The sequence below is a fragment of the Suncus etruscus genome, chromosome 3, assembly GCF_024139225.1.
Source record: "Suncus etruscus isolate mSunEtr1 chromosome 3, mSunEtr1.pri.cur, whole genome shotgun sequence".
NCBI lineage: Eukaryota > Metazoa > Chordata > Mammalia > Eulipotyphla > Soricidae > Suncus > Suncus etruscus.
This window is the reverse complement of record NC_064850.1, coordinates 42,481,164-43,498,451: the sequence shown is the minus strand read 5'-3', so window position 1 is coordinate 43,498,451 and position 1,017,288 is coordinate 42,481,164. Positions and strand designations below refer to the sequence as shown.

Here is a 1,017,288-nt window from a genome sequence, read left to right as displayed (position 1 = left end):
CCTGGGACAATTGTCTCAATAGCCTGCCCTGGGACATGAATTTCCTGAGCAGCTCTGGGGTTTACAAGGCTCCCCCTCGCCTTTCATCCTGGGTCTCATTTTCACCCAGTCATACCCACAGACAGACTGTTCCTTCCCCTGCACCCTGTTTCTCCCTCAGCACTGTGACACCCCATCTCTCCCGCTGTTGCTGTCTCTCCTGTCCTATTTCCACCATTCCACCAGCTGCATTTCTCTCTCTCTCTCTCTCTCTCTCTGTCTCTCTCTCTCTCTCTCTCTCTCTCTCTCTCTCTCTCTCTCTCTCTCTCTCTCTGTGTTGTGTGTGTGTGTCCCCCCCTAATTGCCGGCTTTGGGTAATTTGATTTTGTGGTTCTTTTGGTCTGGTTTTTCCTCCTTTTTTCTGCTTTCTTGTGTGTTGGGTTTCAACATGTTAAGAAACATTTCAGCTACTGTTTCTTCCAACATTTCTTTGACCCCCCGTTTCTTTGAGGAGGGGGGCTAGTTTTCTAAGAGGACAGAAGCAGCTGTCACTTACCCCTCACTCACCAAGACTTTGAATTTCCTGTCTTCACACTCAACTGATTTCTGTGTTGCAGCTTCTTGTACTTAAGCTTCACGGTCCTCCATCTCCTATTCTGCCATGTTTCATTTTTCAATCATCTTACCCAGGATCTCTTATCTCTCAATTTGGTTTATTTTTTTAATCATAGGACTCCATTTATTTAAAATACATAAATATATTTATGCATGCCATGGGATGCATACATTTGAATATAGGCTCTCTACATAATTTAAATACAAGGTGGAGAAGTAAAGAATAGTTGTTTCAGGGCTTTCTCTGCTAATTCCTCCACCTGCCTGGGCAGTGTGTACTGACGCCTTCATTAGCGGACCCTCTTTGCTCTTCTCTCTCTGAATCCCTGGCGCTGGCATTTAGGGCAGACATGATGCTCATCCCGGAGAAAAGCATCTTGTCTGTGGCACAGAGCCTGGTGCGCCTGTAAACGCGCCGACGTTTGTCCAGGGACTCAGGCGGGTTACCTGGGAGCAGTTGAACGAGCCCTTTGGGATCTGGTGGGGTAATTTGCTGGGGGGTTAGAAAGCAGTGTTTTGTGCCAGGGGCTAATTATGTTTCTGTCTCCGCAGCCACCGAAGCAACCTTGTCATGAATTTTCCCCACTGCCTGGCAAGGGAAGGGTCCAGTCTGGCTGGTGCAAGGGGATAAGGGCCGGGCACGAAGGGAACACTAAGCTCTGAGTCCTGGAACCCCCCAGCCCACCACAATCCCACCTGTGGCTTGTGCTAGAATGTGCTTAAATGAGCACAAGGGCAGGATGGCTGAAGGGGGCATTTTCATTCTGCATTTGAACACGGTTTCTCAACTCTCTAGTCAGCTCTGGAGAATGTCCCCATTTTCAGGGCTCCTTGGCCCTGAGTTTTAACTACTTTGCCTGCCCCATATTCTCAGCTTCACTGGGGACCCTCTAGTCCTGAGTTACTTTCTGTATTCCCCAATGCTCCCTCCTTTCCCAAGAGCCCCACAACTTCTGGTGAGCAGCTGGGGGAGGGTGACAAATAGACAGAAACTCGGGGTTTCTGGCTGAAAACCCAGACTGGCAGCTGCCCTCCTGCTCTGCTTTCCTGAGGAGGGAACGTAACTCTGGGATTTCTGAGGAAACTTCTAGAAAGATGGATTTGCAGAGCTGTCCCAGCCACTGGTAATTCTTTGGTGTCCCAGTGAACTCTGGACACTCTGTGTTCTGCTTTGAAAGCTTTGTTGGATCCGAGCACTGTGGCAGGAGCCTGCCCTCACTGTGACCCAAACCCCTGCAGAGTTTGTATGGAACCTGAAGATCTGTCTCCATTGTGGTCTGAATGTGTGTGTGTGCGTAGGTATATGTGTGTGTGTCTAAAAATAAGTGTGTCCTTAAAAGGCATGAATGTAGCTTGAAGTCCTTGATGCTCCATTCAGTACAGGTCAGAAAGTTGCTGTCCTTTTTATTGCTTTTATTTAGGGACACTAGCTCTACACTAAGAAATTACTCCTTACAAGCTCAGGGGACCCTATGAGATGCCAGGGATTGAACCCAGGTCCACTGCATGCAAAGCAAATGCCAGCCCCACTGTTTTATGGCTCTAGCTCCCTGTACCTAGTTTTGCCTGATCAAGCTCAGAAAGGCACCAAGAGTCCATTTCTTCTAACATGGGGTCTCAGAGCTAATGTGGGTATTGAGGTGAAAAGTCATGACTTGTGTTTTGTTTTTTTTTTTCTGAGAAAAGGAAGGTTTGGGTTAACACAATGAGCTAAAGATGGGTGGGCTACCCCACAAACTTATGGTCTCTTTGGGGCCATATCTTGGGGTTCCTCTGGCTGAAGGACTCTGTAGGCACCCTAGATTCCAATCCCCAACCCACTGCACCAATAGTTGCACCTTCCCCATCATGGCACAGAGAGAGAGAGAGAGAGAGAGAGAGAGAGAGAGAGAGAGAGAGAGAGAGAGAGAGAGAGAGAGAGAGAGCAGCACTTCTGAAACTGTCAGTCTCAACCCTGGAGGCCATGGCTGGGGGGCCCCAGCATACACTGCAGACCTTGAAAAGCTGGAAAAGAGGTCAGAATCAGGGAGACATGATAACCACTTCTGTGAGGCTGCTTGGCCCCACAAAGGAGATTTCCTGTGACCAGTCCGCAAGGTCATGGGCGGGTGTGAGGCAGTAAAGTGACGCCCATCCACTGTTTGTCCCTTTGACCTGGAAGGGACAAGGGGAATCAGTTTCCAAAGGTCTGTGTGGCCTTTGGGGGCTAGAGGGAGGCCTGGGGTCCTGCCATGCTCCCCAAGAGAGCTGGCCAGGCCTGAAGGGCAGGCGCTAGGCAGAGCAGACAGGGTGGATGGGCCTCTTTGGCTGGGAGCCATCTCCCCGACGCCTGCTCAGCTGGGGACCCTGCCAGGAGATCAGCTAATCCCCTCAAGAGGCCGCTCAGGGTGGGTTCTTAGAACTTACAGAGCCAGAGTCCCCAAGTTACCCTGATGACTGCCTGAGAGGGGACGTTCAACCCCCACTTCCCTGAGGTCTGCCCTTGAGGGCACAGAAACTGTTTGCCTGGCTCCAGGGGCCCCTCAGACTCCTCACCCTCAGGCCCCAACTTCCCACCCACTGTGGCGTGCCTGACTCCTTGAGGACCCCTGTACCCCCCAGATCCCACATGACTGTTCAAGGCCTGCAAGTGCTTGAGGCTGCCCAAATTAGGGCCGAGCCGAGGACGTGCAGATCTAAAGTTGGCAGGAAGGCGGGGCGCTCTGGCATGAAGTACCCACTTCACCCAGGAGGCTCCAACAGGTGGTCCTGGCCCCCCACCCCTGGCCTAGATTCCGTGTGCTCAGCAGCAACACCAAAATAGCCGACACTGGACACCACATGTGCTGGCCTTGCAAGGGGCCTCAGTGACCCGGCTCTGTGGAGGCAAAACTGGGTCCCCCAAGACTGTGGCGGATGGAGTCATTCTGGACTGGGCCCTCTGGATTCATAGCTCATCACATTTTCCCAGTCACTTCTTTTCTCGCTTCACCCTGTCTTTGCGGCTAGTTTTTCCCACCAGACACGGAAACTTCCTGGTCCCCTAATCCCCCATTTGTCCCCCAGTTTTCCAGAATTTAACCGCAGACAAATGCTACATTTACATGCACCCAGAGTTGCCTTCTGGCCTGGTGTTTTCTGAGCCTCTGAGGGTGTGCCTAGCTTACCCCTGGCCCCTAAAACTCTCTGGCTGTCACCTGAGATTTTGGGGGTTCACTCTAAGAAGCAGGTGGCATTTTGGCCTTTCTCCACAGCCCCTGACAAAGCATAATTTAGACCTGGTTTTTACAAGAACTGTACGAGAGTGCACATAGGCCTTGGGGAAACTGAGGCACGGGCTCAAAAAGACTCTCAGGTTCTCACGACCATTTATGGTCAGCCCCAGCCCAGACTTTCACCCGGCCCAGACACCAGGCTGCCCTCTGGGCCAGGAAAGCAGCTAATAATGACTCCTTGTTCTCAGGCTCAGGCCACCAGCTGCCTGGTGATGGACTAGGACGGCTGGCGCCGTGTCCCTGGTCCCATGTCTCGTGTCCCAGCTATTTTAGGTGTCAGGAATGTGTGCCGATGAGCATGTGGCCTGCACTTTCCAGACCCCCCCCCCCCAACACTCACCCCAAGACCCTCTTCCATGCCCTGAGGGGCACCCATAGGAGTGTCTTGCTTGGTTTCCAAGGAGTTGGATGGCTGAGTCTGGGATCTGAGTTTAGAAGCTCAGAGGCAGTTCCTCTCTCTAAGATGTGGGGTTCTTACTCTAATTTCACTTGGGGTTTCCTTTACTGGCTCCTATCTTGTACCTCATGAGCCCCTAAAGTTTGCCAAGCACTGAGGATATCAGCTCTGGCCATGCACTGTCTGAAACCAGACCTGCCTGTCTAAAGCCTAAAGGCTCAGAAAGATTCATTTTCCTGGAATGTTAGGTTATATTTTATTTTATCCAAATCAAAGATCATCCCTGGTTTCTTTGTATCTGTTTACAATTTGGTTTCATCCAAAACAAAGAATGTTTTATATGTAAACATATAAGAATGTTTTATAGGGGGCCGGAGAGATAGCATGGAGGTGAGGCGTTTGTCTTTCATGCAGGAGGTCATCGGTTTGAATCCCGGCGCCCCATATGGTCCCCCGTGTCTGCCAGGAACAATTTCTGAGCCTGGAGCCAGGAATAACCCCTGAGCACTGCCGGGTGTGACCCAAAAACCACAAAAAAAAAAAAATGTTTTATATGTCCCCCTGGGCGGGACAGCTCAGGATAGCCTAAACTATCTGTACTTACTCTGCCCTTACACCCCTACCTGGGGTGGTCTCTGTACTCAATAAAAAAGACCTGTCTGGCAGACAACTGGCTCTTCATACTAGGTAGAAGATGGCCAGACTACATGGGTTTCACCCTCAGCATGGTTTGGTTTATTTCATGTGCGACTCTGATTCAGACTGGTTCACCCAGGGTTGGAACAACAGCATGTGGGAAGATTTTACACTGGGGTCCCCCCAAGTACCTCCGAGGGTCAGGCCAGTACTGACATGCGGTACAATGTTCCCAGTTATTTCAGGCCCTGACTGGCATTTCCACCAGGTGGCAAGACCCCCACTCTGGTGCTGGGTCCAATTGCACCTCTGCCTCCTGCCTGCTCCCATGTTAGCACTGTATGACTACTCGGCCTCCCAAAGTATGCTTCTGGGGCCCTATTTTCCCAATTCTCACCACAAATGTGGTTGGGAAGTGAAGTCGTAGGGAGTGTAGGTGGGAGCTCCCACTACCCAAGGGAACCTTGCTAGGAAGGAGAGTCAGGGCTAGTCCAGGGGATTAGTAACTAGCAACTCTCCAAAGGCAGATTCTAAGTTTGTACTCAGAGGTGGAAGCAGGAGGGCGGGAAGGGAGAGACCCTGATGTGCCCCCATTCCCAGTGGGGTCCCCCCTGGGGTTTAGAGGAAGGTGCCCTAACCCATAGGGACAAAACTGTACCCCAGGAGAGCCTCTCTGATGCCCTCATGCCCACCACACAAGGGGGACTGCAGGCTGCCAGACAGGCCAGTTTATTCGAGGCAGAAAGAAAATCTTGATTTATAGTCCAGGGCAAAGAGCTTGGCGAAGAGCTGGAGCGTCCAAGGGGCCCTCAGAGCTCCCAAGGACAGCAGGATGTGGGGGGTGCTGGGACAATGACCCCTGGGTTAGCCAGGGGCCTTCAGGCCATGCGGAGACCCCCTCACCCTAAGAAGGGCCGGCTGGGCTTTCCAGCACAAGGCCCGTATTCACCAGGCCCGGCGCCCTGTGACGAGGCAGGCGAGTTCAGCAGATGCACAGGAAACCCAGTCCCTGGGACCCTGCTGAGTGGCTGGAGTGGGGAGGTTCCCTCCTGGGTCAGGCAGCCCTTGGAGGCCCCTTCCAGAGGTTTCATACCCTGGTGGACCCGGTTGAATGGAGCCATAGGGACCCACACAGACTACTTTTCCAACCTTCTGAAACCCCTGCTGTCCCCAAATATTGGCCACTGCTGCCCCCAATACTGGCCCCTGCTGCCACCCATACTGGCCACTACTGTATCCACACAAGTCTTGGTGGATGCATCTCCTCACACTCCAACCAAGGGCAAGGGAGCAGCAAGATAAGGGGGTGCCTCAGCAAGGTAAGTAGGGGTGCACAAGGACACTCGCAATCTGTCTGCTCAAGTCCCAGAGATGAGGGCATGGAGAAGGGGCCAGGGAGAGGGACTGACTCAGCTCTGAATTCTAGGTGGGGAGGAAACTGAAGCAGGAAATGTGCCTCCCTGAGCAGGGCATGGAAGGGTTTGGATGTCCATCAGCTTCAGGGGGAGTTGGGAAGGGCCCCTCTGTTCCCTACCATGGAAGAACAACATTGACTCAATGGGCAATAATGGCAGCTAACTCTGCTAGCCAGTGATCCCACATCAGACCACCATATGTGGGGGAAGTCAAGCCTCTTCCAAGCTGAGGCTCACTTATTCTCTTTGGAGGGCTCAACTTGCACCAGAGGAGGAATATTAGAAGGATTTGCTTCCACATCTGCCTCTGGACATGAATAGGGTGTGGGGGCCCTAGAGAGGAAAGTTCTAGTGTTTCTTCCTAGGTAGGCAGTCTGCCACTTGACACTGTTCCCCAAAATTCAGGCATGTCGCCTCCCTTCAAAGGGAGGTCTTGAGGTTGGGAATTTGTCTTGCACTCAGTTGACCAGGTTAGAACCCTTAGTTAGTATAATGGGCCCGGAGAGATAGCACAGCGGTGTTTGCCTTGCAAGCAGCCGATCCAGGACCAAAGGTGGTTGGTTGGAATCCCGGTGTCCCATATGGTCCCCCGTGCCTGCCAGGAGCTATTTCTGAGCAGACAGCCAGGAGTGACCCCTGAGCACTGCCGGGTGTGGCCCAAAAACCAAAAAAAAAAAAAAAAAAAAAAAAAAAGAACCCTTAGCATTGCCAGAAATGAACCCTGAGCATAAAGCCAGGAGTAACTCCTAAGACCTTCTGTTGTGGCAAAAAAAAAAAAAAAATTAAAATAAAAGGTGGGATCTTGAAGAAACATAACACAAAAGCCTGCCCCCCATTTCCACCCCACCCTAGGCTTGCCAGTGCTCTAGACAGTACATGAAACCTATTCAGCATAGAGAGGGGAGTCACAGCCCCCAAATCAGGACTGCAGTGTGCAGGGCCTGGCCCTCAGATAAGGTCCCAGGGCAAAGAAAAAAGCAGGAGTCGAACTCTTCCCTGGAGTCTCTCACAAAAGACCACGCCCGCCCGAGTTCCCCTCAGAAGTCCAGCCATATATGTGCAGTCGGCTCCCTGCCTGGTGGTATTTTATTTTATTATTATTATCGTTACCTTTTTTTTTTTTCTTTTTAACTATACCCAGCAGCACTCAGAGACAGGCTCTAGAGACTGTAGGAAATGGGAGTAGGTATTGAACCCAGGTTGGTCACGTGCAAGGGAAATGCTCTCCCCACTTGTTATGGCCATGGCCCTATTCCTGGTGGATATTTTTGAGCCTCACAGGCTGAGTGAGTATGGGAGGTGGCCATAACCTTTCCAAGGTTGCATTTTAAATGCCCTTTGGCTGGGATCTACTGGAAAGCGGGGACTCTGGGGGCCTCCTACCCCCACCCTCAGCCCCCACAACACTATTTGTAATTATGAAAAATTGCAGAGATTTCTTTGTTTATCAGGAGAACCATAGTGGGTCAACGCTGGGACATACATTCAGGGACTGTTTGCTCCCCTGCTCTGGGCAAACCCAAGGCCCGGAGGGAACAGGACAGACAGCGGAAGGCCCCTCGGCTCCAGCAATCTGGGGAGAGCAAAAGGGCTGCAGAGGGGCTGGGTTCTGCTAGAAGTATGCAGAGGGAAAAATTCTCACATGCTCTGTGCCTAAGAATGTGACGCAGCCCAGCTGGTTTGAACCCTAAAGACGGAGGGGTGTCTGTGTTCTTTCATATTTGAGTCTGTCACTAAGGCACAGTCAAACAAAGATTAAGAAGGAATCACTCAGATCCTGGGAAATGCCCTTTTGGTCCTCAAACCTCTCCACCCTAGTCCGAGGGTGCAGGCTGATAAGGAGGCCCCCCCCCCACCAACGTCTTAGAAAGTTCACATTCACTATGGGGAACACAGACCCACCCAGGGGGCCAAGGGGCTCCCAGCTAGTCAGGAGGGAAAGGGATGGGTTGTCATTCATTGACCAGTGAATCCTTAGTGCCCATTAGCTGCATGCAACCTTCGCTCCAGTCGTGGGTGGGCATCAGGTTGATGTCTTGGAGCCCCCCAAGAACAAAAGAGAACCCCATTATCTGAGGATACTGCTCTGCCCCAGAGATACTTGCTCAATCACCATCAGAGGGATTTCCCCCCCCCTCCCCATCAGGAAACAGATCACAGCTACAGAGGCCTCCTTTTGGCTCACAGCCTTTTCTTGCATGAGAAAATTTACATATATGGCTTTTCTAATACCTCCCGTCTATAAGGCCGGTGTACCATGTGTTATACTGTGAAAACTTGCTTTTCAGATTTTATTTCAATGTGTTATTATTTTTTTTTTGACTCTTTCTCTTCCAGTTCAGTGAAGGTTCTGGTGCTAAAGTACCAAGTTCCTGAGCCCAAGACCCTCTCCTGGTTCTGTGTGCCCTCCATACCATCATCCTATGCTCTTGACCCAACATTTGGTGATTGACAGTGGTGGTGGCACGGATGCAGTTCTCCTCCTCAGCACTGCCAATGCCAATGTGCTCGGGACTCTTCTGGGGTCCCTTCTGGGGTTACTTCTCCTAGTGGTTCTCTGCCCTCTTTCAAGGGAAAAAAAAAAAGTCTCCCGGAAATGTTATGCCTGAAACAGACGTGAAATTGACAAGCATTTCCTCTGCCCTGGGTCATGTGCCCTGGGAACCTTTCACCACTCCTAAGGATCCGGATGAGAAAAATAAGAAACTGGGGACTCAGCAGGGAGGCGGGGGCTTCCTGGTGGACAGGGTGGTGCCCCCAACAGCTCACAGCATCCCAATATAACTTACACAATCTGCTCAAGTGCGTTGTGCGTCACTGCCACAGCAGTACGTGCCACTCGGGATGATCCCAATGTGAAGCCAGGATTGAGAGCCTGAGCGCTTCCCACCCCACCCCCACATTTAGGTGTCTCCAGGGACCCTGGGGCACACTGGGACCTCTTGGTCCTCAAAGATGAGAGAGAGAAACTCCCTGTGGAACTGATGCGCTCCCTGGCGGTGGCCGATCCTGCCCAGATCATGCCACACACACAGCACAGAGTGGCCCCAGATCTATAGAGGAGAAGCCTAAGATGGAACATTCGCCCCTGGGGCAGGCAGGCGGTGTGCCCACGTGCAGGGATGAACGTGGAGGAGGCTAGAAGCCTGGAAAATGCAGGCCTGGGATCACCAGCAAGAATAGAGAAATCAAGTCCATCTTCTTAATTACGGGGCACACAGGGCCAGGGGGCCCTGTAGAGGCTGCACCACCTGCCCGCAGCCCTCATTGTATGCAGCTAATCCGGCCCAGGTTTTTACCGCGGGGCCCCGATCAATTAGTCAGTGAGCTTGAAGCTGAGTGTAATTAATTATTCAATTTTGTGCAGTTGCAGCTTAATACGTCTAAAATGACATCATGCGGCCTGGGCGTTCTGTGGGCGAGGGGACAAAAGGCAGGCAGGTCTGCACAAAGGGCCCCACCCCACCCAGCTCCTGACCCCTATGTCATTGGCCCTTCCTGTCTGCGGCTGCTCTGGAGAGCACGCACACACTCCGGCAGGTGCTGATCAGTGCTCAGGCCACTCGACGTACCCCCTCCCCAGGGTCTGGCTCTGCTGACGCCACCACAGTTGCCTACAGGCCCTGCTAACTCTGGACAGCTTTGCAGGCACACGAGAGTGGAGGCTGGGAGATATGTCTGCAAGTGCGGCTGTGAGGTGTCTATGCGGTGCTCATTCCAGGGAGAAAGTGTCAGGGGTGGCCCAGTCTGAAGGGGCCACCCAGAAGGGAACCCAGAAACCTTGCAGGGTGCTCTCCAGCTACATTCCCATCCTCACCTCCACTGTCTTCTGTTCAGGCCTGGCTCACCACCCCTTCAACTCTCTCCCCTCCCCAGCTGGGGGCATCACAGCTGAAAGGCTCTGGATCTGACAGTCACTGGTCAGTGATGGCCCCGTTGTCAAACAGGATTCACTGTGGCTTCCCTTCCTTTTCCTTTCTCTCTTCACCACACACACACACACACACACACACACACACACACACACACGGCCACATAAGACGTGTGGGTCTGGAGAGATAGCATACCAGAGAGGGTGTTTGTTTGCCTTGAACGTGACTAACCTAGATTCCATCCCAGGCATCCTATATGGTACCCCCAGACTCCCAGGAGTGATTTCTGAGCACAAAGCCAGGAGTAACCCCTGAGAACCACCGTGTGTGACCCAGAAACCAAACCAAACATATCCACACATACAAGCATATATGCACACACACCCCTGTATGTTCATGCACACATGAACCACACTTAAGCACTGACACACATGTACATTCAAGAGCATATGGGTATACAAACTCGCACAGTAGTTAGTGGACACATGTGTGTGCCCACAGGCTCACCCACACATCATCCACCCCACCTGTGGTCATGGGCTCCAGGATGGTCTAGTGATCTCCGCCTGACCACAAGTCCCTGGCCCTTCTAGGTCTACCCCCCCCCCCAAGGAGCTGAAGCATTGTTTCCTCGGGAGCTCCTGTCCCCCTAGACTGCATCTGTGAGCCCCAACACAACGCTTCACACACAAAGGAGCCTCCAGAAATGTTTGTTGAATTCGTGAAGGAAGAAATGATTAAATGGACCAAATTGAGCTGGTTATCTGCCCCCCCTCCCCTTCTTCCCTGCGCGCTGGAGAGGCCTTTGCGCCCTGCTCTGGGATAATAGTGTCATTATCTGTCGCTCAGCCGCCCGCCTCAGTGCCAGCCGCGTCCCTGTCTGCACGACTCCCAGCCCACGACTGGGGCGCTCTCCTGGGGGGGGGGCTGCCAGCCTGGTTCAGACGGTCCACCCCTCCTGGATGGTCTGTCCTTCTCCCTCTGACTCTTAGGCCCCCAAGTCAACAGTGGCCTGCAGAGAAGGAGTAAGCAGGGATCTCAGCTCCACTTTGTGGGTCCTGTTTCTTGCTCTAACAGCCACAGTTGGGGAGGTGATGTGGGGCTTCCCATCTTACACGTGTACTAGATCTGTGGGCTTCAGCCTTTTGGGCAGATGGAATTGCACCTTTGTGCAGAATTGGGGGGCCAGGCTCTACACTCAGGAATCACTACTAGCATTGTTCAGGGGACCATATGGGATGCCAGAGATCGAACCCCGGTCAATATTTGCAAGGCAAGTGCCCTCCCCACTGTGCTATTACTCTGGCCCCCAAAACATGTATTTTGTGAGACAAAGATAAAAATAAAGCTAAGCAAGTAATGAAATGAGCATCTTATAAAAAGCAGCGTTTCATCCCAGCTTCTGTGTTCTAGAATTTCAGTAGCAGCTCAAGCTGAGTGAGGAGGCTTCTCAGCTAACTTGGTTTCTCTGCTTTGGCGGGTGACAGTGTGGAAAAGTCACTATCTATATCATCTGCCACTGGCCTCCTTGACCTCTTCCCCAGAAGGCCCATATCTATTGGCTGCTTTTCTTCTGACTTCATGGCCCACGTCCCACTTCTCCCACTCCTTTCCTCACTTTTGTGATTGCTTCAGAAAACAGCTCTGACATTATTGTTGTTGTTGTTGTTGTTGTTGTTGTTGTTAATTATTAATTATTAGCTTGGGGAACGGCTCCTGGCTCTGCTCATGGATCACTCCTGGCAGGACTCAGGGGAACCATATGTTGTGTCAGAGATCGAACCTGGGTCAGCCACAAACCAGCAACCACCTCCTCCTCCTTTCCTATCTTTCTCTGGCGCCTGTCTTTTAGTGTTTGCTTGTGTTTTGCTGCCCTGGAAACTTTCCAAGTTTGAATGTTGTGTTTTTCACCCTTCCTCTTCTCTTGGTAGTAACAGGAATCCCTGGTGAATGTGAGGGGAAGACAGGAGTAAGGCACTTGGATTGTTGAAATGTTCTAGAACCAGACCGGAGGTCACTTCCTGGACAAACTCAGCTAATGAGTCTATAAACGTGCCTTTCCCTGCTGGGCTTCCATGGAAACAAGGGAGAAGGGTGAGTGAGGCCCTGGGGGAGTAGAGCCCACCTCTCGGTAAAGTTCTAGAAGGAGCTTGGTGACTTTTACAATAGAGCACTCTAGAAGGAAGCAAGACAGAGTGAGGGTCACAAATTCACGGGCAGGCAGGTTCTCTGGCCTCTAAGGGAAGCTGGGAAGAAACTTCTGGGGACTGTGGCCTCAGGGCTGGACACAGGCCACTCACTGCATGTCCAGATACCAGCCTGCTGCTTAGGCTGAGCCGGTTTGAGCCCGCCTGCACCGGTTTGAGCTGCCCAGGCCTAAGTCAGGAGGGTAACAACCGGCCAGGGAACCCTGCCTCACACCCCTCACATGGTCTCCAAGCCCTGAACCCCATTCCCTCCCTGGAGGGGCTCAGCAGGAAGGGGCTCCACTTCAACTGCCCACCCACTGCCCACCCACGGCTCTTGCTGTGGAAGCCCTGTACATGCCGCACTGGTGGAAATGCTGGTGGCCTGGAGCTGGCTAGGGGAGGCCGGGGTGGCACTGGGCCGGCTCGGCTTCCCAGGCCGTCATGTCTAATTGCCTGCTGCGGCCTAGCTGATTAACACAGTGGCCACCAGCCCCGGGCTGAGGCGGATACCCATGTGCCAACAATTAAGCCGAGACTTTTCACGTTCCTGCCTTGCTTGCCTGAGAGTCCCACGGAGCCTGGTGGGCAGAGTCAGGCCTGATCCAGGCTTGGCTCCATCAGCATCTGCAAGACAGGGTGCCCTCCTCAAACCTTAAGGGTGGGGGACATCCCCTGCTGGGGACCCCGAAATCCCGCCCCAGCTTCCCCCCCTAGAAGGAGAAACCCCCAGGACTGCGCCTCCCCCCGGACGCCCAGTATGTGGCTTTCGAAGAAAATGGCCTGGCCAGCGGCGGAGGCGGCAGCGTGACCACACGGCTTGGCGGCGGCCGTGGCTGCCTCTGTGGGCGCCTCCAGGAACGAGTATGGGGTGTCGGAGGATGTGGTCGGGCACTGGGGCACAGGGAGGCCAGCCCGTGTTCCCCGAAGCCCAGGGAACTGGGGCAGGGCAGGGCTGCAGCCAGCTGGACCTCCGGCAGGCATTCTGAAAACTTCACAATGGGGGGGAAAAGTTGGGGGGCCCAGAGGCAAAGGGGCTTCTGGAACCGTCCCTGGGCACCCACAACCTCACTCACCCCGTCCTCATGCTGACATGCAGCCCCTCTGCCTTCGCCCCTTGCAAGCAACCTCACAGAGGCTCCCCTAGGTCGTGCCCTGGGGGCAGCCTCAGTTCCAAGGGGACCCCCCTGCTTCACCCCACTCTGAGAAGTCCCTGTGTGCCTTGTGATGTCCCTCAGCAGGTGGGTGTCATGGTCTCAGCCCTACCCGGCCACGTGAGGGAGAGATCGAGCTCTCAGCTCCCAAATAGGCTTCAAAGCAAAGGCGCACTGAGCCCCCGCCCGGACCCTGGGGTGATCGGCTTTCCAGGCCCTTTGCGCAGCCTTGGAATCAGTGCCCAGGAGTCTTCTCACCCCGTAATTTTAGCCCGGGGCAGCTGGAAGCCACAGGCACCTCTCCCCGCCTTGGCGCCTGAGTCCTACATGCCCGGAGCGCCCAGCTAATCCCCGAGGGCCATTTTGGAGCAGCTCTGTCCCCGTGCCCCCGGGCCCTGCTGGCAGCTGCCTTACAAGGCCATGGGGCCAGCGGGAGATGCTACTTTTGGAGAGGGAAGAGGACGGAGAATGTCAGGCCCCTGCACTGTGTTGAGCCCACAGCATCGGCTCCATTCCTGGGGCAGGAGGTGGAAAAAGTCAGCCGGGGCCTCCTTGGCTGAGTCTGTTGGAGCAAATTAGAACGTGGAATAATTTTCCCTTCCAAGTGCTGCTGCGACTCAAGCCTACTGCCTGTCAACCCACCCTGGAAGCTGGAAATCCAGGGTCTGGAGCGTGGGGGGACAAAACTAGTTTCCCCAATAATGCTGGAACCAGCCCTCTCATTCCCAAGCCCCTGCCCACACCAAGGTGGGAGTTCCCTAAAGTGAGAAACTGTTGAGGTGACCATAAATCTGGATTTAAGCCAAAAAGTTGGAGGGGCCATGTGGGCCCATGCAATAGGCTGGGTGTTGGGGTACCCACTGCTTCTAGAAGAAGGCTGTCTGAGGAGGATTAGAGGGTTCACTGGGCACTTTGGCACCCCCAATATGGGAAGGAGGCTCTCAACTCCCCACTGCTAGCTGGGACTCCACCCAGACAACCCATTGCTTTAACACACAACACCCCATGTCAGGATTAGGTTAGATTTCAATGAACCCAAAAATCAGCTGCCTGAGGGAAGCCAGTTTCAGGCCAGCCAAGGTTCTGGGGTGCATTGCATTCATCTGGCTAGGACCCCCAGAAGGAATGACAAGGCCCCCCACTATGAAAACTTTCTCTTAGCATCCTTGTGGGGTAACATTCAATTGCTCTTTTGAGACTGAGTCTCCCTTGGATGCCTGAAGGAGAGACCTGCACCCCCTCTTCTACCCAGTGACCCCCAAGTCTCAGCTCTCAGGTTAACTGGGTGCTTCCTGCAGGCTTGGGGGACATATGCTCAGAGCCAGCACATATTTGCTCACAAGAGCTGGGAATGCCTGTGACCACCTGTCCCTCACTGCCTGATGACCCAGGTGCAACCAGGACACAGAAGAGGGACCGGCGCCCCCTGGCATGTGGGCACAGTTGGGGAGGGTGAGGGTGGCATCTGCTGACCAAACACATGCCCGTAACCAGATCGGCTGAGCCCCCTGCCCTCCGCCTGCCTGGCCCCAGGAGGCCCGAAAATAGCCCTCATGAGAGCATGGCACCCCTTAGCCGCTGGCACCCGAACCCGGGCAGGTGCTGCTGAGAGGCTCATTCCTGAGGGGGGCTGCAGGGCAGCCTTTAAGGGGCTGAGGTCAGTGCCCAGGAGTGCCCAGACTGACATGTGCACTTAGGCAGCAGGCCCTGGGGCCTCACCCCTGCCACCTCCTTTTCTTTTTGTCTTTCTAATTTTTATAGAGAGCATTGTGTTTGACCGAATTGTTCACAATAGGATGTGCCTCCCTACACCCCCAATCCCCACCACGGAGTGACCTTCCTATCACCAGTGTCCCCAATCTCCCACCCCCACCCCAGCCTGTCCCCTTGCAGGCATAAACAAATGGACTTCCTATTGTTTGTTCCAACACAAAGGCAAATGGAATTATCACAATTTAGATCAACTAGGGTTCATTTGAATTCGTCATTCTCTCTTTCCTGGTGTTACTAAGGTCAGTGTCTGAGGGTTTATTGGGTTGTGTTTGGTGCTAGCTGAGCTTCTGTCTTCCTGTTCAAGTTCCTTGAAGTGGATCATTTCTTGGAACTTTCCCATCAGATTTCCTGGAGTCCTACTGGACTGAGATTACTAGAAGATATTGAGGTGTCTTGTGGCTGTGTGGTCCAGGATCTGTAGATCTGAAACAAATTTGGTAGCTTGGCAGTTTGATAAGGTGAAGATCTGGAGCTGGACTCTTTCTGGGAGAGGGTGTAGGGAGGGACATTGAATTGCTGTAGTCCATGCAGAAAGGAGGAAATCTGCCCTCTTTCCCCCTCATTTTGAGAAGGCCACAGGATTAGCACAAACCCAACTGCTGAGGAGTATGAGCAGCCGCTATTTTCTTTCTGAGTTTAGTGGAGGAGTTGGGGGCTGTTTTTTTTTTTTCTCTGCCACCTCCTTTTCCACAGAGGAAAATTGAGTCAATGAGCCAGCAAAGGCCACACGGGGCAGTCTCCACCCAGTGAACCCTACTTTCTACTCAGCAGCTCAGTGGTCCCTGATGGGGGAGTTTGGGTGCTCAGGGGACAGGCTTTTGGTTCTTGAGAAGAACAGTAATGGGATCTGGTCCAAGGGGTTCTCCCGAGAGCCTGGGGACACCCGAAGACCCATGCCCCACTCTCTGAATCTGGGTAACGGGTCTCCATGTGGGGCCTAGTCGGCCACATACAAGGCAAACGCTCTATTGTGTTAACATTTTAATGTGTTAACATTCAGGCCCATGTAAACTTTTATTTTTTGAGGGGATGGATTTGGGTCACCTAGCTCAAGGCTTACTCCTGCCTCTGTGCTCAGGGAGTGATATGCAGTGCCAGAATTGAACCTAGAATTGGCCCCAGGCAGTATAAGTACCTTATCCCCTGTACTATCTTCTGTTGAGCCCTCCAACTATTTTTAAGAAAGCAAAAACCATAAAATTTTTTTAAAAGGGATGGAGAAATAGTCCAGCAGGTAAGGCACTTGGCTTGCATGGAACAGACCTGGGTTTGCTTTTTCCACCACCCCATATGGTCCTTGGAATGAGTCCTGAGCATAGACCCAGGAATCAGGCTCGAGCACCTCGGAGTGTGGCCAAAAAGATTAAAGAAAGAAAAAAAAAAAAAAAAGGAGGGAAAGGAGAAATAAAAGAAAAATGAACAGACTATTACAAAGAAAAGAATCTCAATAAAGAAAATTCAGATTAGGGGTCAGAACAACAACACAGCAGGAAGGGCATTTGCCTTGTACACAGCTGACTTGGGTTTGATCCCCAGCATCCCATAGGATCCCTGAGTCTTCAAGGAATAATACTTGAGTGCAGAGCCAGGAGTAATGCCTAAGCACTTCTGGATGTGGACACAAAACAAAAAAAGAAAAAAATTATACTTAGGACTGAGATCCTGAGACACAACTGTCCTTTCCTAGAGGTGGATGGGGGTGCCTGGTGCCCCCAAAATCTGCAGTCCCCCTGGACTCTCAGCACCTGCAGGTTTGGAGTCCAGCCTTTTTTGAGTCTTTTCACAGCCCTCTCTGCTTCCTGAAGTTTCCATATTTCCTCCTGGGGGTCCTGTTTCCCCACTCTCAGTGGGTCCCCAGGTTTTTTTGTTTTGTTTTTTTTTTTAATTTTTGAGGCCATACCAGCAATGCCCAAGGCTTACTTCTGTCTGTGCTCAGGAATCGCTCCTGGTAGTACTCAGGGAATCCTATGGGATGCCGAGGATCAAACCTGGGTCAGCCGCATGCAAGGCAAACTCCTTTCCTGCTATGTTATCACTTCGGCCCCCTCAGTATACCCCTCTGAGCGGGTGGGTTCTAAGGGTCCTCGGGCCAGAGGCAGGCATGGAAGAGAAATATCAGGCCATTCTGGGGCTGGGAGGAGCTGGACAGTGGGGAAGACCCTGCGGAGCTTTCAGGGCTCCCCTAGCACCCTTAAAGCCCTACTTCCCTTGCACACCTTCAGGAGGCGCCCTTCTATAGATGGGTGGACAGTGCAGGGATGGGATGCGCTAGACTGGGCCGCCTCAGCAGCTGCCTAAGTTCCAGCCCCCCCACGAGGACTTGGCAGGAGCGGGGAGCGGGGCCAGGTCTAGGAGGTGCTGGGATGTCCGTGCGGGCCTGCTGCCCCCGTGTGGTGCCCAGACGCACGGCCCCTCGCGGGCATTCCAGTAGGCACCCAGAGGGCACCCCTGCCCCACTGGCACCTTGTGTTCTGGACATGGACCTCAGCAGACGTACTTGGCAGAAGGGCTGGCCAGGCTGGAGGACCCCCAACTGGGTCAGGATGGTGGGGTAGAGTGGGTGGTTCCAACCTGGGGAGGTTTGCAAGAAAATCAGCAGGGGCCGGAGAGATAGCATGGAGGTAGGGCATTTGCCTTGCATGCCAAAGGACAATGGTTCGAATCCCGGCACCCCATATGGTCCCCCGGAGCCTGCCAGGAGCGATTTCTGAGCATAGAGCTAGGAGTAACCCCTGAGAGCTGCCGGGTGTGACCCAAAAACCAAAAAACCAAAACAAAAAAAAAATCAACAGTAGGAAAAGCACTGCGAGGGGCATGAAGGCACCCACATTTCCCGAGGTCCACGGCTCACCCTGCCACACCCCTCACTGAAACACTCCACAAAGGAGTGGGTCTGTGGAACCAAGGAGAGGCCCCCCCACAGCCCAGTTTGTCTGCACAGGTTTCTGCCCGACATAAGGGGACAGCGCCGCCCCCCCCCCCCAGGCCTAGGCCCATCAGTCTCCACACTCCTGGGTGCCTGCAGTGCCAGAGCTAACCAGTGAGGCCCTCGGGGCTAGACTTCTGCACCCCCAGACTCATGGGACAAGACCCCTGGACTATGGGAAGCGGCAGGGGAACCCCATGCTGGGAGAAGGGTCCCCTAAATCAGCACCTCAGCAAAGGAGGAGGGGGAGTTTGGGAAGCAGGGTGGGTACCAGTGTGTGACTCAAGGGGTTCCTTTGCAACGGCAGTTGTGACATTTGTCCCCACAGACCTGCCCAGGCAGCAAGTAGTCAGGCCTTCAGCCAAGGAGAGGGAGGCCCAAAGTGGAGTGGCCTATGGCCTGGGGACCACTGTGGGGGGGCGGGAAGAGCCACATCCCCTCCTTTGGGTCCAGCAAGAAAGTTTCTTAGCTCTCCAGCATCTGTGTGTGTGTGTCTGTATGTATGCGTGTGTGCGTGCGTGTGTCTCTGTCTCTGTGTCCGTGCCTGTTTGCTCGTTTCTGTATACCTCTGTCTTGTCTCTGTGTGTCTCTCTATGTGTTCATTTCTGTGTGTGCCCATGTGTCTCTATGTGTGTGTTTCTGTGTCTCTGACTGTCTCTTTGTGTCTGTCTCTGTGTGTTCATATTTGTATTTGTGTCTCTGTGTCTGTCTCTGTTTATATCTGTGTGTGCTTGTGTGTCTGTGTGTCTCTAAGTGTGTCTCTGAGTCTGTTGTGTCTGTGTCTATTTCTATGTGTTTATATCTGTGTGTCTGTGTGTTTGTGTGTCTTTGCCCATGTCTCTGTGTGTGCCTGCATACATGTATCTGTGTGTATATGTGTGCATGTTTATGTCTGTGTGAATCTCTATATGTGCATGCATGTGTCTATGTGTCCCTTTGTGGGTGTGTGTTTGTGTGAGTCCATGCACACACCGATGCACAGATGAGAGTGTGGCAACTTCTGGTCTCAATGGCTCTTCATTCGCCTGTGCCCAATTCTGGTTCTCTTTCATCAGGATTCAAGACACCCCAAACACACAAACACACACATTCACATACACTCACACATTCACACAATACACACAAACACATCACACCCATCTCCCCATCTAGACGTGGTTTCAGGCCCTGGCCCCTGCTTCCTGGCATCCATCAGGCACATAACTCCATTGCTGCAGGCTCCACCCTGCTCCCACGCACCCTCACACTCAGCAATGACCCCCCATAAGGATCCCAGAGAGCAACCATCCCCTCCAGGTTCCATGTCACCTGCTCCTAACTCCTGCCACCTCCTCCAACTGTGCCACCCCCAGTCACTCTCAGAGTCTCTCAGGCTTTGCTTTGGCAGCTTCTAGAATGTTCTTCCCTCTTTCTACTCTCTTCAGATGCTGGGGAGCAAAAACATGGTCTGGGGTGGGGGGCGGCGGAGAGAAGTTGCATATCTCAAGGAGAGTCCTAGACCCCAACCCTAAAACCTCCCAGGTCCAAATGCAGGGAGGGCAATGGAAATTTCCAGGCCAGAGGAGGGAGGGGACTTGGGCGCAGGTTCTGGTGAGTTAGATCTTGAGTGGCTGATTGAGAATTCCGGGAAATGCCTGCAATTTCTCCTGCCAAGACTGGCCGGGGGTGATTAGCATGAACAGAGCTAACACACACACCAGACGCCTTCGCACCCGTATTCTTACAGGGACACTCAAGGAAATTAAGGGGTGAAGTGATCTTTTCTTTTCATTTTTTTCCCCAGCAAGAAAGATTGAGCCACTTAATTAAGAGTTATTCTTAATCTTGGACAAACCAGGTCTAATTCTGTCAATCAGTCTCCAGCTCACTGATTTGTTTCATTTCCTGGGGTGTCTGAGCAGGGACCCCCTCCCCAGCTCCTTGCAGCCTAGTCGCCAAGGAGGCTGTTTCCTAAGTGTGAACCCCACATCTCAACATTGGGTGTCTCTCCCTGCATCGGGTGGGGAGCCTGCTTAGGCTCACCTGCAAGTCATACCTCCTCCTCACTCACCAGCAATGTCTCTAGAAATCTTACGTGAACCCCCTTTTTCCTCGTATGTAAAACTAGACAATTGGGTCCCCAGGAAAGTTCAAATGTTAATGGTTTAGGAAATCGCCATGTTGGTCCCATAAAGGCTGAGCCAGAGAACATTCCCTCCAACAGAAAATGGGGTTGAGGGGTCCTCTCTCCCTGTTTCCCCAACATAGTGACTGTAACTCTTTAGATATGAACATTCTCACTGGTTGGAACCACTACCTCATTCTCCTGTGCATTTAATCAGTATCGAGGACCACTTTCCACCCTTTTCTTGACCACCTCAGGGAAATGTCGGTTCCTTCGGTTTCCTTCTTTTTTTTTTTTTTCAAGACTCTCTTTGCTTTCCTGTTGTGGAGCCTGAGAGACACCTTTTCATTACAGTGACAGTTTCTTTCACGATATAGAAACTTTTGAGTTTGACATAATCCCACTTTTTTCTCCCAAGTCTTTGCTTTGTTTTTCTTTACCAGCGGAGTCCAATTACCCAGACATCACTGCAGCTGGTCCATGAACCTGCTTCGCCTGTTTTCTTCCATCTATTTTGCAAGTTGGGGTCTAACATCTCTGTCCTTTGATCTGTTTCTAGTTGAAATTTGTGCCTGGCATGATTCAATTTGATTCTTTTGTGTGTGGCTATTCAGGTTTTTTTTTTCCCCCAACATCACTTGTTGAAGACACTTTTCTTTGTGCATTTTATGCACTTGGCTCTTGCGTTCTAAACCAACCGTCTATAGATCCAGGGTCTTATTTCTGGGCTCTCAGCTCTGTTCCATTGATTTAAGTGTCTCTTGGAATTCCAGTACCACACTGTTTGGATTTCTATAGATTTCAGTGTAATTTGAAGTCTGGGTACATGCTGTCTTTCTGCTTCTTCTTTCTTTCTTAGTTTTGCTTTGGCTATTAGGAAACTTTTGTAGTTCCCTACAAATTTCCATCATGTTTGCTCGATTTCCTTGAAGGAAACCATAGGAATGTTGATTGGGATTGCCTCCAATCTGCAATGTCTAGACGAACAATGTCAATGCTTTGGATCCACGAACAGGAAATATTTTCCCATTTCCTTGCATCTTTGCATTCTTAGAACAACTAACATATGTGCATGTGTGTATGTGTGTATACCAGAGCCAGGGAGAGGGGTGTGTGTGTGTGTGTGTGTGTGTGTGTGTGTGTGTGTGTGTGTGATTGCAACAACAATGGCAAAGTGACAGCATAGACGAGATTAAAAACATAAACAGGGCCCGGAGAGATAGCACAGCGGTGTTTGCCTTGCAAGCAGCCGATCCAGGACCTAAGGTGGTTGGTTCAAATCCCAGTGTCCCATATGGTCCCCCGTGCCTGCCAGGAGCTATTTCTGAGCAGATAGCCAGGAGTAACCCCTGAGCACTGCTGGGTGTGACCCAAAAACCAAAAATAAAAAAAAACCATAAACAAATAAACATAAATAAAAACATCAAATCACAGCTTTTGATGTGCAAGACTTTGACATCTTGTGTTAAGTTGATCCCTGAGTATTTGGTTTCTTTAAGAAAAAAATTGATATTGTTGGGTCGAGAGCAACAGCACAGCAGGTAGGACATTTGCCTTGCACACAACTGGCTAGTGTTTGATCCCGGCATCCCATATGGTTCCCTCAAGTCTGCCAAGAGTAATTTCTGAGCATAGAGCCAGGAGTAATCCCTGATTGCCACCAGGTGTGACCCTCCCAAAAAAATTAAGATCGAATGTGCATTGGTGAAGGGTGTTGTGCATTGCATGAGTGAAAGTCAATCATGAATAACTTAATGTAAAAAAAAAGACCAAAACTGTATGATGAACAACCTTGTAACCACTGTATTTATTTATTTATTTATTTATTTATTTATTTATTTATTTATTTATTTTTGGTTTTTGGGCCACACCCAGTGGTGCTCAGGGGTTACTCCTGGCTGTCTGCTCATAAATAGCTCCTGACAGGCACGGGGGACCATATGGGACACCAGGATTCCAACCAACCACCTTTGGTCCTGGATCGGCTGCTTGCAAGGCAAACGCCACTATGCTATCTCTCCGGGCTCATAACCACGGTATTTAAATAAAAGTAATGAATTTTAAAAGGTGAATTAATTAAAAAAGAACTTTGACAAATAAAGCTTTTCCTTTTGTCAAAAAAAATTGAGATTTTTTTTTTTGGTTTTGGGGTCACACCTGGCAGCGCTCAGGGGTTACTCCTGGCTCTACACTCAGAAATCGCTCCTGGCAGGCTCGGGGGACCATATGGGATGCCGGGATTCAACCCACTGTCCTTCTGCATGTAAGGCAAATGCCCTACCTCCATGCTATCTCTCCGGCCCCTGAGATTGTTTTCTTAATTTCTTTCTTCAAGTTCGCTCTTAGTATGGAAAAAGGAGACAGATTGGAGTGTCTTGATTTGTAACCCAGCCCTGGATTTAGTAGCCCATTATCTGGAATCATTCCTCTCTTCCCTTCTCTTTAAGGTCACTGTGACACTTAGAAGTACCCACAAGAGCAAGGATATTCCTGTCCTTAGCTGTGACCTTGCCCTGGAGGACTGTGGCCATGGATCCCCATCAGCAGGGATCCAAGTCAAGATGTTACTGTTCTTGGACCCCCAAGTCACATCTTGGTGCTCTCAGGAATTTTGTTGGAAGTGCTCAGGGTTTTTATGTTCCGCAAATAGTGAGGGTTGAAGAACCTCTTTTCCCATTGCAACTTGTTTCTTTGTCCTGACAGCCATGGTGCAGATTCCACCACTGTTTTAAGTAACAGTGATGCCATGGAATATTCTTTCACCCAGGGCCTGAGCTGAGAACAACAACTTCCTTTCTCGGCCTCTGAGCATCATGCCTTCCACTTTTGTAGCTTTGGCGAGATTGATGCACTGTCCGTCCCTTCTAGTCCTGTGTTGTTGCCGTTTAGGTTTCTCTGTTTCCTTTATGTTGTGTTTTTTTAGGGGAGCACCCTAAGTTCAGGACTTCGCTCCTGGCTCTGTGACAGAGATTAGTCCTGGCAGGGCTCCAAGTCTGGAGTGACCGGGATGCGCCGCAGGTGGGCTATGTGCCAGGCATGCCCCTGACTCTCTTGTATCTCACATTTGGGGGGTAGGAGTTAGAATATTTGTTGCTGAGGGGCTATTCCTGGCTCTGTACTCAGGAGTAACCCTTGCAGGTCTCAGACAATCATATGTGGTGATGGGATCAAATCAGTGTTGACAACATTGCAAGGCAAGCGCTTTAACCCTTGTACTATTTCTCCCATCTCTAGTGAAAATAATTTGTTTTTGTTTTTGGGCCAGCCACACCCGGTGGCACTCAGGAGTTACTCCTGGCTCTGTGCTCAGAAACTACAGCTGGAAAACTCTGGGGGACCCTATGGGATAATGGGGGTTGAATCCGGGTCAGCCACATGCAAAGCCCTCCCCAACTGTGCTATCTTGCTAAAGACTGTGGCCTCTCTACCCATCCAAGGACATTCATTCATCTGTAGTTTTCTTTCTCTGTGAGGTTCCTGTGGGTTTTTCTGGAGCAGAGGAACTGGAAAAATTTCTGTTTCTTCCCTTTGGGGCTGGGCTTGAGCAGGGATAGGCAATAGGTCCTCTCTGAAGACCTGGAGGGACTTGCTAGTAAGAGCATCTGGGACTGGCCTGTGGTTGCTGATCCCACTTCTTAGCTTAGACTTGCTTCGCTGTGGTTAAGTTTGCTCCTGACTCCCATCTAGGGAGCTGGCAGGAGGCTGAACACTTGCCTATTTCTTTCATGTTCTCACTGTTCTCTAAGCTTTTGGAACTTGGTTCTTTGAAACACTGTTCTCTGAGCTTTTGCAATGTCTGTGGGGACTGTTTTTTTTGTTTTGTTTTGTTTTTTGCCTGTCTTTTTGTTTTTGTTTTGGCCACACTGCTAAGGCATTACTCCTGGCTCTGTACTCAGGAATGACTCCTGGCAGTGCTCATAGGCCCATATGGGATGTCGGGGATCGAACCCAGCATGGCTTGGCTGAGTGCAAGGCCAATGCCCTCCCTGCTGTGCTATTGCTCTGGCTTCTATATTCTAACTTTCCCTCTTTATTTGTGATCCTGCTTATTAGGGTTCTCTCTGTGTCTCTCTCTGTGTCTCACTGTCTCTCATAGTTGAGATATAAAGAAATGAAACAGGGGCCAGAGCAATAGTACAGTGGGGAAGGCTTTTCCCTTGAATACAGCCAACTCTTGGTTCCATCCCATAGGGTCCCCTGAGTCTATAATTTCTGAACACATGAACACAGAGCCAGGAGTGACACCTGAACATTGCAGGATGCCCCCCACAAAGAAACAAAAAGAAGGAACAGATCAGACGTCTAGTAAATTTTTTTTTACATTTTAGCTGCTGAGTGTAGAACTGAGGTTATCAAGAAAGGGGCCCAGGAGACTACGAGGGTCGGGATACTGGGACTTCATGGGGGTGTTTTTAGGTTGGTTTTTGGACCACACATGGCAGTGCACAGGTGAAGCAAAAATTCATGCCCAATTCTGAGTGACTGGGGAACATGGGTCTAGAAGCAAACACCAACACAGAAAATAATCCACACAGATTGAAAAGAATAAACAGGTTAAGGAAACTTCCACCACTTTTCCCTCCCTTGCAAAGTGATACCAGCAGGCAGATAGACTATTTGTGGAAATCGAAACCGAAAACAAACTTCTCCCTGAGTCCTAGGTTTTTATTGGGAAGAGAAAGACCAGAATACTTGAGTGGAGAACAGGTAAGGTAAGGGACCAATCCAGAGGTACTTGTCCGTGAGGGACAAGCACCTGCAAAGAATTATCCTGAATAGAGTGAAAATCAGTTACTCCAATACTCAGGGATCATTCCTGGTGGAATCTGGGAACCCTATGGGTTGCCAGGATTGAATCTGGATTGGCAGCATGCAAGGCAAAGGCCTTCTCAGTTGTGCTCTGGCTCTGGCCCCAGATACTGGTATTTGGAAGTGGGCTTGGTGTGATAACACGTATACCTGAAATATAATCATTTAGACTTTTGATTTTGGGTCTTTGGGAGCCAAGCCTGGCTGTGCTTGGGGCTTACTTCTAGCTCTGTTCTCAGGGATCAGTCCTGGCAGGGCTCAGAGACTATATGTGATGCCAGGATGGATCTTGGGTCATGTACAAGGCAGCACCCAATCCACCATCATTCTTTGGCCTTAAATGATCTGCAGTTAGAACCAACTGCAGGCTGAGGAGCTGACATACATGTTCTTGTGGACATGTGACACAGGGAAGGGTTGTCCTGCAGCTCAGCCCTGTCCCAATCAGTGGACAGGAGACACTGAGTCCTGGGACCCCCAGCCCAAGGAGAGAGGAGGAGCCCCCAGACATGCAAGGCAGCCACAAGACTATGCCTAACCCTCTGTCCAGCAGGTGCCATGCACATAGGGCAGGGTGCCAACTCTGCAGCTCCGTGGACACACAAGAGTCTCCTCCTTCATCCCTTTCAGATGCCACCAGCTCTGCCCCTCTCAGAACAAAAAAAATTTTTTTGTGGTTTTTGGGTCACACCCGGCAGTGCTCAGGGGTTATTCCTGGCTCCAGGCTCAGAAATTGCTCCTGGCAGGCACGGGGGACCATATGGGACGCCGGGATTTGAACCGATGACCTACTGCATGAAAGGCAAACGCCTTACCTCCATGCTATCTCTCCAGCCCCATCAGAACAAAATTTGAACAATGGAGCCTACTTCTTACTGAGATAAAGCTGCTCCTCCTCCTTTTTTTTCTCTTCCTCCTCTTCTCCTTCCTCTACTTCCTCCTCCTCTCCTTCCTCTTTCTCCTCCCATTTTCCTCTTCCTCTTCCTCTTCTTCTTCTCCCTCCTCCTCCTCCTCTTCTTCTTCTTCTTCCTCCTCCTCCTCATTTCTCTCCTCCTTTCTCTCTCCCTCTTCCGCATCCTCCTCTCTTTCTTTTCCTCTTTGCTGCTTCCAGGTCATTTTATTTTATTTATTATTTATTTTGGTTTGGGGACCATATTCTGTGGTGCTCAGAGGTTACTCCTGGCTCGCACTCAGGAATCACTCCTGGCAGTGCTCAGGGGACAGATGGGTTGCTGTGGATCGAACCTGGGTCAGCCTTGTGCAATGCAAACATCCTCCCTGCTGTGCTCTCTCTCTCTCTCTCTCTCTCTCTCTCTCTCTCTCTCTCTCTCTCTCTCTCTCTCTGTCTCTCTCTGTCTCTCTCTGTCTCTCTCTCTCTCTGTCTCTCTCTCTCTCTCTCCAGCCCATATTTGATCTTATTTTGATCTGCTTCTCCCCATCCATTTCTTCTGTGGCCACCCTCACAGAGATGGATTCTCACCTTAGTGGAGGCCACACTGGGGGAAGCAACAGAAATCCCAAAGGGCAGGGCCCATACTCAGAAGGGGAGGTGCTGGGGTCAAACTCAGGCTCTCTCTGCTTCTAAGGCGGTTGCTCTGACACTGAGCAACCTGCAGGTGCCTGGTCCTGGGGGTCTAAAAAGAACCATTTTGTGGGCCCAGCACCAAGGGTGACCTGATAAAAGGAAGCCCTGTCCTAGCCCCCCCCCCCAGCTGGCATGTGAGGCTAAGCATCCATTCAGAGACCCTTCGGAGAGGCCACCTCCCTCAGAGCAATAGATCCCAGTTCACCACCAAACTTGAAGGTGTTCAGGCTTGAACAGAGGTGGGCAGAGAATGGAGAAAGAGAGAGAGGTAATTTCTCAAAGCAATCGAGCCCCCAGCCCCTTCAACATCATAGAGGGAACACCTCCTCCATTAGACACAGCCCTGCAGGAAGGGCAAGATCTAGGTCAAGGGCAGAGGAAACCTGAGGGCCCCTTTCCCTTCCCACTCCCCCCTCCCCATGGGAAAGCTTTGGCCATAAACCGTTCTCTGCCAGTCAGCCTGCCTGGATGCACACACTGGTGAGAAGTGCCCTGAAAGTAGGGTACCCCAAGGGGTTCTCTGAGCAGTGTAATGGGGCTTCCTGCTGGACCAGAAGTGGGGTTCTTTAAACTCTTGAAAAGCCCAAAGGTTTCAGACTCCTGGGGGAAGGAGGTTGGGGCCCCCAAATCAATTGTATCAGAAACAAAGGCCCCAGAAAGCACCTTCAGAGTGTCCAGGGGCTGGGCAGAGCCCCAAGAACCATACCCAAGGAGCTGGGCTCCCAGGACCCAGGATTCATCCTGCAGGAAAGTTTGGGGACTGCAGTGTCCAGCCCTGTGGACAGCAACTGCTTGAGTGTCTCAATGGGGGACCTTGGGTTCCTGTCCTGGGAGCAAAAAGAATGCAGAGAACCAGACTCCCAGGTAGACCCTGAATTTCGGAGATGAAGTAAATACCCTGACTGTGCAGGACAGAAAGGGGAGGGGACACTGTAGACCTGCCCCACGTGGTGCCTAGATATGGGGCCCCCACGCCCACCCTTGGAGGTGCTCCCTGGCGATCCTCCAAGAGAAACAAGGGCCCAGCAGTGTTGTTCATCTGCAAGGTGGCCAGCTCTGTGGTTACACGCTGCTCTCGAAGCAGTGCTAGGTTCCCACTATGCCACACTGATCCTGGCTCCCTCAGCCACTATTTGCTTGTGTGTAGAGACTGCCTGCTGCGGGCACAGAGTCTGCTGGAATCATCCAGAAAATACCCTGGGCTGAACGCCAAGACCAAGTTTATGAATCATATGTTCCCCTGCTGCTCCTTCCTTCTCTCTCATTTCCCTCCTACCCCTCTCACCTCATCCTCCTACTTACTCAGAACCCTAGTCAAACTCCCCTGGGTCATCTGGGCAACTCTGGGGGACTGTTTGTTCCTTGGGGTCATAAAACAACCCAAAGGAAAGGGCTAAAAGAGGCCCAGTTTATATGGAAACTACCATGGATGAATGGGGGAGGGGATGCTCAGGGCTCACTCTTGGCTCTGCGCTTAGAAGTCACCATGGCAGTCTTAGGGATCAAAACCTGGTTGGCTGAATACAAGGTAAATGCCCTACTTGTTGTGCTATCTCTTGGTCCCATGATTTACTTCCCTGCCAAAAAAAACGGTTTGGCTGGGTGTTGGAAAGAGAGTAAAGTGGGTAGAGCACTTGCCTGCATACAGTTGACCTGGGTTCAATCCTTGGCGTCCCACAGTATTCCCTGAACCCCACCAAGAATTGTTCCTGAGACAGGAGTAACCCCTGAGTATTGCCAGGTGTGGCTAAAAATAATAAAAAAGTAGGAGAAGGAGGAGGAGAAGGAGGAGGAAGAGGAAGAGGAGGAAAAGAAGAAAAAGAAGAAGGAGGAGGAGGAGGAAGAGGTCTGAGTCCCCACTGAGATCCAAGAGGTCAGCAGATGTGGTACGTGGGCAAGCACTGACCAGCATGTGGGCACATGGTCCACAACTGTCCCAACACACACCTGGGCAGATGTGCCAGAGCCAGATGGCCACACCATTGGGCATGTCAGAGTTGCCATGAGCTCTGTCCACCTCCTGGCATAAATCAGGTATACCCTCCCAGCCCCACAGACCAGCCCTGAGCACCCATCAAGTACCTGCTCTCAGGACACCCACTTAGTGGGACCAGGAAAAGTCAGAAACTCATCTGGCCTGGGTGGGCCCAGCTGGCAATGAAGATTTGGGGTTTTGGAAGAATGGCTGGTGGTTATGAGGAGATGAAAGTTGGCCAGACCAGCTCCCCCATGCAGGATCCAAGGAGAAGTGGGGTACTCTTTCTCGCTGCTCCCATGAAGCTGATCAAGAGTAGTGTTCTGGTGAGCAGAAAGTGACAAGTCTGGGGCCAGAATCTGGACCCGGCCCTGACCCTGATGCCCTGTTTGGAGGTTTGTCCATAATTCTGAACTGGTTCTTCAGAGTTCTCTGAGGTTCTGCTGGGGAAGCAATTCTGAACTTGACTTAACTTTTATCCCAGTTTCTTCCTCCTGGCTGAGGTCTCTACTAGAGCAGTGCTTGCTCTAGATGAGTGAGGGTCAGTTATTTCCTCCCTCCACCCTTTACCTTTTCTGGATACTCAAGTCAAAGGAAAGTACAGAACCCACATTCTCTTTGCCAGACCATTTTCATAACATTGAGATATCGGAAGCCGGAGGAATAGCACAGTGGGGAGGGCATTTACCTTGCATGAGGAATAGCACAGTGGGGATGGCATTTGCCTTGCATGAGGACCACCAAGGTTAAATCCCTGCATTCCATCCATATGGGATAGGATGGGATGAGCATTGCCAGGACCAATCCTTTGAGTACAGAGCCAGGAGGAACCCCTGAGAGCCATTGAGTGTAGCCCCAAACAAACAAACAAAAAATGATATTTTCTCATTTAACTAAAATATAAAAAACACTACTTAGGGCCTGGGATATGGTTCAGTGATAGAACATTTGCCTCATGAGAATGAGGTCCTGAGTTTGATTCCTGGCACCATGTGGTCACCTGAACACTACCGAGATTGACCCTGAGCACAGAGCCAAGAGTAACTCCTAAATGACTGGAGCAATAGTTCAGCAGGTAGGTAATTTGCTTGCTTGGCTGATTTGGGTTCAATCCTCAACACTCCGTATAGTTTCCCCACTAGGAGTGATCCTTGAGTGCAGTGAACCCTGAGCATTGCTGAGTATGGCCTCAAACCCAGAAAAAATTAATAGAGGAATTCCTGAACACCACCAGATGTGGCCCCCAAACCAAAAATACTACTTAGAATGTTTCTGAGGTTCAGTCACACTGTGGCACGTAATAAAAATTCACTCCTTATTGACTAATATTCTGAAGCAGAAGCCGGATGCCCAATCCCAAGGGATTGGTGAGCATGGGCCTGGAGGCAAACCCCGACACAGAAAATAATCCACACAGATTGAAAGGAATAAAACAGGTTCAGGAAACTTCCACCACAAGCTTTCTAGCAAAATGATACCAGCATTGGGGCCGGGCGGTGGCGCTAAAGGTAAGGTGCCTGCCTTGCCTGCGCTAGCCTTGGACGGACCGCGGTTCGATCCCCCGGTGTCCCATATGGTCCCCCAAGCCAGGAGCAACTTCTGAGCACATAGCCAGGAGTAGCCCCTGAGCGTTACCGGGTGTGGCCCAAAAAACCAAAAAAAAAAAAAAATGATACCAGCAGGCAGATAGACTAATGAGGAAAGCAAGCAGCTTCTCCTTGTGACTCGTGGTCTTTATTGGGAAGAGAAAGACCAGCTCCTTGGACAGAAAACAGGTAGGGCTAAGGGACCAATGCAGAGGTACTTCCAGTTCATGAGGGACAACGACCAGCAACGAAGAATTATCTTGAATTCAGAATGAAAACCGGTTACTCCAACAATATTGAGTGAGTACTAATCAGCTATAATAATCCAATCAAGAATACTATTATGTTTACTCCAAAAACTTTGAGCTGTCTCCACTTTTTTGTTTTGTTTTGTTTTAGGGCCATACCCAGCTGCGTTCAGTTGTTGCTCCTGGCTCTGCGCTCAGAAATCACTGCTAGAGATGCTCAGGGAACCATATGGTATGCAGGGGATCGAACCCAGGTCAGCCGTATGCAAAGTGAATGCTCTTCCTGCTGTATTACGCTCTTTTTTTTTTTTTTTTAAGCACTCCACTTTTGTTTTTAGCCAGGAAAACTTAAAGCGCTAGCAACACATATGTTTGGGTTGCATTTGCTTTTATTTCTCCTGGAGAATTAGTTACCGAAAAGCAAAAATGCTAAACCCACGGATGTTTCACTTTTTTTCAAAAATGACACCAACCCATTCTCCAAAGTTAACTGTGTTATTTTTGTATTTCTCTCAGCCATGGTTGAGGGACCCTATTTCTCCACCCCCTCACTCATGTTGGTTATTTTTGATCTTTTTAATTAGAGCAATTTTTGTCCGTGTGTGTGTGTGTGTGTGTGTGTGTGTGTGTGCCAAGTGGCATCTCATTGTAGATTTAATTTGCATTTCCCTAATGACTCATAATGTTGAACATCTTTTTTCAAGTGCATATTAGCCATTAGTTTATCTTCCTGGCGAAACGTCTATTCCAATCTTTCGCCCTGTTTTTAATGGGCTGTGTGTCTTGTTTGTCGAATTCTCTGTTTATTCCGGGTATAAGTCATTTATCAAGCCACACACTTTGCAAGCATTTTCTTTCGTGTTCCGGCTTTGCCATTTTCCTAATGATACCTTTGGAAGTGCCAAAGTTTCTCATGTTGATGAAATCCAATTTGTCCATTTCCCTTTCACAGATCAGGCCTTCTGTCGTCGCAGAAGAAACCTTTGTCTGACCTTATGCTAAGAAGATTTTCCACTAAGTACCTCTTTCCAAGTTTGATAGCTGAGGTCCGGGATTATAAAATGCAAGTTGTGCATGCCTGAAACCTCAGTTTGATAGTCAGCTCAGGGAAAAAAAAAAAAAAAAAACATAAAAAAGATAAAAGGGGGGGAAAAAGCTTAAGTATTTTCCATGAAGGACCCCTATCATTTGGGGTTCATTCTGTTAGTGCTGTGAAGAAATAACCTCACCTTTTCTGCATGTCAAGACTCGCTTGTTAGAGACCCATTTGCTCAAAAGCTGGTCTTTTTTTTTTCTTTTTGCCAATGAATGGACTGGTCACCTTTATTAAAAATCAATTGACCATAAAAAGGACTGACCAGCATGGTCTTCTATTCTGTTAGTTCACAGGTCCGCCTGCTTACAAAGTCTCAATTCCCGAGGCTTTGTTGTTTAGAAATTGGGATGTGGAATAACCTCCCACTTGGTTCTTTTTCCAAATTGTTTTTGCTCCTCTATATGTCTTTTCATTTCCATCTAAATTTTCAGATCAGCTTGTCGATTTCTGTGCAGAAACCTGCTGGGATTTTGACTGATTGTCTCGATCCATTTGGGGAGACTTTGCCTCCGTCACAATATTGATTCTTCTAATCCTTGAACATGAAATGTCTCCATTTATTTAGATATTCTTTCATTTCCCTCAGCAATATTTCAGCGCTTCTGTGTACAAATTGTTGCCTGTCTTTGATTAAATTTATTGGTCTGCAGTTGCTTCTTTTTAATGCGACGGAACAGAATTGTTTTCTTCTTTTCCCTTTGCAGAGCATTTTGGCGTTGATCTAGACAGATTCTGAGGGAGTGAAAAAAAAAAATCTCAGTCATGACCGTTGAGGTCATGTGGTTACCGGAGTGTTAATGTTCGTGGTTTGGAGTGACGGTCACTTTACTGTTTTACCACCAAAGCGCCCATCCACCTCTCCAGTGCCCCCACTTAATTTGAGTCTTAAATTTGTAATCCAGAGCCAAGGGGGTTTGTTTCCATATTTCATTTTTGGTTTAAGGCCACATCCTGCAGTGCTTAGGGCTTACTCCTGGCTCTGTGCTCAGGGATCACTTGTGGCTCGTGTTTACTCTTGGCTCTGTGCTCTGGGATCACTCCTGGTGGTGCCCAGAGCATACTACTGACTCTATGCTCAGAGCTTACTCCTGGCTCAGTGCTCTGGGATCACTCCTGGCTGTGCTGTTAGGATAGAACCAGTATACAAGTCAAGTATGTCTCGCCCTGTTCTCTCTCTCCAGCATTCAGTCCACTCTATTGCAATGGAACTTTGTTGTTGCTGTAACTGTTGGGCCAGCAATGGAGTCCCGTTGAGAATAGGATTCCAAGTCTCCTGTGCATAAGGGAGGCATCTACCACTGAGCCAGGGCTTGGGTAGATCCTTGGGTGAATCCATACAGGGAAAAGCATGTTCCCAAGGATAAAAGGGTGCTGCTAGAAAACTAAGGATCATTTTCCATCTGGGAGCCTGGTATTTATTCTGGTTAGTTTGATTGTTGGGTCATTCCCAGCAATGCCCAGGGCTTAGTCTTTACTCTGCCCTCAGGAATCACCCTGGTGGTGCTCAAAGGACTAAATGGGATGCCAGGGATCAAACCAGGGTTGGCTTTGTGCAAGGCAAGTGCTCTGCTCACTGTACCATCTTTCCAGCTTCCAGCACTCATTCTTTTCTGATGTCCTGCTGAATGTGGTAAGAATGGAAGTGGCAAGAATGAGAAATGTTTTCTTGTTCCTGATCTTTAGGAAACGTTTTTAGTTCTTTTATCTTTGGTGTGTGTGTGTGTGTGTGTGTGTGTGTGTGTGTGTGTGTGCGTGCGCGTGCGTGTGTGTGTGTGTGTGTGTGTGTGTGTGTGTGTGTGTGTATTACCACACCCAGCAATGTCAGAGAGTGTTCCTGGCTCTGTGCTCAGAAGTGCCCCTGGCAGTTCTCAGGGGACAATATTCAGTGCTGGGAATTCAGATGGGGTCAGTGGGATACAAGGCAAGTGCCTTAACCCTTATGCTATCTGGTCCTGTGAAGAATTTTTGTTTTTTGGGTCACAACTGGCAGCACTCAGGGATTACTCCTGGCTCTGTGCTCAGAATTATTCTTGGCAAGCTCAGGGGACCATATGGGATGCTGGAAATCAAGCCCAGGTCAGAGCCAGATGTGAGGTAAATGCCCTCCCTGTTGTGCTATTGCTCCTGCCCCTGTGGAGATATTTTTAATCATTATTTGCTTTGATTTTTGCTTCCAATTTTTCCCTGTATCAGTATATAGTGTCACATGGGTTTTATTCTAGAGTCTATTAATCTGGCACATTCCATTAATTGATTTTGGGGTGTTCCACTCTTGCATTTTTAAGGATAAATCTCACTTGGATGCAATGCACAATTCACTTTAAATGTGGCTAAATTCACTTTGCTATTATTTTATTAACTTTTTTTTTGCATCAGTCTTCAATAGGACTATAGTCCTGTCATTAAGTTTCTTATGATATCTCTGAGAACCAAGATCTACTGGCATTAAATTGTGTCAAGATATAGAAGTGTCCCTTTCTTTTCTGTCCACTTTCAAATTTTATTCCATTTTATTCTTTCCTTTGATTTGAGGTCCACACCAGGCTAAGTAAAACCAGCTTTATTTCTGCCTCTGTGCTCAGGGATTCCTCCTGGTGGGGATTGGGGGTGAGGAAACTGTGTGATGTCAGGGAAGGAACCCAGGTCACTTATGAGTAAGGCAATGACTTTCATCCTGCCCTATCTCTGTGACCCTGAATTTTTTTTAACTATACAAATATAATTAACATTTATATTATGAATCACATTTATGATTGTGAGCCAGAGGTGCTGTGAAAATGATGTAGGTGCGATGTAGTTAAATGTGAATTTGGTATTGAAACCTAATTGTCAGCTGGTTTCAACCTGGCATCAATCTCTTTGGCATCAACAGCACAACATAAGCTTCTTCCCCCTTGCCTTATCAAGACTGTGTGTGTGTGTGTGTGTGTGTGTGTGTGTGTTTTCCATCTTTATCTGATTAATTCATGTGCCCAGAACCAGGCCCTGAAAAAGGCTTTTTACTTTTACTTCTAGTATAGATGTTTCTTTTTTCTTTTTGACTCTCTTCTTTTTTGGGGGGGTGCACACTCGGTGGCGCTCAGGGCTTACTCCTGGCTCTGCACTCAGAAATCACTCCTGGCAGGTTCAGAGGACCATATGGGATACCGGGAATCAAACCTGGGTCTGTCCCAGTCAGCTTCATTCAAGGCAAATGCCCTACTGCTGTGCTATCACTCTGGCCCTTGACTCTCTTCTTTATTTTTCCTTTGTTTGGGGACCACACCCAGCAGTTAGTCCTGGCTCCATGCTCAGACACTGCTCCTGGCCAGCTCAGGGGACCCTATAAGCTGCAAAGGTCAGCCATGTGCAAGGCGTATGATGCCCTCCCCACTGTGCTATCAATCCAGCCCCTCTCTTCCTTTTTTGTGGTTTTGGAAGGAGGTGGTTTGTTTTGGGGGCCACATCTGGTGCTGATCAGGGTCACTCCTGACATGGCTCAGAGCACTATATATGGTGTCAGGGATTGAATCCAGGTTGGAAAACAGTAAATACAAGATAAATATCTTCTCTAGTCCTACCTCTCTGTTCTGGAATGTTCCTTTTGGGTTGGGGGTGTCACACCTGGCAGTGCTCAGGAGTTACTCCTGGTTCTACACTCAGAAATCGCTTCTGGCAGGCTCAGGGGACCTTATTGGATGCCGGGATTCAAACCACCATCCTTCTGCATACAAGGCAAATAACTTACCTCCATGTTATCTCTCCAGTCCCCAGAATTTTCCTTTTCTTTCCTCCCTCTTCCCCTTCCCTTTGCTGTTGACATTGGGAAGTGATGAGAGTCCCTCATGTGCATGGGCATGGGGTTCCCCTTTAGCTATGGTACTTGGTCACAAGAAATCCCTGCATCAGACCACTGAAGCTGTACACCAGCTGCAGGTGAACCCAGGAGATTTCCATTCCTCGTTCTGTGATGCAGGTTCTAATGGCCACTGGGTACCAAGCTCTTCATGGCACAAGCTCTGGATGAAGTCGGGTATGGGGTCACTGCAGTACTCATCCCCCAGTGGACCAGAACTCAGACTTTCTGGCTAGTTTCCCTTTTAGTTTCAGAATTTAAGGGACGAGTGTTTTACCCCCTTTTGGTAGTTCTTACACTAAAAAAGCAGTGTGCTCCCCTCAAAGAGCCAAAGCAATGCTCAGGGAAAGATCAAAGTAGCGGGCCCGGAGAGATAGCACAGAGGCGTTTGCCTTGCAAGCAGCCGATCCAGGACCAAAGGTGGTTGGTTCGAATCCCGGTGTCCCATATGGTCCCCCGTGCACCCAAAAACCAAAAAAAAAAAAAAAAAAGATCAAAGTAGCATTTTCCCCAATTTCAAACTGTACTACACAGTGGTAATAATTTTTAAAAAATGGGGGGAAAATTGGGGAAGACAGAGCAATAGCACAGCAGGGAGAGTGTGGATCTTGTACATGGTCAACCCAGGTTCATTCCCTGGCATCATATAGAATTCCCCAAGCCTTTCAGGACTGATTCCTGAGCATAAGGCCAGGAGTAACCCCTGAGCACTGTGTGTAGCCAAAAATAAACAACAACAAAAGAAACCCAGCATGGTACTATGATAAAGAGAGATCTTCAGATCTATGGAATAGAATGGAAACCCTAAAGAAAGATCTTTGGGTATCTGCTATGTTAGTTATTGATAAAAGAGCCAAAAATATGAAGTGGGGCAAGGAAAGACTGGTCAACAAATGGTGCTGGAAAAACTGATTAGTCATATGCAAAAATTTAAAAAAATGAAACCAGGCATATTTCTAATACCACACACCAAAGTCAGGTCAAAATGGATTAAAGACCTAGATATCAGACCTGAATTCATAAGGTACAGGAAAATCCATAGAGAAAAACATAGATAGCTGTTTCCATGAGATTGAAGCTAGAGGCTTCTTTAAAGATGAAACCACTGACCAAGCAAGTTAAATTAAGAAGCTTCAGCACCTCCAAGGAAATGAGAACAAGAATACAAAGACAGCCCATAGACTGGGAAAATTCTTTTTCCGCCAATTATTCGATAAAAGGTTAATAATATCCAAGGTATGTAAGGCACTGGTAGAACTTTACAAGAAAAAGATACCTACACCAATGAAAAAATGGGAAGAAGTGATGAAGAGAAACTCTCTCAAAGAAGAAATACAAATGGCCAAAATGCGTATTAAAAAGTAGTCAATGTCACTAATCATCAGAGATGCATTATAACAATGAGATCCCACCTCACACCACAGAGACTGGCACTAAGCAAAATGGAACAAGCAGTGCTGGCACGAATGTGGGGAAAAAGGGACTCTCACAGATGGGAGAAAATCAACTGGTTTGGCCTTTTTGGGAAAACAATATGGATATTCATCAAAACACTAAGAGCTGAACTTGCTTATGACCCAGAAATTTTCCTCTTTCTAATATACTCTAAGTGCCTAAAAGCATAATGCAGAAAATCCTTCTGCACTCCTATGGTCATGGCAGTGCTATTCACAATAGCCAGAATCTGGAAAACCCCCAAGTTCCCTAGAATAGATGAGTGGGTAAAGAAACTGTGGGGTCAGAGAGATAGCACAGCAGTAAGGCATTTGCCTTGCATGCAGAAGGACGGTGGTTCGAGCTTGGGGGTGATTTCTGAGTGTAGAGCCAAAAGTAACCCCTGAGCGCTACCAGGTGTGACCCACAAACCAAAAAAAGAAAAGAAAGACTGTGGTACATCTACACAATGGAATACTACACAGCTGTTAGAAAAATAAAGTCATGAAAGTTGCTTATACATGGATAAATAGGGATGGACAGGGAGAGTATCATGCTGAGTGAAAATGAGTCAGAGGAAGAGGGACAGACACAAAATGATCTAACTCCTATGTGGGGTATAAAGAAGCACAGTAGGAAAATAACTAAAATCTAAAGGCAATAGAAACAACGTCCTTGGGAGGGAGTTTAATGCTGGGGCAGTGGGTGACAGAGAAGGGAAGGGACCCCTGTGACCATGACAGAGAGAAGTGATCACTCTGGACCAGAACTAGATGCTGAAAGGAGGGAAAGCAACATGCATGTTACTAACAGTATTGCAAACCACAGTGCCTAAAAGTGGGAGAGGGGGGAAAAAATACCACTGCAAGTATGGAAACTGAGGACATTGATACAAGGAAGCAAACACTGGTGAAGGGGTGGGTGTGAAACATTGCATGTTGAGACTCAATCATGAACGATCTTACCGCTTTATAATTTACAGTGATTAAATAGTAGTAATTTTATAAAAATAGCATGGCTGGAAGTCATTTGCACCCCCAAGGATTACATATAGCAGAACTGCCAAATTCAAAAGCCAGAACCCTCAGGACCTCTCTAAATGAATGTAGGATACTAGGGACTTGAATTCACAACCTTGTTCTTGCAGGAGAGACATTCTTTTTTTTTTTTTTTTTTTTTTTTTGTTTTTGGGTCACACCCAGCAGCGCTCAGGGGTAGCCTTACCTCCATGCTATCTCTCCGGCCCCAGGAGAGACATTCTTAGCCCTTGCACTAACCCTACATGCCCTGCATTGTTTCCTTTCCCTCGGGGCCTTCCTGAGATTGAAAACCCAGTGATGTTCCAGGCAATGCTAGCCTGGAGGTACCACCTGCTGAATTTGAGCAACTCTGCTCATATTGGTAGCACTGGGTTTTTTTCCCAGGGCTATACCACCACTTTCAGTATGAGGGTCCCTGGATGAAACTCTGACTCTCTCCCAGGCAAGCCCCCCAACTCCAGTCCTGTGAGGTGCAGCCTTTAGACTTTGCAGGGTGAGGAGTGTGTAGTTCCCATTGAATAGCTTTTTTTTTTTTTGGGGGGGGGGTCTCTATGTGGTTTTGTTCCACTCCCTGGCCAAGTTAAACTCAGTTCATCCACATCGCTAATCTCTTCAAAGAACTGGTTTCATTCTTAGTGATTTTTTCTGCAACCTTGACTGCTCATCTAATCTTCAGTTCTTTCCTCTGCTTGCTTTGCTCTTGACTTAGTACTTTTGTACTTCTTTACTTTAAAAAATAAATTCTTTAATGGGATCACCAAGAGATTCAAAGTTGTTCTTGATTGAGTTTCAGACTTACAGAGTCCAACATCCTTCACCAGGGCACATTTCCATCCACCAATGGGCCCAGTTTCTCTCCCACCCTCCCTCCTGCCTGCCTCTGGAGCAGACATCTCTTTCTCTCTCTTTCTCTCTGTCTCTCTCTCGGTCTCTCTCTCTGTTCCTATCTCTCTCTGTCCCTGTCTCTCTCCACCCCCACACTTTTTTTCTTTTTAGACACTGTGATTTGCAATATTGTTACTGAAAGGGTATTATGTGCTTCACTTTCCCTTCTTTCAGCACCAGAGTGATGTCCAGAGTGATCAGTGATCATTCCCAATTCTCTCTCTCTCTCTCTCTCTCTCTCTCTCTCTCTCTCTCTCTCTCTCTCTCTCTCTCTCTCTCTCTCTCTCTCTCTGTTTTTGTTTTTGGGCCACACCCAGTGGTGCTCAGGGGTTACTCCTGGCTGTCTGCTCAGAAATAGCTCCTGGCAGGCACGGGGGACCATATGGGACACCAGGATTCGAACCAACCACCTTTGGTCCTGGATCTGCTGCTTGCAAGGCAAACATCGCTGTGCTATCTCTCTAGGCCCCCAATTCTCATTCTTAAGCTGAACAGCACAGGGGACTGGCCAGGACCTGTCTGTGTCCTGACCTGGGAGCTTTGGCTCTTGCTGGTTTGGCACTCGGGAATTCAGCCCCACGTTGTGTATTGGGGGGGTACCCTCATTTTCTTGCTGTTCTATTTAATTGTGCTGTGATTATAGAACATACTTAGCATAATTTTCATTTTTAACTCCTTTTCTAAGACAGGCTTCTGGTTTAGGAGATGGTCCTACCATCTCCTAAAGGGTGCTTGTTGGGCTGGAGAGATAGCATAGCTGCAGACTGGCCTTTGTTTTGCCCAAGGCCAAAAGAGATGGCCCCGGGTTCGATTCCTGGCATCCCATATGGTTCCCTGAGCCTGCCAGGAGTGATTTCTGAGCACAGAGCCAGGAGTAACTCCTGAGAGTGGCTGTGCTTGGCCCCAAAACAAATACACACACATACAAAAGGGTGTTTGTCTGCAGCAAATAGGGTGTTTCTGAATTTCTGTAACCACATGCTTAAAGAAACTATCATAAGAATATTTTTTAAAGCATTCCTGAAAATTCTATGTGCTTTTCTCTTGTAAAGGCCAAGAGAAATCATTTGATTGTATAGATCAAGATTCTCTGTTTGCTTGTGCAGTGATCTTAAAAAGGGGGTAAAGGGGACACAGGTCCAGAGAGATGGCATAGTAGTAAGGCACTTGCTTTGCATGTAACCAACTACAGTTTGATCGTAGGGCATCACACAGGGTTCCCTGAGCCCCTCCAGAAGTGATCCCTGGGTTAGAACCTAGGGTAAAGCCTCAGCACCAACTGGATATTGCCCCAAAAAACACTTTGGTGGCAGTGATATGTAGTAACTTTGAACATTGGTACTAGACATTTGAACACTATTCTAGTCATATTAAATAAATAATCATTTTTTTCCTCTAGAATTGTTTTGGGACTTTTATCATTCCATGAGAGTTTTAGTGTTTAGTCTATGCCCTGGAAGAACGCCATGAGAATTTTGAAGGAAATGTTTACATCTAAAAATTACTTTGAGTAAGATGGTCACTTGAGAAATGTTAAATATGTTCAATTCAAGAACAAAAGTGTATGCTTTTGTTTTCTGTATTTTGTTTTTTTCCCTTTTGATTCAGATTCATAATTTGCCTTAAGTAGAAGTGGCTGTTTCCTGGAGCCTTGAAGTTTTAACACAGTCACAAAGGTGATTGTATCTTTAAAATGTCTTTCTCACCTAGGTCATTGTTTACATATATGAATTCATCGACTTTCTGTGTATTGATTTTTTAGCCTGTTTTCCTGTATAGATTTACTGTTTCTCAGATTTCATTTATTTACTTATTTATTTTGTTTTTTTGAGCCACACCAGAAGCGATCAGAGCACTCTAGAATTGCTCGTGGCAGTGTTCAGGGAACTATAATGGTACTTGAGATCAAACCTGGGTCAGATGTGTGCAAGGCAAGTGCCCTACCCACTGTCTTATCACTCTGGCTTTGTTTCAGGGAGTTAAAAACTCTTTACAATAGAGAAGCAAATAAAACCATGGGAGGGAGGAAGAAAATAACAAAAAAAAAATAAAGGGAAAAACAAGAACCGAGGAGGACCAAGGGAAGGAGGAAGAAAATAACAAAAAAATTAAAGGGAAAAAACAAGAGAAGCAAACAAACAAACAAAAAAAATCAATGCTTAGAGGTGTTTATGTATAGTATCATGCCATTGGTAAATAGTGATTGTTTGATTCTTCTTCGCAAACTCCAATACCTTTAATTTAAATTTCTATTCTAGCTCTTTCTATCCTCTCTTGAGCTGGAGGCTAGCTCTAGCTGCCATGGGGTTTGGGGAGACCCCATGTGAAAGGCCTTCTCCCTAACTTGGGTGTGTTGGGAGCTTTGATAGGCCCCCAGCCTTCCCCTCTTCTGCCCCCAGCCTCCAGGCCTTCTGGGGTGGCAGCCCAGGCGGCCAGAAATGGTTGGTCCTAACTTGGGGTGTGCTGAGATTTGTCACTGGCAATTTCTGACCACTCTGCATACGGAAAACCCACGCGCACTGCATGTATTAAGAGTATTCCTTATCTTTATGTTATGTTTTGCGTATCCAGAATGTCCATTTTGTATTCTGCCCTTTTCCACACCCCTACAAAGCTCATTTTTACTCCTTAACTCTCTCACCCCCCCCAAACATCACTAACCCACATTACTCTTTTTAACTTCAGTACTGCACAATCCTAATCACAGACCAAAGCCGTGCATTGTGTGTAACAACCCCAAACTGTTTCAAAAGACATAAAAAGGACACGTATTTCTTTAGAATATTTTGTGTTTTTTCTCTGACAGCTAAAAGTCTTACTAAATATTCTCTTATACAGTGACGATTCTAACCACTCTTTATCTTCTCTTTATGAGCTGTTCAACAAGGAATTTTGGTGAAAGAGTCCCCCAGGTTAATGCTTATGATTGAAACATGTCATGGGGATTGTTGGACTTGCTCTTACGGCCCCCATATGTGCCAATAACGCCACGTGGCATTGCTCCTTTTTTGCATAGGCACATTAAAATAGAAAAATACTATACATACAAATAAGATCCTATCTAATAGAGATTGGAACACACAAATCTTGTAGTGCAAAGGGACCTTACACCCTGAACATTGACATAACAACCTGGCACATACCTCAGAAGAAAGGGCATTTTACATTCACCCCTGAGCCAGGGAAGCCATCCACGAAACATCCAGGTTTGTCTATAACATCACCTGGAAGCAATCCTCTACCACGGAAGACCCTACCACTACTCAGACATCGACCTGTTCAAAAGAGACTTCCCTTAACACTGAGAAGACTTAACAACAACAACGACCTGCATACAGGACAGGGCTCCCTGCATTGCCCTTTAATGTTGAGGTGAAACGAGAGAACGCTCCACATCCTGACTTCAATGTAGGATATGCAGATTCCAGGACCTTTAATACAGAAACATGATACTAACAACAGAAACTGTGAAAAAAGTGTGTTGGCACTACAGACAATGTCTTGGATTGGACGATCTAGCTTGCCTGGAGCCTAGAGTTGGGCTTATGCCAGGAAACTTCAGGGGTAAGGTCTCTTTGTATTTAGGCCAAGGTTATTCCTTTCCATGCCCCTCATATTTTGGTGGGCCTATGCAAACAACAATTGCCACTCTAACACCGTTTTTACTATTCTCCTTTGACTCTAATCCTTAAAAAAAAACCCACTTAAAATTTGAGGTTAACTTAAGCTAATATGCATGTACATGGAAATGTAAAAAATACTATGCCTCTAATGTTTAAGGAGTTACGGAAATTTTATGGCTTTAGATTGCCTGTGTGCTGTTAAGAAATATTATAATGTGTTACAATCTGGGGACTTGAGGGACAAAGTAACTGTACATGGATTCTGTTTTATTTATCTTAATGTTCTTTGGCTGAAAGTTCAAAGTTAAGATATCAGCAAAGGAACTTCTTCTGAGAATTATGTTATGGGTGATTGTCCTTCCACTGTAACTTTACCTTGTCCTCTTTCTTTTTTTTTTTTTTTTGGTTTTTGGGCCACACCCGGCAGTGCTCAGGGGTTACTCCTGGCTGTCTGCTCAGAAATAGCTCCTGGCAGGCACGGGGGACCATATGGGACACCGGGATTTGAACCAACCACCTTTGGTCCTGGATCGGCTGTTTGCAAGGCAAATGCCGCTGTGCTATCTCTCCGGGCCCACCTTGTCCTCTTTCTTTGCATCTTTGTTCTCATAATTAAAAAAAATTTTTTAAAAAAGAATATCTAATAGAACCTACAAAAAAATAAATTTCTATTCTAGTGGACGTGTCATGGCTTTTCTAAATTATGTTGAATAATAAATAGTAAGACCAGACCAAAAAAAAAGAGCTTTCAGTTTTTCCCTAAAAATATGGAGTTCGTAATAGATTTGTTGTAAATGGCCATGAAGAGATAAGTTCCTTCAATTCTCATTTTGTGGTGGATTTCATCCCAATTGGGTGTTGAAGCTGGTCAAAGCATTTCTCTGAATTTTTAGGGCTCCTCATGCAGCATTTGTCCTTCTATGTCACATTCATCTATCAGCATGTTATTGAACTATCCCTCCATTCCTGGAATAACTTGATAATGGCTAATGATTTGTTTCATGTCTAAGATTTGGTTTTCTTGAGTTTTATGCTTCTCAGCAACTGTGCTCATCAGGGAGATAGGCCTATCCTTATCTTTCTGAGTAATCTTGGTACCAAGGTAATGCTGGTCTCATAGAAAGTGTTCAGGACGGTTGGTTCCTCTTCTTCCACTATGTGGTAGAACTTTTGTTTGTTTTTGTTTTTGGATCATACTTAGTGGCACGCAGGGGTTATTCCTGACTCTGCACTCAGAAATTGCTCCTGGCAGGCTCGGGGGACCATATGGGATGCCGAGAATTGAACCAGAGTCTGTCTGGGGTTGGTCTCGTGCTGGTCTTGTGCAAGGCAAAAGCCCTACTACTTCTGGTAGAGCTTTTGAAGCTGGATACTTGGCTCTCTTTGAAGGTTTGAAAGTACCTTCTTGTGAACTCAATTGGCCTTTGAAAGAAGAATATTATTATTATTATTACTCTTTCCTTCCTTAGTAATATTTATTTAGATTATCTGCTTTCTCCTGACTTGGTCTTGGTGTGTTGTAGGATTCTAGAAAATTACCGTATTTTCCGGCGTATAAGACGACTTCTGAAACAAAAAAAAAAAGTCAACCGAAAATCAGGGGTCGTCTTATACGCCGAGTATATCCCGAAAAATGTTTCAATATGCCGCTAAACGAAAATTTTCTGAATATTGCCACAAAACGAATTTTCCAACTCGATCCTGCACCAATCACTGCCAGGCTGCTCGGACCACTTCTCTAACTCAGCCAACCCAAGCAGGCTTTTCATGCATGCAAATTAGACAATTTTCTGGACCCGAATCTACACTGTAAAAAGCCTGCTCAGATTGGCCAGAGTCAGAGAGGAAGTCTATTACAGTATAACCTTTGAGCCTTTGCTTGTTGTGATTGGCTCACTGTGGTACATGAGCACAGGAACACATGCAGCACATGAAGCACAGGAACATTCTGTCTGATACAGCGAATATAGGCCTAAACCTATGTTTTAACTGCAAAATTAGGGGGTCGTCTTATACGCCCGGTCGTCTTATATGCAGGAAAATATGGTATGTTTTTCTCTAGTTCTGCAACTTAGGGGCAGAGGGCTGGAAAGAGAGGAGTAAAGGCCTTGCATGTGGTTGACCTGGTTTGACCCCTGGCAACACATCTGATCCCCTTGGTTCTTCCAAATATCATAAGATGTGAGCCAAGCATTCCTACCATAAGGTCCCCACAAATGAAACCAATTTTGTGGATGCCAGAGAGATAGTAGAGCAGGTAAGGAGCTTACCATTCATGTGGCCAATCCAGGTTTGATTCCCAGCATCCCATATGTCCCCCAATGCTGCCCACAGTGATTGTTAAGTGCAAATCCAGGAGTAATCCCTGAGCACAGAGAGGTATGCACTCCCCAAAATTTAATTTTGTGACATGTTATTCACACAAATTTCAGATGATCTTTATATTTCCAAGGTCTCTGTTGTAACTTTTCCTTTATGGTCTCTGATCTGACTTAGAGTTTTCTCTTCATTTTCCTTTGAGTCTAATTAAGGCTTTTCAATCTTTTTTTTTTTTTTTTTTTTTTTTGTGGTTTTTGGGTCACACCCGGCAGTGCTTAGGGGTTATTCCTGGCTCCAGGCTCAGAAATTGCTCCTGGCAGGCACAGGGGATTATATGGGGCGCTGGGATTCGAACCGATGACCTCCTGCATGAAAGGCAAGCGCCTTACCTCCATGCTATCTCTCCGGCCCCTCAATTTTCTTAATTCTTTTCAAAAATCAGCTATTAGACACACTGATCTTTTAAATTGCTTTTTTGAATATCACATATTTCTGTGCAGATTCTGTCATGTTTGATACCAGTAAGCTTCTTCGACTGCTGTCAGTGATTTTTTTTTTTCTGTTGCTCCTTTATATTTGAGTGATTGCCTGGCAGGAGAAAGTATTTTTCTCCTGGATGTCAGTTTTGTTCCATGTGTTGGCCACGTCATCCCTCTTCTTTCTAGCCTGGAGTGTGTTCCTCAAAGGAGCTGTTGGGAGTCTTAGCCGTGTTCTCATGTGGGTAATTTCAGGCTCTGATCCTGCTGGTCTGAGGATTATCACTGGCTCTTACCATTTGAGTAATGATGTGTCTCAGTGTTTTCCTGTTTGCCCTTTTGATTTTTTTCCACCCAGTGGCACTCAGGAGTTACTCCTGGCTCTGTGCTCAGAAATTACTCCTGGCAGGCTTGGGGGACCTTTTGAGATGCCTGGGATTGAACTCAGGTTAGCTGCATAAAGCCCTCCCGGCTGTGCTATCGTTCTTCAAGGCAAATGCTCTAACCACTGTGCTATCACAGTGGTTATGTGGCCCCATTTCCTGTTTGCTTTAATTCTGTCTGAAACTCTTCAGCTTTCTAAATCTGGGTATTATGTCAATTCTCAAATAGGCAGATTTTGCCTATAGTTCCTCCCACCACATCTTCCCCCCCATTTTTTTTTATTTAACCAACTTTATTACATACATGATTGTATTTGGGTTTCAGTCATGTAAAGAACACCACCCATTACCAGTGCAACATTCCCATCACCAATGTCCCAAATCTCCCTCCTCCCCACCCAACCCCCACCTGTACTCTAGACAGGCTTTCTATTTCCCTCGTACATTCTCATTATTAGGATAGAAAACGTAGTTATTTCTCTAACTAAACTCATCCCTGTTTGTGGTGAGCTTCATGAGGTGAGCTGTAACTTCCAGCTTTTTTCTCTTTTGTGCCTGAAAATTATTATTGCAAAAATGTCTTTCATTCCCCCTCCATTTTCTTTTTTCTTATCTTCTTGGATCCCTATAATTCTATATTGCTCTTTTTTACTATATGCTTTTATTATTTTAATTTTTTGGTTTTCGGACCACATCCAGCAGCGCTCATGGGTTGCTCCTGGCTCTGCACTCAGAAATTACTCCTGGCAGGCTTGGGGGACCATATTGGATGCTGAGGATTGAGCTCAGGTTAGCTGCATAAAGCCCTTCCCACTGTGCTATTGCTCTGCCCCCCTCCCCATACTTTCTTATCCTTTTGTTCTTCTTCAATGGACCATATACCTGGTCTTGGAGCACACTGTCTCACTCCTATACCTGGTATTTCTGCTACTCAACTCCTCCACTGTGCCCTGAAGTTCTGTGAGTTCTGACTGAGGTTTTCTGATGTTTTTTTCTTTCTCTGTGGGAGCTTCCTTCTTGTTCTTCTCAGTGCAGTGAATCACCTAGCCATGGTCCCTTTCTGTCCCTCATCAGGGAGATTGGAGCAATCCTGCATGTTGGGGTGGTTCCAAGACTTTCATCAATACCCATTAGTGCCAGTAATTTTTTTTTATTATGTTCGGTGCTATGTGGACAGTAGTGGTGGGGGTCTCATTTCTTGCCAGGCTGCCTGGTGGCGAATGACTCCCTTTTGCTGCTGTTAAGTTTGCTCTCCCAAGCTTAGTGCATCAGCAGGATTCTGTCAAGGAAAAAAAAATCATCTCTTTACTACCTCCCCGTGTTCATTTCTGCCAGTACTTAATCTCAGTGTGGTCACACCAGTTGGGGTTCACTGGACTCCCAGCACACTCCCAGCACTCCCAACACACATAGTGTTCCCTGATACACTATATTCCCAAACAACCCCAGCATTCAGCCTGTGTCTGTGTCTGCCCAAGGCTTACTGCCAAGTAGTTACTCTCACTAGCCACCCTGGGAGATACCCACATATCCCTCAAGTCTAAGTCTAGTTCTTCCCTAATTGGTCCATCGCTCCCCTAGTTGTCTGATCATGGGCATTTGGGTTATTTCCAGATTCTGGCTACTATGAACAGAGGGGTGCAAGTGTCTTTTATGAATTGTGTTTTGGGGCCCCTAGGGTATATCAAAAGAAGAAGAAAAGAGGAAAAAAGAGGAAAAGAGACAGGTGAAAGCTCTGTTTCTAGTTTTTTGAGGAATGTCCATATTGTTTTTCCAAAAACATTGAACCAGTCCACATTTCCACCAGCATTTAATGAAGGTCCCCTTTCTCCTGCATCTATGCCAACATTGTTCTTGCTCTTTTGGGTGGGTACACCATCAGTTACTAATCAGGGGTTACTCCTGGCTTTACTCTCAGGGTAGTGTTCAGGGGGACTATATGGGATGCCAGAGATCGAACCCAGGTCAGCCATGTTCAAGGCAAATGCTCTACTAGCTATGCAATCGCTCCAGCCACTGTTCTTGTTATTTGTGCTATATGCCAGTCTCTATTGTATGGAATGATATCTCAGTGTTGTTTTGATTTGCATCTCTCTGATGATTAATGATGCAGAGTGGGCCAGAGTGGTGGCGCAAGTGGTAAGGCATCTGCCTTGCCCATGCTAGCCTAGGATGGACCTTAGTTTGATCCCCCCAGCTTTCCATATGGTCCCCCAAGCCAGGAGCAATTTCTGAGCACAGAGCCAGGAGTAACCCCTAAGCGTCACCAGGTGTGCCTTCCCCCAAAAAAGATGCAGATGGGCTTTTGTTTTTGGTCACACCCAGAGGTGCTCAGAGGTTACTCCTGGCTCTGTGCTCAAAAATCGCTCCTGGAAACTCAGGGGACCATATGGAATGCTGGGAATCGAATCTGGGTCTGTCCCAGGTCAGCTTCATGCAAGGCAAATGCCCTACCACTGTGCTATCACTCCAGCTCTGCAGAGTGTTTCTTTATACACCATTTGACTATTTGTAGTTCTTCTTTAAGAAGGCTACTGTTCATCTCTTATTCCTATTTTGGATAGGTTTGTATGTTGTTGTCATTTTTCCATTTTGATACATATTACTGAAATAATTTTAGTATCTTGCTAACAATAGCTGTGTGTAAGGAGTTTGATTAACACTAAAACTTCTAGACTTATGTCAAACATTCCTTTGTTGTATCAAGATTATGATCATGCTCGTGAACTCACAAGTATCGTGTGTTTAATAATTATATGCTTCATTATTGGAACATATTTTCATTAATTCATATACTTATAACCTTGACATAAAAAGTAAATTAATTCTATATATTTATACATCTATATTTTGCATTTGTAAACATTTAGGGACAAATATTCTGTAAATATATTTGCATGTCCTGGTACAAGTCACATGTAATTAGTAAGGTAGTCATTTAAGGTACATTCATTAGAGTAAAGTTTTATTGTTGTAAGTTATAGCATGTTAACTTCATCAATATGGTTTCACAAGCTGACCAAGCAGCCAGTATTATGTATGAAGTCTTGTCACTTGTATGTAATTTTTCTTGTAAAATTCTACCTGTGCTTTATATATCTTGGCTATTAACCCTTTAGCAGACAAGGATTGGAAAAATATTTTCTCCTAGTCTGTAGGGACCACTTGAGGACAAATCAAACAAGAGTAGCAATGGTGGTCATAAAAGAGCTTTATGGGAAGCACTCTGGCAGGTTGGAAGACAACCAACTTTAGGACCAGAGGGAAAGTCCAGGGTGGGGCACTTGTCCCATTCCAGTTGGATTTCCAGCACCACATGTGGTACCCTAGCACTGCTAGGCGTCATCCTTGAGCACAGAGTTGGGAATCAGCCCTGATCACTGCCAAGTATGGCCCCAAACCCTCTTAAACAAACAAACAACCTCTTTAGCTCTGGCACCACATAAAGACCTTAGAGAGAAACCAGGGAAGCACATTTTTTAGGAAGTGTGGGTCACAGGCTGTGGGAGCTGAGAAATGGTGGGGGCTTCAATCCATACATTCAAGAGCTGATCCCCTGATCCCCTCAGACTGTAAACAGAGATCCTGGATTAGCTTCTCAAAAGATAAGAGGAACATTCTTGACATTCTCAGCCATTTCTCACCACACGGTCTTCTGGTTTCTAATTTTGAAATCAACTTCATTTCCTGGACTGACTGTCTTCCGGGCCTCAGTTCGTGGCACCTCTTAGGCCTACACATACCAACTCGGCTTTTCTGCTTTCTTTTTCCTCTCTAGAATGTTCACATCATCCTTGGGCTAAGCAGGTACCCCTAGTGTTGCATTTCTGATATTGATGCTCAGAATAAGTGGACCCCATTGCCCTCACAGCCCCCACTGCCCTGGACCTCTACCCCATCTCTATTCATCCTCCTCCCGACCCCCCTCCCCAACACTTGTGGCTTTGGTGTAAACTGTTCCCTCTCTCTGCCACTACTCATGTGCTCCAGACTTTCCACCCAGATTACTTCCCACATTACTTCATTTCTCCTACTTCTTCCACACCCCCAACCTGGAGTTCTCAGGTGTGTACCCTAGCACCCAAAGTTTATAATTAGTTGATATTGTCCACAGCCTTGATTTGTTTCTTTATTCATTACAGAGGAGTGAGATCAGCCAGGATTTGTCCTTATTTGGATTTATTTTTGCTCAGGAATTGTTGATGTATAGCTGTTGGACTTGAACATGCCCCTTGGATACCCCCACTGTAATGACAGTTGAACCTGGACATGTCCCTTTGTCATGACGGTTATAAAAGGAAAAACTTAGACTTTGCGGAGGCAGGATAGTGATCAGAGCAGCACGTGCCGGTCTGTGGTAGGGGACAGAGATAAAGCATCAGAGAGATGCTGCCTGCTTTGTATTTATTTCTTTCTCTTTCTTTTCTGAACCCTGGCCTGTCCTCTCCACCCCACCCCATGCCACCTCTGGCTGGTGAATTTCCATCTATCTCTCCCTCTCTCTTAGGAAACTGCCAGACAGTGGTCTCTGTCTGTCTGTCTGTCTGTCTCTCGGGTGGTTGATCACTACATGTTGGTAACTACATAGCAGTTGGGCCCCATGAACCTCTACAACTTTTGCAGCACTGGGCCCCTGGAAGCCTTGGGCTTCTGCAGCATGCAGCCCTGCAGTCCTGGCAGCCTTGGGCCTCTGCAGCCTTGCAGTAGCTGAGCAGCAGGCAGACTTGCAGGTTACTGTAGTAACCAGATGGATAATGGTGGATTTCTACAAGGATCACCATAGTGCTGTCCAGGTTACCCCCAACTTCCAGATTTTATTTCTTAGATCACATATCTCCCTATAAGCCTGCAGGATGCTGACAAGTGTAGGCCCATCTTTGTTTTTCCTTCCCACCAGGGCTACCTGCCAGCCACTTTGGCCTGAAAGGCTGACAAGAATTTATTCTACCCTGGTTAGCTTTTTGTTGTTGTTGTTGTTGTTTTGTTTTGTTTTGGCTTTAGTTTTTGGGTCACACCCAACAGTGCTCAGGAGTTACTCCTGGCTCTATGATCAGAAATCGCTCCTGGCAGGCTCGGGGGACCATATGGGATGCCGGGATTTGAACCACCATCCTTCTGCATGCAAGGCAAATGGCACTATCCATTCTATCTCTCCAGCCCCCCCCCCCCCCGGTTAGCTTTTTTGTTTTGTTTTTTTGGGCCATACCTGACTATGCTCAGGGCTGACTGAGCTCAGGGATTATTCTTGGTTGGGCTCAAGGGAGCATTTGGGATGTCGGGGAAAGAACTTGGATCTGCCACAGCAAGGCAAGCACCCTCCTCTCTGCTGTGCTATCAGTCCACCCCAAAATGAGTTAGCACTTGTTTGTAATCTCTTGTGTACAGGTGCTCAGGAGCAGTATTACAGAATCCTTTAGACTTTCTGTTCTGACACTTTAAAGTGTCCATTCTCCACAATTTTCATTCCCTACTAGAGAGCCTGAGCTGGTTTTTCCCTGCAGACACACTAGCACTTACTATCAAAAACTGTCTGGCAGTGGCAGTGCTCCTGGTGTGGGTGGACAGATCCTTGAGGTCTAGATTTGATTATTATCTCTAATAATAAGAGATATAGAAAAAATAAGAGATATAGAACATTGTTCAAGTATCTGTGGCTCTGTGTATTTTCTTTAGAAAAGTTTCTAGTTCATATCTTTTCTATTGGGTTTTTTATTGTTTGGTTTTGTTTTTTGTTTTTGTTTTGGAGCCACTCATAGCTTACTCCTGGCTCTGTACTCAGGGATCGCTCCTAGCAGTGTCCAGTGGTCCATAAGGGATGCCTAGGGTAGAACCCATGTAGGCAAGTTCCCTCCCCACTATACTATCTCACTGGCACCAAATTGTTTTCAATTGAGTTGTTTGTTTGTTTTTTTGTTTGTTTTTATGGTGAGTTCGTAGCTTCCTTCTGTCTTTGGATGTCATCTTCTTGTCTGATGGATATTAGGTAAATATCTTCTCCCAATTCCTAGTGTCCTTTTCAAGATAGTTGATTCTGTTGTGTCAAGGCCTGTTAATTTGGGGAGATTTATTTAGCTTTGATGGGCCATACCAGCAGTGCTCAGTACTCACTACTGGCTCTTAACTCAGGGATTATTCCTGGTGGTGCTTAGGGGATCTTATTGGATGCCAGGGACCAAACCTGAGTCAGCTGTGTGCAAGGCAAACTGTGTTCTCTATTCTTCACTGTGCTCTCTCTCTTTCTCTCTCTCTCTCCTATTAGCCTTTAAGTTTTTTGAGTTTTGCTATTTCTTCCTTGATAATGGAGTTGAAACTCCAGATATGTCTCTGATGTTGAATGTCTTATCTTTGATGTCTTCTACATATTTTATGTTGCAGTCCCACTATCTAATGCAGCTAATGCATTTTGAATTTATATCTGTGCGTGGTATAATGTGGTTCTGTGGGTTGTTTTCTTGGGGCTACCCAGTGTACATAATGCCCTTTGTTACTATGTCTATTCTCTCCTTTTCCTTTCAGACTTATCTCCTCTGTCAGAAGTTACATACTCACACGTGTGTGGGCTTATTTCTGGGTTCTCTATAATATTCTATTGGTTCATGCACCATTTTCTCTTCCAAAGCCATATGGTTTGAATGACTTGTGCTTTGCAGTATAGTTATTTTGAAGTCAGAACACATGATGCCTTCTTGTTTCTGCCCATCTCTCTGCATTGTCTTCCATGCTCCCACACATATTTTTGGATCATTGGTTCTGTTTCTTTGGGGAAAAAAACACTGGTGTTTGGGCAAGTTCTGAACAACCCTTCTTTTGATGATTTTTTTGACTATCACATCTCCATGAAAAAGCATCTGAAAACTCAGTCCAAAAATCATCATCATCAATGCTGGAAAAGCACTGGGCAGACAGGAATCCTGGCTTGTGAAGAAGCTGCCACCACTCTCCACACTTCACCCATAACAGTCTCAGACCAGGAAAGGAGGTGAAGGAGCAGTACAGTCTTATCTCCCTGTACCCCTCTGGAACTTGATGGTGGCCCAAACCTGGGCCGCTCCTCCAGAAAAATATCTTGGAAGTCAGGTGGGCTGTGTGTAGTGAGCACAGCAATGGGCATTTCTGTTCCTTCCATGGCATGGCTTTTCATGCCATCAGTTCCCTGGGACTCAAAGATGGGAAAAATCAGTCAGGGGTGACTCTGCCAGTTGCTGGTGTGTCTGTGCCAATGAGATGCTCCCAGCTGGTAGGTAACCTCAGGACTCGATTGTAAGGTTCCTTAGGATAGAGACTTAGATAAAAATTCCTTAGATTTTTATACTCCCAATGGCCTGTGCTCTTCCTCATCCTCATCTTTATTGTCTCTAGATATTACTACCATACAATCTTTTTTTATATATCCACAGATAAGTGCAGTCATTTTATATCTATTCCTCTCCCTCTGACTCATTTTACTCTCCTGATCATCCATGTATAAAAAAATTCCATGATTTTATTCTCCTAACAGCTATGTAGTGTTTTTTTGTTTGTTTGTTTGCTTTGGGGGAGTCACACCCGGCAGCACTCAGGGGTTACTCCTGGCTCTACACTCAGAAATCGCTCCTGGCAGGCTCAGGGGACCATATGGGATGCCGGGATTCGAACCACTGACCTTCTGCATGCAAGGCAAATTTCTTACCTCCATGCTATCTCTCCAGCCCCCGTAGTATTCTATTGTGTAGATTTACCACAGTTTCTTTATCCACTCATCTGTTCTCGGAACACTTGGGTTGTTTTCAGGTTCTCTCTTGTGAATAGTGGGTGCTGTGATGAATAGAAGCATGCACCCACTTTTCTGAAGTTCTTAGTAGGAAGTTTGACACAAAGAGCAGGGAAGAGAAGGGAGCACTAGGACAATGGGAGTTGGGAATGATCACTCTGGAGCAGAATTGGGTGCTGAAAGGAGGAAAAGGGATAGACATGATACCCCTTCAGTAACTGTATTGCAAACCACAGTGTGTGTGTGTGTGTGTGTGTGTGTGTGTGTGTGTGTGAGAGAGAGAGAGAGAGAGAGAGAGAGAGAGAGAGAGAGAGAGAGAGAGAGAAGAAAAATGTCTGCTCCAGATGCAGGCAGGGAGGAGGGTGGGAGGGAAACTGGGCACACAGGTGGTGGGAAATGTGCCTCAATGAAGGGTGTTGGACACTACATGGCTGAAACTCAATCATGAACAACTTTGTCTCTGTGGTTTAAAGGCCTCTCCAGCAGTGGACCACACTGAGGCTTTAGAAACCACGACTGTGATTTCAAAACCAGGCCAGTCTGTGACTCAGTTACCACTCATATCCAATGTGTGAGGTCCTGAGTTTAATCCCCAGCAACCACAAAATAAGCAGGTGGGTAAAACCAACAGAATAAGTGCCCAGTAATGACTGGAGGTTTGGTAGGATCAAAATAAGACTTTGGACTCAAGACCTTTCTTTGCCTTGCATGTAGCTTACCTCAATTTGATCCCTGGCATCCTGTATGGTCTCCTAAGCACTGCCAAGAGTGCATCCTGAACACAGAGCTATGATTAAATTTTGAGGACTGCTTTGTGTGCCCAAACCAAATAATAATAATAATAATAATAATAATAATAATAATAATAATATCAGTACTTTTAGTGCATTTCCTGTTAATAAAAATTGTAAGACAGAGGCTGGAGCAATAGCACAGCAGGGAAGGCATGTCCCTTGCATGTGGTCACCCAGATTCAACCCCAGGATCCTGTATGTTCCCTCAAGCCTGTCAGGAATGATTCCTGAGTGAAGAGCCAGAAGTAACACCTGACCACTGCAGGGTGTGTCCCCCCAAAAAATTGTAGGGCCAAGGGATTATACAGGGTAAAAGAGGGTTTAGGGGTTACAAGGGTAGGCTGCTTGCCTTGCATATGGCCAGTCCAGGATCAATTCCCCACATCACAGATGGACCCACAAGCACTAATAGAGATTCAGTCCTGTGTCAGGAATTGCTCCTGACTACCTCCTAGTGGGATCCAACAGCTCCCCACCAAATAATAACAATAAAAGAAAAGAGTGGTCTCAGGTACATTATTGGTAGTAAAGAAGGACAAAACTAGATATCTAAGCCAAAGTCAACAACAATAGAATCAAGAAACTTAAACTATTATTATAGTTTTAGGTTATTTATTTAGTTTATTACCTAAATTTAAAATGGGCCTGTTACACTGGCAGGCCAGGGAACAAAGGGTAGTGGCATAGAATGTACACTGGAAACATGGGAGGAGGGAAGTTGACACTGGTGGTGGGAATGCCCTGATTCACTGTCACTGTATGTGTCTGAGATCCAACCATGAAGGACTTTGTAAATTATAATGGTTTCAATAAAATAATAGCAACAACAACAATAATAATAATAGGGGCTGGAGTATAGCACAAAGGTAGGGCATTTGCTTTGCATCCTGTTGATCCAAGATGGACCCGAATTCAATCCCCAGCATTCCATATAGTCCCCCAAGCCTGCCAGGAGCGATTTCTGAGTGCAGAGCCAGGAGTAACCCTGAGTGCTACCAGGTGTGGCCCAAAAACAAAGAAACAAAAATAACAACAATAATAATAATAATTGCAGTAGATAGTCTAGATCTTATTCTACCTGCAGCTTAACAGAGATTGAAACTGTAGAAAATAAGGTTTGGGGGCCCGGAGAGATAGCACAGCGGCGTTTGCCTTGCAAGCAGTCGATCCAGGACCAAAGGTGGTTGGTTCGAATCCCGGTGTCCCATATGGTCCCCCGTGCCTGCCAGGAGCTATTTCTGAGCAGACAGCCAGGAGTAACCCCTGAGCAATGCTGGGTGTGGCCCCAAAACCAAAAACCAAAAACCAAAAAAAAAAAAAAAAAAAAAAGAAAATAAGGTTTGGAGCCCCCAAGGGACTATATATGTCCATAAGGGTGGGAAGATGGAACAGGAGATGAACAGAGAAGCCAAACTGGGGGGGACAATGAACAGCACTCCAGTCAGTGACCCATCTCCCAAAAAACTCCCAGTAAAGCACACTTGATAATACAGAGGAAGCTGAGGCTGAATGAGATTTAGAATCAGGAGGCAGGAACAGGTTGTGAATAGAAAATTCTCCTGAATGTTTGGGGACCCAGAGGCCAGACTGAACTCAGACTCTTTATGATCAGATAACACTGAAGTGTGCTTCTACTTCTCTGAGCTCCAATGTCATCACCTGGGTCCCTGAAAGACATGTGATCTCTCTTGTAGTCATCGAATGGAGGCCCAAGATGATGGGTTTAAAGTGCTAAGTGCTACCCTCAGAAAAACCAGAACAAGAAGATGGAGAGAGCACAGTAGGGAGGGCACTTGCTTTGCACGTGGTCAACCTGGGTTTGATCCCTAGTACCCCATCTGGTCCCATGAATCCCATCAGGACTAATTCCTGAGCACAGAGCTAAGAGTAAAAGCTAAGAGCACTGTTAGGTTTATCCTCCCCCAAAAAGATCAGATAGACATAACAAATGCCAATCTGACTTGGGGATAAGGGAAAGAAAGGTGCCTCGGTGCAAGATATCTTCGCCGTTATCTTGGCTGGGTATTTGTGAATCCAAGAACAGTCCCCAGAATGAGAAATTACTTCCCATCCCCTTGTCCCCTTTCGGGGGAAGACCTTGGTAATATTTATCCGCAGCAAGTAATAATCCACACAGACAAGAACGATAGGGTTTAAAAGATCGGGCAAGGAGAGCCAGAGAATCCTCCTGCAGCCAGCAGCTTTTCACAGAAGGCCCCTCACTCCTGTCCCTCAAGCTATTTATTGCCAACTCCACAGCGCCCCACCTGGAAGGGTTAGGTGGGGCAAAAGTCACAGAACAATCCTAAGGAAACACTTTTATATACAATTCCAAGAATCATCTTATGGAAACTTTTTCATATGCTACACCTCGGGAGCTGGTTGTGGGATAAGAATCAGCTCAGCATGGCGTGCTTCCTCCAGAAACGAACAAGAAAGCTACCTTGTTTGTTGGATTTGGTTTGGGGGCCACTCATGGTGGTGCTCGGGGTTTATTCCTGGAGGGCTCAGGGAACCATATAGGATGCCAGGGATCAAACTGAAGTTGGCCACGTGCAAGGCACATGTCCTTCCTGCTGTGCTATTGCTCCCGCCCCTTTCCCCCCATTTTTAGATGTTTTTAGGTTTTTAGGATATTTTGTTGCTGAGCTTTGTGAATTCTTTTTACACTTTCTGTTTTTTTGTTTGGGGGCCACTTCTGACAGTGCTCAGGTTTTACTCCTGACTCTGCACTGAGGAATCACTCCTGGTGGTGATTAGGGGACCACCACATGGGATTGCCTGGGATCTAACCTGGGTCAGCTGCATGCAAGGCAAGCCCCTCTACTCACTGTACTATTTTTCTGGCCCCAAGTTGTTTTAGACTTTTAGAAAATATTAACCCAGGCCCGGAGAGATAGCACAGCGGCGTTTGCCTTGCAAGCAGCCGATCCAGGACCAAAGGTGGTTGGTTTGAATCCCGGTGTCCCATGTGGTCCCCCGTGCCTGCCAGGAGCTATTTCTGAAAGGACAGCCAGGAGTAACCCCTGAGCACCGCTGGGTGTGGCCCAAAACAAACAAAAGAAATATTAACCCTTTATCTGACACATGTTATGTGAAGTTTTTCTCCCACTTGTTGGGAAATCTCATGTCTTATAAGAACACTTTTTAATTTGATGTTCTTTCTACTTAACTTTTTGGTTATATATTTTTTTTTCTTTTGGGGCATGCAATGTTCAGGGCCTATTTGTAACTCTGTGTTCAGGAGTGATCTCTGGCAGAGCTGAGGGGCTGTATGTGGCATGGTGGCAGAAAGGGGGGACCATCTGTGGTGCTGGGGTTAGGAGGGGCTGGCTGATTGCATTTTTTTTCCTATTTAATTCCAACCTTATTTTCTATATAACTCCAATCTGGATTTTATTGTCTTTGCCAATAGAACCAACTCAATGAAGACCCTCAGAGACATTCTTTTTTTTTTTATTTTAGGGTCACACTTAGCAATCATTAGGGGTTACTCCTGGCTCTGCAGTCAGAAATCACTTCTGGGGGCCGGGCGGTGGCGCTAGAGGTAAGGTGCCTGCCTTGCCAGCGCTAGCCTTGGACGGACCGCGGTTCGATCCCCCGGTGTCCCATATGGTCCCCCAAGCCAGGAGCGACTTCTGAGCGCATAGCCAGGAGTAACCCCTGAGCATCACTGGGTGTGGCCCAAAAACCAAAAAAAAAACCAAAAAAAAAAAAAAAAAAAAGAAATCACTTCTGGTGGTGCTTGGGAGACCCTATAAGATGCTGGGGATTGAACCTAGGTTGGCCACTTGTGAGGGAAACACCCTCCCTATTTTTGCTCCAGCCCCTTGCTTGGGCCCAAACCATCCAGAATGGTACTCTCAGGATCCAAGGCTAAACCCTCAGTGCTGGACATGTGTCCATAATCACACCTGGATTTAAAAATACTGAAGACAATATTTTGACCATCTTATGTCTTAATATCTGAAGCCTCATCTCCCCCCCCCCCATTCTTCCTAGGTAACTTGACCTTACCTGCAAGACCCCGCCCATTTCCTGGGAGGGGTCTTGGAAAAGGTAGATAAGGCTTTAACCAGAGGGGATTAGGGCACTTTTTGGTCTTTTGCCAGCATGGAGGTCAAAGGGAAGATGGCTGAAAGGAGTTAAGATGCAGGGCTAGCTAAGAATGGCTGAATGCTTAAAAGGTTATGATATAGGCCACACATGTAGTGGATAGGGCATGAATAAAGTTGATGCTTCCTGATGCCTGTCTCTGGATGAGTCTGATTCCACCGTTCACCTAAACCTGGGACCCGCCAGCTGAATGGGGGTTGTGGAGCCAAGTGGCCTGGGATGGCAGAGAAAAATCCCTCCATCCATCCACCTCAATACAGCACCTTCGTTAATTATTTAATTCTACAAATATCTTCTTTTGCAAGCTGAATCTTTAAGAGTCTTTTGTTTTGTTTCATTTTGTTTTTAGGTCACTTCCAGCTGTGCTTAGGGCTGACTCCTATCTCTATGTTCAGGAATCACTACTGGCAGGGTTTAGAGGACCAGACGCAGTGGTAGGAATTGAACATGGTTCAATTCAATTCAACCTTCACTAATCTTTTCTGGATTATTCTTACCACTTAAATTTTATTCAGATCAGGTTGGAATCACATTGCCTGGTGCTCTGGTACCATAAACAACAACATTCTAATTAGGCAGTAATTGTGGGCTCAGAAACACCCCAGTATCATTGGGCCTCAACCACTCAGATCCTTATATTTCTGACAGGTTCCTACTGGTTGGTGAGTGATTTTGTTTGTTTTTGGTTTTGATGTATACATGGATTTCTTTTGTGGGGGAGAAAGGGTTGGACCACACTTAGCTGTGCTCAGTGCTGACTCCTGGCTCTGTGCTCAGAGATCCCTCTGGACAGTGCCTGGAAAACTATAGGATACCAGGGAACTAAACTGGAATTGAATTCCTACTAGGTGAGTGCCTTCCCTGCTGTGCTGTCTCCAGCCACTGTGAGGTAGGCTTTGTACAAGTCAAGTATTAGGGGTTGTTCCCAGCTCTGACTCAGGATTGATTCCTGGCAGGCTCAGGGGACCATATGGGATGCCGAGGATCAAACCTAGGTTGGCTGTATACAAGGCAAATGACCTCCCCACTGCACTATCACCATGAGCTTTTTCTTATCTTATTGCATTGGCTAGTTTTAATGCCACAATGGTCATTGCTCTTCTTACCTTCTGGCCCAGGATTGAATTGTTCCCCTTCCAAAGAGCCCACTTGTTAAAAAAGCCCAAGCCTATCCTTACCCCCTGCAGTGGAGAGTTGGCAATGGCAGTGGGAGCTAGGTTGGGGTGGATGTGAGTTGGAACTGGACTCAGCTTAGGTCATCTCCCTTGCTTGCTCCCATCATGAGAAACTAGCCAGAAAGTGCCAGCCTGAAGGCCAGGAGGAGAACTGTGCACCTAGGCACCACCCCTGCTCTACCTGATCTCAGCCTGGGAGAAACACTCCAGGTGTCAAGTCTGCACTTGATGGTGTTTGTTCTGATGGCTTGAGTGAATGGACTCATTTGCAACAGGTGTGAGGACAGCGGGAGGCCCGCATCCCAAACAACCCAGCATCACCCCCACTCTGCACCACTCTGGGGGGCTCACTTTGGGTTTTATTGATCAGGGAGCTGGCACACGTCTCATGAACTGGCAGTACTCTGGGATACTGAGAGCCATGCTTTGCCTGTGCTTTGTTGCCTGGATGTTCTGATTCAATCAGGAATGTGTGTTATTGATCTCTCTCTGGCACCCCTTAAACAGGGATCAGCCCTGCTTTTTTGGCCTATTGTGGGTGTGGTGAGACTCTGCCCCCTTTTAGTCTGGGGTCTGCGCCAGATCTGGGTGTGGAGAAGCTGGGCCCAGGCTTCTCTGCAGGGTGGGGCTTCCCTCTGTACTCTTCACCATGCCACACAACCGGGAGGAGTTTGTAGGGTACATGTAGGTGGTGAGGGTTTTCTTCTTCCATGGTAGGAACACCCAGAGAAGGCAGCCCTCCCAGATTACAGAGGCCTTAGGGCAGTAGTTGGTTTGGCTTGAGGGGACCTACCCCCAAAAGATCCTTCCTCCTTTTTTCTTTTGGTGTTTGGGCCACACCCCTCAGTGCTCAGGGATTACTTCTGGCTTTGTGCACAGGATCACTCCTGCCCGTGATCAGGGGGACATTATGGGATGCCGAGGATTGAACCTAGGTGCCATGTACAAGGCCAATGCCCTCCTCACTGTGCTATGCCCCTGGTCCCCAACATCTTTTCTCTGATTCCATATCTGACTATCTCATCCCCATCCACCTCATGCTCTTTTCTAGAACTTTCTGTCCATCCTCTCTGAATTTCTACTTCCTTGTCTGCTCTCAACTTGAGTTCTCAAGGTGCTATGTTTAGGCACCAGACAAAGATACCTTGTGGGCCCCCTTCCTCCCCATGTGTGCCCCAACCTCTTCCTACCCACCCCTTTCTCTAGGCCTCTCCCGTGGATGTTCATACTTAGGTCCACCAAGAGCCCCCACGTGGTTCCCAGGTTCAGAACCTTGCCTGCTTCCCTAGGCCTGGCAGGGATGGATGATATTCACATTTCTGACCCAGCAGGATCACAGGGTCACTGCCAGGAACCCCCCTAACTGTGGACTTCCACTTGGGGCACCTGTTTCTGACCATGAGATTATAGAGCTTCCCCAAAGTGCTGTTTGCCTGAGATTTTCTAAAAAATTTGATTTTTTTTTTTTTTCTTTATTTTGAGGGGCCATACCCTACCATGTTCATCCTGGTTAATCCTGGCTCTACACACAGGAATCACTCCAGGCGGTGCTTACAGGACCCTATGGGATGCCTGGGATTGAAGCCAAGTCAGCTGCATGCCAGGCAAACACCCTCCCCGCTGTGCTATTTTCCAGCCCCATATTGGGGCATTTAGAACATGCCTGTGTGCTGGGGGTCAGAGCAGAAATGGGGGTATGGGTGGGGGGGAATAAATCCTGTCAACTAGAACCAAGTGTAGAGGCATCTTGGGGAGGCTGGGTGTTGGCTGGGTGGCCTGGTGGACAGTGACAGTGGGTGAGCCAGAGACCCAGGAGAGACAGAGCTGTCTCTAGGAAGAAGTAAAGAAGGGGAGACCCCGGCCCAAAATGGCCACTTCTGGAGTCAGGAGGGCTGAGGGCTGTGGAAATAAATCTGCAAGCACTTCAAATCTCCTCAACAGCAAGATCTGTCCCTCTTCACTCCCTGCTCCAGGCAATGGCAAGGTCACCCTCAGGCTCAGTCATTGAACCCTGAAATCTGCTGCCACGGACTCCCCTTCCTCTACCATAGGACCCTGATCCCCTTCTATCTCCCTGAATTCTGCTCTATCCATGCCACCCCAAATAGTTTCCAGGAAGAGCAGGCATAGGGCAGGAATGGGAGCTTCTCAGTAAGGGAGATTTTGGGGTGCACACCCAGCAATGGGGGAGGGCAAGGTTGGGGGAGTAAAGGGGTGGCCCACCCAACCTGGGGAAAGGGACACAGTAGCCGGCACACAGAAACCAACACAAGATGCAACATCAAGCCCTTGGTTTGTTTATTTTTCAATAAACAAATTTTTTGCTTGCCTGGGAGGAATAGGGACAGAGAAGCGGCCTCACGCGCCCCAAAATGTATCGCTTCCCGCTCTTAGGGACGCGCCTGTTCTACCCTCATGCTTCTCCAGGGGGTCGGGACCACATTCTGGTCCATGCACACCAAGGTGTGCCTGGCCATCAGGAACCTCACAGTCTCTCAGCAGAATCGGGGCCCCTCAGTGGACCCCTCATCTCTGCCTGCATGACACCGTGACAGAGCCGCTGACCTGCTCTGATCTGGGGCACAAGTAGGGGTGCCCATTACATGATGAGATTCAAGGGGGCACATGGGTGCCTGTAAGGGTCATGGGGAAAGTGAGGTGTGGGGTCCAAAAAGATAAACTACTTGGGACCTCTGTACCCCCCACAGCACTCAGCCTGTACCATGCTGGGATTTGGGGGAACATCTAGTGTCCTCGCCAGTCCCCAGCCCCCTCCTGCATGGGGGTTTGCGAATACGCAGCTAAAGGGATACAGAGAAGTATGAGGGTTTTGGGGTATGGGTGGGGCATGGGAAAGATGGAGGCAAGAATTTGTTTTGTTTTGTTTTGTCCAATCTCTATTTGGGGAAACTGAAGATCAGAGCTGTCCCTGGGCTCAGCTGAGGTTTCATGCGGAGAGGCTGGGCAGGGTGCCAGTCACCCGTCCAGATGCCAACAGGTACTATTTTTTTGTATATTATTTTGGAACATGAATTTTAAATGAGATGGAATGAGGATGTAAATGGCCTGGGTTGGGGGATTGAGGGACTGGAGTGGGCAAAATCATTATAGAAAATGGGGCTAAGGGCACGAGGGGTCACCAGAAAACTTGGGAAGGGATTTGGGGGAGAGAGATCTTGGGAGATAGTGACAAAGGGGCTCAGGACTGACAGGAAAGGGAGAAGAGGATGTTATGGGGCTTAGGGGGTCGAGGTGGGGACTCCACCTATGGTGGGGGACAGAGGCAGGTCTGGGTAGGGTCACGGGACCTCCCGGAAAGGATAATCATGCTTTGAACTGGGATAGGAAGAACCACAGGAGATGATGCGTGTGGCGTGTGACGGTGACAGTTGTGGTGGAGATGACAGGGAGGCAGGTAAATTCAGCAGGCAGCATGCAGTCAAGCTAAAAGAATAGAGTCCTATCAAATTCTTACAAAGCAAAATATTCTGAAAGGGCACGGGGTAGGGGGGCTACATAGTTGCCACCCCTAGGGCCCAGCAGCCAATACTTTGCTCCGGCCTGAGTCCTTCCTATTTTTCCTTTTTTGCAAAAAAAAAAAAAAAAAAGATAGATGCTCTTTGTAAAAAAAAAAAAAAAAAGTTACATTTATAATTCAGAAACTGGCAAGGTGTTTTCTGGATCTAAGGGTTACTCAGCAACAAAAAAGGCGCCCACAGGGGTGCGTAGGCCACGAGCCACGGATGGCAAATTCTTCCCCCACCCATGCCACCCGTGCCTGGCTGTGTTGCTACCCAGATCCCTGCCAGGGGCACTTGTGGCTTGAGGTGCAATTTAGGGGAGACATTTCTAATCTAGAGGGTAGAGTTTTGGGGTGAGAGTGTGCAGCTGAAGTGAACCTCCGGACTGCACATTGGGACTCAGTTTCCAAACAGAAAAAGAGAGCCGGGAGACCCCCACTCTCCACCCTACATACACACACACTTGGAAAAAGGCAGCTCAAATGATGTCCGTCAGTCCGGCTGTCTCCAGGACAGGCTAAGCCCTTTGGGTCCCAGGAAGAGCCTTGGTTACCAGCAGATCCTAAGTTTTAGACTTGGTTGGATTGGTTTTTTGTTTTGTTTAGTTTAATTTGCGAATCGAATTCAGAGTCTGAAAAGCAAGAGAGGGACCATGCTGGTGTCTGGGTCCAAGTCCCTCCCTTGAAAGAGAGGAACAGGGAGCCAAAACCAGGGTGGAAGAGGAGGGGGAAGGGAACTGGCCAAGGGTCTCTCATACACAGCCAGTTTTGGTGATGGGGCCAGGATGAGATCCTATAACCCCAACAACCAGCCCAGGGTCCCCTCTGCCTACCACACTACAGTTTAGCCAAAGCTCAAATCAATGGGAAAACTCAAAGCAGTGATGTCATGTCCAACTGGAGATGAGTGTGAGTCCAGCATGGTGAGTGAGGATGGATGGACGGACGGACAGGCATGGGTTGTAGTCACAGTGATCGGTCAAGCAATACACGTATGGTTTTCAGGGACCCTGAAGCCGAGGCCCGTCAGGGAGAGACGGCGTCGACCTGGGACCCGGTTCCGTTGCCATGTTTTTTTTTTGTCTTTTTTGGGGGAAGTTTTATTTGGGGGTAAAGTTGGGGCTTCACTAAATTATGGGGATAAGAATCACATACTTCTACCTTGGGCTAGGAGAGGATAAAATTTCTTATTATTCTCTTATCTCATGCAGGAGGTGGGCATCTGGGCCCAGGGGGGCTGGAGAGAGGGAGTTTGGGGCTGGGCAGGAATCAAGGGGTATTGGTGTTGGTGCTCTGGGGTTGTAGGGGTGCAGGGTCTGCTCACACAGCAGTACAGAGATAACATAGGGAAGCATAGCGTTCACCAGAGTTGACACAAAACACCACAAACTCGGCCAGCAGGAGAAGAACCGAGCGCCAGCAGCGGGCACCGCGCACCGGCCCTAGGAGCGAGGGGCCCGAGGGGACGCGCTTCACATCTCCTCCTCCTCGACGGCTGGGACTAGGGCGATGTTGGTGGCAGCAGCCGCGGCCCCATCGGTCGTCTTGTCGGGGAAGATGATGTTGACAGCCAGGTCGTCGTCGCCGCTGCTGTAATGAAGCAGCGGGTTCTGCTTCTTGGCCAGCAGCAGGCGGCGGCGGCGGCGCATACGTGCCACCCAGGGCTGGCACTTGTGGAAGAAGACGACGCTCATGGTGCCCAGCAGCAGCAGGCCGGCCAGCACGCCCAGGACGGTGAAGCAGATGGCCTGGCCCTCGGAGAGGAGGGGAGGACGCTGGTTGAGCTCCTTCACGGACACCTTGAGGATGCGGTGCTCGGGGGGTGGCACCGGCAGCTCGTGCACACCCGGGGTCAGGCGGTAGGTGAGGCCCCCGCTGGGCAGCGGCCCCGGGCTCTGCTGGCGGCCGCACAGGGGCCCCGTGAAGCCGGGGGCGCACACGCACTCGTACCTCACCTGGCTATGTTGCAGGCAGGTGCCTCCATTCTGGCAGGGCCCAGCGGCGCACGGCCCCACGGGGCGGCTGCATGTCTTATCCATGAAGCCGGCCGGGCAGCGGCAACGGAAGTCGCCGCCGATGTCGGTGCAGATGCCCTTGTTCTCGCACGGGTTCGGGGTGCAGCTGTCAGCCACCGCCACCACCAGCTCGCAGAAATTGCCTGCGAAGCCGGGAAGACACAGGCAGGAGACATGCGAGGCCCGGCCGTCCTGGTCCACGCAGGTGCCTCCGTGCTGGCATGAAGAGCTGAAATATAAAGAAGGAGGAAGGGCCAGAATGAGAGGGTGTAGGGGGTGCGTGAGGCAGGAAAGGTGTGAGGTGAATGAGTGAGTCAGTGAGTGGAGAAGGCGGGCCCCACCCAAGCATGAAGAAAGAAAGAAGCTTCCAGAAGGGGCAGACCCAAGATGTGCCTGACCTCCGAGTGAGTGAGTGGAGAAGGTGGTACCCCCCCACCCCAAACATGGGGAAAGAAGCTTCTAGAAGGGGCAGACCCAGGATGTGCCTGACCTCTGAGAAAGTGAGTGAATGAGTGAATGAGCAAGTAAGTGAATTATTGAATGAGTGGGGAAGATGATACCCCACAAAGATGGGGAAAGAGGCTTCCAGTAGGGACAGATTCAGGATGTACCTGATCTTTGAGTGAGTGAACGAGTGAGTGAATTACTGAGTGAGTGGGGAAGGTAGAACCCCACAAACATGGGGAAAGAGGCTTCCAGTAGGGACAGATTCAGGATGTACCTGACCTTTGAGTGAGTGAATGAGTGAGTGAGTGAATTACTGAGTGAGTGGGGGAGGGTGGAACCCTACAAACATGGGAAAAGAGGCTTCCAGAAGGGGCAGACCCAAGATGTGCCTGACCTCTGAGTGAATGAATGAGTGAATGAATGAGTGAGTGAATTACTGAGTGAGTGGGGAAGGTGGTAGCCCCCCAAACATGGGTAAAGAAGCTTCCAGAAGGGACAGACCTAAGATGTATCTAACCTCTGAGTGAATGAATGAATGAATTACTGAATGAGTGAATAAATTACTGAGTGAGTGGAGAAGGTGGTGCCTCACAAATATAGAAAGAGAAGCTTCCAGAAGGGGCAGATCTAGGATGTGCCTGACTTCTAAGTGAGTGAATGAGTGAGTGAGTGGTATCCCCCCAAACATGGGGAAAGAAGCTTCCAGAAGGGGCAGACCCAGGATGTGCCTGACTTCTAAGTGAGTGAATGAGTGAGTGAGTGAGTGAGTGAATGAGTGAGTGAGTGAATTACTGAGTGAGTGGGGAAGGTGGTGCCTCCCAAATATAGGGAAAGAAGCTTCCAGAAGGGGCAGACCCAGGACATGCCTGACCTCCCAGGGGTGCCCGTGTCTCCCCACCCCCATAAAAAATATCTCTGGCCAGACCACTGAGGGTTAATTGCTGCTCCAGCAGGGAAACTGAGGCTTCACAGAGGCCAAGCTCTTCTCTGAAGCCCCCACTCCCATTCTCTTCCTCTGTGTCATTCTTTTTCTTTTCACCAGCTATTGTGCGGGATGGGGGGGTCCTTGGGGGGTCCCCATGCTCAAGGTGGCGGTGGGGGATGTCTGGGCTGGCTCAGTAAGGTCCTGCTGTTTGTTGGTTGCTGTGCCTGTCTGGGTCTGGCAGGCAGCTGTCTGCTCGGAGAACAGCACTGGAGCCTTTCAAGGGATCCCGTTCTTTGTGGTGTGATAAAGGCCAAAACTCCAGGGGATAAAAAGGGTTTGCAGCCCCTGAGCTCTGGCCTGCCTCTGAGGAGTGGGCTCTGGAGGAATTTCAAGACACTTGGTGGGCTCTGTTTTGATAGGCTGAGCTCAGTGTACACACAGAGAAGCAAAATAGTGCAGACTCCGAATATATAATAGCTTTGAATGTTGCCCCTCAAACCAGTACGCAGTTTGGGGCTGGACCACCCTGCCCCCCAAAGCAGGTGCCCCTGGAGCCTCCCTTTAGGGCACAAAAGAGTAGTTGAAGTTGAGGCAGGGGTCCCTGAGCACCTTGCAGGGGGGACCCCAGCACGATAAGCTGCTTTTTCATTTTTTTACTTCTTTTTTTTTTTTTTTTTTTGGTTTTTGGGCCACACCCGACTGTGCTCAGGGGTTACTCCTGGCTGTCTGCTCAGAAATAGCTCCTGGCAGGCACGGGGGACCATATGGGACACCGGGATTCGAACCAACCACCTTTGGTCCTGGATCGGCTGCTTGCAAGGCAAATGCCGCTGTGCTATCTCTCCGGGCCCTACTTCTCTTTTCTCTGAAGAAAAGGCTAACTCGAACCCTGGGCACCAACTGGCACCTATTTCCATGCACTTCCCCTGCACTTGGGGGGTGTCTCCTGGACCCATCTGAGCCCCATCTGAGCCAAGCTGAGAGGGAACCTCAGGACCTGGAGCAGCCACTGAGAGCCCAGGGTCAGCCAGAGCCCTGCCATCTCCCTCCAAAGGATGGCAGAGCTGCCAGGTGCCCTAAACAGCCCTAAAATATATGAAGTGAATGAGTGAGGAGGTGGGTAAGTGAATAAGTGAGTAAATGAATGAGTGAGTGAATGAAATGGTGAGCCAGTGAGTGATTGAGTAAATTAATAAATGAATGAGAGGTGAGTGAGTAAACTAGTGAATAGTGTGTTAGTGAGTGAATGAATGATAGATTAAATGAATGAAGAAGTGAATAAATAGTGAATAAATGAATGAGTGATAAGTGTGTAAATGAGTGAATGAATAAGTGACTGTGACTGACTAAAAGAATCAAGTGACTGAATAAATGAATGAGTGAGTGAGTGAGTGAAAGTGAACAAGTGAGAGGGAGAGTGAGGAGCCCAGGTAGCCCTAGGTCCTCAGCGCCTTGAGCACAGCTGAGCTGAACAAATTGCTGAGTCTCCAATCGCTGTTACACACCCAGGGAGGCCCCTCCATTCCCCTCTAGGATTCTTCTAGAAGGAGAGAAATGAGACCCCCACCTGGGAACCCATAAAACAGCATTCAGGGCCTGGGGTCCACAAGGTGAGAAGCAGACACTCACCCGTTGACGACGCAGGGCCCGTCCCGGCTGGTGCAGTGTCTGCCAGAGAACCCGGGGGCGCAGGAGCATTGGTAGCTCCCCTTCTCCATGTTCACGCAGGTCCCATTGTTGGCGCAGGGAGCTGAGCTGCAGGCCCGGATGTCTGGGGGGGGGGCAGGGCAGGCAAGCGCAGGCCCAGTCACTCCTCCCGAGAACCGCTGAGGGCCCCCCCAGACCTGCTGATGCGCTGGCCCGCCCACGAGCAGCAGGAGGCTGCAGCGACCCCCACAAATTCCTGCTGGGGAGACCAGGGCAGATACAGCCCTTCCCCCATCTCTGCAGACCCCTGCCCTGAGCCCTGCAGCATCCCACACATTTTCACACCATCCTCATGTTTGGGGGGGCCTTCATGGTCGGGACTGCAGCCCCCCTGGTGTCCTTTTCCTCTTCAGACAAGAGTCTGGGGGACCTTCATGGCCTTCAGGTGGTCCCAGCCAGACATTCTGGGCTGGCTGAAGGGTAAGGAGGGGAGGGGGGACAGGCAGCCCCAGCTCTTAAAGGCACAAACCCACTGGGACCACCCCAGGTACCCCAAAAGGCTTCTATTTCCTGGGTCTCCCCACACCTCCCATCACAGAGTTTATTTCAGGGGCTCATGAGCTGTGGACAAGTTCATTCTTCGGGTCTTGAGCATTGAAGACCCCAAGCTTGGGGATGCTGGGAAGGAGAAGGCTCTGCCTGGCAACAACCCCCCCCCCCTCCAGCCCTCCTATGATTAGAAGGGGCTCTGCAACCTCTGTGGGGGGTCTGGGATGGACCTGAGGTTCGCTGGCCACAGGAAAACCCAGAAAAAACAGAGCCCCAAGTCAGCACCCAGGGGTGGGGTGGCGGGCACATTGGGGTCTCTGGGAAAGAGCTTCAGTCCTGGCCAGGAGCCGGGAAATCCATCACCAGGAAGCGGCGGCCAGACTCAGGACCATAAAGAGGATTTATCATGGTGAGTTTCAGGGGACGCTGGGCCAGGGCTCCACAATCTCCCCCAGCCCTGCCAGACCCCACAGTCCCTCTGGAAGAGGAGGGAAGATGTGCCGAGGAGGGGGCTTCTGCTCCCAACAGGGCTCATTCCACTGGACACCTTTTTCCACCCAGTGGGGATCTTTTGTCTAGAAAATTCCACGGTGCAGAAGGTGTGGGGGTATGTTGTGTGATCATTTCTTGAGACACCAAAGGTGTTTTCTGAAAATTCTGGTTCCTCTAATAATTGAGATTATTTGGGGGGTGCTCTGGACATGGTGTTGCTGGGATCAGTGTTAAGTCAGCACTGGTGACTTTGGGAACCCCCAAATGATGAGGCAGTTTTGAGGAAATCTGCTTTTGAAAGCCCACCACTCTGGGCTGCTACTTCCAGCTTCTGAGAATCTTCCAGAAGGATTTCCAAACAGCAGGAAGCCCCTGGTGTCTCTGAGCCTCAGTTTCCCTCTCTCATCCCTGCTAAACCTGTTGCTAAACCTGCTTGCGCTGTCAGGCACTTAGGGTTACACTTTGCTAGACCCCCAGCTTCAGGGCAGATTGGTTGAAAAAGAAATGCCCCCCTCTGTCCCCACAATTCCCTCCTGGTTTGGAAATGCAACTGGCTAGAGAGCCTAAAAGGGTGTGTGTGCATAAATTATAAATTAACATCATCAACAGCTAACATTAATCTGGGTCTTATCCATTTCTGGGGCTCCTTGATCCCCAACCTCCCCCACAGCCTCTGCCCCCCAAACCCCACTCCTCTGAGGGGCCCTATCTCAGCCCCCTTCCCACTGCCCACCCGATCCCTCCTCCTTCTCCGCTGGCCACCTCTTCAGTCACTCCTGAGAAATCCTGAGAGCTGCTCACCCCCCCCCTTAGCTATTCTGTCCCAAATTTACAGGGGTCTGCAAGTTCCCCCCTCTGAGGGGGCCCCAGACTGATCATTCTCAGTCTGTATTCCATGCAGTTCTTGATCCCCAGCTCTCCAACCCTCTGCAACTGAGGGGTGGGGGCGCCTACCTGTATCACAGAGGTCTCCTTCCCAACCTTCCTCACAGACACACTCCCAGGGGTCCACGCAGAGCCCATGAGCACAACCGGGAAACGTCATGCACTGGTCACACAGGGGTCCCTGCCAGCCTGGCTGGCATCTGTGGGCGAGGCAGAGATGAGGTGATGATGAGGGGATTAGGGAGTTGAGGTGGTCTTAGACCCCACTTTCATGGCAGCTCAGGGCTCTGGCGTGGGCGAAGAGGGCTTTGCGCAGAGCAAGGCCGGCCGATGGTTCTGGAAAGATCTAAAAACACCTGCGTAGAAAAGCTGAAACAGAGACGGGGAGGGCCCCACCCCAAGCCCTGTGGGGCCTCCTCTGACTACCCGCATCCCCTTCCAAGGCAGCCCCTCACCCCCCTCTTCTCCCTCTACTCCCCCGTGAGTCTGGGGGTGGATGAGGAAGCTGTTTCTTGCAGCTCTTTTCGGGGGAGGGGGCAAGAGCCCAAAATCTTGCCCACCCAAGCTGGGCTGGGGTATCCCTCTGTTACCTGCAAACGTTGTCATCTCCGCAGAATCCGTTCTGGGGGTGGCAGGCCGGAAAGCATTCAGCTCCTGTGGCGAAAGAGGTTACATCACTCACTCGTGAGGTCCCCTGGATCTGACAACCCCCCACAAACACCCCCAACTAGCCCTCTGCCCCTCGGGGCTGCCTGGTACCCCAGAAACGCTTCCCTCGGATTTGCTCAGAAAAAAGCCCCTCCAGCCTCTGCCATCGGAGGGAGTCTGAGGTCTGCCACCTCCCCATACCCACTAAAAACAAGCGACATCCTCCATTCTAACCTCCCCCCCTCTTGGACTTAGGGGTGGGGGTGAATTTAAGCAAACCCTGCCCCGGGCAGGGCAGATTTGGGGAAAATGGGAGATTTGGGGTTTCGGACAGCCCTGTCGGGGCACCTGGGGACCGGCAGTTAAGGAGTCTGGGGGCTCCAGCTAGGCTTGCACCCTTTATTTCCGACCCCCAACTCTTCCTACAAAACTGACGCAGTTTTTTCCGCGAGCGGGGTCTTCGGTCCCGCGGCTTTCCAAAAGGTGCCTACCTTGCGAATTTTCCTCCCACCCTGTCGCCGGCACTCCGGAGGGTCCCCGCCACCCACCCAGAGACCCCCGGTGCCCAGGGGCCGCGGCGGACCCCTGCAGGAGGGGACCCCGGGCCGGGGCTGGCGGAGATAGATGGCCGCGGCAGCAGACGTGTCGCAGCCCCCCTTACCTAGAGAAACGCTGCGCACGAGGAATCCGGAGGAAACGGGGGGCTCCCGCGGCCACACCGGAGCCCCCCAGCCCCGGTCCCCTCGCCCAGACCCAAACTTGTGCCCCCAGACCCCTGCCTGCCGCGGACCCTCGCATCCCCCTCACGTCTCCTACCTCCGAGCGCCGCGCCGGCACCGGTCTCCGAGCGCCACTTGTGCCGGGCGGCAAGCGGCGAGGACGAGGGTCTCCCGCCTGGCCCGCCCCAGCCCCCCGGGACCCCCCAGTCCTCTCTCAGAGGCCCCAGGGGCTGGGGGGCTCGGCGGGAGACCCCCTTTGCGCGGCGCTTTAGGGTTAGGCGGGACGCGCGGCAGCCGCCGGTGCGCACGGGATGGATGGAGAAGCGCGCGCGACTGGCTGAGCGCAGGCGGGCTGAGCGCAGGCGGGCAGAGCGGCGGGCGACGTCGCGCCTCTCCGCAGGCGGGGGAGCGAGCGGGGGGCGCTCACCCTGGGCAGTGGGCCCGGAGGCCAGCAGGAGCAAGAGGCCGGGCAGGAGGGCTGCGGTCGCGGTCATCGCGGGGCGGCTGAGGTCCCGGTCCCGGGAGCGACGCTGGCGCAGATCCTGCTCCGAGCGCCTCGCTGAGCTTCTGGTTGCGCACGCGGAAGGGAGCGCGGGTGGTGCACGACGAGGGGACAGCCAGGGCTGCGCCGGGGGTCGTGTAGCGCCCTCCACTGATGCCACCGAGCCTCCGCCTCCTCCACGCGCACCGCCCTGTTCGGACCTCCCGCCCCCCTGGACCCCCGTCCCCCGCCCCCGTCTACGTGCCCAGAAACCCGGGGCCGACCAGTCCCGCGGACCCCCGCTCCTTAGGGGGCCTCCCCACGCCACCGGGCCGTTTCCGAAGACCTGCCTTGCCCCTGGGGTGCCCCTGGCTAGACGGGACACGCAGATACCCCGAGGGCGCTTGGCGCACGTGCCCCCACCAGGTCGCGGCCCTGGAGCGCTTCCCCGGGCGCGCCTTGCACTGGGAGCGGGGCCCGAGCCCTGACCGGGCCCGAGCCCTCGAGAAAGTCGATGGGCCACGCTCTGGACACACAAGCGTGACAGCAGGAGCAGGGCGGTGATCGCCAGTGTCCCCAACATCGAGGCCATGAGTTCTACACCTGGAAAAAAACACAAACGCGCGCTCGTAGGGCGCAGCTGGGCTCCCGGCTTCCCGCATCCCTGTAAACGCTTGCGAACAAGCCTGTGAGACACGCGGAGGAAGGAGACGCGTGTCCCTGTGAGCAGCGCTCACGGAGACCCAAGCAGGGAGCGCCGAAGCTCGGGAGCGCCGAGTACCTGGCAGGCTCCGCTTTGCGGGCCAGGTCGGGGCACAACTCAGAATCTGCCCTCTCCCAGGCGTCCGCAGACCTGGGCTGGGCCGGGCTCCCACGCGCGCGCCTGCACCCCTGTGCCTGCGGGCACCTCCAGCACAGCGCGCGCGTTCAGGCTGCACTCCTGGCCAGGGCCTCCTAGTCTCCCAGCCTGGCGCTCAAGCAAGCACCGGCGCCGCCCTCTGAAGCCCTCTGAACCAGACCTGCCCCTCAACTCGCCCATCTCTGGCTCTGGGGTCACACGGAGCCAAACCCAGATGCAATGACCGAGTGCATGCAGGGAGAATCATATACAAATACACACACACCGAGTGCATGCAGGGAGAATCATATACAGATACACACACACACACACACACACACACACACGCACACACGCACACACACAGAGAGAGAAGCATGTATTTACACAGACACATACAGAGATACAGACACACATACGGAGATACACATATACAGAGACACTCAGACACATACACACATATACAGAGACACAGACATACACAGACACCACAGAAACAGACATACATGTAGACACAGACAACAGACACACATACATATAGACACAAACAGGCAGACAGAGACAGACACACAAACACAGATACACATAGAGACACGCACAAAGAAACACAGATCCAGACAAGGACACACACTAATGGACCTAGAGGCATGTAAAGTCTGAGAACCCCCAGAAAGATAGACACAGAGATACACAGATACACACAGAAATGCTGGGACACATTTGAACACACAGACATACAGAGAGACTCAGACACACACAGATACACAGAGACACAGAGACTCACAAAGACATAGCAACATGCAAAGTCAGAGAACCCCCAGATAGCTAGACACAGAGATACACACAGAATCTCTGGAACACACAGAGACACACAGAGACACAGACACAGAGACTCACAGACACAGAGACTCACAGACATCAGAGACACAGAGACAGAGATTCACAGAGACATAGCGACATGCAAAGTCAGAGAACCCCCAGAGAAATAGACACAGATACACAGACACACACAGAAATACTGGGACACACAGAGACACTTGGACACACACAGAGACACAGAGATACAGAGATACACAGAGACATAGTGGCATGTAAAGTCAGAGAACCCCCAGAGAGATAGACACAGAGATACACAGATACACAAAGAATCTCTGGAACACACAGAGACACACAGAGACACAGACACAGAGACTCACAGACACAGAGACTCACAGACATCAGAGACACAGAGACACAGAGATTCACAGAGACATAGCGACATGCAAAGTCAGAGAACCCCCAGAGAAATAGACACAGATACACAGACACACACAGAAACACTGGGACACACAGAGACACTTGGACACACACAGAGACACAGAGATACAGAGATACACAGAGACATAGTGGCATGTAAAGTCAGAGAACCCCCAGAGAGATAGACACAGAGATACACAGATACACAAAGAATCTCTGGAACACACAGAGACACACAGAGACACAGGCACAGAGACTCACAGACACAGAGATTCACAGACATGAGAGACACAGAGACACAAAGATTCACAGAGACATAGCGACATGCAAAGTCAGAGAACCCCCAGAGAAATAGACACAGATACACAGACATACACAGAAATACTAGGGGCCGGAGAGATAGCATGGAGGTAAGGTGTTTGCCTTTCATGCAGGAGGTCATTGGTTCGAATCCCGGCGTCCCACATGGTCCCCCGTGCCTGCCAGGAGCAATTTCTGAGCCTGGAGCCAGGAATAACCCCTGAGCACTGCCGGGTGTGACCCAAAAACCACAAAAAAAAAAAAAAAAAAAAAGAAATACTGGGACACACAGAGACACATGGACACATACAGAGACACAGGGAGATACAGAGACATAGTGAAGTAAAGTCAGAGAACCCCCAGAGAGATAGACACAGAGATACACAGATACACACAGAAACACTGGGACACACAGACACACAGAGATGCTTGGACACACACAGAGACTCACAGATATGCAGAGAGACACAGAGACACAGAGAAATACAGAGACACACAGAGACACAGAGAAATACAGAGACACACAGAGACACAGAGAGACATAGAGACACACAGAGACACAGAGACTCATAGAGGCGCACAGAGACACACAGAAACACTCGGACACAGTCATACACACCCAGAGCCAGGGTCCTGCAGTTCCACACCTACCAGCTGTGCCCTGACACACACCATCCCCCCACAGGATGAGGTGCTCTGCTCAAGGCCCCCAAAGACAGCTCTTCCTGGAACACTTGATCATGCCCAACAGAGGGTCCACACCCACAGCCCCTCTGCATCTGCGGCTGCAAGTTCAGCTGAACAGGAAGAGTGGTGTCCTACTAGTGGACACGGGGAGCAGGCTATGGAGATACCCCTTCCCCTCAACCCCCCATGCTAGAACCAGGTGGCTGCCCCAACCAGGCTGTGGCAGGGGATGGGGGACTGGGATATCAGGCCCTGCTGCCAGGCAAATGCCCTCCCCTGCTGTGCTCTGAGTTTAGAAGTCAGTAGGGACCCCACGGGGCATCTGTCATTTACTCAGTCACTCAGTTCCAGCGGCGGTGGTGGCAGCTCGGCCCAGGGCACCCGTGCAGCCAGCAGGGCTGGCAGGCAGGCTCAGACACCCCTCAGCCTGGCCACTCCTCCTGCCCCTTCCTCTCCTCCCCTGCACCCTGACCTCAGCCTCCAAAATTATCCTGCAAAAGGCACGTCGGGAAGGGCTCATCATTCCTGGCTGAGCACTAAGGAGGGCGGGGTGGCAGGGCCCAGTAGGGCACCCCCAGACTCAGCTGCCAGGCATGTTAGAGACTGCAGTGCCCAAGCTGTGCCTCCCATCCCCCTTAAGACCTTAACACCCTTAGCACCACTCTCTACCACCACCTTTCCTACAACTCTGCCCTCTTTGACCCTGGTCTCTGGAGCCATGAATATCTGTGTGTGTCCAAAGTTTCGAGGGATCTGAGTGAAAGGGGAGCCCTGGGCCATTCCTGCCCTCTATGCCGGGGACACCAGTGTCCTTGTCTAGAGGGAGGACTGCCACACCTGTCTCAGTGGGAACTTGGGGTTTGGGGAAGCAGATGATAGGTCAGGCCTGGTCCCTTCCTGCCTCCCCCAACAGCTGCCACCAGCCTGTATTCTTGAGGTGGGGCCAGAGGAGGGCTCCAGCCTGGGCCAGACTCCCCCCACACCCCCAGAATCCCCACTCCTCGTGGATGGGGGATGTCTTCCTGCAGGACCCCGAAGCCAGCAAGCTTGCCCTGGCTTTCCTCCGGTTGCATTTGTGCATTCGTGGGGAACTTGGACTGGTTCTCAGCACAGCATAGAGGGCCGGAGCTACTCAGAAACAGGAAAATGCCAGTTGGTCCCTGGGGGCATGTGGGCTGCGGCTGCCCTTGGCAAGCAGAATCATGGGCTGGCGGCTCTGTTCTCTCATGCCTCGCACCCCTGCCTGCTGGCCCAGAGCTAGCATAATGTAGGAGTTGGGGGGGGGCAGCCTGCACAGGGGTCGGGTATTATAAACCCCATTTTTATTATATTGTTTTGGGGCTATACCACGCAGTGCTCAAGGCTGACTCCTGGCTCTGTGCTGCTCAGGAATCATTCCTGGCAGAGTTTGGGGGAATCTTATGGAATGTTAGGGATCAAACCTGGGTTGGCCTTGTGCAAGGCAAATGCCTCCACTGCAGTGCTACTGCTCTGGCCCCTGTACCCCACTTTTTTTAGGATCTCAGGTTCCCCAAGTGCAGGAGCAAAGTGGAGCCAGTCCTGGTTTCCTCCAACAGAGGCTTCAAGGGGAAAGTTGGTGTAGAGAGACTTTTGTTTGTTTGTTTGTTTGTTTGTTTTTGAGCCACACCTGGCAGTGCTCGGGGGTTACTCCTGGTTATCTGCTCAGAAATAGCCACTGGCAAGCACGGGGGACCATATGGAACACCAGGATTTGAACCAACCACCTTAGGTCCTGGGTAGGCTGCTTGCAAGGCAAACGTCGCTGCGCTATCTCTCCGGCCCCAGAGAGACACTTTAATTATCTTGGGGCCTTCTGGTCCCTCCAGATCTTCCACTTTCACACCTCTCCTTGACCTCTGTAGACCCTCCTGAGTCAAGACAGAACAAGAGCCACTCAGAGAGACCTGTGGGGTCTGTCGGTCCTGGCAGGGAGACCAGGCAGGGGAAATGCTTTGGGGTCACATTGGCCCTTTTTGAGAATCTCTAAGCCTGAAACTTAGTTTCAGCCCAGAAGATCCCAAGGATGCTTTGAGGAAATCTGTTTCTCCCCTGATCTGGTGCTGCTGAGACATGGCCCAGATAGGGAAACAGGCCAAGAAACTCATAGACAGTTTTGTTTGTTTTGGTTTAGTTTTTGGGCCACATTATGGATAGTTGGGGTTACTCCTGACTCTGCGGTCAGGGATCACTCCTGGTTAGGCTCGGGGAACCCTGTGGGATGCCAGAGATTGAACCAACCTGGGTCGGCATGTACAAGGCAAATGCCCTCCCTGCTGTGTTTGTGCTCTGGCCCAGTTCACAAGACTCCCTCAGGCTTCTTCTTGTCACCTCACCAGGAGGCCAGAGATCCTCACATAGGTCCTCTGGCATGGGAACATCTCTCCCTGACATTTTATGTGATTTACTTGATTTTTTTTTTCAGTACCACTTCAATAGTTCTAGGGATCACTCCTGACACTGTGCTCAGAGGAGGAACCACTCCTGATGGTGCCTGCAGGACCCTTGGCAGTGCTGAGGCTCAACCCTGGGTCCCCTGCGGTCAGATGTGGCCTCCCAGTCTTCTCATTCTGTGGAATTTAGAGTCAGCTTAGTGGTCTGGACTAGTATGTTTCTTTTTTCTTTTTTAATTTGAAACTTACATATCTTAGTCCTTTATTCTTTATTTTTAATTTTATAACATAATCTTACTTTTTTGTTTGTTTGTTTTATTTGGCCACACCCGGTAATGCTCAGGGATTACTTCTGGCTATATGCTCAGAACTTGCCCCTAGCTTGGGGGACCATATGGGATCACTGGGGGATCGAACTGCGGTCCATCCTAGGCTAGCACACGCAAAGCAGACACCTTACGCCCCGTGCCACAGCTCCGGCCCAACATAATCTTATTTTAAAAATAAATTATTTAATGAATCGCTGTAAGATGCAGTAACGAAGTTGTTCCTGATTGAGTTTCAGTCACACAATGTTCAATACCCTTCACCAGGGCACTTTTCCCACTACCAATGTCCCCAGTTTCCCTCCCATCTTCCCCCTGCCTGCCTCTGGGACTGACAGTTTTCTTCTCTCTTTTTCTGTCTCCCTATCTCTGTCTCTCCTTTCTGTTTTTCTGTCTCTGTCTCTTTCTGTCTCTCTGTCTCTATCTCTTTTGGTCTCTCTTTTTCTTTCTGTCTCTGTCTCTCTGCCTCTTTTTGTCTTTCTCTCTCTTTGTCTGTCTGTCTCTATATCTCTTTCTGTCTCTGTCTCTCTCTTTTGTCTCTGTCTCTCTTTCTGTCTCTCTGTCTCTGTCTCTTTTGGTCTCTCTGTCTCTGTCTCTTTTGGTCTCTCTGTCTCTGTCTCTTTTGGTCTCTCTGTCTCTGTCTCTTTTGGTCTCTCTGTCTCTGTCTCTTTCTGTCTCTGTCTCTCTGTCTCTTTCTGTCTCTGTCTCTCTGTCTCTTTCTGTCTCTGTCTCTCTGTCTCTACCTCTTTCTGTCTCTCTGTCTCTTTTTGACTCTGTCTCTCTATCTCTGTCTCCATCTTTCTATCTCTTTCTGTCTCTGTCTCTTTCTGTCTCTGTCTCTCTGTCTCTCTCTTTCTGTCTCTATCTCTCTGTCTCTCTGTCTCTTTCTGTCTGTGTCTCTCTGTCTTTGTCTCTATGTCTCTGTCTCTTTCTGTCTCTGTCTCTTTCTGTCTGTGTCTCTCTGTCTTTGTCTCTCTGTCTCTCTGTCTCTTTCTGTCTCTGTCTCTCTGTCTCTGTCTCTCTGTCTCTGTCTCTTTCTGTCTCTGTCTCTTTCTCTCTCTGTCTCTGTCTATTTCTGTCTCTGCCTCTTTCTGTCTCTGTCTCTCTGACTGTCTTTCTGCCTTTCTCTGTCTATCTCTCTGTCTCTCTGTCTCTGTCTCTTTTTTTCATTATTTATTTATTTTTATTAATAATTTTTATTTTGACCAAAGTGGATTACAAATCATTCACAGTAGTATTTTAGGTACATAGTGATATTGAATCAGAGGCATTCTCACCATCAATGTTGTCCTCTCTCCATCCCTGTTCCAAGCATGTATTCCATATCACCTCTCCTTTGCCCCCCGGGCTGCTAGTATAAGTGGTCCCTTCTGTGTCTAGCTTGTTGTAGATTATGTATCAATTCTGTTGTAGTTGGCTTAGGATTTGGTGTTTAAGTCTGATCAATTTTTATTTCTACTTGATGTCCATATGACTGTTTGGGTCTTGGTGTCCTCCATTATTTCCCCCTCAATTTGTGATGCAGAACAAGATGGTTCACGTTATGTGGTTCTATTTGAAAGTAAGAAAAAAAAAGAAAGAAAAAAGGGGGGGCAAAAATTCAAACTAGCAAAAACGGGAGGAGTCCTTCTAGAGACTATAAAAATCAGTTTAAGGAAAGAAAGGGAAAAAGGAAGGAAAACATTAAAATAATACAAAAAAAACAAAATAAACAAAAACAAACAAACAAAAAACCTGAAGAGCACCACAGCAATAGAGACAACAACCAAACACTAACCACGGTCCCGAAATAAAGATGAATCAAAGCACAGAAATTTTAAAAAAAGGGCAAAGGAAAAAAAAAAAAAAGAAACAACAATTACAAAAAAAAAATTTAATTTGTACTATTTTTTTTTTTTGCATAGGCACAGTAAAAATTGGGGAGATTAGAAAGAAATTACCCTGGCCTAAGAGATACAGGGTTTCTCTGCCCTTGAAGTATACTGTCATGGATATAATGTCAGACTCCGTACATGCTCTTTTACTCTCCCCTAGGTCCTTTTGTGATGTCTGGAAGTTTTCTGCTCTGTCATGGATGATAAAATCAGTCCTCTGTAGCTAGTGATCTTAGTATTTGCACATGTCATAAGATGGAGCCTAGGATGGAGTCTTTCTTTACTGTTCCAGAAGTTCTATCCCATCACTGTTGTTTTAATCAGTCTTCTGTAGTTGGTGGTCTTGGTTTTTGCATCAATCCTAGGATGAAGCCTAGGATAGAGTCTTTATGTTTCCAAAAGTTCTGCTCAGTTGCAGTTGTCTCAGTCAGACCTCTGGAATTAAAGATCTTGGTTGTTGTACAGATCATAAACCAAACCTTAGACTAGGGTCTTTTTTATTGGTCCCAGGATACGTTCTGCCCAGTTATGATGGTCACAGTCAGTCTTCTATAGTTAACAATTTTGGCTTTTGCACAGATCAAAGGATGATGTGTCTTTTGATTTTATCTTATCATTAAGTGTTGAGAATAAGACAACCTGTTTTTAGACCAGTGCTTCTCAATTATTTTCTGTCACGCCCTCCCTAAGAAGAAGAAAACATTTTTTGGGCCCCCCCACGCAACTATAAATAGTGTCTTTACTAAAAAAAACTTTAACCTGCAAAACAAAAATATATAAAATAATTTGAATTGATTTTTCAATCAGAGGTGATGTCTGGATTAATGGCTACAATGAGCACATTTTGTAATGCATAGCTTTTTGAAGCGGGGTTTGAAGCAGGGCACAGCAGCTCTCAGCTCCAGAGACATACAGAGACATAAACACGGGGCTTAGCTTGTTATGACAGTTTGCTGAGGTCAAACGCCCCCCTTTACAGAGCCTCACGCCCCCACAGGGGCACACCTCACAATTTGAGATGCACTGTCTTAGACCAAGCTGTTGCCATTTCCTCGTTGTGAGGATGTCATACCAAAACTGACGCATATTGGTGTCAGAGCAGTATTAAGAATGTCCCAGAGGGAGTTTGGTTCCTGGAGCAGTTGCGGAGAACTGTATCGGTTCTATATCTAAGATCTAGGGTTCAGGGTTGGACAGTCACTGTCTAATCGCATGGAGTCTAAATTGAGCCCACATGACATATGTTCAAGGTAGGAGATGCCCCTGTATTGTAAAATGTGTGAGTTCTTATCCCTAGTAGACTTCTATGTTTCTATATGTAAAATTTCCCCTTTTTAGTATGCCTCTGCAAAAAGAAATGGTGCTATCTTATATTGCTGGTACATTTGGGAGTGAGAGTGTCAGGCTCCATCATCTCTGTGCCCAGGTTTTGACCTAAACTTTAATCCCAGGCAAGACTTTTTCTTGTAGGGTTTTGTATCCAGCAGAACCAAAACATCAAAACAAGTGAAGTTAAGGAAGAAAAGAAAACAAAAACAGGACCAAATATATATGTATAAATATTCACTCATGTATATATAAAGGAAAAAATAAATAAAATTGAGTTTAAAAAAGTAATTAAGGGAACCAAGTGTTGCAGGAGACTACCTTGCATTTGGAGATAATGGTAGTATTATAAAGAGGAAGTATTATAAAGGTCTTAAACTTATAAAGGAAATATAGGCTTCCCCATTATCTTTTGGGATATTCTTGTGTGTGTGTGGGGGGGGGGTGGAATCCAGGGCAGATTTTCATCACACACCCTGTCTTGTTGAGTTTGGGAAGTGATTTGCTGCAGAAAGGGCTCGGGTAGAGTTCTTGCACTGGAGGTCCTTCTGGAGCTGGTTCCTGTATCAAGCAACAGTCCACATTTGGAAGGGGTGAGAGAGAGGGCCACAGAGTTGTCTTTTTCTCTTTCTGTCTCTGTCTGTCTCTCTCTCTCTCTCTGTCTGTCTCTATCTCTCTGTTCTGTCTCTGTCTCTCTGTCTCTGTCTGGCTCTATCTCTGTGTCTGTCTCTCTGTCTATCTCTCTGTCTCTATCTGTCTCTCTGTCTCTGTCTCTCTGTGTCTGTATCTGTCTCTCTGTGCCTCTGTCTCTGTGCCTCTGTCTCTGTGTCTCTGTGTCTTTTCTCTGTCTTTTCTGTGTCTCTGTGTCTTTTCTCTGTCTGTCTCTCTGTCTCTGTGTATCTCTCTCTCCCTCTCTTGTTCTCTTTTAGACACTGTGCTCTGCCTATCATTTTCCCTCCTTTCGGAATCCAGTTCCAGTCCAGAGCAACTGTTCCCAAATCTGGTCACAGTGCTTCCATCCCTGTGAATGAGCCCATTTCTGAGTTGGGAACGTTGTAACATTAGCTCAGCATGAGCCTCTCTCCTAGCAGGACAGCAGAGGCCCTAGTGGAATCAGCACCCACCACCCTCAAGGTCTTGGCAGCCCCCTCGGCAGGCGAGTGGGGACAGGGAGATTTCCGACCAGCACCCAACACTTGCCCAGGGCTCCCCCAGGGAAAATCCTTTAAAAGCTGACGTTTATCTCTATAGAGAAAAATTCGCTCCTGCAGGCGGTGGGTGGTGGGGCCAAGGGGAGAGTCACCCACAAAGGCTCCCAGCAGTGCCGGAGAAAAGGTGGGCTTGGTTGTAATCAGAGCAGCCTCTTCAGTCTGAAGTGTTGTGCTCTGAGGGGGGCTCGGCTGGCTGGGCCTGTCTGAGGGGCAGTGGGGGAGGAGCATGATGGGGGAGGGGTGAGGACCCCCCCCAGCAGGCTGGCATGTGACACACAGGGACAAAGACAGACGCTCTGTTCTGCGGGGCGCAGTCCCAAGCTCCCTGGGAGGATCTGTGGGCCCAGGCAGTGAGGCCCAGGCTTGGGGGTCCACTGCAGCATCACGAACCACCACTGCTCCCATACCACCCCACCCCAACACCCCATTTCTCATCGCCATCCAGGGCCAGAGTCAAAAATAGATTTTTCTCGCTCCCTCCCGCACTGTTATGCACCGTGTGGACTCCGAGTCCGGCTAGGCCACGTCATCAATCCAATAATCCGCCTTCGGGCCAGTGCTGAGTCATGGGAGGGTCTGTGGAGTTGATCGGATCTGCCTGCTGTACCCCCCCAACATGTGGGGGTTCACCCCAGCAGCAGGAAGGAAGGGCAAGACCAGATGGGGGCCCCTGGCCCTGCAGACTTGGTTGGACCCCGAGCCTGGGATTCATGCGTCTCTGAGAAATTCCCAGAAGTTAATTTGCCGTAAATGTCGCCTTTTCTTGCAGCCTTTAGGCCCAGCTTGAGGCTCAGACCTGGTGGTTCCAAGGCAGTGGGTTGAGGGGCACACAGGCAGGTGAGAGGGATCTTGGACTGAGTTGCAGGATGCTTGGCACATGGGGTTCCTGGGCGCTGTTGTGGGCCTAGACAGGCATGACAGAGCTGATTTCACTGAAGGTTGGCCCTATAATGGGCAGAGCCAGGACCCCATCCTGGCCCAGTGGAAGCAACAAGGGGACCTTCTAGTCTCTGTGTGCTCCTCCCAGGGGTCTGGGTTTGAGACGGCAAGGTGCATCCCACCCCACAACACCTGTTTCTCTCTCTCTCTCTCTCTCTCTCTCTCTCTCTCTCTCTCTCTCTCTCTCTCTCTCTCTCTCTCTCCCTCCCGCTCCCTCTCTCTCTTTCTATCTCTCTCTCTCTGTCTCTGTCTCTATCTCTTTCTGTCTCTCTGTCTCTCTGTCCCTTCTGTCTCTGTCTCTGTCTCTATCTTTTTTTGTCTCTGTCTCTGTCTCTATCTCTTTCTGTCTCTCTGTCTCTCTCTAGGAATTTAAGATGTGCTAGTACTATATTTATTCCCTTATTTGCGTGAACGCATTAGCATTTTCTTTTTTTTTTTTTTTTTGGGCCACACCCGACCGATGCTCAGGAGTTAATCCTGGCTGTCTGCTCAGAAATAGCTCCAGGCAGGCACAGGGGGCCATATGGGACACCAGGATTCGAACCAACCACCTTTGGTCCTGGATCGGCTGCTTGCAAGGCAAACGCCGCTGTGCTATCTCTCTGGGCCCGCATTAGCATTTTCATTCAGTTATGCCCAAGGGCAGTTGTCAGCCCGCAGCATGATCAGAACTGAGCCTTAGTGGTGGTGGTGGGGGGGGGGGAGATGGTGCAAAACTGGAGCCAGTGGCAGAGGTCGGGTCACCCCCCCTAGGGCTGATCCTCATCCCCTACCCAGACCTTTGCCACACAGGTGCCCCCAGTACCTACACACTAGCCCCTTCCTCCTGCTGTCTGCCACCTCAGCTCAGTCCACAGCCCCCACCCTTTGGCCCTAGAAGCCAGCAAGCTGGAGTGACCCCCACCCCGAAACCCGGAGTGCCCCCTGGTGGACACAGACCCACAGACCGGCCTCTGCAACTCAGGGCGGGCCACAGCCCTGCGCCCCCCCCCCCAAGGCCCCACACCCCAAGGCCTCTCTCTTCCCAAGGGCATCTGTGGATTAAGTGAATTGATGAATAAATGCAGGGGACACAGTGTGTTCTCTGAGGGTGACCGCGGGCCCCTCGGAACGAGCCTGTGTCCTAGCAACTGGCAGCCTCTGAGGTCAGCATTTCAGGGGTGCTGAGCCCCTCACCCCCATCTCCAAGAGGTTTCACCCCAAGGAAGGGTCCTGAGTGCCCTGGATCCTCGGGGCCCCCCAGAAGGTGGAATGTGGGCGCCTCTGAGTGGAGGCCACTCACTGCAGCCCCCCACCCAGGCCCTCCCCACCTCCCCACCTCGCCCCCCGCCCCGCCCGCCTCGCCCCTGCCCACCTCCCCCCAGCGCCCGCGCGCAGCACAGAGCCGGTTCCTATGGAGACGCTGCGCACCGCGGGAGGCCCCTTGGCTGTCTGCAGCCTGGTCCAGAGAGAGAGGGATGGGGGGCGCTGGCCCTAGCTGACCCCCCCCTCCCTGGCGCGCGCACACACACATACACACACACACACACACACACACACACACACACACACACACACACACACACACACACACACGCGCGGCTGCTCGAACCCTCTCGCTCCCCAGAAAGGGGCGCTCTCTGAGCTAGCTGCTGGGGTACAGAGAGGTTTGGTGATTGGGCTGAGGACACACAGCAGGGCCGGACTGGCACACTGGGGTGTGTGTGTGTCTGTATATGAAGGGGTCCCAGGCAAGCAGCTTTCACACGCTGTCCAGAAAGGCCTCAGAGGGACCCCTTGCAGCCGGGAGTCCTGGAGACTCCTCTAAGGTTTGGTGTTGGGGAGGGGAAAGGCTTAAAAGAGGGGAAAATTTTTTTTTCTCCTAGGAGCAAGGTTCAGGGCTCTCAGCGCCCGCCGAGGTCATCCCATCTCCACACTGAGCCCCCCGAATGGCCCCTGAGCACAGACAGGGCCAGGAGTGACTTCAGGACAAGGCTGGGTGTGGCTTAAAATGCAGAAAGAAAATGAAAAGCTTGAATGGGGGGCCAGGGGTCTCTGGGGCCTGGTTCCCACACTGGCCACTGCACCCCTGCTCTGCCCTCTGGCCCACAGGACCCCTCCTTCTGCTTTGCCTGTGATTCTGCAAAGAGGGTGCAGAGAGTGCTCAGGTAATCTGAGGTTTCTAGAGCTTCCCAAGCCCTTGGCCACCCTGTGGTCAGGCAGAAAGAGGCCGAAACGTGCCCCTTCTTGGCTTATCCCCTTGGGAGGCACAAACCCCCTAGTCCCTCTTGGCGCCCCTATTCTCCCTCTGATGCCCTGGTTTGGGGGCCCCAAACCTGTCCAAGCCACCAGCCTGTCCTAGCAAAGACTCTGTAGATGTATAATGGCCCTTTAGTAACAATATTGCAAAGCATAATGTCTACAAGGAAAAAGGGGAAGAGATAGAGACAGAGAGAGGAGGAGGAGTATGAAGGAGGAGGAGGAAGAGGAGAATGAGGAGAAGAGGAGGAAGAGGAAAAAGAAAATGAGGAGGAACAAGAGAAAGAAGAGGGGAGGAGGAAGAAGATGAGGAGGAAGAAGAGGAAGAGGAAGAAGAGGAGGAAGCAGGGGAGAGGGCAGGAGGGCAACTGGGGACGGTGGTAGTGGAAAACATAGGCTCCTGGAGGCTGTTGGCCACGGTTTTTACTGAAACTCCATCATGACCAACTTTGTTGCTGTGGATCTCAAGGGGATTCAATCAAAAACGTATTAAAACTGTTTTTTCAAGCAAAGATTGCAATTTCTAATGGTCCAGCTAGGGCACCCCAGAGCTGTGGAGAAGCAACTCAAGACTTCCCTGGAGGGGGCAGAGGACAGAAGGAAGTGAGGAGGGGGTGGGGGGTGGAAAGAGGAGGCAGAATGGCCTTGACCAGCCCCATCTCTGTCCGGTCCCTCCAGCATGCAGTAGGATCTCAATAAATAATCCTGAGTGAGGTTGGACCTCACGTCTTGCTGTGGCATCATCGAGAGAGCAGGCGCAGTGGAGATGGTACCATAGTAGGCACAGCCCTCCCCAGGTTGCACGATCCCTCCTGGTCTGGCCCATCCCCTGGGCCCCAACTCCCAGCACCTTCCTCAGCACTGGCTTCCTTGGTCCAGCCAGGTAGCGAATGCCCAGAATCCAGTGCTTCCTTTTGAAGACAAAGAGCCATGGGGAGACCCTGGACCACCCACTCACATACAAACACCCTCAGGGGCTCCTGCTGAAGGGAGAAGGGCTTCCTCGAACCTGCAGGGGACTCGGCCCCCCGCCACAGCTTGTGTCTCTGATCCATAGCAAACCCTGGGTCACCGCTATGTGACAAGAGTGTGTGCAAAAGCGAGCACGCACATGTCTCGTTCACATGTGCATGGAGGTTTGGCATGTGTACATGTGTTCATGTGTGCACCATATGGTCACATGTGCATCGTGTATTTGAACAGGGAGGTCCACGTGTTCACTGTGTTTGCATGCATCCCATGTGCTCACATGTGAACTGCATGTTCAGATGGGGCACAGAGTATTATGTGCGCTGTGTTCACAGGTGTGCCATGTGGTAGACATGTTTGTTCACTGTGCTCATTTATGTGTCTTCCTTCCAGCCAGGAGGCCGGTGGCCAATTGGCGCTCAGAGGCCGAGATCTTGTCTGCAGACCCCGAGCAAGGTGGCGTCTCCTGCTCTCTGAGCCCAAACCTCCCCTCAGCCCACGGGGCCAGATGCCTCCGGGCCGGCTGGGCACCAACTGAACCCCTTCCCTGCCCAGCTGTCACAGGGGCAGAGAAGCAGCAGTGCCCGGGCCTCGGGAACACGCACGCGCGCTGCTCCTTACAGGCAGTGGCGCATGTTAATTGTGCTTTTAACTTTCAAAGTGGTTTCCCATTGATTTCATTTACTTCTCAGAACCCCAGCATTTATCATAGTCGCTTTGGGTGCCAGTGGAAGGGGGGGCATGGCAGCCCAGCAAATGCCTGGTTCCCCCCCCAAATCTCCATCAACTGATCATGGCTCAGTAGCATTTATTGAGCGAATAGAGGATGGATGGTGGGTGGGTGGCAGAGAGGTAGAGGGAGGGGTGGATAGATGGACAAACGAGTGAATGAATGGATGGTGTTAGGCGGGTAGATGGACGAATGGATAGATGGACAGATGAATGGGCAGATGATAGGCGACTGGATGATGGATAAATGGATAGATGGGGCTTGGATACAGCAAGGGGGTGATGTAAGTGAGGGTGTGAGGTGGGTGAGATGGGGATTAGGTGAGGGGGTTGAGGTTAAATAGTGAAGTGAAGGTTTGAGGTGAGGTGCTGAAATAAGTGAGGTGAATGCAGGTCTGAGGTGAGTGGGGTGAAAAGCTGAGGTGAGGGGTTGAGGCAAGCAATTTGTTGTAAAGTGGGGTCTTTGGTTAAGTAGGGGTAGTCACTCCTCCCTCTCATCCTGCACCAAGGGCTCTGCTGGATACAGGCTCTGGGGGACACTGGTTCCCTCAGCAGGGTGCCAGGCACCTTCAGGCAGAGTGTCTGCACATTAGACTCCTGTCTCCAGGTCTCCTCGCCCCTTCAACCCTCACCCCTCACCCTGGGCCAATTTCCCGAAATCATCGCGTGTGGGAGCAGGAAAGTGACTTGCAAACCAGATTAACGAAAAGTGGGGCTGCTGAGAAAAGCCTCTGATGATGTCACCTCAGCAGGGCCTGGCCTCTCTTGGGCCTGCAAACTGCAACAGTGCTCGTCTGAAACCCGGGCCAGGGGGCAGTGACCCCAGTCTGAAGGAAGCAAGGCACTCTCCTTTCCCCATCATACAGACATGCACACAGATGAATCACACATGAATACATATACATGCACCCCTCTTGCCCCATATCTTGGGACAATCTCAGATGCTGTCACCTCCTCCAAGCAGTCCTCCCGCCTTGCTTCCTAGGTGAAGTGCTCAGTGGGAAGGAGAGGTTGAGAGACATCTGCTACGTGTACATGCACACGCACACAGACACATACACACACTTACACTCCTGGAGATGGAGCAGGAAACAAAGCCTTGGCTGCCTTCCCAGCACTTACAGCTGCTTCCCGCCACACATGGCCAGACCAGAGGCGCCAGTGAGGGTTTGTGAACAGTGAGGGAGGGGCAGGCTTGGGTCTGTGAAAATACCTCGTGTCCTTGGGGGGGGGGCTCCTGGGAGCTTTGTGGGGAAAGGTGAGGAAGGCCCACTGTCACCCAGGATGGGGGAGGTCACAGACTGATCAGCAACAGGGCTGGAGACAGCACAGCAGAGAGAGTGCTTGTCTTGCAAGCAGCCGATCTGGATTCGATTCTCAGCATCCCATAGGGTCCCCCAAGCCTGACAGGAATAATCTTGAATGCAGAGTCAGGGGTAACTCTCCCCCTGTTCCTCTTCTTCCTCTTCTTTACCCTCTTCCTCCTCTTTATCTTCTTTCTCCTCTTCACCCTCCTCTTCTCCTCTTCCTTTTCCTCCTTTTCCTTCTCTCCTCCTCCCCTCCTTCTTCCTCTTTTGGGGGTGGAAGGGTTGGGACCACCCACAGCTATTTTCGGGGCTTACTCTTGACTTTGTGCTCCCTCTAAGTCACTTCCAGCAATTCTCAGAGGACCATATGTGGTTCTGGGGATGAAACCTGGGTTGGCTCCTTACAGAGAAAGCACCTTATCCCCTAAACTTTGTCTCTCAGACCCTGAAACCCCATTTTTGAAGCTACAGGAATGTGGAAACCCTGACCATTCTCTCTCTGGCTCCTGAATGCCCCCCCGACCAAAAATGAACTCAAAACCGGCCACTTGTCAGGAGTCTGAGGGGTGTCTGCCTGTGGGTGCCCCGGCTTTGTTCCTGCACTTATGTGGTGAAGGTTTGGGTAGCTGCATCAGAGGTAGGCGTAGGACAGACAGATGGGGGCCAGCACCAGCCCAGACACCTCCCAGCGCTGTGGGTGGGAGCTCGGCTGAAAGCGACCTTTAGGGGCCTGTAGCTGATGCTCCAAGTCACAGCTCACATGGTATGTCTGGGCCACCATGTCCGTGAGAGCTGGACGCTACAGACCCCAGGAGTGGGGGTGCTCTCACAGATGAACCCCAGAGCCCAGCAGGGCCCTCTCCAGACTATCCTCTGCCAGAAAGTGGGAGAGGCCTAGCCAGAGTCTTGAAAGCTCCGAGAGTCTCAGAAGGCTTCCTTGAAGAGGTGACCTTGGAGATGGGCCTTGGAAGGGAAGACAGAGAGAGCTAGAGGCAGGCTAGGGGTGGCCAGAGTGCCTGTGCTGGGTTATTTTGGGAGACATGAGGGCAGCAGCTGTCTCGGAGACTGGGACTATCTGGCCAGACTGCTCGGAGTCCCATGTGCCAGGCCATTCAGGTGGGTGGGCAAGACAGTTGAGGGAGCAGGTCAGGGCTGGGCAAAGCTCCCGAGGACACCCCAGGGTAGAGAAGGGACAGTGTGATGGGATCTAAGGAGCAGGCAGCCAGGGCTGCTGCTCGCCCACATCCAAATGCTCGTCTACCACCCAGTCTTGGGTGGAAACCCTCGGGAGAAGGGTGTCCTAAATGTGTCTGAATATTCTACCTCATCCTTGATGGGGCCCCATGGGACACAGTCCCCCAGTTCCACCTAGTGTGAGTCCATAGGGTGCCCCTGCCTATAACTAACCCTGCCTGCATGCCTGGAATGACCCCAGAAACCAAAGACTAGCCCAGGGCGGAAGAAGAAGCCAAAAAGGATGGTTCTGGGGGTGGCAGACGCATGTTCACTATCATCCCAGCCACAGGAAGCCACAGGTGGGATCTCCTGAGTGATCGAGTGATCCCACCACCAGCAAGTGGAGTCAGGTTGGAACTTACATCCAACCCCTACCTACTGCTTCCTGACCCATCCTGGTCCCATACCTGCCTGTAGATCAAGCAAACTGCATCCAAAGACACAGTTTCAAGACTTATTACAAACAAACATGAAGGGAAAAAGACCCCCAGGGGGCCAGGCCCCTTTTCCTCATGGATGCACCCCGAGTTTTCAGGGGTCTCTTGGCAGTCGAGGAGGGTTGCAGAGATACCAGAGGTCTCTGTCATGCCCATCATAAGGTCAAATGATTCTGGTGTCCTTGGGGCCCTGGACACTGTCCTCCACCCTTGCAGGGCCCCATCTGGCCATGCTTTTCTGTGCTCCAAACTTGGGTCTCTTTTTTTTTTTTTTTTTTTTTTGGTTTTTGGGCCACACCCGGCGGTGCTCAGGGGTTACTCCTGGCTCTCTGCTCAGAAATAGCTCCTGGCAGGCACGAGGGACCATATGGGACACCGGGATTCGAACCAACCACCTTAGGTCCTGGATCGGCTGCTTGCAAGGCAAATGCCGCTGTGCTAACTCTCCAGGCCCTCAAACTTGGGTCTCTTAACTCCACTCTGCATTCACCTTGGACAGTCCTGAAGGCTGGGCTGGGAGTGGGAGGAAGTGAGTGCCATGCCCAGGGTGACTCAGAAGACCCCAGGCATGAGGGGGAATGAAAGGGGCTACCCCATGAAAGTTGGGTTGCAGCTCAGGGAGGGAGGAGAGGACTGGGAAGGAACCTCCAACCCCACTAGTTTGGGACCCACCTGGCTCCCAAATTCTAGGTGACAGGTGTGTAGATGTGAGCTTGTTTCAGGTACCAACATTCCAGATTTGGGGGTGCATGAGGAGCACCCATGTCCCCCAGAATGTCCTGGAGGCAGATGAGGAACGTGGGGAGACACATAGGCGTGAGCAGGGCAGGGTGCCTGGCACAGCTCACGGTAGGTGGAGCCACCCAGAGGCAGTGGCCAGTACTGCCACAAACCCCTCGAGGGGCAGTTGTGAATGGGTGACCTGGTGCCTCTGGGATGTTCATGGTCCCTGGAAGCCCTGATCTAGGACCCCGAGGTAGAGAAGCAAAGACTGACCCTTCCTGTCCACTTGACTGTACCTGCTCCCTGTCATGGCGGCGACTGTGGGGGTACCCCAGGACTCCCCTGAGAAACCATCTGAACGCTGGGGTTTGGGGGAACAGAAACTCGTTTTCTCTCTCTGGAACTCATCCTTGCTTCTTCAAAACAGAGTTTGGAAAATGGAAAAGCAAGCAGAAAACGATCCCACATCCCCTGAAACCCCTCACGGGCCAGGCAGATACCTTGCTTTCTCCTTCCTGGCTTTCATTCATTTATTTTTGCTCTTTTCCTCTCATCTGGGTGTTGCCAGCCAGAGTTCTAGGATTCTTGCCAGGGTTCATGTCATGCAGAAACATTCTTTTCTGTGTATAAAATTCGGAGGACTCAAAGCGATCACGGCAGCGTGGCCAGAGGGCTCCCCGGTTGGCCGGAGGGGGTGCTCAGGAGTCAAAATTTCACTGTTAATTCACAACATGCTGTCTACACTCGCATTTGTGATAAGTCCTGCCTGTCCATTGAGGGGAAGGGTCTCTAAGCACATCCCAGGAGCCCATAGAACCAGGAGGGGAAGTAACTGGGTTTATTTTGGGGAATTGAGAAACAGTAAAGATAAATCCAACGGCTCGGGGCCGGAGAGATAGCACAGTGGCGTTTGCCTTGCAAGCAGCTGACCCAGGACCTAAGGTGGTTGGTTCAAATCCCGGCATCCCATATGGTCCTCCATAGCTGCCAGGAGCCATTTTTGAGCAGATAGCCAGGAGGAACCCCTGAGCACTGCCAGGTGTGGCCCAAAAACCAAAAACCAAAATAAAAAGAATTTCAAAGACTCCGATAAGGTGAGTATGATTGTATGAACCAGAGATTGGTCGGAAGAGCTGGTGTGTGTGTGTGTGTGTGTGTGTGTGTGTGTATCGAGGGTCTGTAGGTGTTTGTCATGTGTGCAAATGTAAATGTGCAAGTCTGCGATTGTGCACACATGTGTGTGCTCATGAGTGTGGTTATGAGCGCACATGTGCCTCAGGATAAACATACAAAGGTGTCATGCATGTCTGAATATCTGAGTGTCTGTGTGGGAGCATTTGTGTGTGTGGCACATGTTTCCACACAGGCATGAGTATGTGAGGTTGGGGAAGGGTGTGTGTCTGTGAGCTGCTGGGGAGTCTTGGCTGGAAGAGCATGTGAGGGTGTGTCACATATGTGTGTCTTTATGAGTATGTGTGTATTGTGCATATGTGTGCCAGGCTGAGTGTATCGATGCGTGTGTGTTTGTAGGACTGTGTGTCAATGCACGTATGTTAGTGTGAGTTTTTGCAAGTGTGTGTCAATGAATTGTGAGTGTATGAATTGTGAGTTGTGAATGTGTGTACATAAGTGTGTGTGCATGAGAGTTGGAATGCCTGAGTGTGTGTAGATGTGTGTGCTCAATTGTATGTGGATCTAAGAGTGTGTGCCCACATGAACAGCTCAGAGAGGTCAGTGTGTTGTCCCAGGACACACAGCATCATAGCCAGCACACCCATTGTGGCTCCCTGACCTCTGTCCAGTAACCACCCTGAAAAGAATCACACAGAACTAGTTCAGCAGAGTAGGGCATAAGGATCTCACTGCTGTGACTCAGTTTCCCCTGCTAGCTGGCCACTTGTTGCCTTGTTCATGAGGGTCCTGGGAAGGCTGCCAGGTGAGAGCCTGGCCCGGAGTCAGCTTGATTCTTTGCTGCAGGGAGCTGAGACCCTCGGAGCTGAGACACCCCCCCTTCGTGGGCCTCAACACACAGATGTGGCTCCTCTCAGATGCCCCAGCACAGCCCTGGCCCAGCATAGCCACCACCTCGACGGGGCCTCAGGGAATGTTGGTCTTGGAGGTCTCTGGGCCTCAGCGGTTTCCTGGAAGTTCTTTGAGTGGCTGTGGGGCGGGAGCAGCCTTGTCCATCCTGCACGTATTTCCCTCTGCAGATGGGGGGTTGGGGAGGGCATGTTCAGCGGCCAGAGGGGCCCAGAGCCGCAGTGGGGTCAGCTTGTGGGCTGCGGAGAACGGGAGCAATTTCCTGCCAATCCTCGGATCCCTTCTCCAACCAGGGCCCTTCCTGGAGCAGGGCCTGCTGGGCTGCAGAGCTCACACCAACAGCAGCTTTGGGAGAGAGAAAGGAGAGAGGGAGAGAGAGACAGAAAGAGAGAAAGAGAGAGAGAGAGACAGAAACAGAGAGACACAGAAAGAGACAGAGAGACAGAAAGGGAGAGGACAGAGACAGAGACAGAGAGACTGTGTTTCTGTGTCTGGTCAGTGAATGACCCTCCATGCCCATGCTCTGTTCACTGTTCTCCCCATCCCCAACAACCCTGGGCATGGAGCCCACAAAAGCATCTGTTAAATTTCCCAAGTCAGGAATGAACTTCTAAGTGTGACTCTTCCTGTTCAAGTACAAACAAAATTGCCAAGGTGGTGGGGGGAAGAGAACAGGGGAAGGAGAGAGGAAGAGAGGAAAAAGAGGGAAAGAGGAGGGAGGAGAGAAGAGAAAAGAGGGAGGGAGGGAAGAGGAGGAAGGAGCAAGGGAGGAGGGAAGAGGGCCCAGGATTTGCAGGAGTGAAGCCCCGATGCAAGCTAGAGCTGACTTCGGAGTGTTTCCTCAGCTGGGAGTTGGGACTCCCGGAAGAGAATGATGCTAAACCATAGGGCTGTACCCCAAGGGCCCGGAGATGCACCTCATGTATGTGACCTACAGCACAGAGGAAGGTCAGGGGCTGGGCTGAACATGGATGCGAGCAGCAGCTCAGAAAGGTGAGTGCGAGGAGCCAAAGTGGTAGCACAGCGGAAAGAGCATTTGCCTTGCATGCGGTCAATACCGGTTCCATCCCCGGCATCCCAGAGGATCTCCAGAGCCTGCCAGAAATGATTCCTTAGCACAGAAATAGGAGTAACTCCTGAAGGACTGCTGGTGTGGCCCATAAAACAAAACAAAGGAAAAAAAGAATAGAGTTTCAGGTGCCCAATGGGGCAAGAGCTCACTGGGAACCAAATTCACAGCATTACCACAGATCTGCAAGTGCTCAAATGAGCTTCATTTTGTGTCTCATTTCCATGGAAAAGAAATAGGGGTCAGAGCAATAGTACAGCAAGGAAGATGCTGCCTTGGTCCTGGTTCACCTGGGTTTAGTCCTTGGCATCCCAAAAAGTCCCCTAAGCACCGCCAGGCCAGGAGTGATCCCTGAATGCAGAGCCAGGAGTAATCCCTGAGCAGCTCCAGGTATGGCCCCCAAACCAACACCGTGGCTTGTCCCAGACCTTGTAGGACTTCAGTATCATCACCTGAAAAGTGGGCTGGTTGGCGATGCTGTGCACAGCTGCCCAGGGCACACACACCTGCAAGGCAAATACCCTACCCACTGTGCCTTGGCTCCAGGACCAGAAAAGATGCTTTTTTTTATTGTTGTTGATTTTGTTTTGGGGCCACACCCAGAGATACTCAGGGCTTATTCCTGCCTCTGCACTCAAGGACCAATTGTGATGGTGCTCAGGGGACCCTATGGGATGCTGAGGATTGAACCCTGGTTGAGCACATGCAAGGCAATGCCCTCTCTACCATACTATCGCTCTGGCCCCTCAAAAAAGCCTTTTGAGTTTCTCTGTTCATTCCCACAGGTTGGTTCACAATAGCCCGACTCTGTGAATAGCCCCAGGGTCCAAGCACAGACAACAGAGGAAAGAAACTGGAAATACTCAAGGGAATCCTGCTTGACTGTGGGAAAAGATTAAATCATGACGTCATGCAATTTGTCGCGACCGTGGGTGGAGCAGGAGAGGTTTGTGCTGAAGTTAGTCAGGAGGAGAGGGATGTCATGGAGTGATTGCTCATGTGCAGGACATAACAAAACAGCAGTGACAATAATAATGGGAAATGGACACTCCAGGCAAAAACTGGAGCTGACAGGAGGGAAAGGGATAGGCATGAGACCCCTTCAGGAATGAGAGAAAGAGAAGAAAACTGCTCCAGAGGAGGGCGGGAAGGCAACTGGGCATGTTGGTGGTGGGAAATGTACCCTGGTGAAGGGGGTTGGACAAGGTATGACTGAAACTCCATCATGAACAACTTTTGGAACTGTGGACCTCATGGTAATTCAATTAAAAAAATTATTTATTTTATCTATTTAGTTAGGTTTTGGGGGTCACACCCAGCAGTGCTCAGGGTTTACTTCCAGCTCTGCACTCAGAAGTTGTTCCTGGCAGCCTCGGGGGACCATATGGGATTCGAACCAGGATCTGTCCTGTGTTGGCCGCATGCAAGGCAAATGCCTTACCATTGTGCTGTCGCTCTGGCCCCGTATTTATTTATTTTAAATTAAAGATGACTAGAACCCTCTTCATAAAAAGCACCAGTAAAGAATAAAGGTGAAAGAAAAGAAAGAAAGGAAGGAAGGAAGGAAGGAAGGAAGGAAGGAAGGAAGGAAGGAAGGAAGAAAGAAAGAAAGAAAGAAAGAAAGAAAGAAAGAAAGAAAGAAAGAAAGAAAGAAAGAAAGAAAGAAAGAAAGAAAGAAAGAAAGAAAGAAAGAAAGAAAGAAAGAAAGAAAGAAAGAAAGAAAGAAAGAGAAAGAGAAGAAGGAGGAGGAAGGAAGGAAGGAAGCAAGGAAGAAAGAAAGAAAGAAAGAAAGAAAGAAAGAAAGAAAGAAAGAAAGAAAGAAAGAAAGAAAGAAAGAAAGAAAGAAAGAAAGAAAGAAAGAAAGAAAGAAAGAAAGAAAGAAAGAAAGAAAGAAAGAAAGAGAGAGAGAGAGAAAGAGAGAAAGAGAGAAAGAGAGAAAGAGAGAGAAAGAGAGAGAGAAGGAGGAAGGAAGGAAGGAAGGAAGGAAGGAAGCAAGGAAGGAAGGAAGGAAGGAAGGAAGGAAGGAAGGAAGGAAGGAAAGAAGGAAGGAAGGAAGAAGGATGGAGGGAGGGAGGGAAGGAAGGATGAGAGGGAGAGAGGGAGGGATAGAGTGGAGAATCACACTGCAGAGATGAAGCATGTCTACAGAGCCCTCTCTCTCCCCAACAGTCTCTGCAGCTCCCAGCTCTGACCCCAGAAGCTCCAGATGCAGGCCATGCACCCACATTTGTGAGAAACAACACTCCAGGTTTCCATAGGTCTGGGACAGCAGAGCTCCAGGCCACCACGTGCTCAGGCCATGTGGGGGAGCAGCACCTTTACAGCATAGAGCTAGGGCGAGCAGGAACTGATGCACTGCACCAGGAATATGTCAATAAGGGGTGTAAGAGGCCCCACTTCTCCCACTCTGACCTCCCAGCTCTGAGACCTCCCAAGTGACATGGAGGCTGCTAATCTGGTCCGTTCCATGAGGCCCTTTCCAGGCCCTTGCAAAGGGGAACAAAGAGGGAAGGATTTTTAGCCACGTTGAAAGTGGGGTCTTGGCCATCATCTCAGCAGCTGCTTCCCTCTGTCCATCCTCTGTCAGAACAGAGACCAACACATTCCATACATCTGTAAATGTTTGGTTAGAGGTTGATGGATGGGTGGATGGAGGGAGGAATGGAGGGCCGAATGCATGAATGGAGGGAGGGTGGTGTGGATGAAGGGAGGGTTGGATAAAGGGAGAAATGGAAGGAGAAATGGAGAGGGGTGGGTGGATGGATGGACTGATGAAAGGATGGGTGGGTGGATGGTGGGTGGATGAATGGATGAATTTATGAATGGATGGGTGGGTGAATGGATAGATTATGGATGTATGGGTGGATGGATGGATGGGTGAATGGATGTATGTATGGATGGATGTAAGGATGGATGGATGAATGGGTAGGTGCGTGGATGCATGCATAAATGTATACATGCACTGATAGGAGGATGGCTGAATAGATGGATAGATGAGTAAATAAATGATGAGCAAGTGAGTGAATAAGGGCTGAATGAATTAATTCAGGGTGTTCCCACCCTGGCATGTTATAGGGACTGCCCAGGGTCAGACCATCACCCCCCAGCATCAGCACCACATCATGGCAGAAATCCTGCTCTTCTCTGAAGGACCCTCATGGACAGAAAGTGAGGTGTGAGGGACTGGGAATTGGGTGCCTCTGGGCCCTGACACAGGCAGGAGCTCAGACATGCCTGAGGGTGGTGGACAGTCCTTCACACACACACACACACACACACACACACACACACACACACACACACACACACACCCCTAAAGTGGAGATATGAGTAGGTGTTTGGAGAGTGGCCGGGATGGGTCGTGATCCTCCTGCAGTGTGAACTCCGTGCTTGGCATTTAATGTGTCAAGTTACTCACTTGATCCCAGACCCAGCTCCTGGCTCGGTCCAGCCTGCCCTGCTCAGCCCAGCTCCTGCCTGCAGACCCTCCCTGGGATGCTCCAGCACGCGCTGAGCAGACAGACCCTCCCCGCCTGGCTGGGGGTGATTAATGACACTCAGAGACACTCCGACACAGGGTCTAAGCTGCCCTTTGCACAAAGTCCAAGCTAGACTCCCTGTCTCAGTCCCTCCGCGTCCCTCCCACCCTTGTCCCCTCAGACCCAGCCATCGACAAGGAGGAAGACAAGTGTGAGAAGCTTTTGATTATGGGCTCAGGGGAATTGATCGCTCCTTCCGCCGGAGTTGTCTCTGCTAATGAATTTTAGGCAGGTTTATTTTTGAAAGGCTGCATTTGACTCCATCCCTATGGTGACCATATTTCCTGGACCCGAGGCCCGAGCACCCACCAACCCCCTCCTCTGTCTGACACTAGGGCTGATGGATGTCCAAGAGAAGGGGCCACTGTAGCTGGGGCTGGCCCGCCTGGACGCCTCATTTATTCTGTCCACACGCTGGGCAGGATATTAAGAAGTTCCAGCTTGTGCTTATCACCAAAGCTTGTCAGCACCTTTAATGGGTGGACTTCAGGAAATCTATTTGGGAGGATGTTATCGCTTGGCAGCGGGGTCTAGGGACTCAAGGGAAAGAAATGCACCCGCTGGACAAAAGTTGTTGCTTATTATTATTTTTTTTTTTCATTTTCTGCCCTTCACTCCAGCGCAGAGAGCTTCCAGGTGGAGGAGGTAGGCATAGGATGGGGGGGACAAGGGTTTCATCTTTGGGGTTTTCTGTTTGTTTGTTTTTTGTTTCGGGGCCACACCCAGCAGCGCTAAGGGGTTACTCCTGGCTCTGCACTCAGGAATCACTTCTAGCAGGCTTGGAGGACCTTATGGGATGCCAGGAATCAAACCATGGTCAGCAGCGTACAAGTAAAATGCCCTCTCTGATGTGCTATCGCTTCAGTCCTGCTTCATCTTTGAAGAGGGCCTCATTATATCTTCAAAATGCCCATATGAATGAAGTCAGCCAACCCCTTTAAGGCCCCCCAAATCCTTGGGATCCAACAACACAGCATAGTTATAGCCCAGGGACTGGGAAGAGCCCTGTGGTTAGGGTGCTTGTTACCATCTATCCTGGCACTATGTGTTCCCAGGTATCCCTGTCCCTGCACCCCACATGGCCTGAGCAGCACCACATCCCCGGACCCATCAATGAACCAGAGCTAGATTGGCCAACTTGGGCCCCAGCCCACCCTTGGGCGGCCAAATCAGCAACATTGAGTCAGTTCAGAGAGGTCAAGACACTTTCCTGGTGACACAAGGTGAGTGATATCAGAAGTCAGGGACTCGGGGTGGAAGCTCGGTGGCAGAACACCTGCCTAGGAGCAGTCGAGCATGGATTTATCCTGGCAAAGAGAGAAAGTAGAAGAAGAAAAAAGAAGAGCGAGAGAGGAAACTGGGGGACAAAGATGCAGCTTCACCCACATTGGGACCCAGTTCTTTTTCTTCCAGGAGTGGCTCTGATGGTCCCCAGCATTCAGCATCCCATCCTTGGACCTGGCACTGGACACTGGCCTGTTTGGAAGTGACTCCAGGTCCTGTGAAAAGAATAAGGCAAAGAGGTATCACAGACACATTTCTTCTGTACCTACCTCCTGCCAGTACCTCCAAATGTGCCATACTCACATCCTCCTAGGAAGCGGGGGTTCCTGGGGACAGGCCTCTGTGCAGCCCCACTCAGCCATCTTGGCAAGCCTCCCACCACACTCAGGCAGCCAATGAAATTGAGACCTGAACTTGGAGCAGGCTTCCCAAAGTCCAATAGTGCCACCTGGAACCTTCCAGGCCTTGTGGGATGGAATACTGCCAAGGAGGCCTGAGGGGGCACTGCAGCAACTGTCCCAGGAGGCTCAGTACAGCCAGATAGTACACCAGGATCAAGTGTATCTAAAGAGGGGGTCAGGTTGGAGACTGTCCCTCCTACTAGGTCTCCTCCGCTGCCCAGCACTGGGTTCCCTCATAACCCACCAGTGTGGCACCCAGATGAGTGCCTCATCACCTACTCTACATCAGGCTGGTGATCTAGATCAGGCATGGTGCGATATGAAATTTGTTTTATTAAAAAACAATTAAAGATGAACCCTCCCCCAAAAGAAGCATCAATATTTAGAGAATAGAAAGTATGGAGAGAAAGAAAAAAGAAGAAAGAAAGAAAGAAGAAAGAGGGGCCGGGTAGGTGGCGCTGGAGGTAAGGTGTCTGCCTTGCAAGTGCTAGCCAAGGAAGGACCGCGGTTCCATCCCCTGGCATCCCATATGGACCCCCCAAGCCAGGGGCGATATCTGAGCACATAGCCAGGAGTAACCCCTGAGCGTCAAACGGGTGTGGCCCAAAAACCAAAAAAAAAAAAAAGAAAGAAAGAAGAAAGAAAGAAAGAAAGAAAAGAAAGAAGAAAGAAAGAAAGAAAGAAAGAAAGAATAGAAAGTATGGAGAGAAAGAAAAAAGAAGAAAGAAAGAAAGAAAGAAAGAAAGAAAGAAAGAAAGAAAGAAAGAAAGAAAAGAAAGAAAAGAGAGAAAGAGAGGAGGGAGGAAGGGAGAGAAAGAGAGAAAGAGAGGAGGGAGGGAGGGAGAGAAGGAGGAAGGAAGGAAGGAAGGAAGGAAAGAAGGAAGGAAGGAAGGAAGGAAGGAAGGGAGAGGAGAGGGAAGAAAGGAAGGATGAAATGGAGGGAGGAATGGAGAAAAGAAGGATGAAAGGGAGGGAGGGAGGAAGGAAGGAAAGAAAGAAAGAAAGAGAAAGAAAGAAAGAAAGAAAGAAAGAAAGAAAGAAAGAAAGAAAGAAAGAAAGAAAGAAAGAAAGAAAGAAAGAAAGAAAGAAAGAAAGAAAGAAAGAAAGAAAGAAAGAAAGAAAGAAAGAAAGAAAGAAAGAAAGAAAGAAAGAGAAAAGAGAGAAAGAGGAGGGAGGAAGGGAGAGAAGGAGAGAAAGAGAGAGGAGGGAGGGAGAGAAGGAGGAAGGAAGGAAGGAAGGAAGGAAGGAAGGAAGGAAGGAAGGAAGGAAGGAAGGAAGGAAGGAAGGAAGGAAGGAAGGAAGGAAGAAAGGAAGGAAGGAAGGAAGGAAAGAAGGAAGGAAGGGAGAGGAGAGGAGAGGGAGGAAAGGAAGGATGAAATGGAGGGAGGAATGGAGAAAAGAAGGATGAAAGGGAGGGAGGAAGGAAGGAAGGAGGAAGGAAGGAAGGAAGGAAGGAAGGAAGAAGGAAGGAAGGAAGGAAGGAGGAAGGAAGGAAGGAAGGAAGGAAGGAAGGAAGGAAGGAAGGAAGGAAGGAAGGAAGGAAGGAAGGAAGGAAGGGCTTTAGTTGGGTTCCTATTCTTTCTGCACTGAGGGGCTGTGTGACTTGAGACAAATTAATTTATCTTGCTGTGCCTCTTGGCTTTGCCCCTATCTAAGGGGGAGAGTGAAGCCCTGGTAATGTAATGAGCCCCAAGAGGACACACACCCCTTTTATCTTACCCCCAGGAGAAGTGGTGACATGGGGTTGGGGCAGGGGGCTGGTTCTTCATATTCAGTCTGGGACTTAGCACTGTGTCACCACCACCAGTGTATTCTATGGCTAGGGGTACTTAGAACAGAGACCCTGAATCCCCATTTCAAGGGGAGCAGTTAGACCTTAGACCTGGTTATTATGGTCCATTGAGGCTACAGAAGAGCAGAAGGAAAGTTCTAGAACTGAGACTGCAATCTCCAGGGCTGGGTTGTTAAGATTCACCAAACCTTCCTCCCTCACTGCAGCAGACGCTGCTCAGACTGCTCAGCCCGTATGAGTCATGCCTGGCCTAGGGCTGCGTGGAGAATGCTAATGTGGAGGTCCCTCCCCCAGGCCCGCAGCAGGCGCAGTGGGAAGGGGATGGGGGGGGGGCTACGGTGACTAGCCCCCATCCTCCCTGCTGCCCACACAGCCCAGCCTCAACTTCTTCCAGCAACAGGGAAATGGTTCCTTAGGCCAGGGTCTCTGTCCCCACAGTCAGATGTGTGCTGGCCGGCAACCTGGAGATGGGAAAGGGAGATTCCAAGGGTCTGTTGGACCCGAGCACCTGAGAATGAATCAACTGGAGCCAGTAAGGGGCAGGGGGAAGGGCACCAGAGCTCGGGGCCACACTCTTTCCTGTCCTGAACCCTGAAGGGGCACCCTCAAACCTGCAGATCCCCAGATCCTCCCACTCATCTGCTTACAGCCCCCATCCCCGTATTATTATTATTATTATTAATTATTATATTACTATTATTGTAATGGCTGATTCTTAGACTTGAAGAAGCAAGGAGGCACAGAGGGCTTTCTGGAGGCGAGGCATGGGAGCTGCAGCTTTGAGGGTGCCTAGGGGCTGGAGGTAGAAAGTCGGAGTATTGGTATGGTTGGAGGTGCTGGCATGGGGGGCTGTGGGAGCTCAGGTGCAGAGCATAACACTCTACCCTGAACCTCAGCTCCCAGCCACGGACATCAAGCAGGCTTGTTAGAAGACTGGGGGCAGACTTCTTAGTTTCGCACCCACAGTTCCTAGGGCAATGCTCACCCCATCCCCCAGTCCGCCCCAACCCCCAGGCCCTGGGAATACATTGTACTCTGCCCCTATGGTTCAAGAAGGTCGTGATTGCACTATGTCTTGTTTGCTTCAAGCAGCACCTCTTATCTGGGTTCTGGGTGCAAGCTCACTGGACCAGGCCTGGGAGCACAGCACTAGTCTCAGGGCACTGGGGTCCCAAGCCTGGTTCTCTCCTCTCTCTGGCACCACTTGGGCCTGCAGTTGTCTCTCCGCTGCCCCTCTGGTTCTGGACCCACTAAGTTTTGCAGAAGGTGTGGGAGAAAACTCACCACCTTTGCGTACCTTCTGGGGCCGATGTTTGCAGGTCCAGTGGAATCTAAAATGAGGCTCTTGCCTCCCCTCCCCGCAGCAAAAAGAAGTAAGACTTGGCACTCCAGTTTGGGGATTCTGTGGTCCTGTTTGCCCACTGGCACCAGGACACACAGAGGTGTGCTGGTTGACCCACCAAGGCTCAGGGAAATTAAGTAGTGGCTCCCCAGAATGACCCCAGGACCCAGGCCAGGAATCTTGAGGAACTCTCAGAAACCCGCCACTTTAGGAAATAAATTTTCCAACCTGTGTGTAAGTAACTTTTGGGGGTGATGGCCACAGGCCAAACCCAGATCTTGAGGGGCCAATGTAGGCCGCCATCCTGGAGATGCTTGACCCCAGGCTGCCAGCAGATGGACTGTGTCACAGAGACCCTGGCCCACAAAAAGTCATTCCTGGGAAAGCCTGAATGGCTTTCTTCTACCACTTTATTTCCTCTGGACACTGGGAAAGGAGTGGGCCCTGGACTGGTGGTGTTTTGGGGAGAACAGGTGTAGGGTTAGAGATTTAAGTAGCTAAAGTAACTTCAGAGCCATGTGCAGTCTCTGCAAGGCTCATCAGGCATTTCTGGACTCACTGAAGGAAAATTTTTAATTTTTTTCTTGGTGTTTGGGCCACAACAACAGTGGTCAGGGGTTATTCCTGGTTCTGTGCTCAGGAGACCCTATGGGATGCCGAGGATTGAACCTGGGTGGACTATGTGCAGAAAAAATGCCCTACCCAATGTGCTATGTACCTACTATAAAATTCCACCTGGATATTTGTGGGAGGTTGAGTTGGAGCATACCCAGTGATGCTCAGGGGTTACTCATGACTGTGATAAGGGAGCAATCTCTGGTGGTCCCGGAGGGACGAGGGTGCCAGGGTTCGAAAGGACACCCAGATGCAGGCCTGGCTTTCCTTTATCCCTGTTACTATCTCTCTGCATCCTGATCATTTTTAAAATAGATTCTTTAATTGAATCCCTGTGAGATACATAGTTATAACATTGTTCACTATTGAATTTCAGTTACACACACCCTTCACCAGGGCACATTTCCCTCCATCAATGTCCCCAATTTTCCTCCTGCCCTCCTCACTACCTGCCTGACTCTGGGGCAGGTATTTTCTTCTCTTTCTTTTATTTTTCTTTTCTTTCTTTCTTTCTTTCTTTCTTCCTTTCTTTCTTTCTTTCTTTCTTTCTTTCTTTTCTTTTTCTTTCTTTCTTTCTTTCTTTCTTTCTTTCTTTCTTTCTTTCTTTCTTTCCTTTCTTTCTTTCTTTCTTTCTTTCTTTCTTTCTTTCGTTCTTTCTTTCTTTCTTTCTTTCTTTCTTTCTTTCTTTCTTTCTTTCTTTCTCTCTCTTTCTCTCTCTCTCTCTTTCTTTCTTTTCTTTTTCTTTTTTCTTTCTTTCTTCCTTTCTTCTTTTTCTTTCTTCTTTCTTTCTTTCTCTTTCTTTTTTTCTTTCTTTCTCTCTCAAACATTGTGGTTTGCAATACTGTTACTGAAAGAGTATCTATCATGCCTTACATGTTTCCTCCTTTCAGCATCCAGTATTTGTTTAGAAGGATCATTTCCATTCTTATTTTGGGAGGCCACACCAGTGATACTCAGAGCTTACTCCTGATTCTGCACTCAGAATTAACTCCTGGTGATCTCGGGGGACCTTATAGGATGCCAGGAACTGATTCCTGTCTGCCCATGCACCTGACACCTGTTCTTTCACTATGATTCTCTTTTTCTTTTTAGGGGGGCCACACCCATTTGATGCTCAGGGGTTACTCCTGGCTATGTGTTCAGAAATCGCTCCTGGCTTGGGGGGATCATATGGGACACTGGGGGATCAAACAGCCGTCCGTCCTACGATAGCGCTTGCAAGGCCGACACCTTACCTCTAGCACCACCTCTCCGGCCCCCACTATGACTCTCTTTTCTTTTCCCAAATAGGCCAGCTGGCAGTGTCACGAAGCCAAGGACAGACCCCCAAGAACAGGCAGCAGTGGTAACAGGCAGCAGTGGTACCAGGGTCCGACCTGGGCTGGCCTCAGCATCCTGCCTTCCCCAAGGCTGTGGCTGAGATGGGGTTTTGGGGAACCAGTAGCTGATGGTATTCCAGGCCCCAAGCCAGGGCTCTCCAGTCACTGCAGCAGCCCGCAGCCTTGCCAGCAGCAGGGCTGGGAATGGGGGTCCTAGGGTCAAAGTGAACACCTCTGCTCCCCCACTTCAAGGGTATTGCCCAGTGGGACAGGCCCCAACCCCAAGCCCGGAACCACTGAGAAGCCTCCTAGGGGTCAGTGAGAAAAAAAAAGCAAAAAAAATAAAAAATTTAAAAAAAATTAAGAGAGAGAGAGAGAGAGAGAGAGAGAGAGAGAGAGAGAGAGAGAGAGAGAGAGAGAGAGAGAGAGAGAGAGAGAGAGAGGGCTGGAGCTCCCCCATCCCCAGGTTCTGAGTGACTGTTTGCATCCTGGTTGGCCACAGTGAGCATAGAACCCTGAGCTGGGCTCATGGCTCCTTACCTCCCCAAGACCAAGACATGGGAGCCCCTGTGCTTGAGAGAGGAGCCCCCGCCCACCCCATTTCCTGGCTCTTCCAGGACCCCCCCTCCACTCCCCGCCTTCTCTCAGCTCCCAGGAATGTGAGGCCCCAGCAATCTCAGGGAACACCCAGCACTGCAGGGCCGGACGAGGTCAGCTGTGCGGGGCTCAGCCCCCCCACCCCCAGGACTGTTTGCAGCCAGTTCCTTGGACCCACTAACCGGACACGGGAGGCCGTGTCCACCCCTCCCTGCACACCCCCACCCCAGTGTCACTCAGGTCCAGCTGAGCTGTGGGAAGAAGTTTTTCCTGCACTTCACCTTCTGGGCTTAGCCAGGGGGTCGGGTCGTGAGGAGCCCCTTTGCCTCAAGGTAGCCTGATTCTTGTCCTTGTGCTGATCTTGAGGTTTTGTGTTACTTTTGACCAGGGATTTTTCCTTCTGGGCCTCAGTTTCCCCTCAAGCTGGATGCATTGTATTCCTGCTCTATCCCCACCAGAATGACCAACAGTGCAGCAGGAATGAATCCAAACACACACACACACACACACACACACACACACACACACACACACACACACACACACACACCATGGCCTAGGGTTCAATCAATAGGAGCATAGCATTCACAGCAAGGGAAGTAAGAGTTTATAGCACTCCAGAGCTACCAGAAATAGTGGCTGGAACACTACGTTGCATCCACAGACCAAACTCTGGTCAGGGGAATGTGACCAGGACTCCAGGTTGCCACCATCGGCCATACTGGACTCCCAAACTTTTCTGAAAAACTCTTCGGAAGCAAGTTCCTTCCTCCTCAGAGGCAGCATTTCCTAGAAAGGTAGTGAGCTCCCCTGCCCTGGAGGCAAGCAAGTGTTCGTGCGGATTGTAGATTCAGTCCGGGGCCCCAGAAGCCTGAGCTGACCCCTTGCCTCTGGGCTTTACTCACTTTGTCCCTTTCGCTCTTGGAAAAGGTCTCCAGATGCTCTGGAGTAGAGGGCCAGATTCAGAGAGGACATTAGGGCCAGGAGGGGTGAGGAGAGGCTCTCTCCAATGCCTCGTCCTTCCTGTTCCTTCGCAGCTGTGACCCCTAGGGACCCCCAAACCATTTCTCCATCAGCTCCCAAACCCCTCACCAGCTCCAGCCCTTCCCAGCACTGCTAGCAGAAATTGGTCCCCAGTCCAGATTCTTTTCTCAGAATTGAGGCCTGGTGGGTAACTCTGGACTTTTCCACACAGATGGGGTGCCTGAGCCCCTCAGGCTACACCCATTGGGTGACGAGTCAGACTGAGGCTCCATTGGCTCATTCCTCCTCTGCCCTTCTTCTTCCCTACTTCCAGGGTTCAATCTCAGTGTTGGGAAGCATTGGTGAAGGCAGCTGGGGTGTTGGGGGGCCAGGCCTGTGCCCCAATACCCAGGGCTATGAATGCTGCAGACAGAGCTGGGATGAACCAAGCATCTTCACTCCCAATTCTCTGTGGCTTCTGGGAGCTGGGCTGGGGGCCAGAACAGCTGCAGGCTGGGGGAGCCAGGGGTGGAGGCCAGGAAGGGGGCTGGGGCCCCTCAACCTCCAAATCCTCTATCCCAGGCTCAGCAGTAGGGCGGGGACTGCGGGGGGGCTGCCAGAGCTGCAGAGGAGGCCCCAGCTCTAAGGGGGCCCTCGTTCTTCAGGCAAGCACTCCAGGGCTCTGCAAGAAAAGGGGTGAGGGGTGTGGTGGGAGGTCCCAGGACTCCAAACTGTGCCCCCATACTGATGATAGATTATTGAGAGGAGAGAGGAGGGTTTCTAGTGTCACCACATGGTCACACTCTAGACTAGGGCACTTCTCCATGGCCTCTGTGTGGGCATCAGATTGGGGGATGGTGCTGGTCTCCCCATGTGCCATACATGGAAGGGGCAGGGCGCTCAGACCTGCAGAACCCCAGACCCAGATTCAGGGAGAGGGTTGATGGCTTTGTCCCACACAGACTGTCCCAGTCACACAGTCACAGCCACACAGTTTCACTCACACACAATCACACTCATGCACACTCAAACAGTCACAGTCACACAGTCACCTTCCCCTATACTCACACACAACCCACACCCACCTACACTCCTGCACAATCAATCACTCATGCATACTCACAATCACAATACTCACAATCACAGTCTTGCACAATCACATTTGCACACAATCAACTCTCACACAACCACACTCTCCTATACTCACACACAATCACATGCACGCTCATACACACACATGAACTCACATATGTGCTTATACTCACAATCATACTCACCACACACAGAATCACATTCATGCACAATTAACACACAACTACTGTCATCGACACTCGCACACTCAATCCCACATCATACCCACACACAACTCACACTCGCACTCACATGCATTCACGCAAACTCACACACCTACGCAGACAGGCTCACACAATCACACTTGCACATACATGCATGGACTCGCACAGACTAACATAGAAACACACCATCACACAGATTAACACACAACCACACTTATTCATCAACTTAAACACATTTCCCCCCAACACATACACCCACTCACGCCTCCTCCCAACACAGAAGGGTCACAAGAAAGAGAGGAAAGAAACCAACAACCAAAGTTGCTAGAGTCTTCTCTCTATGCCAAGTGCCTGGGGGACTAAGTACTGCACTGTAGTAGATTTAGGGAAGGGGTGGCTCCCACTCTTTGCTTATAAATAACTTCATGAACTCAAGCCTTGAGTCCCAGGCTTCATCCCAGAGTCATAGAAGAAACAGTTTGGGATGAGAAATCAGGAAAACCCCAAAATCACTGACCTGCAACCTCAGTGGAGGAAAGAAAGAGCTGCAGGCCTGGGCTCAGGGGTGGGTCTGTTATGATGCTAATGTAGGAAATATTCTCTCTTGCCTTGGAAAGTGGATTTACTGGTCAAATGGATAAAATGTGCCTTATGCATTCTGCCTTGCAACTGGGACTAGTTGCTTACTTAGAAATACAGAGAATCTGCTAATATTAAAAACACACACGTGCACATATATGCACACACAAACGCATGGACACAGCTTTACATCTGCACACACATCTCAAGCCAAAGCAATTGGCCTTGCTTGAATTTAACACTAATCCTAAACCTAATCCCTAACCATAGCCTTCAACTAATCCTAGTCCTAACCCTAACCTCTATGCCTAACCCTAACCTTTAAACCTAAACAGTAACCCCTAACCCCAAACCTAACACTAGTCCTTAACCTACCCCTAGCCTCTAACCTTAACCCTAATGCTCACCCTAGCCCTAAACCCTAACCCCAAAACCTAAACCCTAAACCCTAACACAATCTTAACCCAAACCCTAACCCGGAATCATAACCTTAAACTAATCCTAACCCTAACATCTAACTGTAACTGCAACCTACCTTTAACCCTAACCCCTAACTATAACCCTAAACTCTAAACCATAACTCATAATCCTAAACCCTAACTAAACCCCTAAAACCTAAACCCTAACCTTAACTCCTAACTCTAACCCCTAAACCTAATCAATAACCCCTATACCATTTCTAACTCCTAACCCTAACCCTAATCTCCAATTGTAACCGAAACTCTTAACTCCTTAACCCCAAGCCCTAACCCCTAAACCTAACTCCTAGCCATAATCCTAATCTTTTTGTTTTGTTTTTTTTGTTTGTTTGTTTGTTTGTTTTTGGGTGTTTGGGTCACACCCCTCAGTGCTCAGGTGTTACTCCTGGCTTTACACTCAGAAATCGCTCCTGTCAGGCTCTGGGGACCATATAGGATGCCGGGATTCCGACCACCATCCTCTGCATGCAAAGCAAACACCCTGCCTCCATGCTATCTTTCCGGACCCACATAATCCTAATCTTAACCTTAATCCTAACCCTAAAAATAACCTTAACCCTAATCCTAACCTTAACCCCTAACCCTAAATCAAACCCTAACCCCTAACCCTAATTCTAATCCTTAACCCTAACCCCTAACCCTAACTCCCAATAATAATCCCTAATCCCTAATTTTAACCTGGCAGCCAGGGGCAGGGACACTTAGGAATTTTGATTTTCCTCTTTAGACTCATAGTCCTCCATGAATGAGTCCTTGAGGATCAGAAAAGTACAGCTCCCTTTGAATGACAGGCAAACAGCCCCGCTTCTGATGGCAGTTTGGGCTTTTAGAATAAACGGCTCCCCGCTTTTATCCCCGGCACCCTCCAGATGCAGCAGACACTGCCACTCATAGCTGTGAGCCAAGCACTGAGCATTAATGATGAGCATCTTCCCACCAAGACATCAGAATGTCAGAGATGCAAATGACAGGTGCGTCCCCATGGGGCCCTGTTCGTGCTGGAAACTATGGTGTAGGGGTGTGGGGGGCTTGGAGTACAGAGGCAGTTCTTAGGGTACAGCAGAAAGGCTTGGCAACCTGTGTCTGGTCTGGGAAACAACTTAACCTAGTGCCCAAGGTCTTCCCCCCACCCTGGAGCCCACAAACCCAGGGGGTAGGTCTCAGAAGATAGACAAGGGGACCCCACACCAGAGACCCTGAGATAATGCTCCCAGGCCCCCTTTTTCTCCCTGTGTTTCATGGTTCTCTTGGTCTAGTTTAATTTTCTCTCTCGAGCTGGGTCCCCTCTCTGTCCTCTCCAGAATCTGGGGTACCCTCACTGTACCCCAAGTGTCAGCATCCTGTAGACACCACTTTTTTTTTTTGTTTTTTGGGTCACACCCGGCAGCACTCAGGGGTTACTCCTGGCTCTATGCTCAGAAATCTCCCCTGGCAGGCTCAGAGAACCATATAGAATGCTGGGATTTGAACCACCAACCTTCTACATGCAAGGCATGCTATCTCTCTGGCCCCTAGACACCACTTTTTATTTTCCTTTTATGTATGTATGTATGTATGTATGTATGTATGTATGTATGTATGTATGTATGTAGAAATGAATTCTTTCATGGAATCACTGAGATACACAGTGACAAAGTTGTTCATGTTTGAGCTTCAATCCTAAAATGTCCAACTCCATTCACCAGGGCACATTTCCCAACATCAATGCCCCCAGTTTCCTTCCTGCCTTCCCTCCATGCCTACCTCTGGAGTAGATATTTTTCTTCTCTCTCCCTCTCCCTCTCTCTCTCTCTCTTTCTCCCTCTCCCCTTTTAGACACTGTGGTTTGCAATGTTGTTACTGGAAGGGTACCATGCCTGTCCCATTTCCTTCTTTCAGCACCCAGTTCTCTAGAGTGATCCCTTCCAACTATTATTGCAACAGTGGTCCCTTCTCTGCCCTAACTGTATTCTCTTTGTAGCAAGATTCCTACCATGAACTGGTCCTCCTGGCTCTCATTTCTATTGCCACTATTTATTATTATCATACTATATATATTACCATACTATATAGATAGATATAATTCCACAAAAATGTGTGATCATTCTATGTCTATCTCTCTCTGACTCATTTCACTCAGCATAATATTCTCCACATCCATCCATGTAAAAGCAAATTTCATGACTTAATTTTTTCCTAACAGCTGTGTAGTATTCCATTGTGTAGATGTACCACAGTTTCTATAGCCACTCATCTGTTTTCAGGTTTCCAGATTCTGGCTCTTGTGAAAAGTGCTGCCATGAATTTAGGAATGCAAAGGACTTTTCTGTGTTGCTTCTGGTGAGAACCCACTCTTGAAGAGATCTGTCTCCCACCAAGAGTGGAGCCTCAAATCTTCTGCCTTCCTCTAGGGGGTCTTGAACCCCTGCAATTAGTGTCAGGCCCCTCCTACCCCATCATATCACAGCTCCCAGCAGGACTATTTCCCCCAAGCCCGTCCCCCCAGAGTCTTAAGCTCAGAGAAGATGATGACAGAGGAAGGCAGGGGTAGAGAGATCCAGAGAAGGATCAGGAGGTAGAGGAATCGAGGGAGACCAGAGGAGGGAGAGAGAAGAGGAGGTGAGAGGTGAGAGGACTGTGCTGTGTGCAGAGGCCCAGAACCAGCCTTTACTCAGTGGTTGCCTTAGATAGCAGTGGATGAGTTCACCAGAGGCAGAGGTGAGTGCTGCAAAAGGCTGGCTCCTGTGTGGGTGACCAGCCCTGTTCCCCACTGCAACCCTCCATGGCTGTGCTCATGAGGGTACAAGCTGGGCCTAACCCTGGCGTAAGTCTCACCCTGGGGTATAATGGGGGCTCAGTGGACTAAGGGGACCCAGAGAACTTTTAATACTAGACTCTGGGAGCCCCTGAAACTTGGGGCATATCAATGCCTCTATAAACCAAAATGGAGAGGCCTGGAGGGGGTACCCCAAGCCAGCTCACCTACTTCCAAAACATGGGCCTTCTGCAGCAGCAGGAGGCTGGGAGCTCCTCCCCACCAACTTGCCATTTTTTTTTCACAGGGACTGTGAGGCCCTGAGACCCCAGCACAGCTGCAGGGTGGAGGCCTCCTCTGCAGCCCCTAACTGGGGGCCAGGGGAGTGGTCTGGCTTCGGGAGCTCCTGGGGGAGATAGAGAGTTTGCTCATACCCCACCGGCCAGCCCAGGCTCTGCAGAGCTGCCAGGAAGGACATATGGGACCCTTCATTTCCGCCAAGGATCCCTCCTCCTCCTCTCCCCCCCTTCCACTTCTCCCTCATCTTCTCCCTCCTCTTCCTATCCCTCCTTTATCTCCCTCCTCCTTCTCCTACCTCTTCCTCCTGTTCCTCCTCCTCTAGCTACTCTAGAGCTGGTACCTGTTGGAGCCTCAAGAGCAGCTTTAACCTTCTCAGTTCTTCTGCTCTGGAGGGGTACAGAGATGCAAAGTCAGTGATGGGCCAGGCCTGCCCCTCTGACACTAGCAATGTGGCCTCTGGAATGTTCTGGTCTTCTGCCCCAGGGTGCAGGCTTGGGGTGGTATCAGATGGATCATCCAGGTGGGTTTTCGAGGCACATAGCAGGGTGAGCTGAGGAGGGTGACCGCAGGGAGCTGTTCGTGAGCAGTGGGGAGGGCGAGGCGTGTCCAGTTTTGGGGCTCCCTGGGGGGATGCATCTCAGATGCCACCTACTGGGAGTCAGTACAAGGTAGGGTCCCAGGTGTGAGGACAGAAAGTTGCTATCTCCTCTGTTCACTGTGACCTGGAGGATAGGAAGTCGCTGTTCCTTGTGTCAATTGTGACGGGGAGAACAGGAACTCGCTGGCTGCTGAATCGACTGTGACCTGAGAGAATAGGAAGTCACTGTTCCCTCAGTTCAATATGACCTGGGAGGACAGGAAGTCAATGTCCCCTCTGTCAACTGTGACCTGAGAGATCAGAAAATCACTGTCCCCTCTGCCTACTATGACCTGGAAGAGAGGAAGTCACTGTCCCCACTGTCTACTGTAACCTAAGAGATAAGGAAGTCATTGTCCCCTTTGTCCACTGTGACCTCAAGACAGGAAGTATCTTTCCCCTCTGTCCACTGTGACCTCAAGACAGGAAGTAGCTTTCCCCTCTGTCCACTTTGAACTGAAGACAGGAAATCACTGTCCCCTCTGTCCATGACCTGGGAGGTCAGGAAGTCACTATCCCCTCTGTCAACTGTGATTTGAGAGGACAGGAAGTTGCTGTTCCTTCTGTCAACTGGGAACTGTAGGGCAGGAAGTTGCTGTCTCCTGTGTTCACTGTGACCTGGAGGACAGGAAGTTGCTGTACCCTCTTTTCACTGTGATCTGGAAGGACAGGAAGTTGCTGTTCCTTCTGTCCACTGTGACCTTGAGGACAGGAAGTCACTGTTGCCTCTGTCCACTGGGACCTGAAAACAGGAAGTAGCTTTTCCCTCTGTCCACTGTAAACTGGAGAAAGAAAATCGCTGTTCCCTCTGTCCGCTGTGACCTGGGAGATCAGGAAGTCACTGTCCCCTCTGTCAACTATGACCTGGGAAGAAAGGAAGTCACAGTGCTCTCTGTTCACTATAACCTTGAGGACAAGAAATTTCTTTCCCCTCTGTCCACTCTGACCTGGGAGGTCAGGAAATCACTGTCCCCTCTGTCCACTGTGACCTGGGAGAACAGGAAGTTTTTATAACCTCTTTCCACTGTGACCTGGGAGGACAGGAAGTCACTGTCCTCTCAATTCACGATGACCTGGGAAAACAGGAAGTCATTGTCCTCTCTGTCCATTGTGATCTTAAGGACAGGAAATCACTATCCCTTCTTTCCACTGTGACCTAAAGACAGGAAACCACTGTCCACTGTGACCTGGAGGACAGAAAATCACTGTCTCCTCTTTCCACTATGACCTTGGAGGACAGGAAAACGTGCCCTCTCTGTTCACTGTGACCTGGAAGAATAGGAAATCACTGTCCTTCTGTAGACTGTGACCTGGGAGAACAGGAGGAAGTCATTGTCCCCTCTGTCCACTATGACCTGGGGTGAGAGGAAGTCGCCGTTCCTGTCTACCACAGCCTGGTTGCTTCTTATCTCTCTCCTCTTTTCTCTTCCTGGTCTGGGGTGTGGGACAGTATCTTGCCCAAGGGGACCCTGACCTGCTACTTTAGCTCTCTGGGGGACCACACAGAAAGGGGTGCTGAGGAGTGAAACAAACTCTGCCCCCTTGCTCATTCACCCTGAAGACACTTCACGTGGAGTTCCCAATCTGAAAATCCTACAGATGGAGGTCTGCTCCCCATCAGCTCTGTCCCCAACCCCCACTCTCTCCTAGAACCTTCTGCCTGTTGCTAATCTCCTCTGCAGAAGGTTCTAGAACACTTGCTCTGAGAACAAAAAGTTGGGCCTGAGTCTGTGCCGGGTGCCCAGAAGGACCCCCCCCCCCATCACCACCACCCCAGGAATGAGTTGGCCAGAAGTGCTGTTTGTGTGGGGCCTGGCTCAGCGTCTGGTGCTCATAGTTGGTCACAGGAAAGGTCTTTTGTGCACCTCTATCCAGCCTGTTTTCTGGGACAGGGACAGCCATGGACAGACAAGACAGACACGTCTTGGACCCAAGGATCAGGCCACCTCCTCATCTGTGTACACCCCGATTCTTCTCTCTATCTGAGGAATTAATCCCACTGCCATGCATCTGTCTCCCAAGTCCCATCTGGGATCTGAGGTGGCCCTAGCTGGTTTCTGAAGCCAGTTCCTGGTGGAATAAAGCAGCCCAGAGCCCCTTGTCATGTGCCAGATGCAGTAAAAATGGGATGAGCCACTGAGGCCGCAAGCATTCCCCATGCTCAGAAACTGGAGTCTCCGCAGCCTCCCCTCACCCCACCCCACCGTGGAATATTCAGTCATCTTATTTATGGCTTTCTTGCAGGGCACGGGGCCCTCAGCGAGGCGGGGATAATAAGGAAAAAGCTTCTCACACAAAGTCAGGCTAGAAAAACATTATTAATGCAAATGAGCCCACACTTGGGCTGCCTGGGAAGTGGGGTCCATGCACAGCCCCCCACCAGCCTTCTGCAGGCAGCAGCAGTTGGTTTGCCGGGGGCACAAGGTGGTGTCTGGCCCTCCCCTGCCAGCCACCACCCACTGGTGCCAGGGCACCCCCAACCTCCACTCCAGGCAGGTGGAGGAGGGGCTGGATAAGAATGCAAGATAAGAGTAACCATCATGGGGCCGAGGCTGTGGCGCAGCCATAAGGTGTCTGCCTTGTGCTTGCTAACCTAGAACAGACCTTGATTTAATCCCCCGGTGTCCTATATGGTCCCCCAAGCCAGGAGCAATTTCTGATGGCATAGCCAGGAGTAACCCCTGAGTGTCACCGGGTGTGGCCCAAAAACCAAACCAAAACAAAAAAAGAATGGGCATCACTGGGGACAGGGCTCTGGGGACCCTATGAGATGTTGGGGATCAAACCCAGGTGCTATTGCTCCAGCCCCACAGAACAGGATCTTAAATCTGCACCACGCTTTGAGGCACAGCATGGTGCCAAGTCATGCCCACGGGGCCCAGAGGGGTCGTGAGATACAGGCTACAGGAAAGGCAGAGGGGCTATCCAGTGGGCAAGAAGAATGTCTGACCAAGGCACCATATTTCCCACAATCTGGAACCTTCTCCCAAGGCCTCAGGCTAACTCTGGATACAGGCTTTGACACAGAAACTGGGGAATCCCCACATACCCACAAAGCCTCCTGTTTCTTGGTTTCTTTGCTGGGTTTCTGCAGGGCCCTGAGAGGGGTTCACATCCAGCAGATCTCACTTAACAGAAGCATTGAGGCCGCCTGAGATAGCAAGTGGGGAGGGCGTTTGCCTTACACACGGCCCACCCGAGTTCTATCCCCGGCATCCCATAGGGTCCTCAGAGTTGACCAGGAGTGATTCCCAAGCACAGAGCCAAGAATAAGTCCTGAGCATCACAGGGTGAATAAAGGCCAAAACCACCACCACCACCACCACCACCACCACCACCAACAACAACAACAACAAAATAACAGACTATCGAAGAGAGAGAGACAGAGACAGAGAGAGACAGAGAGGTGACAGAGCCATAGCACAGCATGGAAGGCAAACCCAGGTTCAATCCATGGTCCCCCAAGCCCCACCAGAAATGATCCCACAGCTGGGTGCAACCTCAAAGTAAAAATACAGAGTGGAAGTGATTCTCCCATGGAGCAGCCCACTAAAACAAGTAGTTACAGGGGACATATCCCTATCAGCCCCCATCACTGCAGGGCCAGGAGTACCAGGAGTTTATCACCCCTACAAATCTGGTGTAGGTGCCCCCCACCGAGAGCCCATGGGCTGTGGTACTACTGGGTGGCCCCTGCTGTGGTAGGTACAGGATGCCAGATCCATGGCTGGACTGGGGCGATTCTGCTCTTCTGCTGATGTTAGCAGCTCCCTGAGACTCCCAGCCCAACAGGACACCCCTAGGATCCCAGTGTCAGGTCATGTGCCCACTATCTCCACCTGGGTCTCTGCCCTGGCCCTGTCTGGCTGTGTGGAGAATGGGAGTGGCAGGGAGTGGCAGAAAGCATCCTTTTCTGGGGTCCCTGAAAGGGCAGGTAATAATGTGAGGCTGTTTTCTTTCCAGCCTACTTCTAGAATTTTCCTTCATGCCCACCCATCATCTGGAATCCTGCTCTGTCTCAGGGCCTCCTTCCTCAGACTAGACTCCTCAGTGCTCAGAAGTCACCATATGGATGAATTAGGGATCATTTCTTGTCACTCCAACCTGATCAACAGCTCACTGCACACCTTTGGCTGTCTCTTAACCCAGGCCCAGAGCAGACTCACCTGTTGGGAAATCAGGTCAAACCAGGAAGGCCTTCTGAAGGGTTCTAGGAGCACCTGACCACATTCTTGAAAGAGGAGATTAGACCAAGCTCGGGGTTCAGGAGCCGAGAACTCACTACTCTGTGTATCCACACAGCTGGCACGAGGACTGCTGAGGGCAGAAGGGAACACTTCCTGTCCAGGTTCCCTACCTGACCACAGCACCCACCGTGGCTGATGGGTGATACAGACGAGAATCAGCTTTCAGGCTGTGGTGCCAGGGGGCCAGTGAGGGTGATAGGGACACTGTATCCTCCTTCACACTTGCCCCCCCTGATCTGGGCAGGACCAACACCCACTCCAACCTGATGCGTTCCAACACACATCACACAGGGCACAAATAGTAGGGCTGGATGGTCCAGTAAGCAGAGCTGGGGTTGGTTGGGTCTGGTTCTCTCAGACTATCATGGATAATCAATTTCCGGTCTGAGAAACAGGAAGGGGAGCCTTTATCCCCCAGCCCTCACTCAGACCCCCAGTGGCATCTACCTCGGCCTTCCCTTCCAGTCCCCCTCTGTAAGGGGCAGAGCCCCTTAAACTTATCTTTGGGTACTCTCATCCTTTTATTGCACCCTTGAGGGCAACCCTGCACACAGTCCAGCTCATGACCCCAAATTCTTTTGGGGGGTTTGTTTTTGGGCCACACCCAACAGTGCTTAGGGGCTACTTCTGACTCTGCACTCAAAAATCACTTCTGGCAGTGTTCAGGGACTACATGGGATGTCAGGGATTGAATTTGGGTTGGCTGTGGGCAAGGCAAATGCCCTCTCCTCCCAGCTCAGTCCTGCCAAACCTGGGAGCCCCTGTAGGGGCTGAAGGGGTGGGTGGTGTCTCAGTCCCAGGCAGAGGGAGAGGAAGTTCTGGAAGGGTACAGAAGCAGGGACCCTCACCTGGTTTACTGGGGTCTCTCCACCCCTGTTGACACATCCTGACCTAATGGAGCAGATTGGTCTCGAAAATGTCCATTTTTGTTGGTCATTTTACAAACCACCTTATCCCAATTGGACTCCTTGACCCCCCCCCCCCTACAGAAGTCGCATTTCCAGGCCTGGGGTGCTGGGCCCTCACTCATTGCCCCTCCCTAATGTGATGCCTCGAGTCCCTTCAACAGAAACCGGGTTCTGGGCCCAGCACTTCATCCTCAGCCCTATGTCAGGGGCTCTGAGGAGACTTTGGGGGCACAGCCTGTGTGGACTTGGCCCCATCCCTAGCTTCAGTCTTGGTCCCCACAAGGTCATCACATTTCAGCTGTCCCCACATCACTGGCATTGAACTCACAACCCTCACAACCCTGCCAGGTAAACTGAGGCTCAGAGTCTTTAAACTGACGGGAGCAGGTGGACACCACAAGGCTCAGGGAGGCCCAAGGCCTGGCCCAGCCTTCCCCACTTCCTCCCACTAACAGTTGTTCAGGACTCCGGGTGCCAGGCCAGGGGTACAGACAGCTGAGCCAGCAAGATGTGCCCCAGACGTGCATGTCCAGGGAGATCCACAGCAGCTGACTTGCAGCCAGAGTGAACCCCGCTCCCTGTCCATGTGGCCTCGGGCAGACAGGGCCCTGCTGGCATGACATGGTGGAGGCAGGAGAGAAGCTCGGCCACAGCCACACACACACCCTGTCCAGCTCAGGCCCCCCCAGCCTTTAAAGGCAGACGCCAGCTCAGAGCAACTCAGGTGCCTGGTGCTGGAAGCCTCCTTTGCACCTCGCACCCCCAGCATCTGTTCCTGTGCTCACTGGAATCTGCCCTGACAGTCTATTTGTTTAATTTCCAGCAAGAGGGGGAGGATCTGCTGGGTCACGGACACATCTTGCATAAAACATTTGGATTCAACTCCGTGGCCAGAGGCTCGTTTCCCCAGCACTGGGAGATAGTCGTGGCTCCTAATTGGAACCGCTGCCCGCCAGGCGCCCCCCCCCCCATTTACCTCCGCTCCTGCCAGATGCTGCAGGATGCCAATCCCACCCCACCAAGGGAAGGAAGTGGAAATCCGGGGGCAGAAGGGGAGTCCCTGGGCTCGGCTGGAAGACACCTGGGTCTTGGAGAAGGAAGGAAGGAAGGAAGGAAGGAAGGAAGGAAGGAAGGAAGGAAGGAAGGAAGGAAGGAAGGAAGGAAGGAAGGAAGGAAGGAAGGAAGGAAGGAAGGAAGGAAGGAAGGAAGGAAGGAAGGAAGGAAGGAAGGGAGGAAGGGAGGGAGGAAGGGAGGGAGGGAGGGAGGGAGGGAGGGAGAGGGAAGATGGAAGAAAGGAAGGGAGAGAGGGAGAACGGAGGGAGGGAAGGAGGGAGGAAGGAAGGAAGAAAGGAAGGAAGGAAGGAAGGAAGGAAGGAAGGAAGGAAGGAAGGAAGGAAGGAAGGAAGGGAGGGAGGGAGGGAGGGAGGGAGGGAGGGAGGGAGGGAGGGAGGAAGGAAGGAAGGAAGGAAGGGAGGGAGGGAGGGAGGGAAGGAAGAGAGGGAAGGAAGGAAGAGAGGGAAGGAAGAGAGGGAAGGAGGGAGGGAGGAAGAGAGGAAGGGAGGGAGGAAGGGAGGAAGGAGGGAGGGAAGGATGGAGGGAGGGAGGGAGGAGAGAAGGAAAGAGGGAAGGAAGGATGGAGGGAGGGAAGGAAGGAGGGAGGGAAGGAAGGAGGGAGGGAAGAAGGGAGGGAAGGAAGGAGGGAAGAAGGGAGGGAAGGAGGAAAGGAGGGAAGGAGGGAAGGAAGGAGAGGGAGGGAAGGAAGGAGGGAGGGAGGGAAGGAGGGAGGGAGGGAAGGAGGGAAGGAGGGAAGGAGGAAGAAAGGAAGGAAAGGAAAAAAAAGAAGGAAGGAGAGGAAGTATGGAGGGAGAGAGGGAGAAAAATGTGTCTAGCCTTCAGAAGCTGGAGATCCTAGCAGGGTGGGTGTGGGGCCCACCCCTTGGTCAGAAATTTGGGGCCTTGGGGCTGCAGAGGAGAGCACCTTTGTTGGGAGGACTAGGCCTGGTCCCTCTCACCCATTCCTCTTAGCCCCTCAGCTGTCCAGCTGAGTCCTGAGGCCATGAGGAGGGGGTTCTGGTCCAGTGTTCAGCAGGAGCCGACCCACTGAGCTCTGCCTGGACACCGAGGAGGGAGTGGACAGAGGGTCGGTGGTCTAGGGGGTCCCCTGAGCCCTGACCACAGCCCGAGTAGACTCGTGGCCTGGGGTCCCCACAGTCCAGCCTCCACCGAGAGAGGACAGAAAAGACCAACATCGAGCCAGGCAGGATGTGATTTCGGAGCGGCCCCTACTTGTGCTCCCGGATCACGGGGCTCCCACTCAGGCCACCCCACCACGCACCCAGACACCGCCCGCAGGAGCGCACCAGCCGGCTGCTGGCCAAGAGCACCCCTGGTGGCTGCAGAGAGAAATTCAGCCCAGGAGGGAAGGGGAGGCCTCTGCGTGGGGAGGAAAGAAAAGTAGGCCCGAGATGGGGGGGGGGGGGGGTGGGGGATACAGCTTCATTTCCTAGGGCGGTGCGGAAACCAGTGGGCTCTGGGAGCGACCCCAGATTTATCCCTTCTCTCCCCCCAGCTCTGCCCTGTCCCTATCACCCCTGCAGCTTCGCCCCCTGAGAATCTTGAACCCTGAGTTCTGGTCTCTGGCAGCTCCAAGATTCCCCTTTTTCTGGGGTGCCAAGGGGTCTGGGTTGTAGCCTGGAACTGGCCTCAAGAACAGACAGACAGACAGACAGACAGACAGACAGATAGACAGACAGACAGACACACACACACACACACACACACACACATGCCTCCAGTTCTGTCATTTCCCTGCTCCACTCAGTTCCTTGAGCACTGTGCTAAGAGTAGTGCCTAAACATTGCTGGGTGTGGCCCTGAATCAATGCAAACCAAAATCAACCATACAGATGAAGACCATTTAAGTTGCATTGTTTTATTGACCCCCCCAAAGTATCTCCAGCCCCAGATTGTCACCCCAACATAGCAGGAAATATTCTAGCATCTTGCTGAGCAATTGCTTGTCTCAAGGACTCTAGGTGTTGGTGAGAGGGCTATTGTCACTGTTGTCTTGGGCAGCGTATCTCTGGGGTGCTTGGAAAAGTCTGTGGGGTGCCCTGTGTGTGGCCTTGGTGGCTGTGCTCCCCTGAGCACTGCCAAGAACTGCTACCAAGTGGTGGGCAGAGAGTAGCACCAGAGCACTCCTGGGTGGGGTGTCTGAGATGACCCCAAAAGTGTCATCTGCTGAGTTGGAAGCGTCCTGAGAGAACCCCAGTCCTCTGCGTTTGGGGAGGCCCCTGCAGAAACACTTCCTGAGGCTGAGGTATGTTCAGGACTTGCCATGACCATCTGGGTCCCCGAGAGAGACCATTGGATGGAAGGCAGGGAGGCCTGGGGAGAGGGGAGAAAGGGAGGGGAGCGGGGGAGTGGGCCCCCCTTCTCGGCTCTGGCTCTCAATTCTCTCCCTCAATGAGCCCAGGAAAATAGCAGTGTGGTGAGGTCGACCAGGGTCAGTGAGGGTGTGAGTCAGAGGGACCCCACACCCTGCACCCAGGCCCAAAGGAGGCCCCGGTCCGCTCCTGACTCTGCCGTTAACCCCTTTCACAACTGGGGTGCTGAGGAGGGACATGGTAGCCCCACGCCCTGCCCTCCAGGCCCCCCAAAACAGTGGAGCATCCAAATCTGGGAGTGGGTGTTCCTGAAATGGGGTCACTGGTGCCTTCTAGGTAGGAAAGAGCAAGGTCCTGCATGGGAAGAGATGGGGAGACCCAGCACCCCACCCCACCCCAGCTGAGGCTCGACTCTGAGATTAGCCCAGGTGCCAAGCCCCAAGCCTGGCTTCCTGAGTTCCAGGGGTTGAGGAACCCCCAAGAATCTGCCCCCTGACCCCACTGGCCATCTGTGTCCCAAGTTTCTCTGACTGGCCTCTGCACCCCCCAGGTCTCCTATTTTCCCCACCCCTAGGTCCCCTGTCTCCTTCCAACCTTAGGTTTCCCTCCCTCCCTCCCCTGCATCCCCATATCTCCCTGCATTCCTCCCCTAAACCCACAATTCTCCTATCTCCCCCCATCCCCAGGTCTGTCTCCCCGACCCCAGGATTCCAAACTCTTCATTTGACTTCTGCAGGAACGTGGAACTGGGCCCTGGCTCCCCACATGGAAAATCCACGCTGCTTTTGGCCGGCTGACCAGCAGTCAACCCAGTGGGGAGCTCGGCCAGTGACCCCCTTCCCAGGGCCTTAAGGTGGAGGACACCCCCACTCCAGCTCCAACCCCTGGTTGGACCATGGGGGTGGCAGAGACCCCACGACCCTCAACACTGGGGACCCAGAAGAGCTGAGCTGTTAATGCCCCAAGTCCACAGCCCAGAGTCACCCCCTGCCCTCGAAGGCGCCTCTGGCTGGGCTGCCCCCCCTCCCCGGAGTGGGCCTGGCTGCTGCTCAACAGCCCCCCTTTCCCGCCTCAGGAAGGAGCCAGCACAGCCTGGGGGCCCCTCGGCCCCATCAGCCAGGTTTTCTGAGGGCTCTTGGCACCTTCAGAATAGCTCCCTGAAGTGGGAGGGTCAGTGAGGGTGACCTGACAGTGGGTGCAGGTCCTAGTGGGGACCCCCATAAAAACAGGTGACCCCTAGTTGCTTCCTGTAGGCCCAGCCACATGAGGAGACCCTCTCATCCCCATCCTCTGCCTTCTGGCCACCTTGGGGAGTAGATTTGGCCCGCACACAGGGAGTCTGGATTGGTGGGGGAGCAGATGGGCCTGGAAAATCATCTGGGTGGGGGAGACACTGAGGCACATGTGAACCCCTGCTTCCAGAAAGAATTCCACAGGTGGGAGGGGAGAGAGAGAAAAAGAGTGTGTGTGTGTGTGTGTGTGTGTGAGAGAGAGAGAGAGAGAGAGAGAGAGAGAGAGAGAGAGAGAGAGAGAGAGAGAGAGAGAGAGAGAGAGAGAGGAATGGAAGGGAAGAAGGGGGAGTGGGGTGGGGAAGGGAGAGGAGAAGAGAGGGGAGCAGGGAGATTGAGAGGGAAGAGGGAGAAGAGAAGGGAGAGAAGGAAGAGGAGGGAGAAGAGGGAAAGGAGGGACAGGAGGGAGAAAAGAGGGTGAGGCGGAGGGAGAGGAGAGCAAAGAGGAATGTGGCCCCAACCAAGCCCCAGGGCCCCTGTCTGAATGTAAACCTCCAGAGGTGGCCACAACTCACCAAGACTCTCCTTCTATTCCGACCCCTCCTGCTTTGGGTCTCCTAGACCCCACCAAAGAACCCACTTCCCCGCTGAAAACATGGGCACAGAGGGGCACAATGTTTAACCACACACACAGCATTAACCCAGCCTGCCTTACCCCTCCCAGCCCAACTATTTCTCACTGCCCTGCATGGGGTGGGGTGGGGGGAGTAGGAGGGCTCCATGCTGTTCCCGGACAGGCAGAACCCCAATCTGAACACCCACCTGCACCATCCATGGAGGGAACATGTGGGGTGCTTCTGATTTTTGTCCCCCAATTCCTGGTACCAGAAGGAATATCAAGCTCACCTTGTGCCCAGTCTCCCTAAGCAAGCCATGGTGCAATCCAAGGCTTCCTGGTAGAGGGGATCGAGTGATAAAAAGATAAAACTGGAGATGCCCCATGAGACTCCATGAGACACCACCCCTGGGTGCACTGAGAGCCTCTGACACTCCTCCACTGTCCTGCACCCCACCAGACAGGCCTCCTGCTTGGATGGACACAACTTGCAGAGCCTCTGCCTGAGCCTCAGTTTCACCATCTGTAATGGAGGTCCAGATGTATCTCCCTGGGCTGGACCTGGGGACTCCAGGCCAGGGGAATTCGCATCCCTAGGTGCCCCCAGACCCTCTCAGTGGGTTCAGGGCCTCCTGCCCTCAGCCTGGCACAAACCTGGGTGCCCTGGGCAGGCAGCCCCCTTGGCCGGCCGCTAGGGGGCAGGGGCGCCCAGTGTGCCCTGGGGAGCCCGGGGCACCTCTCCAGATGTTCCCCGGGTCCTCCCCCAAGCCCCATCTCTCCCTGCCCGACCAAACGTCGCAGGCCGAGGCTTTCAAGGGCGCCCACGCGAATCCCCCTCCTTAGCGGGGGAAACTGAGGCCCCCGGGAGGCCCGGCCCGCGCTCGAGCTGGCTCGGTGCAGAAATTTTTACTCAGAAATTACAGACCCGTGTTTCTATGGAAACACTTTCTCCTTTATGCAAATACAGCCGAGCAGCGGCGGCAAACGCGGCAGATTCTCTTGGGCACCCCCTTTCCTCGGGGAACCCTGAAAAGCAGCCGCTGAAAGTCGCTGCGAGGCTGCTCTCACTCCGCCTTGCCAGCTTGGGGTGGGGTGGGGGGCTGTGCGCCCCTGAGTGGATCCCCTCCCTCTTGCCCGCAGGCCTTGAGAGGTCACCAGGCAGCGGTGGGTAGCAAAAGTCGCCCCCCAGAGGGTCCCCCAGGCTCTGTGAAGTGTCCCCTGCTTTCTGCCCAGATCCCACATGACCCCCTGCACCCTTTCTGTTTTTTCCCTTCACAAGCACCCATCCAAACTGGCCAAGAATTTGGATGGCATGCCACTAGGTCTGGAGGAGGACACGGATTGGGGTATCAGGCAAGGAGTGGAATCAGCCCTGCAGCTTTGGTGTGTCCCTTTGCATCTCTGCATTCTGCACACTCCACTTAGAGACAAGACCCCCACCCCCCCACAGCCCTTACAGGGTGTGTTGAGAATGAGGCCAGTAACTTGTAAGAACCCCAGGTTGCTCCTTGGAAGAAAGGGACAGACTGATTCATGCCTGTCCCCCTCCCACGGGAGCTGAGACCCGCCCTTCTGCCCCCACAAAAAGCCCCCTGGTGGTTGTACCCGAGGCAGCCACCGGAGGGCAGTGTCTCCCAGAGCACGGGCACTGTATTTGGAGCCTGGAGGTCTGGGTTCGAGTACTACATCCAGAGGCCTTGATGGTGGGATCCGAAGAACAGTTCCTTTCCCAGCCTCAGTTTCCCCACATATCAGTAGCCCTTTCGTTTGCCTGCCTGTTCCCTGGGACTGTGTGGGGATTTACTGACCCCAGTGAGGCTGGGCAGGGGTGAACTCTGGAAGAGCCATACCTAACCTTCCAGCTGTTCTAACCTCTGGTTAGAACAGGGGTACAGGCCAGCCCCAGAACGCTCAGGGGGACATGGCTGATACCCCCAGATTCACCCAGTATAGATCAGACTGTCTCGACATGGCCACGATTAAGGGTCAGTCCTGCCTCTGGATGAGATCAACACTGCAGCTGGGAGCTGAGAACTCACTGATTCCTTCCTCCCTCCCTCCCTCCCTCCATCCCTCCCTCCTTCCTTCCTTCCTTCCTTCCTTCCTTCCTTCCTTCCTTCCTTCCTTCCTTCCTCCCTCTCTTTCACTCCTTACTTCCTTTCTCCTTTTCCCTTTCTCCTTCCTCCCTCTTCTTTACTTTCTTCCTCCTCCTCCTTTCCTTCCATCCTCCTTTTCTCCTTTCCTTTGTCCTTCCTCCTTTCTTCACTCTACCCTCCTTCTTTTCTTCTTTTTACCCCTCCTTTCCTCCTCCCTTTCTTCCTTGCTCCCTTCTTCCTCCCCTCCTTCCTTCCTTTTTCTTCCCTCCCTCCCTCCCTCCCTCCCTCCCTCCCTCCCTCCCTCCCTCCCTCCCTTCCTTCCTTCCTCTCTCCCTCCCTCCCTCTCTCCCTCCCTCCCTCTCTTTTCTTTTCGGTCCACGTCTGGGTGTACTCAGAACTGACTCTTTAAAGGCTTCGGGGACTGTTGTGTATGTAAATATTTTAGGGGATTATTATGTTACTGACCCTACCCTGATCGGTGATTGTGCCCTACCCTAGGATGTGACCTGGCATTCTGCCCCCACCCTAGAGTAGTACCTGATTCTGCTTCCACCATTGGGTGGTATCTGATCCCACCATTGGGTGGTACCTGATTCTGGGGGTTAAAAACAAGGGTCTGTGGAAGGCGAGAGGCTTTTGGCAGGAACTGATACTGAGGCTTTGGACTTCAGTCTTGTCCACCGAATAAAGCTAATATTTCCACAAGCCTGACTGTCTGCGAGCTGTTTACCCACCGATTCACCTCAGAACCGTCGACTAGACAGGGTGGCAGACGCGTGCTTCGAGCTGAAGGGGAAAGACCTCATCCTCCATCCCTCCATCAGTCAACCTCTTCAGGGGCTGACTTGCAACAGGGGACCACACGTGATGCCAAGGATTGAACCGGTTTTGCTGTGTGCAAGGCAAGCACTCTCCCTGTCACCTATCACTCCAGCCTTACTCCCCACTTTCTAAAATCTCTGGAAACACCCTAGGCCATTGCATGAGAGGTTAGAGCTGCTCCCAAGAGCTGCCTGTGCCCCTCCAAGCCCCCCAGGTACCCTGGAAGGCCCAAGGCTGAGCACAGCAGTGGAAGTAGAGAAAGAGGAGGAGCAAAGGCTCAATGACAGGCACAGGGAAGCGCCTAGGTGTAAAGGACTGGGTCAGACCCCTTTTATGCTGCCTGCACCCTCCTTTCATCACCGGCTCTAGAGAAGGTTCTGGAGCACTAGCATTCCTCTGCAGACCAGGGGAAATAGTGTGGGGAATAATGTATACATGTTAAAGGGACAGTGGGGGTGGTAGCCCCCACACTGACCCATGTCACACAAGCACAGTGTCTTCTGAGCAATGAGGACCTGGGTCACTTTTTTTCTTTTTAATTAAATTTATTTTAAAACCATGTATGACATAGTTGATCATAATACATTTCTAGATAAGTGACAGCACAATTATTTTAAAAGAAAAGGGAAGAGAAAATAAAAGAATACGTACAGCAACAAACAGATTTGTGAAAATTACTGTGTTTCCACTGAGGTCAATAAGTCATTGTCAGAAAGTTTAGTTGTTAGCAGACCATTCTTTTACTTTATTTGCTTCTGAACATTAAGTGACCTCAGCTACACATTGGCATCTCAATTGGTGTGTTCCTATGGGGCTGACAGTATTAAACAAAAATGAAATTGTTGTGCAGTCAAAGAATTTCATACATGGTTGTTGATACTGTGGTTTTTGTGAGTCATGTTCGGCTGCCAGGTCTTCCAGAGGTATTCTGGAAGGCAGGGGGAGAAGAAGGATGCCCATACACTTCAATAAATCCCTGGTAATGTCAGCCCAAATATTGGCATACCTAGAGTTTGGTCAGATTGGTATCTCTGCAGAGAGCCATGGAGGAATGGTGAGATAGGGCCATTGGCTAAGTGGTGATTGTGGGTGGTGTTGCAACTGATGTGGCTTCAGCAGGGTGGGGATTTGGCCCACACTTGCCTCCTAAAATTGCCAGCTTTCACCTTCATGGCTGGTGTACCCATGATTTTCCACAGCTTGGTTTACCTCTCTACCGAGAGAACAGTGAGTCTATGAAGCTGGCCAGATACAAACATGGCGTCTGTTTGTGGGTGTGATTTCAACAGCCAAGTGTTTCCCTACACAGATGACTTCTAAGCAGGCACCTCGAAGGATTTCTTTCTCCCGCATCCCCAAGGGCAGATTTCTGTGCCACAAAGATAGAGAGCCAGGAATTTCCTGGACCACAGACCCAATATGCCCAGAACTTCCTATACCACAGAGACGGGAACCTAGAACTTCCTGGGCCACAGAGACAGTGAGCTCGGAACTTCCTGGGCCACAGTTCCGGTGAGCCCAAAGTTCTTGTAGTGTTCTGGAATTTGTAGTGCTGTTGCGATCAGTGTGCTGAGCTCCCTGTACCTTCATGACCATCCTAGGGGAATGGCAGAGGTGGGCAACACGGGCAGAGGTCTGAGTGCCCCAAGTCATGTCACCTGCAGGCTCTGTGTAGGGTTAAGCTTCCTCCATGGGGCAGGAACATGAAGCTGGGAGCTCTGGGGTGGTGGATGTTCCCTCATGTTGGTGGCAGGACTAGTCACAAAGATGTTGGCTCAACCCTGTAAGCCCACAATATTTAAACCACATGACCTGAGACTTTCCAGTGACTTATTGATATCAGTTACTAATTCATTCCAATTCACAGACATGCCACAATTCCCATTTTAAATGTCACCAAATATCCTGAAACCATGTGTTGCTTCTAGCTATGGCCCCTTCCTTCACTGCCCATGCAGACAGGCCTGTCCCTGGGACCTAGCCAGGAACCACCTGAATAGCCCCTTCCACCAGGTCTCCCCTGATTGGCCCCTCAGCACATGCTTAGAATACTGATGCTGCCATTTTCTAGCCTCCGTGGATAGGAGACCCTCTACAAAAACTTCTGGGTCCTCTGAGAAGTTTCTGGACCTGAATATCTCAGAATCTCTCTGCAAATAGGACCCAGCACCGGGCCAGACCTGTTCTCACTCTTGGGCACAGAAAATGTGGGGTGCAGGGAATCCCCCTCACTCCCATCGCTGTCTCTGCTCTGGCTTCAGGCTGCAGAGTTTTGTTATTATCATCGCCCTGGAGTCACTATTGTTACTGTGTGCAGGTGTTATTGTCTGGTCTGATGCCCAGAGCTGATCACTCTTAGTATCTGCTCGGAGACCACCCCCACCATAGGGGACCCCTATCAGCCCTCTGAGCTTCCTTGGGATGAAAAAGGGAACCTCAGTAGCAAACCTTGCAAAACACACCTCTAACCCTACGGGGCAGGATGATATAGGCCCAGAGAGATACAGGGATGTATTGGGTTAGCAGCAAGGGGCTCAATGCCTTCATGGCATCCAATCTGGTGAACTGGGTAGTGAGGGTTAAGGGGCAGGCATATAGGTCTCCCAGCACATGTGGCTGGTAAACCAAATCTGGCGACCCAGGGACCACATGAACGGTGTGTGTGAGCCTTGGGGGCTCTGGCTGGGTGGCAGGCCAGATCCGGCTCTGGTGCATGGGTAGACAAGAGTTCGCTCCTCGAAGGGTGATGAATTATTCACAGTAAACTGTAATTCAACAGCATCAAATATTGATTTGGGACATGGGGGACCCTTACACAAGCTGACCCCAGGGTCTCAATGACACCAGCAGAGAAGGGGAACCACAGCAGGGGCAGAGAGTCTGCTCAAAGGATGCCAAGGGCCATCATGCAGCAGGCCCCATCAGGCACCCCAATGTCCCATCAAAGTGCCATTCATAGTCCCATCCTGAACCTTCAGGCTGACTTTCTGGCGTGATCTGGGGTTGAGGGCACAGAGAGATGAGGAAAGATCTGGTGGAGTCTGTGTTGGCATTGAGGGAGCTGCCACAACTGCCCACAAAGTGGGGGTTCCCTGTGTTGATGTTGTGCTATTTGGTTTGGGTTGTGGTGCCAGGGCCAACCCTGAGTCTCACACATGGACCCAAGCCTCCTGCCCAGCCCTCACATGAGTTGGGTTCCCTGTGACATCATCTGGGGGTGCCGAAGGCACAAGCGAACAGGGTCATAGCCTCTCCAACGGTTCCAGAAAGTACTAGAAAGTTGTGGAAAATTCTAGAGTAACACTTTCAAGATGGAGCTGGCTGGCTTGGTCTCTGCCGCTCCCTTCCACAGACCTTCCTGAACCAACTCTGCTGCCTGCTGGGAGTCTCAGTGGGACCCTAGCCTAGGGGATTGAGGATCCTGCACCCCAGCATGGCCTCATGGTACTACAAGAACAGAATGTTCTTTAGGCCCACACTGTTTTGATCAGGGCTATGGAAGAACTGAGGTTCCCAGCTCTCCTACTCCCCAGAATAGGTAGTGGGGGGCCCTCGGAGCAGCCCGTCCCCACCTTGAGAGAATGGGCAATGCATCCAGAAAGCATGGCAGGCCCTATGCCCACTTTCCTGAAGGTCCTGCTGAAAGAGCCCTGGGGTCCAGCCAAGGGTGTCCAGAGGGTGCCCCAGGGCAGAACCAGATCCACTTTCACTTCTCAGCTCTACTCCCTGTGATCGGGCCCAGCACAGTTCATGGGTCTCTGAGACAGACTTGAAGGGGGGAGCATAGACACAAGTACCTCAGCCCAGGAGGGTGCCGGCACCTGCCTCCCAGCAGGGTGGAAGGTGACTCCATGGAGAAGGCTGGGAGCACCTAGGGGACCTCAGAGGGCAGAAGCAGTGACAACAGCAGGGAGATGCCCCTTCCTCTCCCCAGCTCCAGCCTCAGCAGCACCCTGAGCTTCCAGTTGGGCACTTTGTTCTTATTCAGCAAGAGCTGAGGAGGACAGCCCTGTGCCCCCTTTGCCAACTCTGCCAGCTCTGTTATGTGGGTATGTGTGTTATATGGGTGTATGTTTGTGGGTGTGTAAAGATGTTGTAAGTGGGGTGTTGTATGGTTTGTTGTGCGAGTGTGAATGTTGTATGAGTGTTGCATGTGTATATGTGTGTTGTATGTATTATATTGTTCTGTGGGCATGTATGTATGCTGTGGGTATGTATATGTGTTGTGTGGGTATATATGAGTGTTGTGTGTTGTAGGTATGTATATGTGTTATGTATGTTGTGTGGGCATGTGTGTGTGTCATGTGGGTATGTGTGTTGTGTGGGTGTTTATTGTATAATGTGAGTGTGATGTTGTATGGATGTGAAGAGAGGGGTTTGTGTGCTAGGCTCATCCCCAGGCCTTGCAGCAGGAGACACAAAATCTCCTTGCCCCCCATCACTCTCTTCCCAGCTTCCACAGGGGTGTCTCGGTGACATGGGATGCAGCACTGAGCCGGGCCTTGCTGGGGACAGTCTGCTTAGAACCCCCTCTCTGAGGAAGTGGAAGTGGAGCAGGAGGAGGCAGTCATGGGGATGGGGTGCCTGGGGGTCCCAGGGCTGCAGAAGAGTTTGAAGCCACTCAGGGGTCCCCCAAAGGAGGAGTAAATGCATCAGATGACTCAGTCACAGTCCTGCCTCAATTCCCGCCTCTGCCCTCCACCACCCGGAGCCAGATTACCTTATGAGAACTGAGTTCTGACCCCAGGGCCAGCATGTGAGAAGTGTGGAAATCACGGGTCAGTGGGCACCAGAATTAAACACAGCTCTGGGCTTTTTCCAAATCAAAGTCAATAAAAATTCAAAGTGAAGGGGGTTGAATGACAGGACAGCAAGGAGGGCGCTTATCTGGTCTGTGACTAACCCAGATTTAATCCCCAGCACCCCAGAGGGTCTTCTAAGCATGCTGGAAGTGGCAATTCCTTAGCACAGAGCCAGGAGTAACCCCTGAGCACTGCTGGATGCGAGCTTCTCCCCTCCCAAAGTTTTTTTTTTTTTCCAATTAAATAAAAAATAAGATGACAGGGCAGAGAGATCCCAGGGCAAACTTGCAAACTTTTGCCCCCCGAGATTATAAACCATAGTGCCTAAAGAAAACAATGGGAATAGGAGGTGTTTGTGTTTGTTTCTGTTTGTTTTTTTGGGGGGCAACACCCATTGGTGCTCCCATCTCTGTGCTCAGAAGCCCCCCCCCCCCCGTTACTGGTGAAACCCAGGGTCATAAGTGCTAGCCCCAAATTTAAAATCTGCAGGGGAAAAAAATACTGAATGAGAAATGAAGGCTTTTTCAGACATAAAAACAGAGGAATTTTTCTGCCTGTAGGCCTCGCCTTATGAAAACAGATTAAGATTCATTCTTAGAGAAAAGAAAAGAACAGTTAGATATTCAGGTCTATACCAACTTGAAAAAGAATCCAAGAAGAAATAGTACAGATTTTTTTTTTAAATCACCTATTCTCATTACTAATTAATCAAAGATATAAGGACTTCCACATTAGCAGCACTGTGATTCAATGTGGTCATACATGCATGTCCTGTGAGTGTTGGTGTGTGACATACAAACATGCTTATGGATACTTTTAAGGAGAGAAATGAAAACCATGACTCATAGAACGGGGTGGGGGGAGGTGTTGGAATTATTCTGCTATTAGAAACTAACTACTCGCACCCCCTCTGAAATGGAAAGATGTTATTTGAAATTGAACTTGGGTTCATTGTCAAAGTCTATTACCAAATCCAGGAGAACCACTCAAAATGGTAAAGAAATAGAGCTGATATTTTGAAAAAGAGAGAAAGTAGACTTATAAAAAACACTCCATTGCAGTGAGAACATGCATGAACCTTGGGGGCATTATACAAAGAAATGAATCATACTCAGGGACAAATACTATATTATCTCAGATGGAGACTCTGAAAAATCAAACTCATAAAAAAATATAAGTATAAAACGGTAGTTACCAGGGGCCAGACTGTCGAGAAAATGAGATGTTGATCCAAGGAAACCGGCCTTCAGTTACAAGATAAATGAACTCTGGGGTCTTGGAAGAAAGCTCAAGGGAATAGAGTTTGTGCTTTGCATATGAGACACCCAGGTTGGATCTTTGACAACCCTGGGAGCAACTCTCAAGCACAGTCCCCAAACATGGTGCCCCCCCCCTCAAAAAAAAAGTCACAGAGCAAATGGAAACAAAACCCAAAACCCTGGGACTGGGTCGAGGGTATGACTTAGTAATAGTGTTCACCTTGTGTGTGTGATTGAGTTTCTGGGTTCGATCCCAGCCATGGCAAAACTAAAACCTCAAGTAAAACAATGCAGAGACTGTGAAGAAAAACAGGATTCCACTGTGCTCTGTGTTCAAGAAATCGCTTTAAATATAAAATTCCAGATAGGTGAATATGAGATGGAAAAATAAAAATGTATCAGGGAGCTAGAGGGGAGGACATTTGCCTTGCACACAACCGACCCAGGTTCCACCCCTAGCATCCCATAGGTTCACTGAGCAGCACCACTTATGACCCCTGAGGGCAGAGCTAGGAGTAACCCCTAAGCTGGATGTGGCCCAAAAGCCAAAGAAAATGAAAAATGTACAAAGACATAGGAACAGGGATGTAGGTCTCCAATTGGATCCCTGATTCCCAGGTTCCTCCATATTTTCATGAATGTAAAGAGTGAGGAATAAATATGCTCAGACTCAAAGTGAGAAGGTAGAAAGTCTACTGAGAAGCAGAAAAGAAAAGCACTTCCTATGTGGAGAGGAACATAGCATAGAACTATGTCATATGACTCATTTTTGTGGGGTGTTTTATAGGAAACTGAGCCTTAGTGCAGACCTTAAAAGGCTCTTTGCATGCCTTATCAGTAGATAAAAATGTTACAAAGAATGCAGGGGTCGGAGAGGTCAGGCTGCTCTGAGTCCTTTAGGTTTGGCCATTGGTCCTAGACTTTGCTTATTATTTTAGTCTCCCTGTAAGCCTAAGCTCTTGAGGCTGAAAGCTATAGTTCTGGGGGAATTACAGGAACATTTAAAATTGTAGCATGGCATGGAAGTACTCAAAAAGGGATTGCTCACAGCAGCAAGCAAGGGGAAACTGAGGCTTCCTCCTCCAATAGCACAAAAAGAAGGGCACTTGCCTTGCATGTGGTCATCTCAGGTTTGATCCCTGGCATTCCATAGGGTCCTCCCAGAGTACCACCAGAAGTGATTCCTGAGTGCAGAGCCAGGAGTAACACCTGAGCACTGTTGGGTATGGTCCAAACACTACTATCCACTGCACCCTATGTCTGTACCCAGCCAGCTCCATAAATTTACTCTGTTCTCAAAAGAGATATAAACTAAGCTATAAAAATCATGGTACACTGACCATGCAGCTGAAAACTTGCTGAAATAGAGGGTGGGCCATGACCCGCCCTACTGAAGCCAAACCTGGTGCCACCATGACCTACATTTTCCGATTTTTCAATGAGCCTACTTCACCACTCCTCCACAGCTCTCTGCAGAGACACCAATCTGGCCAAAATTACATGTATACGGGTATCTGGGATTACTTCACCAAGACTCCCCCCTCCAAGCCCCTACCTTCGTGTACTTCGAAGGCCTAGCAGCCAAAAACACACCCCACAGAAGCTGCAGCATCAGCAATAGTGCTTGGAATTCCTGGACCGCACAGCAACTTCATTTTTGTTTAATACTGTCAGCCCCATAGGAACACACCAATGTGTGCCAATGTGTAGCTGAGGTCACTTAATGTTCAGAAACAAATGAAATAACAGAATGGAGAGCTAGCAACAAGAGCTTACTAAACCTCCTCACAATGACTTTATGACCTCATTGGAGACACAATAATTTTCACAGATTTGCTTGTACTTCTTTATTCTTTCTTCTCTTCTCTTCCTTCTTTTCTTCCCCTTTTATTCTTCTTAAAATACTTTTGCTCTAATTATATGGAAACAAATAAATTATGATTGACTATGCTAACTATGTGATATATTCTCTTTAAATAAAATTTTGAAAATCTGGAGAGAGAAAGACGCAGAATAGTCTCACTCATCTATGGGTTTTAAGAAAAATAAAAGTCATTTTTGCAACAATCCTCAGAGACAATGAGAGGAGAGCTGGAACTTCCAGCTCACTTCATGAAGCTCACTACAAAGAGTGGTGAGTGCAGTTATAGAAATAACTACACTGAGAACCACCATAATCATGTGAATGAATGACAGATTTGGAAAGTCTGTCTAGAGTACAGGTGGGGATGGGGTGGGATGGAGGGAGATTTGGGACATTGGTGGTGGGAATGTTGCACTGGTGAAGGGGGTGTTCTTTACATGATTGAACCCTAATCACAATCATATATGTAATCAAGATGTTTAAATAAAGAAAAAAGTTTCAAAAAAAAGATGATTATAACTCATGATTATTTGGAAAAAATATCTGGAGCCACTGAATTCAAAGTGAAGAAAGTTATGATGGGGAGGGGGCTTCAGTGGGTAGGAGAGCTCTGTTAACTACTGGGACAAGCTAGGGACCACCATGGTTAGTTCATAATTAAATTTGACCTCTACCCCACACATATAAAAACTTACTCACTTGCAGGCCTGTGTAACCACTGCAGGGCAGTTTGGGTCCCATCAAGTTTTAGCACTCAGGGCCACCCCAGGTTCTGAACCTTCAACTGCTTTTCTCTGCAAAGTCACAATCCCTTGAACTTGACCCTACACTCTACTGACAAAACCCTAAAGATGTGAGAAAGACAAATATAAAAGGATGGGGGGCAGTGGCCAAGGGGTCTCAGGTGCCTTGGTGGTGTTAAGAAAAGACAGAACTAGGGGCTGGAGAGATAGCATGGAGGTAGGGCATTTGCCTTGCATGCAGAAGGACGGTGGTTCAAATCCTGACATCCCATATGGTCCTCCTGAGCCTGCCAGGAGTAATTTATGAGCATAGAGCCAGGAGTAAACCCCTGAGCACTGCCGGGTGTGACCCAAAAACCAAAAAAAAAAAAAGAAAAGAAAAGAAAAGACAGAACTAAATACCCAAGCTAGAGTCAACAACAAGGAATCATAGGACTCAAACTTTAACAACCAAAACTAAAATGGACTTGTGATGCTGGGCAGGTCTAGGGAAGCGGGTGGAGGCATGGCATGGACTCTGGGAACATTAGTAGAGAGAGGGTGACACTAGTGGTGAAACTGGTGCTGAAACATTGTATATCTAAAACCCAACTATGAAGAACTTTGCAAACCACAATGACTTAAATAAAAATTTAAAAAAAAATAACACTCTCCAAACAAGTGGAAGCAGAGGTAAGCAGATGGGACTATATATATATTTTTTTTTAGATGGGACTATATTAAGCTGAAAAGCTTCTGTGTTTCAAAGGAAATAATGCCTAAGATACAAAAACCACCCACAGAATGGGAGAAACTATTCACCCAATACCCATAATACAAGAGACTAGTATCAAAAATATACAAGGTGCTGATAGAACTTAATAAGAAAAAAACATATAACCCCATCAAAAAATGGGGAGAAGAAATGAACAGACATTTTCTCAAAGAAGAAATACAAATGGCCAAAAGACACATGAAAAAATGCTCCACATCACTAATCATCAGGGAGATGCAAATCAAAACAATTATGAGGTACCATCTCACGCCACAGAGATTGGCGCACATCACAAAGAATGAGAACCAGCAGTGCTGGTGGGGATGTGGAGAGAAAGAAACTCTTATTCACTGCTGGTGGGAATGCTATCTAGTCCAGCCTTTATGGAAAACAATATGGAGATTCCTCAAAAAAACTGGAAATTGAACTCCCATATAATCCAGCTATTCCTCTCCTAGGGATATACCCTAGGAACATAAAATTACAATACAAAAATCCCTTCCTCACACCTATATTCATTGCAGCACTATTTACAATAGCCAAGATGCCCTTCACCAGATGAATGGCTAAAGAAACTGTGGTACATATATACAATGGAATATTATGCAGCTTTCAGGAGAGATGAAGTCATGAAATTTTCCTATACATGGATGTACATGGAATCTATCATGCTCAGTGAAATAATTCAGAGGGAGAGAGATAGACACAGAATAGTCTCACTCATCTATGGGTTTTTAAAAAAATTAAAGACATTACTGTAATAAGGCCCAGAGACAATAGAGTTAGGGCTGGAAGGGCCAGAGGACTGGCTCACAATTTGAAGCTCACCACAAAGAATGGTGAACCTGTTAGGGAAATAACTACAGACAGTAACAGCTAGCATGACAATGTTAAAGAATGAGAGAAGTAGAATGCCTGTCGCGAATATAGGTAGGAGCGGAGAATGGGGGGCATTGGAGAGGGGAATGTTGCACTGGTGAAGGAGGGGTATTCTGTTTATGACTGAAACCCAACTACAAACATGCTTGTAATCATGGAACTTAAATAAAGATTTATATATTAAAAATTTTTTTAAATATATTAACCTAAAAAGAAAAGAAAATGCAAATACCCCAGTGGTCCACAGGGCTTCTCGGTGCAACCTTTGTTCTTCATTGCTCAGGACTCCAACTCCTCAATAGTACCATATCCACAGTCAGGCCCCCCCACAACTCTGAGTTCCTCTGACCGCCCACATCTGCTAGACATTAGCACTATAGCTAAAGTTGAAGCTCCGAGAAAGAGAGTTCCCACCAGCTGATCTCAGAGTCAAGGTCTCGGTCTAAAAATCAGTGAAATGCGGTTGAGAGCCAGTGTGGGTCAAGGCACGGGCCATGCAAGAATCTGAGGCTGGTCTGACTTCCTCCACATACATGTCACATGGTCCCCTGAGCATCACCAGGTGTGACCAGGAACATCACATCTTTGCATTGAGCCTCCAGTCAGGTTGCCAGAGATTGGTTGCCAAAAAGGCCCCTAGTCTCTTGGATACTGCTTTGGAGACTCCCCCAAATATAACAAAATAAAATACCAGTGAATGTGAATACCAAATTATTGTATGGCCTCATCAGACTCAGGTTCTTTCCCCTCATGCAACTTCAGGCCTAGAGCAGAAATGGAAAAATCAGCTGCACTGATAGAGTAAAGGAGGCAAGATAGAAGAAGCAGCGGAGAGACAGATTTGACCAACGGGGGTCTTTCTTGGGTGGGGGTTGCTCCCAAGAGAGGTCTGACAGTTCAGCAGAGGTTGTCAGAGTCATACCCACCATAACCTGTAGTAGAATGATGTAGCTTATATCTGAAGTAAAAGATTATAAGGCTGGAAAAGGTATATGCTGACATGCCCTTAGTTATGTTAAGGTTTTTCCATCAACCCTGCACTCAAGTCGGGTGGGGTCTGTCCATGGTCTGTCCATGTGACTTATGGTCTGGACCAACATCCTGCTGTTCCCCTGCAGTCAGTTCTCATGACTCATGGTCTGGGCAAACGTCCTGTTTTTCTTTCTCAGCTCCAACCCTTATCTGGCGTCTTCATGACAGCCCTTCTCCTGGTGGAGGTGGGGGACTGCCTAGTGTTTAACCCCAGCAAGCCTTTCAGAGAGCCTGGGGAACCATCAAGCACATCAATACTTTCACAGCACCCCAAGTTGTCAAAGCAACAAGTGGGGTTCAGGGAGAGAGAGAATGCAGCTTGCCTAAGTGCTTGTCTTGCACACAGCTGACCAGGGTCTAATCCCTGGCACCTCCTATAGATGCCTAAACTTGCTCAGCAGTGTGAACAACAACAACAACAAAACAACAACCATGAAGCCACCTACTGAAATGAGGAAATCAATGACAGAGAATTTCAACAAGAATAGAGAAGGTGGGGGAACAGTGCTAGCTCAAACCGTTGAGCTCCAGAATACAATAGCTGAACAGTCATGGGAATAAAAAGAGTCAAGAACAGAATGTCAGAGGCCAAGATTGAATCAGAGGTGGAAAGTAAGGAAGAGGGAAGACTTAGAAGAACAGAGTAAGTATGGTTACAGGAATTTAAGAAAACATGGGGGGGGGAATCTATTTATGGGGCAGCATCAAGAGTAATCAAGTCACCTCACAGGGTATTCAGATAAAGAAGAGGAAAGAGAGAAGGGAAGAGTCATGGTTAAAGAATTAATTGCCAAGAAATTCTCCAATTGGAGGAGGGAGGCAGATATCCAGATTTCGGTGAGTTTTAAACAGAGTAAACGGAACCAGATGTACATGGAGACATATTGAAATGGCAGGAGCCCAGGGTAGAGATAAATACTGAAATCAGCAAGAGAAAAGCAATGTCATAGATAAGGGAACACCCATAAGATTTATCGCATATCCACCATCTGAAACTCTACAGGGAAAAGGAGAATCATGAGATAGAGTCGATGTGCTGAAAGAAAAAAGACTTCAGCCAATAATACTCGAGCCAACTAGGTTACCACTGAAATGAGAAAGATAATATAAGGCCTCTTAGATAAACAATAGTGAAGAAGGTCATAACTATTGCATCCCCCCATCCCCACGTTGCTGTTTCTGAGCTGCCTGGCAGATGGAACCCGTAGATCAAATGTTCCCGGGGACCCTGTAGAGAAATTGCTCTGGGGATTCGGCTTGAGGTGAAAGTTTATGAGACACTGACCCAGGGAAAGGACAGCACAAAGAGAGGCGCCCTCTCCCTATGATTAGTGGTAATTCTCAGGCTTGACTCCAAGCTGTCCCTCCTCCCTCAGAGAGCTCTGGTTTAGGGAGATGACCTATCAGCCTTACAGGCCACTTTTATTGACCACTGTGTTGCTCCCAAAACATTCCTCAGCCACAATGCCTATATTTATCTCATCCCTGACACCTCACTTCCCCCTGACTATCCTTCTGCTATTTCTCTGGCCCTGCCATCCTGCACATATATCTCAGTTCCTCTTGCCCTATAGAAGCATTGTTGGAATGGAATAAAGTATCTCTGGACATCAGCCTGGGACCTTTTTTTCCCAGTCATCAACTTGGGGTGGGGAGATGTCCTCAGTCCTGGGGGAATGGAAGTTGACCATCGTTGACCAGTTGGGTCAACACACATAACCTCAACCTCTTTGCCAGAAACACCAAATGGTCTTGAATAAAAGGCAAAGAAACTCAAACTGGAACTAAGATTTTTTAAAATGTGGTTAAGAAGGAAAGTAGCCGGGGCCGGGCGGTGGCGCTAAAGGTAAGGTGCCTGCCTTGCCTGCGCTAGCCTTGGACGGACCGAGGTTCGATCCCCCGGTGTCCCATATGGTCCCCCAAGCCAGGAGCAACTTCTGAGCACATAGCCAGGAGTAACCCCTGAGCGTTACCGGGTGTGGCCCAAAAACCAAAAAAAAAAAAAAAAAAAAAAAAAAAGAAGGAAAGTAGCCATGGGGGTCTTTTAAAATAAACTTGGCTATTTTCCTTAAGCTCAGTGGGGAGTACAAGTTTAGAACTCTAAATGTTAACTTCATGGTGATTGCAATTCAAAAAACACTTAGAAGAAACAAAACAGAAGAGACAAATGGAAGTTGATTACTAGACAAAAGGCAGATATAAAAACAAGAGGAGGAAATAAGAGAGTTTTTTAAAAATATAAGGAAAGACAAACTTCACATATGCATAGAATTTGTGTAGTCATCCAGAGAAAAAAGGGCAATGCAGTCTATTATTCCAACAATCTCATAAACATAAAATAAACATAAAAAAAAAAAAAACTCATGAGGGGCCGGAGAGATAGCATGGAGGTAAGGCGTTTGCCTTTCATGCAGAAGGTCATCGGTTCGAATCCCGGCGTCCCATATGGTCCCCCGTGCCTGCCAGGAGCAATTTCTGAGCATGGAGCCAGGAATAACCCCTGAGCACTGCCGGGTGTGACCCAAAAACCACAAAAAAAAAAAAAAAAACAAAACTCATGAATGGGGCCGGAGAGATAGCACAGCAGTGCTTGCCTTGCAAGCAGCCGATTCAGGACCTAAGGTGGTTGGTTTGAATCCCGGCATCCCATATGGCCCCCCTTGCCTGCCAGGAGCTATTTCTGAGCAGATAGCCAGGAGTAACTCCTGAGCACCACCGAGTGTGGCCCAAAAACCAAAAACAAACAAACAAACAAAAATCCCTCATGAACATAAATGACCAACCAAAAGACCAACCAAAAAGAGTTTTGTCTTTTAGATGGATCAAGAAGTAATGTTCTTGGAATGTTCCTGGAAAAACTCAGGTGCAAAGCTAAAGACTGTAGAAAAAAATAAAATATTCAGGTAAAGGAGCCTAATGAGACAAAATAGTGTTCTTTCTATGCAACAAAGAAATGATTTCAAACAAAAAACAGTAAAAGGGATAGGAAGTATCCCCTGATGAAAGTACATTAAGTGAACTAAATACTTATTAATATGTTAATATTAACAGAAAATAAGGGCAAGAAGTGAGATATATAAAGCAACTAGTAATAGTTCAAAGAGAGACATTGGCAGCAACACAATACTGGTGGAAAACTTAAACATCCATTTATACCATTGAATGGATCAACTAGACAAAAAAAATCAATAAGGAACTGCTAATAGACCCGAGGAGATATATTGACAGGCACACAATAGTGGTGGGAGACTTTAATACCCTATTCTTGTCACAGGAAAGATCAACTAGACAGAAAATCGATAAGAAAACAAGAGCCATAAATGAGGAATAAGAAGAATAGGGATTAATAGACATGTTCTGGGCCCTCTGTCCCCAAAATCCAAATACACAACCTTCTCCCATGCACATGGGACATTCTTCACAATAGATCTCATGCTGGGACACAAGTCAGGTGCTCATAAAATCACGAAATTGCCTAAGACTCAATTATTAACAACTTTGTAGATAGATAAAAAGTCATTTTTATCATGAAATTAGAAATAATACATCTTTCAGATCAGAATGTCATGAAGGTGTATTCATCATAAAAAGAAAGTTGAGGAAACATTTGGAAGCTGAACAACATACTGTTAAAAGTAAACAAATAAAAGGATTCTTGGTTGTGAATGAGTTTGAAGACACAGGTTATCAGAACCTATAGGACACAGAAGAAGCAGTAATATGAAAAAAAAAGTCTATTATAATATAGCTGACATAAGGAAATAATAAGTCTCAAATAAATAACCTAAACTTACAGATTAAAAAAGTAGAAAAAGAATAAACTGCAAAGTATGTTTAGGGAAAGAAATCATTAAAAAGAAATCAGAGATCAATGTTATAGAAATCAAGAAAACAAACAAATGAGGAATCAAGAAAACAATACAAAGGAGGAAAATAAATCCAAAAGTTTGTTTGTTTTTAAGGAAGAGTAATAGTGACACAAACCCTTGGTAAATTCATTAGGGATAAAAGAGAGGAAACATTAGTAAACAGATGGAAGGAAGGAAGGAAGGAAGGAAGGAAGGAAGGAAGGAAGGAAGGAAGGAAGGAAGGAAGGAAGGAAGGAAGGAAGGAAGGAAGGAAGGAAGGAAGGGAGGGAGGGAGGGAGGGAGGGAGGAAGGAAGGGAGGGAGGGAGGGAGGGAAGGAGGAAGGGAGGGAGGGAGGAAGGAAGGGAGGGAGGGAGGAAGGAAGGGAGGGAGGAAGGGAGGGAGGGAAAGAGGGAGGAAGGGAGGGAGGGAGGGAGGGAGAAAGGGAGGAGGGAGGGAGGGAGAAAGGGAGGAAGGAGGGAAGGAAGGAAGGAAGGAGGGAAGGAAGGAAGGAAAGAAGGAAGGAAGGAAGGGAGGAGGGAAGGAAGGAAGGAAGGGAAGGAAGGAGGGAAGGAAGGAAGGAGGGAAGGAGGAAAGGAAGGAAGGAGGGAAGGAGGGAAGAAAGGAAGGAGGGAAGGAGGGAAGGAAGGAAGGAAGGAAGGAAGGAGGGAAGGAAGGAAGGAAGGAGGGAAGGAGGGAAGGAAGGAAGGGAGGGAGGGAAGGAGGGAAGGAAGGAAGGGAGGGAGGGAAAGAAGGAGGAAAGGAGGGAAGGAAGGAAGGAGGGAGGGAGGGAGGAAGGAGGGAAGGAGCGAAGGAAGGAAGGGAGGGAGGGAAGGAAGGAAGGAGGGAAGGAAGGAAGGAAGGAAGGAAGGGTGGAAGGAAGAAAGGAAGGGAGGGAGGGAGGGAGGAAGGGAGGAAGGGAGGGAAGGAAGGAAGGGAGGGAGGGAGGGAGGGGAAGAGAAAAGGAGGGAGGGAGAGAGGGAGGAGGAGGAGTTGCACTTCAGTGTTTCAGCATTCTTCATAGTATGGAATATGCCACTTGGTGGCCCTGAAGAGCCTCATGACAAGCGAAATGCATCAAGGGGAGGACAAATGCCAGATGACTCCTCACATATGGAGGAGAGCACGGAATTATGAACTAAATAATGTCCAGCCAGATCAGACCCAGAGTCAGCCTGTAGCACTGAGTTTGTCAAGCAGAAAGACAGGGGTGTGAAGAGACCTGAAAACCACTAGGGGGTTGGCTCTTGGTAAGGGGAAGATTATGCTCCTGGAACATAACTCTAAACAATATTGTTCATCTCTGTGTTAAATTAAAACGAAAAAATATGAAAAGGTGACCTCATCCATCCCACTCAAAGTCCTTGAGAAAATTGAAAAAAAAAAACAAAAACAGGAATTCTCCCAAATAGTTTCTCTGAAGTCAACATTATCCTAATACCCTAAACTGATGAAAATTCCTATTCTTTTAAAAGAGGAGAAAAATTATAGGCCACTCTCCCTACAGAATATAAAGGCAAAAATTCCCCAACAAAATAATAGCAAACCATATCCCACAAAACCCTAAAAAGATTATCATGACAAAGTGACATTTATGCAAGGAAAGGAAAGATGGCTCTCCATATGCAAATCCAGTTATCTAAGACACCACATCAACAGAAGCAAAGATAAAAAAAAAAAAAAGCCTCCATGATCGTTTCAAGAGATGCAATGAAAGCTTTTGACAAGATTCAATATCTGCTTATAATAAGATTCTCAACTACTCAGGGATCAGAGCAGCATAAGACAGCCAATGTCGCATGCAAAAAGCCATGACTGACATCATCATCCTCAGTCCTGCAAAGCTGCAAGCCTTAACCTCTTAAATTAGGCTCCAGGGGAGGACAAACACTTTGCATTGCTGCTACTCAACAGAGTTTTGAAATGAGTGAAGAAAAAAAAAAATAAGGGGCCAGAGAGAGCACTTTGGTTGGGGCACATGCCTCCTAGGATCAGGTGATTCCCTGTACCACATAGTGCTCTGAGCACCCCCAGATGCATCCCTGGAGGCCCTGGCTCCTCAGTGCTAGATCGTACTTCTGGCTCTTGAATTAAACCACTGGCTCAGTTGGGCTGAGAATTGCAAACGGGGTCCCCAGATCTTCCAAGCTTCACTTGGAGAGTTATCAAAAACCATCCTTCTCCCCAAAAAAGACCTGTGCTATCTCTATCCCTTTCCATTTGTTTAGTATTGTTTTGCCATGTTCAGAGATTATTCCTGACTCAATGATCAGGGGCCACTCCTGGAGATGTTCAGACAAACTTGGGATCAAACCTGGGCTCCCTGAATGAAAAGCTCTCCATCCCATTGAACTGTCTCCCCAGCATCCTATATGTTCTCCCCAAATCCCACTAGGAGTAATTCCTGAGCACAGAACCAGGAGAAATCCCTGAGCACAGTCAGGTGTGTATGTATATATATGTGTATGTATATATGTACACACACACACACACACACACACACACACACACACACACACACACACACTGGCCGGAGCAATGGCACTCAGTTAGGGTGTTTGTTATGCATGCAGCAGAACCAGTTTCAATCCCTGGCAGCCCATATGGCCCTCAGAGTTTGCAGGAGTGATTCCTGAGTGCAGAGTGTGGCCCAAACACCAAACACACACACACACACAAAACTAAAGAAACACATACACAACCAAAGAAACACACACACAAAACCAAAGAAACTAAATTGAATAAAAATTAAAATTTTCTACACTGCTAGAGAAACTATCACTGAAATAAAAACAAATTCTACTAAAAGGGAGAAAATATTCACACACTTTCCTTATGACAAAAGCTAAAATCACAAGATACATAAAGCATTCACAAGATTCAAGAACAAGGGGCCGAAGAGATAGTACAGTGGGTAGGGCACTTGCCTTGCAGGCAGCTGACCAAGGTTTGATCCCCAGCATTCCAAATTCCATAAGCACTGCCAGGAGTAACTCCTGAGCACCACTGGGTGTGACTACCATCCCCCCCCAAATATGTTAACAACAAAAAACAAACAACCCCATAAAAATGGGAGAAGAGTTGGACAGAGACGTCTCCAAAGAAGTCATCCAGATGAGTAACAGGCATGTGATAAAGTGTTCATCGTTACTGATTATCAGGGAAATACAGAACAAAGTTACAAGAATCGGGGCCGGAGAGATAGCATGGAGGTAAGGCGTTTGCCTTTCATGCAGGAGGTCATCGGTTCGAATCCCGGCGTCCCATATGGTCCCCCGTGCCTGCCAGGAACAATTTCTGAGCCTGGAGCCAGGAATAATCTCTGAGCACTGCCGGGTGTGACCCAAAAACCACAAAAAAAAAAAAAAAAAAAGAATCATCCTATACCAAGTAGAAAACTCAATATCAAAAAACAAAACAAAACAAAACAAAACAAAAACAGGGCCCGGAGAGATAGCAAGCAGCCGACCCAGGACCTAAGGTGGTTGGTTCAAATCCCGGTGTCCCATATGGTCCCCCGCGCCTGCCAGGAGCTATTTCTGAGCAGACAGCCAGGAGTAATCCCTGAGCACCGCCGGGTGTGCCCCCCCCCCAAAAAAAACAATAAAACCCCACCAAAATGGAAATAACAAAACTTGGAAGAATATGAAGTAAAAACACCCTCTTTCACTTTTGGTGGGAAAGAATTTTTTTTTTTTTTGGTTTTTCAGGCCACACCCATTTGATGTTCAGGGGTTACTCCTGGCTAAGTGCTCAGAAATTGCCCCTGGCTTGAGGGGACCATATGGGACGCAGGGGGATCGAACCGCGGTCCTTCCTTGGCTAGAGCTTGCAAGGCAGACACCTTACCTCTAGCGCCACCTCACAGGCCCCGGGAAAGAATTTTTAATGAATGTTGATGGTCTTAAAAAGCAGGGGCTGGGGCTGGGTAGGTGGCGCTGGAGGTAAGGTGTCTGCCTTGCAAGCGCTAGCCAAGGAAGGACCACGGTTCGATCTCCCCGCGTCCCATATGGTCCCCCCAAGCCAGGGGCAATTTCTGAGCGCTTAGCCAGGAGTAACCCCTGAGCGTCAAACGGGTGTGGCCCAAAAACCAAAAAAAAAAAAAAAAAAAAAGTAGGGGCTGGAGAGATAGCATGGAGGTAGGGAGTTTGCCTTGCATGCAGAAGGACAGTGGTTTGAATCCTGGCATCCCATATGGTTCCCTGAGCCTGCCAGGAGCAATTTCTGAGTGTAGAGCCAGGAGTAACCCCTGAGTACTGTCGGGTGTGACCCAGAAACAAACAAAAAAAAGTTTACCCTTTCATTTAATAGTTGAGTGAAAATCTAGCTATGAGCAAATTTTAATTTGGAGGAAACCTCTGGTTTGTCATGCTACTCCTGTCAAGCCCGTTTCTGTGGAGAAATGTGCTGTGGTCTGATGGGGGAATTCCTTTTATTTGACTCTTAGATTTTGTCTTACTGCTTTTAGAAATCTCTATCTTTGGTTTTTAGGAGAGTTTGTTTGGGGGCCATTTCAGCTATAATGCCTTGGTGTATCTCAGTTTTTTGTTTTTTGTTTTTGGAACTTCTTAAATCTATTGAATCTGGGTGTTGAACTTCTTTCTCAGTCTAGGGAAGTTGTCAGTTATTATTTAAGTTAAATTTCTGCTCCCAGAAATGCTCGGGAGTTACTCCTCACTTTGCACTCAGGAATCACTCCTGGCAGTGACCAGGTGACCATATGGGATTCCAGGAATCGATTCCAGGTCAGCCATGTGCAAGGCCAGAACCTTACCCACTGTGCTATTGCTCCAATCCCTAACACTTTTTTTTTCTTTTTCTGGAATTCCTACGATGTCAATGTTCATTCTGATGCTGTCCCAGATAGCTCTTATGTCATCTTCACTAGTTTTAATTCTTTCTGCTAGGCTTTTGGATGTTCCACTACTTTATTTTCAAGCTCATTGTTTCCATTTTAGACTTCTTTCTCTTTGACGAAGTTCCTCTAGTTTGTGGTTCAGTCCGGCTATCACATTCTTAAGTTCTGTCATTTTCGTTTGGACTTGCTCAGACATTTTCTGTCTTTGTTGAAGTTCACTTCATTTGATTGCGAACCCAGGGAGCATCATTAGGACTGTTGTTTCAAATCTTTTCTGTAGCCTGCAATCATTCCTTGCATTAGGAGATCTTTACAGGTTTTTCTCTTGATCACATCAGTGAAATTGAGTTCCTCGCTCTCCCAGGAAGTCTTACTCTTTCTGGGATCCTGCTGGGGCGGGGGTGGGGGGGACTTGCCATCACAGTATTTGGTCCCTGCTGTAGCACTGAGTTCAAGCCTGCTGGGCTGTGGACAGGGGATTGAGACCAGCACCTCTGTGCATCTGGGTGCCTTGCTTGGGTAAACTTTTAGGTGTTTTCTGTTGCTTTGATCTGCTTTTGGAGCACCTATACCAGGGTGTTGAAGAAGAAACGGGGGTCTCCATTGCAGCTGTGACAGAGACACACTCCAGAATATCAGGATGCTTTGTCAGCCTAGTTCAGTGGGTGCCACAGGCAGTGGGAGCCCCAGAGTATCTCAGGGACCTTGCTAGATGGAAGGGATCCGCTTGTTTGCTGGCAGATATGTGGACTCTGGTAGCAGCTGGGTCTGTTTGCCTAGTAGGGGTGAGTGCTCTGGACAATTCTCTCTCAACCCCCAGCTAACTCAACTATTTGCCCAGAGTGGCTGGAACTCAAGGCATATTCCCTCAGCATCTGTTGTAACAGAGACTGAGTGAAATCCAATATGGCACCCAACAGTAAGATGTCGAAGAGATTAGTCCAATGTACCATGACAGGTGAGCAAATAATGAAGTTGTGGTATATCTACGCAAGAGAATATTGCTCGATTCCAAGGAAGATGATGTCTAACCTTTTGTCTAACACGGATTAAACTGGAGGGGGTCATGTTCAGCAAAATAACTCAGGAAGAGAGAGACAAATATCAGATGATCTCATTCATAAGAGTCTATAAAAAAGCAAGAGAACAGACAATGTGCAGTTAAATCAAGTCCTTAGATTCTGACAATAAAACTGAGGTTACCTAAGGGTGGAGTGGAAGGGAAGGGGACCCATGGATTGTGAGGGTGGGATATTTATGCTTTGTGAGCCTTCTGTGATAACACTGTACCCCTTAAGTCTATAAACAGTTACTCTCTCATAAACTAACAGTGCCTCAAAAAGTAGTATATCTATATGCATCATCTAATGATTAATGATCAATTACCAAGGCCACATAAATAGCCTTGACATGTGTGTTACTAAAATTTGAACATCAAAATAAATAAGGCTGAGAATTGTAAAGAGAAATAGATGAATGTGCAAATGCAATTAGATATGTCAACACCCCTCTATAAAAATGACCCTTTCTAATAAATAAGGAACCAATGAGGACATAATTGCACTCAGCTACACCATCAATCTGCTGGATATAATTGACATCAGAAACCTCTTCATTCTCTAACCGCAGAAGACACAGCCTTCCTGACCTCACGTGGACCATTCACCAGAAGAGACCACATTCTGGCTATAAAATGCCTCTAAAATAATTTTTAAGACTAGCGATTACTGTATCTGTTCTGAGATCACAAAGGAATTAAGCTAAAAATAATTCAAAAAATACATAATTGGAACATCCCAAAATACTTGGAGATTAAACAACTCTCTAATTATAAATAACACTTGGCTCAGATGAGAAATCCCAAGAGCAACTTTCAAAAATATTTTGATTCAAAAATGAAAACACAACTTAAACTTCTTCAGTCCAGTGGAAGCAGTGCTGCGAGGAAAATTTAGAGCATTCCATGCAGATATTAAGAACCAGAGAGATGGCTGAATAAGCTCATCTGATAAGCTTGTGTTCATCTCCTCTCATGATCAGACAAAATTTGGAGTTGCACACACACGCGCGCGCGCGCGCGCGCGCGCACACACACACACACACACACACACACACACACACACATGACCGGCATGCCAACAAAATTCCTATAGGCAAGAGCCAAATACAAGTTCTCTCCACACAGATGGAAGATGGAGCAGAACCCTTGTCAAGAGGGAAACCCCTAGTGAAAACAGACATAAACAAATGGTGTGTTGGACAGGAAGACACCCAAGAATTGAATAAGTTTAGCTAGATAGCTAGATAGTACAAGGAGAGGGGAGGGAAAAAGTAATCTAAGGGCTCTTATTTTCTAAATTACCTAATCACAGGTACCCTCTGGGAATGCCCTAATGGTGTGGGTGGGGGCTGCATTCACTCTTTGTCCTATCACCTCTCCCAGAGGAAGACAATCCACAAACACTCTGTATTAGCTTCCATAAACACCTCTTTTTGAGATATAAAGTCCCTCTTAGGCTTGACTAGCATTAATAGCTATTTGCCTGTTAACATCTTCTCTTTTTTCCATGTTGATTGGCCCTGAACAATGAATATTATATATAGAGGACAGTCAGGATCTCAGTCCATGAGGCTGGGAGCCCCCTGACTCCATGTTTTTTTCTTTTATACCTATCTTGTTTTTTGTTTTTTTGTTTTTTGTTTTTGTTGTTGTTGTTTTGTTTTTTGGGTTACACCCGGAGCTGCTCAGGGGTTACTTCTGGCTCTATGCTCAGAAATCACTCCTGGCAGGCTCTGGGGACCATATGGGATGCCGGGATTTGAACCACTGTCTTTCTACATGCAAGGCTAATGCCTTGCCTCTGTGCTGTCTCTCCAACCCTCTATTTTGTTTTCTTAATCCTCACAGTGCTCCCTGCTTCAGATCTGTTTACCCAGGGCTGGTCCCTGGAAAATGGGACAAGATAAAATTAAGAGGTTTCTGTATTTCATAGGAAATGAAGACCAAAATATAAAGCCCACAGCCTGGGAGATAGTATTCACCCACCGCTCATCTGATAAAGGGTTACCTTCTAAGACATCTAAAGCCTTAGTAGAACTTTACAGGAAAAAATATCTAACCTTATTAAAAAATGGGAAGAAGAAATGAACAGAAACTTCCTCAAAGAATAAATCCAAATGGTCAGGAAGCATATGAAAACAATGCTTAGGGGCCAGAGCCATGGCACACCAGCCTAGGATGAACCACAGTTTGATCCCCCAGCGTCCTAATGGTCCCCCAAGCCAGAAGTGATTTCTGAGCTCGTAGCCAGGAGTAACCCCTGAGCATCAGCAAGTGTGGCCCAAAAACAAACAAACAAAAAAATAGACATGTGGAGGCTAAATAACATGCTTCTAAATAATCCTTGAGACAATGAAGTAATCAGAAAAAAATTACTAGGAGAACAATGATAACAAAAAAAATTTTTTTGTTTTGGTTTTGGAGCCATACCTGAAAGTGCTTATGGATTACTCCTGGCTCTGTACTCAGAAATCACTCCTGCCAGGCTCAGGGGACCATATGGGATGCTGGGAATTGAACCCAGATGGTCATGTGCAAGGCAAATGCCCTATCCACTGTTGTGTATGTAAACATTTCCATGAGATTACTATGTTACTGATCCTACCCTGATCAGTGATTGTGCCCTACCTTAGGGTGTGATCTGACATTCTGCTCCCACCCTTGGGTGGTACCTGATTCTGATGTATAAAAGCAAGGGTCTGTGGAAGGCAAGGACTTTTTTCGAAGGCTGATTCTGGGGCTTTTGACTTCAGCCATGTCCACAGAATAAAGCTGATATCTTCTGAAGCCTGACTGCCTGTTAGCTTTATACTCACCGCATTCACCTCAGAACCGCTGGCTGAATGGGGTGACAGACTCGTGCTCCAAGCTGGAGGAGAAAGACCTCATCCTCCATCCCTCCATCAGTTAATGCCATCAAGGGCTGATTTGCAACACCCACTGTGCTCTCACTCTGGCCCCTATTCAATGCTCATAAATTTAGAAAAGTAGTGTTAAGAGGCACATTTATAGCTATATAAGTCCACATCAACAATTAAGAAAAGTCTCAAATCATCAAACCTTGTGCCTAAAGAAAATAAAAAAGGAGAAAGAAATGGAACAAAAGACAGCAAAAGAAAGAAAATAAGATGGAGGAAAATAAAATTGGCATAAAATGGACAACACTAAAATAATCAATAAAATTAGGAGTTGCTTTTTGTAGGGATCAATAAAATTGATGAATATCTTTCTAGGATCAAAGAGAAAACCCTGAGGAAAGAAATTTATAAACCAAGTTTTATGTATAACAGAAAAATAGGTTCATAAGAGACTACTGTGAACACCTATGCTGGTGACCTGTATCCGATTTTAGAATCTGGAATCTCCCATGAGAGACCAGGAAAAACATATTTTTTAAAAGAAAGCTGAAACTGGCCATTTACAAAGACATAAACAGTAGCCAAAAGTCTCCCTAAGAACAAGAGTCCAGGAAAAATATATTTTCACAAATGAATGAATGACTTCACCAAAACTTTTAAATCATATATGCTCATTCTTCTCAAATTATTTCCAAAATATCAAGGAGGGAACATAATTTCTTACACATTCTAGGAGGCCAATATCACTTTAATCTCCAAGCCAAGAAGGAGTAACAGAAAGAAAATTGTAGTCTGATACTTCTTATGCATATAGACACAAAAGTACTCAACAAAAAGGAAAGGTACCTCCTAATCAATGGTCAGGAGACCTGCAAGATTGTCATGAGGATTCTCAGCCACTGTGTTAGGGATTCAGCGCAGGAGTTAGTCATGCCCTGTGGTGCTCAGGGGTTTCCAGGGCTGATTCTTGACTTGCTCAGGGAACCATGGTACTGGGAATTTAATCAGTATCACAGGTTTATGCACATATCTTGCATGTTCTCTCTTTCATGTGCCCTTGGTCTTGGCTCTTCCACAATATCTGTATCGTTCCAAACCAATAACATTTTGTTTAGTTTTGGGGCTACACCTGGCAGTACTCAGAGATTACTCCTGGCTCTACTATCAGAAATCACTCCTGTCAGGGCCAGGGCCAGAGAGATAGCACAGCGGTAGGGCATTTGCCTTGCACATGACCGAGTCAGGATGGACTTGGGTTTGATTCCAGGAATCCCATAAGGTCCCCTGAGCTTGCCATAAGCGATTTCTGAGCGCAGAGCCAGGAGTAACCCCTGAGCACCACCGGGTGTGGCCCAAAAAGAAAAAGAAGAAAAAAAGAAATCACTTCTGTCAGGCTTAGGGGACCCTTTGGGATGTCAAGGATTGAGCCCAGGCCTGCTATGTGCAAAGCAAAAGCCTTCTCTGCTGTTCTATCACTCTGTCCCCTAAATCCAATAACATTTAAAAGAATCACTCATCATGGGCCCAAGACATAGTGAAAAGGTTAAGGCACTTGGTTTGCACACAGTTGAGCCACAGTTTAATCTTTGACACTGCCACTTCATGTGGTCCCCAGAGCGCCACCCAAAGTGCTCCTTAAGCATAGAAGCAGAAGTAAGCCCTGAACCCACTTGGGTGCACCTACCAAGCAAATATTCATTGTGACTTTGTGGGTTCATAAAATACACAAATAAATCAGTGTGCTACACCACCTCAGCAGAAAGACAAAAATCTCAAGATGGCATGAAAAGATGCTTGAAACAGCCTTGGACAAAACCCAACCTTCATTTATAATAAAACCGCTCGGTGTGGGGGGGGGGATGTCAAGAAGACATAATAGGGACAACCCTGTGTGTGAGCCTCCCCTGGGCACTGCAGAGCTACACTAATACTCAGATAATCACAGAACAGCCATGAAAAACTCTACAGGGACACAGAAAGGGCCCCAGACACTGGGGTGCCCCCACCTGATTTAGAGCACCAGAATGCAATGGGGAGGTTTGCAGGAATCACTGAGTCCAGTCTACAGTGTTACAGCTCCTGGTGCGGGGTCTCGTTCACACAGTGAGTTCAACAGAAAAGTGAACAGAGTAAGAAACCCTGATAACAGAGGGCATAGGAGAGAGTAAAAAGGCCTAATAGAGGGAAGAGGAGAGCTCTCAAGTATGCCAAGGAAAAGCCATCTTTACCAATAAAGAAAACACAGTGATGCAGACACAGGGGACCCCTGGCAGAGCAGGAACTAGGCAGCCCCTTTCCCTGAACCCTTGTACTGAATCATCTGCCTTGGGTGGCTGAAAATCCCAGGGAGGAGGCCAGGGACCTAAACATCACTTGGAAAGTCCTGTTCTCTCTCTCTGTCTCTCTCTGTCTCTCTCTTTCTTTCTCTCTCTCTCTCTCTGTCTCTCTCTGTCTCTCTCTCTCTCTCTCTCTCTCTCTCTCTCTCTCTCTCTCTCTCTCTCTCTCCCCACACACACAGAATGAGAGAATCTAATTTTTAAATGCAGCAGAGATTTTCAAGTGCAGAATGACAGAAACTAAAGATTAAATTCTTGAGCTCAAGGTAAGAGAATAAATCATCCCAAAGAGCATATGAAAGCAAAAGAAGTTTTTACAATGAAGCTGATTGGAAAAATGAAGACGGAGAAGATTTATGGACTGGCGTCCTGAAGAGCAATGTTCACACATCATAGGAGTCTCAAAAAAGGAAAAGAATGGGAGTCCATGGCAGGATTCATATTTGGAGAAATGATAAGCAGGAATGTCCTCAAACTGAGACAGAGACAAGTACCCCAGATGCAGTGGCCACAGAGTTTCAGGCAAAATAATCCCAAACAAATGCACATTGAGACTCTCTGTAGTTAGACTGACAAAAGTCAGAGATAAAATGAGAATAATGAAAGGGGTAAGAAAGAAGTAAATTGACTTCAAGGGATCCCTGTTTGACTTGTAAAGATAGATCAATTGATCTATCCATTGAGACTCCACAGGACAGAAGGGAATGGTATGAAGTGCCCAATGCACTGGCTGAAATAGATCTCCAGCTAAGAATATTGGTGATTGGGTCACACCTGGCTGTGCTCAGGACTTAACTCATGACTCTGCACTCAAGAACCACTCCTGGTGGTGCTCAGGGGGGCATAAGGGGTGTTGGGGATCAAACCTAGTTGGCCATGTGCAAAGTCAACTGTACTACAGTTGTACTATTTTTCTGGCCCCACCAAGGTATTCTACCCAGCTAAGTTTTACTTAGATGCCAAGGTTTTCAGATAAATGGCAGTTAAAGGATTCATCATTACTATACTAGCTATTTGGTAGATACTAAAGGGTCTTGTATAAAAGCTAAAGAGATCTACTTTAAGTTATGAGACATTAAAAGCATAAAAAGTGGAAAGGGGAAATAAGAATGGGGTCTCCTAGAATGAACTGAAGTCATACTTGTTTAAAATGTAAAATGTAGAGTTTTAGATACAAAGTTGATGATCTCCTGAAGAGAAAAGTACTTAGTGGAAACCAATTTTTAAAAAAATAGTGGAAACTGGCTCCTCAAAACTCAGATATCAGGATACTGGTGGAGGAAAAAAACATGAAGAAGAAACCAGAACAAACTCCCAGAATTCGTATGGAAGAATCACAATTTGTGCCTAGAGAGCAATGATTTCTCTGAGCATTAATGAATCAATGGGACCAATCAGAAGACAGTGGGCAGGGTGGTCAGGTAACCAATTCTAAATTCTGATGTTTCTGGCAGATGGAATGAATTTTTATTTTTTATTTTTTATTTTTTTTTGGTTTTTGGGTCACACCCAGCAGTGCTCAGAGGTTACTCCTGGCTCTACACTCAGAAATTGCCCCCAGTAGGCTCAGAAGACAATATGGGATGCCGGAATTCGAACCACAGACCTTCTGCATGAAAGGTAAGCACCTTACCTCCATGCTATCTCTCTGGCCCCGAGATGGACATGAATTCTAATCGCAAACACAGAATCAAAGTGCAAAAAAGTTGCCTGGAAGAGGCTGGGACAGTCAAACTTGCACAGATAGAACAGAATTGAAACTAATAAGTGTAAAGAGACAGGGGTGTACATTATTTTTAAGGGATCAGTACATCAAGAGGATGAATTGCTTATAGGCACACAATTAAGGGACATCAAAGTTTATCAAGTAATTATGAGCAAGATACTAACCAAGTAGAAGATTGAGTTGTCCTTCTTACACTTCTAGACAAATCAACCAGCCAGAAAATTTTCAAGAAAGTCCTAATAAATGAGGGTTGGATTACCTGGGCTTAATAAATACTCACAGGGCTCTCCCATTCAGAAATGGACAAACACTTTCTCCAGGAAATCCGGAATGTAAGGTATCCCTTCCCTCAAGACCCTTGCCTAAACTTCCTTTTGGGATGTTAATCCCACTTGGATGATCAGACCCGTCCACACCTGGAATAGGTGGGTGATTTTAATAAAGAGTAAGAAAGACTGCCTGGGGGGAAGACAGGGGATAGCAGCAAAAAGAAAGCAGCAAGAAAGAATAAAGAGAAGCAGCAAGGGAGCATCTGAGAGCAGAAAGCAAGAGGGAGCAGAAAGCTTAACAAAAATCCATGTGAGGAAAAGCATATGGCAGAGAGGGTCTTGGAATAAAAGCAAGCTGACTCTGATGAAACTTTAACTGACGACTTGTGAATTATTTCTCCACTCTCCTGCATCTTCAGACCGGCCGGCAGAAGGGGCTAGAGGCACCATGCTGAGAGAGACCTCACCCAACAAGTAGACTCTATATTTTATATTTTATTTTAATCTACAATAGAACACTGAAGAAAAAGACCACATATCAAGACACAACACTATAATTAAGAAAATTATAAAGACAGATCATTTCAAGTATCTTTTCAGTTAAAATGAAATAAAACTAGACATCAACCATAAAAGCAAACTGGAAAGAATTTTAAAATTGGATGCGTTGAAAATGAGAAAATAAAAAAGGGTTTTTTTTTTTTTTTAAGTTCTAGGTAACAAGCAACAATAAAGATATGAGCTATCAGAACATATGGGACAAGCAAAAGCAACACAGGATTATATAAAGAAAGACTCCAATAAATAATTTTGGGGTTTTTTTTTGGGGGGGGCCACACCCGGCGGTGCTCAGGGGTTACTCCTGGCTGTCTGCTTAGAAGTAGCTCCTGGCAGGCACGGGGGACCATATGGGACACCGGGATTCGAACCAACCACCTTTGGTCCTGGATCGGCTGCTTGCAAGGCAAACGCCGCTGTGCTATCTCTCCGGGCCCTCCAATAAATAATTTAACTAATGATATGAAGGAATCAGAACAAGAAAAACATTAAAACCTCAAATCCAAAGACAAAAGGAAATAACATTTTAAATAGAGCAGTATAGACAACACAGAAAGTTAAGACATCAGGATTGAATAATGAAACCAAGAAGGGGTTCATTTAAATAATTAAAAATGGGGACTGGTTGGGGAGCCAAAGTGAAAGCACAGTAGTATAGAGGGTAGGATGTTTGCCTTGCATGTGCCTAATCCAGGTTTGATCCTCAGCATCCCATATGGTCTCCAGAGTCTGCCAGGAGTGATTCTTGAGTGCAGAACCAGGAGTAACGCCTGGTAACACATGTGGCTGAAAAAAACAAAAAAGGAAAAGAGTGGACTAGGGGATAGCACAGTGGGTAGGGCTCTTGCCTTGAATGCAACCAACCTGGTTGTGATCCTTGGTACCCCATATGGTCTCTGAAGCCCCACCAGACATGATCGCTGAGCAGGAAAAAGACCTGAGTTCCATCAAGTGTGATAACTTCCATTCCCCAAAATGAACCAAAAATCATAATAAACAGAATTAGAAGTGAAAGTTGAAAGTTGCAACACATAACATAGTAATGCCCAAAACATATGAGATTAATATAAACAACTTTAAATTACTAAATTGAGAACTTAGAAAAAAAATGATACATTTTTGTTTTTGGATCACACCCTGCATCGCTCAGGGTTTACTTTTGACTCTGCACTCAGAAATTGCTCCTGGCAGGCTCAGGGGACCATATAGAATGCTAGGATTTGAACCACCGTCCGTCCTGGGTCAGCTACATGCAAGGCAAATGCCCTACCGCTGTGCTATCTCTCCAGCTTCAAAAATTGATACATTTTTAAGAACCCCCCAACCTTCAAAGACTGAGTCAAGAGGAAATAGAAGACTTGGGGCCAGAAATATAGCACACGGGAGCTCAAACCATTGCATGACACACAGCTGACTCTTGTCCTTTTCAGTCCTCAGCACTACATGGTCTCCTGAACATCATTAAGAGCAACTTCCAAGCACCGAGCAAGGAGTGGCCCCAAGCACTGCTACTTGTGGTTCAAAGTTCCTCCTCCCAAAATAAATAGAAATACTGAACAGAACAATTACTAGGAGGAAGATTCATCAATAATCCCGGACACACACAGGCTTACTAGTCAGTTCTCACAAAATTTTAGAGATAGTCTTTAACCTACCTTTTTCAAGCTCCATGAAAAAATTAGAGAAAAAGAAATGGTTTCGATTTTTTTCTATGAGATAAACATTTGCCTAGTACCAAAATTTGACAGTTCCTATTAAAAAAAAAAAAGAAAAAGAAAAAAAAGAAAATTATAGACCTCTAGCTCTAAAGAGTATAGGTGCAAAAATTCTCAACAAAATGAAAGGAAGCCTAATTCAGCAGTACATTAAAAGGATTATATGTCATGACCGTGTGGCATTTTATTCCAGGGCTGCTTGGATTGTTCTATATATGCCAGGCAATTTATGTAATACACCACACATCAACAAAAGCAAAGGTTAAAAACTCTATTATATCAGTAGATGCAGTGAAAGCTTTTGCAAAGTTTCAATATCTGTTTATGGATTGAAAAAGAGATACTCAACAATTTGGGAACAGAGGAGGATAACATTAGTAAATGCCACATACAGCAAAGACACAGATAACATCATACTCATCTCTATAAACCTGAAGCCACCTTATATATGCTTGACCTGAGTTTGATTCTCAGCATCTCATATGGTCCCCAGAGCACCACCAGGAGTGATTCTTGATTACAAAGTCAGTAGTAACCCTTGAGCACCAGAAACAAAACAAAACAAAACAAAGCAAAAAGCTGAAAGCTTTTCCTCTAAGATTAGGCACAAGACAAGGATGAACATGCTCACTGCTATTATTCAATATAGTACCGGAAGTCTTAGCAGCAGCAATTAGGTGAGAAAAAGAAACGAAAGGTATCCAAATTGGAAAAGAAGTTAAATCATCACTATTTGCAAATGATACAATAACATATATTCAAAACTCTGAAGATTCCACTGAAAGGACTATTGGAAACAAGAGATCAATACAGTAAAGTGGCAGACTACATAATCAATATACAAAATCTCTTGTATTTTGAGGTATAAAAATATGTTCTAAAATAAAAATCTAGGGGCCAGAGAGGTGGCGCAAGCGGTAAGGCATCTGCCTTGTACTTGCTAGTCTAGGATGGACCTCGGTTCAATCCCCCAGCAACCCATATGGTCCCTCAAGCCAGGAGCAATTTCTGAGTGCACAGACAGGAGTAACCCCTGAGCATCACTGGGTGTGGCCCAAAAAATATAAAACAAAACCTAAAAAAATGATCTAAATTAACAAAGAAATAAAAACACTAACATTTAAAACAGCACCCTCCAAATTTAAGTGCCTAGGAATTAACTTAGATGGAAGTGAAGGCTTATATAGAGAAAGCCATAAATCACTAGGTAAAGAAATAAAAGGAAATGAAAAAGTAATTTATAATCAAAGATGAGAAGAATTAACACTGTCAAAATGGCCATCTTCTGCAAAGTATTAAATAGATTAAATAAAATACTTATCAAAATTGCAGTTGTGTTTCTTAAGCTAGAGCAGGGGTCCTCAAACTTTTTAAACAGAAGGCCAGTTCACTGTCCCTCAGACCATTGGAGGGTCTGACTATAGTAAAAACAAAACTTATGAACGAATTCTTATGCACACTGCATATATCTTATTTTGCAATGAAGAAATAAAACAGATACAAATACAATATGTGGCCCGTAGGCCATAGTTTGAGGACCACTGATATAGGTAAGACAGAATAGGCAAGATAGAATAAATATTACTTAAATTTCTTTGGAATGCTAAATACTGACAAAGTAGTCACAGCAATCTTGAGGGAAAAAAAAGAAAATGGGGGAATTGTTCTCTAGACTTCAAAGCATACAATAAACTTATATTAATCAAAACAGTATGGTGTTGAGCTAAAAGCAGACACTTAGGCCAATGGAACAGAAATAGGGCTCCAGATATAAATCACAAATAATGTGTGACCAAGGAGTCAAAAGCATAAAGTGGAAAATGAAAGTCTCTTCAACAGATGCCATGAACACTAAATAGCACATGTATAATAATGATTTTGGACTAATTTACACCATGCACAAAAGACAACTCAGATGAAAAATACCTTGATGTTAGGCCTGAATCTACAAGATGTATACAGGAAAATAGGAAAATATTCTGAGACAATGAGTTCATCTCTGTCTTCAAGGCTTCAACTCCAATACCAAGAGAAACAAAAGCAAAAATAACTATGATTGTATCAAACTACCAATCTTCTACACTGTGAAAGAAATTCTCATTAAATCAAATATACATACACACACACACACTATTCATCTAGCCAGATTAAGAGGGCTAATTTTAAAAATAAGTAAAGTGCTAAAATAATCCAGCAACATCAGAAAATAATCTGTATTAAAAATAAGGAGGGGCCTGAGTGGTGGCACAAGCGGTAGGGCAGTTGCCTTGCATGCACTAACCTAGGACAGACCACTGTTCGATCCCCCAGTGTCCCATATGGTCCCCCAAGCCAAGAGCAATTTCTGAGCACATAGCCAGGAGTAATCCCTGAACATCACCGGGTGTGACCCAAAAGACAAAAATAAATAAATAAGTAAATAACTAAAATAAGGAGAGGGTACAGAGCAATAGTAGAGTGCGTAGGAAGTCTGCCTTGCATGTGGCCAACATCAGTCATCCCTGGAACCCCATATGGTCCCCCAAGCCCTGCCAGAAGTGATCTCCCAGTGCAGAAATAGAAATAACCCCTGAGTCCACTGAGTGTGCCCCCCACCAAAAAATTCTTAAAGCAGTAAGAGAGAAGCAAGAATTCACAGACAATGAAAAAAAATAGGGTTAATCACATGTCTGTCATATAAAAATCTATGAGAAAGAAGAGAATAGACTGGTATAAAGTACTAAAAGAAAAGACCCTTCAAGTAAGAGCCCTCCACCCTGCAAGGTCATTTCTCAAATATAAAGGAATGATACAACAAAAAGACATTTTTTTGCCCTCTAAACCAGCTTCAATGAGGATATAGAAAGGCTGCAAATTAAAAATATCAGTGGTCAAATGTTAAAAAGAACAAAAATGCTCATAGATAAAGGAAAACAAATTCCTTGCTATCAATCATTTCTCTAAATATCAATGGATAGTCCCATATGAAGTCACAAACTGACTGGAGGAAACAGAATCTGTCTGCTGTTTACAAGAGACACACTAAAACTCTTGTGATAAACACCAGAGGTAAAGGTTGAAAAACAGTCCCATGGGCTAATAGTAGACAGAGACAGACATGACATACTGTCTGAGGTATCAACAGACTAAGAAGATATAAATGCACCAAAGTTTACCAAGCAACTGCTAATAAGAGACTTACAGATACACATTAAGAAAGAAAGAAAGAAAGATGGGGCCGGGCGGTGGCGCTCGAGGTAAGGTGCCTGCCTTACCTGCGCTAGCCTAGGAGACGGACCGCGGTTCGATCCCCCGGCGTCCCATATGGTCCCCCAAGCCAGGAGCGACTTCTGAGCGCATAGCCAGGAGTAACCCCTGAGCATCACCGGGTGTGGCCCAAAAAAAAAAAAAGAAAGAAAGAAAGAGAGAGAGAGAGAGAAAGAAAGAAAGAAAGAAAGAAAGAAAGAAAGAAAGAAAGAAAGAAAGAAAGAAAGAAAGAAAGAAAGAAAGAAAGAAAGAAAGAAAGAAAGAAAGAAAGAAAGAAAGAAAGAAAGAAAGAAAGAAGAAAGAAAGAAAGAAAGAAAGAAAGAAAGAAAGAAAGAAAGAAAGAAAGAAAGAAAGAAAGAAAGAAAGAAAGAAAGAAAGAAAGAAAGAAAGAAAGAAAGAAAGAAAGAAAAGAAATCTAGAACTATAACATCTAAAAATGAACTACTTTAGGGCCCGGAGATATAGCACAGCGGTGTTTGCCTTGCAAGTAGCCGATCCAGGACCAAAGGTGGTTGGTTCGAATCCCGGTGTCCCATATGGTCCCCCGTGCCTGCCAGGAGCTATTTCTGAGCAGACAGCCAGAAGTAACCCCTGAGCACTGCCGGGTGTGGCCCAAAAACCAAAAAAAAAAAAAAAATGAACTACTTTAGAACATTGATGTTTAGAAATTGAACATTAGATCAAAGAAGATGTCAACGAAAAAAATCAAAAGATTCCTAGAGATGAATAAGAATGAAGACACAGACTATCAGAACCTATAGGGTACAGCAAAAACAGTACTAAGAAGAAAATTTATAGAATACAAGCTTTCATTCAAAAATAAGAGAAAATTCAAATAAATTACCTGACTTTACAGCTTGAGAAACTAGGAAAAAGAAGGCTAACGAATCCCAAATTAAGTATAAGAAAGGAACTCATTAAAATGAAAACAGAAATTAATAAAATGGTAAAGGAGTTAACTTTCAAAAGAATAAACAAGACTTCTGGGCTGACAACTTAGTCCAGGAGACTGAGATCCCCCCCATGTCAGACTGGCCTTCAGGGCCAGGTCTGGCAACTGGGCTCTGGGAGGAGGGGGGAAGGAAGGAATCTCCTCTATGCATTTTCAAACTGGAGAGGGAGGCTGCAGCTAGACCCAGAAGATCCCACAGGCCAGGATTTCTGCTCCTCTTCTACTGGCATGGCTAGGAATCTGGGCAGACAGCTGGCCAAAGGCCTCCTGGACTGACCACTTTGTCCAGGAGACTGCGATCCCCCCATGTCAGACTGGCCTTCAGGGCCAGGTCTGGCAACGGGGTTCTAGGAGGGAAATTCCTCCCCTGTGCATACTGGACCCCCTGCAGCGGTGTCTTTTCTTACTAATATTCATTTTCAAAATCATGTGGGTGCATTTGTGCCCGCACGACAAATATACTTTTAAAGCATTATCTAAAAATATTCTTTACCATATTTTCCGGCATATAAGACAACTTTTGGAAAAAAAAAGTTAACCGAAAATCAGGGGTCATTTTATATGCCTAGAAAAATGTTTCAATATGCCGCTAAACAAAAATTGGCTGAATATTGCCACAAAACAAATTTTCCAACTCAATCCTGCACCAATCACTGCAAGGCTGCTCGGACTGCCTCTCTAACTCAACCAATCCAAGCAGGCTTTTTATGCGTGCAAATTATACAGTGTTCTGTACCCAAATCTACACTGTAAACAGTCTGCTCAGATTGTCCAGGGTCAGAGAGGAAGTCTATCACAGTATAACCTTTGAACCTTTGCTTGTTGTGATTGGCCCACTGTGGTACATGAGCACAGGAACACATGCAGCACAGGAACATTCTGTCTGATACAGCGAATATAAGCCTAAACCTAAGTTTTAACTGCAAAATTAGGGGGTCGTCTTATACACCCGGTTGTCTTATATGCCAGTAAATATGGTATTCTAGACGGTTCCTAGGAAAGGAAATGGAATTCCAAAGATTTGGATGATAATACTCAAATAGATCTTTAAAATCAGTCTTTATGTGGACGTGGCTTTCCGTCCTGACTCCAAGCCGAAACCATAAACAATTCATATATATATATATATATATATATATATATATATATTGTATATAGCCCCTATCATGTATTGCCTCTCCCCTACCCCTGTGTCTCTTCTACCCCTTCATCTCCTAATCCTGACCCATTATCTTCCCCTAATTTAACCCTTAGTTCCTAACTCGGTAGGCACCAAGACCGACCTCCTTCCCCAACAGACCACCTTCCAGCTCCTCAGTGAAAGACACCCTCTGGGTCCCCGTTCTCATTCCTCTGCAAAGAACTACAACCAGCATGCCTGCTGACTCATGCTTGATGGCCCCTATCACCCCCACCAAATCGTGGACTGTTGCATGATACAGGAATCAGCTTCAGCAAAACCCCCAGCTCAAGGACACTATAGGGTTCTGAATGCTGCAAAGCATGTCTCAAACTCAATTCCAAGGCCTGTGATAAGAAAAGTACCTTGGCTTTTACTCCCCACAAAAATATATCAAAAGATCTAATTGGGAGTCTTATATTGACTATGGAAGCTCAATACCTGTATATAATACATCTTAAGATGTGTATTCCTAAATATACAGGTAGCCTCCTCCACCACTTGTTTTATTTGAATACCTTTTCTTTTTAACTTAGTTTTCTTTATTTGTTCTATTTTAATATATACATTTTTTCTCTATCCTTACCATTATTGGTGCTGCTTGGTACACTCAGATCAAAACCAGACCACAGAGACTATGTGTGCAGCCTGTCATCCTTACCCAGAATAGCACCAGCAACACAGTATGACACCATATGTTTTTGTATGCCACAGTAAAAAAGGGGGAAACCATAGACACAGAAACAAGATCTTATCTTCTAGGGATAAGAACTCACACTTTTTATAGCAGAAGGGTGCCTCCCATCCTGAACATGTGTCATGTGAATACAACGCAGTCTCCAGTAGATGGGACAGTGTTAGTCCAATCCCAAACCCCAGATACCAGACGTAGAACTGATACAGCTCCAGGCAACACCACCAGAAACTAAGCTCCATTGGGAGATTTATAACACTGCTCTGGCACCAACTTGTGCCAGTTTTGATATGACAACGAGGAAAGGACAACTTGACCTAACACCAGGTTTTCCTATCACATCACCTAACACTGGAAATCAGAAGAGGTATCATCCTTTGAACTGTGAAAAATAAGAGCACCAACAACAGAAAACTGACTCTGACAACCGTGACTAAACAAAACCTCCTTGGGACCAATAAAAAAAACCCTACCCTAGGCTGTAGCCCAGGACTCCAACAACAACAACAACAACAACAACAACAACAACAACAACAACAGCAGCAGCAGCAGCAATATGTCTTATTTGCAGAGGCCCAACTTGGACAACAGAGACTGAGCAGAACCTTTGGACCCATAATATCCTAGGCTTCGGCATAGGGCCTGAACAAAAACAGGGAGCAAGTGTTACAGAAGACTGAACACAACAACAATGATGGATAGGAACCTCTAGAACCGTAAAGACTCTATCCTAGACCCTGACCTATAACCTGCGCAAATACCAAGATCACTAGCTACAGTGGCTTGATTTTTCTCACACACAACGGAGAGGAAAGTTTCCTGGCACCACAAAAAAGCCTTTGGGATGGGGTAATGAGTATATATGGAGCCAGGGGTTGATCCCATGATGGTATGCTTCAAGGATGGAGAAACCCTGAATCTCTTAGGCCACGGGAATTCCCTTTCTTCCCCAAATCCTGCCACTCCAGCACCCCTACTTTTTCTTGTTTTGTTTTAATTTGTTAGTTTTTTTGCTTTATTTTCCTTCTCTTTTTTTCTTCCGCTTTTCTCTTTCTTTTTCACTCTTGTGGTTACTATTTGGTGATTCATTTTTATTTTTATTTTTATTTGCCGGGTACATTTTTTTCTTTTTTCTTCCATTTTTCTTTCTTTTTTCCTTTTTTTTCTCTTTCTTTTTTTGGTAGTTGTTACCAAAATTTTTTCTCCCTTTTTTCTTATCTGTTTTATCTCCAATGACGGTAGAATGGATGCTCAATCTACAACAAGCTATAAAGTGGAGACCAGTTGCACTAGCATTCTGGGGGGGGGTAACAGAGGGAGATATGGAATACAAGCTGGGAACAGGGGTGGAGGGAGGACAGTACTGGTGGTGGGAATGCCCCTCATTCATTGTCACTATGTACCATAAATGATGCAGTGAAAGATTGTAATGCACTTTAGTCATAATAAAAATTTTAAAAAATCAATAAAAAGAATAAACAAGATAAAGTCCTGAGCAAGAGGCAAGAAGGAACAACAGTGAAAAATCCAAATTGATGTGTTCAGTGAGTGATAAAAGGAGATAAATGGCAATAGATATATCAGAAATACAAAAGATCCTGAGAATACTGTTAACAACTTCATCACTAAGCTGCAGAACCTAGAAGAAATGGAAAAAATTTTGAATCATGGGGCCAGCGAGGTGGTGCTAGAGGTAAGGTGTCTGCCTTGCAAGCACTAGTCAAAGAAAGACCACGGTTCGATCTCCTGGCATCCCATATGGTCCCCCCAAGCCAGGGGCAATTTCTGAGGGCTTAGCCAGGAGTAACCTCTGAGCATCAAACGGGTGTGGCCCGAAAAAAAAAAAACAAAAAATAATTTTTTTGAATCATACAACCAAAATGAATAAATTTCTGAATCCTACAATCACCCAAGACTGAATCAGGAGGAAGTCAAACACCTGAACAGACCAATAACAAGTCAGGAAACTGAAATGGTAATTGAAGATGACTGGATAAAGAAAGTGTGGTGCATACAAACAGTGGACTACTAGTTGGCTTTTAAAAATAGGTGAAATCATACATTTTGCTGCTATTTAGATGGATCTGGAGAGTATCACATTAAATTAAATTAGGAAAGAGACAGGAACAGAATGATTTAGTAAAGAAGCGTAGTAGGTTGGGTCTGGAGTCATAGCATAGCAGACAAAGTACTTACCTTAGATGTGTCTGACCAGAGTTCAACTTCCAGCAACCCATATGGTCCCCTGAGCACTACCATCAGTGATTCCTGAGTGCAGAGCCAGGAGGCATTACCTGGTGTGGCCCCCTCAAATGAAAAAAAGAAACATAACAGAAGAATAGCAAATGCCCAAAGGGAATAGAGGGGGGCGAATAAAAGGATAAGGCGAGGAAAATGGACTCTAAGAGTTGTAGTGCTGGAATGTTTGATGTGTGAAATCTTCCCATTTACAGCCTTATAAACCACAGTGCCTACAATACATCTTTTTGTTGATTTGGGCCATACCCAGCAGCACTCTGATGTTACTCCTGGCTCTGCACTCAGAAATCACTCCTGGCAGGCCCAGGTGGATCATGTGGGATGCAGTTTTGAACCTGGGTTCGTCCCAGGTCTGAAGCATGCAAAGAAAATGCCCTACTGCTGTGCTACCACTCTGGCCCTACAATACATTTTTTTTTTTTTTGATTTTGGTTTCTGGGTCAATACAACTTTTTGTTGCTTTGGGTCACACCTGGCAGCACTCAGGGGTTACTCCTGGCTCTGTGCTCAGAAATCACTCCTGGCAGGCTCGGGGGACCATATAGGAGCCTGGGATTCAAACCACTGTTTGTCCTGGATCAGGTGTATGCAAAGCAAATGCCCTATTGCTGTGCTATCTCTCCAGCCCCCTACAATACAACTTTTTTTGTTTTTGTTTTTTTGTTTTTGGGTCACACCTGGCTGCGCTCAGGGGTTACTCCTGGCTCTGCACTCAGAAATTGCTCTTGGCTGGCTCGGGGGACCATATGGGATGCCAGGATTCAAACCACCATCTGTCCTGGGTCAGCTGCATGCAAGGTAAACACCCTACCACTGTGCTATCTCTCTGGCCCCTACAATACAATTAAAAAAAAAATTCTGGGCCCGGAGAGATAGCACAGCGGCGTTTGCCTTGCAAGCAGCCGATCCAGGACCAAAGGTGGTTGGTTTGAATCCCGGTGTCCCATATGGTCCCCCGTGCCTGCCAGGAGCTATTTCTGAGCAGACAGCCAGGAGTAACCCCTGAGCACTGCCGGGTGTGGACGCCCCCCCCCCCCAAAAAAAAAAAAAGAAAAAAAAATTCTTCCCAAGAGAACAAGCATGTAGGTCTAGATGGGTTCACTCCTGAGTTCTATCAAACCTTCAAAGACTCATTACCTGTATTCCTCAAGTACTTCCAAATCTTTTAAGAAATGGGAACTCTTGGGGCCAGAGCAGAGGCACTAGAGGTAAGGCCTCTGCCTTGCAAGCACTAGCCTAGGATGGACTGCGGTTTAATCCCCTGGTGTCCCATATGGTCCCCTCAAGCCAGGGGTGATTTCTGAACATATAGCCAGGAATAACCCCAGAGTGTCAATGGATATGGCCCAAAAACAAACGAAAGAAAGAAAGAAAGAAAGAAAGAAAGAAAGAAAGAAAGAAAGAAAGAAAGAAAGAAAGAAAGAAAGAAAGAAAGAAAGAAAGAAAGAGAGAGAGAGAGAGAGAGAGAGAGAAAGAAAGAAAGAAAGAAAGAAAGAAAGAAAGAAAGAAAGAAAGAAAGAAAGAAAGAAAGAAAGAAAGAAAGAAAGAAAGAAAGAAAGAAAGAAAGAGGAAAGAAAGAAAGAAAGAAAGAAAGAAAGAAAGAAAGAAAGAAAGAAAGAAAGAAAGAAAGAGAGAAAGAGAGAGAGAAAGAGAGAAAGAGAGAGAGAAAGAGAGAGAGAAAGAGAGAGAGAAAGAGAGAAAGAAAGAGAGAAAGAAAGAAAGAAAGAAAGAAAGAAAGAAAGAGAAAGAAAGAAAGAAAGAAAGAAAGAAAGAAAGAAAGAAAGAAAGAAAGAAAGAAAGAAAGAAAGAAAGAAAGAAAGAAAGAAAGAAAGAAAGAAAGAAAGAAAGAAAGAAAGGAACTCTTCCAAACTACTTCTATGAAACCAATATTCACCTAACAGCAAAGGCAGATAGAGATTTACAAAAACAAAACAAAACAAATAAAAAATACAGGAAGAAGAAGAAAAAAAGAAAATTTTAGGCTAGGATCACTGAGGAACATTAATGAAAAGATCCTCAACAAAATCTCAGTGAGCTAAATTCCAATAATATATATTGTTTTTGTTTTTGTTTTTGGGCCACACCCATTTGATGCTCTGGGGTTACTCCTGGCTAAGCGTTCAGAAATTGCCCCTGGCTTGGTGGACCATATGGGACGCCGGGGGATGGAACCGCGGTCCTTCCTTGGCTAGCGCTTGCAAGGCAGACAACTTACCTCTAGCACCACCTCGCCGGCCCCTGAATTCCAATAGTGTTTCAAAAGAATCAAATTATGATCAAATACCTTCAGAAATGTAGAACAGAGTCTTAGTATAAACAAATCAATTATGCAATACACCATATCAACAAAAGGAAAGATAAAATCTTATGATCATATCAATTAAAATAGTTTTTTACAAGATCCAACAGCCACTCAGGTTATCTTTTTAAAATCAACGAAATAGGGATAGAAAGAACATAGGTCAAGATAGGACAAACTCCCAGCCACACTTAAGGGTGAAACAACAAAATCCTTCCCTGTCATATCAAGCACAAGGCAAGGGGTCAACTTTCTCACTGTTAATTATCATAGCATTGGAAGTTGTCACCATAGCAATAGAGCAAGAAAATAAAATCAAAGGCATCCAAACTGAAAAGAAAAGTGTTCTTCGCTCCTTCCAGGCTGTCTTTCCAACCCACTGGTCTGTGTTCTCGACATCATCACAATATGTTTTGCAAATTCCAGGCTTCATTACAGCCTAAGATGAAGAACCACGATTGCTTTAGCTCACTCCAGTCAAGATGGAGACTTGAAACTCCCTTGGTGTGCATGAGGTAGAAAAAGAACAATAAAAAGCAAGTGAACATATTGATGACAATCAAATGGAAATAGACCAACCTGATGAACAAGCCAGTAGGAGAATTTGAAAGTAGAACAGATGTTTAGCAAACTCTGTCAATCTTTTATGTTTTTAATAGAAGAGGTTGTAATTTAGCATCCAAATCCCAAATTTGGAGGTAAGGACATTTGTCAACCAGCCATAAGAGTCTATATTACGTGCTCGCTTCGGCAGCACATATACTAAAATTGGAACAATACAGAGAAGATTAGCATGGCCTCTGTGCAAGGATGACACACAAATTCATGAAGCATTCCATATTTAAAAAAAAAAGAGTCTAGGGGCCGGCGAGGTGGCGCTAGAGGTAAGGTGTCTGCCTTGCAAGCGCTAGCCAAGGAAAGGACCACGGTTCGATCCCGGCGTCCCATATGGTCCCCCCAAGCCAGGGGCAATTTCTGAGCGTGTAGCCAGGAGTAACCCCTGAGCATCTAACGGGTGTGGCCTGAAAAACCAAAAAAAAAAAAAAAAAGAGTCTATATTACTTGGGAGGGGGGGCAAAATAAAGAAGCTCCCTGTGTAATTTGGCTAGAGTTGAAGTGACAGAATTTGAAGATATTAAGTCAGGTTACAGAAAGGGTTTTTATTATGATGGAAACACCTTCTTGGAAAATCAAATTCCCACCAAAGAATTTCATCTGAATGAGAGTGATGATTCATCTTCAGAGTCCACTGGAATCAAATGGAATTCTGAAAATTTTTGATGAGATGTGAAAGTGAAATGCATGGCAACACCAGCAGGAAGAGGCAGCATGATGGACCAGAGAGCTTCTCCACTTGGCTCACTGACCATTCTGATGTAGGTACAGATGATCTGGGAGAGGTCATGAAAGATGATGGTCGGCCAAATCCATTCCAGTTCTACTTGGGTTTTTATAGATGAAGAGGATGAAAGAGAAAAAGATGATGATGATGATGATGTTGATGACAAAAATATTGGAAGATCTTGATAAAAATTGGAAGATCTTGATAAAAATTGGAAGATATTGATAAATATTGGAAGATATTGATAAAGGAGATAAAGATGAAGACGAAGAAGATGAAAATAATAAAGGGGGAGTAAATGACAAATAGAACACTAGTGGACCGCAATATTTTTAATGTTCTTAGTCCCTGGAACAAGTTACAATTGTTTTTCTTCCTTCCTTATTCTCAGAAGACCTGCTTCAAGGCCTCTTTTCTCTCGTTGACATCATGGTTCTTAACTTAATTGGTGGGGTGCATTCTTTGTGCAGAATTCCTGGGGAAAGAATTTCTTCCCCTTTGTCTCCCAAATTCACTTTCCCCCTTCCCATCTCAATGAAAATTGTATGGAATCAATACCAATACCATGCTCTGAGGGAACAAAAGAAATACTTTTTTCTTGGCTCTGCTGAAATCTTCATGCGTGTTCATAATTATTATAGTTCTAGAATCTTCCCTCCTTTCTCTGTGTACAGATTTCAGAGATTATCTTTGCATCACTGAATATGGACAATTAGCAAATATCAGCATGTATGGTATAGTTTCTCTGTTTAAAAACATGAGATTATAACACCCACTGTTGGTAGAAATGTCATCTTGTACAGCCTCAATAAAACCAATATAGAGATAGTTCAAAGAATATGAAAAGGAGGCCTGAGCCATAGCATAGTGGGGAGGGCTTTTACCTTGCATATGGCCAGCTCAAGGGTTTTTTGGTTGGGGGGTTGAGAGGTTTTTTGTTTGTTTCTTTGTTTGTTTGTTTTTGGGTCACACCGGCAGTGCTCAGGAATTACTTATGGTTCTGCACTCAGAAATCGCTCCTGGCAGGCACGGGGGACCATATGGAATGCCAGGATTCAAACCACCATCCATCCTTGATCAGCTGCTTGCAAGGTAAACACCCTATCTCTATGCTATCTCTCTGCCCCCCAAGCCCATATTTGATCCCCAGATCCCTTGAACCTGCCGCTGTAATCTGAGCACAGAGCCAGGAGTGACCCCTCAGTGCTGTCAAGTGTGGCTCCCCAAGAATACAAAGAGAACACCCATATAACCAGGAATTCCACTACTTAGTCTCTATCCCCAACACACACAAAACATCAACTCAAGGGGTCTGAGCAGTGGTGCAGTGGCAGGGTGTTTGTCTTGCACACAGCTGACCTAGGACGGACTACAGTTCGATCCCCCATGTCCCATATGGTCCCCCAAGCCAGGAGCGATTTCTGAGAGCATAGCCAGGAATAAGCCCTGAATATCACTTCGTGTGGCCTAAAACCAAACACCAAAAAAAAAAAAAAATCAACTCGAAAGGATCTATGCACACCTATGTTCAAATCTACACTTACTACAATAGCCACGATATGGAAACAACCCACATGCCCCACTATTGATGAATAAATCAAAAAGTTGTTAGACACAGACACAATGAAATATTATGCAGCTCTAAGAAAGAGCAAAAGCAGGCACATTGCAGCCATGTGGATGGAACTAGATTATGTCAGGCTGAGTGAAGTCAGTCAAAAGGAAAGGGATAAAGAATGATTTGTCCTATAAGATACACTAAAGATCTCAGAGAGATGCCAAAAGCTGCTTTATTCCTCCACTGAGCCCTGTTCTCTGGAGCCTTCTCAGGATGGAGGCAGATCAAGTCCTCAACCTGACAAAGCCCCAGAACTCCACCCACTCATATCTAACTCCCACCACAGCTGTGGAAATGGCCAAGTTTCATGACTGATCTTGGAAGGACACCTGCAGTTGATGGTCTCAGTCTAAACCTCCATATACGCAGGCACACAACACCTCCAAACTTCACATACCTGATAGCCCAATAGAAACACAGAAAATTAGATGGAAACATCATGTAAAGACCACTAAACTCAGTGAGTGAAATTAATGACACAATAAGTTTAACTAGAACCTCAGCTCAGTAAATCCTCAGATAACAACTTTGTATCTTATAACACCATTTTTACCTGTTAGGAGATACCATTTCTATGTCTCACCAAATCAGACCATGGGTTTGTATCTCATAACACCATTAGGAGATATATGCTGTATCAAGCATTATAAAGTAAATCAGTTTATGTTAAGGAAACAGGCTTGGGGGCAGGGAATTAGGGACACTGATGGAGGGAAGACATTGATACCGGTGTTAGGACATTCATTACCTGAAACAATGGCATTATGAACAGCTTTGTGAATCACTGTGTTTAAATAAATTTTTATACAAAAAGCTTTCATACAAAAGCTAAAAAAAAAAAAAGATACACAGCAAAGTAGCAACAAAGGGCCAAAGTCAACACAATAGGAGAATTGATCCACACAACTGAGTTTGTGGAGAGAGGAGTTAGAATGGAGAGATGTTGAGGTCCTTGAGGGATGGAGGTGAGTACACTAGTGAGAGGCGGGATGTTGGGATTATGTATAAGAGATAACATTATTAATAACATGTAAACCACAGAACCTCAGTCAATAAAAGAAGTTTATAAAATATGATTACTGAAAGTCAGCAAAGAGTGGTTTGAGATTTCTGGTGGATTAAGTGGCCATTGAGAAATCATGGTGTCACTCAGGTGCCCAACAACAGATGAGTGGCTAAAGAAACTGTGGATACGAGCTGGAGAGATAGCATAGAGGTAAGGCATTTGCCTTGCATAAAGAAGGACAGTGGTTCAAATCCCGGCAAACCATATGGTCCCCGAGCCTGCCAGGAGCGATTTCTGAGCGTAGAGCCAGAGGAACCCCTGAGCACTGCCGGGTGTGACCCAAAAACCAAAAAATAACATAAAATAAAATAAAATAAACTGTGGTATATCTACACAATGGAATACTTTTAGGAAAAAATTAAGTCATGAAATTTGCCTACTCATTGATGAACATGGAGACTATTATGCTGAGTGAAATAAGTCAGAGCAAGAGATACAGACACAGAATAATCTCACTCATCTGTGGGATTTAAGAAAAATAAAATATGGGTCAGAGAGATTGCATAACAGTAGAGTATTTTCCTTGCACACGGCCAACCCAAGACGAACCTGGTTTGATTCCCCACATTCCATATGGTCCCCTGAGCCTGCCAGGGGCAATTTCTGAGCGCAAAGTCAGGAGTAACCCCTGAGTGCCGCTGGGTGTGACCCAAAATAAAAAAAAAATAAGAAAAGAAAAGACAGTATGGTACTAATACCCAAAGACAATAAAAATGAGGGCCAGAAGGACCAGCTCGCGATATGAAGCTTACTACAAAGAGTGGTGATTGCAGTTAGAGAAATAACTACACTAACAACTACCATGACAATGATAATGAGAGAGAGAAATAGAATGCCTGTCTTTGGGATGAGAGGTGAGAGAGGAGAGAAATGGGGGACACTTAAGGTGGGAAGGTTACATTGGTGAAGGGGATGTATATTTTATAACTGAAACCCAACTACAAATATGTTTGTAACCATTGTGCTTAAAGAAATTTTGAGAGAGAGAAAGAGATAAAAGAAAGAGAAAGATAGAAAGAAAGAAAGAAAGAAAGAAAGAAAGAAAGAAAGAAAGAAAGAGAAAGAAAGAAAGAAAGAAAGTAAAAGAAAGAAAGAAGAAAGAAAAAGAAAGAGAAAGAGAAAGAAAAAGAAAGATAAGGAAAAGAAAGAAAGAAAAAGGAAGAAGAAAGACAGAAGAAAAAGAAGAAAGAAAGAAAGAAAGAGAGAGAGAGAGAGAAAGAAAGAAAGAAAGAAAGAAAGAAAGAAAGAAAGAAAGAAAGAAAGAAAGAAAGAGAGAGAGAGAGAGAGAAAGAAGAAAGAAAGAAAGAAAGAAAGAAAGAAAGAAAGAAAGAAAGAAAGAAAGAAAGAAAGAAAGAAAGAAAGAAAGAAAGAAAGAAAGAAAGAAAGAAAGAAAGAAAGAAAGAAAGAAAGAAAGAAGAAAGAAGAAAGAAAGAAGAAAGAAAGAAAGAAAGAAAGAAAGAAAGAAAGAAAGAAAGAAAGAAAGAAAGAAAGAAAGAAAGAAAGAAAGAAAGAAAGAAAGAAAGAAAGAAAGAAAGAAAGAAAGAAAGAAAGAAAGAAAGAAAGAAAGAAAGAAAGAAGAAGAAAGGAAGAAAGCATGGCTTATCCTTTGGCATGCTAATCATAATGCAGAACAGGCCTCTTTGCAGTTTAATCCGGCACTCATAAAATCAAAGTTTCTCCTAATGAAGTCTTGAGCCCTGCCTCTTAATATTTGGAGAGTCAGAGGATCTTGTCTGGAATTATATTTTTGCTCCTGCTTATTTTAAAGTTTTTTGGCTTCACCAGAAAGGAAATAAGCTCAGTTTTTAATGTTAGAAGTTTAAAAGTTGCTTTGTTTAAAAAAAACTAAATGCATATAACCAAAAAATTGGATAAAAGTGAAGCTATCACTATTTGTAGATGATATGATAATATAGGCAATAGACCATAAACTCTGCACTAAAAAAATCTTTAAAAAAAAAATAAAACAATACAGTAAAGTAGCAGGCTACAAAATCAACATGCAAAAATCTGCTGCATTCCTATATGCAAACGATGAACTAGAAGAGGAAAAAACACAACTTTATTTAAAATAGTATCTATGGTGTTAGGGTGCTGTAAGCAGGAATCTCTGCACTAACTGTATTGTACATCACAGTGCCTTAATAAAATTTAGGGAAGAAATAGTGTTCTAAAAGAATCAAGTACCTAGGAGTCAACTTAACAAAAACATGAAAAACATGTACATTGAGAACTATAAAAGCACTATTGAAAGAAATAGAAGAGTACACCAGGAAATAAAAATAATAAATTCCATGTTCATGGATTGAAGAAAAATAGCATTATTAAAATAACCATCCTACCCAAACCATTATACAGATTCGACTCTTTTCCCATAAAATACCAACCGTATTTTTCAAAGACTTAGAACAAATGTTACTAAAGTTTGTACAAAATTATAAAAAAAATAGTCTGCATAAGCAAAGTAATTATTATGTACTAAAATGAAGAGAGACTCAGATCAATAGAAAAGAATTGAAACCCCAGAGATACACCCTCAGATGTATGGAAAGTTAGTCTGTGACAAAGAAGTGGAGTGAACACAGCAGAGCAAGGAAAGCAGTGGGAGGAAGGAAGAGGAGGGGAAGCAACATAAGGACAGTGGTGGAGGGTGTGGGGCACTTTGGTGGTGGTAAAAATACAGCAACTGTTATATCCAAACCATAAATGTTAACAGCATATAACCATGTTACCTAAACTACAATTTTTAAGAGTTTAAGTGTAACCAAGGCCAGAGCAATAATACAGAGAGTAGCAATAAGACTTTGCTTTGCATGTGACAGATCTGGGGTCTATCCCCAGCACCCCATAAGATCCCCTGAGCACAGAGCCAAGAGTAAAACACTGCTACACATCTTTGAGCACAGCCAGATCCAGAACAGACACCATCAAATGCTGGGCAGGTAGTGAAGGAACAAAACGCTTTCTTCACAGCCCAAGGACAGTGGTTGGGTGCTGTGGCTTTAGGAAAGCTTGGTGGTTTCTTACAAAACTAAAAGTGTGACTGTCATTCAGTCCAGAGACTGGTTGTCCTTTTTTTTTTTTTTTTTTTTTTTACTCAAGGGAGCTGAGAACAAAATGTGGAGGCCACCCGAGGAAGTCAGAAAAATCATTGATGCATGGTGCCAGATAGACAAAGACTGGAGGATTCCAGCTCTGGTAACATTCTGGGAAAGGTAGAACATGACAGCCTAGAATAACACAAATGGATACAGAGAAAGTGCAGGGAGAACCAACACCCTGTGGTACAGAATGATGGTTGAGTGTCCAAGCCCATGAAGCATGCATCTCCCAGAGTGATGCCAATAAAGTTTCTAGGGACAGTCATGGAAGCAATGGAACATTTTCTGTGGTAGCCTAACTGGACAAGAGGAAGGTGATGGCTGAGGAAACATTGGTTTCAGGAGCATTTACAAAGAGCACCAGGGAAGAATCATGTTTAAATAGGCAGATGAATAAAGACTACACCAGTGGCGATTAGGGTTACTCCTGGCTCTGCACTCAGAAATGGCTCCTGGCAGGCTGGAGAAATCATCAGAGATGGTCGGCAGTGTGCAAGGCAAATGTTCCACCCACTGTGCTGTCCTTCCAGCCCCAGAAGATAATTGTTTGAACTGCCATATGACCCAGCAATCCCTCTCTTGGGTATCTATCCCCAGAACAGAAAAACACTCATACAAAAGGATGTCTGCACACCACTATTCATTCCAGCACTCAATACCATAGCTAAGCATTGGCATCAACCTAGATGTTCAACAACAGATGAGTGGATCATGAGATGTGGTACATATATACAATGGAATACTAACATGGCTGTAAGGAATGATGCAATCATGCAATTTGCTGCAACATAGATGGAACTGGAAGAAATTATGTTAAATGAAGTAAGCCAGAACAAGATAAAGACAGGATGATATCACTTCTATGTGGCATTTATAATAACTGCATGGAGAAATACATGGTTTGAAAAGGGTTTGTCTAGAACACTATGCCTCAGAGTATAGTGAGGTGAAGAAAAGAAATTAAGTGGAGGAGGAGAAGCACAAATATGAAAGGATGAGGGACAGGAGCCAAGGGGTCGCAAGTGCATTGGTGGTAAATATCCAAGCCAGAGTCAACAAGGAAATCATGAGACCCAAACATTAACAACCAAAATTTTAAAAAGTGCCTGTAATGTTGGCAGGCTGGGGTTGGGGGTAATGGCATAGGATGGACTCTGCTAACATTAGTGAAAAGAGGTTGACACTGGTGGTGAGATTGATAATGAAACATTGTATGTCTAAAACCCAACTATAAAGAACTTTACAAATCACAGTGATTTAAATAAAAGATTAAAAAGAAAAAAGAGGATAATAGTCCCAATGCAGTCTCTATTTGGTTTGGGTGCAGAGGAGAGTCTGGGTGAATGGGGAGTCTTGGAGGGGTGTCTGGGTGCAGGGCTGGGCACAGACTGGGTGGGAGCAGTGATGATGAGCCAAGCCTTGCTCCCCACTGGGCTGCATCGACTGAGTCATCAGCACCTCAGAAGTTAAAAGGTCAATTGTGGCCTTTCAGAACCATGATCTATAAAGTAGAGCCTCTGCCAGTCAGGGGCCTGGGAGAAAGGGCATAAAGGGCTCCCCTACCCCTGCTTTCCCCACAAGTAACCTGCGTGTGTGCCCAGACCACAGGCTAAAGGTCGTGGGGAGGGGACTTCCAAGGCCACACACACCTCTGAGCCAGTCCAGTGGTTCCAGCGGGAGTCCCACATTCTGCCATCTCAGAACCCCCATCTGCAAAGGGAAGCTTCTAGGGGGAAGGGTCCACACTTGGCTGTGCCCTCAGTTTCTCCTGCAGCCTCCTCCAAAGGGCACCCCAGCAGATCTTCCCTGCACACACACACACACACACACACACACACACACACACACACACACACACACACACACACACCATCTTGTCTGAAAGCAGCAAGATGGTCTGTGGCCAGGTTTAAATTCAAACCCAGGGTTGGGTTGATGGGGCCCAGAGTGATAACACTCAGGGAGGGTGTTTGCCTTGCACGTGAATGACCAGGGTTTGATCCCCGGTATCTCATAGAGCCCCCTGGGTACAGAGCCAGGAGTAATCCCTGACTGCTGGGTGTGAGTCCACAAAACAAAAGCAAACAAGCAAGCCAAACCAGTATGAGTTGGCCAATTTTGGAACTTACCCAGGGACATGAAGGTCAATGCTAGCCGCTGTCAATGCTCAGATCACAAAGCCCATGCAGGCAATGCTGAGATGCCCGGCCCACACCCCCTACTTACAGAGGGCCTGCAAGGGGCACTGCCTGCATTTTCTAATTGGGTCCACGTGGGTGGTGGGCAGGTAACATAGGCCCAAACTTCATCCCGATGACCCTCAACCACCTTGCTCCCCAGAGGACACCCTGGCCTGGGCAGCCAGAATCAGACAGGTGGGGGGTGGGGAGATGGAGCGCCCAGCTGGAATCTGAAGACCTCAGGTGGAGTGTCAGAATGGGTCTGGGTGAGAGGGACCTACTTAGCAAGCAGGGTATCAGACACGGCCACCAACACTAGGGCAGACCTGAAATCTCATGACACCTTGTGGAAGAGCAGAGGACATAGGAGTTCTGGGGGACAGAGACAGGGACATGGGAGACAGAAATGAGGACACTGGGGGAATGACATGGGACACTGAGAGACAGACACGGGGACACTGGGACAGACATGGGAACACTGGGGATGGGCATGGGGACAATGGAGACACTGGGGGACAGACACAGGGACACTAATGGACAGCAGTGCAGATGGAAACAGGGTGCCATCCTCAGACAAGCAGCTTCACAGGCCAAGAGTCAGACCCACCATTTGTCAACAGGCAGACACAGGGTGAGCAGCCGGCTCACTCGGGCACCCTACTGCTCTCTCTCCTCTTTTCAGCCCACTTACCCCACCCACAGCCCAATTCTAGAGACCCCCCCTGAACAGATTACATGTGCACAAACCCTCCCCACGGTCCCCATCATGAAAGCCCAGACTAAAACATGAGTCAGATGTCACCTCCAGACAGACACACCCCCAAAGGGCCTTCAGCATCTGAGTTATAGCAAATTACAAGGTTTCAGCTTTGCTTGCAACTGCTTCGAACTGCATTGTGTGTCTATGCCATCGTGTTGTTATCGATTCCAACTCCTCGGCATCGTAGTGCCGAGTGCAGCAGAGAACATAGGTGCCATCCAGCCAGCTTTCTGAATTAATTAATGTCTTTGTGTTCTTGGGATAACTGCCAAGAACTGGAATTGCTGGGTCTTCTGGAAGTTCTATCTTCATTTTTGTTGTTTGTTTGTTTGTTTGTTTGGTTTAGGGGCCAGACCCAGTAGTGCTCCTGGCTCTGCACTCAGGGCTCATCCTTGGTGGTGCTCAGAGGACCATATGGGATGCTGGGGATGGAATCATGGTAAGCCGCATGCAAGTCAAACGACCTACTAGCTGTGTTATCGCTCCAGTCACTCAAGTCTTCTTTTTTTTTTTTTTTGTTTTTGTTTTTGTTTTTGGGTCACACCCAGCAGCGCTCAGGGGTTCTTCCTCACTCTTTGCTCAAAAATCTCTCCTGGCAGGCTCAGGGGACTATATGGAAAGCTGGGCGGATTCAAACCACCGTCCTTCTGCATGCAAGGCAAACACCCTGCCTCCATGCTATCTCTCCAACCCCTCAAGTCTTCATTTTTAAGTTTTTCTACATCATACTATTTCTTACAAAGGTTGAGCCAGACAAAATTCCCATCGGCATCTCAGCACATCCCTGCCAGCACTGGCTGTTTCCCAGTTTGGAGAGAAGCCAATCTCATTTGTGTGAGATGCTACATCATTGTGTTGGTTATTTTTAATTTGCATTTTCTGATAAATTAGAAGCTTATTTTATAAGAGGACACTGACCCAGTGTCCTCTTCAGAAAAATATCTGTTCATCTCCTTTCCCCATATTTTGATGAGGTTAATGGTTTGTTGGTGAGATTTGTGAGGGCTTTAGATGGCTTGAATATATATATAGATATATATATAATTGTATATATACATATATATCTGATGTGTAAATATTTCTCCCATTAAGTAGGTTGTCTTTTATTTCAGCCTGAATTTCTTTTATTGTGTAAAACTTTTCAGTTTGATCTAGTCCAAGTTGTTTTTTTTTTTTTTTTTTTTTTTGCTTTTCTGCACCAAAGTTTATTTGAGTGGGGTTTTCTTTTCTTTATATATGACTGTATTGCTTGGAACCTCCTTTCTAGTACTGCTTTTGCTGTGTTCCATAAATTTTGATAGGTCGTGTCTTTATTCTTATTTGAAAAATATTTTTGTTTCTTCTTCTTTCATTTTCCCTTTGGCTAATTGGTGTTTTAAAGTACATACATCGTTTTCAGTTGTTAGAGCTTTCCTGGACTTTATTTTCATAGTTAATGTCAGCATTCATGGCATTGTAGCCTGAAAAAAATGCCTGCTCTGATTTCTATTTTGTGGCCTTACAGACCCTAGAGTTGTGTCAAGCATGTAGTTTCTCCTGAGGAATGGTCCATGAACTCTGGAGAATGTATATTAGGAAATGTGAATGTTCCTGATATGTCCATTAATCTCAGTTCTTGACTTCATTGAAGCCTAGTTTCCTTATTGATATTTTGTCTGATCTGTTCAATGATGACAGTAGGGTGTCACACTACTGCCATCCATATATCTCTTCAATTCTCCAAACTATTGCTTTATAAACTTTGCTACTCCTCTGGTGCATATGTATTGATAAGAATTAAGTCCTTTTGAATGATTGATTCTTTATCTAATGTCATGTCTGTGCCTACCTTTCTTGGGGGATTGTAGGTTTAAGGATACACCTAGCAGTTCTCAAGGCTTACTCCTGGCAGCCTAAGGGACCAGATAGGTGCTAGAGATCAAACTCAGGTTGGCCACCTACTAAGTAAGCACTCTATCCACTGTACTATTGTCCTGGCCCAAGTCTCTTACTACTTTTTGACCTCTTATTACTTTTTTTTTTTTTGGTTTTGGTTTTGGTTTTTTTGGGCCACATCCGTTTGATGCTTAGGGGTTACTCCTGGCTATGCACTCAGAAATCGCCCCTGGCTTGGGGGGACCATATGGGACGCCGGGGGATCGAACCGCGGTCCGTCCTACGCTAGTGCTTGCAAGGCAGACACCTTACCTCTAGTGCCACCTTCCTGGCCCCCTCTTACTACTTTCTTAAGCTTAAATGCTATTATGTCTGATAGAAATATGGCCATCTCTGCTTTTTTTCAGTATGTCATGAGTCTCTTGATTGTGTCTACCCATTCACTCTGAGCCTGTTTAATATGAGATTTCAATTCTCTTATAAGCAACAGAAAGTTTCATATTGTTCCCTGATCCATCCAGACACTCAGTGCTTTTTCAATAGGAGAGCTCATTCCATTGACAGTTAAAAAATTACTGACGGGCCCGGAGAGATAGCACAACGCCATTTGCCTTGCAAGCAGCTGATCCAAGACCAAAGGTGATTGGTTCGAATCCCGGTGTCCCATATGGTCCCCCATGCCTGCCAGGAGCTATTTCTGAGCAGACAGCCAGGAGTAACCCCTGAGCACTGCCGGGTGTGGCCCAAAAACCAAAAAAAAAAAAAAATTACTGACATGTTGGCACTTATCTCTGAGAATTTTGGTTGCCTCTGACATTTGACCCAGGCCATTCTATATTCCTAGTAGAGCTGTTTGATGTGACAAACTAAACTGATTTAAATGTGAGGACTCAGCTTTTGACTGAGAATGCTTTTATTTTTTTCTTCAAATCTGAATAAGGGCAAGAGAGACAGTACAGACTTTAAGGTTGTATGAAACGGGCCCTGCTGTGAACTCCTGTATCACCTAAGGTCTCTTAAGCAGGTCACTAGGAGTGACCACTAAGCACATTCAGGAGTGATCACTGTGCACCCCTAGTTATGGTCCAAAAATAAGACAACAAATCTGAGTGATAACCTTGCAAGATAGAGGATTCTTGGTGAAAGTTGTTTTTCATATATTCAGTACTTTGAATAAATCATTCTAATCCAATGAATATATCACTCTTTTTATATCTCTTCTTTCTTGTAGAGGTTCATTTGACAAAACCAATATAAATCTTAGCTTTTCTCTTGCTGGCTTAAAGAATCTTTTATTCTGGCAATTTTGATTACAATATGTCTTGGGACTGCTCTCTCTTTAGATTTACTTTCCTTTGGTACTTTGGGACTCAGAGATCAATGCTCTAATCTCCCTCTTCAGATTAGGAAGTACTTAGCTACTATCTCTTCCACAAGCCTTTTCTCCTCTTTCCTTCCTTCCTTTTCTTCTGGAATTCACATGATTCTAAGGTTGTTTCTCCTGGTATTTTCTCTCAACAATATCTCTTACACGTTCTTTATATTTCCTTGATCTCTATTCTAATACCTCTTCTTTACTGACAGACTTGTTTACCTTGTCTTCTAGGTCATGAATTCAATTTTCAGTTTCATCCATTCTGCCTCTTAGACCTACTACTGCTTTCTTTAGCTCTTCATTTTTACTTGAATGAGTTTGTTATTTTTTTTATTAGACTCCAAGCTTTTTTATTCTCTTGTCGATATTTTTTCTTCAGATTATTAGATGCTGAGAGAGAATTGTTGTTGCAAAGTCTTCTTCAGATAATTTATATATAGATTCAATGTAGATGAAGACCTTCCTGGAATTTGGTCACCATGAATGAAGCCTTCTTTTTTCTTTCTTTTTTCCCTTTTTCTAGAGTTGCGTTAAATGTGGATGAGATTAAGCCATCCACAGATCATGAATCTCTCTGGCCAGTGGAGTTCAGCTCCCTTCCTGGGCCAGGGCCAGGATGGAGTCAAAGTGGACACCCCTTGTGATCTACCTGCCCATGTGCATGGTGGGACTCTGGCCAAAGCACATCTTTCCTTATAACCCCACATGACTCCAGCCAGCACACACATGAATGAGGAACCTGGGCAATGCTTCTTGGCCAAGACATCTCAAGGGCCTCCTCTTCTAGAGCAGGATGATGGGCAGAACAGAGGTGGACTGTGGCCAATACTCCTTAATGGTGTGTGGCTACCATGGGACTTCAGGGTTTTCTGTGGTGTTGATTAGTTGAATTTTTAATCTCACTCCACACAGGGACACAGAGTCAACTGGACACCTAACCAAGCAGAAGACAGTCTTCCTGGGCCCCTCATGGAGAAGATACAGCGTCACTTCTGCTCCCACCTTATTGGTTCTGCTTACCTGCTCAAGCCCTGTCCCACGACATTGATTGGCTCCCTCCAGATTGTCTGGCATGAACCAATGAGTGATGCCCTTAGTGGTGCTTGCCTAAGGAGTTGGGGGAGTGGTCTCATATTGGAGTTCAGGCCTAGCCTCATGCAGTAGGTGCTCCTGCAGCTCTGGACATAGCTGAGGGCCCAGGCTATGCCACCAGGATGCTTGGCCTTGGACAAGTTACCGTGCTATTCCTGTGCATCCATTTTCTTCTCTGTAGAATGTGGTCACAGTGGTGGTCTCTATCTCATCAAGTTGAAATACAGGGGGCTGGAGTGATAGCATAGCAGGAAGGGCACTTACCTTAAAAGTGGCCGACCCTGGTTTGATTCCCGGCATCCCATATGGTGCGCCTAGCCCCCCAGGAGTTATTTCTGAGCCCAGGAGTAATTTTTTTTTTTTTTTTTTTTTTTTTTAGTTTTTGGGTCACACCCGACAGCGCTCAGGGGTTACTCCTGGCTCTCTGCTCAGAAATCGCTCCTGGCAGGCACAGGGGACCATATGGGATGCCAGGATTCGAACCACCATCCTTCAGCATGCAAGGCAAACACCTTACTTCCATGCTATCTCTCTGGCCCCCCAGGAGTTATTTCTGTGCACAGAGCCAGGAGTAATTTCTGAGCACTGCAGGGTGTGTCCCCAAACCAAACCAAACAAATAAATAAACAAAGGTGAAATGCAAATTTAAGGAAGCAATTCAGAGATTTGTGCTTGGCATGGCCAGGATTTAGAAACTGAAAGCCGTTTGTCATCATCACATCCTCTTCATTATTTCGGGGAACACGAGTCCTGCATCTGGCCTCAACTTCAGTATCTCTCCCTTGCACATCTCCTCCCACCCCCCACCCCCCATCTAGTCCTAGCCCTGAGCTGTTCCACAGTCTCCTGGACTCTGCAGAATAAAGGGGGTGGGGTAGATACTGAAAAGCTGTAATTATCGCTGGCTCACAGGCTCAGCAGAAGAGAAAGGAGCCGCCCAGCCCACCTAGCAATTAATTTCCGTGGAGGAGGAGGCCGGCAGCTGAGCCAGATGCACCGTGGGGCAGCGCTGGGTGGAGATTCCAGCTCCCTTGGGTGCTAGAGGAAGGGTCCTACTGGGGAATGCCTGACCTGCATCTCCTTGCCTGAACCCTCCAGAATCCCAGGGGCTTGAGAGCAAAAACCAAACACCCAAGAAACCCTGCCCAGCCCCTCTGGTCTCCTCTGGCCCCCTTCTATTCCCACCAAGCTCTTTCTGCTATTCCCACCAAGCTCTTCCTGCTCAGGGTGTCTTCAAAGACTGTCTGCCTGCCCTAAATGCTGTTTCCTCAGTCCCTCATCCGGTTCCATTCCAAGGAGGAACCTCCTGTCCACCACAAAACCTGCTGTCTGATCCCCACATCTCCATGAGGTCCACACTTGGGGGATGTCCCAGGTGGTGACAAAAGCTCTGGAAAAAAAATGCCTTTCCCCAAGGATGAGGGTGAAAACGGCTGGTGCTGCCCATCCAGGCCTGTGTGCGCCTCTGACTCAGCAGTCAGCCTCCCCACCTCCCCACCCTGTCCCCCACAGCCTGCAGGGCCCCGTCCTGCTAACGAGATTCCTCTCTGCAGTGCTTGGGCTGCCAAGCGCCTGCCGCCTGTCGGCGCTAATTAATTCCAGGTTCCACATGAACGGGAGAACTGGAAATGAGCACTTTGAGGGAGTCAGGCTCTGCCAGCCCCCAGATTACAGGGAGCCGGAAGCCTAGAGGCATGGATGGCTCCTGGCACAGGAACAGAATCAAGAGCTGTTTCCTGGCACCCCACTTCTCCCCCCCCCCCATTCTTTGGGGCTGGGCAGATGAGGATGTAGCGGGAAACCACAGGCCCCAGGCTAATGGGCTCATACATGGATGCCAATTACCCTTAGTATAGACTGAGCCCCCCCCCCTCTATCTATGTCAGTCCCTCTTACTTAATAATCTCTCCTGATCACCCCATTCCCCCAATCTCCACTGAAGTCACTATTGGTACAACTCAGCCACCTGTGAGTCCTGGACTCCCTCTGCAATGCTCTCTGCCTGGCTGTGAGGCTCAGAAACCCTCATTCCTGTGCCACAGCCACAGGCTGCATTTTGGGGTGCTAGGTAAAGAAGCTCAGCCCTGGGGCATTCCAGAGCCTCGAGCACTGTTTGTTCAAATTAAAGTGAGCACAGGCTTGGGAGCAGGACCAGAACTGAGAGTCCAGGAGGTCAGTTGAGGGCAGGGCATGAATGATACAACCTTCTTCTCATGCCAGCACCCCTAATGCTCCCTCTAAGAAACCGAGGGAGCCTCTGGCTCCAGATACCTTTTCCAAACCCTACAGCCAGGACTCTTGGGGAATTTCCAAATATTTTCTGAAGGAAGGTCATGGGGTACACATGTCCACTACCGCATAACACCCCAATGGGGCCTGAAGTACACCCCATAACCAAAGGGTACCTTTAAACAGCACATGTCAAAGCCATCCGGGCCTGTGCTGGCAAATTGGGGTGGGGGTAGCTGAGCTCTGGTTTGGGGCTTGTGGGCCTAGAAGTTTGGGGGCTGGAGAGGCTCATAGTAGAGTGTGGCAGCTTCAAGAGACCCTGGAACCCCAGTCCTCTGGGCCTGATGACAAGCACAGTGACATTTAGAAGAGCCATTTTGCTCATCCATCCCCCTCAGGGGAGCTTACAGGGATGGGGGGGTGCAGACACAGTATGAGAGTTCGCCCCAGATTTCACCCACTCCTGCTCACTAAGAAGAGCCAGACAAGACATACAGTCTCAGTCCAGAATGATTGAATCCCCCAAACCTAATGCTCCAACCCTCAGTCTGTTACCCTGATTCCTGCTCCCCGCCAGGCCTGTCCCTTCTGCCCATAGACCCAAATTTCAACTGAAAATCTTCCCCAGCCCAGCACTGAGCAGGTAGGTGGGTATAAGATCCACTTGTGGCCTTGGGAAAGGGGAGCCAAGTCCCTCTTACATTTGAATAAAGGCCTTGTTCATTCCAGCCTCAAAGCAGGATAAGGCTAGGCTGTCATGAGTGGGCACCACATATTGTTGGCACATTGTTGGCACCACACAGGCCCTGGGCTGCCTTGAATAGGCCTGAATAAGGCCAGAGTCCAGACAAACAGGGCTTTGAGGCACACCCTCTGCTCAGGGCCTTGGTTCTAGGCCCCGTGATGCCCCCCCTAGGCTCTATCTGCCCTGCTGGGGTATCATTTCACTGAAGGGGAGCACTCAAACCATTTTCTGGTCCGAAACAGCCTCATCCCAGGTCCCACACTCCTCCAGGACACTCCTTTTTGTGGATCTCAGAAATGAGGGACCATGAGACCCAGATAAAGCCTCAGCCCTGCCTGTGCCCTGGAGCTAGTAGAACCTGCTTTAGCTCAGTTGCACCCCCAAATACACCTCCTGAGATGCCCCTCCTCAAGGCTGATAGCCACTGAACAATACTCAGACTCAGGTTTCTGGGGGTATCATTAAGAATAGGAAGTGTTCCCCCTTCTTCTTAAAGGTCTATCCCCAGGATAACTGCTATAACAGGGAACTGTCACACCCCTTCTGCTCACCAGGCCTCTCCCCTCAGAGCCACTGTCAGCAGAGTAACAATGTTTTCTTTGGGCATCCCAGAAAGATGTGGCTGTGAGACGAAGCCCACCTTATGTTTGCGGGGTTTCCCACATCATCCTGGTTCTGCAAGGACTTTGGGGAACTCATTGAAAGCCGCCATGCTCAACTGTAGTTGAGCTCAATTGCAGAGAGACCCACTTAAAATTCAGGGGGCTTGAGGCTGGAGGAATAGCATAGCAAAGAGGGCATCTGCCTTGCACACAGCCAACCCAAGTTCAATACCTGACATCCCATATGGTACCCCAAGCCTGCCAGGAGTAATTTCTGAACACAGAGCCAAGAGTAAGCCCTGGGTGCCCAAAACTAAAAAACTAAAAAATAAAACTGCAGGGCTCTCAGTCTCAGGAGAGCCCCAAACCCAACACCGCCTGTGTCTCCATGGGTTCCTGGTCATACTTCTCTCTAAGTATGAACATGTGACAAGACATCTGACCCATCCCAGAGCATTTTCTGCTCTGAGTGCTCTGGGTGATCCCTGCTTCAGTTGGGAGATCCCCAGTTCTGCAGGGTGATAGTTTCAGCCCTAGGCACAAGCCACTCCACAGCAAAGCCCATCAATCTGGGATCCATCAGGGCAGCCTGGTCCCCCAGCTCCCCCAGACTATGAGTGTGGGCAGGACCCATGTCAACAATGGACAATCAGAGGCAATCGGGCCACGGTGAGAAAAGTTGATATTCCCTTGTGCTCCCAGGTCCCCTCGACAGAGCAGCAGAAGCAGAAGCTTCTTCCTCTGTATGTGGCCAACACAGGTTCCAGCCCTGGCCCTGCTGAGGGTCACCCGGTGGTAAGCCCTGAGCACCTCCATGCAACAACAAAGCAGCAGAAAATAAACAGAATGAAGCCAAGATCTTGCATGGGTTGGCTGAGAAGGTGTGGCAAGAAGGCCCATCAGTACATCTGCAGAAAACTCAGGGTACAGAGTTAAAGCTGCAGATGTTGAACAAGTTAAATTGTGACCAAGAAAAGACAGCTACATTGTGTGGAGACAGGAAAGCCTCTTCAGCAAATAGTTTTGAAAAACAATTTTACACACACACACACACACACACACACACACATTGTACTAGATAGTTCCCCCTGAGATCGACCTCAGAGGTCAATATTACAATGATTTGACTCTGTTGGCAAAGAAAGCAAAGCACAGATAAATAGGACACAAGAAACAAACAATTTTTTTTTTACTTATGAAAGGAGTCACTGTTAAAAATGAAAATAATGGGGAGGGCCACCTTACATACAGCTGGCCTGGGTTTAATCCCTGACATTCCATATTGTCCCCCAAGTTCACCAGAAGTGATTCCTGAGCACAGAGCTAGGAGTAACCCCTAAACATTTGTGTGGCCTACAAAAAAAACTCCCCCCAATAAAAGGAAAAAGAAAGAAAGAAGAGAAAAGATATGCTACTGTGCCATGTTACCTGATGGGACCAGCTACTCATATTTATCTTGATTTTAACCTTTGGCCCCTGCATACTGAATAGTTTAGTGAATTTTGTTAAAGATAGAATCAACACAATCCAACTGCTGGTCTTAAGGCAGCAATGCAAGTCTCTGAGTGAAATAATCCTATAAGGTCAAGATTGACCCATATGCACAAGAAGAGGGGGGAATATTAGAACCTAGCTTTACTTAACATAAGTGTGGCCATATTACAAGCCCAGCTCAGTGTGTGAACTGGAACAAGGCCTAAAATAACAAACTCCAGTCTCTGGAACCTGACCTTGCGAGCACATACCAGGTCCAGATGGCCAGTCACAAAGTGAGGAATGGTCTCAGATAGCAAAAGAATGTACAAACGGAAATCTGTGCCTTGGGTCTGTAAAGATAAGCTTTTCTTTTTACTAATACGGCTTAACTTACACATTTGTCTGTTACGGTATGAGAACCAATAGTTTTAAAGGTCAATTATGACTTTATGTGAAATCTCCTAGACACCCTTTAAAAATGCCTTGCAAGCTATAGTCGGGGTCATTGCCTAACAAGGGGTGACCCCAGCATGCTGGTAATAATAAAATTTCCTTGCCTATTGCAGTGCTGTTCCTCTGCTCTGTTCTTTGTGAGATGGATTTCAGATCCAGATCTTACAGACCAGCTCTGAGTAAACAGGTCTGAAGCAGAGTCTCCATGAGGATTAAGAAAACAAGACAGATACTAACTAGAGAGAAAGCATGGGGGTCAGGGGGCTGACTGCCTCGTGGACAGAGAGCCCCAACTGTCCTCTCCATTGAATATTTATTATTCAGTAATAATCAGTCATAGGAAGAAGGGTAGATAACAAACAGCTTCTCAATCAGTACTAACTAAACCTAAGGGGGTTACAATCTCATATGGTAATATGAGGAATGAGGAGGTTTTGGTATAATCTTTGCAGGTTTTCTTCCTTCAAGGAAGGGTGACAGATAGGGGACTGTATACAGGGCTCCCAACCCCCAGGGAGTAACCTGAGTGGTGTGGGCTTTCAGATAACTTGTGTTAAGAGCCCTTTAATTTTTATCTATACCTTTTCTCCCATTCCTTGACCTCTAACGTTTTGGGGTTTTTTTTTCTACTGTGTAATTTCCTACTACACTATCGATTGAAGTGGGGGAAGACATTTCTACACCAAACTTCAAACCAAGAGTTAATATTCAAGACATAAAAACTCACAAGCTCAACAACTAAAACACCAACAACCACATCTAAAATGGAACAAGGGAACCAGGGCAATAGCATAGCAAGAAGATTGTTTGCCTTGCATGTGCTAATCCAGGTTCAATCCCTGGCATCCATAAGGTCCCCCAAGTCTGCCAGGAGTGATCCCTGAGAGCAGAACCAGGAGTAATTCCTGGTCCACCAAACATGTGGTCCAAAACCAAACAAACAAAAAATAGACTAGGATTATAGTCAACCATGGGATAGTGACATATTTTTAAAAAGGATTCACAAGACAAAGGCTAAATAAATACATTTCAATATTTACTTTGGTAAAGTTTATATATATAGTTTGGTCTCTCAAACTATCTTTTGCAGAGATCTTGGTCTTTTTAAACTATTCTTAACAGATTTTACTTTTTTTAGTCACTACTGGAGTGACTATAAAAAGGAACTTTTTTTTTTAACTCAGTGAAACAGTTTTCATCTTATTTGAAGACCCACTGGTTCTAGGTCTCCAGGTCTTTGTCAAGTCTAAATTCTAACTTAGACTCCGGGTCATAATAATAAATGAGTTCAGACAATATAAAAATATCCCTTTCAAAAGTGGGGAGTGGGGGAGCTAGAGAGATAGCACAGTGGAGAGGACATTTGCCTTGTACATGGCTGGCCGACCAGGGTTAGATTTCCAGCATCCCATGTGGTCCCCCAGACCCTGTCAGGAGTGATTCATGTGGTCCCCTAGATCCTGTCAGGAGTGATTCCTGAGTGCAGAGCCAGGAGTAACCCCTGAGTAACCTCTGCTAGGTATGGCCTATCTCCCAAAAATCAGGCATCAAAAAAACTAGTACAATAGGCAGGACACTTGCCTTGTCCATAATTGACCCAGATTTGGTGCACAGCACCACATATGGTCCCCTTAGTAGGGGTGACCCCTGAGGAAGAAGTAAGCCCTGAGCATTGTCAGATGTGGTCCCTCTCCAAAAGAGTGGGGGAAATTCTCACTATTATTGTTTGCTTTTGGGTCACACCTAGGGATGCTCAGAGCTGACTCCTGGCTCTGCATTCAGAAATCACTCTTTACGGGGGACCCAATAGAATGCCAGAGATCAAATCCAGGTCTGCAAGGCAAATACCCTCCCTGTGATGCTATCTCTCTGGCCCTTCTCAATGTTATGTTATCCAAATGACGTTGGGCATTTCCCCCCTACAATGTAGATGAAACAGGAGGGAGTTATGCTAAGCAAAATAAGTCAGAAGAAGAAAAACAAATACCAGATAATTTTTCTACTTGGGACAGAAAGAAACAGTGCAAGGGCACAGGCAAGGTCCAGAGAGAATGAGCCCAGACCCAGCCAGAGCAGGGGAGATCTGAGGCTGGGGCAGGGGTGATAGAAAGGTCTCTAGGCCCTATGGCAGGGGTGACCTTTGACATATAAGCACTCACCCTCTTGGGGAAAAGCAAATAAAGGAGTGAGTTAGCCAATAAAGAAGGTCTTCACTCTTGGAGTTCTGCCTTGAGGGGCAAGAATGTTCTAGAACAGTCACAGATGGTTGATGTACATACAGGTCTAAGTCCTGATAGGTGAATGCAGGACCCTCATTCCCCAGGAGTTCACCACGTGCATGAGAGACCCTGGCCTGCCTGAGACATACCCCCCATTCTCAGCACAAGCCCTGGGGTACAGGGGTGTTAGATCTTTCCAGACTGCCTACTGCAGGGCTCTGGGGGGCAGAGGGGGCCTCTCCCCACTATGGGCCAGTGTTTAGGAAGAGTGGTGAGTGGCCAGAAAGAGCCCCCCAACAAAGTACCAGTAACTCCCAAATACACAGGAGTAGGTGGGGCTGGGTGGTGCTCTCTTCCTGGGCAGGGCAGCATTGGGGGTGGTATCACATGGGTCTCTTTCCCACCTCCCTGGTACTCTGAGTCACAGGGTCTGGGCCTTATATCAGGGTGACCCATTAGTGACTTGAATGTCAGGGCTATTTCTAAACTTCCCCCATTTCACAGCTTCTAAGACAACTACAGGCCACAACTGAAGGAAACTAAGGTAAGGGCATCTCTGCAGAGACCCAAGTCTATCAGGAATCAAGTGATACATGGGGTTCCCACCCCACCCCCAGGGTTGGGAACGGAGAGGTGCACAAAAAAAGGTGCACAAGCTGGGGATTTGGAGGTATCAGGGAAGAGATTTGTGGGGCAGAGGACATTGTCTGAGGTGGACAGGGCTAGGCAGCAGTGCCTAGACTTAGAAGGGGGAGGGCACCCCAGGGACCCACCAGGAAAGAGCCCCGAGTGTGCCCTGCCCCATCTGACTCAGTCTCCCCACATCCCTCACCCCTGCTGTCCCAGTGGTTTCTGCCCACCTAGACCTCCTGAGCCCTGATTTTTGGGATCCTGCCGTGTGTCACTCTGACCCTCTTTCCCCATCCCCACAGCAGAGCCCCCTCTGGCTAGGGTGCCCCTGGCCCACTTTGACTGCACTTGCACCCCGAGAACTCTGTCCATGCTGGCCAGCAAGGCTCTGCTCTGACCCTGCTAGGGGGCTGCCTCACCCCCATACCCCTTCCTCCAGGTTATCTGACCCCACACACATACACGCACTTCGCACTCAGGGGCCCCCTACAGTGCTGCTCTGAGAGCTTCACCAGAGACATGAAGGGACCCTGATGAAAAGCTAAAAACGGACCATCCCTCCCGGCCTGACCCACTTTCCTGCCGGCAGCTGCTCCTGGGCCCAACCCTCATGTCCTGATTGCTGGGGGTGGGGGTCATTTGCTGAGCAGGACTGGGGTAGTGGCTGGCCAGCCTGCAGCAGAGACCGGCTGTCAGGTCAGCCTGCTCATCTGGGAGCCCTGTCCACTCATGTCCTGATCTCTGGCAGGCCCTCTTGGAGTTGGAGCCCTGTGTCTGGGAGTGGGGGCTTAGCTGGAGGGGCAGAAGCCACTCTGACCTCAAACTCTGTCGAATGAAGAGTCTATTTAGGGGCACATGGTGTCTGTCGGTGTTGTGACAGCTGCCTATAGGGTATCTGAGGCAGCGTGTGACAGATGTGGGGGTGAGGTTCCCATTTCACACTCTCTTAAGTCCTCCAAACAGTTGTCTATGTGTCATTTATTTCCCCCTAAATGTGTAAAATTACGCCCCAACCATTCTGCCAACTTGGGATATTCTATTCATTTTGTTTTGTTTTTGTTATCTTTTGCGAAGGCTACCCCATCTAGATGCCACAAGCGTGAAGCCATGTGTGCTAACCATTTAAGCCTAGGAAAGGGAGCTAGGTCCTCAGCAGGGCCCCCAGCTGACTTCTAGGTGTACCTCTTTTGTCTCACATTCTGTGGGTTTCTTTTCTTTATCTTCTTTCCTTCCATCTTTCTTTCTTCCTTCCTTCCATCTTTCTTCCTTCCTTCCTTCCATCTTTTCTTTCTTTTTCTTCCTGCCATCTTTCCTTTCTTTCTTCCCTTCTTCCTTCCTTCCTTCCTTCCTTCCTTCCTTTCTTTCTCTCTCTCTCTTTCTCTCTCTCTCTTTCTTTCTTTCTTTCTTTCTTTTTTTCTCTCTTTCTTTCTCTTTCTCTTTCTTTCTTTCTTTCTTTCTCTCTTTCTTTCTCTCTTTCTTTCTTTTCTTTCTACTTTCCTTCCTTTTCCCTGTTTGGGAACCATACCTAATTGTGTTCAGTACTTATTCCTGGCTCTTCCTGTACTGTACTATGATTCTGGCCAGTAGTCGGGTATTAATGAGTCACCCTGAGTTCACTCAGTAAGGACCCCTGGTGATGCTCAGGGCATTCTCTGGGATGCTTGAGATCAAACCCAGGTTGGCTGCATACAAGGTGAGTGCTCTGCCCACTGTACTATAGTTCTCTGACACCTCTTGTATATTTCTATCAATTCTGCACATGGAGACTTAAAGTCACTGTGATCTCTCTCTCTCTCTCTCTCTCTCTCTCTCTCTCTCTCTCTCTCTCTCTCTCTCTCTCTCTCTCTCTCTCTCTCTCTGAAGCCATGTTTGCCTCACACAGTGCCTGCTCATGAGTGAAGGAGTAGTCAGTGGGTTTTTAGTGAGCTGGGCTGGGCTGGGCTGATGTGAGCTCACAACAACCTGGGACATACAAGCTCAGGAGAATGCTAAGGGCAAGGAAGCAATTTTCAGAGAATCCAGGCCCTAGGGACCAGGTGACAAGGAAGTGTCCTGTGAGCCCGATGGCTTCAGCTGGACTTGAGGGAAGGCAGAGCTCATCTTCTCTCTCACAGCACCCAAGCCTAGCACAAGAGATACCAGTGCCATGCTGGGACTGAGCACTAGGTGGGCACAGACTGGGAGAGGCTCAGCCAGAATTGTGCCTATCCCTTGTTTGAGGCACCGGAATCAGCCCTCCAGGCACCAATGTGGTTAGGGAAGTAGAAATGTGGGGTGCTTCATTCTGTGGATTTGGTTTGGTTTGGTTTGGGGGCCACACAGGCGGTACTTAGGGCTTACTACTGGCTCTGTGCTCAGCCACCAATCCTGGCGGTGCTCAGGGAACTATGAGGTGCCAGGCATTGATCATATGGGCTCCCTGCATGCAAGACACACAGCCTCCCGCTGTACTATGGCTCTGGCCAGTAGTGGGCTATTAATGAGTCACTCTGAGTTCACCCAGGATCAGTGACAAGAAGCCCTTCAAGATGGTGGGGAAGAGACAGGCAAGGAAAGTGGGGCCGCCCCTCCAGTGCCACATTGGTTGAGGGTCTGCTGGGGGCTGACTCTCCCTTCCCTGTGTCCCTAGGACAAAGAAACCTTAAGTCTGTGGGCCTGTCTTGTCTCTGGCTTTGTCTCAGGCCAGCAGAGCACTGACTACCCATAAGGACCCTGCACCCCTTAAGACAATCACCACTGGGCTGGAGCCATAGCATAGTGGGGCAAGCACTTGCTTTACATGTAGCCAGCCCAGATTTGAGCCACAGCCCCCCATATAGTCCCCCGAGCCCACCTGGTGTGATCCTTGAACTCAGAGCCAGGAGTAAGCCCTGAACACCACCTGGTGTGACCCAAAACAAACCAAACAAAAAGATAATAATCAACACGTTCCTCCCCCTAACAACAGTGATTGGCCAGTAAAGGGGTGTGACCTTATTCTAGCCTATAGGAGAGGAAAGTTTAGAAAGTGCTTCCTGCTTCCTCTGTCCCAGGAGGAAGTGGCTTGTTGACTTCTAGGTGTGCATTTACAGCAGGGTCTGACATTTCAGTCCCAAGAGCAAGAGGCTGGAACTTTGGGGCTGGAAGCACAGGGTGTGGGGACACCATTTGGAGGTCAGGGATGGACTGGAGTTAAGACAGTGCACAGTTTGTTCAGGGTCAGTTGGGAAAGGACAGATATCAGCTTTTGAGCTGCCTGATCTATTCTTACCTGAGGCTTCCCCCACTTTTCAGTAATACTAGCCCCTCTATTTTAAACTCCCTTTCTGTTGCAGCCCTCAGGTGAGGGTTTTCTCTTCTCAGAGGTCAGAAACAGGGGCATGTGTGTGTATGTGTGTGAATGTGAGTGAGTGAGTGAGAGAGAGAGAGAAAGAGAGAGAGAGAGAGAGAGAGAGAGAGAGAGAGAGAGAGAGAGAGAGAGAGAGAGAGAGAGAGAGAGAGAGAGAATCCTAGAACAAATGGCATCTCTACAAATTGCTTCAGGGCCAAAGCAGGACCATAAAATGGGAGATTCATCAAGCAACTTAAAGTTCAAGGTCTCCCATGCAGCAGTGGCAGCAATAAGGGGGAGCAGGGAGGAGAAAGGGGCACCCACAGCACCCACATGGGACTTCCCCAGCTAGACATCCCAAAAGGAGCAAGCCTGTGGCATCACAGCCCACGTTGAAGAACAAAGAATGAGTACTTGTAAAAGCTTGGGAAATGGCACAGGTACAAAAGGGCAGGGGGTAGGGGGAGAGGCTGGAAAAGAGAATAGGCCGGATAGTCCCAGAGTACAGTGACCCCCGGTTTGTGCATTAAGAAATCTCTGGCGGGGCTGGAGAGATAGCATGGAGGTAAGGCGTTTGCCTTTCATGCAGGAGGTCATCGGTTTGAATCCTGGCGTCCCATATGGTCCCCCGTGCCTGCCAGGAGCAATTTCTGAGCCTGGAGCCAGGAATAACCCCTGAGCACTGCCGGGTGTGACCCAAAAACCACACACACACACACACACACAAAAGAAATCTCTGGCTTTGGGGCCCAAGCTATAGCACAGTGGTAAGGCATTTGCCTTGCATGTGGCCAACACAGGACAGACCCTGGTTCGAATTCCAGCATCCCATATGGTCCCCCGAGCCTGCCAGGAGCGATTCTGAGTGTAGAGCCAGAAGTAACTCCTGGGCACTGCTGGATGTGATCAAACAAACAAACAAACAAACAAAAAAGAAATCTCTGGCATTGGGGGATATTTTTTGGCCACACCTGATTGTGTTTTGGGATTACTCCAGGCTCTATGCTCAGAAATCATTCCTTGCGGTGCTCAGGGGACCATATGTGGGATGCTAGGGATTGAGCCCGGGTTAGCCACATGCAAGGAAAACTCCCTTCTTGCTGTGCTATCACTCCGTCCCTCAGTTAACAAGTCCCTGTCTCCAGAGATCTTGACTAGTTTTGTGCCCTGCAGTGCCAGCTGACCCATGTGGATGGTAGAGGGGTCCTGGACCAGGTCAGGAGGACCAGTGGAGTCCATAAGCATTGATCAGGGCCCTGGAATTTGGGTTCCCCCTACAGACCCCAGGGAGGACCTTTATGCTCCACTGATTCCAGAGTTGTCACCATTAGAACATGAACAAAGGGGGAAACCAAGAATGAGGGGCAGAGAGACTTCCTATAAGCAGAAGGGGGCTTGAACCCAAATGGAAACTCCCAACTCCTCTTTCCTCCCTTAAACTTATTCCCTCATGGGGCTGAAGCAATAGCACAGCGGGGAAGGCATTTTCCTTGAACATGGCCAACTCAGATTCAATCCCCAGCATTTCATAGGGTCCTCTGAGCCTGTTGGGAGTGATTTCTGAGCACTGAGCCCAGGAGTAACCCCTGAGAGCTGCTGGATGTGGGCCCAAAACAAAAGAAAACAAAACAAAAACCCTGTTCCTTTCCAGGTTATGATCTCCCCAGCATTCAGCACCCCACAAAGCTGCCCTGAATGTCCTCATGGGCTTGGTGTCTGTGGAGGGGCTTGGGGGGAGCAAGAGATATTGCAGAGAGGCTGGACCAAGGACCTGGTTGTCACCCTGGCGGGCAGATGCTCCCTGACTTTCCTAATTTTGAGACCGAGAATCCTTTCAGGGGTCTTTCCCCCCTTACATACATTCATCTGGGGTCCGTGAGAGGCTCGGGGGACATCAGCACCTCTGAGGATCTCTTCATCACAGTTCAGGTCCTGGCGCCCCCAAAGTCCCCTTGCGATGGGGCTTGGGAGGAGGAGCTACACGGAGCTTTGAGTGTCCAGAAAGCTGCCATCTGTTCAGGCTGGCAGTGAGGAGCTGGGACTGGGCCGCACCCGCCAGAGTTCTGCCCTCAGTGTGGCGGGTGCTCATCACGGCCTTTATCCTCCTTCCGGCTCCCCAAGTCCTGGAACAAAGCACACAGCTGCGCCCAGGCACACAGTGGCAGTCGCTGGCATTTCCGCCCATTGTTTGCCTTCGTCTCCTTTCCATGCCAGCTCCAGCCTTGATACCAGGAACATCGGCGGCCTTTCGTGAATGCATCAGGATTCTGTTTCTTGCCATGGACCCGGGAACAGGGCACACAGTGCCCAAAGCTGTCCCCAGGGACACTAACTTTTCACAATGCTGCCTGTGATGGGCCCCACCACCGCAGGGAGGTTGGGCCAGAGGGACAGTAGATGACAGTTTCCACAACACAGCACTGAGGGCTCCAGGATGTGGAGCTCCAAGAAGGTCCCAGGTCCAGCCAAAAAGGGTGTCACCCAATGAGAGTTGAGAATGATCACTCTGGACAAGAACTGGGTGCTGAAAGGAGGGGAAGTGACAGCCATAGTACCCCTTTAGTAACAATAGAGCAGACTATTGTGTCTAAAGGGGAGAGAAGAAAAGAAGGGAGCAGGGTCTGCCTGTAGACAGGCGATGTCTGTAGGCAGTGGGGAAGGCAGGAGGGAAACTAGCACATTGGTGGCAGAAAATGTGCACTGGTGAAGGGCGTTGAACATTGTAAGACTGAAACTCAATCAAGAACAACTTTGTATCTGTGGGGGAAAAAAACTGAATTATCACTATAAACTGTATTCACAGTGATTAAAATAATTAATAAAAATAAGTACCACAGGGGCTGGAGAGATAGCACAGCGGTGTTTGCCTTGCAAGCAGCTGATCCAGGACCTAAGGTGGTTGGTTGGAATTCCGGTGTCCCATATGGTCCCCCGTGCCTGCCAGGAGCCATTTCTGAGCAGACAGCCAGGAGTAACCCCTGAGCACCACCGGGTGTGGCCCAAAAACCAAAAATAAATAAATAAATAAAAAGGTATCACTAAGGTCAAACTAGCTTGCTAGTTTCTCTCTTCACACACACACACACACACTTAAATACACACACAGAGACACATGTACACATATATTTACATGTGTGTATACACAAACATATCGCCACATACTTACACAGGTAAGTACAAGCTCACATGTACATTCACAGATGCACACAGACTTGTACTCGCATACTTACACTGACACATCATGAGACATGCACACAGAGACACACAGTGAGTCATGGACACACAGACAGTGAGACAGGCACACATGCATATCGTGTGGGCTCATGTACAGTGAGATACAACAGGCATTCATTCACACACAGGGGCACACATGCTCACATACACACAAAATACGTACATTAAAGAGAATGACGCTCTTTTTTCTTTATTGAGACTGAGGTTACAATCCCTTCCCTGCATCACACCAAAGCAGCCACTTTCCCTCACCAAATGCCCCTCCTTCCCTTCGGCCTCCCACAATTCTCCAGTGGCCCCACGGGAGGGGAGGCTGGGGTTGGGGAGAGGGAGGAAATGGTGGGTCCTTAAACAATTTGCAAAAACAAATGGAAGTAAAATAAGGACTTGCAGACTGTGGGACTCAGAGGAGGGTTCTCCTCAGCGACTTGAACTCCCAGATTCCTTCCAGTGTCAAAACAATGTTAACAGAACAATCTGGTGGACAGGGTTAGGTAAGGAGCCAGAAACAGCTGTTATGTGACAGGCAGGGCAGGGTTCATTCTATTTTTTTTTAAATCTCTTTATAGAATATTTAAATGTTTAAAAATTATAATAAACATGTTTAATGACATTTATAAGATGCATAGAAGTAAAATATATAGCAAATATCAAATAAGGTATATTTGTCTCCTATTACTTATGAAATAATGTAATATTATTTGAATGTAAGTTTAGGACTGTATACTATGGGGCCAGAAAGATAATATAGTGGAAAGAGCTTCCCTTGTACACAGCTAACTTGGGTTCAATCCCTAGCATCCCATATGGTCCCTTGAGCCCACCAGGAGTGAATCCTGAGCATTGCTGGGTATGGTCCAAAACTCAAAAACAATAAATATAAACTGAAAACTCTGAGCTACTATCTACAATATATACACATACAACCAACGACATTGAAGTGATAAGCCAACATAAAGTAAAATAAATAATAAATCATACTTGACTGATCCAGAAAAAAAAAAACTGCAGGAAAAAAATGGGGAGATAAAGCAGATAGGCCAATGCTTTGAAACTTAGCATTAAGATAATAGATTTAAGCCCAACCCTAGCATTAATCCTACTAACTGTACCTTACATGTACATCTAAAACCACCAATTAAAAAGATACAAGACCTTAAAAAAACAACCCCAATAATTCAGGATCTACAAGAAAACCAATTTGGTCTGAGAGCAGTCAGACTCCCAGTAAAAACCTAAATAAAGATGCTCTATTTTCCTTCAAGTTGAGAAACCCAGAATCACTATACTAATATCCCACAAAGTCAAATCAAAGAAAAATCATATTGCCAGGCACCAAGAGGATCGTTTTGTAATTTTAAAAAAAGTTTATTTCCTCCAGAACTAGTTCTTAACAATCTTGAATGTTGGCTTACTGAACAACATAACTCCAAGAACACAATACCAAAAAATATCCCTAAGTTGTATTGCAAAGAAAAATGAACACACTCACCATTAGAATCAGCTATTCCTGCCCTATCTCCCCCTGCAAGGGATAAACACTACCAGAACATTATAAGGACATAGAAGATTGAACAGAACTTCATCTAGCTGGGCCTGTGCCAATATTCCACCCACAATGGGTGAATCCACACTCTTCATTAGAACACAAAATATTTGCTGAGATCAAAAGGGTTTAGGGGAAATCAACAGATGTCCCTGAAGATTTGGGGGGACAAGCCCAGTGCTACTAGGTCCCCTCATTCTGGCAGTGGTTGGGACAGCCTGTGATGCCAGGGCTCAGACCCAGGACTCCATTCCTTTGTACTATCTCCCCATCCTCCTCTCCCTTACATCTAAGGGGTTGGCATCCTGCTAATTCTTATCCTCTTCTCACCATGGAATTCAGTTAGGAACCAGCAGCAACAGAGATCCCCGAAAATGCACCAAGCATTTGGACACGCAGCTCTGGACTCCAAAATCAACCACGCATCCCAGAAGGAATCACAGAGGGAAAGAGGAAATATTTTAAGCAGAATAAAGGGAAAACACATTGTCAAAAGAGCTGTGGTGGGGAGGCAAGTTATAGCACAAAATGCTTATACAAGAAGGCTCTGAAATTAGCCTCGAGGAACCAGGTTGGAAGTTGGCAGTGGTACCGACCTGGTGTGTACAAGGCCCCAAGTTCAAGATCCCACATCACACACACACACACACACACACACACACACACACACACACACACACACACACACACCAGAGCCAAGAAAGCCCAAAGTACAAAGAAAAAACGAAGCAGTAAAGAGCAGAAATCAAAGAGAAAACATTCAAAATCTGAGGGGGGTGATCAATAAAACGAAAGGCTGCTTCTCCAAGAAGAAAATCAGTAAATGTCTCAATGTCTCAGTGTTGGATCTTCTCTGTGACACTGTCCCTGAGCCACTTGACAAGATGGAACCCCATAGAACTACTATTCTGGGGAATCCCATAAAGCAACTGGGGCTTCTCCTTAAGGTGAAAGCTTCGAAGACACTGCTCCAGATGGGGAAGGACCGCACAAAGAGGGGCGCCATTTTCCCATGATCAGTGGTCACTAATTAGGCTTGACTCCAGGATATCCCTCCTTTCTCACAGAGCTCTCTGGTTAAAGAAGAGATTACCTATCAACACAGTGTTGCTCCTGAGACAGTTTTAAGTCCCTTTGTTAAAGCTTATCTTCTCCCTGAAGCCTCACTCCTCCCTGACTATCCTTCTGCTATGTCCTGTCACTCTGCAGGTCTCCCAATTCCTCTTGTTCTAAAAAAAAAGCATTGTTGAAGGAATTAAGGGTCTCTGATTATGAGCCTGGAAACTGTTCTTTTGCAGTCATCAGTTGGGGGCACATACATCCTCAGTCCCCAAATGCACTGGGAGGATAGAAGTTGGCCTTTTATATATAGTATGTATTATATATTATGAATATACACCTATATATTTATAAAATATATATATAAATAATATTACACATCACATAAATATAAAAAATGCATATGTAAATATTATAGGTATGTTTTATATATCTTATATTTTTAATAATTTATATATATAAAACCAATATCTGGCTAAGAGAAGTTATTATTGCTCTGGAGCCTTTATATGCAAAAGAAACCAAGGCAATATTAGCAACCAGCTACAGGGACAAATTCCATGAACTAGCCTGGCCTCTGATTCAGACTCCCGGGGCTCTTTTCTGATCTAATGAGTGTGGGAATGAAAGACACTCGTGGAAAAATTCAGGTCCAGATGCTCTCCCTTGATCACCCATGTCTCTTGCTCATCTCTGTTTCTTTGCTCTGGAGAAGGCTGAGTTCTCTCCTGAGCATGTATCTTTCCCCTCACATGTTTCTTAAGTCAGTCTCCATGAAAGCTATCTTCCACCAACCACCCCCAAAATTAAAATAAACACATAGGTATCTGCATGGTATATGAACAACTTGGGTTTTATGGGGGCATGTTAGGGCCTTGCTAATGACAGTTCACACTCTGTGCTCCACTGTCATTCCTAACAATGCTAAAATGGCTACACCTGGCTCACCTGTACTTAGAGATTACTCTTGGCTCATTGCTCAGAAATCACTCCTGGCAAGCTTGAGGATCATATGGGATGCTGAGAATTGAACCCAAGTTAGGTGAGTGCAAAGCAAATGCCCTTCTCATTATGCTATTGCTCTGGCCCCAGGACCCAAGTGTTCTTTTTGTTGTTGTTATTCCTTTGTCTCTGTTTTATTGGGGAATCTAGGAGATGGGTCCAGCAGTGCTCAAGGGTTACCATTGGCTCTGAGCTCAGAGCCCCGCTAGTGGAACTTGGAGACCACATGGGATATTAGGATAAAATCTGGGTCAGCCCGTGCAAAGCAACTGCCCTACACACTAAACTATCTTTTGAGGCCCAAGATTAATTATTTTTCTGGTGAATTCCACTAAAGTAATATCCATGCTAAAGCAATGTCACACATCTTTTGGGTCAGTGTTCCTCAAAAATCAAAACTAGGAATACTAGTTCCCCAGAGGAAAGTTCTCCTATGCAAAATCTATGCAGAATGTTCTATGCTGAGTCTATCAGAATGTTCTATGCAGAATCTGTATGGAATATTCTACTATGAGGAACCGCTGTGGAATGTTTTATGCAGAATTAATGCAGAGTGTTCTATGTGGAATCTTATGGAATATTCTTCTGTGCAGAACCCATGCAGACAGTTCTCCAAGAATAAATATGGTTCTCTAATGAGAACAGGAATTACTCCTGGCTCTGTGCTTAGGAATCACTCCTGATAGGCTTTGGGGACCATATGGAATGCTGGAGATTGAACCAGGGTCCTTCATGGGTCTGCCACTTGCAAATGCCCTACAGCTGAGCTATCTTCCAGCCCGTGTTGGCATTTTTTGTACTGCTGCCAAATGTCTGGAGTCTATAGGTGGTTCTACCCAGGGTCATTTGTCCCTTCTTTGCAGGTACTGTGCATTTTCGGGAGACCACAGACTCAGGAACTAAAGTCCCCTCTCGGGGACCTTCACAGTGCAGAACATCTTCAGCAAATATTTATGGATGGAATCAAAAAGTATCATCTTGTGAAAATGGGTTTTAAGCCCTCAGTACCATGGGTTGACATTTGAAAACCAACCCCTGTAATTCAGTATCTCACAAACTAGACTTACATTTCTAGGATCTTTTGCACAGATGCAAAAATCAAATTTCTAGCCCCAGGCAAGATCCTAAGGAAAGTTGCACCAGAAAGGAACAGTCACAGACTGATAACAGTCATCTGGACAAAATAATCAGTGGACAGTGAGTTACACTCCATGATGACAGTGCTGGAGAGTGGAGCAGGGAGGATGACCCCCTTATTAAGAGGTGTTTGAGACAGAGGTGAAGCAAAAGTACAGAATCAGCACTGAGGGAGACTGTTGATGGTCGGTTTTGTGTTCCACAATCCCCAGAGAGGGAGAGGGATTCCCATGCCCCCTGTCCAGAAAGGACAAGAGACACAGGTCCAGCAGCAATTCTAACTCAGGAAATAATCCACACACAGTTGGGAAGGTATAGCAGGCCAGAATACTAACTGCAAGCTGTTCACCCACAAACCAGTCGCTGCACCACATTGAACCATGAGCCAAGATGTCAGCCGCCCCTCCAGTCCACCTTAGTAGCCTTTATTGGGAAAAACTAAGCCCACCCCCGAGGGTGGGGGGGAAAGGCCAGAGAGGAGGCAATAGGGAAACATCTTTTTAATGGGGAAACATCTTTTTAACAGGAAAACCAAAGGAACCAATTAAGAGACATCTAATTAGAAGGCAATATGAGGACCAATCCAAAGGCCTCTACCAACAGAAGGATAAAGCCATAAGCAAAGTTCCTGACACACAGGTCAAATGTGAGTAAAGCTAAGGGAAACCCAGGCAGCCTGGTTATGCTGACAAAATGACCCAAAGAATTTTTCCAAGGCTATTCACACTAGTGCATGAAATAAGCAAAATTGTACAATATAAGGGCAATTGTATTTTCATATGTTAGTAACAAACAGTGGATTAGGGAAAGTTCTCTCTTAACACAATGAGAAAATAAAGTCAAATGACAAGAAAAGAAAATGGATAAATCGGGCTTTATTCAATTTTACATCTCCCGGATAGATGCATTTAAGCAACTTAAAAGGCAAGCAAGAGGCTTGAGAAGAAAATTTGTAATGCAGTATCTGAGAAAAATTCTTCATGCCCAGAATATATAGAGAACAGTTACAGTAAAATAAGACACACACACACACACACACACACACACACACACACACACTAAGAAATAAGAACTTTTTTTTGGTGGAGGAAGCCATACTCGGTGATGGTCAAATATTACTCCTGGCAGTTTTCAAGGGACCATATGGGATGCGGGGGATCTAAGTCAATTGGCTGTGTGCAAAGCAAGTAAGTGCCCTCCCTCTGTGCTATCACTTAGAACCCTAAGAAAGATTTTTTTTTTGGTTTTTGGGCCACACCCGGTGACGCTCAGGGGTTACTCCTGGCTATGCACTCAGAAATTGCTCCTGGCTTGGGGAACCATATGGAATGCTGGGGGATCAAACTGTGGTTCATCCTAGATCAGCCATGTGCAAAGCAAACGCCTTACCACTGTGCTACCACTCTGGCACCCTAAGAAAAATTCTTAATATTCCCGATGCCCTTGGTCATTACATTGGTAGGTCACCAAATTATTCTAAATGGCTGAAATTCAAGACTAACAATGTCCACCCACGTTTGTCAAACTCACAGAGCATTTGGGTAACCCCAACTTTACTGATGTGAGTGTCAAAGGTGGGGATGGTCATTTTGAGACAGTATGACAGTTCTTAACAGGTAAGAGTTGTGAGGCTGGGGGGCCGGAGAGAAAGCACAGCGATAAGGCATTTGTCTTAGACGCAGAAGGACGGTGGTTCGAATCTCGGCATCCCATATGGTCTCCCGAGCCTGCCAGGAGCAATTTCTGAGCGTAGAGCCATGAGTAACCTCTGAGGGCTGCCAGGTGTAACCGAAAAACCATAAAAAAAAAAAAAGAGTTGTGAGGCCAGAACAACAGCAGGTAAGATATTTGCCTTGCATGTAGCCCACCTAGGTTTGATCCCCAGCATCCCATATGGTCCCCTGAGCCCTCCAGGAGTGATTTCTGAGCACAGAGCCAGGAATAGCCCTTGAGTGCAGCAAAATAAAACAAAGTTCTCCCAGGAGGAACAGGCCAGGGGCCAGCTGGATAACAGGACAGTATGGGGTGGCTGTGAGGAGTCGGAGTAGAGGTAAGGGTGAGTCAAAGCATCTGGGCAAGGGAGAACCAACACCGGGAGCCCAAGCACCAAGCTCACAGTGCAGTCCTAGCCTGGGAGGGAAGGAGAGTTGGAGGCCCTGAACCATCATACCCCTACCTGTGCATCCTCCTCCAGGTAGCCACCAAGACCATGAGGCAGAGCACTCATTCTTTTATTTGTTCACTCATTTGTTCAGTCACTCATTCATTGTTTATTTTCTCATTCATTCACTCATTCATTCATTCATTTTTTTCATTTATTCGCTCACTTATTTGTTCCTTCCTTCTCCCCATGCAGTGCGCCCCCATCTTGGACCCAGTACTCACATAAGCCAGAGTTGATCAGTGAGTGGAGGAGGGTGGGTCTGACAGAGCACCAGGAGGTGGGAACTGTGGCCAGACTGGTCACTCATCGGAGGCTGCCTAAGGATAATGGCCCTAGAGACAAGGTAATCCACATAGCCCCAGAGATGTCCTTCCACCTACTCAACTCCCACTTCCTCCAGGAAGTCTGTCTGGAATTGTGGCTTAGAATCTGGCCTCATTTGTTTACAGAGACTCTTCTGAAGAGTCTGTCCTATAAGTGTCCCCAAGGTACCTGTCCTGGTCCCCCTCAGAGACCTGTTTCCCCCCCCCCTTAAAGGCCTGCCCCCCAGATGGACCCTTTGGAAGAACAGGTGTGAATTTCTGGGCCTGACCAGAAATATTCGTGGGATATTTGCTCAGTGGCCTAAGGGCCTCCTACATCTCAGTTCCCTTATCTGATGAAGGGGCTGACTGCCACCTCCTCCCCAAGGCAAATGGGGTGGGGTGATCAATGCCAGCTCCCCATTTCCCCCATACTTCCCTGTACCGCTGAGATGGGACAGAGCATGAAGAGCTGAGGCCCAGTAGATGGGGCCCAGGAGGCGGGAGGCTGCAGCCATGCAGGTGGGCTGAGCCCCCCACTCCCTGGGGGCCTTCCTGCAATCCAGGCTCCATCCAGCCTTCAAGTTTCCGAGTTTCCAGCTCTGCTTGTGCCCCCCCCACCTCCGCCGCCCCCTCCTCCCCACCATCTGTGGCGCTGGCAGCTGCGAGCTGGGGTGGGTGGGGAACATTCTGGCAGCTTCTGAGGGGGCCAGTGTCTTGGGAGGGGCTATGGGCAGAGCCCTGCATACACCCTGTTGGTGATACACCCTGCATCCCTTGCCCCTTCCCTTCATCTTTGTGAGACCCATGTGATGCAGGTCAGCATCCTGCTCCTAATTTCCTCCTACCCAGGCCAGGCACCAGCGGGGTGAGGGATACGACTGAGGCCTCCACACCTGCAATGCCCAGGTAAAAGGGCTCCAGTTCCTCAGGCTCTGGCTTTCTTTTTCTTTCCCTCAAGCTCCTCCTCTTTTATTTATTGTAAATTGTTTTCTTCTCTCCTCTCCCCCTTCTCAGCACTGCCCACACCTACACCGACCAGCCAACTTGTAGGGGTTACTCCTGGCTCTGCACATAGTAATCACTCCTGACGGTGCTCAGGGATCCCTATAGGATGCTGGGGATCAAACTCAGGTTGGCCGCGTGCAAGGCATGCTGTTCCACTATTTGGACCCTTTTATTCTCACCATAGAAGCAAAGGAGAGACCCGGTTTTCCAGCTTTGTTTCACCTGCAGGTCAGATGAGGACCAGGAAGAGCATCCTGGTGGAGAGGGAACCAGCAAATTAACCGATCATCCTCCACAAGAACCTTCTTTGCCACTTACTTACCCTGGCCCTGCTGCCCGGGTTCAGAGTGCTGATGCCTATCCTGGTGCCCAAAGTGGGGCCAGTGGGTGCCTCCCACATGCCAGGGCTAGGCCCACCTGGGGCGGTATAATTGGGGGTGGGAGAAAGCTCCAACCTCTGATCCCAGGAGCGGTCTCACATCTGAGAAGTCCCCTGGAGACGAGGGCCCTCCCAACTGGCTAAGGGGTGCAAGTAATGGGCCAGGCCCCTCCTGTGCCAGCAGAGGGAGGTTTTCCCCCCACCCAGCAATAACTACAGGGCTGAAAGTTCTGAATCAGCCCCTGGTCTCAGAGCAGAACTGGTATATTCAGCAGGAGGCCCATACAGGCTGAAAGAAGGAAGAAAGCTGGTATACAGCAGGTGCCCCATGAATGTTGAAGGAATCAATGAATGAATGAATGAGGTCGCGAGGCCAGCAGCCTCATTCATTTGTTCCTCGGCCGCCCCCATCCCTTGCCAGCCTTCATTCATGGACACGGCCATTCACGCGCGCGCGCGCGCGCCTCATTCATTCCCACGCCCGCTCCGGGCGCGCGGGGGGCTCCCGGGCCGCACGCGGGTCCTGCCGCGCGCGCCCCCCGAGTGTGCGCCCCGCTTGGGGCGCTGCGGGGGGAGCCGCCGCCGAAAGCAGCCGCGGCTGCGCGGGGCCGGGGCTGGCGGGGAGCCGGGCTGGGGGCGGGGGGCGGGCGCTCCCTGCGGGAAGCCGGGCGCGGTTGGGGGAGCCCCGGCCGCGCCAGCCCAGCTCTCGGGGCGCGCTCGGTGGCTCCGGAGTCTGGAGGGCCCGGGGCGGCGGCGGCGGCGGGAAGCGGGGCCCGGGGAGCGGCGCGGTGCCCACCCGCGGCCATGTGGACCGGAGGCCGGAGGCCGGGCCGGCTGCGCCGGGCGGTGAGTACCTGCGAGCCCGGGCCGCGCGCGGAGGCGGGGCCGGCCCAGTCCCCGCGCCCCGCGGCGCCCCTCCGCCCCGCACGCCGGGGAGGAGCCGGCCGGGCACTGGGGATCGAGCCGGGCACCGGGGCGGGGCTGGACGGGGCCTCCGCGCGCCACCGGGTCGGGTCCCCCCATCGCGTCCCCGCGCCGCGCGCCCAGCCCCGACCTGGGCACCTCGGGCCTCGAGCGCGCGCGTCCCTGCGGCGAGAGGGCCAGGGAGGGGACACGGGGTCCCAGCGAGGCCTGGGCACCGGGCCGGGGATCCTGCGGCCCTGCATTGCGATCTCGGGCTAGGCGAGCTCGGGAGAGCCAGGAAAGGCCGGGGGGGGGGCGGGGGCGCACAGCAGCTCCTGGACCCCCCAGGACCCCCGTCTTCCCAGCAGGCCTTGTCCTAATCTGGTTAGCAGGAGGAAACTGAGGCTCTGTAGGCCCCCCCCCATCCTTGGGGGCAGCCCAGAGGGTGCTCGCGTGCTCCTGAGCCCCAGTGCACTGCGTGGGAATTTCTTCCGAGCGTTTCCGTTTCCTGCGGGGTTCAGGGGCGGCTCATCTATGCCCCACCCGGTGCCGGGGTTCCTTGGGGGCAAGAACAGCAGCGTGGGCAACCCAGCCTGCAGCCGGGTGCATCAGAGGCACCCAGGAGTGGGTGGGGGTAACTAAAGGAGAAGCCCCCAAAAGTGGAGCCTGGGAGGCCTGTGCCAGCTCCAGACAGGGTGCCCCGCCAGCTCACTCTGTCCCAGGCTCTGCTCGGAATTGTCCCTAAGGCCCAATGGACAAGACCTTTTCCTTCTATAGGCTCTTCTCTTTGTCCCACTCTGTACATCCTGCTCCCTCCAAAGACCCGAGAGAGAAACTCCTGTGTCCAGCTGTGTCCTCCTGTGTCCCCCGCACGCAGTCAGGCCGGGTGTGGCACTGCTTTGGGGACAAGTGGTCGCTGGAGGTGGATCCGCCTGGCATCTGTGACGCGCGGGGCGGGTGCCCGCAACCAGCTAGAGCCCTGGCAGAGTCTTGAAACCCTTCATTTCCCGACGCTTACTATAATCAGGGCGGGCACTGAGGTCTGTGCAGATGCGGCTCTAGGCAGGCAGGGGACCGTGAAGGACCCTGTGGGCGACAACCCCGGGTGCCTCCAGATTCCCACATGCCACTTCCTGCTGCCCCATATCCAGGAGCTCTGGGCACCCGGGCGGCACAGTGAGGATGTCATGGGGACACATGCCGGGAGGACTCCTGCCCTCAGAGTCTCACGGGGCCCAAGTTCGCAAGGGACTATTTCTGTGTGTATAGGGGACACTCACTCAGACCTTCCTTGGCAGCTCTGAAGGAGATCCCTACTCCAACAGACAAAATGGGGTGCCCCGCGTTGGGACATTGTGGAAAGATCAAGCAAGGAATGAAGAACATGGCAGAGGGATACCATAGCAGGGAGGGCACTGGCCTTGCACCTAGCTACCTCCTGCAGCCCATAAGGTCCCCCAAGCATGGCCAGGAGTGATTCCTGAGCACTGGCGGGTGAGACCCAGGGTGTGAACAGCCCAGAGGGTCAATCGGGGCAGCACGTGGCTCTACTGGAGTGTTGGGGTGATGGCACTACGAGGTGGGCTCTCCCCTCTGTGGGGACCAGATTTGGGCTGACCCAAGCTTTGCTGCTCTGACCTCCAATGGCAACTTGGTTTCCCTCCCGGGATACTGTCTAGCCCCAGGGCTGGGGGAAGGGGGCGCACCAGAACAGAGGTTCTGAATCAGGTTACCTTTACTCTTTTGCACCTGCCGAGGGTCATCCCAGGCCAGGCGCCTCTGGGGTTCAGTGTCCAGTTTACTTCTCTGTCCAGTGGCTCCTAAAGATTCCCCATTGTGGGAGCCACATTTGCCCAGCAGTGAGGAGGACAGACTCACTGTGTGTGTGTGGGGAGAGGGAGGGGGGTTCCCAGCGATAGCACAGCAGGGAGACATGGCCAACTGAGTTTGATCCCCAGCATCCCATAAGATCCCCTGAGCCTGCCAGGAGCTTAGAGCCAGGCATAACACCCTTCCTTGAGTGCAGCGAAGTGTGACCCCAAACAAAAAGAAAACAAAAAAAAATGTCCCTGTGGTTGCAGAATGAGTGTCTATAGGGTACCCCATTCTGGGAGCTCGGTCCCTGCACTGCGTCCAAAGCCAAAAGGCTGGCCCTATAGACCCTGGGAGCTCTTGGGCTCCAGTTCCAGGCCTGATGGGAACTGCCCTGGCTTGTTCCAGAGCCACCTGGTGAGGGAGATAGCCAGGCCTGGGTCCTGCCTGGGAAGCAGAGCACCCCACTTTGTGGACCATGGTGGAGAGGAGAGATGGGGATCCATGTGGCCGGACAGGCATGAATGGACAGTCGATGGGCAGAAGGAGTAGGGGTCAGGGCTGGGAGGTGTCAGCAGGTGGGAGACAAGTTGGGGGGAACTCAGCAGAGCCTGAAAAATGGGCCTCAAAGGGGCTGCAGCAGGCTGGGGTCATGACCATGAGATGGGGGTACAGGACAGAGGGGAGCTGTGGAAGAGAGGAACATGGGGTTTGGGAAGGGTCCGAGACAGTGAGTGAGCCGATGGACAGTGGAGTGCAGAAGTGGACTATGCCACAGAGGCTGGGTGTGCAAAACGGGGTGCAGGCAGTTTTTATAGCAGGGGTCTCAAACTCGGGGCCCATGGGCCATTTGCAGCTCTCCGTAAAACATTTTGTGGCCTTGCCCTAGAGGAATCTTTTTTTGATTTGTTTTGTTTTGTTTTAGTTGTTTGGGTCATACCCCCCAATGTTCAAGGCTTACTACTGACATTGCATTCAAGGATCACCCCGACTTTGCCTCTTGCAGCCCCCAGGTAAATTGAGTTTGAGACCCCTGGTTTATAGGGTTGTAGAAGTAGCCCAGGTGCGCCATGATGCCCCACCAGCTCTGGACAGTTGAGGCGAGACCAGCTGGGCACTTTGGAGTCTGGGGACTGGGGTGGGTCTAGACGCTGGAGCAGTGTGGGAATCTTCAAGATCAGGGGCCTGGGGACCCTCATCCCCTCCCCACCCCTGTGTGAAGGAGTTTGGGGACTGTGGAGGGGTTGGCCCTGGGCCTGGATCTGGTGAAGGTGCCACGATTACCCTGGTTTGGGTTCTGAACCTGCCTGTCCCTGGATCCCACCCAGGGCAAGGGGAGAGACCCAGGTGAGGACCCGGGAGAGTGATTTATGTGTGATTTGGGGATGTGGGGCTTGTGAGCCCTGAGATGTGGGGCTCAGGGGCTCAGGCACCCCTGAGCGGTGCCTGCAGAGCAAAAAGCCATGTCCACTATCCTCCGATGGTGCTGTTTGGGGCTGGGATGGAGGCACTGCCAAAGGAGGTTGAAGAATGAGTGTCTTCAGGGTACCCCACTCTGGGCCAGCCTCAGAGCAGAAGGTTGTTATGACAACAGGGAGGTTGTGACAACTCTGTCTTTGTTTTTTAGTCTTGGAACCACACCCAGTGGTGCTCAGGGGTTACTCCTGGCTCTACATTCAGAAATTGCTCCTGGGGAGCAGAGTGGTAGCACTAGATATAAGGCATCTGCCTTGCAAGCACTAGCTTAGGACGGACCTAGGTTCAATCCCCAGCGTCCCATATGGTCCTCCAAGCGAGGAGCAATTTCTGAGAGCATAGCCAGAAGTAACCCCTGAGCGTCAATAGGTGTGGCCCATAAACATAAACAAAAACAAACAAAAAAAGAAATAGCTTCTGGAAGTCTTGGGGGACCCTATGGGATGCCAGGAGTTGAACGTGGGTCAGCCACATGCAAGGCAAACGTCCTCCCCATTGCGCTCTCATCCCGGCCATGTAGCAGTGACGCTGAACTCAGAGATTGGCCAGCCAGGCCAGACCCTGAGGATGGACCCGAACCCAGGAGTTCCAAGGCCCTGCCTGGCGCTTGGCTAGGACCTGAGACTCCCAGCATTGACCCCCGGAATCACGCACCACCTGACCCTGGGCGGGAGTAAGGTGGGTCCAGGAATTGGCCCTTGGCCCTGCAGTGGCTGAGGCATGGGTGACTGACAAGGCTGACCCCATATGCTCAGCACAGTTTAACCTGAGAGGTGGCCTCCTTACTCACTCACTCACTCATTCACTCATTCATTCATTCATTCATTCCCTCCTCTCTGCACTCCAACATACCTAGGGCCGGTGACCAGCATGGGGGTGGAGGGCAGGGCAAGGCAAGGCCACAGGGACCCTCGAAAGAGCCTATCCTTGAGGTGGGGGGTAATGAGGCATTGCAGGGAAGCCCAGAGTGACCTGGGGACCTCAGAAATTGGGGGATTCGAGAGCCTCTGTGTCCCCATGTGGGAGGCCACGTGAGCACTGGGACAGCAGAGCATGTGCAGGGCCTGACCCAGACCCCATGTTCCCTAGCTCTGATGGCCCTGAGCTCTGTGGCTACTGTTTTGGTTGTGGTGCAGGGGCTGAGTCCAGGTCTCAAGACTACATAGCTCACACCTCACTCCAGGACTCATGCTTACAGTGCTTACATGTCACCCCAGGACTCGTGCCTATAGTGCTCACACCTCTCTTAGGACCCATGCCTAAATTGGTCAGAGCTCGGGCCTGGAGAGATAGCACAGCGGTGTTTGCCTTGCAAGCAGCCGATTCAGGACCCAAGGAGGTTGGTTCGAATCCCGGTGTCCCATATGGTCCCCCGTGCCTCCCAGGAACTATTTCTGAGCAGACAGCCAGGAGTGACCCCTGAGCACCGCAGGGTGTGGCCCAAAAACCAAAAAAAAAAAAAAAAAAGTGGTCAGACCTCAACCAGGGCTCATGCCCACTGTGCTCAGACCTCACCCAAGATTCATGCTTATAGTGCTCAGACCTCACACCAGGACACATTCCTATAATGCTCAGACCTCACACCAGGACACATGCTCTGACAATGCTTCCCTGCTAGTGGTGTGTCGCTCACATTCTTTCCTCCTTTTTCCGAGTCTAACCTCCGAGGCTATGGGCTGGAAGAGACCCTTACCCACCCTTGCATTGGTCTCGTCGGGTGGCCAACCTCCAGAGCCTACCCATGCCTACAGTGCTCAGGTCTCACCTCAGAACTCATGTCTATAGTGCTCAGACCTCACTTAGGACTCATGCCTACAGTGCTCAGACCTCACCCAGGACTCATGCTTGCAGTGCTTAGGTCTCACCCTAGGACTTATTCAATGATCAGACCTCACCCAGAATACATGCCTACAGTGCTCAGACCTCATTTAGGACTCATACCTACAGTGCTCAGACCTCATCCAGGACTCATGCCTGCAATGCTCAGACCTTACCCAAGACTCATGCTTCCAGTGCTCAAACCTCACTCAAGACTCAAAGTTAGTGCTCAGAACACTGCATGCCAGGACTCATGTCTGAAGTGCTCACACCTTACCCCAGGACTCATTCCTACAGTACTCACACCTCACCCCAGGATGCATGCCTACCATGCTTACATGTCACTCCAGGATTCTTGCCTACAGTGCTCACACCTCTCACCCCAGGGCTCATATTTACAGTGCTCACATCTCCCAAGTTTCAAGTTGTTTGTTTTTGTTTGTTTTGTTTTTGGTGTTTCGGCCACACCCAGTGAAGCTCAGGGGTTACTCCTGGTTATGTGCTCAGAAATTGCTCCTGGCTTCGGGGACCATATGGGATGCCGGGGGATCGAACCGCGGTCCATCCTAGGCTAACGTGGTCAAGGCAGACGCTTCACTGCTAGCACCACCGCTCTGGCCCAAGTTTCAGTTGTATTCTTGGGGAAAGCCTCCCAGTGTGAATGCAGACCAGTCTGTCTGGGCAGCTTCTTGGATCCAGGTGTGATCTGGAAGTTGATCCCAAGAAATTGGGTTCTAGGTCTTGGACACTCTGTGGGGGACAGCCGGGATTTGCCAGCTATACAGACATGGCAGGCAGGACTCAGGGCCCCTTCGGCATGTCCTGGCCACTGAGAGGCCAGAACAGGGGTCATGGTCACCCCTGTGGGCCAGACATGGACCTAGGTCAGGGCCTGTGTTCAACTGTCCTTGGATCCTGCAGCTGCACCCAGGAAGGGGCTCTCAGTCCTGGATTTTTGAGGTGCCAGGAGCATCTCCCAAAGCAGCAAGTATTTATATCTAACTCTGGGCCTGCCTTTCTAGGGTCTGTGCCCCACTCCCCACCTCTCTGCTGCCAGTCCCAGGGGCTAAAAAGAAACATGGGTCTCTCCCAATGTGACGGAGGCAGGTGCATGGGACCTGGTGCATTTGTCTTGTTTGGTACAGCACCAAAGGCAGGTGGCTCCAGGCTGGTGTAAGGAGGACACAGGTCCCTCTCCTCTTTTTACTCCTTCATCCTTCAGACAGAGCTTTCTGCCACAAGTTTTACCTCCTGGTACAAAAGTAGCTGTAACAGTTCACCAACGCTTCTGTGTTTCAGAATAAGACTCAGAAAGATGAGGAGTAAGTAGGAGCCAAAGACCATGGCTGGGACAAGCTGTCCAAGCTCTTAACCTACCAGTCACACACCAACAGCTTATTAGCTGTCTCTGACTGCAAATGAGCCTGGGAAATGTGGTTTTTTTTTTTGTTTGTTTGTTTGTTTGTTTTTTGGCCACACCTGGCGTTGCTCAGGGGTTACTCCTGTCTGTCTGCTCAGAAATAGCTCCTGGCAGGCACAGGGGACCATATGGGACACCGGGATTTGAACCAACCACCTTTGGTCTGGATCGGCTGCTTGCAAGGCAAAACGCAGCTGTGCTATCTCTCTGGGCCCCCAGAATGTGGTCTTTTCCCTGCATCCCTTGCCTTCCAAAACCAAAGGAGGGACAAGGACTGGTGGGAAAACAGCAGGTACACCATGACAGCTCCCATGTGGGCAAGCAGAAGGTCCCCCTCGTGGTCCCAGGGCCTAGGATGACCACTGGGCTCTGCCTCTGCCCCTCCCTTCACTCCTGCTTTCCATCCAGTGCCCCCAGCTCAACCTTTGCCTGAAAAGCACTTTCTAAGCCCGAAGCCAAACTCCATTGAGTGGGAATCAATTTTAGGGGCAGGAGGCCCCCCACCTCATCCTGTCTGGATCGATAGGGTAGGCGGGAGTGGAGACAGGCATCCCTCAGCTGCAGGAGGGCTCAGTGCTAGTGCTTTAGGACCCACTAAACAGGATGCTCTCTGGGGCGGCTTCCTGGCCCTGCTCCCCGCTGGGGCCCAGAGCCCCAGGCTTTGGGGAGGCCACACTAGGGCAACCAGGCCATGGGCAGGAGGCCAGGTCACCCTTCTCCAGGTTCCTGGATGAGGTCACAGCACAGGTGTTGGACCCCCGCACACTGGAAGCTTTTAGGGGGCCTTGTGACCGCAGCCCCGAGGCTGCCTTTAAGAAGCACTTCAGGGGAGCCACTGAAGCAGGGAAGACCCTCCACATCCAGTCCCCAGCTGCCCCACCAGGCCACAAGCAGAGGGGCAGGTGGGGCTGAGGAAGTCAGTGCGGTCTCCGTCTAGCCCAGCTGCCTCCTCCTGGGAGCCTACCCGCCTGGGTGAGTCACTGCCCCAATCTGTGCCCCACTGGTAATGGTCAGTATTTTGGGGTTCTGTTTCCCTGCCCACTCCATCCAACCTGCCAGGTCTCCTCCCTCCTCACAGTCCTTTCCCTCTCTGTGGCTTGGGCTTTGAGGCCATACCTGTCTGTTGTTCAGGGCTTACTCCTGCTCTGTTGCTCTGGTATCACCTCTGTCGGTGCTCGGAATCATTTGAGATTCTGGAATGAAACCCGGTTCGGCTGTGTGCAGGCCAAACGCCCTCCTTGGTTTTTTTGTTTGTTTGTTCTGTTTTGTTTGTGTGTTTATTTTTATTTTATTTTATTTTGGCTTTTGGCTTTTTGGGTCACACCCGGCAGTGCTCAGGAGTTACTTCTGGCTCTACAGCTCAGAAATCGCCCCCTGGCAGGCACAGGGGGACTATATGGGCACGCTGGATTCAAACCATGGTCCTTCTGCATTGTGCTGTGGCTCTGGTCTTTCCTAGAATCCTTGCCCCCCCCCCCTAACAAGAAAGGCCCCCTGAGGGTGACTAAGCCTGGGGTCTGGGAGTGACCGTCACAAACTTCCCCACTTGCTCACTCCCTTTAAATGTGGGGTGCTGAGATACTTTCACCCAAACCTGGGAAGTGAGCTTGGGGTGGTTCAGTGCCAGATACTTGGGTGCTAAGTCTATGGTTCCATCTACCCCAGGGAGAAAGACAGACAAGTGGACAAACAAATGGGTGGACAGCCCTGATGAATGGACATATAGACAGGCAGACAGATGGGTGGACAGACAGGTGGGTGGACAGACAGATGGTCAGATGAATGGGCCGATGGATGAAGAGAGGCCAACGGACAGATAAATGGGTGGACAGCTTAGATGGATAGACAGATAGACGGGTGGAGAGACAGACAGGTGAGCAGACAGGTAGATGAACAGACAGATGGACAAATGAATGTACTGATGAAGAGAGACAGGCGGACAGACAAATGGGTGGACAGCTCAGATGGATGGACAGACAGGTGGACAGATGGTAGATGGACAGACAGATAGACAGATGAATAGACTGATAGATGGAGAGGCAACGGGCAGACAGGCAGACACACAGGTTCATCTGTGGGGCTTGTGTAGTGGGTTGGCTGACCTTGCTCTGACTGTCTGAAGCATCCCCCTGAGGGCAGCTCAGGGGAAAATTTGGGTGCTTGCCATGTATTCTGGGTGTGTGAGCATAACCCCAGTGTGTCTCCTGAGCCAGCCTGTCACCAGTCTCCAGATGGCAGAGGGAATACTGGGGGCTCTGGGAGCAAATGGGATCAGTGGGAGTCCCCAGCCTGCCCAGCCCCTGTGAGTCTCCCTGGGAATTCTGGGAATTCTGAGCCCCAATGACCCCCCAACTTTGCTGTGACCCCAGGTGGACCCCAACTCTAGGCTTTGGCTCAGGGAATTGGTGAGCTTGGACCCCAGTTATTTGTCCCGTGGGTCTCTGCAGGCCTTTCCCAGGGTGCCCTGAAATTAAGTTCAGGGGGATCCAGTCTCAGATCCATCCACCTCCTGAAGCTCTTTGGGGCTCAGCTGCCAGGGTCAGTCATGGGGGCACAAAGTCCTCCAGCAGAGGAGGAGCTGCTAGCTTATAGGAGAGGGGTAGCTGAGGTGAAATGGTACCTGTGGGGTGACTCAGCTCCTGGGGCAGAGCCCAAATGGGAGTGAGGATGGCGCTGCCCCTTGTATGATGGGTGGGCCTATGCCCATGAGGGGTTATAGGACAGATTAGTCCTGTGGGGTCTGAGGAGACAGATCCGCATCTGTGGGTCTGGGGGCCACCCAGGGGATGCTGATATGTGGGTGACCTGTTCTCTATCCTTGGCCCAGGTACCTGGGGTCTCATGTACCCAATGGGGTTCAGGTTTCTAGGGGATATTTAGGTGCCCCTGGGCACTTAGATACCAGGTACCCAAGGGGACCCATTACTGTAGGTGCTCAGTACCCATAAGCAGTGAGTGTATGAAGAAGCTCTGGACCATGAGGCAAGGTAGGGGGTCCAGACCAGGCGGTAGAGAACAGGGTTCTGGGGCTAAAACTACAACCCATCTTTTGGTGGCATAGTACAGGGGCACTTGCTTCCTGCACCCCTATAGTCCCCAGAGAGTCTCACCAGGAATGTGACCTCTGAACACCACTAGGTGTGGCCCCCAAACCAGCTGCCAGGATGACCCCACTGTGCCAGCAATGGCCAAAGAGAACGAATGCCCAGCATGGGGGCCCCCCGGAGGAGGGGACATTTCCAACAGGAGTCAGAAAAGGGAGGCACCAGCACCTAGCCAAAGCCTTCCTGGCAGAGGGAGGGGGCAGCAAAGGCCCTGGGACAGTAGCAAGAGCCCAATCGTCCGTGGGGACTCAGTCTATTCGGGGGACAGTCAATATCCACATCCCTTCCTGGGCCTCTTGAGAAGCTACCACCACTCATCCTCATGGGTTCCTGTCATACTGGGGTCTCAACCCCCAGTTCAGTCTGTGGGGTCATGTCTGCACCTCTGTTTGTCTAACTGGCTCTGAAAAGAGGAAGCAGGAAGCATGGCAAGGGAGCCCCTGAGAGCTGCAGCTGAAGTCCCCCCAAGAATGAGCAGAAGGCCACATGTGCCCTGGAACCCCAGCTGGGAGTGGGATGGGCCAGATCTGGGCCAGCAGGAAGCCTAGGTCATCTTGGGGCAGCTACGAGGTGAGCTGGAGTGTATGAGAGGGGCTTGGCTGAGGGGCAGTACCTGAAGGGTCCCAGGGGATGGCCAGACTGCCATCCCCCCTGCACCAGGATAGTTGGGGCTTTTTCTTCTGCATGCAGGAACCTGAACCTCTAAGATCTCGTTCTTGGGCCCTCTCTGGCTCCTGCTTGATGGAGACCCTGGTATGGTGCCCCCCAGAATCCCCCAATTTCTCGCTTTATGCTGCACAGACCAGTCTTGACTTCATAGATGGTGCTCCCAAGGTGCCCCAAGAGTCAGCATTGGGAAGTGAAGCTCTGCCCACTTGGAATATGAAGGTCTCCCCCAGAGGGTCCTCATCCCTGAATCCACACCTGCCTCCCCACTATGCCTTGTGTGAGCTAACTGCAGGACAACAGGCACCCCCTCACTGTCCCAGGTACACAACTGATGTGAAGGCTGGGTCTCCAAGAAGGACTGCCCTGGAGGAGGTGACTGCACTCCTGCTGCACAGAGGTTACCCACAAGGGTCCTGGGTCCTGAGAGAAATGGAAATGGAGATGGGGGAGACCTGGGAGTTAAAGGGAGGAGCCACTGAGATGCTAAGGGGGGATGCATGGGGGGGGGAGGAGCTGAGTCCCTCCCAATCCCCTGTCCAGCCTTTCCCCAGACCCTGCGACTAGGCAGGTCAAGAGTTTGTTTCCCAGGCCTGAAAGAGATTTCACTGCCGGCGTTTGCCTTGGCAAGCAGCCGATCCAGGAACCAAAGGTGGTTGGTTCTGAATCCCGGTGTCCCCATATGGTCCCCCGTGCCTGCCAGGAGCATATTTCTGAGCAGACAGGCCAGGAGTAACCCCTGAGCACCACCGGGTGTGACCCAAAACAAAAAACAAAAAAACAAACAAAACAAAAAAAGAGTTGTTTCCGGGGGTGATATCCCCAGCTAGATCTCTCAGAAGAGTAGAGATAGTCACCATCACATAATTAACGCTTGGGTTTTTTTTTTTCAATTAAAGTTTAATACGTTCGTATTAATTTTAGACAAAATGCCTGTGAGTGACAGTGTCGGAGGCGCCAGGCGGTGCAGGGGGGTGTGGCCCCGCCTTTGGGTGGCAAAGGCCTCTGAGAGAGGCGGTGAGGGCCAGCGGGGCTTTGCGACAGGGCGGGGGTGCCCATTTTCTGCAGGGAAGGATGCGGGGCCAGCTCGGGACCTTCCAGATCTCCTGGGGGCTCCTCTTCACTTGCGCTCCCGGGACCCCTGGGGGATGCTCCTTAGCTGGGTTGCAGGGTCGGGAACCTGCCTGGCTGGGGCTCACCCAGGCGGTCGGCCTTCACCCCGATGTGCTGGGGAGGCCCGTGGGGTGCTGGGGGGGCGCCCAGAGAAGGACCGGACTCCCGTGCCAGCAGCTCCGGCCTCGGCGCACACCGGGCCAGGAAGTCCCTGCGTTTATTAAGCGCCTGCTGTTATGCTGAGATCGAGCGCCGCCCAACCTGGGCCATGGGGGCGCAGGCTAGGTGGGCCGGGGGTTCCGGGGTCGGGGTGCAGCGCCTCATGTCGGGGTGAAAGGGGTTCAGGCGAGGGGACAAGCCTGTGGTCGCCGCTGCCAACTTGAGAGTGTTGGGGACCGCGCGCGACGCACAAGCCGACTCCTGGGGGGACCTTAATTTCTTGTTGGTTCCTCTCCCCAAAACCGGCCCGTTCGCGGCCCCTGGAGCCGGCGCCCTCGGGGGGGCCCCAGCCTAGTTTGCAGGTGAGGAAACTGAGGCCGGGCGAGTGGGTCTCGCTTCGGGCCACCCCGGCAGACCTCCGGGCCTGCCAGCCTGAGAGCTCAGTTCGCTCAAGGCCCGCGAGGTTCCCTCCGGCTGCGCCCTGGGCCGGCGGGGCGGTGCGGGCGGCGGCGTGGGGCCCGGCCCGGAGCGGGGCGCGCTCCCGGCGGACGCGGCGGCGGCGCCGCCGGCCCCGGGATGGGCAGTCACCAGTCTTCGCAGGTGTGTGGCACGGTGCGGTGCCCTTTGGGGTTCGGGCACGGGAGGAGCGCGGGGCGGGCGCGCAAGCCCCCGGGAGGGGAGCGGCGGCTAGGGCGCACGGGGAGCCCGGCCCGCGCGCCCCCAGCGCGGCGCAGGAAGAGTGTGGGTCCGGGCGAGGGTCTGGCTGGGGGGCGGGGGAAGGGGGGCTGCGGGGCCGCGCGGGGAGGGTCCCCCCCGGCCGCGCGCAGGCGGCTCTGCGCAAGCCCGGGAGGGAGAGCCCCGCGGGCGCGTCGGGCGCGTAGGGGTTAATCCCGCGGGCCCGGGAGGGGAGCAGCAGGCCCCGAGCCCCGGTGGCGGGGTCCGCAGGCGGGCCGGGGTTGGGGGACGAGGTCCCCGAGGGTCTCCTCGCCTGGGAAGGCCGCCGGGATTCCCCCCACCCATCCCCCAGCAGGGCGAACCTTCTGGGCTCGCAGGTTCGGCGGTTCCAGGCGCCACTTGCAGCGCGGGGCTGCAAGTGTTAAGGCGCGGGGCGGGCGGGGCAGAGTGGGGGGCAGGCGCGGGGGGGGCCCCGGCCCCCGGGGAGGAATGTGGGGGACCGGTGGGGTCCCCCTCCAGCTCCGCGCCCCGGCCCGGCCCCGCCTGGCCCGGGCCCCGGGAGGGGCGTAAACTCGGCCGGCGGCCGGCCCGGCTTCACCTGTTACTCGGGGATCGCGGGGCTCCCCCCCGGCCCGGCTCTGCCAGGCCCGGCCCGGCCCCGTGGGGGTTGCGCCCCGCCACTGACCCCCTTTCGTTTGCTCCCTCGCAGGCCTCAGCCGCGGACATGGAGAAACTCAGGTGAGTGCAGCGCGCTCCCGCCGCGCCGTGCGCGGGGTCCCCCAGGGTCGGGGTGCCGGGCGCGTGGGGTTCCCGGGTGCTGTGCGTTGAGTGCGCGCAGTCACATCGCGGGGAAACGGGGTGTCCGCCCGTGCCTCGCGTTCCCCCAACTCCGGGCGCTCTCCACGGACGGTCCCCCGGGACCCACCCGCGGTATCCGCTCCACGCGTTACGCATGGGGGACCCCACCCCAAGTCCCCAGCCTGCCAGTCCCGGGGTTCGCAGCTTTCAAGTTTTCGCCTCGCCCTCGTGGGGGCAGGGAAGGGGAATGGAGTTCCGCGCCTGCTGCCGCGTCTTGGAGCCCATTTTGGGGATCCCCGGACGCCTTCTGGGGCGCGTGCCCATCCCTCCCGCGCTGGTCCTGCCCTGCGGGGCGCAACTTGGAGTACTGGGGCACCCCTCGCGGCTCCCTTTAGGGCTGCAGATTCGCGCTGGGCTGGTTGGCACCCAGTCTCCCCTGGACCCTCCTTCATCCCTGGGAACCCCCTCGAAGTGTTTTCCTTCCTGGAGTGACTGAGGCCCAGAGAGGCAGGCCCGGCCCGGAGTGTCTCCTGCTGCCCCGCATGTGTCTAAACCCACCGAAGGCCTCAGTGCAGGTGCGCCCCTCCTTCCAGGGAGAGGGACCCCAGTTCCTCACCACCACCCCCCCCCCCACCGGACAGGTCCCAGAGCCAGAGCTGGGTCTGTGCCTGGGAAGCACCTGCCTGAGTTCCCCAAGGTCCCTGTTGGGGAGACCTCCAAACTCAGGGGTCAGCTGGATTCCCCCCAAGTTTTTCCAGGGACTGGGAGGAGGCACAGAGATGCCAGGTCCGAGCTCTGACCTCTGACCACACCCCTCCCACACCAGAGAAACTTCAGGGAGGCTCAGCTGGGACTAGAGGAAAATGGAGTTACGGGAGGTGCTCCTGTGGAGCTCCTCTTTCTCTTTTCCTCCCCGACACTCCATCACAACACTTCAAGTTTGGGGGGTTCAGCTGGGATGTCCCTGTCTGATCTGCTCTTTTGAGAGGCTTTAACATTGGGTGCAGTGGCACCAGAGCAACTGAGTCACTCAGCCAGAGCAACAGTTCTGAACCAGGGAGGAAAGTGGATTTGGGTGGGCTTGAGAAGGACCCAAAAATAGCACATATCAGCACCCAGTATTGGGGTCCTCTTACTCACCCTGGTTCCCTTCCCCAGGTGTCCATGTAACCATATACCCAGCCTACTTGGGATTTGTCCCTGCATCTCTCGAGAGGGTAGGGTGGGGGCCCCCCATACCCGCTCTGTGCCTCAGTTTCCTTCCCCTGCAGGGTGTTTCAAACCCCTGCCTCACAGGGTGGATCAGGAGATGTAGAGGTGCCCTAGGGAGTCGACAGCCTTACCTGAGAACTGGACTCCCAAGAAGCAGGACAGCCCACCACAATGGGTCCTGCCTGGGGCATCCAGAGGGGTGGCCCCTTGCTCCTATCAGGTGCAGTTTCTGCCCATGACCCCCCATGATGGGGTCTAGCTCTCTTGCTCATCCTGCTGCAACCCCCCTCCCCACAGGCCACACCGCGCGCGTGGGCACACAACACACACACACCACACACACACACATTGCCTGTCTCCTCCTGCAAGAATGCCCCATTGCCTATTAACTTTGCTTCATGACTCTCATGCTCCTCACCACGCCCCCTCACACAGACACACACACACTGATAGTTTCTTCCCAACTGGACCTCTAGAGCCAGCTCATAGGTCTATCAGGGAAGACTTTCTGCAGGAAGGGACCCTGAAGCCAAAGCTTGAAGGATAAAATATTCTAGGAGGATCAAGAGAGCAGGGAGAGGGATGAAGAACCGGGCCCTGAGGAAGCAGAATGTTCAGATAGTCTGGGGTGATGGGAAGCTGGGATGTCCTTCTTTTGGTTTTGAGGCCTCCCCCGGCGGTGCTTAGGGGTTCCTCCTGGCTCTGCACTGTGGAATCACTCCTGACAGGCTCCAGGGACTCTATGGGATGCTGGGGATCAAACCCAGATCAGCACCTGCAAGGCAAACACCACACCCCATGGCCCCTAGAAGCAGCCCCCTGGGTCTTCTGTCTCATGCTGTTCCTCAGCCAGCAACCACTGAGCTCTCCAGCCTCCAACTGTTTGGGAAACTTCCTGGGGTGTGCAGGTGTTTGTAACTATTTGCACCCCCAGGTGGTGCTGATGCCCCCCCTCCCACCTCCACTGGCCCCCTACTGCCTTGAGCCTGGACCCAGAAGGTCCCAGGACACTCAGGTCCAGTCAGTCCTTCACACCAGACACAGGGTATACAGAGCCAAACAGGGAGAGATGAGGGGGGCTGCTGCCTCAGACACAGGTACCCTGGAGAGTCCCCTGAGCTCCATCAGGAGGGAGCCCTGAGCACAGTCGGGTGAGGCCCCCAAACAAACAAGGTCTGAATGGTGTCAGTGCCACTCTCACCCCACCCCTGCCAATCATCCCCTCCCCTCACTCCCCATCCCTCAATCCTCTCTGCCCTGCCCCTTGGCTCCTGACCCCTGACCTTTGTGATGAACTGCGAGCTGCAAATCTGAGCCCAGCCTGGGCTTTAGGGACCTCAGAGACAATGTTGGGGGGTGAGGATGGGGGCAACATTTGCAGAAGGATTGGTCAGAGCCTGTGGGCTTGGGGGCCTCTTGTGTGGGGACTGAGGACCAGTTGTTTCGCTGGGCGGGGTGCATCCCTGCCAGACCTGTCCACTCTCCCTAGGACCTTCGCCCGCCATGTTGTGTCCTGGGAGTCCCTAGGCACCTCAGCTCTGTGGCTCAGGATGCTGTTTCTGGTGCTGCCCACCACACCCCAGGTGATTGGCCCAGGGGCCCCCATGTGGTGACTATGTTGGTTTGGTGCCGCTGTCTTCCAGGCCTGGCCCTCTCCTGATTCCAGGGTGTCAGAGGTCCCGGGGTCTCTCCCCAGCCAGCAGATTCTGGGGCCTGCGGATGCATGAGGGGGCTGTGGGTCCCCAGGGCCCTGCCTTCTAGTGCTCAAGGCTCCTGGGCTGAGTGGCTGGAAACATGCACTGTCTGTCCCCCTGACCCCCACATTGCTGTTTCTTAGAGCCAGGTAGGACAGCAGGGAGGGGGTCGGCACAATCACTGTCCACAAGGGTCTAGAGGGTCGTGGACTCATGAACGTGCCTGGCTCAAGCCCACTTGGGAGCGGGATGGGGGGGCCTCTAGTATCCCCCTTCCCTGTGCCCTCATCCCAGCAGGAGAGAGGACCCTGGGCTATTTCTCCTCTGATTGGCCTGCCTCCTCCCTCTGATTCTCCTGAGTGTGATCTTGCCTCCTCCCTCTGATTTCTCCTGTGAACGGCTTGTTCTCCCTCTGATTTTTCCTGTGTACATCCTGCCCTTCTCTTTCCTGTGATCCTGCTCCTGACATCCTGCCTCCTTGTGATTCCTGTGAATGGCCTGCTTCTCCCTCTGGTTTCTCCCCCTGAGACTCTCTAGAGTAGACCCATAAGGACCCCCCAGGCATGCTGTCCTCTTCTCCTGCCCTGATTCATCTCTCTGTCCAGTCTCCTCCTTCAGCTCAGACTTAAGCATAACTCTAGCTCTGAGTGTCCCTGGACCAGGCCTACCCTCTCGGACCCTCAGTCACTGCCTCTGCTTGGGCTTGGCCGGAGCACCACACAGTGCTCAGAGGTCCTTCGTTCATTGGCCCTGGTTGTACCTCACTCATTGTCAGCACCTCAGTTGTGGTCAGTACCTCAGTTGTAGTCAATATTTCAGCTGTGGTCAATACTTCAGCTATGATCAGTACCTCAGGTCATTGTCAGTACCTCAATCATGGTTAGTACCTCAGCCATGGTTAGTACTTCAGCTGTGATCAGTACCTCAACCGTGGTTAGTACTTCAGCTGTGGTCAGTACCTCAGTCATGGTCAGTACCTCAGATGTGATCAGTACCTCAGTTTTAGTCAGTACCTCAGTCGTGGTCAGTGCCTCAGTTGTGATCAGTACCTCAGCCCTGGTTAGTACTTCAGCTGTGGTCAGTACCTTAGTTGTGATCAGTAACTCAGTCATGGTTAGTACCTCAGTTGTAGCAGTATCTCAGTCGTAGCCAGTACCTCAGTTGTAATCAGCCATGGTTAGTACTTCAGCTGTGGTCAGTACCTCAATCATGGTGAGTACCTCAGCCATGGTCAGTATTCAGCCCTGATCAGCACTTGAGTTGTGATCAGTACCTCAATCATGGTCAGTACGTCAGTTGTGATCAGTACCTCAGTCATGGTCAGTACGTCAGTTGTGATCAGTACCTCAGTCATGGTCAGTACCTCAGCTTTGATCAATACTTCAGCTATGGTCATTACTTCAGTTGTAATTAGTAACTCAGCCATGGTCTATACCTCGGTCCTGGTCAGTACTTCAGCTGTGGTCAGTACCTCAGTCATGGTCAGTACCTTTTTTTTCCTGTGGATGCAAGGCTGCACAGGCAGGGCTTACAATACCTGGGGATTGGTCCCACTCAGGGAAATATGAGCGAGCTCCTTTCCTTTTGTGTTCTTTCCTTGGTCCTAGTCTGTGATTTTCAATTGATATATTTTTAAAATTCATATTTAAAGTGATTGTTAATATTTAGATTAATGACTACTCAGTACCTTAGTTGTGATCAGTACCTCAGTCATGGTCAGTATCTCGGCCCTGGTCAGTACCTCAGCTGTGATCAGTACCTCAGTTGTGACCAGTACCTCAGCTGTGGTCAGTACCTCAGCCCTGGTCAGTACCTCATCTGTGGTCAGTACCTCGGCCCTGGTCAGTACCTTAGTTGTGATTGTACTCCAGCTACGGTCAGTACCTCAGTTGTGATTAATACCTTGGTTGTTGTCAGTACCTCAGTTATGGTCAGTACCTCAGTTTTGGTCAGTTCCTCAGCATGGTAGGTACCTTGGCCCTGGTCAGTACCTTAGTTGTGATCTGTACCTCAGTCATGGTCAGTACCTTAATTGTGATTGTACTCCAGCCATGTCAGTAACTCAGCCATGGTCAGTACTTCAGCTGTGATCAGTACCTCAGTTATGTCAATACCTCAGTTTTGATCAGTACTTCAATCTTGGTCAGTACCTCAGTTGTGATCAGTACCTGAGCCATGGTCAGTACTTCAGCCTGGTCAGTACTTCAGCTGTAGTCACTACTTCAGTCATTGTCAGTACCTTAGCTGTGATTGTACCTCAACCATGGTCAGTACCTCAGTTGTGATCAATACCTTGGTCGTTGTCAGTATCTCAGTCATGGTCAGTACTTCAGTTTTAATCAGTACTTCAGTTGTGTGCAGTACCTCAGATGTGATCAGTACCTAAGCCATAGTCAGTAGTACCTTAGTCATGATCAGTACCTCAGTTGTGATTAGTACCTCAGCCATGGTCTCTACATAAGTTGTGATCAGTACCTCAGTTGTAGTCAGTACGTCAGTCATGGTCAGTATCTCAGTGGTGATCAGTGTCTCTATCCTGGTCAGTGCCTTAGTCATGATCAGTACCTCAACCATGGTCAGTACCTCAGCTATCAGTACTTTAGCTATGGTCAGTATCTCAGTCATGGTCAGTACCTCAGTTGTGATCAGTGCCTCTACATGGTCAGTACCTCAATCATGCTCAGTACCTCAGTCATGCTCAGTAAGTCTCAGCCATGGTCACTCTGTCAGTTGTGCTTAGTACCTCAGCCATGGTCAGTTCCTCAGTCATGGTCAGTACCTCATTTGTGGTCTGTAAAATAAAAATAATAAATATAATATCCACGAGTTGGGTGAGATGGTCCCAGGCACCATGTTTCTAGCCCCTCAAGCCAACGCATCTGATGAAGCAAGGTAGCAGCAGAGAAATAATACACCAAGTCAATGAGTTAGTTTCATTGGAGTTAGTCTGCTTTTTGCCTCATGGCCTTTCGCTGCCATGTGCAACCTGTGCATTGTGCTGCCTATCTGCCATGTGCTCTTTCTCCCTTTCCCAAAGTCAGACTCTGCTCTATTATCCAGAGCCCCACCCAACAGGTTGGGGGAGGTCCTATAATCAAGGTGGGCTCTTACATACCAAAAGAAGAGGTTAGGGTAAAGGGAAGTTGGGGGAAGGGTTACAGTGGTCAGTACCTCAGCCATGCTCAGTACCTCCAGTATGGTCATCACCTCAGTTGTGGTCAGTACCTGTCATTGGCAATACCTCACATGCTCAGAACCTTAGCTGTGGTCAGTATCTCAGCCATGGTCAGTACCTCAGCCATGGCTGGATGTCACCTCCCAGGCCCTTTCCCAGTCATTGGCAGGAAAGGAGGACTCAGGGACCATGGTTGGCATCCCTGGTTAGGGTTAGAGTTGAGAGAAATTGAGTGGAAGGGGGCTGGGCCCTGCTGACCCTTGACTGCCCACTTCTAAGGTGCTGGTGCCCATTGTGCCAGGTCATAGAGGAAGTGTCAGTGTCATCCCTCCCTGTGCCCCATTTACTCACTGACCATGGGGACCCATGTTGGAGCAAAATTAAAGTTCTTTTAGTGGCAAGGGGATATTTCTATGGCTGACTTGGGAGAGATGGAGATGGGGGTTTAGGGTCATGCCTGCCCCTGTTGGGCCTCTGATGGCTGGCTCAGGAAGCAGCACCCCAGAGTCCTGGCAGAACAGTGAGGCCCAGGACTGGGCACCAGCAGGAAGTTTTGGGGTCCTGGGGAGCCCCATGTCCTCTGTCTCTCACCCCCATGTGTTCCCTGAGCTTTTTGGTGTCACTGAGGAAACCCCAGGGACAAGCCAGTCAAGCCCGTGATGCTTATGGGGCTCCGAGAGCTCTTATGATGGGGAAATCTGAGGCCTGAGGAACTGTCTCCTGGACTAGGGTTGAGCTCAGCCCCACACACAGTCCTGGGGAGTGCAGGGTGCTCCAAGAGGAGGAGCAGGCAAGCAGGACCACACCTGATAAGGGGTTAAGAGAGCAGAGATGGGATGGGGCCCAGCCCTCCACAGCCTGGGGACCTCGTTGGGCTGCAGGCAGCCTTTGAAAATGAACTGAGCTGGAGCAATAGCACAGTGAAGAGGTGTTTACCTGGCCAACCCAGGTTCGATTCCTGGCATCCTAGAGGGCCCCCCCATCCCCCCAAGCCAGGAGCGACTTCTGAGCGCATAGCCAGGAGTAACACCTGAGCACCAAACAGGTGTGGCCCAAAAACCAAAAAAATAAAATAAAATAAAATAAAATAGATGGAGGCCCCCCCCCCCGAGCACCACCTCCTGAGAAAAGAGCCAGGAGTACTCCCTGAGCACCACCAGGTGTGGTCCCTAAGCAAAAAAAAAAAAAAAAAAAGATTGTGAGCTCAGAATTTCAGGAATTCAGATTCCCCTGTGCTCAAAAGGGGGTGAGACTGGGGTAGTGGGGACTTGGCGGATGAGGCCATAGAAAGGCTCATCCCTATTCTGGGGTCCCAGAGCTGACCGGGGGTGCTCCTTACAGAATGAGGCCAGTGGCCATCACCCACACTCTGGAGTGCACTCTGCCTGTGGCCCCAGGCTCCAGAATAAACCCCAGTCCACATGCTCACCCACAGTCCAGCCATGTTCCCCTCCCCATAGGCACCCCATGACCCAGATGCTGGCACCTCCTCCAGGGAATCCCCTTCTTCCCCACCTCCCTGAGAAGCAGTGCTGAACTTGGAAACGAAAAGCAGGTCTGCAGTGATTCCAAGCACACGGCACTGGGCCTCTCACTGGTCCAAAGTTTCCAGCTGCCCCCATCACATCCTTTGGGTGTGAAGGTTTGGCCCTTGTCATCTATGTCCTTGTATCCCACCCATGAATCCGAGGCAGGGCAGGAGGTGCCTTGCTGGGCTCTTCTGAGACTCATGTATGAGTCCACTTATGGGGTTCCCAACACCCCTTCCCCTATCAGTCTTCAACACCAGATCCGGCAGCAGAGGCTAGAACTCAACGGGACCGGTGGACACAGGCCCTGTCTTGGGGTGAGGTCCAGGCCCCTCAGACACAAGGGGGTGTTGAGGGAGGAGCCTCTGAGAAGCTTCAATCCCAGCAGCTGAGGGCCCTGCAAAGAACCTGGGGCAGGAACCCCTGAGGAAGCCCTTCCTCTACTGCAGTGCTTCTCAGTTATTTTGTCATACCCCCCCAGGAAGAAGAAAACATTTTTCGCGTCTCCCGAGTGACTGTAAATAGTATCTTTATTAAAAAAAAAAAAACTTTAACCTATAAAACAAAAATATATAAGAATAATTTGGTCTGGATTAATGGCTACAATGAGCACATTTTGCAATGCATAGCTTTTCGAAGTGGAGTGTGAAGCAGGACACAGCAACTCTCAGCTCCAGAGACATACAGAGACATAAACACGGGGCTTAGCTTGTTATGACAGTGTTTGCCCCCCTTAACGGAGCCTCGTGCCCCCCACTGGGGGGCGCGCTCCACTATTTGAGGAGCACTGCTCTACTGGGTGTTGGAGACAGCTGTGTTTTGGGAGCTGGAGGCAGAGGGGTGACATGACACACTTCCCAAGAACCCCTCTGGCTGGGGCTGAGAAGTTCCAGTCTGTGCAGCACCTGGGAGAGATTTCAAGGCCTTAGGGAGCCCCTAGAGGCAGTATGAGGGGTGTGGAGCTGACCTGGGGGGGGGGCAGAAGACATTGAGGGGTCTCTGCAGAGTCCCCAACTTGGGGGCTGATCAGCATAGGGTGGGCACACCAGTACAGGGATGAGGTTCTTATAGAGTGACAGTCTCTGTGGGGTGAGTGAGCTCAGAGGACAGAGCTGGGAGGCCAAGCCCCAGTAATGTGGCATTAGGGGCTGGGCCCCTTTCTGGAAAGGAGGCTCAAGTCTTCCCCAGGCTAGAGATACCATCATGTCACCATGTACTCAGTCTCGGACCAGGATGAGAATAAGGTGCAACCTCTGAACCCAAAGGTGCCCCTCTGTATCATGGGCTGCGACAGGAGTAGTCAAGGGGTTCTTGCCCAAGAGGAGGACAGGGAGGGCTTCCTAGAGGAGATGGTGTTCCTAATGGGGGGGGGGGGGGGTAGGGGGGGCGGATGTGCAGAGACCCAAGCACAGTTGACTGTCTCTATGCTCCAGATCTGCTATGCCCCTGCCATGGGGGGCTGCTGCCCACTCCCTGAAATAGGTGCCACCTTGGATAGGGTCTGCAGGAACTTGGCTGTAGTGGTACTACCAAGGATGAGTTCAGGATGCTAAGCTGCAGTGGTGTCACCAAGGATGGGGCCAGGTGTGCCAGGCTGCAGACCCTGAGATGGGACAAGGAAAGGCCCACACTGGGCTCGAAGCTCTGTCTGGACTGTGCAGGAGGCACACTGGCAGGAGGTGGGCTAGTCATGCATGAGGTGGGCATGACCTACCAGGCTGTGGGTGGGGTCAGCCAAGGGCAGGAGGGTCAGGCAGGAGGTGGGTGGGTCCTACCAGGATGTGGGTGGAGTCATGTAGGCAGTGGATGGAGTCAGGTGGGTGGGCAGAGGCAGGCAGGGTTGAGTGGAGTTCAGGTAAGGAATATGAGAAATAGGGCAGAGAGTGGGTGAAGTCTGGCAGGGTGGTCAGAGCCAGCCTTGCTGCCTGGTTCCCTGGCCTGGGAAGCACCGAGGGAGTCCCCTGTTGGCTTAGGCAGGTGAGCCTGCATGGTTGGGGCCTTAGGCCAGCACTCACTGTCCCTCCCCAGCTTACACTTATGTTCACACAAGCATATGCATGCACAAATGCTTGCTGCACACACAGGCGTGTCCACACCTACACACACCCACGCAGGACCCGCCTGGTGGGTGGCTCCAGTTCTCAGGATCCAGCCCTGGGCCCACACTGGCTGAGGTCCTGGGAGCCACTGGAGCCTCCATGGGACAAGGACCAGGGAATGATCTCCAGGCAGGAGCATTTGTCCAGTGTATGCCGCCGCCCCTCCCCTCCCCCACAGCACTGCCCTGGTTTTCCTGCCTGGGAGAAATGCCCTGGTTGGGAAAGTTGGGGCACAGTCATGCCCCTCACTGGCCTGGCAGGAAAGAGGGAAGTCTGGGAAGACTTTGGCAGCACCCACTGCACCCATAAGAGGATGTAACAACCTGATGCACAGGCCAGAGCACAAAACGCCCCTTTCTGAGCCCTGCATCCCTCTGGTTGGGGGCAAAGGACTAGGCTGGTATGGCAGATGAGATAGTGGAGTGCCAGCTGGTCTAGGATGGGGGGCTGAAGGACAGGCAAAGTGGTAGAGCAGATGTGGTTTGAGCTGGGTGGGGTAAGGGGCTGGGGGAGGCACCCTGCTGGAGGGATCAGCGGTCACTCAGCCTTGATCCCACGGGCCAGCCAGGGCTGAGAATGGGGGCAGAGATGGGCAGAGATTGGGTTCCCCTTGTGCCCTCCTGGTCAAGGAGTGCGGGGACAGTGTCACTAGGGCCAGGGCCACATACAGAGCACGATCAGCGCCTGGTGTTTGATGTGGGGGCAAAGCATGGACCCGCAACAGATTGGAGGCCAGGCACACCCCAGGAGCCAGAAGCAGTGACCCCAATCTCAGACCCTTCTGCCTCCATCACCCTGCTTAACCCCCAGATCCTAGGTCCCAGAGCTGTGCCTTCATTGCCTGGCTCCCTCAGCACCGACAGCCCAGGTCACAGGCCAAGGGGCAGCAGCTGGGGGCTGCTGGCTGGGCAGAGGAAGAAGGAACAGGAACCCAGAAAGGCTCCCTGGAGGAGGTTGCATTTGCACTGAGATCACAAGAAAGGAGCAGATGTAGGGAAGGGAAGTGAGGGGTCAGCATGGAGGCCTAGAGGACAGTGTGGTCATCAGGACAAAGACAGGCTGGCTGTGGAGGGTCTCTACAGTCCACTCCCACTGCAGTCCCATATACCTCACTCAGAGAACTGTGAAACTGGGTAAACACCCTGTGGGGGGTTGCAGGGTGGCCCAGGCCCCTGACTCAGGCCCCTGACTCAGACTTCGCCCACCCTCCTGCAGCCAGCTGTGAGACCCCATCATGCTTGCCCCAGTCCAGAGTTCTACTGGGGGACGGGGGGGGGGGCTTTCTGGGGTCATGCTAGGATCCAGGACAACGAAGAGGAGGACCCCACTTCTCCGGACTTCCAGCTGCTCCCATCTCTCCTGCTACTTTCTTTTTGGGGGGGTCACACCAAGCAGCGTTCAGGGGTTACTCCTGGCTCTATGCTCAGAAATCGCTCCTGGCAGGCTCAGGGGACCATATGGGATGCTGGGATTTGAACCACTGTCCTTCTGCATGCAAGGCAAATGCCTTACCTCCATGCTATCTCTCCGGCCCCTCTTGCTACTCTTCGGGGGGGGGGGCAGCATATATGCTCCATTTTCCCTTGGCTGCCCAGCCAGCCTTTCTCCAAGTCTCAGTTTCCCTCAGGGGGCCACCTACAAGTCCCTCACCTGGAAGAGGAGCTGCAAGGAGTTCCTGTGGGAATCACTAGCTCAGGGGACCCCCCCAGGCATTCCTGTCCCCAAAACCTTATCCAGCCAGTCCTAGAAGCTCAGACGGGCCCCCTCTTAGAGAAGTGAGTCACACACACCCCACCATTAAATGGGCACTTTTCATCTGGGCGGCCCAAGGTTTTATTCTTCGCAAGTTCCTTTTCCTGGTCTTTCATCCTGCCTGGAAGAATGTGCTGCCACCCTGAGTACAAACACGCCAGCCCTCACCTCTCTCTCCACTTCCCTCTGGCCCTAGAGACTGGGGTGTGGGGCGAGTGCCCAGACTATGTCCTGCTGCACTTCCATCACCTGCCAGCAGGGCAGCGCCATGAAATCCGCACCTCCATCCTCTGTCTATCCCAGGAGGGCCAAGGGCAGGGCTGGCAATGCCAGCTGCTGGGCCACCTCCCCAAGCTCTGCATCACAGCATAGGCAGGGCAGGGTGGAGGCAACCTGTTCGGGTGGGGCACGGTGCCATGCAGGGGTGCAGGCCTTCGAGGGAGCGGTGAGGTCAGTGGGTAGATGGGGCCCTGACTCCCACTCCATCCTACCCAGGCCCCCCCGCCCCGTGCCCCTGCTGAGCCTCAGCAGCTCTGTCCTCTCTGCCCACAGGCTGCGCGGCCCCTGGGGGTCATGCCTCGGGCAGCCCCGAGTCCTGCAGGGCCCACTGGCCCGTTCCACGCCCTCGCTCTGGGACAGGTAACCCTGCTGTGTCTCCCGTCTGTCCCAGGCGTCCGTCCTGTGTCTGTACTGTAGCGTCTGGAGGATGGGGGTCCCCATGTCCCCCCACCACACACGCTCACCCCTCAGCCTGGGCACAGGCGAGAGACAGGAGGGGCCCCCACTGGATGTCGTGGAGCTGCAGCTCCCCAGTGAGGCCTGAGCAGGTCAGCCTCAGGCTTCTGCAGTAAGTGGGGAAACGCAGCAGGCTAGACTGCCCTGTCTGGGGAAGAGGTTGGCCTAGATCTGGGGGTGCCCTCCCAGCATCCGTGTTACTGGGAGTCCCCGCCCCCAGATTCTAACAACCTAGTCCATGTCTCGGACATGTCTGATGATTCTTGGCTTGGGGACTTTTGGGGTGCTGTGGATGTGATTGCACTTCCTCCTCCAGAATCGGGGAGAAGGGAACTGGAGGGATAGCGTAGTGGGGAGGGCATTTGCCTTGCATGTGGCCAATCAAGCTTCCATCCCCAGCATCCCAATGGTTCCCCTGAGCACTGCCAGGGATGATTCCTAAGTGCAGAGCCAGGATTAACCTCTAAGTGCCGAAAGCTGTGGCCCAAAAACCAAAAAGAAAGAAAGAAACAGGGAGACGGGCTAAGGCCAAGCAGGGCTCAGGTCAGTGTTTGGGACCATGAGACCCCAGTGGGCACAGACCCAGGTTGGTCCAGGGATGGGTTGTGGCGGGGACACATGTTTTTGAGGGGCTGCCCTCGAAGTCATGACGGTATGGATGCCAGTGTTTCGGGGGCTGCAGCCCCCTAAATTGTGGGTGCCCAAATTCAGGGTTGGGGATAGAATCAGAGAGATGGAGGTTCTGCCTATGCTGTGGGGGTGCCTGGTTGTGGTCAGAGGTCAGCAAAGAGAAAGTGGGGGGCCAAGGTGATAGGCAGGTCCACAGGAAAAGGGGACAATAGGGTACTGTTAGCTCACTCAGAACATTAGGAGAGAGGCTAGGGGGCAGAATCTGAAGGGAGAAAGCCCCCCTGAAGTATCTAGAAGGTAAACTGAGTGTGTGGCTGGTGGGTTCCCTCACCCTGCCACTCTCCCTCCTGCATTCTTATGATGGCGTTTGGGCCGTGTCTGTTCGTTGTCAGTTCATGCGCAAGGAAGGTGCATTGGATCACAGGGCCAACGGGAACAAGCAGAGTTGGGAACAAGACTCCAACAGTCTTTGGCCTCTAGGATGGGCAGTGAGCAGGGGCCTTGGCAAGACAGTGCCAATGGGGGAACAGGCATATCTCTGTTCATCTGCCACTGAGGAAATGGCTTCCCTCACCCACTACAGGGATCAAGGCACATTTGGGGCAGAGTAATCAGGCAGGCTTACTGAAGGTGGTGGTGACTGCAGATCCTGCCCCAGGCCTCTTCCCCTCTCCCCCATGGACTCTGCATCCTCCTCAGGGGCCTGGATGGCTCTCAGAACATCTGCCTAGTCTTCCGCCAAGACTCCAAAAACAGAAAACGCGTTTTCTTTCACTAACCAGCAGCACAGCCCAAGATTGTTGACCCTCTCACTGGGACTGAAGGGGGAGGGAGGAAACGCAGCAAGGAGGGGTCCCCGGATCTCTCATGACCTGGAGCAGGCCCTGTTCCCCTCCCCTCAGATTCCATAGCAAAGCCCAGAGGTGCTGCCCACCAGACCCAGGGCATGTGTCCCCAGGGCAGATGGGCCATCCCTCTGCCTGTGTCTCACCGTGTCTGTTTCCTACGTGTTCAAGGCTCTAGCGAGCCTGCCAGTCTGTGGGGAGTCTCAGAAATGGGCCAGGGGCTCTGGAAGGACTCCTGGAGAAAGGGGCAATGCTGTGCGCCGCTGGCTGGTACCCTGATGTTCCACAGCCAGCGGGGACCACCTGCCCCGGGTCTGTGCGCGCTGGAGCCTAAGGGACCGGCCGGGCCTTGCACCTGCGGGGCCCCCACCCCGCTGGCCCTCGGGCCTCAGTTTCCCCGCGCTCAGCGCCACGGCCCCGCCCGCCGCCGCGTGTCGTTGCAGCGCGCTGCAGGAGCAGAAGGGCGAGCTGCGCAAGCGGCTGTCCTACACCACGCACAAGCTGGAGAAGCTGGAGACCGAGTTCGACTCCACGCGCCACTACCTGGAGATCGAACTGCGGCGGGCGCAGGAGGAGCTGGAGAAGGTGACGGAGAAACTGCGCAGGTGAGGGCGCGGGGCGGGGCCTTGCAGGGATGGCGCGGGGTGGGTGGGCTCTTCCTATGTGGGCGGGGCCAGTGGTGGGCGGGGCATTGCTTGTGGGTGGAGTCCGGTGGTGGGGCCTTCTGGGGTGGTCGGACCTGGGTGGGCGGGGCATTTTTTAATAATTATCTTTATTTAAACACCATGATTACAAATATAATTATAGTTGTATGATTACAGTCATGTAAAGAACACCCCCCTTCACCAGTGCAACGTTCCCACCACCAATTTCCCAGATCTCCCTCCTCCCCACCCCCCACACCTGTACTCGAGACAGGCTTTCTACTTCCCTCATTCATTCACATTGTTATGATAGTTTTCAGTGTCGTCATCTCTCCAACTGCACTCATCACTCTCTGTGATGAGCTTCATGTCATGAGCTACACCTACCAGCCCTCATCTCTCTTGTCTCTGAGATACTGTAAATGTCTTTCATTTTTCTTTAAAACCCATAGATGAGTGAAACCATTCTGCGTCTTTCTCTCTCCCTCTTACTTCACTCAGCATAATAGATTCCATGTACATCCATGTATAGGAAAATTTCATGACTTCATCTCTCCTGAGAGCTGCATAATATTCCATTGTGTATATGTACCACAGTTTCTTTAGCCATTCGTCTGTTGAAGGGCATCTTGGTTGTTTCCAGAGTCTGGCTATTGTAAATAGTGCTGCAATGAATATAGTTGTAAGGAAGGGATTTTTGTATTGTATTTTTGTGTTCCTCGGGTATATTTCTAGGAGTGGTATAGCTGGATCGTATGGAAGCTCAATTTCCAATTTGTGAAGGAATCTCCATATCGCTTTCCATAAAGGTTGTACTAGACGACATTCCCACCAGCAGTGAAAAAGAGTTCCTTTCTCTCCACATCCCTGCCAGCACTGCTTGTTTTTCTTTTTTGTGATGTGTGCCAATCTCAGTGGCGTGAGGTGGTACCTCATAGTAGTTTTGTTGCATCTCCCTGACGATTAGTGATGTTGAGCATCTTTTCATGTGCCTTTTGGCCATTTGCCTCTCTTCTTTTTCAAAGTGTCATTTCTTCTCCCCATTTTTTTTGATGGGGTTAGTTGTTTTTTTCTTGTATAGTTCTGTCAGTACCTTGTAAATTTTGGATATTAGTCCTTTATCTGATGAGTATTGGGTGAATAATTTCTCCCACTCAGTGGATGGCTTTTGTATTCTGGGCACTATTTCCTTTGAGATGCAGAAGCTTCTCAGCTTAATATAGTCCCATCTGTTTATCTCCACTTCCACTTGTTTGGAAAGTGCTGTCTCCTCCTTAAAGATGCCTTTAGTCTCAATGTCCTGGAGTGATTTACCTATATAGAACAACATGTAGGTAAAACACTCCAGGACATTGAGACTAAGGGCGAGGCATTATTTTATGGCTGGAATCTGGGTGGGGTCTTCCGGCATGGGTGGAGCCTGGTGTGGGCAGGGTCTTCATGTGTGGGCGGGGCCTGAGAGGTGGGGCTTTCCTTATAGGTGGGCTTGGCAGTAAGGGGCGGGGCCTGTGTGTATGGGCTGGGCCTTCCGTAGGTGGTTCCCTACCCCTGAACCATCAGTGGTTCTGCATGGGTGGAGCCTGGGCAAGGAGGCAGGACTGGTGGTGTGATGGATCCTACCTGGACCAGGCCGGGGTCCTCTCTCTGCCAGGCTATGCTTCCCTATCTGGACCCCTTCACAATGGGAGGTGAAGCTCCTTTTCCAGAGCAGCACCTGGTGCCAGGGTTCACTCTTCCCAGACTCTTCCTTCTTTGTGCAATTAATTGGGGCAACAGCAGATGTGGAAGCGGCCCCTTGTCCAGCGACACTCACTGCCTCTCCTCTGACCCAGCCCCCCAACCATGGGACTGGCATGCTCAATCCCGAGAAGAGCCCAAGTTTGGGGTCTGTGCTCTGCAAAGTGAGGTAGCAATGAAGTGTCTGAGAGCCCTTAGAAACCCCACCTCTTGCTGGAGGAACCATTCCCACCTCCTGCCTTCCTGGAGGAGGGATGCCCTGATTCACTCCTGGCCCTATCCTGCCCATTGCCCCTCCAACCCCTGCCCAGGTGGCGCAGAAATTCATGGCTCTGTGGCTTGGGAACAGTCAACCTTGCCTTTCTTCCAGGGTCCCCAACCTGCCCCTCTAAAGGGATCTGGGACCCATTTTCTAGACACAACAGGGAGGTAGCCCAAGCTCCACTAACCACCTCCCTCTCTTGCGCCCCCCCCCTCCCGCACTCGGCTGCTCAGGATCCAGAGCAACTACACAGCCCTGCAGAGGATCAACCAAGAGTTGGAGGATAAACTGTACCGCATGGTGAGGCTCGCAGGAGGCGGCAGTGGGAGGAGCCAGCCTCCTGTCTTCCATGTCTCAGGCCTCCACTCTGACCCCTGACCCCTGGCCTAGTGTGGGAATAGCTTCATAGGCAGAAGGACTCCTGGGGTAGTTGGAAGGGCAGAATTGTTGCTCCAGCTGGGAGGGACTCTCAGTGAATCAAGGAGGCCTGCCTGTCCCTAAAGGCATGGGAACATCTTTCTTCCAGTTTGACATCCAACATGTTTTTGAAAAACCAGGAAAAGGTGTCAGTTACTGCCAGTGCTGTTGGTGGTTCTGTTCAGGAGCTAGGGGTGGGCCTATATGAGGGGCCTAGGACAAGGCCTTTTCCCTTCTAGGCCATTGGAATGGACCAGCCTTACTGGCTGCTGCCCTAGTGCCTGGCAGAACACATGTGGCTGGATGTCCCCGGAGGCACAGATGAAGGGCCAGGCCTGGGACACCACATGCCAAGCATGTGGTGGTGACGCCATGTCCTCTCACATCTTGCTCAGGGCCAGCACTATGAAGAGGAAAAGCGCGCTCTGAGCCACGAGATTGTGGCCCTTAACAGTCACTTGCTGGAGGCCAAGGTGACCATCGACAAGCTCTCAGAGGACAATGTGAGTGTCAGGGCAGCAGCAGGTGGCCAACCTAGGGGACAAGGTGGGCCTTCTGGGACTAGATGGGGGTTTCTGGGAACAGAGCTGGGCTTCCGGGACAAGGTGGGGTTTGCAATTCTAGGAGGAGCCTTCCTGGAATAAGGCGGGGCTTCCAGGACTGGGCGGGGTTTTATTAAGACAGGCGGAGCTTCTGAAACAGGGGGAGCTTCTGAGAACGGGAGGGGCTTCAGAGATAAAGCCGGGTTCCGGGACAGGGCGGGGCTTCCAGGACAAGGCAGGATTTCGAGCAGGGCTTCCCAGACACTGGTCAGCAGGCTTGGGTCCTGCCACCTGGGGATATTCAAGCCAGGCCCCACGTGGAGCCTTGCACATGGAGCAGTTCATGGTCCTCTGACCACTGCAGGGTATTTGCTCCCCTGGCCCTTATGGGTCCTTCTCAGGGTCTCAGACCCACCATATACCCCAGGACACTGTTAGAGGTCCAGCATGCGGGCGGGTGGGGGTGGAGGAACAGACAGCGAGGCCACAGGCACATGCAACAGAGATTTTCTGCACACGAGTCAAGGCGCCTCCATCCCTACTGTTTGCATCTGTTTCCCTCTGCTCCCTGTCCTGCCATCATCCAGCCCCGATGCAGACGGGGTGGCCGGGCTATTTGTCCCTTCTTGCCAGCCCTCAGCACAGACATCACGAGAGGGGAGGACACGGGGTTTAAGAACCCCACACACAGCTGCCGGGCCCAGAGCCTTCTCTTGTCTTGCAGGAGCTCTATAGGAAGGACTGTAACCTGGCCGCCCAGCTGCTGCGCTGCAGCCAGAACTACAGCCCGGCCCATAAGGTGTCCGAGGTAACATGCGTCGCCCTGCCCACCTGTCCGCTGCCTGCGGGCTCCGGCTTTTCTGGGAGCTGGCACTGGGTGCTGGGCCACCCGCATACATACACACCCTTCCTTAGATCCCTGAGAGGTCAGTGACCTGGAGTGGACCTCGGGGAGGTCTCTGGTTTGGACCAAGGCTGACATGCCATCTTAGGAGACCAGGAGATTGGCCTCAGATGAGGCACATGGCCACCACGTTCCCCCCACCTCCCAGACTCAAGCCTCCCTTTCCCACCCCTGCACCCACTTCTGCCTACCCCTTAGCCTCAATTCCTGGCCCCAGGCTACACCTGAACCACTCAATAAATGGATCAAACAGTAGCGGCACATCCCCTGTGAGGCTGTGGCCCTGGCCTCAATCTTTGTTGCATTGTTTCAGTGTCTGTCTTGTTGGGGAGCCCTAGGGACCCCACCATAGATTTGGGGCTGGGACAATTGACTCCCCCTTGGCGGGCCTGGGAATGAGGGGCTTGGCTGGACTCTGCTTCTAGCCTGGAGGTTCTATGGGGATCGTCAGAACAGGGGTGGGGAGATGCATTCTTGGGGCCTGCGGCTGCCTTAGAGCCGGAACACCACAGCACTGACCACTGAGATACCCCCTTCCCCACCAGCTGCCCTCGGACTTCCGGGAGCGTGTGAGCCTACACCTGGCCTCGCAAGGCCGCAGCCTGAGCTCGCCACTGTGTCCCCCCGCCTATGGCGACAGTGTGCCCACCTGTGTCATCGCCAAGGTGCTGGAGAAGCCTGACCCGGCCAGCCTGTCCTCCCGCCTGTCAGATGCCTCAGCCCGCGACCTGGCCTTCCGCGACGGGCTGGAGAAGCCGGGCCGGCGACCACCCTACAAGGGGGATGTGTACTGCAGCGACACGGCCCTCTACTGCCCCGATGAGCACAGCCACCAGCGGCGGCCCAGCATGGACCCGCCTGTCACCGACGTGGGCTTCCTGCGCGCCCAGAACTCCACCGACAGTGGGGCCGAGGACGAGGAGGAGGAGGCTGAGGTGGCAGCGGCTGCCGCTGCCTTCCCTGCCGGCTTCCCGGCCCTACGCGCCTCGTTGCCCCACATCCAGTTCCTACTCAAGCTTCAGTGCCACGTCAGAGGAGGAAGGAGCACCCCCCAAGCGCTAAGCCAGCACACTCACAGGCCTCACAGCGCGCCATCTACCCCTGGGCGGCCGCGACCAGCTCTTCGAGCACAAGCTGTCCCCCGCTGGCCCGCCACCCTCCAGGCTGGCCCGCGTTTCGCCAAGGCTGCGTCCACCGGGACAGGCCCGCTGGAGGCCGAAGTGGCACCGGGGTTCGCGCGGACCGCGTCCCCATACCCGGCCGAGGCCTTCCGCTTCCCAGCCTCTCCGGGCCCCCGGCAGGCCTTGATGCCCCCCAACCTTTGGAGCTTGCGGGCCAAGCCCGGGAGTGCCCGCCTGCCCAGTGAGGGGCTGCGGGGTCAGTGGCGGCCCCTGAGCGTGGAGGATGTGGGGGCCTACTCGTACCCCACCACGCCAGCTGGCCGAGCCTCCCCCTGCAGCTTCTCTGAACGTTACTACAGTGGTGGCGGTGGGGGCAGCCTCGGTGAGAAGGTCGAGGGCCGGGCCAGCCCGCTGTATGCCAGCTACAAGGCCGACAGCTTCTCCGAGACCGACGACCTGGCCCAGAGTCACCTGGCCGAGCCCTGCTTCCTGCGGGCGGCCACTGAGCGCAGCCTGAGTCCAGGCCGTGAGCCCCTGCCAGGCTATGCAGCCAGCGAAGGGGAGGCTGAGCGGCTAGGGGTACAGCTGTGTGGCCCAGGGGGCAGCCCTGAGCGGAACCCCAGCCTGCACAGCTCCCGGGACTCCCTGGAGCCCTGCTCCATGGAGGCCTCCCCCGAGATGCGCCCCGTGGCGCACCTCAGCCCCCCACTGGCCTTCCCGCGGACTGGTGGCTCCGGACTCAGCCGCAAGGACAGTCTCACCAAGGCCCAGCTCTATGGGACTTTGCTCAACTGAGCGGCCCCCACAAATCCTCTCTCCAGCCATCAATACTGTCCCCAGCCCCACCCACGGGACTCCTCTGCCACCGAACGAAGGCAGCAGGACCGGAGAGAGCTCCATACCCCGTGGGTCCCCCCCATCTTCACCTGTCTTCCCACCCACATTCAGCACCGTCCCATCCACCTTTTATAAAGTGAAACTATTTTTCTAGTGCAAAAGGGTCTTTCTCAAGGCACCAGGCCACGGGCCGCTCCCGGCCAGCCTCGGCGTTTTCCACACGAAGCTCCTTTATTTTCTCGCCCCCGTGAGGCAAGCACGGCAGGGCGGGAGGCGGGGGGTCTTGTGCCCAGAGTGGGGGGACAGCCCGGGCTGAGGCCTGTGGCTGGATGTAACACGTGTGTGCCCCCCCACCCCAGCTCTCCCCATGGTCCAAAGTGGGGCCGGTGCTCGAACCCTAGAGTCCTGCTCCCGGCACCACCTGGCGCTACCTCAGCCCAGTGAGGCCCAACTCCACCCGCAGCTTGTACCGCCCCCCCCCCCCCGCATGCCCCGTCTCGGTGGTCTCGGTGGTACTGTATTTTGCACTCAGTAATAAAAGATCTGTGGAAGGTACCTGCGTGGGGTTGTCTCTTCTCCCTGCAGAGACAGGTCTAAGCTGCTGTCCGGGTGTGGGGAACATTGGGAACTGTGCTTCCCTCTCCCCATGTCTGGCCGAATCTCACTTGCAGTTGCCTTGGTATCTACTGGGGATGATGGGGGCTCCCATTGTATGGCAGCACCCCCACTCACTGCTGGTCCGTTGGTTTTATCACTGCCATGGAGTGTCGCAAAGCCATAGAGCCCGGGTATGCAGCTTCGTCTCTGGGGGTAAAGGGCTGGTCACTCCAGTATTGCAGTGCCCTCCACTCACTAACACCCTATTCTCAGCCCTCCTACTCACCCCGTTATTGCCCGGTAACACTGAGGTTTGCAGGATTCCACTACGTTGGAGGCTTTATTATGTTTCACAAGTGCATATATGGGGTCAGAACAATAGCATAGCTGTAGGGCATTAGCCTTGCATGCTGCTGACTCGGTATGAATCCGGGTTCAATCCCCGGCATCCCATATGATCTCCTGAGCATGCCAGGAGTGATTCTGAGCACAGAGCCAGGAGTAACCTCTGAGCACCACTGGGTGTGACTCAAAAACCAAACAAATAAAAGTGCGCGCACACACACACACACACACACACACACACACACACACACACACACATATATATTTTGTTAGCACCTAATGGTGCTCAGGGGTTACTCTGTACTCAGAAATCACTCCTGGCAGGCTCAGGGGACCATATGGGATGCTGGGGGTCGAATAAGGCCAATGCCTACTGCTGTGTGATCACTCCGGCCCTATATATATATATATTTTTTTTTTTTTTTTTTTTGAGGGATGGGGATCAAAGCCGGTGATGCTCAGGGCTTACCCCTGGCTCTGTGCTCAGAAATCACTCCTGGTGGGGCTCAGGGGATTCTATGAGATGTTGGGGATCAAACTTGGGTTGGCCTCATTGCCAAGGCAAATGTCGTCCCCACAGTGCTATATTTGAAAGCACTGCTGTCCCCTCTTCCCTCCAGGGACTCACACACAGGGCTAGAGCCAGCACAGTTCCCACCATACAAACCATCCTTTTTGGGGTTCACTCCTCCATGCCCAGCCCACAGAGTGCAGGGGCTGCTCCCCCTTATGTTGGCTGCTACATGTTGACCTTTCTTTCTGACTTGGGCTTTGGATAACGTTGAGGATGAGGGGGGTGGTCCTGAGCCCCGTGTGGAGGCCTCTCCTAGGAGCTTCTTGTCTGGGGTCTGTACTAGACTGGGCCTGGCCCTATAGAACTGGAAAGGGCGAGGCTTCTGCCTCCCTGGCAGCCCAGGCCACCCACCAGCCACCCAAGGCAGGAGCAGGTACCCAGGAAGCAGGTGTGGAGATTGCATGAAGCAGCCCCCCCCTTCTAGGACCCCTCTCAAGGTCACATGGGAGAGTAAGACCAAGGCTGATAGGGAGAAACTGCCCTGGCACCTATCTGGTGCTCAGATGCCCCCAGAAATGACCTGGACATGGGGAGGGGGTTGTCCCTTGTGGGGGGTCACAAGAGGTAGAGAATCCTGCCTAGCACTGACCTGTCCCTGGGAACAATGGGGAAATTGAGGTTCTCTAAGGAGAGCAAGTGGCCTAAGGCTTCAGTGCCAGCAGAGCAGAGAGGGCAGAAAAGGGCTGTGAAGGGGCCACGAAGGAAGCCCCCTACTCCTTGGGCTCTTTCAGATAGTGACCCTCCATGCCCCCTCTCTGGTTGGCTTCCTTCAGAAAGCCTTCCCGGAGTGCAGGGATGCCCACCCTCACCTAGGTGCTGGATCTCAGGTGACCCATCAATTGTGACTCGAGTGAGGTGAGTGCCCCGTTGGCTGCCCCATCTCTGGAGTCTTCACAGGCATGGGTCGCTGCCACTGCCTCATGTAAACTGAATGACCAGCGGGTGATGGGGTGGGGTGGGGGGTGTCTCAGGCCCTGCAGACTGCACCCCTTGAGAGCAGAGTTCCTGCTGCAAACTCCCCAGAGGCCACCTCCACTCTTGGGTGCCCCTGATGGGGGCCAGGCACCAATGACCAAAGATACTGCAACACCATTGGGCATGTAAAGACTTTATTGGGCCCCACCCCTGCTGCAAGCCTAGCCTTTCAGCCCAGTTTGACAGATGAGGAAACCAAGGCTCAAGGCAGCAGGAGGAGGCCAGCCCATATCCTGAGGCTCCCACCCCTGAAGGCCATTCATCAGTGCCAGATCTTCACCTCACCCTCCCAGGAGCTGGTGGCAAAGACAGAGGGCAGCACAGGGTGGAAGGTGGCACCCAGGCAGGCCTGCGTATGCGCATGCAGTATGCGTGCCTGGCTGGCCGTGCGGAACGTGTAGAGTAGGACACGGCCATCAGCGCTGCCCGTTGCCAGCAGCTCACCATCCGGAGAGCACTCGCAGCCCACGGCATAGCCTTCCACCTGTAGAGAGTGCCATGAGTACCCGCTGATAAACCGGGCCCACCCCAACACTGACGCTCTAAGACCCAGAGTTCAGAGTTCAAGCTGGGACTCAGGGGGGGCATGTACCTTGTGTCCCTCATAGCGCCGCCGCCGGCTCATCCTGTAGGGCCACACAGCCGAGAAGAGGGCCAGGTAGTTGCCGTTGGTCTGCGCCAGGAACACAGGCTCTCGAGGATGCAACGCAAGGCTAGGGCAAGTGTATCTCTCCTAAAAGGGCAGGGCACAAGTGAAGGTGCTTTCCAGGGCCCCGCAAGGTCTGTGAGGGGCTCGGAGCACTGTATAGAGCCACCAGAGCTGATATGTGTCCAAATTAGACTCCGCTCTGAAGAATATCAAGTGTTGAGCGCATCTTACTCCTTGGGGATTACTGCCCTAAAATGATTCCTGGCCCTTTCCAGCTTCTAGAAGCTTCCACAAGGTCCATCCACAATCTAATCACTGAGGCCCTCAGTCAGCTACTAGAGAAAAGTAGGGAAGGGGGGTCCCTACTGCAGATGCAAGTGATTTAGGGATCTGGAGAAGGTGGTGGTCCTGCATTATGGCTTTACCAGGCAACCACGTGTCATCTCAGAGAATAACCCAAAGTTTGATGATACACCACTCATGGGAAAGCAGTTAGGAAAAGGGTTCTTTTTTTTTGGGGGGGGGGTTGGGTCACACCCGGCAGCTCTCAGGGGTTACTCCTGGCTCTACGCTCAGAAATCACTCCTGGCAGGCTCGGGGGACCATATGGAATGCCGGGATTCGAACCACCAACCTTCTACGGTCTGTCCTAGGCTAGCGTGGGCAAGGCAGACAGATGCCTTACCGCTTGCACCACCACTCCAAACCCCACCTTTTTTTTTTTAATAACCATAAAATATTTACTTAAAAATGGTTGAAGCAGAGGCTGGAGTGATGGCGCAAGCAGTAAGGCGTCTGCCCGCGCTAGCCTGTTAGCCTAGGACAGACCGCAGTTCGATTCGATTCCCCAGTGTCCCATATGGTCCCCCAAGCCAGGAGAGATTTCTGAGCTTATAGCCAGGAGCAACCCCTGAGCATCACCGGGTGTGGCCAAAAAACCAAAAAAAAAAAGAAGAAGATGGGCTCAGGCACGGATGGGGCGGAGCTCAAATGCAGGAGGGGTGTGGTCAGATGGGGGTGTCAATACAAGCGGGAAGTGTCAGACATAGGAAGGATGGGGCTCAGACAGAGGAGAGGCGGGACCAGACAAGGGAGAGGCAGGGCTCAGAAGGGAGAGGTGGGTCAGACAAGGAGGGTGGGGTGAGACATATAGTAGAGGTGGGGTCAGACAGGAGGTGGTGAGATCAGACACATGAAGGAGCTCACATGGGGAAGAGGCAAGGTCAGGCAGGCGGTGGCGACACACACACACAGTTGGCCAGGAGGCCACAACATGGGTGGGCAGCAGCCACCAGAGCCACCAGAGCTTAGGAAGCACAAGCAAAAGGCTCTCCATAAGAGCCTCTGGAGAAAGCTCACAAATAGGGGTCAGCGCCCTAAACTTGCAGACATCTGGTGCAAAAATCAAGAGGGTATAAACTTCTGCATGAAGCCACCAAGTGGCCCGAAGAGATAGCACAGCGGCGTTTGCCTTGCAAGCAGCCGATCCAGGACCAAAGATGGTTGGTTTGAATCCCGGTGTCCCATATGGTCCCCCGTGCCTGCCAGGAGCTATTTCTGAGCAGACAGCCAGGAGTAACCCCTGAGCACCGCCGGGTGTGGCCCAAAAACAAAAACAAACAAACAAAAAAAGACAATGAAGCCACCAAGTATGCGGTGATTCCCATCCCACCCCGGTGAGGCTCCTGAGGCATGGCTGGTGTGCTATGAGCACTGGGAGAGGTTGACTACCTACAGGGGCACCATGAACAAAGCACCACAGTCAGGACAGATTGACAGCAGACTCACTTAAGGGCCAGGAGCTTATCTGAAATCTGCAAAGATGACAAAGGATCTGATGGTGGTGAAGATGACAAAGGATCTGATGGTGGTGAAGATGACAAAGGATCTGATGGTGGTGGTGATGGGGTCAGCGGTGGCAGGGGCTTCATTTATGGGGTAAAGGCAAAGGCCCGCACCGTGCCAGGATGCAGATAATACTGTCATCTTTGGACACAGGTCCAATACCAGGTAGAAGGTGAGGCATTTGTCCCGACTGTGGGTCCCTGATGAAAACTCCCAGACACAGGGTCCCTTTGTACCAGGGCCACAGGGCAAGGCCAGGAAGAGCCATGGGCTGGTTGGGGCAGTGCCTGAGACAGGGCTATCTTGGGCTATGGAGTCACCTTCCACTCTGACCCTACAACCAAGCTCTGCCCTCCCACCCCAAGACCTCCTGCAGGTTGAGGGTCTCTCCCCAACTCACTACAGCTGGATGGGAAGGCCACAGCCAGCGGAGGGTTGGGGGTGGGGTGTGGGATCCTCACATGGAAGATCTGGTTGGAGATCTTGGCAGAGCTGCGAAAGTCCCAGGCAATGATGGTGCGGTCAGCCGAATCCCGGCTCGAGGCATCCGTGCTGCTCAGAAACTCAGAACCTTCCTGCAGGAATAGGATGTCCAGGGTCTGCTGCACAGTCGCCTTGTAGCCTCGCACCACCTGTAAGAGCGAGCACTGTCATGCTCCAGGCACCTCCTGGAGGAAGTTCCAGGGCCAGGGTAGGTGGAGAGCAGAGGATACTGGGGTCCTCCAAGTTCTCATGCCTGCACCCGAAACCGCCCACTGCTTCCCTGAACTCAGCCCCATTCACAGGACCTGGGAAGGCTGGGGGCCAGGCTTCATGTCCCTGGTACCCAGGTGAGCATCATCTTAGGGCAGGACTGAGGTCCACCTGGACCCTCTAACTAGACCTCAGGGCCTGATTTTGTTTTGCTTCTGAGCTTCCACACAGCTCACCAGGTGCCCAAGCCCCGAATGGGCCCTTAGGTGGCAGAGAGTAGCCTTGCCTGGACACACCAGCCACCCTCGGGCAACCTTGTTCCACTCACAGGACAACATGGGAGACAAAGGCACCCCCCAACATTCTCCTGGTTCAATCCTCACCCCACAGTCAGCTCTCATTGTGACACTGGGCTTTTATCAAGGTTTCAGCACGGTATTGGGGTTTTATTGTGATATTAAGGTTTGACCATATTATTGGGTTTTATTGAAATATCAGGGTTTCATCACAGTATCAGGCTTTTATTATTACATCAGAGTTGTATCAGTTTCAGGTTTTATTGCAGCATTGAGGTTTGGTCACAGTATCAGGCTTTTATTGTGTTATTGGGGTTTCATCAAAGTGTTGAGTTTTATTGCAGTACAGGGGTTTTATCGTGGTATGGGGTTTTATCATGGTATTGGGGTTTCCTCATGTACTGGGGTTTTATCACAATATTGGGTTTTATCACAGTATTGAGATTTCAAGACAGTAGGACTTATATTGTGTTACTGGGGTTTGATCACAATGTAGAGTATTATTATGGTGTCAGGGTTTTATTGTGGAATCAGGGTTTTATTGGAGTTCCATTGTGGTATTGGGGTGTTATCTCAGTATCAATACCACTGAAGTGCCAGTGCCCCTCTACCCCCCCTCCCCCGTCCCTGCACACCACATTGTGTTCACTGGGGATCTAATCTCTTGTCTTGCTCCCAGACACTTATGGGGTTTTCAGCCTCACATATTGAACAATTTTATCTCCCTCCTGCTGTCATTCCCAGCAGTACCTCCGCTTCAGGACAGTAGAGGATGGGCAATCCCATCCAGGACCAGGCAATGCTCAGTACCAGGACAGTACCCCCTAAACACTCATGGGCAACAGACTTTCCTGCCTCCATGCTGGCAGATGGGAGCAGGGACAATGTGACTGGGTGGCTATGATGTGTGTGTATGGGCAGGGATGGGTGGTCTCACTGAACCTAAGCTTGCATCAGTAGGTTAGGGACACGGGAGCTCTTGGGGGGCTGTTTGGTATTGGGGGGAGTTGGCACCCGTCGGTCCCTCTTAGCATTGTCCCTCAGGGGCTGTGTCTGTCCCCTGAAGAGCACTAAGAGTCCATCAGGGGAACTCATAGGAAAAAGAGCCCATATTTGATCCCTGGCACTACAAAGATATTTTTAAAACCACATGAAAGGGTTTTCACAAGAAAACCCTTGTGGGACTGGAGCAGTGGTGCAAGTGGTAGGGCAAAAAAAAAAAAAAAAAAAAAAAAGACTTTTGAGCATGGTTGTGTGTGGTGCAAAAACAGCAACAAATAAAACAAAAATTCCTAAGCAGGGGCCAAAGTGGTGGCTCAAACGGTAGGACGTTTGCCTTGCACACGTTGACGTAAGACAGACTGCGGTTCAATCCCCAGGCATCCCAGATGGTCCCCCAAGCCAGGAGCAATTTCTGAGCACATATGGCCAGGAGTAAACCCAAGCATCACTAGGAGTGGCCCAAAAAACAAACAAACAAAAAAAAAAATTCCTAAGCAATCTATGAAAAAGTTACTAGAAAAAGTTGGTAAAGAATTGGATGCAAGATTAATTTAAGAGTCCATAGTATATAGATTAGCAATAAATAATTGAAAATGGACTAAAAGCAAAATAATACAAACAATAATATAAAAAATCATAAAGCATTAACAAATTTAATATAATCTATACTGCATCAGAATAGTGGAAAATACAAGACTACCCAGAAAAACAGAAGTCTAAATAATCCATACTATGTTCAAATTATTATTATACAAAAATTAAACTGTACATTTGAATATAATCCTAATAAAATAAGGATGTGTTTGGTATAAACTAACATGACGATTGTAAAATTGAAATATAAGGGGTGGGGATGTGAGGCACTTGCCTTGCATGCTGCTGACTTAAGTTCAATCCCCAGCATCCAATATGGTCCCCTGAGCCCCAGCAGGAGTGATGCTTGAGTGAAAAGCAATGAGTAAGCCCTGGGTACAACTGGGTGTGAAGAGAGAAAAAGAGGGAGAGAAGAGAGGAAGGGAAACTACCACAATTATGAAAAATAAGTTGGAAAGTTCCCACACTGCAACTTCAAGAATCACTACAGAGAAGGTAAAGCTAACAGTGAGACCTGGTTCCCTTCCTGCTGCTGCTTCAAAGATTTTGGTTTTGGTTTATGATTTTTATTTTTAGGTCCTATTTACTCATGGCTAAGCTCTTCAGGGATTGATCCCTCCTGGCAGGGCTCAGGGGACAAGCTGGAGTGCCAAGGATTGAACCTGGGTAGGTGACAGGCTAGGGATGCCCCTTCCCTACCGTATCATCTCTCCAGCCCCATGATCTAAGAGTTTGTATCTAGGGCCCCAGAATTTGTTACCCAAGATGAGGAATGCTGACAGGTAAGCAGACGAGGCTGAAAATCAGGTAGCACCAGACAGAAACACAGAACCTGAATCCCCAAATACTCACATGACTAGCTCTGCAAGAGAGAGGAAAATCTGAAGGTAAAAGGAGAACACTGGGTTTTGGGACAATATGTTTACATGTACATTTCTAGTGTTTTCAAACATCTGACACAAAGAGCAATAGAAAACAAGGCTCCTGGGTTTTGTGGAACTGCTGCTAATCTTTTCTTCTAAACTTGGATCCATTCCTATGGTTATAGTACTTTTGTTTGTGACTCCCTTGCATATTTATAAAGGAAATGTCAGGGTTCGGCAAAATAAAGAGCATAACTGAATAGTGTGTACATTATATTAGTCTGTGAAAACATGCAAACGCAGCACACAGGCTTCGGAGTGAGAAATGTACATATTTATGAAGTTTGCACCTGTTTTATTAAATCTGCTTTGATTTATGAGTTTAGGACTACCTGGTACTAGAGACAGAGAAAGTATAGGTGAGAGGTACAATCAGAGATATAAGAAAACCACCACCTGTTGGAGAAATGAGAGGATCCTGCATTGAATTACATACAGAAGTCGAAGCATGTCTGCCTTCTACATCTGTGTCTCTCCTCTCCTTTGCATAACTTGACTTCACCTTTGTAAACGTGATTTCAGTACTATTCCAACTGTTTTGATTTAGCCAAAATAGGAGCTGGAGAGATAAATAGTACAGTGGGTAAGGCACTTGTCTTGCAGTGGCCAGCTTGGGTTTAATCCCTGGCATCGCATATGGTTCCCAGAGCATCACCAGGAGTAATTCCTGAGCACTACCAGGTGTAACAACAACAAAAAAAAAAGTTGGGGATGGAGCAATAGTATTATAGATAGAGAACTTGCTTTGCAAGCAACCAACCAGGGCTCAATCCCCAACATCCCATATGGTCCTCAAAGCACTGGTAGGAAAAATTCCTGAGTGCAACAGCCAAGAGGAACCCATAAGTATCAATGGGTATGGGGGAAAAAAGCCAAAATATAATTTTGTCTGTGGAAGTGAGGACAAATCCTCACGTCCCAATCCCGAGGGAATAGGGAAAGAGGGTCTGGATCAGGGTCACCACAGGAAATAATCCAAATCAGGCTGGAGAGAGATGAAACACGGGTCCAAGACCTTTCCACCACAGAGAGAGAGAGAGAGAGAGAGAGAGAGAAAGACAGAGACAGAGAGAGAGAGAGAGAGACAGAGACAGAGAGGAGAGAGAGAGAGAAGAGAGACAGAGACAGAGAGAGGAGAGAGAGACAGAGAGCAGAGAGAGAGAAGAGAGAGAGAGAGAGACCCAGCAGGATCTCAGATTGGGGAAAAGAGCTAATCTAAAGGTTCTTCCCACCCAGGTAGGTTTTTGATATGTAAAAGGAAAGCCATAGTCATTAAGGGTCTGATACACCATAATAATTTAGGGTAAAGACTGACTACTCCAACATTTGTCTATTACAAGTTTGTTATGTTATATTTAGTTATAATATAATTTATATTACAAGTTATAATATACGCTATAATATAAATTATATATTAATCATATAACTAATAGTTATAGACTATTACAAAGAGTACTGTTGGTTTCTATTAAGTCAAATAAAAATGAAGACTACATAAATGAAGCACTTTTCTTTGAGTAGCCAAATTGGGAGGTTTGTTATAACTTTCTTTAGCGCAAAATAACCTCAAAATAACCTATGAGTGTCTAAAAAAGATGGGATCTGGTTATATATGTGCTCAAAATAGAAAATTGTAAGGTAAAATAGAAATAGAGGCAATTACAAATGATTTGACTTCAGATTTTGTTATCTCTGATTAGATCTTTGGGGAATATATATATAGTCACACTAACCTTTCATCAACCCCAAGTGAAGAAAACAGTTATGAAGTTTGATGTTAAGCTTTATTTGTAGTATCCAAAAGATCAACTTTACAAAAATCCTTAAGAAATTTAGTAGCGGGGCCGGGAAGGTGGCGCTAGAGATAAGGTGTCTGCCTTGTAAGCGCTAGCCAAGGAACGGACCGCGGTTCGATCCCCCGGCGTCCCATATGGTCCCCCAAGCCAGGGGCAATTTCTGAGCACTTAGCCAGGAGTAACCCCTGAGCGTCAAACAGGTGTGGCCCAAAAACCAAAAAAAAAAAAAAAAAAAAAGAAATTTAGTAGCACAATCAAATAAAATGGGAATTTTTTATGCATATTAATTTATACTTTCAGTATTTTTACCTTACTATATCTATAATTTTCTATAAGATCAGCCATTTGAATTATAGTTGTATCCAACTTTTTTTAAAACTTAATAGATTTGACAGTATGAAAAGGAATGTTAATCTAAGGTGCCTTCAGGAGGGGTCAGATCAAGTCATGGACCTGCCTAAATCCCAGAAGCCACTCACCCATACTTCAGCCATGTAAACAGACCAGCTTTATGACTCATCTCAGATGAGACACCAAGCTGATGAAACTTCAAGTTCACAGGGCTAAAAGCTTTGGGGCCTTCTCAGGAGTGGAGTGGGCTGAGAATAGTCCCAGTTCTACCCAATTATTACCACCACCCTTTATTCAGCAAAAGAGGGTCTGGAGAGATAGTACAACTGATTACAGCACTTGCCTTGCACAACAGCCAACCTGAGTTTGATCCCCAGCACCCCATAAGGTCCCCCAAGCACCACCAGGAATGATTCCTGATTGAAGAGCCAGGAGTAACCCTGAGGACTGCAAGAGTGGCCCCAATCCATATATATGTGTGTGTGTGTGTGTGTGTGTGTGTGTGTGTGTGTGTGTGTGTGTGTGTGTGTGTGTGTGTGTGTGTGTGTGTATACATATATATATGTGTAAATATATATATACATATATATTAAAAAGATCTGAACAGGGGTCAGCATGATAGAACAGTGGGTAAGTCAGCATGCAGCTGACCCAGGTTCAATCCCCAGCATCCCATAGTGCCAGAAGTAACCTCTAAGCATTGCCAGATGTGGTCCAAAAACAAATAAACAAAAGATTTTAAGAGACCCTCAACCAAATAAGTCAGTCAAAAGTTTGCCAAACCTGGGCCTGGAGAGATAGCACAGCGGCGTTTGCCTTGCAAGCAGCCGATCCTGGACCTAAGGTGGTTGGTTCGAATCCTGGTGTCCCATATGGTCCCCCGTGCCTGCCAGGAGCTATTTCTGAGCAGACAGCCAGGAGTAACCCCTGAGCAATGCCGGGTGTAGCCCAAAAACAAAAACAAACAAAAAAGTTTGTCAAACCAATCTTTTGCCATCAGAGAAATAAAATGAAAAGCACAACCAGATGCCACTGCATATCTTGTGAGAAGACTACAAGGGAAGAGATGAGCTGTACAAACAAACAGTGCTGAGACCGATGGACTGATTTTGATTTGCCAAACACACATCAAAGTGCTCAGGGCTTTCTCCTGGCTTTGTGCTCACAGATGACTCTTGGTGCTGTTTGAGGAGCCACATGTGGTGCTGGGGACAGACCCAGAGCCAGGCTGAGTGTCAGGCATGCACGTCCCTTGCCTGTGTGACCCATTCAGCCCTGGGCACTGGTCAGGATGTGGAGAGGTGAGTCTCTTGTCCACATAGGAAGGCAAACCCCACAAATGCTGGGAAACAGCTTAGCAATCAATTAGTAGTTTCCTCTTGTCCTACAGGTCATTGAACAATTGTGCTCTCCCAGGAAGTCAGCCGATAAAATAGAAAATACACATCCAGACAAAGACATGTGAATATTCATAGCATCTTTGTTTAAAATAACCCCAAACTTGGGGCTGGAGAGATAATAAAGTGGGTAGGGCGCTTGCCTTGCATGTGACTTACCCAGGTTTTATCTCCAGCATCCCATATGGTCCTCCAAACCTGCAGGAGTGATTTCTTTCTTTCTTTCTTTTTTTTTTTTTTTTTTTTTGGTTTTTGGGTCATACCTAGCATTGCTCAGAGGCTACTTCTGACTCTATGCTCAGAAATAGCCCCCGGCAGGCTCGAGGGACCACATGGGACCCCGTGATTCGAACCACCGTCCTTCTGCATGCAAGGCAAATGCCTTACCGCTGTGCTATCTCTCCGGCCTCCAGGAGTGATTTCTGAGCACAGAGCCAGGAGTAACCCCTGAGTGCCACTGGGTGTGACCCAAAAATCAAAATAATAAATAAATAGCTCCAACTTTTAACATTTGGAACAATCCCAAATATCCATCAACTGGCAGATGAGTGACAGAAAAGCACAATGGGACCAAGATCCTTTAACAGAGAGCAACAGCCCTCCATGAGTCCATTTGAATGTACTGACATTGTGTGTTCAGTCAACACTGTGAGTTTCCTTCTACACACTGGCAGAGTCAGCCACAAGAACAGAACCCTGGCCCTGGCACTTATGTACAGGTTAGTAGTACTATTGGCATAAATATAGCCCAAAATTAGCAAACTACAGCAAATACATTTACAACTCCAAGAATCCATCATGATTCTTTATTTAAAATAGCAGAAAAAAAAAAAAAAGAAAGAAACCCTAACTAGATACTTTTGCAGATATCTAGGGAAACCTGGAGATTGCTAAGGAAACAATTCATTTGTTCTATGTCTTTGTGAATAAAAGACACAGCACAGTTTTTTCCTGCCTTTCTCATCTTCTGGGTAAAAAACCAAGTCTTCGGGGCTAGACTTGCACAGGACCCACCCAGGACAGATCCAGGACACAGGTTGCCCACGCTCACCAGGAATGATCCCTGAGCCCAGAGCCAGGAATCGCCCTGAGCACTGCTGGGGATAGCTCAAAAACAAACAAAAGATTTCTTTATAGTAGTTCTTGTAAGAATCTTAAGAACAAGGAGCAATTTTTTTCTTTTTCTCGTTTTGTTTTGTTTTGTGTGATGACCTATCCTTACAGTGCTTAAGGGTTTACTCCTGGCTCTGTGCTCAAAAATTACTTCCTAGGGCTGGAGCAGTGGCAAAAGTGGTAAGGCGTCTGCCTTGCCGGCGCTAGCCTAGGACAGACTGTGGTTCAATCCCCCGGCGTCCCATATGGTCCCCCAAGCCAGGAGTGATTTCTGAGCACATAGCCAGGAGTAACCCCTGAGCACCACCAGGTGTGGCCCAAAAATAAAAAAAAATTATTTCCTGGCAGAGTTGGGGGACTTTATGGGATGTCGGGGATCAAATCCAGGTTGCCTGCATGCAAGACAAATGCCCTACCCACTGTGCTATGTCTCAGGCCTCAAATCCTTATCATTTTTATTTTTTTTATTTTTTTGGGTTTTTGGGCCACACACAGTGATGTCAGGGGTTACTCCTGGCTATGCGCTCAGAAATCGCTCCTGGCTTGGGGGACCATATGCAATGCCGGGGGATCGAACCATGGTCCGTCCTAGGCTTTTTTTTGTTTTGTTTTGTTTTTGGGCCACCTCGGCGTTGCTCAGGGGTTACTCCTGGCTGTCTGCTCAGAAATAGCTCCTGGCAGGCACTGGGGACCATATGGGACACCGGGATTCGAACCAACCACCTTTGGTCCTGGATCGGCTGCTTACAAGGCAAATGCCGCTGTGCTATTCATCCGGGCCCCGTCCTAGGCTATTGAGCACAAGGCAGACACCGTACGCGTTGAGCCACTGCTCCGGTCCCAAAGCCTTATCTTTTATAGAAATCTGTGTTTACAAATGACAGGCAGCCTTGCTCAAGGATGCGCTTCCAAACGACCCTCTGGGGGCAAGAATTGGGGGGATGAATGGGGAGACTGGGGGCAATGGGCAGGAACAGACCCAAGAAGCTTGGCTGCAAATTCCTAATAGCTGAAACCAGGTGCTAGTTGTCTGAAGGTTCATCAAAAGGACTTTCAGTTTTGTTGCATATTTAGATTGTTTTCAGTTTTAAAAAACAAAAAAGTTTCTACAGAAACTTTGTACAGAAAGTTTGTTCTGGAGGGACAAATGAATGAAGAGACATTCATTCCTCTTGGCAGGCCAGGCTGAAAGGATCCACAGAGAGGAATCCCTGAAACTGAGTAGGGGGTCCATTTGCCTTGCACATGGCCGACCCGGGTTCAATCCCCAGCATCCCATATGATCTCCTAAGCCTATCAGGAATAATTTCTGAGCACAGAGCTAGGAGTAATCCCTGAGCACCACCAGACATGATTCCTGAGCACAGAGATAGGAGTGACCTCAGAGCACTGTTGGGTGTGGCACCAAAACTAACATAAAAGAAGCAGACGGCCCCAGTGAAGCCATAGCAGAAGAGTGACTGTCCTGGTCACTCAGGGGCTGAACCCATGGCTGGAGGGAACAGTGTGGAGTGACTGGGCCTCTTGAGCGCCGCCTTCCCCTCCCTGATGCTGGGGTTTCTATAGAAACCCCCCCTCCCGTGACATTTCAGAGAGCACTGCACGTCCCCACGGCCTGCGTGGCCTCCTCCCTCCCGCGCCGCCAGCAGCCATCAAAGGGGCCCGCAAGGCTCACTTTTAAAATAGGTCCAGCTCACTGCAAAGCACCTGCTGGCAAACGTTGCCAAGGAAACAGGCCCCGAGACACCCCTCTGGAAATTCATTAGCATTTAACACGCCATAATGAGGCTTAAAGATGGTGCGTCTTAATAGCCGTGTGCGGGGAGAGGACCCTTTGCTGGTGTCTGGGGGTGACTGATGAGCTAGCTCTGGCTCCCACTCTCTGATAGGAAAGTGGGGAGCTTGCTGGATGATGGGCTGCCTGCAGGAGCTCCACCCCTCCCCTCAGGTGTTCAGCTCTGGGCCACAGCCTGAAAACTGCCAGCAGGGATGAAAGAGGGGCACCTGTGTGCTAACACACACAAACACACACACACACATAGCATATTGCCTCATTTGGGCACCCTTCCATCCTGCTGCACCTCTGTGCTTTCCTGGTGCCTGAAGTATCCACCTGACTTCTTCCCTAGAAAACTCCTATGCATCCTTAGAAACCCCCCCTTTCATCATCCAGATAGGCTGCCGAATCCTCAGCTCTTTCCCTGGGATCTTTTGTCCAGGCAGCTCCCACAGCTATCTGTGTCCTCACCTTGGGTCAAGAGCCACCTCATTCTCCTCCAGAAGATTCGTGTTGGGGTATCACCCAGGGACTCACCCAGGGAATCCCCAGAAACTCAGCAACTGGAGGGTCTTAGCTACAACTCTAAAGAAAAGTGTTCCCCCAACTCCCCACCACTCCCCAACACCCCACCACCCCCAGCCTCTTTTTTTGGTATATAAAAGCCCACCTGGAGTACTTGACCTTCCCCATTCTGGTATGGGGAATTGGTTTGAATTAAGAAAGGAGTTCTGGTTTTTGACTCAGGCAGAGGGAGTATGAGGCAGAGAGGCCATGAAGTAAAATGCAGACTGACTCCTTAAAAAAAAAAAAAAAAAAGTACTCTCTGGTAGGTTTTTAAAAATCAAAGGAAGAGGTTACTGGGAAGAAGAACACCTTACAGGTCTTGCTATGCAGAAAACCCTTAGGGGAGGGCCTGACCACTGAGCACAGCACAGTTCCCTGACCCCTCAGCACAGCGCTGCCCATTGAACCTTCTTTTCTTAGATAAAAACGTGGCCAGGAGATGCCCATGGGCCAGAGTTTCAGGCCCTGCCTGGCAGATGTGGAAGCAGCGAATGTAGGAACTCCCAAGGGCCCCATCCTTCTCCGAGAGGTACAGGGGGAGGAGCCATGGTGAGGCTGGTCACTGCTATCAGGCCCCAGAAGGTAAAATGGAACCATGTGTCCTCTGGGGAAGGGGGAGGACCTCTGTCTGCATTCCAGAGTGCCTGGGAGTCAGGTTGCATCCTCTTATGCAGAGTGCAACCTGGCCAGGGTCTTGGGCATGCAAGAGACCCTAGGGAGCAGTAGCGAAGGAAGGAGGGCAGCCCCATACCCTCATATCTCTCTCACTGCCTGGTTGGAGCAGAGCACTTGGGTGTCAGGACTTCAGAGAGCTCTGGGACAGGGAAGCAGGCCCCAGGGAGCATGGCTCCCACCCCCCACCTCCTGCCTGAGCTCTGGGCAGCCCCCCCCCAACTAAGCAATAATTAATTTATCTCTATCAGTGTGTCTGAAGATTTCATCAAAGGCGCAGGTCAATGTGCATCCCAGCCTCTAATATGCCCAGGAGGACCCAGTGATGGGCAAGTCAAGCAGACACTTGACATTTCCCTCAGACGTGCCCCGCCGCCTGGTGCGGACCGGCAGGACAGTGCATGGCTGTCAGCAGGAGGGCACCGCCTTGTGGGGGCCCCTGCCAGCTCCAGGATGACAGGCATCAAGCACACATGAAGCACTAAGCAGCACCTAGGTGCTATGTCCATGACCGGCCAGAGTGCCAAGGTGATTAGCCCTGATGACAGCATTCGCACCAGAGCTGGAGTAGCCAGAGACAGAGAGTAGTTGCTCAGTTAGTGCTCACTGGCCTTGAAGTAAACCGAACCTGGCCTGTGGAGGGACTGTGAGATTCTGAAGAGCACACTGGGCAGGGAGAAAGGTTGAAACAGATAGTTTCACGGGTGCCCTTGCTTCTGGGGGAATATTTGTTTTCCTCACTTTACAATAAAACCACAAGTTAAAAATGAGTCCCAGGAGAACAGATAATGGATACAGAAATTGTGGTATGTTGATAAAATGGAATACTACACAGCTGTTGGAAAAATGAAGTAATGAGATTTGCTTATGCATGGATGGATATGGAGAGTTTTGTACTGAGTGAAATGTCTCAGAGGGAGAGAAATAGACATAGAATGATCACAATCATTTGTGGGATATTAAAAAAAAAAAACCACATAGTATAGGGGTCGGAGAGATAGCATGGAGGTAAAGTGTTTGCCTTTCATGCAGAAGGTCTTCGGTTTGAATCTCGGCATCCCATATAGTCTCCTGTGCCTGCCAGGAGCAATTTCTGAGCATGGAGCCAGGAGTAACCCCTGAGCACTGCCGGGTGTGACCCAAAAACCACACACACACACACACGCACACACACACACACACACACACAAAACACATAGTATGGTAATAATATCAAAAACAATAGGGGCTGGAGAGATAGCATGGAGGTAGGGCATTTGCCTTTCATGCAAAAGGTCATTGGTTTGAATCCCGGCATCCCATATGGTCCCCCGTGCCTGCCAGGGGCGATTTCTGAACATAGAGCCATGAGTAACCCAAAAACCAAAAAAAAAAAAAAAAAAATAGACAAAGGGCCAGAGAGATAGCACAGCAGTAGAGCATTTGCCTTGCTTGCATGCAGCTGACCCAGGAAAAACCTGGTTCGATTCCCGGCACCCATATGAACCCCCAGCCTGCCCAGGGTGATTTCTGAGTGCAGAAGCCAGGAGTAACCCCTGAGCATCCCAGGGTTCTCATCCTGAGCATCCCAGGGTGTCCCTGGGTGAGCATCCCTGGCCCAAAATCAACCAACCAACTAATCAATCAATCAATCAATCAATAAAGTTTAAATAAAAAAAAAAAACAGATGAGGGCCAAGAGGACCATCCATGACAAGAAGTTTGTCACAAAGAGTGGGGGAGTGCAGTGAGGGCAGAAAGGGGACCATTAGGACAATGACAGTTAGAAATGATCACTTTGAACAAGAACTGGGTACTGAAAGGAAGGGAAGGGATATAAGTGGTACCCCTTCAGTAAGAAGATTGCAAACCACAGTGTCTAAAAGGAAGAAGAAAGAGAGAGAGACAGAGACAGAGAGAGACAGAGACAGTGAGAGACAGAGAGAGAAGAAAAATGTCTGCTCCAGGGCCAGAGAGATAGCATGAAGGTAAGGCGTTTGCCTTGCATGCAGAAGGACGGTGGTTTGACTCCCAGCACCCCATATGGTCCCCCGAGCCTGCCAGGAGCGATTTCTGAGCACAGAGCCAGGAGTAACCCCTGAGCACTGCCAGTTGTGACCCAAAAACGAAAACAAAAACAAAACAAAACAAAAAAATGTCTGCTTCAGAGGTAGGCAAGGAAGGGGGAAGGGGGAAGAGTGGGGTAGAAACTGGGGACATCGATGGCAGAAAATGTTCCCAAATGAAGGGTGTTGGACACTGTCTGAATAAAATTCAATCATAATAACTTTGTAATGTGTATGTCACAGGGCTTCAATTAAAATTCTTATTTATTAAAAATATAAAAATAAAATAATATATAATGTTATATGCCACAAAATATAATGTACAAATATAATAATTAACATATATAATAAATTAAAATAATATTTAAACAAAACTGAGTCCTAATTGGGCTGCAGCAATAGTATAATGGGGAAGACATTTGCCTTGTACTCGCTGACCGGGTTCCATCCCCAGCATCCCATGAGGTCCCCTGAGAACACCAGGAGTGATCCCTGAGTGCAGAATTAGGAGTAACCCCCGAGCATCTCTGTGTGTGCCTCCCAAACAAACAACCCAACTCCAAGGCTATACTGTGCAGACATAGTTCTGGCACCTTCCAAATGAGCCTCAGATGCCTGAGAACTAGGAGACCCCCCAAACAACTGACCAACCCCTGGCTTCCTCTCTTCCCCCTAAATTCATGCTGTACCCCAGGGTACTTCCCCTGCACTGTGATAGACCCTTCACAACCCATCCCATCTCTGGGCAAATTGTGCTACTTTGGGAAGAACCTCCAAACCCCACGATTAGCGCTACCTGCCTAGGAATTCCCCCAAGGGTGTTTGCCTGTACCCTTAATGCAGGAGATGCCAATATATTAAAAAAAAAACGCCCACGCCAGATGACAGAGGACTGGTTGGGGAAACACACTGGAGCATATTGGTAATTATTATAAACGAGGCCTTCGGAAAGGATTACCAAGATGGAAATGCTAATGGCATCCAGGTGGGGGCACGTGAGCATGTGAACATACACACAGCAGCTGTGATGGACAAAATGGGGGGAGCTTCTACTTCACCATCCTCTCCCGAGTGCTCTGTAAACCCCATCTACCCCAAGCCGTATGCAAGAAGGTCTCAAGTGTAAGCTCTGTCTTTATGAGTGTCGTCTTTATGACCCTGAAGTCCAGGGGGCCTCGTCACAGGCCTGCACCCCAATCAGTGGTCAAGGGCTGTCCTGACTCTGCTCCCTGGCCCCTCCCAGAAAACATCTTTCTGTTGACCCCATGTATTCTACTGAATGACCCTCAGGGAAAGGGAGTGTGTGAAAGCACAGGCTTTGCACCCAGTAAGCGAGTCTGGACCCCACAGTTCCAACCCCGGAGCACTACCAGGGACGACTCCCAAACACAGAGCTCAGAGTAGCCCTTGAGCACCAGCAATATGGCCACACTAATGGAGAAGCAGAAAGTCTCTCATATCAAGCAGTCAGACAAATGGGGGGGGGGGGGTCTCCCCTTTCCACTCCTCCCAAAATTGAGGGCACAGATGTGGTGGAGAAGGCAGGAGGGAGGCATGGGTGGCTGAGGTATGAAGAACCCTGAGTGTTCAGGGAGGCATACCCAGACCTTGTCACCCACTGCCATGGGGAGGGAGGGCAGTGGGCAGACTGGGGGGCCAAGGCCATGGATGGGGGTAGCACACAGCTGCAGGGCTGAGCATCACGGATTTCACCAGCCAGAGACAGGTAGCAGGGGGCAGTGCAGGCTTCTAACTAGACAGACCCTCCTGCCAATGGGGACCAGCCATGCCAGGGGGTACAAGCACTCGGGTCAGAGCCTGTGTGGGGTGGGCAACCTGCATTCTTCATGTATATTGCCCAGGATCCTACAGTGGGGGTACACCTCAAGACACCCCAAAAGTTTCAGGACGCAGGGCTGGAGCAATAACACATAAGGGTAAGCATTTCCTTTGTACACAGATGACCTGGTTTGATCCCCAGTATTTTATATGATCCTCTGAGCACTGTCAGAAACGATTTCTGACACAGAGCCACGAGTAACTCCTCAGCACTGCCAGTTGTGGACCAAGGGAAAAAGTTTCCAGACACAACCCCTGAGATATGGGTGCAACCAGCTGGCACGAAGCACCTCTCAGGCTGGCCTGATCCAGGTTAGCAGGAAAGGTCCTGCCCAGAGAGGTACCCACATGCTCCAGCAACCAGGACAGCTAGGAGGGAACTGATAAATGCAGTAGGGAAGGAGCAAAGTGTGGGGAGGCACCCTCAGTCCTCTTGAGCAGTCCTCAGTATCCCCGACTGCAGGGGCCACCAACTCCCTCTCAGTGAGCTGCTCACACCACAGTGCTCCCACAGGCACTGGGACGGCCATGTCTGCTGGCTGGACTAAGTGCTTAGCACCACCCAACGCAGAGTCTCCCCACCCGTGGACCTGGGGGATCCCTGAACAGTACCAGGTGTGGCCTAAGAGATATTCAAACATGGCCAGGTATGGTCCTGGACACCCCCAATACCACCAGGGTGGCCTGGTGAACCTCCGGTACTACATCTTGGAAGCCTCACTGCTCCATGGGCCCAGCAGGTCAAAAACTGTGGGGTGGGTTGGATCCAGAATGATAGCACAGCAGGGAGGGCATTTGCCTTGGATATGACCGACCTGAGTTCTATCCCAGCATCCCATAGAGTCCCCAAACCTGCCAGGAGTAACTTCTGAGTGTAGAGACAGAAGTAACACGAGTACTGCTGAGTACGCCAAAAAAAAAAATAAATAAATAAAATAAATAAATAAATAAATAAATAAATAAATAAATAAATAAATAAATAAATAAAAAAGGAAGGTTGTGTATGCAGGATGCCTGGTTCACCTGAGAATGCCCAGAAAGAAACCTAGTGAGGCCTGCTGGGGGCTCACTACTCAAGTATTAACTGGTCTTGATCAGAGGGAGAGTTCCACACGAAGTGCCACCACACATCCTCAGAGCCAACCCAGCCCCAAGTTCTGAGTATTTCCCCTTCCTGAGACAAGGAGGTCCAAGAAGGGGCAGTGAGAAGGGCTGGCAGAAGATCCTCCTGAACTGAGAAAGGAAGAAAAGTCACCACACAGAGCAAACATGACATGGAGCCAGAGAGTTGGCCTGGCCTGAACCAATTTCCCCCAAATAATTTGTTCCAAAGGCCGGAGCAATAACACAGTAGGGAGGACTGTTGCCTTGCATGTGGCTGATATAGGTTCAAGCCCTGACACCCCCAAGTGGTTCCCTGAAATTGCCAGGAGTGATCCCAGAGTACAGAGACAGGAGTCAGGGGCGGAGTGGCGGCGCTAGAGGTAAGACGTCTGCCTTGCAAGCACTAGCCTAGGACGAATTGTGGTTCGATCTCCTGGCGTCCCATATGGTCCCCCAAGCCAGGAGTGATTTCTGAGCACATAGCTAGGAGTAACCCCTGAGCATCACCGGGTGTGCCCCGCCCCAAAAAAAAAACAAAATTTAAAAAAGAGAGATGGGGTCAGACCTGAGCATTGCCAGGTATGGCCACAAAACAAAACAAAATTTGTTCCAGTAGGCCTGGAGTATCAGAGGAACAAGAGACCCAGCAAGTGGCAGAGCCTAGCCCAGCCCTGCCCATAGAAGGCAGCACAGAACTGGGGCAGCACCCGCTCTCTGATCCACAGCCAGGTGCCCCAGATCTGCCAGTGCCGCCCCAGTTTCCAGGCCCGAGGGTGCCACTGAGAGGTTATGTGCTGAGGCTGAGATGCCATGATTCAGCCTGGCAGATCATAAACATGCAATGCAATATTATTTGTTTGCTTTAGTTCTTTGTTTTTTCGGTGGGGGGGGGGGCAGCAACACACTGTGGTGCTCAGAAAACACTCCTGGTAGTCTAGAGAGACCATAGGTGCCAGAGATTGAACCCATGTGGGTTGCATGCAAGCAAAGGCCCTACCCACTGTACAAACTCTCTGGCCCCTGAGCAATAGGATCTTTAAGCTCTGAGGAATTTTTTACAAGTCTGATTCCTGATGCAAGGAGGGAAGTTTGCTCTTATTGCCTCAGGTCACTACTGGCTCCAAAGACACAAATGCCTGTGAGGAAGCCTGGGGGTCCTGCCATGACATATATCCTGAGGCACGGCCTTAGGTCCCTGTTCCAGCACATTTGTACCCTCTGGGCAGAGCCAGTCAGGAAGGACTAAAACTGAGACCAAGGAAATATACCAGAGCAGATCTCTCACTGCTCACCTTTCCTCCGCACACACCTCTCCATGCATCTGACCCACTCTTCCTGGCCTGGGCAAGCTCGCCTTTGAGCCAAAAACCTGGACCCCAGGAGGGTCTTACCATGTTAGAAAGCTTGTCCCAAAGAGCAAGGAGGACAGTGAGGGCAGAGAACGGACCATTAGGACAATGAGAGTTGGAAGTGATCACTCTGGACAAGAACTGGGTACTGAAAGGAGGGAAAGGGATAGGCATGATACCCCTTCAGCAATAGTACTGTAAACCATAGTATCTAAAAGGGAGAGAGACAGAGAGAGAGGGAAGAAGAGGGAGAGAGAGAGAAAAGGAGAGAGAGAGGGGGAGACGGGGGGAAAAAGAGAGAGAGAAAGACAGAGAGAGAGAGAGAGGGAGAGAGAGAGAGAGAGAGAGAGAGAGAGAGAGAGAGAGAGAGAGAGAGAGAGAGAGAGAAGTAAAATGTCTGTCCCAGAGGCAGCTAGGGAGGAGGGTGGGAGAAAAACTGGGGACACTGGTGGCAAGAAATATGCACTGATGAAGGGTGAAGGGTGTTGAACATTGTAGGATTGAATTCAATCATGAACAAGTTTGTAACTGTGAAAAAAAAACTGTATTACGAACAACACTGAAACCACAGTGTTTAAATAGAGTAAATTAAAAAAACAATAAAACCTGGGGCCAGAGCAGTGGCACAAGTGGTAAGGCATCTCTCTGCTTTGCCCACGCTAGCCTAGGACGGACCGTGATTAGATCCCCCAGCATCCCATATGGTCCCCCAAGCCAGGAGCAATTTCTGAGCGCATAGCCAGGAGTAACCCCTGAGCATCACCAGGTGTGGCCCAAAAACAACAACAAAAAACAAAACAAACAAAAAAACCCAACAACCAAAAAACCTGACCCTACCTGTCCTGAGGTGAGCCCCTAACTGTCCATTGTCACTTTATCTAGGAGCTTGTGGGGAAAGCAGAGTTTAATCCACAAGAGAAAGAATGTTTATGTCTCCTCCTTCCATGTGACAGCCCTTGGGGTGACCAAGGCCAGAGCAGACCTGAGATGAAGTACTGGGGGACCTGGGGGTTATTGGGGTCCTCCTACCTGTCAGTTGCTCCATCTACAACTCCTGAATGAATGGGGGGGAAAAGTTATGGCTTAGGCCACCCTGGTTTGCTCTCTCTACTCCTGCTGCAAATGGAACTGGGAAGACAGAATCTACAACCTAACAGGAGCCCAGGTGCCTGCCAACTCAACATACTTTGCTCCAAGCATGAGAAGTTTCAGGTTGCCCACAGGTGCCTTTGTCATGGCATTGGGGAAACCGTGAGTCCGAGGGAGCCTCAAGTGTGGAATCCCACAGAATCACCCAGCTGGGAGAGGGGTAGGGAGAAGGCAATCCAGGACAAAGTAGAATCTGAAACAGAGGGGCTTCCAGACAAAGGAAGGTCAGGTCATGGTCACACTCAAGATGATCATAGGAGGGTGGTGGACTATGGCCACACTCAATATGAGCGCAAGAGGAAGGTAAACCATGACCACACTCAAGATGACCACAGGAGGAAGGTAAGAAGGTAGGCCATAGTCACATTCAATGACTTCAGAAGGAAGAGAGAGGCATTGTATCCCACAGGCTCTGAGCCAGCGTGAGGAAGCCAGGCCAGGCCAGGTCAGGCCAAGCACATCCCAGACCTAAGGAGGTGCTTCATCAGCAAACTCGAAGCAGAGAGAGAGAGCAGGCAAGAAGGCGAGAGAGAAGCCAAGAGGCCCATTTTCTATAATGAAGTGGGGTGGCCTGAAAAAGTCCAAAACCCCACATCCATCACTGGGCTAAGATGAAGGAGTCATCAAATTATAGGACTATAATAAAGTCGATGAAAGAAACTTTGTTCACTACTAGAGCTCCAGCGCACTGCAGGCCCACAGGCCTCAGTTGTGTCCCTAGACGAGCCCTGAACACCTGCTGTATGCACATGCACCCACACATAACCACATACAATCACACACTTGTTGGGTCCCCCATTAAACTGTTTCTGACCCACCTAGCAGATGGAACCCCATAGAGCAACTGTTCTGGGGAACCCTATAGATCAATTGCTCCGGGGATTCTCCTTTAGGTGAAAGTCTCAGAGACACCACTCCAGAGATGGGGAAGGACAGCACAAAGAGGGGCATGTCTTCCCATAATTAGTGGTTATTCTCAGCTTCTCTCGAGGCCTTCCCTTCTCAGAGAGTTCAGGTCAAGAGAGAAAAAGCTACTTCTATGACCCACTGTGTTACTCCCAAAACATTCCTAACACCAATGTTCATATTTAACTTGTGCCTGGTATCTCGTGTCCCTGGCCCTGCTGCCCTGCTTGCATCTCAGATCCTCTTGTTCTATAGAAGCATTGTTGGAATGGATTAAAGTGTCTCTGGTCATCAGCCTGAAACTTTCTCAGTCACAGACACACCTGGAGGAGGGAAGTTGATCTTTGTTGGTCAACAGGGTTGGCAGAATACTCACACATACAATCACACACTTGTACAATCACAAACTCACATATAATCACACATAGGCACAACCACACACACAATGCTCAACCTCACATATGAACGCTCACATAATCACAACCACACAAACGGACACTCACAATCACAACATGCACAAGCATACGTACACACCCGCAATTATACACTACTCCCACACAATTACACACAATCATCATTCACACGTACTACATAATCATAGACACACAGTGATGTGCACACACTCACACATCCAACCTCACATCCACACACGGTAAACACCAGTATAGTATAGCGGAGGTGAACTTGTCCTGACCATCCACCCCTTCTGTTCCCTCCAGTTTCCAACATTTTCATGTACTCACACACTGCTTTCAAGTACAGTCCCCTCTGTCCCCACAACCAAACTGTCCTGTGGTGGCAGGGCACAGGTAGGTACCTAGGGAAGAGGGGCAGTTCAGCACCAGGGACAGAGCCTGCACCCTGCTGTGCAGGTAGGTGCTACTTGGGCCAGGTGGAGGAATGAACTAGCTCTGAGCACTATGGCAAGCACAGCACGGACCAACCTGTCTGGGGGAAGAAACAGCTCCGTGATCAGCTAGGGATGGACCATTGGCAAAAAAGAAGTGAAAATGAGCAGTGCATGGCCGGCTTTGCCCGGCATGAGCCTGAAGACCCTGGCAGAGAAATAAAATCTGTTCCTGCCTCTCCCATCTTCCTGCAGTCGCATTTCTGGGCAGCAGCTGTGATTAACTCCTGCTTTTCTCCTCACGGAGTCTATGACCAGGATCCCAGGAGGCAACTGAGCCTCCACCAGCGAGCCCATGTCCCTGTCTCCCAGGCAAGCACCCTCTGCATTCAGTACCAGCGTGACTGTGACTCTTCCCAGCACTTCCACAAAGAAGATCTTTGTGTAACTTGGGGGGCTGGAGTGACAGTACAGAGGGGAGGGCACTTGCCTTGCACACAGCCAACCAAGGCTCAATCCTCAGCAACCCACAGGGTTCCCTGAGCCTCACCAGGAGCTGGGTGTGGTCCAAACTCCCCTACACCCCTTTTCAAATCAAAATTGTTTTGTTTTGTTTTTGGGCCACACCTGGTGCCGCTCAGGGGTTACCCCTGGCTATGCACTCAGAAATGACTCCTGGCTTGGGGGACCATATGGGATGCCGGGGATCGAACTGAGGTCCATTCAGGGTCAGCCGCATGCAAGACAAATGCCCTAACGCTGCGCTATCACTCTGGCCCCTCAAAACAAAATATTTTAAAGATGCATTTCCTTTTGCTGTGCAGTGCTGCTAGGGAGCCCCTTGCTTAGAAGGCAGAGGTCTGGGGACCCTCAGAAGCCTACCAGCCCTTTTGTGGTATGGAGAAAGTGCTCCTCAGGGCAGTTCACATGGCACAGAGCCTATGACCAGCACCTCCTGCTGCACCAGTCACAGACAGACAGATTAGAACTCCAGGGGCTCACCACCCACCTCTGCTCCTCCTGCAAGCTCAGCACTCTTCCTCACCTCCTCCTGAATGCTCACCTCCCCTCCTAACCTCCCACACTCCTGTACCTCCTCTCCAGAGTGCCATCTTTACTCACAGGACTAGATGTGCTGGGTGCTCTACCCCGTGCCCAGAATGAGATGAAGTGAGAACAGTCCTATGTCCTGGTCCAAAGAACCCACACTTGATGAGGGAAGAAGAAGGTGCTGGTTTGAGTCAAACCATGTGCAGGTAGTGATGGATGCAATGAAGGTGGCAGGGAAGGTGCAGGAATCAGGGAGGGTCTCATTGAACAACAACAAGTCCATAGGAGGGAGCATTTCAGCGAGAAAGCTCAGGGGCACCCAGTGCTGCTCTGATAGAACAGCAGAAGGGCAGCTTTGCTGATAAGGGGGTGTAGGTGGTCCTACACAGGGTCATGAGGCCATTTGGGACCTGTTTTTTTCAAGCATGAGAGGGAGCTTGAGAAGCTAAAAAGGGGCTGGAGAGAGCTTTGAGGGGGTTGCCCTGGAGGAAGGTGCCCCAAAGGTACAGCCAGGAGTGCTTCAGGAAGGAGGACTTCGAAGAATGAGTGGAACCCCAGGCCCCTGGTGTTGTCACATGCTGAGCTGTGGAAGCAGAGGCTGATGTAACTGGGCAGGAAATGGCTTTTTGATGATGATCAGTGAGCAGCTCTGAAGCCAGGATACCTGGCACAGTCTGGGAGCACTTACTCAACTCAGAGCACCCCAACATGGCTGTGAAGGCCTCTTCCTCACCCCTTTCCACACCCACAGGATATGAGCACTCAAGGATGATGCAGATAGACGGCCAGTGGCAAGCTTTAGGGCATCACCGCATCAGGTTCCTCTCTAAACATGAGACTCCAAGACTCCATAACCCCCCCACACACACACACTGAAAGGTGAGCATGGGGCTGAGCTGGACCAAGGATGCAGAAGGCATAGGTCCCTTCCCAGTACCACTGACCCTTGGAGTACATAGGAGGGAGTCCCTGAGCAATTCTTGGTGGACCTCTCTCTCTCCCCAGATAAGTGAGGCTCTTACCTTGCCAGTCCTGATATCCCAGGCCTTGATTTCGGGGCTAAAGCCCCCGCACAGGAAGATATCATGCTCTTTGGGGTGAAATTTCACAGCTGTAACCCGAAAGTCACTTTGGCCAGTGAGTAGCTGGGCTCCTAGGGCACAGGAAAAAAGATGGTGAGAACACAGTAAGGTGCTAGTGGTGCTAAGACCCCTGGAATGAGTCTCTTAGAGCTAGATGGAATCCTGGGTCTGGAGTGAGGCATACAGAGGACTCCAAGCTCAAAAGTAGCATATGGGACTCTGGGGACTCCCCAGATCCCACTTGGATCACAATAGCCCCCACACCTGGGGCCAAACTGTGGAGATGCTGCCTTCTGTATGTTCCTCAAACATTATGCACCTGCCCACAAACGCCCCTAACCCCCTATCTGGGGGTGAATAAAGCAGGTTCAGGGTGAGTCAGCTCATGCTCCATGCAGACATCAGGGGCTGCACCAGAGGCTCTGAGCACTATCTGGCCTTGATAGCAGCCCACAAGGGGATCAGGCCGAGTGTGGAGAAGCTAGGTGCTACTCAGGGTGACCATCCTGGTAGCTGGATCGAGGGGACACAGGGTAACACTAATATCAGGGTCTTACTAGCCAAAGGTACTTCAGTGAGTCTTAGTCCCCACCATGGGCTGTGAGGCTATAGCCAAGACCTTAGCTGACCATCCATCTGGGAAGCCTCTCGGACAACTGTGTGACCCCTGCGTGGGTGCCTTTGTGTGCAATCACTCAGATTCGGCCATAGAGAAATGAGGGCCCAAGAGCCAGTGCCCTTCAGATCCACACAGCACCACTGGCCCCAACAGGGCCCTTGCCCGCATGACCCACCCACGCACAGCCACTGACCGCAGGGACCCCACACCAGCAAGAAAATGAAAGTCATCCGTCAAGTGCCCTGGAGAATGACAGCTGGGCCTCGGGGAATCCGGCCAGCTCAGAATCTGTTCTCTGGCCTCAGCCCCCAGCATCCCATCAGTGAGAGCCCTCCAACTGTCCAGGAACCAACAAACATGTCAGTTTGCCAGGACCATGTATGTGGTGTGTGCTGAGCAGTGACACACGTTCCAAGAGGGAGTGAGGAGGGTAAAGGAAAGCCATGATGGGGGCTTTAATAAGAACACATATGGGGGCCGGAGAGATAGCATGGAGGTAGTGTGTTTGCCTTGCATGCAGAAGGACAATGGTTCGAATTCCGTTATTCCATATGGTCCCCGAGCCTGCCAGGAGCGATTTCTGAGCATAGAGGTAGGAGTAACCCCTGAGCGCTGCCGGGTGTGACCCAAAAACCAAACAAACCAAGAACACATATGGTCCCCTGTCACCCCACCCCCATCTTCCTGTGTAACCTTACTTGAAGGTAAGACCAGCCCATTTCTGGGATGGTTCTTTGGTAGGTAACAAAAGGATTGCCTGAGGGGCAAGAGTGGGATTCAGCTGGAGATGGAGGAAAAAGCAGTAGTTAAGATGACAGGGCAGCTGAAGAGAGCATGCTTAAAAAGGTTTAAGATTACCCCTGTGCCTCTCTACCCCTCTCTCCCTCTCCCTCTCTCCTCTCTCTTCTCTCTCACCATTTCCCTTTCCCTCTCTCTCTCTATCAAAAAAGAAGAAGAAAAAATGTTTAAGATTATAGGCCACACATGTTGGCCAGGGCCTTAATAAAGTTGATGTCTCCTGAAACCTGACTGTGACTGTGGATCATTTCCTCGAGGCTATCCTGAACCCTCAGACCCACTGGCTGGAGGGAGTTGCAGGCACGTGGCCTGGGCTGGAAGAGAAAGGCCTCACCATCCCGCCATCTCACCATCATCCACATCCATCCAGAACTAAATAATTAATATGTTTTCAACAGTCCCCTGAACCCTGCCAGGAGTTATCCCTGAGCACAGAGCACAGGAGAAATCCCTGAGTACTGCTGGGTGTGGCAAAAATAAACAAACACACAAGAGAACCAGTATCTTAAAGAATTTTCAATAGGACTTTTACAAGAGCAGAATGTCTACCACCTCTTTGAAGCCACTGACATCAGAAGACAGTGATAGATAGGACAGGCTCCTTGACCATGAGGGAGGGCACGGACCATGGGTACCACACTGCCATAGTGGATTTTTGTTGTTTTGTTTTGGGGCCACACCTGATGATGTTCGGTGGTTACTCCTGGTTCTGCACTTAGGAATCACTCCCAGGGGTTGTGTGTTCCAGGAACCATACAGTATGATGGGATGGAGCCCTGGTTAGCCACTTTCAAGATCCTACCCACTGTACTATCCCTCTGGCCCCACCACAATGAAATTTAAAAAAACAACAGGGTCAGAGTGATAGCACAATGGGGAGGGTGTTTGCATTGCACAAGGCTGACCAGAGTTCGACCTCCAGTATCCCATTGGGTCCTCCAAGCCCATCAAGAGTGATTTCTGGGGGCTGAAGAGAGAGCATGGAGATAAGGTTCTTTCTTGCCTTTCATGCAAAAGGACGGTGGTTCGAATCCTGGCTTCCCATATGGTTCCCCGAGCCTGCCAGGAGCAATTTCTGAGCGTAGAGCCAGGAGTAACCCAAGCGCTGCGGGGTGTGACTGCCCCCCCCCAAAAAAAAAAGAGTAATTTCTGGGGACCGGAGAGATATCATGGAGGTAGTGTGTTTGCCTTGCATGCAGAAGAATGGTGGTTCAAGTCCCGGCATTCCATATGGTCCCCCAAGCCTGCCAGCAGCGATTTCTGAGCACAGAGCCAGGAGTAACCCCTGAGTGCTGCCGGCTGTGACCCAAAAAACAAGAAAAAAAAAAGTGATTTATGAGCAGAGCCAGGAGTAAACCCTGATTGCCACTGGGTGTGGCCTAAAAGTAAAACAGAAAACAAACAAAACAACAACAGCAACTCTTTAATATGTGGGAAAGACGATAGAATAAGGGGAAGACAAATGAACAAAGTTACGGGAGCTGCAGGTTTTGTCTAGGAAATTGAGCTCATGTGAGAGGGTAGGCTGGGGCAGTCCCTGGGGACACTGGTAATGGAAGTAGGCTCAGTGGTAGGGAAGAGAGTATTAGAACTTAGTATTAGAATGCATGAAAAGTACTATTTTTATACTGTTAAACCTGGTACCTCAATAAAAAACAGTAGAAGGACCAAAGAGATAGTCCAGTAGGGTGTGTGCCATCCCAGGTTCAATCCCTGGTATCCCATTTGGTCCCCTGAGCACTCTCTGGAGTGATTCCTAAGTGCAGAGTGGAAAGTAACCCCTGAACACCACTGGGGTGCTGCTTCCCACACAGACACAAGGCCTAAAGCAGCCAGGAGGACTCCCCCAGCCATGGTGGGAATGAAGGTGCTCCTGGGAGACTGGCAGCCTCTCCCTCCCCTCCACAGCAGATGCCTACACCTGATCAAGCCTCAGAAGTCTGTCTATGTTCTCAACAACCTGGCTCCCAATCCAGCTAAGTGCTGGTAGAAAAGGTTTTCCAGCTGATTGGAGGCACAGTTCCTGGAAGGAGACAGAGCTGTATTTAGGGAATCCCTCTCCACATGCACCTCACTTTTGGCAACAGAGAGTACATATAAAACACCCACTTCCCAATGGATTCTTCTACTATATACATTTCTTGGGAAGCAGGTACTCTTTCTCCTGGGGCTTGTCATCCTAACCCCACACTATGGCCATAAAAGTGATCTCCTGAGAAACAAAAAACTCCTCTGAAGACCCAGAAGAGAGGTGAGCAGACCTAGGGGTCATCCTGTCACTCTTCCCAAGCCACCAGGTGGGGACTCCGAGGAAATAATGCACTTCCAGGGTTGCCACATCTGGCACATCCTCCCGCCTCATCTCCAGATGCCCCTGGCAGCTCTGGTCTTCCTGGGATGTCCATGAGCTCCCCATTCTCGGCGGGGCAGAGCCACTTCTTCTCACTGACTTATGCACCCTATAACTGTGGCATGTCAGTGGTTACAGTGAGCATTTAAAGTAGAAAAACACTCTGCCCAGTTCTGTCAGAGCCACACGCAGAGGCGCTATAAAGTCAAGACGAGAGGCGAGTGCCCAGAGCTGCTGGTGGGCAGTAGAAAATGCACTGGCCTGGGCATGCATTGCAGCCCTCAGAGAGGCTGTCAGGGAGCTGCCTCTTCCCCTGTGGAGGGGATCTTTTTTCTGAGGAGGTCATACTTACTCCCAGGGCAGCAGATCCAGACAAGACTGGACCAGGCACAGGCTGTAATGGTGCTGACAGCAGGCGGGAACAGATGGACAGAAGATGGGCGGGTGGACAGGACCACGACTCAAACCCCTTTTTGATCCAGAGGAGGGCTCAGCCTCAGATGGGCACAAGGATATGGAAAGATTTTTTTTGTTGTTTTGGGGTCACACCAGAGGTGCTCAGGAGTTACTACTTATTTTGCACTCAGGAATCACTCCTGGTAGGCTCAGGGCTCCTATGGGATGACAGGGATTGAACCTGGGCCAGCCATATGTAAGGCAAATGCCCTCCCCACTGTGCTATCACTGAGCCCCTAAGAAGGACTTTTGGAAGGGGCAGAGGCTTCTAATTTCTGGTTTCATGATAGCTTCTGATGGAGCCCCGGTGAGCACAGCCATGAAGGGTGGGATCCCAGAAAGCACCACAGTCAATCCCAGGAGCACCTCAGCCAGTGAGGCTGCTTCTTGTATCTTTCATTTCTGTGAATTTTCCTTTTTCTTTTTTTTTGGTTTTTGGGCCACACCCAGCACTGCTCAGGGGTTACTTCTGGCTGTCTGCTCAGAAATAGCTCCTGGCAGGCACGGGGGACCATATGGGACACCGGGATTCGAACCAACCACCTTTGGTCCTGGATCGGCTGCTTGCTATCTCTCCGGGCCCTCTGTGAATTTTTCACACTTGTTTGAGGGGGCCCTTGGTAGGGGAAGGTTTTCACAGGTGTCCTGAGCAAGCCATACAGTGGGAAAGAGCACAGCCAGGGTTTGGGGTTGCTTAGTGGAGAAGGGAAGCACCACATTCATAGCCACCAGACCATGCACCTGGGGTTGAGTGCTGGAGCTGGGGGTGCCAGGATCATGGAGGTGACGAGTGTTGGGCCCAGCCACACTGCAGCCTGATGCACTGTAGTTGTTTTATTAGGAAGATTCCAGACAAACGGGAGCATGGAAAAGAATTAATCTGCAAGCGGATTTTATTTAAGTGTTGATTCATGTCTGTTCTCTGGGCCAACAGCCCGTCAGAACTATAATTTAGCAAGATGAAATGGGGCCGGCCCTCCATATGTCAGGCCAGTATTGACAGATCCGAATCCCCGGATTTTCAGGGGTATTGATCGAGGCCCCCAGGATAAATGGCCCTGGCGCCCAATTCCCATTAGCAGCGATGGCCACCACGCATCTAATTCCCAGGGCGCGGCAGGGAGAGGCTGGGCTGTGGGCTCCTGGCTGGGAGCGCTAATGAGATTGAAATGAAAAAGCCGAGTCACCAAGGGTGGGAGAGGGGCGCAGACAGGGGGATGAGAAAGAACAGGCTGTGTCAGACCAGGATGTGTCCCAGATGCACAAGCACAACACAGCCTCTGCCAGGCTATGCACTCATACATACAAACTTACATATACATTCTTTCATTTTATTTTTTAAATCTAAGTTCTGGGGCCGGAGAGATAGCACTGTGGTAGGGCATTTGTCTGCATACTGCCAACCTGGGAGGGTCCCTGTTCGGTTCCCGGCATCCCATGTGGTCCCCCAGCCCACCAGGGGTGATTTCTGTGTGCAGAGCTAGGAGTAATCCCTGAGTGCTGCTGGGTGTGGACCAAAAATCAATCAATAATTAAATAAAGTTAAAAAAAAAACTGGGGCCCGGAGAGATAGCACAGCAGCGTTTGCCTTGCAAGCAGCTGATCCAGGACCAAAGGTGGTTGGTTCGAATCTCGGTGTCCCATATGGTCCCCCGTGCCTGCCAGGAGCTATTTCTGAGCAGACAGCCAGGAGTAACCCCTGAGCACCGCCGGGTGTGGCCCAAAAATCAAAAAAAAAAAAAATCTAAGTTTCTGGGCCACATCCAGGAATCACACTTGGCAGACATTATGGAATGCTGTGGGGGGGGGGGGTCAAACCTGGGTTGGCTGCATGCAAGGAAAGCACCCTCTCCACTGTGCTATGGCTCCAACCCATACACACATACAGACATATCACACACTCATGCATACACACCCCTCGACACTTACATGTACACACACATTTCCACATATAACCCATACTCTTATGATACAAACATACACTCACACCACTCAACATGGGCATACTTGTATACACACACTCCTGCATGCACACTTCTACATATAGTCACACATGCATGCACACTTACACACATATACATACTCTAACATGTATACATACTCTTACATACATACACACAAATACATATACTTATATACACAAACATGCATGCTCATACACCAGCCTGCATGTGCCCACCATGGCCACAGAGACAGATTGTACCCAAGGACTACTGGGAGCGCCCCCCCACCCAGATATCCTATGAGATTTGTCCATATCCACTTTTCCTCTCAGTGACTTTGAACCAGGGTAGTCCCAGGAGAAGGCAGGCTCTGATTCCTGTACCCTAATTCCTCAGACTGTGTACCCCTGCACACATAGCACATGGTCCACCCATGTTCCCACTGTCCCATCCTAAGAAAATCCACCTCAAAGCTTCCAAGGAACATTTTGGTTCAGGACGGATGCCTGGAAACATGCAGCAGGCGTGGTGGTATGAGCCTGTCCAGAGCCTCTGCCTTGACAGTGATACCATCAGCCCTACCCGCACCCCAGGACTCTCCCCACTGCCTCACCTGTTTCCAGGTCTGTGAGGCGCAGGGCGAAGTCGAAGCCGCCACTGAGGATGCGCTGGCCGCAGGGCGACCAGCGGGCGGCCCTCACGGCCTCACTGTGCAGAGAGTAGGTCTGCAGGCAGTTGCCCGCATCCACGGCATCCCATACCTACAAGGCAAATGCATCAACCGTCACCAGTGGGCTGAGTCCCAGACAGTATGGGAAAAGACTCCCCCCAAAACCATCTTGGGGCTGACAAGCTGCAGAGGGAAAGCAGCCTCTCCCTGCCTTGTTCCCACACCCTTGCCAGCCTATCTGCTCTTTGCCCAGCCAACATGCAGCACCCTCAGCCACCTGGCCTAGTCCTCCCTGGTATCCATGCTGTGCACCTCTGTTCCAAAAGAACAGACTTTCTAGACATGATGGAGGCCACACCTGGCCAGGCCAGCTTCAAGGAACCCTAGCGAAGCCCGCCACAGTCAGGAGAGAAGAGTGGAGAGGAGGGGAAGGAAGGGAAGTGAGGGAGAAGAAAGAGGGAGGGAAGGAGAGGAGAAGAGAAGAGAGAGGAGAGGTGAGGTGAGGAAAGAAGGGGAAAGAAGAGAAGGGAGAGAAGAGGAGAAAAAAGTGGGAAAAGGGGAAGAAGAGAAAAATAAGGAAATGGAAGAAGAGAAGTCAAGAAAGGAGAGGAGGAGGAGGAGGAGAGCAGCGAGCAAAATGGTTGATAAAGAAAGAGGAGAGACTTGAGCTCCACCAAAGTCACAATCCAGGAAGCAGGAATCGTGGCCAGATTCCTGTTCCCTGTCCTGGGCCATTACCGAAACCTGCTTCCAGAAATCTATTTAAGCCATCAGGCTGCCAACTATTCGGAGTTGGAGGAGGCTTTCCCCTCGATACCTGTCCCAAGACAAGGGGAAGAACCCGTACTAATTACACCCTGTAATGGTAGCCTGATGCTCCAAGACCAGGACATTGGAGAGACAGAGGTCTGGAAACAAACACCAACACAGGAAATAATCCACACACACTGAAGGGGTGAAACAGGTTCAGGAATTCCACTCTGCAGATAGTTCAGTGAAGGAAAGCCGCAAATGCAAGCATTTTTCTGAGCACTGGGATTTTTTTTTTCTGGTTTTTGGGCCACACCCATTTGACGCTCAGGGGTTACTCCTGGCTTTGCGATCAGAAATCGCTCCTGGTTTGGGGGGACCATATGGGATGCCGGGGGATTGAACCGCGGTCCGTCCTACGCTAGCGCTTGCAAGGCAGACACTTTACCTGTAGCGCCACCTTCCTGGCCCCAGCACTGGGATTTTTATTCAGAAGACCCAGACCACACCCTGGGGTGAAGAACACCAATCTAAGGTGCTATATTCAAAGGTGTTTCGAACCAAGGAGTAACAAGGCATATACTGAGTATGGCATCCAGTTAATCCAACAGCTCCCCCTAACTGAGGTTAATGTTCTGTGCCAGGTGAAAAGACAAATTCTCGGACATGCAACAATCTGATTCCCAGAGTCCGGAGCTTGTCTCCAGCCAGATGCTGGAAGGCCATGACAGTTAGCAGGCAGCCACACTGAGCAAAGCAGGAAAAGTCAAAGCATAGCACCAGGTGCTCACACAAATAACACTCCTAGATGAACTACAGTCTATGTGCCCTGTCACATGCATGGTACCCACCAGGAAACCATCATGGGCGCTGAGCATAAAGCAACAAGGAAAAAAGAGTCACCCAGTCCCACATCTGCAGAGAACAGCCATCCATGGATAGCTAACTCTTTGCCTGTAGCTCCTGTGCAAGGGGCATTCCCCTCTAGCCATGGCGCCTGACAGCTCCACTGCCCTGGACAACATGCTGGAGGACACTGTAGAATCAACCACACAGCCTGGGCCTCAACCATTTGCCCCAAGTTCTGGGGATCCCCCAGATTTTGATCATGGTCAACCACCTGCAAAGCAAGCATCCAACCCACTTCAGTAAGCTTGTTAATTTGTTTTGTTTTGGGGCCACACCCAGCAGTGCTCAGGGGTTACTCCTGGCTCTGTGCTTGGGAATCACTCCCGAGACTCAGGGGACCATATGGAATGTTGGGGATCGAATCCAGATCAGTATGCAAGGCAAAATGCCCTCACTGCTGTGCTACTTGCTCTGGCCAGATGACAAAGTCCTGAAAGATATCAAAAATCAATGATGGTGGCCAGAAAGATAACACAGCGGTAGAGCAAGTTTGCCTTGCACGCAGTCAATCCAGGACAGACTGTGGTTCGAATCCCATCATCCCTGTGCCTGCCAGGAGGGATTTCTGAGCACAGAGCCAGGAGTTGCTGCCAGGTGTGACCCAAAAACCAAAATAAGTAAATAAATAAAACCCTAATGTTCAGAAACAAAAGAAGTAATAGAATGGTCAGCTAGCAACAAGAGCTTAATAAACTTTCTGACAATGACTTAATAACTTTATAATAAAGTATGATAATATTCACTAATTTTCTTGCTGCTCTACTCTTTTTCTCTTTCTTCTTTCCTTTTTTTTTTTTTTAATAATTTCACACCCACTTACCTGGGAATAAGTGTATTATGATCCACTATGTCAACTATATGATATATGGTCTTTAAATAAAGTATATATATTATAATAAAATATTTTATTAAAACATTTAAAATAAAATATATTATTTTATATATTAAATATCATACATTCACATAGAATTGTCTAGTCATCACCTAGAACTGCCATAACAAAGTGAGTGGCTTCAGCAATAGAAATAGACTGTCTTGTGGTCCTGAGAAATATCCCAAATCAAGACGCTGGCAGAACTGGTTCTTGCAGAATTAGTTCTTCTCCCTCTGGGCTGTGTCCCTGAGGATCTCAAGAGATTAGAGCCCTTTCCCCTGGCCCATCCACCTTTGAAGTTGATTATCTCTTCCAACACCTCACAGAGAGAAGAGAGAACCACATAAGAAAGATGAAGCAGCAGACAGCTAGGAGTTCAAAATGAAAGTTATAGAGACACATTGCCTTTGGTAGAAGTCCCTATAACAGCATGTGGATCTATGAAGTCTACAGGTTGTTTGGCAGTTTTTTGGTTGTTTGGTAGTCACAGTAAGCATACTCAGGGGGTTACTCCTGGCTCTGCAAACAGGGATTACTCCTAGCAGTGCTCAGAGGACCACAGGGGATGTAAGGGATCAAACCCCAGTCAACCATGTGCAAGGCAAGTGCCCTCTCTGCAGTGCTATGGTTCCACAACCCAAATTCTATGTTAAAGTATGAATTCTAATTTTTAAATAAAAACAGAGGGAGTGAGTGTATTTCTTCATAGTGAGCTTTATTTGGGGTATCATATTACTTATGCCATCTAAGTTGTAGAATTCATTGGCAAAAAGTTGATATTAATACCACCCTTTAAAAGCCCATATAATAATTGTTAAATCACTTCTTGTCCTAGTATTGGTAATTTGTATCTTTTCTCTTTTATTGCTGATGGGTCTGGCCAAAGATTTATCACTTGTGCTTATCTCAAAGAACCAGCTTTTGGTTTCAATGACTTCTCTATTGTATTTCCATCTCAATTATTTCTACTTTTATCCTTATCATTTTACTTCTTGCTTGTTTTCAGTTGAATTTGCTCTTCCTTTTCTTGTGTCATGAAGTGGAAACTAAGATTATTGATTTGAAATTTCCTCCATTGTTAATACAGACATTTAGTAGAATAAATCACCATCTAAAATGTACTCTAGCTATAAGTCACAAAAACTTTTTACTTCATGATGCATTTGCATTCAATTCAAATGTTTTCCTCATATCTACATCAGTGTCCTTCTTGACCTCTAGGATACTTGGAAATATGTTCAATGGTTCCCAACTATTTGGGACTTCTTCAAACTTTTCTATTGTGTTTGTTTTTCTCATTTAATTCTGTTGTTATCAAAGAATTATTTCATGCCTTTTAAAGTTACCAAGGTCTGTTTAATGGTCTCCATTATTATCTTTGAGCAGTTCTCAACATAAGACTATTTGGCCCCCACTGGACCCCTGGGATATTTCAAGGGGCAACAGTTGAAAACTGTAAATGGGAGACTAAAGGAGGAACTGGAAGGATGGGGAACCACTGCAAGGAAATAAGGTCAAAAGAAGGCCACCTGGGAAAGTCTGAGGCCTGGTGCTTTCAGTGAACAGTGTGTATTCTTGACAAGGGAATATCTTCTATGGAGACCATGGGCATCACACACACGCCCATTAGATCTAATTGGTGATAGAATCCCAAGTCTTCTACACTGGATCTATTAACATTTTTGTTTTGTTTTGTTTTGTTTTTTTGGGTCACACCCGGCAGCGCTCAGGGGTCACTTCTGGCTCTACGCCCAGAAATCACTCCTGGCAGGCTCGGGGGACCATATGGGATGCCAGGATTTGAACCACTGTCCTTCTGCATAAAGGTGTCACACCCAGCAGCGTTCAGGGGCTACTCCTGGCTCTACGCTCAGAAATTGGCCCGGGCAGGTTCAGGGGACCATATGGTATGCCAGGATTTGAACCACCATCCTTCTGCATGCAAGGCAAACATCCTATGTCCATGCTATCTCTCCAGCCCCGGACCTATTGATATTTTTGAGAAAAGGATCCTGCCACCTCCAGCTAGGATGTGGATTTGATTATCTCCATTCAGGTTTACAAATTTTTATTTTTGTTTTTGGGTCATGTCCAGCAGTGCTCAGGGGTTACTCCTGACTCTGCACTCAGAAATTACCCCTGGCAGGATCGGGGGACCATATTGGTTGCTGAGAATAAAAACCGAGATCCATCAGGGTTAGCTGCACGGAAGGCAAATGCCCTACCATTGTGCTATCACTCCGGCCCCCAGGTCTATCAAGTTTGCTTCAAGTGTTTTATTTTTATTTACTTATTTTGGTTTTGGGGCCTTACCCAGCAGTGCTCAAGGCTTATTCCTGGCTCTACACATGGGGATAGCTCCTCCTGGCAGGTTCCAGGATCATATGGGATGTCAGGAATTGAACCTGGGTCACAGGATGCAAGACTACTTCCCTACCTAGGTATTTTAGAGTTCTCTTACTAGGCATATGTGTAGGCACCTAATGTTTTTGTACCTAACATTATGTCCTTTGATAAAGCGACCCTTTATCATTATAAAAATTATTTTATGACTAATATTTTTTCTGTTGAAATGTACTTTGATATTAATATAGCCCATTTGGCTTTTTCATTATTACTAATTTGATATATTTTTCCATCATTTTACAATAACCTTCTGGGTCTTTCTATTTAAAGTAGGCTTTTTCTAGGCATTGCATAATTGAGCCTTTCCTTTTTATCTAACCTAACAATATTTCTTTTAAATGGGCATTTAGAGGACTTCACCTATTATGAATATACTTTGGGCTAAATCTTGTTCCTTGCTTTATATTTATCTCCTCTGTTCTTTGCTACCATATATATATATATTTTTTTTTTTTTTTGGTTTTTTGGGCCACACCCGGCCGTGCTCAGGGGTTACTCCTGGCTGTCTGCTCAGAAATAGCTCCTGGCATGCATGGGGGACCATATGGGACATCGGGATTCGAACCAACCACCTTTGGTCCTGGATCGGCTGCTTGCAAGGCAAACGCCTCTGTGCTATCTCTCCGGGCCCTCTACCATATATTTTTAAGGATCATACCCAGCAATCCTCAAAAACTATTCCTGGCTCTGATCTCAGGAAACACTCATTGTAGTGTTCAGGGGACAGTATAGGGTCCTAAATGTAACCCTGCTCCCAACTTCCTGTTTCCCTAACCTCTTCTTTTGAGATGTTAATTCCACCTGGATGGTCAGACCTGCCTACACCAGGGATGGGTGGGTGGTTTTGAATAAAGGATAAAAGAGTCTGGCTGAGGAGAAAGAAAAGAGGAGAAAAAGGCAGAGAGAAGCAGCAAAAGAAGCTACTCGGCAGAGAAAGCTTAGCAGAGCAGCAGCAGAAAGCTCATCAGAAGAGATGAGTTAGGCAGACATGGCACAGAGGCTGTACATGGCAGAGTCGGGGCCATAAAATAAAAGCAAGCTGACTCCGATGAAACTTTAACTGACTGCTTGGAATTATTTCTCTGCTGCTAGCTACCCTTCTTCATTAAACCCATCTGCCTGAGGAGTTAGAAACACAGTGCCTGGGGTGGCCTTACCCAATATGTGGACTTTATGTTTTATCTTTTTATATTTATTCTCCGCTAGGGGTCAAGCCCAGGTCAGCCACATTCAACAAGAGCCCTACTCTCTCTCTCTCTCTCTCTCTCTCTCTCTCTCTCTCTCTCTCTCTCTCTCTCTCTCTCTCCCCTCTCTCCCCTCTCTCCTCTCTCTCTTCTCTCTCCCCTCTATCCCCCCCTCTCTCCCCTCTCCTCTCTCCTCTCTCTCTCTCTCTCTCTCTCTCTCTCTCTCTCTCTCTCTCTCTCTCTCTCTCTCTCATATCTTTGCTACCTGTTTTGTTGGTTTGCTTGGTTTTGCCTTCTTTGCCAAGGATTAAGAATCCTAAGGGCAGTGCTCCCCTGGAGTTGCTCAGTAGTGCTTGCACATTTGGCCACAGTGCTCCCCAAGGGTTGCACTCCTGTAGTTGTGGCACTTGCACACATATTTGGTGGACCTCACAGTCTTGGATGAGACTCACAGGTTAAGGCTATGAGGCTCCTCAAGGGAGCCCTTCAGGGATGTTGGGTTCCTCACTGGGGCTTTTCCAGGCCATGGTGTTCCTCACTGGTACCCTTCCAGGTTGTGGTATTTCTTAGGGATGCCTTACAGGCTGTGGTGGATGACCCAATTTTTAATTGTAGCACCTTCCTGGGGTCAAACCTCTGTTCTGTGCTGCTCACAGAATACCTGAAGGCCCATGCTGGGAGGCAGGTGCTCTAAGTCCCCAGACCATCACCTGGACCTGACCATCTCTCCTTACATCATCTTCTCTCCCAGAATTAGGTGACTAACAATACGTAGAATTTTACTATTAGTTGCTTTCAAGGTATAGAGCAGATACTTCTCTCAGTCTATCTCCAAGTAATATTATCTCTTGCCTCATAAGATCAGTACACCAGGGAGAGAAGCTGCCGCCACACTGAACCTGGTAGACCAGATATCCGGGTCCAAATCTCTAAAGCCTTCTCAGGAAGTGGCAGGCCCAGTCCCTGCCCAACTGGGCCCTGAGTTCCATCACCCACTCCTATGTCTGCTCACATGACCATTCCCATGACCAATTTTGGAGAGAAGCAGGGTTGGTCTGAGACTCTGTGATGCTAAATTGTCCTGGTGATGGAGCTATGGGGGATGCGAGGCAGCATACATGGTCCTGCAGCATCTCCAAGTTCACAGTACTGACAACCCAGAAAGAACATGGAGAATTAGATGGGAACGTTGTATAGACACCTGAGGCTCAAAAAGCGAAACATTAGCATGGAAGGAGACCTAAGGGACACCTAACAGCTCAGCACATCCTCGGTAATAACTTCAATAACACTGCTATGAAATATATATATATGTTGTATCAAGCAATATAAGGTAAATTATTTTGACCTTATGTAAAGGGGGAAGCCTGAGGAGGGGGTTAAATTGGGACATTGGTGAAGGGAAGGTTACAATGATGGTTGAATTAATATTGGAATATTGAATACCTTAAATATTATAAATTCTGTAAATCACAGTGTTTAAATAAAGTTTAAAGTGGGAGAAATAAAAGAGCAAGACACCATTTCCCCCTCATCATTCTCAAATGGTTCTAATCTCCATTAAATACTGTTATTTTGATCAATCATCACTTAAATGACTTTAATAGAAAAAAAAATTTACCCACATATTTAGCATTTCTGATGCCACTCTATCTTGTTTACTTTTTAGTTTTTGAGCCACACCCAGCAGTGCTCAAGGATGACTCCTGGCTTAGTGCTCAGGGATCACTATTAGCATGGCTTGGGAGCAGCAAACGTGGTGCCAGGAATCAAACCTGGGTCAACAGTGTGCAAGGCAAATCCCCATCTGCTCTACTATCATTCTAGCCCTGATGCCCACCCAGTTTTTCTCTGTATAATCTTAGATTATCTGACATCACTTCTCTTCAGCTGCAACAACTTCCTTTTCCATTTTCCATAGGGCAAAAGTTATGAAGCACTTCTGCTCCTAAATGTCTAAACACAAATGTTGGCCTTTAACAATAAAAAAGTGGCCCTCTGGGTTCTCAGTTTTAGACTGAAGAAGTTTCTGTACCACAAAATTTCCTGCTGCTTGCTCCCCTGTCTTATCACTGCCAGGGAGGGCTGTACTGTATGTCTTATCTTCACACCTCTGCATGTTGCTAGTCATGCCCCCCCCCCCCCCCCCCCCCCGTGACTTTTGCCACTTATCTCCCTGGTTCTATCAACCAGCTAGAAGAAAGGCCATTAACAAATCTCTTAGTAAACTTTTCCCTTCATATTTTGCACTTGGGGCTTACTGAGGTGCTTCTATATGAGTTTCTAAGTTTTATTAAATGTTTAAACCTTCCTAGCCATTAGTTATTAAAATATTTTTCCTGCCCTTCCCTTCCAAGATTCCACTTTCACGAACATTGAGTGATCTGGCAAGTGTCACCCCTTCAAGGTAACACACCTTCATTTCTTTCTAAATTCTCTGCTCTCTGGCTGGACCTTTTTTTTGTTTTTGTTTTTGTTTTTTGGGCCTCACCCGGCGGTGCTCAGGGGTTACTCCTGGCTGTCTGCTCAGAAATAGCTCCTGGCAGGCACAGGGGACAATATGGGACACCGGGATTCGAACCAACCTCCTTAGGTCCTGGATTGGCTGCTTGCAAGGCAAACACCGCTGTGCTATATCTTCGGGCCCCTGGCTGGACCTTTTTGATATTTTCTATAACTATGGCCTTAAATTTGATGACTTGTTGTTCTTGATCTAATACTTTAATCAAAGTGGGTTTTGTTTAATTTTGGGTTTTTTGTTTGTTTGTTTGTTTTGGGTCATCTCCAGAAGTTTAAAATTCTTCTCTGAACATTTGGATCAGTCTTTGCCCTCTCATGTATCATTAATACATATGAGCTTTTATCTACCTTTCTGTATATAAGGAGTAGACAACCATCAACTGTTTCAAGTTCTTTTCTACTGATTACGTCAGCTGACAGCTTCTGGTTTGCATCTAATGACTGATCCTTCTCTTATCCAGGATCACAAATCCTACTTCTTGCTACATCTTGACATCCTTGTTTGGGAATTTCCCTTTACTGGATGTGTTATTTTTTTAATACTCCTATAAATACTCAAGGTTCATTCGGAGACACAGTTAAATTACGGGGGAGCACTAGGCTTCTTGCCAGGCCAGTTACTAATCTTTGATGGGTGGGACTAGCTCAGCAAATACTCAGGGCTAATTTTAACCAGGACTCAGGCAATATCTTGGTGCACTCTGGGAGTTTCCCACCTTGATCTATGAGAAAAGGGCCACATGTGGCCTGTGAGTTCTGAGCTCACTGATGTTCTTCCCAGTGGGTCTCTGCTCACCAGCGCCCCCCTAAGGATGTGACTAGAGCCTCCTGCCTCTCTCTGGTTCTCTTTGCCTCTGGGTCCTGAGAACTACAGCTGCCTCCACCTTCCAGGACCTTCTTTCTTGGTCTCTTGACCCTGGATGCTCACTGGGCCCCATCTGGATTCCTCTCGCTTCTGCTGCAGAACATATCCTCTTGTGCTGGAAATTTCCACCAGGCTGTAAGCTGAGAAATCGCAGGGCTCTCCTCATTCCAGTTCGCTGCAATCACTGTCTAAACTTCCGGATTTTCACTGTCCGAAAATAACTGCTTCTTATATTTAGTGAGACTGCTAACTGTTAAAGATTGGAGTCTACAGTGGACCTTATTACTCGATTCCCATAAATTATTGAGATATGTATGGCTTAATTGCCTAATGTTAACAGAATTTTCTTATTGCTCACTAGCTTATTTTAGCATTTATAATTAATTTCTTCTCAGTGATCTGAGTCTAGATTCTATATTGTTTTGTTCTTTTTAGTGTACTGAGATTTGTTTTATGACTCAGGAATGTGGTCTATCTCAGTCAACTACTATTTGAATTTGAAAAGCCTCTGTGCCCTGCGCACACTATATATATTGTTCTATAAAATGCAATTAGGGAAGCTGATAGGTCATATGGATATTGTCTTTATTGATCCATCTAGTTTCTCTATCCATTACTTAGAGAGGTGATAACATCTCATTGTGACTGTGTTTATCTCCTAGTTTCATTTAAAAAATTTCCATGTATTTTGAAGCTCAGCTACTAGATACATAGAAGACAGTTACATCCGCCTAATAAATTGATCCATTCATTACTATGAAATGTCCCTCTTATCTCTAGTAATACCATTTGTCTAGAAGTCTATTTTACTGGATAATAGTTTGAATACTTCAACCCTCTTTGTGCTTACTTTTGAATAGTGCTTCTCTACTCCCTCTCCCTAACATTTAACATGTTACTTATTCACTTAAAGTATGCCGCATGACAAAATATGATTTAGTGTATTCCTTTTAATTATGAAAGTTCATTCCATGTAAGTTTTGTTACGATATGGCTTCCATCTATCATTACACTATCTGTTTTCTATTTATACCTGTTTTATTCCTTCCTTCCTCCTCTGCAACCTTCATTTGTAATAACTCCTGGCTTCAATACATCCCTGACAGCCGCTTTTGTTTCAGATGCTCTATGTTCCAGGTCAAGAAACTCTCCTTGTTTTTCTTCATTTCATTTCCAGCCCTTGGTGGAGATTTCCTATCTTTCTACTCACTGAGTCTTGTCTCCTGATTCCTGGGGCATTTTTAGACCTTTCAGAAGCAGCTGTCTGCTAGTCTCCATATCTGGCACACCCCACTGATGACCTTTCTCTTAAGCAGTCCCATTTGCTTGTCTTGCTCCATCAAATGAGATCTCTGATAAGGTACAGGATGCCACAAAGCAGGTGTGGACTGAACTGTGGGTTCTGCCTCTCAGAGGAATGTTGGGCTTGTCCTTCCAAATGGACAGTGAACATGGCTCTTGTAATGTTTCAAACCCCCTGCCCATCTCGTGTAGCTGCAGAACTTTGCATTGCTTTCTCTTGCTCCTCAACTGTGTCCCACTATCATTTTTCCTTTCTTTTTTGTCTTTGTTTTTTGTTTTTGTTTTTTGGGTCACACCCGGCAGTGCTACTCCTGGCTCTATGCTCAGAAATCGCCCTCGGCAGGCTCGGTGGACCATATGGGATGCTGGGATTCGAACCACCGTCCTTCCACATGCAAAGCAAATGCCTTACCGCTGTGCTATCTCTCCGACCCCCATTTTTCCTTTCTTGCTGCTTCTGTGGCACCAAATTCTAGCCTCCTGCTCTTCCAGCTACTCACTGCAGCTTTTGATCCAAGGTTCAGCTGCTCTGCCTAGTGTGGGCCAGAGCACCACCCATAGGTGGTGCAACTCTCCTCCAAGACAAGCTCGGCCCCCACATATGCACAATGGAAGAATATGGGGCCAGAGCGATAGCACAGCAGTAGGGCATTTGCCTTGCACACGTCCAGCCCTGGTTCAATTCCCAGCATCAATTCCCCTATGGTCCCCAAGCTGCCAGGAGTAAGTTCTGAAGCACAGAGCTAGGAGCAACCCCTGAGCGCTGTTGGATGTGACCCAGACCTCCCCACAAAAACAAACAAACAAACAAAAAAAAACAACTTGCAGAATGTGAGGAGACTGGGCCTTGTAGCACAGCTCAGGGGCTGTGGGGTCACCAGGAGGAGCCACAGATAAGACTGCAGAACTCCACGGCTCTAGCACTGGCACCTCATCCCAAAGGCAGGCTAGGGAGAAATCCCCACAACATCTGTGGGTACAGAGAAGATATCCAGCAACCAGAGAAATCCAAGAATGGCTCACTCTATGCAATCTGGCCCGAACTGAGGAAAGGTTCTTTCAATGTCAGCAGCAGACAGACAGGGTGTGATGAGTGTCCCTAGAGCAGGGGTCTCAAACTCAATTTACCTGGGGGCTCCAGGAGGCAAAGTCGGGGTGAGGCAGGGCTGCCTCAGGGTATGCGAATGTTTAATGCGATTTTTATTGCGATTATTCAGTAAGCGAATAATCGCAAATACTGCGATATTTGAAGGCCGGCCGTGGGCCACAAAATGTTATACGGAGGGCCCGTGGGCCGCGAGTTTGAGACCCCTGCCCTAGAGTGAAGGGGCTGGGGAGGGGGGCCAGTGGGGGGTTGAGTCGGCACTGAAGAGCTGTAGGGTGCATGTCTGCCTGCAGGGTCCCCAGCAAGTGACTCATCTGAGGGTGGGAGAGTGGAATGTGGAAAGAGCGAGAGCTTTATCAGGGACACTATTTCCTAGGCCCTGACTCCACAGCTGCACATTTGGGCAGGCTCCTGAAGCAATGTCCTCAGCCAGTCTAAGCTCTGGGCCTTACAGTGCACCCCGAACAGTGAAGGAAACTGAGACAAGACAAGCAGTCAGCTTAGGTGCCTAGAGAAGCAGAGGATAGAGCCAGGGTACCCCTGCTGGTCCTCACCCCAGGCACCTACAGCTCTCAGCTGTCTCCTGGAGTTACCCAGGAACCACTGAACCTCATGCACAGTTACCCCCAAACCACACTTCTCTCCCTCCTACTCCCCCTAACCAATCAACTCCATCTTTAAAACAGGTCCTTAGCACACCCATTCCCCATGCAACCAGCCTCCATGCAGCCCCCACAAAATACAGCAACACAGAAACCTAGGAGACCCTGGGGCCGAGGTCTACCAGGCCCCAAGCCCCATGTAGTCACCAGCACCTGGCAGGCCACCCCTGTGGGGCTTCTCACACCCACCTTCCCACCTGGTTGCAGATACAATGGGTCAAGCAAGGGCCAGGATCATGGGCATCTCTGGGCATCAGCATCCAATATGGCAGCCGTGCAGAGAACCTCTGGCAGGGCCACTTCCTCTGCTGATTCTATTTGTCTCGAAATAACTAGACACCTGCTTTCTTCACTTGCTGTATTCCAATGTTCTTTAAAACTTGTCCGAACTAGGGCCAGAATGATAGCACAAAAGGTAGAACATTTGCCTTGCATGTAGCCAACCTAGGTCCGATCCCCAGCATCTCATATGGTCCCTCGAGCCTGCAAGCAAGGAGTAATTTCTCAGCACAAAGCCAGGAGTAAGCCATGAGCACTGCAGTATGTGTGGTCCAAAACAAAAACAAACAAACAAACAAGTCCAAAATTAATCCCCAGACTCATTTTAATCCAATTCTTGCTGCTTCCATTGCCCTACCCCACAGCAACCTGTGACACCAAGGTGCCTCTAAACTCACAGCTCTCCAAGCTAGGGATGAAGCAGATTATCTCTATCTCCCCCTCAAAGACAAACAGTGTGTTCTCCAGATCTGCCCTGGTCAGTGTCTGCTGGGCTCAGACACTCCCAGACACCAAGACCAACCTGGAGGCTGAGATCTCACAACACAGCTAGGGTCCTGCCCTGCCTCCCAGATCTGCATCTTCAGGAACTCTCTCTCTCTCTCCAGGTTGGTGTCCAGAAACAAAATGGAATAGCTTCCCATGTTCTGAGTCTGCTTCTTAGAAACAGACTAAGTCCACTCCATACACAGGACAGCCGAGGACCAAGGACCTGGCTTGCAGCAGCTCACAGATCCCTCAGAATCCCAAAGCCCCGAGCCCAGGACCAGCCTGTGCTTCAGGGGCCCAACAAGCAGAACCTGGGAGTCATCAGGAGGTGCTATAAAGGAGCCCCCTAACACTTCTTGAATTAAACTGTATGATTACTCCAGTGAGCACTAAACTGTTTTACCTGTAGAAGTTTTAGTAGGTAATTCTAAGGGATTACATAGTGAGATCATGTGAAGTCTTTTGCACTTAAATCTGATTTTCCCAATCATGCAGCCAGTAACTTTCCAAATTTGCTGGCAGTGAGTCTGACAGCCAAAAACCCCTCATACCCCTGTTCCAACAACAGTCACAAAAACGCCAGAAATCAGGCACAAGCCAAGACTGTGGGAAGCCCACCTCTGTGGGTCTATCTGCCTGAACCCCTAGGACTCCTGCTCAACAATCTCACAGGTAAGATATGAGATTGTCCTTTAGCTTGAAAGAAAGAGCTGGGCTGCTTTGCTAGTTTGTTCTCGTAGGACAAGCATGGTGCAGCTCACCATGTGCAACTACACCAGCAGCAGCCAGCTATGTCATTTGTGGCTCTTCATGTCTCCCCACTCCAGAGAACCCCAAGAAGAGGCACTCATAAGACTGATCTGCTCTTCTTCTACCCTCTACTCTACAGAGCCACAGAATTAGGGTGGCAGGAGGGAGGTTGCTTTTACAGGCTGGTGGGGGATCACATAAGGAGCAGTTTGAGTCCTCGGCAATAGTATGAAACCCCAGGACTCTCAGGTCAGTGGAACCCCAAGTCTTTTCCCTAGACTCTCCTGGATAGTCCAGGCTTCAAGGAGCACTTTTTTTTTTTGGGGGGGGGGGGCACACCAGGTGACACTCAAGGGTTACTCCTGGCTATGCGCTCAGAAATCACTCCTGGTTTGGGGGATCATATGGGACACAAGGGATCGAACCTTGGTCCATCCTAGGTCAGACAAGCACAAGGCAAACGCTCTACCACTGCGCCACACCATCACTCCGGCCCCTAGGAGCACTTTTCATCTTTACAAAAGCCTCAGCTAAAACCCTTCCATCAGGTATAAACTTTGATGTTCAACTAGTTTCAACTCTTTTTTGGAAGTTGTCATGACATAAATTATAAATAGACATCAACAAACTGAAGGCTCCGAGGCAAAATTTTATTACTACCTTGAAGGAATTCGGTATCATTTTTCTTCCAGTTAACATGTAAATCCAGCATCAAAAGCCTCACACAGTTGCTGTATTCTGTGGCTTATTTGCATGAGTTTTAATGGCAAACAATAATAAAGTGTAACTGAATCCTCTGATCCCAAATTCATCTCGACTTTGCTCACAAAGAAACGCATAAATAATCAAGTCTAAAGTTTCACAAGTGAACATGAAGTGGAGAACTCTGAGTTGGCAGAGGCAGGGACTGGGGGATGGAGGCAACAAAACAGCAGCATGCAGGAATAGGACCATGGGACAAGGAAGAAGTGGGGCATCTGAAACCAGGGACAGTGTCCCACTCTACAGTGGCTCCCCAAGAAAGTGAGAAGAAAGCAGAAGGCAGCACCCACCCTAAGCATGGCCCAGACCAGTGCTGGTGTGAACAGGATAAAGAGAAGCTGTTTCAGTGTACAGGATAAAGAGAAGCTGTTTCAGTGTCCCCTTTAGGACACCTAGAGAAGGTTCCAGTTGTCCCCTTCAATTCAGGCTCAATGCAAGTCAATGAGTGAACCTCTGGAGTCAATGCAGAAGGGCCCAAAAAGACCAACATGTAAAGCTGCCCAGAAAGCTAATGCCTTGGGAAAATGGGTACCCTGGCAAATGTTAAGCTTGGCCACTGGCAGCTACCTGACCTTGGCATTGGCTGGCAAAGAGACTGTTCTGGCAGGAACAGAATAGTCTGGACAGCCAAGGCCTGGCCATCTTCTCCCAGTACTCTGCATCCTCAAGCACCACAAGAGTGACAGGGCCAGAGATATAGCATGGAGGTAAGGCATTTGCCTTGCATGCAAGAAGGACAGTGGTTTGAATCCTGGCATCCCATATGGTCCCCTGAGCCTGCCAGGAGCGATTTTTGAGCATAGAACCAGGAGTGACCCCTGAGCGCTGCCGGGTGTAAGCCAAAAAACAAAAAAAAGAAGTGACAGAGAGGATGCTGGGGTTGGGGCTGCTCCCCTCTCAAGGACAAAGGAGAAGGGGAAGGTGCTGGAAACCCAGACAAGGTGTGTGTGTGTGTGTGTGTGTGTCCATGCGTGTGTGTGTGTGTGTGTGTGTGTGTGTGTGTGTGTGTGCGCGCGCGTGCGCGTGCAGCAGGTCATGCAGCAGCTGGTGCATAAGAACCCAGACTAGGGGTGGGTGGGTGGGTGGCTCTGTGTGTGTGTGTATGTGTGTGTGTGTGTGTGTGTGTGTGTGTGTGTGTGAGTGTGTGCAGCAGGTCACGCAGCAGCTGGATTTCCAGCCTAACAAGGGACTCTGTGCAAAAACGGTCAAGGCGAGAGGACTCCAGCTGTCTGGGGGGGTCAGGGGGCCCCACCTCTCAAGACAGCCAGGGCGCCTGGTGAATCTGCCTGGGGCTAGCAGGCAGAGCACGAGGTCTGAATTAGGGATCAGCAACCAGGCCTGCAACTTCAAATTAAATCCCTTATTGACATGTTTTCTTCTCGTCAGGCATTAATGTTTTCATAAATCTTGTCCACAGGATAATTGCAGTGTCCTGATTCTCTGAATCACATAAAGAAAGGCCTTTCAGACACGGCTCCCATTTACGCTTCTATTAGCTGCAGAACCCAAAGGATAAAATGTTATTAAATAAAACTTTTTTCCTCCTCCCCTGCAATATCACCAAGTTCCAAGAACAGCTCAGAGGTTTCCCTGAAAAGGCTGGCAAACGCCATGTGCTTCGTGCACAGAACAGTGGCTATTCCACATACTGCACACTTGGACTCCTCTATGGCCCCAGCAACTCCCTGCCTGCTGTACCACAAGCAGGGAGAAGAAATTAAACTGAAGGGAAAAGGCTGCCAAGCAACAGGTCCAAGTCTCTTCTGTGGCTGTTTGGGGGAAGAGGTGTTTGGAGGTGGGCTAGAGGGAAGTGGGGTCTTCACATAGGAAACTTTAGGAGCATAATCCCATAATGCAAAATAATTTCTCACAAATGATTGTTCTTTCCTTCTGACACAAGCTGGAAGACTCTCCAGGGCCAGCAGATTGCTTAGTACACACTGGACTTTGTGGCACGGTGATTCAGTGGCCACTAAATGAGTGTACCCCAAGGGAGAGCTGGCCTCATACAAACATTCCCACTACAAGGCACACTGGGAAGCAGCAAGATGATGAGGCTGGGGCCCAGAGAGATAGCACAGCGGTGTTTGCCTTGCAAGCAGCCTATCCAGAACCTAAGGTGGTTGGTTCAAATCCTGGTGTCCCATATGGTCCCCCGTGCACCACCAGGAATTATCCTTGAGCGAAGAGCCAAGAGTAATCTCTGAGCACAGCTGGGTGTGACCCAAACACCAGAAAAAAAAAGAAAAAAGAAGCATCGAGATGAATCTCCCTTCAGCATGGTAGAAGCCTAAATCTGACAGGAGCCCCAATCACCCACCACAGGATCTGCAGTCTGCCTTCGGCCCAGGACGCCCTTAAGGGTCCCTTGTTTAGCTGGAAGCTAACTCAGGTAATCGCTCTACCATCTCAGAAGACACTGGGTACAAAGGGGTAAGAAAACGCCTACAAAAAAAAAAAAAAAAGGTTTAAAAGGGGCCGGGCGGTGGCGCTGGAGGTAAGGTGCCTGCCTTGCCTGCGCAGGCCTAGGACGGACCTCGGTTCGATCCCCCGGCGTCCCATATGGTCCCCCAAGAAGCCAGGAGCAACTTCTGAGCGCACAGCCAGGAGTAACCCCTGAGCGTCACAGGGTATGGCCCAAAAACCAAAAAAAAAAAAAAAAAAAGAAAACGCCTACATAGGGCAGAGCAAGGGCAGCTGTACATGGCACCAATGAGCACTAGGATGGGGGGTACACTGTGGCTCCTTCTGTGTACCCCTGATTCCCAGCAGGTACCCAGAGGTGAGACAGCTAGTTGTCCTGTACCTACATGCCTGCCCCCACACTGTGGCCCCACAGTGACCACTGTGCCCACAGAACCCACATTTTCTTCCCGTGAGCCCTCACTAGCAGTTTTACTAATGTCCCCAAGCTCTAGCAGGGACCCTGGCTGCCTTCCCCCCTCTACCCCACACACACAACCCCATACCCTAGGCTGGCACTTCCAGCCTCTGCAAAGTGCGGCCCTACATAACCTTGCCCACCGCTGGCAGGAAAAGGCTCAGGCCCTGCCTGCAGGCTTGGGTCTCACAACTCCTCTGAACTTCTCCCCATCCCAATCTCTGTACCCCCAAAATCATACCCCACAGGAGCTCAACTAATGCTGGTACAAGCTAATAATGTGAAGACAGCCTCCTAAGGCTGTCATGGCACTGATACCAGAATGTTCTGGAGACCTCACTCAGGAAGCTAAACCCGTCCCCCCTCTCCCCCCACCCTCCTGGGCCAACATCAGAAGCACAGCAGACAGGACTGCCTGCCCCGTCTGATTAAAGTGATGAGCAGGAAGCAAACAGAGCTGCGTGTGCACCGGCTGGGCCAGAAAGGCACGCTTAAAAGGCCAGGTGCCGAGGCCTCGGACACAGACGTGGCGGCAGCCACTTTAATCATCTCAGGGTTAATAAAAAATGTCAATTACATTTGCCATCAAGGCTGTCCTGGGGGAGCAGCCCCCACACAGACCATCTCAGGCTTGGTGACAGCCTGGGTGGTTTGTCACACATCCCTCCAGCTGCCTGCCTGACGGATTAATCGAGTTGGTCACCTCCCCCTGGCCTGTCCATTCGTAAATAATCAGAAGCAATATGGATCTCCCAAGTAATCTGGCCTGCGCTGTCCTGCTGTACCCTAAACAAGAAAGAAAACAGGAAAGGGATGCAGTATGCCAGCTGTGGAAGGTAACCGTGGGCACACAGGTATCAGGTAGTTCAGAAGCAGTGTGTTTCCTCTGTCCTTTGGACACTGCCTGCCATACCCAAGGGCCCTCCGAACCAGACTGAAGCCGGTAGTATTTGAGGGTGGGCTAGCCCTGACCCGAGGGCCCCATTCTGCCCACATTCTGAAACCAAGTTGCCAGCAGCTTGGAAGAGACCAAGATGTATGCCATGACAGGCACTCAAACCCCGGAGTCTGGCGCCACCCCGCTGCCCGTGCTGAGGGCTATTGAGCTCACAAGGCTGCCTGTCTGCCTCTGGAGAGCAGCTATTTTTGCAATCAAAGAGTTCCCGCACATTTCAATTGTCAGGTGCAAATGCTGCCCTTCTCTACCTGACACATCATGTGAATAAAGAGAAGAGTCAGGGGCCAGGGAGATAGTATGGGGGTCAAGACTTGCACATGTCACTCAGGTTCTATCCCCAGCACTGTCAGGTAGGGTCTAAACTAGGGGTCTCAAACTCGAGGCCCACGGGCCACTAATGGCCCTCCGTACATTTTGTGGCCCTGCCCTAGAGGAATCTTTTTTTGTTTTGTTTTGTTTTAGTTGTTTGGGTCACACCCCCCAATGTTCAAGGCTTACTACTGACTTTTCACTCAAGGATCACCCTGACTTTGCCTCCTGCGGCCCCCAGGTAAATTGAGTTCGAGACCCCTGGTCTAAACACTTCAAACAAAAAACAACCAAGGTGGAGGCTTTAGGAGGGAAACGTGGTGTCCTCCCAAGGCCACTCCTTCGAGGCCTCTGAACCAGTGTGGCAATGTGTCTGCCTCACTCGCTCATCCTGCCTGCAGGAGCAGGGGGGTAGGATTCTGTGGGCCCCATGAGACCAGCTTCTATACTTGCCTCCCAAGTGGGCAGTTCTGCACCAGGGTCCAGCCAGGTCCCCAGGAAGCTCCCAGCTCCTGCAGGGCAAGAACAGCACAAGCTAATTCCTGTCTGACCTTCTTACAAAACCCCTGCATTACAAAGATTCCATTTCTCTTCCTTCAGAACAGGCCTGGGAAGTGGCATTACCACTGTATCTGGGGTTCATTTTAAAGCTGACACGTTTCAAAGGGTTAAGCCGAGCATAGTTCCTTGGGGACTGCTGTTAATTTTTCCAGCTCTGTCAGAGAAGCAGTAGCCGCCCCCGCACAGCAATCGGGGCTGCCCGGCTGCCCTTCCAGAGAGTTCTGTCTCCAGTGAGAAATCCAGATGACACTTTTTCGACAGGCAGCAGGCATTAGGTTTGCAAGTTCGCTTTCAAGAGACAGGCAGAGGCTCTTATTGTGATGGCTCCCCTCCATTCTGGAGATCTCACCACCTTCATAAACACTAATGGCTCCTGAAGAGCTGCATGGTGGGGTATAGTGTGATGTGCCCCCCCAACCATCACACGCTGCCACATCATGTACTCCACTGACAAGCAGCAGCCCCATGTCACATGACACGGAAAGGAGTGTGGGGTCCACGGCCACCCAACGGTCAGCACTGGGCAGGGCCCCAACATGAGCCCCCACCAAGTGTAGACAGACCAGGCAACCCTGGTCCTCTTGATGCTGCCCAAGCCGGGTTCACAGGAGAGAGGGAGGAGTGGGAGGAGAGATGGCCTTTAGGATCAGCGGAAGTGGCCCATCCATGGTCAAAAAGACAAACTCAGTCTTACAGGGCCTAGCAGGAACCCAGCCTTGCAATTAGGGGGTTCAGCTCAGACTCCAAGCCCAGTTCTGGCCCAGACCAGCTGTGTGATCCCAGGCATATAAAGTATCCCCAGTTGGCCAATGGGAGAAGGAAGGGTACCTTGAAGGCTAAGGGACAGCTTGCCCTCTCCCTCCTTGGCCTCTATACCCAGCCAAGGTGGGATGAAAAGCCACAGCTGCAATGCCAAAGCCCACTCCCCCTAGAAGCCCTGGGCCTCTGAGGTGTGGTGCACACCCACCACCAGTGCCACACAAGGGTTAACAAGCTTGTGTCTGGCACAGAGTGGGCACTCAGTGAAACCTCATTCAATCGGCTCTGACTTAATTAAAAACCCTGACTCACTGCCTGGAGAACGTAGAAGCGGAGGGCTGGAAGCACAAACTCAAATCCATTTGAAGCCCATAAATTTTATATCCTGCCGATGAATGCATTTTCTTATTAAGCGACAATATTATAAAGCTCTTGTGAATTCTTGGCAACATTTGCGATTTTACCTTCTTGGGCTGAAAGCTATTGTCAAATCACACAGAACTTGAAGGGGCCCCTAATACAGCTGATTAAAAGGAAAAACTGAGACCAAGTTCACAAAACAAATCAAATTATTTCACTGCCATGGCTGTCTTCGCAAAGCTCCTCCAAATTACACTTCATTATGAGACTTGGAAATTAGACACCAGTAACAAAACGAGACTGCCAGAACACATAAATATTTACACGATCTTCAGAGTAATATTCTTCTCTGCAAATCCACCTACTACTTTGTTTATCCTTATTACCTCCCATTTAGAAAGAGGATGATTGTGTGAAACGCAGCTCCAGAATCACCTCCCCGACCCCACTGTCTCTCTTTTCCTTTGGAGAGAGCTTGGTGGGTGAGGGGAGTGAAGGAGAGTGGTGCATGGGGGAACAGGGGACACCGACACCTCCACTAGGCCTCTGAGGGAGCTCCCTAACTCTGCACCTGTACCTGCACAGGGAGGTAATCTGAGCACGCAGTCCCATGTGAATTGCCAAGGCCCCATTCATAAGGCTCTGTCTGCATGGGCTTAGAGAGCAGTAGCATGGCACAGAAACGCACATGCATGCGGTCAGCTGGGCTGAGCCAAGGACTGTCCAGGGGGCTTTGCAGAGACAACGTTATGGAGCATAGAAGACTCCTCCCTGGGCAGGAATGCTGAAGTATCTGCAGCATGCCAGTCAACAGGAGGCGAGTGCCAGTCTGAGAAGAAAGCCTTAGGCTCCAAAACCAGGACCTGAAGAGATACAGGTCTGGAAGCAAACAATGATGCAGGAAATAATCCATATAGTGAAAGGGGGTTAAAAACTGGTTAGGAATTTCAACACACAAGCATTCCACTCATAAGAGGCAGGTAGCTTAGTGGGAAAGACTGGAGAATGAATGTCAAGCCTTCCTGAGACCCAGGCTTTTTATTAGAAAGAACCAGACAACACTATAGGGTGGAGAACAAAAACTGAGTAAGGAGGGACTCAATAATCCAACACCAGATCACACCCTGGGATGGAGTATGAATACTAAGTAGGAAGAACCAGTTAATCTAATACCTGTCCACCAAGAGGCACCCCGTCCAGCTAGAGACCAAGTTCATGCCAGTATAAAGATACGTCTAGGGGGCCCGGAGAGATAGCACAGCGGCGTTTGCCTCGCAAGCAGCCGATCCAGGACCAAAGGTGGTTGGTCGAATCCCGGTGTCCCATATGGTCCCCCGTGCCTGCCAGGAGCTATTTCTGAGCAGACAGCCAGGAGTAACCCCTGAGCAACGCCAGGTGTGGCCCAAAAACCAAAAAAAAAAAGATACTTCTAGGGTCAGACATGGACTTAAGTGTCTGTGGGGGCTGCTGTGCTGCCCCAGCCAGTCTCTGCTCAGCTTCTGAAGCCTCTGAAGCCCCTGTCTGAAGAACAAGTGCTGTCTGAAGAAAAAGGGAACATAGTTGCAGAAGTTTCCACTGTGGGTTATCAGGTGCCTTATCAGGCTGTTGAGTCTCCTGTTCCCAAACAAAAAGGTGGAGCAGATGAAATGGCTCTGGGACCACAACAGCCAGGGATCCTCACTCACTTGGGAGCCACTTTGGGCCCCCACAAACATTTGTCCTCCACCTGGCAAAGGCTCATGTAAAACAACTGGACTTTCTCATTGGTACAGATGATGTCCGGGCAGATGCTATGGGAAGAAAGTGGCTTCAGGAATCCCTCAAAAAGAGGACAGAGTGCAGCTGAGGACCAAAGTTCCTTCGTCAGAGGGTTCAGTCCCCACAAAGACAAAGATGTCTGATGCAGAGGCCATGCCCCAGCCTGAGTGGAACCCTAAGCCCATTCCCAGCCACAGCACTCAGGAAACTTAGGACGAGGAAAGCATCTAACTGCAAATCCATAGAGTCACCATTAAGATGTCATTAAAATCTTATTAAAAATGTGAGCTGAATGAAAAACTATTTCATTATCAACTTCACTGGATAAAACACACAAAATAGACTTCCAAAGGCATGTGGGTGACACACAGGGGCGAGGGTGAATGGAGCCCACAAAATGCTAGTTCATTACAAAAGGTAAAACCATGACTAGAGGAGAAAAATCTGGGAGCTTTCTCACCCAGATGGTCTAAGCAACAGACAGATCCACAGAAGTGTCTATGATAAGAAGCAGCATCCCAAATTCACATGGCTTCCCACAACTGCCTTATAACTTTGCAGGCAGACAGACAAAAGGACTGCATGAAATGTGGGAGCGGCTCCAGACCAGGGCAGAATCGAGTTCTTCACAATGCAGCAAACAGAATATCCTAAGCTTCCTTTTGCTGTAAAGATACAACCAGGAGTCCTTGTGGAAATCCACCACAGAGGACAGAGAATAACACAGAAATGACATTCCAACTGTTATTGCTACATTGTGGACTGTTATTGCTACATTGTGGTTAGGGAAGAGAATTAATGGTTTTAGAAGATAAATATACACTGAAAAATTTAAGAGTAAAGGAAAATCAGTCAACAAATTTTGGGGGAAGCTGAGGAGAACCCATTCCCAGTGTGCTCTGGGGACCATGTAGTCCAGAAGATAGAACTCGGAGCTCTGACATGCAAAGTCAATACCCCACCCCTTTAAGCCATCTCCCTGGTCCCTGCAATTTACTCTTAGATGGTCAGAAAAACACTGTGTATGTGTATGTATATATCTGTGTAGAAATTTGTATTTATGCAGGCATAGGTAGATGCATGTTTATGTTGTGTGTATATGTGTATGCATGCATATATAAACATGTATCGACAAGTGACTTCACCTGTGTACAGACTGGTGTGTAGTTATGCATCTGTACCTGTATCTATGTATATGTATATAACTGAAACACTCTATGTGCAGATATAAGTGTGTGTGCTTACATCTATCTGCATCTGTGCACCTATATGGTGGTGCATATGTATATGTATATGTATGGGTGTGTATTGTATGTCTATGTGTATAAATAGATATCATGAATATAAACACATATAGGCAAGGGAGGAGAAACAGTAATATTCGGGAAATCCAAATAACATATTTGGAATTCTTGTACTATTCTTTCCATTTTCTTTTGACTTGAGACCATGCTGCATGTTTAAAGGAAGGAAAGACTTTTGTTCCAACCCTCTCTTAGGGGCCAGAGTGGTGGCGCTAGAGGTAAGGTGTCTGCCTTGCAAGCACTAGCCTAGGAGAGACCACGGTTCAATCCCCCAGTGTCAGATATGGTCCCCCAAGCCAGGAGCGATTTCTGAATGCATAGCCAGGAGTAACCCCTGAGCATCAATGGGTGTGGCCCAAAAACAAAAACACCCTTTCTTAGACTTGGTGAGTTGACATTGTAGGATCTCTTGGGAGCTGGTGGCATTGTGACAGCGAGCATCCCAGGAGTGGCTGACAAGCTTCTTAGCACAGGTCCCAATGGAATCTTCCCCAACACAGAAAGAGAAAAGCTTTAACAAATAATCCTCTAACTGCTTTTATCAAATGTATATTACTTTTAATTTGTATTAAGAGAAACCAAACGAAAAACCAATTTCTTCAGTCAACTAGGGAACTGAAGTACCTTGCCAGGCAGCTATATGATTCTAGAAAAAATATCCTTCAGAAAATAGTAATTAAGTCTAAGTGTTCTGAAAACCACTAGTCACATCAAAAGTTGTCTCATTAATTAAAATTCCAAGAATCCAGATGAATTCAGGACATGAATTCAGGCCACTATGTGAACATGGGGCATGAGTGAGCTATCAACATGCTGATAGTACCCTCAGACTGGTTTTTCACAATGAGAGTGAGGGACAGGCTGGCCAGCTAAGCAGGCTAGGGTCATCCTCCTCTCTCCTTCCAGAGGTGTGGCTAGAGGCTCTCTACTAGCCAACAGGGCATGAGCACGTGGGCCTGGGGAGGTGGGAGCCAGCTCTGTCTATGCAGATGGATCCTGCCTACATTGACCCAGCTCACTGCCTCCCTAAGCCCACAGTCCTCAACAGGTCAGGATCATTGAGGCCTCTCTGTCCTCACAGGCAGGCAGGGGGACCAATGCAATGACACTATATGTGGGAAATATTCAGGATCCATCCTCATGACTAAGTCACAGGCCTCCTGTGACAGTGACTACCCAGCATATTGGTAACTGGGCCCACCACTCTCCTACTCCCCTGGGGCACATAAGAGCACTGCTATTAACAAAACTAAACATTGGGGAGCACAAGGCCCCAGGAGATCAACCCCTCAGAAAGTCCGTCTCAAGGAAATAAATGAACTGGGAGCAGCTGCCCTTTCCAAACAATAGGAGGTTCAAGTTTGCCCAGTTTTGGGGCTCATACTCCCCAAAAATTCTCATGTCTTAAAAACATGGGCTAGGAGTCCTCATTTAAACCTCCTGCTTGAGACAGAGGCCCCAGAGAGGACCCCTTGGCGGCATGCAGAGCACCCCCAACACCCCACCCCAGGACTTAAAGCAGGTCCAGAGAACTCAGGGGGCTGTAGAGATCATCCCAGAGCTTGTGCTGACCCAGTGGCCAGGTAAGGCCTTGCACAGCTCAGATAACAGCGACTGTGCTTCCAAACAGATAAAAAGTCAGAGGCCTTTACGTAACCAGCAGAGAAGAGAAGGTTCTTGAGAGAGGAGGCCTGAGAGGTGAGAGAACAAGACTCAATTTAAAAGGACTGGAAGCTGCCTCTGGGAAGAAAACTTCAGAATCCACTCTAAGAACTGACTGGAAATGGCTGTTTTCCAGATGCTTCTGAGAGAAGCCCGTGGGGTGCACTGATCACTGTGTGAATGAGTATTTGAATTCCCCAACTCTATACCGGCTTCTGAGCACCCCTGGGTGTCAAGCCCTGAACCAGGCCCCACATAGATGATGGGCCATTGGCAACCACTTTATGCTTAAATGGTGCCACTCAGAAGTTGCAACCCCAGAGCCAATTGCAACTCCCAACCCAAGCCTCACTGACCCCCAAGAGTAGGTGAAACTGGGGACTGTTCTTCATGGACTCATCCTGATGCCACATGCACAGTGAAAGGAGACAAGTAGAGACATGGCTCCAGAGTAATTAAATGTCCAGGAGACAGCAGGACAAGAAGGAGAGGTGGTACGGGATGATAACTCCAGCAGAAACAGGCCCAGGACAAGGAGAAAGGCATCCTCAGGGCAATTCTAAATTGGGTAGATTACTGCAAGGTGAGAGATTAAATGAAAATCCATCACATTACAAACCCAGCCTGCAGTCACGGCTCACTCCCTAAGTGAGTCAGCACAGGAGTAACTCGGAGGCCTTCAAATAGTTCGCAATAAACTCTGCGGGTCATTGTCACTTCTCTCTTGAAAAATTGATATTGTGAGCCCAAAAAATAGCACGTTGACGTTTCTGTTTTCTTCAGAGCAGCTAGTGGGAAAGGCAATGCAACACCCAGCCAGGAGGCCAGTGGGCAGGCAAGTTGAAACAACGGGACCTGAATTCACACCCACCAAAGGGGCAGTGATCAGTGTCAGGGCAGCAAGTGTGGAGAAGAGAGGAGAGCAGGGGAATGGAACAGCATCATTCTCTGGGGGTGTCCATGCACCAGGACAAACCTGTGGCCCCATTGCACTGGCCCAAGGGAATCTAACTCAGTCCTGGAGGGATCCTCAGTGAGCAGGGGAGGGGCAGCTCTGGGAGCCAGGACACTTGTCCTGACACACAGGGGCTGAGTCCCTCATGTCGGGTATAGGCAAGCTCTGAAAGACAGTGCCCTGAGCATGTCAGACCCATGCTCCTGCCCAGCTGGGAGAATTCCTATCCATGGCAGGGTCTGAAACTACCTACTCAAAAGTATAATTACTATATCAATGTGGATGACAGGAGGCTCCGCTTTCTAAATGGAAACACCAGACTGTCAAATGTTCTAGAAGAAATTAATCTGCAAATGTGTTAAAAACAATAACATTCCCAAAGGCATTACAGCCAATCTCCACCTCGGGCCACTCCCTATACTTCCAAGGCCAGGCGCCCAAAAATACTGGACCCCTTTGAGAACTCCTAATTGGAACACAGGATGGGGGTAATGTCAGGAGCCCCCAACTCTCAATTGGCTCTTCAGGTTACCCACAGACAAGCCTCTGTCTCTGGCACCCCCACTCTACCTCCCTGCACCCCTGTAAGAAAGAAAATAAAGCTGACATGGGTTTGCTAGATGTGCAGGTAAAAATCAGTGAGTGTCAAGAGATGGATCAATACAATGTCTATCTGTCCCGCTCTCTGACCTCCAGTCCCAGCCACATGGACAAACCTCAGTCCTCCTTTCTCAAGTCACCCCACCTGGTAACCAGCCCACACCTGATTCCCATAGGTGCCATGTCACTGCCCTCCATGATAGATGGACATCAGGGAGGGTAACTCACCACAGGGTTGGCATGCTATCACCATACAGACAGCGACCTCACTGCCAGACGTTGGGTACAGGGAAACAGAACAAATGGACCATGCACACATCAACCTCCACCCCCACCAGATGCCTGCAAGCAAACCCACCAGGCACTACATGCAGACAGGCTTCCTCTGATAGAGGACTATTCGGCAATGAAGAGGAACTTCAGCCCAGAGAAGCTCAGAGACGGGACATTGGGGAGAGAAGCTGGGCAGGAAGGATGCTATGTAGTAGAATTCCATTTGTGTGACATTCTGCACTGGGGGAAGAGCCTGGCTGATAACAGACAGGAGGGCCTTTGTTGAGGGGAGCTGTTCAGCACTTGGACTGGGGCTCAGGGTAAGGCCCCAGAACTCGGCCAGCAGTGCACTGAAACATGCCGCATCACAGCCTCTCCTGTGTAAGCAACACCTCCACAATGTTAATCCATTTTCCTTTGCATTGAAAATCTCAATAGTTTTCCACACAGTCTCCCTTTACTAGGTACCAAATCTAGGGCAAACTTTGGGGTCTCCCTTATCTTCTCAAGGAGAAGATCAGAAATAATGAAAAGGGGAAAGGCCCAGGAATACAACCTGGGCATTAGAAGGTCATGTGTGTCCAGAGACCCAGCTGCAATAACAACCCCCCACACCCCCTTTCCAATGGCCAGACGAGTGCCAGCAAAACTCACAGGACCCCAACATGCAGAAGGGTGAGTCCTGAGTACCCAGTCCCGACATTACCCAAGCATTTCCAGGGGATCACTTCATTTTGTTTCCCTAAACCACACTAGGGGATCTTTATCGCTCATGCTCCCAAACTGCACCACAGCATCGGAGAGCACCACAGCAAGCTCAGACAGGAGCCCAGACCAACCCTTATTTGTTCCCCAGAAGGACAGCCATCTTGCAATTCTGCCACAACGGGCTGGCAAAAATCCATGACAAAAAGTTAGCAGTGGAGCGGCAAGGTGACGCAGTTCGATCCCCCGCGTCCCATATGGTCCCCCCAAGCCAGGGGCAATTTCTGAGTGCTTAGCCAGGAGTAACCCCTGAGCATCAAATGGGTGTGGCCCGAAAAAAAAAAAAGTCAGCAGCATATGAAAACCACGAGGTACAGAAACAGTGGGCAGAGCTGCCAGGACATAAATGTTGGGCTAACCCAACCCCAAAGCCTGCTGAGGAACATAGCCATGTTGGTGCCAGTGAGGGCCCAGGGCTGGGCTGGGAGCACTGTGACTGCACAATGCTGAAGAGCACGATCCTGTCTAGTTGAGAGATGGAAAACTGAGGCACTAATCAGTTGCTGGCTGGACATCACAAGAACTCAGAAGTTGGGTGTCCAGACCAGCATCCAGTGAGGGACTTGGGTACTGACTCAACACTTAGAGGTAAAGCAGGAAAACAACACAGAAGAGACGCTGGGCTTAGGGACCCAGAGGGATGAGAATCCTGGGCCTCAAGAAGCTCCCAGACACCACTCCATCGAAGCTCCTCCTTGTCACAGACCCCTGTGAGGACAAGCCTGGTCTTGCACCCCACTTCTCACACTGTAGAGGGCTTCAAGTCTTCTCCTCCTGGACACTTTGGTCCCACTCACACCTCCCAGCTCAGCCAGCACATTCCCATCTCTCCCACACTTGGCCATTTACAACAGATGAATTCATCTCCAAGACTGGACAGAGCCAGCCCTGTCATGCTGCCTGGCACCCCACAGCCCATGTGGGCAGGTACTGCTGTTCTCACTGCTCTTCTTTCCTCCCCTGGGGCCCTGCCCAGGAGTCGGACAGGTGAGGGGAGCTTCTCCACACTCACTGTGGAAGCCATCCTGGCTTGTTCCAGAGCCTGGGAGCTACCATGCCCAAAGCAACTTTCAAAGCTGAGCTTCACTGGGGATCCTCACCTGAAACTTAGAAGTACTCTGGTGTTGTGTGTGTAAACATTCTTTCTTTCTTTTCTTTTCTTTTCTTTTCTTTTCTTTTCTTTTCTTTTCTTTTCTTTTCTTTTCTTTCTTTCTTTCTTTCTTTCTTTCTTTCTTTCTTTCTTTCTTTCTTTCTTTCTTTCCTCCCTCCCTCCCTCCCTCCCTCCCTCCCTCCCTCCCTCCCTCCCTCCCTCCCTCCCTTCTTTCTTTCTTTCTTTCTTTCTTTCTTTCTTTCTTTCTTTCTTTCTTTCTCTTTCTTTTTTTTTGTATATACATTGTATTCCATTATTGAATAACAATATTTTTTTTAACACCACCCATCACCAGTGCAACATTCCCATCACCAATGTCCCAAGTCTCCCTCCTCCCCACCCGACCCCCGCCTGTACTCTAAACAGGTTCTCAATTTCCCTCATACATTCTCATTATTAGGACAGTTCAAAATGTAGTTATTTATCCAACTAAACTCATCACTCTTTGTGATGAGCTTCCTGAGGTGAGCTGGAACTTCCAGCTCTTTTCTCTTTTGTGTCTGAAAGTTATTATTGCAAGAATGTCTTTCATTTTTCTTAAAACCCATAAATGTGTGAGACCATTCTGCATTTTTCTCTCTCTCTCTGACTTATTTCACTCAGCATAATAGATTCCGTGTACATCCATGTATAGGAAAATTTCATGACTTCATCTCTCCTGACAGCTGCATAATATTCCATTGTGTATATGTACCACAGTTTCTTTAGCCATTCGTCTGTTGAAGGGCATCTTGGTTGTTTCCAGAGTCTTGCTATGGTAAATAGTGCTGCAATGAATATAGGTGTAAGGAAGGGGTTTTTGTATTGTATTTTTGTGTTCCTAGGGTATATTCCTAGGAGTGGTATAGCTGGATCGTATGGGAGCTCGATTTCCAGTTTTTGGAGGAATCTCCATATCGCTTTCCATAAAGGTTGAACTAGACGGCATTCCCACCAGCAGTGGATAAGAGTTCCTTTCTCCCCACATCCCCGCCAACACTGTTTATTCTCATTCTTTGTGATGTGTGCCATTCTCTGGGGTGTGAGGTGGTATCTCATCGTTGTTTTGATTTGCATCTCCCTGATGATTAGTGATGTGGAGCACTTTTTCATGTGTCTTTTGGCCATCTGTATTTCTTCTTTGTCAAAGTGTCTGTTCATTTCTTCTCCCCATTTTTTGATGGGATTAGATGTTTTTTTCTTGTAAAGTTCTGTCAGTGCCTTGTATATTTTGGAGATTAGCCCCTTATCTGATGGGTATTGGGTGAATAGTTTCTCCCACTCAGTGGGTGGCTCTTGTATCTTGGGCACTATTTCCTTTGAGGTGCAGAAGCTTCTCAGCTTAATACATTCCCATCTGTTAATTTCTGCTTTCACTTGCTTGGAGAGTGCAGTTTCTTCCTTGAAGATGCCTTTAGCCTCAATGTCCTGGAGTGTTTTACCTACGTATTGTTCTATATATCTTATGGTTTTGGGGCTGATATCGAGGTCTTTAATCCATTTGGATTTTACCTTCGTACATGATGTTAGCTGGGGGTCTAAGTTCAATTTTTTGCAAGTGGCTACCCAGTTGTGCCAACACCACTTGTTGAAGAGGCTTTCTTTGTTCCATTTAGGATTTTTTGCTCCTTTATCAAAAATTAGGTGATTGTATGTCTGGGGAACATTCTCTGAGTATTCAAGCTTATTCCACTGATCTGAGGGCCTGTCCTTATTCCAATACCATGCTGTTTTGATAACTATTGCTTTGTAGTAAAGTTTAAAGTTGGGGAAAGTAATTCCTCCCATATTCTTTTTCCCAATGATTGCTTTAGCTATTCGAGGGTGTTTATTGTTCCAAATAAATTTCAAAAGTGCCTGGTCCACTTCTTTGAAGAATGTCATGGGTATCTTTAGGGGGATCGCATTAAATCTGTACAGTGCTTTGGGGAGTATTGCCATTTTAATGATGTTAATCCTGCCAATCCATGAGCAGGGTATGTGCTTCCATTTCCGTGTGTCCTCTCTTATTTCTTGGAGCAGAGTTTTATAGTTTTCCTTGTATAGGTCCTTCACATTTTTAGTCAAGTTGATTCCAAGATATTTGAGTTTGTGTGACACTATAGTGAATGGAGTTGTTTTCTTAATGTCCATTTCTTCCTTATTAGTATTGGTGTATAGAAAGGCCATTGATTTTTGTGTGTTAATTTTGTAGCCTGCCACCTTGCTATATGAGTCTATTGTTTCTAGAAGCTTTTTGGTAGAGTCTTTGGGGTTTTCTAAGTAGAGTATCATGTCATCTGCAAACAGTGAGAGCTTAACTTCTTCCTTTCCTATCTGGATTCCCTTGATATCCTTTTCTTGCCTAATCGCTATAGCGAGTACTTCCAGTGCTATGTTGAATAGGAGTGGTGAGAGAGGACAGCCTTGTCTTGTGCCAGAATTTAGAGGAAAGGCTTTCAGTTTTTCTCCATTGAGGACAATATTTGCCTCTGGCTTGTGGTAGATGGCCTTAACTATATTGAGAAAGGTTCCTTCCATTCCCATCTTGCTGAGAGTTTTGATCAAGAATGGGTGTTGGACCTTGTCAAATGCTTTCTCTGCGTCGATTGATATGATCATGTGATTTTTATTTTTCTTGCTGTTGATGTTGTGTATTATGTTGATAGATTTACGGATGTTAAACCAGCCTTGCATTCCTGGAATGAAACCTACTTGATCGTAGTGGATGATCTTCTTAATGAGGCATTGAATCCTATTTGCCAGGATTTTGTTGAAGATCTTTGCATCTGCATTCATCAGCGATATTGGTCTGTAATTTTCTTTTTTCGTAGCATCTCTGTCTGGTTTAGGTATCAAGGTAATGTTGGCTTCATAAAAGCTATTTGGAAGTTTTCCTGTTTTTTCAATTTCATGAAAGAGTCTTGCCAGGATTGGTAGTAGTTCCTCTTGAAAGGTTTGAAAGAATTCATTAGTAAATCCATCTGGGCCTGGGCTTTTGTTTTTGGGCAGACATTTGATTACTTTCTTAATTTCCTCAATAGTAATGGGTGTGTTTAGATATGCTACATCCTCTTCATTCAATCGTGGAAGATTATAAGATTCCAAAAATTTATCCATTTCTGCCAGGTTTTCATTTTTAGTGGCATAGAGTTTCTCAAAGTAGTTTCTGATTACCCTTTGAATCTCTACCATATCAGTAGTGATCTCTCCTTTTTCATTCCTAATATGAGTTATCAAGTTTCTCTCTCTTTCTTTCTTTGTTAGTTTTGCCAGTGGTCTATCAATCTTGTTTATTTTTTCAAAGAACCAACTTCTGCTTTCGTTGATCTTTTGGATGGTTTTTCTGGTTTCCACTTCATTGATTTCTGCTCTCAGCTTTGTTATTTCCTTCTGCCTCCCTATTTTTGGATCCTTTTGTTGAGCACTTTCTAATTCTATGAGCTGCGTCATTAAGCTATTCAGGTATGCCCCTTCTTCTTTCCTGATGTGTGCTTGCAAAGCTATAAATTTTCCTCTCAGTACTGCTTTTGCTGTGTCCCATAGGTTCTGATAATTTGTGTCTCCATTGTCATTTGTTTTCAGGAAGGTTTTGATTTCCTCTTTGATTTCATCTCGGACCCACTGATTATTCAGTATGAGGCTATTTAACTTCCAGGTGTTAAAATTTTTCTTCTGTGTCCCTTTGTAGTTTATATATAATTTCAGGGCTTTGTGGTCAGCAAAGGCAGCCTTCAAAATTTCTATCCTCTTGATATTATGGAGGTATGTTTTGTGTGCTAACATGTAGTCTATCCTAGAGAATGTCCCATGTACATTAGAGAAAAATGTGTATCCAGGCTTCTGGGGGTGGAATGTCCTGTATATATCTACTAGGCCTCTTTCTTCCATTTCTCTCCTCAGGTCTAGTATATTCTTGTTGGGTTTCAGTCTGGTTGACCTGTCTAGTGTTGACAATGCCGTGTTGAGGTCTCCCACAATTATTGTGTTGTTATTGATATTATTTTTCAGATTTGTCAACAGTTGTATTAAATATTTTGCTGGCCCCTCATTCGGTGCATATATGTTTAGGAGGGTGATTTCTTCCTGCTGTACATATCCCTTGATTAATACAAAATGTCCATCTTTGTCCCTTACAACTTTCCTAAGTATAAAGTTTGCATCATCTGATATTAATATGGCCACTTCTGCTTTTTTTTGGGTGTTGTTTGCTTGGATGATTTTCCTCCAGCCTTTTATTTTGAGTCTATGTTTGTTCTGACTATTCAGGTGCGTTTCTTGTAGGCAGCAGAAGGTTGGATTGAGTTTTTTGATCCATTTAGCCACTCTGTGTCTCTTAACTGGTGCATTTAGTCCATTGACATTGAGAGAAAGAATTGTCCTGGGAGTTAGTGCCATCTTTATATTAAAGTTTGGTGTGTCTGTTGGTAAGCCTTGTCTTAAAGTATGCCGTTCAGTTTTTCTTTTAAGAATGGTTTTGAGTCTGTGAAGTTTTTGAGCTGTTGTTTGTCTGTGAAACTATGTATTGTTCCTTCAAACCTGAAAGTGAGTTTTGCTGGGTGCAGTATTCTAGGCGAAGCATTTATTTCATTGAGTTTTGTCACTATGTCCCACCACTGCCTTCTGGCCTTGAGTGTTTCTGGTGACAGGTCTGCAGTAAATCTCAAGGATGTTCCCTTGAATGTAATTTCTCTTTTCAATCTTGCTGCTTTCAGAATTCTGTCTCTATCTATGGGATTCGTCATAGTGACTAGGATGTGTCTTGGGGTGTTTTTTCTGGGGTCTCTTTTAGTTGGCACTCTTCGGGCATGCAGGATTTGATCACATGTATTCATTATCTCTGGTAGTTTCTCTTTAATGATGTTCTTGACTGTTGATTCTTCCTGGAGATTTTCTTCCTGAGTCTCTGGGACTCCAATGATTCTTAAGTTGCTTCTGTTGAGCTTATCATAGACTTCTATTTTCATCTGTTCCCATTCTTTGAGTAATTTTTCCATTGTTTGATCATTTGCTTTGAGGCTTTTTTCCAATTTCTTCTGCTGTATGTAATTGTTATGTATCTCATCTTCCAGTGTACTGATTCTATCCTCAGCTGCTGTTAACCTGTGGGAAATCTCAAACATGTTTTTCTTCAATTCATCTACTGAGTTTCTCAGACCTGTTATTTGATCTGAAATTTCTGTTTGGAGTTTTCTCATTTCTATCTTCATATTCTCCTGATTCTTTTTAGTTTTCTCTTCTATACTTTGTTTGAGTTCTTTGAACATGTTCCATATTGCAACTCTAAACTCCTTATCTGAGAGACTGACTAGGTGGTTGGTCATGTTCAAGTCATCAGAGTTGCCATCTTCATTCTCTATGTCTGGCACTGGCCCGTGTTGTTTCCCCATTGTCACACTAGTACTGCGTGTTTTTCTACGTGTTGTGATTGTATTCATCGGCTAAATGCTGTGCACCGTCGCGAAGGGGAGCGGAGCAACCGTGCTCCTCTGGCTTCTCCCTTTCTGGGCGTGTCGACTCACCTCCACGGAAGGCTCACAGGAAGGCAGGCTGGCAGATGGGCCGCACCCAGGATGAAATCAGGCCAAAAATGCAGGACAGCAGAGTAGAGAGGCAGAAGGGTGCTGGCATCTGAGATCCAGCGAAGTTCAGTGGCTCCTCCCTTTTTGGGCGTGTCGACTCACCTCCACGGAAGGCTCACGGGAAGGCAGACTCCCAGGAAAGCTCACAGGAAGGCAGGCTGGCTGATGAGCCGCACCAAGGGTGAAATCAGGCCGAAAATGCAGGACAGCAGAGTAGAGAGGCAGAAGGGTGCTGGCATCTGAGATCCAGCGAAGTTCAGTGGCTCCTCCCTTTCTGGGCGTGTCGACTCACCTCCACGGAAGGCTCACGGGAAGGCAGACTCCCCGGAAAGCTCACAGGAAGGCAGGCTGGCTGATGAGCCGCACCAAGGGTGAAATCAGGCCGAAAATGCAGGACAGCAGAGTAGAGAGGCAGAAGGGTGCTGGCCGTGTGTAAACATTTTAATGGGATTATTATGTTACTGACCTTACTCTGATCGGTGATTGTGCCCTATCCTAGGGTGTGACCTGGCATTCTGCTCCCACCATTGGGTGGTACCTGATTCTGGGGCATAAAAACAAGGGTCTGTGGAAGGCGAGAGGCTTTTTGTCCTGGACCTATTCTTAGGCCTTTTGGCTTCGGCCTCTCCACAGAATAAAGAGCTGTTTTCTTCGGAAGCCTGACTGCCTGTTGGCTTTCTTCCGGCCACATTCAACTCAGAACCGCTGATTGAACAGGGTAACAGACGTGTGGTCCAAGCTGGAGGAGAAAGGCCTCATCCTCCATCCCTCCATCAGTCAACCTCTTCAGGGGCTGACTTGCAACACTCTGGCCCCAACAAGTCTCCTTTACAAACACTGATCTGAAACAATCAACTTTTCTGGCTACTGTACAAACTAAAATCAAGTGAGACCAATGTGGAGATGGAAGGAGGGTGGATAATTATTATCAACAAAGCCAATGAGAGAGGACAAATGCATTGGGCCAAAACTCAAATCAAGTAAGTCTGAGAATTCTAGCTCAGCTCTGTGGACAGGAAATTATGCTTCTGCATCTTCCCAAACAATATACATGAAAAGCAATTTATTAACTTGTGCCCACACTGGCCTCAGCACTAACCTGTATGTGTATCCCTAAAGTACTTAAATCTTACCCAGGAAACTGCTTACTTAACTTGTATTAGGACACACAGAGCCAGTGGAGACTTTTGAATTCAATTGAAAGGAATTACTTTTCCAGTTTTCTGGCGAAAGTTGTTCCATGTTCTAATATATCAGTGTCAGGAAAGGCGGCCGTTCCTTAATTTCTCCTCATTATTCACATAACCAGAGATCACCCAGAACAATTTCTCCTTCTCTGAGCAACCCCCAGTGATTAAGAGGCTCTGACTTTTCATCTTTTCAGAGACTTGCTGCTTTGAGGTGACCCCCCCCCCCCCCCGCCCTCAACACACCCTCCAGGAGCAAGAGTGATAGGAAGCATAGAGAGTGCTTGCCTTGAACGCAACCAACATGGGGTTGATCCTTAGTATCCCATTTGGTCCCTAACCACTGCCAGGAATAATTTCTGAGTACAGAGCTAGGAGTAATCTCTGAGCACAATGGGTATGACCCAAAAATATAATAAAAGTAAAAGAATTATAGGCTGGAGAGGTATAGTGGAAAGGGTGCTTGCCTTGCCTGCAGCCACCTGGGGTTCAGTCCCCATAACCCCATATGTCCCCCCACCCAACCTGTCAGAAATAATCCCTGAGTTCAGAGCTAAAACTAACCTCTAAGTACCACTGATTGTAGCCAAAGGAAAAAAAAAAAAAAATTACAGGGTGGGGGCCCGAGAGACAGTACAGCAGATAAGGTGCTTGCCTTGAATGTGACAGACCCAGGCTCACTACTAGCACATATGGTCCCCAAGACCCACCAGGAGTGATACTTGAGTGTAAAGCCAGGAGTAAGCCCTGAGCACTACAAAGTGTAGACACCCAAAATTAAAAATATGGGGCAAAGCGCAGCAGGTAGGGCATTTGCCTTGCATGCAGTCAACCAGGTTTGATCTCCAGCATCCCATATGACCCCCAGGAGTGATCCTGCCAGGATCCTCCTGCCAGGAGTGATTCCTGAGCTCAGAGCCAGGAGCAATACCTAAGCACCACTGGGTGTGGCAAAAATAAAATTTTTATTAAATATAAAAACAAGTAAACAATTTTTTAAAAATTACAGACCGAGGCCAGAGAGACAGCACAGCGGTAGGGTGTTTGCCTTGTATATAGCCAACCCAGGCCAGACTCCGGTTTGATTCCTGGCATCCCATATGGCCCCCCAAGTCTGCCAAGAGTGATTTCTTCTTTTCTCTTTTATTTTGGGGGGTCACACCCAGCAGCGTTCAGGGGTTACTCCTGGCTCTATGCTCAAAAATTCTCCTGGCAGGCTCGGGGGACCATATGGGATGCCAGGATTCAAACCACCATCCTTCTGTACACAAGGCAAATGCTCTACCTCCATGCTATCTCTCCAGCCCACCAAGAGTGATTTCTGAGCGCAGAGCCAGGAGTAACCCCTGAGCGCCACCAAGTGTGACCCCAAAATAAAAAAAAAAAAAACATAAAAAAGAAAAAAATTACAGATTGGCCTAGGCCTCCATATCTCCCACCTGATAGCCACTGGAGCATGTTCTCAAAGGTCATGTGAGAAAAGCCTAGTGAGAAAACCTAGTAAAGAGGCAGAAAACAGCAGGGCTTGGCACAGCAGTAGGTACCACTCATCTCCCCAGAGGCAGCCCTAGAGATTTTCCTGGGGTCCCCAGCCCCCAGACAGAGACTATTAGCATAATAGCCCCTCAGATAAGTCTAGTGCTCCAAACTTCCTTTGCACAAGCAAAACAAAGAAAAAAATAAACAACTCTGTAATAAGACCATAATGAGAAATGATTCATGCATTTTATTTCCTATTTACTGTACTTCTGTAGTTCCCACACAAACAATATATTTTTAATAATCAGAAGAAAACAAACATGATTAAAAATAAAATCATTCATGTGGCCTTTAAAAAACAAGTGCCCAAGGCCAAGGCACAGGAAAGGCTGAGAAAGGAGACAGCCCCTCAGCCCCCAATGACAGCAGAGCCCTGCCTCTCCCTGTTCCCAAGACAGTCACTAGTGGTTCCACAGATATCACTGGAATCCAGTTCACCTTGAAGGTTAGAGGCTGGGGTGGGGGCTCAGCCTTGCCCATTCGGGTTGTGGAACTTTCCGTGCAGAATCTACCTTTCCACCCACATCAGTGCCTGCCCCTCTTGGACATGCCACACTCAGCTGAGGAATGTGGGAATCCAATGTATGGAAGAGTGAGTCTGCAATAAATGGGGAAGGGGCCACACCTGAGGTGCTCCAGGGCTTCCCTAGCTTGATGCATAGGACTGTATCCTGGTGGTATTCAGGAACTATGGTCCAGCCCTTTAAGCCCTCTCCACAGCTATCCCCGATAGAGACATGATTCAGGCCCTGGAGTTTCATTCTAGTCTATGCTTAGGGTCTATAAGAAAGGAGAAGGACAGAGGCAAAGCTGTCTCAAACTGGGGACACTGCCCACCTCTTCTGTCACACTATATTTACCAGGCCAGCCCCTAAGAGGCCCAGAAAGCCCTGAGCCTATCTTCATTCTGATCGCCTGCCTCCAGAACACTGATCAGGGCAATTAGGCCACCAGCAGTCCAAGGGTAAAGCAGTCTCCCTGCGCTTCAATTAAAGAACAGGCCTGCCCTCCCCTCACACTCTGTTCCAGTCCTCAGCACTCAGCACCAAACCATCTCCTCAAGTAGACTTCACTGGCCACACCTCCACTGGGCTGGGTGCCCTCTAGTCCCCAGGAAGTGGTCCCAGTCCCAGCTTCCCACTGCCCTGGGCTGCCCCACCAGCTCCAACCTTCAAGTGTAATTCCAGAGTGGCTGTTACATGTCACAGTGACCAAACACAATGGCCTGGCAAGCAAGCAGCAAAGGTCCCACTAAGAGGAAGCAGAAAGCATGGAGGGCCTTCCCAAGGTCCCAGGTAGAGAGATGCATGATGCCAGGTCAAGTTGCCCCTCTTTGGTCCCACTGGCAGGGCAGAAAGGCAGCCCTGCCCCCTGCTACAGGGCTGCAGCTCAGAACCCAGGAATGACAATGAGACACACACCCCCCAACCCACTTTTCTCTTTGGTCTCTTTCAAAGCATCTATAAAATTGGGGCTAGAATGTTAGTACAGCAGGTAGAGCACTTGCCTTGCATGCGCCAACCTGAATTTAGTTCCCCATATCCTCTGAGCCCCACCAGGTGTGATCCCTGAGCACAGACCCAGGAGTAACTCCTGAGCACCACACGATGTGGCCCAAAACCCAAAAATAAAGGAAATAAAATTTGCAGTCAGTCCTGCAGAGATGATTCAAGCAACAAGAAAACCTTCACCCACTGCAACTCGTGCTGAACAGTCAACAAAAAAGCCCTAAGCAGTCAGATGAGCTCACAGAAGTGCTCCTCAATCTGGAGGGGCCCCAGAACATTATGCTATGCCCATGGCCCTCCGTCCTCCATGGATCTATTACACATGACCACAGGGCAATGCCATATCCTAGGGGTCACACAAAGAGAAAACACTATGCAAAGCCAGGAAAGCTGATATGGGCTGTTGTTGGAAGGGGGACACTTGCAACCTTCTCATTGTGGCCTTCACTGGAAAGTTAGAGCAGATAGAAGGTGACAGTCACTCCTCCCTAGTTTGCATGCAAGGACTTGGAGCAGAACGACCTCACTCAGCCTTGGGGTGAGCGATCCCCACTAGGCCCCTGCCCCTCCATCCCTGAGCCCAGCTGGTGGTAGCAGCTGCAAATCTGCCCTGAGAAGATGAGGCACTCGAAGGGCAGATCCAAAAAGCCAGAGGAGAGGGCTGCTGGGGGGTGTGGGGGAGGGTCCCTTGGGATAAAGAAGCAAGAAAGGAGGGGAGCGTGTCTGGGATGGAATACAACCTTCCTGACACATGGCTGCAGTGCCGGGTGCTGGGGCAGGAGACAGCCAGGCAATAATGGCTGACACGTGTCACCAGCACAAATGTCACTATCTTTTGACAGAGGGCACTGGGGAAGGAGTCACAAATGGAAAGCTTTCGCTCTGCTTTCCAGGGTGGAATAATAAGTCACAAGATTGTCAGATGTGTTGGGGCAGCGTGTACATGTGGAGAAGCTGAGAAAAGCACCCGCACCATTACTGGCTTTCATGAGAGTAGTGGTAATGACAGGGTAGTAAAAGCCTCACACAATTGAGCAAAAGGACTTTTCAGCACCTACTATGGCTGTCCCAGGTGCTATAGAAGATATACTCCAAGAAGGAGCAGGCACCCCTCTCCATGTCCATGCAAAGAATGACACCCTGAACTCCTGAGAGAGAAAATGCAAGAGCAGAACAGGGAGGGCAGAGAACAGCTGGAGGAGGTCACGGGGCTGGGCCCCCACTCACTAATCACCTCCTGTTTCAGACCCTCTCTGGTTCCTCCCAACTCCTCTGCAAGCATGTCAGGGGCTTTCTTAGGGTCAGAACAAAGTATGAAGAAACTCTGAAAGAGGGTTTTCAAAGGTTCCCCAGAAGGAAGGCAGCAGGGGTGAGCTGTCATGGGAAGCCCCTAAGGCAGGGGATTCCCTCTCCAGGATGGGGGGGACATGAGTGTAGGAAGAAGAGGCTGGACCCTGGACACCTGGGCCCACAGGTGGGGCACTAAGGAGCCTGTTGAACAGGGCGAAGGAGTGAGCAAACAGGGGAACCTGGAGGGCAGAGGCTGGCAAGGAGGAGGGAGACCCCAAGGTGGGAGCGCAGCCGTGACGCCCCCGAAGGCCCAGAGAAAATATTATTGTGAGACAAAAACTGAATTATGAAATCCACAAGCAGTAATTAGTTTAAATTACTACTTCGACTTGAATAATTAAACACGCTTATTTTCACTCACTGATGTTTTATTCATTACCATACTTCTTTCCTGAAAGTTGTTTTTAAACGTGAATATTCTTTTATTTGCAAAGATCCCACAGAGATTTACTATGCTAATTCCAAACCTTTCTTCTGAAATAAAAACAACAATCATAGAAACACTCCAGATTATCATCCATTACCATGGCGGTGTGGTGTCCGGCAACAACACCAGCCCCAAGAGTGCCTAGAAATACGGGGGGGGGGGGGGGGGGGAGCGCGGGCGGGAAGTTATTCACACACCAAAGCTTCCTGCCTCTAAAATTCATTCCTGAAAGGGCGTTATTTAAATAAGCTCCCAATGATTATGAAAATAAAAGCACCCAACTGCAGAGAGACCACTTAGGCGCTGGCGGAGAGGGCCTGTTGCTTTTTATCACACCCTCTATTAATGAAAATGTTTTTGCACTTCCACAAATAATGTTTGGATTTTATAAGTCTTGTTTTTACACCCTGCAGCCAGGATACCAATAAGCACAGTAATAAAGGCCCAAGGTTTTTATTAAGCAAAGTTACCTTTGGGAATAAGCACTGACTTAAATAGAATCCACTAAAGCTCCGCAGCAGGCGATAGGACCCGGCTTACGCCCACAGGGTGGACCCCCTTCAATTTGGAACAAACAGAAGGGACCGAGCCTGCCACCACCAAACAGCTTCATCTGCTGGGGCCAGCAGTGTGTGCCCTCCCACGGGACCCCAAGGGCTGTGTGATATGCAGGAAGAGACACAGTACTGACGCCAGCAGCATCACAGGCATCCTCAGACTAACGTCAGAGAACAGCAGCACACACAGACACATGTACGATGACATACATGCAGATGCATACACACAACACACATGTACATGATACATGTGTGTGTGCCTTAGTTCCTCCTTGTCTTCTTCCTTTCTTCCAGAACCTCAGCCAGTCCCAGCATTAAAGCACAAACAGGGCTTGGCACCCCACAGGCAGTCTAAATCCCGGAGCACCATCCCCTTCCATGAGGGGGCCCCCTATGTGACCTCAGTTCATTCACACAGCATTTTTCACACAGGTTAGAATCAGTCTCTGGAGCAAGGAGAATGAGAGGTCCCCTCCAACTCTGAAGCTTCCACCCTAAAAGTGACCCCCCCCCCAAGATAGAGTTGGGTATTGGGGCACTTAGGGCTCTGGGCAACAAGAGGACCTGGAAGGCCACAGACCAGAGCCTAGTGGATCCTGGAGTCAACACTCCCTGAGTCATCATCCTTAGAAGCATCAGGAAAGCAAAGTAGAGCTTCTGCTGGCTTCAGTTTCCGTGGCAACAGCTTTCCTGGCCTAACAAGAGGAGGGGTGCGGGGAGGGGGGGGGGCTCAGGAGGAAAAAGGAATTGAATGTGGAGGAGAGGAGTAGAGGGGCTAGAATAATGCCTGGGGTTGGAGAAAGCGGAACGGGCCGTGGAGAGCGCAGGGGCAGGGGAAACACGAGCCTGCAAGCACCGGCTGGCCGAAGCTGCTCACCTTCGGCACACTCAGCAGAACATATTTTCTCACTGCTGAGCTTTGGCCTCAAATCATAGTCAATTATCTGATAAGCCACAGGAAATGTGTGTGCAAAATGTGTGGGGAGAGGTCTGACTCCAATGCCGGCTCATGTCAACAAGAACGAGGCCTGGGCTGAAGAGAGAGCATGGAGGTGGGGCGTTTGCCTTGCATGCAGGATGGTGGTTCGAATCTCAGCATCCCACTTGGTCCCCCGAGCCTGCCAGGAGCAATTTCTGAGCGTAGAGCCAGTAGTAACCTCTGAGCGCTGCCGGGTATGACCCAAAAACAAAAACAAACAAAACAAAACAAAAAAATCAAGAATGAGGGCTGTAGGTGAAGCCAGGACGGAGAGAGATGAAAAACCTATTGTCTAGGAGGGACCAGGAAGGAGGAAGCAGAGGAGCTAGCTACTAGCTACCTCTCACTTCCATCTCTTGTCTCTCTGCCCTCCTCTCGACTTCTTCTCTCTTCTATCTCTTTCCTCCCTCTTCCTCCACCATCTCTCTCACATACACATAACTTATAATGAAACTCTATCTTGGATCGGAGCCATAGAACAGCAAAGCACTTGCCTTTCATGCAGCCAACCCAGGTTAGATCCTCAATATCTCATATGGTTCCCTGAGGGCCCCCGAGAATGATCCCTGAATGCAATTAGGAATAAGCCCTGAGCACTGCCAGGTATATGGCTGCAAACCAAAACCCTGAAACAACAAAAAGAAATTCCACCTTGGAAACCCAGAGCTGCCTCTTCCAAGCCTGGCTGTGGTGCCCTGAGAAGAAGGGGATCTGGCACAGAAGACAGGATAAAGGAGTAAGTGGTCAGGACAAGATTCCACCCCCTGCCCTTGTTTGGCCCCTCACAAGTCATGAGGACAAATGGGCAAGTACAATGGGGACACAGATGCCAGTCCACATTGCTGGCTGAGGGGCTCTGTCCAGACTCATGCCAGGGTCATGGGAGAGGGAAAGCTGTGGGTAGCAGGTCCACTGGAACTTGAGGATACTTTAATGACTCCTTCAGAGGTGTTTTTGGTTTGTTTCATTTTTTTATCTTTTTGGGCTACAACCAGTGATGTTGATGGGAGCGATCCCAGGAGTATATCAGGAACATGCAGTAGGGATCAAACACGGGCTTCCTGGAGATAAAGGAAGATTCAGCCCAGGGAGCCATCTCTGATCCCAAGTTTTTAAAAAGGGGTGAGGGAGACTAGTTTCTGGGCTGCACACAGCAGTGCTCAGGGGCTACTCAGTGTTTAGGAATCACTCATGGCTGCGCTTGAGGAAACCCTTGGTACTAGGGGTCAAACAGTCTCCAGGCTCACTCTTCAAGCCCATGTTCTCCCTGGAACATGATCCTACTTACTTATCTCTGTGTTTCTCCACTCTGGAATAGTCCGTGTTCTGGTTTAAACATCTAGAATATGTGCTTCTCTTTCCCCTCACATCTCTCTAAACAAGTCTCAAAAAACTCTTCTTTCACACACACACACAACCAAAAAAAAAAAAAAAACTGATTTTCCTGCACACAACTCCTATGTTCCAGTCCACTGAACAGGACAATACTCAGGCCCTGTGTCACCAAGGTGCTGGGGGTGGGGTAGTGACCCATCAGCAGACCTAAGTCTAAACTGAACTGGGGTCAGCCTATGCAAAACAAGTGCATTAATTCCTTGACAAGCTCTCAGGCCCTATATTTTTTAGTGTTAGAAGGGAAAAAAAAACAAAACAAGGATGATTAAAGAAAGAGACCTGTTTTTCTCACAGTGATTCTCTTCCACAGATCACCAGCGCCCCGGAGAGGAATGAGACTGGCAGGCACCAGTCCATGGGCCGGGCCTGCCAAAGAGAGAATCAATGCACTGGGGGGGTGGGGGGGCCAAAGGTCAGACACCTCTGTGCCCAGAGGAGCGAGGATAGGCCCTGAAAAGTGGGTCTTCACAACCTCTTCACACATCTACTCAGCAGCCTGCCATTCACACCTCTCCATCTGCACAGCTCAGCAGCAGGCTGAGCCTCTCAGCCCGACTCACACACCTGTGCCACCAAGAGGAACACAAAGCACCTGTCTCTGTCGCTACCCCAGGTCCAGGGGCAGCACCCCGTGCCACAATGAGGATATCTATGTACCTCACTCTTCCTCCCAATGAGACAGAACCCCAGGGCAGGGAAAAGTGCCTTACTCAAAATGAATAAAACACAGGTTTGGAGAATGTAGACGGGCCTCCTGAGAGGGAAAATATCAGTCACAGCCCTCCACCTCCTGTGAAAAGGCCAGAAAGACCCTCTTGATACAAAGTGAAGGAACTGTAAGCCCACCACAAAGTAAAACGGCTATTGCCAGACGGCAAAGGTCCATCTCCACTGACAACATAAGCTGTACAAGGATCCTCTCCTGGCCGGTCAGCCTCGAAGCTGAAAAGCTTTTCAAAGGCTTCTGTTTCCTTGGCAACAGCATTGCTGGAGACAAGCAGGGAAATAATTAAAAAGCATGCTCCCTTTGCCACAAGCCCCTTAAAGTGTTTTTAAGCAATCATGACCAGGCCACACTCGGTTTGTATAAAGCCTCCAGACCACCTCAGGCTCCAGGGGCACGTCCCCTCTGATCATGAGGGTGTCAGAGAAGGGTTTGTCCACACTTGCATGGCCACTTCCAGTGCTCTTAAGCCTCCAGGAAGCAGGAACAGGGAGACATTGGCACCTGTGATATGGAGCCCCTTCTAGTACTTAGTCTTCTCTCCTGGCATATGGGCCTAGGGCAGTGGCTGCTGATAGGCCATGAGGGCAAGGGCCCAGTGTGTATCTGGCACCTGCAGAGCTTTTCATGGGCTCTCTGGTGATACGGGTAAGGCCAAATAGGGGCCCAGAGTGATAGCTGAGAATAGCAGGGAAATCCCCTAGGCACCCAGAGCAATGCTTGGAAGACACCCCCCAAAAGACTGAATAAATACTATGATCACTCTCCACTTTACTGATGAGAAAACTAAGGCCCCAGAATTAAATAATGACCCAAAGTTACATTAGGAGGTGCAAGGCTCACCCACCGTAGGACTCAGCAGGCTATGCAGGGCCTCATGGGCCAGTCCAGCCTCAGGCTACTGGCCAGACTGGACCTCACAGCAGGTAAGCGCAGGGACTCCAGCACAGCTAGCACCCTCCTCAGCCTTCCTCACCCCTGAGTCACTCCTCCCCACCCTCCCCAGCCTTATCAGCTCCAGCCCTCACCCTTCTCACCACTTCTGGAAGTATCCTGCCAGCCAGGGTGGGGGTGGCTGCACCAAGCCCTTGTCATTCCTTGCTAGCATCAAGTGGAGCCAAAGGAAAACCAGCTTTCCCAAGCACCACTGCCTCCACAGGTTCTGGGGTGCCTGGACACCCTGGGGAACCTTCAATGACAGTCTGTGGCCCACAGGCCTGGAACAAGCCTGAGAAACTTGCCAGCAGATTTCTGGAGGTGGCACAGCTCCAGGAGCTGGCCTCATCAGCCCCCTGCAGCCAGGACACGCTACTGAGCTGGAAAATAGGGAGCCCCATGGAGAAGGGCCGGTTCCGAGAGATCCACCAGCCCAGGCAGCAGCAGCTGCACACACCGGCTCCTCTGCTAGGCGCAACAAGGAACCAAAGGCAAATTGGATTGCCAGCCCCCTGCGCTCCCGCGCACAGCTCAGGAGGCAATTACAAGCTAAGTCCTGGCTTGGAGTTCCTGCTAATACCTTCCATTTGTAAGGGCTTTATAGTTTACAAAGTGGCTTCACACAACTAACCTCAGCTGATCCTTCCAGCCCTGGGAGGTAATTATTTCACAGATGAGGGTGCAGAAGCCCAGGGCGGCAGGGAGTCCTGCCCACCTCAGTGCAAGCACTCCAGAGTGCTGCCAGCGCTAGTCTAAGCCCAGTGGGGAGGGCAGCACAAGCCACCAGGGGCTCCTTCCACCAGCACCCAGACTTCTAAGAGGGCCCCCAGGAGCCTGACCTAGAGTGCCAGTGACTCCTCAGCCCACCGCACTAAACCCATTCCCCTGGCTCCTCGAGTATCAATCCCTGAGCCCTGTTTAATTCCCCTTGACTTTCACAGTAAGTCTGATAGGCTCAGGCCGGAGTCTGAGTGGGGCCCCTTCCCGGCACAGGGCCAGGCTCCCAGAGGCAGGACCACAGGCACACACGCAGAGCAGAGCAAAATGCAGGGCAAGGGGGAACGTGGAAAACAAACAACTTTTCTCACCATGGGTCACCAAGCAAGCGGGTTTTAATCTGCGCTTTTGTACCTTCCACAGGAACCTCCAGCTAGCTGAGAAAGAGACCACATGTTTACAAAGCCCTTCAGCTGTCCCGCCATCCCGGGGCCTGTGTAAACACACTGCCAGTGGGGAAACCGATTGCCACTCAGGAAACTTCAAATGCCGGCACGTATGCGAATTAGAATTCTAAGCTCAGCAGGGTAAAAATGTTCTGAAAGCAATTTTGGTGTTAGTCTAAATAATTATAGATCACGTTCACTCAGATAAGGGCCTTTGCCCCCCTCAGGGCTCGGAGGGGAAATTCTGGGCATGATAGTTAAGCCAAATAGCTGGTTATTACGCAGGCTTGCCAGTGGCAGTACAAATTGGAATAATCCTTTTGGAAAGCAATCTGACAGGAGATGTATATGGACCCAGGAAAATACACGGCCCTTTGACCCAGCAGTCCCACTTCTGGGAATCAATCTGAAAGAAATAATCCAACAGAAAAGAGGTTTCATGCATGAAGATAACCACTTCAGCATTATCTATAATAGCAGAAATTAGAAACTACCTAAGTGTCCAAGGCCAGCTAAGTAAATTACAGCTAATCAACTCTATGGCACATCGTGGAAGTGGTGACAAGGGACCGGGACAGCCTGCAAAGAGGCAGAGGCCAGCGGTTCTCAGGGGGCAGCAGGGAAGGCAAGAGTGGAGAGTTAAGTGGGAGAAGTGCAGGACCGCCTACAGCCAAGAAACAGGCTGGAGCCTGCACAAGGACGGGGCAGATTAAAATGGGGATTAGGGTGTTGGCTGGAACAGACAACTAGCCCATTGCCTTCCTGGACTGAGTAACTGGTGTCTTCCCACAGAAATGGAACTGTGGAAATGGAAACCACCGAATTTCATGACCCTAGAGGCAGGACAGGAAACTACTGCTGACCCACACAGACAATCCTAGAAACAGAATTCAGTCTCTGACCCTGTAGCATTTTGCCTTGCTCTATACCTCGCCTCACTGGAAAGTGAGTGAGAGAAAAGAAAAAAAAAGAATAAAGTGAGTGAGAATCCCAAGAGTGGCTTGTGTAGTTCCATTTCCCCATCCTAGCACATTTGAAACTACAATTCAGGACATTTGAAAACTCAGATTTATCTGTGTAAGAATTGGACTCCATTGAGTTCAATGTCCACTTCAGGACATCTGAAACTATGGACTCAATGTGAAAAAGCCACGGTACTAAGCTCACCCTGGGTTAATATATGTTTTATAAAACTAAGTCTCTCTTCCCCGACAAGAAAGCTAGGGCTGAGGCTGCTCCAGTGGCTCCTCAGTGCCTTCTCCTTAACAGCTGTGGCTTCATGCAAGACAGCGCAGGGTTGTTCCACATTTCATCTCAGCCAACAGCTCAGGCCCCACAGCCTCTGGAAAGCTCTGTGTACACTCCAGAGAATAAGAGTGAAAAGGGCAAACAACTTCTTGGTATTATTATGAAAATAGTTTTCACCCCAAGGACCCCATGAAAGGGTCCCCAGGACCCCCAGGGCTTTATAGACCACACTGAAAACCACTGCAATAAATCACAGCATTAAAAACAGCTGCTGCCATATTAAAGGGGTGAGGTGAGGGGGGAGAGGGGAGATCAAATTATATGCCTGGTGGGAATTCAAGCTGCCAAAGTCACTCGCTGTTGCCCTGGGCTGGGAGATGGCAGAGAGGTTTCTCTTTTTCCTTCTTCCCACCCTCCAGTTTTCCCATAATGGATGTGTTTCTTTGAGATTTGAAACCCACCTTCCACTCTGGGGGCAGCGCAGAGGAGTGGGGCCTGCGGAGTGCATGGAAGGAGGAAGGTCGTCATGGCAGGAGCCACGTGTCAGTGTGGGGCACAATGCGCACGAAGCCATGCAGCTCCTTAGTATGCTGATGGGTCCCCTGCCGCGCCACACACACATCCATCACACACACGGTCTGCTTGGTCCATGGACAGTCCATGGATGGAGCTGGCTCCAAGTCAAGAAGACATTAAGGTGGCCAGCAGAACCAGGGGAGCACGTGCATGGGAGCCACAGTGCAGGCCATACAGACCACCAACAGAGAAGAGTGCAGCAGGGCTATTTGACAGAATCAACCAGAGGCTGAAACAGTAAACTCCTGTCCATCGGGGCCATACCAAAGGAGGAGGGCTGAGTGCTGCCCTTCTCCGAGTCTTTAGCAAGTAAAGTGTCCTATGCAGGAAGAGTGTGGAGGTAATGGGGAGCACCGGGCCACTAGCACCTGCTCAGTATTAACATGGCACAGTCCGACCTCAAGAAGCTGCACAGAAATAAACTCATTCGGTTCTCGAAACAGAAACCATTCGATTAGCAAATGGTCACAGAAGTAATAACGGCCACAGCAGAGGGTCAGAGACAGGGACAAATTTGCACATAAATAATGGCACCTCCCTGGCAGGAGGAATGAAGCTGAGATGGAGCCACCACAGGGCTCTCACAGACACTGGGGAACATAGACCCCCCCCTTCTCCAGGCCACCCCAAACCCAGTGCCTCACCCAGGGAGAGGGCAGAGGGCCAGTCAAGATCTATCTTGGAGACACTCACATTGTGGGGGCCTGGCATGGGCACCAATTAGGGCCTCAGCACCCCACAACTGTAGACAGCTCCAGACATATAGACACCCCACATACCATGCCCACAATATACACATCACATGGCACATATGTACCACACCCACATACACCTCACATAGCATACATACTATATCCATACCACAGATACAGCACAAACATCACACACCACAGATCACACTTTACATACCACATACACCACACACATCACAACACAATATGCCACATATACCACACACACACACAGAGTTCCAGTCTCTGGTCAGATCAATTTGTCAGGCCCCTCCCCTGTCCTCCAAAGAATGAGCAGCAGAAAATCTCTCAAAGGATGTGAGACCAAGAGCACACAGGAGCTGGAAAGAGGCAGAAATGTTTCCAAAAACACAGGAAAACTTGAAGAGTTGGAGCGCCGAGGAAAAACTCCAGAGATTTGCAATGAAAACCATGTGTGTCTGACATGGAAACAGGAAGTTCAGAAAAAAAGAAGCAGGTCTTGGAAAGTCAAACTAGGCTAGAACACTTCTCCAAGTTTAAATGTGAAATGCAGTGGAGTTTAAGCAGGTGGCCACAGAAATATAAAATTCAAAACAATATCAAGAACTAGGATTCAAAGCTACAGTGAAGTCAGAGGGAGTGGAGACAGGTCTGAGGGCTGGCAGCATCCAACTTCCATGTACAGCATAGCACAGTACAGCACAGGAACCTGGAGCACTGCAGGACCAAACCTACCACCACCACTAGCACAAAACCAAGAGCAGCTCCTGAGCAGCCCAAAAGACAACAAAAGGGAGCCAAAGAGTTCAATGAGCAGAGTGTGGCCCCTCCCCCACTATAAAGGAGAGACAGATGGAGAAGTTGGAGAGGAAAGGCAAGCAAAACAGTCCAGAGACTCCACACCCCAGCCCAGCTGCAGGAGCCCCACGAGGCAGAGCTGGGCCCCACACTCCGTGCTCCCAGGATCTGAGTGAGGATGGAGGAGGTGACCTGTCCCTTTCTTTTTCTCCCTTCACAACGTTCTTCAGAGCCCAGCCATACCCCTCTCCCAGAAGGTAGGGGGTCCTCAGAGTCCCAGAATCTGAAAGAAAGGATGGAACAAAGTTTAGACTCGCAGGGGTCCTCAAACTTTTTAAACAGGGGGCCAGTACACTGTCCCTCAGACCATTGGAGGGTCTGACTATAGTAAAAACAAAACTTATGAACGAATTCTTATGCACACTGCATATATCTTATTTTGCAATGAAGAAACAAAACAGATACAAAGACAATATGTGGCCCGAGGGCCATAGTTTGAGGACCACTGGAGGGGCCCTCTTTTTTGTGGGGGAGAGTTTAAGCCCCAACACCTGCTGCCCAGGGCTCACAGCTCTGAGTCTAGACAGGAGGAACAAGAGGGCCACTTTTCTTATCTTTGCAGTTCCCCTCAAATTTGAGCACTCTCGTGATCTAATGAAGTGAAATCTTAAACAGCTCATTTTTCTGAAAGGGAGGACAAAACCCCACAGGACACCAAGCGGGCCTGCTTAAGAGTCTTTGGTGTCCAAGTTTTAAAAGCAGCAGGAAATAATTCACTCAGCCATCTCAGCACCCCAGAGTGCCAATTCTGCACTCTGCATTTTTCAATTAGAGTGAAAGCATTTCCCCCAATTGCTCTATTCTTCCCTTAATGACACTGGGTGAAGCTGGTGGAGGCCACGCGGCCAAGGAGCCAGCACCTTCGCCAGCCTGGCTTCCCCGCAGCAGCTGGCACACTGCGCCCTCCCGGAGCACCCGCCACTGTTTAACTTACACCGAAGGAAGTTGTCAAGAAGCAGAAAACACAGCTTGGGTTCTGCTCCCCTTTCCTCCTCAGCTCCCTCCTTCAACCCAAGTCTTTTTTCCAAAGGCACGAGTCTGCCAGGGCCGTCTGGCAGGCAGCTGAGAACGGGAAATGTCTCATTTGTAGGCCTCCCAAACATGGCAGCTTTCCTCTGGGGGTGAGGAGTGGCGAAAACCTCCCTTCTCGAGGATTGCCAGCTCTGCTGTCCCTAGTTTCTCCAGCTCAGCAGCCGGCTCCCTCCATGAGGCAGAGGGAAGGGAAAGGAGCCAAGCATGGTACAACTTCAAACACTGTTCATGACACCCCAGCTCTCACGCTGTCAGCCCTCACTCTGTACCCTCAGGCCAGTGTCATCCCCTTTCTGGGCCTCCATCAAATGAAGGAGGCACCAGATGCTTTTTGTTGCAAGTTTGCACATGCACACACACAGGCGCACACATACCTAATTACCTTCAGCACACTGTTAATCATTCACTCCCCAAATACCAAATGCCCACCAGCCAGGCAGCCCGGCCTTCCTCCCAGCTGTGTGGTTCATTTCCAATAGAATGGCCTCGTGCTTGGAATAAATCGCCAATCATCTGCATAATGCACCATGGCTCCGCACTCGCCGAATCGAATCATTTCTCAATCTCACTTTGTAAAATCCATCAAGAATAATTCTTTCAAAACGAAATAAAAAACCCTCATTCTGGCACTTGAAGCCATAAATTCCTCATCTTTAAATGTGAGATCTATTACTTTTTATAAAGTGCAGCAAAGAGGCGCTACTCTAATCAGATACACTAACGATGATAAATCAATGAGCTCCAGTAAGACATGAAAATGCTAATCAGAGCTGTGGTGGAGAGCCCCCCTTTTCCTACAGGCCTCCCCCCAGGACCACAGGTCTGGAAGTTGCCTGGACCCTCTGGCTAAGTGTTTCCAGAGGCAGGAGAGCTGGGAGGAGTTTCCGACCTTGCCTCCCCACCACCCAGATGGGGGGCTGCAGACAAATTCCTGGCTCCCTTTGAGAGCACCCTCAGAGGGATCAGGTCTGAGACATGGACCAAAGCATAGGCCATGAAAGGGAGCATATAGACAACCCCCAAAACTTGCCCAAAACTCTGAATGCATCTTAGGAACACTGAAGTGGAAATTTTAAATTATGTGGACTGATCAATACAGGGGCTGGGTGCTTTGGCTGCTCTATTTCCTCTCCACAGCAATCACCCAAAAAAGTAGCCTTTATCCCCACTTAACCACTAGGAAATCAGACTCAGATTTGCTAAGTGACTTCCCCAGAGGCAAGTTTCTTGTGTCACCATATGCCAAAGACACTCAGATTTGCCAAGTAATTCAGGTTCCACTTGCCACCCACAAAGGCTTTAGCTGAAGCCTGGATATAAACCAAACCCCATTTAACTGAATTAAGATGGGGAGACGACTGGGCCGAAGTGATACTACAGTGGGGAGGGCATTTCTTTTCATTTTGGTCTTTGGACCACAATCAGCAGTGGTCAGGAATTACTCTTGGCAGTGCTTAGGAGACCATATCAGATGCCAGGGATTGAACCTGGTAAGCTGTTCTATCTCTCCAGGAAATAGGATAGGGCATTTGCCTTGCACGTAGCTGACCTAGTTTTGATCCCTACCCCATTTGGTTCCCCAAGCCCACCAGGAATGACTGCTGAGTGCAGAGTCAAGAGTAAGCCTGAGGGGCTGGAGAGATAGCACGGAGGTAAGGTGTTTGCTTTGCATCCTGAAGGTCGGTGGTTCGAATCCCGGCATCCCATATGGTCCCCTCAGCCTGTCAGGTATGACCCCCCCCCACAAAAAAAAAAAAAAAAGAGTAAGCCTGCGCACAGCTGGTTGGGCCCCAAAACAAAATGAGGAGGCAAGGAGGAAAACATTAAGGGTGGGGTTGTGGCCCAGTGTTAGCTTTGCATATGTGAGGTTCAGGGTTCAATCTCTGGCACCACCAAAATAAAAACTAGAAATCTTAAATAAAAAAAAAAGAAATAGCATTTATATTCAGCCGTGTTCTCTGCATGCTGGCTGGTTTTCTAAACAAAAGCAGGAAAAGGCAAGAAACATGGACGTAGCCAAACAAACTTGGGAATCACAGGAAGCCAGAAAAGTAGGTTTGGGCAAGTTTGTAAAAAGGTAGAAAAATGTTCCACACAGGGGCCGAACAATAGTACAGTGGGGTAGGCACTTGCTTTGTATGCAGCCAGCATCACATATGTGTCGTTGTGTGTCCCCCCCCCCCCCCCCGCCAACAACAACAACAACAAAAGATAAATTTCCACGCAAACATCACAAGATGGGTGCGGGCAAAACACAGAGAACTGTGCATCCCTGCAGCATGGCTAGATCTGGTGTGCACACAGACAGTGTTGGGGAGGAGGGGCACCTCAATACAAGGGGAAAACGACTCTGAGCTTAATCCTTCCCATGTCCTGCACTATCAAAGGGGCTTTACCCCCCAAAAAAGTACTATATTTGTAATAGAAATGAAAGTTTCCTTCTTTCTTACCTTTTTTTTTTTGGTTTTTGGTTTTTGGGTCACACCCGGCAGCACTCAGGGGTTACTCCTGGCTCTATGCTCAGAAATCACCCCTGGCAGGCACAGGGGATGATATGGGATGCCAGGATTCGAACCACCATCCTTCTGCATGAAAGGCAAACACCTTACCTCCATGCTATCTCTCCAGCCTCTTCTTTTTTTTTTGTTTTTTTGTTTTTGAGCCACACCTGGTGGTGCTCAGGGGTTACTCTGGCTCTACACTCAGAAGTTGCTCCTGGCTTGGGGGACCATATGGGATACCAGGGATGGAATCCTGGTAGATCCCAGGTAACCCACGTGCAAAGCAAATGCCCTACCCACTGTGCTATTGCTCTAGCCCTCCCCTTTTTTCTTTGTCCTTTTTCATTGTGGGGATCAAGTTTTAGACCACAGATTTTAGTGCTTAGGGACCACTCCTAAGCTCAAGGGACTGTATGAAGGGCCTGGAATCAAACTTGGGTTGACTATGTGCAAGGCAAGCACCTTCCCCCTGTACTGTCTTTCCAGGCCCCCAAATGGAAGGACCATAAATCAGCTTGTCGTCCAAATGTTTTTTTAATGATGCACTCCATTTAGGTGCATACTTTGTATTGAAAAGTGCACCTTCGGGCCAGAGATAGCACAGTGGGTAGGACGTTTGCCTTTCGACCCAGGTTCAATACCTGGCAGCAGATATGGCCGCCCGAGCACAGTGTCAATAGTAACCCTTAAGCAGTGCCAGGTGTGCCCCCCCCAAAAAAATAATAAAATTAAATTAAATATAAAATTAAAAAAAAAAAAGAAAGAAAAGTGCTTCCTGGGTTTAGGGATGCTCTTGGTGTCAGAACTCCAGCTTCCCAGTACAGACAGTGGGACCTGCAGACCTAACCCACCAGGAGACTTGGATCCTTGAACAAGGGTTCACTGCCCACAAGGCTGGCAGTAAGTACTGGCTGCTAAGTTTAATCACCCCACACACCCCCACTCTAGTACATGGGGCATGCACAGGACACACAGTAGGCAGTGGCGGTGCTGGCACCGCACTCAAGGGAGCCTCAGGAGAGAAAGCAAAGTGTCAAGGTGCACATATGACTCATTGTTTTCCCTGCCTTAATTTCTGTAGCTGTAAATTTTTCAAAACTAATATAAGCATATATACAGCTCACAGCACATTTAGAACATAATAAAATAACTCTCTCCACTTGTATGCGCCCAACTGAAATGTATGAATTCCAAAACTACACTTTAAGGAGAAGGAACTGGCACTCCACCTTCTTTAGATTAATCAGATGCATTGGGTTGTTTTCCTCCTGATCAGAAAGGAAATCATCTTTCAGCAAATGTTACCTTGAATGGAGGACTCTTCGGTGGTTTGGCCTGGCTTAGCAGTTTACGCTGTCTTTCTGTGCCCCCTAGTGGCAAGTAGGATTTTAGCCTGTACAAATCCTCAGCCAAAGACGGGAAATGAAATACAAAAATCTGGCTTTAATCTTTATTGATCACTTAAGGCATGAAAAATCTATGCCAGGTGCAACAAAGAGAGGATATAAAACCGGGGCTGGCACGCGCCCCAGGCTCTGCAAGATTCTATCGCTCTGGAAAATTCTATCTACAGGTGACGTGAACTGGTTCCACCGTGGACCGGATATGGCGAGACGCCACCTTGTGGTCCAGGGAGGAAGAGCATGAAGATGAGTGGTGCCAAGTTCTACCGGGCAAACTCCTCCCATAGCATTTACTTTTCAGGAAACCCAGTCATCTGGTCAGGTCAACACTCAGAGATGTGAAGTCCCTCTCCCAAGGTCATATAGCCAGTCCGCAGCAGAGAGACGCTTCAGACTGGGATCTTTTTTTTTTTTTGGGGGGGGGGGGGGGAGAATCACACCCGGCAGCGTTCAGGGGTCACTCCTGGCTCCACACTCAGAAATCACTCCTGGCAGACTCAGGGGACCATATGGGATGCTAGGATTCAAACCACCGACCTTCTGCACGCAAGGCAAATGCCTTACCTTTATGCTATCTCTCTGGTCCCTCAGACTGGGATCTTGGCCCCAGTCCTTAGGCCCTTCCCTTATTCCTTTTTTGTTTGTTTTTGTTTTGTTTTTTGTTTTGGGGGTCACACCTGGTGGTGCTCAGGGGTTACTCATGGCTCTGCGCTCAGAAATCGCTCCTGGCAGGCATGGGGGACCATATGGGATGCCAGGATTCGAACCACCTGTCATGGATTGGCTTTGTGCAAGGCAAACACCCTACCGCTGTGCTATCTCTCTACCCCCCCCCCCATTTCTCTTCAGCAGGCAGCAAAAAGTTACCATGGCAAGCTTGAGTCAAAAGATGGTGGGAGGGGGGAAGCAGAGGGATTACACAGTAGGGATGACGTTTTCCTTGCACACAATGGGTTTGAACCCCAGCATCCCATATGTTCCCCAGTTATGCCTGCCAGAAATTATTTCTGTGAGAAGAGCCAGGAGTAACCCCTGAATGCCACTGAGTGTGGCCAGAAAAAAAAAAGAAAAACAAAGGGAAAGGGAAAGGCACCCCAGGAAAGAAACGCAGGGCTAGAGAGTCAGGGCACCCTGTCACACCCACTCCTCCAACTCATGCTTCAATGCACCCTGTCCTCAGGCCCCTGCCACCTACCACAGTGTCATCCCTGACAAAGGAGGGGGAACCCCGGTGTCCACTAGGATCCATCCTGACCCAAGTGCTCAGCACACTTAGGCTCAGTCAGGGCAGCTCTTCCCTCGGGTCCCAGACCCAACTCCCTGTTGGGTCCTCTGACCTGTCACACATTCTCCACATCAAAAGTTGTTTAGGGGTCAGAGAGACAGCACAGCAGTATGGCATTTGCCTTGCTTGTAGGACAGTGGTTCGAATCCTGGCACCCCAGATAGTCTCCCGAGCCTGCCAAGGCTGATTTCTGAGCGTAGAGCCAGGAGTAGCCCCTGAGCACTGCCGGTGTAACCCAAAAACGAAAAAACAAAAACAAAACAAAAAAAGTTGTTTAATATGAATTTGCCCATTACAGACAGCTGATCCAGGCTCCATCCCTAGCCCCACATAATGTCCCATGAGCCCCACTAGGAGTGATCTTGGAGCACAGAGCCAAGAGTAAGCACTGAACACTACCAGCGATGGCCCCAAAGCAAAAATAATTAAAATGATTTTGCCCAAAATCAGGATGTCAAGTAACTCTCACCAAATACTGCCCCAGGCCTGACCACTCACACCCGTGACTAAGAAGACCTGATTTCTGGGGCCCTGGACTAAGAGGGTGCTGCTGTTCAGCAGACATAAAGTTCAAGGTGATGCTCACAGGCCAGAGGCCTCCAGCCAGACTGCAGAGCCCCAGTTGTAGCCAAGGTCACCAGCCCGCAGTGCCCAGAAAACTCCATCATTAGAGACAGTAGATAGCACAGCTGGGAGGGCTCTTGCCTTGCCAGCAGCCCATGTAAAGTCAATCCCTGGCATCTCAAATGGTGCCCTGATCCCTCTAGAAGTGATCCTGTGTGCAGAACCAGTAATGAGCCCTGAGCACCACTGGGTATGGCCCTAAAAGCAATAATACTTTAAAAAGACATTTTGGAATTTAGTTTTTCTTACTTCAAGAAAACTTGAATTGTTGGGGGAAAATAGTTTCAATTGCTTTGCAAACAGCTGACCAGAGACACACATGGTTTCAGTTCCTGGCACTCCATATGGTCCCCGAGCTTGCCAGAAGTGATTTCTAAGTGCAGAGCCAAGAGTAACCCCTGAGCGACACGGGCTGTGGCCCAAAAACAAAACAACAAAGGAAAAAAAGTAGAGTCCAAACCAAAACATATGTTAAAACATTAATTGCAGGGCCGGAGAGATAGCATGGAGGGAAGGCGTTTGCCTTTCATGTAGAAGGTCATCAGTTCGAATCCTGGTGTCCCATATGGTCCCCCATGCCTGCCAGGAGCAATTTCTGAGCATGGAGCCAGGAATAACCCCTGAGTACTGCCGGGTGTGACCCAAAAACCACAAAAAAAAAGTTAATTGCATATAGTAGAAGGCTAAAGTCTTTATCAATGGAGCTAGATAAGTGTTACGCACTTAAAATTTTAAAATAGGGGCCAAAGTTTGCCTTGCAAGCAGCCGATCCAGGACCAAAGGTGGTTGGTTCGAATCCCGGTGTCCCATATGGTCCCCCGTGCCTGCCAGGAGCTATTTCTGAGCAGACAGCCAGGAGTAACCCCTGAGCACCGCTGGGTGTGACCCAAAACCCCCCCAAAAAAAAATTGGCCTTTGGGGGCCGGGAAGGTGGCACTAGAGTTAAGGTGTCTGCCTTGCAAGCGCTAGCATAGGACGGACCGCGGTTCGATCCCCCGGCGTCCCATATGGTCCCCCCAAGCCAGGAGCGATTTCTGAGCACATAGCCAGGAGTAACCCCTGAGCATCAAACAGGTGTGGCCCAAAAACAAAAACAAAACAAAAAATTGGCCTTTGGTGGCTGAGCTCAAAACATGCTGTGCGGGCCAGAGAGATATCATGGAGGTAAGGCATTTTGCCTTGAATGCAGAAGGACAGTGGTTCGAATCCCAGCATCCCATATGGTTCCCCGAGCCTGCAAGGAGTGATTTCTGAGTGTAGAGCCAGGAGTAACCCCTGAGCACTGCCGGTTGTGACTCAAAAACAAAAACAAAAACAAAAAACATGCTGTGTACAGAGAATTCAATACCTAGCATTGCATGTTCCCTTGAGTACCGCCAGGAGTGAACCATGAGCACAAAGCTGGGAATAGTACCTGAACACCACCAGGTTTGGACCAGAAACAAACAAATTTAAAAAAGGGCATCCTTTGCTGTAGTTCATTTCAGTCCTCTTTCATCTTGGCCTTGTTTTTTTCCTTTCTGAAAATGTTTCCAGGGCCAAAAACCTCAAAATATGGGGTTGGAGAGATAGTCCAGGGATTAAGGTGCTCGCTTTGCACTCAAGTCTGGTTTGATCCTCAAACTGCTTATGGTTCCTCAAGCCCTGCCAAGAGTGATCCCACAAACAGAGCTAGAAGTATTGTTCCCCAAGCACTGCTAGGTATGCTCTGCACCTCCCCCTCTTGTAAGAACCAAGATTCCCCCACTAAGTCCATGAAAAGGAACTCTAGACTAAGACAAGCCCAAACCCTAGTAAAGTGTACTTTTCCACACATAGCTGAAGGAAGAAAAAGAGTTAACTCAGAAATAAAACCAAAGTTGGTGCCGTCCAGGAATAAGGAACTAGGGGTTGAGTTAGCTTGTAATGTTCTATCTGAAAAGGCTCCCTGAACAACCAAAGTTTAAATCAGAGTAACCCTTGACAGCCAGGATCTGGATCAGAGTATCCTTTGACAGTCAGGGTTCGAATCAGAATATCCCTAGACAACCAAAGTTGAGCCAGAAAAATCAGTGGTTAGGGTTCGGAGAGATAGCATGGAGGCAGGGCGTTTGCCTTGCATGCAGAAAAACAGTGGTTTGAATCCTGACATCCCAAATGGTCCCCCGAGCCTGCCAGGAGCGATTTCTGAGCGTAGAGCCAGGAGTAACCCCTGAGCGTTGCCGGGTGTAACCCAAAAACAAAAACAAAAACAAAGAAAAGAAAAATCAGTGATTAATTAAGACATCTCTACAATGAAATGATTGTATTGTTACTACTTGTGATTTGATTTCTATATAAACTGCTTGAAGATTTGACTTGGGATCCTTGCCAAGACTCCCTAGTTGAATGAGACTCAGACCCCGGTTAACCGAATAAACTCCCTTTTGCACTTTGCATTATCAGGTCTTTGACTCTCAGCACAAACACGGCTGTCAATTTGAACCCTAACACTCTCACCCTCCCAAAAAAAACTTGTATCTGTACAAGGTTCAGAAATACAGATGAGAGTCTTGTATCTGTAACTGCAGATACAAGTTTCTAGAACTCTGAAGAACACAGCAGACGGAAGCAGGTCCACTGAGCACCTTTGGGCCACTGGCTCTGAATAGACACAGGCTCCAGACTCAGGCTCCAAACACATTTTTCTCCCCTGATCAAGCACATGGTTTAATGGTGCCTTTTATTGGGGAAAAACTAAAAGTGGGCAGAGTTTAGGCCACAGCAGAAACATGCAAACACACTCCTCAACCCCAAGCCAACTTTTCCACTCTTGCATGTTTTGGACACCCTGCAAGGAAACAGGGGAGTGGTGGGGAGAAGGAGAGGGACTGGAGCCCAAGCAGGGGACACAAACATCATCCCCATTCCTGGGATCACTTACTACGTGACTATGTCCCTTTGGTAGTTCCCAAATAACTTATGTTATATGTTATCATACATATGTAAAATCACTTTACTTTTCCCTTTCACCTTTTCTGAGTTAATTAGCATAAGTACCCTTAATTAACCCTGACCTCAGGTGATTTGTGTTAAACTCTAGCTAATAAAAATGATAGGGAAAGCAGGAGAGACAAAGAATCTGGGCTGATTCAGTAAGATCCAAGAAGCTAAACGACAGCCCCCGGCTGAATACACTTTTTTTTTTTTTTTTTTTTTTTTTTTTGGTTTTTGGCCCTCACCCAGCAGCACTCAGGGGCTCAGGGGTTATTCCTGGCAGGCACAGTGGTGGGGGCGGGCATATTGGAGGACGGGATTTGAACCATTGGTCCTGGGATGAATGCTTGTAAGGCAAACACCCTACCTCTGTGCTATCTCTCCACCGCCCCCCCCAATACACTTTTGTCCGTGACTCTGTCTGATTTCCTATGCAAAACTGCAAGCTGAGGAGCCGGAACAGTGGCAGTAGAGGTAAGGCATCTGCTTTGCAAGCTCTAGCCTAGGACCATGGTTCAATCCCTGGGATTCCCATATGGTCCCCCAAGCCAGGAGCAATTTCTGAGCACATAGCCAGGAGTAACCCCTGAGTGTCACGGGTTGTGGCCCAAAAAACAAAAACAAACAAACAAACAAACAAAAAAAACTGCAAGCTGAGACCCCACAGACTGGTGCCCTAGCAGGGACTTGAAAACTTCAACAGTGAGTGGAGTAACAAATTTCTCGGGGTGGGCCAGAGAGAAAGCACACAGTAGGGCCTTTGCCTTGCACACAGCTGATCCAGGACAGTGGTTCGAATCCCGGCATTCCATATGATTCCTCATGCCTTCCAGGAACAATTTCCGAGCACAGACGCAGGAGGAGTAACTCAAGCACCACCAGGTGTGACCCAAAAATCAAAAAAAATTTTTTTCTCAGGGTACAGAATAACGAAACTGGTACACATTGTCAGCTCCCTCTTGCTGCCCTGAATGTGCTATACCCTCTATTAGAGTATTAGCTTATTTTTATTTTTATTTTTTTGGTTTTTGGGTCACACCCAGCAGTGCTCAGGGGTTACTCCTGGCTCTAAGCTCAGAAATCACCCCTGGCAGGCACAGGAGACCATATGGGATGCCGGGATTCAAACCACCGTCCTTCTGCATGAAAGGCAAACGCCTTACCTCCATGCTATCTCTCCAGCCCCCTAGAGTATTAGCTTATATAAATCTCTTTCTGAGTTACCTCATGCAGCTCTGGATATTTACCAACATCTTTCAAGATGAACTGAACATGGTATATCTGTTAAAAATTCTCCCATGAGGGGCTGGAACAATAGCACAGTGGTAAGGCTATCTGCATGCCTTTGCACACAGTTAACACAGGATGGACCTGGTTTAAATCCCAGCATCCCATATGGTCCCCTGAGCCTGCCAGGAGCGACTTCTGAGCACAGAACCAGGAGTAACTCCTGAGCATGCCCAGGTGTGACCCCCCCCAAAAAAAATTTTTCCCATGCCCATTCCCCAAGAAGGGAAGCATGCTTTACAGTATTGAAGAATACTTACTCAAGACATTCCTAAAGCTAGTACTGAATCCGATGGGATAAGCGAAATTGCGTTAAAGATGTCTGACAAAGGTATGTGAAGATACTAAAAAATTCTCACTCAAAACTCTTTAGGGGCCGGAGAGATAGCATGGAGGTAAGGTGTTTGCCTTTCATGCAGAAGGTCGGTGGTTCGAATCCCAACATCCCATTTGGTCCCCTGTGCCTGACGGGTGATTTCTGAGCATAGAGCCAGGAGTAACCCCTGAACACCAGGTGTGACCCAAAAGCCAAAAACAAAACAAAACAAAAGACTCTTTAGGGGCTGGAGTATTAGCACAGCAGTAGGGTGTTTGCCTTGTATGCTGTTGACCCAGGATGGACCCAGGTTCAATCCCCAGCATCCCATATAGTCCCTGAGACTGCCAGGAATGATTTCTGAACACAGAGGCAGGAGTAACACCTGAGTGCAGCTCAAAAACAAAAATAAAACAAACAAAAAAGATTCTCTACAAGACCTGGCAGGAAGAACAATGCAGAAATGAATAAGCCAGTGCTGGCAGTCCAAGTCTTAGGTACTATTAAATGGTTCAGTGTTCAAAATGGCTATGGGTTCATTAACAGAAATGACACTAAGCAGGATATCTTTGTTCACCGGACAGCTGTTAAGAGAAACCATCCCAGAAAGTCTTTGCACAATTGGAGATGGAGAGATTGTGGAGGTTTTTTTTGTTTTTGGATTTTTGGGTCACACCTGGCAATGCTCAGGGGTTACTTCTGGCCCCATGCTCAGAAATCGCTGCTGGCAGGCTCGGGGGACCATATGGGATGCTGGGATTCAAACCAATGACCTTCTGCATGAAAGGCAAACACCTTACCTCCATGCTATCTCTCCAGCCCGAGATTGTGGAGTTTGATATTGCTAAAGGACAGAAAGGTATAGAAGCTGCTAAAGTAACTAGGCCAAGGGGAATACCAGTGCAAAATAGCCACTATGCTCCCAATTGACGTAGGTTCCACCGATTCAAACTTCGATTTTAAACAATATCTCAGACACTAATGCCCACCACTCTTCTGCAGAAGGTGCTATGTAAGAGATCCAAGGACCCTCAACCAGTTATGGCCTATTGAGGAAATTGACTGTGTATTCGTGGATGTGTGTATGTCCGTGTTGTAAAACACACACACACACACATAAAACATTCTTTCTCCCTCTAATACCTTCCTTTTTTGGCCTTGGGAGTTTTTCCCTCATGTATCTTTTCAGATTCATGCTATAAGAGGTGTCACCACTTGCAGCCAAGCTAACCACATAAAGTGGCTTATTTGAGTGAATCTTTTTTTTTAATATCTTTATTTAAGCAACTATGATTACAAACATGTTTGTAGTTGGGTTTCAGTTATAAAAAAAAAAAAACACCCCCTTCACCAGTGCAACTTTCCCACCACCAATGCCCCCGTCTCTCTCCTTCCCCACCCCGCCTGTATTTGAGACAAGCATACTACTTCTCTCACTCACTATTATTGTCATGATAGTTGTTAGTGTAGTTATTTCTCTAACTGCACTCACCACTCTTTGTGGTAAGCTTGGTAAACGATGATCCCAATCAGCAGCTGCAGAAATCATCATTACTATAACTGTTCTTCACTGACAGATTACTTCACTATCCAATATTTCCCTATCCAAGGGGATTTTTTTTTTTTAACAAACAGAAGAGAGAGAATCTGTGGAGGTCTCAGCTTGTAGTTTCGCACAAGAAATCAGAGAGAGTCACGGAAAAATGTGTATTTCGCCCAGGGGGTGTGGATTAGCTTCCTGGATCTTACTGAGCCAGTCAAGCTTCTTTGTCTATGCTGCTTTCCCTGCCACTTTTATTAGCCAGAGTTTAACATAAATCACCTGAGGGTCAGGGTTGAAGTTATTAAGAAAACTTGTGCTAATTTAACTCAAAAAAAGGTGAAAAGAAAAAGTAAAGTGATTTTACTTGTGTACAACAACACCAAGCAACAGTGGAGAGGGTCTGGGCACAATGAGGACATACCCACCAGAGCTTACAGCCCTCCCAGATCCGGCCCTGCCACCCTGCCTAGCCTCAAACTCCCCAATATCTGCCTTGAGCCTCACATGTTCTCTCACATTTATAGCCATGGACACCCTCTACCTTGCTGCTTTCCACCAAGTTACCCTTCCTCTAGCCAGAGCCATCACCAAACCCCTCCAGGCTGGTCAGCCTTCTCCCATGCTGGGGGGCTTCCCCAGGTCTGTCTGCACATGGCTGCCCAACATTGCAACCCTGCGGCCAGCACAGGACCTGGCATGGAGTGGCCATCACTGACCTCCCAGCAGGAGCTCCCTACATTGGCTTATCAGATACTGGCTGTATCAGCAACCCCTCCCCAGGGATCAGGACAGCATCATGGGGATGGCAAATATCTGGGACCACCAAGACCCCCCTCCTAAATAGAACAGAGAAGGGTGCATGCGCCCCACACACCACACTCAGTCTGAAACCATCCCAGGCCCAGCTGTGCTAAGCAAGATGTGATCAGGCTCACCTTGAAGGTCTTATCCATGGATGTGGACAGCAGCATATGACTGTGGGAGAAAACGGGGCACCACTGGATGCTGTTCACTGGGCCACGGTGGCCACGCAACTGGAAAAGCACCTTCTTGGCAATCACGGTTTCTTTGTACTGACTGTCCAGGTAGGGCTCAATTAACTTGGACACTCGGGGACGCACACTCAGAGAGGCTGGGGGCCGGCCTGGGCCAACAGAAGAGTCCCCATCTCTGCTCTTACTGTTCTCTGAATTTGACTCTGGCAACTGTCGGAGTCTCTTTGGGGTATAAGGTACCACACAGTCCTCACCCCTTTTTCTCTGAAGAGAGCAAATACTATTCCCAGGAGCTTCGGCTTTGGTCTGAGCAGGAAGGGGCGGCTCTAGGGAGCCATATCTTTCCCAGGGGTGCTTCAGGGGCTTCCCATGAGCCACAGCTACAGGCGCATGGCTTGCAGGAAGGTGGTTCATCCACAGGGAGGACTGAGGCTGGGGGTTGGGGCAGATGACTTCCAGTTTTGTCCGGGGCCACTGCAGCCTCTGGCTGGGACAAGACCCAGGGGCCACTCTCCCAAGGCGCGCCAGTGGGAGATGAAGGCGAGGTCCCACTACCTCTTCACAAGAGCCAGGTTTGGGGGCCAGTACTCCCCGCACTGATTCACACAGGGTATGTGAGGCAAAATCCAGTGTTTGGGCCACAGTACTTGAGTCTTTCCTTGGCCCAGCTGCACCACATGGGTCAGCCAGCTCTGCATCTGAGTCCGAGTCATCATATGCCACCAAGGATGACATGGCGGTCACACTACTGTCCCTCTAGGAGAACGACCTAAGAACAAACACATCAGAGTCAGAGAACATGCATCAAAGGATCTGGACCACCTGGAGGCAAAAGAACAGATGAAGCATGGTCAGGCCGGGACTTAGCCTGGTAAACCCAGAGGGGCTGGAACAATGGAACAGAGGGGAAAGACATGTGCCTTACATGCCACCTACAGGTTCAATATCCAGCATCCCATATGGTGTCCCAAACCCTAGCAGGAGTGATCCCTGAGCACAGACCAGGAGAAAAGCCAGAACACTGCTGGGTGTGGCAAAAAAACAAACAAACAAACAAACAAACAAAAAACAGAAATAAAATTGAATGAACCTGAAGAAAGGGTTTCTGCCTGTTCAGGTCCTTGTCAAGACTCCACTGTGTTGGATGAAAACTTGGACCTCAGCTAGTTGAATAAACTCCTTTTTGCACCTTGAATTATTGAAGGTGTTCTTTGACTCTCAGCGCCAATTTGGGTAGTCAATTCAGACCTAACAATGGGGCCACTGAAGGTGTCAAGAAGAATTCTGCCACTTTATGGAATGAGATCAGTGAGCAGTGGATTCCATTGAGACACACACCAGAAAAGATTTTTCCCTTTTGAAGATCAATTTGGATAGCAGCAGCTATAAATTAGAACAGGTTGGAGACAGTACAGAGTGTAAGGCACTGGCCTTACATGTGGTGGCCCTGGAACCCCTTATGGTCCCCAAGTCCCTGACCACAGAGCCACAAATAAACCCTGAGCATAGTCAAGTGTGAACACCACCACCAAAAAAACTGAACATGCAGATTAGACGTTGCGGAGACAGATAAATCAAGGTTTCAGTCTGGAGTGTTACTGCTACTAATACAAAGTACGATCACCAGAAAAATCAGAATGTGTGACATGCCCGGGACAGTACAGGGCACAGAGGAGCAGCACTAACCCCTTGGACATGAGAGACAATAGCCAGCCTCTCGCATATTTGAAAAAATCTCCACCATGGGTTTGAAGTGAGAATAGAGCAAGAAAGGTGTTTCCCTTGCTTATAGCCCACCTGGGTTTGATATCTAGTACCCCATGCTGACTTATAACACCCCATATGGTTCCGGGATGACTACTGAGCACAGAAGTAGGAGTAAGTCTTAAACACTGTTGGGGGACTGGAGTGGTGGCACAAGCAGTAAGGCATCTGCCTTGCCCGCGCTAGCCTTTTAGCTTAGGACGGACCGCAGTTCGATCCCCTGGCATCCCATATATTCCCCCAAGCCAGGAGCAATTTCTGAACACATAGCCCAGGAGTAACCCCTGAGCGTCACCAGGTGTGGCTAAAAAAACAAAACAAAACAAAAAAATTTTAAAAACAAAACACCGTTGGATATGGCTAAAAACCTAAATAAGGGCTTGGAGAGTTAGCACAGCGACGTTTGCCTTGCAAGCAGCCGATCCAGGACCAAAGGTGGTTGGTTCGAATCCCGGTGTCCCATATGGTCCCCGTGCCTGCCAGGAGCTATTTCTGAGCAGACAGCCAGGAGTCATCCCTGAGCAACGCCGGGTGTGGCCAAAAAAAAAACAAAAACAAACCTAAATAAAACAATCACATTGGTGGCCGGAGAGATAGCATGGAGGTAGGGCATTTGCCTTGCATGCAGAAGTACGGTGGTTTGAATCCCGGCATCCCATATGGTCCCCTGAGCCTGTCAGGAGAGATCTGAGCGTAGAGCCAGGAGTAACCCCTGAGCGTTGCCCGGTGTAACCCAAAAACCAAAAACAAACCCCTCCCCCCTCAAAAAAAATCACATAATAAACCTCCAGCATAGTGATCAGTCCAGCGCCAGAAAATCCCCTCTTAAGTCACTGCTGACATCCTAAAACCCACCTCTCGCAGGAAAGAAATTTCAAGTCAATGTCCCCACCCTTCCCATGCCTTTCTGTCCAAAAGGCACCTCTGCTTTATGCAAAAATAGTCTTAAGACTGTCTCCAACAAGAGGCCCAGTCCCCACATACACCATCTGCAGTCCAATTCTTGCAGGTAACTTCTACCACACCTGGGGCCAGAGCAATAGTACAGCAGGTAGGGTTCTTGCCTTGCAGTCAACCAATCCTGGTTCAATCCCCAGCATTCTATATGGTCCCCTGAGCCCAGAGTGCTTTCTGAGCACAGTCAGGACTAACCACAAAGCACGGCAAGGTATGGCCCCACAACAAAAATAAAGTCCTCATCTACCACACCAAAATTCTGCTCTAAGACATAACAAGCCAAACCATCTCAAAGGAAACCAGAATAATGACGTTAGCAGAAGCTCTGGGAACCAGGCTCTGTGGATGATTTGGTACCTTGACTCCCGAAAGGCCGAGCCCGTGTGAGGCGATATCAGATATCTCACCTGTCGAGGCCTGTGCCCCAACCAACAGACTCCCAGTCCTGCTGTGGAGATTCCCAAGAGTTCCTGGTCCAGCTGTTAGGTTGAAGTTCCACGTATCCTACAGTCCACAGAGGGAGACACAGACAGGTGACTAGTAGGCAGAATTAAAACACCCAGGCTGGGCCAGAGCAAGAGCACAGCCAGGAAGGCACTTGGTATGCACGAAAAAAACCCTCGATTGATCCCCAGCATCCCATATGGTCCCCCATCCTCACCAGGCATGATCCCTGAGTGCAGAGCCAGGAGTAAACCCTAAACATCACCAGGTATGGCACCTCCCAGGAAATACCACCAAGACTGACCCCAAGAAAGCAGGCTTAGAGCCCATAAGGCCCCTACTCTAGGAGAGAAATGGGGCTGAATGAATGCAGGAGACTGCATTCTAGTCCTTGCATGAACCTTTCTTCCACAGGGTGCCAATTGAACAGGGTGCACCCCAGGCAGCAGATATGGCTGTGAGGGAGACAGACAGATGGAGTGTAACAGAACAAGTCTACAGAGGAGAGGAGAGTGGGACAGGAGATATAGAGGGAATGTTGTGCAAGGACAGAGGTGCTGAAGCCGCAGACAGGTGCTCAGTCAGCACTGACCTCACCTAGTTAGATCAAGGTCAGGTTAAAAAAAAAAATAAAGGGGGCCCGGAGAGATAGCACAGCGGCATTTGCCTTGCAAGCAGCCGATCCAGGACCAAAGGTGGTTGGTTCGAATCCTGGTGTCCCATATGGTCCCCCATGCCTGCCAGGAGCTATTTCTGAGCAGACAGCCAGGAGTAACCCCTGAGCACCGCCGGGTGTGGCCCAAAAACAAAACAAAAAAATTAATAAAAATTAAAAAAAAATAAAGGATGGGGCTGGAGAGATAGGACAGTGGTTCGAATTCTGGCATCCCATATGGTCCCCCATGCCTGCCAGGAGCAATTTCTGAGCGTAGAGCCAGGAGTAACCCGAGTGCTACCGGGTGTGACCCTAAAACCAAAATAAAAAAATTAAATAAAGGTGAAATAGTTATATGCTCGGAAGCCAATGGGAGCAGCATTTTATAGGAGCAACTTGGGGGGAGCTCTACCTAAGGGGAACGGGTCGGGGTGTGGCAAGAGGTTATCTTCAGGGCCAGAGAGATAGCATTGAGGTAGGGCGTTTGCTTGCATGCAGAAGGTCCCGTGGTTCGAATCCCAGCATCCCATGTGGTCCCCTGTGCCTGCCAGGAGTGATCTCTGAGCACAGAGCCATAAGTAACGCTTGAGCACCGCCAGGTGTGACCCTCCTCAAAAAAATAAAGTTATGTTGGGGCGGGCCCGGAGAGATAGCCCAGCGGCGTTTGCCTTGCAAGCAGCCGATCCAGGACCAAAGGTGGTTGGTTCGAATCCCGGTGTCCCATATTAAAAAATTAAAAAAAAAAAAAAAAAAGTTATCTTGGGGCCCAGAGCCATAGCACAACGGGGAGGCGGTTTGCCTTATACGCGGCCGACCCGGGTTCGATCCCAGGCATCCCAAATGATCCACCGAGCAGTGCCATGAGTTAATTCCTGAGTGGAGAGCCAGGTGTGGCCAAAAAAAGAATGAAAGAAAAAATTGCGAGGGGCCCCCCAATAACTGGGGGGGGACTCAGCAGCGGCACCCCAGTTCCGGTAACTGTCGGGAAGAGCTTGTCCAAGGCGGGCCCGAGAAAGGGAGAGACAAGTGGGGTCTCTGCGGGCGAAAACGGCTCAAGGCCGAGCAGAGGAGGGGAGACGGCAGCGGCGCGGTCGGGGTCCGGGAGCTCCGGTCAGGGCAGGTGGCCCGGAGGAAGCTGAGCGCTAGGCTGGTGAGGAGCGGGGCGCGCCCCCCGGATCCGGCCCAGCCCGGCCCCCCACGCCCCCGGCCCGCCGCTCACCACACGCAGCGGAAGCGCCGGGTCTTCCTCCCTCATGCGGCGCCGCCGCGCCCGCCTCCCCAAAGCTTCCGCGGTAGCCAGAGACGACAGCCAATCAGAAGCCGTAGCCCGCGTCCCGCCCCGGCGCCGACAACCAATCAAAAAGCGTATCCCGCGCCCCGCCCCCTCCGCCGGCGCTGACAACCAATCGGAAGTCGTATCCCGCGCTCCGCCCCCGGCGCCGGCAGCCAATGAAGGCGCGGCCTGGCCGGAAGTGGTTCCGACCGGACGGCGTTTCCACGGACGCGCCGGCGGCTGCTCGGACTGGAGCGAGCGGGCGGGCGGCGCTGACTGGCCCGGCCGGTGGGGCCTGGTGAGTCTGAGGGGCGAGGGAGGGACGGGCGCGGGCCGAGGGGTGTTGCCTGCTGCCCCTCGCGGGAGCCGCTTCTCGCCGCCAGGCTCCGGGCAGCCTCTCCAGAGCCCAAAGTCTGGCGGCCAGGTGCGGACGGCTTCTCGCCCCATCAGGCCCCGAAACTCGGGGTCGCCCACCTCGCCCTGGCGCCCCAGAGCGGGAGAGGCTGGCTTACTGTCCCCGCCACAAGGACCAACACCTCCCCAAAGATGCCTCAGACCCTCCCCTATCTCAAGGTCCCGGATGTCCAAAGCCCCCCCACCTCAAGGTCCCAATCTCCAAAGACCCCCCCCCACTCAAGGTCCCAATATCCAAAGACCCCCGACACAAGGTCCAGGATGTCCAAAGGCCTCCCACCTCAAGGTCCCAATATCAAAGACCCCCTCCCACGCAAGGTCCCAATATCCAAAAACCCCCCACTCAAGGTCCCAATATCCAAAGACCCCCCCCACTCAAGGTCCCACTATCCAAAGACCCCCCACTCAAGGTCCCAATATCCAAAGACCCCCCCCACTCAAGGTCCCACTATCCAAAGACCCCCCACTCAAGGTCCCAATATCCAAAGACCCCCCCCCCCCCGACACAAGGTCCAGGATGTCTAAAGGCCTCCCACCTCAAGGTCCCAATATCCAAATACCCCCCCACTCAAGGTCCCACTATCCAAAGACCCCCCACTCAAGGTCCCAATATCCAAAGACCCCCCCACTCAAGGTCCCACTATCCAAAGACCCCCCACTCAAGGTCCCAATATCCAAAGACCCCCCCCCGACACAAGGTCCAGGATGTCTAAAGGCCTCCCACCTCAAGGTCCCAATATCCAAATACCCCCCCACTCAAGGTCCCACTATCCAAAGACCCCCACCCACTCAAGGTCCCAATATCCAAAAACCCCCCACTCAAGATCCCAATATCCAAAGACCCCCCCACTCAAGGTCCCAATATCCAAAAACCCCCCACTCAAGGTCCCAATATCCAAATACCCCCCCACTCAAGGTCCCACTATCCAAAGACCCCCCACCCACTCAAGGTCCCAATATCCAAAAACCCCCCACTCAAGATCCCAATATCCAAAGACCCCCCCCACTCAAGGTCCCAATATCCAAAGACCCCCCCCCCACTCAAGGTCCCAATATCCAAAGACCCCCGACACAAGGTCCAGGATGTCCAAAGGCCTCCCACCTCAAGGTCCCAGTATCCAAACCCCCCCCCACTCAAGATCCCAATATCCAAAGACCCCCCCCCACTCAAGGTCCCAATATCCAAATGCCCCCCACTCAAGGTCCCACTATCCAAAGACCCCCCCACTCAAGGTCCCACTATCCAAAGACCCCCCCCACTCAAGGTCCCACTGTCCAAATACCCCCCCACTCAAGGTCCCACTATCCAAAGACCCCCGCCCACTCAAGTCCCAATATCCAAAAACCCCCCACTCAAGGTCCCAATATCCAAAAACCCCCCACTCAAGGTCCCAATATCCAAAGACCCCCACCCACTCAAGATCCCAATATCCAAAGACCCCCCCCACTCAAGGTCCCAATATCCAAATACCCCCCCACTCAAGGTCCCACTATCCAAAGACCCCCCCCCCACCTTAAGGTCCCGGATAGCCAAAGACACCCCCCAAGGTCCTGGGATGTCCTGGCGCCCCCGAATCTGTCGGGGTACCGAGGAAGCGAAGCAGACCTTAGGTGAGGGTTCAGAGGAGAAAGGCTCTCTTGGGCCTGACCCCCCCTTCCCAGATTTCACTCGGGCTGCCTTCGCAGGGCAGCTTCGCTTCCCAGCTGGTGCAGAGGGTGGGGCACTGGGCAGGGCAGGGTTGTCCGGCTGATGCTACTGGCTGGCACCTGTGTCCAGCGCTCCCAAGGCTCCGCTCTTCCCCCCACACCTCCCTGTGCCCACACACACACACACACACACCGTGAGCGTAACTCCCCAAGAAACGGGCTGATTTCTCCGAAACTGCTGCAGTCAGACTCTGCAGAAGTGGAGGGAGGAGCCTTGGAAAGGGAAACTGAAAGCAGGCATGGGAGGCTATTTAAAGAGGTGCCCCTGGCTCAGCTGCCTGCATCCCCACTGACCCTGGAGTCTCTGCATTGCCTCCCATCCTGCTTAGGTATGTACTTACTGGGCTTCCTGTCCTCCAAGTGCTCAGGGAGGGAGGGAGGGACTGGACTGTCTGGCTCCGCTTGATATATAGACACAACTAGAGGGAAAGGAACCTTTCAAGAAAAGGGGGAGAAGGATCTCAACTCAGGAGGTTCCGACTGCAAAGAACTTCTTTTCTCCTCCCCAGCTGAGATTATGTTCTCTCCTAGGAGAGCAAGTGGAAGAGGGTGTCCAGAAGGTTCTTCCAGCCAGAATTGGCAACCCCCACCCCATGGTGGGGAGAAAGAGTAAAAGAGAAAGAAGAAACGACCACCAGTATTGGCTTTAGCTTTCAGGTTGCAGAATGGATATTATAGTTTGACCTGTGAAGCGATTTCTGGGTGTCCCAAGACATAGTTCTAGTTCTTCTTTCTCTCTGAACCCCAAAACTATCCAGATGCTGCAAGTATCTCTGGAACATTGAAAGTGAGTGCAAGAGTCAAGTATTTGTTTGATTTTGTTGTTCTTGTTATTGGGCCACACCTGGCCTTGCTTAAGGTTACTCCTAAGCACCAAAGGCTGTGACCCCCCCCCAAAAAAAAGAGGAATCAAGGGCTAAATTTTTTCGGGGGGGGGGCGACACTTAGGAACATGAAGTCCTGAGGAATAAAGCCCAAGGTTTCTGCTTCTGTCTGCTGAGCCATCTTCCTATCCAAGATGGTCTATACTATCTAAAGTGATGGTTCTGCTTTATTTTCGGGATTTAGGGCCACATCCAGTGATGCTCCAGAATTGCTGCTGGCTTGGTGCTCAGGGCACCATGTGGCATCAGAGTGCGAGGCAAGCACTGTAATCCCAGTTCTATCTTTCCAATCCCCAATGCTGGATTAGTATCTGCTGTGGAGATTACAATTTGCTTTTTACACTCTGAATATTTGGGGTTTAGAGAAAAAAATAGATTGTTTGCTTCGTGGACTTTCTTTTTTGCAGTGGGGCCACACCCAGTGACGCTCAGGGGTTACTCCTAGCTATGTTCTCAGAAATCGCTCCTGGCTTGAGGGACCCTATGGGACACCGGGGGATCGAACCGCAGTCCGTCCTAGGCTAGCACCTGCAAGGCAGACACCTTACCATTCCGCACCACCACTCGGGCCCCTGCTTTGTGCTGTAGATTTAATGGTCGTTAACCCTTTGGCATCCCAGTGGGCTTAATACAGTGTTCTGTATTTTGAAGACCCACATTCTGTCCCTGGATCTCTACTACATTAGTGCCCTAAACATTCGAGTGACCACCTGAGTACAATGCCAGGTGTAGTTCCCAAGCACTGCACTGGTCTGACCCACAAACAAACAACAAAGTCTTTGGGCATCTCAGACTCCTTTGAAAACTAACCTAAATTATCTCAGAATGTGCCTACACCAATAAATAGTCCCACTATTAGTGTAATTTCAGAGGTTCTGAACTTGAGTAAAGGAATCTAAAACCAGAGTTAATTCTAATAGTTCACAAAGAAATACAGGAGGATATTGACTAGTTGAAAGGGAAAAACAGTAATGGGGTAAATGGATGGATTGCTTTAAATGAAAACTGGTAGTTCTCGGATTGCATTACTTCTCAAACTATTGCATCATACACATAGAACTTATGGTGTGGGTGAGTCCCACACACAATGTATGATCTTGAGAGCAGGGTAGCCTCATGCTGTTTCTTCATTTCATCAGAGTACCCATTATTTTCTTTGCCTTTTTTTTGGGGGGGGGGATTTTGAGTCACACCCGGCAGCACTCGGGTTACTCCTGGCTCTACACTTAGAAATCGCTCCTATAGGCTCGGGGGACCATATGGGATGCTGGGATTCGAACCACCATCCTACATGCAAGGCAAACTCCCTACCTCCATGCCATCTCTCTGGCCCCTATTTTCTTTTTTTCTTTTTCTTTTTCTTTTTCTTTTTTTTCTTTTTTTTTTTTTTTTTTGGTTTTTCGAACCACACCCATTTGATGCTCAGGGGTTACTCCTGGCTAAGCGCTCAGAAATTGCCCTGGCTTGGGGGGACCATATGGGATGCCGGGGGATCGAACCATGGTCCTTCCTTGGCTAGCGCTTGCGAGGCAGACACCTTACCTCTAGCGCCACCTCGCCGGCCCCTATTTTCTTTTTTAAGCTATACCCAGCAGTACTCAGGGCTTATTCTTGTCGGACTGCATTCAGGGATCATTCCTAGTGAGTGCTGGGGATCAAAATTGGGTAGGTGCACGCAAGGTAAAATGCCTACCATATACTATCACTCCTAGGAACCATTTTTTTTTTCCTTTTTTGGGGGGTGGGGTATTTTGGGCCACACCCGACAGACCATATGGGATGCCAGTAATTGAACCAGGGTCCATCTCAGGTTGGCTCTTTGCAAGACAAATGCCCTACTACTGTGCTATCCTCTGGCCCCCCCCAAGGAACCTTTTTTGGGGGGAGATTGGGCCACACCAGGCGGTGCTCAGGGGTTACTCCTGGATCTCTGCTCAAAAACTGCTCCTGGCAGGCACAGGGGACCATATATGGGATGCCAGGATTCGAACCACCATCGGTCCTGGGTCGGCCACTTGCAAGGCAAACACCCTACCACTGTGCTATCTTTCCGGCCCGGGGACCATTTTTTGGGGGAGCGGGGGGGGGGGTTTGGGCCACACCCAGTGATGCTCAGGGCTTACTGGCTATGCACTCAGAAATCGCTCCTGGCTTGAGGACGCTGGGAGATCGAACCATGGTCCGTCCTAGGCTAGTGTGGGCAAGACAAAAACGCCTTACTGCTCCATGCCACCACTCAGCCCCCCACCAATTATTAAGTGGTTTCTTAAGTCTAAAGGTTTTTTTCCTCCCACATGGCCCCTACATAGACTAAGTATGGGCCACTTCCTCCACTGATCTCTGCATTGCAGCCTGACAGGGAGAGAGTAATTTGTTCAGGTCACAGACAGACCTTCTTATCACATTCCTAGGTTTGAGTTTGGGTTTGGGGGCCACACCCAGGACAACAGCACTCCAGAGCTCCAGTGCCCCAGAACTACTCCCAGAACAATACCTGGAACCCATTCCCAAAAATGCTCTAGGAACCTTGTAATGTCAGGAATTGAATCCCAGATTTCTGCAGGCTGTTTGCACCAGCCCTTTAAGAGCGCTCTCCTTTTGGGGGGGCGGGGCGGGGGACAGAGTGGAATTTACACTGAATGGTATTCAGGGGTCATTCCTGGCAGGGTCTGAGGGGATCATAGGTTGATGGGAATTGAATTTGGGTCAGCAATAAGCAAAGCAAGCACCCCATCCTTCTACCTCTCCAGGCCTTCCCTAGGAACGTTTTTTTGGGGGGGCGGGTTGATTTTGCGCCACACCCAATGAAGCTCAAGGGTTACTCCTGGCTATATGCTCAGAAATCGTTCCTGGCTTAGAAAGAACAGGTAAACAAACCTCAAGGAGTTCCAAGGAGAGTGACCAAAATGGAGGACAAATAAATGCAAATTGGGGGTGTGAGACCTGAAGCTGATGATAGCAGGTCAACAAGGCTCTATCCAAGTGGCTGAACTCAGCCCAGTGCCTGACTATAAAACCCACAGGGCTGTCTAACATCCAGATGGTATTTGCAAAACAGGTATTAGCAAAGGCATCATAAAAGCATATAACACTAAAGGAAGACTAAAGCTCATTTGTTCAGTAAAATTAACAGGCTCTAGAGGACACAAAGGAGTCAAACCCATTGCTTAGGCCTGGAAGATAGCTCAATGGGCTGAGGACAGGTTTTGCATGCAGGAGACCCAGGTTTGATCCTGGCACCACATGGTCTCCCAATCATTGCCGCCATCAACCCCCAATAAGCAAGCCAGGAGTGACCCCTGACCACTGCCAAAGCATGCTCCCCCTTCTCCCCTTGGATAGGGTAGGGTGGGGGAGCAGTGTTTGGGTCTAGGAAGTTAGTCCAGCAGTTAAGACACTTACCTTGCCTGTAGCTAATTGGGATTCAATTTCCAGAACCTTATATGGTCTCCTGAGCACTGCTGAGAGTGATATCTGAATACAGAGCCAGAATTAAGCCCTGAGCACTACTGGATATATCCCAAAAGTTTTTAAAAAGAGCACTTGTTTTCACATCTAATGGGAAACATTTGTTAATGGGTCTGAGTGCTGACTGAACTGATGGAATGTTGGGGTCATCAAGGATAGAGCAGCTAGCTTCACCCCAGAGGAGAGGGTTTTATGCAAAACTCCTTTTTGGAGTTTTACTTGAGTTTTGGTCCCTGGGATCAAATACCAGGATTTCACACAGGCAGGAAATGTATTGTACCACTGCCTGTTGTGTATGTAAACATTTTATGGGATTATTATGTTACTGACCCTACCCTGATCGGTGATTGTGTCCTACCCTGGGGTGTGACCTGGCATTCTGCTCCCACCCTAGGGTGGTACCTGATTCTGATTCCACCATTGGGTGGTATCTGATTCTGGGGGTTAAAAACAAGGGTCTGGGGACCGGGCGGTGGCGCTAAAGGTAAGGTGCCTGCCTTGCCTGCGCTAGCCTTGGACGGACCGCGGTTCGATACCCCGGTGTCCCATATGGTCCCCCGAGCCAGGAGCAACTTCTGAGTACATTGCCAGGAGTAACCCCTGAGCATTACCGGGTGTGGCCAAAAAAAAAAAAAAAAACAAGGGTCTGTGGAAGGCGAGGGGCTTTTGGCTGGAACTGATGCTGAGGCTTTGGACTTCAGTCTTGTCCACCGAATAAAGCTAATATTTCCACAAGCCTGACTGCGAGCTGTTTACCCGCCACTTCACTTCAGAATCGCCGGCTGAACAGGGTGGCAGACACGTCCTCCGAGCTGGAGGGGAAAGATCTCATCCTCCATCCCTCCATCAGTCAACCTCTTCAGGGGCTGACTTGCAACAACTGCCCAACCTGCCAGCCTTGAGGAGCTCTTGTTTGAATGCAGTGTGCAAGTCAGAAGGGGTTAAGGCATCCTAAGCAGGGGAAGCATCTTGAATTCAGGATTGGGGAGACCTTTGGCAGCTGTTTTTGGCTTGCGCACCCTGACAGTGTTCTAACATGTGTGGCCATCTGGTCCCCTAATGTAGGGCATCCGCTGTGAACCCTGGCTGTCAGGAGCAGGGACTCTGTCTGGTATGCAGAGTTTTGGAATTGGGACTGAGCCTTGTTCCACTAGCCCTTTTCTTTTCACCACTTTGTTATTTGTTAGAAACCTGAGTTGTTTCTCTTCTAAAGAGGGTGAGTCAAAAGACTCTTCCGCATTCCAGGCTCTAAATTGGGAGTTTATCTTACCAAGCATCCTTTCCGGGAATTCAGATGGTTTTCACTAGGAAGAAACAGAAACCAACTGCCCTCCCAACATGCTTTCAGTTTTAGGGTTTCTTTGAGTTAGAAGTTGGTTGAGTTCAAATTTACATACTTCTTAAACAAATATTTAACAAAGTGATAAATAGAAATAAACCACCCTTCCATTTGTTCACCTGGTGACTAGAGTTATTAAAAGGGGAATTTTTGTTGGGGAGAGAATCTGTTTAAAATGCTTTTGCGGGGCCGGAGAGATAGCATGGAGGTAAGGCGTTTGCCTTTCATGCAGAAGGTCATCGGTTCGAATCCCGGCGCCCCATATGGTCCCCTGTGCCTGCCAGGAGCAGTTTCTGAGCCTGGAGCCAGAAATAACCCCTGAGCACTGCCGGGTGTGACCCAAAATCCACAAAAAAAAAATAATAATAAATAATAAATAAAATAAAATGCTTTTGCTTTGTGTTAAGGAATGAGGAAATATTAGTGATAATATCTTAGACGCAAAATGATTTATAATAAAAATTCCTGTCACATCATTAATAGAACAAATAATTCTGCAATATTAATAAGCAAAATTGATATACCTTTAACTTAAATCTTAAAGATTTAAGTAAATCAAATTGAAGAGGACATTTCAAAAAATCACAGAAAGTAAAATAATTTTGAAGGCCAAAGGATCGTACAGCCAGTAAGGTGTTTGCCTTGTACATTGCCCACCTAGGTTTAATCCTTGAGCAATGTCACAGGCTGTGCCTCCTCCCCCAAAATAAGAATTTTGAGAATACTAGGGTCAGAGAAATAATAAAACAAAAGAGACACATTGTACACAGTTGATCTGGGTTATATCCCCAGTACTGCCTACATTCTCCCATGTGTCTCTAGAAGTGATCCCTGAGCACAGCTGGTGTTGTCCCAAAACAAAACAGAAAAAGAATTTTGAGAATACTGTGACAATAGCTTAAAACTTCTAGAAATATATAAACTGCCAAAACTGAATCATAAAAAATTGAAAGTCTGAACAAACCAACAACAGATATAAAGATTAGTCAGGAATCAAAAACATCTCACCCAGGCCCGAGAGATAGCATGGAGGTAAGGCATTTGCCTTGCATGCAGAAGGACAAAGGTTCAAATCCCGGCATACCATATGGTTCTTCGAGCCTGCCAGGAGCAATTTCTGAGCATAGAACCAGGAGTAACCCTTGAGTGCTGCCGGGTGTGACCCAAAAACCAAAAAAAAAAAATCTCACCGGGGTTGTAGCTGTAGCATAGAGCCTTGCACGCAGCCAACCCAGGCTTGACCCCCAGCATCCCTAAGCCTGCTAGGATTGATTTTTGAGCACAGACCCAGGAGTAACCTCTGAGTGGCCAAAACAAAACAAAATCTCAACAAAGGAAAGTTCAAAACTTCGTTGAAGTTTCTAATAAACTTTAACAAATTTGGCTATGGGCCGGAGAGATAGCATGGAGGTGGGGCGTTTGCCTTGTATGCAGAAGGACGGTGGTTTGAATTCCGACATCCCATAGGGTTCCCCGAGCCTGCCAGGAGCCATTTCAGAGTGTAGAGCCAGGAGTAACCCCTGATCGCTGCCGGGTGTGACCCAAAAACAAAAACAAAAAAAAAATTGACTGTGATACTTCACCCAAATATTAAAGACCTACTCACTCTGCCAACACTTAGTCAAAACTATCCTAAAATCCATACATAACTACAGAAAACCCCAGATAGCTAAAGATCTTGAGAAAGATCAAGTCTGGCAGCATTCCAGTTCTTTTTTTCAGTGGGGGGGCCACACCCGGTGACGCTCAGGGTTTACTCCTGGCTATGCACTCAGAAATTGCTCCTGGCTTGGGCCGGGAGAGATAGCACAGCAGCGTTTGCCTTGCAAGCAGCCGATCCAGGACCAAAGGTGGTTGGTTCGAATCCCGGTGTCCCATATGGTCCCCTGTACCTGCTAGGAGCTATTTCTGAGCAGACAGCCAGGAGTAACCCCTGAGCACCACCGGGTGTGGCCCAAAAACCAAAAAAAAAAAAAAAAGAAATCACTCCTGGCTTGGGGGACCATATGGGACACCAGGGGATCAAACCGTGGTCACCACTCCAGCCTTAATTTCCAATCATACTACAGGTTTTTTTTCTTCATGATTAAAGAAACAGAATGATGCTTTATTAACCCTCTACTGCAGCACAGATTGCTAGACTACACTCTTGCACCTGCGTAACTGAGCATAACCCATGCACAGTCCTGTGAGTTAGCAATCAGTCACTCTGCTGTTCAGTAGGAAATTGAGATTCATCATAGGTTTTTTGTTTTATTTCTGGACCACATTTGGTAGTGCTCTGGGATGACTCCTGGCAGGTTCTAAGGACTTTCTGGGGCTCCAAGGATACCATGTGCAGGCCAACACTATGTTCCTGAGGATACAGCTGGCCTGATGCCCAGGGCGCTTTGTGGTGTGAGGGGTCAAATCTGAGCCTCCTGTATGTCAAGTATTCATTTTGACTCTTTTTTTTTTTGTTTTTGTTTTTGGGTCATACCCGGTGGTGCTCAGGGGGGTTACTCCTGGCTGTCTGCTCAGAAATAGCTCCTGGCAGGCACTGGGGACCATATGGGACACCAGGATTCGAACCAACCACCTTTGGTCCTGGATCGGCTGCTTGCAAGGTAAACACCGCTGTGCTATCTCTCCGGGCCCTCATTTTGACTCTAATCTCCCCAATACCAAGGGCAAGTATTACAGTCAGTGGAGCTTAGGGACTTCTCCCTTCTTTGTGCTCAGAGATCACTCTTGGCAGTGCTGAGGGGACCAGTATACTCTGCTGGGGATCACACGGGATGACCAAATGCAAGGCAAAGCCTAAACACAACAAATCTGCCTCATAAGATTACTGTAAGGCTTAAACGAATTGATGGACCCAGGGTGCTTAGGTTAATCTGAGGTACAGAGTGTTGGAAGTTAGTTCCGGAACCCTTGCCTCATTGTTGTCTTCCTCCTCTGTCAACATCCAGCAGCAAGTGATGGATGGAGCAGGAATGCAGCCAAGCTCTGACACCCTCACAGAAACTATCAGGCTAAAGAGATAGCACAGAGGGTAGGGCATTTGCCTTACAACTAACACAGGTTTGATCCCTGGCATCCCATAAGGTCCCCTGAGCATTACAGTATGTAATCAAAAATAAAATCCAATTTTACTAACAGTGCTTGTAAAAGATAACTAAATAACCTTCCTATTCAGTGTGTAAAATGCTTCCATATCATTTCTGTTTCCAGCCCTTGAGCTTGGGAAGGAAGTTCTTTTTTAGCTACACCCGGTAGCGCTCAGGGGATACTCCTGGCTCTGCGCTCCGGGGGACCATATAGGATGCTGGGATTCGAACCACCTTCTGTCCTGGGTTGGCCACTTGCAAGCAAATGCCTTACTGCTGTGCTATCTCTCCGGCCCCCTAGGAGGAAGTTCTTGATGTTGCTAGTTTTAGGGATGAGGAAGCTGATTAAGAAATAGGAGGTTTGCGGGCCCGGAGAGATAGCACAGCCAGCGGCGTTTGCCTTGCAAGCAGCCGATCCAGGACCAAAGGTGGTTGGTTCGAATCCCGGTGTCCCATATAGTCCCCTGTGCCTGCCGGGAGCTATTTCTGAGCAGACAGCCAGGAGTAACCCCTGAGCAATGCTGGGTGTGGCCCAAAAACTAAAAAAAAAAAAAAAAAAAAAAAAGAAATAGGAGGTTTGGGCCAGTGAGGTGGCGCTAGAGGTAAGATTTCTGCCTTGCAATCGCTAGCCAAGGAAGGACTGCGGTTTGATCCCCCGGTGTCTCATATGGTCCCCCCAAGCCAGGGGCAATTTCTGAGCGCTTAGTCAGGAGTAACCCCTGAGCATCAAACAGGTGTGGCCCAAAAAGCAAAAAAAAAAAAAAAAAAAAAAGAAAGAAAGAAATAGGAGGTTCAAGTGCAGTTCAGTATCTGCACCAGGGCAGTATCAGTCCTTTCCCCGTACCCCTCCTTTTTCAAAGTGAAGACTAATAATTAATAGAGGCATACCTTGAAAGGTTTACAGTCAAACAAGGCTCAAAATAAGGGGACCAGCTATATACAGAGAAGCTGAAGATAAGGCCTTTCCCATGAACACTGCTCACCTGAGAACAGAGCAGCTGGCCAGTAGGGAAGCTATTTGTGCTGGGTGTGTTTGGGTGCCTGCAGAAGCCTGGCAACTAGACCCCACCCTGCAGTTAAAAAATGGTTTTTGTCAGAGGTCCTTGGCTTCCGGAACTTGGGTTTCTCAAAGGCTGTGGTAGTTGCTCTTTGCAGAAAGCATGAGTCCTTTCTATGTCCTGGGTTCCGACGGTGTTTCCATCAGCGGATACTCTGGGTCCCATTTAGAAGGGCTTCTCCAAGCTTCACTCCACAGACCATATGCCCTTTAGGCCTCACCAGTGACTTTGATCTTCTACTTTCCCCTTTTTAACATGGCTGCAAAGTTTTGCTTATATTTTTATGAACATAATTTTATCTCTGACCTTTACATAATACAGGTTTTGTTCCTTTCTCTCCCTCTCCAGTTTTGTCCCAACTCAGGACCTGTTCCAGCAGCCTCCCTAGCCAGCTGCATCCAGGCTTCTGGAAATGGCTGATAAATCCAACAGCAAGCAGGGGTGCATCTCCCCTTTGGAACTCTTCAATACCATAACCTCCCAGGGGGAGCTCGTGAAGTCCCTCAAAGCTGGAAATGCATCAGAGGTTCGTGATTTGCTCACACCCCCCTGAGCCAACATGTCTGAGATGGTGTCCCATAGGAGAAAACTCAGGACGGTGCTTACTCGGTAACAAAGGCTATTAGGCTGTAGTTGGACATTTATTTTCAACCTTCTCAGTAGTGCTGAAGCTTATGGTCTAAAAGCCAGTGACTAAAAAAAAAAAAAAAACAGAAACAAAACAAAACAAAAGGGCCCGGAGAGATAGCACAGCGGTGTTTGCCTTGCAAGCAGCCGATCCAGGACCAAAGGTGGTTGGTTCGAATCCCGGTGTCCCATATGGTCCCCCGTGCCTGCCAGGAGCTATTTCTGAGCAGAGAGCCAGGAGTAACCCCTGAGCACCGCCGGGTGTGGCCCAAAACAAACAAACAAACAAAAAAAAAAACAGAAACAAAATAAAAGCCAGTGACTTCCAAAAACATTGAAATCCCTCACCCCACTCTCCCCATCTCCTACTCCCACAGACAAATCTGTCTATTCCTGGGGCCTGAGAGACAACAGAGTAGTTAGGGAACTTGCCTTGCATGCCAGGTCTGTCCTGGCTCAGCCATTTGCAAGGCAAACACCCTACCATTGTGCTATCTCTCCGGCCCCTAAAGATACCGTTTTTATAAGAAACATGGAGATCACATGTAGACAGGTCACTAAATTTTCACAGATTGACCGAACCAGCAGCCATATAGAGCAACATCTTAGTATCCAGAAACTGTCCTCAAATCTCTTAGTCCTTCCTCTATCTCTGCCCACCCAAGGGAAGCCTTGCCTAATTCCTCCACCTGGAAAGTTCTGCCTGAGTTGGAACTTTACATAATCAGGTCTTCTGTACTAGCTATTTCTAGAACATGAACTTTTAGAATTATTTTTCTTGTTTTGGGGTCACACCCAGTGGGTGGTGCTCAGGGGTTACTCCTGGTTCTGCACTCAGGAATTAATCCTGATGGGCTCTGGGAACTGGCCATATGGGGTGTCGGGTTAAACTTGGATCTGTTGCATCCAAGGCAAGTGTCCTACCAAGATAACATAAATATCCTGTGCTATCTCATTGGCCCTTGAACCTTTAATTTTTATTTTACTCTGCCCTGGCCTAATAATGCTAAATTGAGAATAAGAATAAGAAAAAGGCCTGCCGTGCCCCTTACCTGTTTAATCTCATTTCCAACTGCATAGTCCTCAATTAGACACTGATAACATCTGGACCTTCGAAAAGCCTCCTAGTTTGAGTCAGACCTGATAGACCCTGAAATGTTGCTGAAAAGGTAGTTTTTCCTGTAGTTTTTCTACAGCTCATGCTTGCCAAACTTCATTTTTTTATTTTTGGGGTCACACCCAGCAGTACTCAGGGGTTACTCCTGGCTCTATCCTCAAAAATCACTCATGGCAGGCTCGGGGAACCATATGGGATGCCGGGATTCGAACCAACGTCCTTCTGCATGCAAGGCAAATGTCTTATCTCCATGCTATCTCTCAGGCCCCACCAAACTTCATTTTATTGCAAGCACCAAGCATAGGCACTTTAGAAAGGAGACTGATGAGTAAATCCTCTCACCTATCCATGTGTCTGTCTCTCTTGTAAGATGTACCCATAGGAGTATTTTCTTTTAATATATATATATATATATATATTTTTTTTTTTTTTTTTTTTTTTTTGGTTTTTGGGTCACACCTGGCAGTGCTCAGGGGTTATTCCTGGCTCCAGGCTCAGAAATTGCTCCTGGCAGGCACAGGGGCGCCGGGATTCGAACCGATGACCTCCTGCATGAAAGGCAAACGCCTTACCTCCATGCTATCTCTCCGGCCCCTTTTTTTTTTTTTTAATATATTTTTTATTTAAGTAACATGATTATAGTTGGGTTACAGTCACAAACAGAACACCCCCCCCTTCACCAGTGTAACATTCCCCCCTTTCAGTGCCCCCCTCCCCCTTCCCATCCCCTGCTTGTATTTGAAACAGGCAATCTACTACAGTTATTTGTGTTTTTTTTTGTTTGTTTGTTTTTGTTTTGTTTTTGGGCCACACCCGGTGGTGCTCAGGGGTTACTCCTGGCTGTCTGCTCAGAAATAGCTCCTGGCAGGCACAGGGGACCATATGGGACACCGGGATTCGAACCAACCACCTTAGGTCCTGGATCGGCTGCTTGCAAGGTAAACACCGCTGCGCTATCTCTCCGGGCCCAGTTATTCTTAAAGGATAAGAGTTAAAAAAAAAAGAAAAGAAAAGGTGTGACAGTGGCAATTGCTGCTGTTTGCAAAGGCTCAGAAAAATATGAGGAAAACAGAAAAAAATCCTTGGCCTGATTATAAGAAGGCCTCACCCCCGAAGTTTATTGGCATAAGACCAACTCTGGGGTCCAGGCATTCCAGTCCCATAGGAGTGTGTGTTGTTTGTTTGTTTTGGTCACGCTCATTGGCCTTCAAGGGTTACTCTTGGCTCTGTACTCAGAAATTGCTCCTGGCATAGTTGGGGACCATATGGGATGCCAGTGATCAGGGTGAACCCAGAACCCAGGTGCTCCTGCCCCCTCCCATAGTAGTATTCTATAGCTGACTCTTTTTTTTGTTTGTTTATTAGTTTTCAGGCCACACCCAGTAGTTCTCGGGTTACTTCTGGTTCTGTGCTCAGAAATTACTCCTAGCAGTGCCCAGGAGACCATTTGGGATGCTGGAGATCGAACCCAGGTTGGATGTATGCAAGGCAAACGCCCTACCTGCTGTGCTATCACTCTGGCCCCTATAACTGACTGACTCACTTTTTTTTTTTTTATTTATTTATTTTTTTTTGGTTTTTGGTTTTTAGGCCACACCCGGCGGTGCTCAGGGGTTACTCCTGGCTATCTGCTCAGGAATAGCTCCTGGCAGGCACGGGGGACCATATGGGACTCTGGGAGTTGCTGGGATTTGAACCAACCACCTTTGGTCCTGGGATGGCTGCCTGTAAGGCAAATGCCCCTGTACTATCTCTCTGGCCCCTGACTCATTTTTTTTTTCTTTTTTTTCTTTCTTTTTTTTTTTTTTTTGGTTTTGGGCCACACCCAGTGACACTCAGGGATTACTCTTGGCTATGTGCTCAGAAATCGCTCCTAGCTTGGGGAACCATATGGGACTCCGGGGGATCAAACCGGGTCTGTCCTAGGCTAGCATGGGCAAGGCAGATGCCTTACCACTGGCACCACCCCTCCTGCCCTGACTCACTATTTTTTGTTTGTTTGTTTTGGGGCTACACCCAGTAGTGCTCAGGGCTTACTCCTGGCTCTGCACTCAGAAGTCACTCCTGGTTAGGCTCAGGGACCAAATGGGATGCCAGGGGTTGATCCCAGGTCCGTCCTGGATCACCAGCATGCAAGGCCCTACCGCTATCGCTCCGGCCCCAACAGACTGATTTTAAATGAAGTCCATATGGTTTCTGCATTTCAAATATAAGTCTGTTCTGTACTTCAGAACCAACCCTAGTAATAGATTGAGGTTCTGTTCCTAATGGAGCAATTCTTTGAATAATGGTTGGGGTGCTGTGTGTCCCCCACTGGGAAGCCCTGTTTATGTCACGTTATGTACAAATCATAAACAAAAATGTTTGTATTTTTTGTTGTATTTCCTTGGCAAGCAAATTGGACTACATATCTTCTTTGTTTTTGATCTAATCCAGCAAGACCATTACTGTTATAGAGCTGTAGGGCATGACTAATCTCGTTAATTAGGCCTTTTCTTTTTGTTTGTTTATTTCTGGTTTGGGGCCACACCCAGTGGTACTCGGGTTACTCCTGGCTCTGCACTCAGAAATCTCCCCTTGCAGACTCGGGATCATATGGGATGTGGAAATCAAACTCAGGTCTGTCCTTGGTCGGCCTGATGCAAGGCAAACGCCCTACCGTTGTGCTATCTCTCCAGATCCAGACCTGTTTTTTTGAACATCAAAGCCAGGCTTTTCCCAAGGAAGCCAGTGTGGGGGTGCCAGGAAGAAGTCTTTTATAGATTCAAGTGCCCATTTCACATTTGTTTGTCATCTGCTTATTTCAAAACAAACATGCCAGCATGCATAAGGTTCTAGGATTCCACAGGATAACTATTTCCCAGTGACTGCCATTTAATTGATCTGTTTTCATGACATTCATTTTTAGCTGTTACTATCCTTGGTGGCATTTAAGTTTCCATAAATATTCATCTCAACCTGTGTAGCCTGTGAAAACAAGTTCCCCTGTGGAACACAGTTCATTCACTGGAGCAAGCTTTTCACACATCTAGGCTGGTATCAGTGGTATTTGAGAAGTCATTAGCATTTTAACTACCATGTGACAGTGGACATCATGTCCCCTTAGAGTACCAGCGGTGGTTGGGGAGTAATGTCCACAGCACTAAAATAGAGGAAGAAAACACATCCAAGTCCATCCCAGTGTTCTGAAGGCAGCTAACTTCAGCTCTCTGAGAATAGACTCAATACCTGAGCAGGAAGCTCAACAATGGATCAATTACCTTGTACATGTAAGGTTCAGTGTTCAATTTCAGGCTCTGCCCCAACCCCCCAAAAAAGCCTAAATTCTTTAGCAGGAAGCGGTCAGTGACAGTGGTTCAGCCTCCTGAGGTTGCTTAAACTGGACCTTATATTAAAACTTTAGAGTGAGGTCTACCACAGTGGCATTTAGCAAACTCTGTTTACTTTTTATATGTTTGACCCTTGCCTTTATTTCCTTTGTGCAGCATGAAATTGACTCTGCAGTAAAAATCCTGTTATCGTTAAAAATGAGCTACAAAGCCGCCATGGGGAAGGAGTACAAAGCCAACTGTCCTCCAGAGAAAAGTGAATCTGGGGGCGATTGTGGCCCTAATTCCGGGGAGGAGGATTTCGTGGACCCATGGACAGTACAGACTAGCAGTGCAAAAGGTGTTGACTACGACAAGCTCATTGGTATGTCTTGCAAACATCTCAACGTCAGAAGCGATTCCATTGCTTTAATTCTAGTTAGGTTATTAAGTTTTAACTAATCAAAAACCAGTGAAATTTCATTGCCAAGAAAAACATTATTCAGTGTTTGGTAGCATTGTTATATTTCCAAAGGATCAATATGATAAACCATCTAAAACTTATTTCTAAATAATGGTGAGAGGGGCCAGAGAGGTGGCGCTAGAGGTAAAACGTCTGCCTTGCGAGCGCTAGCCTAGGAAACACCATGTTTCAATCCCCCAGCATCCCATAAGATCCCCCTCCAAGCCAGGAGCGATTTCTGAGCACACAGCCAGGAGTAACCCCTGAGCATCAACAGGTGTGGCCCAAAAACAAACAAACACACAATAAATAATGGTAATAGTAGAAACTTCCTAGAAGTATTTTCTCTGGTTTGGGCTATTAAGAGTTTGGGGAAGTCTTTTAAAATCCTCCTCCCTGCATTGGCTTCCTGTCCTTCACCTAGTGGTCCTGAAGGTCACCTGGTGATGCTGATTGGGAGGTGAAAGCTGAAGTCAGCTTTTCTTTTCTTGTATTGTTTTTGGTCACACCTAGGGGAGCAAATGGTATACCAGGGATTGAACCTGGACTGGAGGCATGCAAGGCAAGCACCCTACCCACTGTACTGTTTCTGACCCTGGCAGGTAGCATTTCCAGGCCTTTGTTTTGTTCTTTTTCGGGGCTATATTTGGCAGTACTTTGGATCACTCCTATAAAAGATCAGGGCACCATGTGTGATGCTGGGTATCAAACCCTGGGTTGGCCGCATGCAAGGCAAGTGCCCTCCCCTCTATTGTCGCCCAGCTCTTTCTTTTTTTTTCTTGGTTTTTGGGCCACACCCGGCAATGCTCAGGAGTTACTCCTGGCTATCTGCTCAGAAATAGCTCCTGGCAGGCACAGGGGACCATATGGGACACCGGGATTTGAACCAAGCACCTTAGGTCCCAGATTGGCTGCTTGCAAGGCAAACACCGCTGTGCTATCTCTCCGGCCCCGCCCAGCTCTTTCTTTAGGGAATTGCTACTCAGGAAATTCCTTACTCGAATAACCATTGACAATGGCCAGAGAAACAGAATTGAAATATTATTATCAAAGCCAAATCCATTTTCTGTGGTTTATGGGTAGATGGTGAGGAGAAGTCTCAAGACAGACATTAATTCAGTTCAATAATTAAGAAATATTAGGAGGGGGGGGCGGGCGGTGGCGCTAGAGGTAAGGTGCCTGCCTTGCCTGCGCTAGCGTTGGACGGACCAGGGTTCGATCCCCTGGCGTCCCATATGGTCCCCGAAGCCAGGAGCAGCTTCTGAGCTCATAGCCAGGAGTAACCCCTGAGCGTTACCGGGTGTGGCCCAAAAACCAAAAAAAAAAAAAAGAAATATTAGGGGCCAGAGCAATAGCACAGTGGGTAGGGTTCTACCTTGTATGCAGCCACCCCAAGTATGATCCCTGGTATATACCATATGGTCCCCCAAGCAATGCCAGGAGGATCTGTGAGCACAGCTGGATGTGGCAAAAAAAAAAAAAAAATATATATATATATATATATACAAATTATGATTATTAGGGCCAAAGTGATAGAACAGCAGATAGGGCATTTGCTTTGTATGTGTTTGACCCAGGTTTGATATCCAGCATCTCAGAGGGTCTGTTGAGCACCATCAGGAATAACCCCTGTGGGGCTGGAGAGATAGCACAGCAGTAAGGCGTTTGCCTTAAGCGTAAAAAGGACAGTGGTTCGAATCCCAGCGTCCCATAGGGTCCCCCAAGCCTGCCAGGAGCAATTTCTGTTTTTGTTTTTTGTTTTTGTTTGTTTGTTTGTTTTTGTTTTTGTTTTGTTTTGTTTTGGGCCACACCCAGCGGTGCTCAGGGGATACTCCTGGCTGTCTGCTCAGAAATAGCTCCTGGCAGGCACGGGGAACCATATGGGACATGGGGATTCGAACCAACCACCTTTGGTCCTGGATCAGCTGCTTGCAAGGCAAACAGCGCTGTGCTATCTCTCCGGGCCCCTCAATTTCTGAATATAGAGCCACGAGTAACCCCTGAGTGCTGCCGGGTGTAACCCAAAAATAAAAAAATAAAAAAAATAAAAAAAAGGGGGCCGGGAAGGTGGCGCTGGAGATAAGGTGTCTGCCTTGTAAGCGCTACAAAGGAACGGACCACGGTTCGATCCCCCGGCATCCCATATGGTCCCCCCAAGCCAGGGGCAATTTCTGAGCACATAGCCAGGAGTAACCCCTGAGCGTCAAACGGGTGTGGCCCAAAAACCAAAAAAATAAAAAAATAAAAAAAAAAAAAAAAGAGGAATAACCCCTGAGCCTTATTGGGTGTGGGCTAAAAACAAAAAAAATTATGATTGCCGGGCCCGGAGAGATAGCACAGCGGCGTTTGCCTTGCAAGCAGCCGATCCAGGACCAAAGGTGTTTGGTTCGAATCCCAGTGTCCCATATGGTCCCCCGTGCCTGCCAGGAACTATTTCTGAGCAGACAGCCAGGAGTAACTCCTGAGTAATGCCGGGTGTGGCCCCCCCCAAAAAAAAATATGATTGCCATTGTACATAACTGTGTCTTAAGCAATGTGTGTGTTTATCCAGAGTTCCTGGCTAGACTGCATTCTGAATGTTTCTCATCAAAATTTAGTGCCAGACAAAAAGGTTTTATTCCTTTTTTGTCTTTGTTGTTGTTTTGGGGGGCCACACCCAGCAACGCTCAGGAGTTACTCTTGTCTCTGCTCTCAAAAATCGCTCCTGGCAGCCTGGGGGACCATGGGGGATAGTGGGAATCAAACCCAAGTCTGTCCAGGGTCGGCCATGTGCAAGGCAAACATCCTAGCTCTGTGCTGTCTCTTCGACCCAAAAGAGATTTTATTCTATAATTTATTTTCTGTTTTGCTGGATGTGACCTCAGCTCTCACTGTTACTATGAAAGACACTGACTCTGTGTTGGGGAAAAGACCGGGGGCAGAAGACCTGCAGAGATCTGGTTTGCTAGTTTTCCCACTTGTTTCAGCAGTTTTCCTGATCACTAAATCTTCCACCACCTTGACTCATGGATCTTGTTTCCAATCTTTTACTAGTTCGGTTCGGAAGCAATAAAATTGATAAGGAGTTGATCAACCGGATAGAGAGAGCCACTGGCCAGAGGCCACACCGCTTCCTGCGCAGAGGCATCTTCTTCTCACACAGGTCAGCTCACCACTTGCATCCTATCCCCTTCCTTGACTTCAGAGCCATCTATCTGGACTTGCCACTATGAGGAAGTCCAAGTCTATTAGACCATCATCCTCCTCTTAGTTTGTTCTAATGGAAACTGTCCATCTCACAAGGTGGACATCAAGTTCAAAGCAGGTGAGATTCAGGGCCAGAGAGATAACACAGTAGGAAGGGCATTTGCCTTGCACATGGCTAACCAGGGTTCAATCTTCAGCATTCCATATAGTCCCCCAAACCTGTCAGGAATAAACCCTGAGCTGCCTGGTGTGGGAAAAAAAAAAAAAAAAACACAAGATACATGCCAGATCACAGGCTGTAAATTCTAAAATGTCACAAATAAAGAGATAAATTATGTTCAGCTTCAACATTTTCCATGAGGTAAACAATAGACTTCCTGAAATTTTTTTCCCATCCCCTGACTTCCTGAATTTTTATATCCTCTTCCTCTTTATTGTACTGGCCTCATTATGTCCCAGTACCAAAAGAGAAACTAAAGAGACTAATGGAACAAACTCTCCCTACCTGAGATATAAGGTCCAGGCAGATGACATCAGAAAACGGTCGGGTTCCAGAAGGGTTTCTGCCTGTCACTCTCACAAATCATCTTTGATGGGGGAAGGCTGATTAGTGGGTAAAATGTCAGTTGAATTTATGGTCACAAGTAGGCTTCTGTTCTGCTCATATCTTCATGGTTATAAGAAAACACAGATCAGAATTTGGCTAGCTGCCCAACACTCCAAATTCTGTGCACAGAGAACTGCAGTTCTCACGCAGCCTGCTTTCTGAGTGTGGTTTAAGCACAGCTTTTCCCTTGAGATGTAATTCACAGGGCAAAATTCACCTTTTAAAGTACATGATTCCAGGGCTGGAGCGATAGCAGAGCAGGAAGGGTGTGCCACACCCAGTGATGCTCAGGTTACTCCTGACTCTGCACTCAGAAATCACTCCTGGGTGGGAGGACCATATGGGCTGCCAGAGATCGAACCAACATCTGTCCTGGGTCAGCCACATGCAAGGCAAATACCCTACCGCTGTGTTACCACTCTGGCCCTGAGAGGAGATTTCTTATTTTTTCTTTTTCTTCTTTTTTTTTTTTTTTGTCTTTTTTTTTTTTTTTTTTGGTTTTGAGTCACACCTGGCAGCTCTCAGGGTTTACTTCTGGCTCTGCACTCAGAAATCGTTCCTGGAAGGCATGAGGTACCACATGGGATGCCCAGATTTGAACCACCTTTTGTCCTGAATCAGCTGTGTGCAAGGCAAACACGCTACCACTGTGCTATCTCTCCAGCCCTGCCAGGAGTAACCCTTGAGTGCCGTCAGGTCTGGCCCAAAAACAGGGGGGAAAAAAACCTCAACACAGAGTCCTCATATGATCTAAGTCAGCAACACACATCCACATAGAAACTTGTCTACAAATATTCAGAGGTTTTCGGGCCCAGAGAGATAACACAGCGGCATTTGCCTTGCAAGCAGCCGATCCAGAACCAAAGGTGGTTGGTTCAAATCCCGGTGTACCATATGGTCCCCCGTGCCTGCCAGGAGCTATTTCTGAGCAGACAGCCAGGAGTAACCCCTGAGCAACGCTGGGTGTGGCCCAAAAACAAATATTCAGAGGTTTTCAACAACTTGTATCTGAAAATAACCTATATGTCCATTAGCTGACGATGGAGAAGCAAAATGTGGGGTACAACAAAATGTGAGTAGGAATATTTTCAGGTACATAGAGAGGTATTCTAACATGTGTTCCTGACACACACATGACATGAACGATCTTTATTTTTTCTGTTTTCTTTACTTCACTTAGAGTTGTTTCTCTTATTTCTTTTACTTTATTTTTTTTATTTTTTTATTTTTTTGGTTTTTGGGTCACACCCAGCAGCGCTCAGGGGTTACTCCTGTCTATGCGCTTAGAAATCGCTCCTGGCAGGCTCTGGGGACCATATGGGATGCTGGGATTTGAACCACCGTCCTTCTGCTTGCAGGGCAAATGCCCTACCTTAATCCTATATCTCCAGCCCCTGTTTCCCTTATTTCTGTAAGCTTAAAATGACTAACCCTTACAACCTTAATATCTAAATCTTGGATTTGTAAGGAATTGCCAAAAAAAATTGTCACATTACCATCATTAGATTCAAAGAGTTAGCAATAAAGTCCTCTAATGCTTACAACAGTGGTTTTCAACCTTTATTGCCTACAAAGCAGCACCTATCCTCATGGTTAAAAACAGCTTGCCTTGCATGCACTAGCCTGAATTAAGTCCCTGGCATTCCATATAGTTCCCTAAGCCTGCCAGGAGTAAGGTCTAAGTACCACCAAAAAAAAAAAAACCTTGATCTGGAACATGTGCTAAGAGATGCAACAGCTTAATTGCAAAAGTCATGACAGCTTCAGTGAAACGATCAAGATCCCCAAGTAAATTCCTATGATTATACTTAAGTCAAATTTGATTTTCCAAGAGCTGGAAACATAGTATAGTTGGGAGGGCACTTGCCTTGCCTGCAGCTGACACAGATTTGGCCCCTGACATCCTATGTCCCCCAAGCACTGCTAAGAGTAATTCCTGAGAGCCGAGCCAGAAATAAGCACCAGAAAGTTTGACCCAAAAACAAACAAACGAAAGAAACTTGACTTTTCCCAAGAAATTAGGTGAACAATTTAAGAAACAAATTCTCTTTCTTTTCCTTTATTTATTTATTTATTTATTTATTTTGGTTTTTGGGCCACATCCAGCGTGCTCAGGGGTCACTCCTGGCTGTGTGCTCAGAAATAGCTCCTGGCAGGCACGGGGGAACATATGGGACACCGGGATTCGAACCAACCACCTTTGGCCCTGGATCAGCTGCTTGCAAGGCAAATGCCACTGTGCTAGCTCTCCGGGCCCTTTTTATTTATTTTTAATACATATCTTTATTTAAGAACCATAATTACAAATATGTTTGTAGTTGGGTTTCAGTTAAATTTAAAAAAATAAAATAACACACACACACACACACTTCACCAGTGCAACATTCCCACTATCAATGCCTTCTATCTCCCTCTTTCTCCACCCCTTGCCTGCTTTCAAAACAGGCATTCTATTTCTCTCACTCACTACCATTGTCACTGTGGGTTGTCAATGTAGTCATTTCTCCAACTGAACTCACCACTCTTTGTGGCAAGCTTCATAATGTGGGCCAGACCTTCCAGCCCTCATCTCTATTATCTCTATTATTACGATAATGTTTTTTTACTTTTCTTAAAACCCATAGATGAGAGAGACTATTCTATGGCTCTCTCTCTCTCTCCTTCTGACTTATTTCACTCAGCATAGTATTTCATTGTGTATATGTACCACAGTTTCTTTTTTTTTTTTTTTTTGGTGGTTTTTGGGTCACACCCGGCAGTGCTCAGGGGTTATTCCTGGCTCCAGGCTCAGAAATTGCTCCTGGCAGGCACAGGGGACCATATGGGACGCCGGGATTCGAACCGATGACCTCCTGCATGAAAGGCAAACGCCTTACCTCCATACTATCTCTCCGGCCCCATACCACAGTTTCTTTAGCCACTCATCTGTTGTTGGGCATCTGGGTTGTTTCCAGATTCTAGCTATTGTATATAGCGATTCATTGAATATAGGGTGTGTAGAGGCATTTTTGTGTTGTGTTTTTGTGTTCCTAGGGTATATATCCCAAGGATATATCTGCTCAGAAATAGCTCCTGGCAGGCACGGAGGACCATATGGAACACTGGGATTCGAACCAACCACTTTAGGTCCTGAGTTGGCTGCTTGCAAGGCAAATGCCACTGTGCTCTCTCTCCAGCCCCGAAAAGAAATAAATTCTAAATGAATTCCCTCTCGGGCCAGAGTGATAGCACAGTGGTAATGGCTGACTCAGGACGGACCCAGTTCAAATTCCAGCATCTTATATGATCCCCTGAGCCTGCCAGGAGTGACTTCTTAGCACAGAACCAGGAGTAACTCCTGAGCACTGCCAAGTGTAACCCAAAAATCCAAAAATAAAAAAGAAATAAAACAATAGGGCCAGAGAGATAGCATGGAGGTAGGGCATGTTTGCCTTGCATGCAGAAGGATGGCGGTTCAAATCCCAGCATCCCATATGGTCCCCCGAGCCTGCCAGGAGCGATTTCTGAGCTTAGAGCCAGGAGTAACCCCTGAGCACTGCCGGATGTGACCCAAAAACCATAAATAAATAAATAGATAAATAAATAAATAAATAAATAAAGATAAAACAAGAGATAGCATGGAGGTAAGGCATTTGCCTTGCATGCAGAAGGACGGTGGTTCAAATCTCGGCATCCCATATGGTCAACCGAGCCTGCCACGAGTGATTTCTGAGCATAGAGCAAAGAGTAACCCCTGAGCACTGCCAGGTGTGACCCAAAAAAATAAATAAATAAAATAAAACAATAAATATTCCCTTGTGATATCTTCCACCACGATTCAGTATCACAGCATTAATTGGTCTGGACCAGGACCAGTAAAATTGTCTGGCCTAAAGTAACCCTTTCTTGACTTTAGCCAATTATCTCATTCAGTTCTAACATTTCAGTTTGTCGATAATCTTGGAGAGTCAAACATAGCTATAGATTTTCATCTTTTGCTTTACATCATTTGTTCCAGCGAGTTTACTAGCAATTGCTGAGTGAGATGGAGTTAGCCCAGCTGATGTTATCTCATTGTCTTCCTCTTTGCCACAGAAACCTGTGAGATTATCCCATTCTCTTCCTTGTTTAATTTTTTTTTTTGTTTTGTTTTGTTTTTGGCTCACACCCTCTGACACTCAAAGGGTACTTCTGGCTCTGAACTCAGAATTGTTCCTGGCAGGCTCAGGGGGTCATATGGGTTGCCAAGAATCAAACCCAGGTCAGCTATGTGCCAGGCAAACACCTTACTGCTGTTCTATCAGTCCAGCCCCTATTCCTTGTTTAGATCTCATGCACTCATTCTGACAAGTGAACCTAGTTCTGCAGCCACTCTGATGGCCCTCTGAAAGACATCTTTCATATTCTTTTTTTTTTTTTTTTTTTTTTTTTTGGTTTTTGGGCCACACCCAGCGGTGCTCAGGGGTTACTCCTGGCTGTCTGCTCAGAAATAGCTCCTGGCAGGCACGGGGGACCATATGGGACGCTGGGATTCTAACCAACCACCTTTGGTCCTGGATCGGCTGCTTGCAAGGCAAACGCCACTGTGCTATCTCTCCGGGCCCATCTTTCATATTCTTGGTGTCACAGCACAGAAATTCCATTGGCTTACCCAGGATCTATTCTAAAAGTCATTTCTTACCAAAACTCTATTTTGTTGGGGGTTTTTTTGTTTGTTTTGTTTTTTGTTTTTTTTGGGTCACACCCGGCAGTGCTCAGGGGTTACTCCTGGCTGTGTGCTCAGAAATAGCTCCTGGCAGGCACGGGGGACCATATGGGACACCGGGATTCCAACCAACCACCTTTGGTCCTGGATTGGCTGCTTGCAAGGCAAACACCGCTATGCTATCTCTCTGGGCCCCCCTATTTTGTTTGAAAGGAGCTTTATTATATGAATAACAGAGCCAGATGTTATAGGAGGTTAGCACAGTCACTGTGGCACTGTGACCCCAATTTGAATCCTCAACACCACATATAGTCCTCGAGTGCTTCCAGGGATCAGTCCCAAGGGGCTTGTAAAGCCATGAGGCAGAGATAGGATAAAGCATAACTGTAGTGTTAAATAATTAGCGATGGATCTGGATAGAGGTGGATGGTGAAGGATGGAGGTATCTTTCTCTGCCATCCCAGGCCACGTGGCTCCGCAACCCCCATCCAGCTGGCGGGTCCCAGGTTTAGGTGAACGGTGGAATCAGACTCATCCAGAGACAGGCATCAGGAAGTATCAGCTTTATTCATGCCTATCCACCTTATAAGCATTCAGCCATTCTTAGCTAGCCCTGCATCTTAACTCCTTTCAGCCATCTTCCCTTTGACCTCCATGCTGGCCAAAGACCAAAAGCAAAAAGGGCCTAATCCCCTGGGTCAAGACCACTCCCCGGAATGGGAGGGTCTCAGGTAGGTACACCTAAATCCAGGGTGGAGTTACACATAACAACATTTATTACCTATGGAATTCCATAGCAGTATACTCATCTACTTTAGAAAATACAGCTCTGGGGCCGGGCGGTGGCGCTGGAGGTAAGGTGCCTGCCTTACCTGCGCTAGCCTAGGAGACGGACCGCGGTTCGATCCCCCGGCGTCCCATATGGTCCCCCAAGCCAGGAGCGACTTCTGAGCGCATATAGCCAGGAGTAACCCCTGAGCGTCACCGGGTGTGGCCCAAAAACCAAAAAAAAAAAAAAAAAGAAAAGAAAATACAGCTCTTTTTTGTCTGTTCATTTGATACTATACAATTCAACTGAATTCATTTATTCAGTGATTTTTATTTTTCCTTTGGGAGGAATTCTTTAGGATTTTCTAGAGAGAATTGTCATCTGTAAGATAATTTTACTTCTTTTCAGTTTGGGTTTCTCTCTTCCATTTGTGTGTGTGCCCTTTCCTTCGTCATTGTCATTGTTGTATATGTCACTCCCTGAGCTTTAGCATTGGTATTTTTCTGGGAAAATTCATTTTCTTTGCTCCTTTTCCATTAGGGATATGAACCAGGTTCTGGATGCTTATGAGAATAAGAAGCCGTTTTATCTGTACACGGGCAGAGGCCCCTCTTCAGAAGCTATGCACCTCGGCCACCTCATCCCGTTCATTTTCACAAAGTAAGTGTTAACCATGGGCCTTTCCGTGCTTACTGAGTAGTCAAGTGTGCAGACAAACCTCAAAGGAACTCTGAAGGAACTAGCACCTCAGCAGCTCGTGTTCCCCTGACTGTTCCAGGGTTCACACGAGAGAGGTGGCAGCCAGCCCTGCTGAACACTTCTCCCTACACACAAAACCCTGAGGGGCTGCTTCCCTCATTTTCACTGCTCAGTGGGTTTGTGAACCTTCCACTCCACCACGGGAAAGCTTCAGAAGAAAAGGAGAAGCATCTCTCAAGCTCTCCTGCTGCCCCTTGATATCAGTGGGGGCAGCTTGGCTGTTGAAGCGGCAGTCACAAGTCGTGAGACTTGCAGACAAGGTTTAGGCATGTATTGTCTGGGCTGTTAAAAGGGGTGAGTGGGACTAGAGATAGAACTGTGGGTTGAGTACTTCCTCACATGTAGTTGACCTGGGTTCAACCCAAGATATCCCATATGACCTTGGGACCCCCATATGGTCCCACACACTGCCAGGAATGATCCCTGAATGCAAAGCCAGAGTAAATTGTGAGCACCACCAGGTATGGCCCAAAAGATAAAGGAGTGGGGCCGGAGAGATAGCATGGAGGTAAGGCGTTTGCCTTTCATGCAGAAGGTCATCGGTTGGAATCCCGGCGTCCCATATGGTCCCCCGTGCCTGCCAGGAGCAATTTCTGAGCATGGAGCCAGGAGTAACCCCTGAGCACTGCCGGGTGTGACCCAAAAACAAAAACAAAAAAAAAAACAACAATAAGATAAAGGAGTGGGATTGTGACAGACCCCACATGTACTGGCCCCTGAGTCCCTGCACTGAAAGACTCGCCATCTGCAGGCCAGAGTAGGGTGCCCTCACCTTGCAGTCACCTCCGCCACCACCCAGGCAGATACCCTCATCAGCCTCACAGTTGTTCTCTTCCTTGGGGCAGACTGCCTTTGCCAAAATCATCCTAAACCCTTCTGCCTATGAAACACTCCCATTGGAGTGGAGTCCAGTGGAGTCTAGAGATGGGTCAATGATGCTCCCAGTGTGTGCAGACATAGCCTTGTCCTGTGTGTAGGGTGCTGACTGCTGCCTTCCTTCCAGGTGGCTGCAGGATGTGTTCAATGTGCCCTTGGTCATCCAGATGACTGACGATGAGAAATACCTGTGGAAGGACCTGACGTTGGAGCAGGCACATGGCTACGCAGTAGAGAATGCCAAGGACATCATTGCCTGCGGCTTTGACATTAACAAGACTTTCATCTTCTCCGATCTCGACTACATGGGGTAAGGAAGAGCTTTGGGCTCCTCACACTGGCTGGTCCACATATGCAGCTGTCCAGTCAGCCATTCACCACCATCAGACACAGCCCAATGCTCGTAGGTATGGAGACAATACTCCCTTATGGACATTCTGGGCTGTTGGTTTTACTGACCAGTTAAGAGTCACCAAGGGCAGTGGAGATAGCAGAGAAATGAGTGCTCTTCCCTTGCATGCAGCTACAGCTGCAATGATGGTTCAAATCCCTGTACCACAAAAATTTTTAGAACTACAGGATGTGCCCCTCAACTTCCAGCAAAAATTTTTTTCACCCACAGTTGTACTAGATAAACCATACTGCAAAGTTGAGGTGTATTTCTCTTTCTCAAGATAACTTTTATTTACAAAGACAAAACTCACCAATTACACATTTTCCTCAGGGTCTTCTAGTTGTTTTTGAGTGGGCATTTAATGGTTCAGATATTTGATTCTGAATGCCCTTGAACTGAAGCTTCTGAGGTCTTGAACTTCATGGTAAATGGCTGCCATAAACATGTCATTATAAATAAGACTTCAGACCAGAGCAGTAGTATAGTGAGGAGGCTTGCCTTGCATGTAGCCAACCTGGGTTTGATCCCCAATGTCGCACATGGTCCCCTGAGCCCATCGGGAGTGATTCCTGAGTACAGAACCAGGAGTAAGCCCTTAGCATCGCTGGGTGTGTCCCAAAAGATTAGCATCATTCGATCTCTAAAGTGGAAGGCCTGACTGCCTTGGTGAAGGAGTCACCACATGTCCTGCACTTAGCATAGCAACATCATTTTCCTTCTCGCACCTGATATCCCACAGTTTCTGACCCGCTGTGGGAGGCCACAGACAGTGATTGTTGTGCCAGGAATCACCAGGGCTCTGCCCTTCCCTCCCAGTTCCTCTGATAGCAGAGTGGCTGCCCACATCCAGGTGTTGACCCCTATTCTTCATCCAGAGAAGTCTTTCCCAGTTGTCCAAACTGGAGCCCTCCCTACTGCTGGGATCAGCCCTGCCATACAGCATAGCAGTGGACAGTGAAGGCAATGGTGGGTGTGGAGGTGGCAGCACAGGACACAGTTGCCTCCTCCTGGGCCACCATCTCCCTGCAGCCCATCTCCCACCACCCAGGCTGCCCCAGGCTCCCTTCAGGGTGCAGCTCCTTGACAAGGCATCTGCTGTGGCCCCAGGCATGCACGAGAGTCCCATCCCACAGCTGACTCTTGGCTCCTTCCTGCCAACTGTGCTCACCATCTGTCTGCCAGGACAGGCATGACATTCCTATCTCCTCCACAGCTCCAGCCCCGGCTTCTACAGGAATGTGGTAAAGATCCAGAAGCACGTGACCTTCAACCAAGTGAAAGGCATTTTTGGGTTCACCGACAGCGACAGCATTGGTGAGGAGCACCCCGGGCCCCATGTTGTGTACCAAGCTGTCTCTTGACAGTAAACTCAGAGGGAGCTTTTTCATCTGAGACGGAATGGTGCCCCTGCCTGCAGTCAGGAGACCCACTGTGTGTACTGTCCTTGAGAGCTTTCTGTCTTCTTCAACGGTCTTGCAAAGAAAGAGGCTAGGGGACACGCACAGTCCCCATAGTCCCAGGCAGGGCCCCAAAATTGAAATAAAGCAAGTGTGGGCCCCTCACAGTCCTGCTCCCACTCTTCAGACCCTCTCAATGGGAGCTTCATCTCCCAGTGCTTCAGTGTCCGCCTTCCAGGGAAGAGTTTTCCCTGCAAGTTTATATGTCTCCCCACCGCTGCAACCCTTTCTGCTTAATTCCATCCCTCATCCAGACACACTGACTTCTCTCCTTGCAACCCTCAGCCCTGTGGGACAAAGGGCTTCCCATCCCCTTTCCCCCCCCCCCCACTTGGCTTTCAGGCCAGTTCCAGACCAGGTGGGCTTAGTCAGAGCTTCAGGCCCAGACTACTCCCAGTTTGTTGGGTTTGTGCCTGCCAGTCAGACGTAAGAAGGCATCTCTCTGCCAGAACCACAACTGCTTGGTCCCAGTGCAGGTCCTAAGAGCACTTACGTACCACCTCAGAGTTGGCTTCTGCCTGGGATGGGGCTCAGTAACAGAACCTTGTATCCATGAAGCCCAGGCTTCTTTTTCTCATGCTACAAAATAGAAGAAAAAGGTCTAAGATGAGAACAGCCTACAAGCGCAGTGGCGAGAGAGTGATTAAATAATATGTGAGATGTGCACATAATAGGAGCTAAAAAAATGACACCATATTGGGGCCGGAGAGATAGCATGGAGGTAAGGCTGTTGCCTTTCATGCAGAAGGTCATCGGTTCGAATCCCGGCGTCCCATATGCTCCCCCGTGCCTGCCAGGAGTAATTTCTGAGCATGAAGCCAGGAGTAACCCCTGAGCACTGCCGGGTGTGACCCAAAAACCACACACACACAAAAAAAAAAAATGACACCATAGATCAAGGTTACTAAGTGAAAAGGGTAAGGAAAATGACCATGAAACTATTACAGCTAAAACCCATAGAGTAGGGCCAAAGAGGTGCTTGATGTGCACATGGCTCACTCCAGCTTCATTCCTGGCACCGTATATAGTCCCCAAACACTCCAGGAGTGATCCTGAGCAGAGTCAAGAATAAGCCCTGGGGGCGCCAGAGAAATAGTATAGCAATAGGGCACTTGCCTTGCATACAGCAGATCCAGGACAGACAGTGGTTCAAATCCTGGCATCTCATATGGTCCCCTGAGCACTGCAGGGTGTGACCTGAAAAAAAAAAAAAAAAAGAGTAAGCCCTGCCTGGAGACATTGTAGAGCCATAGCAGGGAAGGCACTTGTCTTACATGCAGCTAACTAGGGTTCATTCTTCAGCATCCCATTGGGTCCCCTGAGCACCACCAAGAGTAACACCTGAGCATTGCCAAGTGTGACTCACTAACAAAAAAAATAAAGAGTAAGCCTTAAGTAACCCCAGGTATGGCACAAAGAATAAATTCTTTTTTTTTTTTTTTTTTTTTTTGGTTTTTGGGCCACACCCGGCAGTGCTCAGGGGTTACTCCTGGCTGTCTGCTCAGAAATAGCTCCTGGCAGGCACGGGGGACCCTATGGGACACTGGGATTCGAACCAACTACCTTTGGTCTTGGATCAGCTGCTTGCAAGACAAACGCCACTGTGCTATCTCTCCGGGCCCACAAAAAATAAATTCTTTTTTTTTTTTTTTGGTTTTTTTTGGTTTTTGGGCCACACCCGGCAGTGCTCAGGGGTTACTCCTGGCTGTCTGCTCAGAAATAGCTCCTGGCAGGCACGGGGGACCCTATGGGACACTGGGATTCGAACCAACTACCTTTGGTCTTGGATCAGCTGCTTGCAAGACAAACGCCACTGTGCTATCTCTCCGGGCCCACAAAAAATAAATTCTTTTTTTTTTTTTTTTTTTTTTGGTTTTTGGGCCACACCCGGCACTGCTCAGGGCTTACTCCTGGCTGTCTGCTCAGAAATAGCTCCTGGCAGGCACGGGGGACCATATGGGACACCGGGATTCGAACCAACCACCTTTGGTCCTGGAGCGGCTGCTCGCAAGGCAAACGCAGCTGTGCTATCTCTCCGGGCCCAAAAAATAAATTCTTAGGGCAAAAGAGAAGACAGGTAAGAGACAAATAGTGGGTCGGAGCGGTGGCACAAGAGGTAAGGCAAATGCCTTCCCTGCGCTAGCCTAAGACGGGTTTTTTTGTTTGTTTGTTTGTTTTTTAGTTTTTGGGTCACATCTGGCAGCGCTCAGGGGTTACTCCTGGCTTAACACTCAGAAATCGCTCCCAGCAGACTCAGGGAATCATATGGGATGCCAGGATTCAAACCACCAACCTTCTGCACACAAGGCAAAACACCTTATCTCCATGCTATCTCTCCGGCCCCATTTTGCTAGCCTAGGACGGACCATATTTCAATTCCCCCAGTGTCCTATATGGTCCCCTGAGCCAGGAGCGATTTCTGAGCCCATAGCCAGGAGTAACCCCTGAGTGTCACTGGGTGTGGCCCAAAAACAAAAATAGACACAAATGGGACTCTATATTTTTTCCTTTTATTTTCCTTTTATTTATTTTTGGGCCATACCCAGCAGTGCTCAGGGGTTACTTCTGGCTCTGTGCTCAGAATATTCTCCTGGCAGGCTCAGGGGACCATAAAGGATTGTGGGGATCAAACCTGGGTCAGCCTGGTGCAAGGCAAATGTCCTACTGCTGTGCTATCACTCTGGCCCTCTATATTTTTTTCTTTTTTCTGCCTTTCTGTGTTTTTCCTGTTTAACCATTATTTATCTTGTGGAAGAGGCCTGTTTCTGTTCTTTCCTGTCAGAGCCTCAGTGTCTTTCAGTCTAAGGCATCTGTCTTTGGTTTCAGGGAAGATCAGCTTTCCCGCCATTCAGGCTGCACCATCCTTCAGCAACTCCTTCCCACAGATCTTTGGAGAGAGGTCCGACATCCAGTGTCTGATCCCCTGTGCCATTGACCAGGTCTGTGGGATATTCTGAGGGGGGCAGGGCAAGGCAGGGCAGAGCTGCCCAGGGGGGCTAGAAGACTGCTCCAGCCTTCTGCAGGCTCCAGCCTGCCCCTCCCAGCTCTCCTCAGATGGCCCTTCTTTTCCCAGGACCCCTACTTCAGGATGACAAGGGATGTGGCCCCCAGAATCGGCTACCCCAAACCTGCCCTGCTACACTCCACCTTCTTCCCCGCCCTGCAAGGGGCCCAGACCAAGATGAGTGCCAGTGACCCCAACTCCTCCATCTTCCTCATCGACACTGCCAAGCAGATCAAGTCCAAGGTGAGCTGACCATGGCAGAGAGCAGAACCCCAACTCCTGGGACTGGAAGCATACCCCATGGACTGTCCTTGTCTAATGCATCAGAGTCCATGGCAGGAATTCACTGCTGTCTGGTCTGCAGCCTTGCATTGAGGCTGGAACTTTTCTGTCCTAACACAAGCTCATTTCCAAGTCCTTCCCACATCACTGTTGAGGCCCCACTGCCCTCCAGAATCTCAGTGGGAGAGAAGGGTGGGGCCTTGTAAAGAACCAGAAGGACATGATTTCCCCAGAACACGGCAACATTCATAGGCATCCTGATGGTCATGTCTGGCCTGGGGTAGGCACCACCACCTCCAAACGCAGTGAACACTTAGAAAAAATTTTGTTTTGTTTTTGGGCCACACCCAGCCTTACTCGGGTTAGTCCTGGCTCTGCACCCAGAAATCACTCCTGGTGGGCTTGGAACCATATGGAATTCCAGGAATTGAACCTGGGTCAGCTGCATGCAAGGCAAATGCCTACCTGCTCAGAAATTTTTTATTTATTTATTTATTTATTTATTTTTTTTTTTTTGGTTTTTTGGTTTTTTGGGTCACACCCAGCAGCGCTCAGGGGTTAGTCCTGGGTCTATGCTCAGAAATCATTCCTGGCAGGCTCAGGGGACCATATGGGATGCCGGGATTCAAACCACCATCCTTCTGCGTCTAAGGCAAAAACGCCTTACTGCTGTGCTATCTTTCCGGCCCCAGGCTCAGAAAATATTTAAGGGGTTACCTGAAAAGGTCACAACATAGAGGCTGTGCCACTGCTTGTGGTCCCATAAAGCTGCTGATGTTTTCCCTGGAATTGGTTTATGCTGGGGCCAGGGAGGGATCAGAGCTGCAGTGACAGAAATTGGGCTTGAGGCATGTCAGGCACTGTCTGACCCTCTGGAAAGTCCCAGATGCTGGTGACAGTGGAACCCTTGATCTCCACACTTAGCAGGAATGAGACTGAGGGATGGAAGCAGTAAACATGGCTTTTTCTTTCCCTTTCACTTCTTGAGAGCAGAACAGTCTGACGGGTGTTACTTTTGATCCAAAGGGATGGTGCTTTCATTTCAGAGCTTCGGACCTGGGTCATGGTGGGCCATGGCAGCAGAGCCCCCCCAGTATCAGAGGTCCCATGCATGTGTGCAGAGTTAGCTAAGTTGTGCCTGTGTGCCAGTGTGCCTGGGAATGTGAGCTCAGTGAGTCCTAATGGTCCACTGGGGCTGCATATCCATATAAGCCAGGGAACCCAGGTGCTTCTGTCCATCGGTGCAGCTGTAAGCACCACTGCTTCCAGGACATAAACAGGTCCTTCAACAGCGGCCTCACAGACTCACCAGACCCTACAGAGACAGCCACCAGCCCTGCCAAGTCATCCCCAAAAGTGCATCAAGGACCTCAGGGTGTCTCAAAGGGCTGGAGCACCTGCTTTGCAACTCCTTTGCAGTGTGGCTGAGCCCTGTCGGCACCCACCCTACAGTAGCCTTCAAAACCTCACACATCCTCTGGGATGTGTGGACTCTTGGCTTCCCTGACACATACTCTCTAGGTTCCTGTGTCCTGTCTGCCCATCTTGGCCCCTGACAGCAACACCCAGCCCTGCGCAGGCCTCTCTTCCAACCCAGGCCTTGTTTGTTCCTGGTGTCCATGTCAGCGCCATGTGGCTAGTCCCGACATAGCCTCACCTAGAGCCTGTCCTTTGTGGTCCACCACTGCTAACAAGGGGTTCAGAGACCTTCCCACCAACTCGGGGCATCTCTGTCTCCAGGGCTACCTTCTGGCACTGCCTGGTGCTCTGTGCCTGCCTCTCCTTCACCCAGTTTCCTTCTACCTGTGGCTGCAGTTTTCACACTTTGAAGTGGGAGGATGAGCTCAACAGAGATTTGGTCTCACCGGGGCAGCTCCCAGAGAGGGGTTACAGGGCCTAAACTAGAGTTGGGGGCGCGGGAGGTCCCTAGTCCAAGCCTCAGCACTACATCAACCCTCCCCCACCCTCCACCCCAGGTGCTACGGGGGGTGGGGGCTGACAACTCCAGGCTAATACTGCACCCCCGGTGCACCCTCTAGGGGGCAGCTTTCCCTGGGTTTTTTCAGGGACAGAAGACTCCACCAGGCTGGGCACTGCTGGTCTTCTGACTTAGGCAGCATGTTTCCCATTCTGAATCTCGTCACCTCACTTGACCAGTCCCCCTCCCAAGGTGAAGCTGTTGTACATATCTTTGGGAAGTGGTGGGTTCAGAGCAAATCTGTCCTGGTAGGGGCCGGAGAGATAGCATGAAGGTAGGGTGTTTGCTTTGCATGCAGAAGGACGGTGGTTCGAATCCCGGCATCCCATATGGTCCCCCAAGCCTGCCAGGAGCAATTTCTGAGCGTAAAGCCAGGAGAAATTTGAGTGCTGCCAGGTGTGACCAAAAAAAAAATCTACCCTCGTAGCCAAGGTGGGCAGAAAGCAGCAATTTGTAGGGTCCCTGCCCCATCCACCATTTCTGAGAGCCTTCTGCCGCAGGTGAACAAGCATGCATTCTCTGGAGGGCGGGACACCGTGGAAGAGCACAGGCAGTTTGGGGGCAACTGTGATGTGGACGTGTCCTTCATGTACCTGACCTTCTTCCTTGAGGACGATGACAGGCTTGAGCAGATCCGGAAGGTGAGCTGAACCCCAGCATCCCCAAACCTCAGAGCATGGTGCTCTTTTCTTAGGGGCACTACTCCATATGTCACCCGAGCCATTGGAGCCAGACACTTGCAGGGGCCCATGGTTCTGGGCATACCCTAGGAACCAGAACTTTGGCCTAGGGTGCCTGGTTCTTGGCACCTTCCACTGGCAGCTGCACTGTGAATAAGCCATCAGCAAGAAGTGACGCAGCAGGCATGGGCAGGACCCCAGGACTGAGTGGCACAGATGCATGATCTGAGGGGCTTGGAGTGCCAGACAGTGGCTAGAATAGCGAGATAGCCATCATGATAATGGCCTTGGGATGATCACAAGCCTACCCCTACCCCTCAAGGAGCCACTTGTCCCACACACCACTCTTGTGATTTCCTGTCCACCACCTGGCAGTGCGGGCACTTTGCCTGGCTCCTGGAGCATGTGTTATTTGCTGGGTCCAGAGAAGCCAAAAGCACGCTCAGCCCTGGGTTCAGTACAGGGTTTGGTGAAGCAGGCCAGTGAACACCCCTTTCTTATTATCCTTGGTCTGTACTGGAACACGTCAGGCCTCCCCTTAGCCTGGGTTCTGGTCATGTTCTGGGACAGGCGGTGAGGGCCATGGGCCAGGGCCATTCTCCATCTCGCCTCTTACAGGACTACTCGAGCGGTGCCATGCTGACTGGAGAGCTCAAGACAGCACTCGTGGAGGTCCTGCAGCCCCTTGTTGCTGAGCACCAGGCCCGGCGCAAGGAGGTTACAGATGAGGTGGTGAAGGAGTTCATGACGCCCCGGAAGCTGACCTTCGATTTTCAGTAGGGCGGGACACTTAGCTCCCTGCCCCTCCAACTCCCCTGCGCTCTACAGTTACCCACTGACAACCAGGCCCCATTCCCTCAGGTCAACCAGTCTCCAGGGAGCAGACTCAGGGGGCCTGTCATGGGATGTGGCCCTTGCAAGCTTCTTCTCTGGGAAGACTTGTGTCTGAAGGCATCCCCCTAGCCCCATGTACCCTTTGTGGGCAGGAGCTCTGTGGAGAGGAGTTCATGCATGTAAGGGCCCTGCACCGAGGACAGCCTGCCTGATCTGTAGCCAGATAAAGTGGACTGGAGCCCTCATCCCCTCGCCTTGGGCTGCCACACCCTCTTTCCCACACTGGAGACTTTGCCTCCACCCGCACCCTGCAGGTGGACACCCTGCACAGCCTTTTGGCAGTGTGCAGAACAGGCCCAGCCCTGGCTGAGTGTCAGGGAGCCATGTGCAGTGTGCAGCCCCTTTAGTGCAGCCCTCACTGTGGCTGAAGGCACAAGCTTATCCCCAGTGCTCTGTCCTGTCTCTCTCTTGGCCTCAATAAACTACTTTGGCTCAGTCTTGCTCGCTGTCTCTGCCAGTGCTTGGAGGAGGGAGTAGAGACCTGCATGGCCTGGCTAGGATCACCTTGGGGATAGACCCAGCCCCAGGAGCCACAGTGAGGGTCCTCACTGCTAGGCATAGGGGCTGTGCTGGGCTTCACAGAGGCTACATGAGATAGTTTCCCCAACTATCTCAGAAAGACAAGGCTGGGACCCACCCTGTGCCCTGGTTTTCTGTGGCTGTGGGCACCCCCTATGAGTATATTTGAGTTTCTGCTGCAGCTCTGTGTCCCCCAGGTTGACCATGGGGCATCCAGGGAGGGGAACCTCAGGCCCCCACAGCTCTCCTGTGCCAGGGTATAGGACCACAGTGACCCCTTAGCTCTGGTCAGTAGGAAACCAGGCTGGTCCCAAGTTGCCACATGTTGTCTCTGGGCCCAGCCTTTTCCCAGCCCAGGGGATTGTCCACCCAGTCTCCCCACTTTAGTTGCCCCAGCTGCCCCCTTGTACACTCATCACACTGGGGAAACCCAGACCTTTCCTGACACCTGGTAGAATGGTGGATTCCAGAAGATTTGTGCATCCATCCATTCATTCATTCATTTTTTCGTTCACTTAGTCACACCACAGGCCCCAAATACTGCCTCATGCCCTGCCCTGGGATTGGACATAGTCTGTCAGAAATAATCTGCCTGGGGTGGGGTGCATGGAGCTGATGAACCGAGACCAGACAGCATACTGGGGCCCAGGGCTACAGCAGGAGATGTCAACAAGATGCCTGTCTTGGGGCCAGAGAGATATAGCATGGAGATAGACCGTTTGCCTTGCATGCAGGATGGTGGTTCTAATCCCGGAATCCCATCTGGTCCCCCAAGCTTGCCAGGAGCCAGAGCCAGGAGTAACCCCTGAGCAAAAAAAAAAAAAATGCCTATCTTTCCTGGAGGTGACTTTGGGGATGTAGATTTACACAAGAAGAGCAGGGCAGTTATGGCGAGGAGGCAACCTTTGTTCTGGAGCAGAACTGCTTTGGCTGGATGGAGACAGTCCAGGTTGTGCCTAGAGCACCCAACTACACTGGGTGTACACTACCCAACTACTCAAAACCAGTCAGAACAACACAGAGCCACAGTGCATTCTCGGAACATTTTATTGCTGCAGCACCCAAGTTGGATGTTAGGCAGGGCCTGGCTCCAATTCGCCAGCACCCAAGTTGGATGCTAGGCAGGGCCTGGCTCCAATTCGCCTGTACCCCTCAGAGCCCACTTGAGCTTTATTTGAGGGGACACTAGGCTAGGAAGGGCACAGTGACCTCCAGGGCCAGCTGGGCCAATAGCAGCTGCACCAACTTCTAGGGGTCCACCTACGGGCCCAGGCCACGGCCGAGCCTGAGCGCAGCCTCATAGGCCACGAAGACGACCATATTGACTGGGAAGGCACGGCAGCAGTTGAGGGCTAGACCCTTGAACAGGACTCGGGGCCCCTCATCCCGCACGCTGCTTGCCACGCAGTGCAGCAGACCCCGGTAGCGCTGCTGGCCCTGGTCATCTGCCTGCAGGCGCGACTTGATCACATCCATGGGGGTGGCCACAGCCCAGGCCAGGACACCTGCACAGCCCCCAGCCAGTAGCACGCCAAAAACATCTGTGGAGACATCGTGGGTGAGAGGCCCAGTGCTCAGAACCCACGAGCCTCCCTACCCTACTCAGTGCCCACTTACCAGGTCGGCTGTGGCCAACAGGTGTGAGCCACTCGCTCAGGAGCGCATAGGATAGGAAGTAGGTGGCAAAGGAGTGGCCATCCCGCAGCAGCAGGGCCGAGCTGCCTTTGTACAGGCCTCGAAAACCCTCCTCGCGGGCCACTGTGGCCAGGCAGTGCAGGGGGCCACGGTACTTGAGCCCTGGAGCCGGACTCGCAGGGCACAAGGGACACAAGGGTGGTGCAGCTGTGGGACCCGACACCGAGGCCCGCCGGGGCTGCAGGGGCACCTGTGTCTGCTTCTGGGTCTGCAGGCGGACCTTTGCCACCTCGGTGGGGGCTGTCAGGAAGACCTGCAGGAGAAATGGGAGTGTGGCTTTGCCCACGCAGCATCGGGCCTACACCTCCATGCCTTCCCTGCCCACTCCGACCAACCGGGTTGATTGTCAGTTCCAGGATAGAGCCCAGAGGGCGGGGCAGAGCAGGGCAAATGCTGTGGACACATGGAATGTCCATTTTGCTTGGGGGGGTTGTTTTCTTTTTTGGTTTCCTTGGTTTTTGTTGGTTTGGTTTGGTTTCTGGGCCACAACCAGCAATGCTCGGGTTATTTCTGGCTCTACACTCAGAAATCACTCCTGGCGGGCTCAGGGGACCATGTGGGATGCCGAAGATCGAGACTGGCCACATGCAAGGCAAATGCCCTCCCTGCTGTGCTGTTACTGCCCGCCTCCGTGTGGGAATATTGACAGGGTACATGAGACACCTGTAATTCTGTAGGGGAGATTTGGGGTGCCCCACCTGGCAGCCTGCCAAGACCTGATTTTATCCTCATGCTGCAACACTAGCTGATAGTTTCAAAGAGGCCTATGGCCAGTCAACTGCGTCCCCCCCACTCTAAGCCTGTTTCCCTGCCTGGCGATGGTGGGTAGGGGTGTCTCTCAGGCCCACTCAGCTGCCCTTCCCACCCTGCAGTGTGGGGCCCCACTCACACGGACGAAGCCCGAGGCGAAACCCGAGAGAGTGACATCAGTCTTGGCAGGCTTGGCATCGGCACTGCCATAACGGGCCCGGCAGATGCGCGCCAGGCAGTGGCGGTAGGTGCCGAAAGACACGGATGAAACCAGCGACACAGTGCAGACAGGCAGCGAGAGGCCCCGGTAGAAGCCCCACACCTGGGAAGACCCCGTCAGGCCAGAGATCAGAGGCCCAGTGGGAGAAGGTGCCCACCAGGAGAGGTCCAAGCCCAGTCCCACTGCCCTGTCTTCACAGCACCCCAGGAATTTACTACTCAGCCTGTATCCTCAGCTCTAAGGGAATCCTCAGGCTCTAGGATGGGTATGTGGTGGGGATTGAAGACACTGGAGCTGGGCTGGATCCCAGGCACTGCCTACACCAACTGGAACAGGTTGCTGCCTGCTTGCTAGTTCCTTTTCACTCTGCCCCAGCCAGAGGCCACTTGAGGAAATGGCTGTGAAGGGTCACTGTGCTATGGGCCCTGACACCTGCCCTCATCCCTGCCTTCAAGGCCCAGTATTGCCCTGAGCACCTCCCAATGATTCTGGCTGAGGAGGAAATTGGAAATTAGCATAATTGTTCACTCCTGGAGGCCCAGGCCAGGGGTCACACACTTCCTGACCGGCTGGTGAGTGGCAGGTGTGGGCTCAGACACTCCTGGCCCTGCTCCTGGGTCCAAGCTTACCCGCTCTCGGCGATATGTGTCCCTGATGCAATGCCAGATGCTTGTGAACTTGGGCTCCGTCTGGATTCTGACCTGTGGGAGATGGCTTCAGGAAGTGCTGGCTCCAGGTGCAATACAAGGTTAACAGCTGGGGAAGAATGGAGCCTGGAGCCAAGCCACTGGGCATCCCAGGCACATGGGTCTAAGGGCCAAGCAAGGACAGTGATATCCCAAGAAGGAGAAAAGTGAGACAGGTTGATTGGGAACCCAGGGCCAGTCAATCCTGCATAGAATGACCTTTGGCCATATGGGACAGCAGAAGACTCAAAATGAGGGGGAGGGGGTAGTTGAGTCACTTCTCACCTTGACTGTGTCCAGGGGGTATCCCACAGCCACACCGCAGATGCCTGCAAGGCCAAGGGAGGAGGTCAGGGAGGAGCAGTGGGGAAGGGTCTCACTGTCTTCATGTCTATACTGCAGTTCCTTTGCCCTGGCCACAGGGGAGGGAGTCAGCTTCTCAGAGCTAGTGCCAGCTGCTGTGTTTCTCCTGCCCAGAGCTCCCAACCCTGCAACCTCATGAGATAGCATGGAGGTAAGGTGTTTGCCTTGCATGCAGGATGGTGGTTCGAATACCAGCATCCCATATGGTTCTCCGAGCCTGCCAGGAGCGATTTCTGAGTGTAGAGCCAGGAGGAACCCCTGAGTACTGCCGGTGTGACCAAAAAACAAATAAACAAAAAGCTAACACGTACTCAGCTGTTCCCTGCCAGCCTGAGCCCCCCAAGACTGAAGGTTCGTTCCCTTCCTAGCTACAGGGACAGTGGGCAGCAGAGGGAGCTGGACAGAGCCTCACCCACATCTCTGCTGACCAAAGATGCCTGGTTTCAGCATCCAGGGCCCCCACACTGCCCTGGGAAATCCAGGGTGTCACTCTAGGGCACAGAGGGAAACAAGGAGACAGACTTTGGAGCTGTACCCTGAAATATTTGGGGGCAACACCTGATGCTCAAGATGATTGTTGCCGCCTCTACTTCCGGTCACTCCTTTGATATTCAAACCCAGAGTCTCAGGGAAAACCACAACTCAGCCCAGTGAACAAGTTCTCTAGCCCTGTGTGCCCTAATTTTGTTTAGTTTGGGGGTCACACCGAGCAATGTTCAGGGGTTATGCCTGATTCTGCATTTAGAATTACTCTGTAAACTCGAGGGACCCTGTGGAATACCAAGGATCAAGCCAGGGTCAGCCACATGCAAAGCAAATGTCCTCCCCATTGTGCTATCACTCCAGCCTGCCATAATTTTGTTGTTTTTCTTGTTTGTTTGTTTTTGGATCACACCCACCAGCATTTAGGGAATACTCCTGGCTCTGCACTCAGAATTATTACTAGTTGGGGCCATAGCAATAGCACAGCAGGGAGGATGTTTGCCTTGCATGCAACCAACCCAGGTTTGATTTCCGGCATCCCATAATCTGAGCCTGCCAGGAGTGATTCCTGAGCTCAGAGATAGGAGTAATCAACCCCTGATCACCACCGCGTGTAGCTCCTCCCCCCCCAAATAAATTAACTCTGAAAATGCTGGGGGAACCCTATGGGGTGCCAGGGATCCCACCAGTGTTGACTCATGGAGGGCAAAGCCCTCCCCACTGTGCTGTTGCTTCAGCCCTCACTCTAATTCTTTCACGTAAGCCAAGAACCCACAAATATGCCTAAAAGAACAAAATGAATGGATGAATCAATGCACAAGAAGAGTGAAGCAAAGAACCAACTAAGTTAAACAGAATTTATCCTCCAGTGCCGGTGAAATAACACAGCAGTAGGGCATTTGCCTTCCACAAAGCTGATCCAGGATGAACAGTGGTTCAAATCCCGGCATCCCATATGGTCCCTGAACTAGCCAGAAGCAACTTCTGAGAACAGAGCCAGGAGTAACCCCTTGAGCATTGCCAGATATGACTCAAGAGCCAAAAAAATAAATTATCCTCTTTAGCCCTCATATAGTCAGTGAACTCTTACTCATTCATCAAAGCCTTGCCCACACATCACCTCCTCTCTGGAGCCCTCTGTAATGTCTGTGCCCAGGTTTTCCCTACCAGAAACAACATGGTTCAGGACCCGTGACTTCCATGTGTTGCTGTTTATGGCATATTCCTGCCATTCCCACTTCTAAAACTAACATGCCCCAAGGATAAGCTCCAGAGTTGGGTGCCAGAGTAGAGAGAGGCTCTTTCCTCCAGGCAGTCCTCCAGCTCTGGAGGGAACTTGTGAGCTAGAGAGCCCTTCCTAGCCATGCCGTCACAGATCCCTGCTCTCATAGGACTAGTGGCAGGCCAGGAGCACCTGAACAGCCCAGAGTGGGGGCTCCCCTGCCCCACAAGAGCCCCCGGATGTCCTCAGAGGTGCTGCTGTTTCACAAGACAAGGCCAAGGTTAAATGTGCCCAAAATAGCTTGGCCGCAGGGTCGATGGCCGGACCCACTGCAGCCCAGCACAAAGTTTCTCTCTGGGCTGAGATTTCACAACCTGCCCCCTAGGGAGAAAAAATATCGGGGTCCGGGAGGGGAGGTCAGAGTCACAGCCAGCAGCCTCTCCAGCTCACCCACCCGCCTAACCCTACTGGTCAGGGTTGGGGGTCCCTAGGCCTCTGCCCTCTGACTAGCCCCTCCTACTGACAGTGCTCATCCTCAGCTGGCCCAGGTGAAAACTCTCCTCGACCCCCCAAAAAGCTTTTCTGCAACCTGCCCCCAACAAGCAGCTGCCAGATCCCAATTGCCCAATCTGGGCCCTTGTACCCAGAGTCCTGTCTCCGGGATCTGCTGTCTCCCCCAGAATTCACGCACACCCCAGTTCATACTGAGACTCTGCTGCCCCTTGAAGCCACCCTTTAGGGCCATGTACTCCCAGTTCCTGTCCCCGGTGCCCCAGGACTACAGACCCCAGTGGCCCTTATGTCCCTGTCACCTCCAAACGCTCCAGCAACAAAATCCATGGACGTGAGGTGAGGGCAGCCCGGCCCGGCCCGTGTGCCAACAGCAGAGTGTCTGGTGCCACCGCAGGGTGGCCACGACAAGCACCCGTGACACCTCTGGGACTTTAAATACCTGCGGGTCAAGGGGGGAGGAGGCCGTGGCCTCAAAGGCAGGGCCAGGTCAGTGCCCGCTGCTGCGGCTGTGGGGCTGCCTCCCTCCAGCCTAAAACCCTTGTCCCAATGCCTTGGGACCCAGAAAGACCTCTGAGAGGTCTGGGAGGCTCAGAGCAGCCTCTGCAGTCCACATCCCATCAGATGCTGCTGGATTTTGTCCTCTGGCCCATGCTCGACCACCTCAACCTCCTGGAACTGGCTCTCTACTCCTTCCTCTCTGCACCGACTTAGAGATGGGGCTCCAGGGACCTATCAGAACCAACACCAGAGAGATAAGGGATCTTGCACACAGTTGATGCGAATTTGATCCCAAGAACCCCATATGGACCCCAAGCACCGTCAGGAATGATTTCTGAGCAGAGCCAGAAGTAATCCCTGAGCACCATCGGGTATGGACTAAAAGCAACCTCCCCAAAAAGCAAACAAAAAACAGAATCATGATGGAGCAATAGCACAGCGAGTAGGGTGTTTAACCTGGGACCGACCTAGGTTGGATCCCTGGCAACCCATGTGGTCCCCTGAGCCTGCCAGAAGTGATTTCTGAGCACAGAGCCAGGAGTAACTCCTGAGCACTGCCAGGTATGTCCCCTCCCCCCCAAACACAAAAAAGTAATACAGAATCAGCACCAACAGGGTCGGTCAACCTGCTCCCTGCTCTAGTCTGAAGTAATACCACCAGCCCAGTGTCCACACTGTCCACCTGTCCAGCCTGGACCACCTCGTCCATGAGTCAGTCACGAAGGCTTGGCACAGAGCAGGGCTTGCTGAACAATGGGGTCCTATGTGGATGGGGGAAGGGCAGTTCAGGGGTCCCCATCACCATGGAAATGTAAGTTGGGTAATGGTCCCTATGTTTCAGTTTACTGAGCAACATCCATCAGCTGTGGCAGGATGGTTAATGGGGTCTATTTTACAGATGGGGTGACTTGAGGCTTGTGAGGGGGGTGCTTGCCTTGCACACAGCTGACCAGGTTCGATCCCCGGCATCTCATAGGGTCTCCTGAACCAGGAGTCAATATCAGAAAGGGGCTTATCAAGGTCAAATCCAGACACTTCTCTGCCCTCTGGAGGCCCTGAGACCAGGATCGCGACCCCTGGAAAATTCTGCCAGTGCCCCAGACCCCAGCAGCTGATTCGGGACTGACAGGACACTCTCCCAGCAGGTTGTGCATGCCAGGGTCACTGTAGCATGTTCCTCTGTCAGCAGGGCCAGGAAAGGGGCAGACGCCAGTGTGTGTGGTCTGTTCCTCCGGGCAGCTCCACCCAGCTGCAATGGGGGAGCACCCACTGGGCAGAGGGCGGCTGTGGCCTGGGTAAAACCAGTCTCAAGACCTTTTCTGTCTCTGGAGAAAAGGCCTCAGTGCCTGGCCAGGAGAGGAGCTGCAGCCTGCATCCAAAACCAGCTCAGCACTTCCAGAAGGTCCTGGCAAAAGGCCATTTCCACTCCCATGTGACAAGGCCAGCCTGTCGCCTGCCCCCCACAAGTTCCCAAGACCACCATCCCTGGGAACCGCAGCTGTTCATGTGCTAAGGCTGCATTATTGGGAGCAGTGTCTAGAAGGAAGGAGGTGACAGGCCTGTTCACAAAGGGCAGCGGGAAGTGGGACAGGGTTCAAGTGCAGACATGACGCCAGCCCTGGGTGAAGGTGAAAGACAGTGGAGTGGCTGACATACCCAACTGAGATCTGAGAGAGCTGTAGCCATCTGCCTCTGTACCCTGTGCCAGAGAGGCAGTCAGACCTGCAGTGAGCACTCACGACCCTGTGTGCACTCACTCCCCCTCCATCACACAGACCCCAACATCAGCTTCTGGAGAGCAGTGGAACCCCAACCACACAGCCCTGATGCCACAGACACGGGAAGGGAGGGAGGGTGAAAAGGGAAGGAAGAAAGTGAGGGAGGGGGGAGGGAGGGAGGAAAGGAAAGGAAGGAAGAAACAAAGGAAAAAGAAGGAGGGAGGAAGGGAGGGAAGGTAGAGGAAGTAAGGAAGTAGAGAGGACCGAGGGAGGAAGCAGGACGGGAGGAGCGAGAGAGGAGGGTAGTGGGCTGGATGGCCATTGGTGGTGACCAACCTGTGGACAGACAGACAACTGTGCCATGAAAGCACCCATCGGTTACCAGTGATCACTGGCTCATGGGCTTGTTGTTGAGCTCCAAGGACACCCCTGGGCGACACCCCTGGGCCTGGCCAGCTCTGCCCACTGTGACTTTGGGCTCGGAGTGTGACCCGGAATGTGACCCGGAATCTGTGTCTCAGAGAAGAGGCCAGCAGGGAGCACCTGGAGCCTGGCAGGGAAACCAGGTGCCCAGTGCCTGCCCTCTCTGTGCCAGCAGTGCCAGCGCCTGCCCCTAGAGGGAGACAGATGTCGCATCACTGCCAACCGGGCCTCCCAGGGCAGGGGAAATGGAAGGGGGTGACCGTGGTCCACGGGGTTTCTACTGAGTGACCCTGAAAGGCTCGGGACACCCTGAAATGCATCTTCTTCCCACGTCAGAGCAAAGCTGCAGGACCCCTGGGCAGTGCCCTGCAGGGTGGAGGCTTGGGCAGAGTGACGGACACTCCATACTCACTGGACGCTGCTGCTTCCTTCCTGGGCCAGGCCACGTAGCCAGAGCTGAGCAGGCCGGGATGGCCACGCCCCCACTTGCTGGTGACCCCGGAACACGTCAGCATTGCAAATGGGCCACCAGGGGTCCTGGACCAGGACAACTCCAGGCACTGAGGGTTGGGGAGATGGAACCTTCTGGCCCCACATTCCAACCTGCAGAATCTGCTGTCCTAAACACACTGGAGGTGCTTGGCTTGACTTTGAGAGGTCACCACCTCCCAATGCAGCATTCAGCGACTGGGGGGTGGGGGGGGGAATGGCACAGAGCCAGGGTTAAGAGCTGCCCCACCCCTGTGAGGGGTGCAGGCAACTTTGTCTCTGGGGCCCCTTCTCCAAGGGGATCCAAGATGCATAGACTGGGGGTGAGGCAGGAACAGGGCCTCAGCTTAGAATCTAGCAGGCAGGGACTGGCGGTCTTACATGTGGTCAATCTAGGTTGATCCACAGAACCCCATGTGATCCCGAGTCTGCCCGGAATCAATCTGAATGCAGTAAGGAGTAACCCGAGCATTGGCAGGTGTGGCCTGCCAAAAAAGGCTTTAGATTTAGTTCAGGCCCTGACCACGGGATGGAGCCCCCAAAGCAGCATCTGTGTCTGAGGGTGCTGGAAACTCCTCTCCATTAACTACAGCTGGGACTTCCGTGGGACACACCACCACCACCACCACCACCACCGCCACCACCAATCCAATGCTGGGCTCTAATGTCCACACTGACACCTGGGCCTGGCTGAGGAGTGTATTATTACCCATCAAGGCATCTCATGTGACACCCCGAATTTAGCAGCTTGACTCACTTCATCCCATACTCATTGCAGATTTTATGTGTCGAACTTTTTTTTATTACTGTATTTAAACACCGTGATTCACAACATTGCGGTGAACAGTTGTTTCTGGTATTCCGTGTTCCAGCATCAATCCCACCTACCTTCTCTCCACCAGTGTCTCACCCAACCCCACAAGCCTCCATGGCAGGCATGACATAATTTATTTCCTATTGCTTGTTTACAAGTGACTGGTAATGGAACTAATTAAAAAAATAATAAATGGGAGTAAAAGAAAATGTGTGTAAGTTGTTCTACCCTCTCACGATGGGGCCACGAAGTCATGGTCCAAGAGTTTCCTGAGCTTTTGCTGTTGAGCTCCTGGGCTGCTACTTTCCCTTCTAATTTGGTGTGCTCCCTCTGCACTGTCAGGATTGAAAAACATAGAGGCATCCCTCAGCCACACGAAGTTGCAGGGTCTGTGGAGCTGAGCCGGTGATTTCCATGGCAGTGGCTGTGGTACATATCCGTGGCTGTGGGGCTTCCAGAGGAATGGGAAGGGGTGAGGAGACAAGGGGTAGGAGGTGGCTGCCATCCCTGGCTCGGAAAAGAACCGAGAGTTCTCAGCCCCAAACCCGCATCCCTGCAGTTTTCATTGGTCTGGTGTCTCCACAGAGATCCATGGGAAAGCCATGAACTTGGGTCACTATTGTGGCAGGGACTGTGAGGTGTGGGTGCAGCAGTTGAGGCTTCAACAGGATGGAGACTTAGTCCCCTTCCTCCTGAGAACACCCCAGTTTTCAGCTGTGAAACCACAAATTCTCACAGTGTGGTTTACATCTCTTTCTGTTTTTGGACCATATCCAGCAGTACTCAGGAGTTACTCCTGGCTTTGCATTCAGGGGTTATTCCTGGTGGTGCTCAGGGGACCCTATGGGATGAAGGGGATTGATCCTGGTTCAGCCACCATGTGCAAGGCAAACACCCCCTTCCTGCTGTGATATCACTCAGCTTTCCTCAAAAAAAATTTCTGGCTTACATCTCTAAGACTAAAATGAGTCTTTGGAGCTGGCTGATGAGTTCATATGGTGACAACTCTAAGCCAATTATTTTGTCTAAAAGTGGTGTGCGGGGGCTGAAGAGATAGCACAGTGGGGAGGGAGCTTGTCTTGCATACAGCTGACCTGGGTTCAATCCCAGCGTCCCACATTATTTCTTGTATTGCCAGGAGAGGCCCCTGAGCATCACCAGGTGTGACACCCCCCCCCAAAAAAAAAAGTTGGATGCGTCGAACTGGAGAGACTTTACAGGGGTTAGGTACATGACAAAGTGGCCCAGTTGGGGTTCACTCCCAGCACCCCACATGGTCTCCTGACTCCACCAGGAGTGATTCCCTAAGCAGAGCCAGGAGTCAACCCTGAGAACCCCCTTTTCCACTGGGAGACCCTTCTAAGGGCCAGGGCTGTGACCAGGAGTGCCCAACACCTCTGAGGGTTCTCTCATGGCACCACGCTTCACTGGATCTGGGACCCTGCAGTGGGCACCAGCCCTGCTCCACTGACCAGAAGCAGGAGGCCGGGACAGATTCAATGGTGCTGCCTGGTGGGCTAATGGTCACAAGGTGACCTGTGAGACACAGCACAGACAGGTGAGAATTGCCAGTGAGGGTCCCCTGGCCTCTCACTGTCCCTCTGCCTGTCTGGCTCAGTGACCCAAATCCTCCATGGACTGTATCCCTCTAATCCATCTTACCTGCCTCCCAAACTTGACATCCTGTCCCCCAGCTGTCCTCAGCCGTACAGGCCCGTGCAGAATCCGGGGTTCTCTAAGCACACACTGGGGCTCCCACAGGCTCCCCAGCCAGTCCTCTTGTCCTGTCTGTGGGGAACAATGCTCTTTTTGCTTTCTGGGCCAGGGGCGGCTGGGCCAGCCCCTTGACTCTATTTTTACCCTGAGGGGTTGTGCTGTAACTATTTATAATCTTCACATCTTGAGTTTCACCACCTCCAGTCAGGACAACGGGAAACAACCTCAAGGACAGTGCCCAAGGGGGTGTCCCAGCCTCAGCATTCCATACCACAGCGGCAAGCTTGTAAGCTCGGGGCAACTCAGGGCTGTCTGGTTGGAGGCTGTGATTGGCTGTACTGGCTGTACCTGGGACTTGTCCTGCACCTTCTTACATCGCAGTCCTTGTCGCACCCATGTACCCCTATTTCCTGGCAGTGCCATCAGCACCTAGAAGGACTTCTCAGGACCTGGAGCCCTTTGTGAGGTGGGGTCCTTCTCCAACGAGTTAGTGAACCCCTGGGGACCCTATTGCTAAGGTCTAGAGCAATTCCCACTTCTGAATCATTTTTTTTTCTTTTTTCTTTTTGTTTTCAGGCCGTACCTGGAGATGCTCAAGGTTACTCCTGGCTCTGAACTCTGAAATCATTCCTGACAGTGCTGGGGAACCCTATGGGATGCCAGGGATCAAACCAGGGTTGGCCATGTACAAGGAAAACACCCTTCCCGCTGTGCTCTCACTCCAGCCCCCTTCTTTCTGCTTTCCTTTTAGGGCTATACCTAGTGGTGCTTGGGAGCTTTTCCTATACAGAGCTTGGAGCTAGCACCAGGACTTCACACCCACAAACTCCATCCAACCCTTCCTCTATCTCTGGACTGGGAATCTGCATTTTCCCCAGCCTCCCCCACTTCGAGACTTAGCACCCAGGCAACTGCTCAAAGTGGAAACTCACAGCCAGGACCCCACCTTGGGGCTCTGACTAGCTATGCACCCCTGCTGGGATCAAGGGGGACCCTACCTTGAGGGAAAGTTGTAGGGCTCTGCAGGAACCAGGGGCATATGAGTACCAACACTTCTGATACCAATTATACAAATACAGCTGGGCCAAGTGTTCGCCTAGTACCTTCTACCAACTCCTCCTGCTCCTCTCATTCCCCAACTTGGCCACAGGGAAGGTGCAACTGGAAGTGAGAGCTGAGAGGGCTGCGCACAGCTCTGGCCGTTTAGTGCACTTACTGAGCATATTCTATATACCAAGAAGCCAAGGTCTCCGGGCACAAATCTTGTTCTAAGTGACAGGATCCAGTCCAGAGTTTGAGAGGATGATCTGAAGCTCCAGGGCCTCCCCATGCTGTCTCAGATCACTAGACACAACTAGTACAGTAGTACAGTGCAGCGAGGGGTGAAGAAAGAAAAAAGAATCGAGGTTAAAAAAAAAAAGAATTGAAATAAAAGGGGTCAGAGAGAGAAAACATTGTTAGGATATTTGCCTTATTTGTGGCTGACTCATATTCAATCCCCAACATCCCATATGATCCCCAGAGCTTGCCAGAAGTAATCTCTCTCTCTTCTCTCTTTCTCTCTCTGTTTGTTTTTTGGGCCACACCTGGTGATGCTCAGGGGTTACTCCTGGTTCTGCACTCAGAAATCGCTCCTGGCTTGGGGGACCATATGGGATGCCGAGAGTTCGCCCAGAGTTGGCCGCGTGCAAGGCAAATGCCCTACTGCTGTGCTATCTCTCTGGCCCCATCCAGGAGTAGTTTCTGAATGCAGAGTCAGGAATGATCCCTGAGCACTGCTGAATGTGGCCCAAAACCCAAAAAACAGAATTGGGGTGAAGGAAACAAATTCTCACTGCTGACCTTTCACCATCCACAGGCCCCCCAAATAGAATCCCCCCAAAGGTATTTTTTTTTTTTTTTTGTTTTTTGGGCCATACCCGGCAGTCTCAGTGGTTACTTCTGGCTGTCTGCTCAGAAATAGCTCCTGGCAGGCACAGGAGATCATATGGGACACTGGGAGTCGAACCAACCACCTTTGGTCCTGGATTGGCTGCTTGCATGGCAAACACTGCTGTGCTAGCTCTCCAGGCTCCCCAAAGGGATTTTCTGTGTCAGCCTCTCTTCAGAACCTCCATGGTTCAAGGAAGCTGTGATTCCCTCCACAACAAATGCGGGACTCAGACATTCCTCTCTTGGGACAAGGGAGAGAACACAGTGGAGAGGGCACTTGGTTTGCTCATGGCAGACGTACTTTCCATCCCCAGTATTCCATATAATGCCTGAGAACTGCCAGGAGTGATTCCTGAGCTCAGAGCCAGGAGTAACCCCTAAGCACTGGCGGTGTGTCCCCCCCAAATCCCAAAACCCAAAAAAACTTTCCTCTGAAGTGTCCCACACCAAGATGGGCTGTGACTGTAGTTCCTGGGTGGCTGCCAGGCTTCTGATTCTGGGGGACACCCAGGCAGCCACGGTGTCCTTGGACCACACTGGCTGCCCACATTACCCCCAAATCACCTCTCCTTTTAGGGATCTGCTCCTCTGACCCTTGCATTCCCAGATTCTGTTGATAGTCAAACCCAGGCCTCCGGACCCTCAGTTCAGGGCCCAGCACCCGTCACGAGCACTGGACTAAGAGTCAGCCGGCCTGGGTTTGGGTTTCTGCTTTAGTGAATGCTGGATTTAGGTTCTAAGGTGAGGGAGAGCTAGAGGCATCGCACACTCCTCCCAAGCCAGACTCCAAAGACCATGATGATGAAGATGATGGATCCTAAAGAGAACAAAGGGAAAGTGTCACTGCGGATGGAGGTTTCACCTTTCCCTCCAGCCAGTGACAAGAGACCTTCAGAACAGTCTTGAGACACCACAGACCCACAGTAGCAGGGGGAAGAAGTGAAGATTGCAGCCCCAAGAAACTGGCCAGGCCGGAGGGGTGGGGGTTAGTGACAATCAGGTCAGAGAGAGGCCCTGAGGACCGGGTCGGCCCCTCTCCCTGCACCTTACCAATCTCAGGCCCTGACTCTGTTCCCGACTCTTCCCAAGCAAAGCAGGAGGCACCCCCACACCCAGCTTCTTCAAGGTGACCGACCCAACCGCCCCTGACCCTGAGCCTAGGCCTCAGCACCTCTGCACCCCAGAAAGAAGCCGGCAGGCACCCCGGGCCCTGCAGCTTCCCTTGCTCACCCACGCGCCCCGAGGCCTGCTCGGGCCCTTCCCTCCAAGCCCGCAACGAAGTTCAATCCTTTAGGCCCGAAGCGCGGCTCCAGCCCCTGAGTGCGGTGGGGTGTCTCGCAATCAATTGCATCCCGCAGGGTTCCGAGGTCCCCGCGAGGACGCAGAGGCTCCGAGGTCCGCAGACGGGGACTTTCCCGCATCCCATACCTAGCACCCTGTACCCCGCGCCTACAGGCCCTGCACGCACCAGGAGCAGCGAGTTGGCGCGGGCGGGCGCACCAAGCTCAGTCTTTGTCAGCGCCGCCGCCCCGCCCATCCACCAAGCCCCGCCCCGCGCCGGCGCGCTCAGCCAATGAGACACGGCGGCGCCGCGCAGGCCCCCCGGGCGTTGTCCGCGCCTCGCCTCGCCATTGGCTTTTCGTATAGCCACGCCCACTAGGGGCGGGGCGCACGGCCGGGCCTGGGAGACTTCTGGCGGCGGCAGCGGCGGCGGCGAGGACACAGCGAATCGCGGACCGCGAGGGCTACGCGCCGGGGCCCCGAGGTTTCGCCTTCGCCTTCGCCTTCGCCTTCGCCCTCGCCGAGCTGCTGCTGCTGCTGCCCCGCCGCCGCCGTCTCCCTCACCACCACCACCTCCCCAGCCTGCCTGCGGCCCGAGCTGGTGGCCCGGCTGAGTCCTAGCCCTGCCCGCCTTGGAGGGTCCTCGTGCAACGGGGGACCCGGAGAGAGGGAGGAGGACGAGGAGGACGTCCCGGGCAGCTGCTCGGGGGACCCGGCCATGGCACTCGACTTCTTAGCTGGATGCGCCGGGGGTAAGGAGGCTTGGAGGGGCCAGGGAGGTGCGTGGCACCGGGTGGTGGGGGATCCCCAAGTCAGGCGCCCTGGAGCACCGTCGGGTGCTCCCGGCCGCTCCTCTCCTGGCTTGGGGTGGGATCTGACCTCCACGAAGGAGGGAGGGAGAGAGGGAAGGTGCCTTTTTCACCTTCAAGAGAGAGAGGGAGGGAGGGAGGGAAGGAAGGAGGGAGAGAGAGAGAACATTCATTTCTATTAAACTTGTCCAAGCTGAGCAGCCTCCAAATCCTGGAATCACAAGTCACCCCACTGAGTCTGAGGAGCTGGGCCCCCAATGTGTGTATGAGAGAGAGGGGGAGAGGGAGAGAGATCTGGGGGATCTGGGGTGCTGGAGAGAGGGGGGGACATTCATGTCCATTAAACTTGCCCAAGCTCAGCAGCCCCCAAATCCTGGAATCACAGGTCACCCCACTGAGACTGAGGAGCTGGGCCCCAAATGTGTGTGTGTGTGTGTGTGTGTGTGTGTGTGTGTGTGTGTGTGAGAGAGAGAGAGAGAGAGAGAGAGAGAGAGAGAGAGAGAGAGAGAGAGAGAGAGATGTGGGGTGCAGGTGATGCTGGCCAGACAGACGTTGTGCCCGGGGCGAGAGAATCTGGGGTGCAGGAGAGATTTGGGGTGCAGGTGATGCTGGCCAGACAGACGTTGCGCCCGGGGCGCAGTGCTCCCTGAACCTCAGAAGTTTGCGTTGGGTCCCACCCCTCCCCACGTCTCCGCCATCTGGGCCCGGCGGAAGCCACCCCGAGGACCAACCCCAGCCCCCCCAACCCCAGCGAGCCGGGCTGGGGCGCACTAGGGCCTGGGGGACTAGATGCGCCTTGGCACGCGCCCCTTTGCGCGCGCGTTCTTGGGTGCGCGGCTGGACCCCGCCGTGGCGCTGGGCTCATTGCACGTGGCACCCAAGGGAAGGCACTTCGCTGAGGACAGGCTGGCCACGCTGGACCGGGATCCCCCCACTCCTCCGCCCAGCCTGAGCTAACAGCTGCTCCGTGGAGCCTGGTTTTTTATTTTCCACCTTGGGGGAAGTTGAGGCGCGCAACAGGTCTTTCCTTCTTTCTGCGTGCGCCAGGCCCCCAGGCTGAGCCCGCTCCAGGGAGCTGACAGCCGGGAAGGCCTTTGGCTCGCCCTGGCGCTGACGTGGGCTGCTTCTTCGCCTCCCTTTACTTCCGCGCCTGCCCCAACCAACCCTCGCGATCTGCCGGCGGGGCTGGTGTGCGAGCTGCTATCCGGAGGGAAGCTGGAGGAGAAGGAGAAGGAGGTGGAGGAGGAGGCGTGCCGAATTCTCGCCAGCAGCGTTGAATTTAAATTCGTGCCTGGCCCTGCCGCTCCCTCCTCTGGCACGAACGAAGAGGGCTGGTGGGGACCCGGGGTGTGGTTTGGTGCTGTGGTGCTCCATAGCTTCTTCCAGGTGGGCCCCAGTTCCGCCCCTGGGGCTTTCCTCAAATCGTTGGAGAAGTTCTCCCTGGTTCAGAGGTAGAACAGTGGGGAGGGTGCTGCCCTTCCACCTGAACCACCTGAGTTCCATCCACCACCACCCCCAATGTGGTTCTCAGACACCACCAGGAGTGATCACTGAGCACACAGGAGTCAACTCAGTACCGCCGGGTGTGGTCCCAAAACAGTTAGAATGATTCATGGCCCAGAGCCATCTTCTCCACCTTCAGTGTCAGCTGGGAGGCATGCTGGTTAGTACAAGACCCATCCACCTCCCTTCTAAAGAAGCCAGCTTGGTGGTTCCCAAGGGGCCTGAACCCTCCATACTACAGGGGTCCTGGTCCCCCAGGTGAGCCCTCCCATTCTGGTTCCCATTGGAACTGGGCCCCCATGTGAGATGCCCTCTTCATCCTCCTTCCCAGAGTTGGGGTCCTACCCCAGGATGAGGAAGAGGAAGGACTTCCATGTAATCCTGGGTAATCAGAAGGGCAGGTTCCCCAGAGATCTCAGTAAAGCTTCAGGTGAGGGAGGATTCAGGGACAGGACACCAGGCTGAAGTCCCTGCTGTGCGGCACCCCCACTGACACGTCTTCCGGGAGGGGGGAATTCTGATTCTGCTTTTGCCTTGCCCTCCCCCACCTCCCAACATCTTGCCTGATTCCATCAGACCCAAGCTTCAAGGCCTGGGAGCCCCATTAAGGAGGTTCTGCCAGTACCTCTGAGTCATTGTAAACGTTTTTATGACTTTTGTTTGGTTTGGAGCTACTACACTTGGCAATGCTGAGGGCCAACTCCTGGCTCTGTACTCAGCGATCAGATCATTCCTGGTAGGGCTCAGGGGAACCCTATGAGGTGCCGGATATCAAAGCTGGGTCAGCTTTGTGCAAGGCATGGGCCGTCCCTATTGTACTATCTCTGGCTTTTTATAGTTTTTCAGGTTTTTTTTTTTTTTTTTGGTTTTTGGGCCACACCTGGCGGCACTCAGGGGTTACTCCTGGCTTTGGGCTCAGAAATCACTCCTGGGGCATGGAGGTAAGGCGTTTGCCCTGCCTGCAGAAAGGACGATAGTTCAAATCCCAGCATCCTATATGGTCCCTCGAGCCTGCCAGGAGCGATTTCTGAGCATAGAGTCAGGAGTAACCCCTGAGCACTGCTGGGTGTGGCCCAAAAACAAAAAACAAAAAAAAAGGAAAGAAAGAAATAGCTCCTGATGGGCTGGAAGGATAGCACAGCGGTAGGGCAATTGCCTTGCATGCAGCCAACCCAGGAAAAGCGGTTGTTTGAATCCCAGCATCCCATATGGTCTTTGGATCCAGGAGCAATTTCTGAGCGAAGAGCCAGGAGTAACCCCTGAGAGCCAGAGTGTAACCCAAAACACCTCCTGGCAGGCTTGGGGACCACATGGGATGCTGGGATTCGAACCACTGTCCTTCTGCATACAAGGCAAACACCTTACCTCCATGCTATCTCTCCTGCCCTTAACTAACTTTTTTTTTTAAGTTTTGGTGCATATCTTGCTATGGGCACTATTCCCAGCTCGCTCTGGGGACATGTCATGGCAGGGGTGGTATCTGTATCTGTATCTCCCAATGTCAACCTTTTGTTTATTTGTTTATTTCCTGTATTCCTCCCCCCCTTTTTTTTTGTTTTTTGTTTGTTTTTGGGCCATATCTGACAGTGCTTGGGGATTGATTACTCCTGGCTCTGTGCTCAGAAATCACTCCTGGTGGACTTGGGAGAGACCCTATGGGATGTTAAAGATCGGCACTGGGTCATCCTGTGCAAGGTAAACATCCTCCCCGCTGCAGTATCACTTCAGCCCTCCCATTTTATTTTTTTTTTTGTTTTGTTTGTTTGTTTTTGGGCCACACCCATCGGTGCTCAGAAGTCTCTCCTGGTAGGCTCAGGAACATATGGTTTATTTTTTATTTTAATGATTTGTTTGTTTGTTGTTTGTTTTTGGGCCACACCCAGCAGCACTCAGGGGTTATTTCTGGCTTTGCACTCAGAAATCGCTCCTGGCAGGCTCTGGGGACCATATAGGATACTGGGGATCAAACCAGGCTCTGTCCCAAATTGACCCGTGCAAGATTAGCCCACTGTGCTATCACTCAGCAGCCCCAGCCCTCCCATTTTTAGTCAAACTGGGGACCCTACCCAGGGTCTCACCCATGCTGAGCAGAGCCCTAATCCTGCAGGGGCACTTGGGCAGGGAGGCAGCACCTTGACCCTGAATAGCTGAAGGTGAATCATGTGTTCTGAAGAGGCGGGCTATGGTCCTTGGTTGACAGCATCAGGATATCTACTCCCCCTGGGGGGGGGGTGGAGGGAGGCAGTCCAGATCTGACCCTGTATGCTCCTGGGCTCTGTGTGCCACTAGCATGAGTAGGACAAGGTGCAGAGGGTGTCAGAGCAAGTGACAGCACAGTGGAGAGGGAGTTTGCTTTGCACATGGCTGACCCAGGAGTTTGATTCCTGGCACCACATATAGAGTTCCGTCTGGAATGATCCCTGAGCACAGAGCCAGGAGTCAGCCTTAAGCACCCCCACGTGTGGCCCCAAGCTAGAAAACAAAGGGCCGGAGCAATAGTGCGGCAGAGAAGGCACTTGCCTTTTACACAGTCCACCCAGCTTCGCTCCCTGGTACTATCCCAACTGGACAGGAGTGACCCCTCAGCATTACCGGATATTGCCTCCAAAAAGAAAAAGGACTGAGGACCCTGTATGGTGAGAGCGGTTCATCACCCTGTGGCCCCTCAGATCCCCTGTGTCAGTCCAGTGATTCCAGGTGTCTAAAGGGTTAGGGAGAGAGTCCCTGAGCAGCTTCTAGAGGGCAACAGGCACCCTGACTCAGTGCTTACAGGCTTTGGGGACTGGTGGCCTCACACCCCCTTGGGGTAAGGAAGGGGGTTCAGGGAGGCAAGACTTGGCCTCCCTATGCTAGAGGCTATCAGGGATGAGGCCTGCTTTCCCTCCAGGACATGTTCCCACACTTGACTGGCCCTTCCTGGGTTACCCCTGGCAGGGGTACAGGGGAGACACACAGGGCCAGGTCTTGTTCCTGAAAATGTCAGTTTCCTGAACCCCCAGAGAACCAGTGAGCAGAGGCGTGAAAACGGGTTTCTGAGACAAGTTTGGCTGGAGCCATAGCACAGCAGGGAGGGTGTCTCCCTTACTTGCAACTGACCCAGGTTTGATCCCTGGCATCCCACATGGTCCCCCAGGCCTGCCAGGAGTGATTCCTGAGAATAACCCCCTGAGCACTGTCAGGGGATTTAAAAAAAAAAGGGGGGGGGGCTACTCCATGTGTATCCCAAAGCACAGCCTGTCAGGAAGCTGCATTTCACAGGGTCTTTGTCTCCCTGTGAGTTGAGGAAAAGGGCTGGGAAAAGCCCATGGAATGATTCCCCATAGAACCCCAGACTGCCTCAGTTTCCTCGTCTGTCCCTGGGGGCGATCGGACAATGGGCAGTGGCGGGACATGGACATTTTTTTGTTTTTTTGGGTTTTTGTGTCATACCCAGCAGCGCTCAGGAGTTACTCCTGGCTCTATGCTCAGAAACCGCACCTGGCAGGCTCAGGGGACCATATGGGATGCCAGGATACGAACCACCGTCCTTCTGCATGCAAGGCAAATGCCTTACCCCCATGCTATCTCTCTGGCCCCAGGACATAGACATTCTATGGTTATCACACACACACACACACACACACACACACACACACACACACACACACGCCAGGACATAGACATTCTATGGTTATCACACACACACACACACACACACACACACACACACACACACACGCCAGGACATAGACATTCTATGGTTATCTCACACACACACACACACACACACACACACACACACACACACACACACACACACACACACACACACACACACACACACACACACACCATGACCTTCCAAGAAGCTTCCAGGGGCAGCACTCCCTATTCCCCCAGCAACTACCTTTTTTATTTTTGTTTTTTTTTGGGCCACACCCAGCGACACTCAGGGGTTACTCCTGCTTTGCTTTCAGAGTTCCTCCTGGCAGGCTCGAGGGACTATACAGATGCTAGGGATCAAACCCGGGTGTGTCCCAGGTCATTCAGTGCTAGGCAAACACCCTACTGCTGTGCAAATCACTCTGGCCCAGAGTGATTATTTATATCTATTATCTTTTTTTTTTTTTTTTTTTTTGGGCCACACCCGTTTGACGCTCAGGGGTTACTCCTGGCTATGCACTCAGAAATCGCCCCTGGCTTGGGGGACCATATGGGACACCGGGAATCGAACCGAGGTCCGTCCTACGCTAGCGCTTGCAAGGCAGACACCTTACCTCTAGCGCCACCTTCCCGGCCCCTATATCTATTATCTTATTATTATACCTCTCATATCTTATTTCTTTCTTTCTTTTTTTTTTTCTTTTGGTTTTTGGTTTTTGGGCCACACCCGGCGGTGCTCAGGGGTGACTCCTGGCTGTGGCTGTCTGCTCAGAAATAGCTCCTGGCAGGCACGGGGGACCATATGGGACACTGGGATTCGAACCAACCTTAGGTCCTGGATCGGCTGCTTGCAAGGCAAACACCGCTGCTATCTCTCCGGGCCCCTTATATCTTATTTCTATCTAGTCCAGGTGCCTGTGGCTCCTGAGGAAGGTGGAATCAGGGAACCAACCATCCTGTTTCCAGAATGTGGGAGCCTGAGACTCCGTGAGAGGGGGTCAGGCCAAGCCTGGTCTGTCCGGGTTGAGGGGGCCAGCCCAGACCTGGGGTCATAGCTCTGGGCTGCCCCAACACCACCCCCACTCCCAGGCTCTAGGTGGCTTAAAGCAGGGCAGGAGCCTTCAGCCAGTGCCTGTGAGGTGGACGTGTGCGGGGTTGCGGGGAGGCACTCCTTGAGGCCTGCAGGCTGGGCCATGGGGAGACCCCCTCACAGGGAGGGACCCACACATCTGCTCCTCAGTCACACGAAGCTCAGAGGATAGGGTGTGTGGATGCTGGTTTCCCAAACCCCCCTTCTTCCTACAGGTGTGGCCGGCGTGCTGGTGGGACACCCCTTTGACACGGTCAAGGTGAGTGCTCAGGTCTGATCCTTCACAGTGCTCCTCAGGGTCCAAGAGGTGCTTGGTCTACCATCCCACTATGCCTTTGAACTGGTTTTGAGGAAATGCATGTCTGTGATGTAGGCTTCTGGCTACCTCGTCTGTCCCTCAGGGAGAGGTGGGAGCAGTTCTGCAGTCTGGTGGTATCTCCCAATGCTGTGCCTGACTTGGGGGTCACAGGCTGAAGTCACCCTCAAGGTTGAGGCCGGCTGCTCCCCTGTTCCTATTCCCCCACCTTGGAGAACCTGGACTGAGTCCTGCCTGATTTCTGGTTCCTGGTTTCCATCAGATGCCGGAGTGCATAGGGGCCAGAGTGATAGCATAAGCGGTAGGGAGTTTGCCTTGCGTGTGGACGACCTGGAATGAACTTGAGCTCAATCCCCAGTGTCCCATATGGTCCCCAAGCCAGGAGCGATTTCTGAGCGCAGAGCTAGGAGTAACTCCTGAGCACTGCCAGGTGTGACCCCCCCAAAAAAAAACCATACACACCCCAAAAAGATGTCGAGCACATGGTCCTGGTGTCTTGACCTTTGCCAGCCCCTCTGCAGTCCTTGGGGTATAAGAGTCTCCCCTGGAATCATGTTCCCGAGAGTCCCCCAGTCCCAGCCTGGCTTTCAGACAAACCTACCTAAAAGCTTGGCCAGAGAGATAGCACAGTGGTAGAGCATTTGTCTTGCAAGTTGCTGACCCAGGACCGGCATTGGTTCAAATCCCGGCATCCCACATGGTCCTCCGTGCCTGCCAGGAGCGACTTCTGAGTGTAGAGCCAGGAGTAACCTCCTGAGCATAGCCAGGTTTGTCCAAAAACAAAAACAAAACAAAAAAAGGCTGAGGCTTTCATTTGAAGTAACCCAGAGGTTACTCCTGGTTCAGCTCAGGAATCATTTCTGGTGGTGCTCAAGGGACCACATGGGATGCCAGGAATCAAACTTGGGTAAGCTGTGTGCAAGGCAAACACCCTCCCCACTGGGCTATAGCTCTGCCCCAAGTAGAGATATTCAAATGCAAATGGAGCAAACCTAGCTCAGCCTTCACTGTCGCCCCCACCCCACACTGGACCCATGGGCCCATCCAGCAGCAACCTTGGTCAGTGCACACAAGTCACTGAACCCCTTTCTGCCTGGAACTGGTTTCTGAGGACCAGGGCTGGCTCAGCCCTCAGTACCTGCCCTGCACATGCACATGCACATGTGCCAATACATACATGCATGTACATAGCAGGATATTCTCCTAAGAGGAAGCAAGGCAGGGCAGTGGGTGCAGGGTGATTCCTTTCTGCCTCGGACCCATGTCCAAGGCCAACAAAGCAAAGCCCTCCCAACTCTCCAACTTCCTGTGCTGTGAAACACCCATACGCCTCCAGCTCCCAGATGGCAGCTCTCACGATCCTCCCCACAGACTTCCAGACCTTTTGCGGCCCAGGACACCACAGTGATCCCAGCTCCTTCCGGTCTGGATCTGCCTCTGGGCCAGAAAGAAAGTCCCGTGTTCTGGGGCTGGAGCGGTAGCACAGGGAATAGGGCGTTTGTCTTGCACACAGCTAACCCAGGTTCTATCCTTGGCATCCCATAGGGTCCCTCAAGCTGCCAAGAATAACCCCTGAGCAACCTGGGGTGTGGCCCAAAACAAACAAACTTCTGAATCAAGGGGTCAGACCCATGCAGAGCCCCACCAGGAGGGATCCCTGAGTGCAGAATCAGGAATGAGCTCTGAGCACTGCTGGGTATGGCCCCCAAACCAAAATAAAGAGAAAAAGTTTTACGGCTACTCAAAAGATTTTTTGGGCCATGCCCTGTTTTGCTTGAAGGTCATTTCTTGGGTGCTGGGAAGAACTATGTGGTGCCAGGGTTCGATGCCAGGATCAAAACTTGAATTTAGGGGCTAGACTGATAGAACAGTGGGAAGGGCACTTGCAATGCATGTGGCCAACCCAGGTTCGATTCTCAGCATCCCATATTGTCTCCAGAGCACTGTCAGATGTGGACCTCCCCCCAAATCCCTTGAATTCAGGTTCTGAACTAAGCATGTGGCCAACTTGGTTTTGATGCTTGACACTCCATAGGGTCCCCTGAGCACTGCTAGGAGTAAGCTTCGAGTGTTGCCAGGTGTGGCCACAAAACAAACAAAAAATAAACAAAAATCATACCAAAAAACTTGCTCAGTATACTGAGCTCTCTTTCTGACTCAAGATTCTTTGTTTTTGTTTGTTTGTTTGTTTTGATCACACCCAGCAGTGCTCAGAGCCTACTCCTGGCTCTGCACTCAGGGATCACTCCTAGCAGGGTTCAGAGGCCCTTTTGGGATGCCAGGGATAGAACCAGGGTCAACTGCATGTGAGACAAGCGCCATCCCCACTGTTCTATCCCTCCAGCCACTCAAAATTTTTTTTTTGTGTGTGTGTATGTGTGTTTTTGTTAGTTTCTGGGTCACTCCTGGCAGGTTTGGGGGACCATATGGGATGCCAGGATTTGAACCACTGCCCTTATGCATGCAAGGCAAATGCCCTACCTCCATGCTATCTCTCTGGCCCCAGCAGTGCTTTTTGAGTGTAGAGCCAGGAGGAACCCCTCAGCGCTGCCGGGTGTGACCCAAAAACCAAAAAATAAATAAAAGTAAAGTAAAATCATCCTTTCTAAGATGTCAGAAAGGGCGGGCATTTGCTCAAGATTTCTCAATGTCCTATGGTTTCAATTTTATCTTTAAAGCTTACAAGATTAGGGCCCGGAGAGATAGCACAGTGGTAGGGCATTTGCCTTGCACACTCAGACCCAGGACTGATGATGGTGGTTCAATTTCCAGCATCCCATATGGTCCCCAGACCCTTCCAGGAGCAATTTCTGAACCCAGGTGTAACCCCTGAGCACTGCTGAATGTGACCCCAAAAAACAAAAACAAACAAAAATAATTTTACAAGATTATAAGAAAACTAAAGATCTTTTTATTTTCTATTTATACATGTCATTCTTTTTTTTTTTTTTTGTGGTTTTTGGGTCACACCCGGCAGTGCTCAGGGGTTATTCCTGGCTCCAGGCTCAGAAATTGCTCCTGGCAGGCACGGGAGGACCATATATGGGACGCCGGGATTCGAACCGATGACCTCCTGCATGAGAGGCAAACGCCTTACCTCCATGCTATCTCTCCGGCCCATACATGTCATTCTTAAGACATGGACACATTTATGGGAGTCACATTGGCTTCCTATGACAACTCTGAAATTTAGTTACAAGTCATACAACCACGGGGCCTGAGTGACAGCAGAGTGAAGTCAGACACTAGTGAAATCTCTGATGTTCCTAAGACTGGGCGGCCACAGAACCCTTTCTGGTTCCTTATTGCCCGAAGACTCAGGTCAGGCCAAAGCCATACGTAGCACAGCGGGGAGGGCGTTTGCCTTGCACAAGGCCCACCCAGGCATGGGTTCAATCTCAGCATCCCATAGAGTTCCCTGAACACCACCAAGAGTAATTCCTGAGCACAGAGCTAGGAGTAACTAACTCCTGAGCATCTCCAGGTAAAAGCCCAAAACAAAGAACAAAGAACAAAGAGAGTTTAAGAGCCCCCCTTCTCTGCAAGGAACCCCCATTTCACTCACCCTTCCTGTAGGTCCGGCTCCAGGTACAGAACCCAGAGAAGCCTCAGTATCGGGGGACCCTACACTGCTTCCAGACCATCATCCGGCAGGAGAGTGTGAGTAGAAGTGAGGGGCAGCCGGGGAGGACGAGGCACGGTGCCCCCCAACATACACACATACAAAGACATACATATGCCCCTGTGCCCCTCTCCCCGTGTACATGCGTGTACACAGACACACACACAAAGACAGACACATGCACGTGCGCGCACACACAGAGCGACACACACACACCCCCTGTGCCCCTTTCCCCGCAGGTGCTGGGCCTATACAAGGGCCTAGGCTCCCCGCTCCTGGGGCTCACGTTCATCAACGCGCTGGTGTTCGGGGTCCAGGGCAACACGCTGCGCGCCCTGGGCCGAGACTCCCCGCTCAATCAGTTCGTGGCAGGCGCGGCCGCTGGCGCCATCCAGTGCGTGGTGTGCTGCCCCATGGAGCTGGCCAAGACGCGGCTGCAGCTGCAGGACGCGGGCCCTGCGCGGCGCTACCGTGGCTCCCTGCACTGCCTGGCACACATCTACCGGCAGGAGGGCGTGCGGGGCGTCAACCGCGGCATGGTGGCCACGCTGCTGCGGGAGACGCCCAGCTTCGGCGTCTATTTTCTCTCCTACGACGTGCTGGTGCGCGCGCTGCGCTGCGAGCCGGGCGAGCCGCTGCTCCTGGCCAAGCTGCTGCTGGCGGGCGGCTCCGCGGGCATCCTGTCCTGGCTCTCCACCTACCCGCTGGACGTGCTCAAGTCGCGCCTGCAGGCCGACGGGCTGCGGGCCGCCCCGCGCTATCGCGGGCTGCTGGACTGCGCGCGCCAGTCGTACGAGGCCGAGGGCTGGCGCGTCTTCACCCGTGGCCTCACGTCCACGCTGCTGCGGGCCTTCCCCGTCAACGCGGCCACCTTCGCCACGGTCACCGTGGTGCTGTCATACGCGCGCGGGCCCGACAGTGCGGGGCCCGACGGCGAGACGGCCTCCCCGGCGCCTGCACTGACGCAGAGGTCTAGCTTGTGAATGAGCGCAGGGGTGGGGAGGGGTCCCCAGCACCTTCTCCAGCGGCCTCGCTCCAGCACATCGGCCCCCCACAAGGCCCGCCTCGTCCAGTTCAGTGTCGGGGTTCAGAGACTATGTCTGGTGCGGTTCCCTGCTGCCGGTCCTGGCACTGCAGCTCCTGGGCACGGCCCGCATGGCCCTTGGATCTTTGGGGTCTGGAGGACTCCCGGATCCTGCATCTCTCGGCCGCTTGTCCCAGTGATGGGGCCTCCTCCTGGCCTCAACGTCCCCAATCTGGCGCTCCTGGGAAGCCCCATGCTGCTGCTGCTCCCTGCCTGCCTGCCTGAGAGATGGGAGTAAGCCGGTGATTTCCTGGGGCTCTGGCCCGACCCCCAGCAGATGGGTCTGTGGGTGCGAGGTGATCACTGGAGCAGCCTCCACTTCTGTCCACACTGGCGCTGATCCTCCCCACTCTCCTAACTGCGGAATCCACCCAATCCATCTGGGAGGCCTCTACCCAAGTGCCCAAGAAATAAAGTCTTGTTTTGTAAAGCGCACGGGCCTTAGTGTCTATGCCCTCACGAGGGATGGGTTTGCAGCCCTGTGCCGGCAGGGGCTCTGGGCAAGCTCCCAGAGTCCCTCCCCTCCAAGTAACCCTTGGCTGCTTCACTTGTCGAATGGAGCTGGCAGAAGAGAGGGGTCAGAGAGTAGGGATGAGTGAATGTTGTACCTGTTGTAGTTGGGAGTGAAGGTCTGAGTGACCCGTAGAAAGGCCCCTTTAAAAAAAAAAAATGGGGGCCGGAGAGATAGCATGGAGGTAAGGCATTTACCTTTCATGCAGAAGGTCATCGGTTCGAATCCCGGCATCCCACATGGTCCCCCGCGCATGCCAGGAGCAATTTCTGAGCCTGGAGCCAGGAAAAACCCCTGAGCACTGCCGGGTGTGACCCAAAAACCACAAAAAAAAAAAAAAAAAAAAAAAAAAAAAAAAAAAAATGAAAGGCCCCTGCACTGTCCAGAAATGAGTCCTTACAAAGCTACACAACCAGGAGTGCTTCCTGAAGGAGGCAGCGGCCAACCTTGGCCTGAAGGGACATCTACCCTTGTTCTTACCCTCCTGGCCTAAGCAAGTTTCCAATCACTAATCTGGTGCTCCTCACATGGCTTAACTCCCAGCCCCAGAGGGTAACATCTAAGGCATCTCTAATTTCCCAAGACAAGGCCCAAAAGAAGCTGGAGGCCCAAGTGTGGTGACCATGAACCAGATGACCATGAACGCAAGTGCCTGCATCACCTGCAGGTCTACCCAGGAGTCTGGCATATGTGAGGATCCCCAACTTCACTGCCAGTCGCAGGGTGTGGATGGGCACAACAGCCATGTTGGGCTTCAACCCTCCGTTCCTGTCCACACCTCTTTTCTTAGGGACACCAATGTCCTTCAACAGCTGTTTTAGAAAAAAAAGGGGGGGGCTGGAGTGATAATACAGTGGTAGGGCATTTGCCTTGCACACAACTGACCCAGTAGGGATGGGGTTCGATCCTCAGCATCCCATATGGTCCCCTTGAGCCAGGAGTGATTTCTGAGTGTAGAGCCAGGAGTAACCCCTGAGCACTGCCGGCTGTGAACAACAACAAAAAATTGTTTTGGGCCCACACCCAGCAGTGCTCAGGATCACTCTTGGTGGGGCTCAGGGGAATCTATGGGACATCAGGGATCAAACTTGAGTCAAGGCAAGTGCTGTTGTGCTCTAGCTTCGGCCTCCATCCAATGAGCGCTTAACTAGAAGCACCCCAGTGACATGGGGCCTGGGGCTCTACCAGCACTATATTGACCTGGATGGTGGTTCAGGTGAGACCCAGGCACGGGGTCACTCTGTACTCCCTTGGGTACCCCAGCAGTGCAAGGGCTGATTGGAAACGCCCTACCCGTTCCTTCTATTTTGGGGGATACACCCAGCGGTGTTCAGAGGCTGCTCCAACCTTCATCCCTTTAATCTCTGGGTGCTGGAAAGAAATCTGGGCCTTGGGGAGCAGCCGCTGCTTGCAGAACTCAGAAACAGCAAGGTGGGAACTGAGTGAGTCAGTGTCCTTGTGTCTGACTCTGCAGCTGGGTTGGTTGTGGCCCCAGATCTGGCCTGTGAGGGGAGCAAGTCAGCAGCTGGGGCTCCTGGAGAAGCCCCTGAACTACCTCCCCTTTTCCTGATGAAGAGGGGCAAAGGTGCATGCACAGACCATGTACATGGGATAGGGCAGGGATGGGGGGATAAGGCAGCCTGAGCTGCACCCTGTCCCTTACTGGTTTGTGACGTTCAGAGATGTGTGTGTCTGATTTTGTTGTTTTTGGCCACACCCAGTGGTGCTCAAGGGTTACTCCTGGTTCTTCGCTCAGGAATCACTCCTGGCAGGTTCAGAGGATAGGATGCCAGTAGGCTGCATGCAAGGCAAACACCCTCCCCATGGTGCTGTTGTGTTCCAGCATGTGTGTGTGTGTGTGTGTGTGTGTGCGCTTGCGTGCATACATGACAGGTGAGGAACGTGATGGGCAGATGGACACGGTAGAGATGAGGGGTGAAGGTGAGTGAAGCCCGAAGGACAGAGAATGAGGGAGAGGACGATAAGGGGGGGGAAGGAGTAAGGGATGGGCAAAAGGGACAGGGAGGAAGAAGAGTAGTTATTGAGAGGTATGAGGGAGCAAGCAGGGAGATGAGGGAAGGGGTGTGGGTGATGTGTAGGGAGGAGGGCAGAGCTGTGTCCGGAAGTATTAGAGGAAAGGTTAAGGCCCGGGTGACGCAGGTTGTGACATGCCTCGGAACTATGCCAAGGTCAGCAGGAATGTGGGGGTCGAGGACCAACCAGAAGTGGGCGTCAGGTTTGGGGGACTGTGCACATGGTGCACACAGTGCTCCTACAAGTATATGTCTCACTGCATCCCCCTTGGCCCTTGGAGCCTCCCTCCAATCACTCGGCCTGCAAGGCAACCAAGCTGGGCTCTGTTATCAGGAACATGAAGGACAGATCTGCCTCATGACAGTCATCTGAGGGAAGCATGGGGGTGGGGCTCAGCACCCAGGAGGCCAGTTCTTTACACAACCTGCACCACCCCCCAGTCCATCCAGTACCTCCACACAGCCAGAAAATCTAGGACTTGGGGCCAGAGTGATGGCACAGCAAGGAGGGTCACGAGCATCCCAAAGGATCTCCTGAGCAACGCCAGGAAAGATTTCTGAGCACAGAGCCAAAGTAAGCCTATGGCCCCAGAAAACCAAGCCTGAGACTCCCGGGGAATTCCTGCTGCTCCAAAGTCCTACTGAGGGCTCTCCCTGTGGAGCCCTAAGTAGGAGGCAGCAGCTGCGGGCAGGGGACTTAGCTATGGGGGACTAGGAAAGGCCTGGACAGGGCTCAGGGATCCTACCCCCCCAGTCCCTGGGGAACTTGAGAGCCTGGCATCTCAGTGACACAAGGAGGGGGGTGCCTGGCCAGGCCGGTTCTCCCCCACTCACTTACACACCTGTGCGTGCGTCGTGGCTGCCAGATCCACCCCGGCAGCAGCTGTTAGGCTGTGTGATCCCGCCAGTGCATGCTGTGGCATCCGAGTGGGGGTGGGGGTCCTGTGAATAAGAGACTGGGAGAGATAAGCAGGGGGAGCCGTGCGGTCCCAAACACCAAGTCCTGAACTCAGTGGCAGTTAGGTGTGGGGGACCAGGCGGGAGGAGTGGGGACACATTTTGGAAGCCGGAGAATCTGCCCCTGAACGCCTGGCACCATCCTGCCACCCATCCCCAAACTTTCAGCAGTATCAGGCCTTAACCCTCACAGGCCCAGAGAAAGGGACAGGCTTGTGGGGTTTTTTTTTTTTGGTTTTTGGGCCACACCCGGTGACCCATATGGACCCGGGGAGCATATGGGACACCGGGGAATAGAACCAACGTCCATCCTAGGTCAGCTGCATGCAAAGCAAATGCCCTACTGCTGTGCCACCACTCCAGCCTAACATGAGGGTTTAAAAGAAGCACTTCTGAGGCCAAGGAACGGCACCCCCCACAACAGCCAGGGACCAGTAGCTGACAATGCCACTCTGGGAAGTGCTAGAGCCAAGGTACAAACCAGAATCACAAGCATTAAAAAGCTTAACATGATGCATTTATTATATTTTATAGAGCCATGTTACACATGCTGGGTGCTTCAAACTGAGTATCATTAAATGTTTCTGGGTGCAAAAGCCATCGGATGTGGGTGCTTTAAATACTAGAATAGTTCTGTGTCTATGACCTATGAGCTAAGAAAAAACCAATGACAATTCCAGAAATGGTAACAGAACATTGAAGGGAAAAAGATGTACATGAGACACTGCTGAGTCCTCCACTGGGCCCTGCAGAAGTTATCAGCCAAATAAATAAATACAAAGAGAACACCCCGTGAGGACCATTTGGCCTGGCACCAATGGGTCCAGGCACTGTAGAAATCAAGATTCTTGCTGATTCCCTTCCCCTAAAACAGATGCAAAGGTGCCCGTTACAGGGCGGCTCCTGGAAGCACTGCAGGCGGTGCACATGGTGCCACGGCCACGGGGAGTGTCTATGGTCACAGTGGTTCGTGCAGCCGCAGAAGGGGACTCCGTGACCTTGGGCTTCAGGTGCGGGAACCCATGACAGATTCAGGGATGACACCCTAAGGGGCATGAGAGGCTGAGTGGCATGGAATCCCTCAGTGATGGAGCAGTGACCTGGGGTGAGGACCCAGGCTGCCCAAGCTCATGTAGATCGTTGGTGGAAGCAATGTGGGGTCCCGGCTCCTCCCAGACCGGACAGGAGAAAAGGCAAGAAGAAGCTGACTGACTTTTCCCAGTGCTCCACAGGGACTAGGCAAGAGTGGGGAGCAGTGGGTCCCCATCAGCACAGCCAGGACACAGTTCTATTCCCCTGGGCCCTGGGCATGCTGGGTGGAGACCGCCCAGAGAAAGCAGAGAAAAGCCCCGTGTGCTTCACTCAAAACCAGGCCCGGCACAAGACAAGCCTGTGAGGCCATGGTACCCTGGGGCGTGTCACTCTGAGGCAAGTTTTCATACAAATAGTCTGACCCCACTACCAAAAACTGGTAGAGATGGGGCAAAGAACTCCAAAATAGAAAAAAACACCTTGGAAGTGTAAACGTACAAACACCGGAGACATGCAAGGGTGAGGCCAGATGTAAAGAAACCTGTCTATGGGTATGACTCAGACCTATCCGACAAGCCCACAAAACCAAATCTTGGCCTAGACACCATGACACTTTTTAAGTCCATCCTATCTTCAGAAAATGCTGCAAAACAGAACAAAACCACAAGCACAGCAGGTCTGGATGGTGTCTCAAGTGAATGATTTGACACCCCAAGTCTGGAACTGTTGGTTTGTTCCAACCACCTGCTCTCAGAGGCAAAGGCTGCATATATTCAGAGAAGGAAGACACCAAGAAAGATAGGAAAGATTGGCAGAGGTTGAGGACACCTCTCCACCCCCAGGACCAAGGCACTGAGGACAAGGGTTCCCCCACCTCCCCCTACATCCCTCCTCTCCAGTTCAGGTCTGCTCTGGCTGCCCAGCACTGGGACATTGAACTCAGAAGCAGCCTCCATGAAAGCTACACTCTGCCAGATAAAATTGAGCCTGGCCCGGCCAGAGAGCAGCCAGGGCCTTGGGAAGAACTCGGCTTAGCCAGGTCCTCATGAGAAGAGATTCTAAACAAATGAGTAAGTGTCTGGAGTTCAATGTTTCAGTGTGATTCAAAGGCACTTCGAAGTTCCCGAGAGCCATTGGCGGCTGTCTGCGCGTCTCCAGACCTCCTGCATGGGCCTCTGAAGACGAGCGCTGGCTAGAAGAGACACAGACAGGGTGACATCTCTGAGCCGACAATGTCCCAGGCAGCTTGGAAAGTAATTCTCTGCTATGAGTGAGCGGGTTTGCAGGTCCCCCAGGCAGTCCACCGACCACACAGCACGAAGCCACACAGCCGTGCCGTGGCACCGTGGACTGGTCTCTGGAGTCTCACAGCGAACTTGAAGCACAATCCAAAAACCGTGAGCGCCACATGGAAGAGGTAAAGTACTCACTGAGTACAGGCTTGTCACCATTGAACCACCCATCTGCCATTCAGGATCTGTTTAGCAGCTGACACTAAGTTCTGGCCGCTGATGGGAGCCGCCAGCCTAAGCCAGGTTCCCTGATGGGGGACCCACTGGCCCACACCTTACACCTGAGGGTGCACATGGGGGCAAATAGCTTGAACCCATACCCTGCCCCCCCCCCACCTCATCCCAGCCTGGCTCGGGTCCTCTGAGGTAGTTCCTTAGCTTGGGCTGCCTGCTCTTTGCTCTTGAGGAATTCAGTGCATGGAGGAAGTACTCAAATATCCATGCATTGCCTGACTCGCGTCACTGGAATTGAGTGCAAAAATAAAGGAAACTTGAGTTGCTTTATTAGCTTCCAATTTCTGGGAGGCTCAAGAATTATAATTATTCTGGACAACAAAAGAAACTAAGACTGTGCTTACAAGGTCTTTTTTTTTCTGCCATATTCTTTCTGTAGGATAGGGTCGCTAGTTTATTGTTGCCCTTTCTGTTACACGGGCTGTACACATTAGGTGTTAAAAGGTACAATACATTCTACAACTGAGCACCACTTTCTGTAACCGAACAGGCAAAGAAATTACACTGAACACCAGCATCTGGCAGTATTTTTCAGAGAAAAAACAAATGAACAAACAAACAAACAAAAAAACAAAACACAAATAAAACAAAAAAAAGATGACTAAAATGGGTTTAAAATGATCAACACTATTAAATCACATCTAATGTTTGATACTACATGATTCAATACAGCTATACGATACAATTATACAAAATGTGTTAACATCAAAGAATACAACCAAAATTAAGATAGCAAACAAAACCTATATAACTTTTTTTTACAGGAAAATACTTTTGAAGTATGCATGTAACTGCCCATTCTTTTAAAGAAAATCTACTGCAAGCAAAGTTATCAACCTCCAGAAAAATCACACATAGCATTACTAAGCATATCCCCAAAAAGTGTACAATATGCACACTTGGAAAATACAAAATTAAAAAAATTGTAAGCAACAGGTGAGCTTTCATATTTATAAGAATGTGAAAAGAAGTCCCATTTTTTTTTTTGTTTTAGCACGGTTGTATAAAGAATTGTCTTTTGATGCGAAGTTCATGAATTGTCCTCCTGGTGGGACACCACACTTTACAAAAACGCTGTGTTTTTGAAACAAGATTACAGAGCAAGATAGAACATCTTAGCCATGTCATCTTCTTAGTAAAGTTTGTGTGTTTTTAAATTTTTACTACTTTATCAAAACATGTCCCTTAGGTGTGTAGGATTCATTTTTAAAATTCTTTCCTAGAAACAATATACAAAGGAGAAAGCGGTGTGTTGATTCGATCCTCCTGAAGATGCCGCCCGAACTCAGAGGGGCGGCCGCTCCTCTCCTCACTGGTTGTTTTTGGCCTTAGCATGTGTTAAGATGTGAGATTTCAGGTTAGTCGACTGAGCAAACTTCTTGTTACACCCGTCGAAGGGGCACACATAGGGCCTGTCTCCGGTGTGGATCCGCACATGCGTGCGCAAATTGAAGTCCAGTGAGAAGCGCTTCCCGCAGCCCTCGAAGGTGCACTGTCAGGGAGCAGAGAGAAGGCTCAGCGAGGGCAGCACCCCCCCAAACCTCCCCCGCCCACGACCCAAGAGCAACTTTGGTGAGGAGTTGGGTGGGTGGGGGGGGGGGGGAAGAGGCCAAAATCTTCCAGACTATTCTCAGGTGCTGCATAACTTGTAAAACTACTTTCAGCTTTCTGGGGTTGGGATCAAAAAAGCAGCCGTCCATGCTGCGAGTCTGTAGGGTGACTTGGGCTCAAAGCACAAGCACGCTTAAGGGTCCCTGACCCCCCACCTCACACACCACCAGTAAACTTGGGCCAGGCCTGTCACTGAGGGACCAGAGTTGGTGTCATTTGTCCATCAGGTGCAAGCCAGAGAGCCCTGATGCTGGGACAGTACCCCCCCCCCCCATCTCCTCCTGCCCTTGTGAGGGGTTCAGGGCCGCACTACCTGAAAGGGCTTTTCTCCAGTATGAACCAGCTGGTGCCGCTTCAGCTTGGAGCTCTCCACAAAGGCCTTGCCGCATTCAGCACAGACATGCACACGGGGCCCATGGGTGTGAAGGTGCTTCCTCATGGCCGAGTTGTCCCTGAACATCTTGGTGCAGCCCTTCAAACGGAGACAGGAGCTGCTGGACCATACCACATGGCAGCCCATCCTTGCTGGCCCAGCCAGCCCCAGCAAATTCCCCCACCTTCATTCTACTCTCCCTACAGCAAACAGCCAATTCCTCCAGACAAAATCCAGACAGCTGCCAAGGTCTGGTCGCAACTGCAAACCTTTGTCTGACAGAAGGGGAAACTGAGGCTTTGAGATGTCTTTAAGGAGACTTGCTTGCCCAAGGTCATACTGCTAGCAGGAGCCTAGCTGGAGCAGAACTGAGATCCTGGTTTCAAGTCCACCATAGCCACAGCCCCCAGCAGGGTTCCCTCTCCTTACCACCCCCACCCAGGGCAGGCAGACCAACACCTGGAATCAATGAGGTACACCCGAATGGGGTTCCCACTCCACCGCCCACTGTCCCCTCTGCCAGCTTTGCCTCCTTCCCCGCCTGGACAGAGTGAGAGAAGCCAGAAGGTCTCCAAGGGCTGTGGTGACACTCGGGGTTCGGCCTTTCCCCGTTCTGCAGCTGTTGCCCAAGAATGGAGCAAATGGGGATGAGAAGACAGCATGAGGGAGGGACAACACACGCCAGCCACAGGACAGGCCACAGGCAGAGGGGGCGTCCGATGCCAGGCACTTGGGACACAACTGTTTTCAAATGCTCTGGAACCCCCTGGAACAGCCTTCTTGCGGCTTAGGGCTCCCTATGAGGAGCGACCTGAACACTCCGAACTGAGTTTACCCACCAAGGGGTGATTCTTTAAACTTTGTCCTGTGCTTAGTGACATTTGTCTTTATGAATTTCAGATCCAATTAAGCATGAACAGATCCAGGATCTTAAAAGGACTTTTTGCAGGTTTCACTGAAGACTAGGAACATTTGAAAACAACTCAAGTACCCCTCTTGGAACAGACAATTATCAGGTTCAATTCAGAAAATTTGTGAAGAGAATCATCAAAGTGTTGCTTTTGGCAATACCCAAAAGGATCCCCAACCCAAGTTTTGGAGGGAGCCTCAGGTCCCACCAAGGTTTATGGGTGTAAAATGATACCCAACACGAGGGAAGACAATCCAAGGTCTTCAAGACCAACAAGAATAAAACCCTCAATTACTCTATTTGGTATATGAAAGTATAATCATCATCATGTATAATCACCCATGAAAACATGAGTGCTCTATAGGAACCCAGGAAAACAATTATTTAAGCAAGTGTGGCCTTTGCTGAGAAACAAAACTTACACCAAGAAACATAGTCTCTTGAATCTAGAACTCAGAGGCTAGTTCCTTGGTCTCAGCCATGAGGACAGAGTGGAAAGAGCAGGCTGCAGGACTCCCCTAGCGTTACTTACTTTATGAGGACAAGCTATTGTTCTTGGAGCATCGTCTTCTTTAATTTTTCTTGGCTTCATTCTTACCAAAACAAAACAAACAAACAAAAAAAAAAAAAAAAAAAAGAGAGAGAGAGAGATTTGTAGGAGTGGGTGACTCAACTGGCATCCATCACATCGTCCCTAAGATGCCTGACGGACGGACACAAGCAAGCACACACGCACGCACACAACAGCTTCCAACCTGCCAGTTTTCCAACCCTGGGGATCTGGCCTGGGGCAATTTCTTACACTGGCCCTGCAAAAAACTCGGAAGTGCTGAGAATCCGTGGGGACTCTCCTAGCAGGCCAAGCAAGGTCTTGCTACGAGGGGTGTGGAAAGTCGTGTCTGGAAGATGGAGGCCAGTTCCTGCTGCAAAAACAGGGTGACCTTAGGGTCCTTTTATTCACAGGGGTTCCAAGCTGTCCCGTAAAAATTCTCTATATGCATAAAAGCGAGATGTTCTAGAAGGAAACAGGTTAGTGCGGGTTCCTTTGAGAGAAGGGGGGGGAATGCCAGGACAAATTCTGGGAAACCCTCTCTTCACACAGCTCTGCTTTTCACCCAGACAGCTGGATGGGGTGTGGCACAGGGAATGAGGTTTTTCAGAAAGTGTGGGTTAAAGGGGGCTGGGAGGTGGGCCTCTCCAAGAACTCATTCATGTACAACTTACCTACCTGCCATTTCCACTGAACCAACCTGTGGCCTTATGTCAAGTCAAACTCTCCAAATACTCCCTACAGATATGAGTGGGGCAAATAGTAAAGAGTTTCTAGAAAAACTAGGGCAAAAACACGATTCTATGCTGGGAAAAGGGCTCTACTGGCCTGAGTGAGCGAAGGTCAGCACTAAGTTCACTCACTTCTACTAAGGGCACAAGGCGCTCCTCTGGGCACCCTAAGGTCAGTAGGCCCTGAGGGGACTGATCTCAGCGGTCAACCGAGGATCTCATGGCAAACTGCAGCTCGTTTCCTCTGTCAAATCTGCAAGATCACTGGCCACTGGCCTCAGCTATTCATTCTTGTAAGTGGTGGATTATTCCACCAAATAGAAGCTATTTTCTTTCTTGGAATTGGGGGTGGGGTGTCTGAGGCCTTTCCTGGCTATACCTGGTATCCAATGAAGGCAATGCCTAATACTTCCTATACTGGGGCATGGCAGAGGTGCTTAGGGGACCATGTGCTGCCAAGTGTACAACTGAGGTAGATGCACACTAGCCGCGAGCCACTATTATTTTAAACAACATCCGGCCTGCTGTCCTGTCTGTATTTCTGGTAACCAAGTCATCAGTGCCCATTATGTCCAGGGCCCTGGACTAACCTTTGCTGCTTTAAATACCGTTAAATCCTGGAGCCCGGGTCTGAGTTTACAAAACCTGGCAAGACAAAAAATTTGGGCAACTGTACCATCTGTAGGTTTTGAAAACATGGAAGGGCCAATCAACCTTAATAAACACACAAAGAAGTAGAAGTTGGTCTTTAGGGAGTCAGAAAGATGGCACTTGCCTTGCATGTGGCTGAACAGGGACGAACTGGGTTTGATCCCCAGCATCCCATATGGTCCCGAGCCTGCCAAGAGTGATTTCTGAGCACAGAGACAGGAGTAACCCGAGTGCCACCAGATGTAACCTCCCCGCCAAAAAAAAAAAAAGAAGTTGGTCTTTGCAACTGAGAGTTTGTGCATGGGATGAGCCCACCAAAACATTCTGCCCTTAACATGGATGCACGACCATGTTTGCGCCAATTCAAAGAACCGGGAGGCCGGGCTGAGTCCAATCCCTGAGCAAAGAGCCTGGAGTAAGCACAGAGCACTGATAGGTGTGGCCCTCAGATACCAAAACCAAACAAAAAACCCAAGCAAACAGCCACAATCGAATTCACAGAATCCTACTTACGCAAAAGATGTTTTGAGTTTACTCTGCCCCGTGATCAAGCCTAATGCTCAAGTATGCCTGTGGATCAGGACTGTAATGATAGTATAGTGGGGGGGGGGGGGCATTTGCCATGCATGTGGCTGACGTGGGTTCAGTCCCCAGCACCCCCTAAATTCTGCTGAGTCAGCCATGAGTGCAAAGTCAGTAGTCAACCCCTGAGTGCCAGGGGTAAGCTAAAAACAAAATGAAACGAGCTGTCTGTGGGTTGAGAGACAAAGGTTTTGTGCAGACAGACCGTCCTCCCATTCCACTATGCTAGAATGCAAAAATGGCTTGTTCCACAGCATCAAGATGACTGCTTGGGGGCTGGAGAGAGTAGATAAGGCATTTGCCCTGCATTCAGACAACCAGGGTTTAAATCCCCACACCTCATTAAAGTCCCCAGAACACCAAGAACCACCAGTAGTGATTCCTGGCTGCAGTGCCAGTACCAGGATAAACTGTGGGCGTCGCTGGAAGTGACACATAAAAAGATGCTTGCCCAGGTCCTGGAAGGTTGGGGGTGGAGGGGAAGAGGCCCAGAGACCCTTATATTTCCCCAGAGCAATTCCCAGGAACTTATCAAGTATCCTGGTAGTTTCTCTATTTCCTTTTTTGAGCCACAGCCAGCAGTGTCCATATACCCTGGGACTCTGTGCTCAGGGATCACTCCTGGTAGGTTCAGGGAACCATTCTGAGGTGCTGGGGAATCGAACCTGGACTGATCCACGTGCAAGGCAAGTGCCCTCTTAGCTGTACTATCGCTCCAGTCCCATTTTTCTTAAATTGCCATTTTGTATATAGAGAAAATAGTTCATTTTAAAAGGTGCTTAAAATGCAGTAGGACAAACACTCTTTAAGACTCCTGGTAAACAAGGGAGGGCTTATGTCGATGCCTGGAGTTGTGTGCTTGGGCTAAAACTTATATAGAACCAATGACATCTAACCTGGAAAATAAAAACCATGTGAAAACCTAAAAACATTCCAAGTCTAAAGCTGCGATCCAGCATCTGTCTTTGTGTCCCAACCGACAAGCAAGTGTGTAGTGGCCCGGCCTGGAGGCTCCCAGGGGTCTGTGGAACAGACAAGGACGAGAGCAGAGCAGGAATGGATGAGACGAATGGGATGGGAGTGGAAGCTGACCCCACGTGCTGCATGACCTTGAGCAAATCATTCCAGTTCTCAGCCTCAGTTTCTGTCTGTACAAAGGTATCAGTAGCTCCCTCTTCCTGAACAGATGCTGACACTCTGGGAATTGACGGCTCTGAGTGACACTGGCCTATGAAAAACGGGTCCAGTCTTTTCAAAGGCTTCCCGCCTCCAGGATCTTCCTGGCACAATCCAGTCAGGTCGAAGGCAAAGGCTCAGACCAAGAGTGGGCGCCAAGGTGCAGAGGCAGAGGGCAACCCCCATGGGAAGCAGAGGCCTCTTCTGTCACCCAGGCAGAGAAGGCATCAGCCGACCTGACCCTACTCTTCTCTGCTGGACACAGCTACCGAATTTGAACAAATTCACTGCATTGTTTGGGGGTCACTCGAGACAAGAGACCATTTGCTGCAACGCCTGCGTTCGTGCGCCTAGGTACCTCCCGTCCACCATCACACACCAGCTTGACATAATTCTGAGGGAGTCACATGGGGGGCGACAAGCAGACAAAACCATCCACTTCACTGACTAAAGCAAAGGATTCCAACCAGGTCATCTTGAATGACTGGGGCAGGCACCGAGGTCACCAACTCAGCCAGAAAGGGCCCCAGGACCCATCCACTTATTAATACAGACACTGTAAGAGGGGCCGGAGAGATAGCATGGAGGTAAAGCATTTGCCTTTCATGCAGAAGGTCATTTGTTTGAATCCTAGCATCCCATATGGTCCCCCCAGCCTGCCAGGAGTGATTTCTGAGAGTGGAGCCAGGAGTAACTCCTGAGTGATGCCAGGTGTGACCCCCCCCCCAAAAAAAAAAGACACTATAAGAAAGCCCAGAGATCCCGCAGTGCCCCTATCTCACCTTGACATTGTCCCCAGCCCATAACCAGCTGAAAGAGCAATCTAGGCACCCAAGGTCTAGCACACGATGGAGAAAGTCAGGGTCTCTGAGCAACCCCCACCGAGCTCACAGGTTCTGGGGTCTCAGGAGAGCTCAGCCATGGGCCCCAGTGCTAAAACCTCACCTGCCCCAAACCCTGCCCACGTGCAAGCTCCCTTCCCCTCCAGAGGCCATGTGGGATCTTGTTCATCGATCATGTTTACTGGTAGCTCTGGAGTTACGGCCCCCTCTCCAACTCCTGTGGGCAGAGCCCGACCCAGCTCCACTGCACCTTTTATGCTTGAGGGGTAAGATCTGTTCCCCCGATCTGCTGAACTTTCCCTGCTTTCCTACTATGTTGGGTGGGTGGTGTGTTCCTCCCTCCCTCCCTCTGCGCCCCCCCCTTGGCATCTCCTTGGCTGAGGGATGGATTGAAGCCCCCAGAGTCAGGGGTCAATGCACTCGGGGTCACCACCTCAGCCCTTTCTCTACTCACCCCCTAAACTGCATCACAACATCAGCTGAGGCAACTGTCAGGCTGTCGTCCTTCCTGGAGGCCCGAAGCTCTAGAGCACTCAGGGCCCCTCCAGAGGCTGCTCAGGAGCTAAGGCCGCTGCCACCTCTCTCCAGAAGCTTCCCAGCCCCAGACCTCAGTCTTCAAGGCTCCAGCCCCGCCCCCCCAGCATATGTCTTGCATGTTTCCTGAACACTGAAAGTCCAAAACTGCCTACCCTGAACCCTACACCATGCAAACCCCACAGGACAAAGTGCCCATCAACCCTCCCCACTCTGGGATTCTCCCGCCCCTGCCTCTTGCTTTCTCTAACCCCTTTCTTGGCCTCTGACTACCCTAAAACTGGCTCAAGCTTTCATTATTCAACTGACACCTCCCCCTGGCTCCACTCCCCAGCACCCGAGGGCCCCAGTATGGACCCGCCAGCTGGAGCTCCTTAGTCAACAACAACAACAACAACAAAAAAAATCATGAGCCCACAAAAGAACAGAGCAGCCCCTCTCCTGCTCCACAACATGGGGTCCATAGGCATCCAGCCTGCCTCAGGGTGCAGATTCCAATAATCTGGTCTGCAGGTCCTGACTTCCAACAGGCTAGATCTCCCTAGCGCTGTGATGACCGTGAGGACCCAAACTGATCCCAACTCCAGTCATTTCCCCTCAAACGCCCTAACTCAACAGGGACTCCCCTCATCTCAGAACCATTGTGGGGGCCGGAGAGATAGCACAGCAGTAGGGCATTTGCCTTGCACGCAGCAAACCCAGGACAGTGTTTCGAATCTCAGCATCCCATATGGTTCCCTGAACCTGCCAGGAGCGATTTCTGAGTGCAGAGCCAGGAGTAACCCCTGAGCACCGCTGGGTGTAACAAAAAAAAAAAAAAAAAAAAAAAAAACAAAGAAAAAGAACCACTGTGGAAGGGGAATGTGCAGGGGAGCCCCCTAGGGAGCCCTCAACCCAGCAAAGCTCTGCTCAGAGCAAGGTGAAATCCTAGCAGCTCAGCACTGACCATGTGTGTGTAGGAAGCTTCTCCAGAGTTCAATCCCTGACATAAATTCACGAAGCTTTTGGGGGCAGACTAGCCCTAAACTCCATCTTTGTTGTTCTATGACCCTCACAGACCCCATTTTTATTCTATTTCTAGAAGGAGATGGGCAAGATCTAATTTACACCAGTACAGCTAAAAGGGAAGCTGGTGATAAAACACTGACGCGCACAGTAGTAAGAGTCCCCAACCCTTCCTCTTTGATCACAACCAACTGAAATGAAGGTAGATTCACTCTAACTCCATCCTACCAACAAAAAGGCCAAGAACATGTATAAAACACAAAAAAGAGGGCTGGAGGGGTGGCGCTAGAGGTAAGGCGCCTGCCTTGCAAGCGCTAGCCTAGGATGGACAGCAGTTTGATCTCCCGGTATCCCATATGATCCCCTCAAGCCAGAGCGATTTCTGAGCGCATAGCCAGGAGTAATAATCCCTGAGCATCAATGGGTGTGACCCCCCCAAAAAAAAAACCCACCACCACCAACAAAAAAATACAAGAGGGGCTGAAGCAACAGGACAGCAGGGAGGGCTCCTTGCCTTGAAAATGGCTCACCAGAGTCCGATTGCCCATGTGGTCCCTGATCCCCATCCCTCCTCACCAAGTCCCGCCAGAAGTGAATCCTGAGTACAGAGCAGGAAGTTAAAAGCCCTGTACGACATGAATATGGCTCAAAAAGAAACCCAAACCAAACAAAAAGAGAGAGAAACAAAAAACCTGCCAATCAGTACTAGGAAATAAAGACTATATTACAAAGCAGAGGCCTCTGCAGAACTTGGGTCTTTGCGGAGCCGAGCCAACCAAGCAAGCTCCAGTAGACTCAAGACTTGGGCCTGGATTTCGGCCAAGCAACTCTCCTGGTACACCAGCTCCAGTGAACTGAGCACTGATGCTTACAAGATGCCTTGGTGCACTGGGCACTGATGGCGTGTGGCCAGGCAGTCACTGTGGACACTGTGTAGACCTAGGTGGGAGGAGTGCACATGCACAATGTGAAGCTACCCACTTACAAGCAAACAGTGCATGCAAGTACTTAGCCACAGGAGCATTCATGCTGAATCAGATTGTCCATGAGGGTTTAAAAAACGAGGTCACTCCCAATAATAGTACTACTAAAAATCAGAGGAAGTGTTTTTGTCTTTAGAAGGTCTCTCCTTAAGATCAAGAATATAAACAAACTGTTGTAGCTGTTGCTAAGGTATAGCAGAAAACACAAGTGCCTGTACAGTTCAAACAAGAGGAAAAGTTCGGGCAACTTACCTGGCAAATTCTGCCAGCTGTTTGGGGTCCGAGAGGTCGATGCCAGGAATCCCCCCAGGTGGAAGCTTCTTTCCTGTCATGTACTCTGAGTAGTCAGGAGGTGAGTTCTCACCGATGATCTGCTCTTCCACTACTGTCTCATGGTCAATATCTTTTTTTTCATCTGAAATACATCACAGCAGTATTTTAGAGTTAAAAATATTTGCATAAGCAATATATATTTTTTCTTTTGGTTTTTGGGCCACACCAGTGGTACTCAGGGATTACTTCTGGTTCTGTGCTCAGAAATGGCTTCTGGGGGCTGGAGTGGTAAGGCGTCTGCCTTGCCAGCGCTAGCCTAGGACAGACTGCAACGCAGTTTGATCCCCCGGCGACCCATATGGTCCCCCCCCAAGCCAGGAGCAATTTCTGAGCACATAGCCAGGAGTACCCCTGAGCGTCACCGGGTGTGGCCCAAAAACCAAAACCAAGACCAAAAAACAAACACCAAAAAAACCGAACAAACAACAATAAAAAAGAAATGGCTTCTGGCAGGCTCAGGGAACCATATGGGATGCTGGGGCTCAAACCTGGGTCAGCTCTGACCCCACGAGCCAATATATTTTAAAAATTTCAAAGAATCCTATTTTTATTAGCAGCCTTGAGTTATTACCTCAACTTTTGCTACTCACTATCTTGGGTCTCCCAGCCCCCAGCCTGGAAATCCCATGGCTTGGCTCAGTCTTCACGAACCCTAGCTGCCATTAACAGTCAATTGGTTTACGCTGGTCGTGCAGACCAGATAGGACAGATCCTCATCAATGCTGATGGCCGAGGACCGCAAGTCTTGTTTTATGCACCCCCCCTCCCCAATAAATGTGCTCAAAGACTGTGGGCATCTCTACACTTTCTACTAGAACCTCAAAAATCAACAGATTTAAAGGGACCCACTAAACCACAATCTTCCAGGTGCTAGGAACCAGGCTAAACTGGTCACTTAAATGTGGTGGTGAGGATGTTTCCGGACATTCCACAGGGGGTTTCTCACAACAGTACTAGGGACAAAGCCTTGGGCACATGTAGGCATATTTTTGCTCTATCCCTCCTGAAACCCAGACACTCATGGGGGTGCTGGGCCACACTGGGTGCCAAGGGCTGAACACCTCTGCTCTTCATTCTTTAGTGTCCTCTCCCCTCCCCCTCATTTTTGGGCCACGCTCAGTCATCACTGCTGGCAGGCTCAAGGGACCACATGGGATGCTGGCGGGTGAACTACCAGGCTCCTCAACATGCAAGGCAAACACCCTCCCCATAGTACTAGCTTGCCCCTTCCCCACAGTTGTTAATAAAGGCCTCCTCCCTAAATGAGATGGGGCATTTTTCTTTTTAATTTTATTTTTTGGTTTGTTTTTGGGCCACCCCCAGCAGTGCTCAAGAGCTACCCCTGGCTCTGCACTCAGAAATTGCTCCTGGCCGGCTCAGGGGATCATATGGGATGCCAGGGATTGAACTGGGGTCTGTCCTGGGCCAGCAGTGTCTGGCAGTTCCGGTCTCTTTCCTGTGATAAAAAGCATCAATTGACAGGAAATACAGACCATATGCTTCTTGCCTCTGGCTTGCTCACTCTCTCCAACAGAGGTGTAAGGACTTGTGGTAGGATACCGCACCCCCTCTTTCCTCAACAGTGCCAGGGAGGTTTTGCATCCTGGTTCCTCCTGGCCTACCCAGCCTGATGCATTTTCCTCTGTCCCTAGCAGGCCACTGCTAGCCCCACCAGTCCGTTCTCCTGCAGGTAAATTCACCTCTGGGGTAACCTCTCAGCTCATATCCTTTTCTAGGACCACAGAGGCTGCTCAGAAACAATTTCAGTCTTTGTCTTTCTGTCTGGAACTTTTCTTAGGCTTATTTCTTAAACTCTCACATATAAACACACCCAGAAGACAAGACAAAAGCTTAATGATGGGCCGGGAGTGCCTGGGAAGCCGTTTGCCTTGCCCTATGGCCAACCTGGGCTTGTCCCACGCATCCCATATGGTCCCCAGAGCCTGCCAGGAGTAATTTCTGAATGCAGAGTCTGGAATAACCTAAGTGCCACCGGATATGCAGTATGTCCCCAACGGCCCCCTCCCCACCAAGCTGACTGCAGGAATCTCCACATAGTGCCACATAGAAACAGTGTGTCCCCTCCCCCAGCACTGCACAGAGCTCACCACGGCACATAAGCTGCTCCTATGGTTCCTCGGGCCATTACTTCCTGCCAACATAGATAAATGAACCTAGAACTCAGCCCAGCATCATGGCTACAACGAGCACCGAACACAAGGCTAAGCTGAGGTCTAGAGAACCTGGGAGTCAGAGCACAGCAGGGAGGAGCCACCTGCATGTTGTCACCTGGGTTTCATGTCTGCAACCATATGGTTCCCCCAGGTGGATGTGGGCCCTGAGTGTATTTACTAGTCAGGGAGGACCCAGGTATGGACCACCCAGTACTGTGGGTACTTTCAGGATCTATTTGAGTATCAGAACATTCCGGCGATCCCGTAACTTTTCAGGAAAGGCATCTTTTCCTATTTGTTCCTAATTTGAGTCACAGTGCAGTTGGCAAGGTATTGGAAAGGGGACCAGAGTCCTGGCAGGGAGGGTCCCAGGGTCAAAACCCTTGGCACAAAGGGGTTGGGGGTTCAGTGAGGACAGAGAGGAGGTCCTGATGACAATGAGAGGGGAAGTCACTGACAAGAACTGGGTGCTGAAAGGTGAGAAATGAGAAGCATGATGGCCTTTTAGGAACAGTATTGCAAACCACAATGCCTAAAAGGAAAGGGGGGGGGGGTGTCAAAGTGTCTGCTGTAGGGGTAGGCTGGGGGGTGATGAGACCAGGGAGACAGACAGGAGGAAAACTGGGAACACAGTTGTGAAGGGATGAGTGCTGGAATACTGTATGGAAACCAAAGTCAACAACTTTGTGATTTTGTATCTCAGTGATTCAATTCCTCAAATAATGCTCATGCCAGGAGTGAATGACTTACTCACAAATAAATGCAGACTCCCCCCAGCACAGGCTTTGCCAGGCCCCTGATTCTCCCAACAGAGCACCAACCTCAGCCAGGAGCCGCCACCAGCCCTGACCTAGAATTCTCAGACGAAATAAAACGCTGGTGGAGTCAGTTTTGGCCCTAAGACTCAGTCACGGTAACCTGGGAAAATGGCAAAAACAAGAAAGCAAACAGGTATGCAAATAGCTGGCTTGAGAGTCTACCAAGAGCTCTGTCTACACAGGTAATCTGTAAATAAAACCAGGGACCAAATTCAGCCTGTCATGCCCCCTCCTTTCAAGGCTCCACCTGGTAGGGTGGGGGTGCTCTCACAAGGGACACTCTGGCTGTCCCTTTCACCCTTTCACTGTGTTGTCACATCAGCACAGAGGGCCCAAGAGAGCCTGGACAGGAATGGAGGCTTTGCCCACATCCTGGTCCCATTTCCAGCACTACCTGAGGGCCAGAACACTTCTGGTTTCGGCAACCAAGACACCAACAACAGACACTATGTGACACTCATTTTAGCCTCTGGCCCCATGAAGGTCAGAGGCAATCAAGGACCTTCACCACCTTTTACTAGAACGCACTGAGCACAGCTACACCTGTCCAATAGGATAGGACACTCACAGGCAACAGCATCTCCTCCCAATTCCTGATGACTTGCTGTCTTTGTGGGGTGGTTTGTTGTTGTTGTTGTTTTTGTTTTGTTTTGTTTTTTGGGTCACACCCAGAAGCGCTCAGGAGTTACTCCTGGCTCTACGCACTCAGAAATCACTCCCGGGGCTGGAGAGATAGCATGGAGGTAAGCGTTTGCCTTTCATGCAGAAGGATGGTAGTTCGAATTCTGGCATTCCATATGGTTCCCTGAGCCTGCCAGGAGCTATTTCTGAGCCAGGAGTAACCCCTGAGTGCTGCTGGGTGTGACTCAAAAAAACGAAAGGAAGGAAGGGAGGGAGGGGGAGAGAGGGAGAGGGAGAGGGAGAGAGAGAGGGAGAGAGAGGGAGAGGGAGAGAGGGAGAGAGAGAGAGAGAGAGAGAGAGAGAGAGAGAGAGAGAGAGGGAGAGAGGGAGAGAGAGAGAGAGAGAGAGGGAGAGGGAGAGAGAGAGGGAGAGAGAGGGAGAGAGGGAGAGGGAGAGGGAGAGGGGGAGGGGGAGGGGGAGGGGGAGAGGGAGGGGGAGAGGGAGAGGGAGAGGGAGAGAGAGAGAGAGACGGGGAGAGAGAGAGAGAGAGAGAGAGAGAGAGAGAGAGAGAGAGAGAGAGAGAGAGAGAGAGAGAATGAATCACTCCTGGCAGGTTCGGGGACCATATGGGATGCTGGGACTCGAACCACTGTCCTGCATGCAAGGCAAAATGCCTTACCTCCATGCTATCTCCTGGGCCCCTTTGTGGGGTTTTGTTGTTTGGTGGGTACACTCACAGTGCTTAGGGGACCACATGGGGTGCCAGAGAAAGAGCAACCCAAGTCAATTAGTTGCATGTGAGGTATGCACCCTCCCAATCCTGTCAGGAAACCTCCCACTATTTGAGTAAGACACTGAAATGGTATAGAGACAGAGGAAAGGTGTCAACTGAGCCTACAAACTAAGCGAGTCAGAGCCAAGCCCCCACATCCATGTGGGAAAATGCCAAGGGAACCCAAAGGGATGGGGGGTACGGGTGGGGCCTCTCGACTACAGACACCACCAGTCTGGCCAAGACCAAGGCAGAGTACGGAGCCCTGGAATCGGCCAAGCAGGCCCTTCAACCGGCTGATATTCTCCACTTTAGTCTAGGAGACCTCCCACACAAACAAAATGAGGGGGTGGTGGGGGTTAAGTGTGGGCTCTTTCCAGTCCAGCTCCTCAAGCAACCAGTGGGCAGGAGGGGGCCCAGGATGGGCAAGAAGAGTGACCAATAGGCAAAGCACGCCTTCAGCACTAGTCATCTCAGGGCCAGTCACATCCTGCACAAAAAACGGGAGCTCAACTTCCACCACTGTGTTCTCTGGGCCAGTCTGTGTGGTGCGTCCTGAACTTTAAACCCCCTGTCTGAACCTCGAGAGGTCACTGAGAAAACCATGAGACCACTCATGCTGCCTGGCAGAGTGGGGCAAGCAAAACCATTTCTCCTCTCCTGGCTGAAGGGGACCAGCCCTGGACCCTGCGACATAGACATCCCAGTAAGAAAATGCCCCTCCCCCAGTTATCAGGTACTGTTTTCTTGACCCCATGACCAGGAAGCTCCTTCCCCTGACCCCAAGGCTTTTGTCCCTGGGACCTTGGCCTAATTTAACAACAGCATTTATTTCCTCCTGGATGAGGCTCCACAGATAGGACTCACTGAGACAGGAGAGCTAAATCTTGGGGCCTCCTTGATATGGAGACGGATTCAACAGACATTAATTTCCAGCTCCCTGCCCCCCATGAATGGTACAGGTCAACAGGGGCAACAATGTTCACAGTCCTCAATCCCAATTCAACTTGCCCATGCTCAGTGCTCAGGCTGAGAACTGGGGCAGTAGATGACCCCGGAGTCCAGAAACCCACCCTCACAAACAAGCGCCAGACTGTCACCACTGCTCCAGTAGGTTTTTTTGCTTCTGGGGTGATCAGGGCCTCCGCTCAGCTGGTATAATATTGCCCTGCAAATATGAGGTTGGGAGTTCAATCCCTGCTGTGCCCCTAGTGTCACAGTCTGGACCCACCTTCATAAAAACCTGAGTCTGTGTGCGAGCACTGTGGCCACCACATGAACCCTGGTGAGCACAACAAAGCCTGATGCAGCCCAGAGCCAAGCCAATGTCACCATCAAGAGGGCAGAGAAGCGGGTCTAATAGAAGAGAATGGAGCTCCCCCATACCCCGAAACTGCCAACAATGGCTCGGGAGCAGAGTATGGGGAGGAGGGGAGTCCCAAGAAATAAAAAGTGCCAGGGATATGTGTGCCTTTCTCTGCGCTGGAGGAAACCAGCAATAGGTGAGAAGCTGAAAACCAATTCAAACAAAGTGCACTCGACAACCAGTAGAGGTGTGCTCCGCTGAGAAGGAAAGTTGAGTTGCAAGGCCCGAAGACTGTCCACCACCAACAAATGCCTGAAGCAGCCATGAAACCCAACAACCGGCAGTGCACCCCAGACCAACATGGGAGGATGGAGTGACAACAGCACAAAGAATCTGGCCAGGCAGAGGCCAGCGTAGTTGGGTCCCTGGTACCACATGGTTTCCTGAGAACCACCAGAGGAGTGACTCCTAAGAACTCACAGCCCCATGAAAACAAAATGTAAGGAGCCAGAGCAATGGCGAAAGCGGTAGTGTGTTTGCCTTGTACATGCTAACCTAGGTAGGACGAACCATGGTTCGTGGACCTGTGTCCCATATGGTCCCCCAAGCCAAGAGCGATTTCTGAGCACATAGTCAGGAGTAAACCCCAAGCGTCACGGGGTATGCCCACCCCACCCCCACAAAAGAGAAAGAAAACAAAATGTAAGATGTGAATGTCAGGGGTAGCTGGAAGCTGAGCTAAGCAAGAGCTAAGAGTTGAAGTGCAAAGAAACATGCTGAGGGGGGCCTGAACAAGAGCACAGCTGGGAGGGCATTTGCCCTGCACATGGCCAAGCTGGGTTTAATACCCAACCTCCATCCCACAGGTTTCTCTGAGTACAGCTAAGAGTGATTCCTAAGTATAGAGCCAAGAATAAGCCCTGAGGGCTCCAGGAAGGTGTGGTTCCACCCCACACTGCCAGAAAACCTCCAAAGAAACCTGTTCATGAAGCTGAAAGTTGCCTGGGGAGGGCTGGAACAAGGTAGTAGGGAAGGGCACAGACAGGCAAGCACTAGGATGCCTGCAGGGTGAGTATGGAGGGAGAGATTAAAGACAAACATAAACAAAGCAAAGCCTTGCAAGTTAGGCCTACAGCTAAGAAACCTTAAGTAATAATTTCAACCTATCCATCTATTTGAGGGGCTCTGAATTTCTTCTAAGCATGAGTGAGTTCACCTGCTCAGATCTCAAACATCTGAAAGAGGCTGATCAGGGGGCACCTGGGTACCCAGAAAAGAGAAACCGTGAGCACCAATGGTCAACCTGGAAGGCCAACAGTGTATCTTCTCCCTCCCTCCAACTGATGGGATTTACAAGCTTGAAGACAGAAAAGAACCTGGGGCCAGATCGAAAGCCCAGAGGGGTGGGGTCTGCTTCGAGCTGGGTCCAACCCCCACCTCAATCCCACAGGGCCACTGAGCCAGCCAGAAGTGACTTAAGAATGCAGAGCCAGGAGTAACTCCTGAGTGCCACTTGGTGTGGCCCCAATCCACAGGCCAGCCTGGCTCCCTTCCTGCTCGGTTCCATCTCCCTGGACCCCCAAGGGAAGAGTCCAGCACAAGGAACCCTCTAGGCTCATGTTTTTTTTTTTTTGGTTTTTGGGTCATACCCGGCGGTGCTCAGGGGTTACTTCTGGCTGTCTGCTCAGAAATAGCTCCTGGCAGGCACGGGGACACCGGGGGACATATGGGACACATGGGGACATATGGGACACCGGGATTCGAACCAACCACCTTAGGTTCTGGATCAGCTGCTTGCAAGCAAGCACCGCTGTGCTCTCTCTCTCTGGGCCCCTCTAGGCCTCTAGGCTCATGCTTAACCAGGCACCCACACCTGTCTTCACTACTAAGGAGAACATCAACTCTGCTGTCACTGAAAATCAGGCTCGGCTGGGCTCAGCTGGCTTCTTCTGAACACCAGTACAGTGCCTCACAGTCAGGAAGTTGGTTATAAAATAATTCCCTTTGCTGTTAGGAACCAAACTTTTTGGGGACTCCTTTTTTTTGGGGTGGGGGAGTTTTGGGTTTTGAGTTACACTCGGCAGCGCGCAGGGGTTATTCCTGGCTCTATGCTCAGAAATTGCCCCTGGCAGGCTCGGGGGACCATATGGGATGCAAACTTCTGCATGCAAGGCAAACACCTTGCCTCCATGTTATCTCTTCAGCCCCCTTTTTGAGGAATCCTTTACCCCAACAAATCACCATATAAAGACACCAAGGTGGGAAATGAAGGTGAATGAAGAAGAAGATGAGTCAGTGAAGGAATACCTTGGTCTGTGTGTGAGCACAAACTCCAAGGCTAACTCAGCCCCAGGTCTATCCTGGTCTTGCTTATTGGGGGGGGCTCTAAATGGAATCTTCCTAAACAAGAGGAAAAGCACAGTAAGCCCCAAGTTGACAGCTAAAGCAGCCAGCAGGCTGAGGTTAACTAGAGTGGCTTCTCTGCAAGTGGAAACCTTAGTCATGGGTCTGTGGGCCCAGCCTCCCCGGCAAGTGATGGTCCTTTCCCCTACTGGGAAAGGAATTGAGGGGACTTTGGTTTGGCAGGCCCAGAGCAATGCTGAGAGTTTCCCCTTTTCTTCTGCAGCAGGTGGACACCAAGAGGAAGAGAAGAACAGAACACAACAAGGTGTGACACCTCCAAATGTCTGCATGTCACACACACGGAAGGTGAAGGTGGATTCTGTTCTTAATGGCTCTCAGGGCTTTACAGTACTCAGTCCTAGAAGACTTACATTGGTCTGAGCCCCGGGCTTCAGTCAGAGTCACACTATTCACTGCTCACAACCCAGCATCTGAAACCTTCTAGGATGGTGGTCTCAGTCTCATGTTAGGTTCTGCAGTCAGGACTTGGGGTGGGGGGAGGACAATGGGGGAAGGCGTGGGAGCAGAGTCAAAATGCTCAAGCCGGGCCCGGAGAGATAGCACAGCGGCGTTTGCCTTGCAATCAGCCGATCCAGGACCAAAGGTGGTTGGTTCGAATCCCAGTGTCCCATATGGGGTCCCCCCCCCCCCCCCCCCGTGCCTGCCAGGAGCTATTTCTGAGCAGACAGCCAGGAGTAACCCCTGAGCAAAGCCGGGTGTGGCCCAAAAAAAAAAAAAATGCTCAAGCCCAGCGGGGCCAGAGTGGTAGCACAGCGATAAGGGGTTCGACTGACCTGGAATGGACCATGGTTCAAACCCCCGGTTTCCCACATGATCCCCCAAGCCAGGAGTGATTTCTGAGAGCAAAACCAGGAGTAACCCCTGAGCGTCACTGGGTGTGGCCCCAAAACAAACAAACAAAATGCTCAAGCATTTTGAGCAGGGCTTCAGCATCCGTTTTCCCTCATCAACCTCGAGTGTGTTCGCCTTGCACATCACAGGTATATAAGATGCCAGCCAAGTCAGCCAGGAGTGACTCCTGAGCACAGAACCAGAGGGCCGCCCAGTGTGGTCCAAAAAACAAAAGAAAAGAAAGAAGAAATTGGGGGCCAGACAACAGGGCAGCAGGTAAGGCACGTGTGCGCCTTGCACACAGCTGACTTGGGTTTAATCCCAGTATCTCATATGGTGTTCCTTGCCCTCCAACTCCATATCCCAAGCCAGCCTAGAGTATACCCTGAGCTGAGCACCTCTGGGTGTGACCCAAAAACAAAAGAAATGTAAAATCGAATGTCACTCCTAACTAAACAGTGAAGAACTGCCCCAAAGGTAAAAAGCACAGGCTGCCCTAAATCTGGCAAGACTGAAATGTTCAATTACATGCCAGAAATAGAACAAAAACATGGGCACTAAAGCAGTGAATTGGAAATAATCCAGAAACAGCAGAACGGTGGCCGACTCCTGAAAACACATCCAGTGTAACTAGGCCTTACACTTCACTGCAAAAGCCGGCAGGGGCTGAGAGAGGCCGGCAGTCAGCCTGGCTTAAACCCTGACACCACAGGACCGTGGGACATCGAATCTTTGGGCCTGTGCTGCAAAAAGTCATGACAGGGAATTGCACGGAAAAACCTCCAGGCTTCCTGAGCACTGCCCGGATCAGTGCCCTAAGGCTGGCAGGTAGCCAGGCACACAGCTCAACAGGCCGAACCACATACTCTGGCAGCGAAGAGCTCCAAATTGACCCTTGGTACCACATGACCCAGGAGCTACGTGTAAGCCCCAAACCCTACAAGGCAATGCACACAAAGACAAAACTACCCCAAACTAAAAGCCAGACCCACTCCAAAGCTGGTCCTGCTAATATTACCCAGATCAGCACTTCTCAACCAGAAATCTTATAGCCTTCTGTAGGTCCCCCAAAATAGTTCAAGGGGGCCACAGGCGAAAACTGTAAAAATGAGAGACTGGGGGGCTTGGCGGTGGCGCTAAAGGTAAGGTGCCTGCCTTGCCTGCGCTAGCCTTGGACGGACCGCGGTTCGATCCCCCGGTGTCCCATATGGTCCCCCAAGCCAGGAGCAACTTCTGAGCACATAGCCAGGAGTAACCCCTGAGCGTTACCGGGTGTGGCCCAAAAACCAAAAAAAAAAAAAGAGAGACTGAAAGGGTATCGCCAGAATTAGGGTATCTTAGAAACAAGGCCAGAAGTAGGCCAGCTGGGAAAAGATTAAAAAAAAAAAAACAAAAAACCCACGTCCACTATCTGGACAATGAACAATTAGTCATAAAAAAAGGATGATCTGGGGCTGGAGAGATAGCATGGAGGTAAGGCGTTTGCCTTTCATGCAAGAAGTCATCGGTTCGAATCCCAGCGTCCCATATGGTCCCCCGTGCCTGCCAGGAGCAATTTCTGAGCATGGAGCCAGGAGTAACCCCTGAGCACTGCCGGGTGTGGCCCAAAAACCAAAAACCAAAAAAAAAAAAAAAAAAAAAAGGATGATCTACATTCTGAATGGGTGTATCCCTAAAAACATGCTACACCAGACACAAAAGGTTACATGTGTTCTAGTTTCATGTTAAGATACTGAGATCTAAAACTGCACTATGGAATGAGAACCCCCCCCCCAACCATAACATGGCATACAACGGGGGGGGAATATATATACATATATATATATATATATATATATATATATCACACAACCTAAATGTCTGGTTTCCAAATATGCTGGGGCTTTTGCCTTGCACACGGCTGACCCAGGTTCAATCCCTTGCAAGGTGTCCTGAGCCTGCCAGAAGTGATTCCAAGCATAGGACCAGGAGTGATCCGAGAGCCACCAAATGTGACCCAAAAACAATCACATAACCCCCCCACACACACACACAAACTTTTCTTTTTTGGCCCACACTCGGCATGCTCAGGGAACCATATGCCATGGCGGGGTAGGCTGTAAGGCAAACTCCCTGCCTGCTGTGCTATTGCTCCAGTCCACTTTCACTCTACCATGTAACTAGAACACTGCTTATACCATTATTTATATAAGGATTTTGTCTAACTAAACTTGCCTAAGCCAAACTGCCGCTGCCCAGCTCATTTTGATCCAAGGAGGTTTTGGTAAGAAGCTGCAGTGATATGGCACAGAACAGCACAAGCCCTGCACGTCTGAGGCCCTGGACTTCTCCCCCCATACCTTGCCCACCGATAAAGAAAAGCCTAAGACCCTACAGTTACTAAAACTCGGGCCTAGGTCACGCATGCCACCTGCCACAGGCACCCATGGCAATTTAGTCTGGAAACTGGCTTTGATCCCTTCCTGCAAGTTTCCCACTGAAGGTGACACTCCGTTTGAACTTAGGACATCAGGTAGTTAAACACAAACTTTTCAGCTTCTCCAGGGTAATCATTCTAAACCCCCAGGATAAGTAAAGTAAGGACACCACCCAACTTGTCCAAGGAACAGCGGTGTTGGCCACGCCAGGTGCAAGGGGTAGGAAAGTGGGGGTGGTGTGGGCCGCACTAAATGCTGAGTAACTGTAAACGGTCTCCCAGAGCCAGACTGTCCTCGGTGACTCCAGAACCCTCTATCGCTTCACTGGGAAAAGTCACATCATCTAAGTTACTGGACTGGGAAATGTGGGTTAATGACCTAGTCACTGGGGCTGAAGTGACTGTACAGCAGGTGGGGCGCTTGCCTTTCTCGAGGCTGGCCAGGGATCAATCCCCGGCTCGATCTCCAGCATCCCACAGGGTCCCCCAGAGCACAGCCAGGAGTTAATTCTTGAGTGCAGAACCGGGAGTAACCCGGGCACCGGATGTGGCCCCAAAACAAAGACATAAGTCTAGAAACATCATGCGCACAATACTTCAAGACAAAAGAAATGACCCACAGGGCCTGGACCCCCTAGGCACAATCGGGCTTCACATGGTCAATGCATCTTTATCTAACTCCCCAACTACGAATCAGGAAGAGTCCCCACCTCCTCCGCGCCCCACGCTCCTCTTCACGACCAGCCAAGCAAGGGCTTCTTCCCAACCCGGTCAGCGTGCGGGTCATTCCGAGCCGACGACAGACGCAGAAGCCACCTCCCACTGCCTTGAGGAGCCGCAGGAGACAGCCCTCCGTCCACGGGGTACAGCAAGCAGACAGAGCGGGAGAGGTCAGCCCCGAGCCGTCACTGCCAGGAGCTGCAGCAGCGTGTGCTGGCCCGCTCACCCTCGTGTATGCTCAGCGGGTTTTTTAACCCCCTTTAAGAGGGAGAAAGGGAGGGGAGGGGGGTGAGCGCGTGGAAACCGTGATTCCTAACTCAAAGGGGCCGCGTGAAGCCCACGGAGGCGAGAGGGGCGCGAGGGAGCTCGGGCCCAGCCATTCACCACCGCAGCGCAGCGGTCTGTGAGCCCCGCAGAACTCGCGGTCACAAAAACAAAAGCGCAGGTAAAAAAAAAAAGGCCCCGTGGGGGTCGGAGAGAGATCAGGGAGGCAGGGCATTTGCTTTGCATGCAGAAGGACGGTGACTCGAATCCCGAGGAACCCCTGAGCGAGCGAGCGCCGCGGGTGTGACCCATTGCAAAAAAAAAAAAAAAAGTCCCCGTAGCCGAGGCCCTAGATTTCCACGGGCTCCGAGAAACCGCTGCCAGCATCAGCAGCGATCGCGAAGCAGCGCGGCGACTTCAAATCTCCCAAAAAAAAAAAAAAAAAGCGCGGCTCCGCCCCGCACCCTTTCCCGCTGGGGGCGGGGCGCAGGCCGCGCGCGAGGCGCGAGGCCGGCCCCGCCCCGCCCCGCGGAAGCGGCCTCCGGGGAGCAGTTGCGGCTCCTGGAAAAGGGGGCGGCGGCAGCGGGGACAGCGCCCCCTAGAGGCGGCGGCGGGGGCGAGCGAGCGGGCGAAGAGCGCGCGCGCGCGCGCTTCCCCCAACCCAACCCAACCCAACCCGGCCCGGCCCGGCCCAACCCAGCCCGGCCGAGCCGCCGCCGCCGCCAACGCCCTCCTGCCCTCCCGCGGGCGGCGGCGGACAACGGGCCGGCGGGGCGGCCGTTGGCCAGGTGGGCGAGCGCCGCGCCGCGCCCCTCCCCTCCCCGCCCCTCCGCGGCCTGCCGAAGGCAAGTGCGCCACTGCGGCCTCGCGGGCGGCGCCTCGCCCCGCCGCGCCGCGCCCCGCCGCCGCCATCTTGGCTCGGCTCACTCCAGCCGGCCCGGCCCTGCCCGCGGCCCCCGCCGCCGCCATCTTTTGGGGCCGCCATACTGGCCGCGGCGGAGAAGATGGCGGCGCCCAGCGCCACATAAAACATGGCTTCCCTTCAAAACAAAAACAGCCCCGGGCCCGGCGCGCGCCGCCGCTCACCTGACGACCACATGGTGACCGAGAACTCGCCCTCCAGCGTCTTGATCTGCACCTGCTTCTGCTCCCACTTCTTGTTGCCGGCGTCCGCGCCGCCGCCGGCCGCCACCGCGGCCCCGCCGCCGCCGCCCAGGTAGCCCTTCTTGCCGCTCTTCTTGCCGCCGCCCTTCTTGACGCGGCCGCCGCCCGCCGCCGCCGAGCCCGCGCCCGCGACGCCCACGCCGCCCGCGACGCCCACGCCGCTCTTGCCGGCCGCCGCCACCGTCACCAGCGTCTGCTCGATGTAGTCGTCGTCGCCGCCGGCCGGCGCGGGCACGGGGATGAGGATCTGGTCCTCGAAGCCGTCCTCGGCGCGCAGCCCGTCCGAGTCGTCGCCGCCCACCACCTCCTCGCGCGTCTGCACCAGGATCACCTCCTGGTGGTGGTGCACCTGGCTCGGGTCGTCGGTCACGAGCGGCTGCAGCGCGATCATGGGCGGGTGGTGGTGGTGGTGGTGGTGGTGATGGTGGTGGTGGTGGCCCGCGAGGCCGTGGACGCCGCCGCCGCCGTGGTCGCCGCCGTCCTCGTCGTCGTCGTCGTCGTCCTCGTCGCCCACCACCGTGGTCTCGATGGTCTCCACCGGGATGGTCTCCACCTCGATCTCGTGCAGCTCCACGATCTCGGCCGGCATCTCCGAGCCGTCCGTGGCGATGTACAGGGTGTCGCCCGAGGCCATGGCTGCGGCGGGCAGCGAGGCAGCGGCCGCCCTGGCCGCCGCGGCCTGGGCTCCGGGGCTGCGAGCGAGGAGGCGGCCGGCCGTGGGGAAGGAATTGGCTGCGGGCAGGAGGGAGGGGGAGGGAGAAGGCGGGGAAAGGGGGCGGCGAAAGGGGCGGGCGGGCTTCCCCGCCTCCTCGCCTCCGTGCGCCCCGCTTTCGCCGAGCGGTCGGCGCGGCGCGGCGCGGCCGCTGCTGCCGCTGCGCCTCGGCCTCGGCCTCGGCCTCGTCGGCCGGGGGCCCCGCTGGTGGCCGCGCCTCCTCCTCCTCCTCTGGCTCCTCCCGGCCTCCCCCCGGGCCCGGCGCTCGCTCCGCTTCTCTCTTCCTCGCCCCCTCTTCCGCGCCTCCGCCTCCGCCTCCGCCTCCTTCCACACACAAATACCACCAATTCCTCACTCAGCCCGAGCGAGCCCGCATCTCGCCGCCGCCGCCACCGACACCGCCGCCACACTCCGCTCCGGCTGGGTCTCGCGAGATTTCCGCGCGAGGGGCGGGAGCTATGGGGGGGGGGTTGCTGGCGCCCCGCCCCTGCCCGCTAGCCATTCGCCCGCTCCAGCCGCTCGCCCCGCCCCTCTCGCGCCCGCGGACAATCGCGTTGCTCGCTCGGCGCTTCGCCGCCCCGCCCCCCGCCCCTTCGTCCGGGCTCCTCCCTGGTTGGTGGGCCCGGCGGGGTTGGCGACCCACGCTCCCCCCCTCCCCCTCGGCCCCGCGCGCGCGCGCGCACGCGCACGCCTGCCTGCCTGCCGGCTGGTCCTCGGCGCGTGACGTCAACACGCCGTGCCGGCTCCTCTGCGAGAGTCTCGCGGCGCCGCCAGTCGCCGTCGCCGCCGTCGCCGTCGTTCCGGTCGCCCCGGCTCGCGCTCGCGGCGCGCTGGGCGTTGCCGTCGTCGCCGCCGCCGCTACGGAAGCCGGTGAGGGGGTCGCGCAGCCCCGCGAGGGGAGCTTGAGGGGTTTCTGCACACACACAGTCGGCGGGGCTGGCGGGGCCCGTTTCGGGGTCGAGCCGGGCCGCTGCGGGGCAGGGACCCCCCCGGCGTCGTGTGGCGCCCCAATAAAACGTACCCTGAGCGAACACGCCTGCGCCTCCTTCTTGCTTGCTTGCCTGCCGGCGGTCCGGCCTGACCGAGCATGGCGGCCGGACAAACAAAAGGCGGCGGCGCGGCGGGAAACATGTCCGCCTGCGCGAGGGCCGGCGCCCCGTTGGCCGGACGGGCGGGCGAGCGGCCGTTATCCTGGCCGGCCCAGGCACCGCACCGCCGTTGGGGCCTGTTGGCCCGGCCGTTCGTTCTCGGCGGCCGCTAGCTCCGTCCCCAGCACGGCCCTCCTGAGCTCCCGGAGCTGCGCCGGCCCTCCGCGGACAAGCCCGCTAGCTGCCCCCGATAGTTGCTCCTGGGCTCCCCAGTCAGTCACTAGCATCCTCGTCTCCCCCAGAATAGCAGCCCAGGGCCGCCGCCTCTTTCGTCCCTTCCCTGACTGAGCCCAGCGATGTGTCGCCCTTGGGCACCGCTCGGGCAGGTGCTCAGTCGTCCCGAAGGTCGCCGAGCAGCTGGGAACGGGGGGCGCGCCTCGCACCCCTTTTTGCCCACTTGAGCGCCGCTGCGGTGGTCTGCTACGTGGTGGTTTGCTTGTGTGGGGGCCACATCCGGCCCTGCTCAGGGCTTCCTCCCGGCTCCGCACTCGGTGGGCGCTCCTAGCGGTGCTGGGGGACCTTCTGGGATGTCAGGGATGCCAACCCGACTTTGGGCTTGGCAAGTGCGCTCGCTCGCTCGCTCCCCACTGGACTGTCAGTCTGGCCTCAGGAATCTTATATGTTTGTGCTTGCAGCCTAACGATGATTCTGAGCCAACTGTGTTCATTTTAGATATCAGTCAAGGATCGTCTAAGGCCGGGGTCTCAAGCTCGCGGCCCGCGGGCCGTTTGCGGCCCTCCGTACAACATTTTGTGGCCCGCGGCCGGCCTTCAGATATCGCAGTATTCGCGATTGGTATTTGCTTACCGAATAATCGCAATCAAAATCGCATTACTGAGAAAAAATTGCATTAAACATTCGCATACCCCGAGCAGTTCCGTTCGGTGTATGCAGATGTTTAATGCGATTTTTTATTGCGAATATTCGATAAGCGAAATCCCTTATGCGGCCCTGCCTCACCCCGACTTTGCCTCCTGCGGCCCCCAGGTAAATTGAGTTTGAGACCCCTGGTCTAAGGCATATTAGAGAAAAACTTGTGCATTCGGATTAAAAAGTTGTTTTAACTCTTTTTCTTTTTGAGATGGGGAGAGGGTTTGGGCCCACTAGGGGACCAGGTCTTTGAGCTATCTTCCCAACTGGTGGGTTTAATTTCTTAATTTTGGAGAATATTCATGGAAGGTGTGATACGCTAAATAATTTTCTCTCTGAGTCTGGGTTTTAGTATCTGAGTAATTCCCCTTGGAATCTGCACCCACACGGTTTTTGCAGTCAAACTCAATTAAAAGCTCCTTAGCTTCTAAAAATTCTGCATAAATATTTCACGACTGAAAACCAGTGTTGGGGGAATTTTGGGGGGGCTTAATTGATTTCACTTGCCTCACTCTAGTCATTGATGAGAAACTTCCATTTCTCGAAAACTCCCCCTCTGCTAAGGCAGAGGGAGGCGAGCTCATTGAAGCTGATTCTGAGCAGCATCTCCAGATGTTCACAATGAGGGACCAGAACAGTGGGAGGTGGCCTTGCTGAGGGCTCTCCCAGCACCATCCTTCAAGAAGCACTTTTTTTTGTTTTTGTTTTTTGGGTCACACCGAGCAGCACTCTGGGGTTACTCCTGGCTCGGTGCAGGCTCAGGGGACCATATGGGATCCTTCTGCATGAAAGGCAAACGCCTTACCTCCATGCTATCTCTCCAGCCCCTCAAGAAGCACTTTTAAAACTTGGCCCAGACCAGGTCACTTGTCAAGCCTTGGATTTTTCATTGCCAGGCGAAATTCTTGTCTTCCCTGTTTTGACTGGAGAGTAGCTTTAGCTGAACCTGCAGATACAACTGTACTAGAGTGATTCCAGCACTTTATTCCTGTTAGAAATCAATGTGGTTTTGTTGTTGTTGTTGTTGTTGTTGTTGTTGTTGAGGGGTGGGTTTCACACCCTGGACTGAGCTCTGGCCTCCTTCATGCAAAGGAGGGAAATCAGTTGAAAAGCACTGCTTGAAGGATAGTTTCAGATCGGGTCTGGACACAGTGAATTGGCCAAGGAGCATGCATTCCCTTTTGACTTACGGGGTTTGGGGTACAAGTACCTACTTTTGTTTGTTTGTTTTGGTCACACACCCCCGGCAGTGCTCAGAGTTTGCATATACATATGATAAACCAGATTTGAACCAGGGACTTGACCTCGTGCAAAACAAGTACCTTCCCTCTGACTCCTGGGACAGGAATCTTTTTTTTTTCCCCTTCTCATAGTGAGGCCTAGAAGGGGTGGTTGATTGGTTGTATCAAAAGGGGACCCTGGTGGTACACTGCCTGGGAAATTCTGTGTTTCAAGAGTCAAAAACTCCGCTTTTCACTTAAGCTTCCAGACTCTTGTGGTATTGGAACCTCAAAGTTGTTTGAGCAAAAAGTTTTCTATGATTTTCCAGGAGTCTGAGCTCCCTCGCAGCTGGAAGGATGAGATTGCTGCAGTAGCTGAAAGGACTGGCCATGGGCCACCTGACCAGAAAGCAGCAGGCTGTGTGCACTCAGAAATTGCCCCTGGCTTGGGGGACCATATGGGATGCCAGGAGATCGAACCACGGTCATGCTAGGCTAGTGCGTGTAAACCAAACCTTGCGCCACCGCTCCGGCCCCAATGTATTTGTTTTAAATGTAGTTTTTGAGTTGTTTATTCTTGGGGCCACTCAGGGCTATACTCGAGGCTTGCTCAGGGCTCCCCAGACTAGAGATATATCCCAAATTAGTTGCATGTCAGGCAACCACCTTCTTTACCTTCTGTAGTTTGGTAAGGGTGGTTTCGATTTGTTTGAGTGGCCCAGTGATGCTTAGGGGTTACTCTCAGAAATCAAACTCCTGGTGGTGCTCAAGGGATCCTACAGGATGCCAGGTATTGACCCGAGTTGACTACAAGTCAAGCTCCCTACCCAATGGTAGTTTGGTTGGTTTGTTTTGCTTTGGGGCCACACCCATTAGCACTCAGGGGTTGCTCCTGGCAGAGTCTAGGGCCAGTGGATGCCCACCAATGGTAGTTTTTAAGCTTTATTCTTTTAACTTATTTTTCTGTGGGGGCATACTTGTTCAGGGCTTACGGGAACACTCCTGATGAGGTTCAGGGGGCTCTTAGCCATCTCCTCTGCAGTACTTGGGATCAGACTGGGAAGGACTCATACAAAGGCAGCTCTTGAACTCAGCTACTTCTCAGGCGCTTCCAGTTCTCGAGTGTGGATTCTTTCAAACATGGGCATTTCTCACATCGTGGGGTGCATACAGTCAATGCACCCATCACCAATGCATATATTATCATATCTTGTGCTTAGGTGAAATTCCCTGACTGGACCTGTCAATCAGGTGATTACCATTTGGGGGCCAGAGTTAGTCCTCTGGATAGTGTACTTCCCTTGCATATAGCCAACTCTGATTCAATCCTTGGCACCCGATGTGTTCCCCAAAACCACCGGGAGTGATCCCTGAGTGCAGAGCCAGGAGTAACTCTGAGCTCTGTTGGTTGGGTATGCCTCCCCCCCCAAAAAAAAAACAAAAAAACAAAGGGTTCCCCTTTTACTTGTTTTGGGGGGGGGGCCAAGCCACACCCATCAACACTCAGGTATTACTCCTAGCTCTGTGCTCAAAAATTACTCCTGACAAGTTCAGGACCATAGGGGATTCCAGGGATTGTGCCTGGGTTTATACACGAGCAAGACAAAGACAAAGGCCCTCCCCACTGTACTATCCCTCTGGTCCCTACTCCACTTTAGGGATTCACAGCTCTGAGTGTTGGATTAGGTCAGGCTGCTGTAAAGGTGACCAGGAAGCAGAGCTGCTGGGGGGGTTGTGGAGTTACCTCAAAGGACTCAGCCCTGGCTGGGCCCTGGGCAAAGGTCTAACTAATCTCCAAATCTTCCTAGCTGCTCTGGCCCGACTATGGGGCCTTAGGTGGATCAGCAGGGGCGGATTGAAGCACTTGGCTAGGGTGGCCGTGTCTCCAGTGGATAGGAGGTGCAAGAGAATCCACATTTCAGAAAGTCGGATCCCTGTGTCACCCCTTGGAACTGTCCCCTACTCTCTGGTCTGTCCCCCATCATCGACACCCCACAGCTCCTCGTCTTGTTTGGTTTGAGGATCATACCTGGCAGGGCTCAGGGAGTCTTATGGGATACTGGGGACCCCGCCTGAGTTGACCACATGCAATGCAAGAGGAGCCCCCCACTGTCTTCTCTCTGCAGCCCTTGGAACCATCTGGGGGGTTTCTGGAGTTCTGCAGCTTCTGGGATCTTTTTGGTCCTGTCTCCCCTCAGTTTCACTTGCCCCTCCTCTAGGAAATATTCCTGCACAAACCCACTTGGGGTCCATATCCATTTTTTGGTTTGTTTGTTTAGGGGCCACACCAGTGGTGTTCAGGGATTACTCCTGGTTCTGTCCTCAGAAATAGCTCCTGACAGGCTTGGGGAACTGTGGGATGTCGGGGATCTAATTCTGTTTGGCCACCTGCAAGGCAAGGTTCTACCCACTGTGCTATTGCTTCAACAACCCCCCCCCCCCCCCCCCCCAGTTTTTAACAGGGGCCTTCATGGTGGAATGGAAGTGTTTCCTCCTGGAGCCAGAGCACAGGCCTGGAGAGTCAAGCTCAACACTGACCCAGTGCTAGATAGAGCCCTGGTCCCTCCACTCTCACTGTGAGTGCTTGGCCCTAAGGCTGGTACCCCATTCCCTCACTCGAATCCACTTTCCTTCTCTCCACGTTGATGTCAGCCTTACCCTCACATTATCAGGTCTCTCTGTCCCTGCCAAGAACCAACAGCAATCTCAGCCCCTCTAAAACCATTCCTGGGTCAGCCCCTGTGTGTCTCTGATGTCCTGGCACTCCTCCTACCTCCCCTAGGAAGTCCTGGTCCTGTGCTGAGGCTTCCCTTGGCCTCTCCACCTGTGTTACTGCACAAATGAATTTAGGGTTGCTTTCTTCTGGCTCGCTCTCTCAGACCTGCTTCCCAGGGTGCCTGAAGGAGATTAGTGGGATCAGGGTTCATGGTCTTGAGTATGTCCTATCCCTGCTGAATTCACCAGCCGATGCCTCCCTCCTCCTCCTCCTCTTCCTCTTCCTCCTCTTCCTCTTCCTTCTGCCCGAAAGACTCTCAAGCTCATGAGTTTCCTCAAAGGGCTTCAGAGGCAGAGGTCCTGGGTTCGATCCCCACCACCTGGTGGCCCCCAAGTCCTGAACCACCAGGTCTACCCTGTGGACCAAGCTGCAGGGGTCATGACCCCAGATATACTGTGACGAAGACAAAGACTGCCCTTCCCTTAGCTCTTACCACCGGTTCTTGCTCCCCCTACCCCACCCCCTCTTTGTGGCATGCCCTGGGCATGTGCTCCAGACTGTTGCTGTCCCGAGTGGTGTGTGAGCCCTGCAGTGCCTGTCCCAGCTATCTTCACCTTCCTTTCTCTCTTCCTGCTTACTTGGGCCTCAGTGTCCCCTGCAGGCACTCTTTGTAGTTCCTCTAGCAACCTCTACTCCTCTATTCCCCTTGAAGTGCCACTTCCGGGTCCTTAATCCCTCACCCCCAACAGAGCAGGCGATGATGACGCTCAGGGCCTGGGCCAGCTCACAGGCCCTTGCGCTGGCACCATCTCTAGGCCCTGGGTCACCTCACTTCAAGTCTTATGATTCTGAAAACTGGCCTCTGTGCTCTGCAACCATATCTCTCAGCCAGCTGGTTGCTCTCCTCCAGTGCTCCTTCCAAAGTTGTCTGCACTTCCCTGGGTGCTCACCAGGCTATTGCTTCTGTAGTCACACTCCAGGGTCTCTAACCTCCTCTTGTCCATTTGATTTTCCGCAGAAATTAAAGGGGCCTTGTGCATGGCAGAGAAAGCCCAGCCGCCCTAGCTGGACTGGAGGGAGCCTCCGCTTGTGAGTGGGAGCTTGGAGCAGAGGGCCTGGGCTTGCTTCATTTTGTTTGAGGCCACACCTCAGAGCTTTCTCCTGGCTCTGGGCTTGGGGCTCGCTCCTAGCAGTCTCGGGAGACCATGTTTGTGCTGGGAATCAAACCCAGGTCAGCCACATGTAAAGAAACACCCTCCTTGCTGTAGTATTGTTCTGGACCATGGTGGTCTGGCCTTGGCTGTTGGTTTGTTGGGTAGATCTGGGTCCTCTGGACCAATACTCTTGTCTCTGCTCCGGGCCCAGCCTGAGGAGCCCTGTGAAAGGGCCCTTTTTCTGCCTGCACTGTCCTTCCAAGGGAAGGTATTCCGCCCGCATTTCCCTGCTCTCCTGTTGGCCTGCAATCTGAGATCTCCCTGTTGACAACTCAGCTCTTCTTTTTCTTTGTGGAGAGGTCCTGGTTTGGAAACTTCTGAAAGACAGAGATGTTTCTTTTTCCTTTTTTGTTTTTTGTTTGTTTTTGGGTCATGTGCCGCTCTTTTCCGGGTTTATTCCTGCCAATGCCGAGAGCCTGGGTTCAAACCCAGATGGCTACTTGCAAGGCAGATGCCTTAACCCCTGTGCTTTCTCTCTCGGACCTTGAACTCCTTAGATTATATTTTGTGAGTGGTAGGGTCAGAGAGGTAGCTCAATGGTTGGAGGAGGGGTCATTCTTTGTATTCAGGGAGCCTTAGATTCAATACCTGGCACCCTAGATTGTCCCACCAGCACCACCAGAGTAGCCCTTAAGCACCACTAGGTATGGCTCAAAAACAGCAAAAAGAGGGCGCAGCAAGTAGGGCATATGCCTTGCCCGTGGCAGATCCAGGTTGGATCCCCGCATCCCATATGGTTCCCTGAGCCTGCCAGGAATGTATCTGAGCATCACCAGGTGTGACCCCCAAACAGGCAAACAAACAAACAAAAAGCAAAATAGTTTTGTTTTGGGCCCATGCCCACTGTACCAGGGATTGAACTAAGGACAGCCATATGCAAAGCATAACTTAACAACATCTTTGTGTTGTCTCTCTGGCATAATAGATTTTAAGTGGGGCCAGAGAGATGGTGGGGCCATATGATGCCCCAACACTGCATGAAACAGTCCATTTGCAAGCAGATAAATTATGTCTAGGAAACAAGCATTCTAGAAAAGCCTAAAATAATTAGTTTTATAATGTAAAGAAGACGTTGTTGTTTCCAAACTACGTGAAATAGAAAATGATGCCTGAGAGTTGCTCAAAAATACTTCACAGGGCCCGGAGAGAGAGCACAGCGGCGTTTGCCTTGCAAGCAGCCGATCCAGAACCAAAGGTGGTTGGTTCGAATCCCGGTGTCCCATATGGTCCCCCGTGCCTGCCAGGAGCTATTTCTGAGCAGACAGCCAGGAGTAACCCCTGAGCACCGCCGGGTGTGGCCCATAAACTCAAAAAAAAAAAACTTCACAGAGATACTGAAGAGGGGACTGCATTTGCCTTGCATGTGTCTGACCTGGTTTGATCCCAGGCATCCCACATGGTCCCCCAAGCACCAACAGGTGTGGCCCAGAAACCAAAAAAAAAAAAAATGTTTTTAGAAAACACATTCCCAGGGGCCGAAGAGATAGCACAGCTGCATTTGCCTTGCAAGCAGCCAATCCAGGACCTAAGGTGGTTGGTTCGAATCCCGGCGTCCCATATGGTCCCCCATGCCTGCAGGGAGCCATTTCTGAACAGATAGCCAAGAGTAACCCCTAAGCACCACCGGGTGTGCCGCTGCCCCCCCCCCCCAAAAAAAAAAAGAAAAAGAAAGCACATTCCCACAGGCTCTCCTCTGAGTAGATTATTTTGGAAAGATCATCTTGTTTCAGCATCTTAGGAAGTTCTTTCCTCCAGCCCTCCTAGAGCCGAATGGCCAATCAAAGCCGCTTCTAACCACCCCCACAAAGAGACTCAGGAAGCTGATGGACACAGTGCCTGACTGACTCTAGTCAGGAGAGACTGTCCTGGACTTGGTCTGCCTGTCTTTGCTTTTTCTTCCCAGCCTTTGAGTTTAGGTGCAAAGATCACACTCAAGGGACCTGTCCAAGCCTGCACATTAGGGCCCCGGTTTAGGGCTGCCCCATGTGCTCTCTGTTCATTCTCTGGAAGAGGATTCCAGTTATTCACGGGCCTGCTAGCATTCAGGGTATAGACTATTTCGAATAGCACCATGCATGTGGCTGACCTTAGTTCTATCCCCAACACTGTATGGTCTTCAAGGCCCAGAGCCAGGAGAAGAACCCCAGCACCACTTGGTGTTATGCCCCCACCACTAAAAAAAGTATGTCATATCCACATTGATGCTTAATAACCTATCTTGGCCCTAATGCCCTGATGACTCCTCCTTCCAGCACCCCAGTGTTCAAAGGCCCTGGAGGTGCAGAGTGATTGGGGAACTACCTTGGCTAAACCTCCATGCAGCCTAGAGCTGAAGTTGGTGAAACATGGGGAATGATGGGGTGCCTGGGAATGGCTTCCCCAGGCTCAGGAGTGTGGGGGATCACTTTGGGGTGTTTACCCTGCAAAGACTTGATCAGGGTTGAAGATGCCACCCAGCACATGACCCCTGTGTGTCTGCATTTCTCTGGAGGACACTATGTCCCTCTTCATAGAATGCATGCAGCAGTATATATAAGACTGGAGATTTCATATTCTCTGGCCTGCTTTTTGTTTGGGGGCAGGAAATTCCTCCCTGACCTCAGTTGTTGTCAGGGGCCACTCCTAATGATACTTGCTCTAGCCTTGTGGATCTCATGATTCAGTGCTCACAACCAGCAACCTGATGATGCTTCCCTGGGCTGCCTCAGATGGTTCTAGGGAGCAGGGAGGCTAAGCTATGCCTGGGTCAAAACTTGGGGCCTCATGCCTAAGGTATGCCGTTCCTTCCATTCCTGCCATTCGAGCATTGTTGAACCTCGTCTAGTTTTACCCAGAAAGGCAGCGCCTGTGAAGTAAAGCCCTGACAGACTGAAGCCCCTTGACTTGAGGTGGCTGTAGCTTTGAGGTCACAGGCCAGAAAGAACATTGTTGGAAAGGATTCAAGTGATGTCATTTGGTTTTGGGAGCCTGGTGAGTGGTTTGCTTGACTTCCTTCTTCTGTGTGTGGGATCACAGTGTTACTGAGGTCAGATGAAACACACCATGTCAACTATGATCATGTTACTTAAATAAAAAATATATTTCAAAAAAAAAAAAGAAACACACCATGTATAGCCTGAAGCACATGGCTCACTGCCTGACCCACACTCTGGCCCCAGAATCTTGAAACTGGCCCCATTCAACAGTTGTACCTTCCCTGTGTGTGTGTGTGTGTGTGTGTGTGTGTGTGTGTGTGTGTGTGTGTGTGTAAGGGGAGAGAGATAGAGTGAGAGTGAGATGGCCCCATTCATCAGTTGCACCTTCCCCTCGTGTGTGTGTGTGTGTGTGTGTGTGTGTGTGTGTGTGTGTGTGTGTGTGTGTGTGTGTAAGGGGAGAGAGATAGAGTGAGAGTGAGATGGCCCCATTCATCAGTTGCACCTTCCCCTCGTGTGTGTGTGTGTGTGTGTGTGTGTGTGTAAGGGGGGAGAGATAGAGTGAGAGTGAGATACAGACACGCCAAAGGGGTGCAATAGGGCCTCACGCACATGGCCACTGCTCAGATACTCAGTGCCACCCAGCTGCTTGTGGGTAACGCCCACCCTGCTTGGTCCTGCATGCTCTAGCACAAGGGCCTCACCGATTTGGCCCTTGATTGATTTTGAGGTGCTCAGGGGTTACTTCTGGCAAGCTCGGGATATAAAGGATGCTGAGACTTGAACCCTGGTTGGCCAAGTGCAAAGTGCAAACACACTCTCCATTGTGCTATTGCTCCAGGGCATTGTTTTTATTTTCCAGGAAAATTTCCTTAAAAATCTACCTTTTTCTGGGGCCAGAGTGGTGGCACAAGGGATAAGGCGTCTGTCTGCCTTGTGTGCACTAGCACACATATGGACCCATATGGTCCCCCAAGCCAGGAGTGATTTCTGAGCGCATAGCCAAGGAGTAACCCCTGAGCGTCACCAGGTGTGGCCCAAAAACCAAAAAAAAGAAGTCTACCTTTTTCTTTTTTGGTTATTTACTTTTAGGGTCACGTCCAGAGATGCTCAGGAGTTACTCCTAGTGGCTCTGCACTCAAAGATTATTTTTTGGGTGCAGGAGCTGTGGCAAAGCCATAGCACAGCTTGCCTTGCATGCAGCCTGGCTGGGTTGCCTTCCATAGATCCCTCCCAGAAATGAGCAGGTCTTATCTTCAGGTAAGATTAGACAGGAAGTTGGGGGAGGGGGTAACTGGAACACTATGCCTTAGTTGCCCATTTGCTGCTCTGCCTGGTCCCTCCTGCACAGGGTTCAGGTATTGGTCACGGGGTGGCGGGGGGACCCTGAAGGGGGGGACCAGTGATATTGCTCAGTGGGTAGTGCTCATCTCCAGCATGTGAGGGCCCCAGACTGGATTCCCCAGAACCCCTGGAATGTGGCCCCTCTGCATGATGTTTCTAAAGACTCAGGCCGCCCACCTCACAGGAGCTCTGAGCTGTTTGCAGAACTAGGTCCCTGCCCTTCGCCTTCTGGGGAAGAGGAAGTCCTGTCCCCTGTTCTCTGCAGGCAGCCCAGTAAGCACCCTCTCCTCTGGACCCAAGCTCACATAGCTGGTGGTGATGACCACCAGGTTGTACAGCCTTCAGACCCACTCTGGAGGGCTTTGTCCTGTGGGTGGATGTCTCAGTCCCTCAGAGACACAGACCATGAAGCTGCATGTTGGGACTAGTCCTGGCTCTAAGGGATGATGACACTGGATCTAGGGAGGGGATGGATGGAAATCCACCTGGGTCCACGGAAGGGGAGACAGGAACTCACCAGGTCCAGCAGGATCAGGGAATGCTGCTCATTGACCAGAGCAGGGAGGAGTGTTCCAGCCCCTGAGAAGAAGCACGTGTCAGAGATCACAAAGGGTTATGGCTTTTTCCTTGCATAAGATTGATCCCAGTTCCATTTACTGTACCACATAGCTTCCTTCGAGCACCTCCCTGAACCCAGAGCACCTAGGTGTGGTCCAGAAACCAAAACAAAAAGCAACAAAGAAAATAATTTCTTGGGGCCGGAGATAGCATTGCAATGTTTGTGCTGTGGCCAGGGCTCTTGGTCCTTCTAAGGACAGTGATTTACTAGGCCAGAGCCTCAGGCCATTTGCATAAATAATTGTCCAGTTTGGGTCTCCTGGGCCCTCGCCTTCCCAGGCTGGCAGCTGTGGGTCAGTTTCTGGGAAGACAAGCCCCAGCCCTGCGGCACTGTGTGTTAGTGTAACTTCCACAGGGGCCTCAGGGATGATGCCCAAGAGGAAAGGCAAGACCTGTGACTGAGGGGACCCCATGCCCTGTGCCTGAATGTCACAGTGTGGGCAGCTTCGTCAATGGCACAAAGATGCCCATTGTCACCACTTCCTGCCTGGGCTGAACTGTACTTGCAACGCAAGGGGTACTGAGACCTGTGTTCAGGGAGCACTCCTGGTGGTGAAACTCCCACTCACTCTTGCTGCTCTGTTCCGCCTGTTGACCAGACACTTCACAACAGCCCATTCCTTTGCTTTCGGCTTGTGGGTCAGAGGGTCCCTACAAAAGGATGCATACATTTGTGAACGATTTAGAGATTGGGGCTCAAGGCGTCACCCGACCAGAAGCTGTACCCTCTCCCTGAAGGGGAGCCCCCCAGCTGAGCTGTGTGCTTTGGCCTGTCCGTCTGGGGCTGTGCTTCTTTGGAAAAATGTACCACACAAGCAAGTGAAGCTCAGATCACAAATGAAGCCCATGTCACCACCTGTCTCCCATCAGACTTCCTTGAACCTTCCCGGAGAATGGCTTTGGTTCAGGGGGAGGAGGGGCTCACACCTGGTGACACTCAAGAATGACTCTTGGTGTGTTCTAGGGACCATCTGAGGTGCTGGGGATAGAACACAGCTTGACCTGGTGCGAGGCAAGGGCCCTTCCTACCTGCTTTACTATAGCTCTGGCCAGAGAAATATTACAGTGGGTACGGTTCTTGCCTTGCATGCTGCTAACCCAGGTTTGATCTCTGGCATCCCCTATGGTCCCTGGAGTACTGAGTGCCAGGCATGGCCCAAAAACAAATCACAAAAGGCCCCCTATGTTTGGTGGTCAGCTGGTTTTCTTCCCTCTCCCCTGACAGATGAGCCCATTGATTCTCCAGCTGCCTTGCAGAGACTGTTTAGTCACTCACCTGCCACTGCTTGGGCTCTTCTATCTTTAGGAGAAAGACTATTTGTCTCTTCTTCGCAGGTCTCAGTCCCCCTTTCGTTGCAAGTACAGTTCAGCCCAGGCAGGAAGCGATGACAATGAGCATTTTTGTGCCATTGACGAAGCTGCCCACACTGTGATATTCAGGCACATGGCATGGAGGTCCTCTCAGTCACAGGTCTTGCGTTTCCTCTGCCTCAGATCCCGGATGTGTCTTTTCCTACTCCCAGAAGCCATAGCTGATGTTGCGTTCTACAGCGTGGAGCCCCGTGTTCTGGGGAAGCCTGGACCGAGTATGGGGGCCCTCCTTTTCATCCTGCAGGTTCCCCACAGGCTTCTGTGAACGAGATTATGGTTGTGTTTCTTCTTGGGCATCATCCCAAGATGAGGCCCCCTCAGTCAAGTGCATCGCCACTTCCCTCTTAACCCTGATGGACCATGGTGGGTGTCAGAACTCCTGTTCCTTGAGGTGAAGGTTCACAAACCTGGATTTTGCCCTGTAGGAGGGAGATCAGCCCCTGAGCACGTTCTCATTCAGAAACTGGGTCTGGCTGCACCCTCTCTCAGACTCTCCTGCTCAGCTTCCTGACCCACTTCCTCTCACTTACTTTGTTCCCTGCTTCTGCCAGGGTCCAGGTCTACCTTATGTGGGTAACCCCACAGGGCCCACTTCACCCCTTCCTACAGTCTCTTCCCTTGTTCTCTAGCTCTACCTGCACACGTTATCAAGGGCCACCAAGGCAGGTTCTGAGAGCAATGCATTTGGAGTCACTCAGCAAACACCCCGGACACCAGGCACTGAACCTGTGCTAGAACAAGCCCATCAGCAACAAGAAGGTGCAGCTGTCACAGAAACTTCTAGAAGGTGCGGCTCTCTCTTGTTAAGGTGAGCACACAGATGTTTCTCAGGTGACAGGTCTGTATGTCTATATACATACATGGTCATGGGTGGTACCAGGAGCCCAAGCAGAACTACCACGTCCTTAGGCCCTGCCCTCAACCCCTGGTCCAGGAACTGCTGGGAATGCTCCTGTACTCCCACGGCTATTTGGGCAGCCTCAAAAATTAAAATTAAAAATGATATCACAATCGGGCAGAGCGATAGTACAGCTGGGAGGGCACTGGCCTTGCACACAGCCAACCCAGGTTTTATCCCCGGCACTGTTGGGTGTAACCCAAAAGCCAAAAAATAAAAATTAAAAGCATCACAGGACTGGGGCTGGAGCAATAGCCCAGTGGTAGGGCATTTGCCTTCACATGGCCAACACAGGACGGACCCTGGTTCGAATCCCAACATCCCATAAGGTCCCCTGAGCCTGCCAGGAGTAACTTCTGAGTGCAGCCAGGTGTGACCCAAAAACCAAAACAAACAAAAAAAATGCATCACAGGACTAAGGAGCTAGCCAAGGGTGGCCTGTTGCGCCCCAAGCCTTGAGTTCTCCAGCCCGCAGAGTTGACCAACCATCTCAAGGTGGCTCAGGAGCCCTAAGAGGTTCCTCTAGAAAAAAAGGTCGGGCATCACTCTAGGGGCACTGCTAATGCCATGAAACATCTCTGCTGGCCCTGGAAAGGGTGCACCACCTGAGGAGCACATGGTATTGGTGGGGAAACTGAGGCTTGGAACAGGTGAGCCACCCACAGGAGTGTGCAGGGCCAGGTTGTGATGGGGGCAATCTAGCACTGCCCTTATCAAAGCCACCCTCATCCCCATTGGGGCCACTAGAATATGCTTGCCCCTGCCTGTGCATTGCATCCCCTTGGGCAAAGGGGCAGCTCTGCCTTCAGGTCTTCTGCCCCATCTTGCCTCCTGCCACTGCTCAGCCTCAGGGGCCCAGTTCCAGGTATGTAATCAAGAACAAGGGTGCAGGGTGATGAGGGCACCAGGATCCCACCTTCCCTCCTTCCTGTACCTGTAGGTCGGAGACCCTGATCTGGAGGCTAGGACCAACATCCCCTGGAGACACAGAGTACTGGGGACATCTGCCCCCGGTTCCCCCATTTTCTGTCCTGGACTCCTGCAAAGACTTAGGACAAGCTCGAACCCTGCACCTCACCTGCCGCTGGTCTCATCATCAAGCTACAGTGTGAGAGAAAGGAATTGGGGGCAGAGGGATCTCAACTCTCCTGGGGGCAGAGACATGCCTCCCTCTCCCATTTGTAGCTGTCCTCTTTAAGAACAGACCCTTGGGGGCCGGAGAGATAGCATAGAGGTAAGGCATTTGCCTTTCATGCAAAAGGATGGTGGTTCGAATCCCTGAGTCCCATTTGGTCCCCCGAGCCTGCCAGGAGCGATTTCTGAGCCTGGGGCCAGGAGTAACCCCTGAGCGCTGGCGGGTGTGACCCAAAAACCAAAAACAAAAAAAAAAGAACAGACCCTTGTCGTAGGGCATCAGGGTCAGGCTCTGGAGTTCTAAAGTTACTGAACTGGGTGAAAGATGGTCTGAGAGGCTGCACAGCAGGGAGGGCGCTTGCCTTGTATGTGGTTGATCCAGACCCAAACCCCAGCACTGCATGGGGTTCCCCCAACACCACCCAGAGTGATCCCAGATGTGGCTCATAAATAAATAGATAAATGAAAGAAATGGAAGGGCTTCTTGGGTTTTTTTGGCTTGGTCTTGGGGCCACACCTGGCAATGCTCAGGCTTAGTCACTCCTGGCTCTCTTCAGGGGGTCACACCTCACGGGCCTCAAGGGACCAACCATATGTGGTGCCCGGATTAGCTGTGTGCAAGACCAGTTCTTCCCTGCTGGACTATGGCCCCAACCCCTGAAATACAGCTTGTGTCTGACTGAACTCTGTCAACTCTCTCCAGTCCTCTGCTTTTAGTCTTGGCAAGAACCCGGGCCTGCTGCCTTATCTGGCAGGAGCCAGCAGAGTTTGCTTAGTCAAGGTAAGCTAACCGGGCTCTCCTCCCCCTTCCTCCCTTTCAGCCCTGCCTTCCTCCCTCTGGCCTTTCAGCTTCATCTTAGGCAAACCACAAACAGTGGCCGTGTCTCCTGATAGACCAACAGACCCACCATCAGATACACAGCCTGTCTGATGGAGGAAACTAAGCACTCTCGGTCTTACCCACAGCTACTCTGGAGGAGTCAAAGCTCCTCTGCTTCCTCCCTACGCCCTGCCTGCAGAGCTCGGTCACTGAGCACAGCTGTTCCATAGCCCTCATGCTGGCATCTGAGTTCCTCGTCTGCCAGGAACTGTAGTAAAATAAAAAACTTCTGCAACTCAAAGGAAATGGTCTCCAGGATGCAAAGACTCCCCACAGAATAGGAGAAACTGGGGCCGGCAAGGTGGTGCTAGAGGTAAGGTGTCTGCCTTGCTAGCGCTAGCCAAGGAAGGACCTCGGTTCGATCCCCCCGGCATCCGATATGGTCCCCCCAAACCAGGGTCGATTTCTGAGCGCTTAGCCAGGAGTAACCCCTGAGCATCAAACGGGTATGGCCCGAAAAACCAAAAAAAAAAAAAAAAAAGAATAGGAGAAACTATTCACCCAATACTCACCTGATACGGAGATAAAAGCTAAGAGATTTAAGACACTGGTAGAATTTAACAAAAAACACAAAAAAAAAAAACACCTGAGTTTGTCATGCCAAAGTGTTCCTGAATACCCCCAGGTATGGCCTTAAAAAACCCATTTGGAGGAATGGAGTGATAGTATAGCAGGGACTGCTTTTTTCCTTGCATGTAGCCAACCCTTGTTAGATCTTCATATCTCATATGGTCCCCTGAGCACTACGGGTGTAGCCCCAAAGCCAAAAATAAAATTTATCTTACCCCAGAAAATAATGAGCCTGTGTCACTGCCTCTAATTGGAAAAGCCTCCTAGTTCAGGAAAGCTACAGGTAGTGAGAAGCTGGCTGAGGTCACCCATGTGGCCATTCTTTCATCCATCTCTCTTTCCCAACAGCCAAGCACCCCCACACCCCTTTCTGGACCCGTGCCCAGCAGCTCCTGTTAGTGTGGCTGACTGAGTCTCCCACACACCCTGCCATGCTTCTGTCATTGGCACTGCTTTCCGGGCACGTTGGTTCCATTCTCCATCAACATGCCTCCCAAACAATCCTCTTCGGCCTGCTGCAGACTTCTGGCCAGTGAGCACAGCTGGCCACAGGTGATGCCTGTTGGCTGTACTGGAAGGTTGGTTTGCGACAAACACACCATGTATCGATACTTTGAGGGGTTTCTTGTTCTGGGTACAGGCCTCCTCTCCAAGGATATTTGGGGTGCAGGGGGTTTCCTCGTGGGGAAGCTCGGCCTGACAGTGCTGGCGGGGGCTTGGGGCCTCAGACACCCAGACACATGCTCTGCCCCTTTGAATTCCCCCTCAGTCCTGCCCTTTTTTGTTCTGGGGGCTGCAGAGAAGTCATCTGGGGCTAGTGGGGAGAGTGTTAGCCTTGCATATAGCTGACCCGGGTTCGAACTCCAGCATCCCATAGGGTTCTCTGAGCCTGCCAAGAGTGATTCCTGAGTGCAGAGCCAGGACTGATCCTGCCAAGAGTGATTCCTGAGTGCAGAGCCAGGAAATAATTCCGAGCACTACCAAATGTGGCCCCTAAACAAACAAAAAAATGCGCATGAGTGCTGGGGTAGTACTCAAGGGCTCTGCATGCAAACCCTGCACTCGGGCCTTTTTTGCGGGGGGAGCTTGTGTGGGTGGATGGTGGTGTATGACTTCAAGGATTGAAGCATGTGCTTTGTACTAGGAGCCATCCCCTCAGCGCAGAACACCAAGCTGGGGTGGAGGGGGTAATTCCCAAAGACTCCTGGCCATGGCCCACAGGAGCCAAAAGGCAAAGCAAAACTGTAACTCGAATGTTTTTGAAGGGCTGGAGAGATCGTACAGTGGGTAAGGAATCTGCCTTGCACTGGCACCCCTTCTTCCCTCCCTTCTCCCCTCCGTCCTTTTATGGAGGCTACTGATGTGATCCCTGCTAGCAGTGCTCAATGGCTAATCCAAGGGTTCTGCTCAGGAGTAACCCTGGCAGTGCTCACAGAACCAACCAATATGTGGTACCAGGAATTAGAACCAGGATCTTGGCACAGCCCCAGCAAGATAAATGCCGTAGTCTTTGTACCATCTGTCTAGCCCTATCTTGCCCCTTTCAACAATTTAAATATATAAATAGTCGGATTATTTTTTCTTTCTCTAGTTTGCAGTGCTAATGATTGAACCCAGGGCTTCTCTATGACTGTTGAGTCACATAGAATGCAGCCAAAAGGCCACAGACTGTTTGATCCCGTTTATAGAAAATGTTCAGAGCCAGCAAATCAGACAGGAAAAGAATCCAGTGGGGGAAGGATAAGAAAAATGGGCTAGAGAGATTGTAGGTGGGTAAGGAATTGGGCTTGCACTCAGCACACCCTGCTTCCATCTGTGGTCCACCCAGTCTTCCAGGAACTTCCAGGTGAGACCCAGCAAAGCAAAACAAAAAGTTAGATGATAAGAACTGTAGAACTATACTAACAGTGATAGGATAGTTTGGTCCAACAGAGTTGAGAGCCTGATCCTGCCAGGGATTCCTAAATGCAGAGCCAGGAGCAACTCCAAAGCATGGCCAGGTGTGGCCCCAAAATAAAGACCTCTCCCCGTCCCCCAAAGTGAGCATAGAGAGCTCATTTGTGGGTTAAGGAGCCAGAGCAATAGCACAGCAGGGAGGGTGTTTGTCTTGCATATGGCTTCCCCGGGTTCAATCCCTGATACCCTGAGCATTGCCAGGTGAGGCCCCCCCAAAATTTAAAAGTGGATAAATTAACTTCCTCTCAGTTCTTTCATATATGTGCATTGCGTGCATGTGCATTTGTCACTTTACATGTTACTTGAGTGAAATGGTACAAGTGAAAACCCCAAGCCATCGACTAACCAGTCTCCAGGAAACCCTCAGACCTGCTTTCCTCTGCTCCTGAGCAGAGGTAACGCTGCTCATCAGAGAAGCCTTTGTGAACACTCACAAGTTCCCCCCTACTTCTTGGTTCCGAGAGATTCTGCAGCGCTGCCTGCACCAGCACTGAAGAACATACTAGGAGCCAGGAGGTTCTGGTGACAGGCCAAGAAAAGTGCAGCCACCGTTTTGATTGCCTGAAAGCTTTTTTGGTCTGAGTCTGTGACACTCATAGATCAACAGGGTCATCTGAGATGGCGGATGGCACCCAGGTGAGGCTCACAGGACCACAGGCCATTTTCATCAGAAGCCTCAGATTCTGTTTGACCCCAGAGAGGGCTAACATCTTTGCAGGCTGGTGGAGAACCTCCCATTCCACTGGGAACTCCTGTGCTGTTTATAGCCCCTCCCCACAAAAAAAAAAATAACCAAAAATATATGTCTGTTGCTCTATTTTTTTGTTCGTTTTAATTTTACTGAAGGGACCACTGCCCAGCTTTCGGGGCTTTCTACGTGCTCTATTCAGGGATCACCTGGTGATACTCAGGAACTATATGAGCATCACCTGTTAGTGTTACTAAAAACACCGGTTCAAATGGAAGCAGCTGAGGTTCAGAGGCGCCAAATCACTGGCGTGGAGGTCTCCAGGGTTCAGAATTTAGAGCTGAAGAGGCGGCCACGTTCAGCAAGTACACTGGCCTGACCTGAGTGAGGTGGGGACAGTGTGTAGAGCCCGCTGTTTCCCCATACCTCTAGGGCTCATGTGCAGTCGACACACCTTGGCTTTTGAAAGGTTTGTAACAGAAAAACCCTTTTCATTTTTTGAATCATGTTGGGGATTCTTGGGCAGTGCTCAGGGGGGCAAGGGGTTCAATGTAAGATGCTGGGGATGATGCTAAGGACTACGTTGGCCCTGGGGAAGTGCCAGGGGTTGCACAGAATTCCCTCTACGGTGCGAGGGCTCTACGTTACCAGTGTGGGGCTCACACAAGGCAAGCACCTTTGCCCTTATTTTTGTTGCACCTCAGTGCCAAACCTGGTGTGACTGGTGAAGTCCTTCTGGCTCAGCTGGGCATGCAACTATGGACCCCATAAACAGAACACGCGCTTGGGGCCTTTGCTCCTTTTCCACGTAAGAAAAAGGCCCTTGCAGGTTGAATCGCGGGGGCCGTGCCAGCAACCTAAAGAGCTAAACAACCTTGAAGAAGAGCCCTAGGCGTTGCCGGACCTGAGCTAGGAGAGAATCGCCTCAACAAGAGCAGCCAAGGCTCCCTGAGCCGCCTCCCAGCCTAGATCCGCGGGCACAAGCTAATAAAGTGGGGCTGGTAGTGCTCTGCTTAGCAAAAAGCTAGTCCCGGGAGACTGGAACCACCCGAGCAGCTCCACGCGCGGAATACAAGGCTGGGCAGGACACGGGGTCTAGATCCCGGAAGTCGGCTAGAGGCCCGTGAGCGCGGCACTGTCTCCTCCTTCACTGATTGGCTTGCGGTGGCCCCGCTTCCCTCATTGGTTGGTTTGGGTAATCCACCTCCCTTCATTGGTTGATTCGGAGTGGCCCCGCCTTTTCCGCTGGTTGGTTCTAGAGACGGCCACGTGATGCGCAACAGCGAATCGCTGTGTGGGTGAATTAGGTTCCTTCTGCGCATGCGGGTATCATGGGCCGACCCGTCGCTAGGGGGCAGCCGAGGGTAGCTCTTCGCTAGGCGGAAGTGGTCCTTCAGTGCTTGCGCACCGCTTGCTGAGAGCGCAGGGGAGTTGGGGTGTCACTGCCTTAGGCCGGCGCTCGGAAGGTGCTGGGTGAACCCTAGGAGACTTTTTTTTAATAATTTTGATCACAGTGGATTACAAATCTTTTAAATACATAGTGATACATACTAATTTTTTAAATACATAGTGACATCGAATCAGGGGCATTCCCACCACCAATGTTGTCCTCCCTCCACCCCTGTTCCCAGCATGCATCCCTTCAGTGGCCCCGGGCTGCTAGAATAAATGGTCCCCTCTGTGTCTAGCTTGTTGTAGATTGGGTTTCGATTCTGTTGTCGTTGGCTTTGGATTTGGTATTTAAGTCTTATCATTTTTGATTTCTACTCAATGTTCATACGACTGTTTGGTCTTGGTATCCATTATATCCTCCCTCAAGTTATGAGGCAGGCCAAGATGGTACAAATTATGTGGTTCTGTTTGAAGGATAGAAATAAAAATGGGCAAAAATCAAAACAAGCAAAAAACGGGAGGAACAAAAAACCCCAGGGAACTTTCCCCCACTTTTCCCCACCCAGCTTTGTGCTCTCATTGCCCTCCTTGCGGCCCCAGAGCTCTTCCCACATCCTGGGAGCATCTAACTGGCAGGGAGAAAGAGCCCGACCTAGTTCGATTTGCAAGGCCGGAAAGCTACCCTCCTATCAGTAACTGGGCCCCTTATCATGGGCCCTGTAGCAGCTTCCTTTGCTGGGAAGGCGGAAAGTGAGAAGCAGACTCTTCTAGAATGTGGCCCGGCCTGTAGGGGAGGCCACTCATACCCTGAGTGTGCCAGCAGGGCCTGGCCAAAGGCTGACCACAGAGGACACTGTGGGGATAACTCAGTGCTTCTGTTTGTTAGTCGTACTCCAGGGACAAGGTTCGGCTGGCCCTGTGCTGCATTGGCTTCACGACTTCTAGTGCCTGTTAGTTTATCTGCTTTTCATTACTAAACAGATTTTAAAGACTCGTTTTGTTAGAACACACCGTGGTGTACCAGTCGTTTTTAGTACTGTCATTTCTGACACTAAATGTCCCCAACATCAATTCTACCCCCCACAAGTGTGACCTTCCCGTCAACATCAACAGCATCCTCAGTCTCCTACCCACCACCCCAGCCTGCCTCCAAACAGGCACAAATTGCCTTTGTATGGTTTGTTACAACGCAAAGGCAAATGGAGTGATCAAATCTCAGATCAACTTAGGTCAATTGGAAAGGACGGTTTTGGGGGGCTGTAGTGATAGCACAGCGGTAAGGTATTTGCCTTGTACGTGGCCAACCGGGACTGACCCGGGTTCGATCCCCAGCATCCTATATAGTCGAGCCTACCAGGGAGCGATTTCTGAGTGCAGAGCCAGAAAACACACACACACACACACACACAACGGTTTTATCTCTCTGGTGTATTAAACCAGTGTGTGAAGCTTTCCTGGGCTGTGTTTGGTACTAACTGGTGGCGCTAGTTTGGTGTGTTCCTGTTCATGCTTCCCGATGTGGGTGATTCCTATGGAACTTTCCACTCAGATTCCCTGGTCTAACACTACTAGGAAATTCTGAGGTATTCTGCAGCCTCTCTGCTCAGGAACTGTTGACCTGAAACAGATTCAGTGGTTTGGCAGTTTGATAAGATTTAAGTCCCAGTGCTGGGCCTTTGGGGGGGGGGGGTATGGTAACTGTGGGGTTCTGTGCTTTATTCAGATTTTTATATTTCTTTCTAGGACGGGTTATGAAGCTTGGTGTTAGAACCATCACTTGCATGTGTAAGACCTTGGGTTCAATCCCCAGCACTGTGATAATATTTGCATCATGAGAAAATTGAGTTCTACTGGGTTTCTTTCACTTTTGCATTGTTCCACTTTCTTTTCTAAATAATAATTTTACATGTTTATCTTTATTCTTTATTTATGGCTTCCTGTATCTATTAGGTTTTATTTACTGTTTTGGTTTTTGTGCCATACCCAGCGGCACTCAGGGGTTACTCCTAGCCCTGCTCTCAGAAATCATTCCTGGCAGGCTCAGGGAACCAGGATGCCAGAGATTGGACCTGGGTTGGCACGTGCAAGGCAAATGCTATAGCTCCAGCCCCCATTGTGTCTTTATTATTATTTTTTTAATTAATTAATTTATTTATTGTTTTTTGGGCCACACCCGGCGTTGCTCAGGGGTCACGGCTGTCTGTCTGCTCAGAAATAGCTCCTGGCAGGCACGGGGAACCATATGGGACACCGGAATTCGAACCACCTTTGGTCCTGGATTGGCTGCTTGCGAGGCAAACGCCACTGTGCTATCTCTCCGGGCCCTTTTTTATTTTTTTTATTTTTTTGTCTTTGCTGTCTTTGAGTTGGGTATTTAGTCCCTGAATTTCTGTTCAGCCTTAATATCCTATTTTTTGTTGTTTTATTTATTTTTATTTTTTTTGTTTTTGAGTCACACCCGGCAGTGCTCAGGGATTACTCCTGGCTCTATGCTCTATGCCCCTGTTGTTTTATTTTTGGGCCACATCCACAGCGCTGAGAAATTATTCCTGGTTTTGTGCTCAGGAGAGCCCCCTGGTGGTGAGTGACCGGGAAGCTTGTTTTGGGGATTTTTTTTTTTTGGTTTGGGAGCAACCCCCAACAATGCTCAGGTGTTTCTTTTTCTTTTTTTTTGGGGGGGGTCCACACCTGGCAGCGCTCAGGGGTTACTCCTGGCTTTATGCTCAGAAATTGCTCCTGGCAGTCTCGGGGGACCATATGGGATGCCAGGATTCCAACCACTGTCCTTCTGCATGCAAGGCAAACGTCTTACCTCCATATTATCTCTCTGGTCCCCAATGCTCAGGTGTTTCTAATTATTTCTGGCAGACTAAGGGAACCATTGTCTAGGATCAAATGCAGGTTGTTTCTGTGCAAGAAAATATCCTACCCATTGTACTCTCTCCAGTCCCTGAACAGAAATTCTTCAGTCTAACGCTCTCCCAACTGAGCTTTTTTGGCAAACACCTGAACAGAAATTCTTGATCAGCACACACCTCTTTATCTCTGAGTTAGATACTGCCTTCACTCATTTCCATTCATCTGGGCTGGAGAACTAGAGACTAGCTCTCTGTCACCTCCACCTATGGTCCAGAAGTGGTCCCTGAGCACAGAGCTGCCTCTGCGCTCCAAACCACAATAAAAATAAATACAAGTGGGCCAGAGCAACAGCACAGCGGGGAGGGCGTTTGCCTTAAAAGTGGCCAACCGGGCCCGGAGAGATAGCACAGCGGCATTTGCCTTGCAAGCAGCCGATCCAGGGCCAAAGGTGGTTGGTTCGAATCCCGGTGTCCCATATGGTCCCCCGTGCCTGCCAGGAGCTGTTTCTGAGCAGCCAGCCAGGAGTAACCCCTGAGCACCGCCGGGTGTGACCCAAAAACCAAAAAAAAAAAAAAAAAAAAAGTGGCCAACATAGATTCGACCCCTGGCATCCCATATAGTCCCTCAAACCTGCCAGGAGTAACCTGAGTGCCGCCAGGAGTGTCCCTAAAACAAAAACACAAGTAAATTTCTATGGATATTTGAGGATCAGACTCAGCAGTTTTCTGCTCAGTGCCAAGATGCTTGAGCGACCAGGCAGTGTCAGGGATCAAACTTGGGTCCTTCACATGCACTCAGCCCTTTGAGCTCTTCCCCTGGCCCAATATGAGGAATTAAATCTCTGGGTTTTCCCTCTGACAACTGCTTTATAGCTGTTAACCTGAGGTCTGACAATAGAGCTTTTGAAATGTCAGCTGAATTCTCTTTCAAGGCCCTGAGCAAGTTGAGTTTTCAAAGGTATTTCAGAGTAGGAATATATTTGGGGGAAAGAGTTGGATCACCTGCAGTGATGCACCTGCAGTGCAGGGATCAGCTACATGCCAGTCTTCATGCCTTACCCCATACACTGTATGTACAGACCTGGTCAAACCTTATTTTTAGTTTTTTTATTTTTATTTATATTTTATCTTTTGGGGGGGTCACACCCGGCAGCGCTCAGGGGTTACTCCTGGCTCTACGCTCAGAAATTGCCCCTGGCAGGCATGAGGGACCATATGGGATGCCGGGATTTGAACCACCGTCCTTCTGCATGAAAGGCAAACGCACTACCTCCATGCTATCTCTCTGGCCCCTGTTTTTTTTTTTGTTTGTTTGTTTGTTTTTTTTGTTGTTCTGTGGCTGAGCTAAGAATGTCCTACATGTCAACCATTCAATCTACCAGCAAGCCACATCCAGCCCACGTCACACTGATATTTATGTTGCCTTCTTTGTCACTTCCACTATGATGTCCTTTACTTTCATGGACATTGAGAATACTTTCTTTTTTGGTTTTTGGGTCACACCCAGCAATGATTAGGACTTACTCCTCCTGGCTATGCACTCTGATTATTTCTGGCAGGATTGGGGGACCCTATGAAATGCCAGGATCGAACCTGGGTTGGCCAGGTGCTAAGCAAGTACCCTCCCCACTGTGCTATAGCTCTGACCCCAGAGCTGTTTTTCTGTATCCACTTTAGGAAGCGTATCTTTTTTGTGGGGTGTGGGTAGCCATTCTTGGCAGTTCTCAGCACTCACTCCTGGCTCTATGCTCAAGGATGACTGCTGGTAAGTTGGGGGTGGCCCAAAAAGCAAAAAACAAACAAACAAAAAACAACTGAATGTTGGAAGATGATAAAGTGACATGAATGGTACCTCTTAACAGTGTCGAGAGAGAGAGAGAGAGAGAGAGAGAGAGAGAGAGAGAGAGAGAGAGAGAGAGAGAGAGAGAGAGAGAGAGATTGATCTACCCCAGAGGTAGGCAGGGGGAGGATGGGAGGAGAGAAACTGTTGACATAGGTAGCAAGAAATGCGCCCTGGTAAAGGTTGTTGGACATAGAATGATTGTAAATCAATCATGAACAACTTTATTTGTGGAAAAAAATAACTTATGAACAACCTTGTAACCAACAGTGTTTAAATTAAAAAAAAAAAATGTGGTCTGGGCCAGAGAGATAACACAGCAGGGAGGGTGTTTGCCTGAGACTGAGACTGAATCTCTGTGCTGGGAATCCTGTCCTTCTGCCTTGACCATTTTAGGCAAGACCTAATTCTGTTCTTGGATGAGTCCTGCTGACACTCTGGGTGAGTAATGATGAAAGACACCTTTGTTCTGACTTCTTCCTCTGCACCCTCTTATCACAACAGTATTTTGAATACAAGCAGACCCACAGGGTAGCAGGTGGAGGATAGAATCATATACTGGGATGGAAATATGGAGATAGAAAAGCCTTGACCTGGAACTGGAGAGACAGCATGGAGGTAAGGCTGTTGCCTTTCATGCAGAAGGTCATTGGTTCGAATCCCAGTGTCCCATATGGTTCCCTCCCTCCCCAGCCTGCCAGGAGCGATTTCTGAGCGTGGAGCCAGGAGTAACCCCTGAGCACTGCCGGGTGTGACCCAAAAACCAAAAAAAAAAAAAAAAGAAAGAAAAAGAAAAGCCTTGACCTGAAAGGTCATTAATTTCTTCTTTTTGTTTGTTGGTTTTTTCTTTTGTTTTGTTTTTGTTTATGAGCCACACCCAGTGGTGCTCAGGGATCACTCCTGGCAGGGCTCTCATAAGCATGCCCAGGATGGAAGCTGAGTTGGCTACCTCCAAGGCAAACCCCTTCCCTTGGCCTGTCTCTTAACTCCAGCCTCTCTGTGTCACAGGCTGAAAAAGAACAACTGTCAGACAGCTCAGTGATCCTGTTTAGATAGTGGTTTGAGTTGGTTTGGGGGCCACACCCAGGGGTGCTCAGATCAAAGGAGATGAAATCCACTGGCTTCACGGACCTGGGGCCCAAACAGGAAACTGCCCACACTCAGGTGCTGTGGAAATTTCATAATGACAGGTGTGAGGAGTGAGACATCTTTCCTCCCTCCCTTCCCACGTCCCTCCTGCCCTACCTCCTTCCTTCATCCCTCCCGCCCTAACATCCTTCTTCCTTTCTCTCTCACTCCCCTGCTTGCTTGTTTGCTTCCTTCCCTCCTTCCTTCCTTCCTACCTTCCTTCCCTCCTTCCCTCCTTCCCTCCTTCCCTCCTTCCTTCCTTCCCTCCTTCCTTCCTTCCTTCCTTCCTTCCTTCCTTCCTTCCTTCCTTCCTTCCTTCCTTCCTTCCTTCCTTCCTTCCTTCCTTCCTTCCTTCCTTCCTTCCTTCCTTCCTTCCTTCCTTTCCCATTCCTTCCTCTCTCCCTATCCCCCTCCTCCTTCTCTCTCCCTTCTCCCTCCCTTTCTCCCCACATCCAGCATAGCTCAGGAGTTATCTCCAATCCTGGCTCAGCACTCTGGAGTGACTCCTGGCAGTGCTCAGGGAATCATCAGGAGTGCTGGGGATCAAACCCAGGTTTGGGCCCATAAACAAGGGAAGGTGCTTGGGTATGCAGCAAGCCCCGTACATGCTCCAGCTCCTTACCTTCATCTTTCAAATATCGGAATGTGACCTGGTGGGCTGGAGCCACAGAACAGTGAGGAGGGCACTTGCCTAATACAGGATTCAATCTCTTGGCATTCCACAGAGTCCCCCAAGCACTGCCAGGAGTGATTTTTTTTTTTTTTTTTTTTTTTTTTGGTTTTTGGGTCACACCCGGCAGCATTCAAGGGTTACTCCTTGCTCTACACTCAGAAATCACTCCTGGCAGGCTTGGGGGACCAGATAGAATGCCAGGATTTGAACTATTGTCCTTCTGCATGCAAGGCAAATGCCTTACCTCCATGCTATCTCTTCGGCCCCTAGAAACAGACTGTCCTGGAGGGTGGTGACAGGATGAGAGATGATGGGATGAGATGATGGGTGGCATCATCTCTGACATCTAGCCTGGCTGCTTTCCAAAGGTCTGGGTGTCCTGAGTTCCTGGGTTACGCCAGTGGCTCTGCTCTTGCCCCCAATTGTTTATCACCTCAAGGTCTCCCCTTTTGTCTCTGTATGGAGAACCACACCCAGGCTTCTCTCCCTTCAGCCCCAGCAGGAAATCACCCATATCCACTGCCTGCCTGGAACGGGGTTGTGGACAACTGTAGAGTCTGGGCACCAGACCCATGGGCACCTCCTGTGCCTGAGCTGGCATCAGGGTCCCAACATTGAGCTAACTAACCTGCCCAGACCTCATGGGTCAGGTAGTGGCAGGGGGCTGATGTGTCCCTGAGGAGGGGTAAAGGGTGGGACAGCCTCAGTGATGGTGCTAGCTGGAGTCGTGGGTGGTTCCAGAGCAGAGGGTGGAGATGTTCAAGAGACCACGAGGCTGGCAGGCGGGGGGGTGGGGGGGGGTGAGGGAGACATTTCTAACTTGTTTCTTTTCTTTAGTTTTTGTTTATTGTTGTTGTTTTGTTTTTTTTTTTGGGTCACACCCAGCAGTGCTCAGGGGTTACTCCTGGCTCTGTGCTCCTGGCAGGCTCGGGGGACCATATGGGATGCCGGGATTTGAACCAATGACCTTCTGCATGAAAGGCAAACGCCTTACCTCCATGCTGTCTCTCCGGCCCCTGTCTTTCTTTCTTTCTTTCTTTCTTTCTTTCTTTCTTTCTTTCTTTCTTTCTTTCTTTCTTTCTTTCTTTCTTTCTTTCTTTCTTTCTTTCTTTCTTTCTTTCTTTCCGGTCTTTTCTTTATTTTTGCTTATTTTTATTGTTTGGGAATATACCTGGCAGTGCTCAGGAGTCACTCCTAGTGCAGCTGTTTCAGCCTTGCATCACCCCATCTGTAGCAGTGGGTGGGGTGCGATGAGTCAATGAGAAGGACTTGACGGCTGTAGCTAGGCCAAAGTGATGAACTAGGTCCTAGACCCACACACAGGGAAGTTAAGCGAATCTGGAATTAATAAGCTAGTGCCATTAGTCAAGCTCTTTCCTGGAGCAAGCCATTCTTGCACTCCACCCTCCATTGAGGTCAACCATGGTTTCCTAGAAGGGAGGCTTGGCTGCTTCCCTGAGCCCTAATATCTCAGCTTGCTTCTCTCTCTGCTGTTGTGTTCCCCAGAAGGTTGGATTGGTTAGTTGGCTTGGGGCCATACCCTGCGATGCTCAGTGATTATTCCTGATTCTGTGCTCAGGAATCACTCCTGGAAGTGCTAGGGGACCCTACAAGATGCTGGGGATCAAACTTGGATTGGCTGTGTGCAACACAAGTGCCCTCCCCATTGTGCTGTCACTCTAGCCCATCTTTCCAGAATGTTCAGTAGTGTCTCAGCCAAGTTGGCTCACAAGTAATTGGTCCCTGGAAGTCTGTTTCAGGAAGAACTCAAGGTTCTTTCTCCAGAGGATGGACAGGGAGGAGCGAGAGAAGGACGCTTGTCTTGTACCAGCTGACCCGAGTTTGATTCTTGGCATCCCTTAGGGTCCCCAAAGCACGACTAGGAGTGATTCCTGAGTGCTGAGCCAGAAGTAATCCCTGAGCACCATTGGATGTGTAGCCCTAAAACAAAATTATATGGGCCAGAAGCATAGCACAGTGGTGAGAGTTCTTTTTTTTTGTTTGTTTTGCTTTTGTTTTTGGGCCACACCTAGTGATGCTCAGGGATTATTCCTGGCTATGTGCTCAGAAATAGTGCCTGGCTTAGGAGACCATATGGGACACTGGGGGATTGAACTATGGTCCATCCTAGGTCAGTCGAGTGCAAGACAAACACCCTACCGATGTGCCACCGCTCCGGCCCCAATGTGGTGAAAGTTCTTGCCATGCACATGGCTGGCTCGATTCCATCCCTCCCATCACATAAGGTCCCCTGAATACCACCAGGAGTGATTCCTGAATGTAGAGTTAGGAGTAAGCCCTGATCCCTACCAGGTGTGACCCCCCCCCAAAAAAAAACCCAAATAAACAAAAATCCAAACAAATGAAAATTTATATATATATATATTGGGGGGGGCTACACCCGGCTGTGTTCAGGAGTTATGCCTGGATCTGTGCTCAGGTGCAAGCGGAGCCCCAGGTTCCAAAAGGAAGATCTGGTGAGACATGGGTCTGGAAGCAAATGCAGGAAATAATTCACACAGTGAAAAGGTACAAGAACAGGTTCCAGAAATTCATCACTCAAGCAAGGAATCCCACCACACAAGCCTTCTGCTCCTAAGAAGGAAAGCAGCTCAGTGGAGGAAGACTGAAGAATGAGACCCTGCCTTCCTCAGACCCCTGCTTTTATTGACAAGAACCAGGCCACACACTAGAGTGGGAGAGGAAATCCAAGTAGGGAATAATCCAGTAATCTCATCACCAGATGACATCCTAGAGTGGAGCATAAAAATTGATTAGGTTGTGACCAGTAATCTAACATCTCCCCCTAATTGACTATAGAAAAACAAAATAATTCACATCCCCTGGTTCTAAGATTTGGGCAGATGCCTCTAAAGATAAAGATAATAGTAGGCAGTATTTTGTGTAGGTGCAGCAAAAGTTGGGAAAATATAAAGAAAAGCTTTAGACCTAAAAACAGGCTACCTACGAAGCATCCTGCCTTAAGACTGTATAGACTCCAGGCACACTAATTTGTCTAACCCCATAGTCTTTCTTCAAGGTTTCAGAAAAGGTTCTCCTCAAACAGTTTCACTGTCAGGTTTGCGTGTTTGCCCATCCAGGGGCAAGTAAGTGCCAAGACAGTTCTGTTCATTCCAAGATGATCTCCAATTTTCCTAGGCCACCCTGCCTTTATGGTCTCTGTAATGTCAAAGTTACCTAGGCTTGGCCAATGTAAAGATGTGAAGGTCAAATCAAAATGATGAGGGGTGTAGGAGTGTCCTGTTAGAAGGGATCTGTGGGGGCCGGGCAGTGTCGATAAAGGTAAGGTGCCTGCCTTGCCTGCGCTAGCCTTGGACGGACCGAGGTTCGATCCCCCAGTGTCCCATATGGTCCCCCAAGCCAGGAGCAACTTCTGAGCACATAGCCAGGAGTAACCCCTGAGCGTTACCGGGTGTGGCCCAAAAAAAAAAAAAAAAAAAAAAAAAAGAAGCATCCCTCTTCAGGGGTAGGAGAGACTTCGATTTTCAGAACTTTTCTAGATATTGAAAGGAGGGACCAGCTGTGGCCAGTTGGTGCAGATCAGGATCTGAACCGGTAGATGGTCAATTCCTGGTGTAGGTACAGAGGACCATGCTGGATCCAAGATTCATGCTGATGACCAAGTGAATAAAGTCAAGTTCATGGTGGAAACCCCACCTGCAAGAAATTACTGATTTTTCATCTCTAATGGATAATAACTCCGGGGGAGCAGAATATCACATCCCTCACCAAAAAATTTCCCAGTATGTTAAATCAGAGGGTTTGCCCCATTCTGAGCCTATTTTTATCACTCACATAAGAGCTCACTCTGGCCTCCCAGAGCTGATGGCTTTAGGGAATGAAACTGCTGATTGTCTGGCCACAACACCTTGAATGCTCCCGATCTCATCTGATTTCGAAAGCTAAGCAGGGTCAGGCCTGGTTAGTATTTGGATGGGAGACCACCTGGGATTACTGGGTGCTATAGGATACTATTTGAGCCTAAGGGGAAGATAATAAACCAAACAATTCTTATCCTATCAAAAGCACTAAGACTTCATGGCTACTATCTCTACTGTCTTCTTTTTTTTTGGGGGGGGGTCACACCCGGAAGCACTCAGGGGTTACTCCTAGCTCTACACTCAGAAATCACTCCTGACAAGCTCAGGGAACCATATAGGATGCCGGGATTTGAACCACCATCCTTCTGCATGCAAGGTAAACGCCTTACCTCCATGCTATCTCTCCGGCCCTCTACTATCTTCTAAGAATATCAACTAACAAATCTAAATAAAAAGGGAAAAACAGGGTCCAGAGCAATAGCACAGAGGTAAAACTTTTGCCTTGCATGCGGCCAACACAGGATGGATCCCAGTTTGAATCCTGGCATTTCATATGATCCCCTGAGCGTGTCAGGAGCAACTTTTGAGCACAGACCCAGGAGTAACCCCTGAGCGCCACTGGGTATGACCCAAAAACCAAAAATAAAAAAATAAAAAAAGGGAAAAGCATAATATACCATAGAGAACATATACCAATATATTAAAGAAATACACTTAAGGGGCCGAAGAGTGATAGCACCAAAAAAAGAGATAGAAACCGAAAAAAAAAAATTGAAATACACTTAAGGTGCCAAAGAGATAGCACAGCGGCAGGGCGTTTGCCTTGCATGCAGCCGATCAAGGACAGACAGTGGTTTGAATCCTGGCATCTCATGGTTCCCTGAGCCTGCCAGGGGCGATTTCTGAGCACAGAGCCAAGAGTAACCCCTGAGCACTGCTGGGTGTAAACCCCCCCCCCAAAAAAAGAAAAAGGCGGGGCCGGGCGGTGGCGCTAAATGTAAGGTGCCTGCCTTGCCTGCGCTAGCCTTGGACGGACCTCGGTTCGATCCCCCGGTGTCCCATATGGTCCCCCAAGCCAGGAGCAACTTCTGAGCACATAGCCAGGAGTAACCCCTGAGCATTACCGGGTGTGGCCCAAAAAAACAAAAAAAAAAGAAAAAGGAAAGAAATACACGTAAGACTCAGGAATCACTCCTGGCAGGCTTGGGGACCATATGGGATGCTGGGGAATGAAACTGGGTCAGTTGCATGCAAGGCAAAAACCCTACCCACTGTGCTATTGCTTAGCCCCTAATAAATTATATTAATAATATTCCTCACAGCACCTGTCCTTAGCCCAACTACTCAGAGCACACATACCCTTGGGGTCACATACACACTTGGGGTCACACTCTTGGGGTTTCACACACACTCTGGGTCACACATATACACTTAGGATCACATGCACACACACATGGGGTCACACATTCAGGGTCACACATACATTTGGAGCACTCATACAAACTCGGTCTCATGCACACACCCAGGTTACACACACACACACACTTGGATCATACACACAAACAACTCGGTCTCATGCACACAGCCAGGATCACACACAAACTTTGGAGTCACACACACTGAGAATCAAACAACCCCAGGTGTTTCAAGTCAGACCTTGATGGGACTGGATGATAGTGGGATGGAGGATGAAGTCTTTCTCCTCCAGCTCAGACCACGTGTCTGCCACCCTGTTCAGTCGGCAGTTCTGAGGTGAAGGCAGCGGGTAGAAAATTCACAGGCCGTCAGGCTTCAGGAGATATCAGCTTTATTCAGTGGATAGGGCTGAAGCCAAAAGCCCCAGAATCAGCCCCTGAAAAAAGCCCCTGCCTTCCACAGACCCTTGCTTTTATACATCAGAATCAGGTACCTAGGGTGGGAGCAGAATACCAGGTCACACCCTGGGGTAGGGCACAATTATTGATTAGGGTAGGATCAGTAACATAATAATCTCATGGAAATGTTTTCATATATAAAACCCAGGGTCTCACACACATTCAGCGTCACACAGGACACAACCCTGCACACTCCTGTCCTGTAGGCCACACTCAGGGCCCAGCTAGGACTCCAGGCTGGGAAGCCTCAGGGAGGAGAATCCATCGCCTTTCAGTGACCGGTGACCAATGGCACTTCCTGCCCACAGGTTCCCAGAACCTGGTGGTGAGTCCCGGGCTGATCCCTACCTGTCACCCCTATGCTACCAGAGGTAGTTCTGTTTTGCTTGCCATACCCAGGGCTGGTACAGCTGGTATGCGAGAGCCTGGGACGTGCCCATCAAGATGTACACTGGGATAGTGAGAGGCCCTAAGGCTGGTCAGGAGTAGCCCTAACATGCCTAAGGGGTATGGTTGGGGTTTTGGGGCTCTTTGGATTTAGGGGGATAGACACCAATTCCCCTGAACATGCTTTATTTTGTTAGTTGATTTGGTTGGTTTGGGGCCATACCCAGTGATGTTCAAGGGTTACTCGTTGGCTCTGTGCTCCAGAATTGCTCCTTTCAGTGCTCGGAGGATCCTTTGGGGTTCAGGGGCTATCCAGACATTGATATTGATCAGCTCCTAAACATACTTTTATTTTAGTTTGGTTGTTTTATTTTTTATTTATTTATTTATTTAATAATTTTTTTGGGTTTTGGGTCACACCCTGCAGAGCTCAGGGTTACTCCTGGCTCTACGCTCAGAAATCCCTCCTGGCAGGCTTGGGGGACCATATGGGATGCCAGGATTCGAACCACCATCCTTCTGCATGCAAGGCAAACACCTTACCTCCATGCTATCTCTCTGGCCTGTTAGTTTGGTTTTGGGCCACACCCAGTGATGCTCAGAGGTTACTCTTGGCTCTGTGCTCTGACCACTCCTGGCAGTGCTCAGGAGACCCTTTGGTTGCCAGAAGTCAAATAGGGGTTGGCCGCATGCAAGAAAAGTGCCCACCATGGGCCCGGAGAGATAGCACAGCGGCATTTGCCTTGCAAGCAGCCGATCCAGGACCAAAGATGGTTGGTTCGAATCCCGGTGTCCCACATGGTCCCCCATGCCTGCCAGGAGCTATTTCTGAGCAGACAGCCAGGAGTAACCCCTGAGCACCGCCGGTTGTGACCCCAAAACAAAAACAAAACAAAACAAAACAAAAGTGCCCACCCTTCTGTTTTTCTATTAAGGCTCCCAGATGCACTTTTTTGTTTGTTTGTTTTTGTTTGGGGGCCATGCCCAGCAATGATACTTAGGGTTGATTCCTGGCTCTGCACTCAGGATTTACTCTTGGCAGTGCTGGGGAGGGGGAGACTCTAGGGTACCAGGGATGGAGCTTAGGTGGGCCCCATGCAAAACCTATGCTCTTGCTGCCCTGCTCTTCTACTCCATGTTCACTCTTTGTTCACACTGGAACATCCCAGAAATCTAGTATTATAGTTGCTCCAAGTTCTCTCTCACTCCTGCCTTGCAAGACTCCCTTTTGTCCCCAGAGGACCCTCCTTGGACCTCTCACATAGACTGCAGTTTGTCTATCCTGGAATCTCCCTGGCTGAAAAAGTCTGCCACTCCTGGTGCTAATCTGCTTCCTGGAGCAGGTTACTCCACGCTGTGCTCAGGGTGTCCTGGCCCCAAGGGTCATTCTTGGCAACTGGCCAGTGGTTCACTGTGGGGGCTTGAGGAGACAGCATTACTCAGGCCACCACCGGGGACCCTGGGACACTTCAGAAGTGCAGGCAGGACCATGTGCTGCCCATTCAGTATGTGGTCCTGACCATTCTTCTGTGGGCTGGGCCCCTGTCGTTTTGTCTTTGTTTTCAGGCCACAACTGGAGATGCTCAGGGTTTATTCCTACTCTGTGCTCAAAAATTACTCCTGGCAGTGCTCAGGGATTTTTATGGGATGTTGGGGATTAAACCTAAGCAAATGCCCTCCCCTCTGTGCTATAGCTACAGTCTTCCTCAGCTTTTTTAAATTTAAAAAAATGTCCCTTTGGGTTTTTTTTTTTTTGTTTTTGTTTTTTTTTTTTTGGTTTTTGGGCCACACCCGTTTGACGCTCAGGGGTTACTCCTGGCTATGTGCTCAGAAATCGCCCCTGGCTTGGGGGGACCATATGGGACGCCGGGGGATCGAACCGCGGTCCTTCCTTGGCTAGCGCTTGCAAGGCAGACACCTTACCTCCAGCGCCACCCACCCGGCCCCGGGTTTTTTTTTTTTTGTTGTTGTTGTTGTTATTGTTGTTTTGAGTCACACCCGGCAGCACTCAGGAGTTACTCCTGGCTCTATGCTCAGAAATCGGTCCTGGAAGGCTCAGGGGACCATATGGGATGCCAGGATTCGAACCACCATTCTTCTGCCTGCAAAGCAAACGCCCCACCTCCATACTATCTCTCCGGCCCCTCCCTTTGTTGTTACTGCTATTAAAAAACTCTGAGCAATGACACTTACAATGACTCCCTTTCAGGCTCTGCACTCAGGAATCATTTCTGGTGGTGCTTAGAGGCACATATGGGATGTTGGGGTCGAATCTGGGTAGGCTGGGTGTGAAGCAAATGTTCTACCTGCTGGATTATGGCTCTGGCCCACAATTACTTCCTTTGTACCAACAGCCACACTTCGTATTTGAGTGATAATTTTGTATTCAATAAAATTTACGTAGCACAATCAGATGGAGGGTCAGAATGATGGTACCCCAAGGAGGGCACTTGCCTTGGACTTGACTGACCCAGGGCTTGGCATCCCATTAGGTCCTGTGAGCACCTCCAGGAGTGATCCCTGAGCTCTGTTGGTGGTGTCAACTGTGAAGCCTAAAGCATAAGGGACTCCATCTTGTCAAACCAATGCTAAGTTTCCATTTAAGGGCTAAGTTTCTGTTCCAACAATAATGAAGCAACAATAATTGAACAATAATTAAGCCCCAAGACACTAAATCACAATATATTACTCTAGACACCTAGCTGTGACTCCACCCTGGATTTAGGTGTATCTACCTGAGACCCGCCCATTTCTGGGCGGGGTCTTACCTTAACCTGCTAGAACCCTCCCATTCCTGGGAGTGGTCTTGGGAAGGTGAGATAAGGCCTTTGGGCCAGGGGATTAGAGCTTTTTGGCCTTTTGCCAGCATGGAGGTCAAAGGGAAGATAGCTGAAAGAAGTTAAGATGCAGGGCTAGCTAAGAATGGCTGAAAGCTTAAAAGGTTATGATATAGGCCACACATGTGGTGAATAAGGTATGAATAAAGCTGATACTTCCTGATGCCTGTCAGAGTGAGTCTGATTCCTGCCGCAACTACCTGAAGATGATGACCTGACGGTTAATGGAGGATAAAGCCATGCAGTCTTGAGCCTAAGGACAAAGGCCTCCATCCACCATCCAAGTCCATCCTAAGGGCTTAATGCAACATCTAGCCATAAAAGTAAAAGGCGAAAGATTTATGCGATCTGAAGAGAAACCAAAGTATAACATCTAGCCATAAAAGGATATGATGAAACACCCTAGAAACTCCTTGCAGAACAGCCATTCAACTTAAAAGTCAAGACTTCCTGCTTCTAGCCCTATAGAACCTAGCTTGGGGCTGGAGAGATAGCATGGAGGTAAGGCATTTGCCTTGCATGCAGAAGGTTGGTGGTTGGAATCCCAACATCCCATATGGTCCCCCCGAGCCTGCTGGGAGCAATTTCTGAGTGTAGCCAGGAGTAGCCCCTGAGTGCTCTCAGGTGTGACCCAAAAATAAAAATAACACACACACACACACACACACACACACACACACACACACACACACACACCCCAAGCAAACAAACCAAACAAAAGAACTTTCCCCTCAGGTTTCCTGGAGTCCTACTAGACTGACTACAGAGGACTAAAGTGTCGTAGAGCCTGAAGCTCAGGATTTCTAGATCTAAAACAAATGAGGACACTTGGATGCTCAACAAACCATGTCATGGAACTGGGCTCTGGGGCCACAGTTCCCCCATGGAACTGTGGGAGCATGTTGGTGGTGGTGCTGGGCTGCTGTAGTTCATGCAGAAAAGAGGAATCTGGGGCCTGAGCGATAGCACAGGAGGGCTCTTGCATGCGACTGACTCGAGTGCTGTCCTCAACATCCCTTATGGTTCCCAGAGCACTGCCAAGAGTGATTTCTGGGCATAGAGCCAGGAGTAATTCCTGAGCTCTGCTGGGAGTGGCTCATAAACCAACATAAATATATAAAGAGAAAAGGGAAATCTGTCCCTGTCCTTACTGAGAAGGGAACAGAGGGATCGGCTCAGACTGGACTACCTGGGAAATATCAGTGGACAATATTCTCTCCTATTTTATACATCCTGGGTTTTATTTTATATAGACCAATGAAATTATCATTTGTTTTAGGCATGGGGCTCACCCCCTGAGCTGCTGGCTCAGTGTTCCTGGCTCAGTGTTTAGGAGTGTCTCTAGATGTAGTACCAAGATCTGGCTCGTGGCCACTATATTTTGCTTTGTTTTTGTTTTTTTGGGTCACACCCGTCGGTGCTCAGGGGTTACTCCTGGATGTCTGCTCAGAAATAGCTCCTGGCAGGCACGGGAGACCATATGGGACACCAGGATTCGAACCAACCACCTTTGGTCCATGCTTGCAAGGCAAACACTGCTGTGCTATCTCTCCAGGCTCTCGTGGTCACTATGGCCTCATGTTTGTAGTTTCTCTCCAGTCCTCAGAATGTTGGGGTTTTTTCCAATTGTACTTTAGGTCAGGTGGTTTCACTATTGTTATTAATTTTTGTTTAATTTGTTTTAGGCCACACATGCAGATGTTCAGGAGTTACTCCTGTCTCTGCACTCAAGAATCACTCCTGGCAGGCTTGGGGGACCATTTGGAATGCCAGAGATCAAATCCAGGTCAGCTGGGTGCAAGACAAATGACCTTGACCTCCCCATTGTGCTATTGCTCTGACCCCTCATTAGTGTTAATTTTCATTATATTGTGTAATAAGTATCCGTACCTTTGCCAGCCACAAAAGTGTCCCTGTGGGTTGGAGTGATGGTACAATATGGAAAACACTTGTCTTGCATGCAGCTAACCCAGTGTCAGTCTCTGGCATGCCATAGGGTCCTCTGAGCACTTCCAGAAGTGACCCCTGGTGCAGAGCCAGAAATAAACCTTGAGCACAGAGGGGTCCCCCAAAAGAACAAAATTATCCCCCCCTCCCCCCGTGTCACCTCTAGTCCTCCCCAAAGCTTGGTAATCTGTTTGTTTTTTAAATTTATTTATTTTGGTTTGGGGTTATACCTGGCAATGCTCAGAGATTGCTCCAGTCCCTCACTAGTGTTGTCATTGTACTGTGCAATAATTATCCGTTCTTTTGCCAGCCAAAAAAGTGTTCCCGTGGGTCACCTTGACTCTGTGCTCAGAGATTGATCCTAATGATGAACAGGATTTGGTCATATGGGATGTCAGGTTTGATGTCTGAAACCTGGGTCCGCCGGTGCAAGGCAAATGTTGTATTTGTGTATTTGCGTTGCTCTCTCCAGCCCTGTTCTTGGCTTTTGTTTGTTTGTTTGTTTGGTTTGTTTTGTTTTGGACCACACCTGGTAACACTCAGGGGTTACTCCTGGCTATTCGCTCAGAAATTGCTTTTGTTTTGGGGAACCATGTGGGATGTTGGGGTTGAAAACCCAGGTTCGTCCTGGATCAGCCGCGTGTAAGGCAAACGCTATTGCTCTAGCCCCGTTATTATTATTTTTTTTAATCCTGGTCATGATATGAACTCAACTACATTTTTTCTTTCTCTTTCTCTTTTTTGAGCCAAGCCTTGATGCTCAAAGGTTACTCCGATCTCTGTGCTCAGGAATTACTCCTGACAGTACTAGGAGATTTGAGATGCTAGTGATCGAACCCTGGTTTGCTTGTGCAAGGCAAGAGCCTTCCTCGCTGTCCTATCACTCTTGACCTGGTAATCTCAGCTTCAATTCAATTTTTCATGTCTGCTTTAGTTTTCCAGCAGAGTCAATGATGCACCTAGATTTTAACTGAGGTGTGCCTGTAAATGTATTTAACTGATGTGCATATACATTTATTTATTCCATGGACTATGCATAAGTATATCAGGGGACATTTGGGCCACACCTGGTCGTGTTCGGGTCTATTATTAGCTCTGTGCTCAGGGGTGTCCGTTGGACAGTCAGGGACCATATGCAAAGCTGAAAATTGGATCTGGTGTCATGAATGTAAAGCAAGTGCCCTTCGCCCTGTCCTGTTTCTCGGCCTCTTCTAAGAATGTACGAGTGAGACTGTGCTGGACTTTCCTTCCCTCTACAGCTGCTGTTTTCTCTTTTATGTCTCCTTCACTGTGGGGTGTGTGTGTATGTGTGATTGTGTGTACATGCACGTATACTTTGCACGTGTGCACATGTGTGAGGTGCACACATGTGAGTGTGTGCGCACACAGTAACACAGTTTAGTTTTGTTGCATTACAACCCTTGATGAGGTTGACTGATGGAGGGATGGAGGATGAGGTCTTTCTCCTCTAGCTCGGACCACGCGTCTGCCACCCTGTTCAGCTGGCGGTTCTGAGGTGAACACGGCAGGTAGAAAGCTAACAGGCAGTCAGGCTTCTGAAGATATCAGCTTTATTCCATGGATAAGGCTGAAGCCAAAAGCCCCAGAATCAGCCCCAGCAAAAAGCCCTTGCCTTCCACAGACCCTTGCTTTTATACATGAGAATCAGGTACCACCTGAGGGTGGGAGCAGAATGTCAGGTCACACCCTGGGGTAGGACACTATCACTGATCAGGGTAGGATCAGTAACATAATAATCCCATGAAAATGTTTACATACACAACATCTTTTTTGTTTGTTTTTTGGCCACATCCAGCAGCACTCAGGGGTTACTCATGGTGGGGCCCTATGGAATGCCGGGAATCAAACCTGGGTTGGTCCTGTGCAAGGCAACCACCCTATCTGTTGTGTTCTCACTCTGGCCCCAATAACACTTTCCTTTAGACAAATACCAGGGAGCAGAGAGACCCGAGTTCAGCCAAGAGACGACTGAGGCCAACACCAACACACCTTGGGCAGCCTGCAGGCCGATCCCCAGGGAGAGAGAGAGAATGGTACCGTCTGGTTTGGGGTGTTCTCTGTCCTTGGATTCAGTTGCCTGAAACATTGAAACCAGTGGCTGTTTCCTGGGGCTGATAAGAGAAATAGAATAGGATGGGGAGGCCTGGACTCTACCTTTCTCCTGGGGTGACCTGCCAGCCTCAGCTATAGCCAGAGGCCATGGCAACCCCTCCAGGCCAAGGCCAGATTCCCACAGGGTCCCCACCATAGGCAATGAGTGTCAGGGTCACACTCCTCCCCCAGCACCCGGTCCTGCACTTTACCAGCATCTCAGTGCAGGGCCCTGGGTTGGGAGGTTGGGGTGTCACCCCCTGCCCCAGGGCTCAGAGCTGCCGGGCTGGCTCCCAGGTCAGCCGTGCCAGCTGAAGGCAGGTGTTGCAGGCACTGGGCCCTCTCAGGTGACGCCGTGGGGCCGGCCAGGGAGCCCAGAGCTGGCCAAGGCCAGTCTCGCTGCCATCTGGGCCAACTCACCACCTGGATTTGGGGGCCACGCCTGCTGGACTCAGGGGACTGGGCTCCATGCTGGTTTTCTGCCAGCGAATCTGGAATCCAGTGCTCTAGCCAGAGCCTTCTCTGCCCCACTTTGCTTCTCATTCCTGAGATGGAAGCCAGCAGCTTGGATCCAGGCTCACTATCGCCCCATGCCAGTGCCCTCTATTCCTAGCTTTCTACTGAAGAGCAGTTCAGTTCCCAGGCAGGCTCTATTCGGGGGCATTTGTAACCCCCTTGCCATGGCTTTTGTTATTTTGGCCTTTCGGCCACACCCGGCAGTAACCTGGAGTTACTCCTGGCTCTGTGCTCGGGAATCACACCTGGCAGGCTTAGGGGACCTTATGGGATGCTGGGAATTGAACTCGGGTCAGCCACATGCACAGCAAGATCCCTCCCCACTGTGTTATTGTTCTGGACCCCCTAGTCTTCATTTTGTTAGCCTGAAAACCGCGTAATGAAGAGCCTGCATTATGAATTCCTTTAATATTTTTTGTTTTGGAGGCCACACTCAACAGTGCTCAGTGTTGACTCCTGGCTCTGTTTTCAGGGATCACTCCCAGCAGAGCTCTGTGTATGGGTACTGAGAATCAAACTCAGATCACCTGCAGAGAGATCAAGTGCCTTACTGAGCACCCGTGTCTAACTTTTTTGTGTGTTTTTTGAGCCACATCCAGCAGCGCTCAGGTGTTACTCCTGCCTCTGTGCTCAGAAATCACTCCTGGCAGGCTGGGGGGAACCCTATGGGATGCCAGGGATCAATCCTGGTCCTGGGTCAGCTACGTGCAAGCCAAACACCCTCTTTGCTGTGCTATCACTCTGGCCCCATCTCTGGCTTGTTAAAAGTGCCGTCTTTATTGGTTTCCACACAGGCTATGATTGTGAGGGGTTGAATGCGACTCAATTCTCTCTCTCCAAGAGCACTTCAGTAATCAAACATTTCTGAGGCCATGAGTTGTCCTGGAAAAATTTGTCTCAGGTAGGAATTATCCTGCTGCTTTATAATTAAATGATAATTACACTGTCAGTGACATTTCAGACTCCAGAAGGGAGTATTTTGCCTGCTCCATCTTCTTGTTTTGTTTTAATTTGTATTTACTTACTTTTTAAATTTTATTTGGTTTGAAGATCATATCCAGATTTTCTCAAGAGTTTACTCTATGGGCTGGAGCAATTGCACAGTAGGAAGAGTATTTGCCTTGCACAGAGTGAGCCGACCCAGGTTCTATCCCTGGCATCCCAAAGGGTCCCCCAAGTACTACCAAACCAGGAATGATTCCTGATAGCACAGCCAGGAGGAACCCCTGAGCACTGCCTGGTATGGCCTGAACACACACACAAACAAAAACACAAAAAATATCCTCTCTGCTGTACTCCAGCCACCTGTTCTGTCTTTCTAGAAACTTCCAAAGCAGCCACTCCTGGATGGGCCATATCCTGTTGGAGTAACTGGTTTTAACTTTAATCAGGATATTTCAGAATATTTACTGAGCACCCGTGTCTAACTTTTTTGTGTGTTTTTTGAGCCACATCCAGCAGCACTCAGGTGTTACTCCTGCCTCTGTGCTCAGAAATCACTCCTGGCAGGCTGGGGGGACCCTATGGGATGCCAGGGATCAATCCTGGTCCTGGGTCTGTCCCACCTGGGCAGGTAAAACCTCTGGATTGGCCCTGTTCGGGAGCCATTATGTTGCAAATCAGCCCTTGATAGGGCTGACTGATGGAGGGATGGAGGATGAGGTCTTTCTCCTCTAGCACGGAGTACGAGTACGAGCGTACGAGCGTCTGTCACCCCTTTCAGCCGGTGGTTCTGAGGTGAATGTGGCAGGTATAAAGCTAACAGGCAGTCAGGCTTCAGAAGATATCAGCTTTATTCGGTGGACATGGCTGAAACCAAAAGCCACAGAATCAGCCCTTGAAAAAAGCCCCTGCCTTCCACAGACCCTTGCTTTTATATGTCAGAATCAGGTACCACCCTAGGGTGGGAGCAGAATCAAGTACCACCCTAGGGTGGGAGCAGAATGTCAGGTCACACCCTGGGGTAGGACACAATCACTGATCAGGGTAGGATCAGTAACATAATAATTCCATGGAAATGTTTACATACACAACATCCCCCTACCCCTACCTGTTCTCCACCCAAAAGGGTGGTCCTTCTCTGTCCAATAAAGACTTTGGGTCAGAGGTTTTTCTTCTGGTTTCGGTCCCACAACTTGCCTGTCTGCCTTCCTGTACCTTTTGCCTGCTTGTCTGTTTGCCTGCTTGTGCTGGAAGTTTCTGAACCTGTCTTATTTCCCTAACCTATGGATTGTTTCCTGTGTTGGTGTCGCTTCCAGACCTGCATCCCCCAATCTCTCCAGGACTGGGACATGAGGCTTTCATTGCAATATCCCAGTCTTGCTTCTTGCATATGTCCCAAAAGAGATTCTTGTTTTACACAGCGGTGGGTGTGGAAAGGTGTGTGGAAGCTAGCCACGAAAATTGGGAATGGGCCTACTTACCCCTCACCACAATCCCTACTTTCTTTTTTTTTTTTGGTTTTTGGGCCACACCCGGTGACGCTCAGGGGTTACTCCTGACTATGCGCTCAGAAGTCGCTCCTGGCTTGGGGGACCATATGGGACGCCGGGGGATCGAACCGCGGTCCGTCTCCTAGGCTAGCGCAGGTAAGGCAGGCACCTTACCTCGAGCGCCACCGCCCGGTCGCTACTTTCTTGAAGGCACTGGGCCATGGCCACTGTGAGGTAGGAAGCCGAGTTTGAACCAGGGATGGAGACACTGAGAAGGCTCGGTGTGCATGCACATGAACGTGTTTATGTGGGAGTGCGTGTGTATATATGCACATGTAAGTACATCTATACATGTAAGTATAGATGTGTGCATGTATGCACACATGTGGGTATGTGTTGCATGCATGTATATATGTGCATGTGTCTGACATTTGACAGAGAAGCTCTGGGACCTCAGACATGACTCTGGGAGTCACAGACCTGGCACTTCTGAGTTCTAGGTTTAATCTAGTATACCTCCCACACGGGGGTGTGGCGGCTCTTTAATTTTAAGATAAACTTTTGTTTGTTTTGGCGGCCACACCCAGAGGTGCTAAGGGCCCAGTCCTGGTTCTGAGTTTAAGGATCACTCCTGGTAGGGCTCTGGGCATTATTTGGAGCTTAGGGTTGACCCTGGGTCCTTAGAGAGCAAAGCGAAGCTCGCTGTCCTCTCTCTGTCTGTCTCTGTCTCTTTCTCTCCTCCCACCCTCCAGCTTCTAATAAGTTATTTTGGGCTGGAGCAATAGCACAGCGGGTGGGGCGTTTGCCTATCACACAGGTTCCATCCCAGCATCCCATGTGTCTCCCAGCCTGCTAGGAGTGATTTCTGAGTTCTGAGCCAGGAGTAACCCCTGAGCATCACCGCCTCTGGCCTCAAAATCTGCCCCCCCCAAAAAAAAAACCCAAACCAGATTTGGCTAAGTGTACAGTTGGGATGAGGGGTGCAGTTCCAACAGAACCACTGAGTCCAAAGCTCTGAAGCAGCCAGCAATGGGTGATGGTCTCCGCAGTGGTGGAAGGCACCTCTGTCTGGGAAGAGATAGTCTGGGCTCCCTGTTTCCAGGTGTCCAGGCAGCCATAAAGAGGTGTGGATTATAATGACTGGCTGTCCCAGCTGGGTGGGGAAGCAAGCGCCTAGAGCACCCTGTTTCCACACCACGAGACAGGCTGCCAGCAGACACGCGGGACTGGACGCCTGCCCCCTCACCACACCCTGTGTCGCTGTGGGATGGGTCACATTTCCATGAAAATGTGGGTTGGGCTGGGTTGGGAACAGTCACTACATGCGTCCCTAGCCACTCAGCGATCACCCCACCCTTGGGGCTGTGGAGGAGCCGGCAGGGGATGGGAGCTTCCCTTTAACCTGACTCCCCACTCCCGCGGCTGCACCCTTAGGTGCACCCCCTCTCGAACTCCTATTCATCCCTAATGACCTAAAGCCCATGTCCTCCTGTCCTTCCCTTGAGTCATAAGCGTCCTTTTCCAGGCCCTACCACCGAGGATCACCCAGTGCGCCTCAGTTTTCATCTAGGCAGGGGTGTGAGAGGGAGGGGAGGGGGGAGTACCTCGAGCACCGACTGCCTGGGACTCTCGGGAGAGAGGGGAGAGTCGGGAGACCCGGGGAACCGCGCCGGGCACCCTTCCCAGAGGGTCCCCAAGGTCCCGCCCCTCCTGGGCACTGTCGGGTGCACTTCGCCCAGCTCCTATGAGTGAGTCCCCGCCCTGGGGCGCCCCGCCCGCCCGCCGCCCCATCTGGTCGGACTCGGGGCCCGCAGGAGCAGCAGAGCGCGCGGTGCACGGGGCGCGATGGGCAACAGCGCGGGCCGCGGCCGCAGCGACTTCGAGTGGGTCTACAGCGACCAGCCGCACACGCAGCGGCGCAAGGAGATGCTCGGTGAGCCCGGCTGCGCCCGGGGTGGGACTCGGGGGGCCCCCCCGCGCCTCTGGCTCTCCTGGAACCCGGGGCCGGCCGAGGAACCCCGCGCCTCGAGGTGGGACTAGAGGGGTCCCCCGCCTCCCCTGGGACCCCGGATTCAGGGATACCTGCGCGCCTCTGCTTGCTTGCAGCGGGACCCGGGACCGAACGCGGGTCCTGGAGTGCGCGTCTGGGGTACCCACGCGTGGCGAAGTGGTACAGAGGGCCGTGCCCCCCCTGGGGACGACCTTGTCGTGCGGGGCCTACCTGTTATCTTTGCCCATCGGGTTAAGTGCTTTCCACCCTCTACTTGGATGCCCTGAACTCCTCCCTAAAGTTTGGGGTCCCTCGAGCTTGAGCTTCTGGCTGGTCCCCGGGCACGGTTACTCCTCTCTCCGAGGCATCCCTGTTCGCTACAGCTCTCTCTTTCTCCCTTGTCTTTCCCTCTCTCCTCTCCCTCTCCTCTTTTCTCCCTCTCTTCTCTCCACTTCTCTCTCCTCTCCCTCTCCTCCTCACTCTCCTCTCCCTCTTCTCTTCACTTTTCTCTCTCCTCTCCCTCCTCCTCTCCTTCTCTCTCTTCTCTTCTCTGTCTCTCTCTGACTCTCTCCCTCTCCTCTACCACCCTGGACCGGGCCCCTGTCCTTTGGCCCAGCTGGGGCTCTGATTCCCCTTGAGGGCTCAGCCCTGCCTCATTTCCATGCACACTCATGGCCGCCTGCACCTGCTCAGGGGAGTGAGCACCTTGTTGGGTATGTTAAGGAAACCGACGGTTTGGTCTTCCAGAGCGTCCAGGGCCCTGCCCACCACTATCTCCTAGTGGCTGAGCAGTAATGTCGGGAGGCTTAGGGGACCCTGGAGGATTTTGGGGTGTCCCTCCCTCCCCTGCCTCTGAGCAGAGAGCCCTGGCAGGCTGCCTACCTAAGCCCCCAGGATTCCAGGAACCGGGCCCCAGGTGGAGGAGGCCTCAGGGGCAGGAGACTCCTCCTGTTGAGCTGTGGGGGTCCCCCCCCCCAAACCAGGAGGGATGGATGTGATCTGAGCATGTGGCCCAGAACATGGTGAAGGGGTGTCTGGGGAGAAACTCTGGCTCACAGCACACCAGGGCATGAAGCTTGCTGGACAGGGTGGCAGGCAAGGAGGGAAAGGCTGGGGTGCCCTGGGCGTGACACAGAGGCCTCCCCCCTCCTGGCCCTGCCTCAGTGGTCTCTGCCTAGGTGTCCCCCCTCTCCCTGACTCACTCTGGCTCAGTGCTACCTCCTATAGAAAGTCCCCCTTCCAGGGCTTGGGTTAGGCACTCTTTTGAGATTCCTTGGGTGACTCCAGCCCCCCAAACTGGGGTTGGTGGGGGGAAGAACTGAGGCTGCCAAGCTGGTCTCCCCATGAGGTTTGTTCTGTTACTCACTGGCCACATACTTAGTCAACCCCAGATGAGGCAATGAAGTTTAGGGAAGTTGAAAAGAGCTTATTGGTGGTAGGGCATTTGCCTTACACATGGCCGATCCAGGACAGACCTGGGTTTGATCCCCAGTGTCCCATATGGTCTCCTGAGCCAGGAGACTTCTTTTTGTTTGTTTTTGGTTCACACCCCGAAGCGCTCAGGGGTTACTCCTGGCTCTGCACTCAGAAATCACTCCTGGCAGGCTTGGGGACCATATGGGATGCTGGGATTCAATCCACCGTCAATCCTGGATCGGCTGAGTGCAAGGCAAATGCCTTACCACTGTGCTATCTTTCCAGCCCCAGGAGAGATTTTTGAGCGTAGAGCCAGGAATAACCCTGGAGCATCAGTGGGTGTGCCCCCCCCAAAAAAAAAAAAGAAAGAAAAGAAAAGAACTTAATAGTGACATAGATAGCCAGGAGTAAGCCCTGGGCATCCTTTTTGGCTTGAACCCCAAAACAAAAATAACTTCCATTGAGGAAACCTGGGATTAAGTGAAAAGGTTTTTGTTTTGTTTTGTTTTCTTTTCTTTTTGGGCCACACTTGGTGACGCTCAGGGGTTATTCCTGGCTATGTGCTCAGAAATCGCTCCTGGCTTGGGGGACCATATGGGACGCCCGGGGATCGAACTGCAGTCCATCCTAGGTTAGAGTGTGCAAGGCAAATGTGCTACGGCTTGAACCACTGCTTCGGCCCCAAGTGAAAAGGTATTAAATGCTGGGCTGGGTACTTCATGACTGCACTGCACCAGACAGATGCCCTGAATTCTGGGTTCAGACACATCCTTTCTTCTAAGCTTCTTGGTGGTTCTGCCACAGAATTCTGGCAACAGAATTCAGGGACTGGGAGGAGCACACAGACTTTGGGTAAGAGCAGCTCCACCCTGGGCTGTCCGCCCACACCCCCATGTTTGACCCAATCATTGAACAACAATGAAGATCCTAGTCAGCTGGGGACACATAATGCTGCTTGCTATCAAGGGGGAGAGGTTGCTCTCCACCTGGAGTATGGTGACTTTGGGGGCCAGCAGGTGGGGAGGGGTATCAGGGGGATCCCCTCCCCCTGGAAGCCAGGCAGACAAGGCTCTTCTCAGGTGGACTCCAGCCAGGCTTGGCCAGGGAACAAGAAACAGGATTTGTGTTTGTCTTTTCAAAAACAAAAGCACTTTTTGGTCTTTTGCTTTTGTTAAATGAAAGCTGGGCTTAAGTAAGTAAAAATATTCACATCATCAAAGAGAAGGAGTCAGGCTTGACAACAAGGCCGGTGGTGCTTGGGAATGGCCTTGGAGGGCCTTGTGGGGATAAGACCGTCCTGGTCGTAGGGGGTCTGTGGTCTTGGAGGTCACACGACCCTCCCCCTTTCACACTACCCAAGGAGGGCTTTGGAAAATGCCTGGAGAGAGCACTGTAGCTGAGTCTGCACCTCAGGGTCCTACTGGTGAAGGGAGCTACAGGAGGGGCCCCCTGGGTGGCCCTGAGGGGTCACTCATACCTCCCAGGGAGGCCCCATCAATTCTGCAAGGAAGGGCTCCCTGGCTCAAAGCCCCATCTCTGCCCTAGGCAGACAATACAGTCCCTGTGCTTCTCCCTCTGGAGCGGTGTGGCCAGGCAAGGCTCCCCCACTCACTGGCTTTGCAAATGTTCGCTCAGCTCAGCTTTAGCCTGAGAACGCTCGGACCTCACTCTGCACTGTGCGATGGGGTAGACACATAGCTCCGCCATGCATCCGCGCACACACACAGATCCACACATATGCATCTGTACACACACAAGTTCATGCACACACAAATCCGTGGCTCACACAGATTCATACACATCCATGTACAACAAGCCCACACACATCTGTATACACACTCAGCCATGCACACACAGGTCCACACGCATGCGTTTGTGCACACACAGATTCATGCACACACGTACCCACACGGTTTGAGGAGCTAAGTACTTGTGGAGAGGCAGCTGTTTGGGAAGTTTCTATATCCTTCCTTCCTGGGATGTGGCCAGCTGCTCCCCACAATGCTTCCTGCTCCCTCATTTGTCTTACTTGGGGCACACCTGGCAGTGCTCAGGGCTTCTGGCTCTGCATTCAGGGATCACAGTGGTGGTGCTGGGGGACCTTCTGGCTCCAGCCCCTCATTTTGATTTAAACTCTTCTTTTTCTCTTTTTTTTGTTTTGGAGCCACATACATCATGGTGCTCAGGCAACACTCCTGGTGGGGCTCGTGGGACCCTAAGTGCTGCAAGGGGTGGAAGGTCAGCTGCCTGCAAGGCAAATGCCCTTCCTGCTTCACTATCCCTTGGCCCTGGAATACAGAGATGTTGTAGTGCTCCCTGGGGCCCACACAGTGCTCACTTGGGCACTGGGGGTCCCAGCCTGGATAGTACTTACCCAGGCCCCTGGGGCTTCTGTGCCTCTGAAATGGGCAAAGGACTCAAGACAGCTGAGGCTGCCAGGATCATGAGACCAGGACCATATTTGTGGCAGGTGCCAGGGGAGCCCATATACCTGCCTTTCCTCCAGCTCCTCCTTCAGGGCGCTTGAATATTTACCTATGACCTTTGCCCGTCTTTCTGCACTGATTGCCACTTTGGGTCTTCCTCTCTGCTTTATCTTCTTTCCAGGGCAGGGCCAGGCCTTGTTTCATGTCCCCCACCCCATCCTGTTCTAGAGTGGGGGAGCCCTGGAGCCGACGGAAACTCTTACAGGCCTGCCTCACTCCAGCTTCTTCCTGGGAACCAGGCACTCCTCAGGAGTCCCTAAGATCATACTTCTTGCCCAGGGCCCCTCTGGTCTCCTCTGCACCTGTCTGGTCCCTCCATGTCACCTCCCTGTTACTTACGTCATGTCTGTTGGGTCCACGTCAAACTGGGAGATGTGCTGAAACACACCTCGGACCCAGGGCTGGCTGGCCTGTGGGCTCCTCTCCCCTCTCCCCAGATACCTTGGCACCCCTGGGAGCCCCGTCCTTCAAGTCTGGGGGCCTGGCCATGCCTAGGGCCTCTCCCCTCCCAATCATCTGGACTGCAAATATTTGCCAGTGGAGGTAGTGGCTGGGCAGTAGGTGAGGGTTGTCAGGCTTGGGGTGACAGGGATGGCTTGAGGGATTAGAAGCCTTTGGGGGTTTTCCTGAGAAGGTTCTGGAAGACTGGCCCTAGCTAGTGAAGACCCAGAAGAGGAAGAAGGTGCTGAGGGTGGCTGAGAAGCCATGAGGCCATGGTGGGAAAGTGGAAAAGTTAGGGCAGGAGGAGGGTCCAAACCTAGAGGTGCTGAGCCTGCTGCATGCAAGGGGAGGCTGTGTGTGTGTGTGTGTGTGTGTGTGTGTGTGTGTGTGTGTGTGTGTTTGCAGAGGTGGGAGAGGTGAGGGAGGGGGAAATTGCTGGGGAAAGGAGAGGTCACTGGTCAGGCCCTCCCAGGAAGACTGGGATGTGGATTTTGGGGGAGGGGTTCTGAGTTTCCCACACACTGTACCAGGCAACAAGTCAGGTCTCTAAGAAAACAAGCCCGAGGTGGTTCTCAGTTCTTGGTTCTCGACATGGGCAATGCTCTGTCCTCAACCCTGTGGTCCGCTCACCCGCTCACCCACTCAACCAGCACAGGTGAGACTGCTTGGCATCTTCCCAAGAGGAAGTGCCCTTCCCCCAGGCAGCCCCGTGAAGAGCAGGTACATGCCTCTAAGCCTCTCGAATTTCGGGCTGGGGTCACAGAACTGAAAGTGGAACCCCCAAATCTGCCGATCATTCCCAGGTCTCAAAATGAGCTGGAATGGGGGGTGGTGCAGTGAGGGGGAGGAGTTGGGAGGGAGAAGGGTGGAGCTGGTGATCCCCAGGTGCGGGGGGGGGGGGGTGACCTTGAGGCTGCACCACCTTCTCCTCTGCATCCTGCTGTCCCCAGTCTGCCCAAGCACCAGGGAGAGTTTAGGGGTGCTGGGGCTGAAACTCTGCCATTGCCAGCACCTCCCTCTGCCTGCACCAGGTGCCCTGCAGAAATGGGGTCCAGCTGCAGGCAGGAAAGAGGCCATGGGGTACCCACATGCCCCTCGCTCTCCACCTTCCTGAGCCTGCCAGGAAGGTTCCATGCCCAAAGCACTGTCCTGTCCATAGCCCCAGATCGGCATGCCTGAGCCTGATTATCTTATCAGCCTATCTCTGCCTCCACCTCATAGTTGCCACTCAGGCAGCTCTCCTGCTATACAGGGAGTTATTTGACCATGAGTCCTATTTGTGGGTCAGAGGGTGTCTCTCAGGGACTTGCTCAGGAAACCTGACTGCACATGAATCCCCAACTCATTACCCAACACCCAACTCTAGCTGTCACTGACTTGGTTCTTCTGCCTCCTTCATGGAATGCAGGCACACCTCAGGGGCACCCTGTCTGCCCATGCCCCCTAAGCCGGGCAGGTCTGTGCCCCTCATCACCAACCCCATTTCCCTGATTCCGTTCAGTTCAGATGGCTCCTCCTGCGTTTGGCACACTGGTCCTGGTCTGAAGAGGGCTGTGCAGTGTGGGATGTGGTGTAGCTAGCTCATATAATCTTGTCACGGAGGAACCACACTTCATGGCTTGCCTTTGGTCAGGAGGGGGTGCCCTTCTCAGTGAGATCCTGCCTCCTTCCACCGCCCCACTGACCCCAGACCCCGAGTGGCACTGAGGCTGGCAGCTGGTGGGCAGATCCCATGCCCACACCCCATGGGTTCCCCCACCTCACTCCCACTTCAAAGCCTGCCCCACTGGTTGAGCCCAGCTAGCAAAACTGCCTGCTGTGGCTGTGTGGTGGAGTGGGTGCCCAAGAGTGTAGACGGTGGGTGTCCATGCACCTGCTTGCCCGAAGGGAGCTACCATGCTGTCCCCCATCCCCCCCGCTATGTGGACCCCAGACACAGTGCTTGATCTTAGGACAAGCCCTGGGCTTAGGGGAAGGATGGATGAGGGGAAGGGAGGCAGGAGATGGAAGAGAAGAGGAGGTGGGAGAAGGAAAGGAAGAGAGGGAGAGTGGGAATAAGGAGGGGAGATGGGAGGGAGGAGGAGAGAGAGATTGGGAGGAGGGGGTTGGTGAGGAGGAGGGATGGGGCAGGAGAATACAGGAGAGGGAGGAGGAAGAGTAGGAATAAGGAGTATTAATATTAGGAAGGAGTATTAATAGCAAGATTAAGGGGCCCGAGAGATAGCATGGAGGCAGGATATTTGATTTGCATGCAGAAGGACGGTGGTTCGAATCCCGGCATCCCATAAGGTCCCCCGAGCCTGCCAGGAGCGATTTCTGAGTGTAGAGGCAGGAGTAACCCCTGAGCACTGCTGGGTGTGACCCCCTCCCCCAAATAGCAAGAGTAAGAAGGGAAGAAGGTGGAGGGAGGAGGGAAAGTAGGAATAAGGGAGGGAGTTGGAAGAGAGGTGGGATGGAACACTGAAGAGGGAGAGGAGGGGAGGTGGAGGAAGGGAAGAGGAAGGGAAAAGGGAAGCAGGGGAGGAGGACGAGCGGCAGCGGGAGCACCGCCCTCACCCTCCCTTCCCTTCCCCTCCCCTCTCTGCTCTCCCCTGGGGTCCCACAGCCAAGTACCCCGAGCTCAAGGCGCTGATGCGGCCCGACCCGTGGCTCAAGTGGGAGGTGCTGGCGCTGGTGCTGTCCCAGCTGCTGGCGTGCTGGCTGGTGTGCGGGCTGGCGTGGCGCTGGCTCATCTTCTGGGCCTACGCGTTCGGCGGCTGCGTCAACCACTCGCTGACTCTGGCCATCCACGACCTGTCGCACCACACGGCCTTCGGGCCGAGCCGCGTGGGCCACAACCGCTGGCTGGCCGTGGTGGCCAACCTGCCCGTCGGGGTGCCCTACTCGGCCTCCTTCAAGAAGTACCACGTGGACCACCACCGCTACCTGGGCGGCCACGGGCTGGACGTGGACGTGCCCACGCGCTTCGAGGGCTGGTTCTTCTGCACGCCGGCGCGCAAGGTGCTGTGGCTGGCGCTGCAGCCCTTCTTCTACGCGCTGCGGCCGCTCTGCATCAACCCCAAGGCCGTGACGCGCATGGAGGTGCTCAACACCCTGGTGCAGCTGGCGGTCGACGTCACCCTCTTCGCGCTCTGGGGGATCCGGCCCGTGGTCTACCTGCTGGTCAGCAGCTTGCTGGGCCTGGGCCTGCACCCCATCTCGGGCCACTTCGTAGCCGAGCACTACATGTTCCTCAAGGGCCACGAGACCTACTCCTACTACGGGCCCCTCAACTGGATCACCTTCAACGTGGGCTACCACGTGGAGCACCACGACTTCCCCAGCATCCCCAGCTGCAATCTGCCCCTGGTAGGTGGACGCGGGGGTGTCGGGCCGGACTCAGCGAGGAGGGGGAAGCGAAGCCGGCCTTAAGGGGTCTCGGAGGGACCTTGGTCAGGGTCGGTAGGCCGAGAGCAGAGCTGGGCCAGAAGCGGGAGCACGGGTGAGAAGCTGCAGAAGCAGCAGCAGTGGGCGGAGCTAGCAGTGATGGTGACCCGTGCCTAGGTGGGCCAGTGTGATAGGCTGAACACGCAGCAGTGGGCGGGACATGCCTAGGTGGGCCAGCGCGATAGGCTGGGAGTGCAGCAGTGGGCGGAGCCTGCCTAGGAGAGCCAGTGTGGTAGGCTGAGTGTGCTGCAGTGGGCGGAGCATGCCTAGTGGGCCAGCGCGATAGGCTGAACGTGCGATGGGCGGGGCGTGCAGGTGGATCAGTGATTGGTTGAACGGCAGTGGGCGGAGCCTGCAGTGATGGGTGGAGCGTGCTATGGGGCCAGCGTGATAGGCTGAACGTGCAGCAGTGGGCAGGGCGTGCAGGTGAAACAGTGTGATAGGTTGAACGTCCACCAGTAGGCGGAGCTTGCAGTGATGGGTGGAGGGTGCTTAGGGGATCCAGCGTGATAGGCTGAGGGTGCAGTAGTAGGCGGAGCCTGCAGTGATGAGCAGAGCGTGCTTAGGGAAGCCAGCGTATAGGCTGAGGGTGCAGCAGTAGGCGGAGTTTGCAGTGATGGGCGGAGTGTGCCTAGGAGGGCCCGCTGTGATGGTGGAGTGGAGTTTACAGTAACGGTGGAACCATGCCTAAGCAGGCGGGTGTGCATAGGTGGACCGCGCATGATGGGTGTTAGACAATTGTGCAACTATGGGCGGAGCGCGGAGCATTTGGAGGATTGTGCAGCGATGAGATAAGCGGAATGCGCAGCAAAGCAGGACTCTACATGCGGGCTCGCCTGTAGGAATGCAGGCAGGCAGAGCATACAACCTTGTGTGTGTGCTGTAAGCACAGGGTGTGCAGCCCACCCCTGGGACTCCTGAGGGCTAGCGTGTCACAGATGAGAGCATGAGGCAAGACAGCTCTGGCCCGCACCCTCATTCTCCAAACAAGCCACAGGCTGCTTTAGAGGGACCTCCCCCCACACCTCCCTCCACAAGGTTGGCTCAAGGCTGAACGCACCCTGTTGCTTGTAGGAGGCCCAGGGTGGGGATGGCAACACGGGATCACAGGCCTCATCCTTGCTGAACCTGGAGGGTTGCAACTTCGTCCTTAGTGGGCACAGCCCCCCTCAGCCCTGTCTCAGTCTCATGCGTGCTGGGGCTGCAGGGCAGTGAGTCCCCGCCGTGGGGTGCCACTGCATGCGGCCCTTGCACACACTGGGCCGCGTGTGCCCCACTCCCGTGACCTCTGCCTTCCCTTGCAGGTGCGGAAGATCGCTCCCGAATACTACGATCACCTGCCGCAGTACCAGTCTTGGGTGAAGGTGCTCTGGGACTTCGTGTTCCAAGACTCCATGGGCCCCTACACGCGGGTGAAGCGGGTGTGCCAGTTGGCAAACAAAGGCCTGTGAGCCCACCTGGACACGCTATTCCCCACCTGCCCAGGGCGCCCTTCGTGGTCCACTGCTACTGTGCCCGTCGAGCCCCAGTCCGACGGGGTCACTGGCCAGACTGGGGTTGGGAAAAACTTGTGCTCCTGGGTGAAGCTGCCCTCGTGCCCACCTGTGCCTACTCTGAGACAGCCCACCCTGAATTAAATGCTTTTCACTTGGGGTGTCAGCGCCTTTGTCCTGCCTTTCCTGGGGCGGGTGGGATCACAGGGCCGAGCTGGCCATGCTGGGCTCTGCCCAGAGGGAGGCTTGTGTTGTCTGTCCCGGGCTGAGCCAACCTGCCAAGCGCTGAGCCAGACCTTGATGTCTAGGCCAGGAGAGGCCTCTTTCCAAGCTGGCTGATCCCAGATGCCTGGGAAGAGGCCCCGAACCCCTATCTTGCCAGAGGACTTTGAACCCGGGCTTGTTGGGGCAGCCTAGTGGGGGGTAAGCACCCCTGAGCAGAACTCTGGAATCCTGGTCTTGGGGGGCATTTGGGGCCCCACCCACAGTCTTTGGTCCAAGAGGCTGCTAGTAGGCTGAATATTGGGGGTGGTGTGGCCCAGTGGGGCTGGCTTTCCCTATGGGACGCAGTGGGGGATTTCTAGGCTGCCCCAACACCCCAGAGTGCCTGAGCAGGTCCCTGTCTGACCCCAGCAGAGAATAAAACTCCCCAGGCTCCCAGAACACCCTCAGGCCCCTTCCCCCGCCCCCAGAGGCAGCAATGTGTACAGGAACCGTTTATTACCATGGACACGACGCGACGCGCCCGCCCACCCCACCTGCCGTGAGGGGCCCTGGAAGGGAGAGCAGGGTGGGGTGGGGCTTGCTCACCCCAGACAGACACTTAAATAAGCGAATAAAGTACAAAAACGCGAATGCGCCTGCAGGGCCAGGTGGGGGTTAGGGGCCGGCGCTCTCTCTCACTTGGGACGGCTTCCAGGGGGCCCCAGCCTGCAGTGGGGTCCGAGGGCCTCCTGCGGTCCCTGAAGGTCTCCAGGCTCTAAGACGTGCTGATTCCGCTCAGCTCCTGCCTGATGGCTGCGGGACATGGGAGAACTCAGGGTGGTTCTGCCTGTGCACCCCAACTTCCTGAGGTCCCAGACTTATGGGGGCACAACCAAGCCCAGTGGGTCTTTATTTCTCAAGTTCCCTGAGGGGTGGGACGTGTAGGGCTCAGAAGGGTCCTCACACCCCAGATACGGGGGTCCCCTATGTTTGGACAGAGGGTCCCTCTGAGCCTCTGCAGACAGCCCAATAGTTGCGGGTCAATAGTGGCTGTGGTTTCCCCATGGGCACCCTACATTTATAAACTCCTTATCTGCACAGCGCAGGGATCTGGACTGGCCAAACAGGAAATGGGCTGCAGGACCAAGGCAGGGCAGGCTGACTGAGGTGGGTGGGGCGTGCTTGCTCAGGCCCCCAACAGGCTCTCAGTTTTCCCTGGCTGTCCCTGGCCTCACAGTCTGCCTCGCCCTTCCCTTTCCTCTGGCCACACATCTGAAAGGTGGGTGGAGGTCAGAAGTCGGTTGGTTCGGTGGGGCTGGGCAGTGTGGGGTGGCTCTGCCAGCTGCCCAGAGGAGATGGGGTGGAGTGCAGGGGTGCAGGGCCTCACCATCGATGATCTCCTCCTTCACTCTGTGCAGCTCCCGCACTACCTCCTCCAGGATTTCCTGTGGGGCACAGTCGTGAGACCGGGGGGCTCCCCACCTTAGCCCCCCCCATCTACTAGACTGAGAGGGGCCCCTCCTCTAGTGCCCAGGGGTCTCGCCTGTTTCATCCGGTCCAGGTCGAAGGCGTCCAGGGCAGCATCGCTCACACTGCCTGTGGGCTTCATCCTGTGAGGGTGCGGTGCTACAGTGTGGGGCTGGCAGGCACTCCCACTGTGCCTTGCTACCCGCCTCTCCAGGGATAAGACAACCAGACCCCCAGCCGGGCTGGACACTGGCTTCTGTGCACCCTCAGCTTCTGGAAACTTCCCCAGGGAACCTGATCTGCTCTTGGGTGGTCATGGTGTCCAGCTGTGAAGGGTCCTTAGAAATGCTTTCAGATGGACTGGTGGGTGAGCCCAACTCCCAGGCCCCAAGAGGCAGGACCCACAGGCACCCACTAGTGGTCACCAATCCTGATTCTACCCCGGACCCCCACACGGTGCCCCAAGCATCGCTGTGTGCAGTTTCTGGGTACCTTGCCTCAGCAAAACTTGGCTGGTCGAATATCATTTAGCAGAGCCCCCAGGACCCTTGAGTGTCTCCTGGGGGGCCTCCAACCCCCCAAATAGAACACAGGGTCTCCCACATGAAGCCACCTTGGCAAATCTCGGCAAAAGGAGATTTGCCTAAGTGTGGGTCTCCAGAATGTTCAGTAGGAGGTACCCAGGGCTAGACAGGGCCAGCCCAGCTGTGAAACTGGGTTCATCCAGCCAAGTACTATCAAAAACTGGTGCCAGACATGTAGGCCAGAGCCTCGGCCTAGTCACTTCACAGCCAAGGTGGTTCCAAGGCTTATGCACCAAGGAAGTGAATGAAACCCTAAGGACAGCCTGGTCGTGTCCCCACATCACAGCTAAGCCCTGGACCGGACCACATGCTGTGGGGGGTTGTAGCACCAGCTTGTGAGGTCTAGAAGCAGCATAGACCCGGGGCAGCTGGGTCTATGTCTGTATAAGAGGGAGGAGTTTGGAAATCCGAGCAGGCAGAAATGTCTCTGTGCTCCCCAAAGTCTGACTAGTGAGCACCTTTCCTGGCCGAAAGTGCTACCACCGAGCATGGAGGCAGGGCACCTCCCGGAGGGGGCAGAGGAGAAAGCAGGGCTCCTCTTGGGGGAGACCCAGGGAGGCCCAGAGTGGTCGTGAGCAAGGGTCTGAGGTCCTGTCAGGGTGAGCTCCCCTAAGCCAGTCCTGTCCCATCTCTCTGGACACACAGGCCCCCAGCTCTGAGCTGTGTCCCTGGACATTCCTGCACAAAGGGGGCACATAGGGTGGCCCAGTTCTGCCCACAGGTGCCCAGCCAGCCACATCTAGCTGGACGCTGCATGTGGGGAGAGCCCTGCCCTGAAGCACACGAGCTGGAGGCCCCCACAGCCCTGTGGATTCCTCAGACCCCAACTATGGGCCCCTCACAATCCTCCAACCCCCATGATGGCTCCTCACGCCCCTCCCTCTTTGACGCTCAGTCTTGTCATCAGGCCCACCTGGCCCTGCTCTCTTCCGGCTGGAGAGCAAGCATCTCAAACCCACCTTCTCCCATAGATCAGGGAGTCTCTACTCCCCAGGTCCCTGCACCCAGCCCCCCAAACCGTGTTAGCCAGCAGGACAAGGAGTGGGTTGTTAGTTGGGCACAGCGGTACCTAGACTGAGGCTGGGACTGGAGGGGGCTCTTAGCGTCGGGGCTCTTGGCCATGGAGGGGGTTCTACCAGGGAGCAAACATACGCATGAGTTATGCTGGATGCCCCTCCGCCCCAGCCCGTGCCCAGCCTGACCAGTGGCTCACCTGGACAGCAGCGATGACACCGGCTTCTCCACTGAGTTACTCCGTTCCCAGGGCTTTCGGCCAGCGTCTGTGGGTACGACATAGGCTCAGCAGAGACACCCAGGTCCAAGCCTCGTGGGCTTAGGGGGCACTATTGTCCCCCCCCACTCAGATGATTCATGGACACACAATGCACATATTCATATACAGAGTAAATACACATGTACCCATGCACTCAAACACACAACATATGCCACATATCTATACTCACACCCATATATACATAAGAGATACATACTCATGCACACAACAGACTAGACATGCATATACCCATACATATACCATACAAGCATATAATCAGACACCTATGCATACATGTCATATGCACACATATACACAACACTCACACACATAACATACATATACTTGCATACAAACACATCATTTACCCACAAAATAAACTTGTAATGTATGTACTTTGTATACACTTCAATTTTTTTTGGGGGGGGATCACACCTGGTGATGCTCAGGGGTTACTCCTGGCTATGTGCTCAGAAATCATTCTTGGTTCAGGGGACCATATGGGACACTGGGGATTGAACCCGGGTCCATCCTGGATCAGCTGCATTCAAGGCAAACACCCTACCACTATGCTATCGCTTCGGCCTCTATATACACAATAGTCACAAACATCACATATACATACCATGTCCATCGACACACCATACTCATACCACAGCCACATACCCACAAATATTAACCCATTATGTACACATAATGCACGTATGATCATACAGTCCACAGATCCATAGTTACTCATGAACAGATATGCACATGTCCCACTCATCCCCATAATCACACACAGCTGAGTATGCAGCTCATCACACAGACATGCCATATCTATGCACCACACCGGATACACATTTTATAGCCACATACACATTATAGAGACCAATACACAGAGGGGTGATAGGAGGAAGTAGGCCAGAAAGGTGACTGGAGGGGGTCTTGGGGTGCCAGAATGGGTAGCTAACTGCACAAACCCACTAGGACACTATCCCACAGAGTCCACTGGCCACCTTGCAGTGGTGAGATGAGTCACCTTGCAGGCTGAGTGGAGGCAACCAGTTCCCCAGGCCCTGTGTAGTGTAGGCCCCAGTGACCTGGGCCACCTCCCTCCCCACCCGAAAGTTGTCCCAGTCCAGCTCTGGTAGTCACAGGCGCTGCCCTGTCCTATCGTGTCCTGTGTGTGAGAGAGATGTGGGGTGTCCTAAGAAGCACCCCCTCCTACCTGCCCTGTGTCCTACCTGTAGGGTTCGGGGTCTGACTGGCAGTACGGCCTCCTGGGGACAGAGAGGTGCTCGGCTCTTCCTGAAACGACCAGAAGCCCCACTGATGTCACCCCAAGCGTCAGCCTCCCCAGGTCCCTGTTGGACACTTTGCTCAGGGTCAGTGAAGCAGTGGACAGCAGGCACATCTTGGCAGGCAGTGGGCCTGGTCAGAAGTGGGGGCTCTTTTGTGTTGGTCCATACCCAAGGGGGCCTCTGCTTCTGAGGTAGCACTTCAGGCCTGGGCCGTGGATGAAAACCCCATCGGGCTGAGTGCTCAGATGGGGGTAAGGATCCCCACCTCACACATCCCCGTCCTCACCGCCTGGCCCTCGTCCTCCTTCCGGTCCGGCTTGTCTGTCTGGGACGCGGCCTTTCTCCTGTGGGTGATGGGTTAGAGGTGATGTGAATAGGCCAGCTCAGCAGGCTTCGGGGGTCCCAGCACCCGTGGGAGGCCTAACCCTCCAGCACCTGTGGGAGGCCTAACCCTCTGCCTGGATCCAGGTTGCTGCACCCACCTCTTAGCCAGCAGCTTGTTCATCTCCTCCATGAGGCCCCCGCCGCCCCCACTGCTGGCCCGGCTACTGTCCGACCTGGATGGGCCACTGGGGCTGGAGCCCCCTGATGCGTCCTCCGGCTGTGGGGAAAGAAGCCAGCTCAGTCGTCCTGGTCTACCTGACTTTCCAGGAATACACCAGAGGCTTCCAGTTGGCTACCGCCAGTGCTCCAGCCAGAGGGCCCCTTGCTGCTGCCTCCTGGGCCCTCCATCACAACCACACTGGAGACCATGCTTCAGTTTCCTCATTCCCTCCCCATGTAACCCCAACCTAGCTGGGACCCCCTTCTTTTCCCGGGTGATCCTGACCTAGTGGGGACCACCCTCTCTTCCCCAAGTGACCCGGCCTTACCCGCTGGACCCGTCTCAGCTTGGCCCCAGCCAGGGCAGCGGCCAGCCCAGCCCCAGAGCTCTCGTCGTGGCTGGCACCCTGGGTGCTTCCGCTAGGCAATGGAGGAGGGGGCGGGGGGGCGATCCCCGTGGGTGGAGGAGGGACTGGGGGTGGCGGTGGGGGGGGGAGGTCCCGTACAGGACAGGGGAGCGCTGACTGTGGAGGGGTGTCCCGGCGGGAGGAGGGGTCCTGCCAGGGTAGAAGAGACCGTCAGCGAACCTCCCCTGGCTGCCCCTCTGCATGCCCCACTTGCTTCTGTCTCCTAGACCCTGTGAGCCCCATGTCCTGCTGGCCCAGCAGGCTGCATCCCCCCCCTCCCTCCACTCCTTTTTAGGCCTTGGCAGATGCCAGTCCCCGAGAGATGTTGAGGCCAAGCCTTAGGGGATGGGGCAGTGTCAGGTCTTGGCCCACCCTAGCCACCACACAGAGACCCCCGGGGTCACTGATCGGGACACATGAGCTTAGGGGGCTACAGGGTCCAGGGAGGGGACCTGGGGTCTCCTGGGGAGTGGGAGAAGAGCTGAAGGGGATACAGATGATGGGCAGGGGGGAAGGTTGGGGGAGGTGTAGGGGCAGGCTGGCAGGGGTGAGGAGGTGACAGGGTGAGAGGGCGACAGGGAGGGTAGGGGTGTAGTATGGGGTGTAAGGAGGGAGATTCGAGGTGAAGAGAGGATAGTAAAGGGGTCGTGATGAGTTGGGACGGGAGGGTCAGGGTGAGGAGAAGTGGGGGCAAGTGGGTTGAGTGCGGTTCTCACCGGGGGCCGAGGCTCTCCTTTCCAGGGAATCCTGGCGCTGCTGCTGTTGCTCCATCACCTGCCTGCAAGCAGAGGCCGTGCCTGCTGCCCCTGGCCGTGTCCAGTGCCCGCTGCCCCTGGCCGTGTCTAGTGCCCGCCCAGCTGCCCCACCTGAGCTGGGACATGTCCTAGTCGTGCGTGTGCCACAAGGCCTGTGGCCTCAGGATCTCAGCCACCGCACACAGGTCAAGCCTGGTGGTGCCACAAGGGGCATAGGGCAGCGGCTGCAGAGCTTCTAAGGGACAAGGAGCCCTGAGTGGGGGACCAGTGGAGGGACTGATTGAGGGAGCAATGCTCCACTGGGGGTAGTTATCCTAAGTGGCTGCCAGGGGCGCTGATGGGGCAGGGAGAGTGGCTATGTGGGACCTGGAGATCGGCCAGCACTCCAGGGAGGCACCAGGCAAGGCTGGCAGTAGGAGCCACTTTGGAAACCTTGGGAGACAGGGTCACCTTGAGTGAGGCAGGCAGGTAGAAGCCAGCACCATTCAGCGGGACAGGAACTCCCTGACTGTGGGGTCCTCACAGAACCCTGATTCTTTCTTGTGCTCTTGTGGGGAATCCTGCCTAGAACCCCGATAATGGCCAGGGACCTCAGGCCTGGAAGGAGCTGAGAAGAGTTGCCCGCAGAGCCCGCCCAGTGCCAGGACCTCAAAGTCCAGTGGTCTGGGCCCCCAATGGAGGAGGTAGAGATCTCCGGAAACAATGGAAAGTCAGCGGAGGGCAGGGGAAGAAAATTGTGGGCCCAGAGACGTCCACCTCTCACCTCCTTCAGGTTCAGGGTGCTTCGGTGACCCCATGTTGAGGGACAGTGACAAGCCCAGACAGGACCGCGAAGCCTGCAGTCCACACACTGACCACCAGGGGGCTAGGGGTCAGGATGAGGTGTGACCAGTTCCCAGTTCCCCGGCTGTCTTTTTAGGGTGCTCCTGCTCAGGCCGTATTCAGTGGACAACCCTTCCCTCGGATTTCAGTTGGGAAACCCCAAGTGTGAAAGTCCCACGTGCCCTAGAGGCCAGAAGTGGGGTCACCCCAGAACCCTCTTCAGGCCAGAGATGACCTGGCCTGGCGCGGGTCCCACCTTCTCTGGAGGTCCATCTCGTCAGGAGAGGGTCCATTCTGCAGCTGCCGCTGGCTGGAGGGGCCTGGGGGGGGGCAGAGAAGCCGAGAGCAGTGGTGAGCAGTGGGGGAGCCCGGGCTGTGGCCCACCCACCTTGCCCCGCCCACCTCCCCACCTCCCCCTTTCTTGTTATTCGGCCCTTGAAGACCCCTTCTTTTTCTCTTTCTGATTTTGGGCTACACTCAGCAGTGCTCAGGGTTTACCCCTGGCTCAGTACTGGGTGAAGAAGGGAGAAACCACATGTCTCTAACTGAATTAGGTAAGGGCTCAGTCCAATGAATCACCTCTTTGGCCCCAGATGGAGCCCATTACTCACGGAGCTCAAACCCAATTTTTTTCTTTTTTGGTTTTTATGTTACACCTGCCTGGTGGTGCTTAGAGATTACTCCTGGCTCTGCACTCAAAACTTGCTCCTGGCAGGCTCAGGGGGACCCTATGGGATGCCGAGGATCGAACCAGGGTCGGCTGCATGCAAGGCAAACGTCCTACCTGCTGTGTTATTGCTCTGGCCCCTCAAATCCATTTTAACCGTCAGCTGTCCCGTAACCCCTTCACTCATATACTGCACTTCCTTGTCTATACCTCCTGGCAAGTCGCCCCGGATTCAAACAAAGGCCCTGAAGGCCATTTAGTGTGTGTGTGTGTGTGTGTGTGTGTGTGTGTGTGTGTGTGCCAGCGAACAGCGACGCATGGGAGCACAAAATCAGTTGGTGCTAGGATGAGACCTCATTGACCCACAGCCCCCAAAGTGTGTGTGTGGACAGAGGTGGTTGGATTGTGACCAACTGTCATACACCTGCACCCATGGGGATAGGAACCACAGACCTGGGCCTTGGACCACAATCGTGGGGAGGCAGCACAAATGTCACTGATGTGGTGGGAGTCTTGTTTCCTGCTCACCTATGCTCGCAATGTTCCCAGAGCCCAGAGGTCCCGAGGGCCCCCAGGGGGCAGGTTGGGGGCAGCCCAGTCCACAGTCACAGACTTGCAGACTGGGGCTCCCGCACTCGAGGAACAATGTCTATCCGAGATGGTTCTGCCACTGGTCCTGGCGCAGTGCCACCTCCTGCCCTAGCTTCGGGAGAAGTACCAGAAGAATCTGCCACTGTGGCCTGGCATACAGTCGCTGGCTCAGTACTGTGCCCATGCTAGCTGACCCAGGCTGAGCCCTGGCCCTGTTCTACAGTGGAGAGTCCCAATGTTCTCCCACATTGGGTAAGGGACCACGTCAGGTCAACAGAGCTGCCAGGAGCGATCCCTGAGCACAGAGCCAGAGGCAGTCCTGAGCTGGGTGTGGAACAGGTTAGCTTTAACCCCTCCCTCATCAGATGCTCAATGACAGAAGCTCAAGTTTTGTATGTGAGAGTCCAGGGCTCATACCCCGACACTGCAAGCCCCCCAGCACCAAGCCAGAGCAAGCCCTGAGATGACCTCATGTTCCCCAGAAATGCTGGGTGTAGCCCTCCCACAAATTCTTTCATGTTCCATGCAGATCTTCAAAATATGAACAGAGGAAATAACTGTTCCCAGTCACCATGAAGCTGGGATAGTGATGCTGTATGTGATACCAGAGGTGGCTACCCGGCCCTGGGGTTCCAAACTGCTGGGACAGGGCAGCTCCTGGTACTGTCTCACCCTGGCTGAAGCAGGACAGCCTCCCCCCCACCCCCGAGAACTGTCCTGCCCATTCTGTGTGTCTCATCCTGAGTCCTGGACATTCAGGCCTTACCCTGACCTGACAGAGCCCTGGCTTGAGCCTGGAGCCCCCCACTGTCCAGGCCTGGACTTCCGCTACTTGCAACTGGCCTGTCCCCCCCTCAGGCCTTGGGCTTTGGGCCCCACCCCTTCCAGGGATGCTGGACCCCTGGGCCTGCAGGAGTGGAACCCTAGAACTCAATCCCCCTCTTTCACTGGCAGGGTTTCGGGTCCTGGTCCTGCTGTGGGAGCAACTAGTCAGCCTGGCTGTGTCCTGGTGGAGTGCACAGCCCCATGGCTGCTCATCAGCACAGTTGGGGTCCAGGACCAGAACTTCTACCCCTCTCAGGCCCTACTGAACACGTGGGTGCTGCCCCACCATATTCAGTGTCTCCCCCAGGGAGGCTCCAGGAAACCAGCTAGCCGGTCTGGACCCCCCACCTGCCTGTCCTCAGGGTCCTACCCCCACCCCCCCACCCCCCGTCTGTTGCCCCTCTGTCAGTCTGTTGCTGACAAAAGTCCTGGGACACTGGAAACAGGGCTGCAGGTCCGGCACCCAGGGAACTGGAAGGGATCACAGGCAGATCGGGAGGGACATCGTGAACTGACCCAGGTGAGAACGAAACAGGGGAACCGGGGTCCCCACTCTGCTGCCCCACATGGAGGCGGCCCTGGCCCCGACTTTGACACAGGCCTGTGTGGTTGGGAAGTGGGGGGATACACAAGCGAGTCCTGAAGCACCCCCTCGTGGCCGGCCGTGAACCCTCGTCCTCAGGATTTGGGGCCCAGGAAGCTGGTGGCTCTTTTCTGGGTCTGGGAGAGGCAGGAGGGACTTGAGCATGACCACAAGGGTGATGGAGGTTGATGGGGTCAGGCTAAGGGACCAGGGAAAGGCGGTCTCACACGGGGACCCTGTCTTTGCCATGCAGGGAAGGACAGGGCCCGTCATCTCTTGGCTGGAGGGGTTTCTGGGAGGCCAAGACCCCAGAGTTGGCCTGGGCAGACAGGACCCCCTCCAGCATTAACTCCTGAAGTCGCCATGTGGGTAGAATTACAGTATTATTTTTGGTTAATTCCTGAATAATTTTTCTGTTTTTCTTTTTTTGGTTTTTGGGCCACACCCGGCGGTGCTCAGGGGTTACTCCTGGCTGTCTGCTCAGAAATAGCTCCTGGCAGGCACAGGGGACCATATGGGACACCGGGATTCGAACCAACCACCTTAGGTTCTGGATCGGCTGCTTGCAAGGTAAGCACCACTGTGCTATCTCTCCGGGCCCTTGAATAATTTTTCAATAATTATTCAAGGGTGTGGAGTCGCCTCCCTCATGTAGCCTGAGACACACCTGCAATACCTGGAAACACCTGTGACATCTAGGACAGGAGCTCTTGGGATTGGGGTATGGGGAGACGCTGCCCTGGGGACTGGTTCTACCTCTGCTTCCATTAACATGCATGAGGCCAGGTCGGTTTACAGGAGCAGTGGGAAGCGCTGGTGAGATGGAACCTGAGCCTGGCGTGGGAGCAGGTGCTCGGCTGGCAGACCCAGTGCCTCCCCCCCCCCCGGGGGGGGGACTCCTGCTTCTGGGGGACCCTAGTGAGGCGTTGGGGCAGGGATGTGGACTGGGCCCTGAGGAACCAGTAGCAGAACCCGGCAGCTCCCATCTAAGTGCAGGGTGGTAGGGTTCACCAGCTGGGCTCAGAGCCCAATTCCCTGGAACCCCAACTCCTCACATTGTTTGAAGGGCTACTATGGAGCCTCTGGGCCTTCCCACCCATCCCCAGCCTGCCCGCCTTTCTCCTGTCCTTACCCTTCCACTCTCCCCCTCCCCATCCTCACTCCTGCCTGCCTTACCCCTCTCTGTCCTCATCCACCTCACCCCTATCCTTACCCTTTCCAAGTCCCCCCTCCTTCCCATCATTACCCGTGCCTCTCAAGTCCCGTTCTGAGCCTTCCAGATTCACCCCTCCTACTACCCCACCTGCCCATCCTCTGCTCCTCTCACCCCTCCCTAGTCTCAAGGACCAGGAGGACTGGCAGCTTCCCTGAACCCAGCCTAAGTTTTCAAGTACAACACCCCAACTGCCCAGTCACTCCCGGGGAGTTGGGGGGGGTGACAGCGCCTCTTCAGCACCTGTGGGCGGGGACCTTTGGGAGACACAGCGGCCATAGGATGGGGACTCGGAAAGGGGCCCCTGCCCAGCTGCCAGCTCCAGGCTCTAGAACCCGGGCAAGATGGGGCAGCATCCCCTTCAGAGCCAACATTGCCCCACAAAGGCCACAGGGCAGCTCTGCACAATGGGGAGGAGAGGGGTGTGGAGAGGGGGTCAGGGCCTCCTCCAGCTCACTCTGCAGAGAGGAGTCAGGGGGGGTGCAGGAGAGGGGGTCGGGGCTACCTACAGCTCACTCTGCAGAACGGGAACAGGAGTGGGGGGTGCAGGAGAGGAGGGGTTCAGAGCCACCTATAGCTCACTCTGCAGAGAGGGGTCGGGGGTGCAGGAGGGGGGAGTCGGGGCTACCTACAGCTCACTCTGCAGAGTGGGAACAGGGGTGGGGGTGCAGGAGAGGAGGGGGGTCAGGGCCACCTAGAACTCACTCTGCAGAGAGGGGTCAGGGGGTTGCAGGAGGGGGGAGTCGGGGCTACCTACAGCTCACTCTGCAGAGTGGGAACAGGGGTGGGGGTGCAGGAGAGGTGAGGTCAGGGCCACCTACAACTCACTCTGCAGAGAGGGGTCAGGGGGTTGCAGGAGGGGGGAGTCAGGGCCACCTACAGCTCATTCTGCAGAGTGGGAACAGGGGTGGGGGGTGCAGGAGAGGAGGGGGGTCAGGGCCACCTACAGCTCACTCTGCAGAGCACGGTGCAGTTGCAGTGGCAGAAGCAGAAGCACTGGATGGTCCATTCCCTGCAGACCCCCTGGGCAGGCCCGGGGCCGCGCGCCCCAAGACCTGCAGCCTGCATCCCGGCCACCTACCTGTCCTTCCCAGCCGTCTGTAAGCAACCCAGTGCCACCAGCGGGCTTCAGCCTCAATCTTTAATGAGCTCCCAGCCAGCCTATGGGAGTCTGCAGGGGAGGGGGTGGGGTGGGGGCACCAGGAGGCTTGGGACCTGCAGGGCAAGCCAGGAGGAACCTTCAAGGTACCCTTTGGGATGAAAGTGGGCTGGGTGGGCCTGAGGCCCAAGGCAGACCCCTTAGGGTCCCAGAGTCTTCCCTGCTCTGGGCAGGGATAGATACAAGGCAGCAAGTTGCACTGAGAGCTCATAGGAAGGTAGAAAGAACCGGGCTGCATTATTAACTCTTTCCTCCTCTGTTTGGGGGCACATCCTGCAAGTGCTTGGGGCTGACTCCTGGCTTTGTGTTCAGCGATTATGTGCTGCGGAGATGAAACCCAGCTTGGCAGCATGCAAGTCAAGCCACTACACTATCTCTCCTGCCCCAGAGTCTTTTCGAGAGAAGATGAGGCCCACAGATGCACAGGGGACTGCAAACCCAGTGGATGGTGCAACCCTCACCCACCCATGTGGGAACCAGCAAGGCTGGGAAAAGCAGGGACACCTTCAACCACCCTGCCAAACACCCAAATAATACACTAACATGCCCCACGTGGGTCTCCTCAGGCCTCTGCTCCCACCCTGAGTGGCCATGGCAGGTCATGAGACCCTGGGGCCTGTCTACATTGTGGACTCAGCTCTGCCAGTAGAGGGACAATTCCGGCCTGAAGGTGGGCTCTCACAGGGAACTGGGGGGCTGGGTCAGCAAGTGGGAGTGTGGGAGGGAGAGAGATCCCTAAGGGTTGAGAGAAACCCCTAAGGGGAGAGAAACAGAGATGCCTGAACGGAGGCATGAAGGGCCCAGGAGCTGTGGGGGCGGGCATGAGGGCCAAGTTAGGGCCCCCTTCGTAGAGGGCAGTTCTGGGGTGTCTAGGGCATGGGCTGCAGTGAGCACAGTGAAGTCAACAGTCCCTCCTAGAGCCTGAAAGCTGCTGGCAGATAGGAGGCCAGGGAAGGTGGGCATTCTCTGGCTTTTCAGGCAGGCCCCTGGCACCTCCCTCTTCCAGGGGCCAGGCTGAGTCCCCTTCATATGCCTTCTGCCAGGTGCTCCCCAAACCCAGCCAAGCAGCCTGGCCCCCTGTGTGTGCCAAAGCCAAGCCTGGCAGGTCCCAGGGGCTGACGACTGGACAAATGTTAGAAAAGGGAAACCCCAGTGGTAGAGGTGGGCTGGAGAGGTGGTGTGTTCTGCCCTCACAACGCCCAGCTGGAGCTGTGCTCACCCTCCCACACCCCTTTCCCCCCACACCCCCTCCCCAGTCCCTGCTGGAGGAGAGTGTGCGGCGCCGATGCTAAGAGGACCAAGGTGACGGGTGCGATTTCTGTGTGAGACAATTCTATGAGCCATGTCCCTCAGTCACAGATGGCGCCCCTCACCTTGAGCCCAGTCCTGAAGGCTAGAGTGCGCTGGTCTCCGCTGTCCAGGTCTTCAGAGGCAGCCCCCTCCCCTCCCCCATCCCCCTGTACCTTCCACCCCCACATAGAGGCCCTAGCATCCAGAGAGGCAGGAGGTGTGAAGGCAATTGTGAAGGCGCAGTACTGGGAGCTAGACGGAATGTACTAGGAAGGGTGAGTGGGAGATGGTTAGGGGCCACCAGGATGCGGCTGGGCTGGTGATCTGAGCTGTGAGGTGTGGAGACTCTCGAAGGAAGGGCAGGCAGGGCCCATGGGGGAAGTGACAATGGAATGGGCCATCAGCACCTGAGAACCCTGAATCACTGGGACGGTCAGTCACAGTGCATATACCCTAGCTCTGGACCCATGTCCACAGATAGACCCGAATCCTCTCAGGAGCAAATTCCAGGAAATCTGCAACTCTCTGAGCACCCCAGACCCCAAACCTACAGATACTAATTTCTTCATGAAGAAATCTGGACCCAAGACTTGCTGTGGCCCCCTCATCTGGGCACAGATGGTCTCTTCGGCTCTGGGTCTGGTTTCCCACTTATTCCTTCACTGGATTTAAGGGCTGAGCCGGAAACGGAGATGGACCTTCCAAAGTCCCTTTAAGGGTCACCCAAGTCACAATGTAGAGAGAGCCCTGGTGCTTGTATCTTCTGGGTACTCGCCACTACCCAAGAGACAGGAGAGAGGCTGGGCACTGTGAGTGGTCTGGGGTGAGGCAAGTAGGAGGCCAAGGGACACAACCTGGTTTGGCCTGTGGGCACCCAAAAGTGATGCAAATGGCACCAAGTCCGGGCATCCAGGGAAACACTTTCCACCAGAAAAACGAAAACTGGGGTCCCTCAGCTCTTCATGATAGTAGCTGCAGGCACAATGGGGTGCCAGGTTGGGCCCCTCCCAGGGAGCAGATGTGAAACCCTAAAGTGTCATGGTCTCCCTAGGCCCCTGCCCAGGCCCCCATGAAGTCAGCGTGTGATACTTTGCAAGGCAGCTACGGGCTCCGGCTTTTTTCCCTTTGTTTTTGGGACACACCTGGAGACACTCAGGAGTTACTCTTGGCTCTTTGCTCAGAAATTGCTCCTGGCAGGCTTGGGGAACCATAGGAGATACCTTTTAAGGGCTCCACTCAGACAGTGCTGCTGCTCCCAACTCTGCCCATCCTCTGGGCCCTGGGGGACTGGTGAGCAGCCTCCACATCTGCAGTAAGATCCCACTCCCTGCCTGCCACGGTGCTTCCTAGTTGCAGCCAGAGATACAGGGGCTGGTCATGCGGCCTGTCTGCTGGGCCCTAAAACACCTTGTCCCCTAAACCAGCTCCCTACAGGGGCCTGTTATGTGCTGTCCTTGGCACTGAGCTGTGGTTCTGTCTACGCAGTCCCCCAACTCCCGGCATTCAGGACTCTCAGGGATCCTGCCATTCCCCAGTCAGCCGGCTGCTGACTTCCTGCCCTCGGCTCACCATCTGGTGGGAACACCCAGCTCCTTCCAGCTGCTCAAAGTGCTTGGTGGGGCCCCAAGCATGGCAGGGATAGGCTTAAACCACTTACCGCCTTCCTGGGAGTTCATGATGTTCAGGGCAAACAACATGGCATTGGAGAAAGTGGTGGCCTCCTCCTTGCTGGCGAAGTTCAAGCCGTAGACCTGGCGGGCGTCACGCCACTGGTGGAAGGTAGGCGTGGCCTGGTTGTACTTCAGCCCTTTGACGATCGAATAATTGATCACCACCTGTTGGGGGGGGGGGGCAAGAGCAAGATGGGAGTGAATAAAAGGGGGCTAGGGTGAGGGGGATCTCCAATGACACCCACACTCAGGCCTCAGTGACATGGCTGTGTAGCAGTCCCAATGTTTTCGCTGCGCCCAGTCAAGAGGTCCCAGCTGGGAGGCAGGTACTGGGGACCATCTGTACCTCCCATACACACACAGGGGCAAGAATCCTGATTTCCCTGCTTCATGGGTCCAGGCAAAAGAGAGAGGGGACACCAAGATCTAATTGTAGTCAAGATGAAGTGAGGAGGCAGGAGTGAAAACACAGTGGGGAGGGTGCTTGCCTGACATGGGGATCTGGGTTCGATCCCCAGCATCCCATAGGGTCCCCATAGGATCCCCCAAAACCAAACCAAAATCGAACAAAATAATAAAGGCAACTGAATGAGAGAGCTAGAACAATAGAACAGTGGGTAAGGTCTTGCATACGACTAATATGGGTTCAAACCCTGGCATCCCGTAAGGTCCCAGAACACCATCAAAAATGATTTCTGAGGGGCCGGAGAGAGAGCATGGAGGTAAGGCATTTGCCTTTCATGCAGAAGTACGGTGATTCGAATCCTGGCATCCCATATGGTTGCCAGGGGCGATTTCTGAGCATAGAGCCAGGAGTAACCCCTGAGTGCTGCCGGGTGTGACCCAAAAACCAAAAAAAAAAAAAAAAAAAGCGATTCCTGAGTGCAGAGCCAGGAGCAAGCCCTGAGCACTGCTGGGCATGGTCCACCCCCTCTAAATTTCCCCCCCAAACCCCAAAATAACTGAGTAAGGAAGTATATCGGGCACTGGATTAAAGTTGCAAAATTGGACAATTATAAAATTGTCACTAAATTAAAAAATTTATATTAGGGGCCAACGAGGTGGCGCTAGAGGTGTCTGCCTTGCACGTATTAGCCAAGGAAGGACCATGGTTCGATCCCCTGGCGTCCCATATGGTCCCCCCCAAGCCAGGGGCGATTTCTGAGTGCTTAGCCAGGAGTAACCCCTGAGCATCAAATGGGTGTGACCCGAAAAACCAAAAAAAAAAAATTATATTAAAGTAGTACAAAGGGGGCCTGAGTAGTACAGTGGATACCTTACTTGTCTTGCACATGACTAAAATGTCTTCAATTCCCTGGACCACTTATAATCCTGTGAGCCCAAGCAAGAGTTAAGTCCTGAGCACTGCTGAGTATGGTCCAAACCCAATCCTTGCTCATGCTCTCCCACAAAAGGCAGAGCACAGAACAGAATTCAGCATTTTTCTAAAATGTTTCCTGAGCTGAGGAAGTGCTGAGCAAAAATGCGATTTCCATTCCTTTGAATGTAAATGTCCTCAGACCTCGCCACTGAGGAAACCAGAGTAAGTACTATAGAGAACATTCCCTCTCCAGGGCACCAGAGAACAGGGATGGCAGGACACAGGCAAGTCTGCCCAAGGAAACCCAGGGCAAAGCTTTTGGGGTGGGGCCACTACAACTGCTATTGCAAAAACAGATGCCTAGCCTGTTCCCTGTTTCTCAGTTCATCCGTGGTCAAAGTGAAAATTGTTTTTTTTTTTTTTTGGCCACACCCGGTGACACTCCAGGTTATGCGCTGGAAATTGCTGCTGGCTTAAGGGACCATATGGGATGGGGGTGGGGGGGTGGGAAATCAAACTGTGGTCCATCCTGGGTCAGCCGCATGAAAGGCAAAAGAACTACTACTGCACCATGGCTCAGGCCCCTAGCTTTCTTCTCAACACTGAAAGCAGGTTCAAGTGTAGGTCTTGGTGAAAGTCAAGGTGTGAGTGTGTGGGGTGGCCTATAAACAACAGGAATCAGGACTGGGGGAAGAAAAGGGGAAAGAATGAGATGAGAGAGGCCTGCTGTGTTCTGCGAGTATCCCCCCACTCACTAGAAGGAACTGAAAGTGGTTAAGACTTAGCCAGGATGCAAATTGTTCGGCCACTAGAGGCTGGGAGAGGACCTCAGAGACACACCAGGAAGCATCTATCTTCAGCTGGCCTAGGACTCTGGGTGACTCTCAGAGTCTCCAGTGGAACAAGACGGCATTTCTTCCTGCAATTCCTGCTCTGGGGCCTTACAAAGCCATTCTCTGCTTCTGGAGACCAGGTATTCGACTGCGCCACTAAATGCTGCCAGGGAAATCACCTCAGTGCTCTAATACAGACGTAGAGTCCAGTGTCTCCTTCTGGGCACAGGGCTGTTTCTCACCTCACTGCCACACAGTGATATAAGGCACCTCCATTTAAGGGGAATTCAGCAGGCCCTCTAGATGCAATCCTTGGATTTCCTGGAGCAGATGGCTAGACTCACCCTATGGGTTTCCTGAAAAGAGTGAAAACCAGTTACTCAAACACTACTCCCCAGGCCCGAATGGATGCACTCCCCGAGGAAGTTCTGTTCATGTAGGAGATGGTAAAGAACAATATTGCTTCTTCTCCAGGGGTCTCAAACGCTGGCCGAGGACTGTTTGCAGCCCTCCTTACAACATTTTGTGGCCCTGCCCTAGAGGAATCTATTTTTGTTTTGTTTTAGTTGTTTGGGTCACAACCCCCAATGTTCAAGGCTTACTACTGACTTTGCACTCAGGATCACCCTGACTTTGCCTCCTGCGGCCCCCAGGTAAATTGAGTTTGAGACCCCTGCTCTAGTCCATGGTACAGGAGCTGACCAAGACAGGATGATGGAACCCAGAGTTGCCGAGACACAGCTATGTGGTGTGAGCCACAACCAAAGGTTCGGGGCCAGCATTAACTTGACAGCAGGTTCCCGTGGGACAGAATGGCTGAGCCAAGCTGCAGTGATCTTGCATCTCAGCAACTCTAGTGGGGGAAATATCTCATGAGAGAAAAGTGGGTGAGACACAAAGTGGCTGGGCAGAATATTATTGATGAAAATCAGACCACACACAAATACTGTATATGTCTTCTGGCAGACATGAGACAAAATTTAATCTTTAGGCTGGGAGTATATAAAGGGTATAGGGGACAGTCCCACGGGAACCTGCAATTCCCTGGCTGTGCCCAGAGCCACCAGAGTGCCCAGTGTACCCAGAACACTGCAAGACTACTGTCAAGTTAATGCTGGCCCCGAACCTTTGGTTGTGGCTCACACCACATAGCTGTGTCTCGGCAACTCTGGGTTCCATCATCCTGTCTTGGTCAGCTCCTGTACCATGGACTAGAGCAGGGGTCTCAAACTCAATTTACCTGGGGGCCGCAGGAGGCAAAGTCGGGGTGATCCTTGAGTGCAAAGTCAGTAGTAAGCCTTGAACATTGGGGGTTGTGACCCAAACAACTAAAACAAAACAAAACAAAAATAGATTCCTCTAGGGCAGGGCCACAAAATGTTGTACGGAGGGGCTGCAAACGGCCTACGGGCTGTGAGTTTGAGACCCCAGGAGAAGAAGCAATATTGTTCTTTACCATCTCCTACATGAACATAACTTCCTCGGGGAGTGCATCCATTCGGGCCTGGGGAGTAGTGTTTGAGTAACTGGTTTTCACTCTTTTCAGGATAATTCATCTTTGCTTCTGCTTGTCACTCATGAGCCTCTAGACTGGTCTTTTCTGCCTACCTGTTCTCCACCCAAGGGGGTGGTCTCAGGGAAAAGCTGCTTGCAGCTTCCATTGCCACAACTAGTCTATGTATCATTTTGCTACTGAGCGGAAAGCTTGTGGTGGATTATTTCCTGACACTTGCTTCCAGACCATACTCCTCAATCCCTTGGGACTGGAGCATGAGGCTTCCACTTCAAAGATGGACAGACACAAACTCTTGGGTAGGAACCAGATGCTTCAACTTTTCTATTTACTCCTTGTCCACCATGTGTTCCAGTGACACAATCTGTCTCATGGATGCTGTCAAAGAGGCTGGCCTAAGAGTGTATTGTGTTAGCTTTCCACATTCTCCAGGTGAAAAGGGTTGTTGCAGAACAATCCTTGATGGGGTTGACTAATGGAGGGATGGAGGATGAGGTCTTTATCCTCCAGCTTGGACCACCATCTGTCATCCTGTTCAGCCAGCGGTTCTGAGGTGAATGCGGCGGGAATAAAGCTAACAGGCAGTCAGGCTTCAGAAGATATCAGCTTTATTCCGTCGATAAGGCTGAAGCCAAAAGCCCCAGAATCAGCCCCAGAGAAAAAGTCCTAGCCTTCCACAGACTCTTGATTTTATACATCATAATTAGGTACCACCCTATGGTGGGAGCAGAATGCTAGGTCACACCCTAGGGTAGGGCACAATCACCAATCAGGGTAGGTAGGATCAGTAACATAATAATCCCATAGAAATGTGTACATACACAACAAAGGCTCTCTGGGGATGTTCTCTCCTTCCATTCAGGTGTGCTTCATTTCCTCCTTTTATCATATATGGAATTGATTAATGATTTGACACATAGCACTGAGAAGACCTATATTTGGCACAAAGATTCGGAACATTGTAGTTTTCTCCATATATGTTTACTTTCTATTCTCCGAGTTTGTCTGTCTATATTCTTTTCCTTCTACTTTAGTTGGCTCTTTAGTCTGCCTGTGTTCTCTTCTGGCTTCCTGCAATGACAACAGCTGAAATCACCAATGCCAACAACTGTCCTAAAAGATAGGAGCAAAGCTGTGCTGCTCTGGCTGCATCTCATAGCTTTGGCTGGGATGTACCTTCCACTGCTGTTCTGTTCTCAATATTCTGACTCACCTTGTTTTCTTGGTGTCATGGGAAAAGCTAGCAATAATATCGTAATAATGAACCCCTGGATTACTTAGCTACCCTCCTTAACCCCAATTTCTGGTCTAAATAGTCAGTAGGCACAGAACGAACTATAAGTGAGTTTTGATCTGCTTTAACTTGGGGACACTGGCTGCATGACCTAGATAAGGGTGCTCTGGTAGGTATTCAAGGTGACTTGAGAGGTTCTAACTGTCTTTTGGCTATAGATACAAATTGGGCGTAACTAGTTGATGAATGTGGTCTAGATGTTCTGATGTTCTGTTTTGCTTACTTTCGCCCATGGGCTTAGTTTCTGGGAAACAGGACTGGGACTTTTTTTTTTTTTTTTTTTTTTTTTGGTTTTTGGGCCACACCCTGTGACGCTCAGGGGTTACTCCTGGCTATGCGCTCAGAAGTTGCTCCTGGCTTCTTGGGGGACCATATGGGTCGCCGGGGGATCGAACCTCGGTCCATCCTAGGCTAGCGCAGGCAAGGCAGGCACCTTACCTCCAGCGCCACCGCCCGGCCCCTTTTTTTTTTAGTTTTTGGGTCACACCCAGCGGTGCTCAGGGGTTACTCCTGGCTGTCTGCTCAGAAATAGCTCCTGGCAGGCACGGGGGACCATATGGGACACCGGGATTTGAACCAACCACCTTTGGTCCTGGATTGGCTGCTTGCAAGGCAAACGCCACTGTGCTATCTCTCCGGGCCCTGGACCGGGACTTTTAACTCTGCTGTGGATATGCCCACTTCTTTTTTAGGTGTATGTCTTTGTGCTTGGTAGCAAACAGGCAGGTGGTAGAGCAAGTTTTTCATTGAAAGTTGTTTCATCACAACTATGGCTGAGAAAAAAAGGTTCTGGTAACTATTGGACAAAACCATGTTATTCGAGGACCTGGTTTTATTACACATCTTTTCGTTTAAGGTTTTAGTTTTCAAGAAGCCGATGACTTAAAAAGAACTTGCATATTACTAGATGCATACAAGTCTCAGATGATTATGTTGCCCTTTCCTTTCATCATGAGAAGGGCCTTCTTTAGATTCATTAATAATTATTTTTTGGAGATGGTCCACACCCCAAAAAAGTGCTCAGGGATTACTTCTGGCTCTATGCTCAGAATTTGCTCCTGGCAGGTTCAGGGGAACCATATGAGATGCTGGAATTCAAACTGGGGTCCGTCCTGTGTTGGCTGTGGGCAAGGCAAATGCCTTTCTGCTGTGCTATCACTCTGGCCCCTCTTGCTATAACAGCTCTTTTAAAAGGGCTGGAGCATTTCTGTCATGGAAACAAGAGCCCTAGCCCTGGTCTGGGTTTGCCTTTTGGCCATGTGGCTTCACTGAACCTGCTGATGTCAAGGGGCACTGGGTTTTGGGGGGGTTACCTGTTCCCCAGGCCCATGTCAGGCACCAAGTTTTCTTCCCAGAAAGCCCCAGAGGACACCCAAAAATACATTAGGCAGGGAAAACTGGTCACAATGGAAGCAGACGCTCAGGGCACACAACTGGGTTTGTGTGTTAAGGACTGGACAGGCCAGAGGCTGGGACCAGAGTGTCCTGCTCACCACATAGGGTCATGGAAATATACCACCACCACAACCAGGTGCTGGGTAGCAAATGTGGGGCACAGAGTGCCTCAAAAGGTAGAGGAAGAGGCAGTGAATGGGGAGAATAAGGAAGCAAGTTCTAGACCGTTCTAGAAAAATCTTTCTACTCAGAGTTCGTCTCCTTGACAAGGGACAGGGTTGTCTCTGAAAAGACCCAGAGTTCAAGGACAACTACCTTTTGTCAGGGGTAGCTGAAGCAGAAAGGTCCTGGCCACTAGAGAGTGGGCAACCATAAAGACTATTTTGTTCAACCCCATTCAACAGGCAGCACACTAAAAATAGATGTAGTTTCTGTTCTGTTTCCAGCCACTATATGCTGGTTTGTATACAGCTACTGACAGCAGCTCCATTTAACTCAACCAGGAGGGTCCACGGGTTTCCAAATACTGATGACACAAGACGCTGGTGTTGCTACAGAAAATTTCCTTGTTGGGCTCTGGCAGACCTCCCAGGGGTGACACTCAGCACCCTTTCCCACAGCCCCCTCCTATTCCAGGCCTCAGAATTTGCACAATGACCTGATGACCCAGATGGGCATCATGGAAAGATGGACAGATGTTCCAATGCCTTCCCCTCCCAGAGATCTCAAAGGTCTTCTCAGCCAAGGACCCATGACCACAGATATGGAGGATACAGGCCTAGGAGTACTCTGCACACTGTGCTCTTTAGAGCAGCCTCATGGTCTGTGAGTGGGGAGGAGAGAAGTGGAGGGGGGGCTCGAGGAGAGAAAGCGAGGGTGGAGGAGAGAGAGGAAGGCAGAGAGAGAGAGAGAGAGAGAAAGAGGAAGGCAGAGTTCTGGGAGGGTGGACAGGAGGAGGCAAGCTCAGCGAGGTCATGATCTGGACCTTCCCCTTCTGGCCCTGTCATACCTGTGTGCATGCATGCAGGGCCCACCCCCACCCCAGCACCCACCTGCTGGTCCTGCAGCTTGACGCCCACGACCCTGAAGGTGTTGCTGGCAGTGTTGTGGTAGATGTTGATGCGGCTGAAGCCCTGCTGGCCAGGCTTGATGGGCACCCACTTCTTACTGGTATCATCGTACACCATCACGGAAGCCCGGGCTTGGCAGATACTCTGTTCGCTGTAGGCAAGAGGAGAAAGAGCATCAGCCCAGTGACCAAGGATGGGTCTGGCTTTACCCTTTGAGATTGGGCTGGTGCCCTGGGGCATGAAGCATGGTCTGGGCAGAGCTGTTGCTGGAAGGGCTACTCCACTGGGCTCTGTACCCCCATGCACCATAGCCTGGAGTACACGGCAGGGCAAAGGTGGGAAAGCAGCACCTCACATGTGGGGAGCCCTGGGTTCTTATCCCCACATCCCATTCTGCATGGCCCCTAAGCATGGCACACCCCCATCCTAGCAGTGCTGGATGTGGCTTGGTTTGGCCGGAGAGACAGCACAGGGGGGAAGGTGCTAGCCTGGTATGTCTGACCCTGGTTCAATTCCCAGCAATCTATCAGGTCCCCCAAACCTGCCAGGAGTGATCCCTGAGGACAGAGTCGAGAGTAAAGCCCTGAGCATCATCGGAAGTGGTCCAAACACGTACACACAACTAGAACGAAGCTAAACTTCATTTCTGGAGGAAAAGGAGCTTGACTGAAAACAATCACAATGATACTTGTCAACTGTTTGGCTATTCTTGGCCAATCAATACCCAAAAGCACTCATTTTTTTGAGGGGGGCCCCACAGTTGGTGTCATCAGGGGTTACATCAAGTCCTGGCAGACTTGGGGGACCATATGGGATGCTAGTTTCGAACCCGGGTTGGCCACACACAAGGCCAACACCCTCCCTACTGTGCTACTTTTTTTTTTTTTTACAGGGGATGAATGTTAGCTCCTCCTCAACCATTTCGTAGGGGGGAAGAGGGGCCCAGAGACTTGGAAAAATTCATCTAAATTCAGATGGATTGTCAGGGATTAAGTTGGCAGTCACCAAGAACCAGGCAGAGAAGCTGGATAAGGATTTAAAAGCACCCATCAAGGTCCAAGGAAGAAGCCAGAGTGTGGGGGAGTGAAAGGTAAGATGAAACCCAGCTATCTTCCTCTTTCCTCTAAATCAATCTCTTTGATATGTAAAAACCCACCTGGACAGGTACTTTTGTCTTTCTCTCACCCTTCCCCTCCAGGTGAATTGGGAATTGTTTAATAAAGAGTTCTGCTCCTAGACTCTTTCCTGACTGGTTTGGTTTATTAATCCTTCACCGCTATCCAGCTTCTTCAGACCCATATGCTTGGGGGTAGAAATATGGTTCTTGAGGTGATCTAACAACGTGGGGATTGCAGTTAGAGAAATAACTACACTGAGAACTATCATAACAATGTGAATGAATGAGGGAAGTAGAAAGCCTGTCTGGAGTACAGGTGTGGGTGGGGGTGGGGTGGGGAGGAGGGAGATCTGGGAAATTGGTGGTGGGAATCTTGCACTGGTGAAGGGAGGTGTTCCTTACATGACTGTTATCATACAACTACAATCATATTTATAATCACGGTGTTTAAATAAAGATAATTAAAAAAAAAGTGGGGATCCCCGGACTATTCCTTCGTTTAGCTACGCATCGCCCCAGTCTGGCAGGCCACGTCTCAGTCCGGCTGCTGACTCAGCTCCCTGTGAGGCCCCATCCTGGCCTGTCCATCAGCCCCACATTCTGCAAAGAGGGTTCTGGTCCCCCCATAGCTGGGCAAGGCAAGGCTCAGCTGTGGGGTTGCACTGATCACCCCCAGACTCACCCTCATCCAACACACATATCTAGGAAACTGGGATGATTCCAACAGGCAAGGGCTTGTCCAGGCGATGGTTGTGTATGCATACCCCAGAAGGTTAAGTGTGCCCCAGATGATTGTGTTTGTGTGTGCTGGATGGTTGTGTGTACCCAGATGATATTGTATGAGTACCTGGATGATTTTGTGTACGTGAGCATACCTAGATGGTTGTGTGTGGGTGTCCCAGATGGTTGTGTGTACCCAGATGATTGTGTGTTTGCCACTAGATGGTCATGTGTGTCCATATGGTTGTGTGTGTTTACCTAGATGTGAGTACCCAAATGGTTGTGTGTGTGCCAGGATGGCTGTGTGTATCCTGGAGAACTGTATGTTCCCAGATGGTTGTGTGTTTACCCAGATGGTAAACAGGGGAACAGTTCTCTCCAGGATCCCTGGGGGGCCAAGTGTTCTCAGTTCTCCAGGAGGGGCTTCACAGATGTCCCGGCCTCTCCGGACCTCTCTGCTGGAACTTTTCCTTCGGGGAGATCTGACTCAATGTTCAATGATCAATCTTAATGTTCAATCTGACTCAATGACCCAATGTTCACAGGGCCCCCGGGGATGCAGGGCTTCCCACTTCTGTGCTCTCACAGATGTCAGCCCCCTCGGGATCATCCTCTGCACCCCTGCACCCGGTTTCTTGAGCTTCCAGTTCCAAGGCAGAGCTGTAGCTGGGCGCAGCCAGGCTGCCAAGCAAGCTGTGGGGCTTGAAGACCAAAAAATCCACCTTGGCCCCAGGGTGCAGGAAAGAGATGTGGGGAGATGAGCGGGGCAGAGGCAGAAAGTGTGGGGGCCGGAGAGATAGCATAGGGGTTAAGGTGCTTGCCTTGCATGCAGCTGACCCTGATGCCATTCCCGGAACCCCAACTCGTACCCTGAGCATGGCCAGGAGTAAGCCCTGAGCCAGAGTGAGTCCTGAGCACCATCAGCTTTGAGCGACCCTGCCCCCGCATAGAATGGCAGGAGGGCTGCAATGACCTTGGGGGTCCCTGGGGGCTCTGCGCACACCTTTTTGGGGCCTTCCACAGTAAGTGGCCCGAGTGCTCTCACACCCCGCAGGCTGCTGCCTTATGGCGGGTATAGCCACAACTTCCTTTTTAGACTGTTGCTTTAACACTTTAGGTTCAAATTAAACTTGTGGTTAACCCAAGAACCCTGGTTTCTTTGCTTCACATGTGCTTGGCGCTGGCCTGTGTCTGCAGACTCTGGCCCCATCAGCTGAGGCAGAATGCAAGAAAACTGATGTTGGTTTGTTGTTGTTATATATGAAAACATTTCCATAAGATTATTATGTTACTGATTCTATCCTAATCAATAATTGTACCCTAGGGTGTGATTTGGCATTCTGCTCCCACCCTAGGGTGGTACTTGATTCTGTTTTAATTATGATGTTACTAATCCTACCCTAATCAAAAATTGTGTCCTACCCTAGGTTGTGACCTGGCCTTCTGCTCCCACCTTAGGCTGGTACCTGATTCTGGTGTATAAAAGCAAGGGTCTGTGGAAGGCAAGGGCTTTTTTCAGGGGCTGATTCTGGGGCTTTTGGCTTCAGCCCTATCCACTGAATAAAGCTGCTTTCTTCTGAAGCCTGACTGCCTGTGAGTTTTTTATCCATCACTTTCACCCCAGAACTGCCGGCTGAATAGGGTGGCAGACGCATGGTCCGAGCTGGACGAGAAAGACCTCATCCTCCATGCCATCAGCCAGCCCAATCAAGGGCTGATTTGCAACAGTTGTTTTGGTTTGGTTTGGTTTTTGGACCACATCTGGTGATGCTTAGAGGTTCCTCACTGCTGGAAGTCTCGTGTGACCCTTTGGGATGCCAGGAATTGAACCCGGGCCAGCTGTGTGCAAGGCAAACACCCTCACCACTCTGCTATATCTCTCTACTTGTCCCTTGTTTATTTCCTACCTGACTCATTTTGCATATTATTCATTCCTGTGCGGTTTGCTTGGCTTTCATAAAACTGGGAACCCCAACCAGCTTCTCAAACTCTGCCATTGCTGTCATGGGAAAGAGCACATTTCACACCATGAAATCGACTCAGGGCATGGGAAAGTCCCATGAGAGGATCTACAGGTGGCTCGTTTAAGACCTGTTTTCTTTCGATACTGATCAGATAGGGCCAGAGAGGTAGTAGGGGGAGTTAAGGCACTTGCCTTGCTAAGGCAGATCTGGGTTTGATCCCTGACACCACACAGGGTCTCCTACACCCTGTCAGAATTGATCTAATCCCTGAGCTCTGCCAAACCAAAAAATAAACTAAGTTAAATTTCTGATCAAAGAATGATTATTTTGAGGGGTCTCACACCCCACAGTGGTCAAAGTTTACTCCTGGCTCTGCAATTAGGGGTCACTCCTGGTGGATTCGGGAAACCATATGGGGTGCTGGGGATTGAATCTGGGTTGGTTACATGCAGGGCAAGTGCCATCCCCACTGTGCTATCGCTCTGGCCCCAGAAATCTTTCTTTCAGCAAATGTACATAAAGTGCCCCTTAATTCACTGAGATCACTTCTGTCCCCCTCACTCCATCCTAGTGTGCCCCCAATGTTGGGAAGGGAACCATTGGTGCCCTCAACTCAGACATGACTACCAGGGCCAGGCACCACAAAAGGATTTAGAAGCTCAAGGGGGAATCATGACTTCAAAGACCTGTTGTGAAGCTGGGCTGGGGGGGGGGGCAGTGGTGGCACTGGTTCTGTTCCAGGAAAGCCCCTGGACACCCGGACCCCCAATCCCACTGCTGTTCAGCCCCCGAAGGTCCCTGAAAGCCAGTTCCACCTTTCCTCTATGGCTTTGTGGGGTTAGTCAGAGTTAGGGTGTGGGAGCCAGACTGTCTTGGCCTCAGGCAAGAGGGAACCAACGTGGAGGACGCACAAAATCTTTTTTTGAGTCTAGTAAAGGGAACTTAATACAGTGAATTACAAAATACTGTTTCTGGGCCCGGAGAGATAGCACAGCGGTGTTTGCCGCAGCAAGAAGCCGATCCAGAACCAAAGGTGGTTGGTTCGAATCCCGGTGTCCCATATGGTCCCCCGTGCCTGCCAGGAGCTATTTCTGAGCAGACAGCCAGGAGTAACCCCTGAGCACTGCCGGGTGTGACCCAAAAACCAAAAAAAAAAAAAAAAAAAAAAAAAAAAAAAAAAAAAAAAAAAACAAAATACTGTTTCTGAAGCCAAAGAAACAGCACAGTGGGGATTGCACTTGCCCTGCATGTAACCAACCCAGGTTCGATCCCCAGCTCACCAGGTGTGACTCTGGCATTTGCTTTGGTAGGGCATTTGCCTTAGTGGGGTGTTTGCCTTGCATATGGCCAACCTGGGATGGACCCAGGTTTGATCCCTGGCATCCCACATGGTCTCCAAGCCTGCCAGGAGCAGTTTCTGAGCACAGAGCCAGGAGTAGCCCCTCATCATATTGGGTATAGTCCCCCAAACAAACAAACAATAAAAACAAAAAGAAAGGGAGATTTCTAGGAGCATTCAGAGGGGCTGTCTGAAAAGGAGGTGACAAGAGTCCCACACTGGTCACTGAACTGTCAGTGAATGTCATCAGCGACTGCGTTGAGAACAACGGCCAGCTACCACTGCTGAGTACTTTTACAAAAGTCTCCCAGTAGAAGCAAAAAGATCCAAAACCCATCTGGCCTTAGCCATTTTCTGATGGCCACCTGCTGCCAGCGTGCACTTCCTCTGCCTCCCTACTTGGATCTGATCTAGACCCAGACTCGCTGGTGCACACTCTGCTCACTTCCCCCTTCTGCCAGGTACTTCCTTCCTGGCATCTAGAACTGCTGGCCTTTCCCAATTCACTCTCTCCTTCACTCTCCCCTTCTACCTCCACAGTGGACCATCAGGAGGCTGCAAGAGGCAGGGAGGGTGAAGAACCCCTGGAATTGTACCCCAAAGTGGACACCTAGCATCTTCTCTCTTGGGGTACACATGCCCTGTGGTAACCGGGTGTAAACGCTCAGCCTGGTCCCTTCCTGGCACACTACGGCTGTTCCCAAGCAAGAGGAGTCACTGCCAGTCTCCTGCAGCTCCTGATGAGCCCCCATGGGTGCCAACCCAGCCCCAACCATCAGTCCTAGAGCCTGGCCCCACACGGCCTTGCCACATACCTCGAGATACCTGATGGGCCACTGGAGCCTTCGGGTCCCAGTCCTGGGGCCTCCTCACGTGGATCCCAAGTCCTCCCAGACCCTTTGCCCCCAGGCCTGCCTCCAGAGGGCAAGTCTTAGCCCCTGAGTGCTAGACCACATCCCTGCCCCTGGGGCACCCTTATACCATGCATTTGCCAGCTCAGTGCACACCTATTTTGGGGGTCCTCCACACCATCTGCCACACCATCTGTGCAGTAGTACTTTGTTTTTGTTTTTTGGGTCACACCTGGCAGCGTTCAGGGTTTACTCCTGGCTCTATGCTCAGAAATCACTCCTGACAGGCTCAAGGGACCATATGGGATGCCAGGATTCAAACCACCATTCTTCTGCATGCAAGGCAAATGCCCTACCTCCACGCTATCTCTCCGGCCCCATGTGCGGTAGTACTTTGAACGAAGAGACCCCGGAGCAGGAGTTTCCAGTACAGAAGAGGGTGAATGAGGTCAAGAGGATCCCAGTAAGTCTCCCAGTTTCACACCCTACCCCACCTCCCCTGAGACCCTTCTAGGGGCACTGCCCCCACCCCAGGCATTGGCCTAGAGCCAGAGGGCCCAGCTGGAGGCCAGAGGGAAGGGAAGTGACCCTGAAACTACCACAGTAAATAGACAAATACAAGTTCCCCAGTTCGGCTGGAACCAGCCAGGCACTGACCACAGGCTGAACCCAGGGCTATGATGAGTGTGCAGGAAAAACCTGTAAGAGGCACCACAGGGTTCTCGGGTAAAGGCCAAGGCCAAGTGGCTAAGCTCTCCCAATTTTCCCATCCCTGGCATGGCTGCCTACAGGCCATCTACCTGGTTTCAGGGGAGGGTACCACGAACCTCTCTTAGAGGAAATGACCAGAAGTCAGTCAGTCACGGGGAACAAATCATGCCACTGCCCAACGCTGTCTTCTTCCTCCTTCTCTGGGGTCCTCTCTCCACTCAAACATGCAACCTGATACCTCTCAAGATGTTCAGGTCCTCTCCCTGCCCCCTACCTGCTCTACTCCACACACCTAGAGCCATGGCTTGGCCCTTGTCTGCCTGCCCGCAGTCCTTCTGGAGGACAGAGGTGATGGGGACAGGATAGAGGGGACAGAGGTAGATGGGCAGAGGTGATGGGGACAGGATCAAGGGGACAGAGATTCTGGGTAGGCGACTCACTTCCTGGCCCTGGTGTTCTGCTGGAGCAAACAGGAGCAGGGCTGCCAGGGTGCACTGCCCAGGGTGCTACTGTAAGGCGCGAACACAATCATGACATCGGTGGGTGCCCAAAGGGAGTCACAACTGGAGATGGCAGCCGGCTGATGTGATGGGGCAGCCCTCTGTGTACCTGTGGGTTCCACGGTGACAGTGGAACTCTCACCTCACCTTTTGTTCTCTGTGCCAGCTCAGGTGCCCCCAAGACATGCCCTGACCAAGAGGAAAGTAGAGTAACCCAATTCCAGACCTGAGTCCCAGAGCAGGACCAGGCCAAGACCAAGTGGGTCAGAACCAGAATTACCAGGCCCAAGAGATAGCACAGGAAGGCATTAAACTGCCTGCCTTGCATTCAGCTAGCCTGGGTTCGATCCCCGGCATGCTATAGCATGCTTAGACAGGACTAAGCCATGAGCACTGCTGGGTGTGACCTCCAAACACCTACCCCTGTAAGTCAGCATTGCCAATGTTTGTTTTGTTTTGTTTTGTTTTATAAGAGATCCTGGAATATCTCAGAAGATGAGAGCCCACTTGGCTGGAGGTCGGGCAAGATGCTGCAGGTATGGCTGCTCCCTGACATCTCGGCTGGAAAAAAGTTATCTGGGGGGCCCAGCCTTCCTGCCCACAGTCTGGGCAAGAAGAGCATCCCAGAGAGATGGGGACCCCATGTTCAGTGAGACACGGCTGGGCTGAGGACCAGGGTCCTTAGAAGTCTGGGCTCTGCTCTGACTGTTCACCGAGTTCCAATCACAGAGGGCATCTCAGTCAGGCTCTGAGCACCTAACCTTATGCTGAGCCCTTCTGCAGAGAGGCTGGCACTTGCCCAGTCCTCAGCCATGCCAAGGCCCTCCAAGGAAGCCCAGACTCCCACTCCCAGCCCCCATCGATGGTGGCACTTTGGAGGAAGCCAAGCGCGCATATGACCCACACAGAAGCTGGGGATTAACCAGGTCAGCTAAAGGCAGAGGTCATACATGAATAGGGGAGCGGTGGTCCCTCACCTGCTGGGATGCATTTACCCAAGGGCCCTCGATTCCCTCATTTGATGATGGTACATGGTGACAGTGCTGGGCCCTTTCCCAGCCCCTCTCTGCTCCCCAGACTCACCCCGTGGCCATGGCTGATGGGTTCTTCGGATCAGAGTCCCAGGAAGTCTCCGAAGCCCCACTTGAGTTTTAGGTTCTGGTGCAAACCAAACAGGAAAAGGAAGCTACCCAGAGCCCCGGGGAGAGCAGGGGGCTGAGAACGGAAGCCAGACGAGAAGAGGCGCAGAGACTACAGGCACAGGGCGGGCCCAGCACTCGTCCCCAAACCCCAAGGCTGCAGGGTGGGGGTGCCATGGAAATACAGGGCCTCTGACTCCCCACTGCCTTCCCTCTGAGGCAGAAAATAGGAAACCCCTTGGGGAGAGAGCGATAACACAGAAGGTAGAGCATTTGCCTTGCATGCGGCAGACCCAGGTTCGATCCTCGGGATGCCATATGGTCCCCAGAAGTGATTTCTGAGTGCAGAGTCAGGAGTAACCCAAGTGGCACCAGATGTGGCCCAACACACACACACACACACACACACACACACACACACACACACACACACACACACACACACAGCCCCAGCCTCAGGACCCTGAGAATGGGGAACAGATCTATGGGCGGGGATTCTGTGGCTGAGTATTCACTGGGCATGAGCAAGGTTCTGGTTTCTGCCCAAAATGGAAAACACTAAGAGAGACCGGAGTGACAGGAAGGCGCTCACTTTCTATGTGGCTGACCTGGGTTCGATCCTTGAGTCTTGTTTGGTCCCCTGGGAGTGATCCTTGAGCACAGAGCACAGGGATAAATTCTGTGACCCAAAGACACAGAAATGAAACCAAAAAACTCCAAGTAAGAGAAGAAAAAAACCCAACTAAGGGTTTTGTTTGTTTGTTTGTTTGTTTTTGTTTTAGGGCCACACCCGGTGGTGCTCAGGTGTTATTCCTGGCTGTCTGCTCAGAAATAGCTCCTGGCAGGCACGGGGGACCATATGGGACACCGGGATTTGAACCAACCACTTTTAGTCCTGTATTGGCTGCTTGCAAGACAAACACCGCTGTGCTATCTCTCCGGGTCCCCAACTAAGGGTTTTGAGGTATCTTTGAGGACCTCCTGAAGGTCCTCAAAAAATATGGCAGAGGCTGATTCCACTTAACCAGTTCCTGTCTTCGGCCCGTCTGAGAGAGGATCAGTGGCTGTCAGCAGCTGGTTTAGACAAGAAGGGTCGGCGTGGGAGGCTGTGAGCTGGGCTGTCATCTGGATCAGCAAACCCAGGACCTCTGTGTCCTCGACTGAAAGTGGGTATAGTCATTGCTGTGCTCCCTGTCTCTGTGGACTTCTCACCCAGATCACAGTGGTCCTCGGCCTTCCATGCACAATGCCAGGAGCCCAGAGATGAGACGATGCTCATTCACTCGTTCACTCACCCCGGGACACTTGTCTCTGTAGGCCTTGTGCCCAAGAAAAGGGAGGTGCTGAGGGAAAACACACACACACACACACATACACACACACATAAACACGTACCCCGAGAGAACCCACAGCACTCAGAATGTGGGAGATGAAGTGTGAGAGTCCCTAAAAGAAAACCACTTCCTGTAAGGCACTGCTTTTAGGGGGCAACTATAACCTTTTTATTTTGGGTTTTGTTTTTTCCTTTTTTTTTTTTTTTTGAGGTGGTCCTTCCTGGTGATGTTCAAGGGCCACTGTCGCTCAGTGCTAGGAGTCACTCCCAAAAGTGCTCTGGGGATCAGGCAGTGCTGCGAGTCCAGCCCTCTAAACTTTCTCTGGTCCTAAGCCACAACTTTCAACAACAAGCTGTTATTTTCATTTGCTTTTTTTGGTTTGGATTTTCCTCCTTTCCCAAGATGATCTTTGAACCCTGGAATATCTAGAAGTATCTGAGTTTCTTGTTTGGTCTTGTTTGGTTTCGTGACTTCTTCCTATCTTCTTTTTCTCCAGTTCTTGGCACAAAGGTCTGTTTGGGGCCAGAATGTTCTTTCTTATCTCCTCTTTGCTGAGTTCAATGCCAAGCTACGCTGAGGCACCGGGACCTTCAGACACCCGTGTGGTTCAGAATGGACTCAAACAAGAACTTTAGCAACTGTGGGTGAGGTCAGGGCACAGGTTTTTGGGGCCTGCCTGCTCAAAAGTAAGTGTTCTCACCAACTGGACCACCTCAAGCATTTGCTGCACCCAATCTTTACACGTGGTTGCCCAAAACCACCTTGGAGATTCACATCTTGTCTCCCCTATCCTGCTCTGGTGCAGAAGCCTACAATGCTCCTTTCAGGGGCTGACCCTGTCTTCCTGGCGCCCAGTGCTCCAGAAACTAACACAGTGTTCGGATTTGTCGGAACCTTTGGCGGGGACTTGGGGGTGTTTTTCTGGGGCGTGCAGGCACTGGTTATGTGTATGCTGAACCCCCTCTCTGTGTAAACGATACTGCATGTCATGGAAGCTGAGGTTCAAATGAAAGAGAGAGTGGCTGGCTCCCATTTCCCAGCACTCCCCTCCTGCCAAGCCCCTTTGAGTGGTGCACCTCCCAACTCTGCCATGGGTACAGACAGATCCGGGACCAGGAACCTGAAACTGCGCGGGGGTGGAGACCAGAGCAAGGCGCTAATCAGCTCCATCACTTCCTCCTAGACACTCCGGCCTGCCTGGGAGAAAGAGAAACCGCAGACACAGCCCTGAGCCCAGCTGTGCCAAGGTGTGGGCACGTGTGCCGCCTACTGCAGAATCCCCAGGGAGAAGGATGCTGGTGTTGCCATTATGGGGGGAGGGCACTGCAGATGAGGTGAAAGCTTCCGGACTCATTGAATTCATGCAGAGCGAGGAAAATATAGCACGAATGTGCTGGGTATTTATTTTGGGAATGGGGCACAACTGGTGATGCTCAGGGGGTGACTCCTGACTCTGTGCTCAGGAATTACTCCTAAAGGTAACATGGGGTGCCAGAGGATTGAACCTGGGTCCTCCCCACTGCGCCCTCCCCACTGCTGTCTTTCCAGCCCCAAAGTACAGCAGGGATCTAGGATCATTGAGCCCCAAACTGCAATGAGTCTGCCAATAAAATAACTGCTACGGGGCCTGATTCCTTTACCTCCTCAGTGGCTGGTCTCTGGGGTGTCATTGTCTTACCAGGGTCTCAAGCCAGGCGTAACTGGGAGCACCTAAGATGCAGCCGGTATAAGCAGAAGAAAGAAAGTCAGGGCAAGAGATACATGGGGCAAACAGCGCCTCAGGAAAGCTAGGATGTGAGGAAACAGCTCAAGCATCCCCAGGGAGAGGGAAAGGAAAAAGGGGAGTGACTCTGACCCTGTATAGGGGAGCAGGGAATGGGCACCAAGGATGAGCAAATGCAGTGCAGGGCAGGAACTCCAGGTTCCATCCTTGGCATTGCTGGTATCCCCAAGTTACTGCCAGGAACAAGCCCCAAACACTGAATCAGGAATAGTCTCTTGGATTCCCAGGTGTGGCTCTGAGTCCCAAAACTAAAACTAAACTAAAATGTAATAAAACAAAAGCCAGTTCACTTAAATAACATCCGCAAAAACCCCGTGGCAACGTGCTTAGACAGATGAGACTCACTTGTGGAGCCTGGGGCTGAGGAAAGCCCACCTAGCAGTACCCACCAGTTAGAATGGCAGCAGCAGGGCCTGGGAAGAGCACCTGCCCTGCTGGTATATGGTGGTGAGTCAGAATACCTGGTGCTCCTGAGGATACAGAGCCACACGCCCTGCCACCTCCACTATCTGCCACCCCAGCACTGCAGTTTCTGCCCCGAGGAGCCACACAAAGATAGGTGAAGGCATGACCAGGATGAGTGGTCCCGTGAGCAGGTGTGACCCACCAGGTCTCTCCCTTGTGAGCCTCACCTGGTGGGTGAGCATCGCAGATGTCATGACAGCCACGGGCTACTGGCAGATGCACAGCAAGGGTGGGGAGGAGAGAGAAAAGGCCACACCCAAGGCCTTCTGTCACTTGTCTCTGCTTAGAGATTTGCAGAGCCCTGAGAGACCTGGACCAAAACATATGCCATCCCCATCTCTGGGGCCCGAGCAGCAGCCCAGCCTGTGTCGCCCAACTTCCTGCCTCTTTCCGGTCTGTGCTGTCAAGTTTCTGGTGAACCAGACATGGCCTGTCTGTCCCCTCCCACAACTGACCCCCAACTTAGAGGTGAAGCTCAGACCTCACAGACAAGGCACAGTCCCGAGACTGTCTTTAAAGCTAAGCCCGACAAGGACCCTGCAGGCTTCGTCTTTCCAGGGTCCTTTCTAGGGAGCTAGAAAATGGGTTGTGTGGGAGGCACAGGAAGCTTGTTTGTGGGTGCTGTGCTGTGGTCCTCACTGTCTGTGGGCAGCCTGTCCTCCCATGCTGCCTCCCCCAAGGCTCAGTGCTGCCCCCTAGTGCTTGAAGTGGCCCCCCTATTGCTTTGGGCTACCACCAAGGCTCTGTGCTGCCCAGAATCCTAGGTTCCCCCTCTCTTCTCCCTCGCCACAATCCTCCAGGTTCATTTCTTCTTTGCCTCCTGATTCCTGAGCACAGTGGCCAGCGGGCTTTAATTAAGCCTATGGCACCGGCCAGTGCCTTGGTGTCAGCTCACCCACTATATTCAGCAGTCTGGCCTCTTCCCTGCCCGGGTCCACATGTGTCTCCTCACAGAGGGAATCCATGGAAGGTGGACTAACTAGCTACGCTTCCCCTGCCATCTGCCATCTCCACTGGGAGAAGAACCCCCAGCTCTGACCCTTGGGGACACGGTTTCCCCAGGCACTTGTCCCCCCCGCCAAAGTTCATCTCTAATGCGTTGTATATGGTGGTAACACCAGTATTCACTGACCTCTTGGAAATGGACCTGCAGACTGTTGAGAACCTTCTTCGTCAAAGCCCCCACCCCCATTTCTAGGACCCCCCCGTCCTTTCACACATCTACCCATTGGTGTCTGGGGCTGCCTGTGGATACCAGCCAACTGGCTTGGCAGCAGAAACGCAACTCTCGCAGCTCATGGGTCTCAGAGGTGCTGCCTGGCTCCTGTCTCAGGGCCTTCCTGGGGAGCCAACACCCCGTCTCTCCTCCTGGACCAGGGTGCCCTCCTGCAAGACTAGCTCTTGGACCCAGTTGTCTCCCTGTGACTTAAAGGGACATAGTCCCATCTTTCAGAGTCTGCAGGTCTAGTTCACACCACGCACCTCAGCTCTGCGTACATAGCATGGCACACAGCTTCCGTGAGTGTTTTGTGGGTCTCATATGGCAGGTGCTGGGTGAGTGACAGACGCCAACAACAGGGCTGGCATTTATTAGTTCACAGGCGGAAGTGGAGGAGTCTGTGGAGGGGTGGCCAGGGAAGCGCTGACCACCAGCTTTGGGCTCAGGCAGCAGAGATACTTGGGCTCCCAGCAGAATTGCATCCTGGATGGGCCTCCCTCGGGTGGTATTGCTCTGAGACCCCTGACTTGTGCAGGGAGATGAGGACCTTCTTGTCCCCCAAGCCCGCGCCAGTTTCCTTCCTGCCAACTCCAGACCAAGTGCGTAGAGGTTCCAGGAGGGCCCCCCAAAAGGTGGTGAAGGCCAGACAAACCACCTGACCAAGTGACTGCAGAACTGGCAGCTGCAGGACGGGACAAAGGAAAGTTGCCAGCCAAGCAGTTTCCAGCAAGCAAAGCATAGTTGCACTGAGTCAGCAAAGGGGCCTCTTGCTTACTCCGTCTTTTTTTTGGGGGGGTGAGGCACATACTCGCAGTTCTCAGGGGTTACTCCTGGCTCTGCACTCAGAAATTACTCCTGGGAGGCTCTGGGGACCATATGGGATCAAACCCAGGTTAGCTCTGTGTTAGGCCAATGCCCTCCTGCTGTGCTATGACTCTGGACCCCAACCATCTTTTACCTGTTGAAATCCCAGACTCTTTTGGCCTCACCAGCCAGGTGGGCACCTTCCACACACTGCAGTGAATGTGGAGGGCACTACCCACAGCCCTGGTTCTTGCTAAAGGATAATGGAACTCTCATAGAAAGAACCATCCCGGGACTGGAGAGATAGCATGAAGGTAAGGCGTTTGCCTTTCATGCAGAAGGTCGGTGGTTCGAATCCCGGCATCCCATATGGTCCCCTGAGCCTGCCAGGAGCGATTTCTGGGCGTAGAGCCAGAAGTAACCCCTGAGCTGCTGGGTGTGACCCAAAAACCAAAAAAAAAAAAAAGAAAGAAAGAAGGAAGGAAGGAAGGAAGGAAGGAAGGAAGGAAGGAAGGAAGGAAGGAAGGAAGGAAGGAGGGAGGGAGGGAGGGAGGGAGGGAGGGAGGGAGGAGGGAGGGAGGGAGGGAGGGAGGGAGGAGGGAGGGAGGGAGGGAGGGAGGGAGGGAGGGAGGGAGGGAGGGAGGGAGGGAGGGAGGGAGGGAGGGAGGGAGGGAGGGAGGGAGGGAGGGAGGGAGGGAGGAAGGAAGGAAGGAAGAAGAAAGAGAGAGAGGAAGGAAGGAAGGAAGGAAGGAAGGAAGGAAGGAAGGAAGGAAGGAAGGAAGGAAGGAAGGAAGGAAAGAAAGAAAGAAAGAAAGAAAGAAAGAAAGAAAGAAAGAAAGAAAGAAAGAAGAAAGAAAGAAAGAAAGAAAGAAAGAAAGAAAAGAAAGAAAAAGAAGAAAGAAAGAACCATCCCACATCTAGCAATAGGGTGGCCAGTATGAGGGAACTCAGCTGAAACAGTTAGGACTGACCACATACATGCGCACACACACACACACACACACACACACACACATATTTTGCGGGGGGGTGCTCAGGGATTACTCCTGGCTCTGAACTCAGAAATTGCTCCTGGCAGGCACAGGGGGAGACTATATGAGATGGTGGCATTCGAACCACTGTCCATCCTGGATCGGCTGTGTGCAAAGCAAACGCCCTACTGCTGTACTATCTCTCTGGCCCCACAAAGAGAACTTAATTAGAACATAGATGGGCCTGAGAAGTATAAAACTACTACTACTACTACTACTACTACTACTACTACTACTACTACTACTACTACTACTACTATTAGTATGCACGCACGCACACACACACACACACGTTCTCTGAATGAAAAGTGACAGGCTTGGAGCTGTCATGGGCATGTCAGAAAAAAAAAAGTCTGAGCATTCTAAATTGGGGCAAAAACAGACTGAATGAGAGAAATGTGGGTCCTGATTTTTTTCACCCGAGTGATTTCATTAATCCAATGTACAACAGCTAAAGCACAATTTACAAGGAAAACGCATAATTAGGTGTCATTAGCAGGTTTTTTTGCCCCAGCTATGACACTGGTCACAGCATCCAGAGTCTCAGGAGACAAAACTCATTCATCCAGATAATGAGCCTTCAGCCAAACCAGCACCAGAAATTGAGAAAAATAACTGAGAACCTGAACTGGGTTTCATGGTGGACAGCACCTTTCTGTGCACTCTTCTCTCACCTTTTACTGGTTTTTGGGCCAAACCCACCCAGTGGTGCTCAAGGGCTATTCAGGTGCTTGAGGGAGGTCTCTCCTGACAGTGCTCTGTTGGGGAGAACCACGTGATGCCAGGGATAGAAACCTGTCCTCTGACAAAGCCAGTTCCGGCCTGTGGAACCCTCCCTCCCTGCCTCTTCCTCTCGGTTGCCAGCTAAGGCAAGTGCAATCCCAAAAGTTCGGCCCATGCACTCAGCCAATCAGAGATGAAAGTGAACTGACATGGGCATCTTGGGCTCCAGTCCCTTCTATCTCTCTATTCTGTCAGGAAATGTCTCTGCTCCCCATTTGCCCACCTTTCAGGCTGCAATTCTCCCGGCACAGCAGTACTTTCCAGAGTCTAAATAAAAAATTCAGTGTAAGACAATAATACAAGGTCTTTCCTTAGAGACCAGAGACATATCTCAGTGATCAGGGGCTCATTCTTTGTTATTATCAGGCCCAAGTTGAACTCTGGCACCATATGCCACCACTACCCCAGTACCACTGGGATCACTTCTGGGAGGGGAAAACCCTGGAAGTCCCTGGCATCTAGGGCTCCAGCATTAACCTGTTGCCCTGGTGGGCTGAGTGTTTCTGAGAGTGGCTGCAGGGACCCCAGAGCACAGTTTAGAGGTCTCTTTCCTCTAGAAAGTCCTGCCACCAAACACATTTAGAGACTCCAGGGAAGCAAAGCCCCAAATCCTTCTGGGGGCTCTCAGGGCCTTCAAGTAGTCACATACTGTCCTCTGGGCCCAGACCCACAGAGTTCACAGACAACTGATGGGGGGTACTGCATGCACTATGCTAGAGCTCCCAGGAGCCCCCTGGAACCTGAACCGAGCAGCAGCTGCTGAGGTGCCTATGCTCATATATAATATATACTCTTGGTCTCGCACTTGGCTGGTCCCTTCTGTTACACCGGCCCAATCCCCTTCTCAAACCTGCCCAAACCTCTGTTATATAGTGTAGAAGGGGAAAAAGCCATCCAGGTGTTAGAAAGCTCCCAGACTCTGTCTTTGATAAAGCAGCAGGGCCTGAGAGGAAGTGATGTCACACAGCCCCATGGCTGCAGCACCTCCTTAGCTATCAGAGTGGCCCCCAACTCCTAGAAAGGGATAGTGGAGAGGGGCTGGAACAGAGCAGGTATTCCATGCACACCCACCTTGTGTTTGGATGCAGAGGGCCCAAAACCATTCCTTTTACTCCTAGCAGGTTCCTAGGTCCCTCAGCCTCTCACTGTGCCTTCACTTTGCTCTTAGAAACTGACAGTCAAGGAGCCACCATTCCCCAATTTCCTGCCAGGTGCCCTCTGAGAGCCTTGAATCTAACTGGCATTTGGCAGGAGATCAGAAAAAGGTGGGCCCGGAGAGACAGCACAGCGGGGTTTGCCTTTCAAGCAGCTGATCCAGGACCAAAGGTGGTTGGTTCAAATCCCAGTGTCCCATATGGTCCCCCATGCCTGCCAGGAGCTATTTCTGAGCAGACAGCCAGGAGTAACCCCTGAGCAACACTGGGTGTGGCCCAAAAACCAAAAAAAAAGAAAAAAGAAAAGAAAAAGAAAAAGGTGCTTAGAACACACATATACACAAGGGCCAGAGAGATAGTCCAGGGGGGGTTAGGGTCAGGCCTTGCGTACGGCTGACATGGGTCCACTGTCAGCACCAGGTGACCTGAACATCACCCAGGGCAGATGAGAAGGGGTATCCCCTAATGCCCCTGGGAGGCCCAGGTTATGAGTTACACATCAGGGCCCCAACAGACTTCATCTTCCAGGTCTGTGGATACTGGCTTTGTCCAAGATTGCGGCTTTATTACTGCAGAGATGAGCTCCTGTAAGACGTGTTTGTTTTAGCGTAGAGACTCCGCAAACTAGTATGGCCCAGAGTCAGGGGCCCTCTGACACTGCAGGATTCCCCATCAAGAGTCAGAGCCAGAGACTGAAATAACCATATTCTAAAAAGAACCATTTGCTGATGTTTTCCTGAGAACCAGCCGCTTATTGACCTTGTAACTGTAACCCTGTTCCCCGCTGTGGTGAACTCTTATTACTTGTGGCCATCTGTGTTGGGCAGCTGTCCCCCACACTTGAAAAGGGCTGCAGTGGGCCTTCCTTTGGGAGGTGTGGTCACCACGGCACTAATGCAGAATTCCCAACCCAAGCTTTGCCAAATGCGCCTGTCCTCGCCAACCTGGGATGTAACACTCTCGTTCCAATTTCTTTGGTGTAGGTTTTTTTTTTCTGGGGGTGGGTGGGAAAGTGGGGGTTGCTGATGGTTGAAACCAGAACCTCCTATTTGCAAGACACTTCAAACATCTTCTCTCAGTTACTCCTTCTTCCCTCTTCTTTATACTGCTGAACCCTCAGCTGGGGTTGCTGAGGCCATTTTTGAGGGGCTCCCTCACCCCCACCCCACCCCACAGGGGCCAAGGGATGGGCCTCTTGGTCTTACAGCTGCACTGTGCCACATTCCAGGGCTCTGACACCTAATGCTATTCTGATACTAGTTCTGTAGACACTGGCACTGATTTGACCCCCAAGAGCGGCTGCTGCACCCCGATCTCAGAGCCTGCCCTAAGCAGGGCAGCATAAAGAGAGACAAAAAAAAAAAAGCTCAGTCACAATGCAGGGAGCACCCCAGAGGGCGCAGGGGAGGAACAACAAGCCCTGGAGCAGAAATACCACCAGGTAGAGCCAACAGGAAGATAAGCCCCTCAGTAGGGCGGAATTCCCTCAGTGCTGAGCAAATCCTCCTTCCTTCCATAGCCCCGAAGACTTGCCCCTGGAGCCCAGGCTGAAGGAACCATACAGGGGTATCCATGATGTGGAGAGAATGAACCTTTGGGTGGTGTGGGAGCCCATGAGGGTTGGGGGGTTCCTCAGAACTGGAGGCCAGGCCACCAAGCTCTGCAGAGCACTCTCTACGGTGCCCTGGGCAGCTGTGACTGGACATGTCTGGCCCTGAAGGTGCCCGGCACTGGGGCCTGTCCTGCCTTTCCAGTGCCCACTGCACCAAAACTTATTTCACTAGCATAGATGGAGACACTGTCCCCCCATGTACCCACCACCCTCCAAATGTGTCTGTAGGGCCCTAGGACACAGGGACCTGAGCTGGGGCGCAGCAGCCCTCACTGTCTGGGACTCTGGAGCTGGTGAGGGTGTCAGACTCTCCCATTGCTCACTGATGCCCACCCTCTAAGAAAGCTATTCTGGGGTTGGGTTTCTGGCAAGGCTCGGGGGCTGATCTTGGCATGGTGCCCAGGGATTGGGTCCTCAGTGCTGGTTGGGGTGGAAATTAGAGACTCTGGGGTTGGCACCTGGACTCCCCTTATTTCCCCTGTGCTCCAACCTGCTGAGCTCTGCCTGGGACCTGGATGGTTTCACAAACGAGCATAGACAGACTCAAAATGGAACATGGAGGTTCATGAGATGGGCTGAGCAGGGGTCTCCAATTGGGATTCTGTCCCCCTTGGAGGGGCTAACACTGACAGTGATGGTGAAGGAGGAGTGGGGAGGACCCACCAAGCTGCCCCACGGAGGAGGTGCACCCTCAATTCAACTCATTGCGCCCAGACGGGGTGGGACAGACATCAGCCACTGGCCTAGGGGGCCTGCTATGGTCCCCCACATTCCCTTCTCCCTCTCTCTCCTCTAGTGACCCCTAACTACACAGAGTTGAGTCTGTGCACAAGTCCGCACTATGTAGATGAAAACTGGCCAGACCCAGGCACGGTCCCCTCCATGTCGGGGTACTGTCTCCCCAGACAGAGGGGCTGGTGGGTTATGCACTGGTGGCCCCCAACTCTGATGGCAGCATCAGAATCAGCCAGAAATTGTGAAGAATGTAGGTTCCCAAGTTCCCACCCTGAGTCTTTTGGGGGTGTGCCCCAAAGCAAGGCCCTTCACAGTGGCCCTCTAGACATAGTGTCTGCTCATGCAGGCCCCAACCACACTCCCCATCCACCTTCCTTTGAGGTGCCCCTCACCACAAGGACCAGTGGGGACTTTTGCACCCTAGCCAACCAGGAAAGGATAGTCAGTGATATATCTTATGTCAGTGCCCACAAAAAAAGGGAACCCATCCTAGCACCTCAGAACCAGAAACTCTTCCTAACTCATCTAGACTCACTGCTCCCCTAGAAGCCAGACACCCCACAGCCCCTCCTCACCTCTCTTACGGTCAGGGCCCTGCGCCAGGGCGGCCAGTCTAGGTTACCACAGGGTGCAGTGATTCCCCGGAGACCACGGGGCCTTGGCACCGGCAGGGTCAGCGCACCTCAGACAAAGGCCAATTTCTGAGCCCTGAGTGGGGGCAAGTGTATTGGGTACCTCTGTGAGCACCTGCTAGCCTTTGGGGGTTCCTGATCCCTCCCTGTACCCCAATATTCTGTCACTGGCTGCCTCTCACACATGGGGAGCTGCATCCCCTCTCCTGTCACTTCCAAGCATTCCAGAACAACAAAAAAGGCCTCTGGAGCTAGTGTGGAGACTTCCAGACCCTCCACTGGAGCCAGGCCAGCGGGCAGGGAAGGGCAGGAGCGCACCCAACTGAGCTGCCCTCGCTCGAGGTGGTCCTATGTCCCCTCCTTTATCTGCATATCGAAGAAACTCCCTGGAGCTTCTCTGAGCTGCAGTGCCCCTTCCCACACATGTTCCCCCGTGCACAAAAGATTCATCTGGAGCATTAACAATTCAGCAGTGAGAGAAGCATGTGGAGAAGCTGAGGAGGACCAGCGAACACAACAGCAAACAAAACGGCATCAGCACCGCGGCTCTGCCCAGAAAGGCACCTCTCTAGGAGGCGGACCCCGGGACCCAGGCTGAATCCAGCCTGCACTAAGAGGCGGGATTCGCCAACCAGCTCACCTTGGTGGCCGCCGCAGGGAGCCTCTCTAGATCGTAGAGGCTGGAGATGCGGCGAGTTTGACAAAGACAGAGACAAAAGCAAGCAGGAAGACTCCTATTTTTTCTAGAGAAAACGGTTGTGCTCCTGTCTTCTGGACTCTCCACCAGCAACAGCATGGGGAGCAGGCTTGGGGGGTGGGGATGGGATCCTGGGCAGGCCCACGAGCCCTGGGAGCAATTATCCACCTGCTTGGTGCACCCCACCGCCAAATCTAGCATCTGCACCTCCGGCATCTGCACCTCCCACCCAGATGCAGAAGAACCCCCTTGGCTGGAGAGCTGCGGCCAGGCCGGAGCTGTCATTACACAGCAAAAAATCTAGGGAGAACAAAAAAAGCCAGCGGCGGGCTGGCGGATGCAGCAAAGCCCCACGTACCTGAATTCCTCAAATGCAAACATGACCTAGTCTGCAGCAGTTCCCTGGAATAGTCTGGCAGCCTTCCTGGCTCTGGGGCCAACCATTTAGTCAGCCGGATGGTGCCAAGTGCAGGCGCAAGATGCAGGGTTTGCCCCCACCGCCCCAATATTTGAAGTCAAAGGCTCCCTGTAGCCAGAGGCCTGCAGCCTCCAGCTCCGCCAGCTGCTGACAAGCAGCAGCTAAGAGGGGAGGCAGCGAGAGGACCATGTGATCCTCAGCTCCTGCAAGGCTGATTAATGCAGCAACACCCGGGCCACCGGCTGGGGGCTAGATCCGGCCAGAGGAGGAAGTGGGGCCTGGCACGTAGAGGATCCCTGGAAAACCAGACACCTCTAACCACCCCCCCACGGCCCCCCAACTTCCCAAATTCTGCAGGAGGTGGGCGGGAACTACAGCTTTAGATAGATGACAAGGCCACCTGCCCTGTCCCTTGGCTTCTGTCCCTCTGCGGCGGGATGAGGCAGGACCTTGCATGCAGTGGACAGTTACTGAAAAGCTGTCCTGTCACACCCATTACTAACCATGACCATGAGCCAGGATGGTCGGGAAGTCACCCTGTCTGCATGGCCCTTTGTCAGGAGGCCAGTGAGGTGGGTGAGCCCCTAAGAGTGGGTCCATCATCCTCTCATGCAGCCTTTTTTACACCTGTGGATCAGCCAGGGTCTGTGAACTGAGGATTGAAAATTACTGGTTTATTCCTAGCCTGAGGTGTGCTGGGAGGCTTGGCAGGCCCCTAGCTGTCCCTGTCTTTTTCCCCTGACTCCAGGCCTTCCCTGGATGCCAGCTCAGATGGCCAGAAGTGGGTTCAGGTGGACTCCTAGGGGTCCTCAGGCTTACCCTCCCTCTGTACTCCAGGGGGGTGGTACATGGGGAGGAGGGCAGACAGATATCTGGCTTCCAGTTTCCTCTTTGATTTTGGAGACCAGATCTTGCTAGTTATAGGGTTTGGGGAGGCCCCATACCAGAGGCCTTCTCCCTAGCGTAGGGAGTGCCTGGAGGCTTGGCAGGCCCCCAGCCGTCCCCCTCTTTCTCCCCTGACTCCAGGCCTTCCCTGGGTGCCAGCTCAGATGGCCAGAAGTGGGTTCAGGTGAACTCTTAGGGGTCCTCAGGCTTCCCCCCCTCCCTCTGTACTCCAGGGGGGAGGTGCATGGGGAGGAGGGCGGGCAGATATCTGGCTTCCAGTTTCCCCTTTGATTCTGGAGGCCAACTCTTGCCAGGTATGTGGTTTGGGAAGTCCCCATGCCAGAGGCCTTCTCCTTAGCCTGAGGAGTGCTGGGATGCTTGGCAGGCCCCCAACCATCCCCGTCTTTTTCCTCTGGACTCCAGGCGTTCCCTGGGTGCCGGTCCGGGTGGACTCTATAGGGTCATCAGGCTTTCCCCCTACCTCTTCCTACACTAATGGGAATGCACTTTGGGAGGAGGGTGGGCCATTGTAGCACTAGTTTATGTTGGGACAGTCACTGGAAATTTTTTCTCCTTGGTCTCCTATTGATAGTATTGTATGCATATAGTTTATATATGCATAATATCCATCTTATATTGTGACCTTGATACTGCCCTACAAAGCTCATTTCTAATCTTTTACTACCTCAGTCCCAACTCTTATTTCCCCCCATCTACCCATGTAGGTGGCAGCTCATGACATGAAGCTCATCACAGAGTGATGAGTGCAGTTAGAGAAATAACTACACTGAAAACTATCATAACAATGTGAATGAATGAGGGAAATAGAAAGCCTGTCTCAAGTACAGGTGTGGGTGGGGTGGGGGGAAGGGAGATCTGGGAAATTGGTGGTGGGAATCTTTCACTGGTGAAGGGGGGGTGTTCTTTACATGACTGTAATCATACAACTACAATCATATTTGTAATCACGGTGTTTAATTAAAGATAATTAAAAAAAAGAAAATTACTGGTTTAGGTGGCACGGGGCATTTATTTAAAAAAAAATACTTATAAGGGTTGGAGCAGTGGCGCAAGCCTTGCACATGCTAGCCAAGGATGGACCATGGTTTGATCCCCCGGCGTCCCATATGGTCCCTCAAGCCAGGAGCGATTTCTGAGCACATAGTCAGGTAACCCCTGAGCATCACCGGGTATGGCCGAAAAAACAAAACAAAAAAAATGCTTTTAAGTACAAAATGGCTCAGCAGACCCCACTGCACATCATCCCCACATCTAACTCGTGGTGATGGAGTGAGCACTTCCCTCTGAACATGGTCCCTAGCTCTGGGGGAGGACGGCTGAAACCCCTTCTCCAGCCCAATTGAGGCTGCACCCTGATGGCTTGTAGAGTCAGAGATTTCAGAACATGGGGCCCGGAGCGATAGCACAGCGGGGAGGGCGCTTGCCTTGCACATAGTCGACATGGGTTTGATCCCTGGCCCTATATATGGTTACCTCAAGCCCACCATGAGTGATCCCTGAGTTACCCCTGAGCGCTGCCAGGTGTGACCCAAAAGCCAACCAAACAAAAAAAGATATTTCAGAGCAAGGCGCAACTGGAAGAAGGCAGCAGCTCTCTTTCTGGGGCACACATAGAATGAGAAGGCAGATTATCTTCCTGAATGAGCCGCGCAGCTGCTCCAAAGTCATTCAGGTGGCCAGAAACGTGGCAAGAAAGTCTCTGGTGCACTTGAAGGTGAGCTACAGATGGCAGCGGGAAGCACATCAGGGACCCATCGGGGGCTCCTGCTCCAGTTCCGACCTCCACAGTGGCAGCCACAGGGACTAGGGGTTCTCCAGCTCTGTGCTTCTAGGGAGCACTGTCCCACCCCTCACCCCCCCCCCCCCGCTGGAAGCTCCCCATGCAGCTGTGGGGTGGAACTGGGCTGGGCAAGCCTGGCTGGAGACCCAGAAGCGGCGTGCCCACATCAGGGTTATTTTCACACAGGTGCCTTTCCTGGAGTGCCCATGAGCACCAGACTGAAACTCTTGAGAGCTGTGGGATAGACCCTGAGCCTGTCCTATGTGTCACTCTGGCTCTATGTGACCAAGGGCACAGCATGAGCCTTTGGAGACTGACAGAGCTGCCACACCTAAGAGGCCAGAACACACCTGGGAGTGACAAATGAGACCCACAAACACGTGCCACCAATGATGAAACCATGAGCTCAGTGAGTGTGCTGGGGCAAGTGGGCTGAACCCTGGACCCATTTCACCAAAATGGCACTTACAGGGCCGGAACAATAGCACAGCAGAGAGGTGTCAGCCTTACACACAGCCAGCCCAGGTTCAATCTCTGCATCCCACATTATCCCCTGAGCACCGCTAAGAGTGATTCCTGAGTACAGAGCCAGGAGTAGACCCATACATATGTTTGGTTTTGACCCCAAAACAGTCACATAGACCCTACCTGGACAGGACCACAGCTCACCCCAACTTTGTACTGCCGTCTAATGAGACTGAAGTCTTCCTCAGGAGAGGCAGAGGTCCAGGAGGTCTCACTGGATAAAACTCCTGAGGCCCAAAGGGCTTGTAAATATTCTGTGCCTTTTCTCTGCATTTCAGATCACTTCCAGAAGTGTCTCCAACATGATGAATGAAGCACAGTATGCCAACCATTTCTGAAAGTACCCAGGACTCTTTCTCCCTGGTCCAGTGTGTTTCTGAAGGCACTTGCTAGGCATATGTTGGAGCACAGGCCTTGATAAGGCCCACAGAGTCTGGGCGCTTGCTGAGACAGACATCCCTGGCCCATCTGCCTGCCCTGAGTGTCTACCAATATTGCTGGAAATATTCAGACGGCACTGGGCAGGGAGGAAGTTCCCAGTCCTGCTTCCTCAGAGCCTCTTCATTCCTAAAAAGCTGATGGTACCTCTGTTTCCTTATGCAAAATCATGCTGGAATTCAGGACTCTACTTTCCAAACTTCTCACTCTAGTATTTCTCTGAGCTCTGTCGGAGCATCAGTGACTCCTTCAGTGGAGGAGGGAGTCGATGAATCACCAGCTCAGATGAAAAGTCCCTGCCCAGATGCCAGCCCCAAGTAGTGATATGATGAACTGTGATTTCCCAATGCTACAAACTGGCTTGCAGCCCTGTCCCTGACATCACAGCTCTTAGAAGTCACCGATGGACCACATGGAGTAGTGACAGGAAAGAACCAAAGCATGCCCAGCCCTGTTGGGTCCATGGAGGCAAAGGAGTGGGGACGGACAGACAACCCAGGTCCACAAAAGCTAGGGAATGGGGATGGATGGGCACACTTAAGCTGTCAATGAAAATATTTCTAGAGCTGGTTGGATTCCTGAGGCCTTGGCCTGTTAAATAAGGAAGGGACTTTTTTTTTTTTTTTTTTTTTTTTGATTTTTGGGCCACACCCAGCGGTGCTCAGGGTTTACTCCTGGCTGTCTGCTTAGAAATAGCTCCTGGCAGGCATGGGGGACCATATGGGACACCGGGATTTGAACCAATCACCTTTGGTCCTGGATCGGCTGCTTGCAAGGCAAACGCCGCTGTGCTATCTCTCTGGGCCCAGAAGGGACTTTCTTGGGGCAGATCTGGCCAAGGGGTTGTGGGGAAGGGTCCGTGAGAAATGAACTGTCTAGGGCCGGAGCAACAGCACAGCAGGAAGGGTGTTTGCCTTGCATGTGGCTGATCTGAATGGACCCGGGTTGGATCCCTGGCATCCCATATGGTCCCATGAACCTGCTAGGCATGATTTCTGAGCACTGAGCCAGAAGTAACTCTTGAGCAATGTTGCCAGATGTGGCCAAAAACAAACAAAAGAAAAGAAAGAATTGAACTATCTAGACCAGTGGTCAGCAACCTTTTTTTTCCTTCAACTGAGCCAAATCTCACCAAAACCACGATTGAAATTTATTTTGACAGCCACACAGGGCAGGCACTGACAGAGGCTAGGAGCAGAGTCCTGACTCCTGGAGCGGCCGCCCGGCACACAGAAGAGCCAAATTAAAAGTGTAAAGAGCCACATGTGACTCGCGAGCCGAAGGTTGCTGACCACTGGCCTAGACTTTTCCAGCTGTGAGGCAGAGAAGCTACACAGACAGGGTGGAAGGGAGCGTTTGGAGTCCTCAGGAAGCTGAGAATCAACCCCAATCACTCCCACATGGCCTATTCCTCATGGAATCCACAATCTCAGGGCGAAGGAACACCTCCAGAGGCTCTGCTTCCTAACACCCACTGTCCAGGGGTGTAATTCCAATGCATATTTAGACTAAAGAGAATAAACTCTGGGATTCCCAGCACCGGTGAGCAAGGCAGAGGGAGCAACTAGATGGCAGGCGAGATGCCAGCATGCTCAGGGAAACACAGGCCCAGATGTGAGCACTGAGCTTGGAGTCTACCTCACCCCTTCCTAATTTAAGCTCACAATTCTGGATGGAGAAATCAGAGAAAGCAGTGATAATGATGAAGAAAGCGCAACAAGAGGGCTATAACCTGATAAGGCCTGATTAAATAAGTAGATCTGGTTCCCTCAAGCAGCTAGTTATTTCTGATCATCAGGCTCTATTTCTGATTTCCCTCCAAAATACATAAGGTGGTCTTTTTCCTCATCCAAAATAGAACTGTGGCTTCTTCTCCAAAGGGATTCCATTAGCAGAGGCTTGTGGCAGTGTTTATGCCCTCACAAAACCTCTGACAGCCAGCCTGGAACCTAGATGTTAAAAAATTGGTAGGTATGGGGCCGGGAAGGTGGCGCTAGAGTTAAGGTGTCTGCCTTGCAAGCGCTAGCGTAGGACGGACCTCGGTTCGATCCCCCGGTGTCCCATATGGTCCCCCCAAGCCAGGAGCGATTTCTGAGCGCATAGCCAGGAGTAACCCCTGAGCGTCAAACGGGTGTGGCCCAAAAATCAAAAAAAAAAAAAATTGGTAGGTATGAGGGCAAAGGGACAAGGACCTGCTCAGGGGGCTCATGACGTCCTGGCATTGGCTGAAGAGCTAATGAAGACCCGCCCAGGAAGCTGGTGACACCCTGGCATTGGCTGAGGAGCTGAAGAGGATTCTCCTAAGGAGCTGATGTCACCTGGCACTCTTGGAAGTGTAGGGCTTTTGTAAAAGATGCCTTTTTGCTGACACGGGGAGAAGGAGCACTCGAAAATAAGCACTCGATTCTTTCTAAACCTCACTCACTGTTGACCCAGTGAACTCTCCTCTGCTGCTGTTTTTTCTGGGCTCCTGCAGCAAATATAGAGTAAGAAAGAAAAGGGACTGGGCGATGCAGAAAGCAAATCTGGAAAGAGAAGCTGCATCTGCTGCCAGAGCGTGTGCCCATTGGGATGTGTGCCTGTCAGGGCGTGTGCCCATCGGGACTTGTGCCCTAACCCTAACCCTAAGGTTGTTTGCGTGGGACATGTGACCTGACGCAATGTGACTGCATCCTCTTGATTGGGCCAAAGCAAAAAAAGAGCATCCTGCCTTGAAGCATTCAGAGAAACCTAAATCTCTGCTTTTCCTTTACTCCATGGCACTAGGCCAGCCAGAGACCCTCTCCCAGGAAGGTGGGTTACAACAAGCCAGTGCAGATTAAATCTGTGGAGTCAGGGCTGTGGCAGCAGGTGAGAGGAAGTCAGGAGACCCTGCTCTGTGCTGCAGATGGTAGAGGGAAGAAAACCTGTTGCTGTCTTTCCTTATAGGAGTCAGGAGTCCTGGCTGATCCCAGACCATCAAGGACATCTGTCCGCTGCACATGGACAGAGACAGGTGTGTTCAGCCCAGCCTGTTGTCCAGGCATGCCCGTGATGGTAGGAGAGCCTACACACAGGGTGGGTTCTAGCACACACCCTATGCTCAGGCCCTGGCTGGGCAATACTGGGCAGTGCCGGGCTTGAATGATGACTGTCAGATCAGTGCGTCCTGAAGAGGGAGTGGCACAGCCTCACCTGCTAATGGAGATATATTCTGTCTGTTTGATGAAGAGGTACATTTCCAAGGAGGGTCATTGAGTATATTTTCAGGTCATGACTAATCCCAAGGAAAAAGGGAGTGGTGGGCAAAATAAATTTGTGACCCTAGTGACTGGAGCAATAGTACTATGGGGAGGGTGTTAGTCTTGCTTGCAGTCTACCCAGGTTTAATCCTTGGCGTCCCATCTGGTCTTCCAAGCCTGCCAAGAGTGACCCCTGAGTAGAGTCAGGAGTTAAGTCCTGAGCACTGCTGGGTGTGATCCCAAAACAAACAAAACAAAAATGTGTAAACCTCTGGTCTGGCCTGACCTCTGGGCTAAGCATTACTGGTGTGCCCCCCTCTCCATTCAGCCACAACAAACAAGAAGAACACCTCCCCTTTCCAGCTGTGACAGAGAGGACTGTCAGCCCAACCCTTCCAGAGAAAGATACCCCAAAAGTCAGACACACACAGCACCCAGGAAGTGAAGGGGCCATAATCCACCTCCTTCCACAGCCTGAGAACTGAGGGGCTGGCCAAGGGAGCAGGAATAAAAGGGTTCTGAGCCTGAACCCTGTGCTCACACATGCCAGGCAAGCAGCCTTGCTTTGCCAACAGTGAGGCAGAGGCTGAAGCCATGACATGAAAGCAAGTCCGGGGCCTGATATTGGGTGCTAGTGGCCTCACAACTTCTCTCTGCCCTAGTTCTGGGCGTCCCACATAGATGGAGGTGTCTCACTCACCCTCCCCACCAGAACCAAACCACCAAATCACTGAAGGTCAGGTCACATCCACTTAATGGACCCTGGTTCATAAGCATGGGGTCACCTGCAGGTACTAGGTATATGGAGGCTGATCCCCAAAATAGGTACTACCATCCCCTCTTCCCCATTGGCGGGTCATCGGAACCACCCAGAGAGGGTGGTAGTAGCCTCAGCTGCCACGGTGAGTGCTTCTGGTATGTTCAAGTAGGGGAGAGAACTTGGTTGTTTTTTTTTCCTAAACAAGAACATGGGTGTGGGAGTTTCTCATGTGGGGGAAGAACATGACCCCCAGCTCTCTAGCACATTGACTATAGAAAGGGGCCCCAGATGCTGGCTGCACCTCCTCTCCATCCTGCTTCTTCCTCAGCTCTCCAAGGACAGCGGAGAGCTCTGGAAGAACCAGGAGGCACAGACACACAGACAACTGTCGGCAGCCAGTTAGTGAAAGGAAGGGGGGAGCAAGTGGGAGACAGTATAAAGGCAGGATTTTCTGGGAGCCCGGGGGCCCCCAAACTTAAGCCCACACTGCCTGGCCAGATGGACAAGGTACTGCTTCTCTCAGAAGCTTCCGCCCTGGGAAGGTGGAGGGAAGGGCCCTGCCTTTGGGCTCCATACAAAGATGTGATGGACTGACCTAGGCGAGTGGTCAGACAGACAGACAGACACATCAGAGTGAAGCTCACTCATGTCAGACACTCATGCTTCTGCTGATGCACAAGTGTCAGACAGAGAAATGCCTCTGTCAGATAGACAGACATTCACTCATGCTTCTACTGATGTGCTGGGCCTACCCAGGGAGGCGATCAGTCTCCCACTCAGTCATGCCTAGGCTGTAAGAGGCACAATCGCTGAGAAGCCAAGTTCAGATCCTCTGACAAGATGCAGGTCTAAACCCCAAGCTCACATTTTACTGTCTGTTCCAGAATTTGAGAGAGGAAGTGATGATTCCAAGGAGAAAGGAAGAGAGAGTGGAAGAAAGGGGAGAAGAGTGGAGGACAAAGGGGAGAAGGGTAAAGAGGGTAGGAGAGGAGGGAGAGCAGACAAGGGGAGATGAAAGGAGAGAAGGGGAGGGGAGAAGAGAGAAGAGAAAGGAAAGTCTACAGGAGAAGCTGTTAGTCTCAAAGAAGTTCCCAGATAAACTAGCAGAGGCCAGAGACTGTTCTACAATGAAAGCATTTACTCAATGGCTCTAGTTCAGGGGCCGGAGAGATAGCATGGAGGTATTATTAATGAATTGTTAGTATTCTTTATGTTATTCTACATGAAATCCCTTCTAAGAAATATGACTTGCAAAATGACTCCCCTGCTTTGAGCTATCCTGTCACAACTCAGCATGGTTAACAGTGCTCTTTAAAATTTTTGATAAAATTCAATTTGGGGGGGCCCGGAGAGATAGCACAGCGGCGTTTGCCTTGCAAGCAGCCGATCCAGGACCAAAGGTGGTTGGTTTGAATCCCGGTGTCCCATATGGTCCCCCGTGCCTGCCAGGAGCTATTTCTGAGCAGACAGCCAGGAGTAACCCCTGAGCAATGCCGGGTGTGACCCAAAAACCAACAACAAAAAAAAAAATTCAATTTGGGGGGGCCAGAGTGATAGTGCAGCGGTAGAGCATTTGCCTTTCATGCACTGATCCAGGTCGGACCTCAGTTCGATCCTCGGCATCCATATGGTCCCCCAGCCAGGAGCAACTTCTGAGCACATGACCAGGAGTAACCCAAGTGTCACTAGGTGTGGCCCAAAAACCAGAAAAAAAAAAAAAGAAAATTCTATTGGGGGGTGGTGGTTTGGGCCACATCTAGCCACACTCAGGTATTACTCCTGGTTCTGCTCCCAAAAATCACTATTGGCAGGTTTGGGGGACCGTAAGAGATGTTAGAGACTGAATCTGAGTTGGCCGTATGCAAGATAAACACCCTACTCACTGTGCTATTGCTCTGGCTTCTGATAAAATACAATTTTTTTTTTTTTAATTTGGGGCCATACCTGCCAACACTCAAGGACCCAGGCAGGATTCAGAACCAAACCCAGGATCTTGAGGCTGGGACAGCACAGGGTTAAAGCACTTGCCTAACAAGTGAACCAGTTCAATCCCCAGCACCACATATGGGTCCTCTGAGCACCACCAGAAGACGCTCTTTCCTGAGCACTGCTCAGGTATGTCCTAAACATACCCCTAGTCCCCAAAATAAACTTTCAGGGATGTCTACCTGTACACTCTGTCCCTATGTTATCTCCCTTCTATGCTCTTTTTTTTTTCTTGGTGTGTGTTTTTATTTGGGTATGGGGAACCACACCTAGCTGTGCTCATAGCTTACTCCTGTCCTGGCTCTACACTCAATTATCACTCCTGACATCTACGGGGTGTTGCAGAATTGAAACCAGACTTCATGCAAAGCAAACAAGCTCTACTTGCGTGCTATGGCCCCAGCACCTGTAACGTATGACTTATTGTCACTGTTAAGAAACTACTGCCTAGCCCAAGGCATGAAGATCAAACCCTTTGGTTTCTCCTAGAGAAGTTTTAAAGTCTTAGCTTTTATACCTGAGCTTTTATATTTAAGCTCCTAAAACATTTTTATTTTGGGCCACACCTCCTAAAACATTTTGAATTCACTTGTATATAGTATGAGGTAGGGATCTCAACTCTTTTTTTTTTCTTTTTGGGTCACACCTGGGTGACGCTTAGGGTTACTCCTGGCTATTCGTTCAGAAATCACTCCTGGCTTAGGGGACCATATAGGATGCCGGAAGATCAAACCGCAGTCCGCCCTAGGTTAGCACCACCACTCTCGCCCTCTCAACTCTTTTTTGTTTTATTTTGGTTTTGGTCTTCTTTGTTTTGTTTAGTTTTGTTTTGGGGGGCCATATCCGGCAACGCTCAGGGGTTACTCCTGGCTCTACCCTCAGAAATCACTCCTGGCAGGCTCAGGAATGCTGGGGATGGAACCTATGTTTGTTTTGAGTTGGCAGCATGAAAGGCAAACGCCCTACTACTGTGCTATCTCAACTCTTTCTATGTTATTTTTCCTTTGTTTTGATTTGAGGTCACACCCAAGGGTGCTCAGAGCTTACTCCTGGCTCTGTGCTCAGGAATCACTTTGAGAGGGCTCAGGGGATCATAAGGGTATAGGCTGGAACCTGGGTCAGCTGTGTGCACAGCAAGTGCCCCCCCAGTGGACTATCACCAGGTCCCCATGGGTCTCAAGTCTTTTACACAAAGGAATTCGTGCAAATACTCCCCGCATTTGCTGAAAAGCCCATGCCCCTCACTTGAATGTCTTGGCTTTGTAGCTGCAAACCATTTGCTCCCCAGCCTTGTTCTAGACATGCTGACCTCAGAGCACCCCACACCATCTCAGGTATGAGCATATAGGAAATCACGCCTACTACTTGAGGGCAAGTTGCCCAGTGAACACAAAGGGTACTGGAAGGTGACTAAGCAAGTCTGAGGGGTTGAGGGTAACTGTGTCCCACCCAGAGGTCCAGGCACTAGGCTAGCCTGCTGGCTCTCTCCAGGCTGCACCTCTTGGAAGTCTTATCTACTTCAGGCTATTGTTTACATTCTTTTCTGTCCTAAGATACAAATGGAGCACTTGCTGCCCACCAGAAATGGGGGCTTTATAAACAAAGCCCTTGAACTGCCTGCTGTTAGAAATCTCAGCTGGTGGGCCCGGAGAGAGAGCACAGCGTTGTTTGCCTTGCAAGCAGCCGATCCAGGACCTAAGGTGGTTGGTTCGAATCCCAACGTCCCATATGGTCTCCCATGCCTGCCAGGAGGTATTTCTGAGCAGATAGCCAGGAGTAACCCCTGAGCACCGCCGGGTGTGGCCCAAAAAACAAAAACAAAACAAAACAAAAAAAATCTCAGCTGGTATGAAAAGGTCATGAGAGTGGAGAGGTTTGATTTTCCTCTGTGGACACTGGAAGGCCAAGGCGAGACCTGCTCCTGTTTTCAGCATGTTAAAGGGTTTCACATCTGTATCATCACTCTTTGTGTTCAAGTCTTGGGTGAGGAAGTGAAACAGTTCACTGCGAAGGGGCTGAGCTCAGAGAACCTTCAGAGAACAGAAGGTCCAAGGAAAGGTTAACAGGACCTAGATTAAATGACATCTCACTGGAAGAGAGGAAAAAATGGAGGTGGTGGCAAGTATTGGCAGTGACCCCTCGAAGCTGAGTTTCAAACCCTTTCCAACTTCTTCCTCCCACTTTTTTGTTTTCTGTTCTCTTCCCCATCCCTTCCCATCCCTGTCCATAATCCCTGTCCCAGTCCCCATTGACCAGATCCTGAGGAGGCAGCTGCAATAGCAGCTGCTGAGTTCTTGGGAAAGATTTTTCATTCTCCAGTCCCCTCCCCTCCTCACCTCACCCACTAATAATATTCTTTTGAAGATTCTTCACTGTCACGCGGCCAAAGTGGAGAGTGCGATTGCAGAGGGGGGTGCTTCCCATTTCAGTGCTTCTTTGGGCGGAGGAGGAAGTAGGAGTGCACCTTAGCACTATCCCAAGACTGCTGGCAACAGTGAATTCCTGGGGAAAACCCCATGACAAAACACTTAGAAATGGATGTCTGCACGAAGCACTAGATGACAAGTTGGCAGCAAACAACTTCATTAATGAAAAAGAACGACATAATGCAATCTTCAGGAAAGTAAGAGGCATACTAAATAAGCTTACTCCTCAAGTTTGGCAAGATAAGCCTTGAGCTCCTCAATGAGAGTATAGAGTCTAAACTCATCCTTAAAGGGGTCACTCTGATGATTGTTGACAAAGCCCTAGAAGAGCCAAAGTATAGCTCATTGTATGCTCCGCCATGTCTACAATTGGCAGAGGATGCACCAAACTTTAATGGCCCAGCTGCAGAGAGTCAGCCAGGACAAAAGCAAAGCATAACATTCAGACGCCTCCTAATTTCCAAATTGCAAGATGAATTTGAAAATTGAACCAGAAGGCTTTTGGCTGGAACTGATGCTGAGGCTTCAGTCTTGTCCACCGAATAAAGCTAATATTTCCACAAGCCTGACTGTCTGCGAGCTGTTTACCCGCCGCTTCACCTCAGAACCGCCCGCTGAACAGGGTGGCAGACGCGTGCTCCGAGCTGGAGGGGAAAGACCTCATCCTCCATCCCTCCATCAGTCAACCTCTTTAGGGGCTGACTTGCAAAAGTAACCACATGAAGAGATGCTGATTGAAAGTGCAAGGTACCAAGATCGACCTCCTTCCCCAACAAACCACCATCCAGCTCCTCAATGAAAGACACCCTCTCGTTCCCCCATTTCATGTCTCAGCAAGAAACTACAACAAACACGCCTGCTGACTCAAGCTTGTGACCCCTCTCACCCCCATTAAATCATGGACTGATGCATGATACCGGAATCAGCTGCAGCAAAACTCCCAGCTCAAAAACATTACAGGACTCTGAAATGCTGAAAATCATATATTAAACTCGAGACCAAAGTCTGTGATACGAAAAAGTGCCTTGGCTTTCACTCCCCACAAGAATATCGCAGAAGACCTAATTGGGAGGCCTATATTGCCTACGTAAGCTTAATACATTTATAATAATGCATCTTAAGATATGTATTCCTGAGAAGCCAGGTCCCCTGTTTGTGACATCAGGCTGGGAAAATCCACGAAACTACGCCTGCCCAGTGGGGCCCGACTATGAAAAATTGTGAGTGCTGCCTGTGTGTGTCTGTCTACTGTCCTGTTGCGTGAACCTCTTGGGAGTGGGTCGAAAAGAGGCTCCAGAAGAGCACGGCCGCTCCGCTTCGCTCTGCGGCCAGGCGCTCTTTCTAAGAAAAAAACACCATCGCAACAAGAAGAAAAAAATCACACTAAGAACTGTGCTGGAGGGGCCCAGAGAGATAGTACAGCGGCGTTTGCCTTGCAAGCACCCGATTCACAACCTAAGGTGGTTGGTTCGAATCCCGGTGTCCCATATGGTTCCCCCGTGCCTGCCAGGAGCTATTTCTGAGCAGAAAGCCAGGAGTAACCCCTGAGAACCGCCGGGTGTGGCCCAAAAACCAAAAACCAAAAACCAAAAAAAAAAAAAAAAAAGAACTGTGCTGGATAACTGAAGCCCAGCATTTCACTCTGGACTGTCTTCTCTGCTGCGTGCTCGGGCCTAAGATTTGATCCTGTGTGAGGCTTCATCCACAGAGGACTCCCCTTCCTTGGAGGCAAGTTGACCCATCCAGAAAGGGCGGAGCCAGAGGAGTGTGGCTGCCTGCATCATTTAGTCAATGAATACCACCACAACACGTAGAAAAACCCACAATACAAGTGTGACAATGGGGAAACGCAGGTCAGCATCAGACATAGAGAATGAAGATGACAATTCTGTTGACCAGATAATGACCAACCAACTAATCAACCTCTCAGATAAGGACTTTAGACTAGCAATATGGAAGATGCTCAACGAACTCAAAGAAACCATGGATCGAGTTGAACAGAACATTATTAAGAACCAAGAAAATATGAAGACAGAAATCACAAAACTCCAAACTGAAATAACATGTCAACTAACAGGCCTGAAAAACTCAGTAAACGAAGTGAATGACAAAATGGATAAGCTCTGGGACAGGGTATCAGAAGCTGAGAATAGACTTGGTGCTGTGGAAGATGAGATAAATAACAATTCCATACAGCGGGAGAGATTGGAAAAAAAAACTTAAAGCAAATAAACAGACAATGGAAAAATTAGTCAAAGAAAGGGAACAGATGAAAATAGAAGTCTATGATAAGCTCAACAGAAACAACTTAAGAATCAGCTCAACAGAAACAACTTAAGAATCACTGGAGTCGGGGCCGGGCGGTGGCGCTGGAGGTAAGGTGCCTGCCTTGCCTGCGCTAGCCTAGGACGGACCGCGGTTCGATCCCCCGGCGTCCCATATGGTCCCCCAAGAAGCCAGGAGCAACTTCTGAGCGCACAGCCAGGAGTAACCCCTGGGCGTCACAGGGTGTGGCCCAAAAACCAAAAAAAAAAAAAAAAAAAAGGATCACTGGAGTCCCAGAGACCCAGGAAGAAAATTTCTAGGAAGAATCAACAGTCAAGAACATCATTAAATAGAAACTTCCAGAGCTAAAGAATATATGTGATCAAATCCTGCATGCTCGAAGAGCACCAACCAAAAGAGACCCCAGAAAAAATACCCCAAGACACATCCTAGTCACAATGACGAATTCCACAGATAGAGACAGAATTCTGAAAACAGCAAGATCAAAAAGGGAAATTACATTCAAGGGAGCATCCTTGAGATTTACAGCAGACCTGTCACCAGAAACACTCAATGCCAGAAAGCAGTGGTGGGACATTGTGACAAGACTGAATGAAATGAATGCTTCACCTAGAATACTGTACCCAGCAAAACTCACTTTCCGGTTTGACAGAAAAATACATGGTTTCACAGACAAAAAACAGCTCAGAAACTTTACAGACTCAAAACCAGTCTTAAGAGAAAAACTGAAAGACCTAATTTAAGACAAGACTGACCAAAAAACACTCCAAATTTCGATATAAAGATGGCATTAAGTCCCAGGACAATTCTTTCTCTCAACGTCAATGGACTAAATGCACCAGTTAAGAGACACAGAGTGGCTAAATGGATCAAAAAACTCAATCCAACCTTCTGCTGCCTACAAGAAATGCACCTGAATAGTCAGAACAAACATAGACTCAAAATAAAAGGCTGGAGAAAAATTATCCAAGCAAACAATACCCATAAAAAAGCTGGAGTGGCCATACTAATATCAGATAATGCAAACTTTATACTCAGAAAGGTTGTAAGGGACAAAGATGGACATTTTATATTAATCAAGGGAATGTAGAGCAGGAAGAAATAACTCTCCTAAACATATATGCACCAAATGAGGGGCCAGCAAAACATTTAATACAATTGTTGACAAATCTAAAAAATAATATCAATAACAACACAATAATTGTTGGGGACCTCAACACGGCTTTGTCAACACTGGATAGGTCAACCAGACTGAAACCCAACAAGAATATACTAGACCTGAGGAGAGAAATGGAAGAAAGAGGCCTAGTGGATATATATAGGACACTCCATCCCCAGAAACCTGGATACACATTCTTCTCCAATGTACATGGGACATTCTCCAGGATAGACTACATGCTGGCACATAAAACATACCTCCATAATATCAAGAGGATAGAAATTTTGCAGACTACCTTCGCTGACCACAAGGCTCTGAAATTATTTGTGAATTCCAAAGGGACTCAGAAGAAAACTTTAACACCTGGAAGTTAAACAGCCTCATACTGAATATCCAGTGGGTCCAAGATGAAATCAAGGAGGAAATCAAAAGGTTCCTGGAAACAAATGACAATAAAGACACAAACTATCAGAACTTATGGGACACAGCAAAAGCAGTACTGAGAGGAAAGTTTATAGCTTTGCAAGCACACATCAGGAAGGAAGAAGGAGCTTACCTGAGTAGCTTAATGACACAGCTAATAGAACTAGAAAGTGCTCAACAAAAGGACCCAAAAATAGGGAGACAGAAGGAAATAACAAAGCTGAGAGCAGAAATCAATGAAGTGGAAACCCAAAAAACAATCTGAAAGATCAACAAAAGCAGAAGTTGGTTCTTTGAAAAAATAAACAAGATTGATAGACTACTGGCAAAACTAACAAAGAAAAAGAGAGAGAGAGAGAAACTTGATAACTCGTATTAGGAATGAAAAAGGAGAAATCACTACTGATATGACAGAGATTCAAAGGGTAATCAGAAACTACATTGAGAAACTCTACGCCACTAAAAATGAGAACCTGGAAGAAATGGATAAATTCTTGGACTCTTATAATCTTCCACGGTTGAAGAAAGAGGATGTGGTATATCTAAACACCTCCATCACTATTGATGAAATTAAAACGGTAATCAAATGTCTGCCCAAAAACAAAAGCCCAGGCCCAGATGGATTCACTAATGAATTCTTTCAAACTTTCCAAGAGGAACTACTACCAATCCTGGCAAGACTCTTTCATGAAATTGAACAAACGGAAACACTTCCAAATAACTTTTATGAAGCCAATATCACTTTGATACCTAAACCAGACAGAGATGCTACCAAAAAATTACAGACCAATATCGCTGATGAATACAGATGCAAAGATCCTCAACAAAATCCTGGCAAATAGGATTCAATGCCTCATTAAGAAGATCATCCATTGGGGCCGGGCGGTGGCGCTAGAGGTAAGGTGCCTGCCTTGCCTGTGCTAGCCTAGGACGGACCGCGGTTCGATCCCCCGGCGTCCCATATGGTCCCCCAAGCCAGGAGCAACTTCTGAGTGCAAAGCCAGGAGTAACCCCTGAGCGTCACCCAAAAAAAAAAAAAAAAAAAAAGAAGATCATCCACACAATCAAGTAGGTTTCATCCCAGAAATGCAAGGATGGTTTAACATCCGTAAATCTATCATCATAATACACAACATCAACAACAAGAAAAATAAAAACCACATGATCATATCAATAGATGCAGAGAAAGCATTTGATAAGGTCCAACACCCATTCTTGATCAAAACTCTCAGCAAGATGGGAATGGAAGGAACCTTTCTCAATATAGTTAAGGCCATCTACCACAAGCCAGTGGCAAATATTATCCTCAAAGGAGAAAAACTAAAAGCCTTCCCTCTAAATTCTGGCACAAGACAAGGCTGTCCTCTCTCACCACTCCTATTCAACATAGTACTGGAAGTACTCACTATAGCGATTAGGCAAGAAAAAGATATCAAGGAAATCCAGATAGGAAAGGAAGAAGTCAAGCTCTCACTGTTTGCAGATGACATGATACTCTACTTAGAAAACCCTAAAGACTCTACCAAAAAGCTTCTAGAAACAATAGACTCATATAGCAAGGTGGCAGGCTACAAAATTAACACACAAAAATCAATGGCCTTTCTATACACCAATAGTAATAAGGAAGAAATGGACATTAAGGAAACAATCCCATTCACAATAGTGCCACACAAATTCAAATATCTTGGAATCAACTTGACTAAAAATGCGAAGGACCTATACAAAGAAAACTATAAAACTCTGCTCCAAGAAATAAGAGAGGACACGTGGAAATGGAAACACATACCCTGCTCATGGATTGGCAGGATTAACATCATCAAAATGGCAATACTCCCCAAGGCATTATATAGATTTAATGTGATCCCTCTAAAGATACCCATGACATTCTTCAAAGAAGAGGATCAGGCACTTTTGAAATTCATTTGGAACAATAAACACCCTCGAATAGCTAAAGCAATCATTGGGAAAAAGAATATGGGAAGAATTACTTTCCCCAACTTTAAACTTTACTACAAAGCAATAGTTATCAAAACAGCATGGTATTGGAATAAGGACAGGCCCTCAGATGAGTGGAATAGGCTTGAATACTCAGAGAATGTTTCCCAGACATACAATCACCTAATGTTTGATAAAGGACCAAGAAATCCTAAATGGAGCAAAGAAAGCCTCTTCAACAAGTGGTGTTGGCACAACTGGCTAGCCACTTGCAAAAAATTGAACTTAGATCCCCAGCTAACATCATGTACGAAGGTAAAATCCAAATGGATTAAAGACCTTGATATCAGACCCAATACCATAAGATATATAGAACAACACATAGGCAAAACACTCCAGGACATTGAGACTACAGGCATATTCAAGGAGGAAACTGCACTCTCCAAGCAAGTGAAAGCAGAGATTAACAGATGGGAATATATTAAGCTGAGAAGCTTCTGCACCTCAAAGGAAATAGCGCCCAGGATACAAGAGCCACCCATTGAGTGGGAGAAACTATTCACCCAATACCCATCAGATAAGGGGCTAATCTCCAAAATATACAAGGCACTGACAGAAATTTACAAGAAAAAAAAATCTAATCTCATCAAAAAATGGGGAGAATGGACAGACACTTTGTCAAAGAAGAAATACAAATGGCCAAAAGACACATGAAAAAATGCTACACATCACTAATCATCAGGGAGATGCAAATCAAAACAACTATGAGGTACCACCTCACACCCCAAAGATTGGCACACATCACAAAGAATGAGAATAAACAGTGTTGGCGGGGATGTGGAGAGAAAGGAACTCTTATCCACTGCTGGTGGGAATGCCGTCTAGTTCAACCTTTATGGAAAGCAATATGGAGATTCCTCCAAAAACTGGAAATCGAGCTCCCATACGATCCAGCTATACCACTCCTAGCAATATAACCTAGGAACACAGAAATACAATACAAAAACCCCTTCCTTACACCTATATTCATTGCAGCACTATTTACCATAGCAAGACTCTGGAAACAACCAAGATGCCCTTCAACAGACGAATGGCTAAAGAAACTGTGGTACATATACACAATGGAATATTATGTAGCTGTCAGGAGAGATGAAGTCATGAAATTTTCCTATACATGGATGTACACGGAATCTATTATGCTGAGTGAAATAAGTCAGAGAGAGAGAAAAATGCAGAATGGTCTCACTCATCTATGGGTTTTAAGAAAAATGAAAGACATTCTTGCAATAATAATTTTCAGACACAAAAGAGAAAAGAGCTGGAAGTTCCAGCTCACCTCAGGAAGCTCACCACAAAGAGTGATGAGTTTAGTTAGAGAAATAACTACATTTTGAACTGTCCTAATAATGAGAATGTATGAGGGAAATGGAAAGCCTGTCTAGAGTACAGGCAGGGGTCGGGTGGGGAGGAGGGAGATTTGGGAACGTTGCACTGGTGATGGGGGGTGTTCTTTATATGACTGAAACCCAAACACAATCATGTATGTAATCAAGGTGTTTAAATAAAATATAAAAACAAAAGATATGTATTCCTAAACATACAGATAGCCTCCCCCATCACTTTCTTTTTTCAAATACAAATTTTTTCCTTTTTTTTTCTCTCAACTTACCTTTTTTATCTCAGTTTTATCTACTTGCTCTATGTTTTATATATGCATATTTTCTTTATCCTCACCAGTTTTGGTGCGGCTTGGTACAAAAACCAAGAAAACGTCTTGCCTGGGATAAAATCTCAGACCACACCACAGATACTGTATGTGTGGCCTGTCATCCTTACCCAGAATAGCACCAGCAATACAAAAGGACACCATACGTTTTTGTATAGACACAGTAAATAAGGGGAAATCATGGACTCAGACACAAGATCTTATCTTCTAAGGATAAGAACTCACAGTTTTTTTTTGTTTTTTTTTGGTTTTTTTTTTGGTTTTTTTTTTTTGGGCCACACCCTGTGACGCTCAGGGGTTACTCCTGGCTATGTGCTCAGAAGTTGCTCCTGGCTTCTTGGGGGACCATATGGGACGCCGGGGGATCGAACCGCGGTCCGTCCTAGGCTAGCGCAGGCAAGGCAGGCACCTTACCTCCAGCGCCACCGCCCGGCCCCAGAACTCACAGTTTTTATACAAGGGTGCCTCCCATCGTGGACATCTGTCATGTGGATACAACTCAGTGTCTACGAGATTGGACACTGTTAATTTTCAAATCCCAGATCCTAGATGTATAACTGAAACAACTCCCTGCAACAACACCAGGAACTAAGCTCTGTCAGGAGATATACTTGTTCTAGTGTTAATATGACAAGGACAGGGGGCCGGGCGGTGGCGCTAAAGGTAAGGTGCCTGCCTTGCCTGCGCTAACCTTGGACGGACTGCGGTTCGATCCCCCGGTGTCCCATATGGTCCCCCAAGCCGGGAGCAACTTCTGAGCACATAGCCAGGAGTAACCCCTGAGCGTTACTGGGTGTGGCCCAAAAACCAAAAAAAAAAAAAAAAAAAAAAAAAATATGACAAGGACAGCGAGGAAATGACAACTTGACCTAAGACCAGGAGGTCCTATCACATCACCTAACACTAAAGGGAAACCAGAAGATGTATCGTCCTTTGAACTATGAAAAATAAGAGCACTAACTACAGAAAACTGACTTTGACAACCGTGACTGGGCAGAACTTACCTTGAGACTATTAAGAAAAACCCTACCCTAGGCTATAGCCCAGGTCTCTTACAAAAATCAAGATTTCTTAGTACAGAGGCCCAATTCTGATAACAGAGACTGAGCAGAACCCTTGAAACCATAATTTCCTAGACTTTGGCTTAGGGAACTAGCAAAACATGGAGCACATGATACAGGACACTGAAAACACCAACAATGTTATAACAGAACCTCTAGAACCTTAAAGACTCTATCCTAGGTCTTGTCCTAGGACCTGTGCAAATACCAAGATTGCTTGCTACAGTGGCCTGATTTTCTCATCCACAACTGAGAGAAAAGTTTCCTGACACCACAAAAAAAAAAAAAAAAAAAAAAAACCAAAACAAAACAAAACAAAAAAAACCCTAGGATATGGCAATGAGAAGGTATGGAGCCAGTGGTTGTTCCCATGACAATATGTTTCAAGAGTGGAGAAACCCTGAATCTCTTAGGCCATGGAAATTTCCTTCCTTTCCCAATATTTACTGTGCCTATAAAAAAAAAAGTGGGTTAACACCAAACCCTGCCACTCCAATTACTTTTTCTGGTTTGGTTTTGTTTTGTTTTTGTCTGTTTTTGATATTATTTGCCTTCTCTTTTTTCTTCCCTTTTTTCTTTTTTTTTTCCACTTTTATGGATATTATTTGGTGATTTCTTTTCTTTTCTTTTTTTTTAGTAGTTGATACCAAATTTTTTTCTCTTTTCCTTAACCTTTTTATCTCCAACAGAATAGCATAACTTGAATCATTCAGCCTCATAAATTGAGTGGGGGAAAAAGATGATACCAGGACCAGTCATATGAAAATGTACTGTAAATAAAAAATGACCAGACTGGAACACCAAACAGAATAGTTACCCAACCTACAGTAAGCTGTAAAGTGGAGACCAGTTACACTAGTATTCTGGGGGGACGGTGGTAAAGGAGGGAGATATGGGAGACATGCTGGGAACAGGAGTGGAGGGAGGACAACATTGATGGTGGGAATGCCCTTCATTCATTGTCACTATGTACCGTAAATAATTCTGTGTAATGAATTTCAGTCACAATAAAAACTAAAAAAACGGGGGCTGGGCGGTGGCGCTGGAGGTAAGGTGCCTGCCTTGCCTGCGCTGGCCTAGGACGGACTGCGGTTCGATCCCCCGGCATCCCATATGGTCCCCCAAGCCAGGAGCGACTTCTGAGCGCATAGCCAGGAGTAACCCCTGAGCGTCACCGGGTGTGGCCCAAAAAACCAAAAAAAAAAAAAAAACAAAACAAAACAAAACAAAAAAAAAAACTAAAAAAAATAATAAAAAAAAGAAAATCGAACCAGAAATGGTGATGTCTATGATAAGCGTGAAAATCCCTTCATCCCCGAGAAGGATTGCTAAGATCAAGATGTTTTGGAATATCAAATTCATTGGATAACTTGGAAAGCTTGATCTTATTCATGCATCTATTCTTCATAAGTGCATCAAAACACTTTTGGAAAAGAAGAGAGTCCTATAAAAGATATGGGAGAGGATTTGGAGTAACTGTTAGATAATGAGGACAGTGGGACCTCGACTAGACCATGAATGAGCCAAGTCCTTAATGAATCAGTACTTTATTTATTTTGGTTTTTGGGTCACACCCAGCAGCGCTCAGGGGTTATTCCTGGCTCTACGCTCAGAAATCACTCTTGGCAGGCTCGGGGGACCATATGGGATGCCAGTGATTCGAACCACTGTCCTTCTGCATGCAAGGCAAACACCCTACCTCCATGCTATCTTTCTAGCCCCAATGGATCAGTACTTTGACCGAATGTGTTCCTTGATGTTAAGTAAAGAATTGCCAATGAGGATTTGTTTCCTACTGCAGGACACCTTAGAGTTGCGAGAATACCACTGGGTTCCTCAGGAGGCTTTTCTTGACAATGGATCAAAGATGATCAATAAAATCGACAAGATACAGTAAAAGATCTAGGAGTGTTTATTCCTGCTCCTATGGCTCAAGGGATGAGAAGTGACTTCTTTCTGGAGGGACCATTCATACCATCCAGTATGAAAATGGATAGGGACCCACTTGGAGGACTTGCTGATGTTTGGACCAATGCCAGGTAGCAAAATTGGTATTGGTCCAGGAGTTATCCAGGATAGATTTTCACCCACCATGGGACGTCATCATTCAAATCAAAGACCATGGGGGACACATCATGCCTCCCACACAGTTTGGAGAGATGGGAGGTAAGTTTATGAAAAGCCAGGGGCTAAGCCAGCTCTACCATAACTAGAGTCAGGGACTCTTATCCTAGCTGCAAGGACAGTCGAAGGATATGCCACCTGGGTTTTCTGAGAAAGTACAGCTTAATGCAGATGAGCTTGAGACCTGCTCAATCATCCTAATGAGTAAAAATCAAGTGCCAAAGCTCCAGCCCCAGATAACTATGATTCCTCCTAGTGTACAACCACCATGCACTCAAACACCACCTCTGGGACAGACACCTCAGCTCAGACTAAAAACAAATCCACCATTTATATAGGAAAAGCCTGCCAAGATCAGTAAAAAGCCACCTCCATCAAAGGAAGAACTACTTAAGCTAACTGAAACTGTTGTCACCTAGTATCTGAGTAGTGGAAAAGCAAATGAAGCTGTCAATGGTGTAAGAGCAATGAAGACTCCTAACCACTTTCTTCCTGAGATGCTAAGCAAAGTAATTGTTTTGTCTTTAGATCGAAGTGATGAATATAAAGAAAAAGCAAGTTCGTTGACCAGTTTACTCAAACAGAAAGGGATTGCTACAAGTGACATTCATGCAGGCTTTCCTGAATGTATTGGACGAGTGCCCCAAATTGGAGGTTGACATCCCTTTGGTGAAATCCTATTTAGCACAGTTTGCAGCTCGTACCATCATTTCAGAGCTGGTGAGCATTTCAAAACTAGCTCAATCACTGAAAAGTGGCACCCATTTTCCTTTCTTCTTACTTTGTCTTCAGCAATTAGCCAAATTACAAAATCAAAATGGTTAACAGAATTTTTTTTTTTTTTTTGGTTTTCGGGCCACACCCGGTGGTGCTCAGGGGTTACTCCTGGCTATCTGCTCAGAAATAACTCCTGGCAGGCATGGGGGACCATATGGGACACCGGGATTCGAACCAAGCACCTTTGGTCCTGGATCGGCTGCTTGCAAGGCAAACGCCGCTGTGCTATCTCTCCGGGCCCTTAACAGAACTTTTTTTTGTTTTTGTTGTTTTTGTTTTTGTTTTTGTTTTTGGGCCACACCCGTTTGACGCTCAGGGGTTACTCCTGGCTATGTGCTCAGAAATCGCCCCTGGCTTGGGGGGACCATATGGGACGCCGGGGGATCGAACCTCGGTCCTTCCTTGGCTAGCGCTTGCAAGGCAGACACCTTATCTCCAGCACCACCTACCCGGCCCCAGAACTTTTTAACAAAACAAGGTCAATATGCAGAAAATGCTCCCAGAAAATTTTTTTTGTTTTTTTTGGGGGGGCCACACCCATTTGACGCTCAGGGGTCACTTCTGGCTAGGTGCTCAGAAATTGCCCCTGGCTTGGGGGGACCATATGGGATGTTGGGGGATTAAACCGCGGTCCTTCCTTGGCTAGTGCTTACAAGGCAGACACCTTACCTCTAGTGCCACCTCACCGGCCTCTGCTCCCAGAAATTGGTCAGAATAAGGACTGCATGTTGGAGATCTTGGAAGGAAAGGACTGAGTTTCTTATTCCCACTGCTCAAGTTGGAGAACTTTTTTGTTTTTGTTTTTGGGCACACCCGGCAGTGCTCAGGGGTTACTTCTGGCTATCTGCTCAGAAATAGCTGCTGGCAGACACGGAGGACCTTATGGGAAGCCGGGATTCGAACCAACCACCTTAGGTTTGGGTCAGTTGCTTGCAAGGCAAACGCCTCTGTGCTATCTCTCCGGGCTCTGGAGAAGGAACTTTTGAAGCAAATAAAATTGGATCCATCCCCTCAAACCATATATAAGTGGATAAAAGATAACATGTCCCTCAAGCTTCATGTAGATAAAGCATTTCTGAACATCTTAATGACTAGCTTCTTAATAGTAGATATCTAGTGAAGCCCACCCAGTGATGAAACAGATTCTTCCTCTGCTCCTTCCAAAGAACAGTTAGAGCAAGAAAAACAATTGCTTCTTTCTTTCAAATCAGTGATGCAGAAATTTCTTCAAGATCATTTTGATCAGGGGCCGGGCGGTGGCGCCCGGTAAGGTAAGGTAAGGTAAGGTAAGGTGCCTGCCTTGCCTGCGCTAGCCTTGGACGGACCGCGGTTCGATCCCCCGGTGTCCCATATGGTCCCCCAAGCCAGGAGCAACTTCTGAGCACATAGCCAGGAGTAACCCCTGAGCGTTACCGGGTGTGGCCCAAAAACCAAAAAAAAAAAAAAAAAAAAAAAGATCATTTTGATCTACAAGTCAGTGCCCTATATCTACAAGTCAGGTGCACTGCTACCACGGCAACTTTCCAAAAGTCATGTTGCTTTGCTTTTTTATTCATTCTATGACATGGGAATTATTGAGAAAGAAGCTTTCCTGAATTGGAAAGAAGACATAACCCAAGAATTTCCAGGGAAAGGCAAGGCTTTGTTCCAGGTGAATCAGTGGCTAACCTGGTTAGAAACTGAGGAAGAATCAGAGGAAGAAGCTGACTAAAGAACGGCTTAAACTGTGCAAAACACACTGTTGCTAGGATGTAATTGCATTTGACCTGACCATTGTGAAAATTCATTTGCTGTAATGTAATGTAATGTAATGTAATGCTGTAATGTAAATAAATAAATAAATAAATATATATATATATATATATATATATATATATATAGTGTGTTTTCTTGGGCCACACTCAGTGAAGCTCAAGGGTTATTCCAGGCTATGAGCTCAGAAATCACTCCTGGCTTGGGGGGACCATATGGGATGCCAGGGGATTGAACGCGGTCCCTCCTAGGCTAGCGCTTGCAAGGCAGACCTTTAGTGCCACCGTTCCAGCCCCAGCATAAGGTTTTTTTGTAGTGTAATGTCTTAATCATAAAATATTTTAGGAGTATCTTTAATGTTTAGATAGTATATTAGCAACATGCAATAATTATATCATAAGTTCTCAGGCAGAGCCAGTCTATTATTGCAAGGACCTTCTTTGTTGCCAGTTATCATAGGCTGTTTTAAGTTAGAAAACTGAATAGCTACACTGAATACTGTAGAAATACACTTTGCTCAGTAATACTTCAGTTGTTACAATATTTGATTATCCATTGGTTGTTACAGAAAAAAATTCTTAACTGTAATTGATGGTTGTTGCCATAATAATATATTGCCTGTAAGACTACCTCTAGCAATGGGCTTTATGTGCTAGATTTTAATATCCTTGAGCCTGGGTAAGTGCACAAGTCCTTTTAAAAGAAACATGGTTTACTTGCACAAAACTGATCAGTTTTGAGAGATTGTTAATGCCATTGAAGTGTTTTTTGTTTGTTTGTTTTATTTTTAAGCCATACCCGGTGATGCTCAGGGGTTACTTCTGGCTATGTGCTCAGAAATCACTCCTGGCTTGGGGGACCATATGGGACACTGGGGGATCGAACCTCGGGGATCGAACCGCAGTCTGTCCTAGGTTAGTGCATGCAAGGCAAACGCCCTCCCACTTGTGTCCCTGCTCTGGCCCCCCTTGGAGTGGTTTTTGTGGGTGCAAAACAAATGGTGAGAATTTGAAATGGTCCCTCCTATTATAGTATTGAAATTACTGTAAATACTCGAGTATAAGCTGAGCTTTTCCAGCACAAAATCTGTGCTAAAAAATCTGAACTCGGCTTATACTCGGGTCATACAGGTTACAGTATTTGATTGGGTGCGCGTGCACTGAATCAAATGCATGTAGTCTCCAGTGGTCTTCTGCCATCTGCTGGAGGGGGCGGTGCTTCAGCTCAGTCCACAAGTCGCAGCTGAGCTGAAGAGGTAGGCAGATGAACTGAACCGGATGCCACTGAACTATTTAACCCACAATATTCTGCGCTTTGTATGAGACCGACAGCAGAGATGATATCTGCAAACTCAGTGATGATGACAATGTCTACGCTGATACCCTCACATCAGGATACAGCTGAACTCTGGACATAAGATAATGATGAGGAGGAATCCAGTTTTGAAGGATTTTAATCTTTGTGATTTAGCTTGAATACCGTTAAGCTACGGTTTTCTGCACTTTCTTTAAAGTTTTAAAGTTATTGTTGCTAGCTTACAGTTTTTCTTTTTCTTTTCTTTTCTTTTCTTTCTTTCTTTCTTTTTTTTTTTTTTTTTTTTTTTTTTTGATCACACCCAGCAGCGCTCAGGGGTTACTCCTGGCTCTAAGCTCAGAAACACTCCTGGCAGGCTCAGGAGGGACCATATGGGATGCCAGGATTCAAACCACTGTCCTTTTGCATTCAAGGCAAACACCTTACTTCCATGTTATCTCTCCGGCCCCTAGCTTACAGTTTTTCTTTAGCAATAAATATTAAAAATCATTTAACCTACTGATTCCTCAGTTATTGTAATTGTTTTGGGTATATATTTTTATTTTTTGAAATTTACCAGTGGCTGTTACATTTTCCACCTTGGCTTATACTCGAGTCACAAAGTTTTCCCAGTTTTCAGTTAGGGGAGTAGTCGGCTTATACTTGAGTATATATAGTAAGTCTACTTAATTTGGGGCTGGAGAGAGCATGGAGGCAAGGCGTTTGCAGGCAGAAGGATGGTTCGAATCCCAGCATCCCATATGGTCCCCCAAGCCTGCCAGGAACGATTTCTGAGTGTAGAGCCAGGAGCGCTGCTGGGTGTGGCCCTACCCCCCCCAAAAAAAAAGTCTACTTAATTTAACAGGTCATGTTCATGCCCTGATTTTATATACTTATATCTATCAATAAACATTGTGATACTTGGGGGTTAAAAGAAGAGTGGAAAAGCCTTGCTCAGATAACAGCCTTCAAGCAACTGGAAAGCACAGCAGGAGAACAGGCCAGGAATTGTGTAAAGACAGAAGAGGAGACAAGACAGCCCCAGAGCCAGAGAAGCTCTTCCCCTTGGGTCTATCACAAAAATCCTCGAACCCGCCAGGAGAAAAGCTCAGGGGCTGGAGTATCTTCCTTGCAATCATTACTCCTGATGGTGCTTGTAGAACCATATTGGATACCGGAATTGAACCTGGGTCAAGGCAAACACTCTTACTGCTGTCCTATTACTCTGGTTCCACTAGGATTGATTCCCTGAGTACAGAGCCAGGAGTAAGCCCTGAGTACTGCCAGATATGGCCCAAGTTGTCCAAAAAAGCATTTCCCATTAAAATGAAGTGGCAGTGGACAGGTCCAATGCTTATGGAGAGAATCAGCCCTGCTGAACCTGTAACTGGTGAATGTGGGGGAAATGGGTCCATGGACTACACAGCCATGCTGGGAGGAAGTGTAGGGCATGGCGAGAATGGGGAGGAGCCCAGAATCCTGCAGACTGGCCAATGCATGACTTTCCGGAACACTTTCCATGAAGGAAGCTTCTGTGTCAGTCAAAAGATGCCTCAGGGGCTGGAGAGATAGCATGGAGGTAAGGTGTTTGCCTTTAATGCAGAAGGTCGGTGGTTCGAATCCCAGCATCCCATATGGTCCCCGGAGCCTGCCAGGAGTGATTTCTGAGCACAGAGCCAGGAGTAATCCCTGAGTGCTGCCGGGTGTGACCCAAACACCAAAACACACACACACACACACACACACACACACACACACAAAAAAAAAAAAAAAAAAAGATGCCTCAAACAGCACCCAGGAGGAAGCTCAGATCCACAACCCTGCAGCGTAGAGCCTCAGGACAGAGGGTCAGAATGGAGGGTCCTCCCCAAACTGAGTATCTCCAGTCTACATAGAGGAAAGCATGAGGCAGTGCCCACACTGTTTGTGGCCAGTGTGCCCCCAAATCGCCCAGGCCAGTGGCCTAAAGGTAGCCTGAACAGGGTCAATGACAGCCTCACAAATTGTAAAGACATCCAGGGAAGAAGACTCAGGGTGCCCCGATGAGGCTGTGGAGCAGAAGAGACAAGGTGGAGACCCAGGAAACTCCAATCAGAAGACATGGTGACAGGGACACACCTTTAGTCCAGATCTGGTATAGACATAGGAACCTGCCAGGCTGGGAGGTCCACCTGCTCATTTCTCGCCCCAAATTGTTCATGACAGGAATCCCAGTGAGGAAGAATGGAAAATTTTATTTATTGTAGAGGCATGCAGCATGCATTTCTCCATTATCAAGGGAGGCACACTCCAGATGTGTTTTTTGGCTTTCCTGGTGCGGTGCCTAATTTTCCTCCCAAGAAATATATCAGCCAGAAGGCCCGTTGGAGAAGTCAATCATAGCCCCTGCATGGATTACTGGCTATATTTCTGACATGGCTGTGACATTATATTTCTCTTTTCCTTTTATTTGATTTTTGTCTCCTTTTCTACTACAGAAATTCGGCCTTAGCTATCCTGCAGTCACAAAGAAATTTCAGTACCAAAGAAAGCCCGCCAAAAGCTCCCTGCTGACTAGTTTATTTGTAACTCTTAGATCGAGTATAGCCTGGTGCCAGCAGCTTGTTTTTCTGGGTCTAGCTCCATGGTGGTAAACAATAATTGCTGTCCCCCCAAAAATCCACTGCAAAAACATTTCTTCCAGAACCTGTTTCTTTCCTCCTGTTTCTTGAAAAACCTGTTTTTTGCTAACCCCAAAACATCTCCATCTCATGTTTCGCTCTTTCTCACCTACATCAGGTAGTTATTTGATATGTAGATTCTAGGGTCCAGTACCATTGTGTTGTCCCTCCTAAAGATCCTCTGCCCTTTGTTTCCTGAAATTACCTTACACACCAGAGTTGTGCTTAAAATGTCATCAGCTGAAAAGTAAAATTTGTCTCTCGTCTCATAGACGTGGGTCCACATACAATGCATTTTGTGTGGTCTCAATTATTTCATATTTCATATTCATCCGCTTGTAAACCCACATTTTTTCTGTGATGGTTTTCTGACCCCACTCAGGTTTTGCTTAGGGACGCAAGACGTCTGCAGCAAAATGGCGCTCAATGTTTGGGGGCCATCGAAGAAAGCAAGTTGTCTCTCCCCTTTCTCTCTCCTTTTTTTTTCTCTTTCATTCTTATTTTATGTGCAAGAAGCAGGAACCTCGTCAGAGTACCTAGGGCTCTCTGAACAGCAAAAGGTTTAAGACGAGAAGGTAAACAGAATTTTCCTACTGTTTTAAGGTACAAGTTCATGCTACATTAACTTAACGAATCCAATAATTTATTCAAGTTGTTGTACATAAAGTTAGTCCCTGGTTCTTTAAGTAACAGGATGGACCAGGGCATTCTGGAGTCTCATGAACGAATAGACACGGAAAACGCCCATCTGGAAATCTCTTCTATATGGACACAAATTGGTAATCTTACAGATGATAGACCTGAATTAAAACCTATGACTCAAAAGGCTAAATTAGAAAATCAGGGGCCTTCTGAGATTATAAATTCTGTAAAAGGATCTAAAAATTGGGTTGAATTATGAATTAAACTTAGAACTGGAGAAAAAAACCTTTAAAAATAAACCTATGTAAAAAAAAAAAAAAATAAACCTATGTTGGCTTTGGCTTCTACTTCTGTGCAAAGAATTAAAAATTTTATAGAGGGGCCGTAGAGACAGCATGGAGGTAAGGCGTTTGCCTTTCATGCAGAGGTCATCGGTTCGAATCCCGGCGTCCCATATGGTCCCCTGTGCCTGCCAGAAGCAATTTCTGAGCCTGGAGCCAGGAATAACCCCTGAGCACTGGCAGGTGTGACCCAAAATCCAAAAAAAAAAAAAAAAAAAAAATTTTTTATAGAACTAACCAGTCCATATACTGCATCTACTGATGCTGCAGAGTTTTGTTCTCCTGTAATGTTTGAGGAATATGATGACACCTCAGAGCAACCTTTGCCTTACAGAAATAAAGAATTAGAAAGTAAAAAGCCTTTAATATCTATAAAGATTCAGGGTAAGAATATACTAGGTCTCTTGGATATGGGTACAGACTTTTTCTGTATTGCTGGAAAGGACTGGCCCTATTCATGAGCCATTGAACATGTTTCATCTCCTTTGATGGGCCTAGGATTGGCAAATAATGTTGCTAAAACTGTAATTATTTTAACTTGGGATGATGGTGTAAGCAAAGGAATTTTCCAGCCCTATATTCTACCTCACTTACCATATACCTTATGGGGAAGAGATATATTAAAAATGTGTCTAAACATCATGATAACTAACAACTAATGAGTAAAGTTTTACTATAAGTCTCTGCTCAATGTTCTTTAAAAATAATAAACATGGGCCCGGAGAGATAGCACAGCGGCGTTTGCCTTGCAAGCAGCCGATCCAGGACCAAAGGTGGTTGGTTCGAATCCCGGTGTCCCATATGGTCCCCATTGCCTTCCAGGAGCTATTTCTGAGCAGACAGCCAGGAGTAACCCCTGAGCACCTCCGGGTGTGGGCCTCCCCCCAAAAAAAAAAAAAAGAATTGTTTAAATAATGTTGCAGTTAATTATGCTCAGGAGTTACTCTTGGCTCTGTGCTCAGAAGTCACTCCTAAAAAAAAAAAAAAAAAAGAAGTTGAAAGAAGTGAAAAACATACTTTTAATGAAAGCTTCAAAATGATATGAATTTATTAAACTCCAGCCATAAGTTGCTTTTCAGAACCTGCCTGCTGGCCTCCCGGCTTCCTGCAGCTTTACGAGCCGAGCCCAGCCCGTGTGACGCACCCGCCCTTGAGCTCCTTTGTGACCCACCTGCCCTCGAGCTCCTGTGTGACCCACCCACCCTCGAGATTTGAAAATGCTGCTACCCTGCGCCCCCCCACCTCCCTGCTTTCCGCTCCTGTGAGGCCCACCCGCCCTAAAATCTTGAAATTTGAAATCACCTTTATCTCACAATCCCGGGCACAGCTCTCCTCAGTGCTCATTCCTGTTTCTTTTAACATTGTGCTTTGATAGTAAGAATGAATCAACCTGTCTAAATTCTGTATAAAAAGAGACTGGTTTAAGGTTTCAGGGTCTGTAAACCTCTACTCTACTATGAGTACGTTTCGGACCTCTGACCTGTCAGATAATATACGGAACTTGTTTGCATCATTGCTGGGCTCGAGTCTTTTTCATTACACTGCGCCGGCAGCTGGAAATCGGGTTTTCCGGACCCTGCAAAGTCACTCCTGGCAGGCTCAGGGGACCTTATGGGATGCCAGGATTTAAACCGGGGTCCATCCTGTGTTGGCAGTGTGCAAGGCAAATGCCTTACCACTTTTTAAAAAGTAATACAGTGGGGCTGGAGTGCTAGCACAGCAGGAAGGATGTTTGCCTTGTACACGCCCGACCCAGGACACCCAGGTTTCGATCCCCAGTATTCCATATGGTCCCTCGAGCCTGCTAGGAACTATCTCTGAGCACAGATCCAGGAGAAACCCCTGAGCACCTCGGGGTGTGGTATGAAAAAACAAAAAACAAACAAAAAATTGCAGCACAGGAGCTGGAGCAATAGCCCAGAGAGAGGAGGGCGTTTGCCTTGTATGTGCCCTACTCGGGTTCAATCCCTGGTATCCCATAAGGTCTCTGGAGCACCGCCAGAACTAATTCCTGTGTGCTCAGAAATAAGCCTTGAGCATCGCTGAGTGTGACCCCAAAACCTAAGTAAAAACACGAGAGCAGGATCAGAGAGATAGCATAGCGGTAAGGCATTTTCCTTACAAGCAGCTGATCCAAGAAGGACGGTGGTTCAAATCCCGGCATCCCATATGGTCCCCTGTGCCTGCCAGGAGCAATTTTTGAACAAAGAGCCAGGAGTAACCCCTGAGCGCTGGTAGGTGTGACCCAAAAACCAAAAACCTAAAAAAATAAAAATAAATAAACGAGAGCATGTTGGATCTGGGAAAAGAACCTGGGTCTGCACCGAGATTCCCAAGTGGACAAGAAACTGTTGGTGGGAGTTAAAGCCCCAGTGAAATCGAGGGAATAATCCTTCCCCACACTCCCCACATACCGTTCTCAGCGTTGGGGCTGCAAGGAGAGACCCAAGTAAATGCGGCGGGGATTCATGCCACATCGGGAAACAGCTTTCCTCCTGGGTGCCAGCTCCAGCCATGTGGGACTGGGCGGGATCCCTGCCAATTGGCATGAGTGCTACCAGTTATTACCCACACTGGTGGCAGCACAGAATCAATATTTATTAAGCATCCAACCAAGTGCCAGGCACAGACTTAGACTCTGGGGCTGCTACTGAGGTGGACCCAGGAGCACAGTCTCTGGGAGTGATGGAAAAGCTCCCCCAGGACAGCTATAAACAGGGCCCAGGGAAAATGCAGGAAGTGCAGAAGGCTTCTCTGCTGAGCCAACTGCAGCAGAAGCAGAGCAGAACCTGCTCGCTCTGATCAGCAAGAACTCATCTGATGGAGTCTCCCCTCACTAGGATCCCAGTCCTGGGGGGAATCAAGCTCATTTCAGTAATATTAAGGCCTTGTGTTTGCCCTGGGCCTCTGAGACATCCTCTGGGACCTTTCTCACGGGAGAACCTAAACAGCAGAACTGCCAGGAATACCTCGGCGCAGATAAGCTGCATCCAAGCTTGAACCTGAGGCTTTGCTTGAAGCTGCTGAGTCTCTTCCAAGCCCAAGTTCCATAGCTGGCCAGTGCACTACACAGCGCTCCGGGCAGAATGAGTGCCTGTCGGGAAGGGGCCAGTGCAAACTCGCAGGTAAGCCAGGACAAGAACTGGAGATAGTGTGCAAGAGGTACCCAAAAGCAAGTTTGAGGGGCCAGAGCGATAGGGCATTTGCCTTGCATGTGGCAGAGCATGGGAGGCCAGAGCAATAGGGCATTTGCCTTGCATGTGGCAGAGCTTGGGAGGCCAAATCGATAGGGCATTTGCCTTGAGAGTGGCAGATCCAGGATGGACTTGGTTCAAACCCTGGCGTCCCATATGGTCTCCCAAGCCAAGAGCGATTTCTGAGCACATAGCCAGGACTAACCTCTGAGAGTCACCGGGTGTGGCCCCCCAAAAAACAAAAGGAAGCTTGGGCACTGCAGAGTAGGCTTTGAGGGCTGTGCACAGGCTGTGCATGGGGGGGCGTCCCCCAAGGTCACTCTGATCACCTCCTGGCATCTCCTTGCAGCCCCTTCATCACCCCCATAAATAAATAAATAAATAAATAAACAAACAAACAAACACAAGCAAACTGAGGGAAATTTCAGTCATTGAGGTATCTGAAATGCTCGGGTACCACATCTGCAAAGGCACGGAAAGACTGGGTGGCTGCATCCGGGAGCACCACCACCCAGCATGTGCCTGCAGGACACTTGCTCATCCAAACTCTCCAGCACAAAACATTTGTTCACAGAGACTTCCACACACAACAACAGTGCCCTTGAGACCTACACGAGTCTTTGCTTAAATCTCTATTCCGTGCCTTACAGAGAAAGGCCTGGGATCCTCTGAATGTCTTGAAACCAGACAATGATTGCATGTGGCCAGTGATGAGAGGATGTGGCCAAAGGGTGGGAACTGCCTTGGACTTCGAAGGTCCATCTTCCCCAGAGAAATAATGACTGGGGAGCTGACGGGGTGGCCATGGCTGAACATCAGCCACTGAGAATTTTGTGCATGTTCTTAGTGAGTCCCTGGAAAGGAGGCAGGCGGCCCCTCATTTAAATCTGACAAAAATGGGGCCGGAAAGATAGCACAGCGGTAGGGCGTTTGCATTGCAAGCAGCCAACCCAGGACCAACGGTGTTTCGAATCCCGGCATCCCATATGGTCCTCTGTGCCTGCCAGGAGCAATTTCTGAGCGCAGAGCCAGGAGTAACCCCTGAGCGCCGCTAGGTGTTGCCCAAAACAAAACAAATATGAGAAAAATGAGGAAACCCAGGGCTGAAGAGATATATAGTAAGAAAAAAAAGAGAGAAAAAGAGAGATAGTACAGTGGGGAGGACACTTGCTTTGCACACAGTCAACCCAGGTTCAATTCCTGGCATCCCATACAGTCCCTGGAGCCCTGCCAGGAGTGATCCTTGAGCATAGTCAGGAATAAGGGCTGAGCACAGCTGGATGCAGCCCCCAAATTCAAAAATAAATAAAATAGGGGCCAGAGAAATAACATGAAGGTAGAGCATTTGCCTTGCTTGCAGAAGAATGGTGATTCGAATCCCGGTGTCCCATGTGGTCCCCCGTGCCTGCCAGGAGCTATTTCTGAGCAGACAGCCAGGAGTAACCCCTGAGCACCGCCGGGTGTGGCCCAAAAACCAAAAAAAAAAAAAAAAAAGAATGGTGAAGTAATTCCCTTTAGCTGCTGAGTACTGGTTTGGGGCATATTCCAATCAGACTGACTCAGAACTGAGGCTGCAGAGGATACAAGAGGCACATGTGGCCTTGACTTTAAAAAAGATATTTCACATGCTCAATCATCTATGGATTTTAAGAAAAGTAAGACATTATTGCAATAATACCCAGAAATAATAGAGACGAGGGCCGGAAGGACTAACTACACTAACAACTATCATAACAATGCTAACAAGTGAGAGAAGTAGAATGCCTGTTTCGAAAACAGGCAGGGGGTTTGGGGGAGGGAGATGGGGAGCATTGGTGGTGGGAATGTTGCACTTGTGAAGGGGGGGTGTTCTTTTTTATGACTGAAACCCAACTACAAACATGGTTGTAATCATGTTGCTTAAATAAAGATATTATAAAAAATAAAAATTAAATAAAACATATTTCAGGGATTAGGAGCAGAAAGTGCAAGGCCTGCAGACATTGGGCCCAAGTTGAAACCCTAGCCCATCCACATGCACCCAGTGTCATCACATGACCCAGCACCTTAACAGTGTGATTTATGGCAAGCACTAAGTCGTGTTTGTGTGTGTGTGTGAGCGTGTGCACACGCGTGCCCTGCTGATGTTCAACACAGTGAAAGTGAGAAAAAGAAACTCTCTGAGCACACTGGAAGGAGACAACCCCAGACCTCAGACAAAGGTGCATCTTGAAACCAGGAGCAGGACTCCCCCAGCTGGTGGGAAGTGGAAAGTACTCCCTTTACTCCACTTGATCTAGCCTTGACTTGGTTCTTTTCTGTTTCTCCTTTTTTGGGGAGGGATTGGGTGGTTAATGTGGGGGAGGACTGCCAAGAGAAGATTAAATATCACTTTATGAACTTTATCTTTCTTTTTTATATGCTGGAAATAAAAAGTTTGATTCATGTAACAATGCACCCTAAAATGTTTATATTCTGGGAGCCAGAGAGATAGTATTGCAGGTAGAGTGCTGGTCTCAACACGCAGATGAACATTGATCCCTGACACTCTATATGGTCTCCTGAGCCCCTTTATAAGTAATCCCTGAATGCAGAACCAGGAATAAACTTTGAACACCACCAGGTGTGACCCTGAAACCAAAAACACACAGAGGAAAGCTTCTTTGCTCACTCCCACAGCAAAATGCCAGCCCAATTGTGTGTGTCAACATGACCAGCAGTGAGAAACAAGGATCTTCTGCTGTGCTTGTAACCACACTGTGCTTGCTCCTGTGACTCTAAGGCCAACCAAGTGCCCTGCTCGAGTAAGGCGATTCCAGGCACCTCAGGGCCCCGATTCCTGTCTCCAGGCAGGGGGGAGATGGTTCCTCCTACCAATGGAGATATTACAGGCGCCTCTTGAAGGCTGAGGAGTGCAAGCAGAAACATTTGGCTGCATTCCTGCCATCCTGCTCAGCTAAACAGCAATTCTGAAGACAAATGTAACTTTTCATCATTACCTTGTATTCCATTCCACTTGAAGAATTTAAAAATCTTTTAGGGTGGGCCCGGAGTGATAGCACAGCCTTGCACAATGCTGACCCAAATTGGATCCCCAGCATCCCATGTGGTCCCCCAATTGCCAGGAGTGATTTTCTGAGTGCAAAGACAGGAGTAACTCCTGATCGCTGCCAGGTGTGGCCCCAAAACAAAACAAAAAACTGGGGCCCAGAGCCATAGCACAGAGGGAAGGCATATGCCTTGTACACGGCTGACCCGGATTCTACCCCCAGCATCCCACAGAGCCCCCACCCCAAGTCTGCCAGGAGTAAGCCCTGTGCACCACTGGGTGTGGCCCCAAAAACAAAAACAATAACAAAACTAAATAAATAGTTGCTAAGCGTTTAGATGAACATGATTCTAAGCAGGAACTAATGGAAACTTCCAAAAGAGAAAGACTACGACATAAAACTTCTCCACATCAAATACATCAAATCTTTAAGTTAAAGTAAGGAAGGAAATGTTCTTAATGAATAAATGACTTAAATGACTGAAGCCCCTTGGCAGAAATGTGCTGGAGATTGAGCATCTCCCACATGGCAGGAAAAAGGAAAGTACTAAAAGGATGGAAACAAACACTCTCTGGTGCCCTGGACGAAACTGCCAATGAATTCTCCATGAAGAGGGAGGAGAGTGTTACTTTTCAAATAGTACACCCCAAGATAACTGGCAGAGACATCCTGACAGAGACAAGCTCAGTCAGTTCCAAGAGAAGGAGGAAAAGGTACCCAGACTTCCTCCAGCCTTCGGACTGCCTCCAACTAACAGACCCCCAAGAGCCCCCAAAACATACGACTTCCAGGGGCCACAGAGGAAATGAGAACTAGTCTCTAGCAAAGATGTGAGATGACCCAGGGCAGGAAGATGTGCTGGGGGAGCTGAGTGTCCAGGCTCCTTTTTCCAGGGCAAAAAGGGAAACTTAGGCACTTGGCTTTGCTCCAGGTACAAAGGTGCTGGGGAGAGGTAAGAGTGGGTGACGGAATGGAGTCCAGTGGCCAGCACCTCTGCTGGGTAGGAAACAGCATCCCGTTCTCTCTGGAAAAAACAGAGAATACTTGAGGGGACAGGGTGCTTGTCAAAGCAGAAAACACTGCTGATGCCTCTGTGGCATATCTGTCTCCCACGATGGCCAAGGATCCAGAGAGCGAGTCAGCAGAAAAATGTACAAATAAGTTGTCCAGGACACACACACACACACACACACACACACACACACACACACACACACAGAGACGAACACATGTATCATGCACAAAATAAAACCATGGGAAGACTAGACAATAGAACGGAAAGAAACACTAGAAAAAAGTAAGTCACATGTGATTCTGACAAGCATGATATCAGAAGGTGTGTGTAAATCAGAGTACCAGTCCAGCACTCACACTCCCAGACCTCCTGGGATGGGCACATGGGGTGCATAGGGGTCTGTCCCCACCACTAAGCTAACACAAGCCTGCAGCCTTTTTTTTTTTTTTTCTTTTTTTGGTTTTTGGGCCATACCCGGCAGTGCTCAAGGGTGACTCCTGGCTCTGCACTCAGAAATCACTCCTGGCAGGCTCAGGGAATGATATAGAATCCCGTGGATCAAACCCAGGGCAGTCATGTGCAAGGCAACCACCCTATCCATTGTGCCATCACTCTGGCCCCAGTAAGTTTCCTTTAGACAAATACCAGGGAACAGAGAGACCCATGTTCAGCCAGAAGACTAAGGCCAACATCAACACACCTTGGGCAGGCTGCAGTTGGGTCCCCAGGGAGAGAGAGTGGCACCACCAGTTTTGGGGTGTTCTCAGTCTTTGGCTTCAGCTGCCTGAAACCTTGGGACCAGTGGCTGTTTCCTGGGGCTGATAAGGGAGACAGAGAACAGAGTGGGGGGCTGTAGCCTTAATCAGGCAAATTTAAAGCCCATTACATAGACTAGACTTCAGGATATGAAAGAGGTGATAACTAAGTAGATAACTGGAAAAAGAGAACCCAATGGGGCTGCAGCAACAGTACAGCAGGGAAGGCAATTGCCTTGAACAGATTTGATACCCAGCATCCCATTAGATTCCCTAAGCCCTGCCAGGGAGGAAACCCTGAGTATGGTTGAGTGAGACCCCCAAACAAATAAAGAAAAAGAGAGAGAGAGAGGGCCTGGAGAGATAGCACAGCGCTGTTTGCCTTGCAAGCAGCCGATCCAGGACCAAAGGTGGTTGGTTCGAATCCCGGTGTCCCATATGGTCCCCCGTGCCTGCCAGGAGCTATTTCTGAGCAGACAGCCAGGAATAACCCCTGAGTACTGCCGGGTGTGGCCCAAAAACCAAAAACAAACAAACAAACAAAAAAAAGAGAGAGAGAGAGAGAAAGAGAGAAAACCCAAGTTGGAGACATAGTACAGGGGTTAAGGCACTGCTTGCCCACAGCTAAGCTAGATTCGATTCCTGGCATCATTTCCAGTTCCTGGATTCCACCAGAAATCATCAATCCCTGAACACAGCTGAGAATGGCCCCAAACCTCCTCTGTGTCTACCCTCAAGAGTCAAATTGGGAAGCTGAGGGGCCGGGCGGTGGCGCTAAAGGTAAGGTGCCTGCCTTGCCTGCGCTAGCCTCGGACGGACCACGGTTCGATCCCCCGGCGTCCCATATGGTCCCCCAAGCCAGGAGCGACTTCTGAGCGCATAGCCAGGAGTAACCCCTGAGCGTCACCGGGTGTGGCCCAAAAACCAAAAAAAAAAAAAAAAAAATTGGGAAGCTGAAATATTAGTACTGCAGTAGGGCGTTTGCCTTGCACACAGCTGACCCGGGTTCAACCCCAGCATATGTTCCCATATGGTCCCCTGATCCCTCAAAGAGTAACCCCTGAGCTCAGAGCCATCAATAAACCCTGAGCACCACCAAGTATGGACAGAACCAAAATAAAAGAGTCAATGAAACTGGAGAGATAGCATGGAGGTAAGGCGTTTGTCTTGCATTCAGAAGATCGGTGGTTCAAATCCTGGCATTCCAGATGGTGCCCTGAACCTGCCAGGAGCCATTTCTGAGCATAGAGCCAGGAGTAACCCCTGAGCGCTGCTGGGTGTGACCCCCCCAAAAAACAAAAACAAAAAAAGGGTCAAATTGGGCTAGAGAGAAGGTACAAGGGTCATGTCACATCCCTCACATGTGGCCGCTCCACACTGCATGGTTCCCAAGACCACTGGGAGTGACTGCAGAGCAGTTGCAAGTAACCCCACTGCATGGGGTTCCCAAACAAAACCAAAAAATCATGTAAAAACCTAAAGGAAATTAAACAACTAAAATATATATGTAAATACTAAGAAAATTCAAAACTCAACAGAGGGCTGGAGTGATAGCAGAGTGAGTAGTTTGCCTTGCACGCGCGGCCAACCCGGTTCAATCCCCGGCATCCTATATAAATATAATCCCCGACACTACCAGGAATGATTTCTGGGTACAAAACCAGGAGTAATTCCTGAGCACCTACAGGTATGACCCAAAAACAAAACAAAAAAAAACCTCAACAGAAATGATATATTTAAAGTGCCCAAACAAGAAACAGCAAACCAAGAAATCTAAAACTACTACCAAAAAGACGCTTCATAAACTGGGGAGGAAAAATGTTCTTAACTCAGTAGGGCCAGAGTGATAGTTCTGGGGAGGAGGGAACATGCCTTGCACACGGCTGACTTAGGGCAAATACCATAGGGTCCCCTGAGTACTACCAGGAGTAATACTGGAGTGTAGGAGTAACTCCAGGAGTAACTCCAGAGAATCACTGAGTGTGGCCACAAACAAACAAACCCCCAAAACTTGAATCTCAATAAATCTGTTCTCTTAAATAAAGGGTAAATAATAACATTTGCAAATAAACACTATAAAAGTGGGCTGCTGGGGCCAGAGACATAGCATTATGGGGATGACATTTGCCTCACCTGCAGCCAACCCAGGTTAGATCCCTGGCATCCCATGTTTTCTTTTCTTCTTTTTTTTTGGGGGGCGGGGGCATATCTGACAGTGCTCAGGGGTTATTCCTGGCTCTACGCTTAGAAGTCACCCCTGGCCCGGAGAGATAGCACAGCGGTGTTTGCCTTGCAAGCAGCCGATCCAGGACCAAAGGTGGTTGGTTCGAATCCCGGTGTCCCATATGGTCCCCCGTGCCTGCCAGGAGCTATTTCTGAGCAGACATCCAGGAGTAACCCCTGAGCACCGCCGGGTGTGACCCAAAAAAAAAAAAAAAAAGAAGTCACCCCTGGCAGGCTTGCAGGACCATATTGGATACCAGGGATTGAATGCAGGTCGCTGCATGCAAGGAAAATGCTCTCCCCACTGTGCTATTGCTCTGGCTCCCCCATATGGTTTCTGAATGCAGAGTCAGGAGTAACCCCTGAATGCCACCAGGTGTGACCCAGAAATTGGAAAAAAAAATTCCTCCCCTCCTTCTTCCTTTATTACCATTGATGCTGAAGACCAGTGATCATGGGGTTCAGAGCAAGCTCCCTCATTTTATTTCAGATACCTGCGTAGTGCTCTCCATGCTCACATTATTTTTTCTGCAACTTTTATTTACTTATTTTGGGTTGAGCTATACCCAGCAGCGCTCAGGGATAACTCCTGGCTCTGTGCTCAGAAATCACTCCTGACAGCTCAGGGACCACATAGGATGGCAGGAATCAAACCGGGTCGGCTGCATGCAAGGCAAATGTCCTACTGCTGTGCTATCTATCTCTCTGGCCCAAGATACTCACGTTCTTGGTCTAGGCGACTGAATGTGGCTACGGCTTTCTCCTGGGGTTGCTGCTCTGTGCTTAGCAGAGGTCACAAGGCCTGGCCATGTCAGACACACTTCTTTCCAGTTACGGTACTTGCAAGCGGTTCACCCCTTTTTGGGGGTGCTCACATATTTAGCCATGTATAGTGTGGTGACAACTGGTTGGTGGTGCTGAGTATCACAGAGAGCTGAACCCCCAAAGAGCAGAGCTGCCAGGGCTGTAGCACATATGAAACATCAAGGATTTGGTGGTGTGTTTTATTTGTTTGTTTTGGCCACACCCAGGCTGGGGACCATATGGGATGCCAGAAATCGACCCAGATCTGTCCTGGGTCAGCCACATGCAAGGTAAATGCCCTACTGCTATGTTATCTTTCTGGCCCAACTCCAAGGACTTACCGTGCTGTTTCTGTGGACCCACAAAGAGACTTCATCAGGAGGAAGGCCAGTGGCAGAGGGGCACTGCAAAGCTACAGGTAGATGAACTCTTAGGGGCAGTGTTGAGTGAATAAAAAATAAAATCCAACCTTTCACAAAATATTAAGTGCACCCTCCATCTTACACACCAGTAAGATTTTTAAATGTTAGAGGGAATTTTCTTTTGACTTTGGAATAGAAGTGTTACAAATTAGCAAGAAACTGGGAAAGGCAGTTTCAACAGGCACTTTATTAGAAGGAGCCTGAGAAAGAGAACAGTGGTTAGAGCAGCTGCCTGACAAGTGGCCAGCCCTGGGTTCAATCCCCATCACTGCACTCCAGAGCATCCCTAGGGGTGATTACTGAGCACAGGAGCCAAAAAGAGCCCTTCAGAATCACCAGAAGATACTAAGTAAGTAAACACAAAAAGATCTTCAACTTGAAATGCAATTTAAAACCACAATGAGAGGAGCGGAGAGATAGGACAGTGAGACGGGGCAGACCCAGGTTCAATTCCCAGCATGGCAAGATGGTTCCATGAGCATCCCTAGGAGTGATCCCTGAGCACAGGGCCAGGAGGGACCTCTGAGCGCTGCCAAGTGTGGCCCAAAAACTTGAAACAGAAAAAAAGAAAAGAACGAAATTAAAAAAAAAAAAAAAAAAAAAAAAAACCCAAGCCACAATGAGATACCAATTTCCTCCCACTTGCGTGGATGGCAAAAAGTTAAAACGGGCAAATCAAGGGCCAGTGTAGATATGGAAGACAAAAACTGTCCCTTATTCACTGTAACCTCAAAAGATTCCTAAGTTGGAGGCCGGAGAGATAGCACAGCCTTGCACTCGGCCAGCCCAGGACAGACTGGAGTTGGATTCCAGGCATCCCCGAGCCTACCAGGAGCGATTTCTGAGTGCAGAGCCAAGAGTAATCCCTGAGTGCTGCCTGGTGTGGCCCCAAAACTAAAAAATTAAAATAAAAAAGATTCCTTCGTTGGTGTTACCTACTCAGCAGCTTGAGAGGTGGAAATTCCACTACTAGTACACACCCAGCAGAAAAGAATGGAACATAAAGAAGATTCGGAACAGCCCCAACAAGAGGCTTATGCACAAGCTGTGGTTTAGTCGCAAAACAACATATGAATTTAATGTAGGTCAAGAAAGCTAACAGCTGTCCACAGCCAAGGATCTGGTCTGGCCAACACCTTGACCCTGAGCGGCCTGACTCACCATGAATACATTGCTTCAATCATGAGGCTCTTAAAAGAGTAGAATATCTGCCAGCGGAGGGGCTTTAGCCCCCAGGAGTCTCCTTTTTCCTGGGGTCCCAGGTGACTCTGGTCCCTCCTGGGGCTATAGAGCTGCGTGTCTGGACCCCAGCTACACCCACAGACTCCCGGCAGGGGGGTGACTGATCAGTCAGAGCAACATCCGGGGTTGTGACGGGCTAGAAAGGAGAGGACGGGGGAGTGGACGGGGAGGGTACCGGGGTCCTGGAGACCAGCCATGGGTTCCGAGCTTGCAGACTGATCCTGAACTAGGGGGCTACACCTGGCCCCTAAAGCCTGATCTCCCCACGTCCCAGTTCAACCCCACCGCTCCCACGAGGAGAGCCAAATGCCCCTGATCCTCTGGATCCACTCCAGACGTCCGTGGGATCGTCCCTCATACATCCCCACCCAGTTCACTCGATCTGCCCCGACACCCCCCGATTCTCCCCAGACACCCCAACGGTTCTCGAGATCCAGATCCATCCCTGACGCCTTGCGGTCCGGCCCGCACGATCTATCCCAGGCGCCCTCCATCCTTGGGATCCATCCTCGACACCCCCTCCCAGCCCTTGTGATCCATCCCAGACACTTCCAATCCTCAGGATCCACCTCCAGACTCCCCCCCATGCTGGGATCCACGCTGGACGCCCCCAGATCCTGGGATCCATCCTAGATGCCCCCGATGCTCATCCCATCTTGGGGATCCATCCCCGACGTCCCCTCCCTGCCCGTGTGATCCATCTCAGACGCTCTTGATCCTCAGGATCCACCCCTAGACGTCCCCCCGTCCTGGGATCCACCTTGGACACCCGGCCCCCATCCCTGGGACCCATCCTAGGCACCCCCGATCCTTGAGGTCCATCCCAGGAGCCCCCCCCACCTCCTGGGGATCCATCCCAGACGCCCCCTCTCAGCCCGTGCGATCCATCTCAGACACTCCCGATCCTCAGGATCCACCCCTAGACGCCCCCCCGTCCTGGGATCCACCTTGGACACCCGGCCCCCATCCCTGGGACCCATCCTAGGCACCCCCGATCCTTGAGGTCCATCCCAGGCGCCCCCCCACCTCCTGGGGATCCATCCCAGACGCCCCCTCTCAGCCCGTGCGATCCATCCCAGACACTCCCGATCCTCAGGATCCACCCCTAGACGCCCCTGTCCTGGGATCCACCTTGGACACCGTCCCCCATCCCTGGGATCCATCCCAGGCACCCCCGATCCTCGAGATCCATCCCAGACGAGCCTGATCCTCAAGATCCACCCCGACGCCCCCCATCCTCGGGATTCATCACAGGCGCCCCAGATCCTCGAGATCCATGCCAGGCGCCCCCCTCCTGGGGATCCATCCCAGATGCTCCCGATCCTCAGGATCCACCCCTAGACGCCCCCGTCCTGGGATCCACCTTGGACACCGTCCCCCATCCCTGGGATCCATCCCAGGCACCCCCGATCCTCGAGGTCCATCCCAGGCGCCCCCCCACCTCCTGGGGATCCATCCCAGACGCCCCCTCTGAGCCCGTGCGATCCACTCCAGACGAGCCCGATCCTCAAGATCCACCCCGACGCCCCCATCCTCGGGATTCATCGCAGGCGCCCCAGATCCTCGAGATCCATGCCAGGCGCCCCCCTCCTGGGGATCCATCCCAGACGCTCCCGGTCCTCAGGATCCACCCCTAGTCGCCCCCACCCGATCCCTGGGATCCATCCCAGACACCCCCGATCCTCGAGGTCCATCCCAGGCGCCCCCCTTCCCGGGGACCCATCCCGAAGCCCCCCGCCCGCGGGATCCGGCCCGCGCGATCCGCCCAGACGCCCCCGCGCTCCTCACCTCATTGTGGCAGCCGGGCGGGCGGGCGCGCGGGCCGGGGGCGAGGCAGGGCGCGGGGCGCGCGGGGCTAGCGGGGGAGCCGGCCCCGGGCGCGGCGGCTCCGCGTCTCGCTGGGCTGCGGCGGGCAACGCGGGCGCATCTTCCCGGGCCGGGCGGGCGCGGGGCCGCTAGCGGCGGGGCAGCCGGGCGGCGGCGCCTGACAGCTGGGCCCCGGCCCCGGCCATCTTGGCGGGCGCGTGCCCGGCGGCGGCGGCGAGGGGCGGCGCGCGGGCCCGGGGCTGGGGGCGGCGGCCCCGGTGGGCGCGGGAGGGCGCTGGCTCGGGAGGCACCCGGCTGAGGCGTGAGGCCGTGCGCGGGCGACGGCCGGGCGGCCCGCGAGTCCGCGCTGAGAGCGCCCCTCGCCGGTGAGGCTGGTGGGCGCGTCCCCCCGGCCGCCACCGCTGAGGAGCGCGCGCCCGGGATGCACACAAAAGGCGCGGGGCCCCAGGCCCGAGCCCGAGCGGCGAGGGGACGGGCCTCGGGGCGTGGCCACGGGCAGGAGGGGCGAGACCTAAGCGGGAAGGGCGGGGCTTATCAGGAAGGCTGAGCCGTGAGTGGCGGATCGAGCCTGAGAAGGCGGGGCTTCGAAGAAAAGGGGCGGAGAGGCGAACGCATAGCGGGAAGGACGAGCCGCGAGAAGCGGGGCGCGCTGAGAAGGCGGGACTGAAAGGGGCGGGGCTTATCAGAGAGGGTGAGCCGTGAGTGGCGGATCGAGCCGGAGAAGGCGGGACCTCGAAGAAAGGGAAGGAGAGGAGGAGGCTTAGCGGGAAGAACGAGCCGCGAGAAGCTGGGAGAGGCTGGAAAGGCGGGACCTCATGGGGCGGGGCGTACGAGTAGGGCGGGGCTTAGTAGGAAGGATGAGCCGTGAGTGGCGGATCGATCCTGAGAAGGCGGGATCTTTAAGGGGCGGGGCTTAAGAAGAAATTAAAGCCGCGAAAGTCGCGGTCGCAAACGGGCGTGGCCTAGACGGCAGGTTAACTAGGGCCTTCATCAGTTTAGGGGCGTCCCCCCATTCCCCCCCATTCACTGAGTAAATCCTTAGAGGTTGCCTATATATGCAAGGGGATTCTATGGGGAATAAATTATAGCATAACAGGCAGGGCGTTTGCTTTGCACATGGCAGACCCAGGTTCAGTCCCTTTTTTTTGGTTTTTGGTTTTGGAGTCACATCCAGCGGTGTTCAGGGGTTACTCCTGGCTCTGCCCTCAGAAATCCTCCTGGCAGTCTTGGGGGACTATATGGGATGCCGGGATTCGAATCACCGTCCTTCTACATGCAAGGTAACCGTCCTACCGCTGTACTATCTTCCTGGGCCCAGGTTCTATCTTTGTCACCCTCCATGATTACCCCCAACACACCCTGAGCATGTGGCCTCTTCTGGGCAGGGCCACATCTTGAGCACAGGGCCTGCTCCAACAATGAAAGCAGATGAAATCAGAAGGGTGACAAGGGGCCTGAGAGATAGTACAGCGGGTTTGGCGTTTGCCTTGCACACAGCTGAACAACTAACCTGGGCTTGATATTGGGCATCCCATATGGCCCCAGCTCCCCAGCCCCCAGTACCACCCTGAGTGTAGACCCAGGCAGTAATTCCTAAACACCTTGAGGTGTGGCTCCTCCCAAAAACAAAAGGGCTAAGAATTCATTTAGAGCAGGACACCTGTAGCTAATCACCTTAATTAATTAACTAAATACACACCCTGCTTTCCCTAATCCTTTTATCCTAAACAAATAAGCACACACCTATTTTAATCCCTTCTTGCATCCTACCTGATTGGCTAATACAGAATTGGCTAATACACACCCTACACTCCCCTACTATAAATATTCTTTCTCACCTACAATGAACTGAATTACTCTCCCCAAGTGGCTGGCTGATGCTTCTTTGTGAATGCTCTACTCGCCTAAGACCCGACCTCACTAGTGACTTCTACCTCTTGGGATCTGACCTTACCAGCTTCATTTACAGACACCTGCCTTAATAACCAAAGAGTTTTGCTTTAGTGTGATAGAAATCTGCCAGTATTCCCCCAAGCTGACACAACAGCACTTTGAGTTTCGTAAACTCCAAACCATAGCTTGTGAAACATCACCTTGTACCTACAGGTTTCCTGTAAGGTTCATCCTCCCAAGTTAAAGACCCTGGATGCCTGCCAAAAACAGGTCCTGGTGACTCACACCCCTTTTCACTAAGTGCTGCCTTCTCAGTGTTGCTGCTCTTGTTTCTCCATTTGGCCACAGGACACATCTGCTTTAAAAAAAAAAAAATGGGAGGAGGGACCGGAGTGATAGCACAGCAATAATGCCTTGCATGCGGCCAACACAGGAGAGAACCTAGTTCAAATCCTGGCATCCCATATGGTCCCGCGAGCCCTCCAGGAGCGACTTCTGAGCTCATAACCAGGAGTAATCTCTGAGAACCACTGGGTGTGACCCCCCCAAAATCGGGGAGCAAAAGAACAACGGGGAGGGCATTTACCTTGCATGCAGCCAACTGGGATTTAGTCCCCATCCCCGGCATCTCATATGGTCCCAGAACTGAGTAATTTCTGAGCACAGATCCAGGAGTAAACCCAGAGCACCACCGGATGTGGACCAAAAACCAAAACATAAGGGGCCGGGAAGGTGGCGCTAGAGATAAGGTGTCTGCCTTGTAAGCGCTAGCCAAGGAACGGACTGCGGTTCGATCCCCCGGCGTCCCATATGGTCCCCCCAAGCCAGGGGCAATTTCTGAGCACTTAGCCAGGAGTAACCCCTGAGCGTCAAACGGGTGTGGCCAAAAAAAAAAAAAACCAAAACATAAAATAAAATAAAACAAATCTGGTCTGAATAGAGTATTGCAAGACTTTGGGGTTTGGAGCCTACAATGGGGGGCAGAAGCAACAGAGGGTCACTACTTTTCCCCTGCTCAGACAAGAAGTGCATTATGGTTTTGCCTAAACAAATAAAGGAAGTGACGGGGCAGGTCTTCAACTCAAATCTCAACTCAGTTCCAGAGCATTCACTAGGGCATTCCCCACCGATTTATCTTGCTCCTTTAAATCTGTGTGTTCAATCTCCAGCAAGAACCTTCTAAAAAGGCTGGGGTCCAGCTATGCATGAAGCCCCAACCCCCACTTTATGGCAGTGGGAATGGCCCCCAGCACCACTAGCTCCCCAGGTACTGCCAAACCAACCACCTGAACTCAAATGGACACCTGGTGCCCCTATGACTTGCAAGCAGTGACAGGGGACTCAGCCCCAACCAACCTCATTTCCTGTTGTGTATGTAAATATTTTGGGGGATTACTATGTTGCTCACCCTAATCTGATTAGGTGATTGTGCCCTACCCTAGGGTGTGACCTGGCATTCTGCCCCCACCCCAGGGTAGGACCTGATTCTGCTTCCACCATTGGTTGGTATCTGATCCCACCATTGGGTGGGACCTGACTCTGGACTATAAGAGCAAGGGTCTGTGGAAGGCGAGAGGCTTTTGGCTGGCTGGAACTGAATCGGAGTCTTTGGACTTCAGTTTTGTCCATCCGAATAAAGCAAATATTTCCACGAGCCTGATTGTCTGCGAGCTGTTTACCCGCCGTTTCACCTCAGAACCGTGGGCTAGACAGGGTGGCAGACACGTGCTACGAGCTGGAAGAAAAGGGCCTCATTCTCCATCCCTCCATCAGTCAACCTCTTCAGGGGCTGTCCTGCTACATAATGGCGCCCGAACAGGGACAATTTAGTCCAGAACACCAAAAGGCTCATAAATCTATTATTTATGATCTCTTTCAAGGACAATTCAAATCTATACTCCAGTGTCTCACTTGCCACCAAAAGTCTGAGGTTTATGAGACATTTGTTCATTTGTTCATTTGAACAATTTAGTCCAGAACACCAAAAGGCTCATAAATCTATTATTTATGATCTCTTTCAAGGACAATTCAAATCTATACTCCAGTGTCTCACTTGCCACCAAAAGTCTGAGGTTTATGAGACATTTGTTCATTTGTCTTTGGCTGTTACATCTACAGATAAATGTACATTACAGGAATGCCTCTCTGAATTTTTTAAAGAAGAAGAATTAAGAAATGACAACAAAGTTCTGTGCAACAGGTGCAAAAATAGAAGGGATTTTTCAAAGAAAACGTACTTATGGAAACTGCCACCAGTACTTATAATACACTTGAAACGTTTTGCTTTTGATGGCAAACAAATAAAAAAATTGCATACTTACGTAGATTTTCCTTTAGAAGACCTCAATTTAGAGGAATTCACTTCAGAGAATAAAAGCAAGATTAAGAAATACAACTTATCATCGGTGTCAAACCATTATGGTAAAGTTCACTATGGACACTGTACTTCATACTGTAAAATTGATGCAAAACAACACTGGATCAATTTTGATGACAAGAAGATCAAAAAAGTCCCTAATACATTGGTGAAATCCACAGCAGCATACATCCTGTTTTATACTTCTTAGAGATCTACAATGAACACCAGATAATCATTTTACTTCCTTATCAGTTGCTATTAATGCTCTAGGATTCTTTCCACAGGCATGATCAATGAATATAGATTGAAAATCATGAATCCCCAATGTGTTTCCTTGTAGGATGGATTTATGTCTTAATTTCATTATTGCTCTAGGTCTCAGTTAATCATGAAATTTTACAAATTAATTTAGTCAAGGTTCACCTGAAAGAGAAATTTCTCATCATATTAATGTTGTTTTTCTTTCTAGGTATACTCATTTAACGACTTTCACTCTTTTTATTTTAACATCATTGCTTTATTTCCCTCAATTTAGGTTTTAAGACGCTTACATAATGATAATTTTAGGTGGACTTTCTTCACAGTGCTTCTTGCCTATGATTGATTATCATAAAGTTACTGTTATACAATAACTTTGTATATATACTGATATACACGTATAGTAGAGTTGTCCATGTTTGTATTATGCATGAAATTCTCTTTCAGATCTGCTAGGCAAAACCATAAAAAAAAAAATTTTTTTTTTGTGAATTTGAAATGATTTATCTAAACAATTGCCGGCTATTACATTTTAAGGAGCTTTTAATTGATTCAGCTGAATTCTCTTTTGCTCTATTTTGGATCCTTTCCAACAAATATTTTTTAGTATGAGTGAGTGTTATGGCCATATTTTTTGTGAAGTCTGTGTATGTATGTCTTGTTTAGTGTCTGTCTGTTCTGCATATTTTGTATATAGTTTCCTTTTTCCTAACTTTATCTTCCCCAAATTAGTCTTCCTTATCCTTCCTTCTCTCTTCCTAGTCCTTAACATTTTAATTTTCAGGATTTCACATGTGCAACCCATCTCCTTCACCCACAACTACAAGCTTCCTGATCTCGGCGGGAAGAAGAAATCCATGACTGTTGGAGTTTTACACCATATATGCTGCAAACTTGTTGGAAATGAAGCCACCTGGGATTTGTGTCACAATGTAACACCAGAGAAAAGATCCATGGACAAGACCCACAGTCTCTGGATCTCAGTTAAACTGTGCTATCTGAATTTCTGGTTTTCCATCCACATACAAAATGCTATTGTTGACCGTTTCTACAATGGCTACCCCAAGATTGCACCGATCCCAAAGGAAATACAGAAGCCCAACCAACTTATGATGTAATGATGTAACGCTTGGGGATGCCCCAACACATGGATGACTGTACTGGCCTTCCTTCTTCATTCAGCTTGATGTTATCTCCTGTACAAGGCTTCAACCGGCTTTTCCAGACCCATCAAGTGTCTTCTGCCGGTCTTTTTGGAGTTCCAGACCCCTCATATTTACACATTGGTATTGAACTCTGTAGAAATTACATCTGTTGTTTTTCCTATAACTGTAATCCTTTGAAGTTATGTTTGGTACTTCGCTTCTTTTGACTATCGTAATTAATGTTTTTTTATTTTAGTTTTTAATATTAGGAATCGATGTAGTATTACATTAAGGTTTTGCTTTCTTGACTTTAGGTTTGTGAGTTATATATTATTGTCTATAATTTCCCAAATGATATTTTTGTCTGTTCTCAGGGTTTTTTGCGTGGGCGCATCATAGGCAAAATACTAGGTTTATAGAAGGTTCCATCCATTTTGGATGGGCCCTCAAGTTGTTTATTTACACAGGGAGGGTCTCTGCCTTAAACATTTTGTTTTGGTTTGTGACTTAAGCTCCCATCTATAAATAGTCGACATCAATTTCAGACATCTTATGGACTTCAGACCGGATTAAGAACTTGGACTAAGTTCAGATACCTATTGATCATCATTGCAGTGGCTCCCCACTGTGCAGAGGGTGTATGTGCCACTTCTTCCGAAATAAAGGCCTAGTTCAATGCCCTCAAAGATGGGCTTTCTGGTCTACCTGAACTTGAATAAAAATGGAGCTGGAGAGATAGCATGGAGGCGAGGCGTTGGCCTTTCATGCAGAAGGTCATTGGTTCAAATGCCGGTATCTGCCAGGAGCGATTTCTGAACGTGGAGTCAGGAGTAACTCCTGAGCACTGCCAGGTGTGACCCAAAAACGACCACCACCACCACCTACAACAACAACAAATAAAGAAAAGGTGCTTCTTCTTGCCTGCTACACAACCTTTCTGGTGTCTCTTCGAAAGATCTATGTACGTCTTAGATTTATCTTCTCAGGAGCTTGTAGTTGATTCCTTGATACATGTTTCTGGTTTTAGACACCCTGTGCTTAGGTTAGAAGTTTTTCTTTACATTTTCCTGTGATGCGCTTATGCAAACAGCCGCTCTTTTATTATTGACTAATTTTTCTTTTAATAATTGTAGACAATATTGTTTGTTTACTAAAAACAAAAGGGGGAATTGTTGTGTATGTAAATATTTTGGGGGATTACTATGTTGCTCACCCTAATCTGATTAGGTGATTGTGCCCTACCCTAGGGTGTGACCTGGCATTCTGCCCCCACCCCAGGGTAGGACCTGATTCTGCTTCCACCATTGGTTGGTATCTGATCCCACCATTGGGTGGGACCTGACTCTGGACTATAAGAGCAAGGGTCTGTGGAAGGCGAGAGGCTTTTGGCTGGCTGGAACTGAATCGGAGTCTTTGGACTTCAGTTTTGTCCATCCGAATAAAGCAAATATTTCCACGAGCCTGATTGTCTGCGAGCTGTTTACCCGCCGTTTCACCTCAGAACCGTGGGCTAGACAGGGTGGCAGACACGTGCTACGAGCTGGAAGAAAAGGGCCTCATTCTCCATCCCTCCATCAGTCAACCTCTTCAGGGGCTGTCCTGCTACAATTTCCCACTTCCCAACCTCTGGATTTGTCTCTGCTAAGGATTAGGTTTGTGTGGTCAGCAACATTGAGGTGGATGCACCCAGGTAATGGGCAGCTACGCTTTGCAAAGACATAGTTACCTCAGTCGGCACAGCTGAATTCTCACCAGAAGACCTCAGGAAGGATTAGCTGTTAGTACCCAGGTAAATTTCTTGAAGCCTTTGGGCCACTCAGATGGGATACTTTGCCTGGCACTCTGGAATCAGTGTTGGTGCTTTCAGATAAATGCATGAAAGGACAGATTTGCTTTAAGCACAGCCCCAGGGACTGGAGTGAAGATAAACAGCAGGTAGGCACTTGCCTTGCTTGTGGCCAGCTGGGGTTCTATCCATGGAAGCCCTTATGGTCCCCTAAGTACCACCAGGATTTCTGAGCATAGATCCAAGAGTAATGCCTGAGCACCACTATGTGTGACTTCAATCAAAAATAAATCAGGGGCTGGAGAGATAGCATGGAGGTAGGGTGTTTGCCTTGCATGCAGAAGGACGGTGATTCTAATCCTGGCATCCCATATGGTCCCCCGAGACTGCTGGGAGCTATTTCTGAGCGAAGAGCCAGGAATAACCCCTGAGTGTTGCCAGGTGTGACCCCAATATTAAAATAAATTAATAAATACAAATCCACAAAACCCAAAGACATGGGTTACAGACTTTGATACCCACATGTTCCCCCACTCGCTGATGACCCTCTGGAACAACACAATTGAAATATGGGAGAAAATATTGATGCTGGTGGCTGAAGAGATAGAACAGCAGGGAGGATACTGGCCTTTCACACTGACTTTCTGGGTTTGATCCCTAGCATCCTATATGGCTCCTGAGCCCACCAGGAGTGATTCCTGAGTGCAGAGCCAGGAGTAGCCCTTGAGCATCACTGGTGTGGCACCAAAACCAAACCGTAATAAAACAAAGAAAATGTTGGTGTTGGGGGACTGCAACCCCCCTCGATGCCCCAGAGAGGGGCAGGGAGCCCTGAGATGGGGAATAGGAACATGTGGCAGGGTATTGCTCAGCGGATCAATCAGACTTGCCCATGGGCAATTGTAAAATAAAAATCCATGGGTTGTGAGATCACCCCATGCATCATATTTCTACTCCCAGGTGGACAAGTGAAAACACAGGGTAGCAGCTAAAGATTAATAAACAAAGCCAGTCAGGAGCCAGTCTGTGCCTCATGGTGTCTCTCAGAGCACCAAGCCAAAACTCACTTTTCTTTATTATCCCAGAAAAAAACCCACCAAGGCAGGGCAGGGCAGAGTGATCCAGGTGGGCTTTTAAATATCAAAGAAGAGATTTAACAGAAAGGGGCAGATGGGTTAATAGCTGGGTGCCATCTTATGCGTGGGCTCCCCACAAGGTCACTGAGAACATGGAGGGTATCAGAGTTTGTACGGAATCAAGTGTCTGTGGTCACAGCCTGAGGTTCACTTCACATTTGTCACATGGGAACTTTCTCCAAGGGCAGTGCGAGGCCAGGGAACAGTGAGGGTGAGGAGGGAGGGCAGGACCCCTAACCCCTGCATTGAACTCTGCTTCCCTGTGAATGAACCTTGACCTTTGTGTACCCATCCTCAGACATCCGGGAGAGGTAAATCCTGGCTTCCAACTGGCAGTTCAATTTTCTCTGCACTTCTGTCAGCTGCACTCCGGCTCTGAAAGGCCATCTCATTTGTTTGGGTTTGGTTAGGGGTCATACCTGCAGTGTCCTGGGCCTGTTCCCTCAGTACTTGGGGGCACCTCTTGGTGGTGCTCCAGAAATCATGTGCTGCTGGGGACCAAACTTGTACCATCTTCATGCCAAGTCTTCTGAGCTGCCTCCTTGGCACTCTCTGAGCATTACTGAAGGTCAGCAGGGGTCAGCTCCCACAGAGAAACCCTCCTAGTACCCTCACTCTTCCCTCCTCTATCTTTTCCCCCTAGTGATGCAGCTTTTGAATTTGTCCATTTAGCTTATGCCCCAATTACCAAACAAAAGCTCTGCTCCTTCCAGGCACTCACATTCCTGTTTTCCAGGCTCCTGATAAAAAGAAACAGTTTTGGGGACATGTGGCTGCTGAGTGACTGTGGAGGTCACTAGTGCTTGAATGTAACAAGACAGCTCTGGAAGCCAGTAACATTCTATGGGGATACACAGAATGTCAAGCCATCGCTCCAAGCACTCCAGACTGGACTTCGTATGGGGGGACAGGGTGGCAGGAAAATCAGGCTTCCTTCAATGAATGAACACGTACACAGGACAGAGTGATAGCACAGCAGTAGGGCATTTGCTTTGCATGTGGCCAACACCTGACACACTTCAGTTCGATTCCTGGCATCCCATATGGTCCCCATAGCCTGCCAGGAGCAATTTCTGAGTGCTGCCATGTGTGACCCAAAATCCAGAACAAGAAACCAACCAACCAACCAAACAAACAAACAAAAAAAAACACACACACACATAAATACGCACAAGCACACACAGAGATTAAAAAATTCTTTTTTTTATTATTATTACTTTATTGACTCCTCTTAAACATTAAATAAAAAGTAAAGAAGGACAAAGAGAAATGAAGGCAGAGCCAATGCAAGAATTTAGGGATCAAAGACATCTAAGGGAAAATTTTTTTTGGTTTGGATGGCTTGTTTTTTTTGGAGGGGCACACCCAAAGGTGTCATGTTGGATTCCCCCTATGAAATACTGTAGAACAACTGTTCCGGGATTCTCCTAGAGGCAAAAGCTTTGGAGACATCATTCCAGAGATGGAAGGATAGCACAAAGAAGGGCATTGTCTCCCCTTGATCAGTGATCACTAATCAGGCTTGACTCTGGGCTCTCCCACCTTCCTCACAGACATCTCTGGCTAAAGGAGAGATGGTACCTATCAACAATGTTCATGCTTATCTTCTCCCTGGTATCTCACTCCCCTGCTAGCTATCCTCCTGCTATGTCCTACCACCCTGCACATATCCAAGATCTTCTTGTCCTATAGAAGCATTGTTGGAATGAAATCAAATGTCTCTCGTCACAGCCTGGGGCCTGTTCATTCCCATCATCAGCTGGGGGAAGGTACCTAGTCCTGAACACACAGGGAAGATGGAAGTTGACCCTTGCTGGCTGCTCAGGGCTCTGCACCTGGCTCTGCCTGGGATCACTCTTAAGGGATCCTGTGCCCTCATAAGCACTGAGGGGTGATTGGTGAAGCCCAGTATCCTTCTCAGAACCCCAGTCCCCAAAATGCGTTTGTGGGGTCAGTCAGTGAACAGTGTTGTCCACTCTCATCCACCCTCAGAATCTCAGAACGGGGCTGGAGCGATAGCACAGGTGCTTGCTTTGCACACAGCTGACCCGTGATAGACCCAGGTTTGATCTCTGTCATCCCATATAGTCCCATGAGCCTGCCAGGAGCAATTTCTGAGTGCAGAGCCCATCATAACCCCTGGTGTGGCCCAAAAACCCAACCCTCCAAAAAAACTCAGAATGATTGAGTTTACCCAAAAGACCTTTAATGAGGGGTTTCTGTAAAATGACCTGTGGGGTGTAACTGCCTCTGCTCCTGCCCTTTGCTGGGAGAAAATTCCGGCCAGCAGCTTTCTCTCAACCGGGACAGAAGGCAAAAAGCAGCTACAGATAATTCGCGAGTGTTAAGCTCTTTTGTGAACACCTAGAAAATTAAGCCATAGAAGTTAATAATAAAAAGCTCAAGCTGAATTCCTGTCAAGAGGTTTATTGAGAGAACAAGCAGAGTTTTTATAGCCTGCTTAGTGGGAGGAGCAAAAACATAGGATTGAAACTTAAACCAATCAGATTTGTACAGGTACAACGATTTTTAACCAATGGGAGCAGACACATTTTGATGGCGGGAAGGATAAGGAGAAACCTGGCAGGATGGGGGGAGGGGAAGCAAATCCTTAAACAAATAGTTAATAGATCTTTCTTTTGTGCAAGCAAATAAGGATTACAATTTAAACCTTACAAAAACCTATCTATAACTATGCTTGAGAGCAGTTACAAAAAACAGGTTCCATGGAAGGGTTTAAGGAATCTGGTTAAGCCAAATTCTCTGTGGTGAGCTAAATTTATTTGCAGGGTTCTTTTGGCTCAGGGCTATGCAAACTTTTGGCTTGAATCAGGCAGCGGTGAAAAATTCATTGAATATGTGGGTGTACGGTCGCCCACAGTGGGGTACTCATCTGCCCTGAGAGGTGTCCTGAGAAGAGGCAGGAAGGACAGAGGCCACAGGGGACTGATGCAGCCAGCACTAGCCTTGTCTGTTCCTGCAGCCCTCTGAGTTTCCAGAACATTTGGGAAATAAGTCTTGGCTGATCCAGCAAAGGAACACACTGGCATGGGGTGCGGGGGTTTCTTTTTGGGGTGACAAATCTGTTCTAAAATCGTCCCAGGGTGATGCTTGTACAACTCTGAAAACCCATTTTAAAAATTGCAGTTTTCCAGACTGTGGCTCAGGACTGTGTAACCAGCTCCATGAGGAGGCTTGTCTGAGGAGAGTGGCCCAGCGTTAGGGGTCTGTGCACCCCTGGCGGGGCCATCCGTGTTCCTTTTCCCACAGCACAGTCTTGGTCTTCCAGAACAGGAGAGGGCTTCTCATCTGTGGGGTTATTTTCTCAGAGCTGCAAGCTTCAAGCCTTTCACAAAGCAGTACCCCAAACTTCTCAAGCCCTGGGGGGCATATGTCCAAATGTGATTTGGTGCTAATGTATAGGTCTTGGTGGCTTCAGAGGCCTTTTCACGTTTAGCTCTGCAGCTGTCCAGGTCTCTGTAAGCTGAGCCCTTATCCAACCCCCAATTCCTTTGGGAAGCACCTTGGGTCTATGCCAGACCCATCTGTCTAGTCAGTGGTAAGTGCTTGATTTCATATTTATTAGATCCCTCATAAACTTCTGTTCCTGAACTTTCTGGCAGACAGTACCCTGTAGAGCAACTGTTCCAGGTACCTTATAGAGCAACTGCTCTATCTATCTCACGGCTCCAGAGATGGGTAAAGACAGTGCAAAGAGGGGTGCCATCTTCCCATATCAGTGGTCATGCTCATGCTTGACTCTGGGCTGTGCCTACTGCCTCACAAGAGATCTTTGGTTAAAGGAGAGATAATACCTATCAACACTGTGTGCTCCTGAGACATTCCTAAGCCCAGTGTTTATGCATATCTTCTCCCTGGTACCTCATTTACCCTTGGTTATCCTTCTGCTATGTCCTACCACCTTGCACATATCCCAGTTCCTCTTGTCCTATAGAAGCATTGTTGGAATAGAATCAAGTGTCTCTGGTCATCAGCCTGGGACCTATTTTTTCCTGATCATCAGCAGAGGGGAACATCCTTGGTTCCGAATGTACAGGGAAGATGGAATGGGCCAAATGTTTCTGTAAATATTAAAATGTAATTTTTATTACAATTATTATTTTTTTGGCTCTTGAGCCACATCTGACTCTGTGGTCAGGAATCAGTTCTGGTGGTCCTGAAGAGACAATATGTAATGGTGGGACTGAGACGGCTGAGAGCCAGGTAAGCACCTAAAGTACCCTGGTACCACTCTAGCGCTATCAATTGCGCCCCAAATCCTTTTGCCAAAGGCTCCTTCATGATTGGAAATGAAAACCTCCTAATTCCAGGAGTGAAAATAAATGGCAGATAAGGGTGTTTTCTGTACCCAGGCTGTCTGTCACCTACCCCTGAGCCTCCCAGAAGCCAACAGGGTGTTTATTGAGCCTTTCTGTTCAGAAATCTCATCACACACCTCAAAACCCCTAAATAACTATATATCATAAATTTAAATATAAAATTGGGGGCCAGAGTGATAGTACAGTGGGTAAGGTGTTTGTCTTGCATGTGGCAGACCTGGGTTCGATTCCTGGCATCCCATATGGTTCCTCAAACCTGCCAGGAATGATTTCTGAATTCAAAACCAGTCGCCCAAAAGCCAAAAACAAAAAAATTCAAACAACAACAATATAAACAACAAAATACTATTTAAAAAAATATATATATAATGTTTTTGGGCCACACCTGACACTACTCTGGCTCTGTGCTCAGAGATCAGTCCTGCTAAGCTTGGAGAACCAGAAATCAAATTCGTGTTGGCAGAGTGCAAGGCAAATACTCTTCCTGCTGTTCTATGTGTTAGGCTCCCCAAAACTATAAATAACTATAATACAATAAAAATATTTCACTTAGAAATGTAAAATTTGTCCTCTAGATAACTTTTAGTTGAAAGGAAAATCAGTATTAAAAGTACAAATTCCTCAGAAATGCATAAAAAAAAAAAATGCTTCCTAGCAACTCCCACTGGGTGCAGCCAGCAGGAATCTTGGGCTTCTTATGCAACAAGGGAGCAAAATACTTAATTTCTAACACGGTGCAAGAAAAGAACTGAAGGGGAATTAACAATGAGAAAAAGGTGAAAATAATAAATTAGAAAGCTAAAAAATGCTGAGAACTGAAATAAAAAAGTCACACCTCCATAAGAAAGAAGAGAAGCTTAAGAAATGAAAGAAGAAGCTGGAGTGATAGTACATCAGGGAAGGTGCTTGCCTTGCACATGGCTGACCAGGGTTCGATCCCCAGCATATGGCATTTGATCTCCTGAGTACTGCCAGGAGTGATCCCTGAGCACAGAGCCAGGAGAAAGACCTAACTGAGCACTGCTGGGTATGGCCCTCAAACCCAAACCCAAACAAATATTTGAAGGAAAACCAGAGTACCAGGTATGAAAGGAAGCAAGCATCACAATGGAGATTATGGCAGTTTTTTGTTTGTTTGTTTTTGGGCCACACCAGGTGGTGCTCAGGGGTTATTCCTGGTTCTGTGCTCAGGAATCCCTATTGGCTATGCTCAGGGAACCCTATAGGATGCCTGCTGGGGGATCAAACCTGGGTTGGCTGCAAACAAGGCAAACACCCTTCCTGCTGTGTAATCCCTTGGGCCCTAGTTATGGCAGTTTTTAACTCACTGGTCTATACGGAAGGATTTCACTTTTATTTATTTATTTATTTATTTTTTAAGGAAGGATTTCTTAACAAACAGAATTTAGGACTGGGCAGACAATACAGGGATTAGGGTGCTTGCAATGTGTAAACTGCACCTATTCCCCATGCCAGGCTGCTTAGCCCTCTGAACGTTGCCATGTGTGGTTCCCACATGAAGCCGCCATTGCCATTGGAGTAGAACGAGACCAGTTCCACATTCTGGGGTCCTTGCACTGAGCCACCAGCCTGGTTCTCTTTGTTGAGGCAGGAGTGACACCCCCCCCCCCCCAGGCTCCCTTTAAAACCCAAACCAAAGGGCTGGAGTGAAGCACAGAGGATAGGTGTTTGCTTTGCATATGGCCAATCTGGGTTCTATAACCTGCCATCCCAGAGGGTCCCTAGAGCTTGCCAGGAGCAATTACTGAGCGCAGAGCCATGAGTAACTACTGAGCATCACCAGTTGTGGCCCAAAAACCAAACCAAACCAACAAACCCAAACCAAAAGTCATTAAACAAATTGGAACTCCAAAATCAAAATGAGAGATGGCATCCTGGGGTAGCCAGGGAAATTGTCAGAGCTTAATTGCTGACTGCAAGCCCAGTCCTGGGGAACCCTTAAGACAGGGTGCCCCAGCTTGACCAGGGCTCGCTCAGTGTCACTCACTGTGTGGTCTTGGGGTAGAAAAGGCTAGAAAAGGGAGTTTAGAGTTGCATTAGAAGAAAGGGCAGGATGGGGAGGAATGAAGGGGGAGTAAGGGAAGGGGTGTGGGGTTTGGGGACAGCAGAGTATCAGAGTATCAGTACTCCTGGGGTAGCACCTCCCCAGCTCTATTTCCAGGTTTTCACAGTGTATTGTTTAACTTGAGAATTATCTGGAAATGCATCAACTGCTCCTGCTGGGTGTGAAAGTCAGGTAACCTTCCCCCCAGCCCCCTTTGTTTGCAACTACTGAATTTTTTCTAACAGTCACCTACCTGATCATTGTTTTGTTTACCTTTTTATGGGGGGGTTGGGCTATACCAGGCAGTGCTCAGGGATTATTCCTGGCTCTGCACTCAGAAATTGCTCCTGGCAGGCACAGGGGACCATATGGGACGCAGGGATTCGAACCAACCACCTTAGGTCCTGGATAGGCTGCTTGCAAGGCAAACACTGCTGTGCTATCTCTCTGGCCCCTAATTTTTACTTTTATGGGTCACACCTGGCAATGCTCAGGGCTTACTCCTAGTGGTGCTCAGGGGACCCTTACAGGATGCCGGGGACCGAATCTAGAGTCTGCTGCTTGCAAGGCCAGCCGTGCCCTCCCTGCTGTGATATCGTGCAGCGCCCAGGGTCATGGGTTTTGCTGAGCTCTTCCCGGTCTCAGACATCTATATGTCTGTGATTTCATTCCCAAGTAATTCAAGTATGTGTGATCATGGCTTGTTTTGTTTTGGAGCCACATCCAGCATTGCTCAGGGGTTATTCCTGGTTCTGTGCTCAGGAATTACTCCTGGCAGGTTCTGGAAACCCTATGGGGTGCCAGGGATCGAACCTGTTCAGCAGGTACAAGACAAATTGTCCTCCAGCTGTGTGCTATGGCTCTGGGCCCAAGTGTTTCCACATTTTGATAAAAACCCCTGCTTTAATCTGGATTATCACTGAAATGTGCTTCCTCCCAATAAACTAGAACTTGGGGTGGGGAGGTCTTGCAGGGCTGTTGGGCCGGGAGGTGACTTCCTCAACTCCATCATACTCTCCCCTTTGGATGAGGATGAGGTTTACAGCCTGGAGGTAAAAATAACCAGTTCCGCCCGGAAGCGCCTCCCAAGGGGAAAGAAGATCCGTTTGCTCCAACAGCAGCAGCTTCTCAAAAGGCAGCTATCATCTGGGAGTTTATTTTTGCACAAGGCATGGCTGGGGGAGGACGGGATGAGGTTGATCTTGTACCCTCCCTACCCCCGCTTAGAGCAATAGCGTTTGCCTGGCATGTGGTTGACCTGAGATCAATCCTTAGCATCCCATAGGGCCCCCAAAGCCTGCCAGGAGTAATTTCTGAGCAAAGCCAGGAGTAAGCCCTGAGCATCTCTGGGTTTGGCCCCAAAACAAAACAAAAAAAGATGATCTTGCCCCAGAACTCAGCAGCCCCAGTCCTAAACTTGGGTCACATGACTGAAGTCACTGATGGCTGTGTCGTGGGCACAGGAGAGACCATGGGATTGTTAGCTCTGAATTCAAGATCCATCCTACAAAGACCATAGGAGACAAACAGCATTGCAATAAGGCATGAGAGTTTTATTTACCACCATGTTGGGGTCGCCTCTCTAAGGCAACAACTCCTTTTGTAGGGTTACTGTGGTTTTAAACCATCACTGTTAACCTTTAAGCTGATTGGCTGTTTAGGGGTTTCCTTTTGGCTAGATATCCAGAGTGGAATATTGTGCTTTATAGGGCTCTGTGGTCCGTTAGCTGAAGCAGTAGAGGAGGGACTTGGGTGCCCACTGGGCACCTGTGACCTTGTCTGCCTGCAGTCCCCAGATGTTGCTAATTTATCTAACTGTTTTGCTACATGCCATCTAAATTCTTGGAACTGGCTGTTCTGGACTAGTGCCTTCTGCCGTATATCTGAGGCCTGTCATGGCTGTACTTAGATTCACAGCAAAGCTAGGTTACAGTTAATTCTAAGTCAAATTTTAGATCCTAACAATGCGCGTGCGCGTGTGTGTGTGTGTGTGTGTGTGTGTGTGTGTGTGTATATGTGTGTGTGTGTGTGTGGTGATGACTACAAAAGTCCCATCACAGTGGGGAGATGGAACCCAGACTAAGCACTTAGGGCAGGCTTCCTGGAAGTTGTGGGGTCCTGGGTTCTGAACAAGGAAGGATGCCATTTAGTAAAGGCCACATGTCAGGCTTCTCTTAGGTTCTGAACAAGGAGGTAGACCATTTTGTAAACATGTTATGCTTTCCTTAAGCCTATTTCCATTAATACTGCCCCAAGCTTCCTGGCCATACCAGGTATCCTATCAGAGAAGGACACAAGGGAGCAGTAGAAAGGTATCTCTAGATAATAGCCAATCTTTTTTTTTTTTGGTTTTTGGGTCACACCTGGCAGCGCTCAGGGGTTACTCCTGGCTCTACACTTGGAAATCGCCCCTGGCAGGTATGGGGGACCATATGGGAGGCCGGGATTTGAACCACCGTCCTTCTGCATGCAAGGCAAACGCCTTACCTCCATACTATCTCGCAGGTGCCAATAGCCAATCATTTTAAAGATCATAAAAAAGCTACAACCTAACTGGAAATCGAGCTCCCATACGATCTAGCTATACCACTCCTAGGAATATACCCTAGGAACACAAAAATACAATACAAAAACCCCTTCCTTACACCTATATTCATTGCAGCACTATTTACCATAGCAAGACTCTGGAAACAACCAAGATGCCCTTCAACAGACGAATGGCTAAAGAAACTGTGGTACATATACACAATGGAATATTATGCAGCTGTCAGGAGAGATGAAGTCATGAAATTTTCCTATACATGGATGTACACGGAATCTATTATGCTGAGTGAAATAAGTCAGAGATAGAGAGAAAGACGCAGAATGGTCTCACTCATCTATGGGTTTTAAGAAAAATGAAAGACATTCTTGCAATAATAATTTTCAGACACAAAAGAGAAAAGAGCTGGAAGTTCCAGCTCATCTCAGGAAGCTCACCACAAAGAGTGATGAGTTTAGTTAGAGAAATAACTACATTTTGAACTGTCCTAATAATGAGAATGTATGAGGGAAGTGGAAAGCTTGTCTAGAGTACAGGCGGGGGTCGGGTGGGGAGGAGGGAGATTTGGGACATTGGTGATGGGAATGTTGCACTGGTGATGGGTGGTGTTCTTTACATGACTAAAACCCAAACACAATCATGTATGTAATCAAGGTGTTTAAATAAAATATAAAAAATAAAAGAAAAAGAAAAGAAAGTGTTTATATATCTTTTGTAAAGTGCAAAGTTTCAGAAGTGAGTTTAATTAAGTCTGTCAAATCCCTGTGTCATAAAATAAAAATCAAGCACTTTGTAGACAACAAACAAACAAACAAACAAACAAACAAAAGCTACAACCTCCCTATATCCCTTCCCTATATAATTCTCTTCATAACCTTGGTCAGAGTTCCTCTCTTTCTAGAGACAACCCTGACTGGTCAGTTTGGGGTTGTTGGTAGATGGATTATTCAGCTTTACTCCAGTTGTATGATCTTATCTTTTGACTCTGAACCTTAACAAAGTGACTTTTTCTTTTCTTTTTTGGTTTTTGGGTCACACCCGGCAGCGCTCAGGGGTTACTCCTGGCTTTACACTCAGAAATCACCCCTAGCAGGCTCGGGGGAACCATATGGGAAGCTGGGATTTGAACCACTGTCCTTCTGCATGCAAGGCAAATGCCTTACCTCCATGCTATTTCTCCAGCCCCCGGGTCTGGTGTTTTTTTTTTGGGGGGGGGGTTTGGACGTTTTTAAGGCAAATGTCCTTCATGCTGTCCTGTCTCTCCACCTTGGCTATTTCATTTCAACTCCAATGTCAGCAGGTATAAAGTAGGCAGCAACTAAGCACTGAGTCTGAGAAATGCAGACAATCCATTGGAAGTAACAGAAGCACTAAGAGTTTATACAATATCATCACATTTCTCTCTTTGAACTATTCATAGAAAAATGCTTGTCTTTGCCAGCATTTTCCAAACCAAACCTGTTGGATTAACTAGTTTCCATTCTATTCAGGATATTTCTTCTTATGCTGGTGCTTGTCACTCATTGGATGGAAGCACTTTTGGATTGGTGCCTTACTCTACCTGTTTTCCCCAGGGTGTGGTCTTTGGGTTCCTAATAAAGCCCCCAGATCTCAGCTTCTGTTTGCCACTACTAAACTATTGGATTGCTGGTCTTAGTACTAGGAGCAGAAGGTTGGTGGTGGAAGTACCTGATCTGTTTTATCTCCTTAACTGTATGTGAATTATTCCCTGTGCTGGCGTTTGCTTCTAGATCTGTGTCCCCCAATCTCTTGGGATTAGGGCATGAGGCTGCTTCTTCACAAACCAGTCAACCAACCATTGGGTACAGCAACAGTGGTGAAACTCTTCATAGTTTAGCAATGGACTGGACCTTGTTTCCACATTGTCCACAGACAAATGACCCAGGTGAGTATGAAACAAATATCTACCTTGAAATTATTTATTTAGAATTTTTTTTTTTTTTGGTTTTCGGGCCACACCCATTTGATGCTCAGGGGTTACTCCTGGCTAAGCGCTCAGAAATTGCCCCTGGCTTGGGGGGCCCATATGGGACGCCAGGGGATCGAACCGTGGTCCTTCCTTGGCTGGCGCTTGCAAGGCAGATATCTTACCTCTAGTGCCACCTCACCAGCCCCTATTTAGAATTTAAAATTTTTGTTTATGTATTTTATATTTGAGTTCCCTCCCCCCCAAAAAAAAGTATATTTGAGTTTTTGGGCCACACACGGTATAATCAGGGTTTACTCTTGGCTTTGAACTCAAGGATCACTCTTGTTATGCTGGGGGATGGGAAACCATGTGGGATGTCAGGGAATTGAACCGGGGTCAGCCATGTGCAAGGTAAATGGTACCCATCTGACTTGAAATATGCAAACTGATAGCCAGTCGGGAGCCTGCATCAATAAGAGATCCGTGCTGCCCATTTTATTTCATTATAGAATATATTTGATAAGGATACATACAAACAGGCTCGTCTTCAATATGTGTGAGTCTCTGTGGGCTGCGCTTTGCCCCAGGGCCAGAGTTCCCACGCATCTGGGCGGCTGGTTCCCTGCTTGCTCCTGTCTCCTCCGCTTGACCTTCTGAGGGCCATGCCCAGTGGGTACACCACTTTCCCATCTGCCAGCCAGGGAAATGGACGAGACCTTTCCCAAAGATGGTGGGGGGTGTCTCCTCCCTATTTCATTCCTCTCTACAACATCAGACCTTCTTGGGCCTCAAGGCCTGGGAAGCCTGGTGGGGCGACTTAGCTCCCTTCTGACCCTGCCGCAGTGTGTGGAGACCTTCAGAGATGCTCCTAAAGACTCACTCTGCTTGGTCTGAACAATCTGAGTATGCCACAAGAAAGCGAAAATTCTAGACAAGCACAATGCCATCTCATGCCAACGGATACACGGTGTGTGTTGGGGTGGGGGGCAACTGAAGACTGGGGTATTCCCCAAGGTGATAAAATGGGGAGAAGCAGGGGTCCTGCTGGTTGGGACTGAATATGCCTGTCTCCGTGGTCTGTGGGACTGGAAATGCCTGTGTCCATGGTCCAAGAACTGAAAGAAACCCGCAGAATCTATATGCATCCCCTCCCTCTCCAGACTCCAGCGGCGCCCCCTTATTGGGCCTTCATCGTGTGGCAGAGCCCACCAATTCCACCCAGTACATCATTTCCTCCTGTCTCTTGGTAATTCCTCTTTTTTGGGGACACAGCAGCCCATTCTTAGGGTGATGGAGATGTGGTACCTGGCCAGCATCTGACAGCCCCGTGCCCCGCCATAGGATCGGAAGAGGCAATTCCATGATCGGATCGGGAGGGATGGTTGGGGAGTCGCTGGGGCCTGATGGGTGGGTGGTACCTGCCCGAGTATGTCCCCTTCTGGGGAAAGGACCCCGTGTACTCTGCTCTGTCTCCGCGTGGGAGACATGGGAACCACTGGCCTGCTGGGCTACATCCCTTCCCTACGGGGGCACCCCCAGCTCTGGGTCTGGGAGGTCCGTGTTTTCCTGAGGTTTGTAAGAACGTTGCAGACCAGACAGAAATCACAGTGACTGGGTGGAGGCCCTCCATGGATGGGGCCTGGGTGCCCGTAGGGCTAGACCAGCCGCCACTGCATGATGCTTGTGTCCTTGCCACCTGTGGAGACCAGGTGGCTGTCGTCAAACAGGAACCCCACGTTGGTCACGTGGCTGCTGTGGCCGCTGTACACGTGGCTGGGTGCCTGTGGGGAGGGACACAGAGTCTCAGGCCCATCGGGCTACAATCTGGAACTGGGCAGGGCAAGGCCCAGGGAACATCCTGGATCTGTGCTCAGGAGTGACCCCTGGTGGCACTTGAGGATGGAGCCAGGTTTGCTGGTTTCCCCACCAACTACACAGTCAGGGTTTTGGGGGGCCTTACCCGGAACTGGGAGCACGGGTAGGCAAAGAGGTGCACTTTGCCAAAGTCGTCGCCGGTTGCCAGGAGCCTCTGCTCATGGGCCCGGCAGGCGGCGTTGATGTCGCTCCCATCCGAGCCTTCAGGCCACACTCCTGAAACCAAGATGGGACATGAGCAGGACCCTGGCCTAGCAAGTGATGTCCTTGTAGAGAACCAGTTAGTGGGATGGCAGCCTGCACAGTGGTGCCAGGGTTGATGCAGTGACAGATGATGTCTTGCTGCTGCCCACTGGGGGAAACACTTTTATTTTTGATATTGGGGCCACACCTGCTGGTGCTCAGGGCTGACTCAAACTGACACTCTCCTCAGGGATCACTCCCAATGGGCTGGGGGACTCTATCGAATTCCAGAGATAGAACCTGGGTCAGTTTGTGTACAAGGAAAATGATCTCTCTGCTGTCCTATTGCTCTGGCCACTTTCTCATGGGCAGCAGAGATGCCAGAAACCACATCTGGGGGTGAATGAAACTGGGGATGACATTTCCTGGAGGGGTCCCTGGGCCCACAGACACTCACCAAAGACACGGAAGCCCAGTGTGCAGGTGTCTGATGCCCACTCAATGTCCCGAGTTGTCTCCACGCTGACCACTTGCTTGCAGGCAGAGGGGACCCCTTTTATGAGGACATACGGGTCATGAATGGAGGCTCTGTACCCTGAAATGCCATCCTGGGGAGGGTGCCCTGTGGAACCGCAACTGGACTGGGGCTCGACTTGTCTTCAGGGGCTTGGGTCACCTCAGCACCCTGTCCCCATCCCCTCAACCTGTCTGTATCCACCCATTGGGGTCCCCGGCCTTTGGGCACCCCATTCGTTCTACAGCTAGTCAAACCCCCAACTCAGCTCTGCCAGGCTCCCTGTGCCCCAGATATATCCACACAATATAACATAATACACACACATCTAACACACACACTCAACACACAACATATTATATTCACATCTAACACACACTTACACACATACAACATACACTCACAAACATGTAACACACATACACTCAACACACAATATAGACAATCATATATATCTGGCACACTTACACATACACTCAATACATAACGTGATATACTCACACATCCAAAATACATATACTCAACACACAACAATACACTCACACACATCTAACACATACACTCAACACATACGCACAAGATATACTCACACATCTAACAACATACACTTACATATACACTCAACACACACTCCTGATACAATATTCACACATCCAATACTCACAAATACACTTAACACACTCACAATCCAACACAATACAGGAGCTGGAACAATAGTGCAGTTAGGAGAGTGTTTGCCTTGCACACAACCCAGGTTTGATCCCCAAACACTGCCAGGAGTGATTCCTGAGCACAGATCCAGGAATAACCCTTGAGCACCACCAGGTGTGGCCCAAAACAAAACCAAACCCTACCTAAATACACACATCCAATGTTTACAAATATACATACATACTCAACACAACAACACAATCCAACACAGATACATACATATTCATAAACCCAGCACAAGGTAACGTACACACATAGCACAACCATCACACACTCACACCCACCACAGACACTCCCACATAATCTAACATTGTATTAGCTCTTGGGGTATATGCCCTCATTCTTCATCCCCCTCTGCTAACACCACACCCTGCACCCCACATCCCACCCTGCCCATTCTGGACCCAGGGGCTCTCCCCTCAAACTGCCCCCCCACTTCACTCATGCCAGGCAGGATGGGGGCCAGGAAAGGCGGGAAGCTGGCAAACATCCTGAAACATGCATTACCTTTTTCTCTTGCAGCTCAGCCTATTTGGGCTCAAATATGGGTGACCTGGCCAGAGCCCCAAGGAGAATGAAAGTCCCACAGAGCAGTGAAGGTCAGGGAGATTAGTCATGGGGGTGACACACCAGCTGGGAGGTATTGACCATCCATGGAGGACTGGCCATCTGACTATCTTGGGGACTGGTCTTCTAGGGAGGACTAACCATCTCTGGGGGATTGGCTCTGGGATCCCATGGATCTCAACATTAGGAAGGACTCAAGAGCTTGTTTAGTCCCATGGCCCCTTTTATGTGGGGCGACAACATGTGCCCAGGTCAGAGGGATGGAGAGTACAGGCAGGAGACGACATCATGGCTCCGAGTGAGCTAGGCAAGGGTTCAGGCCCCACTCACAATAGAGGATCTCATAGTCTCCGGAGTTGGACACAAGGTACTGCGAGTTCACTGACCAGTCCAGGTGGGTGATGAAGCTGGAGTGGCCCTGGTGGGGGGAAACACAACAGAGGGTGGCTTCATGCCTGCAGCCCATGGAGAGGGGGAGCCCTCTACCCATGTGCCCACTTTGGGGTGCCCTTACCGAGCAGCGGCCCACTCGTGCGTACTTCCTGCCACCTTCGCTGACTGCATGTATATAGATGCTGTTGTCGTGGGAGCCAATGGCCAGGAAGTTTCCATCTGCACCGGGAGAGCAGGAGAGAGAAAGACACATGGATGGTGGTGTCAGGAATGGCAAAGGCCAAAGGGACGGACTCAGGGAACCACTGCTTCTCAGAATGAGGCTCAGCAAACTTTGGGAAAGATGGTCCCTGACCTCACCCACACCCTTACCTCACTACACACACAATCACTACACACACACACACACACAGTGGGAGAAGGAGAGGGAGAGGGAAAGACACATGGATGGTGGTGTCAGGACATGGCAAAGGCCATAGGGACGGATTCCGGGAACCTCCGCTCCCTGGCTTCACTCTTACACACACACACACACACACACACACACACACACACACACACACACACACGATTCTGGGGCCTCTGACAGCTGCCTATAGGCTTCTCTCGACCTTACCTCTGTACAACTGTCCTTCCCCACTCCTTCCCATCTTAGTTCTGTGCAGTGCCCCCTCCTGCCTCACTTCTGCACCCCTCAAACCCCTTTGCACACTGCCCATCCTCCTCTTTAAGCCCCTCCTCCTTTCCCCATAGATAGTCCATTATTGTCTTCCCAGGCTTCTGGCCTCAGGAAGGCCCAGGATCTAGGTCATGGTATTTCCGAGGAAACAAGGCAAGTTTCTGGCTCAAGGAATGCAGAGCCAGGCACTTGCAGCAGGTGAATGAGGCAGGTGGGACACCACTGGGGACAGAGTCCCAGGGCAGAGCTAGGACTTCTGAAAAGGACAGGATGACATGGAGCCCTGAGGTTGGGCAGTGAGGCCCAGCCTGAAGCAGGCTGGCAGTCACCTTCTCCTGTCGGGGCCTGGTGAGCTGCTGTTCTGCAGAGCAGTGGGAGAGAGGCTGACCCCATTGTCACTTGTGCCCACTCTCTCCTGAGTTCTATGTACAAAGACACAAGTGAGATTTTCTCTATGGCAGTTTAATGGGGCCACCCTTGGGTTGCCCCAACCCAGAATTCTATCCTTTTCCAGGGCGAGCAGCACCATAGCTGGTCATGATAGGAACATCCATAGCCTTGTCATAGCACCATGTCCATGGTGCTGTTTTCTATGATCTCATCTTTTCTTCATTTTCTGGTGCTCAGGGCTCCTTCCTGGCTCTGAGCTCAGACAATCGGCTCTGGCTTGCTGAGCTGAGGGATCCACATGGGTTGTGAATGATGCTACCTGGGTCACCTGCATACCTTTCCTGAGGTCCTGCATGTATGTGTAGCTGGCTGTGGACACAGTGGGGTGTTAATGGTGGTAGGAATGGCTGTGCTTTGCGGATTCTGCTTTCAGTTCTTCTGGGCATATGTTGGATTATGTGGTAATTCACTTTTCAAATCTTATTTGGATTTGGTTTCCCACCAGCAGGTCCTCCAGCAGAGCAGACCCTGATACCCCAATTCTCCATGTGTTCCCAGAGCCCGTGGCTTTGTTTTCTGATAGCAGCCAGGTCAGGAGTGTGAGATGTGAGAAACCCTGTGTCCTTGTGGTCTGGCATTTCCCTGATCACCAGTGATGGGGAAGCCTCTGTCAAGTGACTTACTGGCCATTCATTGCCTTGTTTTTGTTTCTGAACCGGAACTAAAGAGTCTGGACTGATCATTGGGTCACAATCACAGACCTTCAAGCACACGATTCTAAGGACAAGGATTGGCTTCATATGCTCTGTGAGTCTGTGTGCCACAGGTGCTGGGCAGGGAAGTTGGAGGAGCGAGGTGGAGGTCAAAGCGCAGGCAGCTGAGAGCTGGGAACTGGATACGACTGTGAATGGGCAGAGGAACTTTCTGGGGTGGCAGAAAGATTTGGGTGCAGACTCTAAGGACTAAGTAGCAGTCACTGATGTGGACACGAGTCACTGGTTCTACCATGTGCAAGTCACACCTTACTCATTGATGAGTCTTTGATGAGCTTCTCTTCCCAGTTGGCTGCCACATGGGACCATCAGATGTGGGCAAGACTGCTTACCACCTGCCTGGGCACAGGGCTTAGAAATAGACATGCACCAATGGAGAAAGCTGACAAATGGAACCATGTGGGGCAGGGCACGTGGGTGGAACCTCCGATGCTTTTGAGTGTCACTTTGTCTCTTTGAAATCAACAGTGTCAAAAAGCAAAAAAATGCCCAAGCAGGTCTGGGAAGCAGCCAGAGGCTGAAAGGTCTCCCCTATAGTGTGAAAGCACAAGGTCAATCCTGGCCTGTTGCTAGTCCCAGGATTCCTGGCCCCTCCACAGTCCTGCGTCTATTACTCTTAGTGCTGAGAGAGTGTTTCTGGCTACATTGCACCCTGGAGTGGGTGAGCATCACCACTAAGAAGACGTGCAAGTGCCAGAAAGCCTTGTGATATCACAGTGCACTCCCAGCACATAACTCTGTGTGTGTGTGTGTGTGTGTGTGTGTGTGTGTAGTCCACCCAGGACTGCTACAGCATCACAGAGGAAAGGGGAAAATACACACATGTGCACATATTCACACATAAACTTTCACAGACACACACACATAACCTCTCACACACACTGACACATACTCACAGACACACTCGTATACCACACACACTTAGAGACACAGTCACACAAACATTGCTGCCCCTTACGGACATATCCCCCATTCAATGCAGCGAGCACTGCTCAGGTATGACATCCTCCCACACCTGCCTGGCCTACATGCACCCCTCACCCCCTCACCCGGTGAGTAGCGCAGCACTGATAGCTGCTCTGTGCCATCCGTGTGCACAGTCACCAAGTCTTTGGTCTCAGTGTCGAACACGAACCACCTGTGGGGAATAGGGGACAGTAAGCAAAGAGGGGAGCAGAGCTGTGACAGTCCCCAACTGCTCGTACGCTGTCCCCATAATGGGGAAGAAAGAATCTGAGCAGGCAGGGGTGGCGGCTCCTCTGGGACCAAAGTCTTTAGTGATGTGAACAGCCTGTGTGGCTGGGGGGACAGGAAGAGCGATGGAGAAACAAAGGGATGGGGGGACTGAGGGATGGAGTGACTGATGGATGGAGGGATGAAGGGATGGAGGGACAGATGGACGACATGTAGAGACTTGGAATCCTGGCTCTGGGCTCCACTCCCTAATGGGGTTTGACAGGTCTAGGGAGTGAGTCACCATGGGGGCCTAGAGGGGACCCCTCAGAAAGGATATCTGATATTGACCCTGACCTAGTGTTCTTGAGCAGAAGATTCTAGGGCTCTCCAGGCCATGATCTCAAGCCCAGGCACCCTGTGGGTGATGGCCCTGCTCCTACCCTCCAAGGTGCCAGCCTGGACCCTGCAGGTTGATCCAGGTCTCAGTTTTAGGTCTTTCCTCTCAGAACCACTGAGCATTGTGTGCCAGTGACATGCATGCCAGAAACCTTAGTAATGACAGCCTGAAGGCCAGTCTGGGCCAGGCACAAGGACCAGTGGTGCAGGGGGCCAGGGAGAAGGCTCAGGTCCTGTCCCCATTCTTCTTTTCCACCCCTAAGATGGTGCTGGGGGCTTTGACGGGTGCTGGGGTGTCACAGGCCTGTCCTTCCCATAGCCATCAGCAGCGACAGCACCTTAGCTTCCAAGTGTAAACTCTAGCTGCCTTCCCAAGAAAGGAAGGGGGATATGTACATGAGTGCAAGCACATTGGTCCATGTGTGTATGTGAAAACACATGTAGAGACACACATGCACTTGCATATGCAACAGCACACATGTGCATGTGAGCACATACTTGTGTGTGGGCTCATGTAAGTACACACATGTACCAACACGAGCAATAATACATGTGTGAATGCAACATGTGTTGCATGTACAAGCACATGTAGGTACATCTGAACTAACACGAGCAATGTAACACACGAGTGCAAGCATGTTTATATATGCATGCGAACATGTATAAAGACATCTCTATACTAACACATGTAAGAGCATGTGTGTGTGAGTACAAGTGTGCACATGAGTTACACTAGCACATATAAGAGCATGTGAGCCGATGCATACACTTCTACCATGTGTAAGCACATACAGGAACATACATGTATGTGTGAGCCTGCCTGGGCATGGGCTCTGCTAGATGCCACCAGCATGGAAAAGTCTGACTCTAGCCAGTGTCTTCTCTGAGCCTGAGTCCCTCCCGTCCAACCTCAGGGTCCCAAATCGGATCTAGACTACGTGCATTGAGGGTACGCCCCCAGGGAAATACCCCCATCTGGGAGGCCCTGCGTGCCAGACAGGACTTACCTCCCAGTGAGTGTCCCGACTGCAACCACAGACCCTGAAGGATGGAAGCCTGAAGCCTGAGCCGGGTCCTAGAACATAAAGGAAGTGTGGGTGGAGGGCCTGGCAGCACTGCTGCACACACATGCACACATACATGTGCACTGGCATGAGTCCTTTTCTTGCCAGAGGAAATGTCTCCCCCGGAAAGGCTGCGTGCCTTCTTGGTCCCCCTTTCGGACCTCCACTGTGGATCACCCCCCTCCCTCTGCCACACCACAAATGCTGGTCACCATGGGCTGGCTGTGGGCCCTGGAACCATGGCCCCTGAACAGTGGGTTGAAGCTGGGTGTGAGGGGCAGGGAAGGACTTAGGAGCAGCCCAGGATGGCCTGGGGCAACTCTGGAATATCCTGGGCCTTCAGACTATGGGGAAAAGGATGGTCCTCTCTGACCAGAAGCCTAAGGGGCTGGGACCCTGAAGGAATAGACAGATGGAGAAATGCAGGGTGTAAAATGAAAATATAAAATATCCACGAGCTGGGTGAGGCTGCTCCAGGCACCGTGTTTCTAACTTTCAGGAGGATGGATCTGATGAAGCAGGGTAGCAGTGGAAGAAATAATAGTCCAAGCCAGTGAGTTAAAGCTTCATTGGAGTTAGTCTGCTTCTTGCCTCATGCCTTTTCTCTGCCATGTGCTGCCTATGGCATGTGCTCACTCCCCTTCCAGCCTCAAAACAGCACCCCTTTCTTTTTTCAAACTAACTTCCAATCTCAGGTGGGGGAAGGTCAATTCAAAATACAAAAGCAACTATCCAGTGAGTTTTTACATCTCAAAGGAAGAGGTTAGGGAAAAAGGAAGTTAGGGGAAAATGCTTTTGTTTAGGCTTTTACCTAGATTCACCTACACTGCAGGTCAGGCTCTCCAAACCCTGTAGTCACACCAGCCCCACCCTGTGGTCATACCAACTCCTCCCCCAGCACTCACGAGCCATCTCACTGCATATCTGTGCTCAGGTGGCCCCACACTCAGGATGCCTTGAGCTGCAGGTGCATAGGGAAACAGGAAGCAGTTCCCTAACTCCTGGGTCACAGCTGGCATGCGTAAGTCCTGGTATGCAGTGGCACCGATGTCACGCAGACATGGCTCACCCACCCTGGCACTGGCTGGGCTCTTTTGCTTCCCCTGGTTTATGTTTGGGGGTGGGAACTGCACAGGAGTCTAAGGCTATTCTGAGTGACCTCAGTCACCAGGCCTGAGGGTGAACACTCTTGAGGAGGGTGCCAGGTAGCACTAGGGACTATTAGGGTCACAAACAGCAGTGTTGGGGCCTCCAGGGCTATATGAAATGACACTTGGGAGGTCACTTGCCTAGTCACTACCTGGTCTGAGCTCCAGCCCCAGCCTAGCCCAGTCCTGCCTTCCTCTGCACAGAACCAGGCTTGCGATGCCTCGGATCCTGTGTGGGCTTCAGATGTGTTCTTTCCAGCCCACGCCAGGTGGTGCTCCAAGCTGACTCCTGCCTCTGTGCTTGGGAGTGACCAGGCAAGGCCAGCACGGAACCTGTCCTCTCTGTAACCTCTCTCCTCTGTAACATTCCCCAGGCCCCTTGGGACACTCTCAAACCTCCCAAAGGAATGGCCGTGCTGAAAGCACCTCATCAGATAGCCTGGCATGGTGCCCACCTCTATGACTCGGTCCCACACGGGCCGGTGGCTGGCTGCATCCCACAGGGTGGCATGTCGGTCATGGCCGCAGGTCAGGAACTGTGGCTTTGAGGCGTGGATGGCCAGTCCCCAGAGCTCGTCAGTATGACCCTGTGAAGGGTGAGACACAGGGAAGCGCCAGACACTAGCACACTAGCAGGGTCTCCCCCTCAGCCTGCCTTTCCGGAACTTTCCCCTCCTCCTCCATGCTATGATGGCAGCAGAAGGGTGTTTGGGTATCGGGCACAGCCTGGTGTGGGCTTTATTCTTGTCTGACACCACAGCCTGGGGTATGCTGGGGTCCCTGCCTCACCTGAGTGATGGGGGAGAAGTCCCCTGAGAGCGTGCCCTGCAAGACGAAGTTCCTGGTGGTGCCGATGAGGATGGTGTCACCCTTCCCCTCAGCCACCGTGCGGATCGGCCCGAACTGCTCTGGGATCTATGTGGGAAAGAGGGAATGTGTTGGGGTTCACGGGATCAATGACTCAAAATGTTCCTGAACACATCATGGTGATGCCAGTTCCAGCCATGTTTCTTTTTCTGTCTGTCTGTCTGTCTGTCTGTCTGTCTGTCTGTCTGTCTGTCTGTCTGTCTCTCACACACAAACACACACATGCACGTGGAAATGTACACGTGGTGCAGGGGAAAATATCTTTCTTGGGTAAAGAATGAAGTCTTTTTATTTTGGGGGGGGGGTCACACCCAGTGATGCTCAGGAGTTACTCCTGGCTCTGCACTCAGAAATCGCTCCTGGCAGGCTCAGGGGACCCTATGGAATGCCATGAATCGAACCACCACCCATCCTGAGTTGGCCGCTGTGAATCTGGCCCCAAGAATCACATCTTTTTTTTAAATCCAAACATTTCACATACCTTAAAGGAATTGGCAAGAGTTGTTAAAAATTTAATAATAAGGGCCCAGAGAGATAGCACAGCGGCGTTTGCCTTGCAAGCAGCTGATCCAGGACCAAAGGTGGTTGGTTCGAATCCCGGTGTCCCATATGGTCCCCCGTGCCTGCCAGGAGCTATTTCTGAGCAGACAGCCAGGAGTAACTCCTGAGCAATGCCGGGTGTGGCCCAAAAAAAAAATTAATAATAAGAGCCAAGTATTTTTTACTGGATGAGGCTAAAACACAAAAAGCTATTACTAGTTAGTTCAGTGACACTTTACTTTTTAGGTAGAAATAGCAGGTGAAATCTGAAAAGTCAAGTATAAAATTCATATATAAAAAGTTAAATAGTCCCTGGCCTAGGGTGGGGAGCAGGTCCCTGAGCTCCGAGCTTGGGAGGGTCTCCCTCCCTTCCCGGTGCAGGATTTTTAGCCGGCGTGGACAGGCAGCTGGCAGGCCCCCCCATGTGCCAGCGGCCGCGTGGTCCAGCCTAGGGTAGGGGGCTCGGATCTGGGTCATCCGAGCCCCCTCTCCCCCATTCCTCCGGATCTCCAGGTGGGTTCCTGGGAGGAGCTGATGGGGCACCCGGGGTTTTCCCCACCCCCAGGCCGGGCCGGGCCGGGTCCCTGGCCTAGGGTGGGGAGCAGGTCCCTGAGCTCCGGGCTTGGGAGGGTCTCCCTCCCTTCCCGGAGCAGGATTTTTAGCCGGCGTGGACAGGCAGCTGGCAGGCCCCCCCATGTGCCAGCGGCCGCGTGGTCCAGCCTAGGGTAAGGGTGGTCCAGTTCGGGACACTGGCCTAGGGAGGGGCTTAGGGGGTGGAGTTTGATTTGGTGGGTGGCAGATAGCTGCTTAGCTATACTCAGTCTGTCACTGGTAATTTCATACCAGTCTATATTTTGCAACACTTTCTCCTTCCAACCATCAGTACCCCAGATTTACCCTTCTTAACTTCAGTAACACATAGTTCTAATCTCTGACCTAAGACATACAGTATATGACAGTATATGTAACAAATCCCAGAACTATTTAGAAGGACATAAATTGAACACATATATCTTTTGAATATTTTAATGGTATTTTCTTTAGCTGATGTAACTCTCTATATATTCTTCTACCACGATGTTTCTATTCACTTTTCATCTTGTCTTTTCTTTGTAAGCTGTTCAGTAAGGATCGTTGGTGGAACTGTTCCCCAGTTTGATGCCTATGATTGAACTATGTCATGGAAATTGCTGGTCTTGTTTCTATTGCCTCCAGATGCACCAATAACGCCCCATGGCATTGATTCTTGTTTGCATAGACACATTAAAATGGGAAAACATCATACATACAGATAAGTTCTTATCTAATAAATCTCAGTACAATGTACCTTACACCCTGAACATTGATATAATGACCTGGCACAGGCCTCAGAAGAATGGGCATCCTCCATTCACGCCGGAACCAGGCAAGCTAACTACGAAACATCCAAGGTCTTTTACAGCAACAGCTGGAAGCAGTCCTCTGCCAGGAAGGACACTGCCAAGGGTCTGACATCGACCTCTTAAAAAGAGACTTCTGTTTACACTGAGAAGACTTGACAGCAACAAGGACCTGCTCTACAGGACATGGTTCTCTCTAGTCCCCCTTAAGTGTGAGGTGAAACGAGAGGATGCTCTGCACCTTCCTGACTGCAATATGGGAGATGCAGACTCCAGGATCTTTAATACAGAAGCATGATACCAACAACAGAGACTATGTGAGGAATGGAGGTGTATTGCCACTACAGACGATGACTTGAATTGAACAAACTAATTTGCCTGGAGCCTGGAGTCAGTCCTGTGCCAGGAAACTTCAGGGGTAAGGTCTCCTTGTATTTAGACCATAATTTGTCTTTCCATGTCCCTTATGTTTTGGTGGGCCTATGCAAACAAATGCCACTTTAATACCATTTTTTACTATGTTCCCTTGATTCCAATTCTTAAGAAAAACAAGCCACTAAAACTTTTGATGTTAACCTAAACTAGTTAGCATGTGCATGGAACTAGAGAAATGTACGTTGCCCTCAATGTTTAGGGAGTTACATAGGTCTAATGTCTTTAGATTATATTGTGTGCTGCTAAGAAATAGTATGTACTACAACTGGGGATTTGAGGGACAAAGTAATTGTATTGTACAGGTGTTCAGTTCTGTTTCTATTAGTGTTCTTTGGCTGAAAGTTCAAGGCTGGGATATCATCGATGGGACTACCGAGAACTCTGTTTATGGGTGATTGGGCTTCCACTGTAACTTTACCCGGTCCTCTTTCTTTGCATCTTTGTTGTCATAATTAAAACAATAAAAAAATAATTAAAAAAAAAGTTAAATAGATTTTTTTTGGGGGGGTTTGGGGGGCCACACCCGTTTGATGCTCAAGGGTTACCCCTGGCTAAGTGCTCGGAAATTGCCCCTGGCTTGGGGGGAACATATGGGACGCCGGGGGATCAAACCGCAGTCCTTCCTTGGCTGGTGCTTGCAATGCAGACACCTTACCTCTAGCACCACCTCACCGGCCCCAGTTAAATGGATTTCTAAAGCAGCAAATTCTTGGGCAATTTCCCTATTATTGTCCATGCGGAGAACACACAGAATTCGTTAAATTCATTTTGTTGTTGTTTGTTTTCTGGACTACACTCAATGGCGCTCAGGGGCTACTCCTTGCTCTGCATTCAGGAGTCACTCCTGGAGGACCTTATGGGGTGTTGGGGATCAAATTCAGGTTTGCTGCATGCAAGGCACTTTCCCCACTGTGCTATGCTCCGGCCCCCATTCATTGTGCACTTAAACCCAAGTTATGCTGCAGCCTCACATTCAGCAACTTATTTCCCTTTCGATGCATAAACAGTTTCTAAGATCTATAATAGACCATCAGCCCTTTAACCAGCAGTTTCCAAATCTAGAAGCTTAAGAACCCAGTATTCGGGGCGAGGTCCCGTCCTGCTCCAGTTGCCTTACCTCTGTCTTATGGAGTTTTTGATAGTTTCCGTTCCAAGAGATGAGCTTCCGGTCCTTGCCTCCTCCTGACACCAGGGTGCCATCCCTCAACATACAAAGTGCAAAAATGCCACCCTCGTGGGCCCCCTGGATGGCATAGCTGATCCGATTGGTGCCTAAACACGAGAAAAGGAACTTTAAGTGAGGCGGCCTCTGTCCTGCACATCTCTGGTCTGCAAAATGTGCTTTGTCACTTCACTAAGAATGGTTCAGGGCAGGGGACCTGGGGTACTGGATATGAGAGGCTCAGGCAGAAACAGGCCAGTCAGAACTGGGGTAGGGCAGGGCAGGGGGTCCCTAGCAGCACCCGGCTCCTAGAACCTTCCAGAAGGCCAGGCCAACAGCCCATTTCTCCCTATTCTATCTGAGTTCTCTGGCTGCATGCTGCACACACACTGGGGTTTGTGAGGCACCCTGCCCCAGGTGAATCCCACCCACCATGATGAACCTCACCCACCTTTCCCCCACACCAGGATGTTGCCGCTGGAATCCCCAGTAATGGTGTCGCCGTTTTCAGAGAAAGTCACACACAGGACAAACTTGGGCTTTTCTTGTTTCTGCAGATTTGGGGGCCAACAGAGAGGCATATGTAAAACACCTTTTCACAGAGACACTCAAGGGACCCGGTGGACCACTGCCACCCAGCTGTGCGTCTCTATTCTCTGTGATCGCACTGAAATCACAGGCTTGGAGACAGGGGATGCAGGAGGGACAGTGGGGTGTAGGGAAAGGGGGCTGTCCCAGGTCTGCCCTCCACTCAGCATGAGCCACTGACTCCAGGAGCACCCCAAGTCTCTATTGCAACCCTCTGGCCCCAGCAGACGCCTCAAAGCTTCCACAGAAGCTGCAGAGACTCCGGAGCACCCACTGGTCATAGCTGAGGCGCTCCCCACCCCTACACCCTGGTCACCTCGAACAGCCCCTGCTTCTTGACCAGCGAGCTCCCCTCTAAGGTCCAGAAGTAGAGATGCGACTTCCCGCAGGTTACGATGGCGCTGGTGTCCGTGGGGTGGAAGTCGGCGGCGAACACTGCCTCCCCAGAGCACTGCAGGGGACAAGGCAGGGACTGGGTGTCTGTGCCCTGACAACTGGGCTAGGGCAGCTCTGCACCCTGACTGTCAGCTCTACGGCCATTGGGATCAGGAGTCACTTCTTCAGGGGACTCCCAAGGACCTTGTGTGCACAGGGACCATTAGGGAAGTTATTCTGGGCACATACATAGCAGCAAGTGCACCAGAGCTGCTTTTACAAACCACAATTGCCTCTTCAACTCATGGGCAAACTGGAGGAGGGTAAGTATCTGGAGAGGCGCCCAGGACGGGGTACTCAGGCCCTCACGCTGCCTTTTTGGAGTGCACTGGGCTTGGGCAGCCCTGCTCAGTTGTTCCCTGGATCTCATGCCTCACACCTGTCCTGGATTGGGCAGGTGGGTTCATTCTGTTCTAAGTGGAAGAACGATGGAGCCCAGAAGCTGCAGTGAGGCCCCAGGGGTGGTGGGCCAAGAGTTGACAGGGCCAGGCAGGGAGGAAATTTTCAGTCTTGGTGGGTATAATGGCTTGACCCCAGATCACCATTCACTGTTTTTTGTTTGTTTTATTTTGGTCACATCTGGAGCACTCAGGGCTTACTCCTGACTATGCTCAGAAATCACTCCTCAGATGAGGCCATAGGGGCATGGCGTTTGCCTTGCAAGTGGCTGACCCAGGACAAACCCAATTCAGTTCCTGGCATTCCAAATGGTCCCCTGAGACTGCCAGGAGCGATTTCTGAGCACAGAGCCAGGAATAACTCCTGAGCGCTGGGTGTGGACTAAAACAAAAAATTACTCCTGGCAAGCTTGAGGGACCCTATGGGATGGTATCAAAGCTGGGTCAGCTGCTTATAAGGCAAACACCCTCCCCGCTGTACTAATGCCCCAACCCTTGTCATTTATTTTTAAATTTTTATTTTATTGAAACCATTATAATTTACAAAGTCCTTCTAGTTGGATTTCAGACATATAATGAATCAGGGCCAATCCCACCACCAGTGTTGACCTCCCTCCACCAGTGTTCCCAAAATGTATTGGCCTTCCAGTATAACAGGCCCATTTTACGTTTAGATTGTTGTAGTTTTGGGTCTTATGATTCTATTGTTGTTGACTTTTTCTTTCTTTTTTTTTTTTTAAATAAGCAAGCTCCATCGAAGTAATCAGCCAAGACTAGGGACAGGGATTTTCTTAGGTTCTGGACTCTGAAAATGATTCTCACATTGCTAATGCTGGGGCTTTGCCATAACTAGCTGCTAGAATGACCTTGCTGGATCAGTCAACATTTCCACCAGCCATGGATGAAGAGTCCCTTTATCCCACATCCATGCCAGCACTATTCACAATAGCTAGGATCTAAAAACCACCCAGGTGCCTGAGAACAGATGGTGGATAAAGAAACTGTGGTACATCTATACCATGGAATAGTATGTAGTTATTAGGAAAAATGAAGTCATGAAATTTACTTATACAAGGATGGATAGAGTAATGCAGAGCAAAATGATTTAGAGGGAGAGAGATATACATACTGAACTCATTTGTGGGGTATTAAAAAAAAGATAGGATACAGGATAATAGAGACGAAGGCCAGGAGGATCAGTTCATGATAGGGAGCTTGTCACAAAGAGCAGGAGAGAGCAGTGAGGGCAGAGAAGGGAGCACTAGGACAATGGGAGTTGGGAATGATCACTCTGGATAAGAACTGGGTGCTGAAAGGAGGAAAAGGGATAAGAATGGTACCCTTAAAGTAACAATATTGCAAACGGGCCCGGAGAGATAGCACAGCGGTGCTTGCCTTGCAAGCAGCCGATCCAGAACCTAAGGTGGTTGGTTCGAATCCCGGTGTCCCATATGGTCCCCCGTGCCTGCCAGGAGCTATTTCTGAGTAGACAGCCAGGAGTAACCCCTGAGCACCGCCGGGTGTGACCCAAAAACCAAAAAAAAAAAAAAAAAAAAAAAAAAAAAAACAATATTGCAAACGTTTTCTAAAAGAAAGAAAAGGAAGAGAGTGAGAGAGGAGGAAGAGAAGAAAATGTCTGCCACAGAGGTAGAAGTAGGCAGGGAGGAGGGTGGGAGGGAAACTGGGGACACTGGTGGTGGGAAACATGCTCTGGTGAAGGGTGTTGGACATTGTAGGACTGAAACTCAATTGGTAACAACTTTGTAACTGTAAAAAACACCCCACACATACCTTTATGATGAACAATTTTGTAATGATGGTGTTGAAATAAATTAAAAAAAATAAAATGACCATGATTGTCACCACATTTCCCACTACTGTGACTTTGTCACCTGTTTATCTACTGGTGCTCACATGCTCAAGAAGGATATAGATGGGGGCACTGGTGATGGGAAAGTTGCATGGTGAGGTGGGGTAGGGGGTGTTCTTATTATGACTAAAACCCAACTATAATAATTATGTTTGTAATCCCGGTGTTTAAATAAAGAAAATATGTAATAAAAAAATAAAAGTCTGCAAAAACTGATCTGGGCAGCACTTTACCCCCACACCAACCCTGCTCCAGGTAAAGTGCAGTCACTCCGAGACTAATAAAGAATTTTGATTCGGGGCTGGCGAGGTGGCACTAGAGGTAAGGTGTCTGCCTTTCAAGCACTAGCCAAGGAAAGGACCATGGTTCGATCCCCCGGTGTCCCATATGGTCCCACCAAGCCAGGGACAATTTCTGAGCGCTTAGCCAGGAGTAACCCCTGAGCATCAAATGGGTGTGGCCCGAAAAACCAAAAAAAAAAAAAAAAAAAAAAAAAAAGAATTTTGATTCAAGGGTCTAGCATAGTGGGGAGGGTGTTTGCCTTGCAAGTGGCCAACCAACTCAGTTTTGATCCCCAGCATCCCATAAGGTCCCCTGAGCCTTCCAGGAATGATTTTTAAGTGCAGAGCCAGGAGTAACCTCTGAGCCCTGCCAGATGTGGCTCAACAAACAAAAATTAAACTAAAATAAAGAATTCCAGTCTTGCCAAGCACTTCTATCCTTCTTTCCTGGGACATAGCATGGCAGGGCAGGGCCTGGGTCGGACACGCACCTTGACATCAGCCAGTCTCTCCTCCCTCTGCCAGTCCCACACAGACAGCACGTGGTCATTGGAGTCGTCCACGGCGCACAGGCTGCTCCCCCCGTTCTAGAAAAGAAGACACGACAGGAGGGCCCTTCATCCTTTTTCTCCTCAGACCCTTTGCCTCTTCCCGTCCTCTCTGGCACCGCTGCTAGGTTGGCCGCACTTGTGGCTTGTGGTGCTCATATGCTAATGTCACACACAGTCAGAGTCAGGCCAGGTGCATATATGTTGGGGGACCCAGGGATCCAACTTGGGGTCTTATGTTTATGAGTCAGAGGTTGAGCCAATGAGCCCGGGGAAGATGTGGATAATGTTCTAGTTTGACCCTGATTAGATATACACGTTTGTGGGCCAGAGCGATGGTATGGCAGAGAGGGTGTTTGCCTTGCATGAGGCCCTCCTGAGTTCGATCTCCAGCATCCCATAGGGTCCCCTGAGCATGACCAGGAGTAATTCCTGAGCACAGAGCCAGGAGTCAGCCCTGAGTACTGCTAGGTGTGACTCAAAAATAAACAAACAAAAATAATAAAAAATAAAATGAAAGTCGATTTGACTTAGTCCTAGAGATGGGCTGAATTTTGGTTACAGAAGAATCACTCACGGTGCTGAGGTTTTGCTAACTGGAACACAAAAAGCTGGGAGTGTCATTGTGTCATTTCATCATAGGTTCCTTTAAAACTGGCCTCCAGGGTATGGATTGATAGCACAGTGGGGAGGGCATTTATCTTGCATGCTGCCGACCTAGGTTTGGTATTCAGCATCTCATGTGGTCCCTGAGTACTACCAGGAGTGACCCCAAAACAATAAGTAAGTAAATTAATAAATATAATTAAAAATTAAAAGGTCTCAAGAGGCGGGGAAATGGGGAATAGTTGTACCCACCTCATAAAGGTGGATGGGTGTGCTCACAGAAGTCTTTTGGCCCAACCCCTGTCTGTGGGTGAGCTCAGAGGGGCGGGCAGAGGGCCAGCTGGAGGGACAGGGCAGCGCCAAGTCAGGGGCCCCGCAGGCCCCAGAAGGGCCAGGGAGGGAAGGTGGCTGGGGAGGGGGATGGCAGGCTGGTCTTGGGGCCTGCTGGCACTCACGGACTTGGAGAAGGCGATGCAGGTGACAGCGCGGTCAAAGAAGCCAGTGCCTAGGACGTGCAGTGTGTTCAGGGTGACCGAGTCCCAGATGCGCACGTGTGGGGGTAGGTGCTGCAGGGAGACAGATGCAGGTCTGGGGGTGTCAACACGCATCACTTTCTCCTGGACCCCTAGAAGTGACCCTTTTCCTGGCATCCTTTTGGGGGGGGGGGCTTGGTCATCCCAGAAACATCAGTGGAGTCTCGAGATAGGCTGGGGGTGGCCACTCCGCAGCACTGTCTTGCTCACCAAGGCACCTGGATTTCTCAGCCCTAAGGAGGAGCTGCTCCCTACTGCACCCCGAGACCTTTGGGCTCCCCCACCCCTGGGCCTGAAGCAGCCATGAATCACGCACACATGAATGCAGCCAACGGAGGTCTCAAACCCTCTGCTCATGCTCCATAGGGACTCAGACTCTCCTCCTCAAGGTGGGGGACAGAGCCACAGGACACAACACAGGGGCTCAGAGAAGGGTCCTTCCTGAAATGTGGGGTGTTCCAATTTCCCAGAGTGCCCTGCAGAGTGCCCTGCTCAGTGGGTGACCCCAATACTCCAGAGCTCCCAGTTGAGAGCATGGCCAGAGACAGAAGAGACTTTGTTCCTGCTGGAATTGGAGTATCAGAGATGTTTGGTCAGGGATTCTGAAGACGTGCCTTCTTCCATGGTTCCTATCACTGCTCCCCAAATATTCAAGCCCCACCTTCTGTGTTTTCGGCAGTGCTGGGGACGGAGCTGGAGTCTCAGCCACAAGACCCTGCGCTCTCCTGCTGAGTCTCATCTTCGTGGCTATAACTGTCGTAACAGTATGATTCCAAGTATGATAATGAGGGGCCAGAGGTTAGCCCAGGGGGTTTCTACCTGTCTGCTCACTGCTGACCCGGGTACAATCCCCAGCACCCCATATGGATCTCTCACTCCTGCCAGGAGTGATCCTTGAGCACAGAGCCAAGAGTCATTCCTTAGCACTGTGGTCCAAGGGGGAAGCAAACAATGATGGAGCCAGAGAGATAGTACATAGGAGAACTGGTTATCTTGCACATAGCATGGGTTTGATCCCCAAGACCGAAGATAGTCTCCCAAGCCCCAGGAGGAGTGATCCCTGAGTGCAGAGCCAGGAGTGATCCCCGAGCACTGCCCAATATATTCTAAACTCCTACTCCCAAATAATAAAAACTATAACAATATTTTCTGACCAAAAGTAAGATCCATGTTTTTTGGAAGGAAGTCTGTTGACCCAGGTGTTGGGGTCCTGTTCCAGCATCTGCTCACACTTAGGGCAGGACTGAGCCCTGTAGAGACGTTACCAATCAAGGCATCCCTCTCTGGGTCCCAAGAGTGCAGAGGACGACAGATTCCCATCCACTCCGGGACTGTCCTGAGCAGCCACATGGTTTTCAAGCAACACATTCAAGAGTTGAGTTTCTCAACACATGATGGGAATTCGTGGAAGAGGAGAGATGCTGCCAAGTTCAGGCTCAGACCGAGTTTCCATTGACTTAGGATTCCAAGTGACCATTTGTCATGACTTTACCTTCTCTCTAATGCAAAACCTGCTCTGTGGATGTTCACCAAGGACAGTGCAGTGCGGAACTCTAGCAGAATCAGGATGAAATGGAGCACTGGCAGGAGTGATCCCCGAGCACAGAGTCAGGAATAAACCTTGAGCAATCAGTCCTCTGCCAGAAATCTTATTTGCAGGAAAAGTTCCAAACAAGGGATTAAGATGCATTTCCATACTGTAAGTCAATGCAGTTCTTTCCTTCTACTCTTCTACTCTCTCTTTCCTTTTTTTCCGTCTCTTTTTCTTTTCATCCAACTTTTTTTTTTTTTTTTACCACATCCAGTAGTGCTCAGCGCTTCCTCCTGACTCTATACTCAGGGGTCACTCCTGGAGGACTCAGAACAACCGGGGATCAAACCTGGATCTGCCATATGCGAGGTAAGTGATCTCCCTCCCCACAGTACTATCACTCTGTCCCCTTAAACCTTTTTCTTCTACACTCCAGCAGATGTATTTGTTGGCTAACGGTCCCCAGGAAATCTATGTATATTGCAAGTGTTTCAAAGACATAAGAGAAGAGGAGAGGAGAGGGGCTGGGAGGAGAGGAGTGAAAAAGAGGTGAGAGGTGAGAGGCCAGACTAGTTCAAGACTCACTTTTCCATCCTTCGATGTGCCTGCAACTTGTCCGGTAGCGATCGTGATCCTATCGGGGTGGACAGCGAGGCTGGAAAAGGCACATGGGAAGCCTATGTCAGCAACAGTGAGGGGGACACAAAGGAGGGGAGTCTTGGGCACTCTGGGGTGGAAGGTGCAGTGACTGATTCCCCAAAGCTATGACAGTTGACATTGCTGTAACCATTTTTCCCAACATCCCTGTTCTTCAGCTCATGGTCTGTCCACCAGCTCCTGGAGACCGCCGATGTCCCCAAGCCACATAGTGGCACCATCAGTGACTATCCAGGAGATACCCTGGAGACCACTCCCGAACAACTTACAGTTGTAAAGATAAAATGTCACCAACTAGGGGCTGGAGAGATGGTACAGTGGGGAGGGCATCTGCCTTGCATGCAGCTGACCTGGGTTCAATCCCTGACTTCTACATGGTCCCCTGAGTACCACCAGGTGTGACCCAAAAGCAAAATCAATCCCCCCAAAAAAACTCACAACAAAACACCTAAACTATAATAAAAACACTATCATCCCACAAAACACATCTCCCTGTGATCAAATGAAAGAAAAATAAAATGACTGACTTGTTTTGTTTTGTTTTGTTTTGTTTGGACCATACCAGCAGTGCTGGGTTACTCCTGGCTCTGCACTCAGAAATCACTGGCAGGGTGGTTGTGGTGGTGGAGTGATAGCACAGCAATAGGACATTTGCCTTGCATGTGGCCAATCTGGGACAGACCAGAGTTTGATCCCCGACATCCCATATGGACCCCAAGCTTGCCAGGAGTGATTTCCGAGTACAGAGCCAGGCATAACCTGAGTGCCACTGGGTGTGGCCCAAAAACCCAAAAATAAAAAAGGGATGTCAGAGATCTTCCCTGCCATGTGCAAGGTAAAATCCCTTCCTACTGTGCTACTGTATACGACTGACCGAGGTTCAATTCCCTGTAGCCCCAAATCACGGACAGAAGTGATCCTTGAGCACAGAGCCAGGAATAAACCCTGAGCAGTCTGGTGTGTCTCCCCAAGTAAAAATAAATTGAAACACACTTTTTTTGTTTGTTTTGGTTTTTGTTTTTTGGGCCACACCCATTGACGCTCAGGGGTTACTCCTGGCTATGTGTTCAGAAATAGCTCCTGGCTTGGGGGGACCATATGGGATGCCGAGGGATTGAACCGTGGTCTGTCCTAGGCTAGCGCTTGCAAGGCAGACACCTTACCTCTAGCACCACTGCTCCAGCCCCTGAAAAGTATTTTTTAAAAAAGTGAGAGATGGGGCCGGAGAGATAGCATGGAGGTAAGGCGTTTGCCTTTCATGCAGGAGGTCATCAGTTCGAATCCCAGTGTCCCATATGGTTCCCTGTGCCTGCCAGGAGCAATTTCTGAGCCTGGAGCCAGGAATAACCCCTGAGCAGTGCCAGGTGTGACCCAAAACACACACACACACACACACACACACACACACACACACACACACACACAAAGTGAGAGAAAGCCATCTTTACTTAGAAAATAACTGGGCCCGGAGAGATAGCACAGTGGCGTTTGCCTTGCAAGCAGCCAATCCAGGACCAAAGGTGATTGGTTCGAATCCCGGTGTCCCATATGGTCCCCCGTGCCTGCCAGGAGCTACTTCTGAGCAGACAGCCAGGAGTCACCCCTGAGCACCGCCGGGTGGCCCAAAAACCAAAAAAAAAAAAAAAAAAAGAAAAGAAAAGAAAAGAAAACAAACCGTGGGGCTGGAGAGATAGCACAGTGGTAAGGCGTTTGCCTTAGACACAGAAGGACAGTGGTTCAAATCCTGGCATCCCATATGGTCCCCTGAGCCTGCCGAGAGTGATTTCTGAGCATGGAGCCAGGAGTAAATCCTGAGCACTGCCGGGTGTGACCCAAAAACCAAAAACCAAAAAAAAAAAAAAAAAAAAGAAAAAAAGAAAGAAAATAAACCGTTCCTATTTCAGAGTCCCTTAGATATCCTGCCATCTCAAAAGGCAAACACATCATCTTAATATCAAAATATCAAAAATCACACACACACACACACACACACACACACACACACACACACACCTTTTTATTGCCCCTCCAAGAGAATTTTTACAATTAACCTCCGGGTTGCTCGGACAAAGAGAAATGCGTGAATGCATCCACCCTTCCATCCTTCCAGTATACAGAATAGCCCTGCCCAAAGCTCTTCAGGAAATCATAACAGAATTCAAGAGGAACTTCAGCCACAAACACAAGGTGAAACATTTGTGCTAAAAAAATAAAGACACAAAGTTGGAGCTGGAGCAATAGCACAGCGCTTGCTTTACATGTGGCCAACCTGGGTTTGATTCCCCAGTATTTCATTAAGCACCACCTGAGCATCACCTAAGCAGCCCCTGAGTACCACCAGGGATGATTCCTGAGTACAGAGCAGGGTGTCAGCCCTCAGCATGGTTGGATGTAGCCCCACAGCCCCAAAACAAAAACAAAAACAAAAACAAAAGAAAAAAACCCAAACAAAAATAAAGACCCAAAATGGAGTGCATGGCTAGTTATAGGCTTGAGAAATGTCTGGTGTGGATCCCAGGGCTGGACTGGAGAGCTGTCAATGGGGGTGGGGGAAACCAAAGTGTCAGATCATGGGGTCTGGGGACCAAGCAGTATGTTGAGGTTATGTGTGACTCTCCCAGGAGTGTCTTCCAAGGCACAGTCCCCCTTCCACCAGCTGTCCCCACCATCACCCACCACTTCACGTCATCGTTGTGACCGCTGTAGTGTCGCTGCAGCTGCTCCTCGACGTTATATAGGACCACCACAGATGCGATAAAGTACACGGTCTCCCCTGTGGGCAGCAGGTACAGGTTGTTCCGGCAGTCTCGACCCCGATACCCGTAGCTTCCACATGTGTCGAGGAAAATGATTTATTTTGTGTTTCTTTTTTCCTCCTTGAGGAACAGACCCAGTGCCAGTGCCATTCAAGAAAATGACACTAGCAATGCTCCATGAATGTCCCCCACTGTCCCACTTACCAGTTGCACCAGCCCTGGCCTATAAGTATCACAGCCACTTGAGAATTCAATGTGGCCTGATGGACAAGAAACACAGCTCAGGCTGGTGTGCTCAAATGTGCTGAGAACAATGACCAGCAGGGGTCAGTGGCGCCAGAAAGGCTCAGAGCCCATGGGAATTAGGAATATCTACTTTCTTTCTTTTGAGGGGTTGGTTTTTGGGCCACCCCTGATGATGATCAGGAGGGAACCTGGGGCCTGTGCTCCAGCCATTTAGTCTTTATTTTTTTTGTGTGGGTGGGGGGACACTGGGACACAGCGAAGGAAAGCTCAGGGCCATATTGTGGTGGTGTATTATTTTCTGTTTCTTTTAAATTTTAGGCCACATCTGGCAACACTCAGGGGCTATTTCTGGCTCTGCGTTCAGAAATTACTTCTAGCAGGCTCAGGGGGACCCTATAGGATGCCGGGGATTGAACCCGGGTCAGTCACATGCAATGCAGATACTTTCCCCATTATGCTATTGGTCTGGCCCTCTGAATGTTTTTCTTCCACAAAATCCTGACATCATCAATACTGCAAATCATGGTGCCTAAAATAAAAATGGAAAAAAAAAAAAGAATCAAAAAATGAAAAGAAAAAAGATTCCGGTATGGGTTTTGTTCAAATCTTAGAAACAATCTTGAGAGAAAAACCCTACTTGAGCTGAGTATGAAAAAATAATCTGGTAGAAAAATTTTTCACAAATGTCCAGAGTGAACCCTGAGTTTCCAGCCTGGATAGCCTGAGAATTCAATGGAGAAAGCAGGGGTGGAGGGAGCAGGGATGGAGGAGTGGTGAATGATGTGTTGCAGGCAGAAGGATACACCCATTCCAGCTTCAGCCTCTTGGCCGGCAGCTCCGCTTTGGCCTCCAGGTTATAGGAGTCCACGTGGTCCCGGGGCATGTACATGGTAACTGGGCGGCCGCGCAGGAACATTTTCACATAACCCTCCTCTGGGGACAGAACAGAGGGGCAGTGAGACATGCCCTCACACCCGTGAACCCAAGATAGTGGGGCCAGTCACCTGTACCGCAGTGAGTGTTCTTACCTCTTCTGCATCAGCAAAGTGGGGGTCCAAGGACACCCAACAAACTAACACAGGAAAGTCCATGGAAAGTTTCACTGAGTCAATGTCTACATGGTTTCACTACCCACATTTACCACGTGCCTTTGAATAGTTCAACGGTCCGGTGGAATCGTGAATCCTGAGTGAGAACGTCTATGTGTCTTTCCTAATGGAATGTCTGCATGTCTTTCAAAGCGGAAAAGAGGCAGTAGAGGGGTGTGCTGGGGCACGTGCAGAGAAAACACACACAGAAAGGCTGGGAGTGGGACAGGAAGGAGGGAGCCTGGGAAGCCCAGCTTCCTAGGTCAAACATTTCTGCATTAAAAAATGGGTTTAGGGACCGGAGCGATAGCACAGTGGCAGTGCGTTTGCCTTGCATGTTGCTGAGCCAGGATGGACCTGGGTTTGATTCCCAGCATCCCATATGGTCCCTCGAGCCTGCTAGAAGTGATTTCTGAGAGCAGAGCCAGGAGTAGCCCCTGAGTACACTGGGTGTGACCCCCCCAAAAAAAGGGTTTACTAATAACTGCAGGGACAACTGTAGGACAACAGAACAACCGAGGAAAGCACAGACAGTCCAACTCTCAGACTTGCAGAGAAATAGGGTTTCTGGTTCAAGCTTTCTTTCAGGCTCTCCTAAGAGTCTGAAATAAAAATAAAAATAAAAATCTTGCAGACAATATCTTGCCCAGCAGGATCCCAGGAAATCAAATGGGAATATTCCATAGGAATCCACCCACCTCAGGGAGCCTGAACAGGAACAGAGAAGCTCAGCTAGCACCAACCACAGCCCAGGAAACCTTCGGACACCAACTAAACTCTTTAAGCCACTTTAGGTCATTGATAGAGGGAAGTGGGACCAGCTGGGTCCACATTTCCTTCATTGTTCCCATCATTTCCATGGGATATGGCATAGGAAATTATGGTGCCATCAGTCTTGCACACAAGTCAACCAGGCTGTCTCTAACTGAGGGAGGTTCCTGGTAGAAAAATATACCCTCGAGAAGGTGCTTGTTTTCTGCCAGCTCTGGCATCAGAGAAAGGCCTCCCTGGGTCTGATTCTATGCAGCTGCCTCAGCTTTGAGAAGGGCTAGTAAGTGGCATCCTGTGGTCCCAAACACAGCCATAGGAAGCGGATTCTTTGCAGCCATATATTTAGTCAATAGCTCTGGTGCACCCACACTGCAAGGCACCAGCAAGGGAGCTTGCAGCTGAGCAAGGAACATTCCAACACAAGCTCCCCAGCCAGTCAAGCTGCCAAACTCCAAACTCCAAACTGCAGCTGCCATCAGCCCGACCAAGCGGGTCTCAGAGCTGCTGCTCAGAACTTTGCTGTGCCCCCATCCCAACACAACATGGCCAGGACTGTGGCAGTTTCTGTCGCCAGGGGCCTATGGCCTTCCAGAAAGCTCCGAGGCCTCCACAGGCCGCCTACCTTTGCAGTGGGTCACACGGCGCTTGCCTTGTGATTTTGGAGACAGAGACAGAAGCGCTGGATGAAGACAGTGTGAGATGTGGTGTAAAGACCCCCCCGGTAGCTTCCCTTTCCCCAGACAAGGCTGCCTGGTCTTGGGGCTTTGGGAAAACTCTGCTAAGAGGGAGGATTCCCAGGCTTCCTGAGGGGAGCAATAGCTTAGCTACCTCCTCCCAAGTAAAAGGAAAGACTCAGAGGCATTTGGGCGCCAGGTCCGCACACAACCTTCCCCAGTAGTTTTCATCCCATTTTTTGCTTTTGGTGTATGGCTCTGGCCCTGCAGGTTGTGGGGGCCACTGCTGGGAGAATTTAGGGACCAGCAGGTACAGGGAAATTGAGCCCAGGGTTCCTGCATGACGATCCTCAACTTTGCATTTGACACACACAGTTTTGAAATAAAAATCTCTATCCTTGAATGGGCATCTCCCTATGACAGAATGTGGGTTCCGAGACAGAAATCTTTAGTTTGGGAAATCAAAGGAGGGAGGAGGAGGAAGAGAAGGAGGAGGAAGAGAGAAGGAAGAGGAAGAAAGAAGACAAAGAAGAAGAAAAGGGGAGGAGGAGAAGAGGGAGAAGGTTGAAAAAGGAAGAGGAAGAGGAGAAGGAAAGGAAGAGGTGGAGAAGATGATGAAGAAAAAGTAGTGGTGGAGGTGGTGGTGGTGAATGATTTCAGGGCAAAATTCAAGCTTAATGCAAGCGTCTAAGAAAGGCCCGAGGGTGAAGAGGCAGCTTACCAGCACTGAAGACAGGCTCCTTGGGTTTGCTGTGGGAAGAAAAGAGAAACTGCTTTGAAAGGGTGCCCAGGGTTCATCTCTTTAAACGCTGCCAGGGGCCAAGTTCCTCCAGGCACCCCCCACCAACTCTTAAAGAAACCAGGCTTAGCCTCAAGCTCGGGCTCTGTCACCAAAGGATGCGGAGATAAGAAGCGTTGGAAGAAACAGAACTCAGGACACAGGAGGCTGGTGATGCTGACTGTCACCTGAAGTGAAAGCCTCATGCCCAGTCCCAAGGGATTGGGGAGACACGGGTCTGGGAGCAAACACCGACACAGGAAATATCCACACCAACTTAAAGGGGATGGTAGAGGTCCAGGAAAATTCAACCACAAGCTTTCCACACCTAACAGTAAAGGTCAGTAGGCAGACAGCTCAGTTGTGGAAAACCAAAACCACACGCAATTTCTCCCTGAGATCTGGGGTCTCACACCCTGGGGTGGAGAACAGGTAGGGTTAAGGGACCAATCCAAAAGGTGCTTCAAACCAATGAGTGATAAGCACCAGCAAAGAGGAATTAACCTGAAAAGAATGAAGATGGATTATTCCAACAGCCACTGAGGCTGTGAGTGTTGGCAGGGTGTGGTGGGGGTCAGGCGCCTCCTTCTCTCCCCTGCTCTTCGCCAGGGTGACCCAAAGCCTGGGTGAGTGCATTCTGGCAGATGGGGGCACTGGGCCAGAAGTGGTCTCTGCCCATGGCCCTGGGGGTAGCCTCCTCACCGTGCCAGGTAGAAGAGGCTGATCAGATAGGCCCAAGGCCAAGTCCAGGTGGTTCTAGCACCCCAGCCTTTTCCACTGTCCACTGTCTGCTGCCTGGTGACCCTGACACGCAAGTGGGGAACAAGGCACATGGGGTGCATGGAACCTGCTGAGGAGATGAGGAGGAGGCACCAAGCACATGTGTGTGCATGTATGTAAGTGTGCCTATGTGCAGGAGTGTGTGTGTGTATTTGCATGTGTGCGTGCCTGTGTTTACCTAAAGCACCTGGGATGCCGGTTGGCTATGCACAAGGCAAACACCCTTCCTACTATGATATTGCTCTGGCCCTGTTTCTTTCCTTCCCTCCCCTTCCCTCCCCTCCCCTCTCTTTTCTTTTCTTTCTTTTTTTGGTTTTGGGGCTACATCTGGTGGCACTCAGGAGTTACTCCTGGCTCTGCACTCAGAAATTGCTCCTGTCAGGCTCAGGGGACCATATGGTATGCTGGGTCAGTCCTCTGTCGTCTGCATGTGATGCAAATGCCCTACCACTGTGCTATCACTCTGGACCTGCCCAGTTCCTTCCTCCCTTCCTTCCTTCCTTCCTTCCTTCCTTCCTTCCTTCCTTCCTTCCTTCCTTCCTTCCTTCCTTCCTTCCTTTCTTCCTTCCTTCCATCCTCCCTTCCTTCCATCCTCCCTTCCTTCCTTCCTTCCTTCCTTCCATCCTCCCTTCCTCCCTTCCTTCCTCCCTCCCTTCCTTCCTCCCTTCCTTCCTTCTTCCCTTCCTTCCTTCCTTCCATCCTCCCTCCCTTCCTTCCTCCCTTCCTTCCTTCCATCCTCCCTCCCTTCCTTCCTCCCTCCCTTCCTTCCTTCCTTCCTCCCTTCCTTCCTTCCTTCCTTCCTTCCTTCCTCCCTCCCTTCCTTCCTTCCTTCCTTCCATCCTCCCTTCCTCCCTCCCTCCCTCCCTTCCTTCCTCCCTCCCTCCTCCTTTCCTTCCTTCCTCCCTCCCTCCCTCCCTCCCTCCCTCCCTCCCTCCCTCCCTTCCTTCCTTCCTTCCTTCCTTCCTTCCTCCCTCCCTCCCTCCTTCCTTCCTTCCTTCCTTCCTTCCTTCCTTCCCTCCCTCCCTCCTTCTTTCCTTCCTTCTATCCTCCCTCCCACCCTCCCTCCCTCCCTCCCTCCCTCCCTCCCTCCCTCCCTCCCTCCTTCCTTCCTTCCTTCCTTCCTTCCTTCCTTCCTTCCTTCCTTCCTTCCTTCCTTCCTTCCTTCCTTCCTTCCTTCCTTCCTTCCTTCCTTCCTTCCTTCCACAGCCAGGAGACTTTGGGACACCAGGCCCTGTGCTCAGAGCAGGTCCCGGGACCTCCGAGGCTTTGGGGTACAAATGCAGTGTGTTCCCCAAGGTCCCCACATGGTCATGGTGAACTGTGTCGTCCTCCTCGTTCCACTGGCCAGAACCTATGGGTATTTATGGGATCTATCCAGCAGCCTCATTTGGGAACCAAGAATATTTGTATTGACAAGGTGAGGCGGGGTGGGGTGAGGAAAACAAGTTGGGTCAGAAACAGCCACTTCATGTTGAAGGGTGTTCGAAACTGTATGAGTGGACCTCAATCATAAACAACTTTGTAGCTGTGAGAAAGAAAACCCAACCAACTGTATCATGAACAACCTTGTAACTCGTGTTTAAATGAAGCAAATTAAAAAAAGAAATAGTCACGTCATTGCAGGTTGGATGGCTTCTTAAGCCAGACTGCGGTGGTTCATTAACAACCATTAGGGGGCGCTATTCACACAGGGTTTACACAGTTCTGGTGGAACGGAGAATCTCTGGTCCCTCCAACTGGCACTGACTGAGCAGCCATTGAATGCCACGTGCCACATGAGTGAGAGAGAGTGAGAGAGAGAGAGAGAGAGAGAGAGAGAGAGAGAGAGAGAGAGAGAGAGAGAGAGAGAGAGAGCGATAGAGACAGAGAGAGCGCGACAGAGACAGAGAGAGAGAGCGACAGAGACAGAGAGAGAGCGACAGAGACAGAGAGAGCGCAACAGAGACAGAGAGAGACAGAGACAGAGACAGAGAGACAGAGACAGAGAGACACAGAGAGAGACAGAGACAGAGAGACAGAGACAGAGACAGAGAGACAGAGACAGAGAGACAGAGACAGAGAGAGGGGAGACAGACGGAAAAGAGAGCATGCTCTATTCTAAAATAAAATACACAGATTTTCAGAAGGTAGTGGAGGTAGAAAGGCAACCACCAAGCCCTACCACCAGCACTCTCCACTTCCCAGCCACACCCCACCACACCCCATCCTGCCCTCAAGCCACAAAACACATTTGTGGATGGAAACAAGTTGTCCGAGATGTCTTCGATGACACTCTTAGAGCAGCATCCCCAGCAGAACACAGGTTCTCTCCCACCCCAGAACTTGTGGGGAGCATCATAGAGCTGAGACAGATGTGGGGAGCACTATAGAGCTGTGAGTGAATGATGGGAAATACAAGGCTCCTGAGGCCCTCCGCATCCCACATTGCTTACAGAGGAATCAATGATGTCCCTTTCTCCCTTGCTCATTTTAATTCTGGGCCTAGTCGCTGTCAGAGCGATGCTGTCAGATTCACTCTCTGTGCTGTGAAGTCACTGCAGCTCCAGGGCAGCTGCACCCTGGGAGGCCGAGGGCAGGAAGGGGATGGCGGAAGGGACTCATCTAGGCAGCAGGCACCTAGATCACATCCCAGCCCAGCTGCTCCCTGCATTTCTGCACTTGGGTCTGTGGGTTCCCTAAGGCCATCTGAGCCAACAGTGCCTCAAGAGCTGATGGGGCTTCCTCTCTGCAGCCCTGCTGGGGCCCAGCTGGCCTCAGCCACACAAAATGCCAACTCCTACAGGGGTGCTCTACGCTTCTGAGAAGTTTGAAAATGATTCATAATGGGGGCTGGAGTGATAGCACCGTGGGAAGGGGTTTGCCTTGCACACTGCCAACCTAGGTTTGATTCCTGGCATCCCATTGGCCCCCCAAGTTTGCCAGGAGTAATTTCTGAGCAGAGCCAGGAGTAACCCCTGAGTGCTGTTGGGTGTGGCCCAAAAACCATAAAAAGAAAAAAAGAAAAATAAGAAAATGTTTCTTAAGTGCTCCAATTCCCTCATTTCCATATCAGAAGTTACTATGGTGGCAGAGAGGGGGGAAAAAACCTGTAAATATCTTTTATGGAAATATTTATCTAGTCCACTCATCAAAGCCAGAGGATTTAACAGATACAACAGATCTGGAGATTGTGCAATGCAAATTCTTCCTGGAAACTCCTCATGGAAATCAGATGTGCCCGGAGGAACCACATTTGCCTGTTAGCTCTGGGCGTTGTTGTGGGTGGCTGTGATCTGCCAGGACAGACAAGCAGATCTTCTTCCAGGTACTGCAACTGCTTGGCCTTCTTTCCAGAGCATTAATCTCCCCATCAGCACCCACTACTGAGGAGCGGTGCTCAGTATCTGAATTAGAAGCCAGAAGCTGGCCTAGACCTGCACCTGGCAGAACCACAGGGACCTACAGAGTCACAGCTCGGGTGCCTATGGGCTGGCACTGACCGCTGTGCAATAGACAGTCCTGATCTTACTAGAGCATTATGCCCATAGACAGCTAGGATGGACGTGGGATGCTCCTTCTTAAACCTTCTCTGCGAGTGAGAGAAGGAAATGATGGCTTGTGTTTCCTGTGTGTGTGTGTGTGTGTGTTTAAGAGAGAAGAAAGAGGTCAGAGCCCAGGGAGACAGGGGCAGGGGGACAGGAGTCCTTGATGCTACTCGAGTGGCCCAAACATCTTCTTGCTCAGCACCATTCCCAGGGGATTTGGAGGAGAGAGGCGACATCAGGATGATATAAATTGATTTTTTTCTTTGTGGGTCCAAAGACAGATTCAAAATTAGAAACACAGTTCACGAGACTGGAAGGAAAGTGGCTCTGATTTCTAGTGATGGTTTCATTGTGCAAATAGTTCCCTGGGGCCTGGCAGCAGTATGGGGGTCTGCAGAGATGGTGCATGCTGAGGGACACTTGAAAAAAGACTGTGTTCTGACCCCACAACCCTCAGCACATGCAGGGGGCCAGGGGCTCAGGGTGTGGACAGAAAGTGGAGTGAGGGTGATGATGTAGGCTGCCTGAAGGGGTGCTCTCGGCTGCACCTCCAATGGCTTGGAAAGCCCTGCGTGCCTGTCAAGGCTCCTAACTACAGGCTGGAGGCGGCCTGTGACCTGCCACCCTGAGTGGTGCCAACAGGTGCTCCTCACCTCTCACTGTTCTTCTTGCCACTGGAGGAGCTGCTGGTCGAGCCCGTGCGGTTGCGGTTGCCTTTGGCGTCCCCTGAGTTTTCCCTTCGGCTTCCGGTAGAGACTCGCTCAGAAGAGCTGGTCCGCTTGATGGAGCTGCAGGAGACAGGACAGCAGGGCGGTGAGACCCGTGGTTAGAGCCCTGATTGGGGGGGGGGGGGAGTGTGAAGACACGTGTAGGGTAGCACCCCACAGTCAGTGCGGATACCAGGGCCTGTGGGCAGCCTCTCTGCAGATGAGGGTGGGCCCAGCCCTGGCCCTCCTCCTCCTTCTCCCTTCCACTTCATCCTTCTTTTTATTCTCCTCTTTCTCCTTCTCTCCTCCCCCCTGTTTTCCCTCTGTTCCTCCCTCAGCTCCTTCCCCCCTCTAATGCCCCACTGAAGGACTGTTTCCAGCCCACAGGCTGCCGCTTCTGTGACTCCATCTCCTGCGCAGATGGGCAGATGGGAGTAAAAGTGTCCACAATCCTGGTGACCTGAATCCACCTGCTGCCCAGTTTTTCTGGAGACCAGGGCAGTGGGGGTCTGATGTCCCTAGAACCTTGCCATTGCCCTCTGCCTGGGCAAGCCTTAAGGTCCAAATGTGAATGTTTGCAACCTCTAATTTGGAAACAAGAAAATTACAGCTCTGCATCGAAAAGCTTCAGGCTCCTCCAACAATGTGGCTGGCTCTTCCCTGCTGAGCAGGTGTGAGGCTGGCAGGGCCCAGAGCATCGCCTGTGCGGGTCCCTGGGGGAGTTCATGGCAAGTTCATGCCGCAGAAGGAGGCTCGAGCAGAGAAACCAAGCCCTGAGCGGCAGCACAGTGGGGAGAGCCTTGGAAGCTGCAGCCGTGGAGCCATCCCTGAGCCCTGAGTACAGAGCCAGGAGTCAACCTTGAGCACCTCTGGGCATGGCTCCCCAAAACCAACCAACCAACCAATACAAAATCCCTGAGTAAGTGGGGACAGGGCTGCTCCCCTGGAACCCTAGACCCTCACTGGCTTCCTCCACAGGCTACAGTGACAGCAGGGCTAGCACAAGTCACCGATTCACTGAATGTTAAGATAAGAAGGTGCGGGGTGAGAAATCCTTCCTAGGCATCCAAAAACCACAGAGGCTCGGCTGGGACCAGAACACTCCACATGCCAGGATTTCGTGGGCTTTTGACTGGTATGATGGGGGCTCTGGGCAGGACAGCTAGCCATAGGACCCTGGGCTGACCACTTTGTCCAGGAGAGCATGATTCCCCCCACACCAGGCGGGTCTTCAGGGCCACGCCTGGTTAATCGGGCCTTGGGGGGAGGGGGTGAGAGATTCCTCCCTAGGCATCCAAAAACTACAGGGGCTTGGCTGGGCCCAGAACACTCCGAATGCCAGGATTTCTTGGTGTGTTTGCCTGGTATGTTGGGGGCTCTGGGCAGGACAGCTGGCCATAGGACCCCTGGGCTGACCACTTAGTCCAGGGGAACAAGATTCCCCCACACCAGGCGGGTCTTCAGGGCCACGCCTGGTTAATCGGGCCCTGGGGGGAGGGGGTGAGAAATCCTTCCTAGGCATCCAAAAACCACAGAGGCTCGGCTGGGACCAGAACACTCCACATGCCAGGATTTCGTGGGCTTTTGACTGGTATGATGGGGGCTCTGGGCAGGACAGCTAGCCATAGGACCCTGGGCTGACCACTTTGTCCAGGAGAGCATGATTCCCCCCACACCAGGCGGGTCTTCAGGGCCACGCCTGGTTAATCGGGCCTTGGGGGGAGGGGGTGAGAGATTCCTCCCTAGGCATCCAAAAACTGCAGGGGCTTGGCTGGGCCCAGAACACTCCGAATGCCAGGATTTCTTGGTGTGTTTGCCTGGTATGTTGGGGGCTCTGGGCAGGACAGCTGGCCATAGGACCCCTGGGCTGACCACTTAGTCCAGGGGAACAAGATTCCCCCACACCAGGCGGGTCTTCAGGGCCACGCCTGGTTAATCGGGCCCTGGGGGGAGGGGGTGAGAAATCCTTCCTAGGCATCCAAAAACCACAGAGGCTCGGCTGGGACCAGAACACTCCACATGCCAGGATTTCGTGGGCTTTTGACTGGTATGATGGGGGCTCTGGGCAGGACAGCTAGCCATAGGACCCTGGGCTGACCACTTTGTCCAGGAGAGCATGATTCCCCCCACACCAGGCGGGTCTTCAGGGCCACGCCTGGTTAATCGGGCCTTGGGGGGAGGGGGTGAGAGATTCCTCCCTAGGCATCCAAAAACTACAGGGGCTTGGCTGGGCCCAGAACACTCCGAATGCCAGGATTTCTTGGTGTGTTTGCCTGGTATGTTGGGGGCTCTGGGCAGGACAGCTGGCCATAGGACCCCTGGGCTGACCACTTAGTCCAGGGGAACAAGATTCCCCCACACCAGGCGGGTCTTCAGGGCCACGCCTGGTTAATCGGGCCCTGGGGGGAGGGGGTGAGAAATCCTTCCTAGGCATCCAAAAACCACAGAGGCTCGGCTGGGACCAGAACACTCCACATGCCAGGATTTCGTGGGCTTTTGACTGGTATGATGGGGGCTCTGGGCAGGACAGCTAGCCATAGGACCCTGGGCTGACCACTTTGTCCAGGAGAGCATGATTCCCCCCACACCAGGCGGGTCTTCAGGGCCACGCCTGGTTAATCGGGCCTTGGGGGGAGGGGGTGAGAGATTCCTCCCTAGGCATCCAAAAACTACAGGGGCTTGGCTGGGCCCAGAACACTCCGAATGCCAGGATTTCTTGGTGTTTTTGCCTGGTATGTTGGGGGCTCTGGGCAGGACAGCTGGCCATAGGACCCCTGGGCTGACCACTTAGTCCAGGGGAACAAGATTCCCCCACACCAGGCGGGTCTTCAGGGCCACGCCTGGTTAATCGGGCCCTGGGGGGAGGGGGTGAGAAATCCTTCCTAGGCATCCAAAAACCACAGAGGCTCGGCTGGGACCAGAACACTCCACATGCCAGGATTTCGTGGGCTTTTGACTGGTATGATGGGGGCTCTGGGCAGGACAGCTAGCCATAGGACCCTGGGCTGACCACTTTGTCCAGGAGAGCATGATTCCCCCCACACCAGGCGGGTCTTCAGGGCCACGCCTGGTTAATCGGGCCTTGGGGGGAGGGGGTGAGAGATTCCTCCCTAGGCATCCAAAAACTGCAGGGGCTTGGCTGGGCCCAGAACACTCCGAATGCCAGGATTTCTTGGTGTGTTTGCCTGGTATGTTGGGGGCTCTGGGCAGGACAGCTGGCCATAGGACCCCTGGGCTGACCACTTAGTCCAGGGGAACAAGATTCCCCCACACCAGGCGGGTCTTCAGGGCCACGCCTGGTTAATCGGGCCCTGGGGGGAGGGGGTGAGAAATCCTTCCTAGGCATCCAAAAACCACAGAGGCTCGGCTGGGACCAGAACACTCCACATGCCAGGATTTCGTGGGCTTTTGACTGGTATGATGGGGGCTCTGGGCAGGACAGCTAGCCATAGGACCCTGGGCTGACCACTTTGTCCAGGAGAGCATGATTCCCCCCACACCAGGCGGGTCTTCAGGGCCACGCCTGGTTAATCGGGCCTTGGGGGGAGGGGGTGAGAGATTCCTCCCTAGGCATCCAAAAACTACAGGGGCTTGGCTGGGCCCAGAACACTCCGAATGCCAGGATTTCTTGGTGTGTTTGCCTGGTATGTTGGGGGCTCTGGGCAGGACAGCTGGCCATAGGACCCCTGGGCTGACCACTTAGTCCAGGGGAACAAGATTCCCCCACACCAGGCGGGTCTTCAGGGCCACGCCTGGTTAATCGGGCCCTGGGGGGAGGGGGTGAGAAATCCTTCCTAGGCATCCAAAAACCACAGAGGCTCGGCTGGGACCAGAACACTCCACATGCCAGGATTTCGTGGGCTTTTGACTGGTATGATGGGGGCTCTGGGCAGGACAGCTAGCCATAGGACCCTGGGCTGACCACTTTGTCCAGGAGAGCATGATTCCCCCCACACCAGGCGGGTCTTCAGGGCCACGCCTGGTTAATCGGGCCTTGGGGGGAGGGGGTGAGAGATTCCTCCCTAGGCATCCAAAAACTACAGAACCGCGCGGGGGCTTACGCCCCCGCGCGTACTTCATGTATTTCATGTATTCAGAATATCCCTTATTCTTATGTTATGTTTTCCGTATACAGAATGTTTATTTTGTATTCTCCCCTTTCCCACACCCCTACAAAGCTCTTTTTCACTCCTTAACTCTCTAACCCCTTCTCAAACATCACTAATCTAGTTTTCTCTTTTTAACTTCAGTAGTGTAGAATCGTAATCACAGTCCAAAGCTGTGCATTGTGTATGACAACCCCAAACTGTTTCAAGATACATAAAATGGACACGTATTTCTTTAGAATATTTTGTGTTTTTTCTCTGACAGCTATAATTCTTACTAAATGTTGTCTTATACAGTGATGATTCTAACCACTTTTTATCTTCTCTTTTTAAGCTGTTTAACAAGTAATTTTGGTGGAAGAGTCCCCCAGTTTAATGCTTATGATTGAGTCATGTCAATGGAATCATTGTAATTGTTCTTATGGCCCCCATATGCGCCAATAACACCATGTGGCATTGCTTCTTATTTGCATAGGCACATTAAAATGGGAAAATAGTATAAATACAAATAAGATCCTATCTAATAGAGATTAGAACACACAAACCTTGTAGTGCAGAGGGACCTTACACCCTGAACATTGACATAACGACCTGGCACAGACCTCAGAAGAAAGGGCATATTCCATTCTCCCCTGAACCAGGAAAGCCATCCACGAAACATCCAGGCTGGTCTATAACATCACCTGGAAGCAATCCTCTAACATGGAAGACCTACACTGCTCAGACTTCGACCTGCTCAAAAGAGACTTCCCTTAACACTGAGAAGACTTAACAACAACAACGACCGGCTTACAGGACAGGGCTCCCTGCATTGCCCTTTGATTGTGAGGTGAAAGGAGAGGATGCTCCACGTCCTGACTTCAATGTAAGATATGCAGATTCCAGGATCTTAAATACAGAAACATGATACCAACAACAGAGACTGTGTGAAAAATAAAAGTGTGTTGGCACTACAGACAATGTATTGGATTGGACGATCTAGCTTGCTTGGAGCCTAGACTTGGTCTTGTGCCAGGAAACTTCAGGGGTCTGGTCTCTTTGTACTTAGGCCAAGGTTATTTCTTTCCATGTTCCTCATATTTTGATGGGCCTATGCAAACAACAATTGCCACTCTAACACCATTCTTACTGTGCTCCTTTGACTCTAATCCTTAAAAAGAACTCACTTAAAATTTGAGGTTAACTTAAGCTAATATGCATGTATATGGAAATGTAAGAAAATACTATGCCTGTAATGTTTAAGGAGTTACGTAAGTTTTATGGCTTTAGATTGCCTTGTGTACTGTTAAGAAATATTATAATGTGTTACAATCTGGGGACTTGAGGGACAAAGTAATTGTACATGGATTCTGTCTTATTTATCTTAATGTTCTTTGGCTGAAATTTCAAAGTTAATATATCAGCAAGGGGACTTCTGAGAATTATGTTATGGGTGATTGTCCTTCCACTGTAACTTTACCTTGTCCTCTTACTTTGCACCCTTGTTCTCATAATTAAAAATAAAAATTTAAAAAAAAAAAAAAAAAAAAAAAAAAGATAAGAAGGTGCCATTTTTGGTCAAGCTCACTGGCCAGTCTCATAGACTCTGAGCCCCAGGACCAAATGCAGGAATAAAGGGTCACTGCCATGGGCCCTGAAGAAATCCTGCATAGATAGGGCATCAAGGACATTGTTTGCCTACACAAAAGCACCTCACTACTCTACAGTGTGTTCTGAGAAGAAAGGCGCAGAAACACAGCAGAATAACCATGAGCACCCTAGGGAGAGGGTGAAACGTCTCCTAGCCCCCATGGATGAGCTGCAGGATGTCAGGATGGTCAGAATTCCAGCTGTGCACAGGGAAGGGGACAAACTCATCACATCTCTCTGGCCTCGGCCATTTAGGGTCATGGGACCGCAGCAGGCAGGGAGGCAGGCCACAGACATTGCAGGCTGGTGCCTGGGTTTGATCCCTGGCACTGCAGCAGGAGCAGCCCTTGGGCATCACCAGGTTATGGCTCCAAAGCAAAACAAAGACATTTAAGAATATACAAGATATATTTTGGTGGGCCTATGCAAACAACAATGGCTACTCTAACACCATTTTTACTGTGCTCCTTTGACTTTAATCCTTAAAAAGAACCCACTTAAAATTTGAGGTTAACTTAAGCTAATATGCCTGTATATGGAATGTAAAAAAATACTATGCTTGTAATGTTTAAGGAGTTACGTAAATTTTATGGCTTTAGATTGCCTTGTGTGCTGTTAAGAAATATTATGATGTGTTACAATCTGGGGACTTGAGGGACAAAGTAATTGTACCTGGATTCTGTCTTATTTATCTTAATGTTCTTTGGCTGAAATTTCAAAGTTAAGATATCAGCAAGGGGACTTCTGAGAATTATGTTATGGGTGATTGTCCTTCCACTGTAACTTTACCTCGTCCTCTTTCTTTGCATCCTTGTTCTCATAATTAAAATTAAAAAAATAAAAAAATATATACAAGTTAGTCAGTTTTTAAAAATTGCCTACTCCTGAAGCCGGAGCCATAGCACAGTAGAGGAGGGTATTTGCCTTGCACTCAACCAACTGGGGTTCGATCCCCAGCATTCCCGGGAAGCACCACCAGGAGTGATTCCTGAGCAGATTCAAACAAAAAATAAACAAAAGAAATTGACTACTCCCTTTACATGGCAAACACAAGGCATTTCCTTTGGAGAGTCCAGAGTTCTGAACCACAGCGGTTTCCTGAGGCCGAATTACACATGCCAAGGGAGGGACAGAGAAAACCTTGACCACCAGAGGGCTTGCCTGGGTCCTTAGGGAGGGCCCCTCAGGTCAGGGGGCCGGGACTCCAGTTCCTCCTGCGGTGGCAGAGGTGGGGAGGGGGGGGGCGGGGGCATACACTGCCAACTGGGAGCTGAGCGGAGCTACGCTTTCCAGCACTTGAGGGAAGTGTCTGGGACAAGGAGCTGCAGAAAATTAAATTCCTTCCCCCTTGGCTCCCCTCCATGGCCCCAACTCCCTTAAGGCCCTGGCCCTGAATATTTCATGCCATGCACATGCCATGGCCTCTGCTAGTCCTAGCTAAGCAGTGCCCTGGACACTGGTCCCCAGGAGAATGTGCTTGCGGGAACAAGGACAGTGATCAGCTGAGAACCAAGAGTGTTCTCGGCGATGTGATCTGGAGTGACTAGTGGCCTTCCTGGAGTCTGCAAAGTGTGTCCAATGATATGGATGGACAGATAGCACCCCCTAGCTCCCTGTGTCCTGTGTTCCCAGATGAAAGGACAGAACCCATCCAGCCACTACTCCTTTCTCTTCAACTACTTCCTAGTGATGTCAGCTGGCATGATGGCAAGGGGACAGCCCCAAGATCACAGCCATGGCCTAATCAATATATACCTCAGTCGTCCTTTATAGGCAGGGCTAGTCCCCAGTGAGCCCCAAGAGACCATGATTCGGCCAGTTCTGTCTTGCATGTTGAGGACAATTCTATGTGTTAAACTGTCCACTGCTACTCCAGCAAACATCCTTCTCTCTCACTGTTTGGAGAGAGATTTCTAGGGCCAAGCCTGAGTCACTCCAAGCAGGCAGGGATTTGGCATGTCAAGAGAAATCTGCCAAGTTAAGTCACTAGCTGAATGCAAAGGGGTGCAGCTAATGGGACAGGTAACTCCAAGATGGCAGAAACCTCCCTTCAACAGCTGGAGCCAAGAACAGGCACAGAGTATTGAAAATAGCACCTACATGCCATGGACCTGAGTGATCACAAAATCAAGGAGGTATCACTTTTAAGTATGAGGGTGATCCCGTGCACCTCATAGGGTCCCTGATGCCCGCCAGGAGCAAGTGTAGAACCCTGAGCACTAGTGTCAGCCCTGAGCACTGCCCAATGTGGCCTCCAAACAAAACAAACAGAACAACTACAAAAAAATAACATGAGGGGCTGTAAAGATAGCATAGCGGTAGGGCATTTGCCTTTGCATGCAGCTGACCCGATGAGACAGACTCGGGTTCAATCCTTGACAATCCATATTCCCCTGAGCCTGCCAGGAGTAATTTTCAGAGAGCCAGGAGTGACCCCTAAGCGCCGCTGGGTGTGGCCCAAAATCCCAAAAAATAAAAAAATAAAAATAGTAAACGAAAGCAGCTGAAATCAGAGGGGAGGTTTCTGCCCTGCCCGGGGCACCACAAAGGCCCATATTTCTGATGAGCCTCAGTCACTGGTGCCAGCACACTGGGCTGCCCTGCTGCTTCCCTGCCCTCCTGCCCCAGCGCAGGCTGGAATAACCGTTGCCTTTGTCCCAGTTTTGTTCCCTAGCTCCTCAGTCTTGCAGCTCTGATTGGGGCTTCGAACTCCTCCGGAGCTGGAAGAATGAAGGACTGTGTGTGGGGTGGGGGTGGGGAAGCTTGCTCAGTGCAGGGTGAACCCGACCCAATTAATCCCCCCTGGACGTGCCGCCTTCATCCCTCTGACCAATGGCAACATTGCCTTTCCCCAGGGGCTCCCAAATCCAGCTCTTAATTGGCAACACAAAGCACCGGCTGGGAGCTGGGCCGTTTCCAAAGGGGATTTGTTCTAGAAGCACTCAGCTGTGAGATCCACAGAGGGAGGGAAAAACAAACAGATGCCCCTCGGCCCACTCCACTCCAAATGTCCCTCGGTCCAATGCAGACACTTGGGTGAGGCCTTCTGGAGTTCTGATACTAGGACTCCCGTAAGTGCAATACCTAAGGTGCTGCCCTTCTGCTTTTTACCCTCACTCAGACCAGCTTGGTCCTTTCTGTTTTTAGAATTGCTTCTCTCCCAAAGAGGGATGGACAGGGTCTTGCCCACAGAGGAACACTCAGGGTTATGACCCAGTTTGTTTCCCAGCCAGCCCATGAGAATTTATAGGCCAAGTTCAGAGAAGCAGAGAAATAAGGTCAACAGGTCACCCTGCTCCACACAGGGTCCATGAATCTCACTCGGCCACTCCTGTCTCGAACCCAGAATATTTCATGCCATTTCGATACTGGATCATTGCAGCGGGGCATCTGGACAAGTTCGCCAGAGGAAACAAACAGTGATTTTCATGCAAAAAATGTATCTAAGATTTTTTTTCTGGAATGCAATGCAGGTTAGCATTTAAACTCTCTCTCTCTCTCTCTCTCTCTCTCTCTCTCTCTCTCTCTCTCTCTCTCTCTCTCTCTCTCTTTCACACACACACACACACACACACACACACACACACACACACACACACACACACACACACACACACTCCACAGCCATGGCCACCCTCTATTCCAGTCCCCCTGGGATTCTGGGCTACACACGCAGATTCCGAACTCAGCAGTAAACCCAGGTGTCCATTCACAGCCCCAGCCTGGTCCTTGCCATGGGGTAGTCCCTTAAAGGGGCCAGAGAGATAGCACAGTGGTGGGGCATATGCCTTGCATGCAGCATGCGGCCGACCTGGGAGGGAGGGATCCGGTTCGATTTCCGGCACCCATGTGGTCCCCCAGCCTGCTAGGGGCAATTTCTGAATGCAGAGCCAGGAGTAAGCCCTGAGCGCCGCTGAGTGTGGCCCAACGACCAATCAATTAATCAAAAAAAAAAAAAAAAAAAAAAAAAAGAGCCCCTTAAAGGCAGGCAGGTCTGTAGTTCTCTGTGGTGTCTGAGTTCTGCTCCGGGCTCCAAACTGTTCCCAGGTATGGGAGACAGAAGGCGGCCTGGCAGGGCAGGAGAAGCTGGCACAGGGCAAGCCCAGTCTCTAGGCCTAGGGACAAGCCATTCATTACCTCTCCCCACCTCACTTTGCTCAAAATCTCCACACAATGATTTTGAGGGTTAGAGATGGTGGTATTAAAATCCTGGTACTGGGCTAGAGCGATAGCACATCAAGTGACCTGGGTTCGATCCTCGGCATCCAATAGGATACCTTGAATCTGCCAGGAGTAATTTCTGAGTGTAGAGTCAGGAGTAACCTCTGAGTGCAACTGGGTGTGTCCCCAAAACCTAAATAAAAAAGTAAGTAAGTAAATAAAATCCAGGTCTGGTTTTTATGATCATCAAATGAACCACTTTAGGCAACTCAAAGAACTTTGTGGCAGGGACTGGGTTCAAGGACTAGGCCTGCTTTATTCCTGTCCTCACATATGACCTAAGTAAGCACTGACAGGAGAGGCCCCAGGACACTATATGGGAGATGTTGCCCCCAAGCACTATGAATTGTGGCCCAGAAAACCCTGTATTCTGCCCTCATCACTGCCTAACGAGGCCCAGAGTGCTGCCTGCCCTTGGGGAAAGTATCAATTGGATTCTCCTTGCAGCTTGAATCCTGAAATCCAGAATCTGCACCTTCAGCAATAGTGATTCACATGTTCCTTGATGACCTGTAGCACGGCCTCCCAGGGCTTGAGCATCAGGCTAGACCCCCACGCCCCACCCCACTGTCCAAGGGCCGAGTACACAGGTGATTAAACCCAGGGCATCACTTCGTTTCCTTGGTCACTTGGGATCAAACCAAGAAGTGGCTCTGAATCACAGTGAAAGAATGCTTGGCCCAGGTGTGTACGAAGCAGCAAATGTGCTGATAGCTAGAGCTTCTATCTGGGTTTTAATTTGACTTCTAGCTATTTCATTGCCTTCTAGAATGAAAGGTGAACATATTTCTCTCTCTCTCCTTTTGGGGCCACACCCAGGCACTCAGGGGTTACTCCTGGCTCTGTGCTCAGGAATCACTCATGGCAGACTCGGGAGACTATATGGGAGACCAGGGATTGAACTCGAGTTGGCTGTATGTAAAGCAAATACTCTACCTGCTGTACTATCATTTTGGCCCCTTCTTTTTTTTTTTTTTTTTTTTTTCACTAGCTAATTGCTATCCTCAGAAGTCAGTCTTGAGATGAACTTTGGGGGGGGGGTTGGGCCACATCCTGTGACGCTCAGAGGTTACTTCTGGCTATGCACTCAGAAATCGCTCCTGGCTTGGGGGATCATATGGGATGCCGGGGATTGAACTGAGGTCGGTCCTGGGTCAGCCATGTGCAAGGCAAACACCCTACCACTGCACTATTGCTCCAGCCTCTTGAGATGAACTTTTAAAAATGTGGTCAACTCGGGCCCGGAGAGATAGCACAGCGGCGTTTGCCTTGCAAGCAGCCAATCCAGGACCAAAGGTAGTTGGTTCGAATCCCGGGGTCCCATATGGTCCCCCGTGCCTGCCAGGAGCTATTTCTGAGCAGACAGCCAGGAGTAACCCCTGAGCAACGCCGGGTGTGGCCCAAAATCCAAAAAAAAAAAAAAATGTGGTCAACTTAAAAATTATTAAATAATTTAACTTTTAAAAAAAGTAATGTGGATTTATAATACATAGTGTTTTGTATATGTAGCATTATTAACCAACATCTATAGATGCAACATTATGCTCACCACAAAACCTAACTTCTGCCCTATTGAACTCTTTCTCCCAAATTACAATTTTTTTATTTTTATTTTTTGTCACACCTGGCAATGCCCAGAACTTACTCCTAACTCTGCACTCAGGAATCACTCCTGAAGGTGCTCAGGGACCATATGGGATGCTGAGGATTGAACCCAGGTTGGTCATGTACAAGGCAAGAGCCATCCCTCCTGTATTATTTATTCAGTCCTGACCTTTTACCCAACTTACCCATCCTCTCCCTGCTTCCTTTCTGGTAACCACTATTTTGTTCTTATAGTCTGAAGATTTTGTTTTGATTTTGCTTATTTATTTATTTTTGCTTCTACATCTTCCACATATAAGTAATGTCAAGCAGTGTTGTCTTTCCCCATCTGTTCTATTTAACTAAACAGCTTCATCTTAAAAAAAAGAAAAAGAAAAAGAGGGCCAAAAAGATAGTTCGGGGAATAGAGCAATCCTAGAGCACAGAGCCAGGAATAGATCCTGAGCACTCTCACCAAATAACAGTAAGCTGACAAGTATCCCATTGTGTATAGCGCCACATTATCTTTACCCACACATTTACTGATATTTAGGTTTAACAACTGATGAGAAAGACAAGAAAACTCTAGAGATTTAGAGGGGACAAAAGAAAATGAAAGTGGAGCTTAGGGTATGTGTGGATGACAATATGTGTGTGTGTGTGGGGGGACTGGTAGAGAAAATGTGAAAGTTAAACAGACATAAGATCTTTTTTTGGGGGAGGGGTTTGAGCCTTATCTGGTGATGAGCAGGGGTTACTCCTGGCTATGCCTTCAGAAATTGCTCCTGGCTTGGGGGACCATATGGGATGCTGGTGATTGAACCAAGGTCCATCCTGGATTAGCCACATGCAAGGCAAACACCTACCCTTATCCTATTGCTCCAGCCCCATAATTAGGAGATCTAAGCAGCAATGAAAACTGCCAAGCAAGAAAAGCCAGTGACATATACTATCACTGAAAAATAACAGCAAGAATTTATTATTAGTTTTCATTTGGGTTGTTGGTTTTTGTTCCACAACTGGCAGTTTTGGGGAGTGATTTCTAGCTCTGTGCACAGGGGTCATCCCTGATGATCATCAGAGGATTAACCAGGACCCCCCCCCCATATGCAGTGTCTACATTCAGCCGCTGGGCATGTCTGGCTTCTAAGACACTTAGAGAAAACCCTCCTTAAAATCGTCAGTGGATAGAAGGCTGGAAGGTTTCCAAACTGTGGCTGGCATCATGACTCTGTAAAGCAAAGACACAAGGAAACCACAGGCCAAGATATCTAAAGAACCTGCAAATAAAAGTCCTCAGGCTGGAACCAGACCTGCTCTGGCTAAGTCCAAGCTTTGGCAGGTGAGAGGTCCCAGTTCAATGTCCTGCACTGTGCAGTCTTTAAGCACCTCCAGAGGGCACCTCTGAGCACAGAGCCTGGAGCAGCACCTCAGTGGGAGTGACCCACCCCAACATTGCCAGGTGTGGCCCCTCAACAAAACAAAACAATCCTCAACAAAGTACTGGAAACCAAACTCAATGGTTTGGTTGAAAGGGCCATGCACTAGGGGCAAAGAGGATTCATCCCTCAAAAGCAAGACTGGCTGGACACTCAACCATGAAGGCCCACAGGAGCAGAACTGGGGACTCAGGAGCCCTACCAAGGCAGGCAAAGCACCTGATCAAATCCAACAGCTTCTTGTGACTCAGTGAACTAGAATGAGAGGAAAGTACCTGAATAACAGTCTGTATCTCCCTGACTGAAAGCCTTTATGGGGACACTAGTAATTAGGCCAAGGTGGCCAGTTCATCATCCCCTAGTTAACAGAGGACTGGAAGTCCTAGCCAGAGCCATTAAAGCAAGACAGGAAGAAGTTCTGGTATATGTTGGCAGAGGCTCTGGCCTGATACAAAGAAAACTTGGGACCCCACAACAACCACTGAGGGCTGATACACAACTTCAAACCAGTGACTGAGAAGAACATCTGGAAATAAGAGGTGTATTTCTTTTTTGTGGGGGAGGGAGGAGAGTTGGGCGACATCCAGTGGTGCTCAGAGCTTACTCCTAATTCTGCACTCAGAGATGACTCCTGGTGGTGCTCGGAGGACCATATGAGTCAGCCATGTACAGCAGGTGCCCTCCCAGGTGTGCTACTGCTCTGAGCACTGAGTTGTATTTTCATTTTGTTTTGTTTTGTGCCACAGCCAGCAATGCTTCACTTACTACTGGATCTGATCTCAGAAATCACTCCTGGTGGGCGCAAGGGATCATATGGGATACTTGGGATTGAACCCAGGTTGGCTGTGTGCAAGGCAGGCACCCTACCCACTATCACTCTGACCCCCTCAAGTTGCATTTCTTTCTTTTTTGTTTTTGTTTTTGTTTTTTTTGGGCCACACCGGTGACACTCAGGGGTTACTCCTGGCTATGCACTCAGAAATCGCTCCTGGCTTGAGTGACAATATGGGATGCCGGGGGATCAAACCGCAGTCTATCCTAGGCTAGCACCAGCAAGGCAGATGCCTTATGGCTCTGCGCCACCGCTCCAGCCCTCAAGTTGCATTTATATATATGATCAAAGACCAATGAAGAAAGGAAACAAGGAAAACAATTCCATTTACTGTAGCACTGTAAAAGAGAACATTCAGGAATTAACCAGGTGGATAAAATACAAGTCCACAGATAATGACAAGACTTTGTCAAGTGAAATAAAATAAAATGAGGGTGAACTGAAAGTACAGCAGAGAGGGCATTTATTTGCCTTGTATGCGGCTAACCTGATTTCTTTATTTTTTCTTTTTTTTTGGGGGGGGTTCACACCTGGCAAAGCTCAGGGGTTACTCCTCACTCTATGTTCAGAAATCACTCCTGACAGGCTCAGGGGACCATATGGGATGCCGGAACTCGAACCACCAACCTTCTGCTTGCAAGGCAAATGCCTTTCTTCCTTGCTATCTCTCTGGCCCCTGACCTGATTTTGATCCTTAGCATTTTATATGGTACATGAGCCTGCCAGGAGTGATTCTTGAGCACAGAGCCAGTAGTAACCCCTGAGGACCACTGGGTATGGCTCCCCCCAAAAAATAAATTGGGGAGACATTCCTGATATTAAGATGTATACATTCCCTAAAGGAACGTACAAATCCAAGGTAATTCCTACCAAAGTTCCAATGAACGGTTTTGAGAGACAGGACAGCAGGAAGCCTTTGCCTTGCACGTAGGCAACCCAGGTTTAACTCCCAGCACCAGAGTGCCCTGAGCATCACCAAGAGAGGTCTCTGAGCACATAGGCAAGAGAAAGCCCTGAATATGTCCAGTACTTGGGTTTGTTGCCTAAAAATGAAATAAATAATAAAGACAATGTGTTAGCAGCCTCAAGTCACGTAACATAGATCCATGGAACAGAAACAAATCTTGTGCCCTGCCCAAATGACCTTGATGCGAGAGCAAAGACTGTCCCCTGGGGGAAAGGACAATGTCTTTGACAAGGGGAGGGAGACCTTCCCTTTGCTCTAGATTGGAGCAAACAGCTACCACTACACAGACCCTGTGACAGTGGTCAGTGCAGCAGTTCCCACCTGAAAGTAGGACAGAACTGGGGCTGGAGCAATAGTACAGTGGTAGGACATTTGCCTTGTACATGGCTGACCCGGGACTGGCCCAGGTTTGATCCCGGCATCCCATATGGTCCCCGAGCCTGTCAGGAGTGATTTCTGACTGCAAAGCCAGGAGTAACCACTGAGCACCACTGGGCCAGGTGTGGCCCAAAAACAAAAACAAAAAAGAAAACAAAAAAAAAATTAAAAAAGAAAAAGACAACTAAATATCCAAGCCAGAGTCAACAATAATGTAATCACGAGACCTAAACTTGAACAAACTTACTTAAAAAGGTGTTTGTGATGGCAGCTTATGATGGCAGGCTGGGGTGATGGGGGTGGTAGATGGACTCTGGGAACATTGGTGGGGGAGGTTGACATGGGTGGTGGATTGATCCTGAAAGGCTGAGAGATAGTATGGAGGTAAGAAGCGTTTGCCTTGCATGCAGAAGGATGGTGGTTTGAATCCTGACATCCCATATGGTCCCCCGAGCCTGTCAGGGGTGATTTCTGAGTGTAGAGCCAGGAGGAACTCCTGAGCGCTGCTGGGTGTGACCCAAAAACCAAAAAAAAATATTTTTAAGTTGTAAATTAAAAAAATGTAATCAGGGGCCGGCGAGGTGGTGCTAGAGGTAAGGTGTCTGCCTTGCAAGCGCTAGCCAAGGAAAGACCGAGGTTCGATCCCCCAGCGTCCCATATGGTCCCCCCAAGCCAGGGGCAATTTCTGAGCCCTTAGCCAGGAGTAACCCCTGAGCATCAGATGGGTGTGGCCCGAAAAACCAAAAAAACAAAAACAAAAAATGTAATCATTTATTATTTATATATAAAGGTAGAAATTAAAGGAAAAAAAACTACTACACGGGGTTTAAATACCTGAACAGAAGACCTATAAGTTACATTATATATACATAAAACTGTAAAATATCTAGAAGAAAGCTCAGGAGGGAAAGCTCCAAGACTTTGGGTTTGACAATAACTTCTTGTCTATAATAGCAAAAGCAAAAATTGATAAACAGGTCTAGAGCAAATAAAAAAATAATCATGCATCAAAGAGAGAAAAAGATCAAGAGCATGAAAAGGCAACCTAATAAATGGAGAGACAGTATTTGCAGATCATATACCCAGTGAAAGGTTAAGATCCAGAATATGTCAAGGATTGCAAAAATTCAATACCACCACCACCACCAAACAAAATCAACAAAATCCAGGTAAGCTGACTATGACAAGGGCAGCAGGACCTACATAGACATTTCTCTAGAGTCCATCTGCAAGCGACCAAGATGTCCCACTCAGCAGGTGGCCGCCCTCCAAGGGTGAAGAGGACAAATGCTGATGAAGAGGAGAAATTACAACCCTTAGTGATGGGACTGAGGAAAGGAGCAGGCTTGGGGGAAAAACAGGTGGGTCTGCCAAAATAACCTTGAGGCCCTAGAGCAGGGGTCTCAAACTCAATTTACCTTGGGGCCGCAGGAGGCAAAGTCGGGGTGATCCTTGAGTGCAAAGTCAGTAGTAAGCCTTGAACATTGGGGGGTGTGACCCAAACAACTAAAACAAAACAAAACAAAAAAGATTCCTCTAGGGCAGGGCCACAAAATGTTGTACGGAGGGCTGCAAACGGCCCTTGGGCTGCGAGTTTGAGACCCCTGTGCCTAGAGCGATAAAACAGTGGGGAGGGCATTTGCCTTGCACATGGCCACCCTAGGTTCAACTTCCATGTGGTTCCTTGAGCCTACGAGGAGTAATTTCTGAGCATAAAGCCAGGAGTAGCCCCTGAGCACTGCTGGTATGGCCTTAAAATCAAACAAACAAACAAATAATCCCGTAACATTGGAATTACCACATGACCTGACAGTTTCATTTTGGGGACTTGTGCACTACAAGAAACACAAAACTGAGAGCCAGTCCCTGTGGCCAGGAGGAAGGGACAGCCCAAATGACAGATGAATAAGAGAACGGGGTGCAGGACAGGCCCACAGCTGAGTGTCAAGCAGCCTCAGAGAGAAGGATATGTCTTGGCATGCCTGGGGAGATAACTATGTGATGAAGACCAGTTACACACATCACACGGTCCCCTCAAATGAAGAAGCCAATATTGTCAGGTTGCAGGGACAGAAGACAGAAAGGCAAATAAATGCCAAGGGTTGGGTGATGAGCCTGGAGTTTCATGATTGAGAAATGAATTTCTGCAATGAAGTGGCATCTGTTGTGTAACTGCACTGCACTGTGTCACAAAGACACTGACAGAGACAGTTGCCTCGAAGAAACAAGTAAGCAAACACGAAAGCTCTGACTTGAATATATTTTCCTTCTTTTTTTTGGGGTGGGGCACACCCAGTGGCACTCAGGGCTCAATCCTGGCTCTGCTCAGGAATCACTCCTGGAAGACTTGGGGGATGAGATGCCAGGGATCAAACCTGGATCAGCTGCATGCAAATGCCCTACCTGCTGTGCTATTGCTCCAACCCTAACTTGGGTATATTTTAAGGGGCCACTCTTGGCAGTGCTCAGGGCTTACCCTTGGCTCTGCACTCAGGGATCACTCTTAGCAGGGCCCAGGGATCCTGGAGATCCACTCTGGGTAGGCTGCATACAAAACCAGAACCCGGGCCCGGAGAGATAGCACAGCGGCATTTGCCTTGCAAACAGCCAATCCAGGACCAAAGGTAGTTGGTTCGAATCCCGGTGTCCCATATGGTCCCCCGTGCCTGCCAGGAGCTATTTCTGAGCAGACAGCCAGGAGTAACCCCTGAGCACCGTCGGGTGTGACCCCCCCCAAAAAAAAAAAAAAAGAAAAGAAAAGACAAAACCAGAACCCTCTCTGCTGTGCTATCACTCCGACCCATGACCTGAGTTTTTTATTTTATTTTATTTTTTGGTTTTTGGGTCATACCCGGCAGTGCTCAGGGGTTATTCCTGGCTCTACGCTCAGAAATTGCCCCTGGCAGGCACAGGGGGATCATATAGGATGCCGGTATTCAAACCATCGTCCTTCTGTATGCAAGGCAAACGAACCCACCTCCATGCTATCTCTCCGACCCACTACCTGAGTCTTTTCAAAATTCATCTTGCCAATGTCACACATCTGGGGGTAATGAGAGTTGGTCCCTATCCAATACAATTAGAGTCCTCAATATCTCCATTGTCACTCTACAGTGGAGCAGAGAAAGGCTTCAGACAAAGGTGAGACAGCTATGAAATGAGATTCTTTTTCCAAGTGTTCAAAGGCACCTCCAGGAAACAAGTTTCTCAGAATTCACAAACAAATACTGGTAACTTCTAGGAGATTCTGTTTGGTAAGAAGAAGAAGAAGCCATTTTGAATGCAGGCCTCAGATTCAAAACAAACTTGTACCAGAGAGATTGTTCGAAAGTTAAAGCACTGGCCTTGCATGTGGCCAACCTGGTTTGATTCCTGCCATTCCATAGTTCCCTGAGCACAGAGCACAGGAGTAAGCCCTGAGCACCAATGGGTATGGCCCCAAACCCAACTGATTGATTAATCAATACTGCTGCTTTCTTCTTTTTTTTTTTTTTTTTGGTTTTTGGGCCACACCCGGCGATGCTCAGAGGTTACTCCTGGCTGTCTGCTCAGAAATAGCTCCTGGCAGGCATGGGGGACCATATGGGACATCGGGATTCTAACCAACCATCTTTGGTCCTGGATCAGCTGCTTGCAAGGCAAACACCACTGTGCTATCTCTCCGGGTCCGCTGCTTTCTTAAGATCATTGCAGAAGGCTTTCTACATGGTAATGCCATCAGGAACTTCATTTTCCAGAGCCAAGCCACCGTGGAAGTAGCTTGGTCTTATACATTTTATATGTATACGTATACAACATTTTATGATGGCAACAATAAAATCATAGAAAGGCCAAGAGTCCACTATGTACACCTGATGGAGAGTAGCATCTGGAACACAAATCCCCAGCCCTCCACCCTGGGAGGCCACAGCAAAAGTCTGAGCATGTCTAATTCCAAAAATAGTTCAGGTCATCGAGACCTGGACATCAGGGCTTCAGGACAGAAATTATCACTGACTGTTACCATTCTGTGTTTATTCAAAAGAGATTGGGGTACAGGAGTCAGAGCAACAGGACAGCAGGGAGGACAGTGGCCATGAACAGAGCCAACCTGGGTTCGATCCCTGGCATCTTTCGGGTCCCCCCAGCACTGACTCACCAGGAGTGAATCTTGAGCATCACTGAAGATGACCCAAAATGTATGTGTGTGTGTGTGTGTGTGTGTGTGTGTGTGTGTGTGTGTGTGTGTGTGAGAGAGAGAGAGAGAGAGAGAGAGAGAGAGAGAGAGAGAGAGAGAGAGAGAGAGAGAGAGAATGATGCACCAAAGTTTTGGCTAATGAAACTGCACCTGGAAAACAGACAAATAAACAAACAAACCACCCTCCACAATATCCATCTATTTAGGTCCTGTGATGGCAACCCATTCAATGGTGAACTTCTAGAAACTCTCATCAGTGGAGACTTGCTAAGGAGGTGAGGAGAAGGTAACAAATGGTAGCATTTGGTTTATACTCTACACTGAGGCATTTTGCTGTCTTCCTCCTAGCACCCACCTTTTGGTTGTGGCTGGTGTGGTGACCCGGGTGCCTGAGAGAGCCGAGAGAGAGTCGCTCTGCTTCTTTGGTAATACGGTCCCGTTGTTCACGGCACTGCGGAAGGGCAAAGTCTGCACCAGCGGCCTCGCTGTAAGACAAGCAGAAAAGGAGGTTCAGAGTGGGGTCCTTGTCCTCAGTGAACAGAAGCTGTGCAGCGGGAAGGGGGGATGCCCTTTGGCAGCTGATGGTGTAACTGGTAAAGGGAGTCCCCTCCCTCTGCAATGTCTCCCTATAGCTTACTGGGAAATAAACTCAAACACAGATTCAGACATTCCTGCCAAATGCAAATGACGAAAGGTCCAGACGAGAGCCCGCAACAGGCCCATCTGCGAGCTGGGGTGTGCAGAGACACGAAGTGGGGAGACTCAGGGGATTGGGTCTCATTAACACAAGGGAGACACTGGGTCCTGTAGAGATGCTGCTCGGATGATGAAAGGGTAGCTGGGCAATGGCGGGTGGGGAGGAAATTTTTACGAATCCCCTTGGATAACGGATTTGTCTGTGGAATCTAAGAAAAGGCCACTTGAAACACCATAGAAAATGGCCCAATTAAAACAGTGGGCACCAGATCTGAAGGGCCACCTGGACCAAGGGAACCTACAGATGGCACATAAGAATATGAAAAGATGTTCAGCTGCACCATCAGGGAGATATGCAAATGGCTCGATAATGAGGTGACTCTATTTAGGAGGATAGCTACCACCCCAAAACACAAAACAAAACAGAGCAGATACCTGTAAAATAAATCCCAACAAGTTGTGAGATCACCCCAAAGCATGATTCTAACTCTCAGGCGGACAGATCTGAAGCAGGTAGGGTAGCTGTGAAGGATTAATAAACCAAGCCAGTCAGGAGAGAGTCATGGAGTCAGTCTGTGCCTGATGGTGTCTCTGACTGAAAGCCAGAACTGCTCTTATTTTTATTAAACCCAGTTCAAAATTCACCAGAGAAAGAGAAAGAAAGAGAGAGAGAAATACCCATCCAGGTAGGCTTTTACATATCAAAGCAGAGATTTAAAGGAAAGATGGGGGAAAGCCTTTGTTTTGGGTTAATAGCTCGGTGTCATCTTACAGACACCCACTGCTGGCCACAAGCATCACAAATGATCACATACAGAACATGATCACACAAAGAACACAGGTGTGGGGAGGGTCTGTGGGCAGTGGCAAGGCCATACTGCCCAGGAGAGGCCAAGTGAATGGACCAACTGTGGTGAGGCCCTTTGCCTATTAGAACATTTTTCAGTAGATTGGAATAAATGATGGATTTTTTTTTTTTTTTTTTGCTGCCCACTATGCTACCAAGTTTTTTACCAACACCATAAAGCAGAGTGAAAAGGCCCACTAGGAGGTGGTAGATTACCCATGCCTGGCTCTGTGATATTCTAGAAAAGATAACACCTGACACAAGAAGTAACGGAGTAATGCAGTAGGTGGGAATGGTGGTGGGTGGCACTAAGGAAATGAAGCACAAGATGGTTTTATGGGGGTAAGCATCTGCGTGATCCTGCTGAGGTGGATATGGGACCCTTTTTCATCTTTGCCCAAACCCACAGATGCTTAGGGCAAAGAGTGGACATTAATCTATGTGGATAAGTCTTTTGGGACCGAAGGGAAGGAAGGTGAGAAGGAAGTAAAGTTCCCAAAAGCAGGGGAGAGGTTTCAGGAGTCAGGAAGTCAGGAGAGGTGACAGGTCTGGAAGTCAGAAGTGATAAGAAAGTCAGGAGAGATGATAGGACTGGAAGTCAGAAGGTGACAGGAGTCAGGAGAAGTGACAGGAAAGCAAGTCAGGAGAGATAACATAAAGTCAAGAATGATGATAGGACAGAAATTCAGGAGTGGGGCTGAAGAGATAGCATAGCGGTAGGGTATTTGTCTTGCATGTGGCCAACCTGGGACAGACCCAGGATTCATTCTCGGCATTCCATATGGTACCCCAAGCCTGCCAGAAGTAATTTCTGAGTGCAGAGCCAGGAGTAACTGCTGAGCACCGCCAGGTATGGCCCAAAAGTCAACAAAAAATAAAATAAAATAAAATAAAAAAGCAAGTCAGGAGAAGTGACAAGAAGACCAGGAGGTGATGGGACTGGAAGTCAGGAGAAATGATAGGAAATCAAGAGAGGTGATTGAACTGGAAATCAGGAGAGGTGACAGGAAGCTAGGAGAGCTAACAGGAAGTCAGAAGTAGTGGCAAGAGAGAGGACAGGACTGGAAGTCAAAAGAAGTGACAGGAAAAGAAGTAAGAAGAGGTGACTGAAAAGAAGTAAGAAGAGGAAGTCTGAAGGGTCAGAAGATCTTTTTTGGGGCCAGAGCATGGTGCAGTGTTAGGACATTTGCCTTGCATGCAGCTGACTTAGGATGGATCGCGGTTTGATCCCCCAGCATCCTATATGGTCCCCCAAGCCAGGAGTGATTTCTGAGCACAAAGACAGGAGTAACCCCTGAGCTTCATGGGGTGTGACCCAAAAACCAAAAAAAAAGATCCTTTGCAGGGAAGTGCAAAGCTGCTCTGTCCAGGGCTCAGGGGCCAGACCAAGACACCAGCATGAGGAAGAGAGAGGGGCTGCACCAAGGGCATGAGAGGCAAAAATATTCCATGTAGTCGTGGATTCAGGAGCCGCCATCACAATGAGCATGTGCAGACATGCAGATACACAGACCCTCACTCTGTCCACAGGGAGGATCCCAACCTGACACCTTCACCCCAGTGCCCAGGGCCTGGCACCATCCTGCCTGCCACAGGAGCCAGTGCTGCTTCAGGGCCAAGTGCCAGAAAAGAACCAAGTTCCCAGCTGATTCTTGAGGCACCAAGTCAGACGGTCACGAATGGGGCCAGTGGGCAGCAAAGGAAGGATGTGGTTTGGGCAGAGAGAACTGGGCAGGAGAGAAACACAGGGCTGACCTGACATAGAACAAGGGGGCCAGGTGTGAGCCAATGAGACCAGCTCATGGAGAATCCTGAAGAACTGACAGTGACCCCAGCCATAAGGACAGCAGGTCCTCCACCATGTGCCCCAAAGTGAGCAGAAAGGAGCCAGGTCAGGGAGCAGAGGAGGTCCCAATGCCAGAGCCTGGTGGTGGGATCCGCAAAAGGAAGAAACTGGGAGACACAATCAGGAAATGAGGGATGTCAGCAAGGGGCTCTGCACCTGGGCCTTAATGGACATGCATTGGATCAATGTGAGGTGCCAACATTGGAACAAAATGGTGCAAGGGCTACTCTAGGTGGGGCCATATGCCCTCTGGGAAGGAATGGAACAGGGAATGTCTGACCCCATGGTCAGGCCCTCCCAACTCCATGTGACAAATCTGCTTCTAGAGCTCCCATTTCCTGGGGTCCCTCCCCTTCCCATCTTCCTCAACTCGACCCCACCTCCTTTCCCCCTACTTATCTTCATATCTAGAAGCATGTTTGTACCCCAGAATCATCAGGAAGGTGAGCTAAGAACTGTTGGGACTGGGGGCCCCTGAGAATGTGAATTCGATCAGGTATCCTGAGTCCTTTCCTGTAGTTATCCTGGCCCTCCTGATAGCACCCTTCGCTGAACCCCAGTTACTGGCTCTAAACTTTTTTCTCTGGTGCAATAGACATCTGCATCCCAGGGGGATACCAGCTCACTCTGCCTCCCCGTGGTCCCTCCTCTGCTCCCCTCCTGGGCTGAGGACAGGGATGCACTTGGCTTCTTAGGCCATGAGAAGCCAGGTGTGGGCATCTGTATCCCAACCTAAAGACAGAGGCTCCATACTTGATGCAACATCACAGGTACCCCTGGGACCCCATGGGTGGATCCTCTGACCTCACTCTCTTCCCAGGCTTGCTGGCTCCTCACAACACAGCCTGCAGCACCTCTATTATGGGCAGCAGCACCCTCCCAAGTTTGGGGGACACTAGAGGGGTTGAGTGAGACCCTGGGATGGGGGTCGCAGCCCAGAGTGTTAGTGACCTCTGAACTTACGCCTCTAGACTTCTAGAAGTCCTATCTGGGCTGGAGTGATAACACAGCCGAAGGGTACTTGCCTTGCACACAGACAACCTGGGCATCTCATATGGTCTCCTGATTCTGCAAGGAATAATTCCTGGGCACAGAGCCAAGAGTAACCCCTGAGCGCTGTTGGGTGTGAGCCCAAAACAAAAACAAAAAAACACACAAAAAAGTCCTATCTGCAATTACAGATTTTTAGCTTTGTTGCTGTAAGTATGGAAATCCAAACATAGAGGGCCAGAGAGAAAGAACAGCAGGGAGAGCGCCAGCTCGGCATGCAGCTGACCTGGGTTTAATCCCTGGCACTCCAGCGGGTTTCCTGAACCCCACCAAGAGTGATCCCTGAGCACAGATGGGTGAGGCCTAAAAGCAAAAATATAAATCCAAAGAGAGCTAGTCAACTCTCCCAAAGTTGTGATGTTGGTTCTAAGGGTTGACCTAGAGCTCAAACTGCCAGTTTACTGCCCATCAATCAATCAATCAATCAATCAATCACTTAAGAGGCAATAAGTAAAACTGCCCTTTAGGATTAATTAGAAATTAAATGGCACCAAGTGTGCCCATATAGGAATTTGTGTGGAAATCCAAAAGTTTAAATTTTAGCTTACTTTGTTATCTATTTTGTTACTTTTTTTTTCTTTCTTTCTTTCTTTCTTTTTTTTTGTGAGCCATACCCAGTGGATGCTCAGGAGTTACTCCTGGCTCTGTGTTCAAGTATCATTCCTGGCAGTGCTCTGAGAATGGAACCGGGGTGAGCTGTGTGCAAGGCAAAGGCAGTCGCCGCTGTGCTCTCACTCCTGTCTAGTTCAGAAAGGAAAAGAAGGGGCTGGATCAACAGTACAATGTTAAGACGTCACACACAGCCAATATGGGTTCAATTCTCAGCACCCCATGAGGTTCCCCAAGCTCCCTAGTATAGAATAAAATATAAAATATAAAGTATAAAGTCCAAGTGTTGGGTGAGGCTCTAGCCACTTCAGCCAGTGGGTCTGAAGAAGCAGGGTAATTGCTAACTGCTTTCTTTGCCAAGCAACTCTCGCTGCGTCTCTTCTGGCGCTCTACCTTTTGCTGCTTCTCTCCTGCCTCCCCCCCCCCCCAACACTCTTTTATTCTTTATTCGAAACAGTCCACCCATCCCAGGTGTGGCTGGGTCTCATCATCCAGGTGGACTTTTACATACTAAAAGAAGAAGTTAGGGAAACAGGAAGTTGGGGGAAGGGATACCTTACAACCCAGGAGTGATCACTGAAGTCAGAGCTAGGAGTAAGCCGTGAGCACAGCTAGATGTGGCCCCAAAACCAAAACAAGAAAACAAACAAACAAAGATAAAAAGGGAAAAGATATTTGCATTTGGAATTAGAGAAGCGAATTCTTTTTGCCAGGGTTGAAGACAAAGTAGATGGCAGCTGAGAAATGGGGAGTTTTTCTCCTCTTCCCACTAACCCTCACCAATGCCCAGGACAGGTGTTAAGGAAAGGGCTAGTTGTGGATTTGTCACTAGAAAGTTAAAAGACCAGCAATAGATATGCCACTCGATATGGCAGTCTGGGAAGATGCTCAAAGGGCTTCATACATGGGAGAGGCAGATTCGATCTCTGGCACCACAGGGTCTCCCAGCACTGCCACATGAGATATCACCCCTAGAGCACCTCTGGTGACCCCCAAAGTAACAATTCAGGTCCAAAAGAATCCTAACACATTTAATGTATAAGATTCTGAAATGACTGAAATTCATATAAATCAAGTTTTAGATAGATCAGTGTTTGACAGACAATGAGGCTCTGAGTGGTTTCCCTGAAGTCTCAGGTGCTGGTTGAATGGAACAAGGACCCCCAGAAGGGTGGTGACATCACAGCATGTGCTGTGTTTTGCCTTCCACGTGGCTGACCTGGGTTCAATCCCCGGCATCCCATATGATCTCCCAAGCACTGCCAGGAGTAATTCCTGAGTGCAGAGCCAGGAGGAACCCCTAAGCATCGCCAGGGTGGTTCTCCTAGGGGAAAAAAAAGAGAAAAGAACCCACTGGAGATTAATTTATAAAACTAATATTTTATGGTGTCCAAGACATTAATGAGCTCATTGCAAAAGTCACTTATCAGCAAGTCAAATGTCCACCAACCCATGAATGAAAAAAGTGAGACATGGTCTAGTCACACAATAGACTACTGTTGGCAGCAAAGAGGAAGAAATTCTGCTTCTGCTCTGATGTGGAGGGACCTCAGGGACACTCTGCCACATGAGAATCGGCAGTGAGAAAGGCACCCCCAAGACTCCCCGGGTACACCTGTTGGATAGTCACAGCTTGGAGATAGAAGATTGACAGCAGCTGGACAGGAAGGGGAGGAATCAAGGTTGTGATAGCTGATGGCACAAGATATCTTTTTTCTTTTTTTTTTTGGTTTCTCGTGCCACACCCGTTTGATGCTCAGGGGTTACTCCTGGCTAAGCGCTCAAAAATTGCCCCTGGTTTGGGGGTGCCATATGGGACACCGGGGGATCGAACCGCGGTTGTGATCTTTCCTTGGCTAGCGCTTACAAGGCAGACACCTTACCTCTAGCGCCACCTCGCTGGCCCCTTCTTTTTTTTTTTAGGTCACACCCGGCAGCACTCAGGGGTTACTCCTGACTCTACTCTCAGAAATCGCTCCTGGCAAGCTCGGGGGTACCATATAGGATGCCGGGATTCGAACCACTGACCTTCTTCTGCATGCAAGGCAAAAGCCTTACCTCCATGCTTCTCTCTGGCCCCACAAGATATCTTTTGAAGGATGAAAATATTTTCATATTTGACAGTGCATAGCCAGGAGTAACCCCTGAGCATCACTGGGTGTGACCCTCCCCCCCAAGAAAAGAATACTCTTAGTCATTTACTGGGCTGGAGCAATAGTACAGTGAGGAGGGCTTTTGCCTTGTCACACAGCTGGCTTGGGTTCAATCTCCAGCATCCCATATATTCTCCAGAGGAGTATTTACTCAGGAGTAATTCCTGAGTGCAGAGCAAGAAGTAGACCCAAAGCATTGGTGGGTGTGCCCCAAAAACTAGACTAGCAACAACAAAAGTCATTTACTGGATGGCCATAGTTAAATGCTATTTTGAGATTAAAGATTTATAACTCTTGGGCCCAGAGAGATAGCACAGCGACGTTTGCCTTGCAAGCAGCCGATCCAGGACCTAAGGTGGTTGGTTCGAATCCCAGTGTCCCATATGGTCCCCCGTGCCTGCCAGGAGCTATTTCTGAGCAGATAGCCAGGAGTAACCCCTGAGCAACGCTGGGTGTGGCCCAAAAACCAAAAAAAAAAAAAAAAAACCCAAAAAAATAGATTTATAACTCTTTTATAAAGAAGGAGGGTTGAGGATTGGGGTCACCAAACAGTAGTTGGAGTCATGTGATTCAAGGGGCTGAACTTAAGCCTCCCTCATGCAGAGTCTGTTGTTCAGACCTTTGAACCATCTTCCCAGCCCAGAATTTTATTTTTATTTTCATTTTTGGTTTTTAGGTCACACCAGGCTGCGATCAGGGGTTGCTCTTGGCTCTGCGCTCAGAAATCGCTCCTGGAGGACCATATTTCTTTTTTTGTTTTTGTTTTTGTTTTTGGGCCACACCCGGTGGTGCTCAGGGGTTACTCCTGGCTGTCTGCTCAGAAATAGCTCCTGGCAGGCATGGGGGACCATATGGGACACCAGGATTCGAACCAACCACCTTAGGTCCTGGATCGGCTGCTTGCAAGGCAAACACCGCTGTGCTATCTCTCCGGGCCCAACCCAGGAGCTATTTCTAAGCAGATAGCCAGGAGTAACCCCTGAGCACAGCCGGCTGTGGCCCAAACCCCCCCCCCCCCAAAAAAAGAAAGAAATATTTATAAAGTACAAAATGTTATAGATAGGGGCTGGGAAGGTGGCGATTGCAAGCGCTAGTGTAGGACGGACTGCGGTTCGATCCCCCGGTGTCCCATATGGTCCCCCCAAGCCAGGAGCGATTTCTGAGCGCATAGCCAGGAGTAACCCCTGAGCGTCAAACGGGTGTGGCCCAAAAACCAAAAAAAAATATGTTATAGATAAAAATGATGCAGTACTGGGCTGAAGAAACAGCCCAATGGGTATAACACTTGCCTTACATGACCCGGGTTTGTTCCCTGGCATCCCATAGGATACCCTGAGCACCGCCAGGAGTGATTTCTGTGTACAGAGCCAGGAATCAGCCCTAACATTCCTGAATATGGACCCAAAACAAAACAAGCAAAAATTATTGTGCACAGTGGCTTAAATTTGCCTTTAAACAAAACAAGCAAAATTGATAGTGCACAGTGGCTTAAATTTGCCTTTAAATAGTCCTGATTGGGTATGTGGAGTGTGTATGTGCATGCGTGCGTGCGTGCGTGTGTGTGTGTGTGTGTGTGTGTGTGTGTGTGTGTGATCAGTGCGAGAAGAAGAGAAAGAATAATAAATAAATGCACATACACCCCATCCCAGAATAATCCCTGAGCACCCTCAGATATGGTCTGAACTCTCTCTGACAGGTAACCAAAGAAGTCTCTCTCTCTGTCAGTCCATCATCCACTGGGTCCTATGGAGCAGCTTAGCCAACCTCAGAAGGCAGCTTCCCACAACAAACAAAGAAGTATGATGACCCAATTTAAAAGAAAAACATTTCACGAATAAGGCAGGCTGCCCTGTTCCTGTCTGAACTGAAAATGAGAAACATGGGGCTAGAGCCATAGCACAGTGGGGAGGGCATTTGCCTTGCATATGGCTGACCTGGGTTTGGTCCCTGGCATTCCATATGGTTCCATGAGCCTGCCAGGAGTGATCTCTCTCTCTCTCTCTCTCTCTTTCTCTCTCTCTCTCTCTCTCTCTCTCTCTCTCTCTCTCTCTCTCTCTCTCTCTCTCTCTCTCTCTCTCTCTCTCCTTTTGGGGTCACACCTTGTGACGCTCAGGGGTTACTCATGGCTATGTGCTCAGAAATCGCTTCTAGCTTGAGGGACCATATGTCAGGGATCGAACCAAGGTCAGTCCTGGATCTGCTGTGTGCAAGGCAAATGCCCTACAGCTGGACTATCACTCTGGCCCCTGCCAGGGGTGATTTCTGAGTGCAGAGCCAGAAATAACCCTTGAGCACCATTGGGTGTAGTTCCAATCTCCCCAAATAAATAAATAAAATGAGAAATATGGGCTGGGGAGTGTGTGTGGTAACATACTTGTCTTACTTATGGCCCAACCCTGGCTTGACCCCCCACATTACACAGGGTCCCCTACCACCCCCAGCAGTGGCCTTAAGAACAGATCCAGGAAGAGCCCCTGAGCAACACCAGGTGTGGCCCTGCCACCACCCAATCATAAATAAATAAGATAAAACAGGAACCTCTGGTGGCCTAAAGCCCTGTGAACTGATAATCCCATCCTGGGGCAGCACATTTGTCATTCAAATCCTTCAGCGCAGGCTGGCACAGGCAGGGACAGGCATAGGGCACAGCCCACAAACAATGGTTCTATTCTCCTCCTGAACCCTGCACCTCACAGTTCCTCTCTTTGGAGCAGACCCTTTGCCCACTCCCGGGGGCTGCTCTAAGAGGGGCTCATGGGTGAGTAGTTGCTTTCCAAGAAAACAGCCCTAGGGGTCGGGGAGGTGGTGCTAGAGGTAAGGAGTCTGCCTTGCAAGCGCTAGCATAGGATGGACAGCGAGCGGTTCAATCCCCCGGCGTCCCATATGGTCCCCCCAAGCCAGGGGTGATTTCTGAGTGCATAGCCAGGAGTAACCCCTGAGCGTCAAACGGGTGTGGCCCAAAAACCAAAAAAAAAAAAAAAAGAAAAGAAAAGGAAAGAAAACAGCCCTGAGACCACTCAGAGATAGTTAAGAGCTTGGAGAAAGAGACAGAGATACGTGTGGATGCCACTCAGAGATAGTGACAGTGACACTCAGAGACACTCTGACACTGTGTCAGAGGAGAAACCAGGTGCCCACTCAGGTCAATCAGAACCAACCCTGGGCCCTTCCGGCCTGTCTCCTCAGGGTGTCGTGTCTACTCACCTTCTGCCTCCATTTACCGGTCTGAAGCCTACTTTGACTCCTTTCAGGTGACCCATGTAGCATTTTCACTCCTGTCACTAGCACCCCAAATGCTTCTTGAACATGGCCACACCTAGAGATGCTGGGGGGCATCACTGATAGGGATGGAAGGAAGAAGGAAGGGAGGAGGGAGAAAGGAAGAAAGGACAAGGTGGCTTCCCTTGGAGAGAAATGGGCCAAGTTCGAGGTCATGGTACCCGTGGGCAGTGCCTGCAGCATCAGGGAGTGCCTGGGCACCAAGGGGGATGCCTGGGAGCCGAGCCATACCCAACAATGGCCTGTTTTTCGGGGTGCATCAGCAATGTAGCCTAAAACCCAGGACACTTTGTGCCAATTTCTAGAGGAAAGGCCCTGGTAGGGTCAGTGCAGCCCAGGCACGCCGGGCCCTGGGAAAGAGAGGACAGGAGAGAGGAAGAGTGTGGCCTCGTCTAGCCAAGGGGCCCTGAGAGAAGGCCACAAGTGCCACCAGAACAGTGGCCTGGGGCTTCCGGGGAGCCTGCACTGGGCAGGAAGAACCAGGGTGCCCCATCCTCCAGGAAGCCCCCGACTTCTGTGGTGCTTTCTGATTTTGCTTCACTTGGACAAAGACTTGGATCATCAGCCTGACTAGGAAACAAGTTTTCTGTTCAAAGGTTTTTGAGTCTTTTTTTTTTTTTGGCCACACCCAGTGAGCATGGGGCTACTCCTGGCTCTGCACTCAGAAGTCCTTTCTGGAATTGCTTGAGGATTGAATCTGATTGGCCATATACAAGGCAAGTGCCTTCCCTACTGTGCTATCTCCTCCAACTCCACTATTTCAAGTTTTTTTTTTGTTTGTTTGTTTTTGTTTTTGTGCCACACCTGGTGATGCTCAGGGGTTACTCCTGGCTATGTGCTCAAAAATTGGCCCTGGCTTGGGGGACCATATGGGATGTCAGGGAATTGAACTTCAATCCGTCTTAGGTCAGCCAAATACAAGGCAAACACCCTACCACTGAGCCACTGCTCCGGTTCCTATATCAAGTCTTTAAAGAAGTAAAAATTTGGGGCTGGAGAAATAACATGGAGGCAAGGCGTTTGCCTTGCATGCAGAAGGTCAGTGGTTCGAGTCCCGACATCCCATATAGTCCCCTGAGTCAGCCAGGAGCTTAGAGTCAGGAGTAACCCCTGAGCGCTGCCGGGTATGACCCAAAACCCAAAATAATAATAATAATAATAATAATAATAATAATAATAATATACCCTAAATTCAGGAAAGAAGATTCCTGAGCAATTTCCTGGCAGTATTTTCCCTGAATTCCTAAAACAGAAGCTTAAATAAAGCCTGAAGTCGGAACCCTCTGGGCATGTCAGGGGCCTGTGTAGTCACCTCCAATCACGCCAAAAATAAGCCAGTCAAAGGCCCAAATTCCTTTGTGACTTGGAAGAAGGCGCAGAGAGGTCCTTTAAGGTGGGTACAATACCCAAATGTGCCCCTTAGGGAGCTGATGACGATCCTCCCAAAGGACAAAGAAACAGATTTGCTCCCTAGGAGAAGGTGCAGCTTACCCCTGGTGGGATGAACATATGTGCCTCCAGACAGTCCCTGCTCCCAACTCCAGACTCCCCGGGAAATGTGGCAACTGAGAAAAGATCTGCTCAAGCCAAGCTCCAGGACAAGCGAGTTAATTTTAAAGGGACACCTCACACATGCATAATCTCCAAATGTTTCCAGCAAAGGCATTTGACAGCCAAAATTTCTGTTTCCCAGAGTCGGCTGCGGGAAAGAAGAGTTTTGGCAAGCAAACTCAGTGATGGGAAAAGGGGGCAACATGGGGGGGGGGTAGCCAATTGCATAGAGGATCGACAGGCAATGTCTTCCCACAGTGGCCAGAACTGGGACCCAGTAAGTTACTCCAGACATGAACACTGGTCCTGCTTATTACTGGACACCAAATGGTCACGAAAGGAGGGTTAAGTTAGCCAATCACAGGTGTTAAAAGAATTGGGGAGTGGGCTCTGCAGAGAAGACCCTCAAAGACACCCTCAGCTCGAGTGTGTGGAGGCTGAGTTGCAGGGTTCTGAGCTCCATCTGTCCCCTCCATGTCCCAAAGCTTTGCAAGTGCGTGACACAGGATCTAGATGTCTGGGTGAGCACTGAGAAAGAGGAGAAAGAGCTAAGCTCTGGAAAGGCCCAGAGTAGTGAGGGATTCACTGAGCCCGAAATTTTGGATTCCAGCAGCTTCCATGCCTATTGGTGCCAGCATGCCCCACCAGGTCAGAATGCTGCTTTGTGCACCCACCTTTGGTCGGTCCTTTCCTGCTGAGCACAGCCTGCTGCTCCTCTGTGATGTTGAGCCTCCGAACCACATCGGCCAGCGCCGACTTGAGCAGCTGGATGTCATCCTCCTGCATCTGGACACGCTGCTCCAGTGAGGCGACACGGTCTGTGACCTCCATGCTGCTGGCCGCTGAGGTGCTGTCATCTGAGCAGAAGAAGGAACACAGGTGAAATGGGGAAGGGACAGGCAGGTGAACCGGGAGGGACATGCAGGTGAATACAGGACGCCCTCTATGCTCAAGGGCACAGACCCCAGAATGCCCTACCCTGCCCCAGGTGGAGAGAAGGGCCTGGGAAGGTCTTCCTATGGGATCATTAAGTGCTCTATGACCTACAAAGGCTACACCTGTGCGTTCCTGGCTGTGATTTCTGATGCTACTGTCGTGTTCTCACACAGGCTGATCCATTCCTTACAGGATGGATCAGAGAAGCTCATTGCTGGAAGAACCCCGTGGTGTAGCTACCGCAAGTCTCCAGTGCAAGATGGAAGGCCCCACATGTCTAGTGCAGCCCAGATGCATTATGGTAGGTCCCTGAAGTGGAAGCCTCATGACCCAGACCCAGGGGATCGGAGGGACATGGGTCTGGAAACAAATACCGACACAGGAAATGATCTACACGCATTTAAGGGGGTAAAACAGGTTCAGGAACTTCCTTCCACATGCAAGTCTTCCACTCCCAAGAAGCAGATAGCTCAACGGTGGAAAACTGAAACTGCAGCGATTTCATTTTCATTGATAATCGCAAAACCACAGCCTGGGATTGAGAACAGGTAGGGTAAGAGACCAATCCAAAGGATGCTTCCATCCAAAAGTGCTTCCATCCAATAATTGACAAGCACCAACAAAAAGAGTTATACTGAATAGGGTGAAGACCAGTAATACCAACAGGTCTCTCTGGTCCAGGCTCCACCAGCCTCTATCCCGACTTGAGTGTGGGCACCTCTGAATAGCAATATTAGGGTGAGGGAAGCATGTGCCCTGCAGTCTTGCAGCCCCACAGCCCTGGCCATCCAGGTCTGGAGTGGCTCATTCATTCCCAGTTCCCTGCCAGGTCACTGTCTTGCCGGTCCATCCTCTATCCATCCTCCATCCACCTCCCTCCTCTCCCTTCCCTTCCCAGGTCAGCCTCACTACCTCTCCCTCTAGGACAGAGGCTTCCCTGTCTGTGCCCAGGACACATCTCAACCTCGTTTTGCTTGACCGAATCCTTGCGTTCTTTAGGTCCCACCAAGAAACCTCCCTAATGGCAGTACCTGGAGCCTGTCAAGAAACCCGAAGCCCGGCGGCTACCACCGGCATCACCGTGAACATGGGAACAGGAACTGGCACTTCCTCTCTGCCACCATGGGAGGGAAGTGCCTCAGGATGGTCCGAACATGTGTGTGTGTGTTTATGCAATGCATGTGTATATGTGAATTGATACACTGTGTGGATGGCCTGCCCCCAGGGAAAACAGATTATTCATGTACGGTTGTGCATGTTCATATACATGCATGTGCATGTGTGAGCATGTTTGTGGCATGGAGTGCCCTCTCACAGGAAACAGTGACTTAGTCTGGGGATCCCAGATCTGGCCCTGAGAAGGTACTGGGGCATGGACACCAGCATACAGCTGGTAGGGAGTCTCACTGTGAGGTGAGGGGCAGATGGGCCACCAGAGGCCCATCTCCCCACCCTGTCTATATCCTTCAGCCCAGGCTTAGCAGCATTTACTTACACAGTGCTATTGGTGCATATGCACACCCCATGGTCTCACCGTCCTATGGGGACTAGCAGAAAGTGGAGCCTGGAAGCTGTGAACTTGGAGAAATTACAGAAGGGAACAAAATCTCTACCTGCAACTTAATATCCACCATGTCAGGACATGCCTTGTAGATGTATTTACAGGAATTAATTAGTTGATGTACCTTTAAGGGGTGATGACAGCCCCCCCCACATGGTAGTTGGACATGGACATGCCCTTTGAACATGCCCCCTGGACAGGGAAAAGATTGGAGCAGAGCCTGCCGGACACTGGTTGCTGGAGATAAAGCACCAACGATATGCTGCCTGCTCTGTCTCTGTTTCTATCCCTTATTCCTGTTCTCTCTTTCGAACCTGGATCCATAGGCTTCCCCTGGCACCCCTTGTAGCAGCAGACTTCAGACTGCAGGCTGGGAATAAAATATCTCTCTCTCTTTTTCTCTCCCTTATTCTCTCTCTCATTTCCTTTCTCTCTCATTCTCTCTCTCCCTCCCTCTCTCTCTCTCTCTCTCTCCTCTCTGTCCCCCAATCTCATTGCTCAGGCATCTGGGTGGGCATCTCACCCCACCTGGTAGCCAGGTACCCTGATCCTTGCAGTAGTTACAGCTAATTGCAGTATTTTTTTTTGTTTTTTTTTGTTTGTTTGTTTTGTTTTTTGGGTTTTTTTGGGCCACACCCGGTGGTGCTCAGGTGTTACTCCTGGCTGTCTACTCAGAAATAGCTCCTGGCAGGCACGGGGGACCATATGGGACACCGGGATTCGAACCAACCACCTTTGGTCCTGGATTGGCTGCTTGCAAGGCAAACACTGCTGTGCTATCTCTCCGGGCCCTAATTGCAGTAATTTTCAATGCCCCAAATGAAACCCCCCAGAATTAAAGAGAGGAACATGTGACAAAAAAGGAAAGAAAGAACATTTGGGTGCAGTCACCAAACAACCAGTATACCAGAATTTAAAAGCAGCACAATCACTATCTTCCTTAAGAAAAGTAAGCGTATATTGGCAACCCACAGTGATTTCAATGGAGAGGTCAGAGAGGGTGGTATAACGGACTGAAGTTGAGGCTTCACATGTGAGAGGCCCTGATCCAAACCCTGAGCCCTTCAGAGTGACCCACAAGTACCACTGCATGTGCCCTAAAAAAAGCAAAAGAAAAATTCAGCTGAGAACCAAGGAGTCTCAGCACACAAGTGAATGCAGTCAAACAAAGCAAGCTGAAGTTAAATCGACTGGAAGTTATAGAACTAAAGAACAGAATTTGTAAAATGAGAATTCACTAGACTGACTTATCACTGAATGGCTGAGCAAACAGGAAAAGTAGACAAGCTGAATGACAGAGGAAACAAACAAACAAACAAAAACAACAGAAAAGAACTGAATCTTGAGACCCAAACAGCCCTAAATAGTTATCTGAAATAGAATAGAAAGAGAACAGGGCAGAAGAAAATCTCTGAATAAAGAATGGTCCCAAATATCCCAAATCCAGCAAATAATCGCAAAGTGACCAAGTGCTAAGCAGGCAAAACAAGCACAAAGAACCTCAGTGAGTGCCTCAACACTAAGCTATTGAAAACATAAAGAACACGTTGCAGAACAGCAGGGGTGAACATTCTCGCAAAGGCCTTTGGGTCACACGCAGCTGTGCTGGGGCTTATTCCTGGCTCTTCGGGATCTCTCAAAGTGGGCTCAGACACTTTGTAGAGTTTCAGGCCAGGGACTGAATTTGGATCAGCCACATGCAAGATAAGTGCCCTGCACACCGTGCCATCTCTCTCCCACAGAAAATATCTTTTGGGGAGCCAGAGTGATAGTACAGCAGGTAGGATGTTTGCCTGCATACGGCCGACTCGGGTTTGATTCCCAGCATCTCATATGGTCCCCCTGAGCATTACCAGGAATGACCCAATTGCAAAGACAGGAGTAAGTCCTGAGCACTGCCAGGTGTGATCCTAACACAAAATGACAATTTGTAGCAAAACAACACTGTTAAAGCTCTGAGTGAGGAGGGTGCAATCAGAATTCCATACTGAGCTAAACAGCAAGCAGGAAGGCAGAGCAAAGTCTTTTTCAGAGAAATAAATATGAAAAATGTCATCACTAGAGATGCCCTACAATGGCATTACAAAAATGCTAAAGGAAGCTCTTTAGGGCAAGGAGAAGTCACACAGGAGACAGAAACTCATAACACTGGTAGTTACAAACACCTAAAATATGATTAAGAACTGGGGGGCCAGAGGGATAGCACAGTGGGTAGGGTATTTGTCCTTGCAAGTATCCAACCTGGGTTCAATCTCCAGTATCCTATATGGTCTCCCAAGCCCACTGGGAATGATTTTGGAGTGCAGAGATAGGAGTAACCCCTGACCACTATCAGGTGTGGCCCAAAATAGAATTCAAAACCAAACATTTCTCCAAAGAACCATCAGAGACAGGGTGGAAAAAGTTTAAGGACACCAGCCATCTAGAAAATGCCAATGAAAGGAAGAAAGGAAGATTATTCATCCCCAGTGACCGAAATACAATATAATACAAATACCAAACCAGGTGCAGCCAAATCCAGTGCAAAATGCCAACCGAACCAGGTCAGCTGCCCGGCGGTTTGTGAAGAATGGCAAGAACTGTTGAAAGCAGTTTTGCTGCATCTTCCAAGGCCACTGAGATGTAACAGCAGGACCAAGCCCTTGCAATTGAAAAGGGGCTTTTATGGGGCCGGGCAGTGGCGCTAGAGGTAAGGTGCCTGCCTTGCCTGCGCTAGCCTTGGACGGACCGCGGTTCGATCCCCGGGCGTCCCATATGGTCCCCCAAGCCAGGAGCGACTTCTGAGCTCATAGCCAGGAGTAACCCCTGAGCGTCACCGGGTGTGGCCCAAAAACCAAAAAAAAAAAAAAAAGAAAAAAAGAAAAGGGGCTTTTGTGTCCAAACTAAACCTGGGCACAGCATTAGCCACTGGTGCAAACGAGACACAACTCAGGGGCACCCCAAAATGCACAGTGGGGGAGAGGTCCGGGTCCCCACTTCCTGGAAGTAGTGCTCAGCCTGACTAAAGCAGTGCTGAGGGACCAGGTGAGGAAGAACATATGTTATGAAGGTTCCAGGCTGCAGGTTTCCAGATCTCAGACATTCTCCACCAGGCAGGCAATGCCAGGGGTAGTTGCTGAGGGTGAGGGTGGGCACTGCAGGGTGGCAGGGGTGGAGCTACCCCCATGCCCTGGCCAGTCCAGGAGCATGAGCCCTGTTCCCATTCCCAGTCCTGAAGGCCTTGTGGCTGCATGTTGACATGAGAACCAGAGGGCACAGGAGGGTGTGGGGATTTTATTTTTCACTGTAACGCCTGGTTGCCATGGCACCACACCGTCTCAGTGGGGAAATATTTCCACGAAGAAGGAGCATTTGTGGCTCACTGCATAGAGGCTTTCCTGGGGTTTACTTGCATAACTTCCTGTGGGGGTGGGGGACTTCCTAGGGGTCTCTCTTGTTCACCTTTTATTAAATAAAAGGTTTTTGTTTGGGGGCCACACCCGGCAGTGCTCAGAATCACTCCTGGCAGGGCTCAGAGGACCCTATGGCATGCTAGGAATTGAACCAAGGTTGGCCACTTGCAAAGCAAGCTCCCTACCCACTGTACTATCCCTCTGGCCCCTCCTCCATTCTTCTTTAACCTGGAAAAAGATCATTTGTTTCAGATAATGAAAAAACAGTCAAAAATGAAAAAAATAAGGTAATTTCTCCCTTCCCATGACATGCCTTCTAGGGGATGGAGGTCGAGACAGATCCTCAGGGGTTGGGAGCAGCCAGGTCCTGCTTAGATGGACTGTCATAGATATGATGAGCAAAATTAGGGACTTCTGGGTTCAAGCTCAATGTCTCCCCAGCCAACACACACTGTGAACAAGTGTGTTTCCCAGAACCAATGACTTCCTCTCTGTGTCCAGCTGGTTCTCTGTTACCTGGGGCAGCAACTTAACACGTGGAACACTGGAGAGGTACTTGGGAGTCTGGAGAGACAGTTCAGGAGATGAGACATTTATCTTGCATGTGGTTATGCCAGGCACCAACATCCAGTCCCCTGATCACATCCAGGGATCACTCCTCAGCACAGAGCCAGGACTAGCCTCTGAGCACTGCTGGGTGGGGCCCCAAACCAAATGAGAGAATAAAAAGTTGTTCCTACAGTGAATCTAAATGATACTGATAGTCTTCTCAGTGTTCTTATTACCCTGATTAACTCTGTAGAAAAAAATCATGGTCAAAGGGCTTGGGGGAGATGGTTGAGAGGGTTGGGATGCATGCAGGAGCCCTGGGTTTGAGCCCTGTCTCTGCATGGTCCTCTAAGTACCACGGGGGTCTGCCCCCACCCTAAAAAGGGGGTGAAAAGAAAAACTACCAGTGTGAATTCAAATTTAGTCTATCTGGAGCCAGAGCAATAGCACAGTGGGGAGGAGCTTGTCTTTCATGCAGATAATCCCTCTGGCATCCCATAGGGTCCCTGGAGCCCACCAGGAGTGAACCATGAGCACAGAGCACTGAGCACTGCTGGGCATGGCCTACTCTCTCTCTCTCTCTCTCTCTCTCACGCACACCTCAAGTTTAATATTTTCTTCAAGATTCATTCGTATGTGCTCACTAGACATTATTATGTCAAACACTAATTAGAAATTGGCAAAAAAAATTGGCGTTATATTAATAATGTTATCATGGCCCTTGAAGACCCTGGCGTGCTGCCTGGTGTGTCTCTGATCTCTGGGGCTTTTCTGAGCAGCCTAGAGAGTTGAATAGTGACTTTATGACAACCCAAGTGGGGTCAGCCTCAGCGAATAGACAGGAGCGACAGTCACTCACTCATTGCTAGGCATGCAGCAGGGCCTTCCAGCCCTGTCCTGAATCCTCCCTCGTCCCCAACTTTGTGTTCTCAACTCCCTCCCTTACTGACTCACTCTCCCTTATAACCTGCCACTCTGAGGCCAACTTGGAGCCCCTAGCCAAGGAAGGCTCAGCAGCAGCTCAGGCCTGCCTGCTCAAAGATGCAGCCTCCAGAACATTATCACCTTCTGTCAAGTGTTGGGTAGAAAAGCCCAACTGGAAGACTTTACCTGTCCAACCTCATCACTGCAGGATCTGCCTTTCAACACTGGGAGTGAAAGACAGATATGCATGGGCTGGAGTGATAGGACAGTATGGAGGGTACTTGTCTGAGGCCCACCTTGGTTTCATTTCTGGTATCCTACATGGTCCCCTGAGCACCACCAGGAGTGATCTCTGAGCACAGAGACAGGAGTAATGACTGAGCACTGGGAGGTGTGGCCCCCAAACTAACCCACCAAACAAATCTAGACAAGAAAAAAGAGTATATACATTTCTGTCTCCCTCTCTTTTTCTCTCACTCCCCTCCTTCCTTTTCCCTCCCCCTCTCCTCCGCCCCTTCCCAAATAATCAATTCCAGTCACTGGATTAGACATTGTCAGCATGTTCTCTGATTAGATGAAGCATTTGGCAACCAGTGATTTTCAAGTAAAAATAGTGATGTGGGCCTGGAGCGATAGCACAGTGGGGAGGACATTTCAGGTTCGATCCCTGGCATCCATAGGATTCCCCACCCCCACCCCCAAGCCTGCCAGGAGTGATTCCTGAGAGTAGAGCCAAAAGTAAGCCCTAAGAGCTCTGGTGTGGCCAAAAATCCAAACAACAGGCACATTTAAGGCAGCCGCCGCAGCAAGCGGTCACAGGATTGCCGGCATCCTGTGCTGCCCATCATGTCTCTCCGGAGCAACCTCTCACGTCTCCTCTGGACACAGATGCATTCTGCCCTGAAGAAGTCCATGCACTTGATGGCCATCATTGGAGCCCATTCTCATGGGGACAGAAAAGAAAAGGAGTGGGGTACAGTTTAGCTGCTGTACTGGAAGCTGGCTTGATAAAAAGATGTCTAATTTGGGCTGCCGTATAAAAGATTTTGCTAGATTTGAATTTTACATAAGTTCCCAAAGATGATGTCTACAATAATCTGATAGTAAATCCTCGCTCGGTGGGCCTTGCCAACCAGGAATTGGCTGAGGCTGTTAGTAGAGCTATCTCAGGTAGCTATAGCTGTTTAACAGTGGGAGGAGATCACAGCCTGGCAACTGGTACCATTAGTGGCCATGCTTGGCACTTCCAAGACCTTTGTGTGATTTGGGTTGATGCCCAGGATGACATCAATACAGCCCTCACCACCTAAAAATCTGGAAATCTTCATGGACAGCCAGTTTTGTTTCTCCTCAAAGAACTAAAGGACAAAGTGCCACAACTGCCAGGATTATCCTGGATCAAATCTTGTTTATCATTCCCAAGTATCATATATATTGGTCTTAAAGATGTGGGCCCTCCTGAGCTTTTTATCTTAAAAAAATATGATATCCAGTATTTTTTTTTTGTTGTTTTTGGGTCACACCTGGCAGCGCTCAGGGTTACGCTCAGAAATCCTCTTGACAGGCTGGGTGGGGGGGAGGAGGCGGGCATATGGGATGCCGGGATTCTAATCACCGTCCTTCAACATGCCACCATGCTATCTCTCTGACCCCGAAATCCAGTATTTTTCCATTAGAGATATAGACCAACTTGGTATCCAAACGGTCATGGAACAGACTCTTAACCATCTGACTGGTAAAAGATAAAGGCCAATCCACCTGAGTTTTGATATTGATGCATTTGACCTTACACTGGCTCCAATCACAGGAACCCCTGTTGTTGGGGGACTGACCTACCGAGAAGGCATGTGCATTACTGAGGAAATCCACAATACAGGGTTGCCACTGGACTGGATCTAGTTGTTGAAGTCAATTCTCAGTTGGCGACTTCTTAGGGAGAGGCCAAGTCTTAGTAGTGGATGTGATTGCTTCAAATTTTGGTCAAATAGGAAGGGAAGGCATGTTGACTATGACTAGCTGCCTATTCTCCATTCACCAAATGAATCAGAAAAATAAAGAACATGTGTGGATTTAGAAAATCCTATATGTATACAGTTGTCAAAGGGGAATTATTCTAGAGTTGTGAGAAGTATTTGGTGGGACAGGTACTGACTGGACATCTGGGTCAGTTTTGCATTAATGAGAACATCCGTGCATTCTCAAAATTAAAGTTTCTTTGACCTCCCCCCCTTTTTGGTGATGGTAAATGTACTGAGGCTTTTGCAGTTCATAGTTATGTTACTATTAATGTTAGTATTATATAAATTTAAAGAAGCCATAAACTGCATTTATTATTTTGGTATAGCAAGAAAAACATCCAGACAATAAACAAAAAAACAAATTAGTGACCCCACAAGGAAGGCACCTTTGCCCAAATCAGTGTCTGTGTTATAAGGACTCACTTCACGGCTAGGCTGGGCCATTTTCAGAATTCAGTTCTTATTGTAAAGAGAGTTCGAGAATTTCACCTCTGGGTTTTCACTTTCTCTTTCCACGGAGAAAAAGGGCTGTATTTAGAATCAGACAGGCGGGACCCAGAGCCAGTGACCTTCCTTTCTGGGCGGAATCCAGAGTCCTGAGGTCAGGATTCTGGGGACTAGAAGTGGTTTCTGCCCAGCAGGTCTGGTCGGGGTGACCTTGGCCTCGCAGGGTCCCTGAGCTGGACAGTGCTCCTCTGAGGGTGCTCTGCTCAAACTTGGGCTGGCTCCAGTGCGTGCCCAACTGCCCTTGGCCAGGGCTTCCCCTGGGGTTTCAAATGTCCCCTCTGGGACCAAGTAAGAGCACTACAAGGATTTGATCCCGATATCCCATATGGTCCCCTGAGCCCACCAGAAGTGGTCTCTGAGTTCAGAGCCAGGAATGACCCCCTGAGCACTGCAAGGTGTGGCCCCAAAACAAAACAACAACAGATATCCTTCCTGGAGCTTTTCCTGGTGGGAAATGCACGCACTTCCTGCCTAACGACCCATACAGAGCTGGGAGGGGCCCTGGGCTTCTGAATTAGGGACCATCTCTTAAAAGGTCCCTGCAGGAATGCCTCCCCCTCTCCTCCCACCCTGGTAAGGAAGGGGCAGATGCTGATCTGAGGTTGAACACAGGACCCATTCTGGCCAGGCTTTTAGGCTCTATCCCCACTGCTCCCTCCTCAGCCATGACAGGGACACCAAATCACATTCATGGACTAAAGAAAATGAATCCTAGGGGCCTCCCAGCACTGCCAGTGTAGATGGGATCCCCCACTGTCCTTGTGTGGTGGGGGAGGGTTCCTCACTGTCATTGGGTGGTGGGTGAGGTCCTTCACTGTCCCTGTATGGTGTGGTGGGGGATACCCTACTATTTCTGTCTGCTCTGACACTTTGACCAGTGTGGAAATGACTCTGGGATCCAGTTCCTGGATCAGTCACCTATTACCACATGACTCTGGCACATGACCTGAACCTTAGAAATGGTTCTAACCAGTCCTTCTGGAGTTTAGGGACAAATGTGAATTCTGGTCCTGTTGCCCAAGCCACGGTCACCTTGCAGGGATGCAGAGACTGTCTGAGGTTCTGCTGCTACATCTTTGCATGTTCTGTATCCTGTCTGCAGGGCAGCAGGAAAGGGTGATCTTCCAGGAATCATGGGTATGACACACATCCTGGGGCCCAAAGGAGCCATTGGGTAGAGGGTAGGTGGGCTCTGCTAAGGCACAAGAGGGCCCAGATGTGGGTGAGCAGGGGGTGCCCACAGTTCTGTCCCTGAGTGCCCCTGGGAGACCCCATGACCTTGTCAGGAGACCCCCCCACAGCCCTGTCAGGAGATGCCTAAGGCCCTGTCAGGACACTTCCACTGCCACCATGGTTGATGGGTAGAGACACCTGTGCAGAACCTCTTGACTCAGGAGCCCTGAGCCCACAGGTATATGTATATGAGGCAGGGATTTAGGAGGTTAATATGGACAAACTTACTGTGTGAGTCAATGCATACCCCACCTCTATGTACAGCACCTACAGAGCAGGAGCATGGTGCCTCCCTAGCAGAGGGATAGTAGCCAGCAGGGACCATAATGGATACCCAATAACACTCAGGCAGTGGCTAGCCAGGACCCAAGAGGGAAACCCAGGACATTATAGGCACCGGAGCCACAAATCCCCAACGTGCCCCACTTCCAGCTATGACTGAGACCTCCCAGCCAGGCTTAAAGCAGGATTTCAGAGGGAACACCAGTGTGCCAGGTTCTATACCCAGTGACAAATAGAGCAACAGAGTGAGAACCATCATTTAGAGAAAGAAAGGCTTCGAAGTTCCCTCGTTGGTACTTAGGACAAGTACCTGCACAAAGCACAGCAATCCAGCGCCATCCCCTACACCCTCCCACAGAAAGGGTCCAGCTCCATAACTTCACCTTATCAAACTGCCAAGCCACCAAATCTGTTCCAGATCTACAGATCCTGAACCACACACACAGCCACAAGACACCTCAATATCCTTTTGTTTGTTTTATTTTTTTGGCCACACCCAGCTGCACTCAGGGGTTACTCCTGTCTCTGTGCTCAGAAATCACTCCTGGCAGGTTCAGGGGACTATATAGGATATTGGGGATTGAATCTGGGTCAGCCACATGCAAGGCAAACACCCTACCAGCTGTACTATTACTCTGGCTTCTCAATCTCTTATAGTAAGTCAGCCCAGGAAAATCCCTGATAATCTAATGGGAAAGTTCCATAGGAACCCACCCACCTCAGGGAGCCTGAACAGGAATACAGAAGTGCAGTTAGCACCAACTACAGCCCAGGAAACCCTCAAACACTGACTTTAGTGACACCATGGAGAGAAAGGATGATTAATTCAAAATTTCTTTGTTGATCTAAGCTGTGATGAAACAATCTAAAGTCAATTTGTGTTGGAACAATCTAAAGTCAATTTGTTACTGGGTTGGTGGGTAGGAGATTGGGGACACTGGTGGAGGGAAGGTCACACTGGTGGTTGGGATTGATGTGGAAACATTTAATGCCAGAAACAACTATTATTATGAACGACTTGATAAATCATCGTGTTAAAGTAAAAAAAAATTAAGTAAAGGATAGTACAATATGTAGTCTCTACTGTAGCAATGATTTGGGATGGTAGGAAAAATAAAACCTAGAACATCTCCCTCCCTAAATAAAAGGATTAAGGGCACCAGGAAGATGGTCCAGGGGCCAGGGGACATGTTCTGCATGTAGTGACAGATCCTAGTTCTAGCTCTGGTATCACATCCCCCCCACAACACTACTGGGTGCAGACATGGGAGCACCTGGACACTCCTAGGTGTCCTGCAGATCCCTGGGACAGCAAGGACCAACCAGAACCTCAAGCTCCCACAACTGGCTACAAATCACTGGGAAAGGCCCTGGTGCATTGGGCCCTGCTCAGACACATTCTGGCCCTCAGGAAAGAGCCCAGATCAGATCACTGGGGCAGCTGCCATCTGCTTCAGGACCAAAGGCATGAATTTGTGTGGACTCTTCCAGAAGACTGGGAAGGAAAGACTCAGCCCCGGGATGAGCCAGCATCATCAGCCGGTGCCAGTATCAAACAAACACATTCAAACTGAGTGTTGAGAGCTTGGAGCGCTGCTGTGCTGTGTGGGGTGTCACACCCTGCTTTTGGAAGCGCTAACCAACATATTCCCATTTGGATCTAACCGTCCCAACTTTGCCCCTTTTGCCTCAAGAGGAACTGTGGAGACAAGAATGGTCTAAGCAGCTTATAATTTGAATAGTCAGAAGCCACAGTACAGCTGCCAGAGTCTGGTCATCCGCCCGCCCATCTACATAACAGATATAACTCGGGGGTTAAAACACTGGCTCTGACTCACTTGGTCTGCTGTGGGATGGAGACCAAGTCCCAGAGGCAGCCAGAATGTGGGGGTGATTCCTGCACAATTGCCTTCATAGGACATAAACATGGGGACACAGTTGAGGTATATGAGGAGGAAGATGGGGACTTGCAGATATTTGATCCTCGAATCTTTCGATGGCCTGAGATTCGTGCAGGTGTCAGCCCTTATCTCAGGGGAATTGCAGGGTGTGACAGGTGTGTATTTGGGGCAACACCTGTAGGGGAGCTGGGCTAGAAGCTGGGCAGTTGCGCCAGGACAGGCCCTTTTGAGTCAGCTCACTGGCACCTGTTTATTTATTTTTTGTATCGAAGGAACATTCATTCCATGGCACTTCGTGTTTGTAAGAGACTTCAGAATATGAGTGGGCCATGGAGCTCCTGCCTTTCAGAAAGGCATTTAAAAGGCCTATTTTGCACAGGAGAACAAGAGCATTTTCCAAAGTCAAGACACACTGCATCAATCTGTGCTCTAATGCCACGAGAAGCTGATGAGGAACATGAATGCTAAGAATGGAGGCTGGACAGAAGATGACCCACTTCTCAGTCTAAACCCCCGAGAGAAAGCCTTGTGGGGACCCAGGCATTGGTGGAGTAGCAGGTTGGACACAGCACACACAGGTTTTCTATGCAAAACCTTGACCATCATGTTCAATAAGTGCGACCCAAGTCCCCATGGGAAATGGACGCAGACTTGACTGTACATTCTCCAAAGATGTACCCAGGCAACTGGGAAGAAGCTCAAGGCTGTGTGTCATTAAAGAAATGAAGACCACAGGCCCTGGACACCCCAGCCTATGTACTAGGACTGCTAAAGACGCTTAGAATACCTCAGAACACCAGAACTGAAGCCAGAGTGATTGCATAGCAGGGAAGGCATTTGCCTTGCACAAAGCCAACCCAGGTTCAATTCCCCAGATCCCATAGGGTTCCCCCAAGCCTGCCGGAAGTGATTCCTGAGAGCTGGAGGAACCCCTGGGCATTGCTGGGTATGGCCCCTCCAAAAAAATTAAAAAAGAGTAAATTAAAAAAGTGTAAAGGGGTCCAAGAAAGGACCATCCAGCGCCACAGTTGTGTTGGCTGGAGCCCAGAGTGTTAGAGATCAGGGACATGGTCTGGTTCTCAGCTAAACATGATACAGAGGCACCATGCTCTGGCTCCCTCGCCAGGAGGCCTTCAGTGCATGTGGAGGATGCTCCCATGAGCAGAACCCACCTGAACGTTCTGTGGGCCAAATGGTGACGGACATGGCTGGTTTGTGCCAGAGCAAGACACGCCTGTGAGGGTCTGGCCTGGACACCCCTCGATACAATGGAGGAAAGAGCAGGATTGTTTCTGGGAATTTCTGGCCTGGCACTGAGGGTCTGAATTTCTGGTGCTCTGGGGGACCCCTGGAGCCACACCCCTAGTATTTTGGGGGTCATGTGGTGCTGAGGGTCAAACTGTCCCTGCCACCAATGCAGCAAGCACTCCTACTTTCAGAGAACCCTCTCCCCAGCAGCCAGAACCCTGAGCTTCTCTCTAGACAGCAGAGTGTTTCCTGCAAGGCTGAGACAGACAAATGAAGCTGATACAAGTGTTTTCTCGCCAATCCTGAGCCCTCAATATGAGAGAGGGGGAGCCTAGAGCACTAATAGGCAGCGGATTGCACTAAGATCTTGTTTTCAGGGGGTAAATTATCTTAGAAAACTTGCATCGGCCTCGAGACCCTGGAGATGTTTCTGAAGCTGCAGTGGCAAGTTGCAGAGATGCAGAGGAGCCAGTGTGTCCTGAAGAGGGCTGGGTGTGGGCTCAGCTGGACCACAGAGTTCCAGTGATGCAGGCCCCTGGTGGTGGTGGGGGAGAGCATGCAAGTGCAGGAGAGACCTAAAAACCACACACCTCTGCCCTTGGGTGCAGGGCTGGGGAGGGAGAAGCCCGGTAGAGATCCTCATTGGGAGCCGCCCCACATGGCAGTTAGAAACCGGTCATGGGGCAGCGACGCTCAGAGTGCCAGGACACACGTTCTGCACACAGCAGGCCTGAGCACCAAAGGGTCTCCTGAGCACTGACAGGCAGGGCTCAAGCTCTGTTCAACAAAAATTAAACAGAACTTGTCCCACCAGAGGACAATCCCAGCCTTTCCTGTTTTGTTTTGGATTTCGTTTGTTTTTCTTATTTGTTTTGGGCCACACCTAGTGGTGCTCAGGGGTCTGCCCTGGCTCTGCCCTATGAAATTACTCCTGGCATGCTTGTGCTTAGGGGTCCCTATGGAATGCCAGGGATGCAGGGCAAACACCCTCCCTGCTGTGCTAATTCTCTGGCCCCTCCTCTTACAATTTGCATCTGACTTTCAGGAAACAAACCTGCTAAGCGGGACCAACCTGTGGAGCTGGGGATTGGGTTGGAGGCAGCCAGAGGCCAGAGACCCCAGCAAGGGGGCCCCACATTAGAGGTGCTGCAGGTCAGTGAGGACTGAGCCTGTGCCCAGCCCAGGACTCCGGGGCCTTTTCTGCTGCCCAGCGGGAGCATGTCTGAGACACAGCAGGGCTGCACATTCTCAGGGCCATGGATCTGAGACAGATCCAGGTGTTTTGTATATCCATATGACTGTGTCCCTGCTGAGGTCAACTCCTTGAAAGAACAGGCTTGTGACAGACTTGTGACAGGTAAGGGCAGGTGAGGGACAACCCCACTTGAGTCAAAACCACAGGTGTGGGCCCGGATAGCACAGCGGCATTTGCCTTGCAAGCAACTGATCCAGGACCAAAGGTGGTTGGTTCGAATCCCGGTGTCCCATATGGTCCCCCGAGCCTGCCAGGAGCTATTTCTGAGCAGACAGCCAGGAGTAACCCCTGAGCATCGCCAGGTGTGGCCCAAAAACCAAAAAAAAAAAAAAAAAAAAAACCACAGATGTCCTGTCAGCTTGCCTCGAAAATGGGCAAGTTTGAGCCGGGATCTTGAGGACCCTCACTCAGGAGAAGAGCCCCTCTCTGCCAGGCACAAACCCTGCCAGGCTGCCATTCTTGGGCTAGTCTCCATGGAGACTGGACTCACCCTCCACCCTTTCCCACCAATTGAATCATGCACATGCCCTTCTGAGCTGTGGCCCTGCCAATGAGATGCAAGCGATGCTGGACCATGGAACAGAACCTACCCACCTAAGGGCCAGGTAGTAGGTGGGACCTGAATCATCACCCTTGCTGGGCACCCCTGGAGTAGGGCACCAAAACAACCTCAGAGGGTCAACCTGGGGAGTCAGTGGAAAACCTCTAAGCAAAAATGGGAACAAGGGGTTCATGTGGGGGAAGTGGGGGATTGGGGACTCATTGGGGAGAGATGGGGTGAGTGGGTAGGGATGTTTAAGGGGAGGGGGAACAGATTGGGGTGCATGGTCAGCTGGATCCTAGGAGTGGCTCCCCTGCAGTACCCCCTCCGTACAAGACGTTTCATCTAACAATATCCCCATCCCAGAAACACCCCAGCCTCCTTCCTCAGACCCCAAGGAAGTACGGACTACTCTCCCAAGCCCTCTTAAAGTCCTCTCACCCAGGGCCAGGTCTGGAATGTTCCTCCTGGGATCACAGGCCAGCTGGCGAGTCTCCTACATGCCCTGAGTCTCCTGTGTCTTCCAGTCCCAGCGCCTTCCAGAGAGCACTGGCAGGGAGAGCCCAGAATGGCACGAGGCCACCCCACTCCACGGACAAGAGAAAAGCATTGTGTACAGCAGGAAAACAAGCCTTCCCCTCAAAGCAGCACCTCAAAGCAGTGACTGTAGGGGGCTGAGAGGCTCCGCCCCGCAACGCCCCCCCCCTCCCCCAGTAAGGAACGGGGCTTCCGGGCCCTGCTCCCAGCGTTCATATTTGGGTTCCAGAGGTGGGAGCACAGAGACACCTGGATGCTTCAGGAAGGCCCTGGGGACAGGGAGGTCCCCTCTGTCCCTAACTGCTGCTCCCTAACTATATGCTCCCAGGTGTCTCTGTTCTCTGAGCAGATGACTCTGTTCTCTGTGCTCTGAGATGACTCTGTTCTCTATGTTCTAAAGAGGTGACTCCCTCTCTGTGCTCTAAGCCTCAGCCATGCCCACTGCAAACTGGACCTCTCAGCCATGAGCCACCTATCTCTCGGGGTTGAGGTGGGGTTGGAGGAAACCTCTTCAGTCTCCCAGAGTGATAAGCTAAGCCCTGTTCCAGAAAACACAAGGCACACACTGACCTCTGTGGTAATTTTGTGACCTACCACAAAGTATTAAAATTTTAAAATGTTAAAAATGTTTAACAAATTAATGAGGGAAGTAGAAAGCCTGTCTCGAGTACAGACGGAGGTGGGGTGGGGAGGAGGGAGATTTGGGACATTGGTGATGGGAATGTTGTGCTGGTGAAGGGGGGTGTTCTTTACATGACTGAAACCCAACTACAATCATGTTTGTAATCAAAGTGTTTAAATAAAGATATTAAAAAATGTTTAACAATGTAAACCATTAAGTTTTGTTTTTGTTTTTATTTTTGGTTTTTGGGCCACACCTGGTGACGCTCAGGGGTTACTCCTAGCTCTGTATTCATTCCTGGCAGGCATGAGAACCATATGGAATGCTGGGGATCAAACCTGGGTTCCTCCCGGGTTGGCAAGCATGCAAGGCAAATACCTTACCACTGTGCTATCACTCTGGCCTAGCCATTAAGTGTTTTTTTTTTTTGTGGTTTTTGGGTCACACCCGGCAGTGCTCAGGGGTTATTCCTGGCTCCAGGCTCAGAAATTGCTCCTGGCAGGCACGGGGGACCATATGGGACACCGGGATTCGAATCGATGACCTCCTGCATGAAAGGCAAACGCCTAACCTCCATGCTATCTCTCCGGCCTGCCATTAAGTGTTTTAATGCTTAATTGATCCTATTGGTTTCCTTTTTGCTCTTCTTATTCTATTTTTTTGTTTTGGCAGTGCTCAGGGGTTGCTCCTGGCTCTGCACTCAGGAATCACTCCCGGTGACCTTGGAGGACCCTTTGGAATGCCAGAGATCAAACCAGGAGGGCCACCTTCAAGGCAAAAGCCCTCCCCATTGGACTGTCTCTCTGGTCCCTCATCTCATTTTTGTGTTTGTTAAAGATCCAAGCTAGCCCTGAGTCCTCCTGGGTCCTTCCATCTCTAGGTTGCCATGAAAACTGCAGCCGGAACCTTCTATCCTCTTCCATTCTTCAGTGTTTTTTTTTGTGGGGGGATGGGGTGAGGAAAATGCATCCCCCATAGGGTCACCATGACTGGCCGGGGGCTGAGGCCTGAGCTCACTCTTCCTTCTAATTCACAGCCGCACAGTTCACAGCCGTCTCCCATCTCTGTACTTTTAACTCTGAAACAACCCCCATAGACTACCATGTGGCCTTATTTACAACCTCCCGCAGCTCCTCCAGTCCCCAGAAATAAAATAAACCATGTAAATGCATGTGCTAGAGCCTGTGACTTTTTGCTTTGAGGGTTTTTCAAGACTCTAAAATCAAGGGATCCACAGTGACTATTTTTGCCTGCAGACAGGGTGCATCTCTTGTACCCAGAGTGCCAGAATTGACATGCTCAGGACTCAGGAAGCCCCCAGATGAAAGAGGAGGTCAGCTGTCCCCTCAGGGATCTGTCTGCTGGGAACCACAGCCTGGACCGGTTGCCTTCCCACCTCGAGGGAAGACAGGCACCTCGAAGTTCTGCCAAGCTGGGCAAGGCAATGCCAGGGGCAGTGTCTCCGGGACTTATAGCAGAGCTGGGGGAAACAGATTTTTGGCGGAGGAGAAGAGGAGACGCAAGCTGGGCTGCATGCCCAACCTGCTGCCAGATCCAAAGTGCCAGTGATTCCCCCCTAGGAGACAACGTCTCTGTTCGCTGCCTGCTCACAGCCAGGCAAGATGGTTTAGCTGCACAAAAGCAAAGTGGAACAAAGCAGTTGGTAGCTGAGACGCTGTTACCCAGACACCAAACCAACTATTTGAGGCTCTGGCCGAACCTTGCTTTAGTCCTCTGACCCTTGAGCAACTCAGAGGCCCTGCAGGGAAGCAGCCTACACCCCAGCCCTGTTCCCTGCCTGGCCCCAAGCACCCTCCACTCTGGGCACTGGGACTCAGGAGCTCAGAGTGTGCCCACCACATCGGATGAGGGGGATCTCCATGGAACTGGGGGGGCCTCCAGGGGATACCCCAAATAGATCCTGGCGGGAACTGTTTTCAGTTACTGTAAATCAATGAAGAAATTGGCTGAAGGGAGTCCTAAGTCTACACATTCAGGTCCAAGTTGAAGCTCCAGCATTGGACCAGGCCGAAAGAGGCAGAGAAAGCATCTGACAAGTTCCAGCACCCCTTCATTATAAAAAAAGAAATCAATAAAATGGGGGTACAGGAGCCAGAGAGATAGCACAGTGAGTTACATGCTGACCCTGCATGAAAAGGGGCCCAGGTTCAATGCCCAGCATGGGATACCATAAGTCCTGCCAGGAAAGATGCCTGAAAAGAGAGGCAAGAGTGGGGCCGGAGAGATAGCATGGAGGTAAGGCATTTGCCTTTCATGCAGGAGGTCATCGGTTCAAATCCCGGCGCCCCATATGGTCCCCTGTGCCTGCCAGGAGCAATTTCTGAGCCTGGAGCCAGGAATAACCCCTGAGCACTGCCGGGTGTGACCCAAAAACAAAAAAAAACAAAAACAAAAACAAAAAAAAAAAGAGAGGCAAGAGTAAGCCCTGACACTGTCAGGTGTGGCCCAAACCAACCACAACCAGAGCCACCATCACCACAACAAAAACAGAGTAGAAAAAATTGACCTCAATATAGCTGAAACCCTTTCCCGGAAACCCACAGCTAATGTCAGTAACCAACAGAGAAAATAAAAGTCTTAGGTACAAGACCAGGTTACCCATTCCCACCACCACCATTCAGTATGGCACTGAAGGCTTCAAAGCGCAGTTACAGTGGAGAGAAAGAAGCAAACCATTATGATTTGTAGACAACACGTGGCAGTGTCTAGAAAACCCTAAGGTTTGAGATCATAGACTTGAGGTCACAGGCTACCAAAAAAAACCTCCTAAAAATAATAAAGCCTACAATAACACTTTACCATTCAGGCTACAAAATCAACTTGCACAAGTCTGTCATTTTCATATGCAAACAATAGGATACAAAGTCATTTAGAGGGACTGGAGCAATGGCACAAGTGGTAGGGTGTTTGCCTTGCACGCAGTTAACCTAGGACAGACTGCAGTTTGATCCTCCGGCATCCCATATGGTCCCCCAAGTCAGGAGAGATTTCTGAGTGCAGAGCCAGGAGTAACTCCTGAGTATCATTGGGTGTGGCCCAAAAAGCAAAAAAAAAAAAAAGTCATTTAGAATCACCACTCTCCATTCACGAATGCACGTTATAAAACCCAAATAGCTAGAAATCAACTTCACTAAAAAGGTAAAAAAGATATATAAGGGGAGCCGGAGAGGTGGCACAGTGGTAGGGCATTATTTGCCTTGCACATGGCTGACCTAGGACAGACCGTGGTTTGATCCCCAGCGTCCCATATGGTCTCCCAAGCCAGAAGCGATTTCTAAGCACACAGCCAGGAGTAACCCCTGAGCATCAGTGGGTTTAGCCCAAGAAACAAACAAAAAAAGACATATAAGGGCTATAGCACAATGGTAGGGCATTTGCTTTGCAATGTGGCTGACCCAGGACTGACCTGGGTTCAATCCCTGGCATCTCAGAGGGTCCCCCAATCCTTCCAGGAGTGATTTCTGAGTGCAGAACCAGGATTAACCTGAGCGCTACTGGGTGTAGCCCCAAAGCCCAAAACAAACAAACAAATAAAAATTAAAGACATAGAAGAAAAGCTATAAATCAAAACTAAAATAAAGTCTCAGGCTTACAGATATAGAAACACATATCCTGCTAATGGATAAGAAGGATTAACTTTGCCAAAATGACAATGCTCAGGGTCAGAACAATATTACAGTAGAAAAGGGGAAGAGACCAACCAGAGTTTAATTCCCAGCTTCCCATATGTTCCCCCAGGCACCACCAGGAGTAACTCCTGAGTACTGCCAGGTGTGGCCCTGAAAACAAGAAAAACAAAAATGATACTACCACCCAAATCACTGCACAGATTCAATGCAGTCCCTGTAAATTTACCCAGGATAATTTTTAAGGACATAAAAAAAAAAAACCAAAAACACTGTTGAAATTAATCTGGAGTAGTAAAACCCCCCAAAGCAATTCTAAGAAAAAGATGGGGCTGGAGTGATAGCACAGAGGTAGGGCATTTGCCTTGTACATGGTTACCTGAAATGAACTCAAGTTCGATCCCCAGCATCCCACATGGTCCCCTAAGTCAGCCAGGAGTAATTTCTGAGTACAGAGCCAGGAGTAATCCCTGAGCAGCATTGGTTGTGGCCCCCCAAAATAACAAACAAATAAATAACAAAACAAACAAACAAAAAAGAAGATGGGAGACTTTAAGTTAAATCTATAGTAATCAAGACAGTGGAGGCCAGAGGTACAGCAGGCCTTGTACACTGCCAACATGAGTTCAATCCCTGGCATCCCATATGGTCCCTTAAACACTACCAGGAATTACCCTTGAGTGAAGAGCCAGGAGTAACCCCTGAGTACCTCCAGGTGTGACCCCAAAATAAAAAAAATAGATTTTTAGGACAATGAACCAAATTTTTTTTTTTTTTTTGGTTTTTGGGCCACACCCGGTAACGCTCAGGGGTTACTCCTGGCTATGCGCTCAGAAGTTGCTCCTGGCTTGGGGGACCATATGGGACGCCGGGGGATCGAACTGTGGTCCGTCCAAGGCTAGCGCAGGCAAGGCAGGCACCTTACCTCTTGCGCCACCGCCCGGCCCCTTTTTTTTTTTTTTTTGTGTGTGTGTGTTTTTTGGGTCACACCCGGCAGTGCTCAGGGATTATTCCTGGCTCCAGGCTCAGAAATTGCTCCTGGCAGGCACGGGAGGACCATATGGGACGCCGGGATTCGAACCGATGACCTCCTGCATGAGAGGCAAACGCCTTACCTTCATGCTATCTCTCCGGCCCCCAATGAACCAAATTTGAGGGCCCAGAGACAGACCCTCATCTGATCTTTGATAAAGGAGTTAAAAGTACCAAGTGGAACAAGAACAGATTCAATCACAGGTGGTGTTGGGAAAACTAGTCCATCAAATGTTGGCACAAACTCAGACTCTACCTCATGCCATGCATAAAAGTCAGTCCCAATTGCAGCAAAGACCTCAATGTCAGACCCGAATCCATATATCACACTGAGGAAGTCATTGGCAGAAGAAATCCTTTGTGACTGAATCTAGAACAATTTCAATGACCCGATGCCATTGGCCATGCCAAAGAAAATGTGACCAGAAAATAAAACCCATCCCACAGACTGGGAGAAAAATAGCTCCATCCCCCATCTCACAAAAGGCCCATCTCTGAGTTGGAGAATGGACTGGTAAAACTAAACAACAAAACAATCCACAACCCCCTAAAAAAAATGGGGAAAGGAGCTAAGCAGAAACTTTCTCCAGGAAGATAGCCCTATGTCCAGGAGGTGTATGAACACTCAACATCACTGACCAGTGGGGGAAAAAACAAACCCAACAACACTGGGAAGTCACCTCACACCAATGAGAAGGATACATGTCACAAAGGCTGAAAACAAGCAATGCTGGTTGTTTTGGGGGAACAGAGGGGTGGTGGATGGGGAACAGAGGGACCCTGAGCCACTGCTGGTCAGCTGGTTTGATCTCTTTGGAAAACAATAAACCCACTTCTCAAAAAAAAAAAAAAGTAAGAAAAAAAAAACCTCAGGGCCCGGAGAGATAGCACAGCGGCGTTTGCCTTGCAAGCAGCCGACCCAGGACCAAAGGTGGTTGGTTCGAATCCCGGTGTCCCATGTGGTCTCCCGTGCCTGCCAGGAGCTATTTCTGAGCAGACAGCCGGGAGTAACCCCTGAGCACTGCCGGGTGTGGCCCAAAAAAAACCAAAAACAAAGAAAACAAAAAAAAACCTCTAGGGGTTGGAATGATAGCACAGTGGGTAGGGCATTTGCCTTGCATGCAGCAGACCTGAGTTTCGATCTCTGGCATCCTATATGGTGCCCAAAGCACCACCAGGTGTAATTTCTGAGCGTTAAGCTAGAAGTAAGTCCTGAGTGCTGCCGGGTGTAGCCCAAAACCAAAACACCAACTCCCCCCCCAAAAAAATTCCTAATAATTGAGTTTCCATTTGACCCAGCAATTTCTCTCTAGGTACCGACCCCAAGAGCTCAAAAACTAATTAGAAAAGACAATTGCATGTCCATGTTCATTGCAGCACTGTTCACAGAAGCCCAAGTCTGTAATCATTGTGGGTGTCTGAGGACAGATGAGGAAAGAAGCTGTGGTCCCACTACAACAATGGAGAGGGAGAGGAGAGGAGAGGAGAGGAGAGGAGAGGAGAGGAGAGGAGAGGAGAGGAGAGGAGAGGAGAGGAGAGGAGAGGAGAGGAGAGGAGAGGAGAGGAGAGGAGAGGAGAGGAGAGGAGAGGAGAGGAGAGGAGAGGAGAGGAGAGGAGAGGTGAGGATAGGATAGGAGAGGATAGGAGAGGAAAGGAGTGGAAGAGAGGAGAGGAGGAGAGGAGAGGAAAGGAGGAGAGGAGAGGAGAGGAGAGGAGAGGAGAGGAGAGGAGAGGAGAGGAGAGGAGAGGAGAGGAGAGGAGAGGAGAGGAGAGGAGAGGAGGAGAGGAGAGGAGAGGAGAGGAGAGGAGAGGAGAGGAGAGGAGAGGAGAGGAGGAGAGGAGAGGAGAGGAGAGGAGAGGAGAGGAGAGGAGGAGAGGAGAGGAGAGGAGAGGAGAGGAGAGGAGAGGAGAGGAAGAGGAGAGGAGAGGAGAGGAGAGGAGAGGAGAGGAGAGGAGGAGAGGAGAGGAGAGGAGAGGAGAGGAGAGGAGAGGAGAGGAGAGGAGAGGAGAGGAGAGGAGAGGAGAGGAGAGGAGAGGAGAGGAGAGGAGAGGAGAGGAGAGGAGAGGAGAGAAGAGAGAGAAAGAGAGAAAAAGTGAGTGAAAAAGCTCTTCTATGTGGGGTATAGAGAAACACAGTCAAGAAACAATGGAATCCAAGAACATGTCCTGATCATAGCAGTGAGAGAACTGAAGGGTGATCTGAGACGGGGGATAGGAGCAGACACTGTTGGGGGAGGTTGTGCCGGAAGGCTACATGTGTGAAATCCCCTCATCGAAGGAACTGAAGCTGTAAATCACGGTGAGTGAAAACAACAGCCATGCATCTGTTAAGGTTCTTTTCCAGTTGATTCTCAGCTGTTTGGGTGTCAGACAGAGCCTTATAAATGCCTAGAAGCACATGTTTTATTTTGGGTTTGTTTTGGGCGGGGGGTTGGGAGGTTGTAGCAGGGGCAGCGCCAGATCTTGGACCACCCAAAGCCAGCCCAGGCATCTCTGGACTGTGGAAACCACAGTAGGAGCTAAGGCTGGCTTAGATTCATGATGTGCAGCTCCCAAAGGTGAATGAGACAACATGGGGGGCTCCTTGACCCTGCCCTGCCCCATGGTTTAGCTTTCTGAGGCTACTCACAGTCTGAGGTGTTTTATATCGGAGACACCAAGACAGAATGTGTTCACGTCACCTATATCCCGGGACACAGTTCAACTGTGGCATTAACTCTCACTTTTCTCCCATGACCATGTGCCACTGCAGTGTCACCCACCAATAGGAGGGGCATGGAGAGGATATGCAGAGTGGACACAGGTCTGTTCACCCAGCTTCAGGCAGTCATGGGGGACCTTGGAACACACACGTGTGGAAGGATATCAGAGGGGAGAGAGCACAGCAAGATCACGGGCGGGGGGGCCCCAAATGACACAGGGAGATAGCACGGAGGGCACAGACAGGATTGGTATGAGGAGAGAGCAGGGGTTAGTGCTCCCTGGGAGGAGGGACTGCAGCCCCTTCCTGACTGCAGAACGAGTGGAAGTAGGGTATCCCGCTGCTAAGGAAGGAAGGAAGGAAGGAAGGAAGGAAGGAAGGAAGGAAGGAAGGAAGGAAGGAAGGAAGGAAGGAAGGAAGGAAGGAAGGAAGGAAAGAAGGAAGGAAAGAAGGAAGGAAGGAAGGAAGGAAGGAAGGAAGGAAGGAAGGAAGGAAGGAAGGAAGGAAGGAAGGAAGGAAAGAAGGAAGGAAGGAAGGGAGGAGGAAGGGAGGAGGAAGGGAGGGAAGGAGGGGGAAGGAGGGAGGGAAGGACAGAGGAAGAGAGGGAAGAATCCAAACTCTCCCCAACCTTGTGTTCTTGGAACAAAACTTGGCACCATGGCTGCCTGACTGTGGCACCTGACTGATTCCTCGGTACCTGTGACAGGTGAGTGGTCCAGTGGCTTCCTCACCCTGCAGGGGCTCTGCCACCTTCCACTAGGTGCCTGTGCAGTTCTGGGTGCCAAGTCGAGGTGAGGGCATCTCTATGGGGCCCACAAACCTGCCTGCCAGCATCGGAGGCTGGTGAGCTTCCGATCTCGGCTCTAAGCCCAGAAAGGAAGCTGCTTAGGGCTGGCCACGGGTATTACCAGGGCCCCTAGGGAGTGGGATATCGCTGACACAGTCACACTCCATACACCCCTGAGTGAGGCAAGGGAAGCCAGGGTGTGGCAGATCTAGGCTCCCAAGGGCTGCTGCCCAGGCTGATTTCAGATCGGCTCCGATTCCAAGTGATGTGAGCCCACACCGGGTCTGTGCACTGCAGGATGGGGTAGGGACCAACTATGAAGACCTTCACTCTCACAGGCCCAGCCAGAGCCCCCACCTTGAGTCCGCATAGCCACCATGGCACCTGGCAGGCCACACTTTCCCCAAAGACCATCACAGAACATGCCACAGAGCCAGCGACTCCCTGGGTTACTTAAGCAAACCCAAAAGTTCACAGTGTTTACAGTGTGTCCAAAACCTATACATGGTCTTATCATGGGTGGATGGCCCCAGAACTCTGGGAGCTGAGGTCTCCCCAAACAGGAGAGGTCTCTACTAGAAATATCTGCAAGCTGGGAAACACAAGTCAAGCTTGACTAAGTGGTATGTGTCCTTCCAAGAAGGGCTCCAGGAGACTCTAGGATGACAAAAATAGGGGGTACCTATTCTGAAGGCTGGGCTGTGCCAGGGTCTGGGCCCACACCTACTTGGCATGACCTTGGCACTGTGGCCTCACCCTGGCCATCCACCTAGATTTCAGAGATGAAGTTAAGAAGCTTTGCACTCATCCGCTCAACAGAACTGGTACCCTGGAGAAGGGCCATGAGAAGGTGATGTCAAAAAGGGACCTGACTTGGCCAGAGCCACAGCACAGTGGGGAGGGCACTTGCCTTGCTATGGCCCAACCAGATTTGACCCCCAGAATCCCATAGGGTCCCCCAAGTACCTCCAAGAGTACGGAGCTCAGAGCCAGGAGTTAGCCTTGAGCATCACTGAACATGGCTCAAAAACCTAAGGGAAAAAAGAAAAAAGAAAGAAACAAGCCTGATGTTGTAGCGAAATGACCCCACTACTCTAAGCTAGATGCTGCTTGGCACAAGTTACGTGTAAAGGAAAGCCAATGAGACAGAAAAAGGAATGTGTCAAAGTTACCCTCGAAACACCCAGAGGGCAGTGTCCAACAAACAAACACAGATCCTGTCAGTGTGGGAGAAGGTGACTGATGGCCACTCCGTGAAAACAGTAGGCCATTAGAGAGCACAGGCATATATGCCCCCGAACCCACACACTGGGCCCCTAAGCCCCACACATGGGTCCCCAAGCCCCGCTCCAAGAGCATTTCCTGCTGGAGGAGCTCAGGAAACAGCTATGGGGCATGGCAGGGCACCACAGGGTGCTAAGAACCCCCCTAATTCCTGTGGTCTCGGTCCAGTTTCTTTAGGGTTGGGGTAGCAGTGTGGAATGCTCAAACCCCACCCTGCTCGGTCCCCTCTCCACTGTACCTCCCTGACCCCTGAGACTCAGGCCCCTTTCTCCAGTATTGGAGGGTGGTTTGGAGCTGGATACTTGGCCCCTTCTTCACAGGGAGGAGAGGGTTCCAGAGAGAAATTGAGACAGGCCAAGCCCACGGGTGTGACCCGGTGACTCCCAACTCTCACAGCCACAACTGGAAGCTGTGGCTTCTCCCACATTTTTCCCTGGGGGCGGAGAACCCTCTTGGCTCAGGACTCAGGTAGCTGGAGTTTGGTGAGTGAAATGTACCTGTAGCTAGGGGTCAACTAACTACTTGCAGAAGGTCCCCAGAGGTCCTATATCCCCCAGACACAGGAAGCAGATGGGATGGGCAGTGGAGCTTAGTGCTTAACTAGACCAAGTCGAGTGTTTCAAAATGGAGAGTTCTAGAAACGGATGAGGTCAAGTGAAGGCACGTTGCAGCATTCACAGCACTGCTTGATCATGAGGGTGAATGTCACGTGCTATGTTGGGGCATTTTCTCACTGTTAAGGGTCATGAGACAGTTCAGGACACCTGCACATGGTTGACCCCAGTCCCACACACCCCCAGCACTGCAGAAGATTCCAAGAGCACCTCCAGGAATGACTCAGGCCAAGAGCAATCCCCAAATGGCGCTGGGAATGACTCAAAAACAACAGCAACAACTACTATAAGGGTCTGAGCAAAGCATGAACGCCTGAGAAGTGGGAAAGTTGCTGAAGAGGGGAAAGTGGGATAAGTGATGAAACAAGAGGCTGGTGTCACACAGCAATACCTGGCAGCCTCACGCTTCCGCTCTAAAATGGTTCTTGGCCCTGGAACTGGAGGGAAAGCCAGGTGGGGGACAGACAGACAGTGAGGCTCAGGCCCCAGGGTCTCAGGGCTTCACCCTCCTCACAGCTTGGGAGCTGCATTTACAGGTCAAGTGGAAAGCCAGGGGTGCCAGAACAGGAAGGTCACCACGAGCTGGGCAGGGCAGAGCAGGGCACTGGCCATGTGACATCCAACTCCAAGAAATTTCCACTGCACTCCAGGGAGCCCCACAAATTCTGCCAGAGAGGGCTAGCCCGCATGGATGGGAGCCCTCAAAGACCCCAGACCTGGAGAAAGAGTGCAGAAGGGAAGGCAGCTATGGCCATGACAAAGGTTCAAACCCATACTGCAGAGGGTCCCTGGGGTGGCCCCTGAACATGAAGCCAGGAATAGCTCCTGAGCACCACTACGTGTGGCACAACCCCCAGGATCCCAAAAGATCCTGGGGATCCTGGACCAAAAGAAAGGGAAATGACAGTGAGACACCCTGAGGAGTGTCCCGGCAGCCAGAGTGATACCTGGGGGCCAGTTCCTCACCCATCAGAAGAAACAATGACAGTGCCCCCTCAGAGAGTGGGGGGCTGAACAGGGGGCCCCTGAGCTTGTAGCAGCAGCCACTGGGTCACAATGAAAAGCCCCCATGTTCTTCCAGAGAAGCAGAAGCAAGTGAACCCCCCCCACCCTGCACGCCCACCAGAAAGCAGCAGGTGTCAGGCCTGCTGGGTGCCAAGACCTGAAAAATGAAGGATGAGACTGGCGGGGCATGGCCAGAGGCTGGAGGCGCTCCTGGAAGGGGTCTGGACGGGGCCTGCATAGGATTGGCTGCCACAACAGGTGCTGAGCAGGGACGCCCCCATCCCCCAGGCATGAAGCTGACCTGCCTTCCAGAAGGCTCCAGTGGCTCCTGCTCCCAGAGAGCCCAGGGGTGCCGGAATCCAGTTACTGGGTGTCAAATTTTCTCTCCAGCCCGAGCCTGCATCTGCCACCTGTCGGGCCCTTGGCTGGCATGACCCCAGGGCTCCACACACACCCTGGCCTCATCCCCCACCCGCACACAGCCCAGACACCCTGTAACTCCTGTTCCCGCCTAAGGCACCCACCTTGGATGACCAGTGAGGCCTGGCACAGCCCCATTTTCTCTTCCCGCTCCCGTGGAAATACAGGCACCTTCCATAGAAATGGGCACCACCTCTACTCATGACACATACCCAGACCCTCCATGCCACACAGGGAGCCCTGGCACCTGCCTTACGTGCCCCTACCACCACATTCTCCCTGAGCCCTGCCCCCACTCCCGTTCCTGAGGCATCAGGGAGCACCCCCACCCCATCTATGCCAGAAGTCAGAGAGACTGACTGGGCCAATGCCCCAGAAGCACCCACCTCAGGCAGCCCCTCTCATCGCCAGGCAGTGGCCTGCACACCCCATCCTAGGACCAAGAAGGACTGTAGTCCAAGCTGCACAGCTGGATCTCAAGCTCCTGGGGAAACCCCCAGATCAGGGCAGTAAGCAGGGAGAGGAGGTAATGTCACTAGTTTTTTGGTTTAGTTTGGGGGCCACACCCAGCAGTGCTCAAGACTTACTCCTGGCTCTGCACCCAGGGGTCACTCCTGGAAGGGTTGGAGGGAGCATACATGGTCTGAGGGAAATGAACCTGCGCTGGATGTGTGTGAGGTATATATCCCCCTGCTGTACTATTGTCAGGGCCTCTAGTTTTTTTAGTTTTTTGTTTGTTTGTTTTTGTTTTGAGGCCCCATCCGGTGATGTTCAGGGGTAACTGAGCTCAGAAATCGCTCCTGGCTTGGGGACCATATGGGATGTCTGGGGATCAAACCGCGGTCCATCCTAGGCCAGCCGCATGCAAGGCAAACACCCCTACCTCTGTGCCACCGCTCCAACCCTAGGGCCTCTAGTTTTTAAAAGCCAAACAAAGACCCCAGTTAAAGGACTGAGCAGAGCTGCAATAGGACTGGGAAGATATGCTCAGATGTGGCAGTAGGACTAGAAGTTTCCAGGACAGGTACTGTGCACACTATGGGTTGAGCTGAGAAGGGCGTGAAATAGAAATGGGGTGAGCCAGAGGTAGGAGTGACCTGGGAATGGGAGTTACCCAGGAGTAGACTCCCTCGGCCTCTGCAGACAGGCCCCTACCTTGCCCATCCTCACCCAACTTGGGCGCTACCCACAGGGCCTGAAGGCCACTGGGAATAACCTGGTTATTTCCCCAGTCCTAGGGCATATCCTAGAGGGTGGAAGGGAGGCATCCCTGAGCAAGTGATGGTGGCTATGGGGTCCCTGCCTCATGCAGGTTTAGTTGGGCGCCTCAGTCCCAGCATTGGGTGACATGGTGCAAGATGGAACCTTGGAACCTTTTAGAAGCTGCAACAACTGTCCAACACTGTGTGTGAACCACAGATAATACCTGCAAAGGGGAGGCTTTGGAACCCAGATTATCTCCCATAAAAATAAGCAGGGCCTCGGAGGAAGCAGAACGGGAAGGATGTCTGTCTACCTGGCTCTGACTGACCATTCAGAACTTTAAAGCAATTTCTTAGAAGAAACCCAGAAGGTCATGCCTGGGTCCTGCTGGCACCGAGGCCCTGGTAGGGTGGCTTCATTAAAGCAAGGGGGTGTTTCCAGTGGGCACAGATGTCGGGAGGCCAACAGAAGCCTGAGGGCCAGCCCAGAACACAGGCAACTGTGCGCACCCACTTCCGGCCCCACTCTCCATCACCGCCTCACCATGTCCAAGGTTACCAATATCAAGAACTCTCTTCAGGCACGAGTTTAAAAAAAAAAAAAAAAAAGAACAGTACAAGGGGTCGGAGCAATAGCACAGCTGGGTGGGCGCTTGCTTTGTCCATAGCTGACCCAAGTTCCTTCTCCACCATCCTAAGCATCGCCCAGGCATGACCAACTAACTAACTAACTAACCAACAAACTAAAACGTCCAGTAAATTATCCCCATAGCTTGGAAGGCCCCTAAGAGGGCATTTCCTTCCACAAGGAGAGCTGTGAGTCACCATCGATGATCCCTTTGCTCCCCCTTATTCCCCCCCAACCAGGCTTAAAGCCCTGAAAAGACAAATCTGAAAACAAAGTTGCTAAGCTGCTAAATGCTCTGTTTCTAACCCAGCTTTGAGGAAAGGCTGAGACTGTTTTGGAAATTAACAGTAACTGACTAAAAGATACTTTTTAAATTCAGTTGGATGAATTTTTTCCACCCAAGTGTCTGGGTTCCACTCATGTCATAGAAGGCCTGTGATTCACAGGCAGAGGAATTCCTGGTGGGTCAGAGCCCCGAGGACACAGAAATGCCAATGAGCTGGGGTGGGGGGTTTAACAGGGGTCCTTTCCATGAAAGCACTTCTGTGGACTGCTGTCACAAAAGCCTCACCAGGGGGTCTCTGCACCCCTCAGAAAGCAGTGGGAAAGGCGTGGGCTGAAGAACTTCAGGGATCCCCTGTCAGCGGAACTCCCTGCAGGAGTGTCTTGATTTCCTGAGCTCACCATTTGCCAACTTGAGCTCGGCCACCAGGCTGGTGGAGACAGAGCTCCATGCCCAAGCAGCCAAGACCATTCAAAACTGATCCTGAACTCCCCACAGAGAGTGGCGACCAAAGGAAGAAAATTTTTCCAATTTAAACATGTTGGAGATAAAATAAAAGGAATGGCTGGGGAGTGGGGAGAGGGGGTGAGTCTACAAGAGCCTTAGAGTGACTTCAAAACACCCCAGGGAAGGGATGAATTCTGACTTGATCATTCACAAGTGGTCCCAGCCAGGGCTTGGCGAACAGGTGACTATCGGAGAAGCGGCTTCCAGAGGAACAGGACTCTTGCCACCTGCCCTGGCAGATGGAGAAAAGGGCCGGAAGCCTTGATGGCAATGAGTGGTTTGCGTGGCACTATGGTGACAGAAGAGCTCTCAGAGACCAGGCCAGACTGACGTGTCTGAGACTCACTTGGGTGAGCCCCTAAAGAAGGCAAGAAAGGACTCAGCCTAGGTACCTCCAGCACAGGCCTTGCAGACAGAAACATTAGATAGGGCTGTTACTCACAAAGGCGCAGACCAGAGTTCAGGGCACATTACAATGGGACAGACTCTGGATGCAGGAAGCGGTGTCTCGGTGATGCCAGGCCTGGACACCCACATGTGGAATGGGAAAACTGAGGTGATGGCAGTAAGGCCGACAGTCTCATAAGGGGGCATTTGGAAATGGCAGTGGTTGGCTAGAGGACAAGGTTCTTGACCCCAAAGGGTGATGGACAGACATGGCAGATGAACAGGATGAACACCCCAAGGACACAAGGGGCAGAAATGGGGATCATGGGGACTAGAGTAATAGTACTGCAGGCAGGGCACTGGCTTGCACGAGGCAGCAGGTCAGGGTTGGATCTCTGGGCAGCAGATAGAGTCCCCAGAGCACCGCCAGAAGTGATCCCTGAGCACAGAGCCAGGAATCAGCCCTGAACATTGCAGGATGTGGCCCCAAACCCCGATATAATAATAGTAATAAAATAAGAATGTGAAGGAGCCTGCATTAGCCTATGGGAATATTCAAAGCTAGATCAGTGCTCACTGGAGCAGGGGAGACATTTATAAGTATGTGAATAGTGGCTTAACAAAGCTGTTACTCAAAACAAACAAACAAACAAACAAATAAAATCCACTGATTTTTTTTTCCAGGGTGGCCTTATAAAGTTACCCAATTGGGGTCAGGGACACAGTACAGTACAGTACAGTACAGGCGCTAACTGCATACTTTCCATGGGCTATGCATAGGGCTCAGCAGAGGGAGTTCCTGAGCCATGCCGGGTGATCTGGGTAAACCCCAGGTGGGCCACGTGTAAGACAAACGCCCTACCCACTGTGCTATTGCTCAGACCTCTACACCCACTTTTCAACATCTGAGGTTTGTTTGTTTGCTTGTTTTTAATTGAATAGAAGCTGGTGGTTTCTGGTTCCCACCACAAAATTCTAAAGAAAACCATTGCATGGATATTTTGAGGGGAGGGTTGGTTTTGGAGCCACACGCAGCAGCACTCAGGGGTTACTCCGGGCTCTTCGCTCAGAAATTAATGCTGGCAGGCTCAGGGACCTATGGGATGCTGGGATGTGTGTGTGTGTGTGTGTGTGTGTGTGTGTGTGTGTGTGTGTGTGTGTGTCAAACCCAAGTATTGAGCCGGGGTCAGAGCAATGGAGAAAATTTACTGAACGTTTTTGTTTGCTTGTTGGTTGGTCATGCCCAGGTGATGCTTAGGTGACCCTATGGAATGGCGGAGATCAACACTGTCTTCCTTTCCTCACCTCTTTCTGTGGAGAGTTCAGGATCAGGTCTCTGAACTGTCTTGGCCATTTGGGCATCCGTGTCCATCAGCCTGATGACTGAGTTCAAGTTGGCAAAGGTTGGTGAGCTTGGGGGATCAAAAAACTCCCTCGGGGAGTTCTGCTGATAGCGACTCCATGAAGCCCTTTCAGCCCACAGCAAAATCCCGAACATGCAAGGCAAATGCCCTCCTGAGGTGCTATCACTCCGGCCCACTGCACCCATTTTTCTACTTCAATGAGAGCCAGTGTCTGAAAGCTGAGGCTGGCCAGGAAGCGTCCCTGTGGCCCCCATGCTCAGCTTCATTACAAACTAAGTCGGCAAGACACAAAACCAAAAGTGATAGGGAAATCCAGCTTCATTTGTTTATTGTATTTTTTTTTTTTTTTGGTTTTTGGGCCACACCCGTTTGACGCTCAGGGGTTACTCCTGGCTATGCGCTCAGAAATCGCCCCTGGCTTGGGGGGACCATATGGGACGCCGGGGGATCGAACCGCGGTCCTTCCTTGGCTAGCGCTTGCAAGGCAGTCACCTTACCTCCAGCGCCACCTACCCGGCCCCTGTTTATTGTATTTTTATTTAAATTTTTTTTTTTTTGGTTTTTGGGTCACATCTGCCAAGGCTTGTTTGTGGCTTACTCCTGGCCATGCTCAGGGGAACTCTATGGGATGTCAGGGATAGAACCCTGACATGGGTCAACCGCATGAAAGAAAAGTCCTTGCTGTGCTACTCTGGTCCATTCAACTTCATTTATGAGAACCAAGTTTCTCTTCTTGGGGCAGGAGAGATACTATGATAGGTAGAGTGATTGCCTGAACACCACTGACTCAAATTTAATCCCTAACACTACATAGGATCCCCCAACTCTGCCAGGAGAGACTCCTGAGCAGGAACAAGCTGGGTGTGGCCAGAGCACGACTGGGTGTGGTCCCTCAATTCCAAAAAATAAACTACTACCACTACCAAAACCCAAGTGTCCCCTTCTTCCTGCCATACCGACATTCTATCTTGCATCTTGATCTGACCACGAGGACATGAACTCGGTCATCATAGTAAGTGTGGGGTGTGTTTCTTGATGTGAGCTTTTATGGCTATTTTGTTCCTGCTCCCGAGAAAAGCACAGCCACATCCCCACATATGAAAATGTATGAGCGCAGAGATTTCTGCTACCGTGGGTCTGCCATTGTGATGCAAATCTCTAGTTGAAAAAACGGGGGATCTCAAATCACTAATGAAATATCCAAATGTTTAGTTCTCGGTGAAAGGGTGTTTTCCGTGACAATGAATCATAACATTCGTTAGCTAAATTGTATTCATTTATATTTTCACATAAGGGAAGCCTCTGGAAATGAATAATTTCACATCCAAACATCTGTTGCCTCAGAGGCCACCACCTAGCATTAATTTCTGTCGCAGGCTCCTCCTGCTTACAACTTTACTCCTCAAAAAACCAGAAGATATTCAAGTCAGCACAAAGAAGAAGGTTTCCGAGTGATTGAATAGTGATGAAGGTATTTTCAAATGATCTGATTTGTTTTCAGGTCTGATTAAAGTGTTTTTTTCCCTCCTCCTTACAGTGTTTTTCCTACTACAGAGCAGAGCTGGTGTTTTCTTCTCGATGTTGCTGCCAATAAAATATCTTGCCAATATCTGAAAACTTCCAAGTCACCAGGCAGAAAAGCCAAACATTGCCACAAACTGGACTGTTATTTCAGGTCAGTACAACCCACCCTTCAGCCGCTTGGCCCCTCCTCCCCCAAACAAAACACACAGACACACACAGACACACACAGACACACACACACATACACACACACACACACACACCTTCAAACAAAATAATTTCTTGGCTAAGTTTCACCTTCAAAACCAAACAGCCATATAGGTAGTACCTAGAGTGTTCAGTCAAAAGTCTTCTTGCCAGGGACATCATCAATAATATTTTGGTCACATGGGCCCCTCACAATCATCGGAAGGAGAATCTTTCATAAACACTCAGGGGAGGGAACATTATCTTTTAGACCAACAGTTGAGTTCTTAGGAAGTGACTGATTACAAGTCAATTAAGGAAACAATGCAAAATTTACTTGCGGAATTCCACAGACCCAGTGCATAGTTAAAAAAAAAAAAACAAAACAAAACTCCCCCAGATCATCCACGCTGAGGAGGAATTCTGGTGGGTAGTATGAACTACAAATTGGTTGGTATTATAGTTGCCTTCAATGCTCTACCCTCAGGCCTAACACCAGGCCCATGGGGAAGGAGTTGCCTTCCCCTCATTTCCTATGCATCACATTGGGGGGGGGGCTTCATTTACTCCGTAACCTGATTAATATGAAAATTATTACCTGCAACAACACTCCCTCTTTGTGAAAGAGACGCCCCGGCTGGCCCCAGATGAAGATGCCAGGATAGAGGAAGGATCATCATCCTGCTCACTAATCTTTATGCCCTCCCACTCCAAATACCTCCCATTTGCAAACAGGTACCTCCTATTTGCAAACAGGTGTCGAAAAAGGAGAATAAATCCCCCCCCCAATGCCAATGCCGAAGATAAAACAAACCCCTCTAGTAGTTGTCAAAGCGTCCAGCTTCCCAAATTTTGGCAACTTCTGGAAGGCGAGGAAGGCCCAAGCTAAGGAAGCAAACACACAATCTGCAAACTTTGGGGGGTTCCTTGCAAGCAAGGATGAAAAAGAATCGACCAGTGCTTAACTTAGGAAGTGAGTTCTGATCCAATATGAGTTCTGATCCAATAAATATGCATCCTGCAGCCAAGAGCCGCCCCTCCTTCCCTAGTAAGCCAGCTTTTGGGGAATCTAAAAAATAAAAAAACAAAACCTTTTCAGTGTCTAGGATTCCGTGTGTTTTCAAAGATGCCGAATTGGTAGCTATTGGGATTTCCTGCCTGGTAAATATTAAAAAATAAAGATAAATAAATATATAAATCAACGACGCCTCGCCCCGGGATGAGCCATTAAATCAGCGGAAAGGCAGGCTCGGAGCCCCGGGCCTGGCCCTGTCGGGGTACAAAGCGCTCGGTCGGCCGGCCGGTCGCACGCACGTCCCGGGGCACCGCAGCATTCGTTGCACAATGCATCGCCCGCGGCGGTGGCGGCGCTGCTGGCGGGAAGCGATCGCGACCGCGACTGCGACTGCGACTGCGACCGCGCCGGCCGCCGCCCGGTGCCCGTCCCCGCCCGCCCGTCCCTCCGCGGCGCCGCGGGCCTCACCGTTGCAGAACTGCAGCAGCGACGACGTGTCGTACAGGTTGCCGAGGCTCACGAAGCCGTCCTCCATGCTCAGGCCGCCGGGCCGCGCCCGCTCCCCGGCCGGGCCGCGCCGCCAACGCCGCCTCCGATCACCCCCACACTGAGCCGAAGCTTCGCGCGGCGGCCGGGCGGGCGCGGAGGCCGGACTCGCAGTGGCGGCGGCCGCGGCCCGTTCCCATGGCAACCCCGGGCCCGCCGCCGCCGCCGCCGCCGAGCACGCCGCCCGCTCCGCCCGCTAGGGGGCGGTCTGGGCCGGGGACGTGGCTGGGCGGGGCCGGGTCTACACAAAGACACGCCCCTTTCCATCTCGCCGTCACGAATGATTGGACGGAACTGGGGCGGGGTCATATTAGACCACGCCCCTGGCTGGCCTCCTTGCGCTCTGCCCCTCCGCCGTATAGGGAACAGTGGACTGCATTGTGGCTAGGCGGGGCCGGGGTGGGGCTAACCAGAGCCACGGCCCCTCCACCTCGCCGCCGCCTGCACTAAACGCTCGGTGTGATTGGGCGGGGCCATATCAGGCCACGCCCCTTTCTGGCCTTCTTGCGCTCTGCCCCTCCGCAGCAAAGGGACTGGATTGTGGCTGGGCGGGGCCGTGGCGGGGTCAAAGAGGACCAGGCCCATCTTCTCCGTGGCCGGGCGTGGTCTGGGCGGGGCAAAGCATATCTGGCCACGCCCCTCTCCGCCCCCGCCCTCTCTCCTCCCCTAGAGGCCCGGGCGGTCCCTAGGCGCGCGGGCGCCTGGACAAAGGCGAGGCCCGGGCCACCCCCGCGCATCCCTGATCCTCCTGAGGCCACTGGGAGCTCAGGACTCCCCAAAGGAAAAATTTTCCCGACCCGCGAGGCGTCCCCCACAGTCCCACCCTCACTCCACCCCTGCTAGAATGAGTGCTGTGGACTTGGTTGGGACTCTGGGGTGCTTGCGGGAAATGAGGCGGATCCCCACTTCTAAATAAAGGAAGTAAGCCCTGGGAGCCTCGAACTCTGGTTACCTCGTTTGAGGACCGAGGACTGCTAGCTGGCAATGACCGTGGCCCAGGAAGAGGGTCTCAAGGGCAGGTGCACACACGTGCACCACCAGCCAGATACCACAGAGGCCGGGCACAGGGGCTGGGTTAGGGTCCCACCACCCCTTTGCAGCCAGCGGCAGCCCAGAGGGTGTAGGGGACAGAGGGACAGCTTAAGTCGCTCTGGATACTGCGCTGGACATGCCCCCGAGGATGAAGTTCAAATTCAGTAGGTGGGGAAACACCTTGGAGTGAAATCACTGTCCTTGCAGGCAGCCAACCCAGGTTTAGTCCCCAGCATCGCAGAGGGCCCCAGGGGCCACAAGGAACCAGGAGTAAGTCCAGAGTAAGTAGGGTGTGGCCCAAAGAAGAAAAGCATGGGGGTGGGGGCAGAGGACAGTGGAGAGGGTACTTGTCTTGCATGGGACTGACCCAGGTTTGATCCCTGACATTCCATCCTGAGCACCTCCAGGAGTGATTGGTGAGTGCAGAGCCAAACTCCCAAGCACTGCCTTGTGTGACTCAAAACTAAATAAATAAAAAAGGAAGGAAGGAAGGAAGGAAGGAGGGAGGGAGGGAGGGAGGGAAGGAAGGAACGAAGGAAGGAACGAAGGAAGGAACGAAGAAGAAAGAAAAGAATGGACTCTCTAGCAGTGCTCAGCTGAGGGGGCATTCTTGGTCATAGTTTGCTAGTAGAGTTGTACCCTAAATGTGAAGGTCCCAGGGGTGCATGAGCTAATGCCCCAACCCCATAAATCAACAGAAGATTGGTATTCTTGACATATGATGGTAATGGCATGATATTTGGTGTCACACCTAAGAAAGGTCGTAAAAAATAAAGGCAATTCAGAAGTGGGCCAGGAGGAAAATTTAGCTGGAGATTTTCTTAGATCTTACTTCCGCTAGAGCCACATTACAAATAACAATGAACGCCCAGCCTGCTTGCTTTTGAGAGGATAAAGATCATGATTACATGCTTAACTCTGGGTATTAAACAATGATGTTTTCCCACGATGGTAAGATCGTACACTAAAAAAAGCAAGCTTGAGTATAATTACAAAGACACGCATGGTGAGTCAATTACGAACAAACTACATAGTATTAAAAATAATTTATGGAAAAAGCTCTAGAAAACATATCTGAAAACTTAATTAATAATGTGTGCCTTGGGTGCCCAAACATTTTCTTAGATTCTTATTCCATGTCATGTTGAGATCATTCATGGCCTGAGTCCCAAGGATGTTGTCATTGTAGTACATGAGGTGGTTCTTGAGGACAATACAGGCACCGCATTTGGTGGCATTAATAGCAGAGTGTAGACAGCATGTGAAAGAGAGAAAGGAAATGGGAGCCTGCAGTCTTTATTTGTAGAGAAATCAGAAAAAAAAAATTAAGCCCAGGAATATAAGGCTGTGATCATCTGTTGTTTAAATCAATAACAAAAATAGGGCCCCAGTTCCAGGCACCCCAAAGAGAATTTCCACCTGGAAGGAGGCCTGAAATCCATTTAAAGTGCCACAACATTGAGGAGAACATGATGCCACAAATCTTGCTACACAGACAGGACCAGGGGCTGACATGGGTGGGGCCTTCTCAGATGGGAGTGGGGACAGATTCTCCTTTCTGCCTGAAAACACAGGAGCCCACAGCCACACCAGACACCCTCCAACAGAGAAACAGCCCAGTACCTTCAACTGAACCTCACCAAGCTGACAAGATACCAAATCACCCCAGCTTCATGGCTTCTGGAGGGACACCTCCAAATTTTATACTACCATCAGCCTAGCAGGATCATAGCAAGTTGGGTGGGTTTGATGCACAGAATATCATCCAGCTCAGTGAGACTAAACAGTAAAACATAGAGAGCTCAGCTAGCACAAACCAGCCCAGTGAATCCTCAGACAATGACTTCATTGTGAGATGTAACAACTTTCACAAATGGACTCTTATTGATCTAAGTTTTGATAATTCCATTTGCTTTTCTGTCATAACAAATCATAGGAGGTAAATTTGTGCCCACTAAGGGGGTCAGTTGGGGTGGTGGGTGAGAAACTGCAAACAATGGTGGAAAGGTCACACTGGTGGTGAGATGGGTGTTGGAACAACTATATTACGAGTAACTTGACAGATCAGGGTGTTATAATAAGAAAATAAAGAGCCACAACTCTCAGGGGGAAGGGGATTGGGGCCATAGTTGGTTCAGAAGTGATGCTTCGGGGACCATAGATGGTACCAGGGATTGAACTGAACAGGCTCAATTACATACAAAGGCAAAAACCTTGACCTCTGAGCTGTCTCTTGAGGCCTCTCATCAGCACTTTAGAAAAGGCAACAGAAAGATCCTACCACCAGTGAGTGCAGGCCCAAAGGAACAGAAGTAGGACCTTGCTGTCCATCTGTCTTGGAACAACTTTCTTCAGCAAGTCAACCATGGAAACAACCAGTGCGTCGGTGCACAGAGAGACCTGGATAATGATCTCAGATGTCAGGCAGAGCCATCCAACTCTGGTGCTTCCATTTAGCTGAGATGTAAGAGCAAGGACAGGAATTATCGGCCTCGTGGTGGATAAGTCCTATAAAATCATGTGATCTGGCCCTAGAATGTGACATGCTTTTCTTCTCATTCGTTTGTACAGCCCGGCCCAGGAACGATGCTATAATCTCCACCCAGCTCTTGACAGGGGCATTGCCCTGTGCCTGTTTTACACTAGCAACCCCATTGGTAGGAAGCAGAAGACGCAAGGGTTGGGGTGCTCAGAGTGTCAGCATTCTGGTGAGGGGTGGTAAGGAATCCAAAAGAGGGTATGAATATGTTTCACACACAAATTTTACCTTTAAAAATCTCAAGGAGTGAAGAGGGTTAGATAGTATAGTGGAGAGGCCACTTATCTTGCATGTAACTGTCCCAAGATTGATTCCCAGCATCCCACAGGGTCCCCCCACCAAGCCCACCAAGAGTGACTCCTGAGTGCAAAGCCAAGAGGGACCCCTGAACACAGTTGGGTGTGACCCAAAACAAATCTCAAAAGGGGCTGGAAAGATAGTACAGCTAGTAAGGTGTTTGCCTTGTGTATGGCTGACCTGAATTTAATCACTAAGACCACATGTGGTCCTCTGAGCACCATCAGGAGTAGGCTCTGAGCACAGACAGGTGGTTTCTTTCCCTCCAAAAAAATCTCAAAGACAAGGAGTGGAGAGATTGGCCTTGTACCCTCTCACCAGGCACTCCATGAACCAAATCAAGGGTCACTCCTGAGCTCAAAACCAGGAAGAGCCCCTGAATACCATCAGGTATGGCCTGAAGTCCTCCACCCCATAGAGAAGAGGCACTTTTATGCATATTTACAGCATAATGGAAAGTTGCATCTGGAGAGAGAGAGTACAGTGGGCAAGATGCTTGCCTAGTGCATGGTTAATACAGGTTTGATCCCTGACATCCCATATGATTCTCTGAGCCCCACAGGAGTGACCCTTGAGCACAGAGCCAGGAGCAAGCCCTGAGCATATCTCGGTGTGATCCTAAACCAAAACTAAATTACTAACTATAAAGATATTCTTTAAAATGGAATAGAGGGTGGCTGGAGTGATATCACAGCGAGATTTGCCTTGTTTTTGAGATTTGAGAGTTGCCTTACATGTGGCCAACAAGGCTTCAATTCTTGGCATCCCATTTGGTGTCCTGAGCTTACCAAGAGTGATTGCTGAGTGTAGAGCCAGGAGCAAGCCCTGAGCATTGCTGGGTATGGCTATAATAATACTAATACTATTAATAGTAAATAATGATCAGAGTATTTGGGGTACAGTATGAAGGCAAGTTCTCACTTCCAGCTCTGGCCTGGTCTTTGGGTTATTAGTGAGATAGCTATTCACACAACACTGCATGTTTTGGGGTGTCAGGACAGGGGCTTTTGTCAGCATGTGTAGATCTGAAATCAGTGTGGCAGGAGAAGGTGTTTCCTGTTTCCAGGGCTCCTTGATTTCATTTAGAGCAGACATTGCCCTCCAATTACTACAGCAAGTTCAAATCTTCCTAGGCTGGATGAACCAAGTCCTGACTGCGGAGCCTCAGAACATGAGAGTCCTGCTAAGGGGGTCACCAGCTAAAACCAGGTCACCATATGGGCACTGAGCCTGGGTGACAGGTGTCCTCAAAGACAAGAAAAGTAGGACACAGATGCACAGAGGGACAAGACCGGGAGCTTACAGGGAGATGACACAGCTCTAAGATGGAGGGGAACTGTCCTGCCCCCACCCCGACAGATGCCCAAGAAGGCCTTGCTTACACCCTGATCTTGAATTAGTAGCCTCCTGTTCTGGGGACCATAAAAGCCTATTCTTATGTCCCCAGCACAGCCTGTGAGGACCAAGAAAACAGTTAGCAGCAGCTATCACTGGTGAAGTAGGGGCCTGCAAATTGGGTTCGTCATTTGTCACTGCCAGCAACTTGGACACAGACGGTCTTTCTCTTCGGGGAGATAAGACACTCTCCTGGGTAAGAAACTGGAGTTCTCTGTACCACACTCCTGTGGAAACAATGTCTCCTTCCCAGACAAAAAGGGGCCAGTCTAATGTGGAAGCACAGGGATTCCTAAAAGGAGGTTGGGGAGGAGCAAGGAGACAGCCCAGGGGTGCAGACTTTGCATGTGCAAAGATCCGGATTCGATTCCTAGTAATGTGTGGCCTCCACAGCAGCGGGTATAGCACTCTCTGCCCCTGACCACGTGGGGCCTAGCCCTTAGCCTTCCAAGGGCATCCTTCACTGGTGCCACTTCATCTGTTTAATCCTCCAGAACCCTGCACTGTGACAGTGGAGAGCCCTGGTTTGCTTCTATGAGTGATGGTCCCACTCCTGTCATATGGTCTCAGCTTCCCTGCACTCCATGTGCCAACTTGGCATGTGCACCAGCCCACAGTCTCTGACTCCTGCTCACACTAGCACATTCTGACATCATCATTCCTCAGAATGCCCAAATCTCAGACTGTGCCCCCACTCTTAACCCCCACCCCGTCTTCAGCCCTGCATCCCCACTGGCTCCAGATCCAAGTGCTCTCTCAAGCTACCTACAAGGCTCTGTAGTGTGTGGGGTTAGAGAACAGGGTTCAGTCCCCACACCCTAGAGCATCCCATGTCCTTCCTTCTGTATCTCCCCAGAATGACAGATGTCCATCAGGGTTCCACGGCACTGGCCTAAGCAGGTGGTGCTGGAGGAAGTGGATGAGGGATCGCTCCGAGCATCCCACTGCCTGCCTCACTCTCTGAGCTCCAAATGCTCCACATGCTCACTCCCAGACACTAGGAAAAGACAAACTCAGTCATGTGATCTGGAACCTGCTGGTGTTCATCATGCCCATTCATTCTCTCCGCTAGATCCTGGACTCCAGAACAGAATGCCATAACCTCAGCATGGATCTGTGAAGCATTTCCCTTTAGTAATCTGGAGCTCACAGTTCTATTAGCAGAACAGACCCATTTATATTGATGCTTTGGTTTGAAAGTTGCGGTTAAATCTCTGCTCCTTTAGGAAACTATTTATCTTTTTTCAGATTTTTTATTTGTTTGTGGTTGGTTTTTGAGCCACACTTCGCAGCATTGCAGAAAGGGCTATTCCTGGCTCTGCACTCAGAAATCACTCCTGGCAGGCTCGGTGCACCCTATGAGATGCTGGGGATCAAACCCGGATCACACCCTCCATTCTGTGCTATTGCTCTGCCCCCCCCCCATTTTTTCTTTTGTTGGAGGAACTGTTGAAACTTCTCTATCCCGTACAGAGCTCTTTTTTTTTTTTTTTTGCATCCAAAGATAGGGTTTCTCTTTCCCCCGGGAAATAAATGTCATTTTGTTTGCTCAATCCATCCTTTTCACCTAGCACAACCTTTTAAACGGTTACATCTGGCATCGAATTCATCAGCATTGTCACAGACTGCCGTGTCCCCTAATGAGGCCCTCAATGCCTTCTTGGTCCCAGAATTGATCACCACATTAGCAGCACAAGAGGGCCTGGAGCTAATCCTCTCTGGGACCTCACCAGCTGCAACCCTCAAATCCAGTTATTAATATTAGGGATGTGTTTGTTCAAATCAATTGGCAATCATCATGCTCGGTAGCTCTCTCACTAGATTCAGGTGTGGCATGGATATTTTTTGTTTTGTTTTGTTTTGTTTTTGAACCACAGCCGGTATCACTGGAGTCACTCTTGACAGTACTCAGGGGAATATGTAGTGTCAAGGGCAAACCGAGGTCAGCTGCATGCAAGGCATGTGCTTGACCTCAGGGCCAGTATAAAGACCTGTTGCCAGTGCTTTGTAAATCTAACTGAGCAAAATGTTGGTTTGCATCCCTCTTTGATTTAGACTCTACAACCCCAGATCTCAGGGATCTAGCAAAGCTTTTTGTTCAGAACCAATATTGATGTCAGACCTATCTATAGGGACTGGAGAGATAGTCCAGAAAGCAAGGCACTTGTTTTGAATGTGGCCAGCCTCTGCTCCATCCCCCGGCACTGCAAAAAGTTGTCTGATCCCCGGCACTATATATGGCCCCTGAATATCGCCTTAGTATGGGGCCAGAAATAAGCCTGAAGAGATAGAAATAGAATGATCACACTCATTTGTAGGGTATTTAAAAAATATAGTATGGTAATAATATTTAGAGATAATAGAGACAAGGGCCAGGAGGACTGGTCCATGGTAGAAAGTTTGCATCTTTGGAAGCAAAAAAAAAATAAAGAGCTCTGTACAGGATAGAGAAGTTTCAACAGTTCCTCAAAAAAAAAAAAAAAAAAAAAAAAAAAAGAGGGAGAGAGAAAGAAATGAGGAGGCAGAGCGATTTGCACAGCATGGAGTGCATTTGTCTTGTATGCAGGTGACCAGGTTTGATCCCCAGCATCTCATAGGGTCCCCTGAACCTGCCAGGAGTGATTTCTGAGTGCAGAGTTATGAATAACAGAGTGGGGGAGCACAGTAAGGGCAGAGAAGAGAGCACTATGACAATGAGAGTTGGGAATGATCACTCTGGGCCAAAAATGGGTGCTGAATGGAGGAAAAGTGATATGCATGATACCCCTTTAGTAACCATATTGCAAACCAGTGTTTATAAAAAAAGGAAGAGAAGAAGAAGAAGAAGAAGAAGAAGAAGAAGAAGAAGAAGAAGAAGAAGAAGAAGAAGAAGAAGAAGAAGAAGAAGAAGAAGAAGGAAAGAAGAAGAAAAGAAGAAGAGAAGAAGGAGAAGAAGAAGAAGAAGAAGAAGAAGAAGGAGAAGAAGAAGGAAGAAGAAGAAGAAGAAGAAGAAGAAGAAGAAGGAGGAGGAGGAGGAGGAGGAGGAGGAGGAGGCCCGGAGAGATAGCACAGCGGTGTTTGCCTTGCAAGCAGCTGATCCAGGACCAAAGGTGGTTGGTTCGAGTCCCGGTGTCCCATATGGTCCCCCGTGCCTGCCAGGAGCTGTTTCTGAGCAGACAGCCAGGAGGAACCCCTGAGCACTGCCGGGTGTGGCCCAAAAACCAAAAGAAGAAGAAGAAGAAGAAGAAGAAGAAGGAGGAGGAGGAGGAGGAGGAGGAGGAGGAGGAGGAAGAAGAAGAAGAAGAAGAAGAAGAAGAAGAAGAAGAAGAAGAAGAAGAAGAAGAAGAAGAAGAAGAAGAAGAAGAAGAAAAGAAGAAGAAGAAGAAGAAGAAGAAAAGAAGAAGAAGAAGAAGAAGAAGAAGAAGAAGAAGAAGAAGAAGAAGAAGAAGAAGAAGAAGAAGAAGAAGAAATGTCTACCCTAGAGTAGGATGGGAGGGAAAAGGGGACATTGGTGGCAGGAAATGTGCCCTGGTGAAGGGTGTTGTACTTAGTATACTGTAACTCAATCATGAACAACTTTGTAACTGTGTGTATATCATGATGATTCAATTACAGAATTAATTTTTAATAAATAAATAATTTTTTTAGAAATGTATAAGCCCTGAGCACCACTGGGTATGATCCCAAAATTAAAAACAAAAGAAAAGGGGCCCGGGGAGATAGCACAGCGGCGTTTGCCTTGCAAGCAGCCGATCCAGGACCAAAGGTGGTTGGTTCGAATCCCGGTGTCCCATATGGTCGGGTGTGGCCCAAAAACAAAAACAAAAAGAAACAAAAAAAACAACCAAAGAAAAACCTATCTACATTTTCCCAGAATCCAACCATTCCACTTTGAGGAAATTTATGACTTTCCTTCCCTCTTTCTGCATTTCTCTGTGGGAAAATTTTGTGGTTGTTTAACACAATCTCAGGAATGGAGGTATGCCTCCCCAGTCATCTTTCACACTGTGGGTTATTTAATTTTATATTTTTTATTTTAATTTAGATTTTGTGATTATAATATTGATCACAGAGTGTGGTCCCACTGGATCTGCTGCTCTAGATCCCTGGCCACACAGAACATCAAAACTAAGAGAGAGAGCACTGTATACAGATACATAATTCCCCCGCCCTAAGCCCACATGTCTTAATAATTAGAGGCACTAGAGCAAAGAGGGCCTTAACTTCTGTACTCTCTCTTCAGACCTTTGTCTGAGACATTTTTATACAACTCCAGGTATATAGGTATAGCACACAGATATATAAATCAAACATTTGCTCAGAGTCAACATCAATGAAATCATGAGATCTCAAACTTGAACCAAACTTCAAAAGGTGCGTATTATGCTAGTAGGCAGGGGTGGGGGTGGTGATAGCATGGAATGGACTCTGGGAACATTGGTGGAAGAAAGTTGACACTAGTGGTGAAATTGGTCCCGAAACATTGTGTGTATGAAACCCAACTAGGAATAATTTTGTAAATCACAATGGCTTAAAAACATTAAACATGGGGCCAGAGTGATAGCATCAAAGTAAGGCATGCAGAAGGTCATTGGTTCGAATCCCAGCATCCCATATGGTCCCCCGTGCCTGCCAGGAGCTATTTCTGAGCAGGCAGCCAGGAGTAACCCCTGAGCGCTGCTGGGTGTGACCCCCCCAAAATAAAAACAAAATTAAACATTTGCTGATTGTAAATCATAAAATTTATTTTAGCAATGGAGGGTGGGGCATCTAGTACAACAGGAAGGGTGTTTGCCTCACACATGGCTGACTTGGGTTTAATTTCCAGCATCCCACTTGGTCCCCTGAGCACCAACAGGGGTAATCATTGAGTGCAGAGCCAGGAGCAAGCCCTGAGCAATGCAACAAGAGCAAAGGAAGGGGAATATAAAATAAGCTGCTTATGGGGGGGGCGGCATGTGGCCCCACCATGCTGTTGATGAACAGTAGCACACTAACTGCAGTGGGAGACTGGCTGGGAAGAGGTAAATGGGGTTAAATGAATGAGGTCCTAATCTCATAGACTCAGTGTTATAGAAAGAGGAATTTGTCCCCATCCACCCCAGTGGGAAGTGACTCTCCAGGAGGCCTAGCCAGGGCCTGTCCCCACACTTCCAGCACCCCGGATCCAGACAGGAACATTGATGCTGCTCTGTCTCTGCTTTCCCCCTTTCACACATACATGCTGGCCTCAGTCCATGTTCAGGAGATATTAGGAGATCACACTGAGCTAAGGTTACTAAACTGAGGGCTGCCACTCTAGTTGGGGTCATAGAATTGAATGTAGGGGGTCATGTAAAATAAATGTTCCTTGGTAGGACATACCTGGCAGTGCTCAGGGCTTGCTCCTGGCTCTGCATTCAGATATTACTCCTGGCAGTGCTCAGAGATGCTGGAGACTGAACCTAGGTAGGCTGCATGCAAGGCAAACATTCTCCCTGTTGTACTGTCACTCTAATACTAAAATAAATTTCTTGATAATTTATAAACAGCAAATGTTTAATTTGTATAGCTGTTTGTTAGATAACCCATGTTATAATGGGTTGCACAGAAATGTCTTAGCTAGGCCCGGAGAGATAGCACAGCAGTGTTTGCCTTACAAGCAGCCGATCCAGGACCAAAGGTGGTTGGTTCGAATCCCTGTGTCCCATATGGTCCCCCGTGCCTGCCAGGAGCTATTTCTTTTTTTTTTTTTTTCAGGAGCTATTTCTGAGCAGAGAGCCAGGAGTAACCCCTAGCACCACCAGGTGTGGCCCCAAAACAAAACAAACCAAAAAAAAAAAAAAAGTCTTAGCTAAAGGTCTGTAGAGAGAGTACAAGGGTTAAGGCCTCTGCCTTGCATGTGGCTGACCTGAATCTATCCTCAGTACCCCATATGGTATCCCAAGCATTGCCAGAAATGATGCCTGAGCACAGAGCCAGGAGTAAGCCCTGAGTACTGGCCCAAAACCTCTCCCTCCCCAAAGTTCTCTAGAGTAAAAGAGTTTGCAAGTGGAACATATTTCAGAGTCTTGGACACAGAGGACAGAAGGACATGTGTCTCTCACCACTATCTGCAAAGATCAAAGCTATTTCAACCATGAAACAAGTACACAATGCTAAATTTAGATGATAAGAAAGAGATTTTGGAAATGAAAAATTATAGCTGCATAAATAACTTTTCCACAAAAGAGTCTGAAGATAAAATTAAGAAACTCACCTAGAAAAGAAATGCAACGAACAGGAGCCAGAAAAAAAACCATAATAGGGGTTAAAACACTTGCTTTGCACACAGCTGATTCCATTTCAAACCCTGGCTTCACACACTGTCTTCCGAACACTGCCACTCAGGAGTGATCCCTGAGTGCAGAGCCAAGAGTAAGCCCTGAGCACCACTGGGTGTGCCCCCCTAGAAAAGAATAAACTGACCCAGCAATATAGAATTATAATTATACTGGGACCACTAATGTCTGAAGAACAGGAGTTTCAGGAAGAAAGAATGAAGGAAATCCTGAAAACACAAGTTTCTATATTGAAAAGCTGAACCAACTGCTCAGCACAATAGGGTTGGAGTAAGGGCACGAAGACCCTGAAACGTACATGCTGGACATTTTTGCAAGAAAGAAAATCTTTTCAAAAGCTTCAGAGAGAAATGACAGGTCTCAGGAGCAGGAGCCTTTCTTAGCTGCAACCAGGAGGTCTAGAAGACAATGAAGAAATGGAGAAGCATATGGGGAGATTGGGGGCATCTGGGAGATGATTTGGTGGCTGAGATGCCAGCCTGCTTATAAAGCTGTGCTCCACGCTGCTGCCGGCACATGCATAATCCCAGCATCTTCCTGTGCAGCAGCCCTGAAGCTCCAACATTTTCAGTAGTGTCACTCCAGGTTATATGATGGCCATGCTGAAATAAAAAAGGGTGAGCACTGGAGCCAAGAGTGCCTCCCCATCCCCACCCCAGCAGTAAGTGAGCACCTGAATGACACCCCTTCCCCCGGGAGCCTTACAACCAGAATATATGAGAACAACCATGGCCTAGAGTCACCCCAGAGAACACTGTAGCCAATTAATGGTGTGAACATCATGGCCAGAGGCCTGGTTTCGTGGGCACTGCAGTCAGTTGTGCTATAGATCCTTGATCATAAACAATCTCTGCAAATGGAAGAGAAAATACAGGAGGAAGCACATTATGTGGGGGACAGTATTGCCAATGGGCAGTGCTTGGCTCAGACAAACCATCAGATCAGGGGTGTGAGAGAAATAAAGACCCTTATAGTTTTGTTTTTGGGTCACACCCAGCAGAGCTCAGGGGTTCTGTCTCTGCACTCAGAAGTTACTCCTGGCAGGCTCTGGAGGACCATATGGGATGCTGGGGATGGAACCCAGGTCAGCCACATGCAAGGCAAAAGCCCTCCCTGCTGTACTATCTTTTAGGTCCCAAAGAAAGACCTTTTCAGGTGAGAGTCTCAGAACTTAGCTCAACACCCCATCATGCTGGCCCTTTAGTGCAATGCTTTGGCCCATTGTGCTCAGGAAGCCCAGGCATGGCAGGGAGTAAAGCCAAGGTCTAACGTATGCCAGGCATGTGCCCTAACACTTGAGCTTTCTCCCAACTTCTCCCCCGCAACTTTCCTTTTTGGTAAGAAAAACACTGGGGAGGTTGAAGATATCTGTACCGTTTCACTTTGCTTTTGCATAGTAAGTAGGCTGCTGAAGAGCTCTCAATGAGAGAGAAGGGGGGGGGGAATGTTTGTCCCAGAGGGTGGGACACTGGTGGTGAAAAGAAATGTTTACTGTGAAGGATGTTGGACTTGGTATGACTGAAACTCAGTCATGAAAACCTTTGTATCTGCGGGGGGATAAAAACAACCCCAACTGTATTATGAATAATCTTGTAACCATGGTGTTTAAGTAAAGTAATTTAAAAATAAAAAGAACTCTCAATTCTATGCTGGTGAATCATTAAGTCTTGGCACTTTATGTGCCTGAAACTTGTGATCTAAAAAGTCTATATATTGGGGCAGAAGTGATAGCACAGTGGGGAGGTCTTTGCCTTGTATGAAGCCAACCTGGATTCAATTCCAGCATCCCATGTGGTCCCCTAACTCTGCCAGAAATAATTTCTGAGCACAGATCCAGGAATAACCCCTGAGTACAACCAAGTGTGCCCTCCCCCCAAAAAAGTCTATAGTGAACTGTTTTGGAGAAAGATTCTGACACAAGATTCCTATCTCCATAGACTGGCCTGTTGGCTGATGCATAAATGCTGTAGGTAGCAGGAAAAGATATGTTGAGAACATCAATGAGCAACATATCATTTGGGGAGAATAATTCAATTATTAATTACATAATTGAATAATAATTCCATTTAACCAAAATTAATTCAATGAATATTATCAATAGGTGGGGTTCTTAATTACATTATTATGTTCATCCTTTTTTTGTTGTTTTGTTTTTGTTTTTGTTTTTGGGCCACACCCGGCTGTGCTCAGGGGTTACTCCTGGCTGTCTGCTCAGAAACAGCTCCTGGCAGGCACGGGGGACCATATGGGACACCGGGATTCGAACCAACCACCTTTGGTCCTGGATCAGCTGCTTGAAAGGCAAATGCCGCTGTGCTATCTCTCCGGGCCCCTATGTTCATCCTTTTTGTGTGTCATACCCAACAATGTTCAGGGGTTACTCATGGCTCTGAGCTCAGGAATCACTCCTAGTTGTGCTTGGGGACCATATGGGATGCCAGGGACCAAATATGGTGGGTCAGTATGTGCATGGCAAGTGCCCTTCTCACTGTATTATAACTTCAATTTATGGATACATCCTCAATGATGCCATTTAGTTTAAAAGCTCACCATGTCCAGGGCCAGAGTGCGAGTACAGTGGGGAGGGTGCTTGCCTTGCACACGACTGACCCGGGTTCAATCCCCAGGGTCTCACAAGGTTCCCAGAGTCTCCCAGGAGACTCTGCTCAGTAATTCCTGAGCAAAGAGCCAAGACTAAGCCCTGAGCATTGTGAGGTGTGGCCCCAAACCCCAAACCCCAAACCAACCAACCAAACAAACAAACAAACAAAAAAAAGCTAACCATATCCAATCATTGGGTTAATGAGGCACACACACTGTCTCTGTATGAACCAGGGGCTCATTTTTCACGTTCCTTATATTTATAACAGGCACCTTTGCTTCCTTTTCATTTCCTCCACAGAGTCACCTAGCTTAGGACAACTTCTATATACTTAACATGAGAACAGCTGTGATACCTACTTCAGGTTTTATTTTTGGTCATATAGGACTCTTCTCTTTTGCACCACATTAAAAGCAAGGAAATTATCCCAGAAGTCAGCCATGGTTTGGAAACGCCATCTGTTCCCCTTAGAAGACTATGCATGAGTCTTGGGGAAATTTGCAGTGGAAACGCTCGTTCTGCCAAATGCTACCTTTTGTGCCATAACTATTCATGAAGTCCCGATGGAGCGACAAAAGGATTCATTCCGAGCCCTTCTTGCACTCCCGTTATGTGGGAGGGAGCTGGAGAAGGCTCAAGAGTCAGATGGTGGACTGGGCCAGCCTTTCATGTGGGAGCAAAGGTGGCCTTCAGAGATACACACCCCAGAATGAAAATGGATAAGCCACTCCCTGGCCAGATGGATCCGATGAGCGCTAATCCAATCACCGCCCACTCCAGACTCCCTGGGGGCTCTCCCTCCCTCTGAATGGAAAGACAAGCTGGCCTGCCTGTGAGCCCTGAGGATGGGCCAGACCCTCACCACAGGGCAGTGGCGGCAGCTCACACCTCTGTCTCCTTGTGAAATGGCTGTGAAGCCCACCTTGCACTGAAGGGCTGACATCCCAGCCTGTTGCTCTCTCTGTTAGGGACTGGATTGCATCACCCTCCCCGTTGAACCACACCCCCCCACACTAGATAGATAGATAGATAGATAGATAGATAGATAGATAGATAGATAGATAGATAGATATAGATATATAGCATACTGTGGGGCTGCATAGGAGACAGGGAGGTAAGGATGATGGCTCAGGTGGGATAGAATTGGAATTCTAGGAAAGAGAGGCCCAGGCTCTCTGCATAGAGCCATGCCCACTCCACCTGGCCTCACCCTCCCTGCACTAGGCCCCATTCTCTGTGCAGTGGTCCACCCTCCTGCACTGCACACACACACACACACACACACACACACACACACACACCCGTCTTCCCTGCACTGGGCCAGCTCTCCTGGCACTGGGCCCTCCTTACTCACTGCAAGAACCATGATGAGCTCTGAGCAGGAATCAGACTTGCAGGTTCTTGAACTTGAACTTCCCTTGTATCAGGAATAGTGAGAAAGTCCTTTAGGAAAGGGCAGGCTGTGCAGGTCTTGTGACAGCAGCCTGAGCAGCCTGAGACATCACCATTCATCCTGTCCTGACATCCTTGGTTAATCTCAAGTGCCACTCACTCCGGGACCCCGCTTCTCCTGTCTTCCCTATATCCCTCACCCTGGGTGAACCCCTTAATGCCTAGAACTGTCCAGGTAAATCTAGGTTCCTCCAGATGGTGTTAGTGACCTTTGCACTCCCCAGATGTTGGGTATGACACACAAAAAAAGGATGCAAACAGGCATCCCTTCTGGTGCCTGTGCTTGGAAAATTCACAGGGCGAGAAGACCTGGTGGAGACCTAGGGTTCCTGCAACTTCCCAAGGAGCCTGCATCATAGGCCAGGCAGACTGCCAAGCAGTGTGCCCTGATTAAACAACAGCATTAAAATGAAAAAGGCATGTCAGGAGAAAGAAAGGAAAGAAGTTTCTCTCCTTCTCTCTCCCTTCTTCCCCTTCTCTCTCCCTTTCTCTCCTCACTCCTTTTCTCTCTCTCTTTCTGCCTATTTTGTAAGAAGACATGGTTTCTTAAAGATCACTGGTCTAGTTTTCACTTAAAACTATTTAGCAGGAGCGGGAGCAATAGCACAGAGGCAGGGCATTTGCCTTGTACGCTGCAGACCCAAAAGGACCCAGGTTCATCCCCAGCATCCCATATGGTCCCCTGAGCCTGCCAGGAGTGATTTCTGAGCACTAAGCTAGGAGTGACTCCTGAGCACTTTTGGGTATGCCCCCCTTCATAAAGCTAGTTAACAAACTGCATTTTAAACTCTTTCACTAGTGGGTTAAATTCAGTTCATCTTTCCCTTTCAGTCGAGCTGTTGGAGTATTCCATTAACATTTCCCTCCCTCCCACCTTTCTTCCCCCATTCAGGAGGTTAGCAAGGGCCCTTCTCCCACCAGGACTCCCCACCCACCTAGTTGCAGGAGACAGGCAGAGAACCTCACCCCATCTTCTGCCTACGGTTTCCTTGGCACGGCTTGCACCATCATCACATATCAAAGGGCCCTTCAAGCAGGAAGAACGCAGCCCCCTGGTCAGTCACCTCTAGGCCAGGTGGGCCCAGGGGAGTCAGTGATCCCAGTGGTAGGCTGGAGGGCAGGAGGAAGGGAGGGGTGAAGCATGGCAGGGGTAGGGTGCAGGAAAGGACATGAAGGAAAGACCAGTCTGAATCTCTCACGATCGTCAGGGCCAGACTTTGTCCTGCCTGTCCCCAAAGACTTCTAGGAACATGGAGGAAGGGACTCCTGCAGCACTGTCCTGGAAGTCAGGGGACTCCCAGATCCCCTCTCCTCACATCTGTGCCCTGCTCTTGCGGGGACTCTGCTTCACCTCCCTGAACCCCACAACAGGCTGTGTGAGCCCCAAGCTCTTCCTGTCTGTCCTTGTGTAGTACTGAGCCCCCCATGAGTGCACTCCAAGTCTGTGCCTAGTTCCCCACCCCAAGAGTGGCTCAGAGACCCCCACATCCAGAAGCCTGCAGGATGAGACTCACCCAGTTTCAGAGGGCAGGACAGCGGAAGGGTTCTTCCCATGCCCCTGTGAGCAGCCTGGTTTCCTTGAGCACAGGCAGATCAACACCCCGTCTCCTCCTCTCCTGCCCGCTCAGCTGCCCCCTGAGAGGCGGCAGGTCCATTAGGTGCCTCTCCCTGCTGCAGGAAGGACAGGCAGGGTGCACCCCACCCGGCAGCCTGGTCCTCATGCAGCAGCCTCCCTACTTCCAGCCCGCCCTCTGCCACAAGCTCCAGTAGATCTGGATGACAGCAAGTAGGGCAGGTCGGCCCTGGGGAAGGGAGAAGCTGAGAGGAGCTCAGAGGCTCCGGAGATTGCAGGGCAGAGCAGGGGACAGGACAGGGAGTCAGGGGACAGAAAGTCACTGCGATGACAGTCACCTCTGGGAAGGCAGCATTGGGGATGTACCTCCATCTGTGTGAGCCCAGGGAGCTCTGGGCCTGCTCAGAGAGAGGGAGGGTGTTTTGGGGGCCTCCACTGGCCTCTGTGGCCTTCTGTGACCTGCGAGGCCCCACCCATGGGGTGGGAGGTTGGTGGAACTGGGCTTGAAGCACCCAGCAGGATCAGGTCAGGATTTCCTTATTTTCTTCCTCTCTTCCTTCTTATTTCCTTCCTCCTTTCTTTCCCTTCCCTCCCTCCCTTCCTCCTTCCCTCCCTCCCTCGGCCCCTTCCTTCCTTCCTTCCTTCCTTCCTTCCTTCCTTCCTTCCTTCCTTCCTTCCTTCCTTCCTTCCTTCCTTCCTTCCTTCCTTCCTTCCTTCCTTCCTTCCTTCCTTCCTTCCTTCCTTCCTTCCTTCCTTCCTTCCTTCCTTCCTCTTTTCCTTTCTCCCTTTATTTTTCTCTTACATAAGAACTTAAAGTTTCTTTTAAGCAACCACAATAATACTCAGAGGTAAGAACAAATATGTTCTAATTTAAAAGGTAGGACTTCTCAACAGAAATTTTAAAATAAGTCACTTTGAAATCTTAGTCAAATAACTAAAAAGTAAAAGAAATGCAATTGCCCATGTATTAAAGGACAGCTAAAAGGCTATATCAATGCAGTAGAATATTAATCAATAACAAAAAGGGGTGTGATGTGGTGTTAAGTGCAGAGTTAGAAGCTAGGCTAAAGGCAGGAGAGAGAGTACAGAGGGGAAAACATTTGCCTTGCACATGGTCAACCCAGGGTCAATCCTAGGCATCCATTATGGTTCTCTGAGCCCTACCAAGAGTGATCTCTGAGCACAGAGCCAGGAATAAGCCCTGAGCACATCTGGTTGTGACCTAAAATCTAAAATAAAGCAATTAAATTAAACAAAATAAGTAAGGTCGATATTTGGTCTTAATGGTCCCATTTACAGGAAATGTCCAGAGAGAAAAATTCACAGAGATATAAAATAGGTTTGTGGATTCCAGGAACTGGGATTGGAGAGGGGAATAATTGCTAATGGGTATTGTGTTTCTTTTGTGAATAATTCGTGGGGTTGTTTTGGGTCACACCCTGTGGGGTGCTCAGAGGATCATGCAATGTTAAGGATCAAACAGGGTCAGCTCCAAGCAAGGCAACACCTTAACCCTGGTCCTACTCTCTGTTCCTAGTCACAAGAGGCTTTTCAGTGAGATGCATGATGCAGCATTGTGATACTGACTAGTATGGGGTGATGACTCAGGGGGTGGGAAGGCCTGCTTTACATGTGGGAACCCCAGTTCAGCATGATCCCTTCAGTACCTCCAGGGTTGATACCCTCCCAAACACTAAGCACTTCTGGATGTAGCTCAGAAACAGAACTCCTGAATACTACACTTAAAATTAACCTCATAAAAATTTCAGAACTCAACACTACAGAATCCAAAATGAAAAAAAAAATACTGGATGGTTCAATATCAAAGTGGCAAAATAGGTTCACTTGAAGAGAGAGAAATGAAAATATTCCCATCTGAAAAAAAAATAGAGAAAAGGGACTAGACCATGTGAAATAAGTTCAAGAGTCTAACATTTCCAGAAAAGTGGAAAAAGAGACAACTGGGCAGAAAATATAATGGCTGAAAACTCCCCACATTTGAAAAAAAAAACTATAAATTATGATCTCCAGGGGCTGGAAAGATAGCATGGAGGTAAGGCATTTGCCTTGCATGCATCCCATATGGTCCCCCAAGCCTGCCAGGAGCGATTTCTGAGCATAGAGCCAGGAGTAATCCCTGAGTGATGCAGGGTGAGGCCCAAAAACAAACAAAAAATTTATGATCTCAAAAAACTCAGCAAAGCTTGAAGAGGGTAAGTAAAGAAAATTATCCTGTATGCACATCATAATTAAACTGCTGAAAATCTAAAATAAAGTGTGGAAAGCAGACAGGAAAAGTACACACAAATGATCAATGATTCCTGTGACTGTGGTCCTCAGAAACCAAGGAGGCCAGAATATAGAGAAATATCATTCTTTAAAATGATAAAAGGAGGGGCCGGGAAGGTGGCGCTAGAGGTAAGGTGTCTGCCTTACAAGCGCTAGCCAAGGAACGGACCGCGGTTCGATCCCCCGGCATCCCATATGGTCCCCCCAAGCCAGGGGCAATTTCTGAGCACATAGCCAGGAGTAACCCCTGAGCGTCAAACGGGTGTGGCCCAAAAACCAAAAAAAAAAAAAAAAAGAATAAAAAAAATGATAAAAGGAAAAACTAAAACAAATTAAAAAATAAGTTGCCAATTCAAAAGTAAATTTTTTTTGTTTTGTTTTTGTTTTGGGGCTACACCTGGCGGTGCTTAGGGGTTACTCCTGGCTGTCTGCTCAGAAATAGCTCCTGGCAGGCACGGGGGACCATATGGGACACCGGGATTCAAACCAACCACCTTAGGTCCTGGATCGGCTGCTTGCAAGGCAAACGCCGCTGTGCTATCTCTCCGGGCCCCTCAAAAGTCAATTGTTAGCAAAATCATATATATGATATACCCAGGAGTGATCCCTTAGTGCAGATCCAAGAGTAAGCCCTGAATACAGCCTGTGTGTGGCTACAAAACAAAACAAATAGAAAGAATGAAGATAGGGGCCACAGCAATAACACAGAGGGGAGGGCATTTGTCCTTACAGTCAACCCAGGTTTAATCCCCAGCATCTCATAGGGTCCCCCAAGTCTAACAAAAGTAATTTCTGAATGCAGAGCTAGGAGGAATCTGTGAGCACCGCCAGATGTGGTCCAAAAATTAAAGAAAAAAAAAAAAAAAGAATGGGGCCCGGAGAGATAGCACAGCGGCGTTTGCCTTGCAAGCAGCCGATCCAGGACCAAAGGTGGTTGGTTTGAATCCCGGTGTCCCATATGGTCCTCAGTGCCTGCCAGGAGCTATTTCTGAGCAGACAGCCAGGAGTAACCCCTGAGCACCGCCGGGTGTAACCCAAAAACCAAAAAAAAAAAAAGAAAGAAAGAAAGAAAGGAAGGAAGGAAGGAAGGAAGGAAGGAAGGAAGGAAGGAAGGAAGGAAGGAAGGAAGGAAGGAAGGAAGGAAGGAAGGAAGGAAGGAAGAAAGAGGGGCCGGGTAGGTGGCGCTGGAGGTAAGGTGTCTGCCTTGCAAGCGCTAGCCAAGGAAGGACCGCGGTTCGATCCCCCGGCGTCCCATATGGTCCCCCCAAGCCAGGGGCGATTTCTGAGCACATAGCCAGGAGTAACCCCTGAGCGTCAAATGGGTGTGGCCCAAAAACCAAAAAAAAAAAAAAGAAAGAAAGAAAGAAAGAAAGAAAGAAAGAAAGAAAGAAAGAAAGAAAGAAAGAAAGAAAGAAAGAAAGAAAGAAAGAAAGAAAGAAAGAAAGAAAGAAAGAAAAGAATGAAAATGAGGGGCTGGAGAGATGATCCAGGGGTCAAAGTGCTTGCATTGCATATAATTCACCCAGTTTAGGCCCTAGAACCACACAGTCCCCAAGCTCTGACCCCCCCCACCCACTTCGCCTCAATAAAGAAGAGATAAAGACTTTTAAAGGTAAAGAGAAGTTTGGTTTTCCACCAGAGAGTCACTAGAAAAAATGCCAGTAAAAGACTGAGGATGTGTTTATTGGCCAAGTCCTTGCATGGCCTGTGTGAGGTCCTGGGCTTGATATCTGGCACTTGGGAAAAATAAACAAGCTAAAAGGAGTTCTTCACTCTGAAAGGAAGTGTATCTGGGGGAAAATTCAGATCTTCCCAAATGGGTAGTGAATCATAAATATTAAATATTTAAATATAAAAGGTCATTTTTTCTTAATAAAAATTTTAATTGTAGGGAGTTTTTTTTAAAGTAATAAGTAAACCAGTGGTTTTGAGACTTCTGAATATCAGTGAGCCAGTACCAGTCCATGAGCAATGGTTGAAAACCACTGATAAAAAAAATAAGTATGGCAAGTTTGGAATACTCTTTTTTTTTTTTTGGTTTTTGGGCCACACCCGTTTGACGCTCAGGGGTTACTCCTGGCTATGTGCTCAGAAATTGCCCCTGGCTTGGGGGGACCATATGGGACGCCGGGGGATCAAACCGCGGTCCGTTCCTTGGCTAGCGCTTGTAAGGCAGACACCTTACCTCTAGCGCCACCTTCCCGGCCCCAAGTTTGGAATACTCTTAATATTTTTTGAGTATATTTTAGGGCTGGAGCCATAGCACAGAGGGTTGGGCATTTGCCTTGCATGTGGAAGATCTGAGTTTAATCCCCATTGTCCCATATGGTCCCCCCAAACTCACCAGGAGTGATTCCTAGTCATAGAGCCAGGAGTAACTCTTGAGTACTGTCGGATGTGGCCAAAAAACAAGCAAGCAAGCAAACAAACACATACTCTCTCTCTCTCTCTCTCTCTCTCTCTATATATATATATATATATATATATATATATATATGTATGTATGTATGTATATTTCAAGGGGCTAGAGTGATAGTACATTGAGTAAAGTTTTTGCCTTGTACATACCCAATCTGGTTTTCATCCCTAACACTTGATATGATTTCCAGAGCCCTTCTAGGAGTAAACCCTGAGTACAGAGTCAGAATTAAACTCTGAGCACTGTTTACAGAGGAGGAGGAAGAAAATCAAGAGGAAAAAGAGGAGAAGGAAGAAGAGGAGGAGAAGGGAGAAGAATGAGGAGGAGGAAGAAGAGGAAGAGGAGGAAGAGGAGGAGGAGGAGAATTGGCTGCTTGGACCTAGGGCAGATGAGAAGAACAGCAGGGCAAAAGCAGAACAACTAGAAGGACCCAGGAGGACTGTGTGGAAATAAGGCTGGAAGTGCTGACAAGCCCCCAGTGGCCCCCTTTTCTCTTCCCAGCAAAAGGAGGAAGGGAAGCAGTGGCAGGACAAAGAGAACAAGGACCACCTCATTTGCCTCTCCACGAGCTGCTGCTGGGAGACAGAGTAACCTGCACTGACTGAGTGACCCCGCTGGGACCCTGCACAGGCTGAGCACCGTGTTTGGCAAGGTGAGAACAGGTCTCTCCCCACAGTACCTGGGAACCCCAACACAACAGCTAATTATTCGTGGGAGAGGTGAGAGGGGACTCAGGTCACAGGGCGACTCAAATGTCATCTACAGTTTGAATGTTAACCCCAGACAGACGTCACGTTTTAGCTTGGATGTCACCTCCAGACCAGACATCACCTCCCAAAACAGACATCATTCCCAGGCCAGAGGTCACCTCCTCCATCAGATTTCACCTCCCAGCTTAGATGTCACCCCCAGATCAGCTGTCACCTTCTAGGTCGGATGTTACCCCTGCCCCAATCATCTGTCACCTCCCAGCTCTAACATCACCTCCCCTGACTCATATTCCCAGGTCAGCAGGTTGTTGTACCAGAGGAAGGGTACCTTCCTGCTCAGGGCAGCTCTTTTCTGGAGCACAACCTGGGAACCCCCTTACAAGGCAGGGCAAACCCCACATTTCTCACCTCTGAGACTCAACCTTCCTTCTCACAGGCAGTGCCCTTTCCCTGCAGAGGCCTCTCCCTGGCCACCACCCCAGGGACAACTGCTGTGATTCCAAAGAGAGGGCTCAGTCCCCCATTGTCCCCCTGCCCCCAACACCCACCTACACTGACATACACAGCCTGACGCAGACTGAACTTGCCAAGCATTTACTGGATCTAAATTCAATTCACTTGGATTGTTTCTTAAGGTTTTGGCTGAGCCAAGTCACAATCTACTCTGAGCAGACGGTGGAGGGGGGCTGCGTGAGTCTAAAATCTTATCCCCTGGGAGGTGGTGGTGCCAGCCTGAGGGGGTCAGAACAGAGGGAAAGAAATAACAGTGATGAAGATCAAGGTCACCTGCTGCAGTGCCTGGGCCTGGCCTTGGACTTGTCTCTGTGAGTTTTTTGAGGGGCCAGCCACACCTGGTGATCTCAGGGCTAACTCCTGGCAGGGCTTCAGGGACCCTATGAAATGCCTGGCACCGAACCCAGTCAACTGACTGCCAGGCAACTGCCTTACCCACTGTATATTTCTCTGGCCCCTCTCTGTGACTTTTAAAAATAACATTTTAGGGGCTAGAGCAAGAGCACAGTGGGGAGGACATTTGCCTTGCATGTGGCCAACCTGGATTTGATCCCCACCATCCCATGGATACCCCAAGTCAGCCAGGAGCGATCCCTGAGCACAGAACCAGGAGTAACCCCTGAGCACTGGCAGGTGTGGCCCAAGCCCCCTCCCCCCACCAATTTTTTAATTGGAATGTCCTTCATATTCCAATTTATTGCAATTTATTAATTACACTGAGAACCAACTTCTCATCCTTTCTCTCCTCAAACCTCAGAAAAAAAAACACTTAACTTCTGAGAAGCAAGGGGCCTCATCAAATACAGATCAACAGCCAGAAAGTTCCAGAAGGAGCTGGAAAAGACCTGAGAGAGGCCTAGAGCTCCTAGGCCCTCACACTCTGCGCTCCTCAACAGAAACTTCTTCCCACCCTCAGAGCTTGGCCTCGAGGTCGATGTGGTGAATAAACCCCGACATTTCTCACCAGGCCTTCTGCATGGTCACCATGGCGATCGGGAAATATTATGTGGTGAAAGCACTGTGAGAAGATGAGTCAGCAGGACCAGCAAAGGGCCCAGGAACCCCAGATTCCCAGTGGACACTTTCTCTGCAGAGTGAAAACTGAAAAGTGAGGGTTTGTCCCTGGCCACCCAAACCCACCAAAGCCAAACTCTGTGCAAGACCTTGGCCTCCCCACTTTGCAGAGAAAAGTCTGGTCCTGACCAGCAGAGGGTAGGAGGTGGGCCTCAGAACTGTGGTTTTCTGCTGGCTCCAGGAAATGTTCAACGTTTTTTTTCCTTGCCAAGTGGAAGGAATTCTTGATGTTGGTTTTGGTGGATATGTAATGCCTCTAATCAAACGGCTAGGCTAGAACACATTGTAAAAGGAAGTAGTTAGTAGTTAGTCATTAAACATTAAATTTTGTCTTTAAGGAGAAGTCTATTTGATCGTATCATAGTAACTGGCTTCCTCTGCTGTTAGTGAATTTCCCTAAAATTCTATGTGTGCATATAAAAAAAGAAAAAAAGGAATTGAGAGCCAGAGAGATAGTACAATGGGTAGGGCGCTTGCCTTGCAGGGGACTGACCCTATCCCAGGCACCATATATGGACCCCCAAGAACCACCAAGAATGACCCCTGAGGGGCTGGGAAGATAGCACAGTGGGTAGGCACTTATTTTGCATGCAGTTGACCCAGGTTCTATCCTCAGCATCCTGTAAGGTCCCTTTGAGCACTGCTAGGAATGATTTCTAAACACAAAGCCGGGAGTCAGCCCTGAGCATAGTTAAATATGATCCTCAAACCCAAAACAAAGAAACCAATAAAAACAGCTTCTGACTGAATTCTTAAGCAAATAAAGGCAAAGAAACCTGCAAGTATCACATAGGGCCACAGTCCTACTTTCACTCACAAGGGCCTAAGTCAGGCTGGGAGCTCACTCCAAACATTGGTGCTCAGCATTGGCTGCTAACACCACTCACAGAGAGGTGAGAAACTCAGTTACTCGCTCTGCAAACAGGGATGGCTGAGGATGTCACTGTCCTCCTGTCACTGTCCACCTCCTACGTCACTGTCCGCTTGTCACTGCCTCCTCCACAGGGAAGTTCCCACGAAGGCATGGCCCAGTCCTGATCACAAACCCTGCCCTACTCCATGCTCCTAGAGTCACTGACATTGAGTCAGTGGGGGCCTGGGGTGGGGGTGGGAATGTGTTCACGAACGGGGTTCTTAGTGGACGTGGCATGCAAGGTCAAATCCTACATGAGCTTGAAGGTGCTTCTGCATGGCTGAGATGGCCCAGTTCCAGGCCCGGGGATGCTGGTCAGCAGCAGAGCCTTTGCCCGGCATGTGGGAGGGCCAAAGTTTGAGTCCTGTCACTGCACACACACAGACACAAACACACACAGGCAAGCAGAAACATATGACACATAATCATGCATGGGGATCTACATCTGGCAGTGCTCTGGGGTTACTCCTGGTAGAGTGGGGACCCTCTGTGGTAGATAAACCCAATAGGTGATAGCGTATGCAGGGCTGTGCTGTCCTACTGCACATCCCATCCCTTTCACAACTGGAGGAACCAAGAACTGGGGGGGGGGGGCATGAGGCACCCCTAAGGCAGGCTCCAGGGCACTGATGTGGCTCTGAGTTCCATGGAGAAACTCTCCTCATTGGGACTGCAGCCTCCTGTGCTCCTGGGGTTCCCTCCAGGGGCCCTGTACCTCACACTAGCCCTGACTCTTGTTGTGGGTCCAGGGTTGCTCTGGGGCAAAGTCCTCACCTGCCTGTGAGCATGAGACCAAGGGTTGAATCCCTGATGCTACTTATATGCGCAGAGCATGGACCTGGGGGCTTTGCTCTCTGGGACCCCCAAAGGGAAGAAAGTATGTGATCCTGGAACCACTGAAACTAAAGCATGTGGTGGCACCACAGCCATCCTGGGGAACATGTGAGAGCATCCCTATAGCCAGCCCTGGGAGCGTGTGAGTACCCCACAATGCCCAAGGGTGAGGGCAGAGTGCAGAAGCTTCTGAGCAGATGCTCATAGGGGTGCTCAGGGGTTACTCCTGGAGGTGATTGGGTGTCAAGGATCAAGCCTGAGATTCCCACATGCAAAGCAGATGCTCCAGCCCTTCTTTAGTTTGTTTGGGGTTTGGGGGGCTGGGCCACACCCAGCAGTGCTCAGGAGTTACTCCTGGCTCTGTGCTCAGAAATCATTCTTGGCCGGTGCTCAGGGGACCCTATGGGATGCCAAGGATCAAACCCAGGTCAGCTATGTGCAAGGCAAACGCCTTCCCGGCTGTACTCTGGCTCCGGCCCCAGGCTGCAGCCCTTGAGACATCTCTGGTCCATGTTGGCCTGGCCTGAAGGCACTTCCTGCTGGGCTGCAGCTGAAGCCATAGAGTCTCCCAGCTCTCTGTGTTCCTCCATGCCCCAGGCTGCAGAGGCACCTCCCAGCCTGACCTCTGAACTCATGTCAGGCGGCGGGAACAGGAAGTGAATGGACAGGGGCCGAGCACATGTGTGCTGTGGGAACAGCGGGGTTGGGTCAGCTGTCTCAGGACACAGCAGCACTTCCTCCAGGCTTTCTTCCAGGGTTCACAAGCATGGAGGTGGGGGGCTGGGTCAGCTGTCTCAGGACCCTTTAGCACCTCCTGTAGATGGTGACTCATGCCCAGTGCCCTCATGGAGGGGGTTTAGTGGACCGGAAGAGTGATTTTCCTGGAAAGACAAGCACCAAAAGGGCCCAGGAAGATCAGCTCACTCCTGACCGGCTGAGTGTTGACTATGCAATGAGCACCTAGGCTGGGGACATGGGGAGCCTTGGCTGTGTTAGGGAGCAGAGCCTTTGACTCCTTCATGCTGGAACTGGAACACACACAGACACACACACAATCACACACACACACACACACACACACGCTTATGCAGACACACAGAGACAATTATACAGATACACACACAAAAATATCAGACTCACAGACATGCAGACTCACACACTAATATACTGACACATATAGACACATACACTCAGATACACACAAATACAGACACACAGAGAGATACCCACTCACAAAAATTCAAACTCACTCACACAAACACCCTTACATACTCACATTAATACACTCACACAGACACAAACCCTCACAGCGACACACACACTTACAGACACATTCATACACTCACACACACTCAAGATACAGACACACATTTCTGTACTTGCACACACATACTAACTCACAGTCATGTACACTCACACTCATTCTCACACCTCCAGGCTAGAGCACAGTTTCATGCCTTTCAGGAGCTGATACCAGCATCAGGCAAGGACTGTCTAGGTAGCACTTCCCTGCAATCTCTCTGGGCTAAATTTGGGGGCTCCCTTCGCTGACCCTCCAGATCAGCCAGCAAGGCCTGCAGCAGAGCAAGTGCCAGGAAGTGCCAGTCTTGAAGAGCAGAGCCAGAGGCCAGTGCAGAGGGGCCCAGGGAGCCCCCAACCCGGCAGGAGCTGGGCAGGGAAGCCTCCCTGTTCATGCATGATTCATGACCAGGCTATGCATATGCATAAGCTTGTGGTCTCCCTGCAGCCAGCCGCTGTCTGGGACAAATCCCCCATAATGAGTTATCGCAGGGGATAGGGCCAAGCCCTGGGGGTTGTGGTGGGGGTGTCTGTGTGCAAGGCTGGAGCCCCAGTGTGCTTGGAAAACACTGCCCGAGGCGACTGCACTGATCAGAGGGGGAGAGATTAGCAGAAAGACAGTTCTAGTAGTCGAGGTGCTTCCAGTCCCAAAGGGCTGGGCCTGCACAACGGGTCTGCAGCACATAGGAAGGAGTGATCTCGGAGTGCCAGAGGCTCCCTGCTCTCCTCCTCTCTCTGCATGGGCCCGCCCAGTCTGCCAAGTGTGGGTGCAGGAGCGAACCCCCTCCAAGTCCCATGTTTCACCGCAGCACACACTGTGTGTGTGTGGGGGGGGGGGGTGTCCAGCCCGGCAGTAACAGCGGCCAGTGCCATGAGCGCTCGCCCCCTGCAGATAGACAGAGGCACGACACTCGGCAGCACACGTGCAAGTATGTGTGTTCTCTTTCTGTCTCTGGATCTCTCTATGTCTCTGTCTCTCTGTTTCTCTGTCTCTCTGTCTCTGTGTGTCTGTCTGTCTCTCTCGAACGCACATGGGCACATGCATAGCTTAGCCAACGGTCTCAGCCAAAGGTCTGCCTCCCTGTTTCCTGCAAAGAGGGTGCCGGAATCTTCTTGGAGTCTGTTGGCTTCAGGGATATGCGTGTACTGGGGGCTCAGTCTGCCGCCCACCCACCTGGTCTGAAGCCGTCTTTAGAGCCTTGAGGATGGGCCAGAGCAATAGCACAGCGGTTAGGGCATTTGCCTTGCACGTGACTGACCTGGAGTTTGATCTCTGGCATCCCATTGGGTCCCCAGAGCCTTTCGAGGGTGATTCCAGAGTGCAGGCCCAACTCCTCCAAATGAATAAAATATGTGTGTGTGTGTGTGTGTGTGTGTGTGTGTGTGTCTGCAAGTGTATAGGCATGAATTTGTGCTTGTGTGCATAGGGTATCTATGGGTATGTATGTGAACATATTGTCTGCATAGTTTATATGTAATGTGTGTGAGTACATGTGTGCCTGCGTGTATGAGAATGTGCATATGTGTGTGTGTATATATGTACATGCCCAGAGATCCATTTCCTTCTGGAAAGTCCCGGATGTTGGACTGAGGGTCAGAGACTGGCCTTCTGGGACTCTTGGACGCTAGGTAGGGCTTTGAAATCTACTTCACCAAGACATCATTGCTATTGTGATTATGCAGGGTATGCACAGAGAGGAGACGGTACTCACATGGGGGTGTAGCCCTAGGTGGGCCCCAGGCAGTGAGAGGTGATGGAGGCCCTCGTGAGTAAGCCAGAGAGACAGAAAGCTGGTGCCAGGGCAGGATAGGGCTCAGGATCAGAACAGAGAAAGCCCCTCGCCCACCCAAGGGTCTTCGAGGCATCACAGGCTGGAACTTCTGGTTTTTAGTGCTGAGAATCCAGTGGCTGGGTGGGCCCTGCAAGGGGCTTCAGCCTTGTTTCAGAGCTCCTGAAGTCTCTCTCTCTCTCTCTCTCTCTCTCTCTCTCTCTCTCTCTCTCTCTCTCTCTCTCTCTCTCTTTCTCTCACACTCTCTCACACACACACATACACACACAAGCACATGTGTTATCTCTGAGCCCTCCCTGACTGATAACATGCAGGTTCACAGAAGCAATAGGAAACCCAAGGCTCCCCCTGGGGAATGAATATGTGTGTGAGCTGTAGGTGTTTGTATCTAGGTGTGAGGGCAAGTGTGGGTGTGTAGTATGAAAATGTGTGTGAGTGTAAGCTGCATTCATGAGCCATGAGGATGTTTGTGGGTGTCTAGCAGGGCTGAAGCCTCCCTTGGCCATTCAAGAACTGAATGGGACAGAGCAGCTGTGAGCGCCCCAAGTCCACACAACTGCCAGCCTGGACACACACTCCCTGCTCTGCACCCCTCACTGCTATGGTCCTGTCAGGACCAGAGAGGGCAGGGGCCACCCAGGCCACCTCAGGGACCACCCAGCACAGGGATGAAGAATTGAGCCTAGGATACAGTCTGGCCACTCTGTGCTGTGCCTGCTCAGCTCAGCTCCCCTGTCCCCGCGGGGAGCCTCCTATCCCTCACACCTGGCCTCAGCTCCCCAACAGCTGGGGAAGGGGCCAGCTCCAGCCCTTCTGTTATTCATGAGCCCCCCAGAGAGAAGCTCCCAAACTTGCCTGGTTTAGCCCAACAGGGCTTATGTCCCAGCAGAGCAAAGACCTGCTGCTCCCACCAGGCATGTGTGCTCATGTGTGAATACAGATGGACACACACATGCATGTACACACGTCATGTAGGCATATATGTGCCCATGACATGTAGTTATGTAGATGCATGTGCGTACTGGCATGCATATGCAGGCATGTGAGTGCACATGCATAGGGATGGATGCATATGACCTACAAACATGTGGGTGCCTTGTGCACACAGACACATGGATGTGAACATGTATGCACACATGTCGTACATGTATATGGATGCACCTGTGTTGCGTTGATGTGTGTGAATGTGTGTGCATGTATGTAAGCCCACAGGATGTAAGTGTGTGTGTATATCACATGTATAAGATAAAACCCAATTATCAAGCCCTAACTAAAGTGTTCCCCTAACTTCCTCTTTCAGGTAACCTCTTCTTTTGATATGTAAAAGCCCACCTGGATTACAATACCTCCTCCCTCCTGGTTTTGGGAATTGGTTTGAATAAAGAAAGGAGTTCTGGCTTTGGTTTTTTTGGTTTTTTGTTTTGTTTTGTTTTTGGTTTTTGGGTCACACCCAGCAGCGCTCAGGGGTTACTCCTGGCTCTATGCTCAGAAATTGCTCCTGGCAGGCTCACAAGACCATATGGGATGCTGGGATTCAAACCACCGTCCTTCTGCATGCAAGGCAAATGCTCTACCTCCATGCTATCTCTTCGGCCCTAGTTCTGGCTTTGGACTCTGGGAGAGTGCACAGGGTAGAGAGGCCATGAGGCAGAAAGGCCATAAGGGGGGAAAAAAGCAGACTAACTCTGATGAATCTTTAACTCACTGGCTTGGTATCATTTCTCCTCCGTTACCTTGCTGCATCAGACCCGTTGGCCTAAGGGTTAGAAACACGGTGCCTGGAATTGGTCTCACATTCGTGGATGTTTATGTATATTTTATACACATTTATATAAACTTGTCATGCAGGAATATGAGTTTATGTATGCATGTGAATGTGCGTGCATGTGTAAGCATGTGTGCAAACATGTGCTTTTAATATTGTGCCCACATGTTTGCGGACATGTGCGTATGTTTGTGCCTGTCTGCATGCATGCAGAACACTGCCGTGCCTGCCCAGAAAGGAGAAACCATCAGCAGGCTCCTCCCAAGTGTTCCTATGTCCTTGAGTCCCCCCCATGTCCTGACCACGGATGAGTGCCCTAGCCCAGTTATGGCTATACACACGGAGGCAGCCTCATGCCACCTGCTGAAGGCCTGTCCTGCCCTGCCAGCAGATGGACTGGTAGTTCACATGCAGACTCTGCCTCGGGCTCCAAAGTCTGGAGAAATGGGAAATGATTGACAAAATCACGGGGCCACCCAGGGAGCCCCGGCCTGCCTCACCCTTCCTCTGGCCCCAGCCCAGGCCCAGAGCCCACACCCAGTCCTGTGGGCACTGCATTGGTTCAGCACGGCTCCCCCATGCTGGAATCCAACCCTTCCCCCCAAATCCACCAACCCTACACTTCCATGGGGCCAGGGGATGCACCAGGAACCCTTATGGCTGGAACCATGCAACCAGCTGGGAGGAAGGGCAGCACTCAGGACTCGGATCACACGCAGGATGAAACAAGTGGGGCACTCAGCAGGAGCCCCCAGCGCAACACCTCTCGGTGGCAGATTGGGAAACAGAGGTCTGAGATGCATCCAGCCTGCTCCCTCACACGTCCATCTCTAGAGGGGGAACACAGCACAGAGAGGGAAACTGAGGTGGGAAGGGCACACCCGTAGGACACACCTGCAGTATTCCCTAGGACAGTGGTCGGCAACCTGCGGTTCGCGAGCCACATGTGGCTCTTTACACTTTTAATTTGTCTCTTCTGTGTGCCGGGCGGCCCGGGCGCTCCAGGAGTCAGGACTCTGCTCCTAGCCTCTGTCAGTGCCCGTACTGTGTGCAGCCCCGGCAGCCGGCTCCACACGGCTCCAGTCAGGTCATGTGGTATTGGGCGGGCGTGACTTTCTGTGTATACCATCCTATGTATTTTCGGTTTTAAAAATGTGGCTCTCTGGGCCGGAGAGACAGCATGGAGGTAAGGTGTTTGCCTCTCATGTAGAAGGTCAGTGGTTCGAATCCTTGCATCTCATATGGTCCCCTGAGCCTGCCAGGACCGATTTCTGAGCATAGAGCCAGGAGTAACCCCTGAGCGCTGCCGGGTGTGACCAAAAAACCAAAACAAAAAAAAGGAGGGGGGGCCAGAGAGATAGCACAGCGGTAAGGCGTTTGCCTTGCATGCAGAAGGTCGCTGGTTCGAATCCTGACATCCCATATGGTCCCCCGAGCCTGCTGGGGGCGATTTCTGAGTGTAAGAGCCAGGAATAACCCCTGAACATTGTCGGGTGTGACCCAAGAAACAAAACAAAACAAAAAAAATGTGGCTCTCAAAATAAATTTCAATCGTGGTTTTGGCGAGATTGCCGAATACTGCCGAGGATATTACTCTCCTACCCAGACTTCTGCTTTCGGGTCTCTAACTTGTCTGCTTCTCTAACTTAGCTGCTTTATCAGCCTCTGGAGGTTTCTATTTCACAGGCTCTTGACTTCAGGGCCATAAATCTCGTCTTTAAAGGGAGCTAGAGGACCAGAAAGAAAGAAAAGGGCCTGGGAGAGACCACGGCCTTTGGTGACCCCAAGAGTCTGGCTCCATAGAGCTGCTGGCCCCTACCCTCTGTGCCTGCTGGACCCCAGAGCTTGGGGTCTAGCGGGGCAGCCAGCACCAATTCAGGCCTCCGTGCTGTGGGCGTGGACTAAGTCCTAGTTCTGGGGGTCCCTGGAGGTGCTGGAGATTCTCTAGTGGCCAGTAAAGAGCTTAGAGCTTAGAGAAGCAGCAGAAATTCACCTTTTACCAGCCTCCCCATTTTAGGAGAGGGTCGTATTGCTACATGTGGGTCACCATGGGTGGGAGGATCATCCTTCAAGTAACCTCAACTTGGAACTTGGGGGGAGGGATATCTTTCCAGGCACAGAACAAATTTCTTTCCCAGAGGCTGGAGAGATAGTACATGGGGCAGGGTTTTTGCCTTGCATGCAGGGGACTTCAGTTTCATCTCTGGCACTGTATAAGGGTCCTAGGCATATCCAGGAGTGATCCCTGAGTGCAGAGCCAGAAGTCAGCCTGAGGACTGCTGGGTGTGGCTCCTCCCACAACAAAGGAGATACCCTAGTATCTGGGAGGCATTTCTGGAGATGCTCAGTCTGGAGTGCCCTCTTAGGTAAGATGTTCAATCCTGGGCTGGAGAGATAGCATGGAGGTAGGGCGATTGCCTTGCATGCGGAAGGATGGTGGTTCGAATCCTGGCATCCTATATGGTCCCCCAAGCCTGCCAGGAGTGATTTCTGAGTGTACAGCCAGGGAGTAACCCCTGAGTGCTGCCGGGTGTGACCCAAAAACAAACAAACACACACAAAAAAAGATGTTCAATCCTTTGCTTTTCCAGCAAAAGAGTAAACTCCTTTCTCTCTGGCATGAGTGCTGGAAATTCACGCTCCCACCTACCTCCCAGTTTCGTAAACATATTTGAGAATCCCCAGCACCTCTCATGGTCCCCTCCTGGCTCAGGGTCTAAGCCAGAGACTCCCTGCAAACACCTGCAAAACTGTCCCATGTCCTGTGTTATCTCCTAGTTCTCATTCAACTCTCCCAGAACCCCCACAGAAAAAGACCCAAATGGGTTATTCTAAAAGTCCAGTTGCTCCTGCCTCAGGGCCTTGACACTTGCCAATTCTTTGAATCCAGATCATCCAGGCTCTCCTGAATGCAACTCTCTCCCGCCTGTCTCTCTGCCCGACACATCACCCCCTCCACAAGGCACACACGCGTCCTTTGTTCGCCTTCCCTCCTCTTGCTCGGCCCTGGATCTCACGCAGGGGCCCCGCTGCCTTTGTCTGTGGAGGAGCAGCAAGTGTTTACACAATGGCCACTATTGTGTGGGGCCCAATGCAGAAGACCCTGTGCCTAGCAGTCCCAGCCCCTGGAGGCTCAGATCTCCCCAGGTCTGGGTGCCCTCCTCTCCGGTTTGTCTTCTCTGCCACCCTCAGATCTGGAAGATGCTGCCTTCCTTGTCACCTTCTGTGCAGCCCTCAGACTGCTCAAGGTTATCTCTTCCAGGAAGCCCTCTCACTCATTCCTCCTGATTCTGGTGTCACAGCAACAGACCTTGGGGACTCAGCCGTCTACCTGTTTGACTCCCTGGACTGGCTGTGACAGGGATCGGGGCAGTTCAGTGAAATACACCTGGGGCTTTGCCCCGAGTCCTTTGAGGATTCCAGAAGGCTAGTTCCTTTCACATATAGGGAAACTGAGGCCTGAAAGACAGTCGCCTGAAAACTGGTGCCTGCACCACCTCTTCTTGGAGCCAGGTGCGGGGGACCCTGCCCAGCATCTCAGCCTCTTGTATTAGCCTCTAGAGGCCAATTCCTGGGGGACAGAGCTGGTGGTCTGTCCATCAGCAGGAGGCCATGCTGGACAGCCAGTTGGCTTGGCTCCTGGGTAGACCTGAGACTCAGTTTCCTTGTCAGAAGATGAAAAGGGTTTCTAGGGGCAGAGTGAAAGCACAGCAGGGAGGGCACTTGCCTTGTACATCGCTGACCCAAGTTCTATCCCTGGCATCCCATATGGTTCGCCAAGTACCTACAGGAGTGATTCCTAAGCACGGAGCCAGGAGTAACCCCTGAGCATCACCTGGTGCTCAAAACAAAACAAAACAGTAAAAGAAAGAAAAAAGAAAAAGGTTTCTAGGTCCGGACGCTTCCCCTTGGTGTCCAAAACACGTTCCCTCCAGCAGGGAAGGGAAGGCGCAGGATCTGCAGTGGAGGAGTCTCTCACACAAGAAGTGAGGCTCTCTGTGGGGCCCTGACATCCCAGGTCACTTTCCTGAGTTCCTGTGGTCCCACAAACCCCATCTGCAGCCTTGGCTGAAATACTCCTTTATTGGGTACAGGGGTTCTGCTGATGTGATTCAATAAAGGAGCTGGAGATGGGGGGGGGCACATAATATACCCACAATTCTCACCAGGCAGAGCCAGTTGGAGCCACTGCCAAAAAATGGGGATGGTACCGCAGTCAGGAAGACCTGAAACTCCACAGGGTGGAGGCCAGAAGATTCCCCTTTAGTAGAGGTGCTCCTTCAAGCACCCTGAGGGCAGGTAGGGACCCCTGCAACTGAAAACCTCAGGCGCTGCTGTAGAAAGGTCAGAGTGTGGTCATGGGTCGGGGGTGCAAGGAGTGGGAGAGGAGGTTGGGTCTTCGGGAGAGTTCCTGTCTTACAGCAGCATGTGAGCATGCCCTGTCTCAGACTGTGAAGCTCTGTCCTCTCTCCAGGGTGTTAGTCATTCAGCAAACACTTGCTTCCCCAGTAGACACCCAATAGAAGCTTCCCCAAAAGAAGCTCAGCCTGCTAGGGGCTGGTGCTGACATGCACATGGTGAACTCACTAAGCAGGGACACCTGGATACCCCGCCTGCTCTCTGCTTTCTCCTCAGGGCTGCCTCTGGAGTTTATATCACTCCCCCCACCCCAGCCCACCCTGGATCCCCAGCACACAGGCCCACAGAGGTGTCAGAGACCACACAGTATGACCATCCTATCTGCAGGGCATCCTCTCTGCAGGGCCTGGTCTGTCCTCTCCCCTACTGGCCTCCAGAGAGGTGGGGACCACAGAGGAGGGATCCCCATCCATGTCTCTCTGAACCTCAGCAACACCCGAACTTTCACTCACCCCCAGTGAACTTCCTGCTTCCTGCCTGACAGCTACACCCTAGCCTGTCCTTTGGGCCTTCTGCTCATCCCTGTCATCCCCAGAGCACCACAACTTCACCCATCCAAGAAGGGGGACTAGACTCCACAGGTGCCTCACCTAGCCTGCCTTTCTTGGTGGGGGTCACATGACCCACGAAGCCCTGCTGAGCTCAGAATTGCAAGAGATGCCACCCCCTCCGCTGATTTTATTTATTTTATTTTTATTAATTAATTAATTAATTTTTTTCTGGTTTTTGGGCCACACCCGGCGGTGCTTAGGGGTTACTCCTGGCTGTCTGCTCAGAAATAGCTCCTGGCAGGCACTGGGGACCATATGGGACACCAGGATTCGAACCAACCACCTTAGGTCCTGGATCGGCTGCTTGCAAGGCAAACACCGCTGTGCTATCTCTCCGGGCCCTAATCTATTGGTTTTAAAGGCCATACTTGAGAGTTATTCCTGGTTCCGCACTCAGGAATCTCTCCTGGCAGGCTCTGGAGGACCATATGGGATAAATACCGGGTATTGAACCCATGTTGGCTGGCGCCCCCCAGAGGCAGACATGCCCCAGTACAGGATGTGAGAGAGCAGAGTGTACAGTCCCAAAGCCGGGGAACCCGACTCTGGTCTAGCTCTGGGCAGAATTCACAGCCAGGAGTCTAAGCTGGATTCCAGAGGCGCCTTCCAAAAAGGGCACGGCGGGCCCCAAGGCTATATTCAGGAGTTTAGGACAGTCCCTCTCCTGAGGTCACTGCCCACTTTAGTGTCCATGTGGCCTCAGGCCAGCTGAGCTCCCAGGCTCCAGGCCCAGACATGGTTAGTCCTGTCTGCCCTGTGCATTTCTTGCTCCTGCTCCCTGCTTTGGAAGGCACAAGCTCTCCCAGGACTCCGCTGGTTGCATGGCCTGTTGGTGCAAAAGAGAAGATACAAGCTGAGCCCAGAGCATCAGAAGATCACATAGACACACACATACACACACACACACACACACACACACACACACACACACACACACACACACACACACCTATGTGCTGGGTTTTCTAGATTCAGTTTGCTGATCTTTAAAAAGGAATAACAATGTCTGCTACATAAGGTTTTTGGGGTCTCATGGTGGTGCCAGATGTGAAGGAGGCAGGGCAGCATTCATTAAGTGCCTTCTGTTTACATTCTCTTGAATTACCTTTTTTATTTTGGTTTTGTTTTGGGGTCACACCCGGCAGAATTTATTCAGGGTCAGTTCTGGCTTTACGATCAGAATTGCTTCTGGCAGACTTGGGGCACCATATGGGATGCCAGAATTCGAACCACTGTCCTTCTGCATGCAAGGCAAACACCTTACCTCCATGCTATCTTTCCAGCCCCTGGATTTCCTTTCACTTTTTGGGCCACATCCAGTGACACTCAAGATTACTCGTGGCTATGGGGCCGGGAAGGTGGCGCTAGAGATAAGGTGACTGCCTTGTAAGCTCTACCAAGGAACGGACCGCGGTTCGATCCCCCGGCGTCCCACATGGTCCCCCCCAAGCCAGGGGCGATTTCTGAGCACATAGCCAGAAGTAACCCCTGAGCGTCAAACGGGTGTGGCCCAAAAACCAAAAAAAAAAAAGATTACTCGTGGCTATGTGCTCAGAAATCGCCCCTGGGACACTGGGGATCGAACCACGGTCAGTCCTAGGTCAGCGCGTGCAAGGCAAATGCCCTACCGCTTGTGCCACCACTCTGGATTACCTTTCTTTACACTGATGCTAGAGGGCGGCGTGACCTAGCTATTTGATGGGTATGCCAATGAATAAAGGGTGTGGTTGTATGTAGTTTTGAGCCACCTCTGGCAGCTCTAAGGGGTTACTCCTGGCTCTGTGCTCAGAAATCAACTTCTGGCAGGCTCAGGGGACCATATGGGATGCCAGGGATCGAATCCGGGTCTTCTGCATGCAAGGCAACTGTCTTCCCCGCTGTGCTATTATTGCTTTGGCCCCTGGTTATGTTTTTCTTGATGAATGTGATTTACAACACTTTTCTGCTCAGTTCTGGGACATTTCCACAGGCACATTCAGATACGTGGGCGAGAATGCAATTTGGAAACTGTGACTGCTGTTGGGTGATTTGCACATGATTTGTAGGAGAGCTCCTCCAAACTGTATTTCAGATGCTTGCCACGACACCTCCCTCGGTGCTTCAAACATTTCATATTTAGGGGCCAAAGAAATAGCATGGAAGTAGTGCATTTGCCTTGCATGCAGAGAGATGATGGCTTCATGGCTAGGGGTCATAGTTTCCGCCATGAGTGTGGCTTCATAGCTGGAAGCCACAGTTTCCGCCATGAGTGTGGCTTTGTGGCTGGAAGCCATGGTTTCTGCCATGGTTTTTGTGGCTGAAAGTCAGCTTCCTCCATGAACTGAACCATCCTGAAGGATGCAGAGTTTCAAAAAATCCAAGGACTGTTTGAGGGAAGCGAACCTTTGAGATCAGAATTGCAGGTGCAGGTGAGCAGCTCTGATCCACTTAGCCAATTTGTGTTTTGTTTTGTTCTGTTTTTGTTTATTTGGAAGGTGTCTCCCAGATGATTCTTGACCAATTAGACTGTCAAATGAACATAATACCTAAAAATATGGAACTGAGCACTCCTTGGAGGGGGGAATGCACCCTGGCAATGCTGGAGGCCTCCAGGGCCATACCTGATAGTATACAAGGATCTCCAGGCCTGCATCCAGGAATGCTCGGGGATATGTGTGGTGTCAGGAATCAAACCAAGTAGGGGACTAGCTAAGCATGAACTGAAGCTGCTGAACTATCTCTGGGCTTTTGACAGAAACATTTTACAAAAAGAACAGAGATATGCTTGCACATCCCAACAGTGTGGTGTTGTATTTAAAGTCTATAAAATGGCAAAGAAATGAATCCTCACTTGCTAACTCAAGAATGCACAGTTTGAAGGGATCCAACATTTCCCAAGATCTAAAGCAAGTCACGTTCATTTCCAAGCAGGATTTTCAGAAGCTCTGAAGCCACTTTTCATTCAGCTCAAGAGTCTAAAAAGTTGTTGATGAGTGAAAGTAGAATGCCTCTCTTGAATATAGGCAGGGGGTGGGGGAAGAGGAGAAAGGAAGCATTGGTGGTAAGAGTTTGTGCTGGTGAAGGGGGGTGTTCTTTCTATGACTGAGGCTCAACTGCAAACATGTTTGTAATCATGGTGCTTAAATAAAGAAAATAAAAATAAAAAGAGTCTAAAAAGTCCCCAAGGTAGCATTGCAAGCCCCTGATCCGCACATTGTAGACCCAGACTGAGGCACACACCAGGTGCAGAGTAACCTAGTGGTGTGTGATGCGCCTGAGCTTTGGCAGGAGAATGGTGAGGTCAAAGGCAGAAAGAAGGGGTGTGCAGAAAGGTGTAAAGTCTAAAACATGCCTCCTACCATCCTGAGGGTCAAAACAGGGTCCTGCTCGATGCTGTATTTGAAAGACAACCAAGAGAGGTACAAGGTGCAGGATTGGGGGCTACACACATACGCAGGTGTACACTGCCATGAGTATGGCTTCATACCTGAAAGCCAGTTTCCACCATGAATGTAGCTTTGCAACTGGAAGCCAGCACATGGCTGGCTCTGAGGCTTTGGGAAGTTGCTTAGTGGGGCTCTAGGCCTGGACTATTCCCACAGAAACTCACAGGGAGAAGAGGACAGGCGGGGACCCTGATAGGTCCTTGTCCCTTCAGTACCCCTCCACCTGGGATACCCCAGCACCCATGGGGAGGAGACAGGCCCCCCTTATCAGATGAGGAAACTGAGCCTGGGTGAGAAGGGAGCCACTAGCTGGGCCCCGTGGGGGCCAGAGCCAGACATAGCAGCTCTGGCTCTAAATACAGCGCTGACCAATGACCGGGTAACCTGAGCCCCGCGTGCCCCACTCTGCCCCTGCCAACGTGCTCTGCACGGTTCCAGGATCCAGGTCTCTGGTCTCCAAATGTCCCTGGATAAAGATAGTGGCAGCAAGTGGGGCACAGTGGAGGCCTATACACCTCTGGTGGGAATGACAGTGATTACTCGGCTCCACTGGGAGACCAGAGGCAAATCCTTGTGACCCCTGACACCTGCTCCACCCCCTCCAGGCATGATGAGTCCCAAATGGCTGGGAGCCAGGACACAGCACATCCAGCCTCTTCCTCCTCTCTTCCTCTTCTCATGCTCATCTCATCACCAGAAGTGCAGGAGCAAATGTTCCCTCGCCTCTCTCTCGCATCCTCAAAAGTGGAGGAGAAGCCAAGGCTCCAAACCCTGGAGTAATCCAGCTGCTGATGCCCAGAAACAGCCAAGGGCTGGCTGGAGTCCAAGTGGTGCCCCCAAGTCAGCACTACCCAGCTCTCAGCATTTCTGCTCCCCCAGCTTTATTCTGTCAAGTGACAAGTGTTCCTTAATTGACAGACCCAAAATGCCCAGGCAGGTGGGCAGAGCGCCCAAGGACCACCCCAAGGCACCCCTCAAGGCTCTTAACCAGTAACTGGACATAGAAGATGCATTTCCACCCAGTTTTCAGGCCATGAATGTATACATATCTACACACACTTATACGCAATCCATACACACATGTATATGTTTACACATGCACACCTAACATGCATGCTAACATGCTCACAATCCTTCACACACATGTGCAGTTACACAAGCACACACCCACACTCTTGCAATATATTCATGTACACACATGTACACAGCCTCATATATGTACACACTTGCGCACAATCCTGCACACACATGTGTAATTGCACACACTCACACATATGCACAACTAATACACACATGCACCCATAGATTCACAAGCCTGTACACATGTACACACATACACATGAGCACAGTCACACATTGCATGCAGATACATCCACATACTCACAGGAGCACATACTTGCATGCATGCTTTCACCTGCGTGTACACACGCTGACATGTATGTGTCCCCCGGCACCATCCCCTCATCTGACGGACTGCACACTGTGCATGCCTTCCTAAAATGCCCTGTCTAGGATCGCCTTTACAAGCTGCTAAAATCAGGGCTGTGGCCTCAGGGAGGGACGGAGCTATTCCAGGGTGTCAGGTGTGGGCAGAGAGAGCCAGGAAAGGCCTGTCTCCCCCTCCCCCAAACTGGCCACATGGTTTTCAGAACACCGGCAGAGACAAGTCCTGGCAGTGTAAGGCTGGGTGCCCAGTGGGAGAGGCCGAGGTCAGCTCAGGCTGCCAGTGTCACATCCCCTCCACATGCACACACGTGTTCGCACCTGCACACACAGCACACCCTCTCATACATGTGCTCACAGCACATACTCACTGTGGCCAGTCAGGCACAGCCAGGCCTAGTATTGGGTCCATCCATTAGACATCAGTAGAGTGAGGGCTCCAATTGTCCCTCGAAACACTTGGGGACCCTGGGCAGCTTAGAGGCACCCCTCTTATTCATGTTGGCGTTCAACAGTATAAGTCGTGGGCCACAGAGATGCAGTGTTTGAAGCAAGGTTAAGGCACCCCAGCAGACAGAGGAGACTGGTCAGTGCCTTGCAGGGGTCCCCTAGCCAACTGGCCAGTCTCACAGAGGTGCCCCTGCAAGATCACCACAACCATCTTTGTCACCTGCCACACATACACCCAGCAGGTAAGACCATCCCCAAGGTGACCCAACCCAAAGGAAAGTGCCTACTCTCGGGGGTACCTGGCATGCCCCTGGACGTGACTGTGCCCAACCAGAGTCTGGGGCTCCCTAAGAGCTGGTCCTTCATCAGAACAAGCTGGGGGACAGCAGTGAGAAACATAGGCCATGCAGGGGGAACAGATAATTAAGGTTGCCCCACCACTGCTCACCTGCCCTTTCCAACCTGAACAGAACCAGAACCAGTCCAGGGAGGATCTAGAAGCCCCCCAGAGCCAAAGCAGAGGCTCAGAGCTTCCCAGACTTTTGGGAAGCTGATAGAAAAGAAGAGGCTCCCTTAGATCAACTCCCACCACCCTGAGGTTCCAGAGTCCACAGGGTCCAGCCAGCATGCAGGATCCTTGAGGGTCTGCTCTGGCCTCAGAATCAGCTTCTTGCTTCAGGGACCAGGAAACTGGGGTCCACTCAAGCATATCCACATGGGTCCAGTCAGGCTCCTGAGCCAGGCAAAGACTGGCAGGAGGGTGCCCAGCCCACAGCAGCCTGAAGCCCGGGGGCCAAGGTTCACACCGCGGTGTCACAAGCACTGCAATTTAAGCCAGGCCAGTAAATATAGTGCTGCACTCACCAGCTGAGGGGCCCTCTCCATCAGACATGGTGGGGAGAAACGGGGGGCTGCTGCTGTCTTGGGGACACTCTTGAGTTCTCTCTGGAAGCTGTCCGCTTTCAGACAGGCTGGGTCCTGCCGGTGGCTCTGCGTCCCGCCCCCAGGCAGTGCCTGTCCCAGCTGGGATGGACAGTGGCAGCCGCCGTGCTATTGGCGGATAAATCTGGGCACTCCATCCCTGCCAGCCTCCCTGGCAGTCTGGGGATGTGGTCTGAGAAGTGCAGCAGCCCCCAGGTGCTGGATGGGTCCCTGAGACCCAGCCCCAGTGCTGGGGAGCTCCAATGGCAAGCCTGTCTCCTGGGGGTTCCTCCTGCACCCTTGGGGTTTACAGAAAACTATTGAGTTTCATACTCAGCACCACCTTCAGCTCTGGGGCCCTCCTTATCAAGTGAGAGGAGTGGTTCAGGATCCCCCTGGGTGGGAGTGGGGGCATAACCAGAGCTGGATTTGTACCAAGACCCTTGGAAAGTGGCTACCGGAAGGTGTGACCTCTAAAAAATAAGGGTCTTGGGTATTGCTGTAGCTTTTCCAACAGTTCATGGAGACCCAGACCCCAGTGTCAGAGACAGCACAAAAGAAGTCCATCCTGGTCTCCAGAATGGTCCCACCTCCAGGCCAGGCATGGGGACACAGTTCCCTTCCCCAGTCTCCCCACCTGTGGCTGGCCCGGTCACCCCTTACCTTACTGGGGTTAGTGCCCTCTCAGACTCTCACTGTCTGTGAGGTGATGAGCTCCCGAGCACTAGGAGCATGTAAATGGGGCAGCACCTCTGGGTGTGGAGATGGAGGGAGAGGAATAGGCTTTGGAGTAGGCCTGTGGGTCACCCTGTCTCACCCCAAGAGTCACACCATCTACCATCTCCTGCCTCTGGGGTCTCTGGGAGTTCAATGCCGGGGAGAGGAGGTCAGGGTGGATCAGCAAGGAGAAGGGTAAGCTAGTAGAGACTCCATGGAAAGGGGAGCTGAAGGCAGACAGAAGGGGTCAGGGAGGACCATGTGTGTTGGGGTACACTGGGAGTCTCAGAGGACAGAATCTCGGAGGACAGTGAGTAGGTTTCTGCAGGCCTACATGCTCCTCACCTATCCCCACTGTGTGGCCTGGCTGCTCGAACCCCCTTTCTGATCCTCTGCTTGTAGTCACTCCGAGTGTCCTCAGAGTTGTCCTCAGTTGGGACCATTCCCTACCAGCCTCAGTTTCTCACCTGGCAATGAGACTGTGATGCCCGCAGAGGCCATGGTGAGGCTCAGTCTGGGACTGCAATGCCACTCGAGGTCGTCTGTCTCCACCCTGCAGTCACCTGTGTGTCTGCCTACTTGCCTGAGTTGAACCAGGCATTTACTCTGCTTCCGGCCCCTGCCCCGTCTCTTCCTGTTTCCTTGATTGTTGGACTGAACAGGAGCATTGGGGGAATGTTCCAGAAGCCCAGTCACAGGCCCCAGCCCACTGTCTGTGTGTGAGTGTGTCAGATACACACAGCAGAGTATGTGCCATGTGCCCATGCATGTGGGCAGGGACTGGGACACGATAGTGTCCATGCCTGGTGCGAACTGGTGCAGGGGCAGATGTGAGCACCAGTGGGGATGTGCTGAGCATGTGCATATGTGTGTGCACATAAACTTCATGTGATGCCTGCATGTATGTACTGCATGTGAGCACATGTATATGTGATGTATGTATGTACTGTATGATGGAGGCATATGTGACATGTGTGTGATGTTTACATGTGTGTACCATGTGTGTCTGTAAGATTGTGTATTGCTTGTTGCTGTGTTACATGCATGCACGTGCAATGTGTAAGCTGTGTGTACGTGTGATGCTATATTGTGCATGTATGTGCGTGTGTGCCTGTATGGTAACAAAATGTCCTGCCGGGGGAAGGTATGTCCCCATAGCTATGTTTCCCCACCCACCCCGCAATTGCCCAGGATCTCAGATGAGAGTGTCATGCTGAGGTCATGCAGGGGCACAGCAGTGCAGGACCCATGGCTAGAGCCCCCAGAAGGGGTAGCAGATGTTCTAGGAGTTTCTCCACAGCCCACCACGGCTGCCATTTCACACCCATCACACCAACCAAGGCCCAAGTCTCGACAGGCTTTGACAACCCTATCTGGACGAGGCCCTTCCCTTCCCCACCCAGTGGTCAGTGGATACCCCAGGGCCCTCCTGGCTGGAGCTGGAGTAAAAAACACCAGGAGCTCTGACCAGGTCCTTGGCCCCGCCCATCCGCTCCTCCACGCCCCATACCACGCCCACTTCCCCACCATCACCTTTTCTCTGCCACACCCCTTCATCTGACCTTGCCCCTTCCTCTCCACTTCTACATGTCCATCAACTACCATTCCCCTTTGTCAGGCCCTTACAGGCCACGCCCACTCACCACGCTCTTTAGCGTATGCCACGCCCCTCCATCTATGCCACGCCCACAACTCACCACTCCTTTTTTTCTGCCACACCCCTTCATCGCACTCGCCCCTCCCGTGGGTCCCCCCCCAGCCATCTCCCACCGCGGGGCGCCCATTCAGAAGCAGAGACCACCGCGGGCCCAGGCGCTGATGCGGCCGCCACCGTGTGGCTCTTCTGGGAACTGCGCTGCCCACCAGCCCTGTACAGTTCCATCTGTGACAGGTGGGGCTTGTAATTATTCTCCCCTCTGCCTGGCTGCAGAATTTTGGGCTCTACCTTATCCCTGCCTGGGTCCCAGACGCTGCCACCGTCCCTAGGAGTGCGGGGGCTGGGGAGGGTAGCTCCTTAAAAAGGAATTTCGAGTTCCCAATGTTCTTGGTGACTCCGGTTGACAGCCAGGTCTGGGAACCGGCGATCCGGTGCTGAGATGTCACTTCCCTCTGGCCTCTGTCCCCTCTGGTTCATGGAACATCTCTGTAGCCCCATGGGCTTGTTTATCAGGGTCCAACAACGCTGCACTCTTGGTTTGGGGTCATCACTCAGCACTTTGCATTCTTGGGGATCCGGCCCTAGTAGTCCGCACCAAGGCGAGCGCCTTCCCCACTATTTCTCCCCAGCCCCTGTTTTCTCCAAAAAATATCCCCAACGCTCAAGGGGACAGATCTTTGAAGGTGGTGCTTTCCCCGGGACTCCCCAGGAACCGGTGCCCCCTGGATCCCCAGGCTCTCTGCACTTAGGCCAGCTAGCATGAGGGAGTGTCTCAAGGAAGAAGACCAGAGGGAGGGGTGAGTCCCCAACAGAGGCCTGGGGACCCTCATCAGTGAGGTCACAGGGTGGCATTGCTGAATGCAAAGGACCAGGGTTCAGACTATCTCTAGACAAACTGCCCATCTGCCTCTGTCCCCCAGGGGTGGTCCTGCCCCAGATGCGGGAATGGGGAGCTACCACCCCAGGATGGTGCCGGCCATGATCTGGGTACCATCTGAGTATCACGCCAGCCACCAGCTCGGCTTCTACATCTCCCCCGCGTGCTGCATGGCGCACGGAGGCCCTTGCAACCCGGCCAGGTCTGGCCTTTTGTCCGTGCACCAACACTTCTGAGCAGCGCCTCTGTGTCAGCTCTTAGGGGAATGGGGCACCCAGAGAGGAATGGCAGGCGGGACCCACCCCAGATGCCCCAGCCAAAGACACTCAGGAGACAGTGTGGTCAGTGTGGTGTTAGAGGTAGCACAGGTGAGTGAGGGAGCACAGAGGATGGGGCCCCTGGCCCGGCCGGCAGGGAAGCAGGGAGGGCTTCCTGGAGGAGAGGATGACGCCTGGGAAGGCTAATGCTGCAAGAAGCGGTAGGCAGTCTTGGCAGAGGGGACGGGGAGTGAGAGACACGGCACATCTGGGGGGGCCTTTGGGGGTCGGGGTCCCGGTCCAGGAAGAGCAGTGGCGTGAGCCGTGGATGGGTTCGCCGGAGGGGGTGGGGGTGAAGCAGGCAGTGGCTGGCAGAGGGCCGGCTGGGAGGCAGCGTGGAGGCAGCGCCCCAGGACGGGGCAGAAGGGTGCAGAGTGCGAGGAGGGCGCGGCGCCCTCAGCAGGGCGGGGGCGGGGGCGCGGGCTGCCAGCCGCGGGGCTGCAGCGTGCATAGCACGGGATCCAGCGGCTTCAGCGTGGCCTGTTCCTGAAGCCCGAAGCGCTGCCCGGGGACCAGGCGGAAGTCCAGGCGCTGCAGCAGCTTCGCCATCACCACCTTGACCTCCATCTGGGGGCGTGGCGACACGGGGCGGGGCAAGGATTCGGGGCGTGGCGAGACAGCGTGGGCCAGGAGGGCGTGGCAAATGGGCGTGGTCAACCGGTCGGGGCGGGGCGAGGGCGTCAGGGGCGGAGTGGGAGGAGTGGAAGGAGGCGTGGCAAAGCAGGACTGGGCCGGAGGGGCGGGGCTATATGGGGCATGGTCAGCTGGACTGGGGCGTGGTCAGGTAGGGCGTGATTTGCTGGGCGTGGCCAGGTGGGAAGGGACGGAGCGAGAGGGGGCGTGGCCCGGCGAATCGGGGGCGTGGCCATTTGGGGGCGTGTCTTGCTGGGCGTGGTCATATGGGCGTGGCGTGGCGGGGACGGGGCGAGTGGCCATATAGGGAGGGGCAGGGCGAGATAGTCGGGTGGAGCGAGATGGGGCGTGGTCAGACGATAATGGGGCGTGGCCATATGGGCGTGGTTTAGGAGGGCCAGGGCCAGGTAAGGCAGGGCGAGCCGGGGGCGGGGTGAGACGGGGTCAAACATGGGGTCAAATGGGGTCCCCCCACCTGGCCATCTCACCTGTGCGAATTGCTGCCCGATGCAGGAGCGATGGCCCAGGGAGAAGGGGAAGTAGGTGAATCGTGGCCTGCAGGGAAGGAGGGTCAGAGGGAGGCATCCCTGGGTTCCTTCTGGGGCTCCCCTCCCAGTTGTGGGGACCTGCGCCCCTAAGGCTGAACCCCGCCTCCCCAGGACCCGAAAATTCCCATCTCAGGGAGACCCCGGCTACTTGCTGTGTGACCTTGGGCAAGTTGCCTGTCCGCTCTGAACTCAGTTTTCTTTCCCAGGAAAGGGGCCACTGGGTGGGTTTCCCAACTGCTTCCCAGAGGTCTGCAGCGCTATGTGTGGAGCCCAGGGCCCATCGAACTGTCCCAGCACCCCCACCCCGCACCTCTCCACAGGGGTGTGAAGGACACTTACTTGGGGGCCTTGGGACTGAAGCGGTCGGGGTTGAAGGTCAGCGGGTCCTCGAAGTACGTGTCCATGCGCCCCATCACGTAGGTGCTGAACTGTTGGCCAAGCGCTCTACTCGCCTCTGCCCTCCGCGGGATCCTCACCCACACCTCCCACCACCTGCACCCGTGCACTGGGCATTCAGACCAGAGGAGCCCCCTGACTCCAGACGACACCCCCTCTCTCACTCAGGTGGGGCCCTGAGAGTTTCAGAGAGAGGAAGGTAGGAAGGAAGGAAGGAAGGAAGGAAGGAAGGAAGGAAGGAAGGAAGGAAGGAAGGAAGGAAGGAAGGAAGGGACGGAGGGAGGGAGGAGGGTGGGAGGGAGGGAGGAGGGAGGGAGGAAGGAAGGAAGGGAGGAGGAAGAAGGAAGGAAGGAAGGAAGGAGGAAGGAAGGAAGGAAGGAAGGAAGGAAGGAAGGAAGGAAGGAAGGAAGGAAGGAAGGGAAGCCCCGGGAGTATGTTACAGATGGGGAAACTGAGGCTCGGGCAACTTGTCTGAAGTTGACTGCAGAATGAGGCCAAGGTGGGACTAGAACTTGCACCTGACTGAGCCCAGTTTCTCCTAGTCACTGCCCAAGGCTCTCTCTGGTGGTGGGAATAAGTAATACAGGTGCCAGTTGGGCGTTTTTTAAATTGGTTTTGGACCACACCCGTCAATACGCTGGGTTTATTCCTAGTGGTGTTCAGGGATTATTCCTGGCTCTGTGCTCAAGAATCATTCCTGGGGGCCAGGTGGTGGCGCAAGAGGTAAGGTGCCTGCCTTGCCTGCGCTAGCCTTGGACGGACCGCGGTTCGATCCCCCGGCATCCCATATGGTCCCCCAAGCCAGGAGCAACTTCTGAGTGCATAGCCAGGAGTAACCCCTGAGCTTCAACGGGTGTGGCCCAAAAACCAAAAAAAAAAAAAAAAAGAGGGCCCGGAGAGATAGCACAGCGGCGTTTGCCTTGCAAGCAGCCAATCCAGGACCAAAGGTGGTTGGTTCGAATCCCGGTGTCCCATATGGTCCCCCATGCCTGCCAGGAGCTATTTCTGAGCAGACAGCCAGGAGTAACCCCTGAGCACCGCCGGGTGTGGCCCAAAAACCAAAACCAAAAAACAAAAACAAAAAACATAAAAAAAAAAAAAAAAGAAAAAAAAAAAGAATCATTCCTGGTGGTGCTCCAAGGACCATATGGAATGCCGGAGATTGAAGCCGGATCAGTCACTTGCAAGGCGAACACCCTCCCCTCTGTGCTATTGCTACTGCCCCAGTTTAATTTTTTAAGGGCCATACCCCAAAGTGCTGAGGAGGGGCTGGCAGCGCCCAGAATGGGAGCCTGGCAAGTGCACTGCCACATGAGTCCTCACCATGATCCCACACCCACCAGCCTGGCACCCCCACACAGGGGCATGGGCTAGAACTAGAGCTGGTCCTTGGGATGCTGGGCATGCGGTGGGGCCTCGAGTAAAACTGAGCCACTTGCCTGAACAGCCCTATCCAGCCTTCTAGCTCCCACTAGATCATAGCTCGGATGACCCCATTCTCCAGTAGCCCTTTCTGGGTTCACTGAAACTGATCAGGGCTGAGTTGATCTCGTTAGGGGTGCACAGAGCAAGAGAAAGTATCCCTTTTCTGGTGGATGAACCATAGGGCACGGGATCTGCTCGTGTTGGAGAAGGTGGAAGACCCACCCCCTCAATCCCCGCCAATGGGTCTCTGAATTGGGCTGGGAGACACTGGAAAACGGGGTGGGTGAGAAATGGGACAGGAAGTCCAGCTATCAGAGGCTCCTGATGGCCAAAGGGAACACTCTGTGACCACTGGCAGAACCTGTAATATGCAACGGGGTTCTCAATAGATGGGGAACAGGGCAACCACTGTATGTGTGTGTGTGTGTGTGTGTGTGTGTGTTTGTATGTGTGTAACATGCAGGTGCTGTCCCCCTCACAGTATTTGAAAGGTGGATTCAGAGACCTTTCTTTCTTTCTTTTCTTCTTTCTTTCTTTCTTTCTTTCTTTCTTTTCTTTCTTTCTTTCTTTTCTTCTTTCTTTCTCTTTCTTTCTTTCTTTCTTTCTTTCTTTCTTTCTTCTTTTCTTTTTTCTTTCTCTTCTTTCTTTCTTTCTTTCTTTCTTTCTTTCTTTTCTTTCTTTCTTTCTTCTTTCTTTCTCCTCTCTCTTTCTTTCTTTCTTTCTTTCTTTCTTTCTTTCTTTCTTTCTTTTCTTTCTTTCTTCTCTTTCTTTCTTTCTTCTTTCTTTCTTTCTTTCTTTCTTCTTCTTTCTTTCTTTCTTCTTTCTTCTTCTTCTTTCCTTTCTTTCTTTTTTCTTTCTTTCTTCTTTCTTCTTTCTTTCTCTTCTCTTTCTTTCTCTTTTCTTTCTTTCTTTCTTCTTTCTTTCTTCTTTCTTCTTTCTTTTTTCTTTCTTTTTCTTTCTTTCTTTTTTCTTTCTTTCTTTCTTTCTTTCTTTCTTTCTTTCTTCTTTCTTCTCCTTCCTTCCTTCCTTCCTTCCTTCCTTCCCTCCCTCCCTCTCTCCCTCCCTCCCTCCCTCCCCCTCCCTCCCTCCCTCTCCCTCCCTCCCTCCCTCCCCCTCTCTCTCTCTTCTCTCTCTCTCTCTCTCTCTCTCTCTTTCTTTCTTCTTTCTTTCTTTCTCTTCTTTCTTTCTTTCTTTCTTCTCTTTCTTTCTTTCATTTTTTTTTTGGTTTTTGGGCCACACCCGGCGGGTGCTCAGGGTTACTCCTGGCTGTCTGCTCAGAAATAGCTCCTGGCAGGCACGGGGAACCAGACGGGACATCGGGATTCGAACCAACCACCTTTGGTCCTGGATCGGCTGCTTGCAAGGCAAACACCGCTGTGCTATCTCTCTGGGCCCTCAGAGACCTTTCTTGACCCAGGTATCTGCCCCTTAAAAAGAATACTCAGTGGACCCCCAGAAATCGCCTTCTTTCAAGTTCCCAAAGCTCTTCATTGCTGCCCCTTGGGTGATTGAAACCCAAATGGGAGGCTCTGTCAGATCTGAAAGGCTCTTCCCCAGTGCATGTGGGGTACATGTCCATAGACACACATGCACACAGAGGCACATGTCCACACACAAGCATATCCACATGCACAGATACCATATATTAGCACCCATGTGCAACAGACACATGTGTCCACAGACATGTTATACACACATGTCCACCCATGCACACACAAGCATGCATACACACAGAGAGGGCCGCTTCTGAAACAACAGGGCTGTGGCTGCATGTGCTTTGGGGGTGCAAATGGGTTGAGGGCGGGCCACATGGTGCAGAAGGTTCTGAGCGAACAGCCCCAGAACTTGGATTCTGGACAAAAGGGGCTCAGCTCTAAACAGGACCAGCTGTTCTGTCTCTCCAGCAGTGGGACTGCAGGAAGGTGCCTGCCTGGATCTGTGTCCTCAGCAGTAAGTGTTGGGGGGAGACCTTGGAGTGGAGGACTCAGGCTGTCAAAGGGCACAGCACTGGGGACCCAGACCCCTCAGCAGCAGCAGGTGTTGTGGGGACCCATGACCAGTGGGTAGTTGTCCCCCTCTTTGACTGAAGCAGATGAAAGGAAGCAGGTCAGGGACTCTTGGAAGAGACAGACCCTCCTACCAGCAGTGGGAAACTTTTGGAGACACCTATCAGCAGTGGGTGTTTTGCAGAGCCCCTACCAGCAATGAGTGTTGTAAGGAGCCCCTACCATCAACAGGTGCTGTGGGGAGCCCCTACCAGCAGCGGGGTGTTGCTGGGGACCCGCACCCCATCGATCAGGGTCTCCTCCTCTAGCAGACGGAAGGTGCCCCAGGCTGGCGGGTACAGCCGCAGTGACTCCTTGAGGACCTGCAAGAGTCATCGCAGAGAAGATGGTGAAGGAACCCCATCACCAGGACAAGGTCCCTGGGAGGTGACTGCATCTGTGCTCCACCCCTCCTGACAGAGAGGGAAACTGAGGCTGGGAAGGAGGGGTTGTAATGGCCTCCCTCTGGTCAACCTCAATACCACCTCTGAGTCTGGCTGTGCCGGGACAAGGAGCACCAAGGCATTTAACCTAGATACCCCAACAGTGCTTCTGCCCCCCAACCCCAGCATGTCAGAGCCACAGTCTGCACAGCTGGGCTGGAGCGCTTTAATCTCTCCAGGATTCCTGCAGGATGGAAGGGTTTGGGGTGCTGGACCACTCCGAATCACTACATCAACTAGAAACCTGAAGCACCCCATACTGGGGTGGGCCCACAGGGCACCGAGGCAGGCACTGTATCCCCAGGTACCTTCAAATCTGAGACAAGAACTGTGTCCCCCAGACTGTGTCCTTACCTGGGACAGGGACTGTATCCCCTGGGTCCTTCTTACCTGGCTCAGGTACTGCAGCCTCCCCAGGTCCTCGCAGTCCAGGTGCCTCTTGGACCCGATGACCTCGTCCACCTCAGCCTGCAGCCTATGGGCAGGCGAAGACACTGACTGTTTCCGGGTGGCTGTTGTGATGGCGATGATGAAGGTGAAGTTGAGGATGAAGATAAACATGAGGATGAGGATGGAAATAAGGATGAGATCAGGATGAAGATGAATTTCAGGATGAAGATGAGGATGAGGATGAGTCTGAAGATGAATATGAGAATGTGGATGAGAAGGCTCTCCGCTCCCTGCCTCTCCACAGTGGGGGGCATCCTGCTTTCTTTCACTGCTCACCCCATACAGGATGCTCCTCCTGTCTCCCACACCCCCCACAGCCACCTCAGGACTGGCCTGGAACTTTGCCAGGCTCAGTTGTGGGGGGGACACCAGTCGGGTGGGCACCCTCCTTTCTGACTGAAGCAGATGAAAGAAAGCAGGTTGGGGACACTTGGAGAGGACAGAGAGGAGATGGCAGGAGTCTGAGCACAGAGGGGAGGAGGAAGCAAAGGAGGGAAGAGAGATAGGGAGGATAAAGAGGAGGAGAAAGGAAAGGGGAAAGTGGGAGGGAGGAGGAAAAGTGAGGTGAACAGGACGATGGGGAAAGAGGAGGAGAAGATGGAAGGAGGAGGGAGAGGAAAGGGTGGGGAAATAAAAAGGGAGACCATAGGAGGGGTGGGGCGAGAGGAGAAGGAGGAGGAGATGGGAGGAGTGAGGAAGGAGAAAGGAGTGGGAAGGGGAGAGGGGAGAGAAGAGGAGAAAGGAAGGGGCGGTTAGGGGGTGAGGGAGATGGAGGGGAGAGAGGAGAACTGGAGGTGGAGAGGAGGGGAGTCCCCTCAGAAGCAGGGCAAGCTCTTCCAGAGAGGGAACAGCTGGGAGTGACAGGAGAGCACTTGGTGGGTTCAGCTGCAGGAGGTGGGCCCAGCAGGGTAGGGGTACCCCTTGCCCCCCTTTACCCCACCACTGTACCTGGCCACGATCTCCGGCTGCCGTGACAGCTCCATCACCGTGAAGGCCAGGTGATTGGCTGAGGTCTCGTGGCCTGTGAGAGGGAAGTGCAGACATGGGTCCACTGTGACCCCAGCTGTACCCCCCGATCAGGCTGGGCAGTTATCTAGTGTGGGGGTAGGGTGCAGAAGGCCCAGAGCTGGGCCCAGGCCCCGCTGTGAAAGTGGGCCCCAAAACTCTGCATAGTCCCTGCAGGCCTGGATAGACCTTAGATGAGCAGAGCCAGGCTAGCCCAGGGGACCAGCAGAGAAGGCTGGTGTAAGAATGTCCCTGCAGGGGACAGTGTTCTTAGTGACAGCCCCCAGGTCCTGCACACTGGGCCCCAGAGACACATCCACAGTTGACATCAAACTGGGTGCTCTGGGGTGGCTGCCCCATTGGTAGGGACAGTATGAATGTGGGGTACCCCCACCTGATAGTTGCTATGACAACTATCATAACTATGCCATGGCACCAGATCCCATAGAGCTGCTCCAGAGGAAAGTTAGGCTCAGTCTCCTAAGGACTCTGCATGGTGGGGAGAGCTGTGAACTGGGGGCTAGATGCAGCCTTAGCGATCATGGAGGACTTCTCACAGTGAGAGGCATACCCAGGGCGTCCTGAAGAACACAGAGGAGTTTTCTGTGGCCAGACACATGGCCACACTGACTCCATCTTGCATGTTCTGAGCTGTGCAGACACGTTGACAAACTTCCTTCTATCCTGTGGCCAACTAGAACCCGGAACTGGTGCCTGGCAGGATGAATCGAACCTCCCCGTTTTTGTTTGGTTTCTTTTGGGGTCACAACCAGTGATACTCAGGGCTTACTTCTGACTCTGAGCTGAGGGATCATTCCTGGTGCAGATCAGGGGACACTAGGGGATACTGGGGACCAAACCCAATTGTCTGCGTGCCAGGTAAACCCTTCCCATGATCCTTTGCTCCAGCCCCTGCAGGGATTTTTTTTTAAATTCTTTTTGGTTTGTTTGTTTGTTTGGGGGCCACACCTGGTGGCTCTTAGAGATTACTCTTGACTCTGTGCTCAGGAATCACTCCTGGCAGGCTCAGGGACTATATGAGATGCCAGAGATCGAATCTGAGTCAGCTGCATGAAAGGCAGATGCCCTCCCTACTATGCTATCGTTTCAGCTCCAACAGAGATTTTTGTTTGTTTGTTCTTTGGCCACATCCAGTAGCTCTCAGGAGTTTTTCCTGGCTTTGCGTTCAGAAATTGCTCTTGGCAGGCTCAGGGGACCATATGGGATGCTGGGGATGAAACCTGGGTCTGTCCCAGGTCAGCCGTATGCAAGGCAGACACCTTACTGCTGTGCTATCTCTCTGGCTCCGAAACCCTGGTTCTGTTCTGTGTGAATATGGGGTGAACCCGAGATTCTGGTTCAGTGACTATGGGGCTGAACCCCTGAGTCTGTCTCTCTGTATTTGGGGGTACATGAGCCCCTCCCTCCCAACTGCTGCAGACTCCCTGAGCTACCCACCAGCGATGAAGAAAGTGACGAAGTTGTCCAGGAGAACCTCGTCATTGGGTGCTCCCTCTTCGGCTGAAAGAGGAGGCTGGGGTCAGGCGGGGTACGGGGTCCCTTCCAGCCCCTCTGCCCCAGCGCCCACCTTTGAGCAGATGCGTGAGGATGTCGGGGGGCACGTGCTCGCCCCGCTGCAGCGCCTCACGCCGGCCCTGCACACAGTCCTTGCCCACCTGGCGCAGGAAGCGGATGCTCTCGCGGATCTCCCGCAGCTGCTTCCAGTGGCCTGGCAGGAACTGAACGGGGGCTCAGCTGGGGGCGCACGGGGCATCTAGGTGCCCGACCCCCCAGCTGCAAGGACATGGGAGAAGGGGAGAAGGTTCTAGAAAAGAGGAGGCCAGAGTGATAACAGCAGGGAGGGCGCTTGCCTTGCACGTGGCCAACCTGTCTGTGTTCAATCGAGGGCCACCTGAGCACTACCAGGAGAGTAACTCTTGATGTCAGAGCCAGGAGGAACCCATGTGACCACTGGGTGTGGCAAAAAAATTAAAATGAGGGGCCGGGCGGTGGTGCTAGAGGTAAGGTGCCTGCCTTGCCTGCGCTAGCCTTGGACGGACCACGGTTCGATCCCCCGGTGTCCCATATGGTTCCCCAAGCCAGGAGCAACTTCTGAGCTCATAGCCAGGAGTAACCCCTGAGCGTTACTGGGTGTGGCCCAAAAACAAAAACAAACAAACAAAAAAATTAAAATGAAAAGAAATGCATAGATGGGGCCGGAGAGATAGCATGGAGGTAAGGCGTTTGCCTTGCATGCAGAAGGTCAGTGGTTCGAATCCCGGCATCCCATCGGGTCCCCCGAGCCTGCCAGGAGCAATTTCTGAGTGTAGAGCCAGGAGTAACCCCTGAGCGCTGCTGGGTGTGACCCAAAAATAAAAAACAAACAAACAAACAAACAAAAAACCCAAAACAGAAATGCATAGAGGAGGGCCCGGAGAGATAGCACAGCTGCGTTTGCCTTGCAAGCAGCCGATCCAGGACCAAAAGTGGTTGGTTCGAATCCCGGTGTCCCATATGGTCCCCCGTGCCTGCCTGCCAGGAGCTATTTCTGAGCAGACAGCCAGGAGTAACTCCTGAGCACCGCTGGGTGTGACCCAAAAACCAAAAAAAAAAAAAAAAAAAAAAAAAAAAAATGCATAGAGGATAGAAATATATAAAAGGGATGGAGAGGGCCCGGAGAGACAGCACAGCGGTGTTTGCCTTGCAAGCAGCTAACTCAGGACCAAAGGTGGTTGGTTCGAATCCCGGTGTCCCATATGGTCTCCCGTGCCTGCCAGGAGCTACTTCTGAGCAGACAGCCAGGAGTAACCCCTGAGCACCGCCGGGTGTGGCCCAAAAAAACCAAAAAAATAAAAATAAAAATAAATAAATAAATAAATAAAAGGGATGGAGAGATAGCATAGCAGCAGGGCATTTGCCTTCCAGGCAGGATGCCTGCCAGGGTGATTTCTGAGCACAGAACCAGGAGTAACCCCTGAGCACTGCCAGGTGTGACTCAAAAACCAAAAAAAAAAAAAAATAAATGTATATAAGGTGGGGCCGGAGCAACCGCCTTGCACAGGGTCAACCTGGGTTTGATCCCTGGCATCCCATATGGTCCTTCAAGCCTGCCAGGAGTAATTCCAGAGCACAGACCCAGGAGTAACCCCTGAGCACTGCCAGGTGTGACCCCCCCAAGAAAAGAAATGTACAAATGGACACTGAGGGAGTGAGTGATGAGAGTAGCCCCTCAACCAAGAGGAAAGGGGAGTGGGATTCACAGCTGACAAGATGGGGCTGAAGGCTCAGAGGTGAAGTCCTAGGGTAGTAGGAATCAACTCAGTGCCTTTTCCTCTATTTCCTCCTCCGTGCCTGGAAGAAGGTGAGAGCTGGAGCTGGAGCAGCTTTCTTGGGACAATGAGGCAATTGCAGGAGAGCAGACATGTGCTGGCCCATAGCTTCCCTGGGTCCCCAGGCGCAGGGGTTCTTATACACAAGGGAAAGATGACTGACGCCCCTGAGGCTCTGTGCCTCCCTGTCCTAGACAGGTTGAGGCTTCTCGGCGTGCTGAGGCAACTGCGTGGGGGCAGGAGTACTGTACCTTGGCCAGGGTGTTACGGGACGCGGAGATGCCCTCGAGGATCAGCTTCACCTTCTGGGAAAGAGGCTTCTGGGCGCCCAGCAACATGCTGGTCTCCATGCCAAAGGCTGCCTGGGCAGAGGGCAGGACACGGGAAGAGCAAAGAGCCAGCGGGGCGTGGGACACCCCCTCTTTCCTATCACCATGAGCACCAGACAGTAGCACGTGGCCAGGGACCACTTGACCCACACTATCACAGCTCAAATTCCCTGGATGAGGTTTGGGGGGTCCCCTGAGTATTCCCTGCTTCCCCAGATAGTGCCTGTCCTCTCTAGGGACCCTGCCCTGCCACCACCTGTCTTTTTCTCACCCAGCTGCTCCTGGCTTTGCTTCCCCAGTGGAGCTGATGGAATCATAAAGGGTGTCAGGGCACCCCACACTATTCCCCTCCCCCCCGGCTCACCTGCACCCCTCACCTTGGCGAGGATGTCCATGGTGGTGCAGGTCATCATGTCCTGCATGGACACCGGTGTCTGTCCATCTGCCTTGGCTTCCAGAATCTCCACCAGCTGCTCTGCTTTCTCATTGAATGTCTCCATGAGGTTGACCAGGGAGCTGGGGACCAGCGCTACTCTCAGTAGCCAGCAGCCTCCTGGCACCCATAAACCTCACTCTGCAGAGAGGCCAATGTTCTGGGGGGGAGGTCAGGCAGGTCCACAGTGCCTGGATGGACACTGGGCATGGGATCTTGAGGGGACAGTCCGGTCTGCCCTGAACCCATCAGATCTAACCTCCAGGGACAGGCAGGTGTGAGAAGAGGGGATTAAGATGGGAACCCCTCCCTATCTTTTTTCTTTTTTCTTTTTGGGCCACATTGCCAGTGTTCAGTTTACTCCTGGATCTGCACTCAGACTCAGGAATCACTCCTGGCAGGTTCAAGGGACCTGGAATGCTGGGGATCAAACCCAGGGTCGGCCGCATACAAGACAAACGCTTTACCTACTGTGCCCATTTTCTTTTTTTCTTTTTTTGTTTTTGGGCTACACCCAGTGACGTTCAGGGGTCACTCCTGGCTATGTGCTCAGAAATCGCTCCTGGCTTGGGGGACCATATGGGATGGTAGGGATCAAACCACAGTCCGTCCTAAGCTAGCACAGGCAAGGCTGACATCTTACCACTTGTGCCACCACTCCAGCCCCACATTTCCTGTTTTCTTACTCCACCCTGGCCCACCTGGCCTCACAGACCGAGACACCCCAATCTACCCCTGTAGCACCCCTGAGCCTAATTCCTGGAAAAGTGAAGCCCCCAGAATCAGCACAACCATTTCCAGGATGATGCCAAAAGTTTGGAGGTCTGGACTCCTTTCAGGATGGTCAGAGGGAATTCTGCATGTTTGTGGCTTTTATTACTAAAGGTCATTTGAGGATTCAAGGAGATGGGGAGGCAGTGGCCCACACTTAGCATGTGCCAGGCCACAGGTTCCGCCCCTCTCATCCCTCCGTGCCTCTGGTGGCCCCTGTGATGGTTAAAACTTTGGGTTTGCTTTGGGGCTACACTCAGCTGTGTTCAGTCAAGGCCAATTCCTGGCTCTGTGCTCAGGGGTCACTCCTGGTGATGCTCAAGGGACACTATGGGATGTCAGGGATTGAACCCAAATTGTAATTGTGCCAGGCAGAGCCCTGATGCTGGCTGTCGCTTTGGCCCATGACAAGGCAGCCACAGAGACATATCTGGGACAGTGGCGCATCTTCCAGGGATTAGGATGTCGGCGACAGTAAGGGTTGTGGGCTGATTTATTTCATGGGAATAAATGGCCTCAGGGTGGGGTGATAGGGTGACGAAGTGATGGCGACTTTCCTTTTGGGGACCCCCAGGGATGAGAGCCTGAGTTTCTGCAGGACCAACAGTCTGGACCATATTTAGAAAAGTAGGATTGGGGGAGGCTGCGGGTGCCCAGGGCATGAAGGAAAGGTAGGCAGAGGGGAGGGTGTTGGTTTTGGGAGATCTTCTGAGCAATGCACTAGGAGAGATAGAGAAGGTCAGAGCTGGGTTGGGCTATGCCTACAGGCCTGCCTGGACGAGGTGCGGGTGGGGTGGGGGATAGGGGCTGGGGGTGGGAATCCAAGTGCATGCTTAAGTGCATCCAAGTGCATCCAAGCTGAAGCTTCTATGCTCCAGCTGACCTTGAGAGGCTGCCCAGGCCCCACAGGACCTCATGGGTTCCCAGAGGGACAGGAGGGGCCCTAGAAGTATGCAGGGCTGGGACACAGCCCAGAGCTACTATACAGACACAAGGCTTCCCCCCCTCAGGCTGCATCTACTCCCTGTCTCTGTTTCTAGTTGTGTGTTGGTGCCGGGAGCTTCCCCATGTCCCCCGGTGGATTTGGCCTTGTACCCCTAAGCTCTGCCACCCCCACTTCACGAACAGGAGCCTCACAGTGGGGAGCCTGGTCCACCCCACCTGGACCAGGACACAGAGACAAATGGCATGGCGTGTCCTTGATGGTTGAGAGGACATGTCACACCGGCACATGCATCTGCTCATAGGTATGTAAAAACATGCATACACTTTAGTGTACACATTCACAGCACAAGCTCATATGCATGCACTTGTACATGTCTGTTTGGATATAAGAAACACCATGCACATCAATAAACTACATGTAAACACATGCATGTGTGTACACATTCATGTGAAAACACACAGACATGCATAACCACCGCACACATGAGACATGTGCACGTGTGTGATCACATGTAACCATACAATGACACATGCAGATGTGTGCACACCACGATGCGCCTACGTGTGAGCAAAACACTTGTGTCACATACATGTGTATGCCCATGTGAGCACACGTGCACAGCCACACATTCTTACATGCCACATATTCATGCATAACTGTGTGTTCATATATATATATTTAGTCACGTACTCACATCGAAGTATATGCTGACATGCACACACCAGGGACTCAGACAACCTCAGGCTAAACCCTGGCTTCAGATTTTCCCAGAATCTCCCAAAGGCCAAGCGAGCCATGAAGAAACAGAACCTTCCAGAAAGCAGGCGATGCAGAAGAGTATGACATGCAGGATGCAGGACTTGAACAAGCAGAATCAGAATGTGGCTGAGGTGGCAGAATAGTGTGTTTCCCCATGGTGCAGGGCCAGTGTGGGTATCCACTAGGATGGTTTCCTGTCAAGAGTCCTTGCTCTTAGGACACACACAGGGGCTTTGTCTCAGTGCTTTTTAAAATGTTCTTTTTCGGGCTGAAGAGATAGCACAGCGGTAAGGTGTTCGAGTTATACGCAGCTGACCCAGAACAGACCTGGGTTTGATTTTAGGCATTCCATATAGTCCCCTGAGCCAGGACTAACCCCTGAGCACTGCCGGGTGTGGCCCAAAAACCAAAAACAAAAAAAAATCTCTTTATCTCTAATTTATTCTCTCTTCAATCTATATTTATATAAAAAATATAAATATTTATATATATTTATATAAAGTATATTTATATAAATATATATACAAGGTCAGAAGCCAGATAGATAGTATAGTGGGAAGGGCATTTACCTTGTACACAGTCAACCCAGGTTCAATACAGTCCCCTGAGCACTGCCAGGAGTGATTCCTGAGCACAGAGCCAGGAGTAACAACTGAGGACCAGTGGAGTGGCCCCAAAACAAGAGAGGAAAAAAGAAGACAAGGTACATACACAGAGGGAGCTAGATGAGCTGAATCTATTCATATAGACACCAACCCCCCACCCCAAGAAATGTGGCTGCCAGCATAGGGCCCTTAAAGAGGAGCCAGAATGTTTCACCCTGTTACCATCTGGCCCACAGCCTCAATCTGACACACTGGAGTACAAGTGGACTACAAGACCCTGCCAGGAGCAATTTCTGAGCATAGAGCCAGGAGTAACCCCTGAGCACTGCCGGGTGTGACCCAAACAAAAACAAAACAAAACAAAGAAAAAGAAAAAAGAAGACACATCTGGCCTGCCCTGGGAGAACATAGCAGAGATGCCCAGCCCTCACTGTGGGTTCCCCAAGTCTTTCCCTCATGCTGCTAAACATCAAAGGTCTGTGCTGCCAGTGCTGCCAACAGGGGAACCTTGGTACCATGCGGCCACCTGACCTGGCAGCTCTCGGGGGGAACAGGAACCCTCAGTCCTCAGCCTCAAAAACCAGGGCAGACTCGGGCCTCTGCCTGAGGCCTGACTCGTGTCGGCCTCAAGATTCCCTGCATCCCCTGACCCTGTGTCTCACACTCACCTGCGGCTAAAGGCCAGGTCCATGACCCGACGTTGCTTGTGCCACCGCTCATAGTCACACTCAGACACCAGGCCTTGGCCGAAGAGTCTGTGGGGACAGACAAGCTCGTCATGAGTCGAGAATGTTCTGGAACTGGCCCATACGTGGAAACGAATGGTGGCACAACCTGCCAGTGAGGAGTGACTCTGAGACAGCCAAGGGGATAAGGAGGTTGCCCTGTGGTGCTCTCCATGCTAAAACATAGATCAGTGGGTTTAGGGGAGACAGTGACATGGTGTCCACATACCCCATGTGCATGCAACAGAACAGGGACGAGAGGGTGTCCTTTGGGGGTGATTCTCATGCTTGTCCCTCGAGGCAGCCCTGTATCTTGCCCCCCTAAAGGCTCCCTACTCCCAGGGGTCCTCCCAGACTCCTTTCCAAGCCTTACCTCTCGCCAAACACCGTCTGGATGGCATGGTACATCTTGGAGTCCTTATTGTACTTGGTAGACATCAGGAACTTCTGCATGTGCCCAAAACACCAGCCTGAGCACCAGAGTAGGAGGAGGGGGAAGGGGTGCTGCAAAGGCTCTGGGAAACCACACCCCCAGAATGCCCCCTTGCCCTGGCTGAGCTCCCCGAGTTTTGTCACCACTCTGGCACTCAAGCACTGTGTGGGAAGCAGGGCACAGAGATGTGCAAAATTCTTCCAAGGGGGGAACTCCTCATATCAGGGCTCACAAAGTTTCTAAAGCAAGAAAAGGCAAGAGATGCTTTAAGCAGGAGCTAGGGATGGGTGAGACCTGGAACAAGGGATTCTGGGGGCCATGAACATTGTTGTCAGTGCCAGTACAAGAACAGAAGTCAGGAGGACTGCCTGGAGAAGGTGGTCTTCCCCAAGATAAGCAGCAAGGCTGGGGAACAAGATAGATGACACCTTGTGAACCCTCGTTTGTGTGAAGACCTGCTCTAGCCTGTACCTCCTAGGACATATGAAGGACAGAGCCCACTTCAGGGGTCACTTTCCTATGAAAGTGCCGAGAAATACCCAAGCACCTGGGAGGCTTGAGCAATCCCAGGGCACATTAGCCCCCTGGTGTCCATCCCATCCTGAAGTGCAGGGGTAACCCTCTAGGACTGCAAGGTACAGAGTAGGAAGCAGGCTTCCACACCCTGGGGAGGTGGCTCAGAGCAGAGTGATGGCTTTGCAGGAGGGTTGCCCCAAGTTGGATTCCTGATTCATGGATTTCATTCCCTAAACAGCAGCTCCACCCCACCATAGCTGAATGTGAGTGAGGGTACCTGGACTAAAGAGGCATGAGTCTGGAGCCGCCTATGGGCAACTCCACAAACACCACAAACACAACCACAACCACAAACCCAGACATAGACACAGACACACCCCAAACCACAACCACACAAACAGCCACAAACATAGCCGGAGTTTCAGAGTCAAAATTGGACTTGAGTGTAAGAACAGCAGACAAATACTGGCCTGGCACACGGCCAACCCTGGTTCCATTCTCAATACCACATGGGGTCCTGGAGCATGCCCAGAGTGACACCCCTCTCCCAGGACAGCCAGGTATGGCTCAAAACTAAAGCAAAACTCCTTTAAGCTTGTTTTATTTTGTTTATTTGTTTTGTTTCTGGACATACCTGGCAGTGCTCAGGAGATACTCCTGGATCTGCACTCAGAAATTATTCCTGGCAGGCTTGGGGACGACATGGAATGCTGGAGATTGAACCCAGGTTGACCACAGTGCAAGGCAAACACCCTCCCGGCTGTGCTATTGCTCCCACCCATGATTAAGTCTTCTTAAACATAGTTTTCTAAAGAGATAGAGAGGAGGGTGAGGGGGAACTTGAGGATCGAGCACTGGTGGGTTTGGAGGTGGAATGTTGTATTGGTAGCCTGAAACTTTATGAACAGTTTTACAAATGCTGATTTCGCAATAATAATTAAAAAAATATTAGAAACAACCAATTTCTAGTTGGAGTCAAAAAGGAACCCTCATACATCGGTTGTGTGAGTGTCACCTGATTTCTAAAAAACAGTAAGAAAACTCAAAAAAATATGAGTAGAGGGGCCAGAGAAATAGTGTGGGGGTAAGGTCCTTGCCTAGCTTGTCACAGACTTGGATTTGATCCCTAGAACTCCATGTGGCCCCTGAGAACTTCAGATCACTGTGTTCTGTGAACACAGAGCCAGGAATAAACGCTGACTATGGTTACCCTATTTTCCGGCGTATAAATTTTGCAGTTACAACATTGGTTTAGGCCTATATTCCCTGTATCAGACAGAACGTTCCTGTGCTGCAACTGTATGTACCACAGTGAGCCAATCACAACAAGCAAAGGTTCAAAGGTTATACTGTAATAGACTTTCTCTCTGACACTGGCCAATCTGAGCAGGCTTTTTACAGTGTAGATTCAGGTCCAGAACATTGTCTAATTTGCATGCACAAAAAGCCTGCTTGGATTGGCTGAGTTAGAGAGCCTGTCCGAGCAGCCTTGCAGTGATTGGTGCAGGATCGAGTTGGAAAATTCGTTTTATGGCAATATTCAGGCAATTTTCCTTTAGCGGCATATTGAAACATTTTTCGGGATATACTCGGCGTATAAGACGACCCCTGATTTTTGGTTGACTTTTTTTTGTTTCAAAAGTCGTCTTATACGCTGGAAAATACGGTAGGTATGACCACTCCACCAAACAAAAAACATACCGAAACCAAAATTAAGAGCTGAGATTCCATATCAACTAGCTTCAAGAATACAAATGCCTTTTTTTTTTTTTTTTTTTTTTTTGGTTTTTGGGCCACACCCAGCGGTGCTCAGGGGTTACTCCTGGCTGTCTGCTCAGGAATAGCTCCTGGCAGGCACGGGGGACCATATGGGACGCTGGGATTTGAACCAACAACTTTTGGTTCTGGGATGGCTGCTTGCAAGGCAAACGCCACTGTGCTATCTCTCCAGCCCCTAGAATACAAAAACCTTAATTCAAAAATATAAACCCACCCCAGGGTCACTGCAGCATGTGGTACAAATAGCCTGTATGTGGGAATAAGAAAAATGTGCAAATATGGATGAAAGGATAAAAATGTTGGGATACACACACACACTGAACAAGAAAAATGTACAAAGATGGGTGAAAGAATAAAAATGTTAGGTTATACACACACACACAGGAATACTATACAACTGTAAACAGAGGAACGCTTGAGATTGGCTGAAACTTGGATGAAATTGGAGGGGATAATATTAATCAAAATACATCAGATCCAACAAAATACTGTATGCACTCACCTGTGGAAGAGAGAGACAAGACAAGGAAGAGATAGCAGCAGGCATAATCCCTGAGCACAGAGCCTGGGGTAAGCCCTGATCCCTGCCAGAAGTGACCCCCAAGCACAGAGCCAGGATTAACTGACCTCTGAGCACAGAGCCAGGAGTGAGTCCTGAGCACTACCAGGAGTGGCCCCAACCCCCTTCCCTGCAAGCATCTCTCCACACCTCTTCTCACTTAAGCCTCATCAAAGTCTTCGCAGCTCCTGGCAACAGCCAGCTCTGAACACTTGTCTGTGTTGGAAATGAATTTTCCTTTCAGCAAAGGTATTTTTAACACCGTGTCAGAGACACTGGCTGCCCCCCGCCTCCCACTGGGGCGGCTCTGCTGTGTTGATCCTCCTTGGTGCTGCCGCGGGCACTGCCAGGCAGTGGACGCCCCCACAGTCTGCCCGGCCGCCAATGGGAGGCGATGGCTCCAGCCTTCATTGAGCACTTGCCGGGGAGCCGGGCTAGCCAGATGGCTGGCACTTTGCTTCCGCTCTGTTCTTACAACCAGGCGCCTCCCCGCCCCCTGCCTTTTGTGGAGGAGCAAAAACTGGGGCCCTGGGGAGCTGAAGAGACCTGTGTAACACCCCACAGCCTGTGGGCGGCAGAGCCCAGATTCGGGGATCTGGCCCTCTCCACAGCTGAAGGGCCTTTCTCGGGGACCACATGCCTCTTTATGGGCCAATCCATGCCACGCAGCAGGGTGTCTTCTTGTGTCTAAAGTGGGTCTGGAACGGAGAATGACTTGGGTTGGACAGACTGGTATGCCTGGAACCCAGAGTCGGTCTTATGCCAATAAACTTCTGGGGTGAGGCCTTCTTGTAATCAGGCCAAGGATTTTTTTTTCCGTTTTTCCCATATTTTTCTGGACTGATGGCAAACAACGGCGATTGCCACTGTTACACCTTTTCTATATATTTTTTCTCTTATCCTTTAAGGAAAAAATTTTACTGAACTTAAAAACAAATAACTAATAGAATGCCTGTTTCGAATACAGGTAGGGATGGGAAGGGGGGAGGGTGGAATGTTACACTGGTGAAGGGGGGTGTTCTGTTTGTGACTGTAACCTGACTATGATCATGTTACTTAAATAAGAAAATATATTTAAAAAAATAAAGAAGAAAATTAAGAAACATAAAAAAAAAATAAAGTGGGTCTGGACAAAATAAAATATGTGGGGCCACAGTGATAGCAGTGGAGAAGGTGCTTGCTTTGTACACGCCAATCTAGGTTTGATTCCCGGCATCCCATAGGGTCCCCAAGCCTGCCAGGAGTGATTCCTGAGTACAGAGCCAAGAATAACCTCTGAGCATTGCCGGGAGTGACCCTCAAACCAAAATACAACAAAATAATATGCAATAAAATGTAATTTGTATGGCTCAACAAAAAGCGTTGCAAATGTGAGGTCCTGGATTAGATTCCTGGATCTACAAGAAAATGAGAAGAGGGAGTGGGGTCTTGATGTGCTCCTTTCCCTGTGACAATGAATTGGGATCACTAAAGGGAGAGAGGTACAGACTGCAGGAGGCCAGAGTTCAAGCCCTGGTACCATAGGCTCTGCTAAGCATGCCTGAGAACAGCACTGAGTACAGAATCCACTGAGCACAGATCAGTGTGGCAGACACACCAGAAACCATTGTTTTGGGGTACCTAGAAAAGTACATGCAGGGCTACAGCAGGAGTACAGTGGGGAAGAAACTTGCCTGGTACCAGGCCACAGAATTCTGAACCTTGACATCTGCATGGTCCCCAGCCCCACCAGGAGTGAGTGACCCCTGGGCACAGATTTAGGAGTACCCTGAGTACCACTGGGTGTGGCCCAAACCCCCCAAAAAAAGAAGATAAAAGAAATGTGTGTGTAAAAGTATCTTTAGATTCTGGATTTTTTTGTTGTTGTTGTTGTTGTTATTGGGCCACACCTGGTGGTGGTGCTCAGGGGTTATTCCTGGCAGGCTCAGGGCTGCTATGGGATGCTAGAGATTGAACCCGGATTGGCTATGTGCAAAGGCAAGGAGGAATGCTGTGCTATGGCTCTGGCCTCAAGGATGCTTGATTTGAATTCGAGCATCAATACTTCATTCCCATCAAAGCCAGCAGACTGTCACCCACGGCACAGATGGAAGAACTGAGGCTGAGAGTCTTTACGAATGAACCACATAGGCAGAACTTGGGAGCCCTGAGAGCAAAGTCCCCTCTGGCCCCACACTGCACACCCCGGGCTGGTCGGTGTTAGCTCCAAATCTGGCACCAGTGCAGAGGACTAGACGGGAGCCCTGAATGACCTACCTTGACAGACTCGGGGCTCGTGACGATGACCGAGGTTTGGTGGAACACATTTACCCTCACCACAGGGCCGTACTTCTTGGCCCTGGAAACCGAAGGAAACGGGGGTGTGAACAGAGCAGAGAGAGAAGCAGCCCACCCAGGAGGGGCCCAGCTCTGGCCTGTGCCCACTGAGGCTCTGCCCACCTGGCCCCCAACTCAGGATTGAATCACATCCCAGAGCCTCAGCTTTCTCACCTAGGAAATGGGCCTGCTGGGGCTAGGGCCAGAGCACAGCAGGGAGGGCATTGGCCTTGCATATAGCTAACCCAGCTTCAAGCCCTGGTATCCCCTGAGCCTGTCAGGAGTGATCCAGAGTACAGAGTAACCCCTGAACATCATTGATTGTGGCCCCAAAACAAAACAAAAAACCAGCATCCAAAGATACTTTTTTTTTTTTTTTTTGGTTTTTGGGTCACACCCAGCAGTGCTCAGGGGTTATTCCTGGCTCCAGGCTCAGAAATTGCTCCTAGCAGGCACAGGGGACCATATGGGGCACCGGGATTCGAACCGATGACCTCCTGCATGAAAGGCAAATGCCTTACCTCCATGCTATCTCTCTGGCCCCAGATCCAAAGATACTTTTACATACACATTTCTTTCTTTTTTCTTATTTTATTTATTTATTTATTTTTATTTTTGAGCCATACCCAATGGTGCTCAGGATTTACTCATGATTTGATTCTGTGCTGAAGGGTCACTTCTGGTGGGGTTTGGAGCATAGGGGATGAGGTGATCCCTGAGCACTGCCGGTTTGACTCAAAATCAAAAAATAAAAAAAGATGAGAATAAGGAAGAAAGGAAGGAAGGAGGGTAGGGAAGGAGGGAAGGAAGAAAGAAGAATGGAGAAAAGAAGGAACAAGGAATGATGGAAGAAAGGAGGAAGGAAGAACAGAGGATGAAAAAAAGTAGGAAGAATGGAAGGAAGGAAGGAAGGAAGGAAGGAAGGAAGGAAGGAAGGAAGGAAGGAAGGAAGGAAGGAAGGAAGGAAGGAAGGAAGGAAAAAGACACTCGGGAATGGGAAGGGGGACAAGCCTTCTGCATTCCTCCTTGTTCTCTGAGAGTGGTTGTGCCTGGAATGGGCTCATCTGAAAGGATTACCACACCACCACCACCCCAGGGCTGGGATTTCTCACCCCCACCTGCTGACAGAGGGTGCTAGAAGTTATGCTGAAGCCCCCATGCCACGCTAACCCTTGCTCTAGGCTCTCCTTTCATCTTGGGGCAGAGAGCAGGCTGGTCAGGCCATGCCAGGAGCAGCAGGCAGAGCCCAGGGGCCCGGACACATGGCGGCACCCACCAGTCCAGGAAGACATCCTGTAGCACGCGGCCGTTCGCCTCATCCTTCTTCCAGAAACAGGGCAGGTGGCCTAGGAGAAAGCTGGGAGACAGGGCGGGGAGGGGGGGCTCAGGCCAGCTGCAGGGGTGCCCCGCAGCCCCAGGCAAGGCCCAGCAGAGCAGCCCCATGGCCTGCCAGGACTGTGCTGTGGGATTCTGCTGTGCTGAACCGGGGGCCTCCACCCCAGCCCCATAGGGTACACGGGGTACTCCAGACACAGGAATCTGGAGGCCTGGTTTGGATCTCCCTGTCCACCCACGGGGTCATCCAGGCTGGTGAGGACCAAAGGGTGCTAGAGGATCCTGAAAACAAAGTGTGTGTGTCTGTATGAGAGAGAGAGGGGGGGGGGAGGCAGTAAGGGAACAGGTCCCACCATAGGCATCCAGAGGGGTCACCCCTCTGAGAAGGGGGTGTAGAAGCCTGGAGAAGGGATACATGTGGCTGGTCAGAGAAGAACAATGGAAAGGCCAGTGCAAAGGCCCTGGGGTTGGAGCATGTTCAGACCTTCAGGGTTCAGTCAGAAGAGTGATGGGAGTGAATGGGGGAAGTTCTCCTCTTAAGACGGGTTCCCCAAGGTCAGAAATACATTATCTATCTTCTTCTGGGCTACAGGCTTGGAAGACATGTCAGGGTATTCTGGAGGCCAGCTCCTAACTTGGATTTTTGGGGGACACTTCATGCAAAGTATAACACTGAGTAGGTGGGGTCCAGGCCTGAAGCCAGGAACTTGGCAGGGCTGAGGGGAGCAGAGGAGGAGGCAGAGGTGAGCCAGGGCAGAAGAGAGAAAGCGAGAGGCCAGGAAAGAGAACTTGGGGAAAAGGGTGAGGCCTTTACTGGGGTCGCAGAAGACCCAATGGACTGGCAATCCTGCCCTTATCTGCCACCTGAGGCCCAGAAAGGTGAGCCTGTACCCCGAGTCAGGCCTTTACCCCAACTCCCAAGACTCCTCTGAGCTGTGCCTCAGTTGCCCCAGAAGTCCTTTGCTCATCACCTCTCATTAGTCCCCCATAGTTCCTGTCTTGGGCTCAGTCCTGAGCCAGAAACTGAAGTTAAACTGCTTGGCAGGCTTGGTGGGTACTGGAAGGAAGCCTGTGGGCAGCTACTAGGCTGGAGCTGGACATCCAGGGAGGAACATTTTAGAATCCTCTGCAGATAGAGGATGAATAAGGCCCACTACAGTGTATGAGTGTCCACAGGGGACTCCAGGCCAGAGGCACTGTCATGACATCAAGAATGAGCCATCTAGGCTGGAGAAATAGCATGGAGGTAAGGCGTTTGCCTTGCATATAGAAGTATGGTAGAATCCCAGCAGCCCATATGGATGCCTGCCAGGAGCGATTTCTGAGCGTAGAGCCAGGAGTAACCCCTGAGTGCTGCAGGGTGTGACCCAAAAACAAAGAGAGAGAGAGAGAGAGAGAGAGAGAGAGAGAGAGAGAGAGAGAGAGAGAGAGAAGAGAGGAAAAAAATGAATGAGCCATCCAGGGGCAGGAGCGATAGCACAGTAGTAGGGTGTTTGCCTTGTACGTGGCTGCCCAGGATGAATCTGGGTTCAATCCCCAGCATCCCATTTGGTCCCCCTAGCCAGGAGTACATTTCTGAGTACATAGCCAGGAGTAACCTCTGAGCATCACCGGGTGTGCCCCCCCCCAAAAAAAAAGCCATCAAGGGGCAGACACCATAGCACAGTGGGTAGGGCATTTGCTTTGCACGCAGCTGATCCAAGTTTGATCCTCAACATCTAAATCTAATACGCTTCCCCGAGTCTGCCAGAGGCGATTTCTGAGTACAGGGCCAGGAGTAATCCCCCTAGTGCCACTGAGTGTGGCTCAAAAACAAACAAACAAAAAAAAAAAACACCCCAAACATTCAGGAAAACAGGCAGGTGATCCAGGAGGTGTAGACCCCAAAGAGAGCAAGCCAAAAGGAGGGGTGACTCGACCCCAGGCTTGGGGGTGGGGGTGGGTGAGCAAGACAGCACCGAGTATAGACCACGGGCTTCGGTCTTCCGAGGTTACTGGGGTTGACCACAGCAGGTGAACAGAGTAATGAGGGGTAACAGGGAACAGCACGGAGGAACTGAGGGCCCAGAGGCAGGCAGGCTGGGGATGTGGGGGTGCAGAGAGAGGGGGCAGCAGTTGGAGGGGAAGAAATGGGCTTTTTTTGTCATGTCTTATATAAAAATGGAATGAGGCGGAAGACAAAAAGCTGACAGCGTGGGAAGACGAGGGGCTGGGCAGCAGGAAGGGGAAGGAGGGAGTGATGCCAGAGGGAGGGGAGCCATGATGATGGCCGCAATGCAGGAGGGTCAGGCTGTCCCCTTCACTCTGGGGAGGTGGAATCAGGAAGGATGGCTGTGAGGGGCTTGGGAGGGTGCTGAGTCTCCCACAGGTGGCTGCTCCCCACATTCCCAGCAGTACCTGCCCATGACACCTTCCCATGACAGTTTCCAGAGGAACAGAGCTCCTTGGTCATGCCCCAGAGCTTAAATTCAAGGTAGGGGCTCTGGGTTTAGACCCTTGAGCTTGGCCCCTGCCTTGAAGCAGGGGGAAGGACGGAAGGCCTGAGAAGGACACCCCCAATCCCCCATGTAGGGTTCCTGAGCCGAACAAGAAAGGGAAGCAAAACTGTTCCTTCTCATTCCTGCAGGGGCGCCAGGGAGGCAGGAAAGCTGATGTCAGACTGGCTGGGTAGGAAAGGGGTAGAAAGATGGGATAAGATAAAAGTGCATTGGGTAGGACCTGATGGAGAAAGAGAAGCCAAGCCCCCACCCCCATTTTCCCTAGCACTGCCCTGGGCGCTAGGGGTCCATGCTTTCTCTGAACTGCGAGACAGGGTCCATCAGCGGGGAGGAAGGTAGGTCCCACAGGTCTGGACTGTGCCTCACACCAGAGGGAGGGATGGTGAGAGCTGGGCTGAGGTGCCCTTTGGGGGGTTCCACCTGGCCAGGGACTACACCCACCCCACAACACCCAGGCTCCAGCTTCAAAAGGCCCTCGCTTAGGGGTTAGAGGATAGCACAGCAGTAGGATGTTTGCCTTGCACACTGCCAACCCGGAACAAACCTGGGTTCAATCCCTGGCATCCCATATAGTCCCCCAACCTGCCAGGAGTGATTTCTGAGTGCCAATGAGTGTGGCCCAAAAACCAAAAATAAATAAATAAATAAATGAAAAATAAATAAAATAAAGGCCCTTAGCCAGGGACCTAGATTATGTGGTCCCTTAGGAGCAGATGGAAATTTCTACCTACCTGAAGGATCAAAACTCAGGGGCAGGAACAATAGCACAGCGGGGAGGGCATATGCCTTGCACGTGGCCAATCCAGCTTTGATCCCTGGCATCACATAGGATCCCCCAAGCACCACCAGACCAGGAATTATTCCTGAGTACAGAGCCAGGAGTAGCCCTGAGCGCTACCAAGTGTGGCCCAACAAGCAAGCAAGCAAGCAAACAAACAAACCAAACAGAACCATCATTTAGTTTCACTTCCTCTCGAAACCCCCAGCCCAGCTTGATTCCCTTCACCTTATACAAACAAGAGCCAATTCTGACTAGATTCCAATTTTCCTCACCTTCACCCCCAGGAGCTCAGCAAAATCAGAAAGGAGAGACTGACACGTGGATGACTCTCGCAGGCACCAGCACCATGAGAGAAGCCAGACACCTCAGGGTGCTGTCCCGACCTTCCTAACCCACTTCCAGGAAATGCCCACCGCTCAGGCCAGGCAGAGCTAAAAGGAAGCTGATGAGGAAGGAAAGTTCCTGGCCTCCAGAGCAGGGGGTATGGAACCTCCTTGTAGGGCAGTACAAAAGTTCTAGAAGGAGTAGTAATGATTACACAAATGCTGAATTGTATTTAATACAGCTGCAGGGAAAATTGCATGAGCATACTTTTATTTGGTTTGAAACACACTTTTTATAAAATAAAAGGAAAAGGGACCGGAGAGCTGCAAGCTTGCAAGCTGCACAGTGGGGAGAATATTGCCTTGCTTGCAGCTGACCAGGGTTTAATCACCACATCCCATAGGGTCTTCTGAGTGCAGAGCCAGGAGTAGCAACTGAACACAGCCTTGTTTGTCCTCCACAAAATAAATAAAGAAAAGAAAAAGTGTGGCAAGAAGGACTTGGATTTTTAATACTGCCTCCTTAAAGTCCTCTCTGAAAAGCATCAGGACTTAAGGGAAGATTGTGGTGACCAGACAGGTATAAATCCATGCAGAATGCTGCATTTGCAGCCCATTCTAAATGTGTGTTTACCTAGAGAACTGGGGGGGGGGGGGCGAATCCCACCAGCCAACCTTGTATCATTGTATATGGGGCTGCTACCCCCCCATCTCCATCTGCCAGATGTCGGGGACACAGCAGAAAAAGAGACAGGCACAGCTCCATGGGAGAGACAGGCACTTAGAAGCCGCTGCACGCGGCATTATAGCATTATGCAATGCTCATCTGGATGCCTGGAGTAGATCAAAGGAACTGAATACGGGGTGGGTGTTGGGGGAGAAGGTAGCACTCCAGGTGAGGAAGATGGGGTCCAGGGAGACAATTCTCTAGCAAAATGGGAGGAGAGCTGCAAGAAGAATGGGGAGGGAAGACACCCCCACCAAGTGAAAGAGGTCACAGGGAGGAAGATGGGGAAGCACCTGGGGGGAAAGGTGGCCTCCCCCGGGGTCAGGGTCGCAGGGTCGCAGGGCCACAAAGCTTTCTTGAAACCTGTCAAACAGGGATTCCAGGGATTTGGGCAACTAACAGCAGGGAGTCTGGCTTGTGCTGGAGGTGGGTGCCTTCCAGAATGTTCACACAATGAGGCTTTTTTTTCTCAGTAAGTGTTTATTCATCGTTTATTCATTCGTGCAATAGATTAACAGCACCTGCAACAGACCAGTTGCTGGGGGTACCCAAGTAAACACATAGCGTCCTATGGTGGTGGTGGGTTCACATCTCAAAGGTGGGGGGGGGGAGACAGACAGCAACAGGTGAGAGGAGGGGACTTTAGGGGAGAGAGCACCCTAGGGAGAACATTCAGATCTTGGAGAAGCGAACCAGTGTGTGTGTGGGGTGAGGTGAAGACAGAAAGACACAGAAAGGAAAGAGACCAGTGCTAGGTGGTCCTGATGGTGCGTTGTGGATGGGGGTGGCTAGTTGAGTACCTAGAGTACTTCCTTGGCATAGTCAGACTCAGTGTGGAAGGGCCCAGAGAAGCCTTTGGAGCTGCAGGTAGGTAAGCTGGGGGTATGGGGTGAGGTTGGGGTTTGGGGGGTGTACGAGGGTTGGGGGCGGGGCCAGGCTCAGAACTGAAAAAGGCTGCAAAGACAGGTAGGATGCACGGACAGGATGGGCTCAGCGGAGGCTCAGAGGAATGAAGCCCGGTTGCGTGCGTTCTCAGTCCAGTGCGCGCGCCACCCCACTGAGTGACCAAAGTTCCCGACGGCCGCCCCACTTTCAAATCCGAGCTGACCCCGCTTTTTCCATCTGGGCTTCTCCCAACCGCGTGACCTTGGGCCAGGTGATTTGGCCTCTGCCAGCCTGCCTCAGTCTCCCGGTCTGCACGATGGAGGGGCAACGATCACGATGCCTATCTAATGCTGCCCACCCCAGTTGGTGGGGCCCCGCGAACGCAGCGCGCGGTGGGCGCCGAGCAGCTGCGGCGGCTGTGAGTAATTCGTTACTAAGAATAGTTAGCGCCCCTTTCCCGACCGCCCCGCCGTCTCCGAGCTGAACCCCCGGCGAGGCTGGACCCCCGGCTCGGAAGCGATCAACCCTCCCAATATTTCCAGCGCCCCAATCTAGGCCCCCCAGCCCAACCCAACCCCACCGTTACCCCTGCTCACCTGGGCCGCGGCGGCCCGGGGATGTGCTCATAGCGGCTGCGAGCGCGATGCACGAAGGTGCAGCAGAGGCCGAAGGCGACCAGGACGGCGCTGCCGAGGAGCAGCAGCAATCCGGGGCTCATGGCTCCGAGGCCCACCAGGCCCGGGGTTGGAGGGGCTCGAGCGCCGGGCACCGAGGGGGGCCGACTCAGCTGTCAACGCCGCGCGCGCCCGCCTCGGCCCCAGGCCAGGCGCGACCCAGCTCCGCCCCCCAAGCACTAGACTCCGCCCCTCTCCGGCTGGCCCCGCCCAGGCCGCTTGCTCTCCGCCAATCATGTCTCCGCAAACGGAGCCACAGTTCAGGACCCGCCCCCGGATCGCCCCGCCCCTCTCAGGCCTCGACCCCGCCCCCACGAAGGCCCCGCCCAAATCCTGTCGTCTCTGCCAATTACAACTTCGCTTTCTGACTCAGACCCGCCCCACGGCTCCGCCCACAGCGCTCCAAGACACGCCCCCTAGGTAGCTCCGCCCAGAACGCGTTGTCCGTGGCAACCCTGATTCCTCCGCACTGGATCCCGCTGTCAAAATCACAGCATCTCTCCTCCACGCGTGGCCGGGCCCAGGCTCCCTCTGGTTCTCAATACCTTTCCGAAAACCCCGTTCTCATCTCCAAGTCATGCCTAACCCCCTCCACCGCCACAGCTGATTTTTTTTGCTTGGCCGATTTGTCCACCCAGACCTCCCCCAGCAGGGCCCACCGGGCTGGTAGCCAGTACCCGATTGGCACCCAGGGAGGCCGGGCTCTGCGAATAAAGCGCTCGGCTGCACTCCGGGCTGTGCTCCCGGAGTCTCACGTGCTTCTGGCAGCCTCCAGACCCAGAATAAGCAAGCCCCCTGCCAGGTCTTACCCCCCAGGTCCCAAGGAAATGGCGTCAGAGAGGTTGAAAATTCGGGTTAAGAAAACCCAGGCAAGTGCCGTATGGCCAGAGTGTATATGAATTAATAACCAAGTCCCCTTTCTGCCCCCTTCTCCATCCAGGTGACAGAGATAAAAGCTCTGGACTTTTTGTTTGGGAGCCATTTTTGGCAATGCTGGATAACTACTCCCAGCTCAGTGCTCAGGGATCATTCCTGACAGTGTGCTCAAGGGCCCATGCCAAACTGGAGATGCATCCCAGTTTGCATCCTCCAAGCTGCAAAATAGGAGCTCAGCTCAAACAGCTCTCACCCTCCAGGATGGTGCATAATTTCCCACATGTTTATGTGGGATTTCATAATATTGGGGATTCATAGGAGAGGGCATTCATAGTGAATGGGAGAAACGAAGTTACACACTTGCAGTCCCAATTAAGATCTTCTGGGGAATGAGGACATCAAGCAGGGAGTTTGCCTTGCATGCGCTGACCTGGATTTGATCTCAAGCAACCCATATGGTCCCCGAGCCTGCTAGGAGTGATTTTTTGAGCACAGAGCCAGGAATAACCCCTGAGCGCCACCAGGTGTGATCCAAAAAAGCAAAACAAATTGGTCCCTCAAGCCAGGAGCAATTTCTGAGCTCATAGCCCTGAGCATTACTGGGTGTGGCCCAACATACACACACACACACACACACACACACACACACACACACACACACACACACACACACACACACACAAACCAAAACCAAAAAAACCAACCTCTGACCTGGGAATAAGCACCCAGGGAGTGCTTTTGCTTGAGTGCTTTGCTTAAGGTCTAAGGACTGGAAAACAGAGAAAGCTTCTAATGTCCTTTATTCCAGATTCTGCCAGGGACATGATAGTGATGACAGAGATGATGGTTATGGGGTGATGGAGTACACAGAGTTTTAGGCACACACGGAATTTTAGGAGCTGGGGCCGTCAGGGAGGAAGCAAGATTTAGCCCCTCTACCCACCTTGGTCCAACTAGCTTCTGGGGCTTCTGTCTCTGCCATGTCCAGCTGAGAGTCAGGATAGGCCAAAGTGTCACTATGGCTCTGAGAAGTAGATTACATGCTGTGGACTGGTCCTGCAGTCTGTTTTAGAGTTGGGAGGGAGGGGGGTCAGACTGAGAGGTCAGACAGCTCCTCCTTGGCTGTGAAAGCTCCAGAGTTTGGAGAAAATTTGGAGGGGGCAAAGAACTGTTCTTAAGGGCAGTGCCAGATCTTAGACTTCTCTTGGTACAGTCTTGGGTCTACAGAAAAGGGTCCAACTAGGGCTAAAAAGAAAGGCAAGGGGCTATATCCAGCGGTGCTCTGAACTCAGTGCTCAGAAGCAGGACCCTAATGTGGTGCTGGGGATCAACCTCAGGTCTGCAGCATGCAAGGGCACTGCCTTCCCTGCTCCCCTCTCTTTCCTGCCTTAAAGAAGGTAGGATTTATCGCTTCTCAGCCTTTTGGATAAGATCAAGTGAGGAAGGTGGGATTCATGTTCTCTGGTCTCAGGGCCACTCCATTGAAGTCTGGTTCCACCCAGCTGCTGTCTACAAAACACGTATACCCCCAGTAAATGTGGCAGTGGACTCTCCCACCAGAGTTCGCTGCTGTCCCATGTCTGAGCCAACCAGCCCTCCTATGATGCCTGGGGACTATGAGCCAGGCCCAAAATGTATTGCTCTTAGCCTGGTCCAGGGCACTCAGCATCAAAGCTGGTTTAGCCCAAATGCCCAAATGCCATTCAGTGCACCACTGGAAATCTGCCTTTGTTTTTTCTTTTTGTTTGTTTTGTTGTTGTTGCTGTTGTTTTGGGCTGCATCCAGCGATTCTCAGGAATAATTTCAGGCTCTGTGCTTAGGGATCACTCCTGATGGTGCTTGGGGGACCATGTGAGATGCTGGGGATCAAACCTGGGTCATCTGCATACAAGGCAATGCCCTCCCTGCTGTGCTATGGCTCCAGCCTTAATCTGCCTTTTTCAAATAAACAGCATCCCTCTACTGTGTCCAGGCTTTTCCTGCCTCTTCACAGGGCCAGCACCCTGCAGGGGGGGGGTTGTGTCTCCCACTCGGGGACACACCAACTTGGACCATCTCTAATATGGTGACCAGAGTCACCAACCACTCACCAGGTGTCATATAATCAGTCCAGTGGGGGAAAATCACTAGAAGGCTAAGCCAGTTCATATCAATAATGTCAGGAAGAAAATCTCATGTCGATTTGAGGAGGAGGGTGTTTGGGTCAAACCCACTCCTAGCTCAGTGCTCAGGACTTCTGGCAGTGCCCAGGCACTAGATAGAATACCAGGATCAAATTCAAGGCTGGCTGTGTGCATCACAAGTGCCTTCCTCACTGTGCTCTCTTGACCCCTTCTCAGGGATATTGTTATTTAGTTTCAGGGGTTCTGGGTCCCTCCCTGTGCTGCTCACATCCAGCCTAGGGCCCCAGTGCTGGTGGAGTCTGGGATTTGGGGATCAGAATCAGGGACTTCTGTGTGCCAGATTGTGCTGTTCTGTGGCCCTCATGGATGGTCAAAGGACCTTTTTCGGTCTTGTTTTTGTTTTGGGGCACCCAGTGATAATCAGGGGTTTCACCTGGCAGGCTTTGGGAATCTATGGGATGCCAGAGATCAATCCTGGATCAGCTGCATACAAGGTAAACACCGTTCCCACTGTGCTATTACTCCGGCCCCTCAAAGAACTATTTTTAATAAGTTAAGTTACATGTGTGACCCCCTTCAAGTGTGGGGACCACAGCTGGAGATGCCCTAAAGGAAGCACCTTCTCTGGGAATTATTGAGGGATATGTTGAGTTAATGCTCCCATTCATTCTTTTGAAAGCATGGGAACAGCGACCAGAGAATGAGGATCCAGGGACAAAGGCCCTCCCTTCCTCCCTCCCCTTTAGAATTGAGGGGACCCAGATGAGTGACATCTTAGGGATCTGGAAAAAAGGTCTGTCAAGGGGGATAGTGTGAGAGCATAAGTGAGGATTAAGTCAGGGGCACCCAGTGAAGTTAGGGGGTTGGGACCAAGAGGACGAGAATGCTCAGACAAGTAAAGGGGCTGGTCTTCCTTGCACTGTCAGACTGTGCCCAGGATATTCTAGGCTGGCTCTAGCACTGGTCAGGGTCCCCTGGCCCTGTCTAGTTCAACTGGAAGTCACCAGCCTGGTATTGAGAATTCTGTGCATGAAGCATATGGAGTGGGGAATAATATAATAATAATAACTCAGGGGCTGCAGCAATAGCACAGTGGCAGGGCATTGCACATGGCTGGCCCAGGTTCCATCCCCAGCATCCCATAGTGTCCTGAGCCTGCCAGGAGTAACCCCTGCTGGGTGTGGCCCCAAAATCAAATAATAAAATAAAGCAAAGGACCTCTCCTTTTCTTCCAGTTATTCTGTTCCTGCCCCAACCAACACCACATCCTGTGACCATTTTTTCCCCCAATGAGTCTCAGAGAAGTTAAGCGACACCCCCAAGATTGCACAGCCAAGTCAGGGACCCCAGCCTTGTAGAGCCCTACAGTGAAGTGTTTTCAAGACAGAAACCCAGGGACACCTGGGGGAGCTGAGGTGGCCCATGAGTGGGTGGGCACAGCCACTGAACAGCTTTGCCAGAAACTGAGGAAGGAAGGTGCCCCAGGATGGGTGAAGAATGGGCAGGGACTAGAGCTCTGCTGTGGACAAGGGGCTGGTCACTGGGCCAGCCTCCAGCCCAAGAGCACTCCCAGAGTGAGTCCTGCTCCCTGGGGTCTATGGTGGTAGAATGAAGGGAGCACTGTATAGGGAATCTGCATCTGCGTGGCTCCTCCCAGCACAATACATGCATCCAGGCAGGAGGTGCAGAATTTGGTGCCATCGAAGAAATGACGAAACAGCTGGGGCTCCCAGGCTCCTGGGCCAGCCTGTTTAGCTTCAAGGAGTGGCTGTGTGACATCAGATGGGTGATTCAACCTCTCTGGGTTTAAACATCTGTGGGCTCAAACATCTGCAGGATGGTAGATGCTGGGTTCTGGAAGGATTTTAAGTGGATTCTCTCTTTTCTCTCCCTCTCCTCTCTCCTCTCCCCCCTCTCTCCTCATCCTCTCTCCCGCTCCCTCTCCTCTCCCCCTCTTTTCTCCTCTCTCTTCTCTCTCTCCTCTCTTTTCTCTCCTCTCTCCTCTCCCCCCTCTTCTCTCCCCTCTCTCCTCTCCCTCTCTCTCCTCTCCCTCTCTCCTCTCCCTCCCTCTCCTCTCCTCTCCCTCTCTCCTCTCCTCTCCTCTCCTCTCCTCTCCTCTCCTCTCTCCTCTCTTCTCTCTCCTCTCCCTTTCTCCTCTCCCTCTCTCTCCTCTCTCCTCTCCCTCTCTCCTCTCTCTCTCCTCTCCCTCTCCCTCTCTCTCCTCTCCTTCTCTCTCTCCTCTCCCTCCCTCTCTTCTCCTCTCCTCTCCCCTCCCCTCCCCTCCACTCCCCTTCCCTCTCCTCTCCCCGTTTTGGTTCTGGGGCTCCACCTAGTGGTTAGGGGCGGCGGATCTCGAAAGACTGCCTGCCTAGGCCGTTGCTCCAGAAGAAGAGGTGGACTATGCTCCAGAAGAAGCGGTGGACTAGGATCCGCTGTTATCCCCAACAAGCAACCAGGACGATATAAGAGCAGGACTGGTCATCTGGGCACTTGAAGGACAGTGAGGGGGACTCTGGATGGTGACCCAGGCTTCCTGCCCTCACCCCATGACACCTTGAAATGACCAGGGTGGAAAGGGTAAGGGGAAAGCATAAAGGGCCACCAAGAGGAAGAGGCAGAGACTGCGGCCAGCCCAGATGCCAACAGAACCCTGTGCCCCTCCTTTGGGAGCCTCCAGACCCCACCTCCCTGTGGTCATTTCTAGCTGAGCCCAGAATTCACAGGCAGGACCTGGCCAAGTCAGGGCTCCCTGCCACCTATGGTTACTGAGGGGCAGCCATTGGGGTCTCCTCAGTGTCCCAGGGAGCAGGGCTGGCTAAAGAAGCCATTCCCCTGCTCCCCAGACCCTACATGGGGTATCCAGGTCCTGACCCTGTCCATTGCCCTCACCCCAACATGGTCATTTCCCCTGGAGAGAAGCCAGACCATCCTCTGCCCAATGCTAGGCTGAACTCTGCCCCACTCCAGAGCAGGGATCATTGGGGTCCTGTGAGGGTCCTGGGAACCCTCACCTGGAGTCCCATTCAAGGCTAATTTCTTTTTGTTTTTGATTTTGGGCCACACCTGGTGGTACTCAAGTGATATGGGATGTCAGGGATCGAACCCAGGTTGGCTGTATGAAAGGTAAGTGCCCTGCCCACTGTGCTATTTCTCCTGTTCCTTTTATTAAAATTATTAACAATATTTATTATTATTAATATTATTATTTGGGAGAGTCACACCTGGTGATACTCAGGGCATCCTTCTGGCGGTGCTCAGAGGTCCCTATGGGATGCCAAGATAGAACCCAGATCAGCCATATACAAAGCAAGTGTCCTCCCCACAGTCATATCTCTCCAGCCCTTTAAAGCTGATTTCTGGGGACCCTCCTCTGGGACACCCTGACACACTCAAATCTCAGTATGGCAAAGGTGGGGTGCCCACTCCAGGGTGTTAGACACAGGCTGGATCCTGGCAGAAGCTGAACCCACTCCAGTGGTCCTGATACCCTATACCGGGCAACGTGGGCAAGGAGCTTCCCCACAGGTAGAGGACACTGCAGACTCTTCCTGCCGCTGCCTGCAGCTGGCAGAGAAGGGGTTAGAGAGGGGGCGCAGGGATGTAAACGCACGTAATCGACGTCAGTAGTGTTTGGGGGGCTCTGGAGATGGGGTCACATTAGAGGACTGGGGGACCCCTGATGTTTCACTGAGAAGAGATGCATTTGGAAAGTACATGGAGCTCTCCCCCAGTGGGTGACACAGTTTGACAGTGGGGACCCTGATATCCACCCACTCATGGGGTCCCTAGGAAATGGGTTCTGCCCAGCCAGGGCATAGGGGCAGTCAGATTTGGGGGTCTTGGCATAACAAACTCTTGGCATGAGAGGCCTTAGAGGTCAGCCGCATCCCCAGATGACCTGGACCACTCAATGCCTTCCTGTCCTTCCCAAACCACCAGTCCTGTGTCTGCTCTCAGGCCCCCTGGGGTGGCAGGGCACCTCCTTCAGCCTACAAGGTTGGCCTCTATTTTGTTTGTTTGTTTTTGTCTTTTGGGTCACACCCAGTAGTGCTCAGGGGTTACTCCTGGCTCTACTCTCAGAAATCGCTCCTGGCAGGCTCAGGGGACCATATGGGATGCCGAGATTCGAACTATCGTCCTTTGCAAGGCAAACACCCTACCTCCATGCTATCTCTCCAGCCCAAGGTTGGCCTCTGTTAATGTGATCAATGGCCAGCTCTGCCTCAGAGCTCAGTGTTCCAGGCCCAATTAGTACCTTTGCTAGAGCGTCAGGAGGTCCCAAGACCACAGGAGCCCACCAACGCTGCAGCCTGACAGTGCAGGGGACGTGTGTGTGTGTTGTGTGTGTTGTGTGTGTGTGTGTGTGTGTGTGTGTGTGTGTCCCCGAAGGCGGCCACACAGACTAGCTGCTAGGGGCCTGCATCTTGGTGATGGTGGGCACAGACCACACCTGCGTCCTCCTGGTGCCCGCAATTGTGACGGCCCACGCCCCGGTGCTGGCACTCCAGGAGGCTGCGCTCGGCGCCCGTGCAGCGCACGTCATCCAGCAGGATGGGCAGCGCGCGGCCCTCCCCAAATTCTGCGCGTTTGGCTGCGCGCACAGCCAGGGCGAAGCCCAGCTGGCGACACACCACGGTGGCCGCGCGGCTGTCCCACGCGTCGTCGCAAATGGTGCCCCAGCGGCCGCCCGCGAACACCTCCACGCGGCCGCTCTCCGGTCCTCCGCCGACGAGGGGCACCAGGCGCACGGCGCCTCGACGGGGCGCAGGCATCTCCGTGGGGTTCGTCCGGCTGCCGCCCCGCGTGGAGCCCCTGCGACCCCCGGGCCTCCTTGTGGGCCTGGGCGGTCGTCGCGTGGGTCCCGATGGGGCGGCCGTGGGGCGACGGCGGCGGGGTGGTTGGGTGGGCTCGCGTGGTGGAGGGCGCTGGGTGCTCTCGGTTCTGATGAACTCTGCACAGAGGAAGAGTGGGTGAAAAGGAGGGACCCCAACTTCCAGACCCTCTGTTTCCCTCCCCCAGCCCAGACATCCAGGCTGGAACTGGTGCCAGCCACCTCCCTTTCCCACCGGCGGCTTCACTCCATGCAAGTTATGCCAGTGGGGAAGTGGGTTTCTTCCTTCTCTCTGGGACCTCCTTTCTGTCCAACTGTAGAGACAAATGGCCCTTCCCACCGCCCTATCCATCCTCCCTATGGGTCCACTCCTGGATGTCAAGGGGGGGTCACTGTGAGTCCAGCTGGCTGGTCCTGGCTGAGGAGTGAGCCAGGAGCACCTCCGAGTGTGCCTCCCCAAAAACCAGAAAATCAGGTCAGAGATAGTGAAGGCTCTAAAGGTGGGAGGCCGGCAGGGTGAGTCCCCAGCACCGAGTCTTTACCTTTCCCAGCACTACCAGGACCAACACCCAAGCACAATCAGGAGTGAACCCCAAACTCCAACCAACCAACCAAAAAGACCCAGAAGGCTGAGTTTTGGGGTCTTGCTCCCTTTCTCTATACCCACTGCTGTTCAGTGCCGCAACCCCCCCCCAGGACTGGGGAGCTGCATGCTGTGTGCGCCCTCCCCACCTCCCCAGATTGCATGGTAGCAAGGATCCAACTCAAAGGGCAGCTGGGAGTCAAGACTCCAAGACTCTCCCCCACAGTTGGCACAGGCCGGGCCTCCCAGAATGGCATTTATGCTGTGCCTGGCACAGCTGGTGCCCTGGCCTCACCCTCTGCCCCCCCCAACCCCTGCTGGGCTCCCCAGGCTCATTGCAGCCCTTGGCAGAGCCTAGAACCTGGCACGGAGCACAAATGGGCCAGGGACATGACACTAAAGGAGAACAGGCTGGGCCCACAGGCAGGAAGTGGGTCAGCAGCCACCCCCCACATATACCCCTACTGGTGGGCACTTACTTTCTCTGGGCACAAAGGGGATGAGCCGGCTCTTGGTCTTCACTGGGCTAGGCTTGATTTGGCACTTGCCCGGGGGTGCCCGTCTGCAGACACACAGGAAGAAACCAGGGGTTAGGTCCAAGGACCCAGGAGATGATTTTTACGGTGTCGCCTCCACACAGACCCTGGGAACTCTCCAGATACTTGACTTCTGCTGCCTCTGATCAGGGATATCTCTGTCACTCAGGGTCTCAAGTTTCTAAGAACTGGGGAAGGTCAGCAGAGGGGCAGGAGGGTGGGCTGGACCCTCGCTGTAGTTGCTTTGGGATTGCAGATCTGGGAGGGGGTCTACACTGTTTGAGGACTGTCTGTCCCTGCTTGGGCTGAAATGTCGAGTTTCCATCTGCTTAGGGGACCCCTAAGAAGTAGAAACTCGGGGTGCCCTGAGCCATAGAGGGAGACGAGACTGGCCCAGGTTTTTGAGGGGTAAAGAGATCTCAACTGGCATGGCTGGAGGAAGGGCTGGTTGCCCAGAGAACAGGGAAAAGGGAACATCCCAAGCCAGGTCTGGTTCCTTAAAGAAATGACATTAAAAATCTTCCTTTGGGTTGGGGCCATATAGGGTGTTTGCCTTGCATATAGCTGACCCTGGTTTGATCCCTGGCATCCCATATGGTCCCCCGAGTCTACCTGGAGTGATTTCCTTTTTTTTTTTTAATTTGCCAGGAGTGATTTCGGAGCACAGAGCCTAGAATAACCCCTGAGCACTGTTGGGTGTGGTTCAAAAACAAACAAACAAACAAACAAAATCTTCCTTAGTTGGGGCTGGAGTGACAGCACAGCAGGGAGGGCATTTGCCTTGCACGTGGCCAACCCTGGTTCAATCTCTGGCATCCCATCAGGTCCCCAGAGCACTGCCAGGAGTGATTCCTGAATATATAGGCAGGAGTGACCCTTGAACACCACAAGGTGTAGTCCTCCCCCCAAAAGAATCTTCTTTTGTGGAGCCAGAGCAATAGTACAGCAGGGAGGACACTTGCCTTGCATGCCATCAACCCGGGTTAGATCCAGGCATCCCATATGGTCCCCAGAGCACTGCCAGGAAGGTTTTCTGAATATAGAACCAGAAGTAACCCTTAAGTGCTTCTGGGTGTGGCCCAAAACAAAACACACACACACACACACACACACACACACACACACACACACACACACACACACAAATCACCTTCAGGGCGCTGGGATATGCCTCAATCTTTGCATGCCTGAGCCCTAGGTTCCAGCCCTGAGCATCATGGGATGGCCCCAACCAAAGCAAAACAAGGAGAATGGCCACGTCATGGTGAGTGGGCAGCATGGAAGGTGCAACCCTGCTCTGGCCACTGCTCCTAGTCACAGCCAAATGCAGGGTGGTGACGGTTGAAATAGGCGCCTTGCTGGCTCACACCTCCAGAAAACAAACTTGGAATCCAAGTCAGAGGCGAGGGTGGGCCTTAATTAAGGCGTCTGACCTGCTGCTGATCCCCCAGACAGGCCTCCTGAGAGGGATAAAATGTTTCAAGTGGGAATGTTTGTGCAAAAATGGGGCAAATGAACAACTACACTCCTGACCCTCCCCCAGGACACTTGTCCTGGCTATGTGTGAAGAGGGGTGAGGCCTAGGGGGTAGGGGAAAGGCGGTGATGGAAGACAGAGAGGTGATATTTGGAGGTGACTGAAGGAGGAAGTGATGTTTGCTCTTTGTGAAGGCGCTATGAGGGAGAAATGCGGGATACAGGGACAGAGTGACAGATGTAGAGAAGCTGAAAGTAGGTGGAACTGGAGTCCAGGGAATGGCACAGTAGGGAGGGCGTTTGCCTTGAATGTGGCTGACCCCTGTTCAATCCTGGGCATCCCAAAGGATCCTCCAAACCCCACCAGGAGTGATTCCTGAGCACAGAGTTAGGAGTAAACCCAAAGCATTGCCAGTTTGGCCCAAAAGCAAGCAAACAAAAAATATGTGTGTGTGTGTTGTGGGGGTTCATAAGTTGGAATAAAGCAATAATGAGAAACACTACATCTTTGTCATTTTAAACAATTTAAAATATTTTTTTTTTACAGCAGGGCATTTGCCTTGCACACATTCAACCCTGGACCGACCCCAGTTTGATTCTCGGCATCCTGTATGATCCCCCAAGCCTTCCAGGGGCAATTTCTGAGTGCAGAGCCAGGACTAACACCCGAGTACCACCAGGTGTGACTCAAAACCATATATATATACACATACATATGCATACATTTATATGTATGCATATATATGTATGTATGTGTATGTATATATATGTATAGGTATATATAGTAATATAGGGGCTGGACAATTAGTACAGCAGGGAAGGCATTTGCCTTGAATTTGTCCAATTTGTTCCCCCAAGCACCATCAGGAGAGATTTCTGAGTGCAGAGCCAGGAGTAGGCTGAGTAGTGCCAGTGTGGTCCCCAAATAAATAAACAAACAAACAAAAAAAAACAGGTAGGGACAGAGCAATAATGGGAAACCTACTTACTATCTTTGCCACTTGTCTTAAGTTTAAAATTCTTCTAAAATATTTTTTTTAAATCTAGGAACCAGAGCAATGACACAGCAGGTAAGACATTTGCCTTGCATGCAGCCAACCCGGGTTTGATCCTCAGCATCCTATATGGTCTCCCAAGCCTGCCAGGAGTAATTTCTGAGCTCAGAACAAGGAGTAAGTCCTGAGCGTCTCCGGGTATGACCCAAAAACAAAACAAAACTAAAATCTGTCTAGGGCTGGAGTGACAACTTAGAATGCTCTGTACAATGACACCCCAGGTTTCACCCCTGAGGTCACCCATTCCCCAGCACCACTGAGACTCAGAAATGGCTGAGTGTCCCTCAATATGCACATACATAAATTATGTCATCCATATGCTAAAGTGAGGGCCCAGAGTCTGATCCCTTGTACTGTGCATCTCCTTGGGCTCTCCTGGCTGTGGCTCTTATTTATTTATTTATTTATTTATTTTTGGGTCACACCTGGCAGCGCTCAGGGGTTACTCCTGGCTCTAAGCTCAGAAATCGCTCCTGGCAGGCTCAGGGGACCATATGGGATGCCGGGATTCGAACCACCGACCTTCTGCATGTAAGGCAAATGCCTTAACATCCATGCTATCTCTCCGCCCCCCCCCCCTTTTTTTAGGTCATACCCAGCAGTGCTCAAGGGCTACTCCTGGCTCTAGGCTCAGAAATTACCCCCAGCAGGCTCAGAGGACCATATGGGATGCCGGGGTTTGAACCACCATCCTTCCGTATACAAGGCAAATGCCCTACTGCTGTGCTATCTCTCCAGCCCCTGTGGTCCCTTTTTTAAATGTGAACTCCTATGTGTGTCCACAGGCCCCTCTGCTGCTGAGCCAAGCTAGATGTGAAGCTGGCAGACCCCATTCTGAATCGCAGAATAAAACTCACCTGGATGGGTCAATCACTTTGTACACAACACCTCGAGCTGCAGTGGCACTGGGTACAGCTGTGGACAGGAAGTAGAGTTCTCCTGGGGGGACAGGAAATAGAATTCTCATGGGGGGACAGGAAGTAGAGTTCTCCTGGGGGGACAGAAAGTAGATCTCGGGCCCGGAGAGATAGCACAGCGGCGTTTGCCTTGCAAGCAGTCAATCCAGGACCAAAGGTGGTTGGTTCGAATCCCGGTGTCCCATATGGTCCCCCGTGCCTGCCAGGAGCTATTTCTGAGCAGACAGCCAGGAGTAACCCCTGAGCACTGCTGGTTGTGGCCCAAAAAAGAAAGTAGATCTCTCCTGGGAGGGGATGGGAAGAAGACATCTCCTGGGAGGATAGGAAGTAGAGGTCTCCTGAGGAAGTAGATTTCTCCTGGAGAACAGAAAGTAGAGTTCTCTTAGGGATCAGGAAATAGAGCTCACATGGGAGGACAGGGAGTAGAGTTTTCCTGGGGGGACAGGAAGTAGAGCTCTCTTGGGAGTAAAGGAAGTAGTGCTCTCCTGGGGGACAGGAAGTAAAATTCTCCGGAGGGGACTGGAAGTAGAGTTCTTCTGGAGGGGGACAGGAAGTAAAGCTCTCCTGGGGGGACAGGAAATACAGCTCCTGCCTTGTGTTTTTGTGTTCATGTGTGCATGTGAGTTGTGTGCACACATTGTACTTGTGTGTTAGTGTGCACACATGTGAGTATATGTACTGTGACTTTGTGAGCGTGTACTTATGTGTGCATGGGAACATATGTGTATGAACACACATTCATGTGTAGGTATGTGTGTGAGAGAGGAGCCCTAAGGCATCCCTCCTCTCCTTCCCGCATTAACCCCTCACTGACCAAACAAAAGGGTTTTGAGGGCCCCAGGGCTGGGAAACTCTTACCCCAGAGGGTTCCCAGACTGAGCTTCAGGCATAGGGTGGGCGCTGCCTAGCAACCCCCCAAGCACGCACCAGGCTTTGTCCTGGGACAATCCAGGGCCAAGGAAAAAGGCAAGAGGCGGGAGGCAGCCCGGCCTCTCTGTCCCCATCCCCTTCTCTTTACCCCTCCCCTCCCATCGGTGCCTGAAAACACAGGCCAGAAGGCATGTTCCCCTTAAAAAGCAGCTGATTTAGAGGCCCTAAAACTGGCCATCAGAACCCCAGGAGGGGACTCGGATCCAATGACATTTCTATGCCCAGATGCTCTGGGCTCTGGCCCCCTCTCGCCGACCAAAGTTGGGCACTCACCGGCTTCGTCCTCACCAAAGGAGATGATGTGTGGATGATAGTTGTTGATGAGCCCTGGGAAGGCGCACGTCTGCCCATGGCCCATGCAGATCTCGCTGTAGAGCCATTGACTTGTTTCCACGTGCTCCCGCAGCGACATGAGACGCCTGTGGGGGGCGCTGAGCTGTGGGGGCGAGCCCAGTGTCATGCCCTAACCCCTAACCCCCCACAACCTGAACCCCCAGAACCCAGGAGTTATAGCTACCCAAATCCCTCATTCTCAAAGTGCTAGAGACAGTGGCAGCTGAGGGGGTCCCTCTGTGGCCTCCAGAGTAGCAGGAGCCCTGGGGTCTTGGGCAGAGAGGTGGGGAGCCCTGGTGATGGCTACCAAAGCTTGTGAGACCTAAAGCAGCCCAGAAGCTACAGTGCGTGTCAGAGTCCAGCAGACAGGGTGCTTGCCCTGTACGAGGCCCACCAGGGTTCAAGCTCTGGCATCCCACAGGGTCCCCTGAGTACTGCCAGGAGTGATTCCTGAGCACAGAGTCAGTAGTAACCCCTGAGCACCCCCAGGTGTGACCCATAAACAAAAGCAAAAAGCAAAACAAAGGCTCCAGTGTGAAATCTCTTCCCTGTTTCCCCAATAAACCCTTCTCATGTCTCTTTTCACCCCAAAAGCCTGGGTGGGTACAGGTCTGACTTTTCTCCAAAGAGCAATTTCTCACCCTAGCCTGGGCCCCACAGCACCCTGAGAAATCGACACAAGGATGGTTTTCCACCCAGGCAGGGCTTTCAGAACTCAGGCGAGAGTGGCAATGCCTTGTGTTGTGGGGGGTCTCAAGCAGACTCATCCATCCATTCAGGCACTCAGGGAATACAATGAGCAGAGAGAGGTGCAGTGGGTTCCCCCATCACATAAACTGCCAACCCCAGAAGAGAGGAACCTATCCTGAGACTAACAGCTGTACTTTGGGGGTGTTGGGATCCAGCAGAGCCTCCAGAAGCTCCCCCTTCCTCCTGAGAGTCTGAGGAGAGCTCACGCTCCTTATCTTGGGGAGTTCTGGCAGTTAGTACTCAGGGCACTCATGGGGGATCCTTAGCACAGGACCACTTACCCGCTCATGAAGTCACCAAAGATGTAGAGGCCGTTCAGATTGGGGTACTCACAGCCGCGGTACACGTAGCCCCCCGTGACTGACTTCCCCAGCTTGTGTGGGTACGCAAAGATGGGCAGCACGTCATCTGTGGGAAAAGAGGCCTGGATGAGCTGTGCCTGAGGGGCACCAGAAGGGCCAGACAGAACTGGGGGGCTCCTGACAGTTGTGAGTGCCCAGGAAGGGGCAGGTGGTACCCCAGAGGGAGGGAGGAATGAACAGCTGATAAGGCTGGGGCAAGCCTGGGTTTGTGGGTACAGGGAATGAGAGCTTAGAGGGGGTGTCCCAGGGGTGCAGTGTGAGAGGGGAGTTCTGAGGTGAGCAGATGTAGGGAGAGGTCCTGGTGGGGTCCCAGGGAGGGGTCCCAGGGCACATCTTGTATGAGATCTGGGTATGTCACAGAGAGGGAGACTGGGAGGCCTGAGAAGGGACAGGCAGGGGTGTGTAGGGAGGTGCAGGCAGGGGAGAATAGGGAGATACTGGTAGGGGTGTGTAGGAAAGTGCAGGCACAAGCAGGGGTATGTAGGGATGCAAGGGACACAGGCATGGGTGTGTAGAGATGAGTCAGAGAGGTGCTGACGGGGTGAATAAGGGCACACGGGCATATGAGAAGGAGTAGGGAAAGCAGTCAGATAAGTTGGGGTATACAGGGGCGCAGGAGGAGGTGAATAGAGGTGTGAGAAGCACAGGTGGGGGTGTGTAGGGGTGAGGCAGAGAGGTGCAAGTGAAATGAGTAGAGGTGAATAGGGGGCGCAGGTTGGGGTGAGTGGAGCTGCAGATGGGGTGAGCAGGAGTGCACGGCAGGCAGGACGCAGGCAGGGGTGAGTAGGGCACACCAGACAGGGCAGGGCAGGGCGTGCAGGGCCTCACCCAAGGACGCATTCCCGCACAGCTTCCTGTCGTAGCACTCGAACCCTTCCCGCGCGCGCCACCCGTAGTTGCGGCCCTTTTCCACCAGGTCCACCTCTTCGAAGCGGTTCTGGCCCACGTCGCCGCAGAAGAGGCGCCCACGGCCGGCGCCCGAGGTGGGGTCGCCCCGGTCGAAGGAGCAGCGCCACATGTTGCGAACTCCTAGGGCGTAGACCTCGGGCCGGGCCATGGGGTCGCCCACGAACGGGTTGTCGGGCGGGATGCGGTAGGGAGCGTCCCGCGCCGAGGGGTCCACGTCTAAGCGCAGCACCTTGCCCAGCAGCGCTGACCTGCAGGGGTTCGGGGTGCAGGGCACAGGGCGGGAACCCTCTGTGAACCCCTAACCTCACCAATCCAACCTCACCCACACCACAGGGGCCCTCATCCCTCGCTGCTAAGTCGCCTTACTCTACAGGTTCCAGTCCTAGTGGGAAGCTCAGTGTGTCTCTTGTCTCCTTTTACCCTCAAAATCAGCTGGAAGATGGCATAAATAGCTCCAAGGCATTACTGGCTGTGACCCCACCGAAAGCCAGGAGCCAGAGACAATGCTGTGTGCAGGGTGCTTGCTTTGCACACAGACAATCTAGGTTCCATCCCTTGAACCTTACAGGGTCCTCTGAGCACCACCAGGAATGATCCCTAAGAGCAGAGCCAGGAGTAACACCTGAGCACTGCCAGGTGTGGCCCCAAACCAAAACAAACCTTAAACATCTCATAACCAGCCTTCAAGCACAAGGTCACTACCCTACTTTACAGATGGGGCAGCTAAGCTTAAGATCTTAGATCCAGGAGTTGGGGTGATAGTGCAGTGGCATTTGCCTTGCATGTAGCTGATCTGGGTTCTACCCCCGGCATTGCATAGGGTTCGTAAGTTCCACCTTGTGATCCCTGAGCACAGGGTCAGTAATAAGCCCTGAGCACCACCAGGTGTGGCCCCCAAACAAAAACCCAAAGAGATGCCAGGAGCCAGAGAAATAGCATAACAGGGAAAGCATTAGTCTGGGTTTAATCCCTGCCATCTCATAGGGTCCCCAAAGCCTGCCAGAATTGAACCCTGAGTGCAGAGTCCAGAGTAACCCCTGAGCACTGTCAAGTGCAGACACAAAACAAAACAATACAAAAAAATACATACCAGACCCACAGCTCAGTGAGTTCAAGCCCCAGAAACTCCACCTCTCTCTGGTCATTGCTTTCTTTTTTTGTTTTTTTTGTTTTTTTTTTTTTTTGTTTTTGGGCCACACCTGGTGATGCTCAGGGGTCTCTCCTGGCTATGCACTCAGAAATTGATTCTGGCTAGAGGGATCATATGGGATGTTGGGGATCAAACCAGGTCTGCCCTGGATCTGCTGCGTGCAAGGCAAATGCCTTACCGCTGTGTTATCGTGCTGGCCCATTTCTGGCCCTTTCTATGCTCCCTCAGGCTCTCACCCTGAAATTCCAGAGGCGGGCACTGTCCCTCTCTCCTGCCTGTGGACAGGACTGTGCTGCAGATTGGAAATGTTCAGACCAGTAACTGGGCTCTTGAACACTTGTTCTGCATGCCTGAGGCCTTGGGTTTGATCCCCAGCACCAACAAGAAAACAAAAACACTTTGCAAGTATTGTTTCTCCATTTTCCCAGCCAAGACATTCCATGTGTTAGGGTCTCATGCCCCTCATGGGAAATTGGGATCACCTCCCCCATGTGGCAGAGGAGACAGGGAGACAGTAGATCTGCAGAAACCGAGGAGCACATCCATGCTTCCTCTGCCCTGGGTCAGACCACACAGGGTGCAGCCATGGCAAGGCAGAGTCATTTCATGGTGACACCCCTGCCTCAAGACTGTAAATCCAGGGTGATCCTTCCCTCCTCTGAGGCTAGACCACATCACAGCAGCCCTAGGACCCCAATCCATGTCCCACAGTAAACCCCCACTGGTCTGGCCTCCACAATCTCTGCAGAAACCCTCAATTTGGTCTCCTGCTCACCACCTAGGAGACCCCATATGGCACCAGATCCTGCCTGCCAGGGCACTAAGCTCAGGTCAGTAAGAGGGATGAATTCCAGGAAATTATCCTCACACCTTCAACTTCCAGGTTAACCACAGCCCCCCTGAGTGCTCAGCTCAGAGTTTGGTCCTGGTCCTGTGCTCAGTAGTAAGCCCCAGCAATGCTCAGGAGAACCCTACCTGGTGCCAGGAAGTGTCTGAACCCCAGAACCCCTGGACTATTTTTTCTGGCCCCATAGAGAGCATACTTGTTCTGGGAGTTTCCAAATTTGCCAAAGGGGTCTCCAGCCATCCCCCCGTCTCCGGTGAAAATGTAGAGGTACCCATCTTCACCGAACAGCAGCTGACCCCCGTTGTGGTTGGATGCTGGTTCTGCGATCTCCAGGATGATCCTACAGGAAGGGCACACACATACACACATAATTAAAAACACACAACACAGCAGACCATACAAGACCACATACATGCCACATCATGGCACCTGGGTATGGCTTCTTCAATTGAAATGACTTAATGTCCTGAGGCAGATGATTCTCAGAAGGTGTACTAGATGGGACAGGGATGATGTAGGCCTCCGAGGCAGAGGAATTTGAGGCTCAGAGAGGTTGTCCTGGATTTTCTTCTTCTTCTTTTTTTTTTTTTTTTTGGTTTTACACCCATTTGATGCTCAGGGGTTCCTCCTGGCTAAGCGCTCAGAAATTGCCCCTGGCTTGGGGGAACCATATGGGACGCCGGGGGATCAAACTGTGGTCCTTCCTTGGCTAGCGCTTGCAACCTTGGCTATCGCTTGCAAGGCAGACACCTTACCTCTAGCGCCACCTCTTCGGGCCCCAATTTGCCCTGGATCACACAGTCCAGAAGCAACAGAGCTGAGACTAGAACTTGGGGTTTATGGTTATTTTTGTTTTGTTTTGTTTTGGGATCACATCCAGCAGCGCTCAGGAGTTACTCCTGGCTCCACACTCAGGAATCACTCCTGGCAGACTCAGGGGACTCTATGGGATGCTGGGGATCTAACCCAGGTTGGCTTCATGCAAGGCAAATGCACTACCTACCCACAGTGATATTGCTCAGGCCCCGAGGCTTATGGTTTGATCTGGAGTGTTTCCTATAGCTTCTCCTAAAAGGCTGGTGTGTTATGAGACATATAAAATGGCTAGAAAGAGAAATAAGAAGGAAGGGAAGAAGGAAGGAAATTTGTTTATGGGCCATACTTGGCAGTGGTCAGGAACTACTCCCAACTCTGTGCTCAGGGGATCATGTGCCACAGGAGATCAAACCCAGTAAAGTCTGCACCCCAGTCCTTAGTGCTGTCTCTCTGGTCTAGTGTGATTTAAAAAAAAAAATTGGGCCACACCTGGCAGTGCTTAGGGCTGACTCCTGGTTCTGTGCTCAGTAATCACTCCTGGCAGGCTCAGGGGACCCAAGGAATGCCAAAGATCAAACCTGGGTCAGCTGCGTGCAAGGCAAATGCCTTCCCTGCTGTGCTATTGCTCTGGCCCCTGCTCTGGTTGCAATTAAAAATGTGGAGCCAGGGGCCCGGAGAGATAGCACAGCGGTGTTTGCCTTGCAAGCAGCCGATCCAGGACCAAAGGTGATTGGTTCGAATCCTGGTGTCCCATATGGTCCCCCGTGCCTGCCAGGAGCTATTTCTGAGCAGACAGCCAGGAGTAACCCCTGAGCACCGCCGGATGTGACCCAAACCCCCCCCCCCAAAATGTGGAGCCAGGCATGTATTCAGTGGTTGAATATTTGCTCTGCATGTGTGAGACTCAATATTTGGCACTGAGAAGGAGGAAGAGGAGAGAGTGGTAGAGAAGAAGGAGGAAGAAAAGAAAAAGAAGGAAGAGAAGGAGGGGGAGAAAAACAACAGGACCAGAGGGTAGTACAAGGGTCATAGCCCTTGCCTGTTGTAGTATAAAATAATAAAAAGGCCCTTTGGATGGGGTTGGATGGTGGGGGGCATAGGGCTACAGCCTGGTACTAATCTGGCACCACTTGGCAGCTCTGAGCAACACCAGCTGTTGCCCTTGAGTCTCTTAAGCACCTTGGAATGGGCTGGGTGGTCCCCAACACTTCAGAGACTGAGCAGACACACTCTTGAACAGACAACCCGTTCCAGCCAGCATTGACTGGGTTGGCCAAGTTGTTCAGGGAAGAGCCCCACAAATAAAAATGTTTATAAAAGAAAAAGAGGGCCCGGAGAGATAGCACAGTAGCGTTTGCCTTGCAAGCAGCCGATCCAGGACCAAAGGTGGTTGGTTCGAATCCCGGTGTCCCATATGGTCCCCCGTGCCTGCCAGGAGCTATTTCTGAGCAGACAGCCAGGAGTCACCCCTGAGCATTGCCGGGTGTGGCCCAAAAACCAAAAAAAAAAAAAAAAAAAAGAAAGAAAGAGGGGCTGGAGAGGTAGCATGGAGGTAAGGTGTTTGCCTTGCATTCAGAAGGATGGTGGTTCGAATCCCAGCATCCCATATGGTCCCCCGAGCCTGCCAGGAGCGATTTCTCTGAGCGTAGAGCCAGGAGTGACCCCTGAGTGCTGCTGGGTGTGACTAAAAAGAAAAAAAGAAAAGAAAAGAAAAAATGGAAAGAAGAAATCAGTATTTATAGTGTGAGAGAGGTGACTTAGTAGGCTGTGCTCACCTGGCCTGCATATGTGCCCTGGGGCCCCCCAGCACCCCTCCCCAACCCAAGCTTCACACCGCTGGGAACCGCACTACATCAGAGCAGCTCCTATGCTCTGAGTGCTGCTGGGAAGCCTCTGCTCCCACCAAAATCAAGGCCTAAGGGATGCTCAGGAGCTAAACATCTGCCAGGCAAGCCAGTGAGGCTGTGGGTTAAGTGACTGGAATGGCCCACATGGTCATGGCTGGGACTTGATGCTTAAATTGAGAAGGATGTATGTGGGGCCAGTGAGGTGGCGCTAGAGGTAAGGTGTCTGCCTTGCAAGCGCTATCCAAGGAAGGATCGCGGTTCCCCCCAAGCCAGGGGCAATTTCTGAGCACTTAGCCAGGAGTAACCCCTGAGCATCAAATGGGTGTGGCCCCTCCAAAAAAACAAAAACAAAACAAAAAAAGAGAAGGATGTATGTGAATGCACAGAAGTACTTGTGAATACTGGTGGTGCTCATGGGTGCTGGTGAGTTCTGGTGGGTACTAGGAGTGCTGGAACCTGCTACTGAGTATTGGTGGGTACTGGAGCCTGTTGGTGTGTACTGGCTAATACAAGGAAGTGCTGGTGCATACTGGTGAATGCTGGTTGCTGGTCTTGAAAAAGTGCAGTCTGGTGAGTACTGATAGGTGCTGGTACATACAGAAGCATGTTGGTGAATGCCAATGCACATTTGAAATAATGGTGCATGCTGTTGTACATAGTGTGCTGGTGACTGCTGGTGCCTACTGGACACATTGGTGCACACCAGTGTATAATAGTGAATATCAGTGTGTGCTAGTTTCTACTGCGGCATACTAGTGTATGCTGGTATCCAATGTATGTGCTGGTGCCTATTAGTGCAGACTGGCATATGCCAGCTCCATACTGGTGCTTGTCAGATACAGAGCACACTAGTGCACAGGGGCACACACTGGTATATACTGGTGCATATTCATTCTAACTGGTGCTTGTTGGTGTATGTTTGTGCATGATGATGCAACTCATGGACACATATCACAGCATTCTTGGGCATCCTGGCACCTAATCTAGACACTCGGCAGCACGCGCTGGTGCAACACCGACAGTGCCAGCCCATTGTCAGCCCTGCTGCCACCCAGCCCAGACCCCCCACCCCCCTGTCCAGAACAACCACCTCTCCGACTTGTGGTCCACCACATTCATGTCCTCTTTCGAGACCCTGAACTCGCTGATGCGGATCCACTCATTGGAGCCGAGGCCCACCGAGTAGTAGACGAAGAGGCGGCCATTGTCCTTAAAGCTGCTGTGGAAGGCGAGGCCCAGAAAGCCTCGCTCGTCGCCCTCCCAGGGAGAGGTGAGCACGGCCCGGCTGAGGTTCAGGAAGGGCTGCTCCAGGCGCGAGCGGTCGGCCAGGTAGACCCACACCAGCCCCAGCTGCTCGGCCACAAAGACGCGGTGGGTGTTATCGTGTGCATGCACCAGGGCCACGGGGTTGCGCAGCCCATTTGCCACTTCCTCTAGGCAAAGCTGCAGGCAGCCCTGGGCATCTGCGCGCACGCGGCCCAAATGCGCATTGAGGTGCTCGCGCACCAGCAGGTTGGGGTAGCAATAGTCCGTGTCGTCCAGGGCCAGGTAGCGGCAGAACTGGGCCTGGTTGTCCTCCAGGGCCCTGAGTGCGGGGTCGACTGAGAGATGGCGGAAAAGCCCCCGGCACGAGCGCCACATGTCCAGGCAATAGTCCTCGCAGAGTCCCGGCACGGTGCGCAGCGGTGTGGACGGGTCCTCGGCGTCGTAGAGGTGGGCGGCGTAAGGCGAACATTCCTGCAGGGACAGCGAGGCTCAGAGTCACCCTGGGAGGGTCACGCTGCAGCCTCCAGTTTCTCCACTCAATCCTGGACCAGACTGGGGGCAGCCACAGTCGCAAGCCCCAGCGGGGATCTTCTGGCCACCGCTGTGTTCTCTGCGCGCTTGGAGGAAAGGGCGCAGTTCTATGCCAGCGCCGTGGGACAGCCGGGAGGACACTTGTCTTGCACGAGACTGACCCGGGTCGGTGCCCCTCACTGAGGAGTGTCCTCCTGGCCCTACCAGGAGTGAGCCCTGAGCACAGAGCCGGGAGGAAGCTCTGAACAGCTCCGTTGTGGTGGCCACAAAATGCAAACAAAAAAGAACTCAAGAGCTCAGTTTAAAGATGCTGAAAGAGGGTCCTGAGTGACAACACAGCAGGGGAGGGCGTTTGCCTTACATGAAGCCAACCTGGATTTGATCCCCGGCATCACATATGGTCCCTGAGCCTGCCAGGAGTGACTGCTGAGCACAGAACTAGGAGTGACCTCTGAGTGCCCCTTCTCCCACCAGGGGGAAACAAATATTTAGAAGCATGGAAATGAGTGTAGGAGCTAAATTGAACGCCCCTTTGCAGGCCCAAGTCTGACAACAGCCTCAACCCAACTCAACCTACATGCCTGGCACTGGTCCAGGGGTCCACTTCCCAGAAGTGAGAGGGGGACACCCCCAAAGATGATATGGGGGGATGGATGGACCTGTATTCGAGGATTGTAGTGGGACTTCACTCCTCTGCAGTTGGAACAACTGATCACTTTCATTTAGGATCAGTACGTCCTTCACAGGGGCTAGAAAAGTAGTACAGTGGGTACGAAGCTTGCCTTGCATGCAGCTGAATTAAGTTTGATCTCCTGCATCCCTTAGATGTGCACTGCCAGGAGTGATGGCCACTCGAATGAGCCTCGAAGGCTGGTCCTCCCTGTAACGAAGGTGGGCACACCCTTCAAAGGAACAGAAGGGCCCCAGGGAGAGAACCCAGGTGGGAGCAGCGTGGCTCCTTGTTTGGGGCCCTGTCCAGCTGGGATGGAGGGGCTTCCCAGAGTGTTGCTCAGGGGTCCCACTTCCTAGGGGTGCTCAAGACAGAACCCAGGGCTCCTGCATGCCTCCTGCCTCTGGTTCTTGAACCAGCTTCCAGCCTCTTTTCTGTCCCATTTCTTAATTTTATCAGAGGCCAGAAAGAAACAGCAAACAGTGCAGTCAGGAATCATCTCTCATACACCTCTTACCTACCCTCAGGTAGGAATAGAACTAAGAGAAAGACATTTTTCTCGATGTTTTCTTTTTTTCTTTGGATTCTTCAGTCACACCCAGTGGTGCTCAGGGTTTATCCCTGGCTCTGTGCTCAAAAATCACTTCTGGGGGGCCCTTTGGGATGCTGGGGATCAAACCTGGGTTGATTGTATGCAGCAAGGGCCCTCCCTGCTTTGCTATTTGCTATTGCTTAGGCCCATAATCTCTCTTTAAACTTTTTTTTTTTTTTAGTTTTTGGGCCACACCCAGCGATGCTCAGGGGTTACTCCTGGCTGTCTGCTCAGAAATAGCTCCTGGCAGGCACAGGGGACCATATGGGACACCGGGATTCGAATCAACCACCTTTGGTCCTGGATTGGCTGCTTGCAAGGCAAACACCGCTGTGCTATCTCTCCGGGCCCTCTTTAAACTTTTTAAAAAATAAAATATTTAATTGAATCCCCATGAGACACAGTTACAAAGTTGTTCATGATAGAGTTTCAGTCATACAATGTCTAACACCCTTCAGTAGGGCACATTTCCAGCCACCAATGTCTCCAATTTCCCCCTCTCTGGCAGACATTTTTCTTCTGTCTGTCTGTCTGTCTGTCTGTCTGTTCTATCTCTGTCTGTCTGTCTCTCCCTTTCTCCCCCCCTCCTTTTAGACATTGTGACTTGCAATACTGTTCCTGAAGGGGTAACATGTCTATCCCTTTCCCTCCTTTCAACACCCACTTCTTGTTCAAAGTGATCATTCCCAGCTCTCATTGTCCTAGTGCTCCTTCTCTGCCCTCACTGCCCTCACTACACTGACTCATTCACACACACACACACACACACACACACACACACACACACACACACACACACACACACATTTTCTGTACTTTCTTATCTCCCTGTCTGCATCTGGATCTCACCAGTCCTGCCCTGCCTGGCTCAGACCCCCCAAACACTGTGCCCCTCCCATGGGCAGGAGGCCCAGACAGACACAGCTCCACCTTCACCTCCTCCCAGAAGGCCCAGGCCCCAGCCCACTGCCCTCTTGGCTCTCCTGGATGACCCCGCCCTCAGTGGTGCTGGTGTCTGTCCTGCTATTGATAGGGGGGTGGCCGGGGGCGGGGAAGGAGGGAGGCCTGGCTCAGGCCCAGATTTAACCCTCTTTTAGGCTTTGTTCCCCAAATGTGGAGGCCCCCATAGGCTCTAAGCATTGTGAAGGTAGCCTGTGGCTCTGGAGGCCTGGAGACTCCCAGATGGATGTACACAGACTTTCACAATCTCTGCAGAGGTGGGCAGGTGACCCCAGCAAGGCAGGGAGGAGCAGAGATGGAACATGCCACATCCCATATGGTCCCCTGTGCCTGTCAGGGGTGATTTCTGAGCACAGAGCCAGGAGTAGCCCCTGAGCGCTGCTGGGTGTGATGCCCCCCCCCAAAAAAAGAATGTGGACTCCTATAAGCTCTGAGTCTCTGCCTAGTTCCACTCTGGAGAAGTAGTGTTCTCTCTCTCTCTCTCTCTCTCTCTCTCTCTCTCTCCTCTTCTCTTTCTCTCCCCCCATCTCTCTCTCTTGTTTTGGGCCCCCCCCCCCGCCCCGCCAGCAAAGCTCAGGGGTTACTCCTGGTTCTGCACTCAGGAATTACTCCTGGAGGTGCTCAGGGATTGCCATGGGGTTCTGGGGATCGAACCCTGCTCAGCTGTTCTCTCGAGCACATATTTCTCTTTTTCTCTCCCCTCGCATCTTGCCAAATACATTTCAGTAAAATAAACAAACAAACAAACAAGAAAAAAACAACTACCTTGCAGGCTAGAGCAATAGCACAGCAGGGAGTGCATTTACCTTGTATGCAGCTTGCCAGGTTCCATCCCTGGCATCCCATAGGGTCCCCTGAATACAGAGCCAGGGAGTCAGCCCTGAGCATCATGAACATAGCCCCAAACACCTGCGCCGCCCCCTCCCCGAACAACTTGTGTGTGCCTTGGTGCTTGCCTAGGCGGGAGTGTGAGCTCTGGCCACGGCTGCAGGGAATGTGGTGGAGCAAACGAGGGAGGTCTTGGCAGTGAGCACCCCACACTAGGCCCTTTGCACCCTTGCTGCTGGATCTGGAGAACAAGAGCAGAATTCCAACCTCAGAATGTTCCTTGGCAGAGTAAATGATGACTGGTCTGTTTAAAGAAGTTTCAGCCAGCATATGGATTTAGAAAAGGCCATACTGTGCTCCCTCTTCCAGGAAGGTTTCCTAGACTTTTCCAGCCAGAATCCCCTCAGTTTCTCTCCCATCACTATCCCTCACCCAGTAATGTTCATTCAGCCTTGGGAAGCCCTTTGTACAACCTGGAAGTCAGCTTTGTCCCCTGACTGAGAAAGGGGGTTTTGGAGGTTGGGCATAAGACCTGCCTCTATGTCCAGTGTTCAGCACAGATGGATGCCTGTTGGGACTCAGGCAGTGTCTGCCCAGCCCCTGAACCTGCGACGAATCCTGCCTAGGGCTTTGCTCTAGGGCTTAGGGGCTTGGAGGGTAACTATTACCAAGAAGTGTGGGATGATCTCAGCAGACCTGGGGAGCCCAGAGGTCCTGGGACGCCCTGGGAAAGTCTCAGGGCTGATGGGTCAGGGAAGGACACTCGCCAGACCTGAGTTTAATTCCAGCATCACAAGGTCCCCCAAGCATTGCCCTGGGGGCCTCCTGCACTGCCGGGGTGACTTGGGGATTCCCAGCATAAAGGCAGAGCTGGTCACTGGCCCGGACACTTGGGCAAGACCCTGTGGGAGGCAGCCACAGCCCAGCAACTACCACTGACCTGCCCGCCCACACCCACAGGGACGCGTCATCCAGCCTGAGACGCCGGGCCAGGCTCCCTCCAGACATGAGGTCACCCCAGACGCAAGGAAAGGGTTAGACTGTTCCCCCCACATACATACACGGTGACTGCCCAAGGCCAGCCCCCAGGGCAGGTCCCCAGGACACAGAGTAGCGCCCCAGATGGTTTCCTCCTTCCTTGTCCTCAGATCTACCAGCTGCATCTGCCTTGCTAAGTCCAGCACTAAGCAAGTGCTCAGGAAACGCAGGGGGTGGCTCTGCAGCGGGACACCCGAGCAAGCCCTCCTCTCCGGCCTCTGTACCCCCACACTGTCCCTATCTCACCAGAACCTTCCAGCAACCCCCACATGTGCCACTCAGATAGTATGAGCACCCAGGGTGTTCTAAATTTACCCCCACTTTGGTGCAGAGATGTGGGCACAGCCGAGTTGGTCCAAGTCTGGGTCAGTACCCCTGAGACACCTCCCTGGCAGTGAATAATAGAGGCAGAGATAGTAGCCCTCTGACCGCCCTAGGGGATGGGCGGACACCCCAACTGTGCCCTCAGTCCTTCCCTTCTTGCAAGGGAGCCCCAAGGAATCAGACCCACAGGAGGAACCAGACACCACAGCGAGGGCAAATCCAGTCTCTGTCTTGGGGGACACGCCTCCTCACCAAGGGGGTCCAGAAGGGCAAGAGCCTCTGTGGGGTAGAGGACCCATCCTAGAGAGAAGGCAGCATCCCAGCCCGTCCCTTTCAGAAGGCTCAGACTTTGGATCCCTGGGTGCGCCCTTCCCCAATGCAGTGGGCACACGTGGGTCAGTATTCCCGCAGGGTCCTGCAGATCCGCTCTGGGGGCCCACTAGGGCTGGAGCACTCAGTGGGCAGAACCTAACCAAGAACCAAAATCCTGCAGAGGGGACACGGATGTGGGAGTGGGAGCAAGCAAGGTCAACGCCTCCTTCCAAAACTGGGGAGCGCAGCTTTCTTCCCCCAAAGGGAAACTGAGGCCCTAGAAGCCCCCCACCCGGGGGCACGAAACTGATGCTTGTGGCCAAGCCCGGCACCACCCGGGGTTCCTTCGCCCGCTGCGCGCGCGCGCGCACTCACTTGGCATAGCAGGTCGAGCGCGTAACCGGCGCAGGCTGCCCACTCGGCGGCGTCCACGCGCGCCCCCAGGTCCCCGAAGCGGCGGGCCAGCGCCTCGTCCTGCTCGGGGCCGCAGCAGCCGAAGGCCGAGTACTGGGTGCAGAAGCGCAGCGGCCGCGGCGGCCGAAAGGGAGGCCTGAAATCCAGACACTGGGGGTGGCCCGCAGCTCCGAGCGCCCGCAAAGCCAGCAACGCCAGCAGAGCCCCGGCCCCGCGCCCCGGCCCGGCCCGGCCGCCCGCCATACCGACCGCTCGCTGCAGACAGAAGGCGGAGGGGGTACCCGGCCGCGCCCTGACGCCCGCCCCCGCCGCGCCCGCACCACCGGGCCTCCCCTGCCGGGAACCGGGGCGCCACGCAGAGCTTAGAGCGCGCCCCACCTCGGTGCACGCTGTTCCAGTGCCCGAGCATTTGAAGGGTTACTGCGCCCCCAGGAAGGAAGACCTCCACACCCCACCGCCAGGGTGCATGGTCTCCCACATGCCTTGGGCTCCAGCCAGCGGGGCCTCCAAATGGGCCTGGGGAAGGACTCGGCTGGGAGCGTTTCGGGGACTTTTAAATATGGGGTGCAGCCTTGCATCAGCCCACCCAGGGTTGGAATCCCTGGCACTGCTAATGGTCCCCTGAGCACAGAGCCAGGAGTAGTCCCTGAATACAGCCAGGTGTGGGCCAACCCCCCCCCCCCTTTCCCAATTGAGGTGCAGTAAGACACAGCAACTAAGGGGTTTGGGGACCAAAAGAAGTGAAATCCCCGAGATGGGCAGGCAGAGTCCCTTTTCTCCTAGGCTGGTGGGGCACCCTACAGCCTGGGAATAAGGGGAGAAAGCTGGGGGGATTGAAGGGGTCACATGGGATTCCCAACAGCTCTGTCACCTTCCCTCTGTCTCAGACAAGGCTGAGCTTTGGCTAACCCAGACCAGGACACCCAGGAACTAAGAGGCTAGAAATTTGAGGGAAAGCATGCAACCTCACCCCCACCCCACTCCTTCTGCCCACCCACCAAGGGTACCAGGTTATCTGCCTGCCCTGTAGAGGGGAAAATGAACTTTTCCTAGAATTGTTTTTCTCTCTCTTTTCTTCTTTTGGTTTGTTTTCATTTTATGGGCAAAACACGGTGGCCCTGGTTCTGCACTCAGGAATCACTCCTGGCAGGCTTGGTGGACCTTATGGGATGAGGGAATTAAACCCCTGTTGGCTGCATGCAGGACAAACATCTTACATCACTCCAGCACCTTTTCCTAGAACTTTCTAGATGGCCTCCCCCAGCTTAAGGCTGCAGGGATGAACTCACTCAGAGGCTCTGAGACCAGGATGGGAGTACTCCCCTCCCCCTGGGCATTTCAGGGGATGCTCTGAACACTGAAGCTGAGAAAATCTAAGAATTGAGGGTCATGGTCTAAAGAGGCGGTTTTGTGATTTTTGACTCTAGAAACTCCCAAGACTTCACAGGCTCTTGAGAGGGGATGGTCCTCAAGCAGTCCCATGACTGCTTTACAAAGGGGAATGTCTGAGTCAGGCTAGAAGGAGGGGATCCCCAAACTCCCCAAATGAGCAGAGCAGAAACCCCCATGCAACAGGGCCAGAGAGGAGGATGGAGTTTAGGTCCACCGGGTTGATCCCTGAAACCAAACTGTCTCTGGACACTTCTACATGAGATCCAGCTAGCCCATTTGACTGTCACCTTGCTGGCTGAAAAGGACCTCTAGGCTCCCTCCCCGCCTTTTGAGCACTGCTCTGGAGGCCTACCAAACCCCCCAAAGCAAAACCAAAAACGTAAATAATGAATTGGGGGGAATTTAACAAGGTGTTGTAACCTATAAATAACCACAAAGAGGAAAAGCAGAGAGGGAGTAGCAGAAGAAATTTGGGGAGTCAGGAGAACCAATGGCTGGGGGCATTCATTGGACCTTCAAAAATGGAAAGCATGAGGACTAGAGTGACAGCAAGTTTGTCCTACACTCTACTGACCAAGATTCAACCCTTGGTATCCCATATGGTCCCCTGAACCTTCCAGGAGTGATTCTTTTTTTTTTTTTTTTTTTTTTTAGTTTTTTTTAGTTTTTGGGTTACACCCGGCAGTGCTCAGGGGTTACTCCTGGCTGTCTGCTCAGAAATGGCTCCTGGCAGGCACGGGGGACCATATGGGACACCGGGATTCGAACCAACCACCTTTGGTCCTGGATCGGCTGCTTGCAAGGCAAACGCCGCTGTGCTATCTCTCCGGGCCCCCAGGAGTGATTCTTGAGCACAGAGCCAGGAGTAACCCCTGAGCACCACTGGGTGTGGCCCCCAAAAACAAAAACAAAAGGGGGAGCAAGGACCTGAGGGTAGTACAGGAATTTGGACACTTATCTTGCATGTGGTTGATCCCAGTTCAACCCTCATGGCAATATATGGTCCCCTGAGCATTGGAGAGGGAAGAAGGAGGAGGGAGAGGAGGAGGAATGAAGAGGAGAAGGAGGAGGAGAACTTGGAAGTAATAATGATTGAGAGTTTTCTTTAATGGCAAGGGGCTGTGCAAAGGTTGAGGCCTTCATGTAGCATGTGGCTGTGACCTCAACTCTGTTTTAAAACCTGAGTCCACAAGAGGTCCTTGAGCTTCTCCAGGAATAACTCCTGAGCACAGAGCCAGGAGTAGCTCCTGAGTACCACCAGGTGTGTGACCCAAAGAGCAAAACCAAAAAGAATAAATAAATAGACGAATCGGTGGGTGGATAAGTGGATGATACATGAATAAAGGTTCTAAGCAACCTTAAATGAATGAATAAATGAATGACAAACATCAGCCTTCCTTTCACCCAAGTAGGTAAACGCTGAAGACCAGAGTAACTGCCACAGCCAGAATGACAGTTTGGAGAATTTCTCCTCCTGATTCTTTACATCCTGCAAGATATTTCCAGTCGCAGGGCTGGAGGGATAACACAGCAGGGAGGGAGTTTTTCTTACACACACCTGACTTGGGTTTGATCCCCAGCACTGCCTAGGATTCCCCAAGCCTGCCAGGAGTGATTTCTGATCATAGAGCCAGGTATGGCCCCAAAACAAACAAATAAACTAATAAAAATCATTCAAAAGGACATATGTTCACCAGTATTTATTACTGCACTTTAACAATAGCTAAGATGTGGACTGAACCTCAATGTCCCATGACAGATTGGTCATGAAGATGTGAAGATGTCAATATACACACTGGAATCCTAGGCAGCTCCAAGGATAATGAAGTAAGGCACTTTGCTGTGACCTGGTTGAAACTGGAAGATCTCATGTTGGGTGAAGGAAGCCAGAGAAGAAAAACAAACAGGATGTTCTCACTATCTGTGGTTATAAAATAATCAGTGAGGAAATGTGGTATAGTAAAGAGGGGTGGTGGTGCTGAGATCACCCTGGACTCCAGAGTTTAGGAAGGAGAAGGACAGAGAAAGAAAGAAATCAAAGGGGGAAAAAAGAAGATGAGAAAGAAATAGGGGCCAGGGCTTCCATGATATTGGGGATCTGGAAGAGTGGACCAACTCTGCATCCCAAGCATAGACACAGCAACACAGAAAACATGAGAGTTAAGCTGCAACCACTGGGGGCCGAAGAGATAGCATGGAGGTTAAGGCATTTGCCTTGCATACAGAAGGATGGTGGTTCGAATCCCGGCATCTCATATGGTCCCCCAAGCCTGCCAGGAGCGATTTCTGAGCATAGAGCCAGGAGTAACCCCTGAGCGCTGCTGGGTATGACCCAAAAGTCAAAAGCCAAAAAAAAAAAAAAAAAAAAAAAAAAGCTGCAACCACTGAACTTTGTAATAATGTCAAGGTGGCAGGCAGGGGTGGAGGAGTGGGACAAGGGATTAGGGAGTCTGGGAGCACTACTGGAGGGAGCTGACACTGGGGGAGGAATCGTTGAAATGAAATATGCCTAAAACTCAGCTACCAATCACCTGGTAAATCACAGTTCTTTAATTAAATTAAAATTTTGGGGGCCGGAGAGATAGCATGGAGGTAGGGCGTTTGGCTTTCATGCAGAAGGTCACTGGTTCGAATCCCGGCGTCCCATATGGTCCCCTGAGCATGCCAGAAGCGATTTCTGAGCACGGAGCCAGGAGTAACCCCTGAGCACTGCCAGGTGTGACTCAAAACCAAAAAAAAAAAATTTTTTTGTTTTGTTTTGTTTTGTTTTGTTGGGGCCGGAGAGATAGTACAGCGGCATTTGCCTTGCAAGCAGCCGATCCAGGACCTAAGGTGGTTGGTTCTAATCCCAGCATCCCATATGGTCCCCTGTGCCTGCCAGGAGCTATTTCTGAGTAGATAGCCAGGAGTAACCCCTGAGCGCTGCCGGGTGTGGCCCAAAAACCAAAAAAAAAAAAAATTGTTTTGTTTTGTGTTGTTTTTTTGTTGTTAGACCACACCTGGTGATGCCCAGGTGTTACTCCCAGCTCTGTGCTCAGAAATCACTACTGACAGACTCAGGGGAGTAAATGGGATGCCAAGGATCAAACCTGTCCAAGGCAAATGCCTTCCCTGCTGTGCTACCACTCCACCCCACCCCCAATTTATTTTTTAAAAATCATTTTTTAGGGCTGGAGTCACAGTAAAATGGGTAGGGAGGGCATTTGCCTTGGACATGACCCACCCAGGTTCCCTGAGCCAGGAGTAAGCCCTGAGCACCACTGGGTGTAGCCCCAAAACAAAAAAAAAAAAAAAAAAAAAAAAAAAGCTGCAACCACTGAACTTTGTAATAATGTCAAGGTGGCAGGCAGGGGTGGAGGAGTGGGACAAGGGATTAGGGAGTCTGGGAGCACTACTGGAGGGAGCTGACACTGGGGGAGGAATCGTTGAAATGAAATATGCCTAAAACTCAGCTACCAATCACCTGGTAAATCACAGTTCTTTAATTAAATTAAAATTTTGGGGGCCGGAGAGATAGCATGGAGGTAGGGCGTTTGGCTTTCATGCAGAAGGTCACTGGTTCGAATCCCGGCGTCCCATATGGTCCCCTGAGCATGCCAGAAGCGATTTCTGAGCACGGAGCCAGGAGTAACCCCTGAGCACTGCCAGGTGTGACTCAAAACCAAAAAAAAAAATTTTTTTTGTTTTGTTTTGTTTTGTTTTGTTGGGGCCGGAGAGATAGTACAGCGGCATTTGCCTTGCAAGCAGCCGATCCAGGACCTAAGGTGGTTGGTTCTAATCCCAGCATCCCATATGGTCCCCTGTGCCTGCCAGGAGCTATTTCTGAGTAGATAGCCAGGAGTAACCCCTGAGCGCTGCCGGGTGTGGCCCAAAAACCAAAAAAAAAAAAAAATTGTTTTGTTTTGTGTTGTTTTTTTGTTGTTAGACCACACCTGGTGATGCCCAGGTGTTACTCCCAGCTCTGTGCTCAGAAATCACTACTGACAGACTCAGGGGAGTAAATGGGATGCCAAGGATCAAACCTGTCCAAGGCAAATGCCTTCCCTGCTGTGCTACCACTCCACCCCACCCCCAATTTATTTTTTAAAAATCATTTTTTAGGGCTGGAGTCACAGTAAAATGGGTAGGGAGGGCATTTGCCTTGGACATGACCCACCCAGGTTCCCTGAGCCAGGAGTAAGCCCTGAGCACCACTGGGTGTAGCCCCAAAACTAAAAAAAAAAAAAAAAAAAAAAAAAAAAGTTAAACCAAAACAAAGACAAACGTGTTTGTCAAATTAGGCAACAGGAACGGAAGCAGAGAAAGCCTGTGATGACTTTATCAGTAATTGGCATGGCCCAGGGAAACAGCAGCCAGTGAGAGCCGATGCCAACAGGAACCTTCCAGCTACACACAGAGACGGAAAGAGTCAAGAACCAAAACAAACAACAAAAACAAGAACTTCGGCCAAACAGAACGGAACATCCCAGACCCTGGAACTGATTCAAGAGGTGTAATATCATAGGCATCATTACATCATAAGAGAAGAGAGAGAGAGAGAGAGAGAGAGAGAGAGAGAGAGAGAGAGAGAGAGAGAGAGAGAGAGGAGAGGAAAGGAGGGAGAAGGGAGAGAGAGAGGAGAAAGACAGAAAGAAGGGAGAGAGGGAGAAGAGAATAAGTTAGTGAGAGAAATATTTGAAGGAGTGACTGAGAATTTTCTCAAGAGAGAGAGAGAGAGAGAGAGAGAGAGAGAGAGAGAGAGAGAATCCAAGCAACCAAACATGAAATCTAAGAGACAGAAGAACAAACCCAAATACATACACCTTGCTAGCTAGGGGAACAGCCAAACTGCAGAAAATCAGAGATAACAAGGAAATCATGCAAAATGCCAGAAAAGAAAAAAATAGGTCTTAGCTAGAGAACCAAGGAGAAAAAGACATTGAACTTCTTTTGTTTGGAGGCCACATCCAGTGAGGCTCAGTATAAACGGAGCTCCAGGCTCCAAAACTAGAATCTGGTGAGAGGCAGGTCTGGAAGCAAACTATGGAGGAAATAATCCGCACAGTGAAAAGGTGCAAGAATGGGTTCAGAAATTCCAACGCTCAGGCCAGGAATCACATCACTCAAGCCTTCTGCTACCAAGAAGGAAAGCAGCTTAGTGGAGGAAGACCAAAGAATGAGCACCTTCCTTTCTGAAACTCAGGCTTTTTATTAGCAAGAACCAGACAACACCCTAGGGTGGAGGAGAAAATACCAAGTAGAGTAGGGGGAAGCTATCCATCACCAGATCACACCTTAGGGTATGAATGCTGAGCTGGGCCAGTGCCCTCCCTGCTATACTATGGATCTGGAGAGCAGGGCTCAGAGGAGATCAGGGCAGCATTTGATTTCTGTGACCCAACAGTAGGCTTCAAGAGTGGAGGAAAAGGGGCCGGAGAGATAGCATAGAGGTAAGGCGTTTGCCTTTCATGCAGGAGGTCATCGGTTCGAATCCCGGCGCCCCATATGGTCCCCCGTGCCTGCCAGGAGCAATTTCTGAGCCTGGAGCCAGGAATAACCCCTGAGCACTGCCGGGTGTGACCCAAAAACCACAAAAAAAAAAAAAAAAAAAAAAAGAGTGGAGGAAAAATATGAGGACCAGAGCCATAGCACAGTGGGTAGGTGCTTGCCTTGCATGAGGCTGACCCAAGTTTGATCTCCAGCATCCCATAGGGTTCCTTGAGCAACACCAAGAGTAATTCCTAAAATAGTGATGCCACTCCAGGGGGAGACCAGAGCCCACATAGCCTGTTCTTCTTGCCACATGGCATCCACTCAGACTGGAGACACCCAAAAGTGATTCTGAAGGATTTATACCCCCATTTACTTCATCTATTAGACTCTACATATCCATCTTGTGTCATTTTATGTGAATTCATCATTGGGAGACAAGGAACCACCCAACTATGTGCTTTCCGTTCTCTGTGAGAGCTGAACAGATACATGGAGCCACTCAACAATAGATTTAGAAAGAAGTGATGAGTAGCTAGTTAGCCTGATACCCTATCTAACAAATACCAATTTGCTAGAAGACAATTAACTGAAACAGAAACTTGCAAAATGATTAATTTGTTAAATAAATGCTTGATTAAATCTGTTAAAAATTAAAAAAAAAGAATAATTCCTGAGCACAGTGCCAGGAGTAACCCTATAGCATCGCTCTTTTTAAATTTTTTCTTTTCTTTTTTGTTTTGGTTTTGGTGTCACACTCGGCAGTGCTCAGGGGTTACTCCTGGCTCTATGCTCAGAAATCACTCCTGGCAGGCTCAGGGGACCATATGGAATGCTGGGATTCGAACCACCGTCCTTCTGTATATAAGGCAAATGCCTTGCCTCCATGCTATTTTTCTGGACCCTTAAATTTTTTTCAATTAAAAAAAAAGAGGGACTCAAGTCAGAGTGATAGCACAGTTGTAGGGCATTTGCCTTGCATGCAGTCAACCCGAAATGGACCTGGGTCTGTCCCATATGTTCCCCTGAGCCTGCCAGGAGTGACTTCTGAGTGCAGAGCCAGGAGTAACCCCTGAGCACCACCGGGTGTGACCCAAACACCAAAAACTAAAAAAAAAAAAAAAAAAGAAAAAAAAAATAGAGGGGCTGGAATGATAGCACAACAATAGGGTGTTTGCCTTGTATGCTGCTGACCCAGAACGGACTTAGGTTGGATTCCCGGCATCCCATGTGGTTCCCTGAGCCTGCCAGAAGTGATTTCTGATCACAGAGCCAGGAGTAACCCCTGAACCCATCTGGGTGTGACCCAAAAACCAAAACAAGCAAACAAATAAATTGGGGGAGAAATAAAGACATTTAGGAAAAACAAAAGCAGTTTTATTCACCCTCACCCCGCTGCGGCTTTGACTTCTCTGGTCACACAGGAGAAAGTGCTGAGCTCTGTGTCCCCCTACCTGAGCTCTCCATCCGTCTAACTGGGCTCTTTGTCTCATCCCCTGGTCAGGGCCCAGCAAAGAGCCTGCAGACCTCTGACCCAAGCTCTCAGTCTATGGAAATTCTCCCCCATCTCAGGGAGAATCACAGAAAAGACATGCCCCAAGTTCAGCGCCAGACTTCAGCCTGGCAGTGTAATGCCAGCCAGGGGGCTCTGAGTTCTGAGTGTCTGGGAGACTGGAGGCCCATCCAAGCATCCATGAGAGAAGATGGGGTGTCCACCAGGACCTGGGTTTTGAGGCCTGGTCTCAGCTCTTGGTAAAGCCTTGATATGCCCTGAATCTCTGTGCTGTTTTGCTGTTTTCCCAGCCCATTGAGTCAGTAGAGCCCCGTCTGTGCCATAATGGGGTTCCTGGCTCCTGCTTGGTGTCCCAAGCTCAGGATCTTTCCTCTGCTCCCAGGACAAGTTCTCCTGGCTGGGGGAGCATTGAGAGCCACACTGATCCTTTGGGGACCTGCTTCCAGATACCTCTTTCCCTTGGGGAGGGGTGAGAGGAGAATCCTCAGCCCAGCCAGTGCCTGTGATTTCTCTGCCACAGTGACCCCTTTCTCAGGGTTCCAGAACTGCCCGAAGGCAGTAGGACCCTGGCTAAGGCACTTGCCTTGTAAGTCAATACAGGTTCGATCCCACCCATAGCACTATGTGGTTCCCTGAGCATCGCCAAGTCCTCAGGGCCTGGTGAGAGAGAATCATCAGAATTCTGGGACCCCCAGACTTCCTGAGCACAGCCTGTGGGTACCTCCCACTCCTCGCACAAACAACAGATGAATTAAACTATCATTTTCTTTTTTTTTTTTTTTTTCGGCCACACCCGGCGGTGCTCAGGGGTTACTCCTGGCTGTCTGCTCAGAAATAGCTCCTGGCAGGCACGGGGGACCATATGAGACACCGGGATTCGAACCAACCACCTTTGGTCCTGGATCGGCTGCTTGCAAGGCAAACACCGCTGTGCTATCTCTCCGGGCCCTAAACTATCATTTTCAAGATGATTGAACTAGGGGAAAAAAACAAATGAGAGGCCAGAGCAATGGCACAGCAGGGAGGACGTTTGCCTTGCAGCAAGCCAACTCAGGTTCAATCCCTGGCATCCCATATAGTCCCCCGAGCCCGACAAGAGCCAGAGCCAAGAGCACAGAGCCAGGAGTCAGCCCTGAGCACTTCCAGGCATGGCCTAAGCACCCACCCAAAAATAAACCAACCAACAATAAATGAAAAGGAGAGAAAAAATGGGGCTCGGGAGTCCGAGAGTACAGAGGGAAAGACACTGGTTATGCACGCAGGAACCTGGGTTCAAGCCTCTCATAGGGTACCTCAAGCCCCTCCAGGATTGATCCCTGTGCACAGATCCAGGAGTCAGCCCCGAGCACTGCTGGGTGTGACCCAACTTCTCAAGAAGAAACATGTAGTTTCTGAGATAACTCAAGGGCTGGGTTCTCACAGGCATGCGTGATGGTACAGGGTGGGGGGGGGGGGCAATTTGCCTTGCACACAGCAGACACGTGTTTGATTCCCTGCAAGGTTTCTTCGCTGTTAACTTTGCTGGGTATTTGTGAATCCAAGAACAGTCCCCAGAATGAGAAATTACTTCCCATCCCCTTGTCCCCTTTCGGGGGAAGACCTTGGTAATATTTATCCACAGCAAATAATAATCCACACAGACAAGAACGATAGGGTTTAAAAGATCGGGCAAGGAGAGCCAGAGAATCCTTCTGCAGCCAGCAGCTTTTTCACAGAAGGACCCCTCACTCCTGTCCCTCAAGCTATTTATTGCCAACTCCACAGCGCCCCACCTGGAAGGGTTAGGTGGGGCAAAAGTCACAGAACAATCCTAAGGAAACACTTTTATATACAATTCCAAGAATCATCTTATGGAAACTTTTTCATATGCTACAATTCCCTGCATCTCATAGGCCCTATGGCATGGAGTTTCCCAAGCACTGCCACAAGTAAAGCCTGAGCACTGTCTGGTGTGGCCCCAAAACAAATAAAACTAAAAGGCTGTGGGAGGCAGTCAGCTCCCAGTCAGTCACTTCCAACTGACTGGTTCCCACACAGTCCCCTGATCATCAGAAGTGACCCCCGAGCACAGAGCCAGGAGTAGTCCAGGCATGGCCAGCTGTAGCTCACTCCAAGTAGAAACATACATACATACACACATGTGTATATGACTATGTTTCCACCAGGGCTTCTCCCTGCCCACCAGGGAGGGAGCACCAGGGTCATGCTGAGGATGAGGCACCCACATGGGGAGGGCAGGACCTAGCCCAGGGCTTTGTGAGTTCAGGACTGTAGAGGTCACCAGTACTGACGCCAGTTAGTGGTTGTAGGTGTCTGGGGGGAAAAACAAGTTCCATGGAGCAGAAAAGCAGAAAGGTCAGCTGCAGAATTTGCCAGTGCCAAGTGCTAAGGGTGTCTCTGACCCAACCATGAACCATGAACTCGAGCCCTGCAGGGCAGCCAGGCTGGTCTGAGGAGTAAACTGAGAGTAAACTGAGGGCGTTTCCCAAGGTCAGTTCCAAACTGCTCTGTTTTCATTTTGTTTCCGACCACACCAGCGGTGCTCTGTGCTCTAAGCTCTGAGAGCTCTGCTGGTGGAGCTTGAGGGACTCTATGGGATGTTGGGAACCCAAACCTGGTTGGCGCATGAAAGGCAAATGCCCTCCTCACTGGGCTGTCTGTCACTCTGGCTCTACTTATGTTTTTTCTCCTTCCTTCCTTCCTTCCTTCCTTCCTTCCTTCCTTCCTTCCTTCCTTCCTTCCTTCCTTCCTTCCTTCCTTCCTTCCTTCCTTCTTCCCTCTATCCTATCCCTTCCTCTCTTCCTTCCTTCCTTCCTTCCTTCCTTCTTTCCTTCCTTCCTTCCTTCCTTCCTTCCTTCCTTCCTTCCTTCCTTCCTTCCCCTCCCTCCCTCCCTCCCTCCCTCCCTCCCTCCCTCCCTCCCTCCCTCCCTCCTTCCTTCCTTCCTTCCTTCCTTCCTTCCTTCCTTCCTTCCTTCCTTCCTTCCTTCCTTCCTTCCTTCCTTCCTTCCTTCCTTCTACTCACTTCTAACTCCTGGCTCTGCTCTCAAGTATCCCTCCTGACAGTGCTGAAAGGACTATCTATGGTGGGGGGGATGGAACCCAGACCAGCAAAGCGAGGGCCCTCACTGTTGGACCATCACTACATTCACCACAAATGTGCTTGTTTTGGGGCCATGCCAGGCTGGGTGGGGAACTGGGACTGGGGGTTCTGCTGTCCAGCCTCCCCTCTACATCTGGACCACTCATTTCCTGAGGTGCCCTCCTGCTCATTTTCTCCTGTCCACACCCATGCATGGTGTGACTGGCTTATCTCCGTAACTCGGGAGTCTCAGTTTCCCCATCTGGTAGAGAGAGCTCACTCCTCAGGCATGCAGGGGTCAGGGGCACCAAAGTCAATGAATGGGTGTGACTTGGGTGTAGACAGATTCAGGCAGGTCAGGCAAAGCTGGATTGGATGCCTCAGGGAATGCAGGGGGGTCAGGGCCTGGGGGGCATCTATTAAGGAGGGGAGGGGTGGGTGTTTGCCTTGCACAAGGCTGACCTGGGTTCTATCTCTGGCATCGCACATCATTTCCTGAGCCATCCAGGAGTGATTCCTGAGTACAGAGCCTGGAGTAATCTCTGAGCATTGCTGGGTGTGACCCCCCCCCAAACAAAACAAAAACAATAATCAAGGCTCCTGAAATGAAACCTCTGGAACCTCGCTCCTTTCTTCCTTCCTTCCCCATTCCCCAGACCCTCCCCACCCCCGCTCCCGCACAGAGCTCCAGGGTGCCAAGCACGCGCCCATGAGGCTCTTTGGTTCTAAAATAAAGATAAAAGTGTTATTTGTTATTTGGGCTCTGCCTGAGGCTTGTTTCCCTGTCGCTGGCGGTTCGGCTGCAGCCTGAGGCGAGGGGGCAATTTCCTCCGAACATCCACATCTCTAAAATGGGGGTTTAGTGCGCTCCCAGGGCTCACACACACCCCCGACCTTCACAGACACTCATAGGGTCTGACTGAGACCCTAAGGTAGGTAGGTGCAAGGTCTGAATGCACCTGCAGGAGAGCCGCAAGGACAGCTCCGACCACCAGAGGGCGCCGTGCAGCTGCCTGGTTCTGATGCGCCCCAGGAGCTGAGACGGCCAGAACACCCTGGAGTCCTCCCGGTCATCCTCCCCGTCCAGGAATCTAATCTTGGGGACAAGCCGCCCAGGGCCAGAAGTGCCCTCACTCAGCAGACTGCGCAGGGGAGAGATGACCCTCCTTTATGAGGTTTTAGGACAAGCACTGAAGGACGAGCTTTCCCGCACGTCCTGGCAGCTGGGACTTCTGCCTGGGGGCTATGCATTGGTGCCCTGCTTCCTGCAGTTCCTAGGGTGCCCCTGATGCCCCATCCTGGACCTTCAAGCCAGGGCCAGAATCTGGGCTGGATTATTATCCTGACAGAGAAACTAAGTCTGCAGGAATAGTGACCCCGTGCACAGACCAGGACCCAAAACCCGAGCTAGGAGGATCCATGCAGGATGTGACCTCGGGAAGAAGCCAGGCCACAGGATGAGGCACTGGGTCTCTCTCTGGACCCCACTCCCCACCTGTGAACTTGCTCAGTCCATAGACTGAGTCCTGGTGGCTGAACAGGGACCCAGCGGGCAGGACAGGGCAGAGCAGAGCACTGTGGAGCAGAGTCCGAGAAGATGGGAGAAGCAGATTCTGGGCTGCTTCTTGGGAACACAAACTCTGGAGCTACTCCATGATCCAACCCAACCCACAAGCTCATGTCAGAGCATGATGGACCCAGAATAGTTTCCACCCCCAGCTCTGCACTGGGGTGGCTGGAAGGGTTCACGCTGCAAATATTTGTTGAGCTGCAGCCTCCCCTCCCCGTGACTCCACATTCATGGTGGGATCTGTGTGCAGAAGTCTCACTTGGTTGGGACACTTGGTGGCAGGGGAGAGGCTCCAGGACCGAAGCCCAGGGGCACTGGTGGGAAACAGGGAGTGACTATTGGCTCATATAGTGTGTGTGTATGTGTGTGTTAGTCTGTGTGAGTGTGTGTATATGTGCATTGTGTGTTATGTGAGTGTATGCCTCTATGTATATATTTGTGTGTCCATGTATGTGAATGTATTGTGTAAATATTTGCACATGTATATGTGTGTATGTGCATGTATGTGTGTAAGGAACCCAGGGCACTGCTAGGCAAATGTTTTGGCATTTCCAGGGCCCCAAGAACACTTTGTCCAATGTACCCTGGAAAGGGGGGGTCCCTAAGGGAGCCCCAGACCTTGACATACAGCCCCAGAACAATCAGTAGTTCAGAGGTTGCCCCCAGCAAGGCCCTCAGAGAACATGGGACGCAGGAGACTAGAAGTGAGTGGAGAGCCAGAACTAGCAGGTCTGGTGCCCAGATGCCTAGAAAGCTGGTGTCCAGAGCCAGGCCCCTGGGACACCTCTTGGGGAGCCTCTTGAATTCCTGCTGCCCACACAGCTTCTCTGCAAACCTTTGCTTGGGGGCCCGGATGTTGCCTCACAGTCACCCTCACCCGCAGCCTGCAGGGAAACAACCAACATCCCGTGACTGGCCACTCAGTACCTCCAGTCCCAAGTGATGCCCCAGCTCACCCGGAGCCTGCGGCCATCCCAGAAGCACAGCTTCCTTTGGGAGGGGGCAAGAGCACCCCACGCCGACTGCCTGCCCAGGAGAACTGGTCCTGGGGATGCTGGAGCCACCCAAACGCTGGTGAGTCACAGCCAGGCACCCTAAGGTGAGTCCTGCTGGCTCAGAGGGCATGTCTGTGAGCCAGCTCAGGATGTGGGGACTCTGCCCACAGAACTCCTTCAATGGAGCTCATCCTCTGCACCCTTGGGTGACAGCTGAGGACTTCCTGGGTTGGTAACTGAGCTCTTGGGACCCAGGTCTGACCTTCATCTGGCCCAGGGACTGACTGCTCTTGTCTTACTTTCCCCAAAGTGGCTAACAGCTTCCTCCTGGCAGCCGAGGGGTGTGTAACCCCTGCAGAGAACATCTTTGGGCAGAGGGTTCCCCTTGGCCTACCTAAACACTGGCTGTGACTCACCTGATGTTAGCAAGACAGAAGGTCCCAGCTGGCATTTTCCTCTGGAAGCAGCAGACAGGTTGCCCCTCCCTAGACAGAGAAAGGCTGGGTCCCCCCCATCTCCCTTAACCAGCACAGGGAGGGGGCTCAGGAGCAGAGAACATCAGTGTCTACCTGGGACCCAACTCTATGAAGAACTTGCAGGAAGCCCAGCAGAGGCAATGATGCCCCAGTGGGAAAGGCTGGTGCACTTATCCCGGAGACCCTGGCTCTGGTGAACCAGCAGATTCCAGGATGCGCCCCAAGAGTTGGCCTGGAGGAGTCTAGGATGAGGATCTCATCTGGCTGGTCCTTCACTCTGCTTTCAGGAAACAACATTCTGAGTTTGTTCAAGCCTTGGGGTGTCTGGACTATTACATCTCTAAAATGGGCCTATCTATGGGTTACTGGGGCCTCTTGAGACCCTGGGGTGCCAGGAATCTCCTGGGATGCATTTGGAACTCCTAAGAGCTCCCCAGAGCTTCTGATAGTCCTATGGGCAGCCATATCTGGAATAAATAGCCTAGAAATGGCTTTAAAATGCAGAAACTTGGGGCCAGAGAGATAGCACAGTGATGGGTATTTGCCTTGCACACAACCAATCGAGGATGAATGGTAGTTCAAATCCCGATATCCCATATGGTCCCCCATGCCTGCCAGGAGTGATTCCTGAGTACAGAGCCAGAAATAAACCCTGAGCACCACTGGATGTGACCCCAAAACAAACAAAAACCTAACAAACCAAAAATATGCAGGGACTGGGGGTCAGAGAGATAATAAAGGAGTTTAGGCACTTGCTTTACATGATGCCTGATCCCCACCACCCCATATGGTCTCCCAAGCACTGCTGGTGGTGATCCCTGAGCACAGAGCCAGGAGTAAGCCCTGAGCACTGTTGGTGTGAAGAAGAAAGAAAAGGAGAAAAAGAGGAAAGAAAGAAAGAAAGAAGGAAGGAAGGAAGGAAGGAAGGAAGGAAGGAAGGAAGGAAGGAAGGAAGGAAGGAAAGAAAAAGAAAAAGAAAGAAAAGAAAGAAGGAAGAGGGGCCGGAGAGATAGCACAGCAGTAAGGCATTTACCTTGCATGTGGAAGGTCGCTGGTTCGAATCCCAGCATCCCATATGTTCCCCCCCCCAGCCTGCCTGGGGCGATTTCTGAGCATAGAGCCAGGAATAACCCCTGAGCATTGCCGGGTGTGACCCAAAAACCAAAAAAAAAAAAAAAAAAAAAAAAAAAAAGGAAGGAAAGAAGCAAGAAAGCAAACACACAAACAAACAAACAAACAAAGAAAGGAAGAAAGAGGGCCGGGCGGTGGCGCTAAAGGTAAGGTGCCTGCCTTGCCTGCGCTAGCCTTGGATGGACCGCGATTCGATCCCCCGGTGTCCCATACGGTCCCCCAAACCAGGAGCAACTTCTGAGCACATAGCCAGGAGTAACCCCTGAGCGTTACCGGGTGTGGCCCAAAAACCAAAAAAAAAAAAAAAGGAAGTTACTCTTGGGGCCGGGCGGTGGCGCTAAAGGTAAGGTGCCTGCCTTGCCTGCGCTAGCCTTGGACGGACAGCGGTTCGATCCCCCTGGTGTCCCATATGGTCCCCCAAGCCAGGAGCAACTTCTGAGCACATAGCCAGGAGTAACCCCTGAGCGTTACTGGGTGTGGCCCAAAAACAAAAAAAACAAAAAAAAAAAGAAAGGAAGAAAGAAACAAAGAAAGAAAGAAAGAAAGAAAGAGAAAGAAAGAAAGAAAGAAAAGAAAGAAAGAAAGAAAGAAAAGAAGAGAAGAAAGAGAAGAAAGAAAGAAAGAAAGAAGAAAGGAAGAAAGAAAAATAAAGAGAGAAAGAAAGAAAAAGAAACAAAGAAAAAGAAAGAATAGAAAGAAAGAGAAGAAACAAAGATAGAAAGAAAGAAAGAAAGAAAGAAAGAAAGAAAGAAAGAAAGAAAGAAAGATAGAAAGAAAAAGGCAAGTGGGCCAGAGCACCGACAGCAGTGGGGCATTTGCCTTGCTATAGGTACCCCCAGGCGTGATTTCTGAGTACAGAGCCAGGAGTAACCTCTGAGAGCTGCCAGGTGTGCCCCTCCCCCAAAAAAAAGGAAAAGAGAGAGAAAAGGAAAAAAGAAGGGAAGGAAGGAAGGAAAGAAAGAAAGAAGGAAGGAAAAAAAGGGGCCGGAGAGATAGCATGGAGGTAAGGCGTTTGCCTTGCATGCAGAAGGACAGTGGTTAGAATCACGGCATCCCATATGGTCCCCTGAGCCTGCCAGGAGCGATTTCTGAGAGTAGAGCCAGGAGTAAGCCTTGAGCGCTGTGGGTGTGACCCAAAAACCATAAATAAATAAACAAACAAACAAACAAATAAATAAATAAATGAAAAAAGAAGGAAGGAAGGAGTAAAGAAAGAATGAAAGAAAAAAGAAAAAGAGAAAGGAAGAAAATGGAGGGGTAGAGTGGGCAGGGCTTCCAGAGGCCAGGTGATGAGGTGTCACTGACAAATTTGGGGGTTCACGAGGAGCCTCACACCCTGCCCCACCTGGCTTCCACATGCTGTGACTGGATAGAGGTTTGGGCTGTTTGAACGCCTCACGCCTGTGTCAGAAACCAAACACTGAATTTCAGTTGAGAAAAATCAGAAGGAGGTCAAGAGGAAGAGGTCGAGGGAGAGCAATGGCCTTGCATGGGGGGACCTGAGTTCGATCCCCAGTCGCCTAGCACTGAGGATCCCAACCCCTTTCACCCTTTTCCAGGGTCTCTGGCAAGTCATACATAATGCAACATTTCCCTTACTCTTGGCATTTCTTTTTCTTTTTCAGTTTGGGAGCCACACCTGACTGTGCTCAGGGACCGATTTCTCATTCTGTGCTCAGGGATCACTCCTGGTGGTGCTCGTGGGATCATCTGATTTAATGCCAGGGAGCAAATCTGGGCCAGCCACATGCAAGGCAAGTGCCCTCCCCACTGTGCTATGGCTCCAGCCCCCAGACCGTCTGATTATAAAGCAGTTGGTTACCCTCAGCTCCTCACATCCTGCCTTTTTATGGGAAGTCCTGGTCCAGGCTTTCTCAACACATGGCACCATTGTTTCAAAACACAGAGAGGCTATCGCCATGTCTGCACCTGGCCAGCTCCAAAGACTCACCCTGTTCCCAAGAGAGATGTAAGCCAAGCTGTGAAAAGTTATAGGTACACTATGGGGCTGGAGAGATAGCACAGCAGATAGGGTGTTTGCCTTCCACGTGGCCACCCCAGGATGGACTGGGTTTGATTCCCAACATCCCATAGGGTCCTCCAGTCTGCCAGGATTTCTGAGTGCAGAGCCAGGAGTAACCCCTGAGTGCCACCAGTGTGGCCCCAAAACAAAACAAAACAAACAAACAGTTATAGGTAAACCAACCACATAGCTAAAAGCTGGCAGTCTTGGGAGGAGAGGGCATAAGCCATGCAGCTGCACCCACCATCCAAAACTGCTGCTTGGCCAATGGCACTGCTTCATCACTCTTCCACAAGGCTTTGCAGACACCAATCTGACCAAACTCCACGAATGCTGGGATTTAGGCCAGAACTTTATTGGTGGTGTTTTTGTTTTGCCTTTTTTTGTTGTTGTTTGCTTTTGGGCCACACCCGGTGGTGCTCAGGGGTTACTCCTGGCTTTGTGCTCAGAAATCGCTCCTGGCAGGCTTGGGGTACTATATAGGATGCCAGGGATTGAACCTGGGTCCGTCCCAGGTTGGCCGCATGCAAGGCGAAACCCTACTGCTGTGCCATAGCTCCGGCCCCCAGGACTTTATTGGAATGAGTGTGGGCACTCTTCCCCCACCCCATCCTGTCTTCTCATACAGGAAGCCCTGGCAGCCAAAACACATCCCACAAAAATCGCAGTATCAGGAATTGTGCTTGGAATTCCTGGGCCAATAAACTCCAATATCTTTATTACTGTCATTCCCGTAGGAACACACATACATGCCAATGTTTGTCTGAAGACATCTAATATTCTGAAACAAAAGAAGTAACAGAATGACCAAACAGCAACAAGATCTTCCATTTATAAATCTTCTGACTGTGACTTAATGACCAAATTGTGAGATATGATGATTTTCACAAATTTTCTTGATACTATACTCTTTTCTTTCTTTTTCTTTTTAAAATAACTTTGTTACCACTTACCTGGAAACAAATGTATCAACTATGTCAAATATATGATACATGGCATCAAATACATGATACATGGTCTTTAAATAACATATTTTAAAAACAACAACAGAGGAGAGACCAGGAGACTGGGCACTATCCCTGACTGATCCCTGAGCACTATTGAGTGTGGCCCTCAAACTATAAAACAAAAATACCCAAACCATAAAGCCAGCTCCCAAAACACCAAACTCAAACCAATCACATTCTAATACCCGAAAGGGGTTTAATTCCGGGCCCAGGTCCCCACTGTGATTTGCCTCCCAGAGGCAAGACCTTCCTGTAGGGGGGCAGATCCTTTACATATTAAAAGCAGCTCAGGAGCCAGAAAGATTGCACAGTGGGTAGAATGCTTACACTGCCTATGAAGGACCCAGATTTGATCCCTGCATCCCATATGGCTCCTGGAACACCACCGGGAGTGAATCCTGAGCACAGATCCAGAAGTACCCCTAAACCCCCCAATGTGTTCACCCTCCCCGACCCCCCCAAAAAAAAACGCCTGAGCCATAGCACAGCTGTAGGGCATTTACCTTGCCTGGGCCTGACCAGGGAAGGACCTGAGTTCAATTCCCAGCATCCCATATGGTTCCCTGAGCCTGTCAGGAGTGATTTCTGAGTGCAGAGTCAGGAATAACCCCTGAACATTGACAGTTGTGCCCCCCTCCCCCAAAAAAAGACCAAACAAAAACTAAAAAAACAGACAAAAGGAAAACAAAAAGCATCTGAATTCTGCTCTGACCCCTGGATTCTGGGTTCACTAGCTCTTCACCGCCCCCTCCTCCACCCTCCAGAACTGCTCCAGAGCATTTTTTGTGGGGGGAGGGGGGAAGAGGTGCCCAGCCAGTGCTGGGAATGGGAGGTGACCAGGCCTGCCCAGCCCTCTGAGTCGCGTCCTGTCCCAGTCCCTTTGGTCTGGGCGAGTTCCTATTGTTTCTATGTTCTAGCAGGACACAGTACCATGGACTGAGTCACTAGCCCTGGCCTTCCTTCCGTGTGAGGGTTCGGGGGCCCTGGGTTAGGCATTGCCTCTTGCTTTCAGCTTATCATTAGTTCCTCAACAAACACTGTTTGACACTTTTATTTATTGGGGTTTTTGTTTGTTTGTTTGGGGGGCCACACCCAGCAGTGCTCAGGGCTAACTCCTGGCTCTGTGCTCAGGAATCACTCCTGGCTGGGGCCAGAACAATATAGCATAGCGAGTAGGGCTTTTGCCTTGCACTTGAATGACCCAGGTTTGATCCCTGGCATCCCATAGGGACCCTTGAGCCTGCCAGGAGTTATTTCTGCGTGAGCACAGAGTCACGAGTAATTCCTGAGTGCCACTGGGTGTGGCTCCAAAACAAAACAAAACAAAAAAGGAATCACTCCTGGTGGGGACCCTGCTGGTGTCCCTGGATGAGACCCTCAGCCACCAAACTCTGACAGCATTCCTGGACTCCTCTCCTCACTCCTCACACCATGTTGACTGCCTCTGGGCATTTGCACATCTCAGGGTCCCTGCCACACTCACCAGGGGAACCTGGTCCCTAGATTTTCTTTTGGTGCCATTTTGCAGTCCTCTTTGAGATGGATTCTGAGTTGTCAAATGCCTTTAGGTTCCAGACATTCTTAGTTTCAGAAACAGGATGGTTGGGCCCTCTTCTTTCTTTCTTTTTTTTTTTCTTTTTTTTTTTTTTTTTGTTTTTGGATCACACCCGGCAGCGCTCAGGGATCACTCCTGGCTCTATGCTTAGAAATCGCTCCTGGCAGGCTGGGGGACCATATGGGATGCCGGGATTTAAACCACCATCCTTCTGTATGCAAGGCAAACACTCTACCTCCAAGCTATCTCTCCGCCCCCCCCCTTCTTTTTATAAAATTTTTTGGGTCACACTCGGCAGTGCTCAAGGGTTACTCCTGGCTCTATGCTCAGAACTCGCTCCTGGCAGGCTCGGGGGACCATATGGGGTGCCAGAATTTGAACCACCATCCTTCTGCATCTAAGGCAAACGCCTTACCGCTGTGCTATCTCTCCGGCCTCTTTTTTAAACTTTTGTTTTGTTTTCAGGTCACACTCAGTGGAGCTCCGGGTTGGTTACTCCTGGCCATATGCAAGGCATATACCCTCCCCACTGTGCTATCACTTCAGGGGCCAAAGTGGTGGCACAAGAGGTAGGGCGTTTGCCTTGCACACCTAACCTAGGATGGACCAAGGTTCGATCCCCCGGCGTCCCATATGGTCCCCCCAGGCCAAGGGCGATATCTGAGTGCGTAGCCAGGAGTGGCCCCTGAGCATCACCCACTGGATGTGACCCAAAAAGCAAAAATAAAAATTTTTTTTTAAATTTTAAAACTTGCAGTGCTGAGGTCCCATGCAAGGCAAGTACTGTGCCACATGTTATATTCCTGGCTCTTGGGAGCTAATTTCCTAGTTCTTTGTTTTGACCTGAAAATGTCCTTACCCTGATGCTGACCACTGTAAAAGACTTTTCTTTCAGGATGGTGAAGTCTTAGCTTTGAGTTCTTGTATTTCTTTTTTTTTCTTTTCTTTTTTTTTTTTTGGTTTATGGGCCACACCCAGCGGTGCTCAGGGGTTACTCCTGGCTGTCTGCTCAGAAATAGCTCCTGGCAGGCACGGGGGACCATATGGGACACCGGGATTCGAACCAACCACCTTAGGTCCTGGATCGGCTGCTTGCAAGGCAAATGCCACTGTGCTATCTCTTCAGGCCTGAGTTCTTGTATTTCTTCTTCTTCTTCTTTTTTTTTTTTTTTTTTTTTTTGTTTTTGAGCAACACCCATTTGATGCTCAGGGGTTACTCCTGGCTTGCGCTCAGAAATCGCCCCTGGCTTGGGGGGACCATATGGGATGCTGGGGGATCGAACCGGGTCCGTCCTATGCTAGCGCTTGCAAGGCAGACACCTTACCTCTAGTGCCACCTTCCCGGCCCCAGTTCTTGTATTTCTTTTTTTTTTTTTTTTTTTTTTTTTGTGGTTTTTGGGTCACACCCGGCAGTGCTCTCCGGCCCCAGTTCTTGTATTTCTAATGTGGATTCCTAATTCTTTGTAAATAAACTCTCTCTCTCTCTCTCTCTCTCTCTCTCTCTCTCTCTCTCTCTCTCTCTCTCTCTCTCTCTCTCTCTCTCTCACACACACACACACACACACACACACCATCTCTAACCTGGTGTTAGAATTGCACAACGCTGTGCCCAGATAGTGCGGTCTGCATGCCCAGGCTGGCTCTGGTTCACCAGCTCCTGGTCATTGCTACACTTTGAATGTTTCCGCCTCAGGTCCGAGAGTAGGTACAGGGCCTAGGTATGTGCCTCTCACGTGGTTGACCTGGGTTTGATCCCTGGCACTATATATGGTCCTCAGAAATCCCACCAAGAATGATTCCTAAATGCGGAGCCAGGAGTGAGCCCTGAGTACCGCCAAGTGTGGGCCCCCAATACCTGCCTTTCATCCCATTAAATACGGAACAAAGCGAATGACCTTGGGTGAATCCTATAACCCCTAGCTCTTTCCTCATTCTAGCTAGAACATCAGAGGATAACAGGGGGCGTGGGAATGCTGTGGAAGTGCAGATTTTAGAGCTTATGGTTCCCCAGATGGCCAGAGCATGTGTGGGTCTCCAGACACCAATAAACAGAGTTAAACTGCTCCTAACACTCTGATTGCGTTGCTGAGATCCTGGATGACCTTGACCTGGAGGTCTCAAGAGTGGCCCTCTTAGCTCCCCCATTTTTTTGTGAGTCTTTGATCTCCAGGTACTGTGCAAAGCCTCTTCCCCAACCAGCTGCAAGCCTGGGGTGGGGTCTCAGTGGGACTGAGCTGTTCATGGGGAGGCACATGTCTTTTTTAAGATGCTAGGATGCCCAGTCTCCCAGTTCTCACTAAGAGAACTAAGCTAAGAGGTCACCATTTCTGCTGAGTCTCGGTGACACCCCAGCCCATGAGAAGGACAAAGAACCCCCAGATTTTCACTTTTGACTTTTGTTTTTTGGGACAACATCTGGGTTACTTCCGGTTCTGTACTCAGGGATCACTCCTGGAGGTGCTTAAGAGACCAAACTGGATACTGGGAATTGAACTTGGGTCATCAACATGCAAAGAAAATGCCCTCCCTATTGTGCTACCACTCAAATGACCCCAGTTTGAAGGTTGATAAAAGGAATGGAGAGCAGGGGCCGGAGAGATAGCACAGGGGACAGGGAGTTTGTCTTGCACTCAGCTGATTTGGGTTTGATCCCCAGCATTCCATAGGATCCCCTGAGCCTGCCAGGAGTAACCCCTGAGCACTGCCAGTGTGACCCCAAAACCAAAATAAATAAATAAATAAATAAATAAATAAATAAATAAATAAATGGATAGAGAGAAGGAAGACTTGGCATGTCACAGATCCAGATGTGGCCCCCACATCTGCATGGCCTCTGAGCACTGACCAAGAGAGCATCACTGGCTATGGTTCAACACCCCCACCCCACTAAAAAGTGCCCATTTCTAGGTAATAATATGAGAGACTGAGACAGATATGAAAACCAGTTCAGTGAGGGTAGACCCTCGCTGCTACCAAACAGACCAGGCAAGCTAGGGAGAATGGTTCAAGTGAACATGGCTGGAGCAATAGCACAGTGGGAAGGGCATTTGTCTTGCACACAGCTGACCTGGGTTCGACCCCCAGCATCCCATTGGGTCCCCAGAACACTGCAGATCTGATCTGAGTGGCTTCAAAGTGCAGAGCCAGAAGTAACTCCTAAATGTCGCTGGGTGTGGCCCCAAAACAAAAAAAGAGACTGAGCACATGTTTGACTGCAGGGGGTCTGAGTTTGGTCCATCAGAAATCACTCCCTGAGCACAGAACCCTGAGTAGTCCCCGAGCCCTGCTGGGTGTGACCCCTAAGCCATGAAAGAACCAAAGCGTAGCAGAGCCTGGATTCCTGGTCCTGGGCTGACCACTGAACCCAATTCCCTCTTTATTATTCATTCAACAAACATCTCCAAGTGACCAGGCCCTATGTGCGGGCAGTAGAATGCAGATCCCGTGGCCTAGTTTCAAGGTGTTGGTGTCACAGCTTCTAGTCTGCGGCCAGCTTTGCCCTGCCCTGCCCTGAGTAAGTCACACCAGGCCAGGCAGGAAGGACTGTCCTGGCCATTCTGGCCTCAGCCACCAGGCAGGGCTGGCCAACAGCAGGTGGAAGCCACATTAACTATTCAGGCCTTTGCCGACCAACTCTCACTCTGCACATGAAATATTCAGACCCCAGGATGAGACTGGTCTCGGGTCTCTGAAGACGGGCAGCATTGCTGCTGCAGACACCAACTAAGGCTGGCAAGCAGGGGTGGTGGGTGCCGCTTGTGGGTGACCCAGATCCCCACAGAACAGCTGGATTGGACAGTGCCCAGAGAAGAGGAAGGTTTTGTGTGCAGGAGTGCAGAGCCGGGACACAGCTGTGTGCCAAGCTGGCGGCTTGCCCCTCCGCAGTCACCACACAGACGCACAGATGCAGCCTGGCTCGGAGCCCATGTGTCTCGGGGCCTGTGACTTATCACCAGGAGCACAGCCTGTCATTACGGCCGCACAGACCAGGACTTGTGTGGAAGCATCAATTTGACCAACAAAAACATTTCAAAGAATCCACACCGGGGAAACCTGTTTCTGCTGCTTCCCCTTAGCCCAAACAGGGCATTCTGACCAGAAAGTCTATGCTGGCTGGGTGGGCGGGCACTAACCTGGAGATCAGGGCTCAGCAGGAGAACACGGGCATGGGAGGGCTCATCCACCTGAGGGACCCCTCCTGGTGTGGGCCATAGGCAAGGTTGTTCTGCTTCCTGCCACTGGATGTGGCAATCAATGTGCCTTTGTAGGAAGGTAGGTGGTTTCCAAACTGACATGGTGCACATAGGTAGGTTCAGGGACCCCACTGGTCCCCACCTGGCAGTGCTCAGAGCTTACTCCTGGCTCAGGAATTACTCCTGGCAGTGCTCAGGGATGGAATGCCGGGTTGAATCCAGGGCAGCCATGTGCAAGTCCTGTCCCTCGGGCCCCTTGGCTATGAATTTTAGCTTTTCAGATACATGATGGGGTTCTTGTTTCAGGGGCCCCAAGAGGGGTAATCTGGGAAAGGCAACGAGAAACAGGCATTGCCTCATTGACTATGGGGAAGGTTAGACATCACAGAAGCCCTGACTGACACCAGAGTCCCTGCACCCTCAAGCCTCACCATGCTGCCTACAAGCCTACACTTGGGACCTCGGGGTGTGGCTTTGAGTATGTGGGTGAGGCCCAGTATCAGTCCCCAGGCTGCTGAAACAGGAGGGACAGACACAGGAAGCTCACACATGGGGACTTGGCTTCATGGAGACCAAGAGCCCAGTGCAGGGCATCCACCTCCCATTCCAAGGGCACGAATGGGGGGCCCAGCCAGGTGCCAAGTGATGGGAGGGTCATGGTGGGAGATGGCTACTATTCTTGGAGGGCAGAGCACAGGACACACTCCTGGGTGCCAGTTGCCCAGATGGTGACTTATCACTGCCCTGAAGTGCTGGACCAGCTTGTGCCCAGCAGAGGCTGAACTGACTTGGTGTATCTGTGCTGAGTATTGGAGCTTGGGGTCCTGCTGCTCTCAGGCACCCCCCCCAACGGTCCCCAATAGCAACAGCCCTGCTCCGCCTCCCGGTGCTCCTGACCTCTCCTCCTCCTTCTTCATCTTCCCCACTTCCTCCACTACCTCTTCTCCCTACCTCCTTCTTCTTCCTCAACCTTGGGGGGTCCTGCCAGGAGTTCCCTTACCCCCATGTGGGGCACATGGGCCCATCCAACCTGGGGCAGGGAGCCGTGGAAGAAGCGCCTGAGCCAGTTCTCCCTTATTTCAGAGCTCGTGGCTTAGGGTCCTTAGCAACCTGCACTAGTGGGTGCTCCTGGGCTTGGGCCAATAACAGAAGGGGCTCAGGCACCCCTTCTCTGTAGGGGGGACAATCTGCTCACCCTGTACCCCAGGCTCCAGGTTTTGGGAAGCTACCTCTCCGGTGTGTGAGCCCCCAGTGTGCCTGCTTGCTGGCTTTGCGGAAACCTCCTGGCCCGAGGAGACTCTGAGAGCTGAGTGTGGGATGGTGATGTCTCATGTATGGACTTTTGGGATCTCTAAGCAGTGTCCAGGAGCCCCAGGGAACCCTATTTTTCAGCTACTAGTTCAATGTGAGGGCCTGAGAATGTGGCACTGCCATGAATGACCTGAGCTAGATGCAGGAAGTTCATGCAGGTCACTTGGAGTTGCTGAGTTCGGGTGATGGTGGGTGCTTACCTGGGGGAGTGAACTGGGTTGGTTGCATGCAAGACAAGTGCTTAAGTGCTTGGTTTGTCTCTCAGCCTCTGTGATTTTATTTTGGGGAGCCACACCTGGCAGTGCTCAGGGGTTATTCCTGGCTCCATGCTCAGAAATTGCTCCTGGCAGGCACGGGGGACCATATGGGATGCCAGGATTCGAACCGATGACCTCCTGCATGAAAGGCAAACGCCTTACCTCCATGCTATCTCTCCGGCCCCATGAGCTCAGGGGATCTTATGGGGTGCTGGACTGAACCCAGGTTAGTTGTGTGCAAGGCCAGCTCCTTCCCTGCTGTGCTGTCTCTCCTGACTCTGCAGTTTAATTTCTAACTCACCCAAATTTCTCTGGACACTACTGAGTGATGGTGCTAGGGATTCTGCTTCCATTTTTGCTGTTTCTTTTTCTTTTTTTCTTTTTGGTTTTTGGGCCACACCCGGCAGTGCTCAGGGGTTACTCCTGGCTGTCTGCTCAGAATTAGCTCCTGGCAGGCACGGGGGACCATATGGGACACCGGGATTCGAACCAACCACCTTTGGTCCTGGATCGGCTGCTTGCAAGGCAAACACCGCAGTGCTATCTCTCCGGGCCCATTTTTGCTGTTTCTTGTTTGTTTTTGTTTTTGGGCTACACCCAGCAGTGCTCAGAGGTTATTCCTGACTCTTCCCTTAGAAATTACTCCTGGTAGGCTCAGATCTCCCTATAGGATGCTGGGGATCAAACCCAGGTCTGCCACATGTAAAGCAAACACCTTCCTTCCTGTATTATGACTCCGGTCCCCATTTTTGCTATTTTCATGACAAAAATGTCGCTGGTCACCACCTGGGGCTGACAAAGGTGGACCCTGGGCCTCTCTGCAGCCCTGGCTTGCCTTGACTTAGAAGTGCTGGGTTGGGGGTTCTGGGAGCCACGTATTCTTAGGGAGGGGGCTCTAGCTCATGTGCTCCCCCCCTTTCTCTTTCCTGCTGCTCTCATCACTCTGAGGGATGGGGTGGGGAAACCCTTCTCGGTGAATACCTAGCAAGCCCCTGTCTGTGCCATTGTCTGGCAGGGGCTGGCGGCTCTGACCCATTCTGGGTAGTGCCAACCAGCCCCATTCAGAAGAAGCCCGCCTTCTCTTGCAGAATTGAGCCGAAACTGTCAGTTCTGAGGATCAGCTAGAGATGAATTGGGGGAGCCCCCTGAGACCATGCACCAAAGTGCGTGTGTGTGTGTGTGTGTGTGTGTGTGTGTGTGTGTGTGTGCGTGTGCCCGCGCATGCCCCAGAGGAGCTGAGCCTTAATCGGCTCAGGAACGTCCCTAGCGAACCAGCAACCTACAAGGGGGGGGGCTCTCCCCTCTCGATCTCCCCTCTCCCCTCTCTCTGCACTGGCTGCTTTGTTCTGGGGACTCTCCAAGGGGCTATTTAATCTGGTTTCCTCCAAGCCCAATGGAGCAGGCTCAGCTGGGGTGCGTCCTCTTCCCCAAGCTCCACCCCCAAACATCTACCTGATGGCAGGAGTCAGTGGTGAATGAGAACAGGCGAAGGTGACAGTGACAGAGCGACAAAGCGACCACCTCCTCCCTCCCCCACTTCTTCTCACAGTGGCCAGCAGAGCCAGCATCTTAAAAAGGCAAATTGGGTCATGTAGCTTCTTGCTAAACCCCACCCGCAGCTTTCCCAGCTGTCTTACAGCAGGAGGGGAGAGGAGTTGGGGCCCCCCCAACCTCCTCCCCTACCTCGCTTCCCCCTCAGCCACCAGCAGGACAGTTCCCGGTCCTGGGCCTAGCTGTCCCCTCCCTCCTCTTATCTTTGTCCAGACCGCTGAGACTTCACTTTGGACGCCTCTTCTGGGGATCCCCCAGACGTGCGATGCCCGCTGGCCCCTTAGTGTCCAGCGCTTATTACGATTCTGGTCTTATCTCCTGCAGTATTATCTTCTCCCCGCGGAGAGCAAAGTCCCCTTCACTCCTTCCCAACTCAGAGGGCGCGTCCTCGCCCGTCCGTGGTTCCTGAAGGAGTGGGGAAAGGCCAGCCGAGCCCCGGGCCTGGCTCCGGAGGGGCGGGCGCGGGGCCACCCTACGGTGGCAGGAATGGCTGAGCCGTGCCGGCCGGGCACCTGGGGGTTGCGCGCGCGTTCCGGGCCGAGCGCGCGAGTTGAACTCGCTGCGGGTCACCATGGGTGGGTTGGTGGGTGGGAAGGACGCCCACCTCCCACCTCCCGCAGGCGACAGACGCGCCCAGTCCGCCCGGAGTTAGGGGGGACACGCGAGGACAGACACTCACGAGCGGTGAGGGAGACCCGGGGTGGGGGGACCCCGAGGCTGTTTCTTCGGCCTCCCCTGTGGTCTCCACCTCCGCTTGTATTCGATTCTCGCCCCCTACGACCCCCCAGAGTCCCCCTCCATGGTGGGCGGGGATCGGAGCCTCGCAGCAGGCTGGGGGGCTGCCCCCTTAAAATCGTGGCCTTTCGGGGCCAGCTAGAGGCGATGAGCCCGGGCCCCTCGCCTTGCCAGCTCCGAACCAGGCTGTATGCAAGGAGCCGACGCGCAGAGACCGGGGGACCACCGAGGAGAAAAGGGGGTGGGGCGGATAAACTGGTGTGTGTGTGTGTGTGTGTGTGTGTGTGTGTGTGTGTGTGTGTGTGTGTGTGTGTGTGTGTGTGTGTGTGTGTGTGCAGGCGCTGGGGACAAAGAGCGGGCAGAGCGACCCCCGTGTCCGAGTCCTATTGTTCGTCCTCTCTCCGTCTCGGCTGGACGCCGGTGCTCCCGGCAGGGAGGAGGGGAGGACTCCCAAGGAAGGGGTGGGGTGGGGGATGTCAGTTCGGGGGTGGGGGGGGCGGGTGGTGCAGGGCGCCTTTCCACGCGTCTCCTTTAAGGGGAGCCCGGCCCTACCTTTTCGCACCCACCCGCAGCCCTACCTGCTTTTTAAAAGCGCCCAGGAGCCCGGGGATTGGCCCAGCCGCGTCCTACGGGGCGCAGAAACCTGAGCCGCCCGGAGAAGGGGCGGGGAGCGGCCGCCGGGAGGGCCCGGACGGTACCAAGCGCGCGCGGACCCCCGCCTGGCCCCGCCTCACCGCACACCCCCCTGGAACCCCACAATCGCCGGCGCGCAGGGGGCGGAACGCGGGCACGAACGCGCTCTGGATTGGCCGGCGGGCGAGCGGGAGGGCTCACGGTGCCGGGGAGCGAGGGGAGGGCGGGCGGGCGCACCCGGGCCCCGCGCGCGCGCGCGGGGAGGCGGGTCCCCGCCGCGTTCGTTCCCGCCCCGCAGTGGGCGGGCCTGGCCTGGAGGGGCTCGGGGAGCTGGGCCCGGGGCGGGCCTCCCCGCCTGCTGCGCCCGAGCCCCGAAAGCGCCGGGCACGGCAGGCACGGACGCTGCAGCAGCAGCAGCAGCCGCAGCAGCCGCAGCGGCGGTGTGGACCCCGGGGCGCACCGGGGAGGCGCGGGCGCCGCCGCTGCGTGGAGGAAGACGCGCCAGGCCGCACCCGCATCCTCTCCCGCATCGGTGCCCCGGCCACGGCCACGCGCCGCCCGGCCCCCGCGCGCGCGGCTCCGGCACGGGGAGGGAGCCCCGGTGCGGCCGGGCGGGCGATGCGGCGCTGACCCGCGCGCCATGGCGAAGCCCCCGGCGGCGGCGGCGGCGACGGCGACGGCCACGGCCACGGCCGAGGACTTGAGCCAGGTGCCCGACGAGGAGCTCCTGCGCTGGAGCAAGGAGGAGCTGGCGCGGCGGCTGCGGCGCGCCGAGGGCGAGAAGGTGGGCCTGATGCTGGAGCACGGCGGCCTGATGCGCGACGTGAACCGGCGGCTGCAGCAGCACCTGCTGGAGATCCGCGGCCTCAAGGACGTGAACCAGCGGCTGCAGGACGACAACCAGGAGCTGCGCGAGCTCTGCTGCTTTCTGGACGACGACCGGCAGAAGGGGCGCAAGCTGGCGCGCGAGTGGCAGCGCTTCGGGCGCCACGCGGCGGGGGCCGTGTGGCACGAGGTGGCCCGCTCGCAGCAGAAGCTGCGGGAGCTCGAGGCGCGCCAGGAGGCCCTGCTGCGGGAGAACCTGGAGCTCAAGGAGCTGGTGGTGCTGCTGGACGAGGAGCGCGCGGCGCTGGCCGGGGGCGCGGGGGGCGGCGCGGGGAGCGGCGTGGGCGGCGGCGGCGGCGCGGGCTCCCGCAGCTCCATCGACAGCCAGGCCAGCCTGAGCGGGCCGCTGGCGGGGGGCGCGCCCGGCGCGGGGGCCCGCGACGTGGGCGACGGCAGCAGCACGTCGAGCGCCGGCAGCGGCGGCAGCCCTGACCACCACCACCATCACCACCACCACCATCACCACCATGTGCCGCCGCCCCCGGGGCCGCCCAAGCCCCCCGACGGCAAGGCCGTGGCCACGCGGAGGTCCCTGGACGACCTGTCGGCCCCCGCGCACCACCGCAGCAACTCGAACGGCCTCCACGGTAAGGGCCAACAGTCACGCGCTCCTCTGCCGGCCCGATCGCTGCGGTTCTCCCCCCCACCCCACTCCCGTTACCCCGTGTACCCTTTCTCCACTCCCACCTCGTCTTGGGACTCTAAGCCGGAGGGTGGGCTTTCTCTTCTCCTCCCCCGGGCACCCCTTCTGGAAGCTTTGGGGGGAAGCCTTGTCCCAGCTCCCCAGAGAAGTTCCCTACCCTTGTAATTGTTATTTGGCGGGACGCCTGTCCCTTGATTCAGAGTCCCTGCCTGGGTGATCTTAAGGAAATGTGGGGAGTGGTTTGGGGAAAGCCCCCTTGGGCGCAGGTGGATTCTCCTCTTATAGTTGGGGGGACCCTCTTCCCAATCCCGCACCGCTCCGTGCACGCGCGTGTTGGAATCCCAGCTGGAAGCCGGACCCAGAGCCTTCCTGGGGTGTCCATTCTTCCCCCCCTCCATCCGCTCCCCAGATGCTGGAAGACTTTGGGGAAGGGGAGGTGTTTGAAGGGGGGACCCTGGCGCCGTTCCCGGGGGGTGCCGGAGTGGTCTCTTATCTGGAGAATGGCGGGGCCGAGCCGGGCCCCACCTCCTGATTCGGGAGGTGGGGATTGCAGCCTCCGCAGGAATTCGGTAGCTTTACAGGAAGTGCCGGCGAGCGAGCGAGCTAGGTGGCCGGGGCGGTGGGTGGAGACCTTTGGTCTCGGGAATGCTCCATCACCGACTGACTTCCACGCCCGTGGGCCGGGGACAGCGCCCTGGGGAGGGAGAGGGAAGGGTGGGGTGTGCCTGGAGCAAAACGGCCTCTCCCTCCACCTCCCCCCTTCCCAGCCTTGACACTTCTCTCTCTCTCTCTCTCTCTCTCTCTCTCTCTCTCTCTCTCTCTCTCTCTCTCTCTCTCTCTCTCTCTCTCTTTCTCTCTCTCTCCTTCTCTCTCTCTCTCTCTCTCTCTCTCTCTCTCTCTCTCTCTCTCTCTCTCTCTCTCTCTCTCTCTCTCTCTCCTTCTCTGTCTCTTTCTCTTTCACCTCTCTCCCTCCTAGTTCTTCCACATATTTTTGTAAGCTCTCGGGCTCTGATGGCAGCTACAGAACTATTTTGCCCCAAGGTGGAGATGAAACCACCTTTTCTGGTTCTCAATAGGTTGGGCTAGTCCGGGAAGATGTTTCTAGGCCTTCCCTGTAGTCAGCCTAGAGACAGAGGGAGAGAGGGAGGGAAGGAGGGCCCGGCTGGTTCTGGTTTGGGTCAAGTGGCTCCTGCAGACTGACCAGGGTGTGGGGAGCCTGGAGACAGGATCTTGGTGCCCATTCCCCGCCCCTACACCCCCTCTTTAGCGCCCTGTGCCCCAGCTCTGCCAGCCCAGGTTTTCCAGGGCTATTTTGTTACCGATCAGCCTGTACCACTGCAACTCCGGTTTCGCCCTGTAATTCTGTATCAACCCACCATCGCCTCTCGCCCTCCCTCGGCCCAGGGGTCTCCAGGGGTGGCTGTGGAGAGGCAGGGGAAGTAGGAGCCTATAGGCTTGGGGGTGCGGCTCTGGGTCTTCCTAGTGTAGTAAGGAAGGGTGGGAGGGGAGGTGGGGCTGGTTTTTAGCAAGGGGGGGCAGAAGGAGTTGGGTTTTCTGTAGGGTGCTGGGGAGGCGTGTCTGCTACCAACTTGTCTCTCCAGCTACAGACTGATGGATGGATAGAATTGTTCATTTTGTTTTATTGTTGTATTTTTTTTTTTTTTGGTCACACCTGGTGGTGCTCAGGGGTTACTCCTGGCTCAGTGCTCAGGAATCATTCCTGGCAACACTTGGGGAAACCTATAGGATGCTGGGGATCAAACCCAGGTCAATCAGATGCAAGGCAAACGCCCTCCCCTCTGTGCTATTACTCTGACCTCCAGAGTTCATTGTTGATTATTGAGTCTGAGCGTTAAGTGTGGCTTGGGGCAGGGGTGGGTGGGGGGAGAGTCCCCAAGCAGTAGGAATAGACTTTGGGATCACTCAAAGTTTCTGCTATAAGCTAAATCCTGCTGTGTGAGCTGCGGTGAGTGGGAACAAGGAGCCTGACCACAGCCTGGCTGTGGGTGCTAGAAAGCAGAGTCAGTTTGAGCTGGCGCCTTTGATCTTAGGGTCTGGATCTGGGGCGGGCTGTGGTTTATCTCCAGGTCCCAGTGGAGGTTCAGCAGGGTTGGGAGTCTCTGAGCGACTCTTAGGACAGTTGTCCTTGTGGCCAGGCTAGTCCTCAATGACACTCGATCCTGGCCCCACACCGCCCTCCTCCTCCTCTCCTGGGAAGTGTCACTTCCTTATCGGTCCCCAGGACCAGATGGCTGATAACCTCTTGCCCTGGAGGGCAGGGTCACCTCCCCTCAGCCTGCACCTCTACTTCCTACCCTTTGGAGGGGCCTCTGCAAAGTGGGTGGGACAGGGCCCCTCCATCCAGTGTGCTCCAGAAGGTTCCTCCAGTGTCCTGCACCCCAGCCTATGCCTCTGCACCTGTTGAGGGTGGGGGGCCCTTGGTTTCCCCAGGCAGCTGTGTGGGGCCCGGGTGCCCTTGGAAGTACCCATCAGAACCCAGCCGCTGTCAAATGTGCAAAGGGACAGGCTGGCCCAGGAGTCTGCCTAGTGCCTCTCCCTTTTTTCTCTCATCCATGTGGTCAGCTGAGGTGGTGGAAGGAACCCCCACAAAGCCAGTCTTACCCCCACTGGAACCCGAGAGTTTTGATTTTCAAATGCCTGTGCTTTTTTTTTTTTTTTTAATTTTTTACTATTTTTGAGGGGCAGGGTTGAGAGCCACATCTGGCGGTGCTCAAGGGTTACTCCTGGCAGAACTCAGACCCTATGGGGTGCTCAGGATTGAACCCCAATGGGCCATGTGCAAGGCAAGTACCCTTCCTGCTGTCACAGCTCTCTCTTCCATCCCAGCCATCCACCAGATCTGGTCCATTGCCCCTTAGCCTAGGAGTCACCTCTGTTTCCCCTTTGAGGGGCCCCAATATATTCAGACTAGTTTGGATTAGAAACTGGGACAGGGCCAGAGTGATAGCACAGCTGTTAAGGTGTTTGCCTGTCGTACAGCTGACCTGGGTTCAATCCCCAGCACCTCATAGGGTGATTCCTGAGTGCAGAGCCAGAAGTAAGCCCTGGGTTGTGACCAAGAAATCAACAACCCTGGAAGCTGTTTTGGGGTTAAGGCACTTAACTCGGGTGCGGCTGTCTCAGGTTCCACCCCCAGCTACTCCTGTGGTCACAGTGTGGCACCCCAACCAAACCCACAAAACCCACACAGGACTTGGGGTTTTTCAGAATAAGGTGTTTTTGGGCTCCTGCTCTTGCTGATTTTCTGTTGGCTAGAGGGTTGAGATGAAGCAGGAATCCTAGAACAGACTGGCCCTCAGTTGACCTTCAGGGGGCTCTCCCCCCCCCCCCCCAGCCCTGGGCTGGCAGGACCAGCTAATGAGGCTTTTGCTGAGCCCTGCCAGGTGTGGGGCAAAGGTCCTGTAGACAGTGCGCTTTCTTCCACCCTGCCTCGAATTTTGGGGTGGATCCTATGTCTTTCGCCCTGTGCCTTACTGTCTTCCCGCAGGGCTTGGGGGCCCTTCCAGGCTACACCAGCTCTGGAGCATCTCCCTGAGGGGTTCAATCCTGGGCAAGTGCCCTGACTGAAAGGCTGGAAAGGGGTGCTTGGGGTAGGGCTAGCGTTGTCAGCTGGAGGGATCTCTCTGCTAGCCATGTCCAAACCATAACCCTGTGCATTTGGTGGCTGTGTGGGTGGTGGGACCCCAAAGCTGCATCAAACCTCTTTTCTTCTTCTTTTTTTTTTTTTTTTTTTGGGCCACACCTGTTTGACGATCAGGGGTTACTCCTGGCTATGTGCTCAGAAATCAGCCCTGGCTTATGGGGACCATATGGGATCGAACCGCGGTCCGTTCCTTGGCTAGCGCTTGCAAGGCAGACACCTTACCTCTAGCGCCACCTTCCCGGCCCCTCAAACCTCCTTTCTAAGTGGTGGGACTCCCCCGCCAAGTGCCACATAAAATCTGAACCCTTTGGTGGTACCCCCTCTGAATTCCCCCAGGCCCGCCTCATGCCCTGGAAACAGACTTGGGTTGACCTGCCTTAAGCAAGGGGTACCCACTCTTGGGTGTCAGTACTTTGGGACAGGTGGCTGTGTGGGTTGGTGTGTATGTGGGCCTGTGTGCATGTGTGTATTTGTGTATTATGGGTCTGTGTACATAAGTAGCTGTCAGCTCAGGTGTGTGTGTGTGTGTGTATTTGCTTATGTGCATGTATGCATGCATGAATGTCTGTCAGGGTGGGAGGAGCATGAATGCAAAGGGAGGCTCTTCCTGTCTTGCCCACACTCCTTCTCCACCCGACAACCCAGGTCACTGGCTCTTGGGGGTATCTTCTAGGTCCCATATGGTGCCCGATGTACCTCTGGGCATCCTGGCAGAAGGTATTGGGGTTGGGAAGGAGGAAATGCCTCTCCTGGGAGACCAGAAGCCAGAGTACAGAACTTGGGTCCCGCCCCAGCTCCAGCTCACCCCCCTCAGCCTGCCTTCCTTCTCCACCTGGACCCCCCTCTGCTCTCCTGGCTAGCTCTGAGCCTCTGAATCTGGGGATTTGGGGGACAGGTCCCCGATTATCTTTTGCTTGGATCCAGAGGCTCTTCCCATAGTGGTAGTCATTTCAGGGGTATAAGGAGTCGTAGCGATGGGGGAGTGGGCCCATGACCTGGAGCCCTTTCCCAGCTACTCCCAACACCCTTCCTGAAGGGGTGCTGTCCATTGGGCCCCCCTGGTTTGACCTCTCTGCTCTGTGGGGGTAATGTGGGTGCTGGGTGAGCAGAAGAGAGTGAGTAGAGGCATCCTTATCCTGCTGGGCTAGCAGATGTGTGCCCCACTGTTGGGGTTCAGAAGTGGTGCTGGTCTGGGGGGGCTTGGACCACAAAGGACCTGACCCTGGGCATGTACCTTCCCCTCCCTGGGCTCCCTTTAAGCAGCTAGTGTGGATAGGGCACAGATCTTAGCACCCCAAATAACAACACATGGTGTCTTCCAGCTCCTGCCTCTCTAGTCTCTTTCTGAGGGCCCCCACACTTTGTGGGGGGGGGCTTCTTAATGGGGAGGCAGGCATCAGGCTGAGCTGAGTACCACTCTGGGTCAGGCCAGCTGAGGCCAAGACCTCGCCAGACAGCAGAGACTGGTGGAATTACTGTCTTTGCCGCCTCGTAACTGGGCACGTTGGCACCCCGCAAGCCCAGAGCTCTGGTTCCTGCAATAGAGCTGCCAGTTCTGGACTCCCCCCCCCCCACTCACCCCTTGGCCACCCTGCCTGTCCCTCCCCCATTCCTGACCTCTTCTGGGCTGAACCCAGCCTTCTGGCACATAGTATAGTAGATGCTCAGTTAACAAGGGTGTGCTCAGGGCAGAGCCTGACAGTTCGGATGAGACCTGAGTGGCCTTTGTGTAAACTTCCATAGGCTGGTGGCCACTAGGGATCCTCCTAGGCTGTGTTCAGTGAACTGTGCAGTGCCAGGGATTGAACCCAGACTTGCAGGCACAGGGCCTGCACACCAGCCCTTGGAGGCCGCCCCTGCCTGTGTTCAACCGCCTGTGGTCAAGCCCCTTTGGCCGCTTGCCTTTTCCATTTTCATCTGCTCCATTTGGCACCAAATGGCCATCAGCGATCTCCCCCAACCCCTCCATCCTCCCCCGTAGCCTCCTGTGGGGGGCCACTGAGTCACCCACCCCTGCCTGGGTCCCCCAGTGGTCGGGGTGGAAGGAAGACACTGATTGGGCTTTTCTCAGCCGGTCCTGCTGGGCTTCTTCCAAGCCACAGCACCAGTGCTCGGCTGCCTGCCCGCACAGATGTGCCCAGTGGGTCCCAGAGGCTCTGGGGATGGAAGGGTGGGTTAGGGTTCTGTTTCCCCCAACATGCCCATCAGCAGCGGGGCGTGAGCTCTGCTCCCCACTGGACGTCAAGGCCTGGAAGGGGGGACCGCCTCTAGTCAGCCTGTATCTTGCTAGCCTGTATCTTTCGGCTCTCTAGGGAGATAGTTTTGGGGGAGGGCGATGAGAGAAGTTCCTGAACCTTGATGAGTGTTTCCTGAGACCCCCCCCCCCCACCCCAGAGCCAGTTGGGCCCCATGGCACTGGCTGAGCAGCCCTGGAGCTGCGTTGCCCCATTTCCCGAAATCGCTTGTGCTGGGTTGGGGAAGAGCCCTTTTGTCCCCCCAAATCTTCCTCTCCATCAGCGGCTCCTATCTCAGGCTGTAAGGCAAGAAGGAGGCCTGGGCTTAGTTCTGGAATCGGAGGCTGCTGGGGATGGGGGGGCCGCCTCTCCCTGCGGCCCCCCACAAGGGCCCAATTGTGCGCGCCCTGAATGCGCCCGCCTGTCCTGGCCACGGGGCTCCGTCCCTAATGAGTCGGCCGTGATTGTGGCCCTTTGTGGCAGATCCGGCTGGCGGAGGCTCCGTTTCCCTGCTGGGGCTCCCTCTGGTCCCTGCATGGCCGAGGAAGGGGAGGGGTGCGCCAGTGCCCTCTTTCAGTACCTTGTCTGTCGGAGCAGGAGCAGAGGGTGGGGTGCCCTGCTGCGGGGCCCCCAGGTGAAATGTCTCCTTCCTCTGCACATAAGCTCCAGCTTCCAGGTGTAGAGCCATGACACATGGGCCTGATCCTGGCTCCCTGAATTCCCCCAAGGATTTATGGGGGGTTCTTGGCAGAGCCCACCTTCCTGCAAGCAGCTTGCTCCTCTCGGGCCCTGGCTTGGTTCAGAGTTGTTTCTTGTCTGCCTGGGTTTGATGCCTACCTCTACAGAGCTTCTGGATTCTTGGCAGGTTCTTTTTTTTTTGATTTTGGGCCACATCCAGCAGCGCTCAGGGGTTACTCCTGGCTATCTGCTCAGAAATAGCTCCTGGCAGGCCCGGGGGACCATATGGGATGCTGGGATTTGAACCAACCACCTAGGTCCTGAATCGGCTGCTTGCAAGGCAAACACCACTGTGCTATCTCTCCGGCCCTCTTGGCGGGTTCTTGGGGTTGAGGGGCAGCTCTAGCTCCATCTCCACCTGTCTAAGGATCCCCAGTCCCTGCCTGAGCCTTGGAGCTGGAGTCTGGGTGCCTGCATCACCCATGCCTGCTACCTCCCTGCTCCTACCTACCCAGTGCCCCCCTTTCTGGTTTGTTAGCCCCCTTGAGCTATCTGCAGGCTCCAGCTCTCCCCTCTGACTGCAGAGCAGGGGCACACAGTCTGTAGTTCCCTTAGCAGTAGGGGGCCTATCCCTCTCTGCATTCCCTACTGCTGGCTTTGAAGGTGTCAGTGATTTGGCTTATGTGGTTGGCTCCTGGGCCCATGTTTGGGCCTAGTCTGGAAGGCCCCAGGCTGTGAGCTCTATCCAGGAGTTGGGTGGGTGTGCAGGGAACTCAGTGACTCTCTGCTCTGAGCTTCCTTCCACACAGCTGGGTCCCTCACTTTCCAGCCACCAGCCCCCAAGTTTCAAAAGGAGGCTGAAGCCTGCATAGTCAGAAAATAAAGATAATGGGCCCGGAGAGATAGCACAGTGGTGTTTGCCTTGCGAGTAGCCGATCCAGGACCAAAGGTGGTTGGTTCAAATCCTGGTGTCCCATATGGTCCCCCGTGCCTGCCAGGAGCTATTTCTGAGCAGACAGCCAGGAGTAACCCCTGAGCAACGCCGGGTGTGGCCCCCCCCCAAAAAAAAGAAAATAAAGATAAAAGGGCCGAAGCGATAGGACAGGGGGGCAGGTACTTTCCTTGCACACAGCTGACTCGGGTTTGATCTCTGACATCCCATAGGGTCTCCTGGTTCTACCAAGGAGTGATTCTTGAGTGCAGACACATCAGTAACCCCTGAACACCGCCAGTTGTGACCCAAAACCAAAACAAACAAGAAAATAAAATAAGGAGCCGGAGGGGCCGGGAAGGTGGCGCTAGAGGTAAGGTGTCTGCCTTACAAGCGCTAGCCAAGGAACGGACCGCGGTTCGATCCCCCGGCATCCCATATGGTCCCCCCAAGCCAGGGGCGATTTCTGAGCACATAGCCAGGAGTAACCCCTGAGCGTCAAACGGGTGTGGCCCAAAAACCAAAAAAAAAAAAAAAATAAGGAGCCGGAGAGACAGCATGGAGGTAATGATGGTTCGAATTCCGGCATCCCATGTGATCCTCTGAGCCTGCCAGGAGCGATTTCTAAGCATAGAGCCAGGAGTAACACCTGAGCACTGCCAGGTGTGACCCAAAAACCAAAAAAAAAAAAAAAAAAAAAGAAAAGTAAAAAGGGCATTTAGGGGCAAGAGCGATAATATAGTAGGGAGGGCAACAGTCTTGTACACAGCTAACCCGGGTTTGGTCCCCACCATCCCAAGGGGTCACTTGAGCCCTGCCAGGAGTGATCTCTCAGCAGAGAACCAGGAGTAAACCTTGAGCATCCACCAGGCATGGCCCCCAAACTAAAACGAAATAAAAGGAGAAGGTGTTTAAGGCAGGTGTGGTGGGAATAGGCAGCTCTCCTCCCTCCCATATGGGGAGCAGAATGAAGACCAGGCTCCCCAAGAGCCTCAGACCTGTGCCATTCTGCCCTAGCTCCCCCCTCAGCTGCCAGGCTGGACTCAACTTCAGCCTCAGTAAGCAGTCTCACACTTCACCTGGTTCTCTGAACTAAGGGGTGTCAGATGAGGGAGGCCTGATTGGGGAAGACCCTCCCAGCACCTGCTGTCTGAGGGTGCCCCCTGGGAGAAGAGAGTGTCTCCCTCGATCCTGTGATCTTCGGGAGTTGGGAGATGACCCCAAACCTCCTGGGGGCCTGCAGAGATGACTCAGGGTGCTGCCTCCTTCCAGGCACCACCAGGCACTGGGGGTGCACCAACAGTAGAATGGAATGAGACACTCAGCATTTCCCCTCTGCGAGCCCAATGCAGGGTTCTTGCTGGGGCAGTCCTGTGGTGGGGTGAGCTGAGGTGGAGATGGGGGCTCTGGTGTCAGGCCCTGAAATGCCAGAACCTTCCTCCCTGCCCATTCTGTCCTGCCCCAGGCTGCTTCCTTCCTCCTTCCCAGGCCTGTGACTGCTGGGAAAAGGGATGAATCCTGGAAAGACAATTTGGCTGATTTATTAGACCTGATGTCATAAAATGAAGAATTTTTGCTGGGGCAAGTGTGTGTGTGTGTGTGTGTCTGTGTGTGTGTGTGTGTGTGTGTGTGTGTGTGTGTGAGAGACATTGTGGCTGTTGGCTGTTGGCTGTGTGCCTGTGTCTGTGTTGTGGCATATTGTAGTTGATGGCTGTGCACGTATCTGCGCTTGTGTGTGTCTGGCATTTCGTAACCTATGGCTATGTGTTTATTTGTGTTAGAGTGTGCCATTTTGTGGCTGATGGCTGTATGTATTCTGTGTGTTTGTGTGTGTGTTTGTGTGTGTGATTTCATGGCTGATGGCCAAGAAATTCCCGCATACCAGCACTGCTAAAATGGGATGTAGGATGCTGAGGACCCCTGAATACTCCCCATTTGGGGTGGTCCTGAGCTTGATGCTTTCTCCTTTCATTCTCCTCCCAAAAAAACACTCAAATTAGGCCCTTGTTATACCGAGTTAGGGATTTTATCATGGGTGAGCTGGGCAGGGTAGCAGGAGGACCCCCCCTGGGTTTCTGGGTGGCCACAACTCTGAGCAGGAGGGATGAGAGTTCCTGGCCCTGTGGGGCCTCTTTTAGGTCCTAGCAATGGGGGTCCTGAGCTGGCCCTGTCCTGCCCCACCACATTCCCCCTCCTGGGCAGGGAGCGCCTTCCAAGGACCACAGAAAGCTGCAGCCTCCTGTGGGGGGAGGTGCCCCCACCTTCCTCCTGGGGTGTCCCCTTTGGCGCTGATGGGGAGACCAGGAGCACTGTGTGGCGGTGTGTGGGAGTGTTGTCACCAGAGCCTCTAAGGAGGCAAAAGAACTAAATGCTTGTCCCAGGCGGGTTCCCCCCTGCCCCCCATACATCCCCAGACTTGTGGGTATCCCTGGACTGCTGTGCCTTTGTGCCCCCCCACCCCCCACTGACGTCTTTGTTCCTCTGGGCACTTCCTCCCTTTAACGGTTTCCTTCCGGCCCCTTTGTTTCCTCCCTTTGGGTTCCCTGGTCTCAGTTTACCCATCTTTGTTGGCAGTCAGACTCTGGAGGAGCTCAGGAAAGTTTCAGAGGCCTGCTGGGGGTCTCATGAGCCATCAGACCCCCCCTGGCCCAGCCCCTCTCCTTACCTGCTCTAGGGCCTATGCAGACCCTGAGTGTGGCCCTGATTCCAGCTTTTTTTTTTTTTTTTTTTTTTTTTGGTTTTTGGGTCACACCCGGCAGTGCTCAGGGGTTACTCCTGGCTGTCTGCTCAGAAATAGCTCCTGGCAGGCACGGGGGACCATATGGGACACCGGGATTCGAACCAACCACCTTAGGTCCTGGATAGGCTGCTTGCAAGGCAAACGCCGCTGTGCTATCTCTCCGGGCCCTGATTCCAGCTTTGAGGGAAGGACTGACTTGGAATTGGAAAGAGCAGCTGGGAGGGGTCATTTGATCATTTGCTGCCCTCCCTAGACCCTAAGTTCCCCCTCCCCAAAGTCCCTGGCATTTGTCTACAGGAACAGAGTGGAAACAGGGGCACCTTCTAATGCTCCCCCTGGGAATTGTACCTTGAATGCACAGACACTAGTGCAGTTTCCGCATTCTTAGCTGGATGCAGGCTTAGAAAGGGCGGCTCAGGACTGGGACCCATCCTCCCAGCCCTGAAGGTGCCCCCAAACCCTGGCCAATGGGTGATTTGGTTGGAAGCTGGGATTTCTGGGGATCTGAGGCCATGCAGCGGGGGTGAGGGATAGGGGAAAGGCGTGCCCATGCAAGTGTATGTACACATATACCTGTGACTTTTGTTTGTTTTTTGGCCACAATGCTCAGTGGTTACTCCTGGCTCTGTGCTCAGGACTCTCCTGGCAGGCTCTAGGGACCATATCGGATGCTGGAGATCGAGCCCAGGTCAGCTATGTACAAGGCAAGTGCCTGGTCCCCTGTGCTATCTCTTCGCCCCGTCAGCATCAGGCTCTCAATCTGCTTTTCCCCTTAGCCTTGAGGAATGGAGGGCAGAAGGTGCTGGAAAGAGGGTGATAGGCGGCAGTGCAGGGGAAAGGTAGGGGTGTTAGTGAAGGTAAAATCATGTTGATCCCTGCAGGACCCTCCATCTCCTCTCCAGGAGGGACCCCCTCTCCTACAAGCCCCACATTTTAGGGTTTGAACACTTTGTGCACCTCCCTTTGTGGGGGGTGACACACTGGCCTTCTGCATTTTGGGGTTCCCTTGGCCAGGCTTCGGTGAGGCCAGGTAATCTTTAGTCTGGGCTCTGGGCAAGGGGAGCACAGGTAGGGAGGAGAGAGAGAGGGCTTTGGGCTTCCAGCCATGTACTTTACAAGCACCTTTTCTGTGAAGGTGTGGGGACCCCAGGGGAGTCCTCAGTGCCTCCCTGATCAGACCACCCTGTCTGGTCTTACCTGCTGCCCTGTTGTCCCCTTTACTGCTGACTGCCACATAGCATGGGCCCCAGAGCACAGCTGCTCACGGGTTGGGGGTGCGGCGGGAATATGGAACCAACCTTGAGGTGGGTACTCCGTGGTGATGTGTGGTGCTTTATGAGAATGCTCCCTGGCAGTCCTCTCTTGCCCAGCCAACAGTTCTCAGAGGCCCAGGGTGCCCGCCCACCCGTGCTTCTCCCGAAGAGCCCACCTTCCTGCCTTCCTGCAGCGCAATCTGGGATTGGCTGCAGGTGCTTTAGTGCTTTTCCCTTGGCCCCTGTCCCTGCAGACCAGCAGCATGTCTTTTTCACTTAAGATCTGTGAAATGCTGATATTTTAGGGTCACATGGTGCTTGGAGGATCAAGGGGTACCGGGTTTGAACCCCATGTGTGCAGAGCTCAGGATCCAGCTTTTTTTCACAATTTTCTGAAATGCCTTTTTAGGGGGAGCAGCCACACCCAGCAGTTCTCAGGGATCACTCCTGGAAGGCTTGGGCATCCCGGGGATCAAACCCAGGTCCGCTGTCTGCAAGGCAAATGCCCTCCTTGCTGTGCCCTGGCTCTGGTTCCACCTATTTTGGATGAGCTAAAGGTTATATGATCTAGGGGCCGGTGAGGTTGCACTGGAGGTAAGGTGTCTGTCTTGCAAGAGCCAGCCAAGGAAGGACCACGATTCGATCCCCCTGCGTCCCATATGGTCCCCCCAAGCCAGGGGCAATTTCTGAGTGCTTAGCCAGGAGTAACCCCTGAGCTTCAAATGGGTGTGGCCTGAAAAATCAAAAAAAAAAAAAAAGGTTATATGATCTAGACTTGGCCATGGGGAGACATGATTGGAGGGGGATGCAGCCATAGGATGGCCCTCCCATTCCCCTATGTTCCCATGATCATGCTATACCCCAGTGGATTGACAGCCCCTCTCATCCCTGACACTGTCAGTCCCCTCTCCTGGCCTTGCCTGTTGTAGATGCTTCTGTCAGCTCTGTCCAGTACCGCCTCCAGGATCAGCCTCAGCTGGTTCTGTCGGTGCTACTGCATGACTGAGCTTTGCGTGTGTGGGAGGCATGAACCCCTTTTTCTTTAAACATTTTAATTTGGGGCTGGAGTGAAAGCACAGTTGTAGGGCATTTGCATTTGCCGCCGACCCAGGAGGGACCCGGCTTGATTCCCAGCATCCCATTAGGCCCCAGCATGCCAGGAGTGATTTCTGAATGCAGAGCCAGGAGTAACCCCTGAGCGCTGTTGGGTGTGGCCCAAAAACCAATCAATCAAACAAGTTAAAAAAAGATGCTATAATTTTTGGGGTCATACCCGGCAGCGCTCAGGGTTTCCTCCTGGTTCTACACTCAGAAATCGCTCCTGGAAGGCACGGGGGACCATATGGGATGCCGGGATTCGAACCACCGACCTGCACGCAAGGCAAACGCCTTACCTCCATGCTATTTCTTTTCCTTTTCCTTTTTTTTTTTTTTTTAACCTCCATGCTATTTCTCCGACCCCTAAAATTTATTTTTAATTTAAGTTTCATGGGTTTGTGGGGCCTCACCCAATGATACTCACGGGATGCTCCTGTCTCTGCTTGGGGACAAGTGCTGAGGCCAGGGCTGACTTTCTGTATGCAGTGCTTGTACTTAGTACATGGTGGTGGTGGTGGTGGTGGTGGTAAAGTGTTTGCTTTGTGTGTAGTAAACCTATGATTGATCCCCAGCTCCCTATATGTTTCCAGGGGGTGGGGGGGGAGAGAGAGAGAAAGAGAGAGAGAGAGAGAGACAGACAGACACAGAGAGAGAAAGAACACAGGCGTTGCGTTTAGTGAATCTGGGTTTGATACCCAACCCCCCACATGGTCTCCAGAGTCCCACCAGGTTGATTACTGAGCACGGAGCCAGGAGTCAGCCCTGAGCACTGCCGTGTGGCGCCCCCCAAACCAAATAAATGAAAAGCATCTCTAGCCTTTAGGGGCTCTTCAGTGTGCCCCCTTTTCTGGGGGTTTGTGTGGACTGTCTGCTCTTGAACCAGGGCTTGAACAGACTTAGCTGGTTTTGTCTGGAGCTCAGGCCACATCTTCGGGTCTTGAGGGGTGATGAGGGCAGGCACCCTGGGGGGGTATGAGACTTTCTGCAGGTCCTCCCCAGGGATATGCCTGGGATGGCTCAGTCCCAGGGGTCCCAGGCAAGAGTGAGGACAGTTCGGAGGGCAGGGGCCCAGTGGGATAGGGCGGGGCAGGGGAGAGCCCTGCCTCTGTCACTTGGCAGCCTGTGGGAGAAGCTGGGCCCAATCCACAAAGGCCCTGCACTTGGCTGCCAGCCGCTCCCTTCCTTGCTTAAGCTCTACCCTCGCCTTGCTCTGCCACTCGCCCCTGGCCCCTGGAGTCCTTCCAAAGGGCCCTCCTGGCTTCCAGGCCCACCCCCAGGCCAAGGCTGGACATTCTGGGGGCATTCAGAAATCCCCCAGGCCAGCCTGCTGGGGCTTAGTGCAGGCAGGCGAGAGAATCAGAGACAATGGGCAGATAAAGGTTGCATTGTGGCCCATGGGTGGGGGTCACTGGATCTCTGCCCGTGGGAGGCTGGGGGAAGTCTGGGGAGGGGGGACGGCTGGGCCATGAGTGATTCCAGTCCAGACACCAGACTCCAGACTCTGTACCCCTGCTGGTCTCTGGCTGCTCTGACTTAGATTTTTTTTTTATTTTTTAATTTTTTTTTGACTTAAAATTTTATTTCAGGAGACATATCCACAGGGGCCTGCCCTGCAGTGAAAGGGAGAGAGTCTGATGGCGGTGTGTCAGGGTGGCTGCTGGAGTAGGAATGTTGTTGGGATGTTTAGTGTTGGAGATATTGGGGGGTGGTTGGTGGAGCGGTTGGACTGTTGATACAATGTCGATACAGTACTAGAGTAGTTGATGTGGTGTCACTGGAGTAGTTGCTGGAGTTAATGGGGTGTTGGTGGGATAGTGGTGCACTGAGTCTGTGGATGTACAGTTGGGGCTGTGTTGGTGATTTGTTGCAGTTGGAGGTATAGTGGGTATTAGTGATGGTCATTACTAATGATGGGGATTAGTGGCATTGGGAAAGAATCTGAGTGGAATTGATGGATTAAGTAGAGTGTTGGATGGTTAGCGGTGTAGTGGGTGTGCTATCATAATAGGTGGAATGCTGGTGGGTGCTGATGGATGCTGGTGGGTACTGTTGAGTATTAATGAGTGTTGGTGGATGTTGGTGAGTACTGATGAGTGCTGGTGGGTGTTGATGGGTGTGGTGAATGCTGGTGAGTATTGATGAGTGTTGTTGGTTGTTAGTAGGTGTTGATGTGTGCTGGTGAGTGGTTGTGGGTGTTGGTGAGTGATAGTGGGTATTGGTGGGTGTTGATGGGTACTGGGGAGTATTGATGAGAGTTAGTGGGTATTGGTAGGTGTTGGTGGTTGCTGGTGAGTGCTGGTAAGTGTTGGTTAGTACTGATGGGTTTCGACGAGTGCTGAAGAATGCAAGAGTGGGATGCAATATGCTCAGCCCCTTTATAAGGATCTGGCCATACTCTGTGGGGTGTGGTTGCCCCTGCCTGGGTGCAGAACAGAGGCCATCACTGTTGGGGGCAGAGCAGGTGCATGGAGGGGGTTTGGGGTATGGTGGTGGTAGCTATCAGCTCTGGCTGCTCAGTCTGGGATCCCCTGCATAGGGGGCTCCTGGAGGAGACCCACGTCCTGTGCCCTGGTTTCAGTCTCCTGCAGATTAGTCACGGGATGCAATCAGCCACACTCCAGCAGCTTATTTCTTGGGAAAAATGATTCATTTCTGGACCAGAGTGAGAGCACAGTGGGAAGGGCGTTTTGCCTTGCACGTGGCTGACCTGGGTTTGATCCCTACTGGCTGGAGAGGGTGCCTCCAGTGTCCTGCCAGCTCTTAGGGCTGGGTTTGCCTCCTGGGAACAAGATTCAATTTGTGGTTATTCTGGAGGGCCCTCAGGGTGGGAGTAGTAATCAGGAGCACAGGCCAAGCAGGATGAGAAAGGGGCGCATGGAACCAGTGCCCAGGACCCGACACCCCAGATGCAACTTTGAATCCAGCACTTGCTCCCCACAAGGCCTACTCACCTGCCACTATGCAGCTCTCTGTTCATCTTCTCTGAGGTGGGTGCTAGGTTCTCCCCATCCTGTGAGTAGCCAGATTCCCTTTTCCTTTGGGAGGACTGGCAGTGTGATGGGGTCCCCGTCCATCTCGAGGGGAAGTCAGGGAACCTGGGATCATTTGCTTCCTGATACAGTGGTCAAGTTGGGGGTTCAGGTATGGTGGCTCCAGAAATGGGGTCTCCTGCAACCAGGCTCTGGTCCGCCCAGTGCTTCCCAGGATGGGGGTCCCCATGGTAGGCTGGTTTGCCCAGAGGAGTGGGCTCCGGGCACCATAGGGAGCTTGCTTCATCAGTCCTGGAAGTTTGGGGGGCTCCTCTTGAGGCCCTAGGCTGCTGTCTGCCTTCCTATCTTGCCCTCTAGCTATCCTCAACTCTGGCTCAGGCTCCTTGCTCCACCCTGGTCTGTCATCCAGGAGATGGAGTGAAGATGGGGCTTTGTGTTTTTCCAAAGCTGTGTGTGTCTTGGGGTTCTGGGGGGCCTGAATGTAGAGTTGGGGTGACCCTCTGGCCTGCTCAGGAGTTGGCATGGTTCTGGCCTTCCTCCTTGCTGACCTGTGCTATAGCAAGCAGTTCTGGCCACTGTGCCCTGCACCCCCACTCCCCAACATGAGCACCCAGAGTTTTAGCTAGCATGTTGGGCTTGTCCCGGAAAAGGGGAGACCCTGAGCCCCTGCCTATAAAGGGGTGCAGAGGTGCTGGTTGGGTTTCTCTGTCTTCCTGTGCCAGCCCCTTCCTGCAGCAGCTAGCTCCCCGGACCCCTGAGGTTCAGGTTAGCACCCTTCCCTTGCTGGGCTCCTCCTTCCTGTGCTCCCTAGGGAGAGAGCCATGCTGCCTGCTGGGGACCTGTCACCATGGCTGGTAGTGCCCACCGGGGTCTAGATCCTGTGCCCTGCCCTGCCCGCTGCCCACCTGGCTCCCAGCCCAACAGCAAATGCTGCACACGGGCACCAGGGGACCTGGCCCGGGGGCTCTCTTAACTGCATGTCTAGCTGGCACTGGCTGGCTACTTCTCGTCCAGCATAGTAGGGGGCTTTCTGGGAGGTCCTGGGCTGCACATGGGTTCTGACATACACACATACACACATGTACACTTGCACAGACTCACGGGTACATACATGGATAGAAACATAGACAAGGAGACATACACAGAGTCCACCAGCTCCAGGGGCCTAGAGCAGATGGAGCAGTCAGAAGGGTGATGGGGGGCAGGGTTCACTCCCAGCTCAGTTCACCCACAGAAGTGGGCAGGGCTGGCCCCCTGCTTGCTGTTCAGGGGTGAGTGAGGTGTTGGCTGTGGATACAGAGCTCCAGATCTGCCTGCTGCTGGGTGTGGACAGGGTATGGAGACAGGGGGGGGGTGCTTCCCCAGCTTCCAGAGCCTCAGTTTTTGTGACTGTAATGCAAGCCGATGGTCATGCTTACTTCCTAGCTCTGAGATCATCAGTGGGGCACACTTCCCTGAGGGCTGGCATGGGGAGATTTTGGGGAGATTTGGGAGAGATTTGGGCTCACATGTGTGCAGTAAAAATGGCATTCCAGGGGCTAGAGCAATAGCACAGAGGGGGTTGGGGAGGCTTTGCCTTACATGCTGCCAACCCAGGTTCTATCTCTGGCATCCCATAGGGTCTCTGAGCACCCTGGAGTGATTTCTAGGTGATGCGTCTGGAATAACCTGAGTGCCACAGGGTGTGGCCCCAAAATAAAAATGAAACCAAACCTTGCAGGGCAGAGGGGCCGATTTCCAGCCCTGTGTCAGCTGCCCTGGACTCTTGGCATTACCTGCTGTAGTACCTGGCCCTGGGGTGGGAGTGGGGCAGCCTGCTTGTCCCTCCTAAGTCCTCTCCCCTCTGGGAGGCTGTTTGTGCTGGACCCCCCAGTGCTCACTGTCTTCGGGTTGTGCATGGGTGAGAGCAGGTGGGCTTGGAGGGTGGGTACTGCACCCTTGAGTTCCCCACTGGGCATCAGGGCAGAGGGCTAAGGGGGAAGAAGATGGCCCCTCCTGTGGCCGCCCTCATGAATAGATGTGTCCGCTCTCTCTGTGGCTATGAGTGGTGGTACCCTTCCTGGGTGTGCATTCTCTCATGGGGCTAGCTTCTCCCGACCCCTGATATTCAGGGGCTGTCTCTGCTCAGCTCTGGGAGAGGTTCTGGGGTGTCTGACATTTCTGGGGAGAATGAAACCCCACCCTCAAGTTTTTTCCTCTTAGTTCTGGTGGGGGAATTGGGTGCCAGGGAGGTGCCAGGCCTAAAGGCTATGTCCAACCCCTGCTTCTTCCTCACCTCCTCCTGAGCCGGAACCACTGAGGCTCTGATGAGACCATTATGCCCCCCCCCCCCCCCCGCACCCCTCCCGGAGGAGGGGAAAGGACAGGGGGACTAGTGCTCTGTGCTGTGCCAGTTGCGTGGGCGCCGAGCCTCTTCCGAGGTGCTGGGTGGGCCTTGTGCCAGGCACAGCCCTTCCCGCCGGCCTTGAGAGCTGTGTCTGCCACTCCTGAGGGCCCAGGAATGCAGAAGCGGCCTGCGCCCACCCTGTTGGCCTCTGCTTGCTGCGTGGGGCCCCAATTCCCTGACTGGCTTTTGCAGATTCCCATGTGTTCACTGCTAGGCAGTTCTTGGAGTCAAGGCTGTGCCATGTGCCCACCTGCTTTGTAGCCCAGGAGCCTTGCTTGGCAGAAATGTGCCCTGCCCATGCTGGGAGCCCCATGTCTGGGTACCAGTCCTGGGGCCTTAGTGGAGGGAATGTGGCTGGCCAGGGACTTTCTCTCTGTGTCTCTGTCTCTGTTTTTTTCTCTCTTTCTTCCCCCCTCTCCTTTCTCTCTCACCCCTGAGGTCCATGGTGACCATGAGCTTCTGGTCTGGACTTCTTCAAGCTTGGAGCCCCTGGATTTAGGGGGTCCTTATGGATGGTCCCAATGGGGCTGAGCTGAGGCCCAGGAAAGAGTCTGGTCCCAGTACTCCACTTCCCTTCACAGTACTCCGGCTCAGGTACATTATCTGAGGGCAGTGGGAGGGGGCTATCACTGTGCCATGATGGCAAGGGGTGGGGGGTCCACAGTGGCACCTCCAGTGGTTCAGGGCATGTAAGGGGGTAGCAGGGCTCAGCCAGTGGCTGTGTAGTCAGTCACCTGTAACTTCGCTCATGGATGTAAGTTTGAACAATGTCCTTCCCCTGTCCTTCCCCCTGTCCTCCACTCTGTTCCCTGGCAGAACTTGCTTATCCCTGTCCCCTAGATAGTTCCAGAACATTCCATAGAGAAACCCATGTTCCTAACTTGGTGCTTTTATTCTCCTGCATCTGCCCTCCTCTTATATTCCTCCCCCAACTAGGGTTCCCTAAGCTGACTTGTTGGCTCAAAAAGTACTCATGGGGTCTGGATCCCAGTGAGCGGAATAGGAAGCTCACTGGGAGGGCCGCAGAGGAGGCCTTGTCCTCAGCCTGGATTGGGCTGACTGCCATCTTTGCTTCCTCCTGGCTGTCACTTGGCACCCCCATCTCATGTCAGGTGCATCCCGGCCCTGGGGGCGCTGGCTTTAGAGGCTGGATTGAGAAGGGGGTACGCTCTCTCTCTCTCCTTTCTCTCTTCCCTTTTCCCTCTCTCATTTCTCTCTCCTCTCCTCTTTTTTTCCTCTTCTCTCCTCTCTTCTCGCCTTTCTTTCTCTTTCCTCTCTTGTTTTCTCTCTTGTTCCAGCCCCACTTGTGGGTGGTAGTGGGCGGGGCAGCCCCTCCCGGGTCGAACTAGGAAGCGGGCTCAGCTCCGGAAGGGCTACTGGCTGACACTTGTGGGAGGCAGAGGTTTTCATGAGCCTCACCTTGTGCCCACCCTTGGCAGAGCAGAGGCATGTCTGGATGCAGTCCTAGGGCTGTTGGGCCCGGCTGGCTGGCGGGTGCCCAGGACAGGGAGGGTGTCCACCCTGGCGTGTGCCAGCCCCTGCCCTTGCCCACCGAGGCCTCTTGCCTGTGGGTGATTTATGCCCGTTGTCAGTGCCCGGACTCCTCGGCCCACTGTGGCATGGGGCCTTGCAGTCTCTGAGTCTGGCAGCGTGTGCCTGGGCACTCCCGATGGGATTGTCCAGCCTGTGCCAGGGGCTGGGAAGAGGGGGCTGGACACAGCTTGGGACAGTTCCTGGGGTCTGCCTGCCTGCTTTCCTGCCCTGGCTCGACTGGGTGACTGATGGATGTTCTGATGCAGCTCGCCGTCTCCGGTGCCCTCTGGTGGCACGATTGTGGCCACATGAGGACTCAGTGCTCCCAGGGAGTGGTCGAGGGAGGCTGTGTGGAACTCCTGTGGCAGTGGGCGCTGGCCTGGGTATTTTTGTGGTGCCCTCCTTGCTTCCCAGGGGCCCGAAGCACAACCCCCCCAGACCCTGAGTCTCTGGGTGGAACACTTGGAAAACAGCCCTCCTCCACCCCCCAGCTGATTGATCGTTGTGCTAAGAGGCACCGGCAGTTTTATGGACGAGGTAATTAAGTGGCATTAAAGAGGCTGCTGTCTGAATCACTCAGATAAATGACCCTTTGCCTGCTTCCCGGCTGGGCTCGATGTGGCTTCCCCAGAGAGATGAGGGCGGGCCGGCCACAGGGGGCCAGGGGAGAGGCGTGTTGTGTGGACCTGGGCGGAAGGGGTGTGGGTCTGTGTGTTTACATGTGGGTGGACAGGCGGGTGTGAATGTTTGCATTCCACGTGTGCACCCCTGTGAGCATGTCTGTTGTATGTGGGGGTGTGTCCATGTGGGTGTGAGTGGATGCATACAAAAATATGGGGTGTGTTTATACTGGCGTGTGTATGGAGGGGAGTGCTATATGTGTTTGGGAAAGATGAAGCAGGTGGGAGTGTTGGTCCTTGTCTATGGGCACACACGTGTGTGTGGGTAAATGTGTTGTGTGTGCATGGGTGCATGGGTGGGTGCATGCAGGTTTGTGCTCATTGTGGGAGCCAACGCAACATTGTGTGTCCATGTACTCATGTGGTGTGTGTGTCCATAGTATTGTACATGCTGATATGGGAAGGGCACACACAGATGTGTTCATGGTGAGCAGTGCACATGTGTGCTCATGTGGCTGGACATGTGTGTAAGCTGTGTGGTGTCTGGGGTGTTGGGAAAGCCCCTGAAAAGCACAAGGCATGGGGAGAAGATGCCTTCCTGACTGGAGACCCCCGTAGGTGGACTGTGGGCCTCTTCCCTGTGAGATGACCATAGCTCTGACCATTGTGGCCAGGTCACATCCATGCTTTCAGGACTGAGAGGCCTTGAGCCTCAGCTCCAGAGTTGGGATGTGAGTCTGTGCGGGGGAGGGACGAGCCGGGCCTGTCTGGCCTGTGAAGCCTGAGTGACCAGCAGGGGAGTGACCTGAAGCCGCAGGCCATTGGCGTGAGCGTGACTGCTTAGAGTGGCAGAGGCCCAGGCCTTTTGCTCCAGGCCTTTGTGGTCCAGATCCTGTTTGGATCCTGTGGAAGGTGACCCTGCAAGGGGACTGGGGTGCGTAAGGTGCCTTACTCTGATGGTTGTAGTTCTAAACTCTGACTCTGGAGATCCAAGCCCCGCCCCTGCAGGTACAACCCGGCCCACTTAGTTTCAGGCCCTGTCCCTGTGTCCCAAGTTACATCCATATAGCTACAAGGCCCTCCTCAGTCGTCCAAGCCTGTCCCTGTGTTCCAAGCCCTGACCTTGTAGGTACAAACTCCACCCCAGACATACCACCCCCCCCTTAGGTGCAAGCCACGCCCACATTTCCCATCTTTATAAAGCCCCAGTAGGCACAAGCCTCACCTCTTGTTCCCTGCCCCACCCTCTTGCTCCCAGCTCCACCCCTCCCATAAGCCCCTCCCTCGTACACAAAACCCCGCCCCTTGTTCCAAGCGCCGCCCTGTAGACCAAGAGGGTGGATCGCCACCTAGATGGAGTCCCCACCCCCCTTGATGTCAGGGATGCAGAAGTAGGGGCAGGCACCATTTCTGCCCTGTGGTGCTCAGGGCTGACTCCTGGGGAGGTGTCAGGGAACCCTATAGGGTGCTGGTATCAAACCTGAGTCAGCTGCATGCAAGACAAGTACCCTCCTACTGTGTTCTCTCCAGCTTCCCCATGTTTTATTTTATTTATTTTGGTTTTTGGGCCACACCTGGAAGGGCAGTGCTGAGGGTTTACTCCTGGTTCTGTGCTCAGGAACCTGGCAGGCTTAGGAAACTCTATGGGATGCTGGAGATCGAACCCGGGTTGATCATGCAAAGCAAATGCTGGACTATCTCCTGTTCTGCGCCCTTTTTTGGCTTTCTGTTGCAAGGACTCTTTTCGTTTGAGGAACTTTAGGAGAGATGGGAAGGGGGCACTAAAGCCAGCCCCCCGCTACCTGGACCACCTCTTGCTCAGTCACCCAGTGCTTAGCATATCTTGCTTCTCTCTTGAGCAGATGCGGGTGCAGATCTGCCAGCCTGGAGCTGTGGTCTGGGAGAGGGTCCTGCAGTGGGATCCCTACCGTGCCCCTGCCTTGCTGACCCCTCAGACAGTTACAGCGCCCGGGTCCCCACAAGAGATGCTGGGCTGCCCCTCCAAGAGCTTCCTGTGCCCTTCCACCCCGTGCCCACTCCAGCTGTGGGCTCTGGGCAGCTCCTGTCACCTGTGAGCTGTGCTCGACTCACCCGTCTCCCTTCCCCCGGGCACCTCCTCAACCGGGCTAGGGGCCCTGCCTGTTTGTTCTTGTTAGCAACCAAACACTGACCTCATCCTGGCACCATCTGCCCGGCTGGTCTGGTCTGGATCAGCAGCTGTGATGAGGTGAGGGGCCAGTTGCACCTGAGCCCACCGTGCTGTGCCCAATGCAGCCCATTGTCATAGGAATGTTCTAGGTCTCAGTGAGTGAATGTGCCTCACCTCACAGATGTGCCCTGCTCCAGTCCTCTCTGTGGGCACCCCTGCCCCTTCCCCCCTGCATCCTGGGAACACCTCTGCCCAGTGTGGTGGAAGGACTGGCACTAGAGCTCTGCCTGTTGGCCGATGCCAGGTCCTGCCTGCACCCAATGGCCCGTGTCATGCAGCTGGGGGGAGGGGGGGAAAGGAGTGGGAGGAGGGAGGGAGGGAGGGAGAGAGAGAGAGAGAGAGAGAGAGAGAGAGAGAGAGAGAGAGAGAGAGAGAGAGAGAGAGAGAGAGAGAGAAGTCTCCCCTGTCTCCCCTCTCACTCTCAGGAAGGTTTTTTTTTTTTTGCGGGGGGGGGGGGGTCATACCTGATTGCGCTCAGGGGTTACTCCTGGCTCTATGCTCAAAAATCGCTCCTGGCAGGCTTGGGGGACCATATGGGATGCCGGGATTCAAACCACCAACCTTCTGCATGCAAGGCAAACGCCTTACCTCCATGCTATCTCTTGGGCTCCTCAGGAAGGTTCTTGATTTGGCTAGTGTTTAGGGAAGCTGGGCTGTTCCCCACATTCTCAAGTGCCTCTGCCTCATGCCAACAGGCCCCACCTGCAGCCCATCACCTCTTCCAGGGCCTCTGGGATCCCAGGTGCACGTGGCCTTGAGAGGTGACCAGATGTAGGCAGATGACAGGCCTGCGCTGGGGGGGGGGTGCTGGAAGGAGGACCCCTTCACTGTGATGCCTGGAGCCCTTCGACCATGGGCAGGTGTGTGCATTTCCTTTTGGGGGGTCTTGAGGGGGCCCCTGCCCAGCCCACGAAGCACACTTCCCCTGCTCAGGGACAACCCAGAGCCCAGCCACTGCCAGCCAGTCTCCAGTCAGAACTGGGTCTGCTCCTACCCCTCTCCCTCCTCCCTCCCTTCCTTTTCTTCCTCTTTCTCTTCTCCCTTCCCCGCATCCCTCTCTGTTCACCTCTCCCTTCCTCCCCTTTCTTTTCTCTCTTCTTTTCTCTGTCTTCCTCCCTCCTCTGTTCCCCCCTTCTCTCCCTCCTTCCTCTCCTCTCTTTTCTTCCTTTCCTCCTCCCTTCTCCCTCCTCTCCCCTCCCACCTTTTAATACTGTCTCTTCTCTCCTCCTCACTCCCCTTCCCTCCTTCCTCCCTTCCTTTTCTTCCTCTTTCTCTTCTCCCTTCCCCTCATCCCTCTCTGTTCACCTCTCCCTTCCTCCCCTTTTCTTTCTTCTTTTCTGTCTTCCTCCCTCCTCTGTTCACCCCTTCTCCCCCTCCTTTCTCTCCTTTCCTCCTCCCTCCTCTCCCCTCCCACCCCTTAATCCTGCCTCTTCTCTCCTCCTCCTCACTCCTCTCCCCTCCTTCCTCCCTCCTCTTTTCCTCTCCTTTCTCTTTCCCTCTCTCTCCTTTCTCCTCCCCTTCTACCCCTATTCAAGCCCTCATGAAAGGAGCTGGTCCTAGGCAACGCTCTTGGGGGCAGCTTCCATATGTGAGTCTGGGGTATCCCTGAAGATTTGGTAGTTCCTTAGCTAAATTTACCCATGGGAACTACAGTGTGTGAGGTCCCACCATGCTGGGGTTCTCCCTTGGGCAGTTTAGAGAAGCAGATTTCAGGAGGGCTGGCTTGTGTGTGGGGGGCATAGTCATCGCCAGCCTGAAACTTATGGGGGGTGTGAGGGCAGTGGCTGGAGCGTTGACCCCTCCCCACTGTCCCTGGAGACAGCCATGGGGACTCCAGACACACCCGCCAGAAGGCAGGGTGCCTGGGTTGGTGCCTGGGGTCAGGGGTGGGTCTTTGTCTCTTGTGTTGTGATTCATAGTGAGGGCCCGTGTTGCTGCTAATTGGAGGACCCCCAATTACACGTCCACAATCGAGTTGGTCCAGGGATCCAGAAACTCAGGGCACCCCAGGTCCCCTTCCTTCAGGGTCCTTTTTTTTTTTTTTTTCTTTTGGGGTCACACCCGACAGTGCTCAGGGGTTACTCCTGGCTTCATGCTCAGAAATTGCTCCTGGCAGGCACTTGGGACCATATGGGACGCTGGGATTCGAATCGATGACCTTCTGCATGAAAGGCAAACACTTTACCTCCATGCTATCTCTCTGGCCCCCCTTCAGGATTCTTGAGTCTGCCTGCTGCTGGGAAATGTCACTCCTCAGTGACATTGATGCATGTTATCACCCTCATCAGAGAACCCCCCCCTCCCCAGGATGTGGGAGCTCTTGCAAGGCCCACTGCAGAAAAAGGGGCACCATGGCAAGGCACCTCCAGTCCCCGTTCCCTGAACAGAGCTGGGGTGCTGTAGCCTTCTTTGTGATCTTCAGGGTCCTTTGCATTGTGAGGGCATGGCACCCCTTCCCTGAGACCTCCCCTTCCCTGGCAGGGGAGATTTGATTGTGTTTTTCAGATTGGTTTTGCATTTGAGCCACATCCGGTGGTGGTCAAAGGTTACTCCTGGTTCTACATTCAGGGATCACCTGGCAGGCTCAAGGGACTTTTTGGGATGCTGGGGGATTAAATACAGGTCACCCACCTGCAAGGCAAACATTATACCCAAGATGCTGTAACTAGCCCAAGTGGGAGAGAATGGATGGAAACAGGACAAGGTGTAAAGAAGCCAAAAGAATCTTTCCCACTCGAAGCCCTTTCCACATGAATGGGTATGGAGAGCTAAAGGAGGGCACCCTTCCGAGGCCTATCAGGGAGCCTGGTCAGGGAGAAAGGCTGCCTTAGGTTGCACTCAACTTTTGCATGACCAATATGGGTGCCCTGAAGCACTGGCTTTTGTGTCCTGGGTTCCCCATTTCTGTTGCTGTGGAGTCTCCCTGGTGGCCAGCATGGGGAAAAAGGCCCAACCCTGGGTTGGGTCTGATGGACACTCACATGTCATGTCCCTTTTGGGCCACCAGACCCAGAGGGAATTTTCCTTAGGTCCCAGGGAATTAGGTATGAAAATCTCCCATTATCTTCCTGATCAGGGGACCAAGGCAACCTCTGTCACTGCCCTGAGTCTCAGGGTTCGGGGAAGTTCAGAGTGAGGGTCAGTGGAGTCCCCTGCAGGCCCTGGGCGCTGTGAGGAAGGTGGCTGAGAAGGGGGTGGCCTGAGACTGCACCATGGCCAGGCAGTTGTGTGATCCCTGGACAATAGCGAGCCCAGGCCCTTACCCCCTGGCTTCTTGTACATATAGTGCAGAGGTTGCTGGGCACCGTCTCTGGGGACTGTGGCCACACCCCACCTCTTGCCCTGTACCCTAACCCATTCCTGTCTTCCCTGGCTACATGGCTGGTGTGTGTGTGTGTGTGTGTGTGTGTGTGTGTGTGTGTGTGTGTACAGACTTGGCCCATCAGGGCAATTGTGCTGGACCTCTGGGGACTGTGGTCACACCCCACCTCTTGCCCCCTGTATCCCAACCCATTCCCGTCTTCCCTGGCTACATGGCGTGTGTGTGTGTGTGTGTGTGTGTGTGTGTGTGACTACAGACTTGGCCCATCAGGGCAAATGTGCTGGACCTGGTCCCTACCCAGAGTGGGGGGACCAGTGCTGACCCCTACCTCATTCAGCTCTTGTTTTCTGCTGTGTGCCATGAGCAAACTACTGTGGTGGGTCAGCAAAGCATGGAGGGCTCCCCATTTCTTTTTCTGTTCGTTTTTTTTTTGGGCCACACCCATTTGATGCTCAGGGGTTACTTCTGGTTAAGCGCTCAGAAATCGCCCCTGGCTTGAGGGGACCATATGGGATGCCGGGGGATCGAACCACGGTCCTTACCTCTAGCACCACCTCGCCGGCCCAGAGGGCTCCCCATTTCACCTTGGGGGGCAGCCTCTCTTAGAAGGCCACATTTCTGGGGTACATGGCCCTCAAGGCCAGGTGAGCAGCAGGAGTGGGGACACCGTGGACCCCCAAGGCCAGGGATGGCTGTGACCCCCTATACTGGTGAGAACTTCCAGGGAGAGGGGACAGAATCTCCTTTTGGGTTTTAGCTTTTACTTTTCAGGATGATACCCCTATTGTCAGGGCCCTGACAGTTCAGTCCCCCAAGCTTCTCATTCCCCTGAGGTCTGGGCCCCCCACCCTGAGTGGGTGGGGTCTGTGTGATCTGGGGTGACCAGATCACAGGGCCCATGTCTCTGGCAGTGCTGTGAGAAATTTGGGGGTGCCTGGTGCTCACGGGGCAGGTAGTGTGGTGGGCGGTTGTGGGGACTGTTCAGAAACGGGAGTGCGGGTTGACCCACACTGGCTACTGCGGGAGCTTCCAGACAGCAGCCTCAGTTTCCCCAGAGAGTGGGCGCCCTTCTCATGGCTCCTGTCTCCTTCCAGAACCCTCCTACATGCGGCCGCTGGAGCCCAGAGGGAAGGTGCTGGATGGTGAGAAGCTCCTGACGCAGGTAAGTGCAAGGGTTGGGCAGGGAGCTGAGAGGGGTTGGGGTTGCCTGGTCACCACTCCAGGCCAGAGTCAGCCTCATTTCTGCTGTCACCCCACTTCTCAAGGTTTCCCCTTCTTATCATGGCCTCCCCTCTCACAGCCCTGCCCAGGGCTCTACGGTCATCCATACTTCACCCCTGCATGATCATATGTCCATCCAGACCTCATGGTCACATGTCTGCCCATACCTCACTCCTGCATGGATACACACCTCACCCCAATTACCATGTGTGGGGGTAATCAAGTGAAGAGTGGCAGCTGCAGGCAGGCTCCAGGCTCAGCTTCATGGGACACAGGAGAGAGCAGGCCCATTCTGATTGGCAGGGGTTCAGATGGGGCCAAGGGGTTGGCCCGGCCCCATTATAAACCTCCCTGAGGGCTCACAGATCCAGAAATGCCTGAACCCCGAATCACATTTTCTTCCTTATGCTGCTTTGGAATCTCCACAGCTGCTTCTGCTGTGATGATGATTCATCCATCTCCAACCTGCATCCACCTTCTCACCTTTCCCGGGGCCCCCTGTGGTCACTCCTTGCAGGGTTCATCCAGCTTGGGGTGGGGTACCTCCCCTCCTGGGCACTCAGGGGCACTCAGCACCTGTACTCCCAGGTGTTTCCCCCAAGCCTGGATGGGGAGACTGAAGCTGGGGCCCAGGTGAACAGGGGAGACCCTGGACTGCTGAAACAGGCACGGACCCCAGATGCATGGCCCAAAGCTTCAGGGAGCTGGAGGACACAGTGGGCACTGTTGCCCTGAGTGAGGGGTGCCCATCTGGTCAGCTTTTGGGGCCTACCTGGAAGAGTTTCATCCCTAAGCCCTTCATCTCCACCCCTGCTGCCTGCCAGGGGTGTCCCTTGTCCCTGTGCTCAGTCATTCAGGGCCTTTTCAGGGCTCCTGCCCCTCTTCTGTTTCAGTGAATCTGCCCTCACAGTCTTTGATGTGCCCTGTGGAGTCCTGGGACGAGGGGGAGTGACCCCGAGAGAACCAGGGAAGACCCCCCCCCCATAACGCCTCTTCCCCATGATGAGCCACAGAGGTGGGGTCTGGAGGGTGGGATCCCCTTCACATCTGACAGTGCTCCCCAGGATGCCTTGGGATGTGAGGGGGTGCTTAGCTGGGATACAGGTGCCCGGAGCTTTGACCCATTAAGGGACTCTGGAACCTTCAACCCATTCAAGGGCTCCAGGCTACATCTTCTAGGCCACAGTAGGGGGCGTGGGGCAGATGATCTTACCTTCTGAGTGTTCCTCACTGCAGCCCCCCTCATGGGGTCATCTTTCCTGGGGTCCCCTGTGGTCACTCCCTTGTAGGGTTCATCCAGCTTTGGGGGTGGTTCCTCCCCTCCTGGGTACCTGTGCTCCCATAGCCTGAACAGGGAGACTGAGGCTGGGGCCTAGGTGAGCATGGGAGACCCAGGACCCATGATGCCTTGGGCAGGGAGCCAGATTTCTGAGTCGGATCTCAGTACCTCTGATGCCCCGCAGGGACGTGTTAACTGGTCCCACTGAGGCCGGTGCCTGCAGCCCCTGCCTGGGACTAGCAGAGATGGGTCTTAAGCATGGTTCTGGGTTCGGAGTTGCTGCTGTTAACACAGCAGTCTCCTTGGGGCTTCCTTCCAGTAAGGGCTGGGCAGGCCTGTGTTTGCCAGAGCCATGCGGCCGCTTCCCTGTGGTGTAGACAGGTGGCAGGTCGGGTCCTGCCTGGTGCCTTGTGGCCAGGGCCAGAGGCTGTGTCCTCTGCCTCTGGGCAAGCCAGTGTGAATGTGTCTGTGGCACACGTGTGCATGTCTATGTGTACATGTATGCGTGCACTGCCTGTATGAGCGTGTACATGCCCTAAGCATGTGTATGTGGCTGTGCAGAGCAGGTAGGAGTATTAGGGGGGGTTCAGCCCTCTGCCCCCTTGCAGAAAGGCTTTGTGGCTACTGCTGACACCTGAGAAATAATTTAGAAATTAGGGTGAAGGGGGTGTCCTGGGAAGGGGCCTCCCCTGTACCTTGGGGGATTCACCCTAGGGTGGCCCCTTGCAGTTCCAAGTTCAGCTACGGGGTTCAGTGCTGAGTTAGGGCCCCTTAGGAGCTTGGTTTACTGAGGCTAGCAGGGTCATCCCCATTTCATGCTTGGTCCTTCCAGGCTGCAGGGCAGGGGAGGCTCAGATCTGTGCCTGGAGGCAGGGTGTAGGTAGCTGACTGTGGTGGGTGTTTTAGGGGCTGGGAGGGCTGAGGTGCTGGATGGTGGGTTGAGTCGGGTTCAGCCAGTGCTTACTGATCTACCTAGCCATTCCCCTTGTTTTTAAAAGGAGAAAGGGGTGCCTGGGCCAGAGTAGGGACCCCGGAGGGCCATCCCTCTTTGTCACCCCAACTCACCGGTCCCCTGGACTTCATATTCGGGGACTTTGCTCAGGCCTAAGGGAAGCTTTTAAGGCTGGCTGTGCTAGTGTTAAGTCCTTCACCCGTTCATTCATTTATTCCTTCCTTTGTTCATTCATCATCCCTCCTAGCAGGCCTCTAGGATGGCTGAGCCCTGTGTGTCCTGAGGGCCCTGGGTCAGAGGGGTGAGATCCTGGGCCCACTGTATGTACTCCCTGTCTGATGGAGGAAGACCCTGGGAAGTGGAGCTGAGTGTTGAAGAGTCTCAATTCACAGTGGTACTTCCATATGTGACATGGGCTAGGCTGCAATACATCCTTCAGGCCTGGGCAGGAAGGAGGTTTTGGGGTGCATTCTGCCCCATCCCCCATCACACTCAGTCAAATGTTAGCTGGTATCATGGGGTTGGGGTGAGGGCAGGTGTGGTTAGGGGGCGGCTCTGGTCTTCACTTCCCCTTTCCCCCATGCAGAATGCCCCCGGAGAGTACCGTGCGCTGCGTAAAGGCTTTTCCCTGTGCCGCTCAGAGTCCCAGCTCGCCGCCCTGCCACTCTCCTACCCAGATCCTCTGCAAAACGTGAGTGTCCTTCTACCCCAAGTTCTGGGTACTGGATCCCTCCAGATCAGAACCCTGCTTGCACCCACCTGTGTGGGTCTCAGGACACTAAGCGAGGGAGGTGGTGAGGGTGTCCGAGCAGGGACCCCGTAGGCAGGAGCCAGGGCATCTGTGCCCATCTGCTGCTGCATGTCACCCCCCTCCCTGTGGTGCGGTGCAGGTTGGGAACTGTCCTCACAAGTGCTGCCTGTGCCCTGAAGAACCTGAGGACTAAGGGGCTCCCAGAACCAGACTTGGGCAGATATTGCCCCCTGCTGGTCACACAGGGCAGTGCAGCTGCCCTCCGCTCCCTCTGCTGAACCCCTAGGTCCCCAAGTGATGTACAATTTAGTGAGCCTCCAGGCTGCGGGGGTAGGGGTCTGTGGCTGTCCTGGCCCTGGGCGGTGGCCTCTGCATGGAAGAAGTTGGGTGTCTCAGGGGTGCCAGGACCAACTGAGATGTTCTAAAGCTACAACTGCCCGGGGGTTCACAGGTTTAGGGGAGCGAGTTGGGAGGACACTCAGGACACAGGCCCTCCAGAAACTTCTCAGCCCCCCCCAACCCTGCGCTAGGTAGAAGAACATCCTACCCCTGCTTTGGAGGGAGAAATTGGGGGTCTGTAGACACCAGAGAACCTCCCTCATATGTCTTGGTGGTTGAGGCACCCCAATTTAAGTCCCCCCAACATTAGGCCTTTCTGACCTGTGGCTCATTCCAGGGCCCGGCCTACGGGGTCCCCGAGCTGCCCTCACCCCCCTCGGCTGGCCGGAAACCTGAGGCTGTGGTGAATGCCATGAAGGTGAGTGAGCCTGGCTGGGCCCCACTTCCTGCCCTACCAAGTCCTGGGTGTGCCCGAGTCCCTGGGTCTCCTCAGTTCCTGAGTGCTGGGATTCACCACAGGGAGGACAGGCTGCACCAGGACTAGTCATTGGCCCCAGGTGGTGACCTGGGCTGTCCCTTCACCTGTGTCCCCCTTCTTTTCCACTGTTTCCCCCCACCCCCCACCTGTGTGCCTCTTGGGTTCCGCCCACAGGTGCTGGAGGTTCACGAGAACCTGGACCGGCAGCTCGGGGCCAGCTGCGAGGAGGACTTGAGTGAGAAGGAGAAGGCCATCGTTCGCGAGATGTGCAATGTGAGAGCTCCTGCACCCCCCACCCCAGGGCCCCCAGGCACCTCATTCAACCCCTCTACAGTCTCCAACCTCACTGCTCCCAATTTGTGACCCTCTAAGGCTGCCTGCAGGGTGGGTCTTTGGTTGGATTTTGTTTTGGGCTACATCCAGCAGTACTAGGGTTCCTGGCTCTGTGCTCAGAAATTACTCCTAGCAGTTCCCTGGGGAACCCTATGGGATGCTGGGGATTGAATCCGGGTCGGCCAATGCAAAGCAAGCGCCCTCCCTTCTGGACTTCCAAGAGGGTCCTAGCCACCCCCATGCTATCTATGGAGTTTGCACCCCAGGACTGATCTCTCTTGTGCCATGGGGCAGAGCAGCGAGGCTGGTGGGGGCAGGCATGGGTGCGCAAGGTGCTCCTTGTCTGTTCTCCCCCCCTCACTGTCCCTTCCTTCCCCTCCTTTAGGTGGTCTGGCGGAAGCTTGGGGATGCCGCCAGCTCCAAGCCCTCCATCCGGCAGCACCTGTCTGGAAACCAGTTCAAGGGCCCTCTGTAGTCCTGGGGCGGACGTGCAGGCCTGGGGGGCCTGGCAGGAGCGCCCCTTCTTCTGTGACTTGTACATAGGACAGACGCAGGCCCAGCTCTCATGCTTTGGGGCCTTCACACAGGGCCCCTGCTGTGACGAAGGAGCACAGAGGAGCAGCACTTGGGCCCACCCAGCCTGTTTCCCCAAATTGCAGCTTGTCCTGTCCTTTGGGGCTCCTCCTGCCCAGTGCTGGGGTGTCTGTCCCTGTGGGGGTCCCGGCCTGGCTGACAGCTCTGCCTTCATGTGCTGTGTGACCGTCAGCCTTCAATGCAGCCACTCTGGGCTCCCAGTCCAGGACTCAGCCCTTGTCACAGGCTGGGACCTCAAGCTTTATTTAGGCTGGGGGTGGGGGTTTCTGAGCCCAGGCTGATTTCTGCCACCTGGGCACTGTGGGCTGAGATCTCTTGCAAAGAAGACCCGCAAAGAAACCCTGCATATGGTTGTGAGGCCAGTGAGGACTCCCCACTCTGTGCTCCGGCCCTGGGCCTCAAGCCTTCTCCTCCCTCTCTGGCATCCCTGGGCCCCACCCTGCAGGGGATGCTTGCCCTCCTCCCCTCAGCCCAGTAGGGGGCTGCTGACCCTACTCTGGGCTCCTGTAGGAAGGGAAGGGATGTGGAGACACCAGGATCTCCTGGCATAGGGTGAGCTGAGCCCGGGCCTGGGTCCTGTTTGGAGGGGCTACCACTGTGGCTGTCCCAACGAGAGCAATAAGGGGTCCTTGTCTCCCGTGGCCTCCAGGGGAGCCCTAGAGCCCCGCCCTGCTGTGCTCAGGGAGGGCCAAGGGACAGGCTCTGCTGGTGCCCCTGAGGGCAGCCAGGTAGATGGTCTCTCTGGACCTAGCTGCTGTGGCCCCTCTGCCCTGCTCCACTCTGGGGGCCTGTTGGCAGGGGCGAGGCCCTCTTTCCTTGGTGCCCTGGCCCATCTTCACTCCCGCTGAGCTGGCACCACCCTTTTGGTGGTCTTGCAGGGACTCAGGGGTGTTCCCAGCAGCTCCCAGGCCGGCCGGCCGGCGCCCCAGGACCCAGAAATCCTGAGCCGCACATCAGTGTTCAAAGAGGAAAAAGTGACCTTTCGTTAATTTTTTATTTTTTCCTTGCAAACTTGAGCGCAACCGAGATACTACTGAGGTTTTTGTTTTCTACGGACTGAGCTAAGGCTGGCAGGTGCAAGCAGCTGTGACCTCTTCCCAGGATGGGAAGCAGGGTGCGCCGGTGGGGCTCCTTGGCCCCAGCCCTGACCAGCTGTAGCTCTGTGCCATCTCTGCTGTGACTGTAACTGGCCCATGGGGTTGAGCCACACCCTGTCCGGCTCTGGGTGGTGTGCTGGGAGCCAGCCGGGCACCCCAGGGCCCATTTCTACCTTCTCTGTTGGACCACTTGGATTTGGGGAGAGAAAACTAGAACTTTTTGATAGTGTGGTGAAAGATATTTTAGTAAGAGGGTGGGCTGTGCTAGTGTCGACTTTGTGCTAGAGAAATAAATGCTCCGCAGCCCACTGTGCATGGCTTGTCTTTCTGGGGGGCTGGGCAGAGGAGGGGCCTATGGAGGCATGGGTTTCAGAGCGGCCCCTCCTCTTGGAGCGGACCATGGGGACCCTGCTGCCACTCGTCTGCTCATGGATTCCATCCCCTCGCACCCCTGCCAACTTCGACCAATTTCCTATGGGTGGGGAAGCTGTCATCCCAGGGAGTGTGGGATCCCCAGCCAGGGTAGAGGAGCTCTGCTTCAAGACAGGGTATCGCACTGGGGGCCAGAGCAACTGCACAGCGGGAAGTCTTGCAAGTGGACGACCTCGACTTGATCCCAGGATCCCATAGGGTTCCCAGAACCTGTCAGGAGTGATTTCCTAAGTGCTGCCGGGTGTGACTCCAAAACAAAAGCAAAAATCAAAAGCTGTGGAGGCCCCCCTGCACACATTTCTTCCCCTCCCCCCAAACACAGCACAGGATGGACTTTCCGAACAGATTTTATTGGCTAAATTGAAGGAGTCTCGTCTGTAACAAGATGGAATTCACAGTATGTTGTTACATTCACTTAAAAAATAGATCTCTACGAACAGGGTCTCACAGCCCATGTAAACAGACTTGACTTTCCAAGTTCGACTCTTCCCTTCTCCTGGCAGCCCTTGCCAAGAGCTTCGAGACAGGAAACAAAGATCTCCAGGGAAAGGGAACCCCTGATCCATGGGTGCAGGGGAGCAGATGTGGGAGGAACCAGAGCATTCTGAAAGTGCCCAGGACAGATGCCCTGACAGCAAGGAACGCCAGGCCAGAAGCTGTTGAGCCAATGTGGCCAGTCGTGTCTTGTCTCCGGGAACTGACCCAGTGTGGGGCTAGTCAAATGTGCCCCCATATTCCCAGCAGAGACAGTACCAGGGTCTGATGCCATACAAGGTACCTGCTGCCCACCGCTAAACACCCTTCAAGTTGTTATGAAAACACACTGGGGAACAGAGAAGGCCCGTTATCTCATCCACGCTGCCCGGCCCAGGCCCCCAACAGGTGGCATGCCTGGGGGAGGAATGGGGGGTGGCACGGGAGGCTGTCCCCCTGGGGGCACAGCTGGGGGTGGGTAGCTAGCAGGTGGCAGCCCCAGGCCTGGAGGTGGGTGTGGGGGGACAGTGTGCGTGGGGGGCAGGCGTGGGGGTGGGGGCGGGAAGTTGGGGTTGTAAGCAGGCGGCGGTGGGTAGCCTGGGGTAGGAGGGGGGATGGCAGGTGGTGGGAAGGAGGTGGGGGGTGGGGGTACGGGGGGTGGCGGTGGGTTAGGGGGATACACATGTGGGTGGTAGGGGAGGTGGGCAGGCGGGCCATAGGCGGGGGGTAGCGCCCCGTAGGAAGGGCCCTCGGTCTTCATCATGGACTGCAAGCTCTGGTAGCCCTCGCCGGACATGTATGAACTGGTGGTGGACATGCCCGTAATGTAGCTGGACGGTGGCGGTGGTGGTGGTCGGTGCGGTAGCGGCGGGGGCTGGTGCACTGGAGCCGGGTGGGCTGGAGGAGGGATAGGCACCTTGGGAAGGTCACTGGTGTCCACAGGGCCTGGCAGCTCAGCCTCACCCAAGGCAACAGCCAGTGGGGGCTTCCGGTCTGGAGAGGTGGGGAGGGGAGAAGGGAAGACAGAGAAGTGAGGGGCAGGGAAGTAGAGAGGGGAGAGGGGAGAGGAGGACAGAGAAGATCAGAAAACAAAAGCAGAAAAGAGAAAGGCAGGAAGAATGCAGGGGAGAGGAGAGAAGGACAGAGGCCAAATCTGTCACATGAGGAGCACCTGGGGACAGTTGTCCTCCACAGGGCTGTACTATGGGGCTGAGCCCACCACTGGGCCAGGCTCCGGCAGAGCTCACTCCCCTAGCCTCTATGCCTGTTTCCAAGGCCCACTCTGTTCCTGTGCCCTTCCCTGGTTCCCTGCAGGAATGTAGGTATGCCTGACGCCTTATAGCCTTGGGTCCCCATGCCTGTCTGCAGCTTCTTTGGGGTATGGGAGACACGCAGCTCCTCTCAGCACCCCTGGTCTATCCTGCCCTTGGAACACACACAGCCTAGGGTGCGGATGTCCCGACCATGCCACCTACAGCAACCCTGAGCCCTACAAACATCCATGCAGCAGAGGGGGGGTGGGCCCAGGCTGACCTTGCCCTCCCACCTACCTTGCACTGTCTTGGGTACACGTCTGTCCCCTTGGCACCAACCCTGTTCCCCAAGGCTCCCTTCTCACCTCCCCAGGAACCCAGCAGCTTTTCCTCCCTCTCCTCCCCATATTCCAGCCAGAAAGAAACCCCTCTGGCCTGCCTCCAGCCCAGCTCCTCGAAGGGTACCTGCCGGGAACCTGTCCCTGCCCCCTTTCCTGGTCAATCTTGCCTGCAAACCCCATGGCCAGAATGGGGCTGGATAGGGTGAGTCAGGAGCCTCAAGCAGACCTGGAGTTCATAGCACCTCCCATTTCTTTTTTTTTCTTTCTTGTTTCTGGTTTTTGGGTCATACCCGGCAGCACTCAGAAATCACTCTTGGCATGCTCAGGGGACCAAATGGGACGCCGAGGATCAGGAGGAGGGTCAGCTGTGTGCAAGGCGTTAAACGCCCTCTCTACTGTGCTATGGCTCTGGCCCCAACATCTATTTCTGAAAGTGTCCCAATTGTGCCTTTGGTTTCAGAGGCTCCTTCCCTCTGTCTAAACTTCAGGCCTACCTGTGCCCCCCCCCCCCCAAGCCCAAGCCACTCACCTGGAGGCGGGTGGGCTGGTGGCAGGGGTGGGTGAGCCGGCTCCAGTTTGGGGATTTTCGGTGGTGGTGGTTCTGGAATGAAGGGGGTATTACATACATGAGGGGCTGCTGGAGAGAGACTCTGTGATGGCAGCAGAGGCGGCCAAGCTGTCTCACTCCTACCCACCCCCTCCACAGTTAGATCAAGTCAGCAGTTCCCAGCCAGGGCTATGTGGCTCCCTGTGAATCCCCAAATTTTCAGAAGGGCCAGAGGTGAAAAACCACATAAACAGGGCTCAGGCTACCAGTCCAGGTCCATCCAGAGAGGGATGAGAGGACAGAAATGACTGAGACAAGGGAGGCTGGGCTTGCTGTGGCCTCCCCAAGCCTGCTGCTCCCTTAAACTCTGGTACCGTGGAAGCAAGTGAAGTCAGAATGGCAGGTGAATGTCAGGCGGTGTGGACTGAGACCCAAACTCAAATTACCTGCGGCTTTGTTCTCTTCTTTGGGAGAGACCACCTGCCAAGGAAACAGAATCATTAGAAGAGAGTCTAGCTGAGGGGGAAAAGTGGTTGGTCCGGGTACCCACAAACATGGTCCAAGATGGAGTAGGCGATGGGCTGAAGGCACAGGAGGCCGTAGCCTCACTGCACCCTGCAGGACCTCAGTGTGTGGGAGCATGTCTAATCTGGGACCAAACCGGGGCTTCACTCGTGTAGGCCAAGGACTCTCCCACTGGGTGCCCACTCCATATCTACCAGAGATGGACCCTATGGTTTGGGGACAGACCTTTGCCCCAAAGGCTTCTCTGGGGGCCAAGTCACTTGGGACATCACCACGGGGAGCCACTTTCTCCATGTACCTTGCGTGTCACACCCAGCACTTTTCTGGAAAAGGTGGATTGAAGTCCCCATGGATTGGTCCCAAGCAGGGATAAGAGTGAGAAGGAAAAGGCACCGCAAACAACCCAGACTGCGAATCCAGCCCCTCCAGCCCCCCAGCACGGCTAAACAGCAGAGGTGGGGATGTCCACAGCCCATAGGAGCCCTGTGAGTGGCCACTACTCAGTTACGGGAATGAGGTGCTGCTGGCAGCAGCACCAAGATCCCAGCCTGTGGGGGATGGTGCCCGCAGCAGCATGGCCACAGACTGGAGGCCGGGTTGCAGCTCTGACAGGTTGGGTTCTGCTGGTAAACAGCACCGAGTCCTCCTGCAGGGCCCCAGAGGGGAGTGGAGGGGAGAGGCACAGGGCTGAGCCCCCACAGAGTGATCAGCATCGCCCTCACGGCAGACGGACAAGCGGAGACCCGGCCCCAACTCACCACGGCTCGCTTGGCCTGCCGCGGGGGGCTCGGCTGTGGGGATGGCTTCTTGGGCGGCTGGGCCGGCGGTGGGGGCGGGGGTGGCTGCGGTGGGGCCACAGGCTGCGGGTCCTTGGGTGGGGGCTGGGGTGGCTCGGGACCCTGTGCGGGCGGCGGCGGCTGGGGCACTGGTGGCACTTGCGGTGTAGACTGGAGGGAGGGGGGCTGCTGCAATTGATGGGGGGTGTGGTGGGGCATCTGCTGCTTCCCCTGCGAGTACAGGTCCAGGATCTGGTGGCAGATGTCTAAAGGGAAGGCACCGTCAGCTACAGACGCCAACGCCAACCGCTGCTCCCGTATTGCTCCGCTACCCAACAGAGACCCCAGCTCATGTATGAAGAGAGACGCTGACCCAGGCTCTGTGCGTGGACAGAGATGCTGACCCCCAACTCTGTGCATGGACAGAGGCGCTAGTTTAAGATGCTTAGGGTGGGGGAAGAAAGTGGGAGGGTCCACACTGCCATGCTGGGGACCCCGGCCCAGCACCTTCTAGCACATCCACTGGCACATCCTGCACGAACTGTTCCCACCAGCGGCGGTACATGGGCTTGGCGGTCCACTCTTGGATCTCGAACTTGCACAGGCGCCCCGCAAGGTACATGACAGCCACGGCAATGATCTCAGGCTCCCACTGCAGTGACAGTGTTGTGCAGAGACTGGAAAGGAAAACAGAGGCAATGGGAAGTGGTTGACACGTGGCAGACCAGCCCTAAGGAACAGGGAGGGACTCTCTAAATGTGCTCACTGTAAGGCCACAGGCTCCAGCAATGACAGGGCCCTAGGCACCAGATACAAAGGTTTATACCTTTTTTTTTGGGGGGGGGGGGGCCCTCACCAGCTGGTGCTCAGGGATTGCTCTTGGCTCTGTGCTCAGAAGTTCCTCCTGCCAGGTTCAGGGACCATCTGGGATGCGGGGGATCAAACTGGGGTTGGCCACGTGCAAGGCAAAGGCCTTCTTGGTGGTCGGTACTATTGTTCTGGCCCCAGATCTGAGCTCTTTAAACCACCAAACTCTGGGCCAGAGTGATCCCGGAATGACCCTCAAGTGCAGAGCTAGGAGTAAGCCGAGAGCACTACTAGTTATGGCCCTGAGACAAATGAGCAGCAAGCAGCTGCATTCAGAGGCTCTGAGCTACGTGCCACAGTATTCTGACAGTATACCTGACAGTATTCTGCTGTCTCCCAGCATCCACGATCATCTCAGGGCTTACTAAAAGAATTTATTTCAAGTTGCAATTTAGATACAAGTATCACAGAAGCAGAAGGCCCACTTTAAAACTGCATTCATTAATCTGGGGCTGGTGCGCAGAGTTCTATGGGACACTAGGGAGTGATATCGCCTCCCCAACCCCAGTCTCTGCTCCAGGCCTTTGAGCCTTCTGCCCAGAAGTCTTTCTGCAGAACCAAAAGGTTTTTTTTCAGAAGCGGGAATCCTGTCGTCCTGCTCTGGGGCTTTCTGGGTCACTCAGGTGATGATGACAAGAATGTGGCAGGAAGGAGGCCGGAAGGGGATGTGAGTGACTGTTCTGCCAGTTACCCACCAGAGTTGTCTGCACAGAACCTGGGTGTGCATGGAGGGGCCCAGCAAATCCCCACCTACCAGAAAGCCCCACTAGGCAGGAGTACCTGTCATTCACGAAAGTCCAGGCCATTTGAACCAACTTCTGAATCTTGTTCTTATCGCCTAGAATCAAAGGGGGCAGGCAGGTTAGTACAAAAACAAAAAGACTGAGGCCCATTAAGTCCCAAGTGCTTATCAATGCCCTGGTGACTAGTCTCCAGGTGTATCTTATTAGGCTAGTTTAAAAACCCTGACTGACTTTCCTGCTTCCTTCCTTTAGAAATGGACGGCACGGAGGGAGGAGAGGCAGCTGCCTAGGAAAGCTGGGCATGCACAGCAAACACAGGACCAGATGGATGAAGACGCGGTGCCAGAGCAAAGCAGCAGTTCTTACCTTTGAGCTGTTTGGCGTACTTGAGCAGGAACTGGTATGGGTGCTCCACCTGCAGGTCAAACTTGATGGTCTGCAGCAATATTCTCTCCAGAACCATCACCTCCTCCTGAAAGAAAAGACTAGCGCTGGGGCGGGCCTTCCAAAGAAAGGTCTGGAAGCCTCCCCGGGCAGTTCTCCTGGGTGCCAGCTCCTTGCTGCTGAGTCCCATGGCTCAGGGATGCTCCTACTTCCGGGAAGGGCTCCGACTAGTGAAACTCAACCGGGACCAATTAATTTTCATAGGAATGGGAATGGCAAGAGGTTGAATAGGACAGTGTGGACTGCCTGACACTGGTCGAACACGCACTGACAAATGACATGAGTGAGGCCACAACTGCTGGGTCTCTTCTAGCTATTTCTGGGATCAAGCCGAGTCACCTATTTCCCATCTTCATCATTTATAAACCGTGCAGAGCCCTGTGCATACTATGGCTTTTCTGTCCAATCCTCTACTTCTAACCCAGGAAGGCAGTTACTCATTCCTCTTTCTAAAGTTTAGTTCGCCCCCTCGCCATTTTAATTTGTTTAATTCTAGGAAGAATGAAAGTTATTGGTGCTCTAACTGGGATGTCCCTGGCTTTGTGAAAGAGTGTAGAAAATGCTTTAAAGACACTGAATCTTTACTTGGAGCCCATACAGGCTGAATCTTCCTGAATGTTTTTTGTGGGCTGCTGGGGACACAGCTTAGTGGAAGACAAAGGCCAGCACATGAAGAGAGGAGAGACACCACCAGGAAGGGTGTTTGCCATGCACACAGCCAACAAGGGATCGATTCCCAGCACCCAAATGTCTCCTCAAGCTCTGCTGATGTGAGCCCTGAGCACTGCCGGTGTGGCTCCCAAACTAATGTTAGGGCCAGGAAGACAGAACACCAAGTCACAGGTTCTGCATGTGGGAGCCGGGTTCAGTCCTCCTGTGCCACCAGGACTGAGTGAGTCCAGGGCACTAAGCATGGGCAATTCCCAGACATTGATGGGGAGGGGATGTCCCCAAGCCACTGCCCCCTGTACCCACAAAAACCTCAAATGATTTATCAACATCTGTCACTATGCTAATAGTTTTTATTCTGACTCCTCTCCATGACATGCCACACATGGTTTTTAAAATGCACGGTAAGGTCTATTTTAGACGTTTTGATGTTACGTTGCCACAGGAAACGGAAATCATTGTATCTAGTTGATATCCCCCCACATACCTGAACCCACCTCTCTACAACCATACCTCTCACAGTTCAAGGAACCATAAAATACAACGGCGACTCTCAGGGAATTCTGCTTGCGCAGAGAAATGAAAGTGGGGTTCTTAGCAGTAACCAAGTAGCGAGGGGAAGACAGACCAGGAGCTGGCATTCACAGCACAGTTGGGCGCACACAGGGATGCCTCTACTTCGAGGATCATTATTATTATAAGCGAAATGGCAAAACTAAGTTTCCACCCAAAATTTTCCCTACCTGGTTCTTTCAGGAAAGCATTTATGATGCTTTCACAAAGTTTAAATAACTACCCCACTAATGTTCTCCTCTCCTGTTTTTCTAACTACCTGTTCCCTGAAACATGAATGAGAAACAATCGGGTTTGGAGCCTAGACCATCACCAGGCAGCCCAAGGCCTGCCTTCGCCTTGTTTCTAGCACTCACTGGAGGAGCTAATAACATAGTAACAGGTCAGGGCACCCTTCACTCCTGAAAGGTTGTTCCTTGGCCCTGCACAGCCTGTGGGGACCCCCATGCTTGCTTAGCTGCAAGGCGATACTCCACCACTCAGGAAGATCTGGGGCACTGTGGCCATGCCAGTCAGTCAGGTCACCTGTTTGGGGACTGGGCATCCATTGGTCAGCCCCTCGTTCAGAGAATAACAGCAGGGAGGCGCATAGCCCTGTCTATGTGCATGGGGCCCAACAATTCAGCTACTCTGATCTTCTGTTTCCTGCCTGGCTTGTTTCTATCTGCCTGGAAGGCCTCTTCCAAGGAGCCACACCTCTCTCTGCCAAGGAGCATTCGTGGTGCCCCATATCATGAGTGGGGGCAGGGCTAGGTGTGGTCACTGCCTTGGAGCAGGCTGAGTGACAGGGCTGCCCCTTCTCCCACTCTAAGCTTGGGGCTGTTAAGTCCTGCTGTAAAGGAGAGTGGGAAAAAGGCATCCTTGGGCAACACACACAATCTACACCCCCATCTTGCACTGCCAGCTTTGTGGGGCACAACAGGTAACTGCAGTAAATAGCCACAAGATACGCTGTGGCCTGTGACAAAGACGTGGCTATAGTGTGACCCTACGTGGTCCAGGTCCCTCCTCCAAAGAGTCAGTCATGGGCCTATCAAATGTGCTGTCCAGAACACCACAGTGGCATGGGTGGGCAATTGGGACCCCCGAGGGCCAGTGTGCAGAGTCCTTCTCAAGGGGCTTGACCCCAAAATGCTACTGTGAAGCAGCATGTGAATTGACCTTTTGAAAACAATTGAAAATTCCTGACACAGCCTCACATTTGCACGTGTAGGTAACTGGACTTTCAGATTTTCGTCAGTCCTTGTTGAGTCTGCTACGAACATTACCATTTGTTTGGTTGGTTTTTGGCCACACCTGGCTCTGCACCCTGCTCATTCCTGGAGATATTTGGGGAATCAAACAGGATGCCAGGATTCAAACCTAGGTCGGCTATGCGCAAGGCAAACATACTCACCGCTGTGTTATCACTCTGGCCCCAAGTATCATAGTTTTTAAGCACTCCCAGAAAGAACCAAGGAGTAACCAACCAAGTCACCAGGAACATTTCCATCTTGGGTATGATGGAGGCCCAACCCAGAGTTCCTAAACCACAGAGCTTACAGACTAGTGCCAACTATACCTCCTGGGTCTCTCTTTGAGAGTTCCTGGAAGAACAGAGGGGATGGGAACTCCTTGGTGAGAGAGCAGGGACACAGACATCTTTGGGGGAGGGAGAGCAGACACACTTCTCTGTGCGGTGTGAGCAGAGGAGCCGATCCAGTTCTCCAACCGTGACTGGCATGGAGCTTCACAGCTGTGGTCTTGCCACCGTGAATGCCAGTTGCTGCCTACAGTACCATCTGCCCAGAGGCTGTGCTAGGCAAGAGATCAGAGGGCACTATGGAGGCCACGCAGAACTCCCGGAGACAGGTCTGCATCACAGCTGGGCTTGGGGGAAGGGCACTTGATGCCCTACGGGACTCCTTCTTAGCTCTACAATTGCACCATCATCCCAAAGTGCTCGGATGCAGGCACCGCTCAAGTGCAAACTGCACCTGTCCCGCTTCTCTCACAATGGCCTTTGCAGGGACTGAGCAGACCAGTGGGGATTCGGGTCACAAAGCAGCTTCTGCATCAAATCACCACCAGGAAGCCTTATACCAATATTGGGTATTCATAGGAAGAAACTATGGGTCTAACCCCAGTAACCCCAGGACCCCCAGCACTACCAGGGGTAGCTCAAAAAAGTAAAACAAAACAACCAAATCCAAAAAGCTACCAAGTTTTGACTCTTACCTTTGGGTCATCTCCAAACTGGCCGAACTGCACATCATTTAACAGACTACGAGCTGTTTTAATAATGTCTTTACATTTTTTGGGCGTTTCTTCTACTTTGCCAGCAAGGAAGAGACAACAAGCTCCTGTCACCTGAAAGGGAGAAAGTGTTCCTGAGATGGCTACCGGGCTCACAGTGACCAGGCACCTGAGTCCCAGAGCAAGTTCTCCTTCCACCCTCTTCCTCCTCATCTTACAAATGTGCAATCTCCAAAGAGCAAGGGAAGTTAACTGTAATAGGCACTTCCACTTAGTACTGCCAAGGGTCTGAAGTTTAATTTCAAAAAAATGTCACATGGGGTGGGGCCGGAGCGGTGGTGCAAGCGGTGAGGCACCTGCTTTACACGTGCTAGTCTAGGATGGACCGTGGTTTGATCCCCGGCGTCCCATATGATCCCCCAAGCCAGGAGTGACCCCTGAGCATCACCGGGTGTGCCCCCCCCCCAAAAAAAGTCACATGGGGATGGAGCAAAAGCACAACAGGGAGGGCATTGATCTCACATGTTGCTGACCTGGGCTCGATCCCATAGGTTACCCAGTACTGCCAGGAGTGATTTCTATGCGCAGTCAGGACTAAGCACTGAGTACCTTTAGGTGTGGGGGCCCGCCAGCCTGGTAGAAAAAAATGTGAGCAAAGCAGATGCCAGAGGATGAAATCAGAAAAAGGTTTTTTTTTTTTTACTTCTGCAAACTTCAGGCTAGGAATTCTATAAATGGAAAGGTGGCCCCCAATTCGGTGACTGTGTCCTCATGCCACTGCCCACGCACTTCCCTCCTGTGAGCTTATACAGCCCCAGCTGGCTTCTGCCACCATGAGAAAAATGCTTCTTAGTGTCAGCTCTGGTTCTGTTCTTGGAGGTGAGCTCCAAACTCATAAAGTGCTATAAAGAAATATTTCTCGGGCCTGCAGAGATAGCACAGCAGTGTTTGCCTTGCAAGCAGCCGATCCAGGACCAAAGGTGGTTGGTTCGAATCCCGGTGTCCCATATGGTCCCCTGTGCCTGCCAGGAGCTATTTCTGAGCAGACAGCCAGGAGTAACCCCTGAGCACTGCCGGGTGTGACCCAAAAACCAAAAAAGAAAAAAAAAAAAAAAAGAAGAAATATTTCTCCAAAAGAAAGAAGATTGAAAAAAAAAAAAAAGTCTTCTAGTCTACGAAACCACCCAGAGAAGTATACTGGGGGTAGGAAATTCTAGCCCAATTTTAATACTTACATATCGTGGGAACTGCTTGAAGGAATGGAACATATAGAAGCGGTGGAAATAAATTATTCCAGTGGCCAGAGTGTCATAGTGTCTGTGGTTCTGGTTAAGAACTTTTGCTCACAGTGAGGAAAGAAGAATGACAGTCACACTGGCAGCAAGAGAACAGAGGCTTTGGGGTGAGAATGTGGCCAGAACCAGGACAGTTTGGCCCAAACAGTATAACCAGAGCAGGGCAGGGCTGTTCCCTCCGGCCTTCACCTGTGCTCACTGTATGTTTTCTCCTCTATGTGGTCACCCACTCACTTCTGCCTTTACACTTACCCTATTACTCGTATTTTTTAAAGAAGTGGGGGGTTGAGGATGGCAGTGCTGGTGGTGGATTTAGAATCTGGGCTTCTCCCATCTGAGCTACATCCCTAGTCCCTATGTCTACAGAGTTATTCTCAGCCAGGAAATAGAAACCCCCAGAAACGGTCCAGCACATTGGAACTGAGTCGTGGGGCATGTGCAGCTGATGCTGTCTTTGAGGATTTTGCACTGCTGGCACTGGGGCAGACCCCCACCTCTGAAGAAGGATACAGTCCTAGGCGCGTGCCCACATCGAAGATGAAGCGGGCTCCCTCTCGGCGGTAGCGGGCCTCAGTGGCGGGGTCAAGTCCTTCCAGCTGTGAGGGCGTGTGGGCCAAGTCCTTCTTATCCCAGTACCAGCATGGCTTGGTGTGGTCCAGGTTGGCTGAGGCTACCGAAGGGCTGGAGTTTTCCTTGTTCTCCTTCATTTATTGAGGCAGATTTGTGCTTCCCCAATGACTCTTGAAAACTCTTGGGACTCCTAGGAGAAAAGAGGCCAGAGAGATGAGGACAGGCCCCCATCGTGCTTATAGCAGTGCCCCATTCAGACTCAAAGTTTCCCAGACAAACAACAGCAGGAGGAAGCCAGGTGAGCTCCAAGAGACACACCCAATTGCAGGAAACCTAGTGCTAAAGAGCCACTTTTCAGGCAGGGCACTTAAGGAAGAGAATTCCCTCCCACCCTCCCCATGAGTCCGAAGGGTTAAATCTGTACAGTTTCAGGAGAGAACAAGAAAGTCTGCCTTCCCTTTTCTTGGGGGCCACACCTGGTGGTGCTCAGGGGTTACTCCTGGCTCTGCACTCAGAAATTGCTCCTGGCAGGCTCAGGTGATCATATGGGATGATGGGATTCGAACCACCATCTGTCCTGGGTCAGCTGCATGCAAGGCAAACACCCTACTGTGTGCTATCTCTCAGGCCCCTAAAGATCCACCTTTCTTGCCAGCCTTCTTTCCCTGGACTAGTGTTCTCAGGTGTTGGTTCATACTCCGTCTCCAGTAAAACCCGGGCCTATCCCCCCCTGCCTCTAAAGATTCAGGGTCCAGTTTCTAGTTTTCTTCTTTTTTCATTTTTTTAGCCACACCCAGCAGTGCTCAAGGCTGATTCGTAGTTCTGCGCTGAGGAATCACTCCTGGCAGTGCTCGGGAGGAACAAGTGGGATGCTGGAGATCAAACCCAAATTAGGCGCATGCAAGGTAAATGCCCTCCCCATTATGCTATGGCTCCTGTCTCTCCGCCCCCCCCCCCCATTCATATAGACACTTTCTCTTAGAAAAGGCACTGTGTTGGATACAGTCCCAGCTGCACACGTCACAGGTGTGAGCATCATGAGCCAGGGGTGGGGGACAGCAGCAATGATTTGAGGAGTCGCAGGGTAAGGCAGAATTCCTTTAAACTGCTAACTTCCTCAGTTTTTTCTTCATTCACAAGAAGGTGGTTCTCTAAAAGTGCCACAACTGAGCAAATAAACACAAAACCTCTGAACCAGAGCTCACAAGGGACCTGTTAACTGTTAACTGATCAGAGAAAATAAACCTTCATGCCTAGCAGCAGAAAGGCCAAGAGGGGACAGCTGCAGTAGGGCTGCAGGAAGTTGTCTGCTGACCTGGCTTGGATCAGGGCCCTTCAGTTAACCCAGTTTGGCCTTTCCAAGGTACCACATTGCTCCTTTAGGGCCCTAGGAAGAATCCAGTATCTAGAGAACTGGCACCCCTGTGCATGAATCTAAGCTACTGAGTGAATTGGGCCACCATAGGCCAGTGAATATAAAATGGCCCAGTACACAGGAAAAGGCCCACATGAAGGGATCATTTGTCACCTAGTAGTTGAGTGGAGGGAATCCCTAATCGCAGCTCACAGAGAGGAATCTGGCGTGTTAACACCCGCCAAACAACAGAGCCATCTTTGCTCTGATGCACGACTCCACGTCTTGGAATAGGCTCTGAATAGTTCACGGCAACAGTGCTATAAACTGATACCACCCAAATGACCTACAGCATGCACACAACCTAGTCTACAATGCAGCTATTAAAATGAAGACCAAGGGTGCTTGCCTAGCATGTGGGTCCCGCCGGTTGTTCCTAAGCTCTGAGCATCGCAGGATAAAGATTCTCCCAACCCCAAACCAACATGCATTACAAAAAGTGTGACTAGGAAAGGCCTTGAAGTACTGGCAGGGAGAGATTTTGAGCCAGCAAGTTGCAGGATAACATAGAGAGAATGTGAATAAGAGATGAAAGAATAGCCCCAAACCAAACACCAGAGCAGAAGGGGATATGATGTCTGTCACACGCTGGCCACAACTTTACATGCGGGAGGCCCAGATTCCATCTTCAGAGCCCCTCCTGAAGTGACCCTAGCACTGACCCAAGAGCAAAGCCTGAAGAATACTGGGGTAGTCCCCCTCCACTGTGCCCCAACCCCAACCTAACTGGGCAAGAGTAAGAGGGGTTGGGGCCAGGGAGATAGCACAATGGGAAAGGCACTGGCCTTGATGTAGCTAACCTAGGTTCAATCCCCGGCATCCCATGTGGTTCCCAGAGCGCTACTGGGAATAATTCCTGAGAGCAGAGGGAGGAATAACCCCTGGGCACCAGCAGGTATGGCACCCACAGCAAACCAACAAAAAACAGAAACAAAAGAGAAAAAAACTAGTTCCAGGTAGGGGAAGAAAGGATGGAAAGGATGTGTTTGGGGAGATGTCTCTTGAGGATGCTTTCTATATAAATCAAAAGCACTTTTATTTGATTTATTTATTTATTTATTTTTGGATTTTGGACTACACCCGGTGACGCTCAGGGGTTATTCCTGGCTCTACGCTCAGAAATCGCTCCTGGCTTGGACCATATGGGACACCAGGGGATCAAACCTCGGTCTGTCCTAGGTTAGCACTTGCAAGGCAGACACCTTACCTCTAGCGCCACTGTTCCGGCCCCTCTGGCTAGTCTCTTGCAGTTAAATTTTCTTCTCTTTCCGTTCCCTTGCAGAAGTGAGTTCTAGGGCCCAGCCTGCCCACTGGGTGGGGAATAAAGCTCCAAGTCTCAAAGGAGCTTTAGCTATAACCAGCACAGCCATGAGGACTGAGGGGTGGGGGTAGGTATCTGGCACCGCAATCTCAAATACTGGTTTCTCTTTGAGGTTTTTTTTTTTTTTTTTGTGGTTTTTGGGTCACACCCGGCAGTGCTCAGGGGATACTCCTGGCTCCATGCTCAGAAATTGCTCCTGGCAGGCACGGGGGACCATATGGGACGCCGGGATTCGAACCGATGACCTCCTGCATGAAAGGCAATCACCCTACCTCCATGCTATCTCTCCGGCCCCTTTCTTTGAGGTTTTAACTATCACCTAAGGGTCTGGCCTATAACGATCATCACTGAAGTACTTGAACCAGTTGTGATTTTCAAATTTCTTCCCCCCCCAGAAAAGTTTCATCTCCAGCACTGCAGGGTCCCCTATTATGGCCCAAATACACCCCTCAAACAAGTTGGGGGAAATCAGATATGACTACCTAGGCACCCCATTCCCTCTAGCTCCTAATTACTCTGCACCAAGGCTGAACTGCTTCTGTGTATGTGAAGTTGGGGAAAGAACCTGCCTTAACCACACATCAGTGCAGAAAGTCAAACCCTCTATTCAAAATTGTGCTTCCAAAACCTTTGGATGCAGGACACTGTTGGTACCCTACAAGTTTTTATCCCAGAACTTGGTCTCTGTGTAGGACAATCCTCCACAGAAGCAGTGACAGAGGTTGCAGGGTTATGAGGACAGGACAATGAAGAGAGCATCTGCTATTGGTGTCAAAAATTTGCAAAAAAAAAAAAAAAAAAAAAAAAAAAGAATTTGCAGAAACAGAAGGGGTCCCTCAGGCCAGGAAAGGAGGAGGAGTGTCCAGGAAATGTGGAACTGGGGCCCCTGAACTGCATTAGGAAATGGAGGAGAAGGAACTGGCATTGTGGCCCCACCCCCACACTGGAGAGGATGGCAGCTTTAAGGCAGTTTACAGTGCAGTGACAAAGGCCGAGGAAGCATGAATGGGCAGGCTATGGGACACTAGAATGGTTCGAGATGTCCTGATCAGTGAGCACTGGCAATGGGCCACACGGGGCAGAACTGGAACTGTGTTTCCATGACATGAACACACATGTGCGCACACATATGTATAGAAAGAGAAGGCATCTTCTGAGTGCCTGCAGGGCTGTGAAGGCACAGAAAGGTCCATAATAGTGACTCATTTTCCCCAAAGGAGAAGGTGAGGAATGCTCAGGAAAGGGGGAGGGTGCCCAGGGCTTGACCACCAAGGGCTGATCCTGGGGAGTTGGTCTCTCCAAGTCGGTTTCTCCAAGGCAAGAAGGAAAAGAAAAATTTGAACAGAGGGGAAGGAGAGAGGGAGGGAGAGAGAGAAGAGAGAAAAGAGGAGAGGAGAAGAAAGGGAAAGGAGAAGAGGGGGAAAGAGAAGAGAGGAATAGAAGAGGGAGAGAAAAAGAGGGAGAGGGGGAGAGAGACAGAAACCCACAAAATCACCCTAAAGGAGGAGGTAAATCAGGGTGTCTCTGCACTCTGGAAGTTCAGTGATCGAGCCAGCTGCATGGAAAGGGGCTGAGTAACGGGTGAGGAAAAACCCAGATAGATGAAAAGAGAGTAGAGGCTCTTATGCCAGAGATTAAATCACAAATATGTTCACACTCAATTCCAAGTACATCTAGTACAGAAAGCGCTCTGAAGTCCAGAGCAGAGAGACCACCCAAAGAATCTATTATTTATGTCAGCAGAATAAAGTCCTTTTTTGTTTGTATTCAGGTCACACCTAGCAATGCTCAGGGCTTACTCCAGGCTCTCCCCTCTGTGATTAATTATTCCTATCTGGTTCAGGGGACCATATGGGTGCTGGGGATTGAACCTACATTGGCCTCATGCAAGGCAAACACCCTGGCCATGGTACTATCACTCCAGCTCCTAGAATAAAGTCCTTTAATCCAAAATTTTGTCACTGGGGCCATAACAGGGCCTCCTGTAATTCTTCCAGGATATTCCAAAAGGGACAGAAACAAGAAACCCCACCAAGCCCAGGACAGGAAATGAGGAAGGAAACAAGGGTGACTGTCAGGAAGGCTGAGACACACGTTTCCCTCCCAATCATTCCTCTCCCTAAAAAAAAAAAAAAAAAAAAAAAAATCTTTCCTTCACTTCTATTACCTATAACTTCTATAACCTAGTTCCGCAGTACATTTTGTTTTCATGAGATCCTAAAGTCATGATTATTGCAAATAACTGAGAGATTTGCAAGCTCCACAAAGAAGAATCTCCACCAACAAGCAACCTGTCAAGGCATTTCGGGAATGTGAGATACAGTTATACATGATAAAAAGTTACTGCATTTTTTCAAAATATTAGACTATGGACACTTAAAAGTTAAAAATGATAGTCTAAGTCATCCAATTCTCTCCCTGACTAAGACATTCCTGTGAGACAGACAGTAATATTTACTCATTGACTAACCATTTGGCCACTGCCATGAATGAAACCTGAGTAACTTAAGCAGGTAATGGCATCGCTGAGTATTATTAATTAGGGTTCCTCTTCATTCCTGTCCTAATTATAGGAGCTGATTCTTCTCTGTTCTGGCATTGAGAAGGTGGAGAATAATGAACGGCTTGACCTCCTAACAACGCTGGGCACCTACTGCTCCAGCTCATGAAGCCTTGTAAACACCCTCTCACAGCCTTTCCATCACCTGACGTTAAGTCTTACATCTTACCCCAGGGTAAAGAAACACCCCCACTTTCCCACCACATTTGTGGTGTTGCAATACCCTCTAGCAAAATCTAGATTCAAGACAATCGAGGATGCTGAGGGTCGACTTGTGCCAGAGGAAGCAGGGCCAGAGAGCAGGAATAACTTGCTTTAGTAATACACCAAGTAAAGGACAAAGTCAAAGCTTGTCATTAAACTGGCCATCACTGCCTTTCCTCAATCTGGTCTCCATGTCATTTTCAGAAACTCGACATTACACCCCCAAATTACACTACCCAATTATACGCGATTTGGTTTGAATCCCGGCATCCATATGGTCCCCTGAGCCTGCCAGGAGTGATTTCTGAGCATAGAGCCAGGAGTAACCCGAGTGCTGCTGTGACCCAAAAAAAAAACAAAAAACAAAACTTTTGTTTTTTTTTCATCAACTTTATATCCTTAAACTGCACACACAGGTGATACCATCCAGAATTTATCTGGTTTCTCCTTAGTTTTGCATCTCTAAATTCCTTCCATTATTGCTGTGAATGACATTTCATTTTCTTTCTTTTCCTCCTCCTCCTCCTCCTCCTCCTTTTCTTTTTTCTTTTTTGTTGGGCCACATCTGCTCAGAAATCGCTCCTGGCAGGCTTGGGGGAACATATGGGATGCCAGAAATTGAACCTGGGTTGCTGCATGCAAGGTAAATGCCCTACAAGCTGTGCTATAGCTCTGGCCCCCCAAAACTCTATTTATTTATTTTTATTTTTTTTGAGTCACACCCGGAGGCGCTCAGGAGTTACTCCTGGCACTGTGCTCAGAAATCGCTCCTGGCAGACTAGGGAGACCATATGTGATGTCGGAAATTGAACCCGGGTCTGTCCCAGGTCAGCTGCATGCAAGGCAAATGCCCTACCACTGTGTTATTTCTCCAGCCCCAAAACTTTTGTTTTTTTTGTTTTTGGCCACACCCGGTGATGCTCAGGAGTTAATCCTGGCTATGCACTCAGAATTTGCTCCTGGCTTGGGGGATCATATGGGATGCTGGGGGATCGAACCGCAGTCCGTCCTAGGCTAGCATGGACAAGGCCTTACCGCTTGTGCCACTGCTCCAGTCCCCCAAAATTTCATTTTTTTAAATGCCAGTATTTCATTGTGTGCCAGTTATCAGACACTTCAGTTGCTTCCATATTTAAACCATTTTAAGCAATACTGTAATAAAACATTGGGGGCATTTATTAGCTCCTTGGGTTAGTATTTTGGTGTTCTTTCTCAAAAGAGAAACTACCCAATTATACGCGATCTACCTTCAGCTTCCTGAGAAGGCTCCAAACCATTTTCCAAAAGGGCTGCCCCAGAATTCCCTTTTTCCCAGACCATCTCCAGCACTTTGTTATGGCTGCTGATGTAAGCCATTCTAGAGGTGTGAAATGATGTCTCACTGTGGTCTTAACTTGCAGTTCCTTGATAATTAGGGGGGGATTAAAAACAAACAAACAAGCAAAAAAAAAAAAATGAAAAACAAAAATCCAAACCCTGATCGTGGCTGGAATAACACATCAACAGTGGATAAGATGTTTGCCTTGCATGCTTAAAAATATAAATTAGATATAATCTAATGAGATATTATAATCTTAATTATTCTGACTACTCCCTCTGGATTTTCTTTGTACTTCCCCAGTCTTAGAGAAAACACATAAAATATTTTCTTCCTTCTAGACTCTCAAGAGACAGCTCATTCTGTAGGCCAAATTATGAGCAATTTTTTTCCTCTATGACACTTACCTTTAATAGAAATGGCTTTAAAATTTAAGGCCTAGGGGCTGGAGTGATAGCACAGTGCAGGCACATGTGATAGGGTTCAATCCCTGGCATCCCATAGGCTGCCGGAGTATTTCTGAGCACTAATAGGTATGGTCTCTAAACAAAAACAAATATTTAAGGCCTGTCCTAAATTTTAGAGTCTAGTCATTATAAAAATTCCTTTACTGTCTAGTACTGGTGCAAATTTTATATATATAGTTATATATAGTTTTATATATATAGTTATATAGTTTTTGGGTTACACCCGACAGTACTCAGGGGCTACTCCTGGCTCTATGCTCAGAAATGGCAGGGTCAGGGGTCCATGTAAGATGCCGGGATTCGAACCACCGTCCTTCTGCATGCAAGGCAAATGCCCTACCACTGTGCTATCTCTCCGGCCCCGCAAATTTATATATATATAAATTTATATATTTATATATATAAATATATATATTTATATATATAATAAACATATATATGTTTTGGGGCCACACCCAGCGATGCTCAGGGGTTACTCCTGGCTATCTGCTCAGAAATAGATCCTGGCAGGCACGGGGGACCCTGTGGGATGCCGGGATTTGAACCAACCATCTTAGGTCCTGGATCGGCAGCTTGCGAGGCAAACGCTGCTGTGCTATCTCTCCGGCCTGCAAATTATATATATTTTGACTATATATAAATATAAAACACATATATATGACTATATATATTATATATATAATTTTTTTTTGGTTTTTGGGTCACACCCGGCAGTGCTCAGGGGTTACTCCTGGCTCTACACTCAGAAATCGCCCCTGGCAGGCTCGGGGGACCATATGGGATGCCGGGATTCGAACCACTGACCTCCTGCATGCAAGGCAAACGCTTTACCTCCATGCTATCTCTCTGGCCCCGTAAATTATATTTTTAACATAAGACGACTACACGTGCACTTTTAAATGAACTGACCCGTTAACTGATGACAAGCCAATTAACACATTAACCTCTCAGCAGAATAAAAATGAAAGAAAAGGGGAGAAACCTTAAACCGGAACACCTATGGTAATGACAGAAAAGAAAAATCAAACGATCCTGAATAATCTTTACACTTAGAGCCAGGACTATTTGACAGATACTCCCCCCCTCCCCAATCCCACTAACCATCATACCCCAACTATTTAGCAGTTCCCCAACCACCATCTCCCATCCATAATAACCCGCAGGGCGTTTTTAGGTATTGACCAGAAAGGCCCCTCTCCTGGGGGCTTCCATTCCACTAAAGATCATTCGTACGCATCTTGCGTGGAGCGCCCCAAAATGGCAAAGAACTGGGCTGGACAGCTGCTTTAAAAAAAAAAAGAAAAGAGACGGAAATGGGTTGAAGAGATCGCATGGAGGTAGGGCGTTTGCCTTGCATGCAGAAGGACGGTGGTTCGGATCCCGGCACCTCACAGGGTCTCCCAAGAGAGCCTGCCAGGGGCGATTTCTGAGCGCGGAGCCAGGAGGAACCCCTGAGCGCAGCCGGGTGTGACCCAAACCAGCCCCCAAAGGAAGACGTGGGCCGAGAGGTTCCGGGTGTGAGATCGGGAATACCGCCCCCAATTTCTGGAGAGCTCTGGAAGTCGACTGGACCCTGCGCGCCCGGATCCGGCGCCCGAGCCTTTCGCCCACCGCCAGTCCCGCCATCTCCCGCTAACTTCACGCTACACCCCTGGATGGGGGTGGTGGACGGCTCGGACGGGCGGGATGCAGGAAGAGACGCAGCTAGCCATGCCGGAAGGCAACCAGAGTCTTCCCCGCTCTCCAGGGCTTCAGGAGAGGTGAAGCACAGCTTCCAATCGGCCCGAAACTCACCGTTCGCCTCAGGTAAGCTCCTTCAACGACGGCGCTTCGGTCCGACCACCGCCATCTTGGACGTGGAAAGTCAGGGCGCTACGTCATCAAGCTGCGTCGGAGGCGGCGGTCCAGAAACGACGGCGGCGCCGGTGGCGCCGAAGGGGGCGGTGCTGCGCCTTCCAGCCAATCAGAAGAGAGTTGAAGTTGGCCCAAGCGGAAAGGGGCGGGACCTTTTCGGCCAGAGCCCCGCCTCGCAAGGCAGTGTGGGCCGGCGCGCGCAGGAGGCGTGACCCGTCACGGGGCCCCGCCCTCCCCACGGCGAGAGGGAATTCGGAAGCAACCGCGAACGTGCCTAACCGAAGTGGGAAGCGGGCTCGGAGGCGGGGCTCGGAGAAAGGAAGACGCTCCCGTTGTCCAATCACAAACCGAGCGTGGGTGCCGCTCAGCCAATAAGAGTCCTAGAGCTGAATGAGTGAAGGCCGAGTCGGCCGCTCTGGGCCAATCAGTGATGAGGAAGTCGAGAGGCGGGACGGCCAAGCGGAGGAGGCGTGGCTTCGGAGCAGCGGACCAATGAGCGGCGGCGGCGGCGGTGGGGAGGCGGGACCCGAGGGGCGGGCGGGCGGAACGGGGTTGGGCCGCGGCGGCGGGGCCGTGTCAGGCCGCCGTCCAGCCCCTCCCGTCCGGCTGCCGCCGCCGCCGCCTGGGCTTGCTTGAGGCGGACGGTGGGGTCCGGGCCGAAGGGGCCAGCGGGCAGGTGAGTGTCGGCGGCGGCCCGAGCTTGTGCGCGCGCGCTGCCCGTGGCGACTCGTGGGACGTCCCGGGCTCCCGTGCTTGGTTGGCCGGGCCGCCCCGGCCCACCCGGGCCCGCGACGTAGCGGGGCGGCGTTCGCTGCGGGCCCGGGCCGCTGCTGCGCGGGGCCGCGGTCTGAGCCCCGGGGCCTGGGCTGTGACGGCGGGTGCGGGCCGGGCCCCGGGGCTGGGATTGCAGCTGGGGCGCCGCTAGGCTGTTCTCCCTCTGGCCCTGCCCTGCCCGCCCACCCACCCAAGTCCGCTTCGGGGCCCGCGCCCCACGCCCCACGCCCCCCGAAGTGGCGCAGGTGCCGGCAGGGACGGACCCGCACCTGGCTCCGGGGCTGCGTGTGTGCAAGCGGCCGGCCGGCTGCAGCCCGCTTCCATCCTACTTTCCTTCTTTTTTTCCCTTCCTTCCTCCTTTCCTTCCTTCCTTCCTTCCTTCCTTCCTTCCTTCCTTCCTTCCTTCCTTCCTTCCTTCCTTCCTTCCTTCCTTCTTTCCTTCTTTTATTCCTTTCCCCTTTTTTATCTTCCTTTTCCTTCCTTCCTTCTTCCTCCCTTCCTTCCTCCCTCCCTTCCTCTTTCTTTCCTTCCTTCTTTCCTTTTATTCTTTTCCCCTTTTTTTCTTCCCTTTTCTTCCCTTTTTCTTTTACTTTTATTTTTCCTTTCCTTCTTTCCTTCTTACCTTCCTTCCTTCCTTTTTCCCCTTCCTTTTCCTTTCCTTTCCTTTATTCCTTTTCCCTTTTTATCTTCCTTTTCCTTCCTTCTTTTTCTCTTTTATTTTTATTTTTCTTTCCTTTCCTTGCTTTTTTCCCTTCCTTCCTTCCTTCCTTCTTTCCTTCCTTCCTTCCTTCCTTCCTTCCTTCCTTCCTTCCTTCCTTCCTTCCTTCCTTCCTTCCTTCCTTCCTCCCTCCCTCCCTCCATCCCTCCTTCCCTCTTTCTCCCAGCCCCATCGGGGGGCCTCCATCCCTTTCCTGGGACCCAGCCAGGCGTGGAACTAGGTCATCTTCCCACGTGCCCTGGCCACCTTCCACTCACTCGGTTGCCCTACTCGGGAGACGCAGCCGCTGCTTCGAGTTGGTCTTCGGGGCCGCCAAACTCTTCTTTCTCCCGGTGACACAGCTTGCACCCCCATTCCCATCCTCCACCCCTGGGTTCCTCAGTGGTGATGGGGTGTCTCTAGGGGTTGGCGGCCTTTCTCCCTCCCTCCCTCCCTCACCCTGCGGTGCAAGTAGACAGGTCTGGTCTCGGGAATGCCTCTTTCCTGTGTGCAAAATAAATGTAGGCGGTTGATGTTTCAGAAGCAGAAAGGCCAGCCCCCATCTGCGGGGAAAGGGAGGTGAGCTTTGCGTGGGGGAAGAAGTGGCTGGAGAGTTGCCCCCCTCCGGACCCAGGGCGCGGCTGGCCATGTGCGCTCCTGGAATCCTGGAACAGGCGGATGGGGCATGGGGTAGCCCAGCTGGCGGGTGGCCCGCCGTAAAAGCACCACATACATGCTCCCTTGAAAATGACTGCCCTGGGATTTTAAAGCTGAATTGACACGTTGAAAAACTGTGTGTGTGCGTACACACACACATATTTTTGTTGCTGAACTGACCCGTTGAAAAAGTAAGAGTGTGTGTGTGTGTGTGTGTGTGTGTGTGTGTGTGTACACATATTTTTGTTGATGAGAGCCAAATCAAGAACCATTTTCCTCTTCATCCTTCAATGTGGGGTCGAAGGGGGTCGACAAGACCTGATTGGACTTGATACATTGTTATATCCATGCAGGCTGTCTCGCCCTCCCCAATGTGTCCCAGGGGCAGTGGTGATTGATATTTTGGGGGCCATCTAACAATTTAAGGTGCCTCCTTTCTCTGGTTCAAAGAAAGTAGGTTGCCACGCCAAGCTCTCAAGCAACTTCAGAACAACCTTTTTATTCATTGGAACCCCAAACAGCCTGGGCTTTTTCATCCATCTCCTACTCCCTTTCATGCCTGCCTTCCTTTCTTTCTGTATTCAAAATTGGAATTTAGTCTCCAAAATGTAACTCTAGGCCGAAGCTTTGAAATGTTTTGTGAGCTTTGCCTCTCTGTTTTCCATTATGCTAGCATCTCCATGGGTTTGTTTTTCTTTCCTTTTTTTTTTCTTGACTAGAATTGATCTTTGATGGCGATTAGAACCCTTTATTCTATACACATGTACTATAGAAATGAAAGTTTCTCTTCTGTTTTCTGGCACCGAGCGTAAAATTGTCAGTAAGAAATCAAGGCTTACTGAGCGTCTCTTCTCTCCCAAGATCATTAGGCGTATTTCAAGGATGAATAGACCTTTGCTTTCGAAGCAGCTGGAAAAGTGAGAAGACAGTGAGGTCCTGCTCAAATATTTTCCCTTCTAAAGTTCAACCACTGGAAAATTGTTTTTGAAAGTCTTGGTCCCCAGTGACCATAGTCTGAGTAAAACATGCTCTCAGGGGAAGGATCAATGGGACCCAGTAAATATGCAGTGCCTAATTATTGTACCCCAGGCTATCCAGGTCTCCTGTTGGGTGAGACCAACCTGGGATATCTGGGCGAATAATGAATGGGCCAGGCTGGGTGCCAGTTTCATCCAGAACTCTCCAAATCTCTTAAATGTTATATTTGATGTACAAAGTTTCACTTGTTCTCTGATTGCTAATCTGAAGTTGCTTTTAGAAATGTAACTAGCGATTTTGTGTCTTTTCCTATAGTGCCTCTGAGGTGTCTATCTTCAGGGATCTATCTCTTACGGGGAGGGGTTTATCTTTAGAAACAGATTTTCTGGGCACTTCTGCTGGGCAGGCCAGGCCCAGTTCCACGACTTCCTCCTTGCCAAGTTTTAGCTGAAGCCACTTTCATAGGCACTTTTACTCCTGTGACATTCAATAGTTCTAATAATGAAATTATTGATTATTATATTATTAGCTATATAATATTAATAACTTAATGAAACTAAGTTTTAACACCATAGGTTTTCTTTCTTCTTCCTTTTCCTTAGTCATTTGTGTTTCCTTGTCTTTATTTTTGTTTTCTGGCTTAGTATTTGGTCCTTTCTCTTATCAGTGGCAAATATTCTGATTTATTATGCAGCCCTTTTCTTTTGTCAATGACTTTAGAAGTGTTTATCCTGGAGATCAGTTCACTCCAGTCATGGGGGGGAATTAACAAAAGATTTTATTATCTTGCTTTTAACTTTGTCCCTAGTCTTCACTGTTATTGTACTTACAGATATTCCTTACTTGGCAAAATTGGATTTCCTTGTATTGTCTCATTTCCGTGTTTGTAACATTGGTGACGTTGCATATTTTTGATCTGCGAATATTAATCGATGTCATGTTTCTCACAGTGAGAATACATTGTGAATAGTATTAATGAGTACATCTTTTTTTTTTTTTTTTTACTGTGAAGGATTTGAGGCTTTGGGATCAAGTCACTAAGTAGTCTTGTTGAAAGAAAGTGTAATGGCCAGAATTGGCACGACAAGCAGGTCTGGTTTTTGTTGTTAACTTTGCCCAGTAACTCAAGCCAGGAATTAGCTGTGTAGATTCCAAGGCCTGGGAAGTGAACAGGCCATAAAACCAGCGGTCCAGCCCCATGGACTGACAGTTTTCAACCGGAATAAATATGAGTGGATTCCTGCTCTACCCTCAAAAAATTTCTAAATGTCTAAAAAAAAAAAAAAAAAAAGGAATAACAAAGACCTTGACATTTATCCTTTCCTACTCAAATACGTGGAAGTTAATTAATAATCAAGCGGAGTTCAGACACTCTTGGCTAGCAACTGAAGACAGGTCTTGACTGTCAAGTTAAGGTTTTTGAAAGAATCTGAGTGGTTCTGATTCCCAACGCGTAGCAAATGTTGACTTTCAGAAACGGGCTGGACGAGAGGACAGAGGGAACAGAGAGACTGAGCAGGGCAGAACAGAGCACTTTTCTTTGCTCCTTAGAGGACAAAATATGGTCTGGACATTGTTGCGAATCAGATTTTCTTCCCAGATCATTGAATGCATGTATAGTATTTTGAGCCTGCTGCCCACCTACCAACCTGTCATCCTGAGTTCCCCCCCAACTCCCTTCCCTTTTTTAACCGGACAGAATCTATCAGAAAAAATTCTGAGCAAGTTTCCCGGCTTACAGGTTTCCTTTTTGGAATACCTGCATGCATCTGGAATGGCCTTGCTTTTCTGCTGAGTTGAGAGCAGTAGACATTTGTGTTGCAAGTTGAAGTGTTTTCTGCCCTGCTCCGTTTCCTCAGGCCTGGGGAGGCTCTTCATTCTTCCACTGGGAGGCTTCAGCATTGCTACTTGTCACTTAAATTGTTGGAGTAATTGGTTTTCAACCTATTAAAATATTCTTTTTTTCCTGTGCTTGTCCCACCTGGGGGGTAGAACTTCTGGATTGGCCCCCTACCCCTATCTGTTCTCGACCCAAAGGGGTAGTCCTACTCTTCCTGATATAAAGATCTCAGGTCTAAGAGACTTCTTCCAGTTTTGGCCCACAGCTAGCCTGCCTGCGGGTGCCCTTTTACCTGTTGGCAGATAGCTTGTGGTAGAAGTTCCTGAACCTGTTTTATTTCCCTAACGTATGTGGATTATTTCCTGTGTTGGCAGCTTCTGGAGGTCTTGGACCCAAGACACAATCTCTGGCCATATTTGTGTTATTTGGACAGGCCAGAAAAGTGGTGCTATAGTTTTGTGGGGTTATTTTCCTTTTTTGTTTGTTCTCTTCATTTTGTTTTTGGACCACATCTGGCGGTGCTCAGGGGTTACTCCTGGCTCTATGCTCAGAAATCACTCCTGGCAGGCTTAGAGAATCTTCTGGTATGATGGGGATTGAACCTGGATCAACCATGTGCAAGCCACCGGATGGCTAATCTCTTGGACCAAATGCTGTCACACCACATGTCTTACTGCTCTAAGTGAAGACTGAGTGGAATTTTTTTTTTGTGGGGTAGGTTTGGGTGCTTAGGAATTACCATATTTGCCGGCATATAAGACGACTGGGCGTATAAGACGGCCCCCTAATTTTGCAGTTAAAACATAGGGTTAGGCCTATATTCGCTGTATCAGAGAGAACGTTCCTGTGCTGATGTACCACAGTGAGCCAATCACAACAAGCAAAGGTTCAAAGGTTATACTGTAATAGACTTCCTTTCTGACTCTGGCCAATCAGAGCAGGCTTTTTTACAGTGTAGATTCAGGTCCAGAACATTGTCTAATTTGCATGCATAAAAAGCCTGCTTGGATTGGCTGAGTTAGAGAGGCGGTCCGAGCAGCCTTGCAGTGATTGGTGCAGAATTGAGTTGGAAAATTCGTTTTGTGGCAATATTCAGACAATTTTCGTTAGCAGCATATTGAAACATTTTTCGGGATATACTCAGCATATAAGACGATCCCCGATTTTCGGTTGACTTTTTTTTTTGTTTCAAAAGTTGTCTTATACGCCGGAAAATACAGTACTCTTGGCAGACTTGGGGAACCCTGTGGATTGGGGAACCTGAGGATTGAATCCAGTTTGGCCTCATGCAAGGCAAATGCCCTCTCTGCTGTGCTATCTCTCTAGCCCAAGACTTGAGTATTTTGAATGTAAGCAATCACAATGACCTTTTGGGGACCTTTATAAATCCTGTGGTTTTGAGCTGAGTCCCTGAAATCCTACTTGTGAATGCAAGTACAATTAGCTCTTAAGGTCCGGAGTAGAGTGAAATTGTCCCCCATTGTGTGAAGTGCTTACCGAGTTCCGGGTAGACCAGATGTCCAGGCAGGCGCAGAGAAGACAAGACATGGCACTGGGGATGGGTCACAGGATGGGGACTTTGGTGGCTTAGTTGCTGAGAAACAACATCAGCTTCACATGACTGGGGAAAAAGCCGCCTGTCAGATTTTACTGTAGCACTTCTGAGGAGCAGAAGGGGAGTCCTTGTCCTTGACCTGGACATGCCAAAGGCCATGGGAGCGGGTGTGGGTCTGGTCTGGCCAGGCTTTGCAGATCCCTCTGGGAATGCACGGAAGGAAAGGGCTCCTGCTCTCCGGAACCTTCTAGTTGTCTTCCTGAGCTGAGCCCCAGGAAGGCAGGACCTCTCCCCCACTGGGTCCTTCCTGCAACAGCTCTGAAAGGGGCTGTTAGCTTGACAAACCGGCTGTCCCTGATTTTTATCATTCCCCGAAGTGGCTTCCTTCACTTTGGAGAAGTCCTGAGGGTCTCGGAGATTTTTTATTTATTTATTTGAACACTGTGGTTACAAGGTGTTCATAATACAGTTTTTATTTTTCATAGATACAAAGCTGTTCATGATGGAGTTTCTCAGTCATACAAGGTCCAACACCTTCACCAGGGCATGTTGCCTGCTACCAGTGTCTCCAGTTTCCTTCTTGCCCTCTTCTCTTCCCCCACCTGCCTTCTCTGTTTCTGCTTCTCTCTGTCTCTCTTCCTTCCTTCCTTTCTTTTTTTTTTTTCCCATTTAACCACGGTGGTTTGCAATACAGTTACTAAAGGGGTATCATGCCTATCACTTTATCTCCTTTCAGCTCCCAGTTTTTGTCTAGAAAGATCTTTCCCAACAATTAGAGCAAAAAAGGGACCACCTGGAGGAGAGTTGGGGTGAGGTGGGGAGGGCACGTGCTGGAGAAGGAAAGGGTGCCCTGCCATGCCTGAGGGCTGCGGGGGTGGGGGGCTCTCAAAAGCCCAGGAAGTGGAAATGAGGTGTGGCCTGGGCTGCCTAGCACCACCCCCAGAGCCTACTGTCTCTTCCGGCTCTCTCCTGGGGCAGCTTATCGAGCTCAGACTTGAAGCTGGTGGCGGTGAGGCAAGTCTTTCCATGGCCTTTGTCACCCCTTGTAGAACAAGCGCAAACTGGGGGTCATTGCCAATGAATAACCCCAAAGGGTCCCCCGAGCTCATTCCCCCACTGGCCCGGCTTCTCCAAATCCTTATGTGTGGGGTGTGGGTGGTTGGAAGGTAATTTCTTGACAGATTTACAGCTGTTCCTTCCCAGTTAAAAATTTTTTTTAAGTTCTCTTTGGGGAAGATATAATAGGAAATGATTATTCATGATACTGAATGGTTCTTCGCTTTAGAAAGTTTTCTCTCCCCCTCCCCAACTGTCTTGAAATAGGAGCTTCATTTTAATTTGAGCGTATTTACAACGGAATTCAAGAGCAGTTTGTGACTCAGATTATTATGGATTTGAAAAGTCAATCAGATGCGCTTTAAGCATCTTGGAATTTGTCGTGTAAATTTGTGGGGAAACAGCAAAAGAGAGACATTGTAGAAAGTGAGAACTAATACTGTCCTTTAAAATATGGAGTGTGCAGGCCTATATTATGCCGCGTGTGTGTGTATATATGTGTGAGTACATGCATATATCTGTTTTGGCACTGGTTCTGTGTGAAGATGGGCGTGACCTTAGATTCGGTGTAGCATTCAGGCCATGAGGTCTGCTGTCTCTGCTTGCTGCTTGCCTCTCGATTAGAAGCTGCAGTGTCAGGCCGGAGAGATAGCATGGGGGTAAGGCTTTTGCCTTTCATGCAGAAGGATGGTGGTTCAAATCCTGGCATACCATATAGTTCCCCGTGCCTGCCAGGAGCAATTTCTGAGCATGGAGCCAGGAGTGACCCCTGAGTGCTGCTGGGTGTGACCCAAAACGAAAAAAAAAAAAAAAAAGTTGCAGGGTCAGGGTGTGGGGAGATTGGGTAGCCACTGGCACTGGGGGAGGGGTGTCATCCCGGCCCTGCTTACTGAGGGAAGACAGATGTTCCCCGGGAAACTCACTCCCAGGTGCTGGGCAGAGAGGGCTCATGGTTCACTCTGTGTACCCCACAAAGGTCATGGTGTAGCTTGTTCAATGGGGTGCACTGAGGCCTGCATAGTGTTTGCGAGACACTGGGCTCTATCCAGTACATTTTTCATTTCTGCGGAGGAAGCTTTGGGCACTGCCCTTCTGCCAGCAGTCCAGCTTTGTGTGTGTGTAAGAATGTGAATGTGAGTAAGTGGTAAGAGTGTGTGACTGTATGGATGTGTGAGTGTGTAAGAATGAGAATGTGTGTGTGTGTAAATGTGAAAATGTGAGTCAGTGTGACTGTGACTGAGTATATGTATGAGTGTGAGTGTGTCTGAGTGTGTGAAAACGTGACTTGTGAGTGTAGTATGAGTGTGCGAATGTGTGTGTGTATGTGTGTTGATGTTGGAGACACAAGGAACACATTCTGGGACTGAGCTATTTGAATCCATTTTCAGATTTAAAAGCAGAAGTGCTGGTCGCGGTTGGACGAAGTTGAAAGCATATGAGGCTGGTTCGGACACACATCCTTTGGTTCAGGACTCAGGAAAAGCCATCCCTCTGGCCCCAAGTCCCCTCAGCCTGCCCAGCCCCTGCGGCAGCTTCAGAAGGGGGCTCTGGGTCCTGCACACCCTCTCTAGTGATCCCAGTGTCTCCTGAGCAGTGTTTCCCACAATGGTTAATGATCCCCCCCCCACCCTGGCTTGAGCTTGGGGCGGGGCAGCTGCCTTCTGCACAGTGGGGGGAAGGAGGTACTCTGTGTTTGCTTACAGAAGGCAGATTTGGGGCCAGGGACATGACTGATTTTCCTTGGAACTACACAGCAAACACAAAGTGCCAACAAAACCAAAAGGCTGATTTCAGGGAGTGAGGAGAAAAGGGGGCAGTTGACCCAGGAATTTGGGTCCCCTGCCCCGACAGGCAAAATGTGTTTAAAATCACTTGGCTGACCAGTCTGTGATGACAGATACCCCCTGCTCCCCGGTCATTCTGAGTGTGCCAGTCCCTGCCATGTCTAGGTCTGTGACCTAAGTGGCACAGGGATGGGTCCCCCAGGCGGACCCGGTCACTCATGGTGTCAACTCCAAGAGCTGTGGTGTGGGCTGTGAGTTAAAGCTGAACTCTGTGTGTGTGTGTGTGTGTGTGTGTGTGTTTGCACATGCATGTTTCATTATTACATCTTTATACTTTTCTAATAGAAATGAAATAAATGTGAAAAAGGAATATTGGTCTTTGTGGGAATTTGTCGCTTTTGGTTCTTCTGGCTTCTGAGCTGTGCGTTTTTTTCCCCATGGTACTTGTAAATACCCACTAGATTTGCTGAAACGTGAAATGAGCCCCAGACTTCAGGTCATACCCCATTGAAAGTGAATCAACATGGGTCACAGCTGGAGAGTGCAGGTGGGCCCCAGCCCATCCCTGAGCTGGGGCAGCTGATGAATCTGAGCACTTAGTCCCGGGCCTAAGGAACCTAGAAGGCACCGCCAGCCCCTATGCTCTAAAGGATTTTCCTTCCGTGATCTTCTCTCTTCCCTTTTCTATGGATTTATTTTTTATTTATTTGTTCTGAGGTCACACCCAGTAACCTTTAGGGGTTATTCCTGGCAGACTCCGAAGACCCTGGGATGCTGGGCCAAACCTGGGTCAGCCCTGTGCAAAGCAAATGCCCTCCTTGGCAAATGCCTTCCCCGCTATGCTCTTCTGGCCCCCAAGGCACTTATTTTGTGGGGAATGGTTTTGGGTTCATCCAGTGGTGATAAGAGGTTACTCCTGCCTCTGTGCTCAGAAATGACTTGGCTGGCTTGGAGGTTCATATGGGATGCCCAGATCGAATCCAGGTTGGCCTCGTGCAAGGCAAACCTTCTCCTCATTGTGCTATGGCACCAGCATAAGGAGTCAGTCCCACTGTGCCCCCAGTGTTTCTCCCCCATGCCAGAGGCCTCTGCCTTCTTGGACTTTCTGTCTTCAGCAGTGACCAGCACAGTCCTGGGCAGCAGGCAGACTTCCTGAGAGCTGGGCTGTGGCAGTGTGGGAATCACTGGTCAGCTTCAGACCAGACTGCTGCCAGTTGCTATGCTCCCTGCCCAATCCATGGGTGTGCCTGGAAGTTGGGAGGTGTCACCTGCCACCAAACAGATGCTGCCCCCGGGCTGTGACTGTGTGATCCTTTTCTCTGAGGAACAAGCTTGTTCCCACTTGGCTTTAGAGACCAGCACAACTCCACAGCTTGGATTTGCCCTCCTCAGCATTTCTCCGGAGCTTTCCATACAATAGACTGGCTTCCTCAGAGCTGCTCTCCGGGCTTCTGCAGGTGTATGTTCATATCTCCCCACTAGGCCTTCTCCCACTTTTGTAGATGCACATGAGTTGGTAGCAGGAGGGTCTCTCTCTCTCTCTCTCTCTCTCTCTCTCTCTCTCTCTCTCTCTCTCTCTCTCTCTCTCTCTCTCTCTCTCTCCCTCTCTCCCTCCCCTCTCCTCTCCCCTCCCCTCCCCTCCCCTCTCCCCTCCCCTCCCCTCCCCTATCCCCTCCCCTCCCCTCCCCTCCCCTCCCCTCCCCTCCCCTCCCCTCCCCTCCCCTCCCCTCCTCCCTCTCCTCTCCTCTCCTCTCCTCTCCTCTCCTCTCCTCTCCTCTCCTCTCCTCTCCTCTCCTCTCCTCTCCTCTCCTCTCTCCTCTCTCCTCTCTCCTCTCTCCTCTCTCCTATGTTGGCCCACATCCAGTGGTGCTCAGGGGTTTACTCTTGAATGGGATGCCAGGGGTTGAACCTGGTTGGCCATGTGCAAAGAGCTATGGCTCTGGCCCCGTAGAGGGTCTCATTTCATCTCCTGTGAGTCTGAGTACCAGGGGCACATGTGGCCTGATCCCAGGTAGGAGCTCCTCCACTCAGTCATTGGCCTGGGTGGTGCCTATAGCGGGAGACAGAGCCTAGGAGGCTGGGCTTGGAGGCTGGGCTTAAAAGCGGGGCAGGACTTTTATTTTTGTGTATTGGGCCATACCCAGTAGTGGTCAGTGGTTACTTCTGGCTCTGCTCTGAGGAATCACTCCTGGCAGGCTCAGGGAACCCTATGGGATGCAATCCTCTATGCTGTGGCTCTGGCTTTGGGCAGAACATCTGCACTGAGATGTGGCCACCCTCACCCAGGGCAAAGGCAGGTAGGCTGGGCTGGCAGGGAAGGGAACCAGATTGATGAGGTAGGGAGGGGAGAGCGGGTGCAGCCGGGGCGAGTTACAGGGCATTTACCAGCTGCAGAGCAGCTGCTGGGAGCCCCAGTTCCCCAGAGGCTTAAGGCCTGAGTGACATGATACCCAGGGGGCAGCCATGGGCATGGAACTTCCTGGCAGAAGCTGCCAGAGCCGTGGCTGCTGGGCCAGAGTCCAGGTTAACCTGTCCTGAGGGTTCCTCAGCCCCTGGACGTACAGTTACAGGGGCTCTCCTGGATGAGGGGAAAGAAGATGGCCACTGAATGCTGACTCAAGGTGCTCACTCTGCTTTGCTGTCTCCAGGCCGGCAGGCCCCCAAGACAGAGCCCAGGGCCACTGCACCTTATCGAGTTGCCTGGCCTCTGAATTTGACGAAGCTCCTCATGGCCCATTGGGGGGGATGTTTTGGTCATTCTCAGGTACATGATCCATGGTGCAAACTTTGCCCAGCTGTTGGCCCTGCACAGACCTTGCATGCTCAGGCTGGTCTGGGAAGCAGGAGCTGGTTGCTGGTGCTAAGGTTTCTGCTTCTCCGCTCCGGAGGACTGCAGGCATGAGGAGGTGTGGCAAAGGGCATTTCTGCCTGTGGGGGCGCTAAGGTGCTGGTGGGGGTTGTGTGTGACCCTGCCTTTGAGTCTCTACATTAGCTCTTGGTTCTAAAAGTTGGCAGTTTCCTGGCTTGACAAAGAAGAACAGAGGGCTGGATTGATAGATAGTACAGTGAGTAGGGAACTTGCTTTACATGTGGCCAACCTGAGTTCAATCCCTGGCCTGTGGACCATATGGTTCCTGAGCACAGCTAGGAGTGATTCCTGATTGCAGAGTCTTCCTGAGCATCACCGGGTATGGCCCAAAGACAAAATAAAACAGAAAACAAACGGAAAGAAAGAATTGTATGAGTCATGGTGCTGAAGTGTTTCTGACTCTCTGTGGGACCTGTGTGCTGGTCCTCCTAGGAGCGGGAATGGAAATCGGGTCCTTGAGTAGAAGTTTCAGGCAAAGATTCAGATCCACTGAGACAAGGGCTTGCCCTGCTCAGGCCAGCCAGGACTCATCCCCCGAGGGTCTTGATGGCGAACCTATGGCACTTGTGCCAACGGTGGCACTCGAAGGCCTCACAGCTGGCACACGGGAAGGGGTCTGCAATTAAGATATGTGGCGCGGCATGAGGAGAGTGTGCCAGTGTCTGCTTTGCAGCTCACCTGGTAACAGGGCCAGACTGGCCATTGGGAGGGGACTGGGCATTGTGCGGCAGTTTGGGCACTTGGGCTCAGAAAGGTTAGCCATCACTGCCCTAGGGCCTGGCTATGTGCTGACTTCTGGATTGACCCAGGGAGCCTAAGGTGGAAAGGAGACCTAGGGAGTTCTTGAGTACAGAGATCACCCCCAGGTGGGGAAGTAAGGACATAGTAAGGGCAGATAGCTTAGGCTATCCTGAGCCTGTCCTGCCCAGGTTTACATATAAGACATTTTTTGTTTTTGATGAAACCAAGTAGTAAAGTAACAGATACAAAGAAACTAGGGATGATCTTTGTTGTGGGTAAAAAAAAAAAAAAAGGTATAACCTAACAATGGCCCAGGAGCCTTGGGCATTTGGGGGATCCCCTTGGAGTACTTAGGTCAGGTGATGAGTCCCTCATGGTGAGGGCTGCTGAGGGGGAGCCCCTCTTTCTATGGGGCCAGGACCACAGCCACCTGGTAGTTCAGTGGTTCTCTGAGTAGGGACAGGGGCCCCTTTCAGCTGGTGTGGGGGGTAATTGGAAGTCAAGCTCGGCCCTTCCACAGACACTGCCCTGTGGGTGCCACACAGCATGGTTGGGGAGTGAGTGAGGAGTGGGGGTGCAGGGGGGCTGGGAGCAAGCCACACAGGGCTGGGTTCTGGGTCCTCCTTACCAAAGCTTCTCAATCTGTACTATCTTTGTGGGGATCTTGTAACTTCATCGCTGTGGGAGGTTCTGAAGTGAGATGTGGGCCAGCTTAGGGTTTGCAGGTGAAGGAAAAGCAGGAAGGGAGGGAAGAAGCAGGGAAGGAAGGGAAGAAGGAAGGCAGGAAGAATGGAAGGAAGGAAGGAAGGATGGCAGGAAGCAAGGAAGGCAGGACGGTATGCAGGCAAGTTTCAGTCTTTGGATCCTCTTGGTGCTCTTTGCCCTCTTTTCTCTCTGGAAGGAGCTTGGGGTGCATGGTGGTGTTACAGGTGGGAGACAGGCTGTCTTGGGGGAACTACATTTTCTCATGTCTCCCTTCTCTAGTCAGAAGATGGGTAAGAAGAGTCGAGTCAAAACCCAGAAATCAGGTACTGGCGCTGCGGCCAGTGTGTCGCCAAAGGAGACCTTGACCCTGACCAGCGAGCTGCTGCAGAGTGAGCCATGTCCTGGCCTTGGGGGGCGGGGGACTCCTCCTTAGGTTCCTCCACCCAGAGCCTTACTGTAAGGTTTCAGTGTGGGTGCCACTGTCAGGCCTTCTCTGAGCCCAAGTGGTGTGGTGTGGGTGCCTTTGGGGATTCCCTTCCCTTCCCTTCCCTTCCCTTCCCTTCCCTTCCCTTCCCTTCCCTTCCCTTCCCTTCCCTTCCCTTCCCTTCCCTTCCCTTCCCTTCCCTTCCCTTCCTTTCCTCCCCTCCCCTCCCCTCCCTTCCCTTCTCTTTCTTCCCCTTCCCTCCCTCCCTTTTTTGCCTCTTTCCTTTCTGTGTTTCTGTGTTGCTGAGTGCAGTGCCCTGCTCCTCCTGGTCCCCCAAGTGCACTGTGGCACCTTTGGGGACCTCACCCCCTGCTGGTGTGTTGCAGAATGCAGTAGCCCGGCCCCAGGCCCCGGAAAGGAGTGGGAGGAGTACGTGCAGATCCGTGCCCTGGTGGAGAAGATTCGGAAGAAGCAGAAAGGTTTGCACCTGCTACCTGGCGGGGTGGTGGTGGTAATAGTAATGGGAGACTTCAGACTGTCCCCCTATGAGGGCTGGGGAGGGGCCCGGGAGCTGCTGGAAGAGATGTTCTCATCGAGGCTGCAGTCCAGCCTCCCTCCGTAGTCACCCTGCTGTGTGTCCTGTGGCCAGTGTGTGAGCTAGCGTGGGTTGTGGTGGCATAGGACACCCCATGCCCTCTGGGACGTGTGCTGGGTACTGAGGCCAGGTTGGTTCCAGAGGCACTGAAAGGTACATGAGGGTGTGTCCTTGACACCCATGAGGCCTGGGCCTGGCTCAGCCTGAATCTTGTAGGGGACAGTTTCTACCCTGCTTCTTTGTTTTGAGGGGTGGCAGTGTCTTCTGAGAGAAGGGAGGAAGAAGAAGAAGGAAGAGGGAAAGAAGAGGGCGGAGAGGGAAGGAGAGGAAGATGAGAGAGAGAAGGGGGAAAGGGGCAAGCTTTCATCTTCTGCCCATTTCTGATCATTTCTCCCTGGCTGAGCAGTATGGCCCCTGGTCCCCTGCCTCCTCCTCCTCCTCTCTCCTTCCTGCCTCAGTCTTTACCTCCCCTGTCAAAATTCAACCTTCCAAGTGAGCTACTGCCTTCTGGCCCAGCTCATCTCCACATGAGGTGTCACTGGCCCAGGGCTGACTCTGTCACATCTGCTCGAGCATGTCTGTGACTGGCCAAGACTGGCAGTCGAGGTCTTTCAGAGCTGGAGTGTCCACGCTGCCGCCTGCCCCGTCATGGCCTGTCTGTCCACGCAGGTCTGTCTGTCACCTACGAGGGCAAGCGTGAGGATTACTTCCCTGAACTCCTCAAATGGGCCTCAGACAATGGCGCCTCCTCTGAGGGCTTCGAGATGGTCAACTTCAAGGATGAAGGCTTCGGGCTGCGGGCCACACGTGACATCAAGGTGAGCACAGGAGTGGGACGAGGTGGAAGAGGAGGCATGGGGGGCAGAGACATCGGTCTCTGAGGAGGGCTGAAGGGGGTTGAGGGGTGCCTCTTTCCTCACTTCCTTCATTCCAGCCAGTGAAAGTTAGCCAGCCTTGCCCAGGTGGGAGTGGGGAGCCCACACTTGCGGCACTGGGCCCTGATAGCCTGTAACGAGGTGGGGGTTCTGGAGGGCCTACTGGGGGTCAGCTGCCACATTCTCATGTTTCTGCCAGTTGGCACATTATCCCATCCCATGTCTGGTAACCTCGGAGTAGTCTTTATGGGCCCATGGGTGGCCAAGAGCTGCTGCCCACTACTTTTCACCAGCTGCCTGCTGGCAGCACAGGCTCCACCCCCTCCTGGCCCACAATCCCTAAAGGCCTCTAGCTGTGCCCATCCCTGTGGCCTGCTCTGCCCCTGACAGTGGAGCCAGGTGGGCATTCCTGGGGTACTGGCTCAGGGTGGGGCAGGGTCATTGGTGGCCCCTCAGGTGCTTGCTACCCCCAGTGCTCAGTTGGCAGACGTGAGAAAAGCCTGACTTCTGGCTTACTGGATCTGTCCGAGTTTCATATGGGGATGTGCTTGGTCCAACCCTCTTTAGACAGATATTGAAGGTTTGACCCCCCCCCCCCATGTTGCCTTGGCAGTGAGGTGGTTTAGGGGGTGTGGGAGCCCCCTGCCATGTCTGCTGGCCTTGCCTGGCTGGTACAAAGCTCACAGAGGCTGCTCCATGCTTTCTTGTTTGTTTGTTTGTTTTTGGGCCACACCCGGCAGTGCTCAGGAGTTACTCCTGGCTGTCTGCTCAGAAATAGCTCCTGGCAGGCACACCGGGATTCGAACCAACCACCTTTGGTCCTGGATTGGCTGCTTGCAAGGCAAACGCCGCTGTGCTATCTCTCCGGGCCCGCTTCCTTGTTTTTTATTATTTATTTAGTTTTTTTTTTTGGGGGGGGGCCCACACCTGGTGATGCTCAGTGGTTATTCGTGGCTCTGCACTCAGGTAGTGAACCCTATGAGATGGTTGATACCAGGGATCAATCTGGGCAGGCTATGTGCAAGGCAAATGCATTTATCTGTTGTATTATGTCTCCCTCCCCTCTTCATTGTTTATTTATTTACTTATTTTTGTTTTTGGGTCATACCCGGTGGCGCTCAGGGGTATGACTCTGCGTTCAGAAATTGCTCCTGGCAAGCTCGAGGGCTCTTATGAGATGCCGGGGATCAAACCCGAGTGGGCCATATACAAGGCAAATGACCTACTCGTTGTGTGTTTGATCCCAGACTTGGAGTCTTGTTGCAGGAGATAATTGGTTTTTGTTGTCCTAGGCTTAACATCGAAGGCTCCAGGGAAGGAAACAAGGGACTTTGTATTTGTCTTTAAGCCACACCTGGCAATGCTCAGGGTTTATTTCTGGTTCTGTTCAGGGCTTACTTCCGGCTCTGCTCAGGGATCTCTCTTGACAGAGCTCAAGGGACCTTGTGGGGTGGCAGGGATCAAATTTGAGTTGGCCATATGCAAGGCAAATGTCCTACCCACCTGTACTATCACATTCTGGTCCCAATCTTAATTTAAACATTTGAATTTTGTAATTTTATTTTTTATTTATTTTTTTGGTTTGTTTACTTTTTGGTCTACACTCTGTGTTACTCAGGTTTGGCTCTTGGCTCTGTGCTCAAGATCACTTCCAGTGATCAGGAGACTGGAATGCCAGGGATCAAAACTGTGTTGGACCTTGGGCAAGGCAAGTGCCCTAAGTGTTCCAGCTTCTCTCAAATTTTTATATTGACTTCAAATTCAGGTCGAAAGGCTCTTTATCTTCTCAGTAACTACACCCAGTATTGCTGTTGTAGCATGACTTTAAACTATTTCCACTCCTAACAGAGGCATAAAGGCTTATATTTGAAATAGAGTTGAAAATTAGAAATGTGGGGCCGGCGAGGTGGTGCTAGAGGTAAGGTGTCTGTCTTGGAAGTGCTAGCCAAGGAAGGACAGCGGTTCGATCCCCCGGCATCCCATATGGTCCCCCCCAAGCCAGGGGCAATTTCTGAGCGCTTAGCCAGGAGTAACCCCTGAGCATCAAATGGGTGTGGCCCGAAAACAAAACAAACAACAAAAAAATGAAAATTAGAAATGTAGGGCTTATGGGGCTTGAGAGATAGCATGGAGGCAGGGCGTTTGCCTTGCATGCAGAAGGATGGTGGTTCGAATCCTGGCATCCCATATGGTCCCCCGAGCCTGCCAGGAGCGATTTCTGAGTGTAGAGCCAGGAGTAACCCCTGAGCGCTGCTGGGTGTGACCCAAAAATAAAAAACAACAAAACAAAATGTAGTGCTTAAAATGAAGTATCTTTCTTTCATGTGTATTGCCTATCTGGCCATAGATGTACTTGAGAATCACAATATGTTTTGACGATTCTAATTTTTTTTTTTTATTTCTACCCTTCTCCCCTCCCTTCTAGGCAGAAGAATTATTTTTATGGGTTCCACGAAAATTACTAATGACTGTCGAATCTGCTAAAAATTCAGTGTTGGGTGAGAATAATTTCTGGCTTTGTTTTTTTTTTGTTCAAGGCAAAGCACAAATGATAAAAATAAAATCTCCCGGGGCCGGGCGGTGGCGCTGGAGGTAAGGTGCCTGCCTTGCCTGCGCTAGCCTAGGACAGACCGCGGTTCGATCCCCCGGCGTCCCATATGGTCCCCCAAGAAGCCAGGAGCAACTTCTGAGCGCATAGCCAGGAGTAACCCCTGAGCGTCACAGGGTGTGGCCCAAAAACCAAAAAAAATAAAAAAATAAAAAAATAAAATAAAATCTCCCAGTTCCCCTTTTGGGGTACGGTCTTGGTTCTTTTCTTCTGGGAGTGAAATAACCTTCCTGCCATCACCTGCTTTGCTGGCTCAGATATAATCTGACCTAGCGGTCACAGGGAAGGTGCCTGTTCCTCTAAGATTTGTTTTCTAGCCAGGCATTTGATTTCTAGAGCTTTGGGATCAGGGATGCAACATGGAACTCACTCTCTTTGCTTTTGGGTTCCCCAGGGCCTCTGTATTCTCAAGACCGGATCCTCCAAGCCATGGGCAACATCGCCCTGGCATTCCACTTGCTGTGTGAGCGCGCCAACCCCAACTCCTTCTGGCAGCCCTACATCCAGACCCTCCCCAGTGAATATGACACCCCGCTATACTTTGAGGAAGATGAGGTGCGCTACCTGCAGTCCACTCAGGCTCTGCACGATGTCTTCAGCCAGTACAAGAACACGGCTCGGCAGTACGCCTATTTCTATAAAGTGATCCAGGTGAGATACCCCCACAGGGAAAGGGGGGAACGACAGAAAGGTGGGGAAAAGGGTGCGTCGGGACCGACTTGAGGAGGCGGAAATATTGTATTTTTCAACGAAGCATCATAGTCTACCTTTCCTCCCATTCTTCTTTCTTTTCTTTCTTTTCCACATCCAGTAATGCTGATTTACTCATGGCTCTGTGCTAGGTGTGAATGGGGTGTCACTACTTGCATTGCTTGAGGGGACCCGCTGGCCCATTGGCGATCTAACTGGGGCTGGCCACATGTGCAAGGCAAGCATCTTACCCCCTGTGCTGTGCCTTGCCTCTCTCTCTTTCCATTTTCTCAGCAGTGTCTGATCCAATTTGAATGTCTGACCTCAATAATGTTTGTTGAATTAAATAATAAAATAGCCCTTTGGATGGGGCCGGTGAAGTGGCACTAGAGGTAAGGTGTATGCCTTGCAAGCGCTAGCCAAGGAAGGACCACGGTTCGATCCCCCGGTGTCCCATATGGTCCCCCCAAGCCAGGGGCAATTTCTGAGCATCAAACGGGTGTGGCCCCCCAAAAAAATAGCCCTTTGGATGGGCTTGGATGGTGGTGGAGGCTGATGGAGGGGCCTTTCTCTGCCATCCCAGGCCATGTGGCTCCAACCCCTTTTAGCTGTCGGGTCTACCGGTTCAGGGTGGCGGCAGCGAGGAGAAAATCCACTCACAGGCAGGCTTTAAGAAATATCAGCTAGGGTTGGGGGTTAAAAATAAAAAAGAAATATCAGCTTTATTCATGCCCTGGCCCAGTGGTCGGCAACCTGCGGCTCGCAAGCCACATGTGGCTCTTTACACTTTTAATTTGGCCAGGTGTGTGCCAGGTGGCTGCTCCAGGAGTCAGGACTCTGCTCTTAGCCTCTGTCAGTGCACGCCCTGTGTGGCTCTCAAAATAAATTTCAATCATGGTTTTGGCGAGATTTGGCTCAGTTGGAAAAAAAAGGTTGCCGACCACTGCCCTAGCCAACATGTGTGGCTTCTCTCAGCCTTTTAAGCTGGATTCCTATTCAGCCCTGCATTGTACCTTGTTCCTCAGCCATCTCCTTCTCCTGCTTCCTCCTCCATCCTGCATCCATGCAAATCCCCTTTTGCCCCTCAGGCCAAACCTTTTGTAACCTCCCCAAGATCCCTCCCAGAAATGGGAGGATCTTTCTTGTAGGTAAGATTACAGGAAGAATGCCAGGTGGGGTTACAGTGTTGAGTACAGTTTTTTCTTTTTTTTTTTTTTTTCTTTTTGACCACACCCGGTAACGCTCAGGGATTACTCCTGGCTATGCCCTCAGAAGTTGCTCCTGGCTTGGGGGACCATATGGGACACCAGGGGATCGAACCGCGGTCCGTCCAAGGCTAGCGCAGGCAAGGCAGGCACCTTACCTCTTGCGCCACCGCCCGGCCCCTACAGTTTTTCCTAAGATAAGGTTTTTGCACACCAAAGGTGAGGATGCAAATGTCAAAGCCTGGAGGGCGTTTGCCTTGCACCCAGATAAGCTGCATTTGATTTCTGGCATCTTATATTTTCCTCCAAGACTGCCAGAAATTATTTCTGAGCACAGAGCCTTGAGTAACTCCTGAGTGCAGCTGGATATGTGCCCCCCATGTCAAAGTTCTAAGCTGTATTAACTATAAAAAGGTGATCCATATATGTGATTCGAAAAACTCAAGTCTGTTGGTAGGTTTGTCATATCATTAGCACTAAAAATCTCTCCTAGAAAGCCCTTTGTGCCGCAGTTGGAACCTTCTGGAACATGATGAAATTGATGGTACAGTTAGATTTTCTTGCACAGATAATGACAGATGGAGCTTGACTATTTTTTGGTTCCTTTGGATCCTTCGTGGCCAGAAAAGGCCGCGCTGAGGTGCCATGAATTCTGTATCTGAGTGAGGCCTGTGAGTCTGGACTGACTATGTCTGTCTTGGTCATTTCTGGTGCTGGGCTAGGGTCACATCCTGACTGAGTGCTCCTCTCACAGTGCTCCTACCGGTGCTGTGATTGGACAGGTACCAGGGTACTGTCTCCAGAGGGGTGACTCCATCATGGAGCAGACTCTGAGGTGACGGCCAGCCCTCCTGGAGCTGGGCTCCCTGTGGTGAGCGGGCACTTCCTGGCACTCATTCACCTGCCAGTAGCCATGCTCACAAAGTAGGTCATTTGCTTCAGGATCTGCTGGAGTGTAAGTGTCTGTGAGTTACTATAGACCAGATCATTTTATGTCAGTCCATTCCAGGGCCAGGTGTCTCAGTGACCCTGGGAGATACCTCTGGTGACAGTAAGGTGACGGAATGGCCCCACATTCTGGGTCTGGACCAACTCTGTGAATGCCTCAGTAACTAGAGCTCCTTACATGTTACCTTGAAGTCAGAAGTTTTCCTGAGAGTATCTAACTTCTCACATGACTAGGAAGAGCAAATTTTGTGTGTGTGTGTGTGTGTGTGTGTGTGTGTGTGTGTGTGTGTGCGTGCGTGTCTGTCTGTGTCTGTCTGCGCATTTGTATGTGTTTGGGGGAATTGGGGTCACACTGTCAGGGATCGAACTGGGGATGGCTGCATGGTTGTAGGTGGGGAGGCACCTCAACCTCCACCATGCACTATCTCTTTGGCCCAAGATCAATATTTATAACTGCAATAAACACACATATCCTGCCCCCCCCCAAAACCTACCACATTCTTAAAGCATTAAAAATGCATATTTTCGGGCCCGGAGTGATAGCACAGCGGCGTTTACCTTGCAAGCAGCCTATCCAGGACCAAAGGTGGTTGGTTTGAATCCCGGCGTCCCATATGGTCCCCCGTGCCTGCCAGGAGCTGTTTCTGAGCAGACAGCCAGGAGTAACCCCTGAGCACCGCAGGGTGTGACCCAAAAACCAAAAAAAAAAAAAAATGCATATTTTCTTTGGACCTTAGTACACCAGGTAGACCACTTGCCCTGTCTGCACCCAACTCCAATTTGACCCCCAGCACCTCATATAATCCCTGAGTGTAGAGCCACACACCTCTGGATGTGGCCTAAAAAAGGAAAGAAAAGACCCCACATCTGCCCTTATTCCCTTCATTATTGCTTTTATTATTTATTATTGCTTTACTTCAGTGAAATATTTTATTAGTGTATGGAACAAGGTGTGGACATTAGGGTCGGAGGGTAGTACAGTGCTCAGGGTGCTTGTCTAGCAAGTCCATTCCCAGTACTAAAGTTCTCTGCGCCCCGCTGAAGTCCAACACCACTGGCTCTGCACGCCTGAGCGCTGCCACATCCTCAGGTGCCTGTGCTGATCCACCAGCCTGCCTGGGTAAGCACTGTTGGTGGGGCCTCTGCCCTTTCTGACCACTGCTTTGGAGCCTTTTTTATTTGTTTGTTTGGTTGGTTTTTGGGCCACACCCACTAGCACTCAGGGTTTTTTGTCTCGGGGGACCATATGGGATGCCGGGATTCCAACCACCGTCCTTTTGCATGCAAGGCAAATGCCCTGCCTCCATGCTATCTCTCCATCCCACCCCTTGCTTTGGAGCCTTTTAAACCAGAAACAGCAAAACAGCAAAAAAACCAAGGTGGAAATTTCCAACTAAATATTGGCTCCTCCCCATTCCTTCTTGCTCCTTCCCATTCTTCCCCATTCTCCCTGCTCCTCCCCTCTTCTCCCTGCCCTTCCCCTTTCCTCCCTGCTCCTTCTGTTTCCCCTCTCTGCTCCTCCCCACTCCTCCCCACTCTTCCTGGTTCCTCCCTGCCCTACTCCTTCCTGCTCCTCCCTCCGCTTCTCCTGCCCCTCCCTGTTCCTGGCTCCTCCTTGTTCCTCCCTGCTTCACCCCATGCTCTCTGCCACCTTCGTGACTGGGATGGAGCTGTGGGGGTCAAGGGGGGCTCACCTAGAGGTCATATCGTCCTACTGTGTAGGTGGGGTGGTGCTGGGACTCCAGCTCACAATATATTAGATTGGGAGCCCCCCACCCCCAGGCTATGAGTGAAAATGAATGCAGAAGGTTCCAGGAACATCAGACAGCTCTGGAAACCTCAGTGACTATAGTAACACCCTGTGAGGTCTGTAGTGAAGAGCAATATAAAGCGAATTATTTTGTGTCTCCTAAGGGGGCAGTTTTTTGGGGGGCAAACTGAGGTTAAAGGAAATAGAGGGAAGGCTACAGTGGTGGTGGGGTGGGTGTTAAAGCACTGAAGACCTGAAACAACTGTGTCCCAAACAATTTGGTAAATCACGGCATGTAAGTCAAGTTTCAAACAAACCGAAAGAGTCAACGGCAGAACGAAGCTGGCTGGGAGAGGAGAGGAAGAACTTGACAGGAGTCAGTTCTGGCTGTCCTTGTCCCTGGTCACCAGTATTCGTGGTTTACTCAAGAGCGCCACTATGTGGTGATGTCAGATCAGAGCCCACTTAGCGCCCCTGCAGTCTGGCTATGGTCTGTACAAAACCCCGAAGCAGAGCTAGGGCTGTGGGCAGAAAATCAGGCAGATATGGGGAGAGAAAGCCTTCAGGGCAGGCTTCCCTTCCCCGTCCCCATCTCTGGCCCAAGAACAAGACATTAACTAGTGAAGCTGCAACGCCAGCCAAACCCGCAACTGTTCTTCCTTGGAAATCAGAAGGATTTGAAAATTCAGGAGAGCAACTGAAAACAAATGAAGATTCCTATTTCAGCCTATAACTTAGGAAGCCATAGTTCTGGGGTAGAGTGGGAAAGGGGGGGGGGGGCTCCGTCTTTGCTTATTGTTAACTAGACCCGAGTGGCTTCAGCTCCTGGTCATGGTCACAGCAGCTAATGGAGTACTGAAAACCATGCAGAAACTTGGGCAGTTGCCCAGGACACCAACTTAGCAGTGAGATGCACTGAGCTAAAAAATCTGAAAATGAACAGAAACTAATCATGCGGGGAGAGGGCAGAAAATAGAACCAGAGGCTCAGCAGAACCGATAAAATTCCTGGAATGCAATCCAGAAATCAAAAGAAGAATGAAGACATAACCCATTCGAAAATTGATTTAAATCAGCCCCGTTTGAGCCCAGTGTGGAGTTAAAGGAAATAGTATATCCAGCATTCATCATTATTATGTTGGATGAAAGCATCAGAAACATGCTGATGGTATGTGAGTCTACATGGAATCTCCAGAGGGAAATAGGACCAATTTGAAAGCTACATAGTCATTTTAGAACTTAGAAATATTTCTTACGGGCCCAGAGAGATAGCACAGCGGTGTTTGCCTTGTAATCAGCCGATCCAGGACCTAAGGTGGTTGGTTCAAATCCCGGTGTCCCTTATGGTCCCCCGTGCCTGCCAGGAGCTATTTCTGAGCAGATAGCCAGGAGTAACCCCTGAGCACTGCCGGGTGTGGCCCAAAAACCAAAAAGAAAAAAAAAAAATATTTCTTACAAGGCTCTAAACAGAAAGAAAATTGTCAATGAAAATAGAGACCCAATTATTGTACTTTCCTATTTTTCTGGTTTTTGGGCCACACTTGGCAATGTTCAGGGCTTATTCCCGGCTCTACACTCAGAAATTACTCCTGGTGGTACCTGGGATTCCAGGGATCAGACCCTGGCTGGCCACGTCCAAGGCAAACACCCTCCCCACCATCTTGTCGCTCTGGCTCTTCTGTTGCCTTTTTTTTTTTTTTTTTTTTTTTTTTGGTTTTTGGGCCACACCCAGCGGTGCTCAGGGGTTACTCCTGGCTGTCTGCTCAGAAATAGCTCCTGGCAGGCACGAGGGACCATATGGGACACCGGGATTCGAACCAACCACCTTTGGTCCTGGATCGGCTCCTTGCAAGGCAAAGGCCGCTGTGCTATTTCTCCGAGGCCCTTCTGTTGCCTTTTATTGAAATCTAACTCACCTGTGCCAGGTGCCTGTGTGGTAAATGTAGGTGAGTTCTCTTAAGACCAAGCACGTCTCCTAAGGCTCCTCAAATTCCTTTAGCAGACAGGGCCCACCCCTTTATGGAAGGGATGGGGGTACCTTCTACTCCTCACTGTGTGGCTCTATAGCCTGGGGTTCCCTGGAGCAGAACATGCTGTCTGGCCAAGTTACCTATTCCCTCTGGAGTCCTGGTTTCTGTCTGCAGGGCTCTTCCTACAGGGCTCTGCTCCTGGTTGGGAGTAAAGGTGACCGCTGCCTGTACCCCCTGCTGTGAGCTGGACCCAAGGCCACCCGGAGGGTCTAACTCCTGACAGTGGGCATTCAGGAGATAGTTTCTACCACTTGTGACGGACCACTCAGCTCTTCAGGGCAGGGGTCTCTGAAATTCAAATCCACCATGTCTGGGTTCACCCAGTGCACCCAGGAAGCTGTTTTTCCCCAAGAGGACCCTCAGGAGGAGGGGATAGGAGGGGGACCCTTTTCCAGAGATTCTTCACCAGAGTGGGGACCAGGCTGCAGAGATCAGAGATGGTAGATGCACCGACTTCTTAGCAGAGCTTTCTAGACTGGGGTGGCTGCTGCGTCCTTCCCAGGGGACCCGGACACGACTCCCTTCGACCCAGGGCCTTCCCCAGAAGCTACTTCTCAGAGGTGCAGCCAGAGGTTTCCCCCAGATCCCTCACCCTACCCTAGCTTCTCTCTTGATTCCACACCTACCTCTGGTGGGCCTTCAAGGTCTGTGAAAGGGAACATCTAAAATACCTTCCCCTGCCCCTGGGCAGGCGTCCAGTGCTGAAAAAGCACTGTGGAGTGAGTACAGACAGCTTTCTCAGACCAGAAATGTTTGTTGAAGGTGCAGAATTACCACCAGTATCTGCAGAACACTGTGGGGCCCAGCTGCTGGGTGGGGCTAGGTACCCACCCAGGGATGCCAATTTGTAGCCGCCTGGGCAGCCTGGAGAGAGAGGAAAGGAAAGAGAAGTAGAAACTAAGTGTCTTTATTCTCACCTGAGTCTGCTGCTGTCTGGGTTTTGGGGAGAGAGAGGGAGAAATTCACTAGCCAGAGGGGTCTAGAGGAGGCCTGTAGATCCAGGTTCGAGAGAGAATAGAAAAGGGTAGATACAGAGTGGGCAGCATCTTGCTTTATCTCTAGCCACCTGCTCTGGTCACTATCCCTCCAACTGTCCAAGTTTTTCTTTATATACCTGGCGTGACAATGGCATGTCCAAGGACTGTGTCTAGGTTCAACTGTCATTATAGTGAGGGTGTCCAAGGGGTGGGCCCAAGTCCAACCGCCATCACCTCAACAGAAGGAGTAAAGGTTTTCTAGTCAGAAGTGGTGGCTTTACAAGACTGATTTGGTTCTAGTGGACTGTCCATCTTCATGCCGTCAGTAAAATCTACACTGTGTGTGTGTGTGTGTGTGTGTGTGTGTGTGTGTTTGGTGGTGAATGAAGGGGAGGAGGACACAGGGCCTTGGGGGCAGGGAGGTGGGCCCACTGGCTATGGCTGTGGTGCTAGAATCATGCCAAGGGCAACCACCTCTAGCAGTGATGTGAGTTATGGGCCCTCAGTTCATTGAAAAATGGAAAATGCCATTTGTTGCTTTTTGGTTTTTGGGTCACACCTGTCAGCGCTCAGGGGTTACTCCTGGCTCTATGCTCAGAAATTGCTCCTGGCAGGCTCAGGGGACCATATGGGATGCCGGGATCAACCACTGACCTCCTGCATGAAAGGCAAACGCCTTATCTCCATGGTATCCCTCTGACCCCAATGGCTTTTGTTTTTTGTCCCCGCCTCCCTTCCCTGCTCTTTGCTGTTGGGGTGAAGGGCACACACACACAGGGTGTCCGCTGTATGCCTGGTTTCAATGCTCTGGAGCATGAAGCCCCACAAACAGCAGAGTGGGGAAGTCACTGAGAATGCAGACTGGAGTGGTGTCTGAATTCTCAGTCTCAGGCCTGCAAGGCGGATGCTGTTCTCACCAGCCATCAGCGATAATGGTTCACACCCATGATTCCTGCAGTATTTCAGCAGATTTTAAGTTCATGCAAAACTGGACATAGAGATGTCAGTGTCTTCCAAAGAAATACACAAGTACTTCATTTTATTTTATTGTGGGGGTTCACACCCAGCAGTTCTCAGGGGTTTGCAGAGACCACATGCATGATGCCAGAGATTAAATTTAGCGCTCCCACATGTAAAATGGGCCCTTCAACCCTTCACACCATCATCTCATAACCCCCTGTTATTTCACCTCAAAGCACCTTTATAATTTACTGACCAGCTTTCCTAATTCTCTGCTAATGTTTTCTTTATCAAAATATTTCTTCTATGGCAATATATGTTTTATTAGGAAATTAAATATATATAAGCTGAAAGAAGCCATTTGCATTTAATGTATATTGACGTGTTCGATTATATTGAGTGAATTCAAAGGACTTTATGATGAAAAATTCACTCAAGGGTTGAATGTAATCTGTGTTTAAAATTCCAGCCTTATTTATCATGAACGACTTTGTAACAATGTAATCTCATAGTGATTCAGTTAAAGAATTAATTTAATTAATTTAAAAAATATCCAGTCTGGGGCCGGAGAGATAGCATTTGCCTTTCATGCAGAAGGACGGTGGTTCGAATCCCGGCACCCCACATGGTCCCCCGAGCTTGCCAGGAGAAACCCCTGAGCACTGCTGGGTGTGACCAAAAAACAAACAAACAAAAAAAATACCAGTCTTAGGGGGAAAGAGATGGTTTGAAGGATTGGGGTACATATGGAAGGCCTGGGTTCCCTGCCCAGAACCCCTTATGCATCAGACATGGCTCCCAGACTTTTTCCTCCCACTCCAGTTTAGCAAAATAAAATAGATTAAATCCCCTTAAGAGCCAATGACATGAACATGCCAGGTGAGGTGCAGAGTTGGGGGTCACTGATGTGAGGGGTCCTGGTCACCTTCAGCTCTCCGGCACCCCAGGCTCTCTACTTCATCTCTGTTGGCCAAGAATTTAACTGTGCCAAGACCTCTGCTCCAGCTGGGTGCAAGGTGCAGGGGAATAGCTAGCTTTAACCCAGGGAAGAATCACTTTGGTGGGATTTGTGAGCACCAGAACATGCTCAGTTCCAGAAATTCCTACTTGCAGCCATGCAAGAAGGAAGCTTTCCTCTGGCCTTAGGGATTTTTGTCTCCCCTATAGCTCTTCTAAGACTGAAAAGCTTAAGAAATGATAGTACTCATGTGGGATTTAAAAAAGAAAAGAGAGGGGCCAGAGCAATAGCACAGCTGTAGGGCATTTGCCTTGCTGACCTGGGTTTGATCTCTGGCATCCCACATGGTCCCCCCAAGCCCGTGGGAGTGATTTCTTTTTCTTTTCTTTCCTCCCCCCCTCTCCTCCCTCTCCCTCCCTCCCTCCCCAATCCCTTCTTCCCTCCCTCTCTCCCCCCCCCTCAGAAATCGCTCCTGGCAGGTCCAAGAGACCATATGGGATGCTGGAGATCAAACCCAGGTCTGTCCCTGGTCGGCCACATGCAAGGCAAATGACCTACCACTGTGCTATCTCTCTGGCCTCAAAAGCTTGCTAGCAGCTCCTAGAGCTAGCTCTCATGTCCTCTCTAAAAGTGACTCCTCTCTTTTTCTTTTGGTTTTTGGCCCACACCCAGTGATGCTCAGGGTTTACTCCTGGCTCTGCACTCAGAAATCACTCCTGGCAGGCTCTGGGACCATATGGAATGCCGAGGATTGAACTCGGGTCTACCAGGTGCAAGGTAAATGCCCTATTCACTGTGCTATAGCTCTAGCCCTTTAAGAGCAATTTCTGAGCACAGAGCCAGGAGTAACCCCTGACTGCCACTGGGTGTGTGGCCCTACCCCTTCCCCCCCAATTATAACAAAAAGAAAAAAGAAAAGTTAGTATGGGAATAATTCCCAAAGCCAATAGAGATGGGGCCCAGGAAGACCCGGTCTATGGTAGGAAGCTCTTCACAAAGCGGGGAGTGCAGTGAGGGCAGAGAAGGAACCACTAAGACAATAAGAGTTGGCAGTGGTCACTCTGGATGCTGAGAGGAGGGAAAGTGCTAGGCACAATATCCTTCAGTAATAGTTTTGCAAATCACAGTGTCTAAAAGGGAAAAAGGGGAGAGACAGACAAAGGGAGAAAGAAATGTCTGCCCCAGAAGTAGGCAGGAGGGCAGGCAGGCAGGCAGGAAACTGGGGACAATGGAGTTGACACTGTATAACTAAAACTCAAATTGTGAACAACTTAGTATCTGTGTATCTCATGATGATTCAATTGAAGAATTTATTTTAAAAAACAACAGAGTAAAATGCGACCTTGGTCTATTTGGGAGGGAAAATTTTCTTTCATGGTGCTCTGCTGGGTTTGAATCAGAACAGACCAGGTACAACTTTTTTTTTTGTTTTGTATTTTTTTTCTTGTTTTTTGGGCTACACCCAGTGACACTCAGGGGTTACTCCTGGCTATGTGCTCAGTAATCGCTCCTGGCTTGGGAGACCATATGGGATGCTGGCGGGGATCGAACTGTGGTCTTTCCTAGGTTAGTCATGTGCAATGCAAACACCCTACCTCTTGCTCCACTACTCCGGCCCCCAGGTACAATTTCTAAATTGAGTTTTGTAATACTTGGAGTCATTGCGAAGTCCCGGAGTGTTGGAATTGCCAGTTCTGCCCAGAAGCAGCTATTTACTGAGTCTGGGATTTCATACTTAGGAGTGATATGCTTGAGTCAACCACTGTTGAGTCAACCACTCCTTCTCATCCCTTTCGTACTATCTTGGGAAGTGTTCCATTCCCCTGAAACTCTAGCAAAGCCTTTTCTCTGAAGCTGTCATTTCCTCTCCAGTGATCTTGATTTGTTTTAGAAGGGTTAAATTTGTTTCTTTGAGGGCCAGAGCAATAGCACAGTGGGGAAGACATTTGCCTTGCATGTGGCCAACCAAGGTTCCATCCCAGGCATCCCATATTGTCCCCCTAGCCTGACAGGAGTGATTCCTGAGTGCGGAGCCAGGAGTAACACCAAAGTGTTTGTAGAACCAAAATTCAGTTGAGGACATTTCTCTCCTTGTCTTTATTTTTTTAATTCTGGTTGTTTAAAAGCAAAACCTACTCTTCCCCCAAATAAACTTGTTTAAAACTTTTTTTTTTTTTTTTTGGTTTTTTTTTTGGGCCACACCCTGTGACGCTCAGGGGTTACTCCTGGCTATGCGCTCAGAAGTTGCTCCTGGCTTCTTGGGGGACCATATGGGACGCCGGGGGATCGAACCGCGGTCCATCCTAGGCTAGCGCAGGCAAGGCAGGCACCTTACCTCCAGCGCCACCGCCCGGCCCCTAAAACTTATTAAAAAAAAAAATAAAGGCAAGGACTGGAGCAATAGTACAGCGGTAGGGCAATTGCTTTGCATGTGGTTAACCTAGGATGGACCTGGGTTCAATCCCTCGAACCCCATATGCGCCCCCCCCCCCAAGCCTGCCAGGAGCGATTACTTAGTGTTGAGCCAGGAGAAACACCTGAACAACCCCAGGTGTGTCCCCAAATCAGAAAAAGCAAAACATAACTAACAAAAAAGGCAAAAAGAATATGCAACTTTGCTTGGAAGCTTTTTCTTTGCTGTGCCGAGCTGTTCATCTTCCAGCGCCTTTTCCCCTTGCCAGACAGCTCTGAGTTAGGAATTCGCAGAATAACAAATCTGGCTTTTTGCTCCTCCACGAATGTTTGTGGTCTGAGCTTCAGCAGTGGCTGAGGCAGTGCATAGTGGTGCGGTCCCTGTGTGATTCCGCGTGTTCCGGCCCTGCTTGTTCTGTCTTTCCCGCCCCAATCAGCTGGAGGAATTTGCATGCGCTGCCACGGCCGCCGCCTTTTCTGCTTTATTAAATATCTGTCAATTATAAATATCAAGGTTTTACATTAATGTCAAGATAGTGCATCAAAAATTCATGGAATATGAACTTTTTTCCAAGGGTATTTAATACTTAATGCATTTGTGTCATTTTTCTTTCCCGAGATATTGACAGGTTTTATTAAGTGTTTGTTAGGGAGATTTCATTTTTATCAAGGGACTATAAAGAGAAGCTGCATGCTAAATCAATTTTTTCAAGCTAGATACTGTCGTCCCCCCGCCCATCCCCTCTTCAAATGCTTGTAATCCATAGGTTTTATTTAAATTTCTTTCTGGGTTTATTTTTGTTTTATTTGAGTGATAGAACTTTAATAAGGATCAAATCTACTGACTGTAGTGGTTTTTAATTTCCTTAAGCAGAGCTTCCAGGCCTGTGCAATATAGGAAATTCTTCAAAATGTCATACTTACATATTTAGCAATATTACTTCTTTTTATTGAAGCCAAACAAATGATTGTAGATATTAATCTTTCTCAAACGGAGTGATTATTTTGTACCAGGTACAATATTACTGAGTCTCATCTGGAAAACCCCTTTTCAGGAGGGAAGGGGCTGGGGAGGGGGTAGTGCCTGTCTCTGCTTAAAAACAAAATCAAAACAAAAATTAAGCCACAAGAATCTTCTTTTCAAAGCTCTTTCCTCTGACCTCTGATACTTATAATGCAGTGACAAGAAAAGCCCCTGAAAAACAGTCCTAAAAATCCAGCAGAGACCCATCAGCTAGACCTGTCTTTGTGGGGTGCTGGTTAGAGTTGGGGGACCCCAGAGCATGCCCCTGTTGGTTCTATATGACCAAAAGACCTCCTGAACCTGTTGTCTGATCAGGCCAGGCATATCCCTGATTGTCTCTATGTGCGACTGTCTCTTTGCATGCTGAGTTACGGATGCTTCTAAGGCACAAGGGTGGGATAAAGCCTTCAGTTCCCCTCTGTAAGGGGAAGGAAATTCAGTTATTCTTCACAATACAATACATGCTTCCAGATAATGAGGAACTTGGAAGTGACTTAACAGGTGCAGATTATAATTCGGGAAAGATTTCTAACCACAACAGGGTCCTGGACAGGGAAATAGGGCTCAGGGGTGGCTGTCATTTGTTTCAAAGCATTCTGTGTCCTGAGCTGTAGTAAGGAATGTTTGCAAGAACATAAACCTGTTTCTGGTTCTTGTGTTATTTTCCCACCAGATAAGAGAATATTTCTTTGCAAAGTCAGGGTCCTCATGCAAATCATGTTTTGAGACATCGTGTTCTAAGATCTTTGGTGCAAATATTCCGCAGTGATCCTCAGAGATGGGTGAGGTTTTTATTTCCCCAGAGACCACCTTTTTTATTTTGCAGAAATTAAAAATAATAAAACTGACAATCCTTGTGTGGAGAGACCCGGAACCCAAGCCGGTGGCGTGTCCCCGCAGTGTCCAGTAGGTGGCGGTAGTGCCACAGTGGTGAGAGCTGGTTACCGCCCCCCTCCTCCTGTCAGATTTTGCTCTGGTGTCAGCGTTAAGTGCTTGTGTCTTGGGCGGAACAGCTTTTGATTCTGAATTATGTGCAGCAGGCACACCCTTTTTTTCTTTTTTTTTTATTCTTCAGGCAGATAAGAACAACGATTCCTAACAGACTCTGAAAACATTACATAACCCGAGAGCTAAACCAGTCTCCCATCAATGGGAAGAAAACACCTGCACCTTTATGCAGCGTCTTCCTGGCAGGGAGCGTGAGCTCCAGTGTTTGGGTAGAAATACCACGAATCCGTCCATCATCATCAGAGGGCGTTAGGAACGTTCTGGAGTTGGTTTGGCATCTCTTTGTCCCCCTTGGAGGCGAATTCCATTTGTGTCTCGAGCCATTGCCTCATAGAACGAATAGTTGTTATTCAAAGATCCATGAGTTTTAGAAGCATTTCAGAGTTGTTACAACCCCCAACATTACACTTTTGAAAGATATCTTTTGTTCTTCTCTGGCTCAGTGAGTCAGGCCTGTGTGAGGGGCCTGGCTTGCAGTAGTGGGGTCTCGGGGGGTTTTAGTCTGGGAGTTCCCACCTTCAGAATGCCCTGGTAGGTACACCTACAGGATGAGTGACTGATGCTATTATAAAATAACAAAACAAACTTTGGAAAGCCCCATATCCTCCTCCCCAGACCCTGTCCTAGAGGGAGAGTTTCAGTTATTACAGAAAAAGGAAATTTGGGCTGGACTGAACAGGTCCTTTCCTCAAAGGTTTATTCTGACCAGAGGACCAGGTCTTCTACTTCCTTTTTAAATTTTTAAAAATATTTGCATTGTGCTTACATTTTTATCTACAGAGCCCAAACACCAGCCTGGTGGACTTTTTTATGAGAAAAGTGGTCCCAGACTCTGGTGCTGAGCCTCTTGATTTTGTTTGTTTCTTTTTGGGGCCACACCGAGCGATGCTCAGGACTGACTCCTGGCTCTCTGCACTCAGAAACCACTCCGAGCAGGCTGGGGGGACTCTGTGGGATGCCGGTGATTGGACTCAGATTGGTCACGAGCAAGGCAAATGCCCTTTCTACTATGTTATCTCTTTAAGCCCTACCAATCATTATTATTTTTTAACCTCAGACACAGGATTTTTTTGTTGTCTGTAGCAGTGTGAGAAAGCCCCTCAGCAGGCACTCTTTTATTCACCTGTTGACTTAAAATATATGCTCTTTCTTTTCACTTTGACTAGCATGACACTTCGTTTTCCTATTTGGACTTGTTCCTTCCAAAGGGCGAACATGGCCCAGTGGTGAGGGAGGAGTGAGGGTGGGCAGCTCCCCCTTGGCAGCCTTTTGGGAGTACTGAGCAGGAGCTTTTGTTTCCTGATTGATTTTCGGTATTGGCCTCCACCCTCCACCCTCCACCCTCACTCCACCCTCACCTCATCCTCTGGTCGGGGTCGGAGAGCACTGCCTGAAAGCACTGGTGAAGAAGCTCAGCAGGCCTGGCCGAGTAGTGACTGCATTGCCAAAACCCACGTCGCAGACAGGCCCTGCCATGGTTCATGTCCAGAGTCCAGATGGTGGGGTGAACCCTCAGTAGCACCCAACTGGACTGGCCCCAATTTCTGTCTTTGAAATGCTGGAAAGGACTTGTGGGGAATGGGGAGTGGAAACATGAACAACTTCCTCCAGTGTCATGGGTTTAGATATATTTTACCAAACTTCTTTTGGAGGAGGGGTGTCCAGGAAGAAAAGCAGGAAATGCCATTTCACAATGTCCATCTTTTTTTTACCCTCCATTAGTATGATCTCTTCTGTAGTTTGTCTGTTCCTAGCTCTATTCTGTAATTTGTTACAAGAACCCTTTTTTTCTGTCTTGTGAGCTGCGCTTGTTCATGGGGTCTGGCCTGTTGGCATGTGACAGGTTGAGTGGCCAATTTTAACCTAGGTGGAAGAAGAAAGGCCTCAGCCCCCTTCCTCCTCGAGCCCCTTTCCTTGGTGCTCTGGAGGGCAGAGAGTGCCTGAGCAGATACTCCCAAAGCTTCTGCCGACCTGCTTCTTCCTCCCTCTCTCCCTCCCTGCCTTATTTATATTGTATTTTTGTGTGGCATTTGGGTTCTCGGTTTGAACTGGGAAGTATTAGGTTCATGGTGGCTGCCCAGCATCCCAAACTACATTGACAGTGATGCATGGAGCAGGATTCATGCAGTCTCCGCACCACGACACCTCCTTGTTAGGAAGGGTCTGTTGGGGGCTCCGTGATAAGATTCTGCTGACTGATTCCTGTTTGCCTTTCTCCTCTTCTCTCCCTTCTCTTCCCCTCCCCTCCCTTCCCCTCCCCTCTCCTCTCCTGATGCTTTTGATTCCCAGACCCATCCTCATGCCAACAAACTGCCCTTGAAGGAATCTTTCACTTATGAGGACTACAGGTTGGTGTGGAGTGTGGGGTGGGGTACAGGGCAGCAGGGAGGGGGAGGGAGAATGTGTGTGTGTGTGTGTGTGTGTGTGTGTGTGTGTGTGTGTGTGTGTGCATGCGCTGAAGGGTTTCTGTGGGTTTGGCACCTTGGACGTGAGGGAGATCATGTCCATTATGGGCCTGGGCTCTTGGATTATCTGGAACCTCAACAGGGTCTTCCAGCCAGTGCAGGGTCAGCGGACATGTGTCTACATCCCCAGAGCCTGGGGGTCATCACCCTATTCCTACAGTGGTAAAGGGAAGAAGGGGTTCACATAGCCTGCTGGGGATGCTCATTTTCCTCTTAGAAGGCGAGATTAGGGGCAACACGGGGCATTTCTTAACAGATTTCACCCTCTCACCCCCACTAATTAAAAATAGCAGCTGCCCATCTGAGTCTGTGGAATCCCCTTCAGAGTTGGAGCTGTTCCTCTCCACAGAGCCCTAAACTGGTCATGAGCATTGGGTTCTTTTGGGGAGGGCAACGAGGCCCTGGTGGTGGGTATGGGGCCCTCTTCTTCTGTCCCCCCATCTCCAGGGGTCTGGATGCCCTGTGAGGTCGCATGGTATAGAATCCAGTGACTCAAGGCTGTATGTGGCAGGTTTCCAGTGCACAGCCACCCCTGCCCCTATCTGTCCCCCTGACCCTTCATCCTCTGATCACCCCACCCCCATACCCCATCACCTGCCACTGCTCTTTCCTTCCTTCCAGGTGGGCTGTCTCATCCGTCATGACCCGACAGAACCAGATTCCTACAGAGGATGGTTCCCGGGTGACCCTGGCACTGATCCCTTTGTGGGACATGTGCAACCACACCAACGGCCTGGTGAGGTCCTGCCCTGGGTGCCCACATGGGTGGGGGGGCACAGAAGCCATCTTACCTCACCCCTGCCTCGGGACCACGCTGCCTAGGGTTCAGCCTGCCACCCACCTCCAGGGCTCTCAGGGGCCAGCCCACAGAGAGCCACGCTCACCTCTAACTATCACCCCACGGGTAGCCACACCCGCCAACTCTAGGTGATGCTTCTTCTCAGAGGTCCACTTCCATATATGTAAAATGTGTTTGTGTGTGTCTCATTGGCCAAACAGTAGATGATGATAGTTCTACAGAGATTCTGCTTCCCTGGTGTGCATGCTCATGGGTGTGTATGTTCAAATGTGTCTATATGTGTGTTCATGTATATAAGTATCCATGCATGTGTTAGGCATTATGTGTCCACACATCACACGTGTGCACATATCCACGTCGGTGTATTCTTGGTGTGTGCATGTATCCATGTGTGCCTGCTTGTCCATGTCTGTTCATGTGTGTTTCCCTGTTTCCTTGTATGTCCCCACATGTATTCATGTATATTCATATGTGTGTCTACACATATCCACATGTCACATGTTTTCATGCATGTATCTAGGTGGGTTATCTGAGTGTGCATGTATGTGTTTATGCATGTATCTGTCCATGTGTGTATCCTGCATGTCTATGCATATATCTTATGCATGTGCCCACCACGTGCATACATGTGCCACATGTGTCTGCATGTATCCTGGTGTTTGTATCCTTGTGTCCATGTGTATCTATATTTGTGTCACATGTCTATGCATGTGCACAGAGGTGACACTCCCTATTAGATGTGACTGTCCTGTTGGTTTCTGGAGCATTCATGCTTTCTTGTGGGGTGTAGGAGACGGTGTAGTGGACTCTCACCTCCTGCTGCCCAGGCAGCCATGACGGGGGTCCCTAGTACCTGGACTATAACAACTGCTCTCTCCCCAGATCACCACTGGCTACAACCTTGAGGATGACCGCTGTGAGTGCGTCGCATTGCGGGACTTCCAGGCAGGAGAGCAGGTGGGTGTCCCTTCTAGTGTGGAGACAGAGCAGGTTCACTGCAGTCATCACCCAAACATAGAAAGAGAGGTTGGGGTGGCATTCAGGGTAGTTCCTTCACAGAGCGCTTGGCACTGAGACTCTTAACAGGTTTGGTTGGGAATTGAACCTCTGGATCTGGCCCCCAATGAATTTTGGCTCTCAGCATCAGATTCTTGGGCCAACCGACCAGACCGAAGGGGCAGAACTGGTTGGCGATGGGAGCGAGTGGGTGTGTCCACCCCTGGTTTGGCTCAGAATTTCTGAGTGGTAACTAGATTGGGGGAGCGGGCTCAGAATCAGCCCCAGAGCACCAGGGCCCCCCAGAAGGCTCAAATGGGTGCCCATAGCCCCTCAGTATTGAAACCTGAGACACTGAGGAATCCTAGACCCACATGTGCAGGGACTCGTCATTATTCAGTTCAATTCCTGGTCCCTGGGACAATGTTGAACAGTGGAGGAAGAAGTGGGGGCTTATAGTGCTGTCCTGGGACAGGTGGACAGTGAAGGGTCACTGCCGCTGAGCTGCTGGGATCCATGCAGGGGTGGGGGCAGGGGAAGCAGGCACCCTGCTGCAGGGATGCGCCTCACCAGGCGCGAGAATTAATGTTAAGTGTCTTTCCTGTCCCTTTATTTTGTCTTTACTGCATCTCAGATTTACATTTTTTATGGCACTCGGTCAAATGCAGAGTTTGTGGTCCACAGTGGTTTTTTCTTTGACAATAATTCACACGACAGAGTGAAAATCAAGCTTGGCGTGAGTAAGAGTGACCGGCTGTACGCCATGAAGGCCGAGGTCTTGGCGCGCGCTGGCATCCCCACGTGAGTAACAGTGGGGACAGTAGCACACCTAGTGCCAGTGTGGGAGCTGGGCATTTGCTTGGGCAGCACAGCTGGCCTTGGGGCAAGGGCTCGGCAGGGTCCTGTCCCCCGCCCCCGTCCCCCCCCCGCCCCCCCGTTCCCGCCCCCGTCCCCCCCCCCCCCCCCCCCCCCCCCCCCCCCCCCCCCCCGGTTCAAGAATCTGCCCTCGACATGTTCTTGGATCTTGCCCAGTAGCATGGAACCACCTGCCCCTTTTGGCCCCTGTCCTTCTGGGCCATCATTAGTTTCTGGAATAAAGTTGATGTCCTTCAGGAATGCCCAGAACTCTGGGTTAGATTTTTCTTAGACTTTGAGTTCAAGGTGTGGAATGTTGAGACTAGAAACCTGATTTCTCCATTCCCAGAGGAACCATTCTTTTCATTTATTTTTTTTTCTCGAGGGAAAATATTTTTTTCAGCAGTGCTCAAGAGCTATTCTTGGCTCGGTGCTCAGGGACCCTATGGCATACCAGGGATCGAACCTGTATCAACCAAGTGCAAGGCAAATGCCGTCTCTGCTGTATCGCTTCAGTCTCAGGAGAAAGCATTCATAAGAATAATGGATGGTCTAGCCCCTTTTGTCAATAGGTGACAAATGAATTCGTTATCAATTCAAGTTCATGATTTTAGGGACCAGAGGGTGGTTGTTACACTGAATCCTGCCACTCAAGTAAGACAGAGGTACCCCAAGTTTTGGAATCCTGATTTGCTCCCACCTCAGGCACTTAGCTACTCGGTCTAGTTCAATGGGCGGTCCCAGCCTCCTCTGTGTGCTCCCACTATTGTAGATGAAGGGACCTGACTTCGGGGGGGCTCAGCGGGTGCCACCCACTCAACCTGCCTCTCCTCTGACAGCTCCAGTGTCTTTGCCCTGCACGTCACTGAGCTGCCCATGTCGGCCCAGCTACTGGCTTTCCTGCGTGTCTTCTGCATGACAGAAGGTAAGGGGTCCTATTGGCGGCTGCACTTCAAACATTGATGGGGATACATTCCTTCCCCACTCGCCCTGCAGCTGACCCCGGGCCCATCCTGAGCTGTCTGTCAGTACTGTGAGTGCCTGGATCTGGTCACTGAGGCCACTGAGGCTCGGGCTGGCTCCTGTGGGGGGCTTTGGGGTGGCTGTTCCAGAGGATCCTGGAGCCCTGGGGAGGGACAGAGGAGCAGGCATGTGAGCCCGTTTCACTTTGGACAGTGGGCGTACACTCTTTGCATCCATGAATGATGAGGGCAACAAAGCAGCTGGGTGAGACCAGTTCCGGGGTACTGTGTCTACAGGGCGCCCACACAGCCTTCCCTGTGTAGACGTGTGGTCTACAGACGGGATCTGCCATGGGCCGGCTCTCAGCTCCTCTCGTGGACTTGAGTGACCCTCAGAAACCAGGCGGGTGGGGAGTGGGGTCACAGCCACCCAGTCAGACCCCATCCTTCTCTCCTGCTTCCCCCAGTTTTACTGAGCTTGGGCACATGGTCCGAGGGTGTGGGTGGGTAGTCTGAGGGCGTGGGCAGGTGGTCCAAGGGCATGCACTGTGCGGTGACCCTGATGGCCACCGGTGCTTACTACAGAGGAGCTAAAGGAGCACTTGCTGGGCGAGAGCGCCATCGACAGGATCTTCACGTTGGGCAATGCAGAGTATCCCGTCAGCTGGGACAACGAGGTGCGGCTGTGGACTTTTCTGGAGGACCGAGCGTCTCTGCTGCTGAAGTCGTACAAGACCTCCATCGAGGTGGGCACTGGCTTGCAGGGTCACGGTAACCTTTGGGACTGGGCTCGTGATTGTCTAAAGAGGGTTATTTAGGAGCCTGAGCTCTATCATGGTTCTAAAGAGATTTTTTTTTTGGTTTTTGGTTTTTGGGCCATACCCGGCGATGCTCAGGGGTTACTCCTGGCTGTCTGCTCAAAAATAGCTCCTGGCAGGCACGGGGGAACATATGGGACACCGGGATTCGAACCAACCACCTTAGGTCCTGGATTGGCTGCTTGCAAGGCAAACGCCGCTGTGCTATCTCTCCGGGCCCTCTAAAGAGATTTATTTAGGAGTTGGAGCTCTTGAAGTTCTGAAGAGGTTTCCTGAGGGGCCCTTTCCTGAGTGCACAGTACTCTTTCCTTTTTGGATAGGAGTTATTTGGGCCATACCTGGCAGTGCTCAGGGCTTGCTCCTGGCTTTGTGCTCAGAGATCAATCCTAGCAGCACTCAGGACCATCTGGGGTGCTAGGGATGGACTAGATTTGCTACATAGCACTCTAGCTCCTTCCCACTGTGTTCTCTCTCTAGCCTCTGGTTTTAAGGCTTTATTTTTACTTTGTTTTTGTTTTAGGTGACATTTTGAGTACATTTCTCTTAAGTTTTCAGCAAAATTATGAATTTGATAACATTTCATTCACTTTTTGAGGGGGTGGGCTTTTGGGCTACCCCCAGCGATGCTCAGGGGTTTCTCGTGTCTCTGCACTCAGGAATCAATCCCAACGGGCTCAGGGGACCCTATGGGTTGCCAGGGATCAAACCCACATTGGCCTTGTGTTAGGCAAATGCTCTCCCCGCTGTGCTATTACTGTGGCTCCATGATCTTGCCTTTTTATTAAAAATCATATATTTTACATCCAGTAAAGCAGTTCTTGCTTGTGTATTGATGCCACTCACACAGTCTGGTTCTAGAACCTTTTGTCCCCACCCCACCCCCTATGCTCCCAGTTTTTCCCCTCAACCCAGCAACCCCAGTTCTGCCTCTGCCCTCGGTGCCCACAGCTCTGTGTCATCCCCTCCTCTCTCCCTCCCGCAGGAAGATAGATCCTTCCTGAAGAACCGTAGCCTCTCAGCGCGGGCTGCCATGGCTGTCAAACTGCGCCTGGGTGAGAAGGAGATCCTGGAGAAGGCAGTGAGGAGCGCAGCCGCCAGCCGAGAGCACTACCAGCGCCAGATGGAGAAGGCTGCCCCATTGCCCAAGTACGAGGAGGGCAGTCTGGGGCTGCTGGAGGCTGGTGGGACCGACTCTCGCCTCCCACTGGGCCTGCGCAACCTGGAAGGGGAGGCCCTGACGCTGGCCGTCAGTCGGGCCCAGTCCACCGAGCAGCGGCTCACGAACGGGGACACCACCATGCCCAATGGGACTCGGCCTGGCCTGGAGGACTTGGCCCGGGAAGCCAGTCCCAGAGTAGCCGACAGTGTCTCCAAAGATTCTTCTTCGGACGGCGCTGGTGGGCTGCAGGCCTAGCTCCAGGGCAGCCCAGTGCCACCGGCTCTCTGCAGAGGAAAAAAAATCTGTTTTTGCTGCTTTATAAAGAAATGATTTTTTTTAAGTTATTTGAAAAAAAAAATCTAGCTTCCCTTTTGGATTAAGATCTGCCCTTGTGCGCGCCAAGCAGTTAAAAAAGCCAGAAAAGTAAAGGGCAGGCGCAGGGGCCAGGTGCTGTGTCTCGTCTCGGTGGGCCCAGAGCCCACACTGCACTGCCAGCCAGGCAGCCCCAATTTATGCAATGGGGGGCTGGGCTGGGCGGGGACATCTTGGGCCAGAGCGTGCATAGTGCAAACCTGCGTGAGGGCTGGATTTTAGGATCTAGCAGAATCTCCAACCTTCCCCCCAAAGAAAATAGCCCCAGCACCCACAGAAGGTAAGGGGCTACCTTATTTTTCCTTGTTTTCCATGTTGTTGATAAGTTGGATCCTTTCAACACAGCGCAGCTATAGTGATTTCTAAAGACTCGTTTTGCTTTTGTGTTCTGTTTTCGTGTACGAAGAACTTGCCTTTTCTCTCTATCGGAATCAAAGTGGAGCCACATGCACGTGGATTGGGCTGGGGAGCAGGAAGGGGCCCCACAGATTCCCCCCTGCACCCCATGGCCTGTGTCAAGGATCATGGCAAGGCGGCTCCCGGCTTTCCTGGTTTTCACAAGCTAGAAATTTTCCAAGCGACACTTTTGAGTAAAAAGCTTTATTAAAAGGAAAAAAAAAAAACGTGATGAATGGTTCATTGAAATCCCTTTCTTTGGGGGTGGGATGGGTCCTTCTGTGGTCTTTGATGGAATCCACCCTGTGGGGCAACATTGCACCCATTGACCTGTGCCCCCCCCAGGGAAGGGGGGGCACAAGCAGGGCTCCTCCCTCCCCCCACATGACACTGGGTCCTGTCTTCCTCACCTCCCAGTCACCCAGATCTCCAGCTCTCGCCAGTAAACCCGGTTCTTACTCCCCTGACCCGCTGGGGTAACATCAATTCATATAGGCAGCCCCAAGGCGGGTTCTGAGGGGCCTCTGGGGGAGATTCAGCTTTCAGGGACCAGCGAGAGCCCACTCAAGTGAGGACCCATGTCCAGAACTTTCCTCATATATCTGTGGAGTTGTCCAAGATGCAGAACGCAGGCAGGAGGCATCTATGTGGTTCTCCCATTTGCTTTAGAAGGTGGCTAGGGAGAGCTGTGCCCGCTGAGCCTTGCTGAACTGGCTCTCACAGGTCAGCTGCAGACCTGAACGGGCGGAAGGTATCAGGACACGGGCTTGTCTCCAAGCATCCTCGGGGAAGGGGGTTCAGAAGGAATTGAACTTGGCTTGCCGGCTTGCCACTTCCTATTGCTGTGGTCTGTCCCTCTCCCGCTCAACAGACGCTTCTCACTAACTGCCCAGTGAGGTATTGGGGACACTGTCTCTCTTGGGAGGCCTCTGTGGGCCACTCTGATGCTGCCTCTGCAGAGCCACTGCCTGCCTGGAGCCTTGGGCACACTCTCGGGCATTACCCTGCATGCATACGTCCCCATGACCTTTGACATGTTCTTGGAGCCCCCCCAAAACCTCCACTTTTGAGAAGAGGACTGTGGTAAATGACAGTCAGAAACAGCCTTGTGGCCATTGGTCCTGTTTGAGACCTCCGCTCTGAGTGACTCGCATCAGCAGCAATCTGATTCTAGCTGCCCAGAGTTTCCACATGGGCTGGCTCCCAGCAGCATCTCCCTCATCCCTGAGAGCCACCCTGAAGGCGTAGGCAGGCCCTTGAACACCACATGGGGCTCCCAGTGTGTTGGATCCGGCTGGATTAAACCGCTCTGTGAGGGAATCCACGGTCTGGTATCATCACTTGTCCCCTATGTGAAGGCTAAGAGGTTTGTGAGAATAAAATGAAGAATGCTGGAGGCTAAATCCTGATAGTTCAGCGGGAAAGGGTGCTTACCTTGCATGCAGCTGATCTGGATTCTGTCCCCAGTATCCCTTATGATCCTGAGTCCACCAGGAGTGATTCTTGAGAGCAGGAGGAACCCTTGAGTGTGACTCCAAAATGAAACAAAACAAAAAAATTTTTTTAGGTAATGTGGAGAGCTGGGCCCTCCCAGAGGCAAGAACGTCAGTGCCTGGGAGTGGCAGACTGGCACCACTCTCTGTAGACTGTAAACACTGTCCATCTTATCTGTCCAGCTAGGCTGCAGTTGCTATGCTTGAAGATGCCAAAGCTTCATCCTGGACGGGAAAACATATGGTCCAAATAATGCCCCATCCCACCATGTACTGCTGGATTCTGGATGCTGAGGTGTCAATTTGCCCCCACGCTTTCCCACTATACACGTCCCGGCCCCACAGGAGCCATTCACATTTGAACTCAGAGTTTCAATCTCAAGCCCCTGGAAAGTGCTGCACACTCTGAATTCTGACCATTGGTCTCTGTCCTTATGTGAGTATCTCCAATACTGGCCTCTGGGTTGCAAACTGTGCTAGGCAAGAGGTTCAGGTTGGCAGGAATTTGGGGGGGTGAAGAAAAAACGGGGTTCAGCTCGTTTTCACCCCTTCTCACCAAGGAAAAGGCTGTGGCCAGGGATGCTGATGCTGCTTGGTCAATTCCCACCTACCCGGTCTCCCTGTTTCTACCCTGAGCGCTCTGGACAAAAGCATATGCATGTCCCGAACTGCCAACATTCTGGAATCTTCCGGAAGCATGGCAGAAGATGATCCCGATAAATGGTTGCTTGGGAAGGGGGGAGGAGGGGACTCACTGAACAGTTTGGTGGCTGAGACCGAATTCCAGATGCCAGATTTCATTACCCCTGATCTCAGACTTGGGCCAGCACTTTCCCATAAAGGTGATGCTCAGAAGACACTCCCTTAATCTTGGGGGTGGTGACTGAAGTCTGGAATTGGGGAAATGCTAGATTGAGTCTGAAACCTTAGCAGGGACCATGCTCAGCCAGAAGCTTCTGGATCTCTGAGTCCCTGCCCTGGGGTCCTTGTGTCCTGCCCTGGCTCTGGAGCTCTGAGCTCAGGGATGATTCAGAGTCCAGATGACCACTCGGGTCCCTGCACCCACAAACACCTGACGCTCTTCCAGGCCTATTTCTAGGAAGCCTGGATTCCCAGCAGCAATTAACTGGCCTGATTGGATATGGAGGGATTTTATAATTGCTCAATTTATTCTGCAGGATGTTCCTTCTGACGTGTGGCAAGAAGGTCAGAGTTGAAACTTCCCTGGACGTTAACCTAATCTCTGAAACTCACAAAGTTACACTTTTTGGTCATTAATTTTTTTTTTAACAAGCAGAGATTTTGACAATTAACCCAGTTAATAAAGGTCAAATTTCAATTTTTTTTTTCCAATTTCTGGAGCATTTGACTTCTTCCTTTTTTTTGAAAATGCAGGAGATGGAAGATGATAAATAGTTATTAAATGAGTCCTGAGGACGCAGCCAGGCTGTCGGACTGGTAAGTATGAAGAGCCGGGCCTGGAAGACAAGGAGGCCGCGTATCTGATGGCGGCTGTGTAACTGATGTTGGTCTTGCCGAGTAGGAGCGCAGGAAAGAGAACAGTTGAGCCCCATAATGCAGCTGTAGTGAATAGGAGCACTTGCTAACCACTTCAGGATACTCTTCCTCCAATTATGTGGGCTCCAGGCTCCGGCTGGTGAATCTGACCCTTTCAGATCAGTCGTTTCTTTAGGGTGGCTGAGAACCCCCTGTGTCTGTCAGGCTGTATCTCTCCTAAACACCTAGAGCCCTGAGGGGAACTCCAGAAACCCTTGGCAGAAACCACAGCCCCCTCAGTTGGACCAAGGCTGGGAAGGGCAAGGAAGGGTGTGAGTTGTCTTCCTGCTGGAGGGCCCGAGGAATGTTCACAAACCCCTTCATCCCGCAGCTCCCCCTCAGCCAGACTGAACCCCTTTCCAGTCTGCAGGGAAATCACAGTCCTCCTGTAGTCACCACCCACCACAATCCCTACTCTCCTTCCTCCCCTTGCCCTCCCCCACCTCTCCATCCCTCTATCCATTTCCTGGTCCCTCACCTCTATCCATGAGTCCCCTGCTCTAATCCTCCCTCAATCCCCTGCTTCCCTCCCACTCCCATACTTCAATCCATCCACTGGTCCTCTGTTCTTAGTCCACCATACTTCTATCCATCATCCACCATCCCTCTAGTCATTCACCCACCATTCATCTCTCCAAACATCTACCATCCATCATATCCTTCTTTCCCCTCCATCACCCATTCATCCCTTTCTCTTCCTTCCCTCCATCCATCCACCATCCATCCTTCCATTGATCCATCTACCCCTCCTTCCTCCCTCCCTCTGCCATTCATTATCCATCCTCTATCCATCTACCACCCTCAATCCATCTATCCTTTCACCATCCCTCCATCATCATCCACCATTCATCCATCCACCATCCATCCACAATCCATCTATCACCATCCATCCACCCATCATTTATCCATCCATCATTTACCACCTACCATCCATCATCCATCCTTTCACTCATCAATCCACCCACTCATCCATCATCCATCCACCATCCATTTATCCATCTACCCACCCATTCATCTACCACCTACCCGCCCATTCATCTACCCACCTAGCCACCCACTCATCCATCCATCCATCCATCCATCCATCCATTCATCCATCCATCCATCCACCCTCTCACCTGCCCACTCTTGCCGTCTATCTTGCTGCAACCCACAGTGTCAGGAAGAGCCTTTTGGGAAAAGCATCCCCTGTTGTGGCTTCAGGTCAGGGTGCTGTCAGCTCTCAATACCCACTTCCCTGTCCCATTGGTAAGTTCAATGCACAAGTGGGTGGTGGCCAATTAAAAGGTGTCTTTGTGTGTGGTTTGTGGTGTGGCCACAAACATTCAGAACCAAAGAGGGCAGTGGGTGGTAGGTGAGACTGTCCATTCTGGGGCTAAGTGGCCAATTGTCAGTCTGAAGCTTCCAGAAGCTTCCATCTGCAGGGCTTTGCACCCTCACTGTGCTGGTGATAGTACCAAGTCTACAAACTCCTCATCAGTCCCACAGACTCAAAAGAAATATCCACCCCACACCCACTCTCCTGTTAACCCCCCAAAATGCCCCCAGCCCAAGGAAATGGGAGGTTGACACCTATGGAAGGGAGGGAAAGTGTAGCCTGGTCATGGGGCACAGTCCCACACCCCACATGCCAGAAGGCTTTTCACATCTTTGAGATCTCAGGGCCTCCCAGTTCACCTGTGTGCTGCATGCAGCAATGGGACATTCTCACCTCACTCATAGTTCAGGACCAGCAGATAAATCCAGCATTAGAGAGGAAATGAGGCAGCTGCAAAAATGCCTCATGTTGGGTTGGCCCATTTCTTAGTGTGGCTTAAGCACCTGGGGTTGTTCAATGATAAGGCAGTTCAGTTGGGATCCATCTCAAGAATGGTGGATGAATGATGGATGGATGGATGGATGAGTGGATGGCAGATGATGGATGGATAAATGGATGATGGATAGATGGATGGTGGGTGGTGGTGAGAGCAGTGGTGGAGACCTATGTTGTTCCCAGCAGGGCAAACACAAATGCTCACATCTAGGGGAAGGGCCTCATTTACAAAGTGCTCTGTGCACAGGAGCATAGGAGCTGGAGCCTCACCTAGACCTGTTGGGAGGAAGGAGCAGGAGAACGAGGAGACCAGAATTGGAACTGAGGCAAAGGAAAGAAAGGATGCTGAGAAAGTGAGGAGCAGGTGGTCCTGCCTGGAGGGGCTCTGGCCAGCACCCCAGGGGATGGACTGACTGGAAGGTGGTAGTGGAGAACCAGTCCAGGATGAAGTAGGCTATTAGGTCCCTGCACTTTTCAGGCATCCCTCTGGGGATTCCATATTCTCCATTGAACCCCAGATGGGGACTGGGAAGGGAAAGTGGGGTGAAGTGATGAGGCAGGGATGATAAGACATACAAAGGTGGTTTTGGGGTGACACCCAGCGGTGCTCAGAGATCACTCTTTGTGGGCTTGAGGGTTCTGGGTATCAAACCTGGGTGGGCTACACCAATGCAAGTGCCCTACCTGCTGTCCTATTGCTAAGGCCCCTGATCTGGGGTTTTACTTTTTGTTTTGTTTTGTTTTGGGGTCACACCCAATGGTGTTCATGGGTTACTCCTGGCTCTGCACTCAGGAATCATCCCTGGTGGGCTCAGGGATCCTATGGATGCAGGGGATCAAACCCTGGTCTGCTGCATGCAAGGCAAACACCCTCCCTGCTGTGCTATCACTCTAGTCCCTGATCTGGTTGTTTTTTTTTTCTGAGCCCTCAAACTTTGGAGTGAGGGAGAGAGGTGCATGAGGACAGTGGAACTGTTTTCAGAGTACCATGGGACCCCACCAGGGGATGCTGTTGGGAGTTTGTCTCTGAGCTGTCTGCAGGCAGTGGGTGCTTCACCCCATATTCCTACTTTGTGGAGGTGACACTAAAGGCTGGGGAAGGGGGGTCCTTGGAGCTCAGCTGCCTTTCCCAGGGCCTGGAAACTGTAGGTGGTGTGGTATGAGCAGCTCCAGCTTAGTGACAATCATTGTGGGGCCTCCAGGGGCCACCCCCGCACCCCTGCACCCCTGAAAGGCCCCACTCAACCCAGAGGAGGGATTGCTGGCTCCAAGCCTGTCATCCAGGGCGCTAATTAAGATCAGCACCGTGTGCGCCTGCCACTGGCTTCTTCTGTTCCAGCCAACACCCTGTGACATTTGTAATAAAACAGCCTTTAATAAAGTGGCCTCAGCCCTCTGGGAATGGGGAAGTCAGGGTCTTATCCATGGCGGGAGGGTCTCCCCAACTTGTCATTTGCCTCACATCTGGCAGAGATGGTCAGACGCATTGGACTCTGGTGCCTCAACTTCCCAGCCTATAAAGTGGGCTCAGGCCAGAGAGCAGAGCAATAATACAGGAGTGTAGATGCTTGTCCTCTGTTGGGTCTCATTTACACCTTGATTGGTTATAGATGGATCCTCAAAGAGCTCCCAGAATGAGACATTGATTCCCATTCCCCTATCCCCTTGAAGGGGAGGAGATCTTGGTAATATTTATCTGCAGCAAATAATCTACACAGACAGGAGGGCAAAGGGGTAAGAAGGTTGGGTGCGGAGTCCTTTGTCAGCCTACTATCAGCTCCAAAAGCACCTGAAGCCAGCTAGTAAACTCTTCCAAAAGACCCTGAGCACCTCGCTCCCAAACTATTTATTAGGCTCTCAACAGCGCCCCCACCTGGAAGGTAAAAGGTGGGACAACAGGAAGAAAATAATCTTACGGAAATGCTTTCATATATAACAGTCCCCTACAGACAACAGACTCTGGTTTGGTTCCCTGGCACCACATTGGGTACCCCTAAACTCCAACCAAGAGTGGCCCCTGAGCACAGCCAGCTATGCCTTCCTCCCCTAAAACATAAATGTCGTGGAGCTATTTTCTGGGGCCAACACAGGCTGCACGTGGGAGCTCATGCCTTGGTTTGGGGGCGGTGGAGTTTCTCTCTCCAGCCCTTCCTGGCACTGTGCCTGGTGACCCTGAGCATGCTCTCCTCGCTACCTCACTCCTTGGCTACTGCTGGACTTGCCCCGTGAAGCCGGCACAAACCATCATGTCACCTTTTTTCCTCTGTAGGAGCCCCACCTTGGGGCTATAGTGTCTCCACAGGGACAGCACCACCTCCCAGTCAGCCCTGTCCCAGCAGGATGGTGGAACCTGTGGATTCACCACCTTCCTTCTCTCTCTCTCTCTCTCTCTCTCTCTCTCTCTCTCTCTCTCTCTCTCTCTCTCTCTCTCTCTCTCTCTCTCTCTCTCTGTTTCTCAGTCACTGTCTTTGTTTCTTTATTTTTCTGTTTGTATCTCTGTCTCTCTATATCTCTATTTCTCTTTTGTTTAATTTAGTTTTTGGGTCACATCCAGTGGTGCTCAGGGGTTACTCCTGGCTCTGCACTCAGAAATAACTCCTGGCAGGATTATGGGACCATATGGGATGCCAGGTATCGAATCCGTGTCTGTCCCATGTTGGCCGTGTGCAAGGCAAATGCCCTGCCACTGTGCAATCGCTTTGGCCCCTCTATCTCTTTATTTCTGTCTCTGTGTATCTGTCTCTCTGTCTCAGTCTCCCTGTTTCTTTCTCTGTCTCTGTGTCTCTCTGTCTCTGACACTCTCTCCATCAGCTAATCAGAATTTCCCTCATGAGTTTGGGGACTGGCATCTCCCAGCTTTGCCAATCTGAGGGGGAAAGTTTATTAATCAAGAGGCCAGAGAGATAGCATGGAGGTAAGGCGTTTGCCTTGCATACAGGACGGTGGTTCGAATCCCAGCATCCCATTTGGTCCCCCAAGCCTGCCAGGAGCAATTTCTGAGCATAGAGCCAGGAGTAACCCCTGAGCACTGCCGGGTGTGACCCAAAAACCAATAAAAAAAGTTTATTAAATCAAGTAGTATTTCCCCTTTGGATCCAGTTGGGCATATTTCAGTCTGGGCACTAAACTTCTCTAGGACCTGGTCTGCCTTTTGTCTGTCCCTATTCCTTTAAGTTTGCTTTTGGGCCACTCCCAGCTCACCTTGGCTTTGGCTTAGGGATCACCTCTGGTGGTGCTCAGGTGGTCACACGGGGGTGCCAGTAACCAAACCTGGGTCAGCTGTGTGCAAGACAAGGCCTTACCTGCTATGCTGTCTTTCTGACCCAGTCCCTAGTTGTTTTTTTTTTTTTTTTTTTTTTTTTTGGTGTTTGGGCCACACTTGGCAGTGCTCATGGGTTACTCCTGACTCTGTGCTCAGAAATCACTCCTGACAGGTTTGGGGAGCCATATGGGATGCTGGGAACCAAACTGAGGTCTGTCCCGGGTCTGTCGCGTGCAAGACAAACACCCTACCATTGTGCTATTGCTCCGGCACCCCCTAGTAATTTTTTTTTTTTTTGGTTTTTGGGCCACACCCGTTTGACGCTCAGGGGTTACTCCTGGCTATGTGCTCAGAAATCACCCCTGGCTTGGGGGACCATATGGGACACCGGGGGATCGAACCAGGGTCCATCCGCTTGCAAGGCAGACACCTAACCTGTAGTGCCACCTTCCCGGCCCCAATTTTTTAATGGAAGTAATACTTTATATATCTTGGAAACTAATTCTTGGATTTGGTGTGTATGCTGTCACTTTAGCCAGTCTTTGGACTTTATGTTATCTTTTTTTATCTAGATAAGAAAATTTCCTAAGTGACATTTATAAATTTTGTTTTTCTATACATTTTAAGATTCCTCAAGTTCATATATTGGGAACTGAAGTGATAGCACAGTGGGGAGGGCATTTGCATTGCACATGGTTGACCCAGGTTTGATCCCTAGCATCCCATATGGTCCCCAGAGCCTGCCAGGAACAAGCCCTGAGTGCCACAGGGTGTGGCCCAACCCCTCCTCTCCAAATAAAGAAAAAAAATCCCTTCTATGTCACTATTCCCTTCATCTTAGTGGGATGGAGAAATAATTGAATTTTCTTTTTTTTTTCCCGGTAGCAGATGGTGCCAGTGTTTCTGAGGGTCTTTTTGCCCCATTCCCCACCGTTGAAACAGTGCTTTGACTCAGACAAAATCCCAGACTAGGCATCGGTCTGCTTTTTTGGCTCTTCTATTTTTTTCCCCAGGATCTATTTATCTATTCATGTGCTAATATCACATTATATTTATTAAAATTACTTCATAATATGCTTTGACATCTTGTCGGGCAAAATTCCCCTCTTTGTTTTTCCTTTTTCAAGCTGTCTTGGCCCTCTCGAACATTTCCTTCTCCGTCTGAATATTACCATTGGCTTGTCAAATCCCATTAAAGTCTTGATCCGGTTTTGATTGGGATGATGTTGGGTTTAGAGATCTTCTTGGTGAGGCAGGTGGACCAAAATATTAAATCTTGGCATTAGGCAAAGGCCCAGGGAGAGTGGAGAGGGAGGGGTTCGCTCTTGACCTTGGCTCGGTTAAAGGCAGCTCAGTGGGCCTCTAAGGTCCAGATGTCTCATGAATGGCATTTAGGGTCACTTAGTGTTTCCCCTCAGTGTCGTGCAGGGCGACCTGGGGGCTACAAGGGGGCCTTCCTAAGTGATGAAACTCAACACTGCAGCTCACCCTCATCAGATTCTCCCTGAACCCCTTCAGGGAGGCAGGATGGCCACCTGTGCCCAGTTTTGAGGTGAGAGGTTCCTGCTGCAATGGCAGGGGTGGGTGTATGAAAAACTCTGGGTTTTCTGGGAAGTGGATGGATGGAGGTGTCTGTGTGGGGTCAGGGTAGCCTAGATGAGGTCCCCATAGTCTAAGTGGACTTGTCTGGACACAGCTACAGATAGTGGTGGGGGTAGAGGGTCCCAGTCCAGGTGACAGGTGAAATGTTCTAGAGACTAGAAGGAGGACTGTCCATGAAGATGGGGAGCAGGTAGTGAGCTTCCAGGACCAATGTAACCTGCAGTTTCCAGGACCAATGGCCTTTCTCTGTGCACAGCCAATCACAGGGATTACTCCCAGGAAAGACCTGGGATGTACTGGGAGGAGCTTCCCGGTCACCATGGTGGGGGGGCACTTCTGCCAACACAGGATTCCCTCTTTTCCAGTAGGAAGTTGACTACAGGGCTGATACCTAACCTCAGACCAAAGAGGGAACAAACATTGCTTAATAATAGATACAAGTGGGCTGGAGAGATAGCACAGCGGTAGGGTGTTTGCCTTAAATGCAGCCAATCCAGGACAGACAGTGGTTCGAATCCTGACATCCCATATTTTCCCCGAGCCTGCCAGGAGTTATTTCTGAGCACAGAGCCAGGGAAGTAACCCCTGAACACCACCGGGTGTGACCCAAAAGCCAAAAGCTAAAAAAAAAAAAAAAAAAAAAGATACCAGCAAGCCTCATTGCCTAATACTGAAGAACCTGGAATTGGAGTCAGAGGAGAAAGAACAGATCATTTAACCAAAAGTACTGAATAGGGCTTACTTGATCATCATCTGGAAGAATACAGACACCTTGTTCCAAACATTTTTTTTTATTTAAACAATCGTGATTTAAAAAGTTCTTCACAGTTGGATTTCAGACTTACAATGTTTCAGGGCCAATGCCACCACCAGAGTCAACCTCCCTCCACCAATGTTTCCAGAGTCCATCTCATGCCACCATCCCCTTCCCATGCTACCATCCTCTGCCTCAGTCTGCCAGCATCATAGGCTCATTTTTAAGTTTGATCGTTCAAATTTGGGCCTCATGATTTCATTGTTATTGACTCTGGCTTGGGTATTTAGTTCTGTCCTTTCTTAACCCCACCAAAACACCAGGTACCCTTGGCCCCTGGCCCTCATTCTTTCATATTTACATTAAACATGATTTTAAAACACAATTACATTATTTCACATTGAGGAATGAGAAGTGTTAAAAAAAAAAAACTAAAACAGTGGCCCAGAGAAGACCATTGGTACAGAGGGGAGGGCCTTAGCTTCATGCTAAGTGAGGCAGGAAACAGAGCCTTGAAGAAGACTGACAAATTCATGTATACAATGTAAAAAAAACAGATCAGGGGCCCGGAGAGATAGCACAGCGGCATTTGCCTTGCAAGCAGCTGATCCAGGACCAAAGGTGTTTGGTTCGAATCCCGGTGTCCCATATGGTCCCCCGTGCCTGCCAGGAGCTATTTCTGAGCAGACAGCCAGGAGTAACCCCTGAGCACCGCCGGGTGTGGCCCAAAAACCAAAAAAAAAAAAAAAAAAAACACACACACAAAAAGACAAAAAAAAAAAAAAAAACAGATCAGGACATAAAATAAATAAAATCAAAACACAAGAGGCTAGATCAAGAGAAAAGATTTTAAAAATGGGGGCCCGGCGGTGGCGCTAGAGGTAAGGTGCCTGCCTTACCTGCGCTAGCCTTGGACGGACAGCGGTTCGATCCTGATCCCCCGGCATCCCACATGGTCCCCCAAGCCAGGAGCGACTTCTGAGCACATAGCCAGGAGTAACCCCTGAGCGTCACTGGGTGTGGCCCAAAAGCCAAAAAAAAAGATTTTAAAAATGTTTGCCAAGGAACGGATAGATAGCATGGAGGTGGGGTGTTTGCCTTGCATGCAGAAGGATGGTAATTCAAATCCCTGCATCCCATAAGGTCCCGACCCTGCCAGGAGTGATTTCTGAATGCAGAGCCAGGAGTAAACCCTGAGCACTGCTGGGTGTGACTCCCCCTCCCCCCCCCAAAAAAAACCATTTGTCAAGAGATGTAGAAAAACTTGACAATGAACCAGAAGTCAGGAATTTACCAGCTTCCTCCCTTCCCTCCCAGTCCGCCCCTCTTGTGCTGGGTGAGGATTGGGGAAGGCCTGGGTACCCTTTAGACTCCTCCCTGGCACCCACTTTGCTGGCTCCCTGGGCAGGCACCCAGGGAGAAACTTGACAATGGAGAAAACCCAAAACCCAAAACAAAGGAGGCTGGAGAGATAACATGAAGGTAGGGCGTTTGCCTTGCATGCAGAAGGACGGTGGTTCGAATCCCGGCATCCCATTTGGTCCCCCGAGCCTTCCAGGAAAGATTTCTGATCATAAAGCTAGGTGTAACCCCTGAGCACTGCCGGGTTTGACCCCAAAACCAACCAACCAACAAACAAACAAAAACCCTGAAAAACAAGGTGATGAGAACAAAGAAAGTAGAAAAATTAAAAATAGAAGAGGGCAGGGGCTGAAGAGATAGCATGGAAGTAGGGTGTTTGCCTTGCACGCAGAAGGACAGTGGTTCGAATCCCGGCATCCCATATGGTCCCCCGAGCCTGCCAGGAGCGATTTCTGAGCATAGAGCCAGGAGTAAACCCTGAGTGCTGCCAGGTGTGACCCAAAAACAAACAGATAAACAAAAAAGAAATAAAAGAGGGCAATTAAGGTTTTTTTTTTTTTTGTCTTTTTTGTTGTAGGTTTGTGTTTGGATCATACCCACTGTGTTCAGGGGATACTTCTGGCTCTGTGCTTAGAATCTCTCCAAGTCAATGCTCAGACAACCCAATGGGATGCCAGAGATTGAACCTGGGTCAGCCACATGCAAAGCAAATGTCCTCCCCACTGTGCTATTGCTTTGGCCCAGAATGGACAATGAATGTGTTTTTGTTTTGTTTTGTTTTTCTGTTTTTTGTTTTTTGCTTTTTTGCTTTTTGGGCCAAACCTGGTAACACTCAGGGGTTACTCCTGGCTCTGTGCTCAGAAATCATTCCTGGCTTGGGAAACCATATGGGACACCTGGGGATCAAACATTGGTCAGACCTGGGTTAGTGCGTGGAAGGCAAATGCCCTACTGCTTACACCACTGCTCTGGCCCCTGGTCAATGAATTTTAACATTTACTTTGGCAAAAAATGAGTGGAGATTTGTCTGGTTGGGCTTAGACTTACTCCTGACTTTGTGCTCAGGGATCACCTCTTGTGTTTAGGGCACCATCTGGGGTTTACTGAGCATTGAACTAGAGAGGACCACATGCAAAGAAAGTGCCTTGTGCCATTCTAGCTCCCTGGCCTGAATGGGAAAGATTGAAAAATTGGAAGGAAAGATATACAGGGTTGAAAGAATTGAAGCCCACAGCCTGCATGTGCCAAACTCACAAGTTCACTCCCTACACTGTATGTCTCACTGTGGGACCCTGAATACGGTGATGATGGTGCTGCTGGGCCCCAGTACTGTTGGGTCTGACCTGCCCAAACCCCCACTGCTGAGCTGAGGATGAGAAGCTCCAGGCTCTGTTCTCAGACTCCCGAGTTCAGCCGGCAGAAGCTGCCAAAAATGAAATAATCAAGGAAAGATCTCAAACCATTACATCTACAGCTATGTAGATTTAATCAGGAATCAGACGAAAGACCACCTTCAAGAAATATCATGTTGACTCATCGGATTGTCAGAATCTAAGATCAGGCATGACTAAGGGTCATGAGAATCATGAACACATTACTGAAATAAATAAAAAAAAAATCCAAACACGTTTGGGAGATGAAAAGTAAAATAGGAGAAATAAAAATTCCATTCAAGGACTTCAACAGTAGATTGTAACTGGGAAAAGAAAAATAAGGGGATGGTGGAGGAAAACTTGGAGGAAAAAACAGATTATGAATGAGAAAGCAATTCAAATAAAAAAGAAGAAAGTTATTGTCCAAAATTGAATAGAGTTTCAGGTAAAGGTAAGACATTAAATTTTTAAAATTGCACCATTGTGGTTATAAGGTTGTTCATAATACACTTGGATTTTTGTTTGTTTGTTTGTTAGTTTTGGCCACACCTGGTGGAGCTCAGGGGTTATTCCTGGCTTGGTGCTCAGAAATCACTCCAGTTGGGCTTAGAGGACCAAATGGAGTGCCTGGGATTGAACCTGGGTTAGCTGTGTGCAAGGTAAATGCCCTCCCACTGTACTATCACTTCGGTCTCCTAAATTGTTTTTTATGTCACAGATTACAAAGTTGTTGATGATTGAGTTTTAGTCATACAATATCCAATGCCCTTCACCAGTGCACGTTTCCTGCCACCAATGTCCCCCATTTCCTTACAGTCCTCCCCTAGCTGCCTCTGGGGAAGATATTTTCTTTTATCTGTCTCTGTCTCTGTCTATTTCTGTCCCTGACTCTTTCTCTCTCTGTCTGTCTCTCTCTGTGAGACATTATTGAGTATACCATGTCCCTGTAGAGGCAGTTCAGGAAGGTGCAAACCTAAGAGCAAAAAAGCAGAAATGATGTTCAAAATGTAGAGCTTGTCCTAAAATTTTAGGACCAGACCCTCCAAATTTAGTGATGATCTGCACATCCGGGAAGCTCACTTTGGGTAGGATAGACATAAAAGTGTGTCACAGACCTATTATAACAAAAATGCTTAAACTCAAAAAGAAAGATAGTTAAGACTTGAAAAACAACAGGAGATAAACCACATGCCACTTGCCAAGGATCTTCAATAGGATTTTGTAGCTGATAAAACACAGATTCAGAACATCAAAAAAGGGCCGGGAAGAACATCAAAAAAGGGCCTTGCAAGGAGGTAAGGTGTCCTCCTTGCAAGCGCTAGCGTAGGATGGACCTCGGTTCGATCCCCCGGCGTCCCATATGGTCCTCCCAAGCCAGGAGCGATTTCTGAGCGCACAGCCAGAAGTAACTCCTGAGCATCAAAGGGGTGTGGCCCCCCAAAACAAAACAAAACAAAACAAAAAAAAAAGAACATAAAAAAAATTAAGCTAAGAGAACAGTTAACTTTCCAGTTGTATTATAGAGAATGAAATATTTAAGTGCAGATTGAACAAAAGAATCAGAAATGTTCAAGAAGATCTAAATAAATAGGGCAGTATCTATACCCATCGAGTATAAAACTTAGTATTGTTAAAATGACTCCCAAATTATCAATAGAGCCAATATAGTTTTTTATCAAAATCCCAAGTGACTTCATAGAAATTGCCAAGAAGATTCTGAAATGAATATGAAATCATGGAGACTCAGGAAGGCAATCTTGAAAAAAAGAGAGACCAAGTTGGAGAGGTGAACACACATTCATGGTTTCAAGACTTATTTTAAGAAATGCTGATAGGGGCTGGAGTGATACTACAGCTGGTAAGGTGCTTTCCTTGTAAGCAGTTGACCCAGGTTCGATCTCTGGTATCCCATATGGTATCTCTGAGCCCACCAAGAGTCATACCTGAGCACAGAACCAGGAGTAAACCTTGAGCCCAGCCAGGTACTAGCTTAAAGGAAAAAAAAAAGACAAAGGCAAATGGCTTAGAGGGAAAAAAAAAGACAAATATAAAATAAATTGGGCTTCATCACTATGACGCCTTTTGGGCTTCACAGAATACATTCAATAAAGTAAAAAGACAACCCACAGAATGGAAGAAAACATTTGCAAATCATAAAGCTGATATGGGACTTATGGAGAGAATAAAGAATTCATATAATTTAGCAATAAAAAAGACAACCAGGTTTGAAAGGAAGCAAAAGCTTGAAGAGACATGTCTCTAAAGAAGATACACAAATGGCCAATTAGCAGCTGAAAAGATGTTCAGCATCATTGTCTCATCAAACTATAATGAGATATTACCTTACCCCCTCTAGGATGGCTAGATTAAAATGATGAGGTGGGGTTAAAAAAAAAAAAAAAGAATTTCACAAAGTCAGATAATACCAAGTAAAGGAATCTCAGAAAAGGCACTAAGTCAATGAAACTTCCCAGGTATCCAGATTTTTGGGCTGAAAACTCTGGGACTTTACTTGGAGCGGGAGAGCACAGCCCTGCATACTGATAGAAGGTCTAGAAGCCACATCCACACCCCGAAGCCTCTGGCATATAAATGAACCATCCTCACAGTTTCAGGACTAATCTCAAGAGATACCAAGCCAAAGAATCATCCCAGTTCTACAGCTCCTGGAGCATGCGGCCACATATGTGACCTCGAGACACATCTAAATTCTACAATACTGACAGCCCAGTAGTAACACAACAAAGTAGCATCAAAGCCCACTAAGCTCTATAAGGGAAAAAAAAAAATGAAACAAAATGTTCACTAGCAGTAAGCATTTCAATAAATCCTTAGACAATGCTGTGTTATATAACAGTTTCCACAAACTTTTCTTTGCTGAACCATTTCTTTTTTTTTTTTTTTTTTTTTTTTGGTTTTTGGGTCACACCCGGCAGTGCTCAGGGGTTACTCCTGGCTCTATGCTCAGAAATCGCTCCTGGCAGGCACGGGGGACCATATGGGACGCCGGGATTTGAACCACGGACCTTCTGCATGAAAGGCAAACACCTTACCTCCATGCTATCTCTCCGGCCCCAAGCTGAACCATTTCTAATAATTCCATAAACCATTTGTTGTAACAAACACTATAAAATAAAAGATAAGATAAAATAAGATAAATAAGATAATATAAGATAAAATAAGATGGGGCCGGAGAGATAGCATGGAGGTAAGGTGGTTCGAATCCCGGCATCTCATATGGTCCCCCAAGCCTTCCAGGAGCGATTTCTGACCATAGAGCCTGGAAGAACCCCTGAGCGCTGCCGGGTGTGACCCAAAAACAAAACAAAACAAATAAATAAAATAAGATATAAGATTATTTTGTTCTTGCTAAGGGGCAGGTGGGAAGCTGGTGACAAGGGTGAAGGGAAGGTTATATTGTCATAATAGTGGTGGGATTGGTGTTGGAACATTGAATGCCCCCAAACAATTGTATTCTGAACAATTCTGTAAACCATAGTGTTTAAATAAAGTTAAAAAAAATAACCCAAGTGATATGAAGAGATAGGTTGGTATTGCCAGAGCGGACAGCAAGGTCAGAAGAAGGGGAAGAACAGGGCTCAAGGTCCCTTCTATATACAGTGACCTGGGCCTAAACATATTATACATTCCTGCCCCTTAGTTGTTTCTGCTATCTGATTGGCCACTTTCTATGAAGTCTTGTGATTGGAACAATCTGGTGTAATATCCAAATAAAGACAAGAGTGCTTGTGGAATGGTCAATCTGACAGCGAATGACAATATGGCATGTGAGGGCATGTGAGGTGATGTCATCTGCCCTTATGCAAATAAGATCAGGAGGATGGCTCGTTAGATCACAAATGCCTTTATAAGGCATGTTAACTAATATCATCTGCCCTTAAGCAAATAAGGTCTGGTGGAGGACCAATCAGAGGTTGCATATGTAAATTAGAGTGTATAATATGATCCTTCAGGGGTCTGGCCCCTCTATCTTCTTTCTAGTCCCTTTCTGCTCTCTCTCTTCATAATCGTACTGAGTTCCAGGGCATACAAGGCATGCATACGTTCCTAACACTGAATTATCTTCTCACTCTTTGGTAGTTTTTTTATTTTAGAAATAAATTAGAACAGGATGTTGACCTGGGGAGATTTTTATGATTAAGTTTTAAAAACAGGGGCTGGAGAGATAGAGCAGCAGTAGGGCATTTGCCTTGCATGTGGCTGACCTGGGAGAGACCCAGTTTGATTCCCGGCATCTCATATGGTCCCCAGCCTGCCAGGGACAATTTCTGAGTGCAGAGCCAGGAGTAACCCCTGAGCGCTGCTTGGTGTGGCCCAGAAACCAATCAATCAATCAATCAATCAACAAAGTATTTAAAATAAAAAACAACTTTTAAAATTAAATCACAGTGAGATACAGAGTTAAAAGGTTGTTGAGCATTGAGTTTCAGTCCTAGGACATCAGCTCCAGGCTTAGGCTTCAGGTCTATTGAGCACATGGAGGGGGCTGCCAGCCAAGGCAGAGAAGCTTCTTTGCATAGCCACACCCCCACTGCACCCCACATTAGGCAAGGTTTGGAGGCGAAGCCAAAGAGACAAGCACAAGTGGGCCATCCTCCATTCTGAACCATGGAAACATGAAAGCCAATCAGAGCATATTTTGGGGATTGTGTGTACAAATGCTCGGTATGTGAAACCTTTTGTTTCAGGCAGTCACAGGCAAGCCCACCATAGGGGTCACCATGGTGGGCTTACCCTCTTTCTGCCTTCCCCTATAACCTTGGGTGCCTAGTCAATGGCCTGGCCCTGAATTCCTAAACGGTGCTGATCCCCCCATATGAGAGTTCCGGAGATCCCTGGTCCAGGCTGTGGGATGGAGGCCTATTGGTGAGCCCATGCCCCAGCTTGTCAATTGTAGTGTCCTCAGGTTGCAGAAATTACATTGCCAGCCTCAGGAATCAATACTGATAAAGGAGATGGCTGCTTCCCTCTGAGGATGCCTGTGTGCAGACCCAAATATGTATGATTCTATACGCCCAGAGATAGAAGATGTGGGAGCCTTGGGCTCAGAAACCCAAACTCAAGGTCCCCCTGTCAGAGCTGAGCCCTGTGACCTCTGGCACCTGGATCCCTTTACTGACTGGCATTCGGTGGGTTTGAGTGGTGGGTCTGGCCACTGTGGTTGAACAGGGCCCACTGGACGCTTCATATAAACCCACTCAAAGCCCTTGAAACCAACCTCTCAGTGATGTGGGGAGAGGGAAACCTACAGGGATGCAGCCATCTGCCAAGATCTCATCATCACGAAAGGGTGTGGCCCCAATTCTCATCTTAGGGGTGCAAATTCTGCTCTTGAGAGCTGCCTGTCCTAGCAGGGCCTTACTCTCTTTTCTGTTTCCCACTTAGGCTCTAGAGCTGCTACTCCTGCTGGTATTCCTGGTTTCTCTTGCTGAATCATTTGTGCTTCCATCTGTCTGTCTCTCCCCCAGACCATGAGGTCCACGTCTGTATCTTTTCATCCCTGAGTCCCTGGCTCAGCCCAGGGCTGGTCCTTCACAAATGTTGGCTGAAGCTTGAGTGAAACCATGACTTAAGTCTTCCTGACAGTGACTTGGGCTGGATGGATCCAGAAAAGAGTGTGGCCGCTATCTCTGTCTCCTTATTGGTGACATGAAGATCATACTTATCATCTCAGGTTAGAGAACTTGGAAGTTGTAGGGTCTGGCACCCAGGGTCCACAGTTTCATCCACCTCACGGTTGGCTGACAAGTCACTGCTTGTTTTGGCTTCACCTTGCACTTGAAGGCCATTCTGAGTGACCTCTGTTGTGAAAGGGCTCACTGTGGTCCCTGCTATGCTAGAATCACCCCTGAGAGGTTCAGATTTCTGCAGACATATTGACCCAATGGGTGTGGAGTGAGAGAGGAGGAAGAGAGAGAGAGAAGGGGGAGGGAGAGAGCCAGAAGAGAGAAGAGAAAGAGAGAGAAAGAGAGAGAGACAGAGAGAGACAGAGAGAGAGTCTCAAAGCTATTGTGCCTTTGATTTGCTAGATTGGCAGGGCTTGACCCACCAATCTGGTGGCATCCAGAGTTGAGGAGGGGTCCCCCAAAGATAGCAGAGAGGGTCTCTCTCTGGGATGGCTGGGGACAATGGAGACATTTTCCCTTGTTGGCTGGGCTGCAGGAACATGAAGGAAGGCAGACATGACGTCACCACTTGTTTTGGGCAAGGAAAAAGCCACTGCAGTCTTGTGTTTGCCTTATTAAGGCTCATTTTCTCATTACAATTTCCCCTCCTCATGGCTAATTTTTCAGCTCCTCCAAGAGCCGCTCTTCTGCCGCCTCTTCCCTGCTCCAAGGGCTGGTGCTCTGGGAGGCGGCCGCAGATGGCCGAGGAGAAACACACATGCTTGTTTCTCACTGACTCGAAATCCTCTTTATTGGTGCTCCTGAGACAGGCAGCTGCCAGGTTGGGGTGTGGGTGTTCAGGTTGGGGTAGGGTGAGTTGAAGTGCACAGCCATGGGGTTTACCTCTCTTATCCAGGCAATCTTGAGCATCAGGCCTTAAGGCCTATGGGTGTAAGTCCCCAGTTCAGTCCCAGAAGTAGAATTGCTGGGATGAGAGAGACATTCTTGGGATCCTGGCTCCAATGGAATTGGGCTGGGTTGAGTCTTTTGGGGGAGGACACCTAATTTTACCCAAAGCAAAAACCATCCTGGCTTCTTTGTATCTGTTTGTTTACAACTTGGTTTCATCCTAAACAAAGATTGTCTTATATGTAAACCTGGGAGGGACAGGCTCAGGATAGCCTGAGCTATTTGCCCTTATTATGTCCTTACTGCCCCACCTGGGTATGGTCTCTGTACTCAATGAAAACAGTATGACAGGTAGCTTGGGGGAGATATGAGGTAGAAGACTGCCAGACTATATGTGTTTCACCCTCAGCTTGGTTTGCATTATTTCATGTGTGACTCTGATTCAGACCTGGGCTTGGAGAAAGGGTATACTGGGTGATTCTACAGATACCTCCTCCTTTGGCACTATTTCCATTTTTTGGCACTGTTTCCCCTTCCTCTCTCATAGCCCAGAGTCCTTCTGTTTGAGGTACCCCATGCCCTAGGGAAGGGGTGCTGTCAAGAACCTGCAGATTGGGCCCGGAGAGATAGCACAGCGGTGTTTGCCATGCAAGCAGCCGATCCAGGACCTAAGGTGGTTGGTTTGAATCTCGGTGTCCCATATGGTCCCCCGTGCCTGCCAGGAGCTATTTCTGAGCATGGAGCCAGGAGTAACCCCTGAGCACCTCCGGGTGTGGCCCCAAAACCAAAAAAAAAAAAAAAAAAAAAAAAGAACCTGCAGATTTTGTGCCTCTCCTCACTGAGCCAGAGGCAAAGGCTTTAGGACTTTCCACTTCCTATATTCTTTTTTTTGGGGGGGTCACACCCAGCAGTGTTTATGGGTTACTCCTGGCTCTACACTCAGAAATCGCTCCTGGCAGGCTCAAGGGACCATATGGGATGCTGAGATTCGAACCACCATCCTTCTGCATGCAAGGCAAATGCCCTGTCTCCATGCTATCTCTCCAGCCCCCATTTCCTATATTCTTAGGAGCCTGTGAGAGTTTGGTTAACAACACACAAGCCCACTACCTCCACTCCTGGGAGAGGCAAGGTCTCATTGAAGGAGCCATTGGTGGTGTAGGTCATGCTTTAGGCTCCCAGAAAGAGATTTCACCTTAGCTCACTTCACCTCACCTCAAGCACACCTCCCTTTACCTCACCTCACCTCTCACACACCTCATCTCACCTCATCATATCTCACTACACTTCATTTTACCTCATCAGACTTCACCTCATCTCATCTCACCTTACCTCACTTCACCTTATCTCACCTCACCACATCTTGCCACACTTCACCTCACCTCATTTCACATCACCTCACACATCACCTCACACCACACCTCACTTAACCTCACTGCACCTCACCTCAGCACACTTCACCTTGGCTTATCTCAACACACCTCAACTCACCTTATCTTACCTCATCTCAACACACCTCAACTCATTTCATCTCACTTCACCTCACTCCAGTCCAGCCTATGGGCATGGACTGCCCTGGCTGAGAAGAGCCTGGACTTCTCCCTCCCTACAAGCTGAGGGCTAGATACCCCAGGTGGGAGGGGTTCCAAAATGCCACACCCAGAGAGGTTCATTGTTTGTGGTATATTGTTTGTGTTGTGTATGGTGAGTTTGTGTGTGTGGCATGGACGTGTGCTGTGTGTGTGTGATGTGTGTGGTGCATGTTGAGTTGTGTGTGTGTTGTGTGTGGTGCCTAGTCTCACCCTCCATGTCTTTGACCAGCCTCCCTAGCTGTCATGGCCATGGTCTGGCCCAGCTCTTCGCCTAACCCTTCTTGGCCCCTTTCACCGCACCCACACATGCACATGGACCCAGCCCTTGTCTGTGGTTCCCTCTCTATGTGATGCTCACTCTGCTACCCTACCAAAGCCCCTGTACAGTCTAGCCCTAGCCTGCTGCCCCCCTCCTGCAGGAAGATCTCCCCACTTCCCTCTCTGCAGCCCAGCAGTCTCTTCCTTTCCACCCATGAGCATGTCCAGTGTCTCCTGCTGCAGGAAGGAAGAGAGACCAAAGCTAACCCTTGTCTGCAGTAGGCAGTGGGAGTGCAAGCGAGGACAGTGGGTGCAAGAGTGCAGGAGTTGTGGGAGAGCTGAGTGGGGTCTGAATTGCCCAATTCACTCATACTCATCCCTTCTCATCCCAAGTCCTTCTCTTGAGAGGTTCTTCACTTCCTCTGGACCACTGTGTTGCAACATATTCTCTCTCTTATGTGTCTCTCTCTGTTTCTCTCAGTCTCTGTCTGTCTGTCTCTCTCTTCCTTGATCCTTCCCCCATAGAAAAATCCCAGGGAAGGACTCTGCTAGGCCCCACTGACTGTCCTGAACCAATCTGCTGTGACAGGATGTGGACATCAACAGAATGGCCCATGAGAGGGAGGCATGAATGCAGAACTGCACACTGCGTCCAATCATTCTTGGGCAGGTAGGACCACATTTTCCAACTCACCCAGAGCCCCAGAGTAGAGAAGGGAAACAGCAGCTGGGCTGAGTGATGGGTGAGTGAAACCAGGCAGGGACTGGGCATTTCCTGGACCCTGAGGCTGTATGTCCACCGTGACTCTTGGTCAGCGAGGATCCTCTGTGCACTTAAGGTCAGCAGTAGATAAGCCCGAAAATGTGGAACACTTGCAAATCGGGACAAGAGGCTAGAAAAGCAGAGAGGCTGGTAGTGGAAGGATCAGGGTAAGAACCAGGCAGAAAACTCCAACCCCAGCATGGCTCATCCACCAAAGGAGCCTGGATTTCTCTGCAGCCCCCCCAAGCACTGAGAGGGGCCGAGAGAACCTTTCTCCCACTCCTCGGGATTCTTGGGAGCACGCCTTGTAATTCTTGTTTCCTCTCCTCAAGTTTTCTCTCTGCCTCCGTATGTTAAAAAGAAAGAAAACAATTTAACGACAACAACACACACACCAAAAAAACTTAGATCACTTTTAAAAAAATGACAAAAAGTCTGACTTATGTGAAATTTAATTTAATTTATTTTTACACCAGCAGCTGTCAGTTCAAAGCACAACAACAAAGTAGCCATCTGTGCTGCATTTCATCAACATGCAGCCCATGGTCATGTGAGCTGGTTTTGGGGCCGCAGCAGAGCACGTGGCCAGGTCTCAGGACCCCCAGTCATGCTTCACAAGCCCAGGATCTGGGCAGGGTCTGGGGTCTGGAGTTTGTCCAAAACAGGGGCCTGAGCAAGTGGAAAGGTCAAGGCTCATTATCTCCGCTGCCCTCAGCCCTTCTGACCTTCCTTGGGCTTTATCTTTCTCATCTGCTTCTGCCAACCACCAGGGAAACTGAGTCTCAAAAGGCTCATTCACCAGGGGTTGCCTTGCCCACAGACCAATCAAGTCTGACCCTGCTTAGAACCTTCTGGAATCCCTGTTCTCCTGAGCAGAGAGGAATTCTCCTGAGTCTGAAAATATCAAACTCCCAGAGAGGGGATGGAGAAATAGCACAGCGATTGTGCTTTTGCCTTGCAAGCGGCTGCCCAGGATGGACCTGGGTTCGATCCCCGGCGTCCCATATGGTCCCCCAAGACTGGAGCTATTTCTGAGTGTACAGCCAGGAGTAACTCCTGAGCATCACCAGGTGTGGTCCCCCCAAAAAAAACAAAACAAAAAACCCCACAAACAAACAAACAAAACAACAAACTCCCCAGAGAGACTCAAGGGTCAGCAGGTCCAGGGAAGAAAAGAACCAAGATGGCAGCTCCCTTCTGCTTTCCACTGTACTGGCACCTGGGAGCTGAGAAAGCTCTTCAGAGGCTGCATTCACTCATTCTTCTGTTTGTTCGTTTTTTCGTTCGTTCGTTCATTCATTCATTCATTTTCTGTTCATTCATTCACACCTTCATTCATTTACCTGTCCATTCATTCATACATTTATTCTCCTATTCATTCATACACTCATTATCCTGTTCACACACTCATTTACTCACTCATTCATTCATCCACAAATTAATTGATTCATTAGCTCACCTGTTTATTCATTTATTTACTCATTCACACACTAGCCCATTCATTCACCTGTTCATTCAGTAATTCACCCGTTCATTCATTCACTCATTGACACACCCATATACTCATTTGTTCACTCAACCATTCATTCATTCATTCATTCATTTACTCACTCACTCATTGACCCAAACATTCAGTCACTCATTTACTAATTTATTCACTCACCCATTTATTCATTTACTTGCTCATTCATTCACTATTCACACACTCATTTACCTGTTCATTCGCTTATTCACACTCATTTATTCACTCACCCATTTATACATTCATTCACTTGTTCATTTGCTGTCTATTCATGACTCTCATGCATTCACTCATTCACTCTCTTGCTCATTTATTTCTTCTCTCCCTTGGTCACTCATTCATTCATTCACTTGTCTTTTTATGAGCTCATTTACACATTCATTCACTTCTTCACTCACCTACTTATTCATTCAATCACTCTCTCACCCTACTCTTACCCCACTCATGCATTCAGTCCTCAGGGCTTGGTGTGGGACTATCATCCATCTTGGTTCACAGGCTCTAACCAAAGGCTCAGTGGTGGGGACAAGGTCACTTTGAACTCTGGGACCCAGACCTCATTCCTACCACTAGGAACTGGCAGTGCTGAGCTTCAGAGGGGGCAGCAGATGGGCTGCTGGGATCAGCTCAACTCCTTCCTCCTCCTGTCCATGCTGAAAACTGGGGTTCTGTGGGGGTGCAGGTGGGTGGCAGAACACCAGGGATGGAGCATCCTAGCAAGGGGTCTTGCCTCCCTGAAGGGGCACCAGGACCACTGAGCTCCAATGCTTCGTGATTCAGGAACAAACTTGGGCTGGGACAGAGTGTGACCTGGAACCCACCACATGTATCCCCTAAAAAACCCACTCAATCTTCCACCCCAAAGCAGAATTTGAAGAAACCCCCATGAGGATCCCTGGGTAATCCACAGCTTTATTTACTGCTGAATTCGGAGCCGTGAGAGTGATCGAGTCAGCATCACTAACAGCCAGCCTCAGAGAGCCCCGTTTCTCGCTCTGCCATGCTGGGGGGTGGCAGGGGGATGTGCCAACAGGCTCGTCATCTCCTCATTAAGTAACAGATGGCAGCTGAGTCACCATGGTCAGAGCTCTGCTGTCTGCCCGCCCCACGCTGGGCACCACGCGGGAGGAACGGGCTGGGGCAGGAGGAAGGGGCGCAGAGTGGGGAGACGCCCCACCTCCTTTCGCCGCCTCCATTCTCTCCTGCACCCCCAGTCTGAAAGTCATCTCTTCCTTCCTGCGCCCACTCCCGGAGCCTGATGAGCTTGGTGTCCGTCCAGCACAGAGCTTCCTGAGGTACTCAGGAAGGGGGCACCAACATGGCACTCTTAGTCCAGGGCCTGGTAGAGGGTGCCCAGGGTTCTGTGGGGGATCCAGGAAAGGCTCCTGATGCCACCTGCCAGGGGAGAGACCAGACTTCCTGGCCTGCTTGGAGAAGGTGGCAAAAACTCTTCAGAGCCAACGAAAGCAGGCGTCTTGCCTAGATCCTTCCTGCTCCCCATGATCCTTTCCCCAGCGCCCCCATTTTTCCCTACAGAGTCCTTTCTACTTTGTGCTGTCTAATTTGTGTGTGTAGCCCCTCTCAGACTTTCAGGTTGCGTCCAGGTTGCTTTGGTGGTCTTGTACTCACATGCATCTGCTTCCTGGGCACCAGATACTATCTTAAGGGAGCCCTTAAGAAACCCAGAAACGGCTTCACTGTCACTCCAGGTGGGGTGGGGACTGAAACATGCATATCACATACATTGGAAATATTTTTCTTTTTGGTTTTTGGGCCATACCCAGCGGCGCTCAGGGGATACTCCTGGCTTTGTTCTCAGAAATCACTCCTGGCAGTGCTCAGGGGACACTATGGGATCACAGGATCAATCCCAGGCTGGGAATGCCCTTCCCATTTGTGCTATCACTCTGGCCCCTGCATTGGAAACTTTTTCAGAGAGCTATGGGGGATTGGGCAGGAGAAGCAGTAGGTGAGTAAAGTGTTTGCCTGGCATGCAGCTAAACCAAGATCAATTCCTGCCCTTGCATATAGACCCCCAGAGCAGCCTCAGGAGTGATCCTGGAGTACAGAGCCAGGAGTAAGCCCTGAGCACTGCTGAGTGAGACCCCCAAAGTACCTCACTCGATCTCTACAACAACAGTAAACAAAAACAAGAGCAAACTGAATCTCAGAATTCCATCAGGCCACTGGGTGGCACTGGCAAAGGACAACCTGCTCACAGATTGATTCTCTAGTCCCCAGTCACCCGGGGCCTTCTCACAAGCTGCATTTCCTTAAAATTAAGGAGGTCAGAGTGATAGCACAGTGGGGAGGGCATTTGCCTTGCATGCAGTAGACTTAAGTTCCATCCCCAACATCCCATATGGTCCCCTGAACCTACCAGGATCGATTCCTGAATGCAGAGCTCTGAGCACCGCTGGGTGTGAACCAACAATAACAACAACAACAACAACAACAACAACAGGTGTCAAGAATATTTGGGTACCCAGATGCCCAGTTTAGGGAACCAGATGCTGCTGTCTCTGAGGATGCATTTGTGGGGGACTAAGACAGTCTCCACAGGATGCGAATTAGTGATGAGGTCACATTCTCAGTCCTTCTGGCCCCATGTGCACCAGACTGTCCACCACCAGTCTGACTTTACAAGGTCCCTGTGTGCAGATCTGTCCTGGGATTCTCGGCATATCTTTTGTAGCTGCATCTGGTTCTGTTGACCCCCAATCCTGTTGAATAGGGTCCCTGGGCTCTTCCCTTTGCCCTCAATACTCCTTCCTTCCACCTGTATGAAATCAATATTCTCTGCAGCAAATGCTGACCTGGCTTCCCCCTCTCCACACACAACGTGGTGTGCAGAAGTTGGGGGCCATCACCACCCTGTGGACCTTCCACTGGCAATTGTCTCGGGGTCTCGGCTGTAGGCTGACAAATGGGTCCAACCTTGGGAGGCATCTTGTCTTACTACCCAGTTTACTTTTGAACTGGGGAGACATGGCATGCAACACAGACTAACTGTGGAGGTGCTGGTTTTCCCCAAGCATCGCTGTGTGCAACCCCAAAATCTAAGAAAAAAGAGAGGAAGGAAGAGTGGAAGGAAGGAAAGAAGGAAGAAGAAAGAGAAAAACAGAAGGAAAGAGGAAAGAAGGGAGGAAGAAAGGGAAGGATGAAGAAGTAAAGGAAGGAGGGGGAGGAAGGAAGGGGGATGGGAAAAGGGAGGAAGGAAGGAGAGAGGGAGGGAGAGAGGGAAAGAAGGAAGGAAGGAGAAAGGACAAGGAAGGATGAGACTTCACTCTAACTTTGGGGTGAGTTCTACGCCCTCAGCTCTGGACCAGGCTCTTCCCTCTGTCCTTCACCCCATGACCCTGACCCTGTCCCTAACCCTCAGCTTCCCATGCACTGAGTCTCCAACTTTATATATATATGTATATATATATATCTTTATTTAAACAGCTTGATTACAAATATGATTGTAGTTGGGTTTCAGTCATGAAAAGAACACCACCCTTCATCAGTGCAACATTCCCATCACCAATGTCACAGATCTCCCTCCTCCCCACCCCACCTCCATCTGTACTCTAGACAGGCTTCTACTTCCCTCGGTCACATTATTATGATAGTTCTCAATGTAGTTACTTCTCTAACAACACTCATCACTCTTTGTGGTGAGCTTCATGTAGTGAGCTGGACCTTCCAGCCCTCCTCTCTTTTGTCTCTGAGAATTACTGCAAAAATGTCTTTAATTTTTCTTAAAACCCATAGATGACTGAGACTATTCTGCATTTCTCTCTCTCTCTCTCTCTCTCTCTCTGACTTATTTCACTCAGCATAATAGATTCCATGTACATCCATGTATAGGAAAATTTCATGACTTCATCTTTCCTGATGGCTGCATAATATTCCATTGTGTATATGTACCACAGTTTCTTTAGCCATTCATCTATTGAAGAGCATCTTGGCTGTTTTCCAGGGTCTGGCTATTGTAAATAGTACTGCAATGAATATAGGTGTGAGGAGGGGATTTTTTTGTATTGTATTTTTATGTTTCTAGGGTATATCCCTAGGAGTGGTATAGCTGGATCGTATGGGAGCTCAATTTCCAGTTTTTGGAGGAATCTCCATATCGCTTCCCATAAAGGTTGGACTAGACGGCATTCCCACCAGCAGTGAATAAGTGTTCCTTTCTCTCCACATCTCCGCCAGCACTGCTTATTGCCATTCTTTGTGATGTGTGCCAATCTCTGTGGCATGAAATGGTACTTCATAGTTGTTTTGATTGGCATCTCCCTGATGATTAATGATGTGGAGCATTTTTTCATGTGCCTTTTTGCCATTTGTATTTCTTCTTTGACAAAGTGTCTGGTTTTTGTTTGTTTGTTTGTTTTGTTTTTGGGTCACACCTGACAGTGCTCAGGGGCCACTCCTGGCTCTATGCTCAGAAATCGCCCCTGGCAGGCACAGGGGACCATACGGGATGCCGGGATTCGAACCACCGTCCTTCTGCATGAAAGGCAAATGCCTTACCTCCATGCTATCTCTCCGGCCCCTTGACAAAATGTCTGTTTATTTCTTCTCCCCTTTTTTTGATGGGGTTAGATGATTTTGTCTTGGAAAGCTCTGTCAGTGACTTGTATATTTTGGATATTAGCCCCTTATCTGGTGGGTATTGGGTAAATAGTTTCTCCCACTCAGTGGATGGCTCTTGTATCCTGGGCACTATTTCCTTTGAAGTGCAGAAGCTTCTCAGCTTAATATAGTCCCATCTGTTTATCTCTGCTTCCACTTATTTGGAGAGTGCTGTTTCCTCCTTAAAGACGCCTTTAGACTCAATGTCATGAAGCGTTTTACCTACGTGTTGTTCTATATACCCTATGGTTTCAGGTCTCATATCAAGGTCTTTAATCCATTTGGATTTTACCTTTGTACATGATATTAGCTGGGGTCTGAGGTCTCTGACTTGTACTCTGGTGATTGTGGGGCCTGGGGTGGCCGCATCTCCACCCTGCTCTGGTCATCGAGGCTTTGCAGACCATATGGTCAGCAAAGGAACAGCAGGAGCACTCAGCAGTGGGAGCACCAGCGCCCTAGAGACTTCGTTTCAGCAGGGGTGCTGATTCCACACCCCACCCCACCCCAGACCCCTAGCGGCAGCCCTGGATCCTCCAATTAACCAGAAATAGATTCTCCACCTGGGAGCGCACCTGGCGGTTGTTGTATATGTGTGCGTGGGGGTGGGGGTGGGGGTGGGGAAGAACAGGGAGAAGCAGCTCCTTTGCAGAGATCAATGTGGGGGGTCTTGGTCTCCCACTCTTCCCTGATGTCTTCGTTTTCTCCCACTTTCACCCCTTTTGGCTCCCCAACAGAGCCCCCAAACCCTCCATAGAACAGTGATGAGCCAGGTCTGGTATTACAAAGGCCCAGGTATGTGTGTGTGTGAGGCTGGGTGTGTGAGGTTGGGGGGGGGGGGGAGAGAGAGAGAGAGAGAGAGAGAGAGAGAGAGAGAGAGAGAGAGAGAGAGAGAGAGAGAGTTCAGCTTCTGGGGTTCTAGCTGTGGTTGGGGGATCCAGACTGTGTCCTCACTCTCACACCACCTGTCTGACTCCATCCTGGCTCCATAGACTTAGTACATGGGGAGACACTGCCCAGGACAAAGACTAGACCCAGGTTTCTGAGTCTGGCTACGTGGGCACTTGCCTCTCCCCAAAGGTCCCTCCATTGTGTTCTGTAAGGTTCCTCCGGCTCTGCCCACGGCAGAGTCCACTCAGGGTAGGGCTTGGCCAGCTTCCGCCTTGAGCTCCCCACCAAGTGCTCTTTAGGCTTCATCCTCTGAGGGAACAGAGGCCATGTCTATATACACTGGGGTTTCTGTGAGCTGGGTTTGCCTGTGCATGCACACATGTGTGCTTCTACACATGTTCTGGTGTGTGCACAGAGTGGGCCTCTGTGGACCTGAATACACACATATGGCTTTGCACAACCCCTTGTGTATCTGTGTGCAAGTGCCCGGCCCCCTCTGGCTGGATCCATGAATATGTCTAGGTCAATGACTCACACACAAGCTAGCTCCGCCTGCCTTTCTGCTTTCACACCTGGAATTCCCTGTCAGCACAAAAGGAATAGTTTGAGAGGGAGCTGGGGGTTCCCTTCCCACAAACTTAGGACTGTGCGCAAACAGTCCTGTTTACAAATGGTTCTTATCGGCCCTGAGACCACTTGGGCAGCATCGTATATTTTGCTTTATTTATTGTTTTGGGGCCACACCCAGTGGTGCTCTGGGGTTACTCTTGGCTCTGTGCTCAGGAATCACTTCTGGAAGGCTCAGGGGATCATATGGGATGCCAAGGATTGAATCCAGATCAATGCCCTCCCTGCTGTGCTCTCTCCAGCAGCTAACCCTAATCCTAACCATAAAAGCCAAATCTTAAACTCTAACCCTAACTGTAACCCTAAACCTAAATCTATCTCTAAACCTAACCCTCACCCTAGCTCTAAGCCTAAGCCTAACCCTAACTTAAAGCTATACCAAAGTTATAGCCCTAACTCAAAAAATAAAAAAGAAGAAATTATTTTGAGTATTATAGCATTGTTCAGATAACTTTTTTTTGGTTATTGTTAATAAACAGCACTCATGCAATAACACAGATATTGTTGTTTTAATCTATACACATTAGAAAAAAAAAGAGCCTTAAGTAACCTACTTGGAGTTTCTGCCCCTGTTCCTTCCCTGAAGCAACTCTGGCTGTGAACTGGGGCCCTGGTACCCCTGGAACTGGACTTGGAAGCTCCTCTTGAGGCCAGAGTTTTTTTTTTAATTTTTAATTGCTTTATTTAAGCACCATGGTTATAAAATTGTTCACCTTCACCCTTCACCCTTAACCTACCCACCACTGAAGTCTCCCACCACCACTGTCAGTCTGTGGGGGGGGGAGGCAATTTACTTCTCTCTCTCTCTCTCTCTCTCTCTCTCCCCCCTCTCTCTCCATTTTGACATAGTCGTTTGCACTATTGTTAATGGAGTGTTGCCTTGCATGTCACTTTCTCCCTTTCAGCACTGAGTTTTTGTCTAGAGTAATCAGTTCCAACTATCATGGTCCTAGTAGACCCCTCTCTACTCTAACTGCACTCACTTCTCTTTGTGGCAAGCTTCCCATCCTGGGCTGGACCTTCTGACCTTCATCTCTATTGTCTCTGGATGCTATTACCAAAATGTCTATTTATCTTATATTCCACAAATGAGTGAGATTATCCCATGTCTATTCCTCTCCCTCTGACTCATTTTATTCAGCAAAATAATTTCCATGTCCATCCATGTATAAGCAAATTTTATGACTTCAATTTTCCTAATAGCTGCATAGTATTCCATAGTAAATGTATCAGTGTTTTTTTAGCCACTCATCTGTTGTTGGGCACTGGGTTGTTTCCAGATTCTATTATAAATAGGTGTGCAGAGGGCATTTTTAAAAAATTATCTTTATTTAAACACCGTGATTACAAATATGATTGTGGTTGTATGATTTCAGTCATGTAAAGAACACCCCCCTTCACCAGTGCAACATTCCCACCACCAATGTCCCAAATCTCCCTCCTCCCCACCACACCCACACCTATATTCTAGACAGGCTTCTACTTCCCTCGATCATTCACATTGTTATGATAGTTCTCATTGTAGTTATTTCTCTAACAACACTCATCACTCTTTGTGGTGAGCTTCATGTAGTCAGCTGGATCTTCCAGCCCGCAGAGGGCATTTTTATATTGTGTTTTTGTGTTCCTAGGGTATATCTTAGGAGTGGTATTGCTAGATCATAAGGAAGCTCAATTTCTAGAATTTTTTTTTGGGGGGGGCTACACCTGCTTGATGCTCAGGGGTTACATGTGCTCAGAAATTGCTCCTGTCTTGGGGGGACCATATGGGATGCAGGGGGATTGAACTGCAATCCATCCTAGGCTAGTTCTTGCAAGGCAGATGCCTTACCTCTAGCACCACCACTCTGGCCCCTCAATTTCTAGATTTTTGAGGAATATCCATATATTTTTTTCCAAAAAGGCTGAGCAAGTCTGCATTCCCACTAGTAGTGAATAAGAGTTCGTTTAGCCACACATTCATTCTAACACTATGCTCAGGAATCATTCCTGGCAGGTTTGGGGACCATATAGGATGCCGGGAATCAAACTCAGATTGACCATATGAAAGGCAAATGCTCTCCCCTCTGTGATATGGCTCTGGTTTCTGACCTTAATAGTAGTAGTAGGAGACATAAAAGGATCAAAGATGGGACTTTCTAGAGTTTATTTTCTGTGCTGGGGGGGGGGCACTGAATCACACAGTTATCCAAGTCATATAAGCAAAGGCACCTGCCCAGATATCTTCCTCATCTTACTTTACCTTTCAGAGTCCTCTGAAAGCCTCCAATGATGTGAGATGGGGCCATTTTACAATCTTGACATTTAGCTCCACATTACTCCCCACCCCAAAAGACTTTTCCCATGTTCACTTGCATTGATGTGAATCATTTATGGCTTGTGAGGTATAAGATGACATGTCCAGTGGGAAATATTCAGGCATTCCTCTCCAGAAGGAACAAGCCTTTATTCTTTTTTATGCCCTGTTGTCTGGAACACAGATATGATGGCTGGACCTCTAGCAGCCACATGAGGGGTGCCCCTTCACGTTAGGGGAAACTGTGCTTAAAAAAAATGCTTAAAAAAAAAAAGCCTTGGCTCTCCAAGCCTCCTGACTCTAAGAGCAGCCCTGCACACTCTATTTTTTGGTCTCTTTCCTATGTGAGAGAAAGACATGTTCTGTGTTGTTGAGTATCATCCTAGAGAATGTACCCAGCAAGCTCCACTTCACTTCTAAGAAGAGAGGGAATGGAGGTTGTTGGTGGCCTTCACGGCTCCCTGCGGCGGTGGCAGAGGAGTCTGTCTTCCTTCGGAGACACACAGATCTTTGTGTACCTTTGAAGAGCAGGAGACAATAGTTACAATCTGTTAATCCCATCTGGCTCCCACCAACCGGGAGAAGGTTGCACAGTGATAATGAAAATTCCCAGGCCAGTGCAGGGGTTTGTCCCTGAATCCCCATCGTGGGAATCTCAGGGACTAGGGGGACACAAAGACAAAACTCTCCTGGGGAACATCCAATGGGCCTTGGCAAGTTTTGCCTCCTTCTAAGCCCATTTCCTTCACTGTAAATTTATCCCCCTTAACTCCCCTAGGTATTGTCTTCCCCTCTCATGTGGGGAAACTGAGGCACTCAGAGCAATACATCCTGCCCTGGAAATGAATGGGTGAGTAGAAGCTCAGTCTGGCTCTCTGTGGGACTGCTTCTCATAGAAGAACTATCTAGCAAATTCTGAACTTATTAGAAAAGTTCTAAGTTCATGCTGTGATTTTTACCAGAAAAATGGTACATAGTGCATTTGCGTTTGGTGAACACACTGAAAAATCCTTCCAAAATCACTTTCCAAAGGGCATTAGGGAAGGAGAAAGGTCTAGACTTCATAGGAAATAAGATTTGACTTCCTAGAAGAGAAGAGTAGAAGCAATGCAGACAGGAGAGGTGGGTGTGAAATGAAAGCACAGCAGGGAGGCCATTTGCCTTGCACACAGCGTACATAAATTTAATCCTCAGCACTCAGATGATCCTTTGAGCACTGTCAGGAGTGACCCCTGAGCACCGCTGGGTATGGCCCAAAAACAAAACAAAAAACCCCCAAACCCACAAGCCTACAAAACACAAACCTCTCACTGTTTAGGACAATATCGTGCCCCTGCGGACCCAGGGATGACAGCACAGGGAGGAGCTGGCTGTGGGAGGTAAGAACATTCTGGAAGAGGGAAGAACATACAAAGTGCAAAAAAGAGCAGGTGGGGCATAGGAGAGATGTGGAGTTGTGCAGTGACTGCAGGAAGAAGTCAGGAAGACTACAGGAAGACTGTAGAAGAAGGGGGTGACCTCCATGAAGGAGAGGAGAAAAGATGGAGGCTGGGGAGGGATATCTGTCATCTGTCCCTGAACAAGTTGTCGGAGACTGAGGCCATCAGACAGGCTGATACAGGGCTTTCTGTTTCTGGCTGGTTTTCCCACTGAGAGGAAGTTATGATCTCCTTGATGAAATTGTGGGGATGAAACTCAGGGTCTCTCAGTGCCCACCCACATCCCGGAGGGCACAGTCAGCAGGGCTGTCATGGCACTGCAGCCCAGGTGGTAAGTGAGGGTCTGCTGGGGGCAGGGGGCACATTCAGCCACTAAACATCTGCAAGGATCTTGCCTGGAGCTAATTATTTATTTTTTCTTCAGGTGTCAAAAATAATGTCTTGAATACACTAAAGTTTCCATGTATCTTTATTTTTGGAAGTTTTTTTTTGTTTTTGGGCCACACCCGGCAGTGCTCAGGGGTTACTCCTGGCTGCCTGCTCAGAAATAGTTCCTGGCAGGCACGGGGGAACATATGGGACGCAGGGATTCGAACCAACCACCTTCAGTACTGGATCGGCTGCTTGCAAGCTGTGCTGTCTCTCCGGCCCCGGAAGTTGTTTTTTAACTCTTTTACATACCATACCCAATTTGTCTGAATACTCTTAAAAATTCAGTTTTTTAGTTAATTCCAGAGCTAATGGCCATTCATCACTTACCCTATCATTTTTTTAAAGTAATATTTTTACTTAAGCACCATGATTACAAACATGTTTGTAGTTGGGTTTCAGTCATAAAATGAAACTCCTCTTTACCAGTGCAACATTCCCATCACCAATGCCACTAATCTCCCCCTCTCCCACCTGTATTCAAGACAGACATTCTACTTCTCTCACTCATTAACATTGTCATGAATGTTGTCAGTGTAGTTATTTCTCTAACTGCACTCACCACTTTTTGTGGTAAGGTTCATATCGTGAACCAGTCCTTCTAGCTCTCATCTCTATTGTCTCTGGGTATTATTACAAAAAGTCTTTTTATTTTTCCTAAATCTCTTATATGAGTGAGACTATTCTGTGTCTATTTCTCTCCCTCTGACTTATTTCACTCAGCATAATAGTTTCCATGTCCATCCATGTATAGGAAAATTTCATGACTTCATCTCTCCTGACGGCTGCATAATATTCGATTGTGTGCATGTGGGGCTGGTTATTTAAATAAATACTCACTTAGGGACTAGAGCTCTAGCACAGTGGGGCCAACAACTTGCACATGGCCAATCTGGGTTCAATTGCCAGCATCCCATGTGCCTGCCAGGAGTGATTCCTAAGCACAGAGCCAGGAGTAGCCTCTAAGAACTGCTTGATGTGATCTCCAAGCTAGAAAATAATAATCCACATAAATGTTCTTTGCTTAGCTCAGGGAGAAAGCAAGGGATGCTAATAAAAAGTCATGTTCAGAAATAGCTCTGCATGCAGATCCCCTTCCAACATAGCTGGAAAAGTCAAGCAGAGCTTTTCTTTTGACTTTGAGGTGTTGTTTCAGTTCTTGAGTAGACTTTGGATTCTACATGGGTTTTAGAGAAAAGGGAGGACTAATCCCAAAGTCTTACTTCTATTTGACTGGATAGGAGCTGCTTCTCTGGGTAATGGACAGCTGGATGATTGACATTTTTTTTTGCCACCCCGACTGTGCTAAGGGTTACTCCTGGCACTGTACTTAGAAATTGCTCCTGGTAGACTTGGAGGTACCATAAGGGATGCCGGAGATCAAATACAGGTTGGCTGTGTGCAAGGCAAATACCCTACTTGCTGTGCTGTCACTATGACCCCATCATTTTAATTTATTTTGATCACATCCAGTAGTTCTTAGGGCTTACTCCTGGCTCTGTGTTCAGGCATCACTGGTGTGGTTTGGGGGGGGGACCCTTTATGGCATTGTGAATCAAACTAGGGTTGGCTTCATGCAAAGTGCCCACCCTTTGTCCTATCTCTCTGCCCCCTTATCATGCTGTTCTTGACACTGGCAAACTCAGCAGAAGGATAAAGGAGAAGAGGAGGAAAAGAAGAAGGAAGCAGAGGAGAAAAGAGAAGAGGAGGGAAGAGATAGAGAAGAAAGAAGAGAAGGAAAAGGAAGAGTAAGAAGGAGGAAAGGAGGAGGGAGAGTAGAGAGACTGAGAAGGGAAGGAGAGGAGGAAAGAGAAGAAGGAGAAGGTGAAGGAGAAGAAGGTGGAGGTGGAGAAGAAGAAAAATGAGAAGGAGAAGAAAAGGAGGAGGTAGAGGAGGAAGTAGAGAAAGAGGAAATGGAGGACAAGGAGGAAGAAGAGAAGAAGGAAGAGGAGGAAGAAGAGGAGGAGAAGAAGAAAAAAGAGGGGAAGAAAAGGAGGGAGAAGAGGAGGAAGAAGAGGAGAAAGGAGATGGAAGACAATGAAAAGCAGGAAGTGAAGGAGGAGGAGTCATGTCAATCTGTCAGGTCTAGATCTTGACTTTGGCAGATCCAGACATAAAAACTTGAGGGAACATCTGAGCATCTCAAGGTGATGCCCAACAGATGGGAATTGGGTGGAAGTGCCACCCTGAGCGCCAGGAAACTCCTGATCAGGAAGGTGGCACTAAGTCAGCTGAGGTTGGGAGGGAGCCGAAGATGAGCCGGTCTCATAATGGACCACACATAACAGGAATAACCGACTCCATAAAGAGTCAGCATGAGCCCACATACAGACTTTGGTGGGACAAGAGTTAGGACAACCAGGGTCAGAAAATCTCCCTTTGTCCCCAAATGTGGAGATAACACAGAGCACTTTTTCTGGGGTAAATCCAAACAAACAGAAGCAGCTTTGGTTGTTACAAATCTTCCTTTTTTATTTATTTTTATTTTTTTTGGGTTTTTGGATCACACCCAGCAGTGCTCAGGGGTTACTCCTGGCTCTATGCTCAGAAATTGCTCCTGGCAAGCTGGGGGACCATATGGGATGCCGGGACTCAAACCACCATCCTTCTGCATGCAAGGCAAATGCCCTACCTCCAGTCTATCTCTCCGGCCCCTGGCTGTTACAAATCTTAATACTGGTGGAAATGACTAGAAATGACAGGAATTTACAGCATCTCTGGGAAGTAATCCTCTACGTGAACAAAATAACATAATAGATGAGAATGAGTCAGAAGTCAATTTTGTTGTTGACGTGTTGGGATTTCTTTATTCCCTTTTTTCCTTCACCCTTTGTTGCTCTTGTTGCTGCTCTTGTTATTGCTCTGACTCTCTGTCTCTCTCTCTCTGTCTCTGTCTCTCTGTCTCATCTCTCTGTTTCTGTCTCTCTGTTTCTCTGTCTCTCTCTCTGTCTCTCTGTCTCTCTGTCTCGTCTCTCTGTCTCTCTCTCTCACACCCCTGAGGTTTTTGCTGAGGAGCTCAGTGTTCCCAGCTGTATCCACTAGGGATCACTCTTGCTGTCAGTGCTGTCACACATCGTTTGTGTGTGTGTGTGTGTGTGTGTGTGTGTGTGCATGCGTGTGCACGTGTGTGTGTGACTGAGGATGTGTCACACATGGGATGCTGGGATTTGAATTCATGACCACATGCTGGCGAGACTAATCCTTGTGCCCTCGTGTTATTCCCCAGGGCCCTGCCTGCGTTATTCATTCGAAAAGGAGGAAAATGCAACCCTAAATTGGGGCAGGGCGATGGTGAATAAATCCAATAAATTTATCAGTCAACCCAAATCCAGAGTAATGAAATGCAGACAGAGTCAGGAAGCAAAAGTATGATGATAAGGGGGGGGGGGGAATCACCTTGCAAAGCCTAGGGATTCTAATGGAAACACAATAGAATAGAAATAAACAAAATAGAATAGAATAGAATAGAAACAAGATGTTAGGGTGACTTGACCTTCATGGAAGGATCCCAAAGAGGTGCTTTATGAACAAAGTATCCATGACTGTATATATATATTTTTTTTTGGGGGGGGGTTACTCCCGGCAGCGTTCAGGAGTTACTCCTGGCTCTATGCTCAGAAATCGCTCCTGGCAGGCTCAGGAGACCATATGGGATCCGGGATTTGAACCACCGTCCTTCTGCATGCAAGGCAAACGTTTTACCTCCATGCTATCTCTCCAGCCCCGACTGTATAAATTTTTTTTTTTTTTGGTTTTTTGGGCCACACCCGGTAACGCTCAGGGGTTACTCCTGGCTATGTGCTCAGAAGTTGCTCCTGGCTTGGGGGACCATATGGGACACCAGGGGATCGAACCGCGGTCCGTCCAAGGCTAGCGCAGGCAAGGCAGGCACCTTACCTTTAGCGCCACCGCCTGGCCCCGACTGTATAAATTTTTAATGTTCTGAAAATGTTGATGAAAAGAGGCAATTATGGGCCCGGAGAGATAGCACAGTGGCGTTTGCCTTGCAAGCAGCTGATCCAGGACCAAAGGTGGTTGGTTCGAATCCCGGTGTCCCATATGGTCCCCCGTGCCTGCCAGGAGCTATTTCTGAGCAGACAGCCGGGAGTAACCCCTGAGCACCGCCGGTGTGGCCCAAAAACCAAAAACCAAAAAAAAAAAAAAAAAAAAAAAAGAGGCAATTATATGAAGCTAGTGAAAATCCTATTTTTTGGGGTGCGTGCTCATGGGATGCTTCTGAGTCTACACTTAGGACTCACTGTTGGCAGTGCTCTGGAGACTTGGAGACCATCAGGGTACTGGGATTTGAATCAGGGTCACCCCTCCATGGCTGTATGCAAGGTAAGCACCTTCCCACCTTTATTGTCTCTCTGGTCCACACATGTTGAGACAATATTATAAACTCCAATAATCGTCAAACACATGGAAAGTTTTGTAAATATGGGGCCAGAGATATAGTACAGTGGGTAGGATACTTGCTTTGTACACAGCCGACCCAGGTTCGGTCCTGATCCTCCTTGAGCACTGCCAGGAATGATCCTTAAGTGCTGAGCCCAGGAATAAGCCCTGAGCACCACTGGGTGTGATCCTAAAACAAACAAATAAGAAAGTTTTGTGACTATAACTTCAAAAGAAGCTTCCAGGTAAGCTAAGTTCATATGTGACTCGGAATATGGAAGAAAGTTATAGGTACAGGTACAAAACTCGCTCAAAGTTTAAAAGAGACCCCAAACTCTCTCCCAAATCCTGCAAAGTTATAAGAAATTTGGTCACCCAAGAAAGTTCATCAAAGTTTACCTCCAGATAAAATGCTTGGCCACCTCATAAAGACACAGGGACATTCTAAATAAAATAAAAGGCAATGGCATGTTAATTATATACTAAACCTTGCAGGCTTTGCCCTTGTAATCTATGAATGGTTCCCTAATTTTTTTGGTTTGCTTTTGGGCTACACCCAGCAGTGCTCAGGGATCACTCTTGGCTGGGGTCAGGGGACCCTATGGAGTGCCAGATATTGAACTGAGGTCAGCCTCATGCAAGGCAAGTGCCCTCCCTCTGGACTATCTCTTGCACTAAGAACGTATTTAATGCTATGAAAAATTATTAGGAAAAGGAATCACACCAACAGATTATATAGACAAAAAATGGTGCTCTGGATACGTACGGAACAGCAGCACCCCTAAAGAACATTTCTGACTATTCTCTTTTGGGTGACCCTTCTATGTAAAGTCCCTATGCTGATTTCGAGGCTTGGACAATTGGTCACTGCTGTGTATGATGGTTTCACCCCACTTGTTGGGTGCTCGTCTGACTCTTAGACATACACAGATGCAGTGTCTCTTCTGCCCATGTTGCAGTTAAGGAGGCTGAATTCAGCCCGAGACACCATTGGGCAGACAGGCTGGTAGAGGGCAGGTACGGGGGGGGGGGGAGCAGTGCCCTCTACCAGCAGGGCACCAACTGTGGTCTTTCTGGGATCCACCTGCGGTCCCTGGCCTGGGTCCCACTGGCCTTCCCTAGAGCCCTAAAAGCCCAACATTCTCCCACTTTCTGGAACACTCCTTTCTCCCCTCCTTGGTGCTGTATGGTTGTTGCCATGAATGTTCTGGAAGGATGGACCAGGCTGCTCCCTGTTCTTCTGCAGACTAGCCCTTGGTGTGAGAGCGGAACCAGGAATCCTTGCAGGGTGACGGCAGCTGGGATGGATGGGAAGGTGGTCCAGACAGGAAGTTGTTAGATGGGTTCCCCTCGAGGTCCTCCCTCTTGGCCAGCTGCCACCACCAGTGCCAGGCAGCACAGGCAGTCACAGGGTCTGATTGTGCCAGCCAGAGTGCCCACTCCTGGACCTTCATGGCTCAGCCTGCCTCATACCTACACCTGCAGCCAGCTCGGAGGCCTGTCTGTGAAGCTGGGTCCAGTGCCCAGGGTTAGGGGCAGCTTCCCTTACTGGACTCTCTTTTCTCTTTGCACAATGAGGGAACCTGTGGCCTTTCAGGGCTCCCCCAGCCAGCTGAGCCCTAACACAGAGCCTCCGGAGGCCTGGTGGGGTTGCAGCAGATGGGCCTGCCCTGTTCTGGCCTGGCCTTAACCTCTGACCCCTGTGTCCCCCATCTTGCCAATCATAAGGGGCATAAGGTTTGAGCTCAGCTGCTACAGGGAACTCGCCAGAGTCAGGGTCCCCGTGCCCATGTACATGTGTGTGTGTACTCACCAGGGGTGTGCAGGGATGTGCACGGGTGTGCCTGGATGCTTACCTGGGGATAATGAATGTGTGTTTGTGTGTGCTGTGAGTGTATGTGTGTTCAGTGCTTGCCTGGACAGTGAAGGGTTGTGCACGTGTGTGCATAGAAAACACACTTTGTGATAGAGCATGCATGTGTGAATTCACCTTGGGAGCAGAGATTGAGGATGTGTAAGAATGTGTGTGCACCTCCGGTATCATAGAAGGGGTGTGTGTGGACATGTATGTACCGTTGTACATGTGTACATGTATGTATACACATGTTTCCTCCTGGGGCAGAGGCATGCGTATGTGTATGCCCTCCCAGGGCAGAGATGTGGGTGCACATGTGTGTCCTCTTGGGGCAGAGACATGTATGCATGCATGTATCAGGGCTGTGTGTCGGGCTGGCCCCACCTTGCCTTATGCAGGTCTGTGTGGCAGGTGAAGGCCTCCCCTTCCTCGTCACAGAGGGCGGATGGTGGGCACACTGGCATGCTGGCACACTAGCACCCTGAGGGCTGGCACGGCAGCCCCGCTTCTCTGAGCCAGAGCCGGAGCTGTGAAAACCGTCTACCCCGTGTGGGAGGCAGACGCGCCGGCTATTTTAATCCTTTCCCGGCTCCAAAGGTTACGCTTCTGCTAATCCAGGAGGGGGGCCCAGCACCGACCCCCCTGAGCCCAGGAACCTTGGGACCAGGTGTGAGCAGAGGGCAGACCCTGCCCCAGGATGGGTCTGCAGTGAAACCCAGGCTTGGGCATCGCAGGAACTTCCCCTGACCTCCCCAGATTCTATGCTTCCTGGGCCTTTGAGGGCAGCCAAGAGCCCCAGGGTGACTGGGCACCCTGAGAGCAAGGCTGACTGCTGGCCTGGGGACCCGAGAGGGAAGACCCAAATCTGGACACTAGCCAATGGGATCCAGGAGCCCATTCTGGTGGGGTGCGGCCCCCAGATCTGCATTTCAGGGCCACAGTCCCACGGCAGAGGGCTTGGTGGGCTCTGGGCACACTTAGGTGTGCCCCAAGTCCCTCTCCCTGCTCTTCCTTTGTTTCTTTCTTCCCTCCTTTCCAATTTCCTTCCTTTCTTCCTCTCTCTAACTCTCCTTCCTTCCTTCCTTCCTTCCTTCCTTCCTTCCTTCCTTCCTTTCTTCCTCTCTCTAACTCTCCTTCCTTCCTTCCTTCCTTCCTTCCTTCCTTCCTTCCTTCCTTCCTTCCTTTCTTTCTTTCTCTTTCTTTCTTTCTCTTTCTTTCTTTCTTTCTTTCTTTCTTTCTTTCTTTCTTTCTTTCTTTCTTTCTTTCTTTCTTTCTTTCTTTCTTTCTTTCTTTCTTTCTTTCTGTCTTCTTTCTTTCTTTCTTTCTTTCTTTCTTTCTTTCTTTCTTTCTTCTTTCTTTCTTTCTTTCTTTCTTTCTTTCTTTCTTTCTTTCTTTCTTTCTTTCTTTCTTTCTTTCTTTCTTTCTTTCTTTCTTTCTTTCTTTCTTTCTTTCCCTTTCTCTTTTTCTCTTATCCCTGAGATAGCCTTGGGGGGACCCAGTCCCCTCCCTACCACGTCAGGGCTGTGTGTGGGGAAACAGTGAGATTCTCTGCTCCCAAAAAACAGGGCCCTGACCTCATTGTAGGCTGTGTCAGGGGTACAGGGTCTCTCAATGCTGCTTCATATGGGCCTGTGACAGAGACACATGACTCAAAGGCTGGTTGAGTAGAACCACCCCTCTGGCCCTCCTTTGGTGGCCTGAGCACTCAGCCTGGCCAGAGTGGTCACCACTGTGCCTGTAAGGAAGACTGGGACACCATTTTGGAAACTCTTTTCCCCTCCTGTTGGCCCTGGCATTTGTGACCCCATGTGGCAAAGGGGGAAACTGAGGTTCAGAGAGATGTGTCACCAGGTGGTCAGAGACAGGTCAGAGACTCTCTGGGTCTGACTCCTCACCCTAACAACCCAACCCCCTGAAGTCAGTCTCATTTCTAGTGGAAGGGGGTGTCTGAAAACGGTGGGGGTATCTTCTGGGGACCCTCTGAAACACAGGACTCAGGACCCAGTGCTGGGTTGGGGTCTGAGGCTGAGGTCCCAGGCTGGCTGGGCTGATGAATTTGGCTCCAGAGATCTTCCTGCTGCATGGTCTCTGTTGGGTGCAAATAGCCTTCTTGAAGGTTTCTGGATTTAGGCCTCTTGTACTGGCACTTCAAGGCCCACTGCTTCGGTCTCTGCCCCTATTCATCATGGGCTAGAGGAGGCACAGGCTTCTCAGAAAGGGGTACAGGGGTACAGGGAAATGTGGGGAACCTTGAAACACCAGGTCTGGGCCACCAGGCCTTTGACTACTCTTGACTTGGATTTTTTACTTTAATCCACACTCAGCAATGCTCAGGGTGGACTCCCGACTCTGCTCAGGGATCATTTCTGGTGGGGTTTGGGACCCTGTGGGATGGCTGGAACCATACCTAGGTCAGCCACTCTAAGATGATACCTAGCTATCAACCCCAAATAAAGGTGTTCCCCCAACTTCCTCCTTCCTTAAACCTCTTCCTTTGATATGTAAAAGACCACTGGATGAATATGTACTTCTCTCTGTCTCTGTCTCTGTCTCTGTCTCTCTCTCTCTGTCTCTCTCTCTCTCTGTCTCTCTCTGTCTCTCTCTCTCTCTCTCTCTCTCTCTCAATCTATCTTTTTCAGGTATTGGAAATTGGTTTTAATAAACAAGGAGGAGTTCTGGCTTTTAGGCTGAGGCAGAGAGCACAAGAGAAGGCCACAAATGCTGTGACCATCCTTTCCTGGCTGGCTTGGTGTATTATTTCTCTGCTGCTACCATGATTCTTCAGACCTGTCCACCTAAGGGTGGACAGTGTGTGGGTGGTCTCAAAACCGGTGGATTTTTATTTTACAAGCCACATGTAAGGCCAGTGCCCTACCCACTGTCTTATTGCTCCAGCCCCTGGTCTTTTTTGTTTGTCTGTTTGTTTTTGGGTCACACCCGGTGACACTCAGGAGTTACTCCTGGCTATGCACTCAGGGATGTGGGGGTGGGAGGGATCGAACCATGGTCTGTCCTAGATCAAGCGCTAGCAAGGCAAACATTCTACTGCTGCCACACCACTCCGCCCACCCCCCCAGTCCCTGATCTTGACTTTTTTTTTCCTTGCTGACCAGGGTTGTAACCTAGTTTTTCCTTTTTAAAACTCAAACTCCAAATTTATTATTGTTGTTGTTGTTTTGTTTGTTTGTTTGTTTTTGGGCCACACCCAGCTGTGCTTGGGGGTTACTCTTGGTTTTGAACTCAGAAATCACACCTGATGGGCTCAGGGGACCATATGGGAGCTGGAGATTGAACCCAGGTTGGCCATGTGCAAGGCAAATGTCTTCCCTGCTGTACTATTGCACCCATAATAATAATAATAATAATAATAATAATAATAATAATAATAATAATTAAACTTATTATATGAGACCTCTGGATCTGAAGACAATTATCGATATATATTTAAAATTCTTTCTTGTTTTTTATTTAAACTATGCCATTTACAAAATTCTTCATAGTTGGGTTTCAGGCATCCCATGTTTCAGGATAACCTCCCTCTACCAGTGTTCCCAGAATTCATCCCATGCCACCACCTCTGCCTCCCAGCATGCCTGCACAACAGTTCAGACATTGTTGTTGTTATTATTATTATTATTATTATTATTATTAATTTGGGGCCACTGTAAAATATATTCCATTGTTGTGAAATCACCCTCAAGCACTGTATTTCTTTTTTGTCTTGTTTTGTTTTGGGGTCACACCTGGTAGCATTCAGGGGTCACTCCTGGCTCTGCACTCAGAAATAACTTCTATCAGGCTCGATCATATGAGATGCCGGGAATCAAAGCATTGTCCTTCCTGGGTTGGCTGCTTGCAAAGCAAACACCCTACTGCTGTGTTATCTCTCTGACCCCAAGCATCATATTTCTAACCCAGGTGGACAGGTCTGAAGCAGGTAGGGTAGCCTCGAAGAATCAATAAACCAAGCCACGGGGCTGGAGAGATAGCACAGCGGCAACTCAGGACCTAAGGTGGTTGGTTCGAATTCTGTCGTCCCATATGGTCCCCCATGCCTGCCAGGAACTATTTCTGAGCAGATAGCCAGGAGTAACCCCTGAGCGCTGACGGGTGTGGCCCAAAAACCAAAAAAATAAAAAAAATGGGGCCGGGTAGGTGGCGCTGGAGGTAAGGTGTCTGCCTTGCAAGCGCTAGCCAAGGAAGGACCGCGGTTCGATCCCCCTGCGTCCCATATGGTCCTCCCAAGCCAGGGGCGATTTCTGAGCATATAGCCAGGAGTAACCCCTGAGCGTCAAACGGGTGTGGCCCAAAAACCAAAAAAAAAAAAAATAAATAAATAAATAAAAAATAAAAAAAAAAATAAAAAAAATAAAAAAATAATAAACCAAGCCAGTCATGCGAGAGTCCAGGAGTCTGTCTACTTCTCATCTGGTGCTGTCTCTCTGTGCAACAAAGCCAAACTTCCTTTTTTATTAAACAACGCTGATTCACTAGGAGGGGAAGGCCAAGTGATCCAGGTGGGCTTTTACATATCAAAGGGCTAGGTTTGAGGAAAGAGGAAAGGAAAAGGAAAGAGGAAGATGGGGGAAGCCTTTGTTTTAGCTTAATAACTGAAGGTCATCTTACAGGCCACACCCAGCTGTGCCTGGCAGGGCTCACTTCAAGATGGGGATCACACCAGGGACTGGGTGAGCAAGCTAAGTACCTGGACACAAGCTTTGATTTGACCCCACTTCTTCAAAATTAAATCTCTGATGATGTCTGGAATTGAACCCCAACTTTCAAACATGCAATGCAACTGAGTCTGGCCCCTGGGACCCTGTGAAGTGAGGAGGATTTGCTAGTGGTTCCCCTTGAGAAAATGAAGCAGCTTCCAGAGATGACCAGGAATTTCTGTTGCAGCTCCTGCTGGTGGTGTTGCAAGACAAAATCCCCTAAATTCCCCGTGTCTTCAGGGCACCCTTTGACCCATCACAGATCTGTGGGGAGAGGCCACAGTAGGGGCCTTGTAGGGGGCTTGGAGGGCTCATTTTTTTTGTTTGTTTTTGGGTCATGCACGGCAGTACTCAGGGCATACTTTTGCCTCTATACTCAGAAATCACTCCTGGCAGGCACAGGGGACCATATGGAATGCCAGGATTCGAATCACCGACCTTCTGCATGCAAGGCAAATGCCTTACCTCTATGCTATCTCTCCGGCCCGGCTCTCATTTCTGAGGCTAGACAACACACCTCTTCTGTTTTAGGGGTTACTCTTGGCTTTGTATTCAGGGGTCACTCTTGGTAGTGTTCAGGGCTGTGTCCCCCAGAGACCAGGGCTATGTCCCCTACATAGACCTGAGTTCCCCTAATCCTGCAGGGAGCACCATGGACATAGAGGCAAGGCACTGGGTTTCTGCCTGCTCTGACCACTTCCTCTGACCCTGGAGCACAACATGGGGGTGCTGACACCCCAGTCACCCCCACAAGCTGTCACTGCTCTAGGAGCTATTGCTTTTTTAGAAATGAAATAGCTGCGGCCGGTGAGGTGGCGCTAGAGGTAAGGTGTTTGTCTTGCAAGCGCTAGCCAAGGAATGAGCCACGGTTTGATCCCCCGGTGTCCCATATGATCCCCCCAAGCCAGGGGCAATTTCTGAGCGCATAGCCAGGAGTAACTCCTGAGCATCAAACGGCTGTGGCCCAAAAAACAAAACAAAACAAAAATGAAATAGCTGGGCTGGGGCAATAGCACAGTGGGAAGGGCATTTATCGCGCTAGGTTCAGTCGGTGTCCCATAGGGTCCTCCAAGCCTGCCAAGAGTGATTCCTGAGTACCAGGTGTGCTCAGGCACACCAGGTGTGCCCCAAAAACCAAAATAAAAAGCAGTTGATTTTCTTATTTATGGGCTCACACCTGACTCTGCCTGGTGCTCAGTTCCAGCCATGTTGCAGTTCATGCATTGACTGGGTCAATCCTCGGTCCCTACATGCAAAACCCTTGCTCAGCTGTGGCTCTCTCTGGCCACGTTCTGGAAGCTTCTGCCCCTTCCCTACCCTTGCACAGACCAGGAAACTGAGGCTCGGGACATAAGGTGATTTATGGCTGATTCCAGGGGACCCCTGCAGGCCCCTCCTGCTAGGATGTGCTACTTGGCATTGGCATATGGATGAGAGCCTTCTTCACCCTTAGGGAAGGCGAAGGGGTAGTTTGTAGAGGACCAGACTTCAGGAGGCTCAACACTGGATTCTGAGTTCCAGAAGGGCTGTCCCAAGACTGAGTATCAGGAGGACTTCCTGAAGGGAAGCTTGGGAGGGAGCGAAAGGTGGTGTGGGCTGGGCAGGAGCAATGGTGCAGTGGTGCACTTGGGGTGCAGTGGTTCCCTGACCATAGCTCTCTCTGAGGACCACTGGGTACCCCACAAGCTTGGGTACTGCAGCTTTAGGGGTCCCATTATTATTTTTTTCTTTTGGTTTTTGGACTACACTTGGTGACGCTCAGGGGTTACTCCTGACTATGCACTCAGAGATTGCTCCTGACTTGGGGGACCATATGGGATGCCGGGGGATTGAACCGTGGTCTGTCCTAGGTTAGCGCATGCAAGGCAAATGCCTTACCACTGCGCCACCACTCCTGAGTCTTGATGCTGGGTCAGGATTGCCTGGGGCCAGTCTTGAGACTTGGGGGGGGCAGGGACAGCAGAGGGACAGGTTTGAGCTGTCTGGCCTCTCCCAGGGGATCCCCTTGGCTGTGTCCTCAGGCAGGCCCCTCCAGACTTCTACCAACTGTCTTGTCTCCCTAGAGTCAGTCAAGGCAGGAAGCGACGCCCTTTACCCACCTGTCGCCAAACCTCAAGGGCAGGAAAGCACTTCCCAGAGACACGCAGTATCCTGGGGTGCTGCCAGCACCCACCGCATTAGCTTCTAGAGAGCCGGGGTGGTGCATGCACCATCTGGGAAGCTGGAGTCTATCTTCTGTGGGCACTCAGCCTTCCATCAGAGGGTCTCAGGACCCAAAGCTGGCATGTGGCTTCCAGCCACGGGCACCAGGTTCAGCACAGGAGCTGGAGGTGACGGGGTGGGTTGTGGCCAGATCTGGGTAGGACAAGGAGGCTCTACCTGGAGAAGGCAGGGAGAGATTCGTGGAGGAGGTGGCAGTCAAGGTCAGTGTGTCAGAGATGGGGAAACACAAAGACAAGAGGCACAGTTGGGCTGAGTGGGACCCACCATCATACCAGGGCCAACAGTCGGGGGGGGGGGGCACGGTGAGATGCAGTGGGACTTCCTACCAGGCAGGAGTGATATCCCCAGAATCCCTTGGCACCCAGACAGAGGGAGATGAGTTCCTGGACCTGGGCTGAGACTAGGGCGGCCCCCCAGAACAAACAGTGTCTAAAGAGCAGCAGGTGCTGCCTAGACCTGGTGGGTGAGGGCCCCACATGTGTGTATGAGTGCATGCTTGCATGTCCACACTTGTGAGAGTACGTTGGCATATCTGAACATGCACAAATGCCTGGGTGTGTATTGCATGTGAGCATGTGTGCTTAAGCAGATGTATGCATGAATGTACGTCTAAACAGACTTGCATGTGTGTGGATGTATGTCTAAGCAGGTGTTCCAGCCTGAATGCATGTACTCATGCCGTGTGTGTGTGTGTGTGTGTGTGTGTGTGTGTGTGTGTAGCTATATCTAAAGGACATCTGTCTGAGGATGGATCTGAATGCATGTCTGAGCGCGGATGTCAGGGTCTCCATGTGTGCACATCTGAACAAACAATTTTTTCTTGTTAGCTTTTGGTGCTCAGAAGTCCACAGGGGTTCTGCCTGGCTCTGAGCTCAGAAATCACTCCTGGCAGACTCAGGAGCATATAAAATGTCAGGAATCAAACCTGGTTGGCTGTGTGCAAGGCAAACATCCTCCCAGCTGTGCTGTTGCTTCGGTCCTTGAATGTGCATGTTTGAGTGTATGTTCATGTGATTGTATGTGTAGGTTTGAGCATCTGTGTATGTGTGTCTAGTCTGCAGGTATGTCAAAATGTACATGCATGCCCGTGTAAAAACATGTCAGAATCTATATGTCTGAGTATGTGTATGTATGGGCGTGTGCATATGAATGTGTACCCATGAGACCATGTATATGCACATCTGAGTGTATCTATATGTGAGAATATGTACTTGTACCGAATGCATGTAAATGAATACGTGTGTGTCTAAGTGTGTCTATGTACCATGAGTGTCTGTGTGTGCATATCTATGTGAGCATGCGGGTGTGTTTGATCAAGTGTGTATGCATGTACGAAATTGTCTGTGCATGTGGGAGTATGTGTGTACACACCTGAATGTGCATATGTATGGGATGCAAAAAGTCACACCTGAGTATACATGGGATGTGCATTGGGACTGTGTCTGTGCACGTCTGAGTGTTTCTAAGTGTTGCAAGTCAGTCCCTGAAGAGGTTGACTGATGGAGGGATGGAGGATGAGGCCTTTCCCCTCCAGCTCGGAGCACGCGTCTGCCACCCTGTTCAGCCAGCGGTTCTGAGGTTCTGAGGTGAAGCGGCGGGTAAACAGCTCGCAGACAGTCAGGCTTGTGGAAATATTAGCTTTATTCGGTGGACAAGACTGAGGTCCAAAGACTCAGCCTCAGTTCCAGCAAAAAAAGCCCTGGCCTTCCACAGACCCTTGTTTTTTGGTTTTTTTTGGGGGGGGTTTTGGGTTTTTGGGTCACACCCAGTGGTGCTCAGGGGTTACTCCTGGCTGTCTGCTCAGAAATAGCTCCTGGCAGGCACGGGGGACCATATGGGACACCGGGATTCGAACCAACCACCTTTGGTCCTGGATTGGCTGCTTGCAAGGCAAACACCGCTGTGCTATCTCTCCGGGCCCAGACCCTTGTTTTTATCCCCCAGAATCAGGTACCACCCAATGGTGGGATCAGATACCAACCAAAGGTGGAAGCAGAATCAGGTACTACCCTAGGGTGGGGGCACAATGCCAGGTCACACCCTAGGGTAGGGCACAATCACCAATCAGGTTAGGGTGTGTAACATAATAATCCCCTAAAATATTTACATACACAACACTACGTATCTGTGCATGTATTTGCTTGGCTTGTGTGCCTGTAGGAATGTGCATGTGCATGTCTGTGTGTATGTACATGTCTGAGAGTGCATTCATGTGAACATGCCAGTGCGTATGTTACAAGTATCTGAGTGTGTGGGTCATGTTGCCTCATTTGTTGGGTCCCGTTTACTCCTCTGTTGATTGTTTGTGTATCTGCAAAGAGCTCCCAGAATGAGAACTTGATTCCCATCCCCTTGTCCCCTTTTTGGAGGAGATCTTGGTAATATTTATCCACAGCAAATAATCCACACAGACAGGAGGGTTAAGGAGTAAAAGGTTGGGCGCAGAGAGTCCTTCGTCAGCCTGCTGCGAGCTCCAAAACACACCTAGAGCCAGCCAGCCAACTCTGGCAAAAGACCCTGAACACCTCGCTTCACCTGGAAGGTCAAGGTGGGACAACAGGCAAAGGATAATCTTCTGGAAATATTTTCATATACAACAGGTCATAGTTCACATATGTGTGAATACGCTACTCTGAAGATTATGTGCCTGACTGTGTGGCTCTAGTATGTATATGTGCTCATGTCACTATATGCGCCATGTCTGAGTGTGCATATGTGTAGCTGTCTCTGTGTGCACATTGAGAGTATGTGAGCACTGTATCACGAGCACACACCTGCTCCGATAAAGGTTCACCAGGCACCTCTCCGTGCTGCCTGCTGTGGCCCTGGCACACCCTGGAACATGTGGCCAGGCAGTTAGTTGTGCCTGCGGAACTCGAGGCACCCTGTGTTCTGCAGGTGACCCACAGAGGGGCGCAGGGCAGGAGCCCCAGAAAGGTGGGGTCTGGGTCGCTCTCGTCAATAGGAGTTTCGGTGGCGACTCACACACTGGACTTTGGGTGCTGGGGGCGCCCCAGGCTGGTCCTTTGCCAGCTTCCCGGGTCCGACCTTTTTCTGCCCTGGAGACCACAGAGCAGCCCCCCAGGGCCCAACAACCACCTTTTCAGCTGGTACCAGGCAGAGGTTGCCCACTTCTTCCTCAGGGCAGAATACCCGGGTCCCAGACCCGGATTTTTCCAACTTGAACCTCGCCCCCTTGTGGCAAGAGTAGGAACAGCGCCCTCTGCACCCCGGGACTCGAATTGCCCGTTTGGAAGTGGTCTCCGCCTTCACTCAGGCTCCTAACTCACGTCCTCAGGACACGACCAGCTTGCAGAAAAGAAACCCAAGTTTCCAGAGCATGCACCGCAGCCCCGGGCTGTTTGTTTCTTGACTTTAAGAACCAGGAGCCACGCACAGTGTTCAAGGCCCAGGTGTGCTCTGATGCTTCCACAAACATTGCTGGGCAGCCCATTGGGGAGACCCTAGGAGAGCGGGGCTCAGTGGGTGCTGGGTGCCCTGACACTAAGGCAGGAGTGCTTCCAGCCGCCTTCCTCCAGGACAGCAGCTTTGGGAGTTGCACACAGCACGGGGCAATGAGGGGGTTCCAGGAGGACTCATGCTGTCAGCTGTGGTCTGCCTGGAGAGCCACAGCTCCAGACACAGGAGAGCCCTGCAGTGAAGGCTCCCTTCCTGGGAGCACTTGGGGTACCGATGACTGCTCCAAGCAGATGGTGATCGTCCAGGGCACACATGTGTATGTGAACGTGTGTATATGTGGGCTTGTGATTGCGAATGTATGTGAGTATATGCTTCAGTGTGTGTATGTAAGTCTGTGAGAGAGCGTGTGAGAGGGTGTGCGAATGTGAAAGTTTGTGTGAGATTTTGAGGGTGTGTGACTGTATGTATGTGTGTGTCTGTGAGGGACAAGGCGCCTGACTGTTTCTTGTTTGCAGCCTCCCACCCCCCACTGCTCCTAAGCCTCTATTGCACTACTGCACCCAACTCCCCTCTGTCCCCTCCCAAGACAGGAGACTTGGATCTGGGCTGTGTTAGTCACCAGCTTCTCCTCTTCCTCTTTCTCAGCTGTCCCTGGGGATGGGGGTCCACCCCAAGTGACCAGCCAGAACAGAGGCCCTGGGGGCAAGGGTGTCCCTCCTGGTGCTGTCTGTGGGGGGACTCCCTGGAGAGGACCCACCAGCAGGGGACGCTGCTTGGCCAGTCTGGGGCAGCAGGAAGTGGGATCCTAGCTGGGCTCTGGCAGGTGGGGTGGGGCCCAGACCGTGGACAGGCCAGGAAGGGCACAAGAGGCGCCTCTCCCTGCACCTGCCACCAGACCTTCTCATTGGCTGGCCCACCAGGAAGTCCAAGGCCAAGGTTGCCTTGCAGGCTGGGGGCAGGGAGCATGGTCAGGGCTAGGGTCCCCACTAAGCTGGTATGGTCAGGCTTGGGCCCTGCAGAGCTGCTTCCCTTGGCTACAGTGCCTGAGCCCTGCCCCAGCCTCGTGGGGGTAGTGAGGACTCTGCCACAATGAGCCTGGGAGACCCTGGCCTGGTTAGAGGGTGTCCAAGGTCACTGCTGCTGGAGGGTCATAGAGGGACTTTCAGGGACCCTGAGGATTCCTGAAGAAGACAGTTGACCTGTGTGACCAGGATGGGGTAGAAGACTCTCTGACCCCGCACGGTTGGTGGTGTCACATGGTTATACTCTCTAGGAGACACACAGGATTGGCCCTGAACACTCACACCTCCCACCCTGAGCAATGAGGCCCCCCACACCACCCCCTGCCTGGTCTGTGTCAGTGCTAGAAAAACTTCCCCTGCTCACATGAACACACAAGCATGCACATGTGCATATGCACACATGGACACAGGCACACAGAACACACAGGTTCACTCATGTACACATAAACATTCAGACACACATGAATCGCATGCATACACATGCAAAAAAAAGCACATGCATACAAAAATGCAAACATATGTACACACACATAAACACCTTTGCAGCTCAGGAGGGGATAACCAGCCCAGATATGCCACCAGGAAACAGTCCGTCTGTCCTTGACCCCTAGGCCCCCCAGGCCTATCCCCAGGGACCAATCCAGTAGTCAATTCCTACTGGAGGGTCCCAGACAGACCAAGAGTCGAGGTAAGGCTCTCCCAGGCTCCTATGTCTCTACCAGTCATTAAGGGGTGGCATCGCTGGGGCCACTCTCATGCCCCCCTCGTATCTTTTATTGTCCACTCTTATCTTCTTCCCTCTCAAGCCCCACCCCGGTGCAGGGCCCAAGACAAACTTTCTTCAAACTGCAGTTCCCTCCCCTGACCTTCTGCCCCACTGGCTCAGAGGGAACTTGATCAGCGGCTTGCTGTGGGCTGGGCGGAGCTGGTCATGGTGTGGGGGGCAGCAGGCCAGCCGCAGAGAGCAGGGGGCCCAGCTCTGAGGAGCAGGAGCGAGGGGAGAGGGAGCAGGACTGGCTCATCACCTCTTCTTTACCTTCTCCTTTCTGTCTTTCGAGGTCAAGGACAGGTCATTTCTGCTTGCCTGTCCTTCTTCCCAGATAGCCTCTGTCCTGAGAGCCAGGACTCTGACAGCACAGGTGTCCTGTCCCTGCCTCACCCATATGCACACACAAACACACATAAATGCACACACATACACACACGCACAGACAAACACACATACACACGGTTTGTGGCTGTGGATTCTGAAGCCTCAGAAAAGACTGATCAGTCCAGATGTGCCACCTGGAGGGCAAAGCCAAGCCCAGTCCCTCTGCCTTTTACCCCCAATCCTTCTGACCAGGGTCCAATGGACACCCCCCTAGCTTGTCTGTGCCCAGATTCAGGTCCTGGCTCTGAAATGCCACCCTTCCAGAACCATAACCCAGACGCCGCCTTGCACATGGTCAGCCCTGGGTTGAGGGAATGAGGATGACCCTGGATAAGACCACCCCTTCCTCAGGTTTCCATCCCCCAAACACGGTCACTTCCAGGGGGACCCACCCAGGCTGAGGAGCTGGGCCAGGGCCTCGGGGTCTCCATGGACAAATCCAGCTCTCTTAGTTCCTGCTTTCCACTTGAAAAGGCTAAGGGGTGGCCTGTGAGGTCCCAGAGCCCAGGGTGACTAGAAGAAGCAAAGCAGAATTGGCACTTGGGGGTCACCAGGAGGAGAAGTTTCCCACAGTGACAGCTGACAGATCTCCTGGGGGAGCAGAGAGACGCATGTCAGTCTTTCACAAGGAAGCCAGGCCAGTTACAAAGGGCCTGTGTCCTGTGGCCCGAAAGCTGAGTAGTTGGTGGCCTGCAGGGGACCTTAGCTCCCAAACCCCCACCTTGTATGATTTTGGAGGAACATATGCATTCCCCCAGCCCTCCATCCCTTGAGTCATCCCACCAGTGCCCAGCCCATGTTTATTTTGTCTTTCTGGGCTCCAGCCCTTTGGCCAGTGGAGGTTAAAGATTACTGAAGCGACCGCCAATAAAGTGCCCTGCGCGCTGGCCTTTGACCACTGCAGGAGCCGCCACAGCGCGCAGCCTACAACGGCCCAACCGGCGGGATGCGGGCGTGGGCTGGCGCGCCCTTTTGGGGTTCACGGCCCCAGGACAGTCCCGGGGGCCCAAGTTCCTGTTGCGGCTGCGTGCACAATGAGGCTTTGTTCTCCGACTCCAAGGCCACGGTGTGGGGAGGCCTCGGAGTGGACCCGAGACCGCCTGGCAGAGTAAACAGCCCCTACTCGAGGGAACTGAGAGATCCCGGGAATTGAGGGTGTTTCCCCTCCGAGCAGCCTCTCCCTGGGCTTTGATTCGCTCCTCTGGCCTGAGCTGGTCAGTGCACACCTGGCTTCCTTCTTCTGGGCTCTGTGGCTGTCTAGGGTGGAGATGGGGTGACGGGGCCCCAGTTCCCAGACAACCCCTTGGGGACAGGGAAGCGAATCACACGGAAAATGGATCTTGTCCAGTATGGAAATGAGGGTCTGAGTGTCGAAACGCAAGGCTGGCCCCCAAATCTCCAGACAATGGCGACTTTAAATGGATTTGTTGCCCAGGCCGACATGCTTGGGGTCTTATTTTTGTCCGTAGATTTTTTTTCACTCCCGCAATTAGGGGCTACTTCTAATTCAGTGCTCAGGAGGCATGCAGTGTTGGGGATGTAACCAGCATTTCTTACATGCAAAGTTTGTGTATGATGCCATCCACAGAGTTTTTCTGCTTTTGCTCAATCTTTGTTTGTTATTATTATTTTTTTTTTTACTAAATAAGTTCTTTGATTAAATCATGAGATACACAGTTACAAAGTTGTTCATAATTGAGTTTCAGTCATACAATGTCCAACACCCTTTACCAGGGCACATTTCCCACCACCAATGCCCCCCAGTTTCCCTCCTGCCCTCCTCCCTACCTGCCTCTGGGGAAAACATGTTTCCTCTCTCTCTCTCTCTCTCTCTCTCTCTCTCTCTCTCTCTCTCTCTCTCTCTCTCTCTCTCTCTCTCCCTCCCTTTCTCTCTCCCCCTCTCTCCCTCCTTCCCTCCCTCCCTTCCTCTTTCTCTCTCTCTTTCTCTCCCCCCCCTCCGGTTTGCAATATTGTTACTGAAGGGATTTCATGCATATCACTTTTTTTCCTTTCAGCACCCAGTTCTGGTCCAGAGTGATTATTTCCAACTCTCATTTTCCTAGTGGTCCCTTCTCTGCCCTTACTGCACTCACCTGTTCTTTGTGACAAGCTTCTTACCATGGACGGTCTTCCTGGCCTTCATCTCTATTGTCTCTGGATATTATTACCATACTATATTTTTATTTTTAATATCCCTCAAATGAGTGCAATCATTTTATTTTTCCAAACAGCTGCACAGTATTCCATATTATAGACGTAATGCAGTTTTTTTTTTTTTTTTAACTCAGGCACTTGGGTAGTTTCCAGATTCTGGCTATTGTGAATAGTGCTATTTTCACTCAATCTTTACTTTGAAACCATCCCATACCAGAAGAAGCTGCTAGATCAGTAGAAGTTCCATTTTAGTCAACCTTTGCCTCTGCCACTGCCTCTGATTTCCTCCTTCAGGCCGGGCACCTCATCCAAAATAGAAAACTGCTTTGTTGAGCCAGTGAATACGGCCCAGACCTCAGCTCGGGCTTCCTGTTCTGTGTGCTCTGGCCTTCAGCACGGGCTTCACGTCTGATCCTGGGACACTGGATATGACAGTTCCTGCCACATTCCTGTGGGACACTGGATATGACAATCCCTGCCACAATCCTGTGGGGGTCTCTCTTTCTGGTGCCCCTCCTACTCTCATAATCAGCTTCCATCCTGTCCATTGTGGCCATGGGCACATGCCAGACTCTTCCTGTACCCTGACAGAAGCATCAGAGCCCCTGGCCCCTGGGTTTTTTTCTCTCTCTGCCCTCTGTGAACGTCATGGAGGCAGTGCTGTGTGACATGCAGTCTATCCTAAATCTCTCTGAGCCATAGGACAGGATTTCAGATCTTGGGCATGCTTGGGGGTGAGGGAAGGGAGGGCATAGCTCACCTCCATGAGGTTGTGTCAGTGTAGATTTGGAGGGCACCATCGTGACAGGTTAGTTTCTTTCACTTTCCTGTCATCTCATGCCCCCTTTGGTGGCCAGAGCATCTCCGTAAAGCAGTGGCTGGAAGGCAAGGAATGACAGAGGCTGGGTGGCAGTGGTGCTGCCAGTTGCTGAAGGAAAATGATGCAGAGCTGTGGGCATGAGCCAAGCACTCAAGGGTTGAATAATAAGGTGTACCCATCTTCGAAGCTCCCACCCAGAACAGTCAGCTGAGTGGTGTCCACATGAGCACTGGATTGGAGCAGGCAACTGCCCAGTGTGATCTTATGTCCGCTGGTGGGGGGGACCCCAGCAGCCTGGATCTCTGCTTCCCTCTTCACTCTGACTCTTGAGAGTGCAGAACAGACTGGGGACACTCAGGTTTGTGAAGTTCTATGCTCATGGGTGACCTTACAGAAGAGCAGGCTCTTTTCTGGAATGTTCCCCATAGAACATTCTGGAAGACAGATGGCTGTAGCTCTAGTAGGATCAATCATGGTCATGGATAAGTCTTAATTTGTTCGTTTGTTTTATTTTTGGGGCCACACCCACTAGTGCTCTGGGGTACTCCTGGTTTTTGCTCAGAAATCACTCCTGATAGTGCTCGGATATTTGTGCGCTATGGGATATTAGAGATTAAACCCAGGTCAGCTGCATACAAGCAAACACCCTACATATTGTGTTATTACTCTGGCCCCCATGACAAAAATCTTGAGATCGTCTCTGTATCTGTTCCTCAAATGCAATACTGGGGGTCAGTGCAGGGCTGGCAAAGATGATGACAAAAGAGGCTGGTTGGGAGGTACCTGGAACAAATATCTGCTCCTCAGGATCAGGAAGGGAATTTTAGGTATCCGTTGTGGTCAATGACAATAAGGTATCACTCTGAGTTACTGAAGGAGCATGTGATGATGTCCCCCAAAACTACTAAATCCTGCCCATAAACTAAACTAACAATACTGCCTATGTGGGTGCCCAAGTTAAAGGAGCTAGGTCTTGCCTCCTTTATTTAAACTCTCACTGAGGGCTACAGGGTGTTGGGGACAGAGGGGGGCTGGTGACAGCTGAGGAGTGAGGCTGAAGCTGCTGCCTTTAATTATACCATATTACAAAAATGATGAAAAGGCTTGGGATAGGTCTACTGTGAGGCCTAAGCGATAGTACAACAGGGAGGGTATTTACCTTGTATGTGGCTCGCCTAGGTTCAATCCCAAGCATCCTATGCACTCCCCCTTACAGCGCCAGGAGTGATTCATGAGGAAGAGTCAGGAGTGACTCCTGAGAACTGCCAGTGTAGCCCCAAAACAAACACACACACACACACACACACACACACACACACACACACGTACACACACACACACACACACACACACAGGAAGAAAGAAAAAGAGATAGAAAAGAAAGGAAGGAAGGAAGGAAAGAAGGAAGGTAGGAAGGAAGGTAGGAAGGAAGGATGGAAGGAAATCTCTGCCGCATGAATTTGAGGTGATGTCAGGGAAACACAGCCAATACATAAAATAGATCCTCAGCCAGGCTAATGAGACAGAAGCAAGCTATGGATTTGGGGCATTTGTAGAACCAGGGGACGTTGCTCTGATCTGCTATATGCCAAGACCAAGGAGTTGGGCTACCACCTGCCCAAGTAAAGTTGGGTGTCAGCCAGAAGGAGAGACAGGGGCCCAGAGAGATAGCACAGCGGCGTTTGCCTTGCAATCAGCTGATCCAGAACCCAAGGTGGTTGGTTCGAATCCCGGTGTCCCATATGGTACCCCGTGCCTGCCAGGAGCTATTTCTGAGCAGACAGCCAGGAGTAACCCCTAAGCACTCTGGGTATGGCCCAAAAAACAAAAAACAAAAAAAAAAAAAAAAAAGAAGGAGAGACAGTAACACCCAGGACTGCAAGCGAGAACTGGAAATCACCTCTCTTGAGTCAAAGGAAAGACCCAGAAAACGGATGTTTTCTCCCACTTTAAGGCAGGAGGGACTGTCACCTGAACTCACACAGTAAAGGCCTAGCTCCCATCTCTTTGAGATGAGACTTGGCTCAGGTAGACCCAGACTCCTGTGAAAAGTAATGAGTAAAGGGCAGAGAGAATCCCACACAGATCACTCACAGTGTATGAGTGAGGGATGATGGTAGAAGAAAGAGGCGCCTAGGGGAGGGAAACATAATGTCTAAGACTGCAGACATAAAGAATGTGGATGGCCCAGCTCCATGACAGACCTTGGAGACAACTGACCTCAGAGAGATGCCATAGCTGAGCTGACACCAGTGGGTCTGGTTTCTGGCCCTGATCTCTGGAACCTTCTTAGGATGGGTTGGACCAAGCGTCCACCTGCTGGAAGGCCAGTACCTCACCCACACTTGAGATACCACATTACTGAAAGTGCCCAGTTCCACAGCTCCTGGAGCTCACGGATGCACACAGGGCCACCTGACACCTCCAAATTTCACAGGGCTGACAGCCCCATAGGAACACAACAAATTGGATGGAAAATTGCATACAAGTCCACTAAGCTCAGTGAACAAAAACAAGAATACAGAAGGCTCCACTAGCACCCTATAGCTCAGTAAATCCTCAATGACTTCAGTAATAACACATCATGAAATCTATGTTGTAATAAATGCTTTTGTGCCTACTAAGGGAATAGGCTTGGGGGCTTAGTGGTAACTGGGGACATGGGTGGAGGGAAGGTGACACTGGTAATGGGATTGGTGTTGGAACACTGAATACCTGAAACAACAGTATTATAAAAAACTTGTTAACCACAGGGTTTAAATAAAGTTTCACTCAGTAAAAAGAAAGAAGGGGCCGGTGAGGTGGCGCTAGAGGTAAGGTGTCTGCCTTGCAAGTGCTAGCCAAGGAAGGACCGCGGTTCGATCCCCCAGCGTCCCATATGGTCCCTCCAACCCAGGGGCGATTTCTGAGCACTTAGCCAGGAGTAACCCCTGAGCATCAAACGGTGTGGACAAAAAAAAAAAGGAAAGTGAAATCTGCAGAATTATGAGCATGTTCAGTTGAAGGGAAAAAAGCAGGACATCCAGACAGAGAGGAGATTATAAGGAGGTGAGAAAGAGAAGAAAGTTGGAGTTGGAGCAATAGGGCGGCAGGTAGAGCACTTGTCTTACATATGGCTGACCAGGCTCAATCTTCAGGACAGTAGAGTCTCTTGAACCCAACTAAGAATGATCCATGAGTCAGGAGCACTGGAATGATCCTCGAGCACTAGGTGTGACCCCAAAACTTTTAGAAAGCAAGAGAGAGGAGAGATGAGTCTCTGGGACTTCTCAATAGATGTTGGAAAGGGGTCTTGGGTGAATGGAGACAAAATAATGGCCATGATCAAGAGATAGAATAGGGTCTGCTGCATTTGCTTTGCAAGTGGCCAGCTTTGAATTGGTTCCAGCACAGCATATGGTCCCCTGGACACTTTCAGAGGTTACTCTGAGTACAGCCAGGAGTGGTCCAATGTCCCCCACATCCCTGCAAAAAGTAAAAAAACAAGGCCAGCAAGCAATCGACTTCCCCACGCTGATGACTGTTTCCAATGGAAATGAATAATAATAATCAGACAAATAAAACCAGCAAATTGGCCACCAACAGATTCTGCCTGAAGACATTCCGAAGCACATTGTTTGTTTATTTGTTTGTTTTGGGCCATACCCGACAGTGCCCACCAGTTACTCCTGGCTCTGCACTCAGGAATCACTCCTGATGGGCTCAGGGCACCCTGTGGGATGCTGGGGGTAGAACAGGTCAGCCATGTGCAAGGCAAATGACCTCCTGATGTGCTGTGGCTCTTGCCCCAGGAAACACATATTTTAAGATGTTGGGAAATGATCCCTGGTGTGAAAAGAAGCAACAAGGACCAAAAGGTGGGTAAAAAAATGGTCTAGTATAGAATATGTCAAGGTAAGGAGGGGGCAGTGGCTCACACGTGTTGGAATATGGTGCTCAGGAGATGGATGAAGACAATACTGGACATCAGGAGAGTGATGAGACAGAGAAAAGGATTCAGGCAGGACAGTGATGGAGGAGTATGGAATGTGAGCGGGAAGGTGATGGAGAAAGTTCTGGAAAGTGATGAAGGAGTACCAGGCTACTCACGGGAAGGTGTTAAAGGAAGAGTAGAGTTTATCACCAGCAGAAAAACTTGGGAAGGAATTACAAACTTTTCTCTATTTGCTGAGTGAACCAGAGAAAATGACACCAACACTCCATTGTTGTATCAACTTGATATAGATGCAAAGTGTGTAGAGGACATTTCTAAGAAAATAGAAAATGCCCATGAAACATTAGTCTTATACAGGACTTGGCACATGGTGAAACTGTGTGTGTGTGTGTGTGTGTGTGTGTGTGAGAGAGAGAGAGAGAGAGAGAGAGAGAGAGAGAGAGAGAGAGAGACTGTGTGTGTGAGAGAGAGAGAAAGAGAGAGAGAGAAAGAGTAAGAGAGAGGGAGAGACAGAGACAGAGACAGAGACAGAGGCTATGGACTCTGGTTACTCCTGGCAGGGCTTGGGACTCTATGTGGTACTGGGGATCAGACCCAGGTTACTGTGTGCTAGGCCTTCCCTGTTGCACTATTTCTTGGACACTAGACCACCATCTTTTCCTATTCTTCCTTGTAGATTCTTTTTATTTGTTTGTTTGTTTTGGGGTCACAACTAGTGACACTCAGGGGTTACTCCCGGCTATGCACTCAGAAATTGCTCCTGGCTAGGGGGACCATATGAGGTGCTAGGAATTGAATCAGATCCATCCTGGATCTGCCGCGTGTAAGGCAAATGCGGTACCTCTGTGCTATCACTCCAGCCCCTCTTCGTTGTAGATTCTCTGGGAAGTTGACCTCGACTTTTCTCACCATGGAACATGAACTTGAAGAATTTCCCTCATCTGAGCCATTTTAGCAATGATTAATAATAATAAAAATTAATAATAATAATTATTATCATTATTGCTATTTGGTTCTGAAACAAGGAAGAATTATTTATTCATTGGTTATTATCATTGCTTCAGTGTGATCACATCTGGAGCTGATTTGGTGAGAGCAATGCCAAGGCCACTCCTGGGGGGTCTTTGGGTCTGTGTAAGCTGGTGAGGGGACCAGGTCACCCACATACAAAGCTGTGATCCAGCTCTTAATTAAACCCATTGGCTCACAGCGAATAATTTAGAAGAAAACATCCATGTTATACATATTGAGATTCAATAAAACTATCTTCATCTTAAGTTAAAATTTCATTCATCAGATAGAAATGAGGCCCCTCTTAATTTACAAGCTTAAATGATCAAAACCATAAAAAATGTACTTTCCAAATAGAGATGTAATAGATATTGTGTGTAAACCATTTTATGGAAACTTCATGGAAATTTAATGAAATAAACTTCCACCAAGGAGAGAGTATTTAACAAAGGGTTGATCATAAAAATATGTTCATTTGAAGTTTGTATATAGTATAAAAATTCAAAGGTAATATGTCTTTGTTTAGAAATTAGACCAACCAGGGGCCAGAGTGATAGAACAGTGGGTAGGGCGCTTGCCTTGCATGTGTTCAACCTGAGTTTGGTCACCGGCATCCCACATGGCCGACTGAGCATGCCAGAAAGGTGTCCTGAGTAAAGCTAGGAATAGCCCCTGAGCATCGACGGGTGTGGTTAAAAAAAAAAGACAAAAAAAAAAAAAAAAAAAAAAAAAGAAATTAGACTAACCAATTATTTTTTCCCCAGGCTTATTTTACTAATGACATTATTTAGAATGGCCAATGTGGGTTGTTAATAAAAAGCTGATTAACTTTTAATTGGTTTTATTATAGTTGTAGAATGACCTACAGACAATTACACACACACACACACACACACACACACACACAAAACACAAACCTCTTGATATTTCCATGATATGCTGTTCATTTTGCTGTTCTCTTCAGAAACTGCCCATATTGATTGAGACTCTGATCCTTGAATATCAAATTGATTGTATTTGATGCCCTAATTCTCTCTCTTTTCATGTGTCCTTCATGTCATCTATCTTTCTATCTATGGATGTATATACACACTCAGAAATGAGTAGGAAATAGGTCAATCTAAAACTTAATAGTCTGCTATACTATCTATTGCTTATCACTTCTAAGGTACCTTAAGCTGTTTATATTAGTAAATACAGGGAAATTCATGTCCTTATAAGTACATTACTTGGATTTTTTTGTTGCTTGTTTTTGGGTCATACCTGGCAGTGCTCAGGGGTTACTTCTGGCTCTATGCTCAGAAATTGCTTCTGGCAGGCTCGGGGGACCATATAGGATGCCGGAATTCAAACCACCGTCCTTCTGCATGCAAAGCAAACGCCTTACCATGCTATCTCTCTGGCCCCACATTACTTGGAATTTTATCATGTAGCTGTATGATAATTTTTCTAAATTATTTTTTAAAATGGGGGCCAGAGCAATAGCACAGTGAGAATACTTGCTCTGCATATTGCTGACCTGGGTTCAATTCCTCTCACCCCATAGAGTCACCTCAGTCTTCCAGGAATGATACCTGAGTGCAGAATCAGGAATAAGTCTTATATCATCAACTGTGAGTGATATTTATACATCCTTTTTTATATGAAGAAGCTTCCTTCTACTCCTAGTTTTTGGGTGTTTGTTTTGTTTTGTGGTGTTGGGTATCAAACTCAGGGCTTCAGATCTGCTAGGGATGTGCCCTTCCCATGCCATGTCCCTCTCCACTGACTCTTATTTTTTTTTTTTTTTTTTTGTGGTTTTTGGGTCACACCGGCAGTGCTCAAGGGTTATTTCTGGCTCCAGTCTCAGAAATTGCTCCTGGCAGGCACGGGGAACCATATGGGATGCCGGGATTCGAAACGATGATCTCCTGCATGAAAGGCGAACGCCTTACCTCCATACTATCTCTCCAGCCCCACCTGACCCTCATTTTAAATCACAAATGAGCACTGAATTTTTTTTTTTTCTTCTGATTTAGGGTCATACACAGCCGTGCTCAAGGATTACTCCTGGCTGTGCACTCAGAAATCGCTCCTGGCAGGTTCGGGGGCCCATATGGGATGATGGGATTTGAACTGAGGTCTGTTCTTGGTTGGCTGTGTGCAAGACAAACACCTTACCGCTGTGCTATCACTCCGGCCCCTAGCACTGAACTTTTAAGCTAACCACAAACAGGGATGAGTTTACTTAGAGAAATAACTACATTTTGAACTATCCTAATAATGAGAATGTATGAGGGAAATAGAAAGGCTGTCTAGAATACAGGCGGGGGTTGGGTGAGGAGGAGGGAGATTGGTGATGGGAATGCTGCACTGGGTGGTGTTCTTTACATGACTGAAACCCAAATACAATCATGTATGTAATCAAGGTGTTTAAATAAAATATATTAAAAAAAGAAATATGGTATCATTGGCTAACAAAGACAAGGCCCAGCCAGGAAACAGACTACAGTATTAAAATTCTAGCACACAGGGCTTTTAGAAAATAAAAAATAGGGCCCGGAGAGATAGCACAGCGGTGTTTGCCTTGCAAGCAGCCGATCCAGGACCAAAGGTGGTTGGTTCGAATCCCGGTGTCCCATATGGTCCCCCGTGCCTGCCAGGAGCTATTTCTGAGCAGACAGCCAGGAGTAACCCCTGAGCACTGCCGGGTGTGGCCCAAAAACCAAAAAAAAAAAAAGGAAAAAAAAGAAAAAAAAAAGAAAATAAAAAATAGACACAGTGAGTGAGAAAGACTCTCTAAACAGATGAGGTTGGGAGGGAAATGATCCAGTGTGTGGCAGATGAGAGGGTAGTTGAAAGAGTTATAACCCCAATTGCTACTAGATGAAAGGTTAGATACCACCAGTGAGCAAGGACATTAAAAAAAAAAAAGTCGTTTCCTGCTTTGACTTAGATCAGGGGTCTCAAACTCGAGGCCCGTCGGCAGTTTGTGGCCCTCCGTACAACATTTTGTGGCCCACGGCCGCCCTTCAAATAACACAGTATTCTCGATTATTTGCTTACCGAATAATCGCAATAAAAATCTCATTAGTAAGAAAAAAATCGCATTAAACATTCGCATACCCTGAGTAGTTCCGTTCAGGGTATGCAAATGTTTAATGCTATTTTTTGCGATTTTTTCTTACTAATGCGATTTTTTATTGCGAATATTCTGTAAGCGAAATCCCTTATGCGGCCCTGCCTCACCCCTACTTTGCCTCCTGCAGCCCCCAGGTAAATTGAGTTTGAGACCCTTGCCTTAGATGATCTTGTGGACTTTCTCTTATATTCAATTAATCTGGTGAATTACCCAGACACGTTTGTTTTTTGTTTTTGTTTGTTTGTTTTTTTTTTGGGTCACATCCGGTGACGCTCAGGGGCTACTCCTGGCTATGTGCTCAGAAATAGCTCCTGGCTTGGGGGATCATATGGTATGCCAGGAATCGAACCACGGTCTGTCCTAGGCTAGCGCGGGCAAAGTAGACTCCTCATTGCATGTGCCACCAGTCCAGTCATGACATGGTTTTTAGTTTCAAACTTATTTTAGGAATTAACACTAACTGTTGGTTAATTTTTTTATACATGTCTAGATTTGATCTGATAATACTTATTAAGAATTTTGTTGTCTTATGCCAATAAACTTCTGGGGTGAGGCCTTTTTGTAATCAGGTCAAGGATTTTTTTTTTTCCATTTTCTCTATTTTTCTGGACCTATGCAAACATTAGCGATTGCCACTATCACACCTTTACTATATTTTTTTACTCTTATCCTTTAAGGAAAAAAATACAACTTACTGAACTTAAAAACAAATTACTGGGCCGGGCGGTGGCGCTAAAGGTAAGGTGCCTGCCTTGCCTGCGCTAACCTTGGACGGACCGCGGTTCGATCCCCCGGTGTCCCATATGGTCCCCCAAGCCAGGAGCAACTTCTGAGCACATAGCCAGGAGTAACCCCTGAGCGTTACCGGGTGTGGCCCAAAAACCAAAAAAAAAAAAAAAAAAAAAAAAAAAAAACAAATTACTGTAGTAGAATGCCTGTCTTGAACACAGGTAGGGATGGGAAGGGAGGAGGGGGTAATGTTGCACTGGTGAAGGGGGGTGTTCTGGTTATGACTGTAACCCAAATATGATCATGTTACTTAAATAAGAAAATATATTTAAAAATAAAAAAATTAACCAACTGTTGCTGTAAATAAAATTTAAGGCAACTTAAACAAAATAGAATTTTGTGTATTTTTTTTATGGGGAACATGTTTCACAACCTCCTTTTCTTGTCATGTCATCAACTGACTTTGGGATCTGGGGCCCCAGGAAATAAATTAGTATGTACTTCTTCCTTCTCTATTTTCCCAAAGAGTTTATATAAAACAATCTTTTTCATTCCTTAAAGATTGAATGGATAGGGCTGGAGAGATAGTATAGCAGGCAGGGCTTTTTGCTTTGCATGCAATTGAACTGGGTTAAAATTTCCGGCATCCCATATGGTTCCCTTAGCACCTCCAGGAGTAATTCCTGAGCAGAGAGCTAGAAGTAACCCTGAGCATCATGTGTTGTGAACCCCAAAACAAAACAACAACGATAAAAAATTGATGGTAATCACCAATGACATTTGACTTAGATTTGATTTTCAATACACTTGGAATTCTAGCCTGGGCCAGTTGGGCATAGGAATGCTGGTGAGTCTCTGAGACCTGGTTCTGTCCAATGACAACCTTCACCAAAACACACATGGCCTGGCTGGGGAGAGGTAGGAAGGGCTGGTGTGCATGCCTAACATATGCACTCCTATGCCCAACTGGCCCAGGTTTTGTGCTCAGCGTTGTCACAGGAGTAGAATCTGCAACTTGGGACTTGGTGGTCATGTCCTTAGACCATTCTCCCCTGCTCCGAGAGGTCTGGGGCACAGCATAGCTCTAAGTGGTACTTTCTCTTCATCTGTAGTGTCTGTGGTACTGTCCCCTTTTCCTGCCTGGAAGAGATTATTTTCTTTATCCCAGTTGCTAGGGGGTTATCCATTCCATGGACAATTTCCAATAATCAGCTTTCCCCTAGTTTTGTGGATTCCTGCTCTCTTTAATTTATTTGCAATTTTATTGCTTTATTTAATTCTATTTTCATCCTTTTCAGAAAGCATCTTATAATGTGCAGCTATGAATCAAAGCCAGTACTTTGCTGAAGCTGTTGGTTTCAAGCAGGAACCTAATAAAATGTCTTTCTAAGTTCTGTTGATGTTTTAGAATTTTAAAAACGGTCAGTATCTTAGACAGAAACACCTGTGTAAAAAAAAAAAAAGGAAAAGGTTTTGTTTTGTTTTGTTTTGTTTTGGGGCCATATCCCTGTTGACGCTCAGGGGTTACTCCTGGCTAAGCACTCAGAAATCGCTCCTGGTTTGGGGAGATCATATGGGATGCTGGGGGATCGAACCGCTGTCCTTCCTTGGCTAGCGCTTACAAGGCAGACACCTTACCTCTAGAGCCACCACTTTGTACCCCCCAAAAGAAAAAGGTATCTAGGGGTCCATCTAGGTTCCATCCTCAGCATCCCATATGGTCTCTTGAGAACCATCAACAGTAATTCTTGAGTGCAAAGCCAGGAGTAAGCCAGGATTGTCAGGGGTGGCCCAAAAATGAAAGAAAAAAAAAAAGCATCCTATTATAGTATTCTATAGTTCACATATCTTAGGGATCACCTCATCTCTGGAGTATGTATTAAAAATACTAATTTTTGGGGCTGGAGAGATAGCACAGCGGTAGGGCATTTGCCTTGCAAGCAATCGACCTAGGATGGACCTGGATTTGATTTCTGGCATTTCATTTAGTCTCCTGAGCTTACCAGGAGTGATTTCTGAGCACAGAGCCAGAAGTAATACCTTATCATTGCCTGGTGTGACCTAAAAACCAATAAATAAATAAACTGCTTAAAAATACTAATTTTCCTGCAGATCATCACTGTATCTGTCTCTCAACATTTACAAAAACTCTGTTTAATTCCATTTCAATTTAAGTTTTTTTACTTTGATCACTATTTCTTTATCAATACATAGGGTTATTCCAAGAATACTCTTTGATTACTGGAGCTCTTTAAGATAAGCAATTTATAAGAATTGAGTTACTCTTTCTCAGAGCATTTCCTCGGTATCCATGAACATTTACTTCAAGGCTCAGAATATTATTAGATCTGTCTTGGGTCCTATTTCATGGATACATGAAAAGAATTTGTGTCCTGCCAGTGCTCTGTACAACCCTATCAGAACTAATCGATGTGTTAATGTTTCTAATTCCATGAACTCATCTGTATTGTATTGGCTTTCTCTAATTGTTCTTTTTTGTTGTTGTTATTCCCAGAATCTATAATTTATTGTTGTAGCTTTCATTGAGGCTTCAAATAATAGGGGGGTTGTTCAAAACTTTTGAAATTCACCTTAAAATATTTTATTCATATAGAAAATAGGTTGTTAGAAATACATTTTTAAAAAATTTTTATTGTGACCAAAGTGCATTACAAATCTTTCACTGCATCATTTATGGTACATAGTGACAATGAATGAGGGGCATTCCCACCACCTGTGCTGTCCTCCCTCCGTCCCTATTCCCAGCATGCATCCCACATCTCCGTCCTCTACCCCCCAGTATGCCAGTGCAACTGATCTCCACTTTACAGTTTGTTGTAGATTGAGCATCCATTCCACCTTCATTGGAGATAAAAAGGGGAGAAAAAAATTTGGTGACAGCTACCAAAAAAAAAAAAAAAAAAAAAAGGAGAAAAGAAAAAAATGGACCCGGCAAATAAAAATAAAAATAAATCTCTAAATAATAACCACAAGTGTGAAAAAGAAAGAGAAAAGTGGAAGAGCAAAGAGAAGGAAAATAAAATCAAAAACTAACAAATCAAAACAAAACAAGAAAAAGTATGGGTGCTGGAGTGGTAATTGTTCTATAGACCATTCAATGTTCTTTCCTTTAGTCACAACTTATTAATAGGTCTAGATGGGACAATTTGGGAGAAAAAGTTTGGAAGGAAAGTTCTGTAAAGACACATCTCTGCTGCCCATATCAGACACTGCTATGTAGACTTGCTTTCTCCTCTCTCTACATTTTACTAAATAAAGATGATTATACTTCATTGGGGCTTGAGAGTTGGAGAATATATAGAGGAGTTTGCCTTGGTGAAACCCGTGGGTTCAATCTCTGGCACCCCATATAGTTTCCTGAGTTCATCAGAAGTGATCTTTGAATACAGAGCCATGAGTCAGCCCTGAGCACCACACACACACACACACACACACACACACACACACACACACACACACACACAAACCCCCCAGCAATAACAATAATAATTTATATAAAAAAAGTAAGGGGTAGACTGGTAATTTGATTCAAAGGGCTAGAGCACTTGCTTTACATGCTGGGGATCCCAGGACTGATTTCTAGCCCTCCATACTCCTCCCCCCACACCACAACTACCAGCTGGAATGATGAGTGAGCTTGGAGCCAAAGAGTAGCCCCCAAGCACCATTGGTAGCCCTAAGCCCAAAACAAGCAAACAAACAAATACTGACATAAAAAGAAAAACAGATACTAACATTTGTCTCCACATTTGTGATGTTGGGTAGATTAGTCCTTTCCTACACAAATTATCATTAGTATCATTTCCTCTCAGCCCAAGTGCTTGTTTCTAGTATTTATGATAATGTAGAATTCATGGTCTAATATTTGGTTTATTTTTTGCAGACAAGTTTTGCTAGCTAGAGTACTCTTGGTTGACAGGTATTATTTTTTTGCATGCTTTGTCAATATAATTTCATTTCTTGTTTTGTTTGTTTTGTTCTATTCAGGGCCATACCTGGTGGTGCCCCAGGGTTCTAAATTCATCGATTACTCAGGGGACCATTTGGGATGCTTGGGGTTGAATTTAGGTCAATCTCATCGAGGCAAGTGTTAGGTTACTGATCCTACCCTATTCGATAATTGTACTCCATGCTAGGGTGTGACCTGGTGATAGTATATTGGATTATTTCTTACTTGGTATTCTTCTCCCACCCTAGGGTGGGACCTGATTCTTGTCAATAAAAGCAGGGGTCTGAGAAAGGCAGGGGCTCATTCTTAGGTCTTCTTCCATTGAGCTACACTCCATCTTAGGAGCAGAAAGCTTTTGTGAAGGTTTGAATTCCTTGCTTGAGCACTGGATTTCCTGAACCCATTTTTGTACTTTTTCACTGTGTGAATTATTTCCTGCGGATCTCTACAACTAGAACTGTTCCTCCTGTCCTAGTCGGACAGGGAAACGGGAACTGCCTTTCCTATCTGGGAGCTTGGTGGGAATCAAACCTCAACCTATCTCCTAGAGAACATGAAACTTCAAGCAAGAACAATAACCCTTTGGCATTGTAATTTTAATACATTATAGTCTTCACTTTTTTTTGTTTTTGTTTTTGTTTTTTGGGTCACACTCGGCAGTGCTCAGAGGTTACTCCTGGCTCTACGCTCAGATATCGCTTCTAGCAGGCTCAGGGGACCATATGGGATGACGGTATTCAAATCACTGTCCATATACATGCAAGGCAAATGCCCTACCTCCATGCTATATCTCCGGCCCCTATAGTCTTCACTTTTTCCGATGAGATTTTTTGATTAATTCAATTATTTTTCATTTCTATGTAATTTTCCTCCCTCCCTTCCTCCCTCCCTTCTTTCCTTCCCTCCCTCCTTCCCTCTTTCCTTCCCTCCCTCCTTCCCTCTTTCCCTCCCTCCCTCCTTCCTTCCTTCCCTCCCCTCCTTCCTTCCTTCCTTCCTTCCTTCCTTCCTTCCTTCCTTCCTTCCTTCCTTCCTTCCTTCCTTCCTTCCTTCCTTCCTTCCTTCCTTCTTTCCTCCCTCCCTCCCTCCCTTCCTCCCTCCCTCCCTCCCTTCCTCCCTCCCTCCCTCCCTTCCTCCCTGTAACTTTTTTGTTTGTTTTGTTTAAAACAGAAAGATGGGGGTCGAAGAGATAGCATGGAGGTAAGGCATTTGCCTTTCATGCAGGAGGTCATCCCATATGGTCCCCGTGCCTGCCAGGAGCAATTTCTGAGCACTGCCAGGTGTGACCCAAAAAAACCACACACACACACACACACACACACACACACACACACACACACACACACACACACACACACACACAAATAAAATAGAAAGGTGGAAATGTAACCCTGCCCCCAACTTCCTGTTTCCCTAACCTCTTCTTTTGAGATGTTAATCCCACCTAGAGAATGAGACCTGCTCTCACCTGGATGGGACAGGCTATTTTAAATAAATATTTAAAGAGGCTTCCTGCGGGAGGGAGGAGGCAGGGGAGGAGCAGCAAAATGCAGAGAGGAGAAGCAGCAGAAGAAGCTGTTTGGCAAAAAAAACAGGTAGCAGAAACTCTATTGGAAAAGAAAAAGCCATGGAATAAAGTAAGCTGACTTCAATGAAACTTTAACTGACTGCTTGTGAATTATTTCTGCACCATTACCCTGTTTCATCAAACCCACTGACTTGAGGAGTTAGAAATATGGTGCCTGGGGCAACCTCACCCAACATGTGAACTATATGCTTTATATATTATGTTTTTTTTTTTTTAATGAGAAGGATTTTATTTTATTTTATTTATTTTTTGGTTTTTGGGTCACACCCGGCATTGCTCAGGGGTTACTCCTGGCTGTCTGCTCAGAAATAGCTCCTGGCAGGCACGGGGGACCATATGGGACACCGGGATTCGAACCAACCACCTTTGGTCCTGGATCAGCCGTTTGCAAGGCAAATGCCGCTGTGCTATCTCTCCGGGCCCTATATATTATGTTTTATATTTAAATCTACACTGCCCTCCTCCCTCCTTCTTTCCTCACTTCCTCCCCCTCCCTCCCTCTTTTTCTCTCCTCCCTCCCTCCCTCCCTCCCTCCCTTCCTCCCTTCCTTCCTCCCTTCCTTCCTTCCTTCCTTCCTACCTTCCTTCTTTCCTCCCTCCCTCCCTCCCTCCCTCCCTTCCTTCCTTCCTTCTTCCTTCCTTCCTTCCTTCCTTCCTTCCTTCCTTCCTTCCTTCCTTCCTTCCTTCCTTCCTTCCTTCCTTCCTTCCTTCCTTCCTTCCTTCCTTCCTTCCTTCCTTCCCTCCCCCCTGCACAGTGCTTTCAGTTTCCTCCCAGCTGAGCTCAAGGGGCTGTGACACTGGGCTCCTCTGCAAAGCTCACCCTTCTACCTTGGGGGCATCTCTCAGGCTTATGTGTGGAATATTTCTCAACAGACTTCAAGAATGTCTATTTTGACTTTCAGCTTCTTGACTGTGTAGAGTCTAGTGTTGTTGCCTTAACTTTTATTCTGATCTGGATTTATTTACCTTCTAAGTCTACAATGTCATATTTTCACCCAAATTTGGGGACACTCAGACTGACTTCTTCAAGTACTTCTTAGATTCTTTCTCTCTTCTTTTTTTTCCTTTCTGGTTTCTTGGACACTTGTGTCTAAGAGTAGTTTGCCCTGAACATGTGTGACATTGTCCCTTCTCTGGTCCTTTGTTGCTTACTGGGAAGGACACACTCTAAAGGTGTTGTGAACTATTGTTTTGATGCACAAACTCCATGAACTACATTTGCCCTCCTAGGTGGGACAAACTACATAGAAGGATTAGAGCTGTGTGTTCAGGCTTTCTGCTGGCTGCACTTCCTCTGTGTGGTGCTGGCAACCGTGCATCCTGGCTTGTGTTTGCTGGAAACTAGACACTGAGCCCTGTGTGTTGTGATTCTAGATTTTATTATGTTGTTCTGAGACTGGTGGGTTCAACCACCATCTCTTCCATCCTTATGTTTCCACTTCCAGCTGCTGTAGTTTCTGTTTTCCTCCTTGGGATGTCCCCTACACTGGTATAAATTAGTAGTTTACTGAGGAATCTAAACAGAATTTAGGTCCACATTTGACTGTTTAGATTTTGATTCTTGATTTGGTTCCTGACTTTGATTCCTGATTTCCTCTCTTAATGTTATGTCAACCTCTGGCCTGAAGACATCATACAAAGGTTAAGGACCTGGGGCCAGAGTGATAGCACAGCAGGTAGGGCATTTATTTGTCTTGCATGTGGCTGACCCAGGTTTGATCCCCAGCACTCCATATGGTCCCCTGAGCCTGGCAGGAGTAATCCCTGAGCACCCCATATGTGCCCCCCTCAAAAAATGGTTAAGGCCCTGACCTAGCATATAACCATGGCCACCACCCTGGTTAGAATTTCAGCTATTCGTATGGGCTGAAACTCAAGGTGTGGCCTCTGAGTACCATTGGGTATGAACCCCAAAACCAAGAAACTCTGCAATCCTGCACTCCAACCTCAAAGGCCACACTCTGCCTTTCACCATGTTTGTAAGGGCCTCCAGCCCAGCTCCATCATCTTTCAAGGGGAACTTGGTTCCGATGCTTGTCTGCTTCCCCCTGGACTTCCTGATACAAGCGAGACACCAGTTTGGGGTAGGAAGAGTTGAATACTTGCTTATGGAATTCTGTTTCTTCAAACTCTGCTGCTTTCAGGATGCCCCACTATCTGTGAAGTCACAGCTTTTCTGGTACCCTTTGCTTACCTGCATCTCCTCCAACCCTCAATCTCAAGTTTGTTGCTTTAGATCTATGAGGGCCTATGAGAATATCAGTTCACCCAGAACCATGACAGGAGGCAAATCCCCTACCTGAGATTTTTTGTCATTGCCCTTATCAACCTTTTTCATACAAAGTACTCCAACTCCTGTTCTTTTCCATGCTTGACAAAGCCTTACAATTTTCTTCTTTAAAGAAATTTTGACTTTAATAATTCAGTAGAATCCTGTGGACTGGTACTCTGAGGCTATCTGAGTAGATAAATACAATGATGGTTCTTGCCTGTTGTAATGATCATTATTTATTAGGTTAATAATAATGACATATTTATAATGACTATTCACTTATTGTCAAATTATTATTATGACTTTTGCCAAATGATGTTGTAATGGTATATCAACTTTTATTAGTTGGCTTTCTACTGGAACAAAGAATTTTTCTTATTTATGAGTCAAGATAAACATTTATATTTTTATTTCTGTGGGTTATAATCCCAGTTACTTGTTTGTTTGTTTGTTTGCTTGATTGGTGATGATCAGGGTTTATTCTTGGCTCTACACTCAAGAATAATTCCTGGCAGTGCTCAGGAGACTATATTTAGGTGCCAGTGATCAAACCCAGATCAGCCCCATGCAAAGCAAATGTTCTTCCTACTATACTATCTGTCCAGCCCTGTAACCTGACCCCTATTCTTTGTGTAAGCTTACCTACAAGAAAGACCCTCCCATTTTTGGAAGGGGTTTTGGGAAGATTTGACTTGGCCTCAAGTCAAAAGGAGATTTTGCCTGGATGGAGAATGGAGAAGGAAGCATGAGGAGAGATTGCTGAAAAAAGCTAGAAGCAGGGCAAGCTGATAATAGCATGTGTAAATGATTATTATAGGCCACACATGTTGGCCAGGGCAAATAAAGCTGATATTTCCTGAAGCCTGCCTGTAAGTGGATTCTCTCCTAGCTGCCACCCCGACAGCTGAAGGGGGTTGCTCAGAGCCACGTGTCATGGGCTGGAGAATAAAGGCCTCCATCACCATCCACCTCCATCCAAGCCCACCCTAAGGCTCTGATGCAACACAGCCCTATTTTTTTTGGTGGGGGGGAGGGCACACCTGGCAGTGCTTGAAGCTTACTCTTGATTCTGTGCTCAGGGCTCATTTCTGATTGTGCTCAGGGAACATTAAGTGGAAATCAAGACTGAGCCAGAGTCAGCAACCTGCAAGACAAGTATCTTAATTCCTCTACTTTTACTTCAACCTTTTAATTTCTTTTTGTCCTTATTTATTTATTCATTTATTTTTTGATTTTGGGGCCACACCTGGTAGTGCTTAGAAATTACTCCTGGCTTTGTGCTCAGAAATTATTCCTGGCAGACTGGGGGACCATATGAGATGCTGGGGATCAAATCCAGTCAGCTGTGTGCAAGGCAAATGCCCTTCCCTCTGTGATAGCACTCCAGCCCTGTCTTTATTTATTTTTGAGTGTCAAATTGCTCCAGATAAGTCCAGGTAGAGCCCCTACAACCTGCCTCTTGAAACTCTGAGTCAATATTATACTTTGTCCATGGTGTGGTTGCCATAAGAAAATGTTCTAATCCTTATTCTTTTCTGAACTACAGCCTTAGAACCCACATTGGCTTCTTTCAATGAACAATGACATTTGCAGCACAAGATCTTCAGGTCACCATTGCTCATTGCCACTCAGCCATTTGGCAGAGAAGTGGAGACACTGGGCTGCAAACATTCATGTCACTATCCGCACAGTCTTTAAACAATTTTGCTTGATTTTGGGTCACACCTGGTGGTGATCAGGGGTTACTCCTAGCTCTGTACTCAGAAATTATTTCTCGGAGGCTCAGAGGACCATAGGGGATGTTGAGGATTGAACCTGGGTTGGCCATGTGCAAGCACATACCCTTCCCACTGTGCTATCACTCTGGTCCCTCTACACGCTTTTAAGTTTATTTTATGCCTCGCTGCTTTCTTTGGACTGCTGCCCATGTCCTTGCCATCTGTCTACCTGAGTTCACACTTCACAATCCCGAGTCCAACAACACTCCAACTCCATTTATCCTTTTCCATATGTGTAAGTTCCTTCCTACTAATGGAAAGCCTGGTTCTGTTGCTCTCCTTATAAGAATAAAATGTTTGGGGCTGGAGTGGTGGTGCAAGTAGTAAGGTGTCTGCCTTGTGCTTGCTAGCTTAGGACGAACGTGGTTCAATCCCCCAGCATCCCATATCATCCCCCAAGCCAGAAGTAACCTCTGAGCATCACTGGGTGTGGCCCAAAACCCAAAAATAAATAAATAAATAAATAAATAAATAAATAAATAAAATAAATAAAGAAAGAAAGAAAAATGTTCATTCATTTTTATAGCTTATTTTGTTTTGAGGCCACACTTGCAGGGCTTAGGGATTACTTTTGGCTCTGTGCTCAGGGATCACTTTTAGTGGGGCTCAGGGAACCAAATGACGTGTCAGGGATCAGACTAGGATCTGCCTTGTGCAAGGCAACACCATCCCCACTGTCCTAAGACTTTTGTCCTTCATTTGTTCTAGTCTAGAATGTGAAGAAAACAGTTCAGAAGTGCTAAGTAGCCCACCACTCTATAACAAGGAAGTCAATTAAGCAGAACCTAGTATTCAAACTCTTTCTTTTCCATTAGGTGAGGAGTATAAATTAGAAAAAATAATATTGTTTAAACATGCCTTAATTCTCCCCCTTTCCACCAATTTATAACACATAATTGAAGCTCTCTATTCTGCTTATATAGCCCCTAGAGTATGCATTACATATGTATATTTATTTATTTGGAGGTGAGTCCCAGCGTTGTGCTCAGAGCTTACTCCTTCTGAGCTCTGGGGTTACTCTGGTGGTGCTGAGTGGACTATCTGGGGTGCTGGGGATTGAACCCAAGTCAGCAACATGCCAGGCATGCACTTTGACCCTTGCTCTATTTCTTGGGCCCGATTCTATTTTAATTGTGGGTCCTTCTGCCATCCTTGTAGATACTTTCCTGAGTATCTACAAGTATTTTTGAGTGTCACATTGGTTCTCCTTCTAGACATATGTCAATGCAGGAGAAGGCCAGTCTTACTTGCTCGAGGACCAAGGGCCGCTGCTGCTCCATGGCTCCCTGGAACATCCTAAGATGTGGCTCTGAACATCACTGAGCACCCCAGGGCCCTCAGCACTTATCACTGGTCCCAGCACTGAACTTCCAGCTATCAGGACAGGATTAAATTTCACTAAACTTCCTCCCTGGATCCCAAACACCATGAGGGAGGCAGCCCTCAAATAACCCCTTGTTTCATCTTCTCAATTTTTTCAGTCCCATTTCCATCCATGTCCTGGAGGAAACATGTTGTCATCAACAGAGGTTATAAATAAACAAGTTAAAGTTTTACCCCAGGGAACCTCAGAATGGGCCAGTTTTTGAAGAAGTAACCTTAAAAATGGGGAAGGTCCCGTCACCAAGGCCAGAGCATATGGGAATGTAACATCTATTAGACAGGTGAGAGTCAGATCACCTGCTCGTATCTTGACTTTTGGGGGGGGGGTTTCGGGCCACACCCATTTGATGCTCAGGGGTTACTCCTGGCTAAGCACTCAGAAATTGCCCCTGGCTTGGGGTGACCATATGGGACGCTGGGGGATCGAACCTCGGTCGAGATCTTTCCTTGGCTAGCGCTTGCAAGGCAGATACCTTACCTCCAGCGCCACCTCGCCGGCCCCCCGTATCTTGATGTTTACTGACTGCACCTTCGCTGAGCTCCATGTCCTTCTGGCTTAAGGGTGTGGTTTCCTGAGCAGGCCCCTCCAGTAAAGCAACCAAAGCCCATTCAGTGAAGCACCCTCAGCCTGTCCAGTAAAACACTCTCATCCCATTCAATAAAGCACCCTCACTTGCCCAGTTCATCCTCTCTGCTTTTTGAGATCCACTGAGCAGATGTGTATTTTTCTATTTCTCCTTTTCTTTTCTAAGGGATGCAGGATGCTAGAAATACCCTCACACTTTCCACTGAACACTGCAGCTTAGAAATCATCCTCTTCAGGCACATCTATGACAGAATCAGTCAGTTTTACTCTCAGGAAGAAACTTGGGCAGGGGTTGGAGAGATGGTGTGACAGGCAAAAGACTGGCCTTTCACAGGACAGAGTTGGGTTTGATCCCCAGCACTGCATGAGTCCCCCAACTCCTGCCAGGAGTGACCCTTGAGCACACTCAGGAGGAGGTCCTGAGCATCAATCACTAGGTGTGGCCCTAAAACCAAATAAATAAACTGAGGCAGGGGTGGAAAGCACATGGCTCTCGAGCTGCATATGGCTCCCAGCCAAAATGAATGCGGCTCTTTGCCTCTTATCATTGATTTTTTTTTACTGTGGCTCTTTGCCAAATTTGGATTTTGTTCGGCTGCTTCTGAGGAGGGACCTCTGAGGAGAGATCTCCGAGCGTGTAGTCCCGCCCCAGGCTGTGTCCTCCCGCGTCACGCTGGGTCACATCTGGCCATTAGTTCTTAGTGTGGAGGATGCAGCACACCCTCACCATCACTGCAGGATTTTCACCTCACTCAAAATGGCAAAATGCAATATGTGTTTAATATATTATTGTTAAAATTCTATGCTTTTGTGTGAGTGTTTGTTTGTGTGGCAGGTCACTGCGTGGTGTGGCTCTCTGATTCTCACAGTTTAAAATTTTGGCTCTTTGTGTTGAACTTGTTTGCCACCCCTGAACTGAGGCATTATGTAAGACAATCCTTGGGATCTTGGAATAGTTTGAAGTGAAATTTCTCTGCACCATGTCATAGTTATCTCTGCCTTGTAATATCCTTTTGAGGTTTTGCCATCAGTTCTTTGCCTTCATAAGAAGATTTGGGGAGTGCTCCCTCTTCCTAGAATAATTTGTCTAAAATTGATACAATTTCTGTTTTAACTCTCTGAAAGAATTCACCAGTAGCATTATCCGGCCTAATGGGTCTTTTAAATTTGGGAAGAGGTTCTGGTTGCAGGAGAGGAAAGAGAGAGGAGAGAAAGGTTTGATCTTTATTACACACAACCATTAGCAATGATTTTTGTTTCTTCTCCTGTCAGTTCCAGTACTACTTTTTGTTCATAGAATGAGCCCCCTCCCCTTCTGTATATGAAAATTAAAAGGAAGACTAAAAGGAGGCAGGTTCAGAGGGCTTCCTCAGAAGTCCACCTTTGAGCTGAGTTCTGCGGGAGAAAGAAGCCCACCTACCCACAAAGGAGGAAACGTGGGCTTCTGTCTTACAAGACAGAACCTTTGATACTTTTGTATTAATTAATTAATTAATTTAGCATCATGGTTATAAACATGCTTATAATTGGGTTTCAGCCATAAAATACACAATACCTTTCACCAGTGCAACTTTTTAGCCACCATTGTTCCCCCATCCATTTTCCTCCCCTTCTCATCCCCTGCTTGTCTTTGAGACAGATATTGTATTTCTCTCTCTATCGTTGTCATGGTAGCTGTTAGTGTAGTTATTTCTCTAACTGCACTTACCACTCTTTGTGATATACTTCTCATCATGGGCTGGTTTTTCCAGTCTTCATTTCTATTGTCTCTGGATGTTATTATTATATTCTCTTTTATTTTTCTTAAACTCCACATATAAGTTAGATTATTCCATGCTTAACTCTCTTTTTCTGACTTATTTCACTAAACATAATAGTCTTTAAGTCCATTCATGTATAAGCAAATTTCATTACTTTGTTTTTTTTTTTTTTCTAACAGCTATATAGTATTCTATTGTATAAATGTACAGTTTCTTTAGCTACTCATCTGTTGTTGGGCATCTGGGTTATTTCCAGATTCTGGTTATTGTAAATAGTGCTGCTATGAACAGAGGACTGCAGAGAGCATTGTTGTGTTTTTGTGGTCCTAAGGTATATCCCTAGGAGTGGTATTGCTGGATCATATGGGAGCTCAATGTCCAGTTTTTGAAGGAATATCCATATTGTTTTCCAAAAAGCATTCCCACCAGCAGTGAATGAGAGTTCCTTTCGGCCAAGGCTTTCTGAGCAAAGAAGGCTCACCGAGGTAAGGAGCAGCACTGGGGAGCATCAAGATGGGTAGGAGTGGGGAGGAAGTCCCGCCCTCATCTGAGGAGCTTTTCCTAGGAGCTGAGTCTGAGCTTCTCCCTTTCTTTCCTTTCTTTCCCTGTGTCTCATCTCTCTCTTCTGTTCTGACCACCTGCTTCCTCAGCTTCTCCATCTCTTCCTCCCTTCTCCTTCTCCCCCTGTTTTCCTCCCATTCTTCTCCTCTCCTTTCTCCTTTCCTTCCTTATTACCTTTCTACTTATCTTCCTTCCTCTCTTCCTCCCTCCCTTCCTTCTTTTCTTCCTAACTTCCTTCATTCATTTGCTTGTGCTGTCCTCCCTTCCTTATTTCACTACTTCCTTCGTCCTTCCTTTTTCTCCTTTTCCTTTTCTTCCACCCTTCCCTCTCCTTCCTCCTTACTCCCTCCTTTCCTTTCTCCCTCACTTCCCTCCTCCCTCCCTTCTTTCTTTCCTCCCTTTCTTCTTCCTTTTCCCTTCTTTTCTTCCTGCCTCCCTCTGGTAGTTTGCTCCTTCCTTCCTCCAGTCCTCATTTCCCTATTTCTTCCTGCCTTCCTTCCTTCCTTTCTTCCTTCCTTACCTTCCTCCCTCCTTTCCTCCCTCCTTTCCTCCCCTCCTTGCTTCCTGCCATCCTTCCTCCCCTCCTTGCTTCCTGCCATCCTTCCTTCCTTCCTTCCTTCCTTCCTTCCTTCCTTCCTTCCTTCCTTCCTTCCTTCCTTCCTTCCTTCCTTCCTTCCTTCCTTCCTTCCTTCCTTCCTTCTTCCCCTCCTTGCTTCCTGCCTGCCTTCCTTCCTTCCTTCCTTCCTTCCTTCCTTCCTTCCTTCCTTCCTTCCTTCCTTCCTTCCTTCCTTCCTTCCTTCCTTCCTTCCTTCCTTCCTTCCTTCCTTTCCTCCCTCACCTTCTGCAGGGGTGAAATCAACCCTTGGGGAGATGGAGCTTTAGGAGTAGATGGAGGAACTGGCTGATGGAACATTCTTTTTTGAAGCTTTTATCTTCTCCAAACCAGGACTTCTCCATCTGAGGAACATCCGACCTCACGACTGTGGGGGACCGATCCCCGATTTGGGTGAGACTGTGTGTGCCACTGTCAGCGCGTGGGCGCTGGCCCTGCCGCTTCCGCTGGGCTCAGGCTGGAGCTGCCTGCATGATGCGAACGACTCTGGGGGAGAAGGTCCCCTCCGGAAGAACAAGAGCCTTGCCCAGCCTCCCGTTCCAGAAGGCTCGTGGTGAATGCATAATTAGGCCCTCGGTAATTACCAGTTTGAGTCTGCCTAGGACACTGGGGCTCCCAACCCCTCATTTACCTTATAAATTTATTCTGCTCAAAAAGTGGGAAATGTCAGTCTTCTGTGAAAGCCGCATAAATGAATTATCTCCCGGATGACAGAAGGTGGGAAGGAGGGACGGCCTGGAGCAAGGCCCGCACTGTGAGGAGTGACAGCCCCCATTGTGCCCCCCATCCCTGCCGAGCCCCCAAGCCTCCTCCTGAGTCCTTGGGTTCCAGGGGCCTGGGAGATTCAGCCTAGACCCTGGGGGGGGTGTTCAGGGAATGACCCCCCAGCAGGGAACTGAGGGAACAATAAGCCCTGCCCACAAAGGGTCCCACCCCATGGTTTCTGGGGTCTCTTTGGACTCATCCCAATGCGGGTTGTGCCGCAGAGCTACCTTCCTTGTCCTGGGTCACCTCTTACAGACCTTAATTAAAAATGGAAGGCAAGTTTTCAGTGCCTTTTTGTTTGTGTGGGGCCACTCCTGGTGGTGCTCAGGGATCATTCTTGGCTGGACTCAGAGAACCATATGGGATGCCAGGGATAGAACATAGGTTGGCCCTGTACAAGGCAAGTTCCTAACCTACTGTGCTATATCACTCCAGCCGCTTCAGTGCCATGTTATAGTTTTTGGAGTCACAAGTTCTTTTAAAGGCACTTTGGAGGCTGCATCCTTAAAGGAGGGCAAGTGCCCTATAATGTCGGCACTCAGTCCTTCAGGTATCTCTTTGGGTTCTGTTACAACCGCCCCCCCCCCCCCCCCCCGTCACACACTCCACTCTCACACACACACACTCACACTCATTCATTCACACATTCTCACACACAGTTACATATACTCAAACATACTCATTCATACACAGTCACTCACAGACCTCCCCCCAGTTTCAAACACACACCACAACACACTCACAGCTTTCAATTTACCAATTTTGGGGGCTAGTTTTAAAAACAATGATGCCATCAAGGGTTACCCCCTGGACACTGGGCTGGGTCAGTCTCTCAAGGGGCCAGGGAAGGGTCTATTCCCACTGTCCTGTCCCTCTTCACTTTCTATCATGAAAGTCACTCTGTGTTAGAGAGAGAAAGAGAGAGAGAGAGAGAGAGAGAGAGAGAGAGAGAGAGAGAGAGAGAGAGAGAGAGAGAGAGAGAGAGAGAGAACAGCAGGTAAAGACATTGCCTGGTATGTAGCTCTGCCATGGTTCGAATCCTGGTCACTACCACCACCACCAGGGGTCACTCCTGAGCACCACCAGTGTGGCTCCCCCCTCCACCCCAATATATGAAACAGTGACCCTGGGAATGGAGTTGGGGCACAGGGATAAGACACCTTGCACCCAGCAGACCAGCTTTGAACCCTGGTACCTCACATGATGGTATTGGGGACAGCCCAGGGTGCTCATGGATAATCTCCATCTCTGCTGTGTGTGGCCCAAGCTTCTCCCAATCAAATAAAAAAAAAAAAAAAAAAAGTTAGTATTTCTGGTGAGATGCCAGCCCTGTGCCATGTTCCCCGATGTGGCTTTGCTTGTTATTGGGGAAAACAGTGAGGCCCCCACGTGTGCAGGGAGATGTCGACCTCTTCCTGAAAACTTGAATCTTCCTGGGCGACAATCTCAGGTTGATAGAAGGAAAGGGGGTGTGCCATGCATGCTTCAGATCTGCCTTCTCTCTCTGTCTCCTGGTCTCATCTGTACTTCCAGTCACCTGGTCCCATTTGCTCCTTCTGTTTTCTCTGCTTCATCACTTGATTTCATCACCCTGGGAACCTACTCCTGGTTGACCTGGTTTTTTATTGGGGGGGGGTTCTTTTTCTTTTTTCTTTTTTTGGTTTTTGTGTCACACCCGGCAGCGCTCAGGGGTTACTCCTGGTTCTATTCTCAGAAATCGCTCCTGGCAGGCTCAGGAGACCATAAGGGATGCCAGGATTCAAACCACCATCCTTCTGCATGCAAGGCAAATGCCCTACCTCCATGCTATCTCTCTAGCCCTGTTTTCTTTTTTCTGATTCCAGAGAAACCAACCCACTTCCATGGGCTCTGCTTCATTCAGATGAGTGTTCTCTCTCTCTCTCTCTCTCTCTCTCTCTCTATCTGTCTCTCTCTCTCTCTCTCTCTCTCTCTCCAGTTACTTGGCCCTGGCCCTCTCTACTTCTCCCCATTCTGCCCACCACAGCTGCCCCTCAGCCAGGTAAGAACAGGGGCTTGGGGCCCAGGGAGGCTGGTGGTATAGACAGGGCAGGGTGGTCAGCTCTGTGCTAGTTTTGGGCACACAGAGATTGAGCCCCACATCTGTTCTAGGACCAGGTAAGAGGACCTCACACCCATCCACACTGGCCTTCTAGACTCCTGGCTCTGTCCTAGCTTTTGTCAGGCAGTGGCTGCATGGACATGACTTCTGTCTTAACATGCTACCCTGAGGACCCAGGCTGGTCTGAACCAGGGACTTGGGTTCTCACCACCAGCCACAGAACATGGCCCTCTATATCCCCACAACCTAGCAGACACTTATCAATGTGTGTAGCTAAAAGTGTTTTGGGAGTTGGAGCCATAGACGATCCAGGTTTGATCCTGGCATCCCTTAGGAATGGTCCCCTGAGCACCACCAGGAGTGATCCCTCAGTGGAGAGCCTGAGCTCTCCAGTAAGTAAACCCTGAGCATCTCCAGGTATAGGTGGCCAAACAAAACACACAAAAAAAGACTGTGTCATGGGTGTGTTTAGGAAGGGGGCTGAGGTCTGCACAGCCTCAGTGCAGGGGTTTTAAGCCTACGTTATAAGTGCAGTTGGGGACCCAAAATAAAAATCTTCTCCATTCCCAATGGGGAGGTCTTACTATAGCCTGGGAGCCTGGTCCACACCGGTGGCTGCCAGTGTGTGTGTGTGTGTGTGTGTGTGTGTGTGTGTGTGTGTGTGTGTGTGTGTCTTTGGGGGTGGTAGAGTAGAGCAGGGACAGCTGGCAGCCCTCTGGGCTGGCAGGGAGGAGCTGACAATTGTCCTGTTGGCTCTGACTCTGGCAGGATTTAGGATAGGGAAGGCTTGAGCAGACCCAGCCTTCAATTTCCACCCGGAGGAAGTCCTTGATGGGCGGGTGGGTGCGGTGGCTAATTGCATGGCTGGGAACAGTGGCTGTGATTTTTATCACCTGCTAGCAGCTTCGTGGGGCTTCAGAGGGTGCTGGGGAGAGGGTGCTCAGGATCATGATATCAGCGGTGGTTTTCAGTCACCTCCAGGATCTGGAGGGGGAGCTGGAAAACTCAGTGTCTTCTCTCCAAATCTTTAACCTGCTTTGTCTGACCCCTTCTGGCCTTAGAGGTCATGTCCCCGTACTGGGTTGAGTTTCCCTTAAGAACTTGAGAGGCAAGCTTGTTCCTCTGGGAAATCCTCTTGCCTAATGATGGTGGAGGTGAAATCACCTCCTGGCCCCTCTATTCCAGCTTTGGGAGGGGTGTTTCCCTGCAGTCCGAATTCTTTCCTTTTGCTTCTTACTTGGGAACTGTAATCCTGGGAGAACAGAAAGAGGCCCCGGAATAAGACAATTCAATAAAGTCACAATAAAACGCCCAAGCCTTTCCTCCTTCTCCACCTTCTTTAACTCAATTTATTTTTCATTTTGTGGACAGAGATTTAGTCCGGGTATTAGTTTATGATTTTTTGCTGAAGGAATTACTCAACACACACATATAAAGAGGAAATATTATTTTTATCATTTATTTTGTGCCATGTATACCATAGGAGAGAAAGAGAGAATAAAAAAAAAACAGGGAGTGAAATCACTTCAGTACTGCTGTGTTTTTCATTACAAAGTTATTACATATAGAAATTACTCCAAATTATCTGAAATGAATGGAAATTATGAGGTTTAAATTCCCCAGGTTACTGCAGGCGCAGCTCTGGAAATTTATTTTGTCATCTTGCTGAACATAATTGCTACAACAAAATTTCTTCCATTTTACAACGGTGGCATAACTTATTTATACCGGTGTAGCTGTAATTTTACATCAATAACTTGCATGGAAGGAATACACAGGTGGTAATGGAAAACAATAATTTGTACCGAGGTCCAGGTGGAATGTTGGCTCAGGCAAAGAGTCTTGTCATAGCTACCAACAGTTGGATGTCACCATGTCCTCTTCCCATCCCAATGGCTACCAGCCAGGACCACCTGGATGCCGCTCCATTGGGTCCCTCGGGTCTGGGAGGTGACAACCAGAACCGGACAATTTGCGCAGCACTGACCAGGGTGTCCTGATGTGGAGATGGAAGACCTGGGGGTCGGTAGGGAGAGGACTTGGTCGTCTTGCCTTCTAACTTGATGCTTTATGGTCCTCTGTACTAATTAAGGTGTTTGATAGATTTCAGCTCGAGTATGAATTCTTGCCAGAAACCCTGATAATTCGATTCCCCAAATGCCAAGCAGAGTGTTCCACCCACAAATGCTTTCTACACGACCGTGTTCCTTCGCTGCTGCAAAGTGTGCTCTGGATACAATAGCGAAACTGTCCCCAAACAGACATGAGCACTCCTCAGCTCTCTGATGGTTCCTGTTAAGCAAATACAAATCATGAAAGTGATTTTGCTCCCCGTAGCTGCCGATGAATCACCTGCTTGACTTAGAGGTGGAGGGTCAAAGGCAGCCTTGCCAAAATGAATGGTAAACATCCCCTTTTCTCATGACAGGCAGGTGGAGGGGAGGCCTGGATATGAGTCTGAGGCTTAGAGGTGGTCCTGGTATTGGCTGGTTTGGGGTTCCATTTTAGACACGTGGAGGTGTGGGGTAAAGAGAGGGGGAATAGGAGAGAAAGAGAAAGAGAGATAGAGAGCGAGTGAGAGAGAGGTGGGCAGGCTTCTGGGCAGGACAGGCTTCTGGGCTGGGCAGAGAGTGAGACAGAGATATATAGAGAGAGATGGGCAGGCAGAAGGGCTGGGCAGAGAGAAAGATAAAGAGAGAGGTGGATAGGCAGAAGGGCTGGGCAGAGAGAGAGGAGAGATGGGTAGGTAGAAGGGCTGGGCAGTAAGATCAAATCATATTGGTGGAAGGTTAAGGCCACCTCCACCTCTGTATTTTAGGAGACACTATTGCTTGGACAATGCCAAAGGTTTCCCAAGCACAGTGAAATCTTTTTCTTTTTCTTTTTTTTGTCGAGAAGACCCAGATGAAGCGAAGAGCAGAATGCACAGCACTGGAGCCTCTCGGGTTTCCTGGGGCGCATTAATTATCTTTTGTTGTAGCAAATTGTCTGTCTTGTAAATTGCGCAGAGAGCAGGTCTTCAGGCAGATGCACCATTTTAATAACATGTGCACAATGGAACAACTTCCTCAACTTCCCTGTTCCCTCCATCTATTATTCCATCTTCAACCCGAAGCTTACTTGTCCAACTGTAAATTGTAAGGGGGCTGCTTGGTCTTTTTTGCCATCTTTATTATTTTTTTGCCTTCTTTCTTTATTAATTTTTTTAAAATTTTGTACGTGTGTGTATGTGTGTGTGTGTGTGTGTGTGTGTGTGTGTGTGAGAGAGAGAGAGAGAGAGAGAGAGAGAGAGAGAGAAGAGAGAAAGACAGAGAGAGAAGAGAGAGAGATCCAAGTGCTGTGTGGTGCCCTGTTTGTGGTGGGATTCATGATTTGGGGCAGGGGGTCTCCCACACATTTACAACAAGTGCTGGGCCATGGAACCCCACTGAGACCGCAGATCTGCACCCTTCCACCCCCCTGCCTTATCTGCAGTGGGCCAAGCCAAGATCCAGGTAGGATTTCCAGGATCCAAACTACCTTTGTTGAATTCACTCGAAAGCATCCGTGGCTGGTGCTAAAGCTATAAAACAACAGATGAATCTTCCAGAACCGCTTTTCTTTCCAGCTCGGGGAGGGAGGCATGTCTGAGAGAAGGCACTGGCTGGCTTTTATTTTTATTTTTGGGTAAGCGCCCCCCCCCCTTACAGCCTTCTCATTAGCAGGCCTGACTCATGCACACAGCTCCCTTCTCCTTCCCTGCCTTCCCCCAGCAGAGTGAGTCCCTGTGACCCCCCCCCCACCTCACTTCCCTCGCCACTGCTTCCTTAGCAGGGTGCCACCTCAGGGTGCAGACAGGGGCTCTCAGAGCTTGGGATGGGGGTGGCAACAGAGCTGTCACTGACTCAGACAACTGTCTACAACTCCCTGTTAGCATTTCCCCCAACTTCCTCTCTCTCCAACTGCTTAAGGATACAAGCAAAGGAGTCTGCAGCGCCCCGGGAAATCCTGGCTGAGAAGGTAGGCAGGATGGTGGTCTCTCCAGCTGCCCCCTGGTGAGTCCCTTCTGTGAAGCCCTCCTGGCTCAGACAGAAAGCTGGCAGCCCCTTGCCCAGGTCTCAGCTCTGAAAATTCCCTTGCCAGAGCCCTAGTTTTCTCTCCCAAAGGAGCCCCTTTTACCCCCTTTATTGGTGGTCTTCTCTGGGCTCTTTTTTATTTTTTTATTTTAGGCCACACCCAATGATGCTCAGGGTTACTCCTGACTCTGTGCTCAGAAATCACTCCTGGCAGGCTCAAGGGACCATATGGGATGCTGCTGATCAAACCTGGGTCAATTGTGTGCAAGGCAAACACCCTCCCTGCTGTGCTAATTCTCAGGGCCTGCTCTCTGGACTCTTAATTTAGATTGGTGGTCGCTAGGCCACTGAATTTGAACTGCATGTGTGAATGTGCATGAGTCTCTCTCTCTCTCTCTCTCTCTCTCTCTCTCTCTCTCTCTCTCTCTCTCTCTCTCTCTTTCTCTCTCCTCTCTGTGTACATCTGGGCAGGGACAGAAAGGGGCTTCGGTGAGGTTTTATCCTTTTTGTGAACAATATTACCCCCACCCCACTCCTGCCACCAGTCCACACTAACTAGGTGTTGCCAGTCCCTACCCAATTTGAATTGATGACTCAACCAAAGAATTAAAATTAGCAAGGCAAGAAAATTCCAAATGAGGTGAGAAAACTGTAGCAATCATTCCAGCTCCCCTCGTACCCAGCCATTCAGTTTCATGCTGATGACAGGGACGGGCCTAGGAAGGAACATTCCATGTGGGTGTGAGGCTTTTTCATATACGAAGAGCCAGGGAAGAATCTTTTTTTTTTAATAAAAGGGAAAATAATACATGAATCAGGAACAGCAAATTTGATTTAACCCCTTGCAGGCTGCAGTGAGCCTGTTGCTGTAAGAGCCTGTAACTCTGCTTCAGGTAGCAAAGCACTAGCTGGAAAAGCTCTGAGAGCTGGAGTCACTTGGAGAAGCCAGTGAGATAACAGGAATGGGACTTTTGGCCAAACTCAATGCAGCTGGGATCTGTTCAGAGAAAGAAGCTACCAGAAGAATAGTAAGAAGGGAGTTCTTCGGGTCTGACTCTATGAACAGACAATGCAAAAACCAAACCAAAACAACTCAAACCTCCAAATCCAGCATCTTCTAATCCATTTACGTACTTGAAAACTTGGCATTTGCAGCAGAGGAGTAAAATAATTCCAGAAGAGAGGTCAAGAATGGCCAATGCGGGGGCTGGAGAGATAGCACAGCGGTAGGGCATTTGCCTTGCACTCAGCTGCCCCAGGATGAAGGTAGTTTGAATCCTGGCATCCCATAAGGTCCCTGAGTCTGCCAAGAGCGATTTCTGAGTCCCAAGCCAGGAATAACCCCTGAGCGCTGCTGAGTGTGACTCCCTCAAAAAGAGAATGGCCAATGCCCCCTTTTGTCCTTTTCAACTTCCGATGTGCCAGGCCTCTGGGATATTTTTTTAGCTAGGTAAGGGAGAGGAAGGCTGCCTTCAGAAGCTTCCTCGTCTGCACTGGGCTTCTCATCGTGGCTTCTGTGAAAGTTAAGCCAAGACAATCCATGAGCGTTTACTTGTTTATTTTTAATTTCTTCATCTCCACTTCACACATTATATTGTATTTATAATCCAAGAACCAGAACGGGCAGGCTTCTGGATTTACTCTCCCTTGTGAATGCAGAGCCACCTTGTCCATGCCTGATTTATTAGTCCTGGAAATGGAGTGGGATGCGTTTGGTTAGATGGGTGGTTGAGTTTTCCACCGCCATGAAGTTATCTATCCACAGTTTGGAGCAAGGATCCGAAGGTTGTGAATCTGGGCAGAAAAGCCTCTCCCAGCACTTGTAACCATTTCTGCAGCAGGGACAAGAGATCAACCTTCACCGTCCATGTTTCCTGGAGAAGCATCCTGAGCGCCCAGTTCCAGGGACTGGCTCAGATCTTCCTCCTCACCCAATTTCAGTTCAGTTTGGAATGTGACACCCCCCAACAGCTCCGAGGGCGAAGACAACGTGATGGAATGGAGAACAGAGCCCATGTCAGGGAGAGCTAATTAGTGAGAACGGTTCAAAGAATTTTCAACATGAAGCCCCGCATGGGACTTGTGTGTCTGTTCAGTCTGAACCCCCCCCCCCACTGGTGTGTGCACACGCAGCCACACGGGGAAGCAGCCCAGGCGCACGGTTCATAAAAAGAATCCACTGATTTGCTGGCGTGATTTTTGATTTCCGAACTATTCCTCTACCAAGACATTTAAAGTGGCAGAGAAAATGGGGAGGGTGATTTGTAGGAACACGGAGGGAAAAGCCAGCAAAGAAAGCAGGGAAATATTTGCGGGTTCAAAAAAAAAAAGTGCTTGGACATCTGCTTTTTTTTTCTCCCCCCCCCCTTCTCTTAAAGTGAGGACACGAAAAAGGGGTACTTTTCTGGGCATTTGGTTGCAGCCTGTAAAGCTCACGGAGGGACTCACAGCAGGAGAAAGAAGCTTGGCTGAGTGCTCTTCGGCTTCAGATTACCTTGCACTCGCGAGGGATGCATTTATAGTGGCAGCAACTAAACGCCCGCACCCCCGTATCCCCACGCGCGTTTCTACTCCACAAAGTCTTGTGGATCCGCATGTGGGATGGCTGCGTGCGTGTGCAAGCAGGCATCTCCAGAAGGGCCCCACAGCCTCGCCCGCGCCGGCTGTGACCCTCGTCCTCCCCGCGCGCCCCTAGGGTGGCCTGTGGTCTGGATGGACACCCGAGAGCAAGTGAACCGTTGAGGGCCCGGTGGGTGGGTCGAGGGCGGGCAAGGTCAAGGACTCCGGGCGGGCGGGCGGGCGGGCGAGAGGCAGCTCAGCTAGCGATGGCGATGGGCGAGGAAGGCGAGACAGGGTGCGCAGCGAGACTAAAGGGGGAGCTGTGAGACCAGGCATCGCCAGCTTCGCGAGCTCATGGTGCCCGTGCCAGACGGGCAGAGGGAAAAAGAGGAGACGGGAGAGGCAGCTGGGAGCGCTCTCTGCTGCCGGCCCCCGCCGCCTCGCGGGAGAGCAGGAGCAGGAGGAGGAGGAGAAGGAAGAGGAGGAGGAGGAGGAGGAAGAAGAGGAGAAGAGGAGGAGAAGAGGAGGAGGAGGAGGAGGGCGTAGGGGCCAGCGCAGGGCTGGGCAGGGCAGGGCAGGGCAGGGCAGGGCTGGGCGGCCTCTGCGGCCCTGGAGAGGTGGAGCGCACCGGCGAGCGGCTGCGTGTCCAGCCCTGCGCTGGCCTGCCCGCCCGCGCGTCCGTCTTCCCGCCGTCGGGGCAGCGCAGGGCCAATGAGGAAGTGCTCTCCGGGTCAACCTGGGCCCGCGCCTTCCTGCGGGGGGTGCCCGCTTCCTTCTCCTGGTCTCCCGGAGCCCGGGGGCGCGCGTATGCCCTCGTCGGTCTTCTGCAACCTCGCGGAACCCCCTACTCTTCCCCAAACGCCTAGCGGAGTCCCTTCTGGCCCCCCTTCCCTCTCTCTCTCGAGGAGAGGGAGGCGGCCAGGTAGGTCCACCAGCACCCCAACATCTCACAGCGGGGCCCATCTCGCTTGTAACCAAGTCCTTGGCGAGTAGGAGGCGCGCGTTGAGGTTTGAGGGCGCCGGTCCGATTGCAGGTGGGTTCCGGTAACCCCAGTCCTGGCACCTCCCGCGCTGTGTGACCCGCATACAACGCTCACCGACTCTGACCCTCATCCCAGTTCCCAGAAAGAGGCCAGCAGCCAGCGGTCTTAAGCCAGGGACTCAGGTGGGGAGGCGTGTTTAAGGTTTGCTTTAAAAGTTGATTAAAGGTGTTTCTTAAAAAAACAAAAACAAAACTTGGGCCATTTTTCCTGGAAAGATTTTTCCTCCCCCCGGTAGGGCCAGATGGAGGAGGGGGAAGCTCCTCAAGGATTTGGGGGACCACGTGCGTGTCCCTGTGGGGTGGGGATGCGCGCGCCAGCTCGAGCCCACGCCCCTCCCCTTGCCACCGGTCTGGCCATCCACAAAACTACAAGCTAGGGAACATTTTGTTTAACTGGGGGTGGGGGGCCGGGGGTTCTTTCCCTCGCTCTTGTGCGCTGAGCGCTAAGTAGCTGGGACACTGCTGCTTTGCAGGACTTTGGGCGCGAACAAACAAACAAACAAACAAACAAACAAAAAGCCTGTGCGCTCACCCCCCTCCCACACGCACCCCTCAGGAAAAGCTCCCCGGGAAGCAGCGCGCACCTCAGGCGCCTGGGCCTTGGGCTCTCTGGGGGTTCAGCCGCCAGAGCCAGGCCTGGGGGCGGGACGAGGAGCGCGCGGGGACTGGGGTGCAACTGGGCTCCTCCACCCCGCCAAACCCAGCCCAGGGCCAGGTCTTGACCCGCCGTGGCCTCCCTGCTCTCGGGCCAAATCAGAGAAACCTGGAGAAGGAAGAAGGGCCAGAGCCCGCGGACCATCATCTTCAGTAACCCAAGTTGGCCACAATTTGGAAAAGGGGTGTTGGGGTGTGTGTGTCTGCATGTGTGGGGTGTCCGCTCTGACCTGCCCAGCTTTGTCCTAGGTCCTTACCCTGCTGGGGTGTGGGGGTGTTACTCCCAGGTAATAACAGTCAGCAGGAGGGGGGGGGTGTCACCCACACTTGTTACTTCAAACATCTGGCCACACCTCCCGCCGGTCAGCGCGTTCCAGACCCAGTTTCCACGTGGAGCAACACTCAAAGCGCACGTTTCTTTTCTTTCTTTCTTTCTTTCTTTTTTTTTTGAGGGGGGGCGGCACAGGCACTCGGAGCCCATTCTTTGGAGGTGTTGCACCTCTGGATTCAGACTGACACAAAGTCTCACGTTCTTGTTCCTCCTCCCAAAAGTGCTCTCTTCCTCTCTGTCTCCCAGTCGCCTTAATTTGGACCACTGGGCTCTCCCAGAATTAGTTGAAATAGCGATTTAAAGACATCCACTTTTTTTTTTAAATGGGGGGCGTAACAACTTTCTACCGGATCTTTCCCCCCCACACCCTCATTCCCTTAAAACAAAAGTTAAAAAAACTAAGATACTTTTATTGGTAAAAGAAGCAATTGGTCAGTTTAGTCCCCTTTCTTGCGCTCAGAGGGGTGGGGAGGCGCTTGAGCCCAGTCACTTTCAACATGCGGCATTTCCCCCCATCCCAGCTCCCCTCTTCCCAGGGGGGGGGGTCCTGCTCCCCAGAGGGGCTGAGAGCTGGGGAGGATTTTCTTTTCTTTAAAAATATCCTGCACTCTCTCCCTTGGGCCCTCCAATGCCCCTGGAGGGAGAAGGACCGCCCAAGAGCGGGGCACCCACGTGTGGTCCGCTTGGACTCTGGGTGTGCGTGTGTGTGTGTGCATACACGAGAGAGAGGAGAGCGAATATGTGAGTGTGTGTGTGTGTGTGTGTGTGTGTGTGTGTGTGTGTGTGTGTGCTTTCTTGTTCATACAGGGTACAATGTTAAAAAGCCACCGCTAGTCGCCCCCAGTGCTCCGACTCTCTGGGTCTTTTTGTCTCTAGTGCAGATTAAACGTCACGTCCGCACTTGAACTTGAATTTTATCCCATTGTACAGAGGCAGCTCCAGCCACAGAGCGACCGAGAGCTCCCGGAGAACCCGGACTCCGCCATCTTCACGTTGCAAATCTTTCTCTCCCAGCCGCGCGCGCCGCACCGACCCGGGGCGCGCTGGGCGAGGCGCCCCGCAGCCCTGCTCCCCCCGGGCCCCGGCGCCAGGGGAGCGCTGGGGAGCGCTCGCCGGATCCGGAGCTTGTCTGGCCGGCGCCAGCCTGCCAGGTGAACTGGGAAGAAGCCGCTCCTGGGTCCCCCCCACCCCGATCCTCGGAAGGGTCAGTCTCCCT

The 1,017,288-nt window shown here is 50.4% G+C and overlaps 15 protein-coding genes, 1 long non-coding RNA gene, 2 other non-coding genes and 2 pseudogenes across 24 annotated transcripts; 11 read left to right on the top strand and 9 right to left on the bottom strand.

Annotated features, from left to right (window-relative positions):
- Positions 1 to 47,236: 47,236 nt before the first annotated feature.
- EML1 (EMAP like 1) lies at positions 47,237 to 717,146 on the bottom strand. Of its 5 annotated transcripts, XM_049769791.1 has the most exons (23): positions 699,800 to 700,028; positions 663,914 to 664,096; positions 651,564 to 651,693; positions 631,822 to 631,956; positions 626,808 to 626,836; positions 626,035 to 626,091; positions 624,357 to 624,486; positions 623,228 to 623,377; positions 620,480 to 620,549; positions 618,286 to 618,396; positions 617,168 to 617,263; positions 614,009 to 614,143; positions 613,556 to 613,655; positions 613,060 to 613,214; positions 609,511 to 609,636; positions 609,177 to 609,308; positions 607,517 to 607,584; positions 605,987 to 606,075; positions 603,217 to 603,314; positions 603,033 to 603,120; positions 601,368 to 601,463; positions 600,813 to 600,943; positions 600,027 to 600,633 (listed from the first exon to the last, which is right to left on the bottom strand). In XM_049769791.1, exons 1-23 carry the CDS (start codon positions 699,864 to 699,866, stop codon positions 600,508 to 600,510), a joined length of 2,502 nt encoding a protein of 833 aa, XP_049625748.1. In that variant the 5' UTR covers positions 699,867 to 700,028; the 3' UTR covers positions 600,027 to 600,507. The 5 variants fall into 5 exon arrangements, with proteins under 5 accessions (XP_049625747.1, XP_049625748.1, XP_049625745.1 ...); XM_049769788.1 differs by lacking the exons at positions 626,035 to 626,091; positions 699,800 to 700,028 and adding an exon at positions 717,008 to 717,146; XM_049769787.1 differs by lacking the exon at positions 626,035 to 626,091.
- On the bottom strand, positions 64,345 to 71,781 carry DLK1 (delta like non-canonical Notch ligand 1). Of its 2 annotated transcripts, XM_049769866.1 has the most exons (6): positions 71,715 to 71,781; positions 70,511 to 70,574; positions 69,990 to 70,120; positions 67,977 to 68,118; positions 64,916 to 65,204; positions 64,345 to 64,714 (listed from the first exon to the last, which is right to left on the bottom strand). In XM_049769866.1, exons 1-6 carry the CDS (start codon positions 71,779 to 71,781, stop codon positions 64,433 to 64,435), a joined length of 975 nt encoding a protein of 324 aa, XP_049625823.1. In that variant the 3' UTR covers positions 64,345 to 64,432. The 2 variants fall into 2 exon arrangements, with proteins under 2 accessions (XP_049625823.1, XP_049625822.1); XM_049769865.1 differs by having other exon boundaries at positions 64,345 to 65,204.
- Positions 166,771 to 166,877, top strand: LOC126005717 (U6 spliceosomal RNA). The gene has a single exon (XR_007494755.1). It is a non-coding gene; the product is annotated as a U6 spliceosomal RNA (small nuclear RNA).
- On the top strand, positions 204,703 to 238,570 carry BEGAIN (brain enriched guanylate kinase associated). Its single transcript, XM_049769811.1, is given in 9 exon segments — positions 204,703 to 204,782; positions 217,792 to 217,820; positions 231,995 to 232,156; positions 234,428 to 234,494; positions 235,007 to 235,114; positions 235,878 to 235,961; positions 236,603 to 237,030; positions 237,032 to 237,206; positions 237,209 to 238,570. Coding segments are annotated over 9 exon segments (1,860 nt in total). The 5' UTR covers positions 204,703 to 204,740; the 3' UTR covers positions 237,974 to 238,570.
- Positions 240,624 to 336,945, bottom strand: WDR25 (WD repeat domain 25). The gene is made up of 6 exons (XM_049769826.1): positions 336,121 to 336,945; positions 272,331 to 272,478; positions 265,492 to 265,622; positions 243,462 to 243,632; positions 241,099 to 241,239; positions 240,624 to 240,990 (listed from the first exon to the last, which is right to left on the bottom strand). Exons 1-6 carry the CDS (start codon positions 336,913 to 336,915, stop codon positions 240,769 to 240,771), a joined length of 1,608 nt encoding a protein of 535 aa, XP_049625783.1. The 5' UTR covers positions 336,916 to 336,945; the 3' UTR covers positions 240,624 to 240,768.
- WARS1 (tryptophanyl-tRNA synthetase 1) lies at positions 341,529 to 378,753 on the top strand. Of its 2 annotated transcripts, none has more exons than XM_049769842.1 (11): positions 341,529 to 341,571; positions 353,581 to 353,758; positions 358,462 to 358,669; positions 361,781 to 361,889; positions 368,534 to 368,653; positions 369,756 to 369,938; positions 371,236 to 371,336; positions 374,306 to 374,418; positions 374,553 to 374,726; positions 377,244 to 377,384; positions 378,042 to 378,753. In XM_049769842.1, exons 2-11 carry the CDS (start codon positions 353,645 to 353,647, stop codon positions 378,201 to 378,203), a joined length of 1,425 nt encoding a protein of 474 aa, XP_049625799.1. In that variant the 5' UTR covers positions 341,529 to 341,571; positions 353,581 to 353,644; the 3' UTR covers positions 378,204 to 378,753. The 2 variants fall into 2 exon arrangements, with proteins under 2 accessions (XP_049625799.1, XP_049625800.1); XM_049769843.1 differs by lacking the exon at positions 341,529 to 341,571 and adding an exon at positions 343,704 to 343,723.
- SLC25A47 (solute carrier family 25 member 47) lies at positions 379,861 to 385,171 on the bottom strand. Its single transcript, XM_049769878.1, has 6 exons — positions 385,068 to 385,171; positions 382,473 to 382,516; positions 382,131 to 382,202; positions 381,421 to 381,603; positions 380,454 to 380,784; positions 379,861 to 380,377 (listed from the first exon to the last, which is right to left on the bottom strand). The coding sequence occupies exons 1-6, from the start codon at positions 385,093 to 385,095 to the stop codon at positions 380,097 to 380,099; spliced, it is 939 nt and encodes a 312-aa protein (XP_049625835.1). The 5' UTR covers positions 385,096 to 385,171; the 3' UTR covers positions 379,861 to 380,096.
- On the top strand, positions 394,145 to 405,745 carry SLC25A29 (solute carrier family 25 member 29). The gene is made up of 4 exons (XM_049769880.1): positions 394,145 to 394,391; positions 400,899 to 400,942; positions 404,576 to 404,659; positions 404,861 to 405,745. The coding sequence occupies exons 1-4, from the start codon at positions 394,358 to 394,360 to the stop codon at positions 405,602 to 405,604; spliced, it is 906 nt and encodes a 301-aa protein (XP_049625837.1). The 5' UTR covers positions 394,145 to 394,357; the 3' UTR covers positions 405,605 to 405,745.
- On the bottom strand, positions 412,012 to 436,247 carry YY1 (YY1 transcription factor). Its single transcript, XM_049769848.1, has 5 exons — positions 435,478 to 436,247; positions 421,965 to 422,127; positions 415,191 to 415,251; positions 413,689 to 413,847; positions 412,012 to 413,256 (listed from the first exon to the last, which is right to left on the bottom strand). The coding sequence occupies exons 1-5, from the start codon at positions 436,187 to 436,189 to the stop codon at positions 413,074 to 413,076; spliced, it is 1,278 nt and encodes a 425-aa protein (XP_049625805.1). The 5' UTR covers positions 436,190 to 436,247; the 3' UTR covers positions 412,012 to 413,073.
- On the top strand, positions 450,936 to 452,081 carry LOC126003649 (uncharacterized). Its single transcript, XR_007493818.1, has 3 exons — positions 450,936 to 451,443; positions 451,487 to 451,812; positions 451,988 to 452,081. It is a non-coding gene; the product is annotated as an uncharacterized LOC126003649 (long non-coding RNA).
- On the top strand, positions 481,448 to 490,899 carry DEGS2 (delta 4-desaturase, sphingolipid 2). Its single transcript, XM_049769877.1, has 3 exons — positions 481,448 to 481,577; positions 488,583 to 489,325; positions 490,708 to 490,899. The coding sequence occupies exons 1-3, from the start codon at positions 481,490 to 481,492 to the stop codon at positions 490,852 to 490,854; spliced, it is 978 nt and encodes a 325-aa protein (XP_049625834.1). The 5' UTR covers positions 481,448 to 481,489; the 3' UTR covers positions 490,855 to 490,899.
- Positions 491,598 to 534,957, bottom strand: EVL (Enah/Vasp-like). Its single transcript, XM_049769931.1, is given in 15 exon segments — positions 491,598 to 491,913; positions 492,488 to 492,545; positions 492,644 to 492,710; positions 494,221 to 494,283; positions 494,365 to 494,437; positions 495,657 to 495,714; positions 495,994 to 496,051; positions 496,190 to 496,308; positions 496,580 to 496,744; positions 496,746 to 496,807; positions 497,374 to 497,435; positions 498,491 to 498,554; positions 506,220 to 506,397; positions 513,641 to 513,809; positions 534,607 to 534,957. Coding segments are annotated over 15 exon segments (1,257 nt in total). The 5' UTR covers positions 534,630 to 534,957; the 3' UTR covers positions 491,598 to 491,875.
- Positions 537,188 to 559,910, top strand: LOC126004293 (eukaryotic translation initiation factor 4 gamma 2-like; annotated as a pseudogene).
- Positions 671,448 to 672,656, top strand: LOC126003594 (arginase-2, mitochondrial-like; annotated as a pseudogene).
- Positions 717,147 to 745,469: 28,323 nt separating the features above from the next.
- Positions 745,470 to 773,260, bottom strand: LOC126003561 (cholesterol 24-hydroxylase). The gene is made up of 15 exons (XM_049769834.1): positions 773,040 to 773,260; positions 767,171 to 767,251; positions 765,835 to 765,916; positions 760,665 to 760,738; positions 760,235 to 760,321; positions 756,430 to 756,568; positions 755,975 to 756,085; positions 753,983 to 754,133; positions 753,853 to 753,915; positions 752,338 to 752,410; positions 751,330 to 751,414; positions 750,709 to 750,819; positions 746,970 to 747,058; positions 746,571 to 746,637; positions 745,470 to 746,016 (listed from the first exon to the last, which is right to left on the bottom strand). Exons 1-15 carry the CDS (start codon positions 773,159 to 773,161, stop codon positions 745,846 to 745,848), a joined length of 1,506 nt encoding a protein of 501 aa, XP_049625791.1. The 5' UTR covers positions 773,162 to 773,260; the 3' UTR covers positions 745,470 to 745,845.
- Positions 773,261 to 780,492: 7,232 nt separating this feature from the next.
- On the bottom strand, positions 780,493 to 800,635 carry HHIPL1 (HHIP like 1). Its single transcript, XM_049770751.1, has 9 exons — positions 800,354 to 800,635; positions 794,548 to 795,194; positions 790,991 to 791,134; positions 788,717 to 789,045; positions 787,808 to 787,934; positions 786,717 to 786,862; positions 785,454 to 785,535; positions 782,010 to 782,092; positions 780,493 to 781,067 (listed from the first exon to the last, which is right to left on the bottom strand). Exons 1-9 carry the CDS (start codon positions 800,633 to 800,635, stop codon positions 780,526 to 780,528), a joined length of 2,382 nt encoding a protein of 793 aa, XP_049626708.1. The 3' UTR covers positions 780,493 to 780,525.
- Positions 800,636 to 829,828: 29,193 nt separating this feature from the next.
- CCDC85C (coiled-coil domain containing 85C) lies at positions 829,829 to 862,763 on the top strand. Its single transcript, XM_049769849.1, has 6 exons — positions 829,829 to 830,754; positions 857,563 to 857,630; positions 860,507 to 860,611; positions 861,348 to 861,428; positions 861,663 to 861,761; positions 862,207 to 862,763. The coding sequence occupies exons 1-6, from the start codon at positions 829,923 to 829,925 to the stop codon at positions 862,294 to 862,296; spliced, it is 1,275 nt and encodes a 424-aa protein (XP_049625806.1). The 5' UTR covers positions 829,829 to 829,922; the 3' UTR covers positions 862,297 to 862,763.
- A 1,512-nt stretch (positions 862,764 to 864,275) lies between these two features.
- Positions 864,276 to 884,459, bottom strand: CCNK (cyclin K). The gene is made up of 11 exons (XM_049769818.1): positions 884,335 to 884,459; positions 875,197 to 875,446; positions 874,627 to 874,708; positions 873,374 to 873,505; positions 869,837 to 869,942; positions 869,508 to 869,565; positions 868,368 to 868,537; positions 867,843 to 868,126; positions 867,006 to 867,039; positions 866,542 to 866,613; positions 864,276 to 865,411 (listed from the first exon to the last, which is right to left on the bottom strand). Exons 2-11 carry the CDS (start codon positions 875,391 to 875,393, stop codon positions 864,789 to 864,791), a joined length of 1,758 nt encoding a protein of 585 aa, XP_049625775.1. The 5' UTR covers positions 875,394 to 875,446; positions 884,335 to 884,459; the 3' UTR covers positions 864,276 to 864,788.
- Positions 884,460 to 884,939: 480 nt separating this feature from the next.
- SETD3 (SET domain containing 3, actin histidine methyltransferase) lies at positions 884,940 to 925,562 on the top strand. The gene is made up of 13 exons (XM_049769817.1): positions 884,940 to 885,070; positions 898,330 to 898,439; positions 898,861 to 898,953; positions 899,739 to 899,887; positions 902,370 to 902,442; positions 902,947 to 903,203; positions 918,803 to 918,861; positions 919,600 to 919,714; positions 920,660 to 920,734; positions 921,408 to 921,574; positions 922,468 to 922,553; positions 923,176 to 923,336; positions 924,391 to 925,562. The coding sequence occupies exons 2-13, from the start codon at positions 898,337 to 898,339 to the stop codon at positions 924,820 to 924,822; spliced, it is 1,770 nt and encodes a 589-aa protein (XP_049625774.1). The 5' UTR covers positions 884,940 to 885,070; positions 898,330 to 898,336; the 3' UTR covers positions 924,823 to 925,562.
- A 65,832-nt stretch (positions 925,563 to 991,394) lies between these two features.
- LOC126005012 (small nucleolar RNA SNORA2/SNORA34 family) lies at positions 991,395 to 991,525 on the top strand. The gene has a single exon (XR_007494199.1). It is a non-coding gene; the product is annotated as a small nucleolar RNA SNORA2/SNORA34 family (small nucleolar RNA).
- The last annotated feature ends 25,763 nt before the right edge of the window (positions 991,526 to 1,017,288 follow it).

Coding starts and splice junctions, on each gene's coding strand:
- HHIPL1 (XM_049770751.1), bottom strand. CDS start 800,635: ATGGCGGGCGGCCGGGCCGGGCCGGGGCGCGGGGCCGGGGCTCTGCTG. Junction 791,135..794,547: donor GTGGACCACAAGTCGGAGAG/GTGGTTGTTCTG, acceptor CCCTTCCTGTAG/GATCATCCTGGAGATCGCAG. Junction 785,536..786,716: donor CTTTGGTGAGGACGAAGCCG/GTGAGTGCCCAA, acceptor CTGTCCCCCCAG/GAGAACTCTACTTCCTGTCC.
- DLK1 (XM_049769865.1), bottom strand. CDS start 71,781: ATGACCGCGACCGCAGCCCTCCTGCCCGGCCTCTTGCTCCTGCTGGCC. Junction 70,575..71,714: donor CTCCGGGCCCACTGCCCAGG/GTGAGCGCCCCC, acceptor CTTTCGCCACAG/GAGCTGAATGCTTTCCGGCC. Junction 68,119..69,989: donor AGGAGACCTCTGTGATACAG/GTAGGCGCCCCC, acceptor CCCCCCCCCCAG/ACATCCGGGCCTGCAGCTCA.
- WDR25 (XM_049769826.1), bottom strand. CDS start 336,915: ATGTCATCCTTGGTGGCATATGATGACTCGGACTCAGATGCAGAGCTG. Junction 265,623..272,330: donor CCTCACAGACCTGGAAACAG/GTGAGGCAGTGG, acceptor CCTGTGCCCTAG/GAGCCCAGCTACTCACTGGC. Junction 241,240..243,461: donor TCTCCAACCAGATCTTCCAT/GTGAGGATCCCA, acceptor CTGCCCTTTTAG/GAGAGATACACTTGCCCTAG.
- CCNK (XM_049769818.1), bottom strand. CDS start 875,393: ATGAAGGAGAACAAGGAAAACTCCAGCCCTTCGGTAGCCTCAGCCAAC. Junction 869,943..873,373: donor AGTTTGGAGATGACCCAAAG/GTAAGAGTCAAA, acceptor CTTTTCTTTCAG/GAGGAGGTGATGGTTCTGGA. Junction 865,412..866,541: donor ACCAGCCCACCCGCCTCCAG/GTGAGTGGCTTG, acceptor CCACCTCTCCAG/ACCGGAAGCCCCCACTGGCT.
- SETD3 (XM_049769817.1), top strand. CDS start 898,337: ATGGGTAAGAAGAGTCGAGTCAAAACCCAGAAATCAGGTACTGGCGCT. Junction 898,954..899,738: donor GATTCGGAAGAAGCAGAAAG/GTTTGCACCTGC, acceptor CTGTCCACGCAG/GTCTGTCTGTCACCTACGAG. Junction 920,735..921,407: donor ACTTCCAGGCAGGAGAGCAG/GTGGGTGTCCCT, acceptor ACTGCATCTCAG/ATTTACATTTTTTATGGCAC.
- DEGS2 (XM_049769877.1), top strand. CDS start 481,490: ATGGGCAACAGCGCGGGCCGCGGCCGCAGCGACTTCGAGTGGGTCTAC. Junction 481,578..488,582: donor GCGGCGCAAGGAGATGCTCG/GTGAGCCCGGCT, acceptor GGGGTCCCACAG/CCAAGTACCCCGAGCTCAAG. Junction 489,326..490,707: donor CCAGCTGCAATCTGCCCCTG/GTAGGTGGACGC, acceptor CTTCCCTTGCAG/GTGCGGAAGATCGCTCCCGA.
- WARS1 (XM_049769842.1), top strand. CDS start 353,645: ATGGCTGATAAATCCAACAGCAAGCAGGGGTGCATCTCCCCTTTGGAA. Junction 369,939..371,235: donor TCCGATCTCGACTACATGGG/GTAAGGAAGAGC, acceptor TCTCCTCCACAG/CTCCAGCCCCGGCTTCTACA. Junction 377,385..378,041: donor GGCTTGAGCAGATCCGGAAG/GTGAGCTGAACC, acceptor CGCCTCTTACAG/GACTACTCGAGCGGTGCCAT.
- YY1 (XM_049769848.1), bottom strand. CDS start 436,189: ATGGCCTCGGGCGACACCCTGTACATCGCCACGGACGGCTCGGAGATG. Junction 415,252..421,964: donor CAGCTGGCAGAATTTGCCAG/GTAAGTTGCCCG, acceptor TGTTTTGGTAAG/AATGAAGCCAAGAAAAATTA. Junction 413,257..413,688: donor CTGGAGAAAAGCCCTTTCAG/GTAGTGCGGCCC, acceptor GCTCCCTGACAG/TGCACCTTCGAGGGCTGCGG.
- LOC126003561 (XM_049769834.1), bottom strand. CDS start 773,161: ATGAGCCCCGGATTGCTGCTGCTCCTCGGCAGCGCCGTCCTGGTCGCC. Junction 753,916..753,982: donor CCTCACGCATCTGCTCAAAG/GTGGGCGCTGGG, acceptor CTCCTCTTTCAG/CCGAAGAGGGAGCACCCAAT. Junction 746,017..746,570: donor TCGGGCAGCAATTCGCACAG/GTGAGATGGCCA, acceptor CCACGCCCCCAG/ATGGAGGTCAAGGTGGTGAT.
- CCDC85C (XM_049769849.1), top strand. CDS start 829,923: ATGGCGAAGCCCCCGGCGGCGGCGGCGGCGACGGCGACGGCCACGGCC. Junction 857,631..860,506: donor GTGAGAAGCTCCTGACGCAG/GTAAGTGCAAGG, acceptor TCCCCCATGCAG/AATGCCCCCGGAGAGTACCG. Junction 861,429..861,662: donor CTGTGGTGAATGCCATGAAG/GTGAGTGAGCCT, acceptor TTCCGCCCACAG/GTGCTGGAGGTTCACGAGAA.
- SLC25A29 (XM_049769880.1), top strand. CDS start 394,358: ATGGCACTCGACTTCTTAGCTGGATGCGCCGGGG. Junction 394,392..400,898: donor CTTAGCTGGATGCGCCGGGG/GTAAGGAGGCTT, acceptor TTCTTCCTACAG/GTGTGGCCGGCGTGCTGGTG. Junction 404,660..404,860: donor CCATCATCCGGCAGGAGAGT/GTGAGTAGAAGT, acceptor CTTTCCCCGCAG/GTGCTGGGCCTATACAAGGG.
- SLC25A47 (XM_049769878.1), bottom strand. CDS start 385,095: ATGGATTTTGTTGCTGGAGCGTTTGGAG. Junction 382,517..385,067: donor TGTTGCTGGAGCGTTTGGAG/GTGACAGGGACA, acceptor TTGGCCTTGCAG/GCATCTGCGGTGTGGCTGTG. Junction 382,203..382,472: donor ACCCCCTGGACACAGTCAAG/GTGAGAAGTGAC, acceptor CATCTCCCACAG/GTCAGAATCCAGACGGAGCC.
- EML1 (XM_049769791.1), bottom strand. CDS start 699,866: ATGGAGGACGGCTTCGTGAGCCTCGGCAACCTGTACGACACGTCGTCG. Junction 614,144..617,167: donor AGAGACTGGCTGATGTCAAG/GTGCGTGTCCGA, acceptor TGTCCCCTGCAG/TGCTCTGGGGAGGCAGTGTT. Junction 603,315..605,986: donor AGTGCTGCGCTACTCACCGG/GTGAGGGGGTGA, acceptor CTCCCGGTGCAG/ATGGAAACTTCCTGGCCATT.